This window comes from Macaca nemestrina, chromosome X (genome assembly GCF_043159975.1).
Source record: "Macaca nemestrina isolate mMacNem1 chromosome X, mMacNem.hap1, whole genome shotgun sequence".
Classification (NCBI taxonomy): Eukaryota; Metazoa; Chordata; class Mammalia; order Primates; family Cercopithecidae; genus Macaca; species Macaca nemestrina.
In genome coordinates this window covers 30,384,834-31,508,654 of record NC_092145.1, presented here as the reverse complement: position 1 = coordinate 31,508,654, position 1,123,821 = coordinate 30,384,834, and the positions used below count along the sequence as shown (strand labels likewise).

General features: G+C 37.4%; 3 protein-coding genes, 1 long non-coding RNA gene and 2 pseudogenes across 10 annotated transcripts; 5 read left to right on the top strand and 1 right to left on the bottom strand.

Annotated features, from left to right (window-relative positions):
- The first annotated feature begins 84,293 nt into the window (after window positions 1-84,293).
- On the top strand, window positions 84,294-85,214 carry LOC105468437 (nucleophosmin pseudogene; annotated as a pseudogene).
- A 58,303-nt stretch (window positions 85,215-143,517) lies between these two features.
- On the top strand, window positions 143,518-147,273 carry LOC112424399 (TEX13 family member D). Of its 2 annotated transcripts, XR_003015148.2 has the most exons (3): window positions 143,518-145,438; window positions 145,717-145,824; window positions 146,023-147,273. XR_003015148.2 is itself a non-coding variant. In XM_024788668.2 (2 exons), exon 1 carries the CDS (start codon window positions 143,722-143,724, stop codon window positions 145,426-145,428), a length of 1,707 nt encoding a protein of 568 aa, XP_024644436.2. In that variant the 5' UTR covers window positions 143,518-143,721; the 3' UTR covers window positions 145,429-145,438; window positions 145,717-147,273. The 2 variants fall into 2 exon arrangements, 1 of the variants encoding a protein (XP_024644436.2); XM_024788668.2 differs by having other exon boundaries at window positions 145,717-147,273.
- A 9,527-nt stretch (window positions 147,274-156,800) lies between these two features.
- LOC105468438 (SH2 domain containing 1A) lies at window positions 156,801-183,571 on the top strand. The gene is made up of 4 exons (XM_011718605.2): window positions 156,801-157,232; window positions 176,184-176,247; window positions 180,592-180,736; window positions 181,769-183,571. Exons 1-4 carry the CDS (start codon window positions 157,096-157,098, stop codon window positions 181,807-181,809), a joined length of 387 nt encoding a protein of 128 aa, XP_011716907.1. The 5' UTR covers window positions 156,801-157,095; the 3' UTR covers window positions 181,810-183,571.
- Window positions 183,572-190,774: 7,203 nt separating this feature from the next.
- Window positions 190,775-1,030,261, bottom strand: LOC105468440 (teneurin transmembrane protein 1). Of its 5 annotated transcripts, none has more exons than XM_071089007.1 (35): window positions 1,029,719-1,030,261; window positions 1,010,968-1,011,034; window positions 780,502-780,781; window positions 702,961-703,221; window positions 701,266-701,322; window positions 676,836-676,952; window positions 551,360-551,600; window positions 519,315-519,553; window positions 476,931-477,083; window positions 453,721-453,920; window positions 452,008-452,218; window positions 446,810-446,911; window positions 445,214-445,408; window positions 442,057-442,257; window positions 378,701-378,886; window positions 377,051-377,074; window positions 374,984-375,130; window positions 360,457-360,673; window positions 343,510-343,629; window positions 337,020-337,281; window positions 333,585-333,852; window positions 317,143-317,286; window positions 310,295-310,544; window positions 302,176-302,196; window positions 296,731-296,963; window positions 267,947-268,101; window positions 231,557-231,923; window positions 229,600-230,110; window positions 216,871-217,043; window positions 215,575-215,810; window positions 202,358-202,654; window positions 196,113-196,500; window positions 194,058-195,278; window positions 193,019-193,161; window positions 190,775-191,646 (listed from the first exon to the last, which is right to left on the bottom strand). In XM_071089007.1, exons 3-35 carry the CDS (start codon window positions 780,716-780,718, stop codon window positions 190,888-190,890), a joined length of 8,316 nt encoding a protein of 2,771 aa, XP_070945108.1. In that variant the 5' UTR covers window positions 780,719-780,781; window positions 1,010,968-1,011,034; window positions 1,029,719-1,030,261; the 3' UTR covers window positions 190,775-190,887. The 5 variants fall into 5 exon arrangements, with proteins under 5 accessions (XP_070945108.1, XP_070945107.1, XP_024644437.1 ...); XM_071089006.1 differs by having other exon boundaries at window positions 1,029,723-1,030,261; XM_024788669.2 differs by lacking the exon at window positions 676,836-676,952 and having other exon boundaries at window positions 1,029,723-1,030,261.
- On the top strand, window positions 551,184-574,068 carry LOC105468439 (uncharacterized). Of its 2 annotated transcripts, none has more exons than XR_011618373.1 (3): window positions 551,184-551,235; window positions 557,962-558,097; window positions 573,915-574,068. It is a non-coding gene; the product is annotated as an uncharacterized lncRNA (long non-coding RNA). The 2 variants fall into 2 exon arrangements; XR_011618372.1 differs by having other exon boundaries at window positions 551,192-551,235; window positions 558,043-558,097.
- On the top strand, window positions 743,523-743,617 carry LOC112424430 (small nucleolar RNA U13; annotated as a pseudogene).
- Window positions 1,030,262-1,123,821: the final 93,560 nt, after the last annotated feature.

The window sequence follows — 1,123,821 nt, the reverse complement described above, 5'->3', positions numbered from 1 at the left end:
ATCATGCATTACTTGTTATTTGTCCTTTTGTGACTGGCTTATTTTATGTAGTATAATGTCCTCAAGGTCTAATCATGTTGCCACATAGTGTAGAATTTCTTTTTTAAAGGCTGAATAGTATTCCAGTGTATGTATATGCACATTTTCTTTATCTGTTTATCTGTTGTTGGTCATTTAGGTTGTTTCCACATCTTGGCTATTATGAATAGTGCTGCAATGAACACAGGAGTGCTAATATCTCTTTGAGATTCTGATTTCAATTCTTTTAGATAAATACCCATAAGTGGGATTGCTGGATTATATGGTAGTTCTATTTTTAGTTTTATGAGGCACTTTCATACTGTTTTCCATAGCATGTGCATCATTTTGCATTCCCACCAACAGTACACAAAGGTTCTTTTAATTACTCCTAATCCACACCAACGCTTGTTGTCTTTTTTGTTTGTTTGTTTGTTTAGGAGACAGGGTCTTTCTCTGTCACCCAAACTGGAGTGCAGTGGCATGATCATAGCTCACTCCAGCTTTGAACTCCTGGGCTCAAGCAATCCTCCTGCCTCAGTCTCTTGAGTAGCTAGGGCTACAGGTGGGTGCCACCACACTGGGCTGTTTTTTGTTTTTGTTTTTCTTTTTTTGTAGAGACAGGGTCTTACTATGTTGCCCAGGCTGGTCTTGAACTCCTGGTCTCCAGTGATCCTCCAGCTTCGGCCTCCCAAAGTACTGAGTTACAGGCATGAAGCCACCACACCTAGTCGGCAATGGTTCTTAAGTATGAAACCAAAAGCACAAGGAACAAAAGGGGAAAAAAAAGATAAATTGGACTTCATCAAAATTTAAAACTTTTTGCTTTAATGGACACTTCAAGAAAGTGAAAAGACAACCCATAGAAGCACAGAAAATATTTGGAAATCTGATAACAGTCTAGAATCCCAAATACATATAAAATTACAACGCAACAACACAAAACAACCAAATCAAAATGAATAAAGAAATAGACATTTTTTTCATAAAGTATATAAAAATGGACAATAAGCATATGACCAGATGCTCAACATCACTAGTCAATAGGAGAATATGAATAAAAACCATAACGAAATACTACTTCTCTAGCATGGTTGTAATTTTTTAAAAAGTGAAAATAAATTTTGGTAAGAATTTGGAGAAATGAGAACCCTCACACATTGTTGGTGGGAATGTAAAATGGTGCAGTTGTTGTTGAAAAGTTTATTAGTTCCTCAATAAATTAAACATAGAATGACCATATAGCAATTCCACTCCTAGATATATACTTGAGAGAACTGGTAATATGTATTCACACAAAAACTTGTACACAAATAGCAGCATTATTCATAGCATCCAAAAAGGGGAGGCAACTGAAATTTCAATTATTCAACTCTAAAAATGAATGAAATACAGATACATGATACAATGTGGATGAACCCTAAAAACATTACAGTAAGTGAAAGTAGCCAGAAATGAAAGGTCACATATTGTATGATTCCATTTACAGGAAATGTTCAGAATAGGTAAATCCATAGATTTATGGAGATTGTAGATTTATTTGGAATGTAGATTAATGGTTGCCAGGAGCTGGAGGTGGGGAGGAAAGGGAGTGACTGCTTAATGTGTATTAGTTACTTTTGGGGGTGATTAAATGTTCTGAAATTAGAGAGTGGTGATGGTTGCATAATATTGTGAAAGTATATATTTCTATTATATGGTTGGTGTTTTATTAATTTGTAGAAACTCTTTATATATGGTGGATATCAAATTCTTTTTTTATATGCTGCAAATATTTTCTTTCAGTCTTTTGCCTGTCTACTAAATTTCTTTGTGTTATCTTTTTCTGTACAGAAGTTGAACATTTTTACATACTGTGATGTGTTAATGTTTTTTCTTATGGCTTTTGAATTTGAATCTTAAGAAGATATCTCCCACTCCAACATTATACAAATGCTTTCAGTGTTTTCCTCCAATGCTGCTGAGCTCTTATTTTTTAATTTAAAAAAATTTTGTTTTTGAGGCGGGGTCTCACTGTGTCTCCCATTCTGGGAGTAGAGTGGCATGACCTTGGCTTGCTGAAACCTCTGCTTCCCAGGCCCAAGTGATCCTCCTACCTCAGCTTCCCAAGTAGCTGGGACCATAATTGTGCACTACCATGCCTGGCTAATTTTTTGTAGAGACGGGGTTTCACTATGTTGCCCAGGCTGGTCTCGAACTCCTGAGCTCAAGTGATCTGACCGTGCTGGCCTCCCAAAGTGCTGGGATTACAGGCGTGAGCCACTGTGCCTGGCCTGAGCTTTTATTTTTAAATGAAAGTTTTAAAAGCATCTATAATTTTTTATGCTTTGGGCATGAAGTGAGAGTTTAACTGTTTTTTCCCAAGTAGTGCTATACAATTTATTGAATAATTCATGCTTTCCCTACCAATTTGAGCTATTGCTAGTATCATATTTTGATAATAACATTGAAAACGCAGCAGTCTTTGGCAGTTAGGTCTTTCAGAGATTCATGTGTAATGATTGATGGTTATGATAGCCTATTCTATTTTAATTATAAATGTACTAAAATAATGCAACTTATCTCTAAGCAGTTATTTTAACTATTTTTCCCTGGAAGGCATTTTTGTGAAATTATTTGGTTGTCTCATCAATTTTGATGGTGGATATATTCATCTGCTCAGGCTGCCATAACAAACTACCATAGAGTGGGAGGCTTTCCCAGCAGAAATTTATTTTCTCACAGTTATGGAGACTGGAAATCCATCAAGTTCCAGCAGGGTGGGTGTCTGATGAGTGCTCTCCCCTTGGGTTGCAGACAGCTGCCTTCCCTCTGTGTGCTCACATGGCCTCCTTGGTGTGCTTGTGTGGAAAGAGGAAAGAAGAGGGGGAGTGGAAAGGAGGGAGAAGAGTGGGGAGAATGAGCACTCTCTGGTGTCTCTTCTTATGAGGACACTAATCCTATCAGATTGGATCAACTCTAAGACAATATTTTAATATATTACTTAGCAATTTTTCTTACTAAGTACTTACTTTCTAAGTATTTTCTTTTAAGTACCTTCTTACTTAATACTTAGAAAAATTCCTGGCTGGGTGTGGTGGCTCACGCCTATAATCCCAGCACTTTGGGAGGCTGAGGCGGGGGGATCACCTACGGTCAGGAGTTTGAGACCAGTGTGGCCAACGTGGTAAAACCCTGTCTCCACTAAAAATAGAAAAATTAGCCAGGCCTGGTGGTGGGCACCTGTAATCCCAGTTACTCGGGAGGCTGAGGCAGGAAAATCTCTTAAACCCGGGAGGTGGAGGTTGGAATGAGCCGAGATTGAGCCACTGCACTCCAGCCTGGGCAACAGAGAAAGGCTCCATCTCAAAAAAAAAAAAAAAAAAAAAAAAAAAAAAAAAAGAAAGAAAGAAAGAAAAAGAAAAAAAAGAAAAAAAAAGAAAAAAATTCCTTCTTTCCTTCCTCCCTCCCTCCCTCCCTCCCTCCCTCTCTCTCTCCCTCCCTCCCTCATTCCCTCCCTCCTTCCCTCCCTTCCTTCCTTCCTTTTCTGTATCCATTCTACCTTCTTTTGGCAGAAGCATGCCAATTTCCTTTGGGAAGATTCTTTTTTGACACTGGATAAATTCTGGTAGGAATATTAATCAAGATACCCTATCCTCTCCTCATGTAGGAGTAGTGATGTGGACCCAAGCTAGGTCAATTAGAAGCTTCCTCTTGAATTTGATTTATGAATGGAGTAATAAAAAGTCCACATAAAGTGTTAAGCAGTTCTTGCTCTACATCTTCTGGATCTCCCTGGTTTCTTCTTTGGTTTCCGAAGAGTTGGTTTTTCCAGTCTCTTCTTAAACCTGTTCGCTGCCCTGTAGCCTTCAAATAAATTCCCTCTTTTCCTAAGTTAGCCAGAGTTGGATTTTGTCACAACCAAAAAACTCCAACTCATATAAGGGTGGTTCATTAAATCATTTGGCAAATATTTATTAAGTACTTACTATTTGCCAAGGGCTGTGCTAGTCACTGGGAAGGGCTTTCCAAGTGTTTAATGTGCTGATCTCTTTTGTCAATAAGAAAGAAAACTGGGAGTTAACTCTCTGCCTTCATTATAAGTGCCAAGAAAGAAAAGAGACTCTAGGAGACTCCCAGTGCTCCACAGGAGAATAATTAACTATCATTAAATAAAGTTTAATAGAAACAATAAAAACACTAATGTTAACATTATAATGATTTTGTCTAGCTGAATTAATTCAGAGCTTTAATAATTTCCAACTTTGTAACAAGTTTCTTTAGAGGTCATAGTTATTGTTATTCTCCTGAGTAGATTTGAGTAAATCCTTGTTGCTCACCACTCAGGCACACATTACATAGTGTTGCCTATGTGAGAAGCAACTCTGTCAAAAACCAATGCCAATTATTTGAGGTATTTGCATTTGGGATTTATTAATAGCCATGGGTGAAAAAGATACTCACTTGGTACTTACGGCCTTTAAAAGATGAAGCAGTAGTTTGAAGGAACCAGTGGTTTGTGAGAATTAAATACTGATTCCTATTGTACCCTGTTGACATACACAGTTTAAGCTCTGATCTTGTCTTAAATAATTGGAATTGTGGAAACTGCTCCATTAATAACAATTTTAGTAACTTTGGGGGCTTAGTAATTGGTTTCAACATGACCTTTCTATAGAAACATTTAGACTCTCCTTTCAGATTCCAGACATAGAACTCGTATAGATTCTTTGGCATAATTGATTTGGAGTTCAAATGTAAAAGCACTATTTTCTCTTACAGAAGCATCTGAATTCACATCTCATGTATCTCCTGATCCGCAGCCAAATGTCTCTTTGAACTGAACTTTGGTTTCAATTGCCTATGAAAGAACACGATTCTTCTCATCTTTCTCCAAGCATTCTTCTTACTGCAATTTCATTTGCCCTTGAAAAAGCCTGTCTTTGCAATTGGCCCTTGCATGGGTGTCCCTTTAAAATTGGGTTTCCAGCTCCATAAAAATGGTCATTTAAAATACTATTGATTATGACTTCCTATTCTTGGTAAAAGAAAACAAATACTCTTGGTGATTTGAAACTAAGATTTTTTCATCTTTGGGACAAATTTTGTAAGCATTTAAATTTACTCATTGTGTGGAGAAAACAAAATTATTTTGAAAAATTGATGAAATTTTTGAATATTCTCTTTAATCTGTGATATTTTAGAAAAATTCAAGAAGTCTAGGTTTCTTAACTCAACTCATGCAAATCCATAAAATGATGGGCCACAAAACTCAATGTAAGGAAAAAAATAATCAATGTGCCCTACAGCATCCCCAAAGTAAATTGTGCTAATATGATGTATTTTAAGCCAGACCATCTTGAAAATAACCTTCAAATTTGGTGAAAATATGTCCACTTGTTTTTACAGCTAGAGAACAGACAAAACTAGGTGTTAATTACATACAGGTAAGACATAGGGGATCCGTGCAGTCATTGATGACCCTGGCCCTTTCTTCCCTGACTCCTGCTACTCATTAGAATCTCCACCAGAGGGCAGGCGGTAAAAGAGAAAGGAAAGAAGAGGGAAGGACATGAGGCTCTTGCAATCCAACAAAGAACCTGAAACTCTTTAAGCCCATCTCTGAATCCATTTTGAGGTCCTGGTGGATCTAGTTTATTTGAAATACAGTATTAGCTCTGATAGGGAACTGTGTCCCAATCATGACTCAGCCACTTCGGGTAGTCAAGAACTATTTACTGAGTGTCTGGTATATGTGAGGCACTGTTCTGGACACTGGGGATACAGTACAGACAAAAACGTTAGTTTGTGGAACTCGCAGTCTAGTGTTGTATTATAATCCCCATGAGCCTCAGTTTCTTTATCTGTACCATGGGGACAATAACACTGGAGTTTCTGTGAGCATTTAAATGAGATACTTAAGCAACTAACAAAGTTTATTATATTTTAATTTATACCTTGTACAGTTTCATATAGTGCCTATAAAATTTTTAAATTTTATTATACTTTACAGTCCATACAAAGTTTTATTTATTATATTATTTATTATAATTTACAGTCTATACATAGTCTATGTAGTGTTTATAAAGTTTTGAATTCTATCTGACATCATTCCATAAACATTTTTCTATGGGTGATTCTACTTAGTATTTTAATGGTTATACAACATTTCATTGTGTTGATTTGTCATAACACTTCAACATTGCTCTGTTCTATCAGATACTTGGTCATAGAAAGTTCTCAGTAATTATTTGTTGAAAAAATGCATGAACATCACACACTTACATTACTTGTGTCTTTTCAACATTATAAATAACACTTTATTTTCTGAATAATGTTTCTTGTGACTGCTCTAAAAGTAGGATTATTGTATCAAAATGCATGACACAAGGCATGAATAGTTTCATAATCCTCTATATATATTACCATCATGCTGCTGTAAAGACCGGTACTAATTTAAAATTAATAACTACATTGTGGTTTAATTTGTATTATTTAATTATTAATATTGTTGAATTTCTTTTGTATAGTTACTTACTATTTGAATATCCCTGTAATCAAACTTATCTGTTTGCGGACCAGGACAATCTCGAGAGAAGACAGGGCAGGCCTTCTATGTAAGATGTTAGCTGCAAGAGCACAAAATAACCACCTGAGCCACCAGGAGCAGAAAATGAGGTGACAGAAGGAAGAGCCATGCAGAAAATAAAAGGGAAGGGCATAAGAGACAGATGTTACAGTTTTGCCAAACTTACAGATGACAGATAAAGACTATTACCACAAAGGAGAACCTTTTTGTTACATCATATCGAGGGTGGGGCTGTTTTGTGCAATGAGCACCTGCAATGTTGCAAGTGAAGTTGGTGAACCCTGGTATCTTGGTTGGAGTTGAGAGTGCTGATGTAGCACTAGGCATGGAAATGTTGATGAATTAGTATGAATTGGGGCCTGGTTTGCAATGTGATTTGCATATCTGTGGTTTGGGGTTATGCATGCCGTATATTTACCCCTTTGCCCTGAAGAATAAAATTGGTTGAGTAGTTGAAATTAAGCAATGAGTCTTTGATCTGAAATGGTTTGGTAAAATAAGCAATTGTGTGGTTTTAAAAAATACTGCATATTGAAATATTTTCAAACCTACAGAGAAGTTACAAGTGCAGTGCAAATAGCTTCCATATCTGTTTCACCTAGATTCTTAACATTTTACTGCATTTGCTCCCTCTTTCTCATATATATATAAACATTATTACATATATAAATATATAAACATTATTATATTAATGTGTATATATATACACACATTAGTCTTTTTCTGAACCACTTGAGAGTAAGCTGAAGACATGATGTTCTGTGATCCTTAAATATTCCAGTGTGTCTTTCCCCTAGCAAGTCCAGTCTCCTAACCTACCAGTATACAGCTCTCCAGGTCAGGAAATCCACATTGGTACAACACTACCACTCGATCTGCAGACCTAATTAAAACTTTGCCAACTGTCCCAACAATGTCTCTTTTCCTTTCTGGTCCATGGTTCCATCCAGGAACACTTAGTTACCAGCAATTAGTTGTCATCAATGTCCATCTAGTATTTAGTTGTCATAGCTCTTCAGGCTCCTTCAATCGGAGAGAGTTCCATAGGGTTTTCCTGTCTTTCATGTCCTCAACAGTTTTAACAACTACTGATTTTACATTTTGTAGGATGAGCCACGTTTCCTCATGACTAGACTCAGGCCACATTTTCTTGGCAGGAATACCCTAGAAATGATGCTGTGTTCTTCTTGGTGCATTGCATCAGAGGGCACACAATGCCAACCTATCCTGTCACTGGTAGCGTTAACTCTAATCACAGGGTATATTGGTGTCTGCAGGTTTCTCTAGCATAACAATGTCCCTCTTTTACTCTTTGTAATTGATCAGTATTTTGTGGGGAGATATTCCCAGATTATGCCAACATCCTGTTTCTCATCGATCTTCTACCCACCACCCTTAACTGCCTGAATCGACCATTGCTGTTATGGTGGCCAAATGTTGATTCTCATTCCCATCAGTCTTTCTACACTTATTAGTTGGCATTCTATTGTATGGAACAGAAGGGCTTCTCCTCTGTTCCAGTTATCTATTGCTGTACATTAAGCCAAATTTACTGGCTTAAAACGATAATTTAGCTCATGAATCTGCAATCTGGGCAAGGTGATATTTTAGCTGGGGCAGTGAGCTGGGGTTAGAGGATCCAGTTCCAAGGTGGCTCACTCACATGACTGACTAGTTGGTGCTGTTTTTTGGCTGGGACCTCAGCTGAGGCTGCCAGCTAGAACCCTCACATGAGGCCTTGCTATGTAGCTGCTTGATTTCATCCCAGCACTGGGGTTGAGATTCAACAGCAAGTATCCCAAGAGAGCAAAGTGGAAGTGCATGGCATTTTTCTAATACAACCTCAGAAGTCATACAGTTTTCATTTCCATTGTATTCTGTTGGTTGAGGCAGTCATAAATATCCATATAGGGTCAATGGATGGGGACATAGCTCTTATCACTTGATGGGAAGATTGTTAGCATCACATTGTAAGAACAGCCTGTAGGATAGAATATATTATGGTGGGTATCTTTGTAGATACAGTCTGCCCTATCCTCCATTTATGTATGTATGTATGTCAATATGGACTCATGGATTCTTATTTTGTATGATTGGTTGTGATCCATTACTATCAATGTTTATTTTGATGCTCAAATTTTCCCAGATTTGACCACTGGGAGCCCCTTTCAAGGTGGTCTCAGTGTCCTTTTGACTTGTTCCCATTATTCTTTGAGCACTATCTTTAGTGGAGGGTGGTATATGAAAACTATTATTTGAGCTCTTGGTGGGCTCATTGCTGCTAGGCTATTATTGCTTGCAGGTGCTCTTAGCAGACAGGGCTGGAAAATATATGTATGTATATATTAATACATATATGTACATATATACACATACATACATCTATAACTATTTTTATATCTCTCTGAATATGTATATTTAAAACATGAATTTATACCCAAACCTCCAATTTCAACCAAGAATGTTAACATTCGGTCTGGTCTTCCTCCTTTCTCTTTTTAGTATCTTCTCCAACAGTGAGAAACCTGCGACTTATCTACAATATAATTTTCACTTATTTGCTCAATTAATGTAAACAGTCTCTAAACTACATGAGTCTCCTCTCCCACCTGCCACTTCAACACCCCATCACCAGTGATCTACATTCTCAAACAGTATCAGGCACATTACCAACAAGCTTCCAGGTGGCATTCTGCACTGCTTCAGCATCCCATGTCTTTGGGCACCAACAGGCACTCCTCCAGCACATCTCTGTACAGCTCCTCTCCTCTCTGAAACTGGTCAAAATGTGGTACAGGGTCTTCACTTTTTGAATATCCACACTAGTTCCTTTTTCATCTTTAAAAAATGCAAATTTGATCATGTTCCCCTGCTTAAAACCCCTGAATGACTTTCTGGTCCTTAGGCTAAATCCAAAAACTATAATACAGCCTGCAAAACCCTACATCATTTGACATCCTGCCTGCTTCTTCAGTATCATCTGAATTATTTCTCTGGGTTCAGTCAGTTTCCCAGAGTGGAATCTTCCAATCTTCCGCTTGGCATGTATAACCTGGCTGTCGGTATTTTGGGAACTGAGTCAAGAATGGGGACTGGAGGTCTCAATGTTCAGAAGGCAGACTTCAACTTAATTGCAGTTTTCAACATGGCTTCTCAGTGGGCCCTCAGCTGTGCTTGGTTTAAATGTTTTCTCCCCTGCTGGGATGGAGGGAGGGATCTAGGGGCTGTTTCTTATCAATATGTTCAATCAATCATCCTGTTTTCAACTCCATACCAAAACTCCCACTTTCAGAGATAACTGGTACCCTCAAAACCTGAGCTTTTTGAGGTTTGGAGTATAAACCGCATGGGTTTTGGCTTTTTAAAATCTGCTAAACCACTCATTTAGCCATTTTCTAGTTTCCATATTTGCACATGTACATGCGTGTGTGTGTGTGTGTGTGTGTGCTGCCTTGCCTATTGTAGCCTCTCCTCCTTTTTCCTTTGTACTCACTACATTTGGCCTTTTAATCCCCTGTTCTTTTTTTGTGGGATCTTAGGAAGGCGCTCAGATAAGTGCATGTGTTCAATTTGCCCAATTTAATTGGAAGTGAAATTGTTTTAAATAACAAACACCTGTTTCATTTTAAAGCCAATCTCATGAACAAAAACTGGATTTCCTAGAATCATTAAATACTAGAACAAAAAAATGTTCATCCAGTCCATTGTTTCTTGTCTTTTTGCTACCAGGTATCTCTTTTATTATATTATATCTACCCCTCACTCCAACCTAACATTTGAAAAGATTCAGACTTCCAAACCTTAGTTTGGGAACCTTTGCTCAAGTCAATGCCCTTGTTTTACTGATGAAAAGACTGAGGCCAAGAGATAGACGTGATTTGTTAAAGTCTTACCACTAGTAAGGGGCCAAGTTAGGATGGGCACCCAGGTCTCCCACTTCCTCTTCTACTGCTGCTTTTCTATCTAGGATGTGAGATTTCTGACTGCCCCCAAACTGATGGGAAGGTGAGGGAAAACTTTCCTTCTGACTGTGGTTTTTCTTAGCAACATCATTACTGGCATTGAAACATTACTTCTGGCGGTTAAGAGGAAAATGCTCTCTGCCACCTTGAAGGCCACAGGTGGCCAGACACTCTGGGAATCACTGGAGCTTTCTCAGGGTCACAGGGGAACTGTTTGTTTCAAATGTAATAAAGGTTCCTTTACACCAAACATGGAGAAAAAGCTGCGCTGGGAACACATCAGAATCAGTGTGAGAGGTCTTTTCTAGCCTACTTAACCAACCAATCAGTAAGGGGCCGCCTGCTGGGAACTCTTTCCTCTGCTGGAAGTTACCAGGGATACATGGGCTTGGCCCTGAAGGGGCTTCTGATCAAATTGCAGAGACCAAACAGCTTATCGAGCAGCTTATAACCTCTCTAAAGGCAGGACCTTTCTTATTCTTATTTCTTGTGGGCCTCAGTGCCCCAGGCCTCCTGCTGGACAAGTGTTAGTTACCTATAGCTTAATTAAAGCTCCTTTGGTGCATTATTTCCTCTCCCCAAAGTGGAAATAATGAGTGAGTGCTGAGTTGATGTGACCACGTAGGCACATTCCCCAAGGTAAAGAGACTACATACGTTTTGTCTTGGAAACTCGCTGCCTTCTGCAGAGTCCTTTTTCACTAGTAAAGGTTAAGTTTTGCTATTCTCCTGGATCTTTTGAAAATATCGCCTATAAATGAGGAAGCTAGCAATAAAACCCCTACTGTTTGTATAGGCTTTGTAGCTTACTGTGATCTCATTTAATCTCCTATCTTGTCTTTTTCCTCAGTGCTTTGTACACAAATGTTATTGATTCTCTCCAGAGGCAGCCATGTGTGGTAGAATAAACAGCATGACTCTGGAGTTTTAGCACCCACCTCTTCAACGATCTGAGTGCTGTTAGGCAAGTTGCTTCCCCTCCCTAAGCCTTGATTTACCCGCATACAGACCGAGGAAAGGGTTTGGACTCCAGAGAATCTGAGGCCTCTCTAGTTTCTCATTGAAGTGCAAGTGCCATTGTGTGGTTTCTGCAGTGGGCGTGGTTGTTCCAAACCAAAGGGCAGGAACAGGATGCAGTCTGGTGATCAGGGACAGAGGAAGAGAGACACAGCAGCTTTGCACATTTGTGGGTCCTTACTCTCTCTCCTTAGATTTTCCAGACTGTTTAAGTTCATGATCTCAGGGCAGTGCCTGTCCGCCCCCTACCACACACACCATGCTATTCAGAATTTCTTTCCCAGGGTCTACTTGAAAGCCAGTAGATTTTCAGGGGTCTCAGATCTTCTTATTGCTTGCCCTCTTGACATCTGAGGCCTGAAAAGAACCTGGGTTGCCTGCCTAGGCAGGCTTCCGGAGGCCTCAGCCTTCTGTCTTCCGGGGCTGGGGGTAGAAGGGTGCCGGAGCACAGGCAGTCATTGTTTGGGTATTGACTCAAAGGAGAAGGAGCCACAATGCACAGGAAAAAGGATGAGCTCATGACAGCTAAATGAAAAGATTCTTATCTTGGAAACAGCGGTTTCTTATGCAAAACAAGGGGCAGCAATGTGATTGTGCCCCATGGAGTACATTCAACATCAGGGATTTCAAATGAAGTTATTTTGCATACTTATGGGAGGAGCAATGGGCCAGATTGTTCATTAATTAAAGCGGGGGGGCTGAACCCCCTACACACACACACACACACACACACACACACACACACACACACGCTGCAGAACTTAAATAATTCATTCACTTTCTCCTCTTTCTCCTCAGTCCCAGATGATCAGCTGAGAGACAAATGTTTTTCAACCCTAGCCACCTCTGGAGAAAGGAGGGGAGAAAGGATGGGAGAGGAGGGGAGAGAGAATGGGGGAGGACGGGAGAAGGGATGTGGCGGGGAGAGGAGGGGTGTCACAGATAACTAGAACAGCAGTGATCTCTCAACCATTTCTATTTGGTGTTCAAATGTATTATACGGAGCCGGTGATTTTTTGTTTCCTTTTTTTCCACCCAGGAGATTTACCTTTCTAGTTCTGTTTGATTTCATATGAAAGAAGTCTGAGCAAATCTCCACTGAAGAGGAGGAGAGGAAAGGAGAGAAATGCAGAGGGTGCAGGTTGGGGAGGCCAGGAATATGTTCTTTGACCACAGTCCCTCTCTTTCCCCAACTCTGACACGTGGTCCCCTGAGGGGAAGGACTAGATCTGTGGCTGTCCTGGAAATTCCGGAATGTAGGTCACCCACTAAATGGGTAATGCCAGAAGTGGAGAGTAGAGTTGTATGTGGTTGCAGGTGGGAGGCATCAACACCGCCCACATATCTTTCCTATCAGCCAGACTGCTCTCCTACCCCAGATCATCTTTTGATTTAGGAATAAGAATGGTTATCATCTATCAAGTACTTTCACATTCATTACCTCTTTTATTATCCCCTCTCACATGTGTTATACATGTGTGCCAGATACTTTCACATATATTAGCTTATTTGAGTTGCTCAGGGATGCTGGGAGATAGCTGGGTATTACAGAGACTGTCTTAGAAATGAGGAAACTGAGGCTCAGAGACACTAAGTAGGTACCCAAGGTCACACGGCTCAGAAATAGCAAAGCTGGGATTTGAACCCACATTGGTCTTGATATCAACATCTGTGCTCTAAACTACTATGCAATGCTAACTCTCCTCCCTTTCCCTCATTCTTCCCTACATCAACTTTGCCCTACTGTTACCCAAAAGGCAAACTTCCCACGTAGTTGGCATTCTGGCAAGCAAAGCAAGGATGGAGGTCTTTCGTGAATGTGAGACACTCCTCTCAACCATGCATACCATCATTATGGAAGGCAAGCTAAGAAAGAAAAACCTCGTAGATTTCCTCTCTACCTCAGGCTCACATATAGGATTAACTTCATTTAAGTGAAGATTATTGAGGTATAATTTTCATACAGTAAAATTCTCCTTTTTAAAGCGCAAATAAGTTTCAACAAACATATCCTATTATGTCATCACCAACAATCAAGACAGGATATTTTTATTACCCCAATAAGCTCTCTTGTGCTTCTTTGTGGTCAGTCTGCTCTCTCCATACACAACCTTTGGCAGCCTCTGATCTATTTTCTATTCCAGCAGTTTTGCAGTTTCAGAATGTCATATTAATGGAATCATAGAATATATAACCTTTTAGGTTGACTTCTTTCATTTAGCATAATGCCTTTCTCCCTTCCTTCCTCTCTTTCTTTTCTTTTCTTTCTCTTTTTCTTTCTTTCTTTCTTTCTTTCTTTCTTTCTTTCTTTCTTTCTTTCTTTCTTTCTTTCTTTCTTTCTTTCTTTCTTTCTTTCCTTCTCTCTTTCTCTCTCCTTCTCTCTCTCCTTCTTTCTTTCTTTCTGTCTTTTCTTTCTTTCTCTCTTTTTCTCTCTTTCTCTTTATCTCCTTCACTCTTTCTCTCTCCTTCTCTCTCTTTCTCTGTCTCCTCTCTCTCCCCTTCTCTTTTTCTCTTTCTTTCTTTTTTCTTTTCTTCTCTGTCTTTCCTTTTCTTTCTTCTTTTCTGCAGGGTCTCACTCTGTCACCCAGGTTGGAGTGCAGTGGCAGAATCATAGCTCCCTGCAGCCTTCAACTCCTGGGCTCAAGCAATCCTCCCATCTCAGCCTCCTGAGTAGCTAGGACTACAGGCACATGGCACCATGCCCTATTAATTAAACTTTTTTTTGGGGTAGAGATGGGGTCTTGCTATGTTGCCCAGGCTGGTCTCAAACTTCTGGGCTCAAGCCATCCTCCTGCCTTAGCCTCCCAGTGTTTTGAGATTCATCCATGTGTTAGTTCATTCCTTTGTATTGCCAAGTAATATTCCATTGTATGGATGTGTCACAATTTGTTTATCCATTCACCAGCTGATGGACATTTGAGTTCTTCCCAGCTTTGAGTGATAATTAGTAAAGCTGCTATAGACATTTACTTACAGGCTTTTGTGTGAATGTGTATCTTCATTTCTCTTGGGTAAATACCTAGACATTGGGTTACTGGGTCATATGGTAAGTGTATCTCTAGCTTTATAAAAAACTGCTAATGGGGTTCAGTACATGCTACTTCAAAGTATGGCATCTTTGCATTTGAGAAAACAGCAGAAGCAGGAAAGTCACTCCCATCTTCCCCCTGCCCTTCTCCTCTGAAGCAGGTCACAAAACCTAGGAAGGAAATCCAAAGTCGTAGGTCCTCCAACTTTGTTGTTTTGAACAAAATCCTTCCTAGGTTTTCGGACCTTCCCCTGGATTAGGTCATAGGACCTTCATGTGAGAGATGCCTTCCTTACACCTGGAAGAAAGGACCATCCTTATCTCTGAAGACAAAGGGACACAGAATGAAATCTGAACAAACAGGCCTTGCTAAGTTTCCCCCAGTTTATTACCATTAGATCATACCCTTTTGTCTTTCTATCATATTTCTCCATGATTGTCCACTCTTCATCAAACCTACTATGAAATATACTCGGGTTTAACTATTTCTTTGGGTCTTCATTTCTTGATGAAGCCTTCCTTGTCACGTACAACTTATATTAAATAAACTTGTTTGCTTTTCTCTTGTTAATCTGGCTTTTGTTACAGGGGTCTCAGCCATGAAACTAGAATTGGTAGGAAAGAGGTTATTTTTCCTCCTCTGTACTGTTAAACTCTTTCCAAAGCAGTTGTACCATTATGAACTCCCACAAGAAATGCATAAAAATTCTAGTTGCTCTTCATCCTTGCTAATACTTGGATAATGTCACTCCTTTTAATTTTAGCGATTCTAACAGATGTATATTTTAACTCATTGTAGTTTTACTTTGCATTCTCCTAATGATGAATGATGTGAAATATCTTTTCACATGCTTATTTGTCATCTGTATCTCTTCTTTGGTGAAGTGTCTACAAATCTTTTGCCCATTTTTTAAAAGCTTTATTGAGGTGTAATAGACATATAAAAGCTGCACATGTTTAATGTATACAACTTGATGAGTTTGGACATATGCATACTCTCATGATACTATCACCACAATCAAGGTAATAAACATATCCATCACCACTAAAAATTTTCTTGCATTCCCCGCCTTTTATTGTGGTACGAATGCTTAACATGAGATCTATTGTCTTAAGTTTTTAAGTGCACAATACTGTATTGTAAACTATAGGCACTATGTTGTACAGTAGATATCTAGAACTTTTTCATTCTTGCTGCCAATTTTTAAACTGGGTTGTTTGTTTTCTTATGATTGAGTTTTGAGAGTTAATTATATATTCTGGATACATGCCTCTTATCAGATATGTGATTTGCAAATATTTTCTTCTAGTCTGTGGCTCTCCTTTTCATTTTTCTAGTCTTATCTTTTGAAGAGTTTGTAATTTTCATGAAGCTCAATTTGTTGATCTTTCTTCTATTGTTCATGTTTTTTGGAGTCATATCTAATAGATCTTTGCCTAACTTGAGGCAAAGAGAGGCAAAGAGGCAAACTCTTGAAAACAAAGCGTTTTCTCTCATGTTTTATTCTAGAAGCTTTATAGTGTCAGCTTTTACATCATGTCTATGAGCCATTTTGAGTTAATTTTGTATATGATACAAGGTAAGGGCTGAGGCTCATGTTTTTTTTTTTTTTTTGCATATAGATGTCAAATTGTCACAGTAACATTTGTTGCAAAAACTATCCTTTCTTCACTGAATTGCTTTTGCACTTTTGTCAAAAATCAAGTGACCACATATATATGGGCCTACTTATAGACCTCTATTCTGTTCTGCTGATCTATATATTTAGCCTTATGCCAACACGACGCTGCCTTGTTTATTGTAGATTCGTAATAAGTCTTGAAGTTAAAATGTAGGTCCTCCAGCTTTGTTCTTTTGAAAAATTGCCTTGGCTCTTTTATGTCTTTTGCTTTTTCCATAGAAAGTTTAGAATCAGCTTGTCATTTTCTACAAAGAAGCCTGCTGTCTTTTTGGTTGAGATTGTGTTGAATCTATAGACCAATTCGAGAAGAACTGACATTTTGACCCTATTGAGTCTCTGATCCATGAAAACAGAATGCCTCTCCAGTTTTTATAGGTCCTCTTTATTTCATCAATGTTTTGTAGTTTTCAGCATACACATCTTGCACATATTTTGTAAATTTATTCCTAAGTATTTCATATATGTTATGCTATTATAAATGGTACTGTTATTAAATTTCTGTTTCCGATTGATATGCAATTAATTTTCGTATATTGACTCTGTATCCTATGACTTTGCCAAACTCAGTTCTAGGAGCTTGTTTGTACACTCTTTGTGATTCTTTAGTTAAATGATCATGATGTCTGTGAAAAAAGACAGTTTTATATCTTCTTTTCCAATATTTATGTTTTCTATTTCCTTTTCCTTGCTTAATTGCTCTGGTTAGAACCTCCAGTACAATGTTGAATAGAAGTGGCAAGAGAAGACATCTTGTTCCTCTTCTTAGGGGAAAAGCTTTCAGTCTTTTACCATTAAGCATGATGTTAGCTGTGGGTTTTTCATAGATGCGCTTTATCAGGTTGAGGATATTTCTTTATATTCTTAGTTTATTGAGAGTTTTTTTAAAATCATAAATGGATCTGCATTTTATCAAAAATTTTTAATGCATCTATTGAGATCATTCCTTGGATAAACACTACTTGATCATGAGGTATTATCCACGTTTATGTATTGATGGATTTAATTTGCTAACATTTGGTGGGGAGATATTTTCTGTCTATGTTCACGAAGAATATTGGTCTGTAGTTTTCTTATGTTTTTGTCTGGTTTGGTATTGATTGGGTTTTGGACTGAAGTTATTTTTTAAGTAGTGGGGCTGAATTCAGGGCTGGTTTGAAGCAACAGTGCTTTATGAAGGCCAACTTTCTCTTAGGCTTTCCTTTCTTTATGCTTTCCTTTACTCTAAGCCACACTACTGACCTTTCTTCCTGCAACTGCAGATGGCGCTGGACCCTCAAATAGTCCTCCTGCTGCTCAGAGCTCTGGACTTTTTTTTTTTTTTTTTTTCAGACGGAGTCTCACTCTGTCACCCAGGCTGGTGTGCAGTGGCGCGATCTCGGTTCACTGCAAGCTCCGCCTCCCGGGTTCACGCTATTCTCCTGCCTCAGCCTCCTGAGTAGCTGGGACTACAGGCGCCTGCCACCACACCCAGCTAATTTTTTGTATTTTTAGTAGAGACGAGGTTTCACCGGGTTAGCCAGGATGGTCTCGATTTCCAGACCTCGTGATCCGCCCGCCTCGGCCTCCCAAAGTCCTGGGATTACAGGCGTGAGCCACTGTGCCCGGCCACGAGCTCTGAACTTTTATGTCTTTCTTCTTTGCTCCACTTCCAAACCAACAACACAATGCACAAAACAACAGAGACCTGCTTCCTGTACGTGTGAGAGTCAGCTAATCAGATACATTGAAACTCGTGCTGAAAGACCTGCAGTCATATCTTTGTCTATGCTTAGAGCTGACTTGAGTGAGCTCGAGGCGCCTGCATACACTGTGGCCAGGGTCTAAGGGATGATGAGGGGATTACATCCAGCTTGTGAATGGGAGTACTTTCACATTGTCACCTGTACTTTGCAAAGATTTGAGAGCTCTCCGTAGTAGGCTGAGTATTTAACAAGCATTCTGATGCTGAGTAATGATTACAGCTGTACATAAAATAGAAAGATTAGCGTCTCAGTTGCCTGCTTAATATGTAAATGTATCCAGTTATGTGTGAGTGCTTTTAATGAAGTAACTTGCACTTCTGCTTCCTACATTGAGAATGATTTATTAAAAATAAATAAATAAATAAAATAAAACCTCTACAGCTCCATCAGAAATTAGTAGCCTGCAGGCTCTTTGGAAGAGCCCTCTGGTGCTGCCTGGCCTGGAGCTAAAAGGCAGTGGGACTGGGGTTTAGCCCTGGTTTTACAATTGATTTCTGCTTCTCTGGGCATTAGGAAGTCACTTCCTCATCCCCCCATCTAAGCTCAGAGAGTTGTTGATGATGGATTGCAAAATAGCTCCACTCACCCATTCACCTTGGATTGGTTCTCATTCCAACATACAGATAAGGATGATAAAAGTAGAAACTACCAGGCACTGGTGCTGAGTGCTTTGCTCATGTTACTCCCTTCTATCATCACACCAATCTTGGAAGATATGAATTAATATAGCTCCACTTTACAGGTGGAGAAACTGAGGCACAGAGAAGGTAAGTCCCTTGCCTAATCTCACTCTATCAGTTAGTGGCTAGACTGGGATTCAAATTCAGATTTCCATGACTGTTGCCCCCAAACTCTTCTTATCATGACACTTCACTGTCTTTCTCACTGCTGAGGTTGGGGGCATCTGTCTGTGAGAATTATCTCACTTACCTGTAACTGGATGAGCTTGAAAAGATGAGAAGTGTTCTGTGTGTCTGTGATGAAGAGCTACAACCAGACAGTGGCTAGGGTTGAGCACCTCCTTCTGCATACTGCCACATACACTGCTTTCAGCCTTCCTTGACAAGCGTGATGATTTGAACTGCATTTCTCCTAAAGTCTAGCTTAAGAAGAGTGTTAGACTTCTGTCTGCTGTCTCTGTAGCAGTGAGAGGCTTCTTTCCCTCTGCAGAGGTCCCACAGTGGGTAGGGAATGTTTCTACACTGAGTGTCTCTAATTGGAAAAAATTTATGTATAGTGCTTGTTATATACCAGGTACTTCTCTAATCATTTTATAAATACACACACATGTCTGTTAACTCATATGATCCCCACAACCATCCTGTGAGAACTCTTATTATTTCCATTTCACAGATGGTTAAACTGAAGCACAGAGAAGTTAAGTAATTCAGCACAGTCCCCAAGCCAACAAGAGGCAGAATGGGGCTTTGAACCCAGAGAATGTAGTAACCCCAGACCTGTGCTGGTTCATAAGGTAGCCACTAGCTACAGGTGACTATTTAAATTTCAATTTAAATACACTAAAATGAAATTAAATTAAAAATTCAGTTTCTCAATCACACCAGCCACATTTCAAGTACTTGACAACCACATGTGGCTAGTGGCTACTGTAGGGGATGGTGCATATATAGAACACTGCCATCATCACAGAGAATTCTTATTGTACAGTGCTGGGCTAGAGTCTGTTCTTTTAATTTACATGGTGTGGCCCTCTCAGAATACAATCTGAGTATATCTCCCTATGTTATTGAGTTGGTTTCCACTTATCTTTCTCTCCAATTTTCTATCCCTCTTCTTTTTTAGCCTGAGTGATAAGATAGAATAGAATTTTTGACCCTTTGAAAACCAGGCTATAAACTGTGACCTAAGCCTCTTCTACTAACCTACCCCTTCCCCACCACCCAGACCTCGGGCTCCTACTGATACTTTCATGTTCAAAGAGCTACAACCTCTACTCAGGATTTTGTGTTAGCCTCGCAGGCTCCGTCTGGAAGTCCCAAGTTATGGCAGGGAAGGAAAGGGGAAAGGATGCCAAGCGGGTGTAGCCCCTTGCTACTTCTTTCTCCAGACTTTGCCGCTTATCAAATTAGTCTGATATGTTGCCTAGAAGGAAAGAAAAAAATTAAGGAGCTTCCAAATAAGCACCACACAATAGAAGTCTACAGCAGTTCGCCTCTGCTACACTGACTTATATAGGCATTACGACAAAATTCCCCAGGGCTGGGACAAGCAGACATGTGATTGATGATGATAACTGAAAGAGATTTTTATGGGCTTTCAGAGGTGTAACAAAGTGGGGTACTCCTTACCAGAAGGTGTCTATCTATAGGGTGGGGTTTTAGGGAAATTGACAAGGCTCTATGCTCCTCCACCCCCAAAATAAATCTCCCTCTAGGCCTTCCAGGAAGTCTGTGATGTCTCCTTCCCTTCAGAGGGAGCGTGTGACTTGTTAGCCAACATATCACATCAGAGGGACACAGTATTGCTCATTCTCTGAGCAAGACAAGGGCAGGGTGGGGACCTTCTGGATGGGTGGGGAGTCATTTGCTGAAAAGTTGCAGATGTACCAGACATGCTTCAGTTAGTTCTTTCATTAGCCTGTGGCCCTGTCTGCAGGTTCAAATTCAGGAAGGAAGCCTTGCAAAGACTCTCCATCACCACAGTGCCCCTAAATTGATGCTTCTCAGGGCACGCCAGGACCAGGATCGATATTTCTCTCTCTCTCTCTTTTCTTTCTTTCTCTCTCTCTTTCTTTCTTTCTTTCTTTCTTTCTTTCTTTCTTTCTTTCTTTCTTTCTTTCTTTCTTTCTTTCTTTCCTCTTTCTTTCTTCTCTCTCTCTTCTTTTCTTTCTTCTTCTTCTTTTTTTTTTTTCCCACAGGGTCTTACTCTGTCACCCAGGCTGGAGAGTAGTGGCACAATCACGGCTCACTGCACCCTCGACCTCCTGGCTCAAGCGATTCTCCCGCCTCGGCTTCCTGAGTAGCAGGCACTACAGGAGCATGCCACCACACCTGGTTCATTTTAAGTTTTTTTTTTTGTAGAGACGGAGTCTCACCATGTTGCCCAGGCTGATCTCGAACTCCTGGGTTCAAGCAATCCATCAGCTTTGGCCTCCCAAAGTGCTGGGATTACAGGCATGAGCCACTGCTCCTGGCAATGATGAGCTTTCAAAAAGAGAAGGGGAGGCCACTGAGTGGTTATTTGTAGTTAGGTCTTGGCATTTGTGGTTGATACAGTAGGTGCTTTGCTGCCATATTGCCATATTGACAAGGGGTGTGAAAGAGTGGTAACAGAGACTATTTATTCCACCAAGCACCCAGGCCCTGGGGGAGAGGTGACTTGGACAGCCCATGTCTGAGTTAGTGCTGTCCTTTCTTCTTGTTCCTATTCCTGGAAGCAACCTGTTGCCCACACGTGTGTTGTTATAAAACTTTTTCTTTTTTTCTTTGGCACAATCTTGGCTCACTGCAACCTCCACCTCCTGGGTTCAAGCAATTCTCCTGCCTCAGCCTCCCAAGTAGCTGGGATTACAGACATGCGCCACCATGCCCAGCTAATTTTTTGTATTATTATTATTTTTATTGGTAGAGACGGGGTTTCACCATGTTGGTCAGGCTGGTCTCAAACTCCTGACCTCAAGTGATCCACCCGCCTTGGCCTCCTAAAGTGCTTGGATTACAGGTGTGAGCCACTGTGCCCGGCTGTTATAAAACTTTTTCAATATGCCTTTCAGGGTCCATCATAATAGTAATAACAAGTCCTTGTGTTTGAATAGCTGGCTGCAGTTTGTACAGCATTTTAAAATCCTTGATCACATCTCTCAGGAAAGCAGTATCATCTCCATTTTGATGATGAGATGGAGGCTGAGAGAGGCCTCAAGGTTTCTATGCAAAGTAGTGTTTGAGTGGCACCTGACTGGAATCCCAGATATCTGGTTACCCTTCTGCAACCTGAAACTTCTAGTACCTCATCCTCTGTCTCCTCTGTTGGGCCTTTGGGAGGGAATAGTTTGTTGCCCAAAAGGGGAGACACCACAGCTGTCACAATGAGCTCTTTCATGGGGTCGAGTTGGTTAGAGGACTTGTTAGTCCTAGCACCTTCTCTGGCCTTTTTGTGCCTCACTTTTCAGAGCCCAGTGTTGTTCTTTTCTCTGGAGTCAGGAAGCCCCTCCAGAATTTTTTTTCCCACTGACCAAGGTCCAGAACAGGGAGTATGGACAGAGGAATCAAGGAATGTTCTGCAGTGTGCTGTATTCTAACTTCCTGATATAGATGTCCAGCATGCCTTGCTGATTGATGATGTTCATGCAGATGAAGCCATCCTTTCAGGACCATGGTGTGTCTGAAATGGCAGGTTAACAAGTTTGAGTTTATCTTGTAGGCTGACGTTAGCTATGGATGGGTCAGTGTGCTAAGGGTTAGAAGGAAACCCTGAGAACAAGCTGTGTGTTTTGGGGTGTATGTTGCAGAAGGACAAGTAGGAAGCAGGGGGAGCTCTGCAGGGCTAAACAAGGTGAAGGAATGACCTCCTAGATGTGATCTAATAAATGCTTTTTTTTTTTTTTAACAGATTAATTGTTATAGCTGGCTTCTCACCTTCTAGCAGATGGTTACAATAAGCTGATCATAGTCCCCAAATGTGTTGTAATTGTCTGTTTACTTATCTTCTTCTTCTTCTTTTTTTTTTTTTTTGAGACAGAGTCTTACTCTGTTGCCCAGGCTAGAGTACAGTGGCGCGATCTCGGCTCACTGCAACTTCTGTCTCCCAGGTTCAAGCAATTCTCCTGCCTGAGCTTCCTAAGTAGCTGGGAATATAGGCGTGCACCACCATGCCTGGCTAATTTTTTGTATTTTTAGTAGAGACAGGGTTTCACCATGTTGGCCAGGCTGGCCTCGAACTCCTGACCTCAGATGATCCACCCGCCTCAGCCTTCCAAAGTGCTGGGATTACAGGTGTAAGCCACTGTGCCTGGCCTGTTTATTTATCTTCTTCCCTGCTTTTCTGTGAATGTTAGGGGCAGAGGGGCTTAGTCTTATTTCCCAGTTCCGAGCACAGAAAGACTCAGAGTAAATGCTTGTTTGAATGATGGGAATTTTAGAACTTTGCTCATGGAAACTGGCAACAAATTCCCAACAAGGACTGCCAGTCCTTAGCAGAGTCTTTCCTGCTTGTGTATTAGGCACCTGGGTGGAACCAACAGGGTCCTGTTTAGTGTGCTGGAGCAGGCTTTGACTAACTAGAAAGCAGTTGGTTAAATAAAACCCTGGTGGCTGGCAGAGGTAATTTCTCCCTAAGGGTCTGTTAGAGAAAGATTATTGTGACACTTATTAAAGTGGTAAGGAAGACTTTCTTCAAGGCTGCTGCAATAAGGGACAGAGACTGAACTCAACTCTAAGTACAACAAGGACCAGTGGGGATTTATAGCCAATCCATTTACAGAGTAAAGGGGTCAATGGATGGAAAATGACTAAGAGAAGCTTGATTATGTCTGGCACTTGCCATACCACTGTGACCTCCACTTGCATGCTCCACTCATAGGCAGGCACACCTGGTGGAAAACTGAAGTAGATGCCAGTGTTTGCACAGTAGAGCTGTCCATTAAAATCACCTTGGAAGCAGCTTGAAAAATACCTATGCCTGGGCTCTTTCCCATTCCTAGTAAATGCGAACTAATGAGGAACTGGACGAGGTATCTATATGCTTAAAAAGCTCCCTGGTGATTCTTATTATCAGCCAGCTTTGGGACCCACAGCTTTATACTATGGATTGACCAAGAGGATAATAAAGAGGGAATGGGAACTGGCTATTGGGAGGGGATAGAGAGGAGTAGGGAGAAATAGGGGAGGCTGGAGCAGATCCAGTGTTTATTTTGCTCCTTTTTCCCACAGACATGGGTTCCACCCTTGGGGGACGCAGAGGGAAGGCAGTGCGGCTATCAGGACTTGTCTGTCTACTCATAAAAATGGCAAAGTAAGTGAGTACTGTCTAGAATATCTACCACCTTTGCTTCTCAGGCCTTCCCCTCCCTTCCCCCCGCCCTCCCGTCTTTGGGAACTCTTTGGCCCCTCAGACATCATTTTTTTTTTGAGACAGAGTTTCACTCTTGTTGGCCAGTCTGGAGTGCAACAGCGTGATCTTGGCTCACCGCAACCTCTGCCTCCCAGGTTCAAGCAATTCTCCTGCCTCAGCCTCCCGAGTAGCTGGGATTACAGGCATGTGCCACAATGCCCAGCTAATTTTGTATTTTTAGTAGAGATGGGGTTTCTCCATGTTGGTCAGGCTAGTCTAGAACTCCTGACCTCAGGTGATCCGCCCGCCTTGGCCTCCCAAAGTGTTGGGATTACAGGCGTGAGCCACCACACCTGGCCACCCCTCAGACATCTAAGACCCTCACATTCTCTCTACTCTCTTCTGAACTAAAACTTGCTCTCTGATACAAAGTTATTTGAGGAAATAAAATAACCCCCCCAAAAAGTAAAAGCTTTTCTCTTGCAATAGGCTGGTTAAGTATTGTTAATATTTGCATCGTTAAGGAAAACTGGCATTTTAAAACGGGACAAATCCAGAAATTAAAAGACTAGATGCCCCAAAGTAGGAATTTCAGGCATCTGAGAGGGGGCCACAAGGTTGTGTGTGTGTGTGCATGTGCATGCGTGTGCGCTTGTATGGAGGTGGAGGAGGGCTCTCTAGTATCTTACAAATGACACAGACATAGATAGCTTTCTTTGCCTATGCCTAAAGTCGGCTCAGCTACTTTGCTATGCCCCAGATTCCTAGGACTTTCTGGGAGATGTTAGGCAGAGTTCTTTTTCCTAAAAGGACGGAAAAATGAAAGGTTTAAAACTAAACCCTGACTCCCAGGTAAGATGCAACCCTTACTGAAATAGCACTATGTCAGCAAAACATGGTCTCATTGGCTCATTATCAGGCGAGGTCAGGACATTATTTCTGGCAGCTTCTGAAAGCCACAGCCTGTTAGAAAAAAAAATCTTCCTGAGGGTTTAATACAGCTTGCTCTCAGTTCTCAGGAGCGCTCTCGCTCGATGGCTCTCTCTTTTCTTGGGCCTCCTTTTAAGATGCTAATTAAATTTGCTTGATCTCCACTCCCCGCTCCCCCAGCTAATTGTGGAGATCAAGAAAGGGAGTTTGATATCTATAATATATGTGCTTGTCTTTCCACCTGAGCTACCTTTGTATTTCATTCCCTTTTATTACAGGAAATTGTGTCGGGGCCCTAAACACTAACATACATAACATTGATTGTAGTCTGCATAACAAATTGGATTAGGATAATTACCACACAGATGTTAAAAATCCTGAATGCAAATCGATGCAATTAGTCATGACTTAATATACTATAATTCACACATTGGAATGTCTTATTGTGATTATACTATTTTAGAACTAAATGCTTTAACAAAAAAAATTCTTTTGCTCTGTGCTGCACGTGCTCTGAACAAGAAATTGTTTTATGCTAATCTGGAATTCCACCACTCAGAATTCTTATTAACTAATCAGATCCTTCAATTTCTCTTGCCCTCTTTTATATAGAGAAAGCTGCTTCTTTAGCAAGACAATTTCATGCGCAATTCAACTTGAATGCCACCATTATGAACAAAGGAATTTGCACGCGGATGCTTTTGTCAAACATGGCTTTAGAAAACCGAGCCTTGGTGGTGGGGGGAAAGCCCTCCCCACTGACGGCCAGACCCCAAAACAAAGCAGATAGAGTGTAAGCGATTGGAATGGGTCCAAGTTAGTCGGCAAAAAGCAGACCTGTCACAAGGGCAGTAGGCTTAGAGCTGCCAGAAAGGGTTGTGCAGCTTGTGCCCAACTGAGAGGGTGAGTGGGGGCTGAACTCCAGCCTGGAATTCATGCTCCAAGCTGTGCACCAGAAGCAATGCTGTCTCTGACCCCAGGAAAGGGCTCCTTTTCCTAATTCACACAAAAGTGCCTGTGGGTACAAGGCAGGAGTTCGGTCACAGAGAAAAAATAACAGCAGCTGGGACCCCTTGATTCTGAACTGTGAACTCAAATCCAATTCCTAAAGTCTTTTTTGGTTTATCCTGCCTCCCAGTGTTCTGTGCTTGCTTAGAATTGCTTAGAGTTCAAGGTGCTCATAGAATCTGTGATCTACATGGTACACTCTTTTTGGAATTGTTCTGTATCTGATTTATGTCAAAGCTTTGCAAACCCAACTGATCTGGGGGACCCTTGAGGCCTAGGCTTCTGCCATCATAATCCTCTCTGAAGTCCTCCCACCTAGGGTTACCAGATGTAGCAAATAAAAATACAGAATGCCAGTTAAATGTGAATTTTAGATATATAAAAAATGCTTTTTTTCCTGAGCACGGTGGCTCATGCCTGTAATCCCAGCACATTGGGAGGCCAAGGCGAGCAGATCACTTGGGTACAGGAGTTCAAGACCAGCCTGGGCAACTTAGGGAGGCACTGTCTCTACAAAAAATAAAAAAAAATTATCCAGGTGTGGTGGCCTATGCCTATAGTCTCAGCTACTCAGGGGGATGAGGTGGGAGGATCACTTGAGCCCTGGGGTTGAGGCTGCAGTGATCTGAGATCGCGCCACTGCATTCCAGCCTAGGTGACAGACACTGTCTCCAAAAAAAAAAAAAAAAAGCATTTTTAGCATAGTTATATCCTATGCAATATTTTGGACATATTATACTAAAAAATGGCCATTTATCTGAAATTCAAATTGAATTGGGTGTTCTGTGTTTTATTTGGCAACACCACCCCCACCTTGGCACAAAGCGCAGAGCTTCATGATTAAAGTAGAACTAGGCCAGTGGTTCTTACACTTGAGCATGTAATCAGAATCACCTGGAGGTGAGTAAGACCTAGACTGATGGGCCCCACCCCCGGAGTTTCTGATTCAGCAAGTCTGGAGTGGTGCCTGAAAATGTGCATTTCCAACAAGTACCCAGGTGATGCTGCAGCTGATCTGGGGACCACACTTTGGGAACTGATGCTCTAGTATAAGCTTAATAAATAGGTCCAGTGGGGATGAGGCTCTTCTTCCTAAGTTGATATTAAGCGAGCAGAACGCTTCACAGACCTCGGAGCAGGGTTTGTGGGCTCCCTGGCAATGTTCCCGCAATGTTGCATCTATTTAGCTCTGGTAACCTCAGCTCCCTGCCTGTGTAATCTCTCTTGATTTGCATTCACTTGGCAATAGGCAAAGTTGCGGTTTGTCTTTGTTGCATCCAGTCTTGTTTTCACTCCATCGATTTTAACTCTCCTACCCTCCTCTCTGCCTCTTCAGGTGCCAATGTCTTTTTAGTCTCTAACTTAGGGATGGCAAACCTACATGTTGTGAGTACTGCTGAAGAAGGACTCTACTTGTTTCCTAAGTAGGGAAGCAAGCTTTTGGAGGTTGTTGGCCACTTTTAGTGAATGCATTGATTCCCTTTGTGGCTCTCTTTCTTTGTTCTGGGCAAGTCACCAGAATGGCCTTTTACTAAATTGAGATCGAGATCCTGAATTTCAGACTGAATTTCTATTTGAGGCCCAAAGTTATTGTAACATGTTTAGGATGGTCTAGGCTGGTCCTGGCCAATTCCAGGGGTTGGGAAAAAGCAATAAAACTTTTGAGATAGAAGGAGACAGGACCAAGTGACTGGTCCATACACTGGGAGTCCTGAGGTGCAAAGATTTGGCAGAAACATCCTCCAATCCTCCCTGTACCTCAGGACTCCCAGTCCTCAACACAGCCCCTCCAGTGGGCAGGTTTAAGCCACAAGAAAGGATTCATGTGTGTGAAAGTTGGAAAACCTCAGAATGACTTTATCTTGAAACATTTGGGGCAACCATGCCCCAGCATTCCTGTGAGTGATAGTCCACCCCAGGGACCATGGCTGAGTGGTGGTATCAGAGTGTATATCTAATATCCTATATTCTAAGGGACCCCAAGATGAAGGCTGAATTTCCCATCAATATGAGTTTGTGAAAACTCAGTCATGCGGGGTGTGGTGGCTCACACCTGTAATCCTAGCACTTTGGGAGGCTGAGGCTGGTGGATCACCCGAGGTCAGGAGTTCGAGTCCAGCCTGGCCAACGTGGTGAAACCCCGTCTCTACTAAAAATACAAAAATTAGCTGGGCTTGGTGGCGGGCGCCTATATTCCCAGCTACTCGGAGGCTGAGGCAGGAGAATCACTTGAACCTTGGGGGTGGAGGGTGCAGTGAGCTGAGATCATGCCACTTCACTCCAGCCTGAGCAAAAGAGTGAAACTCCATCTCAAAAAACCAAAAAAAAAAAAAAAAAAAAAAAAGAAAAGAAAAAAACAAAAAACAAAAAACCAAAAAGCCCCAAAAAGTCATTTTGAACATTAAAAGAAATGCTAAAATATGTGTCCAAGTGATGGGATGCACACTACATTTGACATATATGTTTAAAACCACCTTTGTGAAAATTATAATAGTGAAAGAGATCTGACCTAACCGACTCTATCTTGCGGTTAACCTCCAACCTGCCCTTGCTCATTCCTGGGTGTAGGCTGTGCTAACTATAGGAGGAATTTAGTTTATAGTTTAACTTTGAAACAAAGATGATAGCTCTTTGCCCAAACAAAGGCTCTCCTTGCCTGGGGACGAGACTGCCTTTGTAAAACTGACAGATTAGCCACGTGATTAGAAAGTATGGTTTAGGAGTCTTTCATCCAGAGGCCACAAGATTCCTAACCTCACCAGTTGCTCTTCTGGATAACATCACTATTGTATAACCTAAGATTGGTGTTTGGGATACTTTTCAGACACCGCATTCTGACGGATCAGCTGGCGCCACCCAGACCAGAAATCTGGCTCAACTAGTTCAGGAACTGAAGATAGCAAGAAGAACGACTTGACTCCAGGTGATTTCATCCCCAACCCAACCAATCAGCATTCTCCACTTCTTAGTCCCCTGCCTACCAAATAATAATAATAATAATAATAATAATTATTATTATTGAGACAGAGTCTCTCTCTGTTGCCCAGGCTGGAGTGCAGTGGCGCCATCTCGGCTCACTGCAACCTCCGCCTCCTGGGTTCAAGAGATTCTTGTGCCTCAGCCTCCCGAGTTGCTGGGATTACAGATGCTTATTTTTTGTATTTTTTTTCAGTAGAGATGGAGTTTCACCAAGATGGCCAAACTGGTCTTGAACTCCTGACCTCAGGTGATCCACCTGCCTTGGCCTCCCAAACTGCTGGGATTACAGGCTTGAGCCACTGCGCCTAACCCAAATTATTCTTAAAAAACCCTAGTCTCTGAATTTTCAGGGAGACTGATTACTCAAATCAGTCTTTTATTACTCAAAACTCTCTTCTCCAGCCCTGTGCAGTGGCTCACGCCTGTGATCCCAGCACTTTTGGAGGCCAAGGCGGGCGGATCACAAGGTCAGGAGTTCAAGACCAGCCTGACCAATATGGTGAAACCCCATCTCTACTAAAAATACAAAAATTACCCAGGTGTGGTGGCGTGTGCCTGTAGTCCCAGCTGCTCAGGAGGCTGAGACAGGAGAATCCGTTGAACCCGGGAGGCGGAGGTTGCAGTGAGCAGAGATCATGCCACTACACTCCAGCCTGGGTGACAGAGTGAGACTCTGTCTCAAACAAAAAACAAAAACAAACAAACAAAACCACTGCCAACAAAAAACTCTGTTCTCCTGTTTAGTTGGCTCTATGTGTATGATTAAACTCTTTATTGCAATTCTCCTGTCTCAGTAAACCAGCTCTATCTTTGCAGCAGGCAAAAAGACCCTTGTTGCCTCCCTTTTTTGCATCCATAGTGGACACTGTTATTTGTTCACAGCCTTTCCCACAGAGTTTGGGTGTGCCCTTTGAATCCTTCTGTTAGGATATTCTTGGTCGCAAGTAACAGAAGACAAACTTGTAAATAAATCCTTACCTAGCATTTACTGTGTGCCAGGCAGGGGACTAAAGCTTTTATACATTGACAAAATTTACAGATCCTTTTAAACCAGCCATAGAAGGTAGAGTAGTTATCCCAATTTTACATATTAAACAAAAAGGGGATTTTTATTCTTTTTCTTTTTTTTTTTGTTTTGAGACTGAGTCTCACTCTGTTGGCCAGGCTGGAGTGCAGTGGTGCAATCTTGGCTCACTGCAACCTCTGCCTCCCGAGTTCAAGTGATTCTTGTGCCTCAGCCTCCCAAGTAGCTGGGATTACAGGTGCCCACCACCACACCTGGCTAATCTTTGTATTTTTAGTAGAGATGGGATTTTGTCATGTTGGCCAGGCTAGTCTCGAACTCCTGGCCTCAAGTGATTAGCCCACTTCGGCCTCAAAACGCACTGGGATTACAGGTGTGAGCCACTGAGCCCGACCTTTTTTTTTTTTTTTTCTTTTTAGTAGAGATGCAGGGTGTCTCAAAAAACCCAAGTTCCTGAATATAGGTGACCTTCAAAGATAAACTGGACCATAGGATAAACATGATGTGAATTCTCTCTCTACTGCTGGCTTCTGCACCCCTTTGTTCTGTGTTTCATTCTTCTTTCTGTAGAGCAGCTTTTTCTTGTCCATATGGAGAAAAACATGGTAGCTAACATCACCTGGGTTTTACATGTTATGGATTTGACCATCCACAGAGAGAATGGCTTTTTTTTTTTTTTTTTACAGTACCTTCACAGTATTTTAATTTTTCTTTATTTTTTTTTAAATGGACAAAATTGTATATACTTGTGGCATATAATATGATGTTTTGAAATGTGTATACATTATGGAATGGCTAAATCGAATTAATATATCCATTATTTCACACACTTATATGTTTGAGATGAGTACACTTAAAATCTATTCTCTTAAAACATTTTAAGTATACAATCCATCGTTATTAACTATAGTCACTGTGTTGTACAATATATCTTTTAAATTTATTCCTCCCATTTAACTGAAATTTTGTATCCTTTGACCAACATCTCTCCAATACCTTACCACCCAGCATCTGATAACCACCATTCCGCTCTCTGCTTCTATGAGTTTAACTTTTTTAGATTCAACTTATAAGTGAGATCAGGTGGTATTTATCTTCTCAGAGAGAGAAAAAAACTCCTTCCGTCCTTCCTTCCGTCCTTCCTTCCGTCCTTCCTTCCGTCCTTCCTTCCATCCTTCCTTCCGTCCTTCCTTCCGTCCTTCCTTCCGTCCTTCCTTCCGTCCTTCCTTTCCTTCTTTTCTTTCTTTCTTTCTCTCTTTCTCTCTCTCTTTCTCTCTCTCTTTCTCTCTCTTTCTCTCTCTCTTTCTCTCTCTCTTTCTCTCTCTCTCTCTCTTTCTTTCTTTCTTTCTTTCTTTCTTTCTCTCTCTCTCTCTCTCTCTCTCTCTCTCTCTCTCTCTCTCTCTCTCTCTCTCTTCTTTCTTTCTTTCTTTCTTTCTTTCTTTCTTTCTTTCTTTCTTTCTTTCTTTCTTTCTTTCTTTCTTTCTTTCTTTCCTTCTTTCTTTCTTTCTTGATGGAGTTTTGCTTTTGTCGCCCAGGCTGGAATGCCATGGCATCATCTTGGCTCACTGCAACCTCCTCCTCCCGGGTTCAAGTGATTATCCTGCCTCAGCCTCCCGAGTAGCTGGGATTACAGCTGCGCATCACCATGCCTGGCTAATTTTTGTAGTTTTAGAAGAGACGGGGTTTCAGCATGTTGGTCAGGCTGGTCTTGAACTCCTGACCTCAGGTGATCCATCCGCCTCAGTCTCCCAAAGTGCTAGGATTACAGACGTGAGCCACCGTGCCTGGCCGAAATGTATTTCTTAATTTAAAAATCCCCTGGGAAGATATTTCTTGGCTCAATTTGTGTTAGGTGTGCAGCCCTGGATGCATTCTCCTAGGGATCAACCTTTGCTGACCCAATGCAACTTGTGAAAGAGGGATATACAAAACCATGGACAGAGGGCTGTGAATCTCCTTGTAGAAACATGCCATTCCCTCAGGCACAGCATGGATTTAGAAAGGAAGGGAAAAACCCTTGAAATAAGTATTGGGAATAAAAGAGCTGCCCATAACACCTTAACACGGCATTCCATCTGGCTTCTGCCAAGTGATCAGAATTGATACACGCTACTATTTGTCATCTCTGCCCTGACTTCCTCCTATCAGTATAGGAATTGATGTGGTATTCTCATTTGTACTGACTGTATTGGTCCAAGGAGAAGATCCTTATATCTGTCCAAGTTGCACACCCTACCCCCAACCCCCTTTCCCTGCCTTTGTAACCCCTTCCTGCTCTTATCCACTACTTTTTGACCTCATCCTGTATCATCCTGTAGAAGAACTCAGTCAACTGATTGCACTTCTAAGAAGCTTTTTCTAGACGTGGTGCCAGAGCTGTTGTGGACAAGGAAATTGCCCTTGAGGAAGATGTGGCAGTTAGAGGAGTGAGGCAGGATGGCTGTGTCATCAAGAAAGTTTGTCTGACAATTTAGGCAGGACCTCACAGGGTACTGGTTAGATCCAGAAGCTGAATTTTGTCAGAGATACTTAGAGATCTGTAATCTCCTGGGCCTGAACTCATGCTAACCAATGTAAATCACAAGGGATAGAGCTATTAATACGAAGCTATAATTCCCGCTTATTTTCAGGGGCACAGAGCACTGTTAATCAGGCTGGAGTTGGCATGTCAGCTGGTCAGGCTAGACCTGAAAGAAAAGCTAAATGATAGCAGAAGGTTGTTTATGGAGCAAGGAATGAAAACTACGGGCAGTTCCTTGGACAATCTTAATGGCATCTGCTATTCATCTGTGACAGCCCCACCCTTGGGATAGATCAAAGAGGAGAGACAAAATACTCATATTTGTATGTGAAGAGGAGCTCTCCTGGACTAGTTGAGCAACATGTTGAGAGTTTCTTGTTCTTTGACTCATTTTCTAGATCTCTATCTACACTTGCCTCTATTTTGGTTAACACATCTATCTTAAGCTTCAAATTATCAAGCTATTAGCAGCATTACCTCAAAACCAGAGTTCTGAGAAAGGAACATTGTTCTGCAAGATGATAATTGATGTTTTTTAGTTAAAAATGTTTTTTACATGGTCGACATTGAGTTAAATAGGCTTCTTTCCCACAGGATGTCTCAGAGCCTTTAGTGAACCAATGTACACTGTGACTTTCCAAAAGAAGGGTAGAGCCTGCAAATTTATTTGACCACTTAGTTGTATTTTTCAAAAGAAGTTATGCTGAGTGAAACAAGCCAGGCGCAGAAAGACAAATACTGCATCATCTCACTTACATGTGGGATCTAAAAAAGTCAAGCTCACAGAATCAGAGAGTAGAATGGTGGTTACCAGAGGTTGGGATAGGGGGCAGGGATAGAAGTTGGGATAGGTTGGCATTAGAATGGGGAGATGCTGGTCAAAGGATACAAAATTTCAATTGGACAGGAGGAATAAGTTTTCAAGATCTATGGTAAAACATGGTTATCATAGTCAATAATAATGCACATTTGAATTGCCAAAATAAAAAATTTTAAATGTTCTTACTACAAAAAAGTATATGAGGTGATAGAAATCCTAAGTAGGTTAGTGTAATCATTTCACAGTGTACACATATATCAAAGCATCACCTTGTACCCCATAAATATATACAATTGTTATTTGTCAATTAAAAGTAAACATTTTTAAAAAGGTATGAGGGAGAATATCTTAGTTTCCTATCTCTGCTGCACAAACTTATTGGTTTAAAACACAAATTTGTTATTTTACAGTTCTGTAGTTCAGAAGTCCTGAAATCAAGAAGTCAGCAGAGCTGTGTTCCTTCTGCAGGCTCTAGAGGGGAATCTATTTCCTTGCTCTTCCCAGTTGCTAGAGATTACCCACATTTCTTGGCTTATGGCCCCTTTCTTCATCTTCAAAGCCAGTGACAGCATAGCATCTTCAAATCTCTCTCTCTCCTCCCCTCACCCCCTCTCTACCTCTCACTTCTCTTCCCCTCCCTTTTGCTCTGTCATCATATCCTCTACCTTCTGACTCTGATACTTCTGCTTCCTTCTGTTATAAGGACTCTTGTGATTGCATCTGTCCTACTAGGTAATCCAGATAATCTTCCACCCACCTCAAGATCTTTAACTTAATCTCATCTGCAAAGTCCTTTTTGCCATGTAAGGTAACATGTTGATAGGTTTCAGGAATTAGGATGTGAGCCTCTTTGGAGAGAGTCATTATTTGACCTACCACAGGGAGCAATGGAAAATACTGGACTATGGTGTTAAACATGCTAATACAATCATACTCTTCTAGGATTATGCTAGCGTCAAACTTGATCAGATTTGGGGAGTTCCTGACATTTCTTAGATACCTATTTAGAGGCTCGAGTTGGCTTCTACAGATCTCACAGATGCTACTGACAAGATCTAATGTTCTCTACTGTTGGGGCAGTGGCAGAAGCTCCTGAAGGGAGAAGGAGCAAAGGCTTGTGCACTGAAGAAGGGGATTTTCCCCAAGGCTTCTTCTCAGAAACATACCCTTCTCAAAAAGACCAAAGTCATGCAGAAGAATTCCATGGCAGTGGGTTAAAGTTACCTGTTTAATCGAAAGTAGAGATAACCTATCACTTTCATTTCAAATGGAAACCTGGGCTCCAGAATGTCTTAACTGACAGTGTTACCAACCTGGGAAACCCCCTGTTGACTGGTGAGCAAGAAAGTAAGGCTGAAAGCAGGTGACCTTTTTATGCCACCTAATGTATTTATGACAGGTGCTGTGCTGTGTTTTAAGAAATTGACACCCGATGTTCTCGGCTTTCCTGCAGACAATATGTGATCCCTTCTTTCTTTCTCTAAGGATATTTAACTGTATTTCATGATATGATAATAATAACTCTTGACTTTGATATAGTTTCTGCTAGGTCTGGGGTCCTCAGAACTGACTACATCACCAGAAATAAAACTGAAGACTAGATAGGGGTTATTGAAATTAGATTAAATACTGCCTTGACTAGGAACAGTAATTTCAGCTTAAGTGCTCGATTATGCTGAAAATTCTATTGCAGAGTACGAGTAACTTAGATTGAGAAATAATTCCTCATGTGGTTTTGGATCTGCTTGGGAAAATACATACCAGAGGTTTCCAGGCATCTCTTACCGAATCTCAATAGCCTTTTCTTCACTCCCATGTTTTTCTCATCCCCACTGACACTGACTACCCTAACTTTTTTTTTTTTTTTTTAATATTTTGGCTTCAGTGGCCCAGCCTTATACTACTTTTCTTTCTATTCTTTTGAGCACATCTCTGCTTTATTTCCTGGCTCTTCTTTTTTCTTCATTATAACTGGATTCTCCTAAAGACACTCTCATGGACACTCTCCTCTTTTTCTTTGTGTACTCTTTCATCAATCCATCCATTAAACATTTAAAAAATATTTAAATATTTATGTTTGGAGACCTGTATTGTGCTCTGGGGATAGCTAAATGTATTAGACACAATCCTTGCCTTCTGGGATCTCAAAAACTGGGGAAGGAGACAGAAAATCAATGAAAATAGTATAGTGTAGTATTTAGTATGAAATATATATGACATGTTTTATGGAACTTCATGATAGGGGCATCTGTATGTTTCCAATTGGGTTGCTTTCATCTAGAAATAACAGAAAATTCAAAATGATTTAAACAATGAGGATAAATATTTCTGATAACAAGAAATGTAAAGCCACAGAGGTTCCAGAGTTTGTCAATTCAGTAGCTTAAGGACTTCATTAAGAACCCAAATGTTTTCCATCTTTTCATCTTTCTCATCTGCTATCTTTAGCATATCCCTTTCAGGATTGCAAGAAACCTGCAGTGGTTGCAGGCATCACATGTAGAAATGACAATGTTCACCAAAGAAAAAGGTGTTACTTGCAGTGAATTTGATTTTATGAAAAACCTATTTTTTTTTTTTTTTGAGACAGGGTCTTACCCTGTAGTCCAGGCTAGAGTGCAGTGGTATGATCATGGCTCACTGCAGCCATGACTTCCCAGGCTCAGGTCATTCTCCCACCTCAGCCTCCCAAGTAGCTGGGACTACAGGTGCATGCCACCATCCTGGCTAATTAAAATTTTTTTTTTTTTTTTTTTTTTTTTTTTGTAGAGATGGGGTTTTGCTATGTTGCCCAGGCTGGTCTCGAAATCCTGGGCTTAAGCAATCTGCCTGCCTCAGGCCTCCCAAAGTGTTGGGATTACAGATGTGAGCCATCACACCCCACTGAAAAACCTCTTTTCGAAGCCTCCACTCAACTTCTTATTTATTTATTTATTTATTTATTTATTTATTTATTTATTTTGTATTTTCTTTTTTCTTTTCTATTATACTTTAAGTTCTAGGGTACAGGACCCATTAACTAGGATTACCAATTACTGGCAAAGAGAATAAAGATGCCTTGATTGATTAGTTTAGATCACGGGATCTCAGCTTTGGCTGCACGTGAGAGACACCTGGAGGGCTTTTAAAAAACTCATGCCCAAGCATATCCTAGAGCAATTAAATCAGAATCTCTGACTGTGGATCCAGGAATCCACATTTTAAAAACTCCCCATCTGATTCCCCTGTGCAGCCAAGGTTGAGAACTGTTGGTTTAGACCAATCCCTCTAATTTGTGTCTCTGGAGAGGGAAGAGCTCCCAGTCTCCCTTTAAGAATGGAGTGATTGCTATAGGAGAAAATTGAGATTCTATAAGCAAGGAAAAAATGAGGAATAGCTTTTTGGTAGGCAGATCACAATGTCTGCCACAGTGACTAATCAACATTCATGATTTCAGTTAGCATTTCTATGAGACTGATGCTTCTAGCTCTGACCTCGTCTGAGTTTCAACTGTTTCCTGGCATTTCTACTTGGATTTTTTCATCCACACCTTGATGTCAACTTGTTCCAAACCAAGTATTGCAGCCTGCTCCCTCTCCTGCTGACATTATTTTCATAACATACTACTAGCATTCTCAGGGTATTTCAGGCTCAAATTCTTGGAATCTTTTCTTCTCCATCTCCTTTACTACTATTTAAAAAGTCACCTCATCCTGTTTTCATTTTGTTTTCTGGAGATGTTTTTATTCCACTCTACTATATCCTCTTCCAGACTGGTTCAGGCTGCCCTTGCAGCATTGTATACCTGCATTCTGTAACAGCTTCCTAGCTGGCTTCCTGATTCTAGCCTTAAACTCAGGTGATTCCGCATATCACCTGAATGAGTTTAGACGTATTGTAGACATCACTGTAGACATATTGCTAAGGTATTGCTTTCATTATGTCACTCTGCACAATGCCTTTTGATGGTTTCCAAATCCTACCTGTTTTCAGGGTCCTCCAAATTTCAGGGTTTTCCCATCTGTTAAGGCCTGGTTCAAGCCCTAGTTCTTGTAGGAAGCATTTTCCATTTACTCCAGACCTCTTAGATCTGCACAGATCTTGGTTCAACTCCTGACTGTTATGTAACTACCTATGTTTCCTTGGCAAGTTGCATATGCTTTCTGAGTTTTAGTTTCCTCATCAGTAAAGTGGGAATAATACTAGGTATTTAAAAAAAATTTTTTTAATATTTTTTTTTTTTTTTTTTGAGACAGAGTCTTGCTCTGTCACCCAGGCTGGAGTGCAGTGGCATGATCTTGTCTCACTGCAAAATTCGCCTCCCAGGTTCAAACGATTCTTGTGGCTCAGCCTCCTGAGTAGCTGGGACTACAGGCACATACCACCATGCCCAGCTAATTTTTGTATTGTTTGTAGGGACAGAGCTTTGCTATGTTGGCCAGGCTGGTCTCAAACTCCTGACCTCAGGTGATTCCCCCCAGCCTTGGCCTCCCAGAGTGTTGGGACTACAGGCGCGAGCCAATGCCCCAGGCCACTAGTTTTTATCTCATATGGTTATTATCAGGATTAAATGAGTTCCTTTTCTCCCTGCCTTTTTTCTGACATCTTATGTTGCCTACTTTTTAGTACATAACGTAGACTTTTATTATCTAATGCCCTGTACCCTGGGCTCATTGTTTTTTGCGTATAAATATCTTTTCGCTACAACTTGACAGACAAATTCTTTTAAGGAAAGGCACTGTACTTGTCACTTTTTTTTTTTGAGATGGAGTCTCACTCAGTCGCCCAAGCTGGAGTGCAGTGGGGCCATCTCGGTTCACTGCAAGCTCCGCCTCCCGGGTTCACGCCATTCTCCTGCCTCAGCCTCCCGAGTAGCTGGGACTACAGGTGCCCGCCGCTACGCCCGGCTAATTTTTTGCATTTTTAGTAGAGACGGGGTTTCACCGTGTTAGCCAGGATGGTCTCGATCTCCTGACCTCGTGATCCACCCGCCTCGGCCTCCCAAAGTGCTGGGATTACAGGCGTGAGCCACCGTGCCCGGCCACTTGTCACTTTTCTTGTGTGCCCTCCTGAATTCTCCTATTGTGTGCTGAGCCCATATAGAAGGTATTCCACAATGTTTGTCCACTTTTTAGGTAGCACAAATGAAAAGTAAAATGGGAGCTGGGAGAACAAACCTGCAGCTTAAGGAGATGGAACCTCTGTTCAGAGTTACTTCTTGCTGTCTCCCTTTCAGTCAGCAGCCTCCATGCTTGGTTCCTGGCACTGAATTTCAGGTGATCTCATTTGGATAGAAGAATCTCCATCCCACTTTTCATTGCTTTCACTCTTGGAGCAAGGTGGAGATCTGACTTCTGTGACACTAAGCTTGCATTCAATGGCCTGTTCATCATATCAGCAAAAGCCAATGTCTTTGTCTTCTGGTAGGGTGGGGTGTTTTTCTCATTGGAACCTCCATTTGGGTGTTGCCTTCTAATTGTTACCAAAGTTGTTGCAAGGTGATAATGCAAATGAGGATAAAGAAAAGTGTGACTCTTTCTTGGAGAAAAAGGTATCATATATTTTGCTCTGTGGCTTCACATGGTTTTGGGTGTTTTTGTTGTTATTGTTTTGTTTACTTGTTTGATTCTCAAATTGTGATCTTCCTCTTCCCTGTAACCCATTTGAATTGGAATCTACATCACTGGGAGTTGGAAAAAAAAGCCTTGGGCAGATAATCAGAAGACCTGAGTTTGTTTGCAGCTTTAGCAGAGTTAGTTCTTCTTATTGTGCCTCAGTTTCCTCATTTGTAAAATAGGAATAATACCTGCCCTGCCTATTTCACATTGATGTGGAGAGAAAAGATGACCAGTTGCATAAGCATGCTTAGGAAAGTGAAAAGCCTTTACAAATGTAAGGATGTATGTATGTATTTGTTTATTTGAGATGGAGTCTCTTTCTGTTGCCCACGCTGGAGTGCAGTGGGGCGATCTTGGCTCACTGCAACCTCCGCCTCCCCGGTTCAAGCGATTCTCCTGCCTTAGCCACCTGGGATTACAGGCGTTTGCCACCATGCCTGGCTGATTTTCATATTTTTAGCAGAGATGGGGTTTCACCATGTTGGTCAGGCTGGTCTCAAACTCCTGACCTCGTGATCCGCCCACCTCAGCCTTCCAAAGTGCTGGGATTACAGGCATGCCCGGTCGGATGTATTCTTTTAAATGGCATTTAAACAAAATCTGGCTTCAATGTTCAAGGGAACATTCTTTAACCACTGGGAGTTGATAGATTTTGCTTTTGTTATTAAGGCTAACACTTATATTATTGTCTAAAGGTATTTGATGGTTTTCCAACCCTTCTTCTAGTGTTTATACTTATGTATGTGTGGGGGTGGTGGCAGGCTTCCGAAAACTGTATTCCATATGATTTTACCTTATCATAGGGTCATATATATGTGGTTTATAGGAAAATTCTTATTTGCATTATAAGTAATCCCCCTTCCACGGTTCTTGTGGGTTTTAATGATTCATAATTAAATTTATTTTGAAATATAATTTTCATTCTCTGAACACTTTACCATGTATTAAAAACTGGCCTTAGTCAATTTGATTTTATCTATGTTTATTTATATGGAGATAATGGTAGTCATTAAAAAAGTTTGAGATGAATTGGGGTTACTTACTTTATTGCAATCTCCCTATGAAGTTATAATGAAAGCAAGTCTCAGACCAAATTTTGTCTTATACATTAACATTTATTAAATGAACATTGATTAATAGCAGTAACGAAAGAGTTCATATAAACAGTATATTAAGCTTGATGAAGTCCCAGCTCTCTGTCCTTTTAAAGGCTTTGACCAAAACATACCTCGATGAGTCACAGGAGGAAGGCACAATCACATTTTAGAAGCAAAATTTTAAAAAAAATTTGTTTTTCACTGGATGCATTGCTCATGCCTGTAATCCCAGTACTTTGGGAGGCCAAGGCGGGCGGATCACTTGAGGTCAGGAGTTCGACACCAGCCCGGCCAATATGGTGAAACCCTGTTTCTACTAAAAATACAAAAAAATTAGCTGGTTGTGGTGGCATGCACCTATAATCCCAGCTACTTGGGAGACTGAGAAAGGAGAATCACTTGAACCCAGGAGGCAGAGGTTGCAGTGAGCTGAGATCACGCCACTGCACTCCAGTCTGTGCCACAGAGTGAGACACCATCCCCAAAATAATACCTTTTTTTTTAATTGAAGTAACATTCACATAACATAAAATGAACCATTAACCATTTTAAAGTGTACAATTTGGTGGCATCAACTGCATTCACAATGTTGTGTAAGCATCATCACTATCTAATTCCAGAACATTTAATCCTAAAAGGACACTTCGTACTTATTAAGCAGTGACTCCCCGTTGCCTCTCCTTTAACCTTTGGCAACCACTAATCTACTTACTGTCTATACAGAGCTACCTATTCTAAAAGTTTCTTATAAATGAAATCAGAGAATGATTTCGTGACTGTCTTCTTTCTCTTAGCATAATATTTTTAAGGTTTATCATGTAGCATTTATGAATACATTATTCCTTTTTATTTTTAAAAATTTTATTTTATTTTTGAGACGGGGTCTCACTCTGTCACCCAGGTTGGGGTGCAGTGGTGTGATCTAGGCTCACTGCAACCTCTGCCTTCTGGGCTTAAGCCATCCTCCCACCTCAGCCTCCTGAGTAGCTAGGACCACAGGCGTGCGCCACCATGTCCAACTAATTTTTTTGTATTTTTGGTAGAGACAGGGTTTCACCATGTTGCCCAGGCTGGTCTTGAACTGTTGAGTTCAAGAAATCCACCTATCTTGGCCTCCCAAAGTGCTGGGATTACAGGTGTGAGCCACCGTGCCCAGCCCATTCCTTTTTATGGCTGAATGATGTTCCACTCTATAGACATACCACATTTTAAAAAATTCATTCATTCACTGATGGCCATTTGGGTTGCCTCCACATTTCGGCTATTATGAATAGGTTGCTATGAATATTCATGTGCAATATTTGTTTGATTAATTTTCAATGATTTTGGGTATATACCTAGGAGCAGAATCAGTGGGTCATATGGTAATTCTATATTTAACTTTTTGAGATACTGCTAAACTACTTTCCACTTGGCTGCAACATTTTACATTCCCACCAGCAATGTGTAGGGGGTTCCCATTTCTCTACATCCCTAACAACATGTATTATTTTCTGTTTTTTCTTTTTTGTTTTTGTTTGTTTGTTTTAAATAGTCATCCTAGTGGGTGTAAAGTATATCGTTGTGGTTTTGATTTTCATTTCTCTGATGACTCATGATGTTGAGCATGTTTTCATGTACTTATTGACCATTTGTATATTTTCTTTGGGGAATGTCTATTCGGATCCTTTGCACCCGCCCTCAACTTTCTTTCTTTCTTTCTTTTTTTTTTTTTTTAAGAGACAGGGCCTCACTCTGTTGCCCAGGCTGGAGAGCAGTGGTGCAATTATAGCTCACTGCTGCAGCTTCAACTTCCTGAGCTTAACCGATCCTCTTGCCTCACCTTCCCAAATAGCTGGGATTACACACCATACCCAACTAATTTTTAATTTTTTTGTAGAAATGGGATCTCACCATGTTGCCTAGGCTGGCCTTAAACTCTTGGCCTCAAGTGATACTCCTGCCTTGGCCTCCCAAAAGTGCTAGGTTGACAGGCATGAACCATCACACGTGGCCTGCTTATTTTTATTTTTATTTATTTACTTTTGAGACATGGTCTTGCTCTGTCACCTAGGCTGGGGTGCAGTGGTATGATCATGGCTCACTGCAGCCTCAACCTCCTGGGTTCAAGGGATCTTTCCACTTCAGCCTCCCAAGTAGCTGTGAGTACAGGTATGTGCCACCACGCCTGGCTAACTTAAAAAAAAATATTTTGTAGAGATGGGACTCTCACTGTGTTGCCCAGACTGGTCTCAAACTCCTGGCCTCAAGCAATCCTCCCAATTTGGCCTCCCAAAGTGTTGGGATTACAGCATGAGCCACCATGCCCAGCCTACCTCCACCTTTTTTTTTTTTTTTGAGATAGGATCTTACTCTGATGCCCAGGCTGCAGTGCAGTGTCATGATCACAGCTCACTGCAGCCTCGACTTTCCGGGCTCAGGCAATCCTCCCACTTCAGCCTCCTAAACAGCTGGGACCACAGGTGCATGCCACCACTCCTGGCTGATTTTTTTGTAGAGGCAGGGTTTTGCCATGTTGCCCAGGCTGGTCTCAAAGTCTTGGGCTCAAGCAATCTGCCTGCCTCAGCCTTGCAAGGTGCTGGGATTACAGGTGTGGGCTACCACACCTGGCCTCTGGCCTGCCCATTTTTAAATTGGATTGTTTCTCCTTTTGTCATGGAGTTGTACTCTTTTTGTTCCTCAATCCCTCCATTGCTGCTTTCTTTTGTGATTAACTGATTTTTTTTCTAGTGTATAATTTTGGTTCCCTTTTCATCTCTTTTGAAATATAGTTTCTAGTTTTTTTTTCTTAGTGGTTACCATGGGGATAAAATTGGGATCTTAACTCTGTACCATCAAATTTGAATTAATACTAACTTGGTTTCAATAGTATGCAAAAACTCTGCTCCTTTAACAGCTCTATCTTCCCATTTTGTGTTATTTCACAAATTCCATATGTATAGTATGTTTATTAACACAGTTTTATAATTATTGTTTTATTCCTTTGCCTTTTAAATCATATGGAAACAAAAGAATGACAAAGAGAAAAAAGGAGGCATTACAAACTGTATATGCAACACCACCAGCTTTTACAATTACCTGTGCAACTACCTTTCCTTTTGTTCTTTATTTCTTCATATGGATTTGGGTTACTGTCTGGTGTGCTTTCATTTCAACCTAGAGGATTCTTATCCTATTGCATTTATTGTACAGGAAGTCTATTTGTGATGAACTTCCTCAAGCTTTTGTTTATTTGGGAATGTCTTAAATTTTCCTTCATTTTTTGCAGGATAGTTTTGCTGAATATATAATTATTGGTTTGCATTTAAAAAAATTTAAATGTCCAACTGTCTCCATGGTTTCTGAATATAAACTGTTAGTCTTATCCCTCACATGTGATGAATTACTTCTCTCTTGGTTTTCGGAAGATGCTCTCTTTGTCGTTTTTTACAATTTGACTATTATGTGTCTGTGTGTGGATATTTTTGAGTTTTTCATGCCCAGATTTTGTCATAATTTTTGGATGTGTAGATTCATATTTTCCATCCAGTTTGGGAGGTTTTTCATTATTTCTTCCAAGATTCTTTCTGCTCCTTTCTGTCTCTCCTCTTCCTCTGGGAACCTGCTTATTCATATGTTGGTATACTTGATGATATCCCACAGGTCTCAGGTTCTGCTCATTTTTCTTCATTCTATTCTCTTTCTGCTCCCTTGACTGAATGATTTCAACTGACATATCTTTAAGTTCCCTGATTTTTTCTTCACCTGTTTGGTCAGCTATTAAACCTCTCTAGTGAATTTTTAATTTCCATTTCTATTTGTTTCTTTTAAAAAATTATTTCTATCTCTTCATTAATATTTTCTCTTTGCCAAGATGTTGTTCTTTGGTTTCCTCTAGATTTTTGCATATAGTTGAGAAGTCATTTAAAGTCTTTGTCTAGTAAGCCCAATGCCAGGGCTTCCTAAGGAGTAGTTTCTTTCTTTTTTTTTTTTCTTTTCCGTAGATACGCCATACTTTTCTTGTATCTTTGCAGTTCTTGGATTTTTTGTTGAAAACTGACTATTTTGAATTTTATAGCATAGCAATTCTGGAAACCAGATTCTCCACCCTACCCAAAATTTGCTCTTGTTACCGATTGTGGGATGCTGTTATTTCTTTAGTGACTTTTCAATACTGTTTTTGTAAAGTCTATATTCTTTGTCTTATGTAGTCCCTGAAGTCTCTGTTCTGGTACCCTAGTGGTCAACTGGTGTTTTGATAGAGTTACCTTAAGCGTCTGGAGCAAATAAAAGATAAAAGGAAGAGAAAAAAGAAAAAGAATGACTCTCCCAGTCTGTCATTGCAGATTTGTTCTGTGTTGGGCTGTTCCTTCAGTGCTTAGCCAGGCCATTTATCTCTGTCTTAGTTTTTACTTTCTACTTTCACAGAACTTAGGGCTAGCCAGAGGTTAAAGCTTAGAGTCTCCTCGGACCTTTTCTGAGTATGTTCCCCATACAGGGCATGTATATGTATTTCTTGATTCCTTGGTATACACGAGAGCTTTTTAAGGCCCTTATTCCCATATGTGGCTCCTTTCCTAACCTCTTTCTTTCCAGGATTATTAATCTGCCTGTTGCTTGTCCCAAATGTTTTTCCTTGCCCCAGGCTGTTGTAGCTGGTGCCTTTATATGCTTTTGTCTAGGAAACTACTCTAGTTTTGGGAACTCTCTGAATTGGACAAAATAAAAGGTAACCTTTGTTCTGGTCCATGAGAAAAATGCCAGACAAATCAAGACTCAATTCTTTGAGAATAAGGTCCATATTTCTTCCTTTGGCACTGGTACTGGCTATTGGCATCAGAGGTATGGGCCTTAGTTCACATGGCCACTGCCAATTTGGTGTGTGAAGAATGGTAGGCAGGCAATTTAAAATAGTACTGTGCTCTTTTACCGTAAGGCAATCACTTTTTTCTTCTGGAGTGCAGTGGTGCAATATTGGCTCACTGAAACCTCCACCTCCTGGCTTCAAGCAATTCTCCTGCCTTAGCCTCCCGAGTAGCTGGGATTACAGGCATGCATCACCATGCCCGGCTAATTTTGTAGTTTTAGTAGAGACGTGGTTTTGCCGTGTTGGCCAGGCTGGTCTCAGACTCCTGACCTCAGGTGATCTGCCCGCCTCAGTCTCCCAAAGTTCTGGGATTGCAGGCATGAGCCACTGTGCGCAGCCAAGAATACTTTTAAAAGAAATTTCTGAATGCCAAATTTTCTTTATGGTTGGAGGCTGGCTCATAAGTAGAATGTAGTTAGATTGCTTCACTACCTGCCTTTGGTCCTTTTAGAAGCCTGCTATATAGCAAATCTCAAGTCCAAAGAGCATTTATGGGAAATCGCAGGAGTGGTCTTTGTGGGAGGTATCCAGGAAGATCTACACACCTCCAACCAATGTGGCTTTGGTGCTTTTGTGGTCTGAGATTGGGCCATGAATTGAACTTGAGCCTCATTTTTTTCCCCTCCGGCCCTGCCACTGGAGTACACCACAGCCTGCTCAGAATTTTAGTTTCTCTTGTCTGTCACAAGGCCCTAGGAATATAGAGAAGATAAGATGCACTTTTGTGTTCAATAGAAGTGGAGAAGGATAGCCATTTAGGAAAGCAATTAGCAATTGATGACTGGAAGTAGTTGGAAACATTGTTATGCCCAGACCGTTTATTCCCCGAAGAAGACCACCAGAGTCCAGAGTCAAAGCTAAGCAGCAAGGATCTTTATTACAGGTTCGAACCTGGAACTCTCCCTCGCTCGTGAAACGAGACGGGCAGGAGAGCTCCCCCACTGAGCTCCGAGCAGTGTTATATAGTCTAAGAAAAGTGGGCATAGAATTATTATACAAATCAGATATATGATTGGCTAGTGTTTGAACAAGGCGATTTGGCTAACTATGATTGGTTCCCGCCATTTCTGATATTTTGGTTCAAACTTTGAGGCGGGAGAGCAGGTTTATGGCAGCAAGAGTTTATCTTACTTAAACACGTCTTGTGACCTTGCCTCAGAACTTACAAAATCTCTGGTATGTGCAAAACAAAATCTCTGGTACGTGCAGAAAACCAGGTACTCACAGAACTTATGAAATCTCTGGTATGTGCAAAGATTAGAGAGCAGAACAAGGGTGTAGCGGGTGGGGGGCGGGTACACATCTATCTTTGTGTCCTTTCATTTCCCCCTTCTCATAAGTAACTGGATGTCCAATCTTGGATTTCCAGAGTCTTATAATATAGCCTCACTTTCTGGGTGCAGGAGAGGCTGGTGATGGCTACGGAGGACCATTAGTTGGATGGTATCAAACCTTTCTCTGACAAATTGTAAAATTTTATTTACCACACAGGGGCCTATAGTGAATAGAAGTAGTAAAGACATTAGGGGGCCTAAAAGGGGTGCCAGAAGGGAAAACATTGAAGAGCTCCACCAATTGTTAGCGGCTGTAGTGAATTGTTGCTTTTTCATTTCTAAGCTTAGTTCGTGTAGGCGTTAGACTCTTTCCTCAACTAACCCTGACTCATTTATATAGAAACAGCATTCTTCTTTGAGGAACATACAGGTACCTCCTTTCTCAGCCGTGAGTAAGTCTAAGGCTCTGCGGTTTTGAAGGGTGACCTGTGCTAGGGAGGTGAGCTGCCGCTGAAGGGAGGCTAGGGAATAGGCGGAGTCTTCCATAGCAACAGAGAACTGTTGTAACAGCTTGTCGTTTTCTATCATGGAGTGTTGTAGGGCCCCTCCTGCTAACCCCGCTGCGACGACAGAGGTGGTTAAGGATATTCCGGCAATTAGTGGTAGAAAAACTGCTCGTCTATGTCACGCAGTTTCAGTTGGGGCAGTCCCTGCCCAGCCTATGAACTCTGCTGGGGTCAGCAGGGTCAGTCGGGGAACTAGTGTAACAGGGATGCACAACTGTCCGTCAGAGATGCTTTTGGACAGAGTTTTTAACAGAGTCATATTACACCAGAAGAACACACCAGGGGGAGCACGTATGGGGCTATTAGGGTATGTAGCCGTCTGGTTGCAGAGGCTGCTACTAAATGCTGAATAACAGTAGGGGTATTTCTCTTGGTATGGGTCACGGTACAGGGCTACATCAGGTATTGCAACTGTTGATTAATTAGAATCTGGCATATAGTTTGTGGGTGGGGAGGAAAGGGGAACAGCGGTTAATGGTGGTCTTCCTAAGGTTACACACATAAAGCAAAAGGACAGGTCGCCTAAACCGGTGAGGTTGGCGAATGCTAGCCCTTCTTGTAATAGGGTTAGCCAGGAGAAGGGCTGCAAGTCTTGTGATAGCTTGGTTTCCTGTCTGTGGATTTGTGTATGGATTAAGGGTCGAATCTGGACTAGACTCCACCACAAGTACAGGTGGCTACTAGGCCAGCTACTACTGGCATCGTAGTAGACTGCCCCATGTTGGGGTGATGTCCACCGGGAGTGCCCTGGATCTGTTATTATCCAAGTGAATATGTTGGGAGTCCCTGTCGGGTAGCGAGTCCTGAGGAGGTTAGACTTTCTCGGGTATTCGTCCCATACCCTGGCTGAGTGCATTTTACAATAGCGGTATGGGCAACCTGCATTCTGGTGCCACCAATAATTCTTACAATTATATTCAGTCTGATCATATTCAAAACAAATCATGGGTATCCCCGGTTGGGCAATTTGGAAATTAGTGAAATTGAGGTAAATTGGAGTATTGCACCCGGAGGGGGGGCAGTCTGCACTAGCTAGCAGTTTACCCGCTTGGGGGGTTTCCCCGGGGTGAGTTTTGTTCTCATAGAGCCAGAACCTCCAGACATAGGGATTAGACGGCGCAGCAGTTAGGAGAGTCAGATGTATAAGGCATAAAAGCATAGGCAAGCTAGACATGGTTACGGCTATGTGGGTGACGGCGCAGGGTTAGCTTTAAGGGATTGTTCTTAGCTTTGTCTACAGTCCATGTAACCGGTGCTCCAGACGGCTCGAGAAGGTCGGATGTTGGGTCCACTGGTTTGACGTGTGTGTAGTGGATCCACGAAGCGATGCCTTCTACTTTGAGAGCGGTGGGAGTAGTCAGGAGTACTTGCAGTGGTCCTTTCCACCTGGGTTGAAGAGTTTCTTGCCGGTGGCGCTGGACTAGGACCCAGTCTCCCGGCTGGAACGGATGAGGCGTCGGCAGAGGTCCTGCCTCGTACAGTTCTCGTAGTCTGGGCCAAATTTCCTGGTGAATTTTCTGTAAGGCTTGTAAGGAGAACAGGAGCTCAGAGACATTTTCAGTTTCAGGTTTGAGTAAGTCATCTTTTAGACTGGGGACCAGGGGTGGGGGTCTGCCATACATGATTTCATATGGTGTGAGGCCCAGTCTGTAAGGGGTATTTCGGGCCCGGAACAGAGCGTAGGGGAGAAGTACTACCCAATTAGCGCCAGTCTCCATGGTCAATTTAGTGAAGGTCTCCTTCAGAGTCCGATTCATCCTTTCTACCTGTCCTGAGCTTTGGGGCCTATAAGCACAATGTAATTTCCAATTTGCCCCAAGAATGGAAGCCAAATCCTGACTTACCTTAGCAACGAAGGCTGGTCCATTGTCTGACCCTATCTGGATGGGAAAGCCATACCTGGGGAGGATTTCTTCCAAAATTTTCTTTGCTACAACCTGAGCAGTTTCTCTCTTAGTTGGGAACGCTTCTGTCCATCCTGAAAAAGTATCTACAAAGACAAGTAAGTACTGATACCCATATTTTCCAGCCTTTATCTCAGTAAAGTCTATTTCCCAACAGATACCAGGCCTAGTTCCTCTACACCTAATTCCTGCGGTGGTCTGGGTTTGGGGGCAAGCGTTGTTTAGTTGCCAGGCTTTGCAATTTGTCGTGACATCGCTGGCCAGTTCAGCTATGCGCCTGATTCTAAACTTGGCGTGCCTGATTAAGTCCATCATTTGCCGGGCACCCAGGTGGGTTGTCCGGTGGATGTGTTCCAACACCTGCCGTCCTAATTTTTCTGGTAGGATGGTTTGGTCATTTATATCAGTCCACCACCCATTTTTAACCTGTTTTAGGGGAAGCGTGTTCATCCATTCGCGATCCTGTTTGGTATAGTCGGGAAAACATGGCAAATTTCGCGGGCCAGGATCGGGGAGCTGGAGCGCGAGGAGCTGACTGGGAGCTTTTGCTATGCTCCTTGCGGTTTGGTCGGCTAAGAAGTTGCCTCGAGCAATTGGCGTAGTTGGTTTCTGATGCCCAGGGCAATGTATGATAGCCAATTTCTTTGGTTTCCACAAAGCAGTTAATAGAGCTAGGATCTCTTGCTTGTTTTTTATTTCTTTGCCTTCGGCTGTTAATAGTCCCCTTTCTCTGTAGATGGCCCCATGTATGTGCGCAGTAGCGAAAGCATAGCGGCTATCCGTGTATACTGTTAGTTTTTTCTCTGCCCCTAGGGTGAGGGCCTGTGTGAGGGCTATCAGTTCGGCTCTTTGGACCGATGTCCCTGGAGGCAAGGGTTCCGCCCAGATTACCTCAGTCTCTGACGTTACAGCCGCTCCTGCATACCGCTGGCCTTGGTGGACGTAGCTGCTGCCATCAGTGAACCAGGTGAGTTCTGTGTTGGGGAGCGGATGATCTTGCAGGTCCTCCCGCACCCCATGCACCTGAGCCAGTATCTCAGTGCACTCATGGAACGGGGTGTCCAAGTCTGGATTTGGCAGCAGTGAAGCAGGGTTTAAAGAGGTTGGGGGCAGAAAAGTTATTCTGAGGGGGTTTAACAGAAGTCCTTGATAGTGGGTGAGCTGGGCGTTACTCATCCATCGGTCCGGCGGCTGCCGGAGGACGCCTTCAATGGCATGCGGGGTTATAACACGCAACTCTTGCCCCATGATAAGTTTATCAGCGTCTCGGACCATTAGGGCGGTCGCCGCGATTATCCGCAGGCAGGGTGGCCAGCCAGCAGCCACTGAATCTAATTTTTTTGACAAATAGGCAACTGGCCTCTGCCAGGGGCCTAGGTACTGTGTTAACACGGCTTTTGCAACACCCTTACTTTCATCTACGTATAAGTGGAAGGGCTTGGAGACATCAGGGAGCCCCAGTGCGGGGGCTGATAACAAGGCAGTTTTGATTTGTTGAAAGGCCAGCTCAGCCTCTTCCGTCCAATTGAAGGGCTGCCGTTCCTTTGTTGCCTGGTATAGGGGCTTGGCTAACTCAGCAAATCCGGGTATCCATAACCTACAGAACCCTGCCGACCCCAGGAATTCTCTCACTTGCCGTGTCGACTGGGGTCTAGGGATGCGTAGGACTGTTTCCTTTTGGGCTTTGGTTAGCCAGCGTTGCCCCCCTTTTAATAGGTACCCCAGATAAGTTACCTCCGACTTGCAGATCTGAGCCTTTGTTGCTGAGGCTCAGTAGCCTAGCTCCCCCAGAGTCTTCAAGAGGTCCTCAGTCCCTTGAACACAAGTTTCTGGGGATCTGGCTGCTATTAAGAGATCATCAACATATTGCAAAAGAGTTATTTCAGGGTGTTGCCGCCGGTACTCACCCAGATCTTCATGAAGGGCTTCATCGAACAGGGTTGGTGAGTTCTTGAACCCTTGTGGCAGCCTGGTCCATGTTAGCTGACCGTTGATGCCCCTCTCAGGATCCGTCCATTGAAATGCAAAGAGTCCTTGACTTTTGGGAGCCAGAGGAAGGCTGAAGAAAGCATCTTTTAGATCAAGAACGGTATACCACTGTTTTTCGGGATGTAAAGCACTCAGAAGGGTGTATGGATTGGGCACAGTGGGATGTATGTCCATGACCCTTTTATTAACTTCTCTTAAATCCTGTACTGGCCTGTAGTCCGTACTGTTGGGTTTACGAACAGGTAACAGTGGAGTATTCCAGGATGAGTGGCAAGCCCGTAGGACTCCCTGGTCTAGGAGTCGGCGGATATGGGGCGTAATTCCTTCTCTTGCCTCCAGGGGCATAGGATATTGCCGAACCCGAACCGGGTCCGTCCCTGGCTTAACTGCCACAAATATGGCAGGTCGATGTTTAGCTAGCCCTAAGCCCCCAGTTTCTGCCCACGCTTCAGGGAAACGCTGGAGCCAAGAGTCAATTTCCTGATCGGGGGGCTTTTGCTCTTGATGGAGTCTGTACTCATCTTCTAAGGTGACAGTCAGGATAGATATTGGCCTGTTTTGGGAATCAGTTATCTTGGGCCCTTCTGGCTCAAAGTGGATTTGGGCCCCCATTTTTGTCAGCAAGTCCCTCCCTAGTAGAGGGCAGGGGCTCTCTGGGATGACTAGGAAGGAATGGGAGACTTTTCCCGTTCCTAAGTCTACAGTCCTCTGGGTTGTCCAGGGGTATTTTTTGATGCCTGTGGCCCCATGCACCCAGGATGTTTTCTTAGACATTTTTCCAATTGGTTTGGTTAGGACTGAGCGTTCCGCCCCAGTATCGACCAAGAAGCGAACTGGGGACCCCTCCACTTGCAAAGTTACCCTGGGTTCGGGGAGGGGGTCCAAACCCCGTCTTCCCTAGTCAGAGTCCTGGGTAACGAGTACGGAGGTAGGGTTAGCTGGTCTCCGTTTCTTTGGGCAGTCTTTAATCCAGTGACCACGTTCCTTGCAATAAGCACACTGATCCTTTTCTAATCCTTGCCTAGAGCCTTGCTTTGTCTGCTTTCTGCTTTGGCCATTCCCTGCCTGGGGGAAAGCTGCTACTAAAACTTTGGTCATTTCTTTGGTTGCCTTGAACTGTTTTTCTTCTGGAGTATCCCTATTATTATAAACTCGCTGGGCCATCTGAAGGAGGTCCTGAATCTGCTTTCCCTCTAAACCTTCTAATTTCTGGAGTTTTCTTCTAATATCTGATGCTGCCTGGTTTACAAAGGACATTACTACCGCAGCCTGATTTTCCGGTGCTTCCGGGTCCATAGGGGTATACTGTCTGAAAGCTTCCATTAATCTCTCTAAATACACAGCGGGGCTTTCTGTCTTACCTTGTAACACAGAATATACTTTAGCCAAATTGGTGGGCTTGCGAGCTGCAGCCCGGAGACCCGCCATTAGAGTCTGGCGATAAATGAGCAGTCGTCCCCTACCTTCTGCCATGTTGTAGTCCCATCTGGGCCGGGTCAAAGGAAAAGCCACGTTAATGAGGTCAGGATTTGCAGTTGGCTGGCCGTCATCTCCTGGAACCAGCTTTCTGGCCTCAACTTGGATTCTTTCCCGCTCCTCCGTTGTGAACAGGATTCGGAGGAGCTGTTGACAGTCATCCCAGGTTGGCTGGTGAGTAAACATGACACTGTCTAACAACGAGGTTAGATCTTTGGGATTATCTGAGAACCGAGCATTTTGGGACTTCCAATTGTATAAATCACTAGTGGAAAAAGGCCAATACATGAGACGGGAGAGCCCGGTATCATCGAGCGATCCTATTTCTCTGAGAGGCAGGGCTACGGTGGAGTCAGGGAGTCGGGAAGCTTGGTCCCGCAGTACGCGGCCTCGCGTTTGGCCGGCCGGCCCCCCCGGGTTACTTTCGCTCTTGGCTGCTTCCGCTTCTCGGTTTCCCTCTACGGAAGCACCACCCTGGGGGACTGGGTCCTGTGGGATAAAGTGCGGATATGGTGGGGGAAGTGTGGGTTCTAACGTTAGGGGGTCCTGGCTGTCTGGCAGCACAGGGGCCGAGGGAGCAGAGGGAGTCCTTTGTCTTGTAGGTCGCATTACTAGGACCTTGCAAGGCTCAAGGATGAATGGAGTTATCCAGGGCGGTGGGTCTTCCACAAGATTTTGCCACACTAGAATATAAGGAATTTGATCAGGATGTCCTGACTGCCCTGGCAGGAAAATCTTAGTTTTTACCTTAGTAATAATAGAGAGACAGAAAGTTCCTTCGGAGGGCCACCCTACACCGAAAGAGGGCCACTCCGAATGGCAGAAAGTAACTAGCTTTCCCTTCTTTAGTTCTACGCTTAAGTTATGCCCCCGAGCCTTCACATCCTTAAAATTGGTAACAAGGAGTGAGAGCGGCGTGCTCTGGTTGTTGCCCATCTTTGGACTGCTCCTACAAAGAGAAGGAGGGACGAAAATGAGTGTGAAGCAGAGGGGAGTATCCGACAGGTCCGGTCCTGGAAGGGGAAGAAAAGGTTTTATGTTTCGTTTTGGACTTACACTTAACACTTAACAATAACGGACAGACAGTGAGAAACGATGAGCCTTCGCGAGCGCGTGTCGGACTTCCGACCTGAGTCAGACGGGGCAACCAAGGATGGAGGCCCCCAGATGGGCACTGGGGGACGTCTCCCACCAGTCCCGAGTGGCTGTCTTTTAGCGCGTCCGCCAAGACCATGCCACTTATAAAACAGACCAATACAGATTACAGATTACGGATTTCGCGAAATTTCAGGGAGACAGACAGAGACAAAGACAGAGACAGTGACAAAGCTGGCTTACCTACAGATTAAGATCTATTGACTTGGGGGTCTGGTGGGCTTGGGGGAAATCCCGGACGAGCCCCCATTTGTTATGCCCAGACCGTTTATTCCCCGAAGAAGACCACCAGAGTCCAGAGTCAAAGCTAAGCAGCAAGGATCTTTATTACAGGTTCGAACCTGGAACTCTCCCTCGCTCGTGAAACGAGACGGGCAGGAGAGCTCCCCCACTGAGCTCCGAGCAGTGTTATATAGTCTAAGAAAAGTGGGCATAGAGTTATTATACAAATCAGATATATGATTGGCTAGTGTTTGAACAAGGCGATTTGGCTAACTATGATTGGTTCCCGCCATTTCTGATATTTTGGTTCAAACTTTGAGGCGGGAGAGTAGGTTTATGGCAGCAAGAGTTTATCTTACTTAAACACGTCTTGTGACCTTGCCTCAGAACTTACAAAATCTCTGGTATGTGCAAAACAAAATCTCTGGTACGTGCAGAAAACCAGGTACTCACAGAACTTACGAAATCTCTGGTATGTGCAAAGATTAGAGAGCAGAACAAGGGTGTAGCGGGTGGGGGGCGGGTACACATCTATCTTTGTGTCCTTTCAACATGAATCAGTTTTTCCCTTGTAGTATATCTCATATCTTTTCTTGTAGTACAGCTCATATTGTGGCTTAATGGGCAAACTTTTCACAGGCTCTGGAAAGCATATTCAGATTTCTAGTAACATTTTCAAGTTAACTCCAACTGAAGATGTGGTCATCTACAGAATGAGATTTGAGGAAGCAGCTGGCAGTATACTTCTCCCTCCAAGTTCACTGCCAGTCATTCCACAATTTCTCAATTTTTTGTGCCTTCAAGAAACTCCTAGCAAAATGTCAAGTTTGGTGTGGGTTCTACTAAAGCCCTTTCAGAGTAGACTCCCCTGAAAAGTGACTTTCTTTCCTTTTCATCAACTTTTGGAGAGCAGTCAACAGCATGGGGACCATCAAAGTTACACTGAGGGGAAATGAGGATATCAGAAACTTTCCAGATGGCTTGAAATGAATGCAGGTGTGCCTGGAACTCTGCCATTGCTCCTCATCTTGAAATGGTAGTCAGTAAATGCACTTCTGGTAAACAATTCCAATTTTAAATGTGCCAGTGGGATATACCAGCTAAAGAAATCCAGGAATGAATCTGTTTGTTCAGCAAATAAGTCTCCCTGTTTTTGAAGTTTGCATTTTTATTGAGGTTTCTTAGATTCTTAAAGTGGTTTCAGAAAGTTTTATCACAAAAGATATTTAACCTAAGTAGACAAGCTGATTTAGATGGTGAGTTATATGCATATATGGACAAAGGAGGAGAGAAGGGGAAAGATTTGTGTTGATGGGCTATGGTGTGTACACATGCGTATGTATCTGGCAGGTAGAGATGACCAACATTTATTGATGTTTACTACCTGTCAGGGACTACACTAAGTGTTTTTCAGGAACCATTTTGTTTGACTCTCATGTCGACTTTGAGGTAGATACTATTATTCTCCTTTTACTGCTTAGAGAGGTTAAGTAATTTGCTCAAGGTCACAGTAGAATGGAGATTTGTTTCTAGGTAACAGGAGAGCCAGATCTAGCTGTGTGACCTTAGGCAAGTTATATCTCTCTCTGGGCGTCAGTTTCCTCATCTGTTAAATGAGAGGTTGTCTTTAGAGCACTTCTGGCTCTGACAGTCTAAGATTCTATGTTTCTCGGCTGCTTCCTATGTTTTCTGGGTGTTGTTTCCTAAGGAGATAAAGGCCGGAAGTCAACAGTGACTGACTTGCTAGTAGGGATATTTCACAATGTAGTCACAGACAGCGGGGTACCATGGACAATACATTTGTTTGGGTTTTTGTGTTGTTGGTGGTGGTTTTTCATTACCTTGATCTGAGTTCTGAACGCTATTAAAGCACTTCGTTCTCATCATTAACTTCTGTCTTGAGAAAGACGGAAACCCAGACCATTTATTGTAATTTTTCCCTGACTAAATTTGGATTCTTTCAGTGCTTCTTATTGCCCCAAAGTGCTGTCCCTGTGAGTTCCATTCATTCAATGACAAATATTTATCTAGTGTCTGCTATGTGCAAAATATTTTTCTAGGCACTGAGGATACATCGATGAATAAAACAGGCACATATTTCTGCCCTCATGGAGCTTATATTTTAGTGTGGTGAACAGGCAATGAATGAAAGATAGTCATTCAGTATACAGTAGTATGTTAAATGGTGATAAATTCTGTGGTAGAAAATAGAGCAGAATGAGGGACTTGGGAGTGCTCGGTGCAATTGCTTACTATGTCCTTGGGAAAATCAGTGCTAGGTTTTTTTTTTTTTTTTTTTTTTTTTTAAATCAAGGCATGGATAACAGGACATTTCTTACCTAGGCAAATAAGCATGGACTTTGGAGTTAGATAGACCTATTTTGATTTGTGACCTTGGGCAACTGTATCCCAGCTTTGCGACCTTGGGCAACTAATTTTCATTGAGCCTTGTATCAGCCAGTGTTCTATCAGAGAAGCAGAACCATTAGGAGTGACACAAAGCAAAGGGTTTATTATGGAGATCAGATCTTATGCAATTGTGGGAGCTGATTAAACAGTTCCTGTAAGACTTGTTCTGGGGCTGGGTGCGGTGGCTCATGCCTGTAATCCTAGCACTTTGGGAGGCCGAGGCGGGCAGATCACCTGAGATCAGGAGTTTGAGACCAGCCTGGCCAACATGGCAAAACCCTGTCTCTACTAAAAATACAAAAATTAGCTGGGCATAGTGGCTCACACCTGTAGTCCCAGCTACTTTGGGAGACCAAGGCAGGAGAATCGCTTGAACCTAGGAGGCGGAAGTTGCAGTGAGCCGAGATCGTGCCACTGCACTCCAGCCTGGGCAACAGAGTGAGACTCTATCACAAAAAAAAAAAAAAAAAAAAAAAAAAGACTGTGTTCCGGATCTGATGCTGGGCCTGAAGTCAACCGGGCAGATAATCAAGAAAGATGGATGTGAAGTGGGAGGAGAGCAAGGTCACACTAGAACTTGTGAGGATTAGCTGGAACCCAAATATACCTCTCACAGCCTATAAGCCTCCAACTTCAAACTTGGAGGTATTGTACAGGAGAAGCTGGTATGCTTCATCACAGAGCTAAACACACACGTGGCCCCTGAGTCAGAGAAGCTGAAGGAGGAAATCCCAGGGGAACGAGAGAAGTTGTGGCCTATGGGTGTTCTCTCAGAAATCAGAGAAGCTGGCCAGATGCAGTGGCTCATGTGGGTAATCCCAGCACTTTGGGAGGCTAAGGTGGGTGGATTGCTTGAGGCCAAGAGTTCGAGACCAGCCTGGCCAACATGGTGAAACCCTGTCTCTACTAAAAATACAAAAATTAGCCAGGCGTGGTGGCACGTGCCTATAGTCCCAGCTACTGGGGAGGCTGAGGCAGGAGAATTGCTTGAACCCAGGAGGCAGAGGTTGTGGTAAGCCAAGATAGTGCCACTACACTTCAGCCTGGGCAACAGAGCAAGACTCTGCCCCAAAAAAGAAATCAGAGAAGATGAAAGAGGAGCTTTAGCAGTTGCTGTGGGCTCAGACATGCCCCAAGCCAAAGTTAAGAGCCAGGAGAGACGAGACAACATACTTAAGCTGCAACCACACCAAGTACCCTCCTCTGATCTTCTGGGCCTAAGAAGATGAGGGCAGCTGCTTCACTTCTGTCTCCCAAGTTTCATGCAACATATATCTGGTCCATGCTAACCCAGCCTATTTAGAATAGAGAAAGGAATTGTAGAGATTCTAGTTCTAGCTTAGCTAGGTTGACAGTATACAAATCCATCACAAGCCTATATCTTAATGGGAATAATAATACCTAATTCACAGGATTTTTGGGAGGAATAAATGAGATAATCCATGTAAAAGTATCTAGCACATAGTAGATAATAACTTTTTTCTTCCTTTCTCCTACCCTTTGGCCAAGGAATAGCACAATTTCAGGCCTCAGGGCCTGTGGAGAAGATTTTATGTATTTATTTATTGGGGGAGTGTGCTGTGGGGACTGTGAGGATACCTTTTTAAATTATTAAATGATTATATCAGATTGCAAATTACTTGTTATAGCTATATTTGAGGTTGACTCTGTTTGAGGATGTGGACGATACACTGAATACCCCAGGCCATTGAAGATACATTTAGCATACATACATATACAAACAATAAAAACAGATTGAAAGAAATTATATAAATTGGTGGAAAAACAAATTTAATTTATGAAGTCACAGAGTCAAAGAATGTCAGACCTGGTAGGAGCTTAGGAGGAGGTCAAATATTTCGATACTTAATTTTCACAGATGATAAACTGAGGCTCAGAGAGGAGAAGTAAATTGGGTACATTCACTAGTTGTTTGGTTCAGAAACATTTTTTATAAGATGTTTTTTAGAATTCTATAGAACTCGTTAAATATATTGTAAGGATATTGTCGAAGACTTCATATACTTTGTTGTTCAGTGTCTTCTATATGGCATCCCCACATGAGAAATTTTAGAACTAAGTGCCAGGAAAAATTTTGTTTAACCTGAGGAACTGGTATGCTTTTATTCCTTATGGACAATATAAATCTGGTAAATGATCATGAGGAAACATGATCATTTTGCTTTGGCTGCCGGGATGTTCAGAGCCAAATTTGCAGCCCTAACTTTACTAACCATGTAGGTCTCTAGAGTCTCTATGTCTTACCTTTGCCACTGGCTTTGTTGCTTTTTTTCTTCTTGTCTTGATTTTTAGTTAATATAATTTTTATATGTTTAGTTAATATGATTTTTATATTTAATGCGATATATATCACATTATATATAATATATATCACTATATATTTTATATGTATATATATTATAGGTGGCCTCAAATTCTTTTTGGTATGAGGAAGGATATAAGCACACAAATATAAAAATCCTATATTATTTGACCTCTGTGGTACAGTGAAAAAGCACTGGGCATGGAATAAATTCTAGTCTAGGCTCTGCCATTTTATTTTGTTTTATTTTATTTTATTTTATTTTATTTTATTTTATTTTATTTTTTTGAGACGGAGTCTCGCTCTGTCGCCCAGGCTAGAGTGCAGTGGCCGGATCTCAGCTCACTGCAAGCTCCGCCTCCCGGGTTTACGCCATTCTCCTGCCTCAGCCTCCCGAGTAGCTGGGACTATAGGTGCCCGCCGCCTCGCCCGGCTAGTTTTTTGTATTTTTTAGTAGAGACGGGGTTTCACCGGGTTAGCCAGGATGGTCTCGATCTCCTGACCTCGTGATCCGCCCTTCTCGGCCTCCCAAAGTGCTGGGATTACAGGCTTGAGCCACCGCGCCCGGCCTCTGCCATTTTAATAGACTTCTTTGAACCTCAGTTTCTTTGAGCAGCTTGGATATTGTAACTTCTGGTATGATTCAGAAGGCAGCCTTTTTAAAAGAGTATAGAAGTGTCTAAAACCTTGTGTCTGCCCCTTATATAAAAAGTGTTTTGGGGAACTTGACTCTCAGTTAAGAGATTCAGGGTGATTTGAAATGAGGATTTTACTCAATTCTGGATAAGAAACCAGAGCTAGATTAAGTTTCTAGATTGGTGAGAGAACAGTACATAAAGTAGAATGTGTTCAGTTATTTGCTTTTATTTTTATTTTTTTTAATTAAAAAAATTATATGGTAAAATTGACTTTTTGGTGAGTATGCATTCTATGAGTTTTAACATATGTATAGATTCACATAACCACCACAAGCAGGATACAGAACAGTTCCATCTCCTCAGAAAAGTCCCTCTGGCTCTCCTTTTGTAGTCAAACTCTCCTCCCACACATATGCCTTGATTTTATTTATTTTAAATTGTCCTCCCCACCATTTTATGAGAATAGATTAAGATAAATTTGATCCAACCATTGACTTTATAGAGTTCCTACTGTATGCTCACCACTGTGGTAGGTTCTGCAAGCTGTGTAAGGAGTATCATATGTGGACCAGGGCTTCAAGTATGTTACGATGTGGTTGACAAGATCGACTTAATACACTGGAAACAATTAGAGGAGCCTATAAGACACTGTATAAGCAAGTGCTAAATTGGTACAAATCGTAAGATGGGGAAACATCTGTCTGTGTTTGGAATATAGGCTTCTGCAAGTGAATGACACACTACTCGTATTTGTATATATCTTTCTGTGTGAGGACAGACTGAAATGTATTTAGAAGTGTAGAGTTAAGTTTTACCTCTAAAAGGGATATATTAGCCTAAACAGATGAAAGAGAATCACAGGATTGTGAGAGTATTTACAAAAGTCTTCAGAATCTATAGTCAAGGAAGTCTACCTAAGTGCAAAAAACTATTTTATTTTTATAAGATGTGGAGAGACAGATGATTGCCAAATGGCTTTACTCTGTGTCCAGAGAAATTTAACAAAGCTGACAGCCAGATATCTATTGCAGAAGTCTGACTAGAATTTTCCATTATGAATACAGTGCATGTGAATTCTGAACATATGGCTCCCATCAGTGATCTATGAGGAGGTGATGGAATGTAGGTTGGCGAAGACAAGAGGAAGGGCCAAGTCTCTGACTCTAAAGTGAGAGGCAGCTGGACCCCATATGTGTGTATGTTTAGACTTGGAGCCAGCTTTATGTCAAGGGAGTAGGCAGTCACCCAAGCCTCATGATTTGTAGGGTGTAGAGAAAGGATCTTCCTTTGCCAAATTCTTTCCCTACAGGCAAGCCTCAAAGCCTGAACTTTCCATTAGAGAAAGAAACAAAATATTGTGTCTTCCAAAGCCCCTCTTTAAAATATAAGGAGCTGGGTAGGGAGTGGGACACCAACGCATTAAGCTGGAAACAGCTATTAGAGTCTTGATGTGGAGCAGTTTATCTAATAAGCCTAGTGAAACTGGAGGGAAGAGTAGGACCCATGGGTGTTCATGTACACGCATGCTGGGAGTCAGTGTGTTTGCAGAAAACCTGGCCCCCATACAGATTAGAATGGTAATATTTAGTGCACATTTACATATTCCAGCTCATTTGCTACATGTTGGGTGCCTGCAATGGTTTACTCTCCAAGCTGGCAGGCATCCCTGGTATCAACCAGGATACAGGTTACTGCAGAAATTTGTTAAGAATTGATTAAGAAGACAACCTTATGATGTACCCTTGGCCTGAATATCTTGAAGGGCCTCTTAAGACACCTTCCAGCCAGCCCTCACAGAAAGTGGGGGTAAAGTCAGGAGTGTGAAGCCCATGACATGAATGGAGAGACTAGCTATTAAAGAAGTTGTCACTTCTCTAAAAATAACCTAGATATTTAGGGTACAAGCAGGACTGTCTGGTGTGTATGTGATGAGAGCCAGAAGCCCTACGCTTTCTGAGCAAATGAGGTGATATGAAGAGCAGAACTTTCTGACCATGTCCTTTATACCTGACACCCTAGGTATGGTCCTGCCTTGCATCCTGAAAACTGTCCTTACTTCTCAACAAAATTGCCTCTGGAGTCCTCTTTCCAAGCTATTTTTAGCAATCAGTCCAACCTTGCTAATCTGGGAAAGCATGTAAAACTTGTTTTTCTTTTGAAAATGAAGGAAAATGTATTCTAAGAAGCTATGAAGATGTGCAGGATCTCACTAAATGTTGAATTTGACTATTTGAAATGTGCAAGACTAATCAGTTCAGAGGATTGTCCAATCCTTAGAATATGCAAAAGCATTGGACCTACGAGAGAAGGAGCTTCACAAAACTTAAAATCTAGTGCCAAAATGTCTGCTGCGTTCATTGATCCTCTTTGACATAAAAGTGTTAATTTGGCTGAGTGCAGTGGCTCACGCCTGTTATTACAGCACTTTAGGAGGCCAAGGCAAGTGGATTACGAGGTCAGGAGTTCGAGACCAGCCTGACCAACATGGTGAAACCAACCCTGTCTCTACTAAAAATACAAAAAAACTAGCTGGGCGTGGTGGTGCGTGCTTGTAATCCCAGCTACTCAGGAAGCTGAGACAGGAGAATCGCTTGAACCCGGGAGGTAGAGGTTGCAGTGAGCCAAGATCATGCCACTGTACTCCAGCCTGGGTAACAGAGCAAGACTCCGTCTCAAAAAAAAAAAAAAAAAAAAGTGTTAATTTATCTCACAATTCGGTGTGATTTTGGTAATTACATAACTGAGCCTTTTGTATTAAAAAGGCAAGTACTTTGTAGATTGGTGTAGGGTGGAGAAAATCAACGAAACCCCATGTGGGTATGGTGTTGGCTTTTCTGAGTTCATTGTTGGATGGAAAATTCAGACTACTTCTCAGCCTGAGTCATCTGAAAAAATTGGATTTGCTAATTTGCAGGTGGAAAATTTAATGTGCCTGTTAATTTCTTCAGATGATGACATTTAAAGGTGAAAGTGATAATGGTGCTGGGAAGGTGTACCTGAGGATCATGGGCTTTATGGTGCTGGGTCAGAGCTGCTGTTGAGGTCAGGTGAATTAGCTTTGGTCAAAGGGCGGAAGCCAGGACTCTAGTATAATTTCCCTGTAGATTGATAATGGAAATTTCCCATTACAACTTATGGGCATTTGATGTATTGGAGATTCATAAATAGATTTCTTGGGCCCTGAGGCCTACTTTCTGCTGGTCAAATTTGTGTTTGTAAATTTTGGATGGTATCCAGGAATGGGGACTCCACCAACTTTCTCAATAGCCTGCTCCATTTTTAGAGAGGTCAAAAAACTCTTATTTCTAGCAATGCTGCTCCTACTTAAATCTACGGATTTCTTCTCGGTCAGTGTTTCATTTACATGAGAATGACTTCTCAGCATTGTTCTCTTCAAATGCCTTCACGGACTATTGGACCACACTCCTCAAGTCTTCTCTAGGCTAAATAACTTTCTGTAGTGATAACATAGGCCTTTCTCAATTCACTCACGAAGAAATGAGTCTTTAGGCTTCTTTCTTTTACAATAATAATGATAGCAATAGCAATAGCTAATAATTGTCCATTTATGGAGTGCTTACTAATTGCCAGGCAGTGTACTAAGGATTTTACATGTGTTGGTTCATTTTATCTTCCTGATAACCCAGTGGGGGCATGAGTTATTATTTTGCTGTTTTAAAGATTAGGAACTTGAAAGTGAGAGTTAATTTGTCCAGGTTCATACTGTAAGTTTAACCAGTATCTTTCTGTGATGCTCTATGGCTTCCCTGATCACTGAGATTATTCTGGCTTGTTTGTATTTATTTTTCATGTATGTCTGTGTACACACACATATACTCTCACACACATATACACAAACATATGGGAATATAAGTGTGGGTAAATTTGCTAGATACATGTCATACTGCTTTGTGCCATGCTGGGGTACTAACATCTTTAAAGGAAAGAGTAGCTGACCTTCATCTCTACTGAAATTATTCCCTTAGGAATATTTCGTTTCTCTTTTCCATTAATAAGCTGCCTTGAAGAGCAAATTAGTTCTATGAAAGATGCTATATTAAATTTCAAAGTGCTAGAGCCAAAGGAATTTTAATATTTTCACCTTTATTCTGTCCACATATGTTGTAGATGATAAAATTTTACAGCAGTTCCTACTCTGTGCATTGCCTCTCAGTCCTAGAGGCTGTCAGGTGATGGCTAAGAGGAAGCACTGCATATCCCCAAGTGAATGGATTACTGTATAGGCCACTTTGTAGCCCTTTACAGTTTAGTAGGAGAAATGGGCATAAGCATATGTTGTAGATGAGAACAAACCATGCTTCATGTGGTACCTGTGTACTAAGTACATTTTCAGAGTTGCTCCTGGGCATTGGAGGAGAGAATGAAGTGTACATTTTCAGGGGATTTAATAGTGCCTGAAAGTTCAGAAATCCAGGATGTGGCATTTGGTTTCAGATTTGAAGACAAGGAACCAAGGAAGAGAAGAGGAATTCCTGAAGTGGAATTCATTAGTTTTGTATCGGAATTGAGCTGCCAGTCTCAGATTGGCACTGCTGTGTGCCATGATGGGCTGGAGGCAGAAGGAAGAGCAGCAAGACTTGGATCCTAAACCTGTCTTTGCCACTTTGGAGGTGTGTAACCTTGGGCAAGTTAAATCTTACCTCTGGGCCTCAGTTTCCCCACTTGTAAAGTGAGGACAAGACCATATGTACCTCATAGGCTTGTAATGGTTAAACAGGTTATTAAATGGGAGACAGCTTTGAGCCTAGAAAAAAAATTAGAAAAGTTAGCAATCACTAATAATTATATTTTAGATGTACTCTAGATGAATTTTTTATTAGTTTTTTTCTTTCAAAACGAGGTTTATTCTTTCCCAAGTATGTCTCACAGTATACAATTGAAAAATATTGTTTTTAGCACATGATAGAATAAAGTTTAGCCACTGATCCTATTTTGCCTCCTTCAGCCCAAGCTCTGAACAGACTTGGGGTGGCCTTCTCCTGGCTGGGGACAAGGAATGAGTTTCTCAACTCTTTTTTTTTTTTTTTTCGGAGATGGAGTCTTGCTCTGTTGTCCAGGCTGGAGTGCAATGGTGCAATCTCGGCTCACTGCAACCTCAGCCTCCTGGGTTCAAGTGATTCTCCTGCCTCAGCCTCCTGAGTAGCTGGGATTACAGGCATGCATCACCACGCCCAGCAAATTTTTGTATTTTTAGTAGAGACGGGGTTTCACTATGTTGGCCAGGCTGGTCTCAAACCCCTGACCTCAGGTGATCTGTGCACCTCAGCCTCCCAAAGTGCTGGGATTACAGGCATGAGCCACCGTGCCTGGCTATTAGTTTTTCAACTATTAAATTAATGCACTGCCTGCCACTCACCTACTCATTTGGCTTTAAAGCTCATGGCTTGCCCTTAATTGATAGCTTAGGAGAGTGGTCTCCAGAGTGGGGATGTATGAATCCATGGGGGTTGTGCAAGATGATCTATTTGGGTGTGGAGAAAACATTAATATTTCTATTTACTTTTTCTATTTTTTTTTTTTTTTTAGAGCCCAGGGTCTAAGAAAAACAAAACAAAACAAAACAACTCCTGGGCCCAAGTGATCCTCCTACCTCAGCCTCCTGAATAGTTGGGACTATAGGTAGATTCCACCATGCTTGGCTTACTTCCTAGTGTTAAATCTTTGAATCGACACTGCTACTCATTTGGACCTGTGTTAGATGTGTCACGTATGTTTGGCAGCACCTTGCAGAAAGAGTAGGTGTTTCATAATTCAAAGTGATTTTCAGCAATAGCCTCACTTGTTTTTTGCTTTCAGTATATTGTAAAATACTGTGGTTTACCTCTGCAGGGAGAAGGCTATAGTTTATATAATCTTAACTGATAGACTCTTTTATATGGTTTGTAAGGAGATGGAGAATGACCGTGAAAATTCTTAGCGCCACTCTGAGATCTCACTAGTTATCTTGAGGAAAATATTTTAAAAATTGCTCAACTTAGGGATGAGTTACAATCTTTTTCTTCTAAACAAAGACAAGTGTTCCAAATTTTCTTATCTTTTCTTGCTAAGTAGTTGGCAATACCCAGAAGATATTATTTTTTAAAAAGTGAATTTTAATAATGAATGAAAAGTAAATGCTTTAAAAAAGCATAACTTAAAAATGGATGCTGAAAAATGTTTCTATCTTCTCTGTCGTTTTGTTGCTTTGCCACCTACCATAAAAACCCCTAGTACCTGCATAATTTTAAAAGTTGGAAATAAACATTTCTAACCTCTTTAAAGCTTTTTCAAAGGAAGGATTTTGGCAAATTTTGATCCCATTTGTTAAAAATGGCAATATATCACACTTGTGATTAGTTTGCAGGCACAAGTGATTGACATCAGGGAATAAGAAAATTTATTAGACAAATTACAGCAAACACGTTTGAATAATTGAAGGATGAAATAAAAAACACATTCAGGATTAAATATTAAGCATAGACAATGATGTACTTCTGTTTGAATCTGTGTATCTTTATGAGTTCTCTTTTTCAACCAAGATATTTATTAAAACCTAGTAAATAATCTGATTTAGAACAAGTCCTTCAAATTGCTGTAACATGAGATTTAAAAACTTAAACAATGTTGAGTCATATTACTTTCATTTGATAAGTTATGTCAAATATTAATTTTAAGTGAGAACAAAACCATTTTTGTGCCATTTAGAAAGTGTGAAGTATTGCTAATTTTTAATCATTCTTTCAAAGTTCATATTTCTGTATATGTTTATATCATAATGTATGCAATAATATAGTTGTACTATATAAATAATTTGTAAATAAATAAACATATTTGATTTTGGGGTGGCATGGGCTTTAAAACTCTGATTGTGTTAAAATTTGGAGGCCACTAAACTACACTACTAGTTGCTTTAGACACTTGATAGTGAACATAGCCTTGAGTTATCTGCTACAGTTCCTATCAAGAGCCTGGCTGAGAGAGCTGAAATTTAGGTAAGGGACATGCTAACTATCCCTCCCACTGACTCAAATAGGTATTATGCATTCTATCCTTGGCTCAAGCTAGACCATTGATAGGCTACATATCTAGCTTGTTTAAGGATGGGTTAAGGTGAAATAGTAGAGCAGGCAAGGTGCTAGAAGGAGAGTATGGGTCAATAACTGGAGAAGGAGAGGCCGGGTGCGGTGGCTCAAGCCTGTAATTCCAGCACTTTGGGAGGCCAAGGTGGGTGGATTGCCTGAGTTCAGGAGTTCGTGACCAGCCTGGGCAACACAGTGAAACCCCGTCTCTACTAAAATACAAAAAGTTAGCTGGGCGTGGTGGCGTGCGCCTGTAGTCCCAGCTACTTGGGACGCTGAGGGAGGAGAATTGCTTGAACCCAGGAGGCGGAGGTTGCAGTGAGCTGAGATCACACCAGGACACTCCAGCCTGGGCGACAGAGCGAGACTCTGTCTCAAAAACAAATCAAACAAACAAAAATAAAATAACCGGAGAACGAGAAATGAATCAAGGTATGGTAGGATTGAAATTTTGTGACACTCTCTATCTCCAGATTGACCCACCTCAGGTCTTAGAAAGGTCATCCCGAGGTAATACTCTACAGCACATCTCATTGCCTTTATGAACCTGCCTCTAGTCAGTCACACAAAGCACACAAGACCACAAAGAAGACAAAGCACTGAATGGTATTATCTTCTCTTGTTCCTTCATCATTTTACACATGTAAACTCTGGATAATGTGGTAGTAGTTAAAAGCAAGAAATCAGATCTTAATTTGAATCCTGGTCCCACTGGTTGTTTGCTGGCTCTGACCTCTTTTGAATTCTAGTTTCTTCATCCACAAAATGAAGATACTAGTACCTACCTCTCAGGGTAGTTGAGGGAATTAAATTCATAGGAAGCATTTAGTAAGTAATCTGGCATATATCAGGTACTAATAATGATGACATTATTCACCACATTGTTACCTCCTGATGGTTGGAACCATGCTATGTGCTCTTTTTATTTTTCTATACTCACAATGCCTAACAGAGATCTAAGTATACACTAGGCGTGCTCATTTACTACTTGTTGAACTGAATAGAATTAGTGGGAAAGACATGTCAGGACAAAGTTGATTTAGGAATCGAGTGCAATCTGACATTAGAGACTTTCAACTAATTTACTTTCCTTATCTCTGCTATACGAACTCATTTTATGTCAACTTTTATTTTAGATTCAGAAATACATGTGCAGGTTTGTTACTTGAGTATATTGCATAATGCTGAGGTTTGGGGTATGAATGATTGCATTACCCAGGAAGTGAGCATGGTACTCAATAGGTAGTTTTTCAGCCTCTGTCCCTTCCCTCTCTCTCCCCTCCAGTAGTCCCCAGTGTCTATTGTTCCCATCTTTATGCCATGTATACCCAATGTTTAGCTTCAACTTATAAGTGAGAACATGCAGCATTTGATTTTCTGTTTCTGTGTTAATTCACTTAGGATAATGGCCTCCAGCTGCATCCATGTTGCTGCAAAGGATATGAATTCATTCTTGTTTATGGCTATGTAGTATTTTGTGGTATATATATATACTACATTTTCTTTATCCAATCCACCATTGATGGGCACCTAGGTTGATTCCATTCTTTGCTATTGTGAATAGTCCTCTGATGAACATATGAGTGCATGTGTTTTTTCGGTAGAATGATTTATTTTCCTTTGGGTATATACCCAGTAATGAGATTGCTGGGTTGAATGGTAGTTCTATTTTATGTTCTTTGAGATATCTCCAAGCTGCTTTCCACAGTGGCTGAACTAATTTACATTCCCACCAACAGTATATAAGCATTCCCTTTTCTCCACAGCCTTGCCAGCATCTGTTAATTTTTGACTTTTTCTTTTGAGACAGGGACTTGCTCTGTCACCCAGGATGGAGCTCAGTGGTGCCATCATGGCTCACTGCAGCCTTGACCTCCCAGGCTCAGGTGATCTTTCCACCTTAACCTCTCAAGTTGCTGAGATTATGGGTGCATGCCACCACACCTGGCTAATTTTTAAAATTTTTTGTAGAGATGGGGTTGGCCATGTTGCCCAGGTTGTCTTGAACTTGTGGGCTCAAATGATCCTCTCACCTTGGCCTCCCAAAGTGCTGGGATTACAGGTGTGAGCTGTGCCTGGTTGACTTTTTTTTTTTTTTTTTTTGGTGATACAAGATCTCAATCTGTCATTCAGGCTGGAGTGCAGTGGCACAATCACAACTCACTGCAGCCTTGACCTTCAGGGCTCAAGTGATCTTCCTACCTCAGCCTTCCGAGTAGCTGGGATTACAGTTATGCACCCACTATCTCCAGCTAAATATTTGATTTTTCTGTAGAGACTGGGTTTTGCTATGTTGCGCAGGCTGGTCTTGAACTCCTGGCTCAAGTGGTCTTCCTGTCTTGGCCTCCCAAAGTGCTCAGATTATAGGCATGAGCCACCATGCCCAGCTTCTTGACTTTTTAGTAATAGGTATTCTGACTGGTGTGAGATGATATCTCCTTGTGGTTTTGATTTGCATTTCTCTGATAAGTAGTGATGTTGAGCATTTTTTCATATATTCGTTGGCTGCTTGTATGCCTTTTTTTTTTTTTTTTTTTTTTTTTTTTTGGGAGACAGAGTCTTGCTCTGTCACCAGGTTGGAGTGCAGTGGCACAATCTTGGCTCACTACAACCTCCACCTCCCGGGTTCAAGCGATTCTCCTGCTTCAGCCTCCCAAGTAGCTGGGATTACAGGCGTGCACCACCACACCAGGTTGTATTTTTAGTAGAGACGGGCTTTCACCATGTTGGCCAGGATAGTCTCAATCTCTCGACCTCGTGATCCGCCTGCTTTGGCCTCCCAAAGTGCTGGGATTACAGGCGTGAGCCACCGCGCCTGGCGTATGTTTTCTTTTGGGTAGTGTCTGTCCGTGTCCTTTGGCCACTTTTTAATGGGGTTGTTTTTTGCATGTTGAATTGTTTAAGGTTCTTATAGACTCTAGATATTAGACCTTTGTCAGATGCATAGTTTGGGAAATAACTTATTTTTGAAAGGCATTCTGAATTTTTTTAACCCCAAATCTTGTTGCAATAACTCTTCTCATATACACATTTCTTCCTTTTAGGGGGAAAATAAAAATCTCATTTTCATCAGTGATATCAGTTTTCTCTTCATCAGTGAAGTTTGAAATATTTGACTTTATCATCTCCTTCAATTCTAGTAGAAGAATGCTAGCAATATCATTTTGCTTCTCTCTGCATAAAACTATTCATAAATGGCTCTTTTCTGTCTATTAGTGAAGCCCAAACTCTGAACCTAGCACTGAAGGCCTGGCATTTAACCAGGCCCCATCTGACCTATCCAAATCTGTTTCCTACAGAGCTGCCCGCTGCAGCCAGGCGAGTCTTACCATTGTGGTCTAAGCACTATGCACAACTCAAACTGTATTCTTTTGCTAGGTTAGGATCTCCCATTTCTAAATGTGAGGCTTTACCTAGCTACTAACGCCCCATTGAGTTCTTCAAGATTGCTCACTAGCTATATCACTCATTTGGATTCTTAGCTCTCTGTTTCATGTGTGTATCTGTTTTCCACAAAAAAGATTTGACCCACCTGAGGGCAGGGAGAGGGTCTTATTTCTTAGTTATTTCCCATTATGCCATGTGTTTTGCAGAGCACATAGTAAATGATTAAGATGAAAGAACCATGAAGGTGCTTTGTAAACCAAAATAGCCATGGATTATCAAAATTAATCTGTGCATATAATAATCATTTACTGAGTACCTACTGCGCTAGATAACTAGGATGGATGTAAGGACTTTGTAAGTATCCTTTAGGGACTCTCAAAAATTCACAGGGAGGATAACTTGATAAAAGACTAGATTTTCTGCACTTAAGTGGGATGAATGCTCAGATTTGGTCATTAAAAGTTTGTGTGACCTCACACACCCATGTAATTAGAGATATTTAGGTTGTTGATTTATTAGCCTAATTGAAGGAAGAATGTGCCCATCAGAAGGGACTTGTTAATATCTTTATTGCTCACCATTATATCTTAGTGTCCAGAACACAGAATTTGGCATATAGCAGTATTTTAAAGGACACTGTTGAATGGACAGTGAGACTTCTGGAGAATTGAATTTACTCTGGGTGTGCTGTCAAAGTAAGGCTCCTGGGACCTTACTGAAGGTCACACTCCTGGGACAAGGCTGAAGGTCACACAATGGAAAGTTCACTAAGTTGTTGCTACTCTGAAAGATCCCTGGAAAACACCTAGCCAGGCTCCCAAAGAGACCTCAATCTGTCCCTTTCTATTAGAAACTTCTTTAAAAACACTTTTTGGCAGTGATAACACCTTTTCCTCTTATCTGAAAGCTAAAGTTAACTTTATACAATTTTCATAAATAATGAAAACAGTAAATCTTAGTTTGTTATCTTTTCCATATCTTGCCTACATTCACTGTGTTACATTTTGTAAATATCACTCTGAGACAACCTACATTAGTTAGTCTGCATCTCTTACTTGTGGTATTTGACACTCAAGTTTTCGGTTGGACACCTTCTTCACTTTTAGCAACCTCATAGTAAACCACACCAAATATGAGAAAACAGTTATTCCATCACCTCGGAAAGAAGGTAATATGGGAGTCATTTAAAAATAAGTGTAAAAAAACTCAAACCAATTGCTGTTGCTGTTATTGCTACCCACTATAGAGAGGGAAAGGTCCTTAAATGTTGAGAATCATTTTCATTCCACTCTGCAGAGCCAAATCATCTGGTCTGTGTGCTGAGTCCAAAACACGCTGCTGCATATTTTCCTCAAGGAACAAACCAGGGAAAGGGAATCTGAAAAATCACAATAAGTTGTTTTTTGTTTCTTGTTTTTTTTGAAACAGAGTCTCACTTTGTTGCCCAGGCTGGAGTGCAGTGGCACGAACTCAGCTCACTGCAACCTCCACCTCCCAGGTTCAAATGATTCTCCTGCCTCAGCTGCCCAAGTAGCTGGGACTACAGGTAAGTGCCACCACACCTGACTAATTTTTGTATTTTTAGTAGAGATGGGGTTTCACCATGTTGGTCAGGTTGGTCTTGAACTCCTGACCTGAAGTGATCCACCCTCCTCAACCTCCCAAAGTGCTGGGATTACAGGCGTGAGGCCACCACATCTGGCTCACAGCAGGTTTTTAGGTGAAAAGAACTTACAGGAAAGAACCTCCTTGAAAATAAAGGTTATATGTGATGAAAGTACTGCTTTCCAACCACTGCCTCATCTGTTTTCTCTCTTATATTAAATGGCAGTAGAGGTCAAATACCATTTGCTTCTCTGTTTGTTCATGACCTATTTTCAGAACTATTTCCTTCATTTCAGCCTTTAGGTTGCTATTCCTCAGTGGAAAGAGTGTGGAAGCATAGGATGGAGACTGACATCTTATATGTTACTGGATGCTTTCACTCAGCCATATCAACATCAGTCCTGTTGCTGGCTCTAGGAACAAGCACTGTAGTCTGGGTTCTGTCTGAGTTGCTCTTCGCTTGGCTCTTGGTGTGTTTAACTCCTCATTCTTCATGCCTCAGCCTATATGTCACTTCTTCAAAGAGGTCTACCTTGACTGTCCTATCTAACGTATCCACCCCCTCCCCAAGCTCAGTCACTGTCCATATTGGATTCCTCTGATTTCTTTCACAGTAACTTATCTAACTTAACTATCTGAAATGATCTAGTTTATTTACTTATTTTTCCTCTCTTCCCTCCCTAGTAGAATATAACCTTGATGTAGGGATTATGTCTGTCTCATTCAGCTGTTGTATATACCCAATGCTTAGCACGGTGTCTGGGGCATTCTAAGTGATCAGGAGCTATTTGTTCAATAAATGAATGAGCAAGAAGAACAGAGTGCAATTCAGGACTGTCATAATTTTTCTTTTTCATGGTGGGTATAGCCACAGAACAGAGTCTGCCAAGATTTGTCATGCTCACTAACCTCTCCACACACCTGCCGATTCACACAAGAACACATGATATAAGTGAAAGAGGCAGAATTGTCTCTTTAGTGATTTTAAAGTTGGATGTGAAACTTGAAGGGCTTGGGCAGGTAGCATTTTCATTTCTTTCATAGGGTAAAAAAATGACATAGGCAGATAATGAATGATACAGGAACTTGGCTGGGCAAGATGACTCATGCTTGCAGGCCCAACACTTTGGGAGGCCACGGTGGCCCGATCACTTGAGGCCAGGAGTTTTCAGACCAGTCTGGCCAACATGGTGAAACCCCATCTCTACTTAAAAAAAAAAAAAAAAAAAAAAGCCAGGTGTGGTAGTGCACGCCTATAATTCCAGTTACCCAGGAGGGTGAGGTGGGGGGATCTCTTGAATCCAGGAGGCGGAGGTTGCAGTGAGCTGAGATCGCACCACTGCCCTTTAGCCTGGGTGACAGAGTGAGACTCTGTCTCAAAAAAAAAAAAAATACAGGAAGTTAACAGTAGACTACATTCATAATGTTGAGCAGGATCTAATTTTCTTAACTGTGCAACAATGGGTTACTGGTAAAGAATGAAATATAGGGCTGGGCATGGTGGCTCATGCCTGTAATCCCAGCACTTTGGGAGGTCGGGGTGAACAGATCACTTGAGGCCAGGAGTTTGAGAGCAGCCTGGCCAACATGGTGGAACCCTATCTCTACTAAAACTACAAAAATTAGCCAGGTGTGGTGATAGGTGCCTGTAATCCCAGCTACTAGGGAGGCTGAGGCAGGAGAATCACTTGAACCTGGGAGGCGGAGGTTGCAGTGAGTTGAGGTTGCAGTGAGTTGAGGTTGCAGTGAGTTGAGGTTGCACCACCACACTCCAGCCTGGGCAACAGAGCAAGACTCCATCTCAAAAACAAAACAAAACAAAACAAAAAACATACTTTATGAAGACAAAAATAATCTATCTTTTAGGAGATTCACAAACCTCATCAAAAGTATAAATTTCTAGATTTAAACCAGATGCTTAGTTAAATTTGAATTTTTAATATCGGACAAACAATGAATAATATTTTTAGTATAATATGCCTCATACAATATTTGGTGTCCTGTCTTTTATCTGGTAACCCTGTAAGAGTATTTTCATCCAGTTCTCATTACTCTATATCATTCATAGGAATATTATAAGAACTTTACCAGATGCCTTGCTGACTTCTAGACTTATACTCCTAATTAGATTGGCACAAAAGCAATTGCAGTTTTGACATTAAAAGTGCAAAAAACTGGAAATTACTGTTGTACCAACCTAATGGGAAACAAATTTGTTAGTTTTATAACATCTCATATATACCATACATTACTTAAATGAATGGTTTTATATGACACTTAGCTTGTGAATACTTTGATGCAGACCAGAGTCTGGCAATATTTCCCAAACCATATTCCATAAAACCGTAGGGTCCAATAAATGGTCAAATGTATTTAAATGGTCAAATATATTTACAGAATAAACTGCCCTGTTAGTCGCAGTGCACATTAGGATATTAAAGGTGCTGAAAGTCTTGCAGAAAAGGCCTGCATATACATACTTCCCCCAAATTTGCTTCTGTTTTGAGGCTCCATGCTCTCCGACTGAATTATCTCTCTCTGGGATTCTCATCCTTACCTCATGTGACCAGCCTTACCGAATGCTTTGACTCTGTCGTTGGGCCAGGTTCTGTACTGGCTGACTTTCACATTTCCCTCTAGGGGCAAGGAATACAGAAACATAAGATTTGGGCCCTGAAGAAACATTATTTCATAGTCTTCCTGAGGGTCTCACTGCTTATTCTCAGGTGTGTTAGCAAGCCAGCACTGTTCAGGAGCCTTCTGAGGTTCCGGGGCCTGCTTGCACATGTGCCCAGCTTAGAAGAAATCCCATAATAGGACTCGTTCATTGTATTAGAAATATTTTGTTGTCATGGTTTTTAAAGTACAGTACAACAATATTTGTATGGAAAAAACCATGTTTATCATAGGATGTAATTTGTGCATAATTTTCTAGATGGAGTCCAGAATACATCTTTTTCAAAGGTAAACTTAATGACATTTGTTTCATAAATACCATCATTCTTCACTGTCAGTCCTCTGTGAACACTCTAGCCTCTGACATTCAGTGAAGCAATAAAGAAATCAAACATGCCTACCTAACCTTTATGAAAATATTTAAAATTATGATTTAATTTTTAATCTCCCATGGCAGCAGTAAAATAAATGATATAAATCTCAACAGGACTGTCTACTTCACAATAACACTTAGGGTATGGCCTAAACAGGCAAGAATTCCTCTTAATCATAAACTGATGTGGCACAGGTCTGGGCAAAGGGAGGGTGGTAGATGTTGACATTTCGCATGTCATGGGGACCCAGAGGGTAGAGAGTGGAGAGGCAGTTTTGAAATGCCCTGTGCTAACAGTTTGGGTACAAATACAATGTCTTGTTCTTCCTTGCCACTGAACTTTTCTTTCTTGTGATTAAAACAAAACAAATAAAAACCAAGAAAACTCAAAACACACAAAACAACCACCAGGCCAAAAAGAAGTGCAAAGACAAGGAAAAGCATGTATTTTTAACTTTTAAAAGGAAATGAAATAATCTGCTCAGTCTAAAAGGATGGGATTTAAGGTTTAGAGTCCATTGTGAAATCTCTTACACAATTAGCTAAGGTCTGCGGCACAAAGCCATGGATAAATTTAGGGATGCCAAATTAAATACAATGGTTTGTTGAGTTAAAATGATACTAATATAATACACCGTAGATACAGTAACTATAGTTACTAGTTTCTCAATGTTTCCACAGTTTAAAGAGCAAACATAAGAAACTTCTATTAGGTTGGTGCAAAAACAATTGCGGTTTTGCTATTAAAGTGCAAAAAACTGCAATTACTGTTGCACCAACTGAATAGGAAACAAATTTGTTAGTTTTATAACATCCCATATATGCTATACATTACTCAAATGAATGGTTTTATATGACACTTAGCTTGTGAATACTTTGCTGCAGGCCAGAGCCTGGCCCATAACTAGGGGCTTAGTACATATATGTCAAATCCATGAATGTCCTATATATAATTATAGCTTTAAGACAATGTAATCAAATCTATGAACAGTTGTTCATCTGATCAAATTTTTCTGGAATCTGGCAACTCAGCTGAATTAGATTATATCGACAGGGTTCATCAACCCTGGCACTATTGACATTTTGGGCCAGATAGTCCTTTGCTCTGGGTTCTAGCCTTTGCATTATGGAGTGTTTAACAGCATATCTGGCCTCTATCCACCAAGATGCTAATAGTACATCCTAACTGTGACGACCAAAAGTATCTCCAGACATTGTCAAATGTCCCTGTGGGAAGGAGAAAGTAAAACAGCTCCCAGTTAAAAATCACTGGGTTATAAATGCCCATCAGTGACAGAATGGATAAAGAAAATGTGGCACATATATACCATGGAATACTATGCAGCCATAAAAAAGAATGAGATATCTTTTGTGGGAACATGAATGGAGCTGGAGGCTACTATCCTCAGCAAACTAACACAGGAACAGAAAACCAAATACCAATACGTTCTCACTTCTAAGTGGGAACTAAATGATGACAACTTATGAACACAAGAAGGAAACAATAAACGCTGGGGTCTACTTGAGGTTGGAGGGTGGGAGGAGGGAGAGGAACAGAAAAGATTACTATTGGGTACTGGGCTTAATTCCTGAGTGATGAAATAATCTGTACAACCCATGTGACATGAGTTTACCTATGTAACCTTCCTATGTACCCCTGAAGCTAAAATAAAAGTTAAAAAATAAATAAACAAAAATCACTGGGTTAGAAGACAGTTCAGGTTTAGGCCGAGAGTTCCCATGAGTTGACTCTCATCCTCTACAGATTACATGGTTCTGCCACAATTGCTTTGACAGATGGAATCTAAAGACTTTCATGACTGCAAGAGGTGGAGAATCACCAAGACAGGCCTGGCTAAATGTCCATCAGTAGATGAATGGATAAACAAAGTGTAACACATCCATAAAATTGAATAATATTCATCCATAAAAAGGAATGAAGTAATGATACATGCTACAATGTGGATGAACCTTGAAAACATGCTACATGAAAAAAGCCAGACATTTCATTTATGTGAAATATTTAAAATAGATAAATCTATCGAGATAGAAAGCAGTTTGTTGGTTGCCAAGGACTGGGAGAGGTGGAATGGGGAATACTGCTTAATGAATGTAGTGTTTTCTTTTGGCGTGATGGGAATGTTTTGGAACTACATAGAGATGGTGGTTGCACAACATTGTAAATGTTGTGTATGTAACATTTGTAAATGTGTGTGTGTGTAATATACATTTACATGTATATTACATTTATTTACAATGTAAATGTAAATGCTGCTGAATTCTTCAGTTTAAAATTGTTAATTTTATGTTATACGAATTTCAACTTAATACATTTAAATAAAGGAGAGGCCAGACAGACACAGCAGAGGCCCAACCTAAGGAGAAGAAAGTGAATCATGGGAAGTAGAATTGCCTATTTTTTAAAGCTATGTTTCATGGAGTGCTGAGGGTTTTGAGGAACTTCAATGGGGCCATGGGGAAGGTGGAAAATAGATGGGGTCCCAGGTTCCCATCCTCTCTCTTGCTTTTATCAAGGTAAGCTATCCCTACTGATTATCGGAGACTTTTGAAGCTGAAAGCACAACTTCCTTCACAGGGTTGTTCTAAAAATCCAATGAGATGATGTATTTAAAGTTGGCTAGCACATAGAGAGTGTTCAATAAATAGTGGTGATTATTAGTTTTAGGTCTCTGCAGACAGGTATCTTCCTCTCCTCTTGGATCCTCAACCCCCATGCAAAAACAGGCTAATTTGAGCTCTTTGCCAGCAATGCCTCTTCTCTTTTCACTGGGTAAGTTAGAATCTACTCTTTTCATCAGATTTATATAAAAACCAATCATGCCTCTGACTATGGTACATAAAATAGGTTCACTTTTAGGGCCAGCTGAAGGTCAAACTTGATCATGACACCCAGTTTTACAATCACATGGCACAAATTGGCACAAGGCAATGACTAGTCAAAAGAAGTGCAGCCGGGCATGGTGGCTCACACCTGTAATTCAAGCACTTTGGGAGGCGGATCACTTGAGGTCTGGAGTTTGAGACCAGCCTGGTCAATATGATGAAACTCCATCTCTACTAAAAATATAAAAATTAGCCTGATGTGGTGGTACATGCCTCTAAGCCTAGCTATTCGGGAAGCTGAGGCAGGAGAATCACTTGAACCCAGGAGGCGGAGGCTGCAGTGAGCCGAGATTGTGCCATTGTACTCCACCCTGGGTGACAGAGCGAGACTCTGTCTCAAAAAACAAAAGAAGTGCTTCAGTGTCCCAGACATGGGAGGGACATTTAAAGAAGTAAGCTGTTCCTCTTTTAGTGAGAATTTGAAAGGAACATGGAAACAAATGAAAAACCTAAATAGTTCAGGGTTAAAACTTAGTACTCCCACTCTGCTTCTTTAAAATACAATCTTCATAACTCATGACATGTTTCATAGAGGGAACTATGAGTATGTGTGAGTATGTAAAGGGATGTGAAGAAATGTGCCTGTGAAGAGAGAAACATGGGTTGAAGGGGCTTTGAAATGGAATGCATCTTGAGTTATCTCAAATTCCACGCTGGACTTAGGTGGCTCTTTCTGCTCTTTATGAAAAACAAAACAAAAAAAGGCTTTGGAATGCATCTTCTCCATTAGTATTAGACCCAGTTATTTTACGTAAGTATGAAAGAGGCAAATGGGGTGCTTTGTTCTGGAAGTGGAATTATGTTTCTCCTTCTGATGCTGTCTTCCCAGCAGATTCAAGAGGCGTTAGGAGAGGTGAGGTAGAATATTCAGTATACAGAATAACAAGCAAATGTATACTTGATCCATTGCTGCCCCTCAGACTTCCTCTTTCTTGGTCTTTCTCTAGTAGTATTGACAGGTGTTGGCTTTATATCAGATCTAGAGAGAGGTGGAGGGAACTGTGAACTGACTTTAAACATCACCTAATGAAAATATAATGCCTCTATTTTAGGAGAGCTAAAATTAAATATAGATGAGCATCTTTTATTGTTTGATTTGAACATTACATTTCATTAGTAAATAGTGTAAGCTTTGTTATTCTTAAGAAGATGTGTCAGAGGGTCCTTTGGCACTTTCTCTCATGGCAAAGCACCAGCTCCTTTTGAGGGGAGGAGGGTGGTTCTTTGAGCTGGTCAACCTTGGGTGCTCTGCCTCCCTGCAGCCTGCCCGCTCCAGTCTAGTAGAGACTTCAGCTGGCTGCAAAATGTGGCCACCAGGGACATATGCTCTGGTATCTCTAAATAGACCAGAGATAAAGAAATCAGGACCTGGACAAGGACTATCATATTCAAGTGTACAGTAGGCATTGTGAGCACAGTAGAAGCATAAACGAAACTCTGACAAGGTTTCTTGTCTCGGGGAATAGAGCAGAAGCCTCCACTTTTTCCAACAACTTTGCAGTGTCAGATGCCTTAACAGTTCAGAGGCAGATCCCAGGAGGGAGAGGGCCAAACCCTGTGACTCTTCTCCAGTTCCAGGAAAATGAATAAGAATGATTGATTTTTCAGAAAGCGAGCCATGTGCAAAAGAGGGCTCTTGACCCCAAGACGCAGCAAGGGGAGGGAGGAGGAAACAGATGTTTGAGTACAGCAAAGGGATCTGGGAGGCTGTAATGCTGTGTCGATGATGTAATGCTCAATTGAAATGACTCCCAGAGATGCGTGGGCTGTCCCTTGCCCAGGGAGTGAAGAGGATTCCCATGCAGGTGCAGGTACCTGAATCCCAGACAGCAAGTCACAGATGAACTTGTGCTTGCTTCAATTTTCTTTGTCTCTTTGTCCCAGTCTGAGCCTTAGCTCCTAGATGCTGACAACTCTGGGGATAAAGACTGAAAAAGCTTTGAAATGTGATTCAGGAAGAGCCAAAAAACCAGGGCTAGAGAAGGAGTGGTGATAGAGCTGTGACAACATGTTTATAGCTCTCCCAGCCTTATGCTTTCTTAGATTGCTTTCCTTGGACTGAAGTCCCCATTGGATAAGACCCCAGAGCTTTTCTTATCTATGAATTTCTTCTGGAAAATCCCAGCTGTGCATAGATCCTCCACAAGGTCTGGACTATACACTTTATTCAACCCTGACTTCAGATGCCATGGAAGAAAAGAATACTTGTAGAAACCCTATCATTTCCTTGCTTTAAACCTTCTGGTGGTCTACTAACATTTGTCCCCCCTAGATTCATCTTGTGCCTCCAGTTATTATTCTCTTGGCTCTCTGACTTTCTGTCAGTTTCTAGAACACTCCAGGCTTTATCATACAGCAGGGATTTGGCACTAACTCCTACTCCTCTTATTCAGTTCTCAGGGCCTTGCCAATGCCTAGTACATACCTGGAACCAAGGAAACACTGAGTGGGAGCAGACAGTAGTGGGGCAACTGTGTTTATTTTGGCTTATAGATGTTTGGTGGAGAGGTCAGGTTTGGTGATGGGGATGAAGATAAAGGGGGAGGAATTCTGTAGGTAAAAGCAACAAGTGTAGAGCAGAGTGAGAAGAAGAGGGACTGTGGGTGACCCTTGGGTTTCATCTGTTATCCATGGGGCAGAGCTGAAGCACATGGCTGGGCTCTAGTACTGGGACTTTACTGACAGGGGCCACTCTAACCTAAACCAAGGAGGAAAACACCAGGGCAAATTCATTTATTGTCATAATCTAAGAAAGCCAGATAGCAGCCTGTGGGATTGGTAGGGAGAATTTCACTTATACTTTCAGTCAAGAAGCTGATTATTGAACAATTGTCTCTTCATGGCTTATCTCTATCTGTGAGAGGGATATTTTCCCAAATTCCTTTCCACTCTTGGCTGGAAGTGATGCCTCTTTCACATGCTTACAGTACTAGGCGCTTCTCTCCATCAAGTCACTGATGTCAGTACTATGCTTGACAGGTGTGAGTCTGTCTTCCCCATTCACCTGTGAGGTCAGTGAGGAAAGGAACCATATCACTAACAAGTGCCTAGAAAAGTGCTAGGGTTTGTTGTTGGATGAGTGAATGAAATGTTCCTTGATCATCATATGGCTGCCTCTTGCCTTACCATGCTCACTCACTCACTCATTTGCTCATTGATTACACAAAATTTTTTGAGGAACTGTTATGTGTCAAGCCTTCTGCTAGGCGTTAAGGCTACAAAGGCAGAAAAAGACCCTTCTCTTCCCTCACAGTGCTCACTGTCCAGTGGAGGCGACAGATAAGCTAACAGGTTATTGTAATGCAGTGTGGTGAGTGCTAACAGAAAGTAAAATGTTCCCTGGGGGCAAAGACAGTTATGGCATTGAAGAGTATGCCAGGCAAAGGAAATAGCATAGGCAAAGGCCTGGAGGCAAGACAACAAGGTATCTTTGAACAATTGAAAAAAATGTAGTTTAGCTAGAGTAGAAAATACATCTGAGGGTTGTAGATCTGCTGCCAGCCAGAACTTGTGGCTTTGGAAGTTACACATTTTGGGTCAGCCATCACCCAGGCAAGTGAGACAAGCACTCTGACCACTAGACTCATAGACTATATCTTCAAAGAGCCCGTAGAGTCAATCCACCTGTCTTTCTGTCCAACAACAACACAACAACAACACACACACCCACCTTACTATAAACAAAGTGAAAAAACAAATATTAGTATACAGACTATATTGAGAACTCCTGCAAATCAAGAAGAAAAAGGCAAGCAACCCAATAGAAGAATGGAGAGGGGGGGAAAGGAAATCCAGAGTAGAAAACACAAATGGCCAATAAATAAAAGAAAAAAATGCTCCCCATTGCTAATCAAGGAAATACAAATGAACTACAAGAGGACATTTTGTACCTCTCAGGCTGACAAAAATTAAAAGTTTGACAGTACCAAGTGTTGGCTAGAAGGTAGAGCAAAGAGAGGTCTCTTTTATTGTTAGGTAGGATGTAAATTGGCTTTACACACTTGAGAGAGGAGCTTGACAATATCTAGTAAACTTGGCAACATGTATACAATCCAGCTATTGATACTTCTTGGTATATATCTAGATATATTCCTGTACATATGGACAAGGATCATTCATTTTGGCATTGTTTCTAATGGCAAATAAATGAAAACAATCTAGGTGTCCATTAATAGGAGTATGGATACACAAAATAAGGTATATTCCTATAATAGATTTTATATAGTAGGTAAAAGGAGTGATGTAGATCCATAGGCAGCAAAATGCCAGGTTAATAAAGCAATTTGCAGTGTACGCACACTTTAAAACACACCTGAACTAAACTCTGTGTTGTTAATGGATACATATGAGTGCACTTAAAGTGCAGAAGGTATTTTGAAATAATGCACACAAAATTCACAATGGTTATTGCCTTTGAGGAGTGGGAAAGATAATGGGTTTGAGAGTGGGTCCAAGATGATCTGACTTTATAAGGTTTTCTGTCTTTTATATATGAAGAGTAGTATGTTGATAAATATTTAACAACTGGTCCTCCAGGAATTTTAAAATAAAAAACACTGATTCATAGCATTTGAGGATTTCTGTGTTGAAATACTCCCACTATGGCTGATTTTTAAGCTACCAAAGCTTTAGCAACCAGTTTGCATAATTCCTGAAAATTTAGCACACGATTCTCAAGAACAAGTATGAGCTGGCGCAGCACAACGTTCTGTGTGTGCGTATGTCTGTTGTATGTGTATAAAAACTTGAAGCATTGATGACAATATTAACAATCCTAAGTTTTGTATACTAGAAACAGAGGTATTTGGTTATCTTAGTTCTGAAGTTTTATGTGTATATTAGATTTCTTGGAAAAAAGGAGACAGTTCTATAAGAATCAGAATGGGTAAAAATATCTGACAGATTAAATTATAACTGGACATAGTGTAAAGCAGGGCTTTGTTCTGGATGCCCTTCTCTATATCTTCCATTTTAATAACTTAATACTCATTGAATATATTGAATAAACACAGTAAGTCAAGCATCTTCCTCTCTGCTGGTTACATGATTTTATGAACCAAGAGCAGCCTTTAGAAATAGCTAACTTTTATGATTGAATTAAAAAAACACTCAAAAGAAAAAATACCAGTTAACTGAAGAGAATGGTTTAAATAATTCCCTGGTATCTCAATACTTTTTTGACATGCTATTGGAATACGTTTCACTTCATTGATGCACCATAAAAACAATTGCTAGATTGTTTGTACAATGTATTTTTTAATGAGCCTCAAAGTCGTAGAGCAGTGATGATACATAATCCTACTTTATATATGCTATTACTACTTTCTGTTACCACAACTGAAAGAGGCTCAACTGTTATTGTGGAAGGAATGGAGCAGTTAAATGTAATAACAGGTTCCCCTGTTTCCCATTCATCTGTTATTTAGTGAGTGCCTAAAATGCATCTAGTTCCTCTGGCTTTAGAACAGTCCATTGAAGCATACACAATGAGGAAGCTATTCTTTCCTTATTGATTTCATCTTTCATTTTGACTTCTGGAGATCAAAATGGGAAAACAGGAATCCAAAGAGAAATGCTTCAAAATGCCTCCTTTTCCCCACTTCCCTCAACCTCAAACATTCAGAAAATATTTTAGAAATAATATTATAATCAGAAATTAACTTTATAAATAAATTATATATATATGTATGTAAAATTTTTTGAAACAGGGTCTCACTCTATCACCCAGGCTGGAGTGCAGTGGCACGATATTGGCTCCCTGCAACCTCTGCCTCCCAGGTCCAAGCAATTTTCCTGCCTCAGTCTCGCGAATAGCTGGGATTACAGGCACACGCCACCATGCCCTGCTAATTTTTTGTATTTTTAGTAGAGATGAGGTTTTGCCATGTTGGCCAGGCTGGTATTGAAATCCTGACCTCAAGTGATTTGCCCACCTAGGCCTCCCAAAGTGCTGAGATTATAGGCGTGAGCCACCACGCCTGGCAAGTTTTAGATATCTATATTATAAATGTATTTATATTAATAAAATATTTTATAAGTAAATTATATTTGTAATGTTACAAATTATATTTCTAAAAATTACAAAATAATAACTTTATTTGTAGAATAAACTAGAAATTTATATTTTATAAACAAATAGCCCTGGAATAAATTGTATACTAAGGAAATTTCTGCTTTGGAATTAGATATAAAGAAAATTATTAGTTGCTATAACAATTACATTCAATAAAAAGTCTTGTTATATTAAATATTTACATAAAATAAAAGTAAACCCTGCCCACAGAGAATTGTCACACATATGATGTATGTTGTATGTTCTTGACTGTGTCTACCCTACAGAACACTTAATTTTTTTTTTTTTTGAGACGGAGTCTCACTCTGTCACCCAGCGTAGAGTGCTATGGCTCAATCTTGGCTCACTGCAACCTCCACCTCCTGGCTCAAGCGATTCTCCTCCTTTAGCCTCCTGAATAACTGGCACTACAGGTGTGCACCACCACGACCGGCTAATTTTTTATATTTTTAGTAGAGACAGGGTTTTACCATGTTGGCCAGGCTGGTCTTCACTCCTGACCTCAGAAGATCTGCCTGCCTTGGCTCCACAAAGTGCTGGGATTACAGGTGTTAGCACACTTTTTAGACAGACAATTTTCCCATAGAACCAGGTCATTGTAAGTAAAGATTTATTCATATTCCTGACTAATCGAGATTCCAGTTCTCACTTAGCACAAGACACTGAAAATGTTGTATTTTCTTATCTTTAATGTAGCCTGTGTGTTCTAATCTTCAAATTGTATAGATGAGGGGGAATTGTTTTGAGGCAATAATTTGCTATCTGTACCACTTATTTTTCATATTTTGTTTTCTTTTTTTTCTTTTTTTTTTTTTTTTTGAGACGGAGTCATGCTCTGTCGCCCAGGCTGGAGTGCAGTGGCCGGATCTCAGCTCACTGCAAGCTCCGCCTCCCGGGTTCACGCCATTCTCCCACCTCAGCCTCCCAAGTAGCTGGGACTACAGGCGCCCGCCACTTCGCCCGGCTAGTTTTTTGTATTTTTTAGTAGAGACGGGGTTTCACCGTGTTAGCCAGGATGGTCTCGATCTCCTGACCTCGTGATCCGCCCGTCTCGGCCTCCCAAAGTGCTGGGATTACAGGCTTGAGCCACCGCGCCCGGCCTTTGTTTTCTTTATTAAAAATGTTTCTCAGGATAGAAGTTATATTTGTTCTTTGTAGGAAAAAGGAAAGTACATAAGAAATAAAAGGGAATTTTTGCTTTTTAAAGGAATTTTCACTTTTTGCATTTTACACTTCTATCCTCCTTAAATTTAATACTTTGAACTTCTATTACTTTTGTAATTAAAAACAGTAAAGAGCCTGGTGTGATTCTGTCCTGCGCAACTGTTCTCTGGGGCAGTAGTTGTTTATCTCCACCCACCTCATTTCCCAACTAAGTGCACGCTACCACCCCATGGAAGATTTGGTGGACATGGACATGAGCCCGCTGAGGCCCCAGAATTATCTTTTTAATTGTGAACTAAAGGTGGACAAAGATTATCACTTTAAATTTGATAATGATGAAAATGAGCACCAGTTATCTTTAAGCACGGTCAGTTTAGGGGCTGGTGCAAAGGGCGACTTGCACATTGTTAAAGCAGAGCCAATGAATTATGAAGGCAGTCCAATTAAAGTAACACTGGCAACTTTGAAAATGTCTGTACAGTCAATGGTTTCCATTGGGGGCTTTGAAATAACACCACCACTGGTATTATGGTTGAATTGTGGTTCAGGGCCAGTGCATATTAGTGGACAGCACTTAGTAGCTGTGGAGGAAAATGCAGAGTCAGAAGACGAAGAGGAGGAGGATGTGAAACTCTTAAGCATATCTGGAAAGTGATCTGTCCCTGGAGGAGGTAGCAAGTTTCCACAGAAAAAGTAAAACTTGCTGCTGATGATGAAGAAGAAGATGATGATAATGAAGAAGATGGTGATGATTTTGATGATCAGGAAACTGAAGAAAAAGTACCAGTGAAGAAATCTATAACGAGCTACTCCAGCCAAAAATACACAAAAGTCAAACCAGAATGGAAAAGACTGAAAACCATCAACACCAAGATCAAAAGGACAAGAATCCTTCAAAAAACAGAAAAAATCTCCTATAACACCAGAAAGACCTAGTTCTGTTGAATACATTAAAGCAAAAATGCAAGCAAGTACAGAAAAAGGTGGTTCTCTTCCCAAAGTGGAAGCCAAATTCATCAATTATGTGAAGAATTGCTTCCAGATGACTGACCAGGAGGCTATTCAATATCTCTGGCAGTGGTGGAAGTCTCTTGAAGAAAATAGTTTAAACAATTTATTAAAAATTTTCCGTCTTATTTCATTTCTGTAACAGTTGATATCTGGCTGTCCTTTTTACGATGCAGAGCGAGAACTTTCCCTACTGTGTTTGATAAATGTTGTCCAGGTTCCATTGCCAAGAATGTGTTGTCCAAAATGCCTGTTTAGTTTTTAAAGATGGAACTCGGCCCTTTGCTTGGTTTTATGTATGGAATGTTATGATAGGACATAGTAGTTAGCGGTAGTCAGACATGGAAATGGTGGGGAAACAAAAATATACATGTAAAATAAAACAGTATTTTAATAAAGTAAAAACAAAACCAAAAAAACAGTAAAGGAGGCTTGGCATGGTGGCTCATGCCTGTAATCTCAGTGCTTTGGGAGACTGAGACAGGAGGATTGCTTGAGGCCAGGAGTTCAAGACAAGCCTGGGCAACATAGCAAGATCTGTCTCTAAAAAAAAAAAAAAAAAAAAAAGCCAGGCATGGTGGCACGTGCCTGTAGTCTCAGCTAGTAGGGAGGTTGAGACAGGAGCATCACGTGAGCCCAGGAGTTCATGGCTACAGTGAGCTATGATTACACCATTGCACTCCAGCCTGGGCAACAGAGTGAGACCCCATCACTAAACAAAAACAACCACCACAGCAACAACAAAAACTAGTAAAGAAAAACATATATATTTTAATATTCTTTCACTAGGTAATAAATAATGACCCAAAGATGAGTTAGACTTTGTAACAAAATAAAGTTAAAAAAAATTGTTTCATTGATATAAAAACAACAAAAACAATGCACTATCAACACCCAGGAATTAGCATCCTTAACTTTTAATGTATTTTCCTTCCAATCATTTATGTATACCTAACATATATATTATATAATATATTCATGGTCTTATATTCATGGTCTTTAATCTTCACTGTGTATTAAAATCACAAGGGAATGTTTTTTAAAAATACTAGTGCTAGGCTCCTATACCCAGACCATTTTAATCAGAATCTCTGGGTGTGAGATCCAGGCATGGTTACTTTTAGAAGTTCCCCAGGTGATTTTAGTGTGCAGTTTCAGTTGAGTACTATTGTAATATATCTATATGTTGCATCATTTTGAATTTTTGGGTTGCAAGGAACAGAATCACTAATAAAACTGGTTTTAAAAATAAAAGATTTTTTTTTGGTTATTGTTACTTGAAAAGTCTAGAGGCAATGAAGCCTTCTGGCACTGTGTGATTAGGACTCCAGCTAAGTTTCTCTGAAATTCTCTTGACAGGTCTCCTCAATGTGCCAGCGTCCCTGGTGGTTCAAATCTAGAGGGAAAAAGGAACATAGGTTCCTGTGACTCAGAAACTTTGAATAAAAGTCAGTAAGTTTTACTCTGATTGAACCAATATGAACTAAAAACTGTGGCCAGATGACTGCTGTGGGCTCTTGCCTTGGGCTTAATGTTGCCCACGCATGAACTATGACAAGGAGGGAAATCTGTATGCTTTTAGAGAAGGGACAAAGGAAATTGGATATTGGATAGGAAATCAATAAATGTTCACTACATATACGTTTGGCCACTTTGTATTATACTACATATAGTTTATTATCCTGATTTAAAAATGTACATATTATATTTTAATACATTTTGAAACATGATTTTTAATTAGCTACATAACATTGTATCATATGAATGGAATGTCATTTAACCTTTGCCTTTTTTTTTTTTTTTTTTTTTGAGATGGAGTTTCACTCTTGTCACCCAGGCTGGAGTGCAGTGGCACAATCTTGGCTCACTGCAACCTCTGCCTCCCGGGTTCAAGTGATTCTCCTGCCCCAGCATCCCGGGTAGCTGGGACTATAGGCACCCGCCACCATGTCTGGCTAAGTTTTGTATTTGTAGTAGAGATAGGGTTTCACCATGTTGGCCAGGCTGCTCTTGAACTCCTGAACTCTAGTGATCCACCTGCCTTGGCCTCCCAAAGTGCTGGGATTACAGGTGTGAGTCACCACGCCCGGTCTCCTTTGCCCTTTTTTTGTCTATATATTTTTTTCTAATGGAACAATCAATGGCCTTAAACTAGTTATGACCATATGACCAAGTTTACCTGGGACCATGCTCATTAATGTCTGTTGTGCTGGAATACTTATTAATAATGCCTTATTAACTCTCAAAAGTATCCGGTTTAGAGGATAAATTATATGGCCATCTTACTTTAAACATAAATATCTGTCCATTTATCTGATCATATCTTTAAGATAGATTATTGGAAAAATAATTTCTGGTTCAAAGAACAGAAACATTTTAACATTTTGATACACAATGACAAACTTTTTTTCCCTAAAAATTATGCCTATTTAATATTCCAGCCAGCAGTGCACAAGTTAGACCATCTCACAAAATTCTGTCAGCACTGAGTATCACCTTTTTCCTTCCTTCTCTTTTTTAACATTTGCCAATTTGATAGGAAAAAAGGAAGGTATGTTAATAATTTGATTAGTTCCTTGGTTATTGGTGAGCCTGAATATTATTTTTGGATGCTTAGTGACCATTTGCATATCTTAGTTTATGGCTTGTTTATGTCCTTTGCTCATTAAGAGTCCTTTGTATATGAATACTTTATCTACCATATTTGTTGAAAAAATTTTCTTGTTTATATTTTGTTTATTGTCTTTTAAAGTAACATTACAGACTTTACTTATAATCTTTTTTTTGAGACAGAAAAAAAAAACATGCTCTGTTGCCCAGGTTGGAGTGCAGTGATGTGATTTCGGCTCACTGCAACCTCTGCCTCCCAGATTCAAGTGATTCTCCTGCCTCAGCCTCCTGAGTAGTTGGGATTACAGATGCGTGCCACCCTGCCTGGCTAATTTTTTGTATTTTTGGTATAGACAGGGTTTTGCCTTATTGGTTAGGCTGGTCTCAAACTCCTGGTTTCAAGTGATCTGCCTGCCTCAGCTTCCCAAAGCATTAGGATTAAGGACTGCCTATAAATTTATCTATAAACACTTTCCTTTGTTATTTTTTTCATTGCCATTATGCTGGAAAAGTCCTTTATCATCCTGAGATCAGATTGATATTCCACCTTACTTTTATAATCTGCCTTAAATTTTCTTCTAGAATTTCAGTTTACTTTTTTCTTTTTTGTGGAGATAGGAGTCTCACTCTGTCACCCAGGCTAGTGTGCAGTGGCATTATCATAACTCACTGTAGCCTCGAACTCTTGGCCTCAAGCAATCCTTCCACTTCAGCCTCCCAGGTAGCTGAAAGCACAGATGTCAGTCACCATGTCTGGCTAATTTTTAATTTTTTTTTGTAGATATGGGGTCTCACTATTCTGCTGAGTCTGGTCTTGGACTCCTGGGCTCAAGCAGTCCTCCTGCCTTGGCCTCCTAAAGTTCCGGGATTATAGGTGTGAGCCCCTGGCCTAGAATTTCAGTTTTTTAAAATTAACTTTTGAATACATTTGGAATTTATTTTGACATAAACTTTGAAGAAATGTTCTCACTTTATTTTCTTTCCAATAGTTAAATAATTTTTTTTCAATATCAATTTGATTGAAATTGCCATATAGTTATAACTTAAGGGAATAATTGACACCTTTATGGTTATCAGTCTTGTGCTTATTATCCAGGCACTTGTATGTCTCTCCATCCACTCAAGTCTTTTTTCTTTGTGTCTTTCATTTTATCCATGTTATTTTCTTCAAACAGGCCTTGCATACTTCTTAGTGAGATTATTTCTAGTGATTTCATATAATATACTGGTAAGGTAAATAGAATCTTCCCCCCATTATATTTTCTCACAGGTGGTTGCTGTTGTATAGGAAACTTGCTTATTTTGTATATTTATTTTGTATACAGTTACTTATTAGTTTTCATGGATTTTCTGTTGATTGATTCTATTGGTGTTTTAGGAAGACCATTTTTTTATTATTTATTTATTTGTTTTTTGGGATGGAGTCTCACTCTTTCGCCCAGGCTGGAGTGCAGTGGTGCTATCTCGGCTTGCTGCAAACTTGGCCTCCCGGGTTCAAGCGATTCCCCTGCCTCAGCCTCCCAAGTAGCTGGGATTACATGAGCTTCCATGCTGGGCTGGAAGACAAATATTTAATCTATAAGAATTATAATTGTGTATCCTTTCTAATAGTTATGCTTCAAATTTATTTTTTTATATTTTACTAATAGCACTTTTAGAAAAGTATACCTAATGCTAATTGTAGGGGGAATTCTTGTTTTGTTCCTGACTTTAAAGGGAATGACTCTACTGTTTTAATTTTTTTTTTTTTTTTTTGAGACAGAGTCTTGCACTGTCACCAGGGCTGGAGTGCAACAGCGCAATCTCGGCTCACTGCAACCTCTACCTCCCGGGTTCAAGCGATTCTCATGCCTCAGCCTCCCAAGTAGCTGGGATTACAGGTATGAGCCACCATGCCCGGCTTTGTTTTACTCTTAAATAAGATGTTGGCATTTGAATTAAGAAATATATTTTTATCTTTTTATTTATTTATTTTTATTTATTTATATTATTATTATTATTTTTATTATTATTATACTTTAAGTTCTAGGGTACATGTGCATATCTTTATTAAGAGACATCATTCTATTTCAAGTTTAAGAGTTTTTTCATTTCTTTTTTTCAAAATTGAATTTAACCAAGTGTATTTCTGTCTTTTATGTTTATAAACACAACATTTTCTTCCTTTGCTCTACTGATGTGATGAACAATATAAATCGGTTTCATTATATTGAACTATCCTTATGTTCCTGAAATAAACCATATTTAGTTATATAGTGTTCTTTTTATACGCTGTTAGATTCATTTTGCAGGCACTTTTGATGGGATTTTTGCGCCTATACTCATAAATAAAAATGGTCTACTGTTTGTGTGGAAAGATGATGGAAATGATCTATTCCATAACCCAGGGAACTCTGGTGATGGGCTTTCATTATTAGGATTGGTTATTTCTTTATGTTCCACCATCCTTCTCCCACTTACTTCTCATTTATTAACCACTCCTTTACTCTTTAACCTCTTGTAAGCTTACCTCCATTCCCAGTACTGTATTGAAACCATTCAGGTCTACATGTCCAGTGACCTTTTTATTGCCCGGATGGCCTTTTCTCAGCTCTCATGTTCCTTGCTTTCTCTGTAATAATTGACACCGTTGATATCTTTAAATTCTCTCTTCTCTTGGCTTCTGGCACTGTGCATTCTCCTTTCTTGCTCTTCCATCTCTAACCAGTCCTGTCTCATGGTCCCTTAATTCTCATCTTCTTTAAAATCCCTTAAAGTTGAACATTTCTTCCTCCAGGTCCTGTCTTCAGCCTTTACTGTTTTCTTTACCCACTCTTAGTAATTGGTTTCATTTCTGTGTCTTCGACTATGCAGATGCCACCTGGGAAATTTCCTAGTATAGTGACTATTACATATTAGGTGATCAAGAAATGTTACTTCAGTTTGGGTTTCACATTCATATATCTGGGCTTGACAACTCCTAAGTCTCAGTTTTGAATTTCCAACTGGCTATTGAATGTTTTTGGTGGGATATCCTTCTCACACCTCAAGTTCACTGTGTGCACATCAGAACTTACCAACTTTCCCACTCTCATTTCCTTCTTCCCAATTTCACTATTTCTGTTAGTTGTAGCAATTTGTTCTGCCATAACTCAATGGGTCTGGTGTAAGACAATGTAAGACAGTGTCTCATGGTGGGAGCTGTGGAGATTGACAGTACCTGCTTTGTTTTACAGAGTGTATGTACCAGCAAATTATTGTCATGCAAAATATTAGCCCAATATTGCCAGATATCAAGATTTTTTGGGAGAAGCTGGACATTAACAAAACATCTTTAATGTCAATTTTCAAATGTTTACAACTAATTCAGTTTTTAAAAAATTGAGTCCATCCTCTGGTGGGTGCTGAGGTTTGAAAAAAAGGAAAAAAAAATGAGTCTAAAACAAAACCTATCTATGGGCTGATTTTGACTTATGGGCTACCAATTTGCAATCTCTGTGCCAAAGAGTTTTCAGAATCATAGGTTGTTTTTTGTTTTGTTTTTGCTTTTGTTTTTGAGACAGAGTCTCACTCTGTCCCCTAAGCTGGAGTGCAGTGGCACGATCTTGGCTTACTGCAAACTCCGTCTCCCAGGTTCAAGCGATTCTCATGCCTCAGCCTCCCAAGTAGCTGGGATTACAGGTGCCTGCCACCATGCCCAGCTCATTTTTGTATTTTTGGTAGAGATGGGGTTTCAGCATGTTGGCCAGGCTGGTCTCGAACTCCTAACCTCAGGTGATCCACTTGCCTCGGCCTCCCAAAATTCTGGTATTACAGGCATGAACCACTGTGCCCGGCCAGAATAATAGTTTTAATGCTTTTTTTTCCTGTAGGTGTTTTAAATAATTTGCTTTACTTTATTTTGTCATAGAGCTTACATTATTTTTCCTTTATATTATTAATTAATACATAATAATTGTACATATTTACGGGGTATATAGTGATGTTTTGATACATATAATGTATAGTGATCAGATCAGGGTAATTAGCATCCCATCATCTCAAACATTTATTATTTCTTTGTGTGGGGAACATTCAATATTCTCCTTCTAGCTATTTTTAAATGTAGAATAAATTATTATTAACTATAGTCATCCTACAGTGGTATAGAATACTATAACTTATTTCTCCTATCCTATCTATCTATAATTTGTAATCCTTTCAGAGATCTCTCCCTTTCCTCCCTTCTGCCTACTCTTCTTGGCCTCTAGTATCCTTTATTCTACTTTTTCCTTCTATGAGATCAACTTTTTTTAGTTTCCCCACACAAGCAAGAATATTATCTTTATTAGTCCATTTTCACGCAGCTATAAAGAATACCTGAGTCTGGGTAATTTATAAAGAAAAGAGGTTTAATTGACTCACAGTTCCACATGGCTGGGGAGACCTCAGGAAACTTAAATCATGGCAGGAGGCAAAAGGGAAGCAAGGCACGTCTTACATGGCAGCAGGCAAGAGAAAGGGGAGGAACTACCAAACACTTTTAAATCATCAGATCTCATGAGAACTCACTATCACAAGAACAGCATGGGTGAAACCACCCCCATGATCCAATCACTTCCCACCAGGTCCCTCCCTTGACGTGGGGATTACAGTTCAAGATGAAATTTGGGTTGTGACACAGAGCCAAACCATATCACATGTGGTGTTTAACTTTCTGTTCCTAGTTTATTTCACTTAATGTCCTTCAGTTCCATCTACATTGTGAATGACAGGATTCCATTCCTTTTTTTTTTTTTTTTTTTTTTTTTTTTGGTGATACAGGGTATTGCTCAGTTACCCAGGCTGGAGTGCAGTGGCTGGATCACAACTCACTGTGGCCTTGACCTCCCAAGCCCAAGTGATTCTCCTGCTTCAGCCTCCTAAGTAGCTGTGACTACAGGTGTCCATCTCCATGCCTGGCTAATTTTTATATTTTTTGTAGAGATGGATTTTTGCCATGTTTCCCAGGTTGTTCTTGAACTCCTGTGCTCAAGTGATCCTCTCGCCTCAGCCTCCCAAAGTGCTGAGATTACAGGCATGAGCCGCTGCACCTGGCCCTAGGATTTCATTATTTTTAATGGCTTAATAGTATTCCACTGTACATATATACCACATTTTCTTTATCCACTCATCTGTTGTTGGACAGCTAGGTTGATTCAATTTCTTGGCTATTGTGAATAGTACAGGAATAAATATAGGGATGTCTCTTTAATCAGTTTTATTGACATATAATTTATATAATATAAAATGCATATGGCTTATTTGTGTAAGTTAAAGAAGTTTTTGTATGCATAACAAATGTATATGCCTATGTAATCACTACCCCAATCATGATGAACAATATTTCCTTGTTCCTTTCTGGTAAATCTTTCCCTATCCACAGCTGCTGTTCTGATTTATGCTACCATAGTTTAGTTTTGCCTGTTACAGAACTTCATATAAGTGGAAACAAACAGCATACACACTTCTATATCTGCCTTCTTTCACTCAGCATAATGTTTCTGAGATTCATCCATGTTCTCGTGCATCTCTGTCATTTATTTTTTTATTGACATATAGTATTTCATTTTACAAACATACTACAATTTGTCTACTTAGTTTCTTGTTGATGGGTGTTTTGGGATTGTTTCCTATAGGAATTTTAAGTAAAAGTAGTGTTATATGCAGTTAAAAAACATACACATCACTGAGCAAATCCATCTTTTGATTTTAGTTAGCTTTTGTTTTTCTGTTCTACTCACTGCTGTTTTCTTTAGCTTGGGTGTTTTCCACATCCCTATTACCTTTATCATTCATCATCCATCGTTACTGTAAACAATCCACCAGAGTTCATCGTAAATAGGGCAGGTGTGACCCTAGCAACCCCTCCTTCATTTGAGGTTCTAGTTCCTGATGGCAGTGCTATCTGGTTATAACCTTTATAGGTCTATGTGATGCAAATCATATATTCTAATTAATTAATTGTGTTAGGAAATCTTAGTAGTAAGAGAAATGCCTGTTTGCCATTCCTGGATATTCAAGCTAGAAACCTTGTTTGAAGTATAAACAAGAAGGACTGTGAGTGAATTTATTACCACTCTTATGTTAGCTGGTCTTGAGTAATTAGCCAGGAAATATTTGTGAATGTAAACCTGGAGATAAAATAGAAAATATACCAGATATTGGGATATTTGATATATATATTTATGAATTTCATATTCACTCAACAAGCGTTTATATTTTTTTGTTATGATTTTTCAAAAACAAATAATGTGACCAGGTACAGTGGCTCACACCTGTAGTGCCAGCACTTTGGGAGGCCAAAGCAAGAAGATAGCTTGAGGTGAGATGTTCAAGACCAGGCTGGGCAATGTAGCAAGACCTTGTCTCTAAAAAAATAACAATAAGTAAAAAAAAAAAACCACACTATAGATACTGTTGAAACACCTTTCATACTATTTCATAATTCTATTTCCTTCTCCCCTTCTTAGTGAAGACCACTGTCCTGAATTTGATATGTAACATTTTCATGCGTGTGTGTGTATATATATGTATATATCTACACTTTTAATAAATACATATCCATAAATGATTTTTAGTATTGTTTTGCCTTATCAAACATTACATAAATGGCATTATCTTGCATTTATTATTTTGTAGCTAGCTCTTTTGCTTAACCTTAGGTCTGTGAAAGTTCTCATGCTGATACATATAGTTCTAATTCATTTTAATGTCTCTGTAGTATTCGACTGAATGAATGTGTCACAATTTATTCATCCTTTCTCCTATTGATTGTCACTCAGGTGGTTCCTAATTTGGTTATTACAAACAATGCAGCAATTATCTTTTTTTTTTTTTTTTTTTTGAGACGGAGTCTCGCTCTGTCACCCAGGCTGGAGTGCAGTGGCCGGATCTCGGCTCACTGCAAGCTCCGCCTCCCGGGTTTATGCCATTCTCCTGCCTCAGCCTCCCGAGTAGCTGGGACTACAGGTGCCTGCCACCTTGCCCGGCTAGTTTTTTTGTATTTTTTAGTAGAGACGGGGTTTCACCATGTTAGCCAGGATGGTCTCGATCTCCTGACCTCATGATCCGCCCGTCTCGGCCTCCCGAAGTGCTGGGATTACAGGCTTGAGCCACCGCGCCCGGCCCAGCAATTATCATTTTTATGCTAGTTTGCTTATATACACATGGAAGAGATTCTCTGGGTTTTTACCTAGAAGTGGAATTGCTAGGTTTTGGGGTATGTGCACCCTGCCCATCCTCCTTACCAGATGTTTTCATAGCTTATTAACAATTATTTAACTTCAGTTTCTCTGAGAGTTTATGAGTGCCTTGTAATAGAGTTTAGACTAAGTCAATATGACAGAGTTACAAAATACAGTGGTCCAAACAAAATAGAGTTAGTTTTGTCATGTATTATAGTCTAGAGTCCAGTTCAGGTAGATGACTTTGCCACATGAACGCAGGTTCCTTGTGTCATATAGCTCTGACATTCCCTAGGGCAATGTTCTGCAAACTACAGTCCTTAGGCCAAATCCTGCCTACACTTGACTTTTTTACAGCCATGAGCTAAGAGTCGTCTTTATATTTTTAAGTGGTTAAAAAAGAAACAGAAGAGTATTTCATAACGCATGAAAACTATAAATTTCAGTGTTTATAAATTAAGTTTGATTGGAACACTGCCATTCCCATTTATTTCCATATTGTCTAGGGGTGCTTTTGAATTACAGCATCAGTATTGAATAGTTGGGGCAGAGGCTATATTGCCCACAAAGCCTAAAATATTTATTATCTGGTCCTTTAAAGAAATAATTTGCTGACCCTTACCTTAGGATGTTGTCCATGTCTACATGGTTCAAGCTAGATAATCACCACAACTTTACTCCAGCAATGGGATGGAGGAATGAGGAGTGCAGGACAGCCAATTTCCTTTTCAAAAGATTTAATCCTCTCTTGTCTCATTGGCCAGAACTTAGGTATCTTTTTCTTTTATTGTTCTAATTTCTTCAACTTTATTTTCCAGCTTTAGTTTCATTATATGTATATAATATGGTTTGGCTCTGTGTCCCTGCCCAAATCTTATGTCGAATTGTAATACCCAATGTTGGAGGAGGGGCCTGCAAGGAGGTGGTTGGATCATGAGGGTGGACTTCCCCCTCGCTGTTCTCATGATAGTGAGTTCCCAGGAAATCTGGTTGTTTAAAAGTGTGTAGCACCTCCCCCTTCTTTCTCTTCCTCCTGCTCTGGCCATGTAAGATGCGCCTGCTTCCCCTTCACCTTCTGCCATGATTGTAAGTTTCCTGAGGCCTCCACAGTCATGCTTCCTGTACGCCTGTGGAACTATGAACCAATTAAACCTATTTTCTTTATAAACTACCCAGCCTCAGGTAGTTTTTTATAGCAGTGCGAGAATGGACACACACACACACATAATTTAGATATATAATATATATATTCATTTATGCTATCCAGTTTTTAATTTCTAAGAGCCCTTCATTTTTCAATCTTTAAATGTTCCTTTTCTAGAACCCTGTTTTGTTTTGTGGATGCTGTTTTCTTATCTCCATCTATCTTGATATTTAACGATATTTTAAAAGTCTTCCCCAAATCATCTCTTTCCTCCAAATCGCTTTTTTAAAATTTTTATTGTAAATAAAAACAGATGCAGAATATAAACAAAACAAACATATATAGCTCAGTGAAGGACTGTATGAAAACATCCTTTTAACTATCACCCAGATCACTAAACAGAACTTAGCCAACTACCCCAGAAGCCCTTCCACGTTCTCCATTCCAATGACGACTTCCTGATTCCCATTCTAAGTAACCACTATCCTGATTTTTGGTGTAATCACTATCTTACGTTTTAAAAATAGTCTTATCAAATCTGCACATTTTGATATATCTTTTTAAGTCTTTTAAAATCTGTTAGTTCACCCTTCAGATCTTTCTCTTCTTTATAATTTAGCTGTTGAACTCAGAGAATAACATCTGTAATTTCTCATAATCTGAGTTTTGCTAATTTCACATTTATGTGGAGTCCACCACATTTTTCTGTCCTTTGTGTTTTTGACAAATTGGCAGGTGGATCCAGAGACTGCATCAGACTCAGATTTGATTTCTTTGGCAAAATTTTAGGTGGTGTTTGGCCAGACTATGGGAGGCAAATAGTGTCTGGTTGTCTCTTTTTTTGTGATATGAACAGATATTAATGCTTAATGCCTATATTTATCAAGTCACGGAGGTTGTAAAGTTGTGGTATTTTAATTCTATAGTGTTTCCTACTCATTAGTTGAAATAGTTTTATATAGAACAATTATCCTCATCTACTATTGGGTTACCCAACAGTACAGTTCATATGATTCAAACATATTAGACGGGTTTCCATCCTTTGTAACTTTTATTAGTTTGGCTAAGCTGGAATTACGTTTTCCAGAATCCCCTTCCCTCCATGGCACCAGGTGAGAGTTGGCCAAAAGAGAAATTTGTGCAAGATTTGGAAGACAGAAATGAAGTAACTGTTTCACTCTCTGAAGGTCGTTGTTACATGCAGCGAGAACTAGACATAGAGGTGCCTGCTGGTTCCAACTTATGCTTGCTTTTCTCCATTCAGAGTCCAGCTCTTTTTCCCAATTGCCAGTAAGAGTGAGTAAACCCAGGCTAGTATTACAGGTTGCCAGATAAGATGCAGGACACAGAGTTAAATTTGAATTTTAGATACACTATATTTATTAGTATAAGTATGGCCCATGCTCTATATACACATGTATATATATGTTTTACATATGTGTGGTTTTATGCATATTTCACACATATAATTTAACATACATATTTTACACACATTGTAAATATACACATACAGTATGTGTGCACGCATGCATGTGCAAAATCTGGCTACCCTACCCTAGATCCACCACTAGATGCAGAGGGAAACAGCTTTCCAGAGACTTCTCTATCAGCAATCCCTTCCATTCCCACTCTGGCAACTGGATACGTCTGACTGTTTAGTGACTTTCCTCTGATCTTCTAACTCTCTCTGGTCCTTACTTTCCCAGCCGCTTTCCCAATTATGTATGTTTGACCCTTGAATAACACGTGTCTGAAATGTGTGGGTCCACTTATATGTGGATAATTTTCAACCAAACACAGGGATGTGAAACACTCCTATACAGAGTGCTGACTTTTCATGTATGTGGGTTTCACAGGACTGACTGCGGAACTTGAGTATATTTGGATTTTGGCATACACTGGGGATCCTGAAACTAATTCCATGCATATAGCCAGGGATGACTGTAGTTTTATTACTATAACAAATATCTTCCTCCATCATACTCATAATGGTTCAGTTTTCCTGGCTAAATCCTGACTAATACAATCCTGCAAATACAACCAAGGCTTTCATGCCTTGTCCATAAGGTAGACTGTAAAATTTGAAAACCAAGTAAAACAGTGTATATATTTATATGATTATTCAATTCTGAGTCATGTAATGTTGGGCCAAGAAATGCCAAGACAGTCAGTGTACTAAAATTACATCACATCCTCTATGGATCCTAATCATTTTTTTTTTTTTCTGAGATAATGTGTCACTCTGTTACCCAGGCTGGAGTGCAGATCAAGGCTCACTGCATTATCTACCCCCCAGGCTCAAGTTATCCTTCTACCTTAGCCTCCTGAGTATCTGGGACCACAAGCATGCACTACCAAGCCAGGCTAATTTTTCTATTTTTTGTAGAGATGGGGATTTGCCATGTGATGTGGTTTGGCTCCGTGTCCCCACCCAAATCTCATGTTAGGTTGTGATCCTCATGTTGGAGAAGTGGCCTGGTGGGAGGTGATTGGATCATGGAGGTGGACTTCCCCATTGCTGTTCTCATAGTGAGTTCTCAAAAGATCTGGCAGTTTAAAGATCTGTGGCACTTCCCCCTTGGTTCTCTCTCTCCTGCCAGTCATGTGAAGATGTACTTGCTTCCCCCTTTGCCCTCCTCCATGATTGTATGTTTTCTGAGGCCTCCCCAGCCATGCCTCCTTTACAGCCTGTGGAACTGTGAGTCAATTAAACCTTTTTTTCTTCATAAATTACCTAGTCTCAGGTAGTTCTTTATAGCAGCATGAGAACAGAATAATATACCATGTTGGTTTTGAATTCCTGGGTTCCAGTGATCCTCCTGCCTCAGACTCCCAAAGTTCTGGGATTATAGGAGTGAGCCACTGCACCTGGCCTGGATCCTAGTCTTAAGGTGAAATGGATATTCTCTATGTGGGTGTTTTATGGTATTTTCTTAAATCCATCAATTGAATAAAACCTGTTCTATTTCAGTTTGCTTGATGTTTGGATCACGATTTTTCTGTACATTTAAAAACTTTTCCTGGAGTTTGCTTTTATTTATTTCTCTCCTCATCCTCTGCCCCTTTCTTTTGTCATTAGAATTTTGAAAAAAAAAAAGCCAGATGAAGTATTGGAGAGTATATAAAATCCAATTTGTTGTTACTTAAATATCTAAAGCATTGCAGCCCTGTTAGGATAGAAAATATTAAGAAGACAGAATGAGACAATCAAGTGGTGAAGCAACCTGGATGTGGGGGTATAGACTCAAATTAGAAGGAAAAATTAGGAGTGTATAAGTTGAATTCAGTTTATTGTATTTGGGCTATGAGAGCACACCACTGGAAAATCTGAACATGAGGGTTTCTACTGGCATGATGACTATTAGAAAAAGCACTCAAGTTTTCCATCCACATTGCAGAAGGTATTAGAATCCCAGGTCCCAGCCAAAAACTCTGGTCAATAAACAGATTAAATCCTGTGTGATAGTGATCCCAATTTTGGGAAAGTATTATTACTTCCATAGTGGGTACCTTTTTAATGTTGGGAAAGCTTAGAATTAAGTATAGACATCATTAAATAAATGAAAATGAAAACACCTGTACATTCATGTTAAGTTCAGAAATGGTGTTTTTGTAATCATTGAGGCAATTTGTATATGTGGTGTTTTAAACATTTGTAATGTTTAAGATAATTTGACATATAAAATTATCTATCAGATTAGTTTTATGATTCCAACTGAGTAATTGATTTTATACTTGTGTTTTCATCTTGAAAAGAAGAAGAATGCTCTAAGTTTCTAAGCAGTATTAGAATGTTCACACAGACTTAAAGATTCACCCATATTTATAAATTTCATTTATTGTATTTACTAGAATTGTTTAAGTACTTGTTTAATTGTTTAGTGCTTGCTAGGGTCATTTTAAGTATTTAAAAAGAAAATTAGACATATTAAATGTACAAATGCAGCTGAAAATGTTTAAGAGAATTTAGTTAAGTTAGAAATTGGACTGACTAATAAGTAGAATAATATTTGTAAATTTAAATTAAAAGTTAAGGGAAAACCTAGCTTTTAAATTTCCTAATTTAAACAAATTGAAATTAAACAAACAATGTAATCATAGTCTTTGTGTGTGTGTGTGTGTGTGTAGAAGTCACCTTTAATCACACTAAGAAACTTGCATTGTCAGTTTCTTCTAACTTTATTTAACTTTGTAATATCTTGAGATTTTTTTTTCTCCCAAACTTATCATTATGCCATTTATCCCATTGAAGGCACATTTCTTTTTTAGATTCTCTGTTTTCCTGTTCTGATCTGGTCCGATTGTTCCTGAGGCCTGCTGCACAGCTATAATACCAGAACTTCCCTCTCTTGCTTTTCTCAGATAAATCCACTGTTTTCTACATCAGGTGTGACCAAGACTGCAAGTTGCCCTTCAATTTCCATTCTCCCTTTCTAAAATAGTGACAAATCCCTTCATTTTTAGATGGGCAAATAAAGATAAGTTCTGGCATTTCTTGCAGGTAGGTGTGACTATGTTACTAAGTTCTGGCCAATGGGATACAAGTGGAAGTAACACTTGCAATTTCCAGATTGTGCCCTTCTTAACCCACTTCATCCTGTTGCCTGGAACATAGATGTATGAGGGTATACCAGCCTGGAACATGCATATGAGAGGAACAATTTAGGTAAGATAAAACAACAGGATGAAAGAAGCCCAAATTCCTGATACTGTGGATTCCTGGTTGCTCATTCACATTGTTTAATTAAACAAAATATTTCAACCCTTTCTTTTGAAATAATTTTTAACTTAAAAAAAGTTGTAAAAATAGTACAATGAATTCTTATATATATGTAAATGTCTTACATATAACAAAAGCACAATTATCAAAATTAGGAAATTGATATTGATAAAACACTCTGATTTCATCAATGGAATTTATTCAGATTTCACCAATTGACAACTAATGTCATTTTCCTGGTCTAGAATACAATCCAGGACCATATGATGTATTTAGTTGTTAAGTCCACTTTAATGTGACAGTTCCTCAGTGTTTCATTGCCCTTCATGACCTAACACTTTAAAAGAGGACAGTCCAGTTATTTTGTAAAATGCCACTTTATTTGGGTTTGTCTGATATTTCTTTATGATTAAATTTGGGTTATGCATTTTGGATAGAAATAACAAGTGATGTTGAGTCATCAGTACATCATATCAGGAGGCACATGATGTTGCTTTGTCCCATTATTGGTAATGTTAGTTTTGATTGTGTAGTAAAGTTGCCCATGTATTTTTAAAATTGTGTTTAAAATACAGTCAAATTCTAACAGATGTTATACAAAGAACAGCTGGTACCATTCCTACTGAAACTATTCCAAAAAATTGAGGAGGAGGGACTCCTCCCTAACATATTCTATGAGGTCAGCAGCATCCTGATGCCAAAACCTGGCAGAGACACAACAAAAAAAGAAAACTTTAGGCCAATATCCTTGATGAATGTCAGTGCAAATATCCGCAACAAAATACAGGCAAAATGAATCCAGTAACACATCAAAAGCTTGTTTACCACAATTAAGTAGGCTTTATCCCTGGGATGCAAGGTTGGTTCAACATATGAAAATCAATAAATGTGATTCATCACATAAATAGAACTAAAGACAGAAACCACATGATTACCTTAATAGATGCAGAAAAGGCTTTTGATAAAATTCAATATCCCTTCATGTTAAAAATTCTCAATAAGCTAGGTATTGAAAGAATACACCACAAAATAATAATAGCTATCTATGACAAACCGATAGCCAACATCATACTGAATGGACAAATGTTGGAAGCATTCCCCTTGAAAGCTGGCACAAGACAATGTGCCTCTCTCACTACTCTTATTCAATATAGTATTGGAATTCCTGGACAGAGCAATCAGGCAAGAGAAAGAAATAAAGAACACCCATATAGAAAGAGAGGAAATCATACTATCACTGTTGGCAAATGACTTGATTCTGTATCTAGAAATCCCCATAGTCTCAGCCCAAAAGCTCCTTGATATGATAAACAACTTTAGCAAAGTTTCAGGATACAAAATCAATGTACAGAAATCACTAGCATTCCTATACAACAACAAAAGCCAAGCTGAGATTCAAATCAGGAAAGTGATACCATTCACAATTGCCACAAAAAGTATAAAATACCTAGGAATACAGGAAATTAGGGAGGTGAAATGTCTCTACAATAAGAATTACAAAACACTGCTGAAAGAAATCAGAGATGACACAAACAAATGGCCAAACATTCCATGCTCATGGTTGGAAAGAAAAACTATCATTAAAATGGCCATACTACCCGAAGCAATTTATCGATTCAATGCTACTCCTGTCAAACTACCAATGACATTCTTCACAGAGCTAGAAAAAATCATTTTCATATTCATATGGAACTAAAAATGATCCCAAATAGCCAAGGTAATCCTAAGCAAAAAAACAAAAACAAAAATAAAACAAAACGAAACAAAAACAAAAGTAGAAACATCATGCTACCCAACTTCAAACTATACCACAGGACTACAATAACCAAAACAGCATGGTACTGGTAGAAGAGCGACACGTAAACCAATGGAATAGAACAGAGAGCCCCGAAATAAGGCTGCACATTTACAACCATCTAATCTTCAACAAAGCTGACAAAAACAAGCAATGGGGAAAGGACTCCCTATTCAAGAAGTCATGCTGGGATAACTGGCCAACTATATGCAGAAGATTGAAACTGGACCCCTTCCTTATACCATATATAAAAATCAACTCAAGATGAATTGAAGACTTAAATATAAAAGCCAAAAGTGTAAAAACTCTGGAGGACAACCTAGGCAATCCCATTCTGGACATAGGAATAGGCAAAGATTTCACGATGAAGATGCCAAAAGCAGTCGCCACAGAAGCAAAAATTGACAAATGTTGTCTAATTAAACTAAAGTGCTTCTGCACAGCAAAAGAAACTATATAAACAGAGTAAACAGATAGCCTACAGAATGAGAGAAAGTATTTGCAAACTATGCAACTGACAAAGGTCTAATATCCAGCATCTATAAGGAACTTAAACAAATTTGCAAGAAACAAAAAAACCATTGAAAAGTAGGCAAAGGATATGAACAGACATTTTTCAAAAGGAGAAATGCCTGTGGCTAACAAGCATATGAAAAAATGCTCAATATCAGGGGTGCACCCAAGATGGCCAAATAGGAACAGCCCCAGCCTCCAGCTCCCAGTGTGAGCGACACAGAAGATGGGTGATTTCTGCATTTTCAACTGAGGTACCAGGTTCATCTCACTGGGGCCTGTCGGACAGTTGGCGCTTGTCCGTGGGTGCAGCCTGACCAGCGAGAGCTGAAGCAGGGTGAGGAATCGCCTCACCTGGGAAGCACAAGGGGGAAGGGAATTCCTTTTCCTAGCCAAAGGAAACTGAGACACACAACAGTTTCTGGAAAATCGAGTAACTCCCACCCTAATACTGCACTTTACCAAGGGTCTTAGTAAACGGCACACCAGGAGATTATATCCCACACCTGGCCCAGAGGGTCCCACGCCCACGGAGGCTCCCTCATTGCTAGCACAGCAGTCTGAGATCTAACTGCAAGGCAGCAGTGAGGCTGGGGGAGGGGCACCCACAATTGCTGAGGCTTAAGTAGATAGACAAAGCCGCCGGGAAGCTAGAATTGGATGGAGCCCACCACAGCTCATGGAGGCCAGCCTGCCTCTGTAGACTCCTCCTCTGGGGACAGGGCATAGCTAAACAAAAAGCAGCAGAAACCTCGGCAGAGGTAAATGCCCCTGTCTGACAGCTTTGAAGAGAGCAGTGGATCTCCCAGCACAGAGGTTGAGATCTGAGAATGGACAGACTGCCTGCTCAAGTGGGTCCCTGACCCCTGAGTACGCTAACTGGGAGACATCTCCCACTAGGTACAGACCGACACCTCACACCTCACATGGTGGGGTACACCCCTGAGACGAAGCTTCCAGAGCAAGAATCAGACAGCAACACTCACTGTTCAGCAATATTCTATCTTCTGCAGCCTCCGCTGCTGATACCCAGGCAAACAGGGTCTGGAGTGGATCTCAAGTGAACTCCAACAGACCTAGAGCTGAGGGTCCTGACTCTTAGAAGGAAAACTAACAAACAGAAAGGACACCCGCACCAAAACCCCATCAGTACATCACCATCATCAAAGACCAAAGGCAGACAAAACCACAAAGATGGGGAAAAAGCAGGGCAGAAAAGCTGAAAATTCAAAAAATCAGAGCACATCTCCCCCTCCAAAGGAACGCAGCTCATCACCAGCAACGGACCAAAGCTGGATGGAGAATGACTTTGATGAGTTGAGAGAAGAAGGCTTCAGTCAATCAAACTTCTCAGAGCTAAAGGAAGAACTATGTACCCAGAGCAAAGAAACTAAAATCCTTGAAAAAAGAATGGATGAATGGATAACTAGAATAATCAGTGCAGAGAAGACCTGAAAAGAACTGATAGAGATGAAAACCATAACATGAGAACTACATGACAAATGCACAAGCTTCAGTAACTGACTCAATCAACTGGAAGAAAGAGTATCAGCGATTGAAGATCAAATGAATGAAATGAAGTGAGAAGAGAAGTATAGAGAAAAAAGAGTAAAATGAAATGAAGAAAGCCTCCAAGAAATATGGGATTATGTGAAAAGACTAAATCTATGTCTGATTGGTGTGCCTGAAAGTGACAGGGAAAATGGAACCAAGTTGGAAAACATTCTGCAGGATATCATCCAGGAGAACTTCCCCAACCTAGTAAGGCAGGCCAACATTCAAATTCAGGAAATACAGAGAACGCCACAAAGATACTCCTCAAGAAGAGCAACTCCAAGACACATAATTGTCAGATTCACTGAAGTTGAAATGAAGGAAAAACTGTTAAGGGCAGCCGGAGAGAAAGGTCGGGTTACCCACAAAGGGAAACCCATCAGACTAACAGCAGATCTCTCGGCAGAAACTCTCCAAGCCAGAAGAGAGTGGGGACCAATATTCAACATTCTTAAAAGAATTTTCAACCCAGAATTTCATATCCAGCCAAACTAAGTTTCATAAGTGAAGGAGAAATAAAGTCCTTTACAGACAAGCAAATGCTTAGAGATTTCATCACCACCAGGCCTGCCCTACAAGAGATCCTGAAGGAAGCACTAAAAATAAAAAAGAACAACAGGTACCAGCCATTGCAAAAACATGTCAAAATGTAAAGTCCATTGATGCTAGGAAGAAACTGCATCAACTAGCAAGCAAAATGACCAGCTAATATCATAATGACAGGATCCAGTTCACACATAACAATATTAACCTTAAATGTAAATGGACTAAATGATCCAATTAAAACACACAGAATGGCAAACTGGATAAAGAGTCAAAACCCGTCAGTTTGCTGTATTGAGGAGACCCATCTCACATGCAGAGACACACATAGGCTCAAAATAAAGGGATGGAGGAAGATCTACCAAGCAAATGGAAAAAAAAAAAAAAAAAAAGCAGGGGTTGCAATCCTAGTCTCTGATAAAAGAGACTTTAAACCATCAAAGATCAAAAGAGACAAAGAAGGCCATTACATAATGGTAAAGGGATCAATTCATCAGGAAGAGCTAACTATCCTAAATATATATGCACCCAATACAGGAGCACCCAGATTCATAAAGCAAGTCCTTAGAGACTTACAAAGAGACTTAGACTCCCATACAATAATAATGGGAGACTTCAACACTCCACTGTCAACATTAGACAGATCAATGAGACAGAAAGTTAACAAGGACATCCAGGAATTGAACTCAACTCTGAACCAAGCAGAGCTAATAGAAATCTACAGAACTCTCCACCCCAAATCAACAGAACATACATTCTTCTCAGCACCACATCACACTTATTCCAAAACTGACCACATAGTTGGAAGTAAAGCACTCCTCAGCAAATGTAAAAGAACAGAAATTATAACAAACTGTCTCTCAGACCACAGTGCGATCAAACTAGAACTCAGGACTAAGAAACTTAATCAAAACCACTCAACTACATGGAAACTGAACAACCTGCTCCTGAATGACTACTGGGTACATAACGAAATGAAGGCAGAAATAAAGATGTTCTTTGAAACCAATAAGAACAAATATACAACATACCAGAATATCTGGGACACATTTAAAGCTTTGTGTAGAGGGAAATTTATAGCACTAAATGCCCACAAGAGAAAGCAGGAAAGATCTAAAATTGACACCCTAACATCACAATTAAAAGAACTAGAGAAGCAAGAGCAAACACATTCAAAAGCTAGCAGAAGGCAAGAAATAACTAAGATCAGAGCAGAACTGAAGGAGATAGAGACACAAAAAACCCTCCAAAAAATCAAGGAATCCGGGAGCTGGTTTTTTGAAAATATCAACAAAATTGATAGACCGCTAGCAAGACTAATAAAGAAGAAAAGAGAGAAGAATCAAATAGACGCAATAAAAAATGATAAATGGGGATATCACCACCAACCCCACAGAAATACAAACTACCATCAGAGAATAGTGTAAACACCTCTATGCAAATAAACTAGAAAACCTAGAAGAAATGGATAATTTCCTGGACACTTACACTCTCCCAAGACTAAACCAGGAAGAAGTTGAATCCCTGAATAGACCAATAGCAGGCTCTGAAATTGAGGCAATAATTAATAGCCTACCAACGAAAAAAAGTCCAGGACCAGACGGATTCATAGCCGAATTCTACCAGAGGTACAAGGAGGAGTTGGTACCATTCCTTCTGAATCTATTCCAATCAATAGAAAAAGAGGGAATCCTCCCTAACTCGTTTCACGAGGCCAACATCATCCTGCTACCAAAGCCTGACAGAGATACAACAAAAAAAGAGAATTTTAGACCAATATCCCTGATGAACATCAATGCAAAAATCCTCGATAAAATACTGGCAAACTGAATCCAGCAGCACATCATAAAGCTTATCCACCATGATCAAGTGGGCTTCATCCCTGGGATGCAAGGCTGGTTCAACATATGCAAATCAATAAACGTAATCCAGCATATAAACAGAACCAAAGACATAAACCACATGATTATCTCAATAGATGCAGAAAAGGCCTTTGACAAAATTCAACAGCCCTTTATGCTAAAAACTCTCAGTAAATTCAGTATTGATGAAACATATCTCAAAATAATAAGAGCTATTTATGACACACCCACAGCCAATATCATACTGAATGGGCAAAAACTGGAAGCATTCCCTTTGAAAACTGGCACAAGACAAGGACGCCCTCTCTCACCACTCCTATTCAACATAGTGTTGGAAGTTCTGGCTAGGGCAATCAGGCAAGAGAAAGAAATCAAGGGTATTCAGTTAGGAAAAGAAGAAGTCAAATTGTCCCTGTTTGCAGATGACATGATTGTATATTTAGAAAACCCCATTGTCTCAGCCTCAAATCTCCTTAAGCGGATAAGCAACTTCAGCAAAGTCTCAGGATACAAAATCAATGTGCAAAAATCACAAGCATTCTTATACACCAGTAACAGACAAACAGAGAGCCAAATCATGAATGAACTCCCATTCACAATTGCTTCAAAGAGAATAAAATACCTAGGAATCCAACTTACAAGGGATGCAAAGGACCTCTTCAAGGAGAACTACAAAACACTGCTCAGTGAAAAAGAAGAGGACACAAACAAGTGGAAGAACATACCATGCTCATGGATAGGAAGAATCAATATTGTGAAAGTGGCCATACTGCCAAAGGTAATTTATAGATTCAATGCCATCCCCATTAAGCTACCAATGACTTTCTTCACAGAATTGGAAAAAACTGCTTTCAAGTTCGTATGGAACCAAAAAAGACCCCACATTGCCAAGACGATCCTAAGTCAAAAGAACAAAGCTGGAGGCATCACGCTACCTGACTTCAAACTATACTACAAAGCTACAGTAACCAAAACAGCATGGTACTGGTACCAAAACAGAGATAGAGACCAATGGAACAGAACCGAGTCCTCAGAAATAATACCACACATCTAAAGCCATCTGATCTTTGACAAACCTGAGAGAAACAAGAAATGGGGAAAGGATTCCCTATTTAATAAATGGTGCTGGGAAAATTGGCTAGCCATAAGTAGAAAGCTGAAACTGGATCCTTTCCTTACTCCTTATACGAAAATTAATTCAAGATGGATTAGAGACTTAACTGTTAGACCTAAAACCATAAAAACCCTAGAAGAAAACCTAGGTAATACCATTCAGGACATAGGCATGGGCAAGGACTTCATGTCTAAAACACTAAAAGCAACGGCAACAAAAGCCAAAATTGACAAATGGGATCTAATTAAACTAAAGAGCTTCTGCACAGCAAAAGAAACTACCATGAGAGTGAACAGGCAACCTACAGAATGGGAGAAAACTTCTGCAATCTACTCATCTGACAAAGGGCTAATATCCAGAACCTATAAAGAACTCAATCAAATTTACAAGAAAAAAAAAAACCCCATCAAAAAGTGGGCAAAGGATATGAACAGACATTTCTCAAAAGAAGACATTCATACAGCCAAGAGACACATGAAAAAATGCTCATCATCACTCGCCATCAGAGAAATGCAAATCAAAACCACAATGAGATACCATCTCACACCAGTTAGAATGGCAATCATTAAAAAATCAGGAAACAACAGGTGCTGGAGAGGATGTGGAGAAATAGGAACACTTTTGCACTGTTGGTGGGACTGTAAACTAGTTCAACCATTGTGGAAAACAGTGTGGCAATTCCTCAAGGATCTAGAACTAGGAATACCATTTGACCCAGCCATCCCATTACTGGGTATATACCCAAAGGATTACAAATCATGCTGCTATAAAGACACATGCACACGTATGTTTATTGCAGCACTATTCACAATAGCAAAGACTTGGAATCAACCCAAATGTCCATCAGTGACAGACTGGATTAAGAAAATGTGGCACATACACACCATGGAATACTATGCAGCCATAAAAAAGGATGAGTTCATGTCCTTTGTAGGGACATGGATGCAGGTGGAAACCATCATTCTGAGCAAACGATCCCAAGAACAGAAAACCAAACACCGCGTGTTCTCACTCATAGGTGGGAATTGAACAATGAGATCACTTGGACACAGGAAGGGATCATCACACACCAGGTCTTATTGTGGGGAGGGGGTAGGGGGAGGGATAGCATTAGGAGATATACCTAACGTAAATGACGAGTTAATGGGTGCAGCACACCAACATGGCACAAGTATACATATGTAACAAACCTGCACGTTGTGCACATATATCCTAGAACTTAAAGTATATATATAAGAAAAAAGCAAGAAAGCAAGAGAAATAAAGAAATATTTAAATACTTCAATATTTTAGATTTTTGCCATCATAAAAAAAAGAAAAAAAAGAAAAAATGCTCAATATCATTATATCATTAGAGTAGTGCAAATTACAACCACAATGAGATACTGTCTGACACCGGTTTGAATGGCTGTTATTAAAAAGTCAAAAAATAGCAGATGCTGCTGGGTTTGCAGAGAAAAGGGAACACTTATATGCTGTTGGTAGGAGTGTAAATTAGTTCAGCCACTCCGGAAACAGTGTGGTGATTCCTCAAAGACCTAACAGCAGAATACCATTAGACCTTGCAATCTCATTACCGATATATACCCAAAAGAGTATAGATAGTTCTACCATAAACACACATGCACGTGTATGTGCACTGTAGCACTATTCACAATTGTGAAGACATGGAATCAACCATCAGTTCCATACTGGATAAAGAAACTGTGATACATGTATACACCATGGAGTACTATGCAGTCGTACATATACACCATGGAATACTATGCAGCCATAAAAAAGAATGAGATCATGACCTCTGCAGGAACATGGATGAAGCTGGAAGCCATTATCCTTAGCAAACTAATGCAGGAACAGGTAACCAAATACTGCATGTTCTCACTTATAAGTGGGAGCTAAATGATGAGAACTTATGAACACAAAGAAGGAAACAATAGATACTGGTGTCTACTTGAGGGTGGAGGTTGGGAGGAGGGAGAGGAGCAGGAAAGATAACTATTGGGTACTGGGCTTAATTCCTGGGTGATGATGACATAATCTGTACAACAAACCCCTGCTATGAGTTTACGTATGTTACAAACCTTCCCATGTGACTCCAAACCTAAAATAGAAGTTTAAAAAATTGTGTTAAAATGCATGCAACATAAAATTTGTCATTTGAGTATTCAATTCAGTGATATTTGAGTACATCTGCAATGTGCAATGTTTAGTCCTAGAACATTTTTATCACCTGAAATGGAAACCTCATGCCCACGAAAGCAGTCACTACCCATTCCTCACTCTCCCAAGCCTTAGCCGCCACTAATCTGTTTCTGTCTCTGTGAACTTGCTTACTCTGAATATTTAATATAAATGCAAGAATACAATATATGGCCTTTTGTTTCTGGCTTCTTTCTCTCAGCATATTGTTTCAAAGTTCATCCATGTTGTTACATGTATCAGTACTTTATTGATTTTAGTAGTTGGTTATGTTTCATTGAATGGTTATTGCCCATCTTGTTTGTCCATTCATCAGCTAATGGATATTTGGGTTGTTACCTTTTGGCTATTACAAAACAATTCTGCTCTGAAGATTTGTTACAAGTTTCTATGTGACCATAGATTTTTAGTTCTCTTGGGTATATACCTAGAAGCAGAATTGCTGGGTTATATGATAATTCTGTGTCCAGTGTTACTGAGGAACAACCAAATAATTTTCCACAGTGGATGCACCATTTTCTTTCCCACCAGGGAATGAGTGAGGGTGCTAATTTCTCCAAGTCCTTTTCCGTTTTTTGATTGTAGCCATTCTAGTGGGTGGGAAGTGGTATTTCATTGTGGTTTTGATTTGCACCTCCCTAATGACGAATGATGTTGAGCATCTTTTCTGTATGATTGGTAATCATATGTTTACTTTCATTTCTGATTTTAGTGATTTCTATTTTCTCTCTTTTTTCTTAGTCAGTGTTGCTAAAGGTTTGTCCATTTTGTGGATCTTTTCAAAGAACAAACTTTTGATTTTATTGATTTACTTCATAGTTTTTAATATACTATTTCATTTATATCTGCCTTAAAATTTATTATTTCCTTCCATCTACTATTGTTTATTTGAAAGCATGTTGTTTAATTTCTACATTTTTTTGTGTTATTGATTTTTAGGTTTATTTTATTGCAGTCAGAGAAGATATTTTGTATGGTTTTAATATTTTAACATTTATGGAGACTTATTTTGTAGCCTACCATATATGGTTTATTCTGGAGAATACTCTACTTGCACTTGAGAAGAATATATATTCTGCTATTTTTGCATGGTCTAGTTGGTTTTGTTAGGTCTAGTTGGTTTATAGTGTTATCCTCTATATATTTATCGATCTTTTGTCTACTTGTTCTATCCATGATCGGAAGGGGGATATTGAAAAGTTTTTTATTGTACACCTATTTTTTCTTCCATTCTGTTAATTTTTGCTTCATATATTTTGGGACTCTGATGTTAGGTATGTATACATTTATAATTGTCATACCTTATTGATAGGTTGACTCTTTTTATCAATATATAAAATCCCTTTTTGTCTCATAATAATTTTTGACTTAAAGACTCTTTTGTCTGATATTTGTATAGCTACCAGAGCTCTCTTTTGGTTACTATTTACATGGAATATCTTTTTTTGCATGGAATATCTTTTACCATCCTTTCACTTTCAGCCTATTTTTATCTTTACCTCTAAAGTAAATCTCTTATAGACAGCATATAGTTTGGGTAATGTGATTCTTTCCATTCTCCCACTCTGTCTTTTAATTGCTAAGTATAATCCCTTTGCATTTAATGTAATTACTGATGAGGAAGGACTTACTTCTGTCATTTTCCTATGTATTTTCTATACATCTTATATCCTTTTTGTTCCTCAGCTCCTTCATCACTGCTTTTTCTTTTTTTCTTTTTCTTTCTTTCTTTCTTCTTCTTCTTTTTTTTTTTTTTGAGACAGAGTTTCGCTCTGTTGCCCAAGCTGGAGTGCAGTGGCACCATCTTTGCTAACTGTAACCTCTGCCTCCTGGGTTCAAGTGATTCTCCTGCCTCAGCCTCCTGAGTAGCTGGGATTCCAGGCGCATGCCACCACGCCTGGCTAATTATTGCATTTTTAGTAGAGACGGGGTTTCTCTGTGTTGGTCAGGCTGGTCTCGAACTCCTGACCTCAGGTGATTTGCCTGCCTCAGCCTCCCAAAGTGCTGGGATTACAGGGGTGAGCCACTGTGCCCAGCCCATTACTGCCTTCTTTTGTGTTTAGTTGATTTTTTCAGTGTACCATACTTTCTCATTTCTTTTTCTGTATATTTCTCAGTTACCTTCTTAGTAGTTATCCTAAGAATAACAATTAATATGTTAAATTTATAAGAAACAAGTGTGTGAATTAATATTAACCTGGCTTCAATAGTATTAAAAACTTGTATATACATCTCTGCTCCCATATAGGGCCATCCTTCCCTCTTTATGCAAATAATGTCACAAATTACATCTTATACATTGTGTGCACATTAGCATAGATTCATAATTATTGTTTTATGCATGTGTCTTTTAAATCACTTAGGTAAAAAAGAGGCATTACAAACCGAAAATACAATAATATTAGATCTCCCCAGTTTTATTTTCATATAATTGAGAAATAAATATTATATATATTGAAGGTGTACAACATGCTTTTTTAATATATGTATTCTACATTTACCTATGTAGTGGCATTTACCAGTATTCTTTATTTCTTCATAGGGCTTCAAGTTACTGTCCAGTGTGTGCTTTCATTTCAGGCTAAAGAACTCCTTTTAGTATTTCTTATAGGACAGGGATACAAGCAATGAACTTCCTCAGCTTTTGCATATTGGAGAATATCTTAATTTCTACTTCATTTTTGACGGATACTTTTGTCAAATACAGAATTATTGATTGACCAGTTATTTTTTTGTTTCAGAGGCACTTTAAATATTTCATAATACTGCCTTCTGGGCTTTATGGTTTCTGAAGTGAAATTGGCTGTTAATCTTTTTGAGGATCCTTTATGTGTAATAAGTCACTCTTGGTGATTTCAAGATTCTCTCTTTGTCTTTCAACAATTTGATTACTAAGTGTTTTGGTGAGTTTAAATGTTTTACTGAGTTTATCCTACTAGATATAAATTGAGTTTCTTGGATGTTTAGATTCATATATTTCATCAAATTTGGGAATTTGGGGCCATTATTTCTTCAAATTTTCTTTCTGTTCATTTCTGTTTTAAAAAATTTTAATATATTTATTTATTTTGAGAGTGGGTTATGAGACTGGCTAATTTTTCAATTTTTTTTTTGTAGAGACAAGTTTTGTCATGTTGCACGGGCTGGTCTCAAACTCCTGGGCTCAAGCGATCCACCTGCCTTGGCCTCCCAAAGTGCTGGGATTACAGGCATGAGTCATCGTGCCCAGCCTGTTCATTTCTTTCTGTCTTCTCCTTCTGAGACTCCTATTATGCCTAAGTTGACATACTGGATGATGTCCCACATGTCCTTTAGGCTCTATTCATTTTTTTAAATTCTTTTTTCCTTCTGCTCCTCAGACTGGATAATTTCAATGGGCTTGTCTTCAATTTCTGTCATTCATTCTTCTGCCTGCTCAAATCTGCTGTTGAATAGCTCTAGTGAAATTTTCGTTTTAGTTACTTTCTTTTAGGCACCAGAATTTCATTTTATTCCTTTTTAATAATTTCTTTTGTTTTAATTGGATTTATTCTTTTATTCTCTATTTGGTGACACAGTGTTCTCTTCGTTTCCTTTAGTTCTTTGTCCATGGTTTTCTTTAGCTCCATGAGCATGTTTAACACACTTGATTTAAAGTCTTGTCTAATAAGTTCATTTTCTTCGATTCCCTCAGGAACAGTTTCTGTTGTTGATCTCATATTTTCCTCATAACAGACCATACTTTCCTATTTCTTTGTGTGCTTTATTTTATTTTTTTAAATTAGAGATGGGGTCTTGCTATGTTGAACAGGCTGGCCTCAAATTTCTGGCCTCAAGTGATTCTCCTATCTCGGCCTCCCAAAGTGCTGGGATTAGAGGCATAAGACATGAGTTAATATTTTGTGGAAAACTAGACATTTTGAACATTATTATGTGGTAACTCAGGAGATTAGATTCTCACCCCTTCTCTTGAGTTTTTGTTGCTGCTTGCTTTATTTATGCTTATTTGTATAGTGCCTCTTCTAAACTATTTTTGTAAAGATGATATTCTTTGTTGTATGTGATCACTGAAGTATGTGGTCCATTAGCTTGGTGGTTAGTTATTATTTCGACAGGGTTTCCTTAAATGCTTAGAACAGGAGAAAGAAAAATCTTCTCTCAGTCTTGACATATTAGCTCTGTGTTGGGGCACTCATTCATAGCTTCGCCACATTGCTTATAAGTCTGCCTCAGCCTTCACTTCATGCTTGTGCAGAGCCTAATGGTCATCCAGAGGTGAAAGCTTAGGGTCTTCTCTGGCTTTTTCTGTACATGTATCCATCCTTGGGTAGTCTTACAGTTTTCTCAATTTGTCAGTATATCCAGGAGCTTTAAAAAGTCATTTTACCCACATATAACCCCTTTCCTAATCTCTTCCCATGCTTCTTGGTCTATCTATTGCTTGTCCCCACTGTTGTTCCTCAGCACAGTCCACTGTGGCCAATACTTGTACCTTTACGTGTTTATGTTAAATGCCGCCTTAGAAGTTGTCCCAGCCCTGGGAATGCTCTGAGTCATGTAAAACAAAGGCAAGCCCATGTGCCTGTTCTTCAGTGGGCCACCAGATTGGTAGAAATGGACATCCAGAATTATTTGAGAAAAAGTTCTGTATTGCTCTTTCTGGTACTAACAACCTTCACCAGGAGTGTGGGCTGCTATCCTTAGAGCCACTGCTGATCTGAGAGTTGGGGGATGGTAGGCAGGCCATTTTAAATACTACATCCCTCTCTTACCCATGTTGCAGCCACTTCTTTCTTCACCATGCCTTCCCTAGTGATTGTACATTTTTGACTAGATTTCAGAGTTCTGCAAAAGTTGATTCTGACAGTTTTTGACAGTTTGTTAGTTGTTTTTGTGGATGGAGCACTGGAGTTCCCTTGCCATTTTCAGTGATATTACAATCCTGTTCTTTTTTTTTTTTTTCAGAGTCTCGCTCTGTTGCCCAGCCTGGAGTGCAGTGAAGCGATCTGGTCTCACTGCAACCTCCACCTCCTGGGTTTAAGTGAGTCTCCTGCCTCACCTTCCTGAGTAGCTGGAATTACAGGTGCCTGCCACCACGCCTGGCTAATTTTTGTATTTTTAGTAGAGATGCGGTTTCCCCATGTTGGCCAGGCTGGTCTTAAACTCCTGACCTTGTGATCCACCTGACTTGGCCTCCCAAAGTGCTGGGATTGCAGGCGTGAGCCACCACGCCTGGCCCCATTTATTTTTTTAAGAAAAATTACTGGGTAGCTGGTGTGGATTTTCCATTTGCTATTGCATAAAGCAGCTTTGTTTTCCAGGTACATCTCTCCACTGATGACTGACTGGGATATCTGACAGGGATGTCTTTATGTAGTAGGGTCGGGATGGGGCCTGGTTGCTTGGAAAGTTTTGTTTTGGGGTGAGTAGGCTGGAAATTGGCTGTTTGGCTATTAGCCTTCTAAATGCCTAGTGAGAAGGATATTTCTCTGAGACGCCTATATTCAAACCAAAAGTTTTAGCTTTATTGATAGCATTAATTTCTTTTCAGATAAAAGTCTTCTAGTTTTTGTTTGTTTTGTTGTTTGTTTGTTTGTTTTTTCTTGTTAGCAAATGCCAGTAAATGGTATTCTGGTAAGGAATTTGGGAGGAATATGGCGGTGGGGACTGATGCAACTGTTCTGTTTTACAAATCTTCAATTCCTCAATTTAAAGCCCCACTTCTCATTCCTGTTCCCCTCTGTACTTGCTGACTTACAGTCCAGAGTATCTCCAGGATTCTGCCAAATAGGCTGGCTCCCATCTCCTCTGGAGCTTCCTTATAACATTTTCTAGGCTGTGGTTTTATCTATCTGTTTCATCTGCCAACTCGCTCACATCTACTTTCCTTCTTCCAGAAACGTGTTGGGATCTCTTTTTGTTAGTAATTTCCTCAACTTCTGTCTAATTCTTTTTGCCCTTGGAGGTTTATTCCCTTATGTACTGCTGTACTTTTATATTAAGGGAATCTAGGAGGCTTTGGGAGCAATGTATGTAGCTAGTCCACCATCTTGAACGGGGGACAACAAATAGTTTTGAGTACCTTCCCTGTACTGGGTACTATTCTAGGTGCTAGGAGTGTAAACATGAATGAAACTTATTTCATGGTATCAAGGAGCTCATAGTGTGGTGGCATAGGCAGTCGCATGCAATGGATATTAAAATGGGACTTGTCTCCAAAGCTGAAAACAAAGGGTATTAAGGGCTCACATATTCTAAAGAGAGGTGACACACCATTTTTACAGAACTTGCTAAAAAATAACTTCCAAAATATGATCTGTGTCCATTAAATGTCTTGAAGGCACATAAAGGAAGCTGGCGATTGACTGATAGGAGAGTGGTAGAGAAGATAGTTTTGAAGAGAGGTATGGGAATGCTATGGAGTTTCTCCTGCTCATGGGGGAGTGGAGGAGATGCTTCCCATTCACTTAAGTGGAAGGCGGCTACAAGAGAATCACTCCAGGAGCTTGACATGTGTTCCCTGGGGATTGACATTTATAGGAACTGGCAACTTACTCGTACCTAAAAACGAAGTCTAGAGGTGAAAGAGGCTATGGCTACAGCAGCCTGTGAAAACAGAGGAAAGAGAGAGGGTTACATTTGCAGGGAGCTGTACTTCTGCCAGTGTATGGGCGAAGCTGTCTGTTTCCCAGGGGCCAGAGGTGGTCATCATGATAGAAAGTTAGAGTTGGATCATCTTATTAGGGGTCTCCCCTAAGAGGATTGCTTAGAGGTATGCAGTGATCCAAACAGAGGAATGGACTGATGGAAACCCGGGACAGAGGAGTTGAAAAGGGCCTGCCAGATGAAGTTGCCTAGGCCAGGAAAACTGCAGGTGAGAGATCTCCAGTGATGGGAGGCTCCAAGGAACCCTTTAGAGAAAGTGTCAGCTTTGGACATACGCCACACTCTTCAATCAATGCCAGGTTAAAATTTAACCAGTCAAGGAAAGCTCTTTTTTTGGCCCTTACTTTTTCTAGTCCTTCCCTGACAGACTTCTTTCAACTCCTCTGTCCTAGGATTCCATCAGTTCATTCCTCTGTTGGAATCATTTCAGAGTTGGAACAGCATAGGGAGTGTGTGTGGTGGGGTGTGTGTGAGGAGGGATCAGATGAGGAAATGGACCAATGGGGAAGCCAACCATGCTCCAAACCCTTCCCCTACTATGTTTCTTGGCTGAGTTAGACCTGAGCTTGGGGAGGAGATAAGCTTGGAAATGGGTGACAGATTGAAGCTATAATATACTAGACTGAACTGAAAACTTTAATGCCTGAAAACAAAACTATGTTTTAATATCTGAGAGTGACTGAAAAACGTATGAGATCTGTCTGAAATTTTATGCAGGGGTGGGGAAAAATGATTCCACAGAGCTTGTGATGTGAAAGAATTATATTGCTTTCTGCTTACACCCTACTGTGTCTAGCTCATTCAAAAAACTAGTTTATATAAGTGCTACACTATATGTATAGTCAAGGTTCAGTGAGTAAGTAGCACACAGAAGAAAGTAATAAACTCTTTCCAGGGAGGCCAGGGAAGGCCTGACACTTTCTCTCAGAGGAGTTAGTGTTTGAGCTGGGTCTTAAAGAATAAGAAGGAATTTCTTAGGTGAGGATGAGGCGGGAGGACATTTCAGAAAGAGGGAACAGCATGCACAAAAGTAGGAGGTGTATGTGGGTGATTGCATGTGGTTTGGTGATTCTGAATCACTGTAGTGTAAACTGCTGTTGGGTGGGGAGGGAGGTCATACTTGCATTTTAAAAGGCCACTTTTGTCACAGTGTGTTAAGTGGGGTAGTGAGAATTGTGGAGACTGGGAAACAATGTCATGTTAACCCAGACAAGGAGAGCTCTTGGTTATCTAGAAACATCCTAATAATAGACTGACCTACATTTAAGAACATTTGAAGCCAGGCAACGTGGTGCCTGCCTGTAGTTCCAGCTACTCTGGAGGCTGAGGCAGGAGGATTGCTTGAGCCCAAGAGTTTGAAGCTGCAATGAGCTATGATGGTACCACTGCACTCCAGTCTGGGTGACAGAGCAGATTCCATCCCTTAAAAATTTTTTTTCATCTAAATATAGTAGGATTCCCAGCTTGAGTTCTACCTGGGAGTTGGACCTGTCTGGGCTTATTCAATGAACCGCAGGGATGGGCAGCCATGTCTTTTAGCATCAGGTCCTGTAAGGTCCCCCTAAAGTGAGCTCATTCTAAGCCAGTGGTCCTTAACCTGAGGTTCACAAATAGAATCCATGGGGTCTGTGAACTTGGAAGGGAAAACAATTACATCTTTGAAACTTAGTGTTTTTCCCTAATTATGAACATACACAGAAAACTACCGTGGCATTAACCATATCTGTGACCCTGTCATGGATAGAAATCCCAGATATTTTCATATCACATTGCATTTTTTTTCAGATGTCTCAAAATGCTATTTACTCATGCATTACTTTGAGTTATTGTGGTGTTTGATCTGCTGCTGGATCATTTAATGTGTTAATAAAAAGCATACATGCTATATAAAATTTGTTCTAAAAATAGTTAGATAACTATATCACAATGTAACGGGTTTCCTTTGTAATCCTATGTATTTTGTTTTATGCATTTAAGAACATTATTCTGAGAAAGGGTCCATGGGGTTCACTAGAGTGCCAAAAAGTTGCATGGCACAAAAAAATGGTAGGAAACCCTGTTTAAGGAAAAAAGAATCACCCAAATTTGTCTCCTTGTCCACTTACATGCAAGACTGAGTAGCTGATGATGAAAAGGGATACCTGCATGCTCCCTATGAGAAAGAGACTTTTGTTAACTTATACTAGCCACTCTCCCTTTTTTCAGTAAAAAAAGATAATAGAGCACAAGCGGACTTCTTCCCCACTTTTTAGCAGAGAACCACGCAGATCTGCCATCTCTAGGCTCCTCAGCTGCAGCAAGACATCAAGGAGCCTGGTAGGAGATGCCATGAAATGCCTAATGGGGGACAGTGATGCCTGGCTGATGCCATAACGTCCAGCTAAGAGAGTGGGGAAGGGAGGTGGAGGCAGAAGAAAGAAATGGTAGGATCCGCATGGTGGGTGATTGGACAGCTGGTTAGACTAGTTTGTGCTTACAGATGATATCCACTTCCTAAGAATGCCTGGAGACACTCTGGGGAGCTTTTAAATGAAGAAGCCCTCGACCCACAACAGGTCCCGGGGTGTGATGTTCCCTGCCCTGTGTCCAAGTGTTCTCATTGTTCAATTCCCACCTATGAGTGAGAACATGCAGTGTTTGGTTTACTGTCCTTGTGATAGTTTGCTCAGAATGATGGTTTCCAGCTTCATCCATGTCCTGCAATACAAAAAAACAGTAAAATTTGGTGATTGCATTTAATAGAACCCCTTTTACAATCCACAGGCTAGAGAAACCTGAAGAAATTTGGGTTCCAAAGCTATTTGTTGTGGGAATGACAGCCTGATTATACTGGTTTTATTACTTTTTATATGAAAGAGAAAAAACAAGTGAGTTCTCTCTTTCATGTTCAATATTCCATTAGTTGAACATCCGCTACATGTGTCCATAGAAATATTTTATGTTCTGAGAATAACTTCAGAGTTTGAGAGCATATTTCCCCCAGCGTTTGCTTTAGAGCTTACTTGAATAATCAACTCCCTGTTTTCAGAACAAATCTTAGTTTTCATGAACAGCAGTATCATCAGTCATTCATTGATGGATATTTGAATGGGAAAAGTGCCAGGTGTTTCAATTTCATCCCCAGCAGGTTTACAATTAAGCTGTTAGTAGTTTGCTGTTGGTTTAAAAAATTTTTTTGGTTTGTTTTATGACCAGAAAAGGAATTCCCATAATCTATCAGATGGAGATGTGCTGCTGGAAATGCTGCTACCTTGTGACCAAAATAAATAAATAAATAAAAATAAAAATTTGCTGGGTTTACCATCAGCTGTGTCCATTCAGATTTATCAATAATAAATTGAGGTTCCTTGCATTACAAATGTGGCCTATTCTTTTTTTTATTATACTTTAAGTTCTAGGGTACATGTGCACAAAAAGGTGCAGGTTTGTTACATAGGTATACATGTGCCATGTTGGTTTGCTGCATCCATTAACTCGTCATTTACATTAGGTATTTATCCTAATACCATCCTTCCCCCTGCCCCCCACCCTGTGACAGGTCCCAGGGTGTGATATTCCCCACCCTGTGTCTGAGTGTTCTCATTCTCCTTGTTCAATTCCCACCTATGAGTGAGAACATAGGGTGTTTGGTTTTCTGTCCTTGTGATAGTTTGCTCAGAATGATGGTTTTCAGCTTCATCCATGTCCCTGCAAAGGACATGAACTCATCCTTTTTCATGGCTGCATAGTATTTCATGGTGTATATATACCACATTTTCTGAATCCAGTCTATCATTGATGGACGTTTGGGTTGGTTCCAAGTCTTTGCTATTGTGAATAGTGCTGCAATAAACATACGTGTGCATGTGTCTTTATAGTAGCATGATTTATAATCCTTTAGGTATATACCCAGTCATGGGATCACTGGTTCAAATGGTATTTCTAGTTCTAGATCCCTGAGAAATCGCCACACTGTCTTTCACAATGGCTGAACTAGTTTACGTTCCCAACAACAGTGTAAAAGTGTTCCTATTTCTCCACATCTTCTCCAGCATCTGTTGTTTCCTGACTTTTTAATGATCGCCATTCTAACTGGTGTGAGATGGTATCTCATTGTGGTTTTGATTTGCATTTCTCTGATGACCAGCGATGATGAGCATTTTTTCATGTGTCTGTTGGCTGTATAAATGTCCAGCCAACAGACACATGTATAAATTTTGAGAAGTGTCTGTTCATATACTTTGCCCACTTTTTGATGAGGTTTTTTTTTTCTTGTAAATTTGTTTAAGTTCTTTGTAGATTCTGGATGTTAGCCCTTTGTCAGATGGATAGATTGCAAAAATTTTCTCCCATTCTGTAGGTTGCCTGTTCACTCTGATGGTAGTTTCTTTTGCCGTGCAGGAGCTCTTTAGTTTAATTAGATCCCATTTGTCTATTTTGGCTTTTGTTGCCATTGCTTTTGGTGTTTTAGTCATGAAGTCCTTGCCCATGAAATGTGGGCTATTCTTTAAAGTAGGCCATGTTATTAAATAAAATGATATGCAACAAGTACTTAGAACAGTGCTTGTTGCTACAGAGCAAGTGCTTGATAAATGTTAGCTATCATCATCATCATTGTCATCATCATCATCCAGCCCAAGAAGTGCATATTTAAATATACACCCTAAGTTGTTGTCTTTCTATATAGATTATATGTGTGAGCAGAGGGGCAGAGAATTAAAGTGATAAAGAATGTGTCCTCACTTAGGTGTGTGCTGGCTTTCTTGCAAATTCCTATGGAAAAGGAGATAAACTAAAGCCTCTGTTTGCTTGGCAAGCGCTTCATTTGTTTACGAGAGCATTTGTTAAACCCTTTTCTGTGGAAAATTAGTCCTGCAAGATCCCTAAGTGAAAAGTGATACCTTTCTGAATAAGTTTATAAAGTTCTCCCTCTACCCCACCTTGGAGGGTCATTTATCCTTGAGTACATTAAGCAAGCTGAGAAGACCTCCAGAAAAAAAGGCTATTTAATTTTTTAACCTCAATTTGGCAAAGTTCCTTGACTACATAACTTCTTTTTGTTGTAACACTTCTTAATATCCCCACGCACTAGTGTTTTACATGTAGTGGGGTGTCCTATCAGAGATGATTATTTTTGTCCTCTTCTGAGAAAGGAATTTCCAGTCACTCTCCATGCAGGCAGAGTGACAAGGGCATCTTGGAACAGGTCTTCAAGAGGTCATCTTAGTTATCCAGTGTTCACTAGACAGATGTGTGTATGTCTGGAGAGAGGGTAGGCCATTCACCATACATCCATGGAAAGAACTTCCAATCCATTTGTTGAGACTTGGAGTTAGGAAGAATGATCAAGATAGAGAAGGTCATCCTTTTCAAGGCCCACTGTCAGGAAAGGACAATAGTATCCATAAAATAATGTATCAAAAAACCAGAGTGTGCTCTGTCTGGTGGGCTGGCTCTGGTACTGAGTAAAGAGGAAGAAAGGGGATGGTGGTGGGATTGACTATATAATTTACAGTGCCCAGTATAAAATGAAAATGCAGGGACCCTTGTTTAAAAATTATTAAGAATTTCAGGGCTGGGCGCGGTGGCTCACGCCTGTAATCCTAGCACTTTGGGAGGCCAAAGCAGGCAGGTCACCTGAAGTCAGGGATTCGAGACCAGCGTGACCAACATGGCAAAACCTTGTCTTTACTAAAAATGCAAAAATTCGCTGGGCATGCTGGTGCATGTTTGTAATCCCAGCTACTCGGGAGGCTGAGGCAGGAGAATCACTTGAACCCAGGAGGCAGAGGTTGCAGTGAACCGAAACTGCACTACTGCACTCCAGCCTGGGTGATAGAGTAAGACTCTGTCTCAAAAGAAAAAAAAAGTATTTCACGACAGCAATAGTGGAGCATTAAGCCAAATATGGGGCCCTTCCAAACACAGTGCTCTCTGTGACTGCATAGGTTGTATACCCATGAAGCCAGCCCTACATTGTGGTCTTGGGTTTTCTGAGTCTGTACACAAAAGGACTGTCTGGAAGTGGCTCTACTGGGTCTATATTAAGACCTGCAGAAGTAATTGAGTATGAAGTGAGATTGCTGGTCACTAAGAGGTGTAATGAGATGTACTGAGGGACTTCTGGTCCTAAAATGGCAGTATAGAGACATCCTGGCTTCACTCTCCCACACAGAAAAACAAAAGCAGATATAAAACACTGAGATATTACCAGCAACAATCCAGAGCGCAGGTATGAGGACAAGACAGTTCCCAGGGCCACCAAGTAGTGGAAAAACTCTAACTAAGTGGTGGTAAAATCAGACTTTCACATCTGTGATTCCAGTTCTGCCAGGCACCAAGTGTGTGGAAAATCTCGCTCCAACTTATGGTTTCTATGCTGGAAAAAGTGAAATTGAGGTAGTGAACTAGCTTCTTCACTTTCTTGGGTTCCCTGGCAGGAGACCTGTCGTTGCCTTAACCTAAGAGATGCATCTTGACTGCCTGAAGGGAGAAATATCATTGAAGACAGGCAGAGTCAGGAGAGATGGGGCTACTATTTTCAGCCCTGGAAACTCTGCTCTGTAACTCAACCAAAGGAGATACCAAATCAGAGTAGCTGTTCAGCAGCACCACACTGTAAGAAGTACATTCTGCAGGTCCCCTGGGCATGAAGACTTCCCATACTGCTGGGATAATCCCTTTGGGACTTCCCCATTTGCAACAGGCAGTGCTCCAATCATTTACTAGAGCTGAGGTGAACCTGGGGTTAAGGTGCCACCTAGAACTGAAAAGAAGGCAGTGGCCTAGTGGCAAAGATTTGCTAAGCATTTTCAAAATTGCTAACATATTGCTATTGATGCTAATATAAATTGCTATTGATGCTAATATGAATTGCTAACATATTCAAAAGGAAAACAAAACAAGCCAGAAAAAGAAAACTGGAATAAATAAAGAATCATTCAATGCCAAGACATAAATGTATAAACCAACAAAAAACAATAGCAAACAGGGAATCATGACCTCCCCAAAGGACAAAGCAAAAATCCAATGACTGACCCTAATAGGATGGCAATTTATGAGCTCTCTGACCAAGGATTCAAAATAGCAGTTTTAAGGAAACTCATAGTGAGCTCCCAGGTAACACATAAAAACAATTCAGAAATTTAGCAGAGAAATTTAACAGGTATTGAAATTAAAACAAACAAACAAACAAAAATCTTGGAAATGAGAAATGTATTTGGTGAACTGAAGAACTCTTTAGAGGCTCTAGACAGCAGAACAAACCAATCAGAGGAAATAATTAATGAGCTCGAAGAAAGGGTATTTGAAAGTGCACAGAGGAGAAAAAAGAAAAGAGAATGAAAAGGAATGAAGACCACCTACAAGATATAGAGAATTATCTCAAAACACCAAATCTAAAAATTATTGGTATTCAAGAGAAAGCAGAGCAAGAGAAAAGGGTAGAAAGCTTATTCAAATAATAACAGAAAACTTTCCAAAACTTGAGAAAGATATAAATATCTTGGTACAGGAAGGTCTTAGACCACTAAGCAGATTTAACCCAAATAAGACTGCCCCAAGGCAGATAATAATCAAACTCTCAAAGGTTAAGGACAAGGAGAGGATCCTAAAAACAGCAAGAGAAAAATAACATATAATGGAGCTCCAATTTTTCTGGAATCACACTTCTCAATGGAAACCATATAGGCAAGGAGAGAGTGGAATGACATTTTTGAAGTGCTCTAAGAAAAGAACCTGCCATCCAAGAATATTGTATCCAGCAAAATTATTCAAATGTGAAGAGAGATAAAGTCTTTCCTAGACAAACAAAAGCTGAGAGAATTCACCACCGACAGATCCATCTTACAAGAAATGCTAAAAGCACTTCTTCAGTCCGAAAGAACAAACACTGATGTACAAAAGAAAACATTTCAAGGTATAAAACCCACTGGTAAAATTAGGTACGTAGGTGGCCCGGCATGGTGGCTCATGCCTGTAATCCCAGCACTTTGGGAGGCCAAGGCAGGCGGATCACGAGGTCAGGAGTTTGAGACCAGCCTGACCAACATGGTGAAACCCCGTCTCTACCAAAAGTACAAAAATTAGCCAGGTGTGGTGGTGCGTGCCTGTAATCCCAGCTACTCGGGAGGCTGAGGCAGGAGAATCACTTGAACCTGGGAGGTGGAGGTTGCAGTGAGCTGAGATCGTGTCACTGCACTGCAGCCTGGGTCGACAGAGCAAGACTCTGTCTCAAAAAAAAAAAAAAAAAATTACACAGGCAAACCCAGAATATTGCTGTATTTGTGGTGTATAATCTACTCATAACCCTAGTATGAAGCCCAAAACACAAATCTATCAAAAGCAATAGTAGCCACAGTAACCTATTAAGAGATAGGTAATACAAAAATATGTAAGTTGAGACAACTAAAAGTCAAAATGGGGGTAAATTGAGTTAAACTGCAGAATTTCTTTGTATTTTTTGCCTTTGTTTGTATTATTTGTGATCTAAGATAAGTTGTCATCTCTTTAAAATAATTTATTATGTTTATAAGATGTTTTTTGTAAGCCTCTTGGTAACCACAGCACAAAAGTCTGTAATAGATTCACTAAAAATAAATGCAACAAATTAAAACATACTAACAGATAATCACTTAGCCACAAAGGAAGACAGGAAGAAAGGAGGAAAGGAAGAGAGGAGTCTCAAAACAACCAGAAAACAAGCAACAAAATGGCAGTAGTAAGTCTTTCCTTATTAATAATAACACTGAATATAAATGGTCTTAATTCTCCAATTTAAAAAACATGGAGTGACTGAATAAAGAAGTAAGACCCAACTCTGCTGCCTTTGAGAAAGCCACTTCATTGATAAAGAACATGTGCTGAGAGTGAAGGGGTCGAAAAAAATATTCCATGCAACTGGAAACCACAAAAGAGCAGGAGTAGTTATACTTACATCAAATCAAATCAAAGACTGTAAAAAAAAAAAAAAAAAAAAAAAGACAAATAAGGTCACTATATAATGATAAAGGGGTCAATTAAGCAAGAGGATAGAACAATTATAAATATCTATGCACTCAACACTGGAGCTCCCAAGTATATAAAGCAAACATTGATAGATCTAAAGGGAGAGATAGGTTGTAATATAATAATAGTAGGGAACTTTAATATCCGACTCTCAGTAATGGACAGATCATACAGAAAATCAACAAAGAAACAGCAGAGTTAAACTACATGCTAGATCTAATAGCCTAACTGATATTTCACATTCTTTTCATCAGTCTATGAAACATTCTCTAGAATAGGCCATATCTTAGGCTTCAAAAACAAGTATGAACAACTTACAAAAAATAAAAGTCATATCAAAGTCATATATCTTTTCTGACCACAATGGATTAAAACTAGAAATCAATAACAAGAGGAGCCTTGGAAAATATACAATGCATGGAAATTAAACAACATACTCCTGAGTGATCAATTGGTCAAGGAGGAAGTTTAAATTTGATTTTTAAGAAAGAAATTTAAAAATTTCTTGAAACAAATGAAAATGGAAATACAGCATACCCAAATCAGTAGGATATGACAAAAGCACTGCTAAGAGGGAAGTTTATCACCATAAGAACGTACATAAAATATTGGAACGACTTCAAATAAACAACCTAACAATGCATCTCAAGGAACTAGAAAAGAAGAACAAAACCAAACCCAAAATTAGTGGAAAGAAAGAAAGAATAAATACCAGAGCAGAAATAAATGAAATTGAGGCTAAAAAACAGTATAGAAAATCACTGAAACGAAATGTTGGTTTATTGAAAAGATAAACAAAACTGAAAAACCTTTAGCAAGACTAAGAAAAAAAAGGCCCAACTGAAATTGGAAACAAAAAAGAAGACAAAACAACTGAGACGTCAGAAATACAAAGAGGCCAGGCATGGTAGCTCATGCCTGTAATCCCAACATTTTGGGAGACCGAGGTGGGTAGATTGCTTGAAGGAGTTTGAGACCAGCTTGAAGGAGTTTGAGACCAGCCTGGCCAACATGGCAGAACCCTGTCTCTACAAAAAATACAAAAATTCAGCCAGGCATTGTGGCACGCCTCTGTAATCCCAGCTACTTAGGAAGCTGAGGCATGAGAATTGCTTGAGCCTGGGAGGCAGAGGTTGCAGTGAGCCAAGATTGTGCCACTGCACTCCAGCCTGGGTGACAGAGGGAGACTTCACCTCAAAAAAAAAAAAAAAAAAAAAAGGAAGAAAAGGGACTGTCTCCAAGCTCATTCTATGAGGTCAGCATTAGCATATCAAAACCAGACAAGGACATAACAAAAAAAGAAAACTACAGGCCAATCGCACTAATAAACATAGATGCAAATATCCTCAACACAAATACTAGCAAACTGAATTCAGCAACACATTAAAAAGATCACTTACCATAATCAAGTGGAATTCATCCAGGGATGCAAGGATGGTTCAACATATGCAAATCAATAAATGTGATCAATGAATGTGATACAGAGTTGAGAATAAAAACCATAGATGCTGAGAAAGTATTTGATAAAATTAAGCATCCCTTTATGATAAAAACCCTCATCAAAATGGGTATAGAAGGAATGTACCTCAAAATAATAAAGGCCATATATGACAAACCCATAGCTAACATCATACTGAATGGTGAAAAATCAAAGGCCTTTTCCTTTGAGGACTGAAACAAAACAAGGATTTTCACTTTCACCATTATTATTGAACATAATACTGGAAGTTGTAGCCAGAACAATTAGGCAAGAAAAAAAAAAGTGCATCCAAATTGGAAAGGAAGAAGTCAAATTACCGTTGTTCACAGATGACATGATCTTATACCTAGGAAAACCTGAAAACTCCACAAAAAAACTGTTCAAACTGATAAATGAATTCAGTAAGTTTGCCGGATACAAAGTCAACATATGAAAATCGGTAGCATTTCTTTCTTTCTTTCTTTTTCTTTTTTCTTTTCTTTTTTTTGAGACAAGAGTCTCTCTCTGTTGCTCAGGCTGGAGTACAGTGGCATGATCTGGGCTTACTGCAACCTCTGCCTCCCAGGTTCAAGTGATTCTTGTGTCTCAGCCTCCCGAGTAGCTGAGACTACAGGTATGTGCCATTGCACCCAGCTAATTTTTGTATTTTTTGGTAGAGATGGGGTTTTTCCATGTTGGCCAGGCTGGTCTCAAACTCCTGGTCTCAAGTGATCCGCCCGCCTCGGCCTCCCAAAGTGCTGGGATTACAGATGTGAGTCACTGTGCCCAACCCAAAAATCAGTAGCATTTGATATGCCAACAGTGAACAATCTGAAAAAGAAATCAAGAAAGCAATCCTATTTACAACAGCTACAAAAATATAAAATACCTAGGAATCAATCTAACCAAAGAAATGAAAGGCCTCTACAAGAAACTATAAAGTTCTGAGGAAAAAAAAATAGAAGAAGACACAAACAAATGGAAAGCTATTTCATCCTCATGGAATAAAGAATTAATATTGTTTAAATGACAATACTACCCAAAGAAATGTACAGATTCAATGCAATCCCTATCAAAACACCAATGACATTCCTCACAGTAATAGAAAAAAAATCCTAAAATTTATACGAAACCACAAAAGACCACAAATAGCCAAAGCAATCCTGAGCAAAAACAAATCTGGAGGCACCATACACCTGACTTTAATGTTTACTACAAAGCTGCACTAACCAAAACAGCATGGTACTGGCATAAAAACAGACACATAGATCAATGGAACAAAATGGAGAACCTTGATGTAAACCCATGCATTTACAAGCAACTGATCTTCAACAAAGGCACCACAAACATACAAGGGGGAAAGGACAGTCTTTTTGGTTAATAGTGCTGGGAAAACTGGATAACTATATGCAGAAGAATAAAACTAGATCCCTCTCTTACATCATACACAAAAATCAAATAAAAATGATTAAAGACTTAAATCTAAGACTTGCTAAATTCAACTCCTAGAAGAAAACATTGGGGGAAATGCTCTAGGACATTGGTCTGGGCAAAGATTTTTTGTGTAAGACCTCAAAAGCATAGGTAACCAAAACAAAAATAAGCAGTTGGGATTACATCAAGCTAAGAAGCTTTGCAAAGCAAAGGAAACAATCAACAAAGTGAAGAGACAGACCACAGAATGGGAGAAAATATTTGCAAGCTATCCATTTGACAAGGGACTAATTATCAGAATATATAAGGAGCTCAACTCAATACGAAAAAAAAAACCCAAATAATTTGATTTAAAAATGGGCAAAAGATCTGAACAAATATTTCTCATAAGAAAACATACAAATGGTCAACAGGTATATGAAAAAATTCTCAACATCACCAATCATCAGACAAATACAAATCAAAACTACAATGAGATACCATCTCACCCTAGTTAAAATGGCTTTTATAAAAGAGACAAGCAATAACAGATGCTGGCAAGGATGTGGAGAAAGGGGAACCCTTGAACACTGTTGGTGGGAATGCAAATTAGTACAGCCACTATGGAGAACAGTATGGAGGTTCTTCAAAAAACTAAAAATAGAACTACCATATGATCTAGCGATTCCACTACTAGGTATATATCCAAAAGAAGGGAAATCAGTATATCAAAGATGTCTGCACTCTCATGTTTATTGCAGCATTCTTTACAATAGCCAAAACATGGAATCAACCTAAGTGCCATTCAATGGATGAATGGATAAAGAAAATGTGGTATGTATACACTATGGAATATTATTCAGCCATAAAAATAATGAAATCCTGTCATTTGCTGCAACATGGATGCAACTGGAGGCCATTATGTTAAATTAAATAAGCCAAGCACAGAAAGACAAATATCATATATTCTCACTTACATGTGGGAGCTAAAATAAATGGATCTCATGAAGATAGAGAATAGATTTGTGGTTACAAGAGGCCAGGAAGGGGAGGGAGGGGGGATGAAGGGGACAAAAAAGAATATAAGTGTATTTATTACCACTGAACTATACACTTAAAAATGGTAAAGATGCTAAATTATATATGCATATTTTACTTAAATAAAAAATGCATTGAAATCAGTTTCTTGCAGCAGCAATCCAATGTTTTAAATTTTTATTGCTGCTATAACGAATTACCACAATCTTAGTGGCTTAAAACAACATAAATCTATTATCCTATAGTTCTGTAGTTCAGAAGTTTGAAATAGGTGTCTTTGGCTAAAATTAAGGTTTTTGCAGGGTTGACTCTAGGTGAGAATCCATTTCCTTGCCTTTCCCACTTTCTACAGCCCACTTATTTTCCTTAGCTTGAGGTTCCTTTCCTCCATCTTGAAAGCCGGTAATGTTGCGTTTCTCTGTGTCTGTACTCACATCTCCCCAGGACTCTACTCTTCTTTCACTTTTAAGGACATTGGGCCCCCCCCTGGACAATCCCAGATAGCCTCCCTATCTGCTGATTAGCAATCTTAATTTAATCTGCAATAGTAATTTTCTCTTTCCATGTAACCTAACATGTTCACAGGTTCCAAGGATTAAGACATCTCTGGGGACCATTATTCTGCCTACCATACTCAGAGATAAGCAAGACAAACTGGACCTTGATTTTAAAACAGATTATTGGAGTATAACATGTAAAATGTGCTCAAATCTTAACTGTACAGCTTGATGAATTTTCACATACATATATAACTATTTAATTTGTAAATATACACCTGTGTAACCACAACTCGACCAAGGAATGAAATATATCCAGTACTTCAGAAGGCTTTTATGTGCTCCCTCTCAGTCACTATCCATCCCCCAGGGGTAACCACTATTCTGTCTTCTATCACTGTATCAGTTACCTATTAGAAAGCATTCCAAAACTTGGTGGCTTAAAATAACAACCATTTGGCTTTTAATTCTGTGGGTCAGAATTATAGGCTTGACTCAGCTGGGCAGTTCATCTGCTGGTCTCACCTGAGGCCACTTAGGTGACTGCAGTCATTTGGCAGCTTGACTAGGGCTAGATGGTCTAATATAGTGTTATGCGTATGACTGTGGTTGGTGCTGGCTATCAGTTGGGCCTCTCTCCCTCCATTTGTGTGCTTCACCCTCCAAGAGGGTAGAGTGGGCTGCTTTACATGATAATCTCAGGGCAGCAAGAGGGCAAGAGCAGAAGAATGCTCGGAAGTTGTACAATGTTATCCCTGCTGCATTCTACCGGTTAAGTCACAAGGCCATTTTAGATTCTAGGGGTAGGGAATAAACTCGTTTGATGGCAGGAGCTGCAGAAGAGCGTGTGGTTATTTTAAAAATCCACCTCAATTACTGCTATGGCTTGACGGGTCCCCCCAAAAGCATGTGTTGGAAACTGAATCCCCAATGCAACATTATTAGGAGGTAGGGCTTAATGGGAGGTGTTTAAGTCATAAGGGCTTCACCTTCATGAATGGATTAATGCCAATTATAAAAGGGGTTGAGGCTGAGAGTTTGACCTCTTGCTCTCTTTTGTCATGTGATGCCTTCTGCCATGTTATGATGTAGCAAAAAGGCCCTCATCAGAAGCTAGCACCTTGATTATTGACTTCCCAGCCACTGGAACTGTAAAAAATAAATTTTCGTTCTTTAGAAATTACCCAGTCTCATGTATTCTGTTATAGCAGCCCAAAACAGACTAAGATAATTACCATATGTGTTTCCTGTTATTGAATGTCATATAAATGGAGCATACTGAAAATACTGTTATGTCTAGCTTCTTTTGCTCAACATATGTGAGATTCAACCATACTTTTGTATGTGACAGTAGTTCTTTTCCATTGTTGCTTGTCATATTCAATTGTATGACTATACCACTATGTATCCATTCTACCATTGATAAATATTTGACTTGTTTCCAGTTTGTGGCTATTATAAATAATTCTGCTATTAATATTCTTGTGCATGTCTTTTGAAGGGTATATGTACTCAGTTATCTTGGGTATGTATCTAGAAGTAGAATTGCTAAGTCAGAGGGCAGGTTAATAAGCTTCAGAAGACATTCTCAAGTAGTTTTCTTAAGTGGTTGTGCTATTGTACAGACCTGTCAGCAGTGTATGAGAGTTTTGTTTGTCCCACATCCTTGCCATCACTTGATGTTGTCAGCCTTTTAAATTTCAGCCATTTTGATAGATGTTTAATGGTATCTCATTGTTTTCACTTGCATTTCCCTGATGACTAATGATGTTGAACACATTTTCACATGCTTAATGGCCATGTTTTGTGATGTGCTTATTCAAGTAGTTTTGTGAAATGCCATTTAAAAAACTGAGTTACTTGTCTTTTTCTTGTTGATTTGTAGGAGGTGTTTTTTCTAGAGTCTACATATGAGTCTGTTATTGTATATATGTATTACAAGTGGCTTGTCTTTTCCTTCTCTTAATTGTGTCTTTTGCTGAACAGAAGTTCTTAATTTGAAGAAAGTCCAATTTATCAATATTTTCTTCTATGATAACTTTTTGCATTCTGTTTTGAAATCTTTTTTCCAGTGGACCTTGATTTTAAGAGTTTTATAGCTATAACTATTATGTTTAAGTCTTTGGTCCATTTTAAATTCAGTTTTTTATATGGTATGAAGTAGGGGGTCCAAATTTATTCTCTGGTATGTGGTGTTTCAGCAGCATTTGTTGAAAAAACTGTTTTTCCCTATTGGATTGTCTTGGAACAAGACAAGTCTTTTTCTGTCCCTTTAGTGGGAGTTTCTATTTCAAGGACACCAGCTATCTTTGTGTTGGATCATCATTGTCCTACATATGTGTTATTTTCTAATTACTTTAATCTCATGGGCATTATTTTTTGCATTTGCTGTAATTATCTCAAGTTTTACTTTATGCCGTAATTTGATTTTTTTAGTAATATCTATTCTGTTTTCTTGTTATTTTTAATCTATTTAATAGATCTGTTAAGGTTCCTTTTTTTCTTATTTTTTTCTTCTGTAATCTCCCCTTTCTGCTTTTTCTGTTGTTATATTATTTGTCTTTGAGCCCTTGGTTTATTAAATTAATATTGTTGTTAAGTTCCTTTATAGCACAACAATCCTATGGGGAATATACCTCTATTCTTTGAATTATGTTATTTTTATAGTCTGGATTCTTTTTCCATGATATTTGTTTTCATTTTTGCAGAGTTAACTTGGTTATGCCTAATGTGAAAAGCTTCACTTAGCTCTTCTATTTGCTCTGACAGAGTTTAGGTACATTCTCCTTGGCAACCTTCCCACCTTATCTGGGATAATTTTGTTTCTCCCTAGGAGTTAGAATTTGGAAACCGAGTGCTGCTTTCAATTTGCCTTTAGGCCTTCTGGTTTCTGGTAACGGTGAATAAGTTTATTCAGACCAATTCTCCCACTGAAAACAACAAAAAATTTTGGATACAGTATTAATGATGGCTTCTCAAAAGCATTGAAGATTGACAATATAGTAAGAAGTTACCATGTCAAAAATGAAGAAAAGGTGGTAAAGAGCAAGGAAGCTCACCATTATTAACATATAATATAGACTTCAAGGTAAAATCATTACTAGAGATAAAATTCTTACTATGTTTGAAATTTTTATACAAATAAATGTTTTGATTTGCCAGAAAAACATAACAATTAAAATTTTTTATGCTCCTAATAACATAACTTCAAAGTATAAAAGCAAACATTGAGAGTACAAGGAGAATTAACAAACCCATAGTCATAATGGTAGATTTCAGTATACTTCCTTCAGTAATTGACAATACAGGCAGAAAAAATTCTCTCTCTGAACAACATAATGAATACATTTTTAAAAATAAATCTTTTATTTTGGAGTAGCTAAATATATAGAAAAAATTGCAAAGTAGTACAAGGAGTTCCCATATTCTCTTCACCCCACTTCCCCTGATTTGAACATCTTAAGTAAACTACAGTACATGTGTAAAAACTAAGAAACTAACTAATGTACAGATGTTATTAAAATTTCACTAGATTTTCTACTAATGTCTTTTTTTCTTTTCCAGTAACCAATCCAGGATATCACATTTCATTTGGTTGTCATGTCTCCTTATCTTCTTTGATCTGTTACAGTTTCTCAGTCTTTCTTTGTTTTTCATGATCTTGCTGATTTCAGATGGTCAGGTATTTTGTAGAATGTCTCCCAATGTGCATTTGTTTGATGTGATGTTTTCTCATGATTAGAGTTACGAGTTATTGGAAAGAATACTATAAAGGTGAAGTACCCATCTCATCACATCATCCATAGAAGTGAAGTACCCATCTCATCGCATCATATCAGGGGTACATGATTTCAATATGACTTATCACTGGTGATGTTAGCTCTGATCATGCCAGGTTTCTCTACTGTGAAGTTACTATTTTTCCCTTTCCATACTCTATTCTTTGGAATTGTGTCATTGATCTCAGCCCACATTCAAGGAATGGACAGTTACGCTCCCCTTACTTTAGGGTGGAGTATCTACATAATTTATTTTGAATTATTTTGCATAGGAGATTTGTACATTTCCCCCATCTATATATTTATTCTATCATTTAGTTATATCAGTATAAACCCTTATTTTATTCTTTGTGTCATAAGCCAATATTATAGTTATTAATTTTGTTGCTCAAATTGTGCAATTAACAAAATTGATTTGATAAAAAAGATATAGATTACTATGCCAAAAGCATCAGAATTAAATAGTTTTCAAGCACACATAAAACATTTATCAAATATGACCACGAACTGGGCCATGACAGTCATAATACATTTCTTTTTTTTTTTTTTTTTTTTTTTTTTTGAGACGGAGTCTCGCTGTGTCTCCCAGGCTGGAGTGCAGTGGTGTGATCTCAGCTCACTGCAAGCTCCACCTCCCGGGTTCACGCCATTCTCCCGCCTCAGCCTCCCAAGTAGCTGAGACTACAGGCGCCCGCCACCACGCCCGGCTAGTTTTTTGTATTTTTAGTAGAGACAGGGTTTCACCATGTTAGCCAGGATAGTCTCGATCTCCTGACCTCGTGATCCACCCGCCTCGGCCTCCCAAAGTGCTGGGATTACAGGCTTGAGCCACCGCGCCCGGCCATAATACATTTCAAATAATTGAAATCGTGATGTGTGTTTTCCTACTTCAGTGCAATTAAAATAGATATCAATAATAAAAAAAGAAAATCCTCATAATTTCGACAGTAAGGAATAGATTTTGAAATAACTCTTGTATCACAGAAGACAACATAATGGAAATTAGGAGATATTTTGAACTACATGACAAGGATATATTACATATTAAAACTTGTGGTATGCAGTTGAAGTACTACCTGAAGGGAAAGCTACAGTCTTAAATATCTATATTAAAACAAAGAAAGGTTCAAATTTAATGAACAAAGTTCATGATGTTAAAAAAGAAAAAGCCCAAAGATCGTAGAAAGAAGAAAACAAAAAGGGTAATGTAAAAGACAGAATACACCAGATAATTAAGAAGATGATTTGAATCAGGCTATTGCAATCCAGTGAATGTACCTCAGTGAGGAATGTCTCAAAGAATAGGAAGGGAGCCTGGAGGTTTTAATAGAGGCAGATAAAGAAGGAAACTGTAAGTAAGTCTTATGGGACATGAGGAGGATAGAGATGGGTCTTTTCTGCATTGTGGAAGAGTGGAGGTGGGTGTTTTATTGGGATATATGAGAGCATGGTGGTCCTTTACAAGTTAGCCAGAGCACAGAAGGGTGGGAGTACACGGCTCAGATAATGTTCAACATTGTCAGTAAGAACAAAAATATACAATGGACTCTGGGGACTTGAGGGGAAGAGTGGCGGGTGGGGAGGGATAAAAGACTACAAATATGGTGCAGTATATACTGTTAGGGTGACAGGTGCACGAAAATCTCACAAATCACCACTAAAGAATTTACTCATGTAACCAAATACCACCTGTACCCCAATAACTTACAGAAAAAAGTACATGGAAATGCGAAAAAAAAATCATTTCTACTTCAAAGAAAAAAAAAAAAGAACAGAAATTGACTGGGCACAGTGGCTTACGCCTATAATCCCAGCACTTTGGGAGGCTGAGGTGGGCAGATCACCTGAGGTCAGGAGTTTGAGACCAGCCTGGCCAACACTACTAAAAATACAAAAATTAGCTGGGTGTGGTGGCATGCGCCTGTAGTCCCAGCTACTCAAGAGGCTGAGGCATGAGAATAGCTTGAATCCAGGAGGCGGAGGTTGCAGTGAGCCAAGATGGCACCACTGCACTCCAGCCTGGGCAACAGAGTGAGACTGTCTTAAAAAAAAAAAAAAAACACCAGAAAAACAAAACAACAACAACAACAGAAAAAACCTGAAATTAATAAAATAGAATACAAAATAATAATGCAACAGATGCAACAGAGTGGACCAGCAAAAGTCATTCCTTCTAAATGAAATGGAGAAATCTCTACCAAGACTAATGAAGAAAATAAGAAAACGTCTACTCAATATCAGAAATGAAAAATGTGGTATCACTACTTATGCTGTAGATGGTGAAGAGATGAGTATATTATAAATGAATATATTGGAAAATTTAGATAAAGTTTAAAAATTCCTAGAAAATATTATATAACAAAATGGACTCAAGAAAAATTAGGAAATTTTGCTTCTATTCACTATCGCAGACCACATCTCTGTAATTGGAAGAAAATTACTGAAAGTTGCCAGACTTTTGTCGAGACTCCTTCTTTCCTCAGTATTAATTATGAAAGTGAAGGTGGGTTTAGAGGCATCATAAACTTTTTCTCCTGGTTCTCTTTTTTTAAAGTTTACAGCATAAGGTGTTTTCCTTCCCTTGTCTGGCTGCTGGTGATAAATTTGGGCAGCTACTAGAAATCTTAACACAGAATACAACAAAATAAAACAATTACATAATAACCCCCCCAATATTTTTTTTTAAAGTTCAGCTTTTTATTGAACACATTATAAAAGAGGATTAGTCAAAAAGACCAAAGCCCATGTCATCATCGGACTCCTCAGATTCTTCTTTCTTTGCTTCTACTTTCTTCTCCTCAGCTGGCAGTCCTTTGGTAAAAGCCAAGTACATATTCTATGGTAGTGCAGCCACATACATTGCTTTCTAATAGTCTAATTAATATATGGTTAAAGAAGAGAAAAAATCTGGAATAGTGCGCATGGTGTGTGGTCAGAATATAGCTGATACAAACTCTGAGTTCACAGATCAACTGTATCTGGATCATCTGGTGAGCATTTTGAGGTCCCACTCTTTTTTTTTTTTTTTGAGATGGGGTCTTGCTCTTGTTGCCCGGGCTGGAGTGTAATGGCATGATCTCGGCTCACTACAACCTCTGCCTCTTGGGTTCAAGCAATTCTTCTGCCTCAGCCTCCTGAATAGCTGGAATTACAGGCGCCCAACACCACGCTCAGCTAATTTTTCATATTTTTTAGTAAAGACGGAGTTTTACCATGTTGGTCAGGCCAGTCTCGAACTCCTGACCTCAGGTGATCCACCCACCTTGGCCTCCCAAAGTGCTGGGGTTACAGGCACGAGCCACCTTGCCCAGCTGTCCCGTTCTTAAAAAGCCTAATTGAGTAGGTCTGGGACCACACCTTGAAATCTGCATTCTATAAGCCTATTGGGTGATTGTCCATGGACAGTTGGCTTGGGAACCACCATCTTGTTTTCTCTTTCTTAAGCATCAGTTGTCTTAACTGTGCTATTATATTTTAGATGGCCCTGTTTAGTAAGTTCCCAGAATACAGAAATTCTGTATTTGTAGTCAGACTGAAGTATAATCTTGTAAGACTTTTCTGGAGAACAATTCAGTAACATCTAATAAAATTGTAGATGCATGCATCAGGAAATTCCACTTCTAAGTATATACTCACAAATGTATACCACCAGTCGTGTACAATGTTGTTAATTGCAACTGCTGCTAATGATGATAATACTGGAAATAACATAAATGCACATTCAAAGAGTGAGCAGCAGTTAAAATGAATGAACTAACCCACAGTTATCAACATAGGAAGATATGGAAAATATCACATAACAATGCAAATTTGAAAAAAGTTGATATTGTTTACCACAGAGGTAATACTACATATTGTTTATAGATAAATACATATCTATAAAAACATACACAGGAAGGTATATGGCTTGGGCTACTTTTGGGGATGGAAGGCACAAGGGAGGGAAGGAGAAAATGTGATACAGGAGGACTTTAGTTGTATCACCAACATCAAATTTCTTTAAACAGTTCTAAAGCAAGTATGACAAAGTGTTCACAACACTGTTAAGTCCACCACTTCCTAGCTGCGTGATCTTGGGCAAATTACTTATGCTTAACCTTTATGAGCCCCAGTGCCTCTGTCTGTAAAATGGGTTGATAAGTGTACCTTTAATACATGGAGTTGCTTTGAGGATTAAATGAGGTAAAGGCATTTTTTGTGTAATAACCCCATAGTAAACACTCCCTAAATCATGGCTGTTATGATGAGTAAGAAAGTGTTAAAAGCATTCGCTCAGATGTGGGTCAGTAAAGGCAGATGGGAAAATGTACATTCCCGAGAGAGACGACATATGGCACTTTAGAGTAAAAGCCTCTGGTGAGGGCACAGGGCTCTGAGTGTGCCCTTGGGCAGAGAGCAGGGCTGATTTATTTATTTATTTTTCTCCTTTATTGGGTACAGTGTCTGTCTGTATGTGTGTGTGGTGTATGTGTGTGTGTCGGGGTCGGGGGTTATATTTATTATGGGAGTGAGTGATGAGTGCCTTTACCTGGCACAAAGCACTGTGTGATCTGGATTCTTCTATCTCAAATCCCAAATTTCTAAAGAATGTGGTGGCACCTTCAGAGAGTGATCTGCTTTCTAGCCACTGCCTTGTGGAAAGCAAGATAATAATGGAGTACGGATTCCAGGCACTGGACAAATTGGTGACGAAGTCACCATCCTCTCTTCTTAGCCATGAGTGAAGTCTGAAAGGAAAATTGATTTCTTCTATCAATGGCTTTTGGGCCTGTCCTCCTTAGATTAGGAAATTTTGGTAAAATCCTACTGGATCTCACTGTCTAATAGCAATCTGTACTTCATTGCTCAAGGCTCAAGACAGTGGTGGAAAAATGACAATGATAGCTCAAGTGGCATTTCAAAAAGAGATTGTAGGGTGGTGTGGGGTTGGGCTTGTCAGTACTGTCCTCACCAGTGCAAAATAGATGCTGACTTTACCTCTTCCGGTTTATTCAATAATCAGATATAACCTACTGGACCTTCAGGTATCCTGTGCTTTCAGAAGTCACCCTCTTGCCATTAGATCAAAACCAGAGTAGTAGTCATTTTATACTCCTAGTATCGATGTATTTATATTAATTTTTGTAAGTGGCACTATCGACAGGCTATTTCTAATAATTGCTAAGGCAAAGGAGCCTATCAGTTTCCTCCAATTCAGGTCCAGTAATTTTTCTTAAAGGTTGTTTCCCCCAGCCTTTCGGTACCAGTCAGTCTATGCTTATCCTGGGGTAACTAACTGATCATAGATCTGCAACCTACTTAGTTACTTCCTTTATGTTTCAGCCTCCTACCTTCTGCCCTAACCTTAAGACTCTAGATCCTTGGGGATTCAGCATCCATTCTTCTTTGTTTCATACCCCTCCACTTGGCTGATGAATCATCTGCCCCTGCCCTTCCCTCCAAGAGTGGTGATCTAAGTCTGACTTGCCAGCCAGTTAGTTGGCTAGAGCTTAAATGACCCAGAGTTCCTGCTTCCTTGAGTCCTCCAGGCCACATTGGCATGTAAGCAGAAATAAGAGATTGTTTGTAGGGGCATGTTTGTGGTGGGGGTGGAGGTGGGAGGTGTAAACTTGTGAATGATTTCCGTGAAAATGTTCAATAGGGATGTCACTTACAGATACTAAAGGGCTAACAAGTAGAAAGAAAATACAAAAACCATTTGTCTATGGAAAACAAATTTATGTCTGCTTACTCTTTATGGCTAATTTTACCACATATGCAATAATAACCGTGAGTGTTGTCAAGATGGGTCTGATGAAATTGATTGTAAAGTATGTTCACTTACAATGTGCCGTTGTGCTCAGCTGTGCTCACACTTGTGTTGATTATTGACTATGGGCTTCTGCCCATGTATTCTGCTCACATGGAAACAAAAATTAAGGGGATGTGACTCTAGTCTTTTTGAGATTAACTGCCTAGCTGCCTCCTTTCTTTTCTTTTGGCATCTGTTGGGTAGCTATATTGAATAGGTCACTGTGGGTACAAAGTACAAGAAAAGAAAGTATATGTAATAAAAGGTGTAAATTTTCCTAAAGTGGCATGAAAATTGTTCCTCAGTACTCAGCATATATAGGTTATATTTACTCTATATGCCTTTTCTCTATTCTATTTACCACCTTTGATTCCTAGGAGATTAAATCTGCACAAACGTAGATACATACTAATACTATGAACTTTAAAATGTTATTTTCCTTCCTTTATCATCAATGATTATCATTTAGAGTTGTTATGAAGGCTTTGTGACAGAGCTTATACTAAAATTGAAAGTATAAGAACTTACTGAAAATCATGTAAAAATTAGCTATGTTTTTAATGTGGTTTCTCAGATTGATTAATTTATGCAATTGAATTGTTCTACCTCTTGAAACATACATTCACACTTTGCAAACTTGCACACCTGCAAAGTAAAGTGTGGTGGTATTTTTGATATTATCATTGTTTCATCAAGAATGATAACTCAGCCGGGTTACCCTTTAAATCTCATTTTATAGGCCATTATATATCACCTTCCTGTCTCAATATAGTGGAAATTGATTCCATAAAGGGCTCAAAGGCCAAAAGTACTTTAAACTTAATAATTTAAAAACACATTGGCATTTATGAAGTGTTGTTACATTAATTTGGAAATAGTTTGAAATTGTTATAAAGTTTAACAGTATATGAAAGCACTTCCCCAAAAGATAGATACATCAGTTTGGATACAGTCAATTTTTTTCCTTAGGGAAGTATGTGTCTTTAAAAAATTGTTTTTCTCTGAATTGAAAATATGACAAGAATATTCCCTTATAGCTTTCAGTCTGACTTTTAACCAAGATTCTAGAACTCATGAAATAGTCTCTGTTTTTCCCTTTTTCCTTCCTTTTTCACTATCTTCTATGGCTTTGTTCCCTCTTTTTGGCATTTATAAGCACTACATGTAATAGGAACCATATCAGGTGCTAGAAATCCAGAGATGAAAGGACACAATCTCAGTTCTCAAGGGACTAAGTCTAATTGAAGAGAAAGAAGAATAAAAAAACTAATTACGCAGTATTGGTGGTGTAGTGGTCAGGAAAAACTTCTTGGGAGAGGTGGTGATTGAGCTGGAAGGATGAGTGATAGCTGACAAGGAGATAAAATGAATCTTACTTGGGATATTAATAGGTTTGGGGTATGATAGCTCTCTTTATACAAAAAGTGGCAGAGTAGGGCAACTGGGGTCTCTATCCCTTCATAAAAGCATCTAATGGAGCTGGAAAATACTGTTAGAATTAAGTTTTGCAGAACTCTAGAATCTAGTCAAAGCATATAACAATTAGGGGAAAGCTTAATGAAGAAAGAAGCTGCTGCCTTGCAGTAAGGGAGTTCTCTGGTGTTTCAAATTGCCTGTCTCCCTTTCCGCACACACTAGATTGGAGGCAGCCATGAAGACAATAGCATGTACTCCTGGTACAGGATGACATGTGCCAGATGGAGCAATATGGACCTTATTCTCAAAGAATTGTGGTTGTGTGTTTCAATCTGTCTGGTAGCTCCTTGAAGGACAGATGTAAGGGCTTACTTCTGTTTTGCCCATCTGACTCAGCTTTCCAGGTGGCATTTACCAAAAGCATTTAAAGGCAAAAGTATTGGCTGTAGCAGCCTGGGACAAGAGATAGCAGTCAGGACAAGCAATAGATAGACCAAAAATCCTGGGAAGGAAGAGGGTGGGAAAAAGAGATATGTGGGAGAATGAGGGCCTTTAAAAACCCTAATGTAAATCAGGGAATTGAGAAAGCCTTGTACATGCCCAAGACTGGACATGCTCAGAAAAAGGCCTGAGAAGACCCCATACTTCTACTTGTTGCTGACTTTCAGATTCGCCACAAGCAGGAAGTAAAGGCAAAGGCAGCATTATAAATGATCTGGGTAAGCATTAAAGGAGTTTCCCAAAACAGAGTCAATCCTTAAAGACTGGGAAAATTTAAAAAATTCTGTCTTGTCTTCTCTTCTCTTCTCTTCTCTTCTCTTCTCTTCTCTTCTCTTCTCTTCTCTTCTCTTCTCTTCTCTTCTCTTCTCTTCTCTTCTCTTCTCTTTTCTCTTCTCTTCTCTTATCTTCTTTTCCTGATGGAGTCTAGCTCTGTCGTCCAGGCTGGAGTGCAGTGGTTCGATCTTGACTCACTGTGCAACCTCCATCTCCCGGGTTCAAGCGATTCTCCTGCCTCAGCCTCACGACTGGCTGGGATTACAGGCACTCGCTGCCACGTCCAGCTAATTTTTGTATGTTTTTTTAGTAGAGATGGGGTTTCACCATGTTGGCCAGGATGGGCTCCATCTCCTGACCTCGTGATCCACCCACCTCAGCCTCCCAGAGTGCTGGGACAACATGTGTGAGCCAATGCTCCCAGCCTTCTTTCTCTTTTCTTAAAAAAATATTTTTGGGGCCAGGAGCGGTGACTCAAGCCTGTAATCCCAGCACTTTGGGAGGCTGAGGCAGGTGGATCACCTGAGGTCAGGAGTTCGAGACCAGCCTGGTCAACATGGTGAAACCCCATCTCTACTAAAAATACAGAAATCAGCTGGGCGTCGTGGTGGATGCCTGTAATCCCAGCTACTTGGGATGCTGAGGCAGGAGAACTGCTTGAATCCAGGAAGCAAGGTTGAGGTGAGCTGAGGTCCCGAACACTGTACTCCAGCCTGGGCAACAAGAGCGAAACTCTGTCTAAAAAAAAAAAATAAAAAAGGAGGTTACAAGCCCAAAATACATTAATCCTGTCTTGTATATTGACCTACATTGTTATCTTTACCATGTGGTTTTTGTTTGAATTCTAGTTACTGTCTAGTGCAGCCCAGAGGACTCCCTTTAGCATTTCTCCTAGGGAAGATCCAGATCATGGATGAGCATTTAGTCAAAAGGAAAAAGAGATACCCTCTGAGATCTGGGTTGACCAGATAAAGATGGGAGTGAATTTACAAGGACTTCATGGCTCAATTACTTGCTTTTCTTGATGACAGGGACTATAAGTTCACCTGTTCAGGAGCTAAGGGAAGGGTGCAGATAGCATGACTGATTCTATGGAATGTTTGAAGTAGTAACTGAGAGTACAAGAGATGGAGCTGAGACAAGAACAGCACCCGTATATACACCTATCCAACTCCATCACCTGGCTAGGGATTCATTCTATGATACTGGATATTGTCCTTCCTAAGCTATTGGAAACGGGTTCTGTTGGGACACTACAGTCTGCAGCACACCCATTTTCCCTGTGGGGAGCGCTGTGCCAAAAGAAGCTGGTCCCAGCAGGCCTTGCGGGTCCCAGCCAGCCTTGCGGCACGACTCAGCTTTTCTCTGTGACGTGTCGCGGAGTCGCCCATAGGGTTCGGTGTGGTGAGGGGGGCCTGGTTCTCTCTTTGTGAGAACAAGGGAGTGAGGGAGGAAGGAGGCCGAGGAGGAGGCCAGGACTGAGCAAGGACTAAAGTAAGACTGAAAGGGGAGGTGAGGGGCGGACTGGTTGGTGGCAGCAGCCTGTACCGGCAGCGACGGCGGCAGCCGAGGCGACGCACTGTGAGGCAGCTGCTTGACTAGGCCGCAGCCGTCATGGCGATGAATTTTGGGGACCATGCCAGCGGGTTCCGCCACAGTGATGTGATCAGGTTCATTAACAATGAAGTCCTCACGGACGGCAGCGGCCCAGCCTTTTACGTGGCCTTCCGCTCGCGGCCGTGGAACGAGGTAGAGGACGGGCTTCGGGCCATTGTGGCTGACTCGCAGGTGCCGCGCGCTATCAAGAGGGCCTGCACCTGGAGCGCGTTGGCTTTGAGTGTGCGAGTGGCCGCGAGGCAGCGGGAGCAGATGCTGTATCACGTTCGGCGGCTGCAAAGGCATGTGGAGGAGCGCCAGGTGACCTCCTGGGCTCTAACGTCCCAGTTGCAGCAGCTGCGCCTGGAGCATAAGGTGGCGGCAACACAGCTGCACCTCGCGCAGGCTGCCCTGCAGCAGGCGCTGAATGAGCGTGATGGGCTGTACGGGAGGCTGCTCCAGGTCGAGAGGTTTCCCCAGGCCGCTCCACTGACCCATGAAATAATGTCTGGGCCTCAAGCAGAGCAGAATGGGGCTGCGGCATGTCCCCTGGCTACAGAGCAGCAGAGAGATATGGTGGCCATGGGGACACAGGCTAATGCCCAGATGCCAACCCCAACAGATGCTCTTTATGTGCCAGGACCTCTGAGTCTCTGGGCCCAAGGCATGCAACCTCCTCTGCCAGTGCCACATCCATCCCCACTCCCACCACGATTTCCAATGAAATCCCCATTTTTGCCACCTCTACCACCTGCTGTAGTCATGGGGGCAGAAGCAGCAGCAGTCCCACTTCAGATGCCTCCTACTGAGATCCACCCACCTTGCCCGTGGCCTGCAGTGGGCTTGCAGGAGGAGATGGCCCCTCAGTGGTACCAGAGAAGCTACATCCAGGAGGAAGATTCCAAAATCCTTCAGGGGTCATTCCCCTTAGAAGACAGCAGAAGCCACAGTCAGGGAGAAAGTTCAGAGAGGTCCCAAAGAATGCCCCTCCCTGGGGACAGTGGGTGCCACAACCCGCTGTCAGAGAGTCCCCAGGGGACAGCTCCAATGGGGAGCAGCGGATGCCACTCCCAGGAAGAAGGTACAGAAAGACCCCAGGGGATGGTTCCCCTGGGGAACATAGAAAGACAAAATCAGAAAGAAGGTCCAAAGAGGGCCTGGAGGATGCGCACCCTGGTGTTTCGCAGGAGCCGCAAACCAGAAGGTTCAGAGAGGCCTCAGGGGACTGTCCCCCAGGGAGACAGAAGTTACAGCCAAGAAGGATGTTCAGAGAGGGCCCAGGAAATGGCCACCATGGTGTTTATCAGGAGGCGCAAACCAGAAGGTCCAAAGAGGCCCCAGAGGACTGTCCTCCAGGGAGACAGCAGAAGCTACAGCCAGGAAGGAAGCCCAGAGAGGGCCCAGGGGATGGCCACCCCGGTGCTTAGCAGGAGCTGCAAACCAGAAGAAGGTCTAGAGAGACCCCAGGGCACTCCCCTGGGGGACAGCAGGAGCCATGGTGTCAGAGAAAGCCCAAAGAAATGGCAACGTTGGAGGCAGAAGGCCAAGAAACCAAAAGTGAATAAAGTCTCAGGATCCCAGCAACAGGAGAAGCCTGCCTCATTTCCAATTGCAGTGAATTGGAAATGCCCATGGTGTAAAGCCATTAATTTTTCATGGCGTACAGCCTGCTATAAATGCAAGAAAGCCTGTGTGCCATTTGAGAGTGGAGGACAAACTCACTGATTTCAGGAAGGTAAGTAAGAATGGACATACTTCAAAGAGAAACCAATTTCCTAAGACCCTCTTCTGATTAAAGTATAACTTATTTACTTCACAGAAAAATTGAAACCAAAATTATGGAGAAAATTAAATAAAATAATGTATTATCCCATTACCCAAATTAGCCATTTAAAAATTGTTTTGGATACACATACATACAAATGTATATGTATTTATATTCTAATTTTATTCATTTACTTGAACAGAGATGGACTACTTTTGATTTCTCCTGATTGCATTTAAATTTTGCAGGTGGTGGATTCTGGATGGCTGATGCTGATTGTTTATACCCTGGAGAAGCTGAAGTCATGAAGCCTTTTCTTTTCCTTTTTGTTTCATTCCTTTTCCTGAAAATGCCATGTATGTGGCTGGGAGCAGTTGTGTGATTTTAGAGTTAGAAGCTATGTTGAATTTTAGGAACAGTATTTTCCTTTAAAATGCTATTATTCCTTTGGAAACAAATTTTAGAAACACCACACTTCCTTGAAAATGCTATTAATCCTTTTGAAACTACTGCAATGTTCATGTTTTCTTCATTTTGCTTTGTTGGCTTTATAGGTGAGGTCCTGTTTTTGTATCTCAGCTCCACCAAACTTGCTTGTTGCTGAGGAAGCTGAACCTGTCCCATTAGAAGATCTTCCTAGGCCAAAAGAAATAACACCTCACTCCTAATGGACCCACACCTCAGTGAGACTGACTGCAAACTTACTGTATGCAGCAGAGAGGAGTAAGAGGAAGTCAGAGAAGAAGAGATGATTTGACACTCATTAGGAGGAAAAGGAAGAGCAGAATTGTTTTGTTAGAATTGAATTTTTCCATTGGGACAAGGAATTAACTTGGAAGAGTTTGGGGGTTAGTAATGTTCAATTCTATAGATGATAGCATTTCATCTATGATTTTCACTTCATTTAGATGAATTTCATTTAGTTTGTTAAATAGTTATTGTCTAATATGTGTTAGGAGCTAGACTTATAGGTTGTTATTTGGTGCACAGATCATAATCCTTGTTGCTGAGTTGGTTAGAAGATAGGAGAGAGCGTAATTTGGGATACAAATTAGATCAGGGGTATCTTCTTTGCCTTGCATGTAGTGTTGCCTTAGGTAAAACCAATTTAAATAACATCTAGATCCATTTTTGCAGTTGTGTGGGCAATGTGAAAGAGACTTGCATGAGAGGTCTTGAGTAACCAAACTGCTAGTCTCAATGGTTTGCAGGTGAGACAAATAAGCAGTGGCAAACTTCAGGAAAGTGGCCTTACAGAAGTGCAGGCAGGGCTTTTCTGATTTTCTGCTGATTTCCTCCTTTGAGAGGGACAGATATTTTCCTGGCTGCCCATAAGCCTGCCTGAAAGACCACTGGGGTGTCTTGAAGAAAGACAGTGCTCTGAGGAGTATTCACTGCACACTCCAGCCCTCAGCCTTGGGCTGCCCCCATTCCAAGTCCCTTTCTAGTCAATAGGTGGTTGAAGAACAAAATGGATTTCAAGGACAGACAGACAGACATAAGGGCTGTGGGCTATGGATGGTGTTTCTCTTGGGAGGACTAATTGGGTTAAAAATAAAACCGGACTGGGGCGAGCACTCTTGGGAATGCCCCTGGACCCTTCCTCTTTGGTATGTTCTCTGCAGGCTCCCCCAAAGCAGCTGTTGCAAGGCAAGGCGGGATCCAGGGTGAAGCTCAGGGGTGGTGGGTTAGATCTGCCTCCAGTACAAGCTAAAGATATCTTCAAGTTTCCCTGTGAGATCCCACCCAGCTCACCAAAATCAACCTTTGTCGGGGGTTTTCTGATCCTAACTAGTAATAAAGAGTGTGCACTTGACTGCTGTGTCTTCTGCGTAGTGTGTATCTCATGGCAAGTTTTCTCAGAGGTGAAAGCTTAAATCTGCATCTTTCCTCCATCCTACTGAAGTTCAATCTCATTTACTACTGGAGGGGTCTTCCTCTTACGAGGAATTACCCAAGAATTGGGGGGACTTCTATAGGACCTTCAATCCATCATGATTGTCCTTTCTATCCTCAGTCCAAGTCCATATGGTCCTGTGAAGGTTAGCATGTCTTCTACTTCAGAGTGGTGGGGCAGGAGGGGTGAGTTGGAGAGGGTGCTTCTACCTAGGCTTGGAGCTCTGATGCCTGGAGTCCAGCCTGCTGTGTACCAAGAAGCCATTTCCCTGAGATCCTGTCTCCCTGAGGTCCCCTGATGTCCCATGAACAGAAAACTTCCCTCCTGCATTTCTGTCTTCCAAGTCACTGTACCCTCTCCCCTATGCATAATCCTATCAAGTTGTTTAGAATTCTGGAAAACAGCCAGGCTGTAGCCTGTCTGCTCACAAGACAAATGTTCCCTGAGGTGAAGGGGAGTGGAGGCCAGCTACCTGCTTGGTATGGGCACAGGAATGGGGACAGAGAACAAAAGTGACCTTGCACCACTAGCATTCTCACTTCCCTCAGAGTCATGATTACTGGGAGGGCCTTGGTTACTTTGGAGGGGAGCACTTCAGAGGAAGGGATCCATTAGGGATGTCAGACCTAAGGCTAGGTTTTCTGGATTGGAGGCTGGTTTTATGATACTTATGTGGGCTGATAGCTCCTTGGAATTTTGGGAAGATGGGACACAGATGAGACTTGGACATGTTTCAGCATAATCCATTTTCGCATACCAGCAGGCTTCACTATAGTTGTTTCTTTTATGGCTTCAAAATGGACTCTGTTGTTAATTGGCATGCTTTTAGGCCTTTATAAAACAGACTCACCCTGTGTATAGCTTTTATATATTTTAATATGATTACACAGTCTTTCAGGGTCAACCTTTTTCAAAACAATCGGAATCATTGAGGCTGTCAGATCACTACTCTCTTCCAGGCTGCATACATGCAAGAAAAGGCAGCAGGTTTCTGTGGCATAAACCTGGGCTTTGGAGACAGAGAAAACTGAGTTCAACTACTTGATCTATTATTCAGTAGCTGTGTGACCCCAAAGAATTTACTGAAAGTCTCTGAGCCCCACAAGTGTTAGTTCCCTTTCTCTATCTTCAGGGTTCCACTCTGGATCCTGTGGTCATGAGTATGTGAGATTATTAATCATAGTAAGAGATACCATTAGAGTGTTTACTATGTGTTAGGTACTTTAAGGACATTGTCCCTTTTGATGACTGTGAGGTATTATAGGTACCTATATTAATAGTTTTCAAAGTGGGTACTATTGTCCCCAATTTACAAGTGTGGTAATACCCAAATTTGGGACTTAGTGAAGCCTGGCTTCAAAATGAAATTTTACTAGTTCCAATGTCTGTACACCACCTAAGGTTTTACCCTTACTAAGGGATACTGTGCATTTTAACAGGGATCATAATACCTAAACCCAAAGAAATGACTGTGATGGAGGGACTCTGAGGTATAGTGGCAGTTTGGTGGTTGTGGAGCTGCTCTTTTAGAATATCTCAAATTTTGGCTGGGCGTGGTAGCTCAAGCCTATAATCCCAGCACTTTGGGAGGCCAAGGTGGGCAGATCACCTGAGGTCAGGAGTTTGAGATCAGCCTGACCAACATGGTGAAACCCCGTCTCTGCTAAAAATACAAAAATTAGCTGGGTGTAGTGGTATGTGCCTGTAGTCCCAGCTACTCAGGAGGCTGAGAGAGGAGAATTGCCTGAACCCGGGAGCTGGAGGTTGTAGTGAGTGGAGATCACGCCACTGCACTCCAGCCTGGGTGACAGAGCAAGACTCAGTCCCATTTAAAAAAAAAAATCCCAAATTTTGGGATATGTGATCGATAACCCAGGATGCCACTGAGTAGGGCCATTTATTATCTTAGTCACCAAGACTGCAAAATAAGGGCAATGATTTAGGCAGCAGGCATGACTTGTGTTGATTCAGCAGACTGGACTTATGAAAAGTTTATATCTGAGTTCAATATTAAGATAGGACACATCTTGACTGCTTACCTAAAGTCTGTCTGAATTATTCGGTTTTTGTTTTAAGTGAATAAGGTGCCAGCTGTAAAAGTCCAATATACTCTGTGTGTGTGTGTGTGTGTGTATATATATATATATATATAATATTTTTCAGTGAGGAAGGAGGGGAAAATTAGATTTTGAAAACTTCAGACTCATGTTGCCAAACGGGGATGTTTTTTACATTATGGTGCTAAATCTACGACAGAATGGCAAATAAACACATAACTTCCTTATCACATGCTTTGTAAAGACTCAACACAGAATGGTAGCGGCTGCTTCTTATGTGGTACAGGCGCTGCATAACACTCTTCAGTGGTTTCTTCACTTCTAGCATGTGATAGAGTCAGTGCATCCACTGGCACTAAAACTCACATACACTTAATGATACTCAACTGCCCTAGCCTGTGACCTTAAGAGATTGCTGTTGAACAGATTTTTCTCATTCTCTATACTGTTTATTCTTTGGTGTTTAAGAAAAGCGTTCAGAAATAGTGAAATAGACATAGGAAGTGTTGCTGCACTGGGTATTAATAACCCCAGGAGACCTAGCAAAATTTTTTGAGTACAACTCCCTATTTGGTTCGCTGTTGGAGGCACTCTCTTCAATGGACTTAAGAATTGCTCTAGTAGGTCAGATCCTGGTCCATTTAGGCTAACTTCTCTGGGGCATAAAGCAATTGTGGAAAAGCACCATATCATCCTGAGTGATAATTTTAAAGGTAAGCAATGCCACTAGAAATCTCTAGCTTGTTTTATTATTTTACACATCAAGTAAACAGCATGCATTCAGGGCAGGATTGTTATAAGCTGGGCAATATGCTTTACTCTGTGGAAGTGATCTTTGTTACCCTCAGTGACCTTGTATTCTATTACAAGAAATAAGGTAAATATGCAACAAACAGTTTCAGTCTTTTCATCAATTGTTCCATCATATTTTTTTGCTTGTAAATGCCAGTTTTTAAAAGATTCTGTATGCATGTCAAATGACATCAATTAATAAAAGATTACTTGTTCGTTTAAAATTAAGAAAACCTATATAACTATAAAGTTCTCTCATACAAATTCTAATCAAATATAATTATAACCAAAAAGCAGCCACTTGCCATTTTTCATTTAGGATTTTGGTGAGGATTCAATGAATTCCATTGTTTTTATTATTGCTATTATTATTATTACAAGCAGCCTAATCCCAGGCAAATGGACCATTTTACTAGGCTCTTTGTAATATTGACAATGTTTCAAAATCAATATTACCTTCTTAAAATTCTATGAACCTTGGGAACATAAGTTAGGAACAACCTCTGTAGAAAGCTAGTAGTTTTAATATGTGTTAAATGCCAGTAAGTGCTAAAGGATTTTTGACAAGTGCAGTATATACCATTTTGGGTCCCAAAGCTTCCATGATAGCCAGATGGTTCCAAATTGTGTCCACAGTCTACAAAAAGGTTGCTAGGAAAATTGGCTTTGTTTTGTTTCAAAATAATATGTGGTATTACAGCTTCACTTGAGACATTTTCCAGCACTTTGTTGCTTGTGTCTATATATACTATTTTAGATTTTACTCTTTATTCTGCACTACATTATAAAAATAATTTCACACAAGGCCGAAACCTATGATTACTTTTGTGGTAGGCAGCAGTAAACCATACCCCAGTGTTTATAAAATGATGACAATGAGCTATCTGAGGATTTTGTCTGTATTTAAAAGTTTTAGGAGATTTAATCTCATTTATTTTTTGCTTGATATATATATTTGTTTTGGTAGTTTCAGTGAACCATATTGGTTTTAGGAAGGAAAAAGATTGGGCAAGTATTGAAAATTTCATACCTTTACCACTACAATTCCTGATATTGTCTAGACAGTTTTGAAACTTCAGAACGTTTATGACTTGCTTTATAAAAGACTCATAGTATTTAACTCCTCACTGATCAATGATTCTAGCATTTTTTTCATGAAATATTTATTACTGAGAAGGAAAAGCAAAATAATGTCAATGTTGCATATGTAACTACAAAATGCATTTAGAAATTCACAATTCACCACTAGCTGTTTTGTTTGCTGGGTTATAATATTTCATTTGTATTTATAAAACTGCTTAAGGAAATGTTTATAGTTCATTTCATTCCATTGCTTTGCGAAATTTTGGTATTTGTGATGTACAGATCAAAGTGGTCATCTGTGTTTGAAAACATCAGAGATTTCTTTAAAAATGTTCAGGCAAAAATATATAGACAAAATAACAGTCTCTTGGACTTTAATCTTTTCGATTAAAGCTCCAGTGGTGGAATTTTATTCTTGAGCTTTCAAGAAAGAGAACAGATTTTTTAGATGAAAAGCTGCAGACTCATTTACAAAGACGTAATATTTTCTTGTGCCGATAGCATACCCTGAGGGCCCCCACCCAGGGTAAAGAGAGGCGGAAAGAAGATTCTGTCACGACCCAAAGGCAACTGGTTGATGAGGCCAAATAAGTACATGATGATTTATTTGTGTGTCAGGTGCCAAGGTGTGGGATGTGAAGAGTTGTATCTATAAACCAAAATGAGGCAGACCACAGGGTAGACGTTGGTAAGTGATGAATGTGAAAGAAGTCAATGTCAGAAATGATACACTTCTTGAGGCAAATTAGAAGCCACACTCTCTGCAGAGGCTTCTCTCTATAAAGGGAAAGAAGAGGGGGAAAGGAAGGCAGCTAACTAGGTGCCAGGTACTCTTTTAGGTTCTGGGTGTGCTAAGAGGAATATGACATCATCTCTGTCTTCCGGGAGTTCACAGGCTAGTAGGAGAAAATAATATTGTGTATTTGTTAGGCTCCAGGCACTCTGCATATACCATCACATTTATCTTCATGGAAAAAGATAAAAACTAGTGAGGAGTGGCCTTCATTTGGTCTAGAAAATGTTCAAAAAGGAGAATGGGGTGATAAGACCTTATCTGTAACATCCAGGTCTTCCCAGGAGAGAAAATATCCTTATCACTTTAAAAACAAAACAGAACAAACCAACCAACCCCAGACTACTCAGTGTTCTGTTACTTTGGATGGATGAGCTTATGATCCTGATTCCAGACCCATAAACCCAGGAAACAAACCTTGACTCTGAACTGAAGACCCTTCCAAGACAGTAAATAAAGAGAACGAGGCTAAAATAGTATATCCGATTTGATAAGACATATAGTTATATATAGATACTCTATGGGTCAGGGCATGGGACCAGTTGACACTTGAAATGTAAGAAGAATATTCTAGAAATCCAGATTACAGTTGCTAGATAGGAGACTGAAGCTTGAGCAATCCAGTGCAGTGACCCCTGAATTAATGTTGGGAGGCAGAAGAGGATAGTGGTGAAGTGCACAGGCTCTGCAGTCAGTGGCCTGTGTTCATATCCTGGGTCTGACATTGACCAGTTGTACCACCTTGAATAAGCTATCTAGGTTCTCTGGGTTTCAGTTTCTTTGTCGGTAAAATGAGACTAATAATAGTATTTGCTTCACAGGGTTGTTGATATAAATAAATGAGATAATACATTCAAAGTGCTTAGAAGGATGCCTGGAATGTAGTATGCAGTTAACAAATATTAGCTGTTGCTATTATTCCGAGAATGAAACCTCAGAAGCAGGCAGAGTTTCAGCTAGAATGAGGGAACTTCCTTTGAGTCGTGAAGGAGGCAAAATTAGTGCAATTAAAAAAAAAAAACCTGTACATAGCAGACAGAAAGATAAAAACACTTGCCATCTCGAATAGATTGTGCAGGTTAGAATATAAGTTGAGTTAGATATGCCACTACTATGTCCCTAGAGCCCCATCCTTTCCTCTATCTTAGCTCTTGTTAAGTGAATTATAAGTGTCTCTTTGCTTGTCTGTCTTCTTCACTGGACTATGAGCTACTTAGGGGCAGATACTGTACTTTTCTGTAACCTAAGTACCTACTATAATGTCTGGCATATGGTAGATGCTCATAAGTGTTGGTTGAAATAATAAAAATGTTTAAGACAGGCTTAAATAAACACACACAACAACCCTGTCTCTGGCTTCTCACTTAAAAAGGGCATTTAGAAAGATTGGCCTCATAGGTAAACCCAGAGATTATCAAAAGGAGGTGCTCTTTAACAAAAAAAAAAAAAACCCAATTCTTTTCTTTAATCATTTTTGTAAAGGAAGTGAATTTTAGTAAGTGCTGAGAGAATGTGTAAACTCACCACAGGTAACACTATCATAACACTGTCACAGGAGAATTCACACCTATAGATGAGCTAGTGGAAGAACAAAGTTAGTTTTGAAAGGTCAGAGAAAAAGATTTTGAAATGTCAGAGTTACTCTATAAAACTGACCACCCTTGGCATTATTCCTTTAATCTACCTGGGTTTGAGAATAGCCTAGGGCATTTGAAATGAAGACAATTAGCACCTCAGACAGGGCTCCCACATGCAAAATCCTGTCACCTCTCAGAGACCTCAGGAGTTGACAAGTTTGGATAAGAAGATACTTTCAACCTTGGCTGGCAGTTTTTCTAAAAATTCAATGCTTTTATATTTGATTTAAATGGCATCTATATTCTAAAAGGTTGTAACTGTGAAGCTTTCTTCCTCCATTCTATGATTTTTCCCCTTAGGTTACTGTAAAATGCCAAGAATGAAAATATTTCCTTTATTGAGGGAGATTGAGGAAATAGGTCTTTATTCTTGTACACAAATAAGTTCAATTCATTTCCCCTCTGTTTCTCTCTAAAGCACATATGGCTTTTGTTTAGAGAATAGAATGTTAAACCTAGAAGTGACCTTAGGGGTCATCTGGTTAAATTCCATTTGACAGATGGAGAAAATGAGACTCAGAAGAAGTGATTTAGTGGCAAAACATGGCGTATATTTAAACTCTCCTAATTACTGGAATACTGCTCCTTCCAATTCATCTTGTCATTTCAAAGATGACCATAGGCATGTAGAACCAATATTGTGTGTGTGTGCATGTGTGTGTGTGTGTGTGTGTGTGTGTAAAAGAGAATTTCAGTATTTTTTCTTTTATTGAGAGCATTAATTTCATTCTTTCATTCACACAACAAATATATGTAGCATCTACTACTTGCCAGACACAGGATACAGTGGTGAGCAAAGTACACAAAATCCCTCCATCATGGACCTTACATTCTAGTAGGGGAGACAGACAACAAATAATTAATTAAATAATTCTGCTCCTAAGTGGTTTCTACTTGTATTTGGGGTCCATTCTTCCTAACTCTTTCTCTGTTGCTGCCTCTACTATCTTCATTGCTCCCCTCTTTCATTTTCTCCCATTTCCTCTCGTGTGTATGGGGAGAGAGAAGGAAGAGAGTCATTTCAATTCTTCTTTTCTCTACACTTCAAGCTCAGTGTGAAGTTTTGAGTTTGCTAAAGTCAGGTTTAGTACTGGTGTAGGATTATAGTGAAGATGTCAGTATTTTTCATCAACACGGCACTAGTGGGCTGGCTCAGCTGTCAGCTTGCTTGTAAGATGACAATGAGGTACTGGATGTGAAAGTTGTACTATTACCTTATAATTTATCTGTTTTTAAATGCAATTTTAGTTGTACTGAACCCTGTCGTACCTGGGTGCTTTGACAGGTGTGCATTTTAGCAACACGGAACAAAACAGAAAGAAAAGAAGAATGCACGGTATGCTTGTGCTGTCAGATCCAGGTTGCTCTGTTCCTAAGTTTATGGATGATTTGTTCAGAATTGTTAAGAGACACACAAAAAAAGGTTAGGTTTTGTTTTCACTTATGTGACACCAAATGTTCTCACAGTTCACCTCACAGGTCGACTGTTGCTCATATGGACTGATACAAAGGGATCCACTTCTCTGTCTCCTCCCTTCTATTTGAAATTCCACCATTTTGATTAATTCCTCTGGGCTAACCATTTGCCTGCTCAATATATGGAGAGTCCAAGGTGGACAACCTTTCAAATCCTTAATGTTGGAGTATGCATTCATATATCAGATTAATTTCTTCCTTGATACAAAGCACGAAAAGGGGTAAGAGGTGGAGTTGGTCAAAAACATGTGAGGAAGGAAGATGATAAGATAATATTGGTCCAATTCCCCAGAGCCATCCCCAAATGTCACCTTGAATGCTTTTAAAAAAAATTCTTAATGCTGAAAATGACTAGTAGGAGACTTATGTTTATACTTTGCATACTAAGGCTGGACACTCTTCAATCAAGAAGAAAAATTGTTACCAGCTACCACTGAAATCTTGGAGGATTGTTCTTAACCCTAGTAGATGAAGAGCAAATATCTGCCTTTGGTGCAGGTCAGCTCTGTACATCCAATCCATTGGTAAGCCACGTGAGGAATTAAGTGTCGTTCTCCCTATTGAGCTTCCAGGCTTGCCATATTCTCCAAGAACTACACACTGAAGTTGCAGAAAGCATATAATAGACGACATAGCTTCAGCTATTTAAGTTCCAATTTTAAAAGTACTTTACATAATCTAAAGGTACATGTATAAGACCATTCAGCTTCAGCAATAAATAAAGTCTTACTCTAGTGAAAATGCAGGAAGTTTTGGGGAAATATTACCTAGCACATTTTGAAATAGAAGCAATGCTTTATTTCAGAGAAGAAAATGCAGATTGAAAGGTTTTAAAATATTAAAGACAGTTTAGCATCAATTGAAGAAATAACATTTTCTAGAAACAACAGAGAATAAAAGTTACAATAATATTATCAACAACTTGCAAATGATTCAAAACAGATTTTATGGCCAAAATGCTGAAAGTTGGGCCCTATACACCAAAGGGCACATACAAATGCATATAAAGGCAAAGCACCAGTTAAATGATTCACAGTCTCATGTAAAGCCCATCAAATAGATAAATCTGGAAAATCTTTGGATGTACATTGTGACTTTTGTATCTCAACTAGCACTTTGGGACCTTGGACAAGGTGTTAGGAAAGAAATCAATATTTACTCAGGACCAAGACTTTCAAGATGACTGCGTGAGGTAGAAGGAAGAGGGAGAAGAAGAACTTGCCCAAAGTTCACTGTTCATCTACTATGTCCGATTCTGTGGGAGTCTTCATGGCCATGTTCAGTAATGATTGCATACTGACAGTACTGATAAAACCATCAGTGTTTTGCATACTGACAGTACTGATAAAACCATCAGTGTTTTGTTCTCAGAGCTTTTGATCCTTTCATTTTGTTAGTATGTTTTTGCCCTACATGATGGGTCCACATACCGACAGAGACATGTACAACTTGCCTCTATCATCAACTCCTTACCGGCTAGTTGAGCTAAGTTATTCCTGGTGGCCTCTGAGTAAACTGCAAGAACAGAAGCATTACTAAGCATCCCTGTCTGAGTGCAAGGGTGTGTGTTGGCAGTGCAGCCCCAATCTTGCAAAATCCTTCTTCCAATGTTCCTTCCCGCTCTGTATGAACCCTGTGTTGGGGGGCAGGAGATGGAAGCCCTTGGCAAGCTCGATTGAACTAAGCTACTAAATTGCTGAGCTCATTTTAGTTGAAGTGTGAGAAGGAGGTTTAAGGCAAGTAGACAACATCCTGTTGTTTGGGTGCTTCTCTCTTTTTTGCACATCTGGCTGAACTGGGAGTCAGGTGGTTGACTTGTGCCTGGCTGCAGTAGCAGTGGCATCTCCCTTGTACAGTTCTCCTCCTCGGCCTGCCCAAGAGTCCACCAGGCCATGGACGCAGTGGCTGTGTATCATGGCAAAATCAGCAGGGAAACAGGCGAGAAGCTCCTGCTTGCCACTGGGCTGGATGGCAGCTATTTGCTGAGGGACAGCGAGAGCGTGCCAGGAGTGTACTGCCTGTGTGTGCTGTGAGTATGATACAGTGGGCATGGGCCTGCTGAGGGTGTGGGCGGTGGGCAGCGGCAGCTGGGGCCAGGGTGGAGGCCGAGGCAGGCAGGGGCGCCGGCATTAGCAGCTCGCTGACGACGCCTCCATGGTCCGCTCTCAAGTCCAGCCCAGGGCCGTGGTGAAACACACTTTCGCCTGAGTCCCTCGCTGGGGATTTCATTCCCTGGGCCACCTGCTCTCCAGAAGGCCCTCACCAGAGCCTTTTGGGGCAGCCGCAGAGAATGCCCTTTCGGGTGCTGAAATGTGGTCTAGAGTTTACCTTCGCTCCAGGAAAGACCCAGGCTCCCCACTTCTATTTTGAACCCTATCGGGTGGTGCCCTGGGAGCCTTACTCTAGCTCTCTTTAAACGACTTTTGAAGTGTCATCCCAAAGGAAGGGCATGACATTCAGGGAGAGGAGACACATTGAGAAACAGAGTCAATTACTTTAAGAATGCAATGCCAGTAAAGTCGAGATGCTGAGAGAGGAGGGGGATGTGTATGAGTAAAATCACCTCTCTGGATCTGCTGATGTAGCATCCTTTAGAAAAGTAGTGGGGGGTGGGGAGGGGCAGGGGATTTCAGAAATAGGACCCTTCTTGATAAACGTTAGGACTCACAATAGTCTTAAAGGGAATGGAGGGAAAACACCCTTGTTATGATTCAGCTTTGCCATTTGCCTAGGCATGTCTCAGTCTAAGGCTTCATTTTGAATCAAATTCATCTGCGTCTTTGCTCCAGGGCTCCGGAGTCAGGCAGATCTGAGACTTTGTCCTGTGCTAGTCAGATGTTAGGCTTGTGACCTGGGCAAATTAACCTCTCAGTCCCCCAGTTTTCTTATCCATTGAATAGGTATCATATTACTGCCTACCTCATAGGATTGTAAGATTAAGTGCTATAATGCAGTAAAAAAATTAGCACTGGGGCCTGACACCTAGTAAATGTTCAATAAATGTAAGCTATTGGTATTGTCATTATACCAAAAATATATTGTTATTTTATCTTCTCTTTTCAGTTGATTTCTTTTAGGAATCATGGGGGCATTTCTAAGGAAGGACCTAGCTCAAGCATTATTGTCAGCAGGATAAAAAAAATCCATGAAAACAGCAGCCCTGCATAGTGGGTTCTAGACAGAAACCAAATGAGGTTAAATGCTTGGTAGTAAGTTCAGCATCTGATGATACCCCACAAGAGTTTGAAATACCTTATGGGTCAGTGAAGAAAGATTATCCTGATGCTGGTGCTAGAGGATTTTCACTGTATATTGGTTTTCAAAAATGGTCAAGCCTTGTTTGTGGCAGCTTTCAGGTCATGCTAAATACATTTTTCATAAAGGCTTCCAGGGAAATACGTGGAAGTTATTGAATGTCTTGGGCTTGAATCTTTATGTTTTGCTTATATAATTATGTTCCCGTGTGGAACCTAGGGAAGGGCAATGAAAATCAGCTAGGATTCTTAGGCTCTTTTCTCATTGAGAGAAGGTGGAGTGAGTGGGTGGGTGAAAGGCGCTGCTTTAGGGAAACTGACAAAGGAGATAATGTGCTCCTTAACCCAAAGGTGAAAAAGAACGTACAAAACAAGTCTGGGCAGGGGAGGGACAACAGGGTATAGTGAGAGGCAAGGTACACCTAAGACTTCAGCCTCACCAGGCTCCTGGCGGTTTCTCAAGCTCCTCAAAAATGCCCCCACTTAGGATTTCTGTGCTTATTGTTCCTTCTGCTAAAAATACCTTCAGTTCACATGTTTGTTCAACTGCCTCCTCCCTCAGAGAGGACTTGCTTGGCCACCTATCTAGAACAAGTGCCCTCTCTCTGTCCCTGATACACTCACTCCATCTCTTTATTTTTGTTCAAAGAGCTTTAAACTATTTGATAATTTGCCTGTTTACCTACTTATTGCTGGGCTGTCCTGCAAAAATATAATCTCCATGAGGGCGGAGACATCGTCTCCATCACCAGGAACACAGGAACACATAATAGGCACTCAGCAGATATTTTTGAATTAACAAACTGTTAAGGCAAATTCTATTCTTTACTGCAAGAAAAGGAATGAACATCGAGAGGTTAGGGTGTGGACCCTGGGAAAGTCACTCAAATTCTCTGGGCCTCAGTTTCCATATTTATAAAACAGGAATAGTAATGTGTATCCTACCTTCTGCAAAAGATTGCCTTAAGTACCATATACAAGAGAGAAGGACAACTTTAGCCTTTTTCCTATGTGGGCCAGAACCACATGAGGAATTAACTTAGGCAGGTGAGAAATTCTCAAGCATTTAAGTTTTTGCCCAAAGTGAATCTTGCATAAATGCTTTTTTTATGACTCTCAGTTCTCCATGAAAACTGCCTTGTGAAGTAGCGGAAAATACTAGACAAATTGGGAGTTCCCTTACGGTGTCTTTCAAATGGTACACTGGGGACTGAAAGTCTTATGAGACTGTTTGGGTGATAGCCAGAATGTACTGCAGAGGGAAGATATAAGGATACATTGCCTTTTATCAGTTTCTCAATGTTTTTGAGTTGAGTGTCCCTTTTGACAAATGTAAAAAATTCATTCCCTCTTTTTGGTGCTACACTGTAATTATAAAATCAAATTTTATTTAGAAATAAACCATGTACTCATTTTAAACCAAAACACTTATGCTTATGATATGTAGTCGAAATAACAATATAAATGGTGTCACGTACACATGGACAACAAGGTATAGCTGACAAACATGCATTGAATGTAGGGTTTACTCAGAATGGTTTCTCATTCTATCTTTTGTTTACTCCTATTAACCAAGAAGATTTAATTGAGCTATAGTTTTTATATTTTTATTGTAGAGATAATACATTTCATATGCCTTTCAAACTGTACTTTAAACTGTACTTTCAAACGATGCTTGCCCTTTTCCCCAGTTCTGAAGCTCCTAATCATGGCTTTCAGATATGGCCTTTTCTTCTGTTCTGGTTTAGAAAATTGAACTCCTTCATAAAGCACTAAAGGAGTTTTCCATTTGTAGGATTGCTCACCTTCATTTTAAGTGATAAGTTTTTCTTTCAATTACTTTCTCTAAATAAATATAGATTTTTGTATAAGTCTATTAAAAATAGTTCCTTATACCTATTCGTTATAGAAAAATTGAAACATATAGACAATAGAAATTACAGAAGCATCTATAGTTTTATTTTTTATTTTTTTTCTGAGATAAGTTTAGTTTAATCTTGTTTTTTTTTTTTTCAAATTTTTACATCTACTGAAACATCATGCGTAAACCAATACAAGAAGGTTGATTCAATATGAGGATATGATTTATTTATTTTTGCCTTTCCAGATAATTTTGGGAAAGAAGTCAAGTGAGATAAAACATTGAACATACGTGTGAAACTAACTAAAGACTAGCTGTAAACTTCAGATAATCATTGTATTAATGAATTAACACTTTTTTTCATATCACAGTGCCTAGACTGTGATCAAAAAGGTGTTTTTTAAAATCAAACCTATCTAGGCCAGGCATGGTGGCTAACGTCTGTAATCCCAGAACTTTGGGAGGCCAAGGCGGGAGGATCACTTGAGGCTGGGAGTTCAAGACCAGCCTGACCAACATGTTGAAACCCCCTCTCTACTAAAAACACAAAAATTAGCCAGACTGGTGGCGCACACCTGTAATCCCAGCTACTCGGGAGGCTGAGGCTGAGGCAGGAGAATTGCTTGAACCCTGGAGGTAGAGGTTGCAGTGAGACGAGATCGCCTCACTGGACTTCAGCCTGGGTGACAGAACGAGACCCTGTTATTGCTAAAAATTAGGTGAATTTTCTTCTATATTTTAATAAGATGAATTGCTTTTTGCGCACGTGTGCTCTCACAATTGTATTCTTACGAGTGACATATTTGACTACTAAAGAGTTTGATTTTTGTATGTGTCAAAAAAAGTAAGGGAAAACACCAAACTTAGAAAAGATACCTTACAACAGATCAAGGATTAGTTTGTGAGTGTGTGTGTGTGTGTGTGTGTATACACAAATTTACGTGTGTTAAAAAAGTATGATTGTATTCTTACAATTGTATACACTTCCCATTTCCCACTTAACATGAAAAAAATACACTCATATATAATGTTCTTAGAGACAACTTTAAGATGTTATTTTTAATGGCTGCATGGTAGTCCAGTTAGCTAGTAAGTATACCATATTTTGCTTAGCCAGTCACCTACTTTTAGACATTTGACTCATTCCATATTTTTGTTATTATAAATTCCATCAGGATGTATATTTCAGTACATTAAAGTTTCCTTGTATTTATGATTATTTCCTTATAATGAATTTCTGAAGTGGAATTTCTAGGTCAGAAAACATAAACAGCTTAGGATTCTTGATATATACATGATCATGAGATATTTTCCCTAAATGGTTATTCCAATCTACATGCTCACCTGTAATGCATGAGTGTCCGTTTCACTACACCCTCACTAGAAATGGGTATTATAGTTAAGAAAATTTTCCTTTGACATTTGGTGTGTCATTCTTTATTTTATATTTACATGCTATCTCTTTATTTTTCTCATTTTATATTCCTTTGATTAGTGACTGTCATTTTATATGGTGGTTAAGCTGTTGTATTTCCTGACATGATTTGGCATTTTGTGTATTTTTCTCATTTAACCAGTTGAATCATACTTTTTTTTTTAACACACTGTATTAGTATATATATATAATATATTAATCCTATTATATATAATATATAATATCCTATTGTATATATAATATATTATATATAATAGGATTATATATATAATAGTGTGTATATATATATATACACACACACACACACACAAATCCTTGATCTGTTGCAAGGTATCTTTTCAAAGTTTGGTGTTTGCCCTTACTTTTTTTGACACATACAAAAATCAAACTTTTTAGTAGTCAAATATGTTACTTGTTTTCTTTGTGTTTGATTTCTTCCTTGGCTAGAAAGTCCTTTCCCCTTGAGGTATGCCATAAAACTTCACTGCAGTTTTTGTTTTAAATTTATGGTTTTGTTAGTTTACATTTACCTTTTTAATTCCATTTGGAGTTTTATTTTGATGCGGATAAAGGATCTAATTTGATTTTGTTTTCAGATAGGTAGCAATTGTCCTAATATAATTTATAAGTACAACTTCCATTCTTCATTGATTTGCTAGCCGACTATACCATATATTAAATTGTTATATATAACAGTTACTGTTTCTGGACTATCTATTTGTCTCAATTGATCCGTTTATTCTTGCACTGATAGCACTATAGTATGATAATATTTTAATACATTTTAAAAATTATTTGCTATTCTTATCTGTTGGTTCTTCAAAATGAAACCTAGAATCATTTTATTAAGTTAAAAAAAAATCCATTGGACCAAATGTTTTAGCTCTCACATTCGAGTGAGAACACATGATATTTGTCTTCCTGTGCCTGGCTTATTTCACTTCACATAATGACTTCCAGTTCTATTTACATTGCTGCAAATAACAGGATTTCATTCTTTTTAATGGCCAGATAGTATTCAATTGTATATACATAGCACGTTTTCTTTATCCATTCACCTGTTGTTGGACTCTTCCATATCTCGGCTACTGTAAATAGTACTGTGATAAACGTGTGGGCACAAGTATCCCTTTGATATATTGATTTCCTTTCCTTTTGGTAGATACCCTGTAGTGGGATTCCTCAGTCATATGGAGGTAGAGAGTAAAATGATAGTTACCAGAGGTTGAGAAGGGTGGAAGGCGATGAAGAGAGGCTGGCTAATGGGTACAGACATACAGTTAGATAGAAGAAATGAGTTCTAGTGTTCAGTCGCATAGTAAGGTGACTATAGTTAACAATATCTTATGTATTTTAAAATAGCTAGAAGAGACTAGTTGAAATGTTCTTACACATAGAAATGATAAATATTTGACGTGATAAATATCCTAAATACCCTGATTTGATTATTATAATGCATACATGTGTTGAAACATCACACTGTACCCCATGAATATGTACAATTATTATGTACTAAAATTTTTTGAAAATACCATTGGGGTTACATTAAATTTATTAATACACTAAGAACGAATTGTCATCTTTAAATGATTTAGTCTTCCCTTCCCATAAGTCTCTCCATTTATAATTTTTTCCTTTATATCCATCAATCAAGTTTTATAGTTTTCTTTTTGTATGTCTTACACATTTTTTTATTTCGAGTTATTGTGTGTATGAATGTGTATGCTGCTTTTAAATATAAATGGGATCTGTTTCCACTATATTTTCTGTTTCATAGGAAAGCTACTGATTTTATGTTCTGTTCTTGTATTTATCCAGTGTACTGAATGCTCTTATTAATGCAGATAGTTTTTTTTAAAGTTTATTCCCTCTGTTTTTTTAGATACATCAAGTTTCTTTTCACCGACGTACATATGTGCTCTCAGATTTCTTCCATTCTCACCCTCAGTGTAGACAGCTATTGGGGAAGTTCTGACTGCCCAGTAGGATTGTTTGATGGTGATAAGAGGAGAACTAATTTAAAATATTTAAAATAGTTAGCTCAAAAATAGTTTATTTCCATAGTTGGCATTCTTCTGGACATATCTGCCTTTGTTTGCTACTTATCTGATGGAAGATTTGGAAGAAGAAATGCTGTTATAATTCTTTAACGTCAAGGACACATAATGAAGTCATTTGACATATATGTCTTTAGATAAAAGCATAATTATCTTTTTGTCCTTTAAGTTTTAAAGGTACAACTGGGAATAAAGTGCCTGTCAAACAACTGAACTGGAGAAATGGGGGAGGAGCAGTGATGAAATAAAATTCCAGTTTATCAGTTGCACTAAAGGGGAACAGTGTGGCAAAGAACTTGAAATTATAACTTCATTTAGTGAGAAATTACAACTGACATTCAGTTTTTGAATTCAATTGGATATGTGCCTTAGTGCCATATTTATCTTCATGATAACTTAGGCCACCAACATTGTTTTTGATTTCCTGAATACAATCCAGTGGTAAAGTGAGCCTGAAAACCAGCCTAGGATTAAGTTTGCCACATATAAACCATCAAATGGATAATTCATGGCAAATAAGCCAAGTACTGACTCCGGCTGACAATGTAAAATTAAAGTTGCAAGATTAGTCTGAAGATGTCATTTAGCTTAAGCAAAGGGGGAGTCTGGATTGATCTCTTTCAGGCTCTCCCCACCTGGCCTCTTCCCTTCAGCTCCCTCCACTGCCCTCCTTCTCTGGGTGGACAGTTCCAGGTCCATGTCCAAGCAGATTCCCTCCCTTTTGAGAATTGTGCTTTTGGAATTGTGTTAAAGACCAATTTGTTAATACATTCCCTCTAGTATAAGAGAGGGGCAGCACAGAATGGTGGTTAAGAGCCCAGATCTTCCAGCCAGATCTCTGGGTGTGCATCCCAGCTCTGACCCTTAACTAGCTATTTTACCTTGAGCAGGTTACTTTAACTTTCTGTGCTTCAGGTTTCTTACCTGTAAAACAGCAGATGGTGATAATGAGAGTACTTACCTCACAGGGTTGTTATGACGATTATGACATGAGTTAATATTTGTAAAGTTAACATGTAATATGTGTTTTTTTTAATTGTTTGTTTGTTTTTGTTTTTTAGACAGAGTCTGGCTCTGTCGCCCAGGTTGGAGTGCAGTGGCACGATCTCCACTCACTGCATGCTCCCTCACCTCCAGGGTTCACACCATTCTCCTGCCTCAGCCTCCCAAGTAGCTGGGACTACAGGCACCCACCACCACGCCCGGCTAATTTTTTTGTATTTTTAGTAGAGACGGGGTTTCACCGTGTTCGCCAGGATGGTCTGGATCTCCTGACCTCGTGATCTGCCCGCCTCGGCCTCCCAAAGTGCTGGGATTACAGGCGTGAGCCACCACGCCCGGCCGTGTTTTTTAATATAAATAAAAGCTCTATAAATAATTGTAATACAAAGTTAGACCCACATAAGTATACATAAATAAAACTTGATATGAAAGTTCGGGGGAAGAAGTGATTATATTTATTTTCATGACTTATCAAAATATCAGATAGTTTTACCGTCAGACTTGAAGTTGAATGACTTTCAACTGTTTCAAAAATTAAAATTCTCTCTGAAAGAATAAAGTTTGGGCCATTGGAAGTTTGGAAAGCTCTTGAATCAGAGTATAGTCTCAAAAATAATGGCTTTGTGTGGGATACTATTCCTCTGGATATAAAAGTTCTGAAACATTTGTTAAAAATCATTATAGTAGGCTGGGTGCGGTGGCTCACGCCTGTAATCCCAGCACTTTGGGAGGCCCAGGCGGGCAGATCATGAGGTCAGGAGATCGAGACCATCCTGGCGAACACGGTGAAACCCCGTCTCTACTAAAAATGCAAAAAATTAACCGGGTGTGGCGGCGGGCGCCTGTAGTCCCAGCTACTTGGGAGGCTGAGGCAGGAGAATGGCATGAACCCGGGAGGTGGAGCTTGCAGTGAGCCCAGATTGCGCCACTGCACTCCAGCCTCGGCGACTGAGGGAGACTCCCTCTCAAAAAAAAAAAAAAAAAAAATCATTATAGTTGTGTCTGAATTTTGTATGTAGCATTAGTTCATATAGACATAAAGGGCATAGGTACTGGCTTGCTTTATTTGCAGTGTCATGAAGAAGTCAGGTGTAGCTAAACTTTTTCTTTTGTGTAGTCCTTGAAGTGGTATAAAAAAGGAATTGATGTGGTTTTTTCAGTTCTAAACCAGGATCTGTCCCCAACACTGACCCACTGAGAAAATAAGAAACAAGTCAGGTTGGTTGCTTCTTGTCCATTTCTAACCTGAACACTTTTTTACAGTTAGGGACAACTTTTGATGAAATAAAGACAAATTTCAATATCAGCAGAGACTAGATTAACACATGCTTTATAGTAATTAAAATAAATTAATGGCAATGATAAAACTCCACCGTTCTTTAACAATTATTCATTTTCTGATTTTTTTGGTGATGCATTTTAAATTCTAGGATTATCAAAAAGTCCAAAAAAACTTTAATGAGGGAAGGAAGTTAAAATTACACGACATTGCTGGTTTGTCTGTATTAATGAAGGCAGTCAGAGGAAATATAATCCTAAAGGGGATGTAACAATTTAAAAAATGAATTATCTTTTTATGAGTTGTGATTTGCTTAGGCTAGGTTTGTAAGCCTCCAAATTGTAATTCTGCTTGTTTTTCTTAAAAAAGTATTCACTTAAATAACTATAGGAAAAAATAACATGCAAGAATGCATTTATGTTAGTTTAAGTTTACTTCTAGTGTATATATACACAGGGACAGACAGTTTTGAATAGTTGCAATCAGAGTGGGATCTCCTTGTGCCCACTTTTTACACATACTATCATTTTATGTCAACATAGTCCACATACTTAAAGTTTTTTTTGAAAACCTAGGACTCTAATACTTTTGAATTTTGGCATAATATTTTATTTATTTATTTATTTATTTATTTATTTATTTATTTATTTATTTATATTTTTTGAGATGGAGTCTCTCTCTGTTGCCCAGCCTGGAGTGCAGTGGTGCGATCTCAGCTCACTGCAACCCCTGCCTCCCAGGTTCAAGCGATTCTCCTGCCTCAGCCTCCTGTGTGGCTGGGATTACAGGTGTGTGCCACCACACCTGGCAGGTTTTTTTTTTTTTTGTATTTTTTAGTAGAGACAGGGTTTCACCATGTTGGCCAGGCTGGTCTCGAACTCCTGACCTCGTGATCCACCCACTTCAGCCTCCCAGGGTGCTGGGATTACAGGCGTGAGCCATCGTGCCCAGCCAGCGTAATATTTTAAACCTTCACCTTTGACAGAGAAAGTGTAATTTTGAACCATTTTTTCTGCTGTAATTCCCTTATTTTTTTGTAATTTATATATTATCTCTAAATTGACAAAAATTGTATATATGTATTGTGTACGACATGATGCTTTGAAAAATGTATACATGTGTAATAGCTAAATTGGAATAATTAGCATACACATTGCCTCACATACTTATATTTTGTGATGAGAACACTTAAAATCTACTCTTAGCAACTTTCAAGAATACAATACATTGTTTTTAACTATAGTTGCCATGTTGTACAATAGATCTCTTGAACTTGTTCCTCCTGATCTAAATTTTTTATCCTTTGACCCAAATTTCCCAATCCCCACCCTGCACGCCCCTACCAGCCCCTGGTAGCCACCCATCATTCTACTCTTGGCTTGTATTAGTTCAACTTTTTAAGATCCTGTGTATAACTGAGACTACGCAGTATTTGTTTCTCTGTGCATAGCTTATTTCGCTTTACATACTGTCCTCCATATTCATCCATGTTGTTGCAAATGACAAGATTTCCTTTGTGTTTAAGGCTGAATAGTATTCCATTGTGTATATACACCACATTTTCTTTATCCATTCATCTGTTGATAGACACGTAGGTTGACTGCATTATGTCTTGGCTATTGTGAATAATGCTGCAATATACATGAAAGTGCAGATTTCTCCTTGACATGATGATTTCATTTCCTTTTGATATATACCCAGCAGTGGGATTGCTGGATCATATGGTGGTTCTATCTTTAATTTTTTGAAGAACTTTCATACCATTTTTTATTTTTTTATTTTATTTTATTTTTTTGAGACGGAGTCTTGCTCTGTCACCCAGGCTGGAGTGCAGTGGCCGGATCTCAGCTCACTGCAAGCTCCGCCTCCCGGGTTTAGGCCATTCTCCTGCCTCAGCCTCCCGAGTAGCTGGGACTACAGGCGCCCGCCACCGCGCCCGGCTAGTTTTTTTTTTGTATTTTTAGTAGAGACGGGGTTTCACCGTGTTAGCCAGGATGGTCTCGACCTCCTGACCTCGTGATCCGCCTGCCTCGGCCTCCCAAAGTGCTGGGATTACAGGCTTGAGCCACCGCGCCCGGCCCCCCCATACCATTTTTTATAATGGCTGTACTAATTTATATTTCTACCAACAGCGCGCAAGGGTTCCCTTCTCTCTGCATCCTCTCTTATTTTTGATAATAGGCATCCTAACAGGTGTGAAATGATATCTCATTGTGGTTTCATTTGCATTTTTCTGATGATTAGTGAGGTTGAGCATTTTTTCACATACCTGTTTGTCATTTGTATATTTTCTTTTGAGAAATGTCTATTCTGGTTCTTTGCCCATTTTTAAATGGGATTATTTGTTTTCTTTCTATTGAGTAATTTGAGTTTCTTATATATTTTGGATATTAACCCCTTATCATATGTATGGTTTGCAAATATGTTCTCCCATTCTGTAGGTTGTCTCTTCATTCTGTTGATTGTTTCCTTTCCTGTTCAGAAGCTTTTTAGTTTGTTGTAATCACATTTATCTATTTCCGCTTTTGATGTCTGTGCTTTTGGGGTTATACCTAAAAACAATTCCCCTATTTTGAGTAATTATTCCTTATTTAGGGGTACTTAGGTTAGTTCAATGTTTTCATAATTAAAATGGGCTAGTATGAAAATCTTTGTCAAATTTCTTTTTCCTCTTGACTTGTTTCCTTGGAGTATATGAAGATAAGCAAGGTTATGCAGTCAAAAATATGTATGGTTTTATAGCTCTTATTATATAACTTGCTCTTATTATATAACTAGTGATTTTCCATGGACAGGGACAGAGTATGTTTTGTTTGAAAAGGCATATTCAATATTTTAGTTTAATTTTATATTACAAAATTACTGGTTTATAATAGAAGCTATAGAAAATAAAACTAAGAAATATTATTGGGGAAGAAAGGAAAAAATGGTTCAGAAACACTGTCCTATGAAGACTGAAATGACTGACAAACCTTCAGCTTATACTAAAATAAAATTGCATTCTTAAAGCATAGACTGAATGACTACGGAGGAGGTGGTACAGAAGTACCCTGGGCAGGTGGAAGAAGCCCGATTGACATCAGGGAAGTTGCCATCAATATTCCCAATGAGATGTGGGCGTTCTCTTTGCATTTTAATCAGTCCTTCTGTAACTTTAATGTTCACACAAATCACCTGGGCATCTTATTAAAATCCGGATTCTGATTTAACAGGTCTGGGTGGGGCCCAAGAGTCTACATTTCTAACAAGCTCCCAGGTGATGTTGATGCTGTTATCCTGGGAATGCAATTTGAGTTGCACTGTTTTAGATCTCTTCCATGTATGACATATTATAGTAAGAGTTGACTATATGGGATCCTTGGTCAGTTACTTCAGTAACTTGAAAGTGAAAGATATAAACTGCTGGCCTATTTGAGGAGTGAGACAATTTTGCTCATTCAGAAATTGGAGGGGTTGTGGGGAGAAAGAAATTGTTAATATTAGATGAGTTAATCATGAGAAGTTTTATGTACCATTGACACCAGGTTGTTCAGAAACTGAAGGAGGTAGGAACTTTTGAAGTGGTACTCAGGTTCCTGCTGCTTAACTGAAAGTGAGATAAGATCAGATTCGTTAGGAAACAATTCTCAAAACAGACTCATTTACTTTGACTAAATACGTCTGAATGATAGTAGGGAGATAGAATCATTGCATTTTTTAGAGACCCACTGTTTTAGAAAGTGGAAAACTTGTTGCTTACCATTCTGCTTATTTTGTTGCTGAGATTTTAAATAATGAATCTCTACATCACTCTTATGATGCTGAATTATTGCCATTAATCGTTTCTCATAGGGAAAATGGAACTAACAACCTATGCTGTTTCACTGCTTCCATCTCCATTTTGCTATATGGCTTTAAGAAAATCACTTAAAGGCTTACGTTGAGTTCCCATGGTAAAAAATGGAAATCAAAGCTCTTGCCTTGTTCCCCATAGAGTACTTGCTGAAGTTAGTGGGCTTTGAGGTAGATTTCAAGTGTTTAAAAAGACAAAAGACTTTAACATTGTAATATTGTATATTTATTCAGCATATTATATATAGGCATATATCAAGCTATTTTATATATGATCTAAATATTCTGGCAATCCTTTGTAAAAAATAAAACATCATATAATCCACATCAGTAGTTAAATTGACCTTTTGTTTAGTGTCATGAATCAAGTAAATCTGAATAGTGTATTTCAGATATTTTTTGCCCTTTGGGTAATCAGTCCTGATGGATATTGATGAAAGATGTAGTAATTTTTTTTTTTTTTGAGATGAAGTCTCACTCTTGTCACGTAGGTTGGAGTGCAATGGCGTGATCTCAGCTCACTGTAACCTCCACCTCCTGGGTTCAAGCGATTCTCCTGCCCCAGCCTCCTGAGTAGCTGGGATTACAGGCGTCCACCACCACACACGGCTAATTTTTGTATTTTTAGTAGAGATGGGGTTTCACCATGTTGGCCAGGCTAGTCTCGAACTCCTGACCTCAGGTGATCTGCCCACCTCAGCCTCCCAAAGTAAAGTGCTGGGATTACAGACGTAAGTCTAATTTAATTCACGTATTTAAATACTTTTATTTCCAAAGGAGGTTAATGGTAAATGTGATCATCAAGTCAAGCATGACCTTCTGCTTGTAAACACATTGATTTTAACCAGAGTTCAGTGCGTGTCCTGGCTAGGTGTGGTGGTTCACACCTGTAATCCTACCACTTTGGGAGGCCTAGGTGGGAGGATAGCTTGAGGCCAGGAGTTCAAGACCATTGTGGTCAACAGAGCAAGACCCTGTCTCTGCAAAAACTAAACTAAAAAAAGAAAAAAAAAATTTGCCAGGCACAGCAGTGTGCACCTGTAGTGGCAGCTACTCAGGAGGCTAAGGCAGGAGGATCGCTTAATCCCAGGAGAGCAAGCCTGCAGTAAGCTACGATCACCCTGCTGTACTCCAGCCTGGGTGACAGAGCAATACACCATTTAAAAAAAAAAAGAAAAAGAAAAAAGAAAAAAAAAAAGCACGTGTCCTAACCAAAGATCTCTATTGACTCAAACTTGTGCCCAAGAATAGCAATCAGAAAGTTTATTAAATAAATGATTTAGTTTCACATTCAATTGATTCACAATAGATTTAGATTCACATTCAAAATCTGAAACAATTCATTATAAAGTTTACCTTACGGTTTTATGAGGTAAAATTTATTAGGCAAATTAAGTGGCATTGCTATATATACTAAAATATAACAAATAATCTGTATCAGTACAGTGTGGGGATCAGGAACTGGGGATCTAGAAATGGGCCTGATTCAAATCCCATTTTTGCTTTTTAATCTCTAGTCTGATTTTGGTTACTTAACATATCAAAGTCTCAGTTTCCTCATCTATAAAATAAATATTACAATATAAACCTAATAGGATTTTTGTGGGGTCCAAAGGAGATAATGCATGTACTATAAACTTAACTTTTTTTCCTCCTAAATTCACATGTTTAAACCCTTACCTCCAATATGCTTGTATTTGGAGATAGGACCTCTAGGATGTAATTAAGGTTAAATGAGATCATAAGGCTAGGGCTGTAATCTGATAGACTTGGTGACCTTATGAGAAAAGGAAGAATGCATGTACAAAGAAGAGGTCATATGAGCACACAGCAAGAAGGTGGCTGCCTACAAGCCAAGAGAAGAGGCTTCAGAATGAAACTTACCATATTGGCACCTTGATCTTGGACTTCCCAGTCTCCAGAATTGTGAGAAATAAATTTCTGTTGTTTAAGCCACCCTGTCTATAGTATCTTGTTATGGCAGCCTGAACAGACCAATACAGATTTTGGTACTGAGAAGAGGAGTACTGCTGTAACAAATACCCAAAAATGTGGAAGTGGCCTTAGAACTAGGTAATGAGTAGAGACTGGGGAAGTTTTAAGGTGTATTCTAGAAGAAAGCATAGATGGCTGTGAACAGAATGTTGGTAGAACTATTTATTCCGATGAGGTCTTAGATGGAAATCAGGAAGATGTTACTGCAAACTGGGAGAACTGGGAGAAAGGTGTTCCTTGTTACAAATGGTAAAGAACTTGACTGAACTGTGTTCTAGTATTTTGAAGAAGGTAGAATTTGTTGAGTAAAAAAATTGACTATTTATCTGAGGAGATTTCTAAGCAAAATGTTGAAGGAGTGGCTCAGTTCCTCCTGACTGCTTATGGTAAAATACAAAAGGAGAGAGATGAATTGAAGAAGGAATTGTTAAGCAAAAAGGAACTGGAACTTAAACATTTGGAAAATTCTGAGTCTTTATGTATTGCAATAAATGAGGAAGCTTGTGCTGGAGACAACACTAGGGTGTGGCTGGATTATCTATCACTCCTTAAGATTACTTATGATATTAACCACCATCTCAGCAGAAGTCAGGAATAGAGTTTGGATAAAAGCAGCAGAAATATTACCAGTTTGGACCAAAGAGAACAGGACAGTATGGTATAGTTATTTGGCTGCAAACATGGTTTATCCTTCAAGAAAAAGGGAAGAACGACCCTGAGGGTGATTCAGAGATCACCAGGGCTGCCATTCCTACTATAGGCCCAGAGTACACAGGCCTGGAGGCTAAGGCTGCCTCTACCTTGGTTTCAGAAAGTGAGACTGACATCCAACAGAGCCACATGGGTGGGGCCATCACCCTAGCCAAAGGATGTGGCCACCTTACAGAGCTGTGGGGGTGATGCTGCTTTCCCAGTGAACCTGAAAGGCAGAGTATTGAATCAAAGAGGATTATTCTTGAGCCTTAAGAGCTAATGGAGTTTGCCTTGCTAGGTTTTGGACTTGCTTAGGACCTGAAACCCCTTTATTTCTTCCAATTTCTCCCTTTGGAATGGGAATGTCTATTGTCTTCCTGTAGCACCATTATATTTTGGAAGCACATAGCTTGTCTGGTTTCATAGTTTCACAACTGGAAATAAATTTTGCCTCAAGATGAATAATACTGCTAGTCTAACCCACATCTAATTTTATTTAGATGAAACTTTGGACTTTAGATTTTATGTTGATGCTAGAATTAGTTAATTTATTTTGAGGCCATTGGGATGGTATAAGTGTGAGAAGGACATGAGTTTTGGGGGTCAACAGTGGAATGATGTAGACTGAATTGTGTTCCCCCCTAATATGTTTAAGCTCTAACCTCCAACATGACTGTAATTGGAGATAGGGGATAATTAAAGTTAAATGAGGTCATAAGGGTGGGGCTCTAATATGATAGGATTGGGGGCCTTATTACAACAGAGAAGGCTGTGTGAGCACACAGCAAGAGGTCAGCTACTCGCAAGGCAAGAGAAGAGGGCTCAAAATGAAACTTACGTTGCTGGCACCTCGATCTTGGACTTTCCAGCCTCCAGAACAGTGAGAAAGTAAATTTCTTTTATTTATGCCATTCAAGGTATGGTATTTTGTTATGGCAGCCAAACAGACTAATGCAGAAAGTAAAACTCTTGGCATGTAGTAGAAATCAATTAGACAGATATGCAATATAGATATAAACTGAGTAATGGGAGGGAATATTTATCCCATTTAAAAGGATAAGCTGCTTTTAGGAAAATAAAGTTACAGCTAAGGCACTTTGGAGATAGTCCTAGTTTACAGCATTTTAGAGTTGCTCTTCCACAAAAATATAATAAAAACAAGCAGCACTTGTTTTGAATTCATATTTTTTTACTATTATTTCATTTATAATATATTATAGAGTAATATAGTAATACAGTTATGTGCAATATAGCAACATTTTCCTTAATAACGAACAGCATATACAATGGTGGTCCCATAAGATTATAATGGAGCTGAAAAATTCCTATCACCTACTGATGTTGTAGCCATTGTAATGCCACAGCACAGTGAATTACTTATGTATTTGTGATGACACTGGTATAAACAAACCGACTGTGCTGTCAGCTGTATAAAAGTATAGCACAGGCCAGGTGTGATGGCTCACATCTGTAATCCCAGAACTTTGGGAGGCTGAGGCAGGTGGATCACCTGAGGTCAGGAGTTCAAGACCAGCCTGACCAATATGGTGAAACCCCGTCTGTACTAAAAACACAAAAATTAGCCAGTCATGGTAGCGTGCACCTGTAGCCTCAGCTACTTGGGAGGCTGAAACAGGAGAATTGTGTGAACCTGGGAGGCGGAGGTTGCAGTGAGCTGAGATTGCACCACTGTACTCCAGCCTGGGCAATACAGTGAGACTCTATCTCAAAAAAAGAAAAAAAAAATAGAAAAAAGAAAAAAATGTATAGCACAGACAATTATATACAGTACACAATAATTGATAATGATAACAAATTACTGTGTTACTGGTTTATGTATTTACTGTACTACACATTTTATCATTATTTTAAAATCTACTCCTACTTATATAAAAAATGTTAGCTGTAAAACAGCCTTGGGCAGGTCCCTCAGGAGGTAATCCAGAAGAAGGCATTGTTATCATAGGAGATGACAGCTCCCTGTGTGTGACTGCACCTGAAGATCCTGCAGTGGGATAAGATGTAGAGGTGGAAGACAGTGATACTGATGATCCTGACCCTCTGTAGGCCTAGGCTAATGTGTGTATTTGTGTTTTAGTTTTTAACAAAAAAGTTTAAATAGCAAAGAATACATAAAATAAAAAATTTAAAAACAGAGAAAAGCTTATGGAATAAGGATATAAAGAAAAACAGTTTCGTATAGCTGTACAATGTGTTTGTGTTTTAAGTGAAGTGTTATAAAAGAGTCAAAAAGTTTAAAAAGTTTAAGAGTTTATAAAGTAAAAGAATGGAAGCTAAGGTTAATTTATTATTGAAGAGATTTTTTTTTTTTTTTTTTTGAGACAGAGTCTCGCTCCCTCACCCAGGCTGGAGTGCAGTGGCGTGATCTCATCTCACTGCAACCTCCACCTCCTGAGTTCAAACGATTCTCCTGCCTCAGTGCCTCAGCCTCCCAAGTAGCTGAGGTTACAGGTGTGTGCCACCATGCCCAGCTGATTTTTTGTACTTTTAGTAGAGACGGGGTTTCATTGTGTTAGCCAGGATGGTCTCGATCTCTTGACCTCATGATCCGGGAAATATAAATATTTTAAAATAAATTTAGTGTAGCCTAAGTTTACAGTGTTTATAACATTCTAGTAGTGCAATGTCCTAGGCCTTCACATTCACTCACCACTCACTCATTGACTCACCCAGAGCAACTTCCAGTCCTGCAAGTTCTATTCATGGTAAGTACTCTCAACAGGTATACCATTCTTTATCTTTTATACTGTATTTTACTGTGCCTTTTCTATGTTTAGGTAGGTTTAGATACACAAATACTTACCATTATGTTACAACTGCATACAGTATTCTGTACAGTAACATGCTGTACAGGTTTGTAGCCTGGAGTAATAGGCTATACCACATAGCCTAGGTGGTATACCATATAGGTTTGTGTAAATACAGTCTATCATGTTTGCACAACAATGAAATCACCTAATGATGCACTTCTCAGAATGTATCCCCCTTGGTAAGTGATACATGACTGTGGCAATATTATATTGCTATACATTAAAATAGTAATTTTATAAAAATATAGTTATATTCATATTATAGTATTACATCCTTATACTATTGCTATTATATTTATAACAAATATTATTAATATTAATAATTATGTAGGCCTGATAGTGTATTATCCCAGTGAAATGTTTTCACCTTAAGGTTCGATATGTACTTAAAAATAAGTCTATTGTTTGTTAAAACTATCTAATAATTCATGGTTTTATCAATTACAACAGGTCCCTGTTGTAGTTTCTTTCTGTCCAAATAGTCTCTCAACTTGACAAATCTTTAGGAGCATGAATTTCCATATTTCAAAAAATGAAAAGATAAATCTCACTGGAAACTGTGGTTGGGCAGTTACAATATGGAGACAAGTTAGATTCACTATGCTTTGCTTCCTGTGAATGCAATGGCACCATATACGTGTGTCCTAGTATAAGTGACATTTATATGTAATATTAAGCTTAAATTTACAGTATCCATTGTCCTTTTGGAATATTTTAGTAATGGAAGTTTATTCTTTCACAGGTATCACGGTTACATTTATACATACCGAGTGTCCCAGACAGAAACAGGTTCTTGGAGTGCTGAGGTATAGTTTTATTTATTTTTGCTTCTGGGGGTGTCAAGGAGGTGTTTGAAATTTAGGCTGGTTTTATAAAAGAGCAAATTCTACATTATGAAGTATTCATAAGGTTGAAATATTTAAAGCTCCAATCAAAAATTGTTCTTGGGTCATTAAGAAAGCTTTAGAGAATTTTGGTCCCAGTCCTGTTTAGCCACCATTTTGCAGAGTTGTATGACTTCAGGAGAAAGATAAAAATGTTGAAGGGTTATGTCAAACTTTTAGTGACTATGTGAAATCTTAGAAAGCATATCAAAAGCAGGTAAAATAATTAAATGAACAGTTATTTACCAGATGATACCAATATGAGTGTTGGTATTATGGGAGATTAAAAACCATGATGCTTGTTTTCTAAGAGACTACAATATCCTTGGGAAGTTATAACTTGAAATTAAACAGTTATGAGTGGAAGAAACTCAGCTTTGGGAAGAAACTAGGCAAATCTGGGTTCCAGGTCTGGTCTCCCCTCCTCTCTGATAGGTCTATGATCTTGGGCAGGTTACTTGACTTTTCTGTGAGCCAGTTTCTTCATTTGTAAACTGAGCCTAAGAATCCTCCCTTATGCACAGGGCTCATTTTGAAGAGTAAATAAGATAACACACATAAAGAAGCTCTTTGCCATGGGGCCTGGCACACAGTGAGCCCTCAAAAAAGTGAACTCCTGAAAATTGCCACAGCTCCTATTAATAACTCAATCTATACATTTAAAATTTTCTGAAGTCTATACTTCAAAAAGTAAAAATAGCTCTCCCGTTTACTAATTTATCAGTAAATTGGAAAGCGCAAATTACAGACCACAAATGTTTTGAACCACTGAGATGAATGAGGCCAAGTTTTCAAACATACTGTTGCTGTATTATGTAAGGATTATTAAAACTATAATACTAACTAAAGATAAAGTTATGCCATTTCTATTCAAAATGATTTATAGTTGTTTATTTAAAAAAAATTCTCTGTATCACTGCAGAGATGATTGAATAAGAAATTAAACTTTATTATGAAGAAAGTTACATGTAACATATACTGACAAAAACACACACACACATATATGTTTGTATATTATTTCACCAGAAATAGCTCTTCTCCATAGAGAAATACCCTTCAGCTGCTGAAGAATATTATGCAACAACAGGATCTTAAATTCTTAGGGTTTAACAACTTTGTTTTTAAACTTGTTTTCCTGCATTTTGAGTATAACATCATATGAGATTGTTACATGCTTGTGATCATGTTAAAGAAGAGAGGGCTTATTGAACACAAATGCCCCCTCATCCTGTTGTCTGATCTGACCTTGTTTATTTAATAATATTGTAATTTTCTGCATCAAGAGAGCAGAAGATTGGCATGACTTATCCCCAAATAGAAAATAGTTTAAAAAGTTCTTTAATTTTTGAAATGCATCTTGCGTTTTTTTCTATCTACTAAATTTACCTTATTAGCAGTGCTGTTCTAAGGTGAATATTAAACTAGTATATATTCTCAGAGCTCATACCACCTGACTGGAAGAAATTTCTCTAGAGCATATTGAAAACCAGCTGTGATCTAATACATGTTTCCATGGATAACTAAGAGGTGACAGTATGGGAGATGTGCAAATTTGAAGAATAGCTGAGTTCAGTGACAGGATGAGAGTTGTCAGTGGTACAATTCTTGTGATAAATGTATTTTCAAAGCTGGGTAAATGATAGATATTAATACTGATTTTTGGAACAATGTTTTAGTTTGCCATGCTGCAGGAAAAATCAGGGCAGTAACACGCCATCATCTGTGCATATATTGTGCTAGAAATGTAGGTAAGTGAGATTTGTTTTAAAGAGTGTAATGAAATCGAACCCTGGCCCCACAGAATTATGAAAGACAGATATCATGTGTATTTCTAGTTTTAGAGAGATTTTTAGGTTACATCATTGCCTAGTGTATTATCTTATATGACTCAGACTAAAATTTTGCTAAATTGTTAATTTAGATAATTCTACAATCTACTTTCCCTTATTAATATGTGAATTGTTGGCAATACATTATTTAAAATGTACTGACATCACAACAGTGATGTCACCCTGTTGACATCACTGTCTTCAGGCTTTACTGGGTATATGATCAGGAGATCAGCAGATGTTAAATAATTGTCCTTATTAATCTAAGTAAAACACTGTAAAATAGGCCAGTCATTTGCTTATGAAACATCAGATCCCCAATTCAAATAGCTTCCATACCTCCAGTGCTATTATTCCTCTCTGTTAGCATGGATAATCAAGTGTTAACTACATATCAGTACCCATAAAAATGATGCTTCTCTGTTGTGTTTTGTTTTGAGGCAGAGTCTCACTCTGTCGCTCAGGCTGGAGTGGTGGAATGGCACGATCTCGGCTCACTGTAACTTCTGCCTCCCAGGTTCAAGGGATTCTCGTGCCTCAGCCTCCCAAGTAGCTGGGATTACAGGTGTGCGCCACCACGCCCGGCTAATTTTCATATTTTTAGTAAAGCTGGGGTTTCACCATGTTGCCCAGGCTGGTCTAGAACTCCTGAATTCAGGTGATCCACTGGTCTCAGCCTCCCAAAAAGCTGGGATTACAGGTGTGAGCCACTGTGCCCGGCTATGCTTCTGTTGATAAATGGTTTTACAAGCCACAAGAACAGCCAAAAAGTTGTGTGGTTTGAAATCTTTCCACACTTGGGGAGTGTACAGTTTCTCTTCTGGTTGATGACCCTAGCTTCGCTAGATCCTGTTTGACCCAGTTCTAATCTGAAAGGCAAGAGACTGGGTCCTGGGATTCAGAGCCAGTTCTGCCTCTGGTTGTCTGTGTGACTTTGGGCAAGCTGATTAATTTCTTTACATTCACATTTTCTTATCTGTCAAATGGGAATAACTGAAAAAGCCAATAACTGCCATTTTGTGAGGAAATAGTGAAGGCAAGAGATAGGAATGTGCTTTGCAAATGAAAAAGTGCACTGAGGAGAGTATAAGGAGGCAATTTGTGCCTATGGCCTGCATTTGCAATTTGGAGATTCTATCTTGGAACCAAAGAACTGCAAGAATGGCCATGTTATTTTGGATGAGTTCTCAATCAAGCTTTAGGAAGGTGGAGGTTAGGTGAGAGAGTGGGGTGGAGCTGGGTGAGAGAGTGTTCTACATCTACTGTGAACATATGGGGGAACACTAATATAGAGCTAAAGAGAATTTTTGTCATGTTTTCAATGAAAAATTACCCCAACATAAGGAAATGACTGAGAGTTACTATGGATAGTGTAGTATGCTATCTTCAGCATACCGCTGTCTAGCTGACAGAAGTCTTCATGCCAGCCTTCATGTTTTCTCATTAAATTCTAAAAAAACAAACAGCTCCCACCTCAAAAATCTTCCAGATGGAATAGCTGAAAAACAACTTTAAAAAAAAATACTAGTCATTGTTCAATTGCTCATAGCAATACTACTTTATTTTATGTAAAATGACAGTTTTGAGCTGATGCCTGAAGCTTGGCTCATAAGCTTTTGCAGGAAATTGTTGTTGATTTCAGGCAGTGTCTTTGCAAGACAACTGATGTCAGGAAAGGAATACATTTTAATAGTTACCTGCAAATAACTGTCTCTTTAAAAATACACAAATAAATAAAGGTGACCTTATATAGTCTTTCATTTTCATGTCATAGAGAAAACCTTGTTACAGTGACATGCTGATGAAGAGAATAATTTTGGGAGTATAGGGAAGTTTCCCAAGGAGGAAAAATTTTAATGTGAAGAATGACGCAGGAAATATGAGATGAAAGAGTATGAGGACTGAACTAGCCGTGCACTGTGTGTATCATAACAGCCAATTTTTAATTTCCTGTGTAGCATTTTATATTGTGGGATGATGGCAGGGAGGATGGGTTGTTGGTTTTTCTTTTGTTGTTGTTCCTCAGGCTTTTTATTAATGACCTGTAGGATCTGTTTTGTTTTTTTTTTTTTTTTCCTGTTTAACTGCATCCCCTCTGTTGGTGAATTCATTGTGGGTAATGGCCTGTATACCCTTAGAGGTTTGAGATGTCTGATGGGGAGCAGGCAGGAAGGGCAGGGCGATGAGCAAGAGCTTGTACAAATTAATACCACCCTTGGGAGAACTGAAATGACAGCTCATTAGCTCCTCTTGCAGGGAAATTCAGCCAACCAGAGTAAACTCTTCTGGAATGTTGTTTTTCCTTCTTTCTTATGTTTTCAAATATTTCAACAAGTTACACAACTGTTACCTCTCTTAGCATCCCTAGCACATTTTGTAGGTCTTTTTGTATCATTTTGAGATAGGTAAATAATTTTCTTGGCCTTTTATTTTCCAGACAGCACCTGGGGTACATAAAAGATATTTCCGGAAAATAAAAAATCTCATTTCAGCATTTCAGAAGCCAGATCAAGGCATTGTAATACCTCTGCAGTATCCAGTTGAGAAGAAGTCCTCAGCTAGAAGTACACAAGGTACTACAGGTATGATTTACTCTTAATTTTTGACAGGGTTTGGAAGCTCAGATTTATGAGTCAACCTATTCATAACCATATAATCAATTAGAAGTTATGTAAGAAAAATGCAATGAGAAAGTAGATGTAGCCAGCAAGTCAAATGAGAGGTGACAATTTATGTGCTATAATTTTAATCTATTACTCTATAAACTTTTAATAAATCACTGTAAAATCATCAAAAATTCTATAAGCCCATAACATTTTAACTGCTCTTGTCTGTCTCATCTTGTTCTTTCCTGTCCCTTTTATAGGTAGCTAAGTATCATTTCACTTCACTAATTCAGACACAAATAATGTGAAAGATGGTATAATTCAGAGAACACCTGAGCTGTGCTTTACCTTTGCTTAGTAAACTTTTTTTCCTACAGGGACATGAAAGCTAATGTTAGCCTGGCACACACGATTCTGGTTTCTGAATCGGTGGTGCTTGAATTAATGACATTTTTCTGAAGCAAAGGAAATTAAATAGTAGACTTTATTGTTCCACTGGCACAAATTATTACATATCCTGAGCAAACCTATTTTAGTGTATGTGTCGTGCTAAAGACTGAATACCAGCCAATGTCTGTAGCTATCTGATACGTGACTGTTTATTCCTCTATTGAATGGGGTTTATCATTTGTTTGGAGTAAGAGGATTGGCCTTGATTGAAACAATAAATATTTATGATAAAAGAAAATGAGTTGTTATGTCCCTTTTTGACAGGGACCTAGGCTCAGGCATAAACTGACAATTAGACTAAGTGGTGAATTAAATTAATGAATAGCCTTTTTAATACAAATGCAAATAGAACTCTAATTTCCAAGTTGGCTAGTTGTTTTTTTCTGCCTAGTATTCCATTCTTCATAACTCAATTTTAAATAATAGTTGCTTGTGGTATATTATTGTGTTGTGTCATTGTGAGTTTTATGCAGTTGGACATTTTATAAGTATGTGTTAATCTATAATTTTAATAGCTTGCAAGTTTATTTTTTCTTGATTTTTGTTATTTTTCTTTAGGGATAAGAGAAGATCCTGATGTCTGCCTGAAAGCCCCATGAAGAAAAATAAACACCTTGTACTTTATTTTCTATAATTTAAATATATGCTAAGTCTTATATACTGTAGATAATACAGTTCAGTGAGCTACAAATGAGTTTCTAAAGCCATTGTAGTCCTGTAATGGAAGCATCTAGCATGATGTCAAAGCTGAAATGGACTTTTGTACATAGTGAGGAGCTTTGAAATGAGGATTGGGAAAAAGTAATTCCATAGGTTATTTTCAGTTATTATATTTACAAATGGGAAACAATTTAAAGCATAATGAATACTTTATAAATGATTAATGTCAATTCTTGCCAAATATAAATAAAAATAATCCTCAGTTTTTGTGAAAAGCTCCATTTTTAGTGAAATATTATTTGATAGCTACTAATTTTAAAATGTCTTGCTTGATTGTATGGTGGGAAGTTGGTTGGTGTCCCTTGTCTTTGCCAAGTTCTCCACTAGCTATGGTGTCATAGGCTCTTTTGGGATTTTTGAAGCTGTATACTGTGTGTTAAAACAAGCACTAGAAAAAGAGTGAAGGATTTCTGTTTAATTCTGAAAGCAACCTTCTTGCCTAGTGTTCTGATGTTGGACAGTAAAATCCACAGACCAACCTGGAGTTGAAAATCTTATAATTTAAGATACGCTCTAAACATGTTTATCGTATTTGATGCTACAGGATTTGAAATTGTATTACAAATCCAATGAAATGAGTTTTTCTTTTCATTTACCTCTGCCCTAGTTGTTTCTACTACATGGAAAACCTCATTTTGAAGGGAAACTTCAGCAGCTGCAGCTCATGAATAACTGATTTGTAACCAGCCTCCTTTTGAAGTAACCCTACAAAATCACTGGAAAGTTTATGATTATATTAAGTTTTTAAAAAAATTCCAAGTGATTGAAACCTACATGAGAGTCAGAATTTTATGTGGTATTTTCTTCTCACATTTATATTTTCATGATTTGTGATTGATTATATGTCACTTTGCTACAGGGTTCACAGAATTCATTCACTCAACAATGTAATAGGACACTGAGGGTATAGAAGTAAAAACACCTGGTCCCTGCTCTCAGTTCACTGTCTCGTTGGACGAGAAAACAATAACGATAAAAGACAGTGAAAGAAAATAACAATAAAAGACAAGGAAACAATAACAATGAAAGTTGATAAGTACATGATAAATGAGGTTCCCGTGTGTAGGTAGATCTGGTCTTTAGAGCCAGATAGATCTGGTCTTTAGAGGCAGAACGAGTCAATGCAAATACTCTGGTCCGTGGGCCATATGAAAAGGCTAAGCTTCACTGTAAAATAATAACTTGGAATTTTGGGTTGTGTATGAGTGTTGGTGAACTTGGTTTTAATTAGTGAACTGTTGAGAGACAGAGCTACTCTTCATGTACTGTCAAGACCTGATTTCTGAGCATTTAATATGGATGCTGTGGGAGTGAAAAAGTGGAGTATGGCCCCAGTAATGCATTATGGGTGGTTTACCATTTCTTGAGGTAAAAGCATCACTTTAACTTGTAAAGGAATTTAAAAATCCTACTTTCATAATAAGTTGCATAGGTTTAATAATTTTTAATTATATGGCTTGAGTTTAAATTGTAATAAGTGTAACTAATTCTAACTCTATAATGTGTTCATTCTGGAATAATCCTAAACATATGAATTATGTTTGCATGTTCACTTCCAAGAGCCTTTTTTTTAAAAAAAGCTTTTTTTGAATCATCAAGTCTTTCACATTTAAATAAAGTGTTTGAAAGCCTTATTTACCTAATTTGTCTTGAAATATTCCTTATAATTCCTTATAAAAATATTCAGAGACTGATGCTATTAATAAACCAAATAAAGGATTGATGATTATCTTATCTTTTTGGAGTGATTCCCTGGAAAAGGTAAGTGCTTTTTCGATTTTGTTGCTGTCAAAGTTCCCAGTTGATGAGCCTACTCCCTGTCTTCTTTGGCTGGCCTTTTATTCATCAAGTTTTTTTTTTTTTTCACCTTTTCTTTCCCAACATGAGCATCCCTGCTATTTTCCAGTATGTAATAACTTGCACCTTTACAGAAAGGTCATATCCTTGCCATATCTAAAATATTGCCATGCTAACATATTGTAAGATGCTGAGTCAAGGTAGAAAAATGCACAATATATTTCCAAGTGTGCAGCTCTCTTCAGAAAAAAAAGTGTGTCAGCAAGCCCAAAAAGGAACATGACAGCTTATCAAATACTTATTCATTTCCTCTGAAATTTGCTCTTAAGAGATAAGGTCAGTACGGAGACAAGCTTAGGTAATTGTCTGTTTGGCTGTTACAGGCAGGGAAACTTTGTGGTAGTGCACAGGTAGAATAAGTCTATAGAGAATGCCTCTGATTAAGTCCTCTGCTCTAAATAAAGGGCTGGATTTAAGATATTCTTTGGGGTAGAATGGACACAGAATTAAAAATGTGAGGAACAGCTTTAAACTCTGTTAATAATGTTTCAACATCAGCTTATGTTTTATTTGATTCACTTTGTTAAGCTTAGAATCCAGTCTACTACTAGTACAACCCAGATTTGCCCTTGAGCATTTCAAGGTTATGGGATGCCTGGTCTTCCTGTTAGGATGCCATACATTCAACTTTGACACTTATATTTTCTCTTGCAGTAAATGGGGTACCATTATTTTGCAGTTTGCAACTAGGGGGGAAGTCAAACTACCCAGTTTGGATATTTTCCTAATTTGGGGTCATTGGCCAAACTTGTAGTAAAAGGCTAATTCTTATCATTAGGTCATTTAGTTCTTAAATGAAGGGTTTTTTTTTTTTTTTTTTTTTTTATGTAACAAGATACAATAAGCCTGACCAACTGTTTGGATAGAACCCATTAACATATATGGAATTGAGCTATATATACATCTTGGTTGCACACATACACACAGAAATAGAACTGTTTTCTCACAAGATGACAAAAGGCTATAGTACGTATCACATTCAGTATTGGACAGAGAGAGTAAAAGCAGGAGTGCATGAGATCTGATTTTTTTTTTTTTTTTAGTCACCTGGTGGGCCATTTAAACATTTTTTTAAAAATTTTTATTTTACTTTAAGTTCTGGGATACATGTGCTGAATGTGCAGGTTTGTTACATAGGTATACATGTGCCATGGTGGTTTGCTGTACCTATCAACCTGTCATCTAGGTTTTAAGCCCAGCATGCATTAGGTATTTGTCCTAATGCTCTCCTTCCCCTTGCCACCCACCTCCTGACAGGTCCCAGTGTGTGATGTTCCCCTCCCTGTGTCTATGTGTTCTCATTGTTCAACTCCCACTGTTTTTCATTTTGTCACTGATTATCCACGTGACCTTAGGTAAGTCAGTCTGTTACTGTTATTGTATTTGCCAAGTAGGATAATTAAGTCGTACTAACCTCACAAGATTATTAAGGTACAATAATTTACATATATATGTGTGTGTAGTTATATATATGTATAACTTTAAGGTAGTAATATTATTGAATGTTTAAATAACATTGATATTCACAGATCTCTAAAAGGGAGAGTGAATAGGGAAGGAATATACAAAAATCTCCTATTTCCTTTAATAATTATCTCCCTATAGGAGCTCCTGCCCTTTTAAAAAATACCCTGAGTGTGAGGTGGGATGCATATTTTGAAAAAAATCCAGATGATTAATACTAACAACCCCCTACTCCCATTATTTTTTACTGATGGGTTGTGTTGAGATGATCAAGGTTGTCTTCTGCTCCATGATTCTTTTCACTATATATATACATAGTGAAACACACACACACACATAAAAAAGCAGCAGGGCATTTTGAAGTGTAAATTGCAGGATTCCAAGTTTCAGTAATGGGCTGTTTGGACTATATGTGCTCCGCTAGTATGAAGATGAATTTTTGAAGATCTGTTGGCCAGATTTTCCAGCGTCACTTGTAAATGTCTTCTTGTGAAAAACAAGTGCCAAATGGCAATTGTAATTGCATAGGATTTTTTTAGTGTTTCATGATTGCCTCCCCTCCCTGACACCCTTCCCCACTGGCTGCCGCCCCAACATCCATTTTTTTGCCAGTGTGTTTGGACACCCTGAACTCCTATATCTCTCCCACCCCATTTTTATAATTTTTTATTTTCTTTCTATTGCTGAGAAAGGCACCAAAAGCAGAGCGAAGCCTTTTTAAAAGTCATAGCCTAGAGGCATTTACATTTGCAGCAGCTACTCTTCTTTGTTTATTAAATGGTCATTTGTGTCAGAGATCCTATTTGTATGAAAAATAAAAATGAAGAGACGTCTGCCTAGGATTAGTGACTTTTTTATTTCTGTACCTACATTTTCAAGATGATGTGTTTTTATTGTTCCCTGTTAGTGAGCCACTTGTCCTATCTAAGGTGACCAGACTGACTTGAGAAGGCAGTTTGGCGCATGAATAAAATGGGACACATTTTTCATTGGCAATTTTATTTTTTAAAAATGAAATATTCAAAGTACTTTTCTTTCAAATATCAACACATAATGTTTAACTTTAAATATTTACAGCATGTTGTTGTGATGCTCTTGTAGAAAAATGCATGCTTCTGGCCTGAAAGCCAGAGCAAAATGCAAAAGACCATTTAACTGCAGCCAGAGAACATGAACCTGTACAGTATCCAGTCACTTTTCAGCACAGGAGAGCAGGAATACAAAATTGGAACCTATTGTTTCCTAGCAACATGGCTCAGACCATTATAACACAATTTTCAATATGATTAGAACCTCTAACTGTTGTTATACAGAAACGGAAAACTTGACATACACTGTAAACATCTTTACTTTTCATGAGAAAGTAAGCAGCTAAAAAGAATGTTTTTCTGACATAAAGGCTATACTTCTCTTTTTCGCCTTCTCTCTTACTGATGCTTTTGCCAGAAGAATAGTAAAGATTTAGACGTTGTCATGATTCATACAAGTAAAATATTTTTCAAGGACACAATCTGATATACTAACATTTATTTAAGAGGTTAAAGTCCACCACTAAATCTAAGGAAAGATTTTTAACTGCCAAACACATTTCCTTTGACAAATAATGTAAGATGACAACTGCCAAGACAAAATCCACAGCAAGTTTAACTCTAAGTATTTTCAGTTACTGTTTAGAAAGTAATTTCTTCATATAAACAGTAGTATATTTGGTCCTTAATAGCTTTCACATGAAGGACACACTGAAATAATAGTCACTATTTATGGTTGAATTCTTTTTTGTTGTTTGTTTTCTGTATTTTTAAATTTCACTTTGCTTTTTTTTTCGTTTTTTGTTTTTTGCTTTTTTTCTGTTTTTTTTTGTTTGTTTTTGTTTGTTTTTTTGTTTGTTTTCTTTGCAGAAGAAAGAACCTTTATAGAAGGCTGTGGAAGAGCTGAAGTACTAGTCAGGTCAGCTATGTGTATGTGAATTTCTTCAAGAAAACAGGAATGCTCCATTCAATCTGTAGCCTTATGTCTTTCCACAAGCTATATATAATATGCTCCAATCTCTCCAAAATTTTCTTTTCAATACTTCATTACTATACTTTTGCTTCTATTACCAATGAACTCCTTTACAATCACCCTTACATGGACACATCTTCATAAATGCAAAAACTTTGCCCTGACTCTCTTAAGTGATATTATAGTGGGGCCTGGTCTAGTTAAAAATACACTTTTAAAAAAAGAAAGAAAAAAAGAAAAAGAGTCAAAATAACATGATGGAATGCTTGAAACTGTGTCAACAGTGATCAAAAAGTCTCATGAAAATTATAACTTAATTTCATACCTCTCTACATAGGTAGCATGTGAATTCCAAATTATACATCATTGTCAAGTTTTCATACATTTGGCTATGTTGTATATATTATATATATGCAGTCTATATATTATCGATCATCTAGATAAATTGACAGCAAAGGACACACTTATTTTATACATTTTTTGGGTTAAAAATAAATCATATACTTATTTATATGGCAAGTGTTTTGTTGAAAGTTAGTATGAATTGAGATTTACTTCCCTTTCCTTCAGGAGTCATGCTTCTAATCAATAACGATTAGAATGACAACTAAAAATAAACATATTTAAATGTGTTAAACTTTGAACTTTTCAGTTCATTTGGATCTCTAGACTGTAGTGCAAGAGTGAAAACAAAACAAAACAAAACAGAAAAGCACAAACAAAATGGGCTTAACTAGGAAAAAGAAACAACCATGGAGTATTCCTTGCCTCCAGCCCAGAATGTTCTTCATAGGAGAGTCTAACTACTATGCTCTCACTTTAACTTACTCGAATGGTGTGTGGCTGTGCAGTGTCAGCCATCTGTCTGCTGGGTATGAGAAATTCATATGTTTCTCTGAAAAATGCTTTTACTTTCATCAGGAAATGCAAATGAATTGTTCTTTCAATAATTTAAACTTCAGAACTGCAAGTCAATGAAGGCATTCTTTCTATTCAGCTGAATAGGAAGTGATATACTCAATATCTCCATGTTCTTGTTAAGAAATGCCAAAATGTTTCTCTTCGATTTACTACTCATTAGTGCTAACCTTTTTTTTTTTTTTCTTTCCTCCCTCGAACTTTAGGAGTTGTAAAAAGAATAATAATAGTTCAAGGCAGTATTAAAACCACAGCTGTAAGTAATAAAAAGTGCATTTCCTGAATATAATACAAATGTAACTTTAAGAAACTAAAGGCACGAACCAACTAAATATGTATTACAAACTAGAAATCCACAGTTCAAGGTAATCACTATTAAGTAAAAGCTTCAAATACTTGTTTCTGATGGATACTTAAAGCAGTTTGAAAATGATACATCATCAGTGAATTGCAAAAAAGTATAATTGCTTAAAATATAAGCAAAATAGACTCTAATATTGACATTTTGGATTCGTGATAAAATACATAATCACATTTATGAATGCACTCTCTATATACAGTTCACAAATTATTTTTCCATTAATTTAAAAGAACATCAGAGGTTCTAGGAACTTAAGGTCCTTTTTTAGGTTGGTGTGGAGGTATTCAAATTTTCAACAAGTTTGTTAGTAATTTTAGAATTCCCATTCTGAATAAATACTGTACCATTAACACAGGCCTGATTCAGGAAAAACCCAATAATATGATTTTAGTATGGATTAGCAATATATCAAGTTGGTATGTTTCCAGTTATAAAGAGAGATGAGTTCATCATGAATTCTCTTTCTCAGAATACATGTGTAAGTGGTATTCTAACCCAAAGGTTTTGAAAATGAAATGTTTGAATACACCCTTCCCTACTGTTTGCCAGGGTCATTTCCTTTCCCTTGCTTTCCTTTGTGTAGTAGGAGGCAGATTCTTGAAAACCTTAACATGAGCTTATGACTTTGCATATTTTCAAAGAAACTGTCATCGCAAAGCAAGGCAATGACCCCACACTGCATTTAGGTAGCAGCTGGAAAGAATCCAAACTAACATTCCATCATAAATTTGCCTTCAGACATAGCAAATGTTCAGACTCGGTGATGAAAGTGCAGAAGCTGGCTCAGGGGAATTTTCTACGGGCCACATTGTGCTGTCATGTATTTTCATTTGTGGTAACTTACAATTACACAGCATTTTACAAACTGTCTCTTTGTCACTGGGCACAAATCTTTCAGCTCACCAAGGGGCTTCTTTTACTGCAGGATTCCTAGAGATTGAGAAACTGCAGCTGATATTAACACTAATCCTGACCTTTCTCCAAATTTTAAATGATCACAGAACAAATAACCCGTCCTGGAAAACAGTTATTTTCCTAGGCAGTAGAGATGATTAAATAAAAATAAATGGGTAAGGACGGAGAACGAAAATAACTAACCATATAAATTATTTTAGTAAAAATGAGTCTGCGTCTCTATAATTAGTTGAAATGTTTTTGGTTGGAAAGGATTCACTTGATTCGATTTCCTGAGTATGGCTGGGAGATGTTCAATACAGAATTGTACATTTGAAAGATAAATCTAAGTGGGCTGAAACAATGTGGCAGCAACTGCTGTGATGTTTGGTCTGGTCTTCCCTTTAGTACTTTCACTTAAGTACTAGGTGTATTTTTTCACAGTTTTGGCTCTTATGAATTTCTGCAGTAGTAGTTAATGTATGTATCGGCATCCCAGGCACGTATGCCTGCTAAAGCCTCTTTTTGTTTTTGTACCAGAATCATACTTTTAAGTAAATTACCTTTCATGTACACAAAACCATTGGATTAGTGTATAGATGCTGAATCACTAATGTGAAACTATGACCAAAATACATCCTATATATAAATGAGAAATTCCTACCCAGGTTAATAAAAGCTATGTTTACATGATACCAATACAGCTGGACAACTTAGTAAAAAGTTGAGTCAAAACAGGTTGTGTGAGAGAGGTCACGCTGGCCAGCTGCTTTGGTATCACGTACACATGAGCAAATAGTGGCTATTCAGTCTGGTTACCACACCCATAGGGAAGCATGGTAGACAGAACCCAGCCACCACATGCCAAAACACAGCACAACAATATGGCATTTACTTTAACAAGCAAGGAGGAATAATCAAGAAGGAAGGGCAATTGGGTCCTGACTCTAGGAGATGGTGGCTGAAGACATTTTACACCTGTTTTTAAGTTTCCTATAACAGATCTGGAAAATGTGAAAGGGCTGGCAGTCTTTTGAAATGCAAGGTTCAGATACTACTGCACCACCTATTCAAATAGCCCACAATTTCTGCCAACAGTTAAGGATGAAACTGCTTGTCACAATAGAAATAGAGAACCTTGGGTTCTTTCTGGATATTGGAACATATGCATGGCTCGGCAAATTGAAAGTGGCGCTTTCCGAAAACTGTTTTTAGCTGTTTGAGTTCTACTTGTGTTATTTTGAATACTGCCACACAAGAACTAAAAATCTCTGTCATTTCTTAAAGAGTTTAAACAAACAATATTAAAATACCATCTTCCGTCACATTGAAAGGCAGTTGGATATGTTTTTCCTCCATATTTACATATACAGAGTTCTGATCTAGAAAACCAATACAATAAACCATTTTATGTTTTAAAAACAGGCAGTCTTTGGTGACGCAAAGGCAGAGATTTTTTTTGTTACCTCCTGCCTATTTCGCTCTGTCTCATAAAGTGAATATTGTTGGCACTGTCAGAAAGTTCTAAATACTGCTCAACAGACAAAACAAAATACCCATCATAACCTTGTACCCGCCCAGTGCTCAAAAGCTGCTGCTTTTCCCCTTCTGTCCATGCCCTAATCCCCTCTTCCCCCTCTTGCAGCCTTCTTTGTTCCTTAGTCCAGGCCTGGGCCACAGCACGCTGTCTGGCGATCTCCAACACGTGATTCTTTTCCTCTTCGACAGTTGTCCCGTACCGGATGTTGAAGCACAGGGCTCCATGCTGGAGCTGAATATCTGCAAACCGTCTAGTCCTCCCATTCAACACAGAAGTCATCTGGGACACAGTGACATTGACACCATTCTCCAGAATTCGCCTCCCCCCAGTGTTACCAATGAGCACCAGGTCTTCCTCCAGAGATCCAAGCTTAATGAAGTAATGAGTGTCCCTCCCCTCTATGGTAAAATGTAGGTTTTCCAGGTAATGGGCATTATTGAGAATGGCAGCAAGCCGCCTGCTATCTTCATTGGCTACTCCTATAATATCAGCTGTTACTATGCCATCCTTGATGGCAAATTTTATACCTTTCCCAAAAACAGAAGGGACAGCAGCAAACCTTGGTTGCTTCCCTCCTTCAAGGCACCGTCCATCATTGTATCGGGGAGTCATAGGTAGTTGGTCCAAGGAAATGAAATTCCTGAGCTGTTTCTGGAGTTCACACTGAATGCCCAGGATAGTCTAGGAAAGAGAGGCACAGAGCAGATGCAGCATGGAGTTAGACATCTGTCAGATACTTGGTGATTGTGGAAAGGACAGGCTTGCAAGGTTGCTTCCTTCTCTCTTTAATTTGCCAGTGAGTGATTTAAAAATCAGCCAGATTTGGAATCTCTTCATCAGAGATTTGGAAAAGACTAACAGGTGATTACCTAGCATTCTTATGTCTTGGAGTTAAGCATGAAGAAATACATTTAAACTTGAAATCACAGAATTGCAGAGCTGAAAGGCACATTAAGTGGGTCCAGCTCTCCCAAAACACAGGCATTTTATTTTCACTGATTTCACTCACATTGACTAGATGTTATTACTACATGTAGATTAATACTTAGGCACAGCGAGGCACACAGAAATGCATAAGGCATAGTTTCTACTTTAAAGAGTTTAAGACCTTATAATTAACTACGGCAAATCAGCCAGAAATTCACTGATCTTTTTAGGTGGACTTAAAAAAAAACCTTTTTATTTTTGGCAATTTTCAAACATACTAAGAAATAAAGAGAAAAGACTAATGAACCTCCAAGTATCCATTACGAAGCTTCAGCAATTTTCAACATTTTGCTAAATGTTTTTTAGAAGGACTTTTAATTACAAAAAGCATTTACATCTTTACAAAGGGATGGATTTATAGGACCTATCTAGAACTTCCTGTCCCTTATAATTTTTTAGACTTAAATTTCAAGGTCTCACACCCACATTTCAGTTTTATTGTATCAAGCTCATTTTGTTTTTGCAAACACAGATATTCACATTTCTTTCAGTTGAAAGAAAAAGCTCCTTCTTATTTTCATTTGTACCTCACACGTCTGATGAAATCATCTGCTGAATCTTAAATGTTTTGATGTTCTTATTTTTTCCCAAAACTGTACCCTTGTAATATTCATTATTTTTGCTTCATTGTGCTTATGTATTTTTTCTTTATCAGAATAATTTTATTCTGTTATTCCCATGCTCTTAAGACATCATCCCCTAAATTATTTTACAGTTGGAAATCTGATGTTTTCATGTCTCTTACTGAACAATTTTCTCTAGGCAGAATCCATAATTGCTCTTGGTAGCCCATTTCAGAATTTTAAAAGTACAGTTCCTCTTTCCTCTTATTTACCTATTGCAGCAGTCATCAAGTAACCTGTTAATCTTTTTTCCCCCAAAATTCCAATTCTCTGATCTTTTTCTCATGAAGCTTTTTTTCTACCTTCTCATTAATTGTGCACATTTTAGTGAATATTCAAGAAGACTAAAATGTCAGTAAGCAAATATATGTAAATATAATTTCTAGGTATGGAGTGCCCTTCTGTTGTTTCAGCTAAAAAGAGGTGATAAAACTTTTACTAACCTTTCCAGGATCCCACTCTTGAGTTTTTGTCTGAAGCCGTAGAAGCTCATAAGTTAATTCTAAATTTTCTAATTCAGGTTTGGGAAATCCAGGTAGTACATTGTGTAACTGGAAACCAAATAGCTCCAACCAACTTCTGATGTCTGTGAGACACAATATTAAAAAAGAAAATGAAAAAATCCCATACTTTATAACCTTTGTTGAAGACTTGAAAGATACCTCTCCTGCCTTCAAACTGTTTAGGCAATAGAAGTTAGGAATAAAACTTTTATTTATTTATTTATTTATTTATTTATTTATGAGATGTAGTCGCAGTCTGTTGCCCAGGCTGGAGTACAGTGGTGTAATCTTGGTTCACTGCAACCTCCATCTTCTGGGTTCAAGTGATTCTCCTGCCTCAGCCTCCTGAGTAGCTGGGATTATAGGCACGTGCCACCACAACTGGCTAATTTTTGTATTTTTAGTAGAGATGGGGTTTCACCATGTTGGCCAGGCTGGTCTTGAGCTCCTGGCCTCAAGTGATCTGCCTGCCTCAGCCTCCCAATGCTGGGATTACAGGCGTGAGCCACCGCACCCAGCCTAAAACTCCCCTTTATATGACCCACACTAAAACACCTGATCCTCTCTCTACAAGGAAAAATTTTGATTTGTGGATAACCCTGAATTATAAGCTCAGCCTACTACATTGAAATTCCTAATGTGATAGTGGTACTAAGGCCACATGGATCATCATATTAGGTTTATATGATGAAACAGAATCCTGAATTTTTCTTTTACGTAATTATTCATATAAGCATGTAAGAGTAAAACACAGAAACAGCTAAAAAAAAATGTAGCAGGATGCAAAAGCATTATGTTTTATGTTAACATGCATGTTTTGCTCACTCCAAAAAACTAAAGAAGACAGCAAATGCACAATAACCTGTGGGCTAACTGTCAGGAAGAGGAAGCATATTTACAAAGGCATTGAGATTCTGTGATAAAATCAACAGCACTGAGTTACTCAGGTTTAGTTTAAAGTTTTAAATAGTTTAAATACCTGTGGTATACTTTGCAACATCTTGAATTTTGCCAACTGGGTAGTTATTTTCAAAGGAGTAGAGGTTGAATGGTTTAGGAAGGAGGTTCAACTGTTTCCATATGTGATGATTAGGCGTTGTCCATCTGCCAGCGACAACATCATAATCCCTTTGCCCCAGGTGCACTAATTTAGTAAGGAAATCATAGAGTCCTCCATGAAAACCAATAATGACCTGAAAGTCAGGGTAAGTGTCATGATAGATATCGCCATAAGGTGTGTATAGTATCTCCTTTATGACCTGACCTCGGCTGCTGAACACAGCTAGTGGGGTACCTGTATTATCACAGGCTACGTAATATTCTTCACCACTGCTTAACTCCATGGCAATAAGGTGACCTTGGAGATCATAATACAGAGATGTAATCTCCGAGCTTGTGTGGTTGTACAAATGAGTAACTCTTATGGGGTTGGTAAGGTCTGCATAAAAGAACTGAAGGTGCTGCCCCAGGCTGGACTTACTTGCGACGCGTCGCCCAAGCCCATCATAGTAATACTGCACAGTCCAGCCAGAAGCCTTATTGTAGGCTTTCTGCAGCAGGCCATTAGAATTATATTCAAAAATGTCATTTCCCCTCTGCCTCAGAAAGCCATCTTCATCCATTTTATACTGAATTTCTCCTAATCTGGTGATGCGGTCTCGGAGGTCATATCGGAGAGGAGTAAGACGAGCACTATTCCCATGGCTTAAGAGGTTGATGTTTCCATTCAGATCATAACTATAACGCCACTGGGTTTTGTCATTTACAGAAACAGTTTGAAGTTGCCCATCAGCATCGTATTCATAGAAGTACCTTGTTATATTGGCATCTACTCCTACCCTTATGTCACATATTACCATGCGGCCCACATTATCATATTGAATAGTCATCCAGTAGGCAATTGCCTTTAGGATTTCATATTGGACTTCAATGACTTGTCCATTGGCACTGAAGATTTTGGTGTGTTTCATCACTGTAGTAGTTATGACCTGATTTAAATCATAATTAATTACACTGAATTTTCCAAACTGCTCTGTTCTGCCAGAGACATCAACATATCGGTACAGATCTATAGGCAAAGGGGTTTCATTGATTACAGCTTGCATGCTGGTGACACGGAAATTGTTGTAGCTGTAGTCGAACCGTGCATTCACAAGACCTTCTTCACTGAATCTGAAAATCTGGCGTCCAATAAGAGGTCCTATAGGAACCGAAACAAAAACAGTAAGAAGCTAGGTGATCAGTGTGGAAGAGTCAGAAAGGTCTAGTGTTATTTTATTTAGTACCAGTGCTTTTATATTCATAATAAAATATTAGAGATTGATCTCTGATATCAAATGCCTGGGCATATTATCTCCTGGATATATATTCTCATAGTGGTAATCCTCAAATATAAAAAAATTAAAATACTGTATAGTTATAGAACATTTTAATTATAGAAACTACAGAAGTAATAACATCCAGTAGCCCAGGGTGATGAAATTAATATTATGAACATGTTTTCTTGCTATAATCACTTGACAAAAATGCTTTCATTTCATTTAACCTTTGCTACAAAGTCAGAGGGTCAGGTTTTGACAAATTCCAGCATTAAAGTAACTGGATTTCGGCATTCTATAAACCCAAAGGGTAAAATACATTAGAAAGTTCTGACTTGTGAAGATATTTTGTCATCAACTGAGGCTTATAAAGGTTACACAGGGCTTGAGCTAGTTTCAGTGAGACTTATATCTTGCAGTTTCATCTTTGAGAAGATTTGGTGCTGAGCAGGAATGGGTATACGGTTACACTAGGCACTTGGATTTCAAATTACTTGAGAGCTGAAAGAAAGAAATGCACTATATGTTTTTAAGAAATCAGTTTTCATCAGACTATAACATGCTTTAAATTTTCAATGTCAGATACTTTGATAAGTAAAGTGAAAGTTGGGTTGAAGGTGTGTAGATTAATGCTTCTATCTCACACTGTGGTCAGTAAAAATGTCATAAGAAAATAGTGATGTTGTTGTAGACATCATCACTCTTTCACAACAAACCTGTTTGCCTGTATCTGATTGTGCAGATGAATCCGTCATGCATCAGGTGTATTGTCTTAATCACTCCAGAAGACTCTTCATATGTTAATGTGACCTGAGTGGTATCATAGAGCACCTCAGAAAGCCTTGCTTGCTTGGTGTACTTGTACAAGACTCTGCGCCCTGTCCCCAGATGCTGGGTCTGTAGCAATCGGCCATCTCGACTATAGTCTTGGATAAAAGAAGTGCTACTGTCTGGTGGGGTGTAGATGTTCCGGTAGTAGCCCACTGAAAGCATGGTTTGTAAGCTGTGACGCACCATGCTAGGCATGGTGACTGAGAGCAGACAATCTGGTTGGTCATACTCAAAGATATAACGCCGCTGGCTATGTAAGAGAAGCATCACAGACTGAAACGAGACAAAGGCAGAATAGCACATTATGGACAACTAAAGTTGAGGCGATTAAAGAAAATACACATTCATCCATTCAACACAAATTAATCAAGCACTTTCTGTGTGCCAGACACTGTGGCAAATCCTAGTGGATACAGTAGTGCACAATAGTGGTGTCTATCTTCATGAAATTTACAGTTTTAATGGAGGAGAAAGACAAGCAACCAAGCAATTACAATATAGTGTGAAATGTATTATGACGGGGGAGTTACAGAGTGCTTCTGAAAGGCAGAGAAAGACCAACTTACTCAGACTTGAGAGACCAGAAAAGGCTTATTGGATAAAGTGGCATCTGAGTTGAGACATAAAGATTGCCTGGGGATTGTCCAGGCAAAAGCCTGGGGCAGGGGTAGGGAAAGAGTATTCTTGGCAGAGAGCACAGCCTTGTGAGGGTCTGGATATGAGAAAGAACATGGCTTTTTCAGAGAATCAGAGAAATTTTGTGTGGCTAGAGCTTGAGTGTGTTGGGAATGGTGGGAATGGCAGGAGATGACGTCAGCTACGTAGGCTGAGTCCAGATCATGCTAGGCTTTCTAAGCCACACTAAGGAGTTTGGATTCAAGTATGTTGGCAACAGGGAGTCATCAAAGTGTTTCTGTTTTATTTCATTATTTTTTAGAGCCAGGGTCTCACTGTGTTGCCCAGGCTGGAGTGCAGTGGTATAGTCATAGTTCACTGCAGCCTCAAACTCCTGAGCTTAGGCCATCCTCCTGTCTCAGCCTCCTGTGTAGCTGGGACTACCAATGTGTGCCACTGCATCTGGCACTCTTGAAGGGTCTTAAAAAAGTTAAGGGACGGTTGCAAGAGGGCACGTGCAAGCTGGGAGAAACCGTCAAGTTGGTATTTTAGAAAGGTTGCTTCAATGTGCATATGTTTCAGAGGAAGGTAAATGGATGGCAGGGCATTTCACAAATTAATTTATAGTTACCATAAAGTATTGATTGACTTCACGGAGATATCTTCCTAAAAATTGTGCATAAAATATTATTATGGTATTATTATTGTTTTGCAATTGATGTTTTAACTTCACATTTCCATTTGTGTTTTAATATTAGGGAAGCATGTCATTAAAATTGAATGATTCTCTGGTTATGCAACCCCCTCCCCTAAACTGATCTGTATTTCAGAAACAGTTGTTTGTTGAGGTATAATGCTTAGCAGGTAATAGGTGTTTCATAAATACTGATTGTCTTGTTTTAATTGCAAATACAGACATAAAAGGAGCACTGTTTTAGGGAGGACTGTAATTGACTGACATGTGCATTTCATCTTTTAATAAAAATAAAAATTTCTCATCCTTGGAGATTCTGATATGACTCCCTAGGGGAGCTTTATTTTTCTCCTTTTGAAAATTACCTTTTCAAGCAAAGGGATTTAGTTGAGGGTTATTTATTCAAGTTTGTGTTATGAAAACAATAGGTATAGTTTCATTTTCTAAGCACAAATTATATGTTTATGAATGTGAATTACATAAGTATATGTAATGTGCATTTATATCTTCTAAATATGACATTACATTTTAATATTGAATGTGCTTTCTGAAACTGCATATCCTCCCTACCCTTCTGGGAATTATTGATTTTGAATTGCATCTCAGTACCATGAAGTCAAAGTCAGTGGTTATTTGGTCGGTTGTTCATTCTTTCTTTTCTACCAACATTATGCCTGGAGAGCCAGAGGTGAGCGCAGAAATCCTGTCAATTCGTCACTTGTGAACACCCGGCAGCTTGCCACAGCCTACCATTCCACCACTGTGACCTCTGAAAACCTCCTGAACAAAAGGAAAGAGACTTGGAAATCCTGAATGGGCTTGGAGACATTAAGGGATAACTGCCTCCCTGGACCAAGGCAGAATTCAATAGAACCAGCAAGAAATTTTCCTATGAGTGGGAAATCAGGTGGCAGGGAGCAGGGGTGGAAAGGCTTTATACAGGAATTGTGGAAAAGCTTTTGCATTATCTCTAGGCTGAAAGTCACATTTCTCAGTTCCTTTCCACTGTCTTCTGTCAACTTGCCGTGAGTAAATGACATCTGTCACCTGTGACACGGGCCAGGGACTATCACCATATGGCCCCCACATATTATCTAGTACCAGCCTGCCTGGGCCATGCCTTTTTCAGTTGCTGTACCAGCCTTTCCAAGTATTTATGGCACGTCATTGTTATTCTCTCCTCTGTTCTCATCCTCCAGCCTGCAGTAAACTACTGCCTGAACCCTGTTCCTAGGTGGTGCTGATGCTGGGCTGTCTCAAAAGCCCTTGGTCTGTTTCAAAGCTTCCTGCCAATGGCAAGAATGTGGATGATGTGATTAGAAATCAAATGAATGTAACTGTTATGTTGCCAAAATACCATTTAGCTCTCATTTGGCTGCTTTTTCACTTTGGGTGGGCATTATTATCAGTTTGCTCAAAAACAATGCTTATGAATCTATCCAATGTCCACAATGCTGCTATAGGATAAAAGGCCATTTCTTATTAGTCCAAATAACAGAGTGGGAGACTTTTATTCTTTTAATTGATTGTGAGGTTCTAAAAGATATAATTGTAAAAGCAACAACAACAACAGCAACAGCAATCATGGCTGTATGCTTATTTGAACGAGACTAGAAATGAGAGCAGAAATTTGAAAAGTTAAAGCATTTGAATGACCACCAGATGGCAGTGTGGCGCCACCTGGAAGCTGAAGCCACAGTCGTCGTTGTGTCCCTCTAGGCAGCCTCTGAAAACGTCAGCCCCAAAGAGGCAATTGCTGTAAATGTATAAGGCTAAAATATCTTATTAAATGATTATAAAATATATTTAAATGCATTTTTAAAATGAATTTCATAAGAATTATTTTAGGAAACTGAAAGATTTACATTTACTGTAATACAAAATTTTAGCCCACAAGTCTTCAAAATATAATTAACTCAGAGAAGTCTCATAAATCAAGACAGAGAATTAATGACCACATAGAGAAAATTTAAGAAATAATAATTGATTTTTTTAATAGGGAAGAGATCATTAAGCAACCACAGCCATTATCCAAATAATTATTTTTCTCCTAATGGCTACAAACCATTGTGCATGAAAATGATATGCATAACTTTCACTTACTCTAGAGGAGGTCAAACTATTTTTACAAAATTTCTGCATGTTAAGGTGAAAAATCTGCTGCTGCTTTTTAATACATCATGACACAGGTATGGCAAGCAAATTCACACGGTAATACCGGAGTATTTTGTGGTGTAAAAAGAGAAATCCATGTTAAAGCTTGGGAATTCTTAGTTTAAAATATACTATGAGAATCAGCCTCTTTATCCCTGCTCTGCCCTGTCATAGTGAGAGAATGTGCCACAAAGGCCATATTAAAGAGAAGACTGGAAAGAACACAAGGGGATGCAAAACCTCAAGTCACTGAAAAAGTTACATGTTACTTGGGATTTTGGTAAATTCAATGTTCTTTCCCTTTTTCCCTCTAGAATCACAATTTCAAAGATGCTTTAATTTCCTCCCTCCCTCCCTCCCTCCCTTCCTTCCTTCCTTCTTCCCTCCCTTCCTTTTTTCTGCTCTTTCTTGCTTTGATTTACCTCCAAGTGGCAGTAAGTGCTAGCTAGCATTTAAATTCTCTACTTGGGTGCTCTATATTAAGTTATTTCATTTAATTATATCTATTAAGCGAATTAGTTATGATTACTGGTAATAATAATGTTAATAAAATCAATTTTATGACAAATGATTTTTGGAAAGTAAAGAATCATTCCGTAAGTATGCGTTTTGTAGGTTCTGAGTTTTGCATAACAGGATTGCTTAAATCAGTAGCTACTCTTTTAATTAGAGAACAAATTAAATATAAAATCAAGAAAAGAACAAAAGTGAACTCAAAGGTACAAATAAGCTGGTTTGTCTCACTGGTCAGAAAGTTACCAGGACTTGTCTTGATACCTTATTCTGGGTGAGGAAGGTCTTATTTTTGTACACTGCAGACACTGGCAGTCTCACTGAGGTTTTTGTTTGTTTGCTTAGCAATTATTGCCAACTAGGTTTCTGTGGCAAAGAGAACTTATGAAGTTTGCTTCACGTGATTCTTTGCTTAAGTAAATTTGATGGAATAATCAGTGAATTCAGAAAAGAGAAACAATAAAATCTCCTCATTGGTGTCAGAGAAGAGGCTCAGTAACTGCACCCAGGGATGAAACTGAAGTTTTCAATAGGCTCTTATGTTATTGTGCAGATAATCTAAAGGGAAAGTCTTATGAGACCTAGATGTGACTGTCTATAGGCAATTAGCTCAGTTGGTTGGACTCTAGTGTCATTGAGGTTGGAATTACGAGTGCAAACCCACGTATGCTTCTAAGGAGTGCTGGCTACTTAAGTAGTCATGTGGAGGACATGTGGAAAGATTGGTGCAAACCTGTCTTCCTTTCTGGAAAACTAATTCAGCCAATATTCTGTTAGTGATCAGTAGCATCTGTTTTTCTTCATATGAAGGTCATCAATATACACCTTAAGAAATACTTTGCCTATGCACACATACCAGCAAACATTTGGATTCAGTTAATGTTATAACAGGCTTGGCACTCTGTAGGCACTAGTCATACGGTTTTGCCAATCATTCTTGTTACCAAAATTCAAAAGAGGAAAGACCTGCTCTATAAGATTCAGATTTTGCCAGTGTAGAGGATAGATTATAGATTTGATGAATGTTTTTAGCAGAAAAGGACACGAGGTGGATTCAGCAAAGGACTCCTTCCTTTTGCCCTAGCTCCCAAGTGAACTCTGCTTTATCTCCAGGCATTTCTAACTTGGTAAATTCTCCAGCAATAAACTCTGGGAACTAGTAACATGGTTTTATAATGACATATAACCACTGGCACACTGTTTTTATTAACTTTGGGGAGGGTGTATCAGAAAAGTTGGGCATTACTTGGTACCAACAGGGAAATCTGCCATGTGAGCTATGAGCTCCTATGACTTTTCTAAGAACATCTAGAAGCTACCTTATACTGATTACTCTTGAATTCTCAAGGGAAGGCATTTTTCAATTTTTGTAGAAATTAATTTAGGACTGATGAATTCCTAAATGTGTTGAAAGAATAGATTTGGGAAGCAAGAGGCACTATCTTAGGAGATTAGACATTGAGATAGAGATCAATTACTCTTACTGTCCTCTGGTACCAATCTGGCCAGAAACCATTTTGCTCTGTAGGGGCTGATGTTTGACAAATGGTTCCTGTAGTGGGATTAAAATGTTTTTCTATTATTCCCAGACACAGGCCACAAGCTCCCATTATGGATGCTATTGGAGACTCAGTGTACACAAAAAAGTATTACCAATGAGGCCCCACTACCACCATTCCCGCAGGCTGATTACTTTTGGAAATTAGTCTTCAAATGCATACAACTAAAATTTCACTGACTATCCTAACAAAATTAGAAATGCTTATCCTCTGGGTAAAAAGCCTTTTACCAGAGCTGAGTACATTAACACGATTTTATAATTTTCTAGCTATTTTTCCCTCAGTATGAGCTTTCATAATAATAAAGATACCTTTTCAAAAGCATGAACAAAGATGTTCAAATGAGGAGAAAGCTAAGCCATTATTCTTACTTTAGTCTGAAAGAGTACTTGGCAGAGTGTGGGACGGGGGAAAATTTTCAGCTGAAAAACAGTTTATCCTTATAAGTTCAATGTCTTTTTGTTACTTTTACAGAACAGAACAGCTGGAACACAGACTTTTCTCCTGCAGGTCCTCACCAAGATGGACAATTAGGGCCATTTTCGATAGTCTCATTCAGAAACTTGAAACTTGTCTTTTACCCCTATGTACTTACTTTTTCTAAGTAGGTATAGCTCCAAATTTTCCCATCAGCCCAAGTTCTTGAAATAATTTTTCCACTCTGGTCATACTCCATTTTTTCATTCCATGTCCCTCTTTGAATAAACGTCACCAATCCCGAAGGTGAATATGTGATGTTCACTTCATTGTATCTGCTTACGGGAGACCACAGAATGGGTCGTCCAGTCTGGTCATAAAGAATTCGAAGGGTGAATTTTCGATGATCATCATAGATCTTTCCTGTGCGGGTTATATGATCAAAATCTATGGAGAGTAGGTTTCTGTTGTGGGCCTATGAGAAAGAAATATGAAATACATTTTAAGCACAGCCTTGTTCCCCTCATTAGAGCACTGACAATCATGAATCCTTTCCTGATTACCCAACGATAGGTTCTCTCTTGCCTCTGAAGCCTGATGGCTTCACATTCCACAGATGCCACCTGTCTTTATTCCTCTACCACACTGTACACTCCCGGAGAGCAGGGCTATGTCTTAATTCCCAGGACAGTACTTGGCATACTCTAGACTCTCAATATGTGGTTGTTGATTGCTTTTTCCCCAGCTCAAGCCTGAAGTGTAGTGCTACAGTTTTCAGTAATTACGTAATCTTATTTTATGTAAGTCAGTTGCCTACTAAGGAGTGGGTCTTCCTTCACCCTTTTCACCAGTGAAGTGGCCATAACATAAAATGGTGAATTATTTGTGTGATTAGAAATCAGACAAAAGGAAGACAGTGAGCCCCCTCTAACTTACACAGATTCCCTTCTTTGGTTTCCTCGTTCACCTGGGCTTGGAGTTTTATATATGATTTCACACCTATTATAGGGGAACTCAGGTTGCCTTGCCCTCTAGTTATGGAGTCTCACTTAGCAACACTTTCATGGAGGCCCGTAGGTAAATGAACTAAGTGTTGGTAGGTCCCACAGCATTTGCAAGGCAGCACTACTAACTGTAGTTAAAGCATAGAGTTAAGTTTGGATTCCAAGTTTAGAAACAGTACTTTCACATGGTTCTGGTTCTAGACTTCTCTTACTGTATGGTAGCATTTTCTCTGGGCACCTCAGAACCTTGCAGTAGTCCCAGAGTGATCCTGATTCAAGGGATCTTGAACTGGATTCCACGAAAGACAGTACTCAATGGTGCCTGACTGATGAAATTCATCTGGGTTCACACAAGATAACCAAGTAACTAAATGACCTCGTTAAAAAAAAAAAGTTTAAAAAATCAGCAGTTGGACAACTGACCTGATTTTTTCCACTTTTCAGCTAGTAGTGTCAGTGTTTCCTAGATCTACCAGTAACTTCTGCTTTGGGTAGCTGATTACAACACAGTCACTTAGAAAATGCAATCCTCAACTGTTTTGTTGTGTGCGTATTTCAGAAAAAAAATAGGTGTTGTTCTTGATTTTAGTCATTAAGAGGTTCAGTCCCTACTGGCCAGTGCACTGAAGAAGGCCCTGTGGAAGAGGGGAGCTTTGAAGAAGGGGTAGGTGGAAAGTGCAGGGAAGGAATTTTAAAATTTATTTTATTTTAGCTTAGTTCAGTTTAGTTAAGTTTTAGTTTTAGTGGGTTTTGTGTTTTGTTGTGTTAAAACTTTTTATTTTTAAATAGTCTGACTCACAAGAAGTTGCAAAAATGGTAGAGGTGCTGTGTACCCTTCACCCAGCTTTTAGGGGACAGACTTCTGATTTGGGTGGAGAGAGTCCTACTGTATCTGGCAGGAACAAAAACAAGAATGAAAAAGGAGAGACTTTGAGGAGTCTAAGTAGCAGTGAACTGTAGTCAGGAGACATTTAAACTAGCTACTTGTCTGTTCACCCGTCATTTCTTCTATCTGGGCCTTAGTTGTCTTATCTGTGAAACAAGAGTGTTGTTACCATTTTACACCACAAACTTGTGCTAAGAATTAAATGAGATTACGTATACAGGTACTTGGTAAACTATGAAATAACACTAGTAATTGTTATTTTTATAACATAACTATTACTTTTCTCATTTTATTTAGGCTTGTGAATAGGACCACATTTCAGATTCCAAGGTGATTGTAGCTTAGTGTACTAGATTTATATCTGTCAGAGTTGTCAACATGATCCTGAATGAAACGTTAAATATCTTGTTAATGAAGGGGAGGAGTGAAACTCACATTACGATTTGACTACATTAATCATAGTCAGATTAAACTGATTCACTGGCTACTCAACTAAACTTGATGTTAATTTTAACTTTTGTGGTCAAGGATCTGTTTAACTATCTGAAAGCTATGCAATGTATCCCAAGAAAAGTGCACATAAAATGCACATATAACATTTTTAAAATATACTCTTAGGGGGCTTTCGGAACCTTTCTGAAAAACCCAAACATAAAACCTTTTCAGGTCTCAGGAATCCAAGATCAACATCCTGGTTCAAAAAGAGTTTTGATCTTAGAGGTCTGGATGGCTGCAAAGCTAATGCTCTCATATCAGACTCTGGTCTTCCTTTGTTCAGAATCTTGTGCTCTTTGCTTTAAAAAGTAACCTTTCCCCCCTACCCCCAATTATAAAAGTGATAACTTTTTCATGGCAGAAAAATTAGAAATATAGAAATGCACAAAGGATATAATTACATGTAATCCCACCATCCAATGAAAATCACTGTTAACACTTCACTGCATTTCATTTCATTTATCTTACTTTTTTGGCATAATCTGTGCATACATTCAAAACATACAACTAGGATTGTATTTAAAATTTTGTGTCCTACTTTTACAGCTAATGTTTTATCTTTAGCATTCCCTGTGTTATTCAATATTCTTTTTTTTTTTTTTTTTTTTTTTGAGACGGAGTCTCGCTCTGTAGCCCAGGCTGGAGTGCAGTGGCCGGATCTCAGCTCACTGCAAGCTCCGCCTCCCGGGTTCACGCCATTCTCCGGCCTCAGCCTCCCGAGTAGCTGGGACTACAGGCGCTGCCACCTCGCCCGGCTATTTTTTGTATTTCTTAGTAGAGACGGGGTTTCACCGTGTTAGCCAGGATGGTCTCGATCTCCTGACCTCGTGATCCGCCCATCTCGGCCTCCCAAAGTGCTGGGATTACAGGCTTGAGCCACCGTGCCCGGCCTTCAATATTCTTAAAATATACCTTTTAATGGTTGCATGTCTTATTACATGATAAACACTTATTTATCTATTCTCCCAAATAGAAATCAGAAAGTAGAGTTTTTGTTTTTTTCTTTCATATCACATGTTTTGCTGAACATTTTTATAAATAAATATTTCCATAATACAGAGCCCGATGAGTGAAATTACTGGGTCAAATGAGACATATTAAAAGACCCCTGAGGCAACCTGAGAGATTACTTTATAGTGCACAGAGGTTGTACAAATTCATACTCTCATTAGCTAGTAGTGTGAGAGGTTATCTCATTCCATCCTTACTAGCATTGAGTATTATCAGTTAGTTAACTTTCCCAATACTAGAGTGGGAAAATGATACCCTGCTGTGGCTTAAATTTGCATTTATTTGATTACTAGTGAGGCTGAACACTTTTTAACATCTATTGGTCACATGTGTATCTTCTATAAATTGTCTGCTCATGACATTTGCCCATTTTTCTACTGGGGTGTGACACTTTGCTTTTTAAACCTCTGTTGGTTTCAGTTTCTTCATTGGTCAGCTGGAGCTAATGATATTTGCCCTTAATTTGAACTTCTGGAAAAAAAAAAAAGAAGACCTATCAAATGTTCCATGCCGTGAATTGCATCCAGAATACTAGTGATTAGATGCTTAAATTATCTGGGGGCAAGTGCTGTTTGTGTCAGGGGTAGGTTTAATTCAGGGAGTACAACCACAAATTGGGACTCTTGACTCTTTATACCATCTGTGGCCAATGCATGTAGTGTTGTCTTGCATAAATATACAGCCACCTGTTGTTATGTGCTTATGTGTTGTTATGTGCACCTAAAAGGTGATAAGAAAAGCACATATTTCCTGTCTTTTGATACAACGGGCTTGGAAGACTATAGGAAACCAGGTGTTCTTTCTTGAACTACCCTTCCTGTGGTTTTACAGCCACATATCTCCAACTGTAATACTGTTCATTTACAATAGCTGTAAAATATCCATGTACTCCCAAAGACGGTTGTAACTGTTGCAATTTATGCTATAATGATAGTTAAAGAGCCAAAGTAACAAGTGATTTCCAGTTCAACTAAATTTGTGGTTTCATTTGTCTGATAGATTAAGTTTACTACTCAAGAACACATTTCTTAATAAAGTCATTATAGCTACATAAGCAGGGATCACTGTTTAAAATCCACCACAAAGCAAGCAGAGGACAACCCTGCCTAATTTTCTTTCTCTGCCTGTCAAGACGTCTGCTGCTGTGCTTCTCTGTTTATGGAAAATGCACTCTGATATTCCAGTGGTGCTGAAACACTAGTTTCAAAGTCAGGTTTGGAAGTTAATGTAAAATTCAGCTAAGAGCTAAAAAAGAGTGAAGGGACTGAAGATGCCACAGGTTCCTTCCTGAGTCTCCTGGAGAAACCATGTGTGAGAAGCCTGGCAAAGAGAGTGCTTTTCCAGCTGAGCTCTCCCAACCTCCTTTTTTTTTTTTTTTTTTTTTTTTCAATCTTTTTCGAGCCGGAGTTTTGCTCTTGTTGCCCAGGCTGGAGTGCAATGGCATGATCTTGGTTCACTGCAACCTCCACTTCCCAGTTCAAGCGATTCTCCTGCCTCAGCCTCCCGAGTAGCTGGGATTACAGGTGCCCGCCACCACGCCCAGCTAATTTTTTTGTATTTTTAGTAGAGACAGGGTTTCGCCATGTTGGCCAGGCTGGTCTCGAACTCCTGACCTCAGGCAATCCACCCACCTCAGCCCCCCAAAGTGCTGGGATTACAGGCATGAGCCACCACGCCTGGCCTCCAACCTCCTTCTTGAGTACTCATGTGCCACCAGACTCTATGATAGGAATAAGAACTAGGCTGAACACTACCGACTACTGGGGTGGTGGGCAAGGCTGAGAAAGCTCCACATTCATACAAGTGCTTTCCTGAAAGATGATAGCGCTTGACCTAAGTGTGGACCATTAATCTTTATTTCTACTCTTGTTTCAGTATTCAATCTACCCTAATCCTTTCCCTGGAAAAGAGAAGGAGGAAAAAAAAAAAAGACTGAAATTTGGGAATAGCTCCAAGTTAAAAAGGGTATCTTTGGACAGCTGTGCATTGAACAAAACCTTTGAGTTTGGCAACTGACAAGCTACATGGTGTAGTAAGAAAACTGTTTGGTAATAGGTTTTTAATAAGGAAAGATGGATCTATGCTGTAATGCATCCTTTGGTTTCCCTTAGTTTTTTTTTCAGCTATACTAGGAGACAGGCTTGATTATTGTTCATACTAGGACCAGAGAGAAAAGAGGAAAGAGTGTGCTTTGGAGAACCATGAATAGTGTTGCTGGCAGAAATGAAAGGGCCTGTGAAAAGAAGGTATATGGGGAAAAGCAAAGCCCTTTCCTGCTCTTTCTGAGGACTTTGTGTTCTAATTGTTCAAGAAAAAATCCTTTCAACCCTTCTGATTTGAAAGTCATTCAGTTAGAAGAATAACATTGTACTAGGTTGATCTAAAGGCAATTGGTGATATTTAGCTGTTTTTGACCTACACAAAGGGCAATTTGCTATGGTTCAACCGACTACACACTCACACACCCACACCTGTGAATGTGCTGAACTCTGAGCTATGATCACTGCAGTTGATTTTCTCCCCTCCTTAAGGAGAAGGCTGAATTTTCAAGGACACTGTCTAGCATTTTAACTCACTAGACAACTGTGTTACTTGTTTAATTTTTGCTGAAGAACTTGGAAGGTAAATAAGTGAGATGGGCCAAATAGCCATGTCAGAATTTGGAAGAACCTGCATTTAATTTTTGTTTTTGAGAAGGAGTCTCGCTCTGTCGCCCAGGCTGGAGTGCAATGGTGCGATCTTGGTTCACCGCAACCTCTGCCTCCTGGGTTCAAGGGATTCTCCTGCCTCAGCCTCCCAAGTAGCTGGGATTACAGGCACCCGCCACCATGCCCGGTTGATTTTTGTATTTTTAGTAGAGATGGGGTTTCACCATGTTGGCTAGGCTGGTCTTGAAGTGACCCAGTGATCCGCCCGCCTTGGCCTCCCAAAGTTCTGGGATTACAGGCATGAGCCACCGTGCCTGGCCTCCTGCATTTAATTTTTATGAAGTTGTGAGAATGGATAGAAAAGTCACAGTTGGGGCCGGGCGCGGTGGCTCACGCCTGTAATCCCAGTACTTTGGGAGGCCGAGGCAGGTGGATCACAAGGTCAGGAGATCGAGATCATCCTGGCTAATGTGGTGAAACCCCGTCTCTACCAAAAATACAAAAAATTAGCCGGGCATGGTGGCGGGCGCCTGAAGTCCCAGCTACTCGGGAGGCTGAGGCAGGAGAATGGCACGAACCCGAGAGGCGGATTGCACCACGGCACTCCAGCCTGGTCGACAGAGTGAGACTCTGTCTCAAAAAAAAAAAAAAAAAAAAAAAAAAAAAGAAAAGTCACAGTTGATCTTAAAAAGTACCACATGCTACTTTACTCTCACTAGTTTTAAGGTAATTCGTATTTGATTTTTAGAGATCAATCACTACATTAATTCCACAGATTTTTTTTTATTGGTATCTCTTGGTAGACAATCAAAAGCTTACTTAAGCCTACTTTTATTTCACAGAGATGTCTACCAATGAACAGGGCATATATTCAGTATTAGCATCAGCCTCTAATATTTCACCTGGAATTCCCATTTTTTTCTTTCTTTTTGAAAGATGACTAAACTTACTTTTTAAAATAGATGGAATAAATGTATAATTTCTCTAGACATTTTATTCTTTAAAAATTATTTCATATTTAACAAGAATCATTGTATGACATTTATGCAGGATTTTCAATTGTTTGTTTACATAATGGTAGATTTCTAGAAAAGAAAAGTTTACATGACATCATCATAATGTTTGATACAAAACTGCTTGAGTTAGAAGGAACCCTTCTGTTCACTCTTACCCAACCCAACTACCCACTGTAACTTACAATCACATACAACTAGTTGTTTCTAATTCTTTTGAAGAATTTGATTCAATAATGTAATTTTTTAACTACCAAGACACTCCCTTTACTTTGCCAACATATAGAACCTTATCACCAGAAAGGATCTTAGGAAATGGTCTTTTGAGCCAGACTGCCTGAGTTCAAATCCTGTGATCTCTGCTTACTAGCTGTGTGACCTCTCTGTGCCTCAGTTTCTTCATCTGTAAAATGGGAATGATAATGATAAACCCATCTGATAAGGTGTTATAAACAGTAAATGAGTTAATATGTGGCAGTATACATGGTAAGGCTTCAAGGAACGCTAATTGCTGTTGTTATGGTTAATACTACCACTAATAATAGATTGCACCATCCATGTCCCTCTTTTTATAGATGAGAAAAGTGCAAAATTATGGGCATACCAGTTCTTCCTCAAAATCATACTCATTTTTCTCACTCAACTTTGGCTATGTTATTTACCTTGGACCTTTTTCTCTCTAAGCTAATTTGCCCTTGCTTGAATACTTTGCTGTTGACCAATTCATCTGTGTAACCATACAACAGATATTTAAATTTTTTATACCACATCATTAATGCTCATATATAGGTGAAATGGTATATGAAATAATTCTTTCTTTCTAGTTATCTTAGTAAGGTTGATCCGAGGTTAACAAAAATAGGCCAGGTGCGGTGACTCATGCCTGAAGTCCCAGCACTTTAGGAGGCTGAGGTGGGCGGATAGCTTGAGTACAGGAGTTTAAGAACAGTCTGGGCAACATGGCAAGACCCCGTCTTCACAAAAAACAAAACAAAACAAAACAAAAACAAAAACAAAAAAACACACAAAAATAAAAAACAAACAAAAACAAAAAACACACAAAAAACAAAAACAAACAAACAGACAAACAAAAAACCCCAAAAATTAGCCTAGCATGGTGCCATGCACCTGGAGTCCCAGCTACTCAGGAGACTGAGGTGGGAGATTCGCTCGAGCCCAGGAGTTAGAGGCTGCAGTGAGCCAAGATCGTACCACTGCATTCCAGTCTGGGAGATGAAAAACAAAAACAAAAAGAAAAACACAACCAAATATAGCAGGTTCTATGATTTGGAAGCCCCAAGAATTCCTGGACCCCAAAAATCAATACTGCCCAGTAGCCTTGACATGGGAAATCTCCTGTCTCTAGGGGGCTCCTTAGGGGGAAAAGCACTGTTACTTGACTGAAAACTGCAGATATATTTTTAAATAGATGAATCTGATTAATCTATCTCCAGTCAGGCTCCCTATCTAAATTTTCACAAAATAAATGCTTCCACCAAACCTGAGGAGAAGGAAGTTAAAATAGTGTTAAGTGAATGAAAATCCAACTCTGAGCACCCTGTAGCTGAGGACCAAGGCAATTTCTGAGAATAGAGGGAGAGGCCAGAGCCTTCTTGGCTGCCCCCACCAATTCCCCATCATTTATCAGCCTGAGACCCTGTGTTCAACTGAGCTTGTTTCTCCTTCTCAGCTCACATCTGAACACATATGTTTCATTTAAAAACCAACCTATCCTATTCTCAGTTATCTTTGAGTAGAGGAAAAAGTAAATTGTGAGAGTTTTAGATAAGTCCTTGCTTCATTTCACTTGTAAACACATAATAATCCTACTTGATTTTATAATTTTTGTCATAAAGTACTAAGCCCCCTCCATTATTTTTCTTTTAATAAAGGAGGCTGCAGTTCAGGGATTTTGCTATAACCTTACAGCTCAGTCTACAAAATCTTATAAACAGCTCTGGGATCCAAAGCTGGGATAAATCTCATATGACAGCATTATTATCCACGGACATAGCAAGGTACAAACTGGATGTAGTTCCTAAACCAGTATGCTTTTGGTGAATGTCCAATTCTTTTACAATTGCCTCTATTGTTATCTGCACTCTAATTTCTCTATTGTCCAGGAAAATGTATTTATGGGGACAGATTGATGCAGCAGATGAGCAGATACACTGACTAGATGCAAAAGTGCTTTGCAAGGAAGGAAGATGAGTCAAACACAACTCAGGTTGGGGGGAAATGGATTTTTTAAATAAATGAAATTTCAGGATGTTAATGTGACCTATTTCACTTAATGGAGCTGGTGAAGGATGGCTCAGAGGTAACAAATCCCTTGCCTGCTCAGGCTGAGCAGGGTATCATGTTTCCCAAGAGTTTGCCTCCCTCACCTTGAAAGGGATCCTGAGTTTGTATGAAAAAAAAATCACTGATTATTCTCCAAAGATAGGTCTATCCTTTTCTGACTTTTTTTTCTTTCCAGCTACAAGGTCTGGGGGAGGTGTGATCAGCAGCTTTTGGGAACATTTGACATCATCTTACCAAATGGGCCTTTAAATGAACCTGTCATTTTGTCCTTGAACAATTAATGCTTTATGGCTTGCACACTTGCAAATTACAATCACACTTTTGTGTGGGTTTTCAAAAGGGAGCCCCATTTCCCACAGTACAGAAGGGGTTTCTATGTTGTATGACTGGAAATTCTGTCTCAACAGCTCTGATAGTTCCACCTGCCCTCACTCTGAAATGACAGCTTCACTAGAAGAAATAAATGATTCAGTCCAAGGCATTGAGGAACTTGAGAGCATCAGAGAAGCTTATTCTTTGTATGCTTACAAATGGGTCATTGCATATTTTGGTCCAGGAAGAGAGAAAATTGTCATTAGCTTGTCCCTTGAAAAGCTACCAGAAATGAAGGAACACCATCTCGGAAATAATAACATCAGTGGGGAAAGAGAATTTACTTTGTCAAAATTGGATTCACATGTCCCTTTTGGGAGCATATTCATTTCATTAAATTAGAAATGCCAAATCTGGGGAAATCAAGGCACCAGCGTAAACAAAAAATCACTAGGAATGGGGAGAGCAGGTAAAAATTAACCAGTTAAGCAACCTCCTTCCTCTTTTTGCCTGCTTCATGCTTTTCCTGCCTGGAAGCCAGCCAGTTGTCCTGTGCCTCCCACACTTGCCAGTACATTAGAGTCGATTATTTGTCTCTTTTTGTCAGCATTGAAATGAGGAGTCAGTCCCTTCCAAGGTAGCTCCACTGAGTGAGGCAATGATTTATAGATTAATTATTTTAAGGAACAAGGCAGCACAGTGTGATGCAGTAGAAAGAGTGCCATGCTAGGTGAGGACCTGCATTTCAGCCCTGGCTCTGATCCTTAATAGCTGGTTGACTTTGGGCAAATCACTTAACCTATCTGGGCCTTGGTCTCCTTATCTGTAAATTGAAAGTAACAGTTGACGGCTGTGGTTATCAAATAAAATCCTGGCTATGAAACCATTTTGTTCACTCTGAGGCATGAAACATACGTAAATGATTGTTATTGTTATTAGACTTCTAGGGGCATGCATGGTAACACCACCTGACCAATAAGGGGCCTTGTTTTTCAGTCACAGGACCTCAGGGAGTAGCCTAGAAGTGATAGAGAGAAGAAGGCCTTGAATTTGTTGCCCTTATAATCCAGTCCACAAATCTGCTCAACTCTGCCACAGGATCGGAAATGGGTCACATTATAATTAGTACTAACTAAACACTTTACTTCTTAACACTAATGAGTTCCCAAATGTTTTATGACCATTAGCTTCTCAGGATTAAGAACAATTTGGGATATGGGGTGTAAATTACAGTTTATATTTTCTCTCCATTATCTGTGCATATGGAGGACAGAAAACAGGATGGGTTGTTCTAGAAAATGGAAACTTCCAAGGTCACATAATACAGGATGAGTTATCCTAAAGAATGAAAAATCCCAAAGTCACATAGTATATGATTTGGTTCAGAAAGTTTTATTGAGGCTATAAGCTGGGAGAGGCACTAAGAAATCACGTATTCAATACAATTTTTCTGTGATGAGTCCGTGAGGTCGATAAACCACATGTAAATAATTCTTACTTTCTCTAGTAGTACACTTTTATTTTGCAGGTGAAAAAAAATTGAAGGCATTTCTTAAACCATTTGTAAAATAGGGTATCAAGGCCAGATTCTCTAACTTCCCTATCCAGGGTTCTACCCAGGAGGTCCTATTTCTCAAAGAATTCCGATAGAAATCTTTACTGCTACCCACGCAGAGGTTTGACTATTTGGATTGGTTTCACTTCTCCATTCAGTGGCATATCTGGCAAACATTCCATTAGAAACTTGTCAATAGAATCGAAACATAAAAATTGACTTGTGCACATAAAAAACTTCAGTAGCTTTTACAAACAAACAAACAAAACCAAACAAAAATAACCACCCACTAAAGTCTGTGACTGTGTATCACCAATAGAACTGATTGAAAAGTGAGCACTGGCCGGGCGCGGTGGTTCATGCCTGTAATCCCAGCACTTTGGGAGGCCAAGGTGGGTGGATCATGAGGTCAGGAGATCGAGACCATCCTGGCTAACATGGTGAAACCCTGTCTCTACTAAAAATACAAAAAGAAATTAGCTGGGCGTGATGGCAGGCGCCTGTAGTCCCAGCTACTCGGGAGGCTGAGGCAGGAGAATGGTGTAAACCTGGGAGGTGGAGCTTGCAGTGAGCCAAGATTGCGCCACTGCACTCCAGCCTGGGAGACAGAGCCAGACTCTGTATCAAAAAAAAAAAAAAAAAAAAAAAAAAAAAGAAAAGAAAAGAAAAGGAAAAAGAAAAGTGAGCACTGCTGTAAATTATTTTGTTCATATCAAGCCATATGACTGGTTTGACTGCCTGTCTCTGGAATTGGGTGGTTGTTTGGTGGTTGTACTTCCACAACCTTAAGGTTACCAAATTTTTACTGTGAGCAAAGAAAATGTAAATGTTAGATATAAGTTCTAAATTTCTTTTCAAAGAATGAATATGTCAGTATGTTCAATTCTTTGCCTTCTACTTTTAAACATAACTTCCTCCTAAAGCAACCTTTTTCAATTACCTACTCCACCGTCTCATTCCGATTACCTGCTCCACTCTAACTCATTCCGATCACCTGCTCCACCCTAATTCATTCACATTACCTGCTACCTGCTCTGCCCTGACTCCCCCCAAAACACTCACCCCGTCATTCTCTTTAAATTATCCAATCGGAATTAGTTTAGTCTGTGTGGTCTAACCCTAGTCAATAGGGGAATGACACAGCAGCACGTGCGTCAGGGATAAGAACCCCTTCCCCTCCCTTGTCCAAGTGTGTGCTCACAATTGCTCCATCTGTAAGGGGGCACCCTTCTATAGAAGTAACTTGCCTTGCTGAGAATTAAAAAGAAAATTTTATATTCGAGTGCTATTCCTTTTGCGGCACCGAAACTTTATATATACCATAAACCTTCCCGGTATGTCAGGCGTGACACAGGTGCTGAAAACAGATCTGGCCTCAATAGTGAGTGATTATTTCCCACAGGCTGGCAGTTGCTCTAGGGCAGATATTGAATGTTACTACATGTAGAAAGTTGGCCACATCATCCTAACACTGGTTAATGTTCAAGAGGAGACAGGTAGACAGAGTGCTATGGCGATTATAGGCTTTGTGTGCTGCAGAAAAGCTGACTGAGGTCTCTTGGTTAACTCTGGTGAACTGTGCTTGGTAAGGACTTTAAAACTCCCTAATCTATAACTTCCTCAAGGCAACTCTGAGAACCTCAGCCCAATCTCAGTACCAGTCCTTTATCCCTCTGGCCCTGGATATGTATTCATGGCAATGCTATAATTCACTGATTTTTCCTTTTAACTTGCCTTTGCCCAAATGTTGCCTTTTGTCTCACATCCTTTTGTGTGTACCTGCGAGGTATTTCCAAAGAGCTACCTGAAAAGCAGGGACCTCGGTCAACTCAGTGAGCCTGATAAGCATCTCCAGGGCATGCTGGGAGGGGTGCTGGAGGGCCTCCTTTGACTAAACACATTTCTTCAGCCAGACTTTCTTGGTGCCTGAAATTGCTACTATTAGAGCACTTTAGCTGGCTAATGACAAAGAAAGCTCCTATTAGAATACTCATTTAAGGATACTGAACCATTATCGGCCATTAGCACCCTCTTTTGAATTAGTATATCATATAAGCCAGTCAGTCACCTAGAAAAGCTTTGGAGAAATGGGACTTCAGTTTAGGGAGGCTCTGCAGTTAAAAAAAAACTATAAAAGTTCTATATCTTGTATAAAGTCAAGCCTTACCCTCAGCCTCCTTTCAAAAGCTGAAACGTTGCCTTTGTTTTGCTCCTTCCTCTGCCGCCACTCGATGAGGTTTGCACTGTGCTCTCCGGGCAATGAGATGTTGCATTTGCCCAGGGTAGGGTTGACTGCCCCTGCCAGGATGTGGGGCTCTGAGCTGAGGTTGATCTCCATTCCGCTGGCAAAAGTGACACGCAGGGAACCATCTGGACTCACCCGATAGGTACTCTGAGTATTTTCTGTAGACAGAAGAGCAAAGGAGGAAGAGGGGGAAGGAAGGGAAGAGCAGGAAGCAGAAAAGAGACAGGTTTAGTTTTAGGAGGCATGTTTGGGAAGGGATAAGCAGGTGGAGTGCTGTGGTCTTAACTGCCTTCTGGGCTAGACTACCGCTCTGACAGGCAAACGTGTTCCCTATCCATTTGTGTCTTGTTATTTTCACAGCTGGAGTATCTGTTTCTTGGATAAAAGACTCTTGTCTAACACTGCAGGCTGTTTTTGTTTTTTTTTTCTTTTTTCATTTTTAAAGAATTCCCTCCCTCACTGACTTGTTGGATCAGCCTCCTCAGTTTGACATGCTGGGAGCTAGAATGAGAAGAGTATGAAGTTCAGCTTAGCACCTTACCACCTGGGGCCACCATCACAGTTGCTTACTCCACAAAATACCACTAACAAAAGTTGGGACTATTCCTCTTAGAGTGTCTGGCCTCACCACCTAACAACAGAATGAGGACTTAATGACAGGGCAGAGAGAAAGAAATTTCTCTTTGTGCACTTCTCTAGCTTCTAAGACATTCCTTCCAAATCCTATCTCCCTTCCTTCCTTTCTTCTTCTGTTCTTCCTTACTTTTCTGTCTTCAAATAGAATGAGTTTTTAATTCTCTCATTTCACTTATATTCTTGCTTGGTCTGTATCCTAAGATTTTCCTTTTTCTTCACCCATGTTGGCATTGATCTAGAATGCTAAGCTCAGCTGGAGCCCAGGCTCCAGTTATTTAATATAACCTAGCCAGACCCTGAAAGAGCTTTGCAAACAGCTGGGTGTTGGGAAATGAGTTGATAGCAGAGCAGACTTGGCAGGGATTGAACCTCATGACTCCTACAGAGATGGGCCCAAAGTTGATATGAGAACTTGTAAAAGGTGTGAATTTTGTCTGTGTTTCAACTTCCATAGCTGGAAAACGGGAAGAGTACATCTTCTCAGCTAGAGGTGTATTCTGTTTACGAATGGTGTACACAGGTTTCAGGGTGGATGTTGAGATAGGGGCTGTTATAGACAGATATCATTGGAAACAATCTTACCTTGTTTTAAAATATATATGGTACTAGTTGCCGTCAAGTTGGTTGACATGAGGACATTTTCGCGGTTGGAAGTATCTAGCTCCACTTTTGTCAGCTTCTCCAGGTCACTGTGGAAGCTGCTGACCTCTCCAGTGGGAAACGTTGCGTTGGTCAGATGTCCCTCGGGGTCATACCTGAGGAATGTAACCAATCCCAGCTTTGAAGCCTCTCGGCAGTGATAACAGGCCTTTGCAAAATAAAAATCACTTGGCAGCTAATACTGTTTAACTTTGAGTGATAACAAGTATTATTAACCTTGTTCAATAAGAAGAAACAGGTCAGAGAGATGATTAATCAAACGGAGGTATTTTTTTGCAGCTTCTGAATTCTTGATGACTTCCTTGAGCTGTGCTGTTTTACAGAAAAAATATATCTGGTAATGAATCACCAGGGTGGAACAATGATTTATGAATCATGTCCTGCTGTGTGCAATGTTGCAGGGAGGCCTCCGTTTGCAATTTGGGTCGATCCCATTAGATGTGATGGATTACAAAGCCCAGCAGAGGGTGCTGTTGTCAAAGCAAAAGAAGGTACAAAGGGCCCTCAAAGGCTGAGAAGCCAATATACTGACTTTGCGTTATGATGGGAAAATTATAATTTGCTGCTGTTTAAGTTGCCAAATTTGAAATGAATGAATCATTCTTCCAACAAAATGAACAGGCACAGAGGATAATGGAAACATGTTCATTAAAACATTCTGGAGCCCCCTGATCTTGATGTCACTTAAATTTTAAAAATCTTTTTAGAGTATAGTACATAATGTTTTGTAATTTGTCTACATGAGTAAGAGACAAAAAAGGGATAATAGGCTATAACCTATATCTAGAAATATAGTCTAGGGAGTTTACTTTTCCAAAAAAAAAATCAGAATTATTGGCAATCTCACTGTCCTCCAAATGAAAACTGCTTCCCTGAAGGCTTTTGATGTGGAGCTGTTCTTTTATTGCCAGTAGAACCATGAAAAATAAACACTTCATTAAAAGTAAAGACATGCACTTGGAAACCCATTACTGTTTTCTTTTCAAGTTCCAAATTACAAAATATTTAAGCACTTTTATTTGCCTTTTAAAATGTTAAACAATTATATTCTTTTTACCCAAAATGAGCAGGATTCAGCCTGGACACAATGGTAGAGACTGGCTGTACTACTCCCTCCCCCAACAAGTACACAAAGTGGCATAGTAATTCAGTATTAATCCATTATATTCTAAAGAACTCAGCCTGGGTAGTTGCTCAAATTTTAATAACTATACCAGCCTTTGGAAGGCTTGGGAAAAGTGGTTGGACTGTATTTTATAGGACAGACTTGAACTTGAGCCTATACATAATGCCACCTAAAGTTCAGTTCTGCATATACATGGGCGTGTGTGTGTGCACACACGTATACACTATCAGTTAAAACAGTCACATATGTGAATAGAATGAATCAAGTAGGTTATTGACATCACAGATATGCCAAGCCTTAAAATTGGGTGTCTCCTTTGTTTAAATGGATTTCAGCCAAAATGGTTGGCACATTGCTACTATGCAGCTAAGGATTCATTATCAAAGAAAGACTGAAGAGTGCTGTTTGTTTCTGGGGTTAATAGCAAAATCCTTCCCTCTGCAAAGACTGCCCATGTTCTGCCTGCTGTGGGGCTCTGTGGCTACGAGAAGCAGGCTGCTGGCAAGAACAGAGCATGGGAAGGCTCAAATACCCACTTTAGCCCCAACTTTGTCTGTTTGGTCTTCCTTCCAGGGAAGGAAAACAATAATATCCAGCCTTTTAAAAAAAATTAATTAATTTTTTTTTTGAGACAGTCTTGCTCTGTCACCCAGGCTGGAGTGCAGTGGCGTGATCTCGGCTCACTGCAACCTCCGCCTCCCGGGTTCAAGCAATTCTCAAGCCCTAGCTTCCCCGAGTAGCTGGGATTACAAACAAGTACCACCACATCTGGCTAATTTTTGTATTTTTAGTAGAGACGTGTTTTCGCCATATTGGCCAGACTGGTATTGAACTCCTGGCCTCATGTGATCCCCCTGCCTCAGCCTCCCAAAGTGCTGGTATTACCGGCGTGAGCCACCGCACCCGGCCCAATGTCCAGCCATTATTCTCCCAAGGTAGAGGAGGCAGGAGTTTGCAGGCAGTAGACAGAGGGAAGCTGCTGCATGCCTTTCTTATCAGGGGAACTGTGGCCCCAACAACCTGGATTATGCAGGCACTTCCTCTCTGTTTCACATGAGGCACCAGCAACTTTGCCTCATTGGTTTCCCTTTCCTGATTCCTAAAGGGATTCCTCAACCCTTGGCAAGCTCACTCATCATTCTTCTAGGAAAGCTGATCTTAGATGCTGTGGATGCAGGTTCCACATGGACTTTGCAACTTGGGGGCAGTTTCCTTCAGTCACACAGCCCCTTGTTTTAAGGGAAGATCTCATATAAAGGTAAGATCAGTGGTTGCATCCACTCATCAGAGCAAGATAACAAGATCAGATACCAATTGAGCATGGTATCCATGCATAGTGGTACAAGGGTCAGAATTCCCAATGAACTTTTGCAGTGACCTGTGGCTAAATCTGGTTTCCTAGTCCACCCACCCAAACACCTTTTCAGCTAAGTTACTGGTGTTCTTTGTCCTAAACATTTTAAAGTTTATTTCCAAGAGCACAGGCATATTCCTACATATTTTGTACCCATTCCTACTTCCAATATTGACAGTAGTATATTCAGAGAGGCAAGCTAAAGATTCCTAGATAAGGCTGTAATTACCCAGATAGATTTAGCTGGGAGACTGCTTCGTGTATGTGTATGTGTGTTTGTGTGTGTGTGCGTACGTGTGTGTGTTTTCTGGTGAAGGAGGCAATGGTTTTGGGAATATTTCCCATGGGCCTGTCCAGTTGTTGGGTAGCTGGAAAGTTATATTGCCTCATTTCCTTTCTGTGGCCAGAGAGGCCAATGAATGTGTACATTTGACTGTAACTCCATGATAAACAGAGCACCCCAACTCCAACACACTCACATACCCCAATTCTGCTAGTCACAGTTAAAGCAATCACATTTGATGGTATCTACAGGGTGGTGTCTCTGATGCTCAATATGGCTTTGGATCAAAACATATAGATCCCACCTCTCTTCTGTTGGGTCATTTCCAAAGGAAGAACAATAGGCAGATGTACACATCAGTGGGTAATTCCTACAACTTTGGAAAGATTGCTCAAAGTGGATAAGAAATAGGGGGAGACTTTGATTTCCTATAGCTTACTTGAGTTTTTTTCCGTCATCACAGGGGAATGCATCTTTCCAGACTGAATGTCGAAGAAACAAGTTTAATCAAAATCTCTTCTGCTGTGTGTTTCCCTTTGGTGCCTTCATCCTTTGGTGCAGAGAGTACAAGCCGATCTGCTCCAACTGATCCCCTCAGGCCACAGCATGGGAGCAAACCCATCCTCTCTGCCTGCAGGGCAGAGCACTCACCTAACCAGGCTGCAAATTATAGCTGGTGAATTGTGCCATCAGGAAATGACAGTTGCCTTCATAGTCATCAGAAGTGGGTTTGGTAAGAGGAGATTTGATATCAAATTGTCCCTTGCTGTCCTGATTTTACAGAGTTCCACTGTGATGGTCCCAGAGGGCACCAGCCAGTTAAGTATTGAGTACACTCAGCCAGTTAAGTATTGAGTACACTCACCCTTTTCCTCAGCACTGTCATAGGCTGTGTGCATGTGCACTTGAGTGTGTGTGTGTGTGCATGTGCACACATGTGCACCCCAGTGCATTTATAAAGAAAATTCAGAATCCATTCTTGTCCTTGAGAAGCATATAGTTTAGTTGGAGAGATGATATTTACACATGATTAAAAATATATTTGGTCTGGTATTTTCTCGTAAGGGATAGCTTGCCCTTTCCTTTGAGGACAATTTAAGCCAGAGTTAAACTGTTGAGAATAAAACTAGAGGCTCCTACATCTTTGCTTTTAAAAAATATTGCAGATAATAGAAGATAAATTCATTACTTATTCTTTTAAAGGAAATATGAAAGAGTCAGACCCTCTTTACACTTTCATGTCAGAAAGCTGACCAACCTAATAAGAATTCTTTAGGAAATATGAGATTCCCCTTTCCTCACCAATAAATTCCTTTGGCTTCCTATGATTCAGTTCCAAGTCCATAATGCCCTTCTATCTTCATTTGTCCTTCATTCAATAAATATCAGAGTCTTGTGCTAGGGACCAGGGATACAGTGCTGAATGAAATTCACAGTCTAGTAGGGCAGATAAGATATCCACACAAATAACTCTAATGCCAGAATATTGCCATGTATTTCTGTAAAGAAGAAACTGTAGAATCTCAGAAGAGGCAGAGGTCATTTCCAGCTGGGCTGAGCAGAACAGGAGGAGGAAGAGCAGAAGCAGGTGGTGTTTGAATCCTAGAAGGTAGGTAGAGATTGGGGAGGGGAGGAAGGCATTCCAAATAGAGGTATGAAGAAAGGCACGCTGACTGATGGGATGTCTACTGGAGGACCAGCATTGCTGGAGCACAAGGTTCCTCTAGGAGGGTAGTGAGAGATAAGGCTTAGACAACAAAGAAGCATAGACAGTTTTTCAAGGGGATAAAAGGATGATCCAAACAGTGTTTTGGTGGCAATGAGTTTTGGAAGGGGAGACAAGGAGCAGGGAGAACTGTTAGGAGGCTGCAGCCTCACTTCATACAAGAGAAGATGGTGGTTTGTTGCCTTCGTTAAATATATTGTGATTGCCTATCATTGGGATTTGTCTTCCCCGCTAGTCTGTACAATTCTCACATCTTTAGAGGGAGGACACAGTGTCTCATTCATTTTTATATTCTCTGTGTCTGGAACAGAGTAGATTCTCACTCCATGTACTTGTTGAATGAGTATAATTAGGATGCTGCTAGTGAAAAAAAGGATGTGGGTGGATATGAGAGCCAATGTGGTTATAGAACAGACAGAACCATCGATAGTGCTTCTGGGAGGGCACACTCAGGTTACATAGATGTGCTATGGAGGTCAGCTAAACTTCCCTACCAGCCTTTGTTACTTCTGTTCACTCTCCATCTTTATTTCAGTTCTTCCCAGAAATACCCACGATAATTCTGTTTTACCCACTCTTGATCCTTATTAAGGGCATAAAGCACAAGGAAAGGTGACTGAGCAAGGGTGTCAAGTCTCTATTTCTAAAGATCTGAAGGAATAGTCAACATTTCTATGTTCTTGTTTAATTGAAATCATTCCCCTCCCTGGAGGCATGGGGCTGAACTATACAATGCCTTAGTTCCTTTTCTACTCTGGGATTCTGGAAGGCATTGGAAACATCACATGTGTTTGGAATGACTGATCATTACATAAGCATTTCTGCATGGGAATCACATCCTATCCCCAGGCAAATATCTCACCCAGAGACATGGCTTGTTTACCTTGCCCCCTACCCCTTCTGATCTTATAAGGGAGAAGGGGGAATCTGTCATTAGCCATCCATGATAAAACTGGTCATTTGTAAAACAGTCTAAAAGGTACCCAGAGATATTATGAAGGCTTCTCCAACTTGTCAGTAGGTGGCATTTTTGTTGTTGTTGTGGTTTTTTGTTTTCTTGATGGGAGGAAAGAATGTGTTAATAAATTCTGGAAACAGAGAATGCAGAAGACCAAGGAGCAAGAGATCATGTAAATGGAGAGTCTCCTTTGAGTGGGAGGGCTTCCCACAAAGGGCAAGGGGCCTGAGGAACTGTCAACTCAGAATGGACCAGCAGCAGTGACATGACTGATGCTTTGGCCTTAGTCTGGGACCTTTTCAGTTTAGTGGAGCAGAATCCTTTGCCAGGGAAACAAACAAGGGCAACCTGGCTACTCTTGCAGCCTTGTGGAGAATGGCTTGTCTGCTGTGTGAGTTGCTAGGTCCTTCCCTCAGATCTCAGCTGCTGCAGGGTTATTACAATTAGGAGCCCACCCGTGCCGCCTCGGGCCAGTATTCCTGCCTTGACAATCAATTCCTTGTTAGCTGTTTCTCTGTGGTCAGCTTTTCCCCCTGACACTTGGGACACTCATGGGCAGTGATGCATCAAATACTAACACTTGGGGTGTGCAATTCTGATCCTGGTCCAAGTCAAATGGAATTATGAAAATCAGTGAACTATATAAACAACATCACACTACATAATAAAAGTCCATGCACTACCACTACACAAGATGCATTTTAAAATCCCATTTGGATTATCCACTGTTCAGGGTCATCTATGTCATTTTTCCTCGTGATCGCCGCAGATAATAGAAAGTTGAATGGATTACTGACTGGGCTACCTTTACACTGCAGTCTTCCATCCTGCCAAATTTCACTTCTGTTTCTCTCGTGCTCATCTCAGAACAGAATTTCTATTTCCACCTTTGCAAACAATTTGTCCCCTTGTCCACACAAAGAAGCCTCCCTTTTACCTCAGGGAATTACTCGAGTTCTTTTAGGAGGGCCTGGTATCAGTGGTATGGCAACCTTCTACCGACCTTAGCACTGCTCTGACCCTGACTAGAAGAGTAGGTCAAATGCTGTGTTCTCCAACTTCAGAAGGACAAGAGAAAACTTGAAAGGTGCTCAGAACTAGCCAAAGCACTAGAGGACAAAAGTGAAAAAAGTCAGATATTGTATCAAGACTGTAGGAAGAATTAGTCACATTATGAAGGCTGGAAAGTTGCTCATTTCTGTTTACAGGCAAGAAGGGACAGGAGCTGTGTTTTGTTAAGGACTGCTGTTCAACACCAGAATTGACTGCGTCAGGAGAAGAGGTACCTTCTCCTTTCAACAGATGCTATTTGACCAAGAGGGTTTCAATATAATTCTGACTGGAGTTAAGAAGGTGCGAGAAAGAACAAATGGTTATTCAGCCTCCCTTTTCATCTCCTGGTGCTACCCTATTCCTCTTTTCCTGCTACTTGAGGGAAACTTTCTAGCTCTCTAGATTTTGTATGGTCACTCTCGTAAGCCCACATGATCCTCCTTTTTCTGGAAGGCAGTGTGGCAGCAGTGGAAAGAACACTGGAATAGAAGGTCAAGGACCTGACTCTGGATAAGCCAACTAGCATATGAATGGGCAAGTTACTTCCCTATTCTGGGTCTCAGTTTCTTCATTTGTAAAATGACATCTAATGTCTCTTTGTGGCCATAAATTTTTTATTATTACACTTTAAGTTCTAGGGTACATGTGCACAACGTGCAGGCTTGTTATATATGTACACATGTGCCATGTTGGTGTGCTGCACCCATTAACTCGTCATTTACGTTAGGTATATCTCCTAATGCTATCCCTCCCCCCTCCCCCCACCCCACGACAGGCCCCGGTGTGTGATGTTCCGCTTCCTGTGTCCAGGTGTTCTCATTGTTCAATTCCTACCTATGAGTGAGAACATGCAGTGTTTGGTTTTTTGTCCTTGTGATAGTTTGCTGAGAATGATGGTTTCCAGCTTCATGCATGTCCCTACAAAGGACATGAACTCATCCTTGTTTATGGCTGCATAGTATTCCATGGTGTATATGTGGGTGGCCATAAAATTTCATGACTACTCCCATGTGGATGTCTGTGTTTCTCATAACTTAGTGGCTTGAGATTGGCTACTCAACAATGATGTTAGTTGATACCTTTTCACTCACTATTGGCCAAATCCTGGTTACAGGCCTGGGCCCCATTCACCATGAGAATCTTGCCTGCCACACAGTGCCTGCATCAATTTGATGCCAGTGGAAAACAGGCACACAAACTGATATGACAACAAAATTATCTTCTCTCTTCAGCATCATCAATTTCCCCCTCTATATTAGATCATTTTTATCAGTATACAAATATGCTGCTATTTCTCTCACTTAAATAACTGTTCTGTTTACTCTGTTTCTCCTCCAGCTCTAATTTCTCTGCTCCTCTTTACAGCAAAACTCCTCAAAAGAGTTCTTTACTCACTGTCTCAACCTCTCTCCTCCTAGTCATTCTATATTATTATTATTGAGATATAATTCTCACACCATAAAAATCACCTTTTTAAATTGTACAATGCAGTGACTTTCAGTACATTTGCAATGTTGTGCAACCATCACCACCACTTCTAGAACATTTCTATCACCCCCAAAATAAACCCCATATGAATTAACAGTCACCCCCCATTCATTCTTGTCCCCAGCTCTTGGCAACTACTAATCTATTTTCTGTCTTTTTTTTGCATGCTCAGGGGCATTTATTAAAGTATTTATTATGATGGAAAAAATGGAGATAAGAAAAATATTCAACAATTGGGCAATATTTAAATTACGGCTTCTTTATACCATAGGATACCACTCAGTCTTTTAAAAAATAGCAATATCGGCCGGGCGCGATGGCTCAAGCCTGTAATCCCAGCACTTTGGGAGGCCGAGACGGGCGGATCACGAGGTCAGGAGATCGAGACCATCCTGGCTAACCCAGTGAAACCCCGTCTCTACTAAAAAATACAAAAAACTAGCCGGGCGAGGCGGCGGGCGCCTGTAGTCCCAGCTACTCGGGAGGCTGAGGCAGGAGAATGGTGTGAACCCGGGAGGCGGAGCTTGCAGTGAGCTGAGATCCGGCCACTGCACTCCAGCCTGGGTGACAGACCGAGACTCCGTCTCAAAAAAAAAAAAAAAAAAAAATAGCAATATCTACAATCAAACACATTTTCTATATTTTCTGTCTTTATGGATTTGCCTCTTCTAGACATCTCATATAAATGGAATCAGAAGGGTCCTTTGTTTCTGGATTATTTCACTGAACATAATGTTTTTGAGGTTCATCCATGTTGTAGCATGTATCAGAACTTCATTTCTTTTTATGGCTGAATACTATTTCATGACATGGTTATATCGCATTTTGTTTGTCTGCTCACCACTTGATAGGCATTTGAGTTATTTATATTTCTCAGCTATTATAAATAATGTTGCTATGAGCATTTGTGTATCCATTCTCTCTTAAGAGAATATTCTACTCAGGCTTTGGTACCCCATGTGTCACAGTGCCTGCTCTTCACAGTGCTAAATCAAATGATCAATTATAAGTCCTCATCTAACTTATCAGGAGTATTTGGAACAGCTGATGACTCTTTCCTCCTGGAATCACCTGTTTTATTCGGTGCTATGGTCAGAATTTGTCCCCCCCAAATCAAATATTGAGACTTAATTGCCAATGTGATAGTACTAAGAGGTGAGGCCTTTAGGGGTGATTAGATCATGTTATGTTTTCTCTACCTTCATGAATGCAATTAGCAATCTTACAAAAGAACTGGAGAGAACCAGCTAGGTCCCTTTTCGTTCTCCACCTTCTGTCATACAAGGACTCAGTAGGCAGTGCCATTTTGGAAGCAGAGAGTAGCCCTCACCAGACACTGACTCTGCTGGCACCTTGACCTTGAACTTCTCAACTTCCAGAACTGTGAAAAATAAATTTCTGTTCTTTATTAATTACCCAGTATAAGGTATTTTGTTATAGTAGCACAAACAGATTAACACAGTTGGCTTCCAAGACATCCCACTCTCCTAGTTTTCTTTCCACTTTACTGGCCTTTCCTTCTCAGTGTCTTTTGTTGGTTCCTCTTCATATCCTCAATTCTTTTTTTTTTTTTTTTTGAAACAGAGTTTCGCTTTTGTTGCCCAGGCTGGAGTGCAGTGGCGCGATCTCAGCTCACTGTAACCTCCACCTCCCAGGTTCGAGTGATTCTTCTGCCTCAGGCCTCCTGAGTAGCTTGGATTACAGGTACCAGCTACCACACCCAGCTAATTTTTTGTATTTTTAGTAGGGATGGGGTTTCATCATGTTGGCCAGGTTAGTCTCGAACTCCTGACCTCAGGTGATCCACCCGCCTCGGCCTCCCAAAGTGTATGTAGGGATTACAGGCATGAGCCACCGCACCCGGCCCATATCTTCACTTCTAAACATGGAGTGCTTCATGATCAGTCTTCAGATCTCTTTACTTCATTGTCTATACTCACTTTCATGGAGAGATCTCATCCCATCTCATGGTTTTAAATACAATCTAAACACTAGTACATCTCAAATATCACTCTCCACCCTCTCTCCTCATTCCCAGACTCATATATCCAATTGTCTACCTGATATTTACACTTAGATGCCTAACTAAATTGATCATATTCAAAACTGAATTCCCAATCTTCCACCTCACAATCTTCCAGTATAATGTGTTCCTTGTATAGTCTTCCCCTCTTGGTAAATGAAAACCAGTTGCTCAGATCAAAAACTTTGGAGGTATCTCCGACCCCTCTTTCTCCTGCACTCAATACTCAATCTTTCTGTAATTCCTGATAGCTCTACTGTCAAAATATATTCAGAATTTTAGCACCTCTTACTGGCCCAACTCCCTGGTCCAAGTCATCCTTTTGCCTGCATTATTGCAATAGTTCCTCCTGCTTCCCAGTTAGGTTCCCCTGTTTCCACTACACAGTTCATTTTTAATACTGAGTGATTTTTTAAAAATGAAAGTCAGCTTATATCACTTCTTTACTCAAAATTCTCCAGTGGCTCCACTTCTTAGAGTAAAATTCAAAGTCTTTACAGTGGCCTACAAGGCCCTACATGAAGTAGTTCTGGTTACTTAATTGATTTCATGTCCTCATTATCCTTACTCATTCCATGTCCACAATGGCTGCCTTACTCTTCCTTGAATGTGTCAGGCTTGCTCCTGCTGCAGGGCATTTATACTTACTCTTCCCTTTGCCTGGAATACCCCTCATACCACTCCCCACCCCTCCAGATATTCGTATGGCTTACTGTCATCTCCTACAGATCTTTATGCAAAAGTCACCTTCTTGGTGAGGCCTTTCCTGTTGACCCAATCTGAAATAAAAACATCTTCTGCTCCACCCACTTGATCTCCCTTACTCTACTAGATTTTTCTCCATAGAACTTATCATCATTTGAAGTTGTATACATCTTCCTCATCTTCCTCCAGTACAATATAAGTTCCATAAAAGTAGGGATTTTTGTCTGTTTTGTTCATACCTGTATCTGCAGCACCTATAACATTGTATGGTATATAGTAGGTGCTCATGTATTTGTTGAATAAACACATGAATGGTTGAACTGGTTCTTTTGAAAACTAGTTAATACTTCAGCCATTTCTTGCTGGGGAACTGAATTCCACCATTAGCTTTCGAAATAGTTGTTTGCCTAATTTCAGCCGCAGTGTGATCTGGCGTGAGTTTTTAAAAAAGACATTAAAACTTCTCATTAGAAATTTTATCTTTTCTAAGGGTAGTGTATTTGAAAACACAGGCTCTTGGTGGTTGAATTCTGGGTATCTATGTGAATCAGGACAAGTTAACTATCTTGTCCCTCAGTTTTCTCATCCATAAAGTGGGCATACTTAGGGGCACCTATCCCATGTTGTTATTATGGGGATCAAATAAAGTCACATATGTAAATTACCTAGCCCAGTACCTGGCACTTAGTAAATCTTTAGCTAACTGTAGCTTTTATTACTTTTATTAAGATGTAAGAGAATTACTTTCAAAAAATAGAGGAAGACTTGCAACAGAAACAACTGAATACATTTTTCTAAGTGAAAGTAAAATAGCTGTCTGGCCTTTTGTACAGATGGCATTTCTTTGAAAAATGATCCAAAACTTGAAGGCCAATTGTTTTTTCCCTTTCTTCAAAAGGCTTTCATGGGACTGGACATATTCTCTATATCCTCCCAAAATAGTCACACTTGGAACCCCTTATACTTTAACATCTCCACTTCTCACATTCTTCAACTTTGATGCCATTCCAGACTCTGAATTCAGATTCCACAGATTAGCTCACTCAGTATACTGGTTAAAAACTCAGCAATTCCTTTTGTGGGGAAAATGCTTCCTGAGTGCCAGCAGACCAGCTTTCTAGATGGGCTGACTTGCAAACAAGGTCATCCATGCCTTAAAAGGCAAGGACAATGGTCTCTATTTCCATGTTACAGTACCTCCTAGTAGCTTGCTGTCAGACATGCTTTGTGCTAGTTCCCCATTAAACAAAGTTATCACAGTTCCAGTCTGTAAATGCCAAAATGTGCTGGATTATTCAACTTGTGCAGGGACCCTGAGGAAGCCCAATCCCATACAGAGCATTTGGCTCTTCATTTTACAGAAGCAGCCAATGGAATGGAGCCTCTCCTATTCAGCATTTGCCCCATATAATTCTTCCCTTGCTTTCCAGGGTCCACTTCTTATATTTGAATTTCTCTCTTACCTCCCACAGCAACTTACACTGAGTTCGGCTGGGCTGGGCACACATTCATTTATTCATTCATTAAACCCCACAGGGCTCAATAAATACTTGTTAAGTCACACTGCTTCTTTGCTGCTTTAGAACTATACTCTAGTTTTGTTATTTAAATGAAATTGTACCTTGTCTTCCCTGGGATGCTGTAAATTTCTTGAGTACTTGTATTTCTACCTCATTCCTGTCTCCTACAGTGCCACACTTGAGTCTTCCTTCATGCAGTCTGTGTTTTTATTATTATGCTCTGCAAACTGCTCTGGAAAAATCGGTCTGAATTCTAGGAATTAGGTAAAATTTTCTCCTTGACTTTTCATTTTTTTATGGTGGTTGTTAGGAGAAAACAACATGCAACACCCAGCAATTACTAAGGCATTTTCCCAGTATATTACAATTTCAAATAAAAACCTAACAAAGCCCATGTTGAGAATTAGAAACTTACTCATAAACGGTTGTCCATCCATTTTCGTTACTTTTGGTAGCCAGAAGCCCTGTGTTTCCTGGATAGGTCATCAAGGCCAGGTTATAGCCTTGGGCTGAGACTCTTTTCAGGACTCCATTGCTGCTTATAGTCAGCCAGTATACTTGCCCGCCAGGCACCACAAGCCATAGGGGCATTCCACCTGCATCACGGCGAATGTGCACTGAATTGCCATTGCTGCTGGTAATTGCACCCAAGTCACCTTCAGAATTGTAGGTGAAGTTATAAACATAGTCCCTTGTTATCAAGTTCAGGGTGTGTAGGTGGGTTCCATTTACAGTGAACTGGTACAGTTCCTGATCAGCAGGTGAAGCAATCTCATAAAGGTTCATGTCATTCAGGTGGGCTTGGTTCCTGCTGATGGTACGAATTCGAACATTTCCCAGGTCTGCCACATAGAGGGTACCATCAGGCGACACTGCTAAGGAGGAAGGGGCTTTCATCTTTGCATCTTTCGCATAGCCACCATCACCTATGGGAGAAAGGCTCTGATTTTAACAATTGGCGTCATAAGCATTTACATGAACATACCACAGACAGAAAGCTCTGTGCATCAAGAATCATTTTAAAGGAAACAGTCAGTGAACCAACATTCTCTGTATTCCCTCCCTGAAAGATATGAGCCTATTATTCAAAAGACTGTAATTCTTGAGTCAGTACCACTGCAGATGAACAGTAAGATGTAATTATCTCAGTTACAACAATTTTGTGAAATCCTCAATCCTGCTGTTCAGAATCTATTGCATTGTAAGATACAGGAACTGCAAATAATGATAGCCACGTAAAATTTGGCCGGAAATCTGTGAGAGTTATGCCTGTCAAGGCTTTCAGGATCTGTTTCAGGACTTTCCAGTCCTACCGTGCCTAGATGCCCTTTCTTCTGTTAATTCCCATTGTCACACTGTCAAAGTACACTAAGTCTATAAGTGCAACAATGATTCAGAACATCAAATTTGATATCTGGAATAAACATTAGATTTGCTTTGACTGAAAGATACCAATTAGCAAAATATCTATAAAACTAATTGTCCAAGAAAACATTGGAAATACTGATCAAAAGTCATGTCTACCAAATTGCTCACTCCTGACTTCTCTGGCCTAAGGAAAGGCAAAGGTTAAGAGAACCATTTGGGCCTGGATGAGCAGTTTAATAGTACTGCATGTAGAATGGAGGGAGGGATTTCCATATCCCAGCAATAATTGTATCTATTGACATTAAGAGGACTGTTTGCCATCTGAGATATCCACTACATGTTTTGGGGAGAAGGGTCTTTTTTTTTTTCCCCAATTTTGAATAGAAGAAAACTTCACTATGGGTTATGGAGAAAGTCTTAGATTTTTAAAAAGCAATGTATCTAGCAGACCAATGTCCTGAGAACTCTCCATTGCCAGATTTAACTTTGTGCACCTATCCCAAAGGCAGCCTGTTCTTAGTCTCTTTGAGTCTCAAATAGCACATGCTTTTAATCTGAAAACCAACCACTTATGGGGAAGTAATTTTTTCCTCAGCTAAACCAGAAAATGTGGGTTTTAGCTAGTTTTCCTTTCTCTAAAGTACAGATATTTAATAATATCATGATCTTTCATTTGTATAGTAGTCTCAACTTTTTAAGAGTATCAACATTTTTATTATACTAGTTTATCCTCAGAAGAGCAAGGTGATATAACTGAGACAATGCCATCTTTATTAAACAAATTAAGAAAATGAGTCATGAAGAGATCTTGCAGCTTTCCTAGGGTCACTCAGTGAGTCAGTTGTGAGAACAATTAGGTGATCTGACTCCTAATCCATTGCTTTCTCCACTAGCTCATACCAATGTTTACAAGTAACACTTTCCTTTTCTTTTGACTTTGCTGGGGCACGTTTTTCTTTTCAAAACAGAGAGGGGGAGCTGGTGAATTGCTAAAAAGGTCATACCTGAAAAACAGTCACAGTTTGGATCAATTTTGCAGTCACAGTCAGTGGGGGCACCAGCGATGATGGAGATCTCCCCATTGGTGGTTACTTGCTGAATGCGGTTTACTTTCCTCTCGTCTGTTTCAGCTATGAAGAGCAGCCCGCTGTGGGAGACACTGATGGCCCTCGCTGACTCTAGAGTGGAGTGAATTGCTACCTTGCTGACCAGGAAATGATCAATGCCTGGCACCTGGCAGTGAATGGGGCGTCCTGCAATGATCCGCACGCGCCTATTCTCAGAAATTTGCAACACAATGTTGTTATCCAAGACATACAATGAATTGTCCATAGGATTGACTGCAAGGTCTGTTGGCCACTCTAATCGCACCTGTGAAAAGAACAGAACACATACCGTTAGGTTACCATATCTTTCCATAGGCAGTTTTACCTTGAAGAAAGAAAAAAAAAATTTGGTGTATTGTTTCCCCTGTCTTATGAATTTTAGCAACATTGGTGATGTTGGGGAAAGTGGAGGGTGGTGGGGGGATGGTTAATCACATGTTCTGGCAAACATACTTATCATTTATGCCATTTACAATATAATGTAATTTTTTCCAATAATTTCAGAAGGATCATTTAGAATTTTCAAAGTGTGTCCTCTGGACCAGCAGCAACAGTATTATCTGGGAACTTGTGAGAAATGCAAATTCTCAGGTCCCACCCTAGAGCTATTGAATCAGAAACCCTGGAGATGGGGAACTAAACATCTGTGTTTTGCCAAGGTGATTCTGAGGATCATTGCTGTAGGAATTCTGGTAGCTATGATGACTCAAATCTCCTTCACTGTCCTGTAGATTATAGGAGAGCAAGGTCATATAGGTTTCTGGATGACAGAATGCTGGAGAAGCCAGATTTTACTCAATGAGCAACCTTTTGCAACAGGACCTGCTATTAGCACAGACCTAGCATCCACCTTGTGGAACACTCAGGTACAGTTCATCAGCTGTTGATTTAGAATCCTGGGGTGTAGCACACTGCTTACTTAGCTTGACCTGGTTCACTCCATAGGTTCCCCTTTTCAGCAAAGAAATGGGTTGTGTTTTTCTTTCACTGAGTGTTTGTCGAGTGCCTTTCTCTGGGTTAAGCCTTGTGCTAAGCTTTTGGGGCTCAAAATTGACTATGACACAGTGTCTGTCCTCAAATGATTTGTGGTATAGTAGAGTCTTTAGAGGAACCATTAGGCAATTACTCTCCATGTTATGAAAAGAAGGCAACAGAGAGGGTAAGATAGCACTTCACCTGGACTAGGAGTCAGGAGGCAAGATATTCCCAGAGAAGGTGGTACCTAAGTAAAGTCTGAAATGAACAGTAGGAGAAGAATGGGGTGGAAGTTGAGCGGGGAGGGGCATCAGAGTTGAGGAAAATCTGGGTACTGGGAAAAGCATGGGTGAAAGTCCAGAGGTTAAAGACAGCATGGCCTATCCAGGTTACTAAAACTAATTCAGTAAGACTAATAATAGGCTGGGTGTGAGGGAGACCTGAGTGATGAGGCCAGGTGTTATGGACTAAATTGTGTCCTCTCCAACTTCATATGTTGAAGCCCTAACCCCCAGTGTGACTGTATTTGTAGATAGAGCCTTCAAAGAGATAGTTTAGATTAAATGAGATCATAAGGGTGGGGATCTAATCCAATAGGACTGGTGTCTCTCCATTGAGGAAGAGATACCAGGAATGCTTACACACAGGGGGATGACTATATGAGGACAGAGCTAGAAAGCAGCCACTTGCAAGCCAAAGAGAGACACCTCAGAAGAAACTAAACTCACCAACACCTTGCTCTTAGATTTCTAGCCTGAAGAAATATGAGAAAATACATTTCTGTCATTTAAGCCATTCAGTCTGTAGTATTTTGTATGGCTGCCCTAGCAGACTAATATATCAGGTGCTCTGGTTTGAACGTGTCCCCCAAATACCATGTATTGGAAACTTAATCCTCAAATTCACATGTTGATGGCATTTGGAGGTGGGACCATATCCATCACCTCAAACATTTATCATTTCTTTGTGTTAAGAACATTTAAAATCCACTCTTGCAGCTAGTTGAAAATATATAACAAATTGTTGTTCATCACTCTATAATGCTATAGAACACTAGAACTTAGTCTTCCTATTTAGTGGTATTTTTGTATCCATTAAGCAACCTCTGGCTATCCCTATCCATCTTCCCAACCTCTAGTAGCCACTATTCTACTTTCTACTTTTATGAGATCAACTTTTTTAACTTCCATATATTAGTGAGAACATGTGGTATTTATCTTTCTGTGCCTGGCTTATTTCACTTAACATAGTATCTGATATGGTTTGGATCTGTGTTTCTGCCAAAATCTCATGTTCAGTTGTAATCCCCAGTGTTGGAAATGGGTCCTGATGGAAAGTGACTGGATCATAGGGGTGAAATTCTTATGACTGATTTAGTACCATCCCTGCTTGGTACTGTATAGTGAGTTCTCATGAGACAGGGTTGTTTAAAAGTGTGTAGCACCTTCCCCTTCTCTCTCTCTTCCTCCTGCTCTGGCCATGTGAGGTGCCAGCTCCCCTTCACCTTGGCCATGATTATAAGTTTCCTGAGGCTCCCTTAGAAGCCAAGCAGATGCCAGAATAATGCTTCTTGTACAGCCTGCGAAACTGTGAGCCAATGAAACCTCTTTTCTTTATAAATTACCCAGTCTCAGGTATTTCTTTACAGCAGTGTAAGGATGGATTAATACGTTGTCCTCCAAGCTCATTTATGTTGCCACAAATGACAGAATTTTGTTCTTTTTTGTTGCTAATTAGTATTCCATAGTGTATATGTACCACATTTTCTTTATCCATTCATCTGTCGATAGACACTTAGGTTGAATTCATGTCTTAGCTGTTGCAAATAGTGTAGCTATCTCTTTGACAAACTGATTTCTTTTACTTTTCTGGATCATAAAATAGTTCCATTTTTATTTTTTTGAGGAAACTCCATATTGTTTTCCATAATGGCTGTACTAATTTACATTTTCCTTTCTCTGCAACTCACCAGCATTTTTTTTTTTGTCATTTTGATAATAGGCATTCTAACTGGGGTGAGATGATATCTCATTGTGGTTTTGATTTGCATTTCTCTGTTTGAAAGATAATTAGGATTAGATAAAGTCAATCATAAGGGTGGGGTCCCCATGATGGGACTGGTGGCTTTATAAGAAGAGGAAGACAGACTTGAGCTGGCATATTTTTGTCCTCTTGCCATATGATGCCATTCCACTATGTTATGATGCAGCAAAAATGCCCTCACCAGCTGCCAGTGCCATGCTCTTGGACTTCCCAGCCTTCAGAACCAAGAGTTAAATAAACGTTTTTCTTCATAAATTACCCAGTCTGTGATATTATGTTACAGCAACAAAAAACGGACTAAAACATTGGGTAATAGAGAGAAGCACATGTCCAGTTTTGTTCTGATGGCTGTGGGAAGCCACTGAAGGGCTCTAAGTAGGGGTGTGATATAGTCATATTTGGGTTCTAGACAGATCATCCTGGCTGCTGTCCAGACCATATTAGAGGAGGAGGCAAGATAAGAGGGAGGCAGGCAGTTAGGGAGCTCCTGCATGGGCCCAGGTTAGGGATTATGGTGCCTGAACTGGGATGACAACAATGGGCATGGAGAAAAGCAGATGGATTTGAGACATGTTAAAGAGTTGGAAGCAAAATAACTGGTGTGTGTGTGTGTGTGTGTGTGTGTGTGTCTGGTGTGCCTTGTGTCAAGTGATGTGCTAGGCACTGGAGACATGCAGGCTAGCCAAACATGGCTTCACCTTAGTTCCTTTATAGACACAGCAATTGATTCGATGCCTGCCCTGACATCTCCTTGATAGTAACTATTTATTCCTGGGCGTTTCTCAGAGAACTGTGTTCCACACCATTCCCCACCCCACCACTCACTTGTCACTCACTTGTCCTCTATTTGTTTTATTTCAGGCTAAAGGCAGAAAAAAAGTCCCATTCATGGCCAAAATAGTAACAGTAATCTAGCCATTTTTCTTTTTTGCTTTGAGTGAAAGCCCACAGAAGTCTTTGTTTTTCTTGTGGAATCTGGAAGTCTGAAAACAAGATATGAGCTGTCATTGCATTTTGCAGCCCACTATTTCCCCAGCTCAAAGAGGCTTACAAGCAATCAGTAATGAAGTAGATAAAGGTCAATCTGAGATAAGGCCCTTCTTCTAATTGTGTCTCATTAGGGAGGGCAAATGGTGATGTTGTGAAGAGGACAAAGGTTGTCTTTGACCTCCTCTACTGCACCATGTGAGGCTCTTTGCCCATGTCTCTGAGTGTCTCTCACATACATCCAGCAGTCTCATTCTGTTTCTATGTTTCGGTGTGCCCTCCACCTCTATCCACATAGACTGGCCTTCTCTGGTCAGTACCAGATGCCTCTGTGCAGCTAGGAATTTGAGTGCTAATGGGGTATAAAGCTGAGCTTGTGTTATGCATGTTCTACAGAGCCTTTCAGACTGAGGCCATTGGATAAACATTAAACACCAGCCTTAACAGCTCCCAGAGCAGTTTGCGGTGATGTGTTCCTCAGCACGTCTGTCTGAGGCCTTTGCATGTCAGTGCCCTGCCACTGAGAGGGAGAGTGAACGTCTGCTGCTTTGGAGGGTGCTTACTCCTCCTCCACTGTGTGCCCCTGCCTTGGACCTCTATACACTATCATGCTTGTCCAGAAGCTGTCTGTGTGCACTGGTCCTATGGAGCATAGTCCCCCAGGAAATTAGCTGGGACTGGCTGAGGAAGAGGAAATGAATTCATTTCCGTACAACACTCCTATTTTGATCGAGTCTCAAGTCAGTGACCCAGAAAAAACAAACCTGGCAGAAATGACGTTCTAATTATCCCCACTCTAGGAGCCGAGGCCAGGGCAGAGGCTGGGGACAGCACACACCTGGCAAAAGCCAGAGAAGGAGTATGTTTCAGATTCTGTTTTTAGCTATTAAGGCTGCCTCTGAGATAAAGGCTGGTAGTTGGGAAATAAGCTGTTAAATTCTCCAACTCACCCAACCAGATTTAAACCAATACGATTGGTGTCATGTTTATTATATCTAATTTTGCCTCAAAAATACACCAGCTATTTTGTCTGTTTGTTTTCTTTTCCATGAAATAAGTCACCCTCTGGCATCTTCCTGTGACTAAAGTGCCCTTTGTGCTTCTGAGCCATTTTCTATACAAACTATACAGATTCCCTTTAATTCCCATTTGATTTGGCCAGGCAACTTGTCTATGCAATCTCCGCAGATGAAAGATGTGTGGCTACTTAGTAGCTGAGAGTTTGCCTTTTCAGAAGTTGGACCTCTTCACCTCTCATAGCTTATCAGTTCCTTTTATGTCCTTCTCATGTTAAATACTCCTATTGCCAGGTAAGTTTTCAAGGAACTGGTGCCTTATGCTCACACAACCGAAACACTGTATTTATTACCAAGACATTTTCATAACATACAGCTTGATATAAGGAATGAAGTCTTTGAGCTGATTCTGACAGAGAGACCCTAGAATTATATGATACTAGGGTAGGGATAAGGTTGGCCCCCAATTACTGCTAGCATTTGTCCAAATGATTTCTTGGGGTAAATAAACAATTCTTTTTGGGGGGTGGGAGCAGAGATTGAAGAGCAGCAGCAAAGCTCTGTAAACTCCGCATAGTGACCCAACCTACAGGCAAACTATTTGGCCTAATTTGTGGTGGTTGCCCCACCTTGTAAAAATACATTAATTTGTTTGAAATGTCAAAATGTATTTAAGCTAAACTAGCATTAAAGGTCACTCATGTAGCCGCCAGCTGGTGGAATGTGCCCATCTCCCAACAAACTTCCCTGAGAAATAACCCTGAGCAGAAAGGAGTTCTTGGTCAGGATGTCAACCTTTGACAGCATTATGTCTTCCTCTGCTAATTGAAAACTTGCCTGGAAGGGAGTTGACTCTCAGGTCAACCAGTCCCATGGTTAGTTTAGAGATCCAGCTAATTTTGACCTAAGTAGCAATTTATAAAGCAGCAGAATCCTATAGGGATAAATACATGTTTAAAAGCAATATCTAAATATAATCCCTTGGTTAGACTAAACTAGAAAATGTCTAAATTACGTATAAGCCTAATCCCATACTGTATGCTCAAACCACCATTTGTATACTTGGGCTCCCTCTAACAGTTTGAGTCCTGGTTCCCACCCTTATTAGTGTGTAACCCTGGGCAAATGAGGTATCTTCTATGAGTCTCTTGGTTTCCTTATCTGTAACAAAACAAGGAGGCTAATCACAGTATATCTACTTACAAAGTTATTGTGTGGATTAAATGAGATAATGGTGTAAGTTGCTTAGCCCAGTGTCTGGCACATAGTAAGGGATGGCAAGTGGTATTAATAGTAATAACATTTTTATAGTCATAGACCTTTAGAGCTAGGAGGAACCTGGTCCATTAACCATTCAATGTAGCTCCTTTTCAACTGTGTTTCCCAGACTTCAATTGTCCCTGGGCCCACCTTTATGAGTTTTGCCTCACCCCTACATCACCTGCACTATTATTGACTTAATATTTTTCTTTAAATTGACTTTTAAAATGTGAATAGGTGCTGACCCTTCCTTTGAACTGTTATGTAATCAATAACACATGAAATTACAGGCCAAGTCATCTGAACAATTAATAGAAGTGACTACTGTTTACTGAATGCCTGCTGGGTGTCATGTACTTCATATGGTTTATTACTTGATATAAAAATTACCTGAGAAAAACTATTAACATCCCCACTTTCAGATATGTGCTTTTAGCCCCTATGTCATCTGATTCATCATTTAGAAGAGTGGACATATTTCTTCATTCTCATCTCACCAAATCTGGTCTCCTCTTATCCCCTTTTGAATCAACCTAAAGGTTGCTCTCTTCGGTTGTGAAGGTCAAGACTTTTTATGAGTTGAATGATTTATCTTTTTCTTTGTCATCTATTATCTTTCAGTTCAATGCTTTATGAGTTTCGACCACATGCCAGGCACTATGTTATAAAGGTAAACAGATTTCTGCTCTTGATTAGTTCAAGGCAGATACAGAAATAGATAATTTAACATAATGTAGTTAAGTATCATGAGTGCCATGATAGATATATACCCAGAATGTCATGAAAACACAAAGGAGGGAGTTTGGGGCAAGATTCCTAGAAGAGAAATGTAAACTTAATTTTGAAGGATGAAGCAAAGGTATTGAGAAAAAGCAAGGTGGGAAGGGTGATCATGGCAGAGGGAAAAGAATGAACAAAAGTACAGAAGCATGAAATCATATGAGAGTGAAGGAACTAACTGCTGTCTGGGATTTCTTAGGCATAAAATAAGGTAGATGGTAGTGGTGAATGATTTCTAAATGTTTGCTACAACTAGGTCCAGGTTTCTCCACTGAGACACTATTGTCAGGTGGTTCCAGTCCTGTGCATTGTAGGATGTTTAGTAGCATCCCTAACTTTTACACACTAGGTGCCAGTAGCACCTTACCCCCAGTTGTGGCAACTGAAAATATCTCCAGACATTGCAAAATGTCCCTTGAGGGGCAAAAATGTCTCTTGCTGAGAATCACTGGATTAAGTCATGGAGAGTGGTGTATGCTGATAGCTTTAGACTTAAACTGTGTGTGTTGAGGGGTTTCCGCTTTAAAGTGGAGAGCTGACATGGTCAGATTAGTATTTTAGAAAGATTACTTAGGCTGCATTTTGGGGGACAGGCTGGAAGGAGACCAGACTAGATGCAGGAGAACCAATTTGGAGGACAGCCATTCATTGGTACATTCATCCATTAATATATTCTTCTATCCAACCATCTGACAGATATCTGGGTCCCGATCCAGGTAGACATAGTTCCTGCCTTCATGGAACTTGGAGTCTGGGAAACTGCTTCTCATACTTTTTTGATTTACTGATCCATTTGATAATCTGATGAAAGCTATGTACTCTTTCCCTAGAAAAAGGTTTCAATGCACTAGAAGGAAGTAATCAGGAGCTCAGGCTCTTGAGTTAAGATTTCCGGAGTCAAACATTCCATCTGTGTCATTTGCTATCCCTGTGACCTTGGCACAAATCAGTTAACCTATCTGAGCTTCTGTTTCCTCATTTACAAATTGAATATAGTAATAATTATCTTTTCAAAAATTATTATTGGAATTAGATGGGAAAAATACATAGACCATCTAGCACAGTGCTTGGTACATTAAAAGAGCTTTGTAGAGGCTGGCTATTTTTGAAAATTATGGAACATGTGTGTATTTGTGCTGGTCCCTGTCTATTGTTCTGTTCCTTGGCTAGTTCATAAACTCTTAAGTTGAATCATATAGTCATGCTTTTAAGGTTTCTCCTGATTCTATGTCACCAGTCTTTTCCTCCTTGTTTATCTATTCCATTCCTTGAGAATCTTTCTAAGCTGTATGTCCTCCAAGAAATATTTGGCTGATATTGGGATATATTATCTCATATATATCTGTCAGCCAATATCATAGCTAATATTTTAGCTTATTACTTAGACTTCCCACTGTTAATTGTAACAGTACTCTTGGTACAATTCCAACTACAGAAAATGCTACCTTAATTGATTTCCTTTCTTCTGTTAATAAATGTCTATTTATCTCATGTTAGGCACCATGCTAGGCACTAAGGAGCCAACTTTAGTCAGGACAGACTGGATTCCTCCCCTCATAATGTTTATGGTCTTTTGCTGACTTCATTTCTTCGTCTTCCAGTATGTACAAGGGGTTGTTAGTGACATAGAGCAGTAGACTATTTCTGTTCCAGTTTATTCATTTTAAGAAGTTAACATTTATGGAAGTGCCTCAAAAACATATCATGACTGTTACTATATTTTACAATTGTCACCAAGTGCTAATAATTTCTTTTCCCAAAGTTCAAGTGTGCTGAAGAAACCAGTTGTTTTCCAAAAGGTTCTGCCTCACCATTTCAAACATGACACTTCTAATATCCCTCCTTTTCTACATTGGGAGCCTTGTGGCTCATTTAAAAAATGACTCTGTTTGATTTTGATCTGTGAGTCCTCTTCAGTAGGAATTTCCAGGAAGTGTATGATTATCTCTTCTGTAGTATGCCAGCCCTGGGGAAGATACAATGACGGCACTGCGTGCTCTCTGCCAGGTGTTCTGCCAGCTCCATGTTAAATTTTTCCGTACTTTTAAAAGCTGACAACTCCAGATTGTTAGCATCACTTTTTGTCAGTTTTCAAATGGCCTTCTCATTTCTTGACACTGATACTGTCTGAGCTTCTTCAAATTTATAAAAGAGGGAAAAAGCCATCTGGAGAAAGTTTGTTTTTTTTGTACTTGGAAAGCATGATGACACCTTTGAGAGTGATGGCCTTTATTGATCTTGCTTTTAAAAAGTAGAAATTATTAGAAGATGAAATACACCAAGATTACATGGCTTTGTCAACAGGGCAAATTATTTCCTATTATCTTAGATACACACCCAGTATCTCTCTGCATAATGGCTGAAGAGTTTGAAGAACCTCTCAACCTTTGGTCAAATTCATTGGCATAGTTTGTTTCCATGGCTTCCCAATTAGAATAACTGACACTTAAGTTGCATTATTCATCGCAAATGAATAGCTAGAATCAATCTAATCGAGAGTAACAATTTGGCTGATCTTGAGAATTATTCTACTGCAGAGGATATAGATTAAATTGCATCTACCCCAATGTTCCTAAAACATTTTGGAAGTGGGGAAAACAAAGCAAAACAAAACCAAACAAACAAAAGCAAAACTTCCAAAGTAGTCCTAGTATATTTCATCTTCTAATAATTTCCACTTTTTGCAAGCAAGACCAATAAGGGCCATCACTCTTTTAGGTGTCATCATGTTTTCTAACTGTAAAAAACCAAGCTTTATCTAGATGGATTTTCTCTCCTATTTATAAATTTGAAGAAGCTCAGACAATATCAGGGTCAAAACAAAATGTTAAATTTGTGGTTCCTAAAATTCCTGTGGCAGAGACTGCTGGTTCTAGGCCTATTCTATCTTACATTCACTCTTTCCTCCTGATTACACTCTCAGTTTTTTGTTTGTTTGTTTGAGACAGAGTCTTGCTCTGTAGCCCAGGCTGGTGTGCAGTGGCATGATCTCAGCTCACTGCAACCTCTGCCTCCCAGATTCAAGCAATTCTCCTGCCTCAGCCTCCTCAGTAGCTGGGACTACAGATATACACCACCATGACTGGTTATTAATTAATTAATTTATTTTGTATTTTTAGTAGAGATGGGGTTTTGCCATGTTGGCCAGACTGGTCTTGAACTCCTGACCTCAGGTGATCCACCCACCTCGGCCTTCAAAGTGCTGGGATTACAGGCATGAGCCACCACACCCAGCCAATTCTGTTTTTGAATCTGAGTACATTGCTGTTTAGAATAGAAGACATTCCAGCCTTCTTTGCAATTATCTGTAGTCATGTGAAGTTCCAGGCAATAATATGTAAGAGGAAGTGTGCAAGCACCCACACTTACAAAAAGATACTTAAAAAGGCTGCTTAAGGAGAGCTGACCCAACTGGAAGGAAGCTCCTCTTGCCCTTTCTTCCATTCTGCAACGTGGATATACCAGTGAGAGTTCTAGCAGATGTTGTGGACCATGAGGTGGCCTTGAAAATGGAAGTTATGTGTTAGAGTGGCAAGGCAAAAATACAGAAACCTGGAACCCAGATGACACTGTGGAGCTGCCATCTCAGCCCTAAACCACACATCTAGCCTGGCTGCTTTCTTGCTTATATCACTGTCATGTTAAGGTTTTCTGTTATTCTTGGTTGAATCTAATCACAGGGAAGACAGTGCTCTGTTAGGCTTTGGTCTTGACTGGAGTTACTCACTACAACCTTACATTCAAACTGGTCTGACAGATTTCTAGTTTTACATCTCTGGATGAATCACCTATGATTGGAAAATTAAATTAAACTAAATTGAAATAAATTAAGTCTGAAAGAGACTGACGCATGTAGCAAAGTCCACTAGAGCAGCCCTTTGTTAAGAGGATGACTAATTGCTTAAATCTAGTGATTAACCTCAAACTTTCTTGAATACCTAGGCCTCCATCTTTGGGTACTTCAAGCTCTTCCAGCTCCATGACTCATTCATTTAGATCCAGTACTTCTCTCTTATCCTAAAATACTTGTTTCTCTTCCTATGGTCTCTAGCAGGCCTATGAGTTTTCAACAGCAAAGATGAGAACTCTTTCATTTTTGTTTTCCCAGTATCTGGCATTAAGTTGGCAAACATTTGTTGAATTAAAACATTCATGCTTCATTGACAGTAATGTTTTCAGTCCATGAAAGCATTTAAAAAAATTATAACTTGCAAACAGACTGTAAGAAAAACTATTTCTCATCAACATGTTTGTGTCAGTAAATCTGGGTTTCCAGGGACCCACTGAGGTTAGTGTAAGTTGCCATAAATACCTCAATTTTAAGAAATGCATTTCCCACTGCCTCCATATTTTAACTTTTCTGAAGTGATGATGTATCTTATAGTCAATGTGTATGTTTGATGGAGTATTTCTCCCCATTATCCAAAGATATCAAATTGATGTTATGTCTTATAGTCCATGGTGTCTTAGAATTTAGGAAATATGGCATTTCCATTTTGGTCTGGGGAGTCTGGGAATCCCCAAGGCTCTTTCAGAAAGTCCATGAGGTCAAAACTATTTTTTGATTAATATTATGTGCATTTTGTACAGTGGGGCTTTCCAGAGGCTACCTCAGGCTACCATATCTTCAGTTTTAAAAAATTCACACTTTTATTTTCTAATAAGGTAAATATTCACATGATAAAACCAACAAAAGAATAGCTCACTGGGGCCCCCAATGATTTTTAGAAATGCAAAGGGGTCCTGACACCAAAATGCTTGAGAATGGTTATCCTAGAGGAAAGAAACAGTAAAAGACACCACTCTATTATATAAGGGTTTCCTTGAAGCTCATTAAGAAAAAAGCATGTATCCCTCCTAAGATAGTTCCTGGGGCCATAAGTCCTGTCCAAAAGCTTACTGAGAGTGGCTGAAAATCTTCACTTCCTCTAGAGACCCAATGCCCGATGGGTACCATAAAAGTTTGTTCTTACAGGCTGCCTCAGAACAATCAGCACGTACACACTCTCTATGAGTCTGCTGTGTAATTGCCACTACCTCATCTTAATAACAGGCATAATTGCTCTGAGTTTCCGTTGACCCTTTCTTGCATCTCCTCTCTGAAGCCTCAATTTTGGAAATGGCACTTGTGAATACACAGAATGTTTAACCACTTCCAGTTTTCAATTTACAGTCAAAGTCATCTATCAGCAGGAGATGAAGGCCCAGTGTGAAAACTACAGAATGTCCTTCAGACTCCACAGCTAATTTGTTTGTAAATTTGATTGTTATTGTAAGGAGAACATATTGTACATGATGCTACTTACATGATGCTACTTGCCGATTTACTATTTGTGTCTCTATTTCTCGGGTTTTATCATTACAGCTAAAGAACTTAACCCTCTCAGCCCTTCTGGGGGTGGGGAAAGGAATATGAAAACGTTACTATGTTTTTTTTTTCTTTTGAGTCTCTATTTTAATTTAATTTTACATGAATTCATTAAATATCTACTGTATATCTAGCACTGTGGGGGATACACATACAGAAGGAGAGGCAACCAGAGTATAGTTCCAGGTAATAAGAAATCAAATTTGAGGCTGTGTGATGAGCCCATAAAGTCTGAGATAATTCAGAGCAAGGACAGGACCTCTGCTGGTCTTAACACAGCAGGAAGTGAGACTCTTGTCCTCTTGAGATCCAAGGCTCTGCTTGCATAGGAGCCAGAGACTTATAAAGAAGCCCCTGGAATCATTCTGCAATTTGTTTCTGCTGAGAAGTTGCAGAAACTTGTCTGTTGCAGGTTGTTAATATTATAGTATTGGCTTGACAGGACAGACCAAGCTTCCAATTCCCTTTGGCACCTAAAGCAATTTACAGGCCAGAAGTATGACTGCACGGCTTTTATGAAATGGTCTGATTTCATTTATCAGCCACTATGAGATTATGTTTTCATTTCTGTAGCTACTGCTAACCCTTCTTTCTGTTATAATATTTCAGGAAGAAACTATTAAAAATTTTCACCATGGATATGTTAAGATATAAGTGGGCTGGGCTCTGAATGGGAAGGTAAACATCACAACTCATGATTGTTCTACTCAAAAGTTCATTTCAAGTTATACTAGAATTCCACAGATTGTCTCTCTCATCTTAACTCTGTAATGTTTCCAAATGATAAGGACACTAATAAAAGCAGATGGCCTAATGAACATTTAGAGGGACGATTTAACTGGTCGTATTTTCATTAGGCCTCCAGTGTGCTTCCGGGTTTTGCCCACCACTTCCTTGTGTGTAATACAAAACTGCACTCACTCAACAGATGGCCCAGATCAAGCTTCATGCTTCTAGAACTCTGGAGATTGGCCACCTGACCACTTACCATGTGTATAGAATCATTTAAGGAAGAATGCGGGCTACAGACTTAAGCCTGAACAAAAGCAAAAAATGGTGATGAATAGTGAATACCTGAGCTTCAATAAAAGGGGAGGCAAAATCACTCTCACATACAGCAACTCTGGCTGAGGTCTCCCAATAACAGGTTGTTACAGATTCAGTAATGATGAAATCCTCTGTGATAAAAAGTCCACTCTAATTAATGTTTCATCTAAACTGTAAGCATATCTGAGTGACTCCAGTAGCAACAATGACATGAAAATCTAACACCTCATTGCACAGTGTGCTAGTTATTAAGCTATTGTCTCACAACTCCTAACTCACCCGTTTAAAGATGCTGCTTTGTGATGCTGGGGTTGGGACTCAGCAATCTACATTTTTCTTTTGCCAGCTAGATTTCTGATAGGTCCTGACAATATGGAAAATAAAGAGATTCTAAGAAGCTAAAGGAAGGAGAAGGGACTTGATCTTTCCTGCTTGCTTTCTGTTCCTGTCAGTGTCATCTCAACAGTAGCCCTTCATCCTGGAAGCAGTACCTGGCTGTACTTCCAGCTCCTTTCCCTACTCTGAGAATCAGTCTCATTATGCTGCCTCAGAGGCACCAGAAGCAACCGGCTGGCATCTTCTTCTTCTTCTTCTTTTTTTTTTTTTTTTTTTTTTTGAGGTGGAGTCTCGCTCTGTCGCCCAGGCTGGAGTGCAGTGGCGCGATCCCGGCTCACTGCAAGCTCCGCCTCCCAGGTTCACGCCATTCTCCTGCCTCAGCCTCCAGAGTAGCTGGGACTACAGGGGCTTGCCACCTCGCCCAGCTAATTTTTTGTATTTTTAATAGAGATGGGGCCAGCTGGCATCTTATTCTCAGAGGACTAGGTCCTACCTCCATGGAGCAAATTCTCCAACTTTCTAGGTTCTGACAACCCCAACCTCTTCCCTTTGTTTCTCCAGAGATATGGTGGCCACTTCCTGAAGATACTATCTCTCATTTTTTTCCCACCCTGTAACATCTGTGCATCACATTCTCTATATTAAATCCTCTCTGTTAAAATAATGAATGCACTTTCTGTTTTTCTGACTGCGTCTTTTTTTTTTTTTTTTGAGACTGAGTCTTGCTGTATCCCCCAGGCTGGAGTGCAGCTGGCGTGATCTTGGTTCACTGCAACCCCGGCCTCCTGGGTTCAAGCAATTCTCGTGCCTCAGCCTCCCAAGTAGCTGGAATTACAGGCACCCACCACCACGACTGGCCAATTTCTTTTTTTTTTTTTTTTTTTTTTTTTTTAGTAGAGATGGGGTTTCACCATGTTGGCCAGGTTGGTTTCAAATTCCTGACCTCAAATGATCTGCCCACCTTGGCCTCCCAAAGTGCTGGGATTACAGGCATGAGCCACTGCGCCCAGCCTCTAACTGCATCTTGACTAACATTCACAACCTTAACCCACGTACAAGGATAGAGGAACAGCAATACACTATTGTGGGTCAGTGGTAACAGAAAACTAGTAAAGGTGAACAGGAAGTAGCAAGGACCATTTTGGCCCCAGAGAACTTATTAGTCAAATAGTTCCCTTACATATTTACTGGCCTAGGCACTTCCTAACTATATAGGTACTTAAATTGCTATGAAAGTCCAGAAATCTACTGTGCTTGCATGTTATAAAGTTGGTTGTGAATGATTTTATCCAGAGCTTCTCTGACTCTGGAAATGCCATGTTTATGTCATTATTCTCTAGAAACTTCTCATTCTTGCAATTTTTGAGAATGATTTCATGGTGGATCACGTGACTCTCCCATATGTTATTTGGAGACACAATTCTGGACCAAATGGTTCATGAAGTTGCCCCGTGACAACATTTCCTATGTGCTCAATTGTTAACAGTAATACATTATATATTTACTATTAAATTTCTTTTATATTCACTCTTGCTAGTTTTCTTGTCAGACATTGCAATTACTCCTTCAGAATCCTCTTCTCATTGATTTGGAGTTGGAAGTGTGTTTTGAGATGCACCAAATGAACCCCTGCTCTTTGTTATGTATCTCAAGATAAACACGTTTCAACAGGTGGAGCCTGTTGGTAACGTTTTATATATCCCCATGTTTACTTTTCCAAACACACCAACTTTTGCATGAAAAGATGGCATTCCTGCTGACAGCCAAATAACTTTCTCTTTGAGTTGTATTTCCATTTGATAAAGAGGGGTTGGCACTGATTTGTGCACTTTACCCTCTCATAATTAATAGAGAGTTGGAGTAGGTTTAAAGGTACAGTGTAGTCTGAAATTTAGTTAGGCCAACTGGCTTGCATTGGGACTCAGCACAGGATGTTATCCCTAAAACCCGAAGACACTAACCACTGAATTTACTTCTCAAACTCCTGGCATCAGGTGATCCTCCCACCTTGGCCTCCCAAAGTGGTGGGATTACAGGCTTGAGCCACTGCACCTGGCCTCTGACTGCATCTTGACTAGTATTCACAACATTAACCCACATACAAGGTTAGAGGAACAGCAACACACTATTGTTGGTCTTCTGTATCTTAGATACTTCTGTATCTTAGAGAGCTTCAGGTTCACCTCAGGTCATGGCACCTGCTGAGCAAAATGTGTGGAAGACAGAGTGGTTCAAAAGCAGGTTTGCAAGCCTTGCATCTTGTGACTTGCCCTGAACTTTGAAGATGCTTTTCCTCTGGTGCTTAATAGTTTTAATAAGAGCTAACGTGCCATTGTCCTTTGTGTGGAAAGAGGACACTGCTGAGGGAGTTTTATTTATGTGATAAATTATGTTTTCGATATAGCATTGAGCACGGTACTTGACTTTTATTTTAAGGCCCCTGACAACTCTGGCTATTTGCTTGTGTGCAGACATTTCAGCAGAATTTGGATATGCTGGAGCTGAAGATGTTGGCCTGCTGTTCTCTACTTACATAAACAACCTGAGCTGTCACTTTGGAGGGAGCAATGGAAATATCTCTGATAACAGGTTATTATATTGTGATTTTACCTAAGAGATGCAGGCCTGAAAAACGCAGTTAAAAAAAGGTTTAAATAAATTTGGAGAAAGGATACAATATTTAAATGAACTCTGTGGATAATCTCATTGCATTGTTTCTCCCAGTTTATCATTTTGTTAAATTTGTTTTCTTATATAATAGACTTAAGAAAACTGATAGATGTGTTGGAAACATGAATATCTTGATAAAAACAGAAGTCATTAGTCAGAAGAAAAAATTCATGACCAAACTTGCTTCAAAAATCCTAGGACACTGCTTTCTTCTTATGATGTATCAGCTTCTTTCCTTTTGATTTCCCACTTAGCTGGGAGCCTTTTTGTTTTGTCCTGGGAAAGTCATATTCTTCATAGTGACCTAGATAAACTCTGTCTTCTTTCTTATCTACTCTAATATTTATTTGTGTGTGTGTGTGTTAAATTGACCCACTTGGAATGGCTGCAGGCCACCCACTGAATGAGCTGCTTTTTTACTTCTTGATTTCAAAGAGATGGAGGATGATCTAAAATCTTACATTCACAGATGTATAAAACTCATACTGCATTCCAGTCTCAGCTCCATAGTCATCACAACACTATGTGAAAGTAGAAAGAAAATGAAATATTTGGGGCACCATTCAATGACTATAGTGAACATTTATTAAGTGATCTAGATAGAGCTTCACATCAGCATTAGGGAGACAAAACATTCTGTGAAGGTCACAGCAGGTTAAGACCAGTCTCTGGAACATATGTTTGCTACAGCCCATCACACTCACCTACAGATCGATATATGCCTCTCTGTAAAAGGTACACTTATGTGAAAAGGACAGAAGGGAAGATTATACAATTTCTCTATCAGTTCTAAACTTCTTCTTGGTCCTTTTTATTCTAGTTTTGTAAGCTATCAGTTCAATTCTCTTTTGTGAGTAGAAGGTCAAATACTACTACTACTGCTATTACTAGTAATAGTAATAAAAACAATGATAAAATAATAATCTATTGAACACTTATGAGCCAAACACTTTGCTAAGTGATTTATGCATATTACCTAATTGAATTCTCACAAGCTCCCTATGGGGAAAGAAACATTATCACCCCCATTTACAGATACAAAATTTTTTCCCAGGGGCACACACCTAGCAAGTGGTGGATCCAGGATTTAAACCCAGGCAGTCTATATTCCCATACCATTAAGCTTTACTGACTTTACATATTGGTATAATTACAAAGAACAGTCTACCCTAAAGGCCTGATTTTATCTCTTGCATCCTCTATTAAAGGATTAGAGAAAGGTTTGGCTCTTCTTTGCAGTTCCAGAAGGTGTTTTTCTGCGTTTGACAGAGCCAGGAGACTAGGTCTGGGCTGCATAAGCAATAAATAACATTATGCAAAAATGCATTTGAATTAGAGACTGACAACCACAGATATTACAAAATCAGAAAAACCACCTTGCAGACTTATTTGGTTCTCGTGTCCTCCCATTTTAGCAAGTGTATGATGAATCAACAGAAAATATGTCATGAAGATGCCAATTAACATGTTACATCATCTCTTTTATTTGTAAAGCACTTCATACTTTTCCAAGTGCTTTCACATTAAAAAAGAGAGGCCACTTAATCAACAATTGGGTCATTTATTTAATTAGCCTTCATAAGGAGGAATAAATAACCAGCTCCAAAATTCTAGTGTCAGTTTTTTACATCTAGTACTGAATCCAAAATCATAGAGAACCTTCATTTGGGTCACGAAATAGACAAAAATGATTTAACATTTTTTTTTCTGTATTACCATCTTTCAGAGGAGAGCAGAATTATTCAGAACGAAATGTTATTTTTCTAAAATATAGACCTGGTAACTACAAATCGTGTTTATTTAGCATTATTATGTAATTTTCAGCCATAAACTCTAATGGATCTCTCATTTACAGGTGAGTAATAATGTGGAGAGCCACTAGGGACTCCGAAAAAAGCCTTTTAAATGACTTTTGGTGCTGTTGTCAAATCAGAGTCTAAACAACTCTTCCTGCCATCTCATGCTCTGTGACAGCATAATTTGATTGCTATGTAGGCTGAAGTTTGTGCCACTTTCCTTCCACATGCCTACCTAACTGATGTGGCAAATGTACATATAAAAGCCAAGGTTACATGTAATGCCATATGGTCTCTTTTTTCAGTTCTGATCAGCTCCAACAATTTATAGTTGCAAGTGCCTTTCAAAAAAGAAACTTCCTTCATATGTGTTTTCTCATTTAACTGACATGACCTCCTTAGGAGACATTACATGTTTTTATCACACTTTTTAGTGGTGGAGAAACTCAGGCTCAGAGACCTTAATTAACTTGTCTGAGGTCTCACTGCAAATAAATGGCAGAATATGGACTCACACCCAGGATTGTCTATGCTCCTTCTACTAGAACACTCTAACTTAGTCAAAGGAAAATAGGTGAATTAGGCAATTGTCCAGAGAACTTTGGTAAAACATGCCTCTGTACTCCTGAAGAAATATGAATAATTGTTCCAGGCTTATAAACATGCCTGGTAGAAAGTTTGCTCATTTTTATTCAGTAGTCATCACTTTCTGATTTAAATACTTTCACATTTAAGGTAATTGACATATTGAGGTCTTTGAGAAGAGTGTGGCTAAGTTAACAATGCCTTCCTGCTATGGTTGATGTAGATTGAGCTCCCTCTTTATCTTGTAGGAACTAACACTTCCCCCAGCACTCCCATTTCTGCATTTATAATATGAGCCTTTGGATTAGCAGGAGGAATTGGCTGTGACTCGTGGTTTGACTGAGTGCATGTGGCTCAAATAAATAGAACAGAACATTGCTGATTTAGGATGCTTATGTTTGGACTCCTGCAATAGCCAATTTCTGAGCAGTTAAAATTGCTGCTCTATTGTTGTGGTCTAGGCATGAGAATAGTGAAAGAAAATGGGAAAATACACTGGAGGTTTGGTTTTGCCATCTAATCTATTAGTTGATAGTTACTATGAAAATGGTTGATTCAATTGGTTAAACTAACCATGACCAATTAGGATAGAGTAAATGTTTGGCATAAGGGCCACCAAATAACTTTTTTGGTTCCATTCTACTACTCCCTGGGCCTCATTAATTTGCTGTTTGATCTTCTGTCCACTCTCTAATCTTCATCTTATCCTTTATTCACCTCTCTTTTTCTCCCACCTATTTGTGCCTACTGCACACTGGTATTACTGGCCCTTGAGAAATGTGTTTTCAAATATTTCAGATATCTAGCTTTCATCTTCCCTGTCTTGCTGTTTACCTGCAACTCACTCTTTCCTTCTACCACATGTCCTTATGTCTGAATTATCTGGAGTGTGGCCAGAGACCTTTTCTTTGCTTTGACAGTGAGATAAGTTCCATAGTAATGGAAACATTGAGAGGGTGTGGTAGGGGTGGAGGTGGTGAGATTTTCATCTTTGGTGGCAAGAACTTTTAAAATAAACTTTCTTTTCTTTTTCCCCTGGGAGATCCCTTTATTCAGCAAACTTATTATAATTCAGATTTTCTTGATTCCCTACAGAGCTTCACAAAACTCACAAGTCTGTCCCTGCAGGGAATTTCACTTATAATGGCCTTCATTTGAAAGATCTAATTCTGTTCTCTTTCAGTGTGCACATGGGAGAGTGATGGAAGTGCACAACGAAAAGCAAGTAACCCATGAAGAAGTTGAGTTTCAACATCATCTGTATCAGTATCACTCAGGATGATGAAGGACATTCTGTAAACATGAAAGGGTTGGCAAGGGAGAGAGGGAAAGACAATGACAGACGTTAGGCAAGAGTTTAAGAAGGGGAAAAGAAGGTGCCTTTTCTGTTAAATAATTTTTTTTGAGACATTGTTTCACTCTGTCATCCAGGCTGGAGTGCAGTGGCACAATCACAGCCCACTGCAGCCGTGTCCCCTGGGTTAAGGTGATCCTCCCACCTTAGCCTCCCGAGTAGCTGGGACTACAGGCATGCACCACCATGCCCAACTAATGTTTGTATTTTTTGTAGAGACAGGGGTTTTGCCATGTTGCCCAGACTGGTCTTGAACTCCTGAGGCTCAAGCGATCCGCCCACTTCAGCCTCTGAAAGTGTTGGGATTACAGGCATAAGCCACCGTGCCTAGCCCTTTTCTACTTTAAAACTATTGTTTTGTTTTCTTTTTTTTCCACCCAGATTGCTGTAACTTTTCATGCCTGGATGACTATATATATATGTGTGTGTATTTAAAACAACAGAAAATGCTGAACCCAATTGTATAAAATTAAATTGACATGTAGATTTTGAAGAGGAGGCTGCATATTACCCCTTCTATAGAGCTGTGGTTATTTTATCCGAAGCTTGCAAAAAAATCTAAGGACAAGAGAAAGTTGTTTTTTCAGTTATGTAGAGAGCAGAGGACAACCAAGGAAGGCAGAGGTCTGCTGCTTGGGGCAGGTAGTATAATACTGATGGATGAGAGAGAGGGGAAGGTTTTGTTTTCTCTGTTAAGGAGAATGACCACAGAGAATATTGATTCAGAGTTACCAAAGCCCAAAATGGATGAAGGGATTGTAAAAGAGCATCTAAATTCTTTAACTGAGTTCAAGTTTTCTAGCTAGGAAGAATCACTCCTTAGAACATGCAAATTGGGTTTAGAACTTTTTGTATAAGTATTGAGAAATGGTGGGCACTAGAAGACTAGAGATGGTTAAATCTAATTCTTACTTCAAGACAAATGAGAAATGTGCCCCACAACCTGCAAGGAGGGAGCTTTATGTTGGTTTAGAAAAGATCTTCAATTGTATTATTAAACAGTTGTATTTTTAGCTCTTAGATGAGGAAATGATGTTTACAGATACTGTGACTAGAAACAAATTTTTTCAAGTGGCTCTTATTTCTTTTTAAACAGAGTTACCAACCTGGTAAGGTTTCTCATGATACCTTTATGGATAAGTTGGGGAAAATATCAGTGAAGAGAGTGGATTTCAAACTTGTTTTGACTGCAACACTCACTAAGAACTGTATTTTACACCATTATCCAGTTGAAATAAAAATATTATTAAACAATACTCACCCTCATTACACATGATACACCTTGATTTTTAAAATTGTGTTTTATCTTTTTAAAAAGCTGGTCATAGGCCATTATATTGATTTCCCAATGTATTATGAGGAATCACAATGAATAGGTGAGAGTTCAAACACATGGATTCATAACCTAACAGATAACTAGTCTACTGGTGCCACAATTGCATCTACCTATCCATCAATTTTATAATGGATGAAGGCATAGAAAGCATTCATCAAATACTTAGGCGACACAAGGCTGGGAAGGATAGTGAAAATATTAGATGATAGCAGAAGAATATAAAGAATTGGACTAACTCAGACAACATGGAATTGAATAGAGACTAAGGTAGGACCCAGCAGTATGTTGTAAATCACTAAGTGCAAGCATAAGATGAGGAGATGGGAATGAGAGATGTGAATTTTTAGTTTTCTGTAATCACATCACATCATATGTCAAATCTGTGATATAGCTGTGAAAAAATCCCAGTCAACTTTAGCTATAGTTTTCTAATCTGTGCCCTTTATTTCTTTATCATTTTGCAAAAGTGCCTTTGAGGTCACTATGCAAGCTACCACTGCATGGAAGTGAGCTTGAATAAAGAAGGTTCTGGGACACCACCTCTTGTTTGAATCTGCTGTTTGCTTCTATTTTATAAATTGAGACTGATTTGTTTGAAGTAAATGTTCTGTGGCTAAAGGTTTTTTTTTGTTTGTTTGTTTCTTTTTTGTTTTTTTACAATCAATGGGCAAAAGGAAAAGAAACAATATAGAAAGGGAGTTGTGACAGTTCCCATTCTACCTCTGAGTACTCAGAGCACATATGGATTATTTTATTCATTCTGGAAGCCATGGTGTCTTCCATCCTGGAAGAATGGTGAAGGAACTCAAAACCGTGTAAAATGAAGTATAGTTAAATGAAGTGTGAATGTGACTTAAGAGGCATGAAAGAGTTGTTTTCTTGTCCTAAGAGGGCTGTCATGTAGAGGAGGCAGTTTAATGTAGTTTGGTGAAAATAATGTGGGCTTTGGCATCAGGTTGACTAGGTTCAAATTCCAACTCTGCCATTTATTGGTTGTGTGACCTTGACCAAGTTACTCAATTCTTCTGAATCTTGTTTTTCATATGTATTAAAAACAGGGGAACATAATACCTATCTTGAAGGACTGTCACGAGGATTAAGTAAGATAACATATATAAACATACCCAGTATAGTGCTTGATTCACTAGTAGATTGATCTCATAGAAAACAGATTAAATTTATAATTCAAGAAAGCCTGAACAGTTACAGTAAGACTGGATGGTGAAAGTTAAAGGAAGACAAAAAGTTAAAGGGATCCAAGAAGAGCTTGTCGTCAGAGGCATTCAAAGATGGAATGTGCTGCCTGGGGGAGGTAGTAAATTCCTTATCACAAGAAGCATTTGAAAATAGGTTGGATTGTTACTACATGGTCAGAATATTCTGGAGAGAAGTCAGGCATCAAATGACTGAGAAGAGTAAGATTCCTAGTGGACTAGTTCAATAGATGTAATATATGAGTACAAAGTTTGCTCCTCCAAAGAATGTTACCTTCCTTCCTGCGCAACTATGGATGATGCTTCCCCTACCCCGTTATACCCATCTGACAAATGGGTGCTATTGGAAACCAGTGGGAAACATTGGAAACCAGTGGGAAACATACAAATCATCCAGTAAGCACTTATGAAGCACTGGCTGTGTATCTGGATGCTCTAGACAAACAGCTCCAAGTGTGTACCTTATGGGCAGTAGGTCAACAGGATTTCCTATGCATGCAAAAGGTCCATCTTGCTTGTGTATCTCCTATTGGGCTGACTTTGGGAAAAGCATTAGGCTGGCTCCAAGGCGTAACTTGCTATCCCATCAAGAAATTTGCTCTAACTCCCAATTCCATTCTAGTCAGGCATCAGATGGAAGTGAGTTACCAGAGCAGGATGATTCAAAAGCAGCAACAGAAATAAAGCACCCAGTCTCTTGATAATCAACTTATCTCCTGAAGTGAGAGGCCTGGTTGCTTATAGCAGTGCTTACAAAGGGCAGTTATGCTTCAGAGTTTGTACTGAGAGTTCAGTTTCAGATTTCAGTAAATCAAAAAAAGATATTGATTTTGAACAAATGGATGATTTTATTGTCAAAGCAAATTTCATTTCCTGAGACGATTAGGTTTTATTAAACTCTTTCCTAACTGCCACTAAACACACATTCTGTGAATAAACAGCATATTCTTCAACCAAGTGGCATTTGTCATTCAGCTAAATACAATGATATTTGGTCATCTCCAGAGGCTGGAAAAATGCACACTTGGGTTCAGAACATTGTGCCAAAATCTTAGTTATATCACTCAATAACTCTATGGCCATAGCACAATATATAATCCTTCTGACTAACAGTTTTCTCCTCTGGCAGATGGGGATAATAATACCTACCTCTCAAGGGTGGTTGGGTTGTGTAGATAAAATGGAAGAGTGTAAATTAGATTCTTAGCATAGTTCCTGGCACATAATGAGCTCTCTATAAGTGGTAGCAGTTATTCTTAGACTTACTATAGGACTTAATGATTTGCTAAAGATTAGGACAAGCCCTGAGAACTGATTCTTCTTTGGGCTTAGGTTTGCAACAGAAAAGTGCAGAAGATGAAGGCAAGTAAGATGAAGAGGACCATTCTCTCACATCACTTTCTAACCTCCATAGGTACTATGCTAGCATAGATGGGCCTTTCTTTGTTGGAGATCTTTTGGTTTTGAAATGCTGGAATGCTGGAAAGGTAACAAGAAACTTTAGATATTTGGTTGTATTTCTGTGGAGACACCTTTGTGGAGTTGGAAGGAACTTTGAGAAAACAGTTGGTCCATTTTCCTGGCTCCAGAGAGGCCTGTATGTCAAGCATTCATAGATTATTGCTATCCAATATTTGCTTGAGAAGTTTCAAAAGGTGGGAACTCCACAATTTTTTTTTTTTTGTAATATATGATGCTGCCACATAGTGTTAGAAACAGTAAGCTTTTCTTAAGGTCTGATTCAAATCTTCATGTTGCAGCATAGGCCTCTATTTTCTCTCCCGTCCATTCCTGTCAGCAGAAACAATGCACTCTCATTTAGACATTTGTCTGTGCCCTCACCCATCAATATATTTTGATTTACTGAAATATGAAACTGAGCACTGTGTAAGCTCAGCTGGATCACTGTAAGTACTACTATAAACAACTAGCGCTTTGCTCTTGGTGGGTGTTATGAAGCTCCCTGCTCAGCTTTCTTCTCTCTAGCTGAAGATGGCCCATGTTCTTAAGTACAGTCATGGGAAACATGGGTTGCCAATCTGTCACACTTGTCTAAACAGATGGGAAGCTCTGGTCATAATGGCTGAGCATCTAGGAAGCTGTGCCACAGACAGGCTTTCTCCTGGTAAACTCTCTGTCAACTGACCCATCAATTTCATTTGGTGTGCTCCAGCTTTAGTCCACCTGTGCCACACCTGGGTGCTGATTTTCCCACACCTGGGAGCTGATTTGTTTCAATGCCAAAGCCTCTTCTTTCCAGCCAAACATCTCAAAGAAGTGATGTATTTTCTGTTTCTCCATTTCCTTACTTCCTACTCTGCCACTGGTATCTGACTCTCATTAATTAGCACTCTATCAAAGGCACTCTTATCAGAGGTTTTAATGCTGTGAAATCTGATGGCTTCTTTAAGAAGCACCTCATTTTTCATGATCCCTAAGCAGCATTTGATACTGACCATTCCTTTTCTCTTGAAAAGCTTGCTTCTCTTGGCTTTTTTGACACCTTCATGGTTTTCCTTCTAATTGCCAGGTCTCCTCCTCTCAGCCTCCTTTGTAGGCTCTCATTCCTCAGTCTTTTCTTGAATACTGGTGTTCCACAGAGCTTGGTCTTAAGCCTTCTCCTCTTTTTTATACTACGTACCGTCCGTGAGAGAGCTCATCCACTCCCCTATTTACCATTGCCATGTGTAAACTAATAGCAATCACAACTCTAATCTGTAGTTAGACCTCAAGCTTTAAACCTGTATCCAATTTCCTGCCAGATATCCCTATCTAGATGCCACACAGGCACTCAACGTACCCCAAACTGAACCCATCATCCAACCATCATGCAAACCTGCTTCTCTTCCTCTTGTATTCTCTGTCTCAGTAAATGGTACTACCATACACATGTTCCCTCTATTCTGAAATTGTCAGTCAACAAGTTCTTTGATATTAGCTCCAATGTTTAACTAATCTATCTACCTTTCTATGATATTTTAGGTTCAGTCATTAATATTGCTTGCCTATGTAGCCTGCGTAAAGCTGAGCAGTGTCATGGAAAGTCTCATCCAGAGTTGTATCCCAAAGAAATATCAGCTGAACATCCAAAAAGCATTGGAAAACAGCTTAATTTTTATAGCAGTCCCTTGGAAAAGGGCTGATCATTTCTATATTGATATGTTTTGTCCTTGTCATACCTGGATTTCTTCAACTGCCTCTTAAGTGGTCTCCCTGCCTTTAGTGTTATTTTGCTTCACTTGATTCTCCATGCAACAGCAAGAATGATCTCTTAAAACTGATTTCCATGCTTAATACTATTTTTAAAATGCATTTCCTTTCTTTTTTTTTTTTTGGAATAAAGGGAAACTTCTTCAATAGAATAAAGAACATTTACAAAAATATCCCACAGCTAATGATGAAAAATTAGAAGCTTTCCCAGAGCAGGAGCAGGTCAAAGATTTCCCCTCTTACCACTCCCTTTCTTTTTTAAAAAAAAATTTTTTTATTATACTTTAAGTTCTAGGGTACATGTGCAAAATGTGCAGGTTTGTTACATATGTATATATGTGCTATGTTGGTGTGCTGCACCCATTAACTCATCATTTACATTAGGTATATCTCCTAATGCTATCCCTCCCACCTCCCCCCCACCCCACGACAGGCCCCAGTGTGTGATGTTCCCCTTCCTGTGTCCAAGTGTTCTCATTGTTCAATTCCCACCTATGAGTGAGAACACGTGGTATTTGGTTTTCTGTTCTTGTGATAGTTTGCTGAGAATGATGGTTTCCAGCTGCATCCATGTCCCTACAAAGGACACAAACTCATCCTTTTTTATGGCTGCATAGTATTCCATGGTGTATATGTGCCACATTTTCTTAATCCAGTCTGTCATTGATGGACATTTGGGTTGGTTCCAAGTCTTTGCTATTGTGAATAGTGCTGCAATAAACATACATGTGCATGTGTCTTTATAGCTGCATGATTTGTAATCCTTTGGGTATATACCCAGTAATGGGATGGCTGGGTCAAATGGTGTTTCTAGTTCTAGATCCTTGAGGAATCACCACACTGTCCTCCACAATGGTTGAACTAGTTTACAGTCCCACCAACAGTGTAAAAGTGTTCCTATTTCTCCACATCCTCCCAAGCACCTGTTGTTTCCTGACTTTTTAATTATCACCATTCTAACTGGTGTGAGATGGTATCTCACTGTGGTTTTGATTTCCATTTCTCTGATGGTGAGTGATGATGAGCATTTTTTCATGTGTCTGTTGGCTGTATACATGTCTTCTTTTGAGAAGTGTCTGTTCATATCCTTTTCCCACTTTTTGATGGGGTTGTTTGCTTTTTTCTTGTAAATTTGTTTGAGTTCTTTGTAGGTTCTGGATATTAGCCCTTTGTCAGATGAGTAGATTGCAAAAATTTTCTCCCATTCTATAAGTTGCCTGTTCACTCTGATGTGCAGAAGCTCTTCAGTTTAATTAGATCCCATTTGTCAATTTTGGCTTTTGTTGCCATTGTTTTTGGTGTTTTAGTCATGAAGTCCTTGCCCATGCCTATGTCCTGAATGGTACTACCTAGGTTTTCTTCTAGGGTTTTTATGGTTTTAGGTCTAACGTTTAAGTCTCTAATCCATCTTGAATTAATATTCATATAAGGAGTAAGGAAAGGATCCAATTTCAGCTTTCTACATATGGCTAGCCAGTTTTCCCAGCACCATTTATTAAATAGGGAATCATTTCCCCATTTCTTGTTTTTGTCAGATTTGTCAAAGATCAGATGGTTGTAGATGTGTGGTATTATTTCTGAGGGCTCTGTTCTGTTCCATTGGTCTATATCTCTGTTTTGGTACCAGTACCATGCTGTTTTGGTTACTGTAGCCTTGTAGTATAGTTTGAAGTCAGGTAGCATGATGCCTGAAGCTTTGTTATTTCAGCTTAGGATTGTCTTGGCAATGTGAACTCTTTTTTGGTTCCATATGAACTTTAAAGTAGTTTTTTCCAATTCTGTGAAGAAAGTCATTGGTAGCTTAGTGGGGATGGCATTGAATCTATAAATTACCTTGGGCAGTATGACCATTTTCACGATGTTGATTCTTCCTATCCATGACCATGGAATGTTCTTCCATTTGTTTGCGTCCTCTTTTTATTTCATTGAGCAGTGGTTTGTAGTTCTCCTTGAAGAGGTCCTTTACATCCCTTGTAAGTTGGATTCCTAGGTATTTTATTCTCTTTGAAGCAATTGTGAATGGGAGTTCACTCATGATTTGGCTCTCTGTCTGTCTGTTATTGGTGTATAAGAATGCTTGTGATTTTTGCACATTGATTTTGTATCCTGAGACTTTGCTGAAGTTGCTTATCAGCTGAAGGAGATTTTGGGCTGAGACAATGGGGTTTTCTAAATATACAATCATGTCATCTGCAAACAGGGACGATTTGACTTCTTCTTTTCCTAACTGAATACCCTTGATTTCTTTCTCTTGCCTGATTGCCCTGGCCAGAACTTCCAACACTATGCTGAATAGGAGTGGTGAGAGAGGGCATCCCTCTCTTGTGCCAGTTTTCAAAGGGAATGCTTCCAGTTTTTGCCCATTCAGTATGATATTGGCTGTGGGTTTGTCATAAATAGCTCTTATTATTTTGAGATATGTCCCATCAATACCAAATTTATTGAGAGTTTTTAGCATGAAGGGCTGTTGAATTTTGTCAAAGGCCCTTTTCTGCATCTATTGATATAATCATGTGGTTTTTGTCTTTGGTTCTGCTTATATGCTGGATTACATTTATTGATTTGCATATGTTGAACCAGCCTTGCATCCCAGGGATGAAGCCCACTTGATCATGGTGGATAAGCTTTGTGATGTGCTGCTGGATTTGGTTTCCCAGTATTTTATTGAGGATTTTTGCATCAATGTTCATCAGGGATATTGTTCTAAAATTCTCTTTTTTTGTTGTGTCTCTGCCAGGCTTTGGTATCAGAATGATGCTGGCCTCATAAAATGAGTTAGGGAGGATTCCCTCTTTTTCTATTGATTGGAATAGTTTCAGAAGGAATGGTACCAGCTCCTCCTTGTACCTGTGGTAGAATTCAATTGTGAATCTGTCTGGTCCTGGACTTTTTTTGGTTGGTAGGCTATTAATTATTGCCTCAATTTCAGAGCCTGCTATTGGTCTATTCAGGGATTCAACTTCTTCCTGGTTTAGTCTTGGGAGAGTGTATGTGTCCAGGAATTTATCCATTTCTTCTAGGTTTTCTAATTTATTTACGTAGAGGTGTTTATAGTGTTCTCTGATGGTAGTTTGTATGTCTGTGGGGTCAGTGGTGATATCCCCTTTATCATTTTTTATTGCATCTATTTGATTCTTCTCTCTTTTCTTCTGTATTAGTCTTGCTAGCAGTCTATCAATTTTGTTGATCTTTTCAAAAAACCAGCTCCTAAACATGGAAAGGAACAACCAGTACCAGCCATTGCAAAAACATGCCAAATGTAAATACCATCGATGCCAGGAAGCCATTTTTTGAAGGCCAGGATTTTTTGAAGGGTTTTTTGTGTGTCTATCTCCTTCAGTTCTGCTCTGAACTTATTTCTTGCCTTCTGCTAGCTTTTGAATGTGTTTGCCCTTGCTTCTCTAGTTCTTTTAATTGTGATGTTAGGGTGTCAATTTTAGATCTTTCCTGCTTTCTCTTGTGGGCATTTAGTGCCATAAATTTCCCTCTACACACTGCTTTAACTGTGTCCCAGAGATTCTGGTATGTTGTATCTTTGTTCTCATTGGTTTCAAAGAACATCTTTATGTCTGCCTTCATTTCGTTTTGTACCCAGTAGTCATTCAGGAGCAGGTTATTCAGTTTCCATGTAGCTGAGTGGTTTTGATTGAGTTTTTTAGTCCTCAGTTCTAGTTTGATTGCACTGTGGTCTGAGAGATAGTTTGTTATAATTTCTGTTTTTTACATTTGCTGAGGAGTGCTTTACTTCCAACTATGTGATCAATTTTGGAATAAGTGTAATGTGGTGCTGAGAAGAATGTATATTCTGTTGATTTGGGGTGGAGAGTTCTGTAGATGTCTATTAGGTCTGCTTGGTGCAGAGTTGGGTTCAATTCCTGGATATCCTTGTTAACTTTCTGTCTTGTTGATCTGTCTAATGTTGACAGTGGGGTGTTAAAGTCTCCCATTATTTTTTTGTGGGAGTCTAAGTCTCTTTGTATGTCTCTAAGGACTTGCTTTATGAATCTGGGTGCTCCTGTATTGGGTGCATATATATTTAGGATAGTTAGCTCTTCTTGTTGAATTGATCCCTTTACCTTATGTAATGGCCTTCTTTGTCTCTTTTGATCTTTGTTGGTTTAAAGTCTGTTTTATCAGAGACTAGGATTGCAACCCCTGCCTTTTTTTGTTTTCCATTTGCTTGGTAGATCTTCCCCCATCCCTTTATTTTGAGCCTATGTGTGTCTCTGCATGTGAGATGGGTCTCCTGAACACAGCACACTGATGGATCTTGACTCTTTATCCAATTTGCCAGTCTGTGTCTTTTATTTGGACCATTTAGTCCATTTACATTTAAGGTTAATATTGTTATGTGTGAACTGGATCCTGTCATTATGATGTTAGCTGGTTATTTTGCTCGTTGGTTGATGCAGTTTCTTCCTGGCATCGATGGTCTTTACATTTTGGCATGTTTTTGCAATGACTGGTACTGGTTGTTCCTTTCCATGTTTAGTGCTTCCTTCAGGAGCTCTTGTAGGGCAGGCCTGGTGGTGACAAAATCTCTCAGCATTTGCTTGTCTGTAAAGGATTTTATTTCTCCTTCACTTATGAAACTTAGTTTGGCTGGATATGAAATTCTGGGTTTAAAATTCTTTTCTTTAAGAATGTTGAATATTGGCCCCCACTCTCTTCTGGCTTGGAGAGTTTCTTCCAAGAGATCTGCTGTTAGTCTGATGGGGTTCCCTTTGTGGGTAACCCGACCTTTCTCTCTGGCTGCCCTTAACAGTTTTTCCTTCATTTGAACTTTGGTGAATCTGACAATTATGTGTCTTGGAGTTGCTGTTCTCGAGGAGTATCTTTGTGGCATTCTCTGTATTTCCTGAATTTGAATGTTGGCCTGCCTTACTAGGTTGGGAAAGTTCTCCTGGATAATATCCTGCACAGTGTTTTCCAACTTGGTTCCATTCTCCCCATCACAATCAGGTACACCAATCAGACATAGATTTGGTCTTTTCACATAGTCCCATATTTCTTGGAGGCTTTTTTCATTTTTTACTCTTTTTTTCTCTAAACTTCTCTTCTTGCTTCATTTCATTCATTTGATCTTCAATCACTGATACCCTTTCTTCCAGTTGATCGAATTGGTTACTGAAGCTCATGCATTTGTCATGTAGTTCTCATGCCATGGTTTTCAGCTCTATCGGGTAATTTAAGGACATCTCTACATTGGTTATTCTAGTTAGCCATTTGTCTAATCTTTTTTCAAGGTTTTTAGCCTCTTTGTGATGGGCTCGAACTTCTTCCTTTAGCTTGGAGAAGTTTGATCATCTGAAGGCTTCTTCTCTCAGCTTGTCAGTGTCATTCTCTGTCTAGCTTTGTTTCATTGCTGGAGAGGAGCTGCGTTCCTTTGGAGGGGGAGAGGTGCTCTCATTTTTAGAATTTTCAGCTTTTCTGCTCTGTTTTTTCCCCATCTTTGTGGTTTTATCTACCTTTGGTCTTTGATGATGGTGACATACAGATGGGGTTTTGGTGTGGATGTCCTTTCTGTTTGTTAGTTTTCCTTCTAATAGTCAGGACCCTCAGCTGCAGGTCTGTTGGAGTTTGCTGGCAGTCCACTCCAGACACTGTTTCCTTGGTTATCAGCAGTGGAGGCTGCAGAAGAGTGAATACTGCTGAACAGCAAATGTTTCTGCCTGACCGTTCCTCTGGAAGCTTCATCTCAGGGGGGTACCCGGTCGTGTGAGGTGTCAGTCTGTCCCTACTGGGGGATGCCTCCTGGTTAGCCTATTCAGGGATCAGGGACACACTTGAGGCAGTTTGTCTGTTCTCAGATCTCAAACTCCATGCTGGGAGAACCACTACTCTCTTCAAAGCTGTCAGACAGGGACATTTAAATCTTCAGAGGTTTCTGCTGCCTTTTGTTTGGCTATGCCCTGTCCCCAGAGATGGAGTCTACAGAGGCAGGCAGGCCTCCTTGAGCTGCAGTGGGCTCCTCCCTGTTTAAGCTTCCAGGCCACTTTGTTTATGTACTCAAGCCTCAGCAATGGTGGGCACCCCTACCCCAGCCTTGCTGCCACCTTGCAGTTAGATCTCAGACTGCTGTGCTAGCAACGAGGGAGGCCCCGTGGTCGTGGGACCCTCTGAGCCAGGCGTGGGATATAATCTCCTGCTGTGCTGTTTGCTAAGACCCTTGGAATAGTGCAGTATTAGGGTGGGAGTGACCTGATTTTCCAGGTGCTGTGTTTCACGGTTTCCCTTGGCTAGGAAAGGGAATTCCCTTACCCCTTGAATTTCCCGGGTGAGGTGATGCCTCGCCCTGCTTCAGCTCTTGCTGGGTGGGCTGCAGCCACTGTCCGGCACCCACTGTCTGACACACCCCAGTGAGATGAACCTGGTACCTCAGTTGGAAATGCAGAAATCCGCATTTCCCTTCTTAATGCTGTTATTGTCTCCTCATTGTCCAGTATAAACTTCATTATGCTTATAAGGCCCTTCACCATTTCACCCTCACTTACCTTTCTAGCTTCATATCTCACTACTCTTTCATATTCTTTTCGCCATTATGTCCTTTTGGTTCAGGTATAGATGTTAACTGTACCTGTTGAGCCCTTCCTATGCATGTTCCAGGAGCACACAGTCTACTGTGGGAGACCAGTTGGATGCACAGTTTGCCAACAAAGATCAAATTACATTTAAGCATGGTGATACTAAATTCCAGTAAGGGAATGAAGCAACAGTGAGGACTAGAGCCATCAAGGAAGGTTCCCATGGAAGAGGTGAGGTGTGAGGAGGATGGAGAATGGGATTTGGACTGGTAGAGGTACTTTCAGACTGGGGGAAAGGGGCCACGAGAAGTAGGCCTCTAATAAAGGTAGAGGGTAATAATCTGGACACTGATCAATATAGTATCCTTGTTCTGAGCCAGTCTGGGTGGACAAATTGGAGTTACTTTTTAGTGTGTCTCAGGCACAGAACAGGAAATGGTGGATAGCAGCAGAGTTACTGGCCAAATAATCTGTACATAAAACCTGCTTTCTTTCCTGGTAAATCCTGCTGGCTTCTACCATCCCCTTCTCATACCACACAACCTCCCTTGCCTCCAAAAGATTCTACTGTATCTCTAAAGCTAAAGTTGTGTAAAGAAAGGGGAAAGAGGGTACTTCAGAGAAACTGAGGCTTGGGATGAAATGCCATAGAGAAAAGTTTCTGTCTCCTGGTTACCAGGGCTTCTTTTCAGTGGGCTGCATTGTACATCCCAACCTGAAAAGGGTGAGGAGATTTTATAGTGGGAATTATGTTTGGAAAGTGTCATGTGAAAAATAACCCTTCTCATGGTGATGATGATCATATGTTCGCTCTACTAAGACAAAGAATTCTCTTTCAACATAACTTTTCTACACAGAAACAGAAAAGTTGTTTAGAGTTGACTGATTGCAATACTAAGTGCCCTGTTTTAAGTTAAAAATATCCCACAAGTGAATCATACATGTGCATCTTCTCTCTCCCCCCTCCTCTATACAAATACATTCACACCCTTCTTTATTGCCATAAATAATGCTCCTTTTCCTTGCCTTCTGCAGCATTTTGAATCATGGAAAGTTAGACTATTCTAGGACTTGATAGCCTGATCCATTCAAATCTCTATTAAAAAGGGTTTGTTCATTTTGTCAGTTTTCCAGGCCCAACTCCCCATTTCACTTTTGTAGTTGACTATATATGAACATTTCTTGAGTTTCTGGGGCAGGGCAAGGGCACACAGAGAAGAAGAAATCCTAAATAAGCTAGTGTTTTATAGAGATGTATGCTCAAGGTGGGTGGAGGTGGCAGGAGATCTTAGGGTCAATGACTAAAGCAAGGTTTCTTAGGGGTGTGTTCCTTTTACTTACTAATACGGTTTTGCTGTGTCCCCACCCAAATCTCATATTGAATTGTAACTCCTACAATTCCCACATGTCGTGGGAGAAACCTGGTGGGAGGTGATTGAATTATGGGGACGGATCTTTCCTGAGCTGTTCTTGTGATAGTGCATGAGTCTCATGAGATATAATGGTTTTAAAAATGGGAATTTCCCTGCACAAGCTCTCTGTTTGCTTGCCGCCATCCATGTAAGACATGACTTGCTCCTCCTTGCCTTCCGCCATGATTGTGAGGCCTCCCCTCTGTGGGGAACCGTAAGTCCAATAAACCTCTTTCTTTTGTAAATTGCCCAGTCTCGGATATGTCTTTATCAGCAGTGTAAAAATGGACTAATACATTTACCTTGTTTTTCTAGGTTTTAGGTGGTATGACAAATGAAGCAACAGGAATATCATAACTGTGGGGGACACTGCTCATTGCCTCCCCAGTAGAAACCCTTTACTCCTTGCTAACAGAACTCTGATTTTGGTTTAAGAATCAGGTAGCAATGTGCTCAGGGAAGGGGACCCACTTCTAGAGGGTCTGAATCCACTATGTAATCCCATTTCCCCTTTGCCAGTGACCGGTGAAGGCATGGGCATGTGATTCAATTCTGGCCAGTGTGACACAAGAAGGAAATCTGCTGGCATCTTTGCTATCTTTGGACCTCTCATTATGTGAGATAATTAAACGTTGTTGTTTAAACAACTTTTAGACAAGTATTTTATTACTTGCAGCCAAGACCATCCTCTCTGATATGCTAATCAATTTGAAAACTCTCAACATCCACTTTAATTTTTTTGAAAATATTATTTAATAATCTACTTTATTAGGGTCACAAATTTATGGAATGTTAGAGCTGGAAGGTTTGAGGACTGTCTAATCTATTTCCTTCATTTCTTGTTTCTGCAGACTAAGAAAGTCAGACATTGAATGTTGGGACTATGCTGTATGCTCTATAATCTCTTTAAATGTCTAACACTGATTTTGTAGAATTGTGGTAAAATCAGAATTTTTGACCCAGATGAGAGCTACACTGAATTTTCTTTTATCCTCACTGGCTTAAAAAACAAAAACAAAAACAAAAACAAAACCCAAACCCCAAAAAACAGATTTCCTAAATAACAGTAAAATAGATCTCAGAGGGGATATTGCTTTTACTTAAGAAAACTTCCAAACATCCTAGAAATAGCTATTTATATACACGTGAATAACAACATGCTCATATATTCATTAAAAAAGATGTCTAAAGCATTCATACAGCCAACAGACACATGAAAAAATGCTCATCATCACTGGCCATCAGAGAAATGCAAATCAAAACCACAATGAGATACCATCTCACACCAGTTAGAATGGCAATCATTAAAAAGTCAGGAAACAACAGGTGCTGGAGAGGATGTGGAGAAATAGGAACACTTTTACACTGTTGGTGGGATTGTAAACTAGTTCAACCATTATGGAAAACAGTATGGCGATTCCTCAAGGATATAGAACTAGATGTACCATATGACCCAGCCATCCCATTACTGGGTATATACCCAAAGGATTATAAATTATGCTGCTATAAAGACACATGCACACGTATGTTTATTGCAGCACTATTCACAATAGCAAAGACTTGGAATCAACCCAAAGGTCCATCAGTGACAGATTGGATTAAGAAAATGTGGCACATATACACCATGGAATACTATGCAGCCATCAAAAAGGATGAGTTTGCGTCCTTTGTAGGGACATGGATGCAGCTGGAAACCATCATTCTTAGCAAACTATCACAAGAACAGAAAATCAAACACCACATGTTCTCACTCATAGGTGGGAACTGAACAATGAGATCACTTGGACTCAGGAAGGGGAACATCACACACAGGGGCCTATCATGGGGAGGGGGGAGGGGGGAGGGATTGCATTGGGAGTTATACCTGATGTAAATGATGAGTTGATGGGTGCAGCACACCAACATGGCACAAGTATACATATGTAACAAACCTGCACGTTATGCACATGTACCCTACAACTTAAAGTACAATAATAATAAATAAATTAAAAAAAAAAGATGTCTAAAGAGCTGTCATAGTCACTATTTTTCTAAATTTCAGTCACTGTTTCATTTAAAAATAATAGAATTACATATCTTAGAAATATTCAATAAATGAGATTGGCCTTACCTTCTGATTAATTCAAGTTTGAGAGACTTTACTTAATTGTATGTCAATATTCTACCTGACATTACTTCCATCTTTGCTTACCATTTTCTCCCAACTAAGCTTTTCTAATGAGGAAAAAAGTAACTTACATAAACAGAAACTTCTGCTATCTGGTGTTATAACAGATATACCAGGCTTCCATTCTACCTAATTTCTACATGAGAAAATTGTTATCCATTTCCATGATGCCAAATGACAATAACACTTGAAAACCAGTGGTGCCTACCTGAGTGATGTCCATTCCTGAGTCACAGCTCAGTGGTTGTGTGGAAGTCAGACCATTTGAGCCGATTACAGTTGTGATCACAGCATTCTCATCAATTTTGCGAATCATAGTCCCATCCACAAAGTAAATGAATCCATGCCTATCAACTGTGATGCCTGTTGGGAAAGAGCAAATGAGCATTAGTAGTCTAGTGAACCACATTTGTACTAAGTTCTGTATTTTGAAAAAAGCTATAGCAATGGAAAGGCATTTTAAAGACATATAGATTAAGTTTTGCTCAGCACAGACAGTACAGTAATGGGAGAGGTTTGTTGGGGCATACATTCACTTCTTTGTGTATTGAGAAGAAATGACAAAAAGTCACATGCAGAGATAAAGCCAGGTCTAATAATTTTGTTTTGTCCAGTTTTACATTTCCACCCCCTTGATACTTGCTTGCCCCCACAATTAAAAATCATCTTTAAGTGGGAAAAGACAGGGAGATCATGTATATTACATTTCTTTTAGGGTGCTGATGCACACGCTGCTGCTTATTTTCATGATTGCATTAGCAAATAACTGACTTGAAAAGCATTATAATTATTTTCATCAATTCAGACTTTGTTAAAAGGGAGTTTGTAATAACTCTGATAAACTGGGCTGAGTTTTTTCTCCATATTATCTATTAAGGGGGGTTGGAGAGCAAAATTATAGTATCACAAAGGGAATGGCTAAGTTTCTAGAAAAGATAAAAGCTGATAAAAATTTTCACAGTTTTTACACACTGTGTTGATTACAGCCTGGTTTCTTAAAATTTTTATTATAATAGCAGTTCGAAGGCTTGGGTTCTAATACTGAATACCCCACTTACAACTAATGTGTGACTTTGAGTCATTCATTTGCAAATTTCAGACTCCTCTTTGGTAACATAGGGACAGGATCATCTGCCTTATTTAGCTAAAGTGATCTACTGCTCTGGTTTGGCTGTAACTGAGGCAGAGATCAGTTTTAAAGCTAGGACCATCCTTGACAAACCAGGATGAGCTGGTTACTCTATATCTTGTTTTTTGTTGTTGTTGTTGTTGTTGTTTCTTTTTTAGGGAGTTTTGCTCTTGTTGCCCAGGCTGGGTACAATGGTGCAATCTCGGCTCACTGCAACCTCCGCCTCCCAGGTTCAAGCGATTATCCTGCCTCAGTCTCCCAAGTAGCTAAGATTATAGGTGCCCGCCAGCACGCCTGGCTAATTTTTTGTATTTTTAGTAGAGACAGGTTTTCACCATGTTGGTCAGGCTGGTCTCAGACTGACCTCAGGTGATCCACCTGCCTTGGCCTCCCAAACTGTTGGGATTACAGGCGTGAGCTAGCGGGCCTGGTCCTAGGTTGTTATATCATATGAAATAATACATATAAAAAGTATCAGATACACTTTAAGAACATATGGCTCTACTCCTATTTCCCTCAGAGCTTTTGACAGTGCTCTTGAAAATAACCACATGGCATTTTTCAAACTAGTCTACAATTTAGTCTTTTCCTCACTTCCCTTTATTTAGGTTTGGTGAAACTCATTGAATGGATGTTAAAGTCAGAATTTCTGTGCTAGCAAGCATGTCCTTTTAACACAACACAACACACACACACACACACACACACACATATGAATTTTCTGGCAAAATGTGAACTCATCTAGAGTCATTTTATAAACCCAACTTAATAAACTGCTTTTAGATGAACTAATTCATTGGCAGGAAGTTAATATTAAGACTTGGCTTTATGGTATACTTTGATTAATCCTGATGTTCCTCATGAAGTATTAATTGTTAACATCTATAAAAGTTACAAATTCATTTTAATGTCCCCTGAATACTTCTAAAGTCATCTATGTTTTGGTGAGTTCTCCAAGGAAACCATCATATCCAAACAATGGATTTCCATGTCCATAAATCCCTTTATGATTTTTAGAGGCATAAGGACCCTTAAGGTGGTTTATAAAAAGACTTTTAAGACTGGGGCAGGTTAAATGATGATGGCATATGAACAATTATTTAATCTCTAGAACATTTTGGGTGAGGATGAACCAAGGGGGAACTTCTGCCTGTTATTTTTGTGTTTTGGCAACATCAATTTCTTGATTGCTTAAAATTTGGTGTGGTTTGTGACAGACCTATTATTTAGAATCACCTTCTATGACCACTATATTAAATATTGCTGAGTATAAAATTTCAAATTTGGCTGTCATAAGGGGATAGACTGAAAGATCAAGACTCAAGACTCAAGTCTGGAGACGGAAAGACTGAGAGGAGTTGTGCTCGACATGTACGAAATCATGAATCATTTACTAAGCACTATGATTTCTAAATCATAGTGACTGTCACTATGCTAGGCTCTGTGAGGGTATGAGGACAAAGAATCTGGTGACACTGAAACTAAGACTAAGAGGAATACTCTGGAACTTTAGTAAGTTAAGGATATTAAAAATAAAATGAAGTGTTGCTCTTCTGAGAAGGTAGTAAACCTAGAGGATCTGATCCTCTAAAAATTTGAGCAGGTTCACAAAAGGTATAGAGAAATAAATGTATTCTTAACTAGTATATGTGGGAAGGTCTTTACATCTCTTTGCTGATATCAGGGAGGACAATTCTTTTCTTTGACTACCACACTTCTCATCCCATCAGAGTGCAAAGTTTAGGATGATCCAGGGAGGATAATCTGGGACTTTACACAGTGTTCTTACTTTTACTTTTTGTGAAGATCTAAACACTGTGAACTTCTTTCTCTCTGTTCATGTCAGCTGAATTCCACAGATGAGTGCCCTTTGAAATAAGTCTGGGCTTATTAAATACTCACTATTTGCCTTCAGGGCTTATTCTGCTGACAGTTTGTGGAATATTTTCCTTTCATATATTTGTGTAGCAACTTCTTTTATCATGGTCCAAATTCCAAACATACTTCTTTTTCCTTGAGAAGCTTTAATTAACTTTGATTGGGTTACACTTATGTTTGGAGTTGAAAAAGAAATAGTAGAAAAGGCTTTGAGGAAACTATGTGATAGGTGCTTCATAAATGTACCTAGGCATATTTTATATGTACATATTTTCCTCTCATTTGCCTTCCCTTACCAACCAATCAACCTACCAACACATAAATTCCCCAAACAACAATTTTGCAACCTCTTTGCTGGTGAAGTTTAAGGGGTATTTAATTTTCACTGAGGGTAAAAATCAAATTGGAAACCCCAGGCAGGAAAAAGAGAATAATATTTGTCCATCATTTGGGGAGGTTTCCCCTCCCATAATGCTTATTGTTATAATCCAGGGATAGTGATGACACAGTAGATATATTACTGCTTGTCAGAATGAGTGAAAGGAGGTGACACATTCCCAGTATATATTTTAAGCTTTATTCTTTGGAGATGGGCATGTGAGTGATTTCAGATCACATAAAGCCAACTGGGGCTAGCAAGATCTGCAGATTCAATTTACTTTCCAATTTTGATATTGTTGTGCCCAGATCTCCAAAACTTTGGTAACCAATGTTGTGGGCATAATTTGTTCCAACGGTCAGGTTCATTGATGTGCTCACTGACAGCATTTTCATTAGCACTTAAAACACAATCAAAGGTACAGTCTCTGGATGAGAAAAGATTTAAAGATTTAAGCCGTACTAAGAAAACCACTTCCAGGTTTAAAAATTTTGAACCAGAATTCATTTACAAAGCAAGTAAAAATATAGAGATCTCCGATATTACCACAAGGTTAGGCAGTGATGCGAGGCAGGTGGAGGTGGAAGCGGGAAGAAAACACACAATAGCTTGAGTCCCCTCACTTTAAATCTGAATTTAAAAATCCCCCTGCACCAAGGAAAACATCGGCCTCAGATGCCCAGACAGCATGTTTAGCTTGGAGCACATTTTTACATTTGGGAGAAAATAAATAAATCATTGTAAATTAGTGCATATAATGAAAGTACTGACAGACCATAACCTGGAAGTGTGAATGGTGCTGTCTCCATTCATCAGCATTAAGCCCTAACAAGCTCTTTCTATGGAGAGACCTGCTCATAAATAAAGCGCATCTTGTAAAAAAAATTATTCACAACATCCCATGCAAAGTAGGGGATATTATATAATATGCGAACTGCAGGCTCTTTTCTTTGTGAAGCATTGCTCTGTATGAAACCACTGCAAATTATAGGCGAAATTATTTGACTTCTTCCCTTGTCTTATTATCCTCCAATGAATAAATACTATAATTCTTAAGAAGACAATTGCCTAAAGCTGGGGCAGCCTGGATAGTTACTTATAAATTTATCACCTGTGAGGGGAAAAAGACGCTACTGATCAATACTGAAGGAACAGGGGCATCCTGATGTAATCACTGAGAGTCCAGATGTGGTGCTTAATAGCCTGCAAATAGTAGCTAAAATCCCAAATTAGAAAACAGTGAAGATCACAGTTTTTGGCTGTGTAGAATGCCAATTTCAAATGTTGGCAGAAGGCATCTCTGTACTTAATTTTTTAAAATTACAGCTGTTGAGGCCACCTACATTTTTATTATTTCTATATAAAAAATGAAACATCTTTCAGAATATAAGCTTTGGAAAGCAGTCATAACATTTTCTTCATCTATAGCCCTAGCAACAAGAAAACTGAAATACTGGATGTTTTTTGGCCACAATCTGCTGTTTAATTTTATGAGACAAAGATAAATGGTTAAATCAACTTCCAGGGAAAGTCCTAAGCCTAATATGGTGTCAGCTCAATCTCCAATACTGAGAGTGCTGAATTGTGTAACTGATTCAAAAATATTCTTTAAGCCAAAGAGAATTTTTCTTTGTTCATGTGCATTCCAATTCTCTGAAAATTGGTATTATATGTGTGGTATATATGGAAACTCTACTAGGCAGAAAAGTCCATTCTTCAACCCACCTGACTACTGTCCACTTAATTACCCTCTGGGATCAGAAAGGGCCAAGTTACTTATGCGTAATAAGCCTGGTAAGTTCTCTCACTGTGTAGCCACTAAATGGAACTTCTAGAACTTGGAGGGTTTACAGATTTCTGTGTGTCAATAGAGGTTGGAAGGAGGCAGAGCTTAATGACCAGCTGAGATGATTTCACTGTGTGGTTAACAATGGCATCATGATTTCTCCAGTAGGAAACACTAATAAACTCACTGTAATATTATATGACTAGTGAATAGTGAGTTATTTAATCAGATATTTTGTTTAGTAAAATGCTATAGTACATTCTACATAGTAAAGGTCAATTTCCAAAGAACATAAACACAAATTAAAAATGATAAGCATTCAAAGTAATATTCTGCGGACTGGAACGTCTTCTTTTGATTACTCAAAAGGCACTTCAAAGGGCTTCATAGTCATTATAAGGAACAATAAATTTGTGAGCTAGTTAACTAAGACTTCGGATTGAGAGAAAGACACGATGCCAGTGTTTCGCATTTGTCTTGTCTTCAGCTCCTTCTGATCCTCTCAAAGCTTTAGACTTCAGTTTTGCCATAAGGCAAAGTGAATGGACAGACCTTTTAAATCCACCAACCACTATTTTTCTTAAAGCTTACTGAGAAAAATGTTTTCCTGTTTACTCATTAACTTATTCAAGATTTATTTTGCACCCTCTATGTGTGAGGCACTGTCCTAGGCAATGGGAGTACAGGAGACTATAAAACAGACATGGCATTGCTCTTAGAAAGCCTGGAGACTGGTAGAGGGAGACAGAGAAATAACCACGCAATTACAATGCCATTAGATAAGCACTAGTTTGGGGTGAAGTCCAAGGTGCCATCGGAGCATCCTTGGGGGATGGGCTGGGGAAATGAAAGTCACAAGTGATTTCTCAGACTTAAGTGATAGGTAAGCTGAAATTTGAAGATCCATGTTGAATTCTAGATGAGCCTAGTATGTATGAAACCCAGGTAAACACCACTGAAAATCCATGAAAGATGACTAATATTACTAAACAATAATCATTTCCATTTGCCAAGAATACTATGATATTTCAGGTACTGTGCTGGATTCCTTACATAGATTTTCTCATATAATCCTCACAACAGCCCTTTGGAGTTGTACTAATGTAATGTTTTATTTATTTTTTATTTTTTATTTTTTTTTTTGAGACAGAGTCTCGCTCTGTCGCCCAGGCTGGAGTGCAGTGGCCGGATCTCAGCTCACTACAAGCTCCGCCTCCCGAGTTTACGCCATTCTCCTGCCTCAGCCTCCTGAGTAGCTGGGACTACAGGCGACCGCCACCTCGCCTGGCTAGCTTTTTGTATTTTTTAGTAGAGACGGGGTTTCACCAGGTTAGCCAGGATAGTCTCGATCTCCTGACCTCGTGATCCGCCCGTCTCGGCCTCCCAAAGTGCTGGGATTACAGGCTTGAGCCACCGCGCCCGGCCAATGTAATTTTTAGATGAGGAAATGGAAGTGCAGAGAGGTAGAGTAACTAACTCCAGGTTACATACCTAGAAAATGCTGTTTAAAGCGATGGGTAAAGGACTCTCTGTTCAGTAAATGGTGCTACAATAACTGGCTAGCCATATGCAGAAGATTGAAACTGGACCCCTTCGTTATACTGTATACAAAAATTAACTCAAGATGAATTAAAGACTTAAAAGTAAAACCCGAAACTATAAAAACCCTGGAAGAAAACCTAGGCAATACCATTCCAGACATAGGCATGGGCAAAGATTTCATGGTGAAGACGCCAAAAGCAATTGCAACAAAAGCAAAAATTGACAAATGAACTTTTATACAGCAAAAGAAACTATCAACAGAGTACATAGGCAACCTATGGGAGAAAATTTTTGCAAAATATGAATCTGACAAAGGTCTAATATCCAGTATCTATAAGGAACTTAAACAAATTTACAAGAAAAAAAAACAACCCCATTAATAAGTGGGCAAAGGACATGAACAAACACTTCTCAAAAGAAGACATACATGTGGCCAACAAGCATATGAAAAAAAAGCTCAACATCACTGATCATTAGAGAAATGCAAATCAAAACCACAATGAAACACCATCTCACACAAGTCAGATTGGCTATTATTAAAGGTCAAAAAATAACAGATGCTGGCAAGGTTGTGGAGTAAAAGGAACGCTTATACACTATTGGTGGGAGTGTAAATTAGTTCAACCAGTGTGGAAGACAGTATGGTGATTCCTTAAAGAACTAAAGACAGAAATACCATTCGACCCAGCAGTCCCCTTACTGGGTATATACTCAAAGGAATATAAATCATTCTATTATAAAGACACATGCACATGTATGTTCATCATGGCACTGTTCACAATAGCAAAGATATGGAATCAACCTAAATGCCCATCACTGATAGACTGTATAAAGAAAATGTGGTACATATACACCATGGAATACTATGAATCCATAAAAAGGAATAAGATCATGTTCTCTGCAGGGACATGGATAGAGCTGGAGGTCATTATCATTAACAAACTAATACAGGAACAGAAAACTAAATACCACATGTTCTCATTTGTAAGTGGGAGCTAAATGATGGGGACACACAGACACATAGAGGGGAACAATATACACTGGGGCCTATTGGATAGTGGAGGGTGGGAGGAGGGAGAGGATCAGAAAAAATAACTAATGGATACTAGGTTTAATACCTGGGTGATGAAATAATCTGCACAACAAACCCCCATGACACATGTTTACTTATGTAATAAACCCGTACATGTACCCCTAAACTTAAAGTAAAAGTTGGGGGGGGGAAAGAAAATGCTAGTTTAATAAAAGTTTGTCTGAGTTTAATGCCCATTCTCTTAACCACTATGCCATGTAGCTTTAATGAGGTTATCAATTGCTTTACCATGGGGGTGGGGTACAGACTGGCTTAAGAAGGTTCAGAAACTCCATGAAATTATCGGTAGAATGTTTTGTGTATGGGTATTATCATGGGGAGAGAGAGTCCACTGGTTTTGTTAGATTGTCAGAAGGATCTCTGACCCATCCCAAAAATTGTTAAGAATTCTTGTATTCCTATAGATCTCTTAGACTTCTTCAGAATTATTCTTAAAAGGTATTCTGTGGCTTCATCTTCACAGAGCTGATGAGTTTCAAGAAAGTACTCAAGAGCTTCCATGTGGTGGGGAGTTCGGTGATTTTACTATTATCATATGAACTACCACCTAAAAAGGAGACCCCACGCAATGGGATATCAACTCGCCTAGGTCAAAATAGCTTTTATTAAAAAAGATAGGGAATAATGAACGCTGGTGAGGATGTGGAGAAAGGGGAATCCTCATATATTGTTGGTGGGAATGTAAACTAGTACAGCCATTATAAAAATGGAATGAAGGTCCCTCAAAAAACTAAAAATAGAACTATCATATGATCTAGCAATTCCACTACTACTACTGGGTATATATAGAAAATAAAGGAAATCAGTATATCAAAGAGATATCTGCACTCCCGTGTTTACTGCAGCACTATTCACAACAACCAAAATATGGAATCAACTAAGTACCCATCAATAGATGAATGGATAAAGCAAATGTGGCACATATACACAATAGGATATTATTCAGCCATATAAAGAATGAAATTTTATCATTTGCAGCAACATGGATGGAACTAGAGGTCATTATGTTAAGTGAAATAGCTCAAGCACAGAAACACAAATATCACATGTTCTCATTGATATGTGGGAGCTATAAAAGAGAGTAGATTAGTGGTTACCAGAGGCTGGGAAGGGTAGGGGAGGATGAAGAGAGGTTGATTAATGGGTATAAATATGCACTATGATAGAAGAAATAAGAACTAGTGTTTGATAAATCAGTAGAGTGATATAGGTTACAATAATCTATTGTATATCACAAAATAACTAGAAGAGAATAATTTGAATGTTTCTAGCATAAAGAAAAGACAACTATTTAAGGTGATGAATACCCTAATTATACTGATTTGATCTTTACAAATTATACAAATGTATGAAATAATCACACATAGCTCCCATATATATATGTATCAATTAAAATTAATAAGGTCCTTCATTTTCAGTATGGCAGAGACAATGCTATGTGTTCATGTCATCCCGTTTCTCTTTCTTTCTGAGAACAGAGTTAGATTACGTTTCTTAGCCTCCTTTCCAGTTAGATGTGGGCAAAAGTAATGTATGCGACTTCTAGGTCTGATCCTTAACGAGATGTCTATTGAGTTTCTTTATGGATTACTACCTTCCACTGTAGGCTGACTGCATGCAGATCATCCAGTAGAGGACTCCAAGGCCTAAGGCACTGAGGAATCACTAGATGGAAGAAGCCTGGTTCCTTGAATCACTGCTTGGAGCAGAGATTCTTCCACTCCCCAGGCAACCCATATTAAATTGTGATGTAAGAATGAAATAAACTACTATTTTTTGTGAAACTATTGAGATATTGTGCGTGTGTGTGTTTAACATGGTTGTTAGCTTGGCTCCAGTATTAACATTCAGCAACCCCAATCCTATTCACCTTTTAAGGCTTTTATAGGATGTTTCCCTTTCATGAATCCTTCCCTGCAAACTCCAGTTCATCGTGGTCTCTGTTTTCTAACCCACAGAAGCTGTTATTTATTTATTTATTTGTTACTGTGAATTCTCCAATCATGATCCGTCTAGGTAATAAGCTCCCTCAGGACAAGAACTGGATTTTAGAATTAGTTTTTATATCTCAAATAATTCAGTACACTTGGGCACAAATGTTCAATAAACCTTCCTAAATTACAGGACTAAATTTCCATGATTTATACTGAAACATATCTACCTTGAACAAAATAAAGCATGCCAGGAGGTCAAGAACTGCATATGAATTTCTCTAGAAATGAGCTTGGAAAGGATGCAGTGACAATGTCTTTGTATAAAGTCCTTTAAAAGGAATACAGTCCCCTATTAATTAGTGATGATTAGAATATGGGAAAAGTGGGGTTGACAACCAAGAGCAAACAGACAAAGGACCGTGGATCAAATTAACTGCAAACAAATGTGATCCATGTGGATAGCTACAATGAATAGCTCATGACACCGCTCCCCCCACCATACACACAAATCCAGTTGTTCTGTCAACATAACTTTGTTTGTGATCTTGTGATCTCTTCCGACCTTACCATGTTAGGAGTTCTGAAGAAACAGAAGTGCCTCAAGACTTTTTCAGGCTGATTTTTGTTACAGAATAGCTGTAGGACTTTGGATAATACATTTGACCACTCAGTGTCTTGATTTCCTAACTTATATACTACCTACTACACAAGGTAAAATGGTGTGAAGCTCACAAGAGCCAATGAAATGAAAGGACTTTGAAGAAGATTAAGTATTATGGTGGTGCTAAGTGGTATCTTAATTGCCTAGTTATTGCTATAATTCTTTCTGACAGGGACTTTTCTAAGCCTAGAATCATAGTCAAAAATTACCACACAGGCCCTGCTTGAACATTTTAGGCTTTTCTGTGTTCTGTAAATAAGATTTAAGTCCATGGAGCATTATGCAATCCTTGTCAGTAGGAGAGCACCCTATGTTAGATTCACCATAGAGACAAGTCAGTAGTTAAAAAGAGTTTGTTAGCTCAGGGGAAATACTACACTATTAAATTATTGGTGTAAAAGCCTTCAAGCTTTTATAAGATGGTTAAAGCTTTCATACACAGAATCAAATAAATGAGGTTCCATGCAATGCAACTCACTAAGGAGGACCCTTGGTCAAGGTGGTGGTAATGTCTCAACATTTAACAGTGAAACCAGACACTGATAATAACGTGATTTATTTTTCTTTGCTTTATAGAGGTTGGTGTGTGTGTGTGTGTGTGTGTGTGTGTGTGTGTGTGTAGAGAGAGAAAGAGAGATTAGGGTAAGTAGATGGTGCTAGTTCAAATTTAAATGCACATGTCTTGTTTTATTTTTGTGTTAGTGTTCCTGCTCAAAAGATGCCTGCAGGCTGAGATTTAAGGGTGCTCAGTATATATGGGCTAAGATAAATGAGGCTTACTAAATCTGTGCTGCATATTTTATATCTCCCCCTTTAGAAATTCCTCAAACATCAAGCAACGATATCTGAGACACTACTCAGATACATTTGAAAGAACTGTCTCTGTCATCCTAAGGAAGGAAACTGCCACACAAGAACCTTAGTGAACAATTAGCCCTAGGAAGGAAAGTTCATTTTTGCCCATGGACCAGCAAAACACTAATTGCAGTTGTTGCACTCTAGGGAAAATGAGTCTATCTCAAAGTCTGTGAATGACCAAGAGGTTCTAATATAAAAAGCAAACTAAGTATACCTTGTCCTGAATACTCAATAAAAGCAGGATATGAGGAATTAAGCCGATAGTGATTATTATTCACACAAGTGGGGTAATTCAAGAAGAATTAAAATTTCTTTAGGATAATGATTTGCATGTAGTGCCCATTCAAAAACAACACAGAGGGCCCATTTAAAATTCTCCCTGCATCCGTACATCTTGACTAATGAAGCTAGTGCTAGAAGAGAAGTTCACAAAGTCAGGAGTGGTAGACAGTCATTTGCAAAAGGTAAGGCAGGGTAATGAGCACTGCGTGAATACACATTTTAAACCTTTTAAGTGGAGGTTCAAGAGACATTTAGGAGAACTGATTTGGGCTCAATCAAGAATATATGAATATAACAACAGCATATACACACAGATACAGGTACAAATATGATAGCGGAACAAAAAGCAAAAAATAGTCAAAGCAGTTGTTTAATGAGATAAACAACTTCTTTTACTGTTTTTACCTTTCCACACTCTGCCCTACAAGTGTGACAATCTGTGGGCACAAGAATGTGACACTGAGAGGCATTTATAATGCTGGGATGTTTTCTTCAAAGGGGGCTAGTGATTTTCTTAGCCTTGTCTTGATTGAGATTGGAGTTTCCAAGGCCATTTCCCTGTCTTTTTTCCTCTAAACTCAAATACCCAGACAAGTTCATCAGAGCTATGAGAGGTGGAGGAAAGACCCTGGGGTAGAAGTCAGAAGATTCAGTTGTGAGACTGACTGTGACTTTAACAAATTTAAATAGTCTCCCAGTCCTTAGGTTTTTGCCCTTATCTAATGGTGAGTAGAAAAGCTGAGCTGCTCATGTCAGTGGATGACTGTAAAGACCATATAAAATAACTTCTATGTGTGAAATCTTTCTGAAAGGTCAACACAAGTGATGTTAGTATTATTTATAGAGATAGGGTGTTGCTGTGTCGCCCAGGCTGGAGTGCAGTGGCATGATCACAACTCACTGCAGCCTCGAACACCTGGGCTCCAGACATCATTCCCCCTCAGCCTCTCTAATAGCTGGGACCACAGGTGCATGCTACCACACCTGGCAGATCAAAAAAATTTTTTTTGTAGATATGGGGTCTCACTATGGTGACCAGGCTGGTCTTGAACTCCTGGGTTCAAGTGATCCTCCTATCTCGACCTCCCAAAGTGTTGGGATTACAGGCGTGAGCTACCGTGCCCCATCTTATTTATGTTTTTGATGAATTTTTCTGGCATCATACGGTGGTTTATCTGTTTCCGATTACCTGCTTCAGAATGGCTTGACTTAGATGGCAGGAGGCCTATGTATAATTCTGACAGCATCTCCTCCATGTTGATGGTGATTATCAGTCTGTGCAGGGTCCTATACTATTTCTCCAGTCAAACTGGTCTATGCACTGGCTCTAAAACATACTGCAACTTCCCCATCATTACAGATTTGCTGTACCATTTCCTGTGCCTGGAATACAATTCTGCTTATCTTTCAAGGTTCAGTGCAAGTCCAGCCTCCGAAATTACAATATACAAACTGACTTGAATACTTGCAAATATCCTGATGGAGGCATTTCCTTGTCAATTATATCAAACAATTCCACTGGTCTTGTCTGATGGCAGAAATCTTCTGAACCTATTAGAAAAGATGTGTAATACCAATCCAAGTGGATAGGAATGAGATATAATATGTCATTAAGCTGCGAATCTAAAGCGTGAACTGCAACTAAGAAACTGGGGTGTTTTCAACTGGACTTAAGAATGCATTTTACATACTGAGTTCGGGCCATTTCAACAAATCCATTTCAGGACCACCCTATTCCTCACAGGAAGGGCTAAGTCATTCACTTCCCATTTAGCGTCACCTCTTTATTCTCCACTGGCCTACCTTCTCTCCTTTGCCTTATTCTTTGAACTCTTATTTCTTTTGGAGTTCACTTAACCCATCAGGAATAGAGGTTAGAATAGTTCCTAGTTCTTTTTTATCTTTGTGTCCCGTCCTTTTTCAGATTCCTTCCTTTTTCTCTACTTCTCCCCTCTTCTCATTTTTCCCCTTTTTTTCTCTCCAAACCCCAATCAGCTCTCCTGTCTGTGAATCCCTGTGGTTTTTAAAGTTTATACATGCAACCTAATCCTGTATTTTAGTCTTCTCTAATGAGTACTCCCATGTCTCCCCAATGAGATAATATTCCACTCAAGGGCAGGGACCATATCTTCTTAGTTTACTTATGATTTTCAAATTTGTTGCTGAAAAACTTAACAAAACAATAAAGCTCAGTGAATGTGGTTCTTTTTCTAAGACGATATACCAGGGGCATGATGTGGATGTGCTAGAGTAGCTAAAACCAGTGGGAATCTTACGAATAGTAAGGTGGGGCCATTGACACTAGTATCTTGTTGACATCAGTAAAATATATTGAAAGTATTAATTAAGATAATGGCATCTCTGGATTCCTGTCTGATAACCAGTAAGTTTGTGCTGCAACAAGAGATGGTTGTGGTGTTTGACTACAGCATTTAGCATAGTTCCTGCCATATAAGACTACTATATATATATATATATATATATATATATATATATATAAACATACTTTATATATTCATAAAATAGATGATTAAGGTCTATTTTAGAAACATAACAATTTGAACAATTTAAAAATGAGTAATTAATAACAGGCAGTGACTCTGATAAAGGAAGTAAAACAAAACTAAACTGAGGTGTATGAAAATACTTCCAGATGCCATTTTTACAACTGCAATGATTCATTCCTTAATTCAACGGCTGAAACATCTCTAGCATTTCCAGGAACTAGGAAGATATCATTTTAGGGTCAATGCAGAAGCAAGTGGTTTTGGTCATTTGCAAATTGGCTAGTATTTTTTCAACATTCAATAGATTATTTGAATAATGTCATGCTGTTAAAATTGGATCAGATATACTTGGGAAAAAGTGCCCAACATTAGTAAGAAAAGTACAACAGAAAGAAACATTTTAGGTGCTAACTGTTGATCTGTGGTTTCTCAAAATTTCAAGTATAACAAGTGAAAATCAGAAGATTTCAGAGTAACCCTTCTTCTGTCCACTCTCCCTGGAAATGCCCCCAGTTTTATTACTCTGGAAAGGTGAGATCTTGCCCCAAGTCATGAAATAGTGCTGTGGTAGTAGCCTGCCTGCAGTTCTGATTTTACTTTGTTCAAGAGAACACAGGGAAAGGATTATGAAAACCAATATAGGTAAGCTTAGCAGAATCTACTCTGATGGATTTTGGCTTGGGGAGGGACAAAGCAGACCTATCAATCTATTACTACGGCTTCAATTTCCCTGGGTTAGAGATGCTTTCCAAAATGAGAAATCATTCCTGCCCACTAAGAGAAACTACCACTGTAGTCAGCTTCCTTTCCTGAGTAAATACAGGTAAAATGGGGCACCAACCCTCCTTCCTTTTCCCCCAAACCCATTAGACTATTTCCCCCAAATGTAGTCTAATAAGCTTTTTGAAAATTGTGTTTCCCCCAAACACAGTCTAATAAGCTTTTTGAAAAATCAAGTGGAAGAGCTAGTAAATGAAACGGGAAGAAAAATAGAGCAAATAACACTGGGGCTTCCTCGCTAGGCTTTGATATTTGAGGCTTGAAGATAACCTCACATTTGAATTATTAAGCCTGTGATTCCTCAGGGGGAAACTTTAAATGGGCCAGAACTCACTCCCAAGGGAACAGTGACTTTCTCTGGTCAACGATAAAGCTGACTCATTATACGGAGGCTCTCTCAGGAAGTTCACTGTCAGCCATTTAGAAAACTCCACATATGGGCACATACTAGAGGTGCTGATGTGATGATCTCCACAGCTTATGGAAGAGTCTCAAAACCAATCTGTTCAGAAAATAATGGATTAATGCAGGGGTCCTTGATGACCCTGCTCCAAGGCCAAAACTGGTGTGTGTTCTCATATGTTGGTACCTGTGCCTTACAGGATGTTAAATATTTTGACCATCATTTTTATATGAGTGAAAGTCTTATTTAAAACAAAATAAAACAAAACAAATCACTTTTTGAAATGGAATAGTCAGGTATACATTTGTAAGTTGATTTCTGACCCCCCCCTTTTTTTTTTTTGAGATGGAGTCTCCCTCTGTCACCCAGGCTGCAGTGCAGTGGTGTGATCTCAGCTCACTGCAACTTCCGCCTCCCAGGTTCAAGTGATTCTTCTGCCTCAGCCTCCCAAGTAGCTAGGATTACAGGCACATGCCACCACACCCGGCTAATTTTTGTATTTTTAGTAAAGATGGGATTTCACTGTGTTGGCCAGGCTGGTCTCGAACTCCTGACCTCAAGTAATCCGCCTGCCTCAGCCTCCCAAAGTGCTGATATTTCTAAATCCTACTTCTGACTTAAAATGTTTCACAATTAGGAAATATTTCAAGTGATTAGAAAAGTCAGAAAATAATACTACAGACCATCATGCATACACCACCAAAATTTAATAGATGTTATCATTTCCTTCATATATTTCTTTCTTTCTTTCTTTCTTTTTTCTTTTTGAGATGGAGTCTCACTCTGTCACCCAGGCTGGAGTGCAGTGGCGTGATCTCGGTTCACTGCAAGCTCCACCTCCCGGGTTCAAGAGATTTTCCTGCCTCAGCCTCTTGAGTAGCTGGGATTACAGGCACCCACCACCACGCCTGGCTAATTATTTTTTAATTTTTATTTTTAGTAGAGACGGGGTTTCATCATGTTCGCCAGGCTGGTCTTGAACTCCTGACCTTGTGATCCGCCCACCTCGGCCTCCCAAAGTGCTGGGATTACAGACGTGAGCCACCGCACCCCACACATATCTCTTTGTTAAAAAGGAAATTATATGGATATAGCCAATCCCATCTCCTTATCCCTATCCTCTTTTTCCTTCTCCAGAGGTAACTACTGTCCTGAAGTTAGTGTGTATCATTCCCATGCATGTTTTTATACATTTTCTACATATGTATATGTCCATGAATAATATATAGTATTGTTTTTGTGCTTTAAAAATTTATGTAGGAGATGGATGACAGTGATGGCTAAACAATAATGTGAATGTATTTAATGCCTCAGAACTGTACATGTAATAAAATAGTAAATACTATGTTATGTATATTTTACCACATAAAAAATACGTAAATTATATTACACCTTACATATCCTTTTGCAATTTTCTCTTTTATCCATGCAACATTATATTTTTGACTATTAATGGTTTTACATGCAGATCTAGCTCATTCATTTTTACTGTTGTATAATGTTTCATCATTTGACCAACCCCCTGTTAATGGATTATTAGGTTGTTTCTATCTTTTATACTATAGTTAATATCATAGCACATGTCTTATGCACATGTGTACTTGTGACTGTCCATACACTTTTCTTCAGTCAAGCACCCTCTAGCTCATCTCTCTGATGTTGCAATTTTTCCCCTTTAGTTGAACGATGAATTTTGCAAGTAAACAGAATTAAATTAGGGCTGTGTCTGTACAATAAATGAAGTCTGAAAGAAGAAAATTTGAATACAGTCAAACAATTTTGAAAACAAAATGTTTATTACAAATCTTGAAAATAATCTACTTAATAATAGTTACTAGCTTAAAAAAGTATTTTAATACTTATTCTCATTCTCATCATCATACTTTACTCAGTACTTAATCTGTGCCAGGCACTGTTTAACCCATCTTGTGTCATTTCATCCTCTCTAAACCCATAATGAAGGTAGGTACTATTTCCATTTTACAGATGAAAAAACAGTGGCTCAAATACGGATTCAAAATAAATTTGAACCCATTTTTATCTGTACTATTCCAAAGTCTCTGGTTTTAACTACTGTAAACACTTCCTAAGTTTTCCAAATTTCACAGGGCTCAAATTGGAGAGGCACATGGTATGATTTAAGGGTCACTATAAAGTCTTCCCACCTGCCTTAAATATATTATATCTTTATGACAGGAAGATTTTTCCAGCTGGACACAAACTCTAGAGATGTTAAGAAGATATATTGATAAATCTGACCATATGAAGTTAGAAAATTCCATAGGGTTAAAAAAAGAGAGAAAAATCACAAGCCCGGAAAAATATTTGGAACACATATGAAACACAAAGGGATGTTCTTCTTAATTTCCAGAACAGAAAGGACAACAGCTCAGTAGAAAAACTGGAAGAGGATATGAAAGTGAATTTACTAAAAAAGAAATACAAATGGTCACAACAGATATGAAATGAGACTCAAATTCATTGATAATTAAAGGAATGGAAATTAAAGTTATAAGCTACAAGACACCATTTCCTGCTGATCAGATGGGCATACATTAGGAGGTTTATATTGAGAGCTGCTGAGGGTACTGCAAACTGGCACTCTGATACACTATTAGTAAGATTGTAAATGTGTTCAATCTTTTGGGAGGACAATTTGGCAATATCTACTACTGCTAAAAATTAACCCTATCTATGTACTCACAAAAGCGCTCCAAAATATATGAACCAGGTTATTCATTGCAGCACTGTAATAATAAAAGATTAAAAATAAGCAAGAAGTATATGAAGAGGCAACTGGCTTAATATATTATGGTGTATCCATACGTTATAATATCGTGCAGCTCTTAAAAACAAAGAGGTAGGTATGTACCTGCTTTTATGGAAAGATCTTCAAGACATATTATTAAATAAAAGAATCAGGGTGAGGAGTAATCTATATGGTATGGTTTCCTTTTACGTAAGGGAAAAATATAAATACAGGTCCGGAAGGAATCTCAAAAGCCTGTTAAAATTGGTTATCTTTACAGGGAGAGACCTGGGTATGTGGTTTGTGGCAAAGAAGCCTGAAATTTGTTTTGTATCTTTCTATATAGTTAGAACTATCAAACCATAGACATTTATTACTTTTACATTTTTATGTTTCAATGTCAATAGCACTTATCTAGATGGGGGAATTGTGGGCCTTTTAAATTTTTCTTCTTTCTGCTACTCTTTTAAAAAAATAATAAATGTAATCTAAAGATCTTTTACTACTGGCCTGCCAGGATTCCTTCAAGGTCTTCCATTTAGGTTTCTTCCATGACTTATGGTATTACCCCTTCAGCAGGTCTCCTGTAACATGCTCAGGTGGGAGTAACCCATTGTCAACCATCAGTACTATGACACTCCTTCTTGGAGAGCTGTCATCTATGAAAACAGAGAGCTGAGTCCTCAGAAATCGGGCCATCGGACAAGACAGGGTGTGCGTGTGAGAAAATAACATACATGTATATTAAGAAAAATACAAAAGTTGCATTTTATTTAATAACTAGACATCATCAACTCAAAAAATAATATCTGGTCTAATGTTGAATTATAATAAATGCTCAGAAAATTAAAGAGAAGAAAATAAAAGTCACTTATAATTTCTTATGCTCTTAGTAGCAATTATCATTGCTAATATTTACATATACTCCCTTTCAAACTTTCTCTCTCTATATATAAATATATAATATATAGTAATATATATTATATAACATATAATTTACATATTATCCTTATATCCTTACAGATGAGGCAGCATACAGTACATACAGCTTTGCGTCCTGAACTTTTCACTGAATGTTATTTTGTGAATATCTTCCTTATATCTGCAGGGGTGTACCAAGGTTTGGGGGAGCGGGTGGGAGTGGTTGGTTCTGGGTATAGAGAGTAAGGGGAAGTGCATTTTCTGTTGAAATCTTAAAAAACAATAATAAACCTGGTGAATAGTAGGTCTGTTTTAACAACATTCGCTGGAAATTCTAAATAACGTCAGTGATAAAATACTCCTACTACTGTCCCATCCCCCTTTAGTATGCCACTTATATCCACCCAGTTCTGATTAGGGAAGAGAGGAGACAAAAGGGTGGATTTCTATCTAGGAGACATAGGCTGAGGGCTGCTGCAAGGGGCTCAGTGTTAGCCAGGGAATCACTGAAAGATGGGATGAAGAGGAGACATTTCAAACATCCCCTATTTCTGCTTAGATCTGTCCAGCTTAGTTAACTTTTAAACATATGCTTGATGTTAAAACAAAACAAAACAAAACAAAAAAAAAGCACCTGACTATGAGTCACTCCTGTTTTTTTTTTCTTTTTTAAACAAAAAAATCCAGAAGCTGTCTTTATGTTGCATTTAACTTATGTAATTAATGATGCTGTTTGTAAGTGCCCTGAGTAGTGACATCTATAAGCCCTGGGCTGAAGTGGCCAAAAATGCAATCAATTGTTCAATTATAAAATAAAAAAATGAACGTCCTTACTCTATTTCCAGCTGTGTTTTAGCCTGTGACAGTGTTAAATTCATGGATTTCCAAAGAAATCTTAGTTTGCTTCATGTTGTTTGAATTTTACACTGTACAACTACTAATTTATCCAGTATTTCTGGAGGATCAATGAAGCTAAAATGATCTTTTATGACTCCGCTGGTGTGGAGTGAATATTCTGCATTCCCTGGGAAGTCAACACACTGTAGACTTCAGATTTCTTCAAAAATCAGCAAAGCATGCTAGACTCACCAGGAAATGACTTCCCAATTTCTTTAATTTTATAGTCAGCTCCATGCATTTGGTAATTGTGAAATTACTGGACCATCTTGTATTGATGGTGGAGAAATATGGAGCCATGATCAAAGTTCAACTCTAATACAGCTTTATGTTTTAGAATCTTAAAAACAAACATTTTGTATGGAAAGAAATGTCCTAATTAACTTCTGAAGAATTTGTACATTAAAACATCTTACCCTGCTGGAGAAGACTGATAAAGCAAACGTACTACCTTCTGCTGAAGAGAAATTGTATTTAGAAGGAACTTGCTATTCTCATAAAACTTTTAATAGGAAGAAGTGAATCAAATTCCTTAATTACCATTTTATGGTTGGTAAAAGGGCAAATTACATGCCATCCATTTCTAAACTTCTAAATGTCTCTGGTGCTTTTAATTAAAGCTGCCATCTAGAAACTACTAAAGCAATTTTACACAATTAGTTATTTATAGGTTACCATAATACACCACTCAAAATATGATTTAAGTGATTTGCAGCCTGTTAGTGTATGATCTCTGTCACTTTTTTGGCAGGGGTGAGGAGGACTCTTCTTTTTCATCAGCTGAGGCAGATAAGAAAGGTGTGACATTGGGGAGCTGTGGTAGGGAAGCAGTTATTTTGGCTAGCGATCTTAAATAAAAAGAGGAACCACAATTCCAAGTTGTCAGTCTTTGCATGTAGGCGTCCAAGTTTCATTCTAGACAATACTGCAGAGGTGAAGTATATCAGTGCTATTCCTCTACCTCTTCCCACTTTGCAGCTATTCTGCCACATACCTAGCACCACACTTCTCCACGCATGCTACCTTCAGTGGTTCCCATCTAGGCTTGTCTTCCTCAGGTGATCTTGTCAATCCAAACATATCCATCTTCTGCTCCATTCCTTCCAGGCTCCCATAAAGTGTTTTAATGAAGAATTAATATGCTGCTCTCATAGACAATTCCCTGTACTACATACTAAGTTCACATCGGAAGAAAATCCTTATGGAATAAATATAATTGTGAAATAGTAGGCTGCTAAGGGAATTACTTTAGTTAGATGGACCTTGTGGGGCTCCCCAAAATACAACATGTACAAGGAACCAACACTAGAATTGCTGCATCTCAAGGTGAGGAGGGGTTGGCTAGTCAAATCACATACAACATGTGAATTCCATCCTACCTTGACTCTTGCTTCTTCTGTGGCACCCATCCTACCTAGAAATTATCAAGTCTCAGGTTGACCTACAAGGACATAATGTTTCCTTCCTTCCAAAGTAACTTATTCCATATGTGGGTCACTATTATAATTATTATTACTATAGCAACAAAACAGCAAGACTGATCATAACAGTAGGTAATACTGTTATGTAATACAGTAACATACTTTATGCTGGGTGTCACACTAGGCAATTTACATACATTATCCAACAACTCCGTTGTGTAGGCACTATTACTGGTCTTCCAACTTTATAGATGAGGAATCTGAAGCTCAGGGAAGTTAGGTGACTTGCCTAAGGTCACATATTTAATTAGCATTGGATCTGGGATTTGCATCCATTTCTGTTTGACTCCAAAACCTGAAAAATTATCTACCATGGTATCTGGCCTCTAAAATATTACCTCTGTGTTTACTAGAATCTGATGCATACATGAAAATTAAGACAAATGCGGAAGAAAAAGTCATTTAATAATGCATCCGTGGCTTTATAAAATTTGAATAAACTTAATATAGATCTTCTCAACCATGGATGATACCTAGACTAGACAGGCAATGAGCCAAGGCTAGATGTAAGTGCCTTCCTTTTGTCTGACTTCTCTCACAAACAGCTTATGGCTTTGGGATTGCAACAGAACAGGCCGGAAGGTCCTCAAGTTCCAATTGCTGACATAATCTAAGGCCAAAATCTTTTGACTACCCTAAGCAGATGCATTAGATGAATTGTGCATTAAAACCAGGTTAAGCTCTAATTCTGGATGCATAATAGGCACTAATCTCTTCTGTTAAGGTTACAGTAAGCTGAGACCAGTAACAGCATTAGAGACAGAAAGCCCCCTAAATGAAAACAGCACAAGAACATTGAGGGATAAAGAACAAATATTTTGCCTGAATTTTAAGGCTTTATCAAACATATTTTTTTCAAGATGTTTCTGATTCTCAAACAAGGTTGTTGGAGTAAAATTCTCATAAGAAATGTCTTGAAACTAGGCTAGGAATTTGGCCGTGGGTGGTAGAATAATGTCTTACCCAGAAGAAAGACTTCAGTAAGTACCTCTCCCAAACCTTTCACACTTACACCCTCATTTTCAGCAGAACAGGTCCACTTCTCTAAGAACACTGAGACTATCAGGATGAAGAATCATCACTCTTCTAGCTTCTCCTACCTACAAACTTATCCTCATCCCTATACCCTACACATAACTGCTTCAGTCTCCCTTCCTATTCTAGGCCTACTTCCTTCCAGTTTCCTGCATGCTTTGATTTATTCCCTGTCTTCTTTATCTTTCCATTGACTGATAAACATCACCACATCTCCCCTTATAGAAAAAGGCTTCCTGAGCTCATTGGCCTCCCACAATTTATCACTCCCCATCTCTCACATTCAAGCTTCTCAGAAGAGTGATCTTTACCAGTGATATTTATTTTCTCATCTTTCATGGGCTCATCAAATGACAAAAATCTGGCTTCCACCTCTACCACCATCCAAACCACCAATGGCAGGGTCACCAATGAACTCCTCATTGCCTAATGCAATAGCTACGAATGTGTGACATTCGATGCTGTTTTTCACACCTCCTTGAAATTAACCACTCTCTGGCTTCTTGGACAGTGCGCTCTTTTGGTCCACCACCATTTTTTCTGAAGGTTTCTGCTCTGTTTCCTTCATTAGATCCCCTTCCATTGCCAATCTTATACAGATGAGTAAGTACTCCCTGTCATTTCTTTGCCCCAGTTTTGCTCCAGTGCATTTATTACCCTGTCACCAACATTATCAAAAATGCATGCATAAGGTGGACATCTCTCCTGCTTCAAATCCTTTCCCTATAGGATAAAATTCAAACTTCCTTTTATTGCTTCTGCCCCCCTTTCCTATTACTCTCCAATATTCTTACTCTAAGAATATGGAATTATTTGCAGTTTCTTAAATATACCATTCTTTTCATCCATGCTATGGCTTACCGGTAATTTTGTTGAGGGCTGTCCCTAGTGTCGATCCAAATGACTTTGTTACCAAGATGGATCATATGCTAAAGGAATTTAGGAAAAACCATACCACTTCCATTGAACAGGAGAACCAAAAGAACATTCTATGCCTGTTTCTTTACTACACTCTCTCCCGCATAGACACCAGTGACATCAACAAAAAGTCACCGATTATAATCTTAGCATCTTTCCATTAACCCCAAATATAACTTTTCACAATAGCATGCAGATGACAGGAGAATGAGTAGGGCTTCAGGATGTGCTTCAACTAGATCTGGATAGGGACAAAAACAGATTGTTTGTGTCTAGACTTTATTATTCCCAGATTTCTTAATTTACAATAAAGTTAAGATGAATCCTGTAAGGTTAGTGTCATGTATACCCTAAAAACACTTTTGGAAGCCGTCAAGGTTTAAGGATCACTTCCTTCCTATGGAACAGCTCAGAGACTGTTTGCACTTGTCTGGATATTGCCTAAGTTCTGCTCCTGCTGAGTTCTGAGGTCAGTTTGCCTGAAGATGTACATGAAAATAGAGATATAACCCTTGGTAAGGTCCAAGAGAACCTAATTAAGTCATTGATTAATTTCATCCTGTCCAGTCACTCCTTCACCCTCTGTATCTACTTAAAAAAATAAATGCATCCAGCTTGTCACAAATTTTATTTTATATCCCCACCTAGTACCATTTCACATTCTGCTTAAGTACTTGGTCATCTATTACATGACTCATTAGTTTGGGTTCTCTGTAGAATTAAAGAAAGTTGCAGTAAAAATAATAAATGGAACCTAAGTTTCAACTACATCATCCATGCATGTTTTAAAAGCATCTTTCAAAGTCAATTCAAACTCATATACAATGCCAGGGATTAGTACTCTGTCAACCTCTTTTCTAAACTTTTTTTCTTTGTCCCATTACGTTGAAGTATTGATGAGTAAAATGGCAAATGTTTCTCTTTACTGGGATTCAGATCAAAGTGCATAAAACTGGATCAGATAAAGACTTCCTCCCAGGAGAAGTACCCAGGGGCTATCATATGAAATTCTATTTGGCGACGCTTCCATTTCCATTTTTCCTTCAAACAAAATTTGTAGTTACTACTGTAGTCAAGAAATTTAATAAAATGAAGGTTTCCTGCCTGTGTCCCTTAAGGAAAATTTGGTGAAGTTTCTAATTACAGAATCTTCCAAAGAGAAGTGACAAGGTTTCCTGGAGATTTATTTGAATAATTACATTTACAGAGTATGTAAATGCTATCTATGTAGTGCACTATGGGTACACTACTAGGTCAGACAAATCTGAGAAATCGTTTTAATAGGAAAAGGAAACTAGACTAAAAGTTATTTATCTTATAAATAAAAATATTTTGTTCCCATTGAATACATGTCCTCAGATTGAAAAGCATTTTTTTCCTAATATTTCCAACCTTCCCAGAGATCACGGATTTTAGCAGAAAGGCAGACAGTGTGGTATGGTGAAGTAAAGCGTGGCCGAGGTGGGCGGATCACGAGGTCAGGAGTTCGAGACCAGCCTGAGCAACACGGTGAAACCCTGTCTCTACTAAAAATACAAAAATTAGCCAGGCGTGGTGGCCCCTTCCTGTAATCTCAGCTACTCAGGAGGCTGAGGCAGGAGAATCACTTGAACCTGGGAGGCAGAGGTTGCAGTGAGCCGAGATCGTGCCACTGCATGCCAGCCTGGGTGACAGCGAGACTTTGACTCAAAAAAAAAAAACAAAAAAAAGGCATCATGGGTTTTTCGGAGTCAGGCAGACCTGGTTTGAATTCCAGTGTTGTTATCTGTAAACTGTGTGATACTGGGTAAATTTCTTTTTTAAAAAATAACTTTTATTTTAGGTTTAGTGGTACATGTGCAGGTATGTCCGGGTGAATTTCTTAACCTGTCTGATTTTCTATTTCCTCTTCTGTACAATGGGAATAATACTATTTACATCATGCATTGTTGTGAAGATCAGAGAAACTGTGTGTAAAATATCTAGCACAGCATATGGCACACAGTAGGCACTGAGCAAGTTATAGTTACAGTTATTTTAATACATTAGAGCTGAAAGGCAGATCATCCTGAGCCCTTCAGTTTACAACTGAGGAATTTCAGGACCCAGTGTTTAAATGCCCAATGTCATAAAATTAGTCATTGGCACCATTCAGCCTGTCTATCTTAGTGTTCAGCTAAATGAAACCACAGTGAGGTACAGTGACTTGCACAGAGTCATTGAAAGAAAACATGGGCATTACATGTATTGAAAACGAAAGTCCAGGCTCCCTCACCTGGTATTTACCAAAACTTGCTGCCATTGCTAAACAAAACAAAACAAAACAAAAAAACACAAACAAACAAACCAAAAACAAAACAAAAACCAAACCAAAACAAAAAAATCCCATGGCTTCTGACCTATTACCTTTTGCTGACTGGTTTTTAACCCCACTGGATAATTTACTCCGAATTTAGAATGAATGATCTCAAAAGCAAATTTTATTTCATCCTATTTTTAGAATAGATTTAGAGAGTAAATTAGCTGTCGTACAGATTAACATTTATTTGCGTTACCTTGTATAATTAAGGACATGTTGGGGAGCCTTCCTATAATTGCAATATGTTGCTTGTTAAAGTCTTAGAGCAAGCTCTCTTCTCTAACCTAGAAATGGTGCTCCCTAGATGTACATTTCCATTTTCTACTGATCTACAGCTTTTTTTTTTATTAGTTTCTAGGTGGAGGGAAAAATCAAACCTCTCCTTAAAGAAATCCATTAAACGTTTGCTGTCTACTAAGTGGAAGGAAGAGGGAGCTGATGTACAGGGTCATTTTAAAGCAAAAAACAAATTGGGCCTTCTTGAAAGACAAAGAATCTGTAGGAGAACCTCAAAGATGAAATGAGCAATTAGCAATACTTTCCTCTCATTTTGTACACTGTAATAACTTTTTGCATGATTTTTCCTTTTATGGAAGTCTATGAAGTCGCCCTGCAGCATTTCATTTAAAGAGAATCTCACTTCTAATTCACTGACAAAGGTGAGTGCTGACTATATTCAGCATGGAGATACATGCCATAGCTAGGCACCTAAGTGTTCTGACCAGCATTTTCAGAGCAACTGATGGCTGGACATAGGTTCTACCATCTGAGTTATTATAAATATCACTAACAGGGTCTTCAAACATTGTTAGCATGGTTGAAGGAGGTGTGGTGGCTACCTAGTGTGAACCACACATCCCACTCCTTTAAGCATTCTAGTTCACTCACTGGATCAAAGCAGATGTTGACAATACCAGCTTCAGGAACGTTATGTGTAAGCTGTCCCGGATGGATTAGACATTTAGCTGTCTGAAGTCTGGGCTAGATGTTCTCAGGGCTCCTTATTGCTTTGGAATGAATGAAGTGTACCAGATTATGGCAAAGGAAGCTCTTGGATAGAAACATGAGTAAATCAAGCCAAAGGAAAATGCAGTAGTGGCTATGACAAGAAGAAAAACTTAGTTTAATATTAGCTTTAATAGATACATAAATTTCAGCACTCTCATTACTGATGCTTCAAGAATTCATGTAAATCCTGTTCATCAGCACTTTATTATTGCTGCTTTCCAAGAAAAAAAAAAAGCTGAAGTGAACCAATTATTTGCTTTATTTGGAAAAGCTGAAATATTCATTCTCTACGTGGCAGGTTGAATGTGGTAGTTCAGGTGAGTGGTTTTCAAACTAGCAGCAACTCAGGAGGATGTCAATTTAAGGCACAATACAAGCTTGATTCCTCTATACTTTTTATGCAGAAATCTTTATAATACCCTCAAGAATTTTAAACCTGTGTAAAAGGTGAGACTCAGCCTAACGTATTTTCTTGAAAGATGAGCTGATCATATGTTGCACCCGAGTTATTTATTCATTCATTAAATATATATTGTGGACCCACTATGTATAAGGAAAGAGCTGGCACAGAGAAATAAAGAAAAAATTTACCATAATACTTGGGGGGGGGGGGGCTGGTGTTCCCTTAGGGAAAATAAATCACTCCCTGTAAACACCATTGAAATTCCTTTTAGGAATTCCTGGCGTAGATAAGAGTTACTTAATTGGTCAATTACACAATAAGTATGTGTAGTGGGTCCCACACTATGCTAGAAGTTGGTGGGGAAGTGGGGAAGATTCCAAAATATTAGATGTGGTTTCCCATCTCAAGCAACTTATTTCAGTAGAAAAAATCTCCCATTCATGAAAGCACTGGAAGCAAAAGAAGGCAAAATAAAATCAAGTGCTAATTGTGTAGTGTAGACACTGTTAAATAAATTCAGATTTAATGGTATGGGGTTAGCCAGAGGGGCTTTATAAAAGACAAAGGCCTTGAAGAAAGTGAAGGCTTTAAACTGTGATACAAGTAGGAATTCAATCCCAATATAGCAAATGTCAAATGGTTAAAGAGTAACCTCTTAAAATTTAAAGTAATAAGCGACCATCTAATAAATTAAACACACTGATCTCACTACATTTATTGGCATGGAAAGACGTTCATAATACATTGTGTGTAAAACAGGTTACAGAACAGCATTGTATAATATGATTCTACTCTTAGAGAATTAAAATATCTGATATGCATTGAAAAAGTCTAGAAGGATAAATACTAAAATGTTAACAGTGGTTTTCTATATAAGCCTACAGTGGTAGACTTATGGGTGATTTTAATTAAATTTTTTTGTTCTCCCTTTTCTAATTTTTCTGCAACAAATGTTTGTATTATTTGTATAATAACTAAGAAAACACTGGCTTTGTAAGCCAAGTAAAATGAATAATTTCTAAAAATCACTAACATAAATGCACGCATGTATGCATGCGTGCAGACACACACACACACACACACACACACACACACACACACACATCTTGGAGACGGAACTGAGAAGAGCAGTTAAATAATTAAGATGGCAGGGTCAATGATATATGATGACAGACTTAAAAGTTGACTATCCTTCAACTTTGTGGCCTAAGATTGGCATATGATTCAATCCAGAAAATCCAGAGGTTAATTGGGAGACACAGATTTGCTCACTAGATTCTAGGCAATTAAATTGAAGGTTGGTCCTTGAAGACTGAGAAGTAAATTTAGGACAAATAAAAATAAGGCCAAACTCCCACAGAAGGCAACAGAAAAAAATTGAAATTTGTTATTCTAGAGGCAATATCAACTGAAAATATAAGTAATTTCCAGAATGATTCAGATAAATTAATGGAAGAAAAGTTCATTGAAGATTCATAATTTTGTTAAGCAAAAGTCAGGAACGTTTAGGGTCTGTGAGATATTCAACATACTTAACAGTGGTGGAAGATAGGCACAGACCTTATCCCAAGCAATGCAGGCTGAAGAGTCAAAGCAGGGGCCTGCAGGTTCTCTGCTGGGTCAGGTTAACCCTTTAGTTGCTGGACTGTAGGGAGTTTCCAGGAGGTAACTCTGGGGCAGGTTGGGGTGCCAGGGAGGCACTCTGAGGGTTCTGGCTAATATTTATCAACTAGAAAAGGAAGCATTTCATTCTTTTAATAACAGTTATAACCATACTAATGTATATTGGCTAAAAATGCATTATGTGCCTTGGATGTGCCTACTGGGACAGACTTCAGTATTTTGACTCTCAGAGGCAAAATATTGAGATTAGTGGATGGGCTAAAGTGTGGCAACAGTCTCAGGATTTTATAAAGTCAAATAAAATCTTTAGATGACACAAGGGTGTGTGTGTGTGTGTATATATATATATATATATATATATATATATATATTTTTTTTTTTTTTTACCTCGAGGGCTATTCAGTGAAGCTTCCGATGCTCTCCCACCATCTCCACAATGACTCTGGTCAAAGGGAAGGCACTGATCACCAGTTCCTGCCACCACTTCAAAATTCTTGGACAGATCTTTCGTCTCCACAAGAGATTTCAACTTGTAGACTTTGCGAGTATTGGTGTCTGATAGATAGAGTGACTCAGACACAGGGTCCATAGCCAGATAGTATTTGTGAGCAGGACTTGTGCTAAGGAAGAGAAAAGTAAAGTTATTCAAGGCAATTTTTCAACATGAACCCCCTGGGCTCAGCCTTTTGTCACAAATGGAAAAATCTTTTGATAGATGAGTGAATTCATTTATCTTCCTTCTTAAGTATCAAGGGGAGGGATACTTCTCTGTTTTTCTAATAGTGGATCTAAGTATGAAACAAATCTAATGTGTACTGCTAACCTATAATGATGCTGACATTCCAATACCATCCATTTGGGGGTAGAAAGAAACAGAATACAGGAAATCTCAGGAAATAATTTTTCTCTTATTATCCATACTGTTATCCAATTACCTACTAGATGACTTCTGGGTGCCTCAGTCACCTTAAACTCAACATATCCAAAACAGAAGTTACTTTCTTTTCCTGCTTTCCCCATCCCTCATAAACCGACTTCCTCTCTCTTGGGCTTCCTGCCTCACTTGCGGACAATACATCCTCCCAGGACCCAGTTGTCAATTGAAAGGCATGTCCAAAGCTCAAGGAATGTCACTAAGGGAGGATCATGTTGGAGATATACTGCCAAACTTCTTTGCAAGCTTCCCTTTTTCAATTGACTACCACACTTTTCTAATCTGTTTTTTGTTCTTTCAGGACATAATGGAACTGGTTATATTTAACCTTTTTAAAGTTATAATGGCAATCATATGATTGTGTAATCACATAGTTATACCTCCTAAAAGTGACGCTAAAGTTACTTTGTTTGGATTTTGGCATTCTTAAAACTTTTCTATTACATATTCACATGGAATCTCAAGTTATTTTTATCTGTATAGATGGCTGAGTTTATTATTTTGATTCTTCCTAATTTCAGTTTTTCAATGACTACAATAACCTTAGTTTTGGAGACATTTTACTTGAACCTAAGGTTCGTGTAATATTGACATCATCCAAATCCCAAATGTGGAAGTCATCCCTAATCCCTCTTTTGCTCTCCACATGCAATTGTATCTGTAAACTAACTTTCAGAAACATGCTCATCTTCCATCCCTATGCCATTACATTAGTCCTATCTTTCATCATCTCTGGCCTGGAATATTTTCTATAGATCGACATGTAGGATGTGTTTTTGAAATCTTAAATCATTTTTTTCCATGCTGCCTGCAGAGTTATTCTGATCATTTGGCTCCCATCTTTAAAAACTTTTTAATGTTTCTTGGTGTGTTAGCCAAGCCTTTCCTCTCTTAGTTCATTCTCACATGCCTTTTGAAGCTTTATTTGGGCATCATGTCCTGAAGGAAACCTTCCCAGTCTTCCCTTCTCCAGTCTGGGTTATTTGCATTATCTTACCTCTATTCTGGGGATTACATATCATATTAAATTATTTGTTTACGTGTTGTTTGCATCTCCCTCTCCTGCCCTGCCTGTTGCAATAAAGCTTGGTGGAGAGCAATCTTGTCTTGTTTATCTCTGATATGCTCATTGCCCATACCTCTGCCTAGCACCCAGTTGTCAAAGCCAGAAACCAGAAGCCATTCTTTTCTACCTCCTTCTTTCCACCATTTCCCACATCCAGTGAAAGGTGGTTTTTAAATTCTACTTTCTAAATTCTTCTCCAGTCTGCTCACTTCTTTTTATCTCTGCCGTTATTACTCTAAGGCCTCATTATCTCTCATCTGAACTACTTCCTTGGTACCATTGCAGTATTGTGTATTTGTTTACTAATTCATTAAAAATCATTTACTAAGTGCATACAATGTATCCAAGAACTGTGCTATGTTCTAGAGACCTACTTGTGTGCAAGATACACACGGTTTCTTTCTTTATGAAACTCACAGTCTAGTGGGAGAGACAGATAAGTAGACAGGATATGACTACCATGAGTCCAAGTGTTATAACAGGAGAAACAGAGGGAAAGAAATTAGTAAAGAGGAGGGACTTGTGTCTTAGCAGCACCTATCATATGGTATTAGCATTAGTTTTAAAACTTATTAAATGAAGTCCATACTTATTAGATTTCCTTAGTTTTTACCTAATGTTTTTCTGTTGCAGGATCCCATCCACGATAACAAATTATATTTAGTCGTCATGTCTTCTTAGGCTCTTCTGTGCTGTGACAGTTTCTCAGACTTTTCTTGCTTTTGATGACCTTAACAGTTTTGAGGAGTACTGGTCAGGTATTTTGTAGAATACCCTTGACTGAAACGTGTCTGATTGTTTTTTCTTATAGTTAGACAGGGATGATAGGCTTTTGGGAGGACGATCACAGAGGTAATAAAGTGCCATCCTGCTCAAATTATATCAAGGGTACATACTACCAACATGATGTACACTAATGGGTTTGACCTTGATCTCCTGGCTGAAATAATGTTTGTCAGATTTCTTCACTGTAAAGATATTCTTTCTCCCTTACTTTCCACACTTTACTCTTTGGAAGGAAGTAACTATGTGTAGCCAACACTTACGGAGTAGAGAGTTATGCTCCACCTTCTTGAGAGTGGAGTATCTACATAAATTGTTTGGAACTCTTCTAAATGGGAGCTTTATCTCGTCTCCATGTATTATTAATTCAACCATTTATTTATGTCAGTATGGACTAAGGGATATTTATTTTATACTTTGCATTAAATCCAATGCTACTTTATTTTGTTGCTCAAGTTATTCCAGCTTTAGCCATTGGGAGCTCTTTTTGTTGACTCATGTGTCCCTTTGCCATATCCCCATCAATGAGGGATTTTTTTTTAGCCCTTCCTTACTTTCTGGCACTATAAGATGCTCTGGGCTCATCTGCTATACCCCCTGCCCCAATCCTAGAATCAGCCATTTCTCCAAAGACCGCCCCCGGTTCCCTTTATTGGAGAATGGTATTAGAAACCAAGATCTTGGTGCTGGGTGTAAGCACTGTTTTTTTTTTTTTTCCCTAACATATCTTTCTCTCCAACTACACTGTGAGCTCTTTGCAGGCAGGAACCATATTCATCTCTCTATTCTCAGTGCCAACAGAGGGCCTGACAGGATTGGTGCTTAGTAAATGCTAAACTAAACTGAACTGCAGGAAATAAAACTAAGACATAAAAGAGTTCAGGCCTTGCTACTTAGGCAAAATGGAGGGGATAGGGTAGTCAGAACAATCAAGATATCTTTAAGGACCGGAATGTTATTAATTGTATTTGTAATTATATTTGCCCTCCAAGCATATTTATGTATGTTAATAATAATCAGGCTGGCAAATACTAATTTGAGACTGTTTATAGTTTTAATTGGAAAAAAATACGTTCAATTGGAATATTTCATTTTTTCCTACTTACCTTCATCAAGTAAGAGAATCCAGTAGATTCCAGGGACACTTCCAACCCTGGAACCACGATAACGGGTGCTGTAAATAAACTATGAAGGGCCCCAACAAACCCTAGAATTGATTTGGCAGCCATACCAGACAAGGCATCTCTGTGGGAAAAACTGCTTCAATAGGGGTTTGAGTAAAAGTCTTTACATATATAGTTAAATTTTTGCCTTCAGAATAAAATTTTTCCAATGCGCTCAGATCTTTCTAGAAAAAAGAAGGGGTCACAACCCTTCTCTGAAACAACTACAATACTTTGATAGCCAGTTTGTGGAGTTTCAATTCAGCCAGATTAATCATGCTTTGTTTAGGAAGAATCCATAGGCTATTTCTCCAAGAGAAATGCATTTGCACAAAAGCACTTTGGAATGCAGTACATTCATTCATTATTGAATACCCCCAATGTGCCTGTGAGGAAAGTTAAAATTAGCAATCTCCTCAAATCTCAGCCGGGGAAACCCAGACACATAGGGAGCTTGTCCGGGGTCACTAACAAGTTTGGGCCTGGACCAAGATTAGACTAGATTATATGTGATTTTGTGTGCAAAATACCATCAGAATACTCTTGCTCTGAAGGCAGCAAAACAAATCAGTGTTCCTGCCTTCTAATGTCCTATTTTGCTCAGCCAGACTGTTCTTAAACTTTGTGTACTAGCCTTTAGAAAATAGAATAGCCCAACATACCGAAGTCAAATCTAATCAATGTTATTTTCTTGATAGCCAGCAGTCAGGAAGGTCCCTCCTATCAATATGTAACTTGCCGTTTTATGCCATTTCTCAAGTGTACTTTAGTTCTTTTTAGGTTGATTTCTTTCTACTTTCTGAAAACAAGCCATACCTGAGAAAGAAAAAACCACTGGACTATATTCCAATTTGCTTTAATCCCTTGTGTCTCAATGCAAATTGCAATTTGAGATATGTGAAGTTTCTTTTACAACTTGGGTGTTAGGCTTACTATCACCTTTTGGTTAGTTTTACATTCAAGCAATGCCCTTCAACTTAGCAAAGATCACTTCATTCATGCTAGTTAAAATCACATAGATTGTTAAATGGGCAATTAATGTTTATAATTAATACTGTGCAACACTTTACCAGTAAGCAATTTGACAACCAACTTAATTTGCTTAAGGAATCAGTTATGTCAAAGTAGCAAGGCTGATCTTCTGTACTGGCATTTAGGAAGTGGCATTGCCCAAATGAAATCCAGATTAGAAACCCCATCAGTGCCATTTTGATGACAATTGGCATTCAGAAGTGAACAAATTCAATTTTCTCCTTTGCAATTTCAGGTAATTTAGAACAGTTCTGACAAGTGTAATGCATAAACACATTGAATAGAAATATTCATTCTGATTAATTTCAGAGCTATGTGCCATTGTCTGTAAATGGTCATTTTAAGCTTTTCCTATTACTTCTTTTTGGTGGAAAAAAATAGAAACAGTGAGGTCAAATAAAAGAAAAAAATCATATTAAAGAAGGTCATCATGATCACTGTCTCTTAATACACTTGACAACTATATTTCTGGATATAGGGAGACTGCTGTATTACCTCTCTCTCTACCTGCAATTTGAAAACATCAAATCTATTTGAACTTATCAACTCATTTGTGTTATCACCTTAGGGAAACATAATGAGACTTAAGGCCTTGCTTTCCCATGAAGTACTGAACTGTCAGCTTTCACTTATTAATTGTTTTCTTTTCAGTATATTTTGATCCTCCAGCAAATCCTACATAGTGGACCCCTCTTCTTTTGGAAGACACTTACCTGAGTTATAACTTCCAAATTTATGTTCACACTATTCTTTAACCTTATTTAGGAAGAAAAATTTCCCTATTAACACATTATTAAGAGGTAGTCTCATAGGCAAGAGGGGACATTAGGTAGCTGCTGATGTGATTTGCTTACCTATGTCTGGTATCTCTGTTTCTAGGGTGCACAAGGTATCCACGAGTGGCAAGCAAAAGCAAACAGAGAGTCATCAGTATCATTGAACAAGCCAAACCTAACCAGACACACCAATTCCTAACTCAGATTGTGGCATTTAGAGAGACTTTATGGGGATCATTTAGTCAGGCGTGCAGGCCAAAGTTGATCCAATCCCTCCAGGCTTTGCCTCCTAAGATGGTGTCAAGGCGATTGCATATTTTGTTTGGTGGATGTGCAAAGTTCTAAGGCAGATTAAAAGGTTCTCTCTGGGCCATCTGCATCAGAATCACTTGGATTCTTGCACTTGTGCACTTCCTAGGGTTCTCCCTAGCCCTATTGAATCAGAATCTTGGGTGGAGGTGGGGCCTGGAAATTTTATTTTTAACAAAGTTGGCTGGCAATTCTGATGCAAAATAAAATTTAGGAACCATTGAGCTAAGGGTTGAAGAAGCAGCCACGGCAGAGGGACTAACCATTTTAGGCTTTGGTTTGATAGCCATAAGCACTCTATCAAAGTGTAAAATCACTGTTTTATTATCAAGTTGTGTGTACAGACAGACATCCCAACACTAACCCTAAGCCACTTATCTGATCTCAGCGATAAGATAGGAACATCTGTTGTGCAAATTCCTTAGCAATACTAAAAAGCTCCTTAACAAGTTGAAACTGTAAGAGTTTTCTTTTAGACCATGACAGAATATCCCTGACATCAAAACTGCTGATCAAAACAACTTCAATAAAACACATTGTACATCAACTATTAGGGCTTTGTGTCTTCCAGCCATCCATGCTCTAAGGGGAAACTGGGGTAGGCGATAGAGGATTGTTGGGCCAGAAGAAGGAGAATACTTTGGTGGCTCCTGATCTATAAGCCTCTTGGCACAGGGTATTGCCTAGGGTATTTCATGATGGGACCCAGTATGAGGTTTCTCACACAGGGAGTGTGGTCTGTGTATAGGCCTGACTTTGGAACAAGTCTGCCCAGAATTAAAAAGCTATAATCATCTGTGAAATATGGTCATTTTAATTTTTAAAATCCTTTTAAATCTGGCCCTATGTCATTTTTAAAACATAAAGATAACCTTTTTTTAAAAAATCTAAACTAGGAAATGGTCTTATTCTTTGGAATCTCAGGGAAGAAGAAAATATACAAAATTTTTCATCTGAAACTATCTGCTACAACAGATTCAACTCTTTTTAAAAAGAACCTCTCTGAGATTTTACTAGTTGGGCCACAGGTCAAGGTTCACTGACTTTTCTGTTTCCTTTGCTCATCTCAAACGTGTAGGTATCTTGTAGGTTGAAACAAAGGTGAACTGATAAGGATGAGGAGCTCTGATTAGAAACCTGGCCGCAGGCATTTGTGCCTCTTTCAATTTGTTTGTCTCTAGACACTTTCATTTGCACCTCTTTCAATTTCTTTGGCTCTAGACACTTGCCTGTTTTTGTGGCCTCTAAATTATACAATGAGTGTGCTTGAGGCTAGCTGTAATTATTGTGACATAGGTGATCCTCCTGAAGGAAGTTTAGTTGTGAAAGTACTAGAAAGATCTCATTAAAACATGGTTTAATCTGAAACAGATTCTCATGGTACAGAACCATTTGTGTGGCTACAAAGGGTTTTGAAATTCTTACATGATGGCAAGGAGTGAGAGGGGGATGGTTTGACTTTCTTGCAGCTGCTTCTGATTCTGCCAATAATGTCACTGTGAATTTGGAAAGATGTCCCATATTATGCAGAGCAGCTTCTCTCATTAACATCTCAGAGGGAGGAAGTGAAAATGACGGAATTTATTTCCAGTGTGTGACCTTGTTCTGTCTCAGAATTACTTTTCGTTAAGGATTTAGGACTGAGCCACCACCAAAGTCAGTCTGCTATCTAGCTACCAACTGACTACATGCTGAGGTGTCAGTGTGTGAGCTCTTCACAAGGGCCTGGGCCCATCCGTGGGCACCACCACCTGGCAATGGACCAACTTCAAGCTTGCCACGAGTTAGGAAGAGAAAGAAATGGAATTTCAAATCTTTTTAGAGCAAGACATGCTTCCAATGTTAGAGTCTTTAAGTTGACCTTTGATTTTCTCAAGATCCAGGTGATGAAAGGGTCATGTACTCTTCTTTTTTAATTTAAAAGAAAATTATTGATATGATTTGTATACCATAAAATTTACCCTTCTAAAATGTGCAATTCAGTGGTTTCCAGTACATTTAGAGAGTTGTGTAGCCTTTATCATTATTCAATTCCAGAACATTTTCATCACGCTATGAAGAAACTCCATACCTATTTGTGGTCACTTCCCATTTTCCCCCTCCCTCAGCCCCAGGCAACCACAAGAATGCCCTATTCTAGATATTTTGTATAAATTGAGCCATTTAATATTTGTCCTTTTTTGTCTAGCTTCTTTCACTTAACATAATGTACCATCTATTCCTTTTATATTTTTGTAAGGTAAAGAATGGAAAGGAGGACATATGCCAATTTTGGAGCTGTTTTCTAGTGACCTGGCATCATGGGAGTTTGAGTGGCCTGCACTGTGGTGGCTGCAGCCCTTTACTTGTTCTTCATGCTGTTCTCAGCTTCTTTTCATATTCTTGGCCAGAAACATTTGACATTGAAGAATGGTCTGCCCTTCCTGCTCCTCTTTCCCTTGTCTTCTTCCTTTGGACATCAGAGCATACTCCTGATTGTCACTGACTTATCAGAGATTCCAACTCCAGCGACCCTCATCAAAGACTACCTTACCCCATGCTCTGGCTCTGTTCCTTGCCCTTATCACAACTTACCCATCCTGTTTTAGGGCCCTGTTTTCAGCTAGCAGTCCCTTTGAAAAGCAATCTGATGAATGCATCCATATCGAGGGACTCATGAATGCTTTTAGCTTGATGAGCCATTCTAAAAGAGGTTCATGTTTTGGGAAATCTTAGAGATGCAATGTTTCAATTCAAAGGAACATATTTCTTAGAGTGAAATTTTTGGGCACCATGGAAGGCCAGTGAAGACGTCTTTGGGTGAGGAGGAGGGAATCCTTGAGTACCACTGCTAATACATGAGATCAAACTGGGGAGGTAACTACCTATTTCATCTACATGTAGTGCTTCTAGTATTTGTAGCTCCAATGCTGTTGACAAGAGGATGGTTCATGGCCATTTCTGAGATATTTGTAGAGCTCTCAAAGCTCCATTTCCATTTGTTCCTTCAGCGGAGAGCTCTACAAGTTCTCCTGCCTCTCAGCATTGTAACTGCCCCTAAATGGCTACTATTCCAGTTCTACTCCATTCCCAGTCAATGACAGGAATCAAGTCCAGAGCACAATGTATGAAATATTAAGCAGTTGCTGGAAAAGAAACAGGAAAATCTCAAGAGAAATTTTCATGTCACATTGACATTTGTTGAATCCAAATTACTTAAGATACCAAGAAGCATTTGCCAGGCTCTTATTTTCTTATCTCTTTCATTTTTAAAGGAAAGACAAAATAAATATCTAGAGAATAACGAAATCTTGAACAATAGCAGCATGAGGTTTTTATAAAGAATAAATCATTTCCAGTCATGCTTAATGGGTTTTCTAACAGAGTTGTGAAATTAGAAGATGAGAGGGGTACAGGGGGATATTACATATTTGAATTCTTGCAAAGCACTTGATATGGTGTCTCCTGTTTTTACTTATATAATTATCCCTGTTAGTTTCAGAAAACTTAAAAGTGGTCCTGAGGCTATAACAATTTAAAAAGTCAACTAAGTCATAATTGATGAGAAATAGTTGAAGGACTTGTAGATGTTTAGACTGAGGAAGAGAAAGCTCAGGAACCAATGACAGCTCCCCTCACACTTGTGAAAGTTTGTCAGGTAAAAGAGGGAAGTGACTTATGTACTGTTTTAGATGCTACTATTTGCCACTACCGAGTGAATTTTTCACAAAGGCAGATTTTGGCTGAATATAAGGAAGAATGTTCTAATGGAGCAGTCCAAAGATGCAATGGATCTTGAGAAGTACTAAAGCTTCCCGTGATTGAAAGAGATCAATGTAGAGACAACAAACATCAGGCATGGATTGGGCACAATTTTACACCTGATACCCTCATGGATCCTTCTAATACTAAGCTCACAAATCTGTGATGTCATTTTTGTTCTACTGAAATCTGTGGGTGTGTCTGCATATATATATGTATGTATACATATATATGTGTGTGCATACACACACATACATGCATATATATCTATCTATAGATATATAAATACAAGGAGCAAATCCCTAGTGAAACCAACACCTAAACTGTCCCACCTAGAAGTGAATCTATCTTAAAAATTTTTTCAAGGGATATATTTTTAAAGTGACAGAGGTTTAACTGTATGATCTTAAAAGCTTTCCTTCTTTATTATCTTACCTCAATCTCCCACTGGAAAGAAGCTTTAAGATGTATACATATGAATGAAATCTGCAGGAAACAGGCAAAGGGGTACTATATACTTAAATAATAAGAAATAATATTGTTTCTCTTGGCAGATTTCTAATGATAGTGATATTGCTGACTTTTCCTTTTCCTCCTTGTTCTACCAATGGGGGACTAGCTAGAGGAAATAAATGACTGGCAACCAATGAAAATGAAGTTATTTTTGAGGTCAGATGTTTCAATTGGAAAGAGTTCAGATCAATAGGGCTGAGGCAGAAAATGTCTACAGTCTTCCAATCTTCAAACTTCCAAGGACATCTGGAATTGTTTGGTGTGGTCCAATATGAAACAAAAGGATCTAGAAGGGCATCCATTAGGGGCAAACTATATGTCCTCCCAAAATGTCATCAAACTTTGGGCTGAGAGCTACACATCTGTGGATCTCTAAACAGGTTAAATTGTATGTGTCATGTAAGAGGATGTTCAAGTATAAACCTGAAGTCAATTTTATAGATAGGGAAGAGAACTACTAGAGAACACAGTAGATCATTTACATAATGAATAACCTGACAGGATCAAAATCTATAAGGCTTTCTATCCCATTCTATAATCATCTGTTGACAATATTGCTTCTCCATTCACAATTTTAAATACAACTAATAACATAATGGCTATATTAGTCTGTGTTTCCAGGAATCAGATGACTCAACCAAGAAAAGTGACTAATTTGCATAGTGCACAGAGCAATTAAATTAACTGATCTTAAGAAAAAAACTGGTACAAAGTGAGGTTTTTATCTAAATACAGTAGAATCAATGACCATTATGGTTCTTAAGATAGCACAGCCTTATTAAATCAACTTATTTCTCTGCAGGAAGTTTAAATTTGGAAAATTTATAAAGCAAATATATACATCCACAAATTATATGTACAATGTACAGTACACATATAGGCAACTGATCAGGATAGATGCTTTTTTTTTTTTTTAAAAAAAAGTGAATCTAATAAGAACTATATTAGTTTCTGAGTAAACATGACAGCTAATGACAGCTAATATGTGCTGACATAAACTGGTTTGATGGTTTTGACTATAGTCAAACAGTTAGGGAGTTACCTGTCAATTAGATCAAAATGGTCATGTATATTCAATTAGCTTATTTCTTTGATGGCCAATCACAGGAGTGTTGGAATAGAGAAGAAATAATTGCCTTTTCTCCTTGAACCTAATGCAGGGGATATTAAACATGAGTCTATAAAAGGGCTTCATCTACAGGGACTGGTTGCTGGTGGGGCAGTGGGAGGTAGGGAACTCTAAGGAAGGGAAAAAAATGCAATCCCTTAAATCATATATGCCATTTTGTGTTATTTTGTTTTTCCTAAGGAGGGGGGTCCATAGCCTTCAGTAGATTCTCAAAGGAATCTAACACTAATAAAAAAATGTTAAGAAGAACTACTCAAAAGGATCTCAACTCAGAAAAGCCGGTTAGCTTGAGAAAAGCTCTCAAGCTAAGCGAGAGAGCCTTGATGCGTGAATTCAAAGTGTGTCCATGCCTAAGTGAAGAGCTGAGACAATGAGACAAAACAGTGTCATGGAATAAGAATGAATAGAGGCATTGGATAGTACTTCAAACTGTCAGAAACTAATTTTTCTTTATACTGAGAAAATCAGTTTGCAATTAGGGTCCAAGTTATTCTATTTTATACTTCGAATGGCTTTGTGTTGAAGGTCATAAGGTACTTTGGACTAAAATGCAAATCTGTAAACTGTTAAGGATCCTTGACCAAGAGAGAATCTCATCAATGAATGACAATTGTTCCACTTTAGGTAGATTTACATTTAAATTACAAAGAAAAGGACTAAATTTAGCTAGAGTTTAAAAAATATTAATATAATTTTTTGTTTTGTTTTTGTAGATAATTTTACTGTTTTTCCTTTGAGGAGTTAGCTATATAGGGGTTAGCTATACAGGCTTTATAGGGTTAACTATGTAGACTCAGCAAGACAAGGTCTCTGTCTACCTGACAGTCTGGATGACTGGAAACATTCACATGTTGAATGAATTGTTCAGTGCTCCCATCCATATTTGGCATTACGTAGATAGAGCATCCCTAGGGTTTTGAAAACAATGTGGACTGTTGTATAAATCATTTCCACATCCAGGCATGCAACCAACCATCTGGGCCTTCCTGTTGACTTTCCAGTAAGTAGGTGCCCAAAGAGATGTGCTGCTAGAAATGACAAGTCGCCATGAGGTGTAACATCCTGAGGTACATGAACACTTGATTAGGGTAGGGTACTATGAATTAGTACCTCTCTAGACTCTCTAAAAGTGCTTTGTCTTTATTATAAAGTCTTAACTTTACAGTCTATTTTTTCATTAGCTAAGGGATTTAACAGCTTTCTTCCCTATGACAGCCTTTGCTATTATAATTAAGAAATGTATTAAAACTGGAGTGAATTAATGTGAAAAGTGGATGGGGCTTAGGACCAGAAGATTTCCCCAGCTAGGTGTGAGGGAAAAATTCAGTATTAGAAAATGGAGGTATATTCCATAACAAGCATGATAATCTGAAAATTTTTGAGAAATGCCCTTATGTATTCAAATTTACATGCTTGTGTGAAAGTAAGTGTTAAATGAAAATGACCCAAGACTTCTCATGTGTTTTAATTGGCTTTGATGATGCCATGTACATACGAGTTGCTCTATCAATGTCTCTGCTCTCCAGTCACTATATTTGATCACTATTTGTCAGGTCATTGAGGAGAAGCCTGAAGAAAAAACTGTTTTATGGAATAGTTCATAGGATAGCATCTAGATCTTCTGGAACATAGAGAAACTTTAAGCCAAATGTTCCAGACGCATGTGTAGGGAATACAGCTATCATAACTAATTAGAAAGAAGGCTCTACCAGTTTACCCAGGGGAAAGGAAACAGGTTTGTGTATTCTTAAGGAGATGGGAGTTGAAGCTTCCCTATTCTATAACTCCAGAAGATACACACTTGTGTCTTATAATCTCAGAAAGGGAAGAAATAAGCGAATTAAGCCACAGTCAATTTAGTCATAATCTTTGTGGAACTTCAGGATATGGAATACTAAAAGCTACGAATTCCTTACAAAAGGTGTCAAAATACTTTGTACTCTCAAGAAAATTATTAAACCGTGTGAGAAAATCTAAGATAAGTGCTTTAATTATCATGGGGTAGGGCTTTTAAGGGTAAAGAACCAGTTCTTCCTTCTTTATCATGCCATGAAAACCAGATTTCCATTTTCTTGTTTATGAAATGACCATTTCCAAAGATTGGAAATAAAAACTTACGAAGTTTAGCCTTTTGGATCAGACAGTATCTCTCCCAACTAGAATGGAATAGTTTTGATGAGTCTTCACAGTGGCCAGCAGTGAGTGAGTGACTTACTTGAGTGCTTGGAAGTATTGAGATCCATGTCAGTGTCAGCACTGTATACAGGGAAGGACATACATACAGGGATGTTAACACTTCCTGGTTCTCCAAAGTAGTGCTCAAAGGATCCTTCAAGTAGGAAGAGTGGGCACGTTGACCTTTGTCCCTATTCCTGCATCTTAACTCAGTGCTACAATAGGGGCAACTGCATTTTCTGCTTCTTCTGGCAATGCTTTGTCTTTTCATGTTATCTTGCTTTTTGCTTTATCTGCTAAGCAAATATATAGAGATTAGAGAAGACTTACCTCAATTCCAAAATACTAACGGAGTTCCCCGAGGGAAATATTCTCCTTACAAAATTGAAGTCGCCAACATACACACTGCCATCAGGGCCAGAAGCTAAGGCGACAGGAGCAAAGAGTTTGTTGTTGTGGGCTGGGCCATTGCAATTGGTGCAGGCTACACTCCTTTGGTGTCCATTACCCATTATGGTTGATATGACTGGGGGTTGCTGGGAAATGAACATATTTTCTCCATTCCCTTTATGTATGATTCCTAGATTCAAGGAAAACAAAAAGAGAATTTAAGAAAAGCAATTACCGCAAAATAATCTGTGCAATATTTTAATTTACTTTTCATCATTCAAAGCAGGAAGGAGCTTTGGCCTGGCATAAGAGAACCTGAGAATGAAACACACACTTTCCTCAGTTTTGTTTAATTGCATAACCACAACAAATAGTAGCATAATACTTTGCCTCAGTTTGTCCACCTGTGAAGTAGGGTAATGCAACCAGTCCTTATAATGTTGATTCTAAATGACTCAATAAAGCATTTGATGACTAACTTTTAATGACCTATTCACTCTGGGCTCTGTGAATCATCTGTGGCTACATTTCCATAACTGGCTGACTCTTTTCTGATGCCTAGCACATACCTGTCTGACTTCAAATTACCCTCACTATGAAACCGGTTCCTGAAAAGAGAATATCAGTCAATTTTAATATTAACCTTAGCAAAACACAATCAGGAAGGTAATCTACTTCTGTGAAAAGAAAAGAAATCCTACTGCTAGAATGTACTTCAAAGATATATGAAAGAAACTTGAATTTTCCACTCTTTTGGACCATATCACACTATCATCAGTGCAGGAAATAGAGATACTGACTTATGAAAATGCTTTGCAGACATTCTGTGTGGGCAATCTCATCCATACCCACAGCTTTAACTCCCATTTCTATATGCTGAAACTTTCTCCCATCCAGAGAGTTCTTAACTGACATGCAATTTCCTTCTAGACCTTTTTACTTGGACCCCCCATAATTACCTCAGACTCAAACATATAAAAACTGAACTCACTATTTTTCTGCAACCCCTCCCAAACCCCGCTCTTCCTCTTGTGTTCCCTAATCATCTTGTGAGTGGTCGTACCATGCATACAATTACCTAAATTGGAAATCTAGATATCACCATGGCTCTTCTTTCCCCCCATTCTTGAAACCTGATTAATCATTAACTCCCATTGAGTCTATCCCTTAAAATGTGTTGAAACCAGTTTCTTCTTCACTATTCCCACATTAGTTTAGTTTTTCTTAACTTCTTGGTCTCTTGGTCTCCATGCATACCCATTTCCAGATCTTCATCCCCACTCTTGCCATAGAGATTATTTCAGTCTGTGGCTTAATACCTTTCAATAGCTCCATATCCCTTTAGGATAAAGGGCACATTCCTTATTGTTAAGACATACAAAGTCCTTCATGATTTGGCCCTTGACTACTTCTTCAGTCTCCCCTCTCATCATGCTTTCATCTATATCCTGAGATCTAGCCAGAACAAACTACTTATGGTTACTTTCACCTACTTCCATTCCTCTATGTTTTTGTCCATGCTATTATCTTTATCTTGAATGCCTTCCTCATCGTGTCTGCTTGGGGAAGTTCTATTCATCCTTTAAAGCTCAGCTCAAGTTTTCCTCAATGCTCCATCAAGGCAGAGTCAGTTACTCCCTCCTCTGTGTGCCCATAGTTTGTTTTACATAGCTCTGTTACAACATTTATCACATTGTGTGATACAGTTTTTATTACTTCTCTGTCTTTCTCATTAGAACATGAATGAGCTCCTTGAAGGCAGATCCTCTTTCTTACTCCTTTCTGTATTTTAGTGCCAATCCCTGTGGCCAAATCATTATAAGTGCTCAGTAAATGTTGAAAATAGGCTTTGAGTTTCTCATAGTTTCCTTGTCTAAATTCCAATGATTTTGCAAGCCTGCTGAGCCTGGGCAGAAAATCCAAGGAATAAGTACTGCTGTGCTAAATAGCTCAAGTCAGCCCAGAATGAGCCAGGGCAGGTGAAACATCCATGTTGTGGGAAGGCATGCCCATGTGTCAGACTGAAGTCACTGATAGCAAATGAATGAATGCAGTTATATGGTTAAGCCTTATTTTTTTCTCCCTTTCCCCCTGCTGTCTATCTCCTTGCATTGCCTATTATTCTCCCTAAACATTTCCTGAAATGTCTCCTTATTTTTCTTCCAACTTTTGGTACCACAGTCCTACCATAGAAACTATTGATCACTCTGAGGTAGGAATATTGCTGGCAAAAATAAACAAGTGGGTAAAACATGCTACAATACCATGGTGGCAATACATGGTTGGAAAGAGCCTTCCAGCAAACAGAAATCCCATCCGTCATATAGTATTTGGATTTCAAATTTAAGTATTTTTACTTTTCCTTCCAGGGCGATTTCTGGCTACTTTTCCAACATATGATTTGCAGGAGCAGCTGTGAGTTTATGCCCTAACAAATTGGTCTTTTATTGCAGAACTGTGAGATTTCTTGAGGATCACTACTTTCTTATTATTTTATTAATAACTTTATTAGGTAGTAGAGACCTTTCTTAAGATTTAGAATAGTTAATTAAGTAAGATTAACAGGACTGAATTTCATTTCCCAAAAAACATTTAGTTGCAGTGTGGTCAGTATTATAATTCAAATAAATTAGGAGGAGGTGAATGAGAACTGGAATGACAGTTGTACAACACCATTGAAGAGAAATCTCTTGATGATTGCTAACAGAATATTCTACAAACGAGACTATGATATGTTCTTTAATAAATGAGGAAACCGCTGTTTAGCATGTCAGTATTTCAGCAATGCACTGTAGTGTATATCATTCAAAAATCTTTCCAATTATTGGCTTGGAAATACCAGATTTGCTATTAACATCTATTTTCACAGGTAGATCTCCATTTTTTAAATATCAATATAATGGTATAGTTAACAATTACCCTCAAAATGACATGTTATTACCAGCCTCCTGGCAATTTTAAAACTAAAGATGGCTATTCTAAACCATTCTTCTAAGCCTGCAATTCTAAAACTCCTCTTTTCTATTAGAAAGCCCAACACTCCATCAAAGAAGAAGAATGATTAAAGGAAATAAAACATAAGGCAATGTACTTTCTGATTACATCTCAACAATTGATGTCTGGCTTTCATGCAAGGTACTAAAGTGCCCGTGTACTGAAATTACCATTCCTGTTTAAAGCTGAAGCAATCAAAACAAAAATAGGCAATCCCCTTTTGTATTGCCCTGGAAAAATAGATCATTTTGAAGGGTGTTTTTGTTGTTTCAAGAATCTGTTTAACCTTCCATTACACAGAACCAGGGCATACCATCTAGCAACCATGATTTAATATCAATTCTTTTGCAAAATGTTGCTTTGAAAATATTTTGTTTATGTTCCTAGAAATCTTGATCAATTACTGCTGCCTCCTTTCCAGTTTCTTCTGCCACACATGCTCATTTTGAAAAGGGAATCAAATGATCCTAGGACAACACACATTATTTATGTGAAGGCCAACTTCCTGCTAAGGATTGGGCGTCTTATTTACAGTTAACGAAACCCCACTGAATGGGGCCTACTGCACATTTTATCTTCAAAGTTTTCCTTTTCTTTGCCAAAAAGCCAAGTCCACTGTATAATAAGGTAAGCACACTTTTAAACATACTAGTCATACCCTCTTGCTACTTTGTTCAGAACTTCTTTTGATGTTTATAAATATGTCTGAAATAAAAAATCTCCTTGAAAGCCAGTGGGTGGTGCTTTATGCTGATTTCAAGGAAGAAACCATTTTTCAGATTTATGAACAACAAAGAGACACAACACATATTTCTCTCAGTACTTGACTGAGTGGATATAAACACAAACTGGGAGGTATGCCAGTGTGATCAATGGATATTTACTTCTCCTCCCAGTAAAACCATTTGTCGGCAAACTACTGGCTTATTTTGGAGGATAAGTTAAAAGAAATTCTTTACCAATTTTGAGACAGATGACAATACCCAGTTAGTGCCCTAGATTGTTCTTTTTGATAATTTTAGACACTCAACTGGCAGGAAACCCTAGGGGATATGTTTGAGAAAAGATATAGCAAACAAATAGTTTAGTTCTGTAACAGATATGCACAACTTTCTTATAATTTTAAAGAACTGAGTTTTCTTAAAATGAATGAATATACCCTCTTTATAATCACTAAGAAGATGTACTTAAAAGGAATAATGTTGAAAACCACAAGTTTCTGGTGCTTTTATCTCAGTGAAAATCAGAACCATCTTTATATACCAGGTCTAATATTTGGGAAACAATTCTCCACAACCAATGGTTAATTGTCAGGTAATATAATTGCAGCAACGGAAATGACAAAAGGTCTGAAAACACTGCCTGCTAGAAACTACCCATTGCATAATGATTTTGGAGCCAAAGAAAACTGAGGAATAGAATGGCAGCAGACATCCAGTCTAATTACAGGTGTCTTTTTAACTAGTGAGAGGAAACTGGGGGAAGATAGATTCTTGTTTTTAATCTGCTATCTGTCTCTGATCAAAAAAGCAGGATGCCTAAAGAGTTACGTTTTTCCCAGAGAGAAGTGGAGTGGGGGAATTTGGAGAGACGTTGCTCTTGCCTTAATCAGTCAGAAAAGACTGTCTGACCCGAGGGGGAAAGAGCATTGCTTTCTAAATTGGTCTTCCCAAAGCTGCTCCGTCACACTTATCATTCCTGCCTCTAAAACTGCCTTTGTGGGTGGGATTTAGACTTCGAAAACATCCCAAGAGAGGTTTTCGTGTCCAAGGTCAGGCTGAAAGGCAGCAGCAGAGCTGGCTTCAGATCTGTTTCCTGGCAAGTGTGATGAGTTCTTGGTTGGAAATACGCGTCTACAAATGAGATGATAAAATGAACAAATGTTCCTTTTTAAAAACCTATCCAAAGGAAGGCTTCTTTCTCAGAATAAATTTCTCAGAAAGGTAGAAACACAAAGCAGATTTAGTGGGGCTGTGAATGAGCACACACAATCTTTTGGGGGTGATAAAAATATTCTAAAACTGGGTTGTGGTGATGGTTGCACAACTACAAATTTACTAAAGATCATTGAAGTGTATACTTATAATGGGTAAATTTTATGATGTATAAATTATACTTCAATAAAGCTGTTAAAAATTCTCAGAAATAACTTGATGCCTATTACCTAAAATCTAATTACTGGTGAATTAGGGGTGGAGATAACACATTTGCGGAAATCAGGGGGGCCCCAAAGCCAACTTTCTGAATGACTCCCTTCTGTTCTGAATGTTTCAAGTCTGTGTGAAGCAAATGGTAAGAGGATACAAGACTGGGAGCACACAGCTGGGGGCTGGCTCGATTGAGGTCATTTCCCACTTTGTGTTTAATGTCAATGACAGGCATTTCAAAGAGACAATCCATACAAGCCAATAAAAGTGAGTGGAAAAGAAACGGCTGCTTAAAATGTCAAACTCTTTCAAATCAAAACAAAAAACCTAATAATTTAATAAGTGGCATCTGCCCTTTCATTTTTGTACTTTTAAAACTGTGGCTTTCCTTTTGACAACAGAAAAAAAGTTGACATTTTATATCTCATCCTGAATCTTTGCTCTTAAAAAAATAAACTGTTTGATACGGAATTCAGAATCTTCCTTGAAGGAGGGGAAAGAGGTATAATGGGGCATACAGCAATAGACTCATTCACCTTCAGAGTCCCACACTGAGACTGTAGTAGGCGGTCTCTTTCTATGGTTGAAGTAAATCTGGTTAGCTTTGCCATTCAAAATTTCTCAGCCTGTGGGGCTCGTTGACATAGCTGATTTGACTATGGTACAGATGAAGTGATATCATGGGTGTGATTATAAAATGGATCTCTTAGCTTTGGTCAGTTCATGGCCTTATAAGATCGCCTGGCCTTAGCCACCTGTTCCACAAAGTTAAGATGGATACAAGGATGGCTGGATGGAAGTGTGTAGGGGCCTCAACACATTCTGATCCCCAATTCTGGAAAAATTACCCAAAGTACATGTCCTACTATAGCTTGTTCAGAATCTGTCTCTTTAGATGAAAAGGGATATGATTCCACAGTAGACGTTCAGAGGAAAGCTATATGAAAACACCAGTGACGGGTTTCCCACTAAGATGCAACAGGAGGTGAAGGAACTTGGATGAAGGAGTTATAACCAGGGTAGCAAACTCAGTTTGTCTGGGAAAAGCACAAACTCAGGGGCCACCTCTGCTCCCTTCTCCTGATTTATTTAACATTTAAATTGCAAACAAGGAGAAGAGCAGGGAGAGTGGTCCAAAGAAGGGACAGATTAAGATGAGAGTGTTGTCATTCTTACCACACTAAGAGTAATTCAAAATAGAATTATTACATTTGAAAGGAAATGTACTAATGCGGTCATCTCTAAGTAGTAGTCTTTTTTTTTTTTTTTTTTTTTTTTTGAGACGGAGTTTCACTCTGTCGCCCAGGCTGGAGTGCAGTGGCGCGATCTCGGCTCACTGCAAGCTCTGCCTCCCGGGTTCACGCCATTCTCCTGCCTCAGACTCCCGAGTAGCTGGGACTACAGGCGCCCACAACCGCGCCCGGCTAATTTTTTGTGTTTTTAGTAGAGACGGGGTTTCACCGTGGTCTCGATCTCCTGACCTTGTGATCCGCCCGCCTCGGCCTCCCAAAGCGCTGGGATTACAGGCGTGAGTATTCTTACAAGTAATTTTTATCTTGTACTTTCCAAATTTTCTGCAATGAATATGTATTATACAGCATTAGGAAAGTGAAAGTAGTATTAATAAAAATTTAAAAAGCTACTTACCACTTTGAGGATTCAAAATGTGATGCTTATTCAAAGACCAGCCTCCTAGGTTAGAAGCATCCATCTCAAAACCTTGTAAAACGACTGTCCTTTGCTCCCAGAGAATAAAGTCAGGGCATGTTTCATATTCATATCCCACAGATACTGCAGACAAAGAGTTAACAGCACATTAGAAAATTGTAAAATATTTGCTTCATGTTTATACTAGTTGACAATTCTGTGGATATTACATTGGCTACTGAATTCTGATTAGAGTTGAAATTTGACTGCAAATTTCTTTCACCTAGCACAGTACAACTTGCATCTAGCATAGCATTGGTCACTTAAAAGCGATCAGTGCATATTGGATAAATATAAGAAGGAGTGAGTAAATAAATGCTCTTATTAGGTCGGTACCATATGTTTATGGACATTAAGCTTTATTTTGGGCTTTTGGGTTGGAGGCTATGCTGTAAAACTGAAGAGAGTCACTTTCTGCAGGATTAAGCTGTGGTAGTATAATTTCTCACCACCTTTGTAGGAGAAGAGCAGGTAGGGCTAGTTTTTTACCACTATAGTGAAAAATGCACTCAGGAAGCTGCCTTTGGAGTACTAGGTCACTTATACAGCAAACAACTACATGTGAAACTAATAAAAATGGATTTGCCTAATTTATGTTTTCCTGTGGTAACTGGCTTTTGGTTTGCTGAGAAGACTAAGTTTGCTTAGAGTGATGCAAGTGTAAATTCCACTTTGTGCACATTATGTTTTGGTTTCCGCATATAACTAACCAATGGGACATCACCCAACATTTGGCTTCAACTGCTATGCAGCACAGATGTTGTGCATTAAACTTGGAACCCTGGTATGCCACTGAAATGGGAAATGCAGAATGTGGTAGCTTGAGTGTCTTTGCGCTACTGAACTATGTATAGCTCAAGTATACCAAGTCCTAGCCATTTTCCCTTTTGGTAAACCTGCTTACCTGTTGGAACTCCAGATTTCTGATTCTTAAATTTACAATGCTTTCTATCCTCATAATGTTCTAAGCCTGAGAACACTGGCTCATTATACTGCATATCCTGAAGCGACTTGCCTCCTTTCTGGCAGCTTAAAATAGCCCCTGTTGGTCTGTGGTCTGCCATTGCTTTCGAGTACCTGCCTCTACCTGACTCTTTAGATGCCCCTGAAGAGCTCAGTCCTTCCTTTGTTATTTGGTTATGAAAACTGGAAATGAAAATGGGTGCTTAAACAATGCCAAACCATAGGTCCAAAAGTGAAAAAATAAAGTCAACTAGTTTTGGTTTTTGGCATTAGGTGAAGGGAAAAGATGGTAATTTTAGTCAAACTGATTTGTGTGTTCATGTGCATGTGTGTGTGAGCACATTCACAGACAAGCCAAAAGTCCCTGTAATCACAAATACCCAACTCTCTGAGTTTGTGGATCATTTGTGGCCAATTTTAAATTGCAGGCAGGCTTCTTTTTGTCCTCCACTCTACCAAAACTTATAATAGGGATCAGGTCCATCTTCATGGGTATGACCCATGTTTAGGAGGGCTCCACACTTGGTTCAATGCTCTCCAGTCACTGTCTTGACATTTGTAATACTTTTTAAACAAGTGGCTCTGTATTTTCCTTTTCATTTCACTGGGACCTGCAAATTATGTAGCCATTCCTGGCGGGGATGCCCTTCTATTAGCCATCAGCTGGTAAAGACTCATGAAATGCAGACTCATTTTAATATTATCCTCAACCAAGCATTATTAGCAAAGGAGGCCAATGGACGCGGGGCGGGGGATGAAACTAATCATCTCTGCCAATGCTGTTCTCTATTAACAGTGGAAATAGACTCTCAGAGGAGAAAGGAATCTCAAAGATAATCTAGTTCAAGTTACACTTACGGTACAAATCAATACTGTCTACAGTCTCCCTGATATCTCATACAGCCCTTCTACTTGCAAAAACAACTCTGGTAAAGTGCAAAGAGTTGGTTTTGGACCAAGAGTCAGAAAAGACTTCAACTCTCAGGTCTATCATTAACTAGCTGTGTGGGCTCAGGCAAGTTATTCTCCATCTCTGGAGTTGGGCTTTTCATTGGTAGCATAGTGGGAGGGAGTGACTAGAATTGGTGGTTCTTAGATGCTTTTGGGTCAGGGAATACTTTGTTGTGAATCTAATTAAAGTTATGGACATTCTTCCTAGAAAAATGCATATGCATACAAAATTTTGTATATAACTTTAGGCAGTTCACTGACTTTCTGAAGTCCAAATAAAGATCTCAGATCAAAGACAACTGTAGTAGACAATCCTTTTAATCCTTCTTTAGTACTAACACTGTAAATTTCATTCTTTCTAGATTACATTTGATAACTTCTGGTTGAGGATCAAACCCCAAAGCCAAATAGAACACTGAATCTTATGCTGGAAAAATCAGGTGGTTAGAGAGCACACTGAGGGCCATGTTGGTGTGTAGGATAACACAGCTTCTGCTTCTCCTGCCAACATTTAAAAGTCTTGATTAATAAATAATCACAATGACAATAATTACAAGTTCCCTTAAAGCCATCATCTCCTTCCCCACAGTGCTCCTGGCAATTACTGGATCTGCCTTCTGTACATTGTAAGTCTGGTGAGCTCTCCTAGAATCCCTCCTCCGGAAGGTGATTGTGCAGTTTTGCAAATAAGTAGTGTGCCCTGGTGACCTGTGATGGTGGTTTGGAGCCTGCTTTTTCTCTCTCAGTAACAGTTAAAGATCCTCCCAACTCTGCAGCAGGAAATGCTTACATAAAGCATCAATTAAGGAGTTCTCAGGTAATGAGACATACGTATTCTTTTCACCTCCTCCTATCTGCTCTCTGAATTGCTCTCCAGTCCACAACAAAAAAGTGCATTGGCTGCAAACCTCACAATTATATTACTTTTTTTCCCCAGTCACAGCAAACAGCAACAAGGCAACCACTTACTAAGTTCCCTCTAATTTTTATTAGATTTACTTTCCCCCAAGAAAGCTCTATGAGCTAATGAAGTTATAATTTATATTTAAGACTTGTCCAAAATTTCCAGCTGACTTTAATGAGAATAGCTGTGTGTCGGGGTATTTTCATATGTGGTTCCTTGCTCAGGGTAACAAGGCAAAGTTTCTTTCTGACAGCAGCCCACTTTAACATAATCCTGGAACTTGCAATCAGCTTATGAGAAGGCAAATGTTTCACCCCATGGAGCTTCTCTCCAAGCTCACAAGAACTAGCAAATACAATAGCAACTAATCCTAGACTTTCTGTCATGGAAGCAGACTATAATGTACTAAATGCCTACTTTTTTCATATAATTAAATATAGGGGAAAAAAGGTTATACTGGAGCTGGCACTGAAAACGCTGTCTTGACACTATGCTCTGCCTGACACTATGACAGCTGAGCCTCAGCTAAATAAGCACAGTGGACCACTACCATTTCCTAGGCAGCCTGTTGTCTATCACGTCTGATCATCAACATAGCATGGTACAGGGCACAGATTCAGTCTCTAGCACTCTGGAGTAGGGCCTAGGGAGAAGAGTGTAATAGAAAGGAAAAAGAAAATTCATCAACATCGCAGAGAAGCTGTAGAAAGTAGACTAGACTCGCAGTGAGCAGGAATAAGTGGATAAGGGGTCCTGGACTACACTTCCCAGGGATTAGCATAATGGGTTCATGCTGGTGTGCATATATTGAGAAGGCAGTCAAGAGAGAGTAATTATTATGGAATAATACTTTCTCTGAGCCATGTGATCACCTCCCTTGTGACTCTTCTAATTCCATATGGATTTCTGCCTTCCTGTATTCTCTCCTCCACCTCCACACAGAGATATTAACAGAATGTTCAATAACCAAGAGTCACTAATTGTCAAGATAGTCTTGTTACTTTTGCAGAAGATTCTATCCTCTGGTCACAGGACTGCACCTCTGACTTCACTGTTAGTCATCTTGCAAATATTACACTGGCTTGTAAAGAAGACTGAGTAAAAAATTGTAGCTTGCTCCTCCAAAGCCATTTGACATTGGAAAAATGACTGAATGTTCATTCTGCTTATCAGAGCAGCAGCATTTGTATGACATGGGGATGGCAAGAAGGCTGAGGGTCACGGCGTCTCTGATAACCTAGTTTAGCTACTGTGACATTCATCTATAAGGGCTAGGATAGGAGATTGACATTAAGTAGCCAAGGTAAAGGTGCCATGCAGTGAAGCTGATGTGTGAAATATGACAAGATTAAGCAGATGACTTTCAACAGCTTCAGGCTAAGGCTTCAGAATTTATAATGGTTGCATTTATGAAGGCAATATATAATTAAAAGTAGTCTGATAGTCAATGTGAGAAATTTACATGTTACCTTCATGAACTCAGGGAACATCTAAAAATAATTTCATGATATTTAAAAGGTACTTAGTGACAAGATTAAAATCTTCTTCTCCAAAAGGAATTATTGAATATAACAGTAAATATTTTCTATTATTTTAAAATACAAGATAAATGCAAAAACAAAAACAACAGCAAAAGACAAAAAACCTAAAGAACCAAATGAAGGCCATGGCAACAACAGACCAATACTATGTAGACAAAATGCTATCTATTTAAAACAAGTACCTGCTCTCAGAGATTCTTCTATCTTTCCCTATTCTCTAGTGATTTATCGTAGGATAAGATGAGCCCAGAGGCTCCTCAATTTGACACACTGCCCAGTGGCCTGAAATGCTTTGTTTATCTATTATTCCTAGCTTACTAAGAGTGTCAGAATCAGGTGTTGAATTTTCATCAAGTGTCTTTTCGGCACTTACAGACATATTCACATAGTTTTCCCCTTTAATCTGTTAAGACAGTGAATTATAGCAATAGATTTCCCAATGTTGAACCATTTTTCTTGTCCTAAAATAAACTTTACCTGGACATGATGTATTATCCTTTCAGTGAATCACTGGATTTGGTTTGGCAATCCCTTACTTGAGATCTTTACCCTACCTATTTACAAAAATAAGGGTTAAACATGATAGTGTTAGAGTGAGGTAGTTGAATGAAGAGAAAGTACAGGTAGGAAATTAAAATAATCCAAGAGTGAGATAGCTATGCAACACTTTTGCCAAGAGGTTACATACAGTAAAACCTAATATTACGAGATTTTTTTTTCTGGCTGCTTTGTCCAAGTCTAGCTGTATAAAAGCCAACATGGATAACCTATATTGCCACCAAAGGCAGAGTGATACACTGGCTCATGAAAAACATTTGTGAGTGCCTTTGTGTACTTGGGCACTGCTCTCCTCTCTCTGGGCAGACCCACCTTTCCATTACATAGGCAAGGCTAAGGGATCACCCTGATCCTCTGTCGGTATTCATTTCTTTGTTCGGTCATTCAACAAATATGCAATATTTCATGGGTACCTCTTGTTGACAGGCAGTTTGTGGGGCACTGGGGATATGAGGTTGAACAAGACAGCATCCCTTCCCCCAGCGGAGGTTATATTCTAGTGGGAAGAACAAATATAAAAGTAAAACAAATACACACACACACACACACACACATTGTAATAAAGGTTATGATGGGAAAATGCTGAGCATTATGAGACAGTGCAACCAGGAAATTTATGTTGAACTGTGGAGGCAAGGAAAAGCCTCTTTACCAAGAAGAGGTTTACCTTTATAGGGAAGGGCATTCTAGGCAGAGAGAGTGGCATGTGTGGAAGGCCTTGAGACTTGGTAGCTTTGAGAAATTTAAAGAAGGTCAGGGTGGCTAGAGAGTCAGTTTCTCTCCAGTGCATCAAAAACAAGTGAAGAACAACAACCTTCCCTGTCCCTACCCAGTAAAAAATTGTAAGATTACTATCCCCTAGCAGTATTTAGGCATATTTTGGGGGAAGTAAGGGGTTTTGGAAATAGACTCACCTTGAAAATGGACTGGCTATCCTTTGAAACAATGTGATTGATTAAAAGGGATTCAATATTGTGATGGAAAGTGAGGTGCTGTTATTCAATGATGCAGCAAACCTTCACCAAGCTGCTCTATGTGCCAGGCAGGTGATCTGTGAAGCACTGGAGATATACTGAATATTATACAGGGCAGGATAATTTTTCATGTGAGAGAAGCCACACCTTGAAGGATTACCTACTTTCTGGAATTTTTTCATTTTTTCATTTTTTAGACAGAGTTTCACTCTTGTTGCCCAGGCTGGAGTGCAGTGGTGTGATCACAGCTCATTGTAACCTCCGCCTCCCAGGTTTAAGCGATTCTCCTGCCTCAGCCTCCCGAGTAGCTGGGATTACAGGCATGCACCACCACTCCTGGCTATTTTTTAAATTATTATTATTTTTAGTAGAGACGGGGTTTCACCATGTTGGCCAGGCTGGTCTTGAACTCCTGACCTTAGGTCATCTACCCGCCTTGGCCTCCCAGAGTGCTGGGATTACAGGCATGAGCCACCGCGCCCAGCCTACTTTCTGGAATTTTTATCAATGGTCTCCCTAATAATTACCACAAAATAATATGCCTTGCATTTGTATAATACATAACAATTAAATATGTTTTTGTGCATATGATCTAATTTGAAGACTCAAAAACTCATGAGGAAACTACATTTACTCCAGTTTGATAGATATCATAGAGACTCAAAGAAATGAAGTTATTAAGTCCAAGGTTGCATGGCTAGTAAATGGCAGAGCCAGAGCTCACACCCAGCAACTCATAGGCAAATGTTTTCATCTTCTATGCTAGATAACAGCTATTAAGGGGGAAGACCCACAATTCAGTAGTGCTAAATAAATAACTTTTTATTTTTTCAGAATTTAAGGGACAAGGACTGGAAGCTAGGGTAACCTTGAAGTAGAAGTGCCATGTAACCCAAATGGCCAAAAATGGTGCTTGGTTATGTTGTTTTCTTGATGTAATTATTAACAGTATCTCCTTTTACTCTCAAAAGGATCTGGTTTGAATGATAAATTATGTGGTCACCCAATGTTGAAAGGATACCTCCGTAGTCCCCTCTGATATGGGTTGATAGAGGGGACCAGAAGACAAGAACAGTCATAAATGCTGATCTGGAAAATAAGTCACATGGTTTGATAAGTCATTTAATTTTTCTGTTTCTGGGCTTATCATCTTACCAATGGCTTTCAAACTTTCAGGTCTGAAAGTCATGATAAGAAACACAATTTATTAATTGTGACCCAGCATCCACATGGGGAGATACACACACACACACACACACACACACGAAACAAAATTTTCCAAGACAATACTGTCTTTGCAGCATCACATTCTGGTATGTTCTATTTAATTCTGCTCACTTCGGTTCTATTATATTCCATCACATTCTATTCAATTTTTCAAAACAAAAGTGCTGATTGACTCACCAAATAGATTTCACAATCTACTAATGGGCGTGACCAGCAGTTTGAAATGGGCACAAGACCACTTGCTTATGAAAGTATTAGTGAAGGCCATTTGAAAACCTTGGTAGGAACTCTCACTTTTGGAAATGCTATCTTATATCTTATAAGATATATTAAAATGTATACAACTTATATCCTACATTAAACATATTTCATATGTAAGGATGAAAATTGAGTTGTAGTTCACAAGCTGACATGATGCTCCATTTTTCAGACACTTATTTAAACCTTTATTAATGTTGATTTTCGCATTTCCTTTTCATCTTCTGGTGACAATAAACTTGTTTTTTAGGTAGCAAACATTTTGTAGGTCCTTGAAAAACTCATATCCTTGGCACTGTGCCTATACAGTTGAATGGATAAAACAGCCCTGCTCTCAGTTAACGATTATGAATTCATGAGTGGGGAGAAATGATGAAAGATTATTATATCTGTTAGCTTCTCTGACAGAAAACCACTGGGGCGTTGAATTGGGTACTCGGTAAGGTGGGTTGGTTACTTTAGTGAGGAGAGGCAGCATTGAAAGGCATACAGAACTCAGGACTGGGAGACCCGAGTTTGAATCCCTGCTCTGTACAGGACTCTAGGCCAGTTACTTTTCTTTCTGACCCTCCCCTCTGCAACATGAAGATCATACTAATTCTGCCATGCCTACCAGGCAGGAATGTTATAAGGATTAAAATGAGATAATGTATGTGAAAGTAGTTTGCAAATTGTAAAGCACTACCTATTTGTTATTAAAATATTCAGTGGATGCTATTTTTGTGGCTGCCCAACCTGCTTAGGTTTTACTGAAGGGAAATTTATGAATGCTAAAGCATCGCTTTCAGGAATGTTTTGTGTGCACAAAGCAACCATAGCTTAGCACCTATTACTATTAATGTTCCCCTGTTTCTCTCTAACACAATTTAGACAGACTCCTATGTGTCGTGAACCTTTAGGAAGTGTAGTCCTCCCAGAAACACCATTCTTTGTTGCCAAACTACTGTACTAAATAATTATGCAATTGTTGTTGCCAATAACCTTGAAGAAAAATAGAACTGTTTATGGCAGAGCTACTAACAGTGGATGGCTGATTTCCTGAACTTCCAGGACTCCAAACTGCTGCAATATAATTTAATTAAAATAAAGACGAGGCAGAATACATTATTACATATTGATAATGTACGCAGACACAGGCGGACATCGGGAATTATTTTGACAAAATTCACATAATGGATGCAGATCAGAGCCCCTGAACAAGCCAGTTTGTCAAATTAAATAAGCCATCTCTAGAATTTTAACAGCCCTGTGAACTTAACAGTAATGATTTTTTTTTTTACATTGTTTTGCAAGCAGCAGAGTTGGGAAAGAAACTAAATAAAATACAATGATTTCCAGACATCGTACTTTATTTAGAATCAAAGAATAAAGCACTAAGTCCAAATTATTTAAAATGCTCACATGGAGTTTTTAGCAGGGGAGGCTTGTCTGTATATCAGACAACAAAATCTTTAAGCCGGATGAACTAGTGATTGTGGCTTTTGTACTGGAACCCTGGGGATGATTTTAGTCTTCTTCTACTTGATCAATATTGTACTTGGATTAATCAATCTTATCAGTTACCATTGATACTTCTCCAAGGAAGGAGTTCATACAACCCCTGTTTTTAATTTACTCACTCTGGTATTATCCCTTCAGTTGCAAAGTCTGTTTCCTTAAAAAAAATGGTGGTATATCCTAGGATCTCAAGCACTTCTTTTCTCATTTTCGCTGTCCCTCAACACTCTATTTTTCTCCTGTGATATTCTAGCCCTTAGAGATTATACCAATTCCCAACAGCCGAGCTACATGGAAAACAAGAGTCCCACATTTCAAATTAATTTAGATATTCACCATCACTTTAAATTCAGCTTGTTTAAACCTGAACCCTTCTTTCTCCATCACCCAGAAGTGAGTGGACCAGAGATTCATATTTAACTGGCATGGGAGGAAAAAGAGTGGGAGACATTTCTAGTCACAGTTTTAACCAAAATCCTTGCTCTAACTGGACTGCGTGAATGCCGATCATATCTTATATTAGTTTCCAATCTCTGCTGTAACAAATTACCAAACACTTAAAAGCTTCAAACAAGAAAAACCATCTTGCAGTTATGGAGGTCAGAATTCTCAAATGGGTCTCACTGAGCAAAAATCAAGGTGTCAGTAGGGCTGAGTTCCTTTCCAGAGGCTCTAAGGGAAAATCCATTTCTTTGCCTTTTCCAGCTTCTAGTAGCTGCTTACATGCCGTAGTCTGTGGCTCTCTTCCCTCATCTTCAAAGCCAGCAATGTTGCATTTCTCTGTGCCTTTCTTCCATAGTTATATCCTCATGTAACTCTGACTTCCCCTTCCGTTCCCTTCTCTACTTATAAGGACCCTTATGACAAATTGAGCCTACCCAGATAGACCAGGATAATCTCCAATCTCAAATCAGAAGTTAACAATCTTAATTTCATCTATAAGCTTAATTCTCTTTTGGCATGCAACATAACATATTCATAGTTTCCAAGGATGGACATCTTTGTGGGGGTGGCTATTATTCTGCCTACCAAATAGCTATACTAGTATTTCTGAATTTGAAGCAAATCTGAAAAGTGTCAGATACAGCACTGTTGCTGGTGCAAAATTGAGTCTATTTCTTCCCATATCAGTTAAGTGATTATAAAATATCACCAGGAGTACAAATAGACATTTCCATTTCCTTCTTTGTTTATTTAGATTTAATCATAAATATTAAGGTATCAGCTCAATGGTTGCATCTTTGATCCTATTTGTTTCCATTCATTTATTATCTGAACTATTTATCATCTACTGTGTTCTTACAGAGCTCACAATCCATCTTCAGAGTAGTAGATTCTCCAACTTCATTCTACCAACTGTTCAGAAGTTTTACCATTGTCAGAATATGGATCTTTTGAAAACATTATGCCACGAAAAGCAAGCCAGACACAAAAGACCACATACTGTATGATTCCATGTGTTTCAAATATCCAGAACAGATAAATCCATATAGACAAAATGGAGATGAGCAGATTCTAGGACTTGGGGGAGGGAGGAGTTGGGAGTGACTGCCAATGTGTATGGGGCTACTTCGTGGAGTGATGATGAAAATGTTCTGGAATTAGATATTGGTGGTAGTTGTATAACCTTGTGAAAATACTAAAAACCAATGAATTGTACACTTTAAGTGAGTGAACTTTATGGTCTATGAATTATACCTCAATAAGCCTGTTATTTAAAAAAAATGAAGTTGAGCTGCATTTATGTGAACCCTAGCAAGAAATGACTACTAGATGCTGTACTGGTCAGTTCTTCATGAGAGGACTGGGTAAATTTCTAAGTGTCATGATTTTAGAAAAAAAGCAAAAAACAAAACAAAAACAACCCCTCAAAACCTAGCTGGGGTCTAAGGATGATCATAAAGAATTAGAAAATATGAAAAACTATTTAAAAGATCAACAAATTCAGGTGTTGGTTTTTTGAAAAATTAGTAAGATAGGCCACTAGCTAGATTAATAAAGAAGAAAAGAGAGAAGGTCCAAATAAACACAACTAGAAACAACAAAGGGGATATTACCACTGACTCCACAGAAATGTAAATAACCATCAGAAAATACGATGAACACCTAGGAAGAGATTAATAAACTCATGGACACATACATCCTCCCAAGATTGAACCAGGAAGAAATTGATTCCCCGAACAGACCAATAATGAGCTCTGAAACGGAATCAGTAATAAATAGCCTACCAATCAACCAACCAACCAACAAAAAAAACCCAGGACCAGGTGGATTCATAGCAAAATTCTAGCAGATGTACAAAGAACAGCTGGTACCATTCCCAGCAGAATTATTCCAAAAAATTGAGGAGGGACTCCTCCCCACCAACTCATTCTATGAGGCCAGCATCATCCTGATACCAAAACCTGGCAGAGACACAACAGAAAAGAAAACTTCAGGTCAATATCCCTGATGAATATTGATGCAAAAATCCTTAAAAAAAATACTTGCAAACTGAATCCAGCAGCACTTCAAAAAGCTAATCCACTATGATCAAGTATACTTCATCCCTGGGATGTAAAGTTGGTTCAACATACTCAAATTAATAAATGTGATTCATCACATAAACGGAACTAGAGAAAAAAACCACTTGATTATCTCAATAGATGCATAAACGGCTTTGATAAAATTCAACATGCATTCATGTTAAAAACTCTCTATTACAAACTAGATATTGAAGGAACATAGCTCAAAATAGTAAGAACCATCCATGACAAACCTATAGCCAACATCTTACTGAATGGGCAAAACCTGGAAGCATTCCTCTTGAAAACTGGATGCCCTCTCTCATCAGTCCTATTCAACATGGCATTGGAAGTCCTGGCCAGAGGAATACAGCAAGAAAAAGAAATAAAGGGCATCCAAACAGGAAGACAGGAAGTCAAACTATCCTGTTAGCAAATAACATGATTCTATATCTAGAAATCCCCATAGATTTGGCCCCAAAGCTCCTTTAGCTGATAGCTTCAGCAAAGTTTCAGGATACAAAATCAATGTACAAAAATCACTAGCATTCCCATATACCAATAACAACCAAGCTGAGAGCCAAATCAGGAACACACTTTCATTCACAATACTCACAAGAAGAATAAAATACCTAGGAATACGGTTAACCAGGGAGGTGAAAAATCTCTCAAAGAGAATTATAAAACACTGCTCAGATAAATCTGAGATAACATAAACAAACAGAAAAACATTCTATGCTCATGGATAAGAAGCATCAATATCGTAAAAATGACCATACCACCGAAAGCAATTTACAGATTCAATGCTATTTCTATCAAACTACCAATGACATTCTTCACAAAATTAGAAAAAATATACTCTAAAATTCATATGGAACCACAAAAAAAGCCTAAATAGCCAAGGCAATCCTAAACTAAAAGAAAAAAAGCTGGAGGCCTCACATTACTCAACTTCAAACTATACTACAGTGTTACAGTGACTAAAACAGCATGGTACTGGTATAAAAACAGACACACAGACCAATGGAACAGAATAGAGAGCCCAGAAATAAGGTCACACATCTACAACCACCTGATCTTCAACAAAGCTGACAAAAACAAGCAACAGGGAAAGGACTCCCTATTCAAAAAACAGTGCTGCAATAACTGGCTAGCCATATATAGAAGATTGAAACTGGACCCCTTACTTACACCATATACACAAATCAACTCAAGATGGATTAAAGACTTAGGTGTAAAACCCAAAACTATAAAAACCCTGGAAGACAACTGAGGTAATACCATTTTGGACATAGCAACAGACAAAGATTTCATGAGGAAGACACCAAAAGCAATCACAACAAAAGCAAAAATTGACAAACGGGATCTAATAAAATTTAAGAGCTTATGCACAGCAAAAGAAACTATCAACAGCGTAAACAGATAACCTAAAGAATAGGAGAAAATACTTGCAAACTATGCATCTAACAAATGTCTAATATCCAGCATCTATAAGGAACTTAAACAAATTAATAAGAAAAAAATTAACAACCCTATTAAAAAGTAGGCAAAGGGCACGAACAGATGCTTTTCAAAAGAAGACATATATGTGGCCAATAGCATATTAAAAAAACTCAATATCACCCATCATTAGAGAAATGCAAATTTTAAAAAAGTCAAAAAATAATAGATGCTGGCGAGGTTGTAGAGAAAAGGGAACAATTAAACATTGTTGGTGGGAGCATAAATTAGTTCAGCCATTGTGGAAAGCAGTGTGTCAATTCCTGAAAGACCTAAAAACAGAATTGCCATTCGACCCAGAAATCCTATTTTTTTGGATAGGAATATAAACCATTCTACCATAAAGACACATGCACACAAATGTTCATTGCAGCACTATTCACAATAGCAAAGACGTGGAATCACCCTAAATACCCATCAATGACAGATTGGATAAAAAAGATGTTGTACTTATATACCATGGAATACTGTACAGCCATAAAAAAGAATGACATCGTGTCTTTCGCGGAAACATGGATGGAGCTGGAGGTTATTATCCTTAGCAAACTAACACAGAAACAGAAAACCAAATACCGCATGTTCTCTCTTATAAGTGGGAGCTAAATGATGACAACTCATGGACACAAAGAGGGGAACAACAGACACTGGGGCCTATTTAAGGGTGGAGGCTGGGAGGAGGGAAAGGAGCAGAAAAAATGACTACTGGGTACTAGGCTTAGTAAATGGGTGCCAAAACAATCTGTACCATAAACCCTGTGACACGAATTTACCTATATAACAAGCCTACACACATATCCATGAACCTAAAATAAAAGTTTAAAGATAAATTAATTAAAATAATTGGAAAATAAGGACCTATAGAGAAAAATTAGAGGAATTTTGGATTATCTGCCTAGTGAAGGAAATGCTGTAGGATAATATGGAGAAGAGAATTAGAGACTTTGAGTATGATTCGGTGAGGGTCTCAGCAAGAATGAGATGTCGCACTTGTAAATGTTCACTGCAGAGAGTTTGAATTAAGGCATGGGCAGAGTTAAGAGAATTATCAAGGAAGGGAGAGCCACCTAAGCACTGGCATAACTGGTAAACTTTCCGGGCTTGTAGGGGGAAGAGGAGGGAGTGATGATACAGAAGGCAAGATAGAGCATGGGGATTTGGAGGAGGCGCTACTAGACAGGAGCTGCTATTGTCTAATGTAGTCTGCAGTAAAGCAGGAAGAGGGATAAATACCCTGACCTTGTTCTCGTTCTACAGTCTCCAGATGGTGCCACTCATTCAGCAAATCAAGTGGGAAGTTAAAGAGCAAGGAGTTCAGGGAAAGCAGTCCATGGAAACCAGCCTCTCAGAGCACAGAGAAGGACAGAAAAGAGATTATGTGTGTGTGTTTGTGGGGGGCGGAGGGGTGGGGTGGGCAGGGAGGGGAAATGGAGAGTAAATAGCACAAAGTGCCTGCCTGTTATACTCACAACACCATTCTTAGAGAAGCTGAGGCAACAAATACCTGCATAGACTCCATGCTTTATACTATGTGATCACAGTACCCTGGCCACAACAAAACTGAAAAAAAGCAATACCAGCAACTGACATTTGTTGAATGCTTACGATGTGCCAAGCACTTTATGTTACTCACCTCATTTAATCATCATATCATAACAAACCTATGAGTAACATAATCTTTATGATAATCACTTTATAGATGGAGAAACTGTGGCATTTGGAGATTGAGTAATTTATCCAATGTCACATAGCTCGCAAGTAGAGAAGGAATGATTTGAACCCAGGGAAGGAGGCTGGCTCCAGAGCTGTTCTCATAACCACTACACTAATAGAATAGCGATTAAGCAGGACTCTGTAGGCTGGTCAGCAACTTTCATGGTAGCCTAATGCTAAAGTTCTGCCTTACAAGGGTGTCCTGGACTGTTACAGTAAATGGCTGACACAATACAATATTTTCTCTAAGAGGAACCTGAATGCAAGATACACTGCAAGTTAGCAGACCACATAGAATGTGAAGAGCTGAAAGAGAGAAGGAAGGTAGTTAGTATGGCAGGAGGAGAGATGAAGTCAGTCTTAAGTATGGCTGAGTCACCACTGTGGGAATCAGTGGACTTGGAAAAAACTTGAACTGGGTTTAAGTTGATGGAGCAGATGCTGACCTTCTAGAAATGCAATGCGTCCTGAACAAGGCTATAAGTTTGAGGCCTGCTTGTGAGGCTACTGATGGTATTTCTTGTACTTTCTTATTTTCTTGTGTGTCTTTACAATAATTTCCCATTTACTGAGGAAATATGAACCCATCCACATTCCTTGCTTTCCAGTAAAGTCCAACACAAATGAGTTAATTATTTAAATATATGAGGGTCTCTTGGGCAGAGAAGAGTCATCAGTCTCTCCCTCTCTCTCTCTCTCTCTCTCTCACTCTCCCTCTGGGAAGAGAAAATTGACATACTATGGTCAAAGAAATATAGTTCAGCTCTATGGGAATTATATCATGACAGACACTTCCAAGGGAGGATGTCTAAATGTCTCTTTTGGAGAACTTTAAAATAATCTTCTCATCTGTCCAAGGGTGATTTACATGAGCTACTGCCTGAAGGTACAAGGATCAAAGGCTCCCAAACTGCAGATCTACAAACCTGTATCAAGTTCCTTAGAAAGGTTTCTCTGTTTTCTACAGAGTGACAGAGATAAAGACTTTGGTGTTAGTCTATCTCACTCTGATTGTCAGGGTTCGATTGCTTGCCATCATTTCTTAAAACAGGCTATTTTTTCTTTTCTGCTATTAAGTTATCCCTCATTTATGAAATTATGGTAGCGGTAGGAATAGTATATTATAGTGAGTTCTTTTAAAAATATTCTTACTTGACAATATAAAACATTGGCAAATCTATCTCTGCCTCATTTTAAAAAAAAGTCATATGTCTGGGAGAAATAAGTATCTGAAAACCACAGGCCCAAAGGACCTCTTCAGGTCCCTCCTATCTATAAGATGCTAGGTTTTAAAGTCTTGAGATTACAGAAAATCAAAAGGAATAGGAAGGCAGGATGATTTTTTATTTAACCTGAAGAAGTAACAAGTTAATGAAGTCTAACCATCTTAGACATAAAAGATAATAAGTGGAGATGGCTATAAGTTAGAATTTTGTAGTCTCTAAGTAGAAATGACAGTCTAAACGTCAAATCCAAAAACATGGCCTATAGAACGCCACACCAAAGGTCACATTTAGAAGGCAGCATTCGGCTCTGGTGACAGTTACAAGTCAGATATTGCGTGATTCTATTGGTATGCAGCCATCATGAAAGGGGAACTAAAATCTTTTTGAAGCAAAAATGTGTCAAAAGGGAACTCTAAACTGGCCTCAAGGGAGTGTTTAAATGAAAAATGCCTTAGATCCTTTAAATAGAAGAAAATCAATAATTATTCCAAATACAAATTAACACGCAACAAGTATTTTCTGTTCTGTGCATGTAATACTGCTATTTACATATAACTAGTTCAACGTACCCAAAGCCTCTGCCAGGCCCCAAACCTTCTGTCCATAGATGTCGGTCTTGTTCCAAGCAAACGTGTAGACAAGATTAATTGCGGCGGGAAACCACTTCTGTGTGAGTCGCCCTTCCACAGCTACTGTGAGGTGTACTTTTATCATCCCGACAGGAATCGTTGAATGTGTCAGAAGGATCCGTAGCAGGGTTTTATACCCAGGGGTGCGGCTGCTCAGGTAACTCAGCCTCACAAAGCTGGAGGGAATGGGAATTTCCTCCTGTACAACCTGAAATAATAATAATAAAAAAAGCCAAATAGGCTCTTGTCAGTGGTCGCAGGTAGATGAGGATATTGTGTGCTTAGTTATCTTTGAAACATGCCAAAGGAGAGAGCTTAAACAGGTCTAAGGATGTCAAGGCATTTGTTCTTGAATCTTTGTGAGATTGTGTAATAATAGGTTTTGAATTTTGCACCAAACATGAATGGAGACAAGACCCAACCTTAAGGATTGTTTTTATTTTTTTCCCATGCCAGGAAAGATTGTGTAAGGAACAATTTCAGCTTTTCAATAGTGTTCCAAAAACTGCTTAGTAGGAGTTGAGAAAGATCACACCGCTGAATGTCAAGCAATTCAGTACTATAGGCTCCATTAAGGGGTCTTTTTCTTATATAAACATACACAAAAGCTTGTTTGGTGTTAAGTCGTATATCATAAAACCATTGGTGTAATCCTTATTCAGGCTAGCCTCTCTAAGAGGAAGAACTTGAGAAGCAGGCCCAGCAAGTGATATTTTATGACAAAGATTATAGTTTCCCTAGAATTAATCTTTACTGATGCCATCAAATTCGTTTTCTTTGGAGCTTTGAAATGACCCTGAGGCCAAATTTTTAATCAAATTTTTCTTACATATTTCTCTGTGCCTGGATGTAGCAATGGCTGGGAACAAGTTTCTCCAAGTTGGCACTTGTGACTGAGAAGCAAATAACTCCCACTAATTCCTCTGCAAATTTTACACTAAACGTTGGTCTCAGAGTAAAAATACCACTTGGCTTCTTTAATTAATTGCTATTACTTGTTTGCTTATCACCACAGATAAAGTTAAATAACCAAAGGTGGTAACTAAAACTGAATCATGTGTTCTATGACTTTCATCTTTCAAAAGACTGCTGAAGAAAAAGCCCATCCTATTCAATACACTTAAGGTGACATGAGTAGTGTAGATATTTTCATGCTTTTATTCATTTTTACCTCAGAACCTTGTTCCCTCTTACTTTTCCAAACTTGTGCATATAGCAGAACTGATTGTTAAACATATGGTATCTCATATTGTCCAGGATTTTTGGTCTTTCTCCTGTTTCTGAGGACACGATCCCTTTTTTGTACACTTTGCCTAATTTTTCTCCCTCTACATTAGCCATTTGATACCAGGGTTGTCCACCAGCTGTCTTCTCAGATGGTGACAGAAGTACAATAGAGGATAGCATGACACTCACCAACTTAGTAGTTCATTTTCCTAAGAAAACATGCAATCCTAGATAAGCTTGGAAATTTTCGTGCTGAAAGAAGACCTATACTTCCTAATGACATCTGTGAAGGGATTGGTATACAAATCAAATGTACTCATTAAACACTGTCTTGTTTTTTCTTCCTTTCTAAGCAAAGAGCAATGGAAAAGATAAGGGGTAGCTCTTTGGACTGCTTTTCCTGAAGGGCAGTATTTTTGTGTGAGCCTTTCCTAAGTGGTATTCTCTGGGTACTGCTAAGAGCTGGTGGGTGGTGTTATGATGAAAGAACAATCAATTCTATCTTGGAGCATACATTTACTTCTGGATTTCTGGATCTGTAGACCTATGAGTCCATTTTGGTGCTTCCACATTTAATTATCATTAAAATGTTTCTATAATGTGGTGCTGGAATTGTACTATGGTTGTTTGAATGGTTTAATATTGAAATGACAATATTGAATGCTCAATAAAGAATAATTCTCAGGAATGTTAAAATATCAAGGTTCAAAAATGTCTTCTCCTGACTATAAAGCTTGAACACTCAGAAGCAAAGCTTTTTTGAAAAAAAAAAAACCAAAACTGCACAGGCTTGAAAACTATGTTTACTTTACACAGCTAGACAAGAGAAGTTGTCATGTCTTCTAAGAATAATGACAATGATACAAACTAGACAATAGAAGAAAACTAGAATTTTTTTTCTTTTCTTCTTCTTCTTTTCTTTTTTTTTTTTTGAGACAGAGTTTCACTCTTGTTGCCCAGGCTGGAGTGCAATGGTGTGATCTTGGCTCATTGCAACCTCCTTCTCCCGGGTTCAAGCAATTCTCCTTCCTCAGCCTCTGGAGTAGCTGGGATTACAGGCACGCACCCCCACGCCTGACTAATTTTGTATTTTTAGTAGAGACAGGGTTTCTCCATGTTGGTCAGGTTGGTCTTGAACTCTCAATCTCAGGTGATCCTGAAAGGACACAAAGATGTGTACCCACCCCCCCCGCTACACCCTATTGCTAAACCCTTTGCTCTGCTCTCTAATCTTTGCACATACCAGAGATTTCGTAAGTTCTGTGAGTACCTGTTTTTCTGCACGTACCAGAGATTTTATAAGTTCTGAGGCAGGGTCACAAGACGTGTTTAAGTAAGATAAACTCTTGCTGCCATAAACCGGTTGTGCAACCTGACGCAATATAATTAACTGCCTTTGTGTAAAACTGCTCTCCCGCCTCAAAGGTCTAACCGAAATATCAGAAATGGCGGGAACCAATCATAGTTAGCCAAATCGCCTTGTTCAAACACTAGCCAATCATACATCTGATTTGTATAATAATTCTATGCCCACTTTTCTTAGACTATATAACACTGTTCGGGGCTCAGTGGGGGAGCTCTCTCCTGCCCGTCTCGTTTCGCGAGCGAGTGAGAGTTCCAGGTTCGAACCTGTAATAAAGATCCTTGCTGCTTAGCTTTGACTCTGGACTCTGGTGGTCTTCTTCGGGGAATAAACGATCTGGGCATAACAATCCCCCTACCTCGGCCTCCCAAAGTGCTGGGATTACAGGCATGAGCCACCACGCCCAGCTCAAAAACGCAATTTCTTAAGGATTTTTTATTTCAGAACCACAAACAGTCCAAGCTCATGGATTATACTGTTATTACTAATAAGCCAGCTAGCTTTGTTCTTAGAGCACAGTGTTTATTAGGTCAAGAATTGGGGTTTAATTCTCATGAAAGCTACTTAATCTTGTTCTGTTCCATGGCCACAGATAGCATTCTAATGCCCTGGCCAATTATGTTAAAAATGTGTGCCAGAAAAACATTTGAAGACTTCTCTTGACAAATAAAGGGCAGCACATTATAAGGATGGCAACAAGAATAGGAAAAGGAATGTAGCTATTATACACTGTTGACAACTCCATGATATTATTATTTTATACATTCAAAGGCCAATATACTCACCTGCAGCTCAGGAACAATAGTTCCCCTTTCTGGACAGGACCCTCCAAATGATGTGAGTGGTGAAGGAAGCACAATAGGGTTTGGGCTGATAAAGTTGGAGATACCGCAGGATGGCGGGTCTGATACAACTCTCTGCATGGTGACTTTCTCCACCACAATAAACTGATTCCAAGGCAACCAGAGTGTCCTCTTCTCAGGCAGGAAAGGTGATCGGTCGAAGATTAAGATGACGGAGATACCACCGATGGCTACGAGGTCAAAGCTGAGAAGGAAAAAACATAAGACAGTTGCAATCAAATGAAAAATTTAAAAATTCCAGTTAAAAAAATAGGTTAATTTCAGTGCCCTTTCCTTTTTCGGGGGACTCAACTATATCTACTTGTATTGTCTATCTTATAAATTCTCTCTAGCAATATATTCATTCAATAGATGACTTCTTTTTACTCTTTTCACTATCTAGCGGTCTTCTAAGAAGACATTCCATGTCACCAGTTGATATTCCCTTGAAATTTGTAAACTGTTTTTTTTTTTTTTTTTTGAGATGGAGTCTTGCTCTGTCACCTCAGGCTGGAGTGCAGTGGTGTGATCTTGGCTCACCACAATCTCCGCCTCCCGGGTTCAAGCGATTCTCCTGTCTCAGCCTCCTGAGTAGCTAGGACTACAGGTGCACACCACCATGCCAGGCTAATTTTTGTATTCTTTAATAGAGATGGGATTTCACCATATTTGTCAAGCTGTTCTTGAACTCCTGACCTTAGGTGATTCACCTGCCTCGGCCTCCCAAAGTGCTGGGATTACAGGCGTGAGCCACTGCGTCCAGCCTGTAAACCAATTAATTTTAACGCTATCTTAAACAAAATCACTGCATGTATTTCTGCAAAGCCAAATCTGACACAGCTGCTCCCCTTGTGCTAAAGATAACAGAAAGATGACCATCTAACATTTAGCAGCATCTTTGAGAATGATGCATTATTCATTTTCCAAAAAATCCTATAATGTAACATAAGAAAAGTAAGGAGCCAAAAGGTTAAATATCTTGTTCAGGGTCACAAACATCGTGTCAGAAACCAGACAATGTCTTTGAGATGGCATTTGGAGAAAGACATCAGGAGATGACAATTGTTAGGGAAAATTTCTTTGAACTCAGCTATGCCCGACCGAGCCCTCTATATTTGACTACCCTCTTTGGCCTCCTAGTCTACTTGAACCTCAGATTTAAGATCTCTGGTTTGCTTCACAACGGTTTTTGGTTTCTTTTTGTAAGACAGCCTGTAATGAACCCTGCACAACTTCACCAACAACTCCTTCTCTATCTATGACAAAGCAAGACTACCTCTGCTGTAAGCCGACTCTGTCTATCTCTAGATGTGGTCTATGACAAGACTATTGCATTGGAGCTGAACAGATTCAGATTTCATTTTATTCTGCACTAGATGGTTCTACCTTACTTCTCTTTTAAGTATAATGACATCTTTGAGATGATGTACTTGAGAGCATTTGAAAAGCAAAAACTCCCATATAAAAAGTAAGATAATGATAAATTATTATCATTTTTATGTTAAAAATGGATAAAGGGCAATATGATGTTCCTTAATATTCAAGGCAACTTAAATCCACAGGAGAGAGATGTAAGCTATTGACTGCATTAAAAAAGATCTTTCAGCAAAACACTTTTTCAATGATAAAAAGCCCTGATAGGGAATCAGACTTAATTATGGACATCTCACCACTCTCTTCTTATGACATTTGTTACATTTATTATAGTATTACCAATCGTGTTTTGTTGCAGAAATCTTGCAGATAAAGATAAATGAACAGTAACAAAGGATGGATAATACCGTGTTTTTTATTGCTGCTTTTTCAGTGAAGTAGCTTTATATTAAGGCAGTTTCCAAAAAGAGGATTTGAAGAACTGTGTTAGCTACAGAGAATAATCTAGGTATGAATTAAAGAAAACCCAAACGGTTTATGGTTTAAGACAGAGGGTCTGAATTCATAATAATACGGGAGCAGTTTAAGGCAAGTGTAGTGGGGAAAATCTGACACTACTTGTCAAGAAACCTTTCCTCTAGTTCACCTTCTTTGTGGATTTAAGTATGTATCCTTGGGGAAGTTTATATGCCTCACCCAAACCTTGACTCTTGACTCAAAATTTAAGTGCTTATTTATTTAAAAACATAAAACAAACACAAACATGAAAACTAAATAAACTATCCAGATAAGAACATAGGGCCGGGCGCGGTGGCTCAAGCCTGTAATCCCAGCACTTTGGGAGGCCGAGACGGGCGGATCACGAGGTCAGGAAATCGAGACCATCCTGGCTGACACGGTGAAACCCCGTCTCTACTAAAAAAATACAAAAAACTAGCCAGGCGAGGTGGCGGGCGCCTGTAGTCCCAGCTACTCAGGAGGCTGAGGCAGGAGAATGGCGTGAACCCGGGAGGCGGAGCTTGCAGTGAGTTGAGATCCGGCCACTGCACTCCAGCCTGGGCGGCAGAGCGAGACTCCGTCTCAAAAAAAAAAAAAAAAAAAAAAAGAACATAGGTGCCCGAAAATTATTATCTCTCTTTTTAAAAAAATCTTTTATTCAGTCCTTCTAGAAAGATTACGCAGACAGGCCAGGCATCTTGTTTTGTAGAAAGAATGTGGGTTTGGTTTCACATATATCTGGGTTTGAATCCCAGCTCTGCCCTGTTAACTTTGTGTCTTTGGGCTAGTTATTTAACCTTCCTGAGATGCAGTTTTCTCACTAGTAAAATGAAGCCTCTATAATCTATCTCTTAGCTGCTATTGTAAATGAATAAATGAGATAAAGAATTAAGGGTCAAGAATATAGTAGGAACTCAACAACTGTTACCTTTCTTCTCAAATCAGATCCATTGTCCTACTACATTTGCCATATGTTTTCCTTTTTTTGTAGTTCAAGTGAACTATAGGCCAGCTTTTGATTATCTCCATGAGCAGATACTGATTTTAGGGTCTCCTTGGAACTTCCTTTAGGCTTCTTATGGTGGTTCATTTTATATCTCTACTTGGCTAGGTTATAGTTCTGCGTTATTTAATGAAACATCAATCTATGTATTGCTGTGGAGGTCTTTTAGAGATGTGGTTAATGTCTATAATCAGTTGAATTTAAGTAAAGGAGATGGTCCTTGATAATGTGGGTGGGCAAAACTGTTTCTGTGAGGAAGAAGAAATTCTGCCTTAAGACCACTGCATCTCTTTCCTGAGAGTTTCCAGTCTTCTAGCCTGCCTGACAGATTTCAGACTTGCCAATCCCCACAATCTTATAAGCAAATTCCTTGGAATAAATCACTCTCTCAATACAATAATATCGATATATCTATGTCATATTTTGTTTCCCTGGAAAGCCCTGACTGATACGCTTCTCATCTTTCCACCTCGCAGTTATACACTCATTAATTGACATGGAGATGGAAGGTGGAACTGTGGCCAGAGATCCATCTAAACCATTTCCAATGCCAAATAGAATGCTCTCTGAATGATTGCTTCTTTGGGATTTCTCTCACCACAAAACACCTCCATTTGTATGGACCATTAAGAACAGGTTATTAAGTCATATGAGAGTGGATATAAAAGACCCAAGGGAGAGGATTTATTTGTTTGGAGATTGTTGTCAACACATAAGCCCAACCAGTCCTATCTACAGATGGAAGGCTATTGACACCTATGCAAATTGCTTATCTCTCTCTGCTTCATAGTATCCATAAATGAACAAACTTTTGCCTTGAGGAGAATCAAAGGGAAGCCTCTCTTCATCTTCTAGTCTTCAGAACAAAGTTCTTGAGACCATTAATGCTTCTCAAGAACCTTCTAAGAATGTCGTCACTTCACCTGCTTTGCTTATCATTAGCTGAACTATTTACAAATAGTTCTCTTTTAACACTTTACTGAGTACTGGTTATATATCTAAGTTGAAGGTGGTAAATCATAGAAGAAAAGAGCAAGATTACTTCGGTTTAAATCTTGAACTCTATCTTATTATCTGGATAAGTTTTCTTATACAACAAATGGGGAGGGTGATAATAATGATATTTACCTCGGATAGTTGTTGTGAGCATGAAAACAGAGACATTCATGAAAGTGTCTGACATACAGTAGACACTCATAAACATTCACCTTTCCTTTAGAATAGGCTTTTTTTCTTTTCTGCTAAGTAGGCCCTTCTCTATGTGAGTATCTAATCTCTTCATACTTTTAAAGGGCTCAGTCTTTCACCACCATCCTTCCTTCTGCTTTGAATAAATTACTTTGGTCCCATGATCTAGACCTTTCCTGGTTCTTTAGGGAAACTTGTCAGTTTACTTTTGCAAGTAATTGATAATGGGGGTAAATAGTTCTACATTCCACATGACATTTGCATTCAACGGGGACTTTGAGAGAGCTGATAGCTTCACCCAAAGCAGTGATACCATTGGTGAGAATTATAAACACTGTGGCCAACTGGAGGGATTGAGATTTGGACATGGAGGATCCTATCAGCAACTCTCATATCACACTCTGTCTACTAGGTATCTAGATACTAATCTCAGCCTTTCTATACTCTTTTGACCTCAGGTACATTTTTCTTACGATTTTCTACTTTTGAAATGTACTTACTCAAACTGAGGTAGCAACAAACAGAGACATATAAATGGAAACTCTCATCACACTGTCACTTTATGTCCAAGAAATGACAGTGGAACAGTCTGGTTGGCATTTGGGGACCATATTTTGAATGCTTACACCTTTATGGAGCCTGAGGAGAGTTATTGCTAGAGAGGATTCTGACTAGTATCTGTCATCTACATAAACTCAGTTCTCACTGTGAGTTCAGCAGAGGACGGTCTTGGGGCATTTCCCTTAAAACTAAAGACACAAAAGTAACAACAAAGATTACCCTCTTTAATGTTCCCTCTAAACTGGACACTAACATTTTTAGAATCTTTAGGTATCAAGATTCTTTTAGGCTCTTGTGCGAATATCAAATAATTCACCGAAACCTTTGTATGTAAGCTAAAAAAATGAGGGTTTATCAGGCCTCCATGAGAAGTCAAAATCAAATGGCTCAGAGGATATATTCTATTTAGAGACATAACTCATTTCTTAATTTATGGCATATGGTTGCAGATGTTAGCAAGGGTGAGGCTAGTTTTAAGCACCAGTTCCTGGTGAGTGCACTACCAAAATTCCATTATTCAATCTAATTGGGAGAAAGACCCATTTGAATTAATAGAGAACTCTGATTATAGAATATTTGAAAGGAAATGAAGTTATATATATATATATATATATATATGCATATATGCATATATATGTACATATATGTGTGTGCTACCAAAGTAGTTCTGCTGAGCTTGTTATAATGAAGAGATGGTTAGTAATAAGCAATATAATTTATAAATAAATAATTTATATAATTTACTAAAGTCCTTAAGAACTGTTTATTTTCTTAAGTAGGCTAAAACTCTTTCTTATCATCTTTTTAAACTAATTTTTTTAATAAGTACTTTCTTGACAGGATCTTGAAAAAATAAATCCAGCACAGCCCAAGTTGAACAATTAACATTTCTGAAGTGGCTAGAACTAATAAGGTTTGATTGTAGGTTCTTGAAATGAGATAGTTTCTCACAGTTTGATAAAGCTCCAAGCCAACAGGTCTTTTTTTTTTTGCATGTGATTATTGAAGTGGCTTGATATGAGTAGGACATTTAAAGGGTAGTCACCTGGAGACTAGGGCACCTCAAAGCCATTATTACAGTGTCCCTGAGAGTCATAAATAGGTACCTTTAAGCTGGACACATGGGCCTATTAACTCAAATACTCTGAATCAATGTGTGTCTAAATGACAGCAACAAAAATGTTGTTGTGAGCAAATCCTTTTCCAGGATGAGAAGGTTTTATTTACTTCAAAGTCTTGCTTCTCAGATGTTAGAGAACCTTGAGAAGCCCTTAGAGAGCAGCCTGGTGGTTGGTGCTTCAGGATAAATCACTATAATTAAATAGGCTGGCCAAGCTTGTCCATCAGTTGCAGCCAATAGTCAAAAAGGCATCCTAGGGAGGACACATTTTTAAAGCTTCTCCATTAATATGGTTAAATTCTGTACTTTTGAAAGAAATATTTTGGATGCATTCATTTCTGAAATATTTGGGGATTACTATGGAAAAATAGCCTATGTGTTCCATAGTTCCTTATTTGTCATTCGCATAATGTCACTGAACTTTAAAGTTGAATTTATAGATGGAATTAGATAAAGGATAGAAAACTTTTCACATGGCCTGGGTTTCAAGAAGACTTGAGAAGGATTAGAAGAGGAATTCAGTTTGAATTAATTAGGAAATAGAGGAAATAAATATCACCAATGACTTTTTGAGATATAACTTGAAGAAAGATGGGCTTACCATCACTGTGTCATCTGAGCCCTGGTTTTACCCCTGGCTAGAAGTCAGTAATTGGCCCCCATAATGATCAGAAACAATACTGACATACCTTCCATCTTGTCGGCTGATGGTAAACCCATAATCACTGTGGTGCAAGAAACTGACATTCACTCCCACTAGAGGAGTTCCATCTACGGCCACCACTTGGCCTCGAATCACACAGGCACGCCTGCAACACAAGACCAAAGGCAAACAGAAAAGCATGTTGAGACTAGATTCTAGAAGTCAAGTTGTAAAAACTTTGGAAAACAGTCAAGTATAACAAATAAAACAATAATTTCACCAACCAATAGAAAACTACTAATAACATTCTGGGGAGGAGTTTTTTTTTTTTTTCCTCTCAAAATTAGAATCATACTAAGTATGGTTTGGAATCCAGATATTTTAAGGTTAAAAGCATATTATTAATATTGTCCAATGTATTTGGAAATTCCTTAATATATCATTTTGTTATTATATAATACACCCTTAAATTAGTATCCTGTAACTTGCTTAACCTACCCCTGATTTTTTGACATTTTGTTGTTTCTTAATTTTTTTCTGACTTAAGTTTCTTATTATTTCCTTGGGAGAGAGTCCTAGTTGTGGAATGATACTTTTCTCTTATCAAAATTAAAGTTAATTACATTAGTTAATACATAATTATATTGTAAGATAAGACTAAAATCCCTGTTGACCGCCTTTTTCCTACTTCTTGGTGTTCTCATCAGAGGTAATCAGCACTATTAGTTTGTGTGTTCATTTTCTATGCATTTACATATATAGTATGAATATTTTTAAGCCTCCTGATATACACTGCCAAAGTGTCTTTTTCTGGTAAAACAACCAGCCAACCAAACAAACAAATTTAGTTGAGCACACTTTAAGTTAAAGTCTGCAAAAGAGACGTGATCCCTGACAGTGGTATACTGCTTTTCTTGCCTAATTTAAATAAAATATTTCAAGGCACTTTCCCTTTAAACAAATGAGTCTCATCCCCTACTGAAAAATGGAATTCCATTAAACTAGTCCCTAAATAGGGCTCTCTTTCAGGGACATAGTCCACTAAAATGTACAAGACTTTCAGCACTAGCCTGGCTGACAAGCTGTAACAAATTTCAGGAGGCTGGCGGTTAAGAAGAGTGCCCCGGGACAAATCCCAAGCAAAGATTTTTTTCACTGGTCTGCTGTTATTTGGGGAGGAAGGGACAGTTTTTTCACCAGAGTTTGATCCTAGTCTTGGCAGCTCTGAGCTCTTGGACATGAATTTTATAGCTGGAGCTGGCAGGGTTGAGGAAGGTTGAGCAAGGTCAGTGATTTTTCCTAGGGCATCAATGCCACCTTTTTTTTTTTTTTTTTTCAACCAAGTGGGATTCTGGGTATCCAGGGCAGCTCAATCTTGGATTAAAGGGGGCCATGTTATTCAGACAAACATGACTTTTCAGAGTAATCCTAATCATTTCATCCTGGAGTTATACATTCTTTTAACAGAATCAGAAAGTAAAGGGAAGGATGTAAAGGGAAGGATGTAAAGGCTCATGGCCACAAACATCATTTGAGAAAAAGTAAAACCCTTTGAATAAGCTATAGATGGTAGCTTATTCAACCAGCCAAAGTTGGTTGTATATGTTTAGCCAATAAACCTCACTACTAAATTCTGTTGCAATCAGAGGAATTGGTTTTAAGTTATGCTAATAGGATTTATCCTCTTCTATGTAAGGCCTTCCCCAACAAAAATTACAAGCCATTAAGTATTATGCAAAGGTAAGTGAGTATAATTGTTGCTATTAGTGTTTGTGTATTTTCTGAACTCTCAGATCAACATTTGTAGCTCTGTGACATAGATCAGTGGTTTTCTCCAGTGAGCTGTCCATTTTATGAATTATGTAAATCATGGTTCTGAGTGGCATGCAAATGGCATATTGGCACTTACTTTGCCATGTTTGATTGTCCCAATTTCTGAATCATTTTGAAATCCCATTTGTTCTAATAGAGAAGTCATTTGAAGTCATTGAGTTCTGGATTTTGAACTAATTCTGACAGATCTGGTCCCAGGTTCTAAGTCCAATGTAACAAGAAATGAAAATAAAAGGACATCTCTGATTTTATACAGTAACCTTTTAGATGTATTTACAGAACAACTTTTGACAAGGTGAGTGTAGATTGAATGGAAACAAGCTGAGAAAATCTCCTGCAAATGACGTATGGATTGGTTCCAGGGGGGTTGTGAAGAGACTATAGCGATGCTAAACAATTTAAAAATTAGTTAAGCATTGTTTCCTGAGCTCTCAATGCTGTTAGCTGCTTTGCGAGTATGGTGGGGGTTAGTTATTACATTACCAAGCCTCCACCAGTTAAAAAGGTGGCCTTTACAACAATAACACCTACCTAGGTGCTTGCTGATTCCCTATTGGCAAGACAATTCCAAACTCACTCTTTTTATTTGCTCACATTAATCTAGACATTGTGTCTTTCCACAACTCTACTAGGCTCAATTATTTTTGTTTTTATTTTGTCAAGCTTAGTTGGCATTATTTTTTTCATATTTTATGACACACACAGACCTGTCTCTTCTTTCTGCTGTTCTTTTATTTTCTATATGGCTTATATTTATGAAGGATCCAAGCTGGTGAGTGAAAGTCTCATAAAAGTTATCATTATTCTGTGCATTTCCCTTGTATTCCTCTCTTTCTTCACTCTGTATCTCACTCTGAGTAGACTTGTCTTTTGACTCTTCTGCTTCTTAATATTCCTCATGTTTTATGAAGCACACAGATTTGTGTGATAACGACTCATCAAAGTCATCATTATTCAAGACATTGTCTACCTGTTCTTCTTTTCATTCATTTCACTCTTCATCACTCATAAATAATGCTCACAGACTTGTCTTTCAACTCCCCTACTTTCTTATTCCTCATATTTTATGATCCACACAAACTTGCAGCATATGATAAAGCCCCATAAAACTTATTATTCTACATTTATCAGAATTGAACTCCCTTTGTAATGTATTAGACTTTAAATGTTCTAAGATTCCCTGTATCTTGCTGCATTTGCTCCCATTATTTACACACTCCATGTCATCCATTTTTCACAAGAATAACTCTTAGGTCTTTTTATTCCTGGATTACTAGTACTTACTGTAATCTTTGAACAATATCAGTCATCCAGTGTCAGTTTAAATTGTCTAAATTTCAGGACAGTATTAAAGTATTCTTTTTAATTTGCAGTAATCTTGACTGACACTGCATGCAGAAATTTAGGAAAAATATACTTCTTAGGCAAAGTCTCCATTTCAAAAAGAAAGCTCTTGAGCGTACTTGCTTTCCCAGGCAGGCTACATCAGCTTCAAATGGCCATTAGGGAGCCTTCATATATATTCTTTGGAAGTATGGCATATTGTGCCACTTTGTTCAGCTCAACTGCCATTTTGTGCACTCCCAGATTCTAAATTCTATTTTCTTAATAATTGTGGATGGTAGCCTTATATCTGGTTTGTTTTTCCTGATTCCCCACAGCCACTAAAATATAGTTCCTTCTCCCCTATTTATATAAACTATTTTGATTATGCTTCTTATATCTAAGGCAGCCTGTATAGTTCATTTTTTTTTTTTCCAAAGTTAGATCCTACCTGAGTAGTGAGGTATGTATGGTAAGGGTCTGCCTTTGATATTACCACAGTCCTGCTTTCTGCGGTTTTCCTTATTCCCATTATGGTGCCTCCCTGTTTCCTCTTCCAGAGAGTCCCTGGCTTGCTCAAATCACCATTGAAATTAGTCAGTCCTACTTGGCCTGTACTTGGTCTGCCTCAAGGAAGCATCTTGAGCTCTTGAATTTTTGCCACGTCAAAACTACCCTCAACCTGAGTTCTGGTCCTTAAAAATCTGTCTTTTTCTGAAACATTTTCAATTCAATAATATATAGAACTCTTCTAAATCTTTCAAGCAAGAGGATAGAAGCTACTGTCTGGACTGTCATGCGGCTGACCCTGCATATGTGTACAGCAGTTATGTGCCCGGCATAACTGTCTTTTGTGTTGGTTTTGTGTGTGTATATGCATGTTCTTGTGTATGCTCAATGGCAGGCACTGCATATTTTTGTTTTTGCTTGGGCTCTCCTTTGATTCACAGACATAGATGGGATGGATGCTTTGCTTGGTTGAACCTTTGAAAACAAGAACTTCTCCCTGCTGTTGTTGGTTAGAGCAAGATAACTTGAACTTAGATGGGCATGTCCAATGTGACTTAAAAACTTGCATGGGGAATATCACCCCCCACAAGTGTCTTTTTTCCTGTTCTCTAGAGAATACAGGCTGCTGCCAAGCTGTCTACCTGCTGTCACTATGCTAAAGCAGCAATCCCAAAGGAATTGCTTCTCCACTTTAACTAAATGCTGAATCCTCTAGGTGTTTGGAGCTTGGTCTGAAGAACAAAGCATCTTGGGAAATGCAAGCCAGAATGCACTTTACTGAGAGCCTTATTTAACTAACAAGCTGCTTGTTAGACTGTTCTGATGCAAAAGGTCTAATTCATTCTGTATTTGTTATTTTCATGGAATAGTCAAATTATCCCTAGCCTTCAATCAACTCTTGGTTCCATTCTCCTCTTCCCTTATTTGTTGTCTTTTGTCTTCCATGTCAAATCTCTGATATTCGTTTAACACCTCAGGCAACAACATTAACCTCAAGCACAATAGTTGGTTTGAAAAACAAGGCTGAAAACTAAATTGCTGAAAGAAGATGCAATTTACTACATTGTATTTCTGATTAATGTCTTTTGAAAGAAAACTGAGACTCAGGGCTAGAAAAGTTATAGCGATTTGCTTTTGTTGCTAACATGAGCATAAGCAGCCTTTGAAGGGTAACATTCAAAATCAAGGACCTAGCCAGCAGGGGATCTAGCAGCAGGTGAGCAGGTTAGGTTTTTTTTTTTCCATAGGAACAGATGAAATCCTTTCTACAGTTGACAGCTCTGGTCAAAAGGTAGCATTGAGAAGGACTGGGCTGAGAGAGGCTATATGAATCCTCTGCTCACTAGTGTTTGAATTCTGCCTTGTAAATTCCTTTCTGAATTGTCAGTTGGCTCAAGTCTCCAAGGGATAGAAATTTGTCGCATATGAGATGTGACTGGAGGATTCCCCTGACAACTATAGCTACTGGGGTCTCTGTTGAAATGCAAATACCTCTGAATAGTTAGGACAAAGGGTTTGTGATATTCCTGTTACCACTGCCATCACATAGTGAATAAAGGGGCTTCTCTTTAGAATGTAATTTTGGGATTGTGGTGTTGGTCCTCAGTCCTGTATGACAATCTCTCTCTCTTATAGATCAGTGATTCTCAAACTTGATTGTCCACGAGAATCACTGGAAAGTCTTTTTAAAACACAGATTGCTGGGTTGTATCCTCAGAGTTTCTGATTTAGAAGGTCTGGTGTTGGGTAATAGAATTTACCTAACAAGACAAACCTTTGAGAACTGCTGCTTTAGGAAAAGCAAGGCCATAACATACTCAGCCAATTAAGGCATATGAACTCCTGGAGAGGGAGGCAGAAGGTATAAACCATAAAAAGGCAGGCAAATCAACCACTGGTTCACAATCTTACACTTATAAAATTTGTCAGGCATGAATTTTAACTCTTCCTGGAAAAGGGTTTGCAACAACTGTAATTTGGGGAGTCATGTTGAAACTGTCATGACAAAGGGGTGGCTGCACTACAAGATGAACTACAGGGTCTTCAAATTCAGAGATTATAAAATGGAAATATGTTTTAGTCCAATTTATTTATCCCAAATAAGTGTCCATTTCTCCTCCATCCTCATTATTCTCATTATACAATGCTCATAGTTGTGTTATTGCACTTATCATAACTAGTCTTGGATGACAGTTATAGATCTGTCTGTCTTTTTATTAGATAGCCAGGGCAAAAACTGTGTGATTTTCTTCTCTGTGTCCTTCTCAGTGCCTGATGTACACAGCACATGCTCAAGACAGGTTCATAGAATTTCAACTCAAATATTTAAAAATACAGTTGTAAGATCCTTGCAACCTATGCTCATGGCACTGCTTCAAGCAAGGGCTTCAGTGACTACATTGAGATTCCTGTGTGACAGATGACTTACACTTTATTTACTAGAAGCCAACACTCTGGATTGAGCATTATGACATTCTCATCAGGAGTGTTTTGTTTGATACTTGACTATTTTAGGGAATTAAACAGTATCTATTGTGATCGGGAAGATGAAATGAATAGTCTTCAAATGCTTAATTTATGCACACTAACCCCATTCTTCTTTTATATATTATTATATAATTACTATTTGCTATTTTATAATTTAAATGCATTTGGGACTTCTAATATCCAGATATTTTGGAGGTTTCCTTACAACACATGCTACTTTTGATATATGTTATCTAACCTGGCACAGCACTATGAAAACACTTAATGTTATAGCATAAACCTGTTTCCATGTTCTGAAAATTCAGATGCAGTGAATGTTCATATGCAAACCCAATACTATCTCCTCATTAGTTTTTATTTTAATATGGTGGGTTGATTTAATCCTACTCAGTTGGTCACTGCCCCAAATAAATACCCCAAATGCCTACCAAGTGGGTAGCATTAAAAGCAGCTGGGAGCATTAGCCATGAACATTCTAGGACTCTGGAAAAGGTGGTGCTATTGAAAATGCAGATAGCTTTTTAAGCAGAATTATTTTCCTCATGGCTAGTGATGTTTCAAGTAAAACAAAATGGGGGCACTCACCCTGAGGTAGGGTGGCTATTTTCCCATCTGCCCTGGTAATTGCTTGTCAAAAGTAGGCTGCTTTGGAGGCTTGAGATCCCCAAAGTAATGGGAAAAAGATCAAGTGTTTTGAAGCAATAAGAAAACTGACGACACAGTCACATTTTCAGGACTGCGTAAGTGCCAGTTTGCTTCATTTAGACACATGATTATTTTCGTCCAGAATTTGAATCCTGAAATATTTGTCCTGTAAGCCCTTGCAACTCTTGAATAGTCTGAAGTTAGTTTTTCCTTTAAAATTTTTGGTTTGTTTTTTGCTTGTTCTACACATGACTCAAATGTTTTATCTTTGCAATCAGCCTTATAGGGTTTTGTTAACCTCATTAACCTCTCTTGTCACTTCTCTGAATCTGCCTTTCGACTAATGGATAGTCATTAAATATAGGACAGGTCCTTCTTGTTGGCCATCTCCTGGGCATATATTACTCTTTCCTCCACAGAGGAAAAAGTGTGTCCTTGCTCTAGCCACAGCTGTGTTCTAGCTCTGGCTTGCTAGTAACCACCATTGTGACTTTTCCTAAGAAAGAGAATTAACTCTCAGCTCTGTTTCCTCTTTATGTAGAGTGGGAATGATCTTTCTTCCCTGACCTCTCCCCAGTTACCTCATGAATATGTCATCACAGTAAAATTACCCAGTAAAATGATCACTTTTTGAACTAGGCCTTACAAATTCTATTGTTATGTACCCTGATAATTATTAGATATATATGTTGTATAAATAAAATATTTATTATACTATGAATCAGGTACTATGCCAGATACTTTCCTTACCTTATTTCATTTAATGTCCACATAACCCTGAGTAGGTAAAGCTATTAGGCCCATTTAAAAAATGAAGAAACGGACTCAGAGAAGTTAAAAGTTTTGCGCTTAAGTTAATGCAGCTCATAAGTGGTGGAGGGGTGGAGATCTCTTGACCTGGCCTCCAAAGAGCCTGAGCTGTATTGCAGATCTTTCAGAGTCAAGATATAAACAATATGGCTACAAATGAAAAGAAAGTGATCACCTACAAAGATGGTGCTAGCTACAGAATTATCGTTACCTGGAGAAATGTACCAACTGCTGAGCACTTCCTATGTGGAGGGTGTGTAGTGGAGAGATGAGCTACAGCATGTCATTTGTTCTTTCTTCCCAAACTTGCGTTCACTTTGTCCTCTCCAGGGACAAAATGAGATGACAGAACCAGCTAGAGAGTCATTACAAGCAAATTGTATGACTGAGTAGTAGGTAATATGGATTTGAGCCTTTTAACTTTAGATCCTAATGGAGCAGCAAGTAGGATATTTAAAATACTAGAAAATACCTATTCATGCTGAGATAAGTTGTAGGTAGCTACTGGTATTATTAAGCATCTCAGAACAACTGAGTTTCAAAGTATCATAAACAATCAGTTGAAACAGCCTTTTGAAGATCTGTGTTCTGATTTTTGATTCTTCTTTGCCCAAGAGCGTTTGCAAAGAAGTGAAAGTCTCACATTGTTTCTTTTTGGTACCTTTAAGTGTTGACTGCTGATTTCAGGAGACAGTCAGCACCATAAATCTGGGAACCTTCTGCACTTTGTAATTTTTTAAATGTGTCTTGAACATGCGTTTTCTGAATTTTAGCATTAGACAGTATATATAATCTGAAAATCAAGAGATCCCATCTTCAGTAACACCTTTCACCTGAAGATCAAAGTGCTTTATTAGCAAGTAGCAACAACCTTACTTCCCAATTAGGACAGCAACTTCAGAGGTGATAAGCAAAGGAGATTGCTCAGGAAAAGCAACATGGACAGACAAACAGAATACCAAGTAACTATGGCCCATCCAAAACACACTGGAATTCTTTTTCCAAATGTGAGCAGGTCATCTGCAGTGCCTTCCTTTAGAAAGGAAGGTGAACAGAAGGTAGATTTGAGGATTTCGATGCTCTATAAAGAGCTTACCCAATTCTTGGTCTATTCAATTTATTCAGCAATTGTTGCATTGTATATTTTTATCAACCTCTAGTTGTGTACTTGGTATAATGTTTTTCATATTCCTAGATTAAAAATACACAAAAATCTGCCATTAGCAAGTAGACTTAGAGGTCTTTAACAAATAGATTCATGAAAAAGCTAAACACAAGGCATATGGATTCAAATTTGTACCTCAGTGAAATTACAAATGTTTATGTTGTGGACCTTCTGGGGTTACTCATAGATAGACAAAACTGCACATGTTAATTATGTGAATGCTTGAATACTGTAATAGCACTATATTTCCTTTTAAATATTTTAAAACATAGGCTTGGCTTATCTTTTTAAAAATAATTCCAAATCAGTAAGTGGTTTCTCAATATTTCATTTATTCTAGGATTAACACTAATTGATGAAGATCTGCTACTTTTTTTCTGTCATGCATGAGTAAATGGTCTAAGGCTGTGACTGATTTCTCTTGCCAGGTCCTATTCAGTTTGTCTGAGGTATTCAAATTTTCTCAATGTACTCCTGGAGGGCAGACACCCCATCCATTTATCAGTAAAACCTAGTAACCAATATGCAGTAATTCCTTGACAAAGGTTTGTTTTACTTTTCCATTGCACATTATGTCACAGAATTTTGATTCAACGGGCCCCTAAAAGTCAACAGCAGGCTCCAGTTTGTGTTAAAATCTATTGCATGGGGGTCCAGGTGGCAAGAAACATTTATACCAACATCATCTAATGTACAGATGAATGCTATTCAGGGTTCTGCTCTAGTGTCACCTCCTCAGAGAGGTGTCCCCGGGCCACTCTGTGTAAAATGGTCCTTCTCTGTCCCTAACCATTATCTCAGTTGACAGTATTTATACCTTCCCGACGTTCACTTTTTTCATTGTTTGCCTCCCGCACTAGACTGTATGGGGAAGAGATTTTGTCCACTATAACCCAGAGCCTAGAACAGTACCTATCACTAAATGAAGAAATGAACCAAGTAAACATTATAATGTTCATACATTTAAAGAGTGAAATGATTAATCTTCCCCCAATATGGATTATCTTGAAAGAAACTGTAGGATCTATTGTTTTAAATGACTCCAAAGTGTGGTTAATGGGGATTTTTTTTTCATTGTGCTAAATGGGATGTCTTTTGGATGATTGTTTCTTTTTTCTTCCTGGAATTTATGTTTGGTACACACATTTTAAATTGTAGAGAAAATTATTTATAGCCCCAAATGTCAAAGGATGAAACTGTTTGCATATAGTTAAGCTGTTCACTGTCCAAATAAGCTTTGTATTTTTCTTGCAAGTCATCAATAGTCTCCTGTGTGTGTCAATTTTAGCAGCTCTTCATGCTCACCTGAGCCAATTAGTCCCATCTCTGGATTATTGCTGAAAACTTCCAGGTCAGTTTCACTTCTATTACTGTTTAATGGCTTTGTCTAATTTATCAGACTATTTCTTGTCTTACAGGGTTACCTGTCTTCCCCATCAAGACAGTTGAATTTGGATTCCTGAGTTGATGAACTCCAAGCTCCCTTAGAAACCTGATGTTCCATGATCCATAGGCTTACTGCAATTCATAATTATTTTAATTATTTATGTATTTACTTGATGTTTTGACCGCTTCTGCCACTAGAATGTAAACTGTGTGAATAAGGGGACTGTGTTTCTTTTGTATATCTCCATCTGCACAGTTTCTGGAATAGAGTGAGTACTCAATAAATATTGTTGAATGAATGAGTGAATGCATATCCTTCATCAGTGTTGAAAAATGAATTGATACTAGGGTATTACATTAAGAATGGCAGAGGAATCTGGTATCTCTTATATCTCTTTCTGAGGTCATAAAGTCCTCAGTTTTTCTGGAAATACTAATATTGTAATAAAATAAATACATAAAACAGTAATTAGTATCTGTCAATTATGGTTATTTTTAAGTCTCAGTCTTTATTAGAGATCAGCAGCTTCTGCAGCAATGACCATGTTCTTGTAACCTTCCCTTGATTTCAGTTTTGGGTCAATAATTTGTTTTGCCATTCACAGAATCTCAAATGGTATAAATTCCCAGCTCAACTAAGGGCAGAAAGCATGTTATATTAAACAAGTTATGATGAGTAATTATGGCTATCACCAGGTATCATGACTAATCGGGAACAAGAATCAAGAATTTATTATTGAGTAGGGTATAGTAAAGGAGGATGAAGGCTTAGGTAAATAAAGAGTTTGCCAAAAATTCCATGTTCAAGGCATTTGTAGTACTTCAGCTTGTTTTAGGGTACTTCTCTTTGGTTTTCTCGTGAGACAGAATAATGATGCCTACCCAAGTGAGCCAGTTAGCAGCAGTCTTCCTGCTGACTTCCTGATATTGCTCCTTATACCCAACTTTTTTCTTAGCACTAACTTTTGATGATCTAAAATTATTGATGCATACACAAAATCATAAATGATGCCAATTATTGGCAGGTTGCGACAGTGATGGAATACATCACAAGTTTTAAAAAAGAATAATTACTTTGCTATTGTTATATTATCACTATATCTTTTATGAATTTTGTTTCTTTGCTATTTGGAGAACTGTAGTCTTACCTTTAGGCTGGTTCTACATTTGAGAATTGGATTATTTAAGGTCCTAATATCACTTGTGTGTTCTAGGCAACCAAAATGAGTTTTTCAAGAGCAAATATGAGGAGAGCATGATATAGTTTGTATGTTTGTCCCTGTCCAAATTTCACGTTGAATTATAATCCTCAATATTGGAGGTGGGGCCTGGTTAGAGGTGATTGGATCATGGGGATGGATTTCTCGTGAATGGTTTAGCACCACCTCTTGGTGCTGTCATCACAATAGTGAGTGAGTTCTCACGAGATCTAGCTGTTTAAAAGTGTTTGTCACCTCCTTCTCTCTTTCTTGCTCCTGCTTTCACCATGTGACATGCCTGTTGCCCTGTCACCTTCTACCATGATTGAAAGCTTCCTGAGGCATCACCAGAAGCTGAGCAGATATCAGCATCATGCTTCCTGCAAAGCCTGCAGGACTGTGAGTCAATTAAACCTCTTTTCTTTATAAATTACCCAGTGTCCAGTATTTCTTTATAGAAATGCAAGAATGACCTAATACAGAGCACTCACACTTCAAAATCATAACTAAGCTACTCACTTACTCACTTGTTTTTCACCTACTTCATGCCAGATACTGTGTTAGGACTGGGGATACAGTGGTGTCATAGATTAAAGGTGGCCAAAACTTATTTGATACTGCTCTCATCAAGAGGTGGGATCTATGTCCTTTCCCTTGAATCTAGGCAAGCTCTGTGACTGCTTTGACCAACTGTGTATGACACAAGTGACACTGTGACAATTTCTGGACCCAGGTCTTAAAAGACTGGCATTTTCCATTTCCTGTCTCTTGGAACACTCACTCTTGGAGCCCTAGGCTATCATATAAGAGCTCTGACAAACGTAAGGCTAGCTATCATGCCAGTAGGAGGCCCAACTAGTCAAATAGAGAGGTTGCCTGTAGAGAGAAGGATTCCCAGCTGCTGTCCAGCTGTTCCAACCCTCAGCTATTTGAGTCATCCCAGCTGAGGCTTCCAACATCATGGAGCAGAAATAAGCCATGCCAGCCATGCCCTATCTGAATGTCTGACCCATGGAATCATGAAATAGGATAATACTAAATTGTTTTAATCCATTACTTGGAATAATTTGCTACATAGCAGTAGATATTCAAAACAAGAAGAGAACAAATCAGACTTGGTCTTTGTCCTTACAGTACTTAAGATTTAGAAATGATGACAATTCAAAGTTAATATTATATATCCTAGTGTGAAACAAGAAACTGAAATGCAGCAATACCAAAGAAAGCTAGAAGAAACCTATCATCTTGTTTCATTTTTTTTTTTTGCTTGTTAACATTGCTATTATGTGCTTAGTGCTGTACTAAATTTGGTCCTAATTGTAGAAATTTTCAATAAGGGTAGGCATTCCACCAGAATGGGCAGAACAAGTTGATTCAGCAGGGCTGTTGCAAGATTTTAGATCTTTAAGCTGTTCTTAAAATTTACTCTAAGTTATAGACATAATAATCAAATTCCTGCAAACATACACATTCTTTTCATAAAACGTGGACTTTTTTCCTACTTTGGTGGGACCTGGATTATCTGATATAACGGGTGGGATGTAAGACATAATAGGTTAAGATCCACTGGCCCAGAGGAGTGTATTAGCCTAAGGTGTGAGGCAGAGTGTATACCAACTTATTCATGAGATATGCAAAGGTACTCCAGTGAACTAAGGGGAGAAATATTGTTCCATTAATGTGATTTCTAGATCATGTTCAATCATCTTTTTTCCCTTTTTAAACCAATATAATAAAAGTTCAAAAATTAAGTGAAATGATAATGTTGGGTATTTAAAGGTTCTCAGGGAAAAAGATCAGAAAGAAAAACAAACAATTAAGATCTTTCCTTGGAAAGCTACAGAAACTGTGTAGACCAGAAATCACAAACTCAAATGCCAGCAAGGCCAGGCATGACATTGAAAGTGAAGGATGTGAGTCAAGTGAGTGGTGAGCTAGAAAGGCTGCCATGTCCCATCCAGAGGGGCAGCTGGCCCTTAGCATCAGACCACCTATGCCATGCCCATGCATCCCAAGCTGTCCAAATTTTCTAGAGAAGGAAGATATTCTGATTTTTATGTTGGATCTCCTAATTTCTAAATGTCAGGACAGACAAAATACATCTGTGAGCTGATTTTAAGCAACCTCTGATATAGACACCTGACAGGGATTGATGTGAGGATCAGCCTCTCATGGTTACAAAACAGACAAATGAGTTTGGCCAGATCTTGCTGTCGGCCGCTGCACTAACCCTGGTAGGATTTTGTTTTTTTTTTAAATGCATTTCTCCATTAGTGATGGCGAGTGAAATGTCTGGCTTTGCGAATTACTGCTGTCATTTAGTTTAATGTACTCCTGTTTTTACATATTTATAAAAACCTTTTACATTATTAATAGTGATTAAATGCTTAGACACTGAAGATCAATAATGCTTCTGTTCACCTATTTACATTATTAAAAAGTAATGTCATACAGGGCTCGTAGAGTATGTGGTTTACTTTGTAGTCATGTTTGGAGTAGATTGAAGAAAACAAAGAAACTGGAGCTACAGGGTATAAATTGCATTTAGGAAAAAAATGGTAACTCAGTTGAGTTTGACCAAGATCTTCACCATGGGCAGATTGCACATTCACATGGTTGTTACACCATCACAGGGCACAGAACATACATATTCCATGGGCTTTCACATGTGGGTGCAGCTAACTCAAAATAAGAAGGTCTAGTCTCCCTTGGATGTACAAGGATAAACAGTGTTTTGCAACACTTAGTCACCTGTATGCCACCATCTTTAGCTCCAAAGGTTTCTGATGGTAGCAACACTCAGCAGCAAATCAGCTGTGTGGGTCGCATTTTGCTGTTAGGCAAATGAACCCCTTCAAAATAATTTCTTCACCCGCCTACCCAGCTATCTCTCAATTACGCAGCAAAAACTAGAAAGCAAAGTGGTTTGTTCACCTGATTATGGCACATAAGTGTCCCAGATCTGTCTGAGAGCAATCCTACAGTCTGAGATGTATAAGACCCGTAAGTATTTCAGAGTCAGCTAGTCCAGCTTTCTAAGTAGCCAAAATGGCCCAGCATAGTGGTTTAGAGACTGGCTGTCAGCACCAGTTCAAATTCTGGGTTCAAATTCTGACTGACACTCATTAATTGTGACCCTGAACAAGTCATTTACTTGACATCTCTGTTCTTATTTCCTCACCTGACAAATGGAGATAGTAATAGTACCTACCATATAGAATTTTCGTGAGGATTAAATAACACATGTAAAAGTTTAGCATGAGATCTTTGACATAACAAATGCTCAAGGATAATTTACATGTAGCAAAACGTCCATTTCATGAGTCATTCAATTGTGATCTACAAAGAAAAAGTTCATTAGCACTGATTTGAAGTTTGTAAATGATGTCACTGAAATGTATTAAATTGAACTGGATTTTTAAAGTGTCATCTGGTTTCTAAGTTTCTTGTGTTGACCCAAATACCATTTACCTAGTATAAATTTGGTTCACATCACCAGGTTTATTTAAGGACACATTGAAATGGGGCAGCTGTGGCGTAATGAAAAGGTTACAAGAGTTGCTACAATGCAAGCTTGCTGCATGTGTGATTTGGGGCAAGTTATTTAATCTCTCTGAACCTCAGTTTCCTTATATATAAAATGCACCTAATACAAGTATCTACTTTGCAGGGATAATGTAAGGATAAAATGACATAATGTATGTTTGTTTGCTTTGTAAACTAAAAAGTACTATATAGACGTAAGAGACTGTAGCTATTATGATTTACATACATGTGATCAGAGTTGGACTTATTTTGCCCAAAGATATCCCAAATAAAAATGCATGTGTTGATTTTTTAGAGGAAATAGATTGTTTGTCCTCAGCTACTTTCCTTGCAAAAGGCCTTTGCCTTTTCTGACAGAATGGATATATCTGTAATAGCTGAGACCCCTGGATGAAGGAGACCCATCGTTCTGAATTTAAATGTGACTTGCAGAGCCAAATGATAACTTGGAGCATTTTACAAAAGAATGAGGAAAACTCAATCAAACCAGGATGAGGAGAAGGGCATTAACCACCACAAGTAATTGTTCACTCTGAGTGGCTGGCAAGTGCTGCTGATGCATGAAGCTGAACCGCAGGGGTTTAAGTTTGTCCTCACTTTTATAAGTTTATTGCTCACATGCTCTGCTCTGGGTCACAATGACTTGTCTCTTGTCTTTCTCAGGTCCTGACTTTCTCCCCTTATTTGAGTTTAGTGAGTCATTTAACACATCTCCATGTCATGGAGGTTATTTCTTTCACTTCATTTCATTTTTTTGGATCAACTTTTCTCTGAGTGAAGAAAGCTACAGAGTTGATGTCTTACCTCTACCTTAAGTAGGAAAATAGGGATAATGGCTGCCTTTTGTTCTTTTTGTTCCTCTGGTGTATAAAAAATAAGTCTCGACTATCTAAATAATTACTTTGACTATACCCCATCTGAAAGTCACTGCAGAGTTGTTATTGAAACTGGAAGAAGTACTTCAAAATGGAGATGACTGAATCTCTTGAAAGAAGGAAAACTTTGACTAGATCCCCTGGCAGAAAAGCCCTTTCTTGTGATTCATTGGCATTTGGATTTTGGGTTCTGTCAGAGACCTAAAAAGTCAGAACTACACAATAAAAAAAATTGAAAACTTTTGAGTTTTAATAACAGTTCTAGTATACAACTGAAGGGAAGGGAGTTGAGAGTTTGAAATTTCCATGCACATCTTATTTTTCCCCTTTTCTACTGTGTATAGGTCAAGATGGAGTTGTAATTTTCTTAGATTGTCACTGATATCAATATAAACTCTTGACCAAGTTATTCTTGGGGAATGATAACTCCCACCAGGCTTCAACTGAGGGAGTGGGCTGTAGACAGGAGCTCCTGGACAAATACTTTCCATGTTTCTTAACAATTCCTATTTGCAATAGTCTACAAGGCCAGTAAAATATCGACTTGTGGAATGAATACAGGAGAACATTTTTGTGCCTGGAAATGTTGACTTTAGTGACTTACCTCTAATGCTAATTAGTAAAATATATCATCACTGAAGATGAAGAATAACAATGAGCAAATTCATGTTATTATACTTCATATAAGTAAGTTTATTTTTAAATATTTCTTTGCCTTATGGGTTGGGCTTTGGTCTGAGGTCCTAAGTGACAATTCATGCATTTGAACTTTCCTGGAAGACAGACTTTTCACGAGTCTTGCATTTCACACTAGGATGTCAAACTTATTCAACCCTTTCCTATGGAAACATTTTCCATCATGAAATAAAACTTAAAATTTAGTTTTTGAAATTCAAGATTTTTTCAAGGAATCAATCCAGAAGCTAAACAATAAATTTGCAAATTATACTTCCCTCCTGTTTTTGTTATTAAAAGTCATACTATAAATATACATACACAAACATAAACACATAATTTTATGATACAGAATCTCTAGAAACGAGTTTTTTCCTTAATCAGTAAGGGTTTTGGCTTTCCAGAGAAGTCCTGAAAAAGAAATTAATGTGGATTATGTGGAATGGCAAGTAACCTGATCTTTAGAAGATATTTTCCTTTCATAGTTAAGGAAAAACATGACCATTGTTCATTAAGGAATAAAATAAATATATATGTACCTGCTGTCAAATGACACCTCAGGTGGAATGACATGAGTACTGTCCTTGCCAATGAGGAATTTGATTCGATCAAAGAAAAGTCTTGAAGTGTGCTGAGAGAAGAGAGGTTGGCTTTGCTGAATGAGGTCAAGAGGATCTGGTGAGCCCTGGCAGAGAGGACTCACATAACAGTTGCTTTGTTGACAGCAATCAGGATCCACACAGTCAGTTAAACCATCTGGAAATAAAACCCAAAATCAGTATCGATTATTTAGCTTCAAGAGAAACAATATAGTTTAAAATATACATAAATGGAGAAAAATCTAAAATATAGCCAAAGATAATCAACCTTATTTTGAGTTCAGAACTTGTTAAATTCACATTTTTCATGAATTATCACTCACTCTGAGTTCACATGGCACCCCACAGAAATTCAAACTATTTCGTTCATAAATCTTTCTTTCCTGAATTCTCCCGCATTTATCATCTGGAGAATATAGTTTATATAGTTATTGTTTAGAGTTTGGGTAAACAATTCTGTTAGATATCACTGTTTAGAAATTTCTTCTTCCTCAGTGAGACCATTCTTTCACAATGCCATGATTTCTTGTAAGCACACCTAGCACATCTATAAGCACACAATTAACAAGTACTTGCTACCTGAATTTGTATTTTTAAAAAAATCCTCCCAATATTGTCGTCTACTGGTAATGCTCAAAATAGAGGTTGGGATTCTCATGGTGAAAAAAGGTATTTAGAGCAATGATTTTCAAATGTGTTGTCAATTACCTAGGGAGCTTATAAAATATGCATATTCTTGAGCTCCAACTACTGACTCAGAATTTTTACAGACCAGGATTATGCGTACTTAATCTGGGTGATTCTGAAGCATACTAAAGTTGCAGAACCAGTTTTTAAAGGAATTTATAGAAGGAACTAGAGTTAACATGCCTAATAGCAGTTTTTTGACGCAATTACTATTAAACCTGACATATATGAATGCGATGACTTTCTCTGTTTCATTTTCTGGCCCTTCACCATTTGCTGTAGACTGCTGAATCCACTGCTGTACCACAAAAAAAAAAAAAAAAAAAAAAAAAAAAAAAAGTCATACAAAGGCTTTGTTCTTTGGTAGAGAAATGATGTGGGGAACAGGGATTCTGAGGCAGGGAGACCACTGACAATCTAACAGGTGCAAAATACTGTTAGGTGCTTGGAGAGGTTACGAGATAAAAATACCCTTTTCCTGTTTTCAAGAGCTCTGGGCTTAGTAGGAGAAACAGATATGTAAACAGCTAACTCTTATACTACCAAAAATGTAAGAAGGGCTCTAAGAGAGTTACATGCAAAGAGAAGGGGTTGGAGTGATTAACTGAGCATGCGGACACTTCATTCCATGCCCCATAAGCGAAAAAATTAAAGTCCTTCCTAGGTCCTTAAAGAAGGCAAGTGGTTCTAATTCAGTTGTTTAACAAGGGTAAACATAAAGACACTAATCTTCTTGGCTTGCCTTGGAATAGGAAGGTTCGGATGGATCACCGTCTCCTTAAGGCTGCTGCAGCAGCAAGTTACTGGCACTGGTTTCCTGCAGCTCTTTTGCTTGCTCTCTCTCCCCCACTTGTCTGCTCCCGTGGAGTTAGAGGGGGGTGTACCACAGCTGGGGGCAATGAAAGCGAGGAACACCAAGAGAGTAGACGTTTGGAACAGCAGCCCTAGGGCACCCGGGAAATATTTTTCCCCACATGTGGTCCTTTCAAATTCCCTGTACTGTAGACAGTACTTTGATTTAAAATGCAGTTTGCTTTTTTCTTGCCTTCCCTGTTTGTTCAATGTATTTTTACCCCTGATTTCTATTTCTCTGTATACATATTTCTTTTTCATTGATGACTTTTTAGTGTGAATTTGTTTCAATAAGAAGTTTCTTTCTGCTTCCCCTTTTCCCATCATTCAGCAAATTATATGAACAGATTTTTTACGGATTTTAGATGCCACTACCACCTCTCCCTCCAATACGCTGTTCTCAGCCTCTTATTAGCACATTATCTCTTTACTCTGCTAATTAAACATCTGGATGTGCTGAAAAGCTGGCTAAAATATCAGGCTGATTAAAAGAGTTCTCTGATGCCTGGAATTGGTGCATAATGCACTAAACAATGAAAAACTGCTTTTCAAATGGGCAGTCACTTTCACGTTTTTATTGAATAGTGAATTTGTTATTATTGAGCTAATATATGTGGAAGTATCTAGTGTCATGCCTGGCAAATATTAATGAATGCATTAGTAATAATCACATTGGGCAGTCACAGGTTTCAACCTGTCAACCACAAAATTGCGACTTATTTTTCAAAATAAATAGATTTTAAATAAATACTAATGCCAAAAACGATCTTAAAAAAAACTAAGAAAATCTAAACATAGAACCAATTCATAATTGGGACTCACATTGTCATCTAGTAATGTTCTATACATTCCAAGCTAAAGTTTCATATTTAATAATTGCCTATTATGTAGGGCTGACCCTTTAAGACCTCTGTTTTCTGAGACAACAGCAAGGCTCCTGTTGAGTGTAGAAAGACCTCAGGCAAGCAGACCAATAATGGCATGCAAACCCCATATTATAATTTGTAGGTAAGTCCAGTTCATGGGCAAAGATGAACTTACCAATTATCACATTGGCTAACACCCCATATAGTATGTCTAGACTGTTGCAAAGAAGTGCAAATGACAATCACGCTGAATATGTGCTTTGTTTTTTGGCTATCAACAGTTTTTTTTTTCTAATTGTTCAGAATTGGAAGCTGTGGCACCCTACTGACAGCCAAGCTCAGCGTGGCAGATATGGGCATGTCAAATATTAACTGATTTTTACTTTCAGGGCCTGTTCTCTTCAAAGGAACAAAAATAGTAGGTAGCTAAAAAAGAGGGAGGTTACACTGTCTTGAAGGACTATCTATGGCATTCATTGATCCTAGCTTTGCCAACCAGTTTGGGACTTTGCCAGTTGGCTCAATTGGTGCTGATGAAGCACTGGTTTCTTTGCTTTGTGATCAAGTCATCACTAGTAAACTTTTGCCGACTAATTGTATCCCCGTGGCTGAAAGGGGAAATGGATGAAGGAATATGAGTGATACAGGGGAAACCTGTATTACTTTCTAATCCTGAAAAATGAATTTACAAATATATATGGTTTAGAGACAGCACTTGTATTATCACCTTGATAATAATGGGCAGTTAATTCATGGTAGGTTATACAAAGGGATTTGAAAACACGTATAGATTAGTTAATATTTGCCAGGTGCTAGGTACATCCACATGTATTATCTCAACAAATCCCTTCAACAAGCTTGTTAGGTTGATATTCTCATCCCTATTTTACACATGAAGAAGGGGAGGCTAGATGTAGTTGCAGTGGGAAGTAACCTGGGAGTCATATTAACACCTAGTGTTATGCATGCAAATCACACATTCAACATCATCATCTAAACAGTGTGTACTACTAGTACTGATCTAGGCTGTAGGACTTCCAAGTGCATGACTATATATGTAGGCATTTAGAGCACATGAATTGGTTAAGGTAAAACAAAACAAAACAAAAAGAGACTACATTGGCTCTATTTATTTATTTATTTATTTATTTATTTATTTTTGTGAGAGACTTCCGCTTGGTTGCCCAGGCTGGAGTGCATTGGCATGATCTCTGCTCACTGCAACCTCTGCATCCTGGGTTCAAGCAATTCTCCTGCCTCAGCCTCGCAGGTAGCTGGGATTACAGACACCTGCTACCATGCCCAGCTAATTTTTTGTATTTTTAGTAGAGATGGGGTTTCACCATGTTGGCCAGGCTGGTCTTGAATTCCTGGCCTCAGGTGATCCACCTGCCCTGGCCTCCCAAACTGTTGGGATTACAGGCATAAGCCACCGGGACAGCCCTACTTTGGCTCTAATCTTCATTTGCCACTTACAGTCTGTACGATCCCGGACAAGTCAGTTCCTCATTTGTAAGATGTAAATAACAATACTCACTCTATAGGTTGTTGTAAGTATCACATGCTATAATAAAGATGAGATTGGGTGCATTCAGGGTGGTATAGCCATAGACTGGAGAACATTAGGCTAAGTGAAATAAGTCAGTCATAGAAGGAAAAATACTCCATGACTGCTCTTATATGAGGCGTCTAAGATAGTTAAACATATAGAAGTAGACGACAGAATGGTGGTTACTTGGGGATTCGTTATGGGGGTATAGGGAGTTGTTTAATGGGTATAAAGTCACAGTTATAAGATGAGCAAGTCTGCGTACAACATAGTACTTATAGTTAATAATGAGGTACTGTGCATTTAACAATTTTTTAAGACGGTAAACCTAATGTTAAGGGTTCTTAACACACACACACACACACACACACACACACTTTGCCCCAAAACAAAGGGACAAGAAGAAAACCGTTGGATATAATGGATATGTTTATTACCTTGTTTGTGGTGATGGTAACATGAGTTTATACATAAGTATGTGTAAACTGACCAAATTATTTACATTTATTATGTTCAGGTTTTGTATACCATTTATACCTCAATAAAGTTGGAAAGGTATTCATAAAAAGCTTACTATCTAGTACATAGCTAGCACTTGATAAATGTTAGCTGTTGTTATTATACCAAATTCTAAAACATACAGACTGCAAAGAATCTAAGGATAGAGTCTTAGGGGTAGATGCCAATGGTTTGCAATGGCAGCTTAAAGTGTTCAACCCTACTTCTTTTGAAGTTGCCTTATCACTGGCCAGAGGGCAGTTGACTTCTGTGTAGCATGTTCCAGTTGTTGGAATGTGTTCATGTTATGAACTATGCTTGGTTAGGTTGTCAGGTAGGTAGGATCTTATGTGACTCTGAGTAGACAAACACTAATACTACAGAAACTTTTCATTCATTGGATTTGATTGATTCAGAATTTGTGACCATTTGGACAGGGGCTGGATTTAAGCTTAAGCTTTTCAGCATCTATAGAACAGTGGGTCTGTTGAGCAAATTAGTAGTGAAAATAAAATGGAAGGGCTGATCATTCCAATGACAATGACTCAGTAAAGCAAAATCTTCTTAGACATGTTAGAAAGCCATAAGCAGTGAACTAACTATAAATCATTCACAACTCTTTACTAAAGCAGGCCTCCTACTAGGCACTCCTGTTAGCTTAGTTGTCGCCTTTATATGTATTGAAGGTAAGAGGACTGTATTTCCTCTGGAAATAGTCTATAATTCATATTATTCATTTATTCAGGCTGATTTTCTCCCCTGGATTTTACTGTATTAGGAAAAAGAAAGTGAGAGAGACTCAAGTGCACTCAGGATATGGCCTGCCCAAATCATTACTGTTGCTATAACCACATACCATTAAACTTTTCTGGGTTGGGAAAATACATTGTTCTGCCTCTTGTAACTAGAATGCCACTAATGTTCATGTTCTCCTGGTGCCTACCTGCCATCAATGACTTTTCATATCACTTAGAATAAAAGCCTAAGTCTTGACAATGACTTATTACCTCACAGTCTGATTCTTTGCCATCTCCCTCTTACCTCTCAGATCTTACCTCTTATGATCCACCCCATCTCCTTCCCACTCCTCTGGCTATTCCTTAATTTCCCAATGTCTTGTATCATGACCTTTGCACCTTTGCACACACTATTCCTGGAATGTTCTTCTCTCTGGTATCAACATGGCTTAACTTTCACCTCCTTTGGGTCTTTATTCAGATATCATCTTCTTAGTGAGATTTTCTCTGGCTACCTTATTTAAATTTTCCCCCTGTCCTACAGTCCCTGTCCTTCCTTTTCTTGCTTTATTTTAATTTTTGTTTTTCTAATTTTAAATTTTTGTGGGTACATAGTAGGTGTATATATTTATTGGATACGAGATATTTTGATACAGGCATGCAATGTATAATAATCTCATCATAAATGATGTGGTATCTATCCCCTCAAACATTTATCCTTTGTGCTACAAACAATGCAATTATACTGTTTTAATTATTTAAAAATGCACAATTAAATTATTGATTGTAGTCACCCAGTTGTGCTATCAAATAGTAGGTCTTGGCCAGGCGTGGTGGCTCATGCCTGTAATCTCAGCACTTTGGGAGGCTGAGGTGGATGGATCACCTGAGGTCAGGAGTTCGAGAACAGCCTGGCCAACATGGAAAACTCCGTCTCTACTAAAAATACAAAAATTAGCCGAGCGTGGTGGTGGGCACCTGTAATCCCAGCTACTTGGGAGACTGAGGCAGGAGAATCACTTGAACCCAGGAGGCAGAGGTTGCAGTGAGTTGAGATAGCACCATTGCACTCCAGCCTGGGCGACAAGAGCAAAACTCCATCTCAAAAAAAAAAAAAAAAAAAAAAAAAAAAAAAAAAAGTAGATCTTATTCATTCTTTCTAACTATCTTTTTGCACCCATTAACCATCCCAAATTCCCCTTTAAATCCCCATTACCCTTGCCAGCCTCTGGTAACCATCTTGCCTTTTTTTTAAAAAACAAAAAACAAAAAACAAATTTTCTCCATCACATTTACCACCTTCTATCATAATATGTATTTTTAAAATTTGGTTTAACTTCTGCCTCTTGTAACTAGAATATAAGCTTTATGGAAGCATGAATTTCATCTTTTTTATGTATTGCTATTTCCTCAATGACTAGAACAGTACCTGGCTTAAAGTAAGCATTCAAGGCCCGGCACGGTGGCTTACGCCTGTAATCCCAGCACTTTGGGAGGCTGAGTCAGGCAGATCACTTGATGTCAGGAGTTCAAGACCGGCCTGGTCAACATGGTGAAAACCCACCTCTACTAAAAATACAAAAATTAGCCGGGGGTGGGGGAGTGTGTGACGGGGGTGGCATGCACCTATAGTTCCAACTACTTGGGAGGCTCAGGCAGGAGAATAGCTTGAATCTAGGAGGCGGAGGTTGCAGTGAGCCGAGATTGCACCATTGCACTCCAGTCTGGGTGACAGAGCGAGACTCTACCCCCCTCAAAAATTGAACATTCATTATATATTTGAATAATGAATAAACAGATGCCATAAAAGTCCTATTTCGATGACATTTGTAAATTTGCCTAGAGATTAATAAATATCCAACTAATATACCAAATTATGTTATTAATAGATGCTTCATTGATAACACACTTTTATCACCCACTTCAAATGACTGTATTTCAACTATTTTCTCATTCATTTTCATCACTGCAAAGTAGGCAGATGTCAAGTATTAGTAGCCTTAGTTGGCAGATAATGTGATGGACCCAGTCATGCAGTGGTGAACAGTTACAGAGTTGAGATTTTCTACTTTGCAGTTGCATCTGGAGGCACTTGGGCAGTTTAGGCTCTTACAACTAAGTGATGATCCATTAATAAATGGGTTGCTTAGAAATTAAAGGGGTATGGTGAGAAAAGAATAATTAGAAATATGCTTTCTGATGCCAAGTCTTTTGTCTCCAACCAAATCTCAAAAGTAAATGTGAAGATGTCTGACTCTTAAATAGAGTAAATGTTATAAATTCATTGTTCCTTGTCTTTCATTTTCCTATTTATTAAACACTGAAGCATGCTGGTGCCATTCCAAACATGAGGCTCATTGATCCATGAGCTTATATGTGTTCATAACTCACCCGTGGTACTGTTTTCTAGATCCAGAAACACTACATAATAAAAGAGACTTGCAAATAGCTATTGCTCTTAATGAGTGGTGACTTGTTATGAAGAATTATTCCTGGAAGATCATTCTCTTTTAGGCAATTAACTTATTGATTTTACCAATGAATATGAATATAGACCACTGGAAGAGTTTATACCACAGAAGCTTGGACAAACGTGATAAATACTTAAAAGATCAGAGAAAAAAGGCTGTTTGGATTAAACACTCTTACTCTACATTTTTTGAGCCTTCTTGAAAATATTTCCACAATATCAGAGACCACTTTCCTTCCTCCATAAATAGAGTGAATGAAATGGAATCTTTGTATGGTAACTGAAGATCTTATAAAACAATGTTCTGTATGATCTGGCCCCTGCCTACTTTTCCATATTAATCTCTTCCTCACTCATGTTCCAGCCACAAAGACTTGCTTTTTACTTTAGAGCCTAGTACATTTCCACCTCAGGGCATATGTACATGCTATTTCCTCTGCCTGGAACATTCTTCCCCTGACTCATGTGAGGCCTCTCTCACCACCCAGACTAGGTCAGGTCCCCATGCACATTTATAGAATAACACAATTTTAAAATTATAAAATTTTTCTAGCACTCTTCACAGTTGTAAATACATAGCTATGAGGGATCTTCAAAAAGTTCATGGAAAATGTGTATCATGAGAAAATTATGCAAGGAGTTCAAATTTTTTTTTTTGCACTAAAATAAAGTCATATTAACTTGTTGTAACACATCTGAACAGGATCTAGTTTGAGCCACTAAGAAGGATAAGACATCAGTTTGAAAAGAGTCCCTGTCAGAGCAACATGAATTTTGCTAAAATTGAAGCAAGAACAAACATCAAATTTATGATGAAACTTGGGTGGAAGAATGATGACATCACTGATGCTTTATGAAAAGTTTATGGGGACAATGCCCCAAAGAAATCAGCAGTTTACAAATGGATAACCCATTGGAAGAAGAGACAAGACGATGTTGAAGATGAAGCCTGCAGCAGCAGGTCATCCACATCAATTTGTGAGGAAAAATTAATCTTGTTTGTGCTCTAATTGAAGAGGACCAATGATTAACAGCAGGAGCAGTTCCGACACCATAGACATCTCAATTGGTTCAGCTTACACAATTCTGACTAAAAAATTACAGTCAAGCAAATTTTCCACTTGATGAGTACAAGACTGTTACTCCCAGACCAGCAGCAGACAAAAGCAGAACTTTCAATGGAAATTTTAAATAAATGGGATGAAGATCCCAAAGCATTTTGTTGAAGAATTGTAATAAGAGAGGAAACGTGGCTTTACCAGTATGACTCTGAAGACAAAACACAATCAAAACAATGGCTACGAAGAGGTGGACGAGGTCCAGTCAAAGCAAGAGTGGACTGGTCAAGAGCAATGGTTATCCCAGCACTTTGGGAGGCCGAGGCAGGCGGATCACTTGATGCCAGGAGTTCGAGACCAGCCTGGCCAACATAGTGAAAACCCATCTCTACTAAAAATACAAAATTTAGCCGGGGGGAGGGGGGGACAGGGGTGGCATGCACCTATACTTCCAGCTACTTGGGAGGCTCAGGCAGGAGAATAGCTTGAACCCAGGAGGCAACAGCTGTTTGGAATTCTCAAGGCATTTTGTTTGTTGTCTTTTTGGAGGGCCAAAGAATGATAACATCTGCTTATTATGAGAGTGTTTTGAGAAAGTTAGCCAAGGGTTTAGCATAAAAACACCCAGGAAAGCTTCACCAGAGAGTCCTAATCCACCATGACAATGCTTCTGCTCATTCCTCTCATTAAACAAGGGCAATTTGGAAGAGTTTCAAAGGGAAATCATTACTCATTTACCTTACTTACAGTCCTGATTTGGCTCCTTCTAATTTTTTTTTGTTTGTTTCCTAATCTTAAAAAATCTTTAATGGGCACCCATTTTTCTTCAGTTAACAATGTAAAGAAGACTGGTTAAGTTCCCAGGACCCTCAGTTATATCAGGATGGACTCATCCCTTACAAAATTGTCTTGAACTTGATGTAGAAATAAAGTTTATACTTTTGTTGAGAAACAAAGTTTATATTTTTAAATATTTATATTTTAAGTCCCCTTCTCCATGAACTATTTGCAGTCCCCTCATATTTGTGTGGGTTGTTTAATATCTATCTGCCTTGCTAGACCATAAGCTCCATGAAGGCAGAAACTTGTACTGTTTATCATTTTCTCCCCAGTGCCAAGCACAACAGTTGGCAAGAAGTAGTAATGAATTAATGGAAAACTGGGTACTTAATGTGAAATGTTTGGCTGAAAGGTAAACATTTGAGTGAGACATTTGGATCATCACCATCCAATATAACTTTTCCTAAAGATGAGAATGCTCTAGTACTGTGCTGTCTAGTACAGTAGCTACTAGTCTCGTGTGGCTATTGAGCACTTGAGATGTGACTAGTGCAGTTGAGAACCTAAATTTTTTATGTTATTTAAGTTAAATTTAAATACATGTGGCCAGTGACTACCATACTATATAGTGTAGATTTTGATGACTGCAAATATTTAGATATTGGATAGTCTGCACATTTAGCTAAACATTATAAAAAAGTTTTAAATTTTTTCTAAGTCAAATTTATTGTTTTTTTTTCCTATTATGGTTTCTTTTCTTTTTATGTTTACAAAGTGCTTTCTCATTGTAAGATGTATCACCTATTTTTTAAAAATTCTGTTTGTTTTCTTTTAATTTTAACTCATTAATCCAGTTGAAATATTTTTATTTATCTTATTCTTTAGTATATGGTATGAATTAAAAAATCTAAGGCATTTTTCTTAAGAGTTGTCCCATTTATTTAATAATGCTTATTTTCCCCATTGATTTTTGATGCCAGTTTTATAATATACTAAATTTTGTACTTGGGTGTGTTCTAGAGCTTTTATTCAGTTGCATTAATCTGTCTATTCTCACATCAGTACCACTTTGCTTTAATTATCATAGCTTTCAAATATGCCTTAATGTCTGATAGTTCTATCTTCCTTTCACTATTATGTTTTAGCTATTCTGACTCAGTTAATATAATGTTCAAACTTTTTTCTGATGTTAATTCATACGTGCATGTAATGTATGGTGATCATATGTAACAAACTCCAAATTAGGACACATAATTAACAAATGAAAATGTGGTAACCATAATAAGTTTTTTCCTCCAAGTATAGGGTTGTGCATGTGGTAGGCGCTTCTTGATTAAAGAGATGAATGAGGTCAAGACATTTCCTAGGTTTGTGACTTCTATAGTAATTAGCTCTTATATATATAACACGTAAGATAGCTTTCCTTTTTTGCACTTAAGAAAAAACATCGAAATGTTATTTCTTCTCTGTTCTGTTTTTACTGTTCAAGGAGCTTTTAGGTAGTTTCTGGACCAGCGGTGTCACCCACATATTCAATGCAGCCCAATTAGTTACTGAGAATCACAATGCATTGAATCAGAGTGTAACTAAAGTCAAAGCTGCAGGAAGTAGCAGCAATACTAATGAGTATTCAAAACTGATTAGAATGCAAAAAATTTCCACCATTCTTTAAGTATCAGTTATAATATGGAGTAATCAGGTAGCAGCTACTTGAAGCAAATGCTTGAAAGTGATTTTTTTTTGATTGGGAAGATTTCTTAAGAATTGCATTTTTAAAATTAGGACCACTTTTTCCCAAAAAGGTTCAATTGGTACTTTCTAATGTAATTAAAACACACACATATACACACATGCACAAACAAGTATATTAGTATTAAAATTAAGCAAATATTAATAATTAGTCATATTTAACTAAATGAAACCAGCCATTATGGATAGCTGGAAAGCTGAGACTACCAAATGAAGGGCATTTAATGTATTCTTAGGGGGTAATGTTTGAACAGTATAAAAATGGAATTATTGGTCTAAAATCTTAGTCATGGGGCTTTCAGAGTTTATTCAATCTATCTTTCCATCTCAAAGTTGAACTGAATCTACATTTATCATCAATATCATCTTAATCCTACTATAGGGAAAAATGGTGATTGGAAATCTCAAGGAGCCTTCCCCCCTGCTCCCTAAAGAGACAATCATAAAAATATACTGAGCTCATATCAAAGTCTTTGATATTTAATTTGCATATAGAGACATATTTTTAAGGAATGTTCACAGGTCAATACACATTCAGTGAAATCTTCTATGTCTTCTGAATCTACATAGACCACAGGCATTGAGAATTGATAATTCATTAATTCATTAATATTTAATTGATCCATTCTTTAAACATTTTGGCTGCCTTGAGATGACCTTGAGGCCATAAAAAATGGTGATAATTAAATATTTAATTATTTTTATTACTTTACTAAGGCAGGAAACGTTGGCTCAACCTTAACTGAGCCAGAAATTATAATTGCATAGGTTGTTAATGTGTTTTCTGAGCATAACATTTTTAATCAATACATAACTGAGAAATTCCTATTATTATATCAAATTCTTTTTAGAATGAAGCAGACCACCTAGGTTTACATCCAGGACCTATCATTTGCTTACTATGTGATTTTTAACAACTTACTTGACTTCTCTGTGTCTCAGTTTCCTAATTTGTAAAGTAGTGTTAATAGTAGTTCCTAGCCAGGTGCAGTGGCTCACACCTGTAATCCCAACACTTTCAGAGGCTGAGGCAGGCAGATCCCTTGAGCCCAGGAGTTTGAGATGAGCCTGGGCAGCATGGTGAAACCCCTTTTCTATTAAAAATACAGAAATTAGCCAGGCGTGGTGGTGTGTGCCTGTAGTCCCAGCTACTCAGGAGGCTAAGGTGGAAGGATTACCTGAGCTCTGGAGGCAGAGGTTGCAGTGGGCTGAGATTGTGCCACTGCACTCCAGAATGGGAGACAGAACAATACCCTGTCTCAAAAAAAAAAAAAAGTTCCTACATAATGGGGATTAAATGAAATAATTCACGTAAGGGGCTCAGCACAGGGCCTGGCACATAGTAAATCCTGAATACAAGTGAGATACTATTATTTTCAACATATTGGGAATATAACAATGGGCGATGGGTCATGCTTAACATGTAACAAGAAAACCATATACAGAATATAATTAGGTGTTTGATTGTATGGTGCATATTATCAACACCATGGGTGATTAAGGAGATGGATGTCAGAAGTTTCCCGGGAGATATGGTTTGAGACTTAAAGTATGGACAGAGAATAATGGGTGGAGAAGGCATGAAGACGTTCCAGGTAAAAGGCATATAATGAAAATGACAAGAAGGAAAGTGAAGATGAGTCTTAGAGGACCATAAACATAAACTAAATAGTTTATCAGTGGATCGTTAGATTAAAAACTTCTCTCCAGTTTCCAAAACAAGGTTTTCAAGTTATATGGGTAGTAAACAGTCTCTTCAGAAAATAGTCTCTTCTAAGTGTGTGTGTGTGTGTGTGGTGTAGTTTACTATCTTTCAAGTGGCTCACTTGAACTATCTCATGTAATCCTTATTACAACCCTATTAGACAGTGTGTGTCTAATTATTCAATCTATCTTTCCATCTCAAAGTAGAACTGAATCTATATTTATCATCAATATCATCTTAATTCTACTATAGGGAAAAATGGTAATATCATTTAATATCATCAACCCCATTTTAGAAATAAGGAAATTGAAGCATAGAGATATCATAAAACTTGCCCCAAATCATGCAGTTAGTATAAGAGCCAGAGCTAGTATCTGAATCCAGACAGTTTGACTTCAAATCTCTGTGTTCTTAATCACAAAGTTGCCACCACTTAATTTTGATAAGGTCTTAAAACTTTTAAAGGTTAACTGTTAGCCAGAACAAGTAAAGGAAGAAACTCTTACACTGCAATTTGATGCTTAAGCCATGACTGCTACCTTATTAATATAAGTCTGCCCCATGTCTGAATTCAAATGACAAGGAATGCAATTGTCTAAGCAGATATAGAAATATGAGGAGTCAAATTTAATAATATATTTCAGTTTAAGCTAATATACAGAAATTAAATTTTTTTTTGTTAATTTTATGTTTCATCAAGTAGAAGGTATATGGAAAGTGAGGATTTGTTGTTTTAGGCTCATTCAGAGGTGGTTTGGGCAGTTTTGATGTCTGATCGTACAGTATGTTAGATGTTTTGTTGGCTTTCCTAAGAGAAGTGGTAACTCTGAGGTCTTGGAGCCACATACGGTTTTAAAAAATATCATGCGCAGCTCCTTGATTAAATATTTAAAATTCTACCAAAAATTGTCTTGATGCTATGTCCTCTGAAAGGTATAAAGTGTTACTAAAAGGTAGACACACAAGAGGGAGTTCCAAATAACTAACAACAAAGAAAAATATTTTAGTGTGTCTAGTGCAAACCATGCTAACATCAGACAACTTGAATAGTGGTATGTTAATTTAATTTGATATGATAAATGCCATGGGTATGGAAGGTAGCATGGTGTAGTAGTTGAGAAAATATGCTCTGAAATCACATAGTGCTAAATTGGAGACTTGGCTCTGCTACTCTCTAGCTATGTGATTCTGGATAAGTCACTTACTATCCCCACCCAGAGCATTAATTTTCCCATCTACAAGTAGGGAAAATAGTAGCACCTAAGCCTCATAGGGTTATTGTGAGAATTAAATGATACATAACACGTGCAAAAAAAATTGGAGTACTGCCTGGTCATAGTAAATATTCAGTAAGTAATTTCTTAATGTGATTGAGACTAAAAGGTAGCATTACCCTATATAACTCAGTATCATTTATACTAGAGATTCCTAATTTTCACCCTTGGCCAGGTTGATTACCACTGTGCTAGAGGCTGGGCTATTCCTTTCTTACGTGAACATTTTATAAATGACTCACCTCCATCATTGTCCAAGTTATCTCCACAAAGCATTTCCATGACAACATTGCAGCCTGTCCCACTCCAACCCACCTGGCACACACAGTGCCAACCATTTTGATCCAGGGTACATCGTCCATTTCCAAAGCAGAGTCCTGGGCAGCCATCTGAAAAGACATCAGAGAGTAACCATCACAGAGACATCAGAGTGGGATTGGCAAACAATGATGTATTTGCCTATAGGGAAGCATCTAATCATCTGGGCCCCATTCAGATGAGGTGTTGAATAAATGGAAGAGGAGCTTGCTTGCTTGCAAAACCTTCCCAGGGAACTTGTTATCCCTTACTCTGCAGTGGTTTTCCTTAGAGAGCCAATTAAGCTTTATTAATGCTAACCCCAATTCCCAACCCCTGGTTCACATAGGAAGAAAACTATGGCAGAAGCAAAAATTCTTTTTTCTTTTCAATAAACATATCTCCTCATCTCAATCAAAACTATATGGATGACACTGTATCTAGTTATGGCCAATATGTTGGGAAAAGATAGCAGTCCCTGTGAAGAAAAACTTTCCCTTACTACTTCTAGCTTGTGCTGATTTTCCCTTGTGATGTATTGCTTCAGAACTTAAGTATGTTGGTATACAGTTCAGACCACACCATTAAGTATTTTTTCACATGGTGCCTTAGAAATGTGCTGTAGTTGCTTCATATTTATTCACCTTTTCTCTTCAAGATTATTATTCATCTGCGGGCTAAGGATTGAAATCTTTACTTCTATGGTATCTCTCTCAAAAGCTTGCATGATATTATGCTTGTAACAATAATATTAAATGTTAAATAAGGGTTTATGGAATTAATACATGCTAGATTTAGACTTTCTGAATTATAGAAAACTGGAAAATATCGAGTCAAGAGGAAAGTGTAGCATTTAAATAACTTTTATTCATTGATGAAGCATCAACACTGACAATGGTTCCTCTTTAGACTTTAAATTTCTCAGGGATGCCCTACTCTTTGTACCCGTAGTTTGGAGTTCAGCTCTGGCAAAGGGTAACTTCACATGTGCCACATGCGCAGTGGGCAGATGAATGGAGAAAGCAACTATAATGCTACTGGGTGTTTTCCTAGTAGCAACACAGGACCAGACCTGAATTTTACAGGGAATAGTCCAGTCAATATTCATTTCAGTTTCTTTCTTTGAAATAAAATTCCAAAAGCATAAAGAGCAAAACAAAAAACAAACAAAAAACAAAAAAAAATTTTTAAAAATCTGTAGAAGTAATCCAGTGTTCCTTCTAAATAGTTTTCCAAACAACTATCAATAGACTAGAGGAAGAAAAAATTTAAAAATAAAATGAGAGATGGCTGTTAGAAAATATGGAAAGCTTTATGTATGTAATATACTCATTACATGGCATATGATGAACATACATACGTTTGAGAAGGGAAATTTTGTAGTTCTATTCTAATGGATATGCAATAGATAATTAAGATGAAATAAAGAATAATTTGGGACATATTAAGCTTCTGAAGCTGAGGTAGTGAAAGGCACTAGGATATCTGGCAGAAAAACCTTTGCTGTCTCTGTTAAAGGAAGCTCCCTGGAGGGATGTATGATGGGATACTTCTAGGAGGATAATTCTCCTGCCCTTGTAAGGACTTAGGAGTCCTTGTATATGGACTTGGAGCTACATTGTTATGTTAAAGAAAAAGTTCATCCTCTGAACCAAATTATTTAATAATTATTAAAGTATTAAAATTATTTAATAATTACCTGTGTTACACACACAGATCCAGACACACACACATATACAGAACTCAATATAAAGACAAGAGAAAATAGTCCTTAAAACTGCTTATCAGTCCATTCTATACTATGGCAAAAAGTGACTCTTCGATGTTGAAAAAACAAATTACCTTTTAGTGTGACAATTTTAGCATGAAACTGAGAACACTATATTTAAATAAGATTGCCAAAAATAAAAACAAACAACACAAATGGCAAAACACACCACCCTTTCTTTCTCACATGCATATTTTCTTTTAAAAATATATTTCTGTTATAAAATTAGTGAGAAAAATCTTACCTCGGACAGCGTCTAAGTAGTGAGCTAAAAGGGAGGGGAAAAGAATGATCAAACGAGTTTCTGACTATATGACAAATGAATTTCAGACTAAAGCTATACAATATGTACTAATCATCTGTTGCCTAGGAGGAGAACAGCAAACTGTGAACTGCTGAAATGCCTGCAGCTCAAAAGTTGGGTACATGGGTCTGTGTAGTCTGTGAATAATATTTTCTGTGAGAATGATATTAATGGCATTTTTTCAAGAAACTCTATTAGGCTTCCTAAAAAGTGTCATATTTCATTAGAAGTATAAGAAGTATACTGCATTTTCACATTTCAGTAATAACTTCTGTGAAAGAGCACTGGCTTCAACTTCTTATTAGTAATATCTTTAGAAGGGAGTTCTGGAGTAAACACCTATGGTAATCATCACAATATTTAAATCCTCTTATGTAAAGGCAATAAACCTACTGTAGTACAGGAATGTAACTACTTAAGCTACACATCTGAATCTCACCCCTCTCCGCCTTTTTAATGAATCTTAAATATTTCCCACAGTCGCAGAACAAGACTTACTGTACCTTTAGTAGAGAAGTAATGCAGTTTATGAAGATTATATGTTATATGTATTATATATATTATACATTACTTTGGCAAGTTCCAACCATTATAAGAAAATACTTTCACCTAAAAATGAAAGCTGTAGTATAGTCTAGTGAGGGAAAAGCCTACAAACAATGAATTGGGCATCCAGAGGCCCACATTTGCCTTTGCTCTGCAGGAATTTTCTGCGTAGTCAAGGAATGCCACTGGAACACTCTATGACCCACTTTCTTTAGTTGAACAATGGGAATCATACTTGTTACTCTGTATTAGTGACAACCTTTCTATGCAAAGGTTTGTTGCATAGAAACCTTTGTGGTGGATAGAAATATATGTTAAGGGCTTTGCTTTTTTTTTTTTTCAGAAAAAGAAAGTGTTTTATAACTGAAATATTTATTTTTAATATCTTTTATAGTGTGAAGATCACATGATCGATTAATTATTACATAAGCTTTTCCGTATTCACAGATCATTTTCCCTTTGTGAAATTAGCAATAAGGGGTGAAGAGAGAGTGGTGGCTTCAGGACCAACTCTCTACACTACCAGATAAACAATTCAACACAAATGTTCTATTGATGATAGGTCAGAAGTGGCTTCCTCATATACATTAAAGACAGCCTATAATGATATTGAATGGCCCCTGTTAAAGTAGTCCCATTTAATGAAATTGCCTCTAAGTGCTTTCAACCAAAACAACCTATACTTTTCAAAAGGAAAAAACGGGCAGAGAATGTTATCTTCACAACAAAAGCACTTTTCTTATTAACTAATGACACTTTATTCCAATGTAACATCTTTCACTTGAGTAACTCAAAGCACTTGAAAGCAGAAAACATAAGGAATGCTGAAGTAATAAGAAATGAAACAACACAAAAAATAAGTAGAATATCATCGACAAAAGAAGAAACTTATCAGTTCACAAAACTTTAAAACTTGTAACCAACCCTCCTTGTCCTCCTCTACTCCAACCTCAAATTCTACTAAATGCCTAGTGATTGACTCACTAGACTGCTCTTAACTTCAACTAATTCAATTTACTTTGATTAAAGTATGGTGGTACTTACCAATTGTGCAGTGGTCGCCCTCCCATCCAGGGCTACACTCACATTTTCCATCTTTGCATTGGCCATGCTCAGTACAATGAGAATGACAGGAGCGTTCCTCACATGTTGGTCCTACCCAGCCTTCTTCACACTGGCAAATTCCTCTTGAGCAGACTCCATGGCTACCACACTCCATGGTACACAGCTCTGTGGGGAATTCAAAGAAGATATATTAACATATTTTGTTAAAACCAGCATCCATTCTTCCAAAAAACATTAGAATTACCAAAAATCCCAGTCTATATTTATATTTTATTTATTATTTTAATAGAGATGGGGTCTTGCTATGTTAACCAGGCTGGTCTTGAACTTCTGGCCTCAAGTGATCCTCCCATCTTGGCTTCCCAAAGTGCTAGGATTACAGATGTGAGCCACCATGCCCTGCCTATACTTATATTTTAAACAAAATGTTAACAAACAATTTATATAAACAAGATGTCACAAAGATCTCTAGCATCTGAATGAATGTGCAAGAAACTCTAAAAAGAGGTAGTTAAGTCTCTAAGAATAATATAAAACTCTAAGCCAAACTGATTTTGAGAAGTCTATAAAATGACAACGGCATTCAAGGCTTAGAAATGAGATTAATGACAAACAAATGCCAAGTGGGTTTCACTAAAAATTCATTAAGATCACAGATAATGTTGCAGGGATTTTACGATACTATAAGATATCACTAGGGGAAAAAAATCCTAATAAAACAGTGCCCTAACTTCATTCAGAAAGACAAGTTCATTAATTGGAAAGATAATAACTTTCTAATAAAATTCAAAATATGAAAAAGGTAAAGATGTCAATGATGACAACCAGCTGGTTTCCCTGATCATACTAACAATATTTGCATTTATTTTAAGCATATAAAATTAACCCTGGTTGATTAAAGTACACATCCTTCTTATCTTCAAATGCTACTCAGTATTTAGACAGTATAATAATGATGATGTGTACTGGCTCTGCTGAGTTTCTTTCCTTTATCACTTTGACTTTTTGTTGAGAAATGTTGAATATTAATAAAGTCATGACAGTAGATAAACCAACATAAAAGCAGGGAAGCCTCTTTCGTGATCTAATTCCCTTGCTGGAGGAAGAGAAGTAGGATAAAAACCTACGGGAAGAATGAAATATGTTTTGGGAACAATAGGCCACATATTCCTGAAAGGAAAAGAGGGTGTTCTGGAAGCCGGATTGTCTCTTCCACAGTCTCAAATTCTGAAACTAGTTTAATATATTTAGAGGCATTGATATTAATATACTCCACAGATAGCAAAGTTATTTTTCAGTAGACGACAATATTCTTTTGAAAAAGCCATGATTATGAGTTTTATTATAATCTGGATCAATTTGTTCATAAGTTTACTCATAAGCATTCTTTGAAGGTCAGGGTATGATGGAAAGAGTAGTGGATTTGAAATAAAGATAACTGCATCCCTGATTCCTCTGCTTAGTACCTATGGACCCTTAGGCAACTTACTAACATATTGTCTTAATCTCTGTTTGTGTAAGAATGCAATAAAAGTAATAACACTTATACCTCACAAGGCTGTTGTATAGATTTGAAATATAGTTTAGAGATGTAATCAATAGGACTTGCTCAAAATTGGATATAAGGGATGAAGGAAAGGGAAAAATAAAAGTTTGGCTTAAACAAATGGACAGATAATGCTGTCATTAATGAAATGAGAAAGGCTAAGGGAAAAATAAGGGTGGAAGATCAAACAGATTAACCTTAAGATATATGTAAAAAGCCAAGTGAAAATGTCAGTGCAACCAGTAGGATATATGATTCTGACAGGCCAGGGCTAGAGATATAAAATTGGCCATCTTTAGCATATAGGTGGTATTTAAAGGCATGGAAATAACTGGTTGATATCCCTAAAGAGGGAATAGAAGAGCCCTGAAGAAAGATCAGGTAGAAAAAAGAGGAACCATCAAAGGAAACTGGGATGGAGAAGGCGGTGAATGATAGGAAGAAATCCAGGAGATTGTGGTGTAATTAAAGCCCAAGAAGACACTTTTTAATAAAGGAGTGTTTAACTACATCTAATATTGCTGAGAGGTCAAGTAAGGCACAGCCAGAGAAGTGCCCATTGGATTTATCAACATGGAATTTGTTGATGACTTTAGGAAGAGCTGTACTGACAAAGGTGTAGTTGAAAATCCAAATTGGAAGGGGTGGAAACGTGAATGGAAAGCTGTACAGGGTATCATCAGGTTGTGAGAAAAGTCTAGGACACAGAAAAACGTATCTTAAAAAGGTGGGCCTTGGCTTAAAAAGTGGTAGCTCAGGTAGAATTATCCTGAAAGAACCCCTGGTCCCGAATCTTGGTCTGAATCTCTGATAATTTGTATTTATAATTTCAGTTCTTGCAGTAAGGCTGATATTATCATTCTGTTCCCCTTCACGGCCTCCCCCCAAGACATTAAAAACTGAACTGAAAGGGCCTTTATAAGATTAGGCGCTAATTGGTTAAAGCTAGTCAAGACAGTTCTGACTAGAATAGTTAGAAGCAAACACTTTTCATATATTGCTTTGTACAACTATAAATGTTAGACATAGAGGAGTATGACATTCTGATTTCTGTCTGAAAAGTAATAGAACTAGATGAACAGTATTGGCCAAATAGCAGACTAGGCTATTTTCAAACTATCTCTATATAAACCATTAGAAATGTTGGATATAATGTAACAATTTTTTTTTTTTTTTTTTTTTTTTGAGACGGAGTCTCGCTCTGTCGCCCAGGCTGGAGTGCAGTGGCCGGATCTCAGCTCACTGCAAGCTCCGCCTCCCGGGTTCGGGCCATTCTCCTGTCTCAGCCTCCTGAGTAGCTGGGACTACAGGCGCCCGCCACCTTGCCCGGCTAGTTTTTTGTATTTTTTAGTAGAGACGGGGTTTCACCGTGTTAGCCAGGATGGTCTCGATCTCCTGACCTAGTGATCCGCCCGTCTCGGCCTCCCAAAGTGCTGGGATTACAGGCTTGAGCCACCGCGCCCGGCCTAATGTAACAATTTTTTAAATTGCATGTCTTGGCTCACAAAAAAAGAGAAATCTTCAAGTGCCAGAAGCAAAGAGGATGCTAAAAGCCAAAGCAGTCAATCCTCTAGTAGTCTTGAGAGCTATTATACCCAATTACGACTAGGGGTTTGGGTACTTATGTCCACAAAGAAAAAAGAGATGAGGTATTGGACCCATTTCAGATGGGGAGTTGGACTAAATCTCCAGCATAAAGTTGGAGACACTTGAAAGGCTGCAATTTCAGTAAGATGGTGAGTAATAAACTGGACCCACTAGCCCAGAGAGATGACAAAGCACTGACTATTGAGTACAAAATAATAATAATAATAAATCTGGAGCTAGGATAAATGTAGAAATAAAATACTATCTTTTAATAGTATGTAAGATGGAGTGTCCTGAATGAAATATTTGGGAAGCCTTGTATTATTCGGGAGTTAGGTAACTGGTAATTTGTCAAGTATGCATATGAAAACATAAAGGTGAAATTCTGTTTCTAGTAATAGGGACCTAAGTAATTTTTACTATTCCCTTCTGATGAGAACTAGAAAATCTAAACAAAATATATTTTAAAATCTTTTGGGAGTGAGTGGAGTTCACAAAACAGTAAAGAATTACTGTGCCAACATATACACCATGGAATACTATGCAGCCATATAAAAGGATGAGTTCATGTCCTTTGCAGGGACATGAATGAAGCTGGAAACCATAATTCTCAGCAAACTACGGCAAGGACAAAAAACCAAACACCGCATGCTCTCACTCATAGGTGGGAATTGAACAATGAGAACACTTGGACATAGGAAGGGGAACATCACACACTGGGGCCTGTCGTGGGGAGGGGGGAGTAGGGAGGGATAGCATTAGGAAATATACCTAATGTAAATGACGAGTTAATGGGTGCAGCACACCAACATGGCACATGTATACATATATAACAAACCTGCACATTGTGCACATGTACCCTAGAACTTAAAGTATAATTTTTAAAAAAAAGAAAAAAAAAGAAAAAAAAAAAAAGAATTGCTGTGCCAAGTTCCAGAAGAAAAAGAAAACCCAGAGAGAGGAGCCTGACATTTGTGGATGCTTTTCCCGTAGCAGCATCTGTCAATTATACAGAGTGAGCTAGAGGCTCAGAGGCTGAGTAGGGCGTTTTCAGTCTCATGGAATCAGAAAATAAAAATTGAATCGAAATTTCCAACATTGGCCAGGCACATTGGCACACCCCTGCAATCCCAGCACTGTGGAAGGGTGAGGTGGGCAGGTCACTTGAGCGTAGGAGTTTGAGACCAGCCTGTGCAATGTAGTGAGACTCCATCTCTACAAAAAATACAAAAGATACCCAGCATTTTGGGAGGCCGAGATGGGCGGATCATGAGGTCAGGAGATTGAGACCATTCTGGTTAACATGGTGAAACCCCATCTCTACTAAAAAAACAAACAAACAAACAAACAAACAAAAAACTAGCCAGGCGAGGTGGCGGGCGCCTGTAGTCCCAGCTACTCGGGAGGCTGAGGCAGGAGAATGGCGTAAACCCGGGAGGCAGAGCTTGCAGTGAGCTGAGATCCGGCCACTGCACTCCAGCCTGGGCGACAGAGCGAGACTCTGTCTCAAAAATAAAAATAAAAATAAATAAATAAAAAGATAGCTGGGTGTGGTGGCATGTGCCTACAGCTACTCAAGAAGCTGAGGTGGGAGGATTGCTTGAGCCCAGGTGGTCGAGGCTGCAGTGAGCAATGTTCATGCCACTGCACTCCAGCCTGGGCAACAGAGTGAGACCCTGTCTCAAAAAAAAAAAAAATTCCAACATTGAAGAAAGCGGTAAGCCAAATAAATGAAGCAAAATTGAAAGAAGACAAAAGGGAAAAGGACAAATTCACAGTCATAGTCAGACTTTACAGCCCCCCCTCTCACACCAACTGATAGAGCAAGCAAACAAATCAGGAGTATGAAATATTTAAGCAACATGGTTAACAGATTTGATCTAATTGATATATATAAGACACTGCCATAAATGACTACAAAATACACATAATGTATTTCAAATGTATACAGAACATTTATAAATATTGACCATATGCTAGGCTCTAAAGCAAGTCTTGATATGTTTAGAAGTATTGAAGTCATACATAGGATATTTTAAGTCCAGTATGAAATTAAACTTGAAATTAGTAATAGCAGATGAATCTAAAATCCATACATGTTTGGAAATCACGAAATACACTTTTGAATAAAACATTAAACAAATAAGACATCATCATGAAAATTAGAAGAGACTGAAATGAGTGAAAATGTGTAATATAATTAAATCCATGTGTACAGAAAAATTTATAAGGTAGAAAGAAAAACGAGCTGAAAAACCATGACCTAAGTATCGACTCTAAGAAATTAGAAAGAGAAAACCAAAGTATACTCCAAAAAAGTAGAAGGAAGAAAATACTAATTATAAGAGCTAAAGCTAATACAATAGGAATAAATATACTACAGAAAGAATCAACAAAGTCAATACTTGATGATTGGCTCAGACCAAAAAAATTGATAAACTCCTTGTGGAGACTGATCAAGATGAAAATACAGAAGACCCAAATAACCAATATCAGAAATAAAAAATAATGACATTGCTATACATAGTACAAATATAAAACATCCTAAGAGGATATCACTAACAGCTTTTTGTCAACACATCTGAAATTTTTGATGAAATGAACAAATTTCTAGAATAATACAACCTAATAAACTACAAGAAAAAATGGAAACTGAATAGTTTCTATAAAGAAACTTAATCCATAATGGAAACATTACCACAAAGAAAATTCCAGTCTCAGATGACTTCATTTGTAAATATACCAAACTTTTAAGAAAGAAAAATTGCCAATCTTAAATAAACTTTTCCAAAAAATAGAAAAAGAGGAAGCTCTTAACAATATGCCTTATGAGGTCAGCATAATCCCGATATAAAATTCTGAAGGATATTATTTAAAAAATATATGCCAATCTTTCTCATGAAGATTTCATTCATGGATACAAAAATCCTAAACAAAAATTAACATAGCAAATCCAGCATTACATAACAGGAAATAATATCATGACCAATTTGTGTTTATTCTAGGAATATATTATAAGATTGCTTTCACATTTGAAAATTAACAAATGTAATTCATCACATATATGGAATAAAATAGAAAAATCAAATTATCATCTCAATAGATATATAATAGATATTTCATAAAATACTAAACATCCATTCATGATAAAAACTTGTAGCAAACTAAGACTAAAAGGAAATTTTGAGTTAACTTGTAATTAAAAGGAACTTTTAACTTTAATTTTAAAACTAAGACTAAAAGGAACTTTAAATTTGATAAAGAGTAGCTACAACACCTCATAGCAAACATCATAATAGTGAGATGTTGAAATCTTTTCTTGTATTATTAAGACTGAGAAAAGACGCCTATGATCATCACTTCTACACAATATTAATTCTGGAGGTCCTCACCAATGAAATTATGCAAGACAAAGAAAACTTGTATAAACACTGAAAAGGAATAAATAAAGTCATCATCACTCAAAGGCAGTACAACTTTAACTTAATGGACATATATAGGACCTCAAAGCTATGACTATACAATACATGTTCTTTCCAAGCACACAGAGAATAACCCACAAAAACTGACAAAGATTCGTCTACAAAGCAAGACTCAATAAATGCCAAAGTTTCCACAGCATACAGATTATACTGCTTTAAAAAGTGCAGTAAAATTAGAAATCAATAAACAAAAAGATAACAAAAGAAAAATCCCAGAAAGGTGTTCTTTAAAAACACACTTAAAAATAATTCATGAATTATGTTTCAAAAATTACATTGGAATTAGAAACTGAGTAACAATGAAATACTATTTACAAAAACTTGTGGGATGCAGCTTAGACAGCAACTTATAGCAAATTTACAGCCTGAAATGCATGTAGTAGAAAAGAAGAATAATTGAAATCTAATGAGCAAAGTGTCCAAATCAAGAATTTGGAAAAAGGACTACATATAAGTAGATGAAGGACACAACAAAGCCAAGAGCAGAAGTTAATGAAATTGGAAACAAAGAAACAACAGAGAAGATCAACAAAATCAAAATCTACATCTTTGAGATGAATATAAAAAATAGGAAACCTGTGGCAAAGTAAGAGAGCTAGAAAAAAGGAAAAGAAAGAATACAAATAAACATTAAAGATTAAAATTCAAAAATAAATTAGAGACTGCTATTAACAACTTTATGCCAGTAAGTCTGAAACCTTAGATAAAGTAGACTTTTGCCAGAAAACAAATGGACGTGAGAAGAAATAGAAAACCTGAATACACATTTAAAACATTGAAAATTGCCCAGATGGTTTTACAGGTGTATTTTGTCAAATTTTCAAAGGACAGATAATCTCTATTTTAAACTATACCAGAGAACCGGAAAAAAGGAAAACCATCTTGAATCATTTTATAAGACTATAGTCTAGTTCCAAGACAGTTCCAAAATAGGGTAAGAAAAGGAGAAAATGATTTTTTTTTTTTTAAAAGATGAGATGTCACTATTTTGCCCAGACTGGACTCGAACTCTTGAGCCAAGCAATTCTTCCACCCCAGCCTCCCAAGTAGCTGGGACTGCAGGTGTGTTCCACCTTGTCCAGCTTTAGAAATGATTTCTTAATAGGCCAATCTCACTTATAAACATGCAAAAATCTCCAAGAAAATATCTGGTAATCAAATAAAAAATGCACACACATACACACACATACATACACCAGTATACAGAAGTCACAGCCAAATAAGCATGAATGCTAGGATGGTTTAACTTTAGAAATATCTATTAATGTAATTCACCACTGAATTATTCCATTTTACTTTAACACATTTCATAATGATTAAAGAAAAATTATAATTTTATTATTATATGTAGAAAGAGTACCATTTAAAATTTAGTTCGTATTTATGATAGAATCTCCTAGAAAAGCATGGCTAAAAGATAACTTAACTGAATATGGTAAAGGTGATTTACCAAAATCCTATAGTAAACATCATATTTAGTACAGAAATAGAGTAATATATTCCTCTTAATGTCAGAAGAAGTACTAGAATTAACTACAGCTTCTAACTCAATGTTGTATTGGAAATCACAGTCAGCACAAAAAAGCAACCAAAGACATAAAAAAGTGGAATGCCTGAAAAGGAAGAGACAAAATTGAATATACAAGTAAACTATGAAAGCTACAAGAGAGAATAACAAGGTTTCTGGATGTAAAACCAAAAAGAAAAAATCAATAGCATGCCTGGATATCGGGGGCAACAAATTAGAACATGTACTTTTTTTTTCTAAATAAAAGGTCCCATTAACGATAATAGCAAATATAGCAAAAAAAGGTTCCATACTCCTTCACATAAAATTTTACAACTTTATTGAAGAACACATAAAAAGACCCAATCAATGGAAAGTACTGTGTTCATGGCTCACAAGCCTCAATATCATTAGAATGTCAATTTTTCTGTACTAGTTCTATAAATTCAATGTAATTCTGGTAAATATCCCATCACAGAGCTTGAAACATGATCCTAAAATCCATATGAAACAGAAAAGGCCAAGAATATCCAAGAACATTTTGAAGCATACCTATTAATACTAGGGGGTGTGTATATCTGTCTGAACGTAAATATCCATCAATGGGAAAGGATATATAAATTTCAGTATATTTATGCAGTGCAAAAAATGTAGCAGTTAACTTGAATAAGGTAGAGGTCCATGCCTGAATATGGATAAACTTTAGAAACATAACAATGAAGGAGGAAAGCAAGTTATTCATATGAAATTTAAACACATGTAGAACAATACAACATTTTATGGATATATACATATTTGGAAAAGCTTAAAAATATGTATTGTATGGCAATGATTAGATTGAGGATAGTGGTTTCTGCTGTAGAGAAGAGAGGCAGATGGGATCACAAAAGTATACATAGGGATTTTGTGTTTATTAACTTTTTTTTTTTTTTTTTTTTTTTTTGAGATGGAGTCTCGCTCTGTCGCCCAGGCTGGAGTGCAGTGGCGCACCATCTCAGCTCACTGCAAGCTCCACCTCCCGGGTTTACGCCATTTTCCTGCCTCAGCCTCCCGAGTACCTGGGACTACAGGCGCCCACCACCTCGCCCGGCTAGTTTTTTTTTTGTATTTTTTAGTAGAGACGGGGTTTCACTGTGTTGCCAGGATGGTCTCGATCTCCTGACCTCGTGATCCGCCCGTCTCGGCCTCCCAAAGTGCTGAGATTACAGGCTTGAGCCACCGCGCCCGGCTGTGTTTATTAATTTTTAAAGCAAAGTAGTGGGTTTACAGCTGTTCATTATGTTATCTTACATGTCTGAAATACTTCATAATAATTTACAAAAGAAAAAGAGAATCAGTAAAAAACAACAGTCTTTAGAGACTGACTGTTCTATTGAATAAATAACTGGAGATATGACTTAACCTAACTCTTACACAATACCTTCCACAGATACAAACCACAACCATGAGTCGGATTTATAGTTTCAGCACAGCAAGTATCCAGGTGGGAAGCAATATCCCCATGAATGAGGGAATCCTCTACAACATGCATTACTATAAATGGAGAAGCAGATCTTAAGCAATAAGCATTCCTCATTTTGAACTGCATCAACATTTCTGCAATTGCATCCAGTTCCAAATGGAGTTTCTGGACTGATTCTAAGACATTTTTCAATCCCAATCTTCCTATAATCGGCAGTGGGGTTGGTGTGGGTGAAGAACTAACAGAAAACATGCAGGCAATTGTATAATTTATAAACAAGATAGAAATGATATTTGCTCTAATACATTTGTCTCATGAATAGTTCTATTTCATGTGTAATATTTTCTATCTTGTTGAAAATACATTAACATTACAGGCTACAAAATATGACAAAAGAATGCTAAAATATAAACATTCTTCTGTGCAAATGTATTGGAAAAGAACATGAAAAATATAGGCAGACACTTTAAAGTTCTATTGAGACATTTCATTTTTAATAAGTTTTTTATGCATGTCAACAATGAACAACACTTGTATAAATTGAACTCAGATACAACTGGAACACTTCTTTGTTGCATGCTGACAAAGAGCAATTTGATTAAACAGTAAATCCTTCAGAGCCTCCCTCAGAACCACTTCTCTGAGATTTACTTTTTAGGCAAAAGTTTCTAGTAATGTAAACTCTGTTATTCTTGACCCCTCTGCCTTCTCCAATATTAGGTGGTGATCATATTTGGCACCCCAAAATATTAAATCTGGTTATCAGTTTCTAAAGTATACAGTAATGTAAAATTTTCAATATTAAAATATGGCATTCTAAACAAGGAAAAGATACCTCTGATGTAAAAATTCATAAAAATTAAGAAATTATTACATATTCACTTGCCCAGAATCTGGTAGGATCAATTAAAGATCACAGTAAATTAGGCTGAAAGGGAAAGCACAGGGAAGAACAGAGAATGAATGAGCCTGAATAGACAGAGACCCTCTCTTTGTTAGACTTTACTGCAATTTTTCTTGGGGAAACTAAATGATGAGGATTTTCTCATTGTTTTGTATGATTAATATGAGAAATAGCAGTAAGAAAAAAAATGTAAGGTCATATTGGCAAGTGTAGGCAGTGCCAGCTCAAGCTGTTTAAGGGCTGAAAAAAAATTTGGTGTATACCAAAAATTTCACTAAAATCAAGCAATGTTTTAACTAATAATAGTAAACATTATTACAAACAAAAGTTTGTATACTGTGTGTTGTTTCACCAAGCATTTGGATCATTTTCATTTTACTGATTTCAACTCCTTCCATTTCTCAGTAGCAAATATTGTACTAGAGAGTGGGACTACTATAAGTCACTGTTAACTTTATACCAATAGAACACACATGCACACATGCATGCACATACACAAATACATACATGCATGCACACACTTATTTTTGGTGTCTATTTCTCTAAAGGTAATTTGAAGAACATATTACTTGATGAGGTATCATATCTGTTTTATTGTATATGGTTAAATTAAATACTATCTCTAACCAATCTTTACAAGTACCTTGCTATGATAAAGATTTGGCTTTACTGTGGGATAAGTATCACATTTTCTATGCTCGAAGTATAATGGCATCTCCTCATTTTAACACAGAAAACCTATAACATATTTGTCCCTCAGTCTCAGCATTACAATGATGCTTCAATATATCTTAGTAGTTTTAATACTACCTTAAATCTGAACAATTAAACTGAAGAGATTCAAAATGATACAAAATGTCAGCTAGCTTTAACTGAACAAATAGCAACATACAAGCAGTATAACAACAGCAACACACTCCAGCCTATACAAAACCTTGAGATGATTCTCAAATTCTTGATGAATAAGAACAAAAATCCCAAGGAATCTAGCATGTGAAGATCAAAAGTTGTAATGACTTTCAGCTTAATGTTTCATGGATCTTGATTGTCACATGGATTTGGATTTCCTTCACAAAGGAACTGGTTAACTGTTCCTTGGTAGATCTGAATAAGCTGACAAGACAGAAAAATCCACGCCTGACTTGTAACTTTTGAATTCCATAAAATAAGTCAGTTGGCCTTTTCACTATACAGAATCTTTCCTTTGGAATAAATCCTGTTTCCTTGCTTGCTAAATAAAATATTCTCTCTAACTGTAGATGTCACATTTTGGTTAGCTTAGTGATCAGAAGCTCAAACTATTGAAGATGAGGTGAACTTCTACACATTTGTAGCTACAGGCTGCAAGAGTGTGTTTCAATCCTTTGATTATAAACCTGACACTTTCACCTATCCAAATAGTATCCTCAAATGCCAAAGAATGTTGAAATCTAGACATTTGTTTCACAAATGCTTATCATTTGACCCAGTAGGTACCAGACTGTCAGGGTAAAACCATCACCCTAAAGAAGCAAATATTAACTTTTTTTTTTTTTTTTGAGACGGAGTCTCACTCTGTTGCCCAGGCTGGAGTGCAGTGGTGTGATCTCGACTCACTGCAACCTCCACCTCCTGGGTTCAAGTGATTCTCCTGCCTCAGTCTCCTGAGTAGCTGGGACTACAGACACACACCACCACACCCAGAAAATTTTTGTATTTTTAGTAGAGACGGGGTTTTGCCTTCTTGGCCAGGCCGGTCTCGAACTCCTGACCTCAGGTTATCCACCCGCCTCGGCCTCCCAAAGTGCTGGGATTATAGGCGTGAGCCACTGCACCCGGCCCTGCAAATATTAACTTTTAAGGCTCCTGATCTGTCATTAGTAGTAGTCCATGGGATTGCTCAGTCATGGCAGAGTTTGTTTTGGTTTATCTACAGCTTTTCACTTAGACCTTCTTATCATAATTGCTATCTAGTTGCAGTTTGTGACCACCTAAAAGGGCAAGCTTAACTGCCTCATAGAGGTATGAAATGCATGTCTTAGACATCAGTAAAACAGTGCGCTCACTTATAAAACTATATACACTATATAGTGTATATCACTTATAAAACTACTATTGGACTAATTACTACTGCATCTTATCTAAGAGTGGCTACTTAAGAACTATTTCTTGGTAAATTAGAAAGCTACTCTTTGTATATAAAGTTTAACACTCTTGGGCATGATTTGGTAAAACGTTAAAATTGCACTCGGCAGAATTTTTTCTCCCTTTCCTGAATGATATTTGACCTGCTTTTCCTTTTTCAGAAAATTTTGACATTACCTCTCCTCAAAATGAATTTTCATTAGTCCCCTTGACGCACATCTAAATTACCTACATGGTGTTATTCTAAGGCAATAAGCCTCCTAACTTAGCAAGAAACTCTACAAACCGAAGATCTTCAAATATACGTCTAAGTCCCCAAGCAAATCTGATAGTATACTTCAGTGGTGAAGCCAAAGCTGTATGTTGGAAGAACACTTCACGCAGACTAAAACTCTTACTCTAAATGAGAAAGAGGTCACAGAGTTGTCTTCCCCATCCCATTCAACACTATTGCTAAGGGCTCACCATCCTTTAGAACACTAACTCTAATTGGAGTCCACAAGAGAGACAATACTAGCAATCATCAGGCAACCTCTGCAACGGTGGTAGGCTTCTGCATCCTGAATGCAGAAGGTGTGTTCAAGGCATTACAAAGGCATGGAAAGCAGCTTTCTGTCAAAGACCTGGGCAGGGGCTGCATACATATTTACAAAGCTGCCATCATAGCCCAACAGACCATGCACCAACAGTTTATTTTTACCCCTATAAATAAACATGACAGAGGAGAAAAGAAATGTAAAGAACCCAGAGTCAACAAAATCCTCGGCATGATGAAGAAAAAGGCGTATAAATTCCTTATATAGTATTTCAATGCACAGTTTAGTGTCATTTAAGACATTTAGTTTTTAAAAAATTTATAGTTTTACTCTATGGCAATCATCAAGGCTCTATGGTTATTAGTGTCATCTGAACTTTAAGAAATATATTTGTATGTTTCCTATGAGTCACCACACCCATTCCTCTAAGGATTAATAATGGAGTAAAGCATTTGACTTTATGTCTATCCTTGTCTCATGATATCAACATTCTAGTGAGGTTACACTGTACTATAGGAAAGCTATGAGGAGGTAGTATATCAATCTTGGTATATTTACACACAGTTAAAGTCCTTGGCTCACTCTCAATTTCACAAATAGCATGCATGCTACACATTTCTACCTGGCTAAGCCACCAGCACATTTAAACTCAACATGTTTATAACCTACATTTTAATCTCTACTCATGAATCAGTTCTTTATCCTGATTTCACTATTTTTTTTTTTTGAGGCAGGGGTCTCACTCTGTTGCCCAGGCTGGAGTGCAGTGGCTAGATCATGGCTCATGGCGGTGTTGACCTCTCAGGCCCAAGTAATCCTCCTGCCTCAGCCTCCTGAGCAGCTGGAACTACAGACACATGCCACCATGCCCAACTAATTAAAAAATTTTTGCAGAGATTGGGTCTCACTATGTTGCCCAGGCTGGTCTTTAACTCCCGGGCTCAAGCAATCTTCCTGTCTTGGCTTCCCAAGTAGCTGGGATGACATAAATGAGCCACCGCATCCAGCCTGATTTTACTATTTTTGTTAATATCACAATAATAATCCTAGTTTCCAAGGCTAGGAAACTCGGCATTATGCTTTCATCTTCCTTTTGCCTTATGCTCATATCCAGCTACATCTTTCAGTTCTTCTGTTTTCAACACTTCTTCTATTTCTCTCTCTCTGGAGAGCCAGGATAGCATAGTGATTATGAGTATGGACTCTAAAGTCTGATTTCCTGGTCTGGAATCCTAGCTGAGACATGGATTAACTATGGGACTTTGAGCATCTCACTAAATCTTTCTATGCTTTGGTTTCCCATCTATAAAATGGGGTTGGTACAAGGAACAAATGAGTTAATATATGTAAAGTGCTTACGTATATTACATATAGTGCTGGGTACATAAGTATTACATAACTGTTAGAAATTATGACTACCTCTGTATGACTACACTTATCTGGCCCTTCACCATCTTTTGTGTTGAGTCTCACAAAAGCCTCCTCATCAGCTTCACAAATGCTCTGTTCTCTTTTTAAACATCCCACATACAACTATAAGCTAGAAGAACAGAATCTTAGGGCTTGGGAAAACTTTAAAATTTATCTGGCCAGTCCCTTACTTTGACATACAAACTTCCTACCTTTCCAATATTTTCCCAAAAGTTCAGCTATATGTCACAAAGCCAGTCAATTCTATTTTTATGCAGCCATATTAGAAAGTAATTTGTTGATTTGAACTAAAATCTGCCGTCCATTTTCTTTCACCAATTAGATTTATTTGTGTCGTTTAATTCTGCCAAAAATTAGCATACTCTCTTTTCTACTGGTTAGCCCCTCAGATCATTGAAGATAGCTATTTGATCTCAATTAAATTTTCCTTTTTCTATCCACCCCTGAGTCCTACAAATGTTGCTCATGTTACATTGTTTGCTTACCCTTAACATATTGGTTACTCTTCTCTGCACAAAGCACAGCTCTGGTCACACACTACATATAAAAATATTTCATAGTTTACCAAAGCACACTGAAGTCCGAAATCCTTAGCCCAGAAATCTAAACTCTCTCTAACCAAGCCCCAGTTGTTACTTTTTTGACTTTGGTTTTCATGGTTCTCCAGCTTGCATCCTTTGCTACAGACAAATTTGACTGCTAGCCCTGTTCTATTTAGTAGAATCACCTTTCTTTTCATGCTTTTGGGGCTCTACAATGTTTTCCCTTTCTTTTTCAAGGCCTTTCCCACAGCCTATCTCTACCTGCACAAATGATTTTTCCACTTGAAGCTTGAATGACACCTTCTTCAGGCAACAGTCCATGGTCTAAGATGCTCCAAGGCAGGGATGACCTCCTCCTCTTCTATACTATTATAGAGTTTTGTTTATACATATATTATGATTGTTATTGCATATAATCTTTTATTGTAGTTTTTATACATATGCATTATTCTTCCCACTATATTGTAAGTTGATGAAGGCAGGAACTAGGTCTTAAACCTTTTTTTCTCTTTCACACATTTCTAGCACATGATAAGCACTCAATAAATATCTGTAAGATTATTTCATTAATTCATTTAACGAACATTTATTGAGTACTCTACATGGCTCAGGGCAAACTTGAGCTTTATATACTTTGATTAAATAAATTACTGATGAACATAAAAGTGTCTGAAATTTTCAGTCTGAGTGACTAGAAACATGTTGGCATCATAGAGGGAAACCAGGAAGTCAGGATGAGTTATGTTTGGTTTTGGTTGTGTTTAATTCAAGGTGCTGGCAAAAGATGCAGAATGATAGGTATTTACTAAGCTGGCATATGGATAGGCATTTACTAAGCTAAGATTCTATTATCGGAGCTTACAGTTACGTGTGGGAAAGCTGCATGCTAGGTGCTAATGTGGATCAAGAAAAAGGCAGGAAAGAGGGTGTTGCTAATTCATAGGCACTTGTCTGAGATTAACATTAAATCAACGTAACGACATAAAACTAGTGGCTACAACATAAGGAAACACCGTCAGTGTCCATTGACAGACAAATGGATAAAGAAAATGTAGTATATATACAATAAAATTCTACTCAGCCTTAAAAAAGAAGGAGATCCTGCCATTTGCTACACATGTATGAACCTGGAGGATGTTATGCTAAGTGAAATAAGCCATGCACTGAAAGGTAAATACTCTATGATCTCACTTATATGTGGAATCTTATATATATGTGTGTATATATACACACACACACACACATATACATACACATATAGATATACATGTGTGTATATATATATATATGAATGTATACTCATATATATATACACACATATATGTGTATATATATGTACACAAACATACACACAGAGTTAGGGAATAAAATAGTGGTTATGGAGTGGGGTTGGGGAGAGGAAATGGGAAGATTTAGGTTAAAGGACACAAAGTAGCAGATATGTAGGATGAACAAGTCTAGAGATTTAATGTACAACATGAAGACCATAGTTAATATAATTGTACTGTATTAAGAATTTTTTATTTTTTATTTCATTAAAAAGTTTTTTCCAACTTTTATTTTAGATTCAGGAGGTACACATGCAGGTTTGTTACCTAAGTACATCACATAATGCTGAGGTTTGGAGTATGAATGATCCTGTAACCCAGGCACTGAGCATAGTACCCAACAGCTAGTTTTCAGTTTCCGCCTCCCTCCTTCCCCTATAGTAGTTCCCCCTCCCTCCTTCCGCCTATAGTAGTTCTCAGTTTCTATTGTTGTCATCTTTATGTCCCTGAGTACCCAATGTTTGGCTCCCACTTATAAGTGAGAACATGCAGTATTTGGTTTTTCTTTCCTGTGTTAGTTTGCTTAGGATAACGGCCTCCAGCTCCTTCCATGTGGCTACAAAGAACAATATTTAGTTCTTTTTTTTTTTTTTTTTTTTTTTTTGAGACGGAGTGTTGCTCTGTTACACAGGCTGGAGTGCAGTGTCACAATCTTGGCTCGCTGCAACCTCCACCTCCCGAGTTCCAGGGATTCTCCTGCATCAGCCTCCCAAGTAGCTGGGATTACAGGTGCGTGCGACCACGCCCGGCTAATTTTTTTGTATTTTTAGTAGAGATAGGGTTTCACCATGTTAGCAAGGATGGTCTCCATCTCCTGACCTGGTGATCTGCCCACTCCAGCCTCCCAAAGTGCTGGGATTACAGGCATAAGCCACTGCACCTGGCCTATTTAGTTCTTTTTTTTATGGCTGCATAGTATTCCATGGTACATATGTACCACAATTTTCTTCATCCAAGCCTCCATTGATAGGTATCTAGGTTGATCTCAAGTCTTTGTTATTGTGAACAGTGCTGTGATGAACATGCAAGTGTGTGTGTTTTTTTGGTAGAACAATTTGTTTTCTTTTGTATATATCCCCAGTAATGGGATTGCTGGATTGAATGGTAGTTTTGTTTTAACTTCTTTAAGAAATCTCCAAATTGCTTTCCACAGTGGTTGAACTAATTTTCACTCCCACCAACAGTGGATAAGTGTTCCCTTTTCTTCACAGCCTCACTAATATTTTTTTTTTTTTTTTTTTTTTTTTTTTTTACTTTTTCATAGCAGCCATTCTGACTTAGGTAAGATGGTATCTCACTGTGGTTTTGATTTCCATTTCTCTGATGATTAGTGACGTGGAGCATTTTTTCATATGTTTGTTGGCTACTTGTATGTCTTCTTTAGAGAAGCGTCTATTCATGTCTTTTGCCCATTTTTTTAAAAACTAATATTTTATTTTAAGTTCCGGGATACATGTATGGGATGCACAGGTTTGTTTCATAGGTAAACAGGTGCCATGGTGGTTTACTGCACCTATCACCTAGGTTTTAAGCCCCACATGCATTAGCTATTTATCATGATGATCTCCCTCCCCCACCCCCCAATAGTCCCCAGTGTGTGTTGTTCCCCTCCCTGTGTCCATGTGTTCTCATTGTTCAGCTACCACTTACGAGTAAGAACATGCAGTGTTTGGTTTTCTGTTCCCGTGTTAGTTTGCTGAGGATAATGGCTTCCAACTCCACCCATGCCCCCAAAGGACATGATCTCATTCTTTTTTATGGCTGCATAGTATTCCATGGTGTGTATGTACCACATTTTCTTCATCCAGTCTATCATTGATGTTTTTTGTCAATTTTTAATGGGATTATTTGTTTTTTGCTTGTTCAATTGAATCAATTGATTCTTCCAATCTATGAGCATGGAATGTTTTTCGTTTGTGTTATCTATGATTTCTCTGAGTAGCATTTTGAAGTTCTCCTTGTAGAGATCTTTCAACTCCTTGGTTAGATGTATTCTTAAATATTTTATTTTTTGTGACTATTATAAATGGATTGTATTCTTGATTTGGCTCTCAGCTTGAACATTATTGATGTATAGAAATGCTACTTATTTTTGTTCATTGATCTGTGTATCCTGAAACTTTACTGAAGTCCTTTATCTGTTCCAGGAGCTTTTTGGCAGAGTCTTTAAGGTTTTCTAGGGATAGAATCATAACATCCATGAAGACAGATAGTCTGAGTTCCTCTCTTCCTGTTTGGACGCCTTTTATTTCTTTCTTTTGCCTAATTGCTGTGGCTAGCACTTATAGTACTATGTTAAATAGGAGTGGTGAGAGTGGACATCCTTGTCTTGTTACAGTTCTCAAGGGGAATGCTTCCAGTTTTTGCCTGTTCAGTATGATGTTGGCCGTGAGTTTGTCACAGATGGCTTTTATTGTTCTGAGGTATGTTCCTTTGATGCCTATTTCTTGAGGTTTTTTTTTTTTTTGTTTGTTTTATCATGAAGGTATTTTGGAGTTTATCAAAAGCTTTTTCCATATCTATTGAGATGGTCATATGACTTTCATTTTTAAGATGAATCACATCTATTGATTTCTATATGTTGAATCACTCTTATATCCCAGGGATAAAGCCTACTTGATTGTGGTGCATCAACTTTTTGATGTACTGATGGATTCAGTTTGCTAGTATTTTGTTGAGAATTTTTGTATCTATGCTCAACATCTATGTTTTGCATCTATGTTCAACAGGGATACTGGCCTGTAGTTTAATTTTTTTGCTGTATCTTTGCCAGGTTTTGGTATCAGGGTGACGTTGCCTTCATAGAATGTTAGGGAGGAGTCACCTGCCTTGAATTTTTGGAATAGTTTCAGTAGAATTGGTACCATCTCTTCTTTGCACATCTGGTAGAATTTGACTGTGAATCCATCTGTTTGGGGCTCTTTTGGTTGCTAGAATTTTTACTACTGCTTCAATTTTGGAACTTGATATTCATCTGTTCAGGCTTTCAATTTCTTCTTGTTCAGTCTTAGGAGGTTATGTTTTTCGAGGAATTTATCCATTTCCTTTAGATTTTCTAGTTTGTTTAAGTAGAAGTGTTAATAATAGTCTCTGAGGATCTTTTGTATTTCTATGGGACTGGTGGTAATGTTAGCTTTGTTATTTCCGATTGTGCTTATTTGGATCTTCTCCCTTTTTTGTTTTTTAATCTAGCTAGTGGTGTATCAATCTCTTTTTATCCTTTCAAATAACTAACTTTCGGTTTTGTTAATTCTTTGCTTGAATTTTTGAGTTTAATTTATTCAGTTCTGCTCTGATTTTAGTCATTTATTTTCTTCTGGTAGCCTTGGGGCTAGTTTGTTCTTGTTTTCTATTTCCTCTAGGTGTGGTGTTAGATCATTAATCTGAGATGTAACTTTTTGAGGTAGGCATTCAGTGCTGTAAACTTTCCTCTTAACACAGCTTTTGCTGCATCTTAGAGATTTGGGTATGTCATGTCTTTGCTTTCATTTATTTCAGAAACTTTTTTTTTTTTTAAATTTGTGCCTTAATTTCATTGTTTACACAAAAGTCATTCAGGAGCAAGTTGTTTAACTTTGACGTAACAGTGCAGTTTTGAGAGATCTTCTTGGTATTGATTTCTATTTTTATTCCACTGTGGTCCAAGAGTATGGTGGTATGATTGCAATTTTTCTGAATGTATTGAAATTTACTTGAAGGCTGAGCATATGTTTCCTCCTGGAGTATGTTCCATGTACAGATGAGAAGAAAGAATTTTGTGTTTTTGATGGGTAGAGTATTCTCTAGATGTCTATTAGGTCCAATTTGCTGAGTGTCTAATCTAAGTTCAGAATTTGTTAATTTTCTGTCTCAATTATCTGTTTAATGATGTCAGTGCGGTATTGAAGAACCACACTATTATTGTGTAGCTGCCTAAGTATTTTAATAATTCTAGAAGTACTTGTTTTATGAAACTGGGTGCCCCCAACGTTGGGTGTGTATATATTTATGACAGTTAAGTCTTGCTGAATTGGACCTTTTGTCATTATGTAATGACCTTCTTTGTTTTTATTTACTATCGTTGGCTTAAAGTCTGTTTTACCTGATATAAGAATAGTGACCCTTGCTCTTTCTTGTTTTCTATTTGCATGGTAGATCTTTCTCCAACCCTTAACTTTGAGCTTCTGGGTGTCATTACTTGTGAGCTGAGTCTCTTAAAGACAGCAGATGGATGGGTTGTGTTTTTTTTTTTTTTAATCCAACTTGTGACTCTGTGTCTTTTAAGTGGGGGCACGTAGACCATTTATATTCAAGGTAAATATTGACATGTGAGGTTTTGATCCTATCCTGAAGTTGTTAACTGATTGCTTTGTAGTTTCTATTGTGTACTTACTTTATAGGGTATGTGGGCTATGAACTGAAGGGTGTTTGTGTGGCAGCAGGTATTGTTCTTTCATTACTGTGTTCCTTAAGGAGCTCTTTTAAGGCTGGTCTAGTGGTAACATATTCCCTTAGTGCTTGCTTGTCTGGAAAAGTTTTTATTTCTCCTTCACTTACGAAGCATAGTTTTGTGGGATACGAAATTATTGATTGGAATTTCTTTTCTTTAAGAATGCTGAAAACAAGCCCCTAATCTCTCCTGGCTTGTAAAATTTCTGCTGAGAAGTCTACTGTTAGCCTGATGGAGTTCTCTATGTAAATAATCTGACCTTTTACTCCGGCTGCTTTCAATATTTTTTTTCTTTAGCACTGACTTTGGATAGTCTGCAGACTACATGCACTGGTGATGTTCATTCTGTATAGTATTTCACAAGTGTTTTCTGCTTTTCTTATATCTGGATGTCAACCTGTCTAGCAAGATTAAAGAAATATGTTTGAATTATTCCCTCAAATGTTTTCCGGATTTTTTGCTTTTTCTCCTCCTTTCCCAGAATGCCAAAAATTCATTTTGGTTGCTATATATAATCCCATATTTCTCAAATACTTTGTGCATTTTTTAACATTCTTTTTATTTATTTTGTCAGACTGGCATAGTTCAAAAGACTGGTCTCCAAGCTTGGAAATTCTTTCTTCTGCTTGGTCTAGTCTATTAACAAAGTTTTCAATTGTATTTGAATTTCAACTGTATTTTGAAATTACTTGAGTGTGTTTTCAGTTCCAGAAGCTTTGATTTCTGTTTAGCATATTATTCTCTTCCTTTATTTCCTAGATTGCTTTAGAAGTTTCTTTGTGTTGATTTTCAACCTTGTCTTGGATCTCATTGAGCTTCTTTGTAATTGTGCTTTGAATTCTTTCCCTGTAATTTCCGAATTTCGATTTTGGTTAGGAACCATTGCTGGACCTGCTAGTGTGATCCTTTGATGGTGTTGCCACATTTAGATTTTCATGGTGCCAAAACTCTCATGCTGGTTCCTTCTCATCTGGAGATGTTGGCACTTCTAACTTTTGTAATTATTTCCTTGCCAGTAGGTTTTATCTTCATCGTTCTTTATCTAAAATATTATTATTATTATTATTTTGAGACAGAGTATTGCTCTGTCACCCAGGCTAGAGTGTAGTAGTACAATCTCAGCTCACTGCAACCTCCACCTCCCAGGTTCAAGTGATTCTCCTGCCTCAGCCTCCTGAATAGCTGAGACTACATGCGTGTGCCACCACGTCCAGCTAATTTTTATATTTTTAGTAGAGATGGGGTTTCCAGTGTTTGCCAGGCTGGTCTCGAACTCTTGACCTCAGGTGATCTGCTCCCCCCCGCCCCCCTTGGCCTCCCAAAGTGCTGAGATTATAGGTGTGAGCCACCATGCCCAGAGCTTACCGTTTTTTGTTTTGTTTTGTTTTGTTTAACTTCCCTTTCCTTTTCTCCCCCTCCCGAGGGGGTGTGACTGCAGAGAATGCTGGGTATGGGCTGTCTTTTGGCTTTGCTTCTATAGCTCTAGGCACTTCTCTTAGCAGGTTTTATATCGGCTTGTGCAGTTAGACCTACAAGCCAGTAGATGGTGCTTGTAGGTAAGAGCTAGCTACAGCTAATGCGGCTGCATATATACTTGATCCTTGTTTACTGGTGGAAACTCTGTTCTCTCAGGCAATGGGCTGATTCATGCAGTGCAGAGTGCTCTGAACTCTGCTCAGCCCCAGGGTTGTAGGGGACAAGATGAATGGGGCTGGACTAGGCAGGTCCACCTACAGATCCTCCAATGTCAGGCACAAGTACCAGTGCCAAGTGATAATCCAGTAGGCAGCCACCAGGTGAATAGGTGCTTTGAATGCCTGGAGATCTCCCTGGGCATGTAGCAGAGAGGGCCTCCCTGCATCAAGATCTCTGTACAGGAAGGATGGGGCAGGTCAGGATGGGGCAGGTCAGGTGAGTTGGTGCTCCAAATACCTGGAGATCTGCCTGGGCTTGGAGCAGAGAGCGCCTCACTACACCATGATCTGTGCCCAGAAAGGGTGCAGCAGCTCATGGTGCTGAACCAGGCAAACAGTTGCTTTAAATGCCTGGAGATCTACCTTGGTATGGAGTGGAAGGGGCCCTGCTGCACCTCAGTTTATGTCCATGAAGGGTGAGGAGGCTCAGGCTGCTAGTCTAGGCAAGCAGGTGCTCCAAATGCCTAGATTTCTGCCTGGGCATGGGGCAGGGAGGGCCCTACTGGACCAAAATCTACATCCAGGAAGGGTGGAGCAGCTCAGGCTTCTGGTCCAAGAAAGTGAATGTTCTAAGTACCTGAATTTCTGTCTGGGGTGGAGTGGAGAGGGTCCTGATGTACCATGATCTCAGGGGAGCAGGCTGGGGCACTTAGCAATGGCATACACAGACCAGACACAGGTTGCCAAGCTGGTACTGGCTGCAAATCTTGCTTCCCAAGGGAAACTGCAGTTCTCGTACCAACCCAGGCTTGCAATGGGGGAGAGCACAATTCCAGTGCCTCCTGCTGAGGTGCTTTCCATAGTTTTGGCTGTGGAGGCCCCTACCCTACTCCAGAGCAGATGCTCCAGTCTCTGGCCTGAGACTAAAATGCCTGTGTGGCCACACTTCTGGGTTGCCAAGGAATGGCTGATTTTGTATGCACCCAGATTAAAAATGGCATCTTGCTCTCATTCTTGGGTCTGGGAAAATATCTGCAGCTTTTCCTGGTATCTTTCTCTCATAGTATCTCCAAGCCTCTTTCTAAGTTAGCTGTAGGGCTTGGGCAAAACAAAGTGCTCTCCCTTGGCCTAGGTTGCTCAGATCCACTGTGGAAAGGTGAGTCACAGAGGGAAGCTCTCTGTCCCTCTTATGTATTTGGGCTTCACTCACTTTTATCAGCTGGATGACATCATGGGGGCTGTTTACCAGCATTCACCTCCCTGGGATGTGGAATGTCCTTCACAATTCCCAGAATAATGCTTTTTTAACTTAAAAAAAATCTTCTCATGTCAGAGGAGAGTGGACCCCAGGCTGGGAGAGGAATGTCTTAGTTACCTCGGGTTGCAATAACCAAATACCATAGACTGGGTGGCTGAAACAGCAGAAATTTATTTCTGACAGTTCTGAAGGCTGAAATCCAAGATCGAGGCGCAGCATGGTCAGGTTCTGGTGAGGCCCCTCTTCCAGATTGTTCTCACTGGGTCCTCCAGGATTTTTTTAAATAGATAGATTTTAGCTGCTCTTGTCACAAAAAGTAACATGAGATGATAGATATTTTAATTTCTTTCACGATAGTAACCATTCTACTATCTATGTGAATCTCATAATATCATGTTGTAAACCTCAAATACATACAATAAAATTATTACATAGTCCACAAAACTAATGACTATGAACAAAGTCATTCTTTTCTCATGTACTTGGAAAACTGCTAAATTTCTCTGTTTGATACTCAAAAGTAAACATTTGAATCTCTGTTTTCATTCATATCTTCATTCAGTGAGGACTTCTATAGAATCACTGGTTTGAAAGGCCTAGAATGTGGGAATAGCTAATTCTTGCTGAGGCTTCAAAGGTCAGTTCTCACCCGTTACAACCTCCTGGCCACTTGCAAGCTATCAATAAACACATTAGACAAATGTCCTTGCTCTTTTGAAGGACAAAAGTGTTGTACTCCTTTGTGGTTTGGTTTCTAACTTTTGAGAGCACCAAGAGCAGTCCAAATTCAAAGGAAGAAGCAGCTTCCTCCCACTCTGTTGTCAATTATCTTCTTGGGAAGTTTCTTTGCAGAGTTTTTGTGCATCTCTGAGCCAATTACCACAAGAAAACAAAATGACCTTTAAATTAAAACAACATGAGTATACTTGAAATTTGCAGCGAGAATAGATCTTAAGTGTTTTCACCACATACACACACACACAAAAGTAACTATATGAGGTGATGGATAAGTTAATATGAATACTCACTTGACAGTTGTAGACTATAGCCACAAATAAAAACAAATATGTTGATCATTTATATTGAAAATGAAATATACCCTTAATCTTTTTCTTCTTAGCATCTAAATTCAGACTGTGGTTTATTTGGTTTGCTGTTATAAAAAGAAATAAAAGCCAAAACTCTTACTTAAGTTTTAATATATTCAACCACATTCAGATTTTCCTTAACAAGCCTAAATATTAAAACAGCTTTTAAAGATGAGCATATAAAATAAACAAATCATCTTTATCATGAAAGCACTCCGATTATACTTTCCTTGCATTTTTAAATGATGAGTCTTTTAGAACTATCCAAACCCTGTAACTGTCACATTCTTAACTTTCCATTTTTAATAAAAATTATTTCCATAAAGATTAGAAATTAATCTGACCTGACTCTCAAAACTAATATAGTTTAGCACAGGAAGCTGTAAAAATTCACCTATCTAGGTTTAATAAAGAAAGTTTTTTCAATTTAAATATGCATTGCATTTAATAAGCTTGCATGATAATTTCAACAATGTTCATGGGTTCTTTAAATTACTTTCCTGCTATGTCCAGGATACAATCCAATTTCATTTTTAAGCAACTGAATTAAGAAAAGGTTTCAAAATCACAAAGCAATTTCTGAATGACACAAAATGAAATGATTAGAAGCCAGCCAATCAGATTGCTCTTATGGCTGACTTAAGAGAAAAAATTATTTGCCTATATTTCTGTAAATCCCAAATATATGAGTTTTTGGATACACCTAAATGTTTGACTCTTAGATATCTTTTATCCAAACATTTGTCATTGTGAGGATCAGCATTCCATCCTTTTTTCCTTCCTTTCGACTTTTCATTCACATGAGTTAAACATTTTGCTAACTGGCAGAATACAACAACAAAGACAGATATGGCCCCTGCCTTCATGGAGCATAAAATCTATTGCATACATATTCAAAGAAATGTGGGACTTCAAATTGAGAAAAGTACTATGAAGGAGCAATGCAGAGTGCAATGGAAGATTATCACAGGGTGACCTAACTTAATTTGAAGGTGTCAGGATTTTGACCATTTTTAGGCATTGGCATTTAAGGTGAAAACTACAGGATGAATGGGCAAACATATTTGGCGATGGGGAAATGAAATAGATAATATGTGTCATAAGGAGAGTAAGAGAGAGAGGCAGAATGAATGGTATGAGATGGGACTGGACAAGCAGAGGTCAGAGAATTCAGGGCCTTTTAGGCCTTGCTAAAAATTTGGACTTTATTATAGTAGCAATTGAAAAACCCTGAAAGGTAGTAGAGAGTAACAAAAATCATATTTGCTTTACAAAGATCTCTTTGGATATAATATAGAGAATGGAGTAGAAGGAAGAAGAGGCTATATAAGTGGCCAGAAAACATATGAAAAAATGCCCAACATCACTAATGACAAGGGAAATGCAAATCAAAACCACAGTGTAATATCACCTTACTCCTGCAAGAATGGCCATAATTTTAAAAATCAAAAATATCATAGATGTTGGCATAGATGTAGTGAAAAGGAACCCTTTTACACTGCTGGTGGGAATGTAAAGTAGTACAACTACTGTGGAAACCGGTGTGTAGATTACTTAAAGAAGTAAAAGTAGATCTACCATTTGATATAGCAATCCCACTCCTGGATATCCACCCAGAAGAAAAGATGTCATTATATGAAAAAGACACTTGCCCATGCATGTTGATAGTAGCACAATGTGCAATTGCAAAAATATGAAACCAGCCCAAATGCCCATCCATCAACGAGAGGATAAAGAAAATGTGGTATATAAATATCATGGAATAATACTCAGCCATAAAAAGGAACAAAGTAATGGCATTCACAGCAACCTGGATGGAGGTGGAGATCATTGTTCTAAGTGAAGTAACTCAAGAATGGAAAAAAATTGAACGTTGTATGTTCTCTTGTAAGTGGGAGCTGGGACCTAAGATATGAGGATGCAAAGGCATAAGAATGATATAACGGACTTTGGGGACTTGAGGGGAAGGGTGAGAGAGGGATGGAGGATGGGGAATGGGTGATAAAAGACTACACATTGGGTACAGTGTACACTGATTGGGTGATGAGTGCACCAAAATATCAGAAATCACTGCTAAAGAACTTATCCATGTAACCAAACACCACCTCCTCCCCACAAATCTATCGAAATAAGAAAAAGAACCCTATCTCTCACCGTGTACAAAAATCAAATCAAAATGGATTAGAGACTTAAATCTAAGACCTCAAACTATGGAACTACTACAAGACATAGTTGGAGAAAATCTACAGGACATTGATTTGGGCAAAAATTTGTTGAATAATACCCCATAAGCATAAGCAACCAAAGCAAAAACAGACAAATGGAATGACATAAAGTTAAAAAACTTCTGCACAGGAAAGAAAATAATCAACAAAGTGAAGAAACAACCCACAGAATGGGAGAAAATATTTGCAAAGTACTCATCTCACAAGGGATTAATAACCAGAATATATAAGGAGCTCAAACAACTCTATAGGAAAAAACCTAATAATCTGATCAAAAGATGGGCAAAATATTTGAATAGACATTTCTCAAAAGAAGACATACGAATGGCAACCAGGTATATGAAAAGGAAGTCAACATCACTTATAATCAGAGAAATGCAAATCAAAACTCTAATGAGAAATCATCTAATCCCAGTTAAAATGGCATACATCCAAAAGACAGATAACAACAAATGCTAGTGAGGATATGGACAAAAGGGAATCCTAGTACACAGTTGGTGGGAAGGTAAATTAGTACAACCACTATGGAGAACAGTTTTGAGAACAGTTAGTTCTCATAAAACTAAAAATAGAGCTACCATATGATCCAGGAATCCCACTGCTGGGTATATACCCCGAAGAAAGGAAATGAGTATATCAAAGAGAAATCTGCACTCCTATGTTTGTTGCAGCACTGTTCACAATAGCTAAGATTTGGAAGCAACCTAAGTTGTCTATCAACAGATGAATGAATAAAGAAAATGTGGCACATATACACAATGGAGTACCATTCAGCCACAAAAAAGAATGATATCCTGTCATTTGCAACAACATGGAGGGAACTGGAGATCATCATGTTAGGTGAAATAAGCCAGAAATAGAAAGATGAACATTGCACATGCTCACTTATTTGTAGGAACTAAAAATCAAAACAAGTGAACTCATGTGGACAGGGAGTAGAGGGATGGTTACCAGAGACTGGGAAGGGTAGTGGGGTTGGGTTGAGTGGTGTGGGAGGGAGATGGGGATGGTTAGTGGGTACAAAATAATAGAAAGAATGAATAAGATCTACTATTTGATAGCACAACAGGGTGACAATAGTCAATAGTAATTTAATTGTACATTTAAAAATAACTAAAAGAGTATAATTGGATTGTTTGTAACACAAAAGATAAATGCTTGAGATAATGGATACCTTATTTACTCTGATGTGATTATTATACATTGCATGCCTGTATCAGGATATCTTTTGCACCCCACAAATATATACACCTACTTAGGATGTATGTGTAGCAAACAACATAGTATATATAGGGTTCAGTGCTATCCGAGGTTTCAGACATCCACTGGGAATCTTGAAACATATCCCCCATGGATAATGGGGACTACTGTATGCAAAATACTTTTACAAAGTAGAATTACAAGACTTAGTGACTGATTAGATAGAGTGCAAAGGATATGGAAAAGCCATGAATCGTGTCTTAGTTTGGCATGTGCAACTCTCTGGATGTTTATGCTATTTCTTATCAATATAGGGACTGCTGAAAGATGAGTTCAGCTTTAGACCTGTTAACCTGAGGTGTCTGTGAAAAATTCAACTAAAAGTGGCAAGGAGGCAGATGAATCAATGGGTCTGGAATTAAGAAGAGGTTTCAGGGGCAGAGATAAAAATTTTAAGTCACCAGTAAAAATGGTCATTGAAACCAAGGGAATGTGTGACGAGTGTGATGAGAAATGAATGGGGCCTAAGACTGTGGGACTTTAACAATTAAAAGTCAAGTGGAGGAGGAGATCCAGCAAAAGAGAGAAGGATTTGCTATAGATGTAAAAGAAAAAATCAAAAGACTGTAGTATCACAGAAACCAGTGAAAGAGAGTTTTCCATAATTAGGAGTAGTTAAGTATCCCAAATGGTATTGTAAGTCAAGTAAGGTGAACATTAAAAAGTGTTTGTCATATTTAGTAAAATGGTGATTACTGGTAACATAGTGACAGCTGTTTTGGTGGAGTGATTGGGGGTAGAAGACAGAATGAAATAGGTTAACAAGTGACTGGAGTAAATATATTAAGGATAAGGGGGTCTTGGTTTTACATTGTCAGAGAAGAGAGTTACAAATATAAAAAGGAGGAAACAAGAATGAACGCTGTGGTGCTGAACTGGAGTTGGAGGTAATAATGGAAATGCATGGTTTTCTCTAGATAGACAGATGATATAAAAATAGATAAATAGGTAAATATTGATAGAAATTAGTGTGTATCATGAAAAAATGCTCATCATCACTGGCCATCAGAGAAATGCAAATCAAAACCACAATGAGATACCATCTCACACCAGTTAGAATGGCAACCATTAAAAAGTCAGGAAACAACAGATGATGGAGACGATGTGGAGAAATAGGAACACTTTTACACTGTTGGTGGGATTGTAAACTAGTTCAACCATTATGGAAAACAGTATGGTGATTCCTTGAAATAGGAACACTTTTACACTGTTGGTGGGATTGTAAACTAGTTCAACCATTATGGAAAACAGTATGGTGATTCCTCAAGGATCTAGAACTAGAAGTACCATATGACCCAGCCATCCCATTACTGGGTATATACCCAAAGGATTATAAATCATGCTGCTATAAAGACACATGCACACGTAAGTTTATTGCGGCACTATTCACAATAGCAAAGACTTGGAATCAACCCAAATGTCCATCAATGACAGACTGGATTAAGAAAATGTGGCACATATACACCATGGAATACTATGCAGCCATAAAAAAAGGATGAGTTTGTGTCCTTTGTAGGGACATGGATGCAGCTGGAAACCATCATTCTCAGCAAACTATCACAAGAACAGAAAACCAAACACCGCATGTTCTCACTCATAGGTGGGAACTGAACAATGAGATCACTTGGATTCGGGAGGGGGAACATCACATACCGGGGCCTATCATGGGGAGGGGAGAGGGGGGAAGGATTGCATTGGGAATTATACCTGATGTAAATGACGAGTTGATGGGTGCTGATGAGTTGATGGGTGCAGCACACCAACATGGCACAAGTATACATATGTAACAAACCTGCACGTTATGCACATGTACCCTAGAACTTAAAGTATAATAATAATAATTTAAAAAAAAAGAAATTAGTGTGTGTATATATATGTATGTATATATAAATGCATGTGTATATAAATGTATGTGTATATTTCCTACCTCTCTTCACCATGAGGGTCTGGGAATAGCAATACTCCAACAGCAATGAACACACCTAGTGCCAAGAACAGAACTTGGCTTCTAAATACCACTCCGAGAAAAGAAATTAGGCTCCTTAGAGAAATGCCTGATTCCAGGGATAGGGCAGGGAAAGTGCAAGGTGAGACTGGAATATCCTATTGAGATAAAAAGTGCTCAGAGAAAGATGAGGACATGTCAAAAACATGCAAAGACCACCTTGAAGTGGCAGTTATTGTTTACAAAACAATTTGAGCATCAAAATAAACAGAAATAGCAAGAAACTATAATTCATTGAATAATATGAAAAATCCTGAGTTCTCACAGGTATGAATAAATGAATTAATAAATTGAAAGTTTGATGAGCAATGGAATATTTACGTAGCTTCAAAGTACCTCCTCACAAAACACTTGTTCATTAAAAGTGCATATGGGGAGAGTACAGTGGAGAAGCCTGGAAGATACCATCTTAATTAAATGATCAAAGTTAACATTACCAGTACTGGGCCAAATAAATAATGGGTACCACCTGATAGGATATAATACAAACACAACATTATTTCTACAGTATTTTTGCCAAAGATGTACAATCCGAATCTAAGTATGATGAAACATCAGAAAACCCCCAAATTGAGGGGCTTTGTATAAAATAACTGGTATGTAATCTTTAGGAGTATCAGTCATGACAGTTAAGGAAAGATTGAGATAATCTTTCAACCCGAAGGAGACTAGAGGGCGTGACGACTAAAATGTAGTGCTTTATTCTGAACCAGTTCCTTTTGCTATAAGGGATGTTGCTGGGATATGAGATGAAATATGAATAGAATCTAAGCATTAGATGTTAGTAATGTATGAATGTTAAGTTCCTATTTTCAATAGCTGTATTGTGTTTATGTAGAATAATGCCTTTAATTTTAGGAAATACACGATAAAGAATTTGGGAGAAAAGTGTCCACAACTTATTCTTGAATGTTTCAGGGGAAGATTATTTGTACTGTACTTCCACTTTTCAGTAAGCTTGTGATTATTACCAAACAAAAAGTAAAGGGCGAATGGAAGGTAAGAAAGTGGAGAAGTTGAAGTTGAAGTTGAAACATTAAAGGAGGCAAGAGACAATTAACTAGCTGGAGGAGAACATGGGATTCAAAAAGGAATTTCTTTTTCAAGTGGGAGAGACAAAACCATGTTTAAAAGCTCTTGAGAAGGATCTAGTAGAAACTTTGGAGTTAAACTTACATGAGAGAGAAAGTGGGAGAAAGGCGGGATCCAGAGCATTGGTGGAGGGACTGACCTTTCACAGGACTCTTCCAACACTGTAATGGGAGGAAGAAAGGGAGCCTGGGTGCAGATCCAACCTGATTTTAGATTTGATGGCAGGAAATTGAGTGAGTTCTCATGTGGTGGATATTTTTTCTGTGCAGCAGGAGGCAAGGGCATCCATTGAGAATGAATGGGCAGAGGAGAAGTTAGAAGTTTGAGAAGATAAATTCTGAAGAAGTATTTGTGGAGAATAACAAAATGAGGTAACCTAAAGAATACAGTAATATTTCTAGGCACTTTTGACATCCCAAGTGAGGTTGGTGGCTGAATTTTTATTGGTACCAGTCTACCCAAACTATGATTTTTTTTCCAATAGGGCTTGGCTACTGCTTGTATAGGTAGGGGCAAGGCTGAGAGTTGACATCATTTGTTGTTCGAGTATTTTCAGGAAGGACCAATGGGGCAATGGATTTTAGAGTATTTGCAAGAGGGATTAAAATGACAGACCATTTGTATTGGAACTTGGGACAATATGTTTTTCTACATTCTCTCTTAAAGGAAGTCTTACATATATAGAATTTCTCTAACATTTTACTGATGGAAAAAGCACTGAAACTATAACTTAGTAAACTTCTGAAGTGTTAGAAAAATTCAAAGTTGGACACTTTTCAAGCTGAAAATCTTACTCTTCCCAATAAATTACAATAATGTTCGGTAGTTTGCTCATTGGGCATCATCAATCAGAACTTTGAAGTGCGGTACATAATTTTAGGTTGAGAAAGTCCTATCTGTTCAGGTCATTTGAAATGGGTTAATTATATCAATTCTAAAGTAAAAGGACAGCTATTCCATAGTGCCTGAAATCCCCCAAACTAAAGTATTATCTCCTTGTAATTCAGATACCTGTGTTTCTACATGAGCTACTTAAATTTTATCCATTTTATTTATTGGAGTTCAGAAGATTTAACTGGAAGTTTCTGCTGTCAAAAAATGAACTTCAAAACCACTGACAGGTCTGTTGAAAGAAACCCTTGACCAATTTTCCAAAAATTTCAATTATAATGCCTGTATTATCTTCCTCGCCAGAGTTTTGGAAAAATGAGCTAATGAAGCTTTGTTAAAATACATAATAATAAGATTATTGGTAAGTTGAAGGGAGAAAAATAAGTCTAGAACTTGAGGCATTGCTCAGAGTAAGCAAGGCAGGTAGGGTGGGAGTCTTAGGCAGAATGAAGGTGCTATGTGCAAGGGTGAGGGACAAGGCCAGAAGAGCCACATAGGAAAACGCAGGAGCCTAAGGGGAGATTATAGGCCACTGAAGAGAAACTTTGCTTTTTTCACAATTTTAATGGTATCTGGTTCTTAACTTGGGAAAATCTGAGATAAAATGACACAACCCTTTCCCAGGATGTGGCAACCAGATGATGAAGCCAGAGAAAGTGAAACTGAAGAAGTCTTACCAAGTGTATTGGGTTAAATGGCATGTCCTTATAATTCCTGAATCCTGCGCATGAAACATTATTTTGAAAAAGGGTTTTTGCAAATGTAATTAAATTAAGAATCTTAAGATTAGATCATCTTGGATTAACCTTGTGGGCACTAAATAGAATGACAAATGTCTTCATAAGAGACAGGAAAGAAAAAGGGAAGAGGAGCAGGCCATGTGAAGACAGAGGCAGAGATTGGAGTTATATAGTCACACACTAAGGAATGCTGCCAGCCACCTGAAGCCAGAGAAGGCAAGAAATGTTTCTCCCCAGTCTCCAGAGAGAGTGTGGACCTGCTGACATTTTGATTTTAGACTTCTAGCCTCCAGAACTGAGAGAGAATAAATTTCAGTTGCTTAAAGTCACCTGGTTTGGGGTAATTTGTTACGATAGCCCTAGGAAACTGGTATACTGAGCATGTCATTTAAACATATAGCAGTTCCACTGTAGTTATCAAGACCTCATGATGCATTCTAAACATGTAGGCCTGTTGGCATTAAGCAATAATTACAATAGTAGCAGCCACTGCAAACATTTATTGGGAATTTTAGATACTAAGCACTGTGCTAAATGATGTAAATGACATTATTCATCCTTAGGATATTTACAGTAATACAATGCACAATCCAGTAATATGGAATGTGATCTACTGTTCCACTGGAATACCAATGTCGTGCATCATTAATAAATGCACAGTTCCTATTATATGTGAGGCTTTCAATTAGCATACATATTTTTGTCATCACATATCAAACCAGCTGACTTCTTCTCATTTTGTGTTATTTTTGCTGACTTGAAAAGTTGAATTCTTATTGTAGCAGTGTATATTAAAGCCTGAACTTTGAAAACCACTCCAAATGATTTTCAGTATTGAAATGGCAGTTAGATTTTTTCCAGGCTTTCTAAATGAAGCAATGTGATGTTTTTCTTCTTTCAATCATTTCTATGGCACCTTTGCAACAAGACCATATGTTGTTAACCTAAACCTGGTGTGTTTAGATTACAATGGGTTTTGCAAAGTATGGCCCACAGAGTGCCTGCTTGGGATCCAGTTAAAAATGCATATTCTTGGGCTCCACTGCAGATCTACTGAGTCAAAATGTGAGGGTGAGGCCTGGAAATTTTTCTTTTAACAATATTCTAGGTAATGTATTCTGAAATTACAGGATCGCTGATTTGGTGTTGAGAGAGTTGACACTCTTCCATTTCTCACTTCTTTGCCTCTATAAGAACTTTTATCATCCTCATAATTTTAACCCTTTCTAAGTAACATGCTGTCCCGTTGACTATTTAAAGATACCTAAGTGTTCCATTTGGGACACAGGACTTGAAATAAGAAGGTTCTAGTCCTCATTTTGCCATTTATTTTCCATGTGACATTGGACAAAACTTAATATGTCTGAGTTTTATTTTCACCAACTGCAAAATGGTGAAAAGTAGGAAAGAAGGGAGGGGAAACAAGATGGTTAGATACATTAATGTTTAAGATTTTGTCTGGATCCAACATTTTATAATTTTATGAATGTTTCAGCTGCTATAAAGAGAGTAGGAGAGGGAAAAAGAAGACAGTAAGATAAGCTGCAGAAGTCACTAGGTTTGGAGGAATGGAATGATCATAGGTTCTGGAATCAGACACACTAGGATTTAGACCATAGCTCTGATATACTAATTGTGTCATCTTGAGCAAATTACACCATGTTTTGAACTTTAATTTCTCTGTTTATTAACATGGGGATAACATATATTCTCATAGAGTTCTCATTATGATCAAAAGATATAGTACACTATGTACAAAAGTACCCAGCAACAGGTGCTCAGTAAGTTAATAGATATGATGAAGAAGAGAAAGAATAAGAGGATGAGGATGAGGAGAAGGAGGAAGAGGCAGAAGAGAAGGAGGATGAAAAGGAGGAAGATGTGGCAGAGGAGAAGGATAAGGGAGGAAACAATAAGGAACGAGACAAAATGGTGGGCATTTGGTACCTTAGATTTATTTGAAAACAAATATCTGTTGGGAATCTATGACCAGCCAAGTACTGTTCCAGGTAATGGCGATACAGTCGTGGTCAAAACAGATATTTTCTACTTTTGTGGAGCTTATTTTCTGACGTGTATGTGTATGTGTAGGGGGTGATGGTATGGCAAGAATAATAAATGAATATGGGATATTTCCAGTGGTAATAATTGCTCTGAAGAAAATTAAAGTAGGGCAAGAGGGATGCAGAGTAATGAAGGGTGGGTAGTTGCTATTTTACATAGGGTGATCAAGGAAAGCCTGTCTAATAATTTACCAATTGAACAAAGACTCAAAGGAAGTGTGAGAACCTCACAGCTATTTGGAGGGAGGCAGGAAGAAAGAATACCAAATAGAAATGTTCTAAAATGGGAGTATTACCAGAATAGTGAAGAAAAAAAGGGGGCCAGAATTCTGCATACGTAGCTGGAGCAGCGTGAAAGAGAGGAAGAGAGGTTCATAGGAGATGGTGTGAGAGAGGTCACAGAGGTGGCAGAAGCAGATTGGGTATGGCCCTGTAGATTATAGTAAGGAAGTCAGTTTTAACTCTGAGTAAAGTGGGAAGACCATGAAAGCTTGTGAGCAGAGGAATGACATGATCTGATTTACAAAGGATCACTGTTGTTGTGCCGAGAATAGACTCTAGGGGGAAAAGATGGAAACAGGGAGACCAGTTAAGAGGTTATTGCAATAATACAGGTGAGAGGTTATGGTGGTCTGGGACCAGTATAGAAACAGTGTAGGTGGTGAGAAATGGTCAGATTCTGGATATATTTGAGAATGGAGCCAGTTAGATTTGCTGACGGACTAGATGTAGGTATGCAAGATAATGATAATCCCAAGGTTTTGGGCCTGAGCAACCAGAAGAATAAAGTTGCATTTAGTGAGATGGGGAAGATTACAGGAGTGGCAGGTACAAGGAGGATGAGTTACATGTGTAAATCGATTGCTAAGTAAGAAGAGTCAGTCAACTAACACTCAGTGGGCACTCCTGTGTGAGAAACCCAGTAACAGGTGCTCTGAGATTTTATTAGTAAAGTGCTCTTGTTAGTATTATAAGGAAACCAGAGAACACAGTCTTTAGTTTTAGTCGAGTGCTTGTAAAATTATTTTGGGAATAAGCTGTAGTCTTCCTAATGCGTGGGAAGTCCACATTCAGAGTTAATATACATCAGTTTTCAGCTTTCCAAAGCCACATTCATTATCTCTGAACTTCAGCTTTAGCCAAATCAAATAAAAACTAGTACAAGTTAAGGGGCTGCAACTTTGCTATTTGCTTACTCACAGTGATGCCTTACCATCGCTCCAGTAACTGCCTTAATTGTTTTCTGGAAATAATCCTACCCCATCTGGTGGGATGTTTCTGAAGCATTAAGTGCTCCAAGGAAAAGAGCTTCTTTGCTTTACAGTAAGTGCACTGCTGTCAGGAGCCTCACTGGCTGTTTTGTACTTCAGTTTGTGCTGCTTCCCAAAGAGCTGAATGGAACGCTCTTTTGTCATTTAAATCTAAAGAAGGCATTTGCACACTGATGATGTTATCTGAAGTTCTAATTTGTGCAAACATCGATCTGCTTTGAGCAGAAGAGAAATCTCCATTCAGACAGCAAGAACTGAGCTCAGATTAATGGTCAGGGGAAAAAACTGAAGCACCAGGAAGAGTAAACTTTTTTTTTTTTCATTTTAGGATGCTTTATCAGATTTTCTTTCCAGATTTATTTCTGTTCCAACGAAGAATATTCTTTTTGAGCTAAATCCAATTTGTATATAAAAAATACACACCCATATTGATTTCACTCTGGTTTAAAATGGTATTTTTGCAGTGCAAAAATCTAATCAATAGAATCTTATGAGTTGGACTGGTAATGGTAAACATACTAACAGATATTTCATTTCATGGGGCCAAAGCTCTGGAAATTGATACTACTGAAAAGGATTACTCATTCACCATTGGGTATAACTTTGTTTACCCAACCATGCTATAGGTGTAAAGCAGAAATACAATTATGCTGTGGCCAACACACAGGGGGTTTTTGAATAGTAGAACTTGCCTTCCCCAATTCCCCTAAGGCCCATAGATCGTACAAGTTGGCAGATCAAATAAGGATATTGTGGGAAATCGTTTACAATAAATGAAAAAAAGCTTAATCTGATAGGGTAGAAAATTAGACTGACAAAGTCACTGAAGAAATAAAAGTCTCCCAAGCCAAGATCAACTTTTTAAAAATTAAGCTTTTAGAGGAGATGGATTTGTAGATCCTTGAACCCGTGCTGCTTTTTTTTTCTCTCATACATGTATCTAAAGCTTTTGGTTTTGAGCAAGACATGCTACAAGTGAAATTGTAAGACAGTAGTTGCCAGGGGTTCAAATTGCAGCCAACAAGCCTTTTAACATGCTAAATCAAAACTGTAGCAATACCAAAGGAACTGTGTTTCATCATTTCTAGTGGGCTTAAGTGTGAGCAGCTGAAATTAATCAAAAGATATAACCTGGACTTACCTCTGCCTCATGCTCACATAACTCTTGCTTGCCCTCACTGGAGTAAAACGTAGTGAAAACCTACAGTGCAGGAGCACACAAAGGGTTGAGACTAGAAGAAATAATTCAACTAGAGTACAGAAAAAAGCACCATTGTCCCTAAATACTATGACCCTGGAATATAAGATTGATGCCTAAAGCCAAGGAGGCATGAATCTAAGGAAAACAGATGGCTATTGCTGTTAATATACAGTCACCATAGGAGGTGGATACTAAAAATTCAGATATAGATTTTATCCTGGAATCAGCCAAGGGTAGTCTGGGCAATAATGATAATGCCTGTGAATACCATGTTGTGATCGCTGTGGTTGACCAGAAGATAATAATTGATATTTCCTATAATCAATTTATAAGGGGGCCTTTCTCACAATAGCTCATTGTGCTTTCTAATTCACTAGCCTAGGCTGACATAGGCTCAAAATCACTCCATTAGATGGAGAGGAGATAGGTTACTATTTTCATTTTGATAATTGGAAAACAGAGGCCCAGGCTAATTTGTCCAAAATCCTGTAGCAATTTGGTTGTATTTCTTTGAACCCCTTCAGAAAGCTGATAATATATCAACTCAGAATATTATCAGATTATGTTTATAGTGCAATAATAGGAAGTAATTCTTCCATGCAATACAAATTTATACAGCTTAGACAGTATTTAGTCTTTACCTTTGAACATATGAAGTCACTAAAGGAGGAACATAAGTTTTAAATACCCAAATTTCACTCCCTTTGGAATCTATTTTTTCAGTAAATAAGTGTCATAATACAGAAAAGCTATGAATTCTACCTTAGTCTTCTGGTCTTTAACAAGTTTGCAAAGTGTATTGTCAACTCTTTAATTACAATAAGTATTGTACTTCTTCCTACTACTAAGCATGTGTAATCAAATATCAACAGGAAATGTTATTTCCTGGTGGATCCTTATTAAAATGAATCAGGGAGATTTAGGTATAAACAGTGGCCTGAATAAGGGATGATACCTCCCTCCCTTATTCACACAAGATCTTTTCTGCCAGGGAGGTATTTAGATCTTTGTCCTCCCCTTCCTAGAAATTTTGAGGGTTATACTGGTTTGTAAATATCTATATTGATTATAGTTTCTAAAATGATATTATAATTAATTATTCTTTTATATCTAATATATCACTTTATCTCCCAAGCATTCTAGGAAGCATGCGGCTTCCTTATTCATGCTTTATAGAGTAGCAAACTAAGACTCAAAGAAATGAGGGATTTGACTAAAGTCACGGGGTTACTCAGTAGCAGTGCTGGAACTAGATCTAGTACTCTTGACTCTTAGCTTCAGACTCTTTCCACTATAGCAGTGGCTTTGATGGGACACTTGTACTAGTCAGTATAGGTTAGATTAGGTTGCAGATGACCCACCTCCCCACAAGATAATAGTGGGTGGAAACAACAGATGCTTATTTTTCATTCATGCTACATGTGCAATGCAGTTCAGAAGGTGGTGCTCTGACCACTACTTAGGACACTGTCATCTCAACATGAAGCTTTTAGGGCCTTCCAAGGCAGGCTAAAAGAAAATGGAGATTTGTGCAATGGCTCTTAAAAGCTTCCACTCAGAAATGCTACACATACCATCTGCTCACATTTCATAGGCCAGAGCAAGTCACATGATGATGCCTAACTGAAAGGGCACTGTGCCCCAAAGGATAAAACAATTGGGATCTTGGTGAACACTAATATGTCTGCCAGAATACTCTCTCTTCAAATGTAATCTTAGTCAGAATCCCATTATATAAAATAGATAGATATAAAGTAGGGAGATCCAAACCTACTTAACTTACTCCTTGTTTCTTTGGAAGCTCCTAAGGTCCTTTTAAAGAACAACAGGATTCAGTGAACCCAATTCAAAATCAACTGCCTCCAATATACAAAGAAAGCTAGCACATCAAATAAGTATCTTTATAGTAAAGATAAGAAGACTAATAATGTTTTTCAGGATCATGAGATAAAATTGAAGCTAAAATGGGAACAGATCACAGAATGATCCATTCTTTATCTCATGTCTACTCACTAGACTTTGGTTCTCCCACTGTGATACAGAAAATCTTCAAGAATATTGTGACTTTTCATGTCACAATATATTAGGTGCACATAATGTTACCCATAATGAATGCTAACTCTCAAGTGCACAGCATGGTTTAGAAACTAATTTCTAAAGGAAGTACACAGTTTTAGATTCATTTTGAACTCCACAGCTGCCTCTTACTACTAAGCAACTTGACTTTCATGCAAGAGTAAGTGTTTTAATATAATATGCCTGTACATTTTCAGCCTTGCTGAATTTTAAAATATTATTTGTTCAGAAAACAAATTTTTTTTTTATTGGATTGTGGCTGGAAGGAAAATGATCCTTTTAAACATGAGGAAGGTCATTCAGTGTCACTAGTTTTTATGAAGAACATTTTAATCAAGACAGAAAAATAAAAATATATGTGTATTTCAGGGATGCTTGGTTAGGCATAGAACAAATATGGTTAGAACAATGATTTCAAGGTGTGTGTGTGTGTGTGTGTGTGTGTGTGTGTGTATGCATACATATGTGTGTGTGCTATGAGGCATATCAAAACCACCAGGGTGGCGGGGAGCTTTTCAAACTACACATACTCCACTACCCTCATTCTGATAACTCACCCTAAACTGAGAATCCATACTTTAAAAAGTCACCATTACATTTTATGAAAGAAGTAGCCTGTCATAGCCCTGAGGTGAGTTGGATAGAATAAAAATGTTGAAATCTACTAGGTTGTAACAGTGTTCTGTACTATAAACATCTGTGGCAACATTTTTTCTAAGAATTAAACCTAGAATTCTCCTTCCAGCTGTGTCACCCATCCCAAACTATGATGATAACAAGCAAGCCATTTTTCACCCAACAACAAATTCCTGAAAGAGAAGAGATTTCTTGTGCTATGCGTTTAAAATGACAACAGATCACATAACTACACAGAATAAAGATATTTTTGTTTCAGACCTCCACATTGGGTAGGCAGAGGGGAGAAGAGAATCTATTAACCTGAATGACCTCCTTCTTTTCCTTGTTTTCTCCCTCCCTTCCTTCCTCCTTTTCTTCTATCTATCTATCTATCTATCTATCTATCTATCTATCTATCTATCATCGATCATCTATCTACCAAAGCACATTTCCACATCTATTTCATGTTCACATGTGAATGCAAAGACATTTCACATATAAGTATGCTGTTGATCATCCAGCAGATTAGTGAATCAATTTACCAGTCCTACAATCTATTTTATTCCCAGAGCTGAAAAGAAAATAAAATTCACATTCATTCCATCCTATTGATGGAATGTTACCTTCCTTTGCCTTCTACAATGTGTAAAGTTCAGTGAAGGCCCTAGCTCAAAGTTCCCTTTTGGCGGTGAGAGGTACTATTTGAAATAAGGTTGCTATAGAAAGATGCTTCCTTCTGAGATGATCAACAACTGACATTTGTATAGAACTTTACCTTCTACAAAGCATTTTCTGATTAATTATCATAATGTCTCAAGTCATGTACATCAGCTTAAACTTCCCCTGATTTCCAGGCCTGAGGCATTATGAGGAAAAAATAGAAATGACCCAGATAAGAAGTGAGGTTGTGAAAATCCAGGAAAGGGACAACTGCTGATTGCATTGCATTTGGTTTTAATGTATATGTGAATCAAAATTATTCTGAATACAAAACAAAGGAAGAACAGAATGGCTCCTCAGGTTCTCTTATATCAGCAAACTATTTAAAAAATCATGTCTTTGAAAATTCAGATAGAACCCAGGGACAAAATGAAGACACAGTGGGAAATGGGAGATCCAACTGTCATATGGGTCAGGAGGTTATAAAGTATTTCATTCTTCAAATTATTCTGGTATCCTCTAAATATGTCCACCTCACCCTTTATTTCATTTCTTTCACTGCTTGGTAATATCTCATTTGATAATATCATGGGAATCTTTTCCTCAATTTTTTTTTCTATAGCTCTAGGTGGTTTTGACTTAAGTTAAAGATACTGAAAATTGTAAGAGATTATATTATTTCTGACCCTAGTATTGCCCTTAGATCTGTCAACTAGGGTCTATTTTGACCTATTTTAAATGGCATCATCTGGTCTTCCTGCAGCTACCCTCCTCTTTTGGGCTGAGAAGTCTACTGGGCCAAGGGTATAAGCTTATCTGGAGTTTGCACTCCTGATCCCCAATAAGACTACTCCTTGGGAAGTTGGGTGCCTGGAATGCCCTGTCTACATGGCCCTAAGCCTACTTTCAGGGCCTACGGAGGACTCTGGCAAGTTTGGACTATGTTGCCAATATATGCACCCCAAGGCTTGAAGGATGGCTAAAGGACAGCTGTTTTCTGGGCGGTTGGGGTGGTGGCGTGGTATGTCAATAGAGTTTGGCTGGTATGGCTGAGTCCATACGTATGAAGCCTCTCATAATATGGAACAGAGTCAGGGCTGGGAGGAGAAAGGGGTTAGAACATAGGCAGGAGGTCTCTATTTGTATTTTTGCTCTAGGTTCCACAAACGTTAAGGATGTCCCTATCCATACCAATTATATTTGAAAAGAATGCAGCTTTACATAAAATTCTCTCCTGATATCCCCGTGTATGAAATCTCAAAGTAATCTGGAAAATTGGCCATGGTATAGATCATTGCACCTAAGAAGTTAATACATCTACCTCCCAAGAAGCTCCATGCTATACTCACTGGCTTATGAAAACAATCTTCTATTCTTCTACTTCTGGGTCATGCATGTAAAATAAGACTAGACTAAAATGGGGTGGCTGCCCATAGGATGGGAGATAGGAGGAGAGGAGCCAGAGTTTATTCAAGCTAGAAGTGGGGTTACCCAGACAACATTTTAGAAATACTGAGTGGTAACAGGCCGGGCATGGTGGCTCATGCCTGTAATCCCAGCAACTTGGGAGGCCGAGGCAGGCAGATCACCTGAGGTCAGGAGTTTGAGATGAGCCTGTTCAACATAGTGAAACCTTGTCTCTACTAAAAATACAAAAATTAGCTGGGTGTAGTGGTGTTTGCCTATAGTCCCAGCTACTTGGGAGGCTGAGGCAGGAGAATCACTTGAACCCAGGGGGTGGAGATTGCAGTGAGCGGAGATCATGCCAATGCACTCCAGCCTGGGTGATAGAGCAAGATCCGTCTGGAAAAAAAAAAAAACAACCAAAAAAACCCCAAAAAACAAAAAACAAACAAACAAAAACAAACAAACAAACAAACAAAAAAAACCCAAAAAAACAACGCACTGAGTGGTAACTAGAAGGCAGAGCCAAGGATAGAGACCAGGAGGAATTGATCATGTTTCAAGAGCTAGGAACACGCCCAAGATTTAGTATCAGGCCAGTAACTATAAACTACCCAATATTATGCCTAGAAGCCGTCTTCTCAACAGCATTCTTAATTTCTGTTTTTCCCACAAATGGAAGAAGATAGCAAGGTGTTTTGATGATAACACAAAGATTTATGCTTACTTTTTTTTTAAAAAAATGTAACCTTGGATGTAGAATGACAGGTCAAGTAGCTAAGTAAATGTTGGTTGAGGTAGCATTTCATGTCTACATCACAGGTGTTCCTGTATGAAAGTGTCTTGACTTCAAACCCTGAGTTAAAAGACTTAAAATTCAAACACATTTATTGACACTCAACCATGGTCTCAGTCATTAAACAGGCTGTGGAGGGCGAACTGTACTACTAATTCAAGAAACTTAGTATTTACTCTGCGTGCTTCATGACTGGGGAAATTTGAGCAAATCACTTATCTTCTCTGTGCCTTAGTTTCCTGATCTGTCAAATGTGAAGAGTCATTTCCTCACAAGGTTGTTGTACCAAATATAGTAACAATTGCAAAAGAGCACTGAAAAGTACAATGCCATACAAAAGTAAGGTTCCATTATTTTTAGACAAAACATCTTACAAAAAGTTATAATTTGTCCAAAACATCTTACAAAAACTCACAATTTCTAGAGAGTAACCTAGAAAAAGAATGATAATGCATGAATTACCTAAGCTTTTGTCCTTATTCCTCTCTTTCTGTCTTGGATTTTAGTAGTGAGATATATATACTTCTATCACAGCTACTTGATGACTTTTGGATATAGGTTATCTTCTATGAAGTCTCGGTCATAGAGAAAATATTTTTATTGAGCATCTACTAGAGTCCTGTAATAAGTATTTTTACATGTTATGTCATTTCATCCTCAATCAAGTTGGTGTTATTATGTTCCTTTAGGGATGAGGACATAAACACTTTTTTGCAGTGATAAGCTCTAAACACTCAGATCTGAACCAGCCACTGGTGGGGTCATACATACACACACAAAACTGTTTCAATGGAAATTACTTATTCTTTAATCCTTGTCACTATGATAAGGAAAGAAATTAAAACTGTCTTTGGTGTGACTTGCCAGACTTTGGTCATGTCTAAATGTTGCTTGCATGGCGCTACTAGCTCAGTTGTTGTATTGGATATCTGAATGGATGAATTGGCCAGATATCTATTCTGATTGGTACCACAGCAACTGGCTATTAATATGACCAAAAGTCCCAAATCGACCACAAAATGGTCATTTTTAGGCTATGTCTGTACTTCTTGTATGAAGAAGATGCTGAGCATCTCTTTTCCGTGTTCTGAGAAGACTGAACAAAAGTTGATAGCCTCAAATTAAAGTATATAAAATACTAATTAGCTATCAGGAAGAGTAGAGACAGTGTTCTCAATGTGTTGTCCTTATAATACCTGCATTACAATCATCTGGGTAGCTTGTTAAACATGCTGCTCTCTGATCCTCATTCCAGACTCCCTATATTAGGCTTTCTGTGGGGAGGGTGGTGGCAGAAATCCGCATATGCAACAGGCACTCAGTTATGTCTATGAATTTAAGGAATACTGCTGTAGAATCTGTCCTCTTACAGAGTTTTAAGAAACACATTCAACAAGTGTATGTGTGCTTGTTCTTTGTAGGGTTCTATAGTAGAAATAGAACACATGGTCTCTACATACTGGACCCCCTAGAACTTGAGTTCTATGAAGACAGGAAATGGGTTTGGAGTTTTTCACCATTGTATCTGCAGCATCTAAACATAGTGCCTGGCACACAGTATTTGGTAAATAGCTATAGAATGGATCAGTGGAAGACCTTACATAGATAATTGACTTCATGTGAATGTACAGTAGAGAACTACAGCAATTCAAAGAAGGAAAAAAAATGAAGGAAACTACCTGCCCAAGATGTGCCTATCTGAAGAAGGGAGACTACAAATGTATATTAAGAGTCCTCTCCCCTTTTGCCTCTTGGTGCTAAGGAAAGAAAAGCAACTAACAAGGGTAAGTGATCTTTAGAAAGATGAAGAATCCACTGAGATTCCCCAGGATATGAAATTCCACTGTTATTAAGATCCTTATAGTCTTAGGCTGTTTTTATAATTTTAAAATTTCTTGTTGGAGGTATCAGTTTTGAGTGCTGATACTACTGATGGTGTTAATTAAGTTCCCTTCTTTTAAGTAAAATTTAAGGTGCTTGGTATCTTGCCATATGCCCTAAGAGGCAATCCTGAATAGGTATCACTAAAGAGGAGTGACAAAATTGGCTTCAGACAAAAGGATCACATGGATTTCTAATTGCCCCTCCCTAACTTTCATACCTGACTAGACTGAACAGTGCCAAGTACGAGAAAAATTATATATGTGTAATAAAGGTAGACTTTCCAGAGAAAGTTTATTTTTGAGGTAACTGGAGCTGAAGCAGAGGGAAATTGAGAATTGACTAGATATAACACAAAGAGGAAACGGGGCAGGGAAGAGGTAATATTTCTGACCCTCCTGCCAGTAATATCAAGCAGCAAATGATCAAGTAAAGGTTGGCAGGCTAGCCTCCACCTTGGAGGTTGCCTTGCTGTAACTCTAATACCTTTGACATATCCTATCTCTCAAATCAATGAATGACTGCATTAGGCCCTTCTAGTTCAGCTTGGACTAGTTCCAGAAACCTAGGGGTTTCCATCCTGCTGGCTATGATTTTTACTTTACATTCCTCGGAGACTTGAATTAAGTTTTTCTTCCTGTTATGATAATGATGTTTCTTTTTTGTTTTTTCCCAGAAAGGAAACTAGTTTAACAGTTAGTTTTTCCCCTGGGTTATTTTAGAGTCTATAAGAAATACTGAGATTCCGGGACAAACAGACCATCTTTAAAACTTCACCAGAAGAGGCAAGAAGCTGCTAGTGAAATGAAAGAGAGGGTTAAATTAAGGGAAAAGAATACCCAGACTCCATTCATAGCCATAATAATCCTTAAGAACTTTCCTTCCCTTTCATGTCATCACAGAAATGTAAAATCTTTAAACAAAAATACAGACCTTAAGAATTATGAAATGTCAGTATACTTAAATCAGTAGCACTCGAACTTCTTTGTCCTGTGGAATTACTCCTATTTGAAGGAATTCTTTAATTTTTCCCAGTCCATCCTTCATTTTCCTACTTAATCGGAGAGATATAGTTAGACATTCACACTGCTTGGACAGGGATGAAGCTTTCTGGAATATATTGGATTATACATCCTATCCTTACTGATTTATCATACTCCGAATTATTATGTATATGTACCTGTATTGCTTTCTAGACTTTCTACTCTTCCATGATCTGTTTATTGAGGCATCAATACCAACTTATTTTATTTACTTAAGTTTTATAACACATTGTGACACCTGGTAGGACAAGTCCTCATTCATTAGTCAATAGAGTTTTATATTTTTCTGCACATTTTGTGTTATTTAATGCTAAAGTTATTTTACTTGCTTTTGTAAGCATGATTTTTTTTCCTGTTATATTTTCTGTACTATTATTTTTTCCCATTATATTTTGTCATAATATTTTCAGCACATTTTGTGTTATTTAATGCTAAATTCTTTTTTGTTTGCTTTTGTAAGCATTATTTTTTCCTATTACATTTTCAGTCTCCCTCTATAACCCTGTTGCCATCATTCTTTCTAGATTTGGCCACTCTTTCTCCTTGTCAAATGCCACAAACATCTATTTTAACCAGTTGCCTTCATTTCCATATTACACACCTGTTTCCTAAGTTTTACTGATGTTTGTTTTTAATTACATGCTATTATAAGTACTTAAAAGTACATTCAGGACTGGGCACAGTGGCTCATGCCTATAATCCCAGCACTTAGGGAGGCTGAGGCAGAAGGATCACTTCAGCGCAGGAGTTTGAGACCAGCCTGGGCAATATAGCAAGATCCTGTCTCTACAAAAAATTTAAAAAGCTAGCAGGGTATGGTGGAGCACACTTGCAGTCCTAGTTACTCAGGAGGCTAGGGCAGGAGGATCACTTGAGCCCAGGAGTTTCAGGTTGCAGTGAACTATGATCTCATCACTGAACTCTAGTCTGGGTGACAGAGTGAGACCCTTTCTCTACAAAATAAATAAAAAACAAAATAATAAAGATTTAATGCATATTGAATTGAATTGAAAAATACAATTCATATTGTAAAACTTTCTGCTATGAATAAAACAATAATATACCTTGAGCTGCCAATTGTAGTTCCTTTGTGAGAAGGTAACCACTAAAATCTCTTTAATAAATACTTTTCTGTACTTTTTAATACATTTACATTAATAAATGCATGTAGATACACAACTAATTTGTGGGTATATTTTAACCCAAATGGTATAACATTGTTTACATTTTTCTAGAACTGGGAAATAGCTCCAAGACATATTGTTAAGTCCATATAAAATTAACTTGTTCTTTTAGACTGTTATATAGCATACCATCATAGTCTGGATATGTTCTATAGTTTAGCCCTTTACAAATGGATATTTAGATTGTTTCTAAACCTTTTTTCTATTGTAAACAATGCCTCTTTTTGCACAGGTACCAGCATTCCTCAAGAATACTTCTTAGAAATGAAATGACTGAGTTGAGGCCATATGCATTTTAAGTTTTGATAGATACTGATAAAACATTGTACCAATTTATACAACCACAATCAGAGTAAGAGTATACTTGTTTCTCAATACCCTTCACCGATGTGTCAATATGGAAGAGTGAGAAAAAGTCTCTTTTAAATTTTTAAATTTTTATTTCCCTGATAACTAGTGAATCGAGCATCTTTTTCCATTGCTTTTTAAAAAACTATCAAGATGAGATTGAACAGATTTCAAAATGGCTCACAGTAAAAGCTATAATATTCAGAAGCCAGAGTTACACCATGTACTTACTCTGTGGGCGTGGAACAAATGATGCAATCAAAGGACTTGAACTGACTTCAAGAGTACAATCAGCCAACCCTTCTGCATTCAGGAGACTGCCTGGATTGTTCCTAAATCCTTATAGGCAGATGAAAAATTGCTGTTCAAATCCTCTAAAGAGGAAATGGCATATATGCCTTCATAAGCTATTTTAATTTTAAAATTTTTCTCTCTCCCCATGAAATTCTCCCTTCTAGCCAAACTAGATTTCTCTGTATACTACTTACTTCTTTTCTATTCTTTAAAGAATTGGAGAAGACCTGGTCACCATACCCCATCTTATAGCTTTTCAAGTACTTGAAGATTATTACTAACTCTCTTCTGAACTCTCTTTTCTCGGAATGAATGGGGGCCTCAACCTGTCCTCAATAATCTTTTCGACTATGATTTTAAATTATGTTGCTTTCTACATTCCAAATCCTCTGAGTCCTTAATACAAAAAAAGAGTAAAGAAGGAAAAAAAGAAACTCCCAATTTTGCAAAACACACTCTTGATATTTTGGCATCTTTCCGTCAATTCTGTACTCTATGCATCTTGTGGAGATATTAGATACACATTTTAGCATACTTTTAGACTTCCTCTGCCTTTAGAAACTTTCTAATGTAAATTAAAAAGTATTCACAAATATTTGTAATAGCTACATAATACTCCAAACGCACCCTGATTTACCTAACAATTCTGATTCTGTTGCACACTTAAGATGTACCTGATTCCTTCCTACTTTGAATAATTGCTGTGAATAACCAAATTGTCAAACTTCTATCTAGAAAGACTAGATGGATTACTATAGTATTCTGTTTGTATATCTCATTCATGTAACGCATAGGATTCAGCACACAGTAGTAGTTTAATATGTTCTTATTGTCTTACATAGAGCCTGAGTCAAGTTTTCTCCAGAGCTGAAATCATTATTCTTGTCTTATGGAAATAATTATTATACCTGATTAAGGCCACAACCAAACAATGTTTAAAATATCGCCACTGTGTCACCAAAGAATACAGGAGTTACTTAAAAGAAGGGGGTGGGTTATATCTTGTCATTCCATTTAAGAAGGAGTTACTTAGCAGCCCAAAGAGATAGGAAAAGAATAAAACAGAAGTATAGGCACCTTCACCATCAGAGACTGGGTTCAGTCCATGTAATAGAGAAATCTAGATACAAGTTGAGTATCCCTTATTTGAAATGCTTGAGACTAGAAGTGTTTTGGATTTTGTGTGTTTTCAGATTTTGGAATATCTGCATAAACATAATGAGGTATCTTGAAAATGGGACCCAATGCCGGGTGCAGTGGTTCATGCCTGTAATCCCAGCACTGTGGGAGCCCGAGGCGGGCAGATCACATGAGGTCAGGAGTTTGAGACCAGCCTGGCCAACATGGTGAAACCCCATCTCTACTAAAAATACAAAAAATTAGCCAGGCATGGTGATGGGCGCCTGTAGTCCCAGCTACTCGGGAGGCGGAGGTATAAGAATCGCTTGAACCTAGGAGGCAGAGGTTGCAGTGAGCTGAGATCACGCCACTGCATTCCAGCCTGGGTGACACAGCAAGACTCTGTTTCAAAATGAAAAAAAAAAAAAAAAAACCTGGGACCCAAGTTTAAATATAAGATTCATTTATGTTTCATACATACCTTATATACATAGTCTGAAAGTACTTTTATATAATATTTTAAATAATTTTCTGCATGAAACAAAATTTTAACTGCATTTTGACTGTGACCCATCACATGAATTCAGGTGTGGAATTTTCCACTTATGGTGTTATGTTAGTGCTCAAAAAGTTTGAGATTTTGGAGCAGTTCTGATCTCAGATTACGGATGCTCAACTTGTAATGTTGAAAAAGATTTCACAAATTCCCTCTCATGCAGGGAAAGCTGGAGGTGAATGTTTTTAGCATTTAGCAAAAACTGGAGATATTTCCAGTTTTAAAGTATTTGGCCCTGATACTAAAAATAGAGAAATGCTTTGTGTAAGCTAGCTTACAACTGAGGATAGTCTGAATAAATAAAAGATCCAGACAGGTGAGGATGCACTTGAGTTTATTTGTATTGTAATTTAGACTACTTAAAACATACCTCTTATTTAATTTTGTCCTACTAAGTTTTGGGTTATGTATGGCAGATTGGCATTATTTCCATTTTTTAAACAAATAAATTATTATCAATTAAGTAATTAGCTACCTGTCTCAGAAATTATTTGTAGGTTACTCTTCATGACACTGCTAGTATCAGAACAAGAAGGCCACTTTCCAGATAATTACAACTCCCTTTCCTACCAAATCCAGTTAAACTAGAAATATTATATTGAACTTTGTGAAAATATCACATTTATAGGTCGAATATCAGCAATTTCACACAGTTCAATCTAACATTAGGGGTGGGAAAAGAGGGAGAGACACGTAGCCTGACCATTTCCTTTAGTCTAGTGTCAACTGCCAGCTTCATTTGCAAAACGCTCACAAGGTCGAGTCTTTCAGTGACAAGACATGCAAGACTTTTGCTGAATGAAGCTCTCACAATGATATGTCTTTCTTTTGAGCAAAAGAAATACCTAAGCTAGAAATCAAAACACAGTAGCAAACTGCGTGCACGATTCAGTGTTCAAGAATACTTTAAGTTGCTATGTTTTCTTTTCCTTGACAATCCTTGCCCTTGCCAAATCAGGATGACTGACACTCTTAATTTGCAATTTCCTAACTTTTAAGAGGGTTTTTTCTCTTTGATTGCTATATAATGGTTTACCTAATTATTTTTTTTTCAAGTTGCAGTTTCGGATGTTTAATTTCAAAATCAATTTGAGATGTCTTGAGCTCCATTAATACACTGTGATATCGCTTCACTCATTTTCTAGCAAAGCACTTACTTTAAAAAATGCATCATTCTAATGATTTTAAATTACTCTACAGTGCACATACCAATTTACAACTATTACAAAATTTTACATTTTTTTCCCAAAGCACTTCACGTTTAAAGATGTTCTGTATTTCAAGACATAATGATAGCGTTAACTTTTAAAGGGCATGAATACGATTTAGGGCCTTTAAAATTTTCTGCCCTCTCTGATGTAGAATGTAACCTAAGTAAATAAAATTTTAAGTGTTCAGTGGGCATATAACATCAGCTTAGGATGAGGACATTATTATAAAATAATTTTCTTTTTATTCAAACTAATGACAATATTCCTTATAAATGGAAACAAACTCATTGTGTGTATGTGTGTAAGAGTAGCAATGTGTTAGTGTGTCAATTTACGTGTAAATATGCATGGGGTGTATATGAGTGGGTAAGCATGGGCTTGAGTGTGTGCATGAATGTGCCACAGTGTGTATATGTGTGATTGTGTGAGAGTGTGTATATATGTGTGAGTGCGCAAGAGTCTATGTGAATGTGAGAGTGTATGAGGGTTGCTTGATTGGGTGCATGTACATGAGTGTGTGCATAAGTGTGTTTGCACGTATGTGTATTCATGTATTCGCTTGACTTTGTGACAGTGTGTTTGACTGTATGAATATGCAAGTGTGAATCTTTCCATTTTAAATACAAGCTTGGAGATCAAATGCTACTTGTACTTTTATTTAGGCAGTCATTAGAGTGTGCTCTAAGAATTACTTTACTAATCTCAGAATAAAATGAGGGAAATGAAGTACCTCCCAACTGTATCTATAATACATCTATAAGATATTTTCATTAAACACACACACACACACAATTTATACCTTGCTTGAAATTTGCAGGGAAAAAATAGCTACATTCGAAATCTGCACCTGGTAATATCAGTTTAATAGATGTAAATCAGCTGCCAAAGTTGGGAAACCTTCCTTCCTCATTGCCTTTTAAAAACATTTTTGATTGCTTTATTTTCTCAGGATTGCTCATTCACAGTGACACATGCCACTCTCACAGCGATTGAGGATACTTTGGGATTAATAGTTAAAAGACTATAATTATCATCTGTTTTCGCCCCAGACCACCCTTGAAGTTGCAGAGAGCACTAGGCACATTTCTGGAATGAGCCTGATGCTCATTGATTGATACAACATTTTCCTTTTGTTGGTTAAAACATGCTGCTCTAGAAGGTAGAGGCAAAGCCCTGGGGGCCAAAGCTACCGTGTAATAAGTGCCAGGTTCAGGGCTAGAATCTTTGTGTACGTTATCTCATTTAATCTTCAGTACAACCTTGCAAGATAGTGTTAGTACCAGTTTTCAGAGGAGGTGCTGTGGCTCAGAGAAGTTAAATGAGTTGCTTAAGGTCATGTAGCTAATTAGGAGAGAGGCTGGCATCAATTTTGAGTTTGTCTCACTCTAACACTGTTCTTTGAATTACACCATGCTGAAAGGTATGACCTTTCTAGTATTTATATCTTCCCTCACTGGGAATGGGGTTTCTTTGCCTGCCTGCTACTCTCTGCCCCTCAATTGTCTTCTCTAACGACGCCTAAAAACTTGATTGATGTCAAGTTCAAATCTACGTTAGAGGCAATATATCCATTTTATGAATCACACGTCCAATGTTAAGATTCACTATGTACTTATTTTAGAGTATACTGGCTTGGTTAAACTCACTACTGTCTGTGTAATAGATACTATTTGCTCAATAACTATTATGTGCCAGAGGTTTTACACATATTACACCCATTTTACAGATAAGGACAATGAAGCTTCAAGAGGTTAGGTAATTTGCTTAATGATACATAAGCAGAACCAATACAGTCGACATCCTTGCAGACAGTCCTGTGTAAGTTTCTTTGGTTAGATCTGGGTAGGTCAATAAATCTAATGGAGCCTCAGTTTCTTCATTTATAAAATGGGGATAATGGTACTCTCACTGCAGGAGTCATAAGGATGAGACAATATACATAAAACATCTAGAACATATTAGATAGTTAATACATGATAGCTATTATCTGAGCCATTATTGTTAATGATGAGTATGGGCTTTAGCATTAAATAAACTTGGCTTCAAAAGCTTTGCCTCCTACTGGCTATTTGATTGAAAGCTGCTGAATTTCTCTAAGTTTTCATTTCCTCATTTACAAAATGAAGGTAGCATTTTACAGCACCTTTTCCTAAAGTATACTCCAAAGAACACTGCTATCTGCACAGTATATTTAAAAATGTGAGGTGACAACTGGGTTTCCTGATCAAAGATTCATGGGAAACTCTGGTAAACAGATTTCCTCATACAGGGCTTTTTTTAGTATCTATAATACGGGAATGTGCTTTGTGAATTTCCAAGTGGGAGCTAACACATGCAGTGTTTTTACCTTTCATTATACTATAAAAATGCGTTTTTGTTTTTCTATAATACATTGCAATAAAATGATTATATAAAAGATACTTCGGAAAGACTGTTTTGTCCCAAAGATTAAATGGATAATATTTGTAAAGCACATATATAGTAAGAGCTCAATAAATGCAACAGTATTATTATTATAATTACCATAATCATCACTATAATCATTAAGAAGGAATTAGACAGAAAGAATAAGTTTAAGAGGTCTACTATGCATCATGGTGACTACACTTAATAACAATATATTATATAATTGAAAATTGCTAAGAGTAAATTTTAAGTGTTCGCATGAAAAAACAAAATAAGTGTGTGACTGTATTAGTCCATTCTCACACTGCTATACTTGAGATTGGGTAATTTATAAACAAAAGAGGTTTAATTGGCTCACGGTTCTGCAGGCTGTACAGGAAGAATAGTGGCTTCTGCTTCTGGGGAGGCCTTGGGAAAGTTACAATCATGGCAGAAGGCAAAGGGGGAGGAAGGTATCTCACATGGTTGAAGCAGGAGCAAGAGAGAGGGAGGGGAGAAAGGCTGCACACTTTTAAACAACCAGATCTCATGAGAACTCATTATCACGAGAGCAGTATCAAGGGGATCATGCTAAACCATTCATGAGAAATCTAACCCCATAATTAGAGAAGCTCCATCTACTAGGCCCCACTGCAAACACTGGGGACTGTAATTCTACATGAGATTTGGCGGGGACACAGATCCAAACCATATCAGTGAGGTAATACCTAAGTTCAACAGCTTGATTTAACCATTCCACAACATATATATATGTCAAAACATCATGTTGTATACCATAAATACATACAAGTTTTTACTTGTCAATTAAAAAATAAAATTTAAAAAGCCTACCAGAGTGCAGATGATCTGAGTGAGAAAAGGCATGTCTAATACACCCCTAGGAGTAGGAGTCTACAAACTCTACAGCCAGAGGATTTCCTTTGCCAGATTAAGGCGAGCTACTCCAATGGAGGTAGAAGCTTCAGCAGACAACCTACCACATAATTCCATTGAGTGTATGTATTTATTAAAATAGACTTTTTAGAGTCACCAAAAGGTTCTTTGATAACTAACATTTTTTTTGAAACACCCCAGGTTGGAATTCCACGGGTGAGCACTCTTATTGTACTGTACTTTCTGATTGGTTTTAATGTTCTCATACAATCTTGTTTTTAGCACAGGTATCTTCCCGTATATGAGTTTTGTTTCTTTCCCTCTCCACTTATCTAATAAACAACAGCCACCATAAAACTTGACAGATGTCAGGTGGACTGCTGCTGAATGCCTGACTCATACAACTGGATGATCTTCCTTTTGGTTCTGATTCAGTTTCCCAGCGATCTGGAAATGATTTGCCTTTGTTCTTGTATATCTCCTGCCAAGGTGCACACAGTTTGCTTAGATATATGGTCCTTTTAAAATCATCTTTAAACGTTTATCCATGCCCTGCTCCTTATGGTAGAGTTAATCATTCCTTGGGAGCTGAATTTCAGAATGGTGGTGGATCCTATTGCTTTCTACCAGAAGTCTTAAGGGACTGTGTGAGTTCCTTTCCCATGAAGCAGTCTTTTAGAGGGAGATGTAATAACCCAAAAGGAAAATTCCTAACACAAATAAAAATGTATTTATACACCAACCCTGCTGGTACTGAATAGTAGGATGTGGGATAAATCTGTGAGAAATTTTCTCTGTATCTAGCCTGGAGGCAAACATAGATTTTACTTGCTGCATAGGACTATTTACTAGAATTAGATTCTCCTCTCTAACTACCCATCCTTAAGATGGATATTCTGAAAAAGGTAGCCATTAATCATTTCTTCACTATTTTGATCCTTTGCATAGCTGTTTCAGAGCTATGTTTGCATTTACATTTTGATTTACTATGTAAGGAGGCTGAGAGGTGGTGATGGACTGAGAGACTTCAACACTGTGGGCATTCCATTGAGTCCCAAGGACCATTTCAATCCTGCCCTCATGTGCCTTAAGTGAGGGGCAGCTCCCATTATGGATGAATTGATGCTAATTAAAATGGATATATGCACTCTGTCCTACCGTCATAGTATCTGGTTTGATAAGAATGATGGGCAGAGAAAAACAAACAAAAAAATTCTGGCGAAGTTAATGTGGTGACTAGCAAAAATAAATTTAGAAAAGGCCATTTGGATTTTATCAGAGTCAAGTCTATATATGAAAAGCTTATTGCTAAGTAAAACCTCAGATTTAATATGACCTTGTAGGAAGATGTGAATTTGGCCGTTGCATTCCCTAAAAAGGCCAGGCTCTGTGGCAGTTACACAAGGTATGGATTTGGAGAATGAGGTCATGGCAGCTCAGATGCCAACCGACAGCTTGGTGATCCCGAGCCACCTCTGTCTATGTCCTAGTAATTCTCCCTTATATAGCACACATGATTTTTTAAACACAAGCTAAATAAAGCATCAGAGGAAGAGTTCATGGTTGGAGAAATATTCAAAGACTGTTCTAAATGATAAACTCTAATCCTTACCAGTTTGTTTAGAGTTACTATCTCCATAGGTCTTCTGGCTGGCTGGACCCAGAGTGTGTCTAGCTCATTTTATGACATTAAAATTCTACTTTATCCAAGTTACCAACCTATTACTTTATTAGACATTTTATCTAAAGCATATGCTGGTTTCCTTCTTGAGAAACTGAAAGCCTGAGTTTCTCCAGCCTATATTCTATATAAGAAACAGGTTATCGTTAGGTATTTAATTATTCTTTCATTTCATATTTGTATTCTTTATCATCTTGTGTAGAGCTCTGAGTATTAATGAATTGATGCTCCTCCTGTCTTAGGAAATATATTTATTCTTTTATATTTCCTGGATACGATTTTATTGTCATAAACTAGAAGTAGATTTAAAATGGTTACCCTTGCTGTCTTATTATTGCCAAAAAGGATTGTTAGTCTGTTACATTAAGACTCAAGTAATCATTTTTGGTAGACCTTCTCCATATTTAATCTACTTTGTCAATAATTTCATACTGCAAGTTAACTTGTTCAGTTACCTTGGTATTGGAATAGAATCAGTTTAATTTGGAATATATGTGTAGTTATATTTTCCAGGCTAAACTTGATACTGCCATATGCTAAAGCACTGCTGCCCAATAGAAATATAATGTGAGCCTTAAGTGCAAGCCACATATATTATTTAAAGTTTTCTAGTAGCCACAATAAAAAGTAAAAAAAAATTATTTAGTAAAATTTATTATTAAAATTAATTTAAATAATATATTCTATTTAGCCCAATATATCCAAAATATCATTTCATAATATAATCAATATAAAAATCAATAAGGAGATATTTTAATTAATTTTCCATACAAGTCTTGAAGAGGAGCTAAAGGAGAAGTGTCTCATTGGTTTCAATGAAAATAAAGGTTTTATTTTCACTGAGCTATGGGTTTGTCTTTATCTTGAGGACACCGTGAATCACATAATTGATCATTTTGCTCTCTTGTGTTGGTTAAGAGGGAGTTAGAAAGCTACAGTACAATTAGACGTTACTTAGCTATGCACATGACTTCCTTAAATAAAGATTACATTTCTCAGTTCCTTTACAACTAGGTGTTTTCACATGACTAAGTTATCGATCGATAAAATGTAAGTGAATGTTTCTGGCAGTAGCTTCCGTGAGGTCTTCTTAAAAGAAAGTAGAGAAGTCCCTTTGCCTTGTCATTTCTTCATTTTGCCTATAGTGAGGATGTAATAGCTAGAGAGCACTGGCTCCCACTGTGTGCTATAGGGGTAAGAGCTTCATCCTAGAAACAGTACAGTGGTGAGCTGGAAGAAGCTTTCTTTCTGAAGTCACCATATAAACCCTGGACTGCCTGCCTCTAGATTTCTTTTGCCTAAAATAAAATAATACTTCTATCTTGTTTATCTCTTTTTTTCCCCTTGGGGAGGTATTTCCAATCACTGAACTATAATCTTAGCTGACACATCAGGAATGTAAATTTTCCTTGAATGTGATTTTATAATAAATAGTATGGCTCAAAGTAAAGGTAGTGAAGAGGCAGAATAGCTAATTTTTAGCTGACTTTCCAGTAAAGCATGTATCTGTATTCTGCAAACACAGGAAAAATACCATTTGGGTAGTGACAAAAGAACATAAAGACTTTGGAGTAGAAAGAATTTTCATACTCCTTCAAATTAATTCAGCTTTACAGTGTTTAAAGATGAATTTCTTTGAGATTTATCTTCTACTAATTTATCTTCTACTCACAAAAGATTTGTCTTTGAAATGTGACTTCACAATGAGAATTGAAATACAATGCCAACTATAGCTACAATCTATCATTATAATTTAGTGTCCACTATGGGAAAGGCATCATGCTATGTGTTGCACATATGCTATCTCATTTAACCCCTACAACTATATTACAAAATACTAATTATTTCCCTATTTTACAGGACAGGCTCAGATAATCCAAGCAACGTACTCAAGGTAACACAGTAACTTAGAAACAGGCCTGGGATTTGAGTTCATTTCTGTCTGAATTTTTCCAAGCACAGTTAACATGCTAACAGCTAAGCTTCATGTGCTTAGTGGAAGAAAATGATCAATGGCAAAGAGCATATCCACCTTTGAAATGACATGATCCATTATAAGAATCAGATGTTAAATTGCTTCCTGTACTGAGCACACTCAATTAAAAGTCTGCACAGTGAGATCATCTCGATGGTGAAATATGCTCTGTGGGAACAACCTTTATGGAGCTTAAAAATCACAGAAGGACTATTCCTACCATGACACTGGAGATTTGGAAGGCATTTCCTTCCCTTATTTTTCAATCTGCTAGTTTATTAGGAAGCCTTTTGCCTGAGAGGCTGCTGAGTTTTGGGTCATACCTATCCACCCTTTTGCTTCTGTGAACAAGAGATGATTCTAGTGATCTTTTTCCTTTGTGGTCCAGAATGGATGAATGTGGCTTTGGTCCAGACCTCTGTACAAAAATGTGTCACTTATGTACTTGGTATTTGATGTTCTTCATCTCGTTTTCAGCAAGCTAATCTATTCACCTGAGTTCTGTCTCCTTGTCTAACTTTTCCTCCTTCCTTTGGCAGGAGTAGGGCCTGAGGGCTGAAAAGAATGCTAGACATTACATAAAATCAGCAGACCTGTTTTCTTCTGGCAGGTTTGCAATTAGCCAGGTCTATGACCTTGGACCAATTATTTAACCTTTCTGGTTCTCAGTTTCTTCATGTTTAAAAAACTCATATATTTCTTGTTCATTTTTTACCGTCTGTCTCTCCCTGCCAGACTGCAAGCTCCATTAGTGCAGGAATCTTTGTTTTCTTCACTGATATATCCCAAAAGTGTAGCAGATGGCACAAAGAAGATATTCAATGAAAATTTGTTTAATAGATGAATATTTCACATCTCAGTTAGTAGTGTTACCATTCATCCAGTCTCCCAATATAGAAATCATGGAGTCAGTGAAAATTCCTGTCTCCCCTTATACCCACATAGTCACCAAGTACTATTTTCTTTCTTTCTTTTCTTTCTTTCTTTTTTTTTTTTTTTTGATGGAGTTTTGCTCTTGTTGCCCAGGCTGGAGTGCAGTGGTGTGATCTCAGCTCACTGAAACCTCCGCCTCCTGGGTTCAAGTGATTCTCCTGCCTCAGCCTCCCGAGTAGATGGGACTATGGGTGCACGCCACCATGTCTGGCTAATTTTTTTGTATTTTTAGTAGAGACGGGGTTTCACCATGTTGGCCAGGCTGGTCTCGATTTCTTGACCTCATGATCTGCCCGCCTTGTCCTCCCAAAATGCTGGGATTACAGGTGTGAGCCACTGCACCTAGCCCCAAGTGCTATTTTCTAGCCCCTCTCATGTCTGTCCTTTCCTTTCCATCTACACTTAAATTCCCTTATATCAAGTTTGCATCATTTTTTGACTATATTCTGTAAACCACTTACAGAATGACTTTGCTAAAATGCAAGCATGATCATGACACTACCTTCTTTAAACACCTTAAATGGCTTTCCTATTGTCCTCAGGGTCAAGTCCAAGCTCCTAGGCATGGCATACAGAGACCTTCATGATCTGTGGTCTTTTGTGATCACTTCCTCAACCATCAGTTAATGTTAAAGACTCTTTGCACATTGTATCTCTCTCTCTATCTTTTAGCAATTAGTTTAAGGTATTTTCATCTTTATTCACACTTGTCTCCCCAACTATAGATGTTTCATCCTTCTTTGTATACTATTGCCTCACATGCTGTCGGAGACATAATAGGGGCTCAGGCTCAAGAAATGTTAGGCAAATGAACAAGTAAATGAGGAGGTTTGACTAGTGCAGTAGTCTCACACTGTGAGGCAAACTACTTAACTTCTCTGTGCCTCAGTGCATTAAAATCCATAGGGATGCTGAGGTGGATGGAAGAGGAACACTTAATGAACATTGAATCAGATATCTACACTTTTTTCCAGATCTAATATTCTATAGGGGTATCATTTTTTTTTTTCTCATTTCATTTGCTTTGGTGGCTAAGGATTGTTTGAGGTGAGAAAGGAGTGGGGTAGGGTTTAGGATACTTCATCTGGAAGAGAGAGAAGGAGGGGGCAACATACAGGCATGTTCATAATTACCCTTTTCCTCCCCCTCTGTGATTTTCTTCTTGGTCAACAGGACTAGTGCATGTCTTTGTGTGTTAGGGAGTAGGAATGGGCAAGGAAAGAGAAACTCTCAGTACATTGAATTTAATGTTAACTCAATGGAAGTACAAACATTTGAATTTATGCAACTGGAGAGTAGTACATTACCAGGAATTTTATCTAATTCTGAGGCATCAGGAAGGGCACATAAAGGATGTGAGTGATCTGAAGGAGCAATTATATGATTCAGAATCACTGTTTGATCAATATGTATTTATTAAATCATATATAAAGAGGCAAGCTTTTGACTCACTGTAAAGCAACCTACCATAGTAAAGACATTAAATGTTGGTGTTCTCTAGGGTTCTGATTTTCTTCATTCTCATTTTCTACACTCTCCCTGGACAGTAGCTTGCCTTCCTGTGGTCCCAACTATGTTCCAAATATTTGTCTCTAGCTCAGGATTCTTCTCTAAGTTTCATTCTTGACTATCAACCCCTCGCTGGCCATATGCAAGTGGGATCTTCTGCAGATGCCTATGACACAGTATGTCCACAACTGAGCTCACCATTGCTGGCCCCTCTGCCCCAAACCCACTTTTCTGCCTATGTCTTTTCTCTCTCAGTTGGTGGCACTTACTTTTACCTAGTCATCCAAAGCAGTTACCCTGTCTCTTTTCTCTACATCTACCGTGGTCATTCCTCTCTAGTCTGTTTCCACCTCACCATTCTCACAACTACAGCTTCAATTCAGGCCCTTCTCACCATCATGCTCCTTGACTACTCCAATAATCACATTGCACATGTCTCTTAGTTCCTTATATCATTCAGCTACAATTGGTCTTCTCAGTGGTCTATCTCAAAGGCAGTTTGTTTTAAATCACTTAATGCTTTCCTATTGTGTCAAGAAGAAATGCAAATTCCTCAGCATAGTGTGTAAATAAAACTCCCTTAGTTCTAACCCCTGCTCATCTCACCAGTTTTATCACCTTCTGCACTCCTAGGCTATAGCTATACCCAATGGCTTGCAAGTCCCCAAATGTGTCATTTAGATTCATAGCTCTATTTCTTTGTTTAAGCTGCTCCTTCTGCCTGAAATGTTCTTTCCTCTCTTGTCCATGTGATAAACATGCAATCATCATTCTGGTGTTAATTCAAATATTAAGACTTCTACAGACCTTACCTGACTGTAAGGCTTCTTCTCACAAAAATAGTCTACTGCTCCCTCCTTTGTGCTCTGTGACACATGGCCCTGGACATGGTCCAACAATGATACATTTGTATACGTGGTGAGTTAGATAATAAATTTCTGGAGGACAGTGCAGTATAGTGGTGAAATATATGAACTGTGAAGCCAGAAGGTATATGGTTGTCTTTGGGCAAGTTATTTCACCTCTCAGTGCCTTGCTTTCCTTATCTGGAAAGTAGGCATAATTATCATACTTATAGAGTTGTTATCAGTGAGTTAATATATGTACAATGCTTACAATAGTGACTAATACATAATAATTATTATGTGTTTGCTATAATAATAATAACATTAATATTATCATTTTAAACTTAAAGTTCTAAGCCATGATACGGCATCTGAAACATGGAAGGATGGAAAGTATTCAATAACATTTAGTAAGTAAATTAATAATCAAGTTAGGTCCCTACTGTACAGTCTCATAATACCCAGAAACTTTCCCTTTGTAACCTTTTTCTAACTTGTTAAATGTCTCTCTGACTAAACTGTAGGATCCATTTGTGCAAGGACCCCATCCACCTTGTTCACTACTATAAACCTAGCATCAAGCACCATGCCAAGAACTTAGCAGGCACATGTATATTTGTTAGACATAAAGGTTATATGTGTATATAAGGATATAGATATATATAGTTTTTAAGATTTTCATCTTAGTTATTAGATTGCTTTTAGCATTTTGATCATTTTCTGAAATTGTAAAATGCATTCCTCTTTCCTGTATTACACCTATGTGAGGCAACAAAATTTCAGTGAAGTATTGTTAGAACTGCGGTGAATTATTATTCTAAAATTAAACCTCTTAACAGAGAAATCCTCCTCTTTCCTTACAATGTAGGATCACAGACTTTTCAGCTCATGAGTTAATTCAGTGGTACAAAAAGTCCCACAGTGCTTCAATCCTTCCTGCTTACCATGTCATTTTACATCTTTAACAAAATTCATAGGCAGAGGCTTTCTAAGAGTTACCACTTATTAATTCTACTTATTTAATGAGTACATGGTTTGAAGATAAGAAAAATGGTATAAAGAATGACTCGTTATTTTTAGTGCTTATAATTCAGGTGAAAAGACAAGCCATGTGCACACACATCTACATCACAATGCTTTCTGTGCTCTTTAGCAATGTGCATGATAAGATTTCAGGGGATCCTGTCCGGTGCTGTGGCTCATGCCCGTAATCCTGGCACTTTGGGAGGCCAAGGCAGGCGGATCACGAGGTCAGGAGATCGAGACCATCCTGGCTAACACGGTGAAACCCTGTCTCTACTAAAAATACAAACAAATTAGTTGGGCATGGTGTCACGTGCCTGTAGTCCCAGCTACTTGGGAGGCTGAGGCAGGAGAATCACTTGAACCTGGGAGGCGGAGGTTGCAGTGAGCTGAGATCGCATCACTGCACTCCAGCCTGGGTGACAGAGCAAGACTCCATCTCAAACAAAAAATAAATAAATAAATAAATAAATAAATAAATAAATAAAATTCATTCAGGGGATCCCTGTTGACGTGATCAGCAAACATTTTATGGAATGGCCAAAATCATAGGTAGTCTTGGTGGACGGGTTGGATTTCACTAGGTGGAACTACAATAGCATCTCATGAGGAGGAAAAGGCATGGAGAGAAGTAAAAAATACGGTTCACTAAGGGTAAGGAGAGCACATAGATTACTTTGGCAAAGGAAGGATTTATGCAGGAAGCAAAAATAGAAGATACGCTGGAGAAAGATTTCTGGAATAGTTTGTGGTAGGCTTTTGATCATAGACTAGTTTATCTACAGATAATGGGAAACCATAGAAGATGCTAGAGTAGGGAATGAAAAAAGGAAAGCAATATTGTAGGAATAGCAATTGAGTGGCAATATAGCAATATGTAAAATGGGATAGAGTTCCTGGGCTAAGCTGTGTTTTTAAGTGATGGGACACCCAGTAGAAATATTTCGCAGATCGTTGGAAATGCCAGATTATTTGAGTTTGGGAGAGATATAATTTGAAATAATCTGCACAGAACTGACAGTAGGAGACTTGGGAATGTATTAAATAACTGTAGGAGAATACAAAATGAAGACAGAAATTCAAGCACCAGACCTACAAGGAAAAACAAGATGAATAAAACAGGTAACAGCATGTTATAAATAAAAATGCAGTAAAATACTAACCTAGGACATACCTGGAAGCCCCTTATGACTCACAAAGATGTATGGATCACATTTTAAGAAGCACTACCTTAAGGAAGGAATAGTTAGAATTTAAGAGTAGAGGAAGGAGAAGGAAATTAACTCCACTACACCTGTTGAACAGTCAGATCCTGTCCACTTGGGATCACAGCTGCATACTCCAGTGTCCAGAAGAAAAGTTCCGTGTCCTGAGCACTGCTCTTGACATATAGGAAGTGGTGTTTCACAGTTAACTCCTCCCCAGCCAGTAGAACAGTGACATTCTCCTTTTACACAGATGCCATGGTTGGAACACATTGGGTCTAAGCAGTCCTCTGAAGGCACAAAAAAGTAGGGGGGAGGGGTGATTAATAATGAACAGGTATGGCCAATGTACCTTAGTATGATAAAATGGAGATTACATTGATTTCCTAGTTTTATATCATCAATGCTGCTTTAATTAGGTAATAAAATGACTCATGCAAACACTCTGTCCAAACCATATTATTAACACTTCAAAATATGGTGGGGTATCATAATGGTTGTAACCTAAATTTAGAAGGAGAAGGAAACAACGCATGTGCTGTGTGAGACTGTGAACAGTGTGCAGTACCCCCACACAAATAAGTGAGTGGAGTACTGTGGACCTTCATCAGGAATTGCTCAACTTCACAAAACAGCCCAAGAGTTTTTGGTAAGTCATTCCTTATCCTTTCTGAAACTGGAAGCATAGCTCCCAGAGAAGACTTTTATTTGATAAGTCTAGAGGAGTTTATATAAATTTTTGAAATTTGGATTATTCAAGGTATTGGGTGAGGTGAATGCTGTTGCATGAAATAATAAAATTTACATCAATTTATTATAATCTCTCATTTATTCCTTAGAAGTACTGAAAATGCAATATTTTAAATTTAATTTAAAAATTCATTTCTTCATGGCTTATCCTTCTATGAGAACACAGTGACATAGTTTTCAATGTCTTAGAATATCACAGACCCAATTCCATTTGTTTCCGATTCTGTGAGTCTGGAAATTTTTGTATACATTCTAACAAATGTATGTATTGTTTTAGAGGTAGATCTTATGCTTGCCTTGGGGAAAAATTGTTTTGTGCTTTTAACTAGTAACCAATCCATGGGAAATAGAAAGGTTGATTTCCAAATTTCTAGTCTTTCCATACAAATAAAATGAGACTAAAATAACTAATCGTAATGAGGATGTATGATTTGAATTACTTTTCTAGCAATGAAAATAGACCATGACAACCTGCCTGCATTTCCAAGACTGCCTAGTTTTAGGGTGTGGTTTCCGTCCGTGGAACAGAGTAGGTCTAACTAAGCACTATTATAATTGGTGTTATTGCCACTATAATTAGCCCAAGATCTTGGAGTCATTAGCACAATACTTTATTATCTGAGCTAATAAGCAAATAAATACCAGAAGGTACATCTAATTTGATTCATGATTTGAAGAGAGAGGGAAAGTCCAAAGTATAGAATCTTTTTTCAGAAGGAGGCCATTTTGTTATATTAAAGAATAATAATTTTAATAAAGTAATATTTAACTTAATATAGCCTATTTTATTAAGAAGCCTGCTTCAATGTATTCATGGAAGTCATATTTAAATCATTCATGTCATATTGTCATATTTAATTTAGAAGCACAAAATCATATGGCTAAAGGGGCCAGGCAGGAGGCATACAGGAAGGAAATGGGCCGTATGGAAGAAAAAAAGGGTGTATTGGGAGCAAACTGAAAGCAAGTATCCTTTTAAAAAGAACTTCTGCTACTTGGCTCCAGTTGATTGCCACCACGTAGCAATGTGAGCCCAGGGTCACCAGATTTTCTAGTGTTTAAAGAAGCCAGAAATAGGAATTTTCATATGGCACTTCCCTATTTTTAAATTTTGGCAAATAAGTCACATTAAACAACAGTAACAACAGCAACACAGTGTGAGCCAAACAAAACCCATTCAGAGGCCTGGTTCAGCCTGTGGGGTCCTGCTGCAATGTTTGACTTAAAACATTTTTTTCTATTGCATTGGAAAAATTTATACCATTAAATGTGCTAAGCATTATTCCTTAATATCTTGGTTATTCTACAAATATTCTTAGTGACCCTGGAGAAGGCTAATTTAAGTGAACTCTTTTTTAAACTGCTTAAAAAATTTAAATTAGAGGGGTCTAAATTAATTAGATTACATGTTTTTCATGGTAATTTGTAGATGTGACAGTATTTTTTTACTAACACTCTGTGGGTCTATATAGCATCTGAATTTACAACTTAAATATAATTATTTCAGTTGGATCACCATAAAAACATTTTCTGAAAGTAACTCAGCAACTCCAGTGCCTTGTCTAGGCCAAATGGCATTTATTGGAGCAGATATAATCATCACACCAAAATTCTACTATTGTTAATGGGAAGTGAAGAGCTAAAGTCTTGCCTGTTCATGGAGTGGAATGAGATTAAACCCTTTAGAATGCTGTGTAATAGTCTTAATGAGCCATCTTTAAAAGACAATTATTGTGCATTTTCAGCAGCCTCTTTCCCGAACAACAGTTATGATGAGACCATCTCCCATGGTAATGGTTTAATATTATTTCTGGAATCAGTCTTGTTTGAGGAATGTAGCATGAAAAACGTCTAATTACTATTAAACTTATTTTCCAGTGTGTCTCTTTAAATGATAAAACTTGCCATTTCAAAATTTTGGGGGGATAAAGACTCCTTTGGGGTGAATTTAATGTAAAGGCATGGCTTTGAAACTCATTAGTAGTAAGCCTGCTTCCTTAGGCATGGAGGTCAAATTTCAGCATGAGGTATGTAACAATAATATAAAGCAATAATAGTAATGGTAATTACAAATCACTCCCAAAGAAAACATTTGCAAAATGACTGCAAACATGCATATATTATTATTTTTTTATGTGCTTTAAAGTGAGATGTAGCATAATGCATTCTGTAATAATGAAAGCATATGAGTTAACACCTAAAATCATCAATATGGACATTCTCAAGCTATAAAACAGTGATAGAAATTAGGGACGGACAATACTATTTTTCATTATTGCTCTGAAAGTGTCACAGATACAGCCTCATGTATAATATTAGAATCTGTCAGAAGAGACAAGAGTTCCACTGACCCAAACCCACTGCTGCATGTACTAAGATGTTGAGCACTTATTGTTTGCAAAGGCCACTTGCATCTCTACTAGGAGAACAGAATGACACCTTGGACAATTGAGTGAGAGAAAAGCCTGAAGCAATAGATTAAAATGGGATTCTGACCTTCCTCACATATTTCTCCTTTGTATCCTGGCACACAGATGCAGACTCCCATGATGCAGGTGCCATGGCCAAAGCATGTTGGATCAATGCATTGTTCTTCTGGAACGTCGCACTCTGGCCCCTTCCAGCCATGCCGGCAGACACAGTGTCCTTTCTCGTATTCTCCATTCCCACCACACAGCACAGGGCAGGAATCTGAAGGTTGGCAAATGAACTTGTAATGTTCTCATAATGCTTTCAAAGTCTCCAAAGGGCAATTCTCTATTGATTCTCGTATTTCAGGCAAAAAAATGTACTATTTCCCTTTATTAAATAGGCACATGTTCATGATTACAAACAGAATTTTCCTCTTATGGGAGTGAAATAAAGGTAAATTAAAAAATATCCTCAGTGGAGAAATTATTTCAAGTACTTTCTTTTGATCTCACCCTACTCTTAAACTATTATTGTTATTATTTTAAGCTAGGATTTTTCTTTCTTATATTTTTCTTCCTCAGGGAGATGTACGTTTACTTTTAGGAAGGAAAATCTAAAAATTTTGCTTCCTAAAAAAAGCAATAAGTAAATAATTAAAAAATGTTAAAAAGCAATAAGTAAAGTTATTAATGTTATAAAATATTATCTTTAAAAAGTTGTGTAAATAGATTTCTATTGGACAGATGTCCGTTCCTACAACACATTGTGCAGACCTTTATTAAAATGCTAATTCTGCTTTGTCATTGTTAGTCTCCTTATTAAAACTATGGGCTTTTTGAGGACAAGGCCTGTATTTTTTGTCTTACTGATTTTTTAATACCAACCATCACCTCCACCCTCAACCTCCACCTCCTCAAGATCTATCATGGTGCTGGGAACCTAGCAAGTGCTTTAGAATTCTCTACTGAATGGAATTTAATAGAAAGATACTAAGTGTCTGAGAAACTTGATATTAAAGTGTTAGTAGACTGGGAACTTTAAGAATATAGTGAAAATGAGCAGAAAACACCTCTAAAATAATAACTGTAAGTCTATGGGAAAACATGATGTGATTTACCTAAAGCTTTTCAAAAATTAAACTATGGGCAAGTCTAGGAGAGTGAAGTTTGCTAAGTTTGACTTCTGACTTTCCAGTCTTTACTTTGTAGGCTCCTTACTCATTTGGTGATAACCCACCCCTTCCACATACATTGGTGTGCATAAGCAGTTATCAACTTACTTCACTTTTAAAGTCAGCTCATTATGAATTAATTTGTGAAGGAAATAAAAGCATCATGTAGTGACTGGTCAGACAACCTATGTACAAATCCCAGCTGTTAGGTAACCCTGGTTAAGTCACTTAAACTCTCTGGCATTGTTTCTTTGCCCATAAAAATTGGATAATAGCAGATCTATCTCATAGAGCTACTGTAGGAAGCTGGAATTAAAAGACAGAACACAAAGTGTTTAGAACAGTGCCTGGCATAGTAAGTGCTCAGCTTTTGGCAGCAGCAGTAGGGAACACTGCTGCTATTGCTGTCACCACTACTACTGTTACTTACTATTACTATTACTACTAATTCTGGGTTATGAAATCACATCTATTTTCCTAAACTAATCAGAATAACAGAGCAACATTACCTCTAGCACAGTCAGGTCCAAGGAATCCTGGGAAACAATGACAATGGCCAGAGATACACTCTCCATTTCCATTGCAATTGGTTGAACAGTCATCCATTATTTCTAGTAATACAGAGAAAAAGATAAAAAAAATGAATGAATCTCCAGGCTGTAGAGTCTTTAAATTTTTTTAAGTTGCAGGAACTCTGGACCTATGACAATTTTGCACTTTGCTGTTTGTGGAGCACTTACTGTTCAAAATCACATACAAAGACATCTGTAAGATGACATATGCAGTACAAAATTATAAAAAGGGCCCTGGGTTTGCTGAATTGGCTGATCAAGAGTGGAACTAAAAAACGTCATGATCTCTAAAGTACATAAATGTTCTAGTTGAATTGTATTCTTAAGAGACATTCATGATAAAGCTAAAAAATGTACCAGGATTACAGGGCATTTCTCAAAAGCAAAACAGGCTTTAAAATGTAACCCAGATGACTAAGTCTACTGCTTATTTTTCAAATTTAGCTTTTAGCAAATAAAGTTTCTTCTCTAGCAACTTATTTAATCTACTATCTTGACAGCTTAAATATGATATTCAGTATTTCATTTTCATTAATAAGTGACAATGGAAGGCTTTTAAAGTAAGTGTTCATATTAAATTCACCACCACTAAAAGCATTAGAACCTAAGTATTTTGTTGAGAAATGCTTTCTTAACTGTAGATGCTTATCAGTTTTCTCCCACTAATTTCCTTTCAATCCATTCTTAGAGAAGAATAGATTTCAGATGAATTGAGATGGCTTTGAAGGTACTGATAGGCAGTTTTGGTGACATAAATATGTACAGTGCAACAGAACTTTCATAAGACTTATGGTAACTTCTCTGAAAATCTATAATATTATACAAATGTCAGTCTCTCTGACAATTAGGTGAAAAATGTTTGTATTTTAAAATTGTGTTTGAGCACAATAATGATCAAATTCTAAGTCTGAACTATTGTGGTACCTACGCATTATTCTTGCAGGGTTTTTTTTTGTGTGGGGTGTGTGTGTGTGTGTGTGTGTGTGTGTGTGTGTGTGATCTTCTTCTCATTCTACCTTTCCATAAATTTCTCATATTCAGCATTCTTGGACTCTGAGTTTAGTGTTCTGGCTTATTAAACTCACACTTTTCTTGTGTACCATTTTTTCCTTTTTCAATCCAAATTACCTGCTTCACCAAGTTTCACTTGGATAAGCTATTTCTGATTAGAAGGAGAGATTCTAGGAGGTGGTCCTGATATTTTCCACTGAACAATAAGAGTGAGAATTTATAATGAAGGTTGAGAAATAGCATTTCTACAATTGTAGCCTGTGGATTACTTGTATCAGTAGATCACCGGGGGCACTTAAAATGGAGATGCCTGTGTTTCAGCTCTAGATCTACCAAACCTGCTTCAGAGGAATGCAGCCCAGTCATCTACATTCTGACAATCAATACATGAGAGCACTGAGAACCAATGTTTTAAATAGTAAACTTCCATAGTTAGAGAACTTTGTTCTAAATGTTGCATTTTTGCCTTGAGAAGAATAAAAACAAGAAAAAGAAAGAGGTATCTAGTCCATTTGGGGGATTCTTAAAAGCTGAGAATGAATCCAGTGGCTGGATAGCCACCCTATTATCAATTGAAGATATTATTTGTCTAACCACTATGTGAACACATGCCTTTTGCGGGTTTATGCCAGTCTGGTCCCTCATCACAGTGTTAGAAAGCTCAACTGGATAAGCAAGTGACACCTGACATTCACTTAACCACACCTGGGCTGACTGAAATGTAGCATTCAGCAAAGAGCCAACTATTTTTAACTCATTAAAACACTAGTTATCATCAGAAAATCACTAATTTACTTAACAAGTAGTTATGAAAAGGCATAAAGAGACTTTTTATCATTCAGAGATGGAACAATTATTATCTGTTTTCTACTTCTCTAGCTTTGTTGTACCAAGCAGTAGTGCCACTTCTTAAATCCACATTTGAATTTCCCCCATGCTGGATGGTTAGTAGGAGGCCATAGAGGAAGCTTTCAAAAATAAACATAGTTGAATTTAATTTCATACCAGATCCTATTGGCAACTTTATGGAAGCAGCCTTGTGGGAATGTAGCTCTTCTGGAAAAAATGTTTAATAAAGCTTGCTATCAAAATAAATAAAAATCCCTACATCTTATTGACTTATTTAAGAACTGTTCCTGGGCTCAAAGGGCTGTACAAAACTTAACCCCAGCAATGCAAATGAGAAGAGAAGGCAATATAGGCTTTGGAAGCTGCCACTTCCACTGGGTATCAAAGAGACATTGAAACAGCCTAGGGACTCTAGGAGGAGGATGGCTGCAGCAGAAACACATAAACAACCAGTGATGAAAAAGAATGTGTTTTTCTATTTGTGTTGGCCTCCAGTAATCTTTGCCTTCTATCTTTTAAATCTTACTTCAAAATTACTTCCTAGAGTCCAGTTCCTTAGAGGTGAGAATAATTTTGAAGTTCTGTGTTTAAACCCTGTTCTTACGCTACAGTCAAAAGCCCCTTGGTATTTGCATCTGTGCTGATGATAGGTTTTGTTTCTGGTAGTTATTCTCATGGGAGAAACTAAATGTAATGAATAATCTTATAGAATGAGTATAGTCTAAAGGGTATGGAATTTGGAATCAGACATACTGGTTCTCAAATTTCAATTTTGCCACTTGCTATCTGAGACCTTGCCAAATTATTTACTCTGTCCAAGCCTCCATTTAGTTATTTGTAATATATGTATCACTATTCCTGAGCTATCTGGGTTGTGATGAGAATCAAAGAAGATAACTGAGTGTAAAGCATCTAGTACAGTGCTTGGGGCAGAGTGGCACTCCATAAATGCTATCTATTATCCTACTACAGAGCAAGTTGCCTGAGATTAAGGGATATTGACAATGCTGCCTATACTACTGGAAAATAATATATAGTAACTTAGACCAGTGTATGACCTGTATTAGTCATTTAGTAAATGTTAGTTATTAATTGTCTTCATCCTTGTTAGTAGCAGACCAAATATAGTTGAGATCAATCAACTGATTCTAACATTATCATGAAATAGATAAATGAGCAGCGTTTAGAGCAAATTCATACAAATCTGACTTTGTTTAATCAAGTATATTGGCTTCTTTTTACTCTGATTAAGGTAAACTTCAAAAACAAAAATAAAATGAGGAGGCCAGGCATAGTGGCTCACGCCTGTACTCCCAGCACTTCGGGAGGCTGAGGCGGGTGGATCATCTGAGGTCAGGAGTTTGAGATCAGCCTGGCCAACATGGTGAAACCCCGTCTCTACTAAAAATACAAAAATTAGCTGGGAGTGGTGGCAGGTGCCTGTAATCACAGCTACTCAGGAGGCTGAGGCAGGAAAATCGCCTGAACCCAGGAGGCAGAGGTTGTAGTGAGCCAAGATCGCGCCATTGCACTCCAGCCTGGCCAATGGAGAGAAATTCTGTCTCAAAAAAAATAAAAATAAAAAAATAAATAAAAAAAGAGGAGAATTTAGGGTGAATGACTTATAAACCTTTTGATTTTGGGAACATTTACTTGAGTTTTCTTTAAGTGAAATGGTAGCAGAAACGTTTCTGTTGCTTCTAATTTTAAAAAGACAAGAGAAAAGTAAAGAGACTGACTTGCATTAAGCAAAGAGCAAATATGTTGTTGCATATGAAACTGACAGATTGATATGTAGATGATGTGAATTGGATCTCAAAGTTTAGGTTCTTTGGGGGAGGAAGTAAGGGAAAGGAAAAAACCTCTAAACACGTTTCTGCGTCTATTGATTTTTGGAAGGTTAATATATCAGTTAGTGTTTTAACTTGAGCTTAAAAGTAAGAATAACAGGAAGAGAGAAAGTCTTCACAAATATTTTATATCTTCTAATTTATCTAATTTTTAGGAGAAACTCAACCTTTCATAACTCCTTGACATGTACATTATTAAAATTAAGCCTCTATGGAAAAATGCCATGAAATATTCATCCGTTGAACCTGCCCCACTGAGCCTGTCAATAGCAGAACAGTGACATGACTTAAAAATTTATTTTCTATTTTAACAAGCAAATATTTTATCTTTTGAAGATATAAGATCAGTGGCATTTTTCTCTAGGGGAAACATCATCATTTCCATTGTATTGCCTTTCTGATTACTTTAGAAGAAAGTTTTGATAATCTTATGGCTGGAATACCATTTTCTACTGACTCAAGGTCTTCAGCATCAAGTAAAAATAGAACATAATTGTTAAAAAGAGCAGATGGTATATCTATTAACAGTCCACACATCTTCCTAAACATATGGCTGAACAGGTTAACTAAAGGATAAAGTGGTGAGAATTGTATTGAAAACTGACAGCTGTAAAATATTTTCTTGTCTTTTAAAAGACACGTGTTTTAGGAAAATTCACACAATACGATACTGTGTCTATGAGTTGTCTATTTTCAGGACTCTAAAATTGCTAAGGAGCTCAGTTTTATTCACACAAAGGGTCACGAGGACTATTTATCTCAAAATGACAAAAGAGTGAGATGTCTGAAACTAACTAGGGTGAAAGTGAATGAGTATATGCAGGCATTGCATTAAAAAGAACATGTTTTAAAAGGCCCTGAGCACACTGAAAGAGACATTGTGATGAATTTCAAACTAAAATATTCTATAAGAAAGGGCTTTAAATGTCTCAAGTTATTATCCTTAATATTCTTCTCTAAATAATCTTTTGTTGTATTTTAAAGCCCTAATGGTTCTAGAATCAGTTGTTCTAAAGAAGAACTGTACTGAAACTAGTTTTTCTATTTGAAAAAGGTATTCATTGCTTTTTAAAAAATAATAGAACTTAAATTAACTCGCTTATTCCCTGTTTCACTGAAGTTGTTCATCTATGTAGCCTTCGTAATAATATTACTAAGGTAATTATTTCTGTTGAGAACACATAAAAAGGTATATGGCAAGTGTCTTAGAAGAGAAACAAATAAGGTAGCATTAAAAAAATCTTAATCAGCATTTAAACAACATCAATGATAACAACAATATAAACTTTTGTCATAGTAACCTTTCCTCAATAATGACTTCAACTCAAAGTGAACAATATACTTAACCCCCAGGACACTGTCATCACTGATTGTGTCTTTCTAGAGTTGAACTGTCAATTCAACATATTAGGCAAAGCAGCTTACCAATTGCTGTAGTTAACACGAATACTTGCTCCATCTTTTTTCCATCATTGTAAAATGCCAGATACCAAGGTCCTTGATCCATGTACTCTATGAAACCTGTCTCCTGAAGCGAAGTTAAGATCAGGTTCCGAGGGGAGTGCTGTGTATCATCAGAGCCCTTGGAGTCCTGCTTGACCAGCTGTTTGCCATCCATTAGTTTTACAAAATCGAACTGGAACAAATACAAACATAAAGATGAGCCACTACTTTTTCTTCTAGACTGATAAACATCCCTAACTGCAACTGCCCTATTTAATACTTCTTTGCTTTGAAGGTGAGGAAAGTGGAAGAGGAGGTTATCAATTTTTAAGTATATTTAGACTTGGCCAGGCACAGTGGCTCATGCCTGTAATCCCAACACTTTGGGAGGCCAGGACAGGAAGATCACTTGATCCCAAGGGTTCAAGACCAGCCTGGGCAACAAAGCAATATCCTTTGTTTTAAAAAAATTAACACAAATTTTAAAAATTTTATAAAAATCTTAAAAGTTTTTTAAAGAGCATATTTAAGCTCAAAAACATATTATTAATTCTGAAAAAACCCTCACTGTAATTATAAATATTATAAACCTTTCAGTTTGAGAGTATTCAAAATAATTATTTAAAAATGAATAAGTAAAAAACAGAAAGAAATCTTGTTTAGTATTATGCAGGAGAATCTTGACATTTTACTAAAGCATCTGATAGAAGATACTTGAAAATGCACCTTCCACTCATAAATGTTACTGTGACCTTCTCTACAAATTAAAAACAGTTGTATAGTTTTTAAAATAAATAAATGAACAGTCAAAAATTTGAGAACATTCATCACAATTTACTACATTTGTGGGTGACATATTTACATATTCAAAAGGCCCCTCCCCTCCATTTTTTTTAATCAGGTGACAAACACCTGGCACATGTTTCCTTGAACATTTATTTTTTGAGTCACATTTGAATGCATTCTAATTCCCTTTCTATTCTGGCCCAGAAGGTAAGGTTTTTTTTCAGTTTGTTTCTTTGTTTAATATGATCTCTTGACTAACTGAAGGTAAAGTTTTAACTATAGTGGTATCTGTTGGGGAAAAAACAAACCCCGATGTTTGATTATTTTTGCTACTTCTTAGATGAAGTAGTGCTCGGAATGGGTTCATGTGGGGAAAAAATAAGGAGAAGAAAATAAGAGAAATGAGATGTTTAAGGTTTATGGAAGGGCTATAAAAATCATAGAAGTTTTACACATTTAAGTTATTAACAATAGTAAAGACAAATTTCTACCTGTAAGACAAAACCTAACTTTTTGACTAATTTCTCACTAATTTCTGATTAATGTGCATTCCGTCATTGGTAAAAGGGGACACAGGTGTATGAAATCAGTGAAGGGCGTGTGGGCAGTAAAGCTAAGCAAGATGAGAGGTCTGGGAAGCTCATGAACAGCCAGTTCCAGGAAGCAGAAGTCAAGTTCAAAAGGTATTGTCTTAAACTTTCTTTTCTGAATCTGCTCTGCTAAATGTTATTCCTTATTCTCCATGTCATTTGTTTTTCATTAGTTTCAGTGTAATTATTCTGGATATTTATTCATGACAAATATTTTTCTGTCCTTACCTTTGACAACCACATATTTCACAAGTCACAAACCCTGTTCAACCCATCACCCTTGAAAAGGTTTCAAGAAAATACTTATAATATCAAATACCTGAGTATGTGTAGGTGGAATATTTCTTCTGCCATAAATTCCCAGAAGAGAGTCCTTGGCTAAAGAAATATTGAATTTCAGATATATCGGATGGTGGATAGTAATCTGGAAACGCCAGAATAAACCAGGTGGAATGGTCTGCATGACCTGTGCACCAATGTCAACTTCTCCAGTGTCTATCGCCCGTCCCTTCTGAAACACTAGTTTTAAAGGTAGAGAAAATTACAAACCATGTTCATCTTAATTTATAAAGCAATGGTTTTTAGCTTTTCAAGAACAGATATATCAAAATAACTTACTCAGCTTTTTCTTCCTCCCCACCCCATCTGTCTTTCAAGGCTTTGCCCAAATTAAATATCTTCTAAGGAGCCTTCCCCAACCACCCATTATGTCAGTCTCTCCCTTCTCTTCAAATCCTATTGCATTTATTTCAATCAATTTCACTACTTTTAACCATTATTTACTGAGTGCTGTCTTGGTAGCTGCAAGAGATACAAAGATGAATAAGAGGCAGTTGTTGCTCTCAAGGAGCATTGAAAATAGCAGGGAAAATAGGACAAGCACATATAACCTCACTGTAGAGAAAAATAAGTGCTCTGTGTATTTGAAAGAGGGAAAGTTATTTGGTTGGAGGATACTCCTCATCTTTAGCTGTCTCTATCCTCTTTATCGTCTTTTATTTCTCCTTAGCACTTATCACCATCTAACATACTATATATTTTACTTATTTATTGTTTATTGTCTATTTTGCCTCAATAGAATGTAAGTTCTGTGAGGACAAGCACTGCACAGGGCTGTTTTATTCACTGGTTTATTCCCAGTACCTAGAACAATGTAAGCAACTGTAGGCAAAGAACATAGATGATACATATGTACTCAAAGAACAAATGGATGAATGAGAAAAAGTTACTACAGGAAGTGGCATTGAAGATGAACCTTAGAGGAGGACAAGGATTTCAAAAGAGCTATTGGGAAGAGTGGTGCACATGGAAAGGATGGCTTGAACTAAAAAGAGGAAAGAAACTGTAAAGCTAAGGTGTAGGGTATGTGTCTATAGAGAGGAGCAGTTGGAATTAGGGCTGGAGGGAAGAAGGAAATCATGTTGTCTAGGGCCTAGAGGACCAGTCAAAAGGGTTTATTTAATAAAGGATAGAAAGCCATTAAAGGTTTTTAAGAAGAGGGAAGAGGTTTGGGTACATTAGAAAGGCTAATCTTGAGGCAGAGGTAGGATGAATTAGAGCAGACGGACACAAGAATGACATAGGAATTATGGGTGATTCAGGTGAAATGACACGAAGATCTAAATTTAGGGTATGCCCAAACACCTCATATAGAAAAACTACATCTCAGTGAAAAATAATTTTGTGTGAATGGAAAGAAGGAGGAGGTATGAGAGACAATGCTAAGGAAGATACTGCAGTAGAGATTCTCAAACTTTAATGCGTACAAGAAGGCAGTTGTTTTAAAATACAAATTCTGATTCAGTAGGTTCAAAGTCAGACATTTCTAACAAGTTCCCAAGTGATGCCCATGTCGCATGGTCCACAGCCCACATCCTGAGAAGCAAAGCTCTAGAGAACATTAAGTGTTGGGGCTAACGGAGGGTCAAAGCTAACCCCGTGATTGTGAGTTGGGGGATTTAGACAATGCTAATAGCAAAAACAGGAGCTGGTCTGTGAGGGAGGATGTTGAGTTTGGGCAATCAGAGCTTTATTATTTATTGTCATATTTTCTAATGATTTCTGATGTGCTAGTTTAATATGTGTTTTCATAGAATCTTTTGTTTTGTGGTAATGGGGAGGGTAGGAATACAAGAGGAGGAGCAAGAATTAGTTTTCCTTGATTTTAAGCAAGGAGGGTTACATCTCAGGTGAGAAAGCTCAACTTGGCCTCATTTCACATCACCCTATTTTTTTTCAGCCATCAACTCCTTCTCCAGACCAAACACAGTTTAAAAACACACATGGTCTCTGTCCTTTGTGCTCACCCATTATAAAGTTAACAGCCCATTAAGAAACACACCTGCAGTGGCTTTATTCAGTGGCCAATGCCTTGCAGCTTTTAACTCCCTAAAATACCTCCAATTATTGCTTTTTGTGGTAAGTCCAAGAGTAATAACTATTTTAAGAATGTTCACTGTTAACTGTTAATAATAGATTTCAAATGCAATTTTGTACATAATTATGTATTACAGGACACATAATTTTGTGGAATTGACATTTATAATAAAATATGCCCTTTGAAATGATAAATGACCAACTGAGGACCTTATTTTTCACTGAAAGTTACTTTTTCCATGTGAGACAGATAAATTTGGCCCCTAAAGGGTTGATTATACATTTAACTCTTAAGTTCTAGAGCTGACAATGTCTTCAATGACCAGACAATTAACAGACCATGTTTATGTGGACACTTCTGTTCTCAAGTTAATGTTCAGTTTATTCAACTGCTATCCTCATTAGGGGCTTTTATCAATCTTAAAATGCATCATTTGGTTATGCAAACAATATTATAAATATAAAACAATTCAAAATGTTCTAGGTTCAACAAACACTGTTTTAAAGGTGCTAAGAATAGACTTTAATGAATAGATATTGTCTTTTTTAAAAAATCTGAACAAAACTGGTTGATGGACATTAATCTTTATATTCAAGCTTTACCAAATACTACACCATCTCTTTATTCTATATTTTATAGCATCATATATTGCATAATGAAGCTACTTAAATGTTATTCAATAAATCAAAAGAAACTCAGGAAGTTGTATTGTTGGGCTTCTCTGGTTATTAGCATTACTATATATCTGGAGTACATATGCATAAGTTATTTATGAAAAGAATTTTAAAAGAAGTTGATCTTATCCCTTGAAAGCTTCATTACAGCTAAGACAAGGTAGATGAACAGAGGTGACAACATATGAATGAGCACGTGGACTATAATTTAAATAAAAATAGACAAAGCAAGCTAGTTGTGGTGATTTGGTATTAGAGAAGAGACATTCTCACAGCTTGCAGGTGGAAAATTTCTCAGCCTCTTACCTTTTAGAGTTTCATGCATCAGAAAGGAAGATCTCTCCCTGTTAGGAATCTGCACCACTAAATAGCCTGCTCCATTTTATCATCTCTCAAAATTTGTTATAGACTATAATATAATAACTATGAATTTATTTATCATTTCATTATTTTTCTTAATGTAGCCAAAAGGTGGGGGCAAACTAAAGAGACAGAAATTAAATGTAGAAAAACAATACAAAATAGTATTTTTTGAGGCCAGGCGCGGCAGCTCACGCCTGTAATCCCAGCACTTTGGGAGGCCAAGGAGGGTGGATAACCTGAAGTCAAGAGTTTGAGACCAGCCTGGCCAATGCCAGGAAACCCCATCTCTAGTTAAAAAAAAAAGGATTTTTTCCAAAAAATTCTGTATTAATATAGGTAAAGGGAATATATTTGGCCAAACTTAACACTGACTCTGATCCTTTGTTTGCAAATTGTCAACAGCAGAGATAGAATACAGTATCAAGGTACAGTTTTTTTTTTTTTTTTTGGAATATGCCTGTTCTAATGGGCATTTAATCACTTATTTTACTAAAGCATATTGGAAAACCTAGGAAGACCATATTCTCCAGTTACAAAACACTTCCTTGCACAAATTTGAGATTAAATGCAGAGAGCCACAGATCATATCAAGCTGTGCAGTACTGTAGTTATCACAGTCTCACCAATATCCACCAATTTAGTTTGAGCTAAACACTCTCTTTATAGGTTGCAACACAGGCATCAACTGCTGAGCAGGAAAAACCAATGGTAGATAGGGCTGTGTTGAAGGAGGGCACACTAAGTGATAGTAACTTAGTTCAAAAAGAAAAGGTCAAGATGCTTGGAACGTGAAAAAAAGAAAAAGGGGGCCTGGAATTGGTGACAGACAATGTGTGCAGTGGTGGTATCACCTAAATCAAGATTCCATTGTATCTAGACTCAGACACACACTTGAATACTAATTATATGATTACTAATAACATTGTCCATTATAAAATAGGAGGTAAATAACTATATTCTGCATATTTGTGTGTGCTTACTTTTTCTATTTAATATAGCTAGACATGGTACATTCAATGATCCTATGCAAAACTCGGTTGAATATTGGTAGAAGATACTGAAACATGGTCATTAAAAATATTCCACCATTAAGTTTTAAGGTAAAAATGACCAAGTTAAAGGCTATGGTATAGCCCATAAATGCAATCTGAATTGTATTTTAAAGACATTTGCAAGTTTTATAAAGTATATAATCTATGTTGTCCAAAGAGAAGAAAAATATGCATTAAGAGCATATTTGTCCTTTACTTCACACTATAACATGTTCAAAATCTTTAAAAGATATTGGTGTGTTTTTCAGTCAAATTAGACCTAGTATGTGTCTCACGATATAAGTATCATCTTCTTTATGTTCCTTTAAATATAATATTTGTTTAACAGTAACACGTCTTCGCAAATTTAGATTAGCAGTGCTTGAAGCAAAATGGGAGGTGGAACTAACCTCTTCTCTATGATTAAACGGCTGTAAAGAGATCAAAGGGGTATAGCAAAAGCCATCTAAAAGGTAAGTGGAAAGCTACTGTTTCCATCTATGTAGCTTAATGTAATTTTCCTTATGTGAACTATTGAAGAAAAATATGTATTCAACTCTCAATTTTTCAGGGGTAGATTTTCTGGATTATGGATTACACATGCTTCTTGTATCCATTATATTACTCAAAAGTAGTCAAGAGAAAAACAAAAGGAAGAATAAACCTTGTGCCTAGTTGGAACTTGGTAAGTACTGCTTGGATGAATTAATAAATTAGTAATGTTGATAATTTTTTTGTTGATAGTAATTTTGATAGTATATTTGACATTTTGGTCAAAATGTACAACTTTTTTATTACTCTCAACTATGTGATAGGTAGGTCATCTTATAATTGTTTTTATTAAATTCTAGTAAGTAGATGTCAAGAATTTACTGGTGAGAGGAAGAATTATAACTATTTATATACATAGGCCTTGGCAATTAACTGTGAATAAAATATGTTTATAAATAAAATCCTCTGATATGACACTTATAGCTCACTGTGTAGAAAGTTAATTAACTAATTTTACAGTCGAGAAATACATTACTTGTATAAGTGTAAACAATTATGTCCAAACACCAAAAGACTACAGATACCAGTACAGTAGCTTATTTAGTATTGCTTATATCTTCTCAGGTGGAAGTAAAATGGCATTGCTAAAATCTTATCCTTAATTAAAGGACTTATTTTGAGTTGCATTTTGACTCTGTGTATCTGTTTTTGAAGATATATCATTTAAAGGACATAATTATCTATTTAGAAGGATTTCTTTAAATTGTGTTTTAAAAACTTCCACATTCCCAAAAAACTAAAGTTTCACGATTCTTCTGGTGTGGTCTATTGACCATTAGGTAGCTTTCGGAAAAATGAGTTTCCAAACTTAAGAAGGCTCTTGTGACTTGCTATACAATCTCACACTGTGTAATACAAATTATGTTTGTAGAAGTTTCTATATATGGATTATGAATGGGTACATGAGGTAGCCAATTACTTTGAATTGTATTGGTGAAAACTAAAATTGATATAAAGCACAAATGTATCATCAAATTATTACATATTCAAACATTTACTCAGACTTATGGGTCAAGGTGGAATAAAATATCTCTTGAAAGAAAATATTGCCAATTGTAAAAAATTCAAAGATTTATGAATTAATATGACTATATGCAATGAAAACTCCAAAATGAAATTAAGAAAAGAATGTGAATTTATAATATCGTTGAAAAGAATAAAATACTTAGGAATAATTCAATAAAAGAAACTGTGAGACTTGTATACTGAGAAACTACAAGACATAATTGAAATAAATTAAAGATTTGTTAAATAAATGGAAAGATATCCTATGTTCATGGAGCAAAAGACTTATTATTGTTAAGATGTCAGTACTTCCCAAATTGATTTACAGATTCAATGCAATCCCTGTCATAATTCCAACTCTCATTTATTTTTGCAGAAACAGACAAGGTGATGCTAAAATTAATATGGAAATGCAAGGGACCCAGAATAACAAAACAATCTTTAAAAAGAAAAAATTTGGAGGCCTCACACTTCCTGATTTCAAAACTGATTACAAACCTACACTAATCAAGATAAAGAGTACTGGCATTAGGATAGATATACAGATCAATGGAATACAATTGAGAATCTAGAAATGAAACCTCACATTTATGCTCAACTGATTTTCAACAAGGTCACCAAGACAATTCAATGGGGGAAAGAATAATATTTTCAACAAATGATACTGGAACAACTGGGTATCCACATGCATAAGAATAAACATGACCCCCTTCCTCATACCATATACAAAAAACAACTCAAAATGGATCAAATGCCTAAATGTAAGGGCTAACGCTGTACAATTCTCAAATGAAAATATGGGCATAAATCTTTGTCACCTTGGATTTGTCAGTAGTTTCTTAGACATGACATCAAAGCACAAATAACAAAGAAAAAAATACATAAATTGGATTTCATCAAAAATAAAAACTTCTGTGCTTCAAAAGACACTATTAAGAAAGTGGAAAAGCAGCCCACAGAATGGGAGAAAACATTTGCAAATGATATATTGGATAAGGGGCTTGTATCTATGGTATATTAAGGAGGCTTACAACTCAACAATAAAAGTTAAATAATTGAAAAAAGAGCAAATGATCTGAATAGACATTTCTCCAAAGAAGACAGACTAATGACCAATAAGAACAGTAAATGAAGCTTAACATCATTAGTCATCAGGGACATGCAAATAAAAACCACAATGAGATACCACTTTACACCCATTAGGATGGCTAAAATAAAAACAACAGACAATAACAAGTGTAGGGATGTGGAGAACTGGTATTCTCATACATTGCTGGTGGGAATGTAAAATGGTGCAGCTGCTTTGGAAAGCAGTTCATCAGTTGAAGAACTGTTAAACATAAAATGTTAAACACAGAATTACCATATGACCCTGTCATTTCACAACTTGGTGTACACTCCAAAGAATTAAAAACAGGTTTTCTAATAAAACCTTATACATGAATGTTCATAGAATCATTATTCACAATAGCCCAAAAGTGAAAATCCACAAAAGATCTATCAACTAATGAATGGATAAACAAAATTTTTGTATACCCATATTATGGAATATTGTTCAGCCATAAAAATGAAGTATTGATACATTGCTACATATTATATGATTCTATATGAAATGTAGAAATAGGCAAATCTATAGAGACAAACAGTAGATCAGTGGTTGCCAGGGGTTGCAGGGAGGTGGGGATATGGAGTGACAGCCAATGCCTATGAGGTTTCTTTCTGATGTGATGAAAATGTTCTAGAATTAAATATTGGTAATTGCTACACAACTCTGAATACGCTAAAGATCACTGAATTGTGCACTTTAAATTAGTGCACAATTACATTATGCTATATAAACTATATCTCAATAAAACTGTCACAAAAATACAATTAGACTGTGTGAATTGGCATAGCATATACACACAAAACATCATGTACTGTCATAAGAGTTCTGATGTATTTCCAAGTCATTTAAAAATGTTACCTGCTACCTAGAAGCAGAACTATCCCCTGGCCAGTATTTTAGAATGTGTGATTTGTAGTACACATCAGGGATGCCCATTTTCTATATTTCATACAATGTTAGATACTGTTATATGTCAGTTATCATGATCACATCCTTCTTAACTTTGGATGGTGGCAGGATGGCTGATTATAGCTAAGTTAATCCAGTTTCCTCTCCTTTATTTTAGAATATAAGTCCCCAGAGGATAGAACATTCACATCTGTCTACATTTTCAACAACCACTTATTGGTCATTTAATAAAAACAATTATATGATGAACTACCCATGACATAATTGAGGGTAATGAGGGAATGGCACATCTTGTACTAGGCCTCCAGAAAGAGAAGCAGAGATACCAGTGCTCATAACTTGCCATATTGCTATAGCCTTTGACTTCTACCTTTTAGGCATGCAGAAAATCTTCAGTTACATGAATTAAAACTTCTCACAGACAAAACTCATGGCAGAGTACTAATAATATTAATAGATGCCACCACACTTACTGTGTCCTCTTTTTCAGCTCCTATCTCTTATTTCTAAAATACCAAAATGCCTCTTTCATACTCAGTATGCCATCCAATTTGATGTCCCAGTTTATCTCTAAGGCTCCTCCCTCCTCTTCTCTCCTGCTTACGCTGGGACTTTGGTCCCTTCACAATCTTCTTTCTTACTCATACTCGGTGTCTCCCTCTCTATTGGCTCCTCATTCTTTGTCTTCAAACAAACACAAGTCTCTTGCAGTGGCTCATACCTATAATCCCAGCACTTTGGGAAGCTGAGACGGGCGGATCACAAGGTCAGGAGTTTGAGACCAGCCTGGCCAACATGGTGAAACCCCATCTCTACTGAAGATACAAAACTTAGCCAGGCATGGTGGCACGCGCCTGTAATCCCAGCTACTCGGGAGGCTGAGGCAGGAGAATCGCTTGAACCCAGGAGGCGGAGGTTGCAGTGAGTCAAGATTGCGCCACTGCACTCCAGCCTGGGTGACAGGGTGAGACTTTGTCTCAATAATAGTAATAATAATAATAATAATAATAATAATGTCTTCTTTTGAAAAATTTGTAAAAAAAAAAAAAAAAAAAGGAATAACATGACCCAACTGCCCTTTTGTCTAATTATCATACTATTTATCTCCTTCCTTTCCTTGTCGAACTGTTTCTATCAACTGTGCTATTGTTTCATTATCCACTTACCACCTAAGCTATTACCATCTGCATTTCCCCCTTACCACTTGATTATTCCATTCTCCTAAATACGTACTCCTCAAGATCACTAGGAGTGATTTTTCTTGTTTTCCAAGGTCTGGCTCAAACTACTTCTCCAAAAACAGTCATATTTTCATCTTCTTCTTTTAAGCCTGTTAATCACCTAACCATCTTATTTTTATTTCTGTACAACAGTTTGTTGCATGTTGTTTGTATTGTACGTGTTTGTATGCATGTTTCTTCCAGCTGTCCTATGTAATGGGAATCTGCTCAAGGGCAAGCACTATGTCTTCTGCTTTATTTGTTAGCTTTCCACAGTACTTAGTACAGTTAAAGTAGCAGCTTGGCTGATACAGGATTAAAAAGTATGAGCTTCTGTGTTTCCGAATACTAAGAATTTCAGTTTTCTTTCCTTGTTATTAGTTCAATGGAGCATTTGAGGTGGTCAGGTATGGTTTCTCTTTCAACTCAACTTTTTAACTGTTATTTTTCCCTCACCTAGAACCAAGAAGAGAAGATGGTATCTGTGTATAGTTGTGGCTGACACTTTCAGTATAATTATAATGAAAATAGAAAATGACCATTAAAATGACTAAGGGAAAAATGGAAGCTACAAGAAGAATACAAAAGCAAACACAAGGACTCTTAATAATAAACATGTGGAGGCTAAAAAAGAATATGTGATTATCATCTAGGAGATTACAAAAGTTCCATGCAGGAAAAATGCAGATTTGTGCACTAAATTCTGGAACTCTAAAACTTCATATTCAAAAGTAAACTTCAAGTAACTAGAATTACATTGGACTCCACAAAAAAAGCTAGTAAATGTTTAAACTTCCTTTAAAAGTAATACAGGTTCAAAGATATAAATGGATACAACAGAATTAAATATATGCATGGCTGATAAACTTCTACAATGGACTAGCTCCTCCACAAAAATAAAATGTTGTAAAAATGTTATGGGAAGATCCCTTAGCTTTGATAGGACTAGTCCAGGAGGATAAACATGGCATTCTATAGCATACCACTTAGTGACCCTGTCAGATACAGACTGTTAGACTAGAGGGACCACAAGACAGACCTATTTCTTATTGCATCACAGGAAAGGTGTATATTAGTTTTTTTTTTTTTAAGTAAAATGAGGATCAAAATGAAACAAGAATGAAACACTAAACACCAAGGACATTTAACGTGATTTTTTATACAATAAATAAGTTTGTCTTTCAGCATAGGAAACCCTTTCCACAAATCTGTTTTAGAAGTCAAGTCTCCAGTATGCTTTAGGAAAGCTTTTGTTAAAACTGAAGTATATTGATAAAGTGATTTAATATAGTTGAAAACAAGCTGCAGCACTCTAGCTGGGCCCTCTGAAGCCTTATGTTAGGGAAACATCTATATAGCATTATAGGAAACATTTACTGTAATTTGCCATCAATCTTTAAAAATAATACTGTTACACTCCCAACAATGTTGTCTTTGTTAGTGCATAACTTCTATTTTATTCATGTGGTTTGTTGTGCTTATATGAATTATTCCCAATTCTACCTCAATGTCTTGGGCTCTAATATCCTTTAAGTAAAAGATACTGAAACTATGGGTTGACTCAGAGGGCTGCCCAATATCCTCATGTCCTATGAACCAATATTGCAGAACCACAGAATTATACTGCAGGACTGCATTCCATCTGAATGCACAATGATTACCTGGGTGGGGTTGGTGCAGTTTTTTAGTTTGGTACCACATGATGAATCTTTATCTACTGACTGGGTCTGTGAAATAAACATCTGCAAAACCTTAAGTAAATTAAAATTTAACCTGTTATTTCAGGTCCACAATTGTCATCGTATAAAATGTTCCAAGGCATTTATGCCTCAGATAAAGAAAAAAAAAAAAAGCAACACACACACACACACACACACACACACACACACCCCTCTTCTGGATAGGTTCACAATGAAAGGTGGCTGTAAATGGTACATTTTGCACTGCCATTTAGTTTTCAATTCCCAAGGGTACTTGTGGTATGTGTGTGTTTGTGTGTGTATCTTTTGCTTTGTGGAGGAGGGAGAATGCTCGCTGAAAGGAGATCTTAGATGTAAAATATAAGATTTGCCAAGTACTCTTAAGGAAGAGTACAGTATTTGAACTGTATGCATTGAGATTTTTAATCAAGATAGCCATTATTTAAACAAACTGGCTTCGAGAAAGGAATTTTTTTGAAAAACGAAAGAAAAAGCTCAAGGAAGGGTGCTGAGCTAACAGTAAAGAGAAACTGGATCACTATCTCAGCTCTGTCTTTAGTTATGTTGATTGTCTATTGTGCAAGGCAAATCACATAACTTTCTTGTGTTTTCTTTTCAACTATAAAACATGGGTAACACAGCTGGGCATGGTGGCTCATGCTTGCAATCCCAGCACTTTGGGAGGCCGAGGCAGGCAGATCACCGGAGGTTGGGAGTTCGAGACCAGCCTGACCAACATGGAGAAACTCTGTCTCTACTAAAAAAAAAAAAAAATTAGCCTGGCGTGGTGGTGCATGCCTCTAATCCCAGCTACTAGGGAGGCTGAGGCAAGAGAATCGCTTGAACCCGGGAGGTGGAAGTTGCATTGAGCCGAGATTGTGCCATTGCACTCCAGCCTGGGCAACAAGAGCAAAACTCCGTCTAGAAAGAAAGAAAAGAAAACAAAAGAAAAGAAAAGAAAAAAGAAAAGAAAAGAAAGAAAGAAAGGGTAACAATAGCTGCCACAGAATAAAATTATTATGTGAATAAAAGACATTAAAGTATTTTACAATTGTAAATGTGAAGTGCAAGCTGTTAGTGTTATATACATGTCAAAACTCCAAACTTACAAGGTAGGAAACTGGGAATTAATTGTTTGAATTACAACGGAATTCTCTGCAAGTACTTTAAATGGCAAATGTGGTTTACAAACTTTATAGACATACATTTCAACCTCTTTCCAGGAGTATATCCCTTTTGTAAAAATAGGTCCACTTTTACTTGTATTGGCTCATTATTCTTCCTTAACTACAGAATTTGAATTCACTAACTCATAGTGTGTACAGTTGAAAGGGATCTTAGAGATAAGTCAGCCTTGTGTTTTGTCAAAGCTTTAGCAGCTGCTCAGAGAATAGAGGGCAAATAAAGCAAAGAGGAAGGGAATGGGAGTTTTGCCAGGAATCTGCCCCCTTCCCTCGCTGTATCTGGAGAAACTTGGCTTTTATCTGTTTTCTATTTAAATTTGTAATTTCTGGGTAAGATTTAATTTGTAAGAAGGTTTTCTTTGCCCACTAGCCCCACCTCTTTTCTGCCCCTAGAAAGGGTTGAAAGCCAATTCCCTTATTTTTCAGATGAGAAACTGGAGCCTAGAGAGGTGAGGCTATAGTTACTGTTAGGTCTTGGCTCAAGCATCTTCACGACAGGCTATAAATTGTGTCATATCAATCAGCTGTATTTTGTTTACATGGTCATATATTCAGCAGACACTGACTGGAAAAATGTCATTTTTTTCCAACTTTGTGGAGATAGATCGTGCAGGATGAATTTAAAAGAAATGCCACTTTCCCCCAAGGCCAGGCTTTTGCAAAATTGTAATGGAGATAAAGACTGCTTTTAGTATTCTTTAGTTCTCTCTTTCCCCACCCATCCTTCTTTGTTCCCAGTGTTCTATTTTGGCATTCAACCTGCAGGAATTCAGTATCCTCGACTACCCAATAAATTTCATCTTCATTTATATTGCTACTGACAATACACGACTTTACCTGAGCCCTAATGCTCCTGGAAAACAATTTTGCTTAAGAAATTCCCCAACCTTTTGTTTTCCGAAATTCTCCCACTTTTTTGTGTCCTGGGAAATGACTTATGCAAAAAAACCATAACATCGACAACAAACAAACAAAAGCCCAAACAAACACATACAAAACACCCTTTCCTAAATGACTTAAGATAAAACTCTCTGTCCCTTCTTTCCCGTGATTTCCCTAAGACTCATCTATAATTACACCCCTGAAAAGACCAAACACAGACTTTTCCCCTATTGCCTGAACCCACTGAAAGGCCATATACAGACCCTCCAATCTCCCGTTCTTTGTCTCATAAATAATTAGTTGAGATTAGAACTGTCTGTTTCCCTGAAACTAGCTAGACACAGAGATACACATTTCCTGTTCAGCTAACCGATACTTCCCCTGATTGCAACATGATCCCACCAGTAAATCATCTCACATGTAACCCATCTACCCCTGCCTATATAAGACCAAGACAAAACCTCCCTATTGCAATAGCCTGAATAAAATCAATTTCTTTACTTGTTCAGTTTTTCTCTGTGATACTTCCTTATTGAAAACCTTTTCAGAAATTTATATATTTAGTTTATCTTATACTATTACAATAACAGGTGAAAAATACAAAACGTGAAACTCAGCACCTTCTCTCCTAGTCCCAGCTCTTTCTATGTGATCTCAACTTTTCTGGACCTAATTTTCTTCATTTCTAAATAAGGATATTGGATTTGATAATCTTTAAGATTTTAACATTCTAATTTGTTGATAAATTATGTGAGGTAGTTACTTTTAATTTTATTTACAGACATTACATAACTCAGGTCTAGGAATAAAGTCTTTTATTTGCTCATATCCTCTGCTCTGTTTAAAGCAGTTGTTACATAATGTTTACTGGTTAAATAGTTATAGGCCAGGCACAGTGGCTCACATCTGTAATCCCAGCACTTTGGCAGGCCGAGGCAGGTGGATCACTTGAGGTCAGGAGTTTGAGACCAGCCTGGCCAACATGGTGAAAACCCATCTCTACTAAAAATCCAAAAATTAGCCACGTGTGGTGGTGGGCACCTGTAGTCCCAGCTACTTGGGAGGCTGAGGCAGGAGAATCGCTTGAACCTGGGAGGCAGAGGTTGCAGTGAGCCGAGATTGTGCCATTGCACTCTAACCTGGGCGACAGAGCGAGACTCCATCTCAAAAAAAAAAAAAAAAAAAAAAAAAAAGTTATGACTAGTTTGTAAGCCTCTAATGTAGTGCGGGACTATTTTGGTACAATACTTTCAATTTTATAAATATTTATTTAATAATGACAACTAAGATTTTTCTGGTAGATTACAGCATGTGGTTGTGACTTATATCTACTTATTGAAATTCTAGCGTGTTAGCATACTAAACATCTATAATCAAATACTCTTGTTTTATATATATATATACACATACACACATATATATGTGTATGTATATATAGTGTGTGTGTGTGTGTGTCTATATATATATATATATATATATATATATATATATATATAACAACTGTTAATGGGAAACCAATTCCAGTAGAATTTGATGTTTCTTTAAAAAGTGTCATTCATCATTATCTGATGATGATAGTGATAATAGTTTCAAAATAATAGATTTTATATTGGTAAGTAGAGACCAAACTTTAAAGACAGAAAATATTTCAATCTCTAGAAGGTCATCATTCACTGCAAAGTTCATACTGGTTTGAAAGCAGGTTCTATAGCACCTAACAGAATGTCAATGAAGTTCAAAAACCTCAAGGCAATTTTCCAATCTTTTGGTCCAATAGTAACTGCTGCTAAATTAAGCAATGTGTCAGGGACTGTGCTATATGCTTTATGTCAATTGTTTAATTAACTCCTTACTATGACCATATGAGACAGGTACTATTATTATCACCCTTATGTTACAGATGAGGGCACTGGCTGGGCGAGGTTTTGTCAATTACTTGAGGTTGGAGAGATAATGATGGCACAGTTAGTATTTAAAGCCAGGCCTCTCTGACTCCAGAATCCAGGCTTTTAACCACAGTGCTGTAATGCCCAATCTTCTAGGAGAGTAGAGAAAAAAATTTAAAAATAATGATCTGGTTGTCAGCTTCATATTTAGCGCATACAGTATCAAGATACGCTTCTAGAGCTATATTTATGGGATGTGTCTTATGTAGAAAATCATGAAAGGATACAACTGAACATTTGAAAATATCCTTCTACTGTATTACATCTTCTAAAAGGTTTGGATTAGTATACATATGGCATTAAAAAAAGGAACTATGTTTTTATTTGGTAAGTAATATGCAGTAAAGACCTAATAGAGCAAAACCATGATGTGCAGATATAGTTAAGGTTTTGTTCAGGCTTCCATAAAAAGTCAGGTTAAGCTAACAACTTGTTGTATGAGGCATCAACCCATAATGATTTTTCTTTTCTTTTTTTTTTTAATTAATTTATTATTATTATACTTTAAGTTGTAGGGTACATGTGCATAACGTGCAGGTTTGTTACATATGTATACTTGTGCCATGTTGCTGTGCTGCACCCATCAACTCATCATTTACATCAGGTATAACTCCCAATGCAATCCCTCCCCCCGCCCCCCTCCCCATGATAGGCCCCTGTGTGTGATATTCCCCTTCCTGAGTTCGAGTGATCTCATTGTTCAGTTCCCACCTATGAGTGAGAACATGCGGTGTTTGGTTTTCTGTTCTTGTGATAGTTTGCTAAGAATGATGGATTCCAGCTGCATCCAAGTCCCTACAAAGGACTCAAACTCATCCTTTTTTATGGCTGCATAGTATTCCATGGTGTATATGTGCCACATTTTCTTAATCCAATCTGTCACTGATGGACATTTGGGTTGATTCCAAGTCTTTGCTATTGTGAATAGTGCCGCAATAAACATACGTGTGCATGTGTCTTTATAGCAGCATAATTTATAATCCTTTGGGTATATACCCAGTAATGGGATGGCTGGTCATATGGTACATCTAGTTCTAGATCCTTGAGGAATCGCCATACTGTTTTCCATAATGGTTGAACTAGTTTACAATCCCACCAACAGTATAAAAGTGTTCCTATTTCTCCACATCCTCTCCAGCACCTGTTGTTTCCTGACTTTTTAATGATCGCTATTCTAACTGGTGTGAGATGGTATCTCATTGTGGTTTTGATTTGCATTTCTCTGATGGCCAGTGATGATGAGCATTTTTTCATGTGTCTGTTGGCTGTATGAATGTCTTCTTTTGAGAAATGTCTGTTCATATCCTTTGCCCACTTTTTGATGGGGTTGTTTGTTTTTTTCTTGTAAATTTGTTTGAGTTCTTTGTAGGTTCTGCATATTAGCCCTTTGTCAGATGAGTAGATTGCAAAAATTTTCTCCCATTCTGTAGGTTGCCTGTTCACTCTGATGGTAGCGTCTTTTGCTGTGCAGAAGCTCTTTAGTTTAATGAGATCCCATTTGTCAATTTTGGCTTTTGCTGCCGTTGCTTTTGGTGTTTTAGACATGAAATCTTTGCCCTTGCCTATGTCCTGAATGGTACTACCTAGGTTTTCCTCTAGGATTTTTATGGTATTAGGTCTAACATTTAAGTCTCTAATCCATCTTGAATTAATTTTTGTATAAGGAGTAAGGAAAGGATCCAGTTTCAGCTTTCTACTTATGGCTAGACAATTTTCCCAGCACCATTTATTAAATAGGGAATCCTTTCCCCATTTCTTGTTTCTCTCAGGTTTGTCAAAGATCAAATGGCTGTAGATGTGTGGTATTATTTCTGAGGACTCTGTTCTGTTCCATTGGTCTATATCTCTGTTTTGGTACCAGTACCATGCTGTTTTGGTTACTGTAGCCTTGTAGTATAGTTTGAAGTCAGGTAGTGTGATGCCTCCAGCTTTGTTCTTTTGACTTAGGATTGTCTTGGAGACGTGGGCTCTTTTTTGGTTCCATATGAACTTTAAAGCAGTTTTTTCCAATTCTGTGAAGAAACTCATTGGTAGCTTGATGGGGATGGCATTGAATCTATAAATAACCTTGGGCAGTATGGCCATTTTCACAATATTGATTCTTCCTATCCATGAGCATGGTATGTTCTTCCATTTGTTTGTGTCCTCTTTTATTTCACTGAGCAGTGGTTTGCAGTTCTCCTTGAAGAGGTCCTTACATCCCTTGTAAGTTGGATTCCTAGGTATTTTATTGTCTTTGAAGCAATTGTGAATGGAAGTTCATTCCTGATTTGGCTCTCTGTTTGTCTGTTACTGGTGTATAAGAATGCTTGTGATTTTTGCACATTAATTTTGTATCCTGAGACTTTGCTGAAGTTGCTTATCAGCTTAGGGAGATTTTGGGCTGAGACAATGGGGTTTTCTAAATATACAATCATGTCATCTGCAAACAGGGACAATTTGACTTCTTCTTTTCCTACCTGAATACCCTTGATTTCTTTCTCTTGCCTGATTGCCCTAGCCAGAACTTCCAACACTATGTTGAATAGGAGTGGTGAGAGAGGGCATCCCTGTCTTGTGCCAGTTTTCAAAGGGAATTTTTCCAGTTTTTGCCCATTCAGTATGATATTGGCTGTGGGTTTGTCATAAATAGCTCTTATTATTTTGAGGTACGTTCCATCAATACCGAATTTATTGAGCGTTTTTAGCATGAAGGGCTGTTGAATTTTGTCAAAAGCCTTTTCTGCATCTATTGAGATAATCATGTGGTTCTTGTCTTTGGTTCTGTTTATATGCTGGATTATGTTTATTGATTTGCGAATGTTGAACCAGCCTTGCATCCCAGGGATGAAGCCCACTTGATCATGGTGGATAAGCTTTTTGATGTGTTGCTGAATCCGGTTTGCCAGTATTTTATTGAGGATTTTTGCATCGATGTTCATCAGGGATATTGGTCTAAAATTCTCTTTTTTTGTTGTGTCTCTGCCAGGCTTTGGTATCAGGATGATATTGGCCTCATAAAATGAGTTAGGGAGGATTCCCTCTTTTTCTATTGATTGGAATAGTTTCAGAAGCAATGGTACCAACTCCTCCTCTGGTAGAATTCAGCTGTGAATCCATCTGGTCCTGGACTTGTTTTGGTTGGTAGGCTATTAATTGTTGCCTCAATTTCAGAGCCTGCTATTGGTCTATTCAGGGATTCAACTTCTTCCTGGTTTAGTCTTGGAAGAGTGTAAGTGTCCAGGAAATTATTCATTTCTTCTAGATTTTCCAGTTTATTTGCGTAGAGGTGTTTATAGTATTCTCTGATGGTAGTTTGTATTTCTGTGGGGTCGGTGGTGATATCCCCTTTATCATTTTTAATTGCGTCAATTTGATTCTTCTCTCTTTTCTTCTTTATTAGTCTGGCTAGTGGTCTGTCAATTTTGTTGATCTTTCAAAAAACCAACTCCTGGATTCATTGATTTTTTGGAGGGTTTTTTGTGTCTCTATCTCCTTCAGTTCTGCTCTGATCTTAGTTATTTCTTGCCTTCTGCTAGCTTTCGAATGTGTTTGCTCTTGCTTCTCTAGTTCTTTTAATTGCGATGTTAGAGTGTCAATTTTAGATCTTTCCTGCTTTCTCTTGTGGGCATTTAGTGCTATAAATTTCCCTCTACACACTGCTTTAAATGTGTCCCAGAGATTCTGGTATGTTGTATCTTTGTTCTCATTGGTTTCAAAGAACATCTTTATTTCTGCCTTCATTTCGTTATGCACCCAGTAGTCATTCAGGAGCAGGTTGTTCAGTTTCCATGTAGTTGAGCGGTTTTGATTGAGTTTCTTAGTCCTGAGTTCTAGTTTGATTGCACTGTGGTCTGAGAGACAGTTTGTTATAATTTCTGTTTTTGTACATTTGCTGAGGAGTGCTTTACTTCCAATTACATGGTCAATTTTGGAGTAAGTATGATGTGGTGCTGAGAAGAATGTATATTCTGTTGATTTGGGGTGGAGAGTTCTATAGATGTCTATTAGGTCTGCTTGCTGCAGAGATGAATTCAATTCCTGGATATCCTTGTTAACTTTCTGTCTCGTTGATCTGTCTAATGTTGACAGTGGAGTGTTGAAGTCTCCCATTATTATTGTATTGGAGTCTAAGTCTCTTTGTAAGTCTCTAAGGACTTGCTTGATGAATCTGGGTGCTCCTGTATTGGGTGCATATATATTTAGGATAGTTAGCTCTTCCTGTTGAATTGATCCCTTTACCATTATGTAATGGCCTTCTTTGTCTCTTTTGATCTTTGATGGTTTAAAGTCTGTTTTATCAGAGACTAGTATTGCAACCCCTGCTTTTTTTTGTTCTCCATTTGCTTGGTAAATCTTCCTCCATCCCTTTATTTTGAGCCTATGTATGCCTCTGCGTGTGAGATGGGTCTCCTGAATACAGCAGACTGATGGGTCTTGACTCTTTATCCAGTTTGCCAGTCTGTGTCTTTTAATTGGAGCATTTAGTCCATTTACTTTTAAGGTTAAGATTGTTATGTGTGAACTTGATCCTGCCATTATGATATTAACTGGTTATTTTGCTCGTTAGTTGATGCAGTTTCATCCTAGCCTCAATGGTCTTTACATTTTGGCATGTTTTTGTAATGGCTGGTACCGGTTGTTCCTTTCCATTTTTAGTGCTTCCTTCAGGGTCTCTTGTAAGGCAGGCCTAGTGGTGACAAAATCTCTAAGCATTTGTTTATCTGTAAAGGATTTTATTTCTCCTTCACTTATGAAACTTAGTTTGGCTGGATATGAAATTCTGGGTTTAAAATTCTTTTCTTTAAGAATGTTGAATATTGGCCCCCACTCTCTTCTGGCTTGGAGAGTTTCTGCCGAGAGATCTGCTGTTAGTCTGATGGGCTTCCCTTTGTGGGTAACCTGACCTTTCTCTCTGGCTGCCCTTAAGATTTTTTCCTTCATTTCAACTTTGGTGAATCTGGCAATTATGTGTCTTGGAGTTGCTCTTCTCGAGGAGTATCTTTGTGGCGTTCTCTGTATTTCCTGAATTTGAATGTTGGCCTGCCCTACTAGGTTGGGGAAGTTCTCCTGGATGATATCCTGAAGAGTGTTTTCCAACTTGGTTCCATTTTCCCCCTCACTTTCAGGCACCCCAATCAGACGTAGATTTGGTCTTTTTACATAATCCCATACTTCTTGCAGGCTTTGTTCATTTCTTTTTCTTCTTTTTTCTTTTGGTTTCTCTTCTCGCTTCATTTCATTCATTTGATCCTCAATCGCTGATACTCTTTCTTCCAGTTGATCGAGTCGGTTACTGAAGCTTGTGCATTTGTCACGTATTTCTCGTGTCATGGTTTTCATTTCTTTCATTTCGTTTAGGACCTTCTCTGCATTAATTACTCTAGCCATCAATTCTTCCACTTTTTTTTCAAGATTTTTAGTTTCTTTGCGCTGGGTACGTAATTCCTCCTTTAGCTCTGAGAAATTTGATGGACTGAAGCCTTCTTCTCTCATCTCGTCAAAGTCATTCTCCGTCCAGCTTTGATCCGTTGCTGGCGATGAGCTGCACTCCTTTGCCGGGGGAGATGCGCTCTTATTTTTTGAATTTCCAGCTTTTCTGCCCTGCTTTTTCCCCATCTTTGTGGTTTTATCTGCCTCTGGTCTTTGATGATGGTGATGTACTGATGGGGTTTTGGTGTAGGTGTCCTTCCTGTTTGATAGTTTTCCTTCTAACAGTCAGGACCCTCAGCTGTAGGTCTGTTGGAGATTGCTTGAGGTCCACTCCAGACCCTGTTTGCCTGGGTATCAGCAGCAGAGGCTGCAGAAGATAGAATATTTCTGAACAGTGAGTGTACCTGTCTGATTCTTGCTTTGGAAGCTTCCTCTCAGGGGTGTACTCCTCCCTGTGAGGTGTGGGGTGTCAGACTGCCCCTAGTGGGGGATGTCTCCCAGTTAGGCTACTCAGGGGTCAGGGACCCACTTGAGCAGGGAGTCTGTCCCTTCTCAGATCTCAACCTCCGTGTTGGGAGATCCACTGCTCTCTTCAAAGCTGTCAGACAGAGTCGTTTGCTTCTGCAGAGGTGTCTGCTGCGTTTGTTTAGTTTACTGTGCCCTGTCCCCAGAGGTGGAGTCTACAGAGACAGGCAGGTTTCCTTGAGCTGCTGTGAGCTCCAGCCAGTTGGAGCTTCCCAGCAGCTTTGTTTACCTACTTAAGCCTCAGCAATGGCGGGCGCCCCTCCCCCAGCCTCGCTGCTGCCTTGCCGGTAGATCACAGACTGCTGTGCTAGCAATGAGGGAGGCTCCGTGGGTGTGGGACCCTCCCGGCCAGGTGTGGGATATGATCTCCTGGTGTGCCTGTTTGCTTAAAGCGCAGTATTGGGGTGGGAGTTACCCGATTTTCCAGGTGTTGTGTGTCTCAGTTCCCCTGGCTAGGAAAAGGGACTCCCTTCCCCCTTGCGCTTCCCAGGTGAGGCAATGCCTCGCCCTGCTTCAGCTCTCGCTGGTCGGGCTGCAGCAGCTGACCAGCACCGATCGTCCGGCACTCCCCAGTGAGATGAACCCAGTACCTCAGTTGAAAATGCAGAAATCACCGGTCTTCTGTGTCGCTCGCGCTGGGAGTTGGAGACTGGAGCTGCTCCTATTCGGCCATCTTCGATTTTTCTTAATAAAGTATTTAATTGAAGTCGGTTTGCTCTGTTCATTGTTATAATCGAGCAGAAACTTAAAGCATTTTTCATTTATGAAACTTGTCACAACACATTAAAAATATAGGTGAGTAGAATTTCTCTAAAATCGATCGTGAATAGACTCTGGGGCTTTGCTTTCATTGTGTAAAAAGTTTTTTTGGTCTTCACAGATGTTCCATATAAGGATTTTAGTACAGTGTAGAAGTTAAGAGATTAGACTCTGGAATCAGACCACCACTTACTAGCTCTGTGACACTGGGCAAGTTACTTAACCTCTCTGTGCCTCTGTTTCTCATTTGGACAACGGGGACCATAATGTGACCTTCATGATATAATCCATGTAAAGTATCTGGAACAATTCTTGACACGTGGTAATTTTAAATTAATTTTAACCATCATCATCAACTTACTTTATGGAAAGGAATCAAAAGAGGTCTGAATTAGAATATAAAATCAAATATACTATAATGACAACTATGTGATGACCTGCTGTCTTGCATGTTTCGTTTTCCTCAGACAGATAAATTCTGATTTTTAGTGTGAATGGTAAGAAACCCTAGGTAGATAACACCAAATGATAGCTCTTGTACCTTCAGATGTAAGGGGATAAAATAGCAGAAGAGAAGGTAAGGGAGAAAAAGCAGGTAAGGGAGATAAGGAAGAAAAATCTGAGCAGTAAGCGTGGCAGACTTTTTTCTCTGCCACCTCTGACCCCTCTACTGTCCTCAGCCACTCTCAGCAGTAACAGTGAAACTGCTGGGAAAGGTCACTCCAGGCTAGAAACAAGTATTTTGAAATGAGAACATACAGCAAACTGCATCATGAATTGAAAACTAGAGCAAACCATAATATTTTCCTGAACCCTAAGCATTAATTTTTACTGAAGCATGGATTAAAGTTACCTTTTCAAAAGCAAACAAAAACAAAACGAAACAAAACCCACAAACAAGCCCCCCACCACCAAAGGAATTAAAAACACAAGGGAAGAGTAGTAACCCAAATAATTACTGCATTAAAAAATGATGTCTTAGTTGCAACTAATGAACCAAAATAAGACTGTGTTACCACCTGTATAAAATTGTAAGTTTCTTGGAGGTAAGGTTTTGGTCATTCATTCATTTATTTATTTTTGTTCTCCAAATATTACCCAGGATATTGCTGACTATACATATTATTCTCAATTTCTACTATTTAAATTGACTTCCTGGAATTTTACACGGCTCAAGTCCCTCTGTACTGAATCCTATTTCAATAAATATATAAACTTCCAGCTATTTTCACTGCTTGTATATTAAGACTAAGATCATTCAATGTGAATAAGATGTTGGGAGTGCTGGTACTGTGACATTTATTATAAATAAGTCAGGTAGTTCAAGCTCACATTGGTTAAACTTAAAAGTTCAGGACTCAAAGTGATTTTTTTCCTTTCTCCCAACTAGGAAGAATTCATGTCCCCGAACTAGAAAAAAATCATGTTATCCAACTTTGACATAAGCATTCACCTTTACATTAAGCAGAAAAAGCTTTTTCATATTACAAATAGAAGAAATTTCCATATACCCTTTGTAAAATGTTATATATAAATGCTGGGCTTGGACACAGAGAACTTAATCAAAATCCCATGTTGCTTCAGGGTAGTTATATGCGAAATGCAATTTCCATTGTATTGAAGTCTCCATTCTGTAAATATTTATCTATTTTCAAAATTGCCAACATATTTGAAAAGTTTAATTGGTTTATACTCAAGGCACTAGAGACAGGGAAATTTTGCTTTCACAAGATATTTACACGCATTTATTCTGTCCACGTAGAGGACTTCTTTCAAGTGATCATAAAATTTAATGTGAAGTGAAACCATCCCAGCTACGGTCCTAATGACCAAATTAGAAGAAAAGTAATCAACAATCAATCAATCATTTTCATCACTGTACCTTTTTTCTCTGATTTATCAGAAACTTTTCCTCCAATTGGAGAGTAAGTAGTGTCCATGGACTCGGTCCCCCTGTTCCCTTTGCTAACTCCATTTGCATACAGCTCTCCTTCAACTGGTTGCAACTGCCAAGTCAGGCCGAACAAATGTACTGCTGCAAGAGAACAAGCCATACATTAATTTATTCCAGACTCACTGAGAAGATCTCCAAGCCAGGTATCCCTTTGCACCTAAAAATGTTACGAACAGTTTTCTTTTAGTTAGGCCAAGCAACTGGGAGTTTATACCTATACATCATACATGTAGCTACTTGCATGCTACGACACACATAAGTATTACCAGTTGTTATAGTAGCTGTTGTTAACATTTTGAGGCTAAAGCTATCCCAATGATAGGATTAGAAATTGGAATCAACTGTAGTACAATTAGACTTAGCTTCTCACTGCTGTGACCCTTTCGTTTTCCATTTCCCTTAGTCATGTAACACTAGTTTCCATATGGAAACTGTTACAGAGTAATGGTGGACAGACTATCATGAGAACATGGAAGACCTTCTCTATGGTTTTAATTCAATTCATTTCAGCAAATATTTCCTGAATGCCTAGTATGCATAAAGCCCTATGATAGTTGCTGCAGCTGTTAAAATGTAGATGCTTATTAGGGTGGGATTTGGTAGTAATACCAGGATAAAATAATATTATGCAGAATGATTGATATAAGACAGGTTTAAACTGCTATCAGAAGATTTAAAAGTACCCAGTGTTGGTCACTGTGCAGGAAGATGGGCACTCTCATACACTCCTGAGGAGGGTATAAAAATACAGTGACCTTTTTTGGAGGGCAATGTGGCACCATTTATCAAATGAACTGAAAATCTGATTTACCCTTTGAGCTTGTCAGGCCTCTGAGCCCAAGCCAAGCTACCGCATCCCCTGTGACTTGCACATACACGCCCAGATGGCCTGAAGTAACTGAAGAATCACAAAAGAAGTGAAAATGCCCTGCCCCGCCTTAACTGATGACATTCCATCACAAAAGAAGTGAAAATTGCCGGTCCTTGCCTTAAGTGATGACATTACCTTGTGCAAGTCCTTTTCCTGACTCATCCTGGCTCAAAAAGCTCCCCCACTGAGCACCTTGTGACCCCCACTCCTGCCCTCCAGAGAACAACCCCCTTTTGACTGTAATTTTCCTTTACCTACCCAAGTCCTATAAAATGGCCCCACCCTTATCTCCCTTTGCTGACTCTCTTTTCGGACTCAGCCCGCCTGCACCCAGGTGATTAAAAAGCTTTATTGCTCACACAAAGCCCGTTTGGTGGTCTCTTCACACGGACGCGCATGACAGAGCTAACAATTTAATTTCTGTGAATTAACTGAACGTTGCCAAAGTACAATGCTGTCTATTGTAACATCTGAAAATAATATTAGAAAGTTATAATCAATCTAAATATTCATCAAGAGATTAATCAAATAACCAATGAGATAGTAAATAATACAAGAGTATGTGGCTGCTAAAAATCATGTTGCAGAAGACCATGCAATGGTATGGGAAATATCCATAAGGTATCAAATGAAAAATATTAGGGTATTAAACATTATAAATAGTGTGATTTGAAGTGTGTGTGTTTGTGTATGTGTGCACATGTTCATGTCCAGAGAAAAAAGGTTTGGAAGAATATATAGCGACATGTTAACAGCATGGGAAACTTACAGAGAATTTTTATTTTTTTCTTTATGATTTCTGTGTTTTCCATATTTTTTACAATGTACATGTGTAACATTTGCTATCTGGGAAAAAGGAAGCTTTTGCTTTAAAAGAAATGGTTTAAAGGAACAGTAGATTAAAATAGGTTGGGATGATCAAGAATAATTTTTGAAGGAAGTGGGAGTAGATACAGACTTTGAAGGATGTGTAGGGCTTTGACAGGTGACAACAATTGGTGGGGAGAAGGGACAGGGCTGAATAAAGTATGACTTTGTAAAGTACATGATGTATCTGAGGCAAAAGAAGTTGCTGGGGTTCACTGGAGCTTAGCTATGTGCTGGTGCTAGTGGAAGTTAAGGCCAGAAAGGAAGATTGGAGCCATATTGTAGAGGACACTGAGTGGCACACTTATACATTTAGATTCAACTTATTAGGCAACAGAAAGGCATTTCTATTTTTTGAGAGGCTGAGTGATATGATCAGAATTTTTGGAGGATTAATTTGATAGTGGGGAGCACTGAAGGTTTTTAGGCAAATAACTGATATAATAAAAAACATCCTTTGCAGAAAGATAAATCCAGTAGTAGTATGGAGAATGAATCGGAGACCTAAAGATTTGGCAAATAAGTCAATTGGGATGGCATTGCAATAATCTAGGAAATAAGTAATTAGTGCTCCAATTAGAGTAGTGTCACAGGAGTGTCTCAATTATTTGCAGTGGGAATGCAAAGAAGATTTCTTAAGGAGAAATTGCATAAATTGCGTTTCAGGATTTGGCAACAGGTCCTCTCTCCTCTCTCTCTCTCTCTCTCTCTCTCTCTCGCTCTCTCTTTGTGTGTGTGTGTGTGTGTACGTGTGTGTTTGTATACACATTCATACATGTGTATAGGTGTGCTGAGGGAGGGCATAGAAAAAAGTGAGGGAAAGGAGGGAGGAATCCAAAATGGTTAAGGTTTTGAGCCTAACTGAAACAACGGTGGAACCATTAATAGAGTTAGAGAATTCTTTATTAGCCTACCACTTGCTACAAATAGTTGGTGCTGGATTTCTGTTTTGTTGATTGATGACTATTTGAATATGTGGCTTGAGACCGGATGAGAAGATGCAAGGAATGCAATGAATTCAGTCTTTGGGGCTGTTGAGTTTCTGGGAATGATGGGCCCTCCAGATAGTGAATGCTAACGATAGGAGGTTTGAAGTTCTGGAGGATATTAGAGCTAGAAAAAGACTGAAAAGTCATATATGCACAGAGACAACAGTTGAAGTTGTGAGAGTGAATGAAGTCACTGAAGGGAGAGAATGTTAGGAGAAAACAGTGCCTAGGGCAAAAAGCTGGAGAAACCTCTTGTTTGTTTTCTCATTGCATTTTTCAACATCAACCAAATCCTACCAAAAGGCAAAAAAAAAAAAAAAAAAAAAGTGAATCTGCTCATAAGCCATTTTATATTTCTCTTTGTGTTCCTAGGTGAACTGAAAGGGGCTAATTAGTATGTGTAACGCTCATATTTGAGTTAGTGACTGAGAACAGAGAAGGATAGCCTATTTAAAAATCATTCATCCACTTTTAGTTGCAGCTAAAGAGATTTCTAACACCTGCTTCCTAATTTATCCTTAAAACTTTTAAGCATTTAATTGGTTTCTACCCTTTTCTTTGGATTAAGGCCAGTGCTGCCTGAGGAATTTCTCTTGCAATTATTGGAAATAATTTTAACTCAAAGGATAGTGGTTCTGAGTAAGGTATGGTATGGCACATTAATAAAGCTATATTAGTGACATCCTTGAGATTTCCTTGCCAATGGACTCTAAGTTTGGTTTAACACACCTGTTCCAATTAGAGGTATTTTTCGGTTTTACAGAAAATTTGGTCTACTCTGCCTCCCAAATAATTTGAATATGATGGATAGTAGGAGCTATATTGAAAATGTGTTTCATTCCCTTAGTTCAATTACTTTTGTGAAATTAGATGGACCATATATAACAAAAGGCATAGTAGTTTTCATTTAGAAGACTAAGGGGGTTATTTTATATGCTTTAAGTTGAGCCAGTTTCCTGGGGCACTTGAAAATGTGAGAAAATGCACGTGGTGAGATTCACTTCAAAATATATAAGGCAAGGATTAATTTTTCACCATCAAATGAAATGGACTGCTTCCATTCAATCAAGACACATAAAGAGGTATGGGCACATTTAGTAGAACACTCTTTGAGAGCAGTGAAGCTTGGTAATTTTTCGAACTTGCTATATCTTTCCCAGGGAACAAGCTGTTTGTAATATATATTTGTGTGAATATATGATGAAAGTTAATTATTTGCTACAGACCACAGACAAGTATCATGGCAAGGCTACTGGCCTTTTATTTCATCCAAACATAGGTACTGGCCAACCAAAATGGCTATCAGATATAAACAACTAATACAGTCTAACCAGTACACACTGGCTGAATGTCAGCTTTAGATACAGTATAAAGACAGCTTCCTCAGTTTCTAGCGGATTCCCATCCAGATTTATGCCATGTGTTTAGAGCCACACTGTTTAGGTGAGTCCCCCAAACCCAAGAATAGACATTATGAGCCAATTGGCTAGAATAAGGGCAAAATTAGTAATGAACAAACAGGGCAATATTAAGTCATATTCACACGTTGATTCAACAAATACTTTTTTTGAGTGCCTACTCTATACAAGGCACTGTGTTTTTTTTGTTTTGTTTTGTTTTTTTTTTCTGAGTTTACAACAGCAAACAACATAAGAAAATCTCTACCCTCCCAGAACTTATATGAGAGGGTAGTGGGTTAAGACAGGCAAAGAAAAAATACATGATATAAAATATAAGATAGAATATAACTGTTATGGAAACAAACCAAAAAACAAAAAACAGCAAATAAACTAGGTAACATTGGGTAGTTATAAGTGCTATGAAGGTAACAATAGGTAAGGGTGGTCAGAGAAGCCCTCTTGGAGGAGGTAACATTTGAGCAAAGATTATAAGGAAGTGAAGCCATTGTGAATATCTAGGGGAAGACAAAATAGAATTTATAGAAAGCCCTGAAGTCTTACATGAAGTGTGTGAGAAATACTAAGGAGCCCAGTGTGAGCTCAGTCAGAACGGCAAAGAGTGGTAGGAACACTCATACACATAAGTACCAGACCCATAATCTTGTTACCTCAGTACGCTAGCCAACTTTGCAAACTGGTCACCAACAAATAAGAATTAGAAAGTAATAAACCTAAAATCTCACATACCAGAATATACACCTTCAAATGAGCACTGCTGGTTAAAGTAGATGTAATATAAGTAGTCTTGACTGTAAGTAAGGTCAAATTTACTGTTCCCTAAGACATAAGACATATAACACACACATACACATATATCATATATATATATATATACACACACACACACACTCAATGAATGGAGATGGATGCTACCCAGATCTCTGAGGGAGTACCCATCCTGTTATTTGCATTTCACTGAAACTCAGTGGTTGGATAGAATGTTTATGTCTATTCAAATATTCCAGGAATGATGTATTTTCAGCAGATTAAAAATGGCAGTCCTTAATGCTCTTTTAGCAAATGTTCCCTGGTGCTGAGCCCTGTACATTTTATTATTATTCTCCTTCTTGTTCTATCCAATTGCAAAGAGCCATGTTCTAAAATTATAAATTCGTTACAAAGTTCAGGTAATGAATGGATTGTCTTGGCTGTCCTCAATTCCAAATTCAATCAAGTACCTTGGAACCCAAGGCAGGCTGACTCCATGTACAGAAGCTCTTCTTAACTTACGCATTTCTGTAGAAACCTCCAAATCTCTGTTTTCTCTCTGCATACTGTTAGAATGTTGGACTTTGTTTCTCATAAACAAGACTGGTGGTCTCTATTAACATTTGTAATCAATAATCCTTTCCCATCCCATCCCACTTTCTTTCAAAAGGCAATCATTGACTAAAATAAAAAAACAAACAAACCCACAGGAATGCATCAGAAGTAAATGTGGGAAATACATGCTGAATGACTTAGGTCTATGCTATTCAATATGGTAGCCACTCATCACATGTGTCTATTGCACACTTGAAATGTGGCTAGTCAGAGTCGAAGACTTCGTATAAAAGAAAAAATATAAAAGATCACATTAATATTTTTATATTAATTACACATTGAAATGAAAATATTTTTGATATATCAGGTTAAATAAAATATGTATTTAAATTGATATCACCTGTTTCTTCTTACTTTTTTAATATGGCTACTATAAAACTTTAAGTTACATATATGGTTCACAATGTATTTCTGCTGAGCAGTGATGATCTTGGACTACCTACAACATTTCACAAAGAGATATGGTTCTCTTTTAGCACCCTGTCATAGAATCTACCATACTATATTAAAGACATCTGTTTACATGACTGTCTCATCATTATTAAGCACTCCAAAGGCAGGAACAATGCCCTCTGCATTTTTCTGTTCCTGGTACCTAACTCTGTTATTGGTAGTCAGGAAGTACTCTTCATTGCTGATAGGAGTGTAAAGTGGTAAAGTGGCTTTGGAAGGCAATGTTGATATCTATCACAATTTAAATTGAGAATATTCCTTGACCAAGGAATTCTACTTCTAAGAGTCTGTACTGAAGAAATAATCGCATGTGGGGCATAAAGGGGCATGTGCAAGGAAATTCACTATTGCATTGTTAATATATTGACTTTATTAATGCAGTTAAAAATTAGAACAACCAATCTATGGAAGAGTGGTACACCCGTACTATGAAATCCTTTGTAAGAATTAAAAGGACTGATACTGAGAAATTATCAGATTGAAGGAAACTAAGGAGACAGGATGACTAAATACAATATGTGGATCTAGAAAGAATCTTGTAACAGAAAAGACTGTGGAAAACTGGAGAACTCTGAATTAAACTCTAAGTTTAGTTAATAACCTCATACCAATGTTAATGTCTTAGTTTTAGTAATTGTACTATGTTTGTGCAAGATGCTAATATTGGGAGAAGCTCAGTGACAGGAATACAGTGATTCTGTGCTATATTTGTAACTTTTCTGTAAGTCTAAAATTATTTCAAATAAAAAGCCAAAAAGAGAGAGAAAAAGGACTGATTCAGTGATATGCTGGAGCTGGCTTATACTGGTTTACAAAAGCCAACTGTGCACGTCTCTTCCCAATTCCACCTCCAATGACTTTACATTGGCAGTTGAAATTGACCATGGCGGGTGTATTTACATCCTGGGAATTAGCAAATGTGGCAGATCAAGGCTTTTTGGGCCAGAGAACTTGTTAAACATTTATCAGCACATCACTGGATGATCTGTATGTACTGACATGAAACAAGCTCTAAGATTTTATGAAAAATGTTGTAGAACAATGCATATTCTATGATCTAGTTTAAGTAGAACATATGTATTTAAAATGCGAAGAGACCGAAAAACGAATTCCAAACTATTGATGTTTAGAGTAGGGAGCTGTGAAAACCAAGAAGATACTTTGACATTTTCATAGTATTGTTAGAATCTTTTACAATGATAATGCATTCATGCATTATTATATAATTTTAAAATACCAGGTCCTCAACAAACCTTTGTTAAGCTCAACGAATAGTTTCATTGTTTTATTCTATCTCTTTTATTGCTGTTTTCTGTCTAAAATTGGGCTTTTCAAAACAGTTCAAAACAGCAGAACCATTCAGCAATTAAATATGAACAGTTTCCAAATACATAAAACAGATAAAACAGAATTTGATTGAAAGGGATTGGCTGTCCAAAAGATCCAAAGAGGCCGGGCACGGTGGCTCAAGCCTGTAATCCCAGCACTTTGGGAGGCCGAGACGGGCGGATCACGAGGTCAGGAGATCGAGACCATCCTGGCTAACACGGTGAAACCCCGTCTCTACTAAAAATACAAAAAACTAGCCGAGCGAGGTGGCAGGCGCCTGTAGTCCCAGCTACTCGGGAGGCTGAGGCAGGAGAATAGTGTAAACCCGGGAGGCGGAGCTTGCAGTGAGCTGAGATCCGCCACTGCACTCCAGTCTGGGCGACAGAGTGAGACTCCGCCTCCAAAAAATAAAAATAAACAAAAGATCCAAAGAAAATAGTTTGAAATCCAGTGGCTTAACAAATTATCTTCAAAATATCTGAATAAGGAAAATTTGGGTGTTGGGAAGAATTCCTTTTAGGTATTTAAATTTATTGAAATATATTTATAGTGCTACTGTCAGGAGACAGGACCCTTTTTCATGTTATTATGTATCTTTTGGGGTTTTGTGTCCACTCTCTTACAGGTAATTTTTGAATACACTTAACAATAAATAGGGCTTTGATAATAAATATACAAGTTAACCTTGAAATTATAAGACTTCTAAGGCAAATGTAACTTTGCTTTCAAGGAATTCATCTTGCACCTTAAAATGCATACATACTCAGCTAGGGGTGTTATATTTATTTGTTGCAATAATTTTGGGGTATTATTTTCTAAATCCACTAAATAAACCTATTTAGAAAATTTGAAATCTATGTTACAAATAAAGTCCTGACCACTATGGATCATGTCCTACTTCACAGCATGCCAAGACAAAAGCATATAATATTTTCCAAGATACTTTGTTTTCCCTTTTTGTCAGCAGTCTCCCCCTACTAGTTCCCTTCATGTTCCTTTAGGCTAGGGAATGCTACAGCTTTTGTACTTTACTTCCAAGGCTTGTCAAAGCTACAGATCTGCTTGTATGTTGGACAGTTCCCTTCCTGAAAAATATACGAAGTACATTACCCAGATGGTGACCCCTGATGACTTCAGGCTTTCAACTTAACTCCCGTGGGAAGCAATTTCACCAGACCGATACTTCAGTGGCCATGATGTGAGACTAGATGCTTCTGCAATAAGGAATATCACTGCAAAAATAAATGCTACTTGAATTAAATGCAGTGACTGCCAACATTACAGAAACCAGGTTATCTTTCCATCTTAAAATAAATCCCATTTTTATTACATTAAACATCAAATTGGCATATGAGTGAACTATAACCCTTTGATAAATTACCTTCAGATCGGAGTTTTATCCTGATAATAGCCATATTACTTGCAGGACTGAAAACTATTAGTTTTCAGAGAAGCATTTTTCAAGAACTAAATAAAAGAAGTAATGCGTGTTTATTTATGGTATCTACTATTGCCTCAGCAGTTTTGTTCAACTTTTCTCTTTTTTCCTAGGGCTATACATATACATTTTATACTAAAAATATTATCTGTGCTTGCACTACATCATGAACATAAATAAAACATACTTAAATGTTTCTTCTCAAAGCAATTTAAATGTAGTCAATATGGTTTTGAGGTCTCTTTCAAACATTTTTGAAAGTCCAAAAAGCAGTTGTGTCATATATAGGTAGAATTCCCTTTGGAAGAAAGAACTTCACTAATTAAAAGAAAAAAAAGAAAAGGCATTTTAACTTGAACTGTTTTACAAAATGCATTTTGCAAGTCTGCCATGATGAAACATTAAAACTAAATGCCAATTAAGAAAAGATTGAGATAGTATAACAGAGGCAATGAGGACACCTTTCTTGTTGCTCCACATGTTTGAATCCCTACTTTTCCTTTCCTAAATGAAATGAATTATTCTCTATTGCAGCATGCTTTTTTTTTTTCCTTAGTATGGTCCTAGTTTTATCCAATACTCAGGTTGGAAAAGATCCTATCAGAGTAATAAATCATTTTAATATCCCAGTTCTATATTATATTATCTTAAAACTTTCATTTACTGTGTATTTTATATTTTCCATTCCAAGACTACAGCAATATTTATAAATAACATGTCTAGTTAGGTACCTTATCACAGGTTTAATATATGATCTCCATTTGCAGTTGCATAACAGGCCCATCTGTGTATTCCTTATCAGACGGGTACAATTATTTAGTGGTTTCATCTCAACTCACAGCACCAATAAGTGCTCTCCATAACTCAAATCTTATTTATTTTTGTATTATTATTGGCTTTGTAGAGTCAGGAAGAATAAGCAGCATAATGATGGGATAAATTTAAAAAACAGTTTAATGAATAATGTAGCAAAAATGTAAATTTAGACAGGAATCAGTACTTTTAATTCTTCTTTAAAATTTTATTTTTCTTTTCTATTTTACTTCATTTTCTGCTTAACTAATTCTCCCTTTCTCTATGGTCCAAATCACTGCCAATCACTTCATTATTGATGATGGGAGTTTCTTAGGTTCCTAAATATTCTCCTATTCTCTTTCCTGGTTTGAGTACTTATTGGCAATAGTAACCAGGTTATTTTAAAAAGGTACAAATACAACTTGTGACTATAGAGAGTAAGAAATAGACATACACAGCTCTCTCTGCCTCTTACCCATTTGACTTGTATATATTTAAATGTTTAAAATGGAAATGTATTCATTGATTTATATCCACAACCTCTGGTAGCTGATACTTTGAAACTCACTTTTCTGAGTTAGCATCATGTAATCATAGCCATAAATATGTGGTATGTGTCCTTCTGCAAACTTTTAGATATTGAAATTTTAAAAACCCTGTTACTAACTTATTATTCACAGTTAATGTTAAGGAGCAGGGCTTATAAAAGGCTGGGAAGACAAGATGTGATAGAGAAGATGGAAAACGATGAGTGGTGAAAAACTATGAAACCTTCTTATCTGTCTTATAAGATGTGAACAGATGAGGAGGTAGAGAGAATGAAGTGGTGATTATAATGACCCAGTTTGTTCGGGGGTTTTCTGAGGTGACACCATGATAGTGTTCTTCTGAAAGAGTCATCAATATATTATTAAAATGGGGTTGATTCATGATCTGGATCCTCAAGTCTTCTTTCATGCAGTAATTATTTGTTGACTGGTTCCTATGTATTAGACATTGTCCTAGTTGCTGAGGATACAACACTTATTGTTTGGTTGCAAAAAGAACTGGCCCTGTTGGGGATTTCACTCAGTATAAAGGGAGGCAGTTGTCATGCATTATAATAAAGAGCAGGGACTCTGGAGCCAAGGTTTCTTGGTTCAAATCTCAACTGCTACTAACTAGTGTGTTTAATAATCTTGGGTAAGTTAATCTCTGCTTCTCAGTATCCTCTCCATAAAATGTGCACAATAACAACATCTCCATAAGGTTGTTGGGAAGACTAAATGAGTCAGTATATATAAAGTACCTAGAAAAAAATGCCTGGCACATACTAAATGCCCAATAAAGGTTAGCAATCATTATTAAGCCTGGTTAATTGATCCCTTTACAAAACCATCCTGGAAGTGGAAAAAGGCAGAAAGTCATTGTTTCATTGAATTCTCTACTTTCCTGCCCTAGGAGACGATTGTGTAGTTGTGTTTCTCTGGAGAGAGTAATATAGAGGGACTCAGGCCTTTGAGAGAACTTCAGCTGCCATCTTCACACAGCTGTAGAGTTAAAACAAAAACCTCACCTAATTTCCTGATTCCAAATCCTTGACTTAATATACAACAGACATTCATTTATCTTCCCATCCCCATCAACATCCTTCAAAGCTGCAAATTTCTTTAATTTCCTTTACTCTATCATCAGGGCACTGGGGACCTGGAAGTTGTATGTTTTGGGTTTTCTTGGTAAAAAGATTCCAGAAATTATCCCTAAGATTTTAAAAGGTATCGTCATTTCTTAGTAGAGTACACTTTCATAAAGGTTAGCATAAAGCAGTTAGAGTCTCATTTTATGAATCATAACTGATAATTCTCACATAGCTATATAGTATGAAATTGGTCCCAAGAAAACTTTCAGCTGAGTTACCTAGAACAAGTATGCAATCCTGTGTGATGGATTCTACTCTATCAAATTGATCTGCCCAAATAAGGGAATCTATCTGCAACATAATAAAATCATGGTATGTTAGAGCTCAAAAAGACCACAGAGTAACCCAGTATAATTTGGAAAGGAGGGGGCCAGTAAATTTAAAGTGAAGAAGCCTAGAAAACACTACCTCAGCTGGGTAATCATCAATGATAGCACGTACATGATGGCACGGACACCTGATATGATGTGATGGTAATGGCACCTCTGTGGTCTTCCTCTCCAAAAGCATACTGCCAGTTTAAACATAAGAATGACATCAGCAAAACCCAAATTGAAGGACATTAAAAGACAACCTGGCCAGCGCTACTCAAAATTGTCAATGTCATCTAGGTCAGAAAACTGTTACAGACCATAGGAAGATAGGAAAACATGACACAATGTAATATCCTATTTTGAATTGGATCCTGGAAAAGAATGGTGACATCCAAATGAAGTGTCAAATGCAGTTAACAGTAATTATTGATGTTCATTTCCCAGTTGTGACAAATGTGCCATGGTGATATAGGACATTGACAATAGGAAAAACTATGACACCCTTTTGTACTATCTAAGACAAAAAATAGGAGAAACTAAATGAGTATATGGTAATTCTCTGTACTATCTTTGCAACTTTTCTGTAAGTCTAAAAGTGTTCTACAATTAAAAGGATATTTTGGAAAGAACATAACACACAAGCCATTTGCCTCAATCTCCTCATTACAAAAGAGGAAAATAACACCTAAAGAAAGGAAATGCTTTGCACCTAGGACACAGAGAGCTGACACTAGGATCCTGTGTTTCTACCTCAGTCTTGTTTCACCCAAACACACTGATTCAGTCTTACTTAAGGCCAAGATAATACGTAATCCATTTCTTCTTTTCAATGACATTTAGTACTGAAGTAATTTGACTGGAATATTGGGCTAATTAGGCCAATGTTATAGGTTAAGTTTTAATTCCAACCAGTTACTTTTGCATAGAGAAAAATTCCACTATTTGTTATAGCCTGATTATTCAAACTATTTTTTTTTCCATCAATCTCAGGTAAGTACATAAGAGAGAAATGGGAACTCTCTAAAAATCCTCCAATTCAAAATTCATGTACATCAGCAAAATAATCTTTTTATAATGACACTTAAATTTTATTGAATTACTGGGTCACATGTAACTGAAGTAAAATATACCCTATATATTTTCTATTGGTTCTACAATCTTTTCTCTTGTTTACTTCAATCTTCTTAGCATTTTTGTCAAAATGGATCACTTTGTTGTCCTAAACTTTGTTCACTATTTTTGAAAAAGATGCAAGTTTCTCTTTAAAGAAAAGGTAGGCAGTGGGAAGTTAACTCAATTTCATATCACCCCTGAAAATGAGTCAAAATTTTTTCTTAATGTTTCCTGAAATGCTTTACCATGATATCAATAGATGTGGGAAAATAATATGGGAGTATTTTAGTTTCATTATTTTTGTATGGTTTGAAATTGTAATTTTGGATTTTAAACAATGTTAAAATATGCAGTTTATGTTAAAATATTTAATATACAAAATTTCTTATAAATCAGTAAATATCAGCTGTACCTTTCAATAGAAACATGGACAAAAGACATCAATAGGCAATTCACAAAAAAGAAATGCAAATTAACAGAGACAACTTAAAATATTCAAACATAGCAGTAATTTTAAAATGCAAGTTAGAGAAGTGATGTCAACAATATGGCAGAATAGGCTTTTCCAGTGCTTGCCCCCTCACGGAAACAACAATTTGAACAATCATTCAGGCTGAAAGATTCCTTCACAAGTGCTAAGGAATTCAGGTGAGAGATTACAGTGGAGCACAGAAAAAAAAAAGATGCATTGAAGAGGGTAAGAAGAATAGTTTTGCATTACCTGCAATACTACTCTCCCAGGCTTACACAGCACAGTGTGGAGAGAAATACCTTCCATGTGGGAGAAGAGAGTGAAGTGAACACCTAACTTCACTGTAGAACCCAGTACCATGTCCACCCCAGGGAACCCTGGTGCCAGGCTGGCACCCAGTGACCAAGCTTACAGGCCTACCCTAGTGATAGGCAAGGCCTCAAGGCCTGAGACTCCAGGCTGGTCCACATAGACCGAAGCCCCAGGATACCCACTAAACATGGCTGGTCCCTGTGGCTCCAGGCTTTAGGCTAGCTCCAATGGACTCAGGCTCCCACCCCAGTATCAGGCTGGTTCCCATGGATCTGACCTTTAGTACAGCCACTGCCAACCCAAGATCCAAATCCATCATAGCACAAGGATAGCCCTTATAGCCCTAAGCTGCATTCATTCTTCATGGCCCAAGGGTTTAGGCCTACCCTAGGGCCAGGCCATCTTCCATGGCCCCAGGCACCAGTCTGGCACTGGTAAACCCAAGCTCCAGGCTCAACCATCATTACTGACCCAGGAACCAGGATGTCATTACTGACCCATGCCCCAGGCTTACCAGCCCAAGGATTTCAGCAAAGCCAACCCAGAGACCTTCCCTGCTGGCCCACACAGAATCCCTGGACAAGCTGACAGGCGAAGAGCTTTTCCTGGTGAAGCCAGTCTTTAATGATTGGAGAAGGTGCCAAAGCCACAAGGATCAAGAATAATCAGGGAAACATGACACCACCAAAGGAAAAACAACAACAACAACAACAACAACAAAGCACCTGTAACCAACTCTAAAAAAATGGATAGCTGGGGCATGCCCAAGATGGCTGAATAGGAACAGCTCCAGCCTCCAGCTCCCAGCGTGAGTGACACAGAAGATCGGTGATTTCTGCATTTTCAACTGAGGTACCAGGTTCATCTCATTGGGTAGTGCCGGACAATCGGTGCTGGTCAGGTGGTGCAGCCAAACCAGTGAGAGCTGAAGCAGGGCGAGGCATCATCTCACCTGGGAAACACAAGGGGGAAGGGAATCCCTTTTCCTAGCCAAGGGAAAATGAGACAGACAACACCTGGAAAATCGGGTAACTCCCACCCTAATACTGCGCTTTACCAAGGGTCTTAGCAAACGGCACACCAGGAGATTATATCCCACACCTGGCCCAGAGGGTCCCATGCCCACGGAGCCTCCCTTATTGCTAGCACAGCGGTCTGAGATCTAACTGCAAGGTGGCAGCGAGGCTGGGGGAGGGGCGCCCACCATTGCTGAGGCTTAAGTGGGTAAACAAAGCCACCAGGAAGCTCGAATTGGGTGGAACCCACTGCAGCTCAAGGAGGCTGGCCTGCCTCTGTAGACTCCCTCTGGGGACAGGGCATAGATAAACAAAAAGCAACAGAAGCCTCGGCAGAGGTAAATGCCCCTGTCTGATAGCTTTGAAGAGAGCAGTGGATCTCCCAGCATGGAGTTTGAGATCTGAGAACGGACAGACTGCCTGCTCAAGTGGGTCCCTGACCCCTGAGTAACCTAACTGGGAGACATCCCCCACAAGGTGAAGACTGACACCTCACACCTCACAAGTGGGGTACACTCCTGAGACGAAGCTTCCAGTGTGAGAATCAGACAGCAACACTCGCTGTTCAGCAATATTCTATCTTCTGCAGCCTCCACTGCTGATACCCAGGCAAACAGGGTCTGGAATGGACCTCAAGCAAACTCCAACAGACCTACAGCTGAGGGTCCTGACTGTTAGAAGGAAAACTAACAAACAGAAAGGACACCCACACCAAACCCCATCAGTATGTCACCATCATCAAAGACCAAAGGCAGATAAAACCATAAAGATGGGGAAAAAGCAGTGCAGAAAAGCTGGAAATTCAAAAAATCAGAGCGCATCTCCCTCTCCAAAGGAACGCAGCTCATCGCCAGCAATGGAACAAAGCTGGACGGAGAATGACTTTGATGAGTTGAGAGAAGAAGGCTTCAGTCAATCAAACATCTCAGAGCTAAAGGAGGAACTATGTAACCAGTGCAAAGAAACTAAAAACCTTGAAAAAAGAATGGATGAATGGATAACTAGAATAATCAATGCAGAGAAGACCTGAAAAGAACTGATAGAGATGAAAACCGTAACATGAGAACTATGTGACAAATGCACAAGCTTCAGTAACTGGCTCGATAAACTGGAAGAAAGAGTATCAGCGATTGAAGATCAAATGAATGAAATGAAGCGAGAAAAGAAGTGTGGAGGAAAAAGAGTAAAAAGAAATGAACAAAGCCTCCAAGAAGTATGGGATTATGGGAAAAGACCAAATCTACGTCTGATTGGTGTGCCTGAAAGTGATGGGGAAAATGGAACCAAGTTGGAAAACACTCTGCAGGATATCGTCCAGGAGAATTACCCCAACCTAGTAAGGCAGGCCAACATTCAAATTCAGGAAATACAGAGAACGCCACAAAGATACTCCTCAAGAAGAGCAACTCCAAGACACATAATTGTCAGATTCACCAAAATTGAAATGAAGGAAAAAATCTTAAGGGCAGCCAGAGAGAAAGGTCGGGTTACCCACAAAGGGAAGCCCATCAGACTAACAGCAGATCTCTCAGCAGAAATTCTACAAGCCAGAAGAGAGTGGGGGCCAATATTCAACATTAAGAAAAGAATTTTCAACCCAGAATTTCGTATCCAGCCAAACTAAGTTTCATAAGTGAAGGAGAAATAAAATCCTTTACAGACAAGCAAATGCTGAGAGATTTTGTCACCATCAGACCTGCCCTACAGGAGATACTGAAGGAAGCACTAAACATGGAAAGGAACAACAGGTACCAGTCATTGCAAAAACATGTCAAAATGTAAAGTCCATCAACGCTAGGAAGAAACTGTGTCAACAGCGAGCAAAATAACCAGCTAATATCATAATGACAGGATCCAGTTCACACATAACAATATTAACCTTAAAAGTAAATGGACTAAATGGTCCAATTAAAAGACACAGACTGGCAAACTGGATAAAGAGTCAAGACCCATCAGTCTGCTGTACTCAGGAGACCCATCTCACATGCAGAGACATACATAGGCTCAAAATAAAGGGATGGAGGAAGATTTACCAAGCAAATGGAGAACAAAAAAAGGCAGGGGTTACAATTCTAGTCTCTGATAAAACAGACTTTAAACCATCAAAGATCAAAAGAGACAAAGAAGGTCATTACATAATGGTAAAGGGATCAATTCATCAGGAAGAGCTAACTATCCTAAATATATATGCACCCAATACAGGAGCACCCAGATTCATAAAGCAAGTCCTTAGAGACTTACAAAGAGACTTAGACTCCCATACAATAATAATGGGAGACTAAAACACCCCACTGTCAACATTAGACAGATCAACGAGACAGAAAGGTAACAAGGATATCCAGGAATTGAACTCAACTCTGCACCAAGTGGACCTAATAGACATCTACAGAACTCTCCACCCCAAGTCAGCAGAATATACATTCGTCTCAGCACCACATCACACTTATTCCAAAATTGACCACATAGTTGGAAGTAAAGCACTCCTCAGCAAATGTATAAGAACAGAAATTATAACAAACTGTCTCTCAGACCACAGTGCAATTAAACTAGAACTCAGGACTAAGAAACTCAATCAAAATCGCCCAACTACATGGAAACTGAACAAGCTGCTCCTGAATGACTACTGGATACATAACGAAATGAAGGCAGAAATAAAGATGTTCTTTGAAACCAATGAGAACAAAGATACAACATACCAGAATATCTGGGACACATTTAAAGCAGTGTGTAGAGGGAAATTGATAGCACTAAATGCTCACAAGAGAAAGCAGGAAAGATCTAAAATTGACACCCTAACATCACAATTAAAAGAACTAGAGAAGCAAGAGCAAACACATTCAAAAGCTAGCAGAAGGCAAGAAATAACTAAGATCAGAGCAGAACTGAAGGAGATAGAGACACAAAAAACCCTCCAAAAAATCAAGGAATCCAGGAGTTGGTTTTTTGAAAGATCAACAAAATTGATAGACCGCTAGCCAGACTAATAAAGAAGAAAAGAGAGAAGAATCAAATAGACGCAATAAAAAATGATAAATGGGATATCACCACCGACCCCACAGAAATACCAACTACCATCAGAGAATACTATAAACACCTCTATGTAAATAAACTAGAAAATCTAGAAGAAATGGATAATTCCTGGACACTTACACTCTCCCAAGACTAAACCAGGAAGAAGTTGAATCCCTGAACAGACCAATAGCAGGCTCTGAAATTAAGGCAATAATTAATAGCCTACCAACCAAAAAAAGTCCTTCAAAGCAATATAAGTGGATTTCTCGGCAGAAACTCTGCAGGCTAGGAGAGAGTGGGGTGATATATCCAAAGTATTAAAAAAGAAAACCCTAGCAACTGAGAATATTATAACTGGCAAAGCTGTGCTTCAGAAATTCAGGAGAAATAAAGGCTTTTCCAGACAAACAAAAGCTAAGGGAATTCATCACCACTAGATCTGCTATTCAAGAAACGCTAAAGGGTGTTTTTCAACTTGAAAATAAAGGATGCTAACTAACAACTAAAATAAATATAAAAACATACAGAAGTCTAAAATTCAGAGCTTGATTCAGTCATTCAACAATATATACATATTTTAAAACAATATATTGCTTATCCCTGATGAACATTGATGCAAAAGTCCTCAGTAAAATATTGGCAAACTGAATCCAGCAGCACATCAAAAAGCTATCCACCACGATCAAGTCAGTTTCATCCCTGTGATGCAAGGCTGGTTCAACATATGCAAATCAATAAATGTAATCCATCACATAAACAGAACTAATGACAAAAACCACGTGATTATCTCAATAGATGCAGAAAAAGTCTTCAATAAAATTCAACATCCCTTCATGTTAAAAACTCTCAATAAACTAGGTATTGATGGAACATACTTCAAAAGAGTAAGAGCTATTTATGACAAACCCCCAGCCAATAACATACTGAATGGGCAAAAGCTGGAAGCATTTCCTTTGAAAACTGGCACAAGACAAGGATGCCTTCTCTCACCACTCCTATTCAACATAGTATTGGAAGTTCTGGCAAGGTAAGCAGGCAAGGGAAAGAAATAAAGGATATTTAAATAGGAAGAGAGGAAGTCAAATTGTCTCTGTTTGTGGACAACATGATCCTATTTTAGAAAACCCCATCATCTCAGCCCCCAAACTCCTTAAGCTGATAAGCAACTTCAGCAAAGTCTCAGGATACAAAATCAATGTAAAAAAATCAAGCATTTTGAGATACGTTCCATCAATACCAAATTTATTGAGAATGTTTAGCATGAAGGGCTGTTGAATTTTGTCAAAGGCCTTTTCTGCATCTATTGAGATAATCATGTGGTTTTTGTCTTTGGTTCTGTTTATATGCTGGATTACATTTATTGATTTGCGTATGTTGAACCAGCCTTGCATCCCAGGGATGAAGCCCACTTGATCATGGTGGAGAAGCTTTTTGATGTGCGGCTGAATTCGGTTTCCCAGTATTTTATTGAGGATTTTTGCATCGATGTTCATCAGGTGTATTGGTCTAAAATTCTCTTTTTTTTGTTGTGTCTCTGCCAGGCTTTGGTAAAAGGATGATGTTGGTCTCATAAAATGAGTTAGGGAGGATTCCCTCTTTTTCTATTGATTGGAATAGTTTCAGAAGGAATGGTACCAGCTCCTCCTTGTACTTCTGGTAGAATTCAGCTGTGAATCCATCTGGTCCTGGACTTGTTTTGGTTGGTAGGCTATTAATTATTGCCACAATTTCAGAGCCTGCCATTGGTCTATTCAGGGATACAACTTCTTCCTGGTTTAGTCTTGGGAGAGTGTAAGTGTCCAGGAAATTATCCATTTCTTCTAGATTTTCTAGTTTATTTGCATAGAGGTGTTTATAGTATTCTCTGATGGTAGTTGGTATTTCTGTGGGGTCGGTGGTGATATCCCATTTATCATTTTTTATTGCGTCTATTTGATTCTTCTCTCTTTTCTTCTTTATTAGTCTTGCTAGCGGTCTATCAATTTTGTTGATCTTTCAAAAAACCAACTCCTGGATTCCTTGATTTTTTGGAGGGTTTTTTGTGTCTCTATCTCCTTCAGTTCTGCTCTGATCTTAGTTATTTCTTGCCTTCTGCTAGCTTTTGAATGTGTTTGCTCTTGCTTCTCTAGTTCTTTTAATTGTGATGTTAGAGTGTTGATGGAACGTATCTCAAAATAATAAGAGCTATTTATGACAAACCCACAGCCAATATCATACTGAATGGGCAAAAACTGGAAGCATTCCCTTTGAAAACTGGCACAAGACAGGGATGCTCTCTCTCACCACTCCTATTCAACATAGTGTTGGAAGTTCTGGCTAGGGCAATCAGGCAAGAGAAAGAAATCAAGGGTATTCAGGTAGGAAAAGAAGAAGTCAAATTGTCCCTCTTTGCAGATAACATGATTGTATATTTAGAAAACCCCATTGTCTCAGCCCAAAATCTCCTTAAGCTGATAAGCAACTTCAGCAAAGTCTCAGGATACAAAATCAATGTGCAAAAATCACAAGCATTCTTATACACCAGTAACAGACAAACAGAGAGCCAAATCATGAATGAACTCCCATTCACAATTGCTTCAAAGACAATAAAATACCTAGGAATCCAACTTACAAGGAATGTAAAGGACCTCTTCAAGAAGAACTTCAAACCACTGCTCAGTGAAATAAAAGAGGACACAAACAAATGGAAGAACATACCATGCTCATGGATAGGAAGAATCAATATTGTGAAAATGGCCATACTGCCCAAGGTAATTTATAGATTCAATGCCATCCCCATCAAGCTACCAATGAGTTTCTTCACAGAATTGGAAAAAACTGCTTTAAAGTTCATATGGAATCAAAAAAGAGCCCGCATCTCCAAGACAATCCTAAGCCAAAAGAACAAGGCTGGAGGCATCACGCTACCTGACTTTAAACTATACTACAAGGCTACAGTAACCAAAACAGCATGGTACTGGTACCAAAACATATATATATAGACCAATGGAACAGAACAGAGTCCTCAGAAATAATACTACACATCTATAGTCATTTGATCTTTGACAAACCTGGCAAAAACAAGAAATGCGGAAAGGATTCCCTATTTAATAAATGGTGCTGGGAAAATTGGCTAGCCATAAGTAGAAAGCTGAAACTGAATCCTTTCCTTACTCCTTATATGAAAATCAATTCAAGATGGATTAGAGACTTAAATGTTAGACCGAATACCATAGAAACCCTAGAAGAAAACCGAAGTAATACCATTCAGGACATAGGCATGGGCAAGGACTTCATGTCTAAAACACCAAAAGCAATGGCAACAAAAGCTAAAATTGACAAATGGGATCTAATTAAACTAAAGAGCTTCTGCACAGCAAAAGAAACTACCATCAGAGTGAACAGGCAACCTACAGAATGGGAGAAAATTTTTGCAATGTACTCATCTGACAAAGGGCTAATATCCAGAACCTACAAAGAACTCAAACAAATTTACAAGGAAAAAACAAACAACCCCATCAAAAAGTGGGCAAAGGATATGAACAGACATTTCTCAAAAGAAGACATGCATACAGCCAACAGACACATGAAATAATGCTTGTCATTACTGGCCATCAGAGAAATGCAAATCAAAACCACAATGAGATAGCATCTCACACCAGTTAGAGTGGCAATCATTAAAAAGTCAGGAAACAACAGGTGCTGGAGAGGATGTGGAGAAATAGGAACACTTTTACACTGTTGGTGGGATTGTAAACTAGTTCAACCATTATGGAAAACAGTATGGCGATTCCTCAAGGATCTAGAACTAGAAGTACCATATGACCCAGCCATCCCATTACTGGGTATATACCCGAAGGATTATAAATCATGCTGCTATAAAGACACATGGACATGTATGTTCATTGTGGCACTATTCACAATAGCAAAGACTTGGAATCAACCCAAATGTCCATCAGTGACGTGACAGACTGGATTAAGAAAATGTGGCACATATACACCATGGAATACTATGCAGCCATAAAAAAGGATGAGTTTCTGTCCTTTGTAGGGACATGGATGCAGCTGGAAACCATCATTCTCAGCAAACTATCGCAAGAACAGAAAATCAAACACCGCATGTTCTCACTCATAGGTGGGAACTGAACAATGAGATCACTTGGACTCAGGAAGGGGAACATCACACACCGGGGGCTATTATGGGGAGGGGTGAGTGGGGAGGGATTGCATTGGGAGTTATACCTGATGTAAATGACGAGTTGATGGGTGTTGACGTGTTGATGGGTGCAGCACACCAACATGGCACAAGTATACATATGTAACAAACCTGCACGTTATGCACATGTATCCTAGATCTTAAAGTATAATAATAATAAAAAAAAAAATCACAAGCATTCCACATGAAACCAGAAAAGCGCCTATATAGCCACAACAATCCTAAGCAAAAAGAACAATGCTGGAGGCATCATGCTACCTGACTTCAAACTATACTACAAGAAACCAGCATGGTATCAAAACAGACATATGGACCAATGGAACAGAATGGAGACCTCAGAAATAAGACCACACATCTACAACCATCTGATCTTTAACAAATCTCACAAAAACAAGCAATGGGGAAAGGATTCCCTATTTAATGAACAGTGCTGGGAAAACTGGCTAGCCATATGCAGAAAACTGAAACTGGACCCCTTCCTTACGCTTTAAAACTTTAACTCAAGATGGATTGAAGACTTAAATGTAAAACCCCAAACCATAAAAACCCTAAAAGAAAATTTAGGCAATACCATTCAGGACATAGGCATGGGCAAAGATTTTATGATGAAATTACCAAAAGCAATTGCAAGAAAAGCTGAAACTGACAAATGGGATCTAATTAAACTATAGAGCTTCTGCACAGCACAAGAAACTATCATCAGAGTGAACAGGCAACTTCCAGAATGGGAGAAAATTTTTGCAATCTACCAATCTGACAAAGGTCTAATGTCCTGAATTTAAAAGGAACTTAAACAAATTTACAAGAAAAAAAAAACCCCATCAAAAAGTGGGCAAAGGACATAAACACGTCTCAAAAGAAGACATTTATGCGGCCAACAAGCATATGGAAAAAACGCTCAACATCACTGATCCTTAGAGAAATGCAAATCAAAACCACAATGAAATACCATCCCACACCAGTCAGAATGGCAATTATTAAAAAGTCAAGAAACAACAGATGCTGGAGAGGCTGTGGAGAAATTGGAATGCTTTTCCACTGTTGGTGGGCATGTAAATTAGTTCAACCATTGTGGAAGACAGTGTGGAAATTCCTCAGGGATCTAGAACCAAAAATACTATTTGGCCCAGCAATCCCATTACTGAGTATATACCGAAAGGAATATAAATCATTCTATTATAAAGATACATGCACACATATGTTTACTGCAGCACTATTCACAATAGCAAAGACATGGAACCAGCCCAAATGCCTATCAATGATAGACTGGAAAAAGAAAATGTGGTGCAGATACCCCATGGAATACCATGCAGCCATAAGAAGGCATGAGATCATGTCCTTTGCAGGGACATGGATGATGCTAGAAGCCATCATCCTCAGCAGACTAACACAGGAACAGCAAACCATACACTGCATGTTCTCACTCATAAGTGGGAGTTGAACAATGAACAAATGGAGACAGGGAAAGAAACAACACACGCCAGAGCTTGTTGGAAGTGGGGCAAGGGGAGGGAGAGCATCAGGAAAAATAGCTAGTGCATGTGGGGCTTAAAACCTAGGTGACAGGTGGATACGTGCAGCAAACCAACATGGCACACATATACCTATGTAAGAAACCTGTATGTTCTGCATGTGTATCCTGCAACTTGAAGTTAAAAAAAAAAAATAAATAAATAACTTTACAAGGATTTTTAAAAATAAGGCACACATTTTAAGTTACTTGTATTTAAAACATATTGCCTTATTGTCGTGTTAATAATGATGCAAATCATGCAAAAATATTTCAAATAATCAATATGTTCATTTTAATTTGTCAATTAAAATAAAAATTGAAAACAGAAAGGAAAATAAAATAAAATTCAGTGTAAATGCAAGATATATATGTGTGCTGACTTACAATGGTTTGGCTTTCAATTTCTTGACTTCGTGATGGTGTGAAACTGATATGCATTCAATAGAAAGTGGTACAATACTATCTTGTGATGCTGGGCAGCAGCAGCAAGTCACAGCTCCTAGTCAGTCATGTGATCATGCGGGTAAACAACTGACAATATGTATCATATTGCCAGATTATTTTATCCAGCTGTAGGCTAATGTAAGTGTTCTGAGCATATTTAAGATAGGCCAGGCTAAGTTATAGTGTTTTGTAGGTTATGTGTATTAACTGCGTATTTGACTGTAGGTATTCTCAATTTACAATGGGGTTTACTGGGACATAATCTCACCAGAAGTCAACGAACATCTGAATAGTGAAATTCAGAATACTCTAATACTGTAATAATGGGACATAAATTACTGTTAACTGTAGTATAAAAGGTAAAAACAAAAGTATAAAAATAGCTATAGCAATAATAATCTGTTAATGGATACACAATATAAACAGACGTAAAATTTGACATTAATAATATAAAATGTAGAAGGAAAAGAAGTTAACTTGCAGTTTTGTATGTGGTTGAAGTTAAGTTGTTATCAGATTAAAATAGACTATTATAACCATAAGATGTTTTCTGTAAGCTTCATGGTAACCACTAAGAAAAAACCTGTAGTCTATACACAAAAGACAAAGAGAAAGGCATTAAAGAAAACCACTATAAAAAATGATGAAATCACAACAGAAGACAGCAAGAAAAGGAGTGAAGGAACTACAAATCAGAAAATAATTAACAAAATAGCCATAGTAAATTATTATCTTCAATAATTTGTACGTGGGCTAAATTCTCACATCAAACTATATAGAGTGGCTAAATGAATACAAAAAACAAGATCCAACTATACCTTGCCTACAAGAAGCAACTTTAGCTTTATGGATGGACTCACATAGGCTGAAAATGAAGGAATGGGGAAAGGTATTCCATGCAAATGCCAACCAAAAGAAAGTGCTTATATCAGACAAAATAGACTTTGGGGCAAGATATGAAAAGAACCTCAATGTCTGTTAACAGATAAATGAATAAAGAAAACATGATACACACATACCACACACACACATGAATACTAATCATTCTTAAAATAGAAATAAATATTATTATTTGCAAAGGCATGTATGAACCTGGAGGACATTAAGTGAAATAAGCAAGACACAGAAAGACAAATACTACATGATCTAGTGCACATGTGGAATCTAAAAATGTCAAACTCATAGAAGCAGAGAGTAGCGTGGTGGCTGTCAAGGACAGGAGGTAGGGAAAGTAGGGAGCTGATGCTCAAAGGGTACAAAGTTTCAGTTACACAGGATTAGTAAGTTCTGGAAATCTAATGTATAGTATGCTGGCTATAGTTAATAATAATGTATACTTCAAGTTTCCTCCCCTCCCCTCCCTTCCTCTCCCCTCCCCTCCCCTCCTCTCTCCTCCCCTCTCCTTCCCTCCCCTCTCCTCTCCTCCCCTCCCCTCTCCTCCCCTCCCCTCCCCTCTCCTCCCCTCCCCTCCCCTCTTCTCTCCTCTTCTCTTTCTTTTGTCCCGGCTGACATGCAGCGGTGGGAATTTGGCTCACTGCAACCTCCACCTCCGAGGTTCAAGCGATTTTTCTGCCTTAGCCTCCCAAATAGCTGGGATTACAGGTGTTTTCTTTCTTTCTTTTCTTTCTTTCTTTTTTTTTTTTAAAGTACAATTTCCATTTTGTTTTTCTCCAGAGAGTAATTTTCCTTCTGTCTGTAAGGACTCAGCTCCTTACAGGGGCCTTGGTTGGGGCCATGGGGCAGAACCCACAGGTCTAAATAGGGGGAAGGGTGTTTAGTCCTTGCAGGCTTCATGAGATCAATTCCTGACTACCTTGCTGTGAATGGCACAATTTGCACAGTAATATAGCTTCACATACAGCTTGGGAAACACTGTGAGCATTGAGGGCTCACTTCAGAAATGTCCCTCACTGCTGTGGCCTCTGCTATGTTTTTAATGACAAACTTCTTAATAGCCTTATTCCTGGGCATGTACTGAGCACAGTTCTTGTAGTGAACAGGCTGCATGTGGCTGCAGGCCTTTTTGGCATGACTATTGTTCCTTCTTTCCTTTGGCATCTTGGAAGCAAGGATCCTACTTGAACATTTCTAAGACAGTGGATCTTAAATGCTCTCTTCACTGAAAACAATAAAAGGCAACTATGAGGGTGTTGGACATATGAATTAATTTGATTGTAGTAATCATTTCATAATGTATACTGTATCAAAACATCACATTAATTTTTGTCATTTATACCTCAATATACCTCATTATACCTCAATAAATATGGAAGGGAAATGCAAAATAAGACATTGAAATACACTTTTGCCTATCAAAATGGCTTCTTTTCTTTTTTATAAATGATGGTGTCAAAAGTTTTCCAGAGTTCAGAGGAATGAACACCCTCACATACTGCAGGTAGTGTAAAGTGTTGCAAAATATTTGGACAAATTGGCAATATATATCCAAAGTGTTGGATTTTTAAAAAAATATTTTTATCAAGCCATTTAATGTTTAGAAATTTACAGTAAGAAAAAGGTGTGAATAGATTTAAAACACTGATATTCAGCATATTGTATATAATAGCAAGATTTTGAAAATTACTCAAATGTCCAACAAATGGGATCAGTTAGGCAAATAACTATATACAATAGAAGACCATGTTGCCATTAAAACTATTACAGAAAATATTTCATAATAGGGAAAAATGTTTACAAAGCAAGCAATAAAGCAGTATATAATATGAGCTCCATTTTAGAAGCTGTTCAGTGTAGTAAGTGAGGGCACAGGCTCTTTTTGTGTCAGACAGATTCGAAGAGTTATGGCTTTTCCATTTATTAGCTATGTGATGTTGTGTAAGCTCCTAAGCTCTCTGAGTCTCAGTTTCCCTATATGTAAGGTAGAAATAATACAATAAGCCCCCCTTATCAGTGAGTAATATGTTCCAAGACTCCTAATGGATGCATGAAACCAGGGAGAGTACCAAGCTCTACATATATTATGTTTTGTTTTCCTATATGTACATGCCTAGGATAAAGTTCAATTTACAAATTAGGCACAGTAAAAGATGAACAATAATAACAAAATAGAACAAGTATAACAACATACCATGATAAAAGCTATGTGAATGTGGTGTCTCTCTCAAAATATCTTATTGTATGTAATATTTTCAGATCATAGTTGACCATGGGTAACTGAAATTGTAGGAAGTAAAACTGTGGATGGGGGGCACTATTGTAATACCTAATTTGAATGAGAATATGATTATGCATAAAGGGACCTACATGAGTTAAAGTAGAATACATGCTTATTTCTAGAAATTAAATGATCAATTTTTCCATATTACAAATATTAAATTATTTTTGTTGTTCAACGTATAGTCAATTACCATCATTCTTCTTTCTGACACTCAAATTTGGCCAATGGAAATCCCTTCAAGTTGGCTCCTGTGTCATTTTGACATGCCTGAACACTTCCTTGCTTTCTAGCACAAGATATCCCAGGCTTACCTTATACTTACTTTTGCTGCCACAGACCTAGAAACAGCTAATCCTTCAAGGAGATTTTGGTAGGAAATGTATTCAGAAATCAAAGTTTGGGTATAAGGTGTATTAATTACTACTGAGGTGTTATTGCTTTTAAGTCCTTTCAGGGAACAGACTAGAAATATACAAACAAATAACAAAATTTTTAATTTTATAACCTGCTTTGTTCATGTGTGTGTGTGTGTGTGTGTGTGTACACACATATATCTAGATTGCTATAGTTTGGATGCTTGACCCCCTCCAAATCTCAGGTTGAAATTTGATTCCAAATGTTGATGGTGGGGCCTAATGAAAAGTGTTTGAGTCATGTGAGTGGATTCCTCAAAAATGGTTTGGTGCTATCCTGGCAGTAATAAGTGAGTTCTCTTCTTGTTCTATTAGTTCTTGCAAGAGCTGATTGTTAAAAAGACCCTGGCACCTCCCTCCCTTCTCTCTTGCCTCTCTTGCCTTGTGATCTCTGCACACACTGGCTCCCCTTCTTCTTCCATGATGAGTGGAAGGGCTTTGAGGCCCTCACCAGATACAGATCCTGTGCTATGCTTCTTGTAAAGCCTGCAGAACCATGAGCCAAATAAACCTCTTTTCTTTATAAATTATCTAGCCTCAGGCATTCCTTTATAGCAGCACAAACAAAGACATGCATATATGCACAGTTTTAAAAGCACAAGCTCATATATATATATATATATATATATATAATATATATATAATCTCCCCAATTCTAATTCAGCACTTCAGAGTTCTTCCTCATTTCATATTTTTATTTCCTTTTCCACACAATGAATCTTGTTCCCAGTAACATCAATATATTTATCTGTTTGGTTATCCTATAAGACGCACAAAACAGTATTGGAATTATTATAGCAAAACCATTACTAGCAATGAGCCTACGAAGTAAAGTTCAAAGTTTGTGTTTTTGTCCTTTGAATATATTTCCCTGAGGGTATACAGTTAGTTATGTATTCAAAATAATGACTCTTCTTAAACTCTTAAAATTTGAGACAAATAAGAGAAAAAGAAAATGGAGAAAAAGGCAAAAGATATGAGCACACAGGTAACAAAAAAGATCCTTAAAAATATGAAAAGATAGTCAACCTTACTTTTTCTTAAGAGAGAAACAAAAGAAAACTATACTAAGATATCATTTCTAACCTGTCAAACTGATGATTCAAAAGCTTGCAGCACAGTTTGATGGCAACATCCATGGAGACATAAACACGTTCATACATTGCTAGTGGCTATACAAAATGGCTCAATCATTATCAAAAATATTCATGAAAAGTTGCCACTTATAGTTTTTTAAAACTTGCCTCTGCTTCAATAGTTATTTCTCCTCATTTCTTACTTTGTATATATTTCCCCCTTTTCTCTTGATTTCAGATTATTTGTGTTCTGCCTACTTGTTAATTTTTAACACTATTTTATTTATCTTTCTATTATTTTTGTTTCTTACTCCATTAATTTCTGCTGTATTTTTCTTATTTCCTTTCTTCTGTTTTCTTTTAGTTTATTTTATTGATTTTTCAGATTTGTTTTGTTTCATTTTATTGATGTGAATTTTCATCTTATACAAGGTTTAATAGTATTTTAACATGTGGTGTGTTCATTATAATTTTTTCTTAGATATTTAAAAATTTTATGTTTTATTTCCCCTTATACACAAAAATTGTTTAAAATTTAAAAAAATTACAGATGGAAGGGCTTTTCTGGTATTTAAGTATTCTTATTAATTTGTACTTTCATTTCACCATAATCTGGTAATGATGTTTGTATTGTTTCTGACTTATGAAACTCACTGAGTTGTTACCTAATATTTGCTCAAATTTTGTGAATGTTTTATGAAACCTTGATAAGAAGGTATATTCTCTAATATCAGGGTGTTAAGTTCAATACATAGCCATACGATCTATCTTGACCAAATATTCTCCCTTATGAGTGGGAGCTAAACATTGAGTACACATGTTCACAAAGAAGGGAGAAAGAGACACCGGGACCTACTTGAGGGTGGAGAGTGGAGGAAGATGAGGATTGAAAAACTACTTATCAGGTACTATGCTTATTACCTGGGTGACAAAATAATCTGTATATCAAACCCCCTTGACACACAATTTACTTGTAGAACAAACCTGCACGTGTACCCCTGAAACTAAAAGTTAAAATATTATTAAGAATTACTATTATAATACATAAAAAGGATCTATCTTATTGATTTTGCTTTCTTAGGTCTTCTTCTATATATTTACTATGTTTTGTCCACCTAACATGTCTTGAACTGAAAGTGGTGGGTCAAAATTTCCCAATCTAGTAGGGCTTATGAGTATAGTATTCTCTGAGTTCTTTCATGTTTAAAGTATTTTTCTATATCCTTAATAATTAAAGAATAACTGGTTTGAACAAAATCCTTGGCTCATACTCGAGTTATTTGAAAATTCTGGCCGGGCATGGTGGCTCATGCCTCTAATCCTAGGACTTTGGGAGTCCGAGGCAGGTGGATCACATGAGGTCGGGAGTTCGAGACCAGCCTTACCAACATGGAGAAGCCCTGTCTCTACTAAAAATACAAAAAATTAGCTGGGCGTGGTGATGCATGCCTGTATTCCCAGTTACTCAAGAGACTGAGGCAGGAGAATCACTTGAACTCGGGAGGTGGAGGTTGCAGTAAGCCAAGATCGTGCCATTCCACTCCAGCTTGGGCAACAAGACCGAAACTCCATCTCAAAAAAAAAAAAAAAAAAAAAAAAAAGAAAATGCTGCTCTACTGTTACCTTGCTTTGTCTGTTGTCAAGATGTCTAATGCCAATCTGATTTTCTTTCTTTCACAAATGATTCCTCCCACTACAAGGCCTAGGGATGATTATAAATAAGAATTTAAGTTTAATATTTTTAGTAGCACATGACTTGGAGTTGATGGTTTTGAGTCAGTTTTTGAAGGTACTTGGAGGTAATTCCAAGGTATTAAAGGTTGTGCCCTTCAATACTTACAGTCAGGCCTATTATTTCCGGAAAATTTTCTTTGATTATAGTTTTAAATATTAGTTCTATTTCATTGTTTTGTTTTTCTTCTTTGGGAACCATTAATATAATTATATGTAGTTTGTATTTCTTTGACTATCTTCTACAATAATTATTTTCTCTGATTTTTTCTTACACTTCTTTCTTTATTTCAAATTCATTCCCTTTGCTATTAAAGTGCCTTTCATCATTGCATCTTTTTTATTTTAATATCTTTTCTCCCTTTGTCATCAGTCAGTATAGTATTCATTTTCATGATGGGTTTATCTTTTTCTTCAATTTATTTCCTGAGTTTAGTCAACTCTCATTTTGTACATTTCTGTTCTGAGTTTTAAACTTTACCATTTGAGCCTTTTTTATATCTTCAAATGCTTGTTTAAGGCTTCTTTATTAGGACCGAGATGTTTTATTGCTGTTTTTTTCTGCTCTGGGGTTGGCTATTAGAAGTTATTTTTTAATCAAGTGAAATGATTAATTCTTATTTTCTAGTTCCTTCTTACAGAGCTTTGTGTAGGTGTTGTCTCCTTTTTATGTTAATTCTGAAATATTTTAGTTTCCTGGACCAGTAATAGGAGTTGTATGTAAATAGGAATCAGGAGTTTGGTGACTTATTAGATTACTATAATTATTAGTTCTTATTAAAGTGTAGCTTTTAAAAATCAATAATGCCTTTTGGGTAGGGGGTTTGGTAGATCGCTTAATTTTGTGATTCACTTTTATTTTTGCTGTATCCTGAAATTATATCTCTTGCTTTCTTCTTTCTCTTCACCACCAAACCTCCAAGGGACATCTCTTCCAAGTTAATGACCCCATGTCCTCCGAGGTTGTGCCTTCCCAAGGCTACCAACTTTACTTCTGTGAACTTTAAAGCACATTCCTTTTAATTTTCAGTAGCCATTGCTCTCATATACCAGGTCTGAGATTGTTCAGACAATTTTTTAACGGGAGTAATTCTTCTTTTTAACGGGAGTAATTTGATCAATTCTGCCATAGCTGGGCCCTAGCTCTCATATCTTCTTTTCCATTCAGCCTCTATCTGACTCTCAGTCCTGGCGTGGGCTGCAGAGATAACTCTGTGTAATTTGGGTGCTTATTTCTCTACCTATGTGTAATTTGAAGTTTGTGGAATTATCTGTCTCCTATTTATGTTATTGAGTGGGTTACAGGAGGTTTTACTTCCTTCTCTTGTGCATTTGAATTTCTTTTTGAATAAGGGAATGGAGAGATTTGGATTTAAAAGGCCAATGTTACCCTATGGGAACTCAGAACTCACTGTTAATATTTATTTTTACATTTATGTAATACATATGCAGGCACACATACCTGAACATTGTGTACCCAGTATCTATAACACATTCATTTGAAACAAGTCTCTAATAATGGGTATGAAATATAATTTTACTGTGTGCTGTTCTTTATGTTCAGTTCCATGCATCTATGAGAGAATCATCCATGGTTAGGGCCATGATTTGTAACTGTGGATAAATCCAAATGTACTAACAGAGTGACTGTGTGGTATTATTAGGCATGTTTTCCTGCCCTTCACATAATTTCTCCACCTAGATTTTTAAGGCTTGGAAATTCATAGTGAGTATCTCACTTCTTTGGCTTAAAGTAGTGATGGCAAATATATTTCAACTTCTGAGTTGACTCTAATTGCAGAACTTAGACTTTTTTAGAATTAAGACTTTGTCTCCTGATAAAGCGCAAATTACCTAACAGAGATGTAATACACTTATCTTTGTTATAGCCATTTACACCTCAGTGTGAATTATCTTATTACGTGGCTTCAGGCTTAAATATCTACATAGAAGGAAGGCAGATAATATAAAAGAGTGAAGCGAGTAGGATGGGTATTTGATGGACTGGAGCATTCATGGTCCTATTTAGCCCCAGTTAACGGTTCTCATACTATTTTTGCGACACTAAAGACTGAAATAATACTTGACATATAGTAGGTACTCAATAAATGCATGGGGAAATGGGAGAATGCAGGGCCAGGGATGCCAGATCTATTTTTAAAGAGAAACAAGAAATTTTATGTAAAACCTCTTGACATAAGATTCAATTCTGAATTCAGGTTTTGTTAGGGAGTAGAAGACAGGACTAAGTTCCTGATTTGGGGAGGGAAACACAAAGGGAGATGGAGACTATGGGCTTTGGTAATGAAACAGAACAGAGCTGAACCGACAGATTGAAATAGTAACTGAGCCCATGACCTCAGCCTCATTAGCGAGAATGCTACTGAGACAGTCAGTGAGTAATCCAAATATTTTTATTTCTTTCCTACCTACTCAAATCACAAAAGACATATGCACTGTAATTGCCTATAAAAATAGAACTATATTCTTTAATTTGCTATGCATGCTAACAATGAATTATGCTTCTTTTAGGTCAAAATATGTCCCTACCCCTGGACTCCATAGTCTTCATTTTATCGTTTTTTGAAAGTTTATTTAACCGTGATTGCCCATTGAACCTCTTATTTTTAAAATTTAGTGTTTTTTTTTCCCCTTCTAGTTAGTGGGTTCTACATTTAATAGTTCATTCATTCAAATGACTAGATTGTTGCCTATCAGCAAAAAGATTTACATGATGGCTAACCCAAGTTACATAATGCAGAATTTGTTCAGAGAAACCAAACTAAAAACATACAGAGGCAGGAAGAGAAACCAAAGATACTAATGGTTTGTTTGGGTTTTGTACAGTCTTAGAACAGGCTGTGTTTTAGGCTTGACAAAGAAAGGATCTATTTGTACCATCTGGCTTTCAAATACTCCCACAGTCTCCTATGTTGGTAAATCTTAAGTAGTGCTATCTCTACAACATCCTATGAGATAATATTGAAGCAGGTGCTATTATAGCCTGGAGTAGCATTGAATATTTCCAGTCCTTTACATTTTCCCACTGGTATAAGAACTTTCACCTCCAAAAAGCCAAATAGTTCAATTAGGTTCAAAAGTCATCTGACTCTTCAACTACTTATGGACTGATTGAGGCTAGATTTACCACCACAATCAGACATTTAAAAAAGAAAATCTTCTTGACTCTCTGCTAGGTGGTACAAAAACCAGTGAACTATTTGTTAGCTTCAGAGGATTAGGGTTCAATAGGTTTCTATGTCTGGAGGTAGCACATGATCTTTAACAAAACCATTCCATTTCAAAAATTTCCACTTTCTTTCATAGTACAATATACTTGTCCCTAGTTTCTTGACAGCTGGTATCTCTCTCTCTCTCTCTCTCTCCCTTTCTCTCTCTCCTCTCTCTCTTATGCATTGTACAACTAGTATTAACTTAGCTGCTCTTTATGAGTAAAATCCAAAATCTTTTATCTGCTCTCTTTATTTAATGCTATTTTCATTTAACTCCATAATTTTATTAGTTAATTCTGCAAAGTATTTGTGGATATGATATATATAAAATATTGCATTATTGTTATTTGCCATATTTAATATCTATGCTTAATTAAAATTAAAGTTCAAAATCAAAGGAAATGTAGATTCTTAAGTGAACAAAGGGCAAAACTGAATTAAGAATGTTGAATAATGGGCTATTTGATTTAATGAAACCTATGACTACCAAAGAGCAAAGTCTGCTTTGTCTGTGTAGCACAGAATGGTTGCAGTCAAAAATCACATTTCTATTCATTTTTGACCAGAGCCACAGCTAGTTTATCTGAGAGCTCAACTACTTCCTCTGGTATTCTATGTATATATGCTAGCCTACAGTTTCCTGATCATTTGATCAGGAAAGCTCCTTTAATATGAACCAAATGAAATAGAAGCAAGAGTTCTTTTCAAAGTGCCAGATCATATGTCTTTTCTTCCTGTTAAGAATTTCCCATTGTCACATCCAACCCAATAATCAAACATTTGTGAGGCCCTTCCTTAGAAACTCTTGACATAACAATTATTCTAGAAGTTAACTATAACACGGTACATAAGGTCTACGTTAATTAGACTGGCAACGCTTTGATGAGACTTTGACCAGTAGAAAATTACAGTGGGCCATCTTGGATCCTCTTAATTTGTTCATTACTGACCCATAGAGAGGAGTAGTAGCCCCAAGGAAGGTGTTCCTGAGATGTTACACTGTAATCTGAAATTCCACGTGGGTCTTGCCTGTATGGAGGATCCGATATAAAGTAGTGCTATTATTTAAACGCTATCTGTACTTTGGTGTAATTTGTTAATGGGCTTATAAGTCTACCCAGGAAAGACTACCTTGTGGGATCATACCTAAACAAGAATCTAGCCTTCCATGAACAAATGATTCATCTGGAAGGAACTCCTCATCCCTATTCCTTAACTAGGTCCAAAATATATAGAAGAATCACATTTTTCTGCTCTGAGTATGAAATCTAAAATTCCCATAGATCTAAATAGAAATCTAAAATTCCTCTCTGTCCATCTTTTCTTGGCTTTTCAGCTCGTTCACAGCATAACTCCCCTATAATATCATGAAGATCTCTAGACACTTGGGCCCATCTCTTGTTTCCCATGCCATCAGCTTCCTTGCTCTGTTATTCTTCCTTCCTAAATTTTATTCTTTGGCTGATCACTGCAAAAACTTTGTCATCAGCAACTATATGTCCTTATCCTTTTTGTCTTCTTGCTGAACTTGCCTTAGAAGCCTTCACCTTGATTCAAACAATAAATAATCCTTAATTACTCTTCTTGAAACACTATGTACTCAGCTTCTCTACCTCATCCCTTTACAAATGTTTTAGTCTTAGTACTTCTTTATTGCCCTTAAAAATCACTGAAGATGCCAAAGAGCTTTTGGTGACATGAGTTATATCTATATTAGAAATTAAAATTGATAAATTTTTAAGTATTTATTAATTTATTGAATATATAGATACCATTTCATTTTAACATAAATGACACATTTTGTAGTAAATAATTATACAGTATTTTGCAAAACCCAAAAAATTAGTGAAAAGAGTGGCATTGTTTTACATTTTTGAAGATCTCTTTCATGTTTGGCTTAATGAAAAACAGGTGGACTCTCATAGCTACTTTTGCATGCAAATTCTTGTGATTTCACATGTCATGTGGTCCCTGAAAAACTGCACTATACACTCCTGAGAGAATTACAGTAAAAGAGATAAATAACACTTTTATGGTATTATGAAAATAGTTTTACTTCATAGATGTTTTGACAGGTCTTGAAATTCCTAGTGGTTGCTAGACCACACATTGAGAGCCACTATTTTATCTTCATCATTGAATGTTTTCTTCCAATCTTTCTAGTTGTTTCTTCATAGTCTTCTTAACAGATTCCTTTTCCCTGGGCTTCTTGAATACCAGTATTTCCCAGAGTCCCAGTCTTCATGCTACTATTTCCTTCCTACTCCCATGATTTTGGTGTCCTCAAAGGTAGTTACCTCCAAAGTTTCAGCACCAAATATTTGATAATGTTCTAGGTGTCTCTACGTGTATGTCCATTTTCACCCTTAAGCCTCTTCCTTCCATTTGCTATCTATCTTGACTAATAGCATCACCATCTACCCAGTTCCTAAGCCAGATAACACCATTCTCTCTCCTGATACATCTTATTAGTCACTAAGTCAAGTGAGTTTTATCATTTAAATATTTCTCCATTCCATCTCCTCCTTCTCCATTCCCAGAAGTTTATGCTCTCACTATCACTCATCTGTATTACTATTATAGTCTTCTAATTTATCTCTGTGTTTTCAATTTTACAAACCCATCATCCTGCCTGCCAAACCCAACTGCAATACTGCCATTAGCGTGATTTTTCTAAATGTAAATCTGAGCAAATAATTGTCTTACCCTAATGAAAAACCACAAAAACTCTCCATTTGTTCTTGGAATAAATTTCAAGGTCCTTACCATGGCTTAAAACACCTTCCATAATCAGCTCCTGCTTACCATCTTCATTTCCTGCCACCTTTCTGTATCTTTCCTTTTTTGCTTCCCCAGGTATTGCAATATATCTGCATTTATTAAAACATATTATGCTTTTTAACCTCTCTGTGAAGCAAATATTGCTGAACCCTAAATGGATAAGCCCCTACCCTGTAAGATGCCACCTGTTAGTGTTGACTATGATAAATCAGATATTTTGTTGGTGATCTGGCCCTCCCCACTCTGGTTGTTCTATATAAAAATTTAGTCATATTTCTGAAGTTTAAAATGGGTTAACCTGCCATCTGTTTAAAAGCCATTGCTCTAATTTAGTGTATTCTTATTCACTTCAGAGTAAGTATAGCTTAACGACTTATGCAATGTGGGTCTAAAATATTCACATATCTATGTATGTACTATATATACAATTTGGGTGGAGAGAAACTGAGTTAAATAGGAGCTAAATTTCTTCTTTATGAAATAGAATTCAAATTATTTACTGTGAAGTCATAGATTTCTTGAGAAATTTTTTTTGTCTGAGTTTGCATGATTGATTCTTCCTGTTCTAAAATGTCTTAAGCATGCAAAACTCCAAAATGACTAACCTCCTGTCCAGTTCCCCTTTATTATGCCTTCCAGTAGATCTTTATGTATTTCACAGAGTCTCATTTTAATTTTCCTAGCCGGGTTAAGAAAGTGCTGTATGAGAAGTACTTAGTAGAGTGACTGCCTCTCCTTGAGACAATAATCTCTTGATGCAATACATATATTTAGTATCTACTACTCGTTCACCCAATAAATTATTTCTCTTACTCAGTGTCTTAAATACACAACATTCTGGAGTTCTAAGAAAAAAAATAAGTATGGTATTTGCCTTTCACCAAGATGCCCTTAGTCTGAGCAGCAGGACCTAACTCTGATTCTAGAAATTAGTTGTATTTGACATAGATTCATCATGTCATTTTAGTATGTTTAATTTGGATTGGATTTATACTTTTATTTATGGCAGACAAGAGTGCCACTTAACATGGTGGGATAAAACTTATGGAATATATTATACCGAAAGGTGATGTAAGAAGAGTCTACAAATCTTTTTTAAAGAAAGGTTCTGATAAATGCATGGATAGCAGATTTATAATTAGACTGAAGTTATACCACCATTTTCCAGATCCCTGCTTAGAGACATTGCTAGAAGGTTGGTAGATTCGTGAATAGGAGGAAAAGTCAATGCTAATACAAAAACCGTCAGTATTATCATGATTGGGTCTATAAGAGTGAATTGGAAGAAGTAATAAGTATTAAGCATGACACCAAAAGGATTGATAATGGTCTATAGGATAATGTGAAATGCTTTTTAGCATTTTATGCTGAGTCTTTTCTTGAATGTTATAAGCTGTAATGCATTTTAATGAAAATGTGTTTCAACCTAGATATAGTCTTCAGATAAAAATACAAAACCATCTGAAGGGTCAAAACATCATAGAAGAGGGATATTAGTAAAATAAAGGCAAAGTGACAGCTATTTCAGACCAGGTAGAACGAAACAACAAACTCATTAGAGGATTCTTGTGAGACAGACATTCATGCTCTGAAAAATTGTTTTAGATGACTTTGGAAAGAAGGGAAACAAAAGCAGTTCATGTTAGGATGAATTATATCCTCATTATGCTTACCTCAGCTCAAACTAAATAATCTTCATAATAATTCTATTTCACTAATAATTATCATTAATCTTTATTCAGCTATGCTAAGCAATGTCCTGAGTGTTTTACAAGATTCAACTCATTTAATTATAAAGACAATCCTTGAAGAAAGTATTATCAACATTCCCATTTTATAGATGAGGAAACGTAGGCACAGAAACATTAATGAAGTTGCTAGTACTATAAGTGAAAGAGTTGGGCTTTGGTAAGCATATTTATCTACATTTAGCAAATACTGTGTGAGGGGACATTTTATATTTAGATTTAATGGGGGAAAACTCCATTTCTATCCTCTCTGTTAAAAAAATCTAAGTTCTTGAATTTTCCAAAGTCAGAACATGCCACATTCCACTTTATTTCTTCCCTGTATAGTGAGGTATTTGCGCTTTCTTTTTGAGACGGACAAAATGAACACAAACCACTCCTTTCATTCTATCATTTTCAGCACTCTTTTACTCCACTGTAGTAAACACCCAAAATAGGGCAATTTGGGCCAGTGCAAAGAAGCAAAAAAAGCACTTGAATCTGTGCTATTGAATTTTGCTGCAGAGAGCTATGTGAAGTAGGCCCTTTGCCCTCTTGAATAGTTTCATCTCTAACCTTTGGATCAGAGAACTGGGTACAAAACTCTATCTCTTCTAGTTCTATATTGTTAATATCCATTGTGGTCAGCTTTCTACATGTAGGCTATATAGTATGTCATGACAAAATTTATGGACTGAAATTATTTCATCTGCACAGTTGGAATACTACCTGAATCCCCTGAAGGTGGTATGGATTGCTACTAATCTCATGGCAAAGGAAAAGGATCATCCATATCATTAACTAATGATAATGGGTATGAGAGCCAGAAACCCCTACTCTTCAGCTCATTCAATGCAACAGCGCACTTGACCCCAGGCATACTGTATTCATGTGAGTTTCTATGCATGTGAGATTCTGTAGCCTCTTATACAATCTGCTGACTGTGAAGAAACTTGATCAAAACATCAAAGTTTGCCAGAGAAGCTGTGTTTGTGCCCTTCACAACCATTGATGAAGTATCTTAACCTCACCTTCTCTTGACACCTTGCATATGGTCATCTGTCTTCCTGACTACTACTTCATATGGCTTATTTGTAAATTCAAGCAAATGTGCTTCTGACTGGCACTGATACATCACTGATGCCAAAATATCAGAGAGGATGAAGCATAAGGACATATTTTTTGATTCAGATGGAAAATATTACAGATTTATGAGGAAGTGATGACAATAGCTATTCCATGGTATCTGTATATAGTCAGTATGTTTCCATGCCTCTCTTCACCAACTTTTTTGAATTCAAAACTTATTCAAAGAAATAATTTTTTTCACTGATCCAAAAGGTATACTGGGTAGGTGTGGGGATAAGACTGGTTGGCTGAACAACCCAGCTCTGGCTTTTCACGTGCTGGATTTCCACTGCTTTCCAATGACCACTTACAGAGCTATAAAGCACAGAATGACTATTGATGTCCCATTGATATCAATGCGATTTCCCCTAGTGGATTAAAGGCAGCACAGCATACAGCCATTAGTATCTAAAGGTTATGTATAATGGATAATAGAGGAAAATGAAATAGCAGAAAGGAATTTGCACGGGAAACAGAAGCAGCAAGTAGTTTCAGTGAAAGATTTTACTTGGGTTATACAGCAACTGCAAATAGGGATTGAAAAACAATGATGACTTACAGACTCCGCAATAGTCAAGAATGAAATGGTTTCATATTTTGAAATATAATACTTTTTTATTTCAACCACAGAAACCCATTTAAAAATCATCTTGTATATTATAGCTCTTATGTGCCATCTTTCACCTGAATGCCTATTTATGAGTTTTTACTCTATCCTTCTGAGGTGGTCACCAATATGGCACAGATGGGATAAATCAAGAGAGATTTTTACTGACTTATCCAGTCACATACTGTCTAGTTCATGACAGAACCAGGAACAAAGTTCCAGTGTTTGCCATAAACATCTTCTCATATTGTACCCATTCAAGTTACTGTGCCAGCATTTAGCCTGACATTTCTGCATCTAAAAAATCTCCCAGTAAAAGATTTCAACAAATATTCCTTACCAATCAACCAATCTTAGTGGTACTCACCATGGGAATAGATGACTTGGTATATGTAATTGAATTTGTAATTTAATAAGAAAAAGTATCTGGTGGATTTATTCAGTAGACTGAGAAGTAAACAAGTTATAAAGTTTACTTCAGTGCTAGAAGAGCAGCAAGGTCTAGCACTCAAGAGTCAGTCTGCTCTGGCTTGAAGCTCAGCATCCTTGTTTCTCTGCAAAGCACCCTTTAATCTCAAAAGTGGCCTCTTAACACTCTATGTGGCCTCTTAACTTTGTTGTGCCTCAGTTTATCCATTTATAAAATACATATGTATTGATAGCTATCCTTAAGGATTGTTGTGAGAATTAAATGAGCAAATAAGTAAAGAGCTTAGCATAATTCATTTTTTTCAACAAACTTTTACTGAAAGGTCTTATATGTACCAGGCACTATTCTTGGTGCTGAGATACAGCCACGAACAAAATTGTTAATTCTAGAAACTAGTGAATTTTAATCGTGAATAATAATTATTATGGTAACAATGGTAATAGTAATGATAATATTTAACATTTATAGGCTACTTACTATATTTCAGGCACTACTCCATGTGCTTTACTTATATTAACTCATTTAATTCTTATAACAATCCTATGCTATAGGTACGATTTTAAGCCTATTTTACAGATGAGGAAATGGAGACCTGAAAAGGTTGCCCAAGGAAACATGCCTAATAAGTGGCAGAGGTCTGTAAAATCCGTGTTAATAACTATTGAACTATACTATCTTGTTTCCATGCCAAGTTGATAGGCCATTGTTTATTCTATTAAAAAAGACAGTCCTTGAAATAACTGAAATATTCCATTTTTACTGATGAAATGAATAAATATATAACTAAGTTAAACAAGTTTCAGAATATATAATAAAAATTTGATATGGGAGTGGCCATAATAATAAATTTAAATAGAAAATTAGTATTAAACATGGTAGAAACCTAAATAAAGGGATTGCTATTACTTGAACTTTTTTATACCAAGGGTTAGGGTTTGTATCTAAAACATTACCTCTCAATATAGTAAAAGTTAATAGAAAATAACCCATAAAAAGTTTAAGCATAATTGAGCGAGACCATTTTAAAGGGACTCTAATGTATTTAAACTTTTTATATTATTCCTTATTTTGAATGATATATTAAAATCATGTTTAAGTTGTAGGACTTTCTCATCCTTTGCCTCCATCCCTTCAGCAGTATTTCTCATTAAGGGTCACTACAAACCAAATAAACACACATGTTGGGTTATCCTGAAATGTCTGAGATAAAAGGCACAGTTTTGATATTATAGGATAATATCGTCCATGTTAAATAGAAGCATTGTTCAAATATATTCAGCTTATGTGATGAAAATATAAAAGAGAGAATCATGAACATCAGCACAGGCTATGATCCTATACGTTTTACAACATCAGTGACCTCCCTACAAAATATAGCCATTTATTTGCTTACCATCCACTGGTCTATGATGTCTACACAATCTCATTATGTGAACTTTTAGATTATTCTCATTTTAGATAAATAGGAATCAACAAAATGTACTTTATTACTTATAAGAAAGTCTAAGTCTCTTTTTATCTTCCACTCAGAATCATATTCATTGTGTCTTAGTTGGTAGATATGCTTCAATTAGGTAACTGGGGTAAACCTGAAAATAATTTACTAGGAATATACCTGGATAGAATTTGTTTTCTACAATGATGTTCTATTCATTCTAGGAATAGTGCTGCCACAAAATGTACACATTTCTTAAGTCAGCTTACATTTTAGACTGCAGAACCACTCAAGAAAGTAAATTAATATTCAGTCACAATAAAATGCCATCCAGAAAAATCAATACAATTTGCTACCAAATGAGGGTGACTTTAATCAGGGTGTCTCAAGAACAACAACATTTTTCCTAAAAGTAGAAAGAGCACCTTATAACTGCTCTCTGCTTTACTTTTCAAGACATAGTAATCACACAATTTTGCAGTCATTTACCTAGTGAAATAAGAATACATTTTTTGGTCACAGTGTAAAAATCTGAATCTTGGGAAGAAATTATATACTGAATTTTCTGATAGCTTCCAAATAACTGGGGCTTTAATGAAATTGCTACCTGAAAATTGCGTAGCAGTATTATTGTTTAACTATACTTTAAGGAGCTATTATAGATTGGTACTTATGACTTCTAATGGGAAAACCATAACAACCTTTTAATTGTAGGGAAAATGGTTAACTACAGTAATTGCAATCAATAAGACTGTGTTAGTAGTATAAATATTTCTTCTCAAAGAGCATTCCTTACTCTCCTCAGCAGTATTTAAGGTTAGGAAGAAAAAAAAAGAAGAAGAAAATCAATTTGTTATAATACTAAGCCTAGGTCCAAATTTGTACATTCCAGAATAGAGAGAAAAACCCCCCATTCCCACCACAAGCAAAACAAGACTTTGATTAAGAAGAAAACTGAGGCATGACAAAAAGGACTTACCAATCACATAGGCTAGTAACAAGGCCAAAGTCACTGTGATTGCAGTGGCGCTCAATGCTGTGCACTTCCAGTTGCAGCACCTGTAAGGTTTGTTAAAGGTAAAGGCAGGTCGGGAAAAGGTGCTTCGAGGAAGAGGCCTGGGAGGGGGCGAGTACACGGTATTGGATGTCAGAGGGTAGTTCTGACTGGCTGCACTGAAGATCGCGGAGGAGCCAGATCCATGTTTGAACAGGAAATGCCTGTGAAAGGGAAACACAAGTTTGAGCTATAAAAACCAAAGCCAGTTGCTACAAGTTACAAAAACACAAACTCCATTAATTTCAAACAATCATGCTATAGCTGAGCTCAAGGGAACTGGATGGGGCTCAGCAACATTTTCATATACCTAAGAGGTAATTCTAAATTGCCCTTGTTATTCTCTTTCTTTTCTTTGTCTTTTTTTGTTTTGTTTTGTTTTTAAATCTAGACCTTTAAGAAACAGGCCTTGTGTTCCCCAATTTGCTGGCTAGTGAGTGCTAACATTCCACATTTGGTGTTACACACTACACCCTTCCCTTTCATTAAATATGATCATCAAGAGTTGATTCAAAACCAGAGATGTATCATTAGGCATTTTGATCATTAGTATGGCCTAGACACCAGTGTTTGAGATTATCCTCACTACTAAACTTTAGAGACTTGCTTCACAGTCATATTTTCATTCAACATCTTATAAAAATTATCAAATATACAGCCAAGTTGAAAGAATTTTATAATAAACAACCATATACTCACTAACTAGATTCCACAGATAGCATTTGACTGAACTCACTTTGTCACATACTTATTCATTTCTCCATTCTTCTCTCCATCTGTCAGTTTTTAGTTTTGTTTTGTTTTTGTTTTTGTTTGTTTGGTTGGTTTTGTTTTGAGATGGAATCTTGCTCTGTCACCAGGATGGAGTGCAGTGGCATGATCTCAGCTCACTGCAACCTCTGCCTCCCAGGTTCAAGCTATTCTCCTGCCTCAGCCTCCCGAGTAGCTGGGACTACAGTGCATGCCACCTCGCCCGGCTAGTTTTTGTATTTTTAGTAGAGATGGGGTTTCACCATGTTGGCCAGGATGGTCTCGATCTCTTGACCTAGTGATCTGCCCGCTTAGCCTCCCAAAGTGCCAGGATTACAGGCATGAGCCGCTGCACCCGGCCAGTTTTTAGTTTTTAAGCATTTTGAAATATGTTGCATACATCAGTATACTTCCCTTCATATATTTTGACTCACATTAGCTAGTTTGATATTTTTACAAATTTTAATGTAAAATTTATGCACAGTAAAATGTGCAGTTTTATGTGCACATTTGCTGAGATTTGATAAATGCTGTCACCTATGTAACCCAAACCCCTATCAAGATGTATAACATTCCCATCAAGCCAAGAAGTTCTCTTCTGTCCTTTCTAGGTAAATCCCTATTTCTATCCCCAGAGAAACCACTATTCTGCATTTTTTTCCCACCAGACATTTGTTTTGCCTCTTGTAGAACTTCATGCAAACAGAGTCATGCTACTGTCATGTTTGAATTACTAAAGAAAGATCGTTGAGTATTCGTGACTATTGTAATATGGGCATTTTGTAAACAGTAGTAATGTATTCACATGGAAGGAGTTGCCAAAAACAAACAAACAAATAAATAAAATTGCATATACTTCTTTTATACTTGTACAACAAATAAATAAAAGTACTTTTATACTTGCTGAGTGCCAAGTGTTGTGCTGAACACTCATTAGTATCTCATTTGCTCTTTACTCATATGATATAGTGTATCCTCATTGTGCCTTTACAGAAATGGAGACCAAAACAGGTTAAACAACTTGCCCAAATTCACCTAGCAAGTGAAGGACAGAGCTAGAATCAGAATCTACGTCACTGGGGTTCCAATATCCTTAATCTTTTTTTTTTTTTTCTTTTTTTGAGACGAAGCCTTGCTCTGTCACCCAGGCTGTAGTGCAGTGGCGCAATCTCACTGCACTCCAGCCTGTAACTTCCAGATATCACTGCACTCCAGCCTGTAACTCCAGCTCACTGTAACTTCCACCTCCCAGGTTCAAGTGATTCTCCTGTATCAGCCTTCCAAGTAGCTGAGACCACAGGCACCTGCCGCCCTGCCTGGCTAATTTTTTGTATTTTAGTAGAGATGGGGTTTCACCATGTTGCCCAGGCTGGTCTTGAACTCCTAAGCTCAGGCAATCTGCCTGCCTCAGCCTCCTAAAGTGCTAGGATTATAGGCATGAGCCACTGTGCCCGGCCAATCATTTTTCATAAACTTTTTTCTTTTCTTTTTTTATCTTTAATTGACATATATAACAATTGTACATATTTAAGGGGGTACATATGAGACAGGAATAATATAGGGTGGTTTCAGGAGAATAAAAAAATTCCAGGCAGCAGTTTCACATGATTAGAGGCTATGGGCTATTAAGACCCTGAAAAACAGGATTTGGACCAAGCTGGCTAAGACTGACTGGACCCAACATGGTGCGGGATTTGACCTAGGTTTCACCTCGGACTTCATTATATCCTCATTAACATACTAAATCACGCAACCCACCAGCACCATGACAGTTCCAGAAATACCCATGTTTGGTGTAAAAATGGGTGGCACCACAGTTCCGATAAATCTTCACCTTTTTACAGGAATTTTCATGAATATTCTACCCCTTGAATAAACAAACCCAAAAAGGTAGCAGCCCCAAACCCCTTTGTGGGTGATTCTCTCTTGAGTACACTTATACTCCCTTTTCTTGAGTGTGTACTCCTCCCTTTGCAATAAATGTCCATACTTTCACTATTTTCCAATTTGTCCTTGAGTTCTTTCTTGCAACAGTGTCAAGAGCCTGGACACCAGCTGTGGTCAAGATCCCACCAGCATTTGGGGACTTGCCCCAGCCTACCAGCATCACATAGTGTTGTTTCAATACATATACACGTAGAGGGAGCAGATCAGGATAATTAACATATTCATCATCTTGACCAAAGTCTTTAATCTTAAGCAGTCCACCGTACTACCTGGGGCAGTAAAATACACTGCTAAATAAAACACATTCGAGTGCTACATTTTAATGTACAACAAAAAATTTCACTAAGCATAAAGCCAATATCACCTTGTACATGTAACGTATGCAGAAATGAATAAATTACTAACATCATTTTAAGACTGACTTCTAGCTTCCATATTTAAGGAACAAAAGCATATGTATTTAAAGGGATAAAAAAACAACCCTACATGAATGTTAATGGAAAATACCCACAATAGAGAATTTTGCTTCAGTATCGTGAGGTTAAAATTTTTTTAAAGGACTGGGTTGCTGAGGGGAGTACAGATTCACAGGTCTTTCTGGAGGACAATTTGGGATTATGTATCAAATGACTTTTAAAATGCCTATTCTTTGATGCAATAATTATGGCTATAGAAATTTTTCTTTAGGAAATGATGTATATGACAATGCATATAAGAAGCCATTCATTGCAGTGTTATTTATAATAGCAAAAAATAAACATTTAAATCCCCAGTAATTGCTATTTCATTAAGTAAATTATTTTATAAACAAATAATATAATACTATACAATCATTACAAATTGTGTGGCAAATGACTGTCTATTCACTGGGAGAAGTGTTTACAGATATTACCAAGCAAAAAAAGGAAGGCTTCAAAAGAGTATGGGCAACATTATTCAATTTTTAAAGGAAAAAAAGTACAAATGTTCACAGGAAAATAATAATTTGTGTTACCTTTGTATGGTAGGGGTATTTTCTGAACTTTTCTGCCTTGAGCTTGTATTGATTTTGTAACTAAGATAAAAAAAAGATTCATGAGTATTAGGGAGTCAAAAACACTTACAGGATAACACCAACCACAGGAATAGTTGGTTCCATTTAAGTTAACATGAGTGCCTAGAAGGGCTGGGCTCCAAGTTAGGCACTTTATCTCCATTATTTTGATCCTTATATGTTTGTGAAGTTGATACTATTATCCTAATCTTCTAGATGACTGAACTGAGACCCAAAGAGCTTTAGTAGGAGTAGAGTGGTGATAATAGTAATTATTATAATAATGTTAGTAAGAGATAACATTTGAGTGATTATTTTTGACAGGCATTGCTCTAAATACTTCACAAAGTATTATATTATTTAATCTTAACAACAACTTTATTACAGTCAATATCTCTATTTTACAGAAGAGATGATCGAAGCACAGAGAGGTTACATCACTTTTCCATGGCCCCACAGCTACTAATTGATTAAACTGAGTTTCAAACCCAGGCAGTCTGGCTGCAGAGCCACTGCTCTTAAACAATACACTATAGCATAGTGTATTGTTTGTGATGGGAATACAGGCCTGTTGAGGCCTAGAATACGTATGCTTTGTGTTGAATTTGGCATGAGGATGATGTTTAATTGAGCCACACTATTACGTTCCTTTTTTTGACTAATAACAAGAATGTGAGAATGATGGCTACAGAATCACAGAGTTGGAAGGGACCCTCAGAAATCATCTAGTAGCCCATCCCTCTCATTTTGACGTTAGGGAAACTGAGGCCAAGAGAATGAAACTTTCTTACTTAAAAATAACATAGCTAGCTAATGGCATGAATGAAACTGGAATCAGGGGCTTCCAAAATAGTGTATTTACATTGCCCCATGCTACCTGACAACCACAGTCTTCACTAGATTAGCATCAGGTTTTAATCATCTGGGTTAACTGACCCGGGCCCAACAAATACTACCTGCTCAAACTACATAATACACATCTATTCTTCTGTATGTCAAACGTTCTTCTAGTAAATTTTAAAGACTGTCTTAACTCTTTTGGATGAATGGGTAAGCATTACAAAGAAACTACCCTTTAGTTGATGAGAACCTAAAAAAGGCACCTAATTTATCCCCAGAATGAAGAAACAATATAAAAATAATAATAAGATGACGCATATTTTAATGAATAAGTGACTCTTAGTTGTACTCTTTTCATTTGATTGTACTGTTACTTTAAGGCTTTTAAATAAATAACCTCCTCCGCACCATAAAAAGATGAATTTCTTTTTTAATATCTGCTTAACTCTCCCAGACTGTTTTATCCCCTTTGACCATTTCATTTACTAGTGAGCAAGAAGTATAGCACTATATAGGCAGCGTAGTGATATAACCTCCCTACCTCCCCACTCCTGCCCTGTGGTTACTTTGGAGGTGACAAAACGTCATATTACGGATTCGATATAGCAACACTCTGAAGTGGTCCTATGGGATAAAGGAGAAACCCAGCAGGATGAGGCACCTTAGTGTTTGGAGACAAAATCTTCAATCTTTTGCATATTTATGAAGGAGAATAATTGGATTTTTGAGACAATGTAAGTGTTCCAATATGTTGGATATTGATTTGGTTTGGTATAATATTAAGAGGTAGAAGGAAGGAAAAAAAAGGCAGAGAATTGTTGGCTATTATGACGGCAATTACAAGCAATAATCAATATCCCTAAGCCCTGTAATTTCATACTGATGTACACCAAAGGATTTCCAAATGCAGTTTCATAAGTAAAATATTACAGCATAATGAATAAATTCAACAGTTGCAGCAGAACAACATTTAAACTAATTTTTATTTGAGTGGAATCCAAATCACGGTTCTCAGCGAGGGTAGATAATAAAATGAGTTCATGTACTAAGGTTCTTGTTTTCTTATTAACAAGCTCAGATTAAGATTCTATGCTGAAAGTTATCTATACTTTGTTGTGCACCATGAAAAAGAGCAATGCAAATGATGTGTTTTGTCATAGGCTTTGCAGTCCATTGTTGGAAAGTCAAACTAGTGCCTAAATGTGTTTTCATAGTCCCTGAAAGAAGCAGGAGCATAAAGACAAATGCTCAGTGCTAGATGTTAGCTATGTGCTCATAAAATCAGATCATCTGTCTAAGCACATTGCTTTTCCCTGGGGACCTGGGGATATACTAAAATGTTGCTATCAATTTCATACAATTGGATTTTTTTCCACAGAGCAAATGATAAAAATGCAGTTCAAGAGTTTATGTGTAAGTAGTACTCTTCTTTACATCTGTTTTAATATTCAAGTTCAAATTTAAAAAGGAAAGGCAAGATATTACCAAAAGGAAATGGGCATATAAAGAAATTGAAAAAAAAAAAAACTTCGAGAATGATGAGACCCAGTGGTGGTAAATGGGAATATAATAAATGCCCCTGTACAGATTTTAAAATCATCTATAAAAAAGGGGAAAATGTGGTCTCTATTTTTAAACCCCTCATACTACATAATTCTGAGGGTATCTGCTAGCACTAAATAATGTGATGTAATGTGGCACTTAAAATTCTATAGGAAATAGACAGAAATCTACGACTTTCTAATACCAGATGTATAAATAACCAATGATTTTTTTCTTTTACATCTTGTAAACATTCTTATGAGACACATATCTAAACCTATATTCCCTTGGCTATAAGCATTTGACTCACTTTTGTACCCAGAAGAAGGAATTCAACTTGCTTCCGGTAAAAGCTGAGATTGGGTTTTTAAAAACAAGAAGACTACAAGTTAATAGGACCAAACCATATTTAGATAGCATAGTAGAATTTAGGTATTTATTTAAAAAAAAAAAATTATAAAATGAATTTTTATTGTGATAAAAAGCATATGGCATAAAATTTAGCATGTTAATTTTCTTTTAGTGTATAGTTCAGTAATGTTAAGTATTATTGACATGGTTATACAATAGATCTCTGGAACTTTTACACCTTGGAAATCTGAAACACTATATTCCCATTAAACAATTATTCTTTCCATTCTCTTCCAAGCAACCACCATTCTGCTATTTGTTTCTATGATTTCGACTACTTTACATACTTCATATAAGGGGAATCATACAGTATTTGTGTTTTTGTGATTTACTTCACTTAACATAATGTTCTCTAAGTTCATCCATATTGTAGCATTTGACAGGATTTCCCTCATTTTTAAGGCCAAATAATACTCTTTTATATGTATATATCATATTTTGTTTATCTAGTCATCCACTGATGGACACTTAGGTTGCTTCCACCTGTTGGCTATTGTGAATAGTGCTTCTGTAAACATAGAAGGTGTACAAATATCTCTTTGAGATCTGCTTTCATTTCTTTTGGATAAATACCTAGAAGTAGGACTGCTGGATCATACAGTAGTTCTATTTTTACTTTTCGGAGGAACTTCCATACTGTTTTCCATAGTGGTTTCTACTTTACAATGCCACCAACCATGTACAAGGGTTCCAATTTCTCCATTTCTTCACCAAAACTTGTAATTTTCTTCTTCTTCTTTTTTTAAAATAGTAACGATTCTAATGGGTGTGAGGTGATATCTCATTGTGGTTTTGATTTGCATGTCTTTGATGAATAGGGATTTTAAACACCTTTTTTTTTTTTTTTTCCTGGAGACAGAGTTTTGTTCTGTCACCCAGACTGGAGTGCAGCGGTACAATCTCGGCTCACTGCAACCTCCGCCTCCCGGGTTCAAGTGATTCTCCTGCTTCAGACTCCTGAGTACCTGGGACTACAGGCACCCGCCACCATGCCCAGTTAATTTTTGTATTTTTAGTAGAGATGGGGTTTCACCATGTTGGCCAGGGTGGTCTTGAACTCCTGACCTCAAGTGATCTGCCCACCTCGGCCTCCCAAAGTGTTGGGATTACAGGCATGAGACACCACACCCACCCTTGAACATCTTTTCATATGCTTTTTGGCATTTGTATATCACCTTTGTATAAATGGCTATTCATACATATTTATTCTCATGCCTCCAAAAAACACAAGAAAATGCCATGCTGGGTCAGCTGCATTTTCTTCTCTAACAAGAATACTTAGTGCTGTTTTGTGGAAAAGAGTCATTACTGGCAAAGATATCAACCTCAGCATCTCTACTAACAACTATATAAAGGAGAATTTCATTTTATTTGTCCTGTAATTCTTTCTTCCAAATACTAAGCCACCTCAGTCCATATATTGCCTCTAAACCTCGGATGCCAAGTTTTGATAAAAAGTCTATGCTCCGTCCACATCATTCATAATTTTAAGAGTTTTTAAATGAATTTCTGGATACCTAAGCTTTAATTTTCCTAGGCTTAAGTCTTCGTTCTATAATATATTCTCAAATAGAAATACTCTCTAGTCTAGATTGCTACTCTCGTGATTTTGCAAATTGGGTAGTGAATAGGTAATGGGTAAGATTTCTTTCTTTGTTTTTTTTTTTTTTTGTTTTTTTTTTTTTGAGATGGAGTTTCGCTCTTGTTACCCAGGCTGGAGTGTAATGGCATGATCTCGGCTCACTGCAACCTCCGCCTCCCAGGTTCAAGCAATTCTCCTCCCTCAGCCTCCCGAGTAGCTGGGATTACAGGCATGTGGCACCATGCCCGGCTAATTTTGTATTTGTGGTGGAGATGGGGTTTCTCCATGTTGGTCAGGCTGTTCTCGAACTCCCAACCTCAGGTGATCTGCCTGCCTCGGCCTCCCAAAGTGCTGGGATTACAGGTGTGAGTCACCATGCCTGGCCGGGAGATCCTTCTTAAACCTTTCGGTGGGTATCATCCCTTCTCCTCTTTTATTCAGAAGCAATATCTGCCCTATCTGGTCAACTGTCTCTGGATTGCATATTCCTTGAGGACAGGCAACAGTCTTAATTTCTAGGTACATTGTCTCTTACTTCGGAGGAACTCGATGAATACACATTGATTTGTATGATGCCTTTGCTTCTTCTAAAAGGGTCTTGAATCACTATGCATAAGAAACAAAGGTTGGGTAGTCTAAGGTAAGTGTTCTATTTGTGGGCAAATATTTCTTGGTTTGTTGAATGTAAAAACAACTATATGTGCTCATTTCATTTTCACATAATCTAAAATAAATAAATCAAAGAAATAGTTGATTCACATTTCATGTCTTCTTGTGAGATGTTTTGGTAATGAAAGAATTACTATTAATAAATATACCAATAATTTAAAGATAATTGCTGTTAATGACAATGGCAACATCATTGTCCATTTACTGAACATCTATTATGTGCCAGATACTCTGCTAAAGCACTTTATGTCCTTTTTCTCTCTCACTGAATCCTCACCATAATCCTATAAGGTAGATGATATTATCTGCATTTCATAGGTGAGGAGGCTGAGCATCAGATAATAGGATTAGATAAATTTCATCAGGTTACACAATTGGTAAAAGAGAGTTGGGAATCAACTTCAGTTTTGTTGATTGCTAGAATGTAAGCTACATGAAAGTAGAAATGCCTATCTTATTTATTACTGTATCTTCAGCACTTAAAATGGTGCATAATAAACAGCAGGCACTCAATAATATTTTAAAATCCATGCCTGAATAATAAAACCCATTTACTTAACAACTGCATACATTAGCCTACGATATCACTCATAATATTAATCATTAAGGTAATATGATCTTCTTAATTCACAAGATCATCTGATATTTCTCTTCTCAAAGATGAATACATATAAACTTCATATTTCACTGAATATGTTCTTATGGAATTTGTTTTCAACTCTTAAAATTACAGCAATGATCAAATGATATCAGGAGGATACATACTTATCATCGTTGTGAAAGTGAGGTAATTGTCATGGCTCCCTGTTTCGAATGTGGGAGACATCAGAAAAGTTTCATGAAGTACTGTACTTGACTTTCCCATGTCAATTAATATAAACATAAATATAAATTAAATATAATTAAATATAAATTCAACATTCTATAACAGGATGTTTAGAGATAAATTGAAACTAGGAGTAAGGGCATAGATACATAAATGATATAGAAAGAATATACTATGTATTTTACAATGTTTGACCAAGTTGCTTTAGTTAACCTCAAAACTAATTAAAATAAATAATTAATGCTTCTCTTCATAATAATGCCCTTTCAAGTCACCCATTCATTCTCCTTCTCCAAGTTAGATCCATGTTCTGTTAACTCAACTTTAATTTAAAATTTGATATTAAAAAACTCTGTATCAGTGGAAGGGTAAATATCAAATTAATATTTTGTATTAATGCAAATGTTCCTGTATTAAAAGGCTCAGGTCAATGTATAAAAATTATTTACTAAGATAAGTAAGCTTATTATATTTTCATTCTATATTTAATACTAATTTAGGTTTTGAGATAATGGTGTGGAAGCTATAATCCTTTCAAACTACAAAATAATGTGGAAAGCTATTGGTAGGTGAGGTTATCAATCCTCTTATAATTTTATACATTTTTCCTATGGAGGGATAATGGAATGCCACCCTATAGTTTTCAGTATTTCATTCCCTAACAGAGACTAATCAATATGGGAACAAACAGGTGACCCAGGAAATATTTGTGACTATACATTTAAAAGTAAATCAGACTCTAAATTTCCTAGGACTTAAAAAAAAAAAACCTTCATTTTGTAAAGAAACTCAATTACATTTACCTTTGCTGAAAGTCAGTTCCCAATTTTACTCAACAGAGAAACTGATGATTTTATAAAATTGATCTTCACCGGTTACTTGGATTATTATTGTTATTTTTTTCTTTATACAGGAGGGGGTAGTGGGCAGAGTATTATACACTTTTATTACCTCTTTTTTTCATCTTCTCCCTCCCTCCCTCCCTCCCTCCCTCCCTCCCTCCCTCCCTCCCTCCCTCCCTCCCTCCCTCCCTCCCTCCCTCCCTCCCTTCCTTCCTTCCTTCCTTCCTTCCTTCCTTCCTTCCTTCCTTCCTTCCTTCCTTCCTTCCTTCCTTCCTTCCTTCCTTCTTCCCTCCCTCCCTCTCTCTCTCTCTCTCTCTCTCTCTCTCTCTCTCTCTCTCTCTCTCCTTTCTTTCTTTCTTTGACGGAGTTTCGCTCTTGTTGCCCAGGCTGGAGTGCAATGGCACGATCTCGGCTCACCGCAACCTCCACCTCCCAGGTTCAAGTGATTCTCCTGCCTCAGACTCCCTTTCATCTTCATTTTCTATAGACATGTATTTTTCTGGTTTATTTTAGGAGCCAGTTGACATGGTATACTTTTCTGTATCATTTATTTTTATTGAGTTATAATGTACATCAATAAGGACATCTTATATAAAAAAAGTTTCAAATTAATTACAAAGGAGTACAAGAAGGACAGAGCCTAAGAGTTTCTCACTAAACACTTCGGGTTGAAAATCTAGATCATCATGCTAATGCAACTTTTGAAGGATCTTGATCAACATTTGGCTTTTATCCACTTTTATTTCTTTGAAAGACTCATTCATACATGTACGTTAAAGGTAAGAATATTTTATAATGTCATAAAATAACATAAGAAATGCCACTGAAATCAGTCCCTTAACCTATCCAGCATAACATTTTTCTTTTCTAAAGAACAAGCTGGCAAAACACATGACTGCCCTTTGAAATAGCCTCAAAATAAAATAGATAGCCAGAGGTACAGACTGCTTCTCACCAACATCCATGTTCTGTTCTCTTTCTGGGCACACAAATTGATTACATTTCCCAACCACCATTTCTGTTAGGTGTGGTCATGTGACTCAGTTCTGGCTAATGAAATGTAAAGTATGAGCAAAAGTGATGTTTGACACTTCAAGGCTTGACCCCTAAAACTACCCACCCATGATCCCCAATCTCCTTCCTCATCCACTGGCTAGAAAAAAGCAGACCCAAATATGGAAGGAGCCTAGTACAATTGTTACAGGTAGATAGGCATGACTGGGGCAGGAGAGGGCTCTCCCTATCACCCACTAGAAATGTCAGTTGATGGTTCAGCAATTATTGCATTGCCTTTCAAAAAGTGACAAATTGGCAGCCGGTGCCAGGGAGAGGTCACATCCTGATAGTCCACACCTGTTAACATCAAAATGTTAATTGAATGTAGGCCCCAAGGAGAAGCAACTTCCTGGACATGCACATTAAGAGACAAAAATAGCGAAGTATGATCTAGGTACACGCCACTGGAAAAGGGAAGAAAGTCTCAGATGGGCATGTGTATAACTCCCTAAACACACTGTGTGTGCTCAATTCCAAATGGTAAGGAACACACTAAGTATGCGGGAAGCCCACCATAAGGGTAGAATCATGGGAAACAGACGAGCCTATAAAGCCCTAGGATCAAAGTTAAACACACCTTTCTTTGCTCTCTTTTCTCCCTTGGACCTTCAGGTGCCCCCTTGAGTCTCCTCCAAGCGAATTTTCCTTTCTTTCCCGTTCTGAAGATTTTTAAAATAAACTTCCACTCCTGATCTGAAACTTGCCTCAGTCTCTTTTTCTACTTTATGCCCCTCAGTTGAATTATTTATTCGGAGGAGGCAGGGACTGAAGCTGCTATGGACCCATATGGATATGCTGCTGGTCAGGGTAACTCAGATCTCTTCCACTGGTAACACATTCATTCCATGGAATATTATGCAGTCAGAAAATCCAAAGAATTGGTAACCACATAAGCATATTAGATACATAGATCATTGTCTCTCAGTACAGAGACCTAGAAGAGGCATCCATGATCCCCCTATGCCCACTCCCCACTGTCTGCAGTCATAGTTAATTGGACCAGAATTGGATAACCAAACTTAGAGGCAATTGTATTCTCTCTTTCTCGCTCAGAAATCTAGACACAGACACACAACTGGGGAAGCCAAGATGCAAGGTCATGTTGAGCCAGAGCTAGGTTACAATATCATAGGGGAACAGAGAAAGAAATCCCATCTAGAGTGAAGCTTGAGAATGGAGCATATCTCTAGAGAGAAGCAGAGATGAGACATCATCTGGTCGCAGAAAGAAATAGAATGATGGAGAGAGTTTCATCTTTCATTAGGCCTAGCTATACTCACTGTGCTTTTCTTTCACTGTGAGATTACTCTGCACCTTAAAAAACACCTTTAAAAAATTTAATTTAGTTTTACAGGTTTTCTGCTCCCAGTAACTAGATAATTCTCTATGTTGAGCAAGAAACAGATTTCATGTATATAGTACAACCACAATTATGTGCTGTCCCCTCCCACACAAAACCAGAAGCAAAATACAACCCCAAATCCCCATTTCACAGACATCTGATCTAGAAGAAAACAAAAGGAAATCTTAATAGTAAGTATCTTTGGATGATGGAAGTTGTAGTTATTTTTTTTGGTGATTGTCCATGTCCTTTCTATTTTTGAAATGAAGGTGTACTACTTTTATAAGGTCCGTCATGACCTGGCCTCTGCAGGCCAGTCAGCCTCACTACTGCTATTGTCTCCAATGCCCCCTATACTTCTCGTCATCCTATGTTATGTGCATCTCCAGATGGGCCATTTTCTTTCAGACTTCTGCGTCCTTGTAAGCTTTTTGCAAAGAACAATATCAGAAGAGCTAAGAAATGCTCCCAAATAGTGCAGGTCTAAAGTAAGGCAGGAAACAGAGGATAAAAAGTGAACATAGGGAGAATGAAGAGTATAAGAGAAGAGAAAGGAATAGAGTAAGAAAGGAAATCTTACAGATAGATATGGCTATCTTTGCAAGGTTAGAGGATCATTTGTTAGTTGCTTCAGGGGTCATTCTGCCCTCCTTTGTTATAGGTTGTTTAGTTTTGATCTAAATAAATAGCCAGCAATGACACACTATTTTTCCATCTTTATGTATTACCAGAAAACAAGTCAATTAAGTATAGTACAAACTGGGTATATATTCAATGTGTCAAAAATATAATTCTCTTGCTTAAGACTCTCACATAGAAATGCAGGATATGACAAGTTAATTGGGGATAAAATTATATGACAAGTTGCCATTGTATTAAAAGTAAAGCAATGTGGAGAGGCTTACATTTAAATGGATGTAGTTTAATGGTTTCTATCCCAAACTATAAACTGGAGAATTGTCTAAACCTCTAAAAAAGGCCTTGGAAGAAAGGAATAGGAGGAGTGAAAGATGGGAAGGGAAAAAAGGAATTAAGAGTTTGCAGAGTGGTTTGAGTAAAAAGTGAGCCAGCAACAATAGATTTTGTCTTTCCAGTACCAGGACTAAGTTGGGAAACATCAATGGAAAAGAATGTTTCTCAAACTGGCTACAAAAAGAGTGTTCCTCAACAGGGGACCAACTGGTCCATGGGGAATATTTGGCAATGTCAGGAGACATTTTTGGTTATCACAACTTGGGGAAGGGTACTGCTAGCATCTAGTGGGTAGAGGTCAGATACGCTGCTAAACATCCTGACAGTCCACCTCCTCAAGACATATGTAACAAGAAATTATTCAGCCCAAAATATCAATAGTGGTGAAGTTGAGAATCATTTGTCTAAAACTCTTCATCCAATTGGAACGTGAAATTTTGAAGTATTCTACATCTCTACAGGAGAAAATCTGTCACTCTGTAATAACTCCCAGAGGAAGATTTTCATGCCAGGCACTCCTGATCTTATCTTCCTCCCCAAGCTCACAGCTGTTCCTCCTTGACTCTCTAGTTGCACTTCGATTGGTCTATTATCCAAACAAATACCCCGAATCCTAGGGCCAGAGAGCATATACAACTCACTGATAATTGCCTCAAACATTTACCCTTGCTGAACAAACAAGGAAATCTTTGTAACAGTAAAAAAAAATTGCTTTTTAAACCGTGCCCCTCATGAACCTGTCATGAGGCATAAATCCAAAACCCGAACTGATTAAAATATGCAGAATATATAATAATCATAGCGATTGAAACATTAACTCCTCTTAGGTTAGGCCACTTAAGAAACAGTCAAATTCAGCTTTGTGTTGCGCTCTAAAGCTTAGTAACTACACTTCCACTTGAGCACAGGAGAATTTGTGGAAAGCAGGCCTGCCTTCCACTAAAATGTTCTCTCCCTGGTTCCCTGCTGTGTGGATTTGAGAGTGCAAAGAAGAAACACATTGGTTCACTTTAATTATTCAGGGACAGCACAGAGAGATAAACAAGGTAAGGTCAACGTTGAGAATATAGGAATTTCATGCACTCTGCTGACCTCTAAATATGTCTTTGTACTTGGCAAATATAATATTAAACCTGGACTTATTTTCTCTATGCATCATTGTCTATCCTTAGAAAACAAATATCATCATGGATTCACAGGGTGCAGTATAGAAATGGTTAGTTGGAACTTAAACCTAAACCAGATTATATTTTTATCTTTCAATAGGAAACATAATATGAAGTTGTATTTATGTCATAGATGAGAATGACAACATGAAGGAAGATACTGAAATTGTACTGCAGCCTCACAGTATGATCCAAGGCAGAGTAGACTTCTATACAAGGTGTTGCATCTTGAATCTTGTCACTATAAAGGTGCAAACCGAAAAGAAAATTCCAAGGCCCCCAATCATCCAAATGGACCCCTCCTCTTGGCCAAGGGCATTCCAGAGTTAACCTGAAAATCTAATTCAGGCCATAATGGAAGATGGAGTCTAACATGCCTTGTTATATCCCTCCAGTGTTAATATCAACACAGACCTTAAGTCTGATAAGAAACATACAGTCTATTTTCTCTAAGGCAGGTGTCATCTGCATGATAAAACTTAAGTCTCCACACCCCTTATTGTAACCCAGACATAGTTTTCTACTAATAATTCTTTCAACTAATTGCGAGACAGAAAATTTTAAAATCTACCTATGACCTGGAAGCTCCCTACCTTGAGTTGTCCCACCCCTCCAGATCAAACCAATGATGTAAATCATACATGTATTGATTGATGTATTAAGTCTCTCTAAAATGTGTAAAAGCAAGCTGTACCCCAACCACCTTGGGCACATGTTGTCAGGTCCTCCTAAGGCTGTGTCACCAGTGCATCCTTAACCTTGGCAAAATAGACTTCCTTAGTTGACTGAGATGTGTCTCAGATATTTTGGGTTCACAAAGGGTTTTGTCTTAAAAATGCATTTATTTAACAAAATTGTATCAAGTACCTATTACATAACAGGAAAAATGACTTCATAGACTAGTCTTGCACTGGCCTAACATTGCCTCCTTAACTATAGTTGCCTACCATCATCACTACCCCTTGACAGAAAGGGAAGTGTGGTGTCTTCTTCACTTCTTCTTGCCTATAGGAAATTCAGAAAGAATCATGATTGTTCAACTTAAATCTATCTCATTTGTTTGGGGACCTCACCTGGAATTAGTAAACTTGCAACTAATTAGAATCCAACTAACTGGAAAGCTCAATTAAATAGGATTCTTTCAGTAGAGGAGCAAGAGACAAGAAGCAAGTCACAGAATGACAGAGACTGTAAAGCCAGAAAGGACCTCAAATATCATTTAGCTTCATTTCCTCATCTGACTATTGAGGAAAACGAGGTTGAGAAGAAGAAAGAGATATTAAGGTTACACAGCTATTTAATAGTGGAATTGGACTTGGCCTCAAGATTTCTAACTGTAAATCTAGTGCTTTTTCAAAAACTCACATGGGCCATTAAAAATTTACAACAGATATCCTGGGACCACTAGATGTTTTGTTCACTCTACAACATCCTTTATACCTAGAACACTTTACAATAACAACTCATATTTAAATTGCAACCCTGATGTACTATAAGATTTTCAATTTTCAATTATAAAAGATTAAATTATGATCATTTGGGTTAAAATGGAAAGTAGACTCATATTTAAGAATGGCAATTTGTAAAAAGTTCTATTTAACCTTAAGCTAACCACCAAATCCAATTAACCAGAATGCCCCAGTTTCCTGGGCATTTAAAATTTTAATATAAATAGAATAAAAACTAGATTATATCTCCAGGCAGGGAAACTTAACCGAACCATAAATATTCACTGAAAGACAAAAAGAGATGACTTGGAGTTCTTCATATACCAGAGATAAATTGTTATAGTGCAAACAGCATTGGATTGTTTGCATAGGACTTACATTCCAGCAGCAACTCTTGCTCCAAGAAATTTCAATAACACATTCTTGCTCCACATGAATGTGTTATTAAAATTTCCCAAGACTCAGTTACTTTACCATTAAACTGGGCATAGTTTCTATTATGTCTACATTCCAGGGTTTACAGTTTGAAATGAGATAACTAGTGAAAATACTTTGGACAATAGCAAATTATGCATGCACACTTATATGTTCACACATCCCTATATGTGCGCACACACACATACATGCATACATATACAGTACATTATCAAATGGCTGAGCCTTTTGATTTTGACAGACAAGAAAAAGTATTTAGCTACAAGTGTATCTACTAAAACACAGCTACCCACATTACCATAAAATTACCTAAGTTAATGATACTATTCACTATGGTAAATGACAAAATTTGAAAGATTAGACTGTCATAGATAAAAACAATTATTTTAGTTGAAAGGTGAGAAAAATATCAGATTGTGACTATTTTATGCCAGAAGAAATTCAATTTCCTTACGAAGCTAATATCATGTTGTACTTGATATTTTGATAGTTTGAATTGGAAATAGTCATGTTAGCATCTATGCTGTCAATGCAAGCTCTGTGCATACATATGTCACTATTAAGCATCTTCTTCAGTAACAACGGACTGCCTAGTGTTTTTTGTATGCCAGATAGAAATAAAAAGTACGAGTTATAATTATGTCTTGGCCAGTAATAGGTGCTTGCCCTCGGAAATATGATGTATATTTGAGAACCAACTTTAGATAAGAGTGAGAGGATATAATATCACCTCTACTGTGAGAATACCAAAGGCAAACTTTTTATTTTATTTTAATCCTCATCCCAAAGGTGAGGGTTAATAAATCCCCAGCTCTATGTCTTTGCTGGGACTTGGCAACCTGGGAAGCCTGTACTGTTGTATGGGATCATGTTGTTTTCTTCCAAATTATGTTATTATCCCTACATATTTCTGTATACTTTATCATTAAGGCAACTTGATCTCTGACTGGGTCTGTCAGTTTCTTCTTGTCACTCACAGCACTATCCTGATGTCTAGTGTATACCTTCTCACTAAAGTAGTTTCCCTTGCATTTTGCCTTCCAATTCATATGAAAGTTTTGCCCTGATTCAGTCTGCTCTCAATCTACTGCCCCATTTCAAAACCCTACTTTACCTTTTTGTTTCCATTTTCTTAGGTCTTACCAATTCTTCAAATCCAATGTGGTATGTGGCTTCAACCTCACTACTGTAAAGAAATTGGTTGCTTAAAATTTATAATTGATAGAGTCAATGGTCTCTTCTCATCCACAGTTTATTTGATTCCTCTGTGATATTTGAAAATCATGATCACCACCTCCTGGAAATTTCCTCTTGTTTGTGGTCTTCCATGATTACTCCTCAATCACCTATGCTGGCCTCTTATCCTCTATGAATTCCTAATACATAAGTGTTGCAATGGTTTGGTATATGGCTTTCTTTTACTCTTGCATAAAACTCCATCTAGGTTTTTCAAAACTTACTATTATTACATTTACCTACGAAACTCTTAATTATCTACGTCCATCATGAGCTCTGGAAGCAGACATATCTGGTGTTTTGTCTTTTTTTTTTTTTTTGACAGAGTCTTACTCTTTCGTCAGGCTGGAGTGCAGCGGCATGATCTCAGCTCACTGCAACCTCTGCCTCCCGGGTTCCAGTGATTCTCCAGTCTCAGCCTCCCAAGTAGCTGGGAATACAGGCGTGTGCCACCACACCCAGTTAATTTTTATATTTTTAGTAGAGACGGGGTTTCACCATATTGGCCAGGATGGTCTCCATCTCTTGACCTTGTGATCCGCCCACATCAGCCTCCCAAAGTGCTGGGATTATAGGCGTGAGCCACCATGCCTGGCCATATCTGGGTTTTAACTGACTCCATTACACGTAACTGATGACCCTGTGGCACGTTCAACATTTTTAAGCCTTAGTTTTAAGAACCCTAAGTTAAAATAAATGTGACAGTTACTTGGCAAAATTCTTGGCACATAGTAAGCATTCAGCAAGTAGTAGGAGAATAATTTTTTCTCTATTTATTCCTTTCCTTGGACTCAGATCCATATTTTCAACGTTTTTTTTTTATATTGAACATTTCAAACTAGATGGCTCACGTAGGTGTTCCAATATTTCCAAAATAATATGCACTGTCTGCTTCCATTAACTTCTGTTCCTGATTTCAAAAATCTACTCCATCTATAGTTCTCTGTTCACTTACTCTGTCCATGCATTTTGTTGAATGATATGAGCCAAGCACTGAGGGATCAACATAAGAAAAGGCAAAGTCCTTTACTTAAGTTTCAGTGAGGAACAAAGGCAAGTAAATAGAAGTTTTTGAGGGCAAATATACAATGAAATAAGGCATTGTGATAAACATATCGACAGAGTGTTATGAGATCATAGATAAGGAGTTTCTATATGAAAGTTGAAGTGGGGAGGTTGCTATAGTCTGAATGTTTGTGTCCCTCCAAAATTCATATTTTGGCCATGTGCGGTGGCTCATGCCTATAATTTCAGCATGCTGGGAGGCCAAGACAAGCAGATTGCTTGAGTACAGGAGTTCCAGACCAGCCTGAGAAACGTGGCAAAACCTCAGATCTACAGAAAATACAAACATTAGCTGAGCATGGTGGCATGCACCTGTGGTCCCAGCTACTCCGGAGGTTGAGGTGGGAGGATCCCTTGAGCCCGGGAGATTGAGGATGCAGTGGGTCATGATTGTGCCACTGCACTCCATCCTGGGTGGCAGAGCAAGATCCTGTCTCAGAAAAGAAATCATATGTTGAAATCTAATCCCCAATATGTTGACGTTAAAAAGTAGGGCTTTTGGTGGGGTGATTAGGCCATGAGAGTTCTGTCTTCGTGAGTGGAATTAGTGTTCTTATAAAAGAGGCTTCAGGGAGCCTGTTGGCCCCTTCTGACATACAAGGACAAAGCAATAACGTGCTGTATATGAAGAACAGGTGCTTACCAGACACCAAAATCTGCTGACATCTTAATCTTGGACTTCCCAGCCTCTAGAACTGACAACAATCAATTTCTGTTGTTTATAAATTACCCAGTCTAAAACAGAGGTGATGGCAGACTAGGAAGACTCCTAAGAGGTATCTTTGACTCCTCGCCTCCTTTTCCCATACCCCATCTAGCCAGACCCCAAGTCTTGCAATATTATTAACCTCAAAAAAGATCAATGTTTTAGGGGAAAGGCTCTCTCCCCCTACTAGATTGTAAGCTCATTAAAGGCAAGGTTTTTATTTGTTTTGTTCCCTGTAGTAGCCCCAGCAACTAGAACAGTGTTTTGTTTAAGGTAGGCACTTAATAAGTATTCGTTAAAATGTGATGAAACTAAAATAAATTCATCATATTATTTACAATGAACTGTTTTTCATTTAAAGTGTTTGCATTATATACTGTCTTATACCCTCAGATATCACACCAATTTTTTTTTAACAAAATGGAGAAGCAGATGTTACTATTTATTTGCTTATCTGTTCACCAAAGGGGACAATTCTTTTTGAGCTTTCTTGTTCTTTAAATAAAATGCTCAGTACCACACTTTCACAATTATTGCAGACACATTTCAAAGACTTCAAGATTTAACCAGATCTTACATTTTGCTTTTAAAGCTACAAACATTTTTGTGTTATGGAATTAATATAGAACCAGCTGGATTCTTCTAAAGGGAGATGTTCAATAGAACATCTTTTTGATACACACACACACACATACACACACACACACGTGCAAATACACATGAACACCCAGATAGAAAATAAGATAATTGATAGGAAATTTATTTCCTGTTGCTTTAAATATATTTCATGCTCTTAGGAAAATAGACAAGTATCTATCAACTTGACATGGTAATGGAAATATTTGTTATGATTCACTGGATAAGTAACTTTGTAGTAAATGAAGTTGTTAAGAACTTGTGTTCTCTCTTGTTCAAACCCATACATCTCTGTTTTAAATATAGTCTGGTATAGGGACGTGTATAAGTATATGGTGAGGGAGGGCAAAATGAATGGGTACAGAGATTTCACTAAAATTTAATTTTTGTTTGCTATGCTCATATATTACATCAATCAACTCATTTTTAAAAATTCCCTAAAACATATTTAGATTCACATTTGCATTGCTAAGTAAATCTTCTCCAAATTAAAATCAGATTTCATCTCACCTATGGTGAAACTTTCTTTCCTTATAAAATGAAACAAATTATGTTTGCCTATGGTTTTATTTGGAAATGAAACTGAGAATAGTCAGTCAAAAAGCATGTTTAAAAATAATACTGCCACCAAAGTAACTAGAAACTGTATCACACTGATCTCCAAAGTATTGTTCTTCACTGCCTAAGCACAATAGACTTATATTTTTACTCTCAACATATAAAATATATTTTAAGACTACAGCATTCTCTTTCATGTAAATTTAACACATTCCACATCCATCATGTGGTGTAGGCTGAAAAGCTTGGTTGAGCTTGGTTAAACAGGATTTATAGGTCATAGATTAGTTCTACAGCGTCTTTTCCTGTCTTAAAAAGAATCTTTAAATCTGTGGCTGAAGATAGATTTTTGCTAACCTCCATGCTGTTAAAGGATTAAAGCATGAGATACTGTTGGATCTAAGCACTGCATATGTACATTCTGAGATTTTTTTTTTCTCCAGTCATTATTGAAGGAAAAAAATTATGTCTCTATTTTTCCATTGCAAATGTCCTAGAAAAAAACTACTTATAAATGTTAGGTAGATTTTAGCAGTGCTGTATAATAAAGACATATTACTGCTGCTGGAGAACTTACATTTATTGGTTAATATTTAAAGGGTATTTTTCCATAAATAAATTACTGCAATCACCATTAATGAATATTTCCTCCAAATGATTATTTTTTTTTCCCAAGATAGACACTAGCTCTGCAAGTATAGTAACACATATTGGTCATACAAATTTCATTTCTGTTTCCATTCCTTGCCAAAATCTCCTTCGCCAACGGCCCTGGCTCTTCTTTTGTAAAAATAACCCTGTAGACTCCATTTAATTGTCACATTGGCCTAAAGCCAGCAAGGGCAGTTAGCCTCATACCAAGCTACAGCCATCTGTCAGAATATGCTAAAAATCAATGAAGATGGTTGTTACTTGCACTCTCCTGCCCCGGCATGATTCCTGCATACAATTCTGATTTGTCTTTGTGAACTGAAGTGGTCATGTTAATCCCAACTCCAGGTTTTCTCTAGTGTTGATAATCACAGCAAAACCTTTGAGTAAGATTCATTTTGGTAAATAGATCACGATTACTATCCATTATCATCATTCTGAAAAAATAATTACCATCTAAGATCAGGCCAAGCAAAATTAGTTATCTTGAACCAACACTCGGCCGAAAATTATCATGAGTAATAGAATATCAAGTAGACTCTGAGTTAGGAATTTGAATTGGGGGACAGCAAAGAGAGTAAACAATAGTAAACAAAAATGGCTGCAATTCCACTTAAAAGTGAACCTGGATGAAGAGGCTGAGAAGCAAAGGCAACTATTCCAGTGCTTTGCAGCAAGGGGGCTGTGTTTGAATTACTGACAGAAATAAGCACCTCTTCAATTAATTGGGTGTTAAAGATAGGTCAATCTACTTGCACATAATTTCATGGACAGAATGAAAAAACCATTCTATAGAAAAGAAGGAAAGCAGGAAATCATGATTGTGAGAAGCTAGAAAGGAATAAAGCCAGTGCCAGGGGATGGACATGGGAAGAGAAAGAGGGAAGGAAACTAAAATGAGGGTGCAAATTTCATGTGAGGTATGAAATAATACTTGTAACAACCTTATAAAGTGAGTGCTATTAACCCATTTTTAAGTTCAAAAAACTGAAATTCAGAAAGGTTCAGTAATTTGCCTAAGCTCATACAGCTAATAAGGAGCAGAATGGGACTTTGAACCCAGTTCTATTGTTTTCTACAATCCCAAACTCTTAACCAGTCTCACAGCATTTTATCAAGCAGGCACAGGACTGTGCCATCAAAGCCATATGATAGCTTTGGGATTGAGGCTCATGCCACAGGGAAGAAAAAGAGACTTTCTAAAAAAAAAAAAAATCAAAGAATAAAAGGATCTGCAAACTCTAGTATATCTGAGGATGGGCCTCTGGATAAGGAAGGATAATATGGAAGTTTAACAGCAGGAATTTTAGTATGAAATTTAGATTTTTGGCTCATAGCTTGAGAATGATAGGTTTTCTTTTTTTTTTTCTTTTGAAAAATTTATTGCGATTTTGGAAATGTCTCTTCCTGATATTCTGTTGCATTAGTTGAGGGTGATAGAAATCTAATAAGGTACAAATGTAGAAAATAAGTGAAAATAACAAGTTCTAGATAGATTATAGGGTATTTATTCACAAATACTGAAGGTGACATTGAACAGAGTCATATCATTCTGACATTAATAATATTCTTCTCAATTGTCAAAATGAGGAATGATAGGTTTTCAGTTCCAGAATGGTTATCTCTCATTAGTACTAGAAAGAACATGCTTGCTCACAGAGTAGCCAACCTGGTCAAGAGTATTTAAATGGCAAATGAAGGAAAAGGGAGAGAAATAATAAAAAGAATAGTGCCTAATATCACTTAGATAACTGGTGACTATGCACAACTTTGATTGTGATATGTTCTTCCCAGAATGCCCTTTCCTCCATTTTTCATGTAACATCACCTCATGATTTTAGAACAACATGATTTTTAGGCCATTTTCTCGGGGAAATTTTGACTTTTCCCCCTTTTACCTACCTCAACACTTCCTTAATCTCTACTATTCCTACTTTGGTTAGATCTACCCCCATCCAAGGGTTCTTACCTTGGGACTACTTAAATATAACAAAACACTTGTGATGGTACTGTTATTTATTTACCTTTGCTTCCCCTACTACAGAAAGTCAGTAATGCATAGTGGTTGAATATGAAGATGCTAGACCTACAGCCTGGGTTCAAAGCCTGACCTGGATCTGCCATGTCCTACCTACGGGATTTTACAAAGTTCCTTAACCTCTCTGTACCTCAATTGCCTCATCTCTCAGTTGAGGATGGCAATACTAAATAGTACGTATCACATAGGTACTAGCATACGAGTTAAAGAAGTTGATTCATAAGGGATTAGAATACTGCTTGGCATATAGTAATGCTGTATATTTAGCTATCGTTATTGTTACTAGTACTAAACCATAAATTTCTGGAATACAGGGATTCTCATTCCTCATAGAAGATGCAGTGCACCAGGAATAATTAGTAAATGCTTGCTGAATGCCTCGCTGTGCAGGACACACTCAGTAATCCATAGACTGGGAAGTATATGTGAATACTGGATGTTTTTACAGCAGATTAAAGCTAATGTGTCTCTCTGAATTGTAGTAACTCTGAATTCGTCTACTTGCCAGCAGGTCTGTGCCAGTCTAGTATACTGAATTGAAAATGTAATATTTATTGCACACTTTCTATGTGCCTGGCTCTGAGTAGACATTTTTGTATATTATCTCATTCAGTTCTGAAAACAGCCCCATGAGGTAGGGTCTGCCATTTTTGACACAAAACAAACAGGGAAATTCAGGTCTATGGAAGTTATGTAATGTGTCTAAGTTCACAATGACATAAGTAGTTTAGTCCAGGGATGTTGGAGTACATATGCTTGCACACATCACCCAGCCTCTCCATCTTTGGCAATGTGCCCATCTTTCCAGGTTGCAAAAAACACTCTGCCCCCAAAATATAATCTAGACGTTGGGAATTCCGAGAAGGAGGCTTGGAGAAGGAGATAGCAAGGCTGACGTTTGAGTAGGGGAGGGCTCAGGGCAGGGCCAAATCCTCAATGTACTGGGTAAAAAGGGCACTGCTTTTCTGAATAACAGAAGGTAGGCAGCAATGCACAAGGTATTCTGAAGATTGATCACAGCGCAGTCTTAAAAAGCCTCACAGGTATGTATTGTCAAAATGTGGGAGAGGGGGGATGGTTCTGATGATTTGGAACATGGTGGTGAAAGAGTATATTCTATTTATTTATTTATTTATTTATTTATTTATTTATTTATGTAGAGACGGAATCTCCCTCTGTTGCCCAGGCTGGAGTGCAGTGGCACAATCTTGGCTCACTGCCACCTCTGCACCGTCCCCTCACTACCTCCCCGCCGTTTCAAGCAATTCTCCTGCCTCAGCCTCCTGAGTAGCTGGGATTACAGGTACCTGCCACCACACCCGGCTAATTTTTGTATTTTTAGTAGAGATGGGGTTTCACCATGCTGGCCAGGCTGGTCTGGAACTCCTGACCTCAGGTGATTCACCTGCCTCAGCTTCCCAAAGTGTTGGGATTACAGGCGTGAGCCACCGGGCCAGGCCAAGTATATTCTATTTAAAAGCATGCTAAGAAAGGCAGTGGAATGATGTTGTATGTGTTTACTTTGAGGAAATAATGAATGGAAGGGTAGAAATACCTTTAATTAGACAAAGATAGAAATAGGGACAAAAAGTAAAATAATCTCTTGTGTGAAGATTATTGTTATTACTATTACTAATATTTATGGAGTGCTCATTATGTTCATGGCTGCTCTAAGCACATTGCAATTATGAACTCATTTAATGCTCACAATGGCCTATCAGCTAGGTTTTACCATTATCCTTACTTTACAGATGAGAAAACTGAGACATGGTGATGATAAGTGATATGCCCAATGTCACATGATTAATAGGTAGTGGATTGGAGAGTCTATAATAAGCCACTTGGCCAGATGAAGACAATGGATGCTGGTTCTCAACACAGATCACAAAAGTGTCATAGGAGGAAAGGGTAGTAAACATGAATGATTTCAACTCCATAAACATCTGCTAGTTGTATCGATTTGCAAAAAGCAAATATATGGCAAGTTCCCAAATTCTTGTGTTAATGACTACACCTCCCACAAGGTAGAGAAAATCAGGAAACTTGCCTCTCTGACTGACTTAGAAAAAGAGAAACTGGTGAGTTGAAGGTAATAGGAACCTTTAGAGGAAGTGAAGTATTTTATCTTAGAGTCCGTAAGTACCTTATAAGGCCAAAATCCCAGACTTTTGGAAAAGAGCTTGCTGAAGTAAAGTAGGTACAATTTCATGCCCTGGGATACTCTAATATCAAGATGAATTAAGAGAGTCGGGAAGTTATTTTATTTTATTTATTTATTTTAACCTGTTGAAACCAGTGTGTCTGTACTGGGTGTTCTCCATTCACATTCAGTTTGGATTTCTAAAGAACAGGTACTAAAATGAAGGGATAAAAACCAAAAATAAATAAGTTTAAGAGGGCACGATGAAAATAATGCTAAGAAGAATTATACCCCAAATGAGCCTGAGGCTTGAGAAAAAAACTGCTGAAGATGACAGAAAAGTGCTTTTTAAAAAATATATTTAAACCAAGAAGAGCAAGGGTAGGAGAGACATGAAACCCATGAAATTGTTATTGGATGACTAATATCTGGGAGGCCTTCTCAACTACTGTACTAGTTTTCTTTGTGAAAAAGAATGATGATAGACTTGAAATGGTAAAATCAATATCAGTAACCATAAATTGAAGCTAAAATAGGCAAAGCAGTCATTAAAAGGCATTTGGCTGTTCTATAATAAATGAATTAAAATTCTATCCCAGAGTAGTGAGAGGTCTTGGAGATTGGATTACCTTGTCACAGTTGATAAAGTTTTAGCAACTGTAGTGTGGGTGAAGCGTGACAGGAGACTGGAGACAGCAAACATTGGCTTTAGTTTTCAAAATAAACAGGAAGCATATGGACTCCTTAGACTAAACCAAAAAACAGGTTGATTAAATACAAAATTCTAGAACAGGTTAATAAAAGCACAATTTGTGATCACTTAGGAAAAAAGTAGTAACCATAGAAGGCAGTATAAATTCTCTAAGCACAAGTTATCTTAGACAATCTCATTTCATTTCTATTCTCGATATGGTTATTAGGTTGGAAGATCAGTAAGAATGTAAGCATACTATATCTGAATATCAGCAAGACATTTGACAAGATCTCCCATAATATGGCTATGAACAAGATGGAGAAATGTGGGTTGTTAGTAAAAGAATGTTGCCTAATAGATAAATGTCACCAGTGGCATGCACAGAGATCTGACCCTAATCTGGTCCCATGTAACATCTGTATCAATAACTTACATAAAAAAGAGGGAAACATACCTAATAAGCCTACAGATGACACAATTCTGAGAGCAAAAGCAAATAGCTTGTATGGTAGAATTTGAACTCAGCAACATCTCCACATGCTAACAAGATGAAATCAAATTAGGCCAAATCAAGGCTCCAAATATATTTCCACTGGTATCTTAAATACCAAACACAAAATTGAAAAAGAATCAGCTATGTACTTATAGAATAAATGAAACATGGTTTAGCTTCAGAACATGTTAAAAAGGCTTTGGGGTTTAGTTTCGAGTGTTCTCAATGTGTATGGATAGTGTCATGTGGCCACCAAAAAAGCTGATACTAGAGTAGACAGCATTAACCAAAATACATAATTAGAACAAGAGAGGTGGCTAATTGTTGGTCATAGCATAAAATCCCCAGTGAATCAGTCAAAATGACTGACTGCTGAGAGTCCCATCTAAGGAACATCAAATCTGCTCCCAGTCCTTCCTCAAGGGACAGCCATAGATGGCCATGTTGTTGCTTATTTTAATCACAGGACTTTTCTCTCCCCATAGCCTCAGTTGACTGTGAGAATAATTGGCAGGGCTTGCCAAAAAACTGAAACACAGCCTGCTATAAAAGGGATGAACTGGGTTAATCAAATTCCCTCTTAGGGTTTTGAGCCTACAGTGACCAAGATAATAACGCAGTCAGCAATGGGACATGCAGCTGAAGGGATGAGGTGAGAGGTGTGAGGAGGTACACTTGGAGTCATGTGGTACAGTGGAGACCAGACATTGTTATGAGATAGTAGAAACTATGTGGTAGATAAAATAAATATTGAGCTGATGGAAAGAATAAGCTATTGGACAAAGAAAGAGACAGAGAGGAGCAAAAATGCAGAGAATTGCTGAGTCTTATTAATGCTAGAGATCTACAGGCTTTGCCTTTCCTTTGGGGATTGACCAGAGTTTCCCATGTTCTCAGGGACTGATAACACATACACTGAAAAGATGTTCTCAATTACTCGAGGCAACCTGAATGTCTTTGGCTTCTTGTAACCAGAGAGCCTAATAAGAACCCACACCTGCATTCAGCCTTGAACGTTACATTTCAAGAGCAGTTTGGACAAACACACTTTTAGTGTGTTCTAAAGGAAGAGACCAGGAAGGGAGATTGGAAACCAATTAATGTGAGGAACAGGTAGAAGGAACTGGGGAAACATTTAGCACAAAGAAGAGAAGACTCAGGAACAGTGAAGGGCTGTCAGTTGTAAGGGGAATTTTACTTATTCTGTGGGACCCTAAAATTAGATTTGAGAAAAATGGGCAGAGTTAAGAAGGGATAGATTTTGGTTCAAAAAGAACCTTCTAGTAGTTGTTTGAGGTGGAGTGAAATAACTTAGTCAATTACCTATTCCGGAGATATTTATGCAAAGGCAAGTGGCCACTTAGTAGGGATAGTAATGTTAGCTTTTCATTGTGTAGTGCTTTACAGTATGTGAGGCACTTTCTACTATGTTAGCTTGATTTTCCTAATTAGGAAGGCAGGCATTTGTATATTCATTTTTACAGATGAGGAGGCCGAGGTTCAGACAGGTTCTGTTACACAGTTCATGCATAAGTTCCTGGATACTCACAGTTACCTTTATTGACTACATGAGAAATGAACATTTTAAAGGATATATTTGAATAATTCTAGTTGATCAAGCTAATAACATTTCTGGCTTTTAAAATATCATTATTGTGATGCTAAATATATATTCAAATGTACTAAAAAGGTACTCTGTTCACTCTCACATGAAAACTTATGTTCTTCTCTGCGTCTTAAGAAACTGAGACCAATTAATACTTTCCTTGCATAGATACAGAAGGTCCGTGGGTGCAGTTTGTACAAACATGCCTAGATGTACATTTCAAATAAGAATAATTTTCTTTCTCCATTTGCCTGAACCCATTCCCCACTCTCTCCCAGATTTCCTGTTATTTGGCTTTATAGAGGAAAGGAGTGTGTTTGCTTGTCAGAACTGCTACTTAACCATATTGCCCTGCTGTTTCCTCAGCTCTCTATCACTAAGCTCTGCAAATGAATTAAAAGTAAAATGAGGAAATAACCACTGTTTGAAAACTCCTTGAAGAAGATACACATTGTTCTTTGCATTTTACCCTTTACTCACCTTCCCCTTTCAATAAAAAAAAGAGGAAAGAAAAGAAAAGAAAAGATACAGGGCTGGGCACGGTGGCTCATGCCTGTAATCCCAGCACTTTGGGAGGCCGAGGCGGGCAGATCACAAGGTCCGGAGTTCAAGACCAGCTTAGCCAATATGGTGAAACCCCGTCTCTACTAAAAATACAAAAATTAGCTGGGTGTGGTGGCGTATGCCTGTAGTCCCAGCTACTCTGGACGCTGAGGAGCCGAGATCTTGCTACTGCACTCCAGCCTGGGTGACAGAAGGAGACTTTCTCAAAAAAAAAAAAAAAAAAAAAAAAAAAAAGAAAAGAAACAGAAATCCTATCACTAGTTCAGTTCTAACTGCGTTATTGTCACCATCAGTGCTGACTGCTATATTTTTCTCTTGGAATATAGCAGAAATCACCCTTTATGAAACCATTTAATCTGGTAAGTGATGGATGATACTGTTTCCTGGACATGGGTCATAGTACTTCCAGTTTGTTGATGGTGACATATTCTCTGATGCCATGGTTGGTATTTAATTTAATATGCTGCTAAACAACAAAAACAACAACAACAACAACTGGTCTTATGAGAGTTGACTAGTCCTTCTCTTTCCATTCCAATTCCCAGAGATCAGGTTAGAAGGTGATACCAGACATTGTTTATCAAGCGGTATATTATGCCCATTTTTTACATACAAATGTCTTTAGAAAAAGTTTCTGTAAATTGGATAGCTATAGGCAGAAGGAAACTGGACTCCTATCTCTCACTATATACAAAAATTAACTCAAGATGGATTAAAGACTTAAATATAACACCAGAAACTATAAAAATACTAGAAGACAACCTAGTAAAAAACTCTTCAGGACATTGGCCTAGGCAAGAAATGTTATGACCAAGACCTCAAAAGCAAATGCAACAACAACAAAAAATAGACAAATTTGACTTAGTTAAGCTAAAAAGCTTCTGCATAGCAAAATAAATAATCAACAGAGTAAACAGACAACACACAGAATGGGAGAAAATATTTGCAAACAATGCATCCAAGAAAGGACTAACATCCAGAATCTATAAGGAACTTACACAAATCAACAAGAAAAAAATACCCAAAAATTCCTGTTAAAAAGTGGGCAAAGGATATGAACAGACATTTCTCAAAAGGTGCTATGTAAGTGGTCAACAAACACATGAAAAAATGCTCAACATTACTAATTATCAGAGAAATGCAAATTAAGACCACAATGAAATACCATCTCATACCAGTCAGAACGGCTATTATTAAAAAGTCAAAAAACAGCAGATGTTGGTGAAAATGTGGAGAAAAGGTGATGCTTATACACTGTTGATGGGAATAAAAATTAACATAACCTCTATGGAAAACAGTATGGCAATTTTTAATAGAACTTCCATTTGATTCATCAATGCATTTCTGGATATCTACCCAAAGAAAAATAAATCATTATATCAAAAAGACATCTGCATTCATGTGTTTATCACAGCACAATACACAAGAGCAAAATCATGGAATTGACCTAAGTGTCCATCAATGAATAATTGGATAAAGAAAATGTGGTATATATACCCCACAGAGTACCACAGAGCCATAAAAGTAAATCAGGTTTTTTGCAGCAACATGGATAGAACTGTAGGCCATTATTCAAAGTAAGCTAACTCAGTAACAGAAAACCAAATGCCACATGTTCTCACTTATAAATGGGAGTTAAACAACGGCTATTCATGGACATAAAAATGGAAATGATAGACCCTTGGGACTCCAAAAAAGGAAGGATGGGCAGGGAGTAAGGGTTAGAAAATTACCTATTGGGTACAATGTTCACCCTTTAGGTGATGGGTACACTAGAAAACCAAACCTCACCACTGCACAATATATCCATATAACAAACATGCACATGTATCCTCGAATCTATAAAAATAAAACAAAAATAAAAGTTTCCATTGTAGAACTAAATAAGGCACACAAAAAAACAAGGGGAAGTCCTTGAATTTCAAAGAAAATAGAATGCTATGTTCTATTAGTTCATGTTTTTCTATGTCAATATAAAGTTGTAATTTTTGATTTAAGAAAGTGACTAGAAATGATGAGTAATTTCTTTGTTAATTGTATCTAGTGCTAAAATCTATCATGATCAAGGGACCTAGAACTGCAAAGAGTAGAACTTTTATCACGACAAAGCTCCGAGGAATGAATCTAGAAAACTAAACATGTGAAGAAAAACAGGCAAACTTTTTTTCTCGAAAGACCAAAAGCTTAACCCTAAAGGCAGAATTTAGTGTTTAAATGTACACATATACTTCCATTACATGAGGCTGATCCTTTTATTTTTTTAAATGTTTGAAGGCAGCTTATTTTTTCAAAGAATCTTACAATAAATAAAATAGAAATGATCACTCCTCCTCCAGTTGTGTTTGGGTTTTCCTGTAATACTGTAGTTTTTTAAACCAAGGGACAATTGCGTTTCACTTTGAGGCTTCAGTGACAGCTTAGATAATTGCTTTGTTTTATGTTTTTGTGAATATGTGACAGCAGGGTGTTTATGTATCTGCGGCTTCATCTTTTCACGTGTATCTGCTCTGGTCTGTGTCTGTGGCTGGATCTAGATGTGTGTGTCTGTTTGCACATCTGTGCCTGTGAAGGAGTCTTCCTTTTTGCCCATGCATCTGGGTATGTATCTGTTTGTGCATTTGTGTGTCTCTGCAGATGTGTGTGATGAAATGAGTTTCTGCAATCAGTGGAACCATCCTCTGCCAATACTTAAGTTTAGTGGGATCAATAATAGCTTAAGTACCTGGTCTCCAATGGTATGTTGCTGTTCAAGACCCAGCTGTTATGCAGATGAACTGAATCCTGCGTGCTGGTTGGGGGAGCTGGAGCAGCTGGGCTGGGCTGGCTGCGGGTAGTCATTGATCTCCTCTGAAGAGAGTCCGCTGCAGGGGGTGGCTTCCTGGCACAGGTGCAGGCATGAGGAGGCGGAGGTGGCGGCGGGAGGGGTCTGAAGGTGAACTGGTTGTGTGGGCTGCTCTGCACATCTAAAGAGGAGAGAAGAGAAACACAAAATAGAGACTTACTCTCCCACTTGGCAGTCAGGGAAACTAGCACGACAGACTTACCAGGATTTCAGATAATAAAACCTGTGGGGTGAGGGAGGTTGTTTTAAGTTCAGTCTATCTGTAAAAATGCCACTTAACTTACAAAGGCACGTGCAGCATGCTTATGAAATTTAAAACATTTGCAGTTGCATTTACATGTAAATTCTTTAGGGCTATAGCAGCTAAAAAGTAAATGAGGCCGCCTCACACCATTTGTCATAGTTTCTGCTACTGAACAAATAAATCATTAACAAGACACCAAGTTACAGAATAGAAGTGAGCTGATTTCCATCAGTTGCAAAATTCTCACTTCAGAAAATACTAGTAAAAGGCACAAATTTGTTGCAAGGAAGATCATTTGGCACTTCAAATAAAAATATAAGGCCACCTTCTGGCTTACCTCAGGAAAGGATGTGAGCTTGCCTATACAGGAGCAAATCCATATTTTAGAAAAACAGCTCACGAGTGTGTCACTTGGCTGTGTGAAACTAATCTCTTTGCCAGCCCCCCCAGCTTAGAGTGTTATTTGCAAAAGGTAGGCTAAAAGGAGTTTGTTCAAGTTGTTATACATATTTCCATGGCCATGCAAAGCACAGTCTGCACCTTTTTCCCTTTGCCACACCTTTCTAGGAGCTCTGCCATGTTAGCAGCAGCTTAGGCAGCAGGGAAACAGATTTTTTTCTGCTTGTTTACAGAGGGGCAGCCTGGGACAGTGGTCCTCAGACTTCTGTTGTTGCTATTGTTTGGTATTTTTCCACTGTTTTCCTGACAGGCATACGTAAAGACAGTGAGTTAGAATTTGGCCCATGAGAAATACCCCAATTAAACCCCTTTAAAAAGAAATCACTATTGTAGATGATAGCCACCTCTCTTCCACAGGAGAAACATAATAGATGTCAAGTGATTTCTTGTAACACCAGCACGTTCTAGATAAACTTTGTAGACAGCATGGCTTTGTCCCACCTCCCAAATGACTGAGAGTTGAAAAGCAGAAAAACGCCAGAGGCTTTCGATACCTAGCAAAGGGCTCAGCTGGTTTGTGCTGAGGCCCACTTTGCAGTGGCTGATCACAGAAAAAAAAAATCACTTCTTTCAATCTTTTTACTTCAAACTTGAATTTTAAAGACATTGGCATGGTTTTTATTTTTAAAAACAATATTACTCTCCCAAGAGCATGACAAATTCTTGGCTGTATTTTCTAGCACAGGTGGCTCTCCCTTTAAATAAACTCACTATATGAAAATCTGAATTGTACAAAAGATAGATAGAGAAGGGAGTGGTGATCATTCATTTTATATAAAGGATTCCTTTAGATGGTCAGCTATTCTTGTATATTTAAAAAGAACTAAAATGCTTCATGAATTTCCTAAATCACCCCCATTATTCCAGGCCCAGCTCAAATCCCATGTCCACTAAAAAAAATCATCACAAATACTTAACATCTCATTAACTTTTTTTAAACCTCTGGGCTTATACTCATAACCATAACTAGAAGTGTGCTTTCCATTTTGGGGACTCAAAGAAGCACAGAATGTTGAAACCCAAAGGACTTTGGAGATGCTCTCATTTTGCAAATGAGAAAACAGGTCCAGGGTCACTTGGCAAGTTAGTGGCATGGCCAGGACTAGGTACTCACATCTCCTGACTCTCTAGCTAATGCTTCATTCCCTGTATTGCAGATCTCTGTAATATGAGTTCTCTTTTCCCTCATAAGATTTAGAGACAAAGAATTGTCCACATTTTCTTGATTTTTCAGTTAGGTTTATTTTGTCTACTTCTCTCTTTGACCATGACTCCTTAAATGTAGAAAGGAAGGCATTGTGGTGTAATGGTATGCAACACAGCATAGTGGAAAGTGCAGAGGACTTGGACTGGGATGTATGGCAAATCTGGGTTTAAGTTCTGCATCCACCCTTTAGAAGCTTTAACCCCTCACTTGTAAAATAAGGATAATAATAGTAATCCCTTTTCCCAGCAATTAAATTTAATTCATGTAAAATGCACTTGAACATGCATTTTGTTGACTATTTGTTTATTGAATGTAATAAAAGTGTAAAAGTATAAAATTATAAGACTGGAAGAAATCATAGGGATCATCTAGTTAAGCTTGCCTCTCTCCACTCACCATTTTACAGATGAGAGATCCAAGACCCAAAGAGGTGAACTGATTTGCTCAAGGTCATTCAACTTGTATACTTTTTCCTGCCCATGCCAGATAATTCCTTTACTCTTTTTCTGCACGTGCTTTTGTAAATTAAGTGACATTTTAACAGATAGACTGAACTTAAAACTCTCCCCCACCCCCACAGGTTATGTTATCTGAAATCCCAGTACTCTGCCCAGCACTCTTTCCATTATGCTATTTCAGAACATAAACATGACTCTCTTCTATGACTTTAACATTTACTGGTTTTGCCATAAATTTGACCCCTGTGTTGGCAATATTATAGCACCCCCATCACATCCTATGTGTTTTGTCTTTTCTCCCAAAATAGACTGCATGTTTCTTAGAATAAGGTTTCCTTCTACTTCTCCTGTATGCTGTATGACATTGAGCAAGATCTCTAAAATCTTTTGCCAGTAGAAGAGGGATTGACTGGATCATGGGACCCAGATAACCACCTCTGTGTTTCCTTTGGCTCTCATTCTGTTGTAGCCACTTGCTATCTATTCAATTCACAGACAAGTAGGTTTTCCCCTTGAAGATTTAGTGGAATGCCTCCCAGAGCTATGACAAAGGACAGTGATACTCTGAAGAAGGTACTTAAAATGATGCCCCTTCACGATGTGAAAAAAGCACCAGTGACACACTACAGATCTACTGTCTAATGCCACTCGTGGGAGAGCACTTAATGACCCGAGGGAAGGGAGGCAAAAGGTGGGAGTTCAAGGTTAGAAGAAGAGGAGTCAATTTGAGGTCTTGTGTTCAGAACTCCTCTAAACAACATGTGTGACAGCTACTAGCTTAATCAGTAGGGGTTTCTGTCAGCACAGCTGTGCAAGAGAACGGGTTTCTCTTCAGTACAGTTGTTCCAAAGAAAAAGAATATCTCATTAACATCTAGATTTATTTCTTGCTAGATTACCTCAAAATCTTTGCAACTCTATTATGAAAAATGATAAAAATTTTACTTCATTGAAAAGTGCAATCATAGTATTATTATAACATTTCTGCTGCAGGTAGAACGGCTTTGTCTAGTCATTTAGATTATCTACATATAATGCATATCCATATAATATATATGGATATTTTGATTTTTATCTATTTTACTGTGTATTTTTATTTCCACATTTCAAATATGTGGAAGTTTCCCTACTAGTTCATATTGCCTTTAAACGCTTTCACAATATTGGATTGTTGCACTGAGTGGAATACGTCCAGACCTTAAGCCTTTATGAAATGCAAATTATCTCAGATTCATTCTCCTTTTCACCTCAGGAAAAAGATGGGGAATGCACTTGTTTCCTCCCAAATGAAGAAATTTAATCCTTGGGCTCCGTGAAATGGGATTTCCCAACATTAAACACTAATGAAAAATACATTAGTGTTCAGTGTCAGCAGCTCTAGAACACCAGTTCTAGGGGTTTGAAAGTCACATACACTCACTTCCAAATATATGTGGCAACCATGCACTTCTGTGCCTGAGAGAGAGGAAGGCAGAAGAGGGGAGTGGTGATTATGCAAATGTAGATATCCAGACATACTTACAAAGCTTTCTGAAAATAAATTAAGTTTTCAGATGGAAAGGTCTAATTCACATAATATACTTGGATAGTAGCCAGTTTCAGGTCTGAGGTCCTAAAATAACTTGGTAAGATAATTTCTCAGGAGCAAAATTCCTCCAAACTGTAGATCTGAGACATTTTAAGTGTGGCAGAGCTGCTAATAGAAGTATAAGCCTTCAGAAACAACATCGCCTCTGTCTCCAAAAGGTAAGTGGAAGAAGAAATGTGTCACGCATAGTTTTCACCCCCGCCTTTTCTTTTCTTTTTGCCGATAAACCTTATTTTGGATAATGTGTTAGAGAAAGTTTTCACAAGAAATTAGAGTATCTCTGCTCAGAAATACTGTGGCATCTTATCAGGGTGTCTATCAGGGTGTTTTGTCCCTTGCATTTCATTAACACATACAGTCAGTTCGGCTACAAGACAAAGCATGCATTTCTGCAGTTCACTGCACTACGCAAAATCACACATAACCAGAGCGTTACGGAAAAAATGAGGTTAGGGATGCAACATTCAAAAACATAATCAACGACACATTAAAAAAAGGAACCTAATAAGAATGACAGCATAGTTTTTCATATATTAATGGTTAAGGGATACACAAATGCCATACCAAATATGACACTTTATCTTGTGAAAGTGGGTGTCAGAAGAGTTGCAAATTGTGAGTTATTGTGAAATGGTGAAAAGGAAAGTTATCTGACTAGGACGGAAAGTTCTAAATACCAGATGTGGATGGGACAGGCTCCTATCCACATGTGGTGAGCTGAAATATCTGATGGATATTTCAGGTATATACATGTGCCCATTTTGTGTATTCTTATGCAGTTCATTCTGCTGTATGCAGTTTTCTGCATTCATCTAGTGCTTTTAACAGATGGAATTGCGCATATGCAAACGCAAAATTTGTCTTAAGTTCAAACTGTTCTCAAACATCCCAATACCAAGGGAACAAATTAACCTTTATAAAACAAGCGCTATAGCAGCATTGGCTGTACACGCAAAATAATTTTCTGTAGGTATTAAAAATAAATATTGTCAGTATTACAGTAATGCCAAATAGATAATTTTTCTTGAAAAATTTGAGCAAAGTAGATACATGGCTAGTTTTTCTGAAATCCATGTACTAAATTGATCATTCTTTTCTTTAGTGACACTCTGACAGTACCTTCCCTAAATATGTTTTTTTCCAAGGTTAATATGCAGTGTATGTTGTCAAAAGGGGCACATATATTCCTATAGCTCTAGAAAAAGGTCACAGAGAGTCAGAAATCACGTCTGTACTTCCTGGTCTTACTACGTGTTTCATTATCTCATTGACCAAGGCTAAGGGTAGCTCCACAATTCTTTATCTACAACTATGGAATCAAAGAATCTCTGAAAAATGAGTTTGTTTTTCCCTAACTCATTGGGTGACAAAGCCTAACCTGAAATGCTTTGAGGATACTTGTGGTCTTAACTTATTTATCTAATTTCATAAATTTTGGTGGCAAAGCCTGACCTGAAGGGATCTGAGGATATTTATAGTCTTCATTTATTTATCTTATTTTGCGAATTTTCATACATTTAGCTATGAAAGTATTAATGCATTTTATTAAGGGGTGCTGGCCCATACCTCACTCTGGGTGGGTGTATATATAATATACAGTATACGTACAGCAGCACCTTTGTAAAATTTGAAAAATTCTAAATTCTGAAAAACGTGGACCCCAAAGGTTTTGGACAAGGGATTATGGGCCTCTATTAGTATTTAACCACCTTCCTGAGCTCTTATGAGGCAATATTAATTAATGTCTCTGAAGACCATATAATCTACATGTGCAAAGAACATCAGAGCACCAAGGGTTATTGCCATACTACTTATGTCAAATCTCTCAAGGCCAATTAGAAGCCTTTGGTTCCTGAGGTTGTTTTTCTGAGCTGCTCTCCCCTTCTAGGCAGGAGTAGAGGTAAAAGGAAACAGGCTTAAAACAAAGAGAAGATATTTTCTTAGTAATATTAATTATTACTACTAACTGAAAATGTATGTTACTACTTAATAGTATTTTACCTGTCACAAAGAGCTTTTGTAACTTGTGAGCAGGTAGTTTTAAGATTTGCATGTTATGGCTAATATCCATTAACTTCATAGTGCTCAATGATCATCAAATTAGACTTAAGTGTATCTGGCTATGGACATTTCTGTTCTCAACCTCGTAATTATTATTAGAGGCTCAAAGAATAAAAAAGTAAGAAAACTGATTTTCAGAAGAAAATAAACAATATAGTTTATCACTTTTCTGGCTCAAATAATACTGCTTTAATATTAATATACCAACATCCTTTATTAAAAGCAGATTTATCAGTTAAATAAACCATTGGATTGAGAATGTAAAATAAAGTCTATTCAATAGCTAATGCTTAATAAATACTTATGCATAAATGGGCATGTGCATGAGTGAGGCACAGACAACAACAGAAAGAGTTAGAAGGAGAGAGAAATAGAGAGGAGATTTCAAAACTAAAGCAGATGACTGCAGGAGAGCAGTCACAGAGGCTCTGGGGGAAAGCTAACAATAAATTACAATGTTTTCTAGTTTCCATGGGCTCAATCTGGTTCTGGATTACTGCATTCTGCATGGCTCCCACAGCCCTGGATACTATTTACTGTTTTTCAGATTGTCAAGTACATCCCTTTGAGGACTTTGAATGGCCCTCTCACTAAACCTGCAGGTAAGATATAGTATGCTGTGTTAATTTCTGTCAGTTAGGTTGATCTTTGTTACAATCACTGGAAATAAAGGTCAACAATAAAGCACCTACGAGCCTTTGACATGTTTGTGCTGAAATTCATGTTTATATTTTAGTCTCTCTATAAGCTGATGCTCATCTTTAGAGGGAGTGCTGGTCTACATCCAGAAAGTCCAAATTCTCTACTTTCTAGTTTAATTAATCTCTTTTCCTGTTCTCCAATTTGTTGTGCAAGCATAACAATTAGTCAAAGATCCACAAAGCAGCCCTCGTCCAGCCCATTTCTTCCTGTCTCTGTTATAGAGGGAATCCAACTGTGCTGTACACTGTATTGGCTTTACATAGTACAATCAGCCAACCTCAGGCATAATACTCAATATTTCTGCCAGTAAGTGGCTGGTTTGTTAACTCAATCAACTCTCTGACATAGGTTAAGACAAACAATCCAGGACTTTACAATCAAGAAAAAAAGAGAGGGCTGTGGTAAATGCCATTTTGTTTAAATTATTGTAGTAATTGCTCAAACTACATAATTTTCTTGATTGTGAAAATGCAAGATGGATACATCTCTGCTAATATTTGCAGAGTAGTCTGGCAATGTTAAAAAAAAGAACAATGAAGCCAATATATTTGTTATCTTAGAAAATTGTCATTTTTCTAAGTAAAGTGGCAAAGAGCTCTACTTTATAGTACAATTTGGAATTTTAAATGCCAATATTTAAACATTAGTATATGGTATCAGTTAGCAATTAAAATTAGTGGTTGGCCAAAGCCTTTTCACTATAGCCTTGAAAGAAACTGTTATCTGTTATGTACCATGAAACATGAAGTAGAAAATTGCCCTGTTTTATCTTATGTTGACAATGATATTGTGGCTTCTGTTATTAGCCAGTGAAGTATATCAAAAAGAAAATATAAAAAAGTAATGATCCTTAAAAATTTCATATTTAGTTTATACTCAAACTAAAGTTTTATGTAGGTATTTCAATTATTTTCAATCTTCAAGTTCATTATTTATTTGCAGGTAAGTAATGGAGGGTTATGAATTAATTGACAGTGCATTATTTAATGAATTAGCTAATAAGAGATATCCTGAATATTTATAAAGTTTTCATTTTCAGGGCTTTATTTTTATTACACTATTACAAATGGTCACCCTGTATTTGTTCAAAAAGCAAGGAATGAAAATTTGTTCTAATGTTATTTATAAAGATGAAACTTAATGTTTGAAGCACAAATCAGGAAAACATTACAACTGTGTAAAGTTTCAAGAAAAAATATTTTTCAAGCTACCATATGTTAAATAGTGAGGGCACACTATATTAAGAATAAATGAAAACAAAAAGCAAAAGTCAAAAATTCTAGAGTATAAAAAAAGCATAGAGGCTAGGGAAGCCTTGGAAAGGTTTCACCCTTGTCCAATTTTTTTCAAATAGAAGCTGAAGAAAATGTTCTCGTAACCACCGTTGTCTGGGTATTTGGCAAGAAATATCCCCTGTACTCCATGGTTCCTCTTCACCAGCACAACTTTAAGAACAAAGGGCACCCATGGACACCTAATGGAGTGATGGAGAGGAACCCTGGCATCTGTACTTGGGAGCTAAACAAGTACATATCCCTCATCTGGGACAATGGGAAGAGATGGCACTATTATAGCAGTATTCACAAGACCCAGAGGATTCTCAAATTTCACTCATATTTTGGCCCTTTGCTCAACTATAGGATCAAAACATGCCAATGTTTTGCGGTCACCTATTACTACAATAGAGGACTGAAATTCACAAATTATTTATTTTTAAAAAGTATAGATGAGTGGATTCAGGGTGATGCCTCTAATAGTGCCACTCTCACTGAGTTGCATTTGGATGTGCTTTCTTGGATGGGAAAGAAAGGGGTTGGGGTTACAGCTAGTGACAGGAATTGGGTACAACTCTGATCTTATAAGCAATTGTCATAGGTGATTTTCATATCCATATGCTCGTAAAGTGATTCTACTCATACCATGGGAGGGACGAAAGTTTGCTTATCTTTCCCCTCTGAACAACAACAAAAAAGGAAATAGGAAGGATTAAAAAAAGAAGTCCTGGTATTCTCATATGAGCAACATGTACATGTTATTCAAATGTGTTGGGGCCAAAACATTTTTTTTTTCAGAATTATGATCTTAATGATTGCTGGTAGAACACTACTGGCTGCCACCAATCTTTCTGTCTGACATCTAATGGGCTACTGAGAGAGCCTCCTAAGAAGTATGAGCAGGAAAGTAGCAATTCTGTAGGAAGGAGAGAAAGTTTTATTTCCCCTCTTGCATTGAAGCTATGCATACACTTGTCTTGTATCAGGATCTGAGTCTGAATCGTCTTTATATCTCCCACACACAACCAATAACTTTATTCAATACAAGTTTATTATTTTGTTTATTTACAAATCTAATTAATTTGAGTGAATTCAAAATTTTAAAGTTTGAATTCAATCAAGTTTTATTTTATAAAAAAAGTTATAGCAACTGTGGTGGGTGAGAGTGTGTTATGATGCCAAATAACTGATTTGACTGAATTACTCACATTCCTAACAGCTGTTTTGGCATTGTGTGGGCACAGCCTGTATCTGAAAACTTTTCTGCTTGAAATGTTCATTGATTGATTCATTATTACAAATTTCCATCTTCTTGTTTTTCAACATGGCATTTTAGTGAAATGTTAAATAGAGATATTTTTGGGAGATATGCCAAAATTACGACCTATTACTAAGCCTATCTTATAAACTTCGCTTATGCTAAGCTATGCATATTTAAGTCATTTTATTTTTCCTTCAAAATCTGATTCATTTTCTCAATTACATTACTGCTTATCTCCCTGGACTCACTCCAATTTAACTAGGTCTTTATGGTTCCCCAAACAAAATGCAACATTCGGGATGAACATCACCCAGAATACAAAAAAGTTATCTGATAAATTCTTTTGTAATGATGTCTTTTCACATGTAGCCTCAAACTATGTATAGATTGCACTTGAGACTTCATTAACTAGAATATGGCTAATGAAGTTGTGAGAAGGCAGCTCAATTAGGAAATATACTGATCTATTGATATAGATGTGTCTGCTAGTAGATCAAGTGAAATGTCTATCAAAATAAGCAAATTAGGCCGGGTGCAATGGCTCAGGCATGTAATCCCAGCACTTTGGGAGGCTGAGGCAGGTGGATCACCTGAGGTCAGGAGTTCGAGACCAGCCTGGCCAACATAGTGAAACTGAACTACTAAATTATGGAATTTGGTAATTTTGGACAAAAAAATACAAAATTCACTGGGCATAGTGGCACGTGCCTGTAGTCCTAGCCACTCAGGAGGCTGAGGCAGGAGAATCGCTTGAACCTAGGAGGCAGAGGTTGCAGACAGCCGAGATTGCACCACTGCACTCCAGTCTGGGCGACACAGTGAGACTCCATCTCAAATAAATAAATAATAGAAAAAAGCAAATTAGTGGAATCTGCTAATATGATATTAGAATGAATTGAACAACACTGAATGCCGGTACTCCCCTCCAGTGAAATGAACATAATGTATAGATGCCTTAGGAAAATGAAAAAAATTAGCTCATCTCAAGGGGAAGAGAGTCAGCTTGCATAAACGAAGAAAAAATGAAAACACATGTTAATGAAACTATGACTATATGAGACTGCGGTAGTAAATATAGATGGAAATCCTAGAAATTAAGAAACGATTTCATAGGTAGTGATTAATAAATATGTCCTTTAAGCAAGTATTGGGTTGTTATAAAAGTAATTGTGGTTTTGCCATGGAAAATGATGGCAAAAACCTCAATTACTTTTGCACCAACCTATCTCTTAAGCAATTTATTTCTTAGTTAAGCTCATTCAAGTAAGTTTTTTCAAAAGGTATTCATGTACCTTGTGCAAATACATATGTATGATAGGTCTGTATGATAGGTGAGATGCTGAGAGGGACAGTGGATTAAACATACATTACTTATATGAAACAGTTTCTCAAAGAGACTTCTTGTAGTGCCTGAAATCAGTGAATGAGTGCACAGAAGCTCCTTTCTGCGTATTAACACTGGAGGTCTGAACCAGACCAGATCACAGAGTGTCATCTGGGTTCCTGGATGGGAATGATGACAACCTGGATTTAATTCAAGTTTGCTTTTACTTTTCTTGGCTCCCAAATGGCAAATAAGCACCACAAAGGATAGAAATAAAATTAAAATGCAAGCATGTATACATGGTTCCCTTTTGCTTCCCCTGTACTTCATGGAGACAAGCCCTCATTTTCTGGTTTTGGTAGCCCACACAGAGTGAGCTGTCTCTCCCTCAGGGTAAAAGAACATAGTACTATGGGATTGCTCTGTTTTATGCTCTTGGTCTCATCAGCATTTGGAAACTGCTTATGTAAAGCATAATTCTGTTACTCAGGAAGCCATGTCACTTAGGCTTACTGTCCAGCTCCCTGACCTTCAAATTCTTGCCCTGGCAGCACTAGGGCAATTTCCTCTTTTCTGTACTTACAATACAGGGCTTAGATGTTTCCCATTCTGGGTAGTTTTGAACATAGTGTATCATAGGGCTTTCTAGTGATAAACATACAAAGTGGGTTGCATGTCAAGGTATATATATATATATATATATATACTATATAAAAATTATATATATATATAAAATTGTTACTTGTACAGAATAAAAGGTCAAGTGCTGTCTACTATGGAACTATACTTTTCTTTAAGGTAGGGCCCATCCTACTTATAACTTACAAAATAAATGATGAGAAAGCCAAAGAAAAGGAGAAATTAACCTAATTATTTAGGGAACACCTTATATTTAGTAGTAGAAGACAAAGAGGAGAGTGTGTTAGTTTCATTTGTTTGTTTTCAATAAGGTGAATCAAGTGGAGAGTACTTTCTCTGCTACTAATTTACTTACTTAGAGATATCATCTGTATATAACTTGTTTAAATTAGTAAGTACATCATGACATTTTTGAATGACACAGTGGTTAAGTTACAGATATTAGAATCAGACCTATGTCAGTTTAAATCACAGCTCTGTCATTTACTATTAGTTTGCTATAAACCTTTTCAAGCTTTTGTTTCTTCATCTGTAAAATAAGGATAGTAATAAGCATCTCAATGTTTTTTTGTGAGAATGAAATGAAGTAATGTGTACAAAACACTTAGCAGAGTGCTTGGCACATAGTAAGCACTAAATAATATTATTAAATGAACGATCAATTATTGAGCCCAACAAAATCTATAAAATCAAGTGCCATCTAGTAAGTAGCCTAAGAGGATAATCTACTTGACTCCAAGACACTTGATTACTTAAAACTTCTGCATTATAGTTGAATTTTTTTCCCACAATTTTCAGTTTTCTTATTTTCTTCTAAAAGTTCTAAGAAGCTATTATTGAAGTTATGAGTCACTATAAGAACAGTTGACACCTATCCTTTCCTCTTCCTCCAAGCCACACCAAACACTCTCTATTGATTAGCTTCCTTATTATGCTGTAAGTTTCTTTCACTTCAGATAACAGTCTCTATTTCATGACTTTTAGTTAAGTACTCTGTGTTCACTTGCATTTTCCTCTATACTAAAATGATTTGGGGGTATGCATGCATTTCTAAAGTACCTACTGCAATAACACCTTGGGACTCAGACATTAGAGCAAAGGATGTGAAGAAGAACCATTTCCATGAATGCAACATTAGTGCTTTGTATTTATGATACACCTTTCATCTGCATCTCTCAAAGACTTTCACAAATATTATCTGATGCTTTATTCACTGGGCCAAGCTGCAAGCAAAACTGTCTTTCAAATAATTCCCTTACAGTACGTCAAACCCCATGAGAGAAGGAGTTGTGGATAAACGGTTAAAGTGTCAGGAATGCTCAGAAACATTTTTAAATAGTATATACAAAAATACCACCTAACAAGCGATGACTACTATTTAGAAATGTGGTGCTCCGTAGGTATACCTTTCATAGCAAATAAACAGGGACTTTATCATATTGGCATTAAGACCAACATCCACATTATAAACGAAAGCTATCTGATCAATTTTGTAACTGTGTATCAACCTAATTTGGGACATACGGCTTGCCTCTTAGTGTATCCAAATATATTTGTTAAAGCATTGCATATTAATTATAGTATATGTAAAGAGCATGGGTACCAGACCAGGATTGTATGTCAAATACTTAGTATAGTGTTTGGTACATGTGACATATTCAGTTAATGTTAGTTACTAATATAATTATTATTGTAATTATTTCCAGTATGAATTTAGATTATGAAACCAATTTTCTTTCAAAGAATTCAGTGATGACTAACATATATTCACATTTGTTGCTATTGCTGCTACTACTACAACTATTACTTCTTTTCTCTATGCCTGTTAAGATATATACTTGCAAAGTAGGAAGAAAAGAAAAACATGTCCCCTTCCTCTGTTGGAACAGTAGCCCAAGATGGGGAGAGGTAAGGCTACACAGATGTTAAGGCCTCTTCCCACCTTCCAACTGAAATCATTTACACAGGGTCTTGCTGTCATGAAGACTATGGCTGTGGGTATGCCATTAAAACATGTGGCTAATCATTTCTGGGGGGAAGACAGAATCAAATTGGAGACTTTTTTTTTTTTTTTTTTTTTTGAGACGGAGTCTCGCTCTGTCGCCCAGGCTGGAGTGCAGTGGCGCGATCTCGGCTCACTGCAAGCTCCGCCTCCCGGGTTCCCGCCATTCTCCTGCCTCAGCCTCCCGAGTAGCTGGGACTACAGGCGCCCACAACCGCGCCCGGCTAATTTTTTGTATTTTTAGTAGAGACGGGGTTTCACTGTGGTCTCGATCTCCTGACCTTGTGATCCGCCCGCCTCGGCCTCCCAAAGTGCTGGGATTACAGGCGTGAGCCACCGCGCCCGGCCCAAATTGGAGACTTTTTATAACCCAAATGAAATAACTGACCTACAAAGCTTTAGTCAATTGTATTGGTGCCACGAAAAAAATAACATTAATTTAGACACACTCACTGTGGAGATATCACAAGCTTCATTTACTCCTTTTTAGTGTTTTTATTTTTTGGCCCTCTAGTGTCTCTTATTTTACATTCTTGTTCACATAACTGGTATGCTGTGAAAACGGACTATTTGAAAAAAAGTCATTATTGTTAAGAATGTGTAACTTTTAAAGTTTTCTGAGGCTATGGATAACTTCCACTGCCTTGAAGAAAACAGTGTTTCAACATTCATATGCTGTGCCCATTTTAGAGATGGAGAATATGAATCTGAGAGATGTGGAGAACCTAGTGCAAGACCTTGGGTACTATAGCATTGCACTGACTCCATTTGTTGCCACTCAGCCATCTCTCCTGGCCTTCAAAACAAACCACACTAACTGTGCTTATACCACTCTTATCATTCCTCTTTATTGCAACCAATTAATATAAAATGCTGAGTCTAAATCAGCTATGTAATAACTTATAATGAAATGTATGTAGTGGGTTATTTTATTTGTAGGTCCAATTCAATATGCTCAAGCACACATCATTAAATGTTTCCTTTTAATTTTGAGTAGCAAATATCTTCATTTCAGTATCACCTACATAATTTATGTAATCTAGAGTAACAGTTTTTAGCTTATTTGGTGTGTCATTTTATCCCAAGTTGATGCTGAAAATATCAGAAGAGACTGCTTGATGGGCTTGCTTTAAAAAGACAACTGAGCAATTTATGTATGCTGTTTTTCTTCCTGCACATTAAAGTTTAACCACATTTACTAATGAAATATTATGTACCTAAAATAAATTCTTATTTAATAAAATAATTGGCATTCATGATGACCATCTCTCCACTAGGGAAGTACCAAATTGGTTTCAAATAAATGCTATTACAATAAAAAGAATTATCTTAAACTATTAATCACATGTAGGGATTTTCCTTCTCAAATACATGTTAGATTACAACAATAGATAATTATGAGGATAGTTTAGGGTTATGGTAATTCAATTAGCAACTCTAGAAATAGTATCACTACATATGTCACTCAGTATAATAGTTCTAATGGTTGGCTATATTAAATAAATACATAGTATAGCACTTCATAGGTACGCCAGAATCTAAAGTCTTAAAATTCAAGGGATACTAGAGAGCCGGCTTGTTAAAAAATTGTGAATCGAATGTTATTTTATATTTTATGAATTTGGGGAACTTCTTACACATAAATTATTGTATTCTTCATAATACAATGAACTAATACACTCAATTTGTATAACATCTCCATTTGAAAGAACTGAAAATGTAAGACAAACAAACAAAAGCATTCAACTTCCCATATAACAGAAGTTTGTTTATACAGGAGTATAATGACTAGAAGTATCTGAACAACAGAATTTTTTAAAAAATGACTTTAAAAATAATAGTTCATTTTGTGCGGCAAAGGAAACCATCAAAAGAGTGAAAAGACAACCTATGAAATGGGAGCTGATAAGAGATTAACCATACAGCTGATAAGAGATTAACATCCAGAATAGAAAAGGAACTCATACAATCCAATAGCAGAAAAAACAAAACAAAACAAAACTAAACAACTTGATTAAAAAATGGGCAAAAGACCTGAATAGATAACTTTCTGAAAAAGACATGCAAATGGACAGAAGGTATATGAAAAGATGGTCAATGTCACTAATCATCAGGGTAATGCAAATCAAAACCACCGTGAGAAATCATCTTATAGATAACTTTCTGAAAAAGACATGCAAATGGACAGAAGGTATATGAAAAGATGGTCAATGTCACTAATCATCAGGGTAATGCAAATCAAAACCACCGTGAGAAATCATCTTATACCCATTAGGATGGCCACTATAAGGAAAAATAGAAAATAAAGTGTTGGTGAGGATATGGAGAAATTGGAACCTTTGTGCACTGTTGGTGGGAATGTAAAAAGGTGCACCTTCTATGGAAAAAAGTATGAAGGCTTCTCAAAAAATTAAAAATAGAATTACCATATGATCCAGCAACCCTATTTCAGGGAATATATCCAAAAGATTGGAAAACAGGATCTTAAAGAGCTATTTGTATTCTCACATCCATTGCAGTATTACTCAGGACAGCCAAGAGGTGGAAGAAATCTAAACGTTCATCAAGGGAGGAACGGATAAAAAAGGTGTGGTATATACATATAATTGAATATTATTCAGCCTTAAAAAAGGAGATCCTGTCATTTGCACAAAATGATGAACCTGGAAAAAATTATGCTAAGTGGGTAAGTCAGACACAGAAGGACAAATACTACATAATACCACTTACATGAGGAATCTAAATCTAAAATAGTCAAAGTCTTAGAAAGTGAATAGTGATTTCCAGGAGTTGAGAGGAGGTTGGAGAGGGAAATTGTTTAATGGGTATAAATTTTTGATTTTGCAAAATGAAAAGGTTTCAGATATTTGCTATACAAAAATGTACACATAGTTAACACTCCTGTACCATACACTTAAAATTGGAGATGGTATATTAAAATTAAGATTGTATATTTTATGTGTTTCTATCAAAATAAAAAGTCATGCCATTTCTTCATTGAGTGGAATTTTTATCTATAAATAATTGAATACATAACTCAATCATGTATTTTACTTAAATCACATGATGATAGTGTGATTCTGTGGGTCAGCAATATCACAATGGACAAATGAAAACGTTATGAATGGGGCAGACAAGTTATAATGGATAATTACATGGTCATCAACACAGATTTTGCTGGTAACCCAGGAATTGTAGTGTTCTTAATAACGTATGTTTTAACAGATAAAAATAGTTTTTTTAAAAAAAATATTATTTCCATAAGCTTTTGGGGAACAGGTAGTATTTGGTTACGTAAGTTCTTCAGTGTTGATTTGTGAGATTTTGGTGCACCCATCACTGAAGTAGTATACACTGAACCCAATTTGTAGTCTTTTATCCCTCACCCCCTCCCACCCTTTTTCCTGAGTCCCCAAAGTTCACTGTATCATTCTTATGCCTTTGCATCCTCATAGATTAGCTCCCAGTTATGAGTGAGAACATATGATATTTGGTTTTCCATTCCTGAGTTACTTCACTTAGAATAACAGTCTCCAGTTCCATTTTAATGCATTGAATTGTGTACATATATATTATATAGCCTATTCCTTAATGTAAATAATCAGTTGTATTTGGAAAATTTGGGCTGTGTCAAGTAATGATGAAAGTAAAAGATATGTGCTTGCTAGCCAACAAAAACTGGAGATATACATCCATATTTCTAAATAAATAAAATAATAAATAGCCAACTATCTTGGTTCAGGTTGCCATAACAATACACCATTGACTGGGTGGCTAAAACAATAGAAATAGGAAGAATCAATATTGTGAAAATGGCCATACTGCCCAAGGTAATTTATAGATTCAATGCCATCCCCATTAAGCTACCAATGACTTTCTTCACAGAATTGGAAAAAACTGCTTTAAAGTTCATATGGAAACAAAAAAGACCCCACATTGCCAAGACAATCCTAAGCCAAAAGAACAAAGCTGGAGGCATCACGCTACCTAACTTCAAACTATACTACAAGGCTACAGTAACCAAAACAGCATGGTACTGGTACCAAAACAGAGATACAGACCATGGAACAGAACAGAGTCCTCAGAAATAATACCACACATCTGCAGCCATCTGATCTTTGACAAACCTGACAAAAACAAGAAATGCAGAAAGGATTCCCTATTTAATAAATGGTGCTGGGAAAATTGGCTAGCCATAAGTAGAAAGCTGAAACTGGATCCTTTCCTTACTCCTTATACGAAAATTAATTCAAGATGGATTAGAGACTTAAATGTTAGACCGAATACCATAAAAACCCTAGAAGAAAACCTAGGTAATACCATTCAGGACATAGGCATGGGCAAGGACTTCATGTCTAAAACACCAAAAGCAATGGCAACAAAAGCCAAAATTGACAAATGGGATCTAATTAAACTAAAGAGCTTCTGCACAGCAAAAGAAACTACCATCAGAGTGAACAGGCAACCTACAGAATGGGAGAAAATTTTTGCAATGTACTCATCTGACAAAGGGCTAATATCCAGGACCTATAAAGAACTCAATCAAATTTACAAGAAAAAAACAAACAACCCCATCAAAAGTGGGCAAAGGATATGAACAGACATTTCTCAAAAGAAGACATTCATACAGCCAACAGACACATGAAAAAATGCTCATCATCACTTGCCATCAGAGAAATGCAAATCAAAACCATAATGAGATACCATCTCACACCAGTTAGAATGGCAGTCATTAAAAAGTCAGGAAACAACAGGTGCTGGAGAGGATGTGGAGAAATAGGAAAACGTTTACACTGTTGGTGGGACTGTAAACTAGTTCAACCATTGTGGAAAACAGTGTGGTGATTCCTCAAGGATCTAGAATTAGAAATACCATTCAACCCAGCTATCCCATTACTGGGGATATACCCAAAGGATTATAAGTCATGCTGCTATAAAGACACATGCACACGTATGTTTATTGTGGCACTATTCACAATAGCAAAGACTTGGAATCAACCCAAATGTCCATCAGTGACAGGCTGGATTAAGAAAATGTGGCACATACAAACCATGGAATACTATGCAGCCATAAAAAAGGATGAGTTTGTGTCCTTTGTAGGGACATGGATGCAGCTGGAAACCATCATTCTCAGCAAACTATCACAAGAACAGAAAACCAAACACTGCATGTTATCACTCATAGGTGGGAACTGAACAATGAGATCACTTGGACACAGGAAGGGGAGCATCACACACAGGGTCCTATTGTGGGGAGGGGGTGGGGGGAGGGATAGCATTAGGAGATATACCTAATGTAAATGACGAGTTAATGGGTGCAGCACACCAACATGGCACATGTATACATATGTAATAAACCTGCATGTTGTGCACATGTACCCTAGAACTTAAAGTATAATTAAAAAAAAAAAAAAAAAAGAAAGAAAGAAAAAGCAGGGAGGGAAACCTATGAATATAAAAGAATCCAGAAAGGACACATTGGAGGAAAGAAAGAAGCAGTTCTGTCGAAGGCACATTTCATCCTGGCTAGACTTAGATGAGTGAGATGAAGCCAAGAACATTGTGCTTATCGCCTTTCTGGGTGGCATCTGGCATTGGAGGCTGACCCAGGCCTCTGTGAGGCCGTGAGTTATAACAAACATTCAGGCACTTGCCAGGCTGCTCTAGGCTGTAAAACAAACAAACAAACAAACAAAAAAACACTAGAACTTTATTTTCTCACAGCTCAGAGATTAGAAGTTCAAAGTACCAGTGATAGAGACAGGTGACAGTCAAGGGTCCCCGACAAAACCATGCTTTCAAGCCTGTAACAGCCTGAAGGCTGAAAAACCGGACTGCTGGTCCTGGATGAAGCCCACCCTTTCAGGACTAATTGTCTCTGAATACAGCCAACCTGCGCACTGGGAGGAAGGGGTGGAGCCTCAGGAAGTTCTCCCCATTTGCAGTGGGGAGGAGGGCAGCCTCTCCTATTCCTGTGTGGTGATCTAGGATTGAATCTGTGAAGTGGAGGGCCTGTTAGCATCTCATTTTGCTGAGGTTTTTTTTTTTGTTGTTGTTTTTTCCTTTTTGGCCAGTAAATTCCACTCCTCACCCTTCTATGTGTCCACAAGCCTAATCTTTTCTGGTTGTGTGACATGAACCTGATTTTAGCTGAACTAAGGAGAAAGTTCTGCAACACTAGTTTGGTTGGTTTCCGGTGAGGGCTCTATGCCTAGCTTGAAGATAGCTGCTTGAAGATAGCTGCTTCCTCTTTTCCAAATTGAATACCCTGTTACTTTCTCTTGCCTGATTGCCCTGGCAAGAATTTCCAACACTATGTAGAATATGAGTGGTGAGAGAGGGCATCTCTGTCTTGTGCCAGTTTTCAAAGGGAATTACACCTTATACAAAAATTAATTCAAGATGGGTTAAAGACTTAAATGTTAGACCTAAAACCATAAAAACCCTGGAAGAAAACCTAGGCAATACCATTCAGGACATAGGCATGGGGAAGGACTTCATGTCTAAAACACCAAAAGCAATGGCAACAAAAGCCAAAATTGACAAATGGGATCTAATTAAACTAAAGAGCTTCTGCACAGCAAAAGAAACTACCATCAGAGTGAACAGGTAATCTACAGAATAGGAGAAAAATTTTGTAATCTACACATCTGACAAAGGGCTAATATCCAGAATCTACAAAGAACTTAAACAAATTTACAAGAAAAAAATCAAACAACCCCACCAAAAAGTGGGCAAAGGATATGAACAGACACTTTTCAAAAGAAGACATTAATGCAGCCAACAGACACATGAAAAAATGCTCATCATCACTGGTCATCAGAGACATGCAAATCAAAACCACAATGAGATACCATCTCACGCCAGTTAGAATAGTGATCATTAAAAAATCAGGAAACAACAGATGCTGGAGAGGACATGGAGAAATAGGAACACTTTTTCACTGTTGGTGGGAGGGTAAACTAGTTCAACCACTGTGGAAGACAGTGTGGTGATTTCTCAAGAATCTAGAACTAGAAATACCATTTGACCCGGCAATCCCATTACTGGATATATACCCAAAGGATTATAAGTCATGCTGCTATAAAGACACATGCACATGTATGTTCATTGCGGCACTATTCACAATAGCAAAGACTTGGAATCAACCCAAATGTCCATCAGTGACAGACTGGATTAAGAAAATGTGGCACATATACACCATGGAATACTATGCAGCCATAAAAAAGGATGAGTTCATGTCCTTTGTAGGGACATGGATGAAGCTGGAAACCATCATTCTAAGCCAACTATCGCAAGGACAGAAAACCAAATACTACATGTTCTCACTCATAGGTGGGAACTGAACAATGAGAACACTTGGACACAGGTTGGGGAACATCACACCCCGGGACCTGTCATGGGGTTGGGGGCAGGGGGAGGGATAGCATTAGGAGAAATACCTAATGTAAATGATGAGTTAATGGATGCAGCAAACCAACATGGCACATGTATACATATGCAACAAACCTATACGTTGTGCACATGTACCCTAGAACTTAAAATATATTTAAAAAAATAAAAAATTAAAACATTTTTAAAAAGCACGAATGGGATCACACTATTTCCATTGTTTTGTAGCATGTTTTTCTAAGAAATGCATTTGGAGATCTTTCCACATATGTACATACAAATAGACCTTAATTTAAAAAATAATGCCTCCATAGTATTCTATAATATAAATGGATTATAATTTTAAACAACTTTTTATGGGTATTCTGGTTACAAGTGAAGTGGAGCATCTTAAAAATGGTTCATGGCCGGGCGCGGTGGCTCAAGCCTGTAATCCCAGCACTTTGGGAGGCCGAGACGGGCGGATCACGAGGTCAGGAGATCGAGACCATCCTGGCTAACACGGTGAAACCCCGTCTCTACTAAAAATACAAAAAAACTAGCCGGGCGAGGTGGCGGGCACCTGTAGTCCCAGCTACTCGGGAGGCTGAGGCAGGAGAATGGCATAAACCTGGGAGACAGAGCTTGCAGTGAGCTGAGATCCGGCCACTGTACTCCAGCCTGGGTGACAGAGTGAGACTCCGTCTCAAAAAAAAAAAAAAAAAAAAAAAGAGGTCCATTAGCCATTTTTAAATTTTATTTTTTCATTTTTAAAACTGAATTGCCTCTTTATAACTTCCATACATTTTAATGTACATTGGATGTTTGGTCTTTTATAATCGATTTGAAGTTATTACATAAAGTCCAATATTAATCCTTTTGTGTTAAATACATTGCAAATATTTTCTTCCATAAAAAAAACAAGATACCTCCTTCCTTGTTGCGTTCTCACATGGTGGGGAAAGAGTGTGTCTCTTCTTAGAAGGGCACTAATCCCATCATGTGGGCCCTATCTTCATGGAATGATCTAAACCTTATTATCCCCCAAAGGCCCAATTGCTAAATACTATCGCATTGGTGGTTAGGGCTACAACATATAAATTTAGGGGACACAATTCCATACATAGCACCAACTCATCTGGATAATATACTAACACTAAATAAATGTTTTCTTTAACTCATGTTTTAAAAACTTGTTTATTTTCTACCATATCTTACATTCCATATTATGTGTCATGCTTTCTAAGACAGATGGTTTTAAAACTTATTTCTTACTATACTTTGCATCTCACACTATATAGCATAAATTGATGAGCTAACATGGCTTTAAAATTGTTATGCTCACTTGGAACTAGGATATCTAAATTCTAATACAATTAATCTAGAACAGATCAGGTCTCAGACATTCTGAGTAAATGACTTGCTACTGTATTTAATCATTCTCAATTCTCTTATACACAGAGAGGTGCAAATAGCATTCCATTTATATATCATTCCAATCATCATTCTCATTATAAGATGTGGTAAGTTATTGTGATTATAAAGTTGATGGTACAATAAATACATACCTTTAAATATAAGGTAAGGAAAATGAGGCATGGAAAATTTATGTTATTTGTTGAAGATTACATGGTCAACCAGTGGTGACCATTGAGATAAGTATGCCTTTACTCCAGGTCATAATCACTTTCCAGCTTTATACACAATGGTCAGCATCATACTTGTGTATGATGCTGTAGTCTTTACTGTGTGGTCTTTTACTTGTGTAGTCTTTACTGACTAACCTCATTCCAAAGATTACAGAAATAAATCTGCCATTTAACCCTTCTTCCTCTTCCCCTAACAGATATATCTGCCTGAAAAATCACCAAAAGGAATAGTTGGTGGTCATCAAAAAAGAAGGTTATGCAACTGACATGGGAGGAGGGTAAGCACATACATATTAATACAATTGAATGAATGAGCAGGTAATTGTAAACAGTGTTAGAGTTGAAAAAGAGAGAACAGACTAGTCTACAAGGTTTCACAGAAAAGTTGTATGACACACAGGGAAGGGAAATGGCCCGACTGAAAGGGAGCAGGGTACCTCAGTGGCTTGGGCAATGGTATGAGGGAATAGCAAGGCAGCAGAAGTAAATATAACAATTAAGAGAGGGGAAAAATTATAGACATGCTAATACTGATTTAATAATTTTCCTAGCCCAAGCTGGCTATTTAATTTTCTAAACAAACATTTTCGTACCACTTATTAAGTGCTTATTATGCTATAAGCTATATGCTATAAGCTATATGCTATAAGCACATAGCATATGGTGAAGGTGGATGTCACTTCTCTCAAAAGTGCACACACACACACACACACACACACCCTTTTGATAAGCTTAGTCCGTGGGAAGAAATGGTGAGACAAGAGGTTCTTTGTGTCTCCAGCTCATCTCCTATTCTCACCTGAGTTGCAACTACTAAATGTTACATTAATCCATTTATAATCACTCTACAAATATTCTAGGTTTCATGTGAGATCAGCTCTCTATTGTAGAGCCATTTTATATGTGTGCTTTACAAGGTGATCAGTGCTATGCCAGTAGTTGAATCAGGTAATAGGCACAGAAATATCTCTTGGATTTAGGATTAAGTTGGAATGTTCACCCTAGATGTAGTCTTCTATTTCTGGAGGGCATTCGAAAGAAGCACAATATACCTTTCTATCCTAGAACAGACTAGACTTTGTTGAATCCTATTGTAACCATGTCACCTTGGATTAGTTACCTTCTGTGTCCTGGAGAATTAGTAAGGAAAAAACTGTACATCTTGATTATTTAACATATAATGGCTATTTACAGGATTTGGCTAAACTTTAATCCAACGTTTATCAAGAAATTTATGTTTTAAGCCCTTGTTCGTGTTACTTTATCAAAGGCAATCACATTTTATCAGTGATTCATTGCTTGCTCTTCTGCCTTCCATTAAGACCTCAGGTTCTCAAAGGACAATATTTTCCAGTGACAAATAAGTTTGCCTCCCTGGAGAGGAGAGCATGCCCAGGTAGAAGTGGTAAATGGACATAGTCAAATGAGTACAGGGGTGGGGACAGCAATTGGTAGATGGTCTTTAAACCCAAGACCAGATATTTCAATTAGAGAACCAACTAGGTACCTTTTTGTGTTACTGTGAAGCTTAGAGCACACTGAGGAGAAAGGAATCTGAATAAAGATAAGCGAGCAAGGAAGCGAATGAGGGAGATTGGGTGGTAATATCTGGGTATAGTGTTTAGGGAGTGTGCAAGCCCTTAGTGACAGTTGTATAAAAATACCTGCTTCTGCTACCTTTATGTTTGTGTTTGGGCTTGTCTGTCTTATCCCTCAACTAAATGGCAAATTCTAAGAACAGGGAGTTTCTTATTTTATCAATCCACACACTGCCTAGTGCCATGCCTCACTAGATAAGCTTGTCAATGGAGTGACAAATGTGTTCCAGTTTCTGCAAAATAAACTGAAGCAAAGGCCAATGGAAGACATTTTTGAGGTATGCTTTGTTTGGACTGTTTTTGTTTTTACATTGGAAAACTATTGGACATTTAAAAAATACATACACATATAGATTGACTATATTACATTTAAATTCAAAAGTTTCAAAACACTTTTTGAGAAGTTAAAAAGGCATGATTTTGGCCTGGTATGCCTTTGCATATTTCCTGTTCTGCAGCCACACTGCAACATTTGTCATTCAGCAGACACACTGGTGCTCTCTCCATCTCTGAATCTTTACATTGATACTTGACTTCCCACTTTGAATGTCCTTTCACCCCATATTCTGTTTGCATCCCACTCTTCCGAGGCCCATTACCAATGTTACCCCTTTTATTAAGCATTCCTTGAAATCTAAAGAAATAAGCTATAGTAATCTCTTCTGATCATCTATAGCACTGTGTTCCTATTATGCCCTCAATACCTCCTAAGACACATGAAGGCAGGTGGTAGCAAGAAGAGAACAGACATAGAAAAAAGCAGACAGGAGGCAGTTACTGTGTCATAAGAATAGCAGAACCCTGGATTGAAAATTCACAAACTCCTGTTGCTGAAATTTCTAGAGCTTGGTTCATTTTCAGATTTTGGACATGCATGCTTATAATAAATCTTTACCATCTGAGCTAGCCTGAGTAAGTCTCTGTTTCATGCAACCCAACAGGCCTAATATTGTGCTTTGTATTTGTATACTTGTTTTATCTTCCCTAACAGAGGATAAAGCTCTTTGAAAGGTAATGACTCTCATAGCACCTGCAGTGTGGTACACAGTCAGTACTTAGCAAATGTTTGTTGAAAAACTGAATGGAGAAAACTAGACAAGTCATCCTCAAATCATATTGAATTTCCATTCATTTTTAGCAAGGCAAGAACTGAACATAGGTAGTTCATAATAATATTTTATTAAACAATGCTTTTCCAAATGAATGGTTTGCCTGCTTGCCTCTTCACTGTTATAGATTTCTTCCTATTAGTGTTCTGCAAATGTGTTTATGACACATGTTTGCCAAAGGCTAACTTTAGCAGCAACACCATGTATCAAAAAAGTTGTGTCACATACGCAAAATATATAATATAAAGCCATACATTCTTCTCATTGTTTTAACTATCTTTTAGTTTAAAGGGTGCTGGTCTGTTTCACATTTCTTTCAGAAAGGCCAAAACCATAAACTCTACTTGAACTTATGTCACTGTTGTCTCTTACTCATAATGAGAAACACTTTGTCAACATTATTTTCATATACATCTGGTGTGACTAGATACCCTCACGGAAATTATTTTCAACAATGAATTTGAAGGATTAAAAGGTTCAGGAAAGTCACATGAAATACATAACAATGAAGTATAGTCTCATTTTATGGATATCACCTCCTTACACTTATATACTGTTTTATGGTTTGCAAAGCACTATATTATCTCATTTGATCCTTACAACAGGAGTCTATGAGATAGACATGGAAGGCATCATTCCGATTTTATATATCAAAAATCAGAGTAGTTAACTGACTTTACTAAGGTCATAGAGATTGTAAGCAGTAAAAAGAAACCAGAAAAAGAACCCAAGTCTTTAAAACTTCCAATCCAGTATCTTTTGACTTCAAGTCCAGTTTTTTTTCAACTATTCTATTTATAACAATGTTTTCCAAATGTCTGGCTATGATCAATTGATGGTTATGTAACCAATTTTGACTAGGATAAAAAAATGAAATAGAATATAATATATCCTAGAACATCACACTTAGTAAAGATTTTAATTGTTTCATGAAACTTTTGTTTCAGTTTTATATATTATGCTGCAAAATATATTTTAATTGCAGGAAATGGTGAGAAAAATAAATTAAAAGTCACTGTTCTATACCATGTTGCCTGTTAAACTCATTAAGTAGTTCAAAAGTAATTTGTGCTGCCAAAATGTCCACATTACTGGTTTTACCATTAAAATAATTGTAGATAATAAAAATATGGTTTCTGGCAATCCTTGAGTTAGGTATTGATTATGTGCAGGTAATTTCATTGTTTGACTACTTCTAAGAGTTCTACTGGAATATTATATAAAAATTTGAGTTTCTATATAGGTATGATGGTGGTTTTATTACTGCTTTTGTGGAAAAAAATGCTAATTGTGCTTTATAGAGAAATCATCTTAGAAAATCTTCACCTGACTTAAATATATTCAGGAGAATGTAGGAAACATTGACTATAGATAACACTGTGGTATTCATAGATCTAATTCTTATCAAATTAAGATATCTGATGTCTCTGTAACTTATTAACAGCTTATTTAATTATATGTATTACCAATGAATAATCAAAATGAATAAATCCACAACTGTTTTCTTAATTACAAAGAATGCAATGGCTCTTCATTACATGTAACATATAGTACAAAATCATTAGTAGGGCCTATAAACCCCAGCAGCTTTATCCCCTATCTCTCTACTCTGTATATGCCATGCATGTCTATGTTTCCACAGTTCTGTACTGTACATGCTTCCTTTGCTTTGATGCTATTGCTTCTCACCCTTCTCAGTGGAGCTGGGTCTTAAGGCATGAATGGAAATCTTTTAGGCAATGTTATCTCTTCTGTGATGCTTTTTTCCATTTTTCTTTCTGTGTTCTTACATGACTTATTAAAATTATCTATCAGAAACCAACATTATCATGAGTATTTGTGTGTGTGTGTTGCCTCAGTGAGGCAGTGAGTTGCTTGAAGGTGAGGTTTATTTATTATTCATTTTTGAATCTTGGTGCCCTGCACAATGTCTAGGTCATAGCAGGTACCTGATTAAATATGTGAGCAAATAGTATTAATGTTTAGTTGAATTTACTTGGGCAAATGCAAAAATACATAATGCAATTTTACATGTGGTCATAAGAATTTTTAGATAGGTCTATCAATCTATCTATCTATTCATTTTTTACACCGAAGGCTTTATTGTTGTTTACTGAATGATTACATATTAAAATATTAATTTAGGGGCAGAAAATTATGCTTAAACTTATTATTCTGTGGTTCATACAGTAGCAAAGGAGCTGGCTGATTTGGTCTGTTCAAGCCAACACTTAACCAAATTGCTGACATGATTTTATTCGATAATGTACATAATATGGACCAAGGCATTTTTATTTTCCCACAGGCTGAGATGGTGGTCTAGAGATGTAGCCTAAATGTTTAAATTTTCTCTCTATAATTTAGTCATCATTGTACTATGAAAAAAACCTAAAAGATAAGCAAATTTTTATGGATAGTTGGGTCATTTAATATTTTCTGATATGGTGCCATTAAAGTTTCATTTATATTCCTATAGGGTTTTCTCCTCACTGTTTCAGCTAATAGACTTTGAAGTCCCAATGTGTCTATCTCTCCTCTGAGGGATTTTAAAAATTGTTGCTCTGAAATCAGAGCACTAACTTTCTCAACAGATAAAACACAGGAACCACAGTTGGAGAAGTGTGAATGTCAATTTACCCTTCGTAGCACACAAAATTACACTCTATGATTGTAGAGGAAGGCAATACTTAATTGAAAGATATTTTAATACATAAACATGTTAGAAAACCATCTGTCTGAGGACTCTATTGTGTGTATCTATGCTACAAAGTATTTTTTTAAAATATGGTAGGCTAAAGGATATTCCTAATTCACATGTGAGTTTGGGAGATAATTATTTTTTGTTTTCCTGGCTTGAATTCTTCATACATTTCTCCCATGTATGTGATTGCTTACATGTCTAACCTTCAGTTAAATAATAAGCTTCAGATGTTATCCAAATCTTTCTCACCTCCAGATTCCCAGAGTGGTCAACACCATGTTGGCACGTTATAAGTGGTTAGCAAATGTTTACTGAGAAAATAAATGACATATTATTAAAACCCTGATGTTTTCAACATTTTCCCTAGGAGTCATTTGATGTTTTCCCTTGTGTTACAATGTTACAAAGATGAAAACCCCACCATTTCTTTCTTTGCCTGTTGAAAGATGTGGCAGTAATGATAGAGGAAGAATTTGGATTATTCATAACATACAAGATAATCTTTCATGACAATCTAATTCTTTGGCTTCCATGTGCAAAACATCTGAACCAATGGTGAAAATGCAGTCAAATAATAGAAATTGTATCTTTAACTAAAAATCAAACTGCTGAATAGCAGGAAACATCTGGGTGATTAATCCATTCACCTATTCAGTATTGAACACTCAGAGAGTTGCAAGAATCTAAATGTTGTCTATTGCTTTTGGATTACTTGTAGAAATCACAATTGGCTTTCCTGCCTTTTCATTTAAAGTTCAGTGTAACTGAGGATTCATTATGATTTTGTATTTTGAGATGTTAGCAGGTCATATTGTACATGTTTCTTATTCCCTTTTTCAAAACCTGTATTATAGGTTATTAAAGTGCTTTTAAAATAACATTTTTAGATAATAGAAATTACACCTATCCAATGTTAAATACAATTATTATTATAACAAATATAAGAAAATATTCAGGGAAACATACTTTGTCATCTGATTCTAACCAACAAAATATTTTTAATGAGTGCATGTCTATTAAAATAATCCTCAAGATGCCATAATTATTATTCATTTTCTAGAATTGTTTCACCATGAAGCTTTATGCTTCTATGGGGACTTTAATGTTTATGTTTTGTGACGGCTGCATTGACTATTAAAAAGCAATTTGGCTGACATTTTAGGTCTTTTGTTGCCAGTTTTAATTGGATTGTTCATCAAGCATCAACTCCCCCGTTAACTGCAAAAATTTCAGGCCAATGTCAGTTTACAGTAATGACTGTTTAATGATTTTATCCTGTCAGTATGCAAGCTTCGTATGGATATATGCATGATTAGTTTCATATCAAGACCTGTAATTAAATAATTGAAGCCTAAACAGAATGGATATCAAACATGAACACATATTTAATAAAGACTCAGAAGCTTATCAAAATACTGATTAGCAATTAAAAGTCAATGTTTTGAGTTCATCTGGTGTTAGTACATTTACGATACTTTAGTAAATATTTATATGAAGATTTTGCCTAGAGTTAAAAGATAGAAATTCTTTTTGGAAAAGCAGTAAAATTGCTTTTTCAAAAGGTAATTAATATCCAATGTATATCTATCTGACTGAGAAAACTCATTTTAAGTATTATTTCATCTGGAGAAAAAATTAGCCAAAACAGAAAAACTCTACCAATAAATATTCTTATCAATCAGACACAATTCCAATCCTTAAGAAGTTGATCTATGTACACCCATACTATGCTGTCACCTGTTTGCATGCTAGAATGAAAGGACTGAGAAGGGCCTCGGAAACCATTTATTCTAACTTACTTATTTTACAGATATCGAAGTCCAGATGGGTAAACTGACTTGCCTAACATCATATAGCTAATTAGGGGTAGAGCCAAGACAAAAAATCCAGGTCCAACATTTTAACTTATATATTCCTGGAAGAAAGCAGTTTAAAACATCTTTTGTGTATTGGTAAATTCATTTTCTTCCCATTTCATTATATTAACATGCTTCGTAACAAAACCAGCAAAGAAACAAATTGTTTAAAGAGGTATACACTAAGTTTCACTTTCTCTTTTCTCCCCACCTACTTCATTTCTCCTCCACCCCCGTAACCATTTTTACTAGTTTCTTATTCATCTTTCCATTATATTTCACACTGGCACAGAATATCAGAATATATATTATTATATCAGTCTTTCTGTACACAAAGCATAGTATATCATATTTACATTTTTACACCTTACTTATTTTTGAGATAGGGTCTTGCTCTGTTTTACAGGCTGGAATGCAGTGGTGCAACCTCAGCTCACTGCAACTTCAACTTGCTGGGCTCAAGTGACCCTCCCACCTCAGCCTCCAGAGTAGCTGGTACCACAGGTGTGCACCATCACACCCAGCTAAACTTTTTAGTTTTTTTTGTAGAGACAGGGTTTGGCTGTGTTCCCCAGGCTGGTCTCAAACTCCTAGGTTCAAGCAATCCTCCCACCCGGGCCTCCCAATGTGCTGGGATTACAGGCGTGAGCCACTGCACCCAGATCACTTTTCTGGTTTTTTTTTTTTTTTTTTTTTACTTGACAATACAGCTTGAGATCTCTTCATACCAGTGTATAGAAATCTTTCTTGTTTTCTTTTTCCTTAAGCCTGTATAGTATTCCCTTCATGGATCTTATAGTTTATTCAATGTGTTGGCAAATTATTGATCATTATTTGAAAATGTTTTATATGCTAAAAATTATTTCACCTACATATGGGAAGTACATATTTGCATAACTGAAACTTAGAAAATGTAGATACTGATGTAAAGGCTGAACTCCAATACAGCGTGCGCAGCACTAAGGAACTAGAAAAACCATTACTTTTTCTTTGATTTAAAATTCTAGTTCTATTTGTATAGTTATTATTTATCAATTATGCATAAAAATTAATTTAAAAAATCATAAAAATTCTAGTTCTAAAGCTTGTTGGATAATTAAGATGTTTTTCAGCATTTACTGGCATGGATGAGTGAAACAATGTGTTATTAATTAAAATGTTTACAATGTAGCACACAGAACTTTTAAATTTTAACCTATGTTCAGTAAGCACAACATTTCAAAACTCTCCCATCTTCAGTCCCATAGATCATACTACTTTCTTTCTGTTCATGGTAACCCATATATAGTCTTCAATTCAAAATAGTTTCATTAAACATTAAAATGGAAGGTCAGCCTATACTGCTATAGTATAGTGAAAGACATTAGGGAGACAGACCAATTAAGGTAGAAGTAGATTTCTTGTTAAATGACAGATCCCAGATTCCCATTTCATGAAACACGTATTCCTGCCACATGCCAAATTCCCATTAACTTCAAGAAGGAATTATGAACAGAAATACTTAAGCTGACGAAGGCAGGAAAAATTAGTCCAGCGCAATCCTTAAATGTCAGTTTAAAATGCAGTGGATGCTTTAAATTATGTGTAGTCATGTTGTTTGAATTGAATATTATCCACTCACACCTTCTCTCTGACCACATCTTCAAAATGAATGGGGCAACGAATTGCTTGGAATAGAGAAGAGACATGAACAGCTAGATTCAGAATTGTAAGAAAAGATAAAATTCAAAGGTGTGAGTCATGAAAATGTAATGATTCCTCAAGAAAACAGCTTAAGAGAAATAAACTACTTTCCCTCAGCATATAAAATATTTACATTTAAGAAAATGTGTAGAAAGATTTAAAAAATCCTAATTCAGGCTAGTTGGAGAGTCAAGTTGTATTAATTGTTAAGTCCGTATAATATTTAAAATATAAATATGTGATAGTTACTTTCCAGTGCACTGTATGAATGCTAGTCACTACTTACTAGTATCCTATAGAAGTTTCTAGACTCACTGGTTTAAAGAAACACAAAAATCTTCATTGTACTACTATTGCTTTTAAAGTTCTTAAAATAGTTTATTCTCTTAGGCAGGTGAACCAAATCCATATATATATATAACATATATAATATATATATTACGTATATATTATATGTATATATATAAAATATATATATATATATATATTTTTTTTTTTCTTGAGACAGAGGCTTGCTTTGTCACCCAGGCTGGAGTGCAGTGGCACCATCTCAGCTCACTGCAACCTCTGCTTTCTGGGTTCAAATGATTCTTGTGCCTCAGCCTCCTGAGTAGCTGGGACTACACGCACACACCACCACACCCAGATAATTTTTGTTTTTTTGGTAGAGACAGGGTTTCACCATGTTGGCCAAGCTGGCCTTGAACTCCTGACGTCAAGTGATCCACCCTCCTCAGCCTCCCAAAGTGCTGGGATAACAAGCGTGAGCCACAGTTCCCTGTCCCCCTACATTCTTTATACTACTCTTTCCATGGAATATTCCGGAGTAAATTTCAGCTCAGTACTGTCAAAATGATAATAAGTTTTTAAAATTATGAGACTTTTCTATATTAAATGAATCAAAAATTTGCCCCTTAAATGGCATATAAAAAGTGTAAACATTTAAAAAAATACAATCTCTAAAATAGAATACTTGGTAAATAATAATCTGAAATTACCTCAGTAAAAACTCTAAAATAGTATTGTATACTATAAAAATTTTTCTGTGCCATAAAAGAAGATTTTCATTAAAAAGTTGATATTGAAAGGGCTGATATGTCATACTTTGTCAATTATGCCAAAAAATGAATCTTTCTTATTTTCATGAGTTGTACGGACCTCAGTTTGCATGAACATTTGCCACTACATGGGACCTTATATCTGTGGTAATAATCTAGCAGACAACTTCTTTTCATCTAGTTTTTATAGGACTCAGGAACACAAACCTCCTTAAGAAAAGTGAGTCTTTATTGACAAAATAAAACTTTATAACTTACGCAACTAGCCAGCTGGGTCATTGTAGGATTATTTCCTCACTGTTTCTCAGTAGATGATCAAAAACATAACATTTAGAGCAATTTCCTTGAATTGAATGATGTCCTACACTAAAAAAACAGCAATGTGCCTTTCTAGTACTCTCAAGCAAGACCTCTGCTTTTCCTTTAGTGATACAATGGCAAGCTTAGTTAAAACATTTTCTAGAATTTATCTGCCTAGCATGACTATGACCTCTCCTAGTTGCCTCGGAAGCACTGCAGTTTTCTCTGAAACCAGATGTATCAAGATTTTTTTTTTTTTCTGAATATCATGATTTCTTATGCTATAAAGAGAAGGTTTGTGGATGGCAAGTGAATTTTGCTGTTTGTTAACCAAACTACCCGGATGCAACGTAGAGTAGGACTTAAGAATTCGGCGTCTGGTAATAATGGTGGACTAGAAAACGTAAAAAGTTTTATCCTGCAAAACATGTAAAAATGCTGGAAAAACATAGCATGTATCCTTTTAAATGAAAAATTGAGCTCACAAGATATGAAAACAAAAACAAAAACAAAACAGGAGTCAAAACCAAGGTGGGGATTTTAAACCTGAGTGGCATGTTCAGGAGTCTATGTTGCAGCTTCTCTGCAAGTAGGTGACATAAAGATATGGGTTTTAAGGCTAAGGTTGTAGAGTTAGGAGGTGATGACTTTGGTCTTCATAAGGTAGGGGGTTTGCAAATGAAACTCCCACATGTTGCCCATATATGGATCCCCAGAATGTTACACTTCCAAAAAGAATACACTGAAAGAAATCTCCCACTCACACAAAGGGATAACAAAGAAGCCTGTCTGTCCTGGACTGGGCTCTGGGTGAAAACAATAGAAAATTGTTATTGAGAATTTATAAGTATGGGCCTATATCAAGGATGGATTTAGAGTTGAGTGTATACTATCCATGTGTTCTAATGACTACCAATAAGATAAATTAACATTAATATAAAGGACTGGAGAACCTGGCAGAGGCAAATGAAAATAAGATCACAGCCTAAAGTTAAAAATTATATAAGGAAATAATCCAACTGAAACAAAAGGTTCACCAAACTATAAGATTAGGTCCCTAAGAATTTCAGATAACAGAGCTCTTGTTTAGAGACTGTAAAAAATGCATATGTTTAAAATGGTTAAAGAAAGAATGAAAAGTATAAGAACAAAGCACTATTTTTAAAAAGAGATCATATAGACTTAAAAGAAAGTTGTCCTAAAAAAATATAGTATCAAAATGTAAAACTCAATGGAAAATAAAACCCAAAGGGCAAGTTCAATAGCAAATGAGGCACAAATCAAGCAAGAATTCATGAACTTGAATGTGTATCTGAGGAAATTACCCAGAATACAGCACAGAGAGATAAAGAGATGACAAATCTAAAAGAAATGTTAAGGGTCATGGAGAATAGAATGAAATTTTATGATATGGACCTAATAAACATTCTAGAAAAAGAAAATAAAGAAAATGGGAAGAAATAATGATGATGGAGTATATTCTAAGACTGATTTAAAAATCTGAGAATCTGAGAAAATTTTCAGATTCTGGAAGCATGACCCGTCAGTAGGAAAAAGGAAAATCCATATCATTAGAGTATCTAAGGCAGCTATGAAAATGCACCTCCCAATGTATTTATGTGCATAATTGAATGATAGCTCCAGCTCCTGACTTCCGAATGTAGTACTGGATTCGTGCTGAGTCCACACGTCTTGTGAGTTACTTCCAGTCCCTGACTGTACTAATACAGGTCATTTCTACAAGATGAAGGACCACTATAATGGGTAACTTTGGCTCAAGGGGTCTCCATCAGCCTGGCCAAAACTTTCTTGGATCTGCATTGTAGTCTGAAACTCTTCCTACTTAATATTCCCTCTTATCTCCCTCTTCACAGGTCAGACGCTGCATCATTCTGAAGGTTCTCCCTCCCTTCTCCTGCTCCCTCTCCATTATCCTTCAAAGGATACTCCAAAAAACTCTAGCCCATCTTATTCCATCTTGGCAGCTGCTTCTTGGATGATATGAACTAATACAACACCATACATAAAGATATAATAGAACAACTAGATAGAACAGACAGATTAGCTACAATGAAGCTATAATTAGTTAGAGTAACAATAGATTTCTTAATGGCACCATAAAGCACTTCTCTACTACCAAAAATTAGCCAGGCGTGGTGGCACATGCCTGTAATCCCAGCTACTCAGGAGGCTGAGGCAGGAGAATCGCTTGAACCCGGGAGGCGGAGGTTGCAGTGAGCTGAGATTGTGCCACTGCACTCCAGCCTGGGCGACAGAGCAAGACTCCGTCAAAAAAAAAAAAAAAAAAAAGTCTGGAAAACTGTTGTTTGCTTACCTAGCAGCCATTAACCTCTTTTGCATTGCTAACAGAATTCTTACATTGCTCAGGTGTGAAACATGTGCCCCACTCCAAACTCCATTAGTGGTTTAAGCAAGTCATAATATTTCATTCTTCTTTGCCAGTGACTATATTAGTGGGTGAACATGCCACCCAATTCTGGCAGAGAGGAATTCTGAAAAAGGTTTCTGGAAAAGATTATCCTGTCTAATAGCGAGAGAGAGATAGGCAAGGAGAACTTGGCTTTTCCTTTCAGCCTTTGGACATCATCGTGAGGACGTGATGTTTGGAGCTGGCTGTTATTTAGCAACTATAAAAGAAAAGCCAAAAGTGTCACAGAGAAGCTGACTCAGATCTCTGGTATATTGAGCTGCTCAATTAACCAACCCTAGTACTGCCTAGCTCTGAACTGCTTGTTATGGTAGAAAGTACAGGTGACTCTTGAACAACACAAGTTGGAACTGTGCAGGTCCACTTACATGCTGATTTTTAAAACACAGATAGAAAATACAGTATTTGTGGGATGCCAACTTTTGGTATGTGCTAGTTCTGTGGGGCCTGCTGTGGGAATTGTGTATGCAAGAATTTTGATATATGAAGGGGTCCTCGAACCAATCTCTAGCATTTACTGAGCAATGACTGTATATGTCTTTATTGTTGAAGACATTATTGTTGGATATTATGTTACTTGTACCCGGAATAAATCTGTTAGTTCATGAAGTAATATTTTCAAAATGCTTAGAGAAAACAACTGTCAGTATTGCATTCCTTATCTAGCGAATTTCTTAGTCAAGACTGTGGGTAAAATGAAGACAACTTCCTACAAAGAAGGAGACTTTACCACTACAGACCCTTGCTGAAAGAATTATGAGAGGATGTACTTCAGGAAGCATAAAACCGAACCCAGAAGAAAGGTGTGAGCTGTGAGAAAAAATGGTAATGTAATTAGCAAACGTGGGTAAATCTAAATAAGCATTGAATGTGGAAAATATTATAATAAATAATTTTGGAGTGTTAAGAAGAAGTATAATCAGAATACAGGATGATAATTACATGTAAATGAAGGGACAATGATCAAAATTAAAACAATTTAATTTCCATCTGCTGTTTAGGAAAAGGGTAGAGATACTGATTTAATTTTAGACTTTAAGAGAAGTAAGAATGAAAACAATGAAAGGTGTCTACAAAAGTAATAAACCCTTTCAATGAATATTGTTTGAAAAGCATACCACAAATATTTCTGTTTATGTGCAAAGTTTAAAGTTTTACAAAAGTTTATGAGTAAATATTAAATAACATTTTCAGTATGTCATAAATATTTCATAAGAGGAAAATAAAGGCCAAAAGAAGTGGGAGATAGCAAAAAAGCATAATAAACTTGTCTGGACATGCTGGAAATTAGATGGGCTGGACACACAGATATTCCTTTTTTGTGAGTAAGCCTCCTGAATCACTTTCAGTGATAGTCTGATAATTGAAAATGCAGAGCTCCTCTTCACAGAGGAGACAAAGAGAAGAGAGGGATCCAAGCAAGTAAAACTTTTAAATTTAGTTTTATTATTTTATTTTTTTTTATTCCAAGCAAGCAGAACTTTAACACTCATCTACTCTAGCTTCATCAACATCTTCTTTTATTTTTGGTTTTTGTATCTTGGGTTTCCGCTTAAAATATTGTTTCAAGAAAGGGTTCTGCAAATTAATTCTAAGCAGTCCTCCTCCTTCTCTTGCTTCCTCCCAGTATTCCTGATATTAAACTCCTGAATCTAAAATAAAAGTTGGAATTATTAAAAAATAAGTAAAATAAAATTAAATAAAACTCCTGTATACTAATACTAACTTCCTGCTTACTGCTCTTAACCTCTGAATGTCACAGTGCCACTTTTTGTTATCTTGAGATCAGTGTTAGTGTTCCTTTTTTTGAAAAAAATGCCACTTAGTAATCTTATGTCTGAATTCTGATTGTATTCAATGCAGTTATATAAACTTAACAGGAAGGAATGAGTCCCTTCTGACAAACTGTTGTTTCACTTATGGTCCTTATAGCCCTAAGTTTTGTCTTTGGAGTACTTTGTCAGGTATTCAAGGGTTCTACTGAAAAGTTAGTACTCAGCTTACCATTGGCCTTTTTAACTTTGAAGAATTGGTAAAGTCACCACTCATCATTTTCCCCAAATGTAAGAGTCTCTTCCATTATTCAGTCTAGTATAAATTCATTTTTTATTGTCTGAATTTTATTCAATTCCATTTTATATATTTTGATGTGTAGTGACTGGAAGAGTTTAGATGCAGTAGAATTGTGCAACAGGGAGGAAAGAAGTACTCTATTTAATTGCCAATACCTTTCCTGATAATAATTAACATGTAAAGTGTGGAATATCCTTCCTTGTATTGATAAATTTGCTCACACAAACATATATAATGTTTTATTTGCCATTTCAAATAAGTTAATATTGCAAAGGTCAGCAAACCTTTTCTGTGAAGGGCTGGACAGTAAATATTTTAGGCTTTGTAGGTCATATAGTCTCTGTGGCTAGTATTCAACTCTACCAGTTTAGCACCAAAGCAGTCACAGACAATGTGTCAATGAATGAACACAGCTATTTTCCAATAAAACTTGATTTACAACAACAGGCAATGGGACAGATTTGGCCCACAGGCCATAGTTCGCTGACCCCTGTTGTACTGTCTTGGTTTTCATTATCCAGTGGATTCATTTCAGGAAACAGAGTTCACTACCAGGATATTTAATTGTTCTCTTAAATTGCAAACTACTTTTGTTCCAGTAGGGCAGTTAAATGCCTAGGCATATAAAACGGGGTCCTTGGAGTATCTGCAGCAGGCCTGCGCACTGGGAGGACAGGATGGAGCCCTGGGAAGTTTGCGTTGTTTGCAGGTGGGAGGAGCCTGGACTGTTCAGTTTCTATGTGGTGACCTGGGATTCAATCTGTGAGGCAGAGGGCTTGTTAGCACCACTCCATCTCACTTTGCTGAGTTTTCTTCCTTTTTATCCTTTTCGCTCAATAAAGTCCTGCTCTCCTCACCCTTCAGTATGTCTGTGTGCCTAAATTTTCCTGGTCCTGTGACAAGAATCTGGGTTTCAGCTGAACTAAGGAGCAAAGTTCTAGAACACAATGAGTGGAATTTTTGTGCAAAAATTTGCTTTTGAGGATGGAAATAAAATAATGTTGCTTTGGTTTTTCAATATTCTAAAGGTATGTCAGCTTAAGAGTCAAGGGAATGAATGCATTTATATTTCTAATATATTTTAAGCCATAAAAAGTAAAAGAAGGAATTTCATCTGTCAATGTGAGTAAATCATATGCAACTCAATCACCTCAAGGAAGATTATTTACAAATTTTACATTTAAATTCACAGATAGCACCTAATCTGCTTATAATTTTGTTGACAGCTGAATTTCTGCTATTTTATCTGCCTACAGAGAAGCCCTTGAAATTGTAGAATCTGTATGGTTTACTGCTTTATGTGAACTTGATTTCTGAAGCATCTGTATATATAAGTGAAATATAAGTGAAAATTATATTTTTAATTAGCTGCCATTTATATTTAACAAAACAATTCATCTTTATTAAAAAATATGGATATCAGCAGGGTCATGGTATAATGTATGCTGATTACACACTATACAAGAGTGCTCCATTTCAGAGTGTGCCATTCACATTGGAGATACTAGGGATCATAGAGGATAATGAAAATCAACAGAGTTATTAAAAGGTTTCTGGAATATAGCTGTAGAGAGTCTTATTCTAACAACTAGTATTTTACAGTAATTATCTGATGACAGTAAAGTGTCTTGAGGGAGGACTGTCATTCAATAATTGTGGGCATATATTGTAGCCTACCTCTTTGACAATACTGCAGAAAAGTTAGGAAATCATGAAAAGTTTATACTTCTCTACTCAAAGACAATTCATTTTTCATGCTTCTTTACAGAGGGGTAGTTCAGTAGGCATAGCGCACAATTTTCTCATAAGTCCCGATTGCAGTGCTTTTTACCATACATTTAATAGAATAAGCATTTAGGTCATACAGGGATCTACCAGAAACTATGCAGTACTTTCTTAGAAATCTTGCTTTTCTTTTAATGTCATGTTTTAAGTTCCCCTAGCACTTGTAAATGTATGCCCCTGAGGGAATGGTTTCCAAATTGCATTTCATGAGCATGTCTTAGGGACGAGGATGGGTCCTGAAGCTTTGGGTATCTCACCTTTACTTTTACCCGTTATATACTTTGAGATCACGTATAGGATCTTTGTGCAAATGGGAAAAGTTTTAGAACTGTTATATGCAGAGGGCAGTTCCAAATATACTTCCCCCCCGCAAGCTGACTCTAATTGAAAGATGCCAACAACTATATTTGTGGCAGTAGCAATTACCACTTTTTAAACACCTCATACAAGGTAATTCCCATCATACAATCTCTAATTCTCACAAATATCCTGCAAGGGGTAGTTGATACTTTTCTCATTTTATAGATGAAGAAAGCAAGGCTCAGAACATTTAAGTAACTTGCTTACGGCCACCCTGTTAGTAAGTGGCAAACTTGGGAACTAAACTTAAGTCTGTCTGACCTCAAATATTCACACTCCCATACTTTTATTTTAATGTAAGCTATTTATTAGCAGTAAAACACAAAAGAGGTCTTAGATACCCCCCATCTTTAAGAGGATCATTCTTCCCAGTATGGATTAGGGATTGGGCTCATGGAAAACTAAACCACAAGGTCTAAATTACAATATATTTGTTTTGTGCATAAAAACACATATGAGGCTAGATAGAAAAATGCCAGTGAAATAAAATTGCATTTCAAACTCCTTGCCCAAGCACTCATTTCTCAACTTATTGTCTTATTCTGAAATATCTCAGGTTAAAATTACAACCCTTCAAGGACCAAAGTGTGCTTATACACTTCAAACAGTAAATTTCACTAAGAAAATATGGTTGTTATAGCTTTTAAGAAATATAGTTCTGCTAGAGTAAGAGAAATTCATACAGTTGATGGTTCACATCACATAAAACTTTATTTGTTGCCTCAATCTAATTTTGAATTCAAGATGGTGTTTGGTGATACTATTATTTCAGTTAGGCATCTCTCTTTGAGCAGAAATTGGGACTTAGATGGCTTATATCAGTGATGGTTTGCAACTGTGATTTAAAGCAACAAAATATACCTGCAAATGACTTTGTAGCCTCAGGAGAATGTAAAGTGAGGTCACCAGCAGGGACAAGCAGAGCCTTCAGTCACTGATGGAAAAATCATTATTTCACTACCTCTGTTAATTAGTTAGATGTCTGAAGTTGAAGAGAAGTGTACTAGATACACTCGCCAGGACTATAAGAAGGCATGTAGGAATAGAATCCAGTATTTTCTGAGCATCTGAAAAGGGACAAGTACTATGCACAAGGGTACAGATATTAACACAACTTGGTCCCTAAATTCAGGGAACACTAGGTTCATGGAACATGAGGCTTCATCTCTTGCCAATCCACTTTCCTCGTCATACCTTCCTCTTTGCTGTTGCATTGGAAAGACCTTTCTTCTCTCTCGTTCATCGTTAGTTTGTGTGGTCACTTGTACTGTTATTCCAAGACAACCTCAAGAGTTTCATGCTTTACAAAGATTTTTCTTGAACATTCCTTCCTTTGTGCCCCAACTGGACCATTCAATCACAGCACTCGTTAAACATTATTGTACTTGTTGTTTACCTTTATGTTAACCTTACTGTCCTATATTACTTATTTCTAATAAATCCCTCAAAAGTAAGGGTTGTTTTTTATTTGTCTCATTAAACAACTAATATTTCATTCAACAAATATTATTTGAGCCTTTTTATGAACCGGCAGTACAGTTATCTAAGCACATCATACACTTAATACATGTTTGTTAAATGAAATAATAAAATCCAACTTCCAAATTTATGTCCTAATGATCCCACGCATTCCAAATCACAACTCTTCCTCCAACCCCTCTAGCACTCTGGATTCAGTTTGTGTTGAATTAACTTACATTTACTGATATACATAAAAGTTGTCAAGTTGTCCTTTGGGTGTATTCTCTCTCCTCAGATAGATTAAAAACTCCTTGAGGGAAAGGGCCATACCAAATAGTCTACTCTATTTTCCTATAGCTCTTGACAGAGTGCTCTGATCTATTAAACACTCAATTATTACGAGTCTAAGTAAGCGACCATTTTTTTTTGGATGAGCATTATTATCATGATATAGAGTAATCACTTTTCATCTAGGCTATCAACCTATTGCTCAATCAACAAACTCTGGCCCCTGAATTCTCAGTCACCAAATCTGGTCTCCAAAATGTATCCCTGTCTTATCCCTGATGCAAGTGGTTCCTTAAGCATTGCCTTTTGAATCTGACTATCTCTCACTCACACTATGAAAATAGTCTCTTATCTGCTCTTCTGCCTTTAGTATCTCCTCCTCCAATCTATCATCGACACTGCAACCAGGGTGGGCTTTCTAAAAACTAAATCTGACTGTTTATGGCAGAGACCACAAAGCTGTTCACTATGTTCCTTTCCTCTTCTTCCAAGGAAGAAGTTAGACCACATTTCCCAGACTTTCTTGCAGATAACTGTATACATATGACTGAGCTTAGGAAATAGAAGTGTTGAGTACCATTTCCAGGTCTGGTCAATAAAATCTTCCATTCATGATCTTTGCTCTCCTCCTTTCCTCTAGCTTGATGTAGACAAACATGGCAACTTTTCAAGCCATGTGCTAAATACAGTGGCGCTACAAGGATGGAAAGAGACTGTACCCTAAGTTAAGCCCAGGAGAACAGCCTACTTATCAGGAATTCTCCAGTTGCATTTTAGGTGAATTGGAAACTAACTAGTATTTTTGAGTCATTGTACATTTTTAGGTTAGTTTGTAACAGAAGGTAGCATTGTCTTATACATCACACACTGTGCTATTTCTCTGGGAAAAATCCTTAAATCATTGGCTATCATACTGTAGGCAAATTTCTTGGAATGACACCTATAAGGCTCTTATAAATCCAAATGTGACTCACTCTATAGTCTCATTCTACTTTTAATCCTTGATGCTCACCCTCCCATGACCATATATACCATACCCCATGCTTCAACCAAAATTACTTACTTGGTATTACCAGAAAAATAAATACTTTCATGCCTACATACACACTGTTCTTTCATCTTGGAATACATCCCCTTCCTTCAGTCTCATACCTGAAATTTCTTTTTATCATTCATGGACCAATTCACTTTATCATCTCTCATACATCTCTGATTCTCTTTGTCAGAATCAATTGTCCTCCCATTGCCACTCCCATAACAGATTTTAAAAAATCTATGTCATAGCATTAACTACATTTTAAAAGCTAGATTGTCATCACCTTGAAGACCGATATTGCATCCTATTCATCCTTATAACCTCCGAGACTCTTATACACAGCCAATACTTAAAAATGTAGGTCAAACTGATATTACTCATTTATTTAACAGTTTAAACTTTTTGAAGTATTTTTCATATATATTATTTCATTTTTAGCTTCACAATGATTGTATGGATTTAACTGACTTGACTTTAATAAGGAAAAACAGTTAATTGTATAGTGCAGTCTGACAATATTCTGACATTGGGCATGAGTATGGTTTAGCCACCTGAAGGAGAAGGAAAAGAAAATTAGTTAGGTAAAGCTACCCTAACCATCAAAGCTCGTTCATAAAAATGATAATGCAAATTTCTCTATGATGTGAATGTACTCAGTCTGCAAGTTTGTGTATGTGTGTGAAAGTTGTACTAGTAGTAGCAAATTTATGTTAGATAATTTAAGATTTAAGATGACTTGGAAAGATACCTATGATATATTGTGAGTGTGAGAAAAGCATATTGCAGAAAGATGAGATATAGTAAAGTTTTACTTGTGTAAGAAATATCAGGAAGAATACTCATCTCTCAGAGTAGAATAGTGGCAGAAATAGAACTTTTAAGTGTACATTACATAATTATGTACTATTTTATTTCATGATCTAGTTATTATATATAAATTGCTTAGAACAAACTAGCATATATTAAGTGTTATACACATACTCGCTATTTTTATGATAAGCATGTGTTGTAATTTTTTAAAAGAACTTATTATAAAGAGCAGGAGGTAATGTTGAGTAAGTGGTGAGAAGGGTATAGTTAAGTAAGCTTCTATCATAATCTATCTTTCTGCAGGTGATAATCACTAGACAAAATTCAATAAAAAATCAATGACCTTTAGGAACTGGAGAGTGAACAAAAGAAGCAGATTATGGTGGGGAATCAACACTTGGAAGAAGGGAAGACATGGGTTAATTTCCAGTTTTTATTTTATTTTTTATTTTTTTAAACCAGAAGGTAGGAAACAATGAGGCAGCACAGGGTGGCAGAAATCTTGACAGAAAACTCTCAGTATCTCTCGCATAAAAAAAATAGGGAACAGAGTTTAGGCAACCACAACCACTGGAAAGTCAAGGGGGCATCCCTAAAAAAAGGTAAGAGAGAGAATGTACCCCATATTCTGTATATAAACTCTGCCCAAATCTCTCCCTGACCTGGAATCATGCACGTGTGAGGCTGACTGCAACTGAGAATGAAGAAACTCAACTGAGATTTGAGCTGCAGCTCAAGAAAGAGAATTTGTCATTTGAGTCCAAAAAATTTAATTGCCTTCTACACCAAGAGAAAAAAATTAAAACTATTTAGAATAATAATAGAACAGAATCTACAGTCTCCACAAAATAACAATCACAAGGTCCAAAATACAGTCAAAAATTATTTAGCATATGAAAAACAGAAAAATGTGACTCATTTTCAAGAGAAAAGCCAACCTATAGAGAATAACCCCAAGAAAACCCAGATATTGGAATTAGCAGACCAGGGTTTTAAAGTAGATACTATAACTGTGCTCATGATATGAAGGAAAATAGGCCCACAATAAATAGAATGAAAGGAAATTCATCAGAGAAATAGAAAACGAAAAAGAGAATGGAAATTCTAAGATGAAAATAACAACACTTGAAATAAAAAGTGAAGAAAGACAAGTCATTCATGATCATGCCTAAGTCTCATTAGTCTCTTCACATACAGCAGCCAATTTTGAGATATTTGCTTAGCTCACCTTCCCTTTCTCTGAAAACTGCCCACTACCCACAGAGATAAGGCTCCTGTGGCAGTTATATGATTCTTCCTCTAATATTCTGAGAGCCAAATACTCTGGCAGCTGGCCCCTGATCCAAGCTTTACTAATAAGATGATCTCTCCTGGGATTTTAAAATTAGGACAGAATATTAGTTAGTCAGGTTTTAAAATTGAGATATTATGTCAATTCATGATCAGAAGTGTGGCCCTTTCTGGTCACATACAGAGGGAAGCAAAGAGAGTTCATCTGCAGAGAGAACAAAATAAACACACGAGAGGAATACATGAAAAATTGAGGGTGTGGGAGCTACTGATTTCTTTCCAATTCCTAGTCCAGTCCCCTAATTAGGCCTTACAGTGATTTCTGTCCTTGGGTTCTGAGATACTCGTATATTCTAATAATAAATTGAATTTCCCACTTTTTTGTTTACATTTCCGTTACATACCATCAAACGAATCTCAATTACATGACAAGGTACATTTCTATTCTTTGGCTATTCACCTATTAAGGAAGTGTTGGATATAGCAATGGTTTGAGGCTATTGTAGGCAATATGGACATGAAAGTAATGCATCCTCCCAAATTTAAAAGTAAAGACCACTAATTGAGAATAAAATTAGAAATAAAATGTAATGAATGAGATTAGTTGTAGAAGGAGCCCATTCTAAGTATAATCTATAACTGAGTGGTCAAGTATTTTAGGAACAGACAGATGTGATTAAGCTGATATGGTAATAGTTACAGTAGTTGGAAGAAAGAATGTGCTATTAGAAACATGGGACATAGAAAAGGAGAATCATAGAAAGAATTTATCATTGTCATCCTTACCCATGCTGTCTAGTTAAATGGGTCACCTTATTCAGGAACCTAAGTATCTAATGCTGGGTCAGGTATATCCCATAATGGGCTACTCAGAGTTTGGTCTTCCAACGAACTTCTTTTTTCTCTCATATCCATCCTTGTAAAGGAACCTTCTGGTTATCATTTGGTTTCCCATGTAGCTTCCCAACAGGAAACAAATACTTTGACCACTGACAAGAATATTTTGACTTGCTTTAAAGTTATATTTTATGTTGTAAATTAATCAGTTGACTGACTGGTTTTATATATCAGTCTCAGAATTTGGTTCAGGTAAGGCAGAGCTTAGAGGTCAAATAACTTTAGATGCTGTAACAAGTGCTAAACAGAATGTACTTGTAGTAACAGATAATGCAAAGGATAATACCTCCTCATGAGACCCGATTTGTCAGCCAGTCTCCTGGACAATGATTCCATCTTGTCATGCTATGTAATAAATATTCAAAATGTTGAAATTTCAAATTATTTACAAATATTGTACTTTGCTCAATAGTGTTTACTCTAATTTTGAATAATCCATGAATATTTGCAGCATCTTATAGTAGCTTCATATGGTGAATACATTTGCCTCAAGTAGCATTTATGTAGGGCTCATGTATTTACTATTAGTATAATAGGTCAATGTTGCTCCTGAATATAACAATAATCTACATATGTACAATTTTTTGGAGAATTTCCAAGTAAAGCTAGAAAATATACATTGTAAGAATGTTAACTATAAAGCATAATATATATTCACTATGATATCTTATTTGGAAGCAGGAAGATAATACTGCACTATATTCTCTATCTTAACCATGCTTTTTCAAATTGGGAAGCAGTTGATATTTGTACAGGAAGACAAACGAATAAATAGGTATTTGCTTCTGCCATTCAGTTTTCAGATATATCTCTTGCATATCCATCATATGTGATCCGGCAAATGTATTATTATATAAATAACTGGTGCTCTGTTAAATTATATTTTAACTACATGTTTTAAAATACACTTGTAGTAAATCATTTTACAAAACAAAGAGTCTCCCTTTTTTATAGGCTACTCCCTCTAAAACCTACCCACACGAATTTAGGTTTATGGCATGCAGGAGGACTGTGTGGTCAACTTCAAAGGATTTAGTGGCCCATCAGTCAACACAAAGTTCCACAAATCTCTAGGGCAGGGGCAAAATGCTGCCAGTCTCTTTGCTAAAACATAGTGAGAGTCATCTTAGCTCCAGTTCCCACCAAATTCCTCATCTCCATCTGAGACCACCTCAGCCTGGATTTCATTGTCCATATCATTATTAGCATTTTGGTGAAAGCCATTCAACAAGTCTCTAGGGAGTTCCAAACTTTCCCACATTTTCCTTTCTTCTTTGGAGCCCTCCAAACTGTTCTAACCTCTGCCTGTTACTCAGTTCCAAAGTCGCTTCCACATATTTGGGTATTTTTTTCAGTAGTGCCTCACTCTAGCAGTACTAATTTACTGTACTAGTCCATTTTCATGCTGCTGATAAAGATGTACCCAAGACTGGGCAATTTACAAAAGAAAGTGATTTATTGGACTTACAGTTCCACATGGCTGAAAAGGCCTTATAATCATATAAGGCAAGGAGGAGCAAGTCACATCTTACGTGAATGGCAGCAGACAAAAAGAGAGCTTGTGCAGGGCAACTCCCGTTTTTAAAACCATCACATCTCATGAGACCCATTCACTATCATGAGAACAGCACAGAAAATACCTGCCCCCATAATTCAATCATCTCCCACCAGGTTCCTCCCACTACACATGGGAATTATGGGAGCTATAAGATGAGATTTGGGTGGGGACACAGAGCCAAACCATATTAAGCACTAACAAATAAACTAGCAATTCAAAGGTAGCACAAATGTAGCTCAAATTAGGCTAAGGCTTTCATTTGGAATGTATGTGGTTGTACTTTGTCATATCTTACCATATTCTCCTACTTTTTCTAACATTTGATGACATTTGTATGGCACTTTATACTTTACAAAATGGTTCCACCTGACTGTTTTTGAGTATGAAGTCACTCAGAGAAAGTCAGAGGCTACAAAAGCTACTCCATAAACTATTTCCAAATACACTCTCATTTTCTCCAAGAGCCGTGAGGAGTACTACTTCTCCAGTAACATTTTATTGAGAACATATCTGAAGAAAGTAAAGTTAATGGAAAAGAGACACATCAAAGACTATTAATTTTTTTAGCTGTTCCAAATTAAATCCGTGTTAACTTGGATGAGTAAAGACAAATTTAATTTTCTCTATTATTTAGCAAAGAAGAGAAATTTGTAAGCAAAAATACGGGAGTAGCATTTAGTTTTGGCTGAAAGAGTTTTATAATTTTACCATTTAACCATGTATTATTTATATAATACTGATTTATACAATACTTATTTATATGTATAATATTGACAGCCAAAGACCAAAAGTAGGTAACGCCCACAATAGAAATAAAAAAAATAGTAAATGAATGGGTCAGCATTTTACTTAGTCTTCTACTGTGAAGAATACTAATTTGTTAATGTGCAAGGTGACACGTTAAAGTGCTAAATTAGCCTGAGCCCTTGTTGTAAAATTTAGGCAAGCAGAAAAGTTCAGATACCTTATCACATATTAATTGCCAATAATTACTTGCATCAAGGTAACTTGTGCTATTTAAAATAAATTAACAGATACAGAAAGAATCCTAATTAATAAATTTACCAATTATCTCCCTTGGTATAAATATGAGTTTATGTTCTGTTTTTAGTCCTATTCACATATGACTATGCATTCTATTTATAACGATTTCTGAAAAAGCAGAGGTTGGCTACATGACCTGTCCTATTTTTTGTGACCATCATTTCTTTATCTCTTCTCTCAATGCTCTCTCACAGAATGAAAGCATCAAAGCAAATGATAACAGTCTGCATATATACAAAATATACCACTAGGAAATTATTTCTTTTGAAAAAAGTTACCCCATGAGGTGCCCAAACAATGCCATACATAAAAGAGAAATAATTCAAGTGAGCCACCGTATAATGAGATTTAATTGTCTTCCATTCTTTAAATATGCATGGAAAAAAAAAAAGCTTCTTTTCCATTACCTCATCTTAAGTAGTTTTTTAAATCAAACACATACTCACACTCATGCTGTCACTGATAATGGATCTCATGTCAAAGAAAAAGAGCAGAAAGGACCTGATAATAAGTGCAATTATCAAACATCAAAAATGTAGATCAAAGTGGATTTCCTGACTCTTCTACCTGCAGTCACTTCACAGAATTTCACTATTCATATTATGTGACCCTGACAGGCTATATTAATTTTCTCCATTATGAGAGCAATGGGATAGGCATACTTCAGTAAGAAGCTGGCAATAAGTAGAGTTATTATTTCACTGTCTTATTTTAGTGGCTTGTGTGTGCATAATTGTGTGTGTGTGTGCGTGTATGTGTGTGTGTGTCTGTAAAATATACTCCCCAGACACACCACACTGTGTCTCCAGAGGTGATAGAATGCCTTCAGGGAGATGTTAACCTTTCTATGAAGGATGGATCCAGGGAAGGATTTTATTTCTTTCAGATAGTACAATATTTCCTCTCTCTGGGAAACACCCGACCTATCTTTGGGAGGACTGAATTATCTCAGAAGGAAATTAGGAGTACTTCTAGAAGCTTGCTATTCTGAATCATTTCAATAACTCAAGTAATCAAATTTCCACTGCTGCTCACAACCCCATACTCTTTCCTTTCCCCAGCACTTTCCCTGATACATTTTTTATTTGAAAAATACATTCATTTTCTTTTCCTACCAAATGCTGAATAAAAATCACGTGCTAGGTGTTCTGTAGTGAAATTTCCAGAGTCTATATAGCCTACATAGATTTCCAGTAGGCGTAGGTCGTTTCATTTTTAGATTGTGCCTATCAGTTGGTCAGTGCATTAAACATGCCAATGTCACAGGAATGACCATTTCTGAACTCACATTCATCTGAAGTACTCTTGCCAATTATAAGAAGAGAATTTTCTAGTTCTTTTCACAAACATCTACCTATAATTCCAAGGGACAGACTTTGACAGTAATAAACTCTTTAGAGTTGTGTTATGGCATTTCTCACCAAGAAAAAAAAGCTAACATTGTGGTATTTTTTTTAAGAAAATTTGGAGTATATTTGTTAGAAGGGAAATAGACATTTGCAAAAGGCCAGGGGCAAACCCATAAGGCACAATGACAGATGAAACCCAGCCATGAGAAAAAAAGTATCCCTAGGATGAAAAAAATGATTTTAATAAAGCAAAACACTTTCAAATTAGTAAATTAAAAATCAGTTGATTATAGCAAAGTTTCAAGGAGCTTTAAGTATTTCAAAGTTAAAAAATAACTGACAATATCATTATTTTTAACTTCATTTTGCTTTGTTTTACACATTTCAGTCAATTAAACTTCTCTATATACTTGGGCAGTTCTTGAATATTCGTTTGAAAATAGACTAATTTCTAAACATGGGCCCTAACATATGGCTAAGTTAACTTAAAACCATATCATTAAACAAATATTACGATATATAGATTAGTCAATTAACATACTTTATTTTTCTCTATGGAATAAAATGACTCTGAACCTGGAACAGCAGCTGGAGTTGTTCACCACAATAGTATTAGATGCAAGTTTCTGGAATTAAATGTGCCAGGCAAGAAAATAATTTTATAGTCTTTCCCTCATGGGAGGAAGTCTGGATAAAGAGTGTGAGATGTCAGACCTCATCAATAAATTATGATCAATATAATAGGGTTGAAGAATTGGGTAGTGGTTTCTATGATGATCAGTAAATACTACTCTTGTAATTGTTTTTAAGGGGCAAAGGGCTAAGAAATATGAGAAAATAAAAATGAAGTAGAAAAAAATCACAGAATATGTAGACTGGAAGCAGATATCTTAATATTATAACCATCATCGTAATTATTCTACAGGCCATAAAACCTGTAGAATTTAAAGGATAAAAAATAATGAAAACTAAGATTTCTCTGGCAGTCTTGGTAAGAGACTTGCTTATTAGAAAGACAAAAACGCCATTTACAATCATATGTTACATTATAATGAAACTGAAATACATAGTGTAATGGTTAAGACCATGGGTTCTGGAAACTGACTGCCAAAATTCAAATCTTAGCACACCACTTAATGCCTTGGTGAATTTAGAAATTACAGAACTTCTCTGTGTCTGTTTCTTCATCTGCAAAAGTAGTCAAATGCATATTTCATAGCTTTCTGCAGAGAGCTGCATGAGTTAGTTATGTAATGTACTTAGATCAGTGCTTGGCATATAGTAAGTGCTTACTAAATTTTTCATTTTCATTAATAAAAAGGAACTCAAAAATTTACAGAAAAATATTTAGTAGCAGACCTGGCTCTCTCCAAAGTTGTGAAATGACTGTTTCTTTTACAGCACTATTTCCATCTCTTTTTAAAAACCTCTTTCCGTTTCTATCTTCCTTCTCTTCTCCCAAGTGGCCCCTTCCCCTCTGGACTGTGAAATCCCACCCAAATCTGCCTTCTTAAATAGAACTGCATTATCCAGACCTTTTAAATAAAAACCTGTATCCCAACAGAACTCATTCATCCTCTGGCACATTCTCTTGAGGCCGTCTCAGGAAACAATATCTAATACGTGGAACCACCATTGAGATAGTGCTGGTATTTTGAGTAGAGCCATCAATGCCTGAATCCAAAGGAATAAGCATTCAGGAACTATAAATAACTGTAATGACTCTAAATGTCGCTGTTTGCTGACTCCTCCCAGTCAGTAGCAGGCTAACTATGTGTTCCTCAAGCCTAGGTTTGTATATGCAGCCAAAATTCAATAATAGTTTGGATATCTCATAGACAAGTATTTAACATACCTAAAACATAATTCTTGATTCCCCTGTCTTCACTGGGCCCTTTTGCTCATCTAGCCTAAGGGACACCACAAGGTACTCAGTTGCTCAAACAAGATAATGGAATCATACTGGATTTCTCCTTGTTCCTTAACTTCCACATGAAATATATCACCACATTCTATTGGTTTCCTTCAGAAATATATCTTGTCTCTATCCACTTCTCTCTGTCTCCACTGTCATCTCTCACCTGGATAAGTACAATAGTCAGCTTCCTGTTTTCCCCACTTCCAATCCCACCCCTACACCCCGCCAACCTATTTACTGTACAATAATCAGCCCTAGAGTAATCTTTAAAAAAACAAAACTGAACATGCCACCCCTTGTTTAAACTCCTTCAGTGGCTTCCTATTGCACTTAGGAAAGCATTTAAGCTCATTGTAATGGCCTCTAAGACCTTATGTGACCTGGTTGCTGTTTAGCTTGGAGTTTCCTGTTGAGCTATTCTCCCCTTAGTCTATCACATTTTTGACACACTGGTCTTGTTGCATTTCTTAGATGGGGTCATCTTCTTCCACCACAGGCCCTTTGCATATGCTGGAAAGGGTCTTCCTTCCCTCACTATCCTTTGAATGAATGATTTTATTTTCTCATACTTCAGGTCCCACCTCAATTATCACCTCCTAAGGAAGGATTTTTTTCAGCTTTCCCTACTGTTAACGTAGGTTCCACAATCACCCTGAAATGAATGGTATTATCATATCTATATATTTCTGTTTTGACTTTTTGCTTCTTTCTCCCACTGGGATATAGGGCAGCATTGTTCAATGTTATATCTCTAGCATCTGTCACAGTGCCTAGCATGTTGTAAGTGCTCAAATATATACTGAATACATAAATAAGAAGTAGTTTCAGTACTTGAAGCCTAATAGTTTCAATACTTCAAGCCTAGCATGTCGTAGGTGCTCAAATATATTCTGAATACATAAATAAGTAGTAGTTTCAATACTTGTTGAATGCATGACTGGGAGGGAATGTCCTTTATCTCCTCAAATGAAAAGATGTAGATAGCTTATAATTGCTGCATAATTGCTGCAATGTATAAGACTAACCCATTATCTAAAAATAGTTACCTCAATACAACGTCCATGTGGCATTTTGATCATACAAAAGTTAACTATCTTGTAAAGAGAGCTAATATTTTAGTGGTAAATATGATGGTAAGTGTAATATAGCCTGCTTTTCTTTGTCATACTATGTTCCAGTTAGTACCTACTATACTTGTAAAGTGTCTTTGCTTTCTATTGAAGTAGTAGGTTCAGTCATCTCTTTTAATTCAGAAAAAACCACCCTAAGAGATAAAATGTCACTTTAACCTAAGGTGGTAGTTTCTTTTTTTTTTTTTTTTTTTTTTTTTTAAATTTAGGTGGTAGCTTCTGAGTATTCAATATGTAACGTGATATTAACATTTTTGACAGGTCAAAACATGGAACAAAAGTGGGTTTAAAATAAAAGGCATGAGACAGCTCTGGACTCCAGCTTATTTTGAGGATCTGCTTCTGAAAATGGCCTGAAAAAGCAACAGAAAGAAATCAGAAGTGTAACTTGATTATAGGCACTTTCCTTTTAAAGATTAGTAAGGGTTACTTGGTTGTATTTTATTCTAATAATACTCTAATGATGTCAATTAAAAATCACTCTCATCTACTCTCAAGGGCTGAGATAGTCTCTCAATCAAACTGAATTTATTAGCCTTCATTTTGATCCATGCCATGACATTCAAAGAGAATTTTCATTTTATAAGAAATAATATTAAGAAAATTCAAAAAAAGAGCCAGCAATATACTTTCACTTCCAGATTTACTCTTTAAATCTAACGAAAATATGACAATCTTATTTGTGTTACCTTTGCAGTACCATAATTGCTCTCTGTGAGAAGGAAGTTATTTCTTATGAGGAATTCATATCCCTAACTCCTTTAAGTGCTTTTGGTATCAGATTAAATATTAATTTGAAGTACATCTGTGCTTATTCAGTTCAGCAGGTCCTGCTTAGAACACATTTTTATTTTGCAGCCATGGCCATATGCACTACATTGCTTTTCCACCAGGGATCACTATTTTGGAACAGATAACAGACCCTTATGACCTTTGCATTATATTTTATGTACTTTTCTATCCAAGTCAATTTATAAAATTGGGACTTCTCGACTTAAAAACACAGGAAAATCTTGCAGTTTTCTTCTTTCTAAATCAAGTACCTTGAGTACCACTATCTTGGGACTGGCATCAAACATTAGATTTTAAAAATATTGTTCTCTGCTAGGAAGAGCTTATTATTTTACTAAATATAGAAGATACAGTATATCAGGCAGAATAATATTTTTATATAAAATATCAACCTATCTTCTCTGGAATGCCAGAAACAGTCTTAGTTACTTAAGCCTCAACTATAAGATTTACACTTAAGGAATCTTGACATTTATTGTTATAATTGGACTCTTTATGAAAAAAAGAGACATTTTCCTAGATTGTGAATGATAATTACATATAACTGAATTTTACCTTGGTGTTTAAAGCAGCCATTTGACTACAATGAATATTTCTAGATTTCTACTAGCTTCTCTTTCATGAGAATGTCATGGTTAGGAATAAGGAACATCAGTCTAATTTGAATCAATTTATCTAGGAGTTGAAAGAGATATAGTCATTTCTCTTTCCCCAGCCACTTCACCATGAGCTCACTTCCACTCTTATTCCAACTCTGAAATGGATTAGATTTGTATTTGTTCCATGTCCAAAAGTAGACTTTAAACTCCTTACATTTTCAGGTTGTATCTTACTCAATTTCGTAGCCCATGAAGTGCCCTGTATATAGTAATGAGTCAAATGTTTGTTGAACTGAAGTTCGTGCTGATGTGACTGAACTGGATGGGTCTGGCTTTCTCTCTTCAATCAGGCAAGTAGATAAACAAGGGCAACCTGCAGTTGATTTATTCTTTGAGGGGTTTTCCATAGCACATAGTTCCTTAGGGCTGCCCAAGACGGATTTTAGGATACCTTCTTCCACTGGCTTTTCAGTCACTAGGTATTCCTAGAGATTTGTCCATCCAGATATAAAATTACCTTGATGAGGCTGAAAGATTAAAATACTGGAATTCAAGAACTTCCTTTCAAAGGCCCCCTATTAACTTGGTTGCATTTTTCAGAGACAGTGGCATGACTTATTTTTCCCTGGAAGTATAATTAAAGTGTTAAAATTATAACAGAGTTAGTTAGGTAATTAGAGTCTTTGATGAAGGATGGGCTTATTAGTTGTTCTTAATAAAGGGATTTGGTTACTTGATAAAGTTAGCTATAAAGGTTTTCTTTTTTTTTTTTTTAATTTTACTTTAAGTTCTGGGATACAAATACAGAATGTGCAGGTTTGTTACATAGGTATACATGTGCCATGGTGGTTTGCCGCACCTATCAACCTGTCACTTAGTTTTCAAGCCATGCATGCATTAGATATTTGTCCTAATGTTCTCTCTCCCCTTGTCCCCACCCTCCGATTGGCCCAGGTGTGTGTTGTTCCCCTCCCTGTGTCCATGTGTTCTCATTGTTCAACTCTCACTTATGAGTGAGAACATGCGGTGTTTGGTTTTCTGTTCCTGTGTTAGTTTGCTGAGGATGATAGCTTCAAGCTTCATCCATGTCCCTGCAAAGGACATGATCTCATTCCTTTTTATGGCTGCATAGTATTCCATATATGTGCCACATTTTCTTTATCTAGTCTATCATTGATGGGCATTTAGGTTGGTTCCAAGTCTTTGCTATTGTGAACAGTGCTGCAATAAACATATATGTGCATGTGTCTTTATAGTAGAATGATTTATAATCCTTTTAGTATGTACCTCTTAATGGGATTGCTGGGTCAAATGGTATTTGTAGTACTAGATTCTTGAGGAATCGCCACACTGTATTCCACAATGGTTGAACTAATTTACACTCCCACCAACAGTGTACAAGCATTCCTATTTCTCCACATCCTCTCCAGCATCTGTTGTTTCCAGACTTTTTAATGATCACCATTCTACTGGCATGAGGTGGTATCTCATTGTGGTTTTGATTTGCATTTCTCTAATGACCAGTGATGATGAGCTTTTTTTCATGTTTGTTGGCTGCATAAATGTCTTCTTTTGAGAAGTGTCTGTTCATATCCTTTGCCCTCTTTTTGATGGGCTTTTTTTCTTGTAAATTTCTTTATGTTCCTTGTAGATTCTGGATATTAGCCCTTTGTCAGATGGATAGATTACAAAAATATTCTCCTATTCTGTAGGCTGCCTGTTCACTCTGATGATAGCTTCTTTTGCTGGGCAGAAGTTCTTTAGTTTAATCAGATCCCATTTGTCAATTTGGGCTTTTGTTGTAGTTGCTTTTGGTGTTTTAGCCACGAAGTCTTTGCCCATGCCTATATCCTGAATGGTATTGCCTAGGTTTTCTTCTAGAGTTTTTATGGTTTTAGATTTTACATTTAAACCTTTAATCCATCTTGAGTTAATTTTTGTATAAGGTATAAGGAAGGGGTCCAGTTTCAGTTTTCTGTGTATGGCTAGCCAGGTTTCCCAACACCATTTATTAAATAGCGAATCCTTACCCCATTGCTTTTTTTTTCCAAGTTTGTCAAAGATCAGATTGTTGCATATATGTGGTCTTATTTCTCAGGTCTCTGTTCTCTTTCACTGGTCTATATGTCTGTTTTGGTACCAGCACCACGCTGTTTTGGTTAGTGTAGCTTTGTAGTATAGTTTAAAGTCAGGTAGCATGACTCCCCCAGCTTTGTTCTTTTTGTTTAGGATTGTCTTGGCTATACAGGCTCTTTTTTTTGTTCCATATGAAATTTAAAGCAGTTTTTTTCTAATTCTGTGAAGAATGTCAATGGTAGTTTAATGGGAATAGCATGGAATCTCTAAATTACTTTGGGCAGTATGGCCATTTTCATGATATTGATTCTTCCTATCCATGAGCATGGAATGTTTTTCCACTTGTTTGTGTCCTCTCTTATTTCCTTGAGTAGTGGTTTGTGGTTCTCCTTAAAGAGGTCCTTCACAATTCTAGCTAGCTGTATTCCTAAGTATTTTATTCTCTTTGTAGCAATTGTGAATGGGAGTTTATTCATGATTTGACTCTGCTTGTTTGGGGGCTGAGACAATGGGGTTTTCTAAATATAGGATCACATTGTCTGCAAACAGAGACAATTTGACTTCCTCTCTTCCTATTTGAATATCCTTTATTTCTTTCTTTTGCTTGATTGCCCTGCCAGAACTTCCAATACTCTGTTGAATAGGAGTGGTGAGAGAGGGCATTCTTGTCTTGTGCCAGTTTTCAAAGGGAGTGCTTCCAGCTTTTGCCCATTCAGTATGATATTGGCTGTGGGTTTGTCATAAGTGGCTCTCATAATTTTGAGATATGTTCCATCGACATCTAGTTTAGTGTGAGTTTTTAACATGAAGGGATGTTGAATTTTACCGAAGGCTTTTTCTGCGTCTATTGAGATGATAGTGTGGTTTTTGTCATTGCTTCTGTTTTTGTGATGAATTACATTTGTTGATTTACATATGTTGGTTGCATCCCAGGGATGAAACCAACTTTATCATGGTGGATAAGCTTTTTGATTTCCTGCTGGATTCCGTTTGCCGGTATTTTATTGAACGTTTTTGCATCCATGTTCATAAGTTATATTGGCCTGAAGTTTTCGTTTTTTGTTGTGTCTTTACCAGGTTTTGGTATCAGGATGTTGCTGGCCTCATGGAGTCTCTCCTTTTCAATTATTTGGAATAGTTTCAGAAGGAATGGTAGTAGCTCCTCTTTGTATATCTGGTTCAATTTGGCTGTAAATGTGTCTGGTCCTGGGCTTTTTGTGGTTGGTAGGCTACTAATTACTGCTTCAATTTCAGAATTTTTTATTAGTCTATTCAGGGATTCAACTTCTTCCTGGTTTAGTCTTGGGATGGTGTATATGTTCAGGAATTTATCCATTTCTTATAAATTTTCTAGCTTATTTGCATAGAGCTGTTTATAGTATTATGATAGTTTTCATTTCTGTGGGGTGTGTAGTGATATTCCCTTTATCATTTTTTATTGTGTCTATTTGATTATTCTCTCTTTTCTTCTTTATTAGTCTAGTTAGCGGTCTATCTATTTTGTTAATTTTTTTTAAAAAAACAGCTCCTGGATTTATTGATTTTTTGAAGGATTTTTCGTGTCTCTATCTTCTTCAGTTCTGCTCTGATCTTCATTATTTCCTATCTGTTGGTAGCTTTTGGATTTGTTTCCTCTTGCTTCTGGTGCTCTTTTAATCATGATGTCAGGGTGTCAATTTGAGATTTTTCTTTCTTTCTTATGTGGGCATTTAGTGCTATGAATTTCCCTCTTAACATTCCTTTAGCTGTGTCCTAGGGATTCTGATACATTGTCTCTTTGTTCTAATTGTTTTCACAGAACTTCTTGATTTTTGCCTTAATTTCATTATTTACCCAGTAGTCATTCTGGAGCACATTGTTCAATTTCCAGGTAGTTGTGTGGTTTCGAGTGAATTTCTTAAACCTGAGTTCTAATTTGATTGTGCTGTTGTCTGAGAGACTGTTACGATTTCAGTTCTTTTGCAGTTGCTGAGGAGTGTTTTACTTCCAATTATGTGGTTGATTTTAGAATAAGTGCCATGTGGCACTGAGAAGAATATACATTCTGTTGATTTGAGGTGGAGAGTTCTGTAGATGTCTATTAGGTCCACTTGATCCAGAGTTGAGTTCAAGTCCAGAATATCCTTGTTAATTTTATGTCTCATTGATCTGTGTAATATTGACAGTGGGGTGTTAAATTCTCCCACTATTATTGTGTGGGAGTCTAAGTCTCTTTGTAGGTCTCTAAGAACTTGTTTTATGAATCTTGGTGCTCCTGTATTGGGTGTATATACATTTAGAATAGTTAGCTCTTGTTGTTGAATTGATCCCTTTTCCATTACATAATGCCCTTCTTTGTCTTTTTTGATCTTTGTTGGTTTAAAGTCTGTTTTGTCAGAGACTAGGATTGCAATCCCTGCTCTTTTTTGCTTTCCATTTCCAAATCTTCCTCCATCCCTTTATTTTGAATCTATGTGTGTCTTTGCATGTAAGATGGGTCTCCTGAATACAACACACTGATGGGTCTTGACTCTTTATCCAATTTACCACTCTGTTTCTTTTAATTGTGGCATTTAGCCCACTTACATTTAAGGTTAATATTGTTATGTGTGAATTTGATTCTGTCATCATGATGCTTTTTGGTTATTTTGCACACTAGTTGATGCAGTTTCTTCACAGCTTCATTGGCCTTTATATTTTGGTGTGTTTTTGCAGTGACTGGTACCAGTTTTTCCTTTTCACATTTAGTACTTCCTTCAGGAGCTCTTGCAAGGCAGGCCTGGTGGTGACAAAATCCCTCAGTATTTGCTTTTCTGGAGGGGATTTTATTTCTCCTCCACTTATGAAGGTTAGTCTGGCTGGATATGAAATTCTGGGTTGAACATTCTTTTCTTTAAGAATGCTGCATATTGGCCCCCACTCTCTTCTGGCTTGTATGGTTTCTGCTGAGAGGTTCGCTGTTAGTCTGATGGGCTTCCCTTTGAAGGTGACCTGACCTTCCTCTCTGGCTTCCCTTAACATCAAGGTTCTTAGCTTCTTTGCATTGGGTTAGAACATGCTCCTTTAGCTCAGTGGAGTTTGTTATTATTGATCTTCTGAAGCCTACTTCTGTCCATTTGCCCATCTCATCCTCCTTCCAGTTCTGTCCCCTTGCTGGAAAAGCATTGTGAGCATTTGGAGAAGAGGCACTCTGACCTTTTGGGTTTTCAATTTTTTTGTTGCTGCTGTTGTTGATTCTTTCTCATCTTCATGAGTTTGTTAGTATCTATCTTTGAGGCTGCTGACCCTTCTATGGGGTTTTTGTGGGGACTTTTTTTGATGCTGTTGTTGTTGCTTTCTGTTTGTTTTTCTTTCAATGGTCAGGTCCCTCTTCTTTAGGGCTGCCACAGTTTGCTAGGGGTTCATTTCAGGTCCTATTCATCTGGTTCACTCCCATACCTGGAGATGTCACTCGAGGAGTCTGGAGAACAGCAAAGATGGGTACCTGCTCCTTCTTCTGGGATCTCTGACCTTGAGGGGCACCAACCGCCTCCCTTGGCTGGGGGGGTGGGGGCTCCCTTGCCCCATATGACTTTCACGTGGGTCACCACACCACACTGCTCTTCTTTCCTTTCTGTGGGTCACACCAGCCGCCTAGTCAGTTCTGATGACAGAACCTGGATACCTCGGTTGCCACTGTAGGATTCACATGCTGTTATGGTTCTTTAGGTAGGAGCCTGTGATTGCTGCTGGTTTTAGTTGGCCATCTTGACCCCACCCCCCAATAAAGGTTTCATTCTAAGCCTCACTGCTTTAGCCTCAAGTAGCTCTATTAGTGTAAAAACAAACTATTGTACCCCAAAGTAGGGTGCAGCAAAAGGATGTGCTTGTTGCCAAGTTATTTCTATTGATAACATAGTAGTGTCTATGTCATCAATAGATAATAGAGTTTGCTAATAGATATCAGTAGTGGCTAAGGGTTTGAATACCCTCAAGTAAAATTCAAAGAAATATTTTTAAAGATGCAAAAATATATTAATGGTTTTTAACTCTTCCTTATAACAAACTAAGCCCAGTTCATACTACTATAAACAAATTTTAAAATCTACTTTCTCACCTCTCATTCACATTTTTTCCCAGTGATCAAACATTTTAATCACATAGAAAAGTACCAAGAGTAATATAACAAACATCCATAAATCCATCAGGGGATAATAATGAATGTTAACCTTTCATTATATTTGCTTACATGTTTTATTAAAGAATTAAAATATTACAGTTGCTCTTGAAACCCCCTTCTTACTGCTTCTAAATTCTATTCTGCTTCTTTGCTCCCTAGAGGCAACCACTACCTCCAAGTAGGCATGTATTCTTTTTGTCAATTACTTGAAGACATCAAGCTCTTTCTTGCTTCAAGGCCTTCCTAAGCGCGGTTATCTCTTGCTGGTATGCTCTTCTCCACTCTCTTCACCTGGGTATCACCTGTTTGTCCCTCAGGCTTCAGTGGAAATGCTGCATATTCATAGAAAGCTTTCTATCCTCTCTACCCAAACTGTACTCATCCTGCTCCATCATGTTTTCTAATGGTACCCTCTCATTTTATACAACAGTACCTATAACAATACTTATCTAGTTGTATGCTTACTTGTATGTGTATTGCTTGTTTATTTGTGAAGCCCAACTACACTATAATATTCATGGGGGCAGAGACCATGTCTGCCTCATTCACCATTGAATACATTGCACTTAACCCAGTTCCTTACACGGAGTAAGAAATAGATAAATTTTTTAAAGGACAAATCAAAATAATCTGACAATCAATATAATCCATAATAAATTCTCAATATTTGGTTACAATCATAAACTCAGCCAATGTACTTTTACATTTCATTTGAACCTCATATGTGGCATTCTGCAAATAAATGACAACTTGAAGCATTGGGTAATTAAGACTACAAGTTATACTATATGCCTTGTAGGAATCTAAAGCACTAAGATATATATATTAATTTTATAGGTGATATAACTGTGTTCCCACAGATTTTAATGTTTTAAAAAATCTTAATTGGCAGTAATTGCACTATTTACATGTTAATGAACAACACCTGGCCCAAGCTGAGTATAAAGAGGCTGACAATGTTTTTCTCTCTTCTTCCTGGCAAAGAACTAAGCATATGCAATTTTAAAGAGACCTGCCTGCCAGGAATAACATATTCACAATCGGTAGGACAATATGAAATCAGTTTGCATGTTTCACCATTCTCAAATAAAATGCATAAAATTTTTCATGTTTAAAAGCTTTATGATTCAAAGAGGACCTTATTTCCTACACTTGGTGATTATTCACAATCATTGTATTATTCCTGTCAATGAATGTGCCAGAAACTGGCTAAATGGAAGCCCAAGTGGCCTCCTATAATAACAGCCCAGTTCCTGGCTTAATACCTTGAAAAAACTGAGTTTCCTTTGAAGTCATTCAAAATCTATAATTAAATATGTTAATTTCCTGGTTCTACTATCCTATGATATTCTAAATCACTGCAGTTTTGATTCCATTTCCCCCTACAATCCTAAAACCAATTAAAAGGTTTTCAAAAATGACTTCCAATAACAGAAATTTCTTCCACTAACAAAGAACAAAAATTGTTCTTCCTAAATTTTGTATATCATCACCTGTGAACCAACAGATATTAACAAGGACCACAAGAAGATGAAAAAATAAGAACGAAGTTCTCCAATTGTTTGTTTTCCTAGAATTGTATCTTACCAATAGATATAACAAAGTTTCACACTGCTATTCTATTTCCAGATATAGACAAACCAACCAACAAGTAGTTATTGAGTGCTTGGTATCCTCAGTGTTATAAGTGCTTTGTGGAGGGAATAATGGATGTATGAGTAGAAGAATTCACATAAAGATGTTTATAATATAGTTTGTGGTTAAAAATACAAAAAAAGATTTGCACAATGGCATTGGTTTTTGTGACCTAGGGATTATTTTCAATTCAGAGGAAAGAGAGTGTATTCAGGCAAGTCTTCATGAAAAACCATGTGGAGTGAGGGTGGGAGAAAAAATTTAGTGTCTTCCATGTTCCGGGAAATATGCTAGCTGCTTTATCTCATTTATCTTACTCAAAGTCACAGAATTACTAAGACCTAGTAAGAACTGGGACAGGAACCCAGATATGATGATATGTGTATTTCTCCAGATATGATGATATGTTTATTTTTCTCTCGGCTACATGCTAGCCTTGAAGGATGGCAAAAACAGATAAGGTGAGAAGAATAACATGAGTAATGGGAGAAATAATTTTGAAATGTGTTGTGCTGAGGAGATTATTGCAGTAGCAAATACGTTGAGGAGTCATAGAAAATAACATCAAATAGGCATTAATATAAGTAATATATAATATTTCTAACCTTGAAAGCCTGGAAAAAGTTTGAAATTCAAAAGCAGAAATTCAAGTCAAATGAGTTATGTGGTAAAATGGACATACTAGTATTTCAGAGGCTGATAAGATTTTAAAAAGTGAAAGAGGAATGAAGTATCTATGGACTAAGCCTCCAGACCTGCCCTGGCAGCAGATGGAAATGCATAGCCCTTGTGCAGTGAACTCAGTGTGTGTCCCTGCTGGATATCTACAGTGGCTGTGAGCCCTGGATAAATGTCAGTGGCAAGCAGGCTTCAGCAACCATGGGGCTTTTGGTGCACCCCAGCACTGCCCCCAACTCAGCCACAGTACTATACTGACTGTGGTAGTCCCTGGCATAGGGCACTCCCCTAGCACCACAATGGCCACAGCCATCCCAGGCTTAGGGACCAGAGGGCCTGCCTAGAGTCTCTGGAAGGGTTTATTATTTAAAAGCATTCCCAGGCAAAGTCAATTTAAAAAGACTGGAATAAGTAACTATTTCTTCAAATATACGAATATCAACATATGGCCACAAAGATCAAGAACAATCAGAGAAACAAGACATTATTGGGGAGACAAAATAAAGTGCCAGTGACTGGTCATAAAAGAAACAGAGATATACAAACTACCTGGCAAAGAATTCAAAAGAACTATTTTAAGGAAGCTCAGCCACATTAAAAAAAATACAGATAAATAATTAAAATAAATGAGAAAAACTGTAAGGTAACCAGAATAAGAAATTTAACAAAGAGATAGAAATAATTATTAAAGAATCAAAGATAAATCCTGGGGCTGAAAAATACAATGAAAAAAAAATGCAATAGAGAACATCAAAAACAGAATTGATCATGCTGAAGAAATAATATGTGAACTTAGATTATTTAAGAATATCTAGTCAAAGCAGAGAAAAAAAGAATTAAAAGGAATGAATAATGTCAATGGGATTTATGGAACAGCATTGAAAAAGCAAATATTTGATTCATTGGATTTTAAGAGGGAGAGGAGAAAGATAGAAGAGTAGAAAGCTTAAAGAAACGATAGCAGAAAACTGTCCAAATCTTGAGAAAGATGTACATCCAGGTGCAGGAAAGTCAAAGATTTCCAATCAGATTCAATCCAAATAACACTACCTCACAACATATAATCAAACTGTCAAAAATCAGAAACAAAGAGAGAATCCTGAAAGCAGTAAAAGAAAAGAAGCAAAGAACAAATAAGGAAGTTCCAATACACCTAGCAGCAAACTTGTTTGCAGAAACTTTACAGACTAGGTGTGTTAGTCCACTTTTGCATTGCTATAAAGGAACACTTGAGACTGGGTAATTTATAAAGACAAGCAGTTTATTTAGCTCATGGTTCTGCAGGCTCTACAGGAAGCATGGCATCAGCATCTGCTTCTAGTGAGGGCCTCAGAAAGTTTACAATCATGGTAGAAAGCAAAGGGGAAGCTAAGATATTACATGGTGAGATCAGGAGCAAGGGTGGGGGAGGTACCATTTTCTGTGTTAAATCTGTTCTCGTGTTGCTGTAAAGAAATACCTGAGGATAGGTAATACATAAAGAAAAGAGGTTTACTTGGCTCATGGTTCTGCAAGCTGTACAGGAAGTATGGCAGCAGCATCTGCTTCTGGTGAGGGACTCAGGAAGCTTACAATCATGGCAGAAGGCTAAGGGGGAGCTGGTGTATCACATGGTGAGAACAGAAACAAGAGAGGGCAGAGAAGGTGCCACAGTGTTTTAAACAATCAGATCTTGCATGAACTCAGGGCAAGAGCTCATTCATTACCATGAGGATGGTGCCAAGTCATTCATGAGAAATATACCACCATGATCCAAATACCTTCCACCAGGCCCCATGTCCAACATTGGGGATTACATTTCAACATGAGATTTGGAGAGGACAAATATCCAAATTCTATCACCAGGGTAGAGCTGTATGATATATGCAAACTGCTGAAGTAAAAGAACTGCAAGCTAGCAAGCTATCCTTTAGTAATGAACGAGAAGTAAAGACTTTACCAGACAAATGAAAACAGAGGAGTTCATAACCACCAGATCTTGTTTACAAGAAATGCTAAAAACTAAAGGAAAAGAATGTCAATGAATAACATAATATCATCTGAAAGTATAAAACTCACTGGTAAAACCAAGTACAGAGTCAAATTCAGAATAATCTAATACTATAATGGTGGTGTGTAAGTCACTTATACTTTAGTATGAAGGTTAAAAGATAAAACTATTAAAATAATAGCTACAATAATCTGTTAAGTGCTATGCAATATAAAAAGATGTAAATGGTGACATTAAAAAATCAAAATGTGGGAGGGGAGTGTAGTAAAAGCATAGAGTTTTTAAAAATTATCATCAAAGTTAAGTTGTGATAAGCTTAAAATAATCTGTTATGACTGCAAGATATTTTTTGTAAGTATCATGATACCCACACAGCAAAGACACACAGTAGATGCAAAAAAATACAAAGTAAGGAATCAAAATATACCACTAGAGAAAATCACTTAACCACACACACACACACACATACACACACACACACAAAAGAGAGGAAGGAAGGTACCAAAGAATCTACAAAACTACTAGAAAACAGTTAACAAAATGGCAGCAGTAAGTCCTCACCTTGAATGTAAATGGATTAAATTCCTTAGTCAAAAAACAAAGTGACTGAGTGAATAATAAACAACATTCAGCTACATGCTGCCTACAAGAGACACATATCACCTATAAGGACACATATATACTGAAAGTGAAGTGGTAGAAAAAGATGCTCCATGCAAATGAAAGCCAAAACAGAGCAAGAGGAGCTATAATTATATAAGATAAAATAGACTTTAAGGAAAAACTATAAAAATAGACAAAGAAGAACATTATATAAAGATAAAGAGGTCAATTTAGGAAGAGGATATAACAGTTGTACATGTATGTATACCCAACATCAGAGTACCTAAATATAAAACGCAAATATTAGTAGAGCTGAAGGAGAAGATAGACTGCAATGCAATAATAATAGGAGACTTCAACACTCCACTTTCAGCAATGGACGGATCAACCAGACAGAAAATCAATAAGGAAACATCAGACTTAAACTGCACTCTAGGCCAAATGGACCTAACAGACATATTCAGAACATTTCATCTGACAGCAGCAGAATGTGCATTCTTCTCAACTTCACATGGAACATTCTCCAGGATAGATAAGTTAGACCATAAAAACCAGTCAACAAATTTAATAAGACTGAAATCATATCAAGTATCTCTTTTGACCTAAGTGGTATAAAACTATAAATCAATATGAGAAGAGACTTCGCAAAATTCACAAATACATGGACATCAAGCAACACGCTCTGGAATAACCAATGAGTCAATGATAAAATTAAAAGGGCAATTTAAAATTTTCCTGAGACAAATGAAAATAGAAGCATGAAACATAGCATGCCAAAACCTACAGCATACAGCAAAATAATTTATAAGAGGAAAGTTTATAGCAATTGATAACTACATCAAAAAATAAGAAAGATCTCAAATAAACAGCCTAATATTGCCTTAAGGATTGGAAAAACAAGAACAAACTAAGTCCAAAATTGGCAGAAGGAAGGGAATAATAAAGAACACAGCAGAAATATAATAGAGATTATAAAAACAACTGAAAAGATTAATGAAACAAAGAGGTTTTTTTTGAAAAGATAAACAGAATCAATGAACCTTTAGCTAGACTGAGAGAAGACTCAAACGAAAATCAGACATGAAAAAGAAGACATTACAACTAACAACACAGAAATACAAAGTTTCATGATATGATTACGAACAATTATATGTCAACATATTAGATAGCCTAGAAGAAATGGATACACTTTTTGATACATTCAATTCAATTATTCAGGAATAATGAAGTAATAGAAAATCTAAACGGACCAATAGAGAGTAAGGACATTGATTCTGTAATAAAAAGTCTCCCGTCACAGAAGAACCCAGGACCTGATGGCTTCACTACAAAAATCAGACAAGGACACAGCAAAAAAGAAAACCCCAGATGAACACAGAAGCAAAAATCCTCAATGAAATACTAGCAAACCCACTTCAAAAGTTCATTGAAAATATTATTTACCATGATCAAGGGGATTCATCACAGGAATGAAAGAATGATTCAACTTGTGCAAATCAGTTAAATTTGATACATTACATTAAGAGAATAAAGGACGAAAACATATGATGATTTCAATAAAAGCAGAAAAAGCATTTGGCAAAATTCCACATCCTTTCATGATAAACAATTTCAACAAATTAGGGATAGAAGGAAAGTACCTATATTATTCCTCACACTGCTATAAAGACACACCTGAGGCTGAGTAATTTATAAAGTAAAGAGGCTTAGAGGCTTAATTGATTCCGAGTTCTGCATGGCTTGGATGGCCTCAATAAACTTACAATCATGGTAGAAGGTGAAGGGGAAGCAAGGTATATCTTACATGGCAGCAGGAGAGAGAGAGAAAAGGGGGAAGCATCAGACACTTATCAAAATGACCAGATATTGTGAGAACTCTATCATAAGAACAGCAAAGAAGTCTGCCCCCATGACCCAATCATTTCCCACCAGACCACTGCCCCAACATGTGGGGATTACAATTTGAAATGAGATTTGGTTGGGGACACAGAGCCAAGCCATATCAGTACCTGAACAGAAGAAAGACCACATATGGCAAACTCATCTTTACATCATACTCAATGCAGAAAAATTGAAATATTTTCCTATGAGATCTGGAAGAAGACAGGAATGCCCACTCTCATCTCTCCTATTCAACATAGTACTGAAAATTCTATCCAGAATAATTAGACAGTAGAAATAAATAAAAGGCATCCAAATTGAAAACAAAGAAGTTATGTTGTTCCTGTTTGTAGACAACATGATCTTATATATAGAAAATCCTAAAGCTACCACCTAAAAGCTGTTAGAACAAATAAAGGAATTCAGTAAAATTGCAGGATAAAAAAATCAACATACACAAATCAGTAGTGTTTCTCCAACTTAATGAGTTATCTGAAAGAGAAAGAAAAACAATCTTGTCTACAATAGTTACAAAAAAATACTTAGAAATAAATTTAACCAAGGAAGTGAAAGATCTCTACAATGAAAACTATAAAACATTGATGAAAGAAATGGAAGACACGAACAAATGGAAAGATTTCCTGTGTCCATGGATTCAAAGAATTAATATTGTTAAAATGTTTATTCCACCCAATGCAATATACAGATCCAATATAATTCCTACCAAAATACTAATGACTTTCTTTACAGAAATAGAAAAAATAATTCTAAAATGTATATGGAATCACAAAAGACCCCAATTAGTCAAAGGAATCCTGAGAAAAATGAACAAAACTGGAGTCATCACCCTACTTGACTTCAAATATACTACAAAGTTACAGTAACCAAAACAGCTTGGCACTGGTAATTTTAAAAAGACACATAGACTAACAGAACAGAATAGAGAGCCCAGAAAAAAAAAAATACCATGGATTTATAGCCAAATGATTTTTGACAAAGGCAACAAGGGCACACAATGGGGAAAAGACACTCTCTTCAATAAAGTTGTTAAGAAAACTGGTATCCACATGCAGAGGAATGAAATTAGGGCCTTACCTCATACCATATAGGAAAATAAATTTAAATTTAAAGTGGATAAACTATAAAACTATCAGGAGAAAACACAGGGAAAAATCTTCATAATATTGCTTAGGCAATGATTTTGATCTCAAAAGCACAGGCAATCAAAGCAATAATAGACAAATGAGATTACATCAAACTAAAAAGCTTCTGCATAGCAAAGGAACCAATCAACAGAATGAATATACAATCTACAGAATGGGAGAAAATATTTGCAAATTATATATCTGATGAGGGGTTAATATCCAAAATATCTAAGAAACACAAACAACTCAATAGCAAGAAAATAAATTACTTGATTAAAAAATTGGCAAAAGATCTGAATAAACGTTTCTCAGAAAGACACACAAATGGCCAACAAGTATATAACAAGATGCTGAACATCACTACTCATCAGGGAAATGCAAATTAAAACCACAATGAGATATCACCTCACTCCTGTTATAATGGTTATTATAAAAAAGACAAAAGATAACAAGTGTTGGCAAGGATGTGGAGAAAAGAAAACCCTGACAAACTATTGGTGTGAATGCAAATCAGTACAGTCATTATGAAAACCAGTATGGAGATTTCTTAAAAAATTAAAAATAAGACTGCCATATAATCCAGCAATCCCACTATGGGGTATATATCCAAGGGAAATGAAATCAGTATGGCAAAGAGATATCTATACTCCCATGTTCATTGCAGCACTATTCACAATAGCCAAGATATGAAATCAACCTAAGTGTCCACTAACAGATGAATTGATAAAGAAAATGTGGCATATATATACAATAGAATACGATTAAGCCATAAAAAAGGAAACCCTGTCATTTGAGACAACATGGATGAGCCTGCAGGACATTATGTTAAATGAAATGTGTGGAATCTAAAAAAGTTGATCTCACAGAAGTAGAGTATAATAGAATGAAGGCTACCAAAGTCTGGGAGGTTGGGAGTGCTTTTTCCAGAAGTGAAAATTGTATTTTCTGGGCAGATGTTGGTCAAAGGATACAAACTTACAGTTAGATAGGAGGAATAAGTTCAAGAGATCTATTATGAAGCATGGTGACTACAGTTAATGAGAGTATCTTGTATTCTTGAAAACTGCTAAGAGAATGGATGTGGTGTTTTTACCACAAAAATGATGACTATGTGGGGTAATGAATTTGTTAATTAGCTAGATTTAGCCATTCCACAATGTGTATATCCTTCAAAATCTCATGTTGTACATGATAAATATAATTTTGCCTGTCAATTTGAAAATAAACAAACAAATGAATAATAAAAAATTGAACAAGGTAAAATAAGATAGCATTTAATGTATCATTATGAATAATTTGTTAAAACATTGATACGTGTCAGGAAGGAAAAGAAACAAGTAATCTCAATCATTGCTAAATATGAAGATTTTTTTTACATTCCTTTAGATCCATGTAACTCTAACGTCTATCTAACAAATGTCATGACTTTGTCAGTATGATTACTGATAGTATCATTATCACAAAATTTGATAACTTTTTATAAATCACTTTTGGGAAAAGACTTTCAAATTCTTTCTACAAATCAGAAACAGGGATCACAATAAAAAAATGCTGAAAGATTTAATTGATCCTTCTTATTCCATTTTTACCGTTATATGAATAGACTGTGGTAACAAGGAAAAAATGTTTTTACATACTTCATTTGTCAGTTTTCCAAGTATACAATGAGCACATATACAAAATCGTCTTTAGAATTGAAAAACCTAAATTAAAAATGGAAATACATGATGTAAGAAAGTAGTTTGGATTAAAGTAAGTAAAACCACTAGAACTTTCTCAATTACAGCCCAAATGAGCCAGCCAATTGAGAAATTCTTAAAAACAGAACTTTTTTTCTTTAGATTTCTTAACAGGTATAGTTTGCTTTTGCCAGGAAGGGCATTTTTAAATTACACAGAACTTTTAAAAAACAATTATACACTCACAAATACCCACAAAAATGATAAAAGACAAATAACAAACTGGGAAATGTATTTGTAAATCAAATCCCAAATAAATGACTACTACTTTACTTAATATATAGAGTATCTACAAATCAATAATAAAAGACCAACAATCCAATATAGTAAGCAATCTGAATGATTTACAGAAAATGTAATATTACTGGTTTTTGAATATGTGAAAAATGGCTGCCTCTCCTTCATAATAAAATAAATGCAAAATAAAAATACAGTAATATTGGATTTAGTGTTTATCAGATTGGCAGGATTAAAAAGTTTGATAACACCTTATGTTTACAAGTGTTTGAAGAAACAAGTACTCTCACAAACTGATAATGGGAATTCCAATTTATCAAACTTCTATGGAGGACAATTCGACAATATTTGCCCAATATTGTTAATATTTATCAAAATAAAAAATGCACAGATACCTAGGAAGAAATTCTACTTCTAGTAATTTACATGTGTAAAGGCACACACATAAATATATGAACTATAGTATGTTTTTGTAATAACAAATGAATGAAGTCAACTTAAATTTCCATCAATAAGTACTGGTTAAATACATTATAGTACATTTGTGCAACTGGAAACTCAGCAGCTCTTAAGTGACAAAAAGCAAGATGTTGAATAGTGAATACCGTTTGCTTCTATATGGGCAGAAAAGAGGCATATATCTGCATATATGATTGTATATTTACAGAATATCTCTGTAAAGGTACTTTAGAAACCAGAGGGAGTGATGGCTTTCAGAGAAACTGGGGTGAGGGAGATATTTGCCTTTACTGTATGCCCTCTACGTTAGGTTGAACTATAATAAAATGCCAATATGCAAGTTTTTTGGCATAAAAAAGCAGCAATTCCATATGGTTCAAAAAATACCAGAATAATTTCTACCATGTGCATGTGCTACCTATTACAAAAAAAGTGTCTTAATGAAAGCTGCATTGCACGAGAATGATTTTATTATTTCTTAACAGCATTACTATAGTGTCATCAAATGAATTTAAGACCTAGTCAATTGTATAGATGGCTGAAGGATGGAATGGCCAAGAGGGAGACAGCATAGTTTACCTTTTGGGAGGCAGTTGTAGTGAAGTTAACAGCTTCATTTCTAGAGTCAGACTGACTCAGTCTGAATCCTTGCTATGTGACCTTGGACATGCTAAATAACTGTATCCCAGTTTCATCTGCACAATGAAGATAGTGCCTAACTTATTAGGCTATGTTAGGACAAAATAGACATAATGGATAATGTGTTTGGAACAATGCCTGATACACAGTGCTCCATGAGTGTTAACTGCTGTTATCGTCATCACCATTATTATTGCTATTGTTGTTATTATTATTAACATGACTTATTCACTTCTTAGGGGTTCAGACTCATTTTCACACTTTTGTTCTCTCATTTTCCTTACAGTAGCCCACTGCAACTGTGCTTGTTTTGTGTATGATTGTCCTCAGATCCATGTCCTTAGATCATGTTTCTCCTTTTCTGCTCCTTATCCTAGCTCCCCATTCCAAGGTTTCCATATCAGCTGACTCTTCCCTTGTCCCTCCAACCTAGATGCAGTAGTGTTGCTCCCTGTCGTTGCTTATAGCTAGGTGGCTGCAATGTCCCATATTCAGCTTCTCAGTTCTTCCATGGCCTGTGTAACCAAGTTCCAACATTAAGTCTCCCTGTCTTAGTTTATATTTCTACTTTCCTGGTTAGACCTTTACTGATAGAGTAGGGTAAACACAAAGGGGTGTGATAAAGGAAGGGGGAGAGGCAGGATATAATTGGCCAGGAATAATTCCAGTTCCTGACCTGTCTTATTTAACAGCCCTTTGGGTATAAGCTAAAACTGAAAGTAGCCTCCAATGCCAGGTCTGTGGTAACTAAGCCTTAATAGTATTTAACATTTTCACTAAATCAAAGAAAGAAGTTATTTCTGTCTAGATGGTGTATATCCAATGTTTCCATCAGTAAGTGCTGCAAACTATTAATTTACAGTTTAGAGTTGGCCTAAACAGTACTGAAAGCAAATGTAAGCATCAGTAGTAATGCATAATCAATTGCATGTATTTATGACTGTTCCCTCATTATGTTCTAATGAGTTCAAGAGGCTATGCATGGCTGTGGATAGCTGGCAGGCTACTGCATCAATATCTTGGGTCTGTCAGAGTCAGCTCAGGGTTTTAGAAATGCTTATTTATATACTTCATGAAGCCAATGTGCATAAAATAAAAGGTTTGTTCTCTATTTATCCTCTATCAAATTATATGCTGTAGCTCAGTTGCAAATATATTATAAAACAAAACAATGGAAGTCATAGTGTTCTTCAGCATCCAAAAGACAATTTTCAGTTTTATGGAATAAAACACTGCATTAAAGAAGCTTTCCTAAAACCAAGACACAACTTAGTTGCTCTGCTAAAACTAGGGAGTTTTATTCTAACATTGATTTCATTACGCGACAAATTTTAATGTTCTAATCGGGACTTTCCAAAACACTAGACAATATTAAATTTTAAATGATTGTCCTTTGAAATAGTTGCCAGAAAAATTATGGGCAGAAGTGAAATACATTCTATTTTTTTCTTTAAAATACCCTCAGTATGTATATAGCATTTCATATTTTAGAGACAATTTTCAATAATAACAGAATCTCTGTTCATTAAAAAATAATACTTTAGTTGAATAAAGAAAAAAATTATCTAAACACTGTATGCAAGAAAATAAAGCTGATTTAAAACATTGTGAATGGTTCAATGAAACAGAATTGTTGAATGAAACAATCTGAAGAGACTCTGTAAATATTTATTTAAATATTAGATAGAATAGAAAGGCTTCTATTCAACAACAAAAAAATAAAATAGCTGAGAGAAGGATTCCTCTGTATGAAAAATGGTATTTGTTTCCAATTTTAAGCAGTTTTAAAGAAAGTTTATTTAGGGGTTAAGTTGATTTGAAAGTAAGTAAAAGAATTTTAAAATATTGTTAAAAGTGTGTTGATGAAAAAGAATTGGGTTTGAAGTTTGAAAATGAATAGAAAATGTCTGTGTTTCTTCTTGAATATTTTGGAAATTATTTGATTTGTGAATATATTCAAGAGATGATCACAAAGATAATCATACAGCTGTCATAAAGACAAAATCATTGGGCATAAAATGGTAGTTATATCAGCATTACTGGGAAAAAAGGAGACGATAAAATAGGTGCTGATAAAACAAAATACACAAAATAACCTTTTCTCAGACCAATTTGCAAAAAAGTTTGTAAGAACTACAGATCATTAAAAAATAAATGCATAATATGTATGTATGTATGTGTATATGAATGCATGCATTTGTGTGTGTACTCACACCATATTCAAAGTATACAATAGTTCAACATAGGCTAATAAGATGTCTTTAAGCACTTGCTTTTGGAAATACAGAAGAATGACTCATAATTTGCATATGTTATTTATATGTAAATGAGTGCTTATAAAGTGTTTGAAAACACTTTGGTTTCTCTCAAATATTTTATACTCTCTGGCATCTTATTTCATGTCTGAATTTGCTTATCAATCCACAGCTTAAACAGAACAAGGAGATGCAACCCAGTCACTGTACTCATAATCATAAATAATTAATGGTTTCAGAATTAATACATTTTCCTGTAGAAAACTTATAAAACGGACCATTTGCTCTAAGACTCAAAAAATTACCTTAGATTAGTATTTTATCATTGTCATTTGTTACAAATGGAAAAAAGTACCTTTCTAATTAATCATTTGTATACATTCCATATAAAATCTGCCATTTTCCTCTTATTTTTTGTTATTATTTTTAATAGCTTAATTTATTTTTTCAAACAATGTTTGTTCCTATTTCTTTAAAAAAAATTTTTTTTAAATTATACTTTAAGTTCTGTGGTGCATGTGCAGAATTTGCAGTTTTGTTACATATGTATATACGTGCCATAGTGGTTTGCTGCACCTATCAACCTGTCATCTACATTAGGTATTTCTCCTAATGCTATTCCTCCCTTAGCCCCCCAACCCCCGACAGGCCCCGATGTGTGATGTTCCCCTCCCTGTGTCCATGTGTTCTCATTGTTCAACTCCCACTTATGAGTGAGAACATGCGGTGTTTGGTTTTCTGTTCTTGTGATAGTTAGCTGAGAATGCTGGTTTCCAGCTGCATCCATGTCCCTGCAAAGGACATGAACTCATCCTTTTTATGGCTGCATAGTATTCCATGGTGTATATGTGCCACATTTTCTTTATCCAGTCTATTATTGGTGGACATTTGGGTTGGTTCCAAGTCTGCTATTGTGAATAGTGCTACAATAAACATACGTGTGCATGTGTCTTTATAGTAGAATGAAAATTTGCCATTTTCACACAATATTCTTTTACTTGTGCATCATACTTCATGTATTCCTGAAACAAGTTATATTTTTTTCGTTGCTTTCAGACCCTGTATCCTGGGATTCTCACAGCAGTGGCAGCAGCTATGTCAGAGGACCTTTACATACAGGACTTTATTCAATCGCCAAAGGAAATCTTATACTAAGTGGTTTTACCTCCATTTCACAGGAGAGGAAACTAAGGCTCCGAGATGTTAAGAAACTTGCCCAAATTACACAGCAGTTAAATGGCAGAACAAGGATTCTAATGCAGTCATTTCCCGCTTCAAAACCTGCGCTTTCTCCGCTATGCTCTACTTACTAGCTCTCCATAAAATATGTACGAGGGAATGAGAGAATTGGCAGAGGAAAACAAGATAATATTAAAGCTTTAACAACATAATCCCACCCATACCCCCAGGAAAGAAGAAAAGAAAAGAAAACCAACTTCTAGAGAATGTTATGGCATTATTTATATATTTAGTCTAATGTTTTATATTACACATTTTCCATTTATGATACTGCATAAAACAACTGATGCTTGGAGTTTCATCTGGGGCCCTAAGAAAATCTTCAATTAGCTAACCAAAAATTCAAGAATGTCTTGCAGATTCTATTTACTCAGGCAGGGATGTCACTGACTTTTTTTTTAATTGCAATTAAAGGATTAAAATTTAAAAAAATTGAAATGTAATGCTCTGTTAACCAGAAAATCTAATTAATTAGTATACTTCATTTCCTGAAAACTGATATTAGTGAAAGCCTTATTTAGCTTGGCTTTTTCACAGATTTGTACTGAATGTGATAATGCATGTAAACAGCTTAGAGCACTGCCTGACTCATCAGTTTGTCAAACTGTTTGCCGTAACTGTTGTTCACTAGTTCATGTAACAAAAGTTTATTAAATGCCTACTATGTTCCAGGCAAAATGCTAGGTGCTGGAGATAGAGTGGTATATAAAACAACATTGCTGCCCTTGTGAAATTTATCTTTTGGAGATATAAACGTGAGGTGGTAATGTGGTTGCTATTTCATTGTTATTTAAAAAATCATTATCATTGTCATCATAATTATGTCTCAATAAACCAATGTCCAAGGATACACCATCTCTGAACTTAATGCCATGGCTATATATATCTTATCTCGCTATTAGGAAAATCTATTATATGGCAGGATATATACTCTTTATAGTTCTCCTTTAGAGAAGCTGTCTCTCTTAATCTGTAAAGCACCTGAAAGGATACCGGAAAGGACAGTGAACTAGGATTTTTTTGAGATTACAGAACAGGTTACATGAACTGTTTTATGTACTGAAATGCTAATAAATGTTTAAATAATAAATGTGTGTGATAGGATTTGGTTTGAGACTTTCTTGGACTATAACCCCATAATGAGATTTTGGAGAGAATCACCCTCAACCATCGTAAGACTTCTTTGGAACTTACCATTATTTATCAAAAAGAACCTAAGCATTCTGCATGATAAAATTGGTTCAGGTCAGTACACAACAGAAAGTTGTTGATTTGTGTAACATTAAACATCAAAAACAAACTAAACAATTTGCCTAAGAGCAAGCATAGTAAACCCAGAGTAAGGTTATTGCAAGAATATGCACCCCAGGCCAATGTCAGGCAAAATAAGACAATGATGACATGATTCTGGGGAGAAAATATAAATTTCGTATAATCCAACAAGGATTTAAAATTTCAACCACAAATTTCAGTGTAATTTAAATTGACTATGTGTTATTATTGACAGCAAAATCAAGAATGGCTAGCATGAAAATAATTCTTGAAGTTAATCTGATTTTCAAACCATCTGGGTGCTTCAATGAGTCCTAAATTTAAAAAATATTTTCATTGCATAGTCTTATGAACCAAGTCACTTAAAATAAGAGGAAGAATAGAAAAGAAGATACAAGAAATTAGTGAGTTTCTATTGCACCTTAAAAATTCCAAAGTGATTTTACCCCATGAAGTGACGGTCCCCATTGATTAAATGGGAAAACTTATGTGGGAGAGGTTTAGTGACTTGGCCTATCATTGGCAGAGTATAGACCAGAATCTAGAATTGGCACTAGATCATATGGTCTCAGTGGTGTGACATCTAGAGTCTTAAACTCTAATTATTTCTTTACTACAGAATTGTGCAAATGAAACTTTACCAATAGTGGCTCTTCCTCAGGCAAGAGGCAAGAGAACATATGGCATGAGAGGGTGGGGGAAACTATTTCTGGCCTACATAATTGTAGGAAACTACCCTTCTTTAGCTACAGCTAATCTTAGCCCTCTTTCATTCATCAGCACCATGAAATTGTCAAGCTCCAAGATTTTTAATTAATCTGAATGATACTGGGCTATATGACTTTAAAATATTCCAGCAACATTTCCTTTCCTTTTCTTTTCTTTCTTTTTCTTTTTCTTTTTTCTTTACTTTTCTTTCTTTTTTTTTTTTTTTTTTTGGAGATAGAATCTCCCTCTGTTTCCCTGGCTGGAGTTCAGTGGCGTGATCTGGGCTCAGTGCAACCTCTGCCTCCTGGGTTCAAGTGATTCTTATGCCCCAGCCTCCCTAGTAACTGGGATCATAGGGGTTCAACATCACACCAGGCTAATCTTAGTAGAGACAGGGTTTCACCGTGTTGGCCAGGCTGGTCTAGAACTCCTGACCTCAAGTGATTATAGGAATGAGCTGCCGTGCCTGGCTCTGTTCCCTTTTCAGGTATGGGTCAATGTGTTTTTGTCCTAGTATTCTGCCTTGATTTCAGTTCTCCGACATGCAGCCCATCATTTTCATTCCAATTCTTCCAGGTCTCAGACAAACCATTTTTCTTCCTTACTGGCTTTTACTTACACTTTTCAGTAAGTCATACATTACGTTCATGTCTTTCTTTATACAGTTTTATCTTACCTAAAGTCAAAGAAATCCTTCCTCCCAGCCACCCCCCACCACAGATCTTCCATTTTTATTTGTTTAATTTGGGTTCTCTCCAATTCAACTCATGAGTAGAGACAGACATGAAAATAGCATCCGATTTAGATCTTCTGGGGATTTTTAGAGAGCAAGAGGGATCTCACATTTTACCCACCAAGAATCACAAGGTCCCAGCATTATATAGAAGGGTCCTTGAAGTTCATTGCATGCAATCACTCAAAAATCTTACGTAATCTTTTTCCATTAAGGCTTGTCATCAGTGAGAATGTGAACTCCTCATACTTGTGTTGTTTAGTCTCAGTACTCTGCATTCTCTCAATATAAGTAAGCATTTTATACTATGTGTATGGTTATATAGTTCAAATAATCACATAATCTGTTAGGAGCCATAATCCACTTAATTGAACTCCCTCATAGTGCGGGTGGGGAAACTAAGGCCTAGAGAGAAAGAGAAACCTACTCAGGGTCACATACTCAGTTGGTGATAATCCTTCCTGAAAGCCACATCTTCTGCCTTGCAGGCCAGTTCTTGTCTTCTGATGTAACCTACACTTAACATATTGCCTTACCAGTATTGCTTCCCCTTTTGTAAGTACATGTTGTCTTCTATTAGATGAAGGCAAAGGTTAACCAAAGGCTGAGTTCAATCTCCCTTCTTTACGTAATCCTCCACAGCATCTACCACAAGATCTGGGACACAGCAATACTTTAGAAAATTTCGTAAATATGCTCTTATTTCCTTCTCCTAACTTTCAAATTTCTCAACACATGATGATAAAACAGACTTACCAATGACTTACTAAATACTTCCCTTGTCATTTATCAATATCTTCTACTTATCATTTAGTTGACTATCTCACTAACTCCAAGACTGAATTAGCATTGCAATTAAGATTCCATAAGACAGGTGATCACTACAGACAGGTGGCTTGTCCTTCCATTTCTGAGTCACAAATAAATCACTATGTTAACAGGATAGAGAATGAAAAAATGCTTACAAATAGACATTTCTTCCAAGCACTCAAAATCCCCAATTGGTACAATTCCTGAGCTTAGGTAAGATGATATGGCACTTCAGATTACCATGAAAAATTAGAACAATTAGAAAAAATACACATCATGAAAGCTACATTCTTCCCATGATACTGATTATTACCCATACAATTTTCTACAAAATAGTTCATGAAAAGAGAACTATTATTTGAAATGTTGAAATGAACTTGCTGAAGAGGTTTTCTTTTAGTAAATGACTTTTTTAAGGTAAAAGAGAAGAATTTAGTATAGAATAAAACAGTTCAACCAATCTTCCCTTGACACTCTATTGTGAGAAATATTCTTCAGAAGAGCAGAGAATTCAGTGCAGGTGGAAGCACTGGTTCTGTAATTCACACTTTTATGACCCATTTCTTCACAGCCTAGGTCACTTAAGGACAAATATATGAACTTTAAGAAGCTAAGAGAGTTTACTCAGTGACAGCTTTAGCTAGGCTTTGGGAATGGTTTGAATTCTATTCTATAGGAATAGTGACAAGAATATCTTGGGCTTAAGCCACTTATACAGTAGAAAATTCACTGTTTAGGGAGATGAACTAGCTATCACAGATTACTAGGATACAATTATGGCATGATGATAATAATAAATTGTTCAAGAATGATAATAATAATGGCTGGGGCAGAGACTATTAGCTATCCACCAAAATCTGTTTTCTTTTTCTTCCTTGGTAATGGAGTTATAGAAATCACATGACTGCTCTGCCAGAGAACACACTTTCCAGCCCCAGTTCAGGTAGGAAACTATGTGCTCACCAATGGAAGCCTTAACACATCACAAGTATACTCCTAACACTTTTTCCCCTTTCCCCTTGCTAGAATTAGGATGTGGTAGGAATAGTTTCAAATACTCAGATGATAACAATGGTTTTAGAGGATGATGGAAGAACATGAAGAGATGAATCCTGGTCCCTGCATAGTGACAGACTGTGTGCAGCAGTGTCTGCTCACACCTCATGGACTGTTACATGAAACAATCTTTGTTGTGCCATTTCGTTAGAGTAACCAAGCCTTTTACTCTAAGAAATGTAGCTAATGCATATTATATACCAGAGGCTGTTTAAACAGTTTATTACATGTGTCTGTTGCATCCGTTCACTTGTGCCAAAGTACTCCTTGTACTACAGGTCATAACTGAAATGGAACTTCTCCACAAATCCTTTCTGATTTACCCTAAAGCTTCCACTGCACTTGAACTTATTTGCCCCTTTCTCACAGGACTTCTGATTTTCTAACCTCATATTATAAGCTCTGTCTTTATATATCTTATTTCTTCTAGCAGAGCAAGCTTCAAGAGAGTAAGTTCATACCTTATTCTCCTGTGTAACCTGTAAAGTACTGGTACTGTGCCTCTCTCAAGAAGTGCTTATTGACTGAATGAAGGACTGGGACATTTGAGCTTCATGCTGTTTGTCTATAATCTAGTGTTGCAGCTGAATAAGCCCGGGGCAAGCACACATTTGTCATGGGCAACAGAAGCAGAAAAGAATCTAGCACCCAGAATCTATAACAGGTTGAATGCAAAACAACTTTTACCTACAATCCAGCTATCTTATATTTTATGTCTTATGTTTCCAGAATTTCGTAGTAACGAAGAAGATATAGGAAAGTAATGGATGATAGTTGAAGAGTTTACATTCTACTTATGACCAAGTCCTAACTGGATTGTGAAAAAATGCTCATTGGTAACAACTTTTGTCCTCTTGCAAAGTCTTGCTAGAGTCAAATGCTAACAGGCTAAGTACTATTTTGAGTCTAACACCTACACTGTTAAATGAAGCTGCTTTTCTTTTACTTGTCTTCATATCTCACAACTATTCCTATAATGTGGTAGACATCTACATGTTATATTTGGTACTAAAGGGCAATAGGCATTGGTAAAAATGGAAATACAAGTGAAATTTTCAGAGAAATTAATTAGATGGATGTGTTATGACAGAGTCTGGCATGATGCAGTGATCATTTGAGCTAAAGCTGATCCTCAAATAAATTATGTAGAAACAAATAAATATACTGACCAATTTGCACATGGGATCTTGGGATGGGATTTATTATTATTTTTTTGATCATTCTAAATCAATGTAAAATAGGAAAATTGGCGCAAAGCAGACTACATAATTTTTTTTTGTCTTTGTGTTTTGATATATCATTATCATTAACATTTCTTAATTCCTTTTGCCTGGCAAAGGGGAAAATTAAAATACAGAAGTTGAAATACTAAAAAGTAACTTTTACCTATGGACCCCAAAAGACTAGTATGTGAGTATACTACTCTTATAGATTTATTTTTTTCTCCTGAAAAAAATTTTAAAATTTACAAAAGTAATATAGGTTTCACACACAAATTTAGAAACAATATTAAAATGCTATACTAAAGGTAAAATTCCGTAATGAATGAAAAAAAATCTTGTCACACAGAGGTAACAATCATAAGCAATCATAATCATAACAATTGAGTGGATATTCTTCTCATTGATTTAAAACATAACTATGTTTTTCAAGAAATTATGATAATCACATAGATACTGTTTTATTATCAGCTTTTTCCCACTTAATATATCATGAAAAATATCCCATGCCAGTTTTCTAAAGCATTTCAGCTAATACTGCATAATGCTGTACGGTACAGGTACACCATGATTTATTTAACCAGACCTACATTATAGGACTTCCTTCCTTTCTTTGTTTGTCTTCATGCCTTCACATTTATTTCATTTACATTTAACTGCACAAAAATGTTAGGGTGAAATAGTTATCAATGATTTAATAAAATATTTTTTGAGGAATTTGCTTTTTTGACAAAATTTTTCCTAAAAATTTTTAAGAGAAAATTTCAAACTCCAAATTGTAAAACAGTTTGATTAACTGTCTGGTGATGGGAAAGGAAAAAAAGAAAAATAATTGCTGTTTATTTAATGCAGCTGATTAATGGTAAATGGTTCTGTCGGCATCTATTTGTCTTAACTGCTCTATTCACTTTACACATTTTCTTTATGCACTTCATAGACAGCCACAAAAAAAAAAAAACAACATTACATGTGGTTAGTAACCACCTGATGGAAGGAAGAACCAAACAGGCTAAGTAAAAGAAGGAGTGCCACATACATGCCTGTACTCAGGCAGTCTGCGATGAAAAGTGTGCTATACCTAATTCCCAATAATCTTACGATCTTTGCACCCAGCTTGAGAGGTAACAGCATTTTCCATTTTACAGATTAAAACACATTTAGTTTCCAAGATGTTAAACTGTCTAAGATCATATAGCTGGTAAAGGGCAGCAGCAAAATTGGAATCACGAGTGTTTGGCTTCAAAATTTATGCTCTTAACTACTGCAAAGTTGTTCTTATCATGTCCGGATAAAATCAGAGGAGGATATCATATTTTGAATATTAAAAACACAATCCATATACTGTGTGATACTACTAATGTGCAATATTACTTCTTACCTTTTCACACTTTAATGTCAGATTCATGTTCCTCTTTAGGGTAGTATGTTGGCCAACTTGAGAATTTCCAGAAATAAATTAATCCTACATCCTAACCCTTGCCTTACCAAAAATAAAATTTTAAAAAGGACAGAGATTTCTCCCGCATTACACAAAGGTAACTTACACTGAAGTAAAAATGATGAAATGGGAATGTGATGAGACACAGGAAATAAGGAAAATAGTATTATGTTATACATTGATTTTGGATTGTATGATACTCTGTTAGTAGAAATCAACAAATTTCTCTTCCATACATAAGCTGACTTTCTTTTCTTTTCTTTTTTTTTTTTTTTTTTTTTTTGACAGAGTCTCACTCTGTCACCCAGGCTAGAATGCAGTGGTAAGAACATATTTAGTAGAGACTGGGTTTCACCATGTTGGCTAGGCTGGTCTCGAACTCCTGACCTCCAGTGATCCACCTGCTTCAGCCTCCCAAAGTGCTGAGATTACAGGCTGGAGCCATCGTGCCCAGCTTGTCTCCTTTTAGGTGGAAAACTGGATAGGACATATCAATTTCAAAAGATGTAAACAATTCAGATTTGCTACTTCTGCACATTTTAAGTTTTAATCCTGTGGGCTATAATATCCATGATTGAAAATAAAGAAAAGAAGCAAGCATTAATTATGCAAATGTTTTTCCTTTTGACTCTTTCTAATCCCCAATTAACCACCCTTTGCATATATGTGTGCATAATATACTTCAAAAATATTATTTCAAACATGCATTGATATTTAATAGGTGATTCTTACTGTAAAGAACGGGCCTTGTCTCATTCAGAAGGGCCTGTGGTGTAGGATGTAGCCTTCAGGTGTGCCATTGAGTTTACATTAGTTTGAAAATTATTCAAAGAAAGAAATGGCAATTATGCTCACCAAATTAACACAGTTAAAAAAAATAAATTCAGTGCTGGTGAAAGTGAGTAATAGGTCCTCTCATACATTATCGGTTGTAACATAAATTAGTTAAGTTTTTCTGTAAATTAATTTGTAACCATATAGCAGAAAATTTTTAAATGTCTATTCTGTTTGACCTATTATTTTATTGCTGGAAGCTCTACTGCTGAAATAATTTGAAATGTAGGCAAAGATACATGCAAGAAGTGCTCAATGTAGAATTATTTAGAGGCTGGGCACAGTAGCTCAAAACTGTAATCCCAGCACTTTGGGAGGCCAAGGTGGGCAGATTGCTTGAACCCAGGAATTCGAGACCAGCCTGAGCAACACGGAGAAACCCCCGTCTCTACTAAAAATTGAAAAATTAGCCTGGTGTGTTGGCAGACACCTGTATTTCTAGCTACTCAAGAGACTGAGGTGAGAAAATCACCTGAGCCAGGGATATCGAGGCTTTAGTGAGCTGTGATGGTGCCCTTGCAATCTAGCCTGGGCAACAGAGTGACACCTTGTCTCAAAAAAAAAAAATTATTTAGAGAGCTAAAAAATTGAAGACACCCTAAATATCCATTGTTAGAGGAATATTTAAGTAAATTATGAACCATAATAGAGTCATTAAAATTATTTCCAAAAAATTATTTACAGATGTTAGAACTTACATGTGGCAAGTGTTAAACGAAAGGCAAGATATAACATTACATAAATAATATGATCCAAATTATGTAAAAAAAATTCAGAAATCTGAAAGAAAATAAGCCAAAATGTTAGTAGTTGTTCTTTCTGGGTTGTGACAGAATAGTTTCCCCCCTTGCATTTTCATACTTTTCTCTACTTTCGAAATGTACTTGTCTGTACTTCCTACATTTTCTAAAATGATCATCTATTTTCTCAAAAATTAGGAAAAATAACTTTTAAAAATGACTTGACATAAAAAGTTTAGAATCTAAGTTTTATTAACAGGACCAATATTTGTGAAGGTCACACTTTTTGCTCACTTCCACATCCCTTGGTTGTTTCTTCCATTACTGGTGTTTTTTTTTAAAAAATGTTTCTAATAGCAAAAATGAGTCAGTTCTCTCCAAATTACAGATTCTTTGCAGGAGTAAAGCAAACCAAGAAAGATGAACTTGCTAAAACTTTTAGGCAGGTTTTTAAATTTTCATTTGTTTTTTTTTTTCTGGGACAGAGTCATGCTCTGTCATCCAGGCTGGAGTGTGGTGGTGCAATCTCAGCTCACTGCAACCTCCGCCTCCTGGGTTCAAGCAATTCTCCTGTCTTAGCTTTCTGAGTAGCTGGGATTATGGGAGTGCACTACTACACCTGGCCAATTTTTGTATTTTTAGTAGAGACGCGGTTTCACCATGTTGGCCAGGCTGGTCTCGAACTCCTGACCTTGTGATCTGCCTTCCTTGGCTTCCCAAAGTGCTGGGATTACAGGTTTGGGTCACTGCGCCCAGTTGGTTTTTAAAATTTTTATCAAGCCTACCTGGATTACTTTCACTTTTCTAGCTGAGACATTTGCAAGTACTCAAGAAAGTGTAAATACTGCTCAAGAAGCCCCACAACAAAGGGACTTGTCATGCTAAACCTGGCAGGGAGTGAAAACGCCTTTATTTTGCAGTGAAGTGAATCTGAGGAAATCCTGTGTGAAAATTTTGCTTGGGGGCCCTAAACAAAACACAGATATTTGGCTTCTATCCAAGGTCTGTGACCTTCCCAGTGGTCAAAGTTCGCATTTTTTTTTTTTTTTATATATATATAGAGGAAGCCCTGAATATGGGATTGCCACCAAAGTCAATAAAAATATCTTCTGCTTTTGAAAGAAGTGTCAATCAGATAAGCAGCGTGTCCCCTTATTATTCCAAGAAGAACATAGTTATAATGCCAACTCAGAGCTTCATAGCTTTACTGCATAAAGAAATTAACATACAACTTAAAATACCTTTGGTCTGAGTTAACTATTTGTAGGTTTTCCCTCTTTAAGAAAAAATACATTTAACACAGGCTTAAAGAATAAATAAAAAGAGGTAAATTATGATTTACACTGCAGGTCAATCCTTTATATGTATATATTTCAACAGAAGACAACCTTTAAAATATGAAGGGCCCCAGTGCTAGAATTTTCAGATGACATAAGGAAAGTAGTGAATTAAAACTTATGATAAAAAATCAGGAGTCATGGCCAATTTAAGAGTAATTAGCAAGAAATGTAACAGATGTTAAAACTTAATATAAAAAAATTTAAAAACAGGTTTTAACAAACATTTACACACAGTTATTCAACAATGTTTTCATTTCTAACAGTAAATGATCTTAACCTAGGGTTAGTTTCAGAAATACCACAATCCTTCTGCTCTGATATTAATACCTAAGTATTTATAATAGTCATAGGATACATGAGAATATCATCTTATTGAAACACATTTCTTACAATTCTAAGATCTATTTGGCACAAGCATGGAATAATAGCAGTGTCCGCTCTATGCTATACTCCTAGTATAGTTGTTATTATTTGTTTTAGCCACAGCTAAATAAAACATAAATTTCTAGTGAGCATTTGCAATTTATGAGTCAAGAACTCTCTGAGAAGATAATTTCATGTACTTTCCACCTGCCCTTTTATCAATATTAAACAAACAGTATGTTTTACTACAACTCATTTCTGACATTTATCAGTTGCATTTATTTCTCTGCCAACCTCAGCCTTGTCAGCAGGAGTTCAGTGTGACAGCAATGGCAGTTCATGCCAATTAGATCCTTTTTAAATAAATTTCTTTTTAGCACTGTACACATTTGAATAGATCAAAAAAAGTAAAGAATAATTATTAAAGAGGCTGAGGGCAAGGAACTAATCCATCCTGTACATGCCTATATTTCTCCTTATTTAACAACACTGACTTCCAACTAAACACAAGAAAGAAAAGAAAGGAAGAAAGAAAAAGAAAGAAAGAAAGAAAGAAAGAAAGAAAGAAAGAAAGAAAGAAAGAAAGAAAAAAGAAAAGAAAAGAAAGATGCAAAATGCATCCTGAGTGTAAGCTGTTTGGTGGTTTGAAACATACCACTATATTTATATGTTGTTTGGAAACAATATTAATAATTAGAGTATATTTCCAGGACTTTAATTAATAACAAGTGATAGAACTCATTTTTTCATGAATTATTATGAAAGTAGTAGATGGGAAATTTTTGTCCTGAGGATTTCACCCACACTCTTCCCACACACATATGTACAAATCCTCTAAAAAATGGCTTCAAGAAAGTCTCCCCCTCTTTTATTGAACAAGACAGCTATGCAGCCTGCCATCCTGGGCTAACAGCCAGAAGAAGATTATGGCAAATATAATCACCTTTGCAACATTAAGGAAAACATGAAACTGGCACTATGATTCAGGGGCTTATTTCTTTCCCTCTAAATATGATACCACTTTTTAAATTTTTATTTGGGAAATGGTTTTCTGCAAGATGTATCTAAAAAAAAAGAGTTGTTTTCTTTTCAACAAATAGCTAGAGGTGCTGAGAGATTTCCTGTTAAAACTGTATAAGGCATTCGACTACTTAAAAGGGAATTTAGTGCTGATGAAAGATGCCAGTTTGACAGTCATGGAAAATGAAGGAAGCATTCTTTATTCCCAGAGCACATCATCTCAAAATGAGGAATCATCTCTTATGGTTAAGAGGGTCACACCCTATTGTTTAATATTCATTGAGAGTACACACATGCTAGATGATGGAAAGATACACATGAGACATACTCTGTGTCCTTTAAGACATTACATTCTTCAAACCACCATATTCCTCATCTCAGGGGCATAGTATACATAGACCAGTGGCCTCTACTTTAAAAGGGACCAAGGCAACAAAAGCTAGTGGGTGAGGGATTCGAATGAAGGACAAAACAGAGCTTAGTTTGGACAACTTCACTGTTTCCTGTAAGTGTTCTCACTCTAAACTTAAAAGTTAGACCTGCTTGGGCTCTTAGCTGTATGGTATTTGTATTTATAATCTGTGGGCAATATTCATCACAAACCCTATCTATGTCTACCCCATCCCTCCCAAAGTTAAAACATCTTCTTAAGTATTTATTCATTGTGTGTCTTTTGATAGTTCATAAAACCTGGGAAAAATTATTCAGCCCCCGTACCTCAAACATAGGACTATCGGTGGCACTTGGGACACCTGTGTAGTTAGGTGATCCTGGCTTAGTGTAAACTAAGAGTGAGCATGGGAAAAAAATATAACATCTCCCACGGGAGTTTATTTGCATTCATTAATTGAATAGAAAGTAGCAGGAAGAGGTGTCTGAGGACATGTGTCGTATGCAAATTTGTGGTGGGAAATGTGTGGGGCTAGAGATGAAGAAATAAGGACGTGGCTTGGCATGACACATGTCCTCTGCCTGGCTTCCTGAGTCCATACATGATAAGTGCAGCTGACAAAGGTTGAAGGAGTTCATGAAGAACCGAGCATAAGTGGTGCTGCTTCAGAAACTGAGTGAAAACATTTGACACAGAACAGGGGAGAGGGGCAGTCTCTCCATTTCTGCCTGGTACATAGTATGGCTCAGGCAACACAGTGAGAACTGAGAAGCAGTAGCAACATCATGCATTGAGAGATGGGTGGCTTTGGGAGTCCTGAATAGGAAAGGGTTCACTCAAAGAGGGTACCATTAGTTATGGCAATGGCAATATTAAGGCCACCTGGATTTCTTGCCATGTAGTGATCATCAACATAATTTTTAGAATGGAAATCATGAAAACATTGACCTTGAACATGTGAGATACTTGGTGACCTCAGAAATAATTGGGTCAACTCAGGTTGCAAGAGGCTGTGATCCTGCAAATTGCAGGGGAAAGGCTGTTTACTGGGATGCTAGGTAAGTCTGCGTGTATACTCATTTGTTCCCAAATTAATGAAGGGCTATGGTATTCGTATAATGAAGAAAAAAAATCAAAGCTTTTTCTAAACAGGTTGTGGAGCTGATCTACCACCATTCCCACCTCTTATACACACAAGGATTTTTACAAAGTTTGGACATTGAACTCCACAAAACCTCTGCAGGGGGGCTAAGAGCATCACCTGTATGTCATAAGCCACTGGAGTTCCATGCCGGCTTTTGTTTGCTTATGTTCCATGTTTTTAAATGTGTTTTCTTTTTTAGCTCCTGGGGGTAATGGGCTGTGATGATTTAGTGCAGGGCCAGTCCAGAGTTGCTTTTGCCTTAGTCAAGGACAATTTTTGAAGATCTGCATTTCCCTTGTCTTTTTACCTTATCCCCAAAGCAACATTCTCACTACTTTATTCTCTGTGTCTTGAGTGCTCTATCTCTGGAGACTGTTTCTTTAGTTTCACAACCCACTGCACCCTTCCTCTTTCCCTAGCCTAAATTTCTTCTTAGGGCTGAAACTAAGAGCTTCCTAGGTATCCTCTCTCTGACTCTCTTTCTCAAAAGTTCTGAACAAAACCTCAAGCACCTGAAAGTTCAGCTGATTTAAGGGAGCTCATTGTATAAGCATCCCATGGGCTGCACTAAATATTGAAGTATGTATGTGTGTGATGAGAAACGGTACTCAATGACTCTTGCAAATTTGGAAGCGGCTTCTTTTTCATTATTATATTTTATTCATTAGCAAACAGAAGGCTGAGACTTTAACAAACTTTGCACCAACAAAACTGTGTTATATAAGGAAATTCACTCACTGTTTATCCAATGGTCCAGAGAAAAAGCAAGTTTACAATCTATTAAGGCATGATGAAGAAGAACTTCGGAATTATCTTTAAAACAGAGTGGTACTTCAAGGATTCTAAACCTTGGAAGTACTTTAATAGAGGATCCACTGCTGTTTTCAAACAATGAAACCCAAAGTTGACATCCTGAGAACTAATCATGTAACACGTTACTATTAAACTTCGAATGTTCTGGCATTTATTGCATTATTAAAATTGTGCCCTCTGTGAAGTCAACTGAGTATAGTGTGGACAAAAAAAAAAAAAAAGAAAACATTAAAATAGGTCATGGTATGGCAGCAGTCAATGACTTTCTACCCTCTCCAAATATATGTTTGTCTCAGAGAAATATTTCACTGACTAGCACTTTGTCACGGGGCTCACTTCTCATTACCATTTCAAATGTGCTTTCTGTGCTCTGAGGTACCTCTTGGCTGCTCCAGGGCTTTGCCGAGACACTAAAAAGTTTAGTTGCAGTGCATAATATACAATGCAAGCTACTAGTATGAATTTTTAACAGTGTTTTGTTTTATCACATTCCAGAGTCCCTCGAGATACAAGAAGTGGGGGAGGCCTTATTTATTTATTTATCCCTCCTCCCCCTCTTTTAATGCAACTCTTGCCATTGCCCTGGGTGTATATTCATAACAAAAACTTAAACAAAATTTGGGCAAATGAAAACACATGAATCTTAAGGCAATGGTCAAAACAGAAATAACTGCCTTGATGAAGGCTTTAGTAGAGGCAAAATGAGATAAATAAATAATGTTAAGGGAGTCATAATTATATCTGAATAGACCAGTGTTATGTAATGCTCAATATAGTGTCAGTTTCTTAGTCAGCAAAAGTTAGAGGTTAGTCTGATGAGGTGGTTAAGAGCTTGGGCTCCAGACTCAAACTGCCACTACCTGTGTTTGAATACAGGCTCTGTAATTCACTTGCTGTCTGATCACCCACAAAGTACTTAAGTCTTCTAGCTTTGGTTTCTTCTTTCATAAAATGGGAATAAAAACGGTATCTATCTCAGGTAAAGATTACAAGAATTTACATATAGAAAGCCCTTTTTTGAGACAGGGTCTGGCTCTGTCACCCAGGCTGGAGTGCAGCAATCTCGGCTCACAGCAGCCTCCACCTCCCGGGCTCAAGCGATCCTCCCACCTCAGCCTCCTGAGTATAAGGGACCATGGGCCTTCATTACCACACTGGGCTAATTTTTGTATTTTTTGTAAAGACGGGGTTTTGCCATATTGCCCCGGCTGGTCTTGAACTTTTGGGCTCAAGAGATCTTCCTGCCTCGGCCTCCCAAAGTGCAGGGATTACAATTGTGAGCCACCACAGCCAGCCAGAAAGCTTTTGAAACAGTGTCTAGTAAGTATGCCATAAACTTTAGATGTTATTATTATCATCGATCATTAGTCAATGTAAGAGGAAAAAAATGGTTGCGTGCATTTTGACCATTAAGGCACATCTTTTTAAATAAAAAATAACTAAAAAGAGCCGACAGAAGGTTCAAGGGAAATTATATGTCCTGTAATGACAGGTGGAAATTAACAAAAGCCAACAGCTAAAAGTTACGTATGCAGAATGAGTTAAATTGAGAGATTTATATGGGAGAAAGTTGAACTTCTAAACACAAGCTAAATCAGCTCAAGAGGTGTTTACTAACATTCTTTAATGATGGATCTACAATTGGTTATGATCCCTCTAGCTCTGGAGAAGCATTCCATGGAAAATCCCCACACTTTCAAAAAGTCTCTGCCCAGAAAGATACTGAGTTGAATGAACAACAAGGTAGGTTTTATGCAGCAATGCTCATGTTCTTTGCAAGATATTGGAGCCATAGTGTTAAACTGAACATGATGGACTCTGTAGTCCATTTCAGCTTTAGCATCCTATGATTTTTTGACTCATAATATTTCTCATATTTTATTACATTACTTGCATCCTTGAAATCTTTCATTAGCTTTCAGTTAGAACCCACAAAGAGTAACTCCTTACCTCCAACTGTCTCATTAACCTTGCTTAACTTTTCTTTTTTCCCTAGTTCTCTACCTTACAGTCACTCCTCCTATTTCTAAACCATATCCCCAAATATAAATAAGTACACAAATAATATTGTATACTTTTGCTCTTATTATTGAGAAATAAGCCATTTATATTACTCTTCAATTTATCAGGGGCTTTGGCTGCCACTGACAACTTTATCTGAAGGGAAATTATGGGAGTTACTGTAGATTATGTCCTTTCTATCAACCCCTGAATATAAGTGGTCACCAGTCCTGTATATCATACCATCATAATAGCATGCTAATATTAACCGTTTATTATTACACACTCATGTCAGGCACTGTGCCACATCACTGTAGCCTCAAGGAAGTTAATAACTTGCCAAAAGCCATATCGATAGACAGTAAATGGTATTGCTGGTGAGAAAAGAAAAACAGCTCTGACCAATCTGAGCTCTGTGAGGTCTGCAGATCCAGAAAGACATGAGTATGAGACTTCAGTAATGCCCCCCGCCATGCCTGCGGCAATTGTTGTCATTTTGTTTCTCACTAGCTGCCTCAACCAATATATTCGTATTCCTGGAATTTTGATGCAAAGAAAAATGTATAGTCAATCCATAGCATATTTTATGTTATGATATTAAATTAATTAATTAATTTTGAGATGGAGCGCTCTCTTGCCTAGGTTGGAGAGCAGTGGTGCGATCTCAGCTCACTGCAACCTCTGTCTCCCAGGTTCAATCAATTCTCCTACCTCAGCCTTCTGAGTAGCTAGGATTACAGGCGCCTGCCACCATGCCCAGCTAATTTTTGCAGGTTTAGTAGAGACGGGGTTTTGCCACATGACCCAGGTTGGTCTCAAACTCCTGAGCTCAAAGCAATCCACCTGCCTCGGCCTCCCAAAGTGCTGGGATTACAGGCATGAGCCACTGCACCGGCCAGAGTATGTTATTTTAACATAAATTGTTGGTAAACACCTCAGGAACTGCCTCTACTTTCCCCTTTAAAAAAAAAATCCACTTGTAACTGCTGCTAAGGGGAGTGTATATTCAGGGCAACTTGGATCTATGCTCCCACGTTGCAATCCTCAAGCTTGGCCCAAATAAACTCTTTACTGGCCCAAATGACCTCTTTACTAATATTAATTTTGCCTCAGCTTCTTCCTTTTAGGTCAATACTGGAATTAAAAGTTATTTCTGGGAGACTCCAAAGTTCATGCTCACAGTGGTGATGTGGCTTCTCCCCGTCATCTTATTTCATCTTCCACAGTTTTAGTAAACCAATATTTCTCATTTAAGCCAATGAAATAACCTCTTAATCACCCAGCTTGTCTCCAGATTTAACCATTCCTCACTCAATCTTTATTTCAGGATGCTGTTAGATTTAGCTTGCTGAAATGCAAATGTAATCATGTCATTTATATGCTCCCCACTGCCTTCAGAAGAAAGTCTGAACTCTACAGATAATATAAGAGGGCCCTTCATAAAGTAGTCTCTGCCTACTTCTCTGCCCTCACCTCCCCGACAGGCACCTTTCACTCTGGTTAAACTAAACTATCCTTAGTTTCTTCAATAATTCCATGCTCTCTCATGCCTCTGGATTTTTGTACAGTGATTCCCACTGCCTGAAAAGCTCAACCTCATTTTGTGACCTGGCCAACTTCTGTCTGTCCTTTAAAACTTCTCAGCAAACAGGAGGTACTCAGTAGATATCTTTTCACTAAAACATTTATAACAAAGACTGCCTTCTTTGTAAAATTAAGGGATAGAGATGAACATGGGTAAATACAGTAATCTGATTTGCTAAAATGCTATAAAAAGTACATTTGGGGGCTACGCTTCTAGAAATTGTTTTCCCAGCCTTGACCTCTCATCTGTGAAATGCTGCCCAGTGAGCAGATCATAATTATGAAATATAATGTTTAGATATTAGGCAGTAGAATCCTTGCTATATTCATTAAATATATATTAGTTGATATTTATAAATGTTTTATATATGTATTACAAAATGTTAAAATACATTTCTGCCCTATGAATGAATTTGTTACAACATTAGGCTCTAGCTTTTATTAACCTCTTACCCTAAGTGTTAATATTTTCCATCCTATTGGGAGCAATAGGACACATTTCCCACATTAGCTTCTAAGAGGTCACTGATTTGTTTTCAGTTTGTCTGGTCACTGAGAGTTGGCATAGAGTTACCTTCATAAATGATTCAAGTTAATGGGAAATATTAAAATTAAAGAAATAACAGCAAAAATGGGACTTCATAAGTGAAAAGTGATCGTTGGAATATCACTCCACAGGGGAGTCATCCCACTTAGCCATTTGTTAAAAGTAGCTTCAAGGACATAGGGAAGAGGTGTAGCTGTTTCAGGCCCAATAGGAATACTTTTGGAGGGGATGAAGTTGGGTTTAAAATATGTAAGGGTGGGCTATGGAAGGGCTCATTATAGCATTGCCAATAAAATAATTTTCCGTGGACCACAGGTGGCTTAGAGATTTTGGCTTAAGGAATAAGCAGGTGAAAATTAATTACAATTCTATGTCATACCATTAAAGCATGTTCAACATAATTTGATACTAAGAACTGTTGTCTAAAATATGCCGTATCATTCCCTATGTCTACATCAATTCTATGGGAGAGTACATATATGCATGGATGAGAAATATATTTGTTATTATGCAGGAAAATAAGACCACCCCCATTTTTAAAGTACCATCTATCTTCCCCCACTCCCAGGTCCCGTTTTGCTGTTAGTGCCTAAACCCCTCTTTGAAGTAGGAGAAATTGTTTCCTAACAACTCTTACTTTAAAAACTTTATATCTTCCTTCTCATTCTCTCACCTCTTTCCTCCTTCCTACACTGCTCACTTAAGTACTCTTTACCAGTCTGACCACTATCTTTCATCTGTATATAATAGGAAAAATAAAGTCTTGATTTTTTTTAAGAAGGGAAAGTTTACTTGTACTTTTCTACCTCTTGTATATCCAAGACCTAGAAAATTTATAAAGATTAAAAATGCAGTACAACCACCTAAATATTCTATACCAGTGTCTTATTTGCCTGACTGCTGGTCTGCCTTTCTCATGAGACTAGACAGCTCCTGATAGAGGGATTTAACATTAGTCCTCTGTGTTCTCACTTTCTAGAATCAGAATCAAAACATGTTAAAGCTGGAAGAGCCCTTGCCAATAATTGAATCTCTACATTCATAGATGATGAAATTGAGGTTCAGAGAAACGAAATTACCTGCCTAAGAAAACAAAGAGTCTCCACATTATTTCTTGGTTTGCTACTATTTGATCTTTGCTTTCCTCCCACGGCTTTGTTTTTTTGAGTTTGGTTCTTTACTGTCACTCTCACGGTATTTGTTTTGGATCTTGGCTCTTTATCTGGATTTGAACTGTTACACTACCAATGTCAGTTTGTTAACCTCATGACTTATGATGTCATTCAGGTTATGTTCCTGGGCTTCTCACCTGCTTCAAGCTGGTATAATCTAGATTCTTGTCTGAGCTCTGGGTTTTGTCATCCAGCTATTACATACCGATCTTATTTTCTCTGTTTCTTTTTTCTTTTGAGACAGAGTTTCACTCTTGTTGCCCAGGCTAGAATGCAATGGTGCGGTCTCAGCTAACTGCAAGTTGTGCCTCCCAGGTTCAAGTGATTCTCCTGCCTCAGGTTCCCAAGTAGCTGGGATTACAGGCATGAACCACCATGCCCGGCTAATTTCTGTATTTTTAGTAGAGACGGGGTTTCACCAAGTTGGTCAGGCTGGTCTTGAACTCCTGACCTCAGGTGATTCACCTGACTCGGCCTCCCAAAGTGCTGGGATTACAGGTGTCAGCTATGACGCCCAGACTTATTTTCTCTATCATTCCCTAATCAGTTGGTTCAGTGACACAGACTTCTAGAAAACAGAGTTTAAAAAATGACTTCTTTCACTTTAAGGCAATTATGTCTAGAGGTGAATATGGCTTCATCAGCATAGGAAACAAACGCAGAAATATTCTCTGTTTGGTGAAAATCAGTGAAGTGCAAAATGGTTTATGTTCAAACCGTATAAACACTGCCTCTAAACATATCATATTACCATCCATCCAGGAACCTTAAACATTGACATCTGAGTGAATGTGACATGAACTCCTCCATATCTAAAATGTCCACCAGGCCTATGGGATGACAAAAAAGAGTTACTGAAACTCACAAAGATGTTGACAATGAAAAAATATTTTAAATGCAGCATTATTTTAATTCTAGGTTAGGCAGAAAAAAACAGATAGAAAGAGTTTTGCAGTGTTGCAGAGATGGATGTTAACTGCTGCCTAGTTAGATATAAAAAACCAAAACTGCATTGCCAAACATTTTTCATTTTACAGATGTGTATTGGAAAAGCATCCTCCCTAATCTTATTCACAAACAGAAAATACATTGCTCACACTTAAAGAAAATGAAATCAAACAGGATAAAACATGAGCAGAGAGACTTCAGACATGTCTCCCAGGCATACCAGCTCTCAGACTTGTGAGGAAGAGCAGTCCTCTAGCTAGACAGAGATTCTTCCCTCAACTGGGCAGATGGGTTTGGGACGCGCATAAGCAATTAGTTTTTCTGCTGAAGCAGAAAGAAGACTAAGAGGAAAAGAAATGTGTACCACATCAGTATGATCCCAAATAAATCTTATCTTGCCCTGTAATCATAGAAATGCAGTGATATTTTTAGAATTTGGGCTTGAGTTTTAACAAGTTTGGAAGTTATATGAAAGAAAGGAAGAGCACAATAATTGTATTTACAGAAAATATCTGACTTTGCCTATTAATAAGACATAAACTTCAGTTTTCCATAATTTGTTTTTATTTTGAAAACTGAAGTAAAAGAAAAATATTGAAATAGATTAGAAAATGATAAAGTGAAAAGGCAAGACACAGACTGAGACAAGATGTTTTCAATGTATATAACTGACAAAGGATCAATATCCGTAACATATAAAGAATTCCTATGAGTCGATTAGAAAAACAAAAACTGCTCTAAAGAAAATTGGGAAAAGGACAAAGTGAGGCAATTAAAAGAGGAAGAGACTCCAATGACCAATAACTGAAAACATACTCAGTCCCACCTGTTATGCAAAGCAGTACAAATTAAAACCACAACACCCATTAGACTGAAAGAAAATAATAACTCTGTTAACACCAAGTGACGTGTTGGTGACGATATGGGAAAAAAGTGTTCTCTCTCTCTCTCTCTCTATATATATATATATGTACACGCGCGCACACACACACATATATAAACACACATATATATACACACATATACATGTATATGTATATATACACACTATATTTATGGATATATGGAAATGAATACAATTACTTTGGAAGGCAATCTATCTTCTAATAGATTTGAAGATAAAAACCGAATTCCACTTCCAGGTATCTATCCTAGAGAAACTCCCATTTGTGTTTATCAGGAGATAGGCATAAGGAAGTTCATTGAAGCCCTGTCTGTGTGGTTAAAAAAAGATAATTTGAATGTCCTTCAGCAGAGGAAATAGATAATCTGTGGTTTATTCATACAATGGAATATTACACAGGAACAAATTGTCTAGACCTGTCTTTATCAACCAGAAAAAAATCTCAAAAACAAAGCTGTTTGAAAAAATCTATTTGTAAAACATGTACAATATTTATGCAAATTTTAGGAGCAAAAAGAGTTTTAGTAATTTATAGTTATGGGTACATGGAATGATACAAACTATGTCCGACTTTAGTAGAGTAGTTAACTCTGGGAAAGAAAGAAGGAAATGAATTTTTACCTAGGTCTTCTAAACTTTCTATCTTTGAAAAGAAAGAGTGCTATGAAGCAAATGTGGCCAAATGTTAATATGAATTGAATATTGGTTGTGTGCACAAAAATGCCATATTTTCTGCATTGTTCTTGTATGTTTAAAATGTTTCATACAGAAAAAGTGTGTGCGTGTGTGTGTGCGTGTGTCTGTCTGTGTGTGTGTGTGTTTAGAAAAGACTAGGGAAAGAAAATAGAATAGTCAGTGTACAAAAGGGTGATGAAAAGTTCCTGATGAGACAGAAGTGTCATCATTAGCTCTGTTCTTCTGATGAAAATGTTTATTAGCTAGTTATAAAAAGTTACTATATTAAGATGAGGGAAATTAATGAAGCATTATCTTTACATTAATTTTTTTCTAAGTGAAGTACATCAATGGTCATTTAGGCATGAACCAAAAAAAAAGTTATTTTAAATTGTCTGGTCCCTGTCCTTCAGATGCAATCAGCTTCAGTCCATTTTGTTAAGTGATTGGACCTTATCTTTTTGGTACATCACAAATGAAGGAGATCCTGCTGCTTTTAGTTTTGCTTATATTAAATCCTTGATGGCTTCACAGCTGACTGACAGGAGTGGATAGGACACAGGATTGGATTCTTGAAAATTCAACCTTTGGCAATGACTTCTTATACGTTGGACACGTGGCTTGACTTCTCTGGATCTCTGTTCTTATGTCTTTCAAATGACAATAATAATATTGACCACCAAACACTACTTTTAAAATATACTTCTTTTCTTAGATGCCCACCATTAGATAAACACAGTAAGCTTATAATAATGGTGTCATTGCAACCTATAACATGAGATTCCCTTAGGGGCAAAAACCACTTATATAAGTTCTTTTGATACACCCATCAACTAAAGTCTCTTGGGAGAGGCTCAAGACTGATCTGCTTCATACTGAAAATTTTGAAAGCATAATATAATTTTAAAGTATTGATTATATTTTAAGATTGATCATCACCTAGCTTGGAGCATTAGCTATTTAATTTGCAATGAGACTTAGTAATAAACATGGCAGAACCATTGGGAAAAATTCAATCATTTATTTAACTTTCAGAATGACTGCTCAGGTATCTGAGTACAAATTATGGGTATACATTGTGTTAGATGGTTAATTTTAGAAACAGCTCAAGACCAACCCCTTGAGAGCACATTTACAGATAAATGCACAAAAAATAAAGAGAGGAGGCTGCTTATACATAGTTTAGAAACTACATGAATCTGCAAATGTACATAGCACAACATCTCTGAAATGCCTTATGTTCCAAGAAGCTGCTGATCTGTTTTCATTAGGTTAATCAGTTCCTGCTTAAAATATGTGCTAATCAGTACTCAATTGCTTAGTTGGCCACCTCAGGTGAAGCTCTAGGTGCTCATTACTAATGAAAAATTGCCAAAGAAAAGCTTAAAAATACCCATATATGGAAATATATAATTTTATAATATACATTATAATTTTACTTAGACATTAATATGTTACAGCAAAGTTAATATGCCATTTTACTTTTACATTTCAGTTCAATTTCTCTAGCAGAACAGGAATGAAGTTAGAACATGATTTTCTGTGCTTATTTCAAGGTGATTTATACTTTTCTGTTGATCAAAATAGGCACATAGTTGCCATGGAAAAGATATTTCTATGCCTAAAATTACCTTCAGAAAGTTTGTACTTGAGGGCTCAGAAGAGTAAAACCTTGTCATGTAACTTGATACTTTTTAGTAAAACAACAATCAACACAAATAGTCAGCAAACGGCACTCTCTAAACATTACCCTCAGTTGGGTAGAAAAAGTGTTTTCCACCCCATGCCTTTCTCCTTCAGTGGAAAACACACGCACTTAGATAAACACATCATCTTTTGTCTTTTTGGTTAAAGAAAGGCAAAACAGGGAGCAAACAGATCAGCAATAGAATTTAAACTAAACCTAAACCCAGCTACAATACTTAGGGAGCTTGGATTCTGTAAATAAAAGGAAGGACTCCTGCAAAGGTAAAAAGACTTCCTCGGCATGCAACATGTGTTCCCTGTTATTAGGAAAAAGTGGACAAAACATAGCGCAGAGGAGCACCAATCATACACAATTGCTTCTGTACTATTCCTGGTAGCCTGGGGTTTCTCAAAATCTCTACATGCACAGCATAGGTTGTGACCCATCTTGGCTAGCAGGTGAGTGATGTGGCTGCCTCTTTCTGTGAATGATAAAGAAAGAAGGAATGGACTTGGAGAGGGATTTGATAGACATGGAATCAACATACCACCTACTGGTCCTTTTACCTGTGGTCAATGTTCACTATGTATTTATCACCTCAGATGCTCTCAAACCACTGTCCACTTACTAAACAGGAAGGCATGTGATGCCAGCATCATCTTAACAGAAATAGAGGCCCTCCTTGGGGTTATACGAATTCTGGAAGATCTCTAAACGAAGACTACAGGACATATTAAGAACATGTTGAGTAACTTTGTCTCTAATGCATAATCTCTGTAGGTTGGCTTTTTTTTTTTTTGTAGTTTTTCAGTATCAAGTTATGTTTGTAATTGAATGCTTAGCCTCTAGAAAGTAAATTGATTCCCTAAAAATATTCCAAAGTGTACAGCATTTAATCTCATACTTGTAGTATTATCAGGACTGGGTATAGGCAAAATCATGACAAGTGTTTCCCTTCAGTTTCCCTTAGTTTTCTAGGTCTCTTCTGATATTTCTTCCTCATAACCCCTTGAGATTTCTGTGCTCTCAGTCTACTGCCATGTAGATTTCTGTGCTCTCAGTCCATATTACCATGGCCCAATACCTAGTGTACCTTCTGATACAAAGTATATGCTCAATAAGTATTTCTGAAATGAATAATTGAACAAATGAGACACCCCTGAAGACTGACAATTCCTCAGGGCTCTGCTCAATGACAGGAGAAATCAGACGAATACGTGTGCTTGAAACAATCAAAGTCAATATGCGCATGTCACCCATCTTTACTCACAAGCAGCAGGTTCCTTTGCTGATGCTCTATTTATGAAAAGGAAACCAAGCTGGAAGTTGAATGACAATTACACTGGGCCTTAGCTTGGGATGCCTTAAGAAAACATCATAGACTGGGTGGCTTAAATAACAGACATTTGTTTTTTCACAGTTTTTGAGGCTGGAAGTCTGACATCAGGGTAACAGTATGATCAAGTTTTTCGTGTGGGGTCTCTTCTGGCATGCAGATAGCCACTTTTTTACTGTGTATTCACAGGGTGGAGAGGGAGGGAGCAAGCTCTCTGGTATCCCTTTTTATAGGAATACGAATTTCATCATGAGGGCCATACCATCATGACCCCATCTAAACCTAATGACTTCCCAAACACCCCACCTCCAAATACCATCACATGAAGGGTTAGGACTTCAACATATGAATTTTAGGAGGGACATAATTTAATCCATAGCATACTGGTTTCATTTTTAAGCTAATTAACAAGGATTTCTAGCCCAAAGTTCATAGTGCAAGGGGACTATGTTCCTCTGTATTGAACTATACAGAAGTCCTTGACATTATACTGTTAGTTATTCCATTCATGGTCCCTTAGATCAAATGATGCTATTTCCTGCAGAATCCTACCTCTTCTCTCAAATCTCAGGTCCTTTCATCAAGCATGAACAAACTCATAGTCATGAACGCCTTTAATGCACTTTATGCTGTCATTCAGAGTATCATTTTTGCCTTGTCCAAGCTTGAGTGCAAGCTGTAACAAGTGATCATGTACTAGGTATTTTTACTGGCATACCACCCATGTTAGAATTAGATCATCAACAGTACACCTGTAATAAAAAATTAAACTTGTTCTCTTTAAGCACTGTTTCTTTAAAAATGAGATCCTGTCATTCAAGATGCATTATTTTCCACTTTTTCAAACCTGTGTGAACTTCATTAACTTCCTGAGCAGTTTTACCAAGCATTCTGCTCATCTAGAGCCACTTGTTGTTACTGCTATTTGTAACAGCTTCAGTACTTGAGAGTTTAAAGAATGTGCTGCTTGCCACTCCATTCAGAGCCTAGAAGTATATTAACTACAGCTGATTCCTGTTGCCTCCCGCTCCCTACTCCTTTCACCATATCAACCATTTAAGAGATCTACTCCTCACCTCAGGAATCCTCGCTAGTGATTCGTCAGCCAATTTGAACAATGCATGGAGTTGTTCATTTATAAGTAGAATTAATACATTTATTCTTCACATATTTCATAAAATACTGCAACAGTCCATTGGGAGGAAATACAGATTTTTAGCTCCCTTTTTTTTCCCCAGGAAAATTGCTGTTGTTTTAAAGGATGGGTCCAAACTTGTTTGTGTTTCTTCTTCATAACCCCACAGAATTCCCGATGCAGATTTCAGCTGGGCTTCCCCACCTCTTAAGGAGTATCATTTGGTGCTTGTAGTTCCATTAACTGAGGTGCCTACTTTCTTTAGTGTTTTCTTCATTTTGTGTAGTTTAACTACGTTGAAGTTTTATATTTTATGTTCCTTTCCTCCTTCTATGCTATAGGAATGCAAGGAACAGATGCATTCAATGATTCATTATAATTAACAGCCAGAGTGAAATCACGAACTTCATCTACTTCTCAGCTTCCTTGTTTTATTCACAGGGGAGCCACATTATGCACGAGTGGCTCCTCTCACCCTCTTCTCTAGATGCACAGTTTATGTAAGAGACTCATCTTTTTCTACTTCAGTGCTGTGTGGAATCGTTAGTTAGATACAGGCAAAGCCACTCCTTTAGTGCTGTCTCTAGAGTTGATGGCACCAGATCTTTTTAGCCAAGTAGAAAGCAATTTTCAAGGGCATAAAAATAAGTGTTTTCCTATTTATGGCACACAAACTATTGTCATATTGTATTCCAGGTTATCATTTCCAATGTATTTAATCAATTCCATAATCTATTGCCAGGCAAATAGACACATGATGGACCCAAGTCATTCTCAAGTTCTTATAAATGCATGGGCTACAGTCTAGAGAGCTACATTTGATCACTAAGGAAGTTCCCCTTCTGTAACACTGCCTTTGGTGCTCCCAGCAGTAGTCTCTTGGTCTTGATGGACTGTGTGGTTGATGGGGGTGGTAATCATGGTGGAGGGGAAGGGGTGACCATATTTTTGTGCTATGTTTTGAGTGCTTCCAGTAAAAAGTTATGTACATTGATAGCTAATGATAGGTAAGGCTTTTAACCACAGGCCCTTCCACAGAACTAATATTTCATGCTGAAAAATATATGTCGCTGATTGTGGAAACCTGGCAAATATGAATAAAAGTTGCACTGAAGGTAAAATATGCTATTCACCTGGTTCCCTGAAATAGACTGTCAATTGGTGGTGTATTTTTAGGGAAGTACCTTCAGTTAAGTTGATGCAGATGGTATTTATTTTAATATATTTACATTTCATTCTGTCTCCCTATCACTCCTGACCCCCTACTGTTTCTCAACATGAGGACCATGGACCACCTACATCAGAATCACCTGTGAAACTTGTTAAAACTACAGATTCATAGACCTATCACAGGCCATGTAATACAAAATTTCTGGGGTTGTGGCCTAGAAACTCGTATGTATAAGAAGCACCCCAGGTGACTAGTAGGGCCATTATTACTGGAGAATCACTGCATCCTTGGAGGAGATGGGGTAAAAATAAAAGAAACATGTTTAATTATTCTAAAATTTAAAAATTACATACACTCTAATTTTCAAAACACTTAGATTAATTTTGGACTTGAGGTTCTAAAAAAGTAATGCTATACCAAATAAATAAAAGGTAATTCCCTTTCAGTCTTTCACACTTTTAACTAAGACACACATCTAGCACACTGCCAGCATTTTTCCTAGACCACTGTTTCTCAAATTTTAATGTGCACACAAATCATCTGGGACTCTTGTTAAAATCCAGACTTTGATTCAGTAAGTCTTCAGTGGGCCCTAGATTTTGTATTTCTAACAAGGTCTCAGATGATACAGATGCTGCTAGTCTGTGGACCATCCTTTGAGTAACAAGATCATGTAGCATGTAAGGGGACTCTTTGGGCTTTTAGTTTGTGTAAATTTGCAGAAACTCTGTAATATGTAATGTGTAGTAACATTATTTTCTGCAAACAAAAAGCTGCATTAAGGTCCTGTATTCAGAGCATCAGATAAGTCCCTTGGTTTTTCTTTCTCTAACACAAGTAACCTAGAGAGACTTACATTGCTTTGAATGCCCTGAGTGATTAAGGATTACAAAATAAATATAGGACCTTCGAGCAAAGCAAGGAAAATACACCAGGACTTACCTCCCTCCCACTTTTTAAGATTAGGTAGGGATATTGCAGGGTGTGATGGGGCATGTATGGAAGCACGTGGGGTAGATATCCTAGAGAAAAGTCTGGCAGGTTGGGAGAGTTATGGGTTAGTGGATAGAGTGGGGGTCAGGGAGAAGAGAGGAGAGTACAATGTTTCAGGCACCAGGAACAGGTTATACAAAGGCTTAGAAGTAATAAAACCTTTGCATGAATATGCACCTGACCAAATTGTAGCCTTCATAGAGAATATATTTAATGTATTCAGATCCAGAGGGGAGGGTAGTATGGAATTTCAGGCTTCGTGGCAATAGTACAAATACTTCTTCTTAGGGGGAGTGGGGTAGTTGGAAGGAGGTTAGGAAGAGATATGCCCCACATCATGCTAGGTATAAGCCTTGCCCATGATACAATGCAGGGAAAAAAGTAACCTTTAGTACTTTTGTCCTGCTAGGAAATTGCTGACCTGCTTTTGTTTGATTGGGAAGAAAAACGACATTGGTGGGTGTCAAGCAGCAGGTGGTGACCAGTTTCTTTAAAGACAACATATGAAACACTGAAAATTTATTTCCCAATAAACTTGACTTTCTGAGCTGAACTGCAAAAAAACTGCCATACAATAAAAGGATAAGGAACAAGGATATTTCCAATTGCCATTAAATATAATCCAAGTGAAGTGATTCACCGTGGCTCAGGTGCAGGTTCCCCATCAATACAATTTATAAGGGTTCAGCTTCCAAAACTACACTTCCATTTGACAGTAATTTCCTTTTTTATTTTGTTTTGTTTTAAGTTGACTACAATTTTCAATCACAGTTATCAGTTCATCACCTGGATGAAGGTGACCCAGCAGTCCTTCTTTATCTAATTCCTGAGATGTCCTTAGATTATCTTTCACAAGCAAAATTAACAATGATAACAGGAAAAATAAATTAATTCAAAGATGAGGGTTTATTAAATGCCATCTTCTGAGGGCTGCATTTTTTTATTAAACATGAATCAAATAATCTTTTGAAAAAAGAGATCTGGTTATCCAGAATTATCTTTTTCCCCACTGCATGACTAATTCCACAATCTTAATAAGCTTCTAATGATAAGTTTTATAAATAAAGCTGCCATCAGTTTGCCAGCCAAGTGTATTCTTGCAATATTTTTGAGATACATTTGTATTTTTAAGAGGAATTAAAATTTTCATCAAATTAATTAAAAGGAACGATGTAACATTAGCATGGTAAACATTAAAATAAGTATTTTACAGCTAAGTAATGCTAATGCTAGGAACGATAGTTCTTAAATTAACATTTCTTTATGTGTGGAAATGTCAGTGAGTGTTTTAAGAGAAAAGAGTTCTCAAAACAAATAAATTTGGACAACTTTGTGTTGAACACATCTGTATAGGTTTCTTTATTAAAGGACTTCTCAGAGCCTTTAAATATGCTAGTATGTACTCTCAGTCACCAAGAGTGGTCTATGGTAAGCAGCACTTCCTGAATATATGGGCTGTTTTGCTTTCGAGTCTAGTATAAAACTCGGGCTTCACTATAACATATTTTGGGAAATTAGAACATATTTGAAATAATAATTTACTTCTAAACTTAAGAAAGAATATAAATCTTGTTTAATCATTCCCTTTAAAAATTGTTTGTGTACAAAATACCTTCAAATCTTTCAAAACACTACTGATGTTCTACAATCAGCAACTTTCAGCGTTGGCAGTGTAGTGTGTTCGTAACTTCTGTATTGGACATGTAATTCAGGGTGATTAAACCAATTGGTCTAAGCCAAGATTACCACTTTACATGATCGATCCACAAATTGTAGACATAATTAATTGAATGTGTGTGTGTGCGCAAAACAGAAAGCATGGAGTAAGGTTTATTTGCTTGTTGTCTTCCTCTCATGTATTCTCATTCAAAAGAGAACAAATAAATGGGAGTAGTCAGAATATAGCTGTCAGAAATTGGATAAAACTGAGTTTTTCTGCAGCATTTGTAATTACTTTCAGAAGACTGGACAAGAAATGCAAGTCTCCATAAATCACAATGGTTAGGCTTGAGCCTTAAAATTCTGAGTAGGCTTTGTAATCAGCAAATTGAAAAATCTCCATGCAGCTCCATCAGTGGCATTCTACAAAATATCCTTTGGCATTATTATATATTATCAAGACAATTGTATTTCTTTGGTGGGGGTATGAATTGTGACTCATTTTATGATAGCTATCAGCGGGCTTTTTAGTACTCTGATAGATAACCTAGTTTACAGACCTATTTTACTTGTTTTAAGGGGTCTCTAATCATGTAATCACAGGTGCTTTGGAAATGGCTTTGAAGAAGGACTCTTAGAGCTGTTGAGTTAATAACATGCATTATCAACATTCCCTGCTATTTTTTTTATGCTTCTAAAACGTTCACTCTCTAAATGAGCTATTCTCGTTCTCTCTTTCTTCCTCCCTCCCCATACATGCAGGTATGTGTGCATAATGTGGGCTAAATTTGAATGACTACTCTAATTTATACATCTCTTGATATCATGCAGCCCTGGAAGTATTTTTCAAAAATTGTTAGTGTACCTAAATTTTCTGTGGCCAGCCAAATGAATACTGCCCCTCTCAATAGTTTCCAGGGCTCTTTCACTCCTACTCATCCCCATCTTCAATGACCTCTATTGCACCTCCTATCAGGTTCCTAAGAGTAACACATTGCTGATTTGGGAAAAGACCTTAATGTGGACAAAAATGAGACTCTCAAATAAACACTGTTGCTAGGATCGTAAACATATCTGGTCTTTTTGGAGGACATTTTACCAGTATTTAAATAGCAGATAGCTTCCATTGTTTTCCTATCAAAAATTAAATGTATATACCCTTTGACCCATCAATTCCATTTCAAGGGAATCTATTACTGCAGGATAATTCCCACAGGTACATAAATATATACATACATAGAATTCATTGTAGTGTTGCTCATAAAAGTAAAAAATGGGAAATCTCCTAATTGCTCATACATAGTAAAAAAAATCAAGCAACAGAGGCAGATCTATCTATACTGACATAGATATTCAAGAAGCATTGTTTAAAAAAGAATAAAGCAAGTTACAGAACACACATATAACGTGATCTCATTTACATTTAAAAAATATTACAGAAGAATAAGTATCAAACTATTATCCTTGAGCGCTTCTGGATAGGGGAAGGTGTAAAGACAAGGGGGAGGTGGAGAATAAATTACTTTTTCATTTTATATTGTTGTATGGTTTAATTTTTCTTGTTTTACAAAAAGCATATAATCATGTGTTACTTATATAATTAATATTTTTAAAGTAAAATTATCCTTCAATAATCTCCAAAATATTAGTTTCAAGAGTCATAGATTCAGGAAAAAGAAATATGAAGTATTTGCAGGTTAAATTAGGCATGTTAAACTATTATCAAGGGATACTACCCATTATTTCTCTTAAGACTTAGGCTAGTGAATTGTCTATTATTTCTTTGAGTATTGTGGCACAAAGACCCTAAGATGGCCCCCATATGTATGCCATTTATAATCCCCTCCCTTTTAGTTTGAGTACAATCTGTGACTTGATTATAATCAATAGAAGACAGCAAAGGTGGTGGGATATCACTCTCACAATTATATTACCATATACATATAGGACTTATTTTACTAGTATGTAGTAAAATTCTGCCTCTTTCTTTCTTTTTCTGTCTCTCTTTCTCTCTGCTGCTAGCTTAGACAAAGCTGCCATGCTGTGAGTAGGCCTACGGAAAGGGCCATATGACAAAAACTGAAGAACAGTCTCTAGTAGTGGAGAGTAACCCCTGGCTGACAGCCAACAGGAAAATAGAAACTTCAGTCCTACAATCAAATGAACTGAATTCTGCCGAGAAGAGCATCATGATTTCAGTCCAGTGAGACCCTGAGCAGGGGACCCAGTAGATGCGTCCAGACTCCTGACTCATAGCAATTGTGAGATAGTAAATTGTTGTTTTAAGTCCTTAAATTTGTGATAATTTGTTACTCAGCAGTGAAAGACTAACACAAGTACCTTGTTCTAATATTCTGTCTGATGTCATACTAACCAGTGGAAGACAAGAGAAAGCACTCAATCAGCTATTTTGTTTACTACTTGCTGATACTAAACTACTACCAAATGTAGACACCTGAACTTTATAAATCACTTTCTATTGTTAGCCATCATCCTATACATTTATAGTTCTTACTCACACTACTTATCCTCACACTACTCCTGTGAAATGGCCACAGATTAGGATATTGTGGCTTTAAGAGGTTACAAAATTTGCCCAAGGCGGCAAGGCTAGTAGTCAGCTATACCAGGATTTATATCCAAAGCCTGTGTTTAATGGGATAAAAAAGAATGAAAAAGAAACAATCCAATATTTGAAATCCTACTTCCCTTTCAGAAAATACTTCAAAAATATAGTAGACCTAATTCTACCTCTCTTCTCCCAAATCTGTTACATTTTCCAGCCCTCATTTTCAGTGACTTAAAATAAAAACCCAGTTCAGAGTTACTCTGCTAGAGCCTCACTACAATGTGGCTCATTATCACACAGCTTTATATATTCTGCTATTCATATAATTTCCTTTTTGATTTATACCTGAATACGGTAGTGGCTGGAAACCCATGTTAGAGGTAGTTCTGTTCCTTAATAACAGAAGATTGGTGACTTTTTAAGTTCATACAGGCTTTCTTTTAAGGAAGCAAACTCTACAAAAAAAAAGCCAGGAGCACAGAGTTGCATACTAGGATATGGCACTATCAATGTAATCATCAATAGGCAGGTTGAGATAAACATCATACTGACAGGATATGTAGCTGAAGAAGGCCAGAGGAGGAATGACTTGATTTTATTTTTCCCACGGGCAAAGGCAGAAACAGTGTCATGATGAACAAATTAAAGTCCTACCACAAAGCATTTGTACAATGTGCCATGCCAGAAAGCAAAGGGCAAACCACTAATCTCAGCAGATAATAATTAGAAAAAATACTATAGAAAAAAAACAAGAATACTAGGATGAATGGACGTTAGGAAATATCACTATCAATTGTGATGACTCTTCTAGAATGTGCATTTTGACTGATTTTATAGGGTGTGATTTTTCTAACCACAGGCATTTAGAATTGGCATTCGAGCACTATGAGAGCCAAGTTTAATTAACTTAACCTTCTGAGTAAAGAGACAGCCAGAGAGCAAGAAGAACTTCCAACACCATAGCTACAATTTGCTGCAATTTGCTCTTCAAACTGCAGAATCATATGCACTGCTGTTTTTATTGCCTCTTTACCTTATCAGCCAAAAATTGTTGCCACATCAACAAAATGACCTCTGTGATCCAAGTTTTATCCTACCTATGACTTTCTCTCTTCTTTTCTGTTTTCCTGTCTGAATCAGTACAATATCTAATTTGGCACCTGAGATCAGAGACTGAGGTCAAGAGGAAAATCTTGACTTTTATAAATCACTTTCTGTATGTCGGGCACTGCCCCATGCATTTACATCCCTTATCTCAGTCCTTATTTACAGGACTCCAGGAGAAGTCCTTTGAATGATATAGGACAATACAAGAGTATAAATCAGATTATTCTCGAGGAATTAGAAAACTTCAGTTTAGACTTAGTAATTTTAGGATAAGAATGGGTAGAAAAGTATCTAAGGGGCATGTATGTGCATATGCATATAAATACACAACACAATAGCAAGTTCATGATATTTAGGAAATCCACAATCAAGCTCAAATCTCCCTGTCCCAATGTCCATCTCACTATTCTACTTTAGCTATCTTTTCATATTGGCTCGGAGCATAATCCTCAAGTGAAATACCGGATCCTTGCCTCTTGACTTATCCCAAAACCATTTAACCTTGAGAGCTGCTTCCTCTGTGCAGCCTTCCCTGATGATCCAACCCCATGAAGTAATCTTGATTGCTTGAATTTCTCCATTCTTGGTCCATTTCTATCATATGATCATCATATCATACCTTGCACTATTTACTGTTTTAAGTACGTGTGCTATCTCCTTAGCTAGACTATCTTAATTACTTGAGGGCTGGGGGCTCACAGTTCAGTGAAAAGATAAACATGCAAACAAAGTTTTTAAAACACAATGCAAATATGTTTTTTTTTTTCATAGAGATATATGATATAGAATGCTCTAAGGTGAAAAACCAAGGTGACTTACTTTGTGAAATTTAGAGATCTACAGAGGAGCTGCTATCTGAACTGGCTATTGAATAGTGCTTAGAAGTTTGTCAGATATAATGGAAGAAAACTGACATTCTGGGTAAAAGAAGCTGTAGGTCTGGAGTTGAGAAAGTGTGTGGTGTAGTTGGAGAAAAATGAATAAAGTTACCTGTAGAGTTTTAAGATGTTGGAAAGGTAGGTTGAAGCTAGGCTTTATGGAGTAAAAAGTTTATCTGAGAGTACAAAGGACAGTCATTGAGTTTCAAGAGGGGACAAGTATGGGAAGATTTGCATTGGCTAAGGTATTTATGGTGACAGTATAAAAGCTTGATTGGATTTGGGCAGGCCTGAAGGTAGAAAAAAATCAGGTAACTATTATTATATCACGTGAAAAATTATGAGAGCTGGAGATAAGGCAGAGGTGAAGAAGATGGAGAAAAAGGAATATGTTAGAAATGGAATTAGAAAGTAGAGTTATTAGAACTTGGAACAGAATTGGAGGCAGGGGAGAAGAAGGAGCCTAGAATAAATAAAAAGTGTGTATATCTTGAGAGACTGAGTAGATGTTGATGCCATTAATTAAAACAAGGCATTTGGGAAGAAGAGAGGGTACTGAATTATTGTTGGTTATGTTGAGTTTGAAAAACATACAAGCCATCTAGTATATATCCAATATGCAGTTAGAAACAGTTCTGGAAAAAAGTAGGGACTAGAGATCTAGACTGGGAAGCCACTGGCAGTGTTTTAAAAACATGGATATGGATTATACTTCTCATAAAAAGAGTACAAGGAAGAAAAGGTTCAAGGACAGATACCTGGTGAACACTGATACCTTTCAAGGGTGGAATGAAAAGGAAACATCAGTGAAGGAGTCTAAAAAGACTGGATAGCCCAGATAAATCATTTTTCTTAAGGGAACAATTGTACAATTACACTAACTTCTACTAAAAGTAGGATGAGACCTAAAATGAGGAGTGGATTTAGCCATAATCTCAACAATGATCTTTAGGGCTGTAATAGCCTAGTGGAAATAGAAGTCAAATTACATTTAATTCATTCAATAAATACTCATTTTGTGCCTACTATGTGTCAAACTTTGTTTTAGTTGGTAAGAATTCAGGCAAAATCCTTGCCCTATGGAGTTTATATTCTATTGGAGAAGGCAGATAATTAATGAGAAAAATAAGTCAAGGCATGTTAGATAATCACAAGGGCCAAAGACAAAGTTAAAGCAAGAAAAGAGAAACAGGAAGTAATTGTGTAGGTATAGTATCTGAAGCTGTGATTTTAAATAATGTGATCATGGAAGACCTCACAGAGTAGGTCATACTTGGGCAAAAGGCCTGAATAAAATAAGTAGCAACCCATGAAGACTGAGGACTAAATGGTAAATGAGGAAGTATTTATGTTGGAATAGAGAGATTAATAATGCAAATGAGAAGGCATTGAAAGTGTAAGCTCCAGAGGAGGTGGGGAGTGTATGGGATCAAAAACACAGAAGGAGAGTTGACAATGAAAAGGGGAAAGGACATTTCTGACTGTGAAACGTGTGGTAAGATTAAGTATAAATAGAGGTATATTTAATGTAGGGTGGCAGGGAATGGAGGGGACTTCATGATTGATGGCCTTATTTTTCTATGAGGTAGAAAGCAACATTTTCTGCTCTCTGTGAAGGTGTGGGTGGAATAAGTACTTCAGAGAGAATATCATTAGCACAGTAAGAAATGGGAACTAGAATGGGAGCTGACTTAAGAACCAAAATCGGGACAGGTGGGCAGTTTTAAGGGCTTGACTGAAGTTGGGTATTATGAATTTGCAGTGGCACCAGTCAATCAGGTATGTGGTTTTCTTTGGCAGAAGCAGTATAATGAGAGAAAGAAGAAGAAAAAAATGAAAGAAAACATCAAGGAAAGCTGATTAATGGTTGAGAATTGGCAAGATGGTGCAATACAAGAGTGTCAATGAGTTAATGGCTGAAACAGGGTTAGTAAGAGAGAGAGCCTGAAAAGGTTTACGAAATAGATAGGTAGCTAGGGAGGTATGAGGGCCTTGATGAGACCAGAAGTGATTCAGTGAGAGTGAAGGTGGGGGAGAAGAGGAAATGAATTGTGGAAATGGAGTGAAGGCAACAATTAGTGGCCAGAGAGAGGTCAAGAAAGTATGAAGTTAGGGTTTCAGATGAACTGCCTGTCAGAAAATAGAGGCAGATAAAATGGAAAGAAATAATGGCATTTGCAACAACTTGGATGGAGTTGGAGACCATTATTCTAAGTGAAGTAACTCAGGAATGGAAAACCAAACATAGTATGTTCTCACTTACAGGTGGGAGCTAAGCTATGAGGATTGAAAGGCATAAGAATGATATAATGGACTTTGGGGACTCAGGGGAAAGTGTAGGAGGTGGGTGAGGGATAAAAGACATTGGGTACAGGGTAAACCACTCAGGGGACAGGTGCACCAAAATCTCAGAAGTCACCACTGAAGAACTTATCCATGTAACCAAACACCACGTGTTCCCCCAAAACTACTGAAATTTAAAAAAAAAGAAAATGGAGGCAGATTATTTCAGATAGATATTTTTCCTAACAGAAAAGTAAATTTATCAGTCCAAACCAAAAACAAGGATGAGTATAAGTTTAGCACATATAGCATCATTCTTTTGGCTCAAGAAACATTAAAATGCCAAATATAAGAAGTTTACTGCAATAGGACAACAGAAAATATGTTTCATAAATGCTATCTGGGAAAGAAATTTCAAAATCTTAAGACATAACTTCAAGTAAACACACAGCCTAAACTGTTGTTTGGAAAAATAGTGGGAAACATTTAAGTTTAAGTAAAGATTTTCAAAATAGAAAAACGCACTTACCAAGTAGGAAAAACTTATTCAATAAACATAGCATGAGTTCAACTGTACTGCATTAAACTCTGCCTGGTAGGATAATAGAAAAATATAAAATTGAATTGGATTAAAAATTATCTTTTTCGCAAATGGACACGTAATGAATATTTTGTACTTGGAGACTGAATGTTAGCCAACATTCTCTAAAGAAAACAAAATCATTTATTCAAGTCCAGTTTATAGTCTCATTACCTATGTAATTTTCATTATTGTTATTTTGAGATGTTCTGGCTTAATTAAAGTTATTAGTGCCCATGAATAAGTGCAAGTGTATTTGGCGTTTCATAGGTCTGTGATACTTTCATATATTTTGCATTTGACAACAGGTATCTAAGCTTTTATGTATTTACTTTCACAAGTCATAATTCTTAATTGAGATCAGGATAAGACTTCACTATAGAAACATATTCTACACTTTTATTTATGACTTTTCTGTCTTTTCTCTTTTCTTACCTGATTTGGGAATTATCTGCTATTTACAAAGCATATATACAAAACCAATTTTCTGAGCTATTATTGGGCATGACTTAAATGCACTACTTTGTGTGAAATTCTCCACCCACGGCAATAATAATCCCACACAAAAATGACTAAAATGAAGTGCTTGATTGAGCTTTTATGATTAACCATGCTGGAAACATAGACTTAAAAAAGAATAGTGTTTGAATAAGTAAAATAGAGATGTGTAACAAGAAAGGTTCTACTACTTTCACTTTCTTCCTTTTTAGGGTTCCTTGAACCCTTCATTGTATGTGGTTATTGCTTGATCTTCATTTTTCAATCTACAATTAAGTTCTCTGAAAGTGCAGGGTAACAGGTAAAGAGGAAAGAAGCAAAGTTGAAGTTTCTGCCCGTCTCTATAATTCAGTTTGGTGTTTCCTGTCAATTGTACATTTTGGATTCTTCCGGAAATGATAGCCACAAGTACAAAAGAGATAGGAAGACTGTGGAAGTAGAAAAATAAAGAAAAGAAGAAAGGAATATTTGTGTATAGAAGGCAGGAAAATACTTTGGAGGAGTTTTCCCAACTTGTATGTGTTTGTGGAGAAGTGTGGGAAGAGAAAAAGGAAGAAAGTCAGCAATGAAGTCACCATAGGAAGAGAGTAAGAGTACCCTTCTATTTAGGAACTATGAAGGAGTGTTAGGTAAGGTGGTGGGAGTTTCAGGTTTTTTTTTAATAGGTCACCATCATATGTAATATTATCATTTTGTGTCCTACAGACACATTTTATTCACTGGCATTTCAATTCCTACTGCCAATTTTCCTTCCTTCTAGAATATAAGCTGTTTAAAGCCAAATTTAGAGAAGCAAGTCATATGAGAAATGAATCTGAACTGTCTTTCAGGTTATTCTATCACTCTCCTTGGGAATATTTTGCTTATACTTCCTTGGGACTTGTCACTCCAGAGAAATCTTGTCGCCTTAAGGCATCCTTTAAAATACAGAGGGAAAGGTCCATTACAGTACCCTCTGTATTTTAAAAGATGCCTTAAAACGCCTTGCATTTAAGTTATATACATTAGATTAAAATACCTTAAACTATTAGATGAAAATATTAGATCGAAAAACTTAAACATTATATTAAGATGCCCTAAATGCCTTATAATGCCTTATATTTAAGTGGTACATTTTACATTCCTACTACAAAAGAAATGTTATGAGTCATAACAGGAAAGTTAATTCCCAAAAGAAGGGAATACTATTCATAGCACAGTTACTCTTACTGTTCCAAGGGGTAATGAACTATACCATAATTATTCTTTTGCTTCTAAAGGTCAATATGTTAAGAATGGAGGTGTCAACATAGGGGCTTTTTATTATTTACCAACATTTGATGGGTATCAATCAATAAAATACCATTCTTTAGCCATTGCCTCAGAAAGATGAGATGAATGTTTCTGGACACAGAATGTGTTCTGGTCTCTCTTCTATAACAGAACTTCAGATTTGAAATCTGAAGTTTACAAAATTTCAGATAGTGACGTGGTAGTGGGTTGTGAAATCAATGTATGGGTCATGTAATGTACATTTGAAACAATAAACTATAATATGATAGGGTAGATTAGGATAGGGTAGAATAGAACAGAAAAAGTTAGGATGGACTAGAATAGGATAGGCTATCACAGTGCACTGCATACAGTAAGCATAAACACTGTTTCGTGAAACTTTTGTTTAATACATACACATAAATTATGTATGTACTGGGTTGTGATGAAAAATGTATTTCTTGTTATGAGCCCTGGCCATAAAAGGTTGGAAGTCACTGTCTTATGAGCTGCCTCTACATCTCACAGACAGTAGAGAAAAATTTTTCTGAGGACCACAGATATGATCAGATTATTTTCATCTGAGAGAAAACCACATTTATCATATTATCAGTAGAACAGATAATTATCAACTGGGAAAAATAATTTTCATCCAAGATGATTAAAAAATTGACAAGAAGGAACATTAGAAAATTAAAAGAGAACAAATAGAAAACTCTCTGTGAAATCAGAAGAGCAAAAATGGAAACAATCCAAATGTCCATCAACTGGTGAATAAATAAACAAATGTGGTATCTCCACACAATGAGCCATTATCTGGCAATTAAAAGGAATTTAACCAATATATGTTATGACACAGACAAATTTTGAAAATGTGCATAGCGATAAAAGTCAGACACAAATTGACAAATATATGATTTAATTTGTATGACATCTCTGGAATAGGAAAATCTGTAGAGACAAAATGTAGATTAGTGCTACTTACAGTTGGGGAATAAGGGAGTAGGAAGATGATAGCTGAGTGTAAAGGGTTTTTGTGAGGTGATGAAGATGTTCTAAAATTGATTGTGGTGATAGTTGTACCACTTTGTGAATATAATAAAAACCATTTAATTTTACACTTTAAATGAGTGAATTGTATGATGTGTGAACTCTATCTCAATAAAGCTGTTAAAAAAAACCCCAAACCAGAAGCAATCAAATATTCACCTTTCCCTAGTCACTCACAAATGAAAGGGTAGTAACTGATATACATATTAATGCATGTGCATGTGTGTATATACACGCACAAATATAGAAGAAAATAAAGAAAAAGACAAAATATTCATCTCCATACTTCAAGATAAAATTCAAATATCACACTCTGTGAAATCCTCCTAGATTTCTCCAGCTTATTTTCTTTGTGCTTCTAATGCATGCATTTTACATACATCTATTACAAGGCTTACTACATTGCACTATAATTATCTATTTATATGTCTACTCCCTTACTCTGCCCACTGATTATGAACTTCTCAAGGTCAAGGAAAATGTCTAATTATTTATTTCTGGATTCTTAGTCCTTTGACAAATGTTTGTACAATAAAAAAATTATAGTTTTGAAACAAATTCTAATAAATGCTAACAAATGTTTTCACTTTAAATTTTAGAAAGCTTTTTTTTTGACTTTTTATCTTCCAGACCCTTCAAATGACTTTACTCATTGAATCAATTCTGGACATGAATAATGACTTGAAGAAATCATTTGATGAGCTTGCTCTTACAGAACTCTTCCACCACTTGGCACTTGCCCACTACCTAACTGGCATTTTGTTTCTCTCAGTGTGGTTTATTTCAGTAATCTTAACTAATGAATTGGATTGACCATGTAGTGATCCAATCAAACCCAGGGTGATTGGCTGTCTTGACAATTGGGGAAAAATATTGATCTTATTCTGGTCAATTGGCTGAGTTATACAGAGATAGGCTAATAATGTCATCAGACTTACTTTTATCAGCATCATTAAGTCCAAGTAAGCAAGCTGCTAAGCTGTGAGCACATCTGTAATCCTTACATTCCCCACATCCTCCCCCTATCTCTCTCCTATAAAAGTACCTTGTTCCCAGAAGGAATTTTAAAATGTTTAATAACCTAAAAGGTCTCACAAAATGGCAATGCTATTTCATACAATATCTGATGCAAAGCAAATTCAAATATTTCAGTTAATTATTTTTGAGGCATCAAATGATTCCTTTTTTTTTTTTTTTTAAACACACTGGTATATAAAACATGCTGCTCATTTGTACAGGGAAATCTTGTCATGATGGCTTGGTCTATAGATGATTAGGATTGCAACATTTATATTTAATAGTCCCAATCATATATTTATGATAAATTTTGCTCTTTCAGAAAATGTTTTCCAGAAGAAATTCCTTCCTCTTCTGAGTCAACAGAACTAAGTTTAACCAAATTTCTTAGAAAAATTCCTCTTTTTGTAAATATGTTAACCATTTCCAATTTAATGTTTTCATCTTTTGGCTAGAGGTACCTGGTCATTTAAATATTTTTGGAGTCTAGATGAGCAATTAAACATATTAAGGTTTGGATTTGATATGGGGAACCATATGTAGGAAAACATTTATTGCTATTTAATATGTACACTATTCTCAAAATGTGTTAAAAATGTTTGAGGTTGGCCGGAGTGGTGGCTCAAACCTGTAATCCCAGCACTTTGGGAAGCCGAGGCGGATGGATCATGAGGTCAGGAGTTCAAGACCAGCCTGGCCAAGATGGTCAAACCCCATCTCTACTAAAAACTACAAAAATTAGCTGGGCATGGTGTCAGGCGCCTGTAATCCCAGCTGCTCAGGAGGAGACCAGGCTGAGGTAGGAGAATCAATTGAACCTGGACGGCAGAAGTTGCAATGAGCCAAGATAGTACCACTGCACTCCAGCCTGGGTGACAGGGTGAGACTGTCTCAAAAAAAAAAAAAAAAAAAAAACAAAAAACAGTTTGAGGTTCATTTCTTTATTACCCTGATGATAACTGTTAAAGTGTAATGACAATATAATAACATTTTAGGTTTTGCAAAATACATGGGATACATATCACCAGTAATTTAAGTCATATTCATAATGCAGTTCCTTGAGAAAGGATCCTGCCTGGAACAAGTGTTTGGTTTTCTTATGTCCATATCCCTCTTGGGTTAATTAAAAGTGTTTTTTTATCATATCCACGTTGGAAAATGTGACATTTAACATGACCAATTTATTTAACAGAAAAAGATGAACAAATTGCTGGCCTAATATTTGTGAGACATATTTCACATATTTGTATTACACACCTGTCACATGGAATAAGAGTTGTTTGATGAAACAAAAACCACAGGAAATCAGGAAAGAAATAATGCTAAATATTTTTCCTTCAGTAAACACAAATTCCCCCTTTCCCATAAATGAAGTAAGCTTTAATTGAATGAGTGAGAGAGTCCACCTTAAATAAACCCAACAAGCAAAAATCTTGAGTTATGAAAATCATGAAACTTAGGGGCAGGGTAATTATTCACATTATAACATGACAAGATTTTCTAAAAGACTCCTCTACATAGTGACCTCACACATTAGGTAAAGCTATAAAATTATTTGCATACAGGACTTTAGGAACATATCCCATGTATGTAAAGAGAGACACCTGAATCTCAACAGAGCACTTAACAATCCACATTCTTATACCAGCTGGCAAGTTCTCAAATGTACCATGTTAAGAGAGTAGTGCTACAGCATTAAAGTTACAAGACCTGTAACCACATTATTGGAGAATGCTTTTCTGGAGCAAAACAAAAATAGAAGTGGCATAAAGAAGGAAAGAGCCAGAACAGTGAAGAACACGCAGCAGTCTTTTCTCATCCACATCAGGATGGTGTAATAAATTACTCTCTTCTCTCTCATGCTGTCAGGAGAAAACGATGTTTAGATTAAACTTCTCTAAGGCCTAAAAGGATAATTTGTCAGTATTTTCCAGTTTACTACCAATGCAGTATTGATTTGCTAGGGTCCTTCTTCCTATTTTATTTAGACTAATTTAATCTGAAACAACTGAAACCCAACTTGTTGGAAAGCAAGATATTTCTTTATTTTAAGTCTCCCAGGCCCAAGGTGTAAGGTACAAAAAATATACTATTTCTAGTTCTTATGGGTAAAGACCAACCGCTTCGTTGGAGGCAAGTTATTAGAGAAAACCACTTTTCTCCTGAGATTTACCTTGGGCTAATTTCTTTTTATAAAATTATGGTTCTTGGGAGAACGTGATTAAAAAAAAAAAAAGTTCTGAATGCCAGCCCAATTTAGCAGACTCATGACTCTAGTTCTAGGCAGCTGCTTAGAAACAAGAAGTAAAACAGAAACATCTTGATAAACCTTCCTGTGGCTGAAGCTGATAAAAATGACAGTATTAGTTTGATATACAAATGACAGAGCTTAGGGACAAAACTACACTGAGGCACAAGATAAAATTACTTCCCAAATCTTTACTTCTCCCTATGCAAGTTTTACAAATGAGCAAACAGTATCCTATAACATCCAGAAATAAAACAAAAGCAACTAAAGGTTAAAATAATTTATGTATTGAGGCCAGGTAAAAAATATCAAGTACTTAGTCCATGTAGCTAGTATTGTCTGTTTACCTTCCTTATCTATTTTTTGGTTGTTTTTGTTTTGTTCTGTTATGTTTTGTTTTTGCTTTCTGGGGTACCTAAATGCCAGCTGTGGCATTGTTTTGACTGCAAATAAGTATGGGAGGACTGGTAAAAATGTCATGAGTTTATGGGTTTATGATTCTTTCCAGGTTGAAGTGCTGAACTTTCATTTGCCACTCTTTTCAACCTCTACAGATATTTCCTCAAACTCCGACATGATTCAGGATTAATAAAATCTCACTTTAACACCTTATTCTTCCTTATTCTAGTCTTACTTTAGGTGTGACTATTCTATAGATCCATAGTTATTAAAAACTTTGATGGGATTGATTGATCAATTCTAATTGGAATGCTTTCTAAAAAATCAATTGATGAATTATTGGATAAAATATGATTATATCTTCATAAACTAAAAGTTCAATAGTTTTTACTGGAATTACTAGGCAATTTAGTCAGACGACATCTTAATTTAGGCAATGTCTTATATGAATCGGCCTATTTGACAATTTTGATCGACTTGCTTATTTTCATAAATCACTCAAAACAATACATGCATGTGCTTATTTATTTATTTATTTATTTATGGACATTCAATCAATTGGTATTTGCTATTTCCTTGTCTTAAAATGAACTATGCTGAGTATAAAGTTCTTCTACAACACTCATTTGACTAATTGTGATTGAATATGGTTGTGTCTACATGCATTGATTTGGCATATCAATTGCAACTATTTCTCCATGCACAAATTAACTTGAATATATTACCATAAGTGCCAGTATAGTCATCATAAACTGAAATGAAACAAATCCAGGAAACCAGAAAATAGGTTTGACTGATTCAACTATTAACTTAAGAGTTTAAAAACTACTGACTTTATTGAGCTGATTAAGTCTTTCAGAAACCAAACTGGCTTACAGATATAAACAAAGTCTTTAAAAATCAATAGTGCAAGAAATAGAGGGAGGATGTAGAGGAAGCAGAATAGAAAGCTCCACCCATTGTCCCCACCAAAAGGCACCAAGTTAACAGCTATCTACGTAGAAAAATACACCTTCATAAGAACCAAAAATCAGATGAGCACTCATAGTACCTGGTTTTAACTTCATATTTTTGAAAGAGGCACTGAAGAGATAGAAAAAACGGTCCTGAATTACCAAAACCCCCCTCCCCGCATTGCTCTTGGCAACAGCTGCGTGGTGTAGAGAGTATCTCTGGGCGCTGGGAGAGGGAGAACACAGCAATTATGAGACATTGAACTCAGTGCTAAACTGTTAGAGCAAAAAGGATAACTGGACCAAACTCAGCAGACAACCACCCACAGAGGGAGCATTTAAACTAGCCCTAGCCAGGGAGGGAATCACTGATCTTAGAGGTTCAAACTTGAGTGGGTGCAAACCTCACCACTGAGGGCTACAGCATTCTGTGCCTCCAAGTAAACTTGAATGGCAATCTAGACCATAAGGACTGCAATTCTTAGTTGAGTCCTAGTGCTGAAGTAGGCCTAGAGACAGTGGACTGGGAGGGGCATGTAAAATACTTGAGACACCAGCTGGGGCAGCCAAGGGAGTGTTGGCAGCAAACCTCCCCTAACCCCAGGCTGCACAGATCACAGCTCCAAAAGAGACCCCTTCCTTCTGCTTGAGGAGAGGAGAGGAAATAATGAAGAGGCCTTTGTCTTGCATCTTGGATACCAGCACAGTCAAGGCAGGATAGGGCTGTGGTCAGAGTCATGAGGCCCCTGTTCCAGGCCCTAGCTCCCAGATGACATTACTGGACAAACTCTGGTCCAGAAGGGAACCTGCTGCCTTCAAGGAAAGCACCGAGTCCTGTCAGCATTCATTACCTACTAATTGAAGAGCCTTTGGGCCCTGAATAAACATCAGTGATACCCATCAAAAGCCTTGGGTGAGCCTCTGAGACTTGCTGATTTCAGGTGAGATGCAGCACACGATCAGCTGTGGTGGCAATGGGGAAAAACTTCTGCTTGAGAAAAGCAGAGGGAAAAGCAAAGGGGACATTTTCTTGCATCTTATGTACCAGCATGGTGAAGTGGGACTAGAACACCAAGCGGGCTCTTGGGGTCCCCAATTCCAGGATTTGACTATTGAACAGCATTTCTGGACCTGCCCTGGGCCAGAGAGGAGCCCACTACTCTAAAGATTGAGTCCCAAGGCAGGCAGTATTCACAAAAAGATGATTTAAAAGACCTTGTGCCTTAAACGAACATCAGCAGTAGTCTAGCAGTACTCCCCGTAGTCTGGGGTGGCGGTGACTACCAGGTGAGGTTCCTCTGCCTTTTGAAAGGGGAAAGAAGAGTGGGAAGGACTGTCTCTTGTGTTTTGAGTACCAGCTCAGCTACAATATAATAGAATGCCAGGTAGTCTTCAAAGGCTTTTTTACCTCTAGTCCCTGACTCCTGGACAACACTTCTGGACCTTGCTGCCCTGAAGGGAAGGACACAGGGCTGGCTGGCTTAGACACCAGCTGATTGTAGAGCCCCCAGGCCTTGAGCAAACATAGGCAGGAGCCACAGAATGGTTCAAGCCAGCCTTGGGTAAAACCAGTGTTGTGCTGGCATTAGGTCTGAAACAGCACAGTCATAGTGGTGGTGGCCACAGAGGTGCCTGTGTCACTCCATTCCCAGCTTTATATGGTTCAGAACAGAGAGAGAGACTCTGTTTCTTTGGAAGAAAGTAAGGGAACAGAACAAGAGTCTCTGTGTGATAATCCAGAGAACTCTCCCAGATCTTGTCCAAGACTATCAAGGTGGTACCTCTACGAGTCTGCAAGAACCACAGTATTACTGGGCTTGGAATGCCCCCTAAAGCATATATTAGAACACACAAGTCTTTTCAAATGTCTGGAAAGCCTTCTCAAGAAGGTTGGCTACAAATAAGCCCAGGCAGTGAAGACTACAATAAACACCCAACTCTTCAATGCCCAGACAACGAAGAATATCGATTAGCATCAATACTATCTAGGAAAACATGGCCTCAACAAATGAACTAAATAAGGTACCAGGGACCAATCCTGGAGAAACAGAGATTGGTGACCTTTCAGACAGACAACCCAAAATAGCTGTATTGAGGAAACTCAAAGAAATTCAAGATAACGAAAAGAAGGAATTCAGAATTCTATCAGATAAATTTAACAAAGAGATTGGAATAATTCAACAGAGTCAAGCAGAATTTCTGGAGTTGAAAAATGCAACTGAAATACTGAAGAATATATCAGAATCTAATAGCAGAATAGATCAAGCAAAGAAAGAACTGGTGGGGTTGAAGACAGTCTTCTTGAAAATACTAGTCAGAGGAGGCAAAAATAACAAAAACAAAAACAAAAACAATAAAGCATGACTACAGGATCTAGAAAATAACCTTAAATGGGCAAATCTGAGAGTTATTGGCCTTAAAGAGGATTTAGAGGAAGACACAGGGGTAGAAGGTTTATTCAAAGGGATAATAACAGAGAACTTCCCAAACCTAGAGAAACATATCAATATTGAAGTACAAAAAGATTAAAGAACACCAAGCAGATTTAACTCAAGGAAGACTATTTCAAGGCATTTATTAATAATAATACAACTCTCAAAGGTCAAGGGAATAAAGGATCCTAAAAGAGAAAAGAGAAAAGAAGCATACAATATATAGTGAAACTCCAATATGCCTGGCAGCAGACTTTTTAGTGGAAATTGTACAGGTCAGGAGAGAATGGCATGCCATATTTAAAGTGCTAAAGGAAAAAAAAGTTTACCATAGAATAGTATATTCAGTAAAAATATCCTTCAAGCATGAAGGAGAAATGAAGGCTTTCCCAGACTAACAAAACTTGAGGGATTTAATCAATACCAGACCTGTTCTACAAGAAATGCTAAAGGGAGTACTTCAATCAGAAAGAAGAGGACATTAATGAGCAATAATGACCGGAAGGCACAAATCTCACTGGTAATAGTAAGTACACAGAAAAACACAAAATATTATAACACTGTAACTGTGGTGTGTAAACTACTCTTATTCTAAGTAGAAAGACTAAATAATGAACCAATAAAAATAATAACTGCAACAACTTTTCAAGACACAGTAAGTACAATAAGATATAAATAGAAACAACAAAAAGTTAAAAAGCAGAGGAACAAAGTTAATGTATAGAGTTTTTATTATTTTTCATTTTACTTGCTTGTGTGTTTATGCAAATAGTGTTGAATTGTTATCAGGTTAAAATAATGGGTTATAAGATAGTATTTGCAAGTCTCATAGCAACCTCAAACCCAAAACATACAATGAATACACAAAAAATGAAAAGCAAGATAGTAATAGTAACTCATATCACCAGAGAATATCATCTTCAGTAGAAGAAGACAGAAAGGAAAGAAGAAAGAGAAGACCATTTAACAACTAAAAGACAAATAACAAAATGGCAGGAGTAAGTCCTTACTTATCAATAATAATTTAATGTAAATGGACTAAGCTCTCCAATCAAAAACACAGACTAGCTGGATGAGTGAAAAAAAATTGATCTGTTGCCTACAATAAAAACACGTTGCCTGTAAAGCACACATAGACTGAAAATAAAGGAATGGAAAAAGACATTCTATGCCAATGAAAACCAAAAAAAGAGCAGGATTTGCCATACTTATATTAGACAAAATAGATTTCAAGACAAATACTATAAGAAGAGAAAAGAAGGTCACTATTTAATGATAAAGGGGCCAACTCAGCAGAAGGACATAACTTTGAATATATATGTATGCAGCCAACACTGGAGCACCCAGATATATAAAACAGATATTGTTAGAACTAAAGAGAGAGATAGGCCCCAATACAATAATACCTGGAGACTTCAACACCCCACTTTCAGCATTGGACAGATCTTCCAGACAGAAAATCAACAAAGAAACATCAGACTTAATCTGCACTATAGACCACATGGATGTAATAGATATTTACAGAACATTTCATCCAAGAGTTGCAGAATACACATTATTTTCCTCAGCACATGAATCATTCTCAAGGATAGACCATATTTTAGGTCACAAAACAAGTCTTCAAAACATTCAAAAAGTTGAAATAATATCAAGCATCTTCTCTGACCACAATAGGACAAAACTAGAAATTAATAACAAGAGGAATTTTGGAAACTATAAAAATACATGGAAATTAAACAATATGTCCCTGAATGACCAGTGGGTCAATGGAGAAATTAATAAAGAAATTAAAACATTTCTTGAAACAAATAATGATGGAAACACAATATACCAAGACCTATGGGACACAGCAAAAGTCATACTAAGAAGGAAGTTTATAGCTATAATACCTACATCAAAAAAGAGGAGAAACTTCAAATTAACAATCTAACAATGCATTTTAGGGAACTAGAAAAGCAAGAGCAAGCCAAACCCAAAATTAGTAGAAGAAAAGAAATAATAAAGATCAGAGCACAAATTTCATTTAATTTCAATGAAATTGAAATGAAAAGCAATACAAAAGATTAATGAAACAAAAGTTTTTCTTGAAAAGTTAAACAAGATTGATAAAGAAAAAAAAGAGAGAAGATTCAAATAAAATCAGAAATGAAAAAGGACACATTACAACTTATACTGCAGAAAATCAAAGGATCATTAGTGTAATATCAGCAACTATATGCTAATAAATAAAAAAATCTAGAAGAAATGGACAAATTCCTAGATACATATAACCTACCAAGATTGGACTAGGAAAAAATCCAAAACCTAAACAGACCAATAATTAATAACAAGATGGATGCTATAATAAAAATACTCCCAGAAAAGAAAAGTCTGGGACCTAATGGTTTCACTGCTGAATTCTACCAAACATTTAAAGAAGAACTAATATGAATCCTACTCAAACTATTCAAAAAAATACAGGAGGAGACAATAGCTCCAAACTCCTTCTATAGGTCCAATATTACCCTGATACCAAACCAGATAAAGATACATCAAAAAAAGAAAACTATAGGCCAATATTTCTGATGAACATTGATGCAAAAATCTTCAACAAAATAATAGCAAACCAAATTCAACAGTGCATTATAAAAATCATTCATCATGACCAGTGGGATTTATCCCTGAGATGCGAGGATGGTTCACCATACACAAATCAATCAATGTGATACATCATACAAACAGAATGAAGAATAAAAACCATGTGATCATTTCAATTGATACTGAAAAAGCATTTGATAAAATTCAACACCCCTTCATGATAAAAAAAACCCTCAGAACACTGGGAATAGAAGAAACATATCCCAACATTATAAAAGTCATATCTGGCAGACCTGCAGCTAGCATCATACTAAATGGGGAAAAACTCAAAGCCTTTCCTTTAAGATCTGGAACATAACAAATATGTCCACTGTTACCACTGTTATTCAACATAGTATTGGAAGTCCTAGCTAGAGCAATCATATAAGAGAAAGATATGAAAGACACCCAAATTGGAAAGGAAGAAGTGAAATTATCATTGTTTGCAGATGATGTAATCTTATTTGGAAAAACATAAAGACTCCACAAGAAAACTATCAGAACTGATAAACAAATTCAGTAAAGTTGCAGGATACAAAATCAACATAAAAAAATCAGTAGCATTTCTATATGTCAACAGTGAACATTCCTAAACAGAAATCACAAAGTAATCCCATTTACAATAGCCACACATAAAATAAAATACCTAGGAATTAACCAAAGAAGTGAAAGATCTCTATAATGAAAAACTACAAAACACTGATGAAAGAAATTGAAGAGGACACCAAAAAAAAAAAAAAAAAAAAAGGAAAAATATTCCATGTTCATGGATTGGAGGAAACAATATTCTTAAAATGTCCATACTATCCAAAGCAATCTACAGATTCGATGCAATCCCTATTAAAATCCCAATGACATTCTTCACATAAACAGAACAAAAATCCTAAAATTTATATGGAATGATAAAAGAACCAGAATAGCTAAAGCTATCTAAGCAAAAAGAACAAAACCGGAGGAATAACGTTACCTGACTTCAAATTATGCTACAGAGCTATAGTAACCAAAACAGCATGGCATTGGCATAAAAACAGACAGATAGACAGTGGAACAGAATAGAGAACCCAGAAACAAATCCATACACCTACAGTAATCTCATTTTTGACAAAGGTGCCAGTAACATACACTGGGGAAAGGACAGTCACTTCAATAAACGGTGCTGGGAAAACTGGATATCCATATGCAGAAGAATGAAACTAGACCCCTATCTCTTGCCATATACAAAAATGAAATCAAAATGAGCTAAAGACTTAAATCTAAGACCTCAGCCTATGAAAATACAATATTGGGGAAACTCTCCTGGACATTAATCTGGGCAAAAAATTTCTTAAGCAATACCCTACAAGCACAGGCAATCACAGTAAAAATGGGAAAATGGGATCACATCAAGTTAAAAAGCTTCTGCATAGTAAAGGATACAATCAACAAAGTGAAGAGAAAACCCACAGAATGGGAGAAAATATCTGCAAACCACTAATCTCTCACGGGATTAATAGCCAGAATATATAAGAAGCTCAAACAACTCTATAGGAAGAAACCTAATAACCTGATCAAAACATGGGCAAAAGATTTAAATAGACATTTCTCAAACGCAGACATACAAATGGCAAGCAGGCATATGAAAAGGTGCTAGCATCATTAATCATCAGAGAAATGCAAATTAAAACTATAGTAAGATGTGATCTCACCCGGCTGGGCGCGGTGGCTCATGCCTGTAATCCCAGCACTTTGGGAGGCTGAGGCAGGTGAATCACTTGACGTCAGGAGCTCGAGACCAGTCTGGCCAACATGGTGAAACACTGTCTCTAACAAAAAAAAAAAAAAAAAGAAAAGAAATTAGCCAGGCATAGTGATGTGCACCTGTAATCCCAACTACTCTAGAAGCTGAGGCACAAGAATTGCTTGAACCTGGGAGGCGGAGGTTGCAGTGAGCCAAGATCATGCCACTGCACTCCAGCCTGGACCACAGAGCAAGACCCTGTTTCAAGAAAAAAGAAAAAAAAAAGATGATTTTACCCTAGCAAAAATGGCTTTTATCCAAAAGACAGACAATAACAAATGCTGGTGAGAATGTGCAAAAAAGGGAACACTTGCACACTGTTTGTGAGAATGTAAAATAGCACAACCACTATGGAGAACAGTTTGGAGGTTCTTCAAAAACCTAAAAATTGAGCCACCATATGATCCAGCAATCCCACTGATGGGTATATATTGTATAGCATACAGCAGCAGTATACCCAAAATAAAGGAAATCATTATATAGAAGAGATAGCTGCATGCCTGTGTTTATTGCAGCAGTGTTTACAATAGGTAAAATTTTGAAGCAACCTAAGTGTCTATCAATGGGTGAATGAATAAATAAAATGTGGTAATATACACCACAGAGTGCTATTCAGCCATAAAAAAGAAAGAGATCCAGTCATTTGCAACAACATGGATGGAAATGGAGATCATTATGTTAAGTGAAATAAGCCAGTCACAGAAAGACAAGCATTGTGTCTTCTCACTTATTTGTAGGATCTAAAAATCAAAATAATTGAACTTGTGGACATAGAGAGTAGAAGAATGGTTATCAGAAGCTGGGAAGAGTAGTAGGGGGCTGTGGGGGGAGGTGGGGGTGGTTAATGTATAAAAAAAATAGAAAGAATGAATAAGACCTACTATATGATAGCACAACAGGGTTAATAACTTAATTCTACATGGTAAAATAACTTGAGTGTAATTGGATTGTTTGTAACTCAAAGAATAAATGCTTGAGGGGATGGATACCCCATTCTCCATGATGTACTTATTTCACATTGCGTGCCTGTATCAAAACATCTCATGTACCCGCTAAATATACACACCTACTATGTACCCACAAAAATTAAAAATATTAATTGTGCAAGAAATAATAGTTCATATCAATCAAAAACAGTTATTCAGTTCTGTGTAAAGACAAAGACACAAATTATATACCAAAAGTTACATTCTATATTCATTCTTTCAAAAGTACTTGTTGAACACTTGCTAAGTCCTAGAAACTATTCTAGAGCCTTTAAGGACTTTAGTAAACAAACACACAAGGATCCTAGTCCTCACAGAACTTACAATTTGTGTAGATGGAAACAGACAATAAACAATAAACATAGTACATAAGTAAATTATACAGAGGTTGATACAAGCTATGGAAATAAAGACAAGGTAGAGCAGGGTAAAGGTATTAAGAGTTCAGGGATTAGAGTGCAAATTGCAGTAGTGTATGGAATGGATCAAAATAGACCTCACTGAGAAGGAGACATTTAAGCAAAAGCTTGACGGAGGTGCGAGAGTGAAAACATGCAACACTTGAAGGAAGAAGATTCCAAGTAGAGGAGTCAGGCACAGTGAAGTAGCTAAGGCAGAAGTATGCCCTGAGTATTTTTTTTTTTTTTTTTTTTTTTAGAGATTGACAAAGATGTCAGTGTCAATGTGCAGAGTTAAGAAAAAATGTAGGAGGTGAGGTAACAGGGAGCTAGATCATGGAGGGTATTTTAAGTCACTGTAAATATTCTATTCTGAGTGAAATGAGAAGCCACTTGCAATATTTTTAGTAGAGTCAACTCATATATTTTGTTTACTCTTTTATTATTTTTAAATAATTGACACATTATAATTGCATGTTTACGGGCTAGTATGATGTTTCAATACATGCATATTTTGTATAATGATCAAATCAGGATAGTTGGCATGTTCATAATCTCAACCTTTATCTTTTTTGTGGTGGTAACTTTCAAGATCCTCTATTCTAGTTATCTTGAAATATGCAATACATTTTTCTTAGCTAGCTATGGTCCCCCTACTGTGCAAGAGAACACCAAAATTTATGTTTCCTATTTAATTGTAACTTTGTACCCATTGATCAGCTTGTCCCTTTTCCCCCTTCCTCCTCCCCTGTTTGGTCTTTGGTTACCACTATTCTACTTTCTACTTCTATGATACCAATCTGAAAGAAAAGGATACTAACCTGTAATAGGAAAATATTTTTAAAAGATCACTCTGAGAAGCATAGAGATCTGTTATGAAGCTGTATGATTTAACCCAGATGAGAGATGATGGTGGCTTGGACAAGGGTGGTAGCAGGCGAGCTGGAGGTACAGTGAACAGAGTTTGCTAATACAGTGGATGTAAGATATTGCAAGGAAGGGAACTTTCAGGATGACTCCAAGGTTTTTGACTTGAGCAAGTAGTAGGATGGAGCTTCCATCAACTGAAATGGAGAAGTCTGGAAGTGGAGCAAGTTTTGGGTAGGAAGGAAAGATGAAAAAATTTGAAAGTCATTAGTGTATTAGATGGTTTAAGCCTCACGACCATAAGAAGTTACTGAGTAGGGTATAAACAGTGAAGACTTGAAGACAAAAGCTGAGCACTGGTATATACCAACATTAAAAGGTTAGAGAGTCAGGCCTGTAATCCCAGCACTTTGGGAGGCTGAGGCGGGCGAATCACGAGGTCAGGAAATCGAGACCATCCTGCCCAACATGGTGAAACCCCGTCTGTACTAAAAATACAAAAATTAGCTGGGTGTGGTGGCACGTGCCTGTAATCCCAGCTACTCGGGAGGCTGAAGCAGGCATGAGAATCACTTGAACCCAGGAGATGGAGGTTGCAGTGAGCTGAGATCGCGCCACTGCACTCCAGTCTGGTGACAGAGCGAGATTCTGTCTTAAAAAAAAAAAAAAAAAAAAAAAAAGAAAAAGGTTAGAAGAAAAAGAATCAGCAAATAAGACAGAGAAGTGACCACTGAGATAAGAGGAAAACTAAGAGAGCATGATATCCTGTAAGCCAGGTGAAGACAGTGTACAGAACTCAGAATTTTTTCATGGAATGGGATTGGCCTTAGTTTTATATTAATTTTGTTTTGGTCCATGTTTAGCACTAGTAACCCAGGCTTATAAAACATGTGCTATAAGGAAAATTAATGGATTATTTCACAAGGCTACCAATTTTCTCATGGTAAAATGGATTAAACAATTACACAGTATTTTTGTGCAGGCTACACAATCTCTCCAACTTCAGAAAAATTATTTCAGCAAATATAAACTTGGAAGGAACAATGAAAATACAGGACTTTTTTTTTATCAGTAAACTAGTTTTTCACTTACAAACATCAAAATAAATGAAAATTATTTGAGCAGAAATTTCCAATTGAAAACAAAAAGTTAAAAGTATAAACTTTGGTGAATAAGGAAATTCTATTTAAAATCAACCATTTAGCATACTAGTCATTTGTTCATGGAAATACAATGATGTGTACTGCTGAAACTGTTAAATGAAAAATACATGTTTTTGGTTTCAAAGGAAAATAGCATGGTTTATGTTAACATGAAAAGCTTGAAATTTGCAAGCTTTGTTCTTGTTTTACAGCTGCTAATTTTGGCAAACAATTTTGAAACGTAGAACTTCTTGTCCACTAGATAACAATACTTCCATGCCTTGCTTCCTCTGTAAGACAGAAACTTGATCTCCAAACATAGTTCTTTCAAGTAAACAAAAAAGTATATCCCCTCTGTACATGGGGCTGTAATTTCGTGAGGACAATCAATATGAGCAGGTGACATAATAGTAATGTAAAGAGCAAAATATTATTTGTAGTATAATAGATTTGCTTCCCACTTTATTTTCAGAAGGAATACACACATACAAAGCTACGTTAAATAAATTTTAAATTTCTATTTACTTTAAATTAAATTTAAAATTTAAAAATTGGAAGGAGCCCTTTAAGCAGCAAGTATTTGCTATTTTAAAAAGTGGCCAAGAAAGCAGGTGAATTGGATTCATTTATCTACGACATCATTTTCCTTTTATTTTGAAAAATTATGTTAAATTACAAAATTTAATAGCACATTATCAAAGTCCAAACGGGACAAAAGAGCACACAGGAAAAAAAATCTCCCTCCAATCCCTGTCCCACAGCCACTTACTTCCCCTCCACAAATGCAATTAAAATTATTCATTTATTTTGAATATTTTCAGAGAAATTCTATGATTATATAAGCATGCAAGCATATAGCTTCATTAAAAATCACACATAAAGTGTAGTACACTGGACATCATCATTTTCACACTTCTGGTTGTGACCTATTAGTCAGTTATAAAATGAATTTACTGGATCACAATTAACATTACAAAGATATGAAATGGAATAGAATAGAAGAGAAAATGTCAGAGCATGTTGTTTCATAGTAAGGGTAGATACCGTCTTATGAAATTTTTGTTTTTGGGTTTTATTTATGGATTCACTGTGAACTGGGTTAGAATGTAAAATATATTTCTTCAACTGGGTCATAGACAAGAAAATCCACTACTATAAACAACGATTCAAACCCTGTGGCTTTTGTTTAATGATGCATCTTGAAGAGTGTTCCACTTCAATAAATACAGAGTTGTCTCATTTTGTTTGTTCTAGATTTATTTTAAAAATTTCAGACACCCATAAAAGGGTATAAAGAGCAATATTATAATCACCCATGTACCTCATTACCGAGCTTAAGAAATAAAATATCATAAATAAATGCATGTACAAATAGTGTCAGTGGAGTTAAAACCCCCTGTGCAATTCTGCTTGAGCCACCCGACTTCTCTTCCTACTTATATGTCTTACTCTCTTTAAGGCTGCAGAATATTCCACTGCATGAACATACCATAAATTATTCAAGTGGCTTCTTACTGATAAACATCTTGATTGATATCACTGATTTTCTGATATTTCAAACAGTGCTAAGTGAATATCTTCATACATACCACTGCATGCTCATTCAATATCTGTAGGATAAATTTCAAGAATAGAAATTGCTGTAACAAAGAAGATAGTTTGTTTTTGCTAGATATTGTCACATATCTTTTCATAGAGACTGTATCTATTTATACTTCCATAACCAACATTTCATACACATTTGCCAAAAATGTATGTTATGAAATTTTAATTATTGCCAATATTATAGGTAACAAATGATAAAACTTAGTTCAGTTTTAATATGCATTTCTTTTCCGAGTGAGTTCAAACATTTTTTTTTCATATGTCCAAGAACCATTCTCATTTCCTTTACTATGGCATATATCAATTTTTTTCTATTTCATTATTGGGATTTTTGTTTTATTGATTATAAGCACTCTTTATATAGGAGGCAATTGACTATTTGTCTCTCTATGCTACACATATTTTAATATAAATGTATATACATATGTATATAATTTTGTGTAGTCAAATTTGACAACAGCTTTGTTTATGGCTTCTAGTTTTTTTGTGTGCTATATCTAGAAAAGGTTTTCCTACTTTAAGGTTGGAAGAAATTCTCCCATATGGCTTTATAATACTTATTTTCACATTGAATTTGGGGTCACCTAGAATTTATTCTGGTGTAGGGAGCGAGGTAAGGAGGGAAGCAACTTTATTGTTTTCTGGATGGCCACATAATTGTCTCAACATTTTTCATAAACAATTCATGTCTTTCAGACTTATTTGAAAGGTCATCTTTATCATATACTGTACTCCTATTCATATTTGGAAACATTTCCAGTCTTCTTCCATCCTAATACTTTGTTTATTCATATAATAGCACCCCGCTAATTTATTTACAATGAACTTAAATATATTTTAATATCTGGCAAATCTATCATCATTATATTACGTTTTTTCCCAGTATATTTTCAAAGTATTCTTACATGTTTGTTTTTCCCAGTTGAATATTAGAGCCAGTATGTTAGGCGTTTTACAAGACCAATTGATATTTTGTTATTGAAGGCATGTTAAAATGATAGATTAAGGGGAATTTTTATGGTTCTGAGACTTATTTAAGAAATAAGTATGACTTTCTACTTATTTATGCTCTTTTCTATATTCCTCAATAGCACTATAATTTGTGTGTGTGTGTGTGTGTGCGCGTGTGTGTTGTACTTTTTGCTGGTTTATTCTCAGGCATTTTGATTGCTGTTGTTGCTACTGTAATCATTTATTCAACTATATTTTCTAAGTAAGTATTGTTTTTATGGAAGGAAACTATTAATTTGGGGTGCTAATTTTGTACCCAACTAGCTTACTAAATTCTCTTATTGCTTGCATTAGTTTCATGATTGGTCTTAGTTTTTTTTTAGATATACAATTATATAACCTAAAAATAATAAAAACTATACCTCATTTTAAAAATTTTATTCCTCTTCTCTTTTCTAATGTTGACAGTTGCTACCTTCATATGTTTAAAGTAGTTAATTAGAGTGGATATTCTTGTTTTGTTCTTGTCTCTAATAGAAATCCTTCTAGAGCCAGGTGCAGTGGCTCACACCTGTAATCCCAGCACTTTGGGAGGTCAAGGTGGGAGAATGGCTTGAGCTCAGGAGTTCACCAGCCTGGTCAACACAGGGGAGATCCATTCTCTACAAAGTATTTTTTTAAAACAGCCATGGCATGGTGGCATGCACCTTTAGCCTCAGCTACTTGGGACGCTAAAGTGGGAGGATCACTTGAGCTCAGGAGGTCAAAGCTGCAGTGAGCCATGATCTCATGACTGTACTCCCAGCTGGGAAACTGAGTGAGATTCTGTCTCAAAAAGAAAGAAAATCCTTCTAGTGCTTCCTCACTTCAAATAAAACTGGATTTTGTGATTTTACATGATCTCATTTTAAGAGATTATATATATATATGTGTGTGTATATATATGTTTGTATGTATGTCTATCAAAATTGATGCATGACACAGTATAATATCATGGGTAAATGCAAGGATTGGACTGCCTGGTGTAAATCCTGGCTTTACCACTTACTAGCCAAATCATTTTACTTATCCTTATTGTGCCTCAGTTTTCTCATTGTAAATGGGAATATCATTTGTACCTCAGTTATGGAGTGGTTGTGAGTATTAAACTCAATATTTGTAAAATACTTAGAACAATGTTTGGCACAGAATAAACACTACATGTTTGTTAAATAAAATGTTAGTTTTTATCAAAACCCTTTTGAAAATCTCTTCAGGTTTTAAATTTGGTTTATCTGTATTGATGTACTCATATGGCATGTTAGAGAAACAGAGTTTTTAATATTGAATAATCCTTGCATTTTTAGTATGAACTGCACTTACTTGTAGTATATTATTCTTTTATTATATTGCTGGAACTTGTCTGCTAGTATTTTATTTAAGAATTTTTCATCAGTATTCAGAAGTAAAATTGATTTGGAGATGTATTTCGTACTTTCTTTTTCACTTTTAGATATCAATGTTTTTTTTTTTTTCTTCCAAAAAAAATCTTTAAAAGATTTGGAAGTGCTCATTTAATTATGCTCTTAAAACATTTAGGTAGCATTGAAATAATGTATTCCTTAAAGGTGTAGCAAATTTTGCCTGTGACACTGCCTAATTATGCTACTTCTTTTGGTTTAAGTAGTTCTTTGGAAGTTTTATTTCTATTTTACAAATTAGACTTCTTTCTCTACTGAGAAAAGTTTCTCTCCCTTCTGAGACCAGTTTTGGTCATTTGTATTTTTTCTATGAGATCCATTCCAACATGGTTTTCAAGTGTACCTTAAAAGAGGTGCACAAATTAGTCTCTTATGAGTCATTCAATATCCTCTGTATCTTTAGTTATTTTGACATACTCATGTCTTTTCTCTTCTTTTCCTGAATGTGCTACCTATTTTATTGCTTCTGCCTGTAAGAATTGGTTCTTGAATTTATTAGTTAGTTCTCAGATTTTATGATAGTTTTCTTTAAAAATCATTCTAGTTCAATCAAAAATTTAAAGTCATTATAAAAATTGTTAAATTCCAGAATCAATAAAGGACATCCAGTTAAAAAATTCTAATTATTTATTTTGAAATAAGTAATCATACAGAGTAAAAAAATCCAAATTATACAATATAGCATTCAGAGAAAGAATATTTGCTCAATTAATGCACTGCAGATCTTCAGATTCCCATTTTCCTCCACAGAGGTGACCATGTTACCCATTCATAGAGACAAAGTATTAATTGGAGTGGCAGTTGATTTTCATTTGTGATTTTTTGGCTGCAGTTGGTAAATGATGATATTCTGCTCTTTTAACTTTCAACCCCTGACTTGAAAGAGGTTAATAATTTTTCATTGGTTCCTAACAGTGCTTATTTTTCCAAAACAAAATAAACTCTCTCTAGAATATAAGTTGTGACTTCTGAAAGTCACTGGTACTTCAAAGCTTGGCCCACATACTCATTCAAGGAATTTAAGATAATTTGGAAGTATTTGGAGGTAGTCATGGACCAGTTTATAATCCAATGAAAGACATGGATCATTGCCAGAGGACCGTATGTCTATCAGCATGCATTCAATATTACATGCAATTTGAGGCATTCACAGACTCTCTGCAACCCATTCATAGAACTTCTTGGAAATGACTTATTTATAGGTTTATTAATGCGTTGACCCTTGAACAGTGCAGGGGTTAGAGATGCCAACCACCACACAGTCAGAAATCCACGCATAATTTTTGACTCTCCGAAAACATAACTACTAATGGTCTGCTGTTGAGTGGAAGACTTGCCAATAACAAACAATTGATTAACACATATTTTGTATGTTATATGTATTATATACTTAATTCTTACAATAACGTAAGCTAGAAAAAAGAAAATGTTACCAAGAAAATCATAAGGAAGATAAAATACTATTCATTAAGTGGAAGTGAATCATCATAAAGGTCTTCATCTTCATCTTCACGTTGAGTATGCTGAGGAGAAAGAGGAGGAATCGATCTTGCTGTCTCAGGGGTGGCCAAGGCAGAAGAAAATGTGTGTATAAGTGGACCCCTGTGCAGTTTAAAACTGTGTTGTTCAAGGGCCAACTGTATGTTCATGCTTTACACATTTATTGAGTTTTTAACTTGGGCCAAAATGTTCTTTACATACATCTGAGAACAACTTGTTTTATTTGAATCTAGTTGGGGGATACTTACAATTAAAGCCCAGTATGATGCAGCTATGAGTAGACTAGTTCAGAGAACCACAGGACTATAAAGGAGGAACAATCTCATCCAGAGGTCTGAGGGTGGGGATCCAGAGTCAAACTGGAGAACTGATGATATAGTTTTGGATATTTGTTCCCTCCAAATCTCATGTTAAAATGTGATCCCCAGTGTTGGAGGTGGTGCCTAAATGGAGGCATTTGGGTCATGAGAGTGGATCTCTCATGAATGGCTTGGTGCCCGCCCAGTGGTCATGCGTTCACATGAGATCTGGTTATTTTAATGAGCCAGGCATCCCTCTCTTACTCTTTTCTGGCATGTGACACTCTAGTTCCCCTTCCACTTTGCCATGACTAAAAGCTTCCTGAGGCCTCACGAGAAGCTGAGCAGATGCAGATGCCATGCATATACAGCCTGAAGAACGATATGTCAAATAAACCTCTTTTCTTTGTAAATTAACCAGCCTCAGGTATCTTTATAGCAACAAAAAACAGACACACAGACAAATACAACTGATTTAGAAGGGGCTAGTGTCCTAGGTGCCTAACCCTACAAGTTGTCATCTCTCATGGCCAAGGATGAGCTGCAGAGTGAAGGCTGGCTCACGGAAGACCAGAAACAACTAAACAATCTAAGCCTTTCTGTCCTCCTAAAGTGTTCTTCAAGGCTGCCAGGCTTGATTAATATTTTTATAGCTTCTGAATTTTCTTCTGGATGGCATTTATTTTTTAAATGTTTTTATTGAGAAATAATATTTTCATATTTACAGGATACATGTGATATTTTGTTACATGCATTGAATGTGCAATGATCAAATCAGTGTATTTGAGGGTATCCATCATGTTGAATATTTATCATTTCTATGTGTTGGGAACATTTCAAGTCCTCTCTTCCAGCTATTTTGAAATATACAATACCTTGCTGTTAACTGTAATCATCCTACTCTGCTATGGAACATTAGAAATTTTTCCTTTTATCTAACGGTATGTTTGGAACCATAAATAAACTTTTCTTCATCTTTCCCCATATCTCCTTCCCATTCTCTGCTATCTACCATTCTAAACTATCTCCATGAGATCAACTTTTAAACTTCCACATATGGGTGAGAACATGTATCATTTTTTATTCTGTGTCTGGCTTATTTCACTTAGCATAATGATGTCCAGTTCCATGTTGCTGCAAACGATAGGATTTTATTCTTTTTATGGGTGAATAATATTCCATCATGTATGTGTACCACATTTTCTTTATCCACTCATCCACTGATGGACACTTAGCTTGAGTCCACATCTTGGCTATTGTGATTAGTGCTGCAATAAACATGGGAGTGCAGGTGTCCCTTTGATATACTGATTTCTTTTCCTTTGGATAAATGCCCAGTAGTGGGAATGCTGGATCCTATAGTAGTTCTATCTTTAGTTTGTTGAGAAATCTCCATATTGTTTTCAATAGTGGTTAATACTAATTAACATTCCCATCAATAGCGTGTAAGAGTTCCCTTTTCTCCTCAACCTTATGAGCATCTGCTATTTTTTGTCTTTTTAATTCAACAGCTGTGCTAACTGGGATAAGATTATATCTCGTTTTGATTTGTATTTACCTGATGATATGTGGATTTATTTGTGGGTTCTCTATTCTTTTCAATTGGTCTGTGTCTGTTTTTATACCAATACCATGCTCTTTTGGTTACTACAGTCTTGTAATAAATTTTGAAGTCAGGAATGCTTCCAGCTTTGTTCTTTTTGCTCAAACTTGTTTTGGCTACACAGGCTTTTTTTTTTTTTTTTTGGTTACTTAAGAATTTTAGGATTTTTTTTCTAATTCTGTGAAAAATGACAGTGGCATTTTCATAGGGATTGCATTGAATCTGTAGATTGTATTGGGCAGTATATTAATTCTTCCTATTCATGAGCATGGGATGTCTTTCCACTTGTTTGTGTCCTCTTCAATTTCTTTCATTAGTGATTTGGTAGTTTTCTTGGTGGTGGTCTTTCAGCGCCTTGGTTCAATTTATTTCTAGGTAATTATTTTTTGGGAGCTATTGCAAATGAAATTGTTTTCTTGATTTTCTTTCTCAGCTAGTTCATTATTGATGTATAACAATGCTAATTTTTGCAAACTGATTTTGTATCCTGCAACTTCACCGAATTTATCAAACCTAAGTTTTTTGTTGATGTCTTAAGGATTTTCTAAGTATAAGATAATATCATCTGCAAAGACAGAACATTTGACTACTTCTTTTTCAAACTAGATGCCTTTTATTTCTTTCTCTTGCCTGATTGCTCTGGTTAAGACTTCCAGTATTATGATAAACAGGAGTGGTGAAACTGGGTATCTTTGTATTCTTCCAGTTCTTAAAGAAAAGGCTGTCAGCTTTTCCCTATTCAGTATGATGTCAGCTGTGGGTCTGTCATATATATCACGTTTATTATGTTGAGGTATGTTTCTTTTATGCCTTGTTTTTTGAGAGCTTTTTTTTTTTTATCATGAGGGGAATGTTGAATTTTATCAAATGCTTTTTCTGCATCTATTGAGATGTCCATATAGCTTTTGTCCTTCATTTTGTTGATGTGATGTATTATGTTTATTGATTTGCATATATTGAACCATCTTTGCATCTCTGGGATAAATCCCACTGAATCGTGTTATATTATGTTTTCATGTGGTATTAGACTTGGTTTGTTGATATTTTCTTGATGATTTTTGCATGTATATTCATCAGGGATATTGGCCTATAGTTTTCTTTTTAAATTGTGACTTTCTGTGGTTTTAGTGTCAGGGTAATGCTGGCCTTGTAGAATGAGTTAGGGAGAATTCCATCCTCTTCAATTTTTTGAAATAGTTTGAGGAGAATTGGGGTTAGTTCTTAGAATGTTCATTAAAAATTGTCGGTGAACCATTCTGTCCTGAACTTTTCTCTGTTGGGAGACATTTTATTACTGATTCAATCTCATTACTCGTTTTTGATCTGTTCAGGTTTTCTATATTTTCCTGATTCAATCTTGGTAGGTTGTATGTGGCCAGGAATTTATCCATTTACTCAGCATTATCCAGTCTGTTAGTGTATAGTTGTTCATGAGAGTCTCTGACGACCTTTTGCATTTCTATGATATCAGTTATTACGTCTCTTTTATCATTTTTTGTTTTATTTATTTCGGTCTTCTCTTTTTTTGGTTAATGGTTTATTGATTTTGTTTATCTGCTGAACCTACTTTTCGTTTGTTGTTCCTTTTTATTACTTTTTATAGTCCATATTTCATTTAGTTCTGTTCTGATCTTTATTATTGCATTCTTTCTACTAATTTGGGATTTAGTATGTTCTTGCTTTTCTAATTCTTTGAGCTGCATGATCAGATTGTTTGACATCTTTCTACTTTTCTGATGTACACATTTTTTTCTATAAACTTCATTCTTAACACTGCTTTTGCTGTAGCCCATAGTTTTTTTTTTTTTTTTTTTTTTTTTTTTTTTGACAGAGTTTTGTTCTGTCACCCAGGCTGGAGTGCAATGGCTCGATCTTGGCTCACTGCAACTTCCGCCTCCCAGGTTCAAGCAACTCTCCTGCCTCAGTCTCTCGAGTAGCTGGGATTACAGGCACCTGCCACCATACCCAGCTAATTTTTGTATTTTTAGTAGAGACAGGGTTTCACCATGTTGGCCAGGCTGGCCTCAAACTCCTGACCTCAGGTGACCCGCCCGCCTTGGCCTCCGAAAGTGCTGGGATTACAGGTGTGAACCACCACGCCCAGCAGTCCCATAGGTTTTACTATATTGTGCTTTAATTTTCATTTGTGTGAAGAGATTTTTAAAATTTGCTCCTTAATTTCTTGTTTGACTCAATGGTCATTAAGGAGGATATTTAATTTCCATATACTTGTACAATTTCCAAAGTTCCTTTTGTTACTGATTTCTAGTTTAATTCCATTGTGGTATAAGAAGATACTTGATATGATTTTGATTTTTTAAAATTTGTTGAGTCGCGTTTTGTGTCCTAACATGTGGTCTATCCTGGAGAATGTTACATGTGCTGATAAGAAGAATGTGTATTCTGTAGCTGTTGGATGAAATGTTCTGTAGATGTCTGTTAGGCCTATTTGGTGTAAAGGGAAGTTTAAGTCCCATGTTTCTTTGTTAATTTTCTCTCTAGATGATCTGTCTAATGCTGAGAGTGGGGTGTCTAAGTCAACTATTAATGTATGTAACCTATCAACTATTAATCTATGTAGTCTATCTCTCTTCTTAGTTCTAATAATATTTGCTTTATACATATGGGTGCTTTTTTTTTTTTTTTTTTTTTTTTTACCAGAAAGCTTGCTCAAGTGCTGGCAGTGGTCTCAGTGGACCAAGTGAGTGGGTGGGTCCTTGGGCTGCTGGCCAGCGGGTGTAGCATGAACAGTGCCAGTAGCAGTGGCAAGACAACCTTCTATTTCCCAAGCGATCTGTGCTTGTGTTGGCAGTGGCTGTGGTAGGTTGCACAGGCCAATTCCCAGGCCTGCAGGTGGAGCATGCTGATGGGTACAAGCTTTGGTGGTATCATCTGGTTGTGTTGGCTTGAGGCTTCTAGGGGGAGTTCTCAGTTGTCAACACTTGTGGACTCAGCAGGGCAATCCTCACTCCCCTGGACAATGAGCTCGGACACTGGTAGTGGTGGTGGTTGGCCAGGCAGATCTGTATTAAGGGCCTCCTCCTGTGGTGCATGCAGGTGCTGACTGTGGTAGGCAGGGGTAGGGTGATCCCAGACCTCTGGTGGAATGCTTGGGTGAGGGTATCAGCGGCTGCACTGTGCCCCTGCTATCAGGGAGCCACGGGATGTTTTCAGTGGCAGCAGCAATTGTCAGGCAGTGGGGAGTGTGCACTTTTGCCCTGGATAGTAGCTACAACAGGGTAACCTGTCATTAGGGTGCTTGTAAATGCAAGAGGCTCCACTGCTGGGGGCAGTGGGGTTGCTTCCAATGGCTCATACTTTGAACCTGCTGGCAGCAGCCAGCTGTGGTGGTGGCTGTAGGTAGAGGATGTTCATTGTACTCCAGGGATGTGTAGAGGCAGAGGATGTTGAGCCCCAGGGCAGGATGCTGTCTGTTGGAGACTGAGCTCTCAAAATGGTGTCATGTTGTAGCTGTTTAGGATTTGGGGGTGGGTGGGGGATGAGACCCAATGTGACATCTCTCTCTGGAGCAATGCCGTTGCATAGTCTCCAGGCATATTTCCCATGTTAGTCTCGGGGCCAACATGGATCAAGGGTTCTCCATAGCTAGGACTGCAGGAGTTCACAGTGAGACTGCTAGGGTCTCTCACTTATCCTTTCCTCATATTGGGGATCTTCTCCAGGCCCCTAGCCCATTCCAGCTGAGCAGGCTGCCTTGCTTCCCTCTTTTTCCTTGCCTTACGTATTTCCTGTCATTTGTTGAATTCTAGCATTCTCCCATAGATGATGTATTTGAAGTGTGATTACTCGCTATTTTGGTTCTTCTTTATGGAGGAGGTAAGTACCAGATGCCTCTAGTCAGCTAGCTTCCTTTCTCTCTCTAATGACGTGTAATTTTAAACAACATACAGTCATGCATTTCTTAACAACAGGGATACAATTTGAGAAATGTGTCGTTAGGCAATTTTGTCATTGTGCAAACATCACAGATTGTATTTACTCAAACCTGGATGGCATAGCCTACTACACACCTAGGCCATAGGTGTAGCGTATTGTTGCTAGGCTACAAACCTGTAAGCATGTTATTAATACTTCACCAAATATTGTAGGCAATTATAATACAATGCTAAGTATTTATGCATCTAAACATATCTAAATGTAGAAAAGGTACAGTAAAAATATGGTATTATTATATTATGGGACCATTATCATATATATGGTCTGTCATTGACCAAAACACTCTTATACAGCACATGACTGTAGTTATATTTTTCACATTTCAAATTGGTGAAAAATATTTTAAAGTAAATTATCTAGTACCAGTGAGGGTACACTAAAATGGCCACTATCATGCTTTACTAACGGGGGAGTATGAATCTTGATATAATTTGATAATATATATCTTGAACCTTAATGAAAATATTTTTGAACCCAGTAATTTTATTTGTAGAACTCTACTAATAATGAATAAATCAGAAAGAGACCAATCTTTGATTACAAAGATGTCTATTTCAGTATTTTTGTTCTAGTGAAATACTGGAAATGTTAATATCCAAAAATAGTGTACAGTTAAGTATGTTACATCTACCTAACTAATATATTTAAAATAACATTTAATTAAGACAGTAATATTGGAAATTGCTCACTTTTAATTTAAGTGAAATATCAGGTTGTATGGATCCTGACAAGGATACATGATGCATGGAAAGACAAAGGTAAGATGCTAATTCATGAGAGAATGTGACTAATATTTCATTTTGGAGAGAACATTAAGGATTTTTTCCTGTTTTTCAGTAATTTCCCAATTTTCTTTAATAATCTATTTATTAAAAAGTATTACTTTTATAACAAAAAATATTGAAAGCATAGTCAACTTGCCTCTGAAATAGCCAAGATGATTCCCCTTTTCTCTAAAGATATTATTTCAATTATTTAAAAAAATGTTCAACTAGGATATATGAAAAAAATTCAACTGCATGCATTCAAATTGTGAACTATTCTGCATTCCACTTTAAATACCTACCAAAAAAATTAAGTCTGACCAGTAATCTCATGAATATCTATCAAAAGTGAAAAGATGGACAGTGCAAGGTAATATGAATGACTTAACATAAGCCCATTCCCAAACCAGAAAAGAACAACCAAAAGCATGTGTCCTAACTATGGCAATTGAAACATCATTTTCAAATTCAGATGACAATGTTGTCATTTTATTTCTGGTGAATATATGCTCAGCCATATTTTTTTCCTTCATTTTCTAAGCTTTTTAAAAAAACTCTGTTGATAAGCAGTCTCTGAAAGCACTTTGACTCATTTTGGCTTCTTTCACAGTAATGTAAGTAAATAATACATCAAGTAAGAGAGTAAGATAATATGAACTGGAAAAAATTATGAGACTTTTTGTCGTATGTGATCCCATTTGTACATGTGTGGAAAATTTGGGGAATGATATATAATACACAGTAAGAGAGCAAATAATACATCAAGATCAACTCCAAAGACTAACATATAATACTAATTAATTTTAATAGCTACATTACTTGTACTGTATTTAACTTCTACATTCAAGTTTGCTTTCATGTAAATATATTCATATGTATGTATTATATTATATATTAAACATATGCATACCATACATTCACATTTATTATTTGTGTGCAGATATTTATATTGTTTTTAAATTAAAATAAATTTTTAAGCAATTTAAATTTCAAATTGTGGAAATTATAGTACTGCTAGCAAAGACATATACATATATTTTTATATATATATATGGAGAAAGAGAGAGATCCACCAGCTATAAAGTACAAATAGTTGACTTTTACCTCTTAAAAATGTAAATCTTATCATATATACACATACACAGTACACACACACAATGCACCTATTTAAAAAGACAAATATACAACTAGGAAAAATGCATAATATGTAGTGAAGGTTTTTTTTTTACCCTTAATATAGGAAGTACTCTAGAGAACTAATAAGAAAATATAAAAATTCAAATGGGAAAGTGGGCAAAGTATGTCAACAGGAAACTGAGAGAAGAGATGGAAATGGGTCATTAACATAAAAAAGATGACCAAGCTCACCCATAAATAGAACAAAATAATAGCAAGAAGAAATACTGTATTTTATCTTGCAGATTGGGTATGAGAAATCTTTCTCATCATTGCCAGTATTGATAAGTATATGGGAAAACAGGCACTTTTATATAGCTTTAGTAGATAAATAAATCGGTAGGTCTTTTTTAAGGGGGAAATTTGGTAATATTTAAACAAACATTAAATGCATATATTTTCAGCCCATCATTTCTACTTCTAATAAATAATATAAGAGGTGTGTAAAAGACGTGTACAAGGATATTAAGTGTAGCACTGTTTTTAATATCAAAACACTGGAAATCTAGATGTCCATCAACAAGGGACTGGCTAAAAAAAATATATATACATAAACAGAATCCTATACAGTCATTAAAAATAATAAGGCAGATTTGTACTACAAATATGGGGAAATATCCAAGATAATATGAACTGGGAAAAATTATGAGACTTTTTGTAGTATGTGATCCCATTTGTATATGCCTGGAAAATTTGGGGAATGATATATAATACATTATTAACACTGACTGTCTCTCAAGAGTGAAACCTGAAGGATGGAGAGGGAGGGGGATGTTACACTTCACTCACTTTAAATCTGTTTTTACTATTAATTTTTAAACCATTGGCCAATATTACTTTAATATAAAGATAATAGTAGTTAAAATTATCTACTGAAAAAGAAAATATGAACTTGTTATATCTACCTTGATAATGACTTGAAATTCAGTATCATCAAAGTGGTTTTTAAGTTTGAATATCACAGCCACCACAGAAGTGTCTCACCCACACATAATCCCAATAACTTCCACACTTCCTCTGATAGTGTAACATCTCCAAAGGAGCTGTTACAGAGTCAACTGCACTGTCTCATACATGCCTAATGGGTCCAACAGAGCCATTAGGATGTTAGTTATATGGCAGGGCTCCTGCTGAAGCTATTACCAAGTCATTGCATTGTTTCATACACTTCCTTTAACAATCAGATGGTTTCCGAGGAACTGTTATCACTGCTATGTAAGGGTCCTATATAACTTACACTACCAGGAGAAAACAAAAAAAAAGTAAAGGAAAGAAATGGAAAACAAACAAACAAATTCCCTCCATCAAATGTACATGAATGGCCCTACATGGTCAAATATCAGAAGAAATAACTCCTCATTTGGGTATAACTACTACCTGCCATTCAAGAAACCCAGCATTAGGCTAACCATTTTTTTCACAACTCCAGCTGTTTCCTTGAATGAATTTAGGGTCTGAGAACAGCATATGCATGACTATGATGACATGTTTATTGGTAGCACATATCGCACTACTTAGGTTCTGTGGTATGCAGTACAGAAGCAACAGGGAGCAGTACTAATGGATTTCTTGGCTGTTATGAGATTGTATCAGATATTCCCCTACCTGTAAAGTTCCTGAACAGAACATAGGGAGCTCAGCTACCCAACAGTCAAGGAAATCAACAGGGCTTCTGAGTACTAATTAAAATCCCAGCTCTCCCTTAAAGGGCTACTTCAATGACAAGGGGAAATACAAAAGCACAAGCTAACCCGCAGCCAGGTCTGAAGTGTCTCAGTGAATTTCCTCTCACAGTCTTCTAGGTTTAGTAGAATGAGGTTGTTGCCTATTAATAAAATGTTGTATTATTTAAAATAAGACAAGTGCAAGGATTTTTACCCAATTTGAAATGAGCAGAAAGTAGGCTGGGTTCTGCTAGGCTAAAGAGTTCCCTGGGATATTAGATGTTTCAGAAGCTATGTTGCCTCTTTGTCTAATACTTGATAACAGGTACCTTACCTGATAGCATCTATCCCATAATATGTGTATAATAAATTAATAGTGATAAACAACAACCACAACTGACATTTATAGAGCATTTCATTGTAACAGACACACTGTAAAGTGCTATATATCCAATTTCTCATTTAATCCTCCCACAAAAACTCCCAAGACTTTGCAGCTACCATTTGACAGATAAAGAAATTAAGACTTGGAGATCTTTAGTTACCTGTCCAAGGACATACAGCAGGTAAATGGCAGAACCAGCGCAAAAACCTAGGTCTGTCTTATATCATGGTTATTCTTAACCATTTACTATACAAAAAACATTATTTATTTAGATTGTATTAATATTACCACTTTTACGTTAATAAATGGTTTCACATCCCTTGTGCTCTCAGAGCAAGCTACCATATCTTTATCATGGTATTAACTAAAATGTATTAAAATTAGCTTTCAATCCTCTCTAGTAGACCTCTTTGAGTGTATGTTTCCATTTGACACTGACAGCCCTGCATTGGGAATTGCTTTGAGTATCAAATGTGTAGGCTCCCAGAAAGCAACATTTTTATTACTGACCTTACTCCTCATTGTAGTTGAGGAGACCCGTGAGCTGAGGAGACAGCTGACTCAAGTTGAGAAAAATATTCTGTCTCCTTGGAATTTAGAAATGGCACTAAAAAAAATCTGGTTAATCTTAGCTTATTTCCTGAATAGAAGAAATGTGAACTAGTGTTTTATGGGGTATGGGGTTTTATACTTGTCTCGTAGATGGAAACTTAGAGAAAGTCAACCTGCAGAGACGGCGTTGAAGGAAATGGGTTTAGAAACAAAAAGCAATGTCTTAACAATTCTTCTGAAAATTGTTAAGGGACTGCAACAAGTCCCTTCTTGTGGTATAGCCACACTCTTGCCCTGAGTCCAATGAAGCATTCTCATGTACTTTATTTTTTAAAAATTTTTATTTCTTGTGGGTACCTAGTAGGTATACATATTTATGGGGTACATGAGATGTTTTGATATAAGCCTGCAATGCATATTAATCATATCATATAAAATGAGGTATCCATCCTCTCAAGCATTTATCCTTTGTATTACAAATGATCGTATTTTACTCTTTTAGTTATGTTAAAATGTACAATTAGACTATTACTGACTACAGTCACCCTGTATTCTTATGTACTTTTAATACAATTGTTTTCAGTTTAAGCTAGCTCACATTGATTTCTGCTACCTATAACAAGCAATCTTAACTAATAGGGCATCAATCTCTCCCAGGAGACTGTAAATTCCTTGAGGTTGGGGAGTGTGTATTATTCATCTTTCATATACTCCCAATCTCTAGTACAGAGTTTGGCAGAAAGAAGGTGCTTAATAAATATTGCTTGAACAGAAATATCATTATCATCAAGGCTATAACTATAAATAATTTATTTGCAATTTATACTTTATTAAAGGTTACAATACTTTTTCACTACCTACAAAATTTATTTCCATTTAGCTTCTTGGTAAACAATTTTTATTTTCACATTTTATAACCCAACTGTTCCATTCTGGCCACATGTGAAAAACATATTCTTGGAAATTGATTATTCAAATTTAGCTGTTGATACTGTTTTTTCCTCCAGTTCAATGTATAGCTAAATGTAATTATTGAGGGATACCCTAATCACTGAGGTTGATACTTAAGTAGGGCTGTCAAAGTCTTCTAAGAAATGCTCATTAGAAAGTAAAGAATGGGAGAAAATATTTGCAAACTACCCATCTGACAAGGGATTAATACCAGAATGTGTAAGAAGCTCAAACAATTCAATAGGAAAAAAATCAAATAATCTGATTTTAAAATGGGCAAAAGAATAGACATTTCTCAAAAGAAGACACATGAATGGCCAACAGATATATGACAAAATGCGCAACATCATTAACCATCAGAGAAATGCAAATCAAAACTACAATATCATCTCACCCCAGTTACAATGGCTTTTACCCAAAAGACAGGCAATAACAAATGTTGGCAAGGATGTGGAGAAATAAAACCCTTATATACCATTGGTGGGAATGTAATTTACTACAGTCATCATGAAGAGCAGTATGGAGGCACCCTAAAAAACTAAAAATAGAACTACCATATGCTCTAGCAATCCCACTGCTATGTATATATACAAAAGGAAGGAAATATATCATAGCACTATTTACAATAGCCAAGACATGGAAGCAACCTAAATGTCAACCATCAACAGATGAATGGATAAAGACAATGTAGTACATATATATAATATAATATTATTCAGCCATTAAAAGAATGAAATCTTGTCATTTGCAACATGAATGGAATTGGAGGATATTAGGTCAAGTGAAACAAGTCAGGCACAGAAAGACAAACATCATCTTCTTACTGATTTGTGGGAACTAAAAATCAAAACAATTGTACTTATGGAGATAGAGAATAGAAGAATGGTTACCAGGGGCTAAAAAGGGTAGAGGGAAATGGGGGAAAAGGTAGGCATGGTTAATAGGTGCAAAAATATAGTTAGATAGAATGAATAAGATCTAGTATTTGATAGCACAACAGGGTGACTGTAGTCAATGTTAACTTATCATATATTTTAAAATAATTAAAATATTGGAATTGGAATGTTCCTAACAAAGAAATGATAAATGCTTGAGGTGATGGTACCCTAATTACCCTGATTATACATTGTATGCCTGTATCAAAACATCACATACTGTAAGCCCAGCACTTTGGGAGGCCGAGGCAGGCGGATCACGAGGTCAAGAGATTGAGACCATCCTGGCCAACATGGTGAAACCCTATCTCTACTAAAAATACAGAAGTTAGCTGGGTGTGGTGGTGCGCACCTGTAGCCCCAGTTACTTGGGAGGCTGAGACAGGAGAATCACTTGAACCTAGGAGGCGGAGGTTGCAGTGAGCCGAGATCGCACCACTGCACTCCAGCCTGGCTACAGAGGGAGACTCTGTCAAAACAAAACAAAACAAAAAAATCACATGTACCCATAAATATGTATACCTATTATGTATCCATAACTAAAGATAAAAAAATTAAATTACCATTAGATCACCTATCAGAGATAGAGTTGTGTGTTAGATGACCAGAGGTCTGACACACTATAGCACTTCTATCCTTATGAGAGTCACACAAGACAAGATCGACAAAAAATATATTTTACCCTTAGAACAATACATATTTTTCATTTATTTAGTGCCTACTGTGCTCTAGGTCCCCTTGCTAAGTATTGAAGCTACAAAAGTGAATAAATTAGACCATTTCATCAAGTAGCTTCCAGTCTAGTGCTTATTAACAACCATTGTTAGGATATAAAACACACAACTCTAGTATTAGCCTATGATGAGTAGTAATGCTGTTAGTAAGGTGAAATGGGAATAAAAATGACGTAGAATAAAGCATGATGGTTGATATCAAAGTATCACCTAGGTATTGACTGTTCACAGGTCCCAGAATGAAGCTAACTTGAGTGAATGTGCATCTTTCTTAATAGACAATTCAGCATCAACAGATGATGAAGGGTTTACTTAGGACAAATTTGAGAGAATGGAAACATAATGCATTAGTGCTCTGATCCCTGTGAAAGCGCCTCCAGATCCCCTTCTGTCACCTGATGGTTTCCTTTCCAGTACTTCAGGCCTTTAAGTTCAAATATTTTAGTGCTGAAATTAAGGGTTATTTCTTATAATTCTTCATGAGTTATAAAATGTCAGAGACATAAATTCAATTAAGGGCAACCAAATAGAGTTAAGGAAATGAGAAAAAAAATTCTGAAAGGCTTGGCCAATTAATGAAATAAAAGAAACAAGTCCTTATAGACATGATTTTGGAAATGTAAGTAGAAAACCAAAGTCATATTCTCCTAGGATGAATAGAATAGTAAGCATCTTTGAAATTACTTCTCAGAATATTTCTCAGTTGGACAATTCACCTAAATTAACAATTTCCTCAATTTCCTCCATCTTAACTTTTATCTAACATTCACAGCAGTGAGGCTCAAATGTTCCTAAGCCGATCCATGATATCATGCCCATTGTCTCATCAATAATCTAAAATTCAGAAAGTATAGGAAGACAGAAACAAAACAAAATGTCATTGACATTAATTGAGCCACAGGGATGGGATGGTATGGAGTCTGAGGTAGGAAAACATATACATAACAAATATTCTAAAGATTTACTTTTTCAAATATAACATACATCAACTCAAATTAATAAAATAGATGCCTTGATTAGCATGCTTTCATGAATGGATGAAATCAATAGGAAATAAATAGCAACATTTCCACACAAACGTCAAGTTCATTCATTGGAAATAACTTGTTTCCTCAAAATTAACATACTTTTGGAAAAGTCATTTACATTCTTATCTTAACTCAAACCAACTCCTCAAGGATCTATGGAAATGCTGAAGGCAGGCCAGGCATGGTTGTCATCAATTAAAATCTGTGGAATCCACATTGATAAAAATCTTACCATAGGTGATAAATAAGAACACAAATTATATACTCCTTATTGAAAATATTAGTAGGAGTCAAAGTAAGACATAGAGAACTGAGCAGGAAAAGTTGTTCAAGTTTACATATTGCATACACACATGATCCAAGGGAGAAAACGAAGCACACTTGGGAAATAATCCAGTGAAATTCAGCCAGATTGTTTCTGACTTGTTGTTTTAACACTTCCTCATATCTAAAATGGAGATAACAGAATTTGTTTCACAGAATGGTCATGAAGATGAAATGGCATAAAGATATGAAAAGTGTGTTTGGAAATTTTGAAATGCTAATCCAGTAATAATAGTGAACATTCATATTGTTCCTACATGTTAAAAACACTGTTCTAAATCTTTATATACTAGTTTCATCTCATTTTTGAGTCATTGCCCTGTGGTGGGATGTGTGGACCCTACTACAAGGTGTTAGAGAAAGGCCCCCAGCACAGACCGGGTTGTGAAAACCATTTATAAATGTTACTTTCAGTAGTATCCCTCTCCAAAGGGGCAAAACCCAATGAATACAATGAAGGCAAAAGTAAAAAAAAAGAACAAAACACCAATGCCCCCTTACTAAGGAATGACACAGTGTAAATATAGGTTTACAGAAGAGGATGAACAACATTTTTTTTTCATTTGAAGGTGTTATTTATGATTGATGACATGGATAAAGTGTGATGCTAAAGCCAAGCATGAACACCTGGAGGAAGAGACCAAGGCCAACTGCTAGGCAACATCTGAAAGTTATGACAATCCCTAAACTATATTGAGTTAATTATTAGAGCCATGCCAAACATGGTATATATGTAGAAAGTCATAAGGCCAAATCCAACCCATCCTGATTTCAGTCTCTCCTCCCAGGTTAAAGAAATGTTTTCTCATCCTACCTGGAATCCTGTTTTATCCTTCTCCCTAGCTCCCCCTTGACCTCCTCTTCACCACCAACATTTACAAATGAAATTTTCAAGAAGAAAACAAACAAATAAGCTGCCACTGTATTCTCCGACAGGTTCATTGAGCAGGCTTGTATGTTGTTTGTCAGAGGAGCAGGGTTCCATTTTGTGGGGGTAGGGTGCCAGAGATGGGGTGAAGTAAAAATAATTGGTGATCAAATATTTGAAAACACTTGCCTTGAGTAGACCCAGCTTGAGCCTCCATGTCACAACAAACAGGAGAGAATTTGAAACCTGTAACAGTAAACATTTTACTAGTTAAGACTTGTCCAAGTCATCTGCAATTCCTCAAACTTCAACCCTTACCCTTCATCTAGTGGTGCTTCAAAAAAAAAACCCAGCTTTATTGCAATATAATTCACATATGTAATATTCATCCTTTTAAAGCATACAGTTCAGTGGTTTTTAGTATTCTGCAGAGTTGCACAACCATCACATCTATTTAAGTCTAGAATATTTTCATCACCCCAAAAGACACCTCATACCAAGGGACTTGCAGAGGTAAAAGAATAGTAGAGCCCAGTGGGGAAACTTCTTCCTTTCATTTCAATGTTTCAACCCAGTGAATATGTCCAGAGTGAGATGAGGGAGAACAAGATGTCTTGCCAATATAAGAGATCACCTACCATCCCATTTCATATAATTTTGATCATTGTTTTTCCCAATTGAAAGATGAAACCCAGAAAACTGTAGTGACCAATCAAATGTCTCCTAACTTCTATCCTAATGCCTTTCACTTCCATGAATGTGCTACATATGTCAAGTATGTTCCCTTCTCATTTCCATATGTTACTTCCTATACTCTTGGCCAAAGTCAACAATGCATACATGAACACATACATATATGAAAGTAATATAAAAAATATTAAGACCCCAAGGATACTTGATGATACCATAAAGTGTTATGGTCTATTATTTAGGAAGTGATATTCTAATTAGTAGGCAACTTCTAATTCCTGATTATATGGCCAGTGTCACGTTTGGGTTAAAGAAGGAAGAAGAGGACAAAATAGAAAAAAAACTGCAGGTACAGGGCAGCTGGCTATCTCTCTGCCACCTGAAAAAGTACTAATTACCACTGCTAACAGACTAAGCCTTGTGGTCATGGTAATGAGGACCTATAAAATGTACACAAACAGAATGATGGAGAGACTAGATGAATGTGTTTAATAAGCAGTAATGTGCTTTTTATGAAACTATTTTGTTCTCTGGTAGGAGCAAAAGAACAAAAATAAAATAAATTAACCCCTTTCCAACAAATCAAAAAGACAAAATTTTCCTTTTATAAAAGTTGCAAGAAAATCATATATGCTTACAACACAATGCTGCTGCTAGTCCTTATTGTCAAGCAAATGGATGATGTTCATTCACCTTCTGGTTTTTTAAATCATTTCAGTCCAACCTGGTTAATTTGAGTTTGTACATTCAACAGGTTAATCTGAATCCAAATAGTAAGCACATACAGAATATGCTTGCTATACAATTGTTCATCTCACTGTTCATTTATTGATATAAAGCCCAAATACATGAAATTTGGACATTCTATAATAAATTCTACTAGTATTGCCATGGAAAATAAAGATGAAAATAAAAGGTGAGTAATAAACAAAACATGCACAATATTACTGATTACATGAGATTATTTCCCTTGGGGGCTCACCGAAAAATGTAAAGTATTTTGTCTGTTATCATAAATAAATATCTATTTGCCAGATACTTAGGTACGTGCCTTGCCCATGAGTCCCTGCTAACTTGTATTTCCATTCTGCATATTAAATGAAAGAAGGGCAGATATAGGGAAGGAGAACAAAGCAAAGGCTAAAAATTGCATTTTTTCTGTGTTTCACTTAAACAATTCAAGTAGTTTATTACCATTTTCCCCATCAGACTTCCTTTCATGGTCAGTGTCAGTCAAGGATAATGCAGAGTTGGCCCGGCTGGACAAACAGGAGCTATGCTCTGATTTCATGCCCCTTATCCACATTCTTAGTGCATGGTCAGGTGAGGCAGCACCTTCTGTCTCTGTGTCCACATCAGATCCCATCTCGAGCTGGTAATCACGCCGAGAAACGCTGTGCATGTCTGTTTGGTAGCCAGAGCACAGAGTGTGAGAGGTTTCACAGAATTCCATCTCTGAGAAGAAACAAAGTTCAGAGAAAACGTTTAGAAGTATGAAGAAATCCCCCAGAAAATTCTACTTTTTGTCCTCATTCCCCTCTCCCCCATTGGTAGTAATTATGTGTTTTTGCAAAGTTAGAATTCTGGCCTTTTATTTATGGTAGCTAGGACTCTGTGCTTATTTTGCACTTCTGTAGCTTAAAATTATGCTCCTGTTGATTCTTACAAGGTTCTGGAAAAAGCGTGCCCAAAATAGCTTTATAGCTACAATTTTAGGTTTCACAAAATGTAATGAAATAAGTGAGTGCAGAGGAGTATAAAGTGTAGAGAGGTGTCCTTTAAAAGATATTTCTTTTCTAGGAAGAATATATATGATCTGCAGAGCGTACCTATGCTTAAAATATTAAAATTATTTGCTTTTCTAAGTATTCCATACACATTGGATTTAAGAATAAATAATTCAATGTGAAAACTCTGAGAAAAAAGCATTAAGTTCGAATGCACTTTTCTAAAGTATTTTTCCTAAAACATGTTAATTTAAACTCTAAATCATCAGTACCTAATATCATTATTTTCCATTGATTTTAAAGGATTTCAAGGCTGACTTTATACTAATTATTCTGTTTAATTTTTTTTTTCAACAAATACTTAAAAATTTTTAGTCATATATTGTACCTTGGCAGTGGTTCGTGGATTGGATTTCCTCTCCTTTCCCCCTAGATCTTAGAATTATAAAATTTTCAGAACCTTAAAGATGATGCAACAAATTCCTTCTTTTTATAGTTGAGGAAAATAAACGCCAGAGGATAGGTATTATTTTTTCATAGCTCACATCGGATAGCAACACAGCCCTTTTTCCTAAAACACCCATCTAGGCATGGTTTCTGCTATACACCAACGATGCCCCCTCAACTTACTGCATGAATATCAAGTATTCAGTCTTATTGTCAATTTTACATTCAATTATAGCAAGGTATCAAAAAGGGGAAAAGATGCTTTAACAATTCCTAATAAGTTAATGAAAAATGACCACATGCCAAGACATATCATCTGAAATGTCCATGTAATACTTAGATAAGGTAATCCAGAGATGTAGTGCACCATACAGGATTTTCTCAGACTGACATCAGAGACAGGATATGTCATTTGGCTGGGAAGGAACTTAACTGAGTGCATCTAATCCTTAGCACATATCAATAAAATGCAAACTCTAACATGAATTTAATTCTTTGAATACAGAAAGTACTGGATTTTAGACCACACACTAGAGGAAAGCAAGCAGAATATGAATATATTTTTAAAATAACTATTTTTGTGGCATATAATTACCAAATAGGGGTTTAACAAAAAATTCTTATTGTTTACTTAATACCACTAGGTGAATAGCACTGTGCTTTGTGAAACATATAGTAGGCAAATAAAGCTACTACAATGTATTAGAAATATTCAATTAAAAACTAACTCTTTCAGGGCTATAAGTCACTGCTGAGTATGCTACCTTTTGATTTCCATGATGAATGTCTTAAAGAGTAATTCCCTTTTTCTACAAAAACTTGGCTAAATTCCAAAGGAGTAGTATTCAAAAAATAGTTGTGGTTTCCACTTGTCAAACATAAAATGTTATGAAACCATGCTTCTTGCCATAAGGCTAAAAGTAAACATCAATTTTGCCCAATATAAATTTCAGCAATCTAGAATATTGGGATCAGCTAATATTCATGCCTCTTAATTTCACAATGTTTCATTATCCAATCCTACTGTGCAGTTGTTGCTACAGCAACCTGGTAATAAACCTTTCAGCTTGAAGCTGCAAGAAATGAATTTTACTTCACTCCCCTAGAACAGTGGCTCTCAAACTTGTCTGCTTCAGAATCACCTAGAAGGCTTGTTAAAACATAGATTGCTGCACCCCACTCCCATCCATGCCTTCCAATTTAAGTTTCTGATTCAGCAGGTGTGGAGTAGGGCCAGATAATTTGCATTTCGAATGACTTCCTTGGTGAGACCCATGCTGTTGGTCTAGGGATCGTACTTTGAAATCGACTGCCCTAGAGATTTGTTTGAAGTGGATGGGAGCCAGGGAATGGGTAGTAGTGAGGGTGCAAGTTTATTAATGGCATTACCACAGATTTTGCTGCATCATCTCTAATTCTGTTTAAAGACACAAGAAAGGAAGTTTTTGCTCTGAATTGCTGTGAAGTGTCTCCATTTATTTTCCATGAATTCAGGGAACTAATTAGAAAATTTACTTCCAAGAGCACAGACTTGCATTTAGTTTCACTCATACAATGGCATATGAGATGTGGCTTTCCAAAGATTTTAATATGAGCATCTGAGTCATGGCATTTGTTGGAAAAGGATGAGCAAATAAAAATAAATGCAGGTCCAATTTGTCATTCCAGATTAATAAAACACGAGATAAAGTTTTTTTAAAAGCACTGACAGACGTAAGCAGATTCTTTTTAATTAAAGAGATTCTTTTACCATTCAAAAGGAAATTATAACATGGATTTGTTCCTTTCTAAGAAAATGCTGTGTAATCTGATCAAAAATTGCATAGGATAAACAATTTATTTTCTATTGGAACTATATCCTGCTTTGACTACAAAAACTAACTCATAAATTCTCTAATTAAGTACAGTCAGATAAAAGTACACTTTCTTGTCAATCTATAATTAGAAAAAGTAACAATCTGGCCGGGCGCGGTGGCTCAAGCCTGTAATCCCAGCACTTTGGGAGGCCGAGGCGGGCGGATCACAAGGTCAGGAGATCGAGACCACAGTGAAACCCCGTCTCTACTAAAAATACAAAAAAAAAATTAGCCGGGCGCGGTGGCGGGCGCCTGTAGTCCCAGCTACTCAGGAGGCTGAGGCAGGAGAATGGCGGGAACCCGGGAGGCGGAGCTTGCAGTGAGCCGAGATCGCGCCACTGCACTCCAGCCTGGGCAACAGCATGAGACTCCGTCTCAAAAAAAAAAAAAAAAAAAGAGAGAAAAAGTAACAATCCAAATTAGCTATCAGTTGCTCTTCTTTTTTAAGTGGTAAAGCATTAAAAAAAAGAAAGAACGAGAAAAAGTTTCACTTATAGTAACCGATGTTTATTGAAATGCCTCATTTCCTTTTATTGAAATCAATGTCACCATTGTAAAACATTTTCTTAAATACACAAACATCTTGGTGGTGCTCAAAATTCCCAAAATATGCATTATCTATAAAGCACTTATAATGCACCATAAGTAGTTGTTTTCTAGCCTTGTACATATAACCTTGTTACCTAAAGTACTACATATTCTCTAGAGAAGATAAAGTTCAGCAGTGTGATCAGGGCTCACTGTAGCCCTGACTTCCAGGCTCAGGTGATTCTCCCACCTCTGCCGCCTGAGTAGCTGGGACTACAGGCACTGCCATCATACCTGGCTAATTTTTCATATTTTTTATAGAGATGGGGTTTCTTCATGTTGCCCAGGTTGGTCTCGAACTCCTGGACTCAAGTGATCTTCCTGCCTTGGCCCTTCAAAACTCTGGGATTACAGGTGTGAGTCACCGCACCTAGCCTGTACCACATTTCTTTATCCAATCTGTCATTGATGAGCATTTAGGTTGATTCCACGTCTTTGCTATTATGAATAGTGCTGCAATGAACATCTGAGTGCATACATCTTTATGGTAGAATGATTTATATTCCTCTGAGTATATAACCAGTAATGGGATTGCTGGGTTGAATGGTAGTTCTGCTTTTAGCTCTTTGAGGTATTGCCATACTACTTTCCACAATGGTTGAAATTCAATTTTTTAAGCGGGCAAAAAGTTTCAAGAGACACTTCACAACAAAAAATAGAGGTGGCCAAAAAGCAAATGAAAAGATGCTCAACATCACTGGTACCAGGAAAATGCAAACTAAAGCCACAATGAGATACCACTACATACCCACTACTATGGCTAAAACAATTCTGCCCACAAGAAGTGTTGAAAAAGAATGTGGAGCAATTACAATTCTCATATACTGGTGGTGAGAAAGTAAAACTGTGCAACCACTTAAGAAAAAAGTGTGGCAGTTTTCTGAAAAGTTAAAGCCATACTTACCAAAAGAGGAATTGGACTCTTGGACATTTATCACAAAGAAATGAAAACTTCTGTCCAAAATTGTACAAAGTTGTTCATACCAGCTTTATTCGAAAATAGCTAAAAAGTGCAAATGTCCCAAGTGTCTACAAACACATGAATGGATAATACACCTGTGGTATATATACACAATGGAATATTACTCAGTCCTAAAAAGGGATGAACTATCGATGCAAAACAGTGTTATGGACTTCAAAATGACTCTGCTAAGTCAAAGAAGACAGACAAAAATCTACATATGGCATGCTTCCATTTATATAAAATTCTAGAAAATTCAGACTAATCTACTGTGACATAAAGCCAATAAGTGGTTGCCTGGGGAAAAGGGTGGAGGGAGAGATGGATAACAAAGGACACAAAAAAACTTTGGGGTGATCTAAATGTCCATTATTTTGATTGTGGTGATAGTTTCACAGGTGCATACATGCAAAAGTTTATCATATTGCACACCTTAAGTATATATATACCCCTACAAAGATTTTTAGTTGATTGTACACCACCAGATATTAAAACAACAAGGAGACTTGTGAATCAATTTTCACAGGTGGAGCTGAAAGTCTAACAGCTAGAAGGAGATCTTGCTCTTTTCTCTCTAGTGGAATAAAGTAAATGTAACATGAACAAAAACATAGTCAAAATGTCATCTTGCTTATATCTAAACCAAGAGGCCATTAAAACTAACTGATGAATGATTTCTTTTTTCTTTTTTTTTTCTTTTTCTTTTTTTTAGATGGAGTTTTGCTCTTGTAGTTCAGGCTGGAGCACAATGGTGTGATTTCGGCTCACTGCAACCTCCACCTCCCAGGCTCAAGCGATTCTCCTGCCTCAGCCTCCCAAGTAGTTGGGATTACAGCCACCTGCCACCATGCCCAGCTAATTTTTATATTTTTAGTAAAGATGGGGTTTTGCCATGTTGGCCAGGCTGGTCTCGAACTCCTGACCTCAGGTGATCTGTCTGCCTCGGCCTCCCAAAGTGCTGGGATTACAGGCGTGAGCCACCACGCCCGAATGATGCATGATTTCTCAGTGATCTTCTAGGGTGTACTTTTGTCCTAGACACATAAGAGTTGAAAGTCAAATTTAGGAGGGAAACTAAGGATGAAACTCATCACTGCTAAGCTTTCAGCAGCTAGGGAAACATTTACGGTTGAAGATCATGAGATTGAGTAGAGTTCCGGCACACAGGGCCACCTTGGCCATCTACTAATGCTAAATTATTAATAATTTTTAAAAAAATGCTATGAAGTGCTGAAAAAAAATGACTGTACTTTCTGAATCTAGGAGTTGATCATCAGGTGTTCAGCCTAAAGAAGCCACTTATCAAAACTTGAGAAGGAAAGTTATAGCTATCTGTATCAACGTTTTTCTAGAAATGCCATTTCTTTGCTTTGTTTTGTTTTGTTTGAGAAAGGGTTTCACTCTGTCACCCAGGCTGGAGTCCATTGGCATTATCTTGGCTCACTGCAGCTTCGACCTCCCAGGTTCAGGTGATCCTCCTCCTGCCTCAGCCTCTTGAGTAGCTGGGACTACAGATGTGCACCACCACACAGAGCTAATTTTAAAATTATTTGTAGAGAAGAGCTTCCCCCAGTGTTGCTCAGGCTGGTCTTGAACTCCTGGACTCAAGCATTGCAGGTGTCAGCCACTATACCCGGCCAATTTCTGTGTTTCTGATAAGCTCAAGACTATTTTTCTTAAAATTCTATACCTAATGCAAATGATGAGTTAATGGGTGCAGCACACCAACATGGCACATGTATATATATGTAACAAACCTGCACGTTGTGCACATGTACCCTAGAACTTAAAGTATAACAAATTAAAAAAAAAATCAGAACAACAACAAAAAAAGTGAGCTTTAAGGCATTATGCTCCAAATAAGTAATTGGAAGCCAAGAAGTGTGATTAATTTTAACCATAACCTAAGAAATTTGGGACACGGTGGGGGGAACAAGATGGCCGAATAGGAGCAGCTTCAGTCTCCAACTCCCAGCGCGAGCGACACAGAAGACCGGTGATTTCTGCATTTTCAACTGAGGTACTGGGTTCATCTCACTGGGGAGTGCTGGACGATCGGTGCTGGTCAGCTGCTGCAGCCCGACCAGCGAGAGCTGAAGCAGGGCGAGGCATTGCCTCACCTGGGAAGCGCAAGGGGGAAGGGAGTCCCTTTTCCTAGCCAGGGGAACTGAGACACACAACACCTGGAAAATCGGGTAACTCCCACCCCAATACTGCGCTTTAAGCAAACAGGCACACCAGGAGATCATATCCCACACCTGGCCGGGAGGGTCCCACACCCACGGAGCCTCCCTCATTGCTAGCGCAGCAGTCTGTGATCTACCGGCAAGGCAGCAGCGAGGCTGGGGGAGGGGCGCCCGCCATTGCTGAGGCTTAAGTAGGTAAACAAAGCTGCTGGGAAGCTCGAACTGGGTGGAGCTCACAGCAGCTCAAGGAAACCTGCCTGTCTCTGTAGACTCCACCTCTGGGGACAGGGCACAGTAAACTAAACAAACACAGCAGACACCTCTGCAGACGCAAACGACTCTGTCTGACAGCTTTGAAGAGAGCAGTGGATCTCCCAACACGGACGTTGAGATCTGAGAAGGGACAGACTCCCTGCTCAAGTGGGTCCCTGACCCCTGAGTAGCCTAACTGGGAGACATCCCCCACTAGGGGCAGTCTGACACCCCACACCTCACAGGGAGGAGTACACCCCTGAGAGGAAGCTTCCAAAGCAAGAATCAGACAGGTACACTCGCTGTTCAGAAATATTCTATCTTCTGCAGCCTCTGCTGCTGATACCCAGGCAAACAGGGTCTGGAGTGGACCTCAAGCAATCTCCAACAGACCTACAGCTGAGGGTCCTGACTGTTAGAAGGAAAACTATCAAACAGGAAGGACACCTACACCAAAACCCCATCAGTACATCACCATCATCAAAGACCAGAGGCAGATAAAACCACAAAGATGGGGAAAAAGCAGGGCAGAAAAGCTGGAAATTCAAAAACTAAGAGCGCATCTCCCCCGGCAAAGGAGCGCAGCTCATCGCCAGCAACGGATCAAAGCTGGACGGAGAATGACTTTGATGAGATGAGAGAAGAAGGCTTCAGTCCATCAAATTTCTCAGAGCTAAAGGAGGAATTACGTACCCAGCGCAAAGAAATGAAAAATCTTGAAAAAAAAGTGGAAGAATTGATGGCTAGAGTAATTAATGCAGAGAAGGTCCTAAACGAAATGAAAGAGATGAAAACCATGACACGAGAAATACGTGACAAATGCACAAGCTTCAGTAACCGACTCGATCAACTGGAAGAAAGAGTATCTGCGATTGAGGATCAAATGAATGAAATGAAGCGAGAAGAGAAACCAACAGAAAAAAGAAGAAAAAGAAATGAACAAAGCCTGCAAGAAGTATGGGATTATGTAAAAAGACCAAATCTACGTCTGATTGGGGTGCTTGAAAGTGAGGGGGAAAATGGAACCAAGTTAGAAAACACTCTTCAGGATATCATCCAGGAGAACTTCCCCAACCTAGTAGGGCAGGCCAACATTCAAATCCAGGAAATACAGAGAACGCCACAAAGATACTCCTCGAGAAGAGCAACTCCAAGACACATAATTGCCAGATTCACCAAAGTTGAAATGAAGGAAAAAATCTTAAGGGCAGCCAGAGAGAAAGGTCGGGTTACCCACAAAGGGAAGCCCATCAGACTAACAGCAGATCTCTCGGCAGAAACTCTCCAAGCCAGAAGAGAGTGGGGGCCAATATTCAACATTCTTAAAGAAAAGAATTTTCAACCCAGAATTTCATATCCAGCCAAACTAAGTTTCATAAGTGAAGGAGAAATAAAATCCTTTACAGATAAGCAAATGCTTAGAGATTTTGTCACCACTAGGCCTGCCTTACAAGAGACCCTGAAGGAAGCACTAAACATGGAAAGGAACAACCGGTACCAGCCATTGCAAAAACATGCCAAAATGTAAAGACCATTGAGGCTAGGAAGAAACTGCATCAACTAACGAGCAAAACAACCAATTAATATCATAATGGCAGGATCAAGTTCACACATAACAATATTAACCTTAAATGTAAATGGACTAAATGCTCCAATTAAAAGACACAGACTGGCAAACTGGATAAAGAGTCAAGACCCATCAGTCTGCTGTATTCAGGAGACCCATCTCACACGCAGAGACATACATAGGTTCAAAATAAAGGGATGGAGGAAGATTTACCAAGCAAATGGAGAACAAAAAAAAGCAGGGGTTGCAATACTAGTCTCTGATAAAACGGACTTTAAACCATCAAAGATCAAAAGAGACAAAGAAGGCCATTACATAATGGTAAAGGGATCAATTCAACAGGAAGAGCTAACTATCCTAAATATATATGCACCCAATACAGGAGCACCCAGATTCATCAAGCAAGTCCTTAGAGACTTACAAAGAGACTTAGACTCCCATACAATAATAATGGGAGACTTCAACACTCCACTGTCAACATTAGACAGATCAACGAGACAGAAAGTTAACAAGGATATCCAGGAATTGAACTCATCTCTGCAGCAAGCAGACCTAATAGACATCTATAGAACTCTCCACCCCAAATCAACAGAATATACATTCTTCTCAGCACCACATCGTACTTACTCCAAAATTGACCACGTAATTGGAAGTAAAGCACTCCTCAGCAAATGTACAAGAACAGAAATTATAACAAACTGTCTCTCAGACCACAGTGCAATCAAACTAGAACTCAGGACTAAGAAACTCAATCAAAACCGCTCAACTACATGGAAACTGAACAACCTGCTCCTGAATGACTACTGGGTACATAACGAAATGAAGGCAGAAATAAAGATGTTCTTTGAAACCAATAAGAACAAAGATACAACATACCAGAATCTCTGGGACACATTTAAAGCAGTGTGTAGAGGGAAATTTATAGCACTAAATGCCCACAAGAGAAAGCAGGAAAGATCTAAAATTGACACTCTAACATCGCAATTAAAAGAACTAGAGAAGCAAGAGCAAACACATTCGAGAGCTAGCAGAAGGCAAGAAATAACTAAGATCAGAGCAGAACTGAAGGAGATAGAAACACAAAAAACCCTCCAAAAAATCAATGAATCCAGGAGTTGGTTTTTTGAAAAGATCAACAAAATTGACAGACCACTAGCCAGACTAATAAAGAAGAAAAGAGAGAAGAATCAAATCGACGCACTTAAAAATGATAAAGGGGATATCACCACCGACCCCACAGAAATACAAACTACCATCAGAGAATACTATAAACACCTCTATGCAAATAAACTGGAAAATCTAGAAGAAATGGATAATTTCCTGGATACTTACACTCTTCCAAGACTAAACCAGGAAGAAGTTGAATCCCTGAATAGACCAATAGCAGGCTCTGAAATTGAGGCAACAATTAATAGCCTACCAACCGAAAAAAGTCCAGGACCAGATGGATTCACAGCTGAATTCTACCAGAGGTACAAGGAGGAGTTGGTACCATTCCTTCTGAAACTATTCCAATCAATAGAAAAAGAGGGAATCCTCCCTAACTCATTTTATGAGGCCAACATCATCCTGATACCAAAGCCTGGCAGAGACACAACAAAAAAAGAGAATTTTAGACCAATATCCCTGATGAACATCGATGCAAAAATCCTCAATAAAATACTGGCAAACCGGATTCAGCAACACATCAAAAAGCTTATCCACCATGATCAAGTGGGCTTCATCCCTGGGATGCAAGGCTGGTTCAACATTCGCAAATCAATAAACATAATCCAGCATATAAACAGAACCAAAGACAAGAACCACATGATTATCTCAATTGATGCAGAAAAGGCCTTTGACAAAATTCAACAGCCCTTCATGCTAAAACCGCTCAATAAATTCAGTATTGATGGAACGTACCTCAAAATAATAAGAGCTATTTATGACAAACCCACAGCCAATATCATACTGAATGGGCAAAAACTGGAAAAATTCCCTTTGAAAACTGGCACAAGACAGGGATGCCCTCTCTCACCACTCCTATTCAACATAGTGTTGGAAGTTCTGGCTAGGGCAATCAGGCAAGAGAAAGAAATCAAGGGTATTCAGTTAGGAAAAGAAGAAGTCAAATTGTCCCTGTCTGCAGATGACATGATTGTATATTTAGAAAACCCCATTGTCTCAGCCCAAAATCTCCTTAAGCTGATAAGCAACTTCAGCAAAGTCTCAGGATACAAAATTAATGTGCAAAAATCACAAGCATTCTTATACACCAGTAACAGACAAACAGAGAGCCAAATCAGGAATGAAGTTCCATTCACAATTGCTTCAAAGAGAATAAAATATCTAGGAATCCAATTTACAAGGGATGTAAAGGACCTCTTCAAGGAGAACTACAAACCACTGCTCAGTGAAATCAAAGAGGACACAAACAAATGGAAGAACATACCATGCTCATGGATAGGAAGAATCAATATCGTGAAAATGGCCATACTGCCCAAGGTAATTTATAGATTCAATGCCATCCCCATCAAGCTACCAATGAGTTTCTTCACAGAATTGGAAAAAACTGCTTTAAAGTTCATATGGAATCAAAAAAGAGCCCGCATCTCCAAGACAATCCTAAGTCAAAAGAACAAAGCTGGAGGCATCACGCTACCTGACTTCAAACTATACTACAAGGCTACAGTAACCAAAACAGCATGGTACTGGTACCAAAACAGAGATATAGACCAATGGAACAGAACAGAGTCCTCAGAAATAATACCACACATCTACAGCCATTTGACCTTTGACAAACCTGAGAGAAACAAGAAATGGGGAAAGGATTCCCTATTTAATAAATGGTGCTGGGAAAATTGGCTAGCCATAAGTAGAAAGCTGAAACTGGATCCTTTCCTTACTCCTTATACGAAAATTAATTCAAGATGGATTAGAGACTTAAATGTTAGACCTAATACCATAAAAATCCTAGAGGAAAACCTAGGTAGTACCATTCAGGACATAGGCATGGACAAAGACTTCATGTCTAAAACACCAAAAGCAACGGCAGCAAAAGCCAAAATTGACAAATGGGATCTCATTAAACTAAAGAGCTTCTGCACAGCAAAAGAAACTACCATCAGAGTGAACAGGCAACCTACAGAATGGGAGAAAATTTTTGCAATCTACTCATCTGACAAAGGGCTAATATCCAGAACCTACAAAGAACTCAAACAAATTTACAAGAAAAAAACAAACAACCCCATCAAAAAGTGGGCAAAGGATATGAACAGACATTTCTCAAAAGAAGACATTCATACAGCCAACAGACACATGAAAAAATGCTCATCATCACTGGCCATCAGAGAAATGCAAATCAAAAGCACAATGAGATACCATCTCACACCAGTTAGAATGGCGATCATTCAAAAGTCAGGAAACAACAGGTGCTGGAGAGGATGTGGAGAAATAGGAACACTTTTACACTGTTGGTGGGATTGTAAACTAGTTCAACCATTATGGAAAACAGTATGGCGATTCCTCAAGGATCTAGAACTAGATGTACCATATGACCCAGCCATCCCATTACTGGGTATATACCCAAAGGATTATAAATTATGCTGCTATAAAGACACATGCACACATATGTTTATTGCAGCACTATTCACAATAGCAAAGACTTGGAATCAACCCAAATGTCCATCAGTGACAGATTGGATTAAGAAAATGTGGCACATATACACCATGGAATACTATGCAGCCATAAAAAAGGATGAGTTTGAGTCCTTTGTAGGGACTTGGATGCAGCTGGAATCCATCATTCTTAGCAAACTATCACAAGAACAGAAAACCAAACACCGCATGTTCTCACTCATAGGTGGGAACTGAACAATGAGATCACTCGGACTCAGGAAGGGGAACATCACACACCGGGGCCTATCATGGGGAGGGGGGAGGGGGGAGGGATTGCATTGGGAGTTATACCTGATGTAAATGACGAGTTGATGGGTGCAGCACAGCAACATGGCACAAGTATACATATGTAACAAACCTGCACGTTATGCACATGTACCCTACAACATACAGTATAATAATAATAAATAAATTTAAAAAAAAAAGAAAAAAAAAAAGAAATTTGGGATACAACTTGTAAAGAGTATAGTCCATTTCCAAAATAAAGGAGGGGGGGAGGGGATAGAATTATTAGTTTAATTACTGTGACTCATAACAATGCTTATAGATTACATGCAGAAGCAAGTGTTATTAATCATCCATTTGGTTTTTGGATAAGTCACTTAACATTTTTGGGACCACAGTTTTCTCATTTGTAAGATGTATGGATCCAACTAGAAATAAATCTCTAGGTAAATGCCTTGTTCTAAAATTCCATAATTATAACCCGAACCTGTTATCCAACATATGCAATCGTCAATGTGTTCAAATGGGAAAAGAGTTAGTAGTTTTATGAATCAAGGTGCCATTTATACTTCTTTGTGAAGGATATAGTACATATTTAGTTAAATAAGATCTTGTGCCATAATTATAATTCTTGCCATATTAAAGTATTGATACAGCCTATGTATCTACTATGAGTTGCAAGATTATTGATAGAGAAATAGAGAATCTACAACTTAAAATGTAAAAAGCAACTGAGTAAATTGTTACTCATCAAATATAAAATTATCCATTTACAACACGGCTATTGGAAACATAATGAATAAAATTCACACAATTAAAAAATATTACTGACCCACTAATAATTCATTGCTGGTTCCAGGGAAAAGTGCAATGGATTATTACAATCTTAAGCAAGAAATACAGATACAAAGAAGTAAGTAACACCAGATAAGAGGCAAATAATTTTTACTACTGTGTACCATTTTATATTTCTCAGTTTGAGGGCTTTAAAAAGAAAATGGTATCAAATTGTCAACCAAATCAGTTCAAGTAAGTTTACTTAAACACAGCTTCACTGAACACCCACTCAATTCAAGTAAAGAAATCAAAACAAAATAGTCTCCTCTGATTTCTCTTAGTCTTAGAAAATTAGTTCAATTTAATTTCCTTCTTTCTTCATGAAAATGTTTTATCAAATGTACAGCGCTATACTAGGCAGCGAGCAGACTGAGTTAAGAGGATCTTGTCATGTCCTTTGGGAAGTTCCACACAGAGCCTTTTTAAGCCCCTAATGATAACAAGGTAATAAAGGCACATTGTCCAAACCTGACTTTTATTTTTCTGCTGAGGGCTCATCAGCTTTTTCTGGGGCACAGGAGTGAGAGATGGAACGCTCCCATGTGCAAGACTGGAGCCTGTGGATATAAGAGGACTTAAATAAAATAACTAAGCTTCCTGGAGCCTAATCTCCCCTTGACAGTTCCAAATGCACCCATTATCTCGGCACTCAGGACCTACTAATTATGCCTTATTTAATTTTCAAGATTTCTCCATCTGTCAGTATACTGAAAAGCACGGCAACAAATCTGGGCAGAGTTAAAAGCCTGAAGTAGAAACATTCATGCTTTGTGACCAATATTGGCTAACTGGAGACATCCCAGAATGCAGTTAAAAGGCTATGTTAATATCAAAAAAGGATGCTCTCGGAAGTACAATGAATTGGAAATCTGTAAAAATGGCTCAAATCAGAGGACACAGAATTGTAGCAGAAACTCAAAAGAAAAGAAGACGAGGTAGAAACCTGGAAGAAATCAAAACAAACTCCAATCATATTTAGAGAGAGATTAAAATATCCTTCAGCAATGTAAGAAGAGGAAGAAAATTTGATGTGGGAATAAGCAAATGCTAACTATTTCCTTAAACTAATTTTTACCTTAGTGAACGGCTCCATTTAGACTGTATTCACATAAGATGGGAGCACTTGTTTTGAAGCTAACTCAGCAGTTACCACTACAATGACAAAAATTGGATGCTTGCTCTACAGTCTTTGTAATAAGAGTCTGGAAAAAGAATCAGGGACTAGAAAAGATGGTGGGAGGTCCCAAACTTCAACAGAAATTTAGATCAATGAGAACCTGTGCATGTTCCCTTTATTTCAACATTTTGAATGAGACAGAGACTTCCTGGCCTAAATGAGAAATTTTCAGGGCTACTGAACACTGAAAATGCATGGTGCTCAATGGCCCTAAAAAATTTCTCATTTCTTACATGTGTTGGCCCAATTTTCTGGCTGTTCATAACTCACTGGAACCTGAATTCTTATTGCCCATTGTGGTCTTCCAGGTATTCTTGTGTATTTCCATTATGTTCACTAAGCATGTGCAGCTTTTTGGTCAAGGGGGGTGTGTGTGTGTGCGTCTGTGTGTGTCTGACATTTTAAACTACATTAATCTGCTGCACAATTCTATCTAGAGAAGTGAGATCAATGAACTACTGTTAAATAACCATTAAAAACACTTGCAAGTGCTTCAAACACATACTCACAGAGGCAAGCAATATTATTTCTGTAACATTCTACACTTCTCTGTAAGCATTTACTTTGTGATGAATGAGTAAAGATGCCAAGATAGAATGGTACAACAGAGTCAGCGTCCATCATCAGCTACAGAATAAATTACATTCTAAGGTTGTATTGCCATCCTCTCAGACCTTAGAATAATTCTAGGCAAAGAGTGACCCTAAATACCAAAGTTTAAAAATTAATAGTTAACATGGAACCACTCTTGAAAGGGTTAACAACTTGAACCCAATTCTGACACATTTGAGGTGGTTTAGCTTAACATAAAACAATGCCTACCAATGCAAATTGAAAAATTGCTACTTTGGTAAATTAGCTGTCTGTTTCAAATAACAGATGTTCCACAAATTTGGCAAGAAGAGAAAGACAGCAGCCCACTGGCTGTGAATTCATGAAAATACAATTTATAATATTAGACTAATGGAGAACAAGTACTCAGTATCATCTTTTGACTGAAATAGTCACACAAGGGAAGCTTTCTTCACTATACTTTTTGGCATAATATATTGGGAAATAATTGCCTGTTAAAATTCTTCAGAAATGTACTCTAGGGTGTAGAACTGGGGAAATTTTACTGAAACTAGTCACAAAACCTTGGTAAAAGACCATCTTTAAGCTGGCTTGAATAGAAACTTCTTTTGTCATTCTCATCAACTAGTTTCATGCCATATCCCAGATAGAATTTATCATCTCAGTAAGTTTGTAGAATGCCCTGGAGTGGGTATGTAGCTCTTCTGACAGCCTGTTTTCAGGAACTCAGAGAATGTTACTAAAAAAATAAGTCAGGGATAGAAAAAAGAAATTCTGGCTGGATGTGGGTGACTCTTGACTATAATCCCACCACTTTGGGAAGCCAAGGTGGGAGGATTGCTTGAGCCCAGGAGTTTGAAACCAGACTGAGCAACAAAGTGAGACTCTGTCTCAATTGAAAACAATTAGTCAGGTGTGGTGGCATGTGCCTGTAGTCCCAGCTACTTGAGAGACTGGGAGCATCACTTGAGCCACTGAGTTTGAGGTTGCAGTGATCTATGATTGCACCACTGTACTCTAGCCTAGGTGACAGCGTGAGACCTCATCACTAATAAATAAATAAATAAATAAATAAATAAATAAATAAATAAATAAAATTTCCAAGTTGAGAAAGATTAAGAAAATAACTTTTTGGACACTCATCAGGAACTTGCACATTTGAATTCCATTCAGAGGAAAACATTAAATTCTGGAGAAGACTTCCACTTCCAAACAAGATGGAGTGACAGGAACCAAATTTATTCTCCTGCCTTAAATGACAACAATGAAAGCCACACAAAATGTATGAAACAACAGTTTTCAGGCATTGGGCAACAGATAATGAAGGACAACAATCCCTGAAATATGAGAAACAAATTAGGTAAACCCTGTAAGAATTTCCAGGCTGCAGGACAAGGAGGGGGATCACAGGTAGAGCCTGAGTTGAGAAGACTAAGCTGGTAGTGCGGGAAGGCCGAGATAGCTAGAGTTTCCAGTACAGAGTACCAGAGAGGAGAGAACTGCACAGAAAGAGAATTCCATAGATCTTCAGAGTGTCCCCCCACTGCATATTCACCTGCACTCTGGACAGCACATGCATGCAAGAAAACCATCTGAGAATGAAGAGCCATCTGAAAGGAATAAAAGAAACAACTTCTGAATCTGAAACAGGGCTGGAAATAGTCGCTGTTTCCAACACCCACAGTGGAAAACCTCATAATTCATGGGCATTGAATAGAATACTCAAAACAGGTTTTGAATTCATAGATAGATGCTCCTCGACTTACAATGGGGTAACATTCTGATAAACTCATTGTAACCTGAAAATATTGTAAGTGAAAAATGCCTTTAATACACCTAATCCACTGAACATCATAGCTTAGACTAGCCTGCCTTAAATGTGCTCAGAACACTTACATTAGCTTACATATGAGCAAAAGCATCTAACACAAAGGCTATCTTTATAATAAAGTGTTGACTATCTCATGTAATTTATAGAATGCTATACTGAAAATGAAAAAGAGAATGGTTGTATGGGTACTCAAAGTATTTTTTCTACTGAATGTGTATTGCTTTTAAACCATCATAAAGTCAAAAAATTTTAAGTTGAATCATTATCAGTTGAACCATTGTAAGTTGGGGACTGTCTGTATACATGTGTATATATAGCTTTGTTCTAGTGTGTGGTTAAATTACTTGGCAACATTTTTATCCTTTTGGGTCTTGCTATTAAGGTGGGTACAGAGCAATGTTGGCCCTAGATGTCTTCATGTTTTATAAAGTTATATGTACACTTTCCATATGATCTAACTATTCCAACCCTCAATATTTACCAAAGATAAATAAAATCATATGTCCTTACAAAGATTTGTACACAAGTACTCATAGTAGCTTTATTTGTAAGAGCCAAAAGCTGGAAATAAAGAACATCAATAGGCAAATGAGTGCAAACTCTGGTACATCCATACAATGGAATACTACTGAGACATAAAAAGGAATGAATTATTAATATAAATAATATAATGACATAAACAAATATCAAAATAATTATGCTGAGTTAAAGAGGCCAAACAAAAAGTCTACATACTGTGTGCTTCTAGGTATGTAAGTATCCAGAAAATGCAAACTAATATATAGTGAGGGAAAGCAGATCAGTGGTTGCCTGGACTGGGGTGTGTGGGGAGTGGAGGGTATAGGCTTATAAAGCAGTGAAAGGAAACTTTTAGGGGTGGTAGGTAGGTTCACCGTGATGATTGTGGTGATGTTTTCATGGATGTATACATATGTAAAATTTACCAACTCACATACTGTATATATAGTTTATTGTATGTCAATTTTACTTCAATAAAGATGTTTCTAGAAAATACAGGGGGAAGACAAGAATATTTTTTGCTTGTCTAATTTAAATGTCCAAGTAGAACACTGGGGGCAATGAAACAAAGCAGCAAGGTTGATAAAACAGAAAAACCAATCTGTGTTCACACACTGCCATCAATGAGGGAAATGGACAGATCAATTTCTCTCAACTCGTCTGCCATTTTGATTTTACTCCAGTGGAATCAGAGGGGCTTAAATTCTGGGTACCGAAATCCTGAATGCCTAGATTGTTACAGACTAAAGCAAACATGACCAGCAAATGAGGTTTAATCCTAATCCGGCAGGAAAGATTCATGGGCCAATCTGGGCTCAATGATAAAGTAGCATGACAGATTAGGTAGAGTCAATGATATCGGTGACACATTTGCCATTTCTGCCTTAACAGTCTAGTTGCCTTTGTTTTGTCCCATAGCCACAGATTTCTCTCATAATCCTGGCTATTCATTCTGGTCGAATGCATGTCATTTGTTTCCAAGAACTAGATGAGAGGATATGGTTAACTCAGTGCAAATGAAGCCCTACTATTTAAAAAATCCTCAAAATCTACTTCTCAACAATAGGAGGTTGGTAATGTAACCTTTGTTTGCCATTAATTTCTACAAAGACTCTTTAGTGGCATAGTATATATAGTATATATAGTCAATGGCAGAATGGGTTATTACATACAAATACTAACATAGTAGTCATATATTCTTGTAATCAGGGTCAGTCAACCTCATTCTGAAGTATAGTAGATCTGAACCAATACAATTATTTTTGAGAGCGGTATTTACATTACAGTCCTATCATTACAAACTTTTATTTAGAAAGAAAGGCCATTCTTCATTAGCTGTGGAAGTTGTAAAACTAACTTATCTCAGTTACCAGAAAATTCACTTGCAATTGACTAAGTATAAGATTTTTAATTTACCCACTTGAAGTAAGTAGTTCTGATTTTAAAGCATGCATTCCCCAGTTCTGGGGCACAAATGGATGGAGGTCAAGCTACCAAAAAACATGCAGTTTTACATATCAAAAAAAGAAGAAAGTAAATCCAAACATGAATTTAGCATCTTTTTTTAGTTTTATTTTACTTTAAGTTCATGTGCTGAATGTGCAGATTTGTTACATAGGTATGCATGTGCCATGGTGGTTTGCTGCACCTATCAACCCGTCATCTAGGTTTTAACCCCCACATACATTAGGTATTAGGTCCTAATGCTCTCCCTCCTCTTGCCCTTTACCTCCTGACAGGCCCTGGTGTGTGATGTTCCCCTCCCTGTGTCCATGTGTTCTCATTGGTCAATTCCCACTTATGAGTGAGAACACGCAGTGTTTGGTTCTCTGTTCCTGTGTTAGTTTGCCGAGGATGATGGTTTCCAGCCTCATCCATGTCCCTGCAAAGGACAGGAACTCATCCTTTTTCATGGCTGCATAGTATTCCATGATGTATATATACCACATGTTCTTTATCCAGTCTATCACTGATGGGCATTTGGGTTGGTTCCAAGTCTTTCCTATTGTACACAGTGTTGCAATAAACATATGTGTGCGTGTTCCCTGAACTTAAAGTAAATTTTTTAAAAAAAGAAGATGCTAAATTAATGTTTGGATTTACTTTGTTCTTCGTCTTTTTTAATATGTAAAACTGCATGTTCCTTGGTAGCTTGACCTCCATGAATTTAGCATTTTCTATGTATCAAACTCTGACACCTATATTATTTCATTTAATCCTCAGAGTAGCCCTGAGAGAAAGGTTGTTATTTTATATATATATATATATATATATTTTTTTTTTTTTTGAGATGGAGGATGGAGTCTCGCTCTTTTTGCCCGAGCTGGAGTGCAGTGGCGCGATCTTGGCTCACTGAAACCTCCGCCTCCCAGATTCAAGTGAGTCTCCTGCCTCAGGCTCCTGAGTAGCTGAGATTACAGGTACCCACCACCATGCTTGGCTAATTTTTGTACTTTTAGTAGAGACGGGGTTTCACCACATTGGCCAGCCTGGTCTCGAACTCCTGACCTCAGGTGATCCGCCTGCCTCAGCCTCCCAAAGTGCTGGGATTACAGGCGTGAGCCACTGTGCCTGGCTTATTAGTCCTGTTTTTCAAATAAAGCAACCGAGATTCAATGAGAGATTAAATAAATTATACAAAGCCACACAGATACCAAGTGGCAGTGCTAACTTGGAACCATTTTAACACCATCCTAATGACCTCATGCAGCGTATGAACTTATAAGCAGCACATTCAAATTCACAGCTTAGTTCTCATTTGTGCAATGTGCATGTGGCGGATGCTAGAACTTCCTGCTTCTTGCCTCCCAGGTTTCATTCAGTTCACTGCTGTCTCCATCTGGATTTCCACAGCCAGCCGCCAAAATACTTTGAGGGATATAGCAGCCAGGAGACAATGGGCATTTCTTTTGTCACTGACAATATAAAAAGAGACCCTTAAACTATGCATATATTATTAATAGCTTATTGTTCTATATGAATTTAATGCATTTTTGTACCTCCTTTTGAAGTATTATTCCACTCTGTACTAATTCTTATGGATTCACTTTACCCGCAACTTGTCACTTTGACTCATTGAAAACAACAATGATATTTTAGAGCATATTCTGTGCTTCCAGACAACACAAACAACATCTGTGTCTGCAGGCGGACAAATAAAAGAAAACATTGGCCTCTCTCGTGTTTAGCTCCCTAGCACAGAGCAGCTGCCTTGAGGAGAGTTTTGAAATTATTTAACAACATTAACAAAGATGAGAGGAATAATATTCACTGGGAAATGTGTGTTGGGGTATTACTTCAGCATGTTATCACCCAGCTAGAGGAAGCAATCAGATCAAATTTTGGGGGCAGTTCCTGTTTACAAGGTAGTATTATCATCTCATGCTAAATAGACAAAGCCTAAATCTGTGATCTACATTCAGAGTTTTACACGTATCACAGTATACAGAGAAAGGCTTTGAGTTGAAAATATTCTACAGTTTCTGATAAAATGTTTAGGAACATTTTTCTTTATTTTAAATTTATCAAGAAGGTATGGAATTAGATAAACGCATGCTTCTCTTTACCTCCACACTATCATTTAGTGCTAACACTGCAGGCAATTCCTGCAAAATGCATTTTCCAAAACCTCTCAAAGCTACAAAGCAAACGTAAACAGCAACAATAACATTAGTGCTTTCGAGTTGGAAACTTACATTATCCAAATCCTTATTATCATTGCCCTAAACACTTAACCTGAACAATCAAATTAATGTTTCAGGCATTTAAAAAACAATGGACAATCTATATACATGAATGCATGTTCCTTTTACACATTTTGGAAGGATATGCAGGTAAAACAATCTATGAGGATTGCCCAAGGACATTAATGATATACAGGATAGATGTAATATGAGTCTACAAGACACCTGGAACAGTTGACTCCATTTGGTCCCCAAATCATCATCTTGGGGGGAAAAAGCACAAAGAGTCAAATAGTGATTTGATAGTGTATTGACAAAACACATGCTTCACTGAATCTTCACTTTTGACATAGTTCACTGGTTCCAAGATTTTTCCTAGGCACAATTTAAGGTAGATCTGTTCCTTTTGTCCATCCACTGTCTGTCACCCTCTCCTTCCCCATATTCAGCATCAATTACTTTGGCCATTGTCACTTCCTTTTCCAGAATTCTAGCTCCATTTCTTTTTTCCGCCTTTCTTGTTCAAATGTTCTTGTTTTGTGGCCAGTTGCCTAATAGCACAGCACTGTGTTAGCAAATCTGACAAAGTTAAACTAGGTTTGGTATACTTTCTCTTCCCTGACTAACGCCAAATTATACATTATAACTTTTTTCTTTTTTTTTTTTGACACAGGGTCTTGCTCTGTTACCCAAGTTTGGAGTGCAGTGATGCAATCACAGCTCACTGCAGCTTTGACCTCCTGGGCTTAAGCCATCCTTCTGCCTCAGTCTCCCAAGTAGCTGGGACTACAGGTGTGTGCCACCACATCCGGCTAATTTTTAAATTTTTTATAGAGATGAGGCCTTACTATGTTGCCCAGGCTGTTGTCAAACTCCTGAGCTCAGGTGATCTTCCTGCCTCCGCCTCCCAAAGTGCTGGGATTACACGCATAAGCTACTGCACTTGGCCTATAATTTTTAATAGAGCACTTCAACCCTTAGTTTTCATGCCCTCGGTCCATATGCTATTCAATAAGCACTTATGGAGCACCTACGGTGTGATAGACACTGTGGTAGGATCCAGGCAGATTAGAGAGAAGGAAAAAGATACGTCCTCTTCCCTCGAAGGGCTGACAATCTATTGCAGACATGGAAATGATGACAGGACAAGCAGGGAAGTAAGTGCCATGATAGATCTATACATAAAAGGCTGTGGAGTCCAAGCAAAGTGAAGGACTCACTCTGCCTGGACGACTGAGACAGGCTCCAGACAAGTGATACTTTGAGTTTCATCTTAAAGGATGAATGCACCTCTGGTAGGTTAAAAAGTGGGTAAGAGCGTTTCTAGCACAGAGAAGTGTGTGTTCAAAGGCAAAGACAAGTGCAAAGGAATAATGAAATTAAAGAACAGCAAATAATTTTCTGCATCTGTACTATACGTGTAGAGGTAGAAGAACCAGTAAAGTAGGATGGAGCCAGTTTGTAAAGGGCCTTATATACCATATTAAGGAATTAGGCCTTGTTTGTCTTAGATTATATCTTATGCTGCTTACTATTCCTGTATGCTAGGGCTCCAGAATCATTAATCTGAACACAAATAACTGAGTTTACATTTTTTTTGCATATGTCTACAAAGCAGCCTGGAAATTCACTAGCTGTGAGTTTTAATCCAAAATGTAAGAAAATTCATTTAAATAGAAAATATTTATTAACCCCCTAACATAGCAAACATTGTTCCAGGTATCAGAGATAAAGCAATGAACAAAACAGGCAAAAATCCCTGCCATCATGGAACTCATATTCTAGTGGGAATAAATTTGTAATAACTGTGCTCAGTCAAAATTCAGTATCAGAATCACACAGATTTTCATCTGCATATTAATCTGTATGTTATTGTCTGTGCATTTCATCTGGGTATTAACGCAGGTTCCTCCACAGGGTCAGCAAAATTGAGTATATGAAAGCAGTGACAAATAGGAATTTAGCTTCTTCCATCGAACTGAAATCTACTAGGTGAAAACCATGTCAATGATTCTGTGTACAGTATCCTCCATTTGAAGGAAGTTGAGGACCCTGGGAGACTATGCTGAGATATGTCATATTTGTCCCTGTTCTGTGTGTTCACTTTCCTTCCCAAAATATTTTTGGCTAAATACTTGGAAACTCAATATCCTGAGAGAGGGGATAAGGAGGGAGGGAGCAAGAAAGAGGGATGGAGAAAGGGTTGGGGAGAGAGGTTTATTTTGTTTGAGGGGAAGAGCTCTTCTAGTCAACCCAGAGCCTACCTGCAACACTATAATCACCACGGGACTTCAGAGATGGGGAGCTGGGGTGGGGTTAGGGAGAGAAAAATGGAATTACTCCACAGTGTAGCTATAAAATTGTAAGTATAACACTGTTCCACTTCATGACGTATAATCAAAAATAAAAGTCCAGTCTTGAAAGGGTGTGCTATATAAAATGCCAAATAATATTTGCTCTGAAAATTCCAAATCTGGGTAGGGTTATTTAAAAACAGTTCACTTGTGAACAGTTTAATTTTAGCATTGGGCTAAAATTATAAAAAGACAACTTTTCATTCATCTAGGAAATCAGTTTTATTTCTTAACCTACATAAAATTCAAATGGGCCTTAGGAGAGGTGTGAAAAGAAAGCTAACTAGAAAGGCCATTTTGAATTATAATTATTCATATATAAAATTAAAATATATATAATCTGCTGGTATATTAAAAATATCACTAGATTCCAAGACTACCTTTCAATAAGAACCTCTTTCCATTAAGAATTAGTAAAAAAATATAAAATTGGATGCACTGCAATGTAAAAGTTGGAAAAACATTGATCATAATTTTTTTCTTACTAATACCATTCGCCTAAAAGAGATACTGGATTTTTATAAATAGAAGTAGCAATTTATATCTACTGTACATTTATATACATTCCCATAGTGATTCCATAAATAAATATTTTACAAATATAAAGCAAAAAGCAAACTTCCACACCCTCTCCCCAAGCTCTTCGTATTAAAAAAGAAATAACCTAGTTCTCTCAGTAAGGTGACAGAAAACTACTTACTGCTCAGACATGCATTAGTGTGTGGAGACTAGGGTACCATTAAAGCAACTGGAGGAAGTAATTTAGTAAAAGCACCCCCTACTAGTTTGAAGAGTTAATGTGTTTCTCTCCTGTTAAGTGGGTGATTTCTTTTTGCTTGCCAGCAACATAATGACCAATATATGGTACACACCGTGAGCAATGGGCCTTCTTGATAAAAATGATTAATAGGTACATAGGTCTATACATATATACACATGTGCACACAATTCTCACATTGTGAATTTAGCCATACCTTAATTTATGCTTTATGAAACACAAGAGACTGGCTCCAGTGGAATATTCTATAAAACCAGAGGCCAACCTCCAGCCAAAAATAAAGACAACAAATTTATGACTGCTTTCTGAAGTAGAGAATAATGGAAAATCTTACTATACTATAAAGTATGGAGAAACAGGCATATGCTTATACCAATTTTTGTATTCACTAACTTGTCACTCACCATAGCCACTGCTTGTCATATGTAATTATGGTATTTTTTGATCTCCACAAAATTAATAATAGTCATAACAGCAACAACAAATAATGGTTACTTGTCCTGTGGCAAACACTGTGCTATACACTTTACATACATTCTGCATTTAATACTGAACAATAGCTTCCTGAGGTGTGTATTATTATTATTATCTTGCATTGATAAGCAAGAAAACTGACTTTGAATAGGTTAAAATACTTGACCATGGTCACCATTGCTAGTAAGAGGTGAAGTCAAAATTCAAATCCAATTTTGTTTGCATTTAACACCTTTTGCTTCTAATATTGCTTTAGTGGCAGAAAGGCTATGCATTCACTTCGTTACAGGTAAAATGATCTCTTACTACATGTATATCTGCTGGTGGTAAAGAGGTATAATGTAATCTAACATGGATCTCTAATTTCAACAAACTTAATGTCTGGTAATGGAAACAAGATATATCCCCATATATATTGTAGAGTATGTAACTGGAACCTAATGATTGGTTCAGGCAATAAACAGTAGGAGAGGGCACAGAGGAGAGGAAGAATAGAATGAGAAAAACGGGTCAGTGACTCTAGGGTAGTTGGTAGATTAAGCTAGGATTTGATGAATGGGTAAGGCTTGAACGAAAGAGGGTAGAGTTTAGACTCCAGTACCATTGTCCAGGTTGTATATCCAACTATTCATTTGTCATATAGATATTTAAAAGATGCCTTACATTTTAAAAAATGTCCACAGCTAACTTGATTATCACTGCCTTCAAATTGATCCTCCTTTGCCATTGCCTTTTTGTGAATGTAAGTATCATCCATTCATTTGCACAGGCCAGAAACCTAGGAGTCACCCATACCATCATTTTTATCTTCTAATTATAGCTTGAGCCAATCCAGTTTTTTCCATCTTCACATTCAATAATCTCTGGCCTAGATGACTGCAACAACCTAACTGGTACCCTTCCATCCAATCTTGTTACCCTCTAATCTATTATTTGCAATGCTACCAGACAGAATGCCAAAAACTAATCACATCACCTCCCTTCAGTATATTCCCATTACATTTAGGATAAATATAAAAATCTTTAACATGCTTTACAAAGTCATATGTTATTTGGTTCCCTGTCTACTTCTCTGGCCACTCACTCTCTTGCTTCTGCAACATGTACTTCTTTCAGTTTCTCAGATACGCCATCCTGCTTTTCACCTCATGACATTTGTGCATGTTGTTCCCTCTTCTCCTTCCTGCCCCTTTCCATCTCTTCATTTGGTTAATTCTTTCTTATCTTTGATTTAATCTCACTTCCTTGACCCTCCAGATCAGATTAGGTCCTTCTTTCTCTGGAGTACTTACCACAATCACCACATCATAATTTTAGGATCAGTTTTATAATTATATAATAACTCTCTACTCCTACCAAAATGTAAATTTTCAGCTGGATGTGGTGGCTCACGCCTGTAATCCTAACACTTTGGGAGGCCGAGGCAGGTGGATCACCTGAGGTCAGGAGTTTGAGACCAACCTGGCCAACATGGTGAAACTCTGTCTCTACTAAAGTTACAAAAATTAGCCGGGCATGGCAGCCCATGCCCATAATCCCAGCTACCTGGGAGGTTGAGGCAGGAGAATCGCTGGAACCCAGGAGGTAGAGGCTGTATTGAGCCGATTATCACACCACTGCACTCTAGCCTATGTGACAGAGTGAGACTCTGTCTCAAAAATTTTAAAAAAGTAAATTTTGGCCAGGCGCGGTGGCTCACGCCTGTAATCCCAGCACTTTGGGAGGCCGAGGCGGGCGGATCATGAGGTCAGGAGATCGAGACCATCCTGGCTAACATGGTGAAACCCCCGTCTCTACTAAAAATACAAAAAAAAAAAATTAGTCGGGTGTGGTGGTGGGCGCCTGTAGTCCCAGCTACTTGGGAGGCTGAGGCAGGAGAATGGCGTGAACCTGGGAGGTGGAGCTTGCAGTGGGCCAAGATAGTGCCACTGCACTCCAACCTGGGTGACAGAGCGAGACTCCATCTCAAAAAAAAAAAAAAAAAAAGTAAATTCTCTGAGGGCAGGGACCATGTCTGTCTTACTCATCATTGTATAACCAGTATCCAAAAAACTTTGCACACATAGAAGCATAAATAAATATTTGGTGAATATAGCAGTGTATCTCAAAAGCATTCTAAGCAAGGATGATAGTAAAAGCACACCATAAAGAATTAAGACTCCATATCTGGAGGACTGATGATTGCATGAGTGTAGCTTCAGCATGCAGTGCTTTGCTTAGTAAAATATTCAAGTCTAGCTGGTTTAAAAGGTTTATATAGATGGAAAAAAGGGAGAAAATACTGGGAAAAAAGATTTTGAAGGGCCTAAAATAATAAGTATTTCAGGATTTATTCTACAGGCAATAGAAAACAACCAAAGGCTTGAGGTGGTTCAGAAGTGCCTGTCAAAAATCTGCTGCTATCCCAACTGCACATGTATTCTCCATTTTAGCCTGGTGCTTCCAAATATGTGTCCCTACTTTCAGTATCTCTAGACCATTCATGTTTGGAGAGACCCCTACCCAACAGAACTGCCACATGGTGGAATGTTTGGCTTACAGTGATTCCCCCAGTGACCATCTACGTACTGCAATCTCACCTCTTTGAAAAAACCATTCTTCTACCCCCATTTTAGACTTGTGATCTGAAAAGAAGCTCCTACCATTGTATTGCAGTCTTTGCCACAATTGTAATTGTTTAAGGGGTGGACACCTGATCCAGTCTGGGCCGATCATATTTCCCACCTGCTATGGTTTGAATGTTTTCCCCCTCCAAAACTCATACTGAATTTTTTTTTTTCTTTTTGAGATGTGGTCTTGTCCTGTCACTCAGGCTGTAGTGCAGTAGCACCATCACAGCTCACTGTAACCTTGACTTCCTGGGTTCAAGTGATTCTCCCGGCTCAGCCTTCCTAGTAGCTGGGACCACAGGTGTACACCACTATGCCCAACTAAATTTTTTAAAAGAATTTTGTAGAGATGGGGGTCTCACTTTGTTTTCCAGGCTGGTCTCAAACTCCTGGGTTAAAGTTATCCTCCTGCCTGGGCCTCCCAAAGTGCTGTGATTACAGACAGTTCTCATGTTGAAATTTAATTGCCATTGTAACGGTATTAAAAAGTAGGACCTTTAAAACGTGATTGGGTCATGATGAGGGCTTCACCCTCATGACTGGATTAATGCCATTATTGTGGGAATGGGTTAATAGTTTGTTACCGCAGGAGTAGGCTCATTATAAAATGGTGAGTTCACCCCCTTTCTCTCTCTCTCTCTCTTTCTCTACCTCTCCACCTTTCCACTCCTCATCTTTGCCCTTCTGCCATGTGATGACACAAAAAGACAGCTCTAGCCACTGGACTCCCCAGCCTCTAGAACTGTGAGTCAATAAATTTCTGCTCGTTATAAATTATCCAGTCTATGGTATTCTTTTGTAGCAGCATAAAACAAAGAATGGACCAAGACACCTCCTACCTGTCCCCACTGATTAGTCCAGATATTGATATGGGAAATAAGCTAGGCCAATCCAGGTTCATTTTCAGGTTTTCTTAATTTTTTAAATGTTTACTGAAAGCAGGCAGAAGAGGATCCCTTTCCTTTTAGTTAGCTAGGCTATAAGGTTGACAGCCTGGAGCAGTCAGCAGTAGCCAGCTGTCCATCTTGTACATAATAAAGCTGGCCTGCAGAGAGAGGTAGGCATAAGAGGAAGTCTTGACAGTTTTCCAGTCCATGACTCCAACCTGTGTTCCAGTTTTTGCTAAGACCATGTTCCACCTTGTTGTTTGGTTACTTGAGCCAAAAAAACCTTTTTTTTTTTTTTTCCTTCTTAAGCTAGTTGGAGTTGTGCTACCATCATTCACTGTCAGAGTTCTGACTAACACAAATATCAGAAGTGGTGGCCTGGAGATGAATTAGGAAAGTATCTGCATGATCAAGTCTCTGCTAATGAATGTTTGCAGCTCATTCCTTAACCCCACACTGAATTCCTGGTTCTCATTTGTTGACTTGGATTTTACACTGTCCTTTACTATATCACCTCCACATCCCCAGGACCAAAGAAAGCCTGGTTCACAATTAGTGCTTGATAATTATCTATTGAACTGAATTGAACTGTGATAAATTCCTCCTATAGATTTTTAATCTTCTCATCTCTTCAACTCCAATATGCCCTGTTTATGTGCTTGCTCTGCCAGCTGGTCATTCCCTTTTTTGCTGCCTCTTGATATAATTTGACTCTGGACACCCCTGTCTAATTCATTCATTTTCTGTGCAACTTTCTGCTCCTTCCTAGTACATTCACTGGCTTATTTGCTTTTCTCACCTTTATCAAGTGAAATAAAGCCACTTGACTATTATTTGCTCATCACTCTTCCATGATAGCCAGGTAATCTATAGGCTTAGAATTCTCTACGCTCTGACATCAGCTTTGTCCCTAGGAATGAAATAGAAAGGGAACATCTAGCTCATAAGATGTGGACTCAATTTCAAGCTCTGTTTTTGATGCTGGTTTCTTAGCTCAGGTTAAACAAACAGAAACCTTCTCTACATTCCTCCTTTTTCTACCCAGAGTCCCTGGCCTGAGCTTCATATCCTAGCTCGGGCTATCCCTGGAGTACAGGAATTAATATTTGCAAGTAGGAATTAGAAGGAGACAACACAAAGAAGATACTGATTTTATTTTTTTTATTTTTATTTTTTTGAGATGATGTTTGGCTCTGTTGCCCAGGCTAGAGTGCAATGGCATGATCTTGGCTCACTGCAACCTCTGCCTCCCAGGTTCAAGTGATTCTCCAGCCTCAGCCTCCAGAGTAGCTGGGACTACAGGCGCATGCCACCGCATCCGGCTAATTTTTGTATTTGTAATAGAGATGGGGTTTCACCATGCTGGCCAGGCTGGTATTGAACTCCTGACCTCAGGTGATCCACCTGCCTTGGCCTCCCAAAGTGTTGGGATTACAGGCATGAGCCATCGTGTCCAGCCAATGCTGAAAATTTGAGCCAGATAGTAACCAGTTTTCTAACAGAAGCAAAGAAATGTCATGGTGAGGCTCTGAGCCTGAAGAGAAATTACAAAAAAAAAAAAATACTATCCGTTGCCCTACCCATTCAATTCCTTAAGATAAAAAAATGTGAAAGAGGCCTTATTCAAGTCAATGTTAAATAAGAGAAGGGAACTGACATTCAGAAAGGGCCTACTTTGTGCCAGACACTGTGCGAAGACCTATCCATATATTTCCTACTTAAAGATACATTCATTGCAATGACTCAGAGAGGTAGGCATTATTCACTTTACAGATAACAGAGCAAGGTCAAGTCAAGTAACCTGCCATGTTAAGTAATATTGGCAATTTTTTAAAAAATGGAGCTAGGATTTGATTGCAAATCTGTTCCCATTCAGACTGGGTAAGCCAGACCTTCAGGTACCTACACTCCAGCCACGTCTAGGCTAAACCTTGTCTGTACATTGTCCTGTGTTCCCATTTTGCTGCTCCAGTGATTCTTTGCATAGAAAGCCATACTTCCCCATATCTACCTCTTTGAAGTTGCAACAGTTTTTCAAGGTTCACTTCAAATTATCTCTTTTCTAAGCCTTGCTTTAGCCAAGGTTAACCTGGCCCTCTCCATAGTCTCACAGTGCCCTATTCAAACTTTTATTTGATACTTGTTGAATGCCTTATAGTGGTACTTTGGTTTGTCTATTTCGCTACAACACTGAACAGACAGAAAACAATGGCCATGTAGATTCTTGGCAGATTGTGATATCTGTGATATTACCATCAATTGAAAGCTGTGCTATGATAGTCTACAAAAAAGATTACAGGATAAATAATACGTTCAGTCACACAATAGAATATTATATAACCTTGAAAATAAATGAGCTATGTACATTAACATGGATGCATGTCACTAATGTAACATTGAGCACAAAAAGCAATTCATAGAAAAACAATATGATTTTATTTAAGAAATTTGTAAACATGTGAAACCGAAAGACATATTTTTAGGGATGCATACATACATGGCAAAACTATAAAGAAAAGCAAGGGAAGGATAAACACATTTCAGGATGATGGTCATCTAGTAGGGAAGTGAGGGAAGAGGGTTGGGATCTGAAAGGATCACACAGCAGAGGCAAAAAGGTATTAGCAATGCTCTATTTCTTAAGCTACATGGTGAATACATAAAACTTTAATTATTGAAACTCAAGCCAAAAATTTCAACCAAATGACTTTTTTTCCCTCTAGCTTTCTACTGTAAGAAAATAAAAGTGAATGAAAAGCAAATGCATCATTGCAGGGATTTAATCAATGAGGGTAGCTACCAGGGGTTTTTCTGTACTGAAAAGAACTCGGCCATCAGAGAACTGGGTTTGAATCCTGGCTCTATAAATGTAGCAATTGTCATTATTATTAGGGCTCCAGGCAAAAAGAACCGATACTAAAAGTAATGAACATAAGTCACTAAAGATCATCAGTCATAGAATGAAGGTTCAAAAATGGTTAACAATGGCCATGTAGGTTCTTGGCAGATTGTGATGTCACACTGGGATAGAAAAGGAGTCATTTTAGAAAGATTTTCAACAATCAAAGATGGGAATTTAAAAATACATGATTAATTCTGAATCAACAACAAAAAAAACAGATTAATGAAAATTCCTCATTCCCTAAACATCATGCTGACTGAAAGGTTACTATATTTTCATTATATTTGTTGTTTGAAAAATGCAGAAAACACACAAATACATAAACACCTAAGCACAAACACGTTTTTGTGTTTTTACAAGACTGAGATCACGTTATATGTAATGTTTTGCAATTTTCCTCTCAATGCCATCGATATCTTTCTTATGTTAGAATATGTAGATCTACTTAATTTTTTTTCATATTTGCAAGGAATTTCTTTGTCTGAGGCTACCATAATTTATTTCACCAGAACCACACATTTAGCTTGTTTCCAACTATTTACTATTATAAGCAATGTTCAATGGCCATCCTTGCATATACACCTTTCTGCACTCTTGCTCTATTCTTTCTGTAAGAGAAATTCCTGAAAGTCTGATTGCTGGGTCACAACGCATGTGTTTTTTGAATTTTCTTAGATTCTCACAAAAAAATTGTTCTAATTCATATTTCCACCCACAGTGCCAGCTTCCTCATACCCTTACAGTAAATATTTTGAATCATTTTCTTTTTCCTTTTGCCACTAGGTGAAAAAAAGTTATTTCATTTTTATTTACATATATTTATATTTACATTCTATTAATTTGAACATTATTTCATATGTTTATTGATATTGTGTAATTGTTTCATTTTTATATGGAATGTGCTATCCATATACATTGCATTTTGTATGTACCAAATATTATCTCCCAACCTATTGCTTCCCCCTACCCCTTACTGTTGTTTATGGGCATTCAATTTTTATGTTATCAAATCTGTCGTTTTGTTTTTCCTTTATGAGTTCTGGGTTTCATGCTTCACTTAGGAAGGCCCTTTATACAACAAGACTTTTTTTTTTTTTTTTTTTCTAAAGACCTTACCTCTAGTTTCCCTTAATCTCACGCCCCTCTATTAATGACCAAATAATGCTATCAACTCAGGCTTTGTCCGACTCCATCAAGAGAGATCAAGTCCCTTCCACACATCAAGAGCTACTGCTGTTTATTACTCTTTATCATTCTTATTTATACTGCATAAGATGTTTTAGAAATTACCCCCCAAATTCTCATTATTACAATTAAAATAGTACAGTTGTTCATAAAGACAAAATTAATAAATAACTCCCTATCTAACTTCTCCAATCTTGTCACAAGGCAACTGATACTCACTGTAGAGTGACGGTCTTTCCATACCTTTCTCTAGACTCATAAAAATATATACAAACAGACACATAAAAAAATCTTTCCATTTATTTTTATGAAAATTGGGTATTTTATGTATTATACTATACTTGTTTGTTTTATATAACAATATAACATGCATGTTTCTTTAAGATAGAATATGCTTCTAACTCATTCTTTCAATATCTGGAAATACTAAATGTTATATGTTATAAATGTACCATTAATTATTTAACTAGTGCCCTATTGCTGGACATACAAGTTGCTTCCTTTTGTTGTCATTGTCAACCCTACAATGTCACTTTTATAATCCTTCTCACTTCTCTTCCTAACCCCATGAGATCTTCTGGGTCTTGTTACTTCTTCCCTCCTTCTCACTCCCACTCCTGTGTTTTGTTGGGACACTTTAGTATATTTAGCTAGACGCTTGTGCTGTCCGATATGGTAGCCACTAGCCACATGTGACTATTGAACACTTGAAATGTTGCTAGTCTGAACTGAGATCTACTGCAAGTACAAAATACATGTGGGATTTTTAAGACTTGGCACAAAAGAAAAATGCAAAGTATCTCATTAATACTTTTTATATTGATTACATGTTGAAATACTATTTTAGATATTTAAGTCAATCTGCCTTTCCATTTAGATTTAATTACTTTTCCAGAGAGCCAGGTTCATTGCCCATCATTGTTTCTTCTCTCATCTTGAGGTCTCCATTCTGATTCATTTATTATTTAGTTTGAGTTTTTTCTCAAATATTTTTTCACTGGTGTATGAAAGTGATATATTTTTTGAATTCTTACATGTCCTCAAACATCTTTCTCTGACCCAAGTGGATGAATGATACCTTGACTGGATAGTAAGTTACTTGGTTTGCAGTCTTTTTCTCTTAGAAATTTCTAGATGCTATTCCACTGTCTTCTAGCTTCCATGATATAGATGAGAAAACCATTTTTTCCTTTGTAGATGATTCAGTTTTTCTGCCAAAAAGCCTGAAAGATTTTCTCTTTATCCTTGAGATTTAGGAAGTGTATCAGTGTATGTTTCAGTGTAGAACAAAGTATGCCTCTTTTATACATATTTTCGCAGACCAGCTTTTGGCTTTGTTAATTGCACATTGAAATTTTGTAATTATTTTAGCTTATATTTTTATTACTTTTGTACAGATACTTTTATGTGAAATATATATGTATATGTTCTTTTTCTGTTCCTGAGTTGAAAGATTTTTTCAATATTTCTTTAAATTCAGTTAATGCTATAAATTTTCCTTTAAGGAAATTTAAATTTAACTGAATTTAAAGAAATAAATAATAAATTTTATTTAAATGTATATTTCATGCAAAGTCTTGAAAATCCCACATATATTTTATACTTGAAGCTATCATGTTTTTAGTCACGTCCCTAGATTATTTAGGAAGTAATACCATTTTTGTTTATTTTAAAATAATTTTAAAATTCTCTTTTGATTTTCTCTTTGATCCAAAAATTACTTACATAAAGTATTTTATCGTTCTTCTAAGTTTTTTTCCTGTCTACTTTTTCTGTTCTTTGAATTGTTGATTTCTAGCTTTACAGAATTCTTGTCAGAGAATGTTATCTGTCAGATTTCCGCTTGAGAATTTATTAAGGTTTTCCTTGCGGCAAAGTACATGATAAATTTTGTAGATGGTCCAGGGGCATAAGATACAAATGTGGTTTTGTTTTTGGCATTAGAGTATCTAGTTCTATTTATTTGACAAAATATTAGGTCAAGCTTCATAATTAGATTATTCAAATCCTTGGTATTATTTTTTGCCTACTTACTTTTCAAATTCTAGTAAATCTGTATTTCACAACTGTAACTGCAGTTTTATCAAATGCTTCACATATCATTCCATACAGTTACATCTAATAAATATTTGTTTATGGAATGAATCCCTCTAGGTTCTATTTTAATGCTTTTGGCCTTAAATTCCACTTAATCTGATACTGACATCCTCACCCTATTCTCTGTTTATTGAAAATTCCCTGGCATATCTTCATTTATTCCTTTATTTTGAAACAGTTTCATCATTTTGTTTAATGTTTGTCACTTATATATGTACTTAGCTAAAATGTGTAAATCTGAGTGGTTTTGTCTGGAAATAAAATTTGTCAACCCATTTCCATTATTGTAACAAACACAATGTCTTAATCATAGTATAACATTGTATGTTTATTGTCTTTGTGGTAGGCAGAATAATGCCTAAAGACATCCATATTCTAATACCCACAACATATAAATATGTTAGGTTACATGGCAAAGGGAAATGAAGATTGCAGATGGAATTAAAGTTAATAATCCGTTGACATTAAGATAGGGAGACTATTCTGGATTATCTAAGTATACCCAATGTACTCACAAGGGTCCTTAAAAGTAGACGAGTGAGGCAGAAGAGTCAGAGAATATATGATGGGGAAGATGGATCAAACAGACATGAAATCACTGGCTTTGAAGGTGGAGGAAGAGATCGTGAGCCAAAGAATATGAGCAGCCTCTAGAAGCTGGAAAATGCAAGAAAAACAGGTTTTCTCCTAGAGCTTTCAGAAAGGAATATACCCTTGCTGATATCTTGATTTTAGCCTGGTGAGACTCATTTCATACTCTGACTATCCAGAACTGTAAGATAACACATTTGTGTTGTTTTAAGCCACTAAGTTTATGGTAAGTTGTTATAGTGGAAATAGAAAACTAATGCAATATTATAAAATGTAAATAACAGTTTGTTTCCAAATTACTGTGGACAGTGGATGGATAATGGGGAAAAGTCAATTTAAAAATTAAATGAATTAATATTCTCACATTGTTTGTTCTTCTTTCCATTTCCTTATTTAATTTTCGAATTGACTTTTTGTCCCTTATCAACTCCTTCTTGGCAATCTGCAAATTTACTGGTACTTTTATTTTATAATACATTTCTTTTCTTTCTTATACACCTTTTTTAATTTTTTTACTTTTCTTTATTATTATTTATTATTATACTTGAAGTTCTAGGGTATATGTGCACAACATGCAGGTTTGTTACATATGTATACATGTGCCATGATGGTGTGCTACACCCATTAACTCGTCATTTACATTAGGTATATCTCCTAATGCTATCCTTCCCCCGTCCCCCCACCCCACGACAGGCCCCAGTGTGTGATGATCCCCACCCTGTGTCCAAGTGATCTCATTGTTCAATTCCCACCTATGAGTGAGAACATGCAGTGTTTGGCTTTCTGTCCTTGTGATAGTTTGCTGAGAATGATGGTTTCCAGCTTCATCCATGTCCCTACAAAGGACATCAACTCATCCTTTTTTATGGCTTCATAATATTCCATGGTGTATATGTGCCACATTTTCTTAATCCAGTCTATCATTGATGGGCATTTGGGTTGGTTTCAAGTCTTTGCTATTGAGTTTCTGCACAGCAAAAGAAACTACCATCAGAGTGAACAGGCAACCTACAGAATGGGAGAAAATTTTTGCAATCTACCCATATGACAAAGGACTAATATCCAGAATCTACAAGGAACTTAAACAAATTTACAAGAAAAGATCAAACAACCCCATCAAAAACTGGGCGAAGGATATGAACAGACACTTCTCAAAAGAAGAGATTTATGCAGCCAACAGACACATGAAAAAATGTTCATCATCACTGGTCATCAGAGAAATGCAAATCAAAACCACAATGAGATACCATCTCACACCAGTTAGAATGGCGATCATTAAAAAGTCAGGAAACAACAGGTGCTGGAGAGGACGTGGAGAAACAGGAACACTTTTACACTGTTGGTGGGACTGTAAACTAGTTCAACCATTGTGGAAGACAGTGTGGCGATTCCTCAAGGATCTAGAACTAGAAATACCATTTGACCCAGCCATCCCATTACTGGGTATATACCCAAAGGATTATAAGTCATGCTGCTATGAAGACACATGCACACGTATGTTTATTGCAGCATTATAATACATTTCAATCTAAACTAACAAATCTTTCAGTTATAATGCCCCATTCCTCAAGCATTCATACTATCTGAAGTCTAATTGTCTTTTAAATTTATAAACAACAGATAACATGAGGATTAGACCTAGAAAGAGGGTGGCAGGAACTATGTCAAATTTAACCTTATTTCACTTTCACCTTCTCTTTTCCAATATTTCTTTCCTTTATCTCTAACACTCTGCCCCCAACCAAGTATGTACAGTTCAAGGCTCTCTACCACAGAGCTTTGTGCTAGGCATGACCTTCCTGGCAAATATCTTATATTTAGACCAAACTTCCTATCTCCTTTCTTAAGAGTTACCTGCTCTGTGTTACTTGTTCTCCCAGGGACCATGACATTTTGTCATGCAAACCAATGAACGATTTCATACTGTTAATGAAGCCAACACTATTAATATGTGGGACAATGGCTTAACCTTTTTGAAGTGGTTTTGTTTTCCAGATGGGGATGATAATTTAACCAAAGAAATGACTCTTTGAGGCTGGAAATTTCAGGCATTGTGGCAGGCTATACAGGAAAGCATTTGTGGCTGGACGAGGAAGGAGTCTTCTTCATGCCATACTTCACTGTGCACTATCTAAGTGGGCTCCTACTCCAACTGCATGAAATCAACAAGTACTAACAGTGTATGAACCACCATACCAGCTAGATATCCTGGCTATAGAGGCTATTGTGCCTCAGGGCCGCTCTAGGGCAACCACATGAACAGATAATTGGGCCTGTGAGCTGACAAATCAACTTGTACCCACACCATTAAGCAACTGTAATTCACTCTGAGTCTAGCAGAGATCCCATTGTTTACTGCTATAAAATAAACTCTATAAAACTTATAAATATGGAGACAGAATTTAACATAATGCCGCATAGGGTACCTTATATCACAGAATACTAATAAAAACTTTTATATTATAGAAATACATTTTAATAATGTTGTGCTTAAGAATAATTATACTTTGAATGATTTTCATGAGAGGCATCTTTCCGTACATTCACTTCAATATTATGACTGGGTTTTCTCTTCTAACCTATATTAGGTTAATAAATTACTTGGATTTTAAAGGCTATGGTGAGTTATGGACTTAACTAAAACATGGACTTCTAAACTGGCTTGCATTATTCCACATTGGCAGAATTTAACTGCCATTATGAATTACTTGTTAATTATGCTATTTACAGTTTATATGCATACTTGAGACTTTTTAACATGTTTAGCATGTTTCACTTTTTCTCTGCATAAAGAATAAAAATCTATAGGTTTATGTGTGCTGTGTTGAATCATATTTTAAAATAGAAAAAGTAAAGAAATTAGTGTGCAGTTTTGGCTATTGTTTGCATGGTTGTTAAATCATAAAAAAATAAAGTGGAGAACAAATGAAAGAAGAAAATTTATGTAAGTATAACTAAGGTTGTCAAAGGAATAGTTACAAAGCTTATAACTGAGCCCGAATGTTCAGCATTGAATCAAAACTTTGGAACTGGAAGAGGGTTTTGCATGTATCTGTTCTAGTGGGTCACATATTCAAATATTTACATGGGCTAGGTAAATAACATAAATGAGTGAAGTGGCTCAGATATGCCAACATGGATTAGTAGTGGCTGTGGAAACCTAGAGAGCGCATGCTGTCTCAGAGGGATCAGCTTCAGCTGGTTTTTGCCCTTTGGGAGCACAGGCCCAAGTTTGCTGGACTTTTCAATACTTTGAGACAAGATGGAAACCAATACTTTTGTATGCAGCTTTTTACTTTTAAATGCTAATAACTAATTCAATTTTTAAAGTGTTAGTATCTATGAAACATATAGGGTACACGGGATGTCAGATTGAATCTCTGATGAAGCCCAACAGAAACGAATTTTACAGAAAATAATATGGAAACATATTAAGTCACTTACGTGCTGGCCACATGTAGGAGAAAAAACATGGGATTTCAACTCAGGCAGATGCAAGTTGCAATTCTAACTCTGTCACATAATCACCAGGTAATGTTAGGCAAGTTTTAAAAACTCTCTGAGCCTTGATTTCCCTCTCTTAAAATGAAGATAACAATACCTGTTGCATAGTATGCTTGTGAAGATTTATAAATAAAAGTAACGTGTGGGAAATGCCTACAGTAGATCTTGGCACCTATGAAACATCCACTCTTTTTACTCTTTTCCACCAGTCTATGTGCCTACCCTGTTTTATTATTATTTTTTTCAATAGCAATTCTACAAACTTGGAATTATATTATGCTCCACTTCCTACTAGAATGTAAGTTTACATGATGGTAAGCAATGTGTCTATTTCTTTTTCACTGCTGTATTCCCAACACTAAAAATACTGCCTGACATGTAAGAGGTGTTCAATTAATGCATGTTGGATAGATAATGATTTTAATAAATTTTAGTACATTGACTCCTTCCCTTTAATGAATAAACACATGCAAGTACATATATGTATATGTTATCCAAGCTCATAAACCAAGTTAATGCTGTACTGGAACTTGAATTCACATCAAGTTATTTCTCTATGATTACTTTCATTGCATTATTAAAGTCTGTCAAAATTAAGCAATGTTCTACATGGACACGCTCATCTCTTGGGTTTATAGAAAATACAATCTTTGAGGTATTTGAATAGCTTTGCAAAGGAAGTCTTCCTCACACTTCTACTGACTTTGGTGGTTAAAGGCACTTGTACTGCTCTGTGGATTATTCTAGGTTTTTCATTCTGACAAAAAGACTATTAACTGCCTTTGTAAATCATAATGATAACAGTTTTACATATATCTGGCACATTATACTTAAAAATACTGTAAAATGAACTCAGAACTGCAAATGTTAGTTGAATCTCACATCAATCTTTTGGGGTAGATGGGACTGGAACTATTTTCCTCATTTTAAAGAGATATCAGAGACACTCAGTGATAAATGCCTTACCTAAAGTCACAGTATGGATAACTAAAAGATCTGGCAAGAAACCATAGTTCTAAGGTGATATTTTACATTCACGGGACCTATTGAAGACTTCCCACTATAGCCAAGACTGCTGTATCTTACAATCTGGATTTTTTCTTCCCCTTCTCCCGTACATACATAGAAACTAGCCTGTCCTGGGCTCTATCTCTAATCCTGCTACCTCTTATACTTCTACTTGGTATTAATACAAGAAACTTTACTGGCCAGAGCCCACCGAGTGATAGAAAAATAAACAAACCAAAGACCTGCCCTCAAGAGCTTTCTATCATCAGTGTAACACAAATATTTAGTCTGGCTAAAATATATGTCCCTTGTAAGAAGTGTTATGCCTTAAGGGACTATATGAGGGGGGAAGAGAGAAAGATGCTGGTGTTAATCTAATATAGTGCTTCTGAACTCAGCATACCTATTAGAATCCTCCAAGGAGCTCTGGAAAATACCAAAGTTTGGATCAATCTAGGGTGGAGTCTGGGCAGTGGACTTTTTGAAAGTTCCCATAGGGATCCTAAGGTATAGCTAGTGTTGAACCACCACTAGTCTAAATGGAATAAATTGCACTGTAGGGAAATAACTGAGGAAAGCAAAAGACAAATACCTACAGACAAACTTGACTTCCTTTTTCCTTGTAATTCCAGTCATTTAATTAAACAGATCTTAATGCCAATTATATTTACAAGATTTTCATTGAGGCAGTAGCTTTCCTGAGACTTAATCTCCAATGATTTTAAGAAAAATATTTCCCTCCCTCAAATCTGACAAACCAGTGTCCATTTGATGATGATGTAAATATGATCAATTTTATACTAATGTACAAGGTTTGGCAGGTGAAAACTTAAGTGTACACACAAGCGAATGAATCAAAACTGAAATAACTGTCTTAATTTTTATGTATAATTCAAGTGAAACTTGGTTTATGTCCTGATTTCTCTGCATTGCCCATTTTCTTACTTTAGTTTGTTTTTATTGGGGATGGCACTTGTTTACCCTTCTATTTTCAGCTACAACCTACGTTTGGGTTCATCCATCTAAGTTATTTTGGTTTGCTTATTTTTACCTCTTACACATGTTTCTTTTCTTTTTCTTAAAAAACCTCCATATTTTTCATATATTCCATCTTTCCTACAATAGTCATTTCCAATATACTACATCAAACTTAGATGGAAAAATTTGTGAGCTCGGTCTAATAAAAAGGAATGGCAACTCCTTAAAGAACATCTGTATAGATTGAAGCTAATTAGAGACACAGAGATTTTATCCAAAGATGTAAGTGCAAATAGTCCCTTCAGCCTTGGAATCTGACTCCATAGGTCTTCATATTCATGTGTGAGATGTGCCTCTTTCAAACCTTGTTACAACTTTGGCACATTACCCATCTGATGTGAACTTAGATCTTTTTAACACTTTTATGTTAAACATAAAAAAACAATGGGAATCTAGGATTTTGTTGGGAATGGCCTGAATGACTTCTTTGAAGGGTGAAATTGAGGTTAAATATGTGCTTATCCAATAGCTATAGTAATATTTGTATACCTTTCTCTACGCTCTCCAATCTGTCCAGTAAATCAGTACCATATTAATCTTGTTAAAATGCCCTTTAAATGACCATGCTATGCTCCCACCTTTCATCATCACACGTCTCCCATTTCTTAATGTATTGAATTTAAAACATTTGACTTGGTTTTCAAAATACTTTGATACTCTGGCCCAACCTAACTTATTTTCTATTGATTTCAAACATCTTCCATGTCAATCAAGCTGGTCTCCCTGTTGTACTATAAAAATACCAGGGTGTTTTTGTTTTGTTATGTTTTGTTTGTTTTTGCCTTCCTCTGAATTGTTCTCAATGTGCATAGATTTCCTTCCTTTTCTCACTCTGACTCTTTAAATTCGACCTGTCTTATGAGTTATAGGATGAGTTCCAATTCTTTTCTGAAGACTCTTCCAATCTAGTGCTCTAACTGATCTCTCCTTTTTCTAACATCCTAAAATACTCACCCTCCCCCAAATGTGGCATTTGATTAAATATAGCCTTGTCACTATTTTAGTTACTTTAAGTATGTCAGCCCTGTAAAGAGTCTGAGGGGATTGTTTATGCCTGTTCTAATATATCTTCCTTGCTTCTAACTTGGTTCTAGGCATATGGTTAAGGCATAATAAATATTTGCTGACTGCTAACTGATGCTGGTGTTGCCTAGTAGCCTGGGCCTATACACACCGTCAGTCCTGTCAACAGAGGCTGCGAAAATTCTACCAGAGATTATGTCTGCACAAAAATAAGCCTTTGGCATAAATTGCGATGACTGCCACTAGAGAATTCACCTGCAGGAAAGGGACCTCAGGCATATTACTTGGTGCTCTCGGAGACTCTTATGCCAGGTTTTCTACTGTCAAAATACAGCTAAACCATGTGCTAATGTCATGATGTGAGTCTCTCCAATAATTAACTGTAAATCTCTACCTGCTTAGTTTTCTGACATGGCTTCAGCATACTAATTTCCAATAGGCTATGCCTCAGAATTACCATGGATTACAAATTTGTGGAAAAATTGGACATACTCTGAGAGTCAAAAATTAGCATTTTAAAGAAGCACTTTATTTTCTGTAAAAACTCTATTTTCAAAGCTAAATGTTCTATTTTATTCTGAATGAGCAAAATAAGTCTAAGGTTTCAGAGAAGAATACATTCAGAAGGTAAAGGATTTAATTCCAAGATCTGGAACTGTGAATCCTTTTCTTTGAACACAGCCTCTCTTTTCTTTTACTCCTTTCTCCACTTTAATTGCTATCACCTCATACCGTAACCTCTATTTCCCAGACTCTGCCCTACTCTCCAAGTCTCTTTATCTTGCTTCTTCCTCCCTGCTGCCACCCCCTACCCCGCACAGACATGCACAGACACACAGAGACAAGCATACAGCCTACCCACCTCCCTAGCCAAACTTCGACCCATGGTCATACACTTGACACTTTAAGAATATATTTTTTTACAGTCTATATTTTCTTGCTCCCTAGTTCTTCCATTCTTTTTACATTGACACAAAGTAAAAATTCAGTTGAATAAATAGTAGCAGTTACTATTATTGTCATATAACACTATCAGAATATCAACTTTTCTGCACAGTGCATTGCCTTACTGAAGTCCCTGAGGACACTCATGATGAAAGCCCTTAAGCTCACACCATTCACTCCTCTGAGGCTCTCACTATATCTTTCCAACTGTGATTACACATTCATTTTATGCCCCCTTTGTATACCAAATTGATACTCCTGTTGCACCTATACATCTGATATCTTTAAAATGTACCCAAATCTTTTATATATGTGCACCTTTTCTCCCTCACTTCATCCTAAAGGACTGGTAACTTGATTCCTTAAGTGTTAAAATGGTATGCTTGCTTTTTTTGTACCTTACCATGGGACCACTGTAAGGGTCCTGCACACTGTGGGGGCTTGATAAATGTTATATTGAGAGTCAAATACATGCCTGAAAGAATCCTTTAAAAGCTAACCCTCAAATACCTATAAAATGCCCAAGGGAATCCCACAGAGGAATAGGTGAGACAGAGCACAGCAGAGCTTATTAAAAATGATCTGGGCTTGCAATACAATTTCTTTTAGACTGGATTTTTCCTTAGGCTTAGGACACGTGCTAATTCTCTCAGCTGCTTTAATCATGTAGATATTAAACAATGAGGGGGCATCAAACAGTCTTTTAGAGTTATGAGAAGTGCATGCTATGAATAGAAACGAGGGAAGATGAAAGCCAAGCATGTGGTGACTGGCAGTCCCAGCAGCAGGTGTCTTGACTGAGGACAGACCCCAAGATCTACTGGAAAATGCAAAATGGAGAAACCCAACGCTGTCAGAGAAGAAGGCTTCAAAACTCAATCCAAATCAAAGAAGGCTGCAGACTTTTATGGAGGCTTTTAAAAGGAAAGTGTTAAGTTTGTCTGAATTGTAAATAGAATCCATCTGAAGACATATTTTCCCTTAAAAAATCATCCCAAAACGCAAAAGCAAAAAAAAAAAAAAAAAAAATCGACAATCAAAACAATAACATTTCAAAAGATTCTAAAAGGAGGGAGGGTTGACAGCCAAACCTTTTTTTAAAGTAATGGTAGCCAGGAAAGAAGATGATGGGTTGTAAGAATTCACCACCTGGAAAAGGGAGTTACCTGGGGAGTGACAGCTGCCATAGGAAAAGTAGAACAAACACACCTGCTGTCAGGCACACCTGTTCTTTTCAGGGAGAGGAACCATGAGGCTGAAACAGCAGAAAACGCCCAAGAACAGGGTAGGATGACTCTTGCAGCCCTTAAATATTTTCCCTTACTCCTCTGGAGTTATTTCCTTGGCAGGAATGGCTGCAGAGTAACCACATAAGATTTCACCTAAGTCTTTCAATTTTCATAGTCTCTCAAATTGATTTTCTGGCTGATAGAAAGAAATTCCTTAAAGGCCTCAAGAGAGGAGGGAGACAAACATTTTCTGTGGCCTATCCTGGAGAAAGAAGATATATTATTATCTGCTATATTAAAAATGTGACTTAAAGGTGTTGAATCTCAGGTGGCATGAAGCCTAGTGGGACTGGTAAGGTACACAGAGATTGTAAGGGGAGGGAGGATGCCAGGCACACACACCCACATGCATGCACACATGCACACGCACACACACTTGCCAAAAGGCCTTACTTCCCCATAGTAATTTTTTGGCCTTTAACTGTGGAGGGTCACTTAAGAACATGCTATCACTTCTGGTTCCACAAAGCGGCTACCTGGTCACTGATGCTTGCAAAAGTCGAATTCTGGGTTTCCACAGTAGCCCAGAGAATATTTCAGCCCAATGAGAATAAATCAGACCAAAAGGGCAAGATATCTCTGTAACAGATTAGCTATACTAGCTTTGTAAACGTTCACAATGCCCTACAGGAAAGCCTGCTGCCAGCAGATAAGCCAAACTGGAGTTCAATATCAGTGGCAATATTTCGTCCTGCCTTGTAAAAAAAACGATATAGTAAGGGATGGAACTAATTGAGGCAGTGGCAATAGTGAGATAGAAGGAATTTTAAATGTAACTCATGCATAGTCCATAAAGGGACTAAAAAGTACAATATTTTTGAGTACCTACTAGTTACTCTATGTTAGGTATTGCAATGAATTCAAAAGACCTCTATACCGATACAATTAATAGTATTTGCAATCCTTAAGGAACTTAACATTTCATTGGGGAGACAACCTTTACAACCAACGCTTAAGCCAGTAAATAGTCAACTGCAAAGCTGTGAATGTCAGACAATAAAAACTAGAGGAGTTCACAGAAGCAGTGAGCAATATATGTGGAAGTCAGAAGTTGTGAAGGAAGACTTTATCAAAGAGGCGAGACTTGAGTTAGACCCTGAGGATGAATAGGATTTGGAAATGCTAGAAAGAATCCAAGAGGAATGTTTGAAACTAAGATGCAAAGGAAATATGAGATTCCAAACATGACCTTCAGCGTGAGTCACAGTCACTATATTTACCCTTGTGTGTAAGAAGCAGTGTATTCTTATTAATGTGGAAATGTAAATCCCTAGGGATTCAAGTGAAATAAATTACCACCAATTTACATTGAGTTTTTCTAACCTTGCATATAATTCAAATGGAAAAATAAATTTTTAAATTTTTACCTTAATTAAATTTCAGGCATCTCTGCATACTTAGGTTTAAGATCACAATCAGTACCAGAATAAAAAATCCCAAGAGGTGCCTCTGAAAGAGTTCCACAGTAAAGTCACTACACTTGGTGAGTTCATATTCAAATCAATCATAAATTCTATTTTAAAATAATCCCAGGAGTAATCTTAAAACCAAATCCTCCAACTCTGTAACTCCCAACTTTTGATTATTCATGTGGTTGTAGTAGAGAAAATTAACCTCTGCTTTTCATGCAGCCCTACTTCCAGATTTTTATGCTGGGGTAGCAGTATTAACCAGTTTGTATTTCACCTTTTTCAGCTATCCACACTGCCAAGAAGGTGTTAATGAGCAGTGAAAGGGCCAAAAGGCCAGCAGCCAAAGGAAGAAAGGCACACAAAATACAATTGGGAAAGCCCTCTTTCAACAACCCAACTTTGTGAGCATTTGATTCACCAGTCAAATAGAATATGTCCATGAGTTCAAAGAGGATAAATAAATCCAAAGATTTATCAAGAGTGATTAGAACAGTCTTGAGTCATTTCTCAACTTACAGATAATTTTTAATGCAGTATTTCAAAGTGAACTTTAAAAGGAGGGACTAGAAATTATCCATTGTTAATTTTAAAAAGATGTTTCAAGTCCTCATTAATGTTCTACAAATCTAGAATTTGTTAAAATTTCGACAGGCTTTGTTAGAAATTTACTATTAGTGAAAAATGTGCATAAAACAAATTAATTTCAAAATTAAAATTTGGAGAGGAAAAGCTTAAGCTTCTTAAGATAAGCTTTTAAAAAGCACTTTAAAGGCATACATTTACATTCCAATAACTGGTAATCATTCTTATCTGTTCATTAAAGCAGGAGTCAAAGGATCTCTATTTGGCCACACTTTATTTACTCAGTTTAAATTCCACTGAATTTTAGGACCATTTTTGCATATTCTAGTCTATAATTTTTATAGAGCTATATAATATTACTTGTACTATTTTGCACAATTTATTTTCCACCTAGACATTTTCACATTTTATCTCATGTTTTTACTACAAAGAAGAATACTTGCATAAGGTAAACATTTTCAAAAATACAACAAAATATGTATAGGATAAAAAGTGATTATCTTTCTATCCCTGTCCAAGTACTATTCCCCAAAGTTAACAATGAGGAGTATTTTTGTATCTCTTATGCATATACACACATTATATCTTTTTATGTGTGTGCATACATCTTTGTATATGTGTATTAAGTGAAATGTGTGCATATTCGTGTATACGTGTATATGGATAACGTATTTTCAACGAAATTTGGGAGCTTTTGATGCAGACTGTTCTACACTTGGTTTATTTTGTTTAACAATATAATATATTGGAGATATATCTGTCTACATCTTTTTTAATGGCTGCATAGATGGAAGAATATATTTTTTAACCAGCCCCCACTGATGGAGTTTTAAAGCATTTCCAGTTTGTTTTTGTCGGATATTACTACAATTGTCCTCCAAACAGATTGCATTACATGACAGTGCCTGACTCCATGTATTTTAGAATAACGAAAATGCAATTCTTACTAACATATTCAAACATTCAGATGAGTTTATTCTCAACTGGTCTAAATTAGCTAGGTCCTACTATACAATACTTTGCTTTTGGAGACACTGCTGCTATTGTCATGGCATACTCTGCCCTCTGCTAAATATTTCAGCTCATTTATATTGTGTATTTGGCATTTCAGGGACAGAAGGGAAAGGAAAATGGTTTATGTTCTCTCCTTTTGTATTCTTCTTCAGTACTGCCTATATGGCTTGTGAGGAACTGCTTTTCTCTAGTGTATTAGAAACAATGGTGGCAGAACAGGTAAGAAATCAGTGGTGCAGCAGATCAGAGTGTCAGTCTGGCAGAAGATAGGAGCAGTAGAAACAAAAGGGCTATAAGATAACCAAATATAACTGAATTTTGAGTAGTCAACTCTTTCATCTTTCTTCCAAAACCCCATTGGTTTGCCCAGTGGAAGAAAATGGAGTCCTATAAATGGTTTAGGAAGTAAAGAGAATGTGACTATGAACTTTCTTTTGAAAGATTATATTTTAAATATCTCCCTGTATGTTACATAAAGTTGTTTAATTGTATAGATATCACTTATTGAAAGATAGTTTCACATTGTTCACTGTGAATTAAGTGGAAAATAATAACTAAAGAGAGTTGAGAACAACAAAATCTCTCTGGAAATAAAATATCCTCTTGTAACAGGTGGGCAATTTGAAGGATTAAATTAATGCTTTGGGGCACCATTTAGACAGTGGATTGACAGTAAACTTACAATATTTGAAAACAAAAAAGTTATTGTAGAATTGATGATTTGGACAGGTCACTTATCCCAGAGTCCAATTCCCTTTCTGTAAAGCTCGGTGGCTATACTAGATGATTTCTAACAGCTCTTTCATTTCAATGATTCTGATATTATGGACATATTTAACAATAATTGTAATAGACATAAAAATATTCTGTGGCCAGAAATATTAAGATGTTCACTTTTGTATTTTTCTTAAGTCCACTATTGCTACAATTTTTCCTAACAGAGACTTTTGCTCCTCTGTGCCTGGCTAGATTTTACTTTTGAACTTAACCCAGATGTCATATCTTCCAGGAATGTTTCCCTGACCCTTCTAACCCTTTATTTGAGTTAGATGTTCCTCCTACTGTTATTATCACACTGTGTTTTAAATTATCTGCTTTTTTTTCAGTCTCCCAATTTGATTATAATAAATTCCTTTTTGGCAGCAACTATGCCTTTGCATTCCCAGTGCTTAGCACAATACCTACCACATAGCAGAGACTCAACAAATGTTTACCAAATTAATTAAAGCATGACATTCAAACACTCATGTCAATAATTTTTTACAGCAGAAACATCTGAAATTGCTACATCATTGGCTGGTAAATGCAACTGCCTATTTATAGTCTTAGATATCTCATGAGTATCTAAAAATGAAGATATTTAAAACAAAATTCTTGATTTCTAACCTGAAACCTATTTCTTTCTCAGCTTTCCCGACATTAGTTTCCCTGACCACAACCCTGACTTATTCCTGATTCTTCCCTCTTCCTGTCTACTCAAATACAACCCTGAACATAAGGTCCTTTAGGTTATATCTCAAGAATATATCTCAAATTAGTCCACTTGCCTCTAGCTTCACCTCTTGCATGGACTTCTGCAATAACTTGATAAGTGATTTCTCTTGTTCCTTTTTGTATTCCCCATCCATTATCCAAACAACTGCCAAATTAATCTTTTATATATGTGAACCCCACTGCTGCCCCTGATTAAAACCAATCAATATAGTCCCATTACCTTAGGAGAAAGTCTAAAATCTTTGGCATAGTTTTCAAAGCCCTAGGTCTTGTCTCCACCTAACTCCCCAACTTCATCACATAGCACATTTTCTCTCCCTTTCTGCAATATAACCACATTGGTTTCCTTATAGTCATTAAAACACACCAAACTCTTTCATGACTTAGAGGCTTTGGACATGCTGTTTCCCCTCGCTTGGAATGCTCAGTCCGTGGCTCTTCACATGCTCCACTCTTCCTTATCCTTCTTATCTCAGCTTACAGATTACTTCCCTGGACACACTAAGTAGATCCCTAGCCTCACCCTGTTATCATCTAAGAATACACTCTGTTGGTCACCATAGCACCTCATAGCACTATTTGGTATCCCTAAATAGATTATAAGCTCAATGAAGACAGGGTATATATTTGTTTCATTGACCACTGTACTCAGTGCTTAGTACCTTGTCTGGCACATAATAGATGTTCTCTCTATATTTCTTGAATGTAATACTAAGCAAATGCAAAATAAATACTAAGAGTGCGATGACAATGCTGTACTGCTTTGGTGCAAAATCAAGCCTGGTTAATCACAGAGGTGCAATCTTGATAAATAGATATTCAGGGCCTATTCACAATCCTTAAAAAGTAGTATAACTAGGCCAGGCATGGTGGTTCACGCCTATAATCCCAGCACTTTGGGAGGCCGAGGTGGGCGGATCACCTGAGATCAGGAGTTTGAGACCAGCTTGACCAACATGGTAAAACCTCATCTCTACTAAAAATACAAAATTAACTGGGCATGGTGGCACATGTTTGTAATCCCAGTTACTTTGGAGGCTGAAGAAGGATAATTGCTTGACCCAGGGAGGCAGAGGTTGCAGTGAACCACAATCACGCCATTGCACTCCAGCCTGGGCAACAAGAGTGAAACTCCATTTCAAAAAAAAAAAAAAGTAGTATAACTATTAAGCACTTATCCACGATCCTTCAGCCATAAATACTGGCAAAAACCACTAAAGATATTCACCCATTTGTTTACTCACTTATTCAGCAAATGATATAATAATAAAAAATCAATAATGACTACAACTATATGGAGAAATACTGTTATCATAAATGAATGGATTTGATTACAAACAACATGGAACAGTCAGCTAATTTCAATTTTTTGGTAAGTTATATGTAAGTGCCTTTAAACTTCTCCAAAGGTACATGTTTATTTCTCCTGTCTAGACTCTATACGTAGAGGATAGAGTCCATAAATTGTATTTTTCCTGCTCCAATAGTGCTTATTGCAATGCTCAGCAAATAAATAGATGATGCTCATCTAAGTGCTTCTCCCTGTATCTGTACCAACATAGACCCTGAGCTTTTCCATAACAAAACTCATACTAAGATCCAAAAGAAGATACTTCCTGAGAAAGGAAAGAGAAAATACAGATAAGAAAAGAAAACCCTAATAAGGGCTGAAAAGTCTGTCAATGATGATGGACAGAAAAACATTAGAAGAAGCACTACTATGTAGTATCAGATGCATATATTTACATTTAATTTGAGGGTGATAGGCTTAGCACCATACAAACAATTTTTGTTTATGCCTTCTAGTAGCTTACTATCCAAGATGCTGATTATACTGCAAGGTACACAAATAATTTAAAGGGCTATTTTTCATGCTGCCTCATATAGCAACTCAATGGGCTATGTCATTGCAGTATATTATTTGTTATTGAATTTCCTCATTTTCATTTGCTGAGCTGATTTTTATCAATACTACTACAGCTTCTTTTTATTTATAGCTTCTATTAATCATGACATCGTATTGTTTGCATTAAAGAGTGGTCTGAAGTGTTTCTATTAAAATTATTAACATTTTCACTGAAATTTAGCCAAAATATTAAAGAAAATACATTGTAACAGTCCATATATGTTTATGCAAAGAACAACATAATTCAATTCCTGATGTAAACCAGAACAACCCAGTCTCCTTAATATAATAAAACACAAATACAATATAAACCTACAAATGTCTGGACATGGTGCCATTTCCGAAATAGGATAGCAATTAGGTAATATTTGGCCAGAGAGGAAAAGCAAGATTTTTGGAAATTATCCTCCTAAAGCTATAAATTATCCTCCTAAAGCTATAAATAACCTGCTAGCAATTTCAATTTAAGTTCAAATTATAAGGGCAAACTGGCCACTCAAACTGTTTTCAGTGAGAAAAAGGAATTTAGAAGTGCCTTCATTGTTTTCCTGCCTGTGTGATGTCAAATATCTGCTTTATTTAAACAGCTTGAACTTCCACTTGGTTGTTTCAATATCAAACATTGTCTAAAAACGATCTTTACAATAAGAAAGCCTGTGATATGTGGAGACGACTACCGCAATTTTAGGTTTCACAATAGCCACAGTAAATGATTTGCCTCTAGCAAATCCATCTACTTACATGTCAGTAGAGGAACATGGTTTAATAAATCTGAATTGGTTCCGAAATGGGAATTGCATAAGGATGACAATAGTGAGAAATATGGTAAAATGGAAGAACTATTTTTGAAATCTCTTTTCTTCATGCAGAAGACTACTGAGAGTTTCTAGAGTTGCTGAAAAGGGTAGAAACTACATGTGTGGATTTCTTAGTGAACATAATCTCTCCACAGATTCCTGGCTAAATAGTAAAAAGCAGCATTCTGGTGAGTAATTGTATATACATCGATGCTCAAATGAAGGCATTCTGTAGAAGTTGTATGCACAATAAATCACCGTCTGTACTTGGCCCTTGGAGTCTATTTGAATGCCCATTCAGTCCAAGCAGGCTGGCTAGATATGTCATTGATTTTCTTCTTCAGTGCCATCCCTGGGAAAAAAGCCAATGTTTAATAATGGAAAAGATCACAACTTAAAAAGGGAGGAGGGGAGAGAGTATTTTTGAACCCCAATCAGCAAGTTTCTGGAAACTGGGTACACTAACAAGGTATTTATGGACTTAGGTTGGATACAAATAAATATATAAAAAACAAGTATTCATCTGAATAAGAAAGGACATTACAACACCTTTGACTAGGAAATCTCACTCTGCCAATGATATCCTACCCTTATACCTATTGGACTTCCTTATGGCCATAAAACCTACTTTTCAACCTTGACGAAGACCACAAGATTGATAACCTTCTTTTATTTTCCCAGTCAATCAGTCTCTCTCCTAACTGAAGCTCTTTTCTATGGTGGTCTCAAATACAGGATCAGCTGTTTTAACTAGTCTTTCAACAGCATTATCTCTGCCTTCTCCCTCATCTTTCTACTTGACCTATCTTATCAATCAATCCTCCAAGAAATTTTACCTTGGTTTCCACTGTTTCTGCACCTGGGCTGATAAGAAAATTAAAATTACTGTATTTAATATCCCTTTCCTAGGAACGTGGCCCTCAATTCAAATGATTACTATAAGAAAAGGCACTTGATTTGACTGGATAAATCCTAATAGCCATTCCTTACAGTGGCTACAAAGTCCTATGTGATCTATCTCCTGCTCACTTCTCCCACCTCATCACACATTACTCTCCTCTTCACTCACTAAGATCCATTCACAATGGCCCTCTTTCTGCTAATTAAATATGCCAAGCTTATTTATCAATCAGAGCTTTTGCCCTCGTTCTTCCCTCTGTTTGAAGAATATTCATCCAAATCTTCAAATAGCTGGCTTATTCTTGTGATCCAGGTGTCAGCTATTCAGACTTCCCTGACCATCAAGGCTAAAGTAGACCCTACTGCCAGTCACTCTTTATTATAATCCTGTTTTAATTTTTTAATAAAATATATCAATAGCCAAAATATATTGTTTATTATCAATCTCTCCTTACAAGAGTGTAAGCTCTCAAAAGTAGGGACCATATCTGTGTTTTTCACAACTGTATCCCCAGCACCTAAAACAAGATCTGAAACATTGTCAAAACACAAAAAATTCTCGTTGAATGATGGAATCGATTGTCACAGTGATCAGTTCATGTGTGAACATCTGACCTAAGCTTTGTCAATCAAAGTACATTCTGCAGATCCTACCCCTGGCCACAAGTGATTGATGCAGGAGTGGGCAACTGAACAAAACAAGGCTAATCAAAGTCCTTACTTAGGATTCTAGGTCTTGGGCCCATTAAATACACTGCTTCTATTTTAGAGTGGTAAGAAGAGATGGTTAACAGCCTATATCAGCCATGTTTCACACTCTGTGTTTACTAAGCCTGTGTACATGAAAGTGAAGTTTAAATTCAAAGCCCACTAGAAAAATTTAAAGACTATACTGATCATATTTGATTTATTAGCTCCAGTTATTTCCTGTGTCAGTCATATCCTTGCCCTTTCTACAGTTTGCTATTCTAAACTTTCTTTTGTTCCCTGAGCCAATAAATTCATGCCGCTTTTTGCTTAAGCTAGTTTGAGTTGACTTTCTGTCACTTACAACCGAGATTCTAACCTATATACTAACTTTCCCTGCAACCCTACTACCACTTTCTAGATTTTTTTCTGTCTCTTATTGTTCATTCTGCTAATGTTTCTTTACTCTACTCACAGCCCTCTCTCCCTCAATCTTGGCAGACGACATTGTCTCCTACTTAACGTAGACAGCAGATGCTATGAGACATGACACATTCCTTCAATTATCCCTGCTCCTCTCATGTTTCAGAGACCAAACATTCCATCTGTATTCTGGATCCTTTATTTAGGTTTTCTCCAGAACCTTGCTCCATCAGATACTACCTCTCTTTTCTATCACTTAAATATTTTTCTTCATTAGTTCATTTTCCCTTGACTGTAAGTATTCATTCATTCATACTTCAAATATTTATTCATTGCCACTGTGGGAGGTGCAGGACTAGGTTAATGTACATGCTTATGTTACTTTTCCATCCAAAAAAACAAATTAGTGAGACATCAAAAAATTCCTTCCTAAAACCTGTGTTCTCTTTTAACTATTGCCCCTCTCTCCTTGATCATCCCATCACTTCTCAGTCAAGCATCTTAAAAGCCTATACTTGATGCCTCCACTTCCTTTTATTGCATTTATTTATCAACCCACTGAAATCTTTCTTCTATCTCTACTACTACACTAAAAATCTCTTTTTTCAAAGTCAGCAATAAACTCCTAAATGCCAAAACTGGTAAATACTGTAGTCTTTACTTAATGAGACCTTTCCTCATATACGATACTGTTCCCTCTTTCTGGATTATTTGTTCTTCCTTGTCTTCTATAATACCACTTGTCCTGAATTTCCATTAATCCATCTCTCAGCAATTTTTCTGGGCTCCTTTTCCTGTCAGTCCTTTAAATGTTTAGTGTGCTACATGATTTTGTCAATTGCCTCTTCCTTTTATGTTTTCTACTCTGTACATGCTCTTCTGGTGTGATCACATCCAGTCTCAAATATTAGTTATGTATCAACAATATCCAGATCCATTTTCTAGCCCCAGTACTCCAAGTCTTGTATATCTAACTTCATAGTAGATATTTCTACCTGGAGAAACTACAGCCCTGTGAAGTCATGTTCAAAAGAGAATCATTATTTTTTTCCCGCTAAAACTCTGCCTTCTTTCTTCCCTACCTTCGTTTGTTGATTGCTAGGACCATCCTCCTCTTTAATGACTTACCAAAGATAGAAATTGTATTAGTTCATTTTCAAGCTGCTGATAAAGACATACCCAAGACTGGGTAATTTATAAGGAAAAAGAGGTCTAGTGGACTCAGTTCCACGTGGCTGGGGAGGCCTCACAATCATGGTGGAAGGCAAAAGGCATGTCTTACATGGCAGCACACAAGAGAGAATGAGAGCCAAGTGAAAGGGTTTTCCTCTTATAAAACCATCAGATTTCTTGAGACTTATTCACTATCATGAGAATAGTATGGGAGAAACTGACCCCATGATTCAATTATCTCTCACTGGGTCCCTTTCACAACATGTAGAAATTATGGGAGCTACAATTCAAGATGAGATTTGGGTGGGGACACAGCCAAACCAGGTTTTTCCGGAAATCTTTATTATTTTCTCTCCTTCATTAGTAACAACCAGTTAGCCCCTAAGTCTTGCCAATTTAAATTTATCTCCTATGTATGTCTCCCTTTTTGAAAATTTGGATATTTAATGCCTAAGTTAAGCTCCTAATCATCTCTTTCTCTAGATTATTGCAATATTTTCCTAACTGGTCACTTTCAACCTGTCTTTTACTCTTCTAATGTATCCACCTCATTGTCCACAGAAACTACAAAAATTTTGAAATCCTCCCCACCGGAGAGGAATGTGCTTAAAGCACACTAAAGTTCACCTTGAAGATTATGCTTTTTTCCCCCCACAGGGCTCACTATGAATAGTTCCAAAATGCACCTTTGAATTTGTCACAATTGTTTTGATAAGACTACAATTAACCAAGTAAAGTAGAAGTCTATTAACAGCAATAGGAAGTCACTGAATACTGGTCATAGCATTGGGCAGAGAGGTAAAACGGTGGAGAAAAAGAAATGGTAATGTAATTTAGAGGAGAACTAAATTCTTACCTGACTTTTTGTTATGATTTGTCTATTGCTAGGGTTCAAACACTTCTTCTGAACCATGTCTACATGCATATCAAGCTCAATATTATATTAGCATGTAACTTGGAAGTCATTTCTGTTCTTTTGTATCTCAGCACAAGCAGATAAAGACATATCACCAGTTTTATTATTTTTATTTCAAATAGATGTCTTGTCACTTTCTAAGGTCTGTTCTTCAAATGAGGAATTATAAAGAAGAATCTCAGAAATAAGCATTTCAGTTTTAGGAGACTCAGAAGGATCAGACAGGCCAGTGCTGAAAAGGAAATCATCACACAGAGATCTTGTTGATTATCCTAGCAAATCTCTCTTTTCATTTTACTTTTCTTCTTTGGTTCGAAGATTCTCTCTAGAGGCAGAAGGGAGGGCTGTACATTTCAAATTATTTTTAGGTCTTTGATTAACTGTGCCACCAGACCCCAGGTGACTATTAATATACTAGTAAAGGCAGTTAAAAGAAGACCTGAGGTCATTCAGAGAGTGAATGAAGCAAAATTGAAAGCATGAGTCTTGACCCAGTGATATGATCTTTCTAGTAGACCACATAGTAGAGGCAATCCAAAAGGGAGCAAATGGGAATAAGGGACACTACCTGCACAAAAGGTTAGAAGACAAAGCTACTCAGCATGGAATTCAGAATTAAAATGAAAGAACTTACCTAGTGAACTTTCAATTCAACCATATCTCAATAAAGCTCAATCCTATTATAACACAGCACACGATTATAAGGCTACAAATGTACTGCAGAGAAAATCCTGTGTCTTGAAAAATAAAAGCTCAGTAAAACAAAAGCCAAAATAAAAAAGCTATCAGTTATGCTTCTCAACATGAGTTTCATAAAGTGGTGCTGCTGTATTAAATTTTTGTCTGTGACCAAAAAAAAAAAAAAGTCTTGAATAGCAAATGCTCCATAAATGCTTGTCCAATTGAATTATCTAATTGATTAATGTCAACTTTTTAATATTTAAGGATCATTGGGGATTATACATTGATTAGCTAACAAGTACTTCTTATCCAGAGAAAACTGGAAGCTCATGCCATAGCTTACTAGGATTTTTGCAAGAGGAGACAAACATTCATAAGATTGCTGTTAATTATGTTTCCACTTCTCATGAATTGTTTACTTTTATTATTTACCTATGTCTTGAATGGTATTGAAGCAAGCCATGTAAGTCCCTTTGTCAACTGCCAGAAGTATAATTCTCTACAATTAATCAGTAAAAAGAGAATTAAGCATTGCTTCTTTAGAATTAGGAAAAACCTGCTGCTGATAAATTGAGTGCATTAAGAAATTAACATACCAGTAAATGATTGATCATTACAATTATCTGAATTTGCATTTCTAGAATTTCACTGAAAGAACTCAAAATCATTCTTCTAAGATATTTTTAGCTATGTTTCCCAACTGGATGAAGTATAAAAGAGATATGCTGCTTGTTATTACAATGATAAGTTCAAGAATCTTTCAAAAATGTTCACAACTGGACATTAAATTAATCCAATATATTTTAAAATAGGAACTCACACAAGGGTTTAGGGTTTACCAGCTAATTTTTTTTTTGTCATCTACTCTGATGTATAAAAGAACAATTCATCTGTATGTCATGAATCACAAAGGCTTGTAAGTCACCCAACTACTAAGCATCCTGATTAAAAAGCTGGAGAAGAGCAGGCCATTTAAATAAAAATTATTTGGCAGATGCAAACATCTCTATGCAGGCAGTTCATGAAAATATTACTGAGGAGTAAATAAAATAGGATAACGCCATCCAAAATATACCATTCTCACTCCAAGCTAAAAATAATAACTTTTGTTTGAGGACAAACAACAACGATAACACTAATAATAAGTATTGATAACAATAAGTAATATTGAAAGATAACCATATGCCAGACATTATTTTAGTATTTTGTTGGTTTGCTTTACTTAAATAAATATTTACCACATGGTTAGTATGTCCTAGGCAGTGTTCAAACACTGGGACTCAGCAACGAACAAAACACAAAATTCCTTGCTCTCACAGAACTTAATCTAGTATGAAAGACAGAAAACAAATGAATAAAATAAAAATATACTAATAAGTATAAATGTATAGTTATACATATTTGAACATATAGTACAGTAAATATGTATGTAGTAAGTGTAAATAAATATGTAAAGCATAAATAGAAATAAGCAAAATAGTATGTCAGATGGTGTTAAATAGGGTGAACGTAATGTCTCAGTTTTCTCAGATAGTACTGGTTTATAGTAGTCTTAGTGTAATTACTCCTAGCCCCCACTTTCACTCTAAAAAATGTCTCAGTTTAGACAACAAATCATATGGTCACCTAAATGATAAGTACTATGGAGAGAAAAAAGCAGGAAAACAAATGTGTTGGAGGAGGGTTGTACTTTTCAATAGCATAGTCAGGGAATGCCTCTCTGAGAAGGTCACATCTGGGTAAGAACCTGCATCAGGCAAAAGACTGAGCCAGGTCTCTATCCAGGTAGATATCAAGGGAAAGAACATTTCAGGCAGAGGGAATAGCGATTGCCTATATTTTTCAGAATCATAACAGAATGGTTGTAACAGAACGGATGAGGAAGGAGTAGCAGGAGATGGAGTCACACATGGAAAGGGAAGCCACATTATGTAGGGCTGTGTCCTCAGTGAGATGGGGAGCCATTGCAGGTTTTGAGTAGGAAAGTGATATGCCTTGGGCTTTAAGAGTATCACTCTGACTATTGTATTGTGGGTAAATTGTAGGGGTGTAAGAGCATAAAAGGAGATAAATCAGTCAAAAGGCTATTGCAAAAATCAATATGAGAACTGATGGTGGCTTGGACCAGGGTAGTGGCAAAAGAGGTGATGATAATTAGTCAGATTTTGGATATATTTTGAAGACAGAGATGACAAGGTTTGATGGTAAAAATTGATGGGGTCACGAATCATGTCAAGGTTTTTGATACCAATAAGGGGACATAAGAGTTGCCAGAATCTGAGATAGAAAAAGTTGGAGGAGCAGATTTTGAAGGGAGGGTCAGGAATTCTGTTTTGAATATTGTCTCAGCTTGGGTTTCCCAAAAAGCAGACAGTGAAAGAAGAGATTGTGTGTAGGAAGTAAATTTTGGAAAGCGATCCCCAAAATAAGAATGGATGATCAGTACAAGTGAAATAAAGAAGAGACACAAGTCAAAGGGTGAGTTTTTGAGCTGGTCACAGCTGAGAGCAGCTGAAGCTTGATCTTACAGGGCATCCTCTGAAGAGCTTGTAAAATGCCTCAGAGAATTGTCTGCTCAAATACAAAAGAGGGAGGCAGACATGAATGACTCTTTCTCTTCTAGGTCAAGGGTTGTCCCATGATGTGTTAACCCTCTCACACTGCCAGGCTTGCACATGCCTCAGAATGGCTGAGTGGGTTGCTACAGGCATTCCACATACAAGTAGCAGAAAAGGCAGGAATGAGAGCTACCTGATGCAGTTGAAAAAAATGTGTTGTTAGTGTATATCTGCATGCAGCTGGTAGGTGTAGCAATAGCTGGAATAAGAAGGTGGGGTGAAAACGTGAGGTGAATCAGAGGTGTCCAATACAGGTATGTTAAGTTTGAGATACTTATCAGACATGCAAGTGGAAATAAAAAATAACCAACTGGATATATGAATCCGCATTTCAAGGGAGAGGTCAAAGTTGGTGATGTAAGTGTTTTCTGTATATAAATGATATTAACTGTATGAAAGAGGATGATCTGACCAAGGGAATAAGTATAGCAAAGGTAAGAGAAGAGGTCTGAAGGCTGGATTCTCAGGCTGTCTGATGTTTAATAGTTGGGATGATGAGAAGGATCCAATAAAGCAGAGTTAGAAGAATGGTCAGTGATATAAGAGGAGGCTCAGAACATGAAATCTTGAAACCTAGGTAAAGAAGAAACAGTGAGTGATCAGTGGTGTCAAATGCTGCTGAAAGGTCAAGAGGAAAACTAAGAATTGACCATTGAATTTAGTACCATGGAGACCTTGGTGATCTTTACAAGAGCTAAGGATTTCAAGAAACTCTAAGAAAAATCATTAACTTAATGTTGCATTTCCTGCAAATAGTGGTAGGGAATGAAATAAGAAAGACCATGATGCAACAATCAAACACTGAAAAATGTCTGTAGGTCTGAAGATTGACAACCTTAATGAGGTAGAAAGAAGGAGAAAACAATAATCAGATGGTATGAACTTTAAAAGAAGTGAAGCTGTAAAACTGAAAAAAAGAAAAAATCTAAAAAGAAGTGAACTGTAAAACAACACCTTGGAATAAATTGGTTATCACTGAGTAAATTATTTTAGGCTCAGCTAATTCAACTAGTTAGTTCACAATGTTAGAAGGAGAGAGGTTGATAATTTGATCTTCACCCTGGACAGCTAATCTGGCAAAGGAAAGAACACTGTCTCTTGGCCATAGCATACACTTTGGTCTTGCACAGCAATCTTGCAAATTATATTGGCCTAATGCTAATCACAGTGGATCTCTGACATTAAAGTGCAGAGAGCTCCAGGTATACCATTCCCTATTAACTAGGAAAACCATGCAGATATTTCTAATTGTATGTAAAGAGCATCAGCTTTCATTATAGACCCATTTGAACACCAATGACTATATTTTATAAATGCTTTTCTACATATACATTACAGTATATTGATTGAGGGCATGACACTTAGTGTCCAGCAGACATATGTTCAAGTCTCAACTGGGCTATTTACTAGATGTGTCATCTTAGAAAAGTTAACCTCCTTCTCCATGCCTCAATTTCATAAATTGTAAAGTGGGGATTAGAAATGTGGCTAAATATTACAGGGTTATTTTAAAGGTTAAATGAGATCATGCTTAACACAGTGTCTGACACATAATTAAAGATGAGCTATTATTGTTCTTTAAAATGGGTAAGCATGAGGATTTACTTGCTGAAGTATAATGGTTTACAAGGTCCCACTCTGCTGTCGTTGTTAGTCTAGAAGCATTTTTCTGTAACAGCTTACAACTTTATTTTAAACTTGGGAACTCACCAGAGACTGATTTTTGTTTTGTTTCAGCTGTTCAGAAGTCACCTATGAAGTTAAGCCTCTTATGTGGATTAAGTCAGTGGCAATATTGATTTAGACTTTTCATGAGCTACCAATTCTAGTTATCCTAACCTTCCAAGGAAGAAAAAAAAAATCCCTTGGAAGATTAGAAACTCTTTCATTCTCAATCCGAGTAGACTTAGTTGTAAAATAATCCAGTGAATGCTTAGTTAGGAAGGCCATCCGTATCGTAAAGAGCAATATTTCCATTTATTCAAACTACAACATCAATAGAATCTGCCTCCCATAATCTAGCAATGAAGGACACTGTTTGGACTAATTTGTTCAAAATTTTAACAGTTCTTGAACCTTCCCAATAAAATGATCCACTAGTATGTACAGAATTTTTAATAAATATGGCTATGTAATGATAGTAACTGAAGTAATAGTTGTTGGTAGTAATTGGATTACAAAACCTTTCAAATGAGTTTGTGGCAATAGATGGTGATGAAGAACACTATGGGGAAAGCGTTGAAGAACGCTATGAAGAACGCTATGGGGAAAACTCATCTGCTGTTGAAGTTTCACTAAAACTCCATTCATGGGGTCATTGCCATCAGGAAGTATTAGAGGGAGCACAAGATCTACTGCTGAGCTATTTTGCATAAAGTTTACATAATCTACAGTGTACAAAAGCCATGATGCTTTAACGAGTTGTAGCCAAGCAAGACTCTTCTAGTCCAACTGATTAATGTGCATACAAAAGATAAATGTTAGGAATTTTATTTTAATCAATACTCTTGCAGAGTTTACAAATTTTATTATCTGATGTTAATTGTTTTTTTTTTTTTTCTTTTTTTTTTTTGAGACAGAGTTTCACTCTTGTTGCCCAGGCTGGAGTGCAGTGGCGCGATCTTGGCTCAGTGCAACTTCCGCCCACTGGGTTCAAGCGATTCTCCTGCCTCAGCCTCCTGAGTAGCTGGGATTACGGGCGTCCACCACCACGCCCAGCTAATTTTTTGTATTGTTAGTAGAGATGGTGTTTCACCATGTTGGCCAGGTTGGTCTCGAACTCCTGACCTCAGGTGATCCACTCACTCACGTTGGCCTCCCAAAGTGCTGAGATTACAGGCGTCATTTTTATCAGAGACATTCTCTAGAAGATTTGAACTGAAAACCATTCTCCAGTGTTTCATAGCAGCTTAACTGGAGATATTACAACTATAGCTACCATGATAGGACTAAAAATTTTGTTAAACCTGTTTCCACTATTGCTCTATTTCTATTCCGTTAAGTTACAGAGCAAGGGCATGGGAACTTAAAATCCTTAACAAAGTCAGACTGGCTGGTGTGGAGATAGGATTCTCCCTTATTCCTAGGTATAAAGTTCCAATTCATTGTGTTATTTACAATGACACAACTTACTAGATCCTAAGTATGAGGAGGAAATATCTCTCTGAAAATGGCTGAAAGTGGCAATCTGTGTGTTAAAAGCATCTGTGAAAGGATTTGACAATCGGGAATAATTCTTGTGTCCTGGCACTTTTCAGAATGATTTATGTATACAATTTCCATTGATCCTCTGCACCACAGCAAAGAAACATCCTCACTTTACATAAGTGGAAACAAAACGTTGTAAAAGTTATCTCATTTTATATATATATATATGAAAAACAAACTGTTGAGCACTTACTATAAGGCAGGGTTTATAAAAGTAAATAAGGTATAGTTCCTGACCTCAATAAGTTTACAGTCTAGGTGGAGAAACAAACAAGCCAATTACAATTCATGGTGATTAGTGCTATAGTAGTAATAAGTACTGCTGTAGGAGTATACAGCAGGAGCATCCGCCCAAGATGGCATGGCACCAAGGCAGGCTTTCCAGAGCAAGCAGTTTCTAGGTAGAGACTCTAATGGAGACACACAGGCTGAGAAGAACCTAGCCAGGTAAAAAATTAGAGAATAATCCCATTACAGATTGATCCACTTCATTGTTCCTTCCCCTAGAGGGGAAGAATGGGTTTGGAACAGTGCTTCAGTCAGAGACGAGAGCTGGTGCAAATGTACCCAGGAGTATAGCCAAATTTGGATCAATAGGAATAATTTTATCAGATCCAAAAATATAAAAGAAATAAGGGATCACGCCTTTAAGACTGGTAGTGGTATAGCTGAATGGCATGTACCATGAAGTAGGTTTAGTATTTTACTGAGGCTTGTTGGTTTTTAACATAGCGTAGAGGAGTCTTAGTGCTGTAGTAAAGAATTTGGTTTGTAGTGAATAAAATACCGAGGAATCCAACTTACAAGGGATATAAAGGACCTCTTCAAGGAGAACTACAAACCACTGCTCAGTGAAATAAAAGAGGACACAAACAAATGGAAGAACATACCATGCTCATGGATAGGAAGAATCAATATCGCGAAAATGGTCATACTGCCCAAGGTAATTTATAGATTCAATGCCATCCCCATCAAGCTACCAACGAGTTTCTTCACAGAATTGGAAAAAACTGCTTTAAAGTTCATATGGAACCAAAAAAGAGCCCGCATCTCCAAGACAATCCTAAGTCAAAAGAACAAAGCTGGAGGCATCACGCTACCTGACTTCAAACTATACTACAAGGCTACAGTAACCAAAACAGCATGGTACTGGTACCAAAACAGAGATATAGACCAATGGAACAGAACAGAGTCCTCAGAAATAATACCACACATCTACAGCCATTTGATCTTTGACAAACCTGAGAGAAACAAGAAATGGGGAAAGGATTCCCTATTTAATAAATGGTGCTGGGAAAATTGGCTAGCCATAAGTAGAAAGCTGAAACTGGATCCTTTCCTTACTCCTTATACGAAAATTAATTCAAGATGGATTAGAGACTTAAATGTTAGACCTAATACCATAAAAATCCTAGAGGAAAACCTAGGTAGTACCATTCAGGACATAGGCATGGGCAAAGACTTCATGTCTAAAACACCAAAAGCAACAGCAGCAAAAGCCAAAATTGACAAATGGAATCTAATTAAACTAAAGAGCTTCTGCACAGCAAAAGAAACTACCATCAGAGTGAACAGGCAACCTACAGAATGGGAGAAAATTTTTGCAATCTACTCATCTGACAAAGGGCTAATATCCAGAACCTACAAAGAACTCAAACAAATTTACAAGAAAAAAACAAACAATCCCATCAAAAAGTGGGCAAAGGATATGAACAGACATTTCTCAAAAGAAGACATTCATACAGCCAACAGACACATGAAAAAATGCTCATCATCACTGGCCATCAGAGAAATGTAAATCAAAACCACAATGAGATACCATCTCACACCAGTTAGAATGGCGATCATTAAAAAGTCAGGAAACAACAGGTGCTGGAGAGGATGTGGAGAAATAGGAACACTTTTACACTGTTGGTGGGATTGTAAACTAGTTCAACCATTACGGAAAACAGTATGGCGATTCCTCAAGGATCTAGAACTAGATGTACCATATGACCCAGCCATCCCATTACTGGGTATATACCCAAAGGATTATAAATCATGCTGCTATAAAGACACATGCACACGTATGTTTATTGTGGCACTATTCACAATAGCAAAGACTTGGAATCAACCCAAATGTCCATCAGTGACAGACTGGATTAAGAAAATGTGGCACATATACACCATGGAATACTATGCAGCCATCAAAAAGGATGAGTTTGTGTCCTTTGTAGGGACATGGATGCAGCTGGAAACCATCATTCTTAGCAAACGATCACAAGAACAGAAAACCAAACACCGCATGTTCTCACTCATAGGTAGGAACTGAACAATCAGATCACTTGGACTCGGGAAGGGGAACATCACACACCGGGGCCTATCATGGGGAGGGGGGAGGGGGGAGGGATTGCATTGGGAGTTATACCTGATGTAAATGACGAGTTGATGGGTGCTGACGAGTTGATGGGTGCAGCACACCAACATGGCACAAGTATACATATGTAACAAACCTGCACGTTATGCACATGTACCCTAGAACTTAAAGTATAATAATAATTAAAAAATAAAATAAAATAAAAAAATAAATAAATAATTAAAAAAAAATACAAAAAAAAAAAGAATTTGGTTTGTAGTGCATAGGATAACGAAGAGTAGGCTCCAAAGGCACCACTGATGGAGAAACAGTGGCCTCAGGGGAAAGCCATGCTTGAGGCACATTGAAAAGTGAGAGGAGCCATATGAGAGGGTTGCAGGGGAAAGGGGGCCCAAGGCTTCATTTATTCAACTCAATTCATTAATTCATTCAGGAAATATTTCCTAAGCACTTATTCTGTGATGATACTGTGCTAGGCTACTAAGTATTATAGTATTTAGTATTAGTATTAGTTCAGTATTCTTTCTATTATACCATCATGAATAATTAAGCAACAAATACATCAAAACAAAGACAATCAACTTTTTAATTCAATTTACTAAATATTTGTTAAACACTTGACCTATTAGGTGCAAAATATTGCACTGTATCAAAGTGTCTCCTTACTGGTTAATGGTTGTTGGTTATACTCCATGCTCTCTAAGGGAAAAGGACCAGTGGAATTTTAGTAAAATGTGCTTAGTAGTAAACATTGTCAAACACTAGAAAATGGTAGAAATTTCCTGATGCCTTCAAAATCAGTGATCAGCAAATATATATTGAATACTTCTTTTGGAAACAGTGATTGCTGAGTTGAACTCCGGTGAGACTTAAGTTTATGTAGAATGAAGGTTTATGTAGAATTATAATAATGTAGGCAGTAAAAAATCAACACACTATCACAAAAGCTTGGTGATAGGGCTGAAATAGAATCAAATTTTATGTATTTTTTAGCGGGGTAGGCTTAGTGTGGTCCTTCCTGAAAGGTATGTTCTCTCAAGGTCCTTGACAGCCTTGTGATTCAGTTTTAAGTGCTATGAACTTTGGTTCCGAACCTGAGTAATAAAAACTGCATAATTGTTTTCCTTTTATAGTTCTCATGTTTAAAAGGTTTATTTTAGCAAAAGTGCCTGTGTTTTACCAAAAGAATGACTATGAAAAGTCTGTTTAGTTTGTTAAAAAGGCAACTTTCTCAAGACACTCTTGTTGAATTCGGATGTCACGTAAGATTATAAATTCCACTGTGACAGACTTCACAGTATTCTTATGAAGGCACAATTCTAACAACATAGGCTTCAGACTTTATATTGAAATGTACATTTCAATCCCACAGTACATAAATACATGCAAATAAAAGTTTCAAATATACATTTTGAATCATCTTATTAGTACAGTGCAACTACAATTAATAAAAAACACAAAATAAAAAGTAGCCTTGTTCAATTGGAATATCTACATTTCCATTTACCCAGTGGTTGGCAATGATAAGAATGAAACAAATATCAAGAATACAAAGCCACTTCCAAGCTTTTAGGTTCTCTTCATTTCTACATTGAGGTCATTCTTCAATGGCTTCTATATCTGTAGTCTATTGCAATGAAATTGGAAGCAACTGACCAGAATAATATCCTTCTGTGTATACAAACAATGTTTTAAACCAATTCCACATCCAAATGCAATTCTACAAACCAAGGAGTGGTATAAAGAAGACACATGTATTTTAGAAAGCCTTTAGCCAATAAATTTTAGACTAACTCTTGTTAACTGCAAAGGGTTATGAACTTGGACTTCAGTTGTATAATTATTTTATCTAAACTTGATTTTTATGTTATGACAAAACATCATTTACTAAAACTACCACATAATTTTCTATGAAAAGTTAAAAAAAAATACATATATAAAACAATCAATGTGACAAATATTCTAATTTGAGTCTCTTTCCAACTTAATTTACCAAAAGAAAGTGCTGTTATACATTTAATAAATGAATTTGTTGAATAAATATTCACTGAATACATATTATGTGCCAAATACTGTTCCAAGGTCTAAAGTAAATTATAAAAACATGGTGGCAGAATGATGGTACAGCCAGCCCACTTGTACTTTTAAGTTAAATTGATCAGGTATGTTCCCTGGTCCATTGGCCAGATGCTTTGGAACTACCAATCACAATGCAGGTTTGAAAGAACACACTGACTAAACATCTTGGCTGTGTGTTATGGTTAGAATGCTTCGGAAATCAGCTTGATTGTCCTCTATCCAAGAGGTAGTCTGAAGGAAACCAATGAGAAACATAAAGCTTGCCAACCACTAACACTTGACAAGCATACCTGGGGCTTAGGGTATGTGGGATGGGAAGCTGCAGGAGAAAAAGGAGCATAAGCATCAATGTATGAATGTTAGTTGCTGCTCCATATAACGTCTCTTCTGTTTTACCTCTCCGTTATCATATACTAGTACATCTTGCTTAAGAACATGCAATCAATGGAAAAAAATTAGAGAACAATCCCATTACAAATTGATCAACTTAACTGTTCCTTATGTATAGGGTGTGTGTATGCATCTGATTACTAAATATATGACATATATATTTATATATATGTATACATATAAAACATACAATAAAATTCTGCATTTCTTCTGACCATCTCATTTATCAAAACCACAGATGACTTTTTTCCAGTTAGTGAAGGTAATTTTTGACCATATTTATTGATTAATTTGAAACACATTAGCATTCAGCCTGGTTGTATGTCAATGTGAGAATTTTTTAAGTGTTCTTGAAACTTTGGACTTGAACCATTAATGAGAAGACAACACTGGACTTTAGCAGTGAAGCCTTATAAATATCTCAGTTGAAGCTTGAGAAATAAATCTTAACTCAAACCTTTAAATTTCAGGAAAGGTTTGGCCATGTCCTTATTAATTTTTTTTGCCTTTGAGCTTATTTCTAACTGCTTTCTTCCATGACATAAAAGACACAAAGGGTCATGTTCTCTAACAGTTAGACTCTAGAGTAATAAAACTAAGTACTTTATGTGTCACAAGAATGATTGGCACCAAAATAGCACTGCATATGGCTCAGTTTATACTGGCGGGACAGAGGAATCCTCATCTCTTGGTATAAAGGCTTCAAATGAGAATATTGTCAAGGTTTCAAGGGATTCAAAGTTTATCTTCAGTCACCTTTAGACCCTTTCAGAATTATAATGAGAAAAAAAGTGTTGAAAATAAATAGGACTTATTTGTATATGGAGCCAGTTCTGTATCACAGATGACCAAAATAGCAGAATAATAGTTTTCTGACAGGATGATTTCCTGACAGGACATGTTGGCATACCTCATGGTTATGCCTTTGCAGATATTTAAAACTGCTTTTGACTGTTAATATGAAATATTGCTACATTTCAAAATGCCATTTCTGGATCCTCCTCAAATCCTTGTAATAAAAGAGAAGCAGCATGTAATTTGGATATAGTTCCAATCAATCCTATGAACTGAAACCCTCCGAGGTTCCCTGTCATCTATTGAATCAAATCCATGCCTTTTCACTTCACTCTCTAGGTTTAGCAACTGATTCCTTCTATATTTTACTAACTTTCCTTTTACATCATTCTTGAACAGTCCCTCTACTTCAGCCATGTTATCCATTGTATTAGCTATGATATCTATTCAGATTATCTTACTGACCCTTGTCTCTGCCTCTTTGTGTTAATTATATAATAAATGGGTCCTAAAGTGTTAAAAGGAAAAAAAGACAAAGCCCTTTTTCCAAGTCTTCACAGTCCCACGAATATGTATCCCCTTTGATCCTGCCCAGTAGCTGAAGCAATTTAAAAGGAGGAACAAAATTATGTACCCCCCAAAACCAGTTGCTTTGTTTCCCAGGGGACAGTCATCTATGTGACACTTAGCCAGGGAGTCAGTCTTTGCCTTCTGCCATTATGTAGATCCTCAAAAGAAATACACAATTCCATTTGGTAAAGAGTATTTAAGAAGAAAACACTAGAATCAATTCTCATACTATGGTACAGTTTTTAATCTAGATTTAGGAAGAAGCATTAAAGGGTTGAATACAGCATTGAGCAAAGTGGGCTCAGAGATAGACCATAGAAATAGAATGAATGTGCAGAGACAAGAGCTATTTTCAGACTGAGACCAAAAAGTCATGTAGCCTCAGAAGCAGCAAGACAAAAGAATTTTGAAACTGACCTAGCTATTCTTAGCTAAAGAATATCCACCAAGAGACGTGATGGTCAAAGGTAAAATTACATTTGTGTAATATGTATGTAGTTAGCTATAATTGTATATTGTTTCATAAAGTTAATTTAAGAATATATGTATAGCAAATTATTTAAATCAAATTTAGCCCTACTAGGTGACTCCTGCCATTTGGTAATAAATTGGTATCTAGGAAGTGATAGACTGTCACTGACTATGGTTACCTATACTCCCAGCTAACTGATGAAGGGGAAAGAGGGAGTTTTACAGAAATGATGACCTTCAAAAAGATGCTTGAAGGTGCAACATCTACACTGCACCACTATAAACCTCCCTCCTCCATTTATCCACTTTTCTGGCTCCTTTCCCTTCTCCAATACTGGGTTCCAGACCTACCTGTACAATATATACATTCATACTCATCAGCAAAATGTGTAAAATCATTTATATGAAGGAATGTGTTGTATAAATGTTTATATAAGGAAATATTACCTCTCTTGTTAGAAACAAAACCCAGACCATCTGTGGTTTTGGCACTAAGTGGAAAACTTCCTAGTTGATGGTGACAGTAGTAAATCAAGATGATATAATGGCAAGGGAGGGTGAAATATAGGGGCAGTTTACTGCTTGGTTGCCTTCTACCACCATGATAATTATCTTTACATCATAGGGTTGCAATAAGGACTAAATAAAAAACATATGCAAGTTCAGTTAGCAGAGTACTTGGCACATAGTGGTCAACAATATTTATTGTCATTAATGTTCCCACATCTCCATCTATAGTTCCACCTCACCTGAGCTCTAGATAGGCATGTGCAATTCTGTTTTGGCCTCATCAAAAACTTCTCTCACTACTCATCTGAAGCCTTTGACTTGATTCACACTTTCAGCACATAACTTTGTCTCTTATTTTTCTTGGGTGAGACCATCAAGTCATAAACTACTTTAACTTCTCGCCACCACATTTTGTAATTTACTTCCTGTCTTAGAGGATGCAGTGAACATTCCCCTTTCAAAGCCTTTCCTTCCAACTGAGATCCAGAAACATTCTCCAATTGAACCTTATGGCACTAAATACGTCTACAGTCACTTGCACTCACCCTTCAAATCCTTGTGAGTTGACATCTTTCTCTAATATTATTGAAACTGCTTATTTTAAGGCAGTGGATCCCTATCTTGGATGCACACTGACATCCCCTGAGGAGATTTTTTAAAAATGCCTGAATTCCACCAACTGGAAATTCTGATTTAATTGGTCTGGGGAACAGTCTTGGAACTAGGTTTGTAAAACTTCCCAGATGATTTTAATGTCCAGTCAAAGTGGACAATCTCTAGTCTAAAGTCAGCAATGACCTTCTAAACTGCCTGTTTTACTGTCTTTATTTGACAATATTAGTCACATCTTCCTGTTGAAAAGTCTTCTCCTTTGGCTTATGTGATACTCATTCTTCTTTGTTCTTCTATGACATATCAAGACCACTTCGTTGCTTCTGCCCACTATTTTAAATTCAGTGCTTCTCAGGGTATCATAATTGGCTCTCATTATTTCTGATAGTATGTATTTTCACTGGTCATCTCTTCTACTCCCGTAGTTTCATAGACTAGAACCACCTATTTCTATTTCTGAGAAAAATGACATTGGGATTTTGATAGGGATTACATTGAATCTATTGATCACCTTGGGTAATATGGACATTTTAGCAATATTACATGTCTCCAAATACATGCATAAACACATCTCTCTCTCTCTCTCTCTCTCTCTCTCTCTCTCTCTCACACACACACACACACACACACACACACACACACTGACACCATTTCTTTAAATTGATCTAAATTTACAGCTATCTGTCCATAGTAGCTATGACAGTGGGCTCTAATTTCAGACTGCCTGGGTTCCAATGCTAGTTCTATCACTTACCACCTCTGTAATATTGGGCAAGTTACTTAGCATCTCTGTGCTTATTTTATTCATTGTAAAATGGGTATAATAATGATCCCAACCTTATATCATTGCTGGGAAGATTAAATAACATAATCCATTTAAAGTGCCTTACTTCTGGTCTGTTGCTGAATAAATGTTACATATTTCTCTCATAATCAATGTTGCCATGCCGTAGGCAGAATACATGGCATGGTTCTAGCTTCTAGACCTCCATGGTACTTTACGTATACCACTATTATGACGCCAATCATATTGCATCACTATTGCTGATTGACACGTACCTTCCCAACTGTGCTATGAATTTTTTGAGGGCAAAGATTGCTTCTTCCTCACCTATAATCTTCAGAGTTTAACAAAGAATTTTGCACAGATAAGCAGACCAAAGTCTAGAAATAGGTTTTGTCCCTTTTCAACTCTAATTGATTGACAATGCTTGTGTGAAATGCCGTTTTGAAAGGGATGTGAGGCTGAAGCTGGTCTCAACAGGGGAAAGAGCATCATGGTTAATTAGGGATGTCTTCCACGGGACAAACAGAGGGAGCAGTGGCACAAGTGTCATGGACATTCCATTCCAGTTTTAGATGCTGTGTAAGTAAATACTTATTGAATTAATTTTCATGAACAAATGTTACTAGTTGAAAGACATGAGCCAGTTGGAGTTATTGTTAAATAATTTAGCTAATTTCTCTTGTAGTCTAAGTTCTTTCAGAGCAGTCATTATAGATTTTATGCTAGAAACTTGTGACAACTAGAAGCATAGCATGCTCACAGCAGATAATTCATTAAATGTGATCAAATTCTGCTGAAATTTTCATTTTATAGGTTTTGCTACGTTAATATTGCACCTGCCATCTGTGATCTTTGTCATGTAAATACAGATCCTGAGATTAAGAGTTCTTTCAAGGATTTTGTAGGAACTGATATCTAAATTGTCTACATATAAGCAGACAATCATTTAAACTACTGCTAAATGCTTGATATAAGAATAGAGAAATGCACTTTTCAAATTTTGAGGGCAAAGACTGCACAGGTGGCAGTGCTGCTTAAGCATTTTCTGCTGTGGGATGAAGTGGCTTATCATACTGGGGCAAAAAGAGAGAAAATCTTAATCACCAGGGTACATTTATTTCAAGATTAACTTCATTTACCTAGCACAGTACCTGGTACATAGTTTACATTAAATGAATGCTGATGCATAAGTGTATAAATGAACAAATGGACGGATGGATAGAAGGATGGATGGATGGATGGATGGATGGATAGATAGATGGATGGATGGATGAATGGATGACAGATAAACTTTGCTTCCATATAATCTTGGCAAACAAAAATTGGGCTGGGCATGGTGGCTCACGCCTTAATCCCAGCACTTTGGGAGGCCGAGTTGGGCAGATCACTTGAGGTCAGGAGTTCGAGACTAGCCTGGCCAAAATGGTGAAACTTCATACTTATTAAAAATACAAAAATTAGCAAGGTGTGGTGGCACACGCCTGTAATCTCAGCTACTCAGGAGGCTGAGGCAGGAGAATCGCTTGAATCTGGGAGGTGGAGGTTGCAGTGAGCCGAGATCATGCCACTGCACTCTAGCCTGGGTGACAAAACTCCATCTCAAAAAAAAAAAAAAAAAAAAAAAAGGCAGTTTAAACTTTTTTCCACCAGATGGCAATAATGTGAGATATAGGTTTAGGCTGTAATCTTGAAGAGAAAAGCAACCAACCAACTAACCAAACAAAAATGCTATTCGGAGAAAAAGAAGCATCAAAAGAACAGATTTAGATGACAGAAATGAAATGTTTGTGTCATCTGTAATACCTTAGGAGTCTATGATCTTGTGAGACTTGTATCAGGTCCTCAACATACCTCCTTTTTATGCATGGATGACTTCTCATTCATAATTACTTTGCAGTAAAATGGGGATATTCAAAAACTAATCTTATCTATATAAAATTATTGGTCAATTCACATAACTAAAATTATTACCCTTGGTATATATAGATCCATGCATTTATATTTTCATTTTAAATACTAATTTCTTAGTTAATTGATGCCTCCCTTGGATGTGAGTCTGCTTGGGAACAATAGCTAGCCTGTGTGCCTCTAGGAAATCTTTCCCTGCTATTCAACCTGCCAAAAATCATATGAAATAAGCCTGCCTAGGGTTCATTCATCCTGTTAGCAAAGAATTGTGAATAATATTATATTAGTGTCCATCCCTTAATTCAAAAGCTTTTGAAAAATAAGAAATTCAGTTTTAGAGTCCAGCATTCCACATAAACATGGAGTAGGGTGCTGTTGTTTTGGAAAATAAAGATAATATGAACATATCTTCAGATGGTATAGAGTATTTTCTCTTATTAATACTTCTCAAAACAAGTGTTCAATTGGATAAAACATTAACTTTCCTAAAAAGTGGAAATAAGCAGACTCAGGAATATTTCACAGTAAATTATATAGCATATCATCTGTCCTTTTCTAATGATAATCAGAATGAAAAGGCATTTAACCTCCTTATAAACGCTTGGTCACTGGAGGCTGACAAGGTTGTTGAAGAAAATGAAGGGAAACTAAACATTTTTTGAATTCCTAAATATCATCACTCTCATGATGGCAATCAATACTTATCACAACCTCCTGACATAGGTATGGAAGACAGTGTGGTATAGTGAAGAATGGGGGCTTTAGAGCCATAGACTTGATTTCTGATCCTAACTCTCACCTCTCCTTTAGCTGTGCAACCTCTGGCAAGTTACGTCTCTCCAAGTCTTAGTTATCTCATCTGTAAACTGGGGATAATAGCGCATACCTCATCCATCAGGTATTTATGAGGAACAAATGTAAAGCACCTTGCAGAGTGCTAGAATAGAATAGGTACAATTCCAAATTTATCATTATTATTATGATGATGGTGATGATGATGAAGTCAATTTTGCAGAAGAAAAAAACAGATTCAGAGCTGAAGTATCTCGCTTAAGTTTATATAGCTAGTAAACTTAAAAGGCATCTAGCACCATACCTGGCACCATAGCAGGTGTCAATCAACATTTTGCTTGCATTCCTCCTTCCTGATCTAAAACTCAATGATTTTTTGAGATCTTATTCCTTTAAAATAATGGGTTAGGCTCAACTTTACCTTGGTTGATGCAAGATTCAACCACTGACATACATTTGCAAAAATTAAAAGCATTTTTTTCTGACTCATAGGTAGTAATACATGGATTAAGACAATAAAGAGGATTCCAGGTCTTGCAAAAAAGATAATTAGGCCTGCCATTTTGCCTAACATAGGACAAGTCATTTCTCCTTCAAAGGGGTACATATTTTCCCTCCTAGGTGTCCTACCAATTGGCAGTCAGTGGCAGATGAGGTACTGTTTCCAGACTTTTAGCTCCCAGATCTGTATACTTTATTTTATATAAGTCAGTGCACTGAAGGATGGTGCAGGCTAAAAATATAAATTGGTTCAAAATGTGTTTATGTCAGTTCATGGATGATAGATTCAGGTTTTTGTCCTTGGCCTTTTTCTAGTCTCAACCTTCTACACACTCTCCCTGGGTAATCTCATCCATCCCCCAGCATCTCTATTCTGAGACACTGATGAGCTCAAATCTACTTATAACGACAGCCCAGATCTGTTCTGAATCCTAGACACACATTTCCATTCGCTGATGGGAAAAGCTACCTGGATGTCATACCAGCATCTGAAACTTAACATGTCTAAAAAGAAACTCATCTTCTTCCCTTCCAAACCTGCTCCTCCTGCTGTGTTCCTTCTCTTGGTAACTTAATTACTATTCTCTCAGTTTCCCAAACTTAAAACTTTAGAGTCATCCTTGATCTATTATTTCTTTCAACTTCAACCAGTAATCAATTATGAGGTTCTATCAATTTGAACACACTTATATCTCTTGAGTGTGTCTCTTCATCTCCACAGACATTGTTTGGACCTCTAACGTGATTCTTAGCTCTGGCCTAATTCAGTGGCCTCATAGATTTTTCTCCCTGCATCCCATTATTTCCAGTTGCAATCAATCTTCTACACTGCTGCCTACACTTCTACAATTCGCCTGTATACACTTCTTATCCTAAAAATTACAATTCATCATGAAATTCTCCACTAATTGAAAGCTTTCTTTTTCAATGCTTAAAGGAAATTTTTAAAAACTCCTAAATTGGGCATGTGAGACTTCACAATCTGGCTCCAATATACCTTGCTCTAGTCATATTGAATGTTTCACCATTACAGGCCTTCTTCAGAGCTTTATACTTTGCACTTGCTTATTTGCTTTCTAGGAATGTCCTTCTGGTAAACTTTTATTCAAATTTTAAGTTAGATCAATCAAATATCACCTTTCTATGTACTCTGATTCCTCTAAAGAAGTTAATTGTTTCATTCTGTGTACTTCCACGGCACCTTTTTTTTTTTTATCTGTAAAAGCACTTCATACATTTAATTGCAATAACGTGTTTTGAGTGTCTATTTTCTCCACTGCATTATAAGTTTCCTGCAAGCAGTCATCTCCATCCTCAGCATTGGCTTCAAGGTCTGACACATATTAATTGGTAAATAAAAGCTTATTGAATAAAAATAATCCATTGAAAGGAAGTTAGAATGACATCATGGAGACAAACTCCCCTCACCCCAAATTCCTTTTGATGAAACTGCACAGAGACAAAATCTGAGGCTGGCCAACTCTTTATACTGACTCAGCATAAAATTGCTTATGTTTTTAGAACTGTCACCAGAATGCATTCTTATTTCTACCCACAATATATTAGGTCAACCACTCTACATCCTAAACACACAATCCATAAATCACAATTGCAAAGTCATCTTCTGTAAAGATAAACTTACAGATAAGTATTTTAATGAGAACTAGGCATTTCCTAAAGCCAAAAACATTTCCATAGGAAATCATTTCCCAATTGTCAGGCAGAAGAAGAAAATTATTTTAGAACAAATTTACATGCTATTAACTGAAAAAAATAGGAAATATTAAAATGAATTCCTTGAAAAGAAAGATGTAAAACTTTTACCAATTATGTTAAGGGATGAAAATGAGTAATATAGTTAACATCACAAATATTTAATGCATATTTAAGTGTTAGAATGAATATCTTAAATTTTGGCTCAATTTAAGGTTGTTTTTACAATGTAAGATTCCAGTACTAATTAGAGTACTGTAATTTTCATTTGTGATAATTGCATTTGACATGGCAATATTTAAAGAGTAGTTTTCAATGCATGATAAGCACTTACATTTCAGTTGTAGCAGCTAATTCCTTAAATGAAACAATTATAAAGCATATATTATATGCAAAGTTTTATGGAAAATAGAGATGTCTTGATCCCCATCTTCATTGAGTATACAGTCTAGGGAAATATATACAACCATAAGAAGAGGTTAAAAAGAAGCTGGGCGTGGTGGCTTATGCCTGTAATCCCAGCACTTTGGGAGGCTGAGGTGGGCAGATCACATGAGGCCAGAAGTTTGAGAACAGCCTGGCCAATATGGTGAAACTCCATCTCTACTAAAAATACAAAAACATTAGCCAGGCATGGTGGCGCGTACCTGAAATCCCAGCTACTCAGGAGGCTGAGGCATGAGAATCACTTGAGCCTAGGAGGCAGAGGTTGCAGTAAGCCAAGATCATGCCACTGCATTCCAGCCTGGGCAACAGAGTGAGACTCTGTCAAAGGAAAAAAAAAAAAAAAGGTAAAAAGAATGTATTCTCAAAGTTCACAGAGGAAGATCACCTACACAGTGAAACAGTGATGATGTTGGGGGTGATGGTGAGGCAATGATTTAGTGGGAAAGGATGCTTGTAAGCTAGGCCTTGAAAGACGGTTGAATATGCATAAAGAGAGATAGCAGCGAATTGTATACCAAGAAAGATGTAACAACACAGCAAAGGGATTGAAAAGGGATGGGGTGAGATCCCGGTAGACCAGTTAAGAAAGAAATAACAATCTAGGTTAGATATAATGAGAGTAATGATCATGAGAATGGAGAGGAGAAAACGGATTTGAGACATGTAGAGATTAACTCTGCTGGATGAAGAAACTGATTAGATACAGTAAGTATGTGTGGTTGACTGGGTGAATGGGAGCATCATTAACAGATGTAGGTGATACAAGGAAGATGAGTGGGATTAGGAATGTTAAGATGATTGCTTCTACTTTAGAAAGATTGGTTTAGAGGTGTCAGTGTATTATTCGTTTGGAAATGCCGGGGAGGTTAACTGAAAATTTAGGACTAGAGTTTAGGAAGGAGGTTAGGTCTGAAGATAAATATGTGAAGGTCACTCAAATAGATGTGATCATTGAAGCCATCTGAGTAAAATATTTCAGGGTTCAAGCAGTAATCTTCAATCTTGAGCAGGAATCAGAATCCCCTGGGGGTTTATTAAACCACAAATGGGTCCCACCCCCAGGGTTTCTGACTCAATATGTCTAGGGTGGGGCTGGAGAATTTACATTCTAAAAACATTCTCAAGTTTTGCTGATGTTGTTAGTCAAGTCCATACTTGGAGGACCTAGAAAATTAAGTCTATTGCTTTTTTTCTCAGCATTAACTTATTCATAAAAAAAGATAACTTGTGTCATCTGGGCGCGGTGGCTCATGCCTATAATCCCAGCACATTCAGAGGCTGAGGCGGGTGGATCACGAGGTCAGGAGTTTGAGACCAGCCTGACCAACATGGTGAAACTCCATCTCTATTAAAAATACAAAATGTAGCTGAGCATGGTGGGGCGCACCTGTAATCCCAGCTACTCAGGTGGCTGAGGCAGGAGAATTGCTTGAACTCGGGAGGTGGAAGTTGCAGTAAGCCGAGTTTGCGCCATTGCACTCCAGACTGGGCAACGGAGTGAGACTCTGTCTCAAAACAAGACAAAACAAAACAAAACAAAACAAAAAAACAAAAAACCTTGTGCCAACGTCAGTATCTTCTGCGTCATTAAAATAGTGTCTAACACAGTTTATCTATCAGTTGGAACAGGAAATCATATTTCTACTAGTTTTTTTTTGTTAGAAACTGTCTTGTCAATCCATAACTGAGAAACTAAGGCTGCCCAAAGAATATGCTCCAAAATATGGCTATTGTAGGAAGGGTTCTAAAAAATTCTTACTTTCCTTTCAGTCTCGGCTGTGCAATGTTTCTACATTCTGGTAATAGACTTTCTGGAACCCTGTTTGGTGGTCTCCACTAACCTGCTAGCTTTGTCAGCATATTTATTTGAGACTTTTGTCCCATATAAGCAATGGCTTGAAAAGCACTTAGCTGTTTACTTTTCATCTTACTATAAATTATTTATCCTTCAGTGTATAAATGGCTATTTGTAGGATTAGACAAATTTTGAATGTTCTGATAAGAGGACTGCAGCATCCAAATTCATGCATAATCCGTAAAAAGCACATGTAACCTACAACCTCAGTTGGGTTGGCATATGAAATAGATTCTCCGAGCATATATAAGCTGTGCGAATTATTAACCAGTTAACATTAGCAAATTTATTTTTGAAACAAAAGTTTATGCACACAAGCATTCTCTAATGAGAAATAATATTAGTTATAAAGATCCAACAAAAACATACCTTGAGTAGATTTTTCTACTTCTTTCTTCTTTCTACTCTGGCTATTGTAATTCATCCTCAGCTCCTGGTTATACTCGTGTAGGGTTTCCCTGGAGTTGTATGACTGTCTTGGTTTTCTTCCATCTTCACTCTCATCAGAAGAACTGGTGTAAGCTAGATCCATTTCATGCTTGACTTTTGATAGAGGCTGGTAGGGTTTGCAGTCAGTTTGCTCCATCTCTGATTAAGCAAGCTCAGTTTCATGAAAAAAGGATGAGGAAGTCCTTTAATACAAGCAGTCCTGGAAGAGAAAGGGAAAAACACAAGCCTTCTTAGATTTATCTTTTTGTGAGGAAATGCGTCTGGCAGATTCACAATTGGTCCTGATAATACTAACAAAGGAGAGAAGTAAAAGACAAACTAGATGACATGAAGCTAGCCGCAGGCAATAATAACACTCCGTCTTACATACATACATTGTCAAGCATTAAGGATTAAGCTGGAGGTTGCAGCATCAGAAAATACTCAAGGTAAAAGAGAGACAGCCTTCAAAAATATTTGTATTGGAATTCAAATAGAGGACAACGTTGTTCTGTGGTGTGTCTGTTTTTAATGTTAAAATCAGTGGTTAGATTAAAAAATGTTATCGGATTTGAAAGTGGTGAGGAATACAAACATTAACCCAGCACATCCCACATTTGAAGTGAAAACTGGTAAGAGAACTACATTCAGAAAGAACACATTCTTGCCTCTGGTTTAATATTACATTTAAGACAGGGGCTCTGAGGAAGGGAAGGATTCTGAGTGAGAGAGCTCATGAAATAAAGTGTCCTTGAGGGGGACTGAACTCTTTGTGCTCATATTGTGGCTTTTGAGCCTCAGGCCTGCAGAGCATTTTTAATGAGTTAGGTAGTGGTAAATTTTTGTTCTTCATAGTACTGAGAGGATGTAAACAACACTTCTGGTGAGTATACTGGTACAGGAACAGCAGGATCTAAATCGGTTTTGGAAATAGCAATTTTAAACTTCATGATAAATCACCGAAAGAACCCCGTTTCCCCATAGAATGCTGAGCTAGGAGCCACTAAAGGTCTTAGGGCCAGTAGAAGCATTAACTGCTCTACTTAGCATGGAGAGATTTGAGAAGATCAAGTGTCATCTGAGATGTCAAAGTCCTCTGTAAAGTTACAAGCCCTATAAAAATGTTCTTATTTTCATTCTTTACATTATTTTATCATCACCATTTCAGTCCACTGCTGCAACTTTGCAACTTGGTCTTTTCATACAATGTTTAAAAATTTAGTTAGAAACCAATTAACTTTATGATTTTATTTTGCAGTGAAATTGACTCCTTTATTTTTTTTCAGCTCTTTATCATATGTGTTTTCAAAGAAATCTATAGACATCCAAATGGTGGCTCCTCTATCATATACACTATCTCATATTTTGGAATTCCTATTGCATTTATGGCAAGCACATAGAATACAGAAATCATTCAAAAAAGACTTTTAACTTTTCAAAGCATGATGTAGGCTGATTTTCTTTAAAAAAGGCTTATACATTTGACTGATATATGTTTTAAATGGTTCATATTGTTTTGTAGTATGAACAAAGTTTCACAAGTAAAGGTCTTCTTTTTCTAATCAAATGTTAAGGTCTTGAAGGCAGGATGTGAGTCTTAACGTCTTGTTATATCCCCCACACCGCTAAGCATTACTCTAGGCACACACGTAGTAGAAACTATTTAACTCCTGAACCTACAAACTGTCTATAGAGACACCTAGTTTGGTTTGAACTAATATGAGAGATGAGCATGCTTAAAGATAAAGCAGCAGATATGAATATATATATATATATGTATATATATATGTGTGTGTGTATATACACACATACACACACACACACACACACACACACACACACACACACACATATATATACCAACGATTCAACAACAATCTAATCTCATGCCAGTATACTGGCTTCATATACTGTCTACATACCCATAACTTCTCAGTTTATAGCTTCAGCATGGGTCTTGACCCTGAGCCACAACTTTGAATATCCAACTGTCTACTCAATATCTGTACTTGATTGTCTAAAAGATATGTCAAACATAGTATGTTCAAAAGTGAGCTCTTAATTCCTACCCCTTCCCAAACCCAATCCTTCCATTGTCTTCTTTATATTGATATTAATAGATGGCCACAATGCTCTTCTGTTTGCTCAGGCCAAAGAACTTGAAGTCATTTTTGACTCCTGTCTTTCACAACCCACACGCAATCTGTCAGTAAACCCTGTTGGTCTTGCCTTTGATATGTATCCAGAATCCAACCAGATCTGTTCAATTTCCCACTACCACATCAGTTCAAGCCATCATATCCCTCCTGGATTATTGCAATTGTTTCCTAATTGGTTTCCTTCTTACACTACTGCCCTCCACACTGCAGCCAGAATAAAACTTTAAAATTTAAGTCGTATCACATCTCACCTTTGCTCAGAAGCATGTACCTTACTCTACCTTTGCTCATGTATCCTAGCTGCACTAACCCTGTTGCTGTTTGTGAAAACACCAGGCATATTTGTGCTTCACAGCCTTTGCAACCTCCCATCAAAAAATACCATAAAATGGTACATCTCATCTTTCTGCTTGTCTTTCAAAGAACTTATTACCAAATTACACACTATGTATTTTACTTATTTGTTTATCATCTGCCATTTGTCTCTCCCCACTAAAACATAAGCTCCATGAACGGAGGGATTTTTATCTCTTCTATTCATTGCTATATCATTCAGAAAAAGCATAGTGCCTTGCATGTAGTAGATACTTGGTCAATACATGTTGAATGAATAAATAAACAATTGTTGAAAACTCTCAAGAGGGGCTGGAGAGAATGTGAAAATGTATAAGCCATAGTCTCTGCCCCTGAGAAACTCACAGCTTAATATATACAATAAGTGAACAACTCTACTACAAAGCAGAATGAAGTGGCTCTTACACGCAAAAGACAAAAACAGTAATGTATGAGCACTAAAGATGAAAATATTGGAAAAGGATTGCACTTGATTCAGCTAGTTGTCACCACAACCACTGAAATTCCATTGAGCATCTATAACGCTAGTTTTAATCTTTCTTCTTAGGTTTCCATAACATGATCTTCAGGAGATGCTATGGAAACCTAAGAAGAAAGGTGAACAGTTGTCTGACTTTGCTACAAACAGTGCAAATTGAGAACCGTACTAATAGCAGGCTTCCAGAGATGTAGTTTTGCAGCCAGGGATTAGGCTTTCACCAAGAAAAGGAGGCATGTATAAAATTCACCTAACGTCTAAACGGGTCTTTCCTTTCTACAAATGCCACAGCTTCCCCAGTCCATCCCATATCTAGCCATGTCTCTTCTTCGCATGGAACACTGATGATTCACACAGCTTTAATCTAGCCCCGAGAGCTTTCTCAAGCTATGTACACCTATTTCAACTGTAAAGTGGGCAGCTTTACTCAGAAGTCCCTTAGTTATGGCAAGTCAGTATTTCCTCCCTCCCAAAACGTGTTCATCTTCTCAAACTTCCCCATCTCTGTTAATAGCCACATTAGTAGTTCAAGTCAGAAACCTAGAACTTACCACTCCTCCATCCACAAAAGCATCTACCTCATTGCTAGGTCGCATTGCAATCTACAGTCTCTCTCTTCCTTTCCATCCCAGTTGCCACTGCTTTAGCTAAGTCCCTCATCAGTTCTGCCTGAACTGTAGACATTCCTTCCCCCATACCCTTCCTGCTCCAACCCATTCTGCACACTGCCACTAGGGTCAATGTAAAGTTCTTCAGTGGCTGTGAGAGCTGAACTATAAAAGGAATGTATTAGTGGACTAGATACTGGAAACAGGAGAAAATAAATTTGACAAGGGTAGTTGCATTATTAAAAATATACAAAGAGTGTCTCAAATTTCTAAGCTGCTCAAGAATACTAAATACTCAAAGTAGAGTTTAGGTAAATAAAAATGGTTGCTGAGTGGGATAAAATATATATACAGAAACTTTGAAAAACTTGCTCAGTTTTTCTGTTAATGTAAAACAACACCAAAAAATGAAATCTATTAATTAAAATACAAAAATAAAATTAAAAGGTAAAAATAATTCACCGAACTTCATTTCAACCAATTCATTTCAACTTAAGTTTCATTAACTTAACTTCATTTCAACTTAAGCTTCAGTTGATTATGAATCTCCACTAATCTTAATGCCACTCAAACCTAACGATTTAAATTAAAAAATGAAAAATGTCCCACTTTGAATGCTGAATGTTGTGTTTTGGCAAATATGATTTATCACGTTAAAATCACCCTTATTTTTATGTATGGAAACTGAGACATTCTCTTTTCCCTCCATAGGTTTATTTGCAACCAGAGAGAGAGAGAGAGACTTTCCTATAGCCATTTGGAAACTCTTTCAAATATCTAATCATAGCTATTCATAGCCATGAATCAGCTAGGAATGTCATATCTATTCAAGGTTATTAAGTGTCCTTGGAAGCAATCTTCCTTCAAACCACAAAAGTGGTATAAACCAAGAGAAAATAATCCTTTCCTGCTCCTTGACACTCAATGATAACTTTTTGTCCTAAAATTTGTGTCAGTGGACCCAGGTGACAAGGAAAACTTTCCAGGTCTCTCTAAGCATGTGATATGGAGGTGCACCCAATTCTGTGTGCCTAGAGTTGTGAAATAGTAACTGTCATATTTGTCAAAGGCTTGAGAAACAGAGTTTGAATTCACCAATAAATAACTCATTTTTTTTCAAAATAAAAAAGTAGAAAACATTAAGAAAAAGATTAAAATTTTAAATCCACCAAAGGTTGAAAGCATAATTCTAAAAGAATGTTGTTCCAAATACTCTATGGTAAAGTATAGGTTCATATTTGCTTAATTGACTTTTTCATTCAGTGCCCATCATGGCATCCTGGGGGTCCACTGTCAAGTAAATGTTATTTAGACATGATGATGAAACTGTCAACTTACAGAAAAATCAAATATACATATAACGTTATTCACACCCAAATAATATCATTTCTGTATTATTTTGATAATGATAAACTCGAAGACAAAGCAAATGTGTATGGAAAACACATGTTGCTATGGAACAGAGTGCAAAACAAAGAAGTCAATTATTGTTTCTACTGCAGAAGATACCTTCAGATAGTTCACAAAGTATGAATTCCAATGTCACCACCTGTGGCTTGCTCTTGTACTTTAAACTCTCTACTTGCTAACAAGACAAACTCTAAGTGACTTTAGAAGAGAGCCATGGAGACTTATGTTCATTTGTTTAGTCACTGTAAGGTTAGGGAGAGACAACTTAGTATGTGGAAATAATTCACCTTCAAGTGACAGAATTATCACAATAAAAGTAACAGCAGCAGCAGCAGTTAATTCATAAAGCAGTTATCAGGTACCAGGTGCCATATTAGTGCTTTTATTACATTAACTCATTTAATTCTTTTTTTTAAAAAATTTATTTATTATTATTGTATTTAAGTTGTAGGGTACATGTGCATAACGTGCAGGTTTGTTACATATGTATACTTGTGCCATGTTGGTGTGCTGCACCCATCAACTCATCATTTACATCAGGTATAACTCCCAATGCAATCCCTCCCCCCTCCCCCCTCCCCATGATAGGCCCCTGTGTGTGATGTTCCCCTTCCTGAGTCCAAGTGATCTCATTGTTCAGTTCCCACCTATGAGTGAGAACATGCGGTGTTTGGTTTTCTGTTCTTGTGATAGTTTGCTAAGAATGATGGTTTCCAGCTGCATCCATGTCCCTACAAAGGACACAAACTCATCCTTTTTGATGGCTGCATAGTATTCCATGGTGTATATGTGCCACATTTTCTTAATCCAATCTGTCACTGATGGACATTTGGGTTGATTCCAAGTCTTTGCTATTGTGAATAGTGCCGCAATAAACATACGTGTGCATGTGTCTTTATAGCAGCATAATTTATAATTCTTTGGGTATATACCCAGTAATGGGATGGCTGGGTCATATGGTACATCTAGTTCTAGATCCTTGAGGAATCGCCATACTGTTTTCCATAATGGTTGAACTAGTTTACAATCCCACCAACAGTGTAAAAGTGTTCCTATTTCTCCACATCCTCTCCAGCACCTGTTGTTTCCTGACTTTTTAATGATTGCCATTCTAACTGGTGTGAGATGGTATCTCATTGTGGTTTTGATTTGCATTTCTCTGATGGCCAGTGATGATGAGCATTTTTTCATGTGTCTGTTGGCTGTATGAATGTCTTCTTTTGAGAAATGTCTGTTAAGCAACGGCAGCAAAAGCCAAAATTGACAAATGGGATCTCATTAAATTAAAGAGCTTCTGCACAGCAAAAGAAACTACCATCAGAGTGAACAGGCAACCTACAGAATGGGAGAAAATTTTTGCAATCTACTCATCTGACAAAGGGCTAATATCCAGAACCTACAAAGAACTCAAACAAATTTACAAGAAAAAAACAAACAACCCCATCAAAAAGTGGGCAACTCGTTTAATTCTTATAGCACCCTGTGAGGTAGGTACTGTTTTTAATCCCCATTTTGCAGATAAAGAAAACCAAGGAACAGAGAAGTTAAGTTACTTGCCAAAGTCACACATGTAGTAAATAGCAGGACTGAGATTTCAATTCCTACAGTCTGTCTCCAATGGCCCCACTCTTAACCACTCGTCTACATCGCTCTTCAGAACATGTGGCAGAATGACTTTAGGCAAATCACCTCCCCTCTCTCAAGGCATTCTTTTTCTAAATGTAAAATAAGGAGATTGGATTATCTCAAAGAACTCTTCCAACTCTAAAATTCTACAATTGTATATGAAATATGAAGGGAAGTTTAGATTGATTTGCAAAATGTAAAATGATGAGTATAAAGGCCACGTTTACATTATTTATCATTCCTTCTCCTCTTTCCTTTTTTCTTTTCTCCTCCTCTCCCTATCCCTAGCCTTCTCACACACACTCCAATCTACTGTAGCGTAGTTGAACTAAAATATCGTTTTGAATCCGTGGACCTGAGTATATATCTATGCACTGAGGATAACCTTTCCTCCACTATCCTTTTATGTTCTTTCCATTTCTCATTCTTAATCAATACATTGCCCTCTCAAAATGGGAACCTGTTCCTGGTTTACCCTCAGAAAATACAGTCTGGTCCTACTCACAGCAGCTGCTTATAGTTTGGAACTTCCACCAAATAGTCTCACTCCACCTCAGAAAAATAAATTAAAGGGTACATAGAATATTGCCTAAGGATACCAGGCCTTCTTAGCACAATGGATAGAGGAAATGAGGCCACACAGTACCTGGGGAATAGCTAGCAAAGGAGGATAGTACTCTTTGGAATTATTACAATAATTTTTCCTCAATAAGGACCTGTTACATTAATGCAAATTGACTGATTCGGAAAACACTGGATTTAAGAAGCTCTTAAAAGAAAGGTGAAATTCTGACTGGTTCACCTCTTACCTTTCTTTGTTTTTCTTTTTTTTTTTTTTTTAATTTATTTATTATTATTATACTTTAAGTTCTAGGGTACATGTGCATAACGTGCAGGTTTGTTACATATGTACACTTGTGCCATGTTGGTGTGCTGCACCCATCAACTCGTCAGCACCCATCAACTCGTCATTTACATCAGGTATAACTCCCAGTGCAATCCCTCCCCCCTCCCCCCTCCCCATGATAGGCCCCTGTGTGTGATGTTCCCCTTCCTGAGTCCAAGTGATCTCATTGTTCAGTTCCCACCTATGAGTGAGAACATGCGGTGTTTGGTTTTCTGTTCTTGTGATAGTTTGCTAAGAATGATGGTTTCCAGCTGCATCCATGTCCCTACAAAGGACACAAACTCATCCTTTTTGATGGCTGCATAGTATTCCATGGTGTATATGTGCCACATTTTCTTAATCCAATCTGTCACTGATGGACATTTGGGTTGATTCCAAGTCTTTGCTATTGTGAATAGTGCCGCAATAAACATACGTGTGCATGTGTCTTTATAGCAGCATGATTTATAATCCTTTGGGTATATACCCAGTAATGGGATGGCTGGGTCATATGGTACATCTAGTTCTAGATCCTTGAGGAATCGCCATACTGTTTTCCATAATGGTTGAACTAGTTTACAATCCCACCAACAGTGTAAAAGTGTTCCTATTTCTCCACATCCTCTCCAGCACCTGTTGTTTCCTGACTTTTTAATGATTGCCATTCTAACTGGTGTGAGATGGTATCTCATTGTGGTTTTGATTTGCATTTCTCTGATGGCAGGAAGCACTTGAGAAGTGAACTGCTGTGGGTGTGAGAAAATAAAAGCTGTAAAAGTACATAATCACCTAATCTCCCCCATAATCCTACCAGCCTGTAAGAGTGACTGCTGTCATTCTGGTCCATTTCCCTCCAGTCATAATATGCACACAAATTTCTTCATGTTGCTTCCTTCACTCTTCATGATTTTTTGCATGTTTCTACACAGTATCTATAACACTCATTTTTAGTGGCTGGGTAGAGTGAAGGCACAATAATTTACATATGCGTTCCCCAATTGTTGGATATATACACTCCTCCCTCACCATTTACAAGTATTATAACTGAAGCCATATAAAGATACCATGAACATCTTCAATTTTTTTTTTTATTATTTCCTCAGGGTAAATTCCAAGAAGTCAAATTAATGAGCCAAAAGGTTTGAACATTTTTGTGGCTGTAGGGGATTGTAATGATTTACACTGTCATTAGCAATGTGTGGGAACACTCTCTTCTTTCATTGTACCCTTGTCAACTTTGAGTATTTTTTTTTTTTTTTTTTGAGACGGAGTCTTGCTCTGTCTCCCAGGCTGGAGTGCAGTGGCCGGATCTCAGCTCACTGCAAGCTCCGCCTCCCGGGTTCCCGCCATTCTCCTGCCTCAGCCTCTCGAGTAGCTGGGACTACAGGCGCCCACCACCTCGCCCGGCTAGTTTTTTGTATTTTTTTAGTAGAGACGGGGTTTCACCGTATTCGCCAGGATGGTCTCCATCTCCCGACCTCGTGATCCGCCCGTCTCGGCCTCCCAAAGTGCTGGGATTACAGGCTTGAGCCACCGCGCCCGGCCAACTTTGAGTATTATTTTTTAATGTCTATTTAAAATAAGTAAATTAATGGTGCTTTCTTTTAGTTTGAATTTCCTTATTACTGAGGCTGAATACTTTTTCTGTATGTGTTTACTAGTTATATTTCCTTTCTTATTAACTGTCTATTTATGGGGCTTTTTCACATTTACCTATTGAGAACCTGAGTTTAAAAAATATTGAATCGGGCTGGGCGTGGTGGCTCACACCTGTAATCCCAGCACTTTGAAAGGCCTAGGCGGGCGGATCACGAGGTCAGGAGTACGAGAACAGCCTGGCCAACATGGTGAAACCCCATCTGTACTAAAAACACAAAAATTAGCCAGGTGTCTTGGTGGGCTCCTGTAATCCCAGCTACTCGGGATGCTGAGGCAGGAGAATTGCTTGAACCCAGGAGGCATAGGTTGCAGTGAGATGAGATCATGCTACTGCACTCCAGCCTAGGTGACAGAGCAAGACTCTATCTTGAAAAAAAAATTAAATCATATTGATGCCATAAAACAAATATATTAACCTTTTATCCGTAGTATTTGTTGAAACTATCTTTCACAGTCTGTTGGCCATTTTCATTTTTGTTCTTTTTGTTGATGAATGTTACTCTAAAAGGAAAACATGGTCACCAACTGGACATAAACAAGTTGCTTTAGAAAAATATGACAAAACTTTATAAAACCAAGAGTTTTTCCAAAAACAATTTTAATCTAATTATTCAGTGGCTGCTTGATTGACTTCATTTGGTTAGTCAGAAAATGAATTATAGTTTGATTGAATTCTAACACTGAAAAAGAACACATCAGTTTGTGTGATGACAGCTTACATAGGCATATAAAGCTTAAAGGACTAGTCTGATTTTGTCATGGAATTGGTCAGATATTTTGGTTTCACATGGATACAGCCACAACATCTTAGTAAATTAAAAGAGAAATAAATCACTGCTTTTTAGGAGATAGGCTGAGAATTTTATGTACTGAATATGGAACTTCTTCTCCAGAAAATGATGGCTTTCAAAGTAGACTGCTTGCGTGGTACATAGATATTCTATTATGTCAAAGAGATAACACTCAAGAGTTGAACTGAAATTGTTTAGTGCTATCTTAGTTTGTTTTGTGTTGATACAACAGAATACCTGAGACGGGCTAATTTATAAAGAAAAGAGATTTATTTCTTACAGTTCTGGACATTGGAAAGTCAAGTCAAGGTGATACAACTAGTTAGGGCTTTCTTGCTGTGTCAATTCATGATAGAAGTAGGAAAGCAAGAAAGCCATCTTGAGTTAATTTTTGTATAAGGTGTAAGGAAGGGGTCCAGTTTCAGTTTTCTGCCTATGGCTAGCCAGTTTTCCCAACACCATTTATTAAATAGGGAATCCTTTCTCCACTGCTTGTTTTTGTCAGGTTTGTCAAAGATAAGATGGTTGTAGATGTGTGGCATTATTTTTGAGATCTCTGTTCTGTTCCAGTGGTCTATATATTTGTTTTGGTACCAGTACCATGCTCTTTTGGTTACTGTAGCCTTGTAGTATAGTTTGAAGTCAGGTAGCATGATGCCTCCAGCTTTATTCTTTTTGCTTAGGATTGTCTTGGCTATACGGGCTATTTTTTGGTTTCAAAAGAAATTTAAAGTAGTTTTTTCTAATTCTGTGAAGAAAGTCAATAGTAGCTTGATGGGGATAGAATTGAATCTCTAAATTACTTTGGGCAGTATGGCCATTTTCACAATATTGATTCTTCCTATCCATGAGCATGGAATGTTTTTCCATTTGTTTGTGTCCTCTCTTATTTCCTTGCAGTGGTTTGTAGTTCTCCTAGAAGAGGTCCTTCACATCCCTTACAAGTTGTATTCCTAGGTATTTTATTCTCTTTGTAGCAATCGTGAATGGGAGTTCACTCATGATTTGTCTCACTGTCTATTATTGGCATATAGGAATGCCTGTGATTTTTGCACATTGATTCTGTATCCTGAAACTTTGCTGAAGTTGTTTATCATACAAAAGGATGAGTTCATGTCCTTTGCAGGGACATGGATGAGGCTGGAAACCATCATTCTCAGCAAACTAACACAGGAACAGATAACCAAACACCGCATGTTCTCACTCATAAGTGAGAATTGAACAATGAGAACACATGGACACAGGGAGGGGAACATCACACACCAGTGCCTGTCAGCGGGGGTGGGAGACAAGGGGGGGAAATACCTGATGTAGATGACGAGTTGATGGGTGCAGCAAACCACCATGGCACATGTATACCTATGTAACAAACCTGCACATTCTGCACATGTATCCCAGAACTTAAAGTATAATAATAATAATAACAAAAAGCAAGAAAGCATAAGAGAGCAAGAAGGCATCAAAGTTGATTTTACAACAGACCCACTCTCTTGATAATGAACCCACGCTCATCATAATGTCATGAATCCATTCATGGTAGCAGAGCCCTCATTTCCTACTCACCTGTTAAAGTTCCCACTTCTCAACACTGTTACATTGGACATTAAGTTTCCAACACATAAACTTTGGGGGACACATTCAAACCATAACAATGGCATTAGTTTACATGTATTTGTTTAATCTACTTGTTCTATTAACATTTTAAAAATCTTACAGTGGAAGAATAAAAGGTCCATCCTGCAAAAATATTCCTTCAAAACTAATTTGATTGAATCACAAAAACACCTGCAGTCCATATCCTCAAGGTGCTTTGGCAGGCTCTTTAGGACACTTTAAAAGAGAAAAATGGAAGTTGCTTAATTCTACAATTAAATAGCAATGATCTCACATCTCTTTTTGTAGATTCTTGATTTTTCTGAATGGATGTGTCTTTATTTTTCTCATTATTTTTGTTAAAGCCTCAAAACTGTTTATGGACACCAATGTTGGATCACATGAGACAAGTGGAGAGGGTGAAGAATTAGTGAATGGAAAAGTTGGTGGTGCCACTGAACTCCATAAAGAAACTCTAACACAAATTATTTTGGAAGCTTACTCTCATTTAGTATTTACCATTGCTGCTTAGGGAATCTTGACTCCAAATCTACTCCATAGATACCACACACACATGTCTGAACACAATTCTCAGGGACTGACACTATATATATAATGGTTTTGAAGATTTATTGAGTATTTCACATGATCCCATTAGATAAATGGCAACAGCTTAGTGCCTCCCAAAATGAGGGCCCAGGAACTCTGGTTTATATCTCAAATTCATTGAAGCAGAACTTTTTTGTAACTGTGTAAATACCTAGCATATTTTTATCCCTTAGTAATTTGCAAATAATATACAATTCTGAGTTGCAGTAATAACTATCTCCAACACACCCTTTCTTTTGAAACTCCAGCACCTTCTAAAGTAATTTCAAATTATCTTTTTCTTATTACTTCTCAATATCCTTTGTGGTGGATTATGTAGATCACCTAAACACTTCATATAGGAAACAATCTTAAAGGAAATTGAAGGTAACTCGATGTATAAAAGCTTTTTTACTCTTTAGAGAAGAACAATAGCTGCTTATTTCCACAAATAAACAATCAAATTCAATTCATTTTTCTACAATGAAATCCACTGGGGTTTTGTAAATTTTATAGTAATTTTAGCATTAAAGTACTTATCCAAAATGTAGTATCAAATCTAATACAGTATCTTGAAAAGTAATAGGCTTTAAATATGGCATTATACAACTGAAGATATAACTTTATTCTAGAGTTTCCAAATAGCAAGTATTAATCTTAGCTTTCTACTGCCATTCATCTTCAGCATTAGCTTAGTGAAATCAGCACTGTATCAGTAACCTCCTCAAGTTTCATGTATAACAACTAGAAGCAGTAGCATTTCTACTGCTTACTACTGGAGACTCATTTTCAATTATGCTAAAGATTAGACTGAAAAGGAGCTAATCAAATTAACATAACATATTCAACAAAGATACAGACCCTTTAGTGACTTAATTGCAGAGGTGGATACAGCAGTTAATAATGATTGTCGGGACTTGTACTAAATATTTTGCTGTGGTGGGCAAATGATAACTATGCCAAAGGCAGCAGACTGTATTAGAAATATCTGTATATAAGGGTTCTAAAAGGAGGCTCTAGACCCAACTTTATGACAAAATAGTGTTCCTTTATTTCATATCTATAAAGTGGGGAAATACCTAATATCATTATTGTGAATCTCACAGGGTTGTTATGGCTAGCACATGAGAATAATTAGACTGAAAGTTTTAAAAAATACGAGTACCAGAGGAAAGCTTCTGGTACAGGTTGAACTTATCAGCTTTCTTAAATACTACTACAAATAATAATTATTAATATTATTTAATACTATACTTAGTTAATAATAATAACTAACCATTATTTTTATCAGAATTAAAAGTACTAGAAAGAAGATACAGGCACTCTTTTAAGCAACTTTCACCCATAATCATATTTAATCGTCAAAAATCTTATAATGAGATATGTTTCCTCATTTTACAGATGAGGAAACAGAAGCACAGAGAGGTTAACTGTTTCACCAAGATCACACAGCTAGTGGAGCTAGAATTCAAATCCAAAAGGTCTGGCTCCAGAGCCTGTACTCTTAATTTCTTTGCTATTTGGCGGTCACAGAATCTCTGAAATAAGGTTCAAAGGAAGCTGCTGGAATCAGTGTAGGAAACTCAGGTAAGACTTTCAGGTGCAGCTTGGAAAGATACTAAGAAGACTTTAGATCGTACAGAGCATCTGAAAAAGTATTTGGCCTTGCTTATGTAACAAAGAAAATAAGCTTCTTGGGCAAGAATGGCACAATGAGGCCCAGAAAAAAAGGGAATCCATATCCAGTTTCATTCATAGCATCCTAAGATCCTAAGATGCTATGAATGAAACCAGAAAAACTATAAAGACATGGCTGCTCTGCAAGATTATTAGGTGTCAGTCTATAACATAATTCCCCCCACCTACCGTATTTCTCACTTACTACATAACCAGATGAAAGAGGGCTAGAATTGACTTGATGTTGTTGGGTCAATGTGTATTCAGTTTGTTACAGATCTCTGTACAATTCCAGGCCACAAGCAGGAAATTTGCTGACTTCCTCAGCCTCCCTACAAGCAAATATTCAGGAAGAACATAGCACAAATAGAACTGTAATTTTCTCCTTTGTGATTCCCTCTTCTAATATCCATATTTTCATATTCACCTACAAGAGTAATACAATGTAATTGCAAATGGGTTGCTACCATAGAGAGTAGGGTTGGCATAATGTAGCAGAAAGGGCATTGAACTTGGAGTCAGGAAGTCTGAGCTTGGGCCCATTGTGTCATATACTGTATGACACTGGATAAATCAGTTAACTTCCCTTCCTTTTTCATACTAAAGATTAAATGCCCTTTTTCCCTCAGAGTGCTGGCAGGTGACTCAAAAGAATACACATGAAAAAGCCATGTAAACTGGAAGGCATTTTATACAATTATGATTACTAATACCTGTTGTGATTTTAAATGTATCAAAACTAGGCTGTCTGTTTTTTTTGAGAAAAATATCATTCAGGGAGTCAGTTTATGCCAGATGTTGTGGGCCACACCAGAATAACTAAGTGCTAGATCAAATTACTGACTTTGTTGCTTTGTTTTTGTTGTTGATTTGTTTACTATTTCTTTTTTCAAATAGCATTATTGAGTTTAATTTTCATAAATACAATTCACCCATTTTAAGTGTAAAATTCAATGATTTGGGGTCCACTTAACAGAGTTGTGAAACTGTTACCACCATCCATATTTAAAACATTTCCATCACCCTAAAAATAATTCCTAAATCTAGTAAGCAGTCATTCCCAGTATCCCTTCTTTCCCAACCCCTGGCGACCACTAATCTACTTTCTGTCTCTATGGTCTGCCTGTTATGGACATTTTCTGTAAATTAAATTAAATCATACAATATATGGTTGTCCACTTGGCTTCTTTGACAATGCGCTTGAGGTTTATCCATATTGTAGTTTGTATCAGTATTTCATGTCCTTTTAAATTTCTCAATATATTCCTTTTTACATGTTGTGTTATTCTGCCCCTTTCTCTGTCACCCTGTGGGACTCATATTATGCATGTGTTGATATGCTTGATGTTGTCCCACATATCTTTGAGGTTCTGTTTTGTGTGTGTGTGTGTGTGTGTGTGTGTGTGCTGATTGTTTCTTTTGCCAAATTCAACCTGTTTTTGAGTCCCTGTAGTGAATTTTTCATTTAAATTATGATACTTTTGAATCCTAGAATTTCCAGTTAGTTCTTCTCATAATTTTTACTTCTTTCTTGAAAATCAATAATTTGGTCTTTTGGTCACACTTTCCATTAAGCCTTTATTGATGGTTTATTTGACTAGTCTGAACATATTTATAATAGTTGCTTTGAAGATTTGTCTGCTAATTGCAAAAGCTGGCGACACTCAGAGACAGTTTATATTGACTTTGTTGTTGTTTTACTGAGGATGAGTTTTATTCTCCTATTTATTTGCATGTCTCATAGTGTTGCTTTATATTGAAAACTGGACATTTTAGATAATATAGTATAGCTGCTCTGGATTCTGATTTTCTCTCCCTGAAGGTTATTGTTACATTTTGTCTGGTTGTTTCTTTATTTAGTCATTTGCTTGGGCTATATTTGTGAAATATGTCACTCTATATGTGGTTGCTGATTTCCTTTGTCAATTTTTCTGTTATATTCTTTTTAAGTCTGGTTTCCTACGGGTCATACCTGTGTCCTTGTAGCATTGTGGCTGGTTAATGATTGCGCAGAGGTTGTTCTCACCCATCTTGAGCAGATATGTGTTCTATTCTCTGACAATGGATCTCTGTGTGGGAATGAGAGCTCACTCAATGTTGATGGCATTTTCATATTTGCCCTGTAGCTTTTATTATCCACAGGGCTTTTCATGTCTCCACTGTATTGACCAGCAGTGTGTGGCTGGCTTAAGCCCTCTTAGGTAGGTCTCCATTGTCTGCTGTACATAAGCTCAGCCTCAGTCAGAAACATGCTTTTCCTAGTCACAACCACAATCTCAGGTTAGTGGAACTGCTAGCCTTCCCCACCAGCCCAACTTTGAGACTGTGACATCTACCAACAATGGGACTGGATGTGGGCATCATTCACCTCTTCACAAGTGAAGCATTTTCAACCATGCCAATGCAGCTATAATTCTTACAGCCTGCCCCACCCCAGTAGAACCTTGGCATTGGCCAAGCTCAGAGTTGAAGGTAGGGATTATGAGCAGTCCCAGGCCTAATCATCATAGATTCCCACTTTTATTACCCACAGTCCGATAGTTAATTCAAATACAAATGCTTCTTGGATTGTTGTAGGCCTTTGGTTGATTTCTGGGTACTTAAGGGTTGTTTTTGTCAATTCGTTGAGCTCCATAATTGTTTTGGGGAAGTTCATTCGTAGATTATCTCATTAGACTACAGCCAGAAGTTCTGCCCAAATAACTGATGTTTTAATGGCAGGATTTTATAGAAGTGCTATACATTAGGGATTTTTTTGCTTAAGATTTCAAAGACTTAGTAAAAAAAAAAGCAAAATGTTTCATTAATAATTTTATTTTGATTATATATTGTTATAATATTTTGGATATACTGTGTTAAGTAAAACCTGTTTTTAAAATTAATTTCATGTGACTTCTAGAAAATTTTAAATTACATATATGTCTTCAGTTGTATTTCCATTAGGCAGCAGAAAACTAGGTCTCATAGCCAGCTTACAGGAAGTACTGGAGATGGAGAAACATATCAAATAATGCAATGGGGATACAAATATCAAAATACAGAATGCGAAAAAATCCATAGGAAAAAATGACCCAGTTTTTTTAACAAATAAATTGGAAAGAAAAAATAAAAGAAGAAAGGGAAATATGAGGATTATAAAAGAGATTTAAGAGACATACTAAAAAATTGTAATGTGTGCATCTTGTTTGGATTTTCATTTCAACAAAGAAATGAAAATACTATATACATATTTATGAGATCATTTGGGGAAATGGGAATGTACAGGATATCTGAAGATATTAAAGATTTGTTGTTCATTTTTAATGTGCAATATGGTATTGTAGTAAGGTTAGAGTTTTTATACCTTGTGATCACATGCTAAAGTTTTATGGATGAAATTATATCTTGGATTTACTTCAAAAATTCATGGAAGAGGCTGGGCTTGGTGGCTCACACCTATAATCCTAGCATTTTGGGATGCCAAGATGGAAGGATCACTTGAAGCCAGGAGTTCGAGACCAGCCTGGCCAACATAGCAAGACCCCATCTTTAATTTAAAAAAATCATGGAGGAAAGAAAGGAAGTTGAGTGGCTTGTAGATGCAGCAATATGGTTTATGAGTTGAAAATCATCAAAGTTATATGATCGCTAAGTGCTGGGTTCATCTAATTGTGTGCTTTACTTTTGTATACAGATGCTCTTTAACATATAATAGGGTTAACTCACAATAAACCCATCATCTGTCAAAAATACCACAAGTCAAAAATGCATTTAATACCCTGATAAACCCATTGTAAAGCTGAAAAATGTAAGTTTAAATGTCATAAGTCAAGGGCCATTTGTATATTTAAAGTTATAGATAATAAAAAGTTAAAATAGTTTTGGATAGTATCTGATGATGTAGAAAAACACTAGAAAACAATTTTAAATAAAAATATGATAAATTTAATAATGAAATTATGTATTTAATAATGAAACTAAATTTTAAAATAAAAAAGTTGTACTAGTTTCATAGTAAGAGGGGGTTAACGTTCTATTAAATTCTCTATAATAAACTTTTTAAAATTTGTGATCAGAAAAATAGAAAAATCCCTCACACACAGGGCTTATTGTCAATCATTTGAAAAAAAATACTGAAGAGAAATGCACCAAAATATTTAAATAGCAATAATCTTTGTGTTTGGTGATTATGAATGATTTTTATTTTCTTTACATTTTCCTATTCTTCACATTGAAGATGTATTGTTTTTTTTAATCATAAAATAGCAATTACAAAAGTTTTGGATAGAAAATTTGAAATTTGTACTTTCCTCTCTGTTCTTCCTATCCATATTCATATAGAGGTGTGGTTTTCAGCCATTCATTAGAAAGTATATATTAATAGTACCTTGCACTTTGCATAGCACATTAGACTTTTTCCGATATTTAACTTTCACATACAATATTTTAATTTATATGCCTGACGCCCCTCTGACATACCAGATCAGAAAAATATTATTACTCCGACTTTCAGATGAGAAAACAGAGGCTCAGATACTTGCCAAAGGTCACAAAGCAAGGCAATAGCAGACCTTGGGCAAAAATCTTGGTTTTATTACTCCTGTTCTGGAACTCTTTTCACTATATCATGTTGTCTCCCATAAAGAGTATCAAACTCTAGATACTACTCATTTAACAAGTAACGAACTTAAGCCCAACTGATTTCAAGTTACTCACATCAATTAAATGTACTATCCATTTTACTTAACTGCACCCGAGAGCCATGTGCAGGAAAGAGGCACTCAGATGAAATAACAGGGAGGAAGCAGTAGAATTTTGTGACATATGGCATGCTTGTTGGTGAAATCAAAGGTATGTTTCATGCCAGCTTTTTGTCTGCAAAGTGTCTTTCATTCCACTAAGAGGTATACCCCATGCCAGGAAATGCACAACCTCCTAGCCCTTTCTCTTGAAACCTAAACCCATGAGAGCGTGGACTTGGCATGACTTAATGGAACACTGAATGCAATATGTTTGACCCATTTGTGGGTACAAACTCCCCAGATTATCTACTGTGAAGAAGGACTCTAGGTTGTCATATACATTCCCTATCAGCCCAGGGAAAGTGGAGATGCCATTGAGTCTTAGGTTTATCCCTGGTTAGAAAATATAGTTTTATAATTTCAGAGAATGAAAATAACCTCTGGGAAAGAAAATAAAAGCAAAAACAGGAAGCAATCAAGTGAACTAAAAATGTACAACAAAAGCAACTAAGTTCTCCCATGCAGAATAATATCTTTGCACTTTTTACCTTAGGGGGTTGTAAACCAACCCCTCCAGCTGACCCTAGCTTAGCCCAAAAGATCTAATCTTTGCAAGAGTGTCTACCTCTTATCCAGCAGGGAAGGGAGATGCCAGAGAGCAGGGCACCATGCAATATTTGAAGAAAACATCTCTGTAGGTTTTTAATGATATAAAATTTACTTTGCTGCTGTAAGAACCTTTGCTACTAGCTCAATAGACACTCTCAGGAAAAATATTTAGAATGAAAACCTCATATTTAAGTGAGGGGTGCACCATGTGAGAGACAAGGGCCTTTTATTTTAGAAATATCACTGTCATTTCAGATGACTTGGTCCTCCAGTTGATATTTTCAGTCTTATTTAGTAAATCTTGGCTTACATGCCAATGACTCCTTACTAAGAAGTTGGTTTGTATGAGGGAAGAAATATTTTTTACTTTATTCTAATTGCAGATGTCTAGTTGGCTAAAAGGAGTATCAGTCCCTAGACACTTCTATCACAGAAGAATGAGAAGCAGAATATTGGAGAAATCTTTTGAGTCCAGAGTGAGCTCGATTCTACTACCAGTTCCTCCATTCACTTAACCTCATGTTTCCTCGTCTGGAATAACAATGTCTACCTTGCAATGTTGATGTGAGAATTAACAAAAATGCATGCTGTATGTCTTCTGTAGCAAAAAGTCTGAAAGTACATATACCACCAAAGTATTAACAATGGTTAGGTAGTAGAATTCTTAGGTAGATTATTAGATGGTAGCACTAAGGGTAGTTCTTTTATTGTTCCGTTTTTACTGTCTTTTTTTTCTTTTTAGACAATGAACACATTCTAACATTGTAATGAAAAAGAAATACACATATTATTTTAAAATAATCTATGTTAAGTTCCTACTCTAGTATGGAGCACACAATAAGCACTCACTTCCTCATTATTCGCCTGCATCATTGTGATCATTAACATTATCATTCTCTTCTTCCTATTGTTGATGAGAAAACAGAGGCTTAGAGAGAATAAGTAGCTTGCTTAATTCCATGTGTCTTGGAAATAAATAAAGTGACGAGCATGCTGCTTGAAGTATTCCACACATAGACAAATTTCATGAATCATGAATAAGTTGATCTGGTAGAGAAAGTGACAACCCAAACTTGACCGACACATAATAGGCCCTCGCTGAATCAGACTCCTTAAACTGGAACAAAATTTTGACAAAAGGATTGTGTATGCAAGAAGTGATGTGAAGTTTTTTGTTGTTGTTTGTTTTTTGAGACAGAGCCTTGCTCTGTTACCCAGGCTGGAGTGCAGTGGTGTAATCTGGGTTCACTGCAACCTCAGTCTCCCAGGCTAAAGCGATTCTTGTGCCTCAGCCTCCTGAGTAGCTGGGATTACAGGCATGTGCCACCATGCCCGGCTAATTTTTGTATTTTTAGTAGAGACAGGGTTTCGCTATGTTGGCCAGGCTGGTCTCGAACTCCTGTCCTCAAATGATCCACCTGCCTCTGCCTCCCAAAGACTACAAGCATGAACCACTGTGCCCAGCCAATAAGTGATATGAAGACTTGAAGGATATATAATCTCACTGAAATAAAAGAAAGAATTTCCAATAATAACAATTAAATAATAACAATGATATTCAATAATAATTTACTAATTCTCATAGGTTATAACCAATAACCAGTAAAGGTTTTCTCTGATATCACCACCTTCAATCTCTCTCACAATCATGCATGCATATGCATGTGTGTGCACGCATACACATATACACACAAGAAATCCCTTTCTCTTACTTCTTCAGAATTATCAGTGGCTTCTTGTTGTTTCCAGACCGAATAAAAGATTCCAGTATAGTGCCTTCCCTTTATCACCACTCCAAATCTATTCCTCTCTTTCATTGAACATTACTTGATCTGTCTACATCCTTCCCTCTCATGTCTTTTCTAGATGTCTACCTGTCAACAACTTATTCAAAATTATTAATGATTAATGACTAACTGGAATGAAATGGGTTATATCTCCCAGAAGAAGTTGATTTTTTTTACAGAGGTCGTCTGGAAATTCAGTGTCTTTGACTAAAGGTATTAATTTTTAGTTTTGAACTTTCAGGCCCCATAATAGACCATTAAGGAAGATATCTTCTGACTGGGGAGTGCTTTCCTTTGCTCTCCCAAAGTCCAAGTGATTCCAGCAATCACTGATTTTATGGGGTTGAGTTCTTACTGAGTCTGATTCTTTGACTTTCAGGACAGAGACAGAATTGGCCTAAATCTTTATGGAATGTCTTATATGGATTTAACATTAAGTGAAGAGAATTGAGCTCATTTCTAGATAGAAGCTAACAATGATAAATTCTCTCTCCTCCACAGCCTTGGAGAGAATCAGTGTTATATCACTGGTAGCTGGAACATGTGATTAACACTATTGAATAGAATAAGAATTTCGAATTTCCTATGAATTATAGTATTCATGTCCTTATATAAAATTCCTCTAATAGGTTTCACTGATACAAAGCTAGGGCTCTTTCCCACTCTGCCAATATTGTAGGAGTGCTGGAGAAGCTTCTGACTTCAAGTTGCTAAACAAGAATTGGTATTTCCAGAATTTTATTTTTCACTGAATCCTATTTGGTGTTTGTTTCAAATATCAAAGGTTAAAAACGTCCAGAGTAACTAACTCTGACTCTTTCATTGTCAACAAAGCATATGAATTACAGTCAACCCTCAGTGTTCTGGCATTCTGTCATCAAGAAATCTCTATTGACTGGGGATTCAGCCAGTACCCTAGTAATTATTGCTAATGATGACCCCGATAAATGGCATAAACTGGAAGTGCCTTCTGAAGATTCAAAGAAAGACTATAATCCATTCATTGTGGTTCTACATTTAAATATAGTTTACTAAATTCTTATTCCTTGGAAGTGGTACAAAGCATATTCTTTGATTAAGCAGGGCACCTGATCCTTCAATCTTGCTAAATTTATTTAAAAATACAAATACATAGATCTTTGAATCACCCTCTAGGCCCACTATAACTTTCTTTGATGCAGTGTCACCTTAAAGCACTTATTCACAGGCAAGTATGACTAACACATGGGTAACATCCACTATGTTCAGTGGTAAGTAGATATTTATATCTTTAGGGCATCCTGACATCAGACTACACATAAGTTGACAAATGTAGCATGAGCTGTAATCATTTACAAACTACTTGTCACAGAAAATGAACTAGGTGTGGGCTATCTTTTGGCAGTGAGGTCAGTGTTTTATATAATATGTAGTCTGTACCTCAAGGTGCATTTAAGAGAATATTATAAACACTAATAAGCTGCATTTGATTTATAAATCAATTTAGAGTTCATAGTTTAAGGAAAAAAACTAAAAACAATAGACATGGTCTCCGTGCAATGTAATTAATGCTTGGGAAGCAGTCACTGGGGCACAGCATAATGAGGCTGACAAGTCAGTAGCTCTGACATTTCTACACAACATCACAACTCAAACTTCATTTTAAAAAGCGGTAAAAATTAAATGTGGCACATCAACTGTCGTGAACTGCAGTGCCAGTTGGTGGTGGGGAAATGAAATCTGGTTGTTAAAAGTTTGCAATGTCTAACTGATAAAATGTAAGTTAGAAAGAATGGTGTACAAGCTGACACATGGGGAAATATAAGGAGAGGTGTTCGATATTATTTATTTGAAATAATAATAGTAATAATAGGTCTACTTGAAATCAGAATTGTCTTACGTAAGTAATTATTTCATATTCTATTTTCTGTATTCCTTCTTCCTTGATCCCAAGACCTTTCAATCAGTGAAAATAAAATATTAAAATATGTGATGGCTTTGGGAGGGACTAGACAATGGTATCACAGCATATACACTTAAACTGTTTTCACAAAATTTTCAAGCATGATGATTGAGGTTTCTCCTCTTATTAAAAAATGAAAGAGTTGTTACTTTCATATAACAATTAAACTATGCTGAGGAAGAAGCTGAAAGGCCCTTTAACTCTTTCAAGCATGAAGGCTGCTATCCTAAAGTTTAGGTAATCATAGAACACTCTCTTTGAGGTGAGCATTTCTTATAAAATACTGGCCATGATTCCTTCTGAATACAACACAATGTATTGCACAACAACCTTAGAACGAATCATACTATTTGCAGCTTTGATTTCTTATAGAAAACTTAATATTTAAAATGACTTTTCTATGGAACAAGGGCTTTCCCATGGACGTGTCTCAGATCTCTCAGAAGTAGGACTTCTTTTTTGTTTGTTTGAGATGGAGTCTCACTCTGTCGCCCAGGTTGGAGTGCAGTGGTGCGATCTCAGCTCACTGCAACCTTCACCTCCCAGGTCCAAGCAATTCTCCTGCCTCAGCCTCCCGAGTAGCTTGGATTACAGGTGCATGCCACCACACCTGGCTAATTTTTGTATTTTTAGTAGAGACAGGGTTTCACCATGTTGGCCAGGTCGGTCTCAAACTCCTGACTTAAAGTGATCCACCCGCTTTGGCCTCCCAAAGTGCTGGGATTACAGGCATGTGCCACCATGCTTGGTCAGAAGTAGAACTTCTTAAGATGCTATGTGACTTTGCCCTGGTCACTGGAATTAACTGCATACCCCTGCACTATCATTCCTTCATTATATCCTTCACCTATCCCTGGGTTCCTTATACATTCATGGTCTCTGGGGTGCTCGGAGTTTTCCTATGTTTCTGCTAGAATATGTCTTACCTTTAGCTCTCAATAATTTATTTTAGTATGCTAAATTGAGATTCCATAATAACAATACTAATCACCATACTCAATATGTAAAGAATTCCAATAAGTTCATGATCACAAAGTCTCTGTAGTTAGCCAAATTAAAAAAGCATATATGGCTCTCCTCTTTAATGTCAGGTTATAATCCGACTTCTATAAATCTATCCCAATTAAGTAATATAAAATATGGGGAAAAGTTACATATGTGGATATGCTCATCTCAGACTTGTTTCAGAGAATTGAAAAATAGGAAAAATATATTGGGTCAAAGTAGGGAAACAGTTATATATTATTACAGCCACTAAATTGGATATTATGTCATCACTTAAAGTGAAGGCAAAGAAAAATATGTAGAAACTTGAAAACATGTTTACGATACAATGTTAAATAAAGGAAAAATAAATAAACTCTGTAGTTTAAAACTAAGTCGAAAAAAATCTGTGCATTAAAAGGACCAAATAGAAACACACAAGAAATGACCAAGTGAAAATACAGTATAATGACACTAAGATGTTGACACTATGGATGACATAGATTGACCACACGTTCTGCATTGTGTGTGTGTGTGTGTGTGTGTGTGTGTGTGTGATGACAAAATTTTTTACATTTAAAATGTAATTTGGGACTATCTTCAAATCCAGCTAAGATGTTATGCTTCTTAGCTACTTTAATGCTTCACTCCTCAGGATTTTAGAACACATCTGAACCTTGAACTCTGGATTATTAAGTCAAGCATTTACATTGATACCTGGTTCTTACTTGTTCCTCAAAAAATCTGAATATTAATGCATTTTACCAGAGTTGAAAGATGTTAGGTATTTTGGAGTCAAGTTCAAGATAATAGATTGCTTCTTATTTATAAAAAATAAAAAATAAAAATAAAAAATCAGTAAATAAAATAGAAGTAGTTTATACAGAAAAAAGTCTTTTCTATTAAGCCTTTTCTAGTAATTTGGGAAAGATAGAGCAGTGATTATAGAGGGGAGAGAGAAATAAATACCTTGAGATTAAGAAGTGCTGGCTATGGAATCTAAAATAAGATACATTCATAGTTATACATGATTCAAGATTGACCAATTTCTAACTACCACCAAATAAAGTGGAAGAAACATCAGGAATTAAGATGGAGACTTTACTAAAGAAGCCTTAAACATTTAGGAACAACTTTGTAGCAATAAATTCAACATCATAGCTGGAATTGATAAATTCTTCTAAAATTGACAAAACTGGCACAAGAAGCTATATAAAATCTAGTTACCCCATTATCTACTGAAGACATTAAATCTGTAATTTTCAAACCAAATCCAAAAGAGAACTGTTGAACTAGAGAACTTCACTGGTGAATTCTATCAAACATTTTAAAAGTTCTTACACTATTTCAGAAAATAAAGGAGAAGGAAATATTTGCAGATTATTTCACCAGACCAGAATAACCCTGATACCCAAACTTAACAAAGACATTACAGAAAAATAATTGTATACCAATATCTGACATAAAAATTGTATGACAATATCTGTCACAAAAATAATTAATACACTATTATCAAATGTTACGGAGCAACATATAAAAAAGGGTACTAAATCATAACCAAATACGGTTTAGCCCAGGAATGAAAAGTTGGTACAATATTCAAAAAGCATGCAATGTCATTCACGTTATGGAGAGGATAAGAGAAAAAATATTACATGATCACCTCAATAAGTACAGAAAAACATTTGACAAAATTTTACACCTATTTATAAAAACAATGACAACAAAAAACCTTTCGGCTACCTGGGAATAAAAGGGAACTTCCTTAACCTGTAAAGGCTCTTTAAAAACTTATAGTTAACATCATACTGAATAATGAAAGACTGAAAATTATTTCCCTAACATCAGAAACAAGGAAGGTCTATTTGGTTTACCGCTTCTATTCAATATTGTACTGGATGTCCCATACCACACAATAAGGTGAGCAAAGGAAATAAAAGCAATACAGATTTTTAAGAAGGAAATAAAGCTGCCATTATTTGCAAATGACACAATTATTTATATAGAGAATCCTAAGATGTTGAGAATTAGCTATTAGAACTAATTAGGAAGGCCAAAGGATTCATGATCAATGTATGAAAATCTGTTGTATTTCCACTTATTAGCAATAAACAACTGGAAAATTCAATTTAAAATGCCAATTATAGCATCAAAAAGTGTAAAATGTTTTTTAAAACATAACAAAACTGCAAAGACCTCAATACTAAAAAATATGAAATATTACAGAGAGAAATTAAATAAAATCTAGTTAAATGGGCAAATACACCATGGTCATGGATTGGAATATTCAACATTAAGAGGTCAATTCTCCCCAAATTGCCATCCTAATCAAAATTACAGAATGCTTCCTTTGTAGAAATTGACAAGCTGATTCTAAAATTTAGGTACAAAAGCAAAGGACTTAAAATACCCAAAAAAAATCTTGAAAAAGAATAATTTTGAAGGATTTACACTACCTGGTTTTAAGACTTATTACAAAATGTCAGTAATCAAGAAAGTGTGATATTGGTGTAATAAAAGATAAATAGATCAGTGAAACCAAATGGAAGCAGTTTCAAAAATAAGTCTTCTGTAGGAAAAAAAAAAAAAAAAAACTGAAACCCCTGATCTGGCTTGATGATATATGAGATATATGAGATATATTTATTTATTAATAACTTGTGCATTCCCATTGTACTTTTCACAGTTTCTGGTGTATACTTTGTGTTTGTAAAACATTTGTTGAATAAATGACTAACTTAAGCATTCACACGATGGCAATAAAGCATTTGGCAGCTCTTTCATTAAGTATCTGTGATAAATGGCATCATCTTGTTACTTGAAAATAATCTAGTTTCATGGAACTAAAAATATATCACTTTTGTATAAAAGCTGACTATGTGCATATATCTCAGAAAGTTGAACTTGCTAAAATTTTTAAAATACTCTGGTAATATATTTCTTATAGACCTCTTAAAGAAACATTTGACCAAAATGGGGTATACCATGGTGAGTTAAACTGAAGTCTTCTGGATGAGAAAAGGGTACAAAGTGAGACTTTTTTCCTCTCCTGAGATATCATATTATTTGCTCCCCTTCCCAGCTTCAAAATAAGAACTACATTCAGTGCAGCATACTGTAAGCACTGTAAACAAACATTTCATAATAATACATTTTGGACATATTTTATCTCAAAAACAATTTCAATTCAAATTCTAGATAATTAATCTTATTTTCAGCACCATGCATCTGATTAGGCTTAGCCATTTGTTTTTGCCCCAAAGGGCTTGAGGTTTTGCTCTAGAGGAGCAACAAATCTAAAATAACACTAAAAAAGAACAGCAATAGATAATAATTCTGGCTTTAAAAAATTATTCATCAAAGCTGGCATAACACATAGGTGGAGTAGATAGCTGCCCATATGGTGTCACTTCTGAGACATCCATAGTAATCACCTTCTCCCCTCACCCCGACAACTGCAGCTGGATACTGATTCTAGCTTTCTCACCCTCAAGATTCATTCCTTCGCCTTAAGGGATTATCTCCAGAATTGCTCCATTAAAATGCAAATAAGTTATGTAGGAGGAGTGACACATTAACATACTCTCAGTCATTATCTGCTGCTATCATCCTATCAGGATTAATTTATCAATTGTCCAGCAGAAATAAGGCGCTGAGGGTATCTAATGTAGAAAAGATACAATTTAATGTGAGTGAGGCTAGGGAGGAGTTCAGGTGTTCTAGCCTAGGTAGCACTCCATGGTTGGTGACTTTGAGTAGCAAGGGAACAACATTTACTCACTTAAATAGCAAACTCCCTTGAGTGCCTATGACAGACACTGTGTTAGTCACTAAGGCTATGAACAAGAATAAATTAATTTTTAACCTTACTCAGAGACATACAGAAGAATTAGGTGCCTAAAGAGAACCTCAGATTTCCTATGGACAGACTGAAGCCATATGATTGTGCGTTTGGTGTTGAACAGATGAATCTGAACTTAATCTGATATCCTGCCATGTTGGGGAGAAGGAGATTGAAAGGTGAGATAAGAGAAAGGCAAAGGTAGATTTTACTCTTACTTAGGAACTTCATATAGGACCAGCTGTGGACACACTGATACTTTCTACTCCTCTGTGTCTTCTCTGAAACATATTTCCCCCATGCAGCAACCATCTCTTCTTAAAAGAAGAGTAGCCAGTAGAGGGATTTTATAATGTTCATAGTGAGAGACTGCTGGGGTTGGGGCAAGCACATCGCACCACAGATAAGGCCATGTACACTTAAGGCCAGCGATGCCCTTCTTGTGGATCCATGTATTTGTGAGTGTGAGTGGGATGTGTGTGTGTTGGGGCAGGGGAGGGAGGGAGGGAGAGAGAGGGAGAGGGAGAGAGAGAGAGAGAGAGAGAGAGAGAGAGAGACAGACAGACACTGAGACAGAGACAGAGAGAAGAGAAAGAATTGAAATTCATGTAGCAAGTGGTTCTCAGGACTACATTTCTATTATAATTTTCAGCCAAATGGTGATGCAAAAAAAGGGAACTTGTACTACTTTTCCTGCTCTGATAATGATAGGATACTTAATTTTTGACTCCATATTCTTCTAATATAAGCATTCAGTGTCATTAACCCCACATTTATCTTCAATGCTCCCACCCCCATTTCTGAATCTGGGACCCCAGGACCAATCACAAATTAGGCAAGTAGAATAATATAAAGGGTCTAAGTGACTCAATTGTCTGACATCAAATCAGCTTTGCTGCTAGACTTGTTCTGAGCCTATGCACTCTATTAGTATTTCACCACTGTTCCTTTAAAATTAAGTCCCATCCTTGATCCCAGTTCCAGGAACCAACTCCTTGCCTTGCCTCTTTGTAAATCCCTTGCTTAAATCTATCGTTCCTCCAAGCCTAGGGTAACACACTCACTCCAGTCCTTCTAAGGAAGGGAAATCTGGCTCCAAACCTTAGGCCCCATCATCTCCTGACAGAGCTAGACCTGACATTTACTGACTACCAAAATACCTGAGTATCTGCTACTGGCCTTCCCTGAAGCATGCTCAACCTGCTTATTAGGTTTTTAATTTACTGCTGGGCTTCCTTGAGGATAATCACAAGTCTAAACTTCCTCCTGCTCCCCACTGCCAAGACTGTCCTGGATCTTTGTGAAGCTCTGCCTCGCCCTCTGTCTTTCTGGCTTCCAAATTTTGTCCACTCTTAGTTTGGGCTCCCCTATTGCTGGCCATGTTTCATCATGATAGTGTTGGGGATCAGTAAACAACACCCCAAAATGAAGGCCTCAGAAGCAGTTTCAGAAGCAAAAACTTCTCTCTGACCTTCTCCTGCCCTCTTGTCTCTTAGTCCCATTCTCCCTCAAGACTAGTCATAGAAACTAGAATCCCTGTTCCCTAAGGCAGGTCAGAGAAACCATAACCCTTTTTCTCCAAAACCAGCCATAAAACCGAAATGTGTTATTGTAACTTTCCCTCTTCCTTTCTGTGTAAAAACTGGCTACAAATAAATTATCTGACCTATCTCGTTTGACTGTAGGTTATAAGACCCTCATTCCAGGGAAGGACCTGCCCAATACCCGGAAGGAAAGAATGCATGCTCAATGAGGACAAGAAGAATCTGGACAGATAGACCATGCTGGGCTTCCTGCTCTATTTCTATTAGAGTTAGATCATACTTTTTTTTGGTCAAGTTATATACATATACGTGGCTATTTATCCTTTATTGAACTGGACAGTTTCCCCTGTATCTTTGGGTCTTCATTCTGAAGGCTGCCATGTATACATATTAAATACATTTGTATGCATTTTCTCCAATTAATATGCCTCTTGTTAGTGATTTTCAGCAAACCTTCAGAGGGCCAAGGAGAAAGCTCTTCCTTGCTCTCTAAATAGACAAGACTAGTGGCTTTGATTCAGTGCTATAGCTAAAACTTCTGCTCATAACTAGTGTAAGCTAAGACTTGACAAACTCTCTGCTTCTCCCCTCCAACCATCTCAGGTTAGAGTGTTCAATAAATATTAAATAACAATAATGTAGCATGGGAGAGAAGGTATTAAGCTCAGTTTTCTTATATTCATTCATAACAAGCTGAAAAGAATGGAAATGAGCTAGTATTATATAAGGATGAATTATGGGTAAGATTCGATTAAAAGTTTTACTTTTTCCTGAGATAGTCAATTATTCACCCAATTGCCTTAGTCTATATACTCAGAAGCCTCATTTTGCATACTAATTATATAAGTCATATTCAAACATGGTTAACCCCTGATTATCCCTATTAATGTTGAGGAGTAGAAAATCATTTCATCCAAAACAGCATATTATTCAAACCCTATATGTACTGAGCTTTAGAAGTACATTGTATGATGCTTCTACCCCACACCCACACAAATATCCATTGAGAAGTGCTATAGGCAAAATATATACCAACTGAGGATGAGAGGAAGCTACTTCAGAGAAATATTAGGTGGCAAGGCCAAAGACAAATGAGAATTAAACACAGACCACCTACAAAGTTAAGATTAAGTATAATCTCAACAAAAAGTTAACAAAATTAATAGGCGTCCAAAACATTCATTAAGGAAAAAAAGTAGATTATAATATTTACCATATAATTTTGTTTCCCTAAATGCACACGTGTGCATGCACACACATACACACACACACACAGCATCTCCATTACTGGGCTGTCCCACTAGTCATACTTGATGCCTCAAGACAGTGACAGTGGCAACATCCATGACTGTAACAGGAGGCAACATCAGCAATAACAGTAACTTCTTCTCAAAGAGTAAATGCTTAGTATAGCCCTATTTTCAGGATGACTTTTCTGATTTGCTTTACTCAGCTTTCCCATAGGTGGGTCAATCATTTTCTCCTGATTGTCATCCCTTTTGTTGGTGGCAGGGTCTACTGTAATCATAATACATATAGGTGTATATCCCCTCAAGTCTAGTATATCAACTAATTTTACTGATTTGACTCATTAACTCATGACACAATCAATTCTTCATTTAATTGACTTATTTTTTTTTTTTTTTTGAAATTGACCAAATCAGTTGGCAGGTTTGTGTTGACACGGTCTAAGGATTGTTATATCTGGATAACTGAGGTTCAATGCTTTAGTCCAGTTATAAGAGCTGAGTGAAGTAGTTTCAGTCCACAAAACTAAAAATACTATCCTTCCCTTTACAAAAGAAATTTGCCAAGCCCTGCTCTAGAAGAGATCTCAGAGGTTCATTTTCCTTATCTTATAGATTAAGAAACTGAGGTCCAAACAAGTTAAAAATAACTGAAACTCAACATATCTGATAAAGAAATTCATGACCTCTGTTACCCTCCTGGCCCCCACAAAACAATCACAGTTCTTCTGTAGTGTTCCTCATTTCAAGGAATGACACACCATCTACTCAGTTAAATGAGCCTGAAATCTATGAGTTATCCTTGACAGTGTCCTCTTAATCACCTCTGCATCGAGTCTAGGCTCCTCCAATTTCATGTCTTCTCTATTGAATCTTTCCACTTCTTTTCACTGCCACTATCCTTGTTCAACCTGCCATCATCACGTTCCTGAATGACTGCCACAGTCTCATAAGTGATCTCCATCCTTCTCTGGATACTTTCTGATTTGCTTTTCACACTGTAGTCAGAGTTATCTTTTCAAAATTCAAATCTTATCCATCATTTCTCTGCTTGAAACTCTACAAAGGCTTCCCACTGATCTTAGGATAAAGGAAAGATTCTTTTAATGCTTGTAAAGGCCCTATACAATCTAGCCCCTGTTGATGCCTGCAGACTCACTTGTGTCATTTGCCTCTCCACTCTTTCTACTCTAACCACTGTGCCTTGCTTGCAATCCTTTAAACTCAGCAAGCTCCCTCACACCACAGGGCCTTTGTACATGCTTCTCGTTTTCCTAAAACACTGTCCCTCCTCCTTTGCTTAGTTTATTAATCATAATTTCCTCAGGAAAGCAGGTTCTGACCTTCCTGACTATGTCAAATCCTCCTATTATATGCTTTTATATAGCACTGTATCTTTCCTTCCATGTACTTACCACAGGTATAATATTACAGTTTATATGTGTAATTGTTTTAATACTGTCTGTCTTTACCACTAGACTGTAAGTTCCATCATGGCAGGAATCTCATCTATTTTATTCTACTGTCTCCTCAATACCCAGCACAGTGCTTTGTTCTTAGTTCAATAAATATTAATTTAATAAATGAATGCATGAATTTCCAGAAATTCACACAGTTAGAATCCAAGTTTCCTGAGTCCTAGCATAGACTTTTTCAAGGCATAACGCTGCTCCTATTTAGGCCAACAACACAGGATTGGGACATTTAGCATTTTTCTATTTGTTGGCTACAAACTAACCCCCTAACTTCTGCCAGATGCTACACATGTGCATGGAATTTTTCACCAAGGGGAATATATGAATGCATCAGCAATTCAGTCCCACTACTACAATAATAAATCATATGCCTTAAAGAAGGTGAGTACAGATTGTTGTTATTATCATCAAAGTAGTACATATGTTAATTTTAAAAGGAAATATTTGAGCATTAGCCATAAAAGGAAAACATGTAGTGCTGTTATAAGCATATTTAAGTTTCTTTTGAAAAAAAGTTTCCCAATACTTTCAATTTGCTGACCTGGGTTTCTGAATTTTATTTTTCTTTAAAATACCTAAAGTTTTCATAGAAACATCACAAACAACGTTTCATAGACTAAGTTGTTACTCATTTGGAAGGAAAAAAAACAAACAAATAGAACACTATTCTTCCTTGAAAAAACCCAAGCTGAAATATGTACATTTTATACTTTTTAAGCTAAGTGAAATAATAAAGAAAATTTATGAAATGCTCTTCTGGAAAATCTACTTATGGAAGATTTTTATTTTAAACCAATAAGTGGACTTTTAATAGTGAAATCTGAGAATTGTGCATATTCTTTAGAAAATCCAAGGTATAATCCTGAAGTACTATAATCATCTAATAGGTACCTGATCTTTCAAATTCTTTAATCCTTCTTCACATTAACTTTCCGACCTAGCTTTTTGCAAACACTCCTAAGTCCCTGAAAATATTTTCATGACACAAAACCCTAATTTATTGAGGTTGCACTATGTTAGCAACTATCTTACAGATGTAGTTGGGTTCTGAGCGGTTCATAGGAAAAGGTCTGTCTAATACAGCACTCCTAAAAATAGATATTCCAGTTGAAAGTCCAATTTTATTTTCTGGATTTCAGGATTAGAAACCCAGCAGCTGCTTACCAACAGATTCCATGTTAAATCAGGAGGGGATTTACTGATTCCATTACAGCTAAAAGGCATATAACTAAAAAAAAAAAAAAAAAAACAACAAAAAAAAAAAAAAAACGTACACACTTTTATCCACCCAGAATAATATAATTGCAGCTTCAAATGAAATTCATATATTCTATTCATCGTAAAATTTCCACATCCTCAGAATCTCCCTCATGGTAGGCAATATATATTCATCAAATAAGCAATTTTGAAGGTACAGCAGGCTAATCAATCTCTTGAGCATAGATCAGTAAGTGTTGTTTATAAGCTTAGCACTGTGTCGGACACTTTGGAGGATATATGTCAAGAGAATGCAGTCCTTGCCCATTTGGCCATCATAATCTTGTTGAAAAGATCTACCCATGTGAAACATTTATCAACTAGTACCAGCATTTAGCACTTAGCCCCAAAGAAGTTAAAGAAGAGAGAGAAAGCATAGTGGATGCTATAGCACAAGGAAAACTTCCAAAGAAAGGGTGAGATTTCAGCAGACTTTAAAAGACGGTGAAGACATCAGCTTGATTAAAGTACAATGGGGAAGGCCTGGGAGAAGGAAGAATATAACTAATTTATTAGGCATCTACCATGTTCAGGGTACATGCAAGAGATTTTATGAAAGGGTAAGGCAAATCAGGGCTAGATTATGGAAGGTCTAGAATGCCAGATTAAGAAATTTGAATTTGAGCCAATAGCAATTACAACTGTATTCCAAAATTCCTCCAAAGCCCAGCTTTAGTTGAGAGTGCGATGTCTATGGCCCTGAGATACTGTTCATTCCAACTTTTCAAGGTGAATGAGCTGAATTATGGTACAGAATATAGTAAGTATAATTAATTAAAGGAAGAGGGCCTTTTAAATTTATGTTGGGGCAAGTGGATGCTCAACTACAGAAATGAAATCCAAATGGCAGCAAATAAATTGGATCACAGAAGAATCCAACCCAGATTAAATAAGGGTCCTCCTAAGCCTCACTTTAAAACCAAATGTCAAGTATCAACAAACACAGATGTACATAGTGATTTGGCTGTTTCATTACTTTGCGTAATGAGAAAGCTCAAAACAGAACATTATTCTGCAGAGACAAAAGGTCTCAGTTTAATGTGCTTTAACATTACTGGTGTGCTTTCATCACGAATGCTGCCATTAATTTAGGTCAAGTAAATGATAAGAACTTGGACAGTGTACCCTCTCGAATGCCAAAGTCTCTCATTCCCTGGTACATTTTGGACTGGTATGAGGCAGTGGCTCTGGACACCAATAGGAGAAACAGAGGAGACCTGAACACAAATAGGGCTGTAATTTTCCACTTTAGATCTGATTGCTCCCTTGTCCCATTTTCAATATGGAGAGTAAGGCTGTTCAAGTAGAACAACCTCTGACTATTTTTTATACCACCCTGGAAAGCCTTCATTTCCTAAACCATTGTTTTCACCTATATACAAGGTCAAAGCAATGATCCTTGAATTTGCTTATTAACCACATCAGTTGTCCACATTCATTTTAAAAGAGGTGAGTTTTCCAATTGCTTCATGTGTGATTCCGCATTATGGCCTATCAGTGTGTGGCTTCAAAATGGAGAGTTTCATTTTAGGAAAAAAAAAAAAAAAAGGATTTCCCACAAGGATTTCCCCTAAGTATCTCTCAGATTGCCACTAGTTTCTTTTTATGTAGCTCACTATGATATCATTGTTATTTATTAACGTAATTTACATGATCTTGATACCATAAAGATGTATAGTCCCTGACTTCAAGGAGTGCAATAGGATATACGCATTGAAACTGGATTCAAGAGGTTTGACGTTAAAATAAATTTGAAAAGGGAGCCACTGAGAAGTTTCAAGAAAAGGAGTAAACTCAAAAACAGATGAAGATAATTTTAGCAGGAGGGCAATGCATGGTCACCTGAATATAAGAAGACTAGGGTTCAAAATATAAAATTCGACAACAGCATTTAAGAAAAGAAGGTGAACAAGAACAAGCATTTCTTAAATAAAAAAAAAAGAAAACAATGCTAATAATAATAACAATGATAGCAGCTAATGTTTACTGAGTATTTACCACATGGCAAGCTCAGTGTATAACTGATTTTCATGTACTCTCATTTACTCTACACAGCATCCTATGAGACAGGCATTACTAAAACCATTTGACTTATGGGAAAAATGAGGCAGAGTACTTAAGTAACTTTCCTGAGGTTAAATGTCTGGTTGAAGTGTTAGCTTGCATAAAACTTGGATGTATACTTCAATATATACCTCATGTGAACACAGTAATCATAGATTTACTGTTAACAGTATAGACAAATGTATACAAATGAATAAGGATCATCTTCTTTAAAGTAGTCAATTAGGAAACCATACACTTATTACACTGTTGCAAACATTTCTGGAATTCTTCTTTAGTAATTGTGTTCTAGATCTGAAATACACTTTTAGCCTATTCACTAGGAGGAATCTTTCTTTGAGGTTGAATTTAAATTTTATAAATACTGAAAAAAATAAGTTGGAATTAACTAGGTCAAATGAAGTGAGATATCAATCTGGATAAATTCATTTGGGAACAAAAACATAATGTGGCATGAAGAAATGAGATGACTATTTTTTTTTTTTCTGAAAACATTCACCCAAAATTCTAGAGCAGGGGAAACATCTTTCAAATCAATAATAGCTTCCCTAGAAGAAAATGTCTTGACTCTACTAATTCTGGTTCTAGTATGTGTGTTCATATTAAAATGTAAATGTTGTTTACATTATAATTAAGAGGTTATACATTTTACGTAATACTATTAAAGAAGAGTATTCCTACATATGAGATACGCAAGCACAGATTCATTATACATAGTATGGATATTCAAATGTGTAGAGATCAGCATGTACTAGATTACTTGACAAGGGCTTCATGGAAGGAAGTAGGGATGAACCTGGGCTTGAAGAACAAGCTAAATTTCGGTGAGGGATCATCTATGTAGGGTAGAGGAATCTGACTTGATTAACTAATAAAGTAGACTTGAAAAAGAGTCTAATTTAAAGGAAATAGGAGCTGTCCTAAAATACATTTTTAAACCAAACATCAGCAAAAGCAGATGTTACTATCTGGAGCACAGTGAGAGACAAGCATACACAGTATGATGGACTCAGATTACATGGGGAGGGGGTTGCTGAATGATTACCAGCTGAGGAGTTTGAACATGATCTAAAGTTAGCCTATTATCCTTCCACCGGTGATTTTTTAAGTCTCAAGGATCTGTCAAGGCCCACTAATAAATGTCTTGCTCTACAAAGGCAATTTAAGAAAAGAAAAGAAAAGTAACAGGGATACTTCAAATTCTCTTTTCCTTGAGTAAAGGCCCTCCGACTGACCTTGCTTTAAAGACAGACACAGTGGGCAAGAACTGAAAAGGGCCATAAGCAGTGTGTAGATAAGCTTTTAGAAACACCTTATTGTCTTTCAAACAGATGAGCAGATTTTCTGGTAGGATTCAGTTAATGCACAAAATTCTTTTTACCAAGTATGAACTTTTCTGGTTACTGGATAATTATTTTCTACATAAAATACAGCCCTACAAAAGCCTTGCTATTTCTTTAATTAAAGTAAATACTTGTTTACACTACTCTACTGCAAATTTTTAAAGTGCGAGATAATAATGAATCCCATTTTTGCAGTGCATTGTAAATCATATTAGTAACTTCTGGTGCTCTCTAGGTTTAATAGGTGATAGTTTATTATTCATGTTCAGCATAAACTAAGTCGTTAAAATTACAAATTTACAAGTAAGTTACAAAAAGTATGCTTGTCTTCAGGATTATGGTTTTAATAATTGAAAATACTATCTGACCTAGAGCAAGCAAAATATAGAAACTTGAATGTTCACCTGAAACTCATGGCTGAGAGTAACAGAAGTCCCTGAACACTGGGACCATCTTTCTATTTATGTCAGGATAGAAAAGCCAGTAAATGAACCAAGGAAGTTTACGTTGTTTTATAGGATTTATATTTCCAGAATTCCTTTAGGAGGTTCATGTTTCCAAAATGCAAACATTATAAATATGAAAGGAGACATGTTAATGCATGTCAAGTTAGATTCTGGCATGAGCAGAAGATGCTTGTCTTCATATCAAAACATGTCTTTATTTTTATGCACGGAATACTAAACTACATAGAAAATTCTAAACCCTGTGTGAGTCCACACAGGGTTTCCTGCCCAGAGTCCCATTATAAAAATAGTTTCCTGTCCAGAGTTTCCTGCCCAGAGTCCCCAATATAAAAATAGCTTCAACATTTATTGCTGTACATTTGACACACAAAATCAAGCCTTGTCAGATGGGTTTCAGCTAAAATGTTTCATAAAGATTTAGGAAAAAATCAAGCAAAAGAATAAAATGGACTGCTTCCATAAGACTTGTTCCCTTAACTTTTCCTCCTCACTACATGCTGCTATAGCAACTGCCAGATAAAGACCCAGGAATGGGTTCAGCCTTTACAAACCAAGGGTCCTGTGGTTTTACTCCTCACTACTTCATAAATTGCCTTCTCAACTGTTCCATGAGATTTGTTAAATGGGATTCAGAAATTTTTGCAGTCCTTAACTGCTCTAGAATTGAACAAATTAGAAGTAGGCAGGAAAGGGAACATTATAAATTGCAAAAACTAGTGCAATACTGATTGACTGTAAAAGGTTAAAACATGCCTTCAATTTTCCAGCAGAGCAGTAGCAGTGCCAGTGGATCTCACACTACAGATGTCAGTATTAGAAATGGCCATGGTCTCTATAGAACCAAAAGCTTCTGCCATCTTTAAGTGGGACTAGAGAAGTAGGAAAAAGCTTGAGGAAATTACCTGTGATGCTGTGCCTGATCCTTCTTTCCATAAACATTAGGGAAGAACTTTTGGCAAGTGTTAGCTTGAAAAGTGAAATATGATCAACAAAGTGGTCCTCTTCATTTAAAATGTAAGAATAAAGGGCTATATTACTCTGAATTGAGAATACATATATAATGCCAACTATTCAATTAGAGAAAGGTCCCCATATTTCCATTTCCTCATCAATTTCCACCGGTATAGAAATGATTCTTCTCCAATTCAATAAGTTAATAGTAGAGTACAAAGCTTTATGGATTTCTCTGAAGAAGCTTGATTAAGAATTTTATTTTCAAGATAAAAGATGTTAGCCACCTCTAACATAAAGCCTCAAGGGGAAAGAGTTTGTGGGCTGCTTTATAACTTTTAGAAGCCTCAACCTCATGGCTATGTTTTTTTTTTTCTTTTTACCAAACTTGAAAGGGGCTGTTCCACCTCAGTGACCAGCTACTAGTTAAATGCCAACTGAACCCAAGCACTGTGCTCCAGTAACTTGTGTGCTTTTAAACACATTTCAGGCATGGAGATAGAATATCCTTGTCACAAAACCAAGACAATAAGACATCAACAACTGGAATGATGTTTCTAAATACATCTGTACAAGGAAAACTTCTCTTTCCATCCAGTAAGCATGCCTTGAGTGTGTCAGGCCATTGTGACATGCATCAGGGTTCTCAGGTCATTAACACAGTACACACATTCTCAGGTCCTAACTTCATCTACTCAACCTGTGTAAACAATCATCTAAAGATGGAGAAATATGTTAAGTTAATCAATAATGGAATTCCTGTTTACTGTTTTCTATTATAGAATTAAGCATTTATGGGATGTATGACACCACAATACTAATGAGTAATGACAGAAATAGAGTTTTCATATTGCACTTCAGTCTTGTGTTGTAGATCAATGCAATAGGTGATTCTCAAATCTGAGCAAGCATCAAAATCATCTGGGCGCCTTGTTACAACACAGGTTACTGGAACCCACTCCGAGCATTTCTGATTCAGTAAGCATGAGATAGAGCCTCTGGATTTGCATTTTGACAAGTTCCTAGGTAATGTTGTTGCTATTGGTCCATGGAACATGCTTTGGGAATTACTGTGTCAGGGCACGGTCATAATGAACCCTAGGTTTCAAGTTCAAATCTTATTTTAGCCAGCAGATATTACACAAAGGAAAATTCTGAGGTAACCACCCTAACCAGACATGACAGTTCAGCAAATGTCTGCCCTTGGTTACAGGGAGGACAAGATGACAAAATCATGCTTCTTTGCAATCCCATACACTGTTCTATAAAATCACTATCTGTATTAGTAATTGCAACTTTACATACAAATAGCATAATACTTTTTTGAATTTTTAAAACTTTTTACTTTGAAGAATTTCAAACATAAAAATAGAATAGTAGAATAAACACACATATACCTATCAACTATGTTGTTTAATTATTAATATTTTGTTAAATTTGCTTCATTTATATTTTAGCTAATGTATTTTAAAGTAACTCCAAGACATCATAATATTCCTCCTCTAAATAGTTCTGTATGTAAAAAGAGCAAAACATTTTGTGTTTTTTTCTTTTTTAATTACTTTTGCTTTCAAAATACTTTAATTTCTACTATTTTTCAACATCTACTAAGTAATTAGGGCAAGTAATCTTACATGTTTTTAGACAATAACATTTAATAATCAAATATTGAAACGACTGGCTCAAGATACTAGAGCAAGTTAGTGACAGAACAGAAATCATGACTCATTAATTCACTTACTGACTTAATTATTCAGCAGATATGTGACTGTTGGTCTCCTGTCTTTTGACCTTATGCTCTTTCCAGAAAACTAAGTTGCTATTAAAAATTCAGTCTGAAAGAAATTAGACCAGCATGATCAAAAGTGTGCTCCACATAATACTAATTCTTCAGGATGCTAAAAGATGTATACACACACACACAAATAATTCTGTGGCCAAATAAGTTTGGGAAATCATGGATTAATTAAACAGCTTTCTTTATTGAAGAGCTTTTCAGAGCCTCTAATAAACTATTATGCATTGGAATTCTGCAAGAGACACAACCTTAAACGTGCAGTATTTCCCCAATGTATTAAACAATCTTTTGACCTGACTTGGTTGTGTGTGTGTGTATGCATGTGTGTGTGTGTGTGTATGTGTGTGTGTGTGTGTATTTTGTTTGTTTAAGGAACATCTCTATGAAACATATTTTTTGTTTGTTTGTTTGGAGACGGAGTCTTGCTCTGTCGCCCAGGCTGGAGTGCAGTGGCCAGATCTCAGCTCACTGCAAGCTCCGCCTCCCGGGTTCACGCCATTCTCTTGCCTCAGCCTCCCGAGTAGCTGGGACTACAGGCGCCCGCCACCTCGCCCGGCTAGTTTTCTGTATTTTTTAGTAGAGACAGGGTTTCACCGTGTTAGCCAGGGTGGTCTCGATCTCCTGACCTCGTGATCCGCCCGTCTTGGCCTCCCAAAGTGCTGGGATTACAGGCTTGAGCCACCGCGCCTGGCCTTTATGAAACATATTTTGATCAATGTTCCACTAGTAGAGTCTAGGGTTTGTTTGCTCTACATGTTCAAGAAAACTTTCAAGGAAAAACAATGCAATATTCCAACGATAGAAACTAAGGGGGAGGGCCCAAGATGGCTGAATAGAAACAGCTCCAGCAGCTCCCAGCGAGACCAATGCAGAAGGCAGGTGACTTCTGCATTTCCAACTGAGATACCCAGTCCATCTCACTGGGACTTGTTAGACAGTGGGTGCGACCCATGGAGAGGGAGCAGAAGCAGGATGGGGAAGTGCATGGAGCCAGGGGGCCTCCTTCCCCCAGGCAAGGGAAGCTATAAGTGACTGTGCCACCTACCCAGGGTACTACACTTTTCCCGTGGATTTTTGCAATCCGTGGATCAAGAGATTCCCTCGTGAGCCTACACCACCAGGGTCCTGAGTTTTGAGCACAAAACTGGGTGGCTTTTTGGGCAGGCACTAGGCGGCAGGACTTTTTTCATACTCCAGCAGCTCCTGGAACTCCAGTGAGACAGGAGAACCATACACTCCCCTGGAAATGGGGCTGAAACCAGGTAGCCAAGCACTCTTGCTGGGTGGGTCCGACTCCCACGGAGCTTAGCAAGCTAAGAACCACTGGACTGAGATTCCCACTGCCAGCAGAGCAGTCTGATGTTGGCCTGGGGCAATCGACTTTGGTAGGGAGAGGGGTGAACACCATTATTGTAACTTTAGTAGGTGGTTTTCCCCTGACAGTGCTAACGAGACTGGGAGGTTTGAACTGGGTGGAATTCACCATAGTGCAGCAAAGCAGCTGTGGCCAGACTGCTTCTCTAGATTCCCCCTCACTGGGCAGGGCATCACTGCAGGAAATCCAGCAGCTCCAGTGAGGGGCTTACAGACAGAACTCTCACCTACCTGAGACAGAGCACCTGTGGGGAGGGAAGCCTACAGTTGCAGGTTCAGCAAACTTAATCTTTCCTGCCTGTCTCTGAAGAGTGTGGCTGATCCTGACAAGGAGGATTCTCCCAGCACAGTGCTAAGGGACAGACAGCCTCCTCAAGTGGGTCCCTGGTCCCCTGCCTCCTGATTGAGGGAGACCTCCCAACAGGGGTCAACAGACACCTCATACAAGAGAACTCTGGTTGGCATCAGGCTGGTGCCCCTCTGAAACAAAGCTTCCAAAGGTAAGAGCAGACCACAATCTTTGCTATTCTGCAGCCTCCACTGGTAATAGCCAGACGAACAGGGTCTGGAGTGGACCCCCAGCAAACTGCAGCAGACCTGCAGAAGAGGGGCTTGACTGTTAGAAGAAAAACTAAAAAACAGAAAGTAAAAACAGCAACAACATCACACTAAAGACCCTTCCCCCATCCCCCACACAAAAACCCCATTCAAAGGCCATCAGCCTCAAAGATCAAAGGTAGATAAATCAACAAAGATGAGGAAAAACCAGCGCAAAAATGCCAAAAATTCCAAAAGCCAGAATGCCTCTTTTCCTCCAAATGATTGCAACACCCCTCCAGCAAAGGTACAGAACTGGACGGAGAATGAGACGGATAAATCGACAGAAGTAGGCTTCAGAAGGTGGGTAATAACAAACTCCATTGAGCTAAAGGAGAATGTTCTAACCCAATGGAAAGAAGCTAAAAACCTTGATAAAATGTTACAGAGCTGCTAACTAGAATAACCAGTTTAGAGAGGAACATAAATGACCTGATGGAGCTGAAAAATGCAGCACAAGAACTTCATGAAGCACACACAAGTATCATTGCCAGATTGATCAAGCAGAAGAAAGGATATCAGAGTTTGAAGACCATCTTGCTGAAATAAGGCATGCAGACAAGATTAGAGAAAAAAAAAGAATAAAAAGGAACAACAACAACACCAAAAAACCCACAACAAAACCTCTGAGAAACATGGACTATGTTAAAAGACAGAACCTACAATTGATTGGAGTACGTGAAAGAGACTGGGAAAATGGATCCAAGTTGGAAAACACACTTCATGATACTGTCCAGGAGAACTTCCCCAACCTAGCAAGACAGGCCAACATTCAAATTCAGAAAATACAGAGAACAACACTAAGATGCTCCAAGAGAAGATCAACCCCAAGACACATAATCATCAGATTTTCCAAGGTTGAAATGAAGGGGAAAAAATGTTAAGGGCAGCCAGAGAGAAAAGCCAGGTCACCTATAAAGGGAAGCCCATCAGAATAACAGCAGACCTCTCAGCAGAAACCCTACAAGCCAGAAGAGAGTGGAGGCCAATATTGAACATTCTTAAAGAATTTTCAATCCAGAATTTGATATCCAGCCAGACTAAGCTTCATAAGTGAAAAAATAAAATCCTTTCCAGACAAGCAAATGCTAAGGGATTTCATCACCACCAGGCCTGCCTTGCAAGAGCTCCTGAAGGAAGCACTAAATACGGAAAGGAAGGAAAAACCAGTACCAGCCACTGCAAAAACACACCAAAATATAAAAACCAATGATGCTGTGAAGAAACTGCATCAACTAGTATGCAAAATAACCAGCTAGCATCATGATGACAAGATCAAATTCATATATAACAATATTAACCTTAAATTTAAATGGACTAAATTCCCCAATTAAAAGACACAGACTGGCAAATAGGATAAAGAATCAAGACCCATCAGTGTGCTGTATTCAGGAGACCCACCTCACATGCAAAGACACACATAGGCTTAAAATAAAGGGATGGAGAAAAATTTACCAAGCAAATGGAAAGCAAAAAAGAGCAGGGGTTGCAATCCTAGTCTCTGATAAAACAAACGTTAAACCAAAAAAAAAAAAAAAATCAAAAAGACAATAAAGGCATTATATAATCGTAAAGGGATCGATTCAAGAAGAAGAGCTAACTATCCTAAACGTATATGCACCCAATACAGGAGTACCCAGATTCATAAAACAAGTTTTTAGAGACCTACAAAGAGACTTAGACTGCTACGCAATAACAATGGGGGACTTTAACACTCCATTGTCAATATTAGACATATCAACAAGACAGAAAATTAACAAGGATATTCAGGACTTGAACTTAGCTCTGAATCAAGTGGACCTAATAGACATGTACAGAATTCTTCACCCCAAATCAACAAAATATACATTCTTCTCAGTGCCACATGACACTTACTGGAAAATCGACCATGTCATTGGAAGTAAAACACTCCTCAGCAACTGCAAAAGAACTAAAATCATAAGAAACAGTCTCTCAGACCACCAAATTAGAACTCACGATCCAGAAACTCACTCAAAACCACACAACTACATGGAAATTGAACAACCGGCTCCTGAATGACTCCTGGGTAAATAACAAAATTAAGGCAGAAATCAAGAAGTTCTTTGAAACCAATGAGAACAAAAAGACAATGTACCAGAATCTCTGGGACACAGCTAAAGCAGTGTTAAGAGGGAAATTTATAGCACTAAAGGCCCACATTAGAAAGCTGGAAAGATCTCAAGTTGACACCCTAACATCACAATTAAAAGAGCTAGAGAAGCAAGAGAAAACAGATCCAAAAGCTAGCAGAAGACAAGAAATAACTAAGAGCAGAACTGAAGGAGATAGAGACACGAAAAACCCTTCAAAGAATCAATAAATCCAGGAGTTGTTTTTTTTTTTTTTTTCCCTTTGGGGGGAAAAAATAGACAACTAGCTAGACTAATAAAGAAGGAAAGAGAGAAGAGTCAAATAGACACAATAAAAAAATGATAAAGGGGATATCACCACTGCCCCACACAGAAATACAAACTACCATTAGAGAATACTAAAAACAACTAAACAACTAAAAACAACTTTTCTAGTTTATACAAATAAACTAGAAAAGCTAGAAGAAATGGATAAATTCCTGGATACATACACCTTCCCAAGACTAAACAAGGAAGAAGCTGAATCCCTGAATAGACCAATATCAAGTTCTGAAATTGAGGCAGTAATTAACAGCCTGCCAATCAAAAAATTCCCAGGAGCAGATAGATTCACAGCCAAGTTCTACCAGAGGTACAAAAAGGAGCTGCTACCATTCCTTCTGAAACTATTCCAAACCATTGAAAAGGAGGGACACCTCCCTAACTCATTTTATGAGACCAGCATCATCCTGATACCAACACCTGACAAAGACACAACAAATAAAGAAAACTTCAGGCCAATATCCCTGATAACACTGATGTAAAAATCCTCAATAAAATACTGGCAAACTGAACCCAGCAGCACATCAAAAAGCTTATCCACCACGATCAAGTCAGCTTCATCCCTGGGTTGCAAGGCTGGTTCAACATATACAAATTCATCAATGTAATCCATCACATAAACAGAATCAATGACAAAAACCACATGATTATCTCAATAGATGCAGAAAAGGCCTTCAATAAAATTCAACATCCCTTCATGTTAAAAACTCTCAATAAACTGGGTATTGATGGAACATATCTCAAAATAATAAAAGCTATTCATGACAAAACCATAGCCAATTTCATACTGAATGGGCAAAAGCTGGAGGCATTCCCTTTAAAAACCGGCACAAGACTAGGATGCCCTCTTGCACCAGTCCTATTCAACAGAGTAATGGAAGTTCTGGCCAGGGCAATCAGGCAAGAGAAAGAAATGAAGGGTATTCAAACAGGAAGCGAGGAAGTTAAATTGTTTGCATATGACATGATTCTATATTTAAAAAACCCCATTGTCTCAACTTCAAAACTCCGTAAGCTGATAAGCAATTTCAGCAAAGTCTCAGGATACAAAATCAATGTACAAAAATCACAACCATTCCTATACACCAACAATAGAGAAGCAGAGAGCCAAATCATGAGTGAACTCCCATTCACAATTGCTACAAAGAAAATAAAATACCTAGGAATACAGCTAACAAGGGACATGAAGGACCTCTTCAAGGAGAACTACAAACCACTGCTCAAGGAAATAAGAGAGGACACAAACAAATAGAAAAACATTCCATGCTCATGGATAGGAATAATTAGTATCTTGAAAATGGCCATACTGCCCAAAGTAATTTTTAGATTCAGTGCTATTGCCATCAAACTACCATTGACATTCTTCACAGAATTAGAAAAAAAAAAAACTTTAAATTACGTATGGATTCGAAAAAGAGCCCATATAGCCAAGACAATCCTAAACAAAAAGAACAAAGCTGCAGGTATCACAATACCTAACTTCAAACTATACTACAAGGCTACAGTAACCCAAACAGCATGGTACTGGTACCCAAACAGACATACAGGCCAATGGAACAGAACAGATACCTCAGAAATAACACCACACATCTACAACCATCTGATCTTCTACAAACCTGACCAAAACAAGCAATTGGGAAAGGATTCCCTATTCAATAAATGGTGCTGGGAAAACTGGCTAGCCAAATGCAGAAAACTGAAACTAGACTCCTTCCTTACACCTTATACAAAAATTAACTCAAGATGGATTTAACAGTTAAATGTAAAACCCAAAACAATAAAAACCCTGGAAGAAAACGTAGGCAATACCAATCAGGACATGGGCATGGGCAAAGACTTCATGACGAAAACACCAAAAGCTATTGCAACAAAAGCCAAAATTGACAAATGGATCTAATTAAACTAGAGAGCTTCTACACAGCAAAAGAAACTATCATCAGAGTGAACAGGCAACCTACAGAATGGGAGAAAATTTTTGCAATCTACCCATCTGACAAAGGTCTAATATCCCGAATCTACAACAAATTTGTAAACAAATTTGCCACAACCCCATCAAAAAGTGGGCAAAGGATATGAGCAGACACTTCTCAAAAGAAGACATTTATGTTGCCAACAACAGACATATGAAAAAAAGCTCATCATCACTGGTCATTAGAGAAATGCAAATCAAAACCACAATGAAATAATATCTCACGTGAGTCAGAATGGTAATTATTAAAAAGTCAAGAAACAATAGGTGCTGCTGAGGCTTTGGAGAAATAGTAATGCTTTTACACTGTTGGTTGGAATTTAAATTAGTTTAACCATTGTGGAAGACAGTGGGGCAATTTCTCAGGGATTTAGAACTAGGAATATCATTTGACCCAGCAATCCAATTACTGGGTGTATACCCAAAAGAATATAAATTATTCTACTACAAAGACACATGCACATGTATGTTTATTGCAGCACTATTTACAATAGTAAAGACATGGAACCAACCCAAATGCCCACCTATGATAGATTAGAAAAAAAATGTGGTACATATACACCATGGAATACTATGCAGCCAATAAAAAGAATGAGATCATGTCCTTTGCAGGGACATGGATGAAACTGGAAGCCATCATCCTCAGCAAACTAACACAGGAACAGAAAACCAAACACCACATGTTCTCACTCATAAGTGGGAGTTGAACAATGACAACATATGGACACAGCTAGGGGAACGGCACACACTGGGGCCTGTCATGGGGTGGGGACCATAAGGAAGGAGAGCATTAGGACAGATACCTAATGCATGAGGGACTTAAAACCTAAATGATGGGTTGATAGGTACAGCAAACCACCATGGCACATGTACATCTATATAAAAAACTTGCTCATTCTGCACTTGTATCCTGGAATTTAAAGCAAAGTAAAGTAAGAAAACTTAAACAAAAAAAAAAAGAAACAAGACCAGATTTTTACCCACTTTCAAACACTAAAATGAGACTACTCACCTAAAAGTGAATTGACTCCTTCGAACTTTAAAATATTAAAGTAGACATTCAAGTTAAATATATTCAGCATCGTACTTTAGAATAAAAGCATTATATAATTGTAATAACTTAATCACACCACCATACTCAGAGACAGTTCTATAGTTTCTAATAACTTAACTAAAATGTTTTATTTAATATATACCTTAATAATTTCTATACTCAGTTGGAAACGACTTAGATATTCATAGGATAGCATAATAATTATATTTGTAAAAAAATTCACTCCAAATCAAATGTGCATTACATTTAATGTGAATTAACTTTTGTTATACTTAAAATCAATTTAAATGAAGGTTAATGGAAGGAAACATGAAAATGCTGATATAGTACAATACCAAGAATGTATGTATATGATATCAAAACAATTCAAGGGTATTACCTGAGGTAATTCAGTATCTAGTCGATTGAGTAACAGGGCATTCTAACTTTCTGTAAATACATACACAAGTATACAAGGTTGTCAACGATCTGATTTACAAGTGAAAATAATCAACCAGATGTTTTTAAAGTACCTAAAAGTTGGGCATTATGCCTAGGTAATGGCAGTGTTTCACTTTTTCTATGAATGGTTTTGCCATCAGTAAAACAGAGCTCCGAAATATTCAATAGCTACAGTTCTATCTAGTGTTGGCTGAGGAAGAAGCTTTATAAAGGTCCTTTGTGAAGTTACTTATATTTTCTGCATTTCATTGTCCTCATCTCCAAAGCAGCTCATAACCCTTTTAGACATTTTATGAGGACAAACAGAGAAGACTATACTGATTGTCAAAAATCAAAATGTCTAGGTAAATTGGGATGGGCAATCATAAATGAAGATTAACTACAAAATGATTGCTTTATGTTAGGATTTTTGACATTTTATCTAAATTTTATTGCTGCAGAAATTTTGTTTCAAGATAGACTATGCATTTTAAAGTGAATCTGATAAATATCTTAGTATTTAATTTTAATAGTAATCAGTGCTGAATATTTTAATCTGCAATAACCTTAAAATGTATAATTTATATTATAGTAACCATGGAAGACCCTAATTATTCATTTCTGCCTTTTGTTAACATGAAGTGCTAATATTGGGTGCTGAATTAAATAGTAAAATAGTGTTTTCACACTCTTCTGCCAAAAAATTACCTATGTAATTTGTGTTTTCCTTCATTTAAGAAGACTGGATATGACTGGATATGACAAATGATAGTTCGCATTTGAGTAAAATGTGATCATCTCAGAAATCAGTTAAAGTTTAATATTTATTCCAGGTTGACCAAATCAGGGAGTAAAGATTTCTGAGTCACTGTGTTATCCAACTTGAAAAGAGTCAATAAACCCTAGTTAATTGGCAGGCAACAGTCTCACCAGATTAAGTGTATAAACTCTGGACTACTACAACATCCCAGCAAGCTTAATCCACAAGTGGATGATACAACAGAAAACATTTTTGTTAAATATCTCTTGGAATGATGCTAAACCTATCATTTGGATGAAAATTAAACACCTGTAAGGAGAATTAACACATCTATCTAAGCTTCTTTCTTGGGGCTATAATTATCTGGATATTCATCTTCTCATAAAATCTTCCTCCTTTAAATCTAATCGTTCATATATCAATAGACACCTAAGGCACAGAAATATGCAATAATGTAATTATAAAAATTAATTCAATAAAAATAAAAACAAGCTAAGATTTACAATAAAGATTATAATCTAATCCTCAACAGTTTAATGAGGCATCTCTTCACTGTGAGTTTTAGCTTCTTCATCTGCCAAATGGGAATAATATAATTATATCCCCATGTTGAATGGATACATGAAAACAAATGCAAGATATTACAATGTAACAATTGTGGACAACAATAAAAAGCTTTTCAGATTTGTTTGTAGCCTGCCATCTTTAAACGCAGTAATCTTCTGCCTTACGCACAAAAGGTCCAAATGGCTGGTCAACTTAGAGGGGATGGGGAATTGGAAGTTAATAGAAAGCAAACTATTTCTTTACTTTTAGGTAAACCAATGAATTCCAAACTAAAATTTTTAATCACTAAAAAAAAAAAAAAAAAAAAAAAAAAAAAATAGAAAAACCATTATTTTAAATAGACCTTAAAATAATTATATAATTATTATTTAACCTTTGTTACATAAAAAGTCACCCTTTGAGTAACACTGATTTAGAAAAAATAAATTTAAATAATTAAAAAATGAGTAGCTTGAGTACTTGACTTCTCATTGATTTGTTTTGGTATCTCATAGACCACTGATTCTCAGCTGGAGGCCTTATTCTCTAGGGATGGATTTCAAAATCTTTAGAGTAGTGTTATATGAAGTGTAGCTTGAAAAAGCATGCTTACCATCATAATATAATTTTATATTTGTAAAATGGAAAAGATATAATATTTTCATAAAGAAGCTACAGAAAATAAAACTCTCAATGGAGTTCAGGGACATAAGTTTTTATGTATATCAAAAAGAGATGTATGTTTGAATATGATGACAAATAAGGTGGAAGGCTTAGTCCCAGCTCCCATAAGACTCTGGGCAAGGGATTCTGTTTATGCCTGCATCACTAATCTGTTAACAGGTCATGTAAATTGCCAGCATTAGCAACTGGCCCACAATAATGCTCTGAAGATTCTCTACACACTGTAAAGTGGTTGGTGAGCAAAGCAATCACAACTACTAAAATCAAGCAATGAAGAGCAGGCTGTCAGCAGATTGGGACATCCTTGGGTGTTTAGGCATGACAGATAACCTAGGGTTGCCACATTTAGCAAATAAGTCCCATTTGTGACCTACTTATACTAAAAAAAATTAACTGTTTATCTAGGGTTGAAATGTAACTGGGCATCCTATATTTTATCTGGCAACTCTTGTGAAATCCCCCTCCCAATGTATCAATAGGATGACACTTCCTGAAGGATCATAAAGTATGTCATAGAAACAGATATATATAAAAGCGAGTAACTCAACTTGGGTAATTTAGTAAGAAAATGTTCTTGTTCCTATGTTGCTCACTAGCTCTTTAATGAGAAAAGGCTATGTTGTACATTAGTATCAGTTGTCACTGCTGAGATCCAACATATGGTAGTGACAGCAAATAAGAACTGATCTGCTCTTGGAAGAATCATTATTAACCTTAAAAGGATAATGTACATACATTAGTTTAGTGCCTATACTTTCTGTGTTTTGAGAGTGAAACCTTATATTGGAACATAGCCTAAAAAAACATTCACCTACTCAACCCAAGTCATTAGAAATGAGGATTGAGGAAACAACATAAATAAATTAGAAGAAACATAGTATTATAGAGGAAATGGCATTGCATAGAATGAGATTCAAGAGACCAGAATTCTCTTATTTCTCTTCTACCATTAGTTTGTGCAACCATATAAAATTATTTAACTCTTTTGGCCTCGGTTTCAAAAAGAGTAAAACTAAAAAGTTATACTGGTTACTTACTCATCATTTGTTTACTAAGCATCTGTGATACACTAGACCTAGAGCTAAGGAGTAGAAATACTCCTTTCAAGGAGCTCATGGTCCACCATCTTTTTAGTTTGAATGCTCTATAATTTGCACTTTTCTGCATTTGAGCTTTACAAATAGTTCCTCCAAAAATGTTTTTTATCTACCTTGTGATGTATATAAAAATCTCTTGAAAATTCCATTTGTTGCTAGTGCCTAAAAGAAACAAGGGCAGATGTATGTGAAGAACATCAACATCACCATGGTTTTAAAGCTATTCAACTTAGTATTGGAAGTTCTGGCCAGGGCAACCAGGCAAGAGAAAGAAATAAAGGGTATTCAAATAGGAAGAGAGGAAGTCAAATTGTCTCTCTTTGCAGATGACATCATGGTCTATTTAGAAAACCCCATTGTCTCAGCACAAAATCTCCTTAAGTTGATAAGCAACTTCAGGAAAGTCTCAGGATATAAAATCAATGTGCAAAAATCACAAGCATTCCTCTATGCCAATAATAGACAGAGAGCTAAATCATGAGTGAACTCCCATTCACAATTATTACAAAGAGAATAAAATACCTAAGAATACAACTTATAAGGGATGTGAAGGACCTCTTCAAGGAGCACTATAAGCCACTGCTCAAGGAAATAAGGGAGGAGACAAATAATTGGAAAAACATTCCATGCTCATGGATAGGAAGAATCAATATCTTGAAAATGGCCATATTGCCCAAAAGTAATTTACAGATTCAATGCTATCTCCATCAAGCTACCAGTGACTTTCTTCACAGAATTAGAAAAAACCACTTCAAATTTCACATGGAACCACAAAAGAGCCTGTATATAGCCAAGACAATCCTAAGCAAAAAGAATAAAGCTGAAGGCATCACACTACCCGACCTCAGACTATACTACAAGGCTACAGTAACCAAAACAGCATGGTACTGGTACCAAAACAAATATATAGACCAATGGAACAGAACAGAGGCCTCAGAAATAATGCCACACATCTACAACCATCTGATCTTTGACAGATCTGACAGAAACAAGCAATGGGGAAAGTATTCCCTATTTAATACATGGTGTTGGGAAAACTGGCTAGCCATAGGCAGAAAACTGAAACTGGACCCCTTCCTTACACCTCATACAAAATTTAACTCAAGATGGATTAAAGACTTAAATATAAGACCTAAAACCATAAAAACCATAGAGGAAAACATAGGCAATACCATTTAGGACATAGGCCTGGGCAAAGACTTCATGACTAAGACACCAAAAGGAATGACAACAAAAGCCAAAATTGACAAATGGGATCTAATTAAACTAGAGAGCTTCTGTACAGCAAAAGAAACTATCATCAGAGTGAACAGGCAACCTACAGAATGGGAGAACATTTTTGCAATCTATCTATCTGACAAAGGGCTAATATCCAAAATCTACAAGGAAGATAAATAAATTTACAAGAAAAAAACAAGCCCACCAAAAAGTGGGTGAAGGATATGAACAGACACTTCTCAAAAGAAGATATTTATGCAGTGAACAAACATATGAAAAAAAGCTCATCATCACTGGTCATTAGAGAAATGCAAATCAAAACCACAATGAAATACCATCTCACGCCAGTAGCATGGTGATCACTAAAAAGTCAGGAAACAACAGATGCTGGAGAGGATGTGGAGAAATAGGAAAACTTTTACACTGTTGGTGGGAGTACAAATTAGTTCAACCATTGTGGAAGACAGTATGGAGATTCCTCAAGGATCTAGAACCAGAAATAGCATTGGACCCAGCAATCCCATTACGGGGTATATACCCAAAGGATTATAAATCATTCTACTATAATGACACATGTACATGTATGTTTATTGCAGCACTGTTCACAATAGCAAAGACTTGGAACCAACCCAAATGCCCATCAATGATAGACTGGATAAAGAAAATGTGACACATCTACACCATGGAATACTAGGCAGCCATAAAAAGGATGAATTCATATCCTTTGCAGGGACATGGATGAAGCTGAAACCATCATTCTCAGCAAACTAACACAGTAACAGAAAACCAAACACTGCATGTTCTCACTCATAAGTGGGAAATGAACAATGAGAACACATGGACACAGGGAGGGGAACATCACACACTGGGGCCTATCGGGGGTTGGGGGACAAGGGAAGGAATAGCAGTAGGAGGAATACCTAATGTAGATGATGGGTTGATGGGTGCAGCAAACCACTGTGGCACGTGTACATCTATGTAACAAACCTGCACTTTCTGCAGATGTATTCCAGAAGTTAAAGTATAATAAAAAAAATTTAAAAACAGCAAGGATCAAATTCAGTATTAGTTAACTTTAAAATAGTTCAGAGAAAACTGAAAGTTTTGCTTTAAACCATAAGAACTCAGATAATTTAAATTTAATGATATCTGTTTTCTATGCTTAACTTAAAACCAGAATGATTCAAGGCAGTGAATTGTGCTAAAGATACTCAGATTATGACCAGTGCTAGGACAATGAATTTTATCACTCCAACATATGTTTGATGATCCAACAAACAGGTTCATGGAACCCAGATGTTTAACTTTACCATAATGATTTGGCTTGAGAGTATTTGTTTAGTTTCTGGTTACATTGCCACACTGAGACCAAGAGCTATCAACTCCATTTTTATTTTTTTATATTATGTTGAATTAAAAAATTTACAACATTAAAATGTTTATTTTGGAAGCATTGTTGGGGTCCTACTTGGAGAGGAAATATCTAAACTCACTATATTAGTTATGCAAACTTCCCCAAAATGTTTGTAGAATTTGAGTAACTTAAAAATTAATTAAAAGCAAGCATAATATTTTTGATGGCAAATTTCCTAACTCCTTCCTCAAAGTTAATAATAATCCATTTAAAATTAACTAAATTACGAACCTTAGAAATTATGAAACTGCAGTCTTTGAAATTTGAACCTTATTTTTCATCTAGGGGTACCGCAATTGTAATCTTAAAGTATCGATAATCATTCAAATATTGCTTTATAAAGAATTACTTGAGTTACAGGTAACATGTATGGAACTTTAAAGGCCTTATTGACAAGCATATCCCTACAGACTAATATGAGTGGACAGATCTTAGCTTGTCAGTTTAGCTTGGATGAAAACGTACAATTAACAGATTGCAATATAGATGTTTCTCATCAACCTTTGACAAATGAAAGGTAAGCAGAGCTGTGTGCTTCTCATAAATTGCTGAGTTTGTTATGCTGAGGTTTGTGTTCTACTGAAAATGCTTTACATCTGTGAATGGAAAATGAAAATCCTGTCAACCTTAGCCAAATGTGTTTTGCACATAAGACGATCTGCACTACTTTACTATGGACATAAAGTCAATGAATATCCCACAAGTCCAGGCTAGCACAGGTGAGCATTTTAGCATCAGTGCTGGAAAAGCTTATAACCAAAACAGAACAAAAAGCAAACAAAACAAACCCCCATCTAATTGCAATTTTACATTATGACCAATTTTCTTTTCAAAGGACAACTCTTCTAAAAACAAGTCAACAGCAATGTTATTTACAAATCTGAATTGCTTTAAAAAGAGGAAGCAAAAATTAAATATAAATTTAATTAAATATTTAAAATTTAATATACACAATTAAATATTTAAAAATCAAATATGAATATCATGTGTGAAACTATATAAAATCAATCACATCCTCTATTTTGATCATAAGCCATCATGAAAGTTGAGACTAAAAATTCTATTCTGAATACTTTTCCTAAAATAGAAGATATTAAAGAGTCTTACTTTATTGGACACAAATATGTTGTCTGTTGTGGATACTAATTATTATTCAGAATCTTATCTTATAATTACAGTTATGGTTTAAGACAGAACAATGTAATAAAATGAGCAATTTGGATATTTAGGAAAAAGTCTGGCTTCAAGGCCCTATCTCTACAATTACTAAACTGTTCTCTGGGCGACCTTGGGCAAATTACCTGATCTCCTTGAACCCCAAGTCTTCTTTTCTACAAAGTAGGGATATTAATAGTACCCACACTCCATGAGATTAAAATGGAATATGTGTGAAAATATCTCTTAACTTCAGTGGATAATTATAATGTTAATTATGATATAACACAAATAATGATAGTAATAAGTCCATGGCATAATTGTCCCTCAAAGATGTTTCTGAGATTGGTCAGAAAATATACGTTGAGTTTCAATGCTGAGCATAATGAAATAGTCTCTGGGATGGACTCTGCTTCCACGTTAGAGTTAATGTTATGTATTTGAATGTGTCTTCTCTAAGATCTCCCCATCATTCATCTTTCCCATCTTTCAGGTCTCAGCTCAAAAGCCACCTCCTCAGGAAGGTCTTCTCCGTCCACACTAGCAGGAGTAGTGTTCCTCATCTCAGTCTCCCTCTAATTACTCTGTTTATTACATAGAATTTTTTCCTACCTGAAATTATTTTTTAAATCACAATTATCATCTATTTTTTCTCCACAAGAATGTGAGCTCCAAGAAGACAGGGAACCTATTTTTCTTGTTAACTTGTTCACCTCTGTATTCCCAGTTGCTTCAAAAGTACTTGGCCTGTGTTAAATAGTAGGATTTTATAAATATATACTAAATAAACAAGTGAATGGATCCACTAATTCCATGAACCTATATAATTATAGGATACTTTTTAAAATCAAGAAAACAGGGTTCAGGCCTGTTGTTAATAGGCTCAAATTTTCCCAAAGATTTTTCCCTGGATGTTTTTTTTTTTTTTCCTAAATGGAAGGCCCAGGTTTATTTTCATTATTATTATTATTATTTTTTGCCTAGCCAAATGCTTCAAAATTCGGGTTAATTCTCCAGGTGAGTAATTAGGATAAAACTTAATTCTTCAGAGGAATTCTAAAGAATTGATTATCTCTCTAAAGGCCATTGGGCTGCATTTAAATCACCATTTCACTTTGGACTCTGAATGATCCAATTTACAAATCGCAATGAATCAAATTAACTATATAACTGCCAAAATGTAATCCCATTCAGGCAGTGAAATATCTGGTTTTATTGTCTACATTAGTTAAATGAACTCCATTAATTAAACTTCACTTCCATTTGTGCTGTTTTAACACAGCCTATGTTGTAAGCTTTTAGCCCTAAAATGGATATAGTCTTAAAATTGTGCGATTTTACTTACATTATTCAAAATTTGGTATGTCACTTGTTTCCTTCCTCTACTATTGATTTAACACTCTATACACTTACCCCATAGGTATATAAACATCTCACTAAAGTTTTATATTATAATTGTAAATAAATTGCCAACATTTTCTATATGACTAGTTGTTAATAGTGGTTGATGTTATGAAAATTTTAAAGAAATTAGGATTCTTGCCTTAAAAGAGAAACTGTTTTATGGTCTTGTAAAATTCTGTGAGCTTTTTGTGAGGCTATTAGAAATCCATCCCAGGGATTACACACATGAATTAAAGACAATTTTTTTTTTTTTTTTGCCTATGCTTCTTATCAGGTCATTGGTGCAATTCTTGTGTCATTTCTACCATTATTTTCAGTAAAGATTTTACATTTTCATTTCAGTTTCCATTCTTTAAACATCTGGCTGCAGCTATACCTGTAACTTTCTATGAATGTGGACAATTATGGTAGGAGTTATCATCCTATTCTTGTGCATTAGCACTTGTTACCATGATAAGGCCCACAAGCAAATAGCTCAGAAATAATAGCAACACATTTAGAAATGAAATAGTTGTAACACTTTTGTACTTATACAGCACTGTTTTTCCCCTAGTAGATTTCTTTATGAAAACCATTTCATCAATCCTTTAAGTCTGGGTCTGGCAAACACTTTTTTTTTTTTTTTTTTTCTGTAAAGAGCCACATAGTAAATGTTTTAGGCTTTCTGGTTCATATGGCCTCTGTTGTAACTACACAGCTCTGTCTTTGCGTTTCAAAAGCAGTGTGTAAATGAATGAATGAATGAATGTGGTTGTGTTGCAATAAAGCTTTTATATGGGCATTAAAATTGGAATTTCACATAATTTTCACATATCACAAAATACTGTCCTTCTTTGATTTTTTGTTTCAACCATTTAAAAAGGTAAAAACAATTGTTAGTTCACAAACAATACAGAAATAGGCAGCAGGCTACATTTAGCTGAGGGATGCAGCTTGCTGACCTCTGCTCTAAGTTGTCCCATAATACCTGTAAATGTCAGAAATTATTATCCCCTTTTCCCTCTGGCAATGACAAATATGGTACTAAAAAGTTGAAGAAGTTTTATCAAGTTTTAGAAGAATTTATGATAATCCATTCATTCAGCAAATATTTGTTGAGTACCTATTTGGCTAGAAATGAATGTTGCTAACTCTTTGTGTTTAATATCAAGAGGACCCCTTAATATTGAAACATTAATATGTGCCTCATTTCTACTAGCCAAATAATAAGTTTATCCACAAGGAGAATGGCATAGCTTTAGAGATTAGTGACTTTACACTCATTAGCTGAAAGATCCACATAGGTTTTTCAAGGAAACTAAAGTTGTAAGAGAAATATAACCTGAACTTTACAAATTTAAGTCCTGTATATTTACCTTAGCTAGTGTCCCTACACAAATGGGGAAAAAGAAATAAGCAGAAGTGGTGAAGAAGCAGAAAAAATAAGCACCAGGGTTCAGTAAAACTTGTTTGAAAACAATATAAAAACTTCCAGGCCAAAATATACAGAATATATGATCTAGCTTAAGGTTAACTCCTCAGAGGTTCAGGTGGCATTATCATATGGGGGCTAAGTAGCAAAATCATTACTGTAAGTAGAGTTTGATCCTTGGTTTTAGAAACTTTAATGGTCTGGTGTTCTAAAAACTCCAGCCTCAAATATGATATATAATGAACTATTTTAAGAGCATTTTTATGACTACAAGATTTCTTTGAAAAATTTGTGTTTAGCAGCCCAAGCAAGCATCATCAAGCCTAATTAATTCAGAACAAGGCAGTTCTTACTAAAAAAGACAATATTTCCCCCTGAGATACAAGTTATTGCACAATTGATTATATATTTGATAAACTTAGGGCTATATTAGTTTTGTATATATTTTCTGTGCACCCCCTCAAAATACAACTTTAGTTCATAACCCTTTTTCATTTATCTTTTCTTGTGTTTAGTAATTGTCTGTTTAAATACAGATTTATTGCAAATCACATATTCTGCATAATGGGTTATGGAAGTACAGGATTAAAGGAACAAGGTGATCCACTAAGCTTTGGCCACATCAGTTTTGAAAACCACAAGTATAAGGCTGTGGAGTACACCATTTGACTAAGTTTTCAGCATAGACCTGTGCTGACTTCAAATTTAGATGACAAGCTGATATGGTTAGGTTTTGTGTTCCTACCCTAATCTCATCTTAATTTTAATCCCCAGGTGTTATGGAGATACCTGGTGGGAAGTGATTGGATTATAGGGGCAGTTTCTCCCATGTTATTCTTGTGATAGTGAGTGAATTCTCATGAGATCTGATGATTTTATAAATGGTAGTTTTTCCTGCACTGACACACACTCACTCTCGCCTGCTGCCATGTGAGATGTGCCTTTGCTTCTCCTCCACCTTCTGCCATGATTATAAGTTTCATGAGGCCTCCCCAGCCATAGCAGAACTGTGAGTCAATTAAAACTTTTTCCTTTATAAATTACAGAGCCTCAAGTCTTTATAGCAGTGTGAGAATGGACTAATACACTAGCCAAGATCTTATGGCTCTGCATCAACCAGGTAGGTAAGATTCTGGAGAGAACAAGGACAATGCTACAGAAGAGTAACATTGGATAATGATAGATGGTGACATGCACAGAATTTTACTGAGCTTCTTATGTGCTCATGAATAAGGACAGAAGAATCTTTAAAAAACAACAAAAAACAAAACAAAATAAAACAAAACAAAAAAAACTTCTGTAGATAGGACCATGGTGGAAAGAATACTCAGGCATGGTTCAGTATAAAGCATGTAACCACTACTCTCAGTCATGGTCACTAGTAGAGGAGACACAACTCTTCAATGCCTCCCTTAGGCTAAGACCTAGATTCTTACTATCCATTAAAATATGCTTAACATCCTACAGGACAGGGAAAAATATTTGTGAACAATGCATCCAACAAATGGCTAATATCCAGTATCTACAAGGAACACAAACAACTCAACAAGAAAAAAAAATAACCCCATTAAAAAGTGGGCAAAGGATACGAACAGATATTTTTCAAAAGAATATGTATATGTGGCCAACAAACAGACGAAAAAATGCTCAACATCATTAATCATCAGAAATGTAAATTTAAACCACAATAAAATATCACTTTACACCAGCCAGAATGGCCATTATTAAAAAGTTAAAAAACAATAGAAGTTGGCATACATGTGAAGAAAAGGCAATGCTTATATACTGTGGGTGGGAATATAAATTAGTACTGCCACTATGGAAAACAGTGTGGAGATTTCTCATATAACTACCATTCAATCCAGCAACCCACTACTGCACATCTACCCAAAGGAAAAAAATATCATTATATCAAAAAGACACCTGTGATCATATGTTTATCACAGCACTAATCACAACAGCAAAGTCATGGAATCAATCAATGGATGACTGGATGTGTGTGTATATATGTGTGTGTGTGTGTGTATACACACACACACACACACACACACACACACATATATATATATATATATATATATATATATATATATATATAACCTCTGAAGGGTCCAAAAACAGAGGGCAATGTTCCTGTAAGTATTATACTATGTGACCATAAAGCAAAGAGGAATTTTCAATATTGCATAAAGAGGATGTGTAGTCAAAATAAAGGATTTATACACACACACACACACACACATACATATATACACATATATACACACACACCCCCTCTGAAACACTACTCAGCCATAAAAAAAAGTGAAATCATGTCTTTTGCAGCAACATGGATGGAACTGGATGCCATTATCTTAAGTGAAATGATTCAGAAACAGAAAGTCAAAAACTACACATTCTCACTTATAAGTGGGGACTAAACAATGAATACACATGGACATATACTGTGGAATAATAGAGGCTGGAGACTCTGAAAGGTGGGATAGCGGGAAGGGGATAAGGCATCAAATACTACCTATTGGGTACAGTGTACAATATTCAGGTGATGTGTACACTAAAATCCCAGACTTCACTACTAAACAATATTATCCATGTAACAGAGCTGTATTTGGACCTCCCAAAACTTTAAAAATAAAATAAAATAAAATATGCTTAGAATAATGCAGTTAGTTAGCTTTATTATTCTCATCTAATTACTATCAATATGCTTTACCAAATGTAAAGTGGATCTTTATAATTTTATCTGTTTTTTTCAGTGAAGTGATTAGCTCTCACTAAATCTCTGGATAAGTGCTTAGGATGCAGAGAGGCCTGCCAATTTCCAATCAATTCTGTTTGGCCTTATGGTTCACTGTTACTTGAACAAGCTGGTTATCAACAGGCAGTGTGACCCTCAGTTTTATACTGGAAAACTGAAATTTTAAAAAAGTAATATCAAAAATATTGAACACAAGGCAAAAGTAGTATTCATTTTCTTTGGGAATAATAACCTCTGAAGAGTCCAAAAACAGAGGGCAATATTCCTGTAAGTATTATACTGTGTGACTATAAAGCAAAGAGGAATTTTCAATATTGCATAAAGAGGGTGTGTAGTCAAAATAAAGGATTAATTGAGACTGTGTATGTACACATACTATTGTGTTTTTCTGGGGTGGAGGGGCGGTTTGGCTGGGAAGTGAGAGTGCTACTCCAGTTCTTCCTCTTCACAGAGGAGTACATGTTTTACAACTACGAGACATGGAAATTCAAATTAACTCATCCTTCTACTCTAAATACAAAGAAATGAAAGATAGTGTATAAAAGGAGAAGAGCAAAAAATATAGCTGGGTTCAAAGACAAGATTTAACATCTTTTTGGACTAGAAACAGAAAGGAGTCTGAAGCAGCTGAAGCAGTGAAGCAAATGACGTGCTGGGTTCTCAGTTCAGAAGCATGCAGTGTTACCCACTTCAGCTCCAGAGGTGTGTCCATGATAAAAGTGCTGGGAAGCAGGCAAGGTAAATAATACAAAGTCCTGATGTTGGGCCTTCTGAAAAAAGGTTACAGATTTGTAAGAAATTAGTGACCTACGAAGAAAAGAGAACCAGGCACACGCTATTCATAAGAGACCTAAAACACAATTATGAGCACTAAGAAATCAACACTAAAATGATAGTCCCAAACCCCTTGTATAATAACTTTTAAAGCACCCCTAAATACCTAATAAGTTAACAATTAAATTGCAATGGGAATTTTAAAAAAATTAGAATGTAAAAGTTGCAAAAGTACTACATACCAATATTTGTGGGATATGCCTAAAGGTATACAATGAGGGAAATGTATAACACTAAATGCCTTTATTCATGAAAGATGGAAAAATAAGTGAGTTAAATATTTATCTCAAAAAGTTGGAAAAAATAACCTCAGACTGGCCGGGCGCGGTGGCTCAAGCCTGTAATCCCAGCACTTTGGGAGGCCGAGATGGGCGGATCACGAGGTCAGGAGATCGAGACCATCCTGGCGAACACGGTGAAACCCTGTCTCTACTAAAAAATACAAAAAACTAGCCGGGCGAGGTGGCGGGTGCCTGTAGTCCCAGCTACTCGGGAGGCTGAGGCCGGAGAATGGCGTGAACCCGGGAGGCGGAGCTTGCAGTGAGCTGAGATCCGGCCACTGCACTCCAGCCTGGGCTACAGAGTGAGACTCCGTCTCAAAAAAAAAAAAAATAAAAAATAAAAAAAAATAACCTCAGACTAAATGTGAAGAAAGGAAAAGGAAAAAAATTAAAAAATAAGTACAGAAACTAGTGCAATAGAAAAAAAGAAAGCACAACCAGCAAAAATAAAACAAAAATCTGGTTTATTTAAAATGGTTTTAAAATAAACAGTCCTCCAGTAAAACCAATAAATAAAGAAGGAGAAAAGGCAAAGGAAAAAAAAACCTGTTACTCGAAAGAAAATAAAGGTACAACAAAAATTATAAAATCATAAAATGAGACTATAAACAATAGTATGCAAATGCATTTGAGAAACTAGACAAAAGGAATAATTTTCCAGAGAAATGTAAATTACTAACATACTCCAAGGAAAAAATTAGAGAACGAAAAATAAAACAATTGCCATTAAACAAATGAAATGTATAATCAAAAGTCTCCCACTCTAAGATACAACCAGCTCAGACAATTTTACATGCAATATTTATTAGATTTTTGAGAAATAAACCCCTGTCTATATAAGATATTTCACAGGCTAAAAAACAAGGAAAGCTATCCGCTCAATCACTGAGGCTTGTATAACTATGATACAAAAATCTGACAAGGGCAATTTGGAAAAGGATAATTATAGACTAATTTTATACAAAAATCCTTAAAAGAAATTACTGAACTATATCCAGCAATGTGTAAAAAATATAATACATCAGGCCAAGTTGAGTTTATACAAAAAATGAAAGGTTGCTTCAAAATTTAAAAAGTTAATTAATCTAATTAACTTAATTAACAAAATAACAAAAATTGAAACATATGTTATTTGAATGTATGAAGAAATAGCATTTAAAAAAACCAACATTCATCACATTTAAAAATCTTTTTTAGAAAACATAACAAATTGGAAATATAGCAGTAGTCCCTCAACTTCTTAAAGGGTATCTATTAAAAACCTGCAGTAAACATAATAATCAGTGGTGTAATTTTGGAAGTCTTCCCATTAAAATCAGGACAAAAACACCCACTATCATCATTTCTATTTAACATTTTAGTGTTCTTTTACATTTGCTGAGGAGTGCTTTACTTCCAATTATGTGGTCAATTTTGGAATAAGTGTGATGTGGTGCTGAGAAGAATGTATATCCTGTTGATTTGGGGTGGAGAGTTCTGTAGATATCTATTAGGTCCACTTGCTGCAGAGATGAGTTCAATTCCTGGATATCCTTGTTAACTTTCTGTCTCGTTGATCTCTCTAATGTTGACAGTGGGGTGTTGAAGTCTCCCATTATTATTGTATGGGAGTCTAAGTCTCTTTGTAAGTCTCTAAGGACTTGCTTGATGAATTTGGGTGCTCCTGTATTGGGTGCATATATATTTAGGATAGTTCGCTCTTCCTGTTGAATTAATCCCTTTACCATTATGTAATGGCCTTCTTTGTCTCTTTTGATCTTTGATGGTTTAAAGTCTGTTTTATCAGAGACTAGGATTGCAACCCCTGCTTTTTTTTTTGTTCTCCATTTGCTTGGTAGATCTTCCTCCATCCCTTTATTTCGAGCCTATGTGTGTCTCTGCATGTGAGATGGGTCTCCTGAATACAGCAAACTGATGGGTCTTGACTCTTTATCCAGTTTGCCAGTCTGTGTCTTTTAATTGGACCATTTAGTCCATTTATATTTAAGGTCAATATTGTTATGTGTGAACTTGATCCTGTCATTATGATATTAACTGGTTATTTTGCTCGTTAGTTGATGCAGTTTCTTCCTAGCATTGATGGTCTTTACATTTTGGCATGATTTTGCAATGGCTGGTACCGGTTGTTCTTTTCCATGTTTAGTGCTTCCTTCAGGGTCTCTTGTAAGGCAGGCCTGGTGGTGACAAAATCTCTAAGCATTTGCTTATCTGTAAAGGATTTTATTTCTCCTTCACTTATGAAACTTAGAAATTATAACAAACTGTCTCTCAGACCACAGTGCAATCAAACTAGAACTCAGGACTAAGAAACTCAATCAAAACCGCTCAACTACATGGAAACTGAACAACCTGCTCCTGAATGACTACTGGGTACACAACGAAATGAAGGCAGAAATAAAGATGTTCTTTGAAACCAATGAGAACAAAGATACAACATACCAGAATCTCTGGGACACATTTAAAGCAGTGTGTAGAGGGAAATTTATAGCACTAAATGCCCACAAGAGAAAGCAGGAAAGATCTAAAATTGACACTCTAACATCACAATTAAAAGAACTAGAGAAGCAAGAGCAAACACATTCAAAAGCTAGCAGAAGGCAAGAAATAACTAAGATCAGAGCAGAACTGAAGGAGATAGAGACACCAAAAACCCTCCAAAAAATTAAGGAATCCAGGAGTTGGTTTTTTGAAAAGATCAACAAAATTGATAGAGTGCTAACAAGACTAATAAAGAAGAAAATAGAGAAGAATCAAATAGATGCAATAAAAAATGATAAAGGGGATATCACCACCGACCCCACAGACATACAAACTACCATCAGAGAATACTATAAACACCTCTACGCAAATAAACTAGAAAACCTAGAAGAAATGGATAATTTCCTGGACACTTACACTCTCCCAAGACTAAACCAGGAAGAAGTTGAATCCCTGAATAGACCAATAGCAGGCTCTGAAATTGAGACAATAATTAATAGCCTACCAACCAAAAAAAGTCCAGGACCAGACGGATTCACAACTGAATTCTAACAGAGGTACAAGGAGGAACTGGTACCATTCCTTCTGAAACTATTCCAATCAATAGGAAAAGAGGGAATCCTCCCTAACTCATTTTATGAGGCCAACATCATCCTGATACCAAAGCCTGACAGAGACACAACAAAAACAGAGAATTTTAGACCAATATCCCTGATGAACATCGATGCAAAAATCCTCAATAAAATATTGGCATACCGAATCCAGCAGCACATCAAAAAGCTTATCCACCATGATCAAGTGGGCTTCATCCCTGGGATGCAAGGCTGGTTCAACATATGCAAATCAATAAACGTAATCCAGCATATAAACAGAACCAAAGACAAAAACTACATGATTATCTCAATAGATGCAAAAAAGGCCTTTGACAAAATTCAACAGCCCTTCATGCTAAAAACGCTCAATAAATTCGGTATTGATGAAACGTACCTCAAAATAATAAGAGCTATTTATGACAAACCCACAGCCAATATCATACTGAATCGGCAAAAACTGGAAGCATTCCCTTTGAAAACCGGCACAAGACAGGAATGCCCTCTCTCACCACTCCTATTCAACATAGTGTTGGAAGTTCTGGCTAGGGCAATCAGGCAAGAGAAAGAAATCAAGGGTATTCAGTTAGGAAAAGAAGAAGTCAAATTGTCCCTGTTTGCAGATGACATGATTGTATATTTAGGAAACCCCATCATCTCAGCCCAAAATCTCCTTAAGCTGATAAGCAACTTCAGCAAAGTCTCAGGATACAAAATTAATGTGCAAAAATCACAAGCATTCTTATACACCAGTAACAGACAAACAGAGAGCCAAATCATGAATGAACTCCCATTCACAATTGCTTCAAAGAGAATAAAATATCTAGGAATCCAACTTACAAGGGATATAAAGGACCTCTTCAAGGAGAACTACAAACCAATGCTCAGTGAAATAAAAGAGGATACAAACAAATGGAAGAACATACCATGCTCATGGATAGGAAGAATCAATATCGCAAAAATGGTCATACTGCCCAAGGTAATCTATAGATTCAATGCCATCCCCATCAAGCTACCAATGAGTTTCTTCACAGAATTGGAAAAAACTGCTTTAAAGTTCATATGGAACCGAAAGAGAGCCCGCATTGCCAAGACAATCCTAAGCCAAAAGAACAAAGCTGGAGGCATCACGCTACCTGACTTCAAACTGTACTACAGGGCTACAGTAACCAAAACAGCATGGTACTGGTACCAAAACAGAGATATAGACCAATGGAACAGAACAGAGTCCTCAGAAATAATACCACACATCTACAGCCATCTGATCTTTGACAAACCAGACAAAAACAAGAAATGGGTAAAAGATTCCCTATTTAATAAATGGTGCTGGGAAAATTGGCTAGCCATAAGTAGAAAGCTGAAACTGGATCCTTTCCTTACTCCTTATACGAAAATTAATTCAAGATGGATTAGAGACTTAAATGTTAGACCTAATACCATAAAAACCCTAGAAGAAAACCTAGGTAATACCATTCAGGACATAGGCATGGGCAAGGACTTCATGTCTAAAACACCAAATGCAACGGCAACAAAAGCCAAAATTGACAAATGGGATCTAATTAAACTAAAGAGCTTCTGCACAGCAAAAGAAACTACCATCAGAGTGAACAGGTAACCTACTGAATGGGAGAGAATTTTGGAATCTACTCATCCGATGAAGGGTTAATATCCAGAACCTACAAAGAACTCAAACAAATTTACAAGAAAAAAGCAAACAACCCCATCAAAAAGTGGGCAAGGGATATGAACAGACATTTCTCAAAAGAAGACATGCATACAGCCACAGACACATGAAAAAATGCTTGTCATCACTGGCCATCAGAGAAATGCAAATCAAAACCACAATGAGATACCATCTCACACCAGTTAGAATGGCGACCATTAAAAAGTCAGGAAACAACAGGTGCTGGAGAGGATGTGGAGAAATAGGAACACTTTTACACTGTTGGTGGGATTGTAAACTAGTTCAACCATTATGGAAAACAGTATGGCGATTCCTCAAGGATCTAGAACTAGAAGTACTGTATGACCCAGCCATCCCATTACTGGGTATATACCCAAAGGATTATAAATCATGCTGCTATAAAGACACATGCACATGTATGTTCATTGCAGCACTATTCACAATAGCAAAGACTTGGAATCAACCCAAATGTCCATCAGTGACAGACTGGATTAAGAAAATGTGGCACATATACACCATGGAATACTATGCAGCCATCAAAAAGGATGAGTTTGTGTCCTTTGTAGGGACATGGATGCAGCTGGAAACCATCATTCTCAGCAAACTATCACAAGAACAGAAAACCAAACACCACATGTTCTCACTCATAGGTGGGAACTGAACAATCAGATCACTTGGACTCGGGAAGGGGAACATCACACACCGGGGTCTATTATGGGGAGGGGGGAGGGGGGAGGGATTGCATTGTGAGTTATACCTGATGTAAATGACGAGTTGATGGGTACTGACGAGTTGATGGGTGCAGCACACCAACATGGCACAAGTATACATATGTAACAAATCTGCACGTTATGCACATGTATCCTAGAACTTAAAGTATAATAATAATAATAATAATAATAAAACATTTTAATGAAGGTCCAAGACAATGCAATAAAAGAAGGAAAATAAATCAGATATAAAATGGAAAGCATTAGACAAAACTGTTATTATTTGCAAAGAATGTAACCGCCTACACAGAAAAATCCAAGTGAGTACAAATTATTTGAACTAACAAAAAGTTTAGGAAGGTTCCTGGAAAAAAAATCAATGTACTAAAACCAATAACAAACTTCTATACAAGTAATAACAAATTAGAGAGTTCAATTAAAAAAAATAGCAAATTTCCATTTATAGTATTAACGAAAGCTGAAACAGAACCTAATAAATCTAGTAAAAGCTGTGAAAATCCTTTACGGAGTGAGTAGAAGTTATTGAAGGACATTAAAGATTTGAATGAAAAGAGAGATAAAGTATGTTCATGAATTAGAAGACTCAACTTCATGAAAATATGAATTGTACTCAAATTAATCTGTAAATTTGATGCAATGCCAAAGGCAAAAGAAACAAACTGAAAGCCCAAGCCAAAAGTTTAGAGAAGATAATTGCGAGGATCATAACTGACAAAGATTTCTTTTTCTTTTTTTTTTTTCTTTTTGAGACGGAGTCTCGCTCTGTCACCAGGCTGGAGTGCAGTGGTGCGATCTCGGCTCACTGCAACCTCCGCTTCCCGGGTTCAAGTGATTCTCCTGCCTCAGCTTCCCGAGTAGCTGGAAATACAGGTGGCAAAGATTATTTTTAAGAAGACTCTTATGACTAAAAGATAGAAAAATAAATACTTTATATGGACAGGGAATTCTCAGACAAGGAAATCTGAATTGACAATAGACATGTGAAAAAGTACTTTACCTCACAAGCAATCAGTGGAATATAAATTAAATCAGTGTGGACCTATAGCATTGTGCAGACTGGCAAAAATTTAACCACACCAAATGTTGATATGGATATAGAGAATTCGGAATTTCACATACTGCTAGCAGAATCTAATCTTGTGTACCTTGAAAAACAATTTGGTAATACCTAGTAAAGTTGAGGATATTCATGCTCTTCAACCCAGAAATTCCACTTCTAGATGTATACTTTAAAAAACTCTCTCTCACACACAAATACTCATAAGAATATTTACTGCTGCACTGTTTGTAAAATTAAATTCTGGGAAAAGTCTAAACATCCACCAATAATGGAAGATTTATATTTTCATCCAATAGATTCATTTTATAAATTAGCAGAATGAAATAGAGTCTCACATTAGCATAGTTAAATCACAGAAGCAAAGTCAAGAGACAAAAGAACATTGAAGAAGAATATGTGTTTAATGAAAACCTATATGGATGCTGTAAAAACAGTAAAACATATATAGAAATGAAAATTATCCTTCGCAAACTAATGCAGGAACAGAAAACCAAATATCACATGTTCTTTCTTTTAAGTGGGAGTTAAATGATGAGAACACATGGACATATAGAGGGGAACAACACACACTGGGGCCTATCAGAGTGGAGGGTGGGAAGAGGAAGAGGATCAAGAAAAATAACTAATGGGTACTAGGCTTAATATTTGGGTGATGAAATAATTTGTACAACAAATCCCCATGGCACAAGTTTACCTATGTAACAAACCTGCACATGTACTTTTGAACTTAAAATAAAAGTTAAAAAAAATTCATATAGCAGAAATGTTCACAATGAAAACAGGAATAATAATTAACTTATTAAAAGTCTGCAACCAACAATAAAAAAAGAAAAAGAAAAATATCAAATTCAGGATACTGGTTACATCTAGGGTGAAAGAGGGAAGAATGGCATGGGGGGACATAAGAAGTTTCAGCTTTGTCTGTAACATTTTATTCTTGAAAATAGATTTAAAGAAAAGATAATATGTTAGATTTGACATAACTGAGTGAAAGAATGATAGGTATGTGAGAATTTGCTATGTGAAATCCTGTGCATTTGACATATTCCAACATTAATAAAAATAATATTTAGAGGAACACAGAAAATATTTCATTCAATATTACCGAAATTTTTCTTCAGTTTAGGAACTAGCATAGGATTAAAAATGCACATTGAGTAATGATGGCAGTTGGCTTCGGGCTGGCCTTGAGGATGGCTGACACTGACCTTACAGGAAGTTCTTTCATTCTTCTTCTGGAGAGCTCTCTGGCTCAAGTCCATTGAAGTCTTACTTATATCCTGATCTATGTCCTATTTGATTTTCCTTAAATTTATTTAAAAACCACTTGTTTAAAACAGTTCTAATTTATCCTTAGGCTAAATCTCAGCAAGAGCTGCCAAATTTCCCTATCTTGGAACCAGGTCTATATTACATCAACTCTTTCCAATCTCCAGAGGAAGATACCCCATCTCTTCTCATCTCTTGCGGCACTTTAAAAGTAAAACATCCTAGCAGGGTTGTGGGCATACTTCTGGCCAATTACGGGTGGGAAACCAAGACTCAGAGTGGTGGAACAACGTGCCTGAGGTCACACAACAAAGCTCATATTTGTCAAACTTGGGTTTACAATTTAGGTTGGTCCGATTACAAAATCCATATTATTTCTCCTGTGTGAAGTATAACTTAGTAAACCTCAAAACTATATTATACACTGCCCTGCTATTTTTATTTCCTGGAATGCACACAGCCAGTACAGTACAGAGAACCAGTAGTCTCCCCATAGGAAACACAGGCCAAAGTTCACCACAGGAATCTTTTAGAAGGCCAAGAGGAGACTGGCAGTTGTATATATAGCTATAGTCTGCCTATGGCCTATGCAAAAAGTCTTCTGCTGGTGGACACATGGCCCAATACAGTTCACCAGGGTAGGGCACTGATCACAATTTAGGACCAAAGCTGCCAAGTAGGGAGACTTTGGATATGGTAGATATTTGGAGCAGCATTGAAGATCATAATCCTGACCCATTTACTGGCACAACTAAAAGAAGGAGATTTGCCTGCAAATTAGATCTGTGTCACTTGTATTTTCAAAGTGATTGAAGTTGGTAAGTGACCATCTACAGTGTATCTGCTTATCTGTTACTTTTTAACTAATGTGTATTTTAAGGCATTTTAAATATACTGATGTGGCATATCAATTGGTTAATCAAATTAATGTTTTGAGAGTTCACAGGCAGTACGAGGTCTTATTTCTTCCTTCAAAGCACAGAATCGCAATTGGCGAAATATTCTCAAACTTAAATCCTAAAAGATCGGAAGAAGGTTGGTGTTTAGGAACCCATGAGTCTCAAATGGACTTTTATGGGAAACTATATTTCTCATTATTTACCACATTGTTTTCTTTGCTCCATAAATTTGTTTACTCTGTTCTTTAGTTGGCCTACCAAAAAAATCAACTCAAAACTCAAAGTCCTGGGATTACAGGAGTGAGCCGCTGCACCTAGCCAAATCCATCTTATATTCAATAGCCAAATTCGTCTTAAGATAAGATTTCCATGATGTTATAACCTTATATAAAAGCCTTTGGAAGAAAACGGTTGATTATAGGATCAAGTCCAACTGTCTACAGTTCTGCTTACTACTACCTATTCAAATACCCCTTGTACTATCCCCCAGACAGTTTTCCAACCCAGTCAGCAAAGTTTCCTCCGAACAGTGTTTTCTTATTTAATTTTGCCGCCCTTATTTACAGGGGCTGCCACTCTCCCATTCACTTTGGAAAACCTATTTATCCTTTAAGCACATCCCAATACAATAAATCATACAGCCCAGCACAACACAGCCTCACGTCCCAGAGCCCTAATGTACTAGTATTCTGTCCCAAGGATTCTTGCATGTGATTTTTGCTCTGCTTAATTATTCTCCTATTGTCATGTTGCATGAATTCATTCCTTCAGAAAATATTGATGGAGCGTCATCTATCATGTGCAAACTGACATCCATGATGCTGTAAAACAGTGAGTCTCAATTGAGGGAGCACTTATCCCAGATTTGGAAAGGTGTGGAGGTAACTTTGGTTGTTATAGTGACTGGGAGATGCTACTGACATTTATTGAATAGGGGAAAAGGATAATAACAATAACACAACGGGGTGGGCCACTCCCATAATATGAAGAATTCTCCATCCAAAGTGTGAGTGTGGAAGACTGCAAGATGAATTAGACATGACTCACAGTCTCAAAGATGTAAGTTTTGAGTTCAAAAGGAAGATGAGATGAGTATCATGTATGAAAATGTTTTATCTCACATATAAACTATTTTGTGTTAGGACTGTGTTGGTTATTTTCCATGAATTCCTCATGGTGTCTTGTACTAGGCTGGACGCATGATAGATACTAGGTAAAGACTTACTGACTTGACCTATATGAAAAAAAAAAAAAAAAAACCCAAAACTCAATGAGTACTATGTAGAGAAACAGTTCTACAGATAATTGTGTTATCTTCATTGTATTTTGAAATTGATAAAGAAGACAAAGCTGTAACAATATAGCCTGCTAAACCTCTGGAGGGGCGACTGTGAAGTTGAGAGTAGAAAAAGCAGCCTCTTACAATAAGTAGAAGGAGGAAGGGAACAATAAAGGGTTGGCAAAATGTGAGAAGCCACAGTTCCTTTTCTTGAACCATGGGCTTGCTATGGAACATTTTACCATTTTGCTATAGAACATTTTACCGTATACAGACGGGAGCTGAATAGCTGCAGATTTGCTTTTTTTTTTTTTTCACATCCTCTTCCTGACAATAACAATCACAACTTGCATACGTTGCAGAAGAAAAAGTTACTCTGCTCATCTATACAATATTCACTTTTTGTTTATAACCGTTATTCATCTGTACCTATTTTTGGGTTGCAACAGTTAAATCAAATAACATGACATTTTTTTATTATACATGTCAACAACAGAAAAATACATACATGCATATCTAAGAATACCACTTTGGATGTCTATGTTGCCTTTCTTCTAAGGGGACATAACCTTTTCGCATTTGCCCTTACAACAACACTGTGAGATAGACAGCATCATCCCATTTTATAGCTGTAGAAACCATGGCCCAGAGAGATAAAGCAACTTGCCAGAAGTCTCATAGTCTGTGTCAAGGCCCGGACTAGAAGTAAGAGCTCTTGACTCCCTAGGCAATGTATCACTCAGGAGACTACCATTGTTGCTTCACAGACAGGAATACTCATTTAGGAAAAGCAACAAATCTACATACCATCCAAGATGCTAGACTTGAGCAATCTGTTTGGTTTTGCAGAATTTTCTATGTTACACTGTTCTTAATTAACTATATACCAGAGGAAGTGGGGACCAAAAACTGCCATTTGCAAAAGTTAGCATTAATCTCCACTGCTCGACAAATTCTTCCTCAGTAAGTTACCTTGCTTTAAAGGTACAAGTTTGGGACATGTGCCTTTACATCCCAGGGGAAATACTAAAAATTTTGATCAAAGATCACTGGGAGGCTTACAGCAAACTCGCAAACTAACAATAGTCCAACAGGGATGTGGGATCTTCTTTAACAGACAAGAAAGATCCTGTTACATGCAACAGAATGCTTTTGAATAAAAAACATAAAAAGTAGGTTGATTGAAAGAAGATTAAATTTTCACTCATCTTAGTTTTTATACATTTATCAATCCTTAAAAATGAAATATCCAAATGTTAACTTCAGAGATATCCACGAGGATTAATAGAAATTCTAAGTCACTTTGTAGAAAAAGGAAAATGCAGTTGACTTAGAAAACTAGATATTGGATGTCTAATACATTTTTGGGTAAAACCTCCTATGCCTCTCAGGCCATCCTAAGGAATCAACTAGATCTAACCTTTATGACATCACTTCAAATAGATTATAGACTGTTTACTGGCAAGGAGAATTTCTCGTAGGCCCACTATTAGATGTAATGATATAATGCCTGTAAAGTGATTACCCAATGCCTAACATATGATAAATAACTAACAAAGGGAAGTTTTAAATATTTTCATTCACTGTAGTGACAAGCACAGTGTTTGGATATAGGAGGTGGATAATGCTTATACATACTGCTATTTGGCTTCTTTTTTCCAGATAAATAGAATGCTCTCTAATTTGTTAATAGTAAGATAAATGGAATTTACTAGAAATGGTATACGTACATTTGGAAGTATCAGGACGTGAGTATGGATAGCATAAAGGCCAGTGCTAGTCTTCAAGTCCTATAATTTTAAATGTATTTCCCAGATTTTTTGTAGAGTTGATAAGAGCACTGAGTCCATTATGACTCAAATGCGGTTGATACTCTGCTATAACAACCAGGGAAAAGCAACTGCTAAGCTTATTAAGCTTGTAAATACAGCAGATATCTTTGGAATTTATGGATTTAACATTTGCAATTTTGACTATACAGGAAGTGACTCCATGAGTCCATGACCTGTAGTTATGTGTAATATGGCTGACACCTAAATTTGGATCTTTGATGTTGAATATAACTAGTGAGTGAGTTGGCCAACTGCCCAACATCCAAAACTCTGCTCTTCTATACTTGTTGGGGGTGTATGCAGCAACTCTACTGAAGTGATGACAATTAAGTTTAATTCTATATGAAAAAATGGCCCTGAAAAGAAAAACAACTGTTAGTGCTAATGCTGGCAGTGGAAAGAAAGTGCTAGCTCTTAGCCAGAAAATGGCTTTGTAAATGACTTTAGTCTTGTATTTATAGAATCATTAATGGTCTGAAAAGGGTCTGTTAAATTTTTCACTTATAATTTACTGCCTTTTATGAGGGAAATTATATGCTAGAGTGATATTTGAGGCTGTGGGGAGTCAAGAAGGTCTCAGGGCCTATCCCTTGTGAATGGAGAAGGTGTGCTGTCCTATTATGATGCTCCATCAGAAGTAATAGCATGTCACTCTCAATGGATAAGTTGATGAAAATATTATGGGAACTATGCTATGTGTTATCTTTCGGGCTACTCTGGAGACTGAGGGTTAGTAATCTGGTTAGAAGGACAATTGAATCATTATTAAAATTCCACAGAAACAATTAAAATGCATGCTCTCACTAACAAAAACTGCAGGTCCTTATTAATTGACATTTCACAAACAGAGATGCCTTTAATCTTCCCTAAATAAATGTAAATGTATTCTTTAAGTCATTGCAACATTATGTGGCAGTTGGCACTTAGTCAAAATTTTCTATTTCCACCTGATTTATCTTTCAATGTAATTTATGCCTGTTATTGCTTTTGTTATATTCATTTTAAGGATGTATTTGTTGAAAGCTCAAGCACTGTATCTTTTAAAAGAATTATTTTTCACCCTACATAAAGCATCATGGCTTTGCAACATATTTGTGTTGATTTTTAACAGATTTTTAACAGAGAATTAACAACACACTTACATTTGAAATGTCTGTGAGTTAAAGTGTCAAAATGTACCAAGAATTGTAAAGGGAAGACATAAAGACAAAGACTGTGTAGAGTTTGGCTTTAATACAGAGTGTTGGGCAGAGTTTAAGGCACAATCTATTTGTATTCAGATGTATTGTAATACCCACCAAAACTTGGATCATCTATGAGAATATTACAAAGGCCAACTGGGACTTTCCGCTTTACTAACATGGGTGATTTCTACTTACAGAGAATTAAGGAGATAGGAAATCTCTTTGGCAACCTATGACATAAAATAGTCTTTACTTCTTCGACCAGATCGATGCTGTGAAACATGCTAATTTATTTTTCTTTTCAGTGGTACCATCAGGCTTCCACTGTGTGCAAAATGACTTAATTTGAATCCAAAAGTGACTGCTTCAGCAGTGGCTCACTCTGGACTCTTGACTTCTCCCAGAGAGTTTAAGTATTACGATTCCAATCAACACCTTCCTGATGAGGTAGGCATAATCAAGGGTGCAAAGGCAGGAAGTAGTAAAAGGAAGAGCTTAAACATCGTTCTGTGCCAGTCCAATGAGCAACACATAATAATAGCTGCCATTTATTGAACATATACTTTTTGCGGGGCTTCACACACATTAGTTAATTTAAAATATTTAGTTAGGGATATATATTTTTTGCTACCTATATTTTACAGATGAGGATATTTTGATTCAATGAGATTCATTTATTCTTTCCTTTATTCATCCTATAGATAATAAGTGAACACCTACTAGTTCAATAAAATCCCTAATTTGCAATCTCTAATTTCCTAGATTCCAGCATCTGGTCTCTGCTTGAAACAATGCTTCTTCCATCTGGAGAACAGGTTTTGATTCTCATTGGTGCCCTCTTTTTTCCTGTAGCAACATCTATCCAGAGAACCAGACACAGAACTACTCCACATACCACAGGGTAGTAAGATGCAAAACATAATAACCTTAACTTGCACTATAACATTGTTATGGGGCAGATGGGCAGAGACCTTAATAATTGTAAGGGATATTACACTCTAGAACCAGAATATTTAACCTATAATTTATCTTCTCAGTACACATCACTGCACCTTCCCGTTCACCCTGCTGATATTCTTAAAGGCCATACTGGGCCCTTTTTTTTGTTTTGTTTTATTTTCTGAACCTATTTTACGGTATAATAGATAAGACCTGTCAAGAAGTTTTATAAGCTATTGTGCCAAAATGATCCTCTCCGAAATTACAACCAATGTTTCCAGTTTCATCTATTTGTGTCCCACTAGGTAATTCCATCTATCCCTGGCATATTTGTTCTTCAGATACTTATAGACAGTTCTCATATTCCTCATTAGGCATTACTTAGCCAAGTTGTATATAATTAATCCTTTTAATCTTTCCCCATAAATTAGTCTCTCTAGGCACTTGGAATGCTCTCAGTACTGTGCACTACACTTCCCTAGTTTTCCTAGGCTTTTGTCATACAGTTCCCTGTTTTCCACATGCCATTTCAACAGAATCAAGTGGGAAAGAACTTTGTCTGTTTCACACCTGCATATGGAACTCCACGTTCACAGGTGACTTCTGCAAAGGCTGTAATCATTATTCCAAGGCAGCAAGACTGTCAGTAAAACAACAGAGCCTCACGGTCCTGTTTTTCACATTTGCTCAGACCTACTTGTCTCACATTTTCTCTTTATCTCATTCCAGGCACTCCAGTAGATCATTGCTATAAGTAGTTTCTAATCACTATATATGTTTTAGCATATATTTTTCTAGGTGTGAGATAGCTTTGCTCAGCTACTTATAGAGATGTTTATTGTCCTTTGATAGTTTAGCCTTTTGTTTTGTTTTGTTTTCCTTATCACACCTACTCTATTCAGTATGACTCTGGAGAGTTACACCAACTCTCCCACCTGCTACTTTGAGTTCTGTGACTTTGGTCAGGTTACTTAGCCTGTCTGTGTCTCAATTTCATCATCTGAAAAATCGGGATAATAATAATAATGCCAAACCTCATGGATATATTCTAAAGATCAAATTAGCTAATATATTAAAGCATTCAAAACAGTGCTACATATATTTGCTTTATAAAACCACCTTATTGGTTATAAAAGCTATTACAGACACATGGCATAATCTTCTATGTAAGCTATGACTTTTACTATAATTTTCTCTGAGGACCGAACAGGAGTAGATTTAATAGACACTACGGTCTCATGGACACTCAAACCTCTTTTGAATATGACATGCCTATGTCTATAGTAGGCAATTTTCAAATTAAAATTGTAAGTTGGCCTATAAAGTTGTCATTTTTCAATTTATTTTTAATCTCACAAAACAACTATAATTGACCTAGACCTTTACACCAAAAGTGAATATTTGGAAAAACGGAAGTTAATATGAATTTAGTAGTATATCAGCAAATGCTGACTGCTAGGACAACTATTGGCAATTGGCTTACAGACTTAAGTTTAAAGAACTATTGTTTAATATTGCAAAAGACTAAGCTTAAAGAATATTTGATGCCCAACATGTATTTAAATAAATAGACCTCTGCCACTGAAAGGGACTGACTTCTTCATGTTTACAGAAAGGGACAACTCATAGAATTCAAGCGACTTTCTGAGAGTCACACAGTTAACTAATAATCAAGTCAGGAAGAAGTATAACCAAGGTCCTACTCTTTCCCAGTGAGCTAACTTATCACATCTATATCTTTAAATTCTAGTTGTGTACCTATGAATACATCCCAATAGCACCCATTATCTTGCTCTTGACTATACCCCTTTAGCTGGATTTATAGCCAAACTCTTATCAGTTTTATATTTGGCACGAATCAATATCAGATAAGGTTTTTGTCTCCCCGCAGGCTTAATTTTTATGATGATTTGTGTTTTTCAGTTAGCGTTTTAAAAATAAACCATAACCCAAATGGTGGGAATTTTCAGACAACAGTGCAGGACAGAGGAAGAACTACTCATTAGCAAGTACATCTGTGGTATACATCAAATGGAACCACTGAGGCAGTCAAATGCTTCCCTAATCTCTACAGCTGGCCCCAAAAGCATGAGTCAATTTTGCTCAGTCACCATTAGTTACTATATATTCTAACTGTCTTGCTAGTAATGATATAGATAGATCTTAAATTAAGCTTCTAATGAATTTAAAAAAAGACATAGGTAAACCTGAACCCAATAGATAAAAAGTGTGTGCACAAATGTTTTTAGTTCAGCTGAAGATAACTGGATGCTGTTATTTAGTGACCAACCCAGACAACAGAATCAAAAGCCTAAAAGTATAGTGATTTTAGATTAAATTGCAGTTTATGTCACAAATTAAAAATAAATCATTACTTTGATCCTAGTTTTCATTTCACATGTTACAGAAGACCATCTGTTCAAAAGGGTATTTTCTGAAAATGTGGAGCCTTTTCTTATTAACCTTGATCAGATTGAATGTATTTCTTGGTAATTCCCATTTAATTGGTATAAAATGTACTATCAGTGATTTAAAATAATTGTAACTACATTTCTCAAAACGCACTACATAAAGACATACCAGATTGTCACTGCACTATCAAAGTTTAATTGATCTAATTTAGATCTCATCTTATCAAACTGGGCATTATAATTCTTTCTTTGACCAACTGATTACAATTTTTTCATTTGTATTTATGCATGTTATTAACATATCAAAACACTTCCAATACCAAAGGGTTGTGATTTTTGAAAAATTTCTCTCTTCTTCACTGATCAACTATTAAATTATTTAGTAGTATGTTCTGCATGCAGGAGTGGATTTACCGTAAAGCTTAAACCTCAGGGCACCTCCCTTGCATAGACCCCTTCTAAATATTCACTTTCATTCCTAATTTTCCATTTGTGATCTTGTATTCTGTTTAAAAAGAGGGGCTCCCAAAGTGCATAAACCTCAGGTCCCCACAAAACCTGGATATTTACCTGTCTGCATATCATCCAGAAATAGAACATTTTCTGAAGGAAAAGCTGTAGAAACTTAGGACAACAAATATCAAATAATTGAAACTCTATGGAAGTTTGGAGCATAAAATGTCATTATATGATATTTATTTTTCTGCCTCATAATTAACACATCTCTAAAACTAAGATTGCAGTTTCTACAAACTGGGAAATTGAAAAACTCCATCTACTACAAAAACCCATTCAAATGCTTAAAATGGGCAACTCTCATCAGTTATGATATTTTAAAACATCACTAGATGTATGTTACATCATCAACTGTCCTCCTAATTAGCAAAGCATTCTTTGATTAATTAGATTCCATTTGGATCCAGTGTTTCAGTGCACAATAACACTTCTCTTTGGATTCAGTGATTACATCTATTTTTGCAATATATAACATCCTTTCCTCTCATGTTAAAAATCTGAGCTGAAGGAAAAAAAAATTGATACTATTCATCATTTGAACCTTTGCAATAAAATTTAGGCTCATGACCTCGGTAAAATCGTTTTCACCAGATACTGCTATTTGTTTTCAGAAAGTAATCTTCTGGAGTTGGAAGAATCTGATCTACAATTCATTCTCCTTTCTATTAAAGATCACTTAACCTGTCTATTGTTTTAATGTCAGTTGGGGAATCATTAAAACAATAAGTTACCAATAATGTCACATCCCTACCCAATTTTCATACTCAACTGTATTTCAAAGGTTCTCTTAGAAATTGTATGTCTTGCCAGAGAGGCTTCTATTTCAGAATCACTTTTCCCTCTTCCCATTTGGATTATTTTGCTATGGTTGTCATTTCACTATTTAGAACGTCCACAGTATTGTCGTGTAGCCATGTTAACAAAAAGAAGTCTACAAAGTATAAGAAATTCGGGTAAGGCACACACACAAAAAAGGTAATTATTGGGACCAATCCAATGGATAGAAAGATCCCTGGATTGGGAATCAGAATATTGAACTTCTGGTCACACTTTCTCCACAAAAAAAGCTCCAGAACTATGAGCTCAATTTTTCACTGCACAGAACCCCTAAGCTTCCACAGAACCAGTAACTAGTAGAGGTGAGTCCTAATGTTTTCCTAATTCATCTATTTTCCTCATTGAACTTTCATTATCTTTAAATATCATCTAAAGAAAGGACTCTGACACAAACAAAAGGAAACAAAACAAGCCAACTTTAATTAAAAACTGTCTATGACCTCAAAGATCTTTTCTAACTCTAACATGCTAGGTTACATAAGTCTTAAAAAATGGATCATTTAATCTTCTCTCTGCTTTCTAAGGAATAAATGTGAGTGTACTTGCTTTGGACATTTGCACTATAATTTTTATGATTTTTTTAGGCTAGTGCCCTAATCACAAACCATAATCAAAATGCTGAGAATTTCAGGCTCTACTACAGGACAGAGGGAGAGACACTCTCTCAAATGGTACCACTTAATGGTACCCCTCATAGGATTATATATTCCCTTAGCTTAGTGATGTTGAGGATAGCTGAAGCAGGCATGGATAAACAGTGAGAAAGATAAAGAGGAGGAAGAGTAGGAGAAAAAAATTGAAGAAGCTATAACAAGGGCAAATGCTAGCAATGCTTATGTAAATACAGAAGTCAAGTAGAATACGTGTGCTTAATGACTTTTAAAGAATATAGTATTCATTGTACTTTTCAGTGAATAATAAAACCTCTCATACCTGAATATATCCTATACTTCAATTAATGGCACTTTTTATTCAACAGCTTTAAGTATGACTTCAGTGCTCTTAGAGAAAAAACTACTTGAAAGCTGAGGTTGTTCATTAATTTCTTTTCATCACAGAATTAGACACAGTTTAAGTTTAAAAGCAGCAATATACCTTGAAGTGAACACCAGAAATGAGCTGAATTACTTCTAGAGGTTTGAATCAGGCTTGTGAAGAACAGTAAAATAGGTAACTTTGGTCTTTGAAGAGCTTTTTTTCCTTTCTAAGTCCTCTTTCCCTATTTCTATGTCTCTCCCCTTATTTATCTTAGTAGGTAACACCTGTAATTTCACACAATATTCTGATTTAATAGCAAAATTTTCAAGAACACAATCTTGAGACATACCTTTCTCTCCCACTCCTGAGCAACAGCAAAACTTATCTTCCCCTTAAGATAGCTCTCAAATGAGAAATCTGAAAATGGCCTGGATAAACTAATCAGACAAAAATAAGTCAGTACAGGTAATTTTATTTTAAATGCCTTAGAAGGAATTTCAGCTCCCAGAGAGCGGTAGGTGGGAGCAGTTTGGGGAGAAAAGAAAAGAGAAAAATATTCACATATTAAAAGAGTAGGACATTCAATGTGAAATCCTTCCTCTTTTGTAATATATATTAAGTGAGCCTGTGAAAAGAAGTAGAGAATATTATTAGGCGAGGCATAGACAGTATCAACTAACAAAGCTCAAGGGTTTGACTAGATGCTAAAATTTTTACAATTTCTGGATGGATGACAGGTGCCAAAGGTCAGATTCAGGCCTAGATTTAACAACTGGCTGGTCAGTACACTATGCAAGTTAAGTGCATTTACTTGCAAGGAAATCAACTCTAGGTAGAAAGTTTAGGAACAGGCTAATTTGACCTTGATCTTTAGAAATGAATAGGTACCTCATAAATTATAAGAATATTAAAAATTATAAATCACCACATTCTGTGGAATCTTCCTCAGTAGATTCTAATTAAAATAGAAATGGGCTGGGTGTGTCGGTTCACACCTATAATCCCAGCACTTTGCAAAGTTGAGGTGGAAGGATCGCCTGGGTCCAGGAATTTGAGACTAGCCTGGACAACACAGTGAGACCCCACCTCTACAAACATTTTTAAAAATTAGCCTGGTATCGTGGCACACACCTGTTGCTCCAGCTACTTGGGAAGCTGAAGTGGTAGGGTCACTTGAGCTTAGGAGATCAAGGCTGCAATGAGCTATGATCATATCATTGCACTTCAGTCTGGGTGACAGAATGAGACCTTGGCTCCAAAAAATTTTAAAAAAATAATAAAAAAGAAATGAATTTTGTAAGCCTGAGTATTATCAATAACCACAACAGAGACTATAAATTCCAGGTTGTGGCATATTGTCAACCTAGAAAACTTTCACATGTCTATTAAATCCAAGTCCTTATGCAAGGATACTCTATGAATGACAAATGAACCATCTGAAAGGATGAAAAGCTAACATACTACCAAATCTTCCATCCTGAGGAATAATTTAAAAATTTTTAGGACATACAACAATTATTTTTTTCAATTATCTCAACAATAAATACTTGGAATTATGCCTGGGCATGGAGAAGAGAGGGTGCGACTGCACTAAGATTTCTCAGGAAGTGTATTAGTCCATTCTCATACTGCTATAAAGAACTGCCTGCGACTGAGAAATTTATAAAGGAAAGAGGTTTAATTGACTCACAGTTCCACATGGCTTGAGAGGCCTCAGGAAACTTACAATCACAGTGGAAGGGGAAGCAGTCATGTCTTACCTAGTGCCAGGCAAGACAGCAAGTGTATGTAGAAAACAACTGTCAAACACTTATAAAACCATCAGATCTTGTGAGAACTCACTCACTATCATGAGAACAGTATGGGGGAAACAGCCCCCATGATCCACTCACAGGTCTCTCTCTTGACATGTTGGGATTACCATCTGAGATGAGATTTGGGTGGGGACATAGAGTCAAATCATATCAGGAAAGGAGGGGTGAATCAGTCTCCATAGTGTTAATATTCCATTTGTGGCTTATTTTTTAATGGCTAGTTCTTCTTCCTGAAATGTACCTAAAACTAATGATATATTCTATTTAATTCCAAAAGCCATATATAGTGGTCTCTGGTTTTATTACGGGTGGAAAGCAAACTAGATTCTAGATTAAGATACAGTCCATTCCTGTGCATTTATCTATTAGGGAAGAGGGAACCATGTTTACTTGTTTTTCCTTTACTCTTTAACACTTTACTACCTGTGGCTATAGAAGATCTATATTAAATCCCAGGAAAATTGTGAAATCTACATTCAGGATTCAGAAAACCCATATTTTAATTACTATGCTAGTTAGGCATAACACCTCCCATGGAAATTCTGCCCATCATTGTGACTTTAGTGCAGGTAGAAAATAATCTGTTTCCAACAATTAAGACAGTGAATAATCATCACCAGTAAGCCCCAGATTCTCTTCTACCAGCAAATACTTCATTTATTGCAAGAGTTTAAAGTACATCAGTGACTCATTCAGTTTAAGTCAAAAACAGTTTCATCAATTAATTTTAATTTAATTTCAATTAAAAGGCCCCATACATACACATTAATACACCATTTTTTCATTTACAAATACTAGAAACATATTCTATTTTTTTCTCTTGAAGAAGAGCAACCAATTTCTACATTTGCACTCCTTATTTGGAGGTAGTTTGGGAAAAGCAAAATATGGAAAGAGTAATATTTAAAAACAGAAACAAAACATATTTAAACATCTTCAATCAATTTCTGGTGGTATAAATCAAGTTGAGAGGAGGTCTACTAAATAACCAAATCTGTTCACTTTTTACATATGTATTGAAGGATGAAGGGACTACATAAAAATATATTATCCTATTAAAAGCTGTTATTTTTATCCATATGTATGTGTTTTATAAAGAATCAAGGCTGCTCACCAACCAAAAATATTTTCTTGATTTTAGTAAAAAAAACCCTGCAGCCTGTTTGAATGCAGTGGTAACCTTAGACATGAGATATCTTAGATGGTTTGCCAAAGAAACTGTGTGAACCTTCCCAAGCATTTCTAGTGGGGAGATAAGTCCTAGATACCTCCTATGTCTTCTTTATCAGTGGTCACACAATTCCTAGCTGTCTTTTGCTACTTATCCTCTTCCATGTAATCCCGTACCAGTTGGCTAAAGCCAAGCACTAATGAGACCAAGGTTGAAGTTCAATCCTCAAATGGGCCAATGATGTTTTCTGCTCCATGGATACAGAAGAAAACCTAACTGCAACCAGCTGCTATAGAAATGTGTGCCATAGGTCAAAAAGAAACTGGCAAGGCCATCTAAATTTCTAAACAACTCAAGGGACGTGTCCTGCCGAATGTGGGTCAGTGAGGTCATCTTCATTTCACTTTTAACCTTTTCATGCCCCCAAATGAACTAATTTCCCCAAAAGCCAGACAACTGAGAAAATTGAGACAAAAGAACTGACAGCAGATTTACTCATACAATTATGTGTGTGTGTGCACACGTGTGTGTGTGTGTGTGTTTCGGGGTTGGGATAAGGATAATACATTTAAATAAGTAAATGAGGCTTATTACTGCCCAAGCACCATTTAATAGAAATACTCAAAAGGAGGGTATACACATCTGAATATTCTTAAAAAGCAGTGATAGATTTTAATTCCTCCCCAAAGTTTCCTGTTTAGTAGATGTTTATTTTATGCATATATTTCTGCTTCAAGAAGCCACCAACTGACTTTGATAAAATGTGATTCTAAATTCTATTTTAGAATAAGAACCTTGTTGCTTTTAGAAACAGTTTTTGGAATTATTTAAAATAAATATTAGCATATATGAGTTATTAAATATTTTAAGCATTCAACATGGTTTGAGCTTATCCAGCACAACATAACTGTTTAAGGTTTATACAGTACGAGCAATAACAATATTGTTTCCCCTTTTAGCACAGAGTTGACAAGCTGTAGGCATCCATTATGAGTAATACATATTAGTTAGAATTTACTACTAGGCTATAAGAGTTTACTATAAATCACTTTTAGAGACCCCAGCTGTTTTTATTATGCCACCTTTAAAAATAAATCATCAAGAAAATTTCTCAGGGATATATGAGGGCACCAAATATCTGGCCAGGTTAAGGGAGAATGCATTAATTCTTGATTCAAATAATATAACACTCACAAGCATATTTCAGAAATTAGAGGTAATTAAAACTGAAGCACATTAGTATGTGCACTGTGAGTGAATGGGATCATGGAACACGGCCTCTAGAAATTTTTTCTACTCATTTTGCATTAGCCACTAATCGCCACTAAACTATAGAATATATATCCTCTCTCAAATACGTAACTTGGTGCACAGTCAAGTACGGTCAGTTTCATTAATTCAAAGGTGACTTTCCAAATCCAACTCCAATTCAGAAACTCCTTTTTATGTTTTTGTTATACTTAATGAGGATTTTAAACTCCACCTTTTAATTTTTAGGTTAATTGTAACCCAGGGGACACTAGTTACCTTTTGACACTCCCCTAAATTACTTGTTAACTGGAACACATACACTCAGACTGAAGTCAAGAGGGTCAGGAGGAAAAGCAGTAGCTTCAGGACAAGGGGAGCAGGAAAGGTTTCTAGCAAAGCCACTTAGCAAAATCATTTAGCTAGAGGGCATTGTGCCAATTTTAAAGGCAAAGAAAGTTCCCGACAATTTCTGCAATTTTTCCCAGAGGCAAAATATACTTTCTGCAATCAAGATATCCTTTTTCTTGAGTAGACTTGGCTCCTCAGTAAAACAATATAGGTAATTCCAGAAACAGGGCAAATCTAAACCTGTAATGGTTCCCCTTTGCCTTTAGGAGTCCGTTTAAATGATGCTGCTTCCAAGCCATTTTTTTTTTTTTTTTTTTTTAGATGGGGTCTCACTATGTTTCCCTGACTGGAGTGCAGTGGTTATTCATAGGTGTGACCATAGCTCACTGCAGCCTTGAACTCCTAGACTCAAGTGATTTTCCCTACCTCAGACTTTCAAGTAGCTGTAAGTACAGGCACATGCCAACATACCTGGCCTCCAAGCAATTTTTAAAGAGAATTCTACTGTCTCATTATTCCTTAGTCTTATCTAAATTGACTAACACAATCTGAACAGAATAAACAAAGATGCAAATGGTTATAGGTGGCAGTATCAATCTACCACCATAGAGACAGATTAGTGGTTGCGTAGTACTCAGGGGATGAGGGAGTAGAGAGGTGATATTTAAAGGGTACTGGATGAAGGTTGTTAGTAAGATTATTAAAATGCTCTAAAACTGACTGTGGTGATGGTTGCTGGTATCTACGAACATACTAAAAACTATTAAATGGGTAGTTCATATAAATGAGTGAATTGTATGGTCTGCTGTGCTTTGTATGGTTTGTATGCTTTGTATGGTCTGCTATGGTCTGCTTTCATAAAAAATGTAGGCAGAAATGCATGTAGTAGTTAAAAGTTCAGGATGGTTACCTAGATTCTGAATTCTAGTTCTTGGAGTTTTACCCTCTGGAAACCTGGACAAATCACTAAGTAACTTAGGTACTATTACTAAGCCTCAATTTTCACATCTGTAAAATGGAGGAAATAACAGTACTCATGTACATATAATTGTTGTGAACATTAAATATGATCATGCATACAAAGCTGCCAAGTATAATGCCTAAAACATATAAGTGCTCAATGTTGGCTATTTTTCCTGTTTTTTTTTAAACAGCTTGATTGAGATATGATTCATATATCATAAAATTCACCCTTTTAAAGTGTACAATTCAGTGGTGTTTAGTATATTCCCAGAACTGTGCAACCATTACCACTAATTCCAAAACATTCCCATCACCACAAAAAGAAACCCTGTACTCACTGACAGTCACACCTATTTCCCTCTCCCTGACAGTGGCAACCACTAATCTACTTTCCATCTCTATGGATTCAGCTATCTTTGGCATTTCATATAAATGGAATCATACAATTATGTGCCTTTATGTGTGTGGTTTCTTTCACTTAGCATAACGTTTCCTAGGTTTATCGCTGTTATAGTACTTCATTCCTTTTTATGGCTGAATGATATTTCATTGTATAGATATTTTGTGGATTTCCACTTCTTTGTTATTATGAATAAGCTACTATGAACACTTGAGTACAAGTTTTTATGTGGACATAGGTTTTTAATTGGGTATATACCTATGAATGGAATTGCTGGGCATTATACAAACTATTTTTAATTTTTTGCTTGTGAGGCAATGACAAACTTTTCCATAGAGACTACACTATTGTACATTTTCACAAGCAATGTATAAGTGTTTTAGTTTCTCAAAACACTTGGTATTGTCTTTATTTTTTATTATAGCCATCCTCTTATGTGTGACATAGTATCTCTTCTTGGTTTAGATTTGCATTGCTCTGATGACTAATGATATTGAACCTCTTCTCATGCACTTATTGGTCATTTGTGTGGTTTTTTTTGAGATCTTTTGCTCATTTTTAAATTGCCTCATTTCTTTTTTCATTATTGACTTGTAAGAATTCTTTATATATTCTGGATACAAGTCTCTTACATGGTTTGTAAATATTTTTTTTCCATTCTATGGGTTGTCATTTTGATGTCTACCTCTTTACCCTCTTTATTTACTATTATTTTTAATAGAAAGTTTAAAAGTGCTCATCAGAACTATCAATGCTATGACACACTTATTCATGTTTTCTTGTAATTTTTAAATGGTTCTGATGTAGGCAACACAGGCAGACTACTCTAGAACCCGACAACTGGAGAAGTGTAGAAGCTTAAAAGTGACAGCAGAAACAATATCAAAAGGTCAGACAGAAAGCATGGTCTCATGGGGGCATTTAATGTGCTGTTGGGAGTAATCAGTGAAGCAAATAAACCATGCTTGGGAAGACAGACCAAAATCACAGAAAATCAGGAAATCTCAAATGGACGGGGCCAAACAGGAACAGTACCAAATGGCTCTTCAAATGGTTGTTTCTTGCATTGCCAGAAATGAGAACACATAATTAAACTGAATGCTGTCCTTTTCAATTAACAAAGTAATTGGATGCACTGGAGAAATTTAATGTATTTGATTTTAATCAAAGACACTTTACACTGAGGATAGTCACCAATACCTAAGGCACCAAAACCTCACTTACCCTCTTGTGGGAGAAAACTCAACTCCTATAGTACTGCCACACAACCAAATATCTAATCAAAGGAAATGACTAGATTTCCCAACCCCTTTAAAGACACAATAAGAATAATGTGAAAAGGGCATTTAGTTCATATTGTGCATTAAGATTGATATTATAAAAATATTTTTTAAAATTTTAATACGATGGACACATCTCTCAAATAAAACAGATCAAAAAAGCCCCACTCTTCTTTCCAACAGCACCGAGTGCTTTTAAGAGAAGGACAAATGTTCTGGGCTTTGCCATCAGAAAACGGAAGCAGAGAAATTGTTGTTCCCTAAAGTATACTTTCCAAAAATGGCACAAATTTAATTAAATTTTAATTTTTTCTTTGAGGTATAACTGAGAAATAAAAATTGTATATATTCAAGGTATACAACGTGAATGCTTTGATGTATGTATTGTGAAATGATTACCATAATCAAGCTCATTAAAACATCCATCGCCTCACAAAGTTACCTTTTATTTGTAATTAAAACATTTTAAGATAGTATGTTGACATGAAAGGCGTTAAAACTATAACAAAAAGACAGAAGGAGACTGTGATAATCTTAGAGAAGAAAAAATTTAACATTTATTGTGCTCTAGTTTACTAAGGTCCAATTTAACTGTAGTTAAAGTTAACAGATGACTCCACAATCAAAGAGTTTACAAAGGCCTCTTTGGAGAAGGTACCTGTGTTCTTTGCAGTTGATAGATGTGGTAGCTAACCTGTAAAAATGTCTGTACCCTTTGGCTTGCTTTCTAGGTGTATTTGAATCCCATCTCTGCAGTTTACTAGCCATGTGACCTTGAGCAAGTTATTGAGCCTCATTTGAAAAAAAATTAAGAACTATTGTGAAGATCAAATGAGTTAATATGCCTGAAGCAATTTTCTCATTTGTAAAAAGAAGTGATGGGCTTAGATTAGTGATTTTCGAAGTATTTTCAGATTTTCAAATTATGTTCAGGCTTCCCCTACTAGTGAAAAGGAAATGGAGGTACACTGGTTGTGGCTGCAGGGTGGGGTGTGGCTTATGGCTGACCAGTGCTTCACCTCTGCCACCCTTTTCCATTCAACCAGAGTAGCTTTTATTTTGCCTGCTGTATTGCAGGTTTGGGTTCTATAAAAATTACTTTTTGGAAGACATATTAAACATTTAAATGTCACTTTCTTTGTGCTGAGCAGGGTTCTAAGTGCTTTTCATGTATCAGCTGATGTAATATTCACAAAATCCTACTAAATGGGTGCTAATATGATCCCCATTTTTCGGATGAGAGAACTGAGACACAGACAAGTTAAGTAAATTGTCCAAGTTCTTGAAGATAGTAAATAAGAGACACAGATTGCAGCCCAAGCAGTCTGGCTCCACCACCCATGCGCTAAACCACTATGCTGTACTATGCCAAAACAAAATAAAGTGAAACAAAACAAAACACTTTCTGTTGCTTAAAAAATAAAAGGTAAACTTGAGAACTCCATTAGACTAATCAAATTCTAAGGACCTTTTAGCTTTAAAAAGTCCATCGTTCTACCATGAGGTAAGTAAACTAGTATCAGTATTTAGTCACAGGGTAGGCCCAAGATCAACTAAATCTATAGTGAATTTTTTTCTGCACAGGATTGTAACCAGTGAGGATACAGGATATAGGATATCCTATTCTCACTAGATCTTGTTGTTTAAAAGTGTGTGGCACCTCCCCCCATCTCTCTTCCCTCTGCTCTGGCCATATAAGACGTGCCTGTTTTCCATTTGCCTTCTGCCATGATTGTAAGTTTGCTGAGGCTTCCCCAGCCATGATTTCTGTACAGCCTGTAGAACTGTGAGCCAATTAAACTTCTTTTCTTTATAAATTACCTAGTATTAGGTATTTCTTTACAGCAGTGTGAGAACGGACTAACACAGTTGACACTCCTGCTCCAAGGCAAATATTATCTCTTGTTTGAGAGATACATTTAAGTCTGACCAAAATATGATAAAAAGTTCCAGAAGTGCAGTGAGTTTAAAAAAAAAACAACCTGTCTATAAATAGTCAAATTATTTGACTGATTTCTTTCCAAATGACTGAATATTTCACCGTTAAGTAGAAAAAGCTTAAAACCATCAACATAAATGACAAAGAGAAGAAAACAGCAAGAGAAGGCGTTTCTGCCATAAGTCAGGTTGAAGTATTTTTGTCTCTTTTTTCAACACTGACTTTTGATGTCTTAAAGTGAGTCCAATTTGACAAGGAATATATCAGAGAATAGAATGGAGACATGTGGAAGAGGAGAGGGTAACATTTTTCTGTGCACTGTCTTTCTTGGCATGACCTTTGTGAGGGAAATAGGGAGGAAAAACGTGTGAGACAGAAGTTCAGTGGCAAGAGAAATTACTGTGTTTAAGGTAAGCATAATATGCATGCCATGCTGGATAGATATAAAATATATCAGCATAAAAGTATGTTTGGTGTGTTCTATAAGTGCTAGTAAGGCGTTGGAAAAATATAGTCATTTTCTTCTCCAATATCCGTCACTTTTTAAATTGTAAAAGTCTTATTTCCAAAACAAAAAATACTCAGTAACACATCATGCGATCCATATAAGCAAATTATATATTAACAAGTATCATCCTAGTTGCCCTTTATTTACTGTTCACAAAAGACTAGTAATATAACATGTATAAATTATAAAGTGCACCCAAGTTCTATATGGTTATTATTATTGTGTCAGTTTTACAGACAGAAAACTGAGGTTCACAGAATTTGGGTAACTTGCACCACGTCTTGCAGCTACTAAGTGTCAGGGCTGGGATTTGAATACAGGTTTGCTTTTTATTTATTCTTTTAATGGAGGAAGAGTTTGAGAAAGCCCTTAGTTTCACTTCCGTGAAGTTTCACTGCCATTCTGGAAACTTCTTTTCCAGAACATTTTATATTTGATTGCCTTGATAATCACATCTCTCCCTACTTCAACCTCTGTTCTCAGATTAGGAGTTCCTGAAGGGCAGATGTCATCTACTTTATTTCTATTTTCCCACCAACTACCACAGTGGCTGGCACATGGTAGGTATTCAATACATGTTTTTTGAATGAAAGAATGACATTTTTGCCAACATAAATTCAATAAAACCACTTAAAGACACTCATACCCACATTTTCTCCATTCCTTTGCAGTGACAAGCCATGTTCCAAAAAGGAACAGACCAGTGCCGAGGAGCATAGATGTCCTCATTTAACAAGAAGCTCAGGTCGCCTGAGAAAAAGTTTCATTATAAACCTGAACAATTATGTATTTAAAACATAAGTGAATCGATGTTGTGTTGCTATGTATCTTATATGAAAAAAATTGTTGAAGGAAATATGCAGGTATTTTAGAGCATCGTCCTTCATTTTGAAAGCCAGGGACTATTTTCAGGATGCTTATTAACAGTCCAAAACATTAGCCTCCTCTTATCTACTCTATCACGCTTAGAAATCAAGTTTCACTTCTTATTAATGGCTTTAATAATTACTTTCTTTCATGTCCACACACAGTACCACAAATCCTCTTTACAGCATAGTGCAATCAATGTTTTTCCTAGTTCTGTTGCATCTAGTATTTGCATATTTGCGTATGTTACAGAACGAAAAAAAAACAAAAAAAACAAAAAAAACAGAATTATATGTGCCATGGTTCTCACCTAAACTTGGCAAGATTTACCACAGATTATTATTGTGCTCTTCATCAATATAAATTCTAAATTCCTCTACTGGTCACCAAAGCCAGTGAAAATACAAGCTGTCTTTCAGCAAGGAATTATTGAATGTTAGGCTATAATAATTATGTCACTAAGTGACAGCTTTTGAAAAGTTAAAAAAATTTCAATATGAATGGTGAGAATGGTGATAGAGAATTCCTTAAGATGTATATCTTTCTTATCTGAAGAGATAAGAAATTAAGTTAAGCTAAACTGAAACAACATATCTGTTTCAGAAAGACTATAATTAGACATTTTTTTAATAATAGATTTTTTAGTGAAAGAAAGAAAGAGCCATTGTACCACTGATAATTAAAGATCTGCAGGAAAATCCAGGGGCTCTTCCTCATTTCTGAGATTGTCATTATACCCCAGGGCTACTGTCAGAAGTAAAAATCTGTGCTGGATGAAGCAGACTGATGACCTAGAATGATGCTTCTTAGGCTTGTAGGGAGAAGATCTAAGGCAAATTTTGTAACCAGAACAGCAGAACTCCGACATTCAAAAACCAGCACAGTAGAATTCATACATTCAAATGAACTCCAGCTCCATAATTGATTCTGTCACCCTTGTAATACCCAAAACATACAAACAATGCTGTCAGTACTCAAAACATTTTTGTAATTCCTCATTGATAATTATCTGTAATGTTTGCCTATGAGCTGCTTAAAACAATCAGCTTTTTAACTATACTGGTTTCTGACCATGTCATACCACATATTTTGACCACCTGTCTTCAATAGACTTGACTCCAAATAGTCTCTGGGTTTTCCCCAAAATCAAATCCCTCTTCAAACAAACAAACAAAAAAATCCACCAGTAAAACATTTAACGAGAATTCCAAAGGTCTAAAAGAAATAACCAGAAAAAAAATCACAACAAAAATTTTACCAAAGATAGCATTAGAACCAATGTACAGCCTGAGTCAATTATTCCTAAGGGATGCTCTCTCATTTTTATGCATATATCTTTTATGCAAGATAATATGTTCTAATGTGCACACGTGTACTAGTACATGCCCATCCATTTGCACTCACGTAGAAAATTTCAAGAAATACACATAAAGAAAATTTACACCCTCTTAGGCATGTGAATGGAGATTCAAGTGACGGGGGTGGGCAGGAGAGCTTTTATTTTACTTTATATGCTCTGTTTGTAATGATATATCTATATGTATATGTGCTGTTTGTAATGATATATCTACACACACACACACACACATATAACGGTGAGTACATATTACTTTCATAATAACAAGGGAAGAAGTAAAGAAGGAAAAATATGAAAATAGAAATCAGTGAGGGAAGGAAAGAGAAAGAGAGAGGGGAGGAACAAAATAAAGTAGTTCCAATAGTTAATACCCTATTTTCTAGTCTTTTATGTTTATAATTCCATTTTGTACATTAAACCATTTTATGTGACTTTTTGTCTCTATGTTAAAAATGTGTGTTGTAAAGACACTTATGTGTTCTATGTAAGGAGTAATAGAGTTAAATTAGCAAATAATGCAAGCACAGTGACAGCTGCTATATTGAGTAAAGTGAGAATGCCCTGGCAAAGGAAAAAATATCTGAAATCTGTTCCATGTTATCATGTTTTTATTGATCAATCTGTGGCCAATTAAAAATAAACAATAAAAAATACCCTTATCTAGGAGCAAACTTCAGGATGATAATTAAGGGATAGCCAATATCCATGAGGACAGGATATTGCACAGTGGAACATTGAAACCACTGACAGTTTCTGGGTTTCCTCCAGAGGGAACTTCATGGACTGTTCAAAAAATAAGTCACATAAGAGTGTGATTTCAGTTTGGACTGTATTTTCTATTGTACAATCCAATGTATTTGAAATCAACAAAACGAACACTTTAAAAATGTATCCATCCAAAAAGTATCATAAACACAACACAATGACAAATGAAAAAGTGGTGAATCTTGGCAGCATTTATGACAAACATGGGGCTAATTTCCTTAATGTTTGAAGAGATCTTAGAAGTCAATAATAAAAAGACCAATAACATAATAGATAAACAAGGCACACAGAAATTGATAAAAAAGAAATGCATATGGACAAAATAGTTCAATTTCATTCACTGTTTAAAACTGAAATGAGGAATCATTTTTTACCTATCATACTGACACAGATCAAAGAGTCTGATAGTATCCAGTGTTAATTTGCACCAACAAGCACTGTGAAGTACTGTCAAAGGGAGTATAAATTAGTGCAACTATTGTATATGGCAATGCGGCAATAACTATCAAAATCTAAAATATACATTCTTTTTGACTAGACAATTTTGTGTAAGAATTTATTCTTCAGATACATTTTTGCACTGTCTTGTAAATAGATATGAGTGAGTATCCATGCAGCATTTTCACAAGCACTGAAAAGCATGCAGAATTCCTCAGGAGGGAAATGTTTAAGGAGATTTTGGTACATCCATATAATACTCGGACTACTAGACAGCTGTTCAAAAGAATGGTAAAGATGTATATATGGGGATACAGGAAGTTTTTTAAAAAACAATATTGACTGAAAAGTCAAGGGACAGAACAATATTTGGGGGAAAACAGGAATATTGACAGTGGTTACTACTGCAGTTGCTAGTGGAATGGGGTGGGGCTAAGTGCAGACTGGGGTGAGAGTGACTTTCCATTACAAACTCTTCAATTGCTTTGAATTTTTTTCCTATGTATACATTACTTTTTAAGAACTTTATTTAGATATAATTCATATGCCATCCATTTAAAGTATAAAATTCAATGGTTTTTAGTGTGTTTACAGAGTCACGCAACCATCTCTACAACTAAGTTTAGAACATTTCATCATCACACACACACGAAAAAACTCTGCACCCATTAGTAGTCACTTCTTCTTTCCTGCTCTCTTCTTACCCCCTCACAACCAGTAGACTACTTTCTGCTCTATGGAATTTCATTCATTTTGATGGATGAAAAAGGAATGAAATTGCCCCTAAAAGATATATCCCTAAAAGATAATCCACAATCAGAAGAAGTAGGACCTGAATAACACCACATTCTCTTACTGTACAGACTTGTGATGATTTATTTTTTGTGTGAATAGCTAAGCCACAGTACCCATTTTCTGGTCAAACACAAGTCTGGATATTGCGGTGAAGGTATTAATATCTTTAAAAATAAATTTTATTTTGTTTACTTAAGGCATACAACAGGATGTTATGGGATCCATACCGACAGTAAAAATGTTATTATAGCAAAGCAAATTGACATATCTATCATCTCACATAGTTAGCCACTTTTTTTTTTGTTTTTGTAGCAAAAGTAGCTAAAATCTACACAGTTAGCATGAATCCCACACAGGTCAATTTTATTACCTATAGTCCTCATGTTGTACATTAAATCTCTAGACTTGTTCATGCTACATATCTGCTACTTTGTACTCTGACCGACATCTCCTCATTTCATCCTCCTCAACACCTAACTCTGCTAACCACTGTTTGTTCTCTATCTCTGTATATTCATTTTTTTTCTTTTTAGATTCCACATGTATAAATGAGATTGTGCAGTGTTTTTTCTTTCTAAGTATTCATCAACAGACAAATGAATAAACTGTGGTACGTATACACAAAGGAATATTATTTAGTCCTAAAAAAAAGAATGAGATATTGCCATTTGCCACAATGTGAATAGGCCTGGAGGACATTATGCTATGTGAAATAATCCCAATACAGAAAGAAACATATTGCTGTGAAGGTGTTTTTTGGTTATGATTAACATTTAAGTCAGCAGACACGGAGTAAAGCCACTTACTTTCCATAATGCCTTCAACTGGTTGAAGGCCTTAAGAGAAAAGTATGGAGGCCTCAAAAAAAAAAAAAAAGAAAAGAAAAAAATCCTACCTTCAGATTGCCCTTCAGACTCATGCTGCAATATCAACTCTTCTCTGGATCTCCAGCCTGCTGGTTTCCAAGCCCCATAACTGCATAAGATAATTCCTTATAATCAATTTTTCTCTCTCCTTCAACTTTTGCTCTCTCTCCTCTCTCTCTCTCTCTCTCTCTCTCACACACACACACACACACACACACACACCCACCCACCCTATTTGGTCTATTTCTCTGGAGAACCCTGACTAATACAATATTCAATTAGTGTCACTGTTAGAAAGTACTTTACAGATCATCTAAGTCAAATCTCATCATCTTATAGGTGGAAAAAATGAGGATCAAAGAGTTTAAGTGATGTATATGTGTCTACAGACAGATCTACAATGAAGGTAGAGTAATTTAAGGACCTCTAGAATGATAATTTGTCATGAAAGTTTTGAAAAGTGCATGGGAATAAGGCTACAGATAGTGTTTTCAAATCTGTGTGGTCAGGACACCTGAGACATAAAGTTAAATTATCAAATTATCATTTTAAAAATATATACAATGTGTTGAAAAACATTCAGTTTTGTAGTTTCCCCAAACTATTTTATAACATAATTATATGGTTCCTGGAGGCTAGTTATAATTGAATTATAGGGTATCTTGTTCACATTCTAGCTGGTGAAAAAAATTGCTCAGCTCTGCTTTGTGGTTCTCTAAACACCGGCTAGAATACTCATGAGGCAGCTTATAATTCAATTATAACTTCCCTCTGGGAACCATATAATTATATATAAAAGACCTAAGCCATCATATGTTCTCCATTTATTTTTTGTTATGAAAGGATTTGTCTAAAGTCTGATATTAAATTTGAATAGCTCTGAGTCAATTTGCACCTCAGAATTTACCCAGATACTACAATAATAAAACCATATTCACCTAGCTGAATGATACTAGGAGTCAACCTGTTTATCCTCCAAATCATGAAATATAATATTTTTATTTTTTCTTGGAGATTATATATATATATTTCCAGACAGGTACGCCCTCATGTTTTTAATTGAATTTGTAATTAAATTACTGAAAATTGTTGCATAATTACTATGACAGATTTGAATAGAAGATGTTAATGTGTTATATTAATTAATTAATGGTTCAAAAGAGTATATATTTTACAGAAATAAGAAATAGGGACAATTGATATTAAATTTATTCCAGGGAAACTCTCTCTTCCTCTCTGCCTCTTTCATTTATTTATTTCCCAGATGTTCGCTGAGTACTTGCTCCATGCCAAGCACTGTGCTTTCCCTTAATGCTCACAATTCTTTTGAGAATGCATGTGAGCTCATGATTGTGCATGCACACACACATACCTCTTCTAGGAGAACATATCTCATATGAATTGCAAAGTTTGTCACTTAATTCCACAAGGATTTTATATGCCCCCTGTTTAGCATTGTGCTTGGCTACAGTATCTGGAAAACAAAGGAGTAGGTATTAAATAAACCATACTCTTCAGAACTTTACAGTTAAGCTGAAGAGATAAGGACAGCATACAAGTACAGGAAACTCAGACGATGGCAATAAGATATAGTGAGGGTAGTTATATGTGCAGAAGAGGAGGAGAAGCATGTCAAAAACTAATTCTGCCTGGGCGCAGTGGCTCATGCCTGTAATCCCAGCACCCTGGGATGTCGAGGTGGGCAGATCACTTGAGGTCAGTAGTTCAAGACCAGTCTGGCCACCATGATGAAACCCTATCTCTACTAAAAATACAAAACAAATTATCTGTGAGTGATCTCAGCTACTTGGGAGGCTGAGGCAGGAGGATCGCTTGAACCTGGGAGGTGGAGGTTTCAGTGATCCAAGATTACACCACTGCACAACTCTGTATGCCCCACAAGTTTGCCTATGAGATGTTCTGAAACTGCATCATGATTGCTCTAACAGTTCAATCCTTCAGCATCTAACCTGTGTTCTCAAGCAATAGAATGAAAGGTTCAGATTCCAAACTATGAAATCAGAATGCAGAGCTTCCAGCTCTAACATTTGCTAATCATGAGATTTGGGGCAAGTTACTTAATGTCTCAATGCCTTCAGATGATCATATGTAAGATATAGACAGAGAAAATTATAGAATTTATCTCAAAGGATTGTTTAAAAATGAAAAGAATTGATATGAAAAAATCACTTATATTCCTGGCACATAGCATTTAATAGATGTTAGCTATTATAATACTTTTGTTGTTATCATTGCCATCTCCATAATCATCATCATCATTATCTGAGAAATATTGACAGAAGATAAAGGGGAAATTTCCGTAAGATTAAGATATGGCTGCAACTAGGAACTTTTTGACAAAGCTGTATTTTTAAATGGTGATTCTAAAAGATAAAACTCACTGCATATAATCAAGAATAAGGTCTGACTCACAAAACCTAATACAACTTATAAAAGATGTGGAGGCCAAAAAAGGTAGGACTGGAGGCTTTTTTAGTTATATGAAGGGCAACATTAAAAATGAGTAAATAAGAGCATTGTTATAGTCACTGGTGTAATGATGCTACTTGTCAAACAATTCCTGGAATCAATAGATAACCCCTACTTTGCATCTGCCTTTTCTGTCAAAGAGATTTACTTTTGAACCGGAAATATTAACAGAATCCTTAGTAAGAATAAATAGAAGACCAGTATTCATGAGGAGGTAGTGTTGAAAATATTTACGTTTCTGGGCCCTCATGAGAGATTTCCAAGAATATTGACTTAGCTCTGATACTAGGGAGCAATCAGCACCAGAAACCAGCATGGGCATACTCTGAATATGTCTTGACAGACTAACTTCACTCCCCTTTTGAGCAGGCTGATTAAATTGACAAGACAGGGAAATGGGTAGATGTGTTTCATATTCAGCAAGGCATTTTGCAAAGTCTCTTATAATATGTTATTGGATGAGTTAAAAACTATGAGATAAATGACAACACAATTAACACACAAATGAATGAACAACCATATTAAAGTAACTGATTAATTTGTCTCTAGTGATCTCCTTTTCCTTGTTCTCTATGACATTTTTATCCAAGTCATGAGCGAGAAAATACAGTTTGTAAATAACAAAGAACTAGTAGGAATAACAGCCTGTTGAATGACATAATCATCATGCCCCAAATTCATGCCAGGATAGAACTATGAGCCAAATATAACACACTATAATTCCAGAGACATACAAAGATACTTCAAAATGTTCATGGAAAATATATATTATGAAGAAACTACGTATGGACTTCAATTTTTTCTGCACCAAAATAAACTTGCACTAACTTGTTATAACATGTCTGAACAGGATCTACTTTGAGGCACTTAGAAAGATATCTGTTCAGGAGAGCACTTATCAGAGTAACATGAATTCTGGTAAAGTTGAAGCAAGAATAAAAACAATATTTATGGTGAAGCTTGTGTAGAAGACTAGTGAAATCACTGATCTTTACACAAAGTTTATGGGGACAAAGCCCTCCCCAAATCAGCAGTTTACAAGTGAACAACTCATTTTAAGAAGGGATGAGATGATGTTGAAGATGAAACCCACAGTGGCAGACTATCCACATCAATTTGTGTGGAAAAAAATTATCTTGTTTGTGATTTAATTGAGGAAGACCAATGATTAAGAGCAGAAACAATAGCCAACACCATAGACATCTTAAGTGGTTCAGCTTACACAACTCTGACTGAAAAAATAAAGTTGAGCAAATTTTCCACTCGATGGGTACCAAAACTGTTACTCCCAGATCAGCTGTAGGCAACAGCAGAGCTTACAGTAGAAATGGAAAACAAGTGGGATCAAGATCTTGAAGCATTTCTTCAAAGAATTGTAACAGTGGATGAAAGATGTTTTACCAGCACAATCCTGAAGACAAAGCATGATCAAAGCAATGGCTACAAAGAGGTGGAATGGTCCAGTCAAAGCAAAAGCAGACAGGTCAAAAACACAGGTCATGGCAGCATTTTCTGGGGAATTCTCAAGGTGTTTTACTTGTTGACTTTCTGGAGGGCCAAAGAATGATAACAGCTGCTTATTATGGGTGTGTTTAGAGAAATATTTAGCAGAAAAATGTCCAGGAAATCTTTAACAAGAGTCTTTCTCCACCAGGGCAATGCTCCTGCTCATGCCTCTCATCAAACAAGGGCAATTTTGTGAGAGTTTCAATGGGAAAGCATTAGGCATCCACTTTACAGTCCTGATTTGGCTCCTTCTGACTTCTTTTTGTTTCCTAATCTTTAAAAATCTGTAAAGGCCACCCATTTTTCTTCAGCTAATAATGCAAAAAAGACTGCATTAATATGGTCAAATTCCCAGAACCTTCAGTTCTTCAGGGGAAGACTAAATGGCTGGTATCATCACTTACAAAAGTGTCTTGACCTTGATAGAGCTTATGTTGAGAAATAGTTTATACTTTTTTATTTTTTATGATTTAATTCCATTTTCCATAAACTTTTTCAAGTCCCTTCATATGTAAAGTCCTGCATTTGTAAAAATATCTCTACTACACAAGTACATGGAAACAAAAATTGGTATAAAAATAGCTGCATATGGAGACTAAGATTTTAGTTGACTGTGAGCACAATGAGCTGGCAAGATGATGTGGCTGATGTGAGCATATGCTGTGTAAATGGAAATGTGGAAAAGATAATATTCTTGATCTGATTTCAGTTGCCCAAACCACACCTGGAGTCTGTGTTCAATTGCAGTCTCCTCCTCTTTAAAAGGCCATGAAACAAATAGAATGTATTCAGAAGAGAGTGACCAAGATACCTGAATGACAGGAAGATGTGTCATCCTTGCATATGTTTAATAGTCATTTGTGAAGAAAGTTGTGGAAAGGACTCAAGCAACAGGAATACATTACTTAAAAAGATTTTTCTAAGCCTTAAGAATGGCAAACTGATAGGAAGCTGGTAACTAAGAGTAGGAGCTGAGAGGAAACTGGAAACCAAGGAACACAGGATTGCCACAACATTAAGGGGATTCCATGGATCATTTATGCCTGAGTCAATTTTTCTCTGAAATGCAGATGGTCTGGAACTACTTCCCTAGTTCTATCTACTACTGACATTTAGCCCAGAGTTCCTCCTCCCAATAAGCACAATTCTGAACTTACCTACTTATGCTAATGAAGGGAGGTAGAGAAACAGCAGCAATTTGTAACTTTTTATTATTGTTCCCTTCACATTACAATCCTCAAAGTATACACTGCAGAGGGGATATCATGCAGTATTGGAAAGCTCACTGAACTGAGAGAATACCAAGGTTACATAAGACCTGCATTAGTCCATTTTCTCTGGGTCTCAATTTTGTAACCTAAAAACAGAGGTAGTCAGTTGAAATAGTCTCTAATGTCACTTTCAGATTGAAAATATAGTATAATTCTATTGATACTGTGTTAATTTTAAAATAATATTTTATGATTTTTTTCCAAGTTTATAACAAAACATGAAAACAAATTATCTATTTGGTTTAGTGAATCAAACTAAATGAAATATTGCCATGCTACATATTCAGTGCAGAGAATGCTGATAACTTTAAGTTTGGTGATTCAGGCAAACATAGTTTTATTTTCAGTCATAATTGCTTCACTCGTTGTCTTGTTTGTTGTTTGGTTGGTTTATTTAAGCTTATGCCCATTTTTTGAAACATTAGTTCATTTTGGTGGAATATCATCTAGTTGTTCTTTAATGAGCTGACTCTTGGCATAGGAAGTGTAAGATCAAGCAGAAAAAGAACTTGTGGCCAAAATGCGATCCTTGGGAAAGAAGTTCAGAGGCTCTATAAGAGAGGAGTGAGCTTGGGATCCCCTGCTATGAACTTCCCCTGAGTGATTTGCAAATGTAATTTTTTCTGGGAAACAGAAATGACAGCTCAGATAATCAACATACACTTCTCACCACAAGAGAACCTTGGTTTGCAGAGATGGACAGGAAATATGAACAGCTCATTTTTGCCTCAAAGTCCCCAAAGAAAGGGTTATTTTTTCTTAGAATCTAACTCAAGGGATCTTGGGAAAAATCCAATCTTATCGAAAATACAATGACATGAGTATCTTCTCAAGCATTTTAGAACATTTATTGCCAAAACAACATTGGTACTCAAATAGATTTCACTTTGCTACATTGGAGCTTTCCAGGTAAGGGAAAATTTGCCAGAACCTCTAGGGAAAAAAAAACCCTGAAATGCTATTCTTTGACAGAGTAAGGGAAATATATAGTTTATCTAATGAAAGCTTTTCCTTTTACTCCTCTCTATTTTAAAAAGCACTCACCTCTGCTCACCACTTCTTCGGTTCCAGTTGACCTATTGTCTCACTTATCTGGGCTTTCAGTAACTCAGTTCAGTCATCAAAAGAAATGCTAAAGACTATTGGTGAGGCAGGCAAACTTCTGCCATGTCTGAACTAGGTAGTAGGCTATGGCTTTTCTTAATGCAGCTAAAGTCTGAAGTGGCTTCTATAAGTGGTTGTTTATTGTTTTTGTTTTGTTTCAAAAGAGGATGCTTTTGTTTTCAAACTTTTACCTAAAGAAACTGACTTCAGGCTTCTAATTCAACTCTTTATACTCTTCCTTCTCATATTTCCCTTCTTTTTTGAGAAAATAAAAGTAGGCTTTGAAATAGCCTAAAATTTTCTATAAATTCCAGTGAAAAGTTGATTCAGAGTTGACCTACAATGCTTTGAAAGACACATGTTCAAAGGAAGAGTAAGAGCGAACATTCTAGTACCATACACTAAAATGCACAAAATTTTAAGTAAAACACACTCTGATTTGCACTGTTGAGCAAAAAGAGACAAACTAATAATAAGCCACTGACTTGGAAATAATTGCAACTGCTCTGCAATTCAATGAGAATTCGGAGCTGTCCTGGGAAAAGCAAGCTAAAATGAAAAGAAGTGGTGATGGTGGTGTGACGGTGTTTAATATTTTTCACCTAAAATGAATGGTGCTATCAGTCGCCATGGTGCTCCCTAATTAGGCCTGGTCTGGGGTCCTGCTCTGTGAGATATGGAAAAAATCCACAAAAACTTAATTAATGGAATGGGGAACAGACAAAGAATTTAAGTTTCTTTAATCTGGAAAGACAAAGGGTGAGAAGAAAGGTAAATGATGGATGTCTAACAAATGAAGTGAATGAATAAAAGGTCATTGCACTCCAGAAAGGTAAAATTGGGTAACATTCCATAAAATTTATGAATAGAGCTGATGACTAATGAAATAAAATACAATCAATATTTATACATTAATTTTTCAAATATGTTAACTCTGAGAAAAGAAACATGAACAAGACATGGCATTTAACTTCAAAAGTTCACATTTCAGCTGGGGAAATACATAAAAACAAAACAGCATAAAGTTTTATGAATGATTTCACAGGGGCATGGGCTATAAACAAGAGTATAAGGATATATTAAGGACTTGTTTTCAGAGAGAAGAAGGTAGGTATGAAGAGAAGTCTAGGAAGATTTGACAAAAGAGAACACATTTAATCAGGGCCTTGAATTACTTGAAAGTGCACTGGACTCAGAAGGGATAGCAGGATATTCCAGAAGAGGAAAAGCATTCAACAAAGGCATAAGTGAAGACAAAAATAAATGACTTGTTAATGAAACGGAAAGGTCCAGGATAGCTGGACTATGGCCTCCATGGGAGAAGTAATGTTAATCAAGGCCAAAGGTAGGCAGAGCTTTAAATACTACAATAAAGAACGTGTACATTATCTTGCGGACAACACAAGTCAATAGTAGTTTTTCATTTGTTTTAGATGAAGGGGATACATGTGCAGGTTTGTTATGTGGGAATGATGGAGGGTTGAGCTTCTAGTGCATCCATCACCCAAATAATGAACATTGTACCCAATAGGTAATTTTTTAACACTCACCTCCCTCTCACCCTCTCCCATTTTGGAGTCCCCAATATCTATTGTTTCCATTGTTATATTCATGTGTACACATTGTTTAGCTCCATTTGTAAATGAGAGCAGGCAGTAATTAGTTTTCTTTTTCTGAGTTATTTCACTTAGGATAATGGCCTCTAGTTCCATCCATGTTGCTACAAAGGACATGATTTCTTTCTTTCTATGGATGCATGGTATTCCATGGTGTATATCTACCACATTTTCTCTGTAAATTCTTTGTAGATTTTCTTCAGGTTGATTCCATGACTTTGCCATGGTGAATAGTGCTGCAATAAACTGATGAATACAGGTGTATTTTTGATATAATGATTCCTTTTCCTTTGGGTAGATACCCAGTAGTGGGATTGCTGGATCAAATGATAGTTCTGATGAAACCATATGGACACAAGGAAGGAAACAACACACACCTGGGCCTGTTGAGGGGTGGGGATGCAGGGGAGGGAGAGCATCAGGATAAATAGCTAATGCATGCAGGGCTTAAAACCTAGATGACGGGTTGATAGGTGCAGCAAACCACCATGGCACATGTTTACCTATGTAACAAACCTTCACGTCCTGCACATGTATCCCAGAACTTAAAATACAATAAAAACTTAAAAAGTTATACAAATAATGATAGTTCTACTTTTAGTTTTTTGATAAATCTCCATACTGCTTTCCACAGGGGCTGAACAAATTTACACTCTCTCCAATATACCCTTTTCTCTGCATCTATGTCAATGCCTATTTTTTTTTATTTTTTATTTTTTAGTAATAGCCAGATTGGCATGATAGCCCATGCCTATAGGTCAGGAGTTTGAGACCAGCCTGGGCAACATAGTGAGGGTCTGTCTTTACAAAAAATTTTAAAAATTAGCTGGGCATGGTAGTGTGCACGTGTGGTCTTAGCTACTCAGTAGGCTGAGGAGGGAGGATCACTTGAGCTTAGAAGTTGAAGACTGTAGTGGGCCAGGATCACGCTACTTCCCTCTAGGCTGGGAGACAGAGAGAGACCCTGTGTCCAAGTAATAATAATCATAATAATAACAATAATTATAGCCATTCTGACTAGTGTTAGATAGTATTTCATTGTGTTTTTGATTTGCATTTACCTGATGATTAGTGATGGTAAGCATTTTTTCTTATATTTGTTGGCCATTTGCATGTTTTCTTTTGAGAAATGTCTGTTTATGCCCACTGCCCATTTTTTAATGGAGTTGTTTGTTTTTTCCTTGTTGAGTTGTTTGAGTTCCTTGTAGATTTTGGATATTAGACCTTTGTTGGATGCACAGTTTGCAAATATTTTCTACCGTTCTGTAGGTTGTCTGTTTACTCCAACAGTAGTTTTTAAGCAGGAAAGTGATCTCGGTACTAACTTCACTTTCTGGAGAACAAGTCTACTTGTTATGGTTCAGGGGAGTAAAACTTAGATCCAAGGAGGACATGTTTGTCTGTCTCTGTCACTATCAAGGTGTATGACCTTAAATAAGTCATTAAGTTTCCTGTGCCTTGGTTCCCACCTCTGTAAAATTAGATGTTTGCAAATATCTAAAGGACTGTAATGTGGAAGGGAAATAAATGTATTCTGTGTGCCTCAAACTGGTGGGTGGACAGATTTGAGCTCAATATGAAGAAGAACCAACAGGGACAATCATGGACAAAATGGTTGCTTTAGAAGTTCTCCAGATGTTCCTAGTCACGTAATAGAATGATGTAGAAGGAAATCAAATACTATATGAACAGATGTATAAGAGAAGGGGTTAGAATAGATAACCTTTTGGGTCCCTTTAACACTGGACATTCTACTCACTCTTCCACAAATCAGCTCTTCAAACAGAAAGAAGATGGATATATCCTCTTTTTTATTTATTTCTTCATGCCGATTTGCCTTCCTTTCACCATTTTGCATATTACATGCTCTAATTTCACCTTTCTGGTTGATATCTTCTGGATACTATCACATAGCCAGCTATGTTCCTAACCAAATTTCACACCCAAAACTGAACATACTGTTTCCCAAAAAGGCGACCAGATCTCTCTGTTAGTGATTAGGATTTTATGTACAGTAAAACCTTAATTAACTGAAGTCCAACTAATGAAACATTTTATTTCATGTTCTACATTCATTTTTATGAGAAAAACAAACATGGTGACTAAGCAAGCCTTTATCTTGAATTTACTGAAGGAAAAACAAATTCATCTCCTAAGAAGTAGTCTGAGGTCAATAGAGATTCATCCCAATCTCCTACTTTTCCCATACAATAAGAACAGATTTCAGAATGGTGAACTTGAAACTCTGAAAAAATGTTCCAAATACTAAAGTAAAATGCAATTGTGTTCACTTAACTGTACTTATTAAAGTAGTACAATGGACTACAGTTACATAAAACGTTTCAACCACAAAGATTGAAACAAAAAGTAGATGCGCTACTTAATTTTAAAAAGCCTCAATTAACACCCCCTTCCCTAATTATTTTAGTAAATCAAGACTTTTCTATATTAAAGATCCATGTCCTTCACTATTATATGTAAAGGAAAAGGGAATATTTTATTTTCACCTCTCTATACCTACCACTGATAGGGCACCTAGGTGTTTATAAATGTTTGTTGAATTGATTAATAATAGACACATATTAGTTATTATTATTAGCCTGTTTCAGTAGCCATATTCTTTTTTATCTTCAAAAAGTTTCAAACTCTGTATTCATATATTTCTGTCAGATCATATAAATAAAATACATAAGTATAAATATAATGCATGTGGTATTATTTGCATTCATATTAATAAACTATAAGATATTAAAACCAAAAGCAGTGTTGAAGGTCATCAAATTCAATTATATAATTTTACAGAGGTGGGAACCAAGGCACAGGAATCTTAAATGACTTATTTAAGGTCATACAGCTTGTTAGTGACAGAGACAGAACGGACTAAAATACCGGGTTTCCTTTTTCTCAGTCCTGTAATTTTTTTTCTTCTACAAAAAAAAAACTAGCCTGCATTATTTAAAGTCAAGTAGGAAACAATTTTTGTGCTGAAACAAGAAGGTACTCAGAAATGTTCTTCCATTTCAACACTAGAATTCTCAGGTACAAAGAAGTCTGGTTTTCCTCTCCTTTATTGGAAAGGTATCTTGTGTATTTATTTTATATCCTTGCTACTCTAAAATCAATCTAATGTTGTTTTAAGAGACAATAAAAGCCAGAATAATATGGCATAGATTTATCTATCAGTGGCAGCAGTGAAGGAATTGCCATCTACTGTAATTTGTCAGTAATTGATAAGAGTGCCTGTTGGGCACCAAGACATGAAGAGTTACCTTGTGTTACTAAACTAATAACTTCTCACTTCATTTTTTTAAAAAAACTGTAATTCTTGGTAAATTAATTGTCCACACAGGAACTGTCATTAGGCAAGGTTTGGGACTATAATACTCAAAGTTTTGAGGGGTGTAATGAACAAGAAATCTTCAGAAGCTTGGGAAAGAAATTGCAAGGCAGCACTGGTAAACCTTTCAGATCTGATGGAATCTGCCAAGTCACCTAGGTTTTACACATTACTAAATTTTTTTTTTTTTTTTTTTTTTTTGAGACGGAGTCTCGCTCTGTCGCCCAGGCTGGAGTGCAGTGGCCGGATCTCAGCTCACTGCAATCTCCGCCTCCCGGGTTCCCGCCATTCTCCTGCCTCAGCCTCCCGAGTAGCTGGGACTATAGGCGCCGCCACCTCGCCCGGCTAGTTTTTTTTTTATTATTTTTTAGTAGAGACGGGGTTTCACCGTGTTAGCCAGGATGGTCTCGATCTCCTGACCTCGTGATCCGCCCGTCTCGGCCTCCCAAAGTGCTGGGATTACAGGCTTGAGCCACCGAGCCCGGCACACATTACTAAGTCTTATGCTACATTCATGTAATAATATTATGTAAGGTCTTTTTTATGTTAAAGGAGGAAGTTTTCATCATTTGCCTTATAATTACATTGAGAGATTATCTCTAAAAAGAAAGTTCAAAGAAAATTTAAGATGCAACCCAGAGAATCAAAAAAAGTTACTCGTGATAGACATTCCTCAATAGGGACTCATGAGCTGCTAGTCTACACAAACATCAAATATATGAGATCAAACCTTTTGTATCACGTTGAGGCACAAAAGCAGAGGGCAGGAAAATTTGTATGCTGTATGCTATTAATCCTCTAAGAACTCAATAATCTAGGTAGGCATGGAGGTAAGTTTTAGCAGAAAGAACCCTGATAAATTATGAAAAAATTAAGAAAAGCAAGCAATATGAAGAAAATGCAAAAATAACCAAATTTCTTCAGTTTGTGAGGTATAGTGTCTGTGGTCTTTGGGGAAGCAGGATACATTGATGATGAAGAGATTAAAAACATTCTAAAACGTAATGGGTAATCAACTGAAAAATATCACTTACTTACCTTGCTGTTATGACCAACCATAAAGTGTATCTCAAAAAAATAAAACTGCAATTTCAATTTCCTTGATCTTTTATGTTTATATTATCAAAAATGATAGCACAGTTTTTTAAATTTACACATCAGAAAGGCCATTTGAGGAAAAATGGGCTTTCGCAACTCTAATCCTTTATGGGTTTTTTTTTTTCGCTTTTATAATGGTGATTAAAACTCAAAGTAGGAGTCACCTGCAGTATTTTTCATTTCTGTATCTGTTGATTGTCAACACTGGTCTTTCTGTGGCATTGTAGGTATGTGGGTAAAAAAATGAGTAGTCATCATTTTCAAAATAAATCACAGTATGGATAGTGGGCAGGAGGCACTAATGTCTGCCAAGGTTCCTGTCCAGTTTATCACTTCAAGGTCTACCTAGTGTATTTTTACTTCATTAATCAATGATTGAACACTTAATAAGTTCCTTCCAAGTCAAGGTACATCATTCACCAGACCCCATCATTGCAAGGCTGAATTGGAACAGATTATTGCCAAAACAGATTACTGAGATGCTTGACAAACTAGCTTATAATGTTTTATTCTTTCCTTGTCAGGTAAAATTTAACAGAATTAGGATTGACATCAAAGACATTTCTGAAAAGGTCATGATCTTATCACATCACTGAGATTAAGCACTGTAAGGATTTGCTTCAAGTTGGGTGGGAAATCTTCAAAATTCTATACAACTTTGAGAAGACATTTAGAGATTTCTCCCCCAGTGACCTAACTAGATTTGTTGGAAAGCTGGAGGGCATAGTGTTGACAGAGCTGCTTACTTAAGTAACTCACAAGACTGGAAGATAGTTTAGTCAATTCTCATATGACTCCAAGAGCAGTCAGAGAAAAGATAACCAGCTGGATTACATCATTTCTTTCTTTCTTTCTTTCTTTTTTTTTTTTTTTTTTTTTTTTACCTAGATGGGTCCACTATATCACCTTTACCCTTTTGACTCCCAGGTTGGCCATTCTGGGTCTGTTTCCCCACCCTGGCCCTTCTAGCCTACTTGCTCAAATACAAGTCACTGCTTAGGCACCTGCCATATCACACCACACCATACCACATCATATCCTACCATCTACAATCTTCCCCAGCTCAACTTCTAAATGGTTTGGATCAGTACCAGCCAGCTGCAGCCAGAATAATTCCATTTCTAGCACCCAGGAAACCCACTGCTCCTCCACAAAAGCCATATCTTAACTATCTCTATCAGCTGGGGCCTCTATCACTTGAATCTCTTCATTTCTACCCACTCATCAATGGTACATGTGAGGCATATTGCACCAGTCCTTTCCCAGTCTTAGGTCTGATTCCAACAGCTTCTTATCTCTCAACTATGCCAATATTCCCTAGTACTAACTTCCTAGTCTAGTCAGCTCTATAGTAAGAAAAATTACACCAGGCTCTATAGTAAGACAAATTACACCAGGCCTATTCTCGCTTCAGGCCACTGCCCATACTATTTTTCCTATTATTTCTTCTTCACTTCCCCACTTCCCTATCATCTAGGCAAAGCTATCTGTCACTCATCATTAAAACTCCAGTTCCTTCAGGAGGCTTTTCCTGATTACTTCAACAACAGAAAAGCTACTGTTAGTTGAGCATTTATTACTTAACACTTTGAATCCATTATAGCTTTATTGAAATAAAATCAACCCACTTAAAATATATGATTCAATTATTTTTAGTTAATTGATAGAGTTGTGCAACTATCAGCACAAACCAACTTTAGGATGTTTACACTGGATATTTACACCATTTCCAAAACACTCCTTGTGTCTTTTATGGCGATTTGCAATCACTACCTGTTACCACACCCCACCCTTGGCAACCACTAATCTATTTTCTATCTCTATAGATTTGTATTTTCATAACATTTAACATGAATGAGATTGTACAATAGGTTTGCACAATCTATTTTGCATGTGCTTTATTTCACTTAGTATAATGTTTTTGGGATTCATCCATGTTGTTGCATGTATCAAAACTTTATTCCATTTTATGGCTGAATAACATTCCATTGTATGGATATATTATATTTTGTTTATCTGTCCATCAGTTGGTGAACATTTCGGGTATAGCCACTTTTTGGCTATTGGGAATAATGCTATTATGAACTTTTGGGTATAAGTTTTTATGTAGACATATGTTGTTTTCATTACTCTTGTATATATATTTAGGTATGGAATATAACCTTAAAAGTCACTCATTTAAAATATACAATTTGGTAGATTTTAGTATATTCAGAGTTGTGTAACCTTTACCATGATCAATTTTCAAACATTTTTACCATCCCCAAAAGAAGCCCCATATCCTTGCATCCATTGCTGACACTCTTCACAGGAACCCTACAAGTTAGGTATTACATCCCTAGTTTTTCAGGAAAAGAAACATAGGCTCAGCAAATCCATAAACTTGGTAAATATCAGAGCCTGCATTTGAACCCAATTTGTTTGACATAATAGCTTACAGTATTTCCACATCACCATACTGCCACTAATCCTCAGAGTTCCTCTTCTCTGAAATAATTCTAGAATTCTCATTTGATTTCCCATATGTGTATTCCTTTTGCCACATAATCATAAATTTCTGTATCTATATCTTATACCTCAAAATGAATATCTTCTCTCTACAACTAAACCGTAAGCGAATTAATAGTAAGGAGTGCATGGTATATTTCCTTTGACTTCTTCCTAGATCCAAAAAGTACTATAGAAAAAGTAAGATTTCTATGTGTTTTATAATCAGTAAAAAGTTATTCCTTAGGATTAACCTAAATCTCTACTCTTATAAAGGTCAATGTTTAGCTTTTTCCTTTTAGTGTCAATATAGCACCAACAGTTGAAGCTTCATCACATTGTAAAGTCACATCATACCCTAACAGATCTCTCCTTTACTTGGTATCATCCCAGCAACATGAGTATGGTCTGAATCATGTAGTCTTTTAGGTATTTATGTTTTACCTGAACTTGAATTTGCTTGTAGATATTAATGTAAATATATTATATATTGTCTTCCCAAACTGATAAAAAAAAACTTTCCATGAGTAATTATCATGGCTTCTTGTTTTGGGTCCCATGTGTTAACCAACACAGTGATGAATAAACAGCATGTTTCCAATAAATGCTTCCTGCAGTGTTTGAACATCATCATTATGAAAGGGATCTCTTGTGATGATGGGTTTTTGCTCTGGGAGAGTGGAGTCTGGCATTTTTTGTGTGCTAAGTTTGCTACTATTATGCTGTGTGCATTTGGTAAAATTGCTGCTTGGCCCTGGGTCTCTGTTTTGCCATCTATAGCATAGGCAGTGTTTGGATTAGAATATCTCAGCATTACTTCCCACTCTTGAATCATCTTCTCTATATGTTTACTAGATGCTATCAGTTTAACATCCACTAGTTTCAATATCCAATCTTTTTTACTTTGATATTAACAATGTACCAACTAAAAACTCTTACCACCTTCCTCATTTTTATTAACTTGAATTAGTTTTCTCTTTTTGTGTTTTAGGGTATAATATCTTTCACTCAACTTGAGATGCCTTTGTTATCCTTATCATACTTCAACATTTCAAAAATATTTTTTTCATCCAGATTCCTTTCCTCAAAGGATGATCTGTTCTTTCAGATTCCCTTCTTAGCATTTCCTACTTTATTAGGTTTGTGTTTTAATTTTCCCTTTCTGCTAGTTTTTTTCTTTGGAAAATGTATGACAGAAACATGACTCCTGGACACTAAATGCCATCGTATTTCAAAAGTAGTGAAGCATTTTCTCATTAACTGATTTTTTAAAAGAGCATAAAATTTGATAAGCAATAAAATAATTGGAAGGAACTGGAAGTTTTCCATAATTTTTATACAGATGAATTATTTTTTAAAACTATCTTATTTTTAAACAGCATCTTACCTTATATATAGTACTAAGGAATCTAAACTAGCAGGTTAATTTTAAAATGTTATTAGATAACATTTATACAGTTAATAATAGATCCTGTTGCCGTGGAATCTTAACTGAATTTTCGAGCTCTATGGGTTGATTTTTTTTTTTATCAATTAAGCCCTTAGCTGTAATGTTTCATTAAAAGATTTTTTTATATGAATGTAATTATTTGGATGAAGATATTAAGTACATTTCCTAGTTTGCAAATGATATTCAAATTGGACTAAAAATAGAAGATGAAGGAACTGTAACCAAAAACGACACATATTTTCCAGATGACTAAATCAATATCATGTGAAATGTATTCTCATGTTAAGAATGCTTGGGACTAAGAAAGCCCATTCACAGATCCTCCTGCTCTTTGACCTCTCTCCATCTCTGCTCCTACCTTTTACCACTTCCTCCTCCCAATATGCACTCCCCAAGGACAGGAAAAATTAGAAATGATTAGGAGAGAAGAGGGATATCCTAGACAAAGGAGAACAAGGAAATTATTAGTGGCTTAATAATCTGACAGTTCTAAGACTATAAATCAACTGAAGTCATCCCATTTATGTCCAAGGTGCTTATTATAGTACATCTGGACTTGGACTGGCGGTATTGATCATTTTCTTTCTGTTCTGGACCACTGCATCAGAGTACTACTTACTAATTAAAATGTGATAGCTAGCCCAAGTGTTGAAACAGATGGAGAAAGACAATGTTTTCATATTTGGATTATTCTCACTGAATGGAAAATCAGAACTACATGATCATAACTCATACCTACACAGAAAAGAAGGACAAACCCTGGGGTATGACAACAGAGGATGTGCAGTCTTGGGTTGGCAGTGACTACAGAATTTGGAAGAAATGATCAAGTCATGTGGTTCTGGAAGCAGCAGCAGCAGTCTGGCAGAGAAATGGCAGAGGATGAAGTATTCTACAAAGAAGCTTTAGATTTAGATTCACAGTGTCTTTCTGCACAAATATGGGTTATGAATTCCAAGTTGTCACATGGTTACTGAAAAGTAGAACTGTTATGTGAACCCAATTCAGTTATTTTTACCAAGGGTCATATTTCAAATTTTTTTTAAAAAAGCAATGAGGCAATGCAGTGTACGCAATTAGTGAGTAGTCAGTTTGAATCTCGAGTGACCTGAAACTTGTTGCTAAACCTTTATGGCTTTCAGTTTCCTAATTCATATAATTATTGTGAATAATAAAAGAGATGAAATAAAGTGTCTAACAAAGTAAAATAGGTACTTGATAAAGTAGGTGTTATTATAATTAGTATTAATTAGTTGTAAGAAAGTACATGCTTTCCATTTCTTTTACCTCATTACCTACTGCTTATTGGTAGCAGTTTTTCTTAATTGCAGGTTCCATTTTTTAAAATTTATAATGCACCCCTTGGTAGTTGTATCTTCAAACCAAATCCGTAGTAATGATGGCAAACATTATAGAAATAATAAATGCACTGAAGGAAATACACAGAAAACAAAGTGGATTGCTCCCATACCTAAAATGTGTTTGTAGTCTGGCTGGGGAGATAAAACATGAGCATTGACATGAAATAATTTATATAAAACATCATTAATAAGATTAGCCAATATATTTTGAATGCTTAGTAAGAGTTTGCAATTCTGCTGGTCACAGTTTTGGCTGTTTTATGCGTATTAACGCATTTGTAACCCGTAACAACCCTGTAAGTAAGAACTATTATTATTCCCATTTCACAGATGAATAAACTGACACCAGGAGCTTAAATAAGTTCTCCAGAGTTACACAGGTAATAAGTAGCACTGCCAGGATTCAAATATGTTTCTAAAGCTCATGCTTTAAAATACCTCACTATACTGCCTCTCATACCATCAATCAAGTACAGCCAAAATATCTAAACAGCTGTGGATTGAAAACTAAATGAACTTAAATAGCAATGCAAGACTGAATAAGATATAAAAATAATAAACGCATCTAAAATCACCAAATGAAACTCGATGTTTCATTCATAAAAGGAGTGGATCATGGTGAAAGAGCCAACAAATCCAGGAAGACTGTCACCATCAATTTCTGCTTTACTGGCTGAAAAGCAAGATATCTGAGGATAGACAGTAGCATCTGAATACACAGCCTGTTTCATTCTCCATTTATCAAAGGCCTTTCTTGAAGAAGGAATAATTTTGCAATAAAATACACTGGTCATACTGGAAGAATATATTTGAAAGCCACATTTTTATCTCAATAATCATAATGAAAATCTTTCTGTATATTCCAAGTATTTCTGATAAACAATATATGATTTATATTGAATGATTTTTCATCTTGCCCAAATTTCATTTCTAATGATTGCTTATGTTCTGCCACAAACATTTCTGAGATAAACTTCTTTTAGTTGTGGGAACACTTTCTTGACTACATGATTTCTCCATTGTCCTATCCATTCAAACAGGCTATAGTAAAATCCCATTATGTGATTTTTCATGGGATTGAGAAAAGAAAACATCATAAAGAGGAAAATGATAAAAGCAAGATATATTGCTCCATGGGGGCTTTCCTCAGAAGCTCTCTTTGTAGTAGACAGCTGTGCACTCACATCTGTTTCAGGACAACATGGAGGCTTATAAGGAATCATGAGCAGCATTCCTCCTTTTCTAACCCCATTACTCGCCTCCAAATTCTCTCTTTATGCTGCGTATAATGTAAGAGAATCACTGGAGGCTGAAATGAGAAGCAGGAGTAATCATGATTATCCTGCCTCATTTATTTGAGACTCAGATCACTGATTGCCCCAGCTCTGATATGTTTTCTAGTGTCCTCCAGATATGTTTCCTAGATTCATGTTACTCAATATGTGGTTCCTGGAAAGCAGCACCAGCATCAGCATCACCTGGAAGCTTGTTGGAAATTCAGATTCTCAATCCCACCTCCCTTTTAGCAGAAAGGGGTTATATGAAAAGGCCAATAAACAATGAAAAGTGAAAGGGTGAAATTAATAAAAAAAATCACATAAGTATAAAACCAGACATATTTTCAAAGTATAGAATGCCTGTCCTAAGTTTAAAATGATCTAAGCAAAAGTTTCTTGAATGGCACAGCTTACCTATGTACCTCATTAACTAAATGAACTTAATTTCTTTCCTTGATCCTTTGGGAGGAAATATGAACATTATGGAGGCCGATACCAGCTCAGCTGTGGAGATTCTCAACCTTTTGTTACTATAATCAGAATCAATATCATTATAAGCTAACATTTATTTAGTGTTTACTATATACAAGAGATATTGTTAGGTGCTTTGCATACTTTTGCTCCCCATTTTACAGATGCAGAAACTGGGATTCAGAAAATGTAAATTACCTAAGTTCCATAGCTAAAAGTGGTAAATATAAATATAAATTCATATATTCCTGAAAATATAAAATACAAAATCATATATTCCTGCTTTTGGAGCCCGAGCTAGTAACTTTTTACTGCCTTTCTGGTCTTTTCTCTACCTGTGACACCAGAATTTATTTTCTGGCACAATGTTAATGTACTTCTATTCTGTATCTACTGGAGATGAGAAAGACATTTTTCCAAAAGGCTAAAAATTCCTCTCAAGGCTTCAGTTCTGCCTGTGTGTACTCCAGAAATATCCAACCACACTCCTGGAGTTCTTATCATTTCCTGCTTCCCCATCCCCCATACTTACCCTGTTTCATTTTCTCTCTTTTATTGGCTTAACAGGCACATACTGGCTTAGCAAATGTCAGACTTGTTTTGTTCTTTACAAAGCTCAATGTTTTCATCTATTTTTCTCTGCTACCCTTTTGTCCTGGTCCTCTTATCATCCATGTAACTTTTCATTCTAAACCCTGTGAGATCAGCAGCTTTATCTATGTGGTTCTCCACTGTATCCCCAGATCTTAGAACAACACCTAGTACATAAGCACTCAAAAATATTTGTTGACTGAACAAATAAGTCTTAGTGAGAGTAATTTATATGGAGTGTATGTTTGTCGGGCTTCTTCTCTATCTACATTTATTTGCTAGATTATTGTATTTTGCCCAATAGTTTCAATACCATGTATCCATTTTTTAAATTATAACTTCAATCCTGACCATAGTCTAAACTTCATACTCATGTATACAGCTGTTTCTCTTAATTTCCACTTGGTTACAGTAGAGGCATCTCAAATTTAATAGGTCCAAAATCTATCTTTCAATTTCTCTCCCAAGCCTTCCCAACACTTACACCTTCACATCAGTAAATCACATCACTACTTACACAGTTACTCAGATCAAAAAGCTTGGTGCACTCCCTGATTCCTCTTTCCCTCCTATCTCACACAGAATCAATCAGCAAGTTATATAGATTTTATCTTAAAAATACTTACTTTCTGAACTAAAAATAGAGCTACTCTTGGAGCCAGCAATCCCACTACTGGGTATCTACCCAGTGAAAAAGAAAAAGACACCTATTCTTGTATGTTTATTGCAGCACAATTCACAATAGCAAACATAGGGAATTAACCTAAGTGTCCATCAACAGACGATTCGATGAAGCAAACATGGTAGAATAATATGGAATATTTATTCAGCCATAAAAAATTGAATCATGTTTTTTGCAGCAATATGGATGGAACTGGACCGGTCATTACATTGAGTGAAATGAGACAGACATAGACAAATGTTGCATGCTCTTGCTCATAAGTGGGAGCTAAACAATGCGTAGATATGGACATACAGAGGGGAGTAATAGACACTGTGGACTCCAAATGGGGCGAGGAGGTGAAAAGGCAGTGGACAATGAGAAATTACTTAAGGGGTACAAGGTATGTTATTTTGGTGATGGACACCCTGAAAGCCCTGACTTGACCACTATATAATCTATGCATGTAACAAAAATGCATCCCCCCAAATTGCATTACCCCTTAAGTTTACATAAATAAAAAATAAATAAATGAAAGGCAAATGTAAATGAAAAAAATATATACTCTGAATCTACTCATTCTTTATCACCTACCCTTGCCCATACCACCATCAGGATGTACCTAGACTATGGCAATAACCTCTTAACTGGCCTTGCTGTTTGAATTCTTGCCTCTCGAAAATCTCTTTTGATCTAGCAGCAATGGTTATCTTTCTACAACATATAAATCAGATCACCTGATTCCTCTGCTCAAAAGCCTCCAACAGTATTCCATCATACTTAAAATAAAATAAATTCCTCACATTGCCCTACACGGTCCCATACAAACTGGACCCTGCCTCCGTCCTATTGCTAAAATCCAACCATACTGGCTGGCTTTGTGTTTGTCTAATAGTGCATGCTTAATACCACTTGAGGGCATATTTGATTATTCAACAATCTGTTTTGAATGCCATCCTCCTCCCTCCAGATTATGGATGGCTGGCTCCTGTACTTCATTCATTTATTTAAGTGTCACCTCCTCAGAGAGAAGGCCGCTGACAATCATAGCTAACTAAAATAGTACCCAGGTGCATTACACCATTTTTTGTCCCCTTGTCTAAGGTTATCTTTATGGCATTTATCCCAACCTAACACAATATATACGTATGTTTTAATTTTTTCTTTTTAAATTTTGTGGGTAGATAGTAGTTGTATATATCTATGGGATACATGAGATATTTTGATACAGTCATACGATGCATAATAATCATATCAGGGTAAATGGAGTGTCCGTCACCTCAAACATCTCCCCTTTCTTTATGTTATAAACAATCCAATTATACTTTTAGTTATTTTTAAATGTACAATAAATTATATTTTATTCATTTATTATTTTCCAATTGCAGTTCAAATTCCATGAAAGAGGAGACTTGATCAATCTTGCTTACTGCTCTATCCCTGGTGCCTGGAACTATCTGGCACACTGTTGGCACATTGAAAATGTTTGTTGACTGAATGAATAGTGGTGGATATCACCTTTGTCCTTGGAAACTTCCTCATTCTGTCCTGTTTTGAAGCCAACTGAGTATGTGCACTTTTGTTCTTTCATTAAGCTCAACATCTCCTGGAGTCTTTCCACAAAAAATCAGCTTCCAATTGAATAAATGCATCTACTTATTGGCTTATTTACATAGTATAAATAATTATTGTACTTCGATTCCAGTGAATGCTTAATCTTCCTTCTAGTCCAGTTTATATTCCTGAGCTCCTGGGGTCTAGATTCTATTTTGTACCCTTATCTGTCAAGTCTAATTAACACCACATCTCTTGGTCCCTGCTCTTCTATCACCCATGAGACTGAATGCATCCTTTCATCCCTCTACTCAAGATTCTGAACTCTGAAATCTAGACCTTACACACATCATACACACACATATATGTTACTGTAATCTGTGAAATTACTAAATTTTTGAAAGTCAAAAAGCCATATATATTGAAAGATGCCAAAAAACATGGTAACGATATGCTTCCAACTTTTTAGAACAGCCCTAATTTCAGAGAATGTTATTATTTTCAATAGCAGTAACTCATTTAAAGGAGATACAATATATACAACTCTTGAAATTGTTAACATGAATATATCCACATATTGAAAAAAATATTTGGTCAGACTGTGTGTCCCAATTTAGGGTTCAGAAAATAGGTCACTGTAGCCATGGTCTTACTGCCCTGTTAGCCTAGATTCTGGATCCCCACAGACTTTAGGAACAGCTCCCAGGAGTAGTCTGTGCCTTATCATATTGACATATTGTCATAATTTTTACTAGGAGGGTGGTAGTGAAAATGGGGATGCTCAAGTTTGTACGTGAGACCACAGATGTTTCCTTTCTTCCAATATGTTTTCAGCTGTTTTAGCTGTGTGTGAAAACAGGGTTTCAAACAATATAGAAGACAGGAAGAATTGTAGCTCAAAAAGTTGAGAGGTAGATCTTTTCAATACTCTTATCTCTCTTTGTTTCAGCCTTCCCTTCCCTTTCCCCATACTTACATCCTCTCTTCTCCTGACACACATGCACAGGATTCCTTCATATTATGCACTAGCTACCAGGGGCTTTGATCTGTCACACCTCAACCAGCCATCCATCCATCCATTCAAAAAAATCTTTATTGAATACTACTATCTCCTAGGAACTATGCTTGGTGTTGGGGATAGAGAAGTGGATAAAGCATGGTGCCTCATTGCCACTAGCTTAGAGTGTCTCCTGAAAACTATTTTTTTTCTTTATGTGTTATATAAGTAGACTAGCAGCTCAGCTGATATTCTGTCGCTTTAATAGTATTACCTATTAATGTACCTTTTTCTAAAAACATCAGTATTTTCTGTAGAAATTCATTGGTCTTCCATAGTCCCTAGTACATCATCATAATAACCATACTAGCTACCATTTTCAGTGCCTACTATATCCCAGGCAATTAATTAAGTAGTTCATATATATTTCACCTCTTAATCCATAACAACTAAGGAGAGAGTTTATGTTATTTGCCCAAAGTCACCCAGCTAACTAGCAGCCAGGCTGGAATCTGACCCCAAATCACACACTCACCATACTGCTTAATGTTAGGTTAGGCGTCTTAACCCAAAGCACAGCCATTTTGAATGGCAAAATTTTGTTTGAGGAGTCTACATTGTACCTCCCAGATCACACTAGGGATACAGCAGAGGAATAAGTAGAAATATGGGTGAACAACCTGGAGAGAGTATTAACCTAGAAGTCAAAGAAAGAGAATTTCAAGAAAGTGAATGGTCATCTTTTTTATATACCTACTTGGGAGTGAAATCTGAGTTCTTTACTGAGGCATAGTTTCTGAGGTCTTTTCAGGGTTAGGTCCTCTAAGTGGCATGTGTAATTTGATGTCTACAATAAAAGCATAATTCCTACCCAAGCCAAAAAAGCCAACTGTAAACCAAGGAATAGTGACTCTCTAGAGTTTCAGAAATTTTGTAAACTCTCATTGACTCAACTACCAATCCTTTATTTTAACTTGAATAGGCTCAGGAAGGAAATATACAGGGCAAAAAAAAAAAGTTACCTACACAAATGACAACTGAAATCGTGTATACAAACATGGTTGTAAATACCTGCCCATTATTCTATTATAACTGATGTACTGTAATGTTTGTAATGTTTTCATTTTGTTGGCTTTTAGATTTTTTTCCAGTCTTTCATCATTAGTACTAATAATAAAAGGATTTTCCTTGCATGTGAATATTTGTCTACATCCTGATGATTTCCCCTTGGTAATTTTCTAGATACAAGATTCTTGGGTTAAAGTTTAATAGCTTTTTAAAGTTCTTTGTACATATTGCTATTTACTTTCCAGAAAGATGATACCAATTTACACTCCTCCAGAAGTCTAACTGTGTGAGTGCCTGTTTCACAACACCTTCACAAAAACTTAATTTATTTCTAACATTTGTGAATATGATTGCCCAAAAATCTGCTTTTAACTTGTGTTTTACAAATGTTTATTTTCCACGTATTTTTCACTTCATTTCCTATTCTTATCTTTGTCATTTTCCTTTAGAGGTGTTCATTATTTCCTACTGATTTATAAGAGATATTTATGTATTACAGACATTAGGCCTTTGTTATATATGTTGCATGTACTTTCCCTATTTGTGATTTGCCTTTTCAACTGATAATGATGCTTTCTGACTAGGAAAATTTATTGGTTGCTGTCAATTGAAATCCAGCATCTTTTTCTTTTGTGATTTTTTGCTATATGCTTATGATTAGAAAATACTTTCTCACCATCAAAGGAATTAAATAGTAAATTCTATTTGTTTCTATTCTTAAACTTTTAAAACATTTAACTCTTAAAAGGCTCAAAAATGATTTAGGTATTGAGTGTAAAGTAAAACTCTACCATGAGATTTTATGGTTTATACTTGCCTCCCAAATAGCCATTTTTTCCAAGAATTATTTATTAAATGATTATCTCCCCTTTGCTTATGATGTTTTATAAAAATAATATTTTTCAAGGCTATCTGGTTCATTTTATTCACCTCTCCATCCTTAAAAACTTACTGCACTAATTACTATAACTTTGATGCATTTTAATATCTTATTCATGTTTTAAAAACATTTCAACTATTAAAATCTGTTTATTCTTCCAAAATGAGCTTCAGAATAATCGTTTTAAAAGTAAAGAGAATTTTTGTTGAATTTACATAAAACCTAGGAATTAATTTGGCATGTCCTATATCTATAAACCTATAATCAACTAAACAGAAAAATGTATATTTTTAATATTCAGATATCCTAGTCAAGAACATGGTGTATGTCTCCATTTATTTAAATTCTACTTTATGTTTCTCAAAAAAAGTTGGTAGTTCTCAAGAAAATATAAGCCTTGTATTTTTCTTGCTGGAATTGTTCCTACAATTTACAGATTATTTTAAAAATATTGTCAGTAAGTTATTTTTTTTACATTTATAATTTCTAACTGGTTATTGCTGGCACTTCAACAGAAAAATACAGTATAATTCATAGGGACTATATTAATAGGCCATTAAAAAAAGAAGAATAAGAAACACTTATTGCCATTTAGAAAACATATTCTCTGCTGGAAGTTGCCTGCTGCAGAATCAAAGAGTTATGATATTACACACCACCCATCAAACTCAGAGAATTTAAGGCCATGTTCTCATTCAACAGTCATCACTCTCAGATGGGAGAGAAACCATTTATCAAGACATAGGAAGAAAGAAAGTCACTATCACACAAGCAAAAGCACTTGGACAAAAACAATGATTCTGATTAAATTTTCAAAAGGAATTTTTAGTCTGCAATTGTGTTTGGCAAGTTTAAATCCCAAATGAAATTTCAGAGATGTTATATGCCCTTGAAAAGCAGGTTTATAATGAAAATGCTGACAGACCTTAAGAGAGAATACTGTAATATCATGAGCATCTCTACTGTCACTTATATGTAAGTAATAGAATATTTGTATAGATAGGCAGGATATGTAAACTGATAAGTTTTTTTTTTCTCAGAATCATTGTCTTATTTATCATTTCCAATGTCAATTGCCTCTCTTTACTTTAAGTTACTATTAGAATATAACCTATAAAACTTTTAAATTAATTAAAAAGTGAATTATATTATCAGTATTTTATAAACAAAATATAAAATATTTCTAAAATAGTTCTAGTTCTCTTCTAATGCTTCATTAATTGTAACGACTATACTGTCTGGGCACAAACCTATCAGCTACTTTCTTCTAAAGACTCATGTTGATTCAGCAAATCTACACTGAAGGCATTGTAAATCTATGAAAATCATTGGTCACAAATTGCAGATGTCTTGCATAGAAAACAACTAAACTTTGGGGACAACCAATATAAAGCATGAGAATAATTCTTTACTAAAATCTGAAGTCATAGATGACAGATTAGTAAAAATATGAGGTCACATTACTTTTCAGAGTCATTAATAAGCTTTGTCTGATCAACTGTGATCTTGTATCAGCTTCTGTGAAGATAACTGAAATTAAAAGCAAAGAAGTGAAAATACAAAGTGAGCCTAGAGCATCCTGTTGTAACAAAAAGTAAATAAATGCTCAATAAAACACCAAAACCCTACATTGCTGGAGGTATGTCTAAGGGACACAAGAACCAAGTGAAAGAGCCCCCAATGACCAAAACTGGAAAAATTTGAGAAACAAAAAAGTAAAATAGTATTGGATTATTATAACCCAAAATATAAAATAAATATTTGTAAGTCCACACTGATATATATATATAAATGATTGAATAAATAAATAAATGGGGGAGATGAGGCAAATATCCTGTGAAGTAGTCCAAATAATTTGTGTAGATACTGTGCCCTCAAGGATGTGGAATATCCCTTCTCATTAAGTATATAGGCTGCACATAATGACTTCCTTCCAAAGCGTACAGTATAGAAAGGTGGGTGGGAGGAGTAACTTTACAATGGAGAAATCTTACAAACATTCCCTCTACCAGGTGATCTAAGGCCAGCATTACCAGTGATAGGTCATGTTGATAACATCTACCCTTGATTTGATTTGAATTAAACGGCATTTTATATGCTTCCATGATCTTCCTCTCAAAAATCCAAACCCCAATCTAATCATAGGAAAAACAAGACAAATTCCAACACAGGGATATTTCACAAAATGCCCGATCAGTATTGCCAAAGTCATCAAAAACAAGGAAAGTCTGAGAAAATGTCAGAGCCAAGAATAGCCTAAGGATATGTAACAACTAACTGTAATGTGGTATCCTGGATGGGATCCTGCAACAGAAAATGGACATTAGGTAAAAACTAAGGAAATCTGAATAAATCAGGGACTTTAGGTAAAAATAATGTATGAGTGTGGTTCATTGTGACAAATATATCAAAATAATGCAAGATGTTAGTAATAGGGGAAACTATGCAATGGGGGATGGTTAATCTTTGTACCATCTGCTTAATTTTTTGAAAATCTAAAATTGATCTACAAATAAAGCCTATTAATTTTTTAAAGAAGTAACAAAGAGGTGAGGAAAATCAAGGAGTTATAGTGAAGAAAGGGGGGGAAATTGACCTGTTGGAGGAAAATGAGTATACAGACAAAAACAGATAAGCCTTTTTGAACATGAAATCCACTTTATCTAAATGTCAATGTGAGATAAAATGTGTGTTATTTGGGTGATGATTGCGCTGAAAGCCCAGACTTCACTACTACGCGATATATCGATGTAACAAAAATTGCACTTGGTCCCCTTAAATTTATACAGATTTTAAAAAGTCAGTATCATAACATAACTCATGACAGAAGGAAATAAAATATACTGAGTCAAATCATAGCTTCAAAAATACCTATACACTATAAAATCTTGGTGTTCCCCATCACCAGTGATGTAAAAAGGACTCACTGTATTCCAAATTACCCCAAAGACCACTTACTTTAGCTCATTTTCCTAAATGGGATGCCAAAAAGAGGGATCAAAGAGCTGAATAGACGTTTGTCTCAGAATCTTCGATATCAAGCATAAATTCTAACCATAGGATCTTATAGCTCAAAGGACCTCAAAAAGATCAACTGGGGTGCTGGTCTCTTATAAAGGTCTGCAGAGAGGTTGATAAATTTTCAGGGTCATTTTTACAGTTAAAGATACCTCTGTTATAGTTTTCCCAAATTCACTGGTAAAACGAATTATTTTGTAAGACCCAATTTTGTTAAAAATTCCTAGAGTTATCTACAGCCAGATCATTTTAAGATTGCTGGATTTAAGATTATTTATTGGGGACACCTAGCTTTATTCAACTAAACTCCAAAAAAATTGCTTAAAATTGAAAAGCAGAAGGAAGGCATCATTGTAGTTAATATATGAAAAGATATCATCCCCTAAGGGTATAGTAAACATATTTCTCAGTACTGTGTGGTTTGGCACACAGTAGGTACTCGTAATCCAATTGTTGAATGTGTGGCTAAATGAATAAATGGGGCAGCATTTCAACACATTTATAAAGCCTCATATAATTTAAATATGTCATGTCTCTTAGTTGGTGGCTGCATCTATTTAGAACCTTTTGAGAAGAAAAGTATTTGGCATGCTGTAATGCCAAGTGGGAGGAGACTAAGAATGGCAGTAGTTGGGGAAGGGAATAAGTTGAATCAACCTCCTTGTGGGGTTTCAGCCACGGAGAAGCACAGGGAATGACATTTAGGAGCACAGTCAAGTGGTGAACATGGCCCTTGGGGAAAGCACTTCTGGGGAAGATGGAAGCTACTGGCTTACTATATCCATGCTTAAGAGGATAAAAGGAGGTACCAGATAGAAAATTAAGGGGTCTGTGTATGTTTGTGTGTGTCAAGTGTTCCATCATTGTCAGCTACTCATTCTATCTCCCTCTATTTCTCTTTGTATCCCTGCCCCTCCTACTCCCCACATCCCACAAAAGTCTCAGCTAGTGTGTGACTTTAGCAATCCAGTAATTACCTGTCATTATTTATGCCATATCTTGCTTTAATTTCACCAATTTTCTTGTAATGTTGTGTATGTTTTCAAGGGTCTGGAATTGGAGGCTTCAAGCTATGCTTGACTATCCAAAATAAAACCTGAGCTGCTCACTTGTCATTCTTCCATTTGCTTGTTCAATAATATGTAGGGACTTGCCACTATATGTCAGGCACTATGCTAGAAGCTCGAGAAACAAAGATGACTAACACATGATGTTCATCAGGCTATTAAGGACAGAAAGGCACATAAACAGATAATTGCAAGGCAATGTGGAGGTACTGTAATAAAAGTATGTAAAGGCCGGATATGGAGGCTCACGCCCATAATCCCAGAACTTTGGGAGCCTGAGACAGGTGCATCGCTTGAGGCCAGGAGTTCGAGACCAGCCTGGGAAACATGGCAAAACCCTGACTCTACAAAATATACAAAACAAAAACCACCCAGACATGGTGGCACACTCCTGTAGACCCAGCTATTTAGGAGGCTGAGGTGAGAGGATCACTTGAGCCCAGGAGGTAGAGGCTGCAGTAAGCCAGGATAGCACCCCTGCACTCCAGGCTGGGTGACAGAGCAAGACTCTGTCTCAAAAAGAAAGCATGCAAACACAGCCATGAAAATATGCAAGAATTAATGCTGCCTAGGAGTGGACTGGAAAAGGTATCATATGAAGGCAATATTTCAAGTAGGTCTTGCAGGATGAGTAGAAACTCACCCTGTCCAGAAGGTGGGTAAGATATTTTAGGAAAAGGGAACACAGATACTTGCACAGACAAAGGCACCAGGATATAAAAGTGCATGGTATGACCAGAAAACAGTGACTATGACTGCATCAAGGGGAATGGCAGAAAATGACATTATAACACTTCAGATAAGGAAGGACTTTGTTCGCTATGTTACATATTTTAGATTTTAATTTGCAGGTAAAGAAGAGTTGAAAGCAACTTAATGACATGATTTGAGTGGTGAGTCATTTTGGCTATGTTGTGGAGAATGGACTGGCAAGTTAGTGGAGAAGACTAGAGACAATGATAGTTAGAAAATGACAGATGATGACAGCCTGAGTTAAGGGACCTGCAACAAGAAAGTAGAAACAAAAAAAAAGATGAAAACATATTGGTAAAACAGGCCTGTTACTCAAAGACAGGAGGAAAAGTGGGAAAAAAATGCATTTTAAAGATGAAGATGAGCGAAGTTGAGGGAGTTTGTGCTTGATAACTTCCATTTTCATGATGAGATTTGGGGAACCTAATCATCTAATTTGAAGGAAGAAGACACAGCTGGAGATGGCTATTGGGTGGAATGAGAAACAAAGCTGACCATGGTGGAATAAAAAGATTGTCTTTTAAAAGAAATGCTGAGGGTTCCACCATATTTGGACACCTTAAATTGAAGCATAGCCAACTAACAGGAAACCAGGTAGGTTGAGTGTGTTAAGCAAATACTACCAGGGAGTCGAGAGAGCTGATTCATGGGGGAGTATAAGGACAGATGGCAAGAAACCTGCCCTCAGGTAGACATAAAACCAAGAAAGCCATTTCAGAAGTAAGGGGACTAGCCCAGTGTGCATTCACAATATAAGTTTATAGGATCCCAATTTATCAGCTAGGTAACCAGCATATAAACCTAAGAGAAGCGGGGCACGGTGGCTCACACCTGTAATCCCAGCACTTCGGGAGGCCGAGGCAGGTGGATCATGAGGTCAGGAGATTGAGACCATCCTGGCTAGCACGGTGAAACCCCGTCTCTATTAAAAATACAAAAAATTAGCTGGGCGTGGTGGCAGGTGCCTGTAGTCTCAGCTACTCGGGAGGCTGAGGCAGGAGAATGGTGTGAACCCCGGAGGTGGAGCTTGCAGTGAGCCGAGATTGAGATCATGCCACTGCATTCCAGTCCGGGCAACAGAGTGAGACTCCGTCTCAAAAAAAAAAAAAAAAAAAAAAAAAAAAAAAAAAAACAAAAACAAAAACAAAAAAAACCCTAGGAGAAAATGTTTCCTTTGCATCTAATGTGGAGCTATGTTAAGCCATAAATAGTATTTTTAAGGGAAGAAATAGATGATCTCATAGTGACTAGGAAAATAGATAATTAATTTTTTTGGGGGGTTTTGGCCAGGTGCAGTGGCTCACGCCTGTAATCCCAGCACTTTGGGAGGCCGAGGTGGGTAGATCACGAGGTCAAGAGATAGAGACCATCCTGGCCAACATAGTGAAATCCCATCTCTTATAAAAATATAAAATTAGCCAGGCGTAGTGGTACATGCCTGTAATCCCAGCTACTTGGGAGGCTGAGGCAGGAGAATCACTTGAACCCAGGAGGCGGAGGTTGCGGTGAGCCGAGATCACACCATTGCACTCCAGCCTGGGCAACAAATCTGAAATTCCGTCTCAAAAAAAAAAAAAAAAAAGAAGGTTTTATAGAGCTTCGGATAAATTCACACCACTATCTGCCAATGCGAGGTTTTGAATAGAAAAATACCCTTAGGAAAATAGAAAAAAAAAAGCTTCCAAATAATCTCTACCAACTGCTGAAATTATGCCACACCCTTGTATATAAATTTCTTTTAATGAAAGCACACATCAAAATGAAACTCTCTAGAATGTGACAACTCAAAGAATCTACCAAACACATTCCCTTCCTAACCAGCTTGTCAATCTAAGGATCTCAACAGAAGTAAGCTATTCAATCAAAAAAAAAAAAAAAAAAAAAAAAAAAAAAAAAAAAAAAAGGATTGGGAAAGGTTATGTTAAACTTGATTAAGTTTTTTATGCATTATAAGATTATTCTTCTTCCGGATATTACTTTACACTTCAAGTTTTGTAGAGTTTATAGCAGCCAAAAGAAGTTGTAGAACTAATTTACAATTACTCTCAAAAATGTCACCAATGGAAACAACAATTAAAAAAACAAAGACACATTAAAAGGAGTCATATGAAAAATAATGTATTTTAGGGAAGTAAAATGCAACAGTAGATGTGATATCAAAAATGTAAATGAGGGCCGGGCGCGGTGGCTCAAGCCTGTAATCCCAGCACTTTGGGAGGCCGAGACGGGCGGATCACAAGGTCAGGAGATCGAGACCATCCTGGCTAACATGGTGAAACCCCGTCTCTACTAAAAAATACAAAAAACTAGCCGGGCGAGGTGGTGGACGCCTGTAGTCCCAGCTACTCGGGAGGCTGAGGCAGGAGAATGGCGTGAACCCGGGAGGTGGAGCTTGCAGTGAGCTGAGATCCAGCCACTGCACTCCAGCTTGGGTGACAGAGCAAGACTCCGTCTCAAAAAAAAAAAAAAAAAAAAAAATGTAAATGATAGAAAAAACAATTTGGTGGATGGAGCTTAATTCTATGGTCTAATGTGAGTAAAGTAGGAATTTGTGAACCAGAGAAATCATGAATTAATGTGGGTTCTGAACAAACTCCTACCAGAAAATCATAAGGAACAGTTATGGAACAGAATTAAGTAAGTGAATCACAGATCAATTTATAAAAACAATTAGCAACCAACACACAGAACATTCTTTATGGCTCAATATTGTTTACTAAAAATATTTCAATGAATGGAAAGCGTTTTCCAGTAGGCTTTTCTCCATAATCCTGGAAGTAGTAAGAATTATAAGGATATTACTGGAACTTGATTTTGTAGTTATTTATTCTTAGGCTACTTTTTAGAATTCCTGCAGAACAACTTGTGCCTGACAGCAGAATCTATTAATGTAGCAACAAAGCTACCTAAAACTTCCAGTTGCTTTTCCCATTCCTGTGTGAATAACAACCTTGTAATATTATCGCTGATAAGTATATTCTATATGCAATGGGCACTTCTCTACAGAACTAATTCTACTAGAGAAATTAAAGAAAAAAACTTTATTAGCAGAATAGGATTCTTGTAAGCCACCTGTCAATTTCTGAAATGTTTGTAAGATTAGCTAGGTGGACATAGCACCAACCAGTTTCTGTGATCTGGTTTGCTACTCTCAAATTTCAAAATATTCAAAATGTAGCAGCTTGGGGCCTCTCCTCTCTGCAGGTCAAACCCCAAAGGGCCAGATTACAGCACAAAGAGTCACTTCCTCTAAGTCCCAGAGGCAGTCATCATATAAGAAATGGTTCTCTGAATTTCTGAATTCACACAAATGTAAAGTATCATACATATATTCTATCAGTCAACGTGCACCAGAGGTGATTTTCACCTAAGGTAAATATTATAGATAGGATGATGATTTTGCTTTAAAATAGCAGAGTCATTTCTTTGTCTCATAAATCATTCATTTCTTTCTACTCATGTACCAAATTTCATTGAAATTTAATAACATTTACAGCGTATATATGACGATTTAAAATGTTATAGAGAGTCAATCTGATTTATTTATACATGCCCCATTTTCCATTAACTTGACCAAGGTCACAAAGCCTGGAGATATTGAAATTAGAAAGAAAATTCAGGGCTTTCTGGCTTTCTGACTATAAAGTCCCTGTTCTTTTTTATTATACTGTTAAGGTATCATCTACCTTACTAAATGTATCATTTCAAGAAATATTATAGAAAGAAAAGCATTGTTCTGGGAGGGATCAAGTCATTTAGCTCCTAAAATGGGGCAAATTCTCTATTAAAGGGTCTTGTCCCTTCAGATACAGTTATAAGGCACATGGGAGCAGAGCCAAAGTCTGAATGGAAACTGATTGCCAGGTCTGCACTCATTGCGAAGTACATTTGTTTAAAATAGAATAAGACTCTTCCTCTGGGTGGAAGAATTACCACAAGGTGCCACCTTCAGGCTGAACAACTATAAAGGGCCCACAGTGAGTTGAATGCAGGCTATATTACAGTCCAAATTCATGTCCCCCTCAGCAGGGCCTCCTTGTGCAGAAAGTAATTTGCACCAGCATCCCTGAGGCCCTGCTGACTGTCTGATATCATCTATTGAATTTGTTCTCTGAGGCTGTCTCTTCAGAGGACTTGGGCTGTTGGCTGGTCTCATCCTCTGAATCCTTACAGGATTGGTGATCATTAAATCTCATCATCCTTTTAATATTAAATAGGGGTCTACTCCACCCAAAGATATTTCACTCAGAGCCATGGTACATGTATTTCTGTAACTTAGGCTGTATTTCTATAACTTAGGTTGTACCTAAGAAATGAAAAATATCCAGACAAAATTTTAATCAAATTAGCTGCCTTTGATAGGGAAACAAAATGTCCAGAGCCATGTCCTAAACATAAATTATCTTAAAGAAGCCCATTGCCACTTTGACAAATTCAGACAAGTTAAGTGTCCAATGAGAAGGGACTATTGTTTTGCTTTTATTTGCATGTTTTCTGACTGACTGTCTGGACCACATCTTGGCCTAGCAAGAGCAGTAGATCCTATTACCCTAATGATCCTACTTACAAGATGCATTTCAGCCCAATGTGATGTTATGATTGAGATATGTTTTGGGTTCTATTGCTATGGTGACTGTGTGAAACAGATTTTCTGAAATGGTCTGAATTTCAAATACGCTGCCATGTTGTATAAGTCAGATAATATAATCCATCATCATCATGAAAATAGAAGACTTTTGAGAAATTTGATTATTTTGATTGTCAGAATCTTGTGCAAATTAAAGTCTCATTTTTAACATGCCAACTTTTTCTGGACATTTTAAGGGTTTTTCTTATAGATAAAACTTAAGAGCTTAAGAATCACTTATCCAGTTTTTAATGTGTGTAAGGCAATGTGATAAGTGTTTACTTGAATACGCTTCAGGTAATCTTTAAAGCAATCCTGTGAAGTAGGTATCCATCATTATCCTTTTTTCATTTTACAAATGAGGAACTGATGTTTAGACACATAAAATAACTTATTCAAAGTGCCTCAGCTAGAAAATGGCATGGTGTCAATCATGAACTCAGGTCTTTTCAGTCGCAGAACTTGAGCTCTCTAGTGCTTCTGACACACTCCTTTCTAAGTTGACCTTAACAATGAAAATTTAAAGATGCTCTGATATTGAAAAGTAGATTCAAAATCTCAGTAATATTACACTAGGGATTTGCAAACAAAGCAAAAACTCTTCTCCAGGATTCAATTTAGTGGAAATAAGTAGTTGGGGCTAAACCTTTGCAAACATACTTGCATAAATATAAATAGATTTAAAATAGGATGTCTGAGGTAAGTTTGGGCAACAGATTGGATTTTTTTTTTGCTTTGTGCAGAGATTAATTAACAATAATCCACCCCAAAACTGCAGTTATAGAAAAATTAATTAATATACATCTTTTAAGTGAAATGTTTAAACAGCAATTATATTTAAATACTTCGTTTGAAAGCTGTACCTCCCACACATTGAAAAGTATCTATTATTTTACAAACTATACTAATTAGTGTATACAACTTCAAGAAACTATTCCTTCAGACAGAAAATTACAATACAAATATACTGAAACCATACAAACTAAATTATCTGTGCACAGAAAGACACCATGGATGTTATAAGATATTCCAAAAATATATTCTGCAAAATATGAAGCAGGATTTTGACCAACATTATTTTTTCAAAAGAGATGGCATTGGTTTTATGAAGAGTTGATGAGCCACTATATTTAGAAACCATATTATTACCAGTTTCTCTTCAGAAAAAAATGGAGAGCTAAAAATAGGGAAACATGATTTGGCTCTTGAAAAAAAGGTTTGCAAACTACAAAGGCTAGAGGCATGGATTATTGGAAACTCTCTTCTGAAAAATTTGTTACAAATTTGGGAGATTAACAGTCAGAATCAATGGGTGATAGTTTATAGAGTGATACCAACCTTGTCCAGTCCTGCTCATCATTTCTAATCAACAAAATGAATAAAGATGAAGAGAGCATGCTTATGACATCAGTGAATAGTACAGATCTCAGACTGCTGAAGAATGTACAAGATGACTTAGCCAGGATCCAAAAAGCCAAGCTGGAGAGGTGGGCTGGTTCCAACAAGACAAAATGTAAAAAAGAAGACCAATACTTAAGACCAAAAAATCAAGCCAAACAAAACATGTTGATGGGGCTAAACGGCAAGTTGTGCTAAAAAATAAGACTCAAGAAGTTAAAGGTCAGTTTTATACGAATCCAAAAAGCCAATGCAATTTTAATTTGCTTTAATAAATATGTATTATCCGGAAAAAACATATACTAGAGTGAGTTTTCTGTGGAATGAAATACTAAAGCATGTTTTCTTGGAGAAAGAGTTTCCATGACCAAATAAGTTGGGGGATACTCCAAGTTGATATAAACAGGTTTATTTTCTACAGGAATACTCAAAGTCGATATGGTTCTCAAAGTTATTTGCTTCTCAAAGTTATTTGAACATGGAACACTTATTTTTGTAGTACCTCTTGAGGCTGGTGTTAAAGAGAACACTCTTGAGAAACACTGAACAAGGGCTGTCTCAGGAGGCAGTTCTCTGTAAGTGGGACTCTTTTTAAAAACAGAAGAGATCCAAACATCAGATGAGTATTGGCCTAAATGACCATAAAGTTTCCTCCTACCCTCGAAGTCTATAATACTTGGGTATCCAGACCTAACAAACAATCCTAATTCCCCATGACACCTGGACCAGAGTTTCCGATAAGAGAAACTCTAGAGAACTACTAGTAGCAGAGTGATTATTAAAAAAAAAAAAAAAAAAAAAAAAAAAAAAAAAAAAAAAAAAAAACTTTTCCTCCAATGAGTGCATGCTTCAAAAGGGCTGATTTTTCAACTACCTTAATCTTTTGCTGAAAAGATGTCAGAAATAGCAGTGTGTAAACAAGAGCCTGGCAACACAAAGGAGATAAAGAGTGGAACCCTGTTGTGTGTGCTGAGCTGCCATGTAACAGTGCAGCCTTGTCCTCTAGGGCTGTCCAGCCTCCAGACTCACCAACCAACACCACCTTACTCTCATGTTAGAAAGTTGGCTACCCATTTGGCCCTAACTACTGAAGGCCAGGTTTCTGGTACTCAGTGATGGTTGTGACCTCTTGCCTGAGAACAAGTTTAGGTGAGAAGGTGTTTTCTGCTCCTTTTTTTTTTTAACCTCTTTCAGGATAATATACATTAGTTCACAGTGCAAAGAATTTTGTTGGCCTATCCCCTAACCAATCAGCAAGATACACTTTGAATTAGACATAGATTCGTTAACTATATTGTCTCTACTGATTCTGAGTAGCACCAAACTTTTTTTTCAACTGAGGTGCATGTGTGTACATGAGTGTGTGTGTACAGGTAGAAACAGTCACAAAATTTTATTTCTATGAATTCAAGCAATGTTGTAAAGCAACACAAAGCATTTTAGTACATCTCATCTAAGGTGCAAACAGCTGTTACCAAAAATTCTAAATAACTTCTCACAAATCAAAGCCCCACTGATTTTTAGTTCCTTCCATTTAATTTACTAAATGTGTTAAAATTGAGGTCTGTGACACAAATATAATACAATATTCCTTATTTTGATCCTGAGATAATGTGCCTTCCCAAGAAAACATGCCTAGCAATGTGAGTTACATGATTGCACAGACCATTACAAAAAAACTCTGTCCATGTTATTTTAAAGGGCTGACAGTCAAGCAATTTAAATTTCCAGTTAAGTCACTGATTCAGCAAATATTGTTGCTGTCTTCACACTGTTACTACTATAGTTGTGACAATGCACTATGCCTACTGATATACATTCTGTTATCAACTTGGCCTCCTTCGGCTAAAAATCTGGCATGTTAAAATTTTAACTTGACTAATGTCAAATTTTAAACTTAAGAAAGTGTCTTGTTTTGCTATGTCCTCAAAAACTCCATAGGATCTATTTAGCACAATACCTTGAGCAGGGTCAGCATACATAAATATTTGTTGAGTGAGAGAACAAATTAATGAATGAAGCTTCAATGCCGAAGTTTACCTTTAAATAGCATTGGCAGACAAACTGATGGATTGATTGCATTTGTACTTCACATTTATGTAGGAAGAACAAAATAAGTGAATATTGGCTTAAATTTCAACAAAAAATAGCCTTATTTCTTTTCAGGTTTATAAGGTAGGAATTGCCAAGCATAAAGACAACAATAAGAAAGTGCAAAACATAATATCAAAGCAAAAAGAAAAACATCTTTCTCCCTATATCTTTAATAATGGGGCATGGACAACTTTTGCTTAGCAAGCTGAAGCTGTGGGCTTGTTCTGCAGCTCGGTGGATCAGAGACTGTGATTAGACACTATCTTTTGCCCAGGAAAACAAGCTAATAAAATTTACCATCCAATTCATGTACAGGGTAACAGCAATTGCTGATTAGGGACTAAAAACTAGTTGCAACAACATTTTAATTACATTTCAATGTAAGACTATAAATTAATTTATCCAGATGAAATACTGTACTATATTGGTTTACAAAATGGCTAATTAGCCTATCCAGAACTTGAAGGAGACCAAAGGACTTCCCATTTAATATATAAAGAAAATAATGAATAAACAACCACCAACAAATTATTTCAAGGACAGGACATAAACATTTATTTCAGGCCAGAATCAATATTAAAGTAGGTCTAGCTTCAGCTTCATTACTTCCTAAGTCACTGCTTAGCAGCAGAAGGCTCAATATTTAATAAGTGTTAAGAGGTATTTCTAATAGTTGCTTCACTTTTTCAGCTGCACAAAGAGCAAAAGGTTTTGAAAGGAATGGGGGAGGTTTTTGCTAGTTTTTCTGTTTGTTTTTTTTTTTATTGTCTATCCCATTCAGCCCCTTAAGCTCTGTTGAGAAGAACCCAGACAGAAGCACTAATCTACCCAGGGAGCTGCCATTAAAGAAATGCTTTTGTCAGAGTACAAACTCTTTCAGGCTATGCACAGATTCTGTGGCAATTATCCTTTCTTATGTATTGAAACCATTCTTTAAACAGTGGCATTATTTCTCTTCTATTCTTTACAGTAAAGAGATGGATGCACACCTTTCAAGAAATCATAGTTATCAGAGAATGGACCTTGTAATTTGGGGCTGGAATAAAGGAACTGGAATGTCATCACATCACAAGCAGTTCTGCCCTCCATAGCGCATCCAGCACTACACCTCAGAAACTAAGTGGCCAAAGAAAACAGCTTCCAGCAAATCTGAATGCTATCGGTTCCATCTCCTCTTCTTGGGATGCATTCTGTGCATCTAGAAAGCAGAGGTGACAATAAGGCCTTACCATATCGGAAGCTTTTTAAAGGTTAATGAATTCTGGCATAAAATAATGTCAGAGCCATAAACAACTCATAAATACAAAATCTAGGAAAACCACGGAAACACTCATCACACTTCCATCACACTTCTGAGAATGGTAGAGAACCCTGGATGATAAAACCACTATGGACTTCTAAATTATTCTTTTAATAAACTTGGTGGAGTATTATACGATATATCAATATTTATTATATCAACTAATGACAGTTCAGGGATGCAGAATGCAAAATGCAGTCTGCCTCAGTACAGTTGTGCACTGCCTTGGTAATTACTTCTAGATTGAAAACAGGATTCAGTTCAACTTGGGTAACAAGGAAGTCAGTTTCCAATTTGGCAAGGTAGACATTTAATTAGAAGTCCTCTTCCCCTTTGTCATAAACCCATCTCCACATTCAAGCTGATGTGCAGAATCTCTATTGTGTTATGTGTGTATGTATGTATGTGTGTATGTATGTATGTGTATCTAGATTTCACAAGCAGAATAATCAAAAATTAGGGGGAAATTTATTACCTACATCAAAATCATTAGACATTAAGTTTGTAAAGTGCCAAGTAGAAATGAATTTACTTCATATGGTGAATCTGACAAGTTGGGAGAGACAGTGGAATCCTAACAATCAGATACCACATTGTGGAATTGGTGGAGTGAGGCAGAGCCACAAGTGGTTTATGTAGTGTCTACTTAAAATGGATGATTCAAAAGAAAAATGAAAGAAGCTCAGCTTCTGGCTTAAAGACGTAGAAGCAAGGAAATTTGTAGTTAAGGATCAAAGCTCCAATATCTAGTCATAATGTATTTCTAGTCTAAAATTTCACAACAATACCATTGGGTGCCTTAATGTTGTACTACCCAATTTGATCGGTACATGAGATGCAGAGTCTGACCATACCAAAAATATATAATACTTGTAAATGAAAATGTACATGTTCTGGTCACTATTCTGCACAGCTAAAACTACGTTTGTGTTTGCTTGCTTTTGTTCTTAAAAGTCTAGCAGTTAGCATTATACGTTTTGAGTGAATATGTTGAGTGAATATGTTGTTTTCTATTATAGGATGATGTTTTTGCCCGCCTTCTCCTCCTGATTTTGTAAAGTATAAATGCTACTTATACACCATGTTTTTAACCAAAATACTATAATATAAATTCAACTAGTTTCATCTTCAAAGTAACCTTATTGTTTAACTGTGACTCACAGATAAGGAAATTAAGATTGACTTGTTGGCCCAAAATGGTAGCACATATCTAGCTGGTAGCAGAGGCAACATAAGAACTCACTATACAAGACTCTGTCACTGTACGACCTAGAACAAGTCCTTAAATATGGCAGATTCTCAATCCTTCATCTTTAAATACAGATAATAGTACCTAATTTAGAGTCTTAGCATAGAGATTCAATAAGTTAATGCACGCCTGGCACAGAATACTCATTAGATGTTATTTATCTTTCTAAGGTCAAATATGTTTGCTAAATGCCAAATTAAACAAATTAACCAGATCTTTTTGCTGCAGGACTCCTCAGAGCCTTTAGTATGCAATGTGATGCCCCAAGAGGCAAACAGACTGTCTAACATTTCTCCAAACAACAAAACAACCAATTTTTTTTCCAAGAGGCACTTATTCATATCTCATGGAATACTAATATTCCACAGGAAACACTTTGAGAGCCCTGCAGAAGACCATAAAATACTTTGGGGAATATGTGAAATGGGTCATTTGGATATGATTAATAAATTACTGGTTTAAATAACTTGGTCTGAATACACTAATGACTTTTTTTAGGTCACACCAAACATCTAGCACATAGGAAATAACAATCACTTGGAAATGGAGCCCCATGTTTGCTTAGAAAGTCAACGGAGTGGGCCAATTTTAGTGAAGGTTGGACACATTGTATGAGTATTTGTGCTTCCAAAGTGAAAATAGAGGCTCTTCTCAAAAGTAAAATTCTTACTGATTCTGCCCATCGGCTCCCAATATGCTACATCATGTTTTCTGTGGTTCACTACTACGTGGGTCAAATCTTCAGGAGAGTAAAGAGAAAGGGAAGAGCAGGAAAGGCTTTTTAATTTTTCTTTTTCAATTTTAAGAAACTGGAATCTTTTATGTCACAATGTATGAACTCTGTTCTTTCAGCAGGATACTGACCGTTAAAACTCTGCTCAAATGTTTGGGAACTGTGACCCACATATGTGTTATGAAGCCAACAAATAGTTATTATATACCCAATTCTGTGTTAAGCAGTGCAGGTTGGAAGCAAATAGATCTGAACAACTTACAATCTTATAGGTAAGACAAGACTTACATCCAAAGAAAAAAGAGTGGGGAAGGTATAACACCATACAGTACAATGAAGAGCGTGATCTTGAGGTACAAAATATAACTGTCATATGAACCCACAGAAAGATCATTGAGCATTGTGGTCTGGAGTTGGCTCTTGAGGTAGACCTTGAAAGCCTGTAAGAGGTTGTCACAGAATTTCTGTAAGCAAAGCCAGTTTCATCACCCCCCCTAATGTTCACCAACTGTCAAGGGAATGTGTAGGGCCACTCTTTTTTTTTTTTTTTTAATCAGGAACAATAGAGAGAATGCAGGGAGTTTTACTGCTTTGCCTCTTCTTTTTGCAAGGGATGTATGTATCAGCTAAAGATCCTCAAATCCAGCAGCCCTTTCCTCCAGGTCAGAGTGAGGATTTGGCTGCTTGCCTGCCCAATAAAGAAACAGAAAAAAACACCAACCATGACAACAATTTAAGGGTTAGAGCTGCATAAGAACAATTCAGCAATAAAAGAATCTACATGAGCTTGTGTGGAAAGACAAGTGCTATTTTCTGCTTGAGTCTGTGACTGGTAAAGAGTCACTCAACCTTATGATTGTATTATTTATACAGAACTCACTAGGGCACCATCTGGTGCTAAAGCTAACTGCAAAAACAGGAAAATCAAACCCAAAGCCAATTGTCTTCATTGGAGTTTTCACTAATGACCTGTTCTTTGCCAATATTCCAACTGATCACATTCTAGTTTGAAACAGGAAAAGAAAGTTCCTGTTTCAAAGGGAAATCTTAACGGGAATTTAGTTAGACATACCCTTGAAAAGTTTTTGTACCTATCTAGATCTTCTCAGTTGAAAGGGCATTGCCTCTATTTCAGATCTTATTACATCTTATTAAGTTGTCGTATCAAGTTCATAATATCCCATCTCAGTACCCAGTCACCAAGAGATAAGGGTGAGAGGTGATCCTGCAAGATTATGTCCTGGAGATGGAAACTTAAGCCAAACTTGTGAGGAAAATTCTGCTGAAGTACAAGAAACTAACTGCAAAGTATCCATGATGAAAATCATTCAAATCTAAAATTAGTTTGGGATCCCACATTTGAATCTCAATAAGTTATTCTCACTGAGGTAGCAAACTTGACATTGCGGATATATTTTCCTTTGTAGTCAAAAATGTTGACAACTATAATGCAAAAGGTGGGTGTATGTGTTGAACTTACATTTCTAATTTTTAAAAACCCAATCACGAAGATTTCCCTTTTCAGTTCTTATTGGCTTTTCCTAGATTCTCCCAGCTCTTGTAATTTTCTTTTTGGCACAAATACTGTAAAATGGTACCCAAATTATTTTGGCTTCGATATTATAAATTTGTCATAAAAGCTGTGCACATATCTTATCCCATTTTGTTTTCATTTGGAACTAATACTGCAGGTCTTAATGGTACCTCAATGCATAAGAATCAAGTGCCTTGGTCCCCATGTTGGTGAGTGTTTGGAGTTCTCTTGGGCTCATGGTGTGATTTTTCTCATTTTAAGGTTCTATTTTATTAAAACTTTTAGATATGTTGACAAATTCAACAAGCAACTAATCAAAGCACCAGGAATAGTGATATTAAGGGGGGTTGCTCTACTAAACCTAACAGCAGAAGAAGATTCATATAAAAATTCATAAAGCATCTTTCTACAACTCAACCATCTGATTTCCATAATTAGGGAAGTTAATCCTGCTTGCTTAATATAAAATTAAGACTAGGCTGGACACAGTGGTTCACGCTGGTAATCCCAGCACTTTGGGAGGCTGAAGCGGGCAGATCACTTGAGGTCAGGAGCTCAAGACCAGCCTGGCCAATATGGTGAAAACCCATCTCTACTAAAAACACAAAAATTAGCCAAGCATGGTGGCACTCACCTGCACTCCCAGCAACTCAAGAGGCTGAGGCAGGAGAATCACTTGAACCCGGAAGGTGGAGGTTGAAGTGAGCTGAGATTGCATCACTGCACCACTTCAGCCTGGGTGAGAGTGAGACTCCATAAGAAAATAAATAAATAAATAAAAGACTTAACTACAGTAAAAAGCTAGGTTATGATGCACGTTTAAAAATATAAATGAATCAGAAATTTTAATTAAGAAAGTCCATTCATGTCACCAGAAGGGCTGTAAAGGAAAGAAAAAGTAGGCTTTGGAGTCACCTGGGTCTGAATCTTTAATCTGCCACTTACCAGCTTTGTCCCTTGATCAAGGTATTTAACCACTTTAAGGGTCAGTGACGTCCTCCCATCTGTAAAAAGAGCTTAGTACTTCCTCCCAATACTTTTGTGGAAAGTAAATGGGATAACACTCAGAAAAATCTTGCCACAGTTCCAAGCATACTATAGGAAATCTGTAAATACGAGTTCAATTCCTCTTTCACAGTTACTTCCCAAACTCTTCCTCAAGACCAACAACTCTGTGAAATAGATGTGATTTACATGTAGCACACCACTGATTACAAAAGCCTAAGGAAACTGAGATGTATCCCTCCAATTATGACATTGACAATGTCCTTCACAAACTTCTGGACATCTTTGGGTCCCATCTGTCACTGTATACCTGGAATCTACTCTTTATTAATAAGAGCTTCTCTCATTTCAAAGGTTCAACTCTCTTCCCCCCCATCCATATCTCATGACCCACTAAAGGAAACAGCCTTTTTTAACATAAAAATATTTTATTAAACAATGTACTTAATATCAGCATACAGAATATCCACAATTTGATTACTTAATCCAGAGCTACACCATGGATGAAACAACTAGAAAGAAAAAAAAAAAAGAAAGAAAAGGAAATGCCTTTCTAAAAAAAATGTATCTTAGCTATACAAAACTTAAACATAACGAACTACTTGGAGAATTAATAACCTCATTCTACAATAACAACTTCTATAGACTAGCCCTAATTCAAGTTTTCTGTCCATAGCAATGACACAGATGCTGTATTATTCATCTTCCACAACTAACTATAAAAATATCCTATTAGCTCTATTTTTAAAGGATTCACCACATTTATTCATTTCTCTATAGTTTATATAAAGATTGACATTTTCCTGGGGTCATTTTCTATGGTCCTCAGTTTCATAATTTTTAACATAGAATAAAACCTTGTAGGTTTGGTTTGATGATAAAATTAGCTTGTGCATGTGACAAGGTTTGTGAACTGGAGAGCACGGCACAAACCGAAGAGGTTATTTTTGACAATAGAAAGGCAGTTTGGTACACACAAAATCTGTAACTACAGAGTTCCATAGGCATTTTTACTCCAATCTGGTGGAATTCCAAACCACAGAGACTGCCTTTCCAAGGACACAAAGCCTTGGACCAAGCTGAAGGCATGCAGAAATCTCAGATTTCTATCTAGCTCACTTTTTTTCAAAATTTCTTATTAAACACCAACAGCTTCCATCATCCTGACATCTCGTGAAGAGTATGTTGAAATCAACAACATTGCAGAGATCTCCCATGAATTTCCACTGAGATGGACGCCTTCCTGGGGACATGTTCTCACCTTGACAGCTACACCTTCATGCATCTGTCTGAGGGGTGCTGCTGCAAAAAAATGCACTCATCTACACCAGGAAGATTTTTGTGGCCTTTCATTTAAGATGGATTCTTTTTCTGACCTGATCCACAAATTCTGGAAAGGCCCCTCTGTTGAGAGCAATAAGGAAGTCTCCCTCAGATCCCAGGCAGGGAGAGGTGAAGTCAGGGAAGGACAGTGACAGCACAGAAAGGATGGTTCTAGAGCACTAGGGAGTTAATCATTTCTCCAGGCCAGTGAAACCCAGGCAGGATTTGCTACAGGAAGAAGCAGGATGCCAGGAAACAAGAAGGCCCTGAGGCAAATCTCAGAAGCCAGAGTGATAAACCCAACAGGGACTTCCCACTTTCCTTGGAATCAAATTTAAGCTTCCTATCATGGTCCATGAGACCCTGAGTGATCCGAACTCTGCCTGCTTCTCCATCTTCAAATCACGTACTCACACCTGCTCCATTCACACTGCATTTCTTTCTGTTCCCGAGACCTGCCCACTCATTCCAGGCTTAGAAACTTTGTACCTGCTGTTACTTCTGTCTGGGATCCTCTTCTCCCATATCCTTGCCTGAATAAATCCTTCTCATCACTCAGGTTTCAGCTCAAATGTCACCTCCTCAGAGAGGCCTTTTTAATAATCTTAGTTAATGTTTCCCAGCTCTCCACTACCACTACCACAAAATCACTCTTTCCCATTATCTTATTTTATTGTCTGGCATGAATCACTATTTGAAATTATTTAGTTCACTTATGTATTTGTTTGTATATTATCTGTCTCCACCAGTATAGAATGTATGTATAGGTTCCTTGCCAGTTTTGCAGACCACTTATAGCTCCAATGTTTAGTATACTACCTGACACATAGTAGGTGCTCAATATATAAGTTTTTAAATTTTGAAAAAAAAATTTTTTTTTGAGACAGAGTCTTGCTCTGCCGCCAAGGCTGGAGTGCAGTGGTGCAATCTCGGCTCACTGCAAGCTCTGCCTCCCGGGTTCACACCATTCTCTTGCCTCAGCCTCCCAAGTAGCTGGGACTACAGGCACCCGCCATCACGCCCAGCTAATTTTTGTATTTTTAGTAGAGACGGGGTTTCACCGTGTTAGCCAGGATGGTCTCTATCTCCTGACCTTGTGATCCACCGCCTCGGCCTCCCAAAGTGCTGGGATTACAGGCATGAGCCACTGTGCCAGGACTAAATTTTGAATGATTTAATGAACAGTTAGGGATATGAGAAATGGCCATTTGTAAAACTGTTTGCAATATTAACAAAGAAAACAACCTTTATTGTGATGCAAAGTATCACTGAGGCCTTTTGTTTCCCTGAGGAAAGGCCTCATTTATGAACTGTGTTATAAAATGAGTATTAGGAGTAGGAGAAAGGAAAGGGTCACAGAAATGTCAATTAGCTAAAATTCTGCTGACATAATTCTGCAGCTACTTCAGACAGAATGATAGTCAGAAAACTAGCCTAGACATCAGTGCAACTCCAAGTTTTACAAATAAGCTCAGCACCAGTTCATTCTCTATTGCTAAATGTTACTGTTGTAAGATGGGTCATGGTCCTACATTTAGTTAATCTGAGGTTAAAGATTTGCGTGGTTGGATATACTAATTCAGAGTAATCAAGTATTGATTTTGTCCTTTAGCAACAGTGAAATAACAATACTCCGCGGTTATTCAGTGCCCTGTTTTATTTACTTCACAAATGCTGAAAGAATCATAGAATAGTTCATTTAAACAGCTATATTGTAATGCATAGCTGAAATATTTTTCCTAAATTTAAAAACGAATACAAGCTCAGATTGTTATTTTACTACATTTGGAAGTTTCCTTCAGAAAGTGAAAGCATAAGTTGAAGGATTTCCCCCTGACTCCACCAAATTTTACCCAACAGCAAGCCTGAGAATATTTACTTGATAAAACACAACATTTATACTTTTTGACATGACTATAGTGCCACATTTAAATGGGGAAAATAGCCCAGTCTCTGAGCAGTAGGTACCTTCTTCTCAACTCCATTGCTCCCAATGTATAGCTCTCACCCTGACTCCTAGCTGACAACCCAAAGCCTCTCACAGGTCCCTCAGAGTCCCATCCCTAACACCCTCATGCTAAGGGACAATCCAATAAAATGAATTCACACTATGCACAAGGCTCTTTGCTAAATGTTGGATAGTTTGTAGAAATTCATCAAGGAGGTCTCTGTCCTCAAGTAGCTGATAATTCAATAGAGATCAGAGGGGTTTTAAAAAAACTACATAACACTAGGAAGCTTATGCTATTTCACAAGGAAAATGTAAAGTGTTTCAGAGAAAGAAGTACTCCATCCCTGATGCTCTTCTCTTTTAACTTTATACATTCTCCCTGGGTAATTTTATCCATAATCACACCTCCTACTATTGCCCAAATGCTGTGGTCCCAGGTCTCTATATCCTGTCCAGAGCTTTTGACTTGTATTTATAAGTCTAGTGACTACCTTCAGTCCATTTCAGATATTGAAGTTTATTGAACATACAAATCCAAATGTATTAATGCTTCCACTACTACTCTTCCCCTCCTAAAATTTCCATCTCTGCTAATGAGATTATGACATACGGCAAATTAGAAACCTTAGAGTCACCCTCTATGCCTCACTCTGCTTTAGCCTTCAACACCAAACAAGTTACTAGGCCACATTAACACTATCTTTGTATCTCAGAGGATGCCTTAGAGTCTAATCTCTCTGCTCTGTTTCCACGTCACCATTGGCAATGCCTCATTCACTCATGTTCATTGACTCTGCAGTCCTATAGACCTAGGTTTATGCTCTGGCTCTACCATTTCCAGCTGGTGATTTTGAACACTTATTTAATCTTTGCATCAGTTTCCTCACTTGTTAAATGGGGATAATAATATTTCTTATAGCTCATATGGTTTTTAGCCTGGCGCAGTGGTTTATGCCTGTACTGCCAGCACTTTGGGAGGCAGAGGTGGGTGAATCACCTGAGGTCAGGAGTTCTAGACCAGCCTGGCCAACACGGTGAAACCCCATCTCTACTAAAAATACAAAAATTTGCCAGGCATGGTCGTACCCAGCTGAGGCACAAGAATTGCTTGACCCCAGGAAGCAGAGGTTGTAGTGAGCCAAGATCGTGCCACTGCACTCCAGCCTGGGTGACAAAATGAGACTCTGTCTCAAAAAAAAAAAAAAAAAGTTTTTAAAAATGATTTTTATATATATATATATATACACACACACACACACACACACATATATAGCGCATTTTACACAGTGCCTAGAGCATACTAGATGCCCAATAAATGATAATTACAATTACCAGTGTAATTTAATCCCTAAATTGGCTCCAACCTACCTTCAGAGCCCCATTTATCATTATTTTCCACTTCCTTCTTATCCCAAGACTGTACTAAAGTCTCATTAGACTTTGTGGGACTCCCTGAACACACCAAATCCTTTCACACCTCTACTCCTTTGCATCTTCTGTTCCCGTTTCAAATGTCCTCCCTTTCTTTCCATTACTTGGTGTGCTTGTTGTTTCTGGAATGTCAAATATCTCAAGTTCTCATTCAAATGTTACCATCTTAGTAAATAATTATTTAATTCAGTTTGTCACACTTCCCTTCATGTGACTACATGATACACACACATACACACACGCAGACGTATGCATGTGCACATACACGTACACCTAGAAGAATCATATTATATTACAATTAGTTAAAAACATTTGTTGTCATGTCTTTCTCCTCTTTGTGATTACCTAATCAAGGAGGAAGCACTATAGTGCCCATTCTTAGCACCACGACTTATAGAACTGGGACTCAGTAATTGGTCTTTTTTTAATCAACTTTTATTTTAAGTTCGGGGGTACGTGTGCAGGATGTGCAGGTTTGTTATATAGGTAAACGTGTGCCATGGTGGTTTGCTGCACAGATCAACCCATCATCCAGGTATTAAGCCCAGCACCCATTAGCTGTTCTTCCTGATGCTCTCCTCCCACCGCCCTCCCCACTCCCCCAAACACACAGGAACAGTAATTGGTCTTTTAAAGAAACACTTCCTGGCTAAGATAATCTAGGCATACTTCACGGAACAGAGGAAGAGAGAGAAAAAGAGAAACATTGTTTTTCTCTGACCCTGCCCTCCCCTGTTTGAAATGCTATCAGCACCCCCACCATCATACCACTAGCCTCCCAGCAAAATCAAGCCTCTATCCTTAAACAAGAAGCCCTGAGTTTTGTTTGAGAAACACTAGTGTCAACAAATCGGGCTTGTAGGATGGTAGAGAGGGAATAGTCGGGCTCAGATTGTGGAGGACTCTATATACTAGCCTAAGTTTAAACTTTACCCAGTAGGTGATAGAGATCCATTGGAGATTGTTTGGCAGGGCACAGCAGATCCAAATGGTGTTTTAAGAGATTTCTATAGCTGTAGTATCTAGGATAGTTTGGACTGAGGAAGGAAAGGATGCATTGATGTTTATGAAACAATGAAATTAATTCTTATGGGACAGAAGAAAAGAAATAATTTTCGTGGGTGGGCACTTTCTATGTACCAGTCACTCTTATAAGCACTTTATGTACATTATCTCATTCAATCCTAGCAAAAATCACATCCCTAAGGTGCTCCCTCTCAATACCTCTGAATTGAGAAAACAAAGAATTAGAGTGGTTAAACAACTTGCTAAAAGTAAAAAGGTCGTAAATGTATGAGCTGGGATTCAAACCCAGGTCTGTTTGCTGTGAAAATCTGGGTTGGGTATTTCTAAGTTACTTATATACCCTGGAGGCATTTGAGGACAGAAACTGACATCCTTTACTAGAGCCAGTTTCTGTGATTTCCTTCCCTTCCCTTTCCATGCCGAAAGTTTTAAATCCCATTCCCATGCTTATGGGTATTTTTCTCTTCTTGTCTTTTCATTCAGGTTATTCCATCGGAGAGTCTGAAATGGCAAGGCTGAAAGTGGTGAGGGAAAAGGGAAGAGTGAATAAAGCCGTAGCAGATGCTCTCACCAGCACTGTCCTAGCTGCTTTTTCCCCTATCCCATTTTTTTTTTTCCTTCCGGGTCCTCACCAACAGCAAAAGTCCCATCCAATTTCTTCAGAAAAAATGCCTATTTGTAGCTTAAAATTGTTTCTCCTCTGAAATGAAGCTAAAACTTCATTTTGAATAGCCAAAGACCCAGTGCTAATTTTTATGTGCCAATTTGTTTCTCCAGAGACAAAATTAACCAAGAGAATAAGAAAATATTGAAGGGAGCCTCTTTAAACATTTATTGTCATTCTTAGCATCCTACCATGAAAATGCCTTAGAAGTCTTCCAAAAAGCTGTGTGTCTGCTTTAACTTTAGAAGGTAGGGGCAGAAAGCTGTAAGATTGTAAAGAAGGCCTAACTTCTACCTTTAGAACATTAGCTCTTCAAGCTCAGAATCTTTTTTTTGTTCACTGGTATATTCTAAGCATCTAATAGTTCTGGGAACATGGTAGGTACTCCTTAAATATTTGTTGAATAATTGAAAAACAGTTACTATGCAGTAACTAGGTTATAGAGGACTCAACATGATAACATATTTAACAGATTTTGCATTAAATTAGTTTTTGCTGGATTGGCCTGTTAATTTAACCATCATTCACAACACTATTTCTATGAGAAAATGCAAGCAGTGCACCTAAACATTCAACATACATATGAACTTTTTGAATATGGATTCAGTACTACAGTAGCGAGGGTAGAGTGACTGGGGAGCTGGGCACAGTGGCTTATGCTTGTAATCCCAGAACTTTGTTAGGCTGAGACAGGAGAACTGCTTGAGCCCAGGAGTTCAAGACCAGCCTGCACAACACAGTGATACAGTGAGACCTTGTTTATATTAAAATTAAAAAAAAAAAAGAGTGACCAGGGTTATTTCAAGGGTGTTGGAAAGGAAAGAAAATATTACTTAAGTGATGCTATAACAATATTATTGATAATTGTGAATATTTATTGAATACTTACCTATGGGCTAAGCACTGAAGTAAACAATTAATATTTACTATCTTACTTTATTCTTATAATAACACTCAAAGGTAGGTATAATTATTATCTGCATTTTACAGACAAATAAACTGATGCACAGAGAGGAAGAATAACTTGGCAAAATACACAACAAGTAAGGAGTGGGATCAGGTTTCAAATACAGTGGGAATTGTTTTATTAGAGTCAACACATTTAATGATTGTGCTGCAATTCATAAAACTGATAGTATTCACTGACTGAACTTGAGGTGCAAGAGAAAGAAAAGAATCGAGAATAACTGCAATTTTTCAAACATAGAGTGGACTAACATTATAAATGACAAAATTATTTTATGATTTATTCAACCTGATGAACAAAAATGGATTTGAGGGATCCCAGTTTAGGCATCACCTTCTTTGTGAAGTGCCTGAACCCACCAATCACAGTTAGATGCTTCCATAATAATCTTTCTTTACCCCTATTATCCAATTTTTTAGATTATGCAATAAAACTTTGTTTACATTTATGCTTTTACATTAGGATTTAAACTCATCTTTTTGTACCAGATAGTAGCAATGTGTCTGTTTAATGATATTCTCTCTCTCTCTCTCTCGTTTTCTCTCTCTCTCTCTCTCTCTCTCTCTCTGTGTGTGTGTGTGTGTGTGTGTGTGTATGAGGGGAGAGGTGTTTAGTTTTAGATATGCTTAAATTAACAAGCCTTTACATATGGAAATATCCAGCAAAAAGTAGATGATTTAGAACTAGAGTTTTGATAAATATTAGGCTGGAGATGTAGGCTTGTGAGTTTCCATAACTCAGCTACTAGATAAAGCTATTAATGTGGAACAGACTTCTGAAAGAGGAAAAAGTATTTTTACGGCCTTTATGCCAATAAGTCAATGAACAAATAACATGTATAATATGCGTAACAAATAACATGTATAAGGCAATAGTCAAACATAAGGAAGCCAAACCTTAGGAGAAAGTAAAAGGCTCACTTGGAGATTCTCATTGAGGAGAATATATGCCTGGTTCCTTAAAAGACATTGATATAAAAAGCTTAGGAAAAAAGATACATACAAATTCCAACCACTCACCAGAACACTTGAAATTTCAGATCAGAAGGCTTGTTGTTGTCACTCACAAATTAATTTGACAAAAACAGGCTGCACTCCTGGATAAGTTTCACTGTCTATCCTCTCTTGATTAATTTTAAAAATTTGTTATTATACATAGGCATAAATTTAACAAAAGAACATGACCTGTACACTAGAAAGCAGAAAATATCATTGAGAAAAATTAAAGATCTAAATAAATGGAGTGATATCATGTTTATAAATTGGAAGGCTCAACTTGTTAAGATACCAATGTGCCTCAAAATGATACGAATTCTAAGCAAACCCAGTCAAAATCTCCCCAGGCTCTTGTGGTAGGAATTGATGAGCTAACTTTTTACATGACAATGCAAAGGACCTAGAAAAGCCTAAATAATTTTGAAAAAGAAGAACAAATTTGAAGGACTGATTTCAAGACTTACTTTAAGCTACAATAATCAACACAATGTAGTATCAGCATATCCTACACATAGTCTAATGGAACAAAATAGAGAGTCCAAAAATATATCCACCTGTATATGGTTAAACGGTTTTTGAATAAAATTCAAAGGTAAAATTCAATGAGGAAAGGATAATATTTTAATAAATGATGCAAGTATAACTGAATAACCATATGGAAAAATTGAACTTCAACTCTTACTTCATGCCAGAGAAAAAATTGTCTCAAAATGTATTATAGGCCTAAATGTAAAAGCTAAAACTATAAAACTACCAGAGGAAAACACAGTGGAAAACTGTCATGATCTTGGAATATGCAAGAACACACAGGACACAAAAAAGTACTAGCCACTAGCCATTACTAATCATCAGGGAAATGCACATTAAAACTACATGAGATACAATATTATACCAGTCAGAATGGTTATTATTAAAACCAATTAAAAGACAAGGACTGGCAAATTGGATAAAGAGTCAAGACCAATGAGTGTGTTGTATTCAGGAGACTCATCTCACGTGCAAAGACACACATAGGCTCAAAATAAAGGGGTGGAGAAATAATTACCAAGCAAATGGAAAGCAAAAAAAGCAGGGGTTGCAATCCTAGTCTCTGATAAAACAGACTATAAACCAACAAAGATCAAAAAAAGATGAAGGGTATTACATAATGATAAAGGTATCAATGCAACAAAAAGAGCTAATTACCCTAAATACATACGCACCCAATACAGGAGCACCCAGACTCATAAAGCAAGTTCTTAGAGACCTACAAAGAGACTTAGACTCCCAAACAATAATAGTGGGAGAATTTATCACCTCACTGTCAATTTTAGACAGATCAATGAAACAAAAAATTAACAAGGATGTTCAGGACTTGGACTCGGCTCTGGACCAAGCAGACCTAATAGACTTCTACAGAACTCTCCATGCCAAATCAACAGAATATACATTCTTCTCAGCACCACATAGCACTTATTCTAAAATTGACCACATAATTGGAAGTAAAACACTCCTCAGCAAATGTAAAAGAACGGAAATCATAACAGTCTCTCAGACCACAGTGCAATCAAATTAGAACTCAGGATTAAAAAACCCACTGAAAACCACACAACTACATGGAAACTGAACAACCTGCTCCTGAATGACTACTGGATACATAAAGAAATTAAGGCAGAAATAAATAAGTTATTTGAAACCAATGAGAACAAAGATACAACGTGCCAGAATCTCTGGGACACAGCTAAAGCAGTGTTTAGAGGGAAATTTACAGCACTAAATGCCCACAGGAGAAAGCAGGAAAGATCTAAAATCGACACCCTAACAACACAATTAAAAGAACTAGAGAAGCAAGAGAAAACAAATTCAAAAACTAAGATCAGGGTAGAACTGAAGGAGACAGAGACATGAAAAATCCTTCAAAAAATCAATGAATCCAGGAGCTGGTTTTTGAAAAGATTAATAAAATAGATAGACCGCTAGCCAGACTAATAAAGAAGAAAAGAAAGAAGAATCAAATAGACACAATATAAAATGACAAAGGGGATATCACCACTGATCCCACAGAAATACAAACTACTATCAGAGAATACTATAAACACCTCTATGCAAAAAAAAAAAAAAAAACTAGAACATCTAGAAGAAATGGATATATTCCGGGATACATACACCCTCCCAAGAATAAACCAGGAAGAAGTCAAATCCCTGAATAGACCAATAACAAGTTCTGAAATTGAGGCAGTAATTAATAGCCTACCAACCAAAAAAAAAAAAAAAAAAAAAAAAAACCAGGACCAGACGGATTCACAGCCGAATTCTACCAGAGGTACAAAGAGGAGCTGGTACCACTCCTTCTGAAATTATTCCAAAAAATAGAAAAAGAGTGACTTCTTCTTAACTCATTTTATGAGGCTAGCATCATCCTGATACCAAAACATGGCAGAGACACAACAAAAAAGAAAATTTCAGGCCAATATCCCTGATGAACATCGATGTGAAAATCCTCGATAAAATACTGGCAAACCGAATCCAGCAGCACATCAAAAAGCTTATCCAACACTATCAAGTTGGCTTCATCCCTGGGATGCAAGGCTGGTTCAACATACACAAATCAATAAACATAATCCATCAGATAAACAGAACCAATGATAAAAATCACATGATTATCTCAATAGATCCAGAAAAGGCCTTAAATAAAATTCAACACCACTTCATGCTAAAAACTTTCAATAAACTAGGTATTGATGGAACGTATCTCAAAATAATAAGAGCTATTTATAACAAACTCACAGTCAATATCATGCTGAATGGGCAAAAGCTGGAAGCATTCCCTTTGAAAACTGGCACAAGACAAGGATACCCTCTCTTCTCACTCCTATTCAACATAGTATTGGAAGTTCTGGCCAGGGCAATCAGGCAAGAGAAAGAAATGAAAGGTATTCACATAGGAAGAGAGGAAGTCGAGTTGTCTCTGTTTGCAGATGACATGATGGTATATTTAGAAAACCCCATATTTGCAGTCCATTATCTCCTTGAGCTGATAAGCAACTTCAGAAAAGTCTCAGGATACAAAATCAATGTACAAAAATCACAAGCATTCCAATACATTAATAATAGAAAAACAGAGAGCCAAATCTTGAGTAAACTCCCATTCACAATTGCTACAAAGAGAATGAAATACCTAGGAATACAACTTACAAGAGATGTGAAGGACCTCTTCAAGGAGAACTACAAACCACTGCTTAAGGAAATAAGGGAGGACACAAACAAATGGAAAAATATTCCATGCTCATGGATAGGAAGAATCAATATCTTGAAAATGGTCATACTACCCTAAGTAATTTATAGATTCAATGCTATCCCCATCAAGCTACCATTGACTTTCTTCACAGAATTAGAAAAAAAAAAAAAAAAACTATATTTCATATGGAACCAGAAAAGAGCCCATATAAGCAAGACAATCCTAAGCAAAAAGAACAGAGCTGGAGGCATCATGCTACCTAATTTTAAACTATACTACGAGGCTACAGTAACCAAAACAGCATGGTAGTGGTGCCAAAACAGATATATAGACCAGTGGAACAGAACATAGGCCTCAGAAATAATGCCACACATCTACAACCATCTGATCTTTGACAAACCTGACAAAAACAAGCAATGAAGAAAGGATTCCCTATTTAATAAATGTGCAGAAAATTAGCTAGTCATAGGCAGAAAACTGAAACTGGACACTTCCTTACACCTTATACAAAAATTAACTCAAGATGAATTTAAAGACTTAAATGTAAGACTTAAACCCATAAAAACCCTAGAAGAAAACCTACGCAATACCATTCAGGACATAGGCATGGGCAAAGACTTCACAATTAAAACACCAAAAGCAATGGCAACAAAAGCCAAAATTGACAAATGGGATCTAATCAAAATAAAGAGCTTCTGCACAGCAAAAGAAACCATTATCAGAGTGAATAAGCAACCTACAGAATGGGAGAGAATTTTTGCAATCTATCCATCTGACAAAGGGCTGATATCCGGAATCTACAAGGAACTTAAATTTACAAGTGAAAAACAAACATCACCATCAAAAAGCGGGCAAAGGATATGAACAGACGCTTCTCAAAAGAAGACATTTATGTGGCCAACAAACATATGAAAAAAAGCTCATCATCACTGGTCATTCAAGAAATACAAATCAAAACCACAATGAGATACCATCTCCTGCTAGTTAGAATCGTGATCATTAAAAAGTCAGGAACTCATCCTTTTTTATGACTGCATAGTATTCCATGGTGTATATGTGTGTCCTTTGTAGGGACATGGATGCAGCTGGAAACCATCATTCTCAGCAAACTATCGCAAGAACAGAAAACCAAATACCGCATGTTCTCACTCATAGGTGGGAACTGAACAATGAGATCACTTGGATACAGGAAGGGGATCATCACACACTGGGTCCTATTGTGGGGAGGGGGATGGATAGCATTAGGAGATATACCTAATGTAAATGACGAGTTAATGGGTGCAGCACACCAACATGTCACATGTATACATATGTAACAAACCTGCACGTTGTGCACATGTACCCTAGAACTTAAAGTATAATAATAATTTTTAAAAAGTGTAAAAAAAAAAAAAAGTCAGGAAACGGCTGGACACAGTGGCTCATGCCTATAATCCCAACACTTTGGGAGGCCAATGCAGGCAGATCTCGAGGTCAGGAGTTCAAGATCAGTCTGGCCAACATGGTGAAACCCCGTCTCTACTAAAAATATGGAAAACTAGCCAGGTGTAGTGGTGCACGTCTGTGTTTCCAGCTACTTGGGAGGCTGAAGCAGAAGAGTCATGAGAACCCAGGAGGTGGAGATTGCAGTGAGCTGAGATTGCATCATTACACTCCAGCCTGGGTGACGGTTCAAGACTCCGTCTCAAAAAAAAAAAAAAAAAAGTCAGTAAACAACAGACGCTGGAGAGGATGTGGAGAAATAGGAATGTTTTTACACTGTTGGTGGGAGTGTAAATTAGTTCAACCATTGTGGAAGACAAGTCTGGCAATTCCTCAAGGATCTAGAATGAGAAATACCATTTGACCCAGCAATCCCATAACTGGGTATATACCCAAAGGATTGTAAATCAGTCTACTATAAGGACACATGCACCCATATGTTTACTGTAGCACTGTTAACAATAACAAAGACTTGGAACCAACCTACCAACCCAAATGCCCATCAATGATAGACTGGATAAAGCAAATGTGGCACATCTACACCATGGAATACTATGCAGCCATATAAAAGGATGAGTTCATGTGCTTTGCAGGGACGTGGATGAAGCTGGACACCATCATTCTCAGCAAACTAACACAGGAACAGAAAACCAAACATTGCATGTTCTCACTCATAAGTGGGAATTGAACAATGAGAACACATGGACACAGGGAGGGGAACTTCACACACCAGGGCCTGTCAGGGGGTAGGGGATTAGGGTAGGGATAGCATTAGGGGAAATATATAATGCAGATGACAGGTTGATGGGTGCAGCAAACCACCATGGCACGTGTATACCTAGGTAACAAACCTGCACGTTCTGTACATGTATCCCAGAACTTAAACTATAATTAAAAAAAGAAAAAAAAGTCAAAAAACAACAAATGTTGGCAAGGATTCAGAGAAAAGGGAATGCTTACATACTATTGGTGGGAACATAAAGTAGGACAACCTTTATGGAAAACAGTATGAATATTTCTCAAAACATAAAAATAGACCTACGTTTCAACCCAGCAATCTTACTTTTGGGTGTCTACCCAAAGTAAGATAAATCATTATATCAAAAAGACAACTGCACACATATGTTTATTGCACCACTAACAATAGCAAATATATGAAATCAACCTAAGTGTCCATCAATGGATGACAGGGTAAATAAAATGTGGTATATATGTGTGTGTGTGTGTATATATATATATATATATATATATGTGTGTGTGTATATATATATACACATGCTATATATATATATAGCATGGAATGTGTATATATATATATACAGCATGGAATACTGCTCAGCCATAAAAAGAAAATGAGATCATGTTTTTTTTGCAGCAACATGGATGGAACCACAGGCCATTATCATAAATTAAATAACTCAGAAAAGGAAGTCAAATGCCACATGTTATCACTTCTAAGTGGAAACTAAACAAAGATTATGCATGGACATATAGAGCAGAATAACAGACATTGGAGACTACAAAGTATGGGAGAGTGAGTGGGGAGTGAGGGCTGAAAAATTAACTGTTGGGAACAATGTTCACTACTTTCGGGATGGGTACACTAAAAGCCTAGACTACTCCACTATACAATATATGCATGTAAGAAATCTGCACTTGTGCCCCCTAAATATATAAAAATAGAAAATGAAAAATAAGGCACTTGATTGTTAAAGGAAAAAAAAGTTAAGTTGATCTTCATAAAGATTAAAAGTTTTTGGCTGTTAAGAAAATTAAAAGGCAAGCCATGCACTGGGAGAAAGTGTTTGCAATACATATATCTGGTAAAGGACTTGTATCTAGAATATATAAAAGACTCTTACAACTCAATAAGAAGAAGATAAACAACCCAGTTTTTTCAAATGGGCAAAACATTTGAAGTGACACTTTACCAAAAATATACACGAATGGCCATTAAGCACATGAAAAGATGCTCAAAATCATTAATCATTAGTGAAATGAAAATTAAAATCACAACAAAATACTGATACACATCTATTAGAATGTCTAACATCAAGAATAATACTACGTGCTGAAAGGATATGGAAACAAAACCAAAACAAACCCTGTTCTGTGTGTAAGAACTCATATGTAAAAAAAAAAAATACTGTATTATTCCTCTGATATGAAATTCTAGAAAAGACAAATCTAATCTATAGGGACAGAAAGTATATCAGTGATTCCCTGAGGCTGAGGATAATGAGAATTGACTGGGAAGAGGCAGAAGAGAAATTTACTGGGTTTTAGAAACATCCTATGTCTTGGGTAGTGGTGGTGATTCTATGGGTATATATATTTGTCAAAACTCATCAGTGTATGCACTTAAAATGGGTCCATTTAATTGCACAATAGCTGTACTTAAACAAATTTGATTAAAAAAAACTTATTCTAGTTCCCTCAAAATTTGTTGCTGAAATTTTCAATTTTAATATGGAAGTTAACTAGAAAGGACACTACAACAGCTTTTAAAAAGTTTTATTTTATTTTTAATTTACACAACACTTGTACATATTTATGGGGTACAATGTGATGTAATGATCAAATAGGTTAATCAAAAAATCCATCACCTCAAACAGTTATCATCTCTTTATGGTGAGAACAGTTATTTTTAAGTGAAAAGGATTATGTAAAAACAACATAATATTTGTTTTGAAATACTGGGGTTTTATAAATGCACCCTATTTTGGGACCTCACAAAAAAAATTCTTGTTATTTACTGCTTTTTTTTTTTTTTCATCGTAATGGACCTAGCACCTTCTATTTACATTTTCTTCTGCACTATACAAAACAGAACACAAAGAGTATCTGACCCAAGACAGGTTTTCTAATCTAATTCCCCAGTGTACTTATTAGGGGTACTTTGACTTTAAGGTAAAAAATGAAGAATACTTTCCAAGTTTGTTAATTAATAATATCCCTAGACAAATATCTTCTTACTGCTCTGCCTGATTACTAAATCTCTCTGCTTCAAGGTAACAGATGACTTAAGTTCTCCCAGAATTAAAAAGGAAATAATCTAGAATTCTTTGTGATTCAAAGGACTAAATTTAATCAGGTTATCCTATTTTATAAGCTACAAATACCCTAGGAAAAAATGAAGATGATGAAAATGGAAATGAATGGGTGTTATCTTATAATTGTGTGGGTAGTATATAATAGTCTTTATACTACTAGTTTATGATACAGTGCTACCACAGTATCAGCATGTACTAAACTCAACCAAATCCTACATCGGTCTTTCTTCATTAACTTTTCCTTATGAAAACACTCTTCCTCTCTAGACTAAGAAAATAATATAAAAGTGCACACCCAAGATGGCTGAATAGGAACAGCTCCAGCCTCCAGCTCCAAGCGTGAGTGACACAGAAGATAGGTGATTTCTGCATTTTCAACTGAGGTACCAGGTTCATCTCACTGGGGTATGTCGGACAGTTGGCACTGGTCCGCGGGTGCAGCCCGACCAGCGAGAGCTGAAGCAGGGCGAGGCATCGCCTCACCTGGGAAGCACAAGGGGGAAGGGAATTCCTTTTCCTAGCGAAAGGAAACTCAGACAGACAACACCTGGAAAATCGGGTAACTCCCACCCTAATACTGCGCTTTACCAAGGGTCTTAGCAAACGGCACACCAGGAGATTATATCCCACACCTATCAACTACATGGAAACTGAACAACCTGCTCCTGAATGACTACTGGGTACACAATGAAATGAAGACAGAAATAAAGATGTTCTTTGAAACCAATGAGAACAAAGATACAACATACCAGAATCTCTGGGACACATTTAAAGCAGTGTGTAGAGGGAAATTTATAGCACTAAATGCCCACAAGAGAAAGCAGGAAAGATCTAAAATTGACACCCTAACATCACAATTAAAAGAACTAGAGAAGCAAGAGCAAACACATTCAAAAGCTAGCAGAAGGCAAGAAATAACTAAGATCAGACCAGAACTGAAGGAGATAGAGACACAAAAAACCCTCCAAAAAATCAATGAATCCAGGAGCTGTTTTTTTTTTTTTGGAAAGATCAACAAAATTGATAGAGTGCTAACAAGACTAATAAAGAAGAAAATAGAGAAGAATCATATAGACACAATAAAAAATGATAAAGGGGATATCACCACCAACCCCACAGAAATACAAACTACCATCAGAGAATACTATAAACACCTCTATGCAAATAAACTAGAAAACCTAGAAGAAATTGATAATTTCCTGGACACTTACACTCTCCCAAGACTAAACCAGGAAGAATTTGTATTCCTGAATAGACCAATAGCAGGCTATGAAATAGAGGCAATAATTAATAGCTTACCAACCAAAAAAAGTCCAGGACCAACGGATTCACAGCCAAATTCTACTGGAGGTACAAGGAGGAGTTGATACCATTCCTTCTGAAACTATTCCAATCAATAGGAAAAGAGGGAATCCTCCCTAACTCATTTTATGAGGCCAACATCATCCTGATACCAAAGCCTGACAGAGATACAACAAAAAAAGAGAATTTTAGACCAATATCCCCAATGAACATCGATGCAAAAATCCTCAATAAAATACTGGCATACCGAATCCAGCAGCACATCAAAAAGCTTATCCACCATGATCAAGTGGGCTTCATCCCTGGGATGCAAGGTTGGTTCAACATACGCAAATCAATAAATATAATCCAGCATATAAACAGAACCAAAGACAAAAACCACATGATTATCCCAATAGATACAGAAAAGGCCTTTGACAAAATTCAATAGCCCTTCATACTAAAAACGCTCAATAAATTCGGTATTGATGGAACGTACCTCAAAATAATAAGAGCTATTTATGACAAACCCACAGCCAATATTACACCGAATGGGCAAAACCAGGAAGCATTCCCTTTGAAAACTGGCAGAAGACAGGGATGCCCTCTCTCACCACTCCTATTCAACATAGAGTTGGAAGTTCTGGCTAGGGCAACCAGGCAAGAGAAAGAAATAAAAGGTATTCAGTTAGGAAAAGAAGAAGTCAAATTATCCCTATTTGCACATGACATGATTGTATATTTAGAAAACCCCATTGTCTCAGCCCAAAATCTCCTTAAGCTGATAAGCAACTTCAGCAAAGTTTCAGGATACAAAATCAATGTGCAAAAATCACAAGTATTCTTATACACCACTAACAGACAAACAGAGAGCCAAATCATGAATGAACTTCCATTCACAATTGCTTCAAAGAGAATAAAATACCTAGGAATCCAACTTACAAGGGATGTAAAGGACTTCTTCAAAGAGAACTACACACCACTGCTCAGTGAAATAAAAGAGGACACAAACAATTGGAAGAACATACCATGCTCATGGATAGGAAGAATCAATATTGTGGAAATGGCCATACTGCCCAAGGTAATTTATAGATTCAATGCCATCCCCATCAAGTTTCTTCTTCTTTTCAATGCCATCACCAATGAGTTTCTTCACAGAATTGGAAAAAACTGCTTTAAAGTTCATATGGAACCAAAAAAGACCCTGCATTGCCAAGACAATCCTAAGCCAAAAGAACAAAGCTAGAGGCATCATGCTACCTAACTTCAAACTATACTACAAGGCTACAGTAACCAAAACAGCATGGTACTGGTACCAAAACAGAGATATAGACCAATGGAACAGAACAGAGCCCTCAGAAATAATACCACACATCTACAGCCATCTGATCTTTGACAAACCTCATAAAAACAAGAAATGGGAAAAGGATTCCCTGTTTAATAAATAGTGCTGGGAAAATTGGCTAGCCATAAGTAGAAAGCTGAAACTGGATCCTTTCCTTACTCTTTATACAAAAATTAATTCAAGATGGATTAGAGACTTAAATATTAGGCCTAAAACCATAAAAACCCTAGAAGAAAACCTAGGTAATACCATTCAGGACATAGGCATGGGCAAGGACTTCATGTCTAAAACACCTAAAGCAATGGCAACAAAAGCCCGAATTGACAAATGGGATGTAATTAAACTAAAGAGCTTCTGCACAGCAAAAGAAACTACCATCAGAGTGAACAGGCAACCTACAGAATGGGAGAAAAATTTGCAATCTACTCATCTGACAAAGGGCTAATATCCAGAACCTACAAAGAACTCAAACAAATTTAGAAGAAAAAAACAAACAACCACATCAAAAAGTAGGAAAAGGATATGAACAGACACTTCTCAAAAGAAGACATTCATACAGCCAAGAGACACATGAAAAAATGCTCATCATCCCTCGCCATCAGAGAAATGCAAATCAAAACCACAATGAGATACCATCTCACACCAGTTAGAATGGTAATCATTAAAAAAATCAGGAAACAACAGGTGCTGGAGAGGATGTGGAGAAATAGGAACACTTTTACACTGTTGGTGGAACTGTAAACTAGTTCAACCATTGTGGAAAACAGTGTGGTGATTCCTCAAGGATCTAAAACTTGAAATATCATTTGACCCAGCCATCCCATTAGCGGGGATATACCCAAATGATTATAAGTCATGCTGCTATAAAGACACATGCACACGTATGTTTATTGTGGCACTATTCACAATAGCAAAGACTTGGAATCAACCCAAATGTCCATCAGTGACAGATTGGATGAAGAAAATGTGGCACATATACATCATGGAATACTATGCAGCCATAAAAAAGGATGAGTTTGTGTCCTTTGTAGGGACATGGATGCAGCTGGAAACCATCATTCTCAGCAAACTATCGCAAGAACAGAAAACCAAATATTGCATGTTCTCACTCATAGGTGGGAATTGAACAATGAGATCACTTGGACACAGGAAGGGGAACATCACACACTGGGTCCTATTGTGGGGGGGGAGGGGGGAGGGATAGCATTAGGAGATATGCCTAATGTAAATGATGAGTTAATGGGTGTAGCACACAACATGGCATATGTATACATATGTAACAAACTGCATATTTTGCATATGTACCCTGGAACTTAAAGTATAATAATAATAAAAAAAGAAAATAATATAAATTGCAGGGTGCCTTGAGCAGCCTTCAATACTTCTACTTCAAAGGTCCATCTAAATAACATAACCCTTTCCCAGAAAGTTCACCTTAAATTTCCCTTGAGTAAGAGACTTTTTCCAGATTAACCCAGTCTGTATCAGTCCTATGTACTAACAATATTTAAATACTTGTCTAAACAATATTTTCTTTTTTTTTTTTTTACCAAAAACAACTTTATATTTTAATAAGTATATAAGCATTGATAACCTCATGAATTTAAATGTCAACCTTCATGAATTTCATGTCATTCCCGTTCTAACCATGTATGTTTTTAAGTTCCAGGGTAAATGTTCTGGATGTGCATGTTTGTTACATTGGTAACTGTGCCATGGTGGTTTGCTGCACCTATCAACCTGTCACCTAGGTATTAGGCCCAACATGCATCAGCTCTTTTATCTAATGCTCTCCCCCAACCCGTCCCCCGCATAGGCCCTAGTCAGTGTTGTTCCCCTCCCTGTGTCCATGTGTTCTCATCTGAACAACATTTTCAAAACTAATTCTTCTTTACGATCACTTGTATGTTAGCATTTTATGTGATCCCCTTTAGAAGGCTTCATATGGAAGCCTTCAAAAGGCAAGAATTAAAATGTCTTCATCCATTATGTTAAAAAAGCAAATTACTCATAGGTGCTCAACAAATTCATAATTATTGACATCATCTTAACATCTGCCTGTTGTATGGGATATACCATGATGAACGTGACCTTATAAAATATATCACTAGTTAATCCCACATTGGTGCTTGCTATTATCACTCTACTCACTCAAATATTTGCCTACTGCTGCATATATATATGTGTGTGTGTATATATATATATGTGTGTGTGTATATATATATGTGTGGGGGGGGCGTATATATAGTTGAATAGGACTCTTGCAAAAGTAGGGCCTGTTTTATACACAAAGATCCCTCCAAATTGGTCATATCTTTCTCATTATGGCATGAGTAAATGGTATCCTCTGCACATGTTCTGGCCTTTCCATTGTATTTTCCAACATGTTATCATTAAAGTGGGGTTAACTTTTAGTCTCAAAAGCACATTTCTTAATAGATATTCTTTATTATTCATGATTTAGCAATATCAAGAGGAGACAAGTATACAGCAAAGAAAGGAATAGGGTACCTGATATTTTGATAATGTGACAAAGTTTTTAGTCAGATTATTTTAAATCAAGCAGTATGTGAAACAAACATCCTCATTCTTATTTTTGGACCTTATCCTATCCCTGATTTATATACCAGAAGACTACGAAATGACAAGAAGCTCAGAAATGGGGTAGGAAATGAGGTTGGGATTAGGTACCATGTGGCATCCACATGACAGAAAACTAGGGGCCACATGCTTACCACACATGATTTTCTCACAAAGCGACAGCAGTCATAATTTATGTTGTTGGCCGAATGGTCACCATTCCAAATTATCTAATCTCTTAAAGTTACAATTGCCATACTTATTTCATCTCTACTGAAATACAGATTCAGCAATGTAATTGTGGAGTTTGTCCCATTTTCCAGTAGAAAATATTTTAAATGGCTACTTTTTTGTGTAAGCTTCTTGATTTTTCAAATCTCATAAGACACTGGGGATGAGGTATGAGAAAATTTTCCCTAACAATTTCTACAGTAACATATATACACTATGAGGTAACACTGTTTTACAATCCTAGTTTTGGGGCACAAAGCATCCCTCCCCTTGGAGGTTGACTCAGTTGTAAACATCTTTAAAAGAGTTCTTTTATTATGACTACAAAAGCAGTAAGTTTTAATAAAAAGTCAATAATACAATTATGGGTAAGGCCGGGTGTGGTGGCTCACTCCTATAATCCCCAGCATTTTGGGATGCCAAGGCAGGAGGATCACTTGAGGCCAAGAATTTGAGACCAGCCTGGGCAACATAGGGAGACCCCAAGTCTTAGAAAATTTAAAAATATTAGCCAGGTGTGATAGCATGTACCTGTACTCCCAGCTACTCCTGGGGCTGAGGCAGGAGGATCACTTGAGCCCAGGAGTTTGAGGCTTCAGTGAGCTATGCTCATGCCGCTGCATTTCAGCCTGGGTGACAGAATGAGACCCTGTCTCTTAAAACAAAAATGGGTAAAGTAGAAAGTGAAAGAACCATGAAGTCTTCTGGGGGATACTAAGAGACAGAACTAAGTTCAAAATGTCTGATATGATACACAGTCCTTGGGTAAAGAAACCAATGGTCAATGGTTTTATATTAATGGTTAATATAATCCTGTTAATATATTAATGGTTAATACAGAGATATTTAGATGTAGTTATGTCAATATGACTCCATCAAAATAGTCACGTCAAACACCCATATCAAAATGTTTTACCGTGAGAAGGAAACCAGTAAAACACAACAGAGGGAGTATAGGGCTAAGACCTAGTGAAGGAGGGGTGCTTCTGAGAGGTCTAGATCATTTCGATCAATATTGGGGAAGCTATCAAGGGAATCTGATAAGCAACTTCACTGTAATTGAAATTTCATTCATTTTTAAAATCAATTTCCGGGTCAGATTATAAGATTTTCCTAAATCATATTTCCAAATTGCTTAATTATATGCACAACAAATTAACTGATTCAATAACAACTTGATACCTACTCATCGCCAGGTACAGTTCTTTATCCTTTCCATACATTATATTATTTAAGTATCATAGTAACCCAGGGAAGTAGTTATTACCTCATTTCATAGTTAAGAAAACTATGGGTTCAAGGAGGTTATAGAACTACAAGGTCATACAGACTTAAAGGGTACGATAGTGAGCATTTATTTACTTGGTGAATAAGTAGAAACTTATTTTTCTCTATATTCTGGAAGGGTTATTATTTTTAATTAAAAATAGTCATGTCTAGGGTTAACAAGATTTTTCTGTTATTCTGCAGAAAAAGATATCATTTGGGTTGAAAGTAAATAAAATAAAAATCTTGAATATTCATAAATTACTAGTAGAAGAAATAATGAGAATGCAATTATATCACAAGATTTCTACACATGTAGAATCATACAATTGCTTTCCGTAGCGACTGGGCTTTTTCTTCAGCAGAAACATGTAAATATTGAACCATAGCAAAATAACTGATTGCATTATAACCTAAAGCTGAAAGTATATTACACAACTGAACATACTTAATTTAAGCCCTCTTTTTAAAGAGTAATTTGTACCAGAATATCTTTAACAGTCCTTACACATAGCAACAGATAGTTCAACTGAAGCCATATCATTTTTCAATTTTAGTAGTTGGCTTGTTTTATAAATAAGGTTGTGAAAAATAGAAATCCCAGCTTTAAAAACCAAGGTTGGGTGTGGTGGTTCATGCCTGTAAGTCCAGCACTTTTGGAGGCCAAGGCAGGAGGATCACTTGAGCCCAGGAGTTCAAGACCAGCCTGAGCAACATGGCAAAACCCCATCTCTACAAAATAAATAAATAAATAAATAAATAAATAAATAAATAAATAAAATAATCCAGAAGTGGTGGTGTGCACCTGTGGTCCCACCTACTTGGGAGGCTGAGGTAAGAGGATCTCTTCAGCCCATGAGGTCAAAGCTGCAGTGAGCTGTGATCACATCACTGCACTCTAGCCTGGGAGACAGAGTGAAACTCTGTCTTAAAAAAACGAAACAAAATTTTATGAATGTGTGGGTGCAAAGAACTTTATTTAACTTTACTTTTGCCATTAAATATTTGTGTAGACTGTTCCTCAATGAAATAATTATAACTTATAAAACAACATTAATATAATAAATGCAATGCTTTAAATTCTGATATCACTCATGCATTTAATTTATTCTAGTGTCTTGTATAAAACAATTTAACAAATGAAATGTGTACTTTTACCTTGATGAAGAGTACTACACAGATTTACTCCAATGCATTTTGATTTAGCCATTATTATCAAACATATTTTCCACATTTATTTAAAAGCTTTGTAATGTAGTATTTTAAAACAGGCAGATGTACATTTGAATACTGGCTCCCACTGAGTAGCTGGTGTGACGCTGGAGAAGCTGCTTAACATCTTTGAGGTTGGGTTTCTTCCTCCATAAAAATGGGGACAAAAATAACTACTGCGCACTGTTGTTCTGAGGTTGCCATTCCATGTGTGACAGTGTTTGGCCCAGAGAAGGCACTCAATGTGTGTATCTTTCTCTTCTTAAAATATTACATGACTAATTTGTAATTGTGTAGTTTCAAGTATTCAATCAAAAAGGCTTATCTACGTGTTTTAATTTACCCCATATAAGCAACCAATTCTTAATGTTGTTTAAAATCACAATTAGTGTAAAAAATACACTCTAGCTATTTTGTTTGTCAGTTGTCACAAGATATGAGAACTTAGTGACATGCTTTTTGGATATTTAAAAAGTCAGGATTTTCTTTTAAAAATGACTATGACTGTACATCTAGTAGAAGAATGGTAACACTAAAAATGAGCGCTGGGTCATTTTGTTCATCTGACTTTTCCATTGTTTAAAAAGATAGATAAAAAAATAATTACACAAATCTCTTGGGTGTTGTGATGACCAAATGAGATTAAGAAGGAGCTTTATTACCAATCTATAAATGTTTCATAAAAGTACAAAGTCATTGTATTGCTTTTCTATTTCAAGCAACTGTCATGTCAAGTCATATGTGTTTTCTGTCATCCATGATGCATATGTATATATCTGCAGTGTTTCAAAACAATTAACAAGGCAGGTAAGTAAAAGGCAGAATTTCTCAATTCCAAACTTAAAGTTTGTACGATGTTAAGGCAATTTTCTAAAACATCATTTTTATAAAACAATTCTCTTGATTCACGAATGTGCCTCTTTGTCTAACCTAGTGAATTGTAGACATTTTAGAGTGGAAATAACTTCTCAGCCTCTTTTGACAGTTGGTAAATATTTTTGTCTACAGTCCACAATTTAACCAGTGTCCTCGCATAAAAGTGTTACTTGTTTTTAAAGATCTAGGTCAAAATAGCCCTTAATTTTTATTTCAAAGGGACACTTAAAGGCCTTCAGGATAAACAACAATGTTAATGATGGCCTGTACAATTAGAAACAAATTTCTGCATCATTTGATCATGTTATTGAAAAGGCTGGTCAAGATATTGTAAAAAAACAAATGTCAAACTCATTATTAAAGTGGAATGAATGGCTATTGAATTTTATCAACTCACATCTAGAGAATTCTGGGTGAGATCAACAAATATACTACCTTAAATAAGTGTGTTCCTTTGATCCTGCCAATAAATCGACACATGACCTCATCAGGTTTGGCTAATAATAGACTAGTGAAGAAATAATTTTAAACAAATATCCAATACAGCCACAGATCACTTTACACCTAATCCAAATATGATTTTTAAAAATTACTATTTAGAATTTATATTTAAAACTCTGTGGAAGTCCAGGTTAACTAACCTTTTAAATATGAATCCTTATTAAAAATAACCTATCTCTTGCTACACTTGAGCCAGTACTCTTCTTATCTGTCTCAAGTTCAAATTTCAAGAAAATGAGGTAGTAGCAGTACAGATCCAAAATGACAGTTTGAGCTTTACCTTTTCCACAGAAAAGTGGTCCAAAGCTTTGAATTTTTCACCTCTTCTGAAGCTTACAGATGCAAGCTTTGCTGCCCTGCTTTTGCCAGTGCATGCCAGAGTGCTTTAACCTTGCCAAGCTGTTCCAGTTATTTCCATGTCTTAAATTTCCCCTTCATGACGACCTTGATGTCCCTGTCTAATGTACAGCTGCACTATCTTGAGGAGGCAGGTTCCTCCCACAACATAGTTAGTAACTTAGTGGTATAGAATCAATACATCATAAGATCGTTTGACTCACTTTGGAGGAAGGCAGTTAAACTTGACATCTGTAGTCATGATTCTTTACTTTCCAGCCAACAAGAAATTTTAAAGCCTATCAAAAGATGTCATTCAAATACTATGGCTACAAATAAATAAACTTCATCATAACCATATATGCTAGTCCAAAAGCATTTATTTTTTCCTTATTTTAAACCAAAATACATTTTTTAAATGGTTCAAACTGGCTGTTTCTAAACGTTTATTTCAATGCACACCAAGCCTTTGGAAATAATTATTCATAGCAAACTAATTTATGTGTAATGTGAGTCTAGGAGATTATCACACTTATCTTACCATTTATTTGAAAATACTTTATTCCAGGAAGACTCCTTTTGTGTCACATTTAATTGCCTTTGAAGCTCCTGCCATTTGAATCTGTCTTCTGGAACATGCATTTCATCATTATTTTTTAGCCTTGTTACATCAATCACCACAACTGCTATAGAAGATTTCTGGGCTGTGAAGTGATAATTTGTTCCAGTGGTATTAATGAGGCAAGCAGTGGTCTTGAGGGAGGTGACAGCCCATTGCTTTACAGACAGCATCAGATTAAGGTGCTGGACTATATACATGGCTTTAAGCATATACTCCAGAGCCTTTGAAGTGTTTTATAACTTCCCTTATCAAACTTAACATAGAAGAGGTCCCTCCAACACCTTATCTGCAATGTGCTACGCATATCTAAGTACCAAGAGGGGAACATTAATAGTGTTACTCAACTTACCTTGAGTTACAGACACATCAGAGAAACTTTGTACTGCTTCCAATTTGAAGGCTCCCTGCTGCCTTATAAGCTCTGAATTGGTCTATTTCCATTACCATGGTTGTAATGGCATGTCCCTAGCCACAGAAAAGTCTAATTCCCTGAAGTGCAGTCAATGAAAACTTGTATTTCTGAGAATTAAGTCCCAGAAGTAGAAATGCCGATTTGTTGGTGTTATAATGCCATGCCCATGAATACTGCCTCTAGGAAGCAGTGCATCTGGAAACAACAGATGGTACATGTGGAAATGGGTTGGATGGAGTATTTTAATACCCACACATCTCTAATTCAGTTTTACATGTTTGATTTCAATGTTTTCTCAGATTATAGGGTGTTTCAGATTGGTAAGACCGGCCTGATCTGTATTATTATTACTATCAACATTGCCAGAAGAAAGCCTAATGTAATATCATTGTCTATGAACTCTCATTTGGCCACTTATATATGTGCATGCAAAAATCCTGACTTGGCTTTTGATAATGGAACAAGTTAGTCAAGGGTACTTCCCTACTACCCATTTACTATCAACCACAGAACACAAATTTATTTTAAGATGAAACTATCCTAGATTACTACTCTCTTTAATATAGGAAGGAAAATTTTAAGCTATTTCACGCTGTCTAAACAGTTTATCCCCCACCCCACTACTTTTTTCAAAAGTTACCAGAACTCTTATAGTACTGGAGAAATTTGACTTAATATGGCAGGAAAACAGTTTTGTAGAAAGATCATTCCTTCTTGTGTTTCAAGAAGGCTTAATTAAATGGTCTTTGTAACATGTTGGCATTTTAAGAAGCATACCATCTGAATGGTATGAAGATAACTTTTAGAAGCTTAGAATTTCATATTCTGTAGTTTGTTATAGTAACTTAACTAGAATTAGGATAATATTGTGCTATCTATAAAAAGAAAATGAACTTTCAACCAAAATATAAGAAGAGATTTAAGAAAGTATGTTTCTTGAACATTGTAAATTAAACAATGCACCATTTAACATGGTACATTGGAGAGGCAGCCCCATCCAGGTGGCTATAAAATCCACCAAGATGCAAAAAACAAGTGGCAGCCTACTGTAATTTAGTTTAGTCCTATAACCACTTAGGTAAAAGGGAAGGGAGATTTCTCATCCCTCCTGTTTTAGATCACTTCAGGAACCCTTTAGCCCAATGGGAGGCAGTATCCTAGTCCTTGACCTTCCAATTTGTGCTCAATATGGACAAATGACTTTAAATTCTAAGATGAGTTTATATTGTCTCTCTGGACAGTACAACCTCCCTTATGAAGAGGTAGTTAGGCAGAGACAGGCAAAGGACTCTATACACTTTGATGTCACAGTCAAACCCTAAACACATTTGAAGTATCTCTAAAATTTATGTCAATGAGGAAAAAGACCCTAACGGTGAATAAGCTATTAGTGGTATTAACAAGTATACATGATTGCATATAAGAAACAGCATCCAAACCCTCCACAAAAAGCTTGTTGTTTGTTCTTCCTTCCTTTCTCTCCTTCCTTCCTTTTTTTTTCCCTTCTTCCTTTAGTAACTTATCAAATTATAACTAAACAAATTTTTTTATCTATTACTTAGCCTAACTTAGTGACTTCCTAAAACATCTTTGAGAGATGGTCAAACATTTTGAACTTTCACTATAGCAATGAAATAATACTCTTACCCCTAGTTCAGAAAGAAGAGCACAGTGATTAAAAGCAACCCTCTGAAGGAGACTCAGTTCCAATTTAAATTACTAGTAGTGTGACATTGAGCAAATACCCTCTCTTCATTGGTAAAATAGGGACAATGATGGTACCTACCGATTTACATTACTATGAAGACTGAATGAGTATGCTAGTTACTGCTAATGCTCACCAACATCTGTATTGCCCCGTTCTCCTCTTCCTGAACACACAGGTTGACTGCATTTCTCAACTATTAGGTATAGCCACGTGATTAAATCTTGCTAATGAAAAATGGTCACATGGTACTGCTAAGCATGGCCCATAAAAACCTCCCATGTGCTATCCTTATTTTCTTTACCCATTCACCGGCTAAATAGAAGAACTTTTAGAACTCAGAGGAGGCCACAGCTGCAAGGCAGAAAGAGCCTAGGTTTTAAAAAATTACATGGAGAAAAGCCCCTCTCACTGGTCCTCAAGTGATTGTGATAAGCCACAGAAATAATTGACTAAAACGATGAGATAGTTCATTTAAAGTACTTATCACAGTACCCGGCACACACAAAAAAAGTGCTCAATAAAAGTTATGAATATTATTGTGGTGATGCTGTTGGTGTTGGTTATGTACTGAATGCTTGTGTTTTCCCCAAATTCATATGGTGAAGCCCTATCCTTCAGTGTGACTATATTTGGAGATAGGGCCTCCAAAGAAGTAATTAAGGTTAAAAAAAGGTCATAAGGGTGATGCCATGATCCAACAGGATTAGTGACCTTATTAGAAAAGACGCTGGAGAATTGCTGTCTCTCTTTCTACACACACAAGCCCTGAGGAAAGGTCATGTAAAGACATAGTGAGAAGGCAGTTGTCTACAAGCCAGGATAAATGCCTTCACCAGAAACTCAATTGACTGGAAACTTGACCTCAGACATCTAGACTCTAGAACTGTAAAAAATAAATTTCTGTTATTGAAGTCATCTAATGAATTGTATTTTGTTATGGCAACCTGAGCTAAGACAGGGCTCATATCCAAAGTCCTATAAGAGAGTATTAAAAACAAAGTACTTTTTAAGATTTTGGTGGGTACATAGTGGATGTATATATTTTTGGGTTACATGAGATATTTTTATACAGGCGTGCAATGCATAATAGTCACATAAGGGTAAACAGGATATCCATCACCTCAAGCATTTATTATTTGTGTTACAAACAACCCAATTATACTCTAAGTTATTTTAAAATGTACACTATTTTTCACTACAGTTACGCTATTGTGCTAGCAAATACTAGGTCTTATTCATTCTTTCTAACTATTTCTTGTACCTATTAACTATTTCCACTTCCCCCCACCCCCATTACCCTTCTCAGCCTCTAGTAACCATCCTACCCTCTACTTCCATGAGTTCAATTATTATAATTTTTAGCTCCTAGAAATAAGTGAGAACAAGTGAAGTTTGTCTTTCTGTGCCTGGCTTATTTCGCTAAGTATAATGACCTCCAGTTCCATCCATGTTCCTGCAAATGACAGGATCTCATTCTTTTTTATGGCTTAATAATATTCCATTATGTATATGTACTACATTTTCTTTATCCATTCATCTGTTAATGGACACTTAGGTTGCTTCCAAGTCTTGGATATTGTGAATAGTGCTGCAACAAACATTGGAATGCAGATATTACTTCAATATATTGGTTTCCTTTCTTCAGAGCAAATACCTAGGAGTGGGATTGCTGTAGCTCCTAAAATCATTAGACAAATGAAACTATTTACTAGCATCATCTATAACTCCTTGTAGTTGAATAGAATTTTACATTTCCCAGATAATTTTTATATATCTCAATAATCCTATGAATAGGCAGGACAGAAATTACTATCTTGTGTTTATACATAAGGAAATTGAGGCTTGGAAACATTCAGTGTTTTTTCAGAAGTTATCTGGTTCCTAAGAATCTCTTTACCATGCTACAACTAAAACTTCAAAGATGTACTTGTAGAGGCAGTTTGAATATTTAAAAAATAACAATACAGGCTGGGCGCAGTGGGCTCAGGCCTGTAATCCCAGCACTTTGGGAGGCCGAGACGGGCAGATCACGAGGTCAGGAGATCAAGACCATCCTAGCTAACACGGTGAAAACCCGCCTCTACTAAAAATACAAAAAATTAGCCAGGCGTGGTGGCAGGCGCCTGTAGTTCCAGCTACTCGGGAGACTGAGGCAGGAGAACGGTGTGAACCCGGGAGGCAGAGCTTGCAGTGAGCCGAGATCACACCACTGCACTCCAGCCTGGGTGATAGAGCGAGACTCCATTTCAAAACAAAACAAAACAAAAAACAAACAAAAAAACATGCATTCTCTAAATTCACCTAATTTTATCACCATTTTAATTCCTTATTTTTCTAAAATATTATACTACTACCCAAAACAGAAGTAAAAACTGAAATCAAAGAGCAAAATACTAGTTATCAATGACAAAGTTCATTATCTTGATTAATGATATAAGAAGAGCAAGCAAATTTGGCATAATTACTTAAAAATTAATGACCTTAGATACCATCAAGTGTTAACATAAAGACATCCATTTAGGTGATGATAGTATTTAATATTTTATGATTATAGCAAAACAAAATTAGAATATGTGTACTATGATTTACTTTGATTAAAATTAATTGAAATTATTTTTAAGAGATAATTTTAAATTCAACTTTTAAGTCAGCTTGACTTTATATACAAGTCATCTTGGCTTTATATACAAGCTGACTTAAAAGTTGAATTTAAAATTAACTTTTAAAAATAATTTCCTTTTGGTAATTCTTCCGCTCATTCACTTGAATGTATATTGAGCACCCATTATCTGCCAGCCACCGTTCCGTGTTTTGGAAATACAATAATGAACAAAACAAAGTCCTTGTTCCCATAGAGCTTTCATTCCAGAGGGGATAGGGGAGACACTCAGTAAATAAATAAGCAGGTAAAATATAAAGTATGTCAGAATGTAATAGGTACTGTAGAGTAAAACAAAGCAACATCAGAGGGTTATGGAGTACAAGAGAGGGTAAGGCCCTGCTGATAAAACGACATTTCAGCAGATACCTGAAGGAAGTAAATTTTCAAACAGAAAAACACATAGGAATAAAGTATTTTATTAATTCACTTCATTTTGACAAACCTACTAATGGAATTTCTTCAAATTGTTATTATTTAAAGAAACGGGGGGGGCGGAGCAAGATGGCCGAATAGGAACAGCTCCAGTCGCCAACTCCCAGCGCGAGTGACACAGAAGACCGGTGATTTCTGCATTTTCAATTGAGGTACTGGGTTCATCTCACTGGGGAGTGCCGGACGATCGGTGCTGGTCAGCTGCTGCAGCCCGACCAGCGAGAGCTGAAGCAGGGCGAGGCATTGCCTCACCTGGGAAGCGCAAGGGGGAAGGGAATCCCTTTTCCTAGCCAGGGGAACTGAGACACACAACACCTGGAAAATCGGGTAACTCCCACCCCAATACTGCGCTTTAAGAAAACAGGCACACCAGGAGATTATATCCCACACCTGGCCGGGAGGGTCCCACACCCACGGAGCCTCCCTCATTGCTAGCACAGCAGTCTGTGATCTACCGGCAAGGCAGCAGCGAGACTGGGGGAGGGGCGCCCGCCATTGCTGAGGCTTAAGTAGGTAAACAAAGCTGCTGGGAAGCTCGAACTGGGTGGAGCTCACAGCAGCTCAAGGAAACCTGCCTGTCTCTGTAGACTCCACCTCTGGGGACAGGGCACAGTAAACAATAACAAACACAGCAGAAAACTCTGCAGACGCAAACGACTCTGTCTGACAGCTTTGAAGAGAGCAGTGGATCTCCCAACACGGAGGTTGAGATCTGAGAAGGGACAGACTCCCTGCTCAAGTGGGTCCCTGAACCCTGAGCAACCTAACTGGGAGACATCCCCCACTAGGGGCAGTCTGACACCCCACACCTCACAGGGTGGAGTACACCCCTGAGAGGAAGCTTCCAAAGCAAGAATCAGACAGGTACACTCGCTGTTCAGCAATATTCTATCTTCTGCAGCCTCTGCTGCTGATACCCAGGCAAACAGGGTCTGGAGTGGACCTCAAGCAATCTCCAACAGACCTACAGCTGAGGGTCCTGACTGTTAGAAGGAAAACTATCAAACAGGAAGGACACCTACACCAAAACCCCATCAGTACATCACCATCATCAAAGACCAGAGGCAGATAAAACCACAAAGATGGGGAAAAAGCAGGGCAGAAAAGCTGGAAAATCAAAAAATAAGAGCGCATCTCCCGCGGCAAAGGAGCGCAGCTCATCGCCAGCAATGGATCAAAACTGGACGGAGAATGACTTTGACGAGATGAGAGAAGAAGGCTTCAGTCCATCAAATTTCTCAGAGCTAAAGGAGGAATTACGTACCCAGCGTAAAGAAACTAAAAATCTTGAAAAAAAAGTGGAAGAATTGATGGCTAGAGTAATTAATGCAGAGAAGGTCATAAACTAAATGAAAGAGATGAAAACCATGACACGAGAAATACCTGACAAATGCACAAGCTTCAGTAACCGACTCGATCAACTGGAAGAAAGAGTATCAGCGATTGAGGATCAAATGAATGAAATGAAGCGAGAAGAGAAACCAAAAGAAAAAAGAAGAAAAAGAAATGAACAAAGCCTGCAAGAAGTATGGGATTATGTAAAAAGACCAAATCTACGTCTGATTGGGGTGCCTGAAAGTGAGGGGGAAAATGGAACCAAGTTGGAAAACACTCTTCAGGATATCATCCAGGAGAACTTCCCCAACCTAGTAGGGCAGGCCAACATTCAAATCCAGGAAATAAAGAGAACGCCACAAAGATACTCCTCGAGAAGAGCAACTCCAAGACACATAATTGCGAGATTCACCAAAGTTGAAATGAAGGAAAAAATCTTAAGGGCAGCCAGAGAGAAAGGTCGGGTTACCCACAAAGGGAAGAACATCAGACTAACAGCAGATCTCTTGGCAGAAACTCTCCAAGCCAGAAGAGAGTGGGGTCCAATATTCAACATTCTTAAAGAAAAGAATTTTAAACCCAGAATTTCATATCCAGCCAAACTAAGTTTCATAAGTGAAGGAGAAATAAAATCCTTTACAGATAAGCAAATGCTTAGAGATTTTGTCACCACTAGGCCTGCCTTACAAGAGACCCTGAAGGAAGCAGTAAACATGGAAAGGAACAACCGGTACCAGCCATTGCAAAAACATGCCAAAATGTAAAGACCATCGAGGCTAGGAAGAAACTGCATCAACTAACGAGCAAAATAACCAGTTAATATCATAATGGCAGGATCAAGTTCACACATAACAATCTTAACCTTAAATGTAAATGGACTAAATGCTCCAATTAAAAGACACAGACTGGCAAACTGGATAAAGAGTCAAGACCCATCAGTCTGCTGTATTCAGGAGACCCATCTCACACGCAGAGACATACATAGGCTCAAAATAAAGGGATGGAGGAAGATTTACCAAGCAAATGGAGAACAAAAAAAAGCAGGGGTTGCAATACTAGTCTCTGATAAAACAGACTTTAAACCATCAAAGATCAAAAGAGACAAAGAAGGCCATTACATAATGGTAAAGGGATCAATTCAACAGGAAGAGCTAACTATCCTAAATATATATGCACCCAATACAGGAGCACCCAGATTCATCAAGCAAGTCCTTAGAGACTTACAAAGAGACATAGACTCCCATACAATAATAATGGGAGACTTCAACACTCCACTGTCAACATTAGACAGATCAACGAGACAGAAAGTTAACAAGGATATCCAGGAATTGAATTCATCTCTGCAGCAAGCAGACCTAATAGACATCTATAGAACTCTCCACCCCAAATCAACAGAATATACATTCTTCTCAGCACCACATCGTACTTACTCCAAAATTGACCACGTAATTGGAAGTAAAGCACTCCTCAGCAAATGTACAAGAACAGAAATTATAACAAACTGTCTCTCAGACCACAGTGCAATCAAACTAGAACTCAGGACTAAGAAACTCAATCAAAACCGCTCAACTACATGGAAACTGAACAACCTGCTCCTGAATGACTACTGGGTACATAACGAAATGAAGGCAGAAATAAAGATGTTCTTTGAAACCAATGAGAACAAAGATACAACATACCAGAATCTCTGGGACACATTTAAAGCAGTGTGTAGAGGGAAATTTATAGCACTAAATGCCCACAAGAGAAAGCAGGAAAGATCTAAAATTGACACTCTAACATCGCAATTAAAAGAACTAGAGAAGCAAGAGCAAACACATTCGAAAGCTAGCAGAAGGCAAGAAATAACTAAGATCAGAGCAGAACTGAAGGAGATAGAAACACAAAAAACCCTCCAAAAAATCAATGAATCCAGGAGTTGGTTTTTTGAAAAGATCAACAAAATTGACAGACCACTAGCAAGACTAATAAAGAAGAAAAGAGAGAAGAATCAAATCGACGCAATTAAAAATGATAAAGGGGATATCACCACCGACCCCACAGAAATACAAACTACCATCAGAGAATACTATAAACACCTCTACGCAAATAAACTGGAAAATCTAGAAGAAATGGATAATTTCCTGGACACTTACACTCTTCCAAGACTAAACCAGGAAGAAGTTGAATCCCTGAATAGACCAATAGCAGGCTCTGAAATTGAGGCAATAATTAATAGCCTACCAACCAAAAAAAGTCCAGGACCAGATGGATTCACAGCTGAATTCTACCAGAGGTACAAGGAGGAGTTGGTACCATTCCTTCTGAAACTATTCCAATCAATAGAAAAAGAGGGAATCCTCCCTAACTCATTTTATGAGGCCAACATCATCCTGATACCAAAGCCTGGCAGAGACACAACAAAAAAAGAGAATTTTAGACCAATATCCCTGATGAACATCGATGCAAAAATCCTCAATAAAGTACTGGCAAACCGGATTCAGCAACACATCAAAAAGCTTATCCACCATGATCAAGTGGGCTTCATCCCTGGGATGCAAGGCTGGTTCAACATTCGCAAATCAATAAACATAATCCAGCATATAAACAGAACCAAAGACAAGAACCACATGATTATCTCAATAGATGCAGAAAAGGCTTTTGACAAAATTCAACAGCCCTTCATGCTAAAAACGCTCAATAAATTCGGTATTGATGGAACGTATCTCAAAATAATAAGAGATATCTATGACAAACCCACAGCCAATATCATACTGAATGGGCAAAAACTGGAAAAATTCCCTTTGAAAACTGGCACAAGACAGGGATGCCCTCTCTCACCACTCCTATTCAACATAGTGTTGGAAGTTCTGGCTAGGGCAATTAGGCAAGAGAAAGAAATCAAGGGTATTCAGTTAGGTAAAGAAGAAGTCAAATTGTCCCTGTTTGCAGATGACATGATTGCATATTTAGAAAACCCCATTGTCTCAGCCCAAAATCTCCTTAAGCTGATAAGCAACTTCAGCAAAGTCTCAGGATACAAAATTAATGTGCAAAAATCACAAGCATTCTTATACACCAGTAACAGACAAACAGAGAGCCAAATCAGGAATGAACTTCCATTCACAATTGCTTCAAAGAGAATCAAATACCTAGGAATCCAACTTACTAGGGATGTAAAGGACCTCTTCAAGGAGAACTGCAAACCACTGCTCAGTGAAATCAAAGAGGACACAAACAAATGGAAGAACATACCATGCTCATGGATAGGAAGAATCAATATCGTGAAAATGGCCATACTGCCCAAGGTAATTTATAGATTCAATGCCATCCCCATCAAGCTACCAACGAGTTTCTTCACAGAATTGGAAAAAACTGCTTTAAAGTTCATATGGAACCAAAAAAGAGCCCGCATCTCCAAGACAATCCTAAGCCAAAAGAACAAAGCTGGAGGCATCACGCTACCTGACTTCAAACTATACTACAAGGCTACAGTAACCAAAACAGCATGGTACTGGTACCAAAACAGAGATATAGACCAATGGAACAGAACAGAGTCCTCAGAAATAATACCACACATCTACAGCCATCTGATCTTTGACAAACCTGAGAGAAAGAAGAAATGGGGAAAGGATTCCCTATTTAATAAATGGTGCTGGGAAAATTGGCTAGCCGTAAGTAGAAAGGTGAAACTGGATCCTTTCCTTACTCCTTATACGAAAATTAATTCAAGATGGATTAGAGACTTAAATGTTAGACCTAACACCATAAAAATCCCAGAGGAAAACCTAGGTAGTACCATTCAGGACATAGGCATGGGCAAAGACTTCATGTCTAAAACACCAAAAGCAACAGCAGCAAAAGCCAAAATTGACAAATGGGATCTAATTAAACTAAAGAGCTTCTGCACAGCAAAAGAAACTACCATCAGAGTGAACAGGCAACCTACAGAATGGGAGAAAATTTTTGCAATCTACTCATCTGACAAAGGGCTAATATCCAGAACCTACAAAGAACTCAAACAAATTTACAAGAAAAAAACAAACAACCCCATCAAAAAGTGGGCAAAGGATATGAACAGACATTTCTCAAAAGAAGACATTCATACAGCCAACAGACACATGAAAAAATGCTCATCATCACTGGCCATCAGAGAAATGCAAATCAAAACCACAATGAGATACCATCTCACACCAGTTAGAATGGCGATCATTAAAAAGTCAGGAAATAACAGGTGCTGGAGAGGATGTGGAGAAATAGGAACACTTTCACACTGTTGGTGGGATTGTAAACTAGTTCAACCATTATGGAAAACAGTATGGCGATTCCTCAAGGATCTAGAACTAGAAGTACCATATGACCCAGCCATCCCATTACTGGGTATATACCCAAAGGATTATAAATTATGCTGCTATAAAGACACATGCACACGTATGTTTATTGCGGCACTATTCACAATAGCAAAGACTTGGAATCAACCCAAATGTCCATCAGTGACGTGACAGACTGGATTAAGAAAATGTGGCACATATACACCATGGAATACTATGCAGCCATCAAAAAGGATGAGTTTGTGTCCTTTGTAGGGACATGGATGCATCTGGAAACCATCATTCTTAGCAAACTATCACAAGAACAGAAAACCAAACACCGCATGTTCTCACTCATAGGTGGGAACTGAACAATGAGATCACTTGGACTCAGGAAGGGGAACATCACACACCGGGGCCTATCATGGGGAGGGGGGAGGGGGTAGGGGGGAGGGATTTCACTGGGAGTTATACCTGATGTAAATGACGAGTTGATGGGTGCAGCACACCAACAAGGCACAAGTATACATATGTAACAAACCTGCACGTTATGCACATGTACCCTACAACTTAAAGTATAATAATAATAAATAAATTTATAAAAAAAATAAAAAATAAAGAAACAATCACCTTGTTCTACTACTATTAAATCCAAAGTTGCTGTGGTTAACACAGAGGATTTCTTTTCTTTCAGGCTCTGGTTTAATATTTCATGGCTCATATTTTCATGTATGTGTCTCTAAAAGACAGCTTTACTGATGCACTAGTCTAAACATGTGTTTATAGCCATCCCTCACATATATATTAAGGAGCTCCTGCCAGCTAGTGAATAAAGACTACACTGCTTTATTTAAGGTATCAGCTGCTCTACCAGGTCAAAATTCCAGATCTCAAAATGTAGGAATTTTTTACCCAGAACTTAAAAGTGCCACCTGTCCAAAAAGGATTAAATCTTCATCAACTTCTCTCCAATAGTTTTGTATGTTGGACTTCGGTACTTATGAAGGTGACTCAAGCTTGGAACCAGGGATTTCTCTGGTGGCAGGCATTTGGCTTATTGCCTTGAAGAATGGGGCAGGGACTGACAATGAATCAGTAGAAATGGTGATTGATTACTAGAGAAACAAATAAAAAGGGTCCTATTTTCTGTCATTTTGAAAATTGACAATTGAAAATTGACCTATTGAAATGAAGGTCAAACCAACAATTGCAGGAAAGATGAATTCATCGGGCTAATTTAGCTCAATCTGGGTTATAAGAAGTTAGCTTTCCTGTACATCTAGACATGTTACAGTCATTACTCTTCCAATGGCTGTACATACTTGAGTACTTTGTTGGGTGCTGTTGTATTGAATATCCCTAAGCAACATCAAAGTTCATGTAAATGAGGTGAAATTGCATTAAAGCGGCCCAACATATCAGTTTCACACAACGTTTGCATGATTTGAGCAATATTTAGAACACAGGAAGTCCATGGAGCGTGACTCATTTGACATTTGGGGTGATTTGAATTTTCAATAGATTTGGTTAATTAATACTTTAATGATCAATTATTCCCTGTATCCCATAGTTAAGCATGGTTTTTCATTGCATGTGCATGGCCTTAGAACTAGTTTGAAAATGTCTTTGAGCTAGGGTTCAGATCTATTAGACAAGCTCTACATAGTGGCTTTCTCAAACAAAGCCTAATGAAAGCCTCTCCATGAGTCTCATTGAGTGGTCACATGGGGTTCTATTCTCCACAATCTAGTAACCTCAGGGTTTCAGAGAGAAAGGGTTGTTCTAGTGCAGGATACACTGAGTATGGCATCTGAGACAACTGCTTACAAGTGAGCTGCTAGTGATCATACCTGTTAGTATAAAGCTCCTTTATCTTCCTTTTAAATGTTGCCTTTTCTCATTTTTCTCATGGCCTTATCTTTTCATCTTCTACTTGTGCACATTGACTTTCTCTGGCTCCACCACTCTTACTACCATTAGGAGGCACTATAATGTTGTAGAAACAACATGAACTTTGGTGTCTGACGCATCTGGATAGAGGGGGTAAGGGTAACGTTGATAATGGTGATGATGATAACTACAAAGCAGATACCCTTTTTGAGTAGTTGGTGTCTCGAACACTGCTAAGTGACTTATACACAGTATCTCATTAAATATCCACAAAATTCATATGCTTGGTTGTTGGTACTATTATTGTCCCTATTATATTGATGGGGAAACCAGGCACAGAAAGTTTAAGTAGCTATCCCAAAGTCATACTATTAGAAATTAGGAGAAACCAGAATTCAGGCTCACCTGCCTCTGCCTTTACGGCCTAATTCTTAACCACAGTGTTTAAACAAGTTATTTAACCTCTCTGAGCTCTGGTTTACTCAACTATAAAATGAAGATGATAATGTATACACACTCATAACATTATTATGAAGGTAAAATATACAAAACTGATAAGTGTCTTTCCCATTTCTCCTTTCTTCTTTTATCTTTCTTTCTTTTTTTTATTTTTATACTTTAAGTTCTAGGGTCTCGCTCCGTCGCCTAGGCTGGAGTGCAGTGGCAGGATCTTGGCTCACTGCAACCTCCGCCCCTGGTTCATGCCATTCTCCTGCCTCAGGCTCCCAAGTAGCTGGGACTAAAGGCGCCTGCCACCATGCCCAGCTAATTTTTTGTATTTTTAGTAGAGACAGGGTTTCACCATGTTAGCCAGGATGTTCTCAATCCCCTAACCTCGTTATCTGCCCACCTCGGCCTCCTAAAGGGAGGGCCTTTAGGGATTACAGGCATGAGCCACCGTGTCTGGCCTTCTTACTTCTTTCTTAGGAACACAGGCCACTGGTAATTCTTCAACTATCACTAAGAACTTATTTTTGTCAAACTCAAGGTGTAGTCAACTTTCTTCTTGAACTGACTGTCTCAGAGTGTATTTAGAACAGTTTCCCCATCACACCATCCCTACCCCCAAGGTCACAAATGATACTCTCTGGATCATTACTCCAACATCAAGATCATCCTTTAAGCATGCACAGAGGAATAATGGCATCAAGAGAAATTAGCAGCTTTTAAAGCATCCCTTAAAGTCCTTGTTTCCTCCCCTCTCACTTACTTCAAGGTTTATGTTTGCCTTTATTCTAAAAGAGCAGTAGTATCTATTTATCAGGTCAGTGTTGACACTATGTAGAAATAGTATCTTTGTCCCAGTTGAGACCAGTATAGTGGCTAATGTCATCAAACTAGAGGTCCAGATGAAGTCCTGTAACTAAGAGAATAATTGCCTTTGCTCCAGAAAAAAAAAAGAAAGAAAGAAAGAAAAATTGGAAATTATATAGGGGCTGATTTCATCCTTACCAATGAACAGATTTACTGATCACTGGAGTTTACCACAATCCAAGATACCTTTCTGAAAAGTCTATTGCCCTTAGGGATGAAAAGATTGGAGAAAACCTTCCGTTTAGATATCAATTGGTTTCCTCAGTTGTAAACGTTAAAAGCTGCTTTGGTGGAAGTCAGCCTGGTTTTTGTACTTCGTTGCCAAGAAAGAGGGAGTTCTAAGAAAAGGTCCATGTATACTGCAACCAACCCCCAGACACTAGATATAATTTGACCTTCTAATAAGTGTTTTATTCATATTAATCTTGGCTCACAGGTAAGATTACAAGAGCTCACTGTAGGATCTCATTGTATGTTGTAATACACATAGTCTGCAGCAGCCTGCCTCACCTGAGGAAGCAGCCCAAACCAGTATTCCTGATCTAAATACAAGAGAAAGGCTGTTTAAAATCAGGGGCAAAGGAAGGAATATAGATTTTCACCATGGCTGTGTAATTAGGAGGACATGGCTACCTGTTTTGAATCTGGGCTAAAAGTCTATTCCCAGTTTCTTCTTGCCTGAAATGAATCCTGACCAAGTTGCTTGTATGTTTGGACTCCAGTCTTGTACCCTCTTACCATGCTTAATCCTCTGGGTGCAGTTCTCTAGTCTACATATACCAGACTGGGCTTCTGTTTGTGCCTTCAGCATGGCTGGATTTCTCACATCAACCACTAGTTCCCCTGAACTCCCAATTACGACACAGGTCTTCTGGTTTGGCCTGATACCTTTAGCCCCAAGTTTGCTCTCCAAGATCATGCATCATTCTGTCCCTCCACACAGTGATCCACACAACCTGGCAGTCACTGTTAAACTTGAACACTCAAAGAGGAAAGAAAATGTGTCTCTGTAATTCTCTTGGCATAGCACACATGCAGTTAAGTGCTTTTTGGTTATGATAACTGAATGTGCTCAAAAGTTCTCATAATAAAAACAAATTAAGTCCCTTCACAATAAAATTTATGAAGGCCCAGTAGATTAATAGTACCTCATGGTAGTGGATGAAAATGACTCTTCACCACTAGTATAAATGAATCACCCTAAACTAACAGGGTGGTCTCTTTAAGAATAGGTACAAGAGAAAAGTGGATGGGAGAGGAGAAGCAGAGAAGGTCCTAAACAGCAAAAACCACCCAGAGACCTGCTGCATCCAAACAAGAATTTTATGAACACCCACTGCCTTCAATCTCCTTTATCTGGATTCATTTCAGATAGTACAATTTCTTTCAAAAGATCAAGAGAAAAAATGGCCTTGGGTGTGTATTCTATGAACAATGGTTGCAAAATGTTTTTTTATCACTAAAAGTTGCTGGGTTTCATCCTTAACACAACTTTTTTCAAAGCTGAAGTTATATAATGCCCACAGTAAAAAGAAGATCTCTCAGATCACATTAATGGTGTTCTACAAATGAAGCTATACAACAGAAACAAAAGAAAATTCTGGAATAAAGTTATTAACGTCGCAATGAATGTTAATAACCTTCTATCTTGGTACTTTTCAAGAATATTCAAAGATTACTGATATGCTTTTATTCAAAAGAAAAGTATAGAGTATCACATGTCCCTAATCTTTAGGATAGTTCAACTTTTACAGTGTCCCATATTCTACTCAATAAGGATGATTCAGAAAATGTATAACTAAATGCAATTTAATTGTTATGCTTCCATGTATCTTATTCTATATATCAGAATACAAATCTGAAAACGAATTCTTTATTGGACTATGTGTCCTAATTTTTGGTTTGGAATATATGACAATCATAGGGTTAGGTAAATAGGCATGAGTTCTATCTTTACAACATTTTAAAGGTTTGAGATGCTTGGATATATGTTATTTGTTTTGACTGGGGTTAGTTTTCATTTATTATTTTTTTCAAATGCTGTCTCAGCAGAATTGTGTTTTTATTTTTACGGTTATTCTTTAGACCTTAAGGATGAGAAGACAGGCTGCTAAAAATCAGAGTATGTATGTGAATCAAGATTTATTTTGTAATGACAGCCTGGATTCAGTTGTTAAACTCTGGGTGTAAGAAAACGTTTTCTGATCCTGATGGAACAGAAAAGGCTTCTAAGAGAGCAACCGAGTTAATTACTGAGAAGGAGAAGAGAGACTGCCAAGGTGCTCTAAGTTCAAAAACCAATCCTAGTATCATTGTTATTAATAGTCTTGCACGTCTACTATGCACTCATTATTATTTTGATACATACTTTCACTTGCATTGTCTCCTTTAATTCTTAAAATACCTTTATGAAGTTAGTTCTATTATTTAAACTATTTCATGGAAGAGGAACCTGAGCCTCAGAGAGGTTAAGTAACATACTGCAGGTCACAAAGCTGGCAAGTGGCAAAGGCAAGGTTCAAACCTAGTACTAATGACTACTATGTTAAAAGTGACCAGAAAACAAACCAGATGAACCTAGAAAGATATTCAAATCAGAAGTTGTATTTGTTTCAGAGTCTTACTTGAAATATAGTCAGCTCTCCACATCCATGGGTTCCATATCTGCAGATTCAACCAACCACAGACTGAAACTAATTGAAATTAAAAATTAACAACAGAACAATAAAAAACAGAAAAAAACAATACAGTATAACAACTATTTACATTGTATTTGGGTATTATAAGTAATCTAGGGATGATTTAAAGCATACAGAAGCATGTGCATCGATTATATGCAAATGTATAAGGGACTTGAACATACTCAAATTTTGGTGTCCATGGGGTCCTGGAACCAATCCCCCACAGATACTAAGAAATGAATGTAGACCACGGTTCCCAAAGTATTAAGAAAGTATGGTGTAGGGAAGGAATGTGGGCATTGGAGTCAGACAGGCCTGAGTTCATAATTCAGTGCTTGAACAAATGAGCAATGTGGCTGAGGGCTAATTATCTGACTGGGCCAAGACTCATTTCCCTCATTTATTAGTGGAGTGATGGTTGTGCCTGCCTTGCCAGATCATTGAGAGAATTAAACGAGATAACGTATATAAAGTGCCTACCAGTTCCTGGCACCTAGTATGTACCCAATAAGTGTCTAAGTGATATTGATTATTATTGTGTATGGAGTCATGGTGGCCTGCAAAGACCTTTCAAGTGGTGTCTGGACTGGTTCAACATGCAGGTCACACAAAATTGTGGGTTTTAAAAGTGTCATTTTGACCACTTTAAAAAGCAATAAAATCATTTTAAAATGAGTCCCAGTAAATAATAGCTCTTTACGCAAGCAACAGCACAATACTTTTTTTCTTTTTTCTTTTTTCTTTTTTTTTTTTTTTTTTTTTTTTATGTGTGGTACTACTATTGGAAGGAATTAAATGGTGTCTTTTGCCTCCAGGTGGTCTCTGGCATAAAGTCTAAAAATGCTTGAGAGAGAGATCGACACACTGCATGAGCCAAAAGAACGCCTTATTTTATTACTTAAGTTTTAAGGTATTTTTTAGACTTAAAGAAACCTGATAATCATCAAATGAAAACCAAAAGATCTTTTCCTTCTAAGATCATGTCATCTACCCCCATGGCTCCAGGCACGCTTGCATGAGAACCATGCTGAACAGATGGCCAGTGATTCCCCAGCCTTTTTTAGTAATTTGTGGAAGTGCTTGGCAACCTTCTTTGTCAGGGGGTGCTTCTTCATTATATAGGACTCTAGAAGAGTTACTCTACACCTTCCATACATTACTTGATGCCATATTTATTTTTAAAAAGGAATTTTGTAAGGGAAGGTTATTAAGGTGTGTTTAATTAAAGCTTCTCCCTTTTCCCTGTCACAAAAATATATAACTCATGATTAATAACTCAAAGAGATTTCCTCATGCTGAAAGCCTGTCCTTGCCAATTTTAAATCATGCATAGTATCCTATTTTTATCCTTTTCTGTGTAAAGTCCAGAAACTTAATCAGTTTTTTCATCACCCCTCCCCTATAGATCTTCTTATAAATTCATACACGGAGAGGGAAAGAACAATGTCACTAAACTCAGTTTAATAAACACCTCCAGGACACATGCATTAAGAATCAATAATTAAATGGTACCCCTGGTATAAAGAAATGGCACTATTGACACACCTCAGGGAGAGAGCATGGGCTCAAAAGATTTTTTTTTTTTTTTCCGCAGTAGCAGAGATGGATTTTCAGTGAATCAGTAAGTATTTTTCCCAAGGGCAGATATTTGTAAGCTGAATGTTTAGGATTTGGAAAGCAAGGCTAGAGGAAGCAAAGAAGGCAAAGTGAACTTAATAGAACATGGCTCACTTCAGCAATAAATCTCCAATCATCACTCTATATGACTAGCCTCCTTTCCTCACTATGTTGCCCTCTCATTGTGTCTTGGGATTCATTTCCACTTGTTTAAAAACAGTAAGTGTGGGGGATGCCACAATATGGTTGATGGATGGATCTCACAAACATAATGTTGAAAGAATAGAAACTGTATACTTCCATTTAGATAAAGTAAAAATGGGCAAAACTAATGTATGCTGTTAGAAGACTTATGAATAATAGTTAACCTTGAAGGAATAGTGACTGGAAGCAGGCATGAGAGGAGTTTCCAAGGTATTGGGAATATTCAGTTTCTTGATCTAGGTGCTGGCTACATGTGTATGCTCATTGTATGAAAAATCACCAGTCTGCACACTTAAAATAAGGGCATTTTTATATTAAGTATATTAAATATTGATATTTATTCATGGTAAATGGTAGGTGTGGGGACTTCTAATATAATATGATTTGCCCAAATTCCCCATCCCTTTCTCCAGGGATGACTGGTATACTAACCATGTGCACATGAGAGACACAGCCATTGTGCCAAGAGGTTCACTTTCCAAAGTGAAATGACTTCTGTGGCTGCTTTGTTATCATGGATGATAGTGTTCTAGTACTGTTTTCTTCATTCACCCATCCCTAAAATGCCTATTGAGCCCATTTTATATGCGAGGCACTGGATAAAGCATTGGGGATACCAATGGTGACTAACATAGATATGGTCCTCGCCTGCTCAGAGCTTACAATATGATGGGGGGATACATTCAATAAAACACAAAACGATTAAAAATAATTGCAGATTGTGATAAGTAAAATTTGGACAATAAAACAGAGTATAAAGTGAGAGAATGGGGGGATGAGGAGGTTTGCTGTAGATAGGGAGGTCAGGGAGGGCCTCACCAAAGCAAGAAGTCATCATCCATGAAGTACAGGGGAATCGTAAGATATGAAGACTCTAAAGTTGAAAAACTTGAGCAACCACAGAGGGGCTAGCCCTCCTGAAGCTACCACCACACCTGCTGATATTGTGCAGAAGGCAAGGGGTGGTGTCTAGAAGCAAAGCATTTCCATGAAAAACTCTTCAACCTGAAAATGATACATTGACAAGTTTGGGAACTTGGTGCTTATGAACTTCTTTTTTACTTCCTTAGTTAAACGTCCAGAATAAGAGATGTCTGGGGAGTCCCAAATAAACCATTTTAGGCTTTTTACAAAATTGAGAGCTGCTGTATCACAACATGATACATCAAGACTGGAGTAATGCATACCAGAATAATTTCAACCAAGTTCTTATATATCATAACCCCTATAATCTACTCAAATCATAACCCCTAGAGACAAAGTTTGATATAACTTCTTTAGCCTATAATAAAAGCATTACTTCAGGTTCACACTGCAATTAGCTGCCCTCAACACACACACACACACACACACACACACATACACACACACGGGGAGAGAGAGAGAGAATGAGAGAGAGAGAAAGAAGTAGAGAGAGAGTATTCAAGGAGTAATCAAGGACTGCACTATCCTTTGATGATGATCTTTGAAGTGATTTTTAAAATACTTTTGTAATATATTACTGGGCGTTAAACTGCAGCAGCATCATAGATACTTCTCTTGAGTATGGATGAATTTATTAGAAACAAAGCATCCAGCACATCTTATTTGTAGAAACCTGGTTTCTACCACTTATACACGTAACACAATTTCAGGCAAGGTGAACTACACCCACGTTTCTGACCCATTTCTAACGTGACTGTGACACATCGTAAAGGCTTTCGTGTTTATTCTAATCCAAAATTTTAATGAAATACTATTTTAATGAAATACTATTCAGCCATAAAAAATGAATAAAATGTCATTTGCAGCAACATGGATGGAACTGGAGGTCATTATGTTAAGTGAGATAAGCCAGACACAAAAAGAAATATTTCACATGTTCTCACTCATATGTGGGAGCTAAAAAAGTTGATCTCATGGAGGTACAGAAAAGAATGATAGCTACCAGAGGCTGGGAAGGGTGTGTGGGTGGATGGGTGAGGGGATGAAAAGAGGTTGGTTAATGGGTACAAACATACAGGTAGATAGAAGGAATAATTTCTAATGTTTGATAGCAGAGTAGGATGACTGTAGCTACCAACAACGTATTATATATTTCAACATAGCTAGGAGAGAAGTCTTGGAAGTGTTCCTAACCCATAGAAATGATAAATGCTTGAGGTTATGGATATCCTAAGTACCCTGACTTGTGTATTACACATTCTATGCATGTAACAAAATATCACATGTATCCTATAAATATGTAAAATATTATTTATCAGATATATTTTTAAAAGTTGTTGCAAAAGTAATTACCTAAGTAATATTTTTTCTACTTCATTTCCTACAAAGGTTTCTGAGCCTTCTGCCACACTCTGGGATGTCCAAATCTGGCTGATGTCCAACCACCACAAGCCCTGAATGGAACAATCTGACTTCCTTTGTAGGAGAAAGTCCTGCTACCCACAGGGCTCCCTCCTTCCCTTTTTCTCTAGAGTAGTTAGGGTAAAGGAAGGAGAGTATATCTGGAAGTAAAGTCCAGTATCAAGGAAAGTATACTAGACACGTCTTTGGGTTTAGGCACTACCTATAGTCTCAACTGAAGGGACTATATTCGAACCTGTGACCTGTTACTCCAGTATAGCTGATTGGATCAGGGTTGAACACCTAATGCAAAAGAGGATGTATTTATAAGCTGAGATGAGCCAACCTTATGCTCACAAGACATTAAACCTAGAGATATGGAGGAAAGTTCCAGGCACTGGATCTGAAAGCCCATGCAGAGTTAGGGCCAGACCATCCATATTGAGCAATGCTAAAGATTCCTAAGCAGAGGGAGCCAATTAAGGGGAGCAGAGGTGTGAGAGGGAGTAAGAGCAGATGTGCAGAAAGAAGTCATTTGAGAGAAGCAGACATAAGAAAAACTATGCACTCACGGAGAGGTAGAAAAGCCACCTCATTTCCTGGTGTGGCAGTTACATTTTGCCCCTGCATTCTATGAGGTACCTCTATATTCTTTTAAGGACCTTCTCACTTTACTATCTTAACTGGGTTTTCATTTCTTAAAACCAACAAATACCATGTCTAGATGAGAGGAGGACCCATATCTCTTAAGACTGTGCAACAGTGAAGGTGGAAGTAGAGAGAGAAGGGAAAGAGGAAAGGAGAGAAGCATAACAGAAGAGGAGTGAAGAAGGAAGAATATATCAAATATACTGCATATAAAAGGAAGGGGCACAGATATAGTGGTATATAAATAGCAAATGAAAAACACTGTGTTTGTGGTCAAGGGCATCTCTATACATATTTTTCAGGACAATCTTGTGTTTATAGTTAATAATACCCTTGCTTCCCTTCACTATATTTCTGGAAATATAGCACAAGACTGGAGAAAGGGTATGAGCATTTGAGTCAGCCAGATTGGAGTTCATAACCCAGACCCTCCACTTCCTAGCTGTGTGATCTCAGGTAAGTTTCTTTATCTCCACCAGCCACATTTTCATTATTTGTAAAATAGGAATAATTTCTACCTCCCAGGATTGTTGTGAGATTTAAATTAGAGAATACTGTATAATGCACAAGACAGAAGGTTTCTCAGATAGCAGATATTCATCAAATGCTAGTTTGCTTTCTGTCCACACAGCAAGCAAGAGGGTGGGCTATGCAACTTGGCTTTCAAATTACTTGAAATTTTATTGCTTTTTATGCTTTTTTGCTAGGGTGGTAAAGATGAGCAGGTTTTTATTTCTTCCACATTCCAATTTGGATAGTGGGGCTAGTTTTATTTTAACTGATATGATTTCCCTTGATAGATGACACCCCAATTTTGAAATGTAGTTTTTAAAACATTTCAGTCAATGATCAATGATTTTAAAAAACAAAAATTATTCGTACCACAATGGTTATCAATCTCATTCCTCAGAGCTTTAGTACTCCACAGAGGTTCTTGAAGGGTCACAGAGTGGGGTGACAAGGAGGCCTAGCAGAAGGCAAAGCAGATGAGAGAGTGGGTCTCAGCTCTTTCTCTGATTTGGGCAACTCCATATTCTTAATTGTTGTAGATATTGGGGTTCTACAGAAAATTTTACTTAAAAACATGATTTCCTTCTTGAAAAAAAAAATGCTGAAAAACCCCACTGCTGTGCAACATGACATTTTTCCATTAGCATGGACAGGCAAGCCTGGACTGCAACTCTACTTAAGTCTGACCCTTCTACATCTCTATGCATCTCATCCTGGTGCAGCTAAAACCACAAAGCTTCAGGTCATTCTAACAAGAATAAGATGTGCCATCTGAAAATATAACTGACCTTAAGTATCACGGTGTCGTGTATGCTGTCTATACATAGTCCCAAAATTCTTATCCAAAGGAAATAGCAGTGAGAGTATGCAAAAGCCTTTTGGAAATAAGATGTAGGCCCCTAAATTGGCCCATCAAGAGAGCATCTGTTAATAATCAGTAATACTTGACACAGTGTACCAAGGAGAAAAAATGAGATAAAACAATATGAACAATAAACACAATTCAAGTATGAACCATCATCATGGGATGTATACACATGCAAAAGCAAAACATGTAAAAATATTTGATAATCTCATAAAAGTTGGAGTCAAATTGAGAGTTTTTCAGCAAGAAATCTATCTCAGAGAGTCCTTCTGGAGCTGAACAAACTGATTGTTTTTCAAGTTGCCCAGAGTGTGTACGTCTATTAATAATATGATTAGTCTTAGAGTCAGAGATAAATGGGTTCCCAACAGAGCACGAACATATATCTCCACTACACACAGTTTTCCAATATATTTTGTATTCAGCCTCGAAGCAACTCCCTCTAATTTTATTTAAAGGAAAAGTTGTTATTCTTGAATGTGTTATAATATCAGATCATAAAATATTTCCTGATATAGACTCTCTGTTGGGATTTTACTCTAATATTATTAACCCTAAATGAAAACTTTCTTGAGTAAAGCTGATCGTGTTTCTATATTGTCAAGACTGACAATAGTTTACACACCTTCTGTCATAGAAACTAATGTTAGCTACCAGGTAAAAGTAGTACAATCATTTGAAGTTTTCTTTAAAAGCACCTATCACCAAAATAGCAGCTAGCATAAGAGATATTAGAAATTAGAAATTCTGACAAAAGGAAAGTAACTGTTCTCTATACAAAGCAAGGCAAATGAAATTCTGGATTGTAAAACATGAATTTTTCTGACATTGTGATACAATGTTGAAAAAGTCACAAGATTTCCTTGAAAAGAGACTAACACAGCATTTACTTCATCTCCTTTTATGTTATCTAAAATATACATTCCAGGTATTAGGGAAAATAGTCAAATCTAGATGTTATTTTTTTCTAGACTATGAAATTAAACATATGGATTTTAAAAATCTGGATAATTTATAGATTTTTATTTTTTCATAGATGTCCCTCATGTTTCATTGATCCAGAATAATTTTGAGTCATAAAGCAAATTATTTCATTAGGAAAGCAAGAAGTAACTAAACTATTCAAAATAAAATGGTTTGAATGGTTTTGTTCCCCACTGAATCGTAGAATAAATCCAAATGTACAAAATGTCTGAGTATCATTCTGGAGATACTTTTTAGCTAAATTCATTAGCATTATCAGTGGTCCTAAGTCATTTACAAATATAAGTTGGGAAAACTAACCTTTCAATGAATCCAAAGAGGTGGCACAATTTTCACATTGTATGCCTCTCTTACACGTTAATACTTGTTCTGATAATATATAAAATTTAAACATTGAATAATACAATTATAGTTGTAATCTTAGCTTACTCCATAAACTACAAAGCAAAAATGGTCTATAATAAAAATCACCCCACCTCCTGTGCTGCCAGTGCTGGGTTTCTAATTCCTGCCACTTTCCAAAATGATTATGAAAAGCTTTGAATGGAGTCATGTCTTCCTACAGAACACTTCACATTTGCTAATCCATTGTGAAAATTAGGCAGTGATGAGGGAGTGTGGCAAGGAGAGAACAGCTAAGCTTTTCATGGCTCTTTTGTTCAGCTACAACTCTCCTTCCTTCTGTCCTCCCCTCTGCACCTCAACATCTCAATCATCTTAACTAATTTAGAACCTTGACCATGATGAACCAACTAAGTTTCCGAAATAACTAACAGAATACCACAGGAGCATAGGAGCATCCACATCTGGAGGTAATGAACAACCATGAGGACAAGCACTTCATCTGTCTTATTTGCAGAACCCAGCACAGGATGTGGCACCTAATAGGTGCTCATAATTTTTTTTCTTTTTTGTTTTTTTTTTGAGACAGAGTCTCGCACTGTCGCCTGGGCTGGAGTTAAGTGGTGCGATCTTGGCTCACTGCAACCTCCGCCTCCCGGGTTCAAGCGATTTTCCTACCTCAGCCTCCCAAGTAGCTGGGATTACAGGCATCCCCTGCCCCACCACGCCCAACTAATTTTTTGTATTTTTTTTTTTTTTTCTAGCAGAGACGGGTTTCACTATGTTGGCCAGGCTGGTCTCAAACTCCTGATCGCAGGTGATAAACCCACCTCAGCCTCCCAAAGTGCTGGGATTACAGGCATGAGCCACCTTGCCCAGCTGTTCATAAATATTAAATAAGTGAATGAATGAGTGAAGTGAAGGCTTGTCCAAGTCCACCCCCTTCCAATTTTTTATTTTCTCCATTAACTATTAATTTAATCCCCATCTGCCACAGAAAATCTGGGCCTGATTTCTTTTTTGGGACTGCAAGCATTTCACTGTAGCCAGAACATGTGGCTCCCCTATGGAGTTCATATTAATGGGATTGACTTGTATTAGATTGTAGAAGATTCTCCTTCTCAATTATCATTCGTTCTCAATTGTTATAAGTAGTATGATAATTAGGACATCACTACAAATACTGGAAATCATCAAGGCTGTAGCTAAGTTTCTTCACAAATATTTCAAATAAATGTAAGTGATTCTCCAATCTTAAAATACTTGCCAACAATTAAAATGCATCTGAAAATTTGTAACTTGGTCTTAAAATCTACAATTGCTATAAATTCTTAATTTGCAAAGTTTGCAAAATGTAACCCTATATTTATTTAGCAAAGCTACATTATGTGCAACATTAACATTAATAAAACAAGCCATCTCATTTATCTTTATTAACAAGACTGTCGCTTCATAAATTTTCAACTAACATCCAATATTTGAATGCAAAAAAGACAAATTAAAATTCTTCATCCATTTCACTTCAACTGGGGGAAATCGAGCAGAAAACACAGTGTGAACAAATGCCCTCTTGGAGCTGGGAACCTGAGTTAGTTTGATCAAGGTTGGATTTATTGGCATAGGACAAAGTTAAATCTTTACAAGTTGCTTTAAAACTTTTTAAATCATGGAAGCCATAATGATTCAGGAAACCATGAGAGTAAAACTAACTAAATCTTTGCACCTCTTCAGACCACAACTTTTATACCCAGAGACCTTTTAATTGACATGAATGATCAACAAAATTTCACTAGGCAACATATATAAATTTTATACAAATACAAGGTCAGTTTTACATGTAAGTAGGATAAACACCAATGTGATAAGACTTTAGAGTCATTACACAACCTGTCTTCCCAAAGTAAATAATGTTCCCCATGTTTTTGCCATAGTATCTGAGATTTTATGGTGCCATTTCTTTGGGTTGAAACAATCCCTTCAGAAGGCTCTTATCAATACAACAATACGTTACCTCATTGCTACCAGTTGCTTTACCAGATTATTGTGAAATTGGGCAAAATGGTGGTAAATTTTGGTGAAGGCAAAAGGAGATAAGGAAGGGCGAATCCAGGGTGGAAAACAGACTTTGGGGAAGAGGTTTAAGGATTTGAGGGTCAACGTAAGAGCCATGGGATTAAAGACATGTGTCACTAACACACCTATATACAATTTGGTCATACCCTCCTTCAGGCACCACCATGTCCTCCTTTTGTATCTCTATTATAGCATGTATTATGTTTTATTGTTTTTTAGGTATTTCTCTACCTTTCTAATTAAGTGAAAGGAAATATGCTAGGCACTGGGCTTAGAACCACTTGTGTGTGCCAATAGAGGTATAAAGTTCAATTCAAGAAGATGTTTCTGAGATAGAGAGAATTAAGGTACATAAAGTGAAGGGTAGAGTAAATTTGCAGTTTCTCCTATTAATAAGGAAAACCTACTTACATTCTAAGTTACTAGAATGCATATTTAGTGAGGTATAAGAAAAATTAAAGGGTTTAGGATTAACATGCAAGACTTCCCTTACTCATGGTTTGTTTTTGCCTCCCCAATACTCCATAAGATGCTGTAATAAAATTTGGTTAATTTCTAGCCATTTCTTCAATATGTTAAAGTCTTGAATTCTGAGCCCACCTACCAAGAATATGACCATAGTCCCTAAAAATTTCCATTATCACCTCTCGGGTCCAATCTTTGACTTTTCACTTAACAGAGATTCATCAGTTTTTTCCACATTCGTATTGTCTCAAAACAGTTGAAAGAAAAAATGTATAGTATATATATAAGACACATATGAAATACACACAAATATACAAATATACACACATGCATACATGTGTCTGTGTGTATATATATCTTGTTTTTATACACACACGTGTATAGATATAAATAAGATATATATACACACATATATATGGATGTATACATATCTTATATGCATACATGTGTATATTATATATCTTATATATCTACGTTAGTATATACCATACTATAGTATACAGATGTATATATATTGTGTGTGTATATATACACACACACACACACACACACACACACACACACACACAGAGCATTTCATTTCCAGCTTCAGTTTTTCTGATCTTATTCCTATAAGCTGTCACAGCTCTAATCACTGGTACACACTTCACAGGAGTTTAAAAATTCTTTTCATGTTTTACTCAACATTACTTTTTAGTTATAAAAATCAGTGGAGCCATAATAGACTCTCTATTTAAATCTGCAAGACTCTAACCTTATAATTAGACTTCAAAATATACTTCTTTACTCCCACTAAACCTCAATAAGACCTCCAACCACATCCCTTGTCTCTGAGTTCCAAGTCCATCAGCGTCTTCCTAACTTCCCTTATATGCCTACCTGACCCTCACTAGTGATCACAGGTACCTTACACAGCTTACCTGGTACCAAACCTGACCTGCCAATTCATAATCCTGCATCCATCCCCTCTTCATTTTATTTTTCTCTTCCTGCTCACAAGCAATGAAGAGTAAGAGAAAACCCTCATTATCTTGCTGATTGGTTACACTGCAGATTTATAAATGTTTTTTACACAAGTTGGTTCTCAAAAGACTATCACTGATGCTGATAAAGTATCAGCCTTATTTCACTTAGGCCAATTCACTCTCATGACCACCGGTGACTTTTTCTCTTATTCATAGAGAAATCAAGTCGTCATGTTTGAACTCTCAACTTCCTTTAACTATACCTTCAAAATCTATTTTCATTTATTCTTACTCCTTTTTCTTCGCATCAGAGAAAGAAATGTCCTATTAATTTTTCAAGAATCTTTCTCACCTATGTTTCATACCCCCTGTCTGCGCTTCTAGCCTGTAACGCCTCATCTGAAAACTTGCTGTATCAATTACATTCCCCCTCTCAATTTTCTCTTTTTGTATATATGTATATACATCCTTCTTTCTCCTTTTCAATCTCCCTTGCATTCTCTTTTACCCCAGCATTCAATCTAAGTATATTCTCTCTCAATTTTTCTCCCTTTCTTAATTTATCTCTCTTCTCATTCCTTCCATTCCTGCTCATTCTTTTCTATCAGTTACCCAATAGCACTGGTTTTCCTGTAGTCCAATTATGACATCTATAGCCCAACTACTTGATCCCTTTGTCTGCTTCTCTTTTTCTACCAGCTTCTTGAAACCCATCCCCCACCCCCACACCGAGTTATGCCCTCTTCTCTGTTCTCTTCTTATTCTATATGCTCTCGTTGAGCAACTGCACTCAGGTTCATGCTTTTAACTATCTCAGATATGCTGATGACCCTCAAGTCTGTCTCTAACTCTAACTCTCTCTTGAAATCAAGTTCCATAGTTCTAAATGTCTAACCTTTCACAGTAATCTTACAACAAACACTTCCAACATCACCTTTCCTAACCAAAGCTGTTCCTCCTTCTCCTGTGTTCCTGTTGGTAGTGGCTGGAGCTAGAAGCCTTGGGATCATTCTTCTCTGTTGCTCCTTATTCTCCATATACAAGTGGTTACTAAAATTCTGTCTAACATAACTAAGAAATATGTCATCATTTCCATTTGCAATGCCCATGTCCTAATCCAGGCACTCATCATCCATCACCTAAATAATTATAGTAAACTCCTAACTGATTCCTTAGTATCCCACATCTTCTCCCTCCAACCCATCCTTAATACTGCTACCAGAATTTTCTCTCTAAATTAGAAACCAGATCCTGTCAAACTCCTGCTTAAAACACTTCAGTAGTTCTCCTTTGCTGTCAGGATAAAATCCACATTGATTAATAGGCATTCAAGTTTCTGTCTATCTTTCTAGTATCATATACTTTAAGTTGTCCCAATGCAACTGATGCTCTAGCCACACTGAAACATATGACACGCATATCAAACAAGTCAAATATTTCCATGCCTTAGCTTATGCTCTGTCTGAGGTGTGGAATGGATGTTATCCCATCCTGCAACATACACTGCTATTTTTTTAACTGGCAAACTCCTATCCATTTTTTAAGACCAGCTCAAATGTCATCCTCTTTCTTGACAGCCTACTCTATGTCACTATTAACAGAATTAACTTCCTCTGTCTGCCATGGCACATTGTATCTATCTATACTATGGGTCTTGTTTCATCAGACCACAGTTATTTGTGTCTTCTTCTCTTCCAATAGATTGTTATTTCCTGAGGATAGTAATGGCATCTCATCCATTTTCATCCCTAGTGCTTAGCACAGGGTATAGGAAATATTTTGTTCTCAATGAATGTTTAGGCAGTAAATGAATTAACTAATATATTAAATTACTAAGAAAAATAATTCCATCCAATAAAGGATAAGTTCTAATACATTTTAAGTTTCATTAAATTAAGTATATATTTATTTAAGATATTGTACAGTAATGCTACAAAAAAACATTTCCTATCATTATCTGGGAAGAGATGGATATTATGATCATTGAAGAAACTAAAAGTAGAGGAAGACAGCATCATTTTTTCACTTCAACAGTAAGAATACCCTGATAAAAGAAAAAAATAAAATTAAGTTCCTTCCATATGTAAGGCACTGAATTAGGATGGGAGTATGCAATGAAGGAATACAAGACACAACCTAACCACAATGTATATCTGTTAGTTTCTTAGTATCTACCTCCTCTAGGGTCCAACACAGGCAACATTCTAATTTTGGAGCCTAATTAGACTATTGATTCAGTAACCAACACATGTTTCCGGCATCAATACAAGGGATTTTAGGATTTCTCCATGAGTATTGAAGGATAAGATAATTAATGAGGATCACCACCAGCTAAACACTGCTATCAAGAAATGAAAGGAAGGAAAGAAGTAGAAAGGAAGGAAAGAATTAAAAAAGAAGGAAGAAAAAAAGAAGGAAGAAAGGAAGATAATGGCAAGTCCAAAATAGCGGTTAACTGTGAAATGGGACTTTTCACATTTCCTACATGTAGACTATGTTTACATGAAGCCAGTTACTGTTTGATTTTTATTTTGATTTCCCCTTCTCAACTGTTCTAAATAGATCTATATACATTGAAAAAAATAGGGCTTAGTCAAAACTCAGTGAACTCACATTGTAATTAAAAATGCTAAGATAAATAAACCTAGTAATTTATATTATTCAAGCAATTTTTTACAGTGATGACTAAACTCTGCCAAGCCTGCATTCCTTTCCCGTGGCCTCTGTTGTGAGACAGCTGGCCTGGGTTAGAGGGCACAAACTGGCGACAAGACAAAATAAAATGAGTGGCTCATTTGGGGGAATTCTAGTTTATTTGCTCCCAAAGCAACCAGTCACATACCATTAAACATACATGTGGCTATTAACCACCTCTCCTAGTGATACTTAACCTAAAATAAAATTATAGTCTTCTGTTTTGTCCCTAAATATATCTTTAGACAAAAATTAAGTTTAAAGCTAGTTAGTATTTAAGTATGAAAATTATTTTAAAAAAGAAAAAAGAAAGAAAGAGAAGAAGAAATCTAGTAACATATTAAAAAGCTGCCTTTTATTCATAAAAGATTGGGTAAACAAGCTGCACAAGGCATCACAATAGATTTTAACCAGACATAATTTCTGGCAAAATTTGAGCAAGGATAAAACTTCTGTGTGATGAAAGTCTTTCTAAGAAAAATTGCTTCAGTGAGATCATGATTCAATGTTTGACATTCCCTATTGTTTTCTATTAAAAGGCTTTTAGCAGTTCTCAGCAGAAAGTCAAACCAGTTCATGCACCAATATTTATTACTTAAATGGCACAGTGAGGTTTATACAAAGTCAAAGTTATCTTTAAATAGAAAATCTGTCTGTATAATATTCCTGTGAATGTCAGGGGAAAAAAATCAAAATTCCAGTGGGCCTACAGATCTTGAAAATGTATAATGCATCCCGAGCTTATAGTAGCAGTTATATTGAAAGGGTAAACTTAACAAATAAATCATCAGAACATGATATCTTAAAAAGGAATGCTGGCTAAAAATCCTTAGTAGAAAAGAAATACTCCCAAATATTAAAATAAAATATCTTTAATCTTTCCAGGAAAGTTACAAACAATTGAGGTATTTATCCAAAATAGTTTAGCATCACTGCTTTAAAAATAATGGCAAGTCAGCATAACATAACAGATCGGAGACCAGTGGAAAAAATGACACGGATGAACTGTTTGTGGTATATTATAGATTATTGCTTTGTGAGAGAAAATGCTTGTAAAAGGGGCTTTGGGTAAAGACATATGGATTATTTGGATATAATCATGGAAAATAGGTGAGAGTATTTTTAACTCTTCAAATAATAGGAAGTATATGGAAGGTTATGAGTATGGTACATACAAATAGTATTATAAGCATTAACTGAAAATTGTGTATATGGTTTACATTGAAAAATGATTGTATCTTTTCAATGAAAAGCCAGGTCCTAGATATTCTAAGCCAGTAGTTCTCAACTGGGGACAATTTTGCTCTCCAACCCCCACTTTGGGGACATCTGTCAAAGCTGGAGACATGGGTAAGGGGTAGGACTGGCATGTAGTGAATGCTGCTAAACATCCTACAATGCACAGGACAGACCCTCACAATAAAGAATTATCCAGTCCCCAATGTCAATAGTGCCTTTGTGGAGAAACCTTGGCTTAAAGTGAATATATCGATACTTCATAATAACTTTAGCTAAAAGAGAGGGAAAAAATTCATAAAGAATATCATCTTGAGGCTGAGCATGGTGGCTCATGCCTGTAATACCAGCACTCTGGGAGGTTGAGGCTGGTGGATCTCTTACAGCCAGGAGTTCGAGATCAGCCTGGCCAACATGGCAAAACCCCATCTCTACTAAAACACAAAAGTTAGCCAGGCACGGTGGTGCACACCTGTAATCCCAGCTACTCGGGAGGTTGAGGCACACAAATATGTTGAACCCAGGAGGTAGAGGTTGCAGTGAGATTGCACCACTGAACTCCAGCCTGGGTGACAAAGCAAGACTCGGTATCTAAAAACAAGAAAGGAAAAAACAGAAAAAATAGAAGTGTGAATGTGTAAAGAAATGTGTATGTGAATGTATGGGGGTTTAAGAAGGTAAGAGATGACTTGACCAAAACAGGTGTGGTTGATAAGAAAAATAATAAAAGTCAAACATATGAAATATTACTTTATTGATATAAAAGGAAAAGACATAAAGTATAGACGTTTTGTTAATTTGGTCAAAATCAACACAGGCACCCAGATTCTCTGGTAACAGCATTCAGAGAAAGCATTCCCGTGTAACAGAAGCCATCCTTCCATAGGAAAATTTCTAAGAGGAAAGCTATAGCCATATAGTTCTAGGAACATAAGGAACCAGATTTTCCTGAGTAGTTTCTGCAAACTATGACACTGTGAAGAAGGAAGCTTGTGACAACCAAGATTACTGCCACACAAAAGTATCTTCTGAATTCAAAATGAATTAAATGGTCAAGAGGCTGGTAGATGTTATCGAAGAGGGTGATATGGCAAGCCTAAATCAAATCACACTTGCTGAAAGAAATGCTTGAGAGAAGGGAGGAAAGAAAGGAAGACAGGACAATTAAATCAGTGATGGTACAAAGAATGGAGGTGTGTCTTTAAATCCCAAACATCCAATTTCTTTGTAAGCAAGCTGAGTTCCAAATGAAAAAGCAATTATGGGGCAGGAGTTCCCCAACTGCAGTTTTCTCACTGGAGGAACTGTCTTAGTAATATTCAGTTACCGCTTGTTTCAAGGAGAATAGAATCTGTCAGGAACTCAAGAGAAGCTTGAGGCAAAAACTTTGTTTCCAAGAACTCAAACAAATTTACCAGAAAAAAATCAAACAACCCCATCAAAAAGTAGGCAAAGGATATGAACAGACACTTCTCAAAAGAAGACATTTATGCAGCCAACAGACACATGAAAGAATGCTCATCATTACTGGCCATCAGAGAAATGCAAATCAAAACCACAATGAGATACCATCTCACACCAGTTAGAATGGCAATCATTAAAAAGTCAGGAAACAACAGGTGCTGGAGAGGATGTGGAGAAATAGGAACAGTTTTACACTGCTGGTGGGACTATTAACTAGTTTAACCATTGTGGAAAACAGTGTGGCGATTCCTCAAGGATCTAGAACTAGAAATACCATTTGACCCAGTCATCCCGTTACTGGGTATATACCCTAAGAATTATAAATTATGCTGCTATAAAGACACATGCACATGTATGTTTATTGCGGCACTATTCACAATAGCAAAGACTTCGAATCAACCCAAATGTCCATCAATGATAGACTGGATTAAGAAAATGTGGCACATATACACCATGGAATACTATGCAGCCATAAAAAAGGATGAGTTCACGTCCTTTGTAGGGACATGAATGAAGCTGGAAACCATCATTCTCAGCAAACTATTGCAAGGACAAAACCCCAAACATCGTGTGTTCTCACTCATAGGTGGGAATCGAACAATGAGAAAACTTGGACACAGGAAGGGGAACATCACACACTAGGGCCTGTCGTGGGGTAGGGGGAGGGAGGAGGGATAGCATTAGGAGATATATTATACCTAATGTAAATGACAAGTTAATGGGTGCAGCACACCATCATGGCACATGTATACATATGTAACAAACCTGCAAGTTGTGCACACGTACCATAGAACTTAAAGTATAAAAAAAAAAAAAACCAGAAAACTTTGTTTCCCCCAAGAAAGAGCTAAATGAAAGAAATCGGCGCTTACGGACTGCCACCAAGTGTTCTCTTTTAATGTAGAAAAGGTAAAACCAGCAGAATTCTCTCCTTGAGTTTCAACCATCAGAATGTCCTTAAGACATATGACTTGAGGGGAGGGTAATTGTATTCAAAAGCAATTTCCAAAATCACTTCCTCTTACCTGTAAAATGGAGATGTTTTTAAAAAATCACTGCATTAATTATAGGCCTTTTTATAGTAATTAAGCCCTTTAAGAAAAGGGTCTTTTCCTCTTATACATGTAAATGGAAATAATCATCTGGGTTAAAAAAAAAAAAAATCTGACTAGCTTAAATTCCTCAGGCAATACTGCTGAAACAGAATTCAAAGTTATTTCTTTTTCTTTTCCTTTTCTTGATGGGTAATTACAGAAAGTTAATAATCAGCACAACCAAGGTTATTTTAATGCCAAACATAGTTGAATAAAAATAATCCCATCTAACATTTGTAGAGCTTTCACTTTCATAAAGTACTTCCTTACTGGAGTCCTCTTATACTAACTGCATAAAACTGGGATTTTCAGATTAAGCTATTCTTTGACCCTCAGTTTCTCCCCTACTTTGCTACTGTGATTCTGTGAGGAATCATATTGGGTGTTAAATATAAGGCAAAAACTTACAGACAGCATGAAATTCAGCATGAAAGTGCTTCAAAAGGGAATACTTGGAAAGGATTTGAATGTAGTGCCTGAGCAGAGATGAGTAATGCACACACACGTTTCCCAGCAATGACACAGAAATCTCTTACATAGGACATCTGTCTCTGCACTTAATAGACCAGTATGATTGTCATTTTCACTACATATATGTCATATCTACTATTGTTGAGTGGTATTTCTTCTGAAAGCTAAAGCTGCATTTTAATCCTCAAGTCATCTTTTTAAGCATTAATATTCTTAAGACACTGTGTGATAAAATACATCATTTACAAAAAGAACAGCAGGATGTTTTTATTGCTTCATACATAACTCAACTCAATTGCAAACATGGAATTAATAAAAAGAAAATACAATCAATTAGTTAAATGTTACCTGATTCACTACCCAACTACATTTACTATAGGACAAAGTAATTATCAAATCCCAGCTACGACAGCATTTGGAGCCAATCTACACTAAAAAGAAAGGGCATTGGCATTACATTTCTTAAATTTACATATTTAAATTGGAGTCATAACCCTGGGATTTGGGATAAGACTCTGAAGTCATCGAAGTCATGAGAAAGAGTAAGAGATGGAAACTAGTTAGAAAGTTTGCTGTTTGGAAAAGTTTCTGAGATGCAATTAAGAGTAAGCTAGATTTCAAAGTTGGAAGTTACAGCAAGAGTATAACGCAGACACCTTACTGTGTTAACAGACTTGAAAACTCCCTTGAAAATGCCACAGAGGTCTGTTGCTCTGTTCACACAACAAATGTCTACCTTTCTCCTCTTAATATTATTATTAAAAGAAAAAGCAGACTCATCTAGAGTATTGTTTGTCCACATCTCTTAATGAAGGTATGAGCAAGAAGGAGACCACAAAAAAGTAGGAAATTAGTAGTTTTGTGTAGGTTACAAACACCTTGAGGTCAGGTCCCTGTATTTTTCTTTCTTTTCTTTTTTTGACAGTTTGATATTTTAGCCCAGAAGCAGGCATAATCTACCACTAGTTGAGAAGACCTCCTGGTGAGGGCTTTTGTGAGATCATCCCTTTTGTAACCATCCACAGGCCTCTAACTGCTATAAACATTTAACAATTTTTACAAAGTTTTTATTTTGGGTTCGGGGTACCTGTGCAGGTTTGTTAGATGGGTAAATTTTGTGTCATGGGGGTTTGCTGTACAGATTATTTTGTTACCCAGGTAATAAGCATAGTACCCAATAGGTAGTTTTTCAGTCCTCACACTCTTCTCCCCCTCCACCCAAAATAGGCATTGGTGTCTATTGTTCTCCTCTCTGTGTCCATGTGTATTCAATGTTTAGCTTTAACTTATAAGTGAGAACATGTGGTTTTTGGTTTTCTGTTCCTGCATTAGTTTGCTTAGGATAATGGCCTTCATCTTCATCCATGTTGCTGCAAATGACATGCTTTCATTCTTTTTTTATGGCTGTGCAGTATTCCATAGTGTATATATACTACATTTTCTTATCCAGTCCATTATGGATGGACTTCTAGGTTGATTCTATGTCTTTACTATTGTGAATAGTACTGCAATGAACATACGCATGCATGTGTCCTTATGGTAGAACAATTTCTATTCCTTTAGGTGTATACCTAATAATGAGATTACTGGGTTGAGTGGTAGTTCTGTTTTAAGTTCTTTGAGAAATTGCCAAACTACTTTCCACAAAAATGTTGGTTTTTGAATGCCTGGACAACTGAGTCTAAATGTTCAGCTCTCTACCAATTCTAGAGATGGTAACTTTGCATAAAACAAATATTTACTGAAGATTATATGCCAGGTACTGGCCTGGACAAGAGAGTGCAGCAGTAAACGAGACAAACAATGGCTCCTATCTTCATGATGCATAGTCAGGTTCAGTGATTCTCAACTTTGGTTGCACATCACCTGGGGGCCTTAAAAATACTGATGCCTGGGCCCCACTCTGATCAAGTGCACCAGAATCTGTGAGAAAGAACTGGCTGTCTTTATTTTTTAAAACTCTCCCTAGCTGATCTTAATATGTAGCCAGAGTTGAAAATAACTGGTCTAGCTGATCATTTTTACTTAATTACGTAAAAAAAAAAAAAAAAAAAAAAAGGTTCCATAGTCATACATGTAGACATAAGTTGTTTGCCTCCTATAAGAAGCTCTGGGACAGTTTTCTGCTTCTGCTTCTGTTTAACTAGATTTCTGTGTCAATCACCCCAATATGCAATATAGCTTGAAAATACAAGTGTCAGCACCAAGTTACCACCTAAGTGCTCAGTACAATGCTGCATGCAGATAGACATTTACACATTACATATGCTTTTGTATCCCTCGACTGATACCATATTTTGTTACCGTTATAGATCCTGGAGCACTATACACTATGCACGTGTAATAAAACTTGATGATGATTGGTTTCTCTGGGAGCAATTTCCAAGAATGGCCGATCTCCCAACAAGTCGATGTAGTGGGAACAAACTAACATGCCTCAATTTCTAAATAACTTTGCATTATGAATTCAACACTGATGGTCATGTTTAGAATGTATTCCTAAAGCAAATGGATTCAAAACCAAGGTATAAAAAAGCATTCCTATTTTATTCAGAGCTTAATTAGAGTAACATTCATGGAAGAAAACCTGGATATACCTAAGTATGTTTCCCAAAACACTTCACTTAAACACATATCCGAACAATTATCTCGAAGTCAGGGAAAAAGTGTCATTATTTGAACAAACTCACTAGCTGTTAAAGGTAAAAAGGACAATTCAATCTGCTTCGGTATTCCTAAAGCCTATCTTTCAAGCTAAATGTATATAGAAAATATCATGCTAATGTGAGGATAACTTTCTAATACACATACCCTAACCTAAAAACAGAGACATCAAATTTATGGAGGATAAGGAATATTTTTTGGAATGTTCTTACCTACATCCTGATGTAGATAATAAACAAATATATATATATACACACACACAACACACACACACACTTAAATATATATATTTAAACAAAAACAAATATATGTTATTTGCTTATATTTAAGTGTGTGTGCGCGCACGTGCGTGTGTGTGTGTATATATATATTTAAATCATGTATGTGTGTGTGTGTGTGTGTGTGTGTGTGTGTGTGTATTTAAATCATGTGGCCAGGAGTGGTGGTGCATGCCTGTAATCCCAGAACTTTGGGAGGCCGAGGTGGGTGGATCACGAGGTCAAGAGATGGAGATCATCCTGGCCAACATGGTGAAATCCCATCTCTACTAAAACTACAAAAATTAGCTGGGCGTGGTGGTGCATGCCTGTAGTCCTAGCTCCTCGGGAGGCTGAGGCAGGAGAATTGCTTGACCCCGGGAGGTGGAGGTTGCAGTGAGCCAGGATCATGCCACCACACTCCAGCCTGGTGACAGAGCAAGACTCCATCTCAAAAAAAAAAAAAAAAAAAGCAAAATGTATGTCAAACAGAGTCAATCACAGTCCTTCCTAGTCAAGGTTGTCTTTATAGAGGTATCAAGGAGCATTCTGGAGCAGAGATACAGGGTCATGGTTATCCACATGATATCAATCAGAAAAATTTAGGGTTGTACCAAAGCATAGCCTTTTATAGCATTAACATCTATGTCTCTCAAAGTAATTTTTGGGAAGATATACTAGTACTAACTAGATGCACATTTTAACTACTCTTGGGAGCCTGCAAAATACCAGTGTTTGGGTTCCACTCCCAGAGATGCTGATTTAATAGATTCCCAAGAGAAAGCAAGGACCCATATGGTATTAGTAGGCAAATCGCTCACCCACAGTTTTAAGACACCAACTAAATGACTTCTAAGTTCCTTTTCATTTATAAAATAAGTTTATGAATCTTGAATTTTAAGATACCTGAAAAAAATCCAACATAATGTTAACAATGAAGAAAGAGGAAATGGTGGTTGGTTAGGCAAACAGCAGTGTCTGATCACACACAAACACACACACAAAGTGCTTACTTAAAGGTTGGAGTCAGCTTCCAGAGATCCAAGCTGTATAGCGGCGTAAAGGCAGAAACAGTCCAGGAGCACATGAAGAGGTGAGATTCTGAGACACAAAAGAGGTACAACTAACCAGTAGTAAACAGTCCAGCCAAAAAAGAAGTTGGGTACTATAGCCCACAAATGATCATGGAGGTCCACACAACAGCTCTTTGGGTGTATGATTGCTAATCACAAGAAAAAAGCTGTAGACTCTCACTTTTGGTTTTAAGACCCTTAACATATTCTCATGCTAGCTCCCTTGGAACGCTCAGAATGAACTTTGTGTTGGCCTAAGGATTTACAGGACCCACACACCCATCTCCTGAGTAAGACTTCTTATGTCCATGATTATGTTTCTAAAAATCTACTCTTTGCCATGCTTCACCAAACCTAACTCCTGCTTTTGAGATAAATGAGCCTGACAAATATATAGTCCTCTAAGAACTGGTGTTACAACACCAATCAGCTATTGTAACATCTATATCAACTATCAGGGTAACCAATAGATCAGCCCAGATGAATTTTAACAGTTATATTTTTATACCGTATTTTAATTATAGAATTTATTATTAGATCCAAATATGCTTGCCTATTATACTGAATCTTTCCTGAGTCAGTGCCTGAAAATTTTGATAATTCAAATAATATATCAAATATAAAGTCAAAGTAAAATAAAAAAGTCACCAAATTAAGTTAAATAAGAACATTTTTGTATTTATTTGTGACCAGACTCTGTTATTAGCCTATAATAATTAATTCTGACTTCTTTCTTTAAATAAAGAATGTTAGAGTCAGCTTCCAGATATCCAAGCTACATAGGAGATTAAAGACAGAACAGTCCATGAGCACATGAAGAGGTGACATTTTGAAACCCAAAGGAGGCACAAGTAACCAGTAGGAAACAGTCCAGTCAAAAAAGAAATTGAAGGCAAGGCACGGTGGCTCACGCCTGTAATCTCAGCACTTTGGGAGGTTGAGGACGGCATATCACTTGAGGTCAGGAGTTCAAGACCAGCCTGGTCAATATGGTGAAATCCCGTCTCTGCTACAAATACAAAAATTAGCCGGGCGTGGTGGCAGTTGCCTGTAATCCCAGCTACTCGGGAGGCTGAGGCAAGAGAATTGCTTGAACCCAGGAGGTGGAGGTTGCAGTGAGCTGAGATCACGCCACTGCACTCTAACCTGGGAGACAGGCTGAGAATCCATCAAAAAAGAAAAGAAAAGAAAAGAAAAGAAAGCCGGGTGTGGTGGCTCATGCCTGTAATCCCAGCACTTTGGGAGGCTGAGGCAGGTGGATCACCTGAGGTCAGGAGTTTGAGACCATCCTGACCAACACGGTGAAACTCCGTCTCTACTTAAAAAAAAAAAAAAAAAAAAAAATTAGCTGGGCATGGTGGCGCATGCCTGTAATCCGAGCTACTTGAGAGGCTGAGGCAGAATTGTTGAGGTAGGAGAATTTCTTGAACCTGGTAAGCGGAGGTTGCAGTGAGCCGAGATCGCACCATTGCACTCCAGCCTGGGCGACAGAGCAAGACTCTGTCTCAAAAAAAAAAAAAAAAAAAAAAAAAAAAAAAAGAGAGAGAGAGAGAAAGAAAGAAAAGAAATTGGGTACAATAGCCCACAAATGATCATAGAGGTCACACAGCAGTTCTATGGCATTGTATTAAAATCATCTCAGATTTGTTCAGATATCCTTGCTCCTCCACTTATCTATATGCTTCAAGAAAGACTACAAAACCATGATAAGATACCACTTCACACTCACTATAATAGCTATTTAAAAAGATAACAACTGCTATAGAGGATGTGGAGAAATTGGGATGGGACACTCTTAAATTGTTGATGGGAATGTAAAATTGTTCAATCACTGTGGAAAACAGTTTATCAGTTCCACAAAATGTTAATCATAGAGCTAACTGATGACCCAGCAATTCTGTTCCTAGGTATATACCCAAAAAAACTGAAAACATGTTTATACACATACTTGTACATAAATGTTCATAGCAGCATTTTGACAATGGCCAAAAGGTAAAAAAACAACCCAAATGCCCAACAACTAATAAATAGGAAAACAAAATATCTGTATCTATACAATGGAATATTATATGGTTATCCCTTGATATCCTCAGGGTTGGTTCCAGGACTGCCTCAAACACCAAAATCTGAGCATTCTCAAGTCACTCATCTAAAATGACATAGTATTTGCATGTATCCTACACACATCCTCTGGTACACTTTAAATCATCTCTAGATTACTCATAATACCTAATATAATACAAATGTTATAGAAATAGTTTTATACTATATTAGTTTTTAATTCATATTATTTTTATTGTTGTATTTTTACTTTTTATTGTTTTTTCCCCTAATATTATCAATCCACAGTTGGTTGAATCCACCAGTGCAGAACACATAGAGGGCTGACTGCTCAGCCATAAAAAGGAATGAAGTGTTGATACCTGCTACAATGTGGATGAACCTTGAAAACATTATGCTAAATGAAAGAATCCAGTCATCAAAACCCACATATTGTATGATTCCAGTTATATGAAATATCCAGACAAGGGAAATCCATAGAGACAAAAATATACTAGTGTTTGTCAGGGATTGGGGAAGGGAAAATGGAGAGTAACTGTTTAATGGATATGGGATTTCCTTTAGGGGCAATAAAATTGTTCTGAACTTGACTTTGGTGATGGATGCACAACTCTGTGAATAGATAAAAAGCCATTGAATTGTATACTTTAAATGGGTGAGTTTTATTGTATGTGAATTGTATTTCAATAAAGCTAATTTAAATAAAGTCTAGTTCCAGACCCAGACCCAGGTCCCAGCTAAAGCTGCATCTCCAGATCCTGACTCAATCATAGAGTGTTAATCTTGATTAGTATAAGTGGATTATGGTAATTTTGTGTTCTTTTTGCCAGTGATTGGCTAAGGAAGAGTGATGTGACCTAATTCTGTCCAATGAGATGTGAGACGAAGGCTCCTTGCAGTAAAGAGGTGAGGAAGATTTCTTAGCACTTAAAAAGTAACAGGAATCAAGTAGATTTTTTCTGCCTCTTTCTGCATTGTTGTATGAGGTTGTCATGCCTGAAGTTGCTTCAGCCATGTTAATATTATGAGGGGCAAACTACTCTAGATACTGTAGATGGAAGAGTTAGACTGGATTCATGGTGAATAAGCATATGGAATGGGGATGCCACCTAATGAAGCATTTGTGCCCTTTCAGAATTAAAATCCATAAAACTAAGATAATTTTCCTATTTCTTTTTACTTTATCACTATAGCTTCTATCACTGATGATGTGTGACACAGAATGTATCTCTTCTACTTCCTCAGTAACTCACTCACTGCAATATTATATGTGCTCTTTCTACCCCACTGAAGTTGCTCTTTAAATAAAGTTCACCAATGTGCCAAAACCAGGTGCTTTTTTTCCATTTTCAGCCTATTCAGCTTTTCTGCAATATCTGATGGTGCTGACCACCTCCACATCTCTTGATTCTCTCTCTTCCTTTAGATTCTGAAACATTAAATTGTCCTGATTCTCATTCGTCTTTCTGTCGTTTCTCTAACATTTTCATTGGCTACTCTTCCTTCTCCAGCACCTCAAGTCTTTTGTTCAATCCATTTTATTTTGTTTTGTTTTGCTGGCTTTCTATATTCCCACCACGGGCAATTGTATCCGTTGCCACAACTTCAATTAACATCTAAATTTGGAAGATACAGATGACTCCCATATCTACATCTGCAGCTCTAATCTATTTTCTAAACCCAAATCTCACAACCCCAACAGTCACCCCCCTTGAACACTTCAAAGACAACATGTCCAGAATAGAACATCTTTCCCCATCACAAACCTACTCTACTTCCTGAATGCCCAATTTCATTTAATAGCACCCACACTCTCGGTCACCCAAGATTGAAGCCTTGGAGTCATTCTGACCCTCTCTCTTCTCACTCTTAGTATTCCAGCTTCCCAGAGTTACCAGTGCTTGAAAAGTCAACCATCACAATGTCTGTATCATATATCCATATATCCATCTCTTTCTGCCCCTGCTTCCACCACTTTATCCAGGCTAACATTAACTTTTTCCTGGGTTGTGCCAACAGCCTCTTAAATGCTATTACTGCCTTTAGCCTCTCTGGATGCTATAAAATGGATATAGCTATTATCTGGAAGCTGGACAGAACTCAGTAGTGGCAGTTTGTGTTTGTTGGACAAGAACTGCCAGAGAGAAGTGATTCTTTTCTCAAAGGGCCTTTCTTGCCTCATATTGCCCCACTCATCCTAGGATCTGTGTCATTAGCTAGTGAGCCACTCTTGCAACAGGTTGTCATGACCAGATAACTTACTTGGCATTGTCAATGACATCATAATAATTATCTAGAATGCATCAATAGTAAATAATCAAGAGAAATCAGTATAACTATTATATTTAGGTTGGCTATTAGGAACAAAAATAAAGATGCCCTAGGGTACTTTTAAGGATGGAGCAGTTCATGTTCCTTCAGGTAAAGTAAGTTTGACATGACATTCAGATCCGAGAAAATAAATATTTAACAAATATCCATGAACTCTGCTTAATGTTTAGCCTGATACTAACTCTTCGGAATATGGTTTTAACAAATAGACTGTTTCTCTTCAGAGAAGCCTGTTTCCTAACAATAGCCATGTTTTCCAATTTGGATTATTTTTAAAACGACATATAAAAAGTGTTTTTGTCACTTTTTCCTTCTCATCCTTTCTTCATTCAATATAATTTTTAATTTATACATTAATAAATTATAAACCACTGAAAATATTTAATAAAATATACTATATGTGTCTTGTCACTTGTTTGTATAAGGATTTATTTTGCTATTGGTGATAATTTAAGTCTGTTTCCTAACAACTAATTCTAACATATCTTAGTACTGCCTGCCAATATCTGTGGAACTCTTAAAAGGCTGTATCGACACAACACTGAAACTTCCAACTGCAAAGCCAAATTTTTAGGTAATCTACAAGCTGGTTTGCCTGTAAGCCATGAAACAACAAGCTTAAGTGATTTTTTTTCTGAGTGTAATTAACACATAGTGCTTATGTAATAATGAGCTGATTTGGAGAGGAACAAGTGAATTGAATCAAACTGGTTGTTTTCACAACAGTTCCAAGTCAGCTAATTTCAAAACAACTAGTTACTTGGCTGATTTCAGCCATGTATGTACGCAGAGCCTGAACTGACCATTTGTTTAAGTGATTGATAAATATAGCTAACTGCAATACCCTTCTAAATGATAAACCCTCACCCTCCTCCAGCCACTTTCAATCTCTCTCATAATACTATTTGACCATGTCATACCTGCCTAAAATTCTCAAACTATTTATTCTTGCCTATCAAATAAAGTCTGAGGCTTTCGTTATGTCATTCTGCCCAAGTGGAATATTTTCACTAGTCTTTTTAATCTCTCCAGATTGTAGATTTTCCTCAAGCTCTAGTGTCTCAACTCCTCTACAAAGCCATCAACAAATAATAGAGGCTACACTAAATTTATTTTTTCTGAATCTGTATTGTACTTGAAGTCTAAAGCACATAAGGATAACATTTGAAATGTCAAAATTATTGCTTTGCACCTGGCAGAGCACCTATCAAAGAACCTAGCACATAGTAGACAGTTCATGAATACTTGCAAACTTGCCTCATTGACTTTTTTCATTGGACTAAGAATGCACCTAAGGCATAATTGCAACCTTCCAAATTATACTTCATTGAGTAAATAACAGGGAAAAGTTCTTTTCCTCTGTGTCTTTAATTCTCTACTGACTCATTAATCTGTATAAGTATGCCATAGTTGTAAGCACTGTTCTATTACTGAAGACATACCAGAGCAGAGTCAATATGTATTGTCCTGAGTACAGTAAGTTTCTGGAAAAGGAATATGGCTTACATCCAATACCAGCCATCACCTCCATTCAACTTCTACCAAAAAGGTGTTCATTACTGAATATCATGTTCATGACTAGAAAACATCCAGAAGGACAAGGGTTGCTAAAGCTGGCATAAAAAGCTGTCAGTGACACAACTGACATTGAGTGTCTGTCATTACAGATTAGTTTACAGTGAGAAAGTGATTCTCCTTCACATTATCTAGACCATCAAAATAAACCTTCTCTATTAATTTGCATAGCCTCTAGTTAACAACATTATATCAATTCTTAACATCATTATGAGGATGGAAGAGACACAGGAAGAGAAGGCAGGAAAGAACAGAATGGAAAATGATTGGTTTTGCATATTAAACATAAATGGGTAGAAAGTTGGATTTTTGCCACATTCTCTGGCTCTATTAATAGCCACTATACCCTTGATTCAAAACAAAACCATTAAACACTAATACAGAAACATGTATATGCAGATCTGAGACATTATTTTATTTATAAGATGTCCTCTCCATAGGAAGCCTAAATTACTACACTGCACGAAATTTTAAAAAGTGGAAAAAGAAAAATTCAGACACCTGCATCTTAAATGCATCACAATGACAGGTAATGTTCCTTGATGTGGTGAGACTCCCATGGATACAGGTAAGGGGAAGAGAAGCAGAGATGCTTTTAATGACAGTGGGAAGACAAAAGCTGAGCTGCTTTTCTGCTTAACTTCTGAAAGCCTGGTGGCACAGGGCCCACAGTTCAGGAAGAACATTATGCTAACTTCTTAACCTTGCTTCAGTGGAGAACTCAGGTGGTTCAAATTACATGGATATTTCTTTTGGAAAACATTTTTTCTTTTCCCTATTCACTACATAGTTTATCACTGCATGACTAATAAATTAGTCACATTTTCAAGCCATCATGGTTGGCTTGAGTTACTTTCTGGGTGCTTTAAACAGCCGCAATTCTTGCCATTGAAGAGAAAATAATGTTAGTAAAAAATAACTCAAATGATTTGATGCTGATGACATTTGAGTTTTGCAAATGTGGTATATATTGAGCTAAAGCATGTTTTAAAAATGCATATGAGTATATAATATAGTATAGCAAGCAGAACAAATTAATATCTGTACCTCATTTTTATACCCTATTCGTTAGGGAGTAGACACTAATTATATATACTGCTTTAAGTTAAAACAATATTACATATATGCATTGGCTCTTTTCATTTACACTTGATAACTGTAAAACATCATAACCTTCTTAGAAAACAACATGTAAGTTCAAATGAAACAATTTGAAGAATGCTGTGTTCACACTAGAAAATGATTGTTTACAAAATTTAACTATATAGTGAGTTTAAACAGCAACCTCATCCAACTTACCAACCATTATTATTACTAATAATAACAAGTCCTCTGTCCATTTTTCTCCATTTTCTATAAAGTTTTTCTATATACACTATCTTGATTTTTCACCACAAGTGCCTTGGGCAATAAACTAGAAAATAGAGTCCTGGAGAGGTTGTGACAACTTTTTCACCGCCACACTTTTAGTTAATAATAAAGTGAGCAACTAACATTTAAGGACTCAGTTTCCTAGTCTAATAAATTTAAGTGTAAAATGAGAGACTCAGGATGTTTGTGCTAGACCATATTGAATATTGAGGCTCAAATTTTAAATTTAATCTTACAAGGAGATTTTTGGAAAAACATGCTACCAAAAATATTTGGATGTGAAGGCTTGTATATCTTAATGTGTCTGTGAAATGACTTATGAATAATTGAAGGCAGGTAAAATTGCATATTAGGTAGTCCCTAAAAGGCTGGAACCATAAATTCCTTTTTACTCATAATCAAATCCTTATAAGGAGTTTGGTTTATGGCTTCATATATGGCACTGTTGTTATCTCATTGAATTTCACCTGCAGAAAACAAACATTGCAGTAGACTCCTGATAGACTTTGCAATTGGATTATGAGATATCTATATAAAGCAAATGTTCATTCTTTTCAGGATTTATTGCATGACATGCTTTCCCATTGACAAAATGGAGCAGCTTTAGGTGACCAAGCAGTCTCTTTAATATACTATGTAAAACCTGGATGCAGAAGTAGGTTATAAAATGAAAAACTGACTAAATATTTGGCCTAAATTAGCCTGAATAATAGAAAGAACATAAAATCTGGAGGAAAACTGGATGAACTAAAAAATCCCAAAGTAGATTTGAACAAGCAGTCAGCAGTGTCCTGAAATTTATTATCGTAACTGTCAGTTGTGCAATAGACCATATGAAATGATTTGGTGATTTCAGTCTCATTCCCAATGGGTAAATGTTCACATCATTACAATCATTGTGAAAACAGGAAGCTTGTTTGCACTCTCAGTAGAGAAATCAAGAAACTAATGGGGCACAAAGAACCTATTCACTGGAAGTGGTCCCTCTAGGTGAGTCTGAGGGCACATTTTAGGGACAACAACTTTTCTTTTCATAAACTCTTGAGTATAAATACTCTGACTTCATAAAGAACTCTAGCCTACATGATTTGGTGCTTAAAAATGAACAATGGACAAAGGATCCACCAAACACAGAATGAGAGAGTAAAGCTTATATGTGGTAGAACTAGTGAAGCTGGATAATTTGTTTTCTATATTATTTTTTCCTCCACCTCACTTCCTTCTTGTTAATTCATAAACATGGCATATAAAACTCTGGATTTAGTGTGAGAAGACCTAGGGTTTCACCCATGTTTTTCAGTATCCTGCTTATCTAAATCTGGACAAGAAATCCCTCTATAAAGTGGACAAGGTAAATTTTGCTCTGTGTGTGTGTGATAGGACTGGTGTTCAGATCCAATGAGGTAATAAATAGAAAAAGATTCAAGCAAACATTAAGTGATATGTAATGCAATGACTAAACTGAGAAGCTGCTTTGCTATATACATGCACTAATTGAATAGACTCAAGAGTCAGACCTCCAAACCCTGGCCATGATTATTACAATTTTCCACCTTCCACACAAAGTAAGTAAAGAGGCCAGAATAAAGCAATCACGATTTTGTGTCAAGGGATATATCTGGAGATTGTTATATTCAGTCAAACCCACTTATACTGCTTTGTAGACATGCTTTTGTGTGTGTGTGTGTGTGTGTGTGTGTGTGTGTGTGTGTCTGTCTGTCTGTCTGTCTTTGTGTTTGTTGTATTGTACCTCTACAGCAAGGTATAAAGAACTCATAGCTAAGAGTATACATATTTATCAGCATCTGTGTCTTTAGTGTCTCTTTCTCAGATAACAGTATTTAATAGGGTTCTTAAGTCTTCTGGAATTGCACATTGTATGTTTTCAAGAGTTGCCTAGGGCACTTGCCATTCTGCACTTATTTCAACCTCAGAGCTTAGCACAGGTCCTGGTACATGGTTAGTGCACAGTAAACTTGCTGGATAAATGCAGAGATCACCCTTTTGCTCTGTGTTTCCTCAGTCCCTGTACATACTTTCCACTTAGATTTGTTGTCCATACCAAGGTACTTGTATTGTCATTGCTTGTATTTAGTGTTTTCTGTGTGTGGCAAACACATTCTAGTGTGACACTCACGAAGTCCTGCCCTTGTGTAATACCTTCCCCATGAGTGTGGGCAGAACTTATAACTTATTTCTACCCAACAGAATATGGCAAAGGCCAAAGGATTTTCTATTTGTATTAGAGCCCCAGTCAGATGACTTTGACTTAATCAGAAATCATCCTGGGTGGGCCTGGCCTAATCAAGAGAGTCCTATAAAAGGGGGTTAAAGTCACTCCTGAAATTAGAGATTTGAAGTAGCAGAGACTATCTGCCTCAATTACCAGCTTTGAAGAAACAAGCTGCCATAAATTCTATACCTACAAAGAAATTAATTCTGCCAATAATCTGAGGGAGTTGGAAGTAGACAATTCCCTAGTTGACCTTCCAGATGAGAATAAGCCCAACCGACATCTTGACTGCAGCCTTGTAAGACTGAGCAGAAAAACCACTAAGTCATGCCCAGACTTTTGACTTAAAGAAACTGTGAGATAATAAATTGGTGTCATTGCAGCCACTTAGTTTGTGATGGTTTGTTACACAGCCACAGAAAACCAGTATCTCGTGTGTGTGTGTGTGTGTGTGTGTGTGTGTGTGTGTGTGTGCAGATCATATTTTTTATCGTAGAGGGTAAGCGTTTTGAGGGAAGAAGCCATATATTTTGCTTTTGCCTCTATCTCAGTGCCTAGTGCCCAGCCATGTATACCCCAGGAACATCTGCCAAGTTGAAATAAATTGTTTCTACTTATGATCACTAGGTATTATATTGTAACTCCCGCTAAAGCTGTTTTCTACTGAGAAAGTAAAAAGCAATATACTGACTTCTGTTTTGTCACATATTTGTCAGCAGAGTGGCAAAAATTAGACACATATGAAAAACAGTGGGAGTTGTATACCTACTTATCAATGCATGAAGCTGAAAAATGACCCCATTCCTTTTAAAGATGGCAATAATGTAGGACGAAAAAAATAACTCAGAAATCCAATTACAATGAACTGGCTAACAAACTGGCTATGGTGGCCACACATGGCTGGTATAAATCAGAGTAATTTTCTTCTTTCTTAGTTTGCTGCACAGTCAGGCTTTGGTCTTGCTTTCAAAGGAACTGAGATATCTAGTTTATATCTGACCATCAGATACGTTTAATGGTCTTCATTTTATCTCAATACTAACTACCCTAAACCCACCCTAATCTGCACATCTAAGACACAATTCTTTCAATAGCTAAGTTTCTATTCAAAACCTTCACAATATCCTTGCCAATCAAAAGTCAGTTTCTTAAACTCAGAAACATATAAGAGAAGTCTAAATTAAGGTCCCATAGGAAAGAGCCAAAGGCCCAGAAAGTCATTTCTTCATTTTTTTTCATTCTCATTCTTCTTTTTATGCCTGGCTTAGTCTATTCATTACTATAAAGGGAAACAGTAAGTGTGGGAAATAACACAGAAATTCAAATGCTTTATGCTGTTTTTATTATAAAAATCTAGCTGTACATTCTCATTTCAGTTGCAAAACCTATCAAACTTCAAATAGTTTAATATTATTGGACAAGATAAAAGGACATGAAGTGTTATCCGTGATTTCATGCTATTAATGTTGGGGTAGTGCCTATCATTAAGATAAGATACCAAATGACTCCCTCATTGGACTAGGTGCTGCTGTAAAATTTAAAGCTTGTGATTTAAGTTAAGTAAGGCCTTTATCTCCTTCTTAAAATGCAAACAGCACTGGGAGACTATCCCACTGAGCCTTAAGAGTCACTTATGGTTCCAAATGACTAAGTTTGTCAGTTCCTTTTCTTAGAGCAGGCCTTATGTTTTTGAGGGAGACGAGAGTAGACACAAAGAAAGAGGATAAATGTGAAGTCCCTGGTTGCCTGAAGGGAATAAGAGACATTCACCACTGATACTCGAAAAGTGCACCAGAAAAAGAAGTCTCCATTCCAGACTTTGCTGAATAAACTTGTATTCAAGCCTGAATGCAATGCAGTCTCCATTGTCTGTATTGCTATCTACTGCTATGAGTTGTAAGAGTTCAGTTTCAGATGCATATTCAGGGGTTTCCTCCCCTATTTTAATTAGTCATAAAATGAGTTCAGACAATCTCACCATTCCTAATACACATTCAAGAGAAAAGAACAAAAAGTGACTGTCTTAAATATATAGGACAGTTGAAGAAGTTGATTCTGAAGATTTCATGACAGGAAGAAAATAATTCCACAAGTTCCTCTTATAGACCAGCTCTCTCACCCTATGGGCTTCTTCACATTTAGAAAATGATTAAGGGTGTATATCCTCTAGGGAATAAAATGGACTTGGAAGGTCAGTGATAAGCTAAAAACCTTATTACCACTCCAGTACCTTCTCATGAAATGCTTACCCTGAACATCCTGTAATCTAAGTATACTATATCAGATAATCCCTCAGATATATCATAGATTGCATGTCTTTGTGCTTTTACTTTAATATATTTACTAGGATGCACTTCCCTACCTTTTCTGACAACCAAATTCCTAGTCATTTTCTAAAATTGTTGCCTTTCAGTACTATATTCCCAGATACAAGCCATAAGATATAGTAAGATGTTTTCTTGTCTATGATTCCAAATCACTTCATATGTACCTCTATTACTGTTCTTATTAAATTATATTGTAGGAGTTATTTTGTTTGTTTGTTTTTATATCTATTATATCCCAAATTCCTCACTGTGAAGCAGTCAGGGCAAAAATTATTTTCTATCAATCTTTACACATGCCAGTTTCCCTCCAACTCACCACAGAATCTATCACAATTTTTAACATACAATGTGTGCTCAATTTATTTTGGCTGAATTAGATTGGAAAGTTGATATTAGAGGTCCAGAAAAAAAAAAGTAACCAAAGTAACACCTTCCTGTCAAACAAGGACTTGCTTCACATAAATTATACCCCCAGATCTAAAGACCCAGAAAAAGTATTTTTCATTGTAATATTAATTCAATTTAAGGGATCTAGAGGAATAATTTCAGAGGAGGTGCTATGGTTTGAATGTTTGCGTCCCCTGCCCCCACTCTAAATTCATATGTTGAAATCCTAACACTCAATGTGATAGTATTATGAGGCAGAGCCTTTAGGAGGTGATTAGGTGATGAGGGCAGAGTCCTCATAAATGGGATTAGTGCCCTTATAAAAGAGGCCCTAGAGAGACCCTCACCTCTTCCAGCATGTGAGAATACAATGAGAAGTCATGTCACTGTCAAGTCACCAGAAAGCTGGCTCTTTATGAACCAAGAAGTCAGCCCTCACCAGACACTGAATGTGCCAGTTCCTTGGTGTTGGAATTCCCAGCCTCCAGAACTATGAGAAATAAATTTCTATTGTTTATAAGCCACATAGTTGATGGCCTATTTGCTATAGCAGTTGAAACAGACTAAGACAGAAATCCTCAATATACCATAAAAAGAGGCTATCTTTGTTCATACTTCAACTTCTTTCAACCCAGGTGATAAATGATTATAATCTAATCCAAATCAATCGTTAATTTTATGTGCTTCAGAATATAACAGATTCCATGAAGAAAATAGAAGTAAAAGGCATATTTCCTGTATTCAAGATTCTTGCAATCTAGTTGGAGAGACAATTTTAGTGGACAAGAAAATACTTAGATAGCTAGATAAAAAGATTAGACAAGCACAATTATGCAGTATAAACATGCTAAATGCTGCATTTTGACTATAAAAATGCTGTAAGGACTTTTAAAAATGAGAAAGTCAAGTTGGAATCATGAACCTTGGAATGTTTCATGGGCCTTAAAGAATAGAAAGAGCTTAATACTGCAAAGAACCTGTAAAGAGAGGTGGCCTAAGACTTTAAAACATCTCAAAGAATTCTAGAGCATGCAAGGAAACTGAGAGATGATTCAACCTCAACCTCCCCCCCCCCCATTGTAAACGAGAAGAAACAAACCCAAATAGAGCAATTGACTTGCCCAAGGTCCCACAGTGAATGTGGGCAATTCTGCATTGTTCCTATCACCTCAAGTTGTCTCCCATAGTCTTGCTTAAATTACATAGAAGCTGTTGTTTATTTTCCATTTATGTGGGAGAAGAAGAGCTCAGATGCATAATTTCTCACTAGGAAAAACGTCCTGTTAAAATATTGTCTAGACCAATTTTTTAAAAAAGGAACTGGAAATGTTGGCGGTGTAACCATAAAAACTTGAGTAAATCTACCGCATTTGAAAAACAGCAGAAAATGACTTCTGGAGAGAGGGAGGCGTGAAACTAGAATAACATATCTATTATAGACTTTGTGTTATAAAGATGTGAGTTACGTCATCATATGCATAGGGAATAGGATTTCCCCCGAAATATAGTTAAGCTTATTTTATGAATGAATTATACTCTTTCTTAAAATTGGCTAATGGTTTAAAAAAAAAATGGCACTGCCCAGCAAATACTACACTAATATTGGCTATTTGAGAAAAATGTTTCTTCCTTTTTTACATGCTAATTCTTGACATGCAGAACCAATTTTAATTTATGTTCTGGCAGTATCTCAGCTGCAAGAAACTGAGGGTGCCGACATCTGGCTTGATAAACCACATAGCTGTAAGCAAACTTATAAATTAAATTATTTAAGTATCCCCATTTAATTTTCAACATCTCTAAGGACAGGATGACAGACTGAAATGTGTCAAACCCAAAGAAACCAGCCTAAGCTCATCTCAAACACAACGCTTAAAGTAATTCAATAATATTCCACATTCTATAAACAGACATGAAAATTCATTTCACCCTATCAATATAATTTGTGGTGCCCAAGTAGAATCATGTCATGCTATCCCACGAGAAATATAATTTAGTAAGAACATAAATTTTTCTGTAAGATTCAATTATTGCCTTAAATACATGGCCATGTGGGAAAATCTCAGCATGTTAGGTGCAATCCCCCCAGTTTAATATATTAAAGTGAATGAGGCAAGTCATAAGGAGACTTTTGTTCTCTTTTGGGACAGTACAGTTGTCACTATCATTGGTGCTTATTCATTAATTCATTCAACATATATTCATTAAATACTACTAGTACTAAGTATAGTGCTAGGTTCTGGGAATCCATTAGTGTTAAAGCCTACATAGTCTCCACTGCCATGGAGCTTATTGTCTCACCCTCACTAGATAAAATGTCCTGATTGTCCCTTTAAAGCATTGGAACTCATTAATTCTGGATCAATTTCAGTCCCCTTCCCTCTTATAGCTCATGAAAGACATGCACATAACACTGAGTCTGATAAAAATATATATACCTGAAAAGAATATAGGTATATATCTGACTGCCAAAGAGATGGATACACACATGCAAGAAAGATAAACTCAAAAAGGCTGGGTTCCAAAAGTGCTCATTGTTGCTAGAGGCAGGAGGTAACCTGCACCTCAATCACAAAACCAAACTACCCCGAATCCCTGCTATGGGCAAGGCCACATACTAAGCTTTAGAGGGCGATTAATGAGCAAGATGTTAAGCTGTCTAAATTAGAGATAGGCTCATGGCAGTGGTACAGAAAATAAAGGATGGAAATAAAGGACATTACAAAGCAATGATGGAACCTAATGACCGGTTAGATATGGAGAACAAAGTACAAGAAGAAAGGAAAGAAAGCCTCAGGTTTTAAGCCTGGGTAGCTGGAAGAATGATGGTATCATCAACAGAAACTGGGAAGTTGGACAGGTGATCCAACCTTGGAAATATGTGCTCACCATTAGAAACGCAATGAGTTTCAGATATCAGCAGAATATCCAAGTGTACATGTGTGGCAAGAGGTTGGAGACATGGGACCACAGTGTAAGAAATATTTTAAACATTATTTATATAAGAAATAGCAGTTAGAGTTATAAAGGTAGATGAAATCCCCAAGGATAAAAAGGCAGAGGGAGAAAAAAAAATAATGGATCTCAAATACATTCACAGTTTGAGTATAGGAAATAGAAAATAAGCCAGGAAGAAATGTCCATGTTCTTTACTCAAGGAGGTTTCATGGGAAGTAAACAGCACTGATATCAGACAAAGAGAATTTGGCTCATTGGAATGGTGCTATGGGTAAGCAAAGGATTAGGGCATACCAGAAAATGGAGTTAAACTGATTCACTATATTGTGGCCCTTTCTACTGCAAAATATATCTACCAGACTCATATTTTAGTGGGGTCACATTAGAATCCTTTACTTGAGGTATTCCACAATAAAAACATTCTTTGAGCAGTAGTCTAAAATTCATCTGCCATATCTAAAGGCCCAATCCAAGATGCAGATACCTCAACTTAAGAAGTCCTAAATGTGGGCATTCCAACAAGAGAAAACAGATCAGATTTAAAGAAACCAGAATTATCCTGTTGACAGAGTTAGTAACAAATGAAGACTCAAGGGAATAGTAGCTGAATACCCTGAATACTGGCCTTACCACTTACTTACTGTGTAACATCACTCAAATTACTTTAACTGCCCTTGGTCTTAGTATTCTAAACTTGCAAATTGGGGATGATAATTGTACAACCTTCATAAAGTTATTGTGGAAATTAAATAACACTTTAAAATGAATAGCATAGTACTTAGCACACAGTAATTGCTCATAACTCGCTAGATCATACACATGTGCACACATACAAGTCAATGGGCAACACACAGAGAAGTCTACAAAAGGAAGAAAGTGGCTTGAAAACTGAACTGTCTACTATAACTTAAAATACCAACTATGTCAATCACATAAGATTATCTATGTCCTCAAGAGATAAGTGGAAAAAGAAAGGTTAGCAGTTTTTGCTAAAGACCTACTAAGTTTATCAGATAAAAAACACAAACTCAAGAATGAGATGAGAAAATACAAAATGAAGAAAGCATATTCACCCTTTCAGGAATGAGGCAAAAGAGAATATTCTCATGTGGTTTGGCAAACTGGAAATTTAATATGAGAAAGTATTATTTTAAAAATATTCTATATGCAGTCCTGTTTATAATTTTAGTCTTATCCAAAAATATTATTATTAAATAAGTTATATTATGACACTGGAAGTAACCATTAGTGCATGCTATGTGGATACCAAAGTATTCAAGGACACTTATTTCTATCATAAAATGACAAGTCACAGAGATTAAAGCAAAATGATAAAATAATCTACTTTGATTTCTATAACAAATTTGACATGAATTCCATGACATTCTCAAAAGCAATGAGAATAAAGGGCTTACACTAGAGTTCAGTAACCTCATTATACTGGAGGACCCCAAGAAGTCTGGAACAATACTAAGGAGGGTCACAAAGTGGAAAAAGGAAACAGGAAAAGATGTGTAGAGAAAAAATAAGGGGAGGTGAAAAAGGGGTAGAAGGGGGAAAAAAGCAATACCATCACAAATGTGTCCAGTTACTACTGTATAGTGCTTAGCACAGTGCCTGGCACAGAGTTAAATGCTGTATATATTTGCTAAATAAAGAATTTGGTATTCCTAGCGCTAACGACATGACTTGCTTACCCTTTGTGTAGACTTTCACATGTTTGAAAGCAGAAGCCTAGGGCAAATGATTTCTCAAGGTCCTCTGAAGCTTGGTTTTTTCATAGTTCTGTTTTCCATCATTTTAAGAGATTTTACTATAGGAAAAACACTGATGGTATTGTCAACATAACAGAATCCTGTTTTCTAGGTCATCACTTTCCATTTTACCTAAATGTATAATAGGACTATATTTTTCTAACAGCCAGCACTCATTTGGTAGACTTTTTAGAATTTGTGGGCATTATGTATTTCATCTGATACTATACACATTAACAACTTGTATTATCCTTTAAAAAGCCCATTCATTTGTAAGATAGCCCTGTTAGTAAGCTCTACTGTAAATCATTTGGTACACAGAACTCTGTGTTCCCATCAGTAATGAAGTAGGCATTTTTATTCAAATGTTAGCAGGATGTTCAACTCCCAGGATAATGATTAAGCGAAGATCTCCTTTTTTATTCTGCAGACAAAGCAGTTACCATACTTACAGTTTAGGCTCTCAGGGACAAAAATCTTAATGGAGGCCAAGATTTTCTCATACTTTATGGAAATAACCTTTTAAAAAGTTTTCATTCTGTGGTCCCTCTTTATGGCAATTCTGATTTCTTTTTCCTGGGGTCAGAACATTCTTGACAGATTTCCCACTCCCATGCTATTCTTTAATACTATTGTGATTTCCACATTTATCTTTCTAATAAATATTTCATCTGTCTGAAGGAATAATCATTGTGTGTTTACCAAAGGATAAAATGACTTACAAAAATGTACTTAACTGAAAATCAGCCTTTCTTAGAATTACTAAAGGATCTTCTTAGAGCTTCTCCCTCTGCCTTTTCAAACTACTGTTCAGCAATAAGATGAATAATAACTTCATGTTCTTTTTTATGATTAAAACTATAAACTTGGTGCAAACTGGTACTCAGCTGGCACTCACATTTTACAGTATGTAGATGTAAGCCTGGATCAGGCATGTATATAAGTGCATCTTTTATTCTGTGTTCATATACCATATACAAAATTTTGAGCATTAATAAGGGTGTTTTTGAACACAGGTGTAAAATTAAACAAAACTAAGAAAGGCATTGAAAACTTGTATTATTGATATTAAGTTATTGCAGGTTTACATCATACACATAAAGATTTACATATTATACCCATACCATTTAACTAGGTGAGCATTTTGCAAATAAGAAGAGAAAAAAACCAGTGATCTATACGCTGTGACATTCAGCTATGTCACTTGAAGTGTACATTTTAAATTTAAAGTTCATGTGCAGTAGTACAGATGAGTCTGGGACAAAATAAGTAGCTGATGCATTCACAGAAAACAGCTATTTAAAGTCATATGAGTTGAACAGTTTCATCTGACATATGTCAGACATTGAATGAAAACAGGACAATATTTGAAGGTCACTAGTTCAACATCTATACTATAGAAAAGACCCTTGCCACTTCAGATAGGGTGCCACAAAGCATGGGATTACATTGCCCCTTTGTACATATTTCAGAATTTTTGTCATTGTTTTATATTTTTCTTTACCTTTTAAAAAATATATATAGTGATTCTCAATATACTTTGGAAATATGTAAGGCTGAAGAAAGAGTGATTTCAAATTTATTAAGGTGAAATGGAGGTCTATGAAAAAGCTGGACTTTGCCTCACCCAAAAGACACATTTCTGCATTCAGCTGTCAGGTTAGCAATATCATGGGGCTGAAATAACACTCCTAAGGAATAACTTCTTCTCAGTAAGATTTCCCAGAAATGACAAGAGCCATTTCTATTAACTCTGATCCCATATCCTAAGTGTCCAATGTTGGACTTTTTGTTGATATACATGGATGCATTTCAGATCATGGCTTATCTATAAACACATAGCAAAACTCCAAGGTTTTGCTTTTAGTTTTGTAGTTGTTTTTCTTCCATATTTTTTTCTGGCATAAAATAATAAGTACTAAGGAATGCATCTTATTTTCCTTGAAAGATCAGAGCTAAATGTTACAAGAAACTGAATTGAGTCTACAAGTTAAGGTTCTTTATGAGCCTTGCAGATGGAAGTGCATGAGTGGCTGTCTTATCCATAAATTACAAGTACATAATCAGTCTCTAAGATGAGCAGCCTTCAAAGGAGAATGAATGATACAGTTAAAAGTATCTTTTCAAGGAAGTTTTGGCAGTGAATGATTATAATTGACCATCTTATCATATTTTTGCTCCCCATATTAAGATGATTCTACAGCTTTGTGGAACTGCAAGCTGACAAGAAAATTGATAATTTTAATATGCTAGAAAATATATATATATATATATATATACACACACACACACACACACTATGTGCCAAAAATGACTGATTTACCAGTATAACTGCCCCCTTGAAACAAAATCAAGTCTATCGATTTAATCTTTTTTGTTTAGTATTCACTTCTACCGCTCCTCAAAATTCCCTGTATTATTTCTCATCTCACCATTGCATGTAGGTACTATATCTTGTTCTAAGATCTTTCCTTTGCCTACTCTCAACCTTAGAGAGATATATTCAGTGAAATATTTGACCATTACTGAAATAAGTTACAAAAAAAAAAAAAAGAAAAGAAAAGAAGAAAAAGGTCAATCTGTATGATACTCTCCTATTCTCCTCTACTTACCCACATGGATATTCTGCCATACTTCGATGTTTCCTTTTTGGTAAGGAAGTAATGTAGAGAAAGCTAGGTCACACGGGTGTTCAAGGGGACTTTTAAAATAAACGTGTTTTGGATTCACTGATCTATACTATAAAAAGGATGATTGTCAGCTATGAGCAAATTTAACACTTTATAGGACTAATAGCAAATATGCACATGATAGCTCAATCTAGCCTGGCATGGTGGCTCACGTATATAATCCCAGCTACTCAGGAGGCTGAAGCAGGAGGATTGCTTGAACCCAGGAGTTCAAGGCTGCAGTGAACAATGATTGTGCCATTCACTTCAGCCTGGGTGAAAGCATGAGACCTCCATCTCTTAAAAAAAAATTGACCTATATTTTGACTACTCCAGTTTTGCACAAAGAAGAGTTAATGTCCAACCTGAAATAAGGAAATGACATCATTTTAAATTAAAAACAAATAAACAAATACTAATGCCTGAATTATTTTTTCAGGTTTTCTCACTTAGATGTTCTGCTGGCTCACCAAACTCAACAGGTATAAAATGGAATCCATTATTCTAACCCCTCCCAGGGTTGTACTTTCACTTCCTGAATGTGAATGGCACCAAGGCATATAAATGGTGGTGGGCTGGGAGCAAGAGAAGCTGGTAGTACAAAAGTATAGAATCAGGTTACCCAGAAGAAAGTCTAGGATCTGATCATAAATCTTGTTTAAAGATTTTTAAAGGCCAGGTGCTAATCCTGGTGCTTTGGGAGGCTGAGTCAGGAGGACAGCTTGGGGCCAGAAGTTCAAGCCTGGGCAACCAAGTGAGACCCCATCTCTAAAAAAATAAATAAATAAATAAATAAATAAATAAATAAATAAATAAAGACTTTTAGCTACCCTCTTTTGCTATGGTTATGAACATTTTCTTTCTCAATTCAGCCTAAACTTGCTTTTAGTAATGCTGAATAGTATCACTATCTGACTACCCTTTCAAGCCAGAAACCTTTCCCTTATTCCCATACCTAATAAGTGACTCATGCCTGTCAGTCCTACATAGCATATCTCAAATCCCATGGCTCTCAAAGTGTAGTGCCTGGACCAGTGGCATCAGCATCCCCTGGGAACTTGTTAGAGATGCAAATTCTTGGGCCCCACCTCAGGCCAACTAAAACAGAAACTCAAGTGTAGAATCCAGCAATTTGTTTCTCAACAAGCCTTCCAAGTAATTCTGATGCACACTCAAGTTTGAGAATCACTGTTCAACTCTGTCTCTTTATTGCTATCACCATTGGCAATTGCCATGTGCCCCCATCATCTCTTATCTAGCTTTTAGCAATAGTCTCCTAACTGGTTTCTTGGTCTTTATATTTGATCCCTCCAATCCATCCTCCATACTACCACCTGGGTGGGCCCTTTATATCACAAACGTGATTATTGACCTCTTTCTCTAGTTCCTCCTTTCCTAGAGCAGTGACTTTTTTTTTTTTTTTTTTTGAGATGGAGTCTTATTTAGTCTCCCTGGCTGGAGTGCAGTGGTACAATCTTGGCTCACTGCAATCTCTGCCTCTGCCTGCCAGGTTTCTCCTGCCTCAGCCTCCTGAGTAGCTGGGATTACAGGTGCACACCACCACGCCTGGCTAATTTTTTTTTTTTTTGTATTTTTAGTAGAGAGAGAGTTTCACCATGTTGGCCAGGCTGCTTTTCAACCCCTGACCTCGAGTTATCCGCCTGCCTCGGCCTCCCAAAGTGCTAAGATTACATGCGTGAGCCACCGTGCTCGACTGAGCAGTGACTTTTAAACCATGTTCCACCAGGTGTAGTGGCTCATGCTTGTAATCCCAGCAATTTGGGAGGCCAAAGCAGGAGGATCACTTGAGGAGTTGAGACCAACTTGGGCAACATAGTGAGACTCTATCTCTAAAAAAATAAATAAATAACATAAAAATTATGTCTATCTATCTATCTATCTATCTATCTATATTTAAATAAAATAAAATAATCAGTGTTCCTAGGTAGCCGTTTCAGGGGTTGCCCTTAAGCAAGAAAGGGGTTCGGTGGGCAATAAACCAAACTTAAAATTTCACAAGCAACATCAGAAAATCACTGGCCTACAGGAAAAAAAGAGTGCACCTTAGTAGGATACAAGCTAGGGAAATCCATCTATATCTGTCTCCAGCATACTTCTCTATCCTTATCTCTTCTCATGCCTACATTCCACATGATCCTCTACCTGTAAAGACTGATTGCAGTTTCCCTAAGAGACCAGGCTATTTGATATTTCTCTGCCACTTATTCTTTTGCTTAGAACATATTCTCATCCCTACCATTTTTTCATCTGACAATACCAAATTGCCATTCCCTATTCCCCAGCAGTCCACACTCATATGCCTGGCCCTATTATTACCAGCATTACCTCCTCCATGAAGCCTTTCCAGATATCTGCTTCTCATCACCTTACCAGATGAAATTGTTTGCCCATCCTTTGTGCCCTTACTATAGCAATAATAGTGGCAGAAGTAATAGCTAGTATTTAGTGAGCATACACTATGTTATATGCCAGGCATTGTGCAAGGTGTTTTATGAATTATTTGCATGCCATTTTCAACGCCACAACTCTATGAAGTATAATTATTATTCTCATTTTAGAGGTTAGGAGATTGAGATTTAGAGAGATTATTCTTAATCTACTTGCCCAAGCTGAACAGTCAGTATGTGGCCGAATTGGATCTTCTCACGGTTTTAAACTCCAAAGCATATGCACTTACCCTCTACTACAAAATTAAAGAGGACACACTCAAGCTACAACATTTTTAAAAAGGAAGAAAAGGAGAAGAGAGGAGAGAAACCATTCTGGGTTGCAAACAAACATATCTGAGGACTGGCCCTGAGCAACAGGCCACTAGCTTGAAACTTCAGTTTCACACTATACTTAATACCCAACATTTAGATTGCCATGAAACCCATGCCAGGGTAACCTATTAGGATATTAGTGCCTATATCATTCTTCCTGCTGCAGGTGTTCCATAAAAGAAAAAAGATAATTTTTTACTTCTCACTTATCAACAAACCTTGTATCCTAGGCATCAATGTGGAGAAATAGGGGACAAGGGGTTAGGAGGAGGGAGCACAAGTGGTCCACAGAAGGAGAGGGAAGGAGGACTAAATTCTCTCTGAAATTGGGAGTGGGAGTGTCAGAATTGCCAGGTTTTTCAGGGACCTCACAAATCGCTGTAGTTCTGATGGAGGAGACTGATATGGATATCTAGAAAAATTGGTCACTAGGTAAATAACCCTGTGCACCAATTTCAGCATGAAGAATGCCTTTCAGCAATCATGATCGACAGCTAGACTTCTCACATTTTCCATACTGAGTAAACCTCAGTGTACTAGTTTGCCATTGCTGTTGTAATAAATTACCACAAAATTGGCAACATAAAACAATACAGACTAATCTTAGAGATTTGGGGGTCAGAAGTCTGAAGTGGGTCTTGATAGGTTAAAATTGGGGTATCAGCATGGCTGAATTCCTTCCTGGCGGCTCTAGGAAAGAATCAGTGTTCTTGCCTTTTCCACTTTCTAGAGGCCATCTACCTTCCTTGGCTCATGGCCCCTTCCTCCATTTTCAAAGCCAGTAAAATCAGACCAAGTTTTTCTCATGTGCCCATCTCTCTGTTTTTCTCTCTTTTGCCCTCTTCTTCCACTTTTAAACATGCTTGTAATTACATTGGGCCCACAGAGATAACCAGGATAATCTCCCTATTTTAAGGTCAGCCGATTAGTAACCTTAATTCCATCTGCAATCTTAATTCCTCTTTGTCATGTGACATGCCATATTCACAGGTTTCAGAGATCAGGACACAGACATCTTTTGGAGGGGGGGCATTTCTCCCACCATAACCAATGCTTCCTGTAGATTCGAGTGGAGAGCTATTTTAGATTACACATATCATTGCCCTACTCAGTAGGTTTTGATATATGAATCTTTTAAACTTATTTTAAAAATGCCATGAGCAAGTAAATTCATAGAAACTCCATACCTACAACACTTGATTATTTTATTTCTCTGTGTATAGCACAGTCCCCAAGTCTCTATGATGAGCTTATGAGTGAGAACTATGTTCCATATTACTTTTTGTTTCCCCAGCACCTAGCACCATGCCTGGCACACTGTAGAGACTTATTAATGTTTGTCATAGTAATAAATAAATAAAAAGTGCTTCTTCTGGAAAAGAACATTTGTAGAGTTGTATTTGTAACTTAGTTCAGAGCTGTACATATCTTGAAAAATGAATCTAGTGCTAAAAAAGAGGGGAAAAAGCTGAACATACACTATCTAAAAATCAATTTAAAATAGATGTCAGAGGCATTTTTTATTATTTCTAAATTAGATCATTCATCAGTGGAATACAGAGCAAAAGAAAGGGAACTGCTCCCCTAAACCATATGAATTCTTTCTTATATCTCATTTCAAATCAATAAGGTGAAAGTCTCTTCTAAAATATTATGATTCATGAACTTCATTTACTGCTCATTCTTTTGGTTTCATCAGAATAGCCACCTTAATGTAGTACTAGAATTGTTGATATTTTATTGCATTGCTATATCTCATTATTATGTATTAAATGCTATTATTTATGGTCACTACTTAATCTGATGTGAGACAGAAAAATTATTGAAGGTTCGGCACCTCAGAAGTAGGCATTTTATAGGGACAAAGAACTGACTGGGAAGTGTCAATGGTCCTTCAGCTGCCCCTCAGATCATTAACTCCAAGTGGTTATTTGTTCTCAGGCACTGTCCTGTGCCCAAGTTGTTACTGCTGTGATATGTAGATGAAGGAGAATATATTTTAAATCTTTTAATATGAATCAATGCTCATGAAGGGTGCCAGATTGAAAGCATTGGAGTATGAAGTCATCAGGTTACGCACTTGGATGGTTTCAAGGTATAGAGAGATGCTTGACCTTGAACGACCATCATGCAAGAAGGTGAAAACATAGTTTGCTGAACTTCAACAGACTGACAGAGAAGAAGCACAGCAGCATCCCAAAGTTAAGCATTTTTATTAAGGAGGAAGACTCGAGACTAGTAGCTAAACTTCAGCTTGAAACTATTTATTATAACACCAGTACCAGTACGCGTGGAGTGAGTGAGTGATAATGGCGTTAGAATACACAATTGCTTTAAATCAAGGAAAAATAAATATACTATTGCAAACTCACTAAACCACTTAACAAGGAGCAATCTTTTAAATGGTGTGTGTATTCCAATTTAATCCCTAATATTGATTCCATATTGCATATCTGAGAACAGCCCTGAATTTTCTAAAAATCATACAATGTTTGAACAGAAGGACAGTTAGAGTTGTTCAGCCCAATGTTTTTATAATAGACATAAGAAAACCAATGCTCAGAGTGGAGAAGTGACCTGACGAGAAACATATTACTAATATAAGACTGAGAGTAGAGCCCAGGTTTTCTGATTGACAAACAAGGGCTTTTCTACTATGTAATGTTGTCTTTCTAAAATAGGGAAACTAGCTGCTCTCTGAAACTTTTAAATATTTAGTGACAATTATTTTTATAAGTGTACATTCTTTGGGTCTGTCAGGTATTTTCCTCTCCATTCTGATCCATTCACATTAGCTTAGTAAGACTAACATTTTCCACACATTTAAACTTCCTTAGTGTAAAAAATACCTTGCAATTAGTATTGCGCAACTGGCAGACTCACAATTACCAAATTAAAAAAATTATTTTCACAAATGACATTACATGCAAAAATCTTGACTTACTTTTTAAGTAAGTTTATCTTTTAATGTCATTTTATTTTCTGATCTTATATTTTTTTTTCCTATAGTAATCTGAACTTTTTGGCAATAGTATTCCCTTAAAGACATTACCTCTGAAAGAAAGGCTAATAGAACTACATGTATAGTCAAAACTGACAAATCTGTTTTAAATTTCTGATACAGACTAATATCCAATAATTGGAGCCCAATTAATGAAACCCTTAATGAGATATTTGTGTTATATTTTTAGAAGGGCAACGCAAATTCTGAGAGTTTGCAGAATTCTTTTTTACATATTCTTAAAGAAAGTATCAAGTGATGCCAAAGACTTACCACAAATTCAGATCATCCTTTTGACTTTTTTACAGCTTGAAATGAGAATTCACATTTGATTAATGATGCATAGTACTGCAAGATATAGGTAGCAAAGGGAAAAACATCAATGTTTTCTATGCCTTAGTTACTAAGGACTGAACATTGAACAATATTTTAATAAAAAATAAAACCAATGAGGGAGACTCTTCATCTTGCCACGTTTTCTCACATAGTACACCTAACAGTGGACTGACTATACAGAAGCAAACATTCGCAATGCTCCACTTGAATTATACCAACATTGGCACATTTACCAGTAAAAAAGGCACAATAACTTTTGCCCAAAAGTTGCTCAATACCTGTTTATTGGACATATAGATGGATAGATGGGTAGATGAAGAGAAGGTAGAATGGAAGGGTAAATAAATGAATGCAATACCTGTGTAAATACAAATATTTTACATGAGACTTTACTAAAGAATCAAAACATTCAGTTCAGGAGGGAAATATTTATGTCAGTAAAATTTTCTGAATGGAAATATCTGTTCCATTGATATGGACAAATATTTATTTGTAGTCACTAAGAACTACTAAATAGTTTTGCAAACATATTCTCTGGCTACTGCTATTCATATGCACTCTGCAGATATTCCCATTAGTTAAGAAGACTCCTGATTTAGTAGTGTGTGGAAAAGGTCACAGAATTATTCAGACATGTAAGACATGTAAGACAGCCTGAATATTTGTTTTTGCAAACACTAAAAATTATGAGGTACAGACACAAGCTTATCTATAAAATGGACAAATAGACTTTAAAAATTTTAAAACAATGCATTTCATTTACATGACATGCAATAAATATAACTGACTATATCATCAAAACATTCCATTCTTTTCACATTATGTAGCTATGTGTTCAATTCTCAAAGTAAAATTCAGTGTAAAATGCACATACCTTGATAGGTCCAGAAGTTATGAGAATCAAAAAGGAGACAGCGGAATAAAGGTCACCCTTGTAATTCCTGTAAACAAATTAGGCCAAATTATCCTTCAAACATATGTGCATGCAAATCCAAAGCAGTCCTTATATGAAAGAATGGAAGAGATACATGTGGGGCAGGGTTGGAAGTGGAGATGAGGGTTGTGAATATAAGAATATTCAATGTGCACGCCGAGCGCGGTGGCTCACGCCTGTAATCCCAGCACTTTGGGAGGCCGAGACGGGTAGATCACGAGGTCAGGAGATCGAGACCATCTTGGCTAACACGGTGAAACCCTGTCTCTACTAAAATACAAAAATAAATTAGCCGGGCGTGGTGGCGGGCGCCTGTAGTCCCAGCTGCTCGGGAAGCTGAGGCAGGAGAATGGCGGAATGGCGTGAATCCGGGAGGCGGAGCTTGCAGTGAGCCGAGATCGCGCCACTGCACTCCAGCCTGGGTGACAGAGCGAAATTCCGTCTCAAAAAGAAAAAAAAAAAAGAATATTCATTGTGCAATTCAGAAGAGATAAAGGGGTCCGTTTTTTAAAAGGTCTACTTGAAGTTTCAACTAATTATATTAATTATGCTGCTAAAAAAGGAATTTCTTAATTATAGAAGAGTATACCTGGAGGAGTATGAAATTCTCACCCACTCCACATAGACTTTCCCAACTGAAAACTATTCAATTTCCTTTTTTTCTTTAATTTTCACTCAATATACCAGTCATTCTGAGATGAAATGCCCACAATTTTAAGGAGTTTCCACTCTAGTGTAAACAATTTATAGTAGTCCTAATTTCTTACATTAAAATTGTCCTTTACAATTTATAAATAAATTTCAGATATGTATTTCATCTATTTCTCAAACAACTCTAAGATTAGGAAACTAAGGCCCAGAGAGGTTAAATGGCTTTTGCAAACTCACATATGTGGTTAGTGGCAGAGCCAGGATTAGAATGCATGTCCCCTCACTTTTGGTTCAGTCCTTTTACCAACGTCCCATATGGCATCTTTTATTCAACAGGTATAAAATTGACTATAAAATGTGTCTCCACTATGGTTTGGATATTTTTGGTTTGGCCCTGCCAAGTCACATGTTGAGATTTGATACTCAATGCTGGAGGTGGGGCCTGGTGCCAGGTGTTTAGATCACGGGAGTAGATCCTCCATGAATAACTTGGTGCCCTTATCATGCAAGTAAGTTCTCACTCTTAGTTCCCATGAGAAATGCTGGTTGAAAACAAACAAACAAAAAGTCTGGCGCTCTCTCTCTCTCTCTCTCTCTCCCTCTCTCTCATCATTTAATCTCTGAATATGCTGTCTCCCCTTCACCTTCTGACATGATTGAAAGCTTCCTGAGTCTTCACCAGAAGCAGATTCTTTTGCCATGTTTCTTTACAGCCTGCAGAACTGTGACCCAAATAAACCTCCTTTCTTTATAAATTACACAGCTCAGGCATTCCTTTATGGCATGACAAATAGACTAAGGAAGGAGCTGTGCTGTTATATAATGATCCCCAGTAATTTACTCCACTTCAGAGATACACTTCTTCCTCTGATTTATGTATACGCAGTATGAAGTCACCCGGATTTTTAACATATAAACTTTTAAAAAGTCATTTCATGGCAGGTACGATGGCTCACGCCAGTAATCCCAGCTCTTTGAGAGGCTGAGGCAGGTGGATCATGAGGTCAGGAGTTCAAGACCAGCCTGGCCAAGATGGTGAACTCAGTCTCTATTAAAAAGACAAAAATTAGCCGGGCCTGGTGGTGGGTGCCTGTAATCCCAGCTACTCGGGAGGCTGAGGCAGAGAATTGCTTGAATCAGGGAGGTGGAGGTTGCAATGAGCTGAGATTGTGCCATTGCATTCCAGCCTGGGTGACAGGGAAAAACTCTGTCTCAAAAAAAAAAAAAAGAAAAGAAAAGAAAAGAAAAAAAGAAAAGTCATTAATTAGTAATGTAAAATTGGTGCAATATTTATGGAGGGCAACTTGTCAGTAGGTACCAAAACCCTTAAAAATATGTCCTCCTTGTGATCAAGTTATTTTACATTTAAACATTTCAAAAGGAATTATCAGAGATATACAGAAAGGTATGTGTAAGAATTTTTCATGATGTTTTTATAGTAATAAATATCGGAAATTGCCTAAATATCCAATAATTGGAGTCTGGTTAAATAAATCAATGATTTATTTATATGATGGATTACTAAGCAGCCATTAAACATAATATCGGAACTGTTAGATGTTAATGATCACTTCATATAATTTCTACGTATGTCTTTAATTTGCTGCTTCTAAATGACATTCTGGAAGAGATGAGGGAAAGGGGACTATAAATTTTTCTTTTCATTTTTTGGTGTTTTTTTTTCAACTCTGTCTCTCTTTGTCTCTGTCTCTGTCTCTCTTTCTGTGTGTAGGTCTGTGTATGTACATATATGTCTGTGTGTATGCACATATCTATTTTATTCACATAGAAAGATGTTCAGAAATATTTATTTAAATAAGCACATTGTAAAGTAACCACAATGTGAGTTCAGCTTAGATATACATGTATGTAAATTATATATGATTTTCTTCTTTCTGTGTATCTGTATTTTCTAACTTTCCTATAATAAACATATATTACTCATATATAGAGTTATTATATGTTTTTAATTCTTTGAAAATCCATTTTAGAAAAGGCAGCGTGGGCCACACAGGGTGGCTCACGCCTGTAATCGAAGCATTTTGGGAGGCCAAGGTGAGATGATCGCTTGAGTACAGAAGTTCGAAACCAGCCTGGGCAACAGAGTGAAAACCTGTCTCTACAATAAAAATAAAAATATTAGTCAGGCATTATGCTGTCTGCCTGTAGTCTCTGCTACTTTGGAGGCTGAGGTGGGAGGATCATTTGAGCCTGGAAGGTTGAAGCTGCAGTGAGATTGCAGTGAGTTGTGAGATTGAGGCTGCAGTGAGCTGGAGTGTTATCCACTCCAGGCTGGATGACAGAGCGAGACCTTGTCTAAAAAAAGAAAAAAGGAAAGAAAAGAAAAGGCAGTGTGTAAATTAAAGCAGAAGAAAAAAGAAACTTTAAGATTTAACATTCTAATATTTTATGATTGGCACTTAATTAACCTTATGGCCCCAATTTATTAATGAAGTAATCCCAAAACCTATTATTTTTATATTTGAGGAAAATTCTCAGTAGTAAGAGCAAACAATTTAAAATTTTTACCAGTAAATCAAGACAGAAGACAATACTTAAAAGTAATATTTAAAATGTAGGTCAATAACATCATTGTCACCTTACAAATATCTTACAAAGATCACCAAGGTGACCTTATAATGACAACAGGGTATCATATTATTACTAATGATCTCCATATCCAATGCACTATATATAAATCATTCATACTAGGCTGAAGTGGTGCTCTTGATTAGTTGCAATCTAATTGCCTGATGTGCATTTTTCATCACTGTTAATGTTGCTCAAAAAAGATGCAGTTCTGCTCAAATGTTCATGTGGTTCCAGAATAGTGCTAAGTTAGAATCTTTCAAGGGAAGACATTTCAGAAAGTACTTAGATCCAGACTACAAAAAATATTTCTGGCTCTTGTGCTGCATATACCAAAGCAAGTCTGTAGAAATTGGCTTCATATACATCAGGCTGATTTTGCAAGGAGGCTAGCAAAAAATGCTTTAAAAAATAAACTGCCCTATATGTAGCATTTTGCCTTCGTGAGATAAACAGAAGACTGGGGTGGGGGTGGGGGGTGGTTGGGGAAGGGCTTCAAAATGATATAGCTCTTCTCTGCTCACTTCTCCATTGTTTTCAAGCTGGCTCCTTTAGGAGTGTGTCACCCCATTTATGACTAGAGAAGACCAGTTAATACACTGATCTATGTCAGATACCACAGGTTACTTGCCATCACTTAACAATTCTGAACATGTACAACTTCCCTCACCCTTTATCTCTCTATTGCATTCAAGAATTCATTTCCAAAAAAGAAACTGTTCACTGTCTTAATACTGAATGTGGGCTAACTACCATTTAAGAAAGAGAAATTAGAATGTTTGACAGGACCATCACTGAACTCAGCCAAATAATGCAAAAACAGAGGCAAAAACAGCAGAAGCTATTATACAAATGTTAAAAATACATCTCACAGGACTGACTATTGGTTTTGGAGATAGGCTAGACCCTGCAAGCAGAGTCCCATATCCAAATCTGGACAGTTCATTAAGAGATCATCTAGCCTGGACCTTAATTAGCACCACTTTCTGTTGTTTCTTCCTACACAGATAATAATATTCTACTTCCTTCAGTTCTCAGCCTTTTAAAACAAAACTATCAGCAGAGATTGCCTATGGAGATAAAATGCATAAATTGGAGGTGAGCAGAAGAAGGGCCTAAAAGCCAATGTCAAGATGTTGACATCAAAAAATATATGTATATATGAATATGCACATAATGTGAATATGCATACATGTGTATGGATAGGTATATTTCTCAAATAGATGTTAAAAGTATAATTTCCATTAGTTTAGAAAATGGTACAAATTTTTACTTTTAAAAAATAATTACTCAATTATACTGTAATTTTAATATGTATATTAATGCTATTTCTATTTTCAAGGGACTTTGGGCGGCATATAGGTCACCCTTTATTTTATTAACGAGTATATCTTTACATCGCTGTATATGCTTCGAAACTCCTAATGAAATTTTTCTAATGGGACATTTACTCAAAGACTTTGTAGAAAATAATTGTGTTAATAAGAGAGACAGTTTTCCCATTACAATGATCAGTGCTCTCAGACAATTAATGCTGCAACATTCTGTATTGTCACTTTCTTCCTCAAGGCCTAGAGAACTTCTAGGTTTACATTATTGGCTGAAGCTTCTTTTCTTTCTGGCAATATAGGCATTTCTAATGATGAGACCTGCCAAAACTTGTCAATGCTATTTTTCTTCTTTTCCATTAGAGGTGACTGTGGCTGAATAGCCAAGTAATCTATAGTCTAACTTCACTTAATTGTTTTTACTACATGACATGAAGAAATATAGTGAGTAATCACTTCTGTTTTACATGAAGCAAATTGCTAGTGCTTTCCACAGCAATCTGAAGAAGACTTAATTTGTGCAATTTTCCTTGAACATCCTGTTCAAATCCTAGCAGGTAAGTTCTGCCCTCTTTGGCTCTCTAGTGAGTGAAGACCAGATTGGATCAGTGGATCTCAATTATTTCCTCTTCTGTAGTCCTCTTCAAAACAAAGTCCGAGAATAGTTGGTCTCAGTTAAAACTGGCATATTCCTGTCCCTCCAGCAACATATCTCAAGAAAAATGGGTTTATTCTCTTTGTTATTTATTCCCAAACCTCACTTCTAATATGGTAATTTTTTTTGTAAATACACTAAGTCTGATAATAAAAGTTATACAGTCTAATTACAGAAAATTTGGAAAATACAGATAATAAAGGAAAAAATAACCTATTACCCACCCTTTTCAATCAGAAATAATCATTTTTAGCACTTTTGTATATCTTTTTCAAGTCTTTTTTCTTTCTTACATATCTGATACATATAATTTTACACCCTGGTTTATCATTTGGTAGTATAACATAAACATTTTCCTTTTATCTTAAAATATTTGTAATCATCTTTTTTAATGGCCATTATATATTGCCTTGTCTAGATATATCATAAATCACATAACATTTGCTTGTTGAACATTTAGGTTCCTTCATATTTTCTATTATCACAAATAATGCTTGGTGAAAATCTTTGTAGTTTTTTCTTTATTTCATGTTATTTCTTTAGGACAAATTCCCAGAAGTAGAATTATTGGTATGAACATCATTAAGGCTTTTGCAGCAAACTGAAAAATCTACACCAACAAATATTTCATCATGTCCTTATTAGTCATTCATTTACTCAACCAATATTTATTAATAACCTACTATGTATCAGGTACTGTGCTAGGTGATACGGATATAGTAGTGAGCAAAAAAGAAAGTTTATGCCCTTAAGGAACTAACATTCTAGAAAAATGGATAAGATAAAAACACAGTATGATGCCAGTTAATGATGAGTAATATAAAAAAATAGAAGCTGATAAAGGCATAGAAAATGAAGGACAATAAAGTTCATTACATAGGATGGTCAGAGTAGGCCACTATGATGAAGGAACATTTGATCAGATATCTGAACGAAGTAAGAAAGTAAACCTGGAGAGGTGTGAATGAAAATTAAATGGGTTAACACATATAAAGTCCTTGGGACAGTGCTTTTTCTAGGAAGCATTTCATACGTGTTAGTTTTTATTATTATTTGTAATGCTAGAATGTTCCATTCACCTTGTTTGGTGACATTATTATGGTGGTGTGATCCTGAAAGAGTCAAAAAGGATCTATCATATACTTCTATTGTTTGATTGTTTATGTCCCCTCCAATACTCTTGTTTAAACTTAATGCCCAATGCAACAGTATTAAGAGGCGGGACCTTTTGGGAAGTGATTAAAACATGAATGGATCAGTAACTTATAAAAGAGGTCCAGCGAATGAGTTAGGCTTCCCCCCCCACCTTTTCAACTTCCACCATGTGAGGACACAGGGTACTTCCCTCTGGAGGACACAGCAACAAGGCACCATCGTGGAAGCAGAAGGAGTAACACCCACTGGCACTGAATGTCAGTGCCTTAATCTTGGACTTCCCAGCCTCCAGAACTGGGAGAAAATAAACTTCTGTTCTTTATTTTAAAACAAAAGTAAAGCCTGCAGAAACCTTGGAGAAAAATCATTTCAGACAGAGAAAAAAGCAGGCACAAGGCCCTGAGACAAAAAAAGAATGCGTGGCATGTTTAAAAAACAAATCAAAGGGCAATATGGCTAGAATGTTATGAGCAATGTTTGAGGGAGGACATAGTAAGACATGAAGTCCAATAAATAGTGACCAAATCATGTAAAGCCTTGTAGGCCATTGTAAAGATTTTTTTTTTTTTTTAATTTTCAAGTTTTTTAAAGTGTGATGAGAAGTCAACCTTTGGAAGCCAGAGAGCAGGCAAATCATAAGATCTTGTTTACGTTTTAAAATGATCATCCTGGTTGCTGTGTGAAAAACTATATGAGAACAAAAATGGATCTAGGGATATCAATTAGAAGGCTGTTTCAGTAGTCCAGGTAAGAAATGATGGTAGTTTGTTCTAGAGTGTTAGTAATGAGTGAGAAGAAAATTATTCAGATAAAGAATACAGTTTGAAGGTAGACTCAGCATTTGTTAATTGGTTGGGTGTCGGGTGTTAAAAAAGAGAAATCAAGAATGACTCTAACATTTGGGACTTGAAAAATTGCACTGAGCATTATTTTAATTTTTAAAATAAACAGGCATTTATTGTTTCTAATTTGTATGTATACATGTACATACAAATTGTAAGAACATTTAACATGAGATCTACCCTCTTAAAATTGTAAGTGTACAATACAGTATTGTTATTTAAGGCACTATGTTGTACAAAAGATCTCTAGAACTTATTTGCCTTGCATAAGAGAAACTTTATATTCATTGAATACCATTTATGTTGATTACTGAAGGTTGAGGTTTTTTTCAGTTACTTATTTTTTTTCCATTTCTCATTTCTATTTCCTCTCTTGTGAATTATTTTTTCATGTCTTTGCCCAAATGGCATTTATAAAATTCTTTCCTCCCTTATCTTCTATTTTATTGTTATCTTATATGGCTTGTACCTCTCTAATCTTATTCTAACTTCCTCTCTCTTGAAGACTCTTATTTCACTAAACTCTTAAATGCAGTGTTTCTCAAGTTTTCATCTTTGCTTCTCTTTTTACTCTATACAGCCAACCTTCTGTATCCATGAGTTCCACATCTGTAGATGTAATCAAACATGAACCAAAAATATTCGGAAAAAAATCCACTAAGTGCCCAAAAGCAAAATTTGAATTTGTTGAACAGCAAGCACTTTGTTGAATCCACGTGAATAAAGTGATGTGTAGGTATTGTATTAGGTTATTTTTTTAGGGATGGGGTCTTGCTGTGTTGCCCGGGCTGGACTCAAACTCATGGGACCAAAGGACCCTCCTGCCTCAGCCTCCCAAGTAGTTCGGACTATAGGCAAGCACACCATTGAGTCTGGTGTATTAGGTATTGTTAAGTAATCTAGAGATGACTTAAAGTATATACTTAGGATATATGCAAATACTATACCATTTTATATAATGAACTTGACTATGTGTGGATTTTGGTATCTATGGTGGGGGGTCCTGTAACGCGGTCCCCACAGATACCAAGAGATGACTGTATATAGTCTCTAGCTAAGCTCACCTACCTGCCCCTATGATTTCAACTACTTTGATTGATTGATGACACCCACATCTCTAATTCCAGACTTATCTTCAGATCTGTATTTTTTAAAAACAAGCTCTTGCTCTGTCATTTAGACTGGAGTGCAGTGGTGCAATCATGGCTCACTTGCAGTCTCAACATCCCAGGTACAAGCAAGCAATCCTCCTACCTCAGAGTGCTGAGTAGCTGGGACTAAAAGATGCACCACCATGCCCAGTTAATTTTTTTTTTAAAAAAAGAGATGAGGTCTCACTATGTTGCCCAAGCTTGTCTCGAACTCCTGGGCTCAAGTAATCCTCCTTCCTTGACCTCGCAAACTGCTAGGACTACAGGCATGAACCACTGCACGCAGTCAGATCTGTAATTTCCATCTGGCACAATCCATCTCCATCTGGATGCCTAGCTGGTGTCTCACATTGAGTAAGTCCAAACCTGACCTCATTATCCCCACTAAAACCAACTTTTTCTTCTGTGTTCCCTATACTGCTTCATAGCATTATGTAGTTTCCCAAGCCAAAAGCCTCAGAGTCACTCCCTCCTTCTTCCTCACACCCTAAATTTAATCAATTTCCAAGAATTATTGATTCTACCTTATGAGTGGTTCTCAAATTTGTCCACTCCTCTCCATCCTTACTGTCACTGCCTTGGTTCATATCCTCATAATTGGTCATAGTTACAGTACAGCCTCTCTATTGTTCTCACTGCTACTATACTCTTAATCTACTTCAATTCTTCCTTCATACTGGTGATGTCTTTCTAAAACAAGGTTGATTCACCTTACCCTCACTTTAAAATCCCTTATCTCATTCAGTTGACTCTACTACAAATTAGTACACTACTTAATTTTGGATAAGCCTCAGGAAAAACACCATTTTCTAGGATTATCTCCATGCAGCAAAATACCAACCCATTCATTCACTCAACAAATGTGTACTAAGCCTCTTCTGTATGTCAGACACATAAATGGAAATAAAATAAGACGTTATCCCTGACCTCTGTTCCCCAGGTTCGGATAGGAAATAAAATGGCACTCTCTTGTCCTAGATTGGTATTCCCCATTGCTAATTTAACTTTGTGTTCTTTCACAGCCCTAATGTCATGTGGAATGTGGTGCTCCATATTCTCTGACTAAAAAATATCCTAGACACTCTTTAAGAATCAATTCAAATAGCTGATTATTTATAAAACTATATCAACCTTTGAGTTTCCAGAACATTCTAATTATTCCTCTACTAAAGCATTTGTTACATGACCAGAGTATGCTTATATATCTGTCTCCCAAAGATGATTTTTTAATGTCTCTGTAGCACCAGGTAAACAGAGGCATTGAATAAGGTTTGATAAATTAGTAAATGAATGAATGGAAGAATAAGCAAATGAAAATGTTCCTTCATGAAAATTGTTATATGATGTATAACCAAAACTATGTAATACTGAAGTTTTCAGTAAAAGGAGAGACCAGTCCATGAGACCTGGAGAGCCTCTGTGGAAAACAGGAGACTTCAAGACCCATTGTCACAGATTATCAGTGTAAATGTTAATTTTTTCCCTTTCAATAGTAAAGCAGTTTCATGTATTTTGTTAAATATCTGGGACCAGTGTTCTCTCACTATGTCTATTGCTGTTTTACACATTTTCTTAAGGATACTTTATTCCATGTTGTACAGAAGTAAATTGTTAAAATGTTCTCTCTTCCATGTTAAATTACTGGTTAAAATATTTCACTTGCACTGAATTCTAATTGTTTACATTAAAATTACCTCATCTTCACAAGTTGTCCAATGTTTCATCAAAGCAATATCTCAAATAGGGAAAAGAACAAAACAATGAAGAAAATGTAGCATCCTTGTGTTGACACTTCATGAATTCCAAACCAAAAATAAATGGTGTCACACCTAAGTGTTGAGATTTTATTAGACTAAACAAGAAAGATATATCACAAATGTACTAGCAGCATATGAATACATGAACAGCGTAAATCTATAATAAATACCAACCCAGTAAATCAGTGTGACATTATAGCCCCTACCCAAGATAACTGAAAGAGGGTATGAACTGAAAACAATATAAATAATAATATCTCATGTTATGCTTATAATTATCTGGAACATATATAAATAATTGGCCAGAATCAGAAGAAGAATAGAAAGAGTAATCACTCCCAATATTTTAGTGAGTGTCCTAAAGCCTATTTCCTTTCTCTCAAAACTATATAGCAACCCAACCCTTAAAAGTAGTTTAAAAAGAGAAAAAAAAAAAAAAAGGAAGGAAGGAGGGAGGGAAGGAAGGAAGGAAGGAAGGAAGGAAGGAAGGAAGGAAGGAAGGAAGGAAAGAATTAGAGTGATTTTATTGATAATTTAAAATGTAAGATTATTTTCAAGTCTAAGCAATAAGTATCAATTTGGCCAATCAACTGTACTGTTCTTCTCCCTTAGCGGGCACTAGATCTCATTAGTGAAATTAATACTATCTTCCCCAAAAAAGTTTCTTGTTTTTGACTTGCTTCACAATTCTTAAAATGCTTTCCTACATTGCTTAAAGCTTTAAGCATATAATGAGTCAATGTTACAAAAAACATATTCATTTGAAGTATAGAGTAAGCAAATAAGTGATGTATTTATATGTGTCTGTAAATGATGCTTATGAAATCCTTGTCCACAATGTATGTATGTTTTCATAAATATTCATTTAAAAAATGTCAGCTTCGGCCGGGCGCAGTGGCTCAAGCCTGTAATCCCAGCACTTTGGGAGGCCGAGACGGGCGGATCACGAGGTCGGGAGATCGAGACCATCCTGGCGAACACGGTGAAACCCCGTCTCTACTAAAAAAATACAAAAAAAAAAAACTAGCCGGGCGAGGTGGCGGGCGCCTGTAGTCCCAGCTACTTGGGAGGCTGAGGCAGGAGAATGGCGGGAACCCGGGAGGCGGAGCTTGCAGTGAGCTGAGATCCGGCCACTGCACTCCAGCCTGGGAGACAGAGCGAGACTCCGTCTCAAAAAAAAAAAAAAAAAAAAAAAAAAAAATGTCAGCTCCACACACATAAACACAAACATATTTTTGGGCTAGTTAATAGAACAGATCACACATCAGTATCACTCAAATGCTTGCAATTAAGCAGAGCAGCTTTAAAAAAGAAAATCGTTAAAGGCAGGAGGAGGATAAGGCACAGAGTATAAATTCAAAACGTTGACCACAAACATTTTGTTGATAGGAACTGAGTAAGCTAAAAACAGGGCTAAAATTTTAGGTTGAGAAGGCTTCCAGCCAGCTGTGTAGTTATAGTGTATTTATACACCTCTATATTTAAACACAGGTGGTAATTAGCAAGATTGAAACACCTTTAATAAGGTATCATCATAGGTGCAAAGGATGTGTAGCATAAGATGAGTTCATTATCAATAGCTTTCCTGAATTAATCATCTCCTAGGATATTTAATTTTAAATGTACCCGAAAAAACCTGGATTATTGAGATAAGCCATCTGCAGTATCTTTTTCTAATTTATCTGAACAACTGAAGAGTTTTCTTAAAATGTATGCAGCTGGGACATAGGGATTGCGATATCTATAAACCAATTGTCCATCTAATCTGGCACCTTCTCTTTGGCAGGTGTCTAAACCAGATAGAGACATTAGAGGTAATATACACACTTAGAATCCACCAATTATGCAAAACCATGCAACTGGGAAATTTTCTCTTTGACCTTAGCCAGTGATCAGAGTTTCCTGGAAGTTTGCAAACTGATAGCCATGTGCTTTTATTTTGGCTGTTTAAAAGTCATCATTCATACAGGCAACTAAAAACACTAAATTGATTCCAAACATTAAAACATTAAAATGAAAATGGATTTCCTTTAATATAACCATATAGAAATTCTACTGAAAGTTAAATATATAGGTATAATATGCATCAGCATCCTGAATACTTACCTTTCATCTAAAGAGAAAAACAATTGAAAAATAAATATATGGTGATTTCAAAAGGGAAACTGAGGCTATAGCACCATAAAAACCAAGCATTTGAATAAACAGTGGAAACTGGAACCATCCAAATAAATGAACGACTTTTTCCATTGTTCATCCAAATGCAAGCATCTGCTGAAAGGTTAGAGGAAATCGACATGACAAAGAAGATGCCAATATTATGAATTTTACATGTTCCGTGATGATTGTCCCAATTTTTTTAAGTTTTAGTCAGATTTTAGTATCACACAGATATAGTCCAAGTAATAAAAAATAAACCAAAGAATAAAATACAAGCAATTCAACACTCAACAACTGGATACTGATATTCTCAGTATTCCCTAAACTGTAAAAATGTGGATATTAATTTTCCTAAACTTTTGAATAACTACTTCATTCTATCATTAATAATTTCACTTAGAATACATATATTTTGAAATTTTATTAACTTTAAAACAGAAAAATACCTTCTGACCTTTACATCTATTTATATTTCCATTCTTTGTTTCATTATCAAAGATCTTTTCTCAGCCATAATATAGACATTTGCTTACAGCTACAAATTGACAGAAAAATAATATTAGTTTCTCAGGGCTTTGGCCGGTATTGCAAAAGACTTCACATGGATTGCAATTCAGCTCATCATAGAGATTGTGATTCCAAAATTTAATTTCATAACTCATAATCAGCCACAAAACATTACAACAGAATATGAGAAACATTAAAAGGCAATTTCCTCATTGTTGACTACTTATTAATTTACAACTTAGTCGATTAAAATTAAAACAATCAGTATGCTTTCTGGTGACTGGTAAAATGACTGTTTTAAAAATTTCAAATAAATGTATTCAAATACATTTGGTCTCTGTAATAAAAGTGGGGCATAGATATTGTAAATAAGACTTTTTTATTTGAAAAGGAAAAATAACCAATTCTACTAGAAAATTCAAGCATCATTTATATTATGTTTTCCTATCATCACTAACTAGGCTTCTTCAAAGTCTACAAAATCATAATTTGAAAGAACATATTTTTTCAATGTAATAGCTATTATGAAACTATTTTACAGCTGTGAATGTTCTATTAGAACAAAAAATGCTCCATAGAATATATACATACCAATAGGAATGCACAAATCAAACTTCTCTTTCTGTGATTATTTTTAAAAAATTGCTTGAGTAGGGACAAAGAGGGTTGTAGTAAGATCTTCAGGAAAATGACAGAGATGGCACTGATTTTTCGTTCGGCTTAATCATTTATTTCTAGCAAATTCAATTCCCCAGCCTTTTACAGTTACTTTCAGGGACCAACAGGCTGGCATGAAATTAAATTAACAAGCAGATTCCCATTCTGAATTAGTGACTCCCAGCTGTCTGTCCCGTCTAGTTTCCATGGCAGTAGCACAATCAGTGGAAAATGAGGTACAGGAAATTTTAAGAAGCCAATGTATCAAGCCCCTTAAGTCAATTTCTTTAAACTGATGAATCAGTGCAGGAGGCAGGGGTAGGGGCAGGGCAGGGGGAGTAGAGTGTGAATTGAACTTAAAGTTTTTAAGTTCCTGGCTTGCTGAAAAGGTCGGTGTGTTTCTGTTTCTGTAATTGCTGGAGAATGCAAGCAACATCTCCTTATACATTTTGTAGAAGGCTGTAGATTCACGATGGCATTTAGTTCATTGGGTATTTTATAGTAACCCAAGAGTGTTTAAGAAATTTTACATGTATTTTAAAGTGTTTTATTTTATTTTTTCTCTTTTGACATGGATATTAAGGGTCATCGGTCTGTTAAGTGACTCCAAAACACCCAGAAACTAAGTAAAAAATTTTCTCAAACAACCAGATGTTTGTCACCCCAAACAGTTGGATGGTTGACAGAATGGTGCACTCACATATTTGGGTGTCACCTAAATACAGTCATAGAAATTTGTCATAAGTACCCATCGAAAAAATATTAACCTTGGCACATATCTACCATAAGCAGAAATATAAAGGCTCCCAGGTAAGAACTTCACAGGCCTGGAAGATCCACCCATATGAAAAGAGATTTTTAACATGTCTTTATGTGTCCATTTTTCAATTAATTTCTCCACTCTTACAGTTAGAATAGAGCGGGGGTGGAGAATCCAGTATTTCAGAATCATTACATCACATTAAAAACATCATCCAAGAAGTAGTGGTTAGTTGGCATATATGCATGTTTCACCATATGCTATTGTTTACCTAAATTGGAGGCTCGGACAGGAAGTACAATTTAGAATAATTTTTTAAGTTGTAAATTATCCAAGATTATACTTCCAGGCCTTGAAATCGGTCCTGAAGTTACATAAGAATCTAATAGACTTCATTTATTAGACTCTACGTTACTATTTTAAAATATTAGGGATCCACGTCACCTGTAAAAATATTTACTTTTCAAATTAAAATTAGCTTTATTTCTATACAGAAATGTTAGCATTGCAATTGATATAAATATTGTTATATAATAATTTTCAGTCTATGCCATCATATTCCAATTTCCTCAGTCCTATTTTTCATGGGTTCCAAATGTAAGCAATTTTGCTGGTCTTGCTAAATTGTACCACAGCACGTCTAGCAAACTACAAAATCTCTATACATTATATATATTGCCATAACAGAGCACCGAATACTGAACAGACACCTATGGTTGGCCATCAAGGTTGTTAAGAATAATCAAAAGCTGTGTGAAGCCTTTTATAGCATTCACCTGCTCAAACTAAGCATGGCTCTAGCTGGTTATATTCGATATTTACTTTCCTCTGTTCTAAAAAAAAAAATCAATGGAAAACAGAAAGGAATAAAAATAATATATTAAGCCAGGATTCAGAATATTTTACCTTTTAGGAGAAAGAAAAATAATAGCAATCTCCATTCAAAATAGTGATTTAATCTAATACTCAGAATCTACAGATTATTTAAAGCAATTGTAGTATATGTGAGCATTTCTGAAATTTGATTCCTTTTAATTTTTATAATCAGCAGTTACACTTCCAGTCGTGGGTATATGCTGTTGGTCAGAATTGCTAAATTCTGTACCTTACAATATTTTTCATCTGCCTGTAGTCATACTAGGAATCCAGTTTAAACCTTTCTTCTAAACATTAAGTGATGGGAAGCTTTTAAAGTATGCATGGATTATTAAATTTGAGGTTAAAATCCACAGCAATTTAACAAATATATATAATTTTAATAAAGCTATTGTGCATGTTTTATACCTGATTCAAGGCATTCACAAGCAATTGCTTCCATGCATGTGTGTGTGTGTGTGTGTGTGAGAGAGAGAGAGAGAGAGAACAAATATGAGTACTATAAGAAAATTTGTTTTTGTCAAAACAATTAATCACCGAGTCAGGTATTCAAAGTACTGGTCTTCTTTTGACCTCTGGTCATTTATAAGTAAGTAAATAAATAAATGCATAAATAATAATAATTAACTTGTTTGGGAAACTTTAGGGAATTTATTAACCATAATCTATACCAACTACTTGATAGCTGTACTTAAATCTGAAACTGAATGACTTAGGAAAAGCAAACTTCAAGCAAAAATTATATGGATTCCAAATATCTATCTCTAACATAGAATGTGAATTTTTTTTTGTTTTATTAATTAACACTAAAATTTCTTACTACTTCCAAGTTTTTAAGGCTGTCACGGAAAATAAATTTCCACTAAGTTTTCTGTTTTCAGAAACAACATATCAGGAATGTTTTGCAGTTTGACAATTTAAAGTAATATCATACAGAATAAACTTGAATGCTAGACTATTCTGCTTCAGCAAGAATCTTTCTGGTAAAGGTATCAGAAAGGATCAATGACTATGAGGGAAACTATTATTATATGGGTGTGATTTACACATATAACAGCCCGAACTGAAACACTGAGACTTCTAGGGTATTCAGACTGAATTAGGCCTTTGAATGTGATGATAGTTAAGTATAATGTAATTTTATTTTAATACACCTATATGCTTGAATATTTGAAATCTTAATCACCTTTACAGCACATTGATTCTACAAAGCATTCTTTCCTTTAGCCTCACTGTATATTTTGTCAAATGACATGACTGTCCCTAATTCATAATTGGAACCTAAACCTAATGGAAAATACTACTTCATGTATGCAAAAATATCTGTGGGTTTTTTTCTGCTATGTATATCTGACATTGTTCTCAGGACTGGACTCTACTAGTTTTATTATGAAAATGTTAACATTTCTTCATAGAGTTGTTTTACAGAAACACCTGTTTTTCAGAAACATTCTGGGGAACAACCTGAAAACTTTTAAATAACATTTAGAGCATGGATTTATTTTAGGAATTACCTGATCCCTTTTTAAATGCATATTTTGACTTTCTTTGATCATGAAAAGTTTTCAACATTATTTTGGCATAACTGAAAGCTTTTAATTACCCTTACAAACCCCAACTTTGCAACAGTAAATTATTTAATGCGTCACAAAATAGTGTTATGAACTTGAACTAAAATGGCAAAATTGGGATTCTGTTTCTCCAGTTATTTACTTTGAGGGTCTTACTGCGACTTATGAAAATTCATTTTTCCCCACATTGCAGATATGAAGAGCAAGGAGCGGGGCTGAGCAAGCAAGCAGATGCTGGGTAATCATGGAGCAGAAGTTAAAGGTGTGGATCGCCTTTTCATTAATTTTGTTTTTTAAGCTTTTCCCTCTTAGACTCTACCCTTTCTTGGTAACACTGGAGTATCCACTGCTCCAGATCAGAAGACTTCGGACTAGGAAGATGAACCGGGCTATTTCAGCCAAAAAAATATAATGGAGCAGACATTTGCAATGTTCTCCTCAAACACGTTAAGAGTAGCAATTGATTCTCACAGTACATTGTTACCTGGCTTGTTAATTATAATCATAGAACAAGAGTCTAAAATTCAAGGAAGCTGTCTGTGACACTTATCACAAACGCGATCAATTAAACGCGAATCTAACGGTACCTATTAGAGTCCACTGGGATGTTTCGTTTCCTTTTGGTCTTTAAAACCAAATGGTTACTAATTTCCTTTCTGTGGCATTGAGAACTTCTCCTTGTATTTCTTTGAGCCACCTCAAATACACCTCCAGGTTGGTATCCCAGGAAAAAAAAACGGTAAAGTTCAGGACGTTTACTGACCAATTGTTTCATATTGGAGATGTAGAGCTTTTCTACCCCTATTAGCATATCGCCAGTAGCAGTGATGCAGATCTGCTCAACCCGAAGCTGCCGACGGCGAGTACGAGCTGCAAACCAACCCCCGCCCCCGCCCCTACTCTCCCAGTGGCGACACAGACGTGGAAACATCTACTAGTGGAGTGAGATCTTCTGTCTCCGCAATTGTAAACAACTGACTGCATCGGGTTCACTGAAATGTTTAAATACACTCCTGACTGCAAACACATCGACTCACCAAGTAGCACTAACAATCTCCCCTTCTCCGCCTCTAGGCAAAGCATCTTGAAACTAAATTGGCAATCCTCCAGTCATGGAGTTAAAGAAAGTGAGGTTACATTTCCCCAAGCATGCCTAGCGGGTGCTTGGCGCTCGCAGATGTGCTGGCTGCTGCTGAATCTCCGGGACCACGTCTCCGTATGAAATGCGGAAACACAAAAACCTGCACATTGGAGCGCATGGTTAAAGTCAACACCGACGGCTCCCGGAGCACCGCCTGGGTTGTAATGACTGTCTCTTTTGATAAAGATTGACTAAGGTATAGGGAGGACGCATCGGGTGGGGCCCTCGACGGCGGCGTAGTTTAGGAGGTCCTGGAGTTCTCCCTGGAACCCGGGCTCCCTGAGTGAGGCTCAAATAGAAATTCAGAAGCGAACAGGTACTAAAGTGAGTCCCAGCCCTTGAGCATCTTCTCTGGGGAGACAGCAGGACCTGGACCCCAGTGGCAGAGCCCCAGCAAGCGCTCCAGGATGGGAGGGATGCCAGAGAAGCGCCCCTTTCTTTCTTTTTAGACCAAACCTCCCATCCTCACCCCAGGTACCCAGGTCCACTTGTTAGAGTGTCTGGGCTCTGCGCGAGAGCCGAGGCGAGGAGGCTCCCTCTCAGAACTGAAGGAGTTGGTTGGCAAAGTGCCGCCTGGGAAGCCCAGCGAGCCCTCGAAGGGCAGCGTCGCCAGGGCCCGCTGTAAGCTTGAACTGCGAACAAGGCCGACCTGCCTTCTGCCCCAGATGGTCCAGAGCCCCATGGCAGGCGGAGACCGGAGAAGAAGGATGCGGAGGCTCTGCCACCTCGGGCAGGAGTCCCAGAGCGGACTCAACCAGCCGCTCACAGCCGGGAGCCGCCATCCGCCGCCTGCAGCCTCGGGGGGAAGTTCGCCTGTAGTCCTTGGGGTAGAAGGTTGGGGGTAGCGGGCGGGAGCGAGAAGGAATGGGGTGGGAGTCAGGAGAAACGCACCTACCTATTCCAAGTGCAAGTTTCGGCGGCGTCCCCAGGTGCGGTTCCCCCGCCCCCTCGCCAGGTGCTCGGCTCCGCCGGGCGCTGCCAGTGCCCGGGACTTAGGGCGTCTCGGCCGACTCCTGCGGGAAACGACTGTAAATCCACATTACTGTTCGAGCTGCCGCACGGGCCCCCGCATTGCTCTCCTCCGGCTGCTGGCGGCGGTGCTTTAAACCGGCGGCTGCCGGAGGCAGGAACCGAACCCGGCTACTATTGCACCAGCGGACGACCTGCCAGAAGGGTGCTTGCGCCCAGGGTCGTTTGTGTGTGCGAGAGAGTGTGTATACGTGTGTGTGTGTGAGAGTGAAAGAGAGTGTTCGTGTGTGAGAGAGCAGAAGGGGTGAGCTCAGCCCCTGGGGCACTCGGAGGTGAACTCCGGGCTGAGCCGAAGCTCGCCGCGCTCCCGGGTGCTGGGCGTCTGCACGGCTGATGGCTGGGCTGATGTTGCCGTGGCCGCCGCCGCCGCGCTCTAAGGCTGGTCGCGGTGGTGCAAAAAATGTTTCTCCGCTACTCGAGACCAAAAAACCTGCCCTGTCTACTGAGCATGCCCGGTTTGACAGCTTCACAGCCGAGTTTTTTTTTTTTTCTCCTTTTCCCCAAGACTCCAGGTTTTAGCCGCAGCTGAGATGGGAGGTGGAGGGAGGTGGGAGGAGGAGGAGGAGAAGGAGAAGCTGGGTTTAATGAGCAGGTATCGGGCAGAGGAAGGGAAGTCGAAATGAGAAAGATCAGGGTGTTATAGGGCGGAGAGGAGGAGAAAGCTGGATATGGGAGCAGAGGAAGGAAATATGAATCAACAAAATTTATATTTCCTACCTGCCTGACCAGGGGACTCACACGACTAGTTTTTTTGTTGTTGTCTTTTTTTTTTTTTTTTTTTTTTTACTTTCTCCTGAGGGTGAGGGTGGGGTGGGGGATTTGGATGAGTATTTGTCAACCCCAGGATCAGCCTGGGACAGTGTTTCCTAGTCATGACATACACAAACATCCGCGTGCACACACGCGCGCACACACACAGGAGCACAATCACTGCTTCTATGTGCAAAGCCTCAGGACTGACTTAGAATGCGAAGTATTTTGCCAGCATAACTTTGGCAAAAAAAAAAAAAAAAAAAGGCGGGGCGGGGGGGAGAGAAATTGTTTGGTTTCCTTCTCTTATTCTTCTCTCGCCCGCCTTCCAGAAAAGCCAAAAGCCGGTGAATGCGGTGCGTAAGCGAACCACAAGCTCTCTTGCGTCTGTCGGTGAGAGTGCATCGCCGACTGCGTCCAGCTGACAGTGTGACCCCAGAGCGCCAAGGCCGGCTGGCCACATGCAGCCTACTGGCGGCCGCATCAGATTAGCAGTAACAACGTCCACCTGAAGGTGGTTGGGGGAAGGGGGAGCGCTAAGGGATCCTGCCCTGCCTGGCCGCCCAGGTTCCTGGGCTCCCTAAGCGGCTCCGCCCCTCATCCAGCCTGGCACTAGGGCACGTACTCGGGCAAGCCCAGCGCGCTGCCCCAAGCCCTGGATCCCTCCCTCCCTCCCAACCCTCCTCAGCTTCCTCGAAAAAGCGGAGAAGCGGAATCTGCACGCCCAGAAACTCGCGTCAGGAGCCTTAGGAGTCCGACTGGGCATGCTCGGGACTTGGGGCGCTTCGCCTGGAGGCACTCTCCAGCGGCTAACATTTGCCCGGCTGGGCCAGATGTGAGTCTGAAGTAGGAGGCTTAGATGCCCGCTTGGAGCAGGCTCTGGTTCCGGGAGGGGTGGCGACGACGCCCACAGCGGTCTTCTTTCCGGCTTCCCAGAGAGAGCAAGACCGTGGGAGATACCAAGTGCCGAGCCAGGGGAGCCGCACCAACTGGAGAAATAGGAGTCTAGCGGATTCCCAGGCCTCCTGCCCCGCGGCGCCACCCCAGCCGTAGGCAGGTGTGGGGCGCGCAGAGCAGCGAGGGAGCACCCTGTGTGCTCCCAAGGGACTGCTGACCTCTAGGTAAAGAAAAGAGTGTGAAGAGTCGAACATTCTTTGGGCGAAGGACGTTTACTGATTTTTTTTTTTTTTTTTTGAGTGAAGAAAGAAGGGCGTGTGTGAATGTGTATGTGTGCACGCACGTTTTAAATTTTCCTCCGCAAGAACAGGGACAGGATAGCGAGAAGCTATTGCCGAGTTGGGAACCCGCTAGAGGTTACAATAAGGCAGAATTGGAGTCGTGGCTGGTGCTAGTTACCGGGAAGAGTTTATCTTGGCTCGGTGGGTGAACACCAAAGCTTCCAACTGTTCCCCTCCCTGGGTGGCGGCAGCTTCCCAAGGTCGGCTTCAGGGTTGGTCTCTGCGCTCCTGAGCAGGGGGACCAGATTCAGTTTCAGAAAGAGAGGTAGTACAGAGTGACGCCAGGGGGAGTTCTCTGAACCGTGTGTTCCCATTTTCCCAGCTTTTGATACAGGTATTTGCAAAGAGGGAGCATTGTAAGACCATCACACCACCAAGGAGAGGAAATACAAAGAGCTGAACACTCTAGGGGGAAGAATTAGGGAATCAAGAGCACGTTTATTCCCATCGTCCCTTTCCCAACAAGGTTTTCAGCTTCAGGCAGGAATCGTTTGGATCCCTGCGGCTTAACACCCTCCCCCTCCCGTCCTGCCCCACCACCCTGCCAACAAAGAAACAAAAGATGACAACCAGGCTCTGTAGGGGCATAGCAACTGCTTCTATCACCGGCTCTGTTGGGCTGTTGAGAAAGCAGTAGGGAAAGGATGGGTATAAAACCTGTGTCTTGTCACAAATATGTAAACGAAACCTTCCTAAAACCCACTACCCTCCTACAAAACAAAAACAAGCTATTTGTATAAACATATATAGATTTAAATATCCTAAATAAATGAAAGAGTCCACATTATGAACTGTCCAAACCCTGAACTGTGGAAGGAAGACTTTCAGGATACCTCCTCAATTCTTACCAAAGAGTTCTGCAAGGAGAAAAAAAGAAACATCTGGCCAGTCATTTCTCCAATGACTGGAAACACTCTTGAGTGTTTCTGTAATCAGTGATTAAGAAAAGAACTCCCCATAACAAAAAGGGAATTCTGGCCAAATGGGACATGGACAAACCCTAACGGCCAAGGAAATGGAATATGAATTTTAAAGCATGATTATCTCACTCTCATTCTTGCTGTTCCTTTGTTACTCTTTATGAAGATACTGGAAGAAAGGGAGAGTTGATACCTAAGGATTTCACGACAGGAGACTGAGTTTCTTTCTCTCCTGGCAATTCAGCAGTCCCTGTAATCATTTTTTAGAAATTCTCTACCACCTCCTCTTTATGCTGTATTTTCTTTCACATTCTTCCCTCTCATTTCCTTACCGGTCTCCTGTGGCTCCCTGGTGTCCTTAATTCATTTGGTCTGCACCTGTCTCTGTTTAGTTCCTTCAAAACATTGTTTCCAGTCCTAATTCCAAAGTACAGAGGGCTCTGTCACTTTTCTCTGTTTCCTAAGAACTGATTTGCTGCTTCTAGACGCCTATATCCTGATATTGTAGGTGGATTTCCTAAGGCATTTATTCAACTTTAGAGATTCCCCAGACACATTTAAGCAACATGAAATTGCAGAAATTTCAAGTAGTTTTGCTCATGGGACCAAGAATTTCTATTTCAAATATGAATATCAGGAAGAAGACACACCAAATTGCTAGTTTCAGAATAGCCAATGTAAATATAACAGATTGTAATGGAGCATGTGATCTCTGTATGACAGTTATCCAGTTGCCAAGTGTATATTATTAAAATAATTTGCTAGGAATTTTAAAAGAGATATACCTTTTTGTTAACAAAGACACACACACACATGCACTCATACACCTTTTTGTGTTTATTCCCGAAACTAATGTAATTACATAAATTCAATTCAGCAAGTGATTATGGAACATCTACTATATTCCAGGAACTGTGCCAGCACTGGGAATAGGCAAATAAATTGAGACTTAAAGAAGCTAAGAAATGTTCAAAGATGTGTGAACAATTTGCTAATCAACAAGCATATACTGTGTGACTGTTACCATGTACCTAGAACATTTCACTCCTAGAGAACACTCTTAGCTGAACACTCTAGGGGGAAGAATCAGGGAATCAAGAGCACGTTTGTTTATTCCCATCGTCCCTTTCCCAACAAGGTCTTCAGCTTCAGGTAGGAATCATTTGGATCCCTGCGGCTCAACACCCTCCCCCTCCCATCCCACCCCATTGCCCTGCCAACAAAGAAACAAAAGATGACAACCAGGCTTTGTAGGGGCATAGTATAGGGGCACATTTAGATGTTCTGGCCTTGATTTTTTAAATATATTTTTAACCTATAGGTTTCATTCTGTGAGAAGAATGCATAATGGAAAATATCACTTATGTCAGTTTCGTTTCTAAGTACCCTCATAAGTAAGAGTGTAAGTACAATAATATTTGCATTAGTCCATTCTCACGCTGCCAATAAAGACATACCTGAGACTAAGTAACTTAGAAAGGAAAGAAGTTTCATTGACTCGCAGTTCAGCATGGCTGGGGAGGGCTCAGGAAATTTACAATCATGGTGGAAGGGGAAGCAAACATGTCCTTCTTCACATGGTGGCAGCAAGGAGAAGTGTGAAGCAAAAGGTGAAAAAGCCCCCCCTTATAAATCCATCAGATCTCATGAGAACTCACTCACTATCACAAGAACAGCATGGAGGAAACCACCCCCATATTCAATTACCACCCATAGGACCTCTCCCATGAAATATGGAGATTATGGGAACTACTATTCAACATGAGATTTGGGTGGGGACACAACCAAACCATATCAATATTAGAAGACTAAAGTCAATAACGATTACATAAACAAAATCAGTGTGCACCATCTGAAATGAGGGAGTTTTGTTTGGTTGCTTGTCTAATGGGAAGATATTTTCAAAGGCATAATTTCAATATGTACTCGTTGTGGTGAACTCTTATTTCCTATTTCAACTGATAACAACACCATCCAGAGATCAGCTAGCAGAGATTATGAATAGTGCTGGCACCTCAACTTTTGGCTACAATGATTGGAAGCAGGAAAGGTGGCTTAACGATTTTCTACCCAAACAGCTTCCATAAACAGGGCTGTAAAATTACAGCCACCAGCTTGCTGCAAGGGAGTGCCCATTTCCGGCCGGCTGTGGGCACCCTCTGGGGAAAGCAGCCACATTGGAGGAAGCTTACTTGAGCCTGGATATGAACAGTTGGTGGCCAGGATTCTGCATCCATCTGTTCAGAACAGAGTCAGACACATTATTTTTCACATACCCAAGTAAGGCTCAGGAAAACAACTGACAAGCCAATTAAAGTCTTCTCTTTACCTATTCCTATTTAATATCCAAATGGACCCTGTGGAGCTACTTCTCTGGCCAGAGTGCGAAGGAGAAACAAAATGCCTTAACAAAAAAAAAAAGTCTGGGCTTTAGCAAGGCACTTTGTATTCCATATAGCAAGTTCTGCTCATGTATTATTGCTATAATGGATTCAAATAACTGCCTAAATTTAAATTTATGGATAGTTTTTTAAAAATAGTACCTTGGTCCTTAATTTATATAAAATTCACTTATATTCACTATCCATACACATAAACCAACATGGCAATAATAATAATTCATAGCCTCATAAAGAAAACATAGTGCCTTCCCTTGAAGATCTGAAAGCTGACTTTATGTTAGTGTTTGTCTTTTTATTGGAAATACTTTTAAGAATATTACTTTTTAGCATTTTTTAACTATCACAGTTGTTGAAAAGGGAAAAAAATTGATTTCAAAATGTACTCTGATTTCTACTTAAGAGATAAAATTACACTCCGGGAAAAGAACTTGAAAAGAGTATAGAACAATTAGGATTGCTCAGCTGGCATTTAAATGCACTTGAACTTCTCTCTAACTTTGTGACCTCGTTATTATAATCTTTTAAGTGAATTATTGTGATTGACTTATACAGGTAAATACTAATTTGTATTGAAATAACTAAAATATTTAGTGCTTCTAAAACACATGCTTAATAATGGCCATAAGACTTCTATAGTCACATACATTAACAATTACTAATAAATGCTAACAATTATTAGGATAGTCTTTCATAAACAGATTTTAAAAGGCATTTTAAATGAAAATTTGGAACTATGATGTTATCATTTTCCATACAACACAATAAACATGAGTAATTTCTTCTCAGACTAAGAAAATAGGCTTCCTGTATGTATCTTCATTCTCTCATTTATACTTTCACTAAGTAAAGATTTACAGAATACCTACTATGTGCCTATTCAGTGCTAAGTACTGGGAAGACAGTGGTAAACAAAACATAGCTATTCTTGCCCTTGTAGAGTTTACAGTCTACTGGTAGGAGACAAATAGAACCAATCATACAATGAAATATGTAGTTCTAAACTGATGGGTGTTCTGAAGGAACAGAACAAGGTATTTGCAAGAGAACAACAGAGGACACCCATTTCAATTGAGGTTGAGGTGGTTAGGTAGGCATTCCTGAGGCAGTGGCTATTAATCTGAGGCCTGAAGAATGTGGAGTAGTTGGCATTCCAGGCAGAGAGAACAGAATCTATGGTATTTGAGGTAAGGGATGTCTTGGTACCTCAAATAATGCAAGGTCAGCCTGTGCATCTGGAGTTTAAGGAGCGTAATAATGTAGGGGAGGAAGTGACTTAAGATGAGGCAGGAGAGGCAGAAAGGAGCCAAAACATCCAAGACCTCAAGGACCTGGATAAAGATTTTGGATTTTGCCCTAAGGACAACAGGAAGTCAGGAAAGGAGAGAAGGTATGTTATGATCTGATGCACCGTTGATGGGATCTTCACCCCTGTCATTCAAATCCTTACACTTGCTAACGATCAATAAAACGTTTTCTATCCTTAATCTTCCTGACCTCTCTATGTCACATGCTAGCTGTTCTTAAAGCATGGTCAAGAGTCCCCTGGAGGCTCCTTAGAGCCTTTTAGGGTGTCTGTGCAGTTAAACTTATTTTCCTAATACTAACATATTATTTGTTGACAGAGTGTGATGGCTCACGCCTGTAATCTCAGCATTTTGGGAGGCCAAGGTGGGAGGATTGCTTCAGTTCAGGAGTTTGACACCAGCTTGTGCAACACAGTGAGATCCTGTCTCTATAAAACATTTTTAAAAATTAGCCAGGTGTGATGGTGTGTGCCTGTAGTCCCAGCTATATGGGAGGCTAAGGCAGGAGGATCACTTGAGCCTGGGAAGTTTAGGCTGCTGTAAGCCATGATCTCACCACTGCACTCCATCCTAGGCAACAAAGATCCTGTCTCAAAAAACAAACAAAAGAGACATTATGGTTTTTTCACTCACATTTTCTTCTTTTTTTCTTTTCTTTTCTTTTTTTTTTTTTTTTTTTTTTGAGATGCAGTCTTGCTCTGTCACCAGGCTGGAATGCAGTGGTGCAATCTCTGCTCACTGCAACATCTGCTTCCCAAGTTCAAGCGATTCTCCTGCCTCAGCCTCCCGAGTAGCTGGGACTACAGGCGTGCACCACCACACCCAGCAAATTTTTGTATTTTTAGTAGGGACAAGGTTTCACTATGTTGGCCAGGATGGTCTCGATCTCTTGACCTTGTGATCCACCCGCCTCGGCCTCCCAACATGCTGGGATTACAGGTATGAGCCACTGCGCCTGGCCCACTCACATTTTCTTACATGCATACATCATCAATTAACCAAATGCAGAAGCAGAGATGAAATTTCAGCTGTGTTTTGTTAAGCCAGGCATTAAAGATCATGATACCACCCCGCTCAATTATTTTATTTTAGATTCAGGGTGAACATATGCATGTTTGTTACATGAGTATATTGCATACTGGTGGGGATTTAGCTTCTAGTGTACCCATTACTCACATAGTAAATATCGTAGTGAATAATTTTTCAACTCTCGCCTCCCTCTAGCTCTCCCTTCTTTTGGAGTCCCCAGTGTCTATTATTTCCATCTTTTTGCCCATATGTACCCATTGTTTAGCTCCTACTTATAACTAAGAACGTGTGTTTTTTTACTTTCTGTTTCTGAGTTATTTCACTGAAAATAATGGCCTTTGGATCCATCCATGTTGCTGGAAAGGACATGATTTCACTCCTTTTAATGGCTGCTCAATAATTTTTTGTTTCAGAAAATATAGCAATTTTTCATGAAAATACTATTTATGTTAACATGTAATGGGTTTATTACTGTTATTTTAAGTGAATCAATACATAAATATTTATGTTTTAACTTCTGATACACAAATATCAATAGGTATAACTCACAAGGACAACAGCACTTTGGGGTCATCAGTAATTTTAAAGACTATAAAGGGGCCCAGAGACAAATGCCAAACTTTGATCTTATTTTCTTAAAACTAGTTATGGTTTCTGTCCTGTCAGTGTCTTCTACTGTTTCTAAAGGATTAGTCCTTAGACTCACAATTAGAAATTGATTTTTATATTGCAATCCAGTGTGAATACTTACAACTGCTATGTGATACATTCTGAAATTATCTATCCTATTCCAACCTTATCAATTGCCTTCTTAACCCAGTAACTCACCCTGTGAAAAAGTGTGGATGATATCACCCCATTTCCAGGCTTCAATAATTACATATAGATTGACATCTTGCAGACCATAAACCTTTTTCCAACATTTCTCCTAGACTCCATCTGTAACAGCTGGCTGGACATTTCCTCATTAATATTTCACAATTACCTGAAGCTCAACTTTTTAAAAACTGAACTGATTCTCTACATATTTTAAATAGGAAAAATTGAAGATTACAAAAGGGTATAACCCCATCTTTATATGAATAGACTAAAGTAAAAATATTTATAAATAGAGGCATGGGAAAATAACTGGGAAAAATAAATTACAATATTAATAGTGATTCATGGCATTGCCGGCAGTTTTAATTTTCTTTTGTATATTGTTTTCTACAATAAATGTGCATTACTTCATAATCAAAAATCTATTATTAAAAACATAGCAGAACTATTTTTCCTTACACATCCCATATCTATCCTTACTTTTCATTTTAAAGGTCTGATCCTATTTATCTGTAAATTTGCAATTAACACACTTTTTAATTAATATCATTATAATAGTACAGACTCCTCCTGGACCACTTTGTTTTACCACCAAAGACATTTCAATCACAGGATGGCCATAGGTAGGAGTCACCTACCACCAGAAAGTAGGCTAATCAATTTTCTAGATGCTACAGGTTCTTGGTATTCGTTCGTTTTCATGCAGCTGATAAAGACATATCTGAAACTGGGAACAAAAAAAGGTTTAATTGAACTTACAGTTCCACATGGCTGGGGAGGCCTCAGAATCATGGTAGGAGGTGAAAGGCTCTTTTTACATGGCAGCAACAAGAGAAAATGAGAAAGAAACAAAAGTAGAAACCTCTGATAAACCCATCAGATCTTGTGAGACTTATTCACTAGCAAGAGAATAGCACAGGAAAGACCGATCCCCATGATTCAATTACCTCCCGCTAGGTCCCTCCCACAACACATGGCACTTCTGGGAGATACAATTCCAGTTGAGATTTTGGTGGAGCCACAGCCAAACCATGTCACTCTCTCCGTCTTGAAATTGTGTGAAATACAGTTTATCCCTCGGGCTATCAGATGGACACTTGGGTACAGTGAAACCGTCTATTTTTTTGTTGTTGTTTTGCAAATGCTATTGTAAATAAAGCCTAAAAATTCTACAGTTCAAAACAATCTTTCATCTATTTGGAGTGTCCTTCCCGCTCTATTTCTAGCAATCTATACATGTGAGATTCATTTTCTTCTTTTTTTTTTCTATTTATTTATTTATTTATTTATTTATTTATTTATTTATTATTATTATACTTTAAGTTGTAGGGTACATGTGCATAACGTGCAGGTTTGTTACATATGTATACTTGTGCCATGTTGGTGTGCTGCACCCATCAACTCGTCATTTACATCAGGTATAACTCCCAATGCAATCCCTCCCCCCTTCCCCCTCCCCTCTTTTTTTTTTTTCTTGAGACGGAGTCTTGCTCTTGTCATCCAGGCTGGAGTTCTATGGCACGATCTCGGTTCACTGCAACCTCTGCCTCCCAGCGTCAAGCGATTCTCCTGCCTCAGCCTCTCAAGTAGCTGGGATTACAGGTGCCCGCCACCACGCCCGGCTAATTTTTGTATTTTCAGTAAAGCTGGTGTTTCGCCATGTTGGCCAGACTGATCTTGAACTCCTGATCTCGTGATTGACCTGCCTCGCCTTTTGAAACTTGTTTTTTCTGCTTAAAAGTATAGTGAGGTGGTATATTGGTGCCTGCAGATCCACCTCATTTTTTTATTATACTTTAAGTTCTAGGGTACATATGCACCTCATTTTTAAAAGGGCTGCATAGTATTCCACTGTTTTGATTTACTATAATTTTATTTAACCATTTTTTATTGATGGATGCTCAAATTGTTTCCAATTATTTTCTATTACAAATGATGCTATGACAAATATTCTTGAATTCAATCTCTTTTCATTATATATTTTTGTGCACTTGTATGAGAATTTCCTTAGAATAGATTCTTCAAGTGAATTTCATGGATCAAATATTGTGGGCTAGATACTGTCAAGTATCCCTTCAAAAAGACTTTCACAAGAGTGTATGAAAGTCTCCATTTCCCTGATAGGCAACAACAGTTTGCATCATCTAACATTTTAAATTTGATGGGCAAAAATATCTCATTAAACATTTAATATACATTTGCTTGATTGCTAGCAATGTTGAACTTTTTCATATGGTTATATATTTTTTCATTTGTGAAGTGCCTATTAGAGTATTTTTTCATAGATTTGTTGAAATCCTGATACATTTGGGCTATTGCCCTTTTGTTTTATATGTTGCAGATATTTTCTCTAGGTCTATCACTTGAGGTTGTGAAATATGTCTGTCTTCTCCTTCATGGAGTCTGGGTTTCATACTTTGCTTGGAAAGACCTTGCCACTCCATAATTTTTAAAGTATTCATTATTTTATTCTACTATTTTTAATACTTAAAAAATCAAAACTTTAAAGTTTATTTGTATTCGTGATTTCAATTAAGAGTGCAGCCTATTTTTTTCTTCATTTGGTTGGCCATTTGTCCTTTTATGACAGGTCCATCCTTTTTTCAGTGATGTGAAGTTTATTGTCAACCAAATAAACATACCTTTACACATCTATTGTTTTTATTTTTTAACTCTGTTCAACCACTGATTTGAGTGACTTTCTGTAAACTAATATCATGCTGTATTATTATTGTTTTGTAGTGTGTTTTGATATCTCTCAGGTAAAATGTTCCTCTTTCTCTCTCTTCTTTTTTAAAAAAACTTTTTGTTTACAAAATATTTTTGCTTTGAGAGGCTGAGGCAGGTGGATTGCTTGAGCTCGGGAGTTTGAGATCAACCTGGGGGAACATAGGGAGACCTCGTATCTACAAAACATGAAAAAATTCATGGGGCATGGTGGTACACACCTGTCATCCCAGCTACCTGGGAGGCCGAGCTGGGAGGATCACTTGAGCCCAGGGAGTCAAGGCTGCAGTGAGCCACGATGGCACCACTGCACTCCAGCCTGGGCAACAGAGTGAGTCTCTATCCAAAACAAAACAAAACAAAACAAAACAGTAGCACTTTCACCAAATGAGCTTTAAAGAAAACCTTTCTACCACCATATTTTACAATCACCCCACCTCTCTTTCAGGAGTTCTGTGGAAAAGTGATTATAAATTTGGATTATTGTTACATGAGAATTAAAATTTAGGAATGTGTTTGTATTTCCCAGAAAAAAAATTGTCTGTAATGCCAAGGAATAAACTTCTGTCAGGTTAGATAATCCATAAGAGAAATCTACAGAGAAATTAGGTGGATAGATCTCATGAAGCAAGTGAAAAGGATAAAAGGATAAAATATTAATATGAAGAACCCAAGAGCTAGGACACAGAAGGTAAACATCTTTAGCATCTCTCAATTCCCAACTTAACCCTACCCAATTGAATAGATATGTGTTTCAGGTAAACAGCCTTGGGATGGAGCTTCTCACTGGTTAACTTTTTTTTTTCTCTTGGCAGTGGACCTTGCAATTCACTCTTCCACCCAAGAGTCCCAAACTGTGTGTCCCTGTCATTCTGCCTGTAGTGGACTCCTTCCTTTACCAATTGTCAAGTAAGCCAAACACTTAATAGTTGGCAGTTTGTTATTCTTTCCTTTTTCCTTTTGTTCTTCAAATCTGAAGGAAAGGAGCACAAAAGAAGAACCAAGAAAGTCACATAAGAGACACACAACCCTCTCTGGTCATGGCAGAATCATCTAAAAAGATAGGAGGGAAACTACAGTAGTCCCCCTTTATCTTCAGGGGATACTCTCCGAGACCCCCAGTAGGATGCTTGAAACCACAGATGGTAACAAACCCTATATATTACTATGTTTTTCCTTATATATGCATACCTATAATAAGGTTTAATTTATAAATTAAGCAGAGTAAGGGATTAACAACAAAAATTAATAATAAAATAGAACAATTATAATAATAGGCCAGCATCATGTCTCTTGTGCTTTGCGGCCATTATTAAGTAGGGAATACTTGAACACGAGGACTGCAATACCAATACTTTAGCAGTGAATCTGATAATAGAGAAGGCCACTAAGTGACACCCCGGTAGGATGAAGCAGGATGGTGAGAGATTTCATCATGCTACTCAAATCAGCATGCAATTTAAAACATGTGAATTGTTATTTCTAGAATTTTCTTTTTTTTTTTTTTTTTTTTTGAGACGGAGTCTGGCTCTGTCGCCCAGGCTGGAGTGCAGTGGCCGGATCTCAGCTCACTGCAAGCTCCGCCTCCCGGGTTCCCGCCATTCTCCTGCCTCGCCTCCCGAGTAGCTGGGACTACAGGCGCCCGCCACCTCGCCTGGCTAGTTTTTTGTATTTTTTACTAGAGACGGGGTTTCACCGTGTTAGCCAGGATGGTCTCGATCTCCTGACCTCGTGATCCGCCCGTCTCGGCCTCCCAAAGTGCTGGGATTACAGGCTTGAGCCACCGCGCCCGGCCTATTTCTAGAATTTTCTATGTAATCTTTTTAGAGTGCAGTTGACTGTGATTAACAAACTGCTAAAAGCAAATCCATGAATAAGAGGGGACTACTGTACTGGTTATATCATAATGCAGAGTTGTTGTGGTTTGAGCTATGTAATTTATGCTTCCCTTTATTATACTTGGTGGTACTAAAGACCATTAACAGGCTATTGGTTAGTAAATATATTTAACCCATAGTTTTAAACCTTAGAATCTCCTTAAACTCAGGAGTAGACTAGGTTCAGTCTCTAAAATTTTCCCACAAGCAAAGCAAACATGATCTATCCAGATTTAGTTTTCATGTGTCTGTTTTCTAAGTAATTTAAAGGTGTTGCATTCTGCATTGCGTTCTATGTTGTTTCATCACAGGAAGACTGCCAAAATTATTAATATAATTTCTTTAGAGGAAAGGAGGAGAAATTGTTTCCCTGATGTCTGAGTAAAATTTAAATGAAAATGAATGTGATTTGAGTGTTAGTATTCATGGCTGCTAGTTCTCTGTTAATTTACATTTATATTCTTAATGTCTAGGTTGAGCCTAGGGAAATTTAAAACTCAATTTCATTAATGCTATAACTTCCATAGGAATCTCAATATGCACACAAGTTCCTAGACTGTGGAGTTGTTGGATGAGAATATAGCAGGCAAGCATAATTGCTGAGTGGTTATGATAGTTAAATATGTAGTATCAATTTTGATTTTTGAAATTCCTCTGGGCCTAAGCCCAATGTCCAAAAAGTTTCAAAAACACAAAACTAATATAGTAATGAATTTTAACACCCTTAAAATGGAAACATTACGTTTCTGAACCATTGCCCATTTCTGATTAAATATGATTTAAAGTAGATCATGTTTCACATTTGCCACAATTACATTGACATACATGATGTTTGCGATTACTGCATAACTTGAGGTTTGCAAGTTCAGCTCACTGGAGTTAGTTTCTTTTTTTTTTTTTTTTCATTTACTTGCTTTTATTGCAAATATGATACACTGCTCCCAAGTGGGAAAGGTACTGTGAATAGGAATATATGAAGCAAACAATAATAACGTCCCCTAAGTCTCAGACAGATATATCTTTATTTCTTACTTTATAAGCTATGTGTAGATGTACTTTAAACATATGATATTTAAAGATTATGTTTATGAAGTAATCTTTTTAGAAAGAAAATCCCTGAACATCCTAGAATTTCATAAGAGAAATGACACTTTAACCCCATTCTTAATTCTTACTTTAATCGTTTTGATTAGACTACTCCTTCAATCTCCCTGAATGATGTCTTAGAATTATATCTATTCCAGAGAGGTTCTGCAGTAATACTTTAGTCTTTCAGCCTCTTGCAACTTTAGGCCATGAGAATATTGGCCTAAAGACAGATTGGTCTTATTGTCCTCTTACATAATCTTCAGCCAAAGTCCATCTTCTAGATTTCAATTAACATGCAGCAGTGGTAAGATAGAGGAGAAAGAGAAAAGGAAAGAAGAGGAAAGAAAAGAGAGGGAAGGGAAAGGAAATACTCTATTATTGGACAACACTGGAAAGTGGTTATCAACTTCTTTGCCTCCAGGCACATTCATGGCTACGCTGAAGGTTACAACAATAATTCACTATAAAGAAACATCCTCCCGCTGGGGCAATATGTGGTGGGACTGAAAGGGAAGAAAGGAGGATAGGATGTGTGTAAGGTTTGAGAAAGTTTTCCAAGTGATATGCACAATTGAAATGAATTACTTTAAAAGCAGACTTAAACTAACTTCGTGATAACATAGTTTAATATTTCTCCTCCATTTATAATTTTGAAAATTTGATATTTTATATATTTTTAAAAATGTTATATAGAGACAGCAGCTCCTTGTGTTGCCCGGGCTGGTCTTGAACTCCTGGCCTCAAGTGATCCTCTCACTTTGGTCACCCAAAGTGCTGGCATGAACTTCTGTGTTTGGCTGCAATTATTTTTTATTAAAATATCAGGCCTGGTGCAGTGACTCACACCTGTAATCCCAGCACTTTGGGAGGCTGAGGTGGGAAGATCACTTGCACCCAGGAGTTCAAGACCAACCTGGGCAACATGGTGTAACCCTGTCTCTACAAAACTTAGCCAGGAATGATGGCATGCCCCTGTAGTCACAGCTACTTGGGAGGCTGAGATGAGAGCATCACCTGAGCCCAGGGAGGTTAAGGCTGCAGTGAGCCATGATGGTACCACTGCACTCCAGTCTGGGTGACAGAATGAGAGCCTGTCTCAAAAAGATAAAAATAAAAAATAAATGCATGATATGTGTTCAGAAGAGTATTCAGGAATCTGCTTTTTTATTGTTACAAATCTTACACATAGAAAGTAACTACATGTAAATATAGATTAAAAATTCATCCAGCATGATAAAGTGGTGCATGAGCTATCTTCCTGGCGCAACTATTCAGAATATGTTGAGGGCCTTGCCTGCCACTGTTTATCAAAGCCAGTGTGTGGTGTAAGGCCTAAAATTAAAGCCTCATATTAGGTACTGCCTTGATATCTGGTGAAACTGAGAGAGTCCCAAATGGCCTACCTATGAGTTTTTCTCCCCACTCTGCTCCCACAGATAAGTTCCCCTAGCCTAACAAGCCTCCTTGTCAAGGAGACCAGGTGCAGTTCCTAAGTAGTGGCTTTCACTTCTTTGCCAGCCCATGGAATTATTCAAATAAGCCAATCACATCCTCCTGTGGGAACTAAGGGTCACCCCACCTGTCTGATACTACAAAGCCTGCCTCCCATAGCCCCTGGTTGCTTGGTCTGCTCCAGAGGGGAAACTCCTGTGTGGCCCTGTATGGTGTGTGGTGTCCTCCTCCCTTAGGCTGTGAGTATATGTAATTGATAAACTGTGATCAGTCTCATCTGTCCAGCATTGGGTGTTGCGTGTTCGTCCATCCCCATAACCCTGGGGTGGGGATCCCTCCCTCACCAATGGGATAAAGAGGAAGCGATAAAAACACAGTGATGAACTGGAGAATACATTTTATTACCATAGCTAAACAATAATAAATCAGTAGTAATTTTGAAATTCTGGGTAGAAATGGAAGAAGTTGGGACACATGTGGAACTTCCATTTTTTTTCTTATTTGAATACCAATGTATTAGTCTGTTCTCACACTGCTATAAATACTTGAGACTGGGAAATTTATAAAGAAAAGAAGTTTAATTTGCTCACAGTTCTGCAGGCTGTACAGGAAGCATGATGCTGGTCATCTGTTCAGCTTCTGGGGATGCCTCAGGAAACTTACAATCATGGCAGAAGGCAAAGGAGGAGCCAGCACTTCACTTCACATGTCTAGGAGCAGGAGGAAGAGAGAGACAGTGGGGAGGTGCCACGCACTTTTAAACAACCAGATCTCTTGAGAACTCTATCACAAGATAGAACTAGGGGGCATGGTGCTAAACCATTAAAAGTCACCCCCATGATCCAATCACCTCCCACCAGGCCCCACCTCCAACATTGGGGATTGCAATTCAATGTGAGGTTTGGGCAGGGACACAGATCCAAACCATATCGACCATTATTTTGGAAGCATTGGAAGGATATGGTGATCTATCAGGTGGATGCAGAGCTGTTGTCAAATAGGATGAGCTGTTTTGCTGGGCCATGGTATTAATCAACATTTCCTGGGTAAGAGTCACTAAAAGGAATTATTGACAAAACGAATAACCAAGCCTATCTTCCTGAAGGTGCTTATTCAGTGGGTGTGGGGTGGGTTCTCAGAATTTGTTTTAAATCAAGCATGCCAGGAGATTCTTATCAGAGAAATTTGGAAAACACTATCAAACTGTAGTAGTGACATAGGAGTTAAAAAGAAATTATTTAGGCAGATAGTGAGGGTAAGGAAGTCCTCTGTAAGGTTTTCCTTTTAATGGAAAGCATTTTCTTTTCTAACAAAAAGCAGCCTGTAAAATTGAGCTACAGACATAGACAAGCAAGCTGGAAGCTTGCACCGGTGAAAGCCAGCAGTGCTAATAGGAAAAGGCTACATGGGACTAAGCATGATCAAAATGGTGGCTCCATCTTCCCTTCTCTTTGCCAGCCACATGTACAGTAAGAAGCAGACAAGTGGTGCTGGCAAAGTGGAAAGCCCATTTGCATAATAAGATTAGGGTGGGGCGACCAGCCTTCCCTGTACACTATGTAAACGCCACACCTGGTCGAACCAACGTGTCTGAACCATAAATCAGATAGGCCTCCTCAATCCTGCATATAAAATGTGCTGTGGTCCACCATAGGCTGGCTTTTCCCTTTCAGACACTCCTCTCTCTCACGAGAGAGGGAGAGCTGCTCTCCTTTGTCTTTGTTTTGCCTATTAACCTCTGCTCCTAAACTCACTCCTCATGTGTGTCTGTGTCCTTCCTTAATCTTCTTGGTGTGAGATGACGAACCCTGGGTATTTACCCCAGACAACTATGCCGCTTCAGAAGTGAGAGTCTGAGAACAGTAGAGAAAGTAAATTACCTGAGAACTGAAATAAAAGCTCACTGACTTGGCAGAATTCAGTTTCTTGTAGTTGATGCTGAGATCCCCATTTTCTTGATGCCTTTTGTCTAGGGACCTCTCCTAGCTCCTTGAGGCTGCCCACAGTTCCTTGTCATGTAATCCCTATAGGAGTTCAAAACATGGATGTTTGCTTTCTTTCAAGTTAGGAAAAGTACCTCTCTGACACTTCACATCCTTTTAAAGGACTTACCTGGTTATTTCAGGCCCACTCAAAATAATCTCACTTTTGATTGTCTTAAAGTCAACTGATCAGTAACTTAATCATAGAAGTGATATCATTCAAGAGGAGGGGCATGTACATTTTCTGAACACCAAGAGGAGGAAATCTTTGAGGCCATCTTGGAATTCTGTCTGCTACAAATATAGAATATGATAATGGAAATAAAAAGCAAGGATCACAGAATGACATTGTCTATCAAAATGAGCACCTGTGTGAAAATCTCGGACTCCAGTGTAGAAATGTAGTGAGGCTATTTCATAAGGCTAGAGGAAAGGAGGGACAAATGATATGCTTTTAAAAGTATATATACACTATCCAGATAGATAGATTGAGAATATGGTAGATACCTGTATTCAGATACACCAATTTTTTTTTTTTTTTTTGAGACAAAGTCTCGCTCTGTCACCCAGGCTGGAGTGCAGTGGTGCAATCTCGGCTCACTGCAACCTCCGCCTCCTGGGTTCAAGCGATTATCCTGCCTCAGCCTTCTGAATAGCTGGGACTACAGGTGTCTGCCACCGTGCCCAGCTAATTTTTGTATTTTTAGTAGAGACAGGGTTTCACCATATTGGTCAGGCTGGTCCTGAACTCCTGACCTCATGATCTGCCCACTTCTGTCTCCCAAAATGCTGGGATTACAGGCATGAGCCACTGCTCCCAGCCCAGATATACCAATTCTTACACAGCAAGACATTATAGGGTACTGTGTACATATTTTATAATTATTTTAGCTAAAAGTAGAAACAGATACATTCTTGTCTTGATGTTGCTGAATATTCAATTTTTTTTTTTTTTTTGAGATGGAGTCTTGCTCTGTTGCCCAGGCTGGAGTGCAGTGGCGCCATCTCGGCTCACTGCAAGCTCTGCCTCCCGGGTTCACGCCATTCTCCTGCCTCAGTCTCCCAAGTAGCTGGGACTAAAGGCGCCCGCCACCTCGCCCGGCTAATTTTTTGTATTTTTAGTAGAGATGGGGTTTCATCGTGTTAACCAAGATGGTCTCGATCTCCTGACCTCATGATCTGCCCACCTCGGCCTCCCAAAGTGCTGGGATTACAGGCGTGAGCCACCGCACCCGGCCTGAATATTTAATTTTTAAGAAGGAGAGAACACCAAGGGGAAACATTGGTTTGAACTTTTACTAACAATGCAGAATTGATTGAGGAAATGATAGTGATGAAAGCATTCAGAGAGGGTGACCCCTTTTCAACTTGAAATAGCCAAAAAAGGAACTGTAAACATAATCAATACACTGCAGGCCTTAAGGGGAAAATGACGTTTAAAATGTTGAGGCAAAAATAAAGGTAATACCTAAATACTACATATTCTAAAAGAGAAGACATATTGGAAGCTCTAAAGGTAGGAGGGAAATTAGTAAAGAAAGACTCCTCACAAAAAAGAATTCATGGGTTGAAACTTGAAGAACCAGACAGAATTATACAGGTCCAGCATCAGGGGTGGTAGTGGTGAATGGAGTGAAATAAGAAGAAATGGTTCTGTTTCCAAAAAAGGAAAGTATAAAGTGAAAAGAGAAGAGCACCTAAGACAGAATTCTACAGAACACTAACATGTAAGGATGGTCAGCGGGATACAAGAGATAGGAAGAGAATTTAGGAATATATATTATAATGGGAGGCAAAGTAAGGGATCATTTAAAAATGAATGACCTACAGTCTGTTATGTCAAATAAATTGGATTTGTCAGTCAGGAGTCATTGCGGACCTCAGTGAGGATACTTTCCTTGCAGTTGTAGGACAAAAGCCTGATTATTATAGTCTAGCATAAATGGTTTACTGAAAGGAGACAAGGAAGCAAAAATGGAGAAAATGGGTGAATATACTCTAGATATACAGAGAGGCAATAGCAGGTGTCAATAAACTCCGACCTCAGTCTTACATATTTTTGTTTGTTTCATCCTAAGTTCATTATATAACTGTCTTGTAGCTCAGAAAAAGCATTTATAAGCTGATTTGGCTTCTAAATACTAAATAGTGATAAAATGACCAGTAGAGCTACAGATTTCAGTAATGAGATGAGTTAGATCATGGTAAAACCATCTTCAAGGACTAGGTACTTTATCAAGGGAGTAGAGAAGTAATGGTTTGAAAGTGGTAAAGGAGAACTAGTGGTAAAGGAGAATACTGCCTTGCATTCTCCTCCCTCATCTCACCCAAGGTGTAATGATAAGTGGCTCTTCCTCCAGGAGACTTCTTGGGAAAGCCTGTCCTTGGGAGAGAGCAAAGGTTTAAGTTAAGTCAGGAAGGTGGACGGAGTGCTTCATGAAGAGTTAAGTTATTTATTATGAAACAGATTGACAAAGTGAAAAACATTGTAAAGGAGGAAATGCTGGAAGGATGGAGAGGAGAATTCTACCCTCCATTGACAGGATGAGAGGAAGGAGGAAGTTCAAGGCAATAGACGGTTGAGGGTTTGAGAAAATGTACTTGTTGAAAATGTTAGAGACCAGTTAAGATTACATGTAAATAGAATGTCGTTGTCAGATTGTTTCAGTATAAATGCGTCCATGAGAAAGATGGAAGGGGAAAACATGTAGGCATTCCTTAAGTTTTGAATGCTTGACTTTAAAGCTTTCTCCTCATCTTGTCTAAAGTAATATTCACACAATGAAAACAAAACCTCATGTTTATGACATTTTGAGGACTGTGACTCATACGAGTATGTGGATAAAACTGATAGGATAGGCACGAGGTCAATGAAATCATCAAAAGAAAATGTGCTGGGCTGATACATTGCGTGGAAAACCTTTTAACTGCGTGGATGCATGATCATATGTAAAAAGTTCAAACGCCTCTGAATCGAGCAACGATTTTGGCAAAGGCATTCTCTTTTCAAATTGCTTAAGAACAAGCATAGTGAGATATCAGAGGGAGATGTTTTTCTCATGAAATTTACTTCAGGAAATGAATAGATAATAACTTCAGAATTGAGGAAAAGTTGCAATAATGAAACAGGTGAATCCTTTCACACATATAGCTTACAAGGCTCATCTTCTGATCTTTGACCCATAAGAAATTAGTTAGTAAAGTAAGTATCTTGTGTTTTTTTCTGTGAAAATATTCCATATGAAGAATAGTTTATAGAACTTGAACTGATTCACTAAAGAAAGAGAAAGAACATAATTGCTCTTTAAAAATACTCTCATGAAGAGAAGAGATTAAGCATATTTCTGTCTTTTTCAAAAACTCAACTAGGCCTAATAAAGGGAAGTACAGACAATCAGGTAGGACAACAATATCTAAAAATTATTACTGTACAATAATTGAATGAATTACTTTTCATGCTGCTCTGTGGGTTCCTTATCACTGGAAGGGTTAAGGCGAGACTGGCTTTCCACCTGCTCATCATAGTGCAGATGGAATCTCTATACTGCTTATAAACTGTGCTTGGTAACTCTTACAGTCCCTTCCAATTAGTAGATTCTATAGTATCGAAATGACCTGTGAATTTGGCAGGGATACGGGGTGAATCAGAGTGCTTTGGCATTTTGAAAATATTCATACATACATTACTACTATTATTGTAGCAGTAGTATTTTACTTCTGGCATGATGTAGTAATAAAGACACCCCATCTTTAAAACAGCAAAGGACTGCACAAAGTGCTTTTAGTTAAACCTATAGCTCCTTGTGTTTTAATGTTGTCTTTTGTATATAATGTGGCACAACTGCCCCTTCTTCAGTGGGGCATAGTCTTGGATTGGTTTCATTTGTAGTAGAAACAATAGATTTGTTATGAGTCATTCGTTCTCTCTGCCCAAGTCCTCTTTGTGCCCCCCATACAGTTATGAAACTGACTGGGCTACTGGTAAAGTCTGTGGCTTTGTAACAAAGTAATGTAATCACTAGAGGGGTTCTTCCTGTCATCTGCACAGACAAAATCAATTCACTGAGAACCTGGCATTACAGTGGTGGAAGAGTTTAATTGATGCAAGGCCAGCTGACGTAGGGGAACTGGAGTTATCACTCAAATCAGTCTCCCCAAAGGATCAGAGCTTAGAGTTTTTATAGACAATTTGGTGGACAAGGGGCTAGGGCATGAGTGCTGCTGATTGGTTGTGGATGAAATCATAGATCTGTGGAAAATGAACCTCATGTTCTGAGTCCACCTCTGGGTGGGACCACAGGATCAGTTGCATCCTGGTGGGGTCAGCCTGAAGGAGATAACAAAACAATCCTAGAGGTTGGAAGCAGTGCCCAGGCTGGGCAACAAAGGGAGACCCTGTCTCAGGAAAAAAAAAATGGGTTTTAGAATAGTGATATTTTCTACAGGAACAATTGGAGAAGGCACACATCTTGTGACCTTTGGCCACATGGCTCCTGAGCAGTGAAAGATTATAGAAACTACACTTATTTTGTGACTTCTAGCCACATGACTCCTGAACAGTAAAGGATGATAGAAACTACTCTACATTTTAGTAGAGTTCAGGGCCCTCCCGTAATCGTATTCTTATGGCTTTTCATTAGTCTTACAAAGGCAGTTTTCAGTACCTGAGCAAGGAGGGGGTTAGTTTTAGAGAGGTGCTATAATTATTATTATTATTATTTTTTGAGACAGGGTCTTGCTCTGTCACCAAGGCTGGAGTGCAGTGTGCAGTGGTGTGAACATAGTTCACTACAGCCTTGACCTTCTCAGCTCAAGTGATCCTACTGCTTCGGCCTCCCATGTAACTCAGACCACAGGTGTGCACCACCATGCCCAGCTAATTTTTGTTGTTGTTGTTGTTTGTTGTTGTTGTTGAGATGGGGTCTCACCATCTTGCCCAAGACGGTCTTGAACTCCTGGGTTCAAGTGATCCTCCCAACTCAGTCTCCCAAAGTGCTGGGATTACAGGTGTGAGCCACTGTGCCCGACCTTATCCTTGCTTTCAAGTTATTCTAAAAACTAAATTCCTTCTAACCTAGCTTGGCCTATGCCCAGGAATGACCAACAACAGCTTAGAGATCAGAAGCAAGATGGAGTCAACTATGTCAGATTTCTCTTGTCATAATTTTTTTTTTCAAAGGCAGTTTCAATAAAACTAACAACTTTTTCCATGAAGGTACCAAAACTTTGAAATTTTTAATTTCATTCTTCAGTCAATTAAACTGGACTACACTATTCTATGCAAACTCTAGTTAATATTATGAGTGTATTCTGTATTTTGTTCATGGCATATGTGTGTGTCATTAATTGACTTTGGTTGATACTTTGCAATCATCAAAAATGTTTTATTAGTGTTGGCATTTTCCACAAAAATGTGGAATGTTAGAATATTATGAATAGTCTGTGTGGAGACAGTATAATATGGTGGATTACATGTATAGGCTCTGTAGGCAGACAGACCTTGCTTAGGTTTAAATCTCAACTTTGTTATTTATTAGCTGTGTGCTTTTGGACAAATTATTTAACTGTTCAATGCCTCAGTGTCCTCACTTCTAAAATGGAATAAAGTAAAAGTATCTGTCTTAATTTTTGCTATGAGCAATAAATGAGACAATACATGTAAAGCTGAAATTGTAACTATTGTTATCACTGAGATTTCATAACTATATAAAACTTAAAATGTGTACTATATAATAACATAAAACATTAAATTCAATTTGAAAATAAATATAGGAATGGTCTTTAAGAAGCATGCTTTTAAATGTGTTATTCTATTTCATACATAAAAAGAATATTCATACTGTTCTCCCAAAGAAAGCAATGAATGGATACAGCAATTGTGCATTTTAGTCAAGGTATAGCTAAAACTGTCCTGGAGGTAATATAGTGTAATATAAAATACCATCTGTTGCATCCTCTAAATCATAAGGAGTTTATTAAAACTAATGAACTGAGTTTGTGAAACAAAGTTTAAATGTTAGAAAATGTATGACTGTAGAATTTCTAGTTGAAAAGCGGTGCACAATAATAACATTTTCCTACTAAAGAAAAACCAAACTTTGATTTGCTGTTAGCTACCCAAGTTGTGATTTCTATGATTAGCATAATCTTTCATAAGATACTGAAAATAAAAATTTGTATGATTCCTCACTCTCCTTGTATTGCCAAAGAAAATATAGTACTTTAAGCCACAAATGAACTGTGTAAACAATTATGGGCTGGGCGCAGTGGCTCAGGCCTGTAATCCCAGCACTTTGGGAGGCTGAGGTGGGCAGACCACCTGAGGTCAGGAGTTCAAGACCAGCCTGGCTAACATGGTGAAACCCCGTCTCTACCAAAAATACAAAAATTAGCCAGGCGTGGTGACAGGCGCCTGTAATCTCATTTACTTGGGAGGCTGAGGCAGGAGAATTACTGGAACCTGGGAGGCAGAGGTTGCAGTGAGCCGAGATAGTGCCATTGCACTCCACCCCAAGCCGACAACAGCAAGACTCCGTCCAAAAAAAAAAGAACCATTTGACGGTAGAACAACATTTCATTGAGAAACCTAATTTGGAAGAGGCATAAATTGGGTGGTGTCCAACCAGGTCACATTAAAGTTGTGTGATTTGGTTCAACATTATTAGTGTTATTTCTCTCTTACCCCAACCTTTAAAATTTAAAAAGAAAACATACACAATGGACTGTGTATTGTTACTCACAAAATTTGCAGTGGAATGACACAGAATGGAACCATTTTTATTTCATTTTAAAACATCTTGCACATTATTTTTTCATCAATTAGGTATGGAAAAAATAGTCCTTCTTAAAAAGAATTTGTTTTTTCCTTTTTAAAGGTCACATGATAGAAAAATGACAAAGCTTACAGAATGGAACACTTATTTAAACTGGAACAGAAATTTTATGACTTTTGAAAACCAAAGTGCAATTAAGAAACCTATGTATATATTAGAATTCTTTCCTGAGCTTCTATACTTTTAAAATTCTATCAGCTGCTGAGATCCAAACACCTTACATGTTTTCTGTATGCAAGGTTGACTTTCTTATTAGACACATGCCTAGGGCCCATAATACTTTTAGGGATTCACAAAAGTATTATTTTAATTTATTTTAAAATGAGAATAAAAATTAATATAATAATGTATATACATTTATGATAACAATAAATATGTACATATTCATCTTTATATCAATGCAGTCATAAAAATATTTTTAAATTTCTTTTTATGGAAGAGAGGGCTACAAAGGCTAAAGTGTGTATGGCCCATGGAAGTCATAATATCTCTTGGTATGTAGTTTAGGAGGGCATGGTAGACTGAATAATGGAGTCAAAAGGTATCTATGTCCCAATCTCTGGAACATGTGAATGTTACCTTATATGGCAAAAAAAAAAAAAAAGACTGCAGATGTGCTTTAAAATTTTGAAATGGGGAGACTATCTTGGATTATCTGACTGTCTGAGTAGGCCCTAATTGTAATCACATGTACCCTGATAAGAGGGAGACAGAGGAAAATATAACATGCGGAAGAGAAGAAAGCAATGTGACTGGAGGCAGAGATTGGAGTGGTGTGGCCATAAACGAAGGAATGCTAGAAGCCACTAGAAAATAGAAAAGGCAAAAAATGTGTTTTCTTCAAGATCCTCTGAAATAAGCTGGACCTGTCAACACCTTCATTTCAGCCCAGTGAAACTATTTTTAGAATTCTGGCCTCCAGAACTGTAAGAGAATAAACGTGTCATTTTAAGTCACCAAGTTTGTAGTAATTTGTTACAACAAAGATAGGAGATGAATACGAAGGGTGTTCAACTTTAGTTTTAATTTGTTCATTCCTTAAATACAATTCTCCATTTGTACTTAAAAGGAAAAAAAAATGAATGATATGTCAAGGTAATGAACATTGATGAAATAATGAGCCATTTATAATATTTAAAGAAAGAAAAATGTCAAAGTTATGCTTCAAATGAATATGAACTGTAGTTAAATGAGTAGCATTCCTATTTTGTTAATGCTAATTAACCAATGGTAAAATTTTAAGTATGCTTTATATCAACATATATTATACCAGCAGCATATAGCCAAAACCACTTTTTAAAAAAGACTTAAATGAATTAACCTCAGAAATCAACCATAATCATGAACACTAAACCTTTACCTCATTACCCCTTTCCCTATTAGAAAAAAATACATTTCTTTTTATCATAAGAGGAATGGAAGGGTACAAATTTTCTGAGCTGCTGAACCCTGTGATTGAAATTAAGCTTTATGACACTGCTTACAGAAATAAGAAGGGCAAATGTCATTGCTCTTTCAAAAGCAAAGGCAAGGAATGGATTGTTAAATGAGCAGAGTTAAGTGGTCTTCTGAAAAGGGCATCTACTAAAAGTGATATGTCACAGAAGTAGTCTTAATGTGTTGCTACAGATCTGTTACTGTAAGCTCTGCATTCAAAAATATCCTTGTTTTAACATTTAATATATTTGAATCTCAATGGTTTTCGGTGAGATTGATCTGTTTAAAGGCTGAATGACTTGGAAAATAGCTGTCCCTTTGCTCTTCTTTAAATAAAAGAGATGTGTATTTCAGAGTTTATCAAGAAGTGGGGAAGTAGTGCTGTGGTGTTAAACTATATATATGTAATATACATTGGAAATATATAATATATATACACAATGTATATTGTATATATATTATATATTATATACTGTATATATAATATATAATACAGTATATACTGTATATATAATATATAATATGCTATATATTATATACTGTATATATAATATATATTACATATACTGTAACAAGGGCATCCACGGTTCCTGGCTGAAAACGCCCATAGCCCTTGTTACAGTCTTTTATTATAGTGTTGGGAGTGTTAGGCCTTAGGGGCAGGCCTCAGGGAACAAAATCTGACCTTCTCCTGCCTTCCTTTTACCTGCACCAAGGCAGGACTCTAATCTTCTTCCACCTTTCTAATTCTGGGTCATAAATCCCTCATACAGAGAGGGTCTCACCCCATACCCTGGGGAAAGAAATGCTGGTGTCATGAAGCTTTCATAAAAACCCAAGAGAACAGCATCCAGGGAGCTTCCGAATAGCTGAACATGTGAAGAATCCTGAAAGGTGGCACACCCAGGGAGGGTGTGGGAGCTCCACAACCCTTCCCCTGTACCTCACCCTATGCCTCTCTTCATTTGTATTGTTTGTAATATCCTTTATAATACACCAGTATACGTGTTTCCCTGAGTTCTGTGAGCCACTCCAGCAAATTAATGGAACCCAAAGAGGGGCTTGTGGGAACCCGTACTTTAAGCCCACTGACCAGAAGTTCTGGAGGCCCGGACTTGCCAATGGTGTCTGAGGGTGAGAGAAATCTTGGGAACTGAGCCCTCAACCTATGTTATCTGACCTATCTCCAAGTAAGATAGTGTCGGGATAGAATTGGAAGATACCCAGTTGGTGTCTGCTGCTTGGTATGTGGGGAAACTACACACACATTTATTTGGTCACAGAAATCTTCTTTGGTGTCGATGATTGTTGTTGTGATGTGTGAGAATGTTGGGAAAATGTGGTTTGAGAGTTTTTCATAAAACAAGTACCCTTATTTTCTCTAACATAATCTAGTCAATTTTCCTTTCTAAGTTTACAGAACCCAGTAAACCATATTGATATTAACATTTTCTAGTTACTTATTAAAAAAGTAATTCATTACAGAATACTTTTTAAATCACAATACTTTTTTATAGATATTTTCCTCAATTTCTTCCTATTCATGAAAATGAAGTATGTCCCAGTGTGACTTATTTTACAACCAGCTTTTCCTATAATATATATGTCAACAGAAACAGTCATTGCTGTACCTTCTAGATAATATCTTATACTTAGAGAAATAATCTCTAATTAACCTGTAACCCTGAGGGCAAAGACAACACCAGTCTTGCTTACCACTGCATTTCTAGCGTCTAACACAGTGTCTGGCTCTCAATATTTTTTTGAACGCATGAATAGATGAATAAATGAATGAATGAATAAATAAATTAAAGCACTATACCATATTAGAAATTTGTGGACATTATAGTGAAAAGATTTGACAGGTAGAGAACTGCACATCAGCTTCCAAAAAGCTGTTCTCAGGAAGGGATTCCGGATCCTGCAAGGCATAAGAGGGCATTGAGAGTCTGGAATGGTGAATTCTGAAAAAAACAAGGAGGAGCCAAAGGAAACTTCACTAGCCTTAAAATTGTACCTGAAATCAATTTTGTCCATTTATGACCATTTATCAGTGGTAAGAATGTTGCTTTAGTTTCCCCATCTAAGCACCCTTTTTTGTTTGTTTCAGAGACGTTCGACTTTTTTTTTTATATCCTGTTCACATAGGCAATATCTTTACCCTGTCAAAAGTAATTGTGTTAGTCTGTTTGCATTGCTGTGAAGGAATACTTGAGACTGGGTAATATATAGTGAATAGAGGTTTATTTGGCTCATGGTTCCTCAGGCTCTACACAAAACATAGTGCCAGCATCTGTTCATGGTGAGGGCCTCAGGAAGCTTACAGTCATGGTGGAAGGCAAAGAAAAGCCAGTGTGTCACATGGTGAGAGAGGGAGCAAGAAAGAGGAAAGAAGTTCCCCACATTTTTAAACAGCCAGTCTCCGTAAGAACTCATTACCATGGAGATGGTGCTAAGCCATTCATGAGGGATCCGGCCCCATGACCCAAACACCTCCCACCAGGCTCTACCTCCAACTTTGGGGATCACATTTTAACATGAAATTTGGAGAGGACAAAACATCCAAACTGTATCAGTGATACTAAGTGGGAAAAAAAAGCACTTAGTCATGAGGCCAAAAGATTTGTAAATCAAGGGGACTTCTCCTGACAAAGTTGAGGGAAAGTTTTCATACTAGTATTATACCTCCAGCTTTCCATGAGTACCATGTATCACTATCACTTAGTTTCCTATAGTCTCTTGTACTGGATTTTAAGGTATTTTAAGATAGGGGCTATACCTTATTTTTTACTTTTATTTATTATAATTATTATTTGAGACAAGGTCTTGCTGTGTTGCCCAGGCTGTAGTGTAGTGGCATAATCACAGCTCACTGTAGCCTCGACCTCCTAGGCTCAAGTGATCCTCCCACCTCAGCTTCCAGAGTAACTGGGATCACAGAAACATGTCACCACGCCCAGCTAATTAATTTTTTCTTTTTTTTTGTAGAGACAGAAGCTCACTACATTGCCCAGGCTTGGGGGATATGCCTTATTTACTTTTATATCCCCTATATCTACCACAGAACCTGGTAGATACTAGGTGCACAACAAATATTTGATGAATCAAGGCAAACATAGAAATTAATGATACAGGCCAGGCACGGTGGCTCATGCCTGTAATCCCAGCACTTTGGGAGGCCGAGGCAGGCAGATCACCTGAGGTCAGGAGTTTGAGACGAGCCTGGCCAACAAGGTGAAACTCCATCTCTACTAAAAATACAAAAATTAGCCAGGTGTGGTGGTGCATGTCTGTAATCCCAGCTACTCAGGAGGCTTAGGCAGGAGAATCATTTGAACCCGGGAGGCAGAGGTTGCAGTGAACCGAAATCGTGCCACTGCCCTCCAGCCTAGGTGACAGAGTCAGACTGTCTCAAAAAAAGTAATAATAATTAATGATACTCAATAAAACTTTTTAAAAACATGCAAAGCAGCTTGAGTTAACTCTTTCTTGATATCTCCTGATTTTGGTGGGTGGCGGGGGGGATGTTATGTCTGTGATTATAAAAGAACCCTACTGTGAGACCATTTCATTTACAATACATTGGGGTTCCATACCATAAGCCCCAAAGACATCTTAGTAAGGTGTTGGTCTCTGGGTGGCCATGTGTGCTTATTTGAATGCATTCATTGCCTATGCTTTCAGGCAACATATGCTAGTTGCTAGAGAGCTTCCTTACTGTGCTTGTTTATGAATCAATCACTCTGCTCACTTAGTAGAATTTAATATTCTTAATGTGTACTTTGATTCTTTATGCCTTTATCTTTGTTTTGAATTTCTGCGGAGTTTCCTTCTTTGGGAAACATCAGCTTTCCAATGGAAGCCATTTCTATTCTGCCTAGGGTATGCTATTTCATCTTGTTCAAGTGCTGCTTTTGTTCAAACAGTCTTTTTGACTTGGAGATTTTTTTAATCAAGCTTTTTGCTCATATTTTTTTTTTATCCCTTGCAGGGGGTGTGGATTAATTTACTTCCTTCCTGTCTCCCTTCTAGTAATTTTGAGTTAATCTTGGTCACACATGCTAAGCTTGTGTCTCACTGGTGCTTTTCCAAATTTCCTGCTTTGATTAGTCTACGGAATGAAGATTTTTGGTAACGAGGAGGATAAGCATTCATGTAGCCTTGTGTTTTTGAAGCAGTCACTGTTTTACTCTATAGTTAGCTGAATATAATGGAAACAAAAGTGTTAGTAAGACCAAATATTTCAGATAATTGAGAGGAGTTCAAATAATGCATGCACATTCTCATCAGATCTTGGCATTTATCTCTACTGTTTTCCCATGCAAATCTGCACTATTCGCCCAGTGAAGAACTGGGACCTGTGACTGTCTTCATGACAACTCCCAACAACACTGATTAACTGAAAACCTGGACTCTTTTGCACTAGGCTCTATAAATTGTATGGCCGGTCTGGAGTCTCAGTATTACAACATCAAACTCTATTGCTTAATAAAATGAGAAATTGTGTTTATTGTTCTGCTTTATCTTTTAAGATTATTTATTAGATGTTTTTGTTTGTCTTTGAGGCTATCCACTTTGTCTCACTTAAAAGAGTTGCATTAGAGTATGCCACTTTGAAATCAGTTAGATCCTTCTGAAGTGAATTGGGAACTTCCTTCAAGAGGGAAATGGGAAAGAGAAGGACTTTTATTGAGGTCTATTCTGTGCCAGGTTTTATACTAAGGACTTTCCCCACATAGTTAAATTTTATTCCCACAAGAACACTAAGCATAGTATCTGTCCAGCCTGACCTATTCACGGGATTTTGGTTCTTGCACCAGAGCACTTGTTAATGTTGGTTGCACGTTGGCTTCCAGGACCTCACTTTCTGCTCTTCTTTGAGGCAATCTTACAGGTATCTCCTCTCTAGTTTATTATTCTTCCCACCTCCAGAGGTTTCCATACAAAAGCAGCTGCCCCTGTTTCTTTTGACACCATGATAGACCTAATGAATCAGAATCTCCATGGGCAGGTCCCAGGCTTGTCAGATATTTTGCAATAGCTTCCTCTAGTAATTTTGATGTATGTTCCCAGTTAAGACCACAGAAAGAGTTTAACTCTTTCATTTTGTAAATGAGGAAAAAGGCTAAAATGAATTAAATGATTTGTATAAAATAAATCAGCTCATCAGTGGAAGTTACAATTAAAATGTTGATTTCCTGACTCCCAGTCTGATATAGTTTGGATCTGTATCCCCAACCAAATCTCATGTTGACTCGTATCCCCAAGGTTGGAGGTGGGCCCCTGTGGGAGGTGATGGATCATGGGGGCAAATTTCTCATCAGTGGTTTAATACCATTCCCTTGATACTATCCTTATGATAGTGAGTGAGTGCTTGTGAGATCTGGTTGTTTAAGAGTGTGTGACACCTCCCCCTTGGCTCTCTTGTTCCTGCTCCTGCCATGTGACATGCCTGGTCCCCCTTCACCTTCCTCCTTGACTGTGAGTTTTCTGAGACTTCCACAGAAGCCAAGCAGATGCCAGCATCATGCTTCCTATGCAGCCTGCAGAACCAAGAGCCAATTAAACCTCTTTTCTTTATATTTATCTTCAGGAATCACCTGAAAAAGTTGTAAAGCTACAGCTTCTAATTCTGTAGATTTGGAATAAGATCTTGAGAGTCTGCATTTATCTTTTTTTCTCTCTTTCCCTTTCTTGCTCTAGGGAAAAATAGTTTTCATTTCTAACTCCCAGGTTATGCCAGTTCTTCTGGTTCATGAATTATAATTGAATAACTAGTTATTAAAGTCTTCTCCAAAGCTTGGTTTAAGCAGAAAAAACTTCTGACATGAAATTGTAAACATGTTGCATTGTTAATAATAATAATAATAATTGCTAACACTTATTGAGAAATGTAAGTTAATTTTATATACATTAGACAAATGAATCCTCTTAAACATCCTATGAGATGAGGTAGGTTCTAAATTGTCTATTATTTTACGAATGAGGACACCGAAGCTCAGATATTTAAGTAATTTTCTCAAGACTACACACTATTGAATGACAGACTGATCATGCACTGTGTCTTTTCAGATTTCATCACTTAACCACAAAGGCTTTTTCTTTTCTCTGGAAAGTGCCAATATTTAGAAAGGTAAAGGAAGGCAGGAAGAGGTGAGAGGAGATAGAGAAGGGAACTAGGTTTTAGTAAGAAGCTGGTGTGTGCCAGAGATTATGCTAGTTCATTTTTCATCTCTCATTTACTTATCAAAACTATGATGGAAGTTGGGCATTATCATCCTCCTTTTAATGATGAGGCCATCAAGAATCAAAGATGTTAAGTCATTTCTCCAAGAAGAACATATACTCACACAGTTAGTAAATGGTAGAGTTGACAACTGATCACAAAATTTATGTTAAAACCATTAAATGATCCTCAATCTTACTGGAATCAGTTGAGTGAAAGTTGGATTTACAACTTTTAGAAGGTAAATGGGGAATTCTTAACTAAGGTCCAAAAGATCCCTATAGTGTCTTTGATTTCCTTTCTACTCTTTTGAAAAAATATTATTAAGGCATTGCCGCATTTTAAAAGATTCTAGAATGGTGTAGTAGATACTATTACTACTCACCAATATCCAGTTCACTTCTCCTCTGGGTAACTCTAAGACTACACTTTCCAGCTCCGTAAAATATATGTGGGGCCATATCCTATTTATAGTCAAGGGGCTGAGCAGACATGGTATGTATTACTTCTGGCCTGAAACACTTAAGATACAGTGCTCAATTCTTTAGCTCTAACTTCTCTTCCTTAGCAATTGTGGAACCTTTTATTAAGACAGTTGAGTCAATTATTGCAGGAATGTAGTCTAATTATTACAGGAATCACCACAACATGAAGGGAAACTCCCCTGGAGAGTTGCCCTGACACATATTGATTCTTGTGAGAGGGAGAAACTTCTGTCGTATTGAGCTACTAAGATATAGCTGTTTGTTACTGCAATATCAGTGTAGCCTAGTCTGCCTAATATAGGTGACAAGGCATTGTTAGATGAGCACCATCAGTAAATGATCCTCATTATTGCTGCATTTTGACATCTGGAATTATTTTCCTTCCTAAGAATAAAAGAAATTGTATTCAGCTATTATAATCATATGTGATTTCTTTTGATTACAATAAATCTACCTTAAGTTTAAAAACTTTAAAAGAAAAAAAACATAATATCTAAGTATCCATTGATTTCCCCTCATTACTGGACATGACAGAATGCAAAACCTGTGACACTTCTAATGTGACACGGTCCTAGCCAATGGAAGATGAAGGAACATGTCTGTACATTTCGAAAATTACTTTATTTTTGATGAAACTATTTACAGAAAAGATTACTCATCCCTGACTTTATAGATAGAGTCTACTGAATATAACTCCCATTTAGGTAATGAGTCTAGGTCCTCATTACGAACACTCATATTCTGTGATGCCTATAATACCGTGTTCATAATGAGGACCTAGACTCATTACCTAAATGAGAGTTATATTCAGTAGACTCTATCTATAATGGAGAAAATAAATCCTGGTACTCTTTTAGATGATTGGAATACCTGCAGTGCTTGACCACATATCTGGCTTTCTATTTTGATGAGGAACAAAGCTTTCTACATCAGCATCAAAGGCAGACAACAGTTTTTGAAGTTTTGTCTATTGGTATGAACATGAGTAGCTGGGACAGGAAGTGGGGAAGTTGTGCCTGGGGACTGGAAGGTGTTTTGAGCCTCATCTCTATATATGTGGTTACAACTAAGCTAAATTGGCAAAGACTAGCTTATTTCACTTAGCATAATGGCCTCTAGGTTCATCCATGTTATTGCAAATGACAAAATTTTCTTCTTTTTTAAGTCGGAATATTACTCCATTATGTAAATATACCATATTTTCTTTATCCATTCATATGTTGATGAACTCAGGTTGCTTCCATATGTTGGTTACTGTGATAGTGCTACAGTGAATATGGGAGTGCAGATATCTCTTCAAGATACTGATCTCAATTCTTTTGGATAGATGTCCAGCGGTAGGATTGCTGGATTACATGGTAATTCTATTTTTAGTTTTTTGAGGAACCTCCACACTGTTTTCCATAATGGCTATATGAATTTATATTCCTACCAACAGTGTGCAAGGGTTTCATTTTATCCACATTTTCCCCAATGCTTATTACATTTTGACCTTTTGGGAATAACTATTCTAACAGGTGTGAGGTGATATCTTATTATTGTTTTGATTTGTATTTCCCTAATGATTAAGGATGTTAAGCATTTTTTTCATATACCTGTTGGCCATTTGTATGTCTTTATTCAGGTCCTTCAGCAAAAGCTAGCTTCTTCGCAGTGTCCCTGTGAGTTGGCACCAGAAAACTTATGTCCCCTTCTGTTCTCTTTTTGCTACGCCTATGGTATGGTAGAATTTATCAGCTTCCTGAAAGCCTGCTGTTGAATCATCTTTTCCTGAAAAGAGGTTTTAAAAAGAAATGGGAACAGGATTTGAGTTTTCTGACTCCATGAGAGTTTTCTGGCTCTCTTAAAACAAGTACTGACGTGTTTGATTGAAGTACAAAAACAAACTTATTTATTTATTTGTTTATTTAGAGCAAGCTCACTTTCAGAAGAATAGTTTGGCTTGATGATTTTTGGTGATAGGGATACAATAATTCTTTCAATTCAAGGTCTTGTAGTCACAATTACGTTTGACATAGGAAAAATTTACAAGATTTTTTGATACAATAATTCTTTCAATTCAAGGTCTTGTAGTCACAATTACGTTTGACATAGGAAAAATTTACAAGATTTTTTGGTTTGTTTCATTTCATTTCGGCCAAGCTTTCTATTCTGGAAGCATAGAGTGAACGCAAACAACTCTACAAACTTTGTAAACTTGAAGGAGATCCATCTGCTGGCTGGAGCCAAGATTGCCAAAGCTTTTTCAATTTTTCTGCAGGTAGAAATGTGTACATACCTAAAATAATTACATAATTCTTTTAAAGTTTCTTCCTGGCTGTGTGCAGTGACACACCTGTAATCCCAGAACTTTGGGAGGCCGAGGCAGGAGAATTGCTTGAGGCTAGGAGTTTGAGAGTCAGTTTGGGCAACATAGTGAGACAAAAAATTAGCAAGGCATGGCAGTGCGCACCTGTAATCCCAGCTGTTTGGGAAGCTGAGGTGAATTGCTTGAACCTAAAAGGTCTGGACTACAGTGAGCCTTTTTTGTGCCACTGCACTCCAGTCTGTGCAACAGACTGAGACCCTGTTTCTAATAAATAAATGAATAAACTTTCTTCCTACTTAGATGATTTTTAAAATGAACGACTGATTTATAAACACTCTCTTGCTAAAATGGACAGCATCAACAATGGAAATTCTAACAAAAAAGATGGCTTTATTCATTTGAGAATTAAGGAGATGCTGGAACATGCTTTTAATTGGAAGAATCTTGGAGAATCCTTAGGCAATTTGACATAAGTTTATTCTTATCTGGCAAAGCTGCATAAACCCTGATTTAGTTTGTCAAACTGTATAATGTTGTAAGTTATCATTGTCAGCATTTGTGGCCATTAAAAGTCAAGTAATTTGTTGATCTCAAAAGTATGTGTTGCTATTGGGAACTGAACAATGAGAACACTAGGACGCAGGAAGGGTAACATCATACACCAGGGCCTGTCATGGGGGTGGGGGTAGTTGGGAGGGATAGCATTAGGAGATATACCTAATGTAAATGATGAGTTAATGGGTGCAGCACACCAACATGGCACATGTATACATATGTAACAAATCTGTATGTTGTGCACATGTACCATAGAACTTAAAGTATAATAAAAAAATTGTATTTTCAAAAAAAAAAGTATGTGTTGCTATATAAATGTTAAGGTTCTTTACAAAACAAAGACATTATTATTAAAATTTACCTTTTAGCAAAATTAAAATTTACTTCTTGTTTTATTTTGACAATTTGTGTGTGTTTTCATGAGTGACAGAGAAATAATTTTTTAAATGTTATATTTATATGACATAAACAGTATAATTATTAGCATTTTCTGAAAAAAGGGTATAATTGGAATCAAATTATCAGAGTGGTTTGCAAATCCAAAGAGGTTAGGGACCTTGGCATTAAATTACCTTGCTTTAGAGCCACTATTTGACCCAGCAATCTCATTACTGGGTATATACTCAAAGGAATATAAATCATTCTATGATGAAGACACATGCACATGATGTTCACTGCAGCACTCTTTACAATAGCAAAGACGTGGAAACAACCTATGTGCCCATCAGCAGCAGACTGATAAAGAAAATGTGGTACATATAAACCATGAAATACTATGCAGCAATAAAAAAGAATGAGATCATGTTCTTTGCAGGAACATGGATGAAGCTGGAGGTCATTATTCTTAGCAAACTAATGCAGGAACAGAAAACCAAATGCTGCATGTTATCACTTATAAGTGGGAGCTAAATGATGAGAACACATGGACACATAGAAGGGAACAACAGACACTGGGGCCTACCTGAGTGTAGAGGTTGGAAGGAGGACGAGGGTCAGGAAAGATAACTAATGGGTATTAGCCTTAATACCTAGGTGATTAGACAATCTGTACAACTAATCCCTGTGACATGAGTTTACCTATATAATAAACTTGCACATGTACTGCAGAACTAAAAATAAAAGTTAAAAACAGTTATTTTGTTTTTGAAATAATTATTTATTATTTATTAATTCAGCAGTACTACTTCTAGGTGTTTATTCTGAGGAAGTAATGAAACATTTAAGTATCAAGATGTTCATCATAGTGTTATTTATAATAATGAAAAATTAAAAGCAACCAAAATTCTTGACATTAGGAGAATGTGAAATATCCAGATAGAATATCACATAGCCATTTAACATTATACTTTAAAACATTTTCAATAACATAAGAGGGTACTTATGGTATAATCTTAAGTTAAAATGATGCAGAAATCATATAAATATTATTCCAACTACATAAAAATTTATAAAAACATTTGGAAAGATGTTTGTTAAATTTTTAGCAGTGATCATCTCAAAATGGTAGGATTATGAAAAGACTATTTATTTTGTAATACATTTTTTACAAAATTTACAAAATGGGCTGGGTGTACTGGCTCAGGCCTGTAATCTTAGCATTTTGGGGGGCTGAAGCAGGCAGATTGCTTGAGCCCAGGAGTTTAAGACTAGCCTAGGGCTGGGTGCAGTGGCTCACGCCTGTAATTCCAGCACTTTGGGAGGCCAAGGCGGGCAGACCACGAGGTTAGGAGATCGAGACCATCCTGGCCAACATGATGAAATTCTGTCTCTACTAAAAACATAAAAACTAGCCGAGCATGGTGGCACATGCCTGTAATCCCAGCTACTCAGGAGGCTGAGGCAGGAGAATTGCTTGAACCAGGGAATCGGAGGTTGCAATGAGCCGAGATCGTACCACTGCACTCCAGCATGGCGACAGATGGAGACTCCGTCTAAAACAAAAATAAAATAAAATAAAAATTAAAAAAAAAATAAAAAGACTACCCTGGGCAACACGGCGAAACCCTGTCTCTACCAAAAAAAGATGCAAAAATTAGCCAGGCATGGTGGCGCTTGACTGTAGTCCCAGCTACTTGGGAGGCTAAGGTGGGAGGATCACTTGAACCCAGGAGTTCGAGGATGCAGTGAACTGTGATCACAACACTGCACTCCAGCCCAAGACAGTGAGATCCTGTCTCAAATACAGTGCATGGGCTTTATTTTTATTATCAATATAGAACATATTAAAAATAAAAGAATTCATACAGAAAGTATTTGGCTCAGCAATCTCTGTAACATGTATGTTATTTCAAAAGTCCCTCCAATTAAAGAAATAATAATTTGTAAGGAAGAAATAAGTCTGAAAATAAATTTTATTCATCCTTCAACATTAGGCAGTTAGACACTGAACCATTAAGCACTGATATTTTCTCTAGATTTTGTGACAGACACATAAAATTCTGGGTTTCCAGAACTATACATTAGCAATGAACACACAAAACTCACTGGTTTTTATTTATTTTTTATTTTTTATTTTTTATTTTTTATTTTGAGACGGAGTCTCGCTCTGTCACCCAGGCTGGAGTGCAGTGGCCGGATCTCAGCTCACTGCAAGCTCCGCCTCCCGGGTTCACGCCATTCTCCTGCCTCAGCCTCCCGAGTAGCTGGGACTACAGGCGCCCGCCACCTCGCCCGGCTAGGTTTTTGTATTTTTTTTTAGTAGAGACGGGGTTTCACCGTGTTCGCCAGGATGGTCTCGATCTCCCGACCTCGTGATCCGCCCGTCTCGGTCTCCCAAAGTGCTGGGATTACAGGCTTGAGCCACCGCGCCCGGCCCAACTCACTGGTTTTTATTTGTTTGTTTTCGCTGAAGATTTAGGATGTTTTGGTATTTGAATTCTTCAAATAATCTGCAGTCAGTTGTCAGGAAATATAAAAAGAAAAATGTGGCAAGTATCTATTTTTAAATCACTGCAATTCTTCCTGGAGCATTTCCACCGAAAGCACAAATGATATAGAAATCTAAGTTAAGCACATTTGGGAGTACAGAAGAATCTCAAGCAACATAGTCTCTCATCAGCTAGATGTGTTCAGATAGGTTGGTAGAATTTTGCCTATGGCTATAAGAGCTGTGTTGCCCCAGAGAATCAATTTCAATTCTCTCTTTGGGATTCACTGGTATACAAAGTACTTTGGAGGAGTCTTTTTCTCACTAGAAATACTTTCTCTTCTTTACCTAACCTAACCTCTATCCCTTAAAAATATAAGCCATTTACCTAAATTTTTTATAAAACTTGATAGTGAAAAGAGTACAGAGACCGACATGGAAGAAACTGTATAATAAAACCATGGAGACACTTATTTTGTTATATACAATTTTAGAGTATGGAGATGTACTGTCTGATATATATGGTTCAACTTAAAGAAAATATAATTGATGCAGGGTGGACACAATGATATGTTAAAATTTGCTGAAAGACATGAGAAAAATAATATAAATGTATTTATTACAACTAAACTGTACACTTAAAAGCGGTAAAGATGGTGAATTATAAATGTATATTTTACCTCAATAAATTTTTTTGAATTTCATTATAGTTTTGTCACTGGTTGACTTCAGCTCTTCAAGTTCATGTTCAATATTACAGAGAACTTCATTTTATTCTTCTAAAAACCTGAATTTGAAAATTGTATGGGTCACAACTAAATGGCAGTGGTACTTTGCTTATTACTAAAATCAAACAAACTAAACTACAGGGTTGTTTAACATTTGTGTGGGATTTAAAGAATTCAGGCAGGGACTGGGTGCAGTGGCTGACGGCTGTAATCCCAGCACTTTGGGAGGCTGAGGTGGGCGGATTACTAGAGGTCAGGAGTTTGAGACCAGCCTGGCCAACATGGCAAAACCCCGTCTCTACCAAAACTACAAAAATTAGCTGGGTGTGGTAGTGCATGCCTGTAATCCCAGCTACTCAGGAGGCTGAAGCAGAAGAATCGCTTGACCTGGGAGACAAAGGTTGCAGTGAGCTGAGATTGCACCACTGCACTCCAGCCTGGGCAACAGAGTGAGACCCTGTCCCCACCCCCGACCCTGCCAAAAAAACAACAAAAAAAGTTCAGGCAGGATAGGGTAGGGCCTGCTGACTGGAGTTTAGTGCTACAGTAGCTGACTGTAGCCACCACAGGGGGAAACAGACCATGTGTCTTCCTGTAGGTGTGGAAGTAGGTGGGTATGTAGGGTGTAGATAGAAGGTGAGTTTCACCAGTCTCTAAGGAACTTCAACTAGAACTTTGCTATCAAGTGAAAAGTCATTCTATCATTTCATAAGCTAAGTCTCCCTATGGCTGGGCATGGTGGCTCACGTCTGTAATCCCAGCACTTTGGGAGGCCGAGGCAGGTGGATCACTCGAGGTCAAGAGTTCGAAATCAGCCTGGCCAACATGGTGAAACCCCATCTCTACTAAAAATTAAAAAATTAGCTGGGCGTGGTGGCTTGCACGTGTAGTCCCAGCTACTCAGGAGGCTGAGGTAGGAGAATCGCTGGGACCCGGGAGGCGGAGGTTGCAGTGAGCCGAGATCGCGCCACTGCACTCCAGCCTTGGAGACAGAGTGAGACTCCATCAAAAAAAAAAAAAAAAAAGGCTCCTTTCTTAGGGAAGAACTATGGAGACAACTCATTAGGTAGTCTAAGTATACAGTCTGATCTACAGAAGTGGTGCTTGAAATATGGGAGCAAAGGAACCAAGAACCGGGAATATAGAGATAACAGGATGAAAAGTCATGTACTAGTAAGGTCGCTTAAGAGATATGCTGAGGTAAGTTAGACTATAGAGAGAGGCAGGGATGGAAACTGAATCTTCAGAATAGAGATGGAAGGATAGAGTTAAATAATACTATTGTGGACTGAATTGTGTCCCCCAGAATTTGCATGTTGAAGCTCTAATCTTCATGGTGAGTGTATTTGGAAAAGGGGCTTTAAGGACATAATCAGGGTTCAGTGAAGTAATAAGTGTGGGGCTGTAATCCAAAAGGAGTGATACCCGTATAAGAGGAATAAACACCAGCGATCTCTCTCCCTTTCTGTCTCCTTCTCTCTGTCTCTCTCTCTCTCTCTCTCTCTCTCTCTCTCTCTCTCTCTCTCTGTGTGTGTGTGTATGTACACATATGTACAGAGGAGGGTCCATGTGAGGACACAGGGTAAAGATAGCTATCGGCAAGCCAGGAGGAGAGCTCTCACCAGAAATCAGTTCTGACACCTTGATCTTGGACCTCCAGCCTCCAGAATTGTGAGAAAATACATTTTGGTTGCTTAAGCCATCTAGTCAGTGGTATATTGTTATGGCCACCACATTGGACTAATACAAGTACATAATCCATGACCCTGAGCAGCTGGAGAGGAGCCAAAGAGATAATTGATTCTGATGCTGAGCTCATCTGAAGTGCTGAGCTGGGGGCTCTTACCTCTGGCTCTTCTGGTTTGTAAGGGGTAAGGTGCCTCAGGGTCATGTTAGGTGGGTTCTAATTGCCACTTCCTCAGTAATAGCATTCTTCCAACACCGACACTGAACACTTTTAGAATAAGTTTTTATTTATTGGATTTAAAGTGATGTCATGATAGATCTAAAAAATGACAATGGGTAAAGGGATGGGATTTAAAGGAAAAGCAGATATATTTTTGTAGTAGAGAGTACAGGTATATTAAAGATGTAGTATAAGAATTGAGAAAGTGTTCGTGTGTCACATGGATAGAAAGTGACAGTGGAAAACCTTTATAATGAACCCCACAAGAATTAGATATTATATAGAATAACAGAAATCATTTTCTAAAGAATGGTTTCTAAATAGTCCCACTAAATGAAATTGGCACTCTAAGGAGAAAGAAAGACAATTAGTAAAGGGAATTTTTTTTCTTTCCTCCACAGATACAAAGGAACAAAGAACTCAGAAGAGCGATTACAGAAATTCTTCCCAGAATGTCAGTTTTATGATTTACCAGAACTCATTCTGACCCTTAGAGAAAAGATTAACACCTTCTGTGATGTCAGGAATTGAGAATTCAAGGATAAATGAATACAAATTCTATGTAGAAGATGAGTGGGCAGGAAGAATAAAAACAGTAAGGTTCTTACAATCTCAAAGTCATGAGCATGATTCAAAGACATATGTACTCTCTTTTGTATATGAAGTTGACATCTTTTGGTCATTTATTAGGAGAAATATTGTTTTTCCCCTAGGATACTCTGTTCTGAGTCCTCCACATTCCCTTAGAAACATACATTTGCACATTGTTGGATAGGAGATGTAGCCTGTGACAAGGGCAAATCAGATTTTTCCCCTGATTACCAAACAGCCTACAAAAAACACATTGGCAATTCCATATTCAAACTCACATTAGGGAGAATAACTAGTCCAGCCTAAGAGACAGAAAGTCTACTAGTAATAATATGTAGTAGGGCCAGACTAGCCAAGGTAATACTAAGCAAAAACAACAAAACTGGAGGCATCACTTTATCTGACCTCAAATTGTACTACAAGGCTATAGTAACCCAAACAGCAAGGTACTGGCATAAAAATAGACACATAGATCAAGAGAACAGAATAGAGAACCCATAAATAAAGCCATGTATCTACAGCTAACTGATCTTTGTCAAAGCTGACAAAAACATAGCCTGGGGAAAGGATACCCTATTCAATAAATGGTGTTGGGAAAATTGGATTGCCATATTCAGAAGAATGAAACTGGACCCCTATCTTTTATCATATACAAAAATCAGCTCAAGATGGATTAAAGACTTAAGTGTAAGACCTGAGAGTATAAAAATACTAGAAGGAAACTAAGGGAAAACTTGTCTGGACATTGATTAGTCTAGGCAAAGAATTCATGACTAAGACCTCAAAAGCACAAGCAACGAAAAGAGACAAATAGGACTAACTCAACTAAAAGTTTCTGTACAGAAAAAGAAACAACAGAGTGAAAAGACAACCTACAGAATGGGAGAAAATATGTGCAAACTATTCGTCCAACAGGGGACTAATATCCAGAATTTACAAGCAACTCAACTCAACAAAAAAACTCAGATAACCCCATTAAAAAGTGGACAGAAGGCCGGGCGCGGTGGCTCAAGCCTGTAATCCCAGCACTTTGGGAGGCCGAGACGGGCGGATCACGAGGTCAGGAGATCGAGACCATCCTGGCTAACACGGTGAAACCCCGTCTCTACTAAAAAAATACAAAAAACTAGCCGGGCGAGGTGCCGGGCGCCTGTTGTCCCAGCTACTCCGGAGGCTGAGGCAGGAGAATGGCGTAAACCCGGGAGGCGGAGCTTGCAGTGAGCTGAGATCTGGCCACCGCACTCCAGCCTGGGCGACAGAGCGAGACTGTGTCTCAAAAAAAAAAAAAAAAAAAAAAAAAAAAAGGGGCAGAAGATATGAATAGACATGTTTCAAAAGAGGACATACAAATGACCAACTGGAGTATGAAAGAATGATGAATATCATTAATCATTAGAGAAACGCAAATTAAAACCACATTGAGATACCATCTCACACCAGTCAGGATGGCTATTATTAAAAAGTCAGAAAAAAAAAAAAATCAAAAACCAAAGAACAGATGTTGGTGAATGGAGAAAAGGAAACCTTATACACTGTTAGTGGGAATGTAAATTAATACAGCCTCTATGGAAAACGGTATGGAGAGATCTCAAAGAACAAAAAATAGAACCACCATTTGATCCAGCAATTCCATTACTGGGTGTCTACCCAAAGGAAAATAAATCATTATATCACAAAAGACACCTGCGCGCATATGTTTATTGTGACACTATTCACTATAGCAAAGATATAGAGTCAAAAACTGTGTCCATCAATGGATGACTGGATTAAGAAAATGTTACACACACACACACACACACACACACACACACACACACAGAGAGAGAGAGAGAGAGAGAGAGAGAGAGAGAGAGAGAGAGAGAGAGAGAGAGAGAGAGATTCAGCCATTGAAAAGAATGAAATCATGTCTTTTGCAGCAACACAGATGGAACTGGAGGCCATTATCTCAAGTGAAATAATTCTGAAACAGTTAAAATCCACGTTCTCACTCATAAGTGGGAGCTAAATAATATGTACACATGGACGAGTAGTGTGGAATAATAGATACTGGAGACTTGAAAGAGGGTGGGGTTAGGAGGGAGGTGAGGAATGAGAAATTACTCAATGAGTACAATGTGTATATTTGAGTGACAGTTACACTAAAAGTGCAGACTTCACAACTTTACAGTATATCCATGTAACAAAACTGCACTTGTACTCCTTAAATGTATACAAAACAATATTTATCTTGTATCATTACAGGGGAATTAAAAAGAAAAATAGAAAATAATAGGTAATAATATAATATGTATAATTAAACATTACTATAATATTTTAGCATACCAGCTTTCCCTTCTCTAGTATAACTTTTTAATAACACAGAAACTATGTATTAATTACTATCAATACAATTTCTTTCATCTGTACAATTTGATATACATCATCATCGAAATTTCTTAGGCTTCGCCACCTAATACTTTTTTTCTTGTTATTATTCACAACTTAAATAATTATGTACATTCTATTTTCTGTGTTCCTAAAAATAAAGTGCTACCTTCTTATTAATTGGAAAGAAAAAATTGTACTATGCTGTTTACCACTTGTACTAGGCACAGTGCCAGTAGGGCATAAAACAAAAGCAGGAAAAAAGATAGACCGTAATGTATAAGGTCTATGTTTGTATAGCTATGAAATAATGTATTTTTCTGGGACAGGGTAAGATAAAGCAATTGTCATCAATTTCAACTTTGAGTTTTTGTGTTGAAATCGACCAGATATTGGGAATGTTGGAGATGACCCATAGTAAAATACAACATTTATCAAGGCTAGTCCGGGATTCAAGGCCAGACAAGCTTCAAACTTGATTCTGTAACATGATTTGAAAGTAGAAAGCAGTATTCAAGGGAGGGTATTTCTGATACAAGACAGTGTTCTCTTTAAGAGCAGAGCTCTAAATTAAAGTCCTTTACACCCTATAAGCATTTTGCTATTCACTTTATGTAAGCGTATATATTGTTTTCAAACTGTTCCCATGTTTTACATTACATTTGTTAAATGCAGAATGTAAGATGATATTATAGGACAGAGATCTTTGTTTTATTTACTGATGTATTTTGTGTGTTTAGAGTAGAGCCTAGCACATAGTAGAAACTTAATGAATGTTTAATAAATAATTGAAGTGGATATATTTTTGTCCCAACTGAGATATAAGCTCTTCAAGGATAGATACTTGTACAAAACTAGTTTATAATCTATGTAATGTGTGATAGTATGTAAGGTGTTGCAAACACTATAGCCATCATTATTGTATGCCTCAGTTTCCCCAAAATGAAGTACAAGTCACCTTATATATATGGACACTCAATCAATACTACTTAAGGTTTTGGTGTAACATATTCCTTCAGGAATCTGATAAAAGCTATACACCTTTTCCCCCAAAGAAATGTACATTCTCATACGTTTTTGCAGACAATTTCAGGGAGTTTAGGAAACAAACCTCTGAAGCTGTCCATGTATGCCTGTTGGGTCCACAGAAGTTTATTAGAGCTTCTTAATAAGCCAAGAAAACAAAAAGAAGGGCAGGACTCCAGGGCAGGATTGAGGACTATTGGCCAAAACCTAAGAACAGTAGAAGAATGTCTTAGTATCTAGGAAACCAGGTGAGATATCCCCAAAAGGCTAATTGCATGGGCACAGGCCAGATAGCTGAAAAGAATCTGAATGGTTTGTTTTTCCCTTTTTTTCAAGAAAAAGCCACCTTGCCTTGGGTACCTGTAAACTTTTCAAAGTGCCTTTCTCTTTCAAGGGTTTATTTGTCTTGCTTTGTGGAGTAACCTCACCCTAAGTAGGAGTCTAGTTTTTATGTTCTTTGGCACCTGACACATTCTCAGAGATTGACTAAGTATATGTGTAAAACATGTCAGAGTCTACAAGTAAAAATATGACTTGAAAAAACGATTGAAGGAATATTACTTTATTGCTATTGCTCAGTTTTATTCTTAGCAATCTGTCAATTCTAATCTGGCATGTTCTGCCCCTTCTGTGTGCATTCATCCCTATGGCTCTTTGGTAACTACTTTTTCTCTTTAAATCTTATTGTAACTCTAGTGCTTTCTCCATCTGCATGGCTGATGCAATATTTCTGATTCTGGAATGTTAAACAATGGAACATACTATTTTAGTTAGAAAGACTAGAAAATCTCTAAATATGAAAATGTAGCTCCATATTTTGAAAGAAAATAAGGTACTCCTAACTTACATTTATCAATTTTGAGAATTTAAGTATCTCAATGGTTTACAGTATTGAAATAGAAAATGTATCATCAGAATTTAAGTATTCAATAACAATTATGATTTTTTCACCCATCAAACACCATAATTGAAAAAAGGGATGCTATCCAGTTATATAAATTAGTTGCAAACTTTTAAATATTTTGTTCAGTAGTTCTTTCACTAATTTCTCTTCTACAATGTATTAAAAGGGATTTGTGTATTTGGGAGGAAGATAATACAGGGGATAAGATCAAAGATCTTCCTGAATTCTGGTCAAAGCCAATCTGTTATTGTTACTACTTTACCAATAGAATTTGAGACAGAATTGTATAATTAAATGAAGCCACATAATTAAATGAAGCCACAGCGATTCTTCTGATCTAAAAAGAATTTTGCAATGAATAGTACATAGCTAACATTTCTTTAATGTTGACTCCATATTTCTTTCCCCCTTACTAAGAATCTCTTCTACCTGTACTATATTGAATTTTCAACTTTTAAAAATATGCAGGGAGAAATAAATTTTGTTCTGTGGAGAAGAAAGAAATCTGGCTGTGTATTAGTCCATTCCCCATTGCTATAAAGATCTATGCGAGACTGGGTAATTTATAAAGAAAAGAGGTTTAATTGGCTCACAGTTCCACAGGCTGCACAGGAGGCATGGCTTGGGAGGCCTTAGGAAGCTTACAAGCGTGGCAGAAGGGCAAAGAGTAAGCAAGCACGTCTTCACATGGTGGCAGGAGAGAGGGAGAGAGAGAGCGAAGTGGTAAGTACTCATAACTTACATTTAAGTACATTGAAGTACACACATTCAAACAACCAGATCTTATGGGAACTCACTCACTGTCGTGAGAACAGCAGGGGAGAAATTCACCCCCACGATCCAATCACCTTCCACCAGGTCCCTCCTGCAACAATGGTGATACAATGCAACATGAGATTTGGGTGGGGACACAGAACCAAACCATATTACTATGAAAAGACCATGAATCTACTAAAATAACAGATTTGATTTCCCAGTTAACTCTGCCAGTTTTGAAAGAGTCAAAGGTAAGATCTGTGAGTTTCCTGTGGGTCAAGAATGCTGTGAAGCTGTTACTTAGATCACTGTTACATTGATTTGGCAAATTGTAAAACAAATTGTTTTTATTGAAATAACACTAATGGTAAAATTTGGCATAGACTCGTGGACATATAAAAATTGTTGAGCACATCATCATTGCATAATACAGTCATGTTTTGTATAACGACGTTTCAGTGATGGAACACATATATGACAGTGGTTCCATAAGATTATAATACAGCTGTATAATGGAGTAGGCTACATACAGCATGTAGGTTTGTGTAAGCACACTCCATGATCTTCACACAATGAGAAATTGCCTGATGACACATTTTTCAGAACATATCCCCATTTTTAAGTGATGCACGACTATATATTATAAACTCTCTCAGGAAAAAGTCTCATCTGAACTGAGTTTCAAGTGAAATTGAAGTTCTTCTGAGAAAATAGTCCATTGTTATATAATACTATGATGTCATAAATTATAGAACTCATAAGATTTCCCTCTTTGCATTTGGCTACTAGAAAGCCTAGAGCCCCCTTGTAATGATATGCATCTATAAGATGTAGTTTTGTATTAGCCTCAGTCTTAGGTTTCATTTTAGGTTCCTATTCTTATTTTGTGTTTTCCTCTTTGTGCCTATATTTAATTTATACTATCCTGTTTTATGGTTTTCATCCTATTTTCACCTTTTTGGAACAAAGCAGGTTAGAAATAAAGAAATAAGCATGGTCTGCAAATAGATTGTTAACTGGCTCTAACAGATGTCATAACAACTTTGTGTAATAGTTTAAACAATAAAAAAATTATTGTCTTACAGCTCTGTAGGTCAGTAGTCCAAAAAGCTCTCACTGGGCTAAATTCAAGATAGTTAGCAGGACTATGTACCTTTCTGTAGGCTCTAGGGGAGAATCTGTTACATTTCCTTTACCAGCTTCTAGAGGCTACCTATATTCCTTGGCTTGTGGTCTCTCCTTCCATCTTCAAAATTAGCACTATCACATCTAGCTGTGTTTCTGTAGTCATCTCTCTCTCTCACTACATCCTGGAAAGGTTATATACTTTTAAGTACCCTTGTGATTACTTACCCAGATAATCCAGGATAATCTCTTATTTCTTACCCTTCAGCGCATCTGCAAAGTCCCTCATGCCAGGTAAGGTATCATTTTCACAGGTTCCAGGAGTTAGGATGTATACATCCTTGGGAAGCCATTATTATGCCTACCACATTAACACCAACTAGTTATTAAGAGAAGAAAAATATGTTTTTTTACAAGAGATGGTTAAATTTTTGTTTATAATAATGGTTAAATACTAAAATCTCAAAATATGTTTTCTATGGATAAAGAAGATAGTGCTTGGATTAGAGGGAGAAAACACGTTCTCATAAATCTTTAATACCAAATTAAGAAGGATGTAGGAAAGGCTAGACTAAATTAATTTTTAAAAATTCTTTATTATTTTAAAATGTGGTGTTTCAGGAAATCTCAGTTTGAGAAATGGACTATCTGAGGAACTACAATAGTTGGACATTTCTGCAAGGTTGGTAGAGTAGATTTGCAAGAACACAATTTTCATGTAGGACCAAAAATCTTAGTATTGTAAATATTGTTTTTGGATATTTAACATATTTTATATCTACAAAAATAATCTGTAAGAGAAAAATTACTGTTAGGAATATACACTAAACAAGGGTTGGCAAACTAGAGCTAATTGGCCAAGTCCAAGTTCAGAATATGTTTTTGCATGACCTTTAGCTAAACATGTTTTTTACATTTTAAAAAGGTTGTTAAAAAGAAAACAACAACAACAATAACACGAAAAAGTGTTAAGTGACAGAGAACATATGTGGCACACAAAGGCTGAACTATTTACTATCTGACTCTTTATTTAAACGGTTTGCCAATCCCTGTTGCCTAAAATACCAGTTATGCCTATCTCTGGGTTATTAGATTATGGGAGATTTTGATTTTCCTTTTTGTATTTTTGTATTTTTTCCAAGTTTTCCATACTGCTTTTATAATGAAGGAAATATAAACAACTAAAATGATTTTTAAAGAGGGCCTGAAAACTGTGCATGCTTATAGGATTTAACATTTCTTCTGCTATCTGATTTAAACATTTAATTACATAGAAAATCATTCTTTTATAGTTATTACAAAGGCAAATCTCAGTTCCACATCCATCTTGACTATCAGAGATTCTGAATTAGCCATTTCTAGATAAAGGAGGTGCTAATGCAACTGATAAGAGTAGTGGTGTGAAAGTACTATCTCAGGCAAATGGAGTCTAATTTCTTTAAGGATCCTGTGGCTAGGTACTCTAATCTCTTTATATCTTTTCCCACTTCCTGATTCTGTATCACCAATTTTTATCTCCATCAGAAATCTCTAAAGATCTGTTTGTGTTACTGACACACAGTGAAGTAGTGTTAGAATTTGTTATTGTTGATTTATGTAAATGTTTTCATTTGGTTTGCTATGCAAAAGATTTATAATAAAATCCTGATAGTTCAACTGAAATTTTTGATTGTATAAGTGTGTTTATTAGCCACATTCCCATGTCTTTCAAATAACTTTCAACTTGCAGCAGTGCTTTGTATGCAACATAATTACCTTCTCTCTATCATGCACACATTTTTAAGTTTTAAAAAAGATTTGCACAAATGTGTGCTGCCTTTTCCCAGAACTTTCCAAGGGTGTATGAATTTCCTGTAAACCAATATCTGAAATATGAAAGCAATGAGAAATTCTTTGCCAGTAAAAGCCCTGCAAAATACTATGGGGAAGAGTGTGGCCTGTAACTGAAGAAAGTAGAGTGCCATGCAAGTATTGTCTCGAAACAATGTTTTCATTGTGGGTAACTCAAAAAGGATACTTCAAAGCATAATGCATTTAAATATTCCAAAATCTCAAAGATATGCATATCTAGATACACAAAGTGCCAGCACATAGCACTTTCCTGGAAAGTGCATGTTATTGTAGGTTGTAATTTTATAGATTCTGGTTCGGAGGTTTGGGGCGTTTTCATTTGGGAAATGGAATGAATGAATAAAGAGAATTGTAAAATGCTAAATGGTGTGCTCTTTCACTGATTCATTTCAGAGTTACTTTCTTATATAATTTCTTCATGCATCAGTGGAAGAATAGGTCCCGTAGAATTTATTTTTTTAGCCAGCAAATAAAAATATTAATGCATGCATATTGGAGCATAGTCAACATTCTTTTTGTAGATCACAAAGCTATAATTGTATTTTTTTTCCATTGGGCACCAATGCTATAGTTATTTTTCTACTTTTAATTTAAAAGATTAAAAGTCATTTCCATCCAAGTGTATCTTTTTCAGATTTGAGTCAGATGCCCCACTGCTTCGATGTGTCATGCCTAGTTCTCACAATCGTTTTGCATAGTAAGTCAGTCAGGTTATATTTTGCCACAGATATATTATTGTAAATTCTAAATAATAATGAATTCCTCATGCTAGAGGTTAAAAAAAAAACAACAACCTTTTTTTCTGATTCCTTTATTTTCCTTTCTATTTCCTCCTCCCTTCCTTCCTTCCTTCCTTCCTTCCTTCCTTCCTTCCTTCCTTCCGTCCTTCCTTCCTTCCTTCCTTCCTTCCGTCCTTCCTTCCTTCCTTCCTTCCTTCCGTCCTTCCTTCCTTCTTTCCTTCTTTTCTCTCTCTCTTTCTCTTTCTTTCTTTTTTCTTTCTTTCTTTCTTTTCTTTATCAAAATACTCAGTTATGTAAACACACATGAGAAAATTCTAATTCAAGGCTCAATACACAGTAAACACTGAATCTTGAATCTTGACTCTCATGAAAGAAACTATTATAGACACTATTGCATTTTGAATTAGTCTGTCTTAGAGATCATCCATCTATTAATTGATACCTCTTTGAATACCATATTAAATATACATTCCTGATTTAAAATAGCAAGGAGATATATAAACTTTAATATTCACTTAAACATTTATATGAACAGGTCTCCATATACGTCAGTGGACAGACTTTTTTTGTATGTGAGGGTAAGAGAACATATAAAATCAGGAATTAATTCAATCATATCTATTACTCAATATCTGAACTTGCATTTTTAAAACAAAACATTTCTATCTGTACTGAAAAGTGAATGGAAGAACACTAAATGTTAATAGTGTTTATGTGTAGGTGGCAGGATTTGAAGATTTTTTTTCTTCTTTTTCCTTGCCTGTATTTCTAAATGGAAGACATGTTGCTATAAGAATAAGCAAAAACACAGGAACAACAATACAACAATATTTACTGAAACCATAAAACCTGCATTTTAAAACACAACTGGATGGCAACAGTGTAAATATTTTCAGAATATAAGAAAAACCCAAATGTAACAATGATACCAAGTACTGATCTAGGAAGATACATTTATTTATATAACATTTGACAGAGCAGGGGAGTCCCACCCTTAGCTGAGCTATTAAATAATTCTTCCTGTGTGAGAAAATAAGAACATTTACTTATTCCAGGTACCTTACCTCCCATTTCTTACTTTGGGAAACATGGCCCACTGCAGTTTCTGCAGCATTGTTTTCCAGGTAGGCTAAAAGTTACTTCGTGCTGACTGTATTCCTAGAATATCTAGAATAATACTTCCCTTGTACCTTTAGCACTAGATGAAGCTTTTTATGTAGTTTAGAGGGTAATATGCCCAGTTAGTCACTCCTTAGGAGTAAGTTATAAGTTTAGAGAGCCCACTAAGGTACTAACCTCTTCAAGTAGTTATGCCTTAAGTAGCCTAAAAACATTCATACACCTCCTTAACCATTTCATTCACTTCCCAGGGAGAGACCTAAGCACAAGAGCGTATAAGGACAAATATATTTTATTTTATTCATTGTGCTTATAATGTCTACTACTCCCTAGGCACACATAAATATTGTACAAAAATCTGGTTTGTATAAAGTCAGCTTTGATCAAGAGAAGGTTTGTTGATAGGTTTTAAAACCTGCTTATACTTTTTTTGTTAAGATGAAGCTCCTATTTGAAGCCTCCACTGCACAATTATGAGCTAGAAAGGGCTTGTCCTTCAGCAAGTGAAATGATTTTAAAGGTCCAGTATAAGTCCTTGATTTGAATTGAATGAAATTCTCCAAATCCCGCCAATGTGCTGCTTTGCATATCAGGAGGTTTCTTGCTGGGCTGGAAAGGAGGATCTGCATTTGAGTATTTGGTGCCAGTAAAAAATGTCACAAAGTAAGCAGAGTCTAAAGGGTTTTCTTCCAAAATAAAAATAATTACTTTCATCTCACATCACTGTTCTGATTTAGGTTCTTTTTCAAAATGCTCTTCCCCTTTTTTTTGGTCAGTAATCTAATAATATATTTGGGAGGGCAGTGAGATGTAAGTTTTCGATTTCTTATTTAATAACATCTTTATAATCTTCTTTCATCCTTAACATTTCTATACTGACTGCTGATATTTTTTCTTCTTATAACCATGTGCTTAACAAGGTCATGGCACTTTGGTTTCTTTTTGTTAGCTGCCTGTGAATGGAAATATCTGGGGCAGTTTTATGCAGTCTTCTTTGTTTTAATTGTAATGTTACTGACAAATTTTTTTTATGAAGTAACATATTACTGGTTGGAAACTCTATTTATCAATGAAGATTATTGTCTTTTTAGTGCTATAAATGTTTCAGTGTGAAACTGCTGTGCACTTTGATTTCTAGCATAAGTGATTGATTAACAAGGGTTTAGACTAAACAAACTCTTCTGAAAATGAATTGCTCTTACAAAAGGCAACATTCGCTGAACCTGGAATTCAGAAAAAACTCCAATTAAAGACATTTCCTTCCTTTTATTTTTCCTAAAGGTAAAAAAATAACCTGTCCAGGTTTTGTCACCTTGAATGGGTTTTAATGAAGGAGGTAGCATCATAGAATAGGAGAAAAACATTAAAAGACAGAAGACTTTGTTTCTGGTCTAAGCCCTACGATTGTAATAGCCCTAGGTCATCTTACACAATAATCGCTTAGTATCTAGACCTCAACTTGCACATCTGTAAAATAGGGAAGCCAATATTAGATTTTCCTATCTCGAGAGGTTAGGCATAGTTATTCAGAGGCTTCTTGTGTAATTGTTCTTATATTTTCCTGATTTGGGAGAATTTCCAGTTTTCATCTAATTTTATTTATAATTAATGTTCATGAACCTCAATCTAACCTCTCAATTCAGTGGGAAATAAACTTAGTCAAATTAGCTTTAAATGTTTAATCTTTTGGCCTTCTGCACATATAAGCTACTCATAGTAGCTCACTCATATTGGCTGTTAAGATTTAGTACAACCAATGTGCCACAGTCTATTTGCACAAGCAGTTAGCCGAAATCAATGTCAGTGGAGCCAATAATACATTGCCACACCCCTTAGCAAGTTTCTACAAGATGTTATAATGACCAGCATTTTGATCAATTTCCTAAGAAGTAAAACAAAACAAAAACCACAATTTCATTTTAGGGCAGATTCAGTGTCTAGAAAGATTAGCTTCTAGGATAACGAGTTCATAATGAAACCCTTAGACTACCATGTAGTCTAGGCCAGTGGTTTCCAAACATAGCTGGTCATTAAAATCACTTGGAAAGTTTAAAAATCAGAAAGATTCCCAGACTCTGTCCCCAGGGATTCTGGATCAGTAGATGTGGTGTGGAGTGTGAAAATTCATACTTCTAAAAACTGTGCAGGAAATTCTGAGAATCAACCAAATCTGAGATGCACTAGTCTAAGTTAATCCTGAGATGCATAATGACAGGGATTTGTCCTCAGTTTTGTGTTCTTTAGAGACAATTGAGTACTTAATTCAGGTTTTTACAGTATAAATGCATCCTCCATTGTGGATCTATATTGTGAATATAAATGGTATCTCATTGTCAGAGACTAAATCTTACATTTAGGAAAGTAATTCTCAAACTTTAGTGTGCTTACGAATCACTTAGGGAGCTTGTTGAAAATTTGAATATGGTCCTCACTCCCAGAGATTTGGATTCACTTAGTTTGGGATGGGTACCCAGCACTCTGCATTTTTAACAAGTACCACAAATGATTCTGATACAGATGATCTAGGGATTCACACTTTGAAAAACACTGGCTTATGTAGTAGGCTTTTAGTAACCTAAATATGTTGCCTTTACTATATGTAATCATAATTTCAAATTAATAATTCAGATGAATATACACATTCTCACAAAGAGACAATAACCTGTTCCAAATGTTTTATACTTTATTCAAGTCCTTTTAAATATGAATCAGAATTAAATGGGACTCTTTGGACTTATATAGGACAAAGTTGAAAAGTGCTAATGAATTATATTTTTTCTATCTTTAGCTTTGGATAGTTAAGCCTAATTTTGGAAAAGTAGAAATGGATCAGTAAAGATTATGTATATGATTATTTGGCTCATTGGAACAAAATAAAATACTTGGATTGTCTCCTGAACATATCACTATGAACTAATTATACCTCCTAGATCACCAGAATATTAACTGAAGCTGGATCAACAATTCTTATAGCCTAGTCTTTCTTCTGCTTTGGCGTGTTAATAACTAAAATACAACACATTTTTCTGTCAGTCCTGTTTCATCTTTCATATGATTTTTGTTAATAGTCTATTGTCAGGCTAAGTTGTGGGTGTTGCCAGGTATAAATCATAATGCGATGTTCAAAGAAGAAAATGAAAATCACCTGAAAGTCCATTACCTAGAGAGGACACTATGAATATTTGGTGAACTTAATCTCTCTTTCCACTTCTCTCTCTCCCTCTCTCTCTATAACATATATATGTTTATAAATGTTATATATATATAAAACATGGTATACATATACGTTCATATATATAGAACATATATACACAAACATGCATCTATGTTATATATATGTATCCCAGAACTAATATAACCTTATATACAGAGCTTAAGCATTAAATCATATGTGCTTTCTCATACCATTAAATGTTTTCTACAGCATCATTTTCAGAGTTCCATTTTAATGGTAATATACAACCATGGAATAAATAGAAGATTAAGCCCACAAGTAGATTAGACACATTTATTTATGTTTCTTTAATATTCAAAGTTTCTACCTCAAAAGACTTAAATGAGTTAATACATACTTGGCACTTAGGACAGTCTGAGGTATAGCAAGTGCTCAATTAATGTTTATTATAATTCAAAGTGATTGCTTGGGCCCAAGCAGTGGAGGGGGAAGATGGGAAGGCGAGGGAGGGAAGAGAATGGGCAATGACTACTAATGGTTATGGAGTTTCTTTATTAGTGGAGGAAAATGTTCTAAAATTGATTGTGGTGATGATTGCACAGCTCTATGAGCATGCTTAACACCATTGGCTTGTACATTTTAAATGGGTGCATTGTATGATATGTGAATTACACCTCAATAAAGCTGTTAATAATATATAGGTATATTGAATAAATGACACTATTCATCTGACTATTTCAAAAACATTATAAAAACCATTTATTTGAATATAGGAAATACTGATATTCCTTCTTTTGTATTCTTTACAAATAAACTTTGAGTAAATTCCTCAAAAATGTATTGTTGGTCTTTCTATGTTAGCAAAAGTTACTAATGCCTTAGATAAGCAGATGCCATTACATTTCTCCTGGTTTGTCCCATTAAAGCAGCAAAGTTGAATATTAATGAGTATAGAGAATTATGTTGTCATGCATGTTAGTCTGGAAAACATAAATTCATCTCATAAAATAGTCAAAGGATCAAATAAGGTTTTTACTGTTAGTTGGAAACAAAGTGTCATTGGTCTCCTGATTTAAAGGGCACTCAACTATGATTAGCTACTTTAAAAAATCAAAGGAAAGAAAGAAAGAAAAATAATTACAGTTAAAGTGAAGTTATTATTAACCTTTATTTCAGTAAAGTCTTTCTCATAGCCCATGGCACCAAATAAAATTAAATATAGAAAAGTTTCATAATTCACAATGACCTTCTCAGTGTTAAGACATTTTAAAATAAAAAAAACCCACGTTACGGAAAGCATACTTCAAAATTATTAGATGTAATATTTTTATAACCAAAAGCATTTAAATTTGAAGAACTGAACAACTAGATGACTGGATACTATTTATGGATTTAAAAAGATTTAGTCTCTCTCATAAGTACACATTCTTCCTCTTTAAGCCACCTGTTCTCTCTCAGAATTGGTTTTGTTAAAAATAATCTCAAGATTCCAACTATTTTCTATTCCAAGGAAACTACATCAAGAACAAAGTTGGATATTTGTCTTAATTATTGGTAAAGATTCAGAACAGGTTTATGAACAGACAGTTCACTAATTTGTTATAGTCTTTCTCATAACATTTTTTAAAATCGTCTGGAAAATATTATAATAGACTGCCAAAAATAAAACCAAACAACTGACCTAAGTTCAGTGAAATGCTTGAAATATATATTACCTGAAACTTTAGCATAACGAGTTCCTTAATTAGGGAAGACCTAATTTAAGTCATGTGGCTAAGTATGTGAATTACTGCATGTTTACATTCATTTAGCTAGAAACTTCAATTATCAATTAAAAGTCCAAATTAAAAGTGTACTCCCACTTCTACCACAGCTAAAATATTTCTAAGTAAGTATTCATGGAATACTTTTGTTATATGCTGGACACATTTATTCACAGTTATTCATTTCCCTAAATAAAAATTCAAGTAAATGAATAACACTAAAAAGGATAATTGCTTAAAAATGTGGTATTGTCTAACAACCAACTAACAGTCTCTGATTACAAGCATTCTTTTTAAACATATTATATTTACTTTTAAATATATCTAATATGTTTCTATGTGTAACCTTTATTTAGCCTCATTATTGTAAGTTACCATTAGAATGGAACTCTGAAATGTTTACAAAGAATGATAATGTATGTGGGAAAATATGTAAGATATGGAATGTGGGAGAAAAAAAGGAAGAGGAATACAACGGTATATAGAGAATTAGCTTTAAACTTCTCAGGTTTCCCAATTTTCTACAATAAGCATATACTCTTTTTATAAACAGGAAACATAATATTTATTTGTTGTCTGTTTGTTTGTTTTTAGATAGGGTTTCACTCTGTCACTCAGGCTGTGTGTAGCAGCACAGCTAATTTTTTAATTTTGGAGAGACAGAGGTCTCACTGTGTTGCCCTGGCTGGTCTCAAACTCCTAAACCAAGGGATCCTTCCACCGTGACCTCCCACATTGCTGGGATTACAGGTATGAGCCACCAGGCCCAGCAGGAAACGTATTTATTTAAAGGAGCTCTAGTCAGTAACCACAATTACAGTAGAACAATTAGAAGACGCATGTATTTTGTTTTACTTATGGCTCCATGAAAGTATAATTTATTATTTCAGCATTTCACATCATAGAACCTGACTCAGAAAATACATTCATTATTTACCCTTTTATATGTTAATGATGATAATCAAGGCAGAATTCACTTATGAAATACATTTTAGCTTTTAGTGCTGCAGGTTAAAAAGAAGCAAGATTTTTTGCTTGGTGCAGTTAATAGCTGAAACCATCAACATCAATATGTTATTGGCTAAATAACCAAGCAAGAATTAGGTCTATCATCATTTAGTCAAGATGCTCATGACGTTTAATATTTTATCATATACAAAACATTTATCTACAACTAAAAGATGAGAGAATTTGCATAGCTACACCTTAAACATTCTGCCTCCCGTTGACTGAAATATCTTTATTGTACATTTCATTCTACCTTACGGTTTTAAAAAATCTAATTGACCATCTGTTTTCTTACATTTATAATACTTACACTTTTTCCTTATATGACAATATCTGGAAGATACAGTACTTATTTCGTTTTTTAATTCCTTTTGCTGATGAAACTTGCTGGTATACGTCATGATGAAACAGGAAATTTTCCTTGTCCCCTTTCATGGGACTCACGACAGGGATGCCTCGCTTACTCTGCCTGCAGCTCTCAACCCCTCACGGGAGGGGGAGCATGCAAGTGAATGGGTGCAGGAGCTGGAGCGAACACTTTTGGGTGCTGGCAGGAGTAAAACTCTGCGCTGCCCCCCTCTAGGGAGGTGCCTGTGACCCCCGACGCCTCAGAGCGCATGTGTTACAGTGTTCTTTTAGTTTTGCTGTCCATAGATGGCTTAAGTGTTCAACAGCTCAGCGGACCCTCTGCCTTTTAGCGAGGGCAGAGGGTCAGTGTGACAGCTTTCTGTATCCCGAGCTCTTGTCTGGTGTCCAGGAAAAGTCAGGTCACATGAAGGATAATAAATGCCGGGGGGATTTTATTGCTGATGGAAGTGGTTCTCAGCGGGATGGGAAGCTGTAAAGGAGATGGAGTGGGAAGGTATTCGTCCCCTGAAGTCCAGCCATCTCCGGTCATACTCTTCTCCGAAGTCTCGCCGTCAAGCTGTCCCTCTGAGGTCAAGCTGCTTCTCTCCAATGTCAAGCCACAGTCTCCGACGTCCAGCTGCTTCTCCTCTTTTCCCCTTCTCTGCTCTCTACTAGTGGAGCCTGGGGTTTTTATGGGTACAGGATGGGGGGTGGGGTGGGCCATGGGAGGTTTTGGAAAAGGCAATATTCAAGCAGGAAAACAAGAATGCATGTTCTCACTTTGGGCCATGGTTCCAGGCTCGAGGGTGGGGCTTCTGCAAGGGCCCCACCCTTTTCTGCCTAGAATTTTTCTGCCTCCTGTCCCTATCAATAATATAATATATAATAATACAATAATTATTGTAATATGATAACACCTTCACTCTGGTAATGTCTAGCATTTTTGACAGTTAACATTTCAGTTTCAGAAAAAACAGACTGGCTTACTCAATTGTGGCATTATATTTATTTAGCCATAAAAAAGTCTATCTGGGGCTTACCATGAGCAGTTTGGAGTTGCCTGTGTATCTAGATATTTTAAACTATGTTTCCTAGATCATACCTAGGAAACAGGGAAACAGTCAGTGGAATCAAGTAAATCACTATGAAAATAATACTAATTTTCCTTCACACCTCTGTATGTTTTATTTAATAAATTATGAGTAAAGCCTGTTAAATTATTAATCTGGAAAATAATTAAATCAACAGTAATTTTTAACAACAGCAAATAGAAATAAAACAAAGTTTAAAAGTTCGTCAGTAAAAAGAACAAATTTTGGAACAACACATTACAAATGGACAGGATTTAGGATGTTTCTAGTTACTTTTAGATCTACACATGCATTAGTTATTTTCTAAATTCAATCTTTGTTTACCCGCACCCTCCAGGATCATGAAATGTGAAAAAGTGAAAGTAGGATTCTGTGTATATAAAATTGTTTTTCATACTCAGATTCTGTGAATTAGGTGGGGTGAGGATAACACTCTTCGGAAACTGTGTTAACAACTTATTAATTTGAGTAGTACATGACCTCAACAATAATGAAGTTAATGACTCTCTATACTTATTTGATCACTTGCTGTAGTTCTCTTTTCATAATATTTATGTGCTTCCTAGATATAAATTAGTTTCCTGGTTTCTGGTTATTAATAAATAATTATTTGATACTTGATATTTAGTATTATATACATGCATATTAATTTTAGCCTATGATAGCACTTGCTAGTATACTAAACTTACTCTGGCTTTCAACAGAAGTATTTATGTGAAAATCTGTACTGCAAAAATAGACATGATTCACAGAAGAGTATTTAATCTTATGGAGATGACAAAGACTCTCTTTAATAAACCTTTAATAACTCCAGGTGAGATTACATATAGATGTGATGAATAATTCAATAAATGTTATTTAATAGATACAGATGGTATCTAATCCTATCTTGGGATATTAGAGGGATAAAACATGGGTGGGAGTGAATGTTGAAGACTTGGAAAACTGTCAATATCTTCAAGGCAATTAAAATAAAATTGGGGCCGGGCGCGGTGGCTCAAGCCTGTAATCCCAGCACTTTGGGAGGCCGAGACGGGCGGATCACGAGGTCAGGAGATCGAGACCATCCTGGCTAACACAGTGAAACCCCGTCTCTATTAAGAAATACAAAAAACTAGCCGGGCGAGGTGGCGGGCGCCTGTAGTCCCAGCTACTCGGGAGGCTGAGGCCGGAGAATGGCGTAAACCCGGGAGGCGGAGCTTGCAGTGAGCTGAGATCCGGCCACTGCACTCCAGCCTGGGTGACAGAGCGAGACTCCGTCTCAAAAAAAAAAATAAAAATAAAATAAAATTGGAGAGAATGATAAATTAGTGATACAAGATAGAACGAAATTAAGTGACAAACTGTGTGGTACAGATAGAGATGGGTTTATGAAGCTAATGAAGCTTAAGATTCAGGAAATCCTTACTAGAATGGGTCCATCAAAAGACCCTAATGGGACTGTGTTAATTGCTATGGCTTCCATGACAAAGCAACACAGACTGGTTGTATTGCCCCACAATTTTGGAGGCTGGAAGTCCAAGATAAAGAGGTCAGCAGGGTTGGTTTTTGTCTAAGGTCTCGCTCCTTGGCTTGTAGATAGTCATCTTTTCTGTGTGTCTTCACATGATTTTCCCTCTGTGTGTGGCTGTGTCCTAATATCCTATTCTCACAAGGACATTAATCACATTGGATTAGGGTACACCCTAATGCACAACAGAGCACTAGTGATATATTTTCATCATCACAAGGTTTTGCAAAATTTGTAAAACTAAGATTGTTGTGGTTTGGCTGTGACCCACCAAAATATCATCTTGAATTCCCATGTGTTGTGGGAAGGTCCCAGTGGGAGGTAATTGAATCATGGGGGCCGGTCTTTCCCATGCTGTTCTCATGATAGTGAATAAGTCATACAAGAGCTGATGGTTTTCTAAGGGGGAGTTCCCCTGCACAAGTTCTCTTTTTGCCTGCTGTCATTCATGTAAGACGTGACTTGCTCCTCCTTGTCTTCCACCATGATTGTGAGACCTCCCCAGCCATGTTGAACTGTGAGTCCATTAAACCTCTTTTCTTTCCAGTCTTGGGTATATCTTTATCAGCAGCATGAACATGAACTAATACAGTAAATTGGTACCAGTAGAGTGTAGCACTGTTGAAAAGATACCTAAAAATGTGGAAGTGACTTTGGAACTGGATAACAGGCAGAGGTTGGAACAGTCTAGAGGGCTCAGAAGAAGAAAGGAAAATGCAGGAAAGTTTGGAACTCCCCAGAGACTTGTTGAATGGCTTTGACCAAAATGCTGATAATGATATGGACAATGAAATCCAGGCTGAGTGGTCCTAGATGGAGATGAGGAACTTGGTGGGAACTGGAGCAAAGGTGACTCTTTTTATGTTTTAGCAGAGACTGGTGGCATTTTGCCCCTGCCCTAGGGATTTGTGAAACTTTGAACTTGAGAAAGATGATTTAGGGTATCTGTTGGAAAAAATTTCTAAGCAGCAAAGCATTCAAGAGGTGACTTAGGTGATGTTAAGTCATTCAGTTTTATAAGGGAAGCAGAGCATAAAAGTCCAGGAAATTTACAGCCTCACAATGCAATAGAAAAGAAAAACTGATTTTCTGAGGAGAAATTCAAGTCAGCTGCAGAAATTTGCATAAGTAATGAGGAGCAGAATGTTAATTCCTAAGGCAATGGGGAAAATGCCTCCAGGGTATGTCAGAGGTCTTCATGACAGCTCCGCCCATCACAGGTCCAGAGGCCTAGGAGGAAAAAATGGTTTCATGGGTTGGACCCAGGGTCCCCATGCTGTGTGCAGCCTAGGGACTTGGTACCCTGCATCCCAGATGCTCCAGCCATGGCTAAAAGGGGCTAATGTAGAGCTCAGGCCATGGCTTCAGAGGGTGCAAGCCCCAAGCCTTAGCAGCTTCCATGTGGTGTTGAACCTGCAAGTGCACAGAAGTCGAGAATGGGGGTTTGGCCACCTCTGCTTAGATTTTAGAGGATGTATGGAAACTCCTGGATGCCCAGATAGAAGTTTGCTGCAGGAGTAGGGACCTCATGGAGGACCTCTGCTAGGGCAGTGTAGAAGGGAAATGTGGAGTCAGAGCCCCCACACAAAATCCCTAGTGGAACACAACCTAGTGGAGCTATGAGACGAGGGCCACCATTTTCCGGACCCCAGAATGGTAGATCCACTGATAGCTTGCATGATGCTCCTGAAAAAGCCACAGACACTCAACACCAGCTGGGGAAAGCAGCTGGGAGGAAGGCTGTACCCTGCAAAGCCACAGGGGTGGAGCTGCCCAAGACCATGGGAACCCACCTCTTGCATCAGCATGACCTGGATGTGAGACATGGAGTCAAAGGAGATCATTTTGGGGCTTTAAGATTTGATGGCCCTGCCGGATTTCCGACTTGCATGGGGCCTGTGGCCCCTTTGCTCTGGCCAATTTCTCCTATTTGGAATGGCTGTATTTATTGAATGTCTATATCCTCACTGTATCTAGGAAGTAACTAACTTGCTTTTGATTTTACAGGCTCATAGGTGGAAGGGACTTGCCTTGTCTCAGTTGAGACTTTGGGCAGTGGACTTCTGAGTTAATACTGAAATGAATTAAGACTTTGGGGGACTGTTGGGAAGGCATGATTGGTTTTGAAATGTGAGGACATGAGATTTAGGAGGGGCCAGGGGCATAATAATATGGTTTGGCTGTGTCCCCACCCAAATATCATCTTAAATTCCCAAGTGTTGTGGGAGGCACCCAGTGGGAGGTAATTGAATCATGGGGGCAGGTCTTTCCCGTGCTGTTCTTGTGATAGTGAATAAGTCTCAGGAGATCTGATGGTTTTATAAGGGGGAGTTCTCCTGCACAAGCTCTCTTTTTGGCTGCTGCCATTCATTGCCTTCCACCGTTATTGTGAAGTCTCCCCAGCCATGTGGAGCTGTGAGTCCATTAAACTCGTTTTTTTCCAAGTCTTGGGTATTTCTTTATCACCAGCGTGAAAACAGACTAATACAAATATATTTTTAACCAATATCTCTTTTTAATTTTCTCCCCACCCACTCTTCCTTGCATAGAATGGGACTCAACTGACAACAGGCACATTAGCGATCTGGCTCAGAAGAAGTTCAGTTGGAAATTACTTAGTCTGACTTCAGTAGGATATATTTGTGTGATCCACAGTCACATTCATGTATAGTTATTACTACCTGCCCCAGAGTAGGAGTGGCTTCCACAAATACTCCTACCACCTTCTGTGCGTACAACATGAAGATGAAGACCTGGAGTCACATTGTGATATGAACAACAGCTACAGCTTCCAGCACTGGAAATATGAAGATAGTAGAGGAAAAGCAAGATCTGAAATGTGCAAAGCTAAAAACCCATCTATGCAAAAGTCTTCCCATCATTAAATGTATAAAATTATTAAAAGAGGATTAAGTTCTCCTGAGTCTACTCAAATGTTCTCTACAGTTAGTATTACACTTAATAATGTGATTATAAAAGAACTGTTTAAACATTTTTTATGGAAAAATATGAAATATAATTTATGCAAATTTATGTGATTGTAGGGCAGAGATTTATAGCAGTATGACAAACAATAAATGTGTTTATTATGCAGTCATGTTTTATTCTTACTTATTAATAATAGTAGAAAAAGCACCAATTTTGATCAACTATCCAAGGTCTTTTTTTGAATTTTAGCATCTATTGTATTGTCATTTATTCTGTTGATATGATGTATCTCATTGCTTGATTTGCATATGTTGAATTATCTTTGCATTCCAGGGATAAATCCCACTTGGTCAAGATGAATGATCTTTTTCACATACTGCTGAATTTGGCTTGCTGTATTTTGTTGAGGATTTTTGCATCAATATTCATCAGAGATATTGACCTGCAGTTTTCTTTCTTTGATATGTCTTTGGTTTTGGTATGAGGATAATAATGGCCTCATAGAATAAGTTTGAAAGTATTCCTTCCTTCTCTATTTTTTGGAATAGTTTGAGTAGAATTGATACTAGTTCTTTTTTATGTGTTTGGTAGATTTCAGCAGTGAAGCCATTGAGTTTCAGGCTTTACTTGAACAATTTTTATTACAACTTTGATCTTGTTATTTCTTATTTGTCTGTTCAGCTTTTGAATTTCCTCATGGTTCAATCTTGGTAGACTGTATGTGTCTAGGAATTTGTCTATTTCTTCTATATTTTCCAATTTAATAGCATGCAGTTGCTCATAGTAGCCACTAATATTCCTTCGAATTTCTGTGTATCAGATGTAATATCTCCTTTTTCATCTGTGATTTTATTGATTTGGATCATCTCTGTTTTTTTCTTAGTCTGGCTAAAGAATTGTCAATTTTGTTTATCTTTTCAGAAAACAAACTTTATATTTTATTGATATTTTGTATTGTTTTCTTCATTTCATAATTATTTATTTGTGCTTTGATGTTTATTATTTCATGTCTTCACTAATTTTGGATTTGGTTTATTCTTGCTTTTCTAGTTCTTTAAGATGCACCATTAGGTTTGTTTTTGAAGCTTTTCTTCTTTTTTGATGTAAGCACTTACAACTACAAACTTCCCCCTTAGTATTGCTTTCACTGTATCCCATAGGTGTTGGTATATTATGTTTCCATTATCATTTGTTTCAAGAAATTTTTCCATTTTCTTCTCAATTTCTTCATCGACCCACTGGTCATTCAGGAGCATATTATTTAATTTCCATGTGCTTGTATACCTTCCAAAATTTCTCTTGTTATTGATTTGTAGTTTTCTTCCATTGTGTTCAGAGAAGATGCTTGATGTAATCTCATTTTTTTGAATGATTTAAGACTTGTTTTGTGACCTAATATATGATCTATCCTTGAGAATGATCCATGTGCTGAGGACAAAAATATGTGCTCAGCAACCATTGGATGCAATGTTCTGTAAATATCTATTAGATCCATTTGGTCTCTAGTGCAGATTAAGTTGGATGTTTCTTTGTTGATTTTCTGTCTGGAAGATCTATTAAATGCTGAAAGTGGAGTACTGAATTCTCTAGCTACTATTGTATTGTGGTCTATCTCTCTCTTTAGCTCTAATACTATTTGCTTTACATATCTGTATGCTCCAGTGTTGGGTGCACATATATTTATAATTGTTATATCCTCTCACTGAATTGACCCTTTTATTACTATTATATAATGACCTTATTTGGACTTGGGCTTTTGGGTTGATGATGGAATGAGTTAAGACTTTAGGGGACTGTTGGGAAGGCAGGATTGTGTTTTGAAATGTGAGGACGTGAGATTTGGGAGAGGTCAGTGTTGAAATAATATGGTTGGCTTTGTCCTCACACAAATCTCACTTCGAATTGTAGTTCCCATGTCTAGTGGGAGAGACCCAGAGTCCCCACTGGTGCACTGCCTAGTGAACTTGTGAAAAGAGGGCCAATGCCCTCCTCACACTAGAATGGTAGATCCACTGACAGCATTTTATGTTGTCAGTGTTTGGGGTTTTGGCCATTCTAATAGGTAATGTAGTGGTATCTCAGTGTTGTTACAATTTGCATTTTTCTGATGACATACTATATTGAAATATTTTCACATGCTTACTTGTTATCTGTTTATCTTTTTGTTGAGGTATATGTTCAGGTCTTTTACCCATTTTTAATCAGGCTTTTAATTTCTTATTCTTGAATTTTAAGAGTTCTTTATATATTTTGAATATATTCTTATTGGGTGTGTCTTTTGAAAATATTTTCCTCCTATCTGCAGTTTGTCTTTTCATTCTCTTGGCTTTGTCTTTTGCAGAGCATAAGTTTTTAATTTTAATGAAGTCTAGCTTATTAATTTTTTGTTTCATGGATCATGCCTTTGATGTATCTAAAAAGTTGTCATCATATCCAAGGTTATCTAGTTTTTCTCCTAAGTGATCTTCTAGGAGTTCTAAGCTTTACATTTTACATTTAGCTCTATGATCCATTTGAGTTAATGTTTGTGAAGGGCACAAGGTCTGGGTCTAAATTCACCTTTTTGCATATAGATATCCAGTTGTTTCATCACCATTTGTTGAAAAAACTGTCTTTTCTTAATTGTATTGCTTTTGCTACTTTGTCAAAAATCAGGTGATTATATTTATGTGGGTCAGTTCCTGGGTTCTTTATTCTGTTCCTTTGATTTATTTGTCCATTCTTTCACTACGACGACACTGTTTTTATTACTGTAGCTTTATAGTAAGTCTCAAAGTCGGGTAGTGTCAGACCCCTGATTGTTTCCTTCTTCAATATTGGGATGGCTATTCTAAGGTTTATATGGAAAAGCTATCAGAGTATATGACCTCCCAATGTAAACTTTAGAATGTTTGTCAATATCCACAAAATATCTTGATGACATTTTGACTCATATAGCATTGAATATATAGATTGAGTTGGAAAGAACTGGCATCTTGACAATATTGAGTCTTCCTACTTATGAAAATAAAATAGCTCTCAATTTTTAAGGTTCTTCTTTGATATCTTTCATGAGATTTTTTGTAGTTTTCTTCTTACAGATCTCGTACATATTTTGTTAGGTTTATATGAAGTATTTATTTTTTAGGGATGCTAATGTAAGTGGCAATGTGTTTGTAATTTCAAATTTCTCTTGTTCATTGTTTGTATGCAGAAAAGTGATTGACTTTTCTGTGTTATCCTCATATCCTGTAGCATTGCTAAAATTGGTTATTAGTTCCAGGTTTTTTTATGATTCAGATTTTCTACACAGATGATCATGTTGTCTGTGAACAAAAACAATTTTATTTCTTCCATCACTATCTGCATATATTTTCTTTTCTTTTCTTGTTTTATTGTGTTAGCTTTGACTTTCTGCATGATATTGAAAAGCAGTGGTAAGGGAGAAAATCCTTGTCTTATTCATTATCTTAGTTGGAAAGCTTAACGTTTCTCACCAATAAGTACGATGATAGCTGAGGATTTTTGTAGAGGTTGCTTACAAAGTTGAGTATGTCCCCATTCCCATTTGTAGTTTGTTGAAGGCTTTTATCATTAATGGGCATTGAACTTTGTCAGATGTTTCTTCTGCATCTATACATATGATCATTTTATTTTTCTTTTTCAATCTGTTGATGCTGTGTAGTAAATTAATTGATTTTTAAATGTCAAGCTGACCTTTTATACCTGGGACAAATCCCACTTGTTTGTGGCATATATAGTTTTACAGGTTGTTAGAATCACTTCTTAGTATTTTATTGAGCCTTTCTGTATCTGTGTTTATGAGAGATATTTGTTTATAGTTTTCTTGTAATGTCTTTGTCTGATTTTAGTATTCAGTTAATTTTGACAACATAGAAAAAGTTAGGAATATTCCCTCTGCTTTCATCTTTTGAGGTAGATTGTAGAGAATTTATATATATATATATAATTTATATATATATATAATTTATATATATATATATAATTTATATATGTATGTAAAATGCTTGGTAGAATTCACCAGTGAACTCATCTAGGCCTGGTGCTGTTTCGAATGGTTTTTAATTATCGATTAAATTTCTTTAACAGATTAAAGCCTATTCATATTGTCTTTTCTTGTTTGTGTGAGTTTTGGCAGATTGTGTCTTTCAAGGAATTGTTCCACTTTATCTAGGTAATCAAATCATAATACTCCTTTATTATCCTTTTGTTGTTCAGGAGATCTGCAGTAATGTCTCCTCTTTCATTTATAATATTTGTAATTTGTATCTTTTTTCTTAGCCTGGCTATGGGCTTATTGATGTTATTGATCTTTTCAATGAGCCAGTTTTTGATTTTGTTGATTTTCTCTGTTGATTTCCTGTTTTCAATTTCATTAATTTCGGATCTAATTTTTAATTTTTCTTTACTTCTGCATATGTTGGATTTAATTAGCTCTTCTTTTTCTAGTTTCCTGTGATGGAAACATAGATGATTGGTTTTATATCTTTCTGTTTTCCTAATATGTGCATTCAGTGCTATAGATTTATCTATAAACACTGCTTTCACAATATCCTACAAATTTTGGCAAATTGTATTTCCATTTTCAATTAGTTCAAACTATTTTAAAATTTGTTTGAGATTTCTTCTTTGATTCATGTCTTATTTAGAAGTGCATTGTTTAATCTCCAATATTTTGGAATTTTTCAGCTTCCATTTTGTTACTGATTTGTATTTCCAGTGTGGTCTGAGAACAGACATTACATAATTTCAATTCTTTTAAATTTGTTATGTTTTATGGCCAGAATATGGTCTATCTTGATGAATGTGTCATGTGAGCTTGAGAAGAATTTGTACTATGCTGATGTTAAATGAAGTGATCTATAGATGTCAATTATATCCTGTTCATTGATGGTGTTATTTATCATTATGAAATGCCCCTATTTATCCTTGAAAACTTTCCCTGCTCTGAAGTCTACTGTGTCCAAAATTAAAATAGTTACCCTCTTGAGACTTGAAAAATGAGAAGGAAAAAACCGCTACTCCCACTTCCTTTTGATTAGTGTTAAAAAGGTATATCTTTCCCTCAAATTTTATTTATTTTTATTTTTTTCTGGTACTTTGTAGGACATTTGATCCCTCTATTTACTTTCAATATAAATGTGTCTTTAATATTTAAGGTGGTTTTCTTAGAGATAATGTATAGTTGAATGTTGTTTGTGATCCACTCTGACAATCTCTTTTAATTGGTATATTTAGGCCATTGACAGTTAAGATAATTGTTGATATAGTTGGACTGATATCTGCCATTTTTGTTACTGTTTTTTATTTGTTGTCCTTGTTTCCTGTTTTTGTCTTCCGTAATGTTTCTGCTTTTGTGTTTTTTATTGAACATGTTATATAATTCTACTTTCTTTCCTGTATTAGCATGTAAATTCCTATGTATTTGTTTTGGTGGTTGCCCAGAGTTTGCAATATACATTTACCACTAATCCAAGTCAACCTTCAAATATCAATATCCCAATTCACAGGTAGCAATAGTATCATAATAAAAAATATTTCCAATTCCTCTCTACTGTTCCTTGTGTTATTTTTGTAATTTATTTTACTTACAATAAGCATATGTAAACATATATATCCTATATATATTGAGTACATTGTTTCTATTATTATTTTGAACAAACTATCTGTTAGGTCAATTTAAACAAGGTTATTTAGCCTTCATTTATTTATTCTGTGACACTTTTCTTGCTTTATGTAGATTTGAGTTTCTGACATGTATCGTTTATCTTTTCTCTGGAGAACTTTTAACATGTTTTGAAAGATAGGTTTACTGGCAAAGTCTTTCAGCTTTTATTTATCAAAGAAGTCTTTATTTCTCTGTCAGTTTTGAAGGATAACTGCACAGCATACAAGATTCTAGGTTGATGTTTTTGTCTCTCAACATTTTGAATATTTCACTCCATTCTGGTCTTGCTTGCATACTGTATTAGTACTTTCTCACACTGTTATTATTAAGAAATACTTGAGACTCAGTAATTTATAAAGGAAAGAGGTTTAATTGACTCACAGTTTTGCATTGCTGGGGAGGCCTCGGGAAACTTACAATCATGGTGTAGGGCAAAGGAGGAAAGAGTGAGTGCAAGCAGGGAAAATACCAGATGCTCATAAAACCATCAGATTTCATGAGAACTCACTCATTATCATGAGAACTGCATGGGGGAAACCACCCCTATGATTCAGATACCTCTGCCTGGTCCTGCCCTTGACACGTGGGGATTATGGAGTTTACAATTCAAGGTGAGATTTGGATGGGGACAAAGAGGCAAACCATATATCCCACCCCTGGACCCTCCCAAATCTCCTGTTTTGAAATTTGCTGCCTTTCTAACAGTCCCTTAAAGTCTTAATTATTTCAGCATTCACTCAAAAGTCCACAGTCCAAGGTCTCATCCATGACAAGTCAAGTCCTCTGAATTCTAAGCAGAGGTTCCCAAACCTTGATTCTTGACTTCTGTGAACTCACAGGCCCAACACCATGTGTAAGTCACCAAGGCTTGGGCCTTGCCTGCTCTAGAAGTAATGGCTTGAACTCTATTTTTGCCCCCTTTAGCAACAGCTGGAATGCAGGACACCAAGTCTTGAGACTACACAAAGTAGCAAGGCTCTGGGACCTGCCCATGAAACCATTTTTTCATCCTAGGCCTCAGGGCCTGTGATGGGAGGGGCTGCCATGAAGACCTCTGACATGTCCTGGAGACATTTTCCCCATTATCTTGGAAATTAACATTTTGCTGTCATTACTTATGCAGATTTCTGAAGCCTGCTTGAATTTCTCCTCAGTAAATGGGTTTTTTTTTTTTATCACATCATCAGGCTGCAAATTTTCCAAATTTTTATGCTCTGCTTCCCTTTAAAACATAAGTTCCAATTCCAAGCCATATCTTTGTGAATCCATAAAACTAAATGCTTTTATGAGCACCCAAGCCATATCTTGAATGCTTTGCTGCTTACAAATTTCTTTCACCAGATACCCTAAATCATCTCTCTCAAGTTCAAAGTTCCACAGACCTGTAGGGCAGGGACAAAATGCCATCAGTCTCTTTGCTAAAGCACAGCAAGAGTCACCTTTATTCCAGTTCCCAACAAGTTCCTCGTCTCCATCAGAGACAACCTTAGCCTGGATTCCATTGTCAATATCTCTATCAGCATTTTGGTCAAAGCCATTCAACGGGTGTCTAGGAAGTTCCAAACTTTCCCACATCTTCCTGTCTTCTTCTCAGCCTTCCAAACTGTTCCAACCTTGGCCTGTTACTCAGTTCCAAATTTGCTTCTACATTTTCAGGTATTTTTACAGCAACTAAAATTGGTACCACTTCCAATACCAATTTACTGTATTAGTCTGCTGTCACACTGCTATAAAGAAATATGTGAGACTCAACAATTTATAAAGAAGAGAGGTTTAATTGACTCACAGTTTGGCATTGCTGGGGAGGCTTCAGGAAACTTACAATCATGGCAAAAGGCAAAGGAGAAGCAGGCACCTTCTACACAGGGCAGCAAGACAGAGTGAGTACACTCATAAAACGATCAGATCTTTTGAGAACTCACTATCATTAGAACAGCATGGGGAAAACCACACCCATGATCCAATTACCTCCACTCGATCCTGCCCTTGACACATAGGGATTATGGGGATTACAATCCAAGGCGAGACTGGGTGGGGACACAGAACCAAACCATATCACATACTTTCTATAAAGAACTCAGGTATAATTCTTGTATCTGCTTCTCTGTAAAGTGTTTTTCCCTCTGACTCCTTTCAAGATTTTTTTTCATGATCTTCTGTACTTTTGAAATTTGGATATAATCTGCCTTGGTATAGTGATTTTTGGTATTTTATCCTGCTTTCTGTTCTCTGAGCTTCCAGCATCTGTGGTTTGATGTCTGACATTAATTTGGGCGAAATTCTCAGTCATTGCTTCAGATATTTCTTCTGTTCCTTTCTCTTTTTCTGGTATTCCTATTATTTGTATGCTATCTCTTTTGTAGTTTCCCATAATTCTTGGATAGCCTGTTGTGTTTTGTTTTTCACTATGGTTTCTTTTTGTTTTTCAATTTTAAAAGTTTCTATTACCATATATTCAAGTTCAGAGACTCATTCCTCAGCCACATCCAGTTTACTAATGAGCCCATCAAAACCATTCTTTATTCCTGATACAATGTATTTACTCTGTATCATTTCTTCTTGATTATTTCGTATAGTGTCCACCTCTCTGCTGATATTACTTATCTTTTCTTGCATGTTGTCTACTTTTTGCCCTAAAGCCCTTAACATATTAATCATAGTTTAAAAAATTTCTGGTCTGATCATTGCAACTTCTCTACCAATCAAATTTTGTTACTGGCTCTGGCTCATCAAACTGTTTTTTTTGTTTGTTTGTTTGTTTTGTCTTGTTTTGCTGTTTAGTATGTGTATTAGTCTGTTTTCATACTGCTGATAAAGACACACCTGAGACTGGGCAATTTACAAAAGAAAGAGGTTTAATGGATTCACAGTTCCACCTGGCAGGGGAGGCCTCACAATCATGGCAGAAGATGAAAGGTATGTCTCACATGATGGCAAACAAGGGAAGAATGACAGCCAAGTGAAAGGAGTTTTCCCTTATATAACCATCAGATCTCCTGAGACTTATTCACTACCATGATAACAGTATAACAGAAACTGCCCCCCATGATTCAATTCTCTCCCACTGGGTGCCTCCCACAATATGAGGGAATTATGAGAGCTGCAAGTCAAGATGAGATTTGGGTGGAGACACAGCCAAACCATATCAATATACCTTTTAATTTTTTGTTAAAAGGTGGACATGATGTAATGGGTAATAGGGAATTCTATAAATAGGCCATTTGTAATGTATTTGTAAGATGTGAAGGGAGGGAAAGCGTTTTATAGTCCTGTTTTTAGGTCTTACTGTTTCAATGTTCCTGTAGCCCTGGGCTGTGAACTTCACCAGTGCTTGTCAGTTTTTCCTTTCTTAAGTGGGATAGGACGACTGGAGCGGGCAGGAGTTGTACATTTCCCTTCCCCTAGGTGGAAAGCTGGAGGGGGCTAGAGTTTGGTATTTCCCTTCTCTCAGGTTTGTTAGGGTCTGTTAAAACTCTGGCAGGCTAGCCTCTGGTTAAATAATTTCTCCTGAGGGCAGGCTTTATTAAGAAGAATCTAATGTATTTCCCTCTGCCTGCTGGAAGCAGGAAGGGATTTTTCTTTGATATACGCTGTGAAGATCTAGTAGAGCCCCTGGAGGTGAAACTAACCAAAGGGTGAAGGTCCCTCATGACTGGATCCTGATGAAGTTTTTATCTCTTAGGCTTGTTTACTGAGCCTCCAGCAATGTTTTCCATTATTGTTTAGAGTTTTCTACCCTGCAGAACTTTCTGCTGTTGGATTTCTGCTCAGTAAGTTGGGATTCTTGGTATCTACTTGTACGTGTCTCCAATTTTTGAGGTAACAGTTCTTTGACAGATTTAAGAAGAGTTATTAATTTTTCAGTTTATTTAACTTTTTAATTTTTTTATTTTTTGAGACTGAGTCTCACTGTCACCTAGGTTGGAATGCAGTGTCATGATCTTGGCTCACTGCAACTTCTGCCTACTCAGTTCAAGCAATTCCCCTGCCTCAGCTTCCTGAGTAGCTGGGACTACAGGTGCCTGCCATCATGCCCAGCTAATTTTTGTATTTTCAGTAGAGATGGGGTTTCACCATGTTGGCCAGGCTGGTCTCCAACTCCTGACCTCAAGTAATCTGCCCGCCTTGGCCTCTCAAACCACTGGGATTACAGGCCTGAGCCACTGCGCACAGCCTGTTTAACTTTTTACTTTTAAAATGGAGAGAAGACTTCCAAGTTCCTTACATGTCCGACAGGAAACTGGAAGTCTTGGAGACATATCATTTTCATATCTGACATTTGCTTCCAATAGACAAAGCAGAATATCTCCATCAAATTTATTGGAGACAAAATAGGTGCTTCTTGTTGCAAATTCTACTGCCATTATTGCAAGTGTGGGTTAGTTATTCAGGGGGTTGCTAGTTATTAAGTGGATTATTTTTAAAGTACATTTGGCCTACTCTTGCTCTCAACCTTTCTTGCCCTTCCACCTTCTGTGATAGGATGATTCAGCAAGAAGGTCTTCACTAAATTCTGGCACTATGTTCTCATACTTCCCAGCCTCCAGAATCATGAATGAGCTTTTATTGCTTATATATGTCTGTGGTATTCTCTTATAGCAGCACAAAATGAACCAAGACAAAACTGGCATTGAGAAGTAGGGCTTCTGTTATAATAAATATCCATAAATGTGGAAGCAGCTTTGGAACTGTGTCATGAACAGAGGCTGGAAGAATTTGGAGGAACAGGCTAGAAAACGTATAGGTTGCTATGAATGGAGTGCTAAGGGCAATTCTGGTGAGAGCTCAGAGGAGAGAGCACTGTAGGAAAGTGTGAAATCTCTTGGAGATTACTTAAGTCATTGTCATCAGAATACTGGTAGGAATATGAACAGTAATGATCATTCTGATGAGGTATCAGGTGGAAATGAAGAACAAGGTATTGGAAACTGGAGGAAAGGCGATCCTTCTTACAACGGCTTGCCCAAGGGCTTTATAAAAGGTGGAATTTAAGAGTAATGAACTAGAATATCTGGCGGAAGAAATTTTTAAGCAAAATATTTAAAAAGATGTGTGGCCATTTTAACCACATATAGGAAGCTATAAATAGAGAAAAATTACTTAAAGATGAAACTTATAATTAAAAGAGAATTAAAATGAAAAGATTTAGAAAATTCTCAGCCTAGCCATGTAAGAAATGAAAAGACACATTTAGAAGAACAAACCAAGGGTGTGGCCAAGCAACCCTTTGCTAAAGAGACTACTAAAGATAGAAGACAGCCAGGTGCTATTTATCAAGACAATGGTAGAAAGACCCTGAAGGCATTTCAGAGATCTTTGTGTAGGCTGCTCCTCCCATTATAGTTTCAGAACAGGGCTGTGAATCAGGGCAAGGTATCCAGAAAGTGGCCCATGGGACTTCAGCATGCACTGCTTAAGACCACCTCATGATTCTGCTCCCCACATTCTGGCACACTGCTTCTTGGTCACCTCACCTGTGGCTCAAGCAGGCCCAGGTGCACCTCATGTTGTTGCTCTGGAGGGTGAAAGTGGTGTTGATGGCCGTGGCGGCCACTGCCATGATGCTGGCTGCAGTTGGGGAGGCACGACTTGGACTGCACACTCCATGGAGCTGGCAGGAGCTAGGAACAGGCAGAAGCCAAGCCCCCGTCCAAGTTGGAGAAGAAGGAGCTTCACCATCCCTGGTGCAGCTGCAGCCTCACAGCAGCAGCTGTGCACTCAGGCATCTCTGCATTCTTGGGGGCCCATGAAACCCTGCTATCCCTGCAGGCTCAGAAGTGCCTGCTCCTGCTGCATGGCCTCTCCCCACTCGTGGAACCCACTTTGATTTCAGAGCAAAGTTGTGGCCAAGCCTGGGTGCTGTCACCACCCAGCTGGGTGTGTGCACACTTGGGGCAGCACTGACATACCAGCCCCCTGCTGCCTTGGCCCTCTCTAGACTTTAGGTGCCAACGAGCACAGTTGGGAGGATGGTGGGGGTGGTAAGGGTGTCTCTGGGCAGGCCTTCAGGCATCCCTCAGCACGAACAGCCTGGGCACTGTGCACACCATGGACAGCAGGTTAGTGGTGGCAGGAGGCAGGCTCCTGGGCAGAAAGGGGTGGGTTCCCTGGTGAAACTCCACCTTCAGGCCTGGGACAGCCTAATACCTGGGGGCCAGGTTGCCAGTTCTGAGGACTGGAGCGAGAACTTACGGTGTTTTTTCTGGCCACCCCATGGCTATTCTTGGACCAATCAGCACATACTTCTTCCTCTTTGAAGTCCATAAAAACCCTGGACTCAGGCAGACTCAGGCAGATGACAGGACCACCCGCCTGTGGAGAGGAGCTACCCCCTGTGGGTTTCCTCTCTGCTGAGAGCTGAACAAACATCTGGATGACCTGCCTGTGCAGAGGAGCTACCAACTGTGGTTCTGTGGTTCTCCTCTCTGCTGAGAGCTGAACACTCTTCAGGATGACCTGCCTGGAGAGAGGAGGTACCTATTGCAGGTCAGCTCTGAGCTGTTTTGTCACTCAATAAAGCACCTCTTCACCTTGCTCACCCTCCACTTGTCTGCATATCTCATTTTTCCTGGATGCAGGACAAGAACTCAGGGCCCGCTGTATAGCAGAGCTGAAAGAGCCATAACACAAACAGGGCTGAAATTCACCCCTTGCTCACCATGTTGAGGGTGACAAGAAGGAGAGAAGACAGAAGGAGAGAAGAGCTGCAGCCCTTCAGGAAGCCCAAACCTAGGAGCTCCCCAAGCCAAGGCTGTGATAGTCTCTTTGGGGATCTGTGGTTTCTGGCATCTCCAAGCTTCTGGGTGCCACTGTGTTCCTTGGTGCCAGCTGTGGAAGCTACTTGCGGTACACCTGATCCAGCTGCAGCCTTGCAGGGAGCTGGTGCCTGTGCCAGCACCTGAAGCTTCCCACCCCACTGTAACTGGCATGCCTTTCTGTGTAAAGTGGCTGGACCCTACGCTCACTCGCTCACACACTCCTTGATGCTTTGCTCACCCTTGGCAGGTGTGGGATCCAGGCCGGTGTCATGAACTGAGAGTAGTCTGGCAGGCTGAGTGGGAAGAATGAGCCCAGCATGCCAGAGCAAAACTCAGGCAAAGGCACCACTGGCCACAGAGGTTTCCAGCTGGAAAAGCAACACCCCAAGGATCCCGTAACAGTGTGAGCCTTGGCAGTGGTCATGTGGTGCTGACTCTGCAGACACAGAATACATGAGCTATGAGGCCATGGTGACCTTCAACTAGATTTCAAAAGGTGTATTGGGCAGCATGGGGGCCCAGGAAGAAACTTGTCACAGGGGCAGAGCCACTACAGAGAGCCCCCACTAAGGCAGTGCCTAGTAGAGCTCTGAAAATTAGGCCACTTCAGAGAGTCCCTACTAGAGTAATGCCTAGTAGAGCTGTTGGAGTAAGTCCACCATCAAGACCCCAGAACCATAGAGTTACCAGAGTGCAATACCAGCCTGAGAGCTGCCGGCATGCAACTCCAACCCAAGGGATCTGAAGCATGAACTGAGCCCAGTAAAGCCATAGGGGCAGGGCTGCCAGAGGCCTTGGGGGCCCAACCTCTACCCCAGTGTGCCCAGGATGCTGAACATGGAGTAAAATGAAGTTATTCTCCTGCTTTAAGACCTAATGTTGTTTTCTCTGTTGAGTTTTGGACTTACTTGGGACCAGTTACCCTTTTCTTCTTGCTTATTTCTCCCTTTTGGAATGGGAATGTCTAGCCTATGACAGTCCCACCATTGTGTATTAGAAGCAGATGATCTGTTTTGATTTCATAGAGTCACAACTGGAGAGAAATTTGCCTCAGTGTGAATCATACCTTGTGTTCATGCATATCTGATTTAGATGAGACTCTGGACTTTGGACTTTTGAGTTGATGCTGGAATGAGTTAAGGCTCTGGGGCTATTGGGGTGGAGTTAATGCATTTTCATATGAGAAAGATATGCACTTTAGGGGCCAGAGGTAAAATGCTATGGTCTGACTGTGTCTCCCAATGTTGATGTGTTGGAAACTCAATCCCCAATGCAATAGTTTTAGGAGGTGGGACATTCAAGAGGTAATTAGGTCATGAGGAAATGGGTTTGTTATTGTGAGTGGGCAGTTATAAAAATGAGTTTGGCCCTTTCTTATTCTTTCACTCTTACCCTCCCACCTTCTGCCATGAGATGATGAAGCATGAAGTCCTTCACCAGATGTCAGTGTCATACTCTTAGACTTGCTAGTCTCCAGAATCATGAGCCAAATAAACTTCTTTTCCCTATCTTTTTTTAAAGACAGTCTCACTGTTGCCCAGGCTGGAGTGCAGTGACATAATCATAGCTCACTGCAGCCTTGAACTGCTGGGCTGAAACAATCCTTCCATCTCAGCCTCCTGAGTAACTGAGACTATGGGCACACATCACCATGCCTGAATAATTTATTTATTTTTTACTTTTTTTTGTAGAGATGGGGTCTTACTTTGCTTCTCAGGCTGGTCTCTCAAACTCCTGGCTTTAAGTAGTACCCTTGCTTTGGCCTTCTAAAGTGCTGGGATTTACAGGCATGAGTCATCATGCCTGGTATAAACTTCTAATGTTTATAAATTACTCAGGCTATGGAATTCTGTTATAGCAGTACAAAACAGAGCAAGACAAAACCAAAATGAGGGTCGATGTCATATTTCTGAAAGTCTATGCCATGCTCCTCAAAGCATTCATATAATAATTACATGCTGGTAACATTTGTCTCTGTAGACAAATATTTTTGGTTCTATTATTAGACAATAAGAACTATAAAATCCCATGTTTGGTTTTTTTTGTTTTTTTTTTTTTGAGACAGAGTCTCGCTCTGTTGCTCAGGCTGGAGTGCAGTGGCCGGATCTCAGCTCACTGCAAGCTCCGCCTCCCGGGTTTACGCCATTCTCCTGCCTCAGCCTCCCAAGTAGCTGGGACTACAGGCGTCCGCCACCTCGCCCGGCTAGTTTTTTTTTTTTTTTTTTTTTTTTTTTTTTGTATTTTTTAGTAGAGAAGGGGTTTCACCGTGTTAGCCAGGATGGTCTCGATCTCCTGACCTCGTGATCCGCCCGTCTCGGCCCCCCAAAGTGCTGGGATTACAGGCTTGAGCCACCGCGCCTGGCCAAATCCCATGTTTTCAATTTACATTTGAGTCCAAGAAGATGTGCACTAAATTTAGGGCTCAATTGCAACTAAATCAACCTTAAACTCTTAGCAAAATTCAATTTTTACTAACAAATGGCATTTGATTTTTACATATGCTTTAATATTTGTCAATTTATATAATTTTAATGAATGGTGATACTGTCAATTTAAAATAAGCAAAAATATACATCTTTTAATAATTTCAGATTTTTAATTTTTTTAATTTAAGTACTGGGACACATGTGCAGAATGTGCCGGTTTGCTACACAGGTATACATATGCCATGGTGATTTGCTGCACCCTATCAACCCATCATCTAGATTTTCAGTAAAAATAGAATGCAGATAAGAATGTAGAAAATACAATTAGAATTTGGAAAAATTATAAATGAAAATATAAATGTTTATTTTCAAGTGCTTTTGCTCATATTAAAAAATTCAGTATTTGAAATTTAAAGGTTTCTGCTTATTTTAGAGTTATTCCAAAATAACTAGGAATGTCATGGTTCTAGTAATTTTTTTTTTTTTTTTGACTAGCAGGACAAATGTGTCTAAAGAAGGATTAAGCTTGTTTGTTGATGTGGAATTGTCAGTAATGTGTTTAGGGTGGAAATGTATTTCAATTTTTTGGTGCCTTTCCTTGAAAACTATGGAGTCTTCAGAGGCGTTTTCCCTAAGGGTCATACCATGTAGCTATCTTAACAGGAAAAGAACTTTGTAAATAAGTACTTCTGATGCCTAAGGAATTAGTACACTTATACTAGTACCTTTCTATAAGGTTTAATTTTCCATTTCACAGTAACCAGTTTTATGTCATATGGGGAACAAATGCAGGGTCATTATTTCTTTTTAGATTTGAGACAACTATCTGTACTATTTAAGAAAAAGTAAACTGTGTGCTCCAGAGTGACTGTCAATATTGACTAAATTGACAGAACAATTACTCAACTTTCTATTTCATTTGCCTTTGTACACATAGCCACAAATCAACTGGTTCAGTTAACTTACTCTGAGGAATTAATTTCCTTTGAAAAGCTAACTTTTTAGCACGGTAAAATTTAATAATAAAGTAGAAATCTTCACAGTGGGCAAACTTTGAAAATAGGTATAAAATTAAATCTGGTACTCAGATACTTGATATAAATTATGGTTGTATTCATTTTAACCATTGCAACGACTCAAGCAGATTTATTCATTCAACAAGTATTCATTGAGACCTAATATGTGCTTTTCACAGTGCTAGATCTGGGGATACAATATAAAATATCATGTGTCAGCCTTCAACAAATTCATAGTCCAATGGGAAAATCAGACACAGAAAGAGATAATTATACAACAATATGGTAAGTGCAGTGACGAGGTTGCATAAAATAGTGTTTCGAGAAAATTAATGTAGTGGCACCATGTAAAGTGCACTTGAGTTAAGAATATCACATTAGTAATATAAAGTAAGTATTATTACTATTTCTTTTTTATGTATAAGGAAACTTCAGAGGCTCAGAGAGATTCAGTCACAGCCTGGGATCACTGAGCTTACACATTCATGTGTTTATTCATTGATACATTCGTTCATCAGAAATGATTCTGTAAGCCACAAACAGAGCAGTGATGAAACCAAACTGGATCCTTTCCTTGTGGATCTTATAAGAAATTCAAAAGTGCTCTGAGAATTCAGAGAAGAAGAAGATAATGCTACTTATTTGAAATTTTAGAAGGTGCAATTATACATTAAGAGGCAGAGCTAACAGGCTGGGCTCATCCCACTTGTCTGAAAGGTAGTTCTTCTATGTTCTGCCAGCCAGGCTATGGAGTATGGGGTGGGCTTTCATGATGTTTATACATATATGGGCCTGCAGCATTTACTGAATTATATTGTCTGAGTGGAATTTAAAATACATCATGGCTGTATAAACAGTGTGATGAATAATATTAAAAAGTTAATTCTAATTAAAATTCTAGGGGTAACTAATTAGCATATGAAATGTCTTTAACTGAAGCAACACTTGGGGCTAATTAGCAGGTGAGGTATCTTAAATGAATACATCAACTTAGGGTTGGCCATTTTGCACAGGAATGTTAAAAATATTTTTTGATTGGAAAAAAATAACAATATTTTAGATATGTGATTGTCTGTGAATAGTACAAGAGGACCAACCTCATTGGTATGAATAAGGTGTTGGAAATCTGCAAGCCCAATCAGAAGTCTTGTGTCATAGGTACAAAAGTCCAGAACTGAAACTTACTGGTCTTGCATCTTCTCTTCATTGAAAATCTTGCCCCTTGATAGGATGGCACGCTTCCACATTCTGCCATTTAGGTGAAAGAATATAATTGCATTTGTTTTAAAGTAAGCTTTTTATGCAAGGTGGACTTAAGGATAGAAAGAGGGGCCTATTTTATCTATAAACAGGTTGTGAAGAAATGTGAGTACCTTTGTTGGAATTTGGTTTGAGGATTGTTTTCTCCTCATAGCCAGGTGTTTAGGGTTAAGGACAGGTAGCCTCTATTTGTGTTTTAGTTACTGGTGAATACTAATTTTTATCAGAAAGACATGACATTCACAGAATCACGAAAATAGCTGAAGCCCGTTTGTTGTGGTGAAGAATTCATTGCCAACTGGGAACCAGAATCTACAATTCCCCAAATATCAAATTATCCATTATCAGAATGTTGACGGTCAGTGGGAAGGAAGGAGTTTATGTTCTTGAGGAAGATTAGTCAGCTAATGGGCATATGGTTTCTATCCTCTAGAGAAAGTTAGAACAGAGCAAGAATACTTTGCGTTTATTCCTGAATGCTTCACAAAGATGGTAAGGGTTCATTATTTCAATCAGCCAATACTTACTCTTTTCTTATTATTCAACCTTGATTACATACTGAAATTGACTTTATAGGGACCCCTGTCTTAGTCTATTTTGTATTGCTATAATAGAATACCTCAAATTAGGTATTTTTTTCATCAATGAAAATATTTTTTAAAACTTTTTATAGAGACGTGGTCTCACAATGTTGCCCAGGCTAGTCTTGGACTCCTGACTTCAAGCCATCTTCCTGCCTCAGCCTCCCAAAGTATTTGGATTACAGGCATGAGCTAACTGCACCCAGCCATGTGATTTGTAAATGATAAAAGTGTATTTGACTCATGGTTCTGGAAGATGGAGAGTCCATGGCACCAACATCTGGTGACGGCCTTCCTGCTGCATCATCCCATAGTGGAAGGTGGAAGGGCAAGAGAGCATGAGAGCAAAAGAGCAAGAGGGAGCTAAACTCACTTTTGTTATAAGCCCAATCTAGAGATAAAGAAACTCATTTCTATGATAATAACAATCATCCATTTATGAGGGTGGAACCCTTATGACTTAATTACCTCTTATTAGTTCCCACCTCCCACCACTGTTACTTTGGAGATTAAGTTTCCAACATATGAAGTTTGGTGAACACATTCAAACCATGTCAGACCTCTAACTTCTAACTGGCTGTAGATCTTGATGAAGACATTTCACAGCATCACACTCAGTTTTACTAGTGGTTTCCAAATTTCTCTCTCCTATCATTTGTTTTGCAATTTAACCTTTTCTTTTTACATCACAGTTCTGGAAGTTGTATAACCCTAGACTCAGGCTAATAAGTAATTGTGACACTGCTTTAACATACATAACCATTATTTCATTCAGGAAGTTACCTTTCCCTTCAGTCTATCTGAGGAATAGCCCTGGCTGCTCATTACTTCCTCCTTATGCTAGTCTCATCACTTTTTGGAGGATTTTATCAAAGAGATTATAAACAGACCACACTTGATGACTAGTTGAATATTGGGAGTCATTTTGAAAGAGCAGTTAAATATAGTGCCTAGGCTTCAAACTTAGGATTCCTGATGCATATTAGTACCATTAATAAAAATGAAACTGGAAATAGGGCCTGGCATAGCAGTCATCTAGAGTAAGTGAGACTGTATCTTATAGATATTATTTGCAAGTTACTGGACCAGAAGTGAGAACAAACTTCCTGGAAACATACTGCTTAATGGGTTCAGGAACTAAGGCTGCCAAAATTAACATTACTTTACTATTTCAGGAAATTATTGCCTAGGAAAATAAAGTTGAATAAAGGTTTTTATCTGAACAATAAGCTGATCAGTTAGCTGCCATTCTCAAGGCAAGAAGTTACTCATCAGGGTAAATATCACCATTCTCAGGATGGTTGATCACTCAATGGGCAAACTGCTTGCTTATCAAATGATTACTCATCAGGACACTTCAAAATTCTTGCTTTGCTACATTCACCAATCTAAAAATGTGTGTTACAACTTTTTTTCAACTCCAGACAGATCCCTTCTTTGAAAGACCTTCCTTAAGACAAAACCCAAAACTGTATAAATATCTGCCCTTTCCCTTCCCCTTCCAAGACACTACTAAAAGTCTATCAAGGTGGTGTTTTCTCTTAATATAACACAGAATACATTCCACTTTGTCAGATCAACAAGATATTTTGGTGGTCTTTTTAGGGGTCAGCAGTCATAGATGTGATAATTAAAGCTATGAAAATAAATTTGTTTTTTTAGGAATACACATAGCATGAGAATATAAAATGGCCTAGGAGAATGCACACAAAAAGTGAAAGGAGGAAGATGAGCCAAAGAAGACTATATATAAAAAAAGAGAAAAACAGGATATTATAATAATTTAGAGCTAAGAAATGAGAGAGAACTTCTTTATTGGTAGGGTGATCATAATCATCATGCATGAAAGGTTTAGAACAATGAGAATTAAAAGGAGACTACAAAATTTGTTTAAAGGAAGTTTAGGAAACTTCAAAGAGAACAGTTAGGCATGGAGTGGATCTTTGGTTATTAAATGTGGCCAATGGGTCTATACTAAATCTAAAAGAATTTAACTGAGAAAAGAAAGTGAAAATACATTATCATAGTTGAAAGAATCCCTTAAATCAAATTTGGCTTACTGAAGCTCCCATTGGACTGGAGATATTCAAGGTAGTAGAGAAATGATATAATGGTCCAAATGATTTAAACCAGACTTCAGCAAATTTTTTCTGTAAAGGGCCCTTCTGTTTCTGTCACAACTACTCAACTCTGCCATCATAAAGCCAAGGAGGTAGCTAATACGTAAATGAGGGTGGGAGGATGTGTTCCAATAGCACTTTATTTAAAAATCAGTTGGCAGACTAGGTTTGACACATGGACTGCAGTTGAAAGACCACTGATTTAGACTAAGAAAGTGTCATGAAACAAAAGAAGTCTTTTGCAATCCAGATAGTCAAGATAGTTGTCAATATTAAATACATTAACTGGACTTGAGCAACTATTCACAGTGTTTATAAAGAATGCCTGAAATTGCAGCTTCTGAAGACAGCTCTTCATTTTTCCCTAAAGAAAAATATTACAGAGCTGAAGCTGGCATATGATCTGTACGCATCTTGATCACCATACTGGATTATCCTACACTGAAATAAATAAGTATTTGTGTGATGCCACATTTTGCATAAAATTTATGCTTCCTAAATTAATAGCTTTTGTCAACTTAGAATTTTAATCAATGCATGCTACTTTGTTATTCAAATCTCCTGAAAACTAGAATAGAAAAAATTAAGATAGTTAATACAAATTAACAAGATACTTAAGTTAATCCGTTGAGTACTTCCACATACACGTTTAGACTTAAATAATATTAGTGCCCTAAAAGAAGTTTGGATAGTGTTATTCTCAATAGGGAAATAAATGAGGGAAAAAAGATATTGCAATAGGTGTGGCTTGTGAAGCTCAACTATAGAAGTTTTAAAAACTTACTTTGTAATGCATTTTAACTTTAATTATCTATGAATCACACAAGTTTCATAAACTAGATGCTTGCAAATAATGTGTTTTGGGGGTCAATATTATTGTCAAAGTGGAACTAAATAGTGATATTTAGTAGTAAAGTTATAACAAAGTACTATATGCATTTTAAACTAAATAACAAATCTATTTTTAAGATTAACAAGTCTACAAAAGGTGAGGTGTCTATATAGCTTTTTAATGTTATTTAATCATGTTTAATCGTGAATATGCACAAACATAGCATTGCATGTGCATTTTATTTACTATAGATTACACTGTTTTGATTATTTAATCACTTTCCCGTTTCTTTAAATTTTATTTTTAATTGATGCATAATAATTATACATATTCATTGGGCACAATGTGATATTTCAATACATGTATACACTGCATAATGATCAAATCAGGATAATTAGCATATCCATAATCTCAAACATTATTTTGACTTAGAATTAAGAAAAAACAAAACTTAAAATGTACTACATTGTAGCATATAGGCCAAGTGCTTTATATTGCAACATTATATTTTGTTTTCACAACAAATCTTATAAATATTATTATTATTGTGATACTACAGGTAAGAAAAGTAAAGCACAAAATGATTATTAAACTTTGTAATAGTAATGGAGTTCATAAATGGCAGAACTGGGACTTGACACAGTTCTCTCTGACTTGGGATCCCAATCACTTAACTACCCTAATATTTCATCTCTGAAGAAAACTATTAGAGGTAGTGCTAGGAAGTGCAACAATACAACTCATTAAGTAGTAAGTGTCTAGTACATGCCAGGTTCTAGTCCCACACTGGATATGCCAGATTTCCTATGGAAGATTTTTTTTTTTTTTTGACAGAGTCTCCTTGTGCCACCCAGGTTGGAATGCAGTGACATGAACATGACTCACTGCAGCCTCAACCTCCTGGGTTCGAGTGATCTTCCCATCTCAACCTCCCAAGTAGCTGGGACCACAGGTACACGCCACCACAGTTTGAGTAATTTTTACATTTTATTATTGTTACTTTTATTTTTTTTCTATTAAATAGAAATGGGGTCTCACTATGTTGCCCAGGCTGATGTTGAACTCCTGGCCTCAAGCGATCCTCCTGCCTCAGCCTCCCAAAATGCTGGGATTATAGGTGTGAGCCACTGCACCTGGCCTGTATCTTTTTTTTTTTTTTTTGGCGGGGGGGGGGAATTCTTTTACCATTCAATAAAAGTTAAAATATGATTAAATATATAAACACTGAACATTTCAACATCCTTTTGTGAATATAAGTTATTAATATAAAGTGCTTTACCTCAAACTTATCACCAGCTGAGTGATTTCAACAGGACAGCATGGGATAGATCAGAAATACGTGAGAAGTCCTTCTTTGTGAACTAGACTGTGAATTCTTTATGAGAAGGAAAACTAGGATGTTCCTCACCTTTGTATCTGTAATGTCAAATACAAGTCCTATCACAAAACAGAAAATGCTAGATGTCCAGGGGAACCAGTCTCTGCCCAGTCACTTATCATTTGTGTAGCCTTGGGCGAATATATCCTGTTTTATTATTTGTAAAATATGGTTTTCCGCCAGGTAATTGTAAAATCTGAAAAATATATATATATTTTTTCTGTTATGAAGCTTCCCATCTAATGTATGGAAGACAGAAACAATAATACTTACCCTGTCTTGCTCACAGAATTGGTGTAAAGGTCAAATGATATACTCTACATATATTGTACATTATAAAACTCTCCACAAAAATTAGTATTTTAATTTTGATCATGTATGATAATTGTATCTCAATTATTCTTGAATTATTGCTGTTGGCTATTCAGAGTTTCTATGATATGTTATGAAATGCTCACAAATATAAAGTTGTTGTCATCCATCTATTAGTCTGGATTATATTGGTTGCAAGAGAAATCCAACTCCCACTAGCTTAAGAGGGAGAAGTGAATATATTAAATGCATATAGAAACCAATTTTTGCAATCTACTCATCTGACATAGGGCTAATATCCAGAACCCACAAAGAACTCAAACAAATTTATGAGAAAAAACAAACAACCCCATCAAAAAGTGGGCAAAGGATATGAACAGACATTTCTCAAAAGAAGACATTCATACAGCTAACAGACACATGAAAAAATGCTCATCATCACTGGCCATCAGAGAAATGCAAATCAAAACCACAATGAGATACCATCTCACACCAGTTAGAATGGCGATCATTCAAAAGTCAGGAAACAACAGGTGCTGGAGAGGATGTGGAGAAATAGGAACACTTTTATACTGTTGGTGGGATTGTAAACTAGTTCAACCATTATGGAAAACAGTATGGCGATTCCTCAAGGATCTAGAACTAGATGTACCATATGACCAGCCATCCCATTACTGGGTATATACCCAAAGGATTATAAATTATGCTGCTATAAAGACACATGCACACGTATGTTTATTGCAGCACTATTCACAATAGCAAAGACTTGGAATCAACCCAAATGTCCATCAGTGACAGATTGGATTAAGAAAATGTGGCACATATACACCATGGAATACTATGCAGCCATCAAAAAGGATGAGTTTGTGTCCTTTGTAGGGACATGGATGCAGCTGGAAACCATCATTCTTAGCAAACTATCACAAGAACAGAAAACCAAACACCGCATGTTCTCACTCATAGGTGGGAACTGAACAATGAGATCACTCGGACTCAGGAAGGGGAACATCACACACAGGGGCCTATCATGGGGAGGGGGGAGGGGGGAGGGATTGCATTGGGAGTTATACCTGATGTAAATGACGAGTTGATGGGTGCAGCACAGCAACATGGCACAAGTATACATATGTAACAAACCTGCACGTTATGCACATGTACCCTACAACTTAAAGTATAATAATAATAAATAAATTAAAAAAAAAGAAAAATGTTAATATTAAAAAATGTACTTTTTGATATTTTATAATAAACTATGGCAACATTTGGAAGATCTGCAGAATCCAATGAACATATTTGTCTAAAGTGACAATCCGTGATGTTTCAAATCTTGCATGGGTAAAAAGAGGTTTATCAATAGGGCAAGACAGACCAATGGACTCTAAGTATAGTGTGAAAATTATTGATATTTTAAAATATTCCACACTGTAACTAAATTTTAAAAGATTACTACTTATTGATTTTGGTGTAGTAATAAAGAAAGATATTCACACACACAAAAAAAATATTTCCTTACTTATAAACTTAATGGGGTAGATACATGAATAACAAGATGAACTTAATGCAAAGAAAATAATATTTTGGTGTAATAATTTTATATAATATAATAAATGATCTTATTTATTTATTCATTGAGACAGGGTCTTGCTCTGTCACCCAGGCTGGAGTGCAGTGATCTGATCTCAGCTTACTGCAACCTCTGCTTCCCAGGCTCAAGTGATCCTCCTACCTCAGCAACTCAAGCAGCTGGGACTACAGGTGTGTGCTGCCATGCCGGACTACTTTTTCTATTTTTTCTAGAGACAGGATTTCACCATGTTGCTCAGGCTGATCTCAAGCTCCTGGGCTTAAGCAATCAGCCTGCCTTGGCCTCCCAAAGTACTGGGATTACAGGTGTGAGCCATCGTGCCCAGGCGATTGTACTTTATTAATATGACATCTTGATCTATCATAAGATTTTTCTGGCTCACTTTTCTGTATACTTATTTATTAAGTCATGAAAATATACACTTTTAGCCACTTAACTTTCCATTGCTGTAACTGAAAGTGGTATCAGTTATTCTTGGCAAATACAATAATGCAAATAATTTTTGATAATTTTTAAGTTTTTAGAAGGATCTTTCTGCTGATACAACTGTTAAGAGTATTACATAGGCTATAATAATATTGAGATGATTTCTGATAAATTAGGTCTAAATATAAATTTTAGTACATGTAGAATTTATATTTCTTGCAGAACAATTTTCCTTAAAAGATTTAACTCTTCATTCAAATCAGTTTCATTTAAGTCTACATTTAATTGTAAATATAAATTTATATGATGGAATTTTAATGTTTCTTCTGACATTTTCTGTAATTTGAGAAGGTGGTAGAAAAAACTGAAAGTGGTTTCATGATTTATATCCAATTCAAAATGCCTGTTTATGCGTTCTATTGCTATATATTTAATTACAAAGAAAAACAATTTAAAATTTTTCTCCCTTATTAATAATTGATTAATGTAAAGCCTCTAATAAAAATCGTGTTGTTTAAATGTAATTGCTATTACTAAGTCCGTGGATATTCACTCCTTAATGTTGCAACAGTTTTCAAATTTAGAAATTCCATACACTTTAAAGAATTCTAATAATTTGTTGATATGTTTTATTGCAATGTCCATGTGTTTATTTTTGTTTTGTGATAATTCACTGGCAATGTTTACTGACTAAGCTCTGACAGTTCCTGCCCAGAGTTAGTATTTATACAGATGCTGCAGGGATGGGATGGGAGAACACGCAAGCTTATTTCCCATCTTGAGTCCCAGCATTTCCCTTATATGGAACCCCTCCTTTTTCCCAGTATGCAGCTATTCCTACCACCACTGGTATTTCTACTGCTGCTGCAACCACCAGAGCTCCCTATCTGGACTCAGGTCATGACTTGAGATTACTCCGCTAGGTCCCTGCAAACCCCTAACCTGTCCCAGGCCAGTGTATGTGTCTCAGGCAGCCAAGCTAACTTCTCAACACTCACTATGCTCCTGGGTCTGAACTTGTGGTGCGTATGCTGCCACAAGGCATACCTTCTCTGCTCATGTGCATATTCCATTGTTCTATTGGACTTCACTTTCAAAACACAAGGTCAAAGGCCAAATTATTAAGAATTTCATGAGGTGAAAGTAGAGTATGAAGTTAAGTGTGGAGCCCCTTCCAAGATCAGGCCCCATTTTCTCTACAGGTCTCATGCCCATTTTAAAAAGGGAAACTGCATCACAATAAAATTTTAAAGAGTTTATTTGAGCAAACAATTCATGAATTAGACAGCTCCAGCTCCGAAACAGAAGTGTTCAGGAGCTCTACTGAGAGAACGCAATGGGGAAGCTATCATAGGATGGGTATAGACGTAAAGCAAAGAAAACATTTGATTGGTTACAGTTACACAGTTGTTACCATATTTGGTTTATCATGTTGAGAAGTCCCAAGTTGTATAATTATAAATCTGTTGGTTGCTTCTGATTGATTGAGCTTAAGTTTTTCTTTAATATAGGCATTTTAAATGAAGAGCTCAAGTTGAGCTTTTCTTATGTTTTCAAATCCAGCAAGATTGAGGTCACTTATGAAACCTAATTTGCTTTGTCTACTCAATGATTCTTCAGGCCTCATCTCCATTTAAATTTACTTTAACACCCATAAAGCCTGTCTTGCATGTAAGATGTGCTCACTTGAAAAACTGGTTCTTGTTTATTTTCTGAAGAACAAGTAGCTTCTCCAAAGTGCTTGAGAAATCCTTGATTTGATTTTGACTTATATAAGCATGTATCACACAGGTACACACACACACTCTCTCTCTCTCTCTCTCTCTCTCTCTCTATCTGCCTACCTGAAAAAAAAAAATTGTGAAAGAATACTTAAACTTACTGCGTGACATGCATTTTTGTTTTTTAAAAATGCTGGTCCTTACCCACTAAAGGAATATATATATACACACACACATATACATACGTGTATATATGTATATTTTTTTTGAGACGGAGTCTCACTTTGTCGCTAGACTGGAGTACAGTGGTACGATCTTGGCTCACTGCAACCTCCGCCTCCCGGGTCAAGCGATTCTCCTGCCTCAGCCTCCTGAGTAGCTGGATCCCGTGCCACCACGCCCAGCTAATTTTTGTCTTTTTAGTAGAGACAAATGCACTAGGACTTTCTTGACTTTAGCACCGTAAATCCTGTGCCCCACGAACCCCTTTAGTTACAGGAAAAACAGGAGGAGTGATCACCCTACCTCCATGTCTTTATTCTAACCTTACAAATCCCTTTTTTTTTTGTTTCAACTTCTTTTCCAACTCTAGCTTGAAGGTGTGACTTAAGAAGTCATTCTCCTCCAAGAAAATGTTTCTGACACTTCCAGGTAGAAGTAAGTGCCTTTTCCTCTCTGCTCCATTACAATATTCTGGGTATCATTTTACAGAATTTATCAAATTGTGTTTTAATTGTCTGCTTATTTTGTTGTTTGTCTTATTAGATAAGAGCTCCTTGGGGCAGGAAGAGCGTTTTCTTGTCTGTTTCCTTAGTGCCAAACATAGTGCTGGATATCTAATGAGTAATCAATAACATTTGTTCAAAAGATAACTGAAGCACTGGATTTAAAACCGCTCTTTGTCATGAAGATGGCAAAGGTGAACTAAGCATTAGTGGCCAATTATCCTTCACTTTCTTGGAAAATCAGATCGGATAATGTCAGCTTCCTTCAGAAACAATAAACAAATTGACTTACTCTGTAAATGTTAGGAGTGAGTTCAACCTGTTCCTTATTTACTAGGTTCTTTATGTTACCCTAACTTTATTTTACTAAACAGGATGTATTTTCTTTAAAATGGAAACAGTAAAGTCATTACAGACAAAAAATAATGCTGCTTTTTTTTCATTTTGATAACAGATTCGGTATCCGTGGACATAGTTGTAGAATTGTAATGTTACTGAAAACTCAACACTATAATGTGCATATAACACACTTAAGACTTTTAAAAAACCATGTTGGTCTCACTGTGAGTTAAGTTTAAAAATGAAGATAGGCGATTAAAGTTTGGTTTTAGACTCAATAAAAGTAAAATAAAGTTTTGTTTCAAAATTACCTATCTAATGCTGACATAAGGCTGATGGATGGAATCAGTTTATCTAGTGTGATGAAAATATCCTGGTTGAAAGGCTTTGATTTTCATGAAGGAAAGGAAATTGTGAAGGTCTTGGTTTACACCAAGAAATTCAACTTTGTGCACTGAAATGTATAATTACATAGATTATGAGTTCGGTTTAATGACTGACCATAAAATTGGTATTGTAGACTTCAACATTGTTATAAGTTATACTGTTCAAAAATTTAAAAAAATATGTTAGGTGAGGAACTATTTGTACAATTCTGATTCATTATGCACATTTGCAGTGACCAACTTCTCTTAAATATTTTCGTTGTTATACCTTAAGTCACTTCCTACTGGACTATTGCAATGACTTCTGATGCTAACTATCTGGAGTTAAGCGAAATCTCACCAGTTAAGGGCATAATTATCAACAAGACTGCTCTTACATAACATATCAGTCACCAGCTCAGAGTTTCCCAGGCCACTCACACTTCTAACCAATGGGCTACAAATTCATGGTTTTCTACTATTCCCTCAGTTCAATAATTCACGAGAATGACTCAAAGAACTCAGAAAAGCATTATAATCATAATTACAGTTTTATAAAAGCAAAAAGAATACAAATCAAGGCTAACTAAGACCATCTAAAAGAAGAGTAGCAAATATTGAGGTCTGAGAAGGTCCCAACTGTGAAGCTTCCAGTGTCTTCTCCGAGTAAGTCAGGACATATTGATGTATAACAATATGTACAAAGCATCGCTAACCAGGAAAGTGCATCTGAGCTTCAGTGTCCAGACTTTTCTTGGAATTTCGTTATATAGGCATGATTGATTGAATTATTGACCACATGGTGACATAATACATTCTCCAACCCTAATCCCTCCCTAGAGGTCACATGGCTCAAAGTTCCAATTGTCTAACCACATTGACGGTCTTTCTGGCAAGGTCAACTCCCATCCCGTACTATCTTCTTTGCTTAAAGTATCTAGGAGTCCACAGTGAGTTCACCTCACTAACATAAACTACTAAGGGTCACCATGAATAATGAAGACACTCTTATCCTTGGGAAATTGCAAGAATTTAGAAACTACCTTCCAGGAACTGAGCACCAAGGTCAGCCAAATTCTTCATTATACTACAACTGTCATTGACAAATTGGAAAGTATTAAGATTTCTTATGTGTGTACAAGGCTAATATTCTTTATCTATGGAGCACACACCTAATTTTAACACCAAGAGGACAACATTTTATTCATACATGGTTGCAACAATATTTTGATCTATTTTCTTGATTTCAGGTCAAGGAATAAAGATTTAGGCCACTAAAGCTTAATTCTGCATTAGTGTCCTTGTTTTATTGGATAACTTTTAGAAAAGCAAAAGCAAAATAGCTCCCTGTGTGCTTCACATTGTTCCATCTTTGTAATACCAAACTCTTGCCATACCTATGGAATATGCAACTGCTGAAATTGGATAGTTTTAGTGTTCTACTTTTTCCCTTTCATTGTCCCACCTTTTCTTCTTGCAAGGGTATTTATTTCCTCTGTTTATTTCATACCTTAATGGTTGATCTCAGATCCTCTGTAGCCAGACTCTCTAGGTTCAACTTCTTGGTCTTCTACTCATTAGCTGCATGACTGGTCAAATTACTTGGCTTTTCTATGTCTCAATTTTTTTCATCTATAAAACAAGGATAATAGTAATATTTACCTCATAGGGTTTTAGTAAAAATCCAATAAATAATACATGTAAAATACACAAAAAAGTTTTTGCAATGTAGGTACTCAATAAATATTAGCAATTATATGTTCAATTTGAGCATAATGGATATTTTGGTATTTTAAGGACAACCACCCCTCTATATAACTAAAAGTTTCATTTGAAACCAGCTAGTCTAAACTTTCTTTACTTTCTTCTTTTTATAAATTTCCGTCCTTTACTCTTTATATTAGTAATAATGTTTGTACTTTTTTTCTTTCAATTGTGATTGTAGGCAACCAACCTCAGATAGTTTATAAATGAAGAAACTGAAGACCAAGGGAGGCAAAATGACTTGCTTAAGGTCACACAGTGTGTGGCATAATTGAGATTGGAATCCTTATTTCATGTTTCCAAGCCCATTGCTCTTTTCACCACATTGTACTGCATCAAGGTGACTGCAGTTTATATTTTCAAAGGTAATATCCCTCAGAATGCTGGGAAAGAAAGACTGAAGAGGCCTCATATGCTGAACAAAACTCAAGCTAGAAGTACTTTCACTGAGAATACCGAAAAGAGCATACCTCAGTTTCTCCAAATGTGAGTTTATGTGCAAAAGTTTGTGAAGAGTTTCTGTACATATTTCATGGTGAATATATTTTTATGTTTTTATTTATGTTTTGCTTTGTTCCTTAAATTGACTCCTCTTTTCTTAAGAATATTTTCATTTTTTCTTTTGCTTTGGCTGTTGACAGATGTATTTTCAATTCAGTACAGCTCACTGAATTGCAAAGGAAAATAGCTAGTGTGAAAGTGTTACAGTACACCCACATAGACCTTCCACCTGGTTGCCTTATCCTTCCAAACAGGCATCACCCCAAAGTAAGCCATGTTGCTCAAAAACAATGATGAAAGAAGAATGGTAACAGACTGCTGAACTATTCTAATTCATATCTATCTTGAATGGTTTTCATGGCCGTTGTGATAAGGGCAAACCTTATCTTGTGATGAACAAGTCAGCACTTTTAAAGTAAATTCTGCGGAATGTAACTCCTTCTTAAATACTAATAAGTATTCCACCAAAAGAAGTGGCAATTGGGGGGGGCAAATACTCTTGGAAAAGCCTGAGTTTAGAAGGCTGTTTTTTTGTTTGTTTTGTTTTTTGTTTTTGTTTTTGTTTTGTTTTGTTTCTTCACTTCTCTGAACCTTTAATAGGCTTTGAAACACATCTTCAGGAACCCTTTGGGAAACACTATATTAAGATTTTGTTAGTGCAGGGGTTCTTAACATGGAGTATAAATTTTTTTAACTGCAAAAATTTCAGTTAAAAATTTTTTTACCAAGGTAATTGTAGATTCACATGCAGTTGTAAGATACGTCGAAGTCCTGTGTACCCTTTACTCAGTTTATCCCAATGGTAATATCTTGCAAAACTATAGTACAATATCATAGCCCTGACATTAACATTTGCACAATCTATTATTCCTATTCATCTTTCTCCAGTTTTATACTTACATGAATGTGTCTGTGTGTGTGTGTCTGTATAGGTAAGTTTTATACAATTTTATTAT

Coding starts and splice junctions, on each gene's coding strand:
- LOC105468438 (XM_011718605.2), top strand. CDS start 157,096: ATGGACGCAGTGGCTGTGTATCATGGCAAAATCAGCAGGGAAACAGGC. Junction 176,248..180,591: donor CAGGTTCTTGGAGTGCTGAG/GTATAGTTTTAT, acceptor TTTATTTTCCAG/ACAGCACCTGGGGTACATAA. Junction 180,737..181,768: donor AAGTACACAAGGTACTACAG/GTATGATTTACT, acceptor ATTTTTCTTTAG/GGATAAGAGAAGATCCTGAT.
- LOC112424399 (XM_024788668.2), top strand. CDS start 143,722: ATGGCGATGAATTTTGGGGACCATGCCAGCGGGTTCCGCCACAGTGAT.
- LOC105468440 (XM_071089007.1), bottom strand. CDS start 780,718: ATGGAGCAAACTGACTGCAAACCCTACCAGCCTCTATCAAAAGTCAAG. Junction 375,131..377,050: donor CTACTTAGACGCTGTCCGAG/GTAAGATTTTTC, acceptor ATGTCTTTTCAG/ATGGCTGCCCAGGACTCTGC. Junction 191,647..193,018: donor AAGAGTGGGATCCTGGAAAG/GTTAGTAAAAGT, acceptor TCTCTTTCCTAG/ACTATCCTGGGCATTCAGTG.